The sequence below is a fragment of the Balaenoptera borealis genome (assembly GCF_965194805.1).
Source record: "Balaenoptera borealis genome assembly, contig: HAP1_SCAFFOLD_81, whole genome shotgun sequence".
NCBI classification, from domain to species: Eukaryota; Metazoa; Chordata; class Mammalia; order Artiodactyla; family Balaenopteridae; genus Balaenoptera; species Balaenoptera borealis.
The window spans coordinates 781,195-1,912,000 of NW_028123982.1; the positions used below are offsets into that span (position 1 = coordinate 781,195).

General features: G+C 46.2%; 17 long non-coding RNA genes across 31 annotated transcripts; 11 read left to right on the top strand and 6 right to left on the bottom strand.

Annotated features, from left to right (window-relative positions):
* Positions 1-29,815: 29,815 nt before the first annotated feature.
* On the bottom strand, positions 29,816-31,886 carry LOC309621251. Its single transcript, XR_014239870.1, has 2 exons — positions 31,769-31,886; positions 29,816-30,284 (listed from the first exon to the last, which is right to left on the bottom strand). It is a non-coding gene; the product is annotated as an uncharacterized lncRNA (long non-coding RNA).
* A 12,403-nt stretch (positions 31,887-44,289) lies between these two features.
* On the bottom strand, positions 44,290-48,137 carry LOC309621245. 3 transcript variants are annotated; one of them, XR_014239855.1, is made up of 2 exons: positions 48,030-48,137; positions 44,290-44,434 (listed from the first exon to the last, which is right to left on the bottom strand). It is a non-coding gene; the product is annotated as an uncharacterized lncRNA (long non-coding RNA). The 3 variants fall into 3 exon arrangements; XR_014239856.1 differs by lacking the exon at positions 48,030-48,137 and adding an exon at positions 47,830-47,853; XR_014239857.1 differs by lacking the exon at positions 48,030-48,137 and adding an exon at positions 47,259-47,280.
* A 10,020-nt stretch (positions 48,138-58,157) lies between these two features.
* Positions 58,158-83,775, top strand: LOC309621246. Of its 2 annotated transcripts, XR_014239858.1 has the most exons (5): positions 58,158-58,172; positions 62,445-62,867; positions 74,361-75,901; positions 81,516-81,566; positions 83,284-83,775. It is a non-coding gene; the product is annotated as an uncharacterized lncRNA (long non-coding RNA). The 2 variants fall into 2 exon arrangements; XR_014239859.1 differs by lacking the exons at positions 58,158-58,172; positions 62,445-62,867 and having other exon boundaries at positions 74,223-75,901.
* LOC309621249 lies at positions 63,920-68,044 on the top strand. Its single transcript, XR_014239867.1, has 3 exons — positions 63,920-64,057; positions 67,007-67,180; positions 67,903-68,044. It is a non-coding gene; the product is annotated as an uncharacterized lncRNA (long non-coding RNA).
* LOC309621259 lies at positions 70,868-72,412 on the top strand. Its single transcript, XR_014239878.1, has 2 exons — positions 70,868-70,984; positions 71,978-72,412. It is a non-coding gene; the product is annotated as an uncharacterized lncRNA (long non-coding RNA).
* Positions 76,165-79,739, top strand: LOC309621258. Its single transcript, XR_014239877.1, has 2 exons — positions 76,165-77,066; positions 79,531-79,739. It is a non-coding gene; the product is annotated as an uncharacterized lncRNA (long non-coding RNA).
* A 28-nt stretch (positions 83,776-83,803) lies between the features above and the next one.
* Positions 83,804-109,157, top strand: LOC309621254. Of its 2 annotated transcripts, none has more exons than XR_014239872.1 (4): positions 83,804-85,096; positions 94,233-94,330; positions 101,535-101,931; positions 109,136-109,157. It is a non-coding gene; the product is annotated as an uncharacterized lncRNA (long non-coding RNA). The 2 variants fall into 2 exon arrangements; XR_014239873.1 differs by lacking the exon at positions 83,804-85,096 and adding an exon at positions 86,931-93,835.
* On the bottom strand, positions 102,957-118,342 carry LOC309621257. Its single transcript, XR_014239876.1, has 2 exons — positions 117,476-118,342; positions 102,957-107,673 (listed from the first exon to the last, which is right to left on the bottom strand). It is a non-coding gene; the product is annotated as an uncharacterized lncRNA (long non-coding RNA).
* Positions 118,343-119,177: 835 nt separating this feature from the next.
* Positions 119,178-176,253, top strand: LOC309621252. Its single transcript, XR_014239871.1, has 2 exons — positions 119,178-119,421; positions 175,542-176,253. It is a non-coding gene; the product is annotated as an uncharacterized lncRNA (long non-coding RNA).
* Positions 171,214-175,615, bottom strand: LOC309621248. Its single transcript, XR_014239866.1, has 2 exons — positions 175,545-175,615; positions 171,214-172,140 (listed from the first exon to the last, which is right to left on the bottom strand). It is a non-coding gene; the product is annotated as an uncharacterized lncRNA (long non-coding RNA).
* A 2,677-nt stretch (positions 176,254-178,930) lies between the features above and the next one.
* LOC309621255 lies at positions 178,931-182,473 on the bottom strand. The gene is made up of 2 exons (XR_014239874.1): positions 182,288-182,473; positions 178,931-179,855 (listed from the first exon to the last, which is right to left on the bottom strand). It is a non-coding gene; the product is annotated as an uncharacterized lncRNA (long non-coding RNA).
* Positions 182,474-186,225: 3,752 nt separating this feature from the next.
* LOC309621242 lies at positions 186,226-189,062 on the top strand. Its single transcript, XR_014239849.1, has 2 exons — positions 186,226-186,465; positions 188,275-189,062. It is a non-coding gene; the product is annotated as an uncharacterized lncRNA (long non-coding RNA).
* Positions 189,063-191,293: 2,231 nt separating this feature from the next.
* On the top strand, positions 191,294-203,717 carry LOC309621241. Its single transcript, XR_014239848.1, has 2 exons — positions 191,294-194,556; positions 203,307-203,717. It is a non-coding gene; the product is annotated as an uncharacterized lncRNA (long non-coding RNA).
* A 3,330-nt stretch (positions 203,718-207,047) lies between these two features.
* LOC309621244 lies at positions 207,048-225,437 on the top strand. Of its 5 annotated transcripts, none has more exons than XR_014239851.1 (3): positions 214,400-214,512; positions 224,724-224,747; positions 225,345-225,437. It is a non-coding gene; the product is annotated as an uncharacterized lncRNA (long non-coding RNA). The 5 variants fall into 5 exon arrangements; XR_014239854.1 differs by lacking the exons at positions 214,400-214,512; positions 224,724-224,747 and adding exons at positions 217,292-217,343; positions 220,129-220,154; XR_014239850.1 differs by lacking the exons at positions 214,400-214,512; positions 224,724-224,747 and adding an exon at positions 207,048-207,126.
* Positions 225,438-242,482: 17,045 nt separating this feature from the next.
* On the top strand, positions 242,483-386,623 carry LOC309621256. Its single transcript, XR_014239875.1, has 3 exons — positions 242,483-242,520; positions 373,378-373,451; positions 386,524-386,623. It is a non-coding gene; the product is annotated as an uncharacterized lncRNA (long non-coding RNA).
* Positions 386,624-464,953: 78,330 nt separating this feature from the next.
* LOC309621250 lies at positions 464,954-808,936 on the bottom strand. Of its 2 annotated transcripts, none has more exons than XR_014239868.1 (2): positions 808,851-808,936; positions 464,954-465,719 (listed from the first exon to the last, which is right to left on the bottom strand). It is a non-coding gene; the product is annotated as an uncharacterized lncRNA (long non-coding RNA). The 2 variants fall into 2 exon arrangements; XR_014239869.1 differs by lacking the exon at positions 808,851-808,936 and adding an exon at positions 551,567-551,635.
* Positions 481,810-974,770, top strand: LOC309621247. Of its 6 annotated transcripts, none has more exons than XR_014239860.1 (3): positions 481,810-481,949; positions 722,961-723,034; positions 974,381-974,770. It is a non-coding gene; the product is annotated as an uncharacterized lncRNA (long non-coding RNA). The 6 variants fall into 6 exon arrangements; XR_014239862.1 differs by lacking the exon at positions 481,810-481,949 and adding an exon at positions 616,302-616,362; XR_014239863.1 differs by lacking the exons at positions 481,810-481,949; positions 722,961-723,034 and adding exons at positions 626,103-626,178; positions 910,246-910,296.
* Positions 974,771-1,130,806: the final 156,036 nt, after the last annotated feature.

Here is a 1,130,806-nt window from a genome sequence, read left to right on the forward strand (position 1 = left end):
CAAGGTGTTGCAGGATGGAAGTCTCTCCAGAGGCTCCAGGATAGGGTTCTTCCTGCCTTTTCCAGCTTCTGGGGGCTCAGGAGTCCCCAGGCCTGTGGCTGTATCCCTCCCATCTCTGCCTCTGTCTTCTCGTGGCTTCTCCTCTATGTCTGTGTTTCTCCTCTTTTGTCTCTCATAAGGACTCTCTCAATTGGATTGAGGGCCACCCTAACCCAAGATGACCTCACCTTGAGATACTGAACTGCATATACAAAGACGCTTTTCCCAGGTAGGGTCCTGTTCACGTGTTCTGGGGGGGCACATCTTTTGGGGCCAGCATTCAACCCATTACCTGTGTATAAAATAACCTTCTTTTAGGAGATTACCAAGGTCCCGTATAGACTGGCATAGAGAGCAGCCATGTGGGTGGGGGTCTGGGAAGAATGAGGACCCTGGAATCGCCTGGAAGGGATGAAGTCCTGGCTGCATTAGGTGGGCTCTTCCACCACGTGGTCCATGGAAACAGCCACTCTACTCTGTCCGTGGAAAGGGAGCCAGTGCCGAGTCCAGAAATGGTTATATTGCAAAGCTGGCTCTTCTGGGATTTCATCATCAGTAGCATCATGTAACCAATAACTATGGGCTTGGAGGAGTCACTCTCTGGCACATGATGACAGCACTGTCACTTTAGGCTCATCAAGCCTAGAATAGGAATGTTTGAAGGAGAAGAATTTGGGAGATGGCGAAGCTTGGTTGTCAAGGAAACTGAGCAGGTTTGTCAACGAAACTTCTCCCTTAAACTGAAGGCAGGGCTGGGAGAGCTGAACTCCAGGGATCTTGTAAAGGGGCTGCTCTGAAGCACCATCACCTGAGAGGTGGTCTCAGCGTGAGCTGGGGTTTGAGAAAAGTGTGATGAGATTGAGTCTGACTTTCTGTGACAGCTGGGGAGGGGTTTGTAAAGCACCTTGGCTTTTAAAGCAAAGTTTGTTGCACAAAGTGTCTCCCAAAACTGGGCTGAAGCTCAAGATGTCTCTGTCCCCTTCTTGTGAGAGTCCAGGGCAGGTGCGTGTCAGGGCCCAGGCTCTATCCCCCTTGTTTCTCCTCCCTGCTTCCAGGTGAGGGCTCCAACCAGCAGGGTGGGGTGACCAGGTGGGCATCCTGCCCTCAGTCCTAGGATGCAGGCTGGTCAAGGCCCTCACCACCTCCACCCCTTCACCTTGGTAACACGAGACACTACGCCCCAGTTGTTTGTAAGGGGTGGGAAGGCTGGGAGGTGCAGGGTAGCTGTGAACAGGAAAAAGGGAAATGGGTTCTGATGGGTCGCTGCGCGGCTCTGCTGTGAGGGTCACCTGGATCCTAGCGCACAGACTCTGGGTCCTGTGAAGCTTCGATGCTTTGTGGTTCTGGAAATCCTGTAGGAGACGGTCCACAGCAGGTGAAGCTAATGCTCTCAGTGGAGGTGGTGAAGCCAAAGATCCGCAGTTCAGACTGAAGGTGCCGATGTGGGCGTACATACAGGACAAAACCATCTCGTGTGAATGGACTTCAGGCACGTTTAACATGAGTGCAGTCATGTTAAGGCCTAGCATATTCTATCTTGTGCCTCTCCTCAGGAACCCCCTCCTCAGTTCCTGAGGATCCTGTAACTCACGTACAGGGGGATGGAGAGTGGGCTCTGTCCAGTCTGAGCCCTGAGTTACCCTGCGTGTGGGTCTGCTCAGGACCGCCATAACAAATACCACAGACTGGGCCGCTTGAATAACAGACCTATCATCTCCCAGTCCTGGATGCTGTCTGAGATCAAGGTGTATGCAGGCTGGTTTCTCCTGAGGCCTCTCTCCTTGGTGCTTAGACAGCCATCTTCTCCCCAGGTCCTCACGTGGTCTCCCCCTTTGCCTATCTGTGTCCTAATCTCTTCTTGTGGGACCTCAATCCTATTGGATTAGGATCCACCCTAGTGACCTCATTTTTACCTTGATCACCTCTTTAAAAATCCCATCTCCAAATACCGCCACATCCTGGGGTCCTGGGGGTTAGGGATTCAGCATGTGAATTTGGGGGGACATGGCTGAGCCTATCCCATCCTCCTTAGGAACCAAGTGTGCCTCGGTCCTTCCTTCCCTCAAGTCACACGAGGTGATGTAATGGCTCAGGGAGAGGCCACTCGTGCAGAGTTTGTGTCCCAGCTGGGGAGCCCTTCTCTGCTCTCTCTGATCAGGCCGTGGCAGTGCCAGTCCCCTCCTGAGGTGAGAGGTTCTGGGGTTTCCTGCCGTGTCGCCTGGCCTGCTGAGATGTTCATTGTCAGGAAACCCAGGAGCCAGCAGCCTAGTGGGGATGCCGGGGACTCTCAGGGCCTTGGCAGATGTCTCTCCCAGCAGATACCCTAGCGAAAGCGGGGAAACATTTGGGGGATTACAGTGGGGGGAGAGTCACAGTCTCGTTTATGCTTCAGAAAGACCATGTTGGGGTGGGATGTGAGGTGCACCGTGTGGGCAGGGAGCTTTGCCAGGGCCTGATGGAGGAGCCAGGCACAGGATCGGGCTTGGGCCAGGGCTGTGGGCGTAGAGGGGAATTAGTGTGGGAACTGGCCACAGACTGTTGTTGAAATCTCGGCTTCCCTGTGCACCGAGGCCGAACAGAAATACGGAGACAGGGATTTTGGAGGAAGAGAGATATGGCTTTATTTTTCTGCCAGGCAGCAGGGAAGACACAGCCGGCTGGCGCCTCAAGAACTGGGCACCCCCTCCTTGGGAATCAGGGAAGGTTTTATACGTGGGGCTCTCGCAGTCCGGGGTATAGGATGAGGATCAAAGTAGTGAAGGTTTTGCATTCCTCCTTTTCTTTGCATTATTTCAAAACAGTCATAGTTGGCATCAGGCCGCCCGGTAATTGGGGTCCGGCAGTCTGAGAATTGCATCCGTTTGCCTCTGGTTTATCGGCCGGTGACCTTGTTTCTGAAATGAAAAACTATAGGGGGTGATTTGTTATGAGGGACATATAGAATGTAAGTGCTGGACATAATAAGGTTAGGGAGTGAGAGGCAGGGGATGTAACTCACACAGAGTTAGGGGTGTTGGGTGCCAAAGCTAAATTACATAGTGTCAGGGAGTGAGGTTAGTATTGTAAAGTACAAATCTAGTTACTACAAATGAGTGACAAAGTAAAACAAGGAGTGATGAACTCTTTCAGGCCAGGTTATGTTTCTTCTCTAGCCTGTTCGCTATTCCCTTTGTTTTCCTTGTTCTCAGGGGAGGGAAAACTTCATTTCTATTTTTGCTGCAACAAGACTCTGGAGGAGCAGATGACAGTCAATGGGGCACAAGGAGACTGGGAGCCTGGGAGACCCCAGTGTTACCGAACAAAACTTGGGTCCGCTTGCCCGAGTGCAGTAAAGCCATTCTACTGACACCGGGTGTGGTGAAGGAAAGTGCAGCTTTAATTGTACAAGTGCCAATACAAGGAGGCCAGGTGGCTTGTGCTCTAAATCCCCGAACTCCCTGAAGGATTTCAGCACAGCAATTTTAAAGGCCAGTTGAAGGAGGGGGGTCGCAGGGTATGCGATCAGCTGGTGCACAATTCTCTGGTTGATGGTGAGGTAACAGGCGGTTAACACTCTAAATTCTTAGGCCCCAGAAGCTCCGGGGCTACCTGTTCATGATCATCAAGTAGCTAATTTCTTCCACTTGGTGGTGGAGGAAGCATGCATCAGATGCTGTTATCCAGGTACTTCAGATAGGAGCTCCAGCAGAGCATGTGGGGGAGGGGTCTGTCCTGGGAAGGCCCTGTAGGGTCCTGCTCTGTTACACCCGGTGCCTGGGCTCGGCAACCAGGGAAGGTGGGGCTGCTCCTGGGTGTGGGGTGCTGCAGGATCCCGGTCCTCTGAGAGGCCTTTTAGCCCCCAAGGTGAGATGGGAGTGCAGTGGCTGGACAGAGGCGTCTGGCCTGGGAGAGGGGTCCAGGCTGGAAATGTCACTGGAATCATCGCAGGGAGGAAGAGAAAAGGCAAAGTGGGGACAGATGGGTCACAGCAGACTACTTGCAGGTGACTGCGGTCCTGGTGGAAGCAACTCAGAGCCAGAAAGGAGTGGCCATCAGGGGCTCAGCTCCATTCCCTTGTTCCTTTGTAAAACCACTGTGTCAGAGTTTGAGACACTGCTAGTAGATGTCTGGGCCCAGTGCTGCCATGGCCTCATCAAAGGGGCCCAGGGGGAACACAGAACCACGGCAGGCCCTGCCCATGTCCGCACTGGGAATGAATCCCATCGGGGCTCCTGGGCTCACAGACTTGAGCGAACCTCTGTCCTCAGGACTGGTCTTCCTCCTTCCTCTCACCTGCTGGTCAGAGGCCCAGCAACCCCCAACCTGGCTCCACCCCCAGGGCCTGGATTCTGGGACAGCTTAGGGGTAAGCAAGACCCTCATGTTCCTTTATCTGCCTGGGGGCGAGAATGTCTTAAACGCTGCAATTGACTGATGATGGAGGGCTGAGTGTTTCCAGCAGGTATGGGTGGAAAGATGGGGCGTGAAGTTCCTATGTCTGCAGGGTCTTCCCAGCGTGAAGATCTGTGTGTTTCCCCCGGCCAGTCAACATCCGCCCAGGAAGCCCAGGTGCAGGATTATGAGGGCAGAGGCTCTCCCCTTGCTTATCTGTAACTTCCCACTCCCACAGCAAGGAGCCTGGCTCCCACCATCTGCCATTTATGTATGCATTGCTCCTTTCCAGGTTACATGTGCAGAGGTTTCAGAGTTGTTAGTTACTACACCCTGGAAAGAACTTCATAATATAAAGCCCACTGTTTATATACGGTCCATTTTGCCTTTAGTCTACAGATTCCATTCATTTCCAAAGGTAACTTAGGTCAACACCTTTTACCCCATCCCCTACAATGAGTTGTTTCCATATATTTCTAATACAGTTAGACTCTCTCACATTATGTATTCCATCCTGCAACACTCCTACATTCTAAATAACTAAATTTGAATAGATTATGTTTGGCCCCTTGGGCTACACACATCTATGGGTTTAGACAAATGCATAGTGACAGGTATCCATCCTAGAGTGTCACATGGAACACTTCAAAGCCCCCACCCCATGATCTTCTTATCATCTGTGTAGCTTTGCCTTTCCCAGAGTGTCACCAATGGGGTCATACCGTGTGCAGCCTCCTCAGCCTGGATGCTTTCACGTAGCAGTACATACTGAGGATTTATCCATGTCCTTCCATGGGCTGATGGTGCATTCCTTCCTGCTGAGTAGTAGTCCACTGCATGTGTATGGGAGGAAAAACAATTTTCCCTCTACTTTTCTAGGTTCTTGGTTGAGGCCCCCCTGCCCCTATAATAAAAGACAGATTACCAGGAGAAAAGCAGATGTTTAATAACATGTATACCTTGTGAATACAGGGGGGATACCACGGAAAACTGAGTCACTCCCTGAAATGACCAAAACCATCCCCTTAAATACCGTCTTCAGCTAAAAGCAGAAGAAAGATTCTGGGGAAGGAGGGAAGACCAGTTATGGCAGGTTATCAATCAAAGCACAGTAAACAAGGGTATGATTGTTTGCACATTTAAGTCAGGACTTCTCCATTGAAAAGAGTCACTTAAGATTTAATTATTCTTCTGTTTTTGGTGCAAAGAGGGACATACCCTTATAAATGGAGATTTCTCTATTGTAAATGTCCTTCATAAAACGGCAATCTCAGTTTTCTGAGATTTTTTTAAAATAAATTGATTGTTTTATTTTTGGCTGCATTTGGTCTTCGTTGCTGCGTGCAGGCTTTTCTCTGGTTGTGGAGAGCAGGGGCTACTCTTCATTGTGGTGCGTGGGCTTCTCATTGTGGTGGCTTTTCTTGTCATGGAGCACAGGCTCTAGGCGTGCAGGCTTCAGTAGTTGTGGCACACCGGCTCAATAGTTGTGGCTCGTGGGCTCTAGTGTGCAGGCTCAGTAGTTGTGGTGCACAGGCTTAGTTGCTCTGCGGCATGTGGGATCTTCCCGGACAAGGGCTCAAACCCATGTTCCCTGCATTGGCAGGCAGACTCTTAACCACTGAGCCACCAAGGAAGCCCCCCCCCCTTTTTTTTTAAAGCAGACCAATAATCCTTATGCCAGAGAGACCTATTTTGGGGTGGCATATTTTACTCGCCTTGACATGGATGTACCCTAATTTGCTTATGCATTCATCTTTTGAAGGATATCCTGATTGCTTCAAGTTTTTAGCCATTATGAAAGTGCTGCTGTGCATAATTGCATCCTTGTTTGCATTTGGACATAGATTTTCAAAGCAGTTGCCTGAATACTGGAAGCATGATTGTTGGATCCCAACGTGAGACTTGTTTAGCTTTGGAAAAAACTGCCAAATTGTCTTACAAAGTGGCTGCACATGCATCCCCCCAGCCATGAGGGAGAGTTCCTGTTGTTCCTCACCCTCTAGCATTTGGTATTGTCATATTTTTGGAGTTCAGCAGTGCTAATAGGTGTGCTGTGATATCTCATGATTTTAATTTGTAATTCCCTAATGGTATATGATGTTGAGCTTGTTTCTGTATGACTTTTACTATCTGTATATCTTTTTTGGCGGGATGTCTGTTCAGATCATGCTGTTCATGTTCATGCTGAGAGGAGCCCTGTCTCCTCAGGACCCGCTGGGGCTTTGGCTTCTGGAACACTCTGGGCTGAGTCCACGCTGACGGCCGGTCTTCGGGACAAGCCGGGGTCAAGTCCACACTAACAGAAGCCGGGTCTCCTCAGGACCCTCTGGGGCTTCACCTTTGGGACACTGTGGGGTCCAGTTCATGCTGACAGGACCCTGGTCTCCTCAGGACCTGCCGGGAGGTGACGCCGCTGAGGGAAAAGGTGAGGAAAAGTGGGCAGAAGGTTCCTGTGCGTGGCTGACCGCTGCGGGTGTCTGTCTTCAGAGGACCCAGGAGAGGAAGGGCTTGATGTGGAAAATTGGGTTTTTGGCCCCTTTTGTGTGTGGTGTAGACAGAGTTCAGTGTTGTTCTTTGGCGTGTGGCATCTGGTTTTCCCAGCACCGTTTATTGAGGGGACTGTCCTTTCCCTGGTGTATGTTCTTGGCTCCTTTCTTGTGAATTAACTGATCACATACCTGTAGGTTGATTCCTGGGCTCTCTGCTCTGTTCCTCTGGTCTGTGCGCCTGTTTTTGTGCCAATTCCACACTTTTTGGGGACTGTAGCTTCATCATGAAGTGTGAAGTCAGGGAGCGAGATGCCTCCAGCCCGTTCTCCTTCTTCAGGGTGGCTTTGGCTCTTCTGGGTCCTTTGTGGTTCCACACACATCTTAAGATTGTTTGTTCTGTTTCTATGGAAAATGTCATTAGACTTTTGGTAGGGATTGCATTGAATGTGTACATTAATTTGTCTAGAATGCATATTTTTTTTCTTTTTTTTAAACAAATTTATTGGAGTATAATTGCTCTACAATGGTGTGTTAGTTTCTGCTTTATAACAAAGTGAATCAGTTATACATATATATATGTTCCCATATCTCTTCCCTCTTGCATATCCCTCCCTCCCACCCTCCCTATCCCACCCTTCTAGGTGGTCACAAAGCGCAGAACTGATCTCCCTGTGTTATGCAGTTGCTTCCCACTAGCTATCTATTTTACGTTTGGTAGTGTATATATGTCCATGCTACTCTCTCACTTTGTCACAACTTACCCTTCCCCCTCCCCATATCCTCAAGTCCATTCTCTAGTAGGTCTGTGTCTTTATTCCCGTCTTGCCACTAGATTCTTCATGACCTTTTTTTTTCCCCTTAGATTCCATATATATGTGTTAGCATACTGTATTTGTTTTTCTCTTTCTGACTTACTTCACTCTGTATGACAGACTGTAACTCCATCCACCTCACTACAAATAACTCCATTTCGTTTCTTTTTATGGCTGAGTAATATTCCATTGTATAAATGTGCCACATTTTTTTTTACTTAAAAAAAATTGGGGACCACACCACGTGACATGCAGGATGCAGAATCTTAGTTCCCCAACCAGGGATCGAACCTGCGCCCCCTGCAGTGGGAGCTCAGAGTCCCAACCCCTGGACGGCTAGGAAAGTACCACCTTAGAATGCATATTTTCACAATATTCTTTTTACCCATGAGCACGGGGTATCTTTCCATTTATTTTTGGCTGTTCATTTTCCTTTATCAGTGTCTTCCAGTTTTCAGTGTGCAGGTCCTTCACGTCCTTGGTTAAATTTACTCCTAGTTATCTTTTTGGATGTAATTGTAAGTGGGATTTAAAAAAAAAAATTCTTTTTCTGATGGTTCATTATCAGTGTATAGAATCACAAATGATTTTTGTGCATTGATTTTTCTTTTTTTTTTGTATCCTGCAGCTTTACTGAATTCATTTTTTAGTTGTAACAGTTTTTTGGTTGTTGAATGTGGAAAACTAGAATTCAGAAATCCCACTGTTTCAACTGCATCCAGGTCATCCACAGCACCCAAGACATAGTGGCTCCCAATATAATCTTCCCATGGTGCCTCTTGTAGTATGTGGACGCCTACAAGGGTGATTGGCATCACCACTGTGGGTGAACTGGATCTGGGTAGGGCTTGGCCTCTATAACAGAGTTTGATGTCTGTATTTCTGGCTTGGTACGACATGGTTGTTTTGATAAGTACTTTATTTTCTAGTAAATTTCAAGTGTATAAATAACTTTAAATAGCAGTATAAAGTTTTCCACATTCACAAAATGCTCCAGTTTGTTTTACCCTGTGAGAGTGGGAGGGCCACTCTCCCAGGGAACCAGCACATAACTCCAAAATGAGGAATAATTATGGTTTCCACATTATAATCCTATCCACAGACCTGCTTCAAATTTCACCAGCTGCCCCAGCTTTGTGGAAATGTATTTTCCCATTCGAATCCAGTTTTTCTTTCTTGGAACCATCACTGGGGCTTTTCCTCACTTTAAAAACCTTGTTGGATTTAAAGTGTACAAGATGAGCATGATCTGGGTGGTTTTTCTGTATGGCTTCTTTCACTTAGGATGTTTTCAGTGTTTATCCACATTGTAACATTGATCATTATTTCATTCATTTTTTTCCATTGTGATTAAAAACACATAACATTTACCATTTAAGCCATTTTTTAAAGCTTTAAAAGAAAATTATTTTATTTTATTTTTTATTTTTTTGGCTGTGTCGGGTCTTTGTTGCTGCGTGCAGGCTTTCTCTAGTTGCAGCGAGGGGATCTACTCTTCGTTGCCGTGTGCAGTCTTCTCTAGTTGCGGAGCATGGGCTCTAGGCGCACAGGTTTCAGAAGTTGTGGTTCGCAGGCTCTAGAGCACAGGCTCACTAGTTGTGGCGCACGGGCTTAGTTGCTCCGCGGCATGTGGGATCTTCCAGGACCAGCGCTTGAACCCGTGTCCCCTGCACTGGCAGGCGGATTCTTAACCACTGTGCCACGAGGGAAGCCCCATTTAAACCATTTTTAAGTATACAGTTCTATGGCATTAACTACATTCACATTGTTGTAAAAATATCCTCTCCATCCATCTCCAGAACTTTATTTTCCCCATGTGAAACCGTAGCCATTAAACACTAACTCACCTCAACCCCTGGCAACCTGATTCTACTTTGTCTTTGAATTTGACTTATCTGGATACCTCATACTAGTGGAATCATAGAACGTTTGTCCTTTTTTGTGTCTGGCTTGTTTCACTTAGCATAATGACTTCAAGGTTCACCCACATTGTAGCATGTGTGAGAATTACCTTAGTTTTAAAGGTTGAATCATATTCCATTGTGTATATGCTACACTGTACTTATCCATTCATCTGTTGAAGGATGTGTTGTGTTGCTTCCACCTTTTGGCTATTGTGAATAATGTTGCTATGAATATGGGGTACAAATACCTGTTCCAGTCCTTGCTTTCTAATATTTTGGGTGTACACCCTGGAGCGGAATCAAGGGATCATACATTTTCCATGTTTTTCAGGAGCCACCATACAGTTTTCCACAGCGGCTGTATAATTTTACTTTATTCCTTTATATGACAGAATAATGCAGCTTATGGATCTACCTTATTTTGCTTATCCATTTACCTGCTGATGGACATTCAAATCTTTTCTACCTTGGGCTATTGTGAACAGTGCTGCTATGAATAATTGGTGTACAAGTTTTTGTTTGAACACCTGTTTTCCATTTTTTGGGTATATATCCAGGAGTGGAGTTGTTGAACCACATGGTAATTATATTTTATATTCTTGAGTAAATGCTAAAGTTTTGTACACATAGACTGTACCATTGTACATCTCCACAAGTAACTTTTAAGGGTTCCAATTTCTCTACATTGTTGCCAACATTTATTATTTTTATTTATATATTTAAAAATTTATTTTAAAGTTTATTTTTATTCTAGTGTGTGTGAAGGGGCACCACACTGTGGCTTTAATTTGCATTTTCATCATAACTACTGATGTTTGACATATTTTCATGTCCTTGTTGACCATTTGTATATCTTGCCTGGAGAGCAGTCCATGCAAGTCATTTGTCTGTTTCAAAAGTTTTATTGTTTGTCTTTTTGTTGATGAGTGGGAAAAGTGCTGGGTATATTCTAGGTAAAGAGTCTTATCAGATATATAATGTGCCAGTATTGTCTTCCATTCTGTGGGCTGTTTTTTTACTTTCTGGATAGCCTCTTTTGATGCACAAAGGTTTGTAATTTTGAGGAAATCCAATTTGTCTATTTTTTCCTTTCATTTCTTATGCTTTACTGTCAAATCTAAGAAACCATTACTAAATTCATGGTCAGGAAGATTTAATTCCTTGGTTTATTTGAGAGTTCATACAGTCATCCCTCGGTACCCACTAGGCCAGGCTTTAGGCCTGGGGTTGAGTCAGTGTGAGGGTTCAGGGGTCATGGTTTAGGGTTACGGGTCATTGTTGGAGAGTCATGGTAGAGGGCTGTGGTTAAAGGGTCAGGGTCGGGGAGTAGAGTTTAGGGGTCAGGGGCGAGGGTCTAGCGGTCTGGGGTTAGGGTTGTTAGGGGGTTAAGGTTAGAGGTTAGGGTTCTTAGGGTAAAGGTTAGAGTTAGGTTTAAGCACAATTGGCCCTCATTGCCTTCCCCTCTCCTTCTCTCTGAAGCCTCCAGAATAGATAGGACTTGCCCAAGGTCAAACAGGAGTCAGGGAGCTGAGGTCAGTAACTGTTTTTCTGGCCTCCCTTCCCTCAGTCCTGGGCTCTGAGAGAAGAATGAAATGTCTGTTCTTGTCTCGGACTGTTTCTTACCCAACTCAACCTCTGTCAAGGATTGGGGAGGGTGTCAGAAGTCATGCATGGTTTCCTTCTGCCCTCCTACCTGGGAAGGGTGATGCTGGCCCTACTCTGCCTGGGCAGCCCCAGGTTCCAGCCCAGTGCAGACAGGAGGGCACTCAGTGGACATGTGTGGATTTATACAGGACTGGGTGCAGTGACCTGCCAGCCCCCAGATGCTGCCTTCTTAAGGGCTGGTGGGGCCCTCCTGGCACTGGAGGCATCCTTTGTCCCATCTGAGTGGGAATGAATAGATGATCAAGTCTCAGGCAGGACAGCCCTTGACCTCTGACTATCCAGGCAGGCATCTGTGTTCCTCTAGCTCAGTCCAGCCTGGGCATTGTCAGGCCCTCATGTACAGTTACAGAGCTGACCAGGATGCCAGACAATTCAACAGCTACCTGGGCAGGGTAGACATTCCTTTGAGAAATTTCAACTACCAACATGCATGTGGTTGAGAAAAAGGCCTCCCCCTCACAGCCTCATAGGCTGCCAAGAGAAGTAATAATCCTCTAAACATTGGAGTGTGTCCCTGACACAACAACCATACAGCAGACCATGGCCCTGCGATCCTTTGTCCTTTCAGTCGTTAGAAACTTTTGACATTCATATTCATTAAGAATCAAAGATATGGGAGCAACTGGACCTCCCAATGGAAGGTTCACAGTGACACTGCATTGTCTTGGAGAGCCATATGCATCCATGTGGCCTCTGGAAAGCCTGCCAATTATGGGTTCCATGGCATGGAATAATTCTCGAGTCTCCCATTACTTCATTGCACAAGAGTTTCCTTACCACCCTAGCATTTGGTTTCTTCACTTAGTAAAGGAGAGAGAAGAAACTGGAAAAGGAGCAGTATTGTTTTTCAGGGATGGGCAATTAATATGGCCAGGGAAATGGCATAACTCAAGGGCTCCCACCTCTCAGGGGCAGGAATGAGGCCTGTGTGTCTTCTGAGGGCACATGGGCTGTTCTGGGCCAGCCTCTGAGATGTGAGGACCTGATGCCCAAGGAAAGAGACTTGAGTTTACCACCACCAATGATCCTGAGTTTTCAGCAAGTGAAAGAACTTCTTGCAGTCTTGGGAGGGACAGTAAGAACACTGGATGAGTAGCTGCAGCCCCTGACCCTAAGTGAACCTCTTTCTTCCTTTTGTGTCAGATTCTATGCTGTGCAGTGAGCTGTCGTTGACTTAGAATCTGTTGCTTTCTCCCAGCCAGCATCTGTTCTCATGCCCAAGTGTCTCACCTGCTTCCAGTCCAAACAGTTGCAGAAGGATGACCCCATGTTCCACTCAGCTCGAAGATGGGTTTACAACCCACATCTAGCCAGTCCCATTTTCCGTCTTCTGGTGATGGGCCAAGGATGAGAATGCAACCCAAGCCAGATCAAAGGCATTTAAAACCATGACTTTCTTGGAATCTAAGAAAAGGAGAAACTCTTTCTCGGAAAATGGATGGTAAGTGGTTGTCAGCTTAGAATTGCTGTTGGCCCAAGGACAGTGAGAGAGCCTGTGCCTGTGAATGGGGTCCCCCAAAGGCACTGAGCAGGACAAAGTTTTGGCAGAAGCAAGGTCACACTGAGATAAGTGTGAGCCACTGGACCTGCCAGGTCCAAATCCATTCTTCAACTTGCCACTTGCAAGTATTAATTTATTTCTATCCTTACGAGAAATACTAATTTATTTTACTTCAGTGAGTGTGTCCAGTCGCTGGGAAAAGAAAAAGTCCTAGTTGATACATCTGAATCAATAATCCCTGATCCTTCCTCAGGTGTCCTCACTGGGTAGGCATGGCTGGGGGAGATGAAGATTCTGGGTGGGATCAGATGTTAGTGGAGCTGCCAAACAGCTCTGTCCCTGTTCCTTCCCTGTCCTGGTAGAGGGAAACCCTGGAACAGTGATAGGATAACCAGTATGGGGAAGAGGTTCCTCAGTGATTAATTGGTCTTTTTGTATTTTCCTTAATTTAGGGTTCATTTTGGTAATGTGTTTTTACAAAGAAATCACCCGTTTCCTCTAGATTTCCAGTTTGTTACTGTAGGTTTCTCTTATTTGACATTTAATTTTTCCTGTCTAATTTTACACAGAATCATGACAAATAATGAACAAATATTGATACTTTATTATTAACTGAAGTCCCTATTCATGTTCCCTTTGTTATACCTTTCCTTGTTCCAGGATCTCAAAGGACATGGGGTCATCATGTCTGTTTAGTCTCTTCTGGGCTTTGACAGTTGCTCAGACTCTCCTTGTTTCCATGACCTTGACAGTGTGGAGGAGGACTGGTCAGGTATTTTATAGACTGCCGGGCACTGGGATTTGCTTGGTGGTTTTGTCATGGTTAGACTTGGCTTAGAAAAAGCAGACCACAGAGGTGAAGTGCTTCCTCTTCACTATATATCAAGAGGACAGGTTCTTAAGGAAACTTCTCACTTATATTCTTAACTTTGGTCACCTAGCTGAAGTAGTGTTTGTCAAGTTTTCCCACAGTGAGGTTAATTTTTTCCCATGTCCATCCTGTGTGTCTTATTTAGGAGGAAGTCATAATGCAGAACCCACACTTGAGGAGAGAGGGCTTAGCTTCACATCCTTGATGGACAGCTGAGTGGCTATATACATTGTTTAGAAGCTTTCTGCATAGGAGATTTCTATTTAACACCATTCATCAAAAACTGTGTAATTTATTTTTACCAGTTTGGACACATGAATAATTATTGTAATCTTTTGGTTATAATCCAGCACTACATTATTAGACTGCTTAGTTAATTTTTGCTTTGGCTGTTGAGAGCTTTTTCCATTTGCTCCTGTTTTCATTTTACATAATTTTTCTTTTGTGGGTTTTTAAATTTTTTGGTACTTCTTTACTTTCTGATATTTTAAGATTATCCTGCTTCATAGATTTACTGTCTCAGTCCTAGCATCAGCCCTTTCTTCAAAGAGCCCTTGTTCCTTTTATTAGAGAATGGTATTAAAAACTTACATGTGGGAGTTAAATATGCTCAGCTGACAGTGCATAGAAATATATGCATGTATCGCAGCCTACGCATATACACATAATTATAAAGATTTCCATGTGGAACTATGTATAGGCTAAAGATAGTTTATACTGATATCTCCAACCGGATCTGTTATGACATGGATATTGTAACCTTCTCCCTTTGTTTGACTGTAACATACCACTCCAGTGGTAAGAAACCTGGCTTCCACCATTTGTCATTTATTAAATTCAGAGCTTGTTCCATTTGATTACTGATATAGTAGTTTCAGTACTGTTAGCTACTACCCTTCATGGGAAAGAACACAGAGTCCACTGTGTATGTATGGCACATTTTGTCTTTGGCCTACAGATTCTGTACATTTCCAAAGTTAACTTAGGTCAGCCCATTTGTCCCACTATCAACAGTGAGTTTTTTCATACATTTCTGAATCAGTTAGATTCTTTGCTACATTCTGTATTCCAGTCTTTGACACTCCCATATCCTAAGTAGCTAAGTTTGAATAGATGGTAAATTACTTGTTGGGTTGTAAAAATTTGTGGGTGTAGACAAATGCATAGTGACAGGTATTCACCACTAAGTTATCATATGGACTATTTCAACCACATATTCCGTAAACTGTTTACCATGTCAGTTTTGCCTTTTCTCGAATGTCGTACAAATGAGGTCATACAGTGTGTAACACTTCAGACTGTATTCTTTCATTTAGCAATGTAAGTGTTAGATGTATCTATTTTTTTTTTTTTTTTGCACGGGTTGATGGTCCATTCCTTTATATCTCTGAATACTATTGCATTGCATGTATGTGAGAGGAAAAATAATTTTCCCTCTACCCTTCTATGTTCTTTATTGAGATCTGCCTTGTAATGAAAAAGAGACGAACTGGAGAAAACAATCAGAAGTTTAATATATACCATGCATACCTCCTGTATACTTGAAAGATACCCAGGAAAGCTGAGTCACTCCCTGAAATGGCCCAAGCCGTTACCTTAAGTGTTATCTTCTGCTGAGAACAAAAGAAAGATGTTAGGGAATGGAGGAAGCCATTTAAGGGATGTTATTAGGCAAAGTCCAGTAAACAAGGGTATGGTTGTTACACAGATTTACATCCAGGCCTATTTCATTGACAAGCTTTTTTTTTTTTTTTTTTAAATATTTATTTATTTGGCTGTGCCGGGTCTTAGTTGCGGCCTGTGGAGTCTTTAGTTGTGGCATGCGGGCTCTTAATTGCAGCATGTGGGATCTAGTTCCCTGACCAGGGATTGAACCCTGGTCCCCTGCATTGGGAGTATGGAGTCTTAACCACTGGACCAGCAGGGAAGTCCCAACAAGCTTTTCTTGATATTTAGTTATCATTCAATTCCTGGTCCAGAGAGGGACATACCCTTACAAATGGAAATATCCTTAATAAATGTAAATGTACCTCCTAAAAGGGCATTTTCTACTTGGTTTTGAAAGATTCTCCTGGGTCTGCTGTTTCTTAAATTAATCAGTCCAAAATAATGTTTTTGTCAAATGGGCATATTTTGGGGTGGTGTATTCTGCTCCCCTTGACATGTATGTGCCTTAATTTGCTTATGAATTCATCTACAGAAGGACATCCTGATATCTTTAAGTTTTTAGCCATTATGAATAGAGCTGCTGTGCATTACTTGATGTTAGTTTTGGTTTGAACACAGTTTTTCAAAGCAGTTGTCTAAATACAAGAGGTACACTTCTTGAATCCTAAGGTGAGACTTTTTAGATTTGGAAAAAACTGCCAAACTGTCTTCCAAAGTTGGTTGTACATGCATTCCACCAGCATCTTGAGTATGTTCTTGTATGCTTATTTACTGCCTGTTTATCTTCTTGGGCCAGGTGTGTGTTTCAATCTTTACCAAATTTTAATGGTGTTGTTGACATAATTTGAGTACAAATCCTTTATCAGATATGTGTTTTGGAAATAGTTTCTTGCAGTTTGTGGTTTGTCTTTCGGTTTTCTGAATAAGGTCACCAGACCCAAAGTCATATAGATTATCTTTTTTTTTTTTCTAGGATTTTTATAGTGTGGTAATTTAAATTTGTCTATGGGCAATTTTGAATGAATTTTGGTTTAAGTTGTAAAGTTTGTGTCTACATTCATTTCATTACATATGGTTTGTAATTAATTGCTCCTTAACCATCTTTTGAGAAGATACAGTGAGATACTTGGCTCCATTTCAGTTTGGATTTCCAAGCTTAGTATATACAGCAGAACTGCATTCCGGATGAGGTCTCTGGGTTTGGAGTGCGGCACTCCCAGTACTTCTCTGACGCCCCACAGGGGGCACCGAACCCCCCTGTCTGACCCTGGGAGCACAGGTGCACCCTGCCCACAGACTTTGCTCTGTGAGAAGCAGACAGGAGCTTTGTCTCCTGTCAGGGCTTAGGCTTCTGGACCATGAGGCACTATCCACACTGACAGGAGCTGGGTTTTCTCAGGAACCACTGGTGAGGAGACTCCACAAGAGGAAAAATGAGCAAGTGTGCAGAATCTTCCTGTGCAGCTGACTGCTGGGTGGGTGGGGTGCATCTTCAGGTGACTCAGGAGAGAAAGGGTTTAATGTGGAATATTGTGCGCTTTTAGTTAGTTTTATGTGTAGTTTAGTTGGTGACCGTGTCATTCTTTGGAGTCTGGTGTCTAGTTTTCCTGGCACTGTTTGTTGATGGCTTTGGGTAGAACAAACATTTTAATAATAGTAATTTTTCTGATGCATGAGCATGGAATATTGTTTTCTATTGTGTCTTCAATTTATTTATCAATGCTTTATAGTTTTCTGAGTACTGCCCTCAAAGGCTGAAGGCTTCAGCATGCCTCCAGAAAGACACAGAGTATTTGCAAGTCTTTGAGAACCAAGAGAACCGTCTTCACTTTTCTGAAAAGGGCGTCTTATTATTTCACAGCATGACCATTTTCAATCTGGCTCCCAGGGGTGCCCTCCCACCTTCTTTATTTCTCTGAAATTGGTCATGGTGGATTGGCTGTCCCCAATACCCACACCAGGTGACAAGGCCAGTGGGGCCAGCTCCTGGTGGTTCTTAGCTTCGTTGGAGATTCACCCAGACTCTCAGCCTGAGATTGAACGTGGATTCCCCTGCTTCTCCCCATCACCAATTCTCATCTCCTCCTCTATCTCTTTTCCTCTTGCTTTTCAGTCTCAGATTTACCTGATGGTCACCACTCACAGTTCCCACAGAGCCCAGATATTTCTCCTTGAAGGAAAGGTTCTGGAAAATCAGAGGGATAAATAAAGAATGCAGCTGATTCCCGCCTTGTGCTGACGCCCAAGAGGGTGAGGAGAGTGAATGTTTTCTCATTAGAATTTTAAATCCTCCAAGTAATAGATCATTGGGGGGGCATCCGGTGTCTTCCTGCTCATTCTAGTAATGTCATTCCTGAATTTTAATGTGGTAAATAATTTAAATATGCTGAGGGGGATATCTATTTAAAAAATGTTAGAGGTAACTCCAAGGGATTTACAACAAACAAGGACACAGAACCCTGTGTCCAGACACTGGCTGAGAGATTCCTACCCTGAGCCGCAGTCCCCTGGAGGGCGGAGTGGCCATGACTCTCCTCCCGCAGGTGAGCCTACACAGGCACATCCCACGTGGGACCACTGCATCACAGAATCTTAGAGTGGCCAATGGCAGGCATCTGGCCAGCAGCCTGGGACAACCCCAGGGTGAGGCCTTAGGAAGGGAAAGTATCAGAGACTCAGAGATAACTTGAAGAGACAGTTCAGGCTTTAAGGACATCATCAGAGATGTACTTAGGGACATATTTAGGGCCTTAGTCATGGACAGGTTCAGGGCGTTATTTAGTGACAGCTTAGACTATAAGGGACAGCGTCAGGGCCTAAGTTAGGGACAGTGTCAGTGCTTCAGTTAGAGATAACATGAGAGCCTTAGTTAGACAGAGTTCAGGCTGTTACTTAGGGATATTTTCAGGGCCTTAGAGCCAGCATCATGACCATAATTAGAACCAGTGTCAGGGTGTTAGTTAGGGCCAAAACTAGGGTGTTAGTTAGGGAAAGAGTCAGGTCATTAGTTACAGACAGTGTCAGGGTTTTAGGTAGGGACAGCAGCAAATCCTTAGTTAAGAAGGGTGTCAGGGCCTCACTTAGGGGCAGCATCAGGATGTTAGTTAGGGAGAGTCAGGACATTCGAATGTCAGATTCTGAGGTAGAGACAGCATCAGGGCCTTAGTTAGGGACAGCGTCAGAGACTTACCTAGGGACATATTCAGGGCCTTAGTTATACACAGGATCAGGTTGTTATTGAGAGATACATGAGGCTATTAGGGACAGCATCAGGGTGTTAGGGAAAGAGTCGGCCGTTATAGACAGTGTCAGTGCCTCAGGTAGAGACATCATCACAGCCTTAGTTAGGAAGAGGGTGAGGGCCTTATTTAGGGACAGGGTCAGGCCAACAGTGAGGGACATCTAAGGCTATTAGGGACATCGTCAAGACCTTAGATTGGGCCAGCATCAGGGCTGTAGTGTCGACCAGTGTCAGGGCATTAACGAGGGACAAAATTAGGGTGTTAGTTAGGCAAAGAGTCAGGTCATTAGTTACAGACAGTTTTAGGGCCTCAGGTAGAATCGGCATCAAGGCCTTAGTTAGGAAGAGCATCAGGGCCTCAGTTAGGTTCAGCATCAGGACGTTAGTTAGGGCCAGCAACAGGGCCTTAGTTAGGGACAGTGTTGTCAGGCCCTCAGAGATAACTTGAGGGCCTAAGTAAGAAACAGTTTAGGCCGTTAGTTAGGACAGTTCAGAGACTTTCTTAGCGGTATATTCAGGGCCTTAGTAATAGAATCAGGGTGTTATTTTGTGACCACTTAGGCACTAAGGGACAGCATCAAAACCTAAGTTAGGGAGGGTGTCAGCATCTTGGGGCTAGTGTTAGGGACTTTGTAAGTTATAGCTTAGGCCATTAGCTAGGGACAGTGTCAGGGACTTATTAACGGCAGTGTCAGAGACTTAATGAGGGACATCTTCAGGCCCTTAGTTATGGACAGGATCAGGTCCATACTTGGGACCACTGTCAGGCCATTATTTAGGGTCACTGTCACGGCCTTTTGTAGAGACAGCATCAAGGCCCTTAGTTAAGAAGAGGGTCAGGGCCTTAGGACAGGGTCAGAGACTTACTTAGGCACATATTCAAGGCCTTAGTAATGGAAAGGATCAGGACCACAGTGAGGGACATCTAAGTCTATTAGGGACATCATCAGGCCCTTAGATAGGGTCAGCATCAGGGTCGTACTTAGGACCAGTGTCAGGGCATTATTTAGTGACAAAATTAGGATGTTAGTTAAGGAAAAATTCAGGAAATTAGTCACAGGCAGTGTCACCTTCTCAGGTAGAGACTTCAAGGTCTTAGAGCATCAGCACCTCAGGTAAGAACTGCATCAGGCCATTACTTAAAGACAGTGTCAAGGCCTTAATTAGGGATAGTGTCAGGGCCTCAGAGAAAACTTGAGGACCTTAGTAAGAGACACTTCAGGCTGTTCGTTAGGGACATCATCAGGGCGTTAGTTATGGACAGGGTCAGGGTATTAGTGAAAGACAGCTCAGGCAATTAGGCACCCCATCAGGGCCTTGGATAGGAGCAGCGTCAGGGAGTAGTTGGGGAAAGAGTGAGACCGTTAGGTAAAGACAGACTCAGGGCCTTAGTTAGAGACAGTGTCAAGTTCTTCATTAAGGACACTGTTATAGCCTCCTTTAAAGATAACTTGAGGGTCTTAGTTAGAGATAGTGTCAGGAACTTAGTTATGGACATCCTTAGGGCCTCAGTTAGAAGTAATTGGAGGGCCTTAGTAAGAGACATTTTGGGTCATTAGTGACATCGTCAGGACCTTAGTGCTGTCTTCAGTACATCATTTATGGGCCACATCAGGGCATTAATGAGGGACAGCTCATGTTATTAGGGAGCATATCAGGGCCTTAGTTAGGGACTGTGTCAGGGCCTTTGTTAGGGAAAGAGTGAGGCCATTAGTTAAAGACAGACTCAGGGCCTTAGTTAGAGACAGCCTCAGTCCTTAGTTAGGGAGAGTGTCAGGGCCTCAGTTAAAGATAAGTTGAGAGTCTTGTTAAGGACAGCCTCAGGGCCTCAAGAAGAGCACAAGGACCTTAATTAAGGTCAGTGCCAAGGCTTTAGTTAGAGACAGTACAGGCCAATAGTTAGGAACATAATCAGAACCTTTGTTAGGGACAGCCTCAGTCCTTAGAGACAGCATCAGGACCTTAGTTAGGGAGACAGAGAAAGTCATAGTTAGGGAAAGCTCACGCCATTCTAGACAGCTCAGGGCCATAGTTAGTGTCAGGGTCAGGGCCTGGTGGTGAAATCAAGCAGGGCCCTGTGGGGTTCCTGGGCACGAAAGCCTTTCCCATGTCTCCTGTTTCCTGTTTGTTGGGAATAGGCTCCAGGCTGCACGACCTTCCCTGAGATCCAAAGGGCAGATTCGAACAGTTACTAATCAGGGAAGGGAGGGGATGTAGAGACAAGGGAGGAACCATCAAGAAACAATAGTGCAGCCTTGAGTCAGGATCCTGGTTCTGCCTCAAGGAATGTACGTAAGAGTATCTTTGGGCTCTTTACCAAACTAAAACCCCCACAAAATAGAAGATTTTAGTGTTCTCCATTCCAGAGAAGCTCATCAAGAGACCATCTGAGGCCAGATTAAAGGAAGTTAAGGCCCTGTACACACACTAATCCTTAGGAGCAAGTGTGTCCTTAAACCATTGCTGTAAAACTCCTCACCAGATCCTCCTGCATTGGGACGCATTGTTTTTGAGGGCACGAGTTTTCTGTGTCCCCCTTTGGCTGTCAAAGCAGTAAAGCTATTCTTTTCTACTTCCTCCAAACCTCTCTCTCTGAGATTCGATTCGGCACTGGTGCGCAGAGGTCGAGTTTTCGACATCAAATTTAGTACCCAGTGTGGGGCTGACTTGAGGATGGCCCCTGTGGGTCATCTGACTTGATCGGACACTCTGAGATTTTCTCCACGCCAGCCTCTTTCGAGAGAGTGTAGGGTTGGAGAATTCCTTTAGAGGCCAGACCACCTGGGACCCTTGCCTCGAAAGGCCGAGCCCCAGTCATCCCAGCAGTTAGAACTCTGGGGCAGGAGTAGATGGTGGAAGAGGGACCAACCTAGCAGCTTCCGAGGCCGCCTTTTCCTTGAGGACGTTCCTCTCTTCCTCCTGCCTGGACTTCCCCGAATGTCAAGGGATTGTTTGGGGGAACCAGAAAAATAGCATTTGGGATGTTGCAACACCTCAGCCAGCGTGTGGTAAGTCCCCTGGCATGCACTCTGAGTTCCTTTTAGCCCTGTACATTTGGGGGAAACTTGGTTCCCATTTGAGTGACTTTTCATTCCAGGAAATCTCATTTGGAAGGTGCACCACTTGGACAGAGGTCACAGGCTAAGTTGAGACTTGGAAGCTGATTTGAGTCTTGTGCTGTTTGGTTTTTGGTTCCTTCGGTTTAAGGCTTCCATTGGTGTTAGGATTTTGTTTTGTTCTTAGCCTGCATGTGAGTGTTCTATGGTTTAAACATAAGAAGTGCTTCTTCTTCAGTTCCATCCGATAGCCAATGGGCAAAACTCTGACAGACTGGTCAACCTATAGTTGTAAACCTAAGACTAAGAAAAGAACGAAATTCTATTGTAATTTTGTCTGGCCAATGTATGGATACATTCTTGAAAAATGAGGAAAAGTGGTCTTTGAATGGTAGCCTAAATGACTATATTATCCTTCAGCTAGAGTTATTTTGTCACAGGAAGAGAAAGACAAAAGAAGTTCCATATGTTCAAACATTTATGAAGCTACGTAATAAACAAAGTGAGCAGCTAGGTAACAGGCTGATGGTACAAAGAGAAAAGAAAGTCACTTTGTACTAGAGCTGGTTGTGTCTGAATGCAGAAAAAAATAAGGGGCAACATAAGATGGATACAGAAGGTGATGAACATTTGTGAAAAGGGAACACTGAGGAAAGAGTTGTGCATGACTGGGATTTTCTAAGACGGATTTTGTTGGAAGTGGGTTAGGGCAAGCCTGGATTTGGTTTCTCCCTCCAAAGTTTTCTTGGAATGCTGCTTTTGATAACAGCTTGTGTGTTCCTTTGCCTGTGTCTGTGATCTCTATTTTTGTTTGAAATCTCTTTACTTTGGTTCAGTGAATAAGTGTTGTTTGGCCAATTCTAACAGTTCTTTTGATCTCCAGCTAACTTTGAGATGCTTTAGAAGGCCCTTGAGCCATCTCAGAGAGAAATGTTTGATTAGTATGTTAAATTACATGGAATTCCTAAAAATCTAGTATGTCCTGGTAAAATTTTATCAGTCATAATTCTAGTTATTTTTAAATGTTGTATGTAACAGCAATAATGGTTTCTTTTGTCATTTACATTGTGATCCAGTGTTTAACCATGACCTTTTAAGTCTTTATGTGATTTATAGATAGTTACTGTTGTGCTCTAACACTTTGCAAAATGCTCCATCTTCAAGAAGATCTATGTGAAGGACCTTTTGGCAAGCACAGGTCTCTGATAAATTTCATATCATAATGCCAAACTGGGTAAGAAATGAAAAATCTTAATGGAGAATCTGATGGCTTCATATAAAGTTAACAAAAGGATTGGTTACTGAGTGAACAGGTGAATATGGTTATGTTTTTGTTTTTTTGTTACTGGCTTTGATCTGTGTTTTCCAGACACAGGGAAGTCCTTCCCCTCAAGCTACTTAGGACTTGGAGCAATTGGATAAATGACACCTCTGTATTGAAGTCTGTATTTATGAAAGTTGCTGTGTTGCCTTCACTTTGCCCTGATGTTTAAGAGAAAAGGAAAGATACCTAGTGAAGTTATCAGAATGTAATTATTCATGATGTATCACTGTTTGCTTTAGGTCTAATGCTAAAAGCACATACACAATGCTTGTGTGACAACTGGGTATGAATAATAAAATGTATGGCCTATATAAAGAGTTTTCTCATTAACATACCTCTGAGCATGTTCACGATACCTGATCAGTATTCCCCCAATGTGGATTAACTAGGCAAATATAAAGGAGGCTTAGCACTGAGGGACATGATCTACACCTGGGCCAAACAGCTGAATCATTGTGGCACTGAGAGATTGACATTTTGATCATCAATGATTTCTATTGAAAAACTTGTAATCAAAAGGGAAAAAACTCTTCACGTATTGAGGTGTGAGGAAGTCACTCTGGCTTATACATGGTTTAACTTAAATTTTACTGACCAAAGTGGCCTGTTTTGTGGTCTTTTGGATATGAGTTGTACATCTGCTTTGGCATTGAGGAGGAGAATGCATTTGACAGTCAAAAAGGAGTAACTATGGTTCAGACATCCAAGATAAACCTAAGTGACCATTGTAGGTGTGATTTAGATGCATTCCTGTATTTTTGTTTTGTTTTGTTTTCTTTTTACAGTTTTTTTTTTTTTTTTTGCTGTGAACCATTTTTTAAGTCTATTGAATTTGTTACAGTATTGTTTCTGTTTCATATTTTGGTTTTTAGGCCACGAGGCATGTGGGATCTTAGCTCACCATCCAGGGATCAAACCGGCACCCCCTGCATTGGAAGATGAAGTCTTAACCACTGGACCGCCAGGGAAGTCCCCGCATTCCTGTATTGTTCAACTTGAATTTCTGAGCTATATCAGACTCGGGATGCCACTAGCCATTCTCAAAACAATGTCTGCTGGTAGCTGCAACCCTACGTTTTCAAGGACTCCTCTCTTAACTATTAAATTTCAAACAATGATGTTAGATCAGATACTAATAGAAAGATGAGGCATATGTGTAGTGGTCAATAGCTCCTGTTATGGATACGTCAATACTACATCAGAATTTAAAACCTACTTAGGTAGAATTAGACAACTGGCTACGAAGTCTCTCTGAAGTTCCAGTTTCAGACCAGGTTTCAGACTTATTCTCCTGAATTCCTAAGGGAATGAGATCTACTTTTGCTATTAAATTTTCAGTTGTTACTCCTCCTATTTTAACTGGATTGGTTGCACCAAAATGGGGGGCCAAGGGACTGAGATGTTAATCATACAGGTCTCAGGTACAGGACTTGGAACTCAAATATTTCTAACTTGGTATCCATTCCAGTAGATTTAAGCAGGACTGTGCCCCATTTCAGCAGGAAGTAGCCAGAGCGGTCGTCACCCTGTTCCCTGAAAGATGTGGGGAAAGATAAAAGTGAAATGGGGATTAAAAACGAGTTCCTGTGTCAATTTTATGATTAATGTCTCAATCTGAAATGATTATTCCTTTTCTTGTCAAAAATCTGTTCTCCTCAAGATTGAGGAGTATCCAGAAGAGGAGGAGTGAAACTGAGAGGGACTCTGTGGTCTCCTGGGCACAGAAGCCTTTCTGTGTGCCTCCTAACTTGTTTGTAGGGAATAGACTAGAGACTCCAGGGCCTTCCCTGAGTTCCAAAGGGCAAATTAGAACAGTTGCTAATCAGGGAAGTGAGGGAATGCAGAGACAGGGAGGAATAGTCAAGAAACAATAGTGCAGCCTTGAGGCAGTGTCCTGGTTTTGCCTCAAGGGATACACATAACAGGATCTTTGAGCTCCTTAAAGAACTAAAACCCCCAACAAATGGAAGATGTTAGCATTCTTCATTCCAGAGGAGCTCATCAAGAAACCATCTGAGACCAGATTAAAGGAGTGTAGGCGCTGCATACACACTGATCCTTATGAGCAACCACACTCTTGAACCATCGCTATAAAACACCAAATCCTCCCGCATTGGGACACACAGCTGTTGAGGGTATGAACCTGCTGTGTCCTCCATTGGCTGGCAGAGTGATAAAACTAATCTTTTCTATTTTTCCAAAACATGGTTCTCAAGATTTGATTCAGAACCGGTGCAGAGAGGCTGATTATTCAGTATCAGTTAGGTATAGAGTCAGGCAGTTAGTTAGAAAGAGTGTCAGGTCTATAGTTATGGAAAACCTCAGGGAATTAGGGAGGGACAGACCAAGATATTACAGACAGCATCAGATCCTGAGTTAGGGAGAGTGTCAGGGCATGACGTAGGACCAGCATCAGGACTATAGTTTGGATCAGCATCACGGTCTTAGTTAAAGTTATTGCCAGGACCTGAGTTAGGCAAAGTGTCAGAGCCTGAGTTAGGGACAGCTTCAGGGCCTGAGTGAGGTCTAGTGCCAGGCTGTTAGGTAGGATCAGCATCAGGGCCTTAGTTAAAGACATTATCAGGGCCTGAGTTAGGTACAGCAACAGGGCTTCAAAGGGACAGCCTCAGGGTCACACTTTGGGACGGAATCAGGACTTTAGTAGGGACAGCGTCAGGACCATGGTAAGAGATGGATCAAGATATTAGCTCAGGGGCTTCCCTGGTGGCACAGTGGTTGAGAATCTGCCTGCCAACGCAGGGGACACGGGTTCGAGCCCTGGTCTGGGAAGATCCCATATGCCACGGAGCAACTGGGCCCGTGAGCCACAATCACTGAGCCTGCGCGTCTGGAGCCTGTGCTCTGCAACAAGAGAGGCTGCAATAGTGAGAGGCCCGCGCACCGCGATGAAGAGTGGCCCCCACTTGCCACAACTAGAGAAAGCCCTCGCACAGAAACGAAGACCCAACACAGCCATGAATAAATATAAATAAAATAAATTAAAAAAAAAAGATATTAGCTCAAGATAGTGTCAGCACATTATTTATTGACGGCAGCAAGGCTGACGTTAGGGACAGCTTCAGGGCCTTACTTAGGGACAGTGTCAGAACCTGAGTTAGACCAAACCTCAGGGCCTAGGGTAAGACTAGGGTCAGGGCCTTTGTTAGGGACAATTTCAGGGCCAGTGTTAGGCCTAGCATGAGGGCCTGAGTTAGGCTGAGCGTCAGGGCCTTAGTTAGGGACAGCCTCAGAGCCTCACTTAGGGACAGCGTCAGGGCTTACTTAGGGACAGTGTCAGTACATCGGTAAGAGATAGGTCAGGATATTAGCTCAGGATAGTGTCAGGACTTTAGTTACTGATAGCAGCAGAGCCTTAGTTAGGGACAGTGTCCGGGCCTTAGTTACGACTAGCGTCAGAGCCTTTGTTAGGTACAATGTCAGGGACTGAGTTAGGAATAGTGTCAAGGCCTTAGGGACAGTGTCAGGGCCTTGGGACTAATTTCAGGGCCTTAGTTAGAGACAGGGCTTTAGTTAGCATAAGAGGCATGACATTAGCTAGGGACAGGGTTAGGTTAAGGTCTAGGGATAGTGTCAGGAAATGAGTTAGGGATAGTGTGAAGACCTTAGTTACAGAGAGTATCAGGGCCTTACTTAGGACCAGTGTCAGGGCTTCAGGTAGGGACAGAGTCGGAGCCTGACTTAGGGAGAGCGACAGGGCCTGAGTAAGACCTAGCGTCAGGGCCTTAGCTAGGGAGAGCGCCAGGGTATGACTTAGGAAGAGCATCATGGTCTCAAAGACATTTTGAGGGTCTGAGTTAGGTACAGCGTCTGAGCCTGAGTTAGGGAAAGCCTAGGGTTTCACTTAGGGACAGTGTCAGTGCTGATACAGGGACAGAGTTAGGACCTTGGTTAGAGAGGGTCAGGATATTAGCTCAGAATAGTGTCAGGACTTTAGTTATTGCCAGCAGCAGGGTCTATATTAGGGACAGCTTCCAGGCCTTAGTTAGAGACAGTGTCAGGGCCTTAGTTCGGATTAGTCAGGGACTTAGTTAGGGACAGCATTAGGGCTTGAATTAGGAAAAGAGACCAGACTTTAGCCAGGGACAGGGTCAGATTACGGTCTAGGCATAGTGTAAGGAAATGACCTAGGGATAGTGTCAAGACCTTAGTTATTGAGAGCATCAGGGTCTTATTTAGGACCAGCGTCAGGGCTTCAGGCAAGGAGAGCATCAGAGCCTGAGTTAGGGATAGCATCAGGGCCTTACTTAGGGACAATGTCTGGGCCTGAGTGAGGGGTAGACTCAGGGATTGAGTTAAAACCAGTGTTGGGGCCTTAGTTAGGGACAGTGGCAGGGCATGACTTAGGAGCAGCATCAGGGTCTCAAACACTTTTTAGGATCTGAGTTAGGTACAGAGTCTGGGCCTGAGTTAGGGACAGACTCAGGGCTTCAGTTAGGGACAGAATCAGGGCTTACATAGGGAAAGTGTCAGGACCTTGGTAAGAGATGGGTCAGGATATTAGCTCAGGATAGTGTCAGGACGTTAGTTTTGACGGCAGCAAGGCTGACGTTAGGGACAGCTTCAGGGCCTTAGTTAGGGACAACGTCAGGGCCTGAATTAGGCCTAAATTCACGGCTTGACTTAGACCTAGCTTTAGGACGTTGAGTTAGGATTAGCATAGGGCCCTTTTTAGGGGCAGTGTAAGGGTCTGAGTCAGGCGTCGCATCAGGGCTTGAGTTAGACCTAGCATCAGGGTCTGAGTTAGGTCTAGCTTCAGGGCTTTAGTTAGAGATAGTTTCCAGGTCTTAGTTAGGACTAGCATTAGAGCCTTTATTAGGGACAATGTCAGGACTAGAGTTAGGGCTAGTGTGAGGGACTTAGTTAGTGAAGGCCTCAGGGCTTACTTAGGGAGAGTGTCAGGACCTTGATAACAGAGGCACCAGGACATTACCTATGGATAGTGTTGGGATTTAGTTATTGATGGCAGTAGGCCCTAGGTTAGGGACAGAGTGGGACCTGAGTTAGGACTAGTATCAGGGCTTGAATTAAGACTAGCTTGAAGGCCGTAGTTAGGGACAGTGTCAGTGCCTGAGTTGGGAGTACAGACAGGGCCTAGTTAGGGACAGTGTCAGTGCCTGAGTTGGGAGACGTGTCATGGGATTATTTAGGGACAGCATCAGTGCCTGAGTTGGGAGTAGTGTCAGAGCCTTAGTTAGGGACAGCTTCAGTGCCTGAGTTGGAATTAGTGTCAGGGCCTTAGTTAGGGGCAGTGACAGTGCCTGAGTTGGATGTAGTGTCAGGGCCTCAGTTTCGGACAGTGTCAGTGCCTGAGGTAGGAGTAGTGTCAGGGCCTAATTATCGGACAGTGTCAGGGCCTGAGTTAGGAGTAGTGTCAGGGCCTTAGTTAGGGACAGTGTCAAAGCCTGAGTTAAGAGTCTTGTCAAGCTCTTGGTAAGGGACAGTGTCAGTGCCTGAGTTGGGAATAGTGTCAGGTCTTAGTTAGGGACTGTGTCAGTGCCTGAGTTGGGAGAAGTGTCAGGGCCTTAATTAGGCAAAATGTCAGTGCCTGAGTTGGGAGTAGTGTCAGGGCCTTAGTTACGGAAAGTGTCAGTGCCTGAGTTGGGATTAGTGTCAGGACCTTTGTTAGGGACAGTGTCAGTGCCTGAGTTGGGAGTAGTTTCAGGGCCTTATTTAGGGACAGTGTCAGTGCTTTAACTGAGATTATTGTGAGGGCCTTAGTTAGGGATAGTGTCAGGGCGTGAGATAAGAATAGTGTCAGGGCCTTATTTACTGACCGTGTCAGTGACTGTGTTAGGAATAGTGTCAGGGCTTGAATGAGGCATAGTGTGAGAGTGGTATTTAGGGACAGTGTCAGTGCCTGATTTGGGAGTAGTGTCATAGCCTTAGGGACAGTGTCAGTGGCTGATACGGGAATAGTGTCAGGGGCATTTTAGGGAGAGTGTCAATGTCTCAGTTGGGATTAATGTCAGGGTAAGGGACAGTGTGAGAGCCTGAGTTAAGAGTAGTGTCAAAAAAAAAAAAAAAAAAGAGTAGTGTCAAGGCCCTAGTTAGGGACAGCTTCAGTGCCTGAGTTGGGAGTAGTGTCATGGCCTTAGTTAGGGACACTGTCAGTGCCTGAGTTGGGAGTAGTGTCAGGACCTTATTTAGAGACAGTGTCAGTGCCTGAGTTGGGAGTAGTATCAGGGCCTTAGTTTTGGAGAGTGTCAGTGCCTGAGTTAGGAGTACTGTCAGGGCCAAAGTTACGGACAGTGTCAGTGCTGGAGTCACCATGGAGTCACCAAGACCCCTTTCACCACAATGCTTCATGACCCCTGTCATCACAATGTTCCCTGCCTTTATCATCACAATGCTCCTTGTCCTCTGGAATCACAATGTTCCATACCCTCGTCATCACAATGATCCATGGCCCCTGTAATCACAATGCTCCATGCCCTTGTCATCACCATGCTGCAGAACTCTTGTCATCAAAATGCTCCATGACACTTGTCATCACAATGCTCCATGGCCTTTGTCATCACAATGCTCCATGGTCCCTGTCATCACAGTGCTCCATGATACCTTTCATTACAGTGCTAAATGACCACTGTCATCACAATGCCCCATGACTCCTGTCATCACAATGTTCCCTGCCCTTGTCATCACAATGCTCCATGGCCCCTGTAATCACAATGCTCCATGCCCTTGTCATCACCATGCTCCAGAACACTTGTCATCAAATTCTCCATGACACTTGTCATCAAAATGCTCCATTGCCTTTGTCATCACAATGCTACATGGCCCCTGTAATCACATTGCTCCATGATCCCTTTCATCACAATCCTCCATGACCACTGTCATCACAATGCCCCATGACGCTTGTCATCACAATGCTCCATGCTCTTTTCATCACAATGCTCCAGAATTCTTGTCATCACAATGTTCCATGACCGTGTCATCACAATGCTCCATGACCCATGTCATCACAATTCTCCATGACCCTTGTCATCACAATGCTCTATGGCTCTTGTCATCACGATGCTCCATGGTGAATTTCATCAAAATGCTCCAGGACAACTTTCATCATGGTGTTCCATGCCCCCTGTCATAACAATGCCCAATGCCCCTGTCATCACAAGGCCCCATGACCCCTGTCATCACAATGCTCTATGATCCCTGTCATCACAATGATCCATGACCCCTTTCCTCACAGTGCTCCAGTACCCCTGTCATCACAATGCCCCATGACCCATTTCATCACAATATTCCGTGACCATTGTCATCACAATGTTCCATGCCCCTATCATCACAATGCTTCATGACCCCTTTCATCACAATGCTCCACAGCTTTGGTCATCATAATGCTCCATGGCCCCTGTAATCACAGTGCTCCATGACCCCTTTTATCACAATGCTCCATGCCTCTGTCATCACAATGCCCCATGACCTCTTTTATCACAATGCTCCATGACCCCTGTCATCACAGTGCTCCATGACCCCTTTCATCACAATGCTCCATGCTCTTGTCATCACAATGCTCCATGATCCCTATCAACACAATGCCCCCTGACCCCTTTCATCACAATGTTCCATGACCATGTTACTACAATGTACCATGCCCTTATCATCACAATGCTCCATGCCCACTGTCATTACAATGCCCCATGACCCCTGTCATCACAATGATCCATGGCCCTTGTCATCACAAACCTCCATGAACCCTGTCAATCCAGTGATCCATGACGCCATTCCTCACAATGCACCAGTACCATTTTCATTACAATGCTCCATGCCACTTGTCATCACAATGCACCATGCCTTTGTCATCACAATGCTCCATGGCCCCTGTAGTCACAATGCTCCATGCCCTTGTCATCACAAAGTTCCAGAACCCTTGTCATCACAGTGGTCCATGCGCGTGTCATCACAATGCTCCATGGCCCATGTCATCACAATGCTCTATGGTACTTTTCATCATAATGCTCCAGGACAATATTCATCAAAATGCTACATGCCCCATGTCATCACAATGCCCCATGTCATCACAATGCCCCATGACCCCTGTCATCACACTGCTCCATGGCCTTTGTCATCACACTGCTCCATGGCATTTGTTATCACAATGCTCCATGGTGCATTTCATCACAATGCTGCAGGACAACTCTCATCATAATGTTCCATGCCCCCTGTCATCACAATGCTCCATGACTCTTGTCATCACAGTGCTCCATGGCCATTGTCACCACAATGCTACCTTGTGCGTTTCATCACAGTGCTCCACGACATCTTTCATCAAAATGCTGCATGACTTATTTCATCACAATGCTCCATGGCCATTGTCGTCACAATGACACATCTCCTGTTTCATCACAGTGTTCCATGACCACTTTCATTACAATGTTCCATGACCATTGTCATCACAATGCACCATTCCCCTATCATCACAATGCTCCATGACCACTGTCATCACAGTGCTCCATTACCCCTTTCATCCCAATGCTCTATGCCAACAGTCATCACAATGCCCCATGACCCCTTTCCTTACAATGCTCCATGGCACTTATGATCACAAAGTTCCATGACCCCTCTCATCAAAATGATCCATGACCCATTTCCTCACAATGCTCCAGTACTCCTTTCATCACAGTACTCCATGCCACATGTCATCACAATGCACCATTCCCTTGTCATCACGATGCTCCATGACCCCTGTAATCACAATGCTCCATGCCCTTGTCATCATAATGCTCCAGATCTCTTGTCATCACAATGCTCCATGACCCTTGTCATCACAATGCTCCATGACTCCTGTCATCACAATGCTCGATGACCCTTGTCATCACAATGCTCCATGGCCCTTGTCATCACAATGCTCTATGGTGCTTTTCATCACAATGCTCCAGGACCATTTTCATCACAATGCTCCATGCACCCTGTCATCGCAATGCCCCATGACCCATGTCATCACAATGCTCCATGGCCTTTGTCATCACAATGCTCCATGGCCTTTGTCATTACAATGGTCCATGGTGCCTTTCATCACAATGCTCCACCATAATCTTCATCACAATGCTCCGTGCCCCCTATCATCACAATTCCCAAAGCCCCCTGTCATAAAAATGCTCCATGGATTTTGTCATCACAGAGCTCCATGACACTTGTCATCACAATGCTCCATGGCCCTTGTCATCAGAATTCTCCCTGGTGCTTATCATCACAATTCTCTATGACAACTTTCATCACAATGCTCCATGACCTCTTTCTTCACAATGCTCCGTGGCCTTTGTCATCACAATGCTCCTATGACCCTGTAGTCACAGTGTTCCATGACATCTTTCATCACAATGGTCCATGCCCCTCTCATCACACTGCCCCTTGACCCCTGTCATCACAATGCTCCTTGGCTTTTTTCATCACTATTCTCCATGGGACTTGTAATCATAGTGCTCCATGACCCCTTTTATCACAATGCTATATGGCCCTTTTCATCACAATGTTCCCTGGTGCTTTTCATTACAATGGCCATGAACATTTTCATCACAATGTTCCATGCCCCCTGTCATCACAATGCCCATGACACCTGTCATCACAATGCTCCATGCCCCTTTTCATCACAATGCTCCATGCCCTTGTCATCACAATGCTCCATGGCGCTTTTCATCACAATGCTCCATGACCACATTTATCACAATGTTCCATATCCCTGTCATCACAATGCCACATTACAGCTGTCATCACAATGCTCCATGTATTTTGTCATCACAGTGCTGCATATCCTTTGTCATCACAATGCTCCATGGCCCTTGTAATCACATTGCTCCATGACCCCTTTCATCACAATGCTCCAGGACCACTGTCATCACAATACCCCATGATCCCTGTTATCACAGTGCTCCATGGACCTTGTCATCACAATGCTCCATGACACCTGTCATCACAATGCTCAATGACCCTTTTCATCACAATGCTCCATGACCCCTTTCATCACTATGACCCATGCCTTTGTGATCACGATGCTCCATGCCCTAGTCATCACAATGATCCAGAGCTCTTGTCATTGCAATGCTCCATGCCTGTGTCATCACAATGCTCCATGACCCTTGTCATCACAATGCTCCATGGCGTTTTCATCACAATGCTCAATGACCACTTTCATCACAATGCTCGCTGACACCTTTCATCACAATGCTCCATGGCCTTTTTCATCACAATGCTCCATGGCCCCTGTAATCACATTGCTTCATGACCCCTGCCATCACAATGCTCCATGGCACTTGTCATCACAATGTTCCCTGGTGCTTTTCATCACAACGCTCCATGACAACTTTCATCAAAATGCTCCATGACCTTTTCTTCACAATGCAGTATGACTCTTGTCCTCACAATTCCACATGACCCTTTTCATCACAATGTTCCATGACCATTGTCATTACAATGCTCTATGCCCCTATCATCACAAAGCTCCATGACCACTGTCATCGCAATGATCCATGACCATTGTGATCACAGTGCTCCATGCCCTTGTCATCACAATGCTCCATGACCCCTGTCATCACAATGCTCCATGACCATTGTCATCACAATTCTCCATGGCCCTATCATCACAATACTCCATGACCCCTGTCATCACAATGATCCATGACCCCTTTCATCAAAATGTTACATGACCCCTGTCATCACAATGCTCCATGGCCTTTGTCATCACAATGCTCCATGGCCCTTTCCATCACAATATTCAATAACCACTTTCATCAGAATCCTCGCTGACCCCTTTCATCACTATGCTCCATGGCCCTTGCCATTACAATTCCCTATGACCCCTTTCATCACAATGCTCCATGACACCTGTCATCACAATGCTCCATGGCTTTTGTAATCACAATGCTCCAAGGCCCCAGTAATCACTGTGCTCCATGACCCCTTTCATCACAGTGTTCCATGCCCCTGACATCACAATGACCCATGACACCTGTCATCACAATACTACATGGTCCTTGTGATCACAATGTTCCATGACCCCTGTTATCACAATGTTCCATGACCGTGGTCATCACAGTGCTCAATGATCACTGTAATCACAATGATCCATGACAACTTTCCTCAAAATGCTCCAGAACAGCTTTCATCACAATACTCCATGCCACTTGTAATCACAAGGCTCCATGACCGTGTCATTACAATGCTCAATGAGCACTGTCATCACAAAGCCCCATGACCTATGTCATCACAATGCTCCATGACCCATGTCATCGCAATGATCCATGACCCATTTCATCACATTGCTCCTTGACACCTGTCATCAGAATACTCCATGGCATTTGTCTTCACCATGCTATATGGCCCCTGTAATCAGAGTGCTCCATGACCCCTTTCATCACAATGCTCCATGACCCCTGTCATCACAAGGCCCCATGACCCATGTCGTCACAATTCTCCATGGCCCTGGTCATCACAATGCTCCATGACCCCTGTCATCACAATGCTCCATGACTCTTGTCATCACAGTGCTCCATGAACCCTGTAATCACAATGATCCGTGACTCTTCTCATCACAATGCTCCATGACCCATGTCATCACAGTGTTCCATGACCCATTTCATCACATTGCTCCTTGACACCTGTCATCAGAATGCTCTGTGGCATTTGTCATCACCATGCTTCATGGCTCCTGTAATCAGAGTGCTCCATGACCCATTTAATCACAATGCTCCATGACCATTGTGATCACAATGCTCCATGGCCTTTGTCATCACCATGCTCCATGGCCCCTGTAATCACAGTGCTCCATGACCCCTTTAATCACAATGCTTCATGACCCTTGTCATCAAAAGTCCCCATGAACCTTGTCATCACAGTGCTCCATGATCCTTGTCATCACAATGCTCCGTGATCCCTGTAGTCACAGTGATCCATGACTCCCTTCATCACAATGCTCCACGCCCTTGTCATCACAATGCTCTATGGCTCCTGTAATCACAGTGCTCCAAGCCCTTGTCATGGCAATGTTCCCTAACACTTGTCATCACAATGCTCCATGCCTGTGTCATCAGAATGCTCCAGGGCCCTTGTCATCAGTATGCTAAATGGCTCTTCACATCACAATGTCCCAAGATCTATTTCACCCCAATGCTCCATAACCATTGTCATCACAATTCTCCATGGCCCTATCATCACAAAGCTCCATGACCCGTGTCATCACAATAATCCATGACCCCTTTCCTCACAACGCTCCATGGCTGTTGTCATTACAATTTCCTATTACCCCATACATCACAATGCTCCATGACACCAGTCATCACAATGTTCCATGGCTTTTGTCATCACAATGCTCCAGGTCCCTGACATCACATTGCCCCATGACAGCTGTCATCACAATACTACATGGTCCTTGTGATCACAATGCTCCATGATCGCTGTAATCACAATGATCCATGACACCTTTCCTCAAAATGCTCCAGTATGCCTTTCATCACAATAGTCCATACTCCTTGTCATCGCAATGTTCCATGCTCCCTGTCATCCCAAAACCCCATGACCTATGTCATCACAAAGCTCCATGACCCATGTCATCGCAGTGATCCATGACCCATTTCATCACATTGCTCCTTGACACCTGTCATCAGAATGCTCCAAGGCATTTGTCATCACCATGCTCCATGGCCCCTGTAATCAGAGTGCTCCATGACTCCTTTCATCACAATGTTCCATGACCATTTTCATCAAGAGGTCCCATGAACCCTGTCTTCACAATACTCCATGGTCCTTCTCATCAAAATGCTCCATGCCCTTGTCTTCAGAATGCTCCATAGCCCTTGTCATCACAATGCTCCATGACCCCTGTCATCACAATGCTCCATGGCGCTTTGCATCACAATGCTCCATGACCACTTTCAGCACAGTGGTCCATGACCCCTTTCATCACAATGTTCCATGACTCTTGTCATCACAGTGCCCCATGGCCCCTTTCATCACAATGCTCCCTGACGTCTTTCATCACAATGCTCCATGACAACTGTCATCACAATGCTCCATGACCCCTATCATCACAATAATCCATGACCCTTGTCATCAAAATGCTCCATGACCCATGTCACCACAATGCTCCATGCCCCATTTCATCACAATGTTCCATGCCCCCTGTCATCACAATGCTCCATGGCCACTGTAATCACAGTGCTCCAAGACCCCTACAATCACAATGCTCCATGCCTCTTGTTATCGCAAAGTTTCATGGCCCTTGTCATCACAGTTCTCCATAGCGCTTGTCATAACAATGCTCCATGATCCCTGTCATCACAATGGTACATGACCACTTTCATCACAATGCCCCATAACCTCTTTTATCAAAATGCTCCATGGCCCTTGTCATCACAATGCTCCTAGGCGCTTTTCATCACAATCCTCTGTGATCCTTTTAATCACCATGATGCATGACCACTTTCATCACAATGCCCCATGATCACTTTCATCACAATGCTCCATGTCCCCTTTTCATCACAATGCTCCGTGACCATTTTCATCACCAGTCTCCATGCCCTTATCATCACAGTGCTCCAATAACCATTTTATCATAATGGTCCACGGCCCTTGGCATCACAATGCCCCATGACCCCTTCCATCACAATGCTAAATGAAATCTTTCATCGAAATGCACCAAGACCATTGCCGTCACAATGCTCCATGACCCCTGTCATCGCAATTCTCCATGACCCTTGTCATCGAAATGCTACATGCCATTTTCATCACAATGCTCCATACCCCATGTCATCACAACGGTCCATGAACCTTGTCTCACAATGCTTCATGCCCCTTGTCATCACAATGCTCCATGACCCCGGACATCACAATGCTCCATTACCCTTGTCATCACAATGCTCCGTGGCCTCTGTCATTCACAAAGCCAAATGACACCTGTCATCACAATGCTACATGGCCCTTCTCATCACAATGCCCCGTGACCCCTGTCATCACAATGCTCCATGCCCCTGTTCATCACAATGCTCAAAATTACCCCTGTAATCACAGAGCTCCATAACCCCTTTCATCAAAATGCTCCATGCCCCTTTTCATCAAAATGAACCATGACCACTTTCATCAGAATGTTCCATTACCCCTGTCTCATGTCACTTTCATCACAATGCATCACAATTACCCCTGTAATCACAGTGCTCCATAACCCCTTTCATCACACTGCTCCATGCCCCCTCTCATCACAATGCTCCATGACCCCTTTTATCACAATGCTCCATTAATCCTTTCATCGCACTGCTCTATGACTTTTGTCATCACAAAGCTCCATGCCCTTCTCATCACAATGCTCCATGGCCCTTGTCATCACAATGCTCCATGACACTTGTTATCACAATGCTCCCTCACCACTGTCCTCACACTGCTCCATGACCCCTTTCATTAGAATGCTCAATGCCCCCTGTCATCACAATGCCCCATGACCACTGTCATCACAAATCTCCTTGACCCTTCCCATCACAATGCTCCATGACCCCTGTCATCACAATTCTCCATGATCCCCTTCATCACAATGCTTCATAGCCACCTGTCATCACAATGCTCCATGAATCTTGTCATAACAATGCTCCATGACCCCTGTCATCACAATGCTCCAGAACCCCTGTCATCACAATGCTCCATAACCCCACTCATCACAATGCTCCATGGCCATTGTAATCACAATGCTCCTTGGAGCTTTTGATAACAATGCTCCGTGATCCCTGTAATCACAATGATCCATGACCCATTTCATCACAATGCAACATGACCCCTGTCATCACAATGTTCCATGGCACTTATAATCACAATGCTCCATGACACTTGTCATCCCAATGCTCAATGGCCCCTTTAATCACAGTGCTCCATGACCGCTTTCATCACAATGATCCATGGTGTTTGTCATCACAATGTTCCATGATCCCTCTAATCACAATGATCCATGACCCCTTTCATCACAATGCTCCATGACACATTTCTTCAAAATGCTTTCTGACCACTTTCATCACAATGCTCCTTGACCCTTGTCATCAAAATGCTCTATGACCCATGTAATCACAATGCTCCACGCACTTATCACCACAATCCTCCATGATCCATGTAATAACAATGCTCCATGCCCTTGTCAGCACAATGCTCCAGAACACTTGTCATCATAATGCTCCATGCCCGTGTCATCATAATGCTCCATGACACTTGTGATCACAATGCTCCATGGCCTTTGTCATCACAATGCTCCATGGCCCCTGTCATCACAGTGCTCCATGATACCTTTCATCACAATGCTAGATGACCACTGTCATCACAATGCTCCATGGCCCCTGTAATCACAATTCTCCATGCCCTTGTCAACAATTTGCTCCGAAACTCATGTCACCACAATGCTCCATTCCCTTGTCATCACAATGCTCCATGACCAATGTCATCACAATGCTCCATTCCCTTGTCATCACAATGCCCCATGACCCCTGTCATCACAATGTTCCATGGCCCTTGTCATCACAATGCTCCGTGACCCCTGTCATCACAGTGTTCCATGACACCAGTAATCACAATGCTCCATGCCCTTTTCATCTCAGTGCTCCAGAATACTTGTCATCACAATGTTCCATGAAACCTGTCATCACAATGCTCCAGGACCACTGTAATCACAGTGCTCCATGACACGTTTCATCACAATGCTCCATGACCCCTGTCATCACAATGCTCGATGACACTTGTAATCACTATGCTCCATGGCCCTTGTCATCACAGAGATCCCTGGTGCTTTTCATCACAATGCTCCATGACAACTTTCATCACAATGCTCCATGACCTTTTTCATCACAATGCTCCATGGCCCTTGTCGCAACAATGCCACATGTCCCCTTTCATCCAAATGCTCCATGATCATTGTCATCACAATGCACCATGACCCTAACATCACAATACTCCATGACGCCTGTCATCGCAAAGATCCATGACGCCTTTCATCACAATGCTCCATGGTCCTTGTCATCACAATGTCCCATAACCCATTTTATCTCAATGCTCCATGACCCCTTTCATCACAATAATCCATGAACACTTTCATCACAATGCTCCATGGCTTTGTCATCACAATTCTCCATGGCCCCTGTAATCACAATGCTCCATGCCCTTGTCATCACAATGCTCCAGAACACTTGTCATCACCATTCTCCATGCCCGTGTCATCCCAATTCTCCATGACAATGTCATCACAATGATCCAGGACTCTTGTCTTCAAAATGCTCCATGGCGCTTTTCATCACAATGCTCCATGTTCACTTTCATCACAACGCTCCATAACCCATTTAATCACAATGCTCCATGGAACTTGTCATCACAATGCCCCATTACCCCTTTCATCACAATGCTCCATGACCACTTTCATCACAATGCTCCATGGCTTTTTCATCACAATGCTCCATGTCGCCTGTAATCACCGTGCTCCATGAACCAGTTCATCACAAGTCTCCATGACCCCTTTCATCACAATGCTCCATGACCATTGTCATTACAATGCTCTATGCCCCTATCATCACAAAGCTCCATGACCACTGTCATCGCAATGATCCATGACCTCTTTCATCACAATGCTCCATGATGCCTGTCATCACAATGTTCTACGACCTTTGTCATCACAATTCTCCATGGCCCCTGTAATCACAGTGCTCCCTGGCCTTTGTCATCAAAATGCTCTATGACCCCTGTCATCACAATGCTCCATGTCACTTGTCATCATATTGCTCCATGACCCCTGTCATCACAATGCTCCATGGCCCTTGTCATCACAGTGCTCCATGATCCCTGTTATCACAGTGCTCCATGACCCTTGTCATCACAATGCTCCATGATCCCTGTAATCACAATGCTCCATCACCCCTTTCATCACAATGCTCCAGTAGCACTTTCATCAGAATGCTCCATGCCCTTTGTTGTGAAAATGTTCCATGCCCTTGTCCTCAAATACTCCATGACCCCTGTAATCCCAATGCTCCATTCCCTTGTCATCACCATGCTCCACAACTCTTGTCATCACCATTCTCCATGCCCGTGTCATCAAAATGCTCCATGAAAATGTCATCACAATGCTCCAGGGCTCTTGTCATCAGAATTCTCCATAGTGCTGTTATTCACAATGCTCCATGACCACTTTCATCACAATGCTTCATGACCATTGTCATCACAATTCTCCATGGCCCTATCATCACAAAGCTCCATGACCCCTGACAGCGCAATGATCCATGACCCCTTTCATCACAATGCTCCATGATCGCTGTAATCACAATGATCCGTGACACCTTTCCTCACAATGTTCTTGGATGCCTTTCATCACAATGCTCCACGCCCTTTGTCATCACAATGCTCCACGCCCTTTGTCATCACAATGCTCAATGCAGTTGTCCTCACAATGCTCCATGGCCCCTCTAATCACAATTCTCCATGCCCTTTTCACCAAAATGCTCCAGAACTCATGTCATCACAATGCTCCATTCCCTTGTCATCACAATGCTCCATGACCCCTTTCCTCACAATGCTCCAATACCTCTTTCATCACAATGCTCCATTCCACTTGTCATCACAATGCTCCATGAACCGTGTCATCACAAGGTTCCAGGACACATGTCATCACAATGATCCATGATCACATTCATCACAATGCTCCATGAACCCTGTCATCTCAATGCTCCATAGCCTTTGTATTCACAATGCTCCATGGCCCCTGTAATCACAGTGCTCCATGACCCTTTTCATCACAATGCTCCATGACCCCTGTCATCACAATGTTCCATGAAAGTTGTCATCAAAATGCTCCATGACCCTGGTCACCACAAGGTTCCCTGCCCTTGTCATCGCAATGGTACATAGCCTTGTCATCACAATGTTCCATGGCCTCTGTCATCACCATGCTCCATGGTCTTTCTCATCACAATGCTCTATGACCCCTGTCATCACAATGCTTGATGACCATTGTCATCACAATGCTCCAAGGCCCCTGTCATCACAATGCCTCATGGTCTTTGTAATCACAATGCTCAATGACCACTGTCATCACAATGCTCCATGCCGTTGTCATCACAATGCTCCATGGCCCCTGTAATCACAATGCTCCATGCCCTTGTCATCACAATGCTCCAGAATTCTAATCATCATAATGCTCCATGCCCGTGTCATCACAATGCTCCATGAACAGTGTCATCACAATATTCCAGGACACTTGTCATCAAAATGATCCATGACCACAGTCATCACAATGCTCAATGAACCCTGTCATCACAATGCTCCATGGCATACGTATTCACAATGCTCCATGATCCCTTTCATCACAATGTTCCATGGCCCCTTTCATCACAAGGCTCCATGACCTCTGTCATCACAATGTTCCCTGCCCTTGTCATCACAATGCTCCATAGCCCTTGTCATCAAAATGCTCCAGAATTGTTGCCTTCACAATGCTCCATGGCCTTTGTCATCACAATGCTCCATGGTCCCTATCATCACAGTGCTCCATGACCCCTGTCATCACAATGTTCCATGACAGTTGTCATAACAATGCTCCATGACCCCTGTCAACACAATGTTCCCTGCCCTTGTCATAAAAATGCTCCATGGCCCCTGTAATCACAATGGTCCATGCCCTTGTCATCAGAATGCTCGAGAACTATTGTCATCAAAATGCTCCATCCCTGTGTCATCACCATTCTCCATGACACTTTTCATCACAATGCTTCATGTCATTGTCATCACAATGCTCCTTGGCTGCTGTAATCACAATGCTCCATGCCCTTGTCATCACAATGCTCCAGAACCCTTATCACCATAATGCTCCCTTTCCGTGTCATCACATTGCTCTATGACATTTGTCATCACAATGTTTCATGCCCTTTGTCATCACAATGCTCCATGGCCTCTATCATCACAGTGCTCCATGATACCTTTAATCACAATTGTACATGACCACTGTCATCAAAATGCCCCATGACACTTGTCATCAAAATTCGCCATGGCCCTTGTCATCCCAGTGCTCCATGAACCATGTCATCACAGTGTTCCATGACACTTGTCATCACCATGATCCATGACCACTTTCATCACAATGCTCCATGGCTCCTGTCATTACTCTGCCCCATGGCATATGTTTTCACAATGCTCCATGGCCCTTGTAATCACATTGCTCAATGAACCCTTTCGTCACAATGCTCCATGACCACTGTCATCACAATGCCCCATGACGCCTGTCATCACAATGCTCCAAGGACCCTCTCATCAAGGTGCTCCATGATCCCTGTCAGCACAATGTTCCATGACACTTGTCATCACAATGCTCCATGACCCCTCTCATCACACTGTTCCCTGCCCATGTCATCACAATGCTCCATGTCTCTTGTAATCAGAATGCTCCATGCCCCTTCCATCACAATGCTCCAGAATTCTAGTCATCACAATGTTCCATGACCGTGACATCACAGTGCTCCATTACCCATGTCATCAAAATTCTCCAAGACCCTTGTCATCATAATGCTCCATGGCTCTTGTCATCACAATGCTCCATGGTGCTTTTCATCAAAATGCTCTAGGACAATTTTCATCACAGTGCTCCATGTCACCTGTCATCACAATGCCCCATGACCCCTGTCATCACAATGCTCTGTGGCCCTTGTCATCACAAATCTCCATGACCCCTGTAATCACAATGATCCATGACCCTTTCCTAGCAGTACTCCAGTACCCCTTTCACCACAATGCTCCATGCCACTTGTCATCACAATGCACCATGCCATTGTCAACACAATGCTCCTTGGCCCCTGTAATCAAATTGCTCCATGCCCGTGTCAACACAATGCTCCATGCCCATGTCATCACAATGCTCCATGACACTTGTCATCACAATGCTCCTTGACCCCTGTCACCACAATGATCCATGACCCCCTTCCTCACAATGCTACAGTACTCCTTTCATCACAATGCTTCAAGCCACTTGTCATCACAATGCACCATGCCCTTGTCAGCACAATGCTCCTTGGCCTATGTCATCCAAATGCTACATGCCCTTGTCATCACAATGCTCCAGATCTCTTCTCATCACAATGCTCCATGCCCGTGTAAACACAATGTTCCTGCACCACTGACAACACAATGCTCGATGACCCATGTAATCACAATGCTGCATGCCTTTGTCATCACAATGCTTCATGAACCTTGTTATCACAATATTCCATGACCCCTGTCATCACAATGCACCATGACCATTGTCATCACAATGCTGCATGATACCTGTCGTAACAATTCTCCGTGACTGCTGTCATCACAATGCTCCAGGATCATTTTCATAACAATGTTCTATGCCCACTGTCATCACAATGCCACATGACACTTGTCATCACAATGTTCCATGGCCTTTGTCATCACAATGCTCCATGAACCCTGTCATCACAATTCTCGATGACCCGTTTCATCACAATGCTCCATGCCCTTGTCATCACAATGCCCCATGCCACCTGTGAACACAATGCCCAATGACGCTGTCATCACAATGCTCCATGACCCCTGTCATCACAATGTTCCATGGCCCCTGTAATCACATTGCTCCATGATCCCTTTCATCACAATGCTCCATGACCCCTGTCATCACAATGTTCCACGACAGTTGTCATCACAATGCTCCAAGATCACTGTCAAAACAATGTTCCCTGCCGTTTTCATCACAATGCTCCATGGTCCCTGTAATCACAATTCTCCATGCCTTTGTCATCACAATGCTCCAGAACTCTTGTCATCACAATGCTCCATGCCCATGTCATCACAATGCCCCATGACACCTGTCATCACAATTCGCCATGGCCCTTGTCATCACAATGCTCCATGAACCGTGTCATCACAATGCTCCCGGACACTTGTCATCACAGTGATCCATTACCACTATCATCACAGTGCTCTATGACCACAGTCATTACAAGGCTCCAAGGCCTATGTATTCACAATGATCCATGGCCTCTGTAATGACATTGCTCCATGATCACTTTCATCACAACTCTCCATGACCACTGTCATCACAATGTTGCCTGCCCTTGTCATCACAATTCTCCAGACACTTGTCATCATAATGCTCCATGCCCGTGACATCACAATGCTCCATGACACTTGTCATCACAATGATCCATTACCACTTTTATCCCAATGCTCCATGACAACTGTCATCACAATGCCCCATGATGCCTGTCACCACAATGCTCCAAGGCCCCTCTCATCACAATGCTCCATGATCCCTGTCAGCACAATGTTCCATGACACTTGTCGTCACAATGCTCCATGACCCCTGTCATCACAATGTTCCCTGCCCATGTCATCACAATGCTCCATGTGCCCTGTAATCACAATGCTCCATGCCCTTTTCATCACAGTGCTCCAGAATTCTTGTCATCACAATGTTCCATGACTGTGACATCACAAGGCTCCATAACCCATGTCATCACAGTGCTCCATGATACCTTTCATCACAATTCTAGATATCCACTGTCATCACAATGCCCCCTGACACATGTCATCACAATTCGCTATGGCACTTGTCATCACAAGGCTCCATGAACCATGTCATCACAAGGTTCCAGGACACGTCATCACAATGATCCATTACAATTTTCATCCCAATGCTCCATGACCCCTGACATCTCAATGCTCCATGGCCTTTATATTCACAATGCTCCATGGCCCCTGTGATCACAGTGCTCCATGACAGTTTTCATCAAATTGCTCCATGACCACTGTCATCACAATGCCCCATGATGCCTGTCACCACAATGCTCCAAGGCCCCTCTCATCACAATGCTCCATGACCCCTGTCCTCACAATGTTCCCTGCCCATGTCATCACAATGCTCCATATCCCCTGTAATCACAATGCTCCATGCCCTTTTTTTCACAATTCTCCAGAATCCTTGTCATCACAATGTTCCATGACCGTGACATCACAAGGCTCCATGACCCATGTCATCACAATTCTCCATGAGCCTTGTCATCCCAAAGCTCCATGACTCTTGTCATCACTATGCTCCATGGTGTTTTTCATCCCAATGCTCCAGGACAACTTCCATCCTAGTGCCCCATGCCCCCTTTCATCACAATGCCCAATGCCCCCTTTCATCACAATGCCCCTTAACCCCTGTCATCACAATGCTCAATGAACCCTGTCATCACAATGCCAGATGAACCTTGTCATTACAATGCTCCATTCCGTTGTCCTCACAACGCTCCATGCCTCTTGTCATCACAATGCACCATGGTGCTGTATATCATAATGCTCCAGGAAAATGTTCATCACAGTGCTCCATGCCCCTGTCACCACAATGCTCCCTGGCCTTTTTCATCACAATGCTCCGACACATGTCATCACAATGCTCCATGCCCTTGTCATCACAATGCTTCATGAACCATGTCCGCACAATGTTCCATGACCCCTGTCATCACAATGCTCCATGACCTTGTCATCACAATGCTGCATGATCACTGTCATCACAATTATCCATGACCGCTGTCATCACAATGCTCCAGGACCATTTTCATCACCTTGCTCCATGACACCTGTCATCACAATGCTCCATGACCCTTGTCATCACAATGCTGAATGAGCCCGGTCATCACAATGCTCCATGACCACTCTCATCACAATGCCCCTTGTCGCCTGTCATCACAATGCTCCATGACCTCCTTCATCACAATGCTCCATGACCCCTGTCATCACAATGTTCCATGAGAGTTGTCATCACAATGCTCCATGACCACGGTAATCACAATACTCCATGCCATTGTCATCACAAAGCTCCAGAAATCTTGTCATAATGATGCTGCATGCCCGTGTCATCACAATGCTCCATGGCCCCTGTCATAGTGCTCCATGGTAAGTTTCATCACAATTCTACATGACCACTGTCATCACAATGCCCCATGACAACTGTCATCACAATTCGCCATGGCCCTTGTCATCACAATGCTCCATAAAACGTGTCATCACAATGTTTCAGGACTCTTTTCATCACAATGATTCATGACCACTTTCACCACAATGCTCCATGACCCATGTCATCACAATGCTCCTTGACCCATGTCATCACAATGCTCAATTGCCTATGTATTCACAATGCTCTATGGCCGATGAAATCACAGTGCTCCATGATCCCTTTCATCACAATTCCCCATGACCACTGTCATCACAATGCTCCATGGCCTTGTCATCACAATGCTTCATGAATCTTGTCATCACAATATTCCATGACGCCTGTCATCACAATTATCCATGACCCTTGTCATCACAATGCTGCATGATCCCTGTCATCACAATTCTCCGTGACCGCTGTCATCACAATGGTCCAGGATCATTTTAATCAAAATGCTCCATGCCCCCTGCCACCAAAATGTCCCATGACCCCTGTCATCACAATGCTCGATGACCCTTGTCATCACAATGCTCCAGAACTCTAATCATCATAATGCTCCATGCCCGTGCCATCACAATGCCCCATGACCCCTGTCAACACAATGCTCCATGGCCTTGTCATCATAATGCTTCATGAATCTTGTCATCACAATATTCCATGACACCTGTCATCACAATTCTCCATGACCCTTGTCATCACAATGCCCAATGCCCCCTCTCATCGTAGTGCCCCATGAGCCCTATCATCACAATACTCCTTGGCCCTTGTCATCACAAAGCTCCATGACCCCTGTCATCACAGTGATCCATGACCCCTTTCCTCGCAATGCTCCAGGACCCATTTCATCACAATGCTCCATGCCACTTGTCATCACAATTCACCATTCCCTTGTCAGCACAATGCTCCTTGCCCCCTGTAATCAAAATGCTCCATGCCCTTGTCATCACAATGCTCCAGATCTCTTCTCATCACAATGCTCCATGCCCGTGTCAACACAATTCTCCATAACTCCTGTCTTCACAATGCTCGATGACCCCTGTTATCGCAATGCTCCATGCCCTTGTCATCACAATTCTCCATGAACCTTGTCATCACAATGCTGCATGATCCCTGTCATCACAATTCTCCATGACCGCTGTCATCACAATGGTCCATGACAGTTGTCACCAAAATGCTCCATGACCACTGTCATCACAATGTTCCCTGCCCTGTCATCACAATGCTCCATGGCCCCTGTAATCACAATGCTCCATGCCTTTCTCATCACAATGCTCCAGAACACTTGTCATCATAATGCTCCATGCCCGTGTCATCACAATTCTCCATGACACTTGTCATCACAATGCTTCATGGCCTTGGTCATCACACTGTTCCATGGCCACTGTCATCACAGTGCTCCATGATACTTTTCATCACAATGGTAGATGACCACTATCATCACAATGCCCCATGACATCTGTCATCACAATGCGCCATGGCCGTTGTCATCACAATGCTCCATGAACCGTGTCATGACAAGGTTCCAGGGCACTTATCATCACAATGATCCATGACCCCTTTCATCACAATGCTCCATGAACACTGTCATCACAATGCTCTATGGTCTATGTATTTACACTGCTCCATGGCCAATGTAATCACATTGCTCCATGATCCTTTTCATCACAATGCTCCATGACCCCTGTCATCACAATGTTCCCAGCCCTTGTCATCACAACGCTCCATGGCCCCTGTAATCACAATGCTCCATGCCCTTGTCATTACAATTCTCCAGAACTCTTTTCATCATAAGACTCCATGCCCGTGTCATCACAATGCTCCATGGCACTTGTCATCACAATGCTGCATGATCCCTGTCATCACAATTCTCCGTGACCGCTGTCATCACAATGCTCCAGGAACATTTTCATCACAATGCTCCATGCCCCGTGTCATCACAATTCTCCATGACACTTGTAATCACAATGTTCCATGGCCTTTGTCATCACAATGCTCCATTATCCCTGTCATCACAGTGCTCCATGGTACCTTTCATCACAATTCTAGATGACCACTGGCCTCACAATGCCCCATAACACCTCTTATCAAAATTTGCCATTTCCCTTGTCATCACAATGCTCCATGAACCGTGTCATCACAAGTTTCCAGGACACTTGTCATCACAATGTTCCATTACCACTTTCATCACAATGCTCCATGTCCCCTGTCATCACAATGCTCCATGAACCCTGTCATCTCAATGCTCCATGACCACTGTCGTCACAATGCCCCATGACGCCTGTCATCACAATGCTCCAAGGCCCCTCTCATCACAATGCTCCATGATTCCTGTCAGCACAATGTTCCATGACACTTGTCCTCACAATGATCCATGTCCCCTCTAATCACAATGCTGCATGCCCATTTCATCAAGATGCTGCAGAATTCTTGTCATCGCAAAGTTCCATGCCTGTGTCATCACAATCCTTCATGACGCATGTCATCACAATTCTGCATGACACTTGTCTTCACAATGCTCCATGCCCAATGTCATCACAATGCCCAATGCACTCTGTCATCACAATGCCCCATGACCCTGTCCTCACAATGCTCCATGGCCCTTGTGACTACAAAGCTCCATGACCACTGTCCTCACAATGATCCATGACTCCTTTCCTCACAATGCTACAGTACCCCTTATATCACAATGCTCCATGCCACTTGTCATCACAATGCACCATGCCCTTGTCATCACAATGCTCCAGATCTCTTCTCATCACAGTGCTGTATGCACGTGTCAACACAATGCTGCATGACACCTCTCATCACAATGCTCCATGACCGCTGTCACCACAATATTCCCTGCCCATGTCATCACAATGCTCCATGTCCCTGGTAATTACAATGCTCCATGACCTTTTTATCACAATGCACCAGAATTCTTGTCATCACAATGTTCAATGACCGTGTCATGACAATGCCTCGTGACCCATGTCAACACAATTCTCCATTACCCTTGTCATCACAATGCACCATGGCTCTTGTGATCACAATGCTCCATGGTGCTTTTCATCACAATGCTCCAGGACAAATTTCATCACAGTTTTCCAGGCCCCCTGTGATCACAATGTCTCCTGACCCTGTCATCACAATGTTCCATGCCCCCAGTCATCACAATGCTCCTAATACAATGACTCCTAACACAGTCCCTGACACTGTCCCTAACTAAGGCCCTGAGACTACTCGTAACTTAGGCCCTGGCACTACTCCCAACTCAGGCACTGACACTGTGCCTAAATAAGGGTCTGATACTACTCTCAACTCAGACACTGACACTCCCCCAAATTAAGGCCTTGACACTACTCTTAACTCAGGCCCTGACACTATCCGTAATAAAGACCCTGACACTAATCCCAAGTCAGAGACTGACACTGTCCGTAGCTCAGACCCTGACACTACCCACATCTCAGCCACTGACACCGTCCCTAACTATGGTTCTGACACTACTCGCAACTCAGGTACTGAGCTTGTCCCTAACTAAGGGACTGGCACTACTCCCAACTCAGGCACTGGTGCTGTCCCTAACTATGGTCCTGACACTACTCCCAACTCAGGCACTGACACTGTCCCTAACTAAGGCCCTGACACTACTCTTAACTCAGGCACTGACACTACGCTAAGGCCCTGACTCCACTCCTAACTCAGGCACTGTCACTGTCACTAACTAAGGCCATTACACTACTCTTAACACAAGAACTGACACTTTACGTAACTAAGGCTTGACAAAATACTTAACTCATGCCCTGACACTGTCCTTAACTAAGACCCTGACACTACTCCCAACTCAGGCACTGACACTGTCTCTAACTAAGGCCCTGACATTACTCCCAACTCAGGCACTGACACTGTCGACAACTTAGGCCCTTACACTACTCACAACACAGGCCCTGACACTGTCCCTAAACACTGCTCTCACACTACTACTAAATCAGGCCCTAACACTATTCCTAACACAGTCACTGATACTGTCCCTAACTAAGGCCCTGAGAATACTCTTAACTCAGGCCCTGACACTGCAACTAACAAAGGCCATGAAACTACTCCTAACTTAGGCCCTGACACGATAACTAAGAAAGACCCTCAAACTACTCCTAACTCAGGCACTGACACTGTCCATAACTTAGGCCCTGACACTACTCCTAACTCCGGCACTGACACTCTCCCTAACTAAGGCCTTAACACTATTCTTAGCTAAGGCCCTGACACTGTCCATAAGAAAGACCCTGACACTAATCCCAACTCAGGCACTGACACTGTGCCTAACTAAAGCCCTGACACTACTCCCAACTCAGGCAATGAAGCTGTCCCTAACTAAGACCCTGACTCTACTCACAAGTTAGGTACTGACGCTGTCCCTAACTAAAACCCTGACTCTCTTCCCAACTCAGGCACTGACGCTGTCTCTAACTAAGGCCATAACACTACTGCCAACTCAGGCAATGACACTGTCCCTAACTAAGGCCCTGATACTACTCCCAACTCAGGCACTGACACTCTCTCTAAGGGCTTGACAAAATTCTTAACTCATGCCCTGACACTGTCGCTAACAAAGACACTGACACTATTCCCAACTCAGGCACTGACACTCTCCCTAACTGAGACCCTGACACTACTCCCATCTCAGCCACTGACACTGTCCCTAAGGCCCTGACACTACTTCCAACTCAGTCACTGATATTGTCCCTACCTAAGGCCCTGACCCTATTCTCAACTCAGGCACTAACACTGTCTCTTACTAATGCCCTGACAGTACTGGCAACTCAGGCACTGACACTGTCCCTATCTAGGCCCTGACACTACTCCCAACTCAGGCACTGACACTGTTCCTAAGTAAGGTCCTGACATTACTCCCAACTCCGGCACTGACACTGTCCCTAACTAAGGCCCTGAGACTAATGCTAACTCAGGCCCTGACACTTTCCATAACTTAGGCCTTGGCACCACTCCAAACTCAGGCAATGACGCTGTCCTTAATTAAGGGTCTGACACTACTCCCAACTCAGACACTGACACTCTCCCAAATTAAGGCCTTGATACTACTCATAACTCAGGCCCTGACACTGTCCATAATAAAAACCCTGACACTAATCCCAATTCAGGCACTGACACTGTCCGTAACCAAGGCCCTGGCACTACTCCCATCTCAGCCACTGAAACCGTCCCTAACTATGGCCCTGACACCACTCCCAACTCAGGCACTGGCACTGTCCCTAACTAAGGCAGTGGCAGTACTCCCAACTCAGGCACTGGGGCTGTCCCTAACTATGGCGCTGACACTACTCCCAACTCAGGCACTGACAGTGTCCCTAACTAAGGCTCTGACAGTACTCCCAACTCAGGCACTAACACTCTCCCAATGACACTGTCCATAACAAAGACCCTAACACTGCTCCCAAGTCAGGCACCGACGCTGTCCCTAACTAAAGTCCTGACTCTCTTCCCAACTCAGGCATTGACGCTGTCCCTAACTAAGGCTCTGACACTACTCCAAACTCAGGCCCTGACACTGTCCCTAAAAAAGACCTTGACACTACTCCCAACTAAGACACTGACACTGTCCCTAACAACGGCCCTGACACTACTCCTAAATCAGGCAATGACACTGTCCCTTACTAATGTCCTGACACTACTCCCAACTCAGGCACTGACATTGTTCCTATCAAAGGCCCTGACACTTCTCCCAACATAGGCACTGAGACTGTCCCTAAATATGCCCTGACACTACTCGCAACACAGGCACTGACAGTGTCCCTAACTACGGCCCTCAAACTAGTCCCAACTCAGGCACTGATGCCGTCCCTAAGTAAGGCCCTGACACTACTCCCAACTCAGGCACTGACGCTGTCCCTTACTAAGGCTCTGTCACTACTCCCAAATCAGGCACTTACGCTGTCCCTAACAAAGGCCATAACACTACTCCCAACTCAGGCACTGACACTGTCCTTAACTAAGGCCCAGACAATAGAACCAACTCAGGCACTGATATTGGTCCTAACTGAGGCCCTGAGACTATTCCAACCCAAGCACTGATGCTGTCCCTAACTAAGGCCATAACACTATTCCCAACTCAGGCATTGATACTCTCCCTAACTAAGACCCTGACACTACTACAATCTCAGCCACTGAGACTGTCCCTAAGGCACTGACACAACTTCAAACTCAGGCACTGAAATTGGCCCTACATAAGGCCCTGAAACTATTCTCAATTCAGGCACTAACACTGTCCCTTACTAATGCCCTGACACTATGGCCAATTCAGGCACTGACACTGTCCCTAACTAAGGCCCTCAGACTCCTCCCAACTCAGGCCCTGACACTGTCCATAACTTAGGCCGTGCCACTACTCCCAACTCAATCACTGAGGCTGTACCTAAATAAGGGTCGGACACTACTCCCAACTCAGGCACTGACACTCTCCCTAATTAAGGCCCTGACACTACTCCCAACTCAGGCACTGACACTGTCCCTAAATAAAACCCTGACACTACTCCTAACTCAGGCACTGACACTACCCTAAATAAGGCCCTGACTCCACTCCTAACTCAGGCACTGTCACTGTCATTAACTAAGGCCATTACACTACTCTTAACTCAAGAAATGACATTCTCTGTAACTAAGGCTTTGAAAAAATAGTTAATTCATGCCCTGACACTGTCCTTAACTAAGACCCTGACACTACTTCCAACTCACTCACTGACACTCTTCCTAGCAAATGCCCAGAGACTACTCCCAATTCAGGCCCTGACACTCTCCCTAACTAAGGCACTGATATTACTCCTAACTCAGGCACTGACACTGTCCCTAACTAAGGCCCTGACACTACTCCCATATCAGGCACTGAGACTGTCCCTAACTAAGGCTCGGACACTACTCCCATCTCAGGCACAGACACTGTCCCTAACTAAGGCCCTGACACTACTCACATCTCAGGCACAGACACTGTCCCTAACTAAGGCCCTGACACTACTCCCATATCAGGCACTGACACTGTCCCTAACTAAGGCCCTGACACTACTCACATCTCAGGCACAGACACAGTCCCTAACTAAGGCCCTGACACTACTCCCATATCAGGCACTGACACTGTGCCTAACTAAGGCTCTGACACTACTCCCAACTCAGGCACTGACATTGTCCCTAACAACAGCCCTGACATTACTCCCACCTCAGGCACTGAAGCTGTCCCTAACTAAGACCCTGAAACTACTCCTAACTCAGGCTCTGACACTATAACTAAGAAAGGCCCTCACGCTAATCCTAACTCAGGCACTGACACTGTCCATAACTTAGGCCCTGACACTACCCATAAATCAGACACTGACACTCTCCCTAACTGAGGCTCTGAGAATATTCCTACCTCAGGCCCTGACACTGTCCATAACTAAGGCTTTGATACTAGCGACAACTCAGGCTCTGACAGTCCTCTCAACTCAGGCACTGACAGTGTCCCTAAATAAGGCACTGACACTACTCCCAACTCAGGCACTGAAGCTCTCCCTAACTAAGGCCATGAAACTACTCCCAAGTCAAGCACTGATGCTGTCCCCAACTAAGGCTCTGACACTACTCCTAACTCAGGCACTAACACTCTCCCTAACTAAGGCCTTGACACTACTCTTAACTCAGGCCCTGACACTGGCCCTAACAACGACCCTGACACTATTCCTAACTCAGCCACTGACATTGTCCCTAACTACGGCCTCGACACTACTGCCAACTCAGCCACTGATATTGTCACTAACAAAGGCCCTGACACTACTCCCAACTCAGGCACTGAGACTATCCCTAAATAAGGCCCTGACACTTCTCCCAACTCAGGCACTGACACTGTCCCTAACTAAGACCCTGATACTACTCCCAAATCAGGCACTGACTCTGTCCCTTACTAATGCCCTGACACTACTCTCTCCTCAGGCCCTGACACTGTCCTTAAATAAGGCAGTGAAAATACTCCCATCATCGGCACTGACACTGTTCCTAAATAGGCCCTGATACAACTCTCACCTCAGGCACTTACACTGTCCCTAACTAAGGCCCTGATATTACTCTCAAGTCAGGCACTGACACTGTCGAAAACTTAGGCCCTTACACTACTCACAACACAGACCCTGACACTGTCCCTAAATATGGCTCTCACACTACTCCTAAATGAGGCCCTAACACTATTTCTAACACAGTCACTGACACTGTCCCTAACTAAGGCCCTGACACTACTCCCAACTCGGGCAATGACACTGTCCATAATAAATACCGTGACACTAATTCCAAATCAGGTACTGACACTATTCCCCACTCAGGCAATGACGCTGTCCCTAACTAAGGCCCTGGCACTACTCCTAACTCAGGCACTGACACTCTCCCTAACTAAGGCCTTGACACTACTCTTCACTCAGGCCCTGACAGTGTCCCTAACAAAGACCCTGACACTACTCCCAACTCAGGCACTGACAAGGTCCATAACTAAGGCCCAGACACTACTCCCAACTAAGCCACTGACACTGTCCCTAACTACAGCCCTGACACTACTCCTAACTCAGGCACTGACACTGTCCCTTACTAATGTCCTGACACTACTCCCAAGTCAGGCACTGACATTGTTCTTAAAAAAGAATGCTGGGTGTCAGTCTATTTATCTCATGTAAAAATAAAATACAGTGTGTGTATGTGAAAAAAAAAACAAGTTACTTTACATTTCTAGTAACACATTAAAAATTGTACTGACCTGTAATTACTGAGAATCAGCCCAAATATGTATGTCAATAGTTAACTGTAAAATCTGGCAAGTTGTGTTTGTGAAAAAGATAATTAAGAATGATTTATCACAGAACTATGCAACGGGGTCATCCACACACCTAGGAAATAGTGTCATGGGAACTGCTCTTTGGATTTGACATTCTGGAGTTTCTGTTTATCCTCTGGTTTTAAAAAAACCCTACTTTCAAGTTCAAGGCAGTGTTGTACATACAGTTTATACCTCTTTTGGTCTAACATCAACAATAATCTTTGCCGCATCCAACTTATTTTCCACTTTTATATTAATATCCTTTTTCTGTTGTTTCCTCATACAAACCATTCTTTAAAACTCTGTGTTGGACAAAGGATTAATCTCCAAAATATATAAACAGCTCATGCAGCTAAATAAAAAAAAACAAAAAAAAAACAAAGGCCCTGACACTACTCCCAACATAGGCACTGAGACTGTCCCTAAATACGCTCTGACACTACTCGCAACTCAGGCACTGACGCTGTCCCTAAATAAGGCTCTGACACTACTCCCAACTCAGGAACTGATGCTGTCTGTAACCAAGGCCATAAAACTACTCCCACTCAGGCACTGACACTGTCCCTAACTAGGCCCTGATACTACTCCCAACTCAGGCACTGACACTGTCGCTAACTTAGGCCCTCACACTACTCACAACACAGGCCCTGACACTTTCCCTAAATACCGCTCTCACACTACTCCTAAATCAGGCCCTAATATTCTTCCTAACACAGTCACTGACACTGGCCTTAACTAAGGCCCTGAGAATACTCCTATCATAGGTCCTGACACTACTCGCAACTCAGACACTGAAGCTGTCCCTAAATAAGGCTCTGACACTACTCTCAACTCCGGCAGTGACGCTGACCCTAACTAAGGCCTTGACACTTCTCCCAACTCAGGAAATGACACTGTCCATAATAAAGACCCTGACACTCATCCCAACTCAGGCACTGACACTGTTCCTAACTAAAGCCCTGACACTACTCCCAACTCAGGCAATGACGCTGTCCCTAACTAAGGCCCTGACACTACTCCCAAGTCAGGCACTGACGCTGTCCCTAAGTAAAGCCCTGACTCTCTTCACAACTCAGGCACTGACGCCGTCCCTAACTAAGGCTCTGATACTACGCCAAACTCAGGCACTGACACTCTCCCTAACTAAGGCCTTGACAATACTCTTGACTCAGGCCCTGACACTGTCTCTAAAAAAGACCCTGACAATACTCCCAACTCAGGCACTGACACTGTCCCTAACTAAGGCCCTGACGTTACTCCCAACTCAGGCACTGACACTGTCGATAACTTAGGCCCTTACACTTCTCACAAAACAGGCCCTGACACTGTCCTTAAATACCGCTCTCACACTACTCCTAAATCAGGCCTTAACACTATTCCGAACACAGTCAGTGACACTGTCCCTAGCTAAGGCCCAAAGAATACTCCTAACTCAGGCCCTGACACTGTCCCTAACTAAGGCCCTGACACTACTCCTAACTCAGCCCCTGACACAATACCTAAGAAAAGCCCTCACGCTACTCCTAACTCAGGCACTGACACTCTCCCTAACTAAGGCCCTGAGACTACTCTAACCTCAGCCCCTGAATCTGTCCCTAACAAAGACCCTGACACTACTCCCAACTCCGGCACTGACACTCTCCCTAACTAAGGCCTTAACACTACTCTTAGCTAAGGCCCTGACACTGTCCCTAAGAAAGACCCTGACACTACTCCCCACTCAGACACTGACACTGTCCCTAACTAAGGCCCTGACACTACTCCCAACTCTGGCACTGACACTGTCATTAACTAAGGCCCTGCAACTACTCACAACTCAGGCCCTGACACTGTTCCTAACTACCAGTCTCAAACTACTCCTAACTCAGGCCCTGACACTATTCCTAACACAGTCACTGACACTGTCCCTAACTAAGGCCCTGAGACTACTCCTAACTCAGGCCCTGACACTGCCCATAATAAAGACCCTGACACTAATCCCAACTCAGGCACTGACACTGTCCATAAATAAGGCCCTGGCATTACTCCCATCTCAGCCACTGAAACCGTCCCTAACTATGGCCCTGACACTACTCCAAACTCAGGCACTGGCGCTGTCCCTAACTAAGGCACTGGCACTACTGCCAACTCAGGCACTGACACTGTCCCTAACTATCCCCTGACACTACTCCCAACTCAGACACTGACACTGTCCAGAACTAAGGCGCTGACATTACTCCCAAATCAGACACTGAAAGTGTCGCTAACTATGTCCCTGACACTACTCACAACTCAGGCTCTGACACTGTCCCTAAATACTGGTCTCACACTACTCCTAAAGCAGGCCCTGACACTATTCCTAACACAGTCACTGACACTGTCCCTAACTAAGGCCCTGAGATTCCTCATAACTCACTCCCTGCCCTGGTACCTAACAAAGACCCTGACACTAATCCCAACTCAGGCACTGAGACTGTCCCTATCTAAGGCCCTGAAACTATTCACAACTGAGGCACTGTCCCTTACTAGTGCCCTGACACTACTGCCAACACAGGCACTGACACTGTCTCTAACTAAGGCCCTGAGACTACTCCTAACTCAGGCCCTGACACTGTCCGTAAATTAGGCCCTGACACTACTCCTAATTCAGGCACAGACACTCTCCCTAACTAAGGCCCTGAGACTACTCCTACCTCAGGCCCTGACACTGCCCCTAACTAAGACCCAGATACTACTCCCAACTCAAGATCTGACAATGTCCCTAACTATGGCCCTGACACTACTCTCAACTCAGGCACTGACATTTTCCCTAATTGAGGCAATGACACTACTCCCAACTCAGGAACTAAGGCTCTGGCTCATTGTGATGACAAGCGCCATGGAGCATTGTGATGACAAGGGTTATGGAGAATTGTGATGACAAGTACATTGAGCATTGTGATGACAAGAGTAATGGAGCATTGTGTTGACAAGGGCCATGGAGAATTGTGATGACAGGGGTCATGGAGAATTGTGATGACAAGGGCCATGGAGCATTGTGATTACAGGGTTCATGGGGCATTGTGATGACAGGGATCTTGGAGCTTTGTGGTAAAAGGGGTCATGGAACATTGTGATGACAATGGCCTGGAGCATTGTGATGACAAGGGTCATGGAGCATTGTGATTCCAGGGAATCAAGGAGCATTGTTTTGACAAGCTCCACGGATCACTGTGATGAAAGGGGAAAAGGAGAATTGTGATGAAAGGAGTCATGGATCATTGTGATGACAGGGATCATGGAGCATTGTTATGACAAGAGCGAAGGAGCACTGTGATGACAAGGGCCATGGATCATTGTGATGACAGGGCTCATGGAGCATTGTGATGACAATGGTCATGGAGAATTTTGATGAAAGGGGTCATGGAGCATTGTGCTGAAAGTGGTCATGGATCTTTGTGATGACATGCGTCAGGGTGCATTGTGATGACAAGGGCCATGGCTCATTGTGATGACAGTCATTATGGAGCATTGTGATGACAGGGGTCATGGGGCATTGTGATGACAAGGGCCTTGGAGCATTGTGATGAGAGTGGTTATATGGCAGTTTGAATGATAGAGGCCATGGAGCATTGTGATGACATGTGTCATGGAGCCTTGTAATGACAGGGTACATGGAGCATTGTGATGTCACTGCCATGAAGCATTTTAGACAAGGATCAAGGAGCACTGTGATGATAAGGGCATGGAGCATTGTGAGACAAGTGTCATGGAGCATTGTTGAGAGTGGGCTTGGAGCATTGTGATGACAGGGTGCATGAAACTTTGTGATGACAACGGCATGGAGCATTGTGAGAAAAGTGTCAAGGAGAGTTGTGATGAAAGGGGTCATGGAGGACTCTGATTACAGGGGACATGGAGCATTGTAATGACAAAGCCAAGTAGCATTGTGATGACATGGCTCAGGGAGCATTGTGGGGAAATGGGTCATGGGGCATTGTGATGACAGGGGTTATGGAGCATTGTGATGAAAGCGGCCATGGAACATTTTGATGAAAGGGGTCAAGGATCATTGTGATGACAGGGATCATGGAGCATTGTGATGACAAGCACCAAGGATCATTGTGATGAAAGGGGTAATGGAGAATTGTTATCAAAGGGGTCATAGATCATTGTGATTACAGCGGTCATGGAGCCTTGTGATGACAAGCGCCATGGAGCTTTATGATGACCAGAGCCATGGAGCATTGTAAGGAATGGGGTCATGGAGCATTGTGATGAACGTGGTCATGGAGCATTTTTATGACAATGTTCATGGCGCATTTTGATGAAAGGGGTCATGGAGCATTGTGTTGGAAGGGGTCATGGGACATTGTGATGAGAAGGGCCATGGAGAATTGTGATAAAAGGGTTCATGGAGCACTGTGATGATAAGGGCATGAAGCCTTGTGATGAAAATGATCATGGAGCATTGTGATGAAAAGGGGTCACGGAGCATTGTGAGGAACAGGGCACATGGAGCATTGTGATGAAAGTGGTCATGGAGCATTGTGATGAAAGACGTCTGGGAGCATTGTGATGAAAGGGGCCATGGGGCATTGTGATGACAAGGGGTCATGGAGAATTGTGATGACAAGAGCCATGGAACATTGTGATGAAAAGGGTCATGGACCACTGTGCTGAAGGTGGTCATGCAGCATTGTGATGCAAAACGCCATGGAGCATTGTGATGACATGGGTCATGGAGCATTGTGGTGAAATGTGTCATGGATCATTGTGATGACAGGGATCATGGAGCATTGTGATGACAAGTGTCATGGAGCTTTGTGATGACAAATTCCATGGAGCATTGTGATGAGAGGGGTCGTGGAGCACTGTGATTACATTGAACATGGAGCATTGTGATGACAAAGGCCATGGAGCATTGTGATGAGAAGGGAATGGTGCATTGTGATGGCAAAAGTCATAGAGCAGTGCGATGAAAAGATTAATGGAGCATTGTGATGAATGGGGTCATGGATCATTGTGATGACAGGGGACATGGAGCACTGTGATGAAAGGGGTTATGGAGCACTGTGATTACAGGGGTAATTGTGATGCACTGTGATGAAAGGGGACATGAGACAGGGGTAATGGAGCATTCTGATGAAAGTTGTCATGGCTCATTGTGATGAAAAGGGGCATGGAGCATTGTGAGGAAAAGGGTTATGGAGCACTGTGATTACAGGGGTAATTTAGAGCATTGTGATGAATGAGGGCATGGAGCAATTTGATGACAGGGGTCATGGGGCATTATGAGGAAAAGGGCCATGAAGCATTGTGATGACAGGTGTCATTTGGCTTTGTGAATGACAGGGGACCTGGAGCATTGTGATGAGAAGGATAATGGAGCATTGTGATGACAGTGGGCATGGAGCATTGTGATCACAAGAGCATGGAACATTGTGAGACAAGGGTCATGGACCATTGTGATGACATGGGGTATGGAGCATTGTGATGACAATAGTATGTAGCATTGCGATGACAAGGGTCATGGAGCATTTCGATGACAGTGGTCATGGAGCATTGGGATGACAGGGGTCATGGAGCATTGTGATGACAATGGTCATGGCGCATTTTGATGAAAGGGGTCATGGAGCATTGTGATGGAAGGGGTCATGGAGCATGGTGATGACAGGGGTCATGGGGCATTGTTATGACAAGGTTCATGGAGCTTTGTGATGAAGGTGGCTATGGAGCATTGGGTTGAAGGGGATCATGGAGAATTGTGATGACAGGGGTCATGGGGCATTGTGATGACGGGGTGCATTGAGCATTGTGATGAAAGTGGTCATGGAGCATTGTGATGACACGGGCATGGAGCATTATGATGAGAAATGATCTGGAGCATTATGATGAGAAATGATCTGGAGCATTGTGATGAAAAGGGTATGGAGCATTGTGATTACAGGGGTCAGGGAGCATTGAGATGGCAAGGGCAGGGAACATTGTGATGACAGCGGTCATGGATCATTGTGATGATATCTGTCATGGAACATTGTGCTGACAGGGGCCATAGAGCATTGTGATGACAGGTGTCATGTGGCATTGTGATGACAGTGGTCATAGAGCATTGTGATGAAAAGAATTATGGAGCAATGTGATTACAGGGACCATGGAGCATTCTGAATACATAGGCCATGGAGCATTGTGATGACAGGGGTCAAGGAGCATTGTGATGAAAGTGGTCATGGAGCACTGTGAATACTGGGGCCATGGAGCATAGTGACGACAAAAGCCATGGAGCATTGTGATGACAGTTGTCATGGAGCATTATGATGAAATGGGTCAGCGAGGATTCTGTTGAAAGTGGTCATTGAGCATTGTGATGGAAAGCATCAGGGAGCATTGTGATGACAAGGGCCATGGAGCATTGTGATGACAAGGGTCATGGACCATTGTGATGACACGGGCATGGAGCATTGTGATGACAAGAGTTCTGGAGCATTGGGATGACAAGGGCATGGAGCATTGTGATTACAGGGGCCATGGAGCATTGTGATGATGAGGGCATGGAGCATTGTTATGACATCTGGAATGGAGAATAATGATGAAAGGGGTACGGGAGCACTGTGAGGAAAGAGGTCATGGATTACTGTGATTACAGTGATCGTGGAGCATTGTTATGACAATGGTCATGAAACATTGTGATGACAGGGTTCATAGAGCATTGTGATGGCGACTGCCATGGAGTATTGTGATGACAGGTGACAGGGAGCATAGTGATGACAGTGGTCATGGAGCAGTGTGATGAAAGGGGTCATGGAGCACTGTGATTACAGGGCCATGGAGCATTGTAATGACAAGGGCATGGAGAATTGTGATGATAAGTGGCATCGAGCACTGTGATGAAAGGGGTACTGGAGCATTGTGACAAAAGGAGTCACGGATTACTGTGATAACAGGGATTGTGGAGCATTGTGATGACAAGGGTCATGGAACATTGTTATAACAGGGGTCATGGAGCATTGTGATGACAAGTGCCATGGAGTAGTATGATTACAGGGGCCATGGAGCACTGTGATGACAAGGGTATGGAGCATTTTGATGACAATGGTCATGGAGCATTTTGATGAAAGGTGTCATGGAGAATTGTGATGAAAAGGGTCATGTGACATTGTGTTGACAAGGGCCAAGGAGCATTGTGATGAAAGAGGTCATGGAGCATTGTGATGAAAGAAGTCATGGAGCATTGTGGTGACAAAGGGCATCGAGCATTGTGATGAATGAGGTCATGGATCATTGTGACTACAGGGATCATGGAGCATTTTGATAACAAGTGTCATGGAGCGTTGTGAAGAGCAGGGCCATGGTACATTGTGATGACAGGGTTCATGGGGCCTTGTGATGACAGTGGTCTTGGAGGATTGTGATGAAATGCGTACTGGAGGATTGTGCGGAAACCTGCCGTGGATCACTGTGATTACAAGTGTCATGGAGCACTGTGATGACACTAGCATGGAGCATTGTGATGACAATAGTTCTGGACCATTGTGATGAAAAGGGCATGGAGCATTGAGATTACAGGGGCCATGGAGCATTGTGAAGACAAGGCATGGCACATTGTGATGACAAGGGGCATGGAACATTGTGATGAAATTGGTTTGGGAGAATAGTGATGAAAGTAGTCATGAATCATTTTGATTACAGGGGTCATGGAGCTTTGTGATTACAAGGGCCTTGGAGCATTTTGATGACAGGGGCCATGGAGCATTGTGATGAAATGGGTCAGGGAGCATTGTGATGAAAGTGGTCATGGAACATTGTGATGAAAAACGCCATGTAACATTATGATGACAAGGGTCATGGGACATTGTGATGAAAATGGCATGGAGCATTGTTATGACAATTGGAAAGGAACATTGTGATGAAAGGGATAATGAAGCTTTGTGAGGAATGGGGCCACGGAGCATTGTGATGACAAGAGCAAGGAGCATTGTGATGACAAGTGGCATGGATCATTGTGATGAATGGTGTTCTGGATCATTGTGAGGAAAGGGGTCATGGATCATTGTGATTACAGGGATCATGGAACATTGTGATGCCAAGTGTCATGCAGCATTGTGATGACAGAGATCATGGAGCACTGTGATGACAAGGGAATGGAGCGTTGTGATCACATGGTTCATATAGCATTGTGATGACAGGGGCCATGGAACATTGTGATGACAAGGTTCTTGAAGCACTGTGTTGACACGGGCATGGAGCATTGTGATGAGAAGAGATCTGGCGCGTTGTGATGACATGGGCAGGGAACACTGTGATGACAGAGGTCATGGAGCATTGTGATGAGAAGTGTCATGGAGCATTTTGATGAAACGGCCATAGAACATTATGATGAGAAGAATTCTGGAGCATTGTGGTAACGAGGGCATGGAGCAATGTGATTAGAGGGGCCATGTAGCATTCTGATGACAATGGCATGGAGCATTGGGATGACAAGGGTCATCGAGCATTGTGATGACAGTGGTCATGGAGCATTGTGATGACAAAGGCCATGGAGCATTGTGCTGACAGGAGTCAAGGAGCATTGTGATGACAGGGGCCAAGGAGCTTTGTGCTGACAAGGGCTTGGTGCATTGTGATGACAAGTGGAATGGAGCATTGTGATGAAAGGGGTCATGGGGTATTTTGATGACAGTGTTCATCAAGCATTGTGATGAAAAGTATCATGGAGAACTCTGATGACAGGGAACATGGAGCATTGTGATGACAAAGGTCATGGAGCATTGTGATGACAAGTGTCATGGAGCATTTTGATGACACGGACATGGAGTATTATGATGACAAGTGTTCTGGATCATTGTGATGACAAGGGCATGGAGCATTGTGAAGACAGTGGTCATGGAGCATTATGATGACAACTGTCATGGAAAATGGTGATGACAGGGGTCATGGAGCATTGTGATGAAAGGGGCCATCGAGTATAGTGAGGACAGGCATCATTGGGCATCGTGATGACAGTGGTCATGGAGCATTGTGATGAAAGGTGTCATGGATCATTTTGATGACAAATGTCCTGGAACATTGTGATGACACCATTCATGGAGCATTGTGATGACAAGGTCCATGGCAAATTGTGATGACAGGTGTCATGGGGCATTGTGATGACAGTAGTCATCTAGAATTGTGATGAACGGTATCATAGAGCACTGTGATGACGAGAGCCGTGGAGCATTGTGATGACAAAGGCCATGGAGCATTTTGATGACAGGAGTCATGGGGCATTGTGATGACAAGGGTCATGGAGCATTGTGATGACAAGGGTAATATAGCATTGTGATGACAGGGGTCATGGAGCATTGTGTTGACACTGGCATAGAACATTGTGATGAGAAGTGATCTGGAGCATTGTGATGACAAGTGAATGAAGCATTTTGATGAGAGGGGTCAAGGAGCATTGTGCTGACAAGGGCCTGGTGCATTGTGATGACAAGTGGCATGGAACATTGTTATGAAAGGGGTACTGGAGCATTGTGAGGAAAGGGGTCATGGATCATTGTGATGAAAAGAGCCATGAAACATTGTGATGACAAGGGTCATGGAGAATTGTGATGACATGGATCATGGAGCCATGTGATGACACGGTCAAGGAACATTGTGATGACAAGAATTCTGCAGCATTGTGCTGAAATGGGCATGGAGCGTTGTGATTAGAGGGGACATGGAGCATTGTGATGACATGGGCAGGAAACATTGTGATGACAGGGGTCATGGAGCATTGTGAGGACAAGTGTCATGGAACATTATGCTGACAGGGATCATGGAGCATTGTGATGAGAGGGGCCTTGGAGAATTGTGATGACAGGCGTCATGAGCATTGTGATGACAGTGGTCATGGAGCATTGTGATGAAAGGGGTCATGGATCACTGTGATTACAGGGGGCATGGAGCATTGTGAACACAAAGGCCATGGAGCATTGTGATGAAAGTGGTAATGTATCATTGTGATGACAAGTGTCCTGGAACCTTGTTATGACACGGTTCAAGGAGCATTTTGATGACAAGGGTCATGGCGAATTGTGATGACAGGTGTCATGGGGCATTATGATGAGAGTTGTCATCTACCATTGTGATGAAAGATATCATGGAGCACGGTGATGACAGGGGCCATGGAGCATTATGATGACAAATGCCATGGAGCATTGTGATGACAAGTGTCATGGAGCATTGTAATGAAACGGGCATGGAGAATTATGAAGACAAGAGTTCTGAAGCATTGTGATGACAACTGCCATGGAGCATTGTGATAACAGGGGTCATGGAACATTGTGTTGACAAGGGCATGGAGCATTGTGATGACAAGGGTCATGGAGCATTGTGTTCACAAGGGCATGGAGCATTGTGATGAGATGAGATCTAGAGCATTGTGATGAAAAGAGCATGGAGCATTTTTATGACAGGGGCCATGGAGCATTGTGCTGACAGGGCATGGTTCATTGTGTTGACAAATGGCATAGAGCATTGTGATGAAAAGTGTACTGGAACATTATGATGACAAGAGTCCTGGAACCTTGTGATGACACTTTTCATGGAGCATTGTGATGATAAGGGTCATGGCGAATTGTGATGACAGGTGTCATGGGGCATTGTGATGACAGTGGTCATCTAGCATTATAATGAAAGGTATCATGGAGCACTGTGATGACAGGGACCATGGAACATTGTGATGACAAAGGCCATGGAGCATTGTGATGACAAGTGTCATGGAGCTTTGTGATTACATGTGCATGGAGCATTATGATGACAAGAGTTCTGGAGCATTATGATGAAAAGGGCATGGAGCATTGTGATGACAGGCGCCATGGAGCATTGTGATGACAAAGGCCATGGAGCATTGTGATGACAGCGGTAATGGGGCATTGTGATGTCAGGGGGCCTGGAGCATTGTAATGAATATGGTCCTGGAGCATTGTGACGACAGCGGTCACGGAGAATAGCGATGACAGGGATCTTGCAGCATTGTGATGAAAGGGTCAAGGAGCATTGTGTTGACAGGGGTCATAGAACATTTTGATGACAAGGTTCATGATGCATTGCAATGACAAAGGCATGTAGCATTGTGATGACGTGGGTCATTGAGCATTGTGATGACAGGGGTCATGGAGCATTGTGTTGACAGGGGCATGGAGCATTGGGTTGAGAAGAGATCTGGAGCATTGTGATGACAAGGGTATAGATAATTTTGATTAAAAGGGCCAAGGAACATTTTGCTGAGAATGGCATGTTGCAATGTGATGACAAGTGTCATGTAGCATTGTGGTGAAATTGGAACTGGAGCATTGTGAGGAAAGGGGTCGTGGATCATTGTTATGACAAGGGTCATGGAGCTTTGTGCTGACAAGGGCCATAGCGCATTATGATGACAGGGGTCACAGGGCATTTTGATGACAGGGTGCATTGGGCATTGTGATGACGGGGGGCATGGGACATTGTGTTGACTGTGGTCAGGGAGCATTGTGATGAAAGGGATCATGGAGCAATGTGATTTCAGGAGCCATGGAGAATTGTGAATACATAGGCCATGGAGCACTGTGATGAAAATGGTCATGGATTTTGTGATGACAAGTGTCCTGGAATATTGTGATGACACGGTTCATGGAGCATTGTGATGACAAGGGCCATGGGGAATTGTGATTAGAGGTGTCATGGGGCTTTGTGATGACAGTGGTCATCTAGAATTGTGAAGAAATATATCATGGAGCATTGTGATGACAAAGGCCATGGAACATTGTGATGACAAGTGTCATGTAGCATTGTGATGACATGGGCATGGAGCATTATGATGACAAGAGTTCTGGAGCATTGTGATGACAAGGGCATGGAGCATTGTGATTACAGGGGCCATGGAGCATTGTGATGACAATGGCATTGAGCATTGTGATGCCAAGGGTCATCGAGCATTGTGATGACAGTGGTAATGGTGCATTGTGATAACAAAGGCTTTGGAGCATTGTGATGACAGGGGTCATGGGGCATTGGGATGTCAGGTGGCATGAAGCATTGTGATGAATATGGTCCTGGATCATTGTGATGACAAGGTTCATGACGCATTGTGATGACAAAGGCATGGAGCATTGTGATGAGAGGTGGCATTGGGCATTGTGATGAAAGTGGTCATGGAGCACTGTAATTTCAGGGACCATTGAGCATTGTGATGACAAGTGACATGGACATACTGATGACAGGGGTCAGAGAACACTGTGATGACGAGTGCCATTTAGCATTTTGATGACAGGGGTCATGGAGCATTGTGATGACAAGGGTCATCGAGCATTGTTATGACAAGGTCATAGAACATTGTGGTTTCAGGGGCCATGGAGCATTGTGATGACAAGGGCATGGTGCATTGTGATAACATGTGGCATGGAGCATTGTGATGAAAGTGGTACTGGAGCATTGTGAGGAAAGGGGTCATGGATCATTGTGATGACAGGGGTCATGGAGATTTGTGTTAACAATGTCCATGGAGCATTGTGATGACAAGTGACATGGAGCATTGTAATGACAGTGTTCATAGAGCATTGTGATGCCAAGTGCCATTTAGCATTTTGATGACATGGGTCATGGGACTTTGTGATGACAGGGGGCACGGAGCATTGTGATGACAAAGGTCATGGAGAAATGTGATGTCAGGGGTCATGGAGCATTGTGATTAAAGGAGTCAGGGATCATTGCGATGACAGTGGTCGATGAGCATTGTGTTGATAGGGGCATTGAGCATTGTGATGACAAGGGTCATGGAGCATTGTGATGAAAGGCATAATGGAGCATTGTGATGACAAGGGCCCTGGAGGACTGTGATGATACGGGCATGGAGCACTGTGATGACAAGAGTTCTGGATCATTGTCATAATAACGGCATGGAACATTGTGATTACAGGGGGAATGAATCATTTTGATTAAAAGTGCATGGAGCATTGTGATGAAAGGGGTCATGGATAATTGTGATTGCAGGGATCATGGAGCATTGTGATGACAAGGGTCATGGAGCAATGTGATGACAGTGGTCATGGAGCATTGTAATGACAAGTGCCATGGAGCATTGTGGTGACAGGGCTCATGGGGAATTGTGATGACAAGTGGCGTGGAGCATTGTGAATGAAGGCTTCCTGCAGCATTGTGGGGAAAGGTGTCATGCATCTTTGTGATTACAGCGATCATGGAGCATTGTGATGACAGGGTTAAAGGTGCATTATAATGACAAGGATATGGAGCATTGTGATTACAGGGGCCATGGAGCAGTGTGATGACAAGGGCCATGGAGCATTGTGATTACAGGGGTCATGGGGCATTGTGATGAGTGAGGTCATGGAGCATTGAGATGAAACGGGTCATGGAGCACTGTGATTACAGGGGCAATGGAGCATTGTGAATACAAAGGCTATGGAGCATTGAGATGACAGAGTTCATGGAGCATTGTGATGAAAGTGGTCACGGATCACTGTGATGACAAGTGTCCTGGAACCTAGTGATGACACGGTTCATACAGCATTGAGATGAAAAAGGCTAAGGCGAATTGTGATGACACGTGTCATGGGGTATTGTGATGACATTGGACACCTTGCATTGTGATGAGAGTGGTCATGTAGAATTTTGATGAAAGGTATCATAGAGCACTGTGATGACAAAGGCCAAGGAACATTTTGATGACAAGTGTCATTGAGCAATGGAATGACATGGGAATGGAGTATTATGATGACAAGTGTTCTGGAGCATTGTGATGACAAGGGCATGGAGCTTTGTGATTACAGGGGCCATGGAGCATTGTGATGACAACGGCATGGAGCATTGTGATGACAGGGGTCACTGAGCATTGTGATGAGAAAGACCATGGAGCATTGTGATGACAAGGCCATGTACCATTGTGATTACAAGGGTCATGGAGCATTGTGATAAAAAGGGCAGGGAACCTTGTGGTGACCGGGGTCATGGAGCATTTTGATGACAACTTTCATGGAACGTTGTGATGACGGGGGTCATGGAGCATTGTGTTGAAAGGGAACATGGAGCAGTGTGCTTACAGGGTCCATGGAGCACTCTGAATACATAGGCCATAGAACAATGTGATGACAGGGGTCATGTAGCATTGTGATGACAGGGTCATGGAGCATTGTGATTACAGGGGTTATGGGGCACTGTGATGAGAGGGGGCATGGAGCATTGTGATGACACGGTCAAGGAACATTGCGATGACAAGAATTCTGGAGCATTGTGAGGAAAAAGGCATGGAGCATTGTGATTATAGGGGACATGGAGCATTGTGATGACATGGGCAGGGAACACTGTGATGACAGGTGTTATGGAACAATGTGATGACAACTGTCATGGAGCATTGTGATGAGAGGGGCCTTGGAGAAAGGTGATGAAAAGTGTCATGGAGCATTGTGATGAGAGGGGCCTTGGAGAATTGTGATGACAGTCGTCATGGGGCATTGAGATAGCAGTGGTCATGGAGCGTTATGATGAAAGGTGTTATGGAGCACTGTGATTACAGGGGCCATGGAGCATTGTGAATACAAAGGCCATGGAGCATTGAGATAACAGTGGTCAGGGAGCATTGTGATGAAAGTGGTAATGGATCATTGTGATGACAAGTGTCCTGGGACCCTGTGATGACATGGTTCATGGAGCATTGTGATGACAATGGTCATGGCGAATTGTGATGACTACCTCATGGGGCATTGTGATGGCAGTGGTCATCTAGAAATGTGATTAAAGTTATTATGGAGCATAGTAATGAGAGGGACCATGGAGCATTGTGATGACAAGTGTCATGGAGCATGGTGATGAAACGGACATGGAGCATTATAATGACAAGAGTTCTGGAGCCTTGTGATGACAAGGGCATGGAGCATTGTGATTACAGGGCCCATGGAGCAGTGTGATGACAAAGGCTTGGAGCACTGTGATGACAAGGGCCATGGAGCATTGTGATGACAGGGGTCATGGGGCATTGTGTTGAAAGCGGTCATGGAGCATTGCGATGAAAAGCGTTATGGAGCATTGTGATGACAAGGGCCATGGAGCATTGTGAATACAAGGGACATGGAGCCTTGTGATGACAAGGGTCATGGATCATTGTAAAAACAGGTATCATTGGGCATTGTGATGACAGGGGCATGGAGCATTTTTATGTAAGTTGCCATGGAGAATTGTGATGAAAGGGATCATGTGGATTTGTAATGACATGGGCCATGGAGCATTGTGATGAAACAAATCTTGGAGTATTTTGATGAAAGTTGTCATGGAGCATTGCGATGAAAAGCACCAAGGAACATTGTGATGACAAGGGCCATCGAGCATTGTGATGACAAGTGTCATGGAGGATTGTGATGAGAGGTGTCATGGAGCATCGTGATGACAAATGCCATGGAGAATTGTGATGAGAGGTGGCATTGGGCATTGTGATGAAAGGGCTTATGGAGTACTGGGATTACAGGGGCCATGGAGCATTGTGATAACAAGTGACATGGAGAATAGTGATGACAGGCGTCATAGAGCATTGTGATGACAAGTGCCATTTAGCATTTTGATGACAGGGGTCATCAGGCATTGTGTTGACAGGGGTCACGGAGCATTGTGATGAAAAGGCCATAGAGCATTGTGATGACAGGGGTCATGGAGCACTGTGATGACATGGGCCATGGAGCATTGTGAAGACAAGATTCATGGAGCATTGTGATGACACGGGCATGAAGCATGGTGATGACAACAGACCTGGAGCATTGTGATGACAAGGGCATGGAGCATTGTGATTACAGGAGACATGGAGCATTGTGATGACATTGGAAGGGATCATTGTGATTACAGGGATCATGGAGCATTGTGATGACAAGTGTCATGCAATATTGTGCTGACATAGATCATGGAGCATTTTGATGAGAGTGGCCTTGGAGCACAGTGATGAGAGACGTCATGGGGCATTATGGTGACAATGGTCAAGGAGCATTGTGATGAAAGTGTTCATGGAAGAACGTGATTATCGGGACAATGGAGCATTGTGAATACAAAGGCCATGGAGCATTGAGATAACAGAGTTCATGGAGCATTGTGGTGAAAGTGGTAATGGATCACTGTGATGACAAGTGTCCTGGAACCTAGTGATGACACGGTTCATACAGCATTGAGATGACAAGGGCCAAGGTGAATTCTGATGACACGTGTCATGGGGCATTGTGATGAGATTGGTCATCTTGAATTGTGATGACAGTGGTCATGTAGAATTTTGATTAAAGGTATCATGGAGCACTGTGATGACAAAGGCGAAGGAACATTTTGATGACAAGTGTCATTGAGCAATGGGATGACACGGGAATAGAGTATTATGATGACAAGTGTTCTGGAGCATTGTGATGACAAGGGCATGGAATATTGTGATTACAGGGGCCATGGAGCATTGTGATGACAACGGCATGGAGCATTGTGATGACAGGAGTCATTGAGCATTGTGATTACAAAGACCATGAGGCATTGTGATGACAGGGGCCTTGGAGCATTGTGATGAAAATGGTCATCATGCATTGCGATGACAGGGGTCATTGAGCATTGTGATGAGAAAGACCATGGAGCATGGTGATGACAGAGGCCATGGAGCATTGTGATGACAAGACCATGTACCATTGTGATTACAAGGGTCATGGAGCTTTGTGATGACAAGGGCAGGGAATCTTGTGGTGACCGGGGTCATGGAGCATTTTGATGACAACTTTCATGGGACGTTGTGATGACAGGGGTCATGGAGCATTGTGTTGAAAGGGAACATGGAGCAGTGTGATTATGGGGTCCATGGAGCATTGTGAATACATAGGCCATGGAACAATGTGATGACAGGGGTCATGTAGCATTGTGATGAGAGGGTCATGGAGCATTGTGATTACAGGGGTTATGGGGCACTGTGATGACAGGGGGCATGGAGCATTGTGATGAAAATAGTCCTGGAGCATTGTGATGACAGAGGTCACAGAGAATTGGGTTGAAAGGTATCATGCAGCATTGTGATGACAACGGTCATGGATCATTTTGATGACAGGGGTCATGGAACATTCTGATAACAAGTTTCATAAAGCATTTTGATGACAGGGGGCATGAAGCATTGTTATGAAAATTGTCCTGGATTATTGTGATGACAACAGTCATGGAGAATTGTGATGACAGGGATTATGCAGCATTGTGTTGACAAGGGTATGGACTATTGTTATGACAATGGTCATGGAGCAATGTGAGGAAAGTTTTCATGGAACATCGTGATAAAAAGTGCCTGAGAGCATTGTGACGATAAAGGCCATGGAGCATTGTGATGACAAGTTTCATGGAACATTGTAATGAAAGGTTTCATTGTGCACTGTGATGACAAGGGGGATGGAGTATTGGGATGAAACTGGTCCTGGAGCATTGTGATAACAAAAGCCATGGAGCATTGTGATGACAGGCATCAAGGAGCATTGTGAAGAAAGGGGCCATGGGGAATTGTAATGACAATAGAGAAATGTGATGAAAATGGTCAGCGAGCATAGTGATTAAAGTGGTCATAGAGAATTGTGATGAAAAGCGACATAGAGCATTGTGATGACAAAGGTCATGGAGAACTGTGATGACCAGGGTCATGTAGCATTTTGATGACATGATCATGGAACATTGTGATGACAAGAATTCTGGAGCATTGTGATGACAAGGGCCATGGAGCATTGTGCTGCCATGGTCACGGAACATTGTGATGACAAGAATTCTGGAGCATTGTGAGGAAAAAGGCATGGAGCATTGTGATTATAGGGGACATGGAGCATTGTGATGACATGGGCAGGGAACACTGTGATGACAGGTGTTATGGAGCAATGTGATGACAAGTGTCATGGAGCATTGTGATGAGAGGGGCCTGGGAGAATTTTGATGACAGGCGTCATGGGGCATTGAGATGGCAGTGGTCATGGAGCATTATGATGAAAGTGGCAATGGATCATTGTGATGACAAGTGTCCTGGGACCCTGTGATGACATGGATCATGGAGCTTTGTGAAGACAATGGTCATGGCAAATTGTGATGACTACGTCATGGGGCATTGTGATTGCAGTGGTCATCTAGAAATGTGATTAAAGTTATTATGGAGCACAGTAATGAGAGGGGCCATGGAGCATTGTGATGACAAGTGTCATGGAGCATGGTGATGAAACGGACATGGAGCATTATAATGACAAGAGTTCTGGAGCCTTGTGATGACAAGGACATGGAGAATTGTGATTACAGGACCCATGCAGCAGTGTGATGACAAAGGCTTGGAGCACTATGATGACAAGGGCCATGGAGCATTGTGATGACAGGGCTCATGGGGCATTGTGATGAGTTAGGTCATGGAGCATTGAGATGAAATGGGTCCTGGAGCACTGTGATTACAGGGGCCATGGAGCATTGTGATGACAAAGACCATGGAGCATTGTGATGACAGGTGTCATGGAGCATTGAGATGAAACGTGTCATGGACCATTACGATGACAGGGGTAATGGAGAATTGTGATGACATTGGCCATGGGGAATTTGGATGAAAGGCATACTGGAGCATTGTGAGGAAATGTTTCATGGAGCATTGTGATGACAAGGGCCATGGAGCATTGTGATGACAGGGGTCATGGGGCATTGTGTTGAAAGTGGTCATGGAGCATTGCGATGAAAAGCGCTATGGAACATTGTGATGACAAGGGCCATGGAGCATTGTGAATACAAGGGACATGGAGCCTTGTGATGACAAGGGTCATGGATCATTGTAAAAACAGGTATCATTGGGCATTGTGATGACAGGGTCATGGAGCATTTTTATGTAAGTTGCCATGGAGAATTGTGATGAAAGGAATCACGTGGAATTGTAATGAGAAGGGCCATGGAGCATTGTGATGAAACAAATCTTGGAGTATTTTGATGAAAGTTGTCATGGAGCATTGGGATGAAAAGCACCAAGGAACATTGTGATGACAAGGGCCATCGAGCATTGTGATGACAAGTGTCATGGAGCATTGTGATGACAGGTGTCATGGAGCATCGTGATGACAAGTGCCATGGAGAATTGTGATGAGAGGTGGCATTGGGCATTGTGATGAAAGGGGTCATGGAGTATTGGGATTACAGGGGCCATGGAGCATTGTGATAACAAGTGACATGGAGAATAGTGAGGACAGGCGTCATAGAGCATTGTGATGACAAGTGTCATTTAGCATTTTGATGACAGGGGTCATCAGGCATTGTGTTGACAGGGGTCACGGAGCATTGTGATGACAAATGCCATAGAGCATTGTGATGACAGGGGTCATGGAGCATTGTGATGAAAGTGATCATGGATCATTGTGATGACAAGTGTCCTGGAACCTTGTGATGACATGGTTCATGGAGCATTGTGATGACAAGGACCATGGCGAATTGTGATGACATCTGTCATGGGGCATTGTGATGACAGTGGTCATCTAGAATTGTGATGAAAGGTATCATGGAGCACTGTGATGACAGGGCCCATGGAGCATTGTGAATACAAAGGCCATGGAGCATTGTGATGACCAGTGTCATGGGGCATTTTGATGACATTGGCATGAAGCATTATGATGACAAGTGTTCTGGAGCATATTGATGACAAGGGCATGGAGCTTTGTGATGACAGGGGCCATGGAGCATTGTGAAAACAAAGGCCATGGAGCATTGTGATGCCAAGTGTCATGGGGCATTTTGATGACATTGGCATGGAGCATTATGATGACAAGAGTTCTGGAGCATTTTGATGACAAGGGCATGGAGCATTGTGATGACAGGGCCCATGGAGCATTGTGATGAAGAAGGCAGGGATCACTGTGATGACTGGGTTCATGGAGCATTGTGATGAAAGGGGCCATGGAGCATTGAGATGAAAGAGATCATTGAGCAATATGATAACAGGGGCCATGGAGCATTGTGATGACAGGTGTATTGGAGCATTGTGATGAAAGTAGTCATGGATAATTGTGATGACATGTGTCCTGGAACACTGTGATGACACGGTTCATCGAGTATTGGGATGACAAGGGTCATAGCGAATTGTGATGACAGGTGTCATGGGGCATTGTGATGACATTGATCATCTAGGAATTGTGATGAAAGGTATCATGGAGCACTGTGATGCCTGGGGACATGAAGCATTGTTATGAAAATTGTCCTGGATTATTGTGAAGACAGCAGTCATGGAGAATTGTGATGACAGGGATTATGCAGCATTATGTTGACAAGGGTATGGACTATTGTGATGACAATAGTCATGGAGCAATGTGATGAAAGTTTTCATGGAACATCGTGATGAAAAGTGCCTGGGAGCATTGTGACGATAGAGGCCATGGAGCATTGTGATGACAAGTGTCATGGAACATTGTGCTGACAGGGATCATGGAGCTTTGTGATGACAAGGGTCATGGAGCATTGTGATGACACGGTCAAGGAACATTGCGATGACAAGAATTCTGGAGCATTGTGATGAAAGGGCATGGAGCATTGTGATTAAAGGTGACAAGGAGTATTGTGATGATATGGGCAGAGAACTTTGTGATGACAGGGGTCATGGAGCATTGTGATGAAAAGTGTCATGGAACATTGTGCTGACAGGTATCATGTAGCTTTTTGGTAAGAGAAGCCTTGGAGATTTGTGATGGCAGGCGTCATGGGGCATTGTGATGAGAGCGGTCTTGGAGCATTGTGATGAAAGGGGTCATGGAGCACTGTGATTACAGGGGCCATGGAGCATTGTGATGACAAAGGATATGGAGCATTGAGATGACAGGGTTCATGGAGCATTGTGATGAAAGTGATCATGGATCATTGTGATGACAAGTGTCCTGGAACCTTGTGATGACACGGTTCATGGAGCATTGTGATGACAAGGACCATGGCGAATTGTGATAACCTGTGTCATGGGGCATTGTGATGATAGTGGTCATTTAGAATTGGGATGAAAGGTATCATGGAGCACTGTGATGACAGGGGCCATGGAGCATTGTGATGACAAGGGCAGGGAACCTTGTGGTGACTGGGGTCATGGAGCATTTTGATGACAACTTTCATGGAACGTTGTGATGACAGGGGTCATGGAGCATTGTTTTGAAAGGGAACATGGAGCAGTGTGATTACAGGGTCCATGGAGCATTGTGAATACATAGGCCATGGAACAATGTGATGACAGGGGTCATGTAACATTGTGATGACAGGGTCATGGAGCATTGTGATTACAGGGGTTATGGGGCACTGTGATGACAGGGGGCATGGAGCATTGTGATGAAAATTGTCCTGGAGCATTGTGATGACAGCGGTCACAGAGAATTGGGATGAAAGGTATCATGCAGCATTGTGATGACAACGGTCATGGATCATTTTGATGACAGGGGTCATGGAACATTCTGATAACAAGGTTCATAAACATTTTGATGACAGGGGTCATGGAGCATTGTGTTGACACGTGCATGGAGCATTGTAATGATAGGATATCTGGAGCATCGTGATGAAAACGGGATGGAGCTTTTTGATGACAGTGTCCAAGGAGCACTGTGCTGACAATGGCATGGAGCATTGTGATGAAAAGGGTACTGGAGCACTGTGATGAAAGGAGTCATGGATCATTGTGATGACAGGGGTCATGGAGCTTTGTGATGACAAGGGTCATGGAGTATTGTGATGACACGGTCAAGGAACATTGCGATGACAAGAATTCTGGAGCATTGTGAGGAAAAATGCATGGAGCATTGTGATTATATGGGACATGGAGCATTGTGATGACATGGGCAGGGAACACTGTGATGACAGGTGTTATGGAGCAATGTGATGACAAGTGTCATGGAGCATTGTGTTGAGAGGGGCTTTGGAGAATTGTGATGACAGGCGTAATGGGGGATTGAGATGGCAGTGGTCATGGAGCATTATGATGAAAGGTGTTATGGAGCACTGTGATTACAGGGGCCATGGAGCATTGTGAATACAAAGGCCATGGAGCATTGAGATGACAGTGGTCATGGAGCATTGTGCTGAAAGTGATCATGGATCATTGTGATGACAAGTGTCCTGGGACTCTGTGATGACATGGTTCATGGAGCATTGTGATGACAATGGTCATGGCGAATTGTGATGAAAATGTCATGGGGCATTGTGATGGCAGTGGTCATCTAGAAATGTGATTAAAGTTATTATGGAGCACAGTAATGAGAGGGGCCATGGAGCATTGTGATGACAAGTGTCATGGAACATGGTGAAGAAACGGACATGGAGCATTATAATGACAAGAGTTCTGGAGCCTTGTGATGACAAGGGCCATGGAGCAGTGTGATGACAAAGGCTTGGAGCACTGTGATGACAAGGGCCATGGAGCATTGTGATTACAGGGGTCATGGGGCATTGTGATGAATGAGGTCATGGAGCATTGAGATGAAACGGGTCATGGAGCACTGTGATTACAGGGGCCATGGAGCATTGTGATGACAAAGGCCATGGAGCATTGTGATGACAGGTGTCATGGAGCATTGAGATGAAACGTGTCATGGACCATTACGATGACAGTGGTCATGGAGAATTGTGATGACAGTGGCCATGGGGAATTTGGATGAAAGGCGTACTGGAGCATTGTGAGGAAATGTTTCATGGAGCATTGTGATGACAAGGGCCATGGAGCATCGTGATGACAGGGGTCATGGGGCATTGCGCTGAAAGCTGTCATGGAGCATTGCGATGAAAAGTGCTATGGAGCATTGTGATGACAAGGGCCATAGAGCATTGTTAATACAAGGGACATGGAGCCTTGGGATGACAAGGGTCATGGATCATTGTAAAAAGAGGTATCATTGGGCATTGTGATGACAGGGGTATCGAGCATTTTTATGTAAGTTGCCATGGAGAATTGTGATGAAAGGGATCATGTGGATTTGTAATGACAAGGGCCATGGAGCATTGTGATGAAACAAAACTTGGAGTATTTTGATGAAAGTTGTCATGGAGCATTGGGATGAAAAGCACCAAGGAACATTGTGATGACAAGGGCCATCGAGCATTGTGATGACAAGTGTCATGGAGCATTGTGATGAGAGGTGTCATGGAGCATCGTGATGACAAATGCCATGGAGATTTGTGATGAGAGGTGGCATTGGGCATTGTGATGAAAGGGGTCATGGAGTACTGTGATTACAGGGGCCATGGAGCATTGTGATAACAAGTGACATGGAGAATAGTGATGACAGGCGTCATAGAGCATTGTGATGACAAGTGCCATTTAGCATTTTGATGACAGGGGTCATCAGGCATTGTGTTGACAGGGGTCACGGAGCATTGTGATGACAAAGGCCATAGAGCATTGTGATGACAGGGGTCATGGAGCACTGTGATGACATGGGCCATGGAGTATTGTGAAGACAAGATTCATGGAGCATTGTGATGACACGGGCATGAAGCATGGTGATGACAACAGACCTGGAGCATTGTGATGACAAGGGCATGGAGCATTGTGATTACAAGAGACATGGAGCATTGTGATGACATTGGCAGGGATTATTGTGATTACAGGGATCATGGAGCATTGTGATGACAAGTGTCATGCAATATAGTGCTGACACAGATCATGGAGCATTTTGATGAGAGTGGCCTTGGAGCACAGTGACGAGAGACGTCATAGGGCATTATGGTGACAGTGGTCAAGGAGCATTGTGATGAAAGTGTTCATGGAGCAATGCGATTATCGGGACAATGGAGCATTGTGAATACAAATGCCATGGAGCATTGAGATAACAGAGTTCATGGAGCATTGTGATGAAAGTGGTCATGGATCACTGTGATGACAAGTGTCCTGAAACCTAGTGATGACACGGTTCATACAGCATTGAGATGACAAGGGCCAAGGCGAATTGTGATGACACGTGTCATGGGGCATTGTGATGACATTGGTCATCTTGCATTGTGATGACGGTGGTCATGTAGAATTTTGATTAAAGGTATCATGGAGCACTGTGATGACAAAGGCCAAGGAACATTTTGATGACAAGTGTCATTGAGCAATGGGATGACATGGGAATGGAGCATGATGATGACAAGTGTTCTGGAGCAATGTGATGAGAAGGGCAAGGAGCATTGTGATTACAGGGGCCATGGCACATTGTGAGGACAACGGCATGGAGCATTGTGTTGACAGGGGTCATTGAGCGTTGTGATTACAAAGACCATGAGGCATTGTGATGACAGGGGCCTTGGAGCATTGGGATGACAATGGTCATCAAGCATTGTGATGACAGGGGTCATATAGCATTGTGATGAGAAAGACCATGGAGCATGGTGATGACAGAGGCCATGGAACATTGTGATGACAAGGCCATGTACCATTGTGATTACAAGGTTCATGGAGCATTGTGATGACAAGGGCAGGGAACCTTGTGGTGACTGGGGTCATGGAGCATTTTGATGACAACTTTCATGGAACGTTGTGATGACAGGGGTCATGGAGCATTGTGTTGAAAGGGAATATGGAGCAGTGTGCTTACAGGGTCCATGAAGCATTGTGAATACATAGTCTATGGAACAATGTGATGACAGGGGTCATGCAGCATTGTGATGACAACGGTCATGGATCATTTTGATGACAGGGGTCATGGATCATTCTGATAACAAGATTTATAAAGCATTTTGATGACAGGGCTCATGGAGCATTGTGTTGACACGGGCATGGAGCATTGTAATGATAGGATATCAGGAGCATTGTGATGAAAAGTGGATGGAGCAGTTTGATGACAGGGTCCAAGGAGAATTGTGCTGACAATGGCATGGAACATTGTGATGAAAAGGGTACTGGGGCACTGTGAGGAAAGGAGTCATGGATCACTGTGATGACAGGGGTCATGGAGCTTTGTGATGACAAGGGTCATGGAGCATTGTGATGACATGGTCAAGGAACATTGCGATGACAAGAATTCTGGAGCATTGTGATGAAAGGGCATGGAGCATTGTGATTAAAGGTGACAAGGAGCATTGTGATGATATGGGCAGAGAACTTTGTGATGACAGGGGTCATGGAGCATTGTGATGAAAAGTGTCATGGAACATTGTGCTGACAGGGATCATGGAGCTTTTTGGTAAGAGAGGCCTTGGAGATTTGTGATGGCAGGTGTAGGGGCATTGTGATGACAGCGGTCTTGGAGCATTGTGATGAAAGGAGTCATGGAGCACTGTGATGACAGGGGCTATGGAGCACTGTGAATACAAAGGCTATGGAGCATTGAGATGACAGGGTTCATGGAGCATTGTGATGAAAGTGATCATGGATCATTGTGATGACAAGTGTCCTGGAACCTTGTGATGACACGGTTCATGGAGCATTGTGATGACAAGGACCATGGCGAATTGTGATGACATCTGTCATGGGGCATTGTGATGACAGTGGTCATCTAGAATTGTGATGAAAGGTATCATGGAGCACTGTAATGACAGGGGCCATGGAACATTATGATGACAAAGGCCATGGAGCATTGTGATGACAAGTGTCATGGGGCATTTTGATGACATTGGCATGGAGCATTATGATGGCAAGGGTTCTGGAGCATTTTGATGACAAGGGCATGGAGCATTGTGATGCCAGGGGCCATGGAGCATTGTGATGAAAAGGGCAGGGAACACTGTGATGACTGGGTTCATGGAGCATTATGATGAAAGGGGCCATGGAGCATTGAGATGACAGGCGTCATGAGGCATGGTGATGACAGTGGTCATGGAGCATTGTGATGAAAGAGATCATGGAGCAATATGATAACAGGGGCCATGGAGCATTGTGAATACAAAGGCCATGGAGCATTGAGATGACAGTGGTCATGGAGCATTGTGCTGAAAGTGATCATGGATCATTGTGATGACAAGTGTCCTGGGACCCTGTGATGACATGGTTCATGGAGCATTGTGATGACAATGGTCATGGCGAATTGTGATGAAAATGTCATGGGGCATTGTGATGGCAGTGGTCATCTAGAAATGTGATTAAAGTTATTATGGAGAACAGTAATGAGAGGGGCCATGGAGCATTGTGATGACAAGTGTCATGGAGCATGGTGAAGAAACGGACATGGAGCATTATAATGACAAGAGTTCTGGAGCCTTGTGATGACAAGGGCCATGGAGCAGTGTGATGACAAAGGCTTGGAGCACTGTGATGACAAGGGCCATGGAGCATTGTGATTACAGGGGTCATGGGGCATTGTGATGAATGAGGTCATGGAGCATTGAGATGAAACGGGTCATGGAGCACTGTGATTACAGGGGCCATGGAGCATTGTGATGACAAAGGCCATGGAGCATTGTGATGACAGGTGTCATGGAGCATTGAGATGAAACGTGTCATGGACCATTACGATGACAGTGGTCATGGAGAATTGTGATGATAGTGGCCATGGGGAATTTGGATGAAAGGCGTACTGGAGCATTGTGAGGAAATGTTTCATGGAGCATTGTGATGACAAGGGCCATGGAGCATCGTGATGACAGGGGTCATGGGGCATTGTGCTGAAAGCGGTCATGGAGCATTGCGATGAAAATTGCTATGGAACATTGTGATGACAAGGGCCATAGAGCATTGTTAATACAAGGGACATGGAGCCTTGTGATGACAAGGGTCATGGATCATTGTAAAAAGAGGTATCATTGGGCATTGTGATGACAGGCGTATGGAGCATTTTTATGTAAGTTGCCATGGAGAATTGTGATGAAAGGGATCATGTGGATTTATAATGACAAGGGCCATGGAGCATTGTGATGAAACAAATCTTGGAGTATTTTGATGAAATTTGTCATGGAGCATTGCGATGAAAAGCACCAAAGAACATTGTGCTGACAAGGGCCATGGAGCATCGTGATGACAGGGGTCATGGGGCATTGTGCTGAAAGCGGTCATGGAGCATTGCGATGAAAATTGCTATGGAGCATTGTGATGACAAGGGCCATAGAGCATTGTTAATACAAGGGACATGGAGCCTTGGGATGACAAGGGTCATGGATCATTGTAAAAAGAGGTATCATTGGGCATTGTGATGACAGGGGTATCGAGCATTTTTATGTAAGTTGCCATGGAGAATTGTGATGAAAGGGATCATGTGGATTTGTAATGACAAGGGCCATGGAGCATTGTGATGAAACAAAACTTGGAGTATTTTGATGAAAGTTGTCATGGAGCATTGGGATGAAAAGCACCAAGGAACATTGTGATGACAAGGGCCATCGAGCATTGTGATGACAAGTGTCATGGAGCATTGTGATGAGAGGTGTCATGGAGCATCGTGATGACAAATGCCATGGAGATTTGTGATGAGAGGTGGCATTGGGCATTGTGATGAAAGGGGTCATGGAGTACTGTGATTACAGGGGCCATGGAGCATTGTGATAACAAGTGACATGGAGAATAGTGATGACAGGCGTCATAGAGCATTGTGATGACAAGTGCCATTTAGCATTTTGATGACAGGGGTCATCAGGCATTGTGTTGACAGGGGTCACGGAGCATTGTGATGACAAAGGCCATAGAGCATTGTGATGACAGGGGTCATGGAGCACTGTGATGACATGGGCCATGGAGTATTGTGAAGACAAGATTCATGGAGCATTGTGATGACACGGGCATGAAGCATGGTGATGACAACAGACCTGGAGCATTGTGATGACAAGGGCATGGAGCATTGTGATTACAAGAGACATGGAGCATTGTGATGACATTGGCAGGGATTATTGTGATTACAGGGATCATGGAGCATTGTGATGACAAGTGTCATGCAATATAGTGCTGACACAGATCATGGAGCATTTTGATGAGAGTGGCCTTGGAGCACAGTGACGAGAGACGTCATAGGGCATTATGGTGACAGTGGTCAAGGAGCATTGTGATGAAAGTGTTCATGGAGTAACACGATTATCGGGACAATGGAGCATTGTGAATACAAAGGCCATGGAGCATTGAGATAACAGAGGTCATGGAGCATTGTGATGAAAGTGGTCATGGATCACTGTGATGTCAAGTGTCCTGGAACCTAGTGATGACACGGTTCATACAGCCTTGAGATGACAAGGGCCAAGGCGAATTGTGATGACACGTGTCATGGGGTATTGTGATGACATTGGTCATCTTGCATTGTGATGACAGTGGTCATGTAGAATTTTGATTAAAGGTATCCTAGAGCACTGTGATGACAAAGGCCAAGGAACCTTTTAATGACAAGTGTCATTGAGCAATGGGATGACACGGGAATGGAGTATTATGATGACAAATGTTCGGGAGCATTGTGATGACAAGGGCATGGAGCATTGTGATTACAGGGGCCATGGAGCATTGTGATGACAACGGTCATGGATCATTTTGATGACAGGGGTCATGGATCATTCTGATAACAAGATTCATAAAGCATTTTGATGACAGGGCTCATGGAGCATTGTGTTGACACGGGCATGGAGCATTGTAATGATAGGATACCTGGAGCATTGTGATGAAAAGGGGATGGAGCATTTTGATGACAGGGTCCAAGGAGCATTGTGCTGACAATGGCATGGAGCATTGTGATGAAAAGGGTACTGGAGCACTGTGAGGAAAGGAGTCATGGATCATTGTGATGACAGGGGTCATGGAGCTTTGTGATGACAAGGGTCATGGAGCATTGTGATGACACGGTCAAGGAACATTGCGATGACAAGAATTCTGCAGCATTGTGATGAAAGGCCATGGAGCATTGTGATTAAAGGTGACAAGGAGCATTGTGATGATATGGGCAGAGAGCTTTGTAATGACAGGCGTCATGGAGCATTGTGATGAAAAGTGTCATGGAACATTGTGCTGACAGGGATCATGGAGCTTTTTGGTAAGAGAGGCCTTGGAGATTTGTGATGGCAGGCGTCATGGGGCATTGTGATGACAGCAGTCTTGGAGCATTGTGATGAAAGGGGTCATGGAGAACTGTGATTACAGCGGACATGGAGCATTGTGAATACAAAAGCTATGGAGCATTGAGATGACAGGGTTCATGGAGCATTGTGATGAAAGTGATCATGGATCATTGTGATGACAAGTGTCCTGGGACCCTGTGATGACACAGTTCTTGGAGCATTTTGATGACAAGGACCATGGCGAATTGTGGTTACATCTGTCATGGGGCATTGTGATGACAGTGGTCATCTAGTAATGTGATGAAAGGTATCATGGAGCACTGTGATGACAGGGGCCTTGGAACATTGTGATGACAAAGGCCATGGAGCATTGTGATGACAAGTGTCATGGGGCATTTTGATGACATTGGCATGGAGCATTATGATGACAGGAGTTCTGGAGCATTTTGATGACAAGGGCATGGAGCATTGTGATGACACGGCCCATGGAGCATTGTGATGAAAAGGGCAGGGAACATTGTGATGACTGGGTTCATGGAGCATTGTGTTGAAAGGGGCCATGGAGCATTGAGATGACAGGCGTCATGAGGCATGGTGATGACAGTGGTCATGGAGCATTGTGATGAAAGAGATCATGGAGCAATATGATAACAGGGGCCATGGAGCATTGTGATGACAGGTGTATTGGAGCATTGTGATGAAAGTAGTCATGGATCATTGTGATGACATGTGTCCTGGAACACTGTGATGACACGGTTCATCGAGTATTGTGATGACAAGAGTCATAGCGAATTGTGATGACAGGTGTCATGGGGCATTGTGATGACATTGATCATCTAGGAATTGTGATGAAAGGTATCATGGAGCACTGTGATGACTGGGGGCATGAAGCATTGTTATGAAAATTGTCCTGGATTATTGTGATGACAGCAGTCATGGAGAATTGTGACGACAGAGATTATGCAGCATTGTGTTGACAAGGGTATGGACTATTGTGATGACAATGGTCATGGAGCAATGTGATGAAAGTTTTCATGGAAGATCGTGATGAAAAGTGCCTGGGAGCATTGTGACGATAAAGGCCATGGAGCATTGTGATGACAACTGTCATGGAGCATTGTGATGATAAGGGCATGGAGCATTGTGATGACATTGGCAGGGGTCATTGTGATTACAGGGATCATGGAGCATTGTGATGACAAGTGTCATGCAATATAGTGCTGACACAGATCATGGAGCATTTTGATGAGAGTGGCCTTGGAGCACAGTGATGAGAGACGTCATGGGGCATTATGGTGACAGTGGTCAAGGAGCATTGTGATGAAAGTGTTCATGGAGCAACGCGATTATCGGGACAATGGGGCATTGTGAATACAAAGGCCATGGAGGATTGAGATAACAGAGTTCATGGAGCATTGTGATGAAAGTGGTCACGGATCACTGTGATGACAAGTGTCCTGGAACCTAGTGATGACACGGTTCATACAGCCTTGAGATGACAAGGGCCAAGGTGAATTGTGATGACACGTGTCATGGGGTATTGTGATGACATTGGTCATCTTGCATTGTGATGACAGTGGTCATGTAGAATTTTGAATAAAATATCATGGAGCACTGTGATGACAAAGGCCAAGGAACATTTTGATGACAAGTGTCATTGAGCAATGGGATGACACGGGAATGGAGTATTATGATGACAAGTGTTCTGGAGCAATGTGATGACAAGGGCATGGAGCATTGTGATTACAGGGGCCATGGAGCATTGTGATGACAACAGCATGGAGCATTGTGATGACAGGGGTCTTTGAGCATTGTGATTACAAAGACCATGAGGCATTGTGATGATAGGGGCCTTGGAGCATTGTGATGACAATGGTCATCAAGCATTGTGATGACAGGGATCATAGAGCATTGTGATGAGAAAGACCATGGAGCATGGTGATGACAGAGGCCATGGAACAGTGTGATGACAAGGCCATGTACCATTGTGATTACAAGGTTCATGGAGCATTGTGATGACAAGGGCAGGGAACCTTGTGGTGACTGGGGTCATGGAGCATTTTGATGACAAACTTTCATGGAACGTTGTGATGACAGGGGTCATGGAGCATTGTGTTGAAAGGGAACATGGAGCAGTGTGCTTACGGGTCCATGGAGCATTGTGAATACATAGTCTATGGAACAATGTGATGACAGGGGTCATGCAGCATTGTGATGACAACGGTCATGGATCATTTTGATGACAGGGGTCATGGATCATTCTGATAACAAGATTCATAAAGCATTTTGATGACAGGGCTCATGGAGCATTGTGTTGACACGGGCATGGAGCATTGTAATGATAGGATACCTGGAGCATTGTGATGAAAAGGGGATGGAGAATTTTGATGACAGGGTCCAAGGAGCATTGTGCTGACAATGGCATGGAGCATTGTGATGAAAAGGGTACTGGAGCACTGTGAGGAAAGGAGTCATGGATCATTGTGATGACAGGGGTCATGGAGATTTGTGATGACAAGGGTCATGGAGCATTGTGATGACACGGTCAAGGAACATTGCGATGACAAGAATTCTGCAGCATTGTGATGAAAGGCCATGGAGCATTGTGATTAAAGGTGACAAGGAGCATTGTGATGATATGGGCAGAGAGCTTTGTAATGACAGGCGTCATGGAGCATTGTGATGAAAAGTGTCATGGAACATTGTGCTGACAGGGATCATGGAGCTTTTTGGTAAGAGAGACCTTGGAGATTTGTGATGGCAGGCGTCATGGGCCATTGTGATGACAGCGGTCTTGGAGCATTGTGATGAAAGGGGTCATGGAGAACTGTGATTACAGCGGACATGGAGCATTGTGAATACAAAAGCTATGGAGCATTGAGATGACAGGGTTCATGGAGCATTGTGATGAAAGTGATCATGGATCATTGTGATGACAAGTGTCCTGGAACCTTGTGATGACACGGTTCATGGAGCATTGTGATGACAAGGACCATGGCGAATTGTGATGACATCTGTCATGGGGCATTGTGATGACAGTGGTCATCTAGTAATGTGATGAAAGGTATCATGGAGCACTGTGATGACAGGGGCCTTGGAACATTGTGATGACAAAGGCCATGGAGCATTGTGATGACAAGTGTCACGGGGCATTTTGATGACATTGGCATGGAGCATTATGATGACAAGAGTTCTGGAGCATTTTGATGACAAGGGCATGGAGCATTGTGATGACACGGCCCATGGAGCATTGTGATGAAAAGGGCAGGGAACATTGTGATGACTGGGTTCATGGAGCATTGTGTTGAAAGGGGCCATGGAGCATTGAGATGACAGGGGGCCTGGAACATTGTGATGACAGGGGCCATGAAGCATTGTGATGACAAGAGTCATGGAGACTTGTGATGACAGGGGGCATGGAGCTTTGTGATTTCCCAGGCATGTAGCATTTTAGACAAGGGTCATGGAGCATTGTGATGATAAGGGCATGGAGCATTGTGATGACAATGGCATGTAGCATTGCGATGACAAAGGTCATGGAGCATTGTGATGACAGGGGTTATGGAGCACTGTGATGACAAGGGCGTGGAGCCTTGTGATGACAGTGGTCATGGAACATTGTGACGATAAGGGCATCGAGCCGAGTTAGGGACAGTCTAGCGGCCTTGGCACTAAATTCAGTGCCTGAATTAGGCACAGCATAAGGTCTTTAGTTAGCATAAGAGGTAGGACATTAGCTCGGGACAGGGTTAGGGTAAAGGCTTGGAATCGTGTCAGGAAATGCCCTAAGGATAGTGTGAAGACCTTTGTTACTGAGACTCTCAGGGACTTATTCAGAAGCAGTGTTAGGGCTTCAGGTAGGGACAGCATCAGGGCCTGACTTAGGGAGAGCGACAGGGCCTGAGTGAGGCCTAATGTCAGGCCCTTAGCTGGGGACACTGTCAGGGAATGATTTAGGAGCAGCATCAGTGCCTTTGTTGGATCAGCTTTAGGCTCTTAGTTAAAGACATGACCGGAGCCCTAGTTAGTCACAGCGTCAAGGCCTCAGTTAGGGAAAGCTTCAGGGTCTGAGTTACAGACAGCCTCAGGTCTTCACTTAAAGACAGCGACAGGGCTTTCTTAGGGACAGTGTCAGGATCTTGGTTAGAAATGGGTCAGGATATTAGCTCAGGAGAGTGTCAGGATTTTAGTTATTGCTGGCAGCAGGGCCTATATTAAGGACAGATTCCGGGCCTTTGTTAGATTCAGTGTCATGGCCTTAGTTAGGAGTAGTCAGGGCCTTAGTTAGGGAGAGCATTAGGGTTTCAGTTAGCATAAGATGCAGGAGATTATCTCGGGACAGAGTCAGGTTCCAGGCCAGAGATAGTGAAAGGAAATGACCAAGGGATAACGAGAAGACCTTAGTTATTGAGAGCATCAGGGCCTTAGTTAGCAGCAGCGTGAGCGCCTTAATCAGGACCAGCGCCAGGGCTTGATGTACGGACAGCATCAGAGCCTAACTAAGGTACAGCAACAGGGCCTAAGTGAGGCCTATCTTTAGGGCCTGAGTAAGGGACAGTATCAGGGCATGACTTACGAGCAGCATAAAGGCCTCTGTAGGATCAGCATTAGGGTCTTCGTTAAAGCTATTATCAGGGCCTCCTTTAGGCAGAGCCTCAAGGCCTCACTTAGGGACCGCGTCAGGGCTTACTTTGGGACAGTTTCAGGACCTTGGTAAGACATGGGTCAGGCTATTAGCTCAGGATAATATCCGGTGTTGAGATATTGACGGCAGCAGGGCCTTAGTTAGAGGCAGTGCCAGGGCCTAAGTTAGGACTAGCATCAGAGCCTTTGTTAGGTACAGTGTCAGTGACTGAGTTAGGTGTAGTGTCAGAGCCTTAGTTAGGGCCAGTGTCAGGGCCTGCATTAGGACGAGCCTCCAGGCCTCAGTTAGGGACAGGTTCACGGCCTCGCACCTAAATTCAGGGCCTCATTTAGGGACAGAATCAGGGATTTAGCTAGCATAAGGGGATCTACAGCTGAAAGCAACCTGAACACCACCACAAGCAGATGCAGAAGTGAACCATGCACGCTCCTATGAAGGAATATTCCACAGCAGTTGAGTACATTTTGTTTAATGTTAGTAACACCATAAAAATTATGTTTTGAAGAAAACTATATTCAGAAGATGAAAGACTCTCGTTCTAAAGAATCTCTTTAGCTAATCTCGACATTAGCTAAAGAGAAGGTTAGGTTAAGGTCTAGGGAGAGTGTCAGGAAATGACCTAGGGATAGTGTCAAGACCTTAGTTACTTAGCACATCAGGACCTAATTTAGGAGCAGTGAGTGTCAGGGCTTCGGGTAGGAACAGCGTCAGAGCCTGACTTAGGGAGTGGGACAGGGCCTGAGTGAGGCCTAGCGTCAGGGCCTTAGCTAGAGACAGTGTCAGGGCATGACTTAGGAGCAGCATAAGAGCCACGGTAGGATCAGCCTCAGGGGCTATGTGAAAGATATTATCAGGGCCTCTGTTAGGGACAGCCTCAAGGCCTCGCTTAGAGACAGCATCAGGGCTTCCTTAGGGACAGTTTCAGGACCTTGGTAAGAGATGGGTCAAGAAATTAGCTCAGGATAGTGTCAGGACTTGAGATATTGACGGCAGCAGGGCCTTAGTTAGGGACAGCGTCAGGCCCTGAATTAGGACGAACATCGAGGCCTTAGGTACGGACAGGGTCACAGCCTCGAGAGTAATTTTAGGCCCTTAGTTAAGGACAGCAGCAGGGCTGTAGTTAGCATAAGAGGCACGACATTTGCTAGGGACAGGGTCAGGTTATGGTCTAGGGATAGTGTCAGGAAAGGACTTAAGCACAGTGTCAAAACCTTAGTTACTGAGAGTATCAGATCCTTATTTAGAACCAGTGTCAGGGCTTCAGGTAGGGACAGCATCAGAGCCCGACTTAGGGAGAGCGTCAGGGCCTGAGTGAGGCCTAGCGTCAGGCCCTTAGCTGAGGACACTGTCAGGGCATGACTTAAGAACAGAATCAGCGCCTCTGTTGGATCAGCCTTAGCGTCTTTGTTACAGATATGATCAGGGCCTGACTTAGTCACAGCTTCAAGGCCTCAGTTAGGGAAAGCTTCAGGGCCTGAGTTAGGGACAGCCTCAGTTCTTAACATAGGGACAGCGACAGGGCTTTCTTAGGGACAGTGTCAGGACCTTGCTTAGAAATATGTCAGGATATTAACTCAGGCTAGTGTCCAGTTTTTAGTTATTGCTGACAGCAGGGCCTATATTAGGGGCAAATTCTGAGTCTTACTTAGAGACAGTGTCAGGGCCTGAGTTAGGAGTAGCATCAAGCCCTTGGAAAGTACAGTGTCAGGGACTGAGTTAGGTGCAGTGTCAGGGCTTTAGTTAGGGACAGTGTCAGCGCCTCAGTTAGGATGAGCCTCCAACCTCAGTTAGGGACAGGTTGACGGCCTCGGGACTAATTTCAGGCTCTTAGTTAGAGACAGCATCAGGGATTTAGTTGGCCTAAGAGGCTCGACAATAGCTAAAGACAAGTTTAGGTTAAGATCTAGGGATAGTGTCAGGAAATGACCTAGGGATAGTGTCAAGACCGTAGCTAATTAGAGCATCAGTGCCTAATTTAGGCCCAGTGTCAGCGCTTCAGGTAGGGACAGAGTCTTAGCCTGACTTAGGGAGAGCGACAGGGCCTGAGTGATGCCTAGAGTCAGGGCCTTAGCTACGGACAGCGTCAGGGCATGACATAGGATCAACATAAGGGTCTCTGTAAGATCAGCATTAGGGTTTAGTTAAAGACATTGTCAGGACCTCTGTGAGGGACAGCCTCAGGGCCTCACTTAGGGGCAGTGTCAGGGCTAACTTTGGGAGAGTTTCAGGACCTTGGTAAGACATGGGTCAGGATATTAGCTCAGGATAATGTCAGGACTTTAGATATTGATGGTAGCAGGGCCTACGTTAGGAAAAGTTTCAAGGCGTTAGTTAGGAGTAGCGGGCCTCTGATAGGTCCAGTGTCAGATCCTCAGTTAGCAATAGTGTTAGGGCCTTAGTTAGGGACAGTGTCAGGGCCGGATGTAGGGCGAGCATCTAGGCCTTAGTTCGGGACAGTTTCATGGTCTTGGGACTAAATTCAGTGCCTGAGATAGGCACAGCCTAAGGGCTTCGGTTAGCATAAGAGGCAGGACATGAGCTAGTGACCGTGTCAGTTTAACATCTAGGGATAGTGTCAGGAAATGACCTAAGGATAGTGTGAAGACCTTTGTTACGGAGACTCTCAGGGCCTTATTCAGAACCAGTGTTAGGGCTTCAGGTAGGGACAGCATCAGAGCCTGACTTAGGGAGAGCGTTAGGGTCTGAGTGAGGCCTAGCATCAGACACTTAGTGGGGGACACTATCGGGGCATGACTTAGGAGCAGCATCAGGGCCTCTGTTGGATCAGCCTTCGGGTCTTAGTTAAAGACATGATCAGGGTCTGAGTTAGTCACAGCATCAAGGCCTGAGTTAGTTAGGGAAAGCTTCAGGGCCTCACTTAGGGACAGCGTCAGGGCTTACTTTGGGACAGTTTCAGGACCTTGGTAAGACATGGCTCAGGTTATTAGCTCCGGATAATGTCAGGACTTTAGATGTTGATGGCAGCAGCCCTTAGTTAGAGACAGTGTCAGGCCCTGAGTTACGACTAGCATCAGAGCCTTTGTTAGATACAATGTACGGGACTGAATTAGGAGTAGAGTCAGGGCCTTTGTTAGTGACAGTGTCAGGGCCTGACTTAGGGAGAGCGACAGGGCCTGAGTGAGGCTTAGCATCAGGCCCTTCGCTGGGCACACTGTCAGGGCATGACTTTGGAGCAGCATCAGCGTCTTTGCTGGATCAGCATTAAGGTCTTCGTTAGGTACATGATCAGGGCGTGAATTAGTCACAGCTTCAAGGCTTCAGTTAAGGAAAGCTTCAGGGCCTGAGTTAGGGACAGCCTCAGGTCTTCACTTAGGGACAGCGTCAGGGCTTACTTTGGGACAGTTTCAGGACCTTGGAAAGACATAGGTCAGGATATTAGCTCCGGATAATGTCAGGACTTTTGATAGTGATGGCAGCAGGGCCTTAGTTACAGACGGTTTCAGGGCCTGAGTTAGGCCTAGCATCAGAGACTTTGTTAGGTACAGTGTAAGGGACTGAGTTAGGAGTAGTGTCAGGGCCTTGCTTAGGGACAGTGTCAGGGTCTGATTTAGGTGTACTGTCTGAGACCTAGTTAGGGACAGTGCTAGGGCCTGAGTTAGGATTAGTGTCAAGGCCTTATTTAGGACCAATTTCAGGGCCTTAGTTTGGACTAGCATCAGAGCCATTGTTAGGAATCGTATGAGGGCCTGCGTTAGGCATACTATCAGGGCCTTAGTTAGGGACAGTTTTAGGGCCTGAGTTAGGATTAGTGTCAAGGCCTTAGTTAGGACCAATTTTAGGGCTTTAGTTTGGACTAGCAACAAAGCCTTTGTTAGGTATCATGTCGGGGCCTCAGTTAGGTGTAGTGTCAGGGCCATTGTTAGGGACAGTATCAGGGCCTGACTTAGGAGAAGTTCAGGGCCTTAGCCAGGGAAAGTGTCAGGGCCTTAGTTAGGGACATTATCAGGGCCTGAATTAGCAGTAGTGTCAAAAGCCCTTAGTGAGGAGAGTAAGGAGTAAGTCAGGACTCAGGCCCTGACACTGTTCTTGAATAAGGCCCTGACATTACCTGTAACACAGGTCCTGATCTGATTCCTATCATAGGCGCTGATGTTGGACTTAACTAAGGCCCTGACACTGGTCCTAACTAAAGCTGTGACACTACTCTTAACTCAGGCCCTGACACTGTCCCTAACAAAGCCTCTGACACTACTCCTAAATCAGGCACTGACACTGTCCCTAACTAAGGCTCCGACACTACTCCCAACTCAGGCGCTCACGCTGTCCCTAACTAAGTCTCTGAAACTACTCCCAACACAGGCATTGACACTGTCCCTAAATAAGGCCCTCACACTACTACTTACTTAGGCACTGACACGCTACCTAACTAAGGCCCTGAGACTACTTCTACCTCAGACCCTGACACTGTCCCTAACGAAGGGCCTGATACTACTCCCAACACAGGCACTGACACTCTCCCTAACTAAGGCCTTGACACTACTTTTAACTCATGCCCTGATGCTGTCCCCCAAAAAGACCCTGAGACTATTCCCAACTCAGGCACTGACACTCTCCCTAACTAAGACCCTGACACTACTCCCATCGCAGCCATTGACACTGTCCCTAATGCCCTGACACTACTTCCAACTCAGGCACTGACACTGTCCCCCAAAAAGACCCTGAGACTATTCCCAACTCAGGCACTGACACTGTCCCTAACTAAGGCCCTGACATAACTCCCAACTCCGGCACTGACACTTTCTCTAACTAAGGCCCTGAAACTACTCACAACTCAGGCACTGACCCTGTCCCTAACTAGGCCCTGAAACTACTCACAACTCAGGCACTGACCCTGCCCCTAACTAGGCCCTGACACTACTCCCAACTCAGGCACTGACACTGTCCCTAACTCAGGCCCTGACATAACTCCCAAATCCGGCACTGACACTTTCTCTAACTAAGGCCCTGAAACTACTCACAACTCAGGCCCTGACACTGTTCTTAACTACCGGTCTCAGACTACTCCTAACTTAGGCCCTGACACTATTCCTAACACAGTCACTGACACTGTCCCTAACTAACTAAGGTTCTGAGACTATTCCTAACTCAGACCCTGACACTGTCCATAACTTAGGCCATGTCACTACTCCCAACTCGGGCACTGACGCTGTTCCTAACTAAGGGTCTGACACTACTCCAAACTGAGACACTGACACTCTTCCAAATTAAGGCCTTGACACTACTCTTAACTCAGGCCCTGACACTGTCCATAATAAAGACCCTGACAAAAATCCCAACTTAGGCACTGACAATGTCCGTAACTATGGCCCTGACACTATTCCCATCTCAGCCACTGACACTGCCCCTAACTATGGCCCTGACACTACTCCCAACGCAAGCACTGGTGCTGTCCCTAACTAAGGCACTGGCACTACTCCCAACTCGCCCTGGCGCTGTCCCTAACTAAGGCTCTGACACTACTCCCAATTCAGGCAATGACAGTGTCCCTAACTGAGGCAATGATACTACTCCCAACTCAAGCACTAAGGCTCTGGATCATTGTGATGACAAGCGCCATGGAGCACTGTGATGACAAGGGCCATGGAGAATTGTGATGATGGGTCCTGGAGCATTGTGGTGACAAGGGCCATGGAGCATTAGGATTACAGGGGTCATGGGGCATTGTGATGAAAGTGGTCATGGAGCATTGTGATTAAAGTGGTCATGGAACATGGTGATGAAAGGGGTCATGGAGCATTGTGATGAAAAGTGCTATGGAGCATTGGGATGACAGGGGTCATGGAGCATTGTGATGACAAATGCGTGGAGATTTGTGATGACGAGGACCATGGAGCATTGAGATTATAAGCATCATGCAGCATTGTGATGACAGGGGCCATGGAGCATTTTAATGACAAGGGACATGGAGCATTGTGATGACAGAGGTCATGGAGCATTGTGGTGACCAGCGGCATGGAGCGTTGTGAAGAAAGGGGTACTGTAACATTGTGATGAAAGGGTCAAGGAGCATTCTGATTACAAGGCTCATGGAGCATTGTGATGACAAGGGCCATGGAGCATTGTGATGACAGGGCTCATGTGGCATTATGATGACAGTGGTCATGGAGCAATGTGATGAACGTTGTCATGGAGCACTGTGATTACAGGGGCCATGGAGAATTGTGATGACAAAGGCCAGGGAACATTGTGATGACAGGGGTCATGCAGCATTGTGATGAAAACGGACCTGGAGCATTGTGATGAAAGGGGTCATGGCTCATTGTGATGACAGGGGGCCTGGAACATTGTGATGACAGGGGCCATGAAGCATTGTGATGACAAGAGTCATGGAGACTTGTGATGACAGGGGGCATGGAGCTTTGTGATTTCCCAGGCATGTAGCATTTTAGACAAGGATCATGGAGCATTGTGATGATAAGGGCATGGAGCATTGTGATGACAATGGCATGTAGCATTGCGATGACAAAGGTCATGGAGCATTGTGATGACAGGGGTTATGGAGCACTGTGATGACAAGGGCGTGGAGCCTTGTGATGACAGTGGTCATGGAACATTGTGACGATAAGGGCATCGAGCCGAGTTAGGGACAGTCTAGCGGCCTTGGCACTAAATTCAGTGCCTGAATTAGGCACAGCATAAGGTCTTTAGTTAGCATAAGAGGTAGGACATTAGCTCGGGACAGGGTTAGGGTAAAGGCTTGGAATCGTGTCAGGAAATGCCCTAAGGATAGTGTGAAGACCTTTGTTACTGAGACTCTCAGGGACTTATTCAGAAGCAGTGTTAGGGCTTCAGGTAGGGACAGCATCAGGGCCTGACTTAGGGAGAGCGACAGGGCCTGAGTGAGGCCTAATGTCAGGCCCTTAGCTGGGGACACTGTCAGGGAATGATTTAGGAGCAGCATCAGTGCCTTTGTTGGATCAGCTTTAGGCTCTTAGTTAAAGACATGACCGGAGCCCTAGTTAGTCACAGCGTCAAGGCCTCAGTTAGGGAAAGCTTCAGGGTCTGAGTTACAGACAGCCTCAGGTCTTCACTTAAAGACAGCGACAGGGCTTTCTTAGGGACAGTGTCAGGATCTTGGTTAGAAATGGGTCAGGATATTAGCTCAGGAGAGTGTCAGGATTTTAGTTATTGCTGGCAGCAGGGCCTATATTAAGGACAGATTCCGGGCCTTTGTTAGATTCAGTGTCATGGCCTTAGTTAGGAGTAGTCAGGGCCTTAGTTAGGGAGAGCATTAGGGTTTCAGTTAGCATAAGATGCAGGAGATTATCTCGGGACAGAGTCAGGTTCCAGGCCAGAGATAGTGAAAGGAAATGACCAAGGGATAACGAGAAGACCTTAGTTATTGAGAGCATCAGGGCCTTAGTTAGCAGCAGCGTGAGCGCCTTAATCAGGACCAGCGCCAGGGCTTGATGTACGGACAGCATCAGAGCCTAACTAAGGTACAGCAACAGGGCCTAAGTGAGGCCTATCTTTAGGGCCTGAGTAAGGGACAGTATCAGGGCATGACTTACGAGCAGCATAAAGGCCTCTGTAGGATCAGCATTAGGGTCTTCGTTAAAGCTATTATCAGGGCCTCCTTTAGGCAGAGCCTCAAGGCCTCACTTAGGGACCGCGTCAGGGCTTACTTTGGGACAGTTTCAGGACCTTGGTAAGACATGGGTCAGGCTATTAGCTCAGGATAATATCCGGTGTTGAGATATTGACGGCAGCAGGGCCTTAGTTAGAGGCAGTGCCAGGGCCTAAGTTAGGACTAGCATCAGAGCCTTTGTTAGGTACAGTGTCAGTGACTGAGTTAGGTGTAGTGTCAGAGCCTTAGTTAGGGCCAGTGTCAGGGCCTGCATTAGGACGAGCCTCCAGGCCTCAGTTAGGGACAGGTTCACGGCCTCGCACCTAAATTCAGGGCCTCATTTAGGGACAGAATCAGGGATTTAGCTAGCATAAGGGGATCTACAGCTGAAAGCAACCTGAACACCACCACAAGCAGATGCAGAAGTGAACCATGCACGCTCCTATGAAGGAATATTCCACAGCAGTTGAGTACATTTTGTTTAATGTTAGTAACACCATAAAAATTATGTTTTGAAGAAAACTATATTCAGAAGATGAAAGACTCTCGTTCTAAAGAATCTCTTTAGCTAATCTCGACATTAGCTAAAGAGAAGGTTAGGTTAAGGTCTAGGGAGAGTGTCAGGAAATGACCTAGGGATAGTGTCAAGACCTTAGTTACTTAGCACATCAGGACCTAATTTAGGAGCAGTGAGTGTCAGGGCTTCGGGTAGGAACAGCGTCAGAGCCTGACTTAGGGAGTGGGACAGGGCCTGAGTGAGGCCTAGCGTCAGGGCCTTAGCTAGAGACAGTGTCAGGGCATGACTTAGGAGCAGCATAAGAGCCACGGTAGGATCAGCCTCAGGGGCTATGTGAAAGATATTATCAGGGCCTCTGTTAGGGACAGCCTCAAGGCCTCGCTTAGAGACAGCATCAGGGCTTCCTTAGGGACAGTTTCAGGACCTTGGTAAGAGATGGGTCAAGAAATTAGCTCAGGATAGTGTCAGGACTTGAGATATTGACGGCAGCAGGGCCTTAGTTAGGGACAGCGTCAGGCCCTGAATTAGGACGAACATCGAGGCCTTAGGTACGGACAGGGTCACAGCCTCGAGAGTAATTTTAGGCCCTTAGTTAAGGACAGCAGCAGGGCTGTAGTTAGCATAAGAGGCACGACATTTGCTAGGGACAGGGTCAGGTTATGGTCTAGGGATAGTGTCAGGAAAGGACTTAAGCACAGTGTCAAAACCTTAGTTACTGAGAGTATCAGATCCTTATTTAGAACCAGTGTCAGGGCTTCAGGTAGGGACAGCATCAGAGCCCGACTTAGGGAGAGCGTCAGGGCCTGAGTGAGGCCTAGCGTCAGGCCCTTAGCTGAGGACACTGTCAGGGCATGACTTAAGAACAGAATCAGCGCCTCTGTTGGATCAGCCTTAGCGTCTTTGTTACAGATATGATCAGGGCCTGACTTAGTCACAGCTTCAAGGCCTCAGTTAGGGAAAGCTTCAGGGCCTGAGTTAGGGACAGCCTCAGTTCTTAACATAGGGACAGCGACAGGGCTTTCTTAGGGACAGTGTCAGGACCTTGCTTAGAAATATGTCAGGATATTAACTCAGGCTAGTGTCCAGTTTTTAGTTATTGCTGACAGCAGGGCCTATATTAGGGGCAAATTCTGAGTCTTACTTAGAGACAGTGTCAGGGCCTGAGTTAGGAGTAGCATCAAGCCCTTGGAAAGTACAGTGTCAGGGACTGAGTTAGGTGCAGTGTCAGGGCTTTAGTTAGGGACAGTGTCAGCGCCTCAGTTAGGATGAGCCTCCAACCTCAGTTAGGGACAGGTTGACGGCCTCGGGACTAATTTCAGGCTCTTAGTTAGAGACAGCATCAGGGATTTAGTTGGCCTAAGAGGCTCGACAATAGCTAAAGACAAGTTTAGGTTAAGATCTAGGGATAGTGTCAGGAAATGACCTAGGGATAGTGTCAAGACCGTAGCTAATTAGAGCATCAGTGCCTAATTTAGGCCCAGTGTCAGCGCTTCAGGTAGGGACAGAGTCTTAGCCTGACTTAGGGAGAGCGACAGGGCCTGAGTGATGCCTAGAGTCAGGGCCTTAGCTACGGACAGCGTCAGGGCATGACATAGGATCAACATAAGGGTCTCTGTAAGATCAGCATTAGGGTTTAGTTAAAGACATTGTCAGGACCTCTGTGAGGGACAGCCTCAGGGCCTCACTTAGGGGCAGTGTCAGGGCTAACTTTGGGAGAGTTTCAGGACCTTGGTAAGACATGGGTCAGGATATTAGCTCAGGATAATGTCAGGACTTTAGATATTGATGGTAGCAGGGCCTACGTTAGGAAAAGTTTCAAGGCGTTAGTTAGGAGTAGCGGGCCTCTGATAGGTCCAGTGTCAGATCCTCAGTTAGCAATAGTGTTAGGGCCTTAGTTAGGGACAGTGTCAGGGCCGGATGTAGGGCGAGCATCTAGGCCTTAGTTCGGGACAGTTTCATGGTCTTGGGACTAAATTCAGTGCCTGAGATAGGCACAGCCTAAGGGCTTCGGTTAGCATAAGAGGCAGGACATGAGCTAGTGACCGTGTCAGTTTAACATCTAGGGATAGTGTCAGGAAATGACCTAAGGATAGTGTGAAGACCTTTGTTACGGAGACTCTCAGGGCCTTATTCAGAACCAGTGTTAGGGCTTCAGGTAGGGACAGCATCAGAGCCTGACTTAGGGAGAGCGTTAGGGTCTGAGTGAGGCCTAGCATCAGACACTTAGTGGGGGACACTATCGGGGCATGACTTAGGAGCAGCATCAGGGCCTCTGTTGGATCAGCCTTCGGGTCTTAGTTAAAGACATGATCAGGGTCTGAGTTAGTCACAGCATCAAGGCCTGAGTTAGTTAGGGAAAGCTTCAGGGCCTCACTTAGGGACAGCGTCAGGGCTTACTTTGGGACAGTTTCAGGACCTTGGTAAGACATGGCTCAGGTTATTAGCTCCGGATAATGTCAGGACTTTAGATGTTGATGGCAGCAGCCCTTAGTTAGAGACAGTGTCAGGCCCTGAGTTACGACTAGCATCAGAGCCTTTGTTAGATACAATGTACGGGACTGAATTAGGAGTAGAGTCAGGGCCTTTGTTAGTGACAGTGTCAGGGCCTGACTTAGGGAGAGCGACAGGGCCTGAGTGAGGCTTAGCATCAGGCCCTTCGCTGGGCACACTGTCAGGGCATGACTTTGGAGCAGCATCAGCGTCTTTGCTGGATCAGCATTAAGGTCTTCGTTAGGTACATGATCAGGGCGTGAATTAGTCACAGCTTCAAGGCTTCAGTTAAGGAAAGCTTCAGGGCCTGAGTTAGGGACAGCCTCAGGTCTTCACTTAGGGACAGCGTCAGGGCTTACTTTGGGACAGTTTCAGGACCTTGGAAAGACATAGGTCAGGATATTAGCTCCGGATAATGTCAGGACTTTTGATAGTGATGGCAGCAGGGCCTTAGTTACAGACGGTTTCAGGGCCTGAGTTAGGCCTAGCATCAGAGACTTTGTTAGGTACAGTGTAAGGGACTGAGTTAGGAGTAGTGTCAGGGCCTTGCTTAGGGACAGTGTCAGGGTCTGATTTAGGTGTACTGTCTGAGACCTAGTTAGGGACAGTGCTAGGGCCTGAGTTAGGATTAGTGTCAAGGCCTTATTTAGGACCAATTTCAGGGCCTTAGTTTGGACTAGCATCAGAGCCATTGTTAGGAATCGTATGAGGGCCTGCGTTAGGCATACTATCAGGGCCTTAGTTAGGGACAGTTTTAGGGCCTGAGTTAGGATTAGTGTCAAGGCCTTAGTTAGGACCAATTTTAGGGCTTTAGTTTGGACTAGCAACAAAGCCTTTGTTAGGTATCATGTCGGGGCCTCAGTTAGGTGTAGTGTCAGGGCCATTGTTAGGGACAGTATCAGGGCCTGACTTAGGAGAAGTTCAGGGCCTTAGCCAGGGAAAGTGTCAGGGCCTTAGTTAGGGACATTATCAGGGCCTGAATTAGCAGTAGTGTCAAAAGCCCTTAGTGAGGAGAGTAAGGAGTAAGTCAGGACTCAGGCCCTGACACTGTTCTTGAATAAGGCCCTGACATTACCTGTAACACAGGTCCTGATCTGATTCCTATCATAGGCGCTGATGTTGGACTTAACTAAGGCCCTGACACTGGTCCTAACTAAAGCTGTGACACTACTCTTAACTCAGGCCCTGACACTGTCCCTAACAAAGCCTCTGACACTACTCCTAAATCAGGCACTGACACTGTCCCTAACTAAGGCTCCGACACTACTCCCAACTCAGGCGCTCACGCTGTCCCTAACTAAGTCTCTGAAACTACTCCCAACACAGGCATTGACACTGTCCCTAAATAAGGCCCTCACACTACTACTTACTTAGGCACTGACACGCTACCTAACTAAGGCCCTGAGACTACTTCTACCTCAGACCCTGACACTGTCCCTAACGAAGGGCCTGATACTACTCCCAACACAGGCACTGACACTCTCCCTAACTAAGGCCTTGACACTACTTTTAACTCATGCCCTGATGCTGTCCCCCAAAAAGACCCTGAGACTATTCCCAACTCAGGCACTGACACTCTCCCTAACTAAGACCCTGACACTACTCCCATCGCAGCCATTGACACTGTCCCTAATGCCCTGACACTACTTCCAACTCAGGCACTGACACTGTCCCCCAAAAAGACCCTGAGACTATTCCCAACTCAGGCACTGACACTGTCCCTAACTAAGGCCCTGACATAACTCCCAACTCCGGCACTGACACTTTCTCTAACTAAGGCCCTGAAACTACTCACAACTCAGGCACTGACCCTGTCCCTAACTAGGCCCTGAAACTACTCACAACTCAGGCACTGACCCTGCCCCTAACTAGGCCCTGACACTACTCCCAACTCAGGCACTGACACTGTCCCTAACTCAGGCCCTGACATAACTCCCAAATCCGGCACTGACACTTTCTCTAACTAAGGCCCTGAAACTACTCACAACTCAGGCCCTGACACTGTTCTTAACTACCGGTCTCAGACTACTCCTAACTTAGGCCCTGACACTATTCCTAACACAGTCACTGACACTGTCCCTAACTAACTAAGGTTCTGAGACTATTCCTAACTCAGACCCTGACACTGTCCATAACTTAGGCCATGTCACTACTCCCAACTCGGGCACTGACGCTGTTCCTAACTAAGGGTCTGACACTACTCCAAACTGAGACACTGACACTCTTCCAAATTAAGGCCTTGACACTACTCTTAACTCAGGCCCTGACACTGTCCATAATAAAGACCCTGACAAAAATCCCAACTTAGGCACTGACAATGTCCGTAACTATGGCCCTGACACTATTCCCATCTCAGCCACTGACACTGCCCCTAACTATGGCCCTGACACTACTCCCAACGCAAGCACTGGTGCTGTCCCTAACTAAGGCACTGGCACTACTCCCAACTCGCCCTGGCGCTGTCCCTAACTAAGGCTCTGACACTACTCCCAATTCAGGCAATGACAGTGTCCCTAACTGAGGCAATGATACTACTCCCAACTCAAGCACTAAGGCTCTGGATCATTGTGATGACAAGCGCCATGGAGCACTGTGATGACAAGGGCCATGGAGAATTGTGATGATGGGTCCTGGAGCATTGTGGTGACAAGGGCCATGGAGCATTAGGATTACAGGGGTCATGGGGCATTGTGATGAAAGTGGTCATGGAGCATTGTGATTAAAGTGGTCATGGAACATGGTGATGAAAGGGGTCATGGAGCATTGTGATGAAAAGTGCTATGGAGCATTGGGATGACAGGGGTCATGGAGCATTGTGATGACAAATGCGTGGAGATTTGTGATGACGAGGACCATGGAGCATTGAGATTATAAGCATCATGCAGCATTGTGATGACAGGGGCCATGGAGCATTTTAATGACAAGGGACATGGAGCATTGTGATGACAGAGGTCATGGAGCATTGTGGTGACCAGCGGCATGGAGCGTTGTGAAGAAAGGGGTACTGTAACATTGTGATGAAAGGGTCAAGGAGCATTCTGATTACAAGGCTCATGGAGCATTGTGATGACAAGGGCCATGGAGCATTGTGATGACAGGGCTCATGTGGCATTATGATGACAGTGGTCATGGAGCAATGTGATGAACGTTGTCATGGAGCACTGTGATTACAGGGGCCATGGAGAATTGTGATGACAAAGGCCAGGGAACATTGTGATGACAGGGGTCATGCAGCATTGTGATGAAAACGGACCTGGAGCATTGTGATGAAAGGGGTCATGGCTCATTGTGATGACAGGGGGCCTGGAACATTGTGATGACAGGGGCCATGAAGCATTGTGATGACAAGAGTCATGGAGACTTGTGATGACAGGGGGCATGGAGCTTTGTGATTTCCCAGGCATGTAGCATTTTAGACAAGGGTCATGGAGCATTGTGATGATAAGGGCATGGAGCATTGTGATGACAATGGCATGTAGCATTGCGATGACAAAGGTCATGGAGCATTGTGATGACAGGGGTTATGGAGCACTGTGATGACAAGGGCGTGGAGCCTTGTGATGACAGTGGTCATGGAACATTGTGACGATAAGGGCATCGAGCCGAGTTAGGGACAGTCTAGCGGCCTTGGCACTAAATTCAGTGCCTGAATTAGGCACAGCATAAGGTCTTTAGTTAGCATAAGAGGTAGGACATTAGCTCGGGACAGGGTTAGGGTAAAGGCTTGGAATCGTGTCAGGAAATGCCCTAAGGATAGTGTGAAGACCTTTGTTACTGAGACTCTCAGGGACTTATTCAGAAGCAGTGTTAGGGCTTCAGGTAGGGACAGCATCAGGGCCTGACTTAGGGAGAGCGACAGGGCCTGAGTGAGGCCTAATGTCAGGCCCTTAGCTGGGGACACTGTCAGGGAATGATTTAGGAGCAGCATCAGTGCCTTTGTTGGATCAGCTTTAGGCTCTTAGTTAAAGACATGACCGGAGCCCTAGTTAGTCACAGCGTCAAGGCCTCAGTTAGGGAAAGCTTCAGGGTCTGAGTTACAGACAGCCTCAGGTCTTCACTTAAAGACAGCGACAGGGCTTTCTTAGGGACAGTGTCAGGATCTTGGTTAGAAATGGGTCAGGATATTAGCTCAGGAGAGTGTCAGGATTTTAGTTATTGCTGGCAGCAGGGCCTATATTAAGGACAGATTCCGGGCCTTTGTTAGATTCAGTGTCATGGCCTTAGTTAGGAGTAGTCAGGGCCTTAGTTAGGGAGAGCATTAGGGTTTCAGTTAGCATAAGATGCAGGAGATTATCTCGGGACAGAGTCAGGTTCCAGGCCAGAGATAGTGAAAGGAAATGACCAAGGGATAACGAGAAGACCTTAGTTATTGAGAGCATCAGGGCCTTAGTTAGCAGCAGCGTGAGCGCCTTAATCAGGACCAGCGCCAGGGCTTGATGTACGGACAGCATCAGAGCCTAACTAAGGTACAGCAACAGGGCCTAAGTGAGGCCTATCTTTAGGGCCTGAGTAAGGGACAGTATCAGGGCATGACTTACGAGCAGCATAAAGGCCTCTGTAGGATCAGCATTAGGGTCTTCGTTAAAGCTATTATCAGGGCCTCCTTTAGGCAGAGCCTCAAGGCCTCACTTAGGGACCGTGTCAGGGCTTACTTTGGGACAGTTTCAGGACCTTGGTAAGACATGGGTCAGGCTATTAGCTCAGGATAATATCCGGTGTTGAGATATTGACGGCAGCAGGGCCTTAGTTAGAGGCAGTGCCAGGGCCTAAGTTAGGACTAGCATCAGAGCCTTTGTTAGGTACAGTGTCAGTGACTGAGTTAGGTGTAGTGTCAGAGCCTTAGTTAGGGCCAGTGTCAGGGCCTGCATTAGGACGAGCCTCCAGGCCTCAGTTAGGGACAGGTTCACGGCCTCGCACCTAAATTCAGGGCCTCATTTAGGGACAGAATCAGGGATTTAGCTAGCATAAGGGGATCTACAGCTGAAAGCAACCTGAACACCACCACAAGCAGATGCAGAAGTGAACCATGCACGCTCCTATGAAGGAATATTCCACAGCAGTTGAGTACATTTTGTTTAATGTTAGTAACACCATAAAAATTATGTTTTGAAGAAAACTATATTCAGAAGATGAAAGACTCTCGTTCTAAAGAATCTCTTTAGCTAATCTCGACATTAGCTAAAGAGAAGGTTAGGTTAAGGTCTAGGGAGAGTGTCAGGAAATGACCTAGGGATAGTGTCAAGACCTTAGTTACTTAGCACATCAGGACCTAATTTAGGAGCAGTGAGTGTCAGGGCTTCGGGTAGGAACAGCGTCAGAGCCTGACTTAGGGAGTGGGACAGGGCCTGAGTGAGGCCTAGCGTCAGGGCCTTAGCTAGAGACAGTGTCAGGGCATGACTTAGGAGCAGCATAAGAGCCACGGTAGGATCAGCCTCAGGGGCTATGTGAAAGATATTATCAGGGCCTCTGTTAGGGACAGCCTCAAGGCCTCGCTTAGAGACAGCATCAGGGCTTCCTTAGGGACAGTTTCAGGACCTTGGTAAGAGATGGGTCAAGAAATTAGCTCAGGATAGTGTCAGGACTTGAGATATTGACGGCAGCAGGGCCTTAGTTAGGGACAGCGTCAGGCCCTGAATTAGGACGAACATCGAGGCCTTAGGTACGGACAGGGTCACAGCCTCGAGAGTAATTTTAGGCCCTTAGTTAAGGACAGCAGCAGGGCTGTAGTTAGCATAAGAGGCACGACATTTGCTAGGGACAGGGTCAGGTTATGGTCTAGGGATAGTGTCAGGAAAGGACTTAAGCACAGTGTCAAAACCTTAGTTACTGAGAGTATCAGATCCTTATTTAGAACCAGTGTCAGGGCTTCAGGTAGGGACAGCATCAGAGCCCGACTTAGGGAGAGCGTCAGGGCCTGAGTGAGGCCTAGCGTCAGGCCCTTAGCTGAGGACACTGTCAGGGCATGACTTAAGAACAGAATCAGCGCCTCTGTTGGATCAGCCTTAGCGTCTTTGTTACAGATATGATCAGGGCCTGACTTAGTCACAGCTTCAAGGCCTCAGTTAGGGAAAGCTTCAGGGCCTGAGTTAGGGACAGCCTCAGTTCTTAACATAGGGACAGCGACAGGGCTTTCTTAGGGACAGTGTCAGGACCTTGCTTAGAAATATGTCAGGATATTAACTCAGGCTAGTGTCCAGTTTTTAGTTATTGCTGACAGCAGGGCCTATATTAGGGGCAAATTCTGAGTCTTACTTAGAGACAGTGTCAGGGCCTGAGTTAGGAGTAGCATCAAGCCCTTGGAAAGTACAGTGTCAGGGACTGAGTTAGGTGCAGTGTCAGGGCTTTAGTTAGGGACAGTGTCAGCGCCTCAGTTAGGATGAGCCTCCAACCTCAGTTAGGGACAGGTTGACGGCCTCGGGACTAATTTCAGGCTCTTAGTTAGAGACAGCATCAGGGATTTAGTTGGCCTAAGAGGCTCGACAATAGCTAAAGACAAGTTTAGGTTAAGATCTAGGGATAGTGTCAGGAAATGACCTAGGGATAGTGTCAAGACCGTAGCTAATTAGAGCATCAGTGCCTAATTTAGGCCCAGTGTCAGCGCTTCAGGTAGGGACAGAGTCTTAGCCTGACTTAGGGAGAGCGACAGGGCCTGAGTGATGCCTAGAGTCAGGGCCTTAGCTACGGACAGCGTCAGGGCATGACATAGGATCAACATAAGGGTCTCTGTAAGATCAGCATTAGGGTTTAGTTAAAGACATTGTCAGGACCTCTGTGAGGGACAGCCTCAGGGCCTCACTTAGGGGCAGTGTCAGGGCTAACTTTGGGAGAGTTTCAGGACCTTGGTAAGACATGGGTCAGGATATTAGCTCAGGATAATGTCAGGACTTTAGATATTGATGGTAGCAGGGCCTACGTTAGGAAAAGTTTCAAGGCGTTAGTTAGGAGTAGCGGGCCTCTGATAGGTCCAGTGTCAGATCCTCAGTTAGCAATAGTGTTAGGGCCTTAGTTAGGGACAGTGTCAGGGCCGGATGTAGGGCGAGCATCTAGGCCTTAGTTCGGGACAGTTTCATGGTCTTGGGACTAAATTCAGTGCCTGAGATAGGCACAGCCTAAGGGCTTCGGTTAGCATAAGAGGCAGGACATGAGCTAGTGACCGTGTCAGTTTAACATCTAGGGATAGTGTCAGGAAATGACCTAAGGATAGTGTGAAGACCTTTGTTACGGAGACTCTCAGGGCCTTATTCAGAACCAGTGTTAGGGCTTCAGGTAGGGACAGCATCAGAGCCTGACTTAGGGAGAGCGTTAGGGTCTGAGTGAGGCCTAGCATCAGACACTTAGTGGGGGACACTATCGGGGCATGACTTAGGAGCAGCATCAGGGCCTCTGTTGGATCAGCCTTCGGGTCTTAGTTAAAGACATGATCAGGGTCTGAGTTAGTCACAGCATCAAGGCCTGAGTTAGTTAGGGAAAGCTTCAGGGCCTCACTTAGGGACAGCGTCAGGGCTTACTTTGGGACAGTTTCAGGACCTTGGTAAGACATGGCTCAGGTTATTAGCTCCGGATAATGTCAGGACTTTAGATGTTGATGGCAGCAGCCCTTAGTTAGAGACAGTGTCAGGCCCTGAGTTACGACTAGCATCAGAGCCTTTGTTAGATACAATGTACGGGACTGAATTAGGAGTAGAGTCAGGGCCTTTGTTAGTGACAGTGTCAGGGCCTGACTTAGGGAGAGCGACAGGGCCTGAGTGAGGCTTAGCATCAGGCCCTTCGCTGGGCACACTGTCAGGGCATGACTTTGGAGCAGCATCAGCGTCTTTGCTGGATCAGCATTAAGGTCTTCGTTAGGTACATGATCAGGGCGTGAATTAGTCACAGCTTCAAGGCTTCAGTTAAGGAAAGCTTCAGGGCCTGAGTTAGGGACAGCCTCAGGTCTTCACTTAGGGACAGCGTCAGGGCTTACTTTGGGACAGTTTCAGGACCTTGGAAAGACATAGGTCAGGATATTAGCTCCGGATAATGTCAGGACTTTTGATAGTGATGGCAGCAGGGCCTTAGTTACAGACGGTTTCAGGGCCTGAGTTAGGCCTAGCATCAGAGACTTTGTTAGGTACAGTGTAAGGGACTGAGTTAGGAGTAGTGTCAGGGCCTTGCTTAGGGACAGTGTCAGGGTCTGATTTAGGTGTACTGTCTGAGACCTAGTTAGGGACAGTGCTAGGGCCTGAGTTAGGATTAGTGTCAAGGCCTTATTTAGGACCAATTTCAGGGCCTTAGTTTGGACTAGCATCAGAGCCATTGTTAGGAATCGTATGAGGGCCTGCGTTAGGCATACTATCAGGGCCTTAGTTAGGGACAGTTTTAGGGCCTGAGTTAGGATTAGTGTCAAGGCCTTAGTTAGGACCAATTTTAGGGCTTTAGTTTGGACTAGCAACAAAGCCTTTGTTAGGTATCATGTCGGGGCCTCAGTTAGGTGTAGTGTCAGGGCCATTGTTAGGGACAGTATCAGGGCCTGACTTAGGAGAAGTTCAGGGCCTTAGCCAGGGAAAGTGTCAGGGCCTTAGTTAGGGACATTATCAGGGCCTGAATTAGCAGTAGTGTCAAAAGCCCTTAGTGAGGAGAGTAAGGAGTAAGTCAGGACTCAGGCCCTGACACTGTTCTTGAATAAGGCCCTGACATTACCTGTAACACAGGTCCTGATCTGATTCCTATCATAGGCGCTGATGTTGGACTTAACTAAGGCCCTGACACTGGTCCTAACTAAAGCTGTGACACTACTCTTAACTCAGGCCCTGACACTGTCCCTAACAAAGCCTCTGACACTACTCCTAAATCAGGCACTGACACTGTCCCTAACTAAGGCTCCGACACTACTCCCAACTCAGGCGCTCACGCTGTCCCTAACTAAGTCTCTGAAACTACTCCCAACACAGGCATTGACACTGTCCCTAAATAAGGCCCTCACACTACTACTTACTTAGGCACTGACACGCTACCTAACTAAGGCCCTGAGACTACTTCTACCTCAGACCCTGACACTGTCCCTAACGAAGGGCCTGATACTACTCCCAACACAGGCACTGACACTCTCCCTAACTAAGGCCTTGACACTACTTTTAACTCATGCCCTGATGCTGTCCCCCAAAAAGACCCTGAGACTATTCCCAACTCAGGCACTGACACTCTCCCTAACTAAGACCCTGACACTACTCCCATCGCAGCCATTGACACTGTCCCTAATGCCCTGACACTACTTCCAACTCAGGCACTGACACTGTCCCCCAAAAAGACCCTGAGACTATTCCCAACTCAGGCACTGACACTGTCCCTAACTAAGGCCCTGACATAACTCCCAACTCCGGCACTGACACTTTCTCTAACTAAGGCCCTGAAACTACTCACAACTCAGGCACTGACCCTGTCCCTAACTAGGCCCTGAAACTACTCACAACTCAGGCACTGACCCTGCCCCTAACTAGGCCCTGACACTACTCCCAACTCAGGCACTGACACTGTCCCTAACTCAGGCCCTGACATAACTCCCAAATCCGGCACTGACACTTTCTCTAACTAAGGCCCTGAAACTACTCACAACTCAGGCCCTGACACTGTTCTTAACTACCGGTCTCAGACTACTCCTAACTTAGGCCCTGACACTATTCCTAACACAGTCACTGACACTGTCCCTAACTAACTAAGGTTCTGAGACTATTCCTAACTCAGACCCTGACACTGTCCATAACTTAGGCCATGTCACTACTCCCAACTCGGGCACTGACGCTGTTCCTAACTAAGGGTCTGACACTACTCCAAACTGAGACACTGACACTCTTCCAAATTAAGGCCTTGACACTACTCTTAACTCAGGCCCTGACACTGTCCATAATAAAGACCCTGACAAAAATCCCAACTTAGGCACTGACAATGTCCGTAACTATGGCCCTGACACTATTCCCATCTCAGCCACTGACACTGCCCCTAACTATGGCCCTGACACTACTCCCAACGCAAGCACTGGTGCTGTCCCTAACTAAGGCACTGGCACTACTCCCAACTCGCCCTGGCGCTGTCCCTAACTAAGGCTCTGACACTACTCCCAATTCAGGCAATGACAGTGTCCCTAACTGAGGCAATGATACTACTCCCAACTCAAGCACTAAGGCTCTGGATCATTGTGATGACAAGCGCCATGGAGCACTGTGATGACAAGGGCCATGGAGAATTGTGATGATGGGTCCTGGAGCATTGTGGTGACAAGGGCCATGGAGCATTAGGATTACAGGGGTCATGGGGCATTGTGATGAAAGTGGTCATGGAGCATTGTGATTAAAGTGGTCATGGAACATGGTGATGAAAGGGGTCATGGAGCATTGTGATGAAAAGTGCTATGGAGCATTGGGATGACAGGGGTCATGGAGCATTGTGATGACAAATGCGTGGAGATTTGTGATGACGAGGACCATGGAGCATTGAGATTATAAGCATCATGCAGCATTGTGATGACAGGGGCCATGGAGCATTTTAATGACAAGGGACATGGAGCATTGTGATGACAGAGGTCATGGAGCATTGTGGTGACCAGCGGCATGGAGCGTTGTGAAGAAAGGGGTACTGTAACATTGTGATGAAAGGGTCAAGGAGCATTCTGATTACAAGGCTCATGGAGCATTGTGATGACAAGGGCCATGGAGCATTGTGATGACAGGGCTCATGTGGCATTATGATGACAGTGGTCATGGAGCAATGTGATGAACGTTGTCATGGAGCACTGTGATTACAGGGGCCATGGAGAATTGTGATGACAAAGGCCAGGGAACATTGTGATGACAGGGGTCATGCAGCATTGTGATGAAAACGGACCTGGAGCATTGTGATGAAAGGGGTCATGGCTCATTGTGATGACAGGGGGCCTGGAACATTGTGATGACAGGGGCCATGAAGCATTGTGATGACAAGAGTCATGGAGACTTGTGATGACAGGGGGCATGGAGCTTTGTGATTTCCCAGGCATGTAGCATTTTAGACAAGGGTCATGGAGCATTGTGATGATAAGGGCATGGAGCATTGTGATGACAATGGCATGTAGCATTGCGATGACAAAGGTCATGGAGCATTGTGATGACAGGGGTTATGGAGCACTGTGATGACAAGGGCGTGGAGCCTTGTGATGACAGTGGTCATGGAACATTGTGACGATAAGGGCATCGAGCCGAGTTAGGGACAGTCTAGCGGCCTTGGCACTAAATTCAGTGCCTGAATTAGGCACAGCATAAGGTCTTTAGTTAGCATAAGAGGTAGGACATTAGCTCGGGACAGGGTTAGGGTAAAGGCTTGGAATCGTGTCAGGAAATGCCCTAAGGATAGTGTGAAGACCTTTGTTACTGAGACTCTCAGGGACTTATTCAGAAGCAGTGTTAGGGCTTCAGGTAGGGACAGCATCAGGGCCTGACTTAGGGAGAGCGACAGGGCCTGAGTGAGGCCTAATGTCAGGCCCTTAGCTGGGGACACTGTCAGGGAATGATTTAGGAGCAGCATCAGTGCCTTTGTTGGATCAGCTTTAGGCTCTTAGTTAAAGACATGACCGGAGCCCTAGTTAGTCACAGCGTCAAGGCCTCAGTTAGGGAAAGCTTCAGGGTCTGAGTTACAGACAGCCTCAGGTCTTCACTTAAAGACAGCGACAGGGCTTTCTTAGGGACAGTGTCAGGATCTTGGTTAGAAATGGGTCAGGATATTAGCTCAGGAGAGTGTCAGGATTTTAGTTATTGCTGGCAGCAGGGCCTATATTAAGGACAGATTCCGGGCCTTTGTTAGATTCAGTGTCATGGCCTTAGTTAGGAGTAGTCAGGGCCTTAGTTAGGGAGAGCATTAGGGTTTCAGTTAGCATAAGATGCAGGAGATTATCTCGGGACAGAGTCAGGTTCCAGGCCAGAGATAGTGAAAGGAAATGACCAAGGGATAACGAGAAGACCTTAGTTATTGAGAGCATCAGGGCCTTAGTTAGCAGCAGCGTGAGCGCCTTAATCAGGACCAGCGCCAGGGCTTGATGTACGGACAGCATCAGAGCCTAACTAAGGTACAGCAACAGGGCCTAAGTGAGGCCTATCTTTAGGGCCTGAGTAAGGGACAGTATCAGGGCATGACTTACGAGCAGCATAAAGGCCTCTGTAGGATCAGCATTAGGGTCTTCGTTAAAGCTATTATCAGGGCCTCCTTTAGGCAGAGCCTCAAGGCCTCACTTAGGGACCGCGTCAGGGCTTACTTTGGGACAGTTTCAGGACCTTGGTAAGACATGGGTCAGGCTATTAGCTCAGGATAATATCCGGTGTTGAGATATTGACGGCAGCAGGGCCTTAGTTAGAGGCAGTGCCAGGGCCTAAGTTAGGACTAGCATCAGAGCCTTTGTTAGGTACAGTGTCAGTGACTGAGTTAGGTGTAGTGTCAGAGCCTTAGTTAGGGCCAGTGTCAGGGCCTGCATTAGGACGAGCCTCCAGGCCTCAGTTAGGGACAGGTTCACGGCCTCGCACCTAAATTCAGGGCCTCATTTAGGGACAGAATCAGGGATTTAGCTAGCATAAGGGGATCTACAGCTGAAAGCAACCTGAACACCACCACAAGCAGATGCAGAAGTGAACCATGCACGCTCCTATGAAGGAATATTCCACAGCAGTTGAGTACATTTTGTTTAATGTTAGTAACACCATAAAAATTATGTTTTGAAGAAAACTATATTCAGAAGATGAAAGACTCTCGTTCTAAAGAATCTCTTTAGCTAATCTCGACATTAGCTAAAGAGAAGGTTAGGTTAAGGTCTAGGGAGAGTGTCAGGAAATGACCTAGGGATAGTGTCAAGACCTTAGTTACTTAGCACATCAGGACCTAATTTAGGAGCAGTGAGTGTCAGGGCTTCGGGTAGGAACAGCGTCAGAGCCTGACTTAGGGAGTGGGACAGGGCCTGAGTGAGGCCTAGCGTCAGGGCCTTAGCTAGAGACAGTGTCAGGGCATGACTTAGGAGCAGCATAAGAGCCACGGTAGGATCAGCCTCAGGGGCTATGTGAAAGATATTATCAGGGCCTCTGTTAGGGACAGCCTCAAGGCCTCGCTTAGAGACAGCATCAGGGCTTCCTTAGGGACAGTTTCAGGACCTTGGTAAGAGATGGGTCAAGAAATTAGCTCAGGATAGTGTCAGGACTTGAGATATTGACGGCAGCAGGGCCTTAGTTAGGGACAGCGTCAGGCCCTGAATTAGGACGAACATCGAGGCCTTAGGTACGGACAGGGTCACAGCCTCGAGAGTAATTTTAGGCCCTTAGTTAAGGACAGCAGCAGGGCTGTAGTTAGCATAAGAGGCACGACATTTGCTAGGGACCCGGTCAGGTTACGGTCTAGGGATAGTGTCAGGAAAGGACCTAAGCATAGTGTCAAAACCTTAGTTACTGAGAGTATCAGATCCTTATTTAGAACCAGTGTCAGGGCTTCAGGTAGGGACAGCATCAGAGCCTGACTTAGGGAGAGTGACAGGGCCTGAGTGAGGCCTAGCATCAGGCCCTTAGCTGAGGACACTGTCAGGGCATGACTTAGGAACAGAATCAGCGCCTCTGTTGGATCAACTTTAGCGTCTTAGTTACAGACATCATCAGGGCCTGAGTTAGTCACAGCGTCAAGGCCTCAGTTAGGGAAAGCTTCAGGGCCTGAGTTAGGGGCAGCCTCAGTTCTTAACTTAGGGACAGCGACAGGGCTTTCTTAGGGACAGTGTCAGGACCTTGGTTAGAAATATGTCAGGATATTAACTCACGCTAGTATCCAGTTTTTAATTATTGTTGACAACAGGGCCTATATTAGGGGCAAATTCTGAGTCTTACTTAGAGACAGTGTCAGGGCCTAAGTTAGGACCAGCATCAGAGCCCTTGTAAAGTAAAGTTTCAGGGACTGAGTTAGGTGCAGTGTCAGGGCTTTAGTTAGGGACAGTGTCAGCGCCTCAGTTAGGATGAGCCTCCAACCTCAGTTAGGGACAGGTTGACGGCCTCAGGACTAATTTCAGGCTCTTAGTTAGAGACAACGTCAGGGATTTAGTTAGCATAAGAGGCTCGACCATAGCTAAAGACAAGTTTAGGTTAAGATCTAGGGATAGGGTCAGGAAATGACATAGGGATAGTGTCAAGACCATAGCTAATTAGAGCATCAGTGCCTAATTTAGGCCCAGTGTCAGGGCTTCAGGTAGGGATAGAGTCTTAGCCTGACTTAGGGAGAGCGACAGGGCCTGAGTGATGCCTAGAGTCAGGGCCATAGCTAGGGACAGCGTCAGGGCATGACATAGGATCAGCATAAGTATCTCTGTAGGATCAGCATTAGGGTCTTAGTTAAAGACATTATCAGGACCTCTGTGAAGGACAGCCTCAGGGCCTCACTTAGGGACAGTGTCAGGGCTAACTTTGGGAGAGTTTCAGGATCTTGTTAAGACATGGGTCATGATATTAGCTCAGGATAATGTCAGGACTTTAGATATTGATGGTAGCAGGGCCTAAGTTAGGGACAGTGTCAAGGCGTTAGTTAGGAGTAGCGGGCCTCTGATATTTCCACTGTCAGGTCCAGAGTTAACAATTGTGTTAGGGCCTTAGTTAGGGACAGTGTCAGGGCCGGATGTAGGGCGAGCATCTAGGCCTTAGTTCGGGACAGTTTCATGGTCTTGGGACTGAATTCAGTGCCTAAGGTAGGCACAGCCTAAGGGCTTCAGTTAGCATAAGAGGCAGGACATTAGCTAGTGACAGTGTCAGTTTAACATCTAGGGATAGTGTCAGGAAATGACCTAAGGATAGTGTGAAGACCTTTGTTACGGAGACTCTCAGGGCCTTATTCAGAACCAGTGTTAGGGCTTCAGGTAGGGACAGCATCAGAGCCTGACTTAGGGAGAGCGATAGGGTCTGAGTGAGGCCTAGCATCAGTCCCTTAGATGGGGACACTGTTAGGGCATGACTTAGGAGCAGCATCAGGGCCTCTGCTGGCTCAGCCTTAGGGTCTTAGTTAAAGACATGATCAGGGTCAGTGTTAGTGACAGCATCAAGGCCTGAGTTAGTTAGGGAAAGCTTCAGGGTCTCACTTAAGGACAGCCTCAGGGCTTACTTTGGGAAAGTTTCAGGACCTTGCTAAGACATGGGTCAGGTTATTGTCTCCGGATAATGTTAGGTCTTTAGATATTGATGGCAGCAGCCCTTATTCAGAGAGAGTGTCAGGCCCTGAGTTACAACTAGTATCAGAGCCTTTGTTAGGTACAATGTGTGGGACTGAGCTGGAAGTAGAGTCAGGGCCTTAGTTAGTGACAGTGTCAGGGCCTGACTTAGGGAAAGGGACATGGCTTGAGTGAGGCCTAGCCTCAGGCCCTTAGCTGGGCACACTGTCAGGGCATGACTTTGGAGGAGCATCAGCGTCTTTGCTGGATCAGCATTAAGATCTTCATTAAATACATGATCAGGGCCTGAGTTAGTCACAGCTTCAAGGCTTCAGTTAAGGAAAGCTTCAGGGCCTGAGTTAGGGACAGCCTCAGGTCTTCACTTAGGGACAGAGTCAGGGCTTACTTTGGGACAGTTTCAGGACCTTGGAAAGACATAGGTCAGGATATTAGCTGAGGACAATGTCAGGACTTTTGATACTGATGGCAGCAGGGCCTTAGTTACAGACAGTTTCAGGGCCTGAGTTAAGCCTAGCATCAGAGACTTTGTTAGGTACAGTGTAAGGGACTGAGTTAGGAGTAGTGTCAGGGCCTTGCTTAGGGACAGTGTCAGGGTCTGAGTTAGGTGTACTGTCAGGGACCTAGTTAGGGACAGTTCTAGGGCCTGAGTTAAGATTAGTTTCATGGCCTTGTTTATGTCCAATTTCAGGGCCTTAGTTTGGACTAGCAACAGAGCCTTTGTTAGGTATCATGTCAGGGCCTATGTTAGGTGTAGTGTCAAGGCCATTGTTAGGGATCGTATCAGGGCGTGACTTAGGAGAAGTTCAGGGCCTTAGCCAGGGAAAGTGTCAGGGTCTTAGTTAGGGACATTATCAGGGCCTGAATTAACAGTAGTGTCAAAAGTCCTTAGTGAGGAGAGTAAGGAGTAATTCAGGACTCAGGCCCTGAAACTGTCCTTAACTAAGGCCCTGACACTATTCGTAACACAGGCTCTGATCTGATTCCTATCATAGGCCCTGATGCAGGTCTTAACCTAGGCCCTGACACTGGCCCTATCTAAAGCTGTGACACTACTGTTAACTCAGGCTTTGACACTGTCCTTATAAAAGCCTCTGACACTTCTCTTAACTCAGGCACTGACACTGTCCCTAAATAAGGCCCTGACAATATTCCTAACTCAGGCCCTGACACTGTCCCTAACTAAGTCCCTGATACTACTCCGAACTCAGCACTGACACTGTCTCTAACATAGGCACTGACTCTACTCCTAACTCAGGAACTGACACTGTCACTAACTAAGGCCCTGACACTATTCATAACTCACGCCCTAACACTACTCCTAAATCATGCCCTGGCAATGTCGCTAACTAAGGCCCTGACACTACTCCTAACTCAGGCGCTAATACAATACCTAAGGAAGGCCCTGACATTACTCCTAACTCAGGCCCTGAAAAGGTCCCTAACTAAGGCCGACATAACTCGTAACTCAGGCACTGACACTGTCCCAAATAAGGCCCTGAAAATATTCCTAACTGAGGCGCTGATGCAATACCTAACGAAGGCACTGATGCTACTGCTAACGAAGGCCCTGACAGTACTACTACCCCAGGCCCTGACACTGTCCCTAACTAAGGCCCTGACAGTACTCTTAACTCAATCACTGACACTGTCCCTAACTTAAGTCCTGACTCTACTCCTAACTCAGGCCCTGACACTGTCCCTCAATAAGGCCCTGACACTATTCCTAAATCAGGTACTGACACTCTCCCTAACTAAGGCCCTGGCATTACTCCCAACTCAGGCACTGATACAATACCTAAGAAAGGCAACGATGCTACTCCTAAATCAGGCACTGACACTGGCCCAAACTAAGATCCTGACTCTATTCCTAACTCAAGCCCTGACACGGTCCCTAAGACCCTTACTCTATTCCTAACTCAAGCCCTGACACAGTACCTAACTATGGCCCTGACACTTCTCCTAACACAAGCCCTGACACTGTCCTTAACATAGGCCCTGACACTGCTCCAAACATAGGCCCTTACACTACTCCAAGCTCATGCCCTGACAATGTCCCTAACTAAAGCCCTGACAGTAATCCTAAATGAGGCACTGATACAATTCCTAATGGAGGCACTGACACTGTCCCCAAATACGGCCCTTACACTATTCCTAACTCACGAACTGACACTCTCCCTAACTAAGGCCCTGACAGTACTACTAACTAAGGCAGTCACACTATCCCTAACTAAGGCCCTGACACTACTCCTAAATCAGGCACTGACACTGTCCCTATCTAAAGCCCTGACGTTATTGCTAACTCAGGTGCCGATCCAATACCTAACGTAGGCACTGGTGCTCCTCCTAACTAAGGCCCTGACACTCTTCCTAAATAAGGCCCTGACAGTAGTCCTAACTCAGGCACTGACAGTGACCCTAACTAGAGCCCTGACACTACTCCTAACTCAGTCCCTGACACTGTCCCTAACTAAGGCCCTGACAATACTCCCAACTCAGGAACTGACACTGTCCCTAACTAAGGCCCTGACACTACTCCCGACAAAGGCACTGACAATGTTCCTAACTAACACCCTGACAGAACTCCGAACATAGGCACTGACACTGTCCCTAAATATTGCAGTGAAACTGCACCAAACATAGGCATTGACACAGTCGCTAACTAGACCCTGACACTAATCCCAAATCAGGCACTGACACTGTCCCTAGCTAAGGCCCTGACACTACTCCCAACTCAGGAACTGACACTGTCCCTAACTAGTGCCTTGACAATACTCCTAACTCAGGCCCTGACACTGTCCCTAAATAAGGCGATGACACTAATGCCAACTCAGCCACTGACATTTTCCCTAACTAAGACCCAGACACTACTCCCAACTCAGGCACTGACACTCTCCCTAACTGAGGCCCTGACACTACTCCCAACTCAGACACTGAAGTTGTCCCTAAATAAGGTTCTGACACTACTCCCAACTCCGGCAGTGATGCTGTCCGTAACTAAGGCCTTGACACTACTCACAACTCAGGCAATGACACTGTCCATAATAAAGACCCTGAAAATAATCCTACCTCAGGCACTGACACTCTTCCTAACTAAAGACCTGACACTACTCCCAACACAGGCAATGGCGCTGTCCCTAACTAAGGCTCTGAAACTACTCTTAACTCAGGCACTGACACTGTCCCTAACAAATACCCTGAAACTACTCCCAACTAAGCCACTGACACTGTCCACAACTACGGCCCTGACACTACTCTTAGCTCAGGCACTGACACTGTCTCTTACTAAGGTCCTGACACTACTCCTAACTCATGCACTGACATTGTTCCAAACAAAGGCCCTGACACTACTCCCAAAATAGGCACTGAGACTGCCCCTAAATACGCCCAGACAGTACTCCCAACTCAGGCACTGACACTGTCCCTAACTAAAGCCCTGAAACTACTCCTAACTCACGCCCTGAAATAGTCCCTGACTAAGGCCCTAACACTACTCCCAACTCAGGCACTGACACACTCTCTAACTAAGGCCCTGAGACTACTCCAACCTCAGGCCCTGAAACTGTCCCTAACTAAGGCTCTGACATTGTTCACAACTCCTGCACTGACACACTCCCTAACTAAGGCCTCAACACTACTCTTACCTAAGGCCTTGACACTGTCCCTAACAAAGACCCTGACACTACTCCCAACTCAGGCAGTGACGTTGTTCCTAACTAAGGCCCTGACACTACTCCCAACATAGGCACTGACACTGTCCCTAACAAGGCCCTGGCACTACTCCCAACTCAGGCACTGACACTCTCCCTAACAACGACCTTGACACTACTCTTAACTCAGGCCCTGACATTGTCCCTAATAAAGACCCTGACACTAATCCCATCTCAGCCACTGACACTATCCCTAACTAAGGCCTTGACACTACACCCAACTCAGTCACTGACACTATCCCTAACTAAGACCCTGACACTACTCCCACCTCAGGCACTGACACTGTCCCTTAATAATGCCCTGAAACTACTGCCAACACAGGCACTGACACTGTCCCTACCTAAGGCCCAGAGACTACTCCTAACTCATGCCCTGACACTGTCCATAACTTAGGCACTGACACTATTCCTAATTCAGGCACTGACACTGTCCCTAACTAAGGCCCTGAGACTACTCCTTCCTTTGACCCTGACACTGTCCCTCATTAAGGCCCCAACTCAGGCTCTGACACTGTCCCTAACTATGACCCTGTCACTACTCCCAACTCTGGCACTGACAGTGTCCCTAACTGAGACAACGATACTATTCCCAACTCAGGCACTAAGGCTCTGGATCATTGTGATGAGAAGCACCATGGAGTGTTCTGATGACAAGGGTCATAGAGCATTGTGATGACAAGGGTAATGAAGCATTGTGAAGACAATGGCCATGGAGAATTGTGATGACAGGGGTCATGGAGCATTGTGATTACAAGGGCCATGGAGCATTGTGATTACAGGATTCTTGGGGCACTGTGATGAAAGTGGTCATGGAGCGTTGTGATGAAAGTGGCCATGGAGCATTGTGATGAAAGTGGCCATGGAGCATTGTGATGAAAGTGGTCATGGAGCATTGTGATGAAAAGCACCAGGGAGCATTGTGAGGACATGGGCTTGGAGCATTCTGATTACAGGGGACAAAAGCATTGTGATGGAAAGGGCAGGGAACATTGTGATGACAGGGGTCATGGAGCATTATGATGACAACTGTCATGGAACATTGTGATGAAAGGTGTCATGGAGCATTGTAAAGAAAGGGGCCATGGAGCATTGTGATGACAGGCGTCATGGGGCATTGTGATGACAGTGGTCATGGAGCAATGTGATGAAAGGGATCATGGAGCAATGTGATTACCGGGGCCATGGAGCATTGTGAATACATAGGACATGGGGCATTGTGATGACAGTGGACATGGAGCATTGTGATGAAAGCGGTCATGGAGCATTGCGATGAAAGCGGTCATGGATAATTGTGATGAAAAGTGTCCTAGAACCTTGTGATGACATGGTTCATGGAGCATTTTAATGACAAGGGGCATGGCAAATTGTGATGACAGGTGTCATGGGTCATTGTGATGACAGTGGTCATCTATCATTGTGATGAAATATATCATGGAGCACTGTGATGACAGGGGCCATGGAGTATTGTGATGACAAAGGCTATGGAGCATTGTGATGACAAGTGTCCTGGAACATTGTGATGACACGGTTCATGGAGCATTGTGATGACAAGGCCCATGGCCAAATGTGAAGACAGGTGTCATGGGACATTGTGATGACTGTGGTCATCTAGAATTGTGACGAAAGGTATCATGGAGCATTGTGATGACATGGGTCATGGAGCATTGTGATGAAACGGTCATGAAACACTGTGATGACAAGAATTCTGGAGCACTGTGATGACAAGTGTCATGGAACATTGTGCTGACAGTGATCATGGAGCACTGTGATGAGAGGGGCCTTGGAACATTGTGATGACAGGCCTCATAGGGCATTGTGATGACAGTGGTCATGGAGCATTGTGATGAAATTTGTCATGGAGCACTGTGATTACAGGGGCCATGGAGCATTTTGATGACAGGTTTCATGGAGCATTGCGATGAAAATGGTAATGGACCATCTTGATGACAGTGTTCTGGAACCTTGTGATGACACGTTTCATGGAGCATAGTGATGACAAGGGCCATGGCGAATTGTGATGACAGGTGTCCTGGTGCACTGTGATGACAGTGGACATCTAGCATTGTGATGAAAGGTATCATGGAGCACTCTGATGACAGTGGTCATCTAGAATTGTGAGGAAATATACCAGGGAGCATTGTGATGACAGGGATCATGGAGCACCGCAATTATAGGGGCCATGGAGCATTGTGAATACAAAGGCTATGGAGCATTGAGATGACAGGGTTCATGGAGCATTGTGATGAAAGTGATCATGGATCATTGTGATGAAAAGTGTCCTGGAACCTTGTGATGACATGGTTCATGGAGCATTGTGATGACAAGGACCATGGCGAATTGTGATGACATCTGTCATGGGGCATTGTGATGACAGTGGTCATCTAGAATTGTGATGAAAGGTGTTATGGAGCACTGTGATAACAGGGGCCATGGAACATTGTAATGACAAAGGCCATGGAGCATTGTAATGACAGGGGCCATGGAACATTGTGATGACAGGGGTCATGGGGCATTGTGATGACAGTGGTCATGGAGCATTGTGATGAAAGGGGTCATGGAGCACTGTGATCACAGGGGCCATGTATAATTGTGATGACAAAGACCATGGAGCATTGTGATGACAGTTGTCATGGAGCATTGTGTTGAAAGGGGCATGGAGCATTGTGACGACAATGGTCATGGAGCATTGTGATGACTGGTATCATGGAGCATTGTTCTGAAAAAGGTCATGGGGCAGTGTAATGACAAGTATCATGGAGGATGTGATGAAAGGAGTCATGGAGCATTGTGATTAAATGGATCATGAGGCATTTTGATGACAAGAGTCATGGAACATTGTGATGACAGGGCTAATGGAGCATTGTGATGACAAGGTCTATGGAGCATTGTGATGACTGGGGTCATGGGGCATGGTGATGACAGTGGTCATGGAGCATGGTGATGACAGTGGTCATGGGGCATTGTGATGACAAAGACCACGGAGCATTGTGATGACAGGTGTCATGGAGCATTGTGATGAAAGGGGTCATGGATCACTACGATGACATGGGTAATGGAGCATTGTGATGATACGGGCATGGAGCATTGTGATGACAGGGGTCATGCAGCATTGTGATGACAGGGGCCATGCAGCATTGTGATGACATGGGCATGGAGCATAGTGATGACAAGAGTTCTGGAGCATTTTGATGACAAGGGCATGGATCATTGTGATGACAGGGGCCATGAAGCATTGAGATGACAAGGGAATGGAGCATTGTGATGAAAGCGGTCCTGGAGAATTGTGAGGAAACGGGTCATGGATTATTGTGATGGAAGGGTTCCTGGAGCATTCTGATGACAAGTGCCATGGAGCATTTTAATGAAAGGGGTACTGGAGCATTGTACAGAAATGGTTCATGGATCATCGTGATTACACGGATCATGGAATATTGTGATGACAAGGGTTTCGGAGCATTGTGACGATAGGGGTCATGGAGCATTGTAATAGCAGGGGTGATGGGGCATTGTGATGACAGGGGCATGGAGCATTGTGATGACAGAAATCATAGGATATTGTGATGACAAGGGCCATGGAGCATTGTCATGAAAGGTCTTATCTGGCATTGTGATGACACGGGCATGGAGCATTATGATGACAAGAGTTCTGGAGCATTGTGATGACAAGGGCATGGAACATTGTGATTACAGGGTCATGGAGCATTGTGATGACAACTGTCATGGAACATTGTGATGACAGGGTTCATGGAGCATTGTGATTAAAGGGGCCATGGAGCATTTTGATGACAAGGGCTGGCGAACATTTTGATTACCTTGGTAATGGAGCATTGTGATGACATGGGCAGGGAACATTGTGAAGACAGGTGTAATGGAACATTGTGATTACAGGGGACATGGAGCATTTTGATGACATGGGCAGGCAACATTGTGATGACAGGTGTCATGGAGCATTGTGATGATAATTGTCATGTAACGTTGTGCTGACAGGGATCATGGAGCATTGTGATGAGACGGTCATTGGAGCATTGTGATGACAGGCGTACTGGAGCCTTCTGAGGAAAGGTGTCATGGGTCATTGTGATTACAGCGATCATGGAACATTGTGATGACAGTGGTCATGGAGCATTGTAATGACAGGGGCCATGGAGCATTGTGATGACAGGGGTCATGGGGCATTGTGATGACAGTGGTCATGGAGCATTGTGTTGAAAGGGGCATGGAGCATTGTGACGACAATGGACATGGAGCATTGTGATGACTGGTATCATGGAGCATTGTTCTGAAAAAGGTCATGGGGCAGTGTAATGACAAGTATCATGGAGGATGTGATGAAAGGAGTCATGGAGCATTGTGATTAAATGGACCATGAGGCATTTTGATGACAAGAGTCATGGAACATTGTGATGAGAAAGGTTAATGGAGCATTGTGATGACAAGGGCTATGGAACATTTGATGACTGGTGTCATGGAGCATTGTGATGAAAGGGGTCATGGATCACTATGATGACATGGGTAATGGAGCATTGTGATGATATGGGCAGGGAGCATTGTGGTGACAATGGCCAGGGAGCATTGAGATGACAAGGGTAGGGAACATTGTGATGACAGCAGTCATGGATCATTGTGATGATACCTGTCATGGAACATTGTGCTGACAGGGGCTATAGAGCATTGTGATGACAGGTGTCATGTGGCATTGTGATGACAGTGGTCATAGAGCGTTGTGATGAAAAGGATCATGGAACAATGTGATTACAGGGGCCATGGAGCATTGTGAATACATAGGCAATGGAGCATTGTGATGACAGGGGTCAAGGAGCATTGTGATGAAAGTGGTCATGGAGCACTGTGATGACACGGGCATGGAGCATTATGATGACAAGAGTTCTGGAGCATTGTGATGACAAGGGTATGGAGCATTGTGATTACAGGGGAGCAGGAGCCTTGTGATTACATGGGCAGTGAATATTGTGATGACAGGGGTTCATGGAGCACTGTGATGACTAGTGTCATGGATCATTGTGATGACAGGGATCATGGAGCATTGTGATGAGAGGGGCCTTGGAGCATTATGATGATAGGCGTCATGGGGCATTTTGATGACAGCAGTATTGGAGCATTGTGATGAAAGGGATCAAGGAGCAATGTGATTACAGTGGCCATGGAGCATTGTGAATGCATAGGCCATGGAGCAATGAAATGACAGGGGTCAAGGAGCATTGTGATGTAAGTTGTCATGGAGCATTGTGATGACAAGTGTCCATGAATATTGTGATGACATGGTTCATGGAGCATTGTGATGACAGGTGTCATGGTGCATTGTGATGACAGTGGTCATCTAGAATTGTGATGAAAGGTGTTATGGAGCACTGTGATAACAGGGGCCATGGAACATTGTAATGACAAAGGCCATGGAGCATTGTAATGTCAGGGGCCATGGAACATTGTGATGACAGGGGTCATGGGGCATTGTGATGACAGTGGTCATGGAGCATTGTGATGAAAGGGGTCATGGAGCACTGTGATCACAGGGGCCATGTATAATTGTGATGACAAAGACCATGGAGCATTGTGATGACAGTTGTCATGGAGCATTGTGTTGAAAGGGGCATGGAGCATTGTGACGACAATGGTCATGGAGCATTGTGATGACTGGTATCATGGAGCATTGTTCTGAAAAAGGTCATGGGGCAGTGTAATGACAAGTATCATGGAGGATGTGATGAAAGGAGTCATGGAGCATTGTGATTAAATGGATCATGAGGCATTTTGATGACAAGAGTCATGGAACATTGTGATGACAAGGCTAATGGAGCATTGTGATGACAAGGTCTATGGAGCATTGTGATGACTGGGGTCATGGGGCATGGTGATGACAGTGGTCATGGAGCATGGTGATGACAGTGGTCATGGGGCATTGTGATGACAAAGACCACGGAGCATTGTGATGACAGGTGTCATGGAGCATTGTGATGAAAGGGGTCATGGAGCACTGTGATCACAGGGGCCATGTATAATTGTGATGACAAAGACCATGGAGCATTGTGATGACAGTTGTCATGGAGCATTGTGTTGAAAGGGGCATGGAGCATTGTGACGACAATGGTCATGGAGCATTGTGATGACTGGTGTCATGGAGCATTGTTCTGAAAAAGGTCATGGGGCAGTGTAATGACAAGTATCATGGAGGATGTGATGAAAGGAGTCATGGAGCATTGTGATTAAATGGATCATGAGGCATTTTGATGACAAGAGTCATGGAACATTGTGATGACAGGGCTAATGGAGCATTGTGATGACAAGGTCTATGGAGCATTGTGATGACTGGGGTCATGGGGCATGGTGATGACAGTGGTCATGGAGCATGGTGATGACAGTGGTCATGGGGCATTGTGATGACAAAGACCACGGAGCATTGTGATGACAGGTGTCATGGAGCATTGTGATGAAAGGGGTCATGGATCACTACGATGACATGGGTAATGGAGCATTGTGATGATACGGGCATGGAGCATTGTGATGACAGGGGTCATGCAGCATTGTGATGACAGGGGCCATGCAGCATTGTGATGACATGGGCATGGAGCATAGTGATGACAAGAGTTCTGGAGCATTTTGATGACAAGGGCATGGATCATTGTGATGACAGGGGCCATGAAGCATTGAGATGACAAGGGAATGGAGCATTGTGATGAAAGCGGTCCTGGAGAATTGTGAGGAAACGGGTCATGGATTATTGTGATGGAAGGGTTCCTGGAGCATTCTGATGACAAGTGCCATGGAGCATTTTAATGAAAGGGGTACTGGAGCATTGTACAGAAATGGTTCATGGATCATCGTGATTACACGGATCATGGAATATTGTGATGACAAGGGTTTCGGAGCATTGCGACGACAGGGGTTATGGAGCATTGTAATAGCAGGGGTGATGGGGCATTGTGATGACAGGGGCATGGAGCATTGTGATGACAGAAGTCATAGGATATTGTGATGACAAGGGCCATGGAGCATTGTCATGAAAGGTCTTCTGTGGCATTGTGATGAGAGTGGTCATGGAGCATTGTGATAAAAGTTGTCCTGAAGCACTGTTAATACAGGGGCCATGTAGAATTTTGATGACAAAGGCCATGGAGCATTGTGATGACAGGCATCATGGAGCAATTTGATGAAAGTGGTCATGGAGCATTGTGATGAAATGCGCCATGGAACATTGTGAAGACAAGTGGCTTGGAGCATTGTGATGACAAGGGCCATGGCCAATTCTGATGACAGGTGTCATGGAGCATTGTGATGACAGTGGTCATCTATCATTATGATGAAAGGTATCACGGAGCACTGTGATGACAGGGGCCAGGGAGCATTGTGATGACACGGGCATGGAGCATTATGATGAGAAGTGATCTGGAGCAATGCGATGACAAGGGTATGGAGCATTGTGATTACAGGGTCCAGGGGAAATTGAGATGACAAGGGCAGGGAACATTGTGATGACAGCAGTCATGGATCATTGTGATGATATCTGTCATGGAACATTGTGCTGACAGGGGCCGTAGAGCATTGTGATGACAGTGGTCATCTAGAATTGTGATGAAATATACCAGGGAGCATTGTGATGACAGGGGTCATGGATCACGGCAATTATAGGGGCCATGGAGCATTGTGAATACAAAGATCATGGAGCATTGAGATGACAGGGGTCATGGATCATTGTGATGACAAGGGTCCTGGAACCTTGTGATGACACGGTTCATGGAGCATTGTGATGACAAGGTTCTTCAAGCATTGTGATGACACGGGCATGGAGCATTATGATGACAAGAGTTCTGGAGCATTGTGATGAATAGGGTATGGAGCACTGTGATTACAGGGGACCAGAAGCATTGTGATTACATGGGCAGTGAATATTGTGATGACAGGGGTTCATGGAGCACTGTGATGACAAGTGTCATGGAACATTGTGATGACAGGGTTCATGGAGCATTGTGATGAGAGGGGCCTTGGAGCATTATGATGATAGGCGTCATGGGGTATTGTGATGAGAGTGGTCATAGAACATTGTGATGAAAGGGATCATGGAGCAATGTGATTACAGGGGCCATGGAGCATTTTGAATGCATAGGCCATGGAGCAGTGTGATGACAGGGGTCATGGAGCATTGTGATGAATGTGGTCAAAGTTCATTGTGATGATAAGTGTCCAGGAACATTGTGATGACATGGATCATGGAGCATTGTGATGACAAGGGCCATGGCGAATTGTGATGACAGGTGTCATGGGGCATTGTGATGACAGTGGTCATCTAGAATTGTGATGAAAGGTAACATGGAGCACTGTGATAACAGGGGCCATGGAGCATTGTGATGACAAAGGCCATGGAGCATTTTGATGACAAGTGTCATGGAGCATTGTGATGAGACGGGCATGGAGCATTATGATGCCAAGAGTTCTGGAGCATTGTGGTGACAAGGGCATGGAGCATTGTGATGACAAGGGACATGGCCAATTCTGATGACAGGTGTCATCGGGCATTGTGATGACAGAGGTTATCTAGCATTGTGATGAAAGGTACCATGGATCACTGTGATAACAGGGGCCATGGAGCATTGTGATGATAAAGGCCATGGAGCATTTTAATGAAAGGTGTCAGGGAGAATTGAGATGAGACGGGCATGGAGCATTATGATGACAAGAGTTCTGGAGCATTGCGTTGACAAGGGAATGGAGCATTGTGATTACAGGGACCATGGAGGAGAGTGATGACATCTGTCATGGAACATTGTGCTGACAGGGGCCATGGAGCATTGTGATGACAGGTATAATGTGGCATTGTAATGACAGGGGTCATAGAGCATTGTGATGAAATGGATCATGGAGCAATGTGATTACTGGGACCATGTAGCATTGCGAATGCATAGGCTATGGAGCATTGTGATGACAGGAGTCAAGGAGCATTGTGATGTAAGTGGTCATGGATCATTGTGATGACAAGTGTCCTGGACCATTGTGATGACACGGGTCATGGAGCATTGTGATGGCAAGGGCCATGGCGAATTGTGATGACATGTGTCTTGGGGCATTGTGATGACAGTGGTCATCTAGAATTGTGATAAAAGGTATCATGGAGCACTGTGATGACAGGGGCCATGGAGTATTGTAATGACAAGGCCATGGAACATTGTGATGACAAGTATCATGGAGCTTTGTGATGACACGAGCATTCATCATTATGATGACAAGAGTTCTGGAGCATTGTGATGACAAGGGCATGGAGCATTGTGATTACAGGGTCATGGAGCATTGTGATGACAACTGTCATGGAACATTGTGATGACAGGGTTCATGGAGCATTGTGATTAAAGGGGCCATGGAGCATTTTGATGACAAGGGCAGGCGAACATTTTGATTACCTTGGTAATGGAGCATTGTGATGACATGGGCAGGGAACATTGTGAAGACAGGTGTAATGGAACATTGTGATTACAGGGGACATGGAGCATTTTGATGACATGGGCAGGCAACATTGTGATGACAGGTGTCATGGAGCATTGTGATGACAATTGTCATGGAACGTTGTGATGACAGGGATCATGGAGCATTGTGATGAGACAGTCATTGGAGCATTGTGATGACAGGCGTACTGGAGCCTTCTGAGGAAAGGTGTCATGGGTCATTGTGATTACAGAGATCATGGAACATTGTGATGACAGTGGTCATGGAGCATTGTAATGACAGGGGCCATGGAGCATTGTGATGACAGGGGTCATGGGGCATTGTGATGACAGTGGTCATGGAGCATTGTGATGAAAGGGGTCATGGAGCACTGTGATCACAGGGGCCATGTATAATTGTGATGACAAAGGCCATGGAGCATTGTGATGACAGTTGTCATGGAGCATTGTGTTGAAAGGGGCATGGAGCATTGTGACGACAATGGTCATGGAGCATTGTGATGACTGGTATCATGGAGCATTGTTGTGAAAAAGGTCAAGGGGCAGTGTAATGACAAGTATCATGGAGGATGTGATGAAAGGAGTCATGGAGCATAGTGATTAAATGGATCATGAGGCATTTTGATGACCAGAGTCATGGAACATTGTGATGACAGGGCTAATGGAGCCTTGTGATGACAAGGGCTATGGAGCATTGTGATGACTGGGGTCATGGGGCATGGTGATGACAGTAGTCATGGAGCATTGTGATGACAAAGGCCACGGAGCATTGTGATGACAGGTGTCATGGAGCATTGTGATGAAAGGGGTCATGGAGCACTGTGATCACAAGGGCCATGTATAATTGTGATGACAAAGGCCATGGAGCATTGTGATGACAGTTGTCATGGAGCATTGTGTTGAAAGGGGCATGGAGCATTGTGACGACGATGGTCATGGAGCATTGTGATGACTGGTATCATGGAGCATTGTTCTGAAAAAGGTCATGGGGCAGTGTAATGAAAAGTATCATGGAGGATGTGATGAAAGGAGTCATGGAGCATTGTGATTAAATGGATCATGAGGCATTTTGATGACAAGAGTCATGGAACATTGTGATGACAGGGCTAATGGAGCATTGTGATGACAAGGTCTATGGAGCATTGTGATGACTGGGGTCATGGGGCATGGTGATGACAGTGGTCATGGAGCATGGTGATGACAGTGGTCATGGGGCATTGTGATGACAAAGACCACGGAGCATTGTGATGACAGGTGTCATGGAGCATTGTGATGAAAGGGGTCATGGATCACTACGATGACATGGGTAATGGAGCATTGTGATGATACAGGCATGGAGCCTTGTGATGACAGGAGTCATGCAGCATTGTGATGACAGGGGCCATGCAGCATTGTGATGACGTGGGCATGGAGCATAGTGATGACAAGAGTTCTGGAGCATTTTGATGACAAGGGCATGGATCATTGTGATGACAGGGGCCATGAAGCATTGAGATGACAAGGGAATGGAGCATTGTGATGAAAGCGGTCCTGGAGAATTGTGAGGAAACGGGTCATGGATTATTGTGATGGAAGGGTTCCTGGAGCATTCTGATGACAAGTGCCATGGAGCATTTTAATGAAAGGGGTACTGGAGCATTGTACAGAAATGGTTCATGGATCATCGTGATTACACGGATCATGGAATATTGTGATGACAAGGGTTTCGGAGCATTGTGACGATAGGGGTCATGGAGCATTGTAATAGCAGGGGTGATGGGGCATTGTGATGACAGGGGCATGGAGCATTGTGATGACAGAAGTCATAGGATATTGTGATGACAAGGGCCATGGAGCATTGTCATGAAAGGTCTTCTCTGGCATTGTGATGAGAGTGGTCATGGAGCATTGTGATAAAAGTTGTCCTGAAGCACTGTTAATACAGGGGCCATGTAGAATTTTGATGACAAAGGCCATGGAGCATTGTGATGACAGGCATCATGGAGCAATTTGATGAAAGTGGTCATGGAGCATTGTGATGAAATGCGCCATGGAACATTGTGAAGACAAGTGGCTTGGAGCATTGTGATGACAAGGGCCATGGCCAATTCTGATGACAGGTGTCATGGAGCATTGTGATGACAGTGGTCATCTATCATTATGATGAAAGGTATCACGGAGCACTGTGATGACAGGGGCCAGGGAGCATTGTGATGACACGGGCATGGAGCATTATGATGAGAAGTGATCTGGAGCAATGCGATGACAAGGGTATGGAGCATTGTGATTACAGGGTCCAGGGGAAATTGAGATGACAAGGGCAGGGAACATTGTGATGACAGCAGTCATGGATCATTGTGATGATATCTGTCATGGAACATTGTGCTGACAGGGGCCGTAGAGCATTGTGATGACAGTGGTCATCTAGAATTGTGATGAAATATACCAGGGAGCATTGTGATGACAGGGGTCATGGATCACGGCAATTATAGGGGCCATGGAGCATTGTGAATACAAAGATCATGGAGCATTGAGATGACAGGGGTCATGGATCATTGTGATGACAAGGGTCCTGGAACCTTGTGATGACACGGTTCATGGAGCATTGTGATGACAAGGTTCTTCAAGCATTGTGATGACACGGGCATGGAGCATTATGATGACAAGAGTTCTGGAGCATTGTGATGAATAGGGTATGGAGCACTGTGATTACAGGGGACCAGAAGCATTGTGATTACATGGGCAGTGAATATTGTGATGACAGGGGTTCATGGAGCACTGTGATGACAAGTGTCATGGAACATTGTGATGACAGGGTTCATGGAGCATTGTGATGAGAGGGGCCTTGGAGCATTATGATGATAGGCGTCATGGGGTATTGTGATGAGAGTGGTCATAGAACATTGTGATGAAAGGGATCATGGAGCAATGTGATTACAGGGGCCATGGAGCATTTTGAATGCATAGGCCATGGAGCAGTGTGATGACAGGGGTCATGGAGCATTGTGATGAATGTGGTCAAAGTTCATTGTGATGATAAGTGTCCAGGAACATTGTGATGACATGGATCATGGAGCATTGTGATGACAAGGGCCATGGCGAATTGTGATGACAGGTGTCATGGGGCATTGTGATGACAGTGGTCATCTAGAATTGTGATGAAAGGTAACATGGAGCACTGTGATAACAGGGGCCATGGAGCATTGTGATGACAAAGGCCATGGAGCATTTTGATGACAAGTGTCATGGAGCATTGTGATGAGACGGGCATGGAGCATTATGATGCCAAGAGTTCTGGAGCATTGTGGTGACAAGGGCATGGAGCATTGTGATGACAAGGGACATGGCCAATTCTGATGACAGGTGTCATCGGGCATTGTGATGACAGAGGTTATCTAGCATTGTGATGAAAGGTACCATGGATCACTGTGATAACAGGGGCCATGGAGCATTGTGATGATAAAGGCCATGGAGCATTTTAATGAAAGGTGTCAGGGAGAATTGAGATGAGATGGGCATGGAGCATTATGATGACAAGAGTTCTGGAGCATTGCGTTGACAAGGGAATGGAGCATTGTGATTACAGGGACCATGGAGGAGAGTGATGACATCTGTCATGGAACATTGTGCTGACAGGGGCCATGGAGCATTGTGATGACAGGTATAATGTGGCATTGTAATGACAGGGGTCATAGAGCATTGTGATGAAATGGATCATGGAGCAATGTGATTACAGGGACCATGTAGCATTGCGAATGCATAGGCTATGGAGCATTGTGATGACAGGAGTCAAGGAGCATTGTGATGTAAGTGGTCATGGATCATTGTGATGACAAGTGTCCTGGACCATTGTGATGACACGGGTCATGGAGCATTGTGATGGCAAGGGCCATGGCGAATTGTGATGACATGTGTCTTGGGGCATTGTGATGACAGTGGTCATCTAGAATTGTGATAAAAGGTATCATGGAGCACTGTGATGACAGGGGCCATGGAGTATTGTGATGACAAGGCCATGGAACATTGTGATGACAAGTATCATGGAGCTTTGTGATGACACGAGCATTCATCATTATGATGACAAGAGTTCTGGAGCATTGTGATGACAAGGGCATGGAGCATTGTGATTACAGGGTCATGGAGCATTGTGATGACAACTGTCATGGAACATTGTGATGACAGGGTTCATGGAGCATTGTGATTAAAGGGGCCATGGAGCATTTTGATGACAAGGGCAGGCGAACATTTTGATTACCTTGGTAATGGAGCATTGTGATGACATGGGCAGGGAACATTGTGAAGACAGGTGTAATGGAACATTGTGATTACAGGGGACATGGAGCATTTTGATGACATGGGCAGGCAACATTGTGATGACAGGTGTCATGGAGCATTGTGATGACAATTGTCATGGAACGTTGTGATGACAGGGATCATGGAGCATTGTGATGAGACAGTCATTGGAGCATTGTGATGACAGGCGTACTGGAGCCTTCTGAGGAAAGGTGTCATGGGTCATTGTGATTACAGAGATCATGGAACATTGTGATGACAGTGGTCATGGAGCATTGTAATGACAGGGGCCATGGAGCATTGTGATGACAGGGGTCATGGGGCATTGTGATGACAGTGGTCATGGAGCATTGTGATGAAAGGGGTCATGGAGCACTGTGATCACAGGGGCCATGTATAATTGTGATGACAAAGGCCATGGAGCATTGTGATGACAGTTGTCATGGAGCATTGTGTTGAATGGGGCATGGAGCATTGTGACGACAATGGTCATGGAGCATTGTGATGACTGGTATCATGGAGCATTGTTGTGAAAAAGGTCAAGGGGCAGTGTAATGACAAGTATCATGGAGGATGTGATGAAAGGAGTCATGGAGCATAGTGATTAAATGGATCATGAGGCATTTTGATGACCAGAGTCATGGAACATTGTGATGACAGGGCTAATGGAGCCTTGTGATGACAAGGGCTATGGAGCATTGTGATGACTGGGGTCATGGGGCATGGTGATGACAGTGGTCATGGAGCATTGTGATGACAAAGGCCACGGAGCATTGTGATGACAGGTGTCATGGAGCATTGTGATGAAAGGGGTCATGGAGCACTGTGATCACAAGGGCCATGTATAATTGTGATGACAAGGGCCATGGAGCATTGTGATGACAGTTGTCATGGAGCATTGTGTTGAAAGGGGCATGGAGCATTGTGACGACAATGGTCATGGAGCATTGTGATGACTGGTATCATGGAGCATTGTTCTGAAAAAGGTCATGGGGCAGTGTAATGACAAGTATCATGGAGGATGTGATGAAAGGAGTCATGGAGCATTGTGATTAAATGGATCATGAGGCATTTTGATGACAAGAGTCATGGAACATTGTGATGACAGGGCTAATGGAGCATTGTGATGACAAGGTCTATGGAGCATTGTGATGACTGGGGTCATGGGGCATGGTGATGACAGTGGTCATGGAGCATGGTGATGACAGTGGTCATGGGGCATTGTGATGACAAAGACCACGGAGCATTGTGATGACAGGTGTCATGGAGCATTGTGATGAAAGGGGTCATGGATCACTACGATGACATGGGTAATGGAGCATTGTGATGATACGGGCATGGAGCATTGTGATGACAGGGGTCATGCAGCATTGTGATGACAGGGGCCATGCAGCATTGTGATGACATGGGCATGGAGCATAGTGATGACAAGAGTTCTGGAGCATTTTGATGACAAGGGCATGGATCATTGTGATGACAGGGGCCATGAAGCATTGAGATGACAAGGGAATGGAGCATTGTGATGAAAGCGGTCCTGGAGAATTGTGAGGAAACGGGTCATGGATTATTGTGATGGAAGGGTTCCTGGAGCATTCTGATGACAAGTGCCATGGAGCATTTTAATGAAAGGGGTACTGGAGCATTGTACAGAAATGGTTCATGGATCATCGTGATTACACGGATCATGGAATATTGTGATGACAAGGGTTTCGGAGCATTGTGACGATAGGGGTCATGGAGCATTGTAATAGCAGGGGTGATGGGGCATTGTGATGACAGGGGCATGGAGCATTGTGATGACAGAAATCATAGGATATTGTGATGACAAGGGCCATGGAGCATTGTCATGAAAGGTCTTATCTGGCATTGTGATGACACGGGCATGGAGCATTATGATGACAAGAGTTCTGGAGCATTGTGATGACAAGGGCATGGAACATTGTGATTACAGGGTCATGGAGCATTGTGATGACAACTGTCATGGAACATTGTGATGACAGGGTTCATGGAGCATTGTGATTAAAGGGGCCATGGAGCATTTTGATGACAAGGGCTGGCGAACATTTTGATTACCTTGGTAATGGAGCATTGTGATGACATGGGCAGGGAACATTGTGAAGACAGGTGTAATGGAACATTGTGATTACAGGGGACATGGAGCATTTTGATGACATGGGCAGGCAACATTGTGATGACAGGTGTCATGGAGCATTGTGATGATAATTGTCATGTAACGTTGTGCTGACAGGGATCATGGAGCATTGTGATGAGACGGTCATTGGAGCATTGTGATGACAGGCGTACTGGAGCCTTCTGAGGAAAGGTGTCATGGGTCATTGTGATTACAGCGATCATGGAACATTGTGATGACAGTGGTCATGGAGCATTGTAATGACAGGGGCCATGGAGCATTGTGATGACAGGGGTCATGGGGCATTGTGATGACAGTGGTCATGGAGCATTGTGTTGAAAGGGGCATGGAGCATTGTGACGACAATGGACATGGAGCATTGTGATGACTGGTATCATGGAGCATTGTTCTGAAAAAGGTCATGGGGCAGTGTAATGACAAGTATCATGGAGGATGTGATGAAAGGAGTCATGGAGCATTGTGATTAAATGGACCATGAGGCATTTTGATGACAAGAGTCATGGAACATTGTGATGAGAAAGGTTAATGGAGCATTGTGATGACAAGGGCTATGGAGCATTTGATGACTGGTGTCATGGAGCATTGTGATGAAAGGGGTCATGGATCACTATGATGACATGGGTAATGGAGCATTGTGATGATATGGGCAGGGAGCATTGTGGTGACAATGGCCAGGGAGCATTGAGATGACAAGGGTAGGGAACATTGTGATGACAGCAGTCATGGATCATTGTGATGATACCTGTCATGGAACATTGTGCTGACAGGGGCTATAGAGCATTGTGATGACAGGTGTCATGTGGCATTGTGATGACAGTGGTCATAGAGCGTTGTGATGAAAAGGATCATGGAACAATGTGATTACAGGGGCCATGGAGCATTGTGAATACATAGGCAATGGAGCATTGTGATGACAGGGGTCAAGGAGCATTGTGATGAAAGTGGTCATGGAGCACTGTGATGACACGGGCATGGAGCATTATGATGACAAGAGTTCTGGAGCATTGTGATGACAAGGGTATGGAGCATTGTGATTACAGGGGAGCAGGAGCCTTGTGATTACATGGGCAGTGAATATTGTGATGACAGGGGTTCATGGAGCACTGTGATGACTAGTGTCATGGATCATTGTGATGACAGGGATCATGGAGCATTGTGATGAGAGGGGCCTTGGAGCATTATGATGATAGGCGTCATGGGGCATTTTGATGACAGCAGTATTGGAGCATTGTGATGAAAGGGATCAAGGAGCAATGTGATTACAGTGGCCATGGAGCATTGTGAATGCATAGGCCATGGAGCAATGAAATGACAGGGGTCAAGGAGCATTGTGATGTAAGTTGTCATGGAGCATTGTGATGACAAGTGTCCATGAATATTGTGATGACATGGTTCATGGAGCATTGTGATGACAGGTGTCATGGTGCATTGTGATGACAGTGGTCATCTAGAATTGTGATGAAAGGTGTTATGGAGCACTGTGATAACAGGGGCCATGGAACATTGTAATGACAAAGGCCATGGAGCATTGTAATGTCAGGGGCCATGGAACATTGTGATGACAGGGGTCATGGGGCATTGTGATGACAGTGGTCATGGAGCATTGTGATGAAAGGGGTCATGGAGCACTGTGATCACAGGGGCCATGTATAATTGTGATGACAAAGACCATGGAGCATTGTGATGACAGTTGTCATGGAGCATTGTGTTGAAAGGGGCATGGAGCATTGTGACGACAATGGTCATGGAGCATTGTGATGACTGGTATCATGGAGCATTGTTCTGAAAAAGGTCATGGGGCAGTGTAATGACAAGTATCATGGAGGATGTGATGAAAGGAGTCATGGAGCATTGTGATTAAATGGATCATGAGGCATTTGGATGACAAGAGTCATGGAACATTGTGATGACAGGGCTAATGGAGCATTGTGATGACAAGGTCTATGGAGCATTGTGATGACTGGGGTCATGGGGCATGGTGATGACAGTGGTCATGGAGCATGGGGATGACAGTGGTCATGGGGCATTGTGATGACAAAGACCACGGAGCATTGTGATGACAGGTGTCATGGAGCATTGTGATGAAAGGGGTCATGGATCACTACGATGACATGGGTAATGGAGCATTGTGATGATACGGGCATGGAGCATTGTGATGACAGGGGCCATGCAGCATTGTGATGACATGGGCATGGAGCATAGTGATGACAAGAGTTCTGGAGCATTTTGATGACAAGGGCATGGATCATTGTGATGACAGGGGCTATGAAGCATTGAGATGACAAGGGAATGGAGCATTGTGATGAAAGCGGTCCTGGAGAATTGTGAGGAAACGGGTCATGGATTATTGTGATGGAAGGGTTCCTGGAGCATTCTGATGACAAGTGCCATGGAGCATTTTAATGAAAGGGGTACTGGAGCATTGTACAGAAATGGTTCATGGATCATCGTGATTACACGGATCATGGAATATTGTGATGACAAGGGTTTCGGAGCATTGCGACGACAGGGGTCATGGAGCATTGTAATAGCAGGGGTGATGGGGCATTGTGATGACAGGGGCATGGAGCATTGTGATGACAGAAGTCATAGGATATTGTGATGACAAGGGCCATGGAGCATTGTCATGAAAGGTCTTCTGTGGCATTGTGATGAGAGTGGTCATGGAGCATTGTGATAAAAGTTGTCCTGAAGCACTGTTAATACAGGGGCCATGTAGAATTTTGATGACAAAGGCCATGGAGCATTGTGATGACAGGCATCATGGAGCAATTTGATGAAAGTGGTCATGGAGCATTGTGATGAAATGCGCCATGGAACATTGTGAAGACAAGTGGCTTGGAGCATTGTGATGACAAGGGCCATGGCCAATTCTGATGACAGGTGTCATGGAGCATTGTGATGACAGTGGTCATCTATCATTATGATGAAAGGTATCACGGAGCACTGTGATGACAGGGGCCAGGGAGCATTGTGATGACACGGGCATGGAGCATTATGATGAGAAGTGATCTGGAGCAATGCGATGACAAGGGTATGGAGCATTGTGATTACAGGGTCCAGGGGAAATTGAGATGACAAGGGCAGGGAACATTGTGATGACAGCAGTCATGGATCATTGTGATGATATCTGTCATGGAACATTGTGCTGACAGGGGCCGTAGAGCATTGTGATGACAGTGGTCATCTAGAATTGTGATGAAATATACCAGGGAGCATTGTGATGACAGGGGTCATGGATCACGGCAATTATAGGGGCCATGGAGCATTGTGAATACAAAGATCATGGAGCATTGAGATGACAGGGGTCATGGATCATTGTGATGACAAGGGTCCTGGAACCTTGTGATGACACGGTTCATGGAGCATTGTGATGACAAGGTTCTTCAAGCATTGTGATGACACGGGCATGGAGCATTATGATGACAAGAGTTCTGGAGCATTGTGATGAATAGGGTATGGAGCACTGTGATTACAGGGGACCAGAAGCATTGTGATTACATGGGCAGTGAATATTGTGATGACAGGGGTTCATGGAGCACTGTGATGACAAGTGTCATGGAACATTGTGATGACAGGGTTCATGGAGCATTGTGATGAGAGGGGCCTTGGAGCATTATGATGATAGGCGTCATGGGGTATTGTGATGAGAGTGGTCATAGAACATTGTGATGAAAGGGATCATGGAGCAATGTGATTACAGGGGCCATGGAGCATTTTGAATGCATAGGCCATGGAGCAGTGTGATGACAGGGGTCATGGAGCATTGTGATGAATGTGGTCAAAGTTCATTGTGATGATAAGTGTCCAGGAACATTGTGATGACATGGATCATGGAGCATTGTGATGACAAGGGCCATGGCGAATTGTGATGACAGGTGTCATGGGGCATTGTGATGACAGTGGTCATCTAGAATTGTGATGAAAGGTAACATGGAGCACTGTGATAACAGGGGCCATGGAGCATTGTGATGACAAAGGCCATGGAGCATTTTGATGACAAGTGTCATGGAGCATTGTGATGAGACGGGCATGGAGCATTATGATGCCAAGAGTTCTGGAGCATTGTGGTGACAAGGGCATGGAGCATTGTGATGACAAGGGACATGGCCAATTCTGATGACAGGTGTCATCGGGCATTGTGATGACAGAGGTTATCTAGCATTGTGATGAAAGGTACCATGGATCACTGTGATAACAGGGGCCATGGAGCATTGTGATGATAAAGGCCATGGAGCATTTTAATGAAAGGTGTCAGGGAGAATTGAGATGAGACGGGCATGGAGCATTATGATGACAAGAGTTCTGGAGCATTGCGTTGACAAGGGAATGGAGCATTGTGATTACAGGGACCATGGAGGAGAGTAATGACATCTGTCATGGAACATTGTGCTGACAGGGGCCATGGAGCATTGTGATGACAGGTATAATGTGGCATTGTAATGACAGGGGTCATAGAGCATTGTGATGAAATGGATCATGGAGCAATGTGATTACAGGGACCATGTAGCATTGTGAATGCATAGGCTATGGAGCATTGTGATGACAGGAGTCAAGGAGCATTGTGATGTAAGTGGTCATGGATCATTGTGATTACAAGTGTCCTGGACCATTGTGATGACACGGGTCATGGAGCATTGTGATGGCAAGGGCCATGGCGAATTGTGATGACATGTGTCTTGGGGCATTGTGATGACAGTGGTCATCTAGAATTGTGATAAAAGGTATCATGGAGCACTGTGATGACAGGGGCCATGGAGTATTGTAATGACAAGGCCATGGAACATTGTGATGACAAGTATCATGGAGCTTTGTGATGACACGAGCATTCATCATTATGATGACAAGAGTTCTGGAGCATTGTGATGACAAGGGCATGGAGCATTGTGATTACAGGGTCATGGAGCATTGTGATGACAACTGTCATGGAACATTGTGATGACAGGGTTCATGGAGCATTGTGATTAAAGGGGCCATGGAGCATTTTGATGACAAGGGCAGGCGAACATTTTGATTACCTTGGTAATGGAGCATTGTGATGACATGGGCAGGGAACATTGTGAAGACAGGTGTAATGGAACATTGTGATTACAGGGGACATGGAGCATTTTGATGACATGGGCAGGCAACATTGTGATGACAGGTGTCATGGAGCATTGTGATGACAATTGTCATGGAACGTTGTGATGACAGGGATCATGGAGCATTGTGATGAGACAGTCATTGGAGCATTGTGATGACAGGCGTACTGGAGCCTTCTGAGGAAAGGTGTCATGGGTCATTGTGATTACAGAGATCATGGAACATTGTGATGACAGTGGTCATGGAGCATTGTAATGACAGGGGCCATGGAGCATTGTGATGACAGGGGTCATGGGGCATTGTGATGACAGTGGTCATGGAGCATTGTGTTGAAAGGGGCATGGAGCATTGTGACGACAATGGTCATGGAGCATTGTGATGACTGGTATCATGGAGCATTGTTCTGAAAAAGGTCATGGGGCAGTGTAATGACAAGTATCATGGAGGATGTGATGAAAGGAGTCATGGAGCATTGTGATTAAATGGATCATGAGGCATTTTGATGACAAGAGTCATGGAACATTGTGATGACAGGGCTAATGGAGCATTGTGATGACAAGGTCTATGGAGCATTGTGATGACTGGGGTCATGGGGCATGGTGATGACAGTGGTCATGGAGCATGGTGATGACAGTGGTCATGGGGCATTGTGATGACAAAGACCACGGAGCATTGTGATGACAGGTGTCATGGAGCATTGTGATGAAAGGGGTCATGGATCACTACGATGACATGGGTAATGGAGCATTGTGATGATACGGGCATGGAGCATTGTGATGACAGGGGTCATGCAGCATTGTGATGACAGGGGCCATGCAGCATTGTGATGACATGGGCATGGAGCATAGTGATGACAAGAGTTCTGGAGCATTTTGCTGACAAGGGCATGGATCATTGTGATGACAGGGGCCATGAAGCATTGAGATGACAAGGGAATGGAGCATTGTGATGAAAGCGGTCCTGGAGAATTGTGAGGAAACGGGTCATGGATTATTGTGATGGAAGGGTTCCTGGAGCATTCTGATGACAAGTGCCATGGAGCATTTTAATGAAAGGGGTACTGGAGCATTGTACAGAAATGGTTCATGGATCATCGTGATTACACGGATCATGGAATATTGTGATGACAAGGGTTTCGGAGCATTGTGACGATAGGGGTCATGGAGCATTGTAATAGCAGGGGTGATGGGGCATTGTGATGACAGGGGCATGGAGCATTGTGATGACAGAAATCATAGGATATTGTGATGACAAGGGCCATGGAGCATTGTCATGAAAGGTCTTATCTGGCATTGTGATGACACGGGCATGGAGCATTATGATGACAAGAGTTCTGGAGCATTGTGATGACAAGGGCATGGAACATTGTGATTACAGGGTCATGGAGCATTGTGATGACAACTGTCATGGAACATTGTGATGACAGGGTTCATGGAGCATTGTGATTAAAGGGGCCATGGAGCATTTTGATGACAAGGGCTGGCGAACATTTTGATTACCTTGGTAATGGAGCATTGTGATGACATGGGCAGGGAACATTGTGAAGACAGGTGTAATGGAACATTGTGATTACAGGGGACATGGAGCATTTTGATGACATGGGCAGGCAACATTGTGATGACAGGTGTCATGGAGCATTGTGATGATAATTGTCATGTAACGTTGTGCTGACAGGGATCATGGAGCATTGTGATGAGACGGTCATTGGAGCATTGTGATGACAGGCGTACTGGAGCCTTCTGAGGAAAGGTGTCATGGGTCATTGTGATTACAGCGATCATGGAACATTGTGATGACAGGGGTCATGGGGCATTGTGATGACAGTGGTCATGGAGCATTGTGTTGAAAGGGGCAAGGAGCATTGTGACGACAATGGACATGGAGCATTGTGATGACTGGTATCATGGAGCATTGTTCTGAAAAAGGTCATGGGGCAGTGTAATGACAAGTATCATGGAGGATGTGATGAAAGGAGTCATGGAGCATTGTGATTAAATGGACCATGAGGCATTTTGATGACAAGAGTCATGGAACATTGTGATGAGAAAGGTTAATGGAGCATTGTGATGACAAGGGCTATGGAGCATTGTGATGACTGGTGTCATGGAGCATTGTGATGAAAGGGGTCATGGATCACTATGATGACATGGGTAATGGAGCATTGTGATGATATGGGCAGGGAGCATTGTGGTGACAATGGCCAGGGAGCATTGAGATGACAAGGGTAGGGAACATTGTGATGACAGCAGTCATGGATCATTGTGATGATACCTGTCATGGAACATTGTGCTGACAGGGGCTATAGAGCATTGTGATGACAGGTGTCATGTGGCATTGTGATGACAGTGGTCATAGAGCGTTGTGATGAAAAGGATCATGGAACAATGTGATTACAGGGGCCATGGAGCATTGTGAATACATAGGCAATGGAGCATTGTGATGACAGGGGTCAAGGAGCATTGTGATGAAAGTGGTCATGGAGCACTGTGATGACACGGGCATGGAGCATTATGATGACAAGAGTTCTGGAGCATTGTGATGACAAGGGTATGGAGCATTGTGATTACAGGGGAGCAGGAGCCTTGTGATTACATGGGCAGTGAATATTGTGATGACAGGGGTTCATGGAGCACTGTGATGACTAGTGTCATGGATCATTGTGATGACAGGGATCATGGAGCATTGTGATGAGAGGGGCCTTGGAGCATTATGATGATAGGCGTCATGGGGCATTTTGATGACAGCAGTATTGGAGCATTGTGATGAAAGGGATCAAGGAGCAATGTGATTACAGTGGCCATGGAGCATTGTGAATGCATAGGCCATGGAGCAATGAAATGACAGGGGTCAAGGAGCATTGTGATGTAAGTTGTCATGGAGCATTGTGATGACAAGTGTCCATGAATATTGTGATGACATGGTTCATGGAGCATTGTGATGACAGGTGTCATGGGGAATTGTGATGACAGTGGTCATCTAGAATTGTAATGAAAAGTATCATGGAGGACTCTGATGACAGGGGCCGTGGAGCACTGTGATGACAGTGGTCATCTAGAATTGTGATGAAATATACCAGGGAGCATTGTGATGATAGGGGTCATGGATCACCGCAATTATAGGGGCCATGGAGCATTGTGAATACAAAGATCATGGAGCATTGAGATGACAGGGGTCATGGATCATTGTGGTGACAAGGGTCCTGGAACCTTGTGATGACACGGTTCATGGAGCATTGTGAAGACAAGGTTCTACAAGCATTGTGATGACACAGGCATGGAGCATTATGATGACAAGAGTTCTGGAGCATTGTGATGAATAGGGTATGGAGCACTGTGATTACAGGGGACCCGAAGCATTGTGATTACATGGGCAGTGAATATTGTGATGACAGGGGTTCATGGAGCACTGTCATGACAAGTGACATGAAACATTGTGATGACAGGGTTCATGGAGCATTGTGATGAGAGGGGCCTTGGAGCATTATGATGATAGGCGTCATGGGGTATTGTGATGAGAGTGGTCATAGAACATTGTGATGAAAAGGATCATGGAGCAATGTGATTACAGGGGCCATGGAGCATTTTGAATGCATAGGCCATGGAGTAGTGTTATGACAGGGGTCATGGAGCGTTGTGATGAATGTGGTCATAGTTCATTGTGATGATACGTGTCCAGGAACATTGTGATGACATGGATCATGGAGCATTGTGATGACAAGGGCCATGGCGAATTGTGATGACAGGTGTCATGGGGCATTGTGATGACAGTGGTCATCTAGGATTGTGATGAAAGGTAACATGGAGCACTGTGATAACAGGGGCCATGGAGTATTGTGATGACAAAGGCCATGGAGCATTTTGATGACAAGTGTCATGGAGCATTGTGATGAGACGGGCATGGAGCATTATGATACCAAGAGTTGTGGAGCATTGTGGTGACAAGGGCATGGAGCATTGTGATGACAAGGGCCATGGCCAATTCTGATGACAGGTGTCATCGGGCATTGTGATGACAGAGGTTATCTAGCATTGTGATGAAAGGTACCATGGATCACTGTGATAACAGGGGCCATGGAGCATTGTGATGATAAAGGCCATGGAGCATTTTAATGAAAAGTGTCATGGAGAATTGTGATGAGACGGGCATGGAGCATTATGATGACAAGAGTTCTGGAGCATTGCGTTGACAAGGGAATGGAGCATTGTGATTACAGGAACTATGGAGGAGAGTGATGACATCTGTCATGGAACATTGTGCTGACAGGGGCCATGGAGCATTGTGATGACAGGTATAATGTGGCATTGTAATGACAGTGTTCATAGAGCATTGTGATGAAATGGATCATGGAGCAATGTGATTACAGGGACCATGTAGCATTGCGAATGCATAGGCTATGGAGCATTGTGATGACAGGAGTCAAGGAGCATTGTGATGTAAGTGGTCATGGATCATTGTGATGACAAGTGTCCTGGACCATTGTGATGACACGGGTCATGGAGCATTGTGATGGCAAGGGCCATGGCGAATTGTGATGACATGTGTCTTGGGGCATTGTGATGACAGTGGTCATCTAGAATTGTGATAAAAGGTATCATGGAGCACTGTGATGACAGGGGCCATGGAGTATTGTAATGACAAGGCCATGGAACATTGTGATGACAAGTATCATGGAGCTTTGTGATGACACCAGCATTCATCATTATGATGACAAGGTTCTGGAGCATTGTGATGACAAGGGCATGGAGCATTGTGATTACAGGGTCATGGAGCATTGTGATGACAACTGTCATGGAACATTGTGATGACAGGGTTCATGGAGCATTGTGATTAAAGGGGCCATGGAGCATTTTGATGACAAGGGCTGGCGAACATTTTGATTACCTTGGTAATGGAGCATTGTGATGACATGGGCAGGGAACATTGTGAAGACAGGTGTAATGGAACATTGTGATTACAGGGGACATGGAGCATTTTGATGACATGGGCAGGCAACATTGTGATGACAGGTGTCATGGAGCATTGTGATGACAATTGTCATGTAACGTTGTGCTGACAGGGATCATGGAGCATTGTGATGAGACGGTCATTGGAGCATTGTGATGACAGGCGTACTGGAGCCTTCTGAGGAAAGGTGTCATGGGTCATTGTGATTACAGCGATCATGGAACATTGTGATGACAGTGGTCATGGAGCATTGTGATGAAAGGGGTCATGGAGCACTGTGATCACAGGGGCCATGTATAATTGTGATGACAAAGGCCATGGAGCATTGTGATGACAGTTGTCATGGAGCATTGTGTTGAAAGGGGCATGGAGCATTGTGACGACAATGGTCATGGAGCATTGTGATGACTGGTGTCATGGAGCATTGTTCTGAAAAAGGTCATGGGGCAGTGTAATGACAAGTATCATGGAGGATGTGATGAAAGGAGTCATGGAGCATTGTGATTAAATGGATCATGAGGCATTTTGATGACAAGAGTCATGGAACATTGTGATGACAGGGCAAATGGAGCATTGTGATGACAAGGTCTATGGAGCATTGTGATGACTGGGGTCATGGGGCATGGTGATGACAGTGGTCATGGAGCATTGTGATGACAAAGACCACGGAGCATTGTGATGACAGGTGTCATGGAGCATTGTGATGAATGGGGTCATGGATCACTACGATGACATGGGTAATGGAGCATTGTGATGATACGGGCATGGAGCATTGTGATGACAGGGGTCATGCAGCATTGTGATGACAGGGGCCATGCAGCATTGTGATGACATGGGCATGGAGCATAGTGATGACAAGAGTTCTGGAGCATTTTGATGACAAGGGCATGGATCATTGTGATGACAGGGGCCATGAAGCATTGAGATGACAAGGGAATGGAGCATTGTGATGAAAGCGGTCCTGGAGAATTGTGAGGAAACGGGTCATGGATTATTGTGATGGAAGGGTTCCTGGAGCATTCTGGTGACAAGTGCCATGGAGCATTTTAATGAAAGGGGTACTGGAGCATTGTACAGAAATGGTTCATGGATCATCGTGATTACACGGATCATGGAATATTGTGATGACAAGGGTTTCGGAGCATTGTGATGACAGGGGTCATGGAGCATTGTAATAGCAGGGGTGATGGGGCATTGGGATGACAGGGGCATGGAGCATTGTGATGACAGAAGTCATAGAATATTGTGATGACAAGGGCCATGGAGCATTGTCATGAAAGGTCTTATCTGGCATTGTGATGAGAGTGGTCATGGAGCATTGCGATAAAAGTTGTCCTGAAGCACTGTTATTACAGGGGCCATGTAGAATTTTGATGACAAAGGCCATGGAGCAATGAAATGACAGAGGTCAAGGAGCATTGTGATGTAAGTTGTCATGGAGCATTGTGATGACAATTGCCCATGAACATTGTGATGACATGGTTCATGGAGCATTGTGATGACAGGTGTCATGGGGAATTGTGATGACAGTGGTCATATAGAATTGTGATGAAAGGTATCATGGAGGACTCTGATGACAGGGGCCGTGGAGCACTGTGATGACAGTGGTCATCTAGAATTGTGAGGAAATATACCAGGGAGCATTGTGATGACAGGGGTCATGGAGCACCGCAATTATAGGGGCCATGGAGCATTGTGAATACAAAGATCATGGAGAATTGAGATGACAGGGTTCATGGATCATTGTGATGACAAGGGCCATGGCCAATTCTGATGACAGGTGTCATCGGGCATTGTGATGACAGAGGTTATCTAGCATTGTGATGAAAGGTACCATGGATCACTGTGATAACAGGGGCCATGGAGCATTGTGATGATAAAGGCCATGGAGCATTTTAATGAAAAGTGTCATGGAGAATTGTGATGAGACGGGCATGGAGCATTATGATGACAAGAGTTCTGGAGCATTGCGTTGACAAGGGAATGGAGCATTGTGATTACAGGGACCATGGAGGAGAGTGATGACATCTGTCATGGAACATTGTGCTGACAGGGGCCATGGAGCATTGTGATGACAGGTATAATGTGGCATTGTAATGACAGTGGTCATAGAGCATTGTGATGAAATGGATCATGGAGCAATGTGATTACAGGGACCATGTAGCATTGCGAATGCATAGGCTATGGAGCATTGTGATGACAGGAGTCAAGGAGCATTGTGATGTAAGTGGTCATGGATCATTGTGATGACAAGTGTCCTGGACCATTGTGATGACACGGGTCATGGAGCATTGTGATGGCAAGGGCCATGGCGAATTGTGATGACATGTGTCTTGGGGCATTGTGATGACAGTGGTCATCTAGAATTGTGATAAAAGGTATCATGGAGCACTGTGATGACAGGGGCCATGGAGTATTGTAATGACAAGGCCATGGAACATTGTGATGACAAGTATCATGGAGCTTTGTGATGACACGAGCATTCATCATTATGATGACAAGGTTCTGGAGCATTGTGATGACAAGGGCATGGAGCATTGTGATTACAGGGTCATGGAGCATTGTGATGACAACTGTCATGGAACATTGTGATGACAGGATTCATGGAGCATTGTGATTAAAGGGGCCATGGAGCATTTTGATGACAAGGGCTGGCAAACATTTTGATTACCTTGGTAATGGAGCATTGTGATGACATGGGCAGGGAACATTGTGAAGACAGGTGTAATGGAACATTGTGATTACAGGGGACATGGAGCATTTTGATGACATGGGCAGGCAACATTGTGATGACAGGTGTCATGGAGCGTTGTGATGACAATTGTCATGTAACGTTGTGCTGACAGGGATCATGGAGCATTGTGATGAGACGGTCATTGGAGCATTGTGATGACAGGCGTACTGGAGCCTTCTGAGGAAAGGTGTCATGGGTCATTGTGATTACAGCGATCATGGAACATTGTGATGACAGTGGTCATGGAGCATTGTGATGAAAGGGGTCATGGAGCACTGTGATCACAGGGGCCATGTATAATTGTGATGACAAAGGCCATGGAGCATTGTGATGACAGTTGTCATGGAGCATTGTGTTGAAAGGGGCATGGAGCATTGTGACGACAATGGTCATGGAGCATTGTGATGACTGGTGTCATGGAGCATTGTTCTGAAAAAGGTCATGGGGCAGTGTAATGACAAGTATCATGGAGGATGTGATGAAAGGAGTCATGGAGCATTGTGATTAAATGGATCATGAGGCATTTTGATGACAAGAGTCATGGAACATTGTGATGACAGGGCAAATGGAGCATTGTGATGACAAGGTCTATGGAGCATTGTGATGACTGGGGTCATGGGGCATGGTGATGACAGTGGTCATGGAGCATTGTGATGACAAAGACCACGGAGCATTGTGATGACAGGTGTCATGGAGCATTGTGATGAATGGGGTCATGGATCACTACGATGACATGGGTAATGGAGCATTGTGATGATACGGGCATGGAGCATTGTGATGACAGGGGTCATGCAGCATTGTGATGACAGGGGCCATGCAGCATTGTGATGACATGGGCATGGAGCATAGTGATGACAAGAGTTCTGGAGCATTTTGATGACAAGGGCATGGATCATTGTGATGACAGGGGCCATGAAGCATTGAGATGACAAGGGAATGGAGCATTGTGATGAAAGCGGTCCTGGAGAATTGTGAGGAAACGGGTCATGGATTATTGTAATGGAAGGGTTCCTGGAGCATTCTGGTGACAAGTGCCATGGAGCATTTTAATGAAAGGGGTACTGGAGCATTGTACAGAAATGGTTCATGGATCATCGTGATTACACGGATCATGGAATATTGTGATGACAAGGGTTTCGGAGCATTGTGATGACAGGGGTCATGGAGCATTGTAATAGCAGGGGTGATGGGGCATTGGGATGACAGGGGCATGGAGCATTGTGATGACAGAAGTCATAGGATATTGTGATGACAAGGGCCATGGAGCATTGTCATGAAAGGTCTTATCTGGCATTGTGATGAGAGTGGTCATGGAGCATTGCGATAAAAGTTGTCCTGAAGCACTGTTATTACAGGGGCCATGTAGAATTTTGATGACAAAGGCCATGGAGCAATGAAATGACAGAGGTCAAGGAGCATTGTGATGTAAGTTGTCATGGAGCATTGTGATGACAATTGCCCATGAACATTGTGATGACATGGTTCATGGAGCATTGTGATGACAGGTGTCATGGGGAATTGTGATGACAGTGGTCATATAGAATTGTGATGAAAGGTATCATGGAGGACTCTGATGACAGGGGCCGTGGAGCACCGCAATTATAGGGGCCATGGAGCATTGTGAATACAAAGATCATGGAGAATTGAGATGACAGGGTTCATGGATCATTGTGATGACAAGGGCCATGGCCAATTCTGATGACAGGTGTCATCGGGCATTGTGATGACAGAGGTTATCTAGCATTGTGATGAAAGGTACCATGGATCACTGTGATAACAGGGGCCATGGAGCATTGTGATGATAAAGGCCATGGAGCATTTTAATGAAAAGTGTCATGGAGAATTGTGATGAGACGGGCATGGAGCATTATGATGACAAGAGTTCTGGAGCATTGCGTTGACAAGGGAATGGAGCATTGTGATTACAGGGACCATGGAGGAGAGTGATGACATCTGTCATGGAACATTGTGCTGACAGGGGCCATGGAGCATTGTGATGACAGGTATAATGTGGCATTGTAATGACAGTGGTCATAGAGCATTGTGATGAAATGGATCATGGAGCAATGTGATTACAGGGACCATGTAGCATTGCGAATGCATAGGCTATGGAGCATTGTGATGACAGGAGTCAAGGAGCATTGTGATGTAAGTGGTCATGGATCATTGTGATGACAAGTGTCCTGGACCATTGTGATGACACGGGTCATGGAGCATTGTGATGGCAAGGGCCATGGCGAATTGTGATGACATGTGTCTTGGGGCATTGTGATGACAGTGGTCATCTAGAATTGTGATAAAAGGTATCATGGAGCACTGTGATGACAGGGGCCATGGAGTATTGTAATGACAAGGCCATGGAACATTGTGATGACAAGTATCATGGAGCTTTGTGATGACACGAGCATTCATCATTATGATGACAAGGTTCTGGAGCATTGTGATGACAAGGGCATGGAGCATTGTGATTACAGGGTCATGGAGCATTGTGATGACAACTGTCATGGAACATTGTGATGACAGGATTCATGGAGCATTGTGATTAAAGGGGCCATGGAGCATTTTGATGACAAGGGCTGGCGAACATTTTGATTACCTTGGTAATGGAGCATTGTGATGACATGGGCAGGCAACATTGTGATGACAGGTGTCATGGAGCGTTGTGATGACAATTGTCATGTAACGTTGTGCTGACAGGGATCATGGAGCATTGTGATGAGACGGTCATTGGAGCATTGTGATGACAGGCGTACTGGAGCCTTCTGAGGAAAGGTGTCATGGGTCATTGTGATTACAGCGATCATGGAACATTGTGATGACAGTGGTCATGGAGCATTGTGATGAAAGGGGTCATGGAGCACTGTGATCACAGGGGCCATGTATAATTGTGATGACAAAGGCCATGGAGCATTGTGATGACAGTTGTCATGGAGCATTGTGTTGAAAGGGGCATGGAGCATTGTGACGACAATGGTCATGGAGCATTGTGATGACTGGTGTCATGGAGCATTGTTCTGAAAAAGGTCATGGGGCAGTGTAATGACAAGTATCATGGAGGATGTGATGAAAGGAGTCATGGAGCATTGTGATTAAATGGATCATGAGGCATTTTGATGACAAGAGTCATGGAACATTGTGATGACAGGGCAAATGGAGCATTGTGATGACAAGGTCTATGGAGCATTGTGATGACTGGGGTCATGGGGCATGGTGATGACAGTGGTCATGGAGCATTGTGATGACAAAGACCACGGAGCATTGTGATGACAGGTGTCATGGAGCATTGTGATGAATGGGGTCATGGATCACTACGATGACATGGGTAATGGAGCATTGTGATGATACGGGCATGGAGCATTGTGATGACAGGGGTCATGCAGCATTGTGATGACAGGGGCCATGCAGCATTGTGATGACATGGGCATGGAGCATAGTGATGACAAGAGTTCTGGAGCATTTTGATGACAAGGGCATGGATCATTGTGATGACAGGGGCCATGAAGCATTGAGATGACAAGGGAATGGAGCATTGTGATGAAAGCGGTCCTGGAGAATTGTGAGGAAACGGGTCATGGATTATTGTGATGGAAGGGTTCCTGGAGCATTCTGGTGACAAGTGCCATGGAGCATTTTAATGAAAGGGGTACTGGAGCATTGTACAGAAATGGTTCATGGATCATCGTGATTACACGGATCATGGAATATTGTGATGACAAGGGTTTCGGAGCATTGTGATGACAGGGGTCATGGAGCATTGTAATAGCAGGGGTGATGGGGCATTGGGATGACAGGGGCATGGAGCATTGTGATGACAGAAGTCATAGGATATTGTGATGACAAGGGCCATGGAGCATTGTCATGAAAGGTCTTATCTGGCATTGTGATGAGAGTGGTCATGGAGCATTGCGATAAAAGTTGTCCTGAAGCACTGTTATTACAGGGGCCATGTAGAATTTTGATGACAAAGGCCATGGAGCAATGAAATGACAGAGGTCAAGGAGCATTGTGATGTAAGTTGTCATGGAGCATTGTGATGACAATTGCCCATGAACATTGTGATGACATGGTTCATGGAGCATTGTGATGACAGGTGTCATGGGGAATTGTGATGACAGTGGTCATATAGAATTGTGATGAAAGGTATCATGGAGGACTCTGATGACAGGGGCCGTGGAGCACTGTGATGACAGTGGTCATCTAGAATTGTGAGGAAATATACCAGGGAGCATTGTGATGACAGGGGTCATGGAGCACCGCAATTATAGGGGCCATGGAGCATTGTGAATACAAAGATCATGGAGAATTGAGATGACAGGGTTCATGGATCATTGTGATGACAAGGGCCATGGCCAATTCTGATGACAGGTGTCATCGGGCATTGTGATGACAGAGGTTATCTAGCATTGTGATGAAAGGTACCATGGATCACTGTGATAACAGGGGCCATGGAGTATTGTGATGATAAAGGCCATGGAGCATTTTAATGAAAAGTGTCATGGAGAATTGTGATGAGACGGGCATGGAGCATTATGATGACAAGAGTTCTGGAGCATTGCGTTGACAAGGGAATGGAGCATTGTGATTACAGGGACCATGGAGGAGAGTGATGACATCTGTCATGGAACATTGTGCTGACAGGGGCCATGGAGCATTGTGATGACAGGTATAATGTGGCATTGTAATGACAGTGGTCATAGAGCATTGTGATGAAATGGATCATGGAGCAATGTGATTACAGGGACCATGTAGCATTGCGAATGCATAGGCTATGGAGCATTGTGATGACAGGAGTCAAGGAGCATTGTGATGTAAGTGGTCATGGATCATTGTGATGACAAGTGTCCTGGACCATTGTGATGACACGGGTCATGGAGCATTGTGATGGCAAGGGCCATGGCGAATTGTGATGACATGTGTCTTGGGGCATTGTGATGACAGTGGTCATCTAGAATTGTGATAAAAGGTATCATGGAGCACTGTGATGACAGGGGCCATGGAGTATTGTAATGACAAGGCCATGGAACATTGTGATGACAAGTATCATGGAGCTTTGTGATGACACGAGCATTCATCATTATGATGACAAGGTTCTGGAGCATTGTGATGACAAGGGCATGGAGCATTGTGATTACAGGGTCATGGAGCATTGTGATGACAACTGTCATGGAACATTGTGATGACAGGATTCATGGAGCATTGTGATTAAAGGGGCCATGGAGCATTTTGATGACAAGGGCTGGCGAACATTTTGATTACCTTGGTAATGGAGCATTGTGATGACATGGGCAGGCAACATTGTGATGACAGGTGTCATGGAGCGTTGTGATGACAATTGTCATGTAACGTTGTGCTGACAGGGATCATGGAGCATTGTGATGAGACGGTCATTGGAGCATTGTGATGACAGGCGTACTGGAGCCTTCTGAGGAAAGGTGTCATGGGTCATTGTGATTACAGCGATCATGGAACATTGTGATGACAGTGGTCATGGAGCATTGTGATGAAAGGGGTCATGGAGCACTGTGATCACAGGGGCCATGTATAATTGTGATGACAAAGGCCATGGAGCATTGTGATGACAGTTGTCATGGAGCATTGTGTTGAAAGGGGCATGGAGCATTGTGACGACAATGGTCATGGAGCATTGTGATGACTGGTGTCATGGAGCATTGTTCTGAAAAAGGTCATGGGGCAGTGTAATGACAAGTATCATGGAGGATGTGATGAAAGGAGTCATGGAGCATTGTGATTAAATGGATCATGAGGCATTTTGATGACAAGAGTCATGGAACATTGTGATGACAGGGCAAATGGAGCATTGTGATGACAAGGTCTATGGAGCATTGTGATGACTGGGGTCATGGGGCATGGTGATGACAGTGGTCATGGAGCATTGTGATGACAAAGACCACGGAGCATTGTGATGACAGGTGTCATGGAGCATTGTGATGAATGGGGTCATGGATCACTACGATGACATGGGTAATGGAGCATTGTGATGATACGGGCATGGAGCATTGTGATGACAGGGGTCATGCAGCATTGTGATGACAGGGGCCATGCAGCATTGTGATGACATGGGCATGGAGCATAGTGATGACAAGAGTTCTGGAGCATTTTGATGACAAGGGCATGGATCATTGTGATGACAGGGGCCATGAAGCATTGAGATGACAAGGGAATGGAGCATTGTGATGAAAGCGGTCCTGGAGAATTGTGAGGAAACGGGTCATGGATTATTGTGATGGAAGGGTTCCTGGAGCATTCTGGTGACAAGTGCCATGGAGCATTTTAATGAAAGGGGTACTGGAGCATTGTACAGAAATGGTTCATGGATCATCGTGATTACACGGATCATGGAATATTGTGATGACAAGGGTTTCGGAGCATTGTGATGACAGGGGTCATGGAGCATTGTAATAGCAGGGGTGATGGGGCATTGGGATGACAGGGGCATGGAGCATTGTGATGACAGAAGTCATAGAATATTGTGATGACAAGGGCCATGGAGCATTGTCATGAAAGGTCTTATCTGGCATTGTGATGAGAGTGGTCATGGAGCATTGCGATAAAAGTTGTCCTGAAGCACTGTTATTACAGGGGCCATGTAGAATTTTGATGACAAAGGCCATGGAGCAATGAAATGACAGAGGTCAAGGAGCATTGTGATGTAAGTTGTCATGGAGCATTGTGATGACAATTGCCCATGAACATTGTGATGACATGGTTCATGGAGCATTGTGATGACAGGTGTCATGGGGAATTGTGATGACAGTGGTCATATAGAATTGTGATGAAAGGTATCATGGAGGACTCTGATGACAGGGGCCGTGGAGCACTGTGATGACAGTGGTCATCTAGAATTGTGAGGAAATATACCAGGGAGCATTGTGATGACAGGGGTCATGGAGCACCGCAATTATAGGGGCCATGGAGCATTGTGAATACAAAGATCATGGAGAATTGAGATGACAGGGTTCATGGATCATTGTGATGACAAGGGCCATGGCCAATTCTGATGACAGGTGTCATCGGGCATTGTGATGACAGAGGTTATCTAGCATTGTGATGAAAGGTACCATGGATCACTGTGATAACAGGGGCCATGGAGCATTGTGATGATAAAGGCCATGGAGCATTTTAATGAAAAGTGTCATGGAGAATTGTGATGAGACGGGCATGGAGCATTATGATGACAAGAGTTCTGGAGCATTGAGTTGACAAGGGAATGGAGCATTGTGATTACAGGGACCATGGAGGAGAGTGATGACATCTGTCATGGAACATTGTGCTGACAGGGGCCATGGAGCATTGTGATGACAGGTATAATGTGGCATTGTAATGACAGTGGTCATAGAGCATTGTGATGAAATGGATCATGGAGCAATGTGATTACAGGGACCATGTAGCATTGCGAATGCATAGGCTATGGAGCATTGTGATGACAGGAGTCAAGGAGCATTGTGATGTAAGTGGTCATGGATCATTGTGATGACAAGTGTCCTGGACCATTGTGATGACACGGGTCATGGAGCATTGTGATGGCAAGGGCCATGGCGAATTGTGATGACATGTGTCTTGGGGCATTGTGATGACAGTGGTCATCTAGAATTGTGATAAAAGGTATCATGGAGCACTGTGATGACAGGGGCCATGGAGTATTGTAATGACAAGGCCATGGAACATTGTGATGACAAGTATCATGGAGCTTTGTGATGACACGAGCATTCATCATTATGATGACAAGGTTCTGGAGCATTGTGATGACAAGGGCATGGAGCATTGTGATTACAGGGTCATGGAGCATTGTGATGACAACTGTCATGGAACATTGTGATGACAGGATTCATGGAGCATTGTGATTAAAGGGGCCATGGAGCATTTTGATGACAAGGGCTGGCGAACATTTTGATTACCTTGGTAATGGAGCATTGTGATGACATGGGCAGGCAACATTGTGATGACAGGTGTCATGGAGCGTTGTGATGACAATTGTCATGTAACGTTGTGCTGACAGGGATCATGGAGCATTGTGATGAGACGGTCATTGGAGCATTGTGATGACAGGCGTACTGGAGCCTTCTGAGGAAAGGTGTCATGGGTCATTGTGATTACAGCGATCATGGAACATTGTGATGACAGTGGTCATGGAGCATTGTGATGAAAGGGGTCATGGAGCACTGTGATCACAGGGGCCATGTATAATTGTGATGACAAAGGCCATGGAGCATTGTGATGACAGTTGTCATGGAGCATTGTGTTGAAAGGGGCATGGAGCATTGTGACGACAATGGTCATGGAGCATTGTGATGACTGGTGTCATGGAGCATTGTTCTGAAAAAGGTCATGGGGCAGTGTAATGACAAGTATCATGGAGGATGTGATGAAAGGAGTCATGGAGCATTGTGATTAAATGGATCATGAGGCATTTTGATGACAAGAGTCATGGAACATTGTGATGACAGGGCAAATGGAGCATTGTGATGACAAGGTCTATGGAGCATTGTGATGACTGGGGTCATGGGGCATGGTGATGACAGTGGTCATGGAGCATTGTGATGACAAAGACCACGGAGCATTGTGATGACAGGTGTCATGGAGCATTGTGATGAATGGGGTCATGGATCACTACGATGACATGGGTAATGGAGCATTGTGATGATACGGGCATGGAGCATTGTGATGACAGGGGTCATGCAGCATTGTGATGACAGGGGCCATGCAGCATTGTGATGACATGGGCATGGAGCATAGTGATGACAAGAGTTCTGGAGCATTTTGATGACAAGGGCATGGATCATTGTGATGACAGGGGCCATGAAGCATTGAGATGACAAGGGAATGGAGCATTGTGATGAAAGCGGTCCTGGAGAATTGTGAGGAAACGGGTCATGGATTATTGTGATGGAAGGGTTCCTGGAGCATTCTGGTGACAAGTGCCATGGAGCATTTTAATGAAAGGGGTACTGGAGCATTGTACAGAAATGGTTCATGGATCATCGTGATTACACGGATCATGGAATATTGTGATGACAAGGGTTTCGGAGCATTGTGATGACAGGGGTCATGGAGCATTGTAATAGCAGGGGTGATGGGGCATTGGGATGACAGGGGCATGGAGCATTGTGATGACAGAAGTCATAGGATATTGTGATGACAAGGGCCATGGAGCATTGTCATGAAAGGTCTTATCTGGCATTGTGATGAGAGTGGTCATGGAGCATTGCGATAAAAGTTGTCCTGAAGCACTGTTATTACAGGGGCCATGTAGAATTTTGATGACAAAGGCCATGGAGCAATGAAATGACAGAGGTCAAGGAGCATTGTGATGTAAGTTGTCATGGAGCATTGTGATGACAATTGCCCATGAACATTGTGATGACATGGTTCATGGAGCATTGTGATGACAGGTGTCATGGGGAATTGTGATGACAGTGGTCATATAGAATTGTGATGAAAGGTATCATGGAGGACTCTGATGACAGGGGCCGTGGAGCACTGTGATGACAGTGGTCATCTAGAATTGTGAGGAAATATACCAGGGAGCATTGTGATGACAGGGGTCATGGAGCACCGCAATTATAGGGGCCATGGAGCATTGTGAATACAAAGATCATGGAGAATTGAGATGACAGGGTTCATGGATCATTGTGATGACAAGGGCCATGGCCAATTCTGATGACAGGTGTCATCGGGCATTGTGATGACAGAGGTTATCTAGCATTGTGATGAAAGGTACCATGGATCACTGTGATAACAGGGGCCATGGAGTATTGTGATGATAAAGGCCATGGAGCATTTTAATGAAAAGTGTCATGGAGAATTGTGATGAGACGGGCATGGAGCATTATGATGACAAGAGTTCTGGAGCATTGCGTTGACAAGGGAATGGAGCATTGTGATTACAGGGACCATGGAGGAGAGTGATGACATCTGTCATGGAACATTGTGCTGACAGGGGCCATGGAGCATTGTGATGACAGGTATAATGTGGCATTGTAATGACAGTGGTCATAGAGCATTGTGATGAAATGGATCATGGAGCAATGTGATTACAGGGACCATGTAGCATTGCGAATGCATAGGCTATGGAGCATTGTGATGACAGGAGTCAAGGAGCATTGTGATGTAAGTGGTCATGGATCATTGTGATGACAAGTGTCCTGGACCATTGTGATGACACGGGTCATGGAGCATTGTGATGGCAAGGGCCATGGCGAATTGTGATGACATGTGTCTTGGGGCATTGTGATGACAGTGGTCATCTAGAATTGTGATAAAAGGTATCATGGAGCACTGTGATGACAGGGGCCATGGAGTATTGTAATGACAAGGCCATGGAACATTGTGATGACAAGTATCATGGAGCTTTGTGATGACACGAGCATTCATCATTATGATGACAAGGTTCTGGAGCATTGTGATGACAAGGGCATGGAGCATTGTGATTACAGGGTCATGGAGCATTGTGATGACAACTGTCATGGAACATTGTGATGACAGGATTCATGGAGCATTGTGATTAAAGGGGCCATGGAGCATTTTGATGACAAGGGCTGGCGAACATTTTGATTACCTTGGTAATGGAGCATTGTGATGACATGGGCAGGCAACATTGTGATGACAGGTGTCATGGAGCGTTGTGATGACAATTGTCATGTAACGTTGTGCTGACAGGGATCATGGAGCATTGTGATGAGACGGTCATTGGAGCATTGTGATGACAGGCGTACTGGAGCCTTCTGAGGAAAGGTGTCATGGGTCATTGTGATTACAGCGATCATGGAACATTGTGATGACAGTGGTCATGGAGCATTGTGATGAAAGGGGTCATGGAGCACTGTGATCACAGGGGCCATGTATAATTGTGATGACAAAGGCCATGGAGCATTGTGATGACAGTTGTCATGGAGCATTGTGTTGAAAGGGGCATGGAGCATTGTGACGACAATGGTCATGGAGCATTGTGATGACTGGTGTCATGGAGCATTGTTCTGAAAAAGGTCATGGGGCAGTGTAATGACAAGTATCATGGAGGATGTGATGAAAGGAGTCATGGAGCATTGTGATTAAATGGATCATGAGGCATTTTGATGACAAGAGTCATGGAACATTGTGATGACAGGGCAAATGGAGCATTGTGATGACAAGGTCTATGGAGCATTGTGATGACTGGGGTCATGGGGCATGGTGATGACAGTGGTCATGGAGCATTGTGATGACAAAGACCACGGAGCATTGTGATGACAGGTGTCATGGAGCATTGTGATGAATGGGGTCATGGATCACTACGATGACATGGGTAATGGAGCATTGTGATGATACGGGCATGGAGCATTGTGATGACAGGGGTCATGCAGCATTGTGATGACAGGGGCCATGCAGCATTGTGATGACATGGGCATGGAGCATAGTGATGACAAGAGTTCTGGAGCATTTTGATGACAAGGGCATGGATCATTGTGATGACAGGGGCCATGAAGCATTGAGATGACAAGGGAATGGAGCATTGTGATGAAAGCGGTCCTGGAGAATTGTGAGGAAACGGGTCATGGATTATTGTGATGGAAGGGTTCCTGGAGCATTCTGGTGACAAGTGCCATGGAGCATTTTAATGAAAGGGGTACTGGAGCATTGTACAGAAATGGTTCATGGATCATCGTGATTACACGGATCATGGAATATTGTGATGACAAGGGTTTCGGAGCATTGTGATGACAGGGGTCATGGAGCATTGTAATAGCAGGGGTGATGGGGCATTGGGATGACAGGGGCATGGAGCATTGTGATGACAGAAGTCATAGAATATTGTGATGACAAGGGCCATGGAGCATTGTCATGAAAGGTCTTATCTGGCATTGTGATGAGAGTGGTCATGGAGCATTGCGATAAAAGTTGTCCTGAAGCACTGTTATTACAGGGGCCATGTAGAATTTTGATGACAAAGGCCATGGAGCAATGAAATGACAGAGGTCAAGGAGCATTGTGATGTAAGTTGTCATGGAGCATTGTGATGACAATTGCCCATGAACATTGTGATGACATGGTTCATGGAGCATTGTGATGACAGGTGTCATGGGGAATTGTGATGACAGTGGTCATATAGAATTGTGATGAAAGGTATCATGGAGGACTCTGATGACAGGGGCCGTGGAGCACTGTGATGACAGTGGTCATCTAGAATTGTGAGGAAATATACCAGGGAGCATTGTGATGACAGGGGTCATGGAGCACCGCAATTATAGGGGCCATGGAGCATTGTGAATACAAAGATCATGGAGAATTGAGATGACAGGGTTCATGGATCATTGTGATGACAAGGGCCATGGCCAATTCTGATGACAGGTGTCATCGGGCATTGTGATGACAGAGGTTATCTAGCATTGTGATGAAAGGTACCATGGATCACTGTGATAACAGGGGCCATGGAGCATTGTGATGATAAAGGCCATGGAGCATTTTAATGAAAAGTGTCATGGAGAATTGTGATGAGACGGGCATGGAGCATTATGATGACAAGAGTTCTGGAGCATTGAGTTGACAAGGGAATGGAGCATTGTGATTACAGGGACCATGGAGGAGAGTGATGACATCTGTCATGGAACATTGTGCTGACAGGGGCCATGGAGCATTGTGATGACAGGTATAATGTGGCATTGTAATGACAGTGGTCATAGAGCATTGTGATGAAATGGATCATGGAGCAATGTGATTACAGGGACCATGTAGCATTGCGAATGCATAGGCTATGGAGCATTGTGATGACAGGAGTCAAGGAGCATTGTGATGTAAGTGGTCATGGATCATTGTGATGACAAGTGTCCTGGACCATTGTGATGACACGGGTCATGGAGCATTGTGATGGCAAGGGCCATGGCGAATTGTGATGACATGTGTCTTGGGGCATTGTGATGACAGTGGTCATCTAGAATTGTGATAAAAGGTATCATGGAGCACTGTGATGACAGGGGCCATGGAGTATTGTAATGACAAGGCCATGGAACATTGTGATGACAAGTATCATGGAGCTTTGTGATGACACGAGCATTCATCATTATGATGACAAGGTTCTGGAGCATTGTGATGACAAGGGCATGGAGCATTGTGATTACAGGGTCATGGAGCATTGTGATGACAACTGTCATGGAACATTGTGATGACAGGATTCATGGAGCATTGTGATTAAAGGGGCCATGGAGCATTTTGATGACAAGGGCTGGCGAACATTTTGATTACCTTGGTAATGGAGCATTGTGATGACATGGGCAGGCAACATTGTGATGACAGGTGTCATGGAGCGTTGTGATGACAATTGTCATGTAACGTTGTGCTGACAGGGATCATGGAGCATTGTGATGAGACGGTCATTGGAGCATTGTGATGACAGGCGTACTGGAGCCTTCTGAGGAAAGGTGTCATGGGTCATTGTGATTACAGCGATCATGGAACATTGTGATGACAGTGGTCATGGAGCATTGTGATGAAAGGGGTCATGGAGCACTGTGATCACAGGGGCCATGTATAATTGTGATGACAAAGGCCATGGAGCATTGTGATGACAGTTGTCATGGAGCATTGTGTTGAAAGGGGCATGGAGCATTGTGACGACAATGGTCATGGAGCATTGTGATGACTGGTGTCATGGAGCATTGTTCTGAAAAAGGTCATGGGGCAGTGTAATGACAAGTATCATGGAGGATGTGATGAAAGGAGTCATGGAGCATTGTGATTAAATGGATCATGAGGCATTTTGATGACAAGAGTCATGGAACATTGTGATGACAGGGCAAATGGAGCATTGTGATGACAAGGTCTATGGAGCATTGTGATGACTGGGGTCATGGGGCATGGTGATGACAGTGGTCATGGAGCATTGTGATGACAAAGACCACGGAGCATTGTGATGACAGGTGTCATGGAGCATTGTGATGAATGGGGTCATGGATCACTACGATGACATGGGTAATGGAGCATTGTGATGATACGGGCATGGAGCATTGTGATGACAGGGGTCATGCAGCATTGTGATGACAGGGGCCATGCAGCATTGTGATGACATGGGCATGGAGCATAGTGATGACAAGAGTTCTGGAGCATTTTGATGACAAGGGCATGGATCATTGTGATGACAGGGGCCATGAAGCATTGAGATGACAAGGGAATGGAGCATTGTGATGAAAGCGGTCCTGGAGAATTGTGAGGAAACGGGTCATGGATTATTGTGATGGAAGGGTTCCTGGAGCATTCTGGTGACAAGTGCCATGGAGCATTTTAATGAAAGGGGTACTGGAGCATTGTACAGAAATGGTTCATGGATCATCGTGATTACACGGATCATGGAATATTGTGATGACAAGGGTTTCGGAGCATTGTGATGACAGGGGTCATGGAGCATTGTAATAGCAGGGGTGATGGGGCATTGGGATGACAGGGGCATGGAGCATTGTGATGACAGAAGTCATAGGATATTGTGATGACAAGGGCCATGGAGCATTGTCATGAAAGGTCTTATCTGGCATTGTGATGAGAGTGGTCATGGAGCATTGCGATAAAAGTTGTCCTGAAGCACTGTTATTACAGGGGCCATGTAGAATTTTGATGACAAAGGCCATGGAGCAATGAAATGACAGAGGTCAAGGAGCATTGTGATGTAAGTTGTCATGGAGCATTGTGATGACAATTGCCCATGAACATTGTGATGACATGGTTCATGGAGCATTGTGATGACAGGTGTCATGGGGAATTGTGATGACAGTGGTCATATAGAATTGTGATGAAAGGTATCATGGAGGACTCTGATGACAGGGGCCGTGGAGCACTGTGATGACAGTGGTCATCTAGAATTGTGAGGAAATATACCAGGGAGCATTGTGATGACAGGGGTCATGGAGCACCGCAATTATAGGGGCCATGGAGCATTGTGAATACAAAGATCATGGAGAATTGAGATGACAGGGTTCATGGATCATTGTGATGACAAGGGCCATGGCCAATTCTGATGACAGGTGTCATCGGGCATTGTGATGACAGAGGTTATCTAGCATTGTGATGAAAGGTACCATGGATCACTGTGATAACAGGGGCCATGGAGTATTGTGATGATAAAGGCCATGGAGCATTTTAATGAAAAGTGTCATGGAGAATTGTGATGAGACGGGCATGGAGCATTATGATGACAAGAGTTCTGGAGCATTGCGTTGACAAGGGAATGGAGCATTGTGATTACAGGGACCATGGAGGAGAGTGATGACATCTGTCATGGAACATTGTGCTGACAGGGGCCATGGAGCATTGTGATGACAGGTATAATGTGGCATTGTAATGACAGTGGTCATAGAGCATTGTGATGAAATGGATCATGGAGCAATGTGATTACAGGGACCATGTAGCATTGCGAATGCATAGGCTATGGAGCATTGTGATGACAGGAGTCAAGGAGCATTGTGATGTAAGTGGTCATGGATCATTGTGATGACAAGTGTCCTGGACCATTGTGATGACACGGGTCATGGAGCATTGTGATGGCAAGGGCCATGGCGAATTGTGATGACATGTGTCTTGGGGCATTGTGATGACAGTGGTCATCTAGAATTGTGATAAAAGGTATCATGGAGCACTGTGATGACAGGGGCCATGGAGTATTGTAATGACAAGGCCATGGAACATTGTGATGACAAGTATCATGGAGCTTTGTGATGACACGAGCATTCATCATTATGATGACAAGGTTCTGGAGCATTGTGATGACAAGGGCATGGAGCATTGTGATTACAGGGTCATGGAGCATTGTGATGACAACTGTCATGGAACATTGTGATGACAGGATTCATGGAGCATTGTGATTAAAGGGGCCATGGAGCATTTTGATGACAAGGGCTGGCGAACATTTTGATTACCTTGGTAATGGAGCATTGTGATGACATGGGCAGGCAACATTGTGATGACAGGTGTCATGGAGCGTTGTGATGACAATTGTCATGTAACGTTGTGCTGACAGGGATCATGGAGCATTGTGATGAGACGGTCATTGGAGCATTGTGATGACAGGCGTACTGGAGCCTTCTGAGGAAAGGTGTCATGGGTCATTGTGATTACAGCGATCATGGAACATTGTGATGACAGTGGTCATGGAGCATTGTGATGAAAGGGGTCATGGAGCACTGTGATCACAGGGGCCATGTATAATTGTGATGACAAAGGCCATGGAGCATTGTGATGACAGTTGTCATGGAGCATTGTGTTGAAAGGGGCATGGAGCATTGTGACGACAATGGTCATGGAGCATTGTGATGACTGGTGTCATGGAGCATTGTTCTGAAAAAGGTCATGGGGCAGTGTAATGACAAGTATCATGGAGGATGTGATGAAAGGAGTCATGGAGCATTGTGATTAAATGGATCATGAGGCATTTTGATGACAAGAGTCATGGAACATTGTGATGACAGGGCAAATGGAGCATTGTGATGACAAGGTCTATGGAGCATTGTGATGACTGGGGTCATGGGGCATGGTGATGACAGTGGTCATGGAGCATTGTGATGACAAAGACCACGGAGCATTGTGATGACAGGTGTCATGGAGCATTGTGATGAATGGGGTCATGGATCACTACGATGACATGGGTAATGGAGCATTGTGATGATACGGGCATGGAGCATTGTGATGACAGGGGTCATGCAGCATTGTGATGACAGGGGCCATGCAGCATTGTGATGACATGGGCATGGAGCATAGTGATGACAAGAGTTCTGGAGCATTTTGATGACAAGGGCATGGATCATTGTGATGACAGGGGCCATGAAGCATTGAGATGACAAGGGAATGGAGCATTGTGATGAAAGCGGTCCTGGAGAATTGTGAGGAAACGGGTCATGGATTATTGTGATGGAAGGGTTCCTGGAGCATTCTGGTGACAAGTGCCATGGAGCATTTTAATGAAAGGGGTACTGGAGCATTGTACAGAAATGGTTCATGGATCATCGTGATTACACGGATCATGGAATATTGTGATGACAAGGGTTTCGGAGCATTGTGATGACAGGGGTCATGGAGCATTGTAATAGCAGGGGTGATGGGGCATTGGGATGACAGGGGCATGGAGCATTGTGATGACAGAAGTCATAGAATATTGTGATGACAAGGGCCATGGAGCATTGTCATGAAAGGTCTTATCTGGCATTGTGATGAGAGTGGTCATGGAGCATTGCGATAAAAGTTGTCCTGAAGCACTGTTATTACAGGGGCCATGTAGAATTTTGATGACAAAGGCCATGGAGCAATGAAATGACAGAGGTCAAGGAGCATTGTGATGTAAGTTGTCATGGAGCATTGTGATGACAATTGCCCATGAACATTGTGATGACATGGTTCATGGAGCATTGTGATGACAGGTGTCATGGGGAATTGTGATGACAGCGGTCATATAGAATTGTGATGAAAGGTATCATGGAGGACTCTGATGACAGGGGCCGTGGAGCACTGTGATGACAGTGGTCATCTAGAATTGTGAGGAAATATACCAGGGAGCATTGTGATGACAGGGGTCATGGAGCACCGCAATTATAGGGGCCATGGAGCATTGTGAATACAAAGATCATGGAGAATTGAGATGACAGGGTTCATGGATCATTGTGATGACAAGGGCCATGGCCAATTCTGATGACAGGTGTCATCGGGCATTGTGATGACAGAGGTTATCTAGCATTGTGATGAAAGGTACCATGGATCACTGTGATAACAGGGGCCATGGAGCATTGTGATGATAAAGGCCATGGAGCATTTTAATGAAAAGTGTCATGGAGAATTGTGATGAGACGGGCATGGAGCATTATGATGACAAGAGTTCTGGAGCATTGCGTTGACAAGGGAATGGAGCATTGTGATTACAGGGACCATGGAGGAGAGTGATGACATCTGTCATGGAACATTGTGCTGACAGGGGCCATGGAGCATTGTGATGACAGGTATAATGTGGCATTGTAATGACAGTGGTCATAGAGCATTGTGATGAAATGGATCATGGAGCAATGTGATTACAGGGACCATGTAGCATTGCGAATGCATAGGCTATGGAGCATTGTGATGACAGGAGTCAAGGAGCATTGTGATGTAAGTGGTCATGGATCATTGTGATGACAAGTGTCCTGGACCATTGTGATGACACGGGTCATGGAGCATTGTGATGGCAAGGGCCATGGCGAATTGTGATGACATGTGTCTTGGGGCATTGTGATGACAGTGGTCATCTAGAATTGTGATAAAAGGTATCATGGAGCACTGTGATGACAGGGGCCATGGAGTATTGTAATGACAAGGCCATGGAACATTGTGATGACAAGTATCATGGAGCTTTGTGATGACACGAGCATTCATCATTATGATGACAAGGTTCTGGAGCATTGTGATGACAAGGGCATGGAGCATTGTGATTACAGGGTCATGGAGCATTGTGATGACAACTGTCATGGAACATTGTGATGACAGGATTCATGGAGCATTGTGATTAAAGGGGCCATGGAGCATTTTGATGACAAGGGCTGGCGAACATTTTGATTACCTTGGTAATGGAGCATTGTGATGACATGGGCAGGGAACATTGTGAAGACAGGTGTAATGGAACATTGTGATTACAGGGGACATGGAGCATTTTGATGACATGGGCAGGCAACATTGTGATGACAGGTGTCATGGAGCATTGTGATGACAATTGTCATGTAACGTTGTGCTGACAGGGATCATGGAGCATTGTGATGAGACGGTCATTGGAGCATTGTGATGACAGGCGTACTGGAGCCTTCTGAGGAAAGGTGTCATGGGTCATTGTGATTACAGCGATCATGGAACATTGTGATGACAGTGGTCATGGAGCATTGTGATGAAAGGGGTCATGGAGCACTGTGATCACAGGGGCCATGTATAATTGTGATGACAAAGGCCATGGAGCATTGTGATGACAGTTGTCATGGAGCATTGTGTTGAAAGGGGCATGGAGCATTGTGACGACAATGGTCATGGAGCATTGTGATGACTGGTGTCATGGAGCATTGTTCTGAAAAAGGTCATGGGGCAGTGTAATGACAAGTATCATGGAGGATGTGATGAAAGGAGTCATGGAGCATTGTGATTAAATGGATCATGAGGCATTTTGATGACAAGAGTCATGGAACATTGTGATGACAGGGCAAATGGAGCATTGTGATGACAAGGTCTATGGAGCATTGTGATGACTGGGGTCATGGGGCATGGTGATGACAGTGGTCATGGAGCATTGTGATGACAAAGACCACGGAGCATTGTGATGACAGGTGTCATGGAGCATTGTGATGAATGGGGTCATGGATCACTACGATGACATGGGTAATGGAGCATTGTGATGATACGGGCATGGAGCATTGTGATGACAGGGGTCATGCAGCATTGTGATGACAGGGGCCATGCAGCATTGTGATGACATGGGCATGGAGCATAGTGATGACAAGAGTTCTGGAGCATTTTGATGACAAGGGCATGGATCATTGTGATGACAGGGGCCATGAAGCATTGAGATGACAAGGGAATGGAGCATTGTGATGAAAGCGGTCCTGGAGAATTGTGAGGAAACGGGTCATGGATTATTGTGATGGAAGGGTTCCTGGAGCATTCTGGTGACAAGTGCCATGGAGCATTTTAATGAAAGGGGTACTGGAGCATTGTACAGAAATGGTTCATGGATCATCGTGATTACACGGATCATGGAATATTGTGATGACAAGGGTTTCGGAGCATTGTGATGACAGGGGTCATGGAGCATTGTAATAGCAGGGGTGATGGGGCATTGGGATGACAGGGGCATGGAGCATTGTGATGACAGAAGTCATAGAATATTGTGATGACAAGGGCCATGGAGCATTGTCATGAAAGGTCTTATCTGGCATTGTGATGAGAGTGGTCATGGAGCATTGCGATAAAAGTTGTCCTGAAGCACTGTTATTACAGGGGCCATGTAGAATTTTGATGACAAAGGCCATGGAGCAATGAAATGACAGAGGTCAAGGAGCATTGTGATGTAAGTTGTCATGGAGCATTGTGATGACAATTGCCCATGAACATTGTGATGACATGGTTCATGGAGCATTGTGATGACAGGTGTCATGGGGAATTGTGATGACAGTGGTCATATAGAATTGTGATGAAAGGTATCATGGAGGACTCTGATGACAGGGGCCGTGGAGCACTGTGATGACAGTGGTCATCTAGAATTGTGAGGAAATATACCAGGGAGCATTGTGATGACAGGGGTCATGGAGCACCGCAATTATAGGGGCCATGGAGCATTGTGAATACAAAGATCATGGAGAATTGAGATGACAGGGTTCATGGATCATTGTGATGACAAGGGCCATGGCCAATTCTGATGACAGGTGTCATCGGGCATTGTGATGACAGAGGTTATCTAGCATTGTGATGAAAGGTACCATGGATCACTGTGATAACAGGGGCCATGGAGCATTGTGATGATAAAGGCCATGGAGCATTTTAATGAAAAGTGTCATGGAGAATTGTGATGAGACGGGCATGGAGCATTATGATGACAAGAGTTCTGGAGCATTGCGTTGACAAGGGAATGGAGCATTGTGATTACAGGGACCATGGAGGAGAGTGATGACATCTGTCATGGAACATTGTGCTGACAGGGGCCATGGAGCATTGTGATGACAGGTATAATGTGGCATTGTAATGACAGTGGTCATAGAGCATTGTGATGAAATGGATCATGGAGCAATGTGATTACAGGGACCATGTAGCATTGCGAATGCATAGGCTATGGAGCATTGTGATGACAGGAGTCAAGGAGCATTGTGATGTAAGTGGTCATGGATCATTGTGATGACAAGTGTCCTGGACCATTGTGATGACACGGGTCATGGAGCATTGTGATGGCAAGGGCCATGGCGAATTGTGATGACATGTGTCTTGGGGCATTGTGATGACAGTGGTCATCTAGAATTGTGATAAAAGGTATCATGGAGCACGGTGATGACAGGGGCCATGGAGTATTGTAATGACAAGGCCATGGAACATTGTGATGACAAGTATCATGGAGCTTTGTGATGACACGAGCATTCATCATTATGATGACAAGAGTTCTGGAGCATTGTGATGACAAGGGCATGGAGCATTGTGATTACAGGGTCATGGAGCATTGTGATGACAACTGTCATGGAACATTGTGATGACAGGGTTCATGGAGCATTGTGATTAAAGGGGCCATGGAGCATTTTGATGACAAGGGCAGGCGAACATTTTGATTACATTGGTAATGGAGCATTGTGATGACATGGGCAGGGAACATTGTGAAGACAGGTGTAATGGAACATTGTGATTACAGGGGACATGGAGAATTTTGATGACATGGGCAGGCAACATTGTGATGACAGGTGTCATGGAGCATTGTGATGACAATTGTCATGTAACGTTGTGCTGACAGGGATCATGGAGCATTGTGATGAGACGGTCATTGGAGCATTGTGATGACAGGCGTACTGGAGCCTTCTGAGGAAAGGTGTCATGGGTCATTGTGATTACAGCGATCATGGAACATTGTGATGACAGTGGTCATGGAGCATTGTGATGAAAGGGGTCATGGAGCACTGTGATCACAGGGGCCATGTATAATTGTGATGACAAAGGCCATGGAGCATTGTGATGACAGTTGTCATGGAGCATTGTGTTGAAAGGGGCATGGAGCATTGTGACGACAATGGTCATGGAGCATTGTGATGACTGGTGTCATGGAGCATTGTTCTGAAAAAGGTCATGGGGCAGTGTAATGACAAGTATCATGGAGGATGTGATGAAAGGAGTCATGGAGCATTGTGATTAAATGGATCATGAGGCATTTTGATGACAAGAGTCATGGAACATTGTGATGACAGGGCAAATGGAGCATTGTGATGACAAGGTCTATGGAGCATTGTGATGACTGGGGTCATGGGGCATGGTGATGACAGTGGTCATGGAGCATTGTGATGACAAAGACCACGGAGCATTGTGATGACAGGTGTCATGGAGCATTGTGATGAATGGGGTCATGGATCACTACGATGACATGGGTAATGGAGCATTGTGATGATACGGGCATGGAGCATTGTGATGACAGGGGTCATGCAACATTGTGATGACAGGGGCCATGCAGCATTGTGATGACATGGGCATGGAGCATAGTGATGACAAGAGTTCTGGAGCATTTTGATGACAAGGGCATGGATCATTGTGATGACAGGGGCCATGAAGCATTGAGATGACAAGGGAATGGAGCATTGTGATGAAAGCGGTCCTGGAGAATTGTGAGGAAACGGGTCATGGATTATTGTGATGGAAGGGTTCCTGGAGCATTCTGGTGACAAGTGTCATGGAGCATTTTAATGAAAGGGGTACTGGAGCATTGTACAGAAATGGTTCATGGATCATCGTGATTACACGGATCATGGAATATTGTGATGACAAGGGTTTCGGAGCATTGTGATGACAGGGGTCATGGAGCATTGTAATAGCAGGGGTGATGGGGCATTGGGATGACAGGGGCATGGAGCATTGTGATGACAGAAGTCATAGAATATTGTGATGACAAGGGCCATGGAGCATTGTCATGAAAGGTCTTATCTGGCATTGTGATGAGAGTGGTCATGGAGCATTGCGATAAAAGTTGTCCTGAAGCACTGTTATTACAGGGGCCATGTAGAATTTTGATGACAAAGGCCATGGAGCAATGAAATGACAGAGGTCAAGGAGCATTGTGATGTAAGTTGTCATGGAGCATTGTGATGACAATTGTCCATGAACATTGTGATGACATGGTTCATGGAGCATTGTGATGACAGGTGTCATGGGGAATTGTGATGACAGTGGTCATATAGAATTGTGATGAAAGGTATCATGGAGGACTCTGATGACAGGGGCCGTGGAGCACTGTGATGACAGTGGTCATCTAGAATTGTGAGGAAATATACCAGGGAGCATTGTGATGACAGGGGTCATGGAGCACCGCAATTATAGGGGCCATGGAGCATTGTGAATACAAAGATCATGGAGAATTGAGATGACAGGGTTCATGGATCATTGTGATGACAAGGGCCATGGCCAATTCTGATGACAGGTGTCATCGGGCATTGTGATGACAGAGGTTATCTAGCATTGTGATGAAAGGTACCATGGATCACTGTGATAACAGGGGCCATGGAGCATTGTGATGATAAAGGCCATGGAGCATTTTAATGAAAAGTGTCATGGAGAATTGTGATGAGACGGGCATGGAGCATTATGATGACAAGAGTTCTGGAGCATTGCGTTGACAAGGGAATGGAGCATTGTGATTACAGGGACCATGGAGGAGAGTGATGACATCTGTCATGGAACATTGAGCTGACAGGGGCCATGGAGGATTGTGATGACAGGTATAATGTGGCATTGTAATGACAGTGGTCTTAGAGCATTGTGATGAAATGGATCATGGAGCAATGTGATTACAGGGACCATGTAGCATTGCGAATGCATAGGCTATGGAGCATTGTGATGACAGGAGTCAAGGAGCATTGTGATGAGAGGGGTCTTGGAGAAATGTGAAGACAAGATTCATGGAGCATTGTGATGACACGGGTATGGAGCATTGTAATGATAGGTTATCTGGAGCATTGTGAGAAAAAAGGGATGGAGCATTTTGATGAGAGGGTCCAAGGAGCATTGTGCTGACCATGGCATGGAGCATTGTGATGAAAAGGGTACTGGAGCACTGTGAGGAAAGCAGTCATGGATCATTGTGATGACAGGGGTCATGGAGCTTTGTGATGACAAAGGTCATGGAGCATTGTGATGACACGGTCAAGGAACATTGCGATGACAAGAATTCTGGAGCATTGTGATGAAAGTGCATGGAGCAGTGTGATTAAAGGTGACAAGGAGCATTGTGATGATATGGGCAGAGAACTTTGTGATGACAGGGGCCTTGGAACTTTTTGGTAAGAGAGGCCTTGGAAATCTGTGATGGCAGGCGTCATGGGGCATTGTGATGACAGCAGTCTTGGAGCATTGTGATGAAAGGGGTCATGGAGCACTGTGATTACAGGGGCCATTGAGCATTGTGAATACAAAGACGATGGAGCATTGAGATGACAGGGTTCATGGAGCGTTGTGATGAAAGTAGTCATGTATCATTGTGATGACAAGTGTCCTGGACCATTGTGATGACACGGGTCATGGAGCATTGTGATGGCAACGGCCATGGCGAATTGTGATGACAAGTGTCTTGGGGCATTGTGATGACAGTGGTCATCTAGAATTGTGATAAAAGGTATCATGGAGCACTGTGATGACAGGGGCCAAGGCGTATTGTAATGACAAGGCCATGGAACATTTTGATGACAAGTATCATGGAGCTTTGTGATGACACGAGCATTCATCATTATGGTGAAAAGAGTTCTGGAGCATTGTGATGACAAGGGCATGGAGCATTGTGATTACAGGGTCATGGAGCATTGTGATGACAACTATCATGGAACATTGTGATGACAGGGTTCATGGAGCATTGTGATTAAAGGGGCCATGGAGCATTTTGATGACAAGGGCAGGCGAACATTTTGATTACATTGGTAATGGAGCATTGTGATGACATGGGCAGGGATCAATGTGATGACAGGTGTAATGGAACATTGTGATTACAGGGGACATGGAGCATTTTGATGAGAGGGTCCAAGGAGCATTGTGCTGACAATGGCATGGAGCATTGTGATGAAAAGGGTACTGGAGCACTGTGAGGAAAGGAGTCATGGACCATTGTGATGACAGGGGTCATGGAGCTTTGTGATGACAAGGGTCATGGAGCATTGTGATGACACAGTCAAGGAACATTGCGATGACAAGAATTCTGGAGCATTGTGATGAAAGGGCATGGAGCATTGTGATTAAAGGTGACAAGGAGCATTGTGATGATATGGGCAGAGAACTTTCTGATGACAGGGGTCATGGAGCATTGTGATGAAAAGCGTCATGGAATATTGTGCTGACAGGGATCATGGAGCTTTTTGGTAAGAGAGGCCTTGGAGATTTGTGATGGCAGGCGTCATGGGGCATTGTGATGACAGCGGTCTTGGAGCATTGTGATGGAAAGGGTCATGGAGCACTGTGATTACAGGGGCCATGGAGCATTGTGAATACAAAGGCTATGGACCATTGAGATGACAGGTTTCATGGAGTATTGTAATGAACGTGATCATGGATCATTGTGATGACAAGTGTCCTGTAACCTTGTTATGACATGGTTCATGGAGCATTGTGATGACAAGGACCATGGCGAATTGTGATGACATTTGTCATGGGGCATTGTGATGACAGTAGTCATCTAGAATTGTGATGAAATGTATTATGGAGCACTGTGATAAGAGGGGCCATGGAAAATTGTGATGACAAAGGCCATGGAGCATTGTGATGACAAGTGTCATGGAGCATTGTAATGAAAGCTTTCATTGTGCACTGTGATGACAAGGGGGATGGAGTATTGTGATGAATCTGGTCCTGGAGCATTGTGATAACAAAAGCCATGAAGCTTTGTGATGACAGGCATCATGGAGCATTGTGAAGAAAGGAGCCATGGGGAATTGTAATGACAATAGAGAAATGTGATGAAAATGGTCAGCGAGCATAGTGATTAAAGTGGTCATTGAGAATTGTGATGAAAAGCGACATAGAGCATTGTGATGACAAAGGTCATGGAGAACAGTGATGTCCAGGGTCATGTAGCATTGTGATGCCACGGTCATGGAACATTGTGATGACAAGAATTCTGGAGCATCGTGAGGAAAAAGGCATGGAGCATTGTGATTATAGGGGACATGGAGCATTGTGATGACATGGGCAGGGAACACTGTGATGACAAGTGTTATGGAGCAATGTGATGACAAGTGTCGTGGAGCATTGTGATGAGAGGGGCCTTGGAGAATTGTGATGAAAGGGGTCATGGAGCATTGGGATGAACTGGGCCATGGAGCATTGTGAAGACAAGATTCATGGAGCATTGTGATGACACGGGCATGAAGCATGGTGATGACAACAGACCTGGAGCATTGTGATGACAAGGGCATGGAGCATTGTGTTTACAGGAGACATGGAGCATTGTGATGACATTGGCAGGGATCATTGTGATTTCAGGGATCATGGAGCATTGTGATGACAATTGTCATCCAATATTGTGCTGACACAGATCATGGAGCATTTTGAGGAGAGTGGCCTTGGAGCACAGTGATGAGAGACGTCATGGGGCATTATGGTGACAGTGGTCAAGGAGCATTTTGATGAAAGTGTTCATGGAGCAACGCGATAATCGGGACAATGGAGCATTGTGAATACAAAGGCCATGGAGCATTGAGATAACAGAGTTCATGGAGCACTGTGGTGAAAGGTACCATGGATCACTGTGATAAAATGGGCCATGGAGCATTGTGATGATAAAGGCCATGGAGCATTTTAATGAAAAGTGTCATGGAGAATTGTGATGAGACGGGCATGGAGCATTATGATGACAAGAGTTTTGGAGCATTGCATTGACAAGGGAATGGAGCAGTGTGATTACAGGGACCATGGAGGAGAGTGATGACATCTGTCATGGAACATTGTACTGACAGGGGCCATGGAGCATTGTGATGACAGGTATAATGTGGCATTGTAATGACAGTGGTCATAGAGCATTGTGATGAAATGGATCATGGAGCAATGTGATTACAGGGACCATGTAGCATTGTGAATGCATAGGCTATGGAGCATTGTGATGACAGGAGTCAAGGAGCATTGTGATGTAAGTGGTCATGGATCATTGTGATGACAAGTGTCCTGGACCATTGTGATGACACGAGTCATGGAGCATTGTGATGGCAAGGGCCATGGCGAATTGTCATGACAAGTGTCTTGGGGCATTGTGATGACAGTGGTCATCTAGAATTGTGATAAAAGGTATCATGGAGCACTGTGATGACAGGGGCCATGGAGTATTGTAATGACAAGGCCATGGAACATTGTGATGACAAGTATCATGGAGCTTTGTGAAGACACGAGCATTCATCATTATGATGACAAGAGTTCTGGAGCATTGTGATGACAAGGGCATGGAGCATTGTGATTAAAGGGGACATGGAGCATTTTGATGACAAGTGCAGGCGAACATTTTGATTACATTGGTAATGGAGCATTGTGATGACATGGGCAGGGAACATTGTGATGACAGGTGTAATGGAACATTGTGATTACAGGGGACATGGAGCATTTTGATGACATGGGCAGGCAACATTGTGATGACAGGTGTCATGGAGCATTGTGATGCCAATTGTCATGGAGCATTGTGTTGAAAGGGGCATGGAGCATTGTGACGACAATGGTCATGGAGCATTGTGATGACTGGTATCATGGAGCATTGTTCTGAAAAAGGTCATGGGGCAGTGTAATGACAAGTATCATCGAGGATGTGTTGAAAGGAGTCATGGAGCATTGTGATTAAATGGATCATGAGGCATTTTGATGACAAGAGTCATGGAACATTGTGATGACAGGGCTAATGGAGCATTGTGATGACAAGGGCCATGCAGCATTGTCATGACTGGGGTCATGGGGCATGGTGATGACAGTGGTCATGGAGCATTGTGATGACAAAGACCACGGAGCATTGTGATGACAGGTGTCATAGAGCATTGTGATGAAAGGGGTCATGGATCACTACGATGACATGGGTAATGGAGCATTGTGATGATACGGGCATGGAGCATTGTGATGACAGGGGTCATGCAGCATCGTGATGACAGGGGTCATGCAGCATTGTGATGACATGGGCATGGAGCATAGTGATGACAAGAGTTCTGGAGCATTTTAATGACAAGGGCATGGATCATTGTGATGACTGGGGCCATGAAGCATTGAGATGACAAGGGAATGGAGCATTGTGATGAAAGCTGTCCTGGAGAATTGTGAGGAAACGGGTCATGGATTATTGTGATGGAAGGGTTCCTGGAGCATGCTGATGACAAGTGCCATGGAGCATTTTAATGAAAGGTGTACTAGAGCATTGTACAGAAATGGTTCATGGATCATCGTGATTACACAGATCATGGAATATTGTGATGACAAGGGTTTCGGAGCATTGTGACGACAGGGGTCATGGAGCATTGTAATAGCAGGGGTGATGGGGCATTGTGATGACAGGGGCATGGAGCATTGTGATGAAAGAAGTCATAGAATATTGTGATGACAAGGGCCATGGAGCATTGTCATGAAAGGTCTTATCTGGCATTGTGATGAGAGTGGTCATGGAGCATTGTGATAAAAGTTGTCCTGAAGCACTCTTATTACAGCGGCCATGTAGAATTTTGATGACAAAGGCCATGGAGCAATGAAATGACAGAGGTCAAGGAGCATTGTGATGTAAGTTGTCATGGAGCATTGTGATGACAATGGCCCATGAACATTGTGATGACATGGTTCATGGAGCATTGTGATGACAAGTGCCATGGCGAATTGTGATGACAGGTGTCATGGGGAATTGTGATGACAGTGGTCATATAGAATTGTGATGAAAGGTATCATGGAGGACTCTGATGACAGGGGCCGTGGAGCACTGTGATGACAGTGGTCATCAAGAATTGTGATGAAATATACCAGGGAGCATTGTGATATCAGTGGTCATGGAGCACCGCAATTATAGGGGCCATGGAGCATTGTGAATACAAAGGTCATGGAGCATTGTGATGAAGGGGGTCATGGAGGAATGTGATTACAGGGGCCATGGAGCATTTTGAACGCATAGGCCATGGAGCAGTGTGAGGACAGGGGTCATGGAGCATTTTGATGAATGTGGTCAGAGTTCATTGTGATGATAAGTGTCCTGGAACATTGTGATGACATGGATCATGGAGCATTGTGATGACAAGGGCCATGGCGAATTGTAATGACAGGTTTCATGGGGCATTGTCATGAAAGTGGTCATCTAGAATTGTGATGAAAGGTATCATGGAGCACTGTGATGACAGGGGCCATGGAACATTGTGATGACAAAGGCCATGGAGCATTGTGATGATAAAGGCCATGGAACATTGTGATGACAAGTGTCATGGAGCATTGTGATGACAAATGGCATGGAGCATTGTGATGAGACGGGCATGGAGCATTATGATGCCAAGAGTTCTGGAGCATTGTGGTGACAAGGGCATGGAGCATTGTGATGATACGGTCAAGGAACATTGCGATGACAAGAATTCTGGAGCATTGTGATGAAAGGGCATGGAGCATTGTGATTAAAGGTGACAAGGAGCATTGTGATGATATGGGGAGAGAACTTTGTGATGACAGGGGTCATGGAGCATTGTGAGGAAAAGCGTCATGGAACATTGTGCTGACAGGGATCATGGAGCTTTTTGTTAAGAGAGGCCTTGGAGATTTCTGATGGCAGGCGTCATGGGGCATTGTGATGACAGCGGTCTTGGAGCATTGTGATGAAAGGGGTCACGGAACACTGTGATTACAGGGGCCATGGAGCATTGTGAATACAAAGGCTATGGAGCATTGAGATGAGAGGGTTCATGGAGCATTGTGATAAAAATGATCATGGATCATTGTGATGACAAATGTCCTGAAACCTTGTGATGACAGGGGCCATGGAGCATTGTGATGACAAGGACCAGGGCGAATTGTGATGACATTTGTCATGGGGCATTGTGATGACAGTAGTCATCTAGAATTGTGATGAAAGGTATCATGGAGCACTGTGATGACAGGGGCCATGGAACATTGTGATGACAAAGGCCATGGAACATTGTGATGACAAGTGTCATGGAGCATTGTGATGCCACGGTCATGGAACATTGTGATGACAAGAATTCTGGAGCATTGTGAGGAAACAGGCATGGAGCATTGTGATTATAGGGGACATGGAGCATTGTGATGACATGGGCAGGGAACACTGTCATGACAGGTGTTATGGAGCAATGTGATGACAAGTGTTCTGGAGCATTGTGATGAGAGGGGCCTTGGAGAATTGGGATGACAAGGGTCATGGAGCATTGGGATGACATGGGCCATGGAGCATTGTGAAGACAAGATTCATGGAGCATTGTGATGACACGGGAATGAAGCATGGTTATGAAAACTGACCTGGAACATTGTGATGACAAGGGCATGGATCATTGGGATTACAGGAGACATGGAGCATTGTGATGACATTGGCAGGGATCATTGTGATTCCAGGGATCATGGAGCATTGTGATGACAAGTGTCATGCAATATTGTGCTGACACAGATCATGGAGCATTTTGATGAGAGTGGCATTGGAGTACAGTGATGAGAGACGTCATGGGGCATTATGGTGACAGTGGTCAAGGAGCATTGTGATGAAAGTGTTCATGGAGCAACGCGATTATCGGGACAATGGAGCATTGTGAATACAAAGGCCATGGAGCATTGAGATAACAGATTTCATGGAGCATGGTGATGAAAGTGGTCATGGATCACTGTGATGACAAGTGTCCTGGAACCTAGTGATGACACGGTTCATAGAGCCTTGAGATGACAATGGCCAAGGCGAATTGTGATGACACGTGTCATGGGGCATTGTGATGACATTGGTCATCCTGCGTTGTGATGACAGTGGTCATGTAGAATTTTGATTAAAGGTATCATGGAGCACTGTGATGACAAAGGCCAAGGAACATTTTGATGACAAGTGTCATTGAGCAATGGGATGACACGGGAATGGAGTATTATGATGACAAGTGTTCTGGAGCATTGTGATGACAAGTGCATGGAGCATTGTGATTACAGGGGCCATGGAGCATTGTGATGACAACGGCATGGAGCATTGTGATTACACGGGCATGGAGCATTGTAATGATAGGCTATCTGGAGCATTGTGATGAAAAGCGGATGGAGCATTTTGATGAGAGAGTCCAAGGAGCATTGTGCTGACAATGGCATGGAGCATTGTGATGAAAAGGGTACTGGAGCACTGTGAGGAAAGGAGTCATGGACCATTGTGATGACAGGGGTCATGGAGCTTTGTGATGACAAGGGTCATGGAGCATTGTGATGACACGGTCAACGAACATTGCGATGACAAGAAATCTGGAGCATTGTGATTAAAGGGCATGGAGCATTGTGATTAAAGGTGACAAGGAGCATTGTGATGATATGGGCAGAGAACTGTGTGATGACAGGGGTCATGGAGCATTGTGTTGAAAAGCGTCAAGGAACATTGTGCTGACAGGGATCATGGAGCTTTTTGGTAAGAGAGGCCTTGGAGATTTGTGATGGCAGGGGTCATGGGGCATTGTGATGACAGCCGTCTTGGAGCATTGTGATGAAACGGGTCATGGAGCACTGTGATTACAGGGGCCATGGAGCATTGTGAATGCAAAGGCTATGGAGCATTGAGATGACAGGGTTCATGGAGCATTGTGATGAAAGTGATCATGGATCATTGTGATGACAAGAATTCTGGAGCATCGTGAGGAAACAGGCATGGAGCATTGTGATTATAGGGGACATGGAGCATTGTGATGACATGAGCAGGGAACACTGTGATGACAGCTGTTATGGAGCAATGTGATGACAAGTGTCGTGGAGCATTGTGATGAGAGAGGCCTTGGAGAATTGTGATGACAGTGGTCATGGTGCATTGTGATGACATAGGCCATGGAGCATTGTGAAGACAAGATTCATGGAGCATTGTGATGACACGGGCATGAAGCATGGTGATGATAACAGACCTGGAGCATTGTGATGACAAGGGCATGGAGCATTGTGATTACAGGAGACATGGAGCATTGTGATGACAATGGCAGGGATCATTGTGATTCCAGGGATCATGGAGCATTGTGATGACAAGTGTCATCCAATATTGTGCTGACACAGATCATGGAGCATTTTGATGAGAGTGGCCTTGGAGCACAGTGATGAGAGACGTCATGGGGCATTATGGTGACAGTGTTCAAGGAGCATTGTGATGAAAGTGTTCATGGAGCAACGCGATTATCGGGACAATGGAGCATTGTGAATACAAAGGCCATGGAGCATTGAGATAACAGAGTTCATGGAGCATTGTGATGAAATTTGTCATGGGTCACTGTGATGACAAGTGTCCTGGAACCTAGTGATGACACGGTTCATACAGCCTTGAGATGACAAGGGCCAAGGCGATTTGTGATGAGACGTGTCATGGGGCATTGTTATGACATTTGTCACCTTGCATTGTGATGACAGTGGTCATGTAGAATTTTGGTTAAAGGTATCATGGAGCACTGTGATGACAAAGGCCAAGGAACATTTTGATGACAAGTGTCATTGAGCAATGGGATGACATGGGAATGGAGTATTATGATGACAAGTGTTCTGGAGCATTGTGATGACAACGGCATGGAGAATTGTGATGACACGGGCATGGAGCATTGTAATGATAGGCTATCTGGAGCATTGTGATGAATGGGGGATGGAGCATTTTGATGCCAGGGTCCAAGGAGCATTGTGCTGACAATGGCATGGAGCCTTGTGATGAAAAGGGTACTGGAGCACTGTGAGGAAAGGAGTCATGGATCATTGTGATGACAGGGGTCATGGAGCTTTGTGATGACAAGGGTCATGGAGCATTGTGATGACACGGTCAAGGAACATTGCGATGACAAGAATTATGGAGCATTGTGATGAAAGGGCATGGAGCATTGTGATTAAAGGTGACAAGGAGCATTGTGATGATATGGGCAGAGAACTTTGTGATGACAGGAGTCATGGAGCTTTTTGGTAAGAGAGGCCTTGGAGATTTATGATGGCAGGCGTCATTGGGCATTGTGATGACAGCAGTCTTGGAGCATTGTGATGAAATGTGTCATGGAACACTGTGATTAGAGGGGCCATGGAGCATTGTGAATACAAAGGCTATGGAGCATTGAGATGACATGTTTCATGGAGCATTGTGATGAAAGGGATCATGGATCATTGTGATGACAAGTGTCCTGGAACCTTGTGATGACATGGTTCATGGAGCATTGTGATGACAAGGACCATGGCGAATTGTGATGACATCTGTCATGGGGCATTGTGATGACAGTGGTCATCTAGATTTGTGATGAAAGGTATCATGGAGCACTGTGATGACAGGGGCCACGGAACATTGTGATGACAAAGGCCATGGAGCATTGTGATGACAAGTGTCTTGCAGCCTTTTGATGACATTGGAATGGAGCATTATGATGACAGGAGTTCTGGAGCATTTTGATGACAAGGGCATGGAGCTTTGTGATGAGAGGGGCAATGGAACATTGTGATGACAAAGGCCATGGAGCATTGTGATGACAAGTGTCATGGGGCATTTTGATGACATTGGCATGGAGCATTATGATGACAAGAGTTCTGGAGCATTTTGATGACAAGTGCATGGAGCATTGTGATGACATGGTCCATGGAACATTGTGATGACAAAGGCCATGGAGAATTGTGATGCCACGGTCATGGAACATTTTGATGACAAGAATTCTGGAGCATCGTGAGGAAAAAGGCATGGAGCATTGTGATTATAGGGGACATGGGGCATTGTGATGACATGGGTAGGGAACACTGTGATGACAGGTGTTATGGAGCAATGTGATGACAATTGTTGTGGAGCATTGTGATGAGAGGGGCCTTGGAGAATTGTGATGACAGGGGTCATGGAGCATTGTGATGACATGGGCCATGGAGCATTGTGATGACAAGGGCAGGGTCATTGTGATTACAGGGATCATGGAGAATTGTGATGACAACTGTCATGCAATATTGTGCTGATACAGATCATGGAGCATTTTGATGAGAGTGGTCTTGGCGCACCCTGATGAGAGACTTCATGGGGCATTATGGTGACAGTGGTCAAGGAGCATGTGTGATGAAAATGTTCATGGAGCAACGCGATTATCGGGAAAATGGAGCATTGTGAATACAAAGGCCATGGAGCATTGAGATAACAGAGTTCATGGAGAATTGTGATGAAATTGGTCATGGATCACTATGATGACAAGTGTCCTGGAACCTAGTGATGACACGGTTCATACAGCCTTGAGATGACAAGGGCCAAGGCGAATTGTGATGACACGTGTCATGGGGCATTGTGATGACATTGGTCATCTTGCATTGTGATGACAGTGGTCATGTGGAATTTTGATTAAAGGTATCATGGAGCACTGTGATGACAAAGGCCAAGGAACATTTTGATGACAAGTGTCATTGAGCAATGGGATGACACGGGAATGGAGTATTATGATGACAAGTGTTCTGGAGCATTGTGATGACAAGGGCATGGAGCATTGTGATGACAGGGGCCATGGAGCATTGTGATGACAATGGCATGGAGCATTGTGATGACACGTGCATAGAGCATTGTAATGATAGGCTATCTGGAGTATTGTGATGAAAAGGGGATGGAGCATTTTGATGACTGGGTCCAAGGAGCATTGTGCTGACCATGGCATGGAGCATTGTGATGAAAAGGGTACTGGAGCACTGTGAGGAAAGGAGTCATGGATCATTGTGATGACAGGCGTCAGGGAGCTTTGTGATGACAAGGGTCATGGAGCATTGTGATGACACAGTCAAGGAACATTGCGATGACAAGAATTCTGGAGCATTGTGATGAAAGGGCATGGAGCATTGTGATTAAAGGTGACAAGGAGCATTGTGATGATATGGACCAAGAACTTTGTGATGACAGGGGTCATGGAGCTTTTTGGCAAGAGAAGCCTTGGAGATTTGTGATGGCAGGCGTCATGGGGCATTGTGATGACAGCGGTCTTGGAGCATTGTGATGAAAGGGGTCATGGAGCACTGTGATTACAGGGGCCATGGAGCATTGTGAATACAAAGGCTATGGAGCATTGAGATGACAGTGTTCATGGAGCATTGTGATGAAAGTGATCATTGATCATTGTGATGACAAGTGTCCTGGAACCTTGTGATGACATGGTTCATGGAGCATTGTGATGACAAGGACCATGGCGAATTGTGATGACATTTGTCATGGGGCATTGTGATGACAGTGGTCATCTAGAATTGTCATGAAAGGTATCATGGAGCACTGTGATGACAGGGGCCATGCAACATTGTGATGACAAAGGCCATGGAGCATTGTGATGACAAGAATTCTGGAGCATTGTGAGTAAAAAGGCATGGAGCATTGTGATTATAGGGGACATGGAGCATTGTGATGACATGGGCAGGGCACACTGTGATGACAGGTGTTATGGAGCAATGTGATGAGAAGTGTCGTGGAGCATTGTGATGAGAGGGGCCTTGGAGAATTGTGATGACAGTGGTCATGGAGCATTGTGATGACATTGTCCATGGAGGATTGTGATGACAAGGGCATGAAGCATGGTGATGACAACAGACCTGGAGCATTGTGATGACAAGGGCAGGTATCATTGTGATTACAGGGATCATGGAGCTTTGTGATGACAAGTGTCATCCAATATTGTGCTGACACAAATCATGGAGCATTTTGATGAGACTGGACATGGAGCACAGTGATGAGAGACGTCATGGGGCATTATCGTGACAGTGGTCAAGGAGCATTTTGATGAAAGTGTTCATGGAGCAACGCGATTATCGGGACAATGGAGCATTGTGAATACAAAGGCCATGGAGCATTGAGATAAGAGAGTTCATGGAACATTGTGATGAAAGTGGTCATGGATCACTGTGATGACAAGTGTCCTGGAACCTAGTGATGACACGGTTCATACAGCCTTGAGATGACAAGGGCCAAGGCGAATTGTGATGACACGTGTCATGGGGCATTGTGATGATATTGGTCATCTTGCATTGTGATGACAGTGGTCATGTAGAATGTTGATTAAAGGTATCATGGAGCACTGGGATGACAAGGGCCATGGAGCATTGTGATTACAGGGGCCATGGAGCATTTTGATGAAAACAGCATGGAGCATTGTGATGACACGGTCATGGAGCATTGTAATGATAGGCTATCTGGAGCATTGTGATGAAAAGGGGATGGAGCATTTTGATGAGAGGGTCCAAGGAGCATTGTGCTGACAATGGCATGGAGCATTGCGATGAAAAGGGTACTGGAGCACTGTGAGGAAAGGAGTCATGGATCATTGTGATGACAGGGTTCATGGAGCTTTGTGATGACAAGCGTCATGGAGCATTGTGATGAAAAGCGTCATGGATCATTGTGCTGACAGGGATCATGGAGCTTTTTGGTAAGACAGGCCTTGGAGATTTGTGATGGCAGGCGTCATGGGGCATTGTGATGACAGCGGTCTTGGAGCATTGTGATGAATGGGGTCATGGCGCACTGTGATTACAGGGGCCATAGAGCATCGTGATGACAGGTGTATTGGAGCATTGTGATGAAAGTAGTCATGGATCATTGTGATGACGTGTGTCCTGGATCACTGTGATGACACTGTTCATCGAGTATTGTGATGACAAGAGTCATAGCGAATTGGAACGACAGGTGTCATGGGGCATTGTGGTAACATTGATCATCTAGGAATTGTGATGAAAGGTATCATGGAGCACTGTGATGACAAATGTCATGGGGCATTTTGATGACATTGGCATGGAGCATTACGATGACAAGAGTTCTGGAGCATTTTGATGACAAGGGCATGGAGCATTGTGATGATAGGGCCCATGGAGCATTGTGATGAAAAGGGCAGGGAATACTGTGATGACTGGGTTCATGGAGCATTGTGATTAAAGGGGCCATGGAGCATTGAGATGACAGTCGTCATGCGGCATGGTGATGACAGTGGTCATGGAGCATTGGGATGAAAGAGATCATGCAGCAATATGATAACAGGAGCCATGGAGCATTGTGATGACAGGTGTATTGGAGCATTGTGAAGAAAGTAGTCATGGATCATTGTGATGACATGTGTCCTGGAACACTGTGATGACACGGTTCATCGAGTATTGTGATGACAAGTGTCATAGCGAATTGTGACGACAGGTGTCATGGGGCATTGTGATGACATTGATCATCTAGAAATTGTGATGAAAGGTGTCATGGAGCACTGTGATGACTGGGGCCATGAAGCATTGTTATGAAAATTGTCCTGGATTATTGTGATGACAGCAGTCATGGAGAATTGTGATGACAGGGATTATGCAGCATTGTGTTGACAAGGGTATGGACTATTGTGATGACAATGGTCATGGAGCAATGTGATGAAAGTTTTCATGGAACATCATGATGAAAATTACCTGGGAGCATTGTGACGATAAAGGCCATGGAGCATTGTGATGAGAAGTGTCATGGAGCATTGTAATGAAAGGTTTCATTGTGCACTGTGATGACAAGGGGGATGGAGTATTGTGATGAAACTGGTCCTGGAGCATTGTGCTAACAAAAGCCATGGAGCTATGTGATGACAGGCATCATGGAGCATTGTGAAGAAAGGGGCCATGGGGAATTGTAATGACAATCGAGAAATGTGATGAAAATGGTCAGCGAGCATAGTGATAAAGTGGTCATTGAGAATTGTGATGAAAAGCGACATAGAGCATTTTGATGACAAATGTCATGGAGAAAAGTGATGACCAGGGTATTGTAGCATGGTGATGACACGGTCATGGATCATTGTGATGACAATAATTCTGGAGCATTGTGATGACAAGGGCCATGGAGCATTGTGATGCCACGGTCATGGAACATTGTGATGACAAGAATTCTGGAGCATTGTGAGGAAACAGGCATGGAGCATTGTGATTATAGGGGACATGGGGCATTGTGATGACTTGGGCAGGGAACACTGTGATGACAGGTGTTATGGAGCAATGTGATGACAAGTGTCGTGGAGCATTGTGATGAGAGGAGCCTTGGAGAATTGTGATGACAGGGGTCATGGTGCAATGTGATGACATGGGCCATGGAGCATTGTGAAGACAAGATTAATCTAGCATTGTGATGACACGGGCATGAAGCATGGTGATGACAACATACCTGGAGCATTCTGATGACAAGGGCATGGAGCATTGTGATTACAGGAGACATGGAGCATTGTGATGACATTGGCAGGGATCATTGTGATTCCAGGGATCATGGAGCATTGTGATGACAAGTGTCATCCAATATTGTGCTGACACAGATCATGGAGCATTTTGATGAGAGTGGCCTTGGAGCACAGTGATGAGAGACGTCATGGGGCATTATGGTGACAGTGGTCAAGGAGCATTGTGATGAAAGTGTTCATGGAGCAACGCGATTATCGGGACAATGGAGCATTGTGAATACAAAGGCCATGGAGCATTGAGATAACAGAATTGATGGAACATTGTGATGAAAGTGGTCATGGATCACTGGGAAGACAAGTGTCCTGGAACCTAGTGATGACACGGGTCATACAGCCTTCAGAGGACAAGGGCCAAGGCGAATTGTGATGATACGTGTCATGGGGCATTGTGATGACATTGGTCATCTTGCATTGTGATGACAGTGGTCATGTAGAATTTTGATTAAAGGTATCATGGAGCACTGTGATGACAAAGGCCAAGGAACATTTTGATGACAAGTGTCATTGAGCAATGGGATGACACGGGAATGGAGTATTATGATGACAAGTGTTATGGAGCAATGTGATGACAAGTGTCATGGAGCATTGTGATGAGAGGGTCCATGGAGCATTGTGATGACACGTGCATGAAGCATGGTAATGACAACAGACCTGGAGCATTGTGATGACAAGGGCATGGAGCATTGTGATTACAGGCGACATGGAGCATTGTGATGACATTGGCAGGGATCATTCTGATTCCAGGGATCATGGAGCATTGTGATGTCAAGTGTCATCCAATATTGTGCTGACACAGATCATGTAGCATTTTGATGAGATTGGCCTTGGAGCACAGTGGTGAGAGACGTCATGGGGCATTATGGTGACAGTGGTCAAGGAGCATTCTGATGAAAGTGTTCATGCAGCAACGCGATTATCGGGACAATGGAGCATTGTGAATACAAAGGCCATGGAGCATTGAGATAACAGAATTCATGGAACATTGTGATGAAAGTGGTCATGGATCACTGGGATGACAAGTGTCCTGGAACCTAGTAATGACACGGTTCATAGAGCCTTCAGAGGACAAGGGCAAAGGCGAATTGTGATGATACGTGTCATGGGGCATTGTGATGACATTGGTCATGTAGAATTTTGATTAAAGGTATCATGGAGCACTGTGATGACAAAGGCCAAGGAACATTTTAATGACAAGTGTCATTGAGCAATGGGATGACACGGGAATGGAGTATTATGATGACAAGTGTTCTGGAGCATTGTGATGACAAGGGCATGGAGCATTGTGATTACAGGGGCCATGGAGCATTGTGATGACAACGGCATGGAGCATTGTGATGACACGGGCATGGAGCATTGTAATGATAGGCTATCTGGAGCATTGTGATGAAAAGGGGATGGAGCATTTTGATGAGAGGGTCCAAGGAGCATTGTGCTGACAATGGCATGGAGCAATGTGATGAAAAGGGTACTGGAGCACTGTGGGGAAAGGAGTCATGGATCACTATGATGACAGGGGTCATGGAGCTTTGTTATGACAAGGGTCATGGAGCATTGTGATGACATGGTCAATGAACATTGCGATGACAAGAATTCTGGAGCATTGTGATGACAAGGGCCATGGAGCATTGTCAAGGGCCATGGAGCATTGTGATGCCACGGTCATGGAACATTGTGATGACAAGAATTCTGGAGCATTGTGAGGAAACAGGCATGGAGCATTGTGATTATAGGGGACATGGAGCATTGTGATGACATGGGCAGGGAACACTGTGATGACAGCTGTTATGGAGCAATGTGATGAAAAGTGTCGTGGGGCATTGTGATGAGGGGGCCTTGGAGAATTGTGACGACAGGGGTCATGGTGCATTGTGATGACATGGGCCATGGAGCATTGTGAAGACAAGATTCATGGAGCATTGTGATGACACGGGCATGAAGCATGGTAATGACAACAGACCTGGAGCATTGTGATGACAAGGGCATGGAGCATTGTGATTACAGGAGACATGGAGCATTGTGATGACATTGGCAGGGATCATTGTGATTCCAGGGATCATGGAGCATTGTGATGACAAGTGTCATCCAATATTGTGCTGACACAGATCATGGAGCATTTTGATGAGAGTGGCCTTGGAGCACAGTGATGAGAGATGTCATGGGGCATTATGGTGACAGTGGTCAAGGAGCATTGTGATGAAAGTGTTCATGGAACAACGCGATTATCGGGACAATGGAGCATTGTGAATACAAAGGCCATGGAGCATTGAGATAACAGAGTTCATGGAGCATTGTGATGAAAGTGTTCATGGATCACTGGGATGACAAGTGTCCTGGAACCTAGTGATGACACGGTTCATACAGCCTTGAGATGACAAGGGCCAAGGCAAATTGTGATGACACGTGTCATGGGGCATTGTGATGACATTGGTCATCTTTCATTGTGATGACAGTGGTCATGTAGAATTTTGATTAAAGGTATCATGGAGCACTGTGATGACAAAGCCCAAGGAACATTTTGATGACAAGTGTCATTGAGCAATGGGATGACACGGGAATGGAGTATTATGATGACAAGTGTTCTGGAGCATTGTGATGACAAGGGCATGGAGCATTGTGATTACAGGGGCCATGGAGCATTGTGATGACAACGGCATGGAACATTGTGATGACACGGGCATGGGGCATTGTAATGATAGGCTATCTGGAGCATTGTGATGAAAAGGGGATGGAGCATTTTGATGAGAGGGTCCAAGGAGCATTGTGCTGACAATGGCATGGAGCATTGTGATGAAAAGGGTACTGGAGCACTGTGAGGAAAGGAGTCATGGATCATTGTGATGACTTGGGTCATGGAGCTTTTTGATAACAAGTGTCATGTAGCATTGTGATGACACGGTCAAGGAACATTGCGATGACAAGAATTTTGGAGCATTGTGATGAAAGGGCATGGAGCATTGTGATTAAAGGTGACAAGGAGCATTGTGATGATATGGGCAGAGAACTTTGTGATGACAGGGGTCATGGAGCTTTTTGGTAAGAGAGGCCTTGGAGATTTGTGATGGCAGGCGTCATGGGGCATTATGATGACAGCGGTCTTGGAGCATTGTGATGAAAGGGGTCATGGAGCACTGTGATTACAGGGGCCATGGAGCATTGTGAATACAAAGGCTATGGAGCATTGAGATGACAGGGTTCATGGAGCATTGTGAAGAATATGATCATGGATCATTGTGATGACAAGTGTCCTGGAACCTTGTGATGACACGGTTCATGGAGCATTGTGATGACAAGGACCATGGCGAATTGTTATGACATCTGTCATGGGGCATTGTGATGACAGTGGACATCTAGAATTGTGATGAAAGGTATCATGGAGCACTGTGATGACAGGGGCCATGGAACATTGTGATGACAAAGGCCATGGGGCATTGTGATGACAAGTGTCATGGGGCATTTTGATGACATTGGCATGGAGCATTATGATGACATGTGTTCTGAAGCATTTTGATGACAAGGGCATGGAACTTTGTGATGAGAGGGTCCATGGAACATTGTGATGACAAAGGCCATGGAGCATTGTGATGACAAGTGTCATGGGGCATTTTGATGACATTGGCGTGGAGCATTATGATGACAAGAGTTCTGGAGCATTTTGATGACAAGGGCATGGAGCATTGTGATGCCACGGTCATGGAACATTGTGATGACAAGAATTCTGGAGAATTGTGAGGAAACAGGCATGGAGCATTGTGATGAAAGGGGCCATGGAGCATTGAGATGACAGGCGTCATGAGGCATGGTGATGCCAGTGGTCATGGAGCATTGCGATGAAAGAGATCATGGAGCAATACGATAACAGGGGCCATGGAGCATTGTGTTGATAGGTGTATTTGAGCATTGTGATGAAAGTAGTCATGGATCATTGTGATGACATGTGTCTTGGAACACTGTGATGACACGGTTCATCGAGTATTGTGATGACAAGGGTCATAGCGAATTGTGACGACAGGTGTCATGGGGCATTGTGATGACATTGATCATCTAGGAATTGTGATGAAAGGTGTCATGGAGCACTGTGATGACTGGGGCCATGAAGCATTGTTATGAAAATTGTCCTGGATTATTGTGATGACAGCAGTCATGGAGCATTGTGTTGACAAGGGTATGGACTATTGTGATGACAATGGTCATGGAGCAATGTGATGAAAGTTTTCATGGAACATCGTGATGAAAAGTGCCTGGGAGCATTGTGACGATAAAGGCCATGGAGCATTGTGATGACAAGTGTCATGGAGCATTGTAATGAAAGGTTTCATTGTGCACTGTGATGACAAGGGGGATGGAGTATTGTGATGAAATTGGTCCTGGAGCATTGTGATAACGAAAGCCATGGAGTTTTGTGATGACAGGCATCATGGAGCATTGTGAAGAAAGGGGCCATGGGGAATTGTAATGACAATCGAGAAATGTGATGAAAATGGTCAGCGAGCATAGTGATTAAAGTGGTCATTGAGAATTGTGATGAAAAGCGACATAGAGCATTGTGATGACAAAGGTCATGGAGAACAGTGATGACCAGGGTATTGAAGCATTGTGATGACATGGTCATGGAACATTGTGATGACAAGAATTCTGGAGCATTGTGATGACATGGGCCATGGAGCATTGTCAAGGGCCATGGAGCATTGTGATGCCATGGTCATGGAACATTGTGATGACAAGAATTCTGGAGCATTGTGAGGAAACAGGCATGGAGCATTGTGATTATAGGGGACATGGAGCATTGTGATGACATGGGCAGGGAACACTGTGATGACAGGTGTTATGGAGCAATGTGATGACAAGTGTCATGGAGCATTGCGATGAGAGGGGCCTTGGAGAATTGTGATGACAGGGGTCATGGTGCATTGTGATGACATGGGCCATGGAGCATTGTGAAGACAAGATTCATGGAGCATTGTGATGACACGGGCATGAAGCATGGTAATGACAACAGACCTGGAGCATTGTGATGACAAGGGCATGGAGCATTGTGATTACAGGAGACATGGAGCATTGTGATGATATTGGCAGGGATCATTCTGATTCCAGGGATCATGGAGCATTGTGATGTCAAGTGTCATCCAATATTGTGCTGACACAGATCATGTAGCATTTTGATGAGAGTGGCCATGGAGCACAGTGATGAGAGACGTCATGGGGCATTATGGTGACAGTGGTCAAGGAGCATTGTGATGAAAGTGTTCATGGAGCAACGCGATTATCGGGACAATGGAGCATTGTGAATACAAAGGCCATGGAGCATTGAGATAACAGAATTGATGGAACATTGTGATGAAAGTGGTCATGGATCACTGGGAAGACAAGTGTCCTGGAACCTAGTGATGACACGGGTCATACAGCCTTCAGAGGACAAGGGCCAAGGCGAATTGTGATGATACGTGTCATGGGGCATTGTGATGACATTGGTCATCTTGCATTGTGATGACAGTGGTCATGTAGAATTTTGATTAAAGGTATCATGGAGCACTGTGATGACAAAGGCCAAGGAACATTTTGATGACAAGTGTCATTGAGCAATGGGATGACACGGGAATGGAGTATTATGATGACAAGTGTTATGGAGCAATGTGATGACAAGTGTCATGGAGCATTGTGATGAGAGGGTCCATGGAGCATTGTGATGACACGTGCATGAAGCATGGTAATGACAACAGACCTGGAGCATTGTGATGACAAGGGCATGGAGCATTGTGATTACAGGCGACATGGAGCATTGTGATGACATTGGCAGGGATCATTCTGATTCCAGGGATCATGGAGCATTGTGATGTCAAGTGTCATCCAATATTGTGCTGACACAGATCATGTAGCATTTTGATGAGATTGGCCTTGGAGCACAGTGGTGAGAGACGTCATGGGGCATTATGGTGACAGTGGTCAAGGAGCATTCTGATGAAAGTGTTCATGCAGCAACGCGATTATCGGGACAATGGAGCATTGTGAATACAAAGGCCATGGAGCATTGAGATAACAGAATTCATGGAACATTGTGATGAAAGTGGTCATGGATCACTGGGATGACAAGTGTCCTGGAACCTAGTAATGACACGGTTCATAGAGCCTTCAGAGGACAAGGGCAAAGGCGAATTGTGATGATACGTGTCATGGGGCATTGTGATGACATTGGTCATGTAGAATTTTGATTAAAGGTATCATGGAGCACTGTGATGACAAAGGCCAAGGAACATTTTAATGACAAGTGTCATTGAGCAATGGGATGACACGGGAATGGAGTATTATGATGACAAGTGTTCTGGAGCATTGTGATGACAAGGGCATGGAGCATTGTGATTACAGGGGCCATGGAGCATTGTGATGACAACGGCATGGAGCATTGTGATGACACGGGCATGGAGCATTGTAATGATAGGCTATCTGGAGCATTGTGATGAAAAGGGGATGGAGCATTTTGATGAGAGGGTCCAAGGAGCATTGTGCTGACAATGGCATGGAGCAATGTGATGAAAAGGGTACTGGAGCACTGTGGGGAAAGGAGTCATGGATCACTATGATGACAGGGGTCATGGAGCTTTGTTATGACAAGGGTCATGGAGCATTGTGATGACATGGTCAATGAACATTGCGATGACAAGAATTCTGGAGCATTGTGATGACAAGGGCCATGGAGCATTGTCAAGGGCCATGGAGCATTGTGATGCCACGGTCATGGAACATTGTGATGACAAGAATTCTGGAGCATTGTGAGGAAACAGGCATGGAGCATTGTGATTATAGGGGACATGGAGCATTGTGATGACATGGGCAGGGAACACTGTGATGACAGCTGTTATGGAGCAATGTGATGAAAAGTGTCGTGGGGCATTGTGATGAGGGGGCCTTGGAGAATTGTGACGACAGGGGTCATGGTGCATTGTGATGACATGGGCCATGGAGCATTGTGAAGACAAGATTCATGGAGCATTGTGATGACACGGGCATGAAGCATGGTAATGACAACAGACCTGGAGCATTGTGATGACAAGGGCATGGAGCATTGTGATTACAGGAGACATGGAGCATTGTGATGACATTGGCAGGGATCATTGTGATTCCAGGGATCATGGAGCATTGTGATGACAAGTGTCATCCAATATTGTGCTGACACAGATCATGGAGCATTTTGATGAGAGTGGCCTTGGAGCACAGTGATGAGAGACGTCATGGGGCATTATGGTGACAGTGGTCAAGGAGCATTGTGATGAAAGTGTTCATGGAGCAAAGCGATTATCGGGACAATGGAGCATTGTGAATACAAAGGCCATGGAGCATTGAGATAACAGAGTTCATGGAGCATTGTGATGAAAGTGTTCATGGATCACTGGGATGACAAGTGTCCTGGAACCTAGTGATGACACGGTTCATACAGCCTTGAGATGACAAGGGCCAAGGCAAATTGTGATGACACGTGTCATGGGGCATTGTGATGACATTGGTCATCTTTCATTGTGATGACAGTGGTCATGTAGAATTTTGATTAAAGGTATCATGGAGCACTGTGATGACAAAGCCCAAGGAACATTTTGATGACAAGTGTCATTGAGCAATGGGATGACACGGGAATGGAGTATTATGATGACAAGTGTTCTGGAGCATTGTGATGACAAGGGCATGGAGCATTGTGATTACAGGGGCCATGGAGCATTGTGATGACAACGGCATGGAACATTGTGATGACACGGGCATGGGGCATTGTAATGATAGGCTATCTGGAGCATTGTGATGAAAAGGGGATGGAGCATTTTGATGAGAGGGTCCAAGGAGCATTGTGCTGACAATGGCATGGAGCATTGTGATGAAAAGGGTACTGGAGCACTGTGAGGAAAGGAGTCATGGATCATTGTGATGACTTGGGTCATGGAGCTTTTTGATAACAAGTGTCATGTAGCATTGTGATGACACGGTCAAGGAACATTGCGATGACAAGAATTTTGGAGCATTGTGATGAAAGGGCATGGAGCATTGTGATTAAAGGTGACAAGGAGCATTGTGATGATATGGGCAGAGAACTTTGTGATGACAGGGGTCATGGAGCTTTTTGGTAAGAGAGGTCTTGGAGATTTGTGATGGCAGGCGTCATGGGGCATTATGATGACAGCGGTCTTGGAGCATTGTGATGAAAGGGGTCATGGAGCACTGTGATTACAGGGGCCATGGAGCATTGTGAATACAAAGGCTATGGAGCATTGAGATGACAGGGTTCATGGAGCATTGTGAAGAATATGATCATGGATCATTGTGATGACAAGTGTCCTGGAACCTTGTGATGACACGGTTCATGGAGCATTGTGATGACAAGGACCATGGCGAATTGTGATGACATCTGTCATGGGGCATTGTGATGACAGTGGACATCTAGAATTGTGATGAAAGGTATCATGGAGCACTGTGATGACAGGGGCCATGGAACATTGTGATGACAAAGGCCATGGGGCATTGTGATGACAAGTGTCACGGGGCATTTTGATGACATTGGCATGGAGCATTATGATGACATGTGTTCTGAAGCATTTTGATGACAAGGGCATGGAACTTTGTGATGAGAGGGTCCATGGAACATTGTGATGACAAAGGCCATGGAGCATTGTGATGACAAGTGTCATGGGGCATTTTGATGACATTGGCGTGGAGCATTATGATGACAAGAGTTCTGGAGCATTTTGATGACAAGGGCATGGAGCATTGTGATGCCACGGTCATGGAACATTGTGATGACAAGAATTCTGGAGAATTGTGAGGAAACAGGCATGGAGCATTGTGATGAAAGGGGCCATGGAGCATTGAGATGACAGGCGTCATGAGGCATGGTGATGCCAGTGGTCATGGAGCATTGCGATGAAAGAGATCATGGAGCAATACGATAACAGGGGCCATGGAGCATTGTGTTGACAGGTGTATTTGAGCATTGTGATGAAAGTAGTCATGGATCATTGTGATGACATGTGTCCTGGAACACTGTGATGACACGGTTCATCGAGTATTGTGATGACAAGGGTCATAGCGAATTGTGACGACAGGTGTCATGGGGCATTGTGATGACATTGATCATCTAGGAATTGTGATGAAAGGTGTCATGGAGCACTGTGATGACTGGGGCCATGAAGCATTGTTATGAAAATTGTCCTGGATTATTGTGATGACAGCAGTCATGGAGCATTGTGTTGACAAGGGTATGGACTATTGTGATGACAATGGTCATGGAGCAATGTGATGAAAGTTTTCATGGAACATCGTGATGAAAAGTGCCTGGGAGCATTGTGACGATAAAGGCCATGGAGCATTGTGATGACAAGTGTCATGGAGCATTGTAATGAAAGGTTTCATTGTGCACTGTGATGACAAGGGGGATGGAGTATTGTGATGAAATTGGTCCTGGAGCATTGTGATAACGAAAGCCATGGAGTTTTGTGATGACAGGCATCATGGAGCATTGTGAAGAAAGGGGCCATGGGGAATTGTAATGACAATCGAGAAATGTGATGAAAATGGTCAGCGAGCATAGTGATTAAAGTGGTCATTGAGAATTGTGATGAAAAGCGACATAGAGCATTGTGATGACAAAGGTCATGGAGAACAGTGATGACCAGGGTCATGTAGCATTGTGATGACACGGTCATGGAACATTGTGATGACAAGAATTCTGGAGCATTGTGATGACAAGGGCCATGGAGCATTGTGATGCCACGGTCATGGAACATTGTGATGACAAGAATTCTGGAGCATTGTGAGGAAATAGGCATGAAACATTGTGATTATAGGGGACATGGAGCATTGTGATGAGATGGGCAGGGAACACTGTGATGACAGCTGTTATGGAGCAATGTGATGACAAGTGTCGTGGAGCATTGTGATGTGAGGGGCCTTGGAGAATTGTGATGACAGTGGTCATGGAGCATTGTGATGACATGGGCCATGGAGCATTGTGAAGACAAGATTCATGGAGCATTGTGATGACACGGTCATGAAGCATGGTGATGACAACAGACCTGGAGCATTGTGATGACAAGGGCATGGAGCATTGTGATTAGGGGAGACATGGAGCATTGTGATGACATTGGCAGGGATCATTGTGATTCCAGGGATTATGGAGCATTGTGATGACAAGTGTCATCCAATATTGTGCTGACACAGATCATGGAGCATTTTGATGAGAGTGGCCTTGGAGCACAGTGATGAGAGACGTCATGGGGCATTATGGTGACAGTGGTCAAGGATCATTGTGATGAAAGTGTTCATGGAGCAATGCGATTATCTGGACAATGGAGCATTGTGAATACAAAGGCTATGGAGCACTGAGATGACAGGGTTCATGGAGCATTGTGATGAAAGTGATCATGGATCATTGTGATGAAAAGTGTCCTGGAACCTTGTGATGACATGGTTCATGGAGCATTGTGATGACAAGGACCATGGCGAATTGTGATGACATCTGTCATGGGGCATTGTGATGACAGTGGTCATCTAGAATTGTGATGAAAGGTGTTATGGAGCACTGTGATAACAGGGGCCATGGAACATTGTGATGACAAAGGCCATGGAGCATTGTGATGACAAGTTTCATGGGGCATTTTGATGACATTGGCATAGAGCATTATGATGACAAGTGTTCTGGAGCATTTTGATGACAAGGGCATGGAGTATTGTGAGGACAGGAGGCATGGAACATTGTGATGACAAAGGCCATGGAGCATTGTGATGACAAGTGTCATGGGGCATTTTGATGACATTGGCATGGAGCATTATGATGACAAGAGTTCTGGAGCATTTTGATGACAAGGGCATGGAGCATTGTGATGACAGGGCCCATGGAGCATTGTGATGAAAAGGGCAGGGAACATTGTGATGACTGGGTTCATGGAGCATTGTGATGAAAGGGGCCATGGAGCATTGAGATGACAGGCGTCATGAGGCATGGTGATGACAGTGGTCATGGAGCATTGTGATGAAAGCGATCATGGAGCAATATGATAACAGGGGCCATGGAGCATTTTGATGACAGGTGTACTGGAGCATTGTGATGAAAGTAGTCATGGATCATTGTGATGACATGTGTCCTGGATCACTGTGATGACACGGTTCATCGAGTATTGTGATGACAAGGGTCATAGCGAATTGTGACTACAGGTGTCATGGGTCATTGTGATGACATTGATCATCTAGGAATTGTGATGAAAGGTGTCATGGAGCCCTGTGATGACTGGGGGCATGAAGCATTGTTATGAAAATTGTCCTGGATTATTGTGATGACAGCAGTCATGGAGCATTGTGTTGACAAGGGTATGGACTATTGTGATGACAATGGTCATGGAGCAATGTGATGAAAGTTTTCATGGAACATCGTGATGAAAAGTGCCTGGGAGCATTGTGACGATAAAGGCCATGGAGCATTGTGATGACAAGTGTCATGGAGCATTGTAATGAAAGGTTTCATTGTGCACTGTGATGACAAGGGGGATGGAGTATTGTGATGAAACTGGTCCTGGAGCATTGTGATAACAAAAGCCATGGAGTTTGTGCTGACAGGCATCATGGAGCATTGTGAAGAAAGGGGCCATGGGGAATTGTAATGACAATAGAGAAATGTGATGAAAATGGTCAGCGAGCATAGTGATTAAAGTGGTCATTGAGAATTGTGATGAAAAGCGACATAGAGCATTGTGATGACAAATGTCATGGAGAAATGTGATGACCAGGGTCATGTAGCATTGTGATGACACGGTCATGGAACATTGTGATGACAAGAATTCTGGAGCATTGTGAGGAAACAGGCATGGAGCATTGTGATGACATGGGCAGGGAACACTGTGATGACAGGTGTTATGGAGCAATGTGATGACAAGTGTCGTGGAACATTGTGATGAGAGGGGCCTTGGAGAATTGTGATGACAGTGGTCATGGAGCATTGTGATGACATGGGCCATGGAGCATTGTGAAGACAAGATTCATGGAGCATTGTGATGACACGGGCATGAAGCATGGTGATGACAACAGACCTGGAGCATTGTGATGACAAGGGCATGGAGCATTGTGATTACAGGAGACATGGAGCATTGTGATGACATTGGCAGGGATCCTTGTGATTACAGGGATCATGAAGCATTGTGATGACAAGTGTCATCCAATATTGTGCTGACACAGATCATGGAGCATTTTGATGAGAGTGGCCTTGGAGCACAGTGATGAGAGATGTCATGGGGCATTATGGTGACAGTGGTCAAGGAGCATTTTGATGAAAGTGTTCATGGAGCAACGCGATTATCGGGACAATGGAGCATTGTGAATACAAAGGCCATGGAGCATTGAGATAAGAGAGTTCATGGAGCATTGTGATGAAAGTGGTCATGGATCACTGTGATGACAAGTGTCCTGGAACCTAGTGATGACACGGTTCATACAGCCTTGAGATGACAAGGGCCAAGGCGAATTGTGATGACACGTGTCATGGGGCATTTTGATGATATCAGTTATCTTGCATTGTGATGACAGTGGTCATGTAGAATTTTGATTAAAGGTATCATGGAGCACTGTGATGACAAAGGACAAGGAACATTTTGATGACAAGTGTCATTGAGCAATGGGATGACACGGGAATGGAGTATTATGATGACAAGTGTTCTGGAGCATTTTGATGACGAGGGCATGGAGCATTGTGATTAGAGGGGCCATGGAGCATTGTGATGACAACGGCATGGAGCATTGAGATGACAGGGTTCCTGGAGCATTGTGATGAAAGTGATGATTGATCATTGTGATGACAAGTGTCCTGGAACCTTGTGATGACACGGTTCATGGAGCATTGTGATGACAAGGTCCATGGCGAATTGTGATGACATCTGTCATGGGGCATTGTGAAGACAGTGGTCATCTAGAATTGTGATGAAAGGTATCAGGGAGCACTGTGATGACAGGGGCCATGGAGCATTGGGATGACAAGTGTCATGGGGCATTGTGATGACATTGGCGTGGAGCATTATGATGACAAGAGTTCTGGAGCATTTTGATGACAAGGGCATGGAGCTTTGTGATGAGAGGGGCCATGGAACATTGTGATGACAAAGGCCATGGATCATTGTGATGACAAGAGTCATGGGGCATTTTGATGACATTGGCATGGGGCATTATGATGACAAGAGTTCTGGAGCATTTTGATGACAAGGGCATGGAGCATTGTGATGACTTGGGCAGGGAACACTGTGATGACAGGTGTCATGGAGAATTGTGATGAAAAGCCTCATGGAACATTGTGCTGACAGGGATCATGGAGCTTTTTCGTAAGAGAGGCCTTGGAGATTTGTGATGGCAGGCGTCATGGGGCATTGTGATGACAGCTGTCTTGGAGCATTGTGATGAAAGGAGTCATGGAGCATTGGGATGACATGGGCCAGGGAGCATTGTGAAGACAAGATTCATGGAGCATTGTGATTACACGGGCATGAAGCATGGTGATGACAACAGACCTGGAGCATTGTGATGAAAAGGGCATGGATCATTGTGATTACAGGAGAAATGGAGCATTGTGAATACAAAGGCTATGGAGCATTGAGATGACAGGGTTCATGGCGCATTGTGATGAAAGTGGTCATGGATCACTGTGAAGACAAGTGTCCTGGAACCTAGTGATGACACGGCTCATACAGCCTTGAGATGACAAGGGCCAAGGCGAATTGTGATGACACGTGTCATGGGGCATTGTGATGACATTGGTCATCTTGCAGTGTGATGACAATGGTCATGTAGAATTTTGATTAAAGGTATCATGGAGCACTGTGATGACAAAGGCCAAGGAACATTTTGATGACAAGTGTCATTGAGCAATGGGATGACACGGGAATGGAGTATTATGATGACAAGTGTTCTGGAGCATTGTGATGACAAGGGGATGGAGCATTGTGATTACAGGGGCCATGGAGCATTGTGATGACAACGGCATGGAGCATTGTTATGACATGAGCATGGAGCATTGTAATGATAGGCTATCTGGAGCATTGTGATGAAAAGGGGATGCAGCATTTTGATGAAAGGGTCCAAGGAGCATTGTGCTGACCATGGCATGGAGCATTGTGATGATAAGGGTACTGGAGCACTGTGAGGAAAGGAGTCATGGACCATTGTGATGACAGGGGTCATGGAGCATTGTGATGACACGGTCAAGGAACATTGTGATGACAAGAATTCTGGAGCATTGTGATGAAAGGGCATGGAGCATTGTGATGACAAAGGTCATGGAGAACAGTGATGACCAGGGTATTGTACATTGTGATGACATATTCATGGAATATTGTGATGACAAGAATTCTGGAGCATTGTGATGACAAGGGCCATGGAGCATTTTGATGCCACAGTCATGGAACATTGTGATGACAAGAATTCTGGAGCATCGTGAGGAAACATGCATGGAGCATTGTGATTATAGGGGACATGGAGCATTGTGATGACATGGGCAGGGAACACTGTGATGACAGGTGATATGGAGCAATGTGATGACAAGTGTCGTGGAGCATTGTGATGAGAGGGGCCTTGGAGAATTGTGATGACAGTGGTCAAGGAACATTGTGATGACATGGGCCATGGAGCATTATGAAGACAAGATTCATGGAGCATTGTGATGACACGGGCATGAAGCATGGTGATGACAACAGACCTGGAGCATTGTGAGGACAAGGGCATGGAGCATTGTGATTACAGGAGACATGGAGCATTGTGATGAAATTGGCAGGGATCATTGTTATTACAGAGATCATGGAGCATTGTGATGACAAGTGTCATCCAATATTGTGCTGACACAGATCATGGAGCATTTTGATGAAAGTGGCCTTGGAGCACAGTGATGAGAGACGTCATGGGGCATTATGGTGACAGTGGTCAAGGAGCATTTTGATGAAAGTGTTCATGGAGCAACGCGATTATCGGGACAATGGAGCATTGTGAATACAAAGGCCATGGAGCATTGAGATAAGAGAGTTCATGGAGCATTGTGATGAAAGTGGTCATGGATCACTGTGAAGACAAGTGTCCTGGAAACTAGTGATGACACGGTTCATACAGCCTTGAGATGACAAGGGCCAATGTGAATTGTGATGACACGTGTCATGGGGCATTGTGATGACATTGGTCATCTTGCATTGTGATGACAGTGGTCATGTAGTATTTTGATTAAATGTACCATGGAGCACTGTGATGACAAAGGCCAAGGAACATTTTGATGACAAGTGTCTTTGAGCAATGGGATAACACAGGAAGGGAGTATTATGATGACAAGTGTTCTGGAGCATTGTGGTGACAAGGGCATGGAGCATTGTAATGATAGGCTGTCTGGAGCATTGTGATGAAAAGGGGATGGAGCATTTTGATGACAGGGTCCAAGGAGCATTGTGCTGACAATGGCACAGAGCATTGTGATGAAAAGGGTACTGGAGCACTGTGAGGAAAGGAGTCATAGATCATTGTGATGACAGGGGTCATGGAGCTTTGTGATGACAAGGGTCATGAAGCATTGTGATGACACGGTAAAGGAACATTGCGATGACAAGAATTCTGGAGCATTGTCATGAAAGGGCATGGAGCACTGTGATTAAATGTGACAGGGAGCATTGTGATGATATGGGCAGACAACTTTGTGATGACAGGGGTCATGAAGGTTTTTGGTAAGAGAGGCCTTGGAGATTTGTGATGGCAGGCATCATGGGGCATTGTGATGACAGCGGTCTTGGAGCATTGTGATGAAAGGGGTCATGGAGCACTGTGATTGCAGGGGCCATGGAGCATTGTGAATACAAAGGCTATGGAGCATTGAGATGACAGGGTTCATGGAGCATTGTGATGAAAGTGATCATGGATCATTGTGATGACAAGTATCCTGGAACCTTGTGATGACATGGTTCATGGAGCATTGTGATGACAAGGACCATGGCGAATTGTGATGACATCTGTCATGGGGCATTGTGATGACAGTGGTCATCTAGAATTGTGATGAAAGGTATCATGGAGCACTGTGATGACAGGGGCCATAGAACATTGTGATGACAAAGGCCATGGAGCATTGTGATGACAAGTGTCATGGGGCATTTTGATGACATTGGCATGGAGCATTATGATGACAAGAGTTCTGGAGCATTTTGATGACAAGGGCATGGAGCTTTGTGATGAGAGGGGCCATGGAACATTGTGATGACAAAGGCCATGGAGCATTGTGATGCCAAGTGTCATGGGGCATTTTTATGACATTGGCATGGAGCATTATGATGACAAGAGTTATGGAGCATTTTGATGACAAGGGCATGGAGCATTGTGATGACAGGGTCCATGGAACATTGTGATGACAAAGGCCATGGAGCATTGTGATGCCACGGTCATGGAACATTGGGATGACAAGAATTTTGGAGCATCGTTAGGAAAAAGGCATGGAGCATTGTGATTATAGGGGACATGGAGCATTGTGATGACATGGGCAGGGAACACTGTGATGACAGGTGTTATGGAGCAATGTGATGACAAGTGTCGTGGAGCATTGTGATGAGAGGGGCCTTGGAGAATTGTGATGACAGGGGTCATGGAGCATTGGGATGACATGGGCCATGGAGCAATGTGAAGACAAGATTCATGGAGCCTTGTGATGACACGGGCATGAAGCATGGTGATGACAACAGACCTGGAGCATTGTGATGACAAGGGCAAGGAGCATTGTGATTACAGGAGACATGGAGCATTGTGATGACATTGGCAGGGATCATTGTGATTCCAGGGATCATGGAGCATTGTGATGACAAGTGTCATCCAATATTGTGCTGACACAGATCATGGAGCATTTTGATGAAAGTGGCCTTGGAGCACAGTGATGAGAGACGTCATGGGGCATTATGGTGACAGTGGTCAAGGAGCATAGTGATGAAAGTGTTCATGGAGCAACGCGATTATCGGGACAATGGAGCATTGTGAATACAAAGGCCGTGGAGCATTGAGATAACACAGTTCATGGAGCATTGTGATGAAAGTGGTCATGGATCACTGTGATGACAAGTGTCCTGGAACCTAGTGATGACACGGTTCATACAGACTTGAGATGACAAGGGCCAAGGCGAATTGTGATGACATTGGTCATCTTGCATTGTGATGACAGTGGTCATGTAGAATTTTGGTTAAAGGTATCATGGAGCACTGTGATGACAAAGGCCTAGGAACATTTTGATGACAAGTGTCATTGAGCAATGGGATGACACGGGACTGGAGTATTATGATGACAAGTGTTCTGGAGCATTGTGATGACAAGGGGATGGAGCATTGTGATTACAGGGGCCATGGAGCATTGTGATGAGAACGGCATGGAGCATTGTGATGAAAAGGGTACTGGAGCACTGTGAGGAAAGGAGTCATGGATCATTGTGATGACAGGGGTCATGTAGCTTTGTGATGACAAGGGTCATGGAGCATTGTGATGACACGGTCAAGGAACATTGCGATGACAAGAATTCTGGAGCATTGTGATGAAAGGGCATGGAGCATTGTGATTAAAGGTGACAAGGAGCATTGTGATGATATGGGCAGAGAACTTTGTGATGACAGGGGTCATGGAGCATTGTGATGAAAAGCGTCATGGAATATTGTGCTGACAGGAATCATGGAGCTTTTTGGTAAGAGAGGCCTTGGAGATTTGTGATGGCAGGCGTCATGGGGCATTGTGATGACAGCGGTCTTGGAGCTTTGTGATGAAAGGGGTCATGGAGCACTGTGATTACAGGGTCAATGGAGCATTGTGAATACAAAGGCTATGGAGCATTGAGATGACAGGTTTTATGGAGCATTGTGATGAAAGTGATCATGGATCATTGTGATGACAAATGTCCTGGAACCTTGTGATGACATGGTTCATGGAGCATTGTGATGACAAGGACCATGGCGAATTGTGATGAAACCTGTCATGGGGTATTTTGGTGACAGTGGTCATCTAGAATTGTGATGAAAGTTATCATGGAGCACTGTGATAACAGGGGCCATGGAACATTGTGATGACAAAGGCCATGGAGCATTGTGATGACAAGTGTCATGGGGCATTTTGATGACATTCGCATAGAGCATTATGATGCCAAGAGTTCTGGAGCATTTTGATGACAAGGGCATGGAGTATTGTGAGGACAGGAGCCATGGAACATTGTGATGACAAAGGCCATGGAGCATTGTGATGACAAGTGTCATGGGGCATTTTGATGACATTGGCATGGAGCATTATGATGACAAGAGTTCTGGAGCATTTTGATGACAAGGGCATGGAGCATTGTGATGACAGGGCCCATGGAGCATTGTGATGAAAAGAGCAGGGAACATTGTGATGACTGTGTTCATGGAGCATTGTGATGAAAGGGGCCATGGAGCATTGAGATGACAGGCATCATGAGGCATGGTGATGACAGTGGTCATGGAGCATTGTGATGAAACAGATCATGGAGCAATATGATAACAGGGGCCATGGCGCATTTTGGTGACAGTTGTAATGGAGCATTGTGATGAAAGTAGTCATGGATCATTGTGATGACATGTGTCCTGGAACACTGTGATGACATGGTTCATCGAGTATTGTGATGACAAGGGTCATAGCAAATTGTGACGACAGGTGTCATGGGGCATTGTGATGACATTAATCATCTAGGAATTGTGATGAAAGGTGTCCTGGAGCACTGTGATGACTGGGGACATGAAGCATTGTTATGAAAATTGTCCTGGATTATTGTGATGACAGCAGTCATGGAGCATTGTGTTGACAAGGGTATGGACTATTGTGATGACAATGGTCATGGAGCAATGTGATGAAAGTTTTCATGGAACATCGTGATGAAAAGTGCCTGGGAGCATTGTGACGATAAAGGCCATGGAGCATTGTGATGACAAGTGTCATGGAGCATTGTAATGAAAGGTTTAATTGTGCACTGTGATGACAAGGGGGATGGAGTATTGTGATGAAACTGGTCCTGGAGCATTGTGATAACAAAAGCCATGGAGCTTTGTGCTGACAGGCATCATGGAGCATTGTGAAGAAAGGGGCCATGGGGAATTGTAAAGACAATAGAGAAATGTGATGAAAATGGTCAGCGAGCGTAGTGATTAAAGTTGTCATTGAGAATTGTGATGAAAAGCGACATGGAGCATTGTGATGACAAATGTCATGGAGAACAGTGATGACCAGGGTCATGTTGCATTGTGATGACACGGTCATGGAACACTGTGATGACACGAATTCTGGAGGATTGTGATGACAAGGGCCATGGAGTATTGTGATGCCACTGTCACGGAACATTGTGATGACAAGAATTCTGGAGCATCGTGAGGAAAAAGGCATGGAGCATTGTGATTATAGGGGACATGGAGCATTGTGATGACATGGGCAGGGAACACTGTGCTGACAGGTGTTATGGAGCAATGTGATGAAAAGTGTCGTGGAGCATTGTGATGAGAGGGGCCTTGGAGAATTGTGATGACAGGTGTCATGGAGCATTGGGATGACATGGGCCATGGAGCATTGTGAAGACAAGATTCATGGAGCATTGTGATGACACGGGCATGAAGCATGGTTATGACAACAGACCTGGAGAATTGTGATGACAAGGGCATTGAGCATTGTGATTACAAAAGACATGGTGCACTGTGATGACATTGGCAGGGATCATTGTGATTACAGGGATCATGGAGAATTGTGATGACAAGTGTCATCCAATACTGTGCTGACACAGATCATGGAGCATTTTGATGAGAGTGGCCTTGGAGCACAGTGATGAGAGACGTCATGGGGCATTATGGTGACAGTGGTCAAGGAGCATTGTGATGAAAGTGTTCATGGAGCAACGCGATTATTGGGACAATGGAGCATTGTGAATACAAAGGCAATGGAGCATTGAGATAAGAGAGTTCATGGAGCATTGTGATGAAAGTGGTCATGGATCATTGTGATGACAAGTGTCCTGGAACCTTGTGATGACACGGTTCATGGAGCATTGTGATGACAAGGACCATGGCGAATTGTTATGACATCTGTCATGGGGCATTGTGATGACAGTGGACATCTAGAATTGAGATGAAAGGTATCAGGGAGCACTGTGATGACAGGGGCCATGGAACATTGTGATGACAAAGGCCATGGGGCATTGTGATGACAAGTGTCACGGGGCATTTTGATGACATTGGCATGGAGCATTATGATGACATGTGTTCTGAAGCATTTTGATGACAAGGGCATGGAACTTTGTGATGAGAGGGTCCATGGAACATTGTGATGACAAAGGCCATGGAGCATTGTGATGACAAGTGTCATGGGGCATTTTGATGACATTGGCGTGGAGCATTATGATGACAAGAGTTCTGGAGCATTTTGATGACAAGGGCATGGAGCATTGTGATGACTGGGGTCATGGGGCATGGTGATGACAGTGGTCATGGAGCATTGTGATGACAAAGACCACGGAGCATTGTGATGACAGGTGTCATGGAGCATTGTGATGAATGGGGTCATGGATCACTACGATGACATGGGTAATGGAGCATTGTGATGATACGGGCATGGAGCATTGTGATGACAGGGGTCATGCAGCATTGTGATGACAGGGGCCATGCAGCATTGTGATGACATGGGCATGGAGCATAGTGATGACAAGAGTTCTGGAGCATTTTGATGACAAGGGCATGGATCATTGTGATGACAGGGGCCATGAAGCTTTGAGATGACAAGGGAATGGAGCATTGTGATGAAAGCGGTCCTGGAGAATTGTGAGGAAACGGGTCATGGATTATTGTGATGGAAGGGTTCCTGGAGCATTCTGATGACAAGTGCCATGGAGCATTTTAATGAAAGGGGTACTGGAGCATTGTACAGAAATGGTTCATGGATCATCGTGATTACACGGATCATGGAATATTGTGATGACAAGGGTTTCGGAGCATTGTGATGACAGGGGTCATGGAGCATTGTAATAGCAGGGGTGATGGGGCATTGTGATGACAGTGGCATGGAGCATTGTGATGACAGAAGTCATAGAATATTGTAATGACAAGGGCCATGGAGCATTGTCATGAAAGGTCTTATCTGGCATTGTGATGAGAGTGGTCATGGAGCATTGTGATAAAAGTTGTCCTGAAGCACTGTTATTACAGGGGCCATGTAGAATTTTGATGACAAAGGCCATGGAGCATTGTGATGACAGGCATCATGGAGCAATTTGATGAAAGTGGTCATGGAGCATTGTGATGAAATGCGCCATGGAACATTGTGAAGACAAGTGTCCTGGAGCATTGTGATGACAAGGGCCATGGCCAATTCTGATGACAGGTGTCATGGGGCATTGTGATGACAGTGGTCATGGAGCATTGTGATGAAAGGGGTCATGGAGCACTGTGATCACAGGGGCCATGTATAATTGTGATGACAAAGGCCATGGAGCATTGTGATGACAGTTGTCATGGAGCATTGTGTTGAAAGGGGCATGGAGCATTGTGACGACAATGGTCACGGAGCATTGTGATGACTGGTATCATGGAGCATTGTTCTGAAAAACGTCATGGGGCAGTGTAATGACAAGTATCATGGAGGATGTGATGAAAGGAGTCATGGAGCATTGTGATTAAATGGATCATGAGGCATTTTGATGACAAGAGTCATGGAACATTGTGATGACAGGGCTAATGGAGCATTGTGATGACAAGGGCTATGGAGCATTGTGATGACTGGGGTCATGGAGCATTGTGATGAAAGGGGTCATGGATCACTACGATGACATGAGTAATGGAGCATTGTGATGATATGAGCATGGAGCATTGTGAGGACAGGGGCCAGGGAGCATTGAGATGACAAGGGCAGGGAACATTGTGATGACAGCCGTCATGGATCATTGTGATGATACCTATCATGGAACATTGTGCTGACAGGGGCTATAGAGCATTGTGATGAGAGGTGTCATGTGGCATTGTGATGACAGTGGTCATAGAGCATTGTGATAAAAGGGGTCAAGGAGCATTGTGATGACAGGGGTCAAGGAGCACTGTGATGACACGGGCATGGAGCATTATGATGTCAAGAGTTCTGGAGCACTGTGATGACAAGGGTATGGAGCATTGTGATAACAGTGGACCAGGAGCATTGTGATTACGTGGGCAGTGAATATTGTGATGACAGGGATCATGGAGCATTGTGATGAGAGGGGCCTTGGAGCATTATGATGATAGGCGTCATGGGGTATTGTGATGACAGCGGTCTTGGAGCATTGTGATGAAAGGGATCATGGAGCAATGTGAGTACAGGTGCCATGGAGCATTGTGAATGCATAGGCCATGGAGCAATGAAATGACAGGAGTCAAGGAGCATTGTGATGTAAGTTGTCATGGAGCATTGTGATGACAAGTGTCCATGAACATTGTGATGACATGGTTCATGGAGCAATGTGATGACAAGTGCCATGGCGAATTGTGATGACAGGTGTCATGGGGCATTGTGATGACAGTGGTCATGTAGAATTGTAATGAAAGGTATCATGGAGGACTCTGATGACAGGGGCCGTGGAGCACTGTGATGACAGTGGTCATCTAGAATTTTGATGAAATATACCAGGGAGCATTGTGATGACAGGGGTCATGGATCACCGCAATTATAGGGGCCATGGAGCATTGTGAATACAAAGATCATGGAGCATTGAGATGACACGGTTCCTGGAGCATTGTGATGACAAGGTTCTTCAAGCATTGTGATGACACGGGCATGGAGGATTATGATGACAAGAGTTCTGGAGCATTGTGATGAAAAGGGTATGGAGCACTGTGATTACAGGGGACCAGGAGCATTGTGATTACATAGGCAGTGAATATTGTGATGACAGGGGTTCATGGAGCACTGTGATGACAAGTGTCATGGAACATTGTGATGACAGGGTTCATGGAGCATTGTGATGAGAGGGGCCTTGGAGCATTATGATGATAGGCGTCATGGGGTATTGTGATGAGAATGGTCATAGAACATTGTGATGAAAGGGATCATGGAGCAATGTGATGAATGTGGTCATAGTTCATTGTGATGATAAGTGTCCAGGAACATTGTGATGACATGGATCATGGAGCATTGTGATGACAAGGGCCATGGCGAATTGTGATGACAGGTGTCATGGGGCATTGTGATGACAGTGGTCATCTAGCATTGTGATGAAAGGTAACATGGAGCACTATGATAACAGGGGCCATGGAGCATTGTGACGACAAAGGCCATGGAGCATTTTGATGACAAGTGTCATGGAGCATTGTGATGAGACGGGCATGGAGCATTATGATGCCAAGAGTTCTGGAGCATTGTGGTGACAAGGGCATGGAGCATTGTGATGACAAGGGCTATGGCCTATTCTGATGACAGGTGTCATCGGGCATTGTGATGACAGAGGTTATCTAGCATTGTGATGAAAGGTATCATGGATCACTGTGATAACAGGGGCCATGGAGCATTGTGATGATAAAAGCCATGGAGCATTTTAATGAAAAGTGTCATGGAGAATTGTGATGAGACGGGCATGGAGCATTATGATGACAAGAGTTCTGGAGCATTGCGTTGACAAGGGAATGGAGCATTGTGATTACAGGGACCATGGAGGAGAGTGATGACATCTGTCATGGAACATTGTGCTGACAGGGGCCATGGAGCTTTGTAATGACAAGTATAATGTGGCATTGTAATGACAGTGGTCATAGAGCATTGTGATGAAATGGATCATGGAGCAATGTGATTACAGGGACCATGTAGCATTGCGAATGCATAGGCTATGGAGCATTGTGATGACAGGAGTCAAGGAGCATTGTGATGTAAGTGGTCATGGATCATTGTGATGACAAGTGTCCTGGACCATTGTGATGACACGGGTCATGGAGCATTGTGATGGCAAGGGCCATGGCGAATTGTGATGACATGTGTCTTGGGGCATTGTGATGACAGTGGTCATCTAGAATTGTGATAAAAGGTATCATGGAGCACTGTGATGACAGGGGCCATGGAGTATTGTAATGACAAGGCCATGGAACATTGTGATGACAAGTATCATGGAGCTTTGTGATGACACGAGCATTCTTCATTATGATGACAAGAGTTCTGGAGCATTGTGATGACAAGGGCATGGAGCATTGTGATTACAGGGTCATGGAGCATTGTGAGGACAACTGTCATGGAACATTGTGATGACAGGATTCATGGAGCATTGTGATGACAACTGTCATGGAACATTGTGATGACAGGATTCATGGAGCATTGTGATTAAAGGGGCCATGGAGCATTTTGATGACAAGGGCAGGCGAACATTTTGATTACATTGGTAATGGAGCATTGTGATGACATGGGCAGGGAACATTGTGATGACAGGTGTAATGGAACATTGTGATTACAGGTGACATGGAGCATTTTGATGACATGGGCAGGCAACATTGTGATGACAGGTGTCATGGAGCATTGTGATGCCAATTGTCATGGAGCATTGTGTTGAAAGGGGCATGGAGCATTGTGACGACAATGGTCATGGAGCATTGTGATGACTGGTATCATGGAGCATTGTTCTGAAAAAGGTCATGGGGCAGTGTAATGACAAGTATCATCGAGGATGTGTTGAAAGGAGTCATGGAGCATTGTGATTAAATGGATCATGAGGCATTTTGATGACAAGAGTCATGGAACATTGTGATGAAAGGGCTAATGGAGCATTGTGATGACAGGGGCCATGCAGCATTGTGATGACTGGGGTCATGGGGCATGGTGATGACAGTGGTCATGGAGCATTGTGATGACAAAGACCACGGAGCATTGTGATGACAGGTGTCATAGAGCATTGTGATGAAAGGGGTCATGGATCACTACGATGACATGGGTAATGGAGCATTGTGATGATACGGGCATGGAGTATTGTGATGACAGGGGTCATGCAGCATCGTGATGACAGGGGTCATGCAGCATTGTGATGACATGGGCATGGAGCATAGTGATGACAAGAGTTCTGGAGCATTTTAATGACAAGGGCATGGATCATTGTGATGACTGGGGCCATGAAGCATTGAGATGACAAGGGAATGGAGCATTGTGATGAAATGGATCATGGAGCAATGTGATTACAGGGACCATGTAGCATTGTGAATGCATAGGCTATGGAGCATTGTGATGACAGGAGTCAAGGAGCATTGTGATGTAAGTGGTCATGGATCATTGTGATGACAAGTGTCCTGGACCATTGTGATGACACGGGTTATGGAGCATTATGATGACAAGAGTTCTGGAGCATTGTGATGAAAAGGGTATGGAGTACTGTGATTACAGGGGACCAGGCGCATTGTGATTACATGGGCAATGAATATTGTGATGACATGGGTTTATGGAGCACTGTGATGACAAGTGTCATGGAACATTGTGATGACAGGGTTCATGGAGCATTGTGATGACAAGGGCCATGGCGAATTGTGATGACAGGTGTCATGGGGCATTGTGATGACAGTGGTCATCGAGAATTATGAGGAAAGGTAACATGGAGCACTGTGATAACAGGGGCCATGGAACATTGTGATGACAAAGGCCATGGAGCATTTTGATGACAAGTGTCATGGAGCATTGTGATGAGACGGGCATGGAGCATTATGATGCCAAGAGTTCTGGTGCACTGTGGTGACAAGGGCATGGAGCATTGTGATGACAAGGGCCATGGCCAATTCTGATGACAGGTGTCATCGGGCATTATGATGACAGAGGTTATCTAGCATTGTGATGAAAGGTACCATGGATCACTGTGATAACAGGGGCCATGGAGCATTGTGATGATAAAGGCCATGGAGCATTTTAATGAAAAGTGTCATGGAGAATTGTGATGAGACGGGCATGGAGCATTATGATGACAAGAGTTCTGGAGCATTGCGTTGACAAGGGAATGGAGCATTGTGATTACAGGGACCATGGAGGAGAGTGATGACATCTGTCATGGAACATTGTGCTGACAGGGGCCATGGAGCATTGTGATGACAGGTATAATGTGGCATTGTAATGACAGTGGTCATAGAGCATTGTGATGAAATGGATCATGGAGCAATGTGATTACAGGGACCATGTAGCATTGCGAATGCATAGGCTATGGAGCATTGTGATGACAGGAGTCAAGGAGCATTGTGATGTAAGTGGTCATGGATCATTGTGATGACAAGTGTCCTGGACCATTGTGATGACACGGGTCATGGAGCATTGTGATGGCAAGGGCCATGGCGAATTGTGATGACATGTGTCTTGGGGCATTGTGATGACAGTGGTCATCTAGAATTGTGATAAAAGGTATCAATGGAGCACTGTGATGACAGGGGCCATGGAGTATTGTAATGACAAGGCCATGGAACATTGTGATGACAAGTATCATGGAGCTTTGTGATGACACGAGCATTCATCATTATGATGACAAGAGTTCTGGAGCATTGTGATGACAAGGGCATGGAGCATTGTGATTACAGGGTCATCGAGCATTGGGATGACAACTGTCATGGAACATTGTGATGACAGGGTTCATGGAGCATTGTGATTAAAGGGGCCATGGAGCATTTTGATGACAAGGGCAGGCGAACATTTTGATTACATTGGTAATGGAGCATTGTGATGACATGGGCAGGGAACATTGTGAAGACAGGTGTAATGGAACATTGTGATTACAGGGGACATGGAGCATTTTGATGACATGGGCAGGCAACATTGTGATGACAGGTGTCATGGAGCATTGGGATGACAATTGTCATGTAACGTTGTGCTGACAGGGATCATGGAGCATTGTGATGAGACGGTCATTGGAGCATTGTGATGACAGGCGTACTGGAGCCTTCTGAGGAAAGGTGTCATGGGTCATTGTGATTACAGCGATCATGGAACATTGTGATGACAGTGGTCATGGAGCATTGTAATGACAGGGGCAATGGAGCATTGTGATGACAGTGGTCATGGAGTATTGTGATGAGAGGGGTCATGGAGCACTGTGATCACAGGGGCCATGTATAATTGTGATGACAAAGGCCATGGAGCATTGTGATGACAGTTGTCATGGAGCATTGTGTTGAAAGGGGCATGGAGCATTGTGACGACAATGGTCATGGAGCATTGTGATGACTGGTATCATGGAGCATTGTTCTGAAAAAGGTCATGGGGCAGTGTAATGACAAGTATCATGGAGGATGTGATGAAAGGAGTCATGGAGCATTGTGATTAAATGGATCATGAGGCATTTTGATGACAAGAGTCATGGAACATTGTGATGACAGGGATAATGGAGCATTGTGATGACAAGGGCTATGGAGCATTGTGATGACTGGGGTCATGGAGCATTGTGATGAAAGGGGTCATGGATCACTACGATGACATGGGTAATGGAGCATTTTGATGATATGAGCATGGAGCATTGTGATGACAGGGGCCAGGGAGCATTGAGATGACAAGGGCAGGGAACATTGTGATGACAGCAGTCATGGATCATTGTGATGATACCTGTCATGGAACATTGTGCTGACAGGGGCTATAGAGCATTGTGATGACAGGTGTCATGTGGCATTGTGATGACAGTGGTCATAGAGCATTGTGATGACAGGGGTCAAGGAGCATTGTGATGAAAGTGGTCATGGAGCACTGTGATGACACGGGCATGGAGAATTATGATGACAAGGGTTCTGGAGCTTTGTGATGACAAGGGTATGGAGCATTGTGATTACAGGGGACCAGGAGCATTGTGATTACATGGGCAGTGAATATTGTGATGACAGGGGTCATGGAGCACTGTGATGACTAGTGTCATGGAACATTGTGATGACAGGGATCATGGAACATTGTGATGAGAGGGGCCTTGGAGCATTATGATGATAGGCGTCATGGGGCATTGTGATGACAGCGGTCTTGGAGCATTGTGATGAAAGGGATCATGAAGCAAAGTGATTACAGGGGCCATGGAGCATTGTGAATGCATAGGCCATGGAGCAATGAAATGACAGGGGTCAAGGAGCATTGTGATGTAAGTTGTTATGGAGCATTGTGATGACAAGTGTCCATGACCATTGTGATGACATGGTTCATGGAGCATTGTGATGACAAGTGCCATGGTGAATTGTGATGACAGGTGTCATGTAGAATTGTAATGAAATGTATCATGGAGGACTCTGACGACAGGGGCCGTGGAGCACTGTGATGACAGTGGTCATCTAGAATTGTGATGAAATATACCAGGGAGCATTGTGATGACAGGGGTCATGGATCACCGCAATTATAGGGGCCATGGAGCATTGTGAATACAAAGATCATGGAGCATTGAGATGACAGGGGTCATGGATCATTGTGATGACAATGGTCCTGGAACCTTGTGATGACACGGTTCATGGAGCATTGTGATGACAAGGTTCTTCAAGCATTGTGATGACACGGGCATGGAGCATTATGATGACAAGAGTTCTGGAGCATTGTGATGAAAAGTGTATGGAGCAGTGTGATTACAGGGGAACCGGAGCATTGTGATTACATGGGCAGTGAATATTGTGATGACAGGGGTTCATGTAGCACTGTGATGACAAGTGTCATGGAACATTGTGATGACAGGGTTCATGGAGCATTGTGATGAGAGGGGCCTTGGAGCATTATGATGATAGGCGTCATGGGGTATTGTGATGAGAGTGGTCATAGAACATTGTGATGAAAGGGATCATGGAGCAATGTGATTACAGGGGCCATGGAGCATTTTGAATGCATAGGCCATGGAGCAGTGTGATGACAGGGGTCATGGAGCATTGTGATGAATGTGGTCATAGTTCATTGTGATGATAAGTGTCCAGGAACATTGTGATGACATGGATCATGGAGCATTGTGATGACAAGGGCCATGGCGAATTGTGATGACAGGTGTCATGGGGCATTGTGATGACAGTGGTCATGTAGAATTGTAATGAAAGGTATCATGGAGGACTCAGACGACAGGGGCCGTGGAGCACTGTGATGACAGTGGTCATCTAGAATTGTGATGAAATATACCAGGGAGCATTGTGATGACAGGGGTCATGGATCACCGCAATTATAGGGGCCATGGAGCATTGTGAATACAAAGATCATGGAGCATTGAGATGACAGGTGTCATGGATCATTGTGATGACAAGGGTCCTGGAACCTTGTGATGACACGGTTCATGGAGCATTGTGATGACAAGGTTCTTCAAGCATTGTGATGACACGGGCATGGAGCATTATGATGACAAGAGTTCTGGAGCATTGTGATGAAAAGTGTATGGAGCAGTGTGATTACAGGGGACCAGGAGCATTGTGATTACATGGGCAGTGAATATTGTGATGACAGGGGTTCATGTAGCACTGTGATGACAAGTGTCATGGAACATTGTGATGACAGGGTTCATGGAGCATTGTGATGAGAGGGGCCTTGGAGCATTATGATGATAGGCGTCATGGGGTATTGTGATGAGAGTGGTCATAGAACATTGTGATGAAAGGGATCATGGAGCAATGTGATTACAGGGGCCATGGAGCATTTTGAATGCATAGGCCATGGAGCAGTGTGATGACAGGGGTCATGGAGCATTGTGATGAATGTGGTCATAGTTCATTGTGATGATAAGTGTCCAGGAACATTGTGATGACATGGATCATGGAGCATTGTGATGACAAGGGCCATGGCGAATTGTGATGACAGGTGTCATGGGGCATTGTGATGACAGTGGTCATGTAGAATTGTAATGAAAGGTATCATGGAGGACTCTGACGACAGGGGCCGTGGAGCACTGTGATGACAGTGGTCATCTAGAATTGTGATGAAATATACCAGGGAGCATTGTGATGACAGGGGTCATGGATCACCGCAATTATAGGGGCCATGGAGCATTGTGAATACAAAGATCATGGAGCATTGAGATGACAGGTGTCATGGATCATTGTGATGACAAGGGTCCTGGAACCTTGTGATGACACGGTTCATGGAGCATTGTGATGACAAGGTTCTTCAAGCATTGTGATGACACGGGCATGGAGCATTATGATGACAAGAATTCTGGAGCATTGTGATGAAAAGGGTATGGAGTACTGTGATTACAGGGGACCAGGCGCATTGTGATTACATGGGCAATGAATATTGTGATGACATGGGTTTATGGAGCACTGTGATGACAAGTGTCATGGAACATTGTGATGACAGGGTTCATGGAGCATTGTGATGACAAGGGCCATGGCGAATTGTGATGACAGGTGTCATGGGGCATTGTGATGACAGTGGTCATCGAGAATTATGAGGAAAGGTAACATGGAGCACTGTGATAACAGGGGCCATGGAACATTGTGATGACAAAGGCCATGGAGCATTTTGATGACAAGTGTCATGGAGCATTGTGATGAGACGGGCATGGAGCATTATGATGCCAAGAGTTCTGGTGCACTGTGGTGACAAGGGCATGGAGCATTGTGATGACAAGGGCCATGGCCAATTCTGATGACAGGTGTCATCGGGCATTATGATGACAGAGGTTATCTAGCATTGTGATGAAAGGTACCATGGATCACTGTGATAACAGGGGCCATGGAGCATTGTGATGATAAAGGCCATGGAGCATTTTAATGAAAAGTGTCATGGAGAATTGTGATGAGACGGGCATGGAGCATTATGATGACAAGAGTTCTGGAGCATTGCGTTGACAAGGGAATGGAGCATTGTGATTACAGGGACCATGGAGGAGAGTGATGACATCTGTCATGGAACATTGTGCTGACAGGGGCCATGGAGCATTGTGATGACAGGTATAATGTGGCATTGTAATGACAGTGGTCATAGAGCATTGTGATGAAATGGATCATGGAGCAATGTGATTACAGGGACCATGTAGCATTGCGAATGCATAGGCTATGGAGCATTGTGATGACAGGAGTCAAGGAGCATTGTGATGTAAGTGGTCATGGATCATTGTGATGACAAGTGTCCTGGACCATTGTGATGACACGGGTCATGGAGCATTGTGATGGCAAGGGCCATGGCGAATTGTGATGACATGTGTCTTGGGGCATTGTGATGACAGTGGTCATCTAGAATTGTGATAAAAGGTATCAATGGAGCACTGTGATGACAGGGGCCATGGAGTATTGTAATGACAAGGCCATGGAACATTGTGATGACAAGTATCATGGAGCTTTGTGATGACACGAGCATTCATCATTATGATGACAAGAGTTCTGGAGCATTGTGATGACAAGGGCATGGAGCATTGTGATTACAGGGTCATCGAGCATTGGGATGACAACTGTCATGGAACATTGTGATGACAGGGTTCATGGAGCATTGTGATTAAAGGGGCCATGGAGCATTTTGATGACAAGGGCAGGCGAACATTTTGATTACATTGGTAATGGAGCATTGTGATGACATGGGCAGGGAACATTGTGAAGACAGGTGTAATGGAACATTGTGATTACAGGGGACATGGAGCATTTTGATGACATGGGCAGGCAACATTGTGATGACAGGTGTCATGGAGCATTGGGATGACAATTGTCATGTAACGTTGTGCTGACAGGGATCATGGAGCATTGTGATGAGACGGTCATTGGAGCATTGTGATGACAGGCGTACTGGAGCCTTCTGAGGAAAGGTGTCATGGGTCATTGTGATTACAGCGATCATGGAACATTGTGATGACAGTGGTCATGGAGCATTGTAATGACAGGGGCAATGGAGCATTGTGATGACAGTGGTCATGGAGTATTGTGATGAGAGGGGTCATGGAGCACTGTGATCACAGGGGCCATGTATAATTGTGATGACAAAGGCCATGGAGCATTGTGATGACAGTTGTCATGGAGCATTGTGTTGAAAGGGGCATGGAGCATTGTGACGACAATGGTCATGGAGCATTGTGATGACTGGTATCATGGAGCATTGTTCTGAAAAAGGTCATGGGGCAGTGTAATGACAAGTATCATGGAGGATGTGATGAAAGGAGTCATGGAGCATTGTGATTAAATGGATCATGAGGCATTTTGATGACAAGAGTCATGGAACATTGTGATGACAGGGATAATGGAGCATTGTGATGACAAGGGCTATGGAGCATTGTGATGACTGGGGTCATGGAGCATTGTGATGAAAGGGGTCATGGATCACTACGATGACATGGGTAATGGAGCATTTTGATGATATGAGCATGGAGCATTGTGATGACAGGGGCCAGGGAGCATTGAGATGACAAGGGCAGGGAACATTGTGATGACAGCAGTCATGGATCATTGTGATGATACCTGTCATGGAACATTGTGCTGACAGGGGCTATAGAGCATTGTGATGACAGGTGTCATGTGGCATTGTGATGACAGTGGTCATAGAGCATTGTGATGACAGGGGTCAAGGAGCATTGTGATGAAAGTGGTCATGGAGCACTGTGATGACACGGGCATGGAGAATTATGATGACAAGGGTTCTGGAGCTTTGTGATGACAAGGGTATGGAGCATTGTGATTACAGGGGACCAGGAGCATTGTGATTACATGGGCAGTGAATATTGTGATGACAGGGGTCATGGAGCACTGTGATGACTAGTGTCATGGAACATTGTGATGACAGGGATCATGGAACATTGTGATGAGAGGGGCCTTGGAGCATTATGATGATAGGCGTCATGGGGCATTGTGATGACAGCGGTCTTGGAGCATTGTGATGAAAGGGATCATGAAGCAAAGTGATTACAGGGGCCATGGAGCATTGTGAATGCATAGGCCATGGAGCAATGAAATGACAGGGGTCAAGGAGCATTGTGATGTAAGTTGTTATGGAGCATTGTGATGACAAGTGTCCATGACCATTGTGATGACATGGTTCATGGAGCATTGTGATGACAAGTGCCATGGTGAATTGTGATGACAGGTGTCATGTAGAATTGTAATGAAATGTATCATGGAGGACTCTGACGACAGGGGCCGTGGAGCACTGTGATGACAGTGGTCATCTAGAATTGTGATGAAATATACCAGGGAGCATTGTGATGACAGGGGTCATGGATCACCGCAATTATAGGGGCCATGGAGCATTGTGAATACAAAGATCATGGAGCATTGAGATGACAGGGGTCATGGATCATTGTGATGACAATGGTCCTGGAACCTTGTGATGACACGGTTCATGGAGCATTGTGATGACAAGGTTCTTCAAGCATTGTGATGACACGGGCATGGAGCATTATGATGACAAGAGTTCTGGAGCATTGTGATGAAAAGTGTATGGAGCAGTGTGATTACAGGGGAACCGGAGCATTGTGATTACATGGGCAGTGAATATTGTGATGACAGGGGTTCATGTAGCACTGTGATGACAAGTGTCATGGAACATTGTGATGACAGGGTTCATGGAGCATTGTGATGAGAGGGGCCTTGGAGCATTATGATGATAGGCGTCATGGGGTATTGTGATGAGAGTGGTCATAGAACATTGTGATGAAAGGGATCATGGAGCAATGTGATTACAGGGGCCATGGAGCATTTTGAATGCATAGGCCATGGAGCAGTGTGATGACAGGGGTCATGGAGCATTGTGATGAATGTGGTCATAGTTCATTGTGATGATAAGTGTCCAGGAACATTGTGATGACATGGATCATGGAGCATTGTGATGACAAGGGCCATGGCGAATTGTGATGACAGGTGTCATGGGGCATTGTGATGACAGTGGTCATGTAGAATTGTAATGAAAGGTATCATGGAGGACTCAGACGACAGGGGCCGTGGAGCACTGTGATGACAGTGGTCATCTAGAATTGTGATGAAATATACCAGGGAGCATTGTGATGACAGGGGTCATGGATCACCGCAATTATAGGGGCCATGGAGCATTGTGAATACAAAGATCATGGAGCATTGAGATGACAGGTGTCATGGATCATTGTGATGACAAGGGTCCTGGAACCTTGTGATGACACGGTTCATGGAGCATTGTGATGACAAGGTTCTTCAAGCATTGTGATGACACGGGCATGGAGCATTATGATGACAAGAGTTCTGGAGCATTGTGATGAAAAGTGTATGGAGCAGTGTGATTACAGGGGACCAGGAGCATTGTGATTACATGGGCAGTGAATATTGTGATGACAGGGGTTCATGGAGCACTGTGATGACAAGTGTCATGGAACATTGTGATGACAGGGTTCATGGAGCATTGTGATGAGAGGGGCCTTGGAGCATTATGATGATAGGCGTCATGGGGTATTGTGATGAGAGTGGTCATAGAACATTGTGATGAAAGGGATCATGGAGCAATGTGATTACAGGGGCCATGGAGCATTTTGAATGCATAGGCCATGGAGCAGTGTGATGACAGGGGTCATGGATCATTGTGATGAAAAGTGTCCTGGACCATTGTGATGACACGGGTCATGGAGCATTGTGATGGCAAGGGCCATGGCGAATTGTGATGACATGTGTCTTGGGGCATTGTGATGACAGTGGTCATCTAGAATTGTGATAAAAGGTATCATGGAGCACTGTGATGACAGGGGCCATGGAGTATTGTAATGACAAGGCCATGGAACATTGTGATGACAAGTATCATGGAGCTTTGTGATGACACGAGCATTCATCATTATGATGACAAGAGTTCTGGAGCATTGTGATGACAAGGGCATCGAGCATTGTGATTACAGGGTCATGGAGCATTGTGATGACAACTGTCATGGAACATTGTGATGACAGGGTTCATAGAGCATTGTGATTAAAGGGGCCATGGAGCATTTTGATGACAAGGGCAGGCCAACATTTTGATTACATTGGTAATGGAGCATTGTGATGACATGGGCAGGGAACATTGTATAGACAGGTGTAATGGAACATTGTGATTACAGGGGACATGGAGCATTTTGATGACATGGGCAGGCAACATTGTGATGACAGGTGTCATGGAGCATTGTGATGATAATTGTCATGGAACGTTGTGCTGACAGGGATCATGGAGCATTGTGAATACAAAGATCATGAAGCATTGAGATGACAGGGGTCATGGATCATTGTGATGACAAGGGTCCTGGAACCTTGTGATGACACAGTTCATGGAGCATTGTGATGACAAGGTTCTTCAAGCATTGCAATGACACCGGCATGGAGCATTATGATGACAAGAGTTCTGGAGCATTGTGATGAAAAGGGTATGGAGCACTGTGATTACAGGGGACCAGGAGCACTGTGATTACATGGGCAGTGAATATTGTGATGACAGGGGTCATGGAGCACTGTGATGACAAGTGTCATGGGACATTGTGATGACAGGGGTCATGGAGCATTGTGATGACAAGGGCTATGGAACATTGTGATGACTGGGGTCATGGAGAATTGTGATGAAAGGGGTCATGGATCACTACGATGACATGGGTAATGGAGCATTGTGATGACATGAGCATGGAGCATTGTGATGACAGGGGCCAGGGAGAATTGAGATGACAAGGGCAGGGAACATTGTGATGACAGCAGTCATGGATCATTGCGATGATACCTGTCATGGAACATTGTGCTGACAGGGGCTATAGAGCATTGTGATGACAGGTGTCATGTGGCATTGTGATGACAGTGGTCCTAGAGCATTGTGATGACAGGGGTCAAGGAGCATTGTGATGAAAGAGGTCATGGAGCACTGTGATGACACGGGCATGGAGAATTATTATGACAAGTGTTCTGGAGCTTTGTGATGACAAGCGTATAGAGCATTGTGATTACAGGGGACCAGGAGCATTGTGATTACATGGGCAGTGAATATTGTGATGACAGGGGTCATGGAGCACTGTGATGACTAGTGTCATGGAACATTGAGATGACAGGGATCATGGAGCATTGTGATGAGAGGGGCCTTGGAGCATTAGGATGATAGGCGTCATGGGGCATTGTGATGACAGCGGTCTTGGAGCATTGTGATGAAAGGGATCATGGAGCAATGTGATTACAGGGGCCATGGAGCATTGTGAATGCATAGGCCATGGAGCAATGAAATGACAGGGGTCACGGAGCATTGTGGTGTAAGTTGTCATGGAGCATTGTGATGACAAGTGTCCATGAACATTGTGATGACATGGTTCATGGAGCATTGTGATGACAAGTGCCATGGCGAATTGTGATGACAGGTGTCATGGGGCATTGTGATGACAGTGGTCATCTAGAATTGTGATGAAAGGTAACATGGAGCACTGTGATAACAGGGGCCATGGAGCATTGTGATGACAAAGGCCATGGAGCATTTTGATGACAAGTGTCATGGAGCATTGTGATGAGACGGGCATGGAGCATTATGATGCCAAGAGTTCTGGAGCACTGTGGTGACAAGGGCATGGAGCATTGTGATGATAAGGGCCATGGAGCATTTTAATGAAAAGTGTCATGGAGAATTGTGATGAGACGGGCATGGAGCATTATGATGACAAGAGTTCTGGAGCATTGCTTTGACAAGGGAATGGATCATTGTGATTACAGGGACCATGGAGGAGAGTGATGACATCTGTCATGGAACATTGTGCTGACAGGGGCCATGGAGCATTGTGATGACAGGTATAATGTGGCATTGTAATGACAGTGGTCATAGAGCATTGTGATGAAATGGATCATGGAGCAATGTGATTACAGGGACCATGTAGCATTGTGAATGCATAGGCTATGGAGCATTGTGATGACAGGAGTCAAGGAGCATTGTGATGTAAGTGGTCATGGATCATTGTGATGACAAGTGTCCTGGACCATTGTGATGACACGAGTCATGGAGCATTGTGATGGCAAGGGCCATGGCGAATTGTCATGACAAGTGTCTTGGGGCATTGTGATGACAGTGGTCATCTAGAATTGTGATAAAAGGTATCATGGAGCACTGTGATGACAGGGGCCATGGAGTATTGTAATGACAAGGCCATGGAACATTGTGATGACAAGTATCATGGAGCTTTGTGAAGACACGAGCATTCATCATTATGATGACAAGAGTTCTGGAGCATTGTGATGACAAGGGCATGGAGCATTGTGATTAAAGGGGACATGGAGCATTTTGATGACAAGTGCAGGCGAACATTTTGATTACATTGGTAATGGAGCATTGTGATGACATGGGCAGGGAACATTGTGATGACAGGTGTAATGGAACATTGTGATTACAGGTGACATGGAGCATTTTGATGACATGGGCAGGCAACATTGTGATGACAGGTGTCATGGAGCATTGTGATGCCAATTGTCATGGAGCATTGTGTTGAAAGGGGCATGGAGCATTGTGACGACAATGGTCATGGAGCATTGTGATGACTGGTATCATGGAGCATTGTTCTGAAAAAGGTCATGGGGCAGTGTAATGACAAGTATCATCGAGGATGTGTTGAAAGGAGTCATGGAGCATTGTGATTAAATGGATCATGAGGCATTTTGATGACAAGAGTCATGGAACATTGTGATGACAGGGCTAATGGAGCATTGTGATGACAAGGGCCATGCAGCATTGTCATGACTGGGGTCATGGGGCATGGTGATGACAGTGGTCATGGAGCATTGTGATGACAAAGACCACGGAGCATTGTGATGACAGGTGTCATAGAGCATTGTGATGAAAGGGGTCATGGATCACTACGATGACATGGGTAATGGAGCATTGTGATGATACGGGCATGGAGCATTGTGATGACAGGGGTCATGCAGCATCGTGATGACAGGGGTCATGCAGCATTGTGATGACATGGGCATGGAGCATAGTGATGACAAGAGTTCTGGAGCATTTTAATGACAAGGGCATGGATCATTGTGATGACTGGGGCCATGAAGCATTGAGATGACAAGGGAATGGAGCATTGTGATGAAATGGATCATGGAGCAATGTGATTACAGGGACCATGTAGCATTGTGAATGCATAGGCTATGGAGCATTGTGATGACAGGAGTCAAGGAGCATTGTGATGTAAGTGGTCATGGATCATTGTGATGACAAGTGTCCTGGACCATTGTGATGACACGAGTCATGGAGCATTGTGATGGCAAGGGCCATGGCGAATTGTCATGACAAGTGTCTTGGGGCATTGTGATGACAGTGGTCATCTAGAATTGTGATAAAAGGTATCATGGAGCACTGTGATGACAGGGGCCATGGAGTATTGTAATGACAAGGCCATGGAACATTGTGATGACAAGTATCATGGAGCTTTGTGAAGACATGAGCATTCATCATTATGATGACAAGAGTTCTGGAGCATTGTGATGACAAGGGCATGGAGCATTGTGATTAAAGGGGACATGGAGCATTTTGATGACAAGTGCAGGCGAACATTTTGATTACATTGGTAATGGAGCATTGTGATGACATGGGCAGGGAACATTGTGATGACAGGTGTAATGGAACATTGTGATTACAGGTGACATGGAGCATTTTGATGACATGGGCAGGCAACATTGTGATGACAGGTGTCATGGAGCATTGTGATGCCAATTGTCATGGAGCATTGTGTTGAAAGGGGCATGGAGCATTGTGACGACAATGGTCATGGAGCATTGTGATGACTGGTATCATGGAGCATTGTTCTGAAAAAGGTCATGGGGCAGTGTAATGACAAGTATCATCGAGGATGTGTTGAAAGGAGTCATGGAGCATTCTGATTAAATGGATCATGAGGCATTTTGATGACAAGAGTCATGGAACATTGTGATGACAGGGCTAATGGAGCATTGTGATGACAAGGGCCATGCAGCATTGTCATGACTGGGGTCATGGGGCATGGTGATGACAGTGGTCATGGAGCATTGTGATGACAAAGACCACGGAGCATTGTGATGACAGGTGTCATAGAGCATTGTGATGAAAGGGGTCATGGATCACTACGATGACATGGGTAATGGAGCATTGTGATGATACGGGCATGGAGCATTGTGATGACAGGGGTCATGCAGCATCGTGATGACAGGGGTCATGCAGCATTGTGATGACATGGGCATGGAGCATAGTGATGACAAGAGTTCTGGAGCATTTTAATGACAAGGGCATGGATCATTGTGATGACTGGGGCCATGAAGCATTGAGATGACAAGGGAATGGAGCATTGTGATGAAATCTGTCCTGGAGAATTGTGAGGAAACGGGTCATGGATTATTGTGATGGAAGGGTTCCTGGAGCATGCTGATGACAAGTGCCATGGAGCATTTTAATGAAAGGTGTACTAGAGCATTGTACAGAAATGGTTCATGGATCATCGTGATTACACAGATAATGGAATATTGTGATGACAAGGGTTTCGGAGCATTGTGACGACAGGGGTCATGGAGCATTGTAATAGCAGGGGTGATGGGGCATTGTGATGACAGGGGCATGGAGCATTGTGATGAAAGAAGTCATAGAATATTGTGATGAGAAGAGCCATGGAGCATTGTCATGAAAGGTCTTATCTGGCATTGTGATGAGAGTGGTCATGGAGCATTGTGATAAAAGTTGTCCTGAAGCACTCTTATTACAGCGGCCATGTAGAATTTTGATGACAAAGGCCATGGAGCAATGAAATGACAGAGGTCAAGGAGCATTGTGATGTAAGTTGTCATGGAGCATTGTGATGACAATGGCCCATGAACATTGTGATGACATGGTTCATGGAGCATTGTGAAGACAAGTGCCATGGCGAATTGTGATGACAGGTGTCATGGGGAATTGTGATGACAGTGGTCATATAGAATTGTGATGAAAGGTATCATGGAGGACTCTGATGACAGGGGCCGTGGAGCACTGTGATGACAGTGGTCATCAAGAATTGTGATGAAATATACCAGGGAGCATTGTGATATCAGTGGTCATGGAGCACCGCAATTATAGGGGCCATGGAGCATTGTGAATACAAAGGTCATGGAGCATTGTGATGAAGGGGGTCATGGAGGAATGTGATTACAGGGGCCATGGAGCATTTTGAACGCATAGGCCATGGAGCAGTGTGAGGACAGGGGTCATGGAGCATTTTGATGAATGTGGTCAGAGTTCATTGTGATGATAAGTGTCCAGGAACATTGTGATGACATGGATCATGGAGCATTGTGATGACAAGGGCCATGGCGAATTGTAATGACAGGTTTCATGGGGCATTGTCATGAAAGTGGTCATCTAGAATTGTGATGAAAGGCTACATGGAGTACTGGGATAACAGGGGCCTTGGAGCATTGTGATGCCAAAGGCCATGGAGCATTGTGATGACAAATGGCATGGAGCATTGTGATGAGACGGGCATGGAGCATTATGATGCCAAGAGTTCTGGAGCATTGTGGTGACAAGGGCATGGAGCATTGTGATGATACGGTCAAGGAACATTGCGATGACAAGAATTCTGGAGCATTGTGATGAAAGGGCATGGAGCATTGTGATTAAAGGTGACAAGGAGCATTGTGATGATATGGGGAGAGAACTTTGTGATGACAGGGGTCATGGAGCATTGTGAGGAAAAGCGTCATGGAACATTGTGCTGACAGGGATCATGGAGCTATTTGTTAAGAGAGGCCTTGGAGATTTCTGATGGCAGGCGTCATGGGGCATTGTGATGACAGCGGTCTTGGAGCATTGTGATGAAAGGGGTCACGGAACACTGTGATTACAGGGGCCATGGAGCATTGTGAATACAAAGGCTATGGAGCATTGAGATGAGAGGGTTCATGGAGCATTGTGATAAAAATGATCATGGATCATTGTGATGACAAATGTCCTGAAACCTTGTGATGACAGGGGCCATGGAGCATTGTGATGACAAGGACCAGGGCGAATTGTGATGACATTTGTCATGGGGCATTGTGATGACTGTAGTCATCTAGAATTGTGATGAAAGGTATCATGGAGCACTGTGATGACAGGGGCCATGGAACATTGTGATGACAAAGGCCATGGAGCATTGTGATGATAAAGGCCATGGAACATTGTGATGACAAGTGTCATGGAGCATTGTGATGCCACGGTCATGGAACATTGTGATGACAAGAATTCTGGAGCATTGTGAGGAAACAGGCATGGAGCATTGTGATTATAGGGGACATGGAGCATTGTGATGACATGGGCAGGGAACACTGTCATGACAGGTGTTATGGAGCAATGTGATGACAAGTGTTCTGGAGCATTGTGATGAGAGGGGCCTTGGAGAATTGGGATGACAAGGGTCATGGAGCATTGGGATGACATGGGCCATGGAGCATTGTGAAGACAAGATTCATGGAGCATTGTGATGACACGGGAATGAAGCATGGTTATGAAAACTGACCTGGAACATTGTGATGACAAGGGCATGGATCATTGGGATTACAGGAGACATGGAGCATTGTGATGACATTGGCAGGGATCATTGTGATTCCAGGGATCATGGAGCATTGTGATGACAAGTGTCATGCAATATTGTGCTGACACAGATCATGGAGCATTTTGATGAGAGTGGCATTGGAGTACAGTGATGAGAGACGTCATGGGGCATTATGGTGACAGTGGTCAAGGAGCATTGTGATGAAAGTGTTCATGGAGCAACGCGATTATCGGGACAATGGAGCATTGTGAATACAAAGGCCATGGAGCATTGAGATAACAGATTTCATGGAGCATGGTGATGAAAGTGGTCATGGATCACTGTGATGACAAGTGTCCTGGAACCTAGTGATGACACGGTTCATACAGCCTTGAGATGACAATGGCCAAGGCGAATTGTGATGACACGTGTCATGGGGCATTGTGATGACATTGGTCATCCTGCGTTGTGATGACAGTGGTCATGTGGAATTTTGATTAAAGGTATCATGGAGCACTGTGATGACAAAGGCCAAGGAACATTTTGATGACAAGTGTCATTGAGCAATGGGATGACACGGGAATGGAGTATTATGATGACAAGTGTTCTGGAGCATTGTGATGACAAGTGCATGGAGCATTGTGATTACAGGGGCCATGGAGCATTGTGATGACAACGGCATGGAGCATTGTGATGACACGGGCATGGAGCATTGTAATGATAGGCTATCTGGAGTATTGTGATGAAAAGGGGATGGAGCATTTTGATGACTGGGTCCAAGGAGCATTGTGCTGACCATGGCATGGAGCATTGTGATGAAAAGGGTACTGGAGCACTGTGAGGAAAGGAGTCATGGACCATTGTGATGACAGGGGTCATGGAGCTTTGTGATGACAAGGGTCATGGAGCATTGTGATGACACGGTCAAGGAACATTGCGATGACAAGAATTCTGGAGCATTGTGATGAAAGGGCATGGAGCATTGTGATTAAAGGTGACAAGGAGCATTGTGATGATATGGACCGAGAACTTTGTGATGACAGGGGTCATGGAGCTTTTTGGCAAGAGAAGCCTTGGAGATTTGTGATGGCAGGCGTCATGGGGCATTGTGATGACAGCGGTCTTGGAGCATTGTGATGAAAGGGGTCATGGAGCACTGTGATTACAGGGGCCATGGAGCATTGTGAATACAAAGGCTATGGAGCATTGAGATGACAGTGTTCACGGAGCACTGTGATGAAAGTGATCATTGATCATTCTGATGACAAGTGTCCTGGAACCTTGTGATGACAGTTGTCATGGAGCATTGTGTTGAAAGGGGCATGGAGCATTGTGACGACAATGGTCATGGAGCATTGTGATGAGAGGGGCCTTGGAGCATTATGATGATAGGCGTCATGGGGCATTGTGATGACAGCAGTCTTGGAGCATTGTGATGAAAGGGATCATGGAGCAATGTGATTACAGGGGCCATGGAGCATTGTGAATGCATAGGCCATGGAGCAATGAAATGACAGGGGTCAAGGAGCATTGTGATGTAAGTTGTTATGGAGCATTGTGATGACAAGTGTCCATGAACATTGTGATGACATGGTTCATGGAGCATTGTGATGACAAGTGCCATGGTGAATTGTGATGACAGGTGTCATGGGGCATTGTGATGACAGTGGTCATGTAGAATTGTAATGAAAGGTATCATGGAGGACTCTGATGACAGGGGCCGTGGAGCACTGTGATGACAGTGGTCATCTAGAATTGTGATGAAATATACCAGGGAGCATTGTGATGACAGGGGTCATGGATCACCGCAATTATAGGGGCCATGGAGCATTGTGAATACAAAGATCATGGAGCATTGAGATGACAGGGGTCATGGATCATTGTGATGACAAGGGTCCTGGAACCTTGTGATGACACGGTTCATGTAGCATTGTGATGACAAGGTTCTTCAAGCATTGTGATGACACGGGCATGGAGCATTATGATGACAAGAGTTCTGGAGCATTGTGATGAAAAGGGTATGGATCACTGTGATTACAGGGGACCAGGAGCATTGTGATTACATGGGCAGTGAATATTGTGATGACAGGGGTTCACGGAACACTGTGATGACAAGTGTCATGGAACATTGTGATGACAGGGTTCATGGAGCATTGTGATGAGAGAGGCATTGGAGCATTATGATAATAGGCGTCATGGGGTATTGTGATGAGAGTGGTCATAGAACATTGTGATGAAAGGGATCATGGAGCAATGTGATTACAGGGACAATGGAGCATTTGGAATGCATAGGCCATGGAGCAGTGTGATGACAGGGGTCATGGAGCATTGTGATGAATGTGGTCATAGTTCATTGTGATGATAAGTGTCCAGGAACATTGTGATGACATGGATCATGGAGCATTGTGATGACAAGGGCCATGGCGAATTGTGATGACAGGTGTCATGGGGCATTGTGATGACAGTGGTCATCTAGAATTGTGATGAAAGGTAACATGGAGCACTGTGATAACAGGGGCCATGGAGCATCGTGATGACAAGGCCATGGAGGATTTTGATGACAAGTGTCATGGAGCATTGTGATGACACGGGCATGGAGCATTATGATGCCAAGAGTTCTGGAGCATTGTGGTGACAAGGGCATGGAGCATTGTGATGACAAGGGCCATGGCCAATTCTGATGACAGGTGTCATTGGGCATTGTGATGACAGAGGTTATCTAGCATTGTGATGCAAGGTACCACGGATCACTGTGATAACAGGGGCCATGGAGCATTGTGATGATAAAGGCCATGGAGCATTTTAATGAAAAGTGTCATGGAGAATTGTGATGAGACGGGCATGGAGCATTATGATGACAGGAGTTCTGGAGCATTGTGTTGACAAGGGAATGGAGCATTGTGATTACAGGGACCATGGAGGAGAGTGATGACATCTGTCATGGAACATTGTGCTGACAGGGGCCATGGAGCATTGTGATGACAGGTATAATGTGGCATTGTAATGACAGGGGTCATAGAGCATTGGGATGAAATGGATCATGGAGCAATGTGATTACAGGGACCATGTAGCATTGCGAATGCATAGGCTATGGAGCATTGTGATGACAGGAGTCAAGGAGCATTGTGATGTAAGTGGTCATGGATCATTGTGATGACAAGTGTCCTGGACCATTGTGATGACACGGGTCATGGAGCATTGTGATGGCAAGGGCCATGGCGAATTGTGATGACATGTGTCTTGGGGCATTGTGATGACAGTGGTCATCTAGAATTGTGATAGAAGGTATCATGGAGCACTGTGATGACAGGGGCAATGGAATATTGTAATGACAAGGCCATGGAACATTGTGATGACAAGTATCATGGAGCTTTGTGATGACACGAGCATTCATCATTATGATGACAAGAGTTCTGGAGCATTGTGATGACAAGGGCATGGAGCATTGTGATTACAGGGTCATGGAGCATTGTGATGACAACTGTCATGGAACATTGTGATGACAGGGTTCATGGAGCATTGTGATTAAAGGGGCCATGGAGCATTTTGATGACAAGGGCAGGCGAACATTTTGATTACATTGGTAATGGAGCATTGTGATGACATGGGCAGGGAACATTGTGAAGACAGGTGTAATGGAACATTGTGATTACAGGGGACATGGAGCATTTGGATGACATGGGCAGGCAACATTGTGATGACAGGTGTCATGGAGCATTGGGATGACAATTGTCATGCAACGTTGTGCTGACAGGGACCATGGAGCATTGTGATGAGACGGTCATTGGAGCATTGTGATGACAGGAGTACTGGAGCCTTCTGAGGAAAGGTGTCATGGGTCATTGTGATTACAGCGATCATGGAACATTGTGATGACAGTGGTCATGGAGCATTGTAATGACAGGGGCCATGGAGCATTGTGATGACAGGGGTCATGGGGCATTGTGATGACAGTGGTCATGGAGTATTGTGATGAGAGGGGTCATGGAGCACTGTGATCACAGGGGCCATGTATAATTGTGATGACAAAGGCCATGGAGCATTGTGATGACAGTTGTCATGGAGCATTGTGTTGAAAGGGGCATGGAGCATTGTGACGACAATGGTCATGGAGCATTGTGATGACTGGTATCATGGAGCATTGTTCTGAAAAAGGTCATGGGGCAGTGTAATGACAAGTATCATGGAGGATGTGATGAAAGGAGTCATGGAGCATTGTGATTAAATGGATCATGAGGCATTTTGATGACAAGAGTCATGGAACATTGTGATGACAGGGCTAATGGAGCATTGTGATGACAAGGGCTATGGAGCATTGTGATGACTGGTGTCATGGAGCATTGTGATGAAAGGGGTCATGGATCACTACGATGACATGGGTAATGGAGCATTGTGATGATATGAGCATGGAGCATTGTGATGACAGGGGCCAGGGAGCATTGAGATGACAAGGGCAGGGAAAATTGTGATGACAGCAGTCATGGATCATTGTGATGATACCTGTCATGGAATATTGTGCTGACAGGGGCTATAGAGCATTGTTATGACAGGTGTCATGTGGCATTGTGATGACAGTGGTCATAGATCATGGTGATGACAGGGGTCAAAGAACATTGTGATGAAAGTGGTCATGGAGCATTGTGATGACACGGGCATGGAGCATTATGATGACAAGAGTTCTGGAGCATTGTGATGACAAGGGTATGGAGCATTGTGATTACAGGGGACCAGGAGCTTTGTGATTACATGGGCAGTGAATATTGTGATGACAGGGGTCATGGAGCACTGTGATGACTAGTGTCATGGAACATTGTGATGACAGGGATCATGGAGCATTGTGATGAGAGGGGCCTTGGAGCATTATGATGATAGGCGTCATGGCGTATTGTGATGAGAGTGGTCATAGAACATTAGAATATTGTGATGAAAGGGATCATGGAGCAATGTGATTACAGGGGCCATGGAGCATTGTGAATGCATAGGCCATGGAGCAATGAAATGACAGGGGTCAAGGAGCATTGTGATGTAAGTTGTCATGGAGCATTGTGATGACAAGTGTCCATGAACATTGTGATGACATGGTTCATGGAGCATTGTGATGACAAGTGCCATGGCGAATTGTGATGACAGGTGTCATGTAGAATTGTAATGAAAGGTATCATGGAGGACTCTGACGACAGGGGCCGTGGAGCACTGTGATGACAGTGGTCATCTAGAATTGTGATGAAATATACCAGGGAGCATTGTGATGACAGGGGTCATGGATCACCGCAATTATAGGGGCCATGGAGCATTGTGAATACAAAGATCATGGAGCATTGAGATGACAGGGGTCATGGATCATTGTGATGACAAGGGTCCTGGAACCTTGTGATGACACGGTTCATGGAGCATTGTGATGACAAGGTTCTTCAAGCATTGTGATGACACGGGCATGGAGCATTATGATGACAAGAGTTCTGGAGCATTGTGATGAAAAGGGTATGGAGCACTGTGATTACAGGGGACCAGGAGCATTGTGATTACATGGGCAGTGAATATTGTGATGACAGGGGTTCATGGAGCACTTTGATGACAAGTGTCATGGAACATTGTGATGACAGGGTTCATGGAGCATTGTGATGAGAGGGGCCTTGGAGCATTATGATGATAGGCGTCATGGGGTGTTGTGATGAGAGTGGTCATAGAACATTGTGATGAAAGGGATCATGGAGCAATGTGATTACAGGGACCATGGAGCATTTTGAATGCATAGGCCATGGAGCAGTGTGATGACAGGGTCATGGAGCATTGTGATGAATGTGGTCATAGTTCATTGTGATGATAAGTGTCCAGGAACATTGTGATGACATGGATCATGGAGCATTGTGATGACAAGGGCCATGGCGAATTGTGATGACAGGTGTCATGGGGCATTGTGATGACAGTGGTCATCTAGAATTGAGATGAAAAGTAACATGGAGCACTGGGATAACAGGGGCCATGGAGCATTGTGATGATAAGGGCCATGGAGCATTTTAATGAAAAGTGTCATGGAGAATTGTGATGAGACGGGCATGGAGCATTATGATGACAAGAGTTCTGGAGCATTGCTTTGACAAGGGAATGGATCATTGTGATTACAGGGACCATGGAGGAGAGTGATGACATCTGTCATGGAACATTGTGCTGACAGGGGCCATGGAGCATTGTGATGACAGGTATAATGTGGCATTGTAATGACAGTGGTCATAGAGCATTGTGATGAAATGGATCATGGAGCAATGTGATTACAGGGACCATGTAGCATTGCGAATGCATAGGCTATGGAGCATTGTGATGACAGGAGTCAAGGAGCATTGTGATGTAAGTGGTCATGGATCATTGTGATGACAAGTGTCCGGGACCATTGTGATGACACGGGTCATGGAGCATTGTGATGACAAGGGCCATGGCGAATTGTGATGACATGTGTCTTGGGCCATTGTGATGACAGTGGCCATCTAGAATTGTGATAAAAGGTATCATGGAGCACTGTGATGACAGGGGCCATGGAGTATTGTAATGACAAGGCCATGGAACATTGTGATGACAAGTATCATGGAGCTTTGTGATGACAAGGGCATGGAGCATTGTGATTACAGGGTCATGGAGCATTGTGATGACAACTGTCATGGAACATTGTGATGACAGGGTTCATGGAGCATTGTGATTAAAGGGGCCATGGAGCATTTTGATGACAAGGGCAGGCGAACATTTTGATTACATTGGTAATGGAGCATTGTGATGACATGGGCAGGGAACTTTGTGAAGACAGGTGTAATGGAACATTGTGATTACAGGGGACATGGAGCTTTTGGATGACATGGGCAGGCAACATTGTGATGACAGGTGTCATGGAGCTTTGGGATGATAATTGTCATGCAACGTTGTGCTGACAGGGATCATGGAGCATTGTGATGAGAGGGTCATTGGAGCATTGTGATGACAGGCGTACTGGAGCCTTCTGAGGAAAGGTGTCATGGGTCATTGTGATTACAGCGATCATGGAACATTGTGATGACAGTGGTCATGGAGCATTGTAATGACAGGGGCCATGGAGCATTGTGATGACAGGGGTCATGGGGCATTGTGATGACAGTGGTCATGGAGTATTGTGATGAGAGGGGTCATGGAGCACTGTGATCACAGGGGCCATGTATAATTGTGATGACAAAGGCCATGGAGCATTGTGATGACAGTTGTCATGGAGCATTGTGTTGAAAGGGGCATGGAGCATTGTGACGACAATGGTCATGGAGCATTGTGATGACTGGTATCATGGAGCATTGTTCTGAAAAAGGTCATGGGGCAGTGTAATGACAAGTATCATGGAGGATGTGATGAAAGGAGTCATGGAGCATTGTGATTAAATGGATCATGAGGCATTTTGATGACAAGAGTCATGGAACATTGTGATGACAGGGATAATGGAGCATTGTGATGACAAGGGCTATGGAGCATTGTGATGACTGGGGTCATGGAGCATTGTGATGAAAGGCGTCATGGATCACTGCGATGACATGGGTAATGGAGCATTTTGATGATATGAGCATGGAGCATTGTGATGACAGGGGCCAGGGAGCATTGAGATGACAAGGGCAGGGAACATTGTGATGACAGCAGTCATGGATCATTGTGATGATACCTGTCATGGAACATTGTGCTGACAGGGGCTATAGAGCATTGTGATGACAGGTGTCATGTGGCATTGTGATGACAGTGGTCATAGAGCATTGTGATGACAGGGGTCAAGGAGCATTGTGAGGAAAGTGGACATGGAGCACTGTGATGACACGGGCATGGAGAATTATGATGACAAGAGTTCTGGAGCTTTGTGATGACAAGGGTATGGAGCATTGTGATTACAGGGGACCAGGAGCATTGTGATTACATGGGCAGTGAATATTGTGATGACAGGGGTCATGGAGCACTGTGATGACTAGTGTCATGGAACATTGTGATGACAGGGATCATGGAGCATTGTGATGAGAGGGGCCTTGGAGCATTATGATGATAGGCGTCATGGGGCATTGTGATGACAGCAGTCTTGGAGCATTGTGATGAAAGGGATCATGGAGCAATGTGATTACAGGGGCCATGGAGCATTGTGAATGCATAGGCCATGGAGCAATGAAATGACAGGGGTCAAGGAGCATTGTGATATAAGTTGTCATGGAGCATTGTGATGACAAGTGTCCATGAACATTGTGATGACATGGTTCATGGAGCATTGTGATGACAAGTGCCATGGCGAATTGTGATGACAGGTGTCATGGGGCATTGTGATGACAGTGGTCATCTAGAATTGTGATGAAAGTTAACATGGAGCACTGTGATAACAGGGGCCATGGAGCATTGTGACGACAAAGGCCATGGAGCATTTTGATGACAAGTGTCATGGAGCATTGTGATGAGTCGGGCATGGAGCATTATGATGCCAAGAGTTCTGGAGCACTGTGGTGTCAAGGGCAGGGAGCATTGTGATGACAAGGGCCATGGCCAATTCTGATGACAGGTGTCATCGGGCATTGTGATGACAGAGGTTATCTAGCATTGTGATGAAAGGTACCATGGATCACTGTGATAACAGGGGCCATGGAGCATTGTGATGATAAAGGCCATGGAGCATTTTAATGAAAAGTGTCATGGAGAATTGTGATGAGACGGGCATGGAGCATTATGATGACAAGAGTTCTGGAGCATTGCGTTGACAAGGGAATGGACCATTGTGATTACAGGGACCATGGAGGAGAGTGATGACATCTGTCATGGAACATTGTGCTGACAGGGGCCATGGAGCATTGTGATGACAGGTATAATGTGGCATTGTAATGACAGGGGTCAGAGAGCATTGTGATGAAATGGATCATGGAGCAATGTGATTACAGGGACCATGTAGCATTGCGAATGCATAGGCTATGGAGCATTGTGATGACAGGAGTCAAGGAGCATTGTGATGTAAGTGGTCATGGATCATTGTGATGACAAGTGTCCTGGACCATTGTGATGACACGGGTCATGGAGCATTGTGATGGAAAGTACCATGGCGAATTGTGATGACATGTGTCTTGGGGCATTGTGATGACAGTGGTCATCTAGAATTGTGATAAAAGGTATCATGGAGCACTGTGATGACAGGGGCCATGGAGTATTGTAATGACAAGGCCATGGAACATTGTGATGACAAGTATTATGGAGCTTTGTGACGACACGAGCATTCATCATTATGATGACAAGAGATCTGGAGCACTGTGATGACAAGGGCATGGAGCATTGTGATTACAGGGTCATGGAGCATTGTGATGACAACTGTCATGGAACATTGTGATGACAGGGTTCATGGAGCATTGTGATTAAAGGGGCCATGGAGCATTTTGATGACAAGGGCAGGCAAACATTTTGATTACATTGGTAATGGAGCATTGTGATGACATGGGCAGGGAACATTGTGAAGAGAGCTGTCATGGAGCATTGGGATGACAATTATCATGTAACGTTGTGCTGACAGGGATCATGGAGCATTGTGATGAGACGGTCATTGGAGCATTGTGATGACAGGCGTACTGGAGCCTTCTGAGGAAAGGTGTCATGGGTCATTGTGATTACAGCGATCATGGAACATTGTGATGACAGTGGTCATGGAGCATTGTAATGACAGGGGGCATGGAGCATTGTGATGACAGGGGTCATGGGGCATTGTGATTACATGGGCAGTGAATATTGTGATGACAGGGGTTCATGGAGCACTGTGATGACAAGTGTCATGGAATATTGTGATGACAGGGTTCATGGAGCATTGTGATGAGAGGGGCCTTGGAGCATTATGATGATAGGCGTCATGGGGTATTGTGATGAGAGTGGTCATAGAACATTGTGATGAAAGGGATCATGGAGCAATGTGATTACAGGGACAATGGAGCATTTGGAATGCATAGGCCATGGAGCAGTGTGATGACAGGGGTCATGGAGCATTGTGATGAATGTGGTCATAGTTCATTGTGATGATAAGTGTCCAGGAACATTGTGATGACATGGATCTTGGAGCATTGTGATGACAAGGGCCATGGCGAATTGTGATGACAGGTGTCATGGGGCATTGTGATGACAGTGGTCATCTAGAATTGTGATGAAAGGTAACATGGAGCACTGTGATAACAGGGGCCATGGAGCATCGTGATGACAAGGCCATGGAGCATTTTGATGACAAGTGTCATGGAGCATTGTGATGAGACGGGCATGGAGCATTATGATACCAAGAGTTCTGGAGCATTGTGGTGACAAGGGCATGGAGCATTGTGATGACAAGGGCCATGGCCAATTCTGATGACAGGTGTCATCGGGCATTGTGATGACAGAGGTTATCTAGCATTTTGATGAAAGGTACCACGGATCACTGTGATAACAGGGGCCATGGAGCATTGTGATGATAAATGCCATGGAGCATTTTAATGAAAAGTGTCATGGAGAATTGTGATGAGACGGGCATGGAGCATTATGATGACAAGAGTTCTGGAGCATTGTGTTGACAAGGGAATGGAGCATTGTGATTACAGGGACCATGGAGGAGAGTGATGACATCTGTCATGGAACATTGTGCTGACAGGGGCCATGGAGCATTGTGATGACAGGTATAATGTGGCATTGTAATGACAGGGGTCAGAGAGCATTGTGATGAAATGGATCATGGAGCAATGTGATTACAGGGACCATGTAGCATTGCGAATGCATAGGCTATGGAGCATTGTGATGACAGGAGTCAAGGAGCATTGTGATGTAAGTGGTCATGGATCATTGTGATGACAAGTGTCCTGGACCATTGTGATGACACGGGTCATGGAGCATTGTGATGGCAAGGGCCATGGCGAATTGTGATGACATGTGTCTTGGGGCATTGTGATGACAGTGGTCATCTAGAATTGTGATAGAAGGTATCATGGAGCACTGTGATGACAGGGGCCATGGAGTATTGTAATGACAAGGCCATGGAACATTGTGATGACAAGTATCATGGAGCTTTGTGATGACACGAGCATTCATCATTATGATGACAAGAGTTCTGGAGCACTGTGATGACAAGGGCATGGAGCATTGTGATTACAGGGTCATGGAGCATTGTGATGACAACTGTCATGGAACATTGTGATGACAGGGTTCATGGAGCATTGTGATTAAAGGGGCCATGGAGCATTTTGATGACAAGGGCAGGCGAACATTTTGATTACATTGGTAATGGAGCATTGTGATGACATGGGCAGGGAACATTGTGAAGAGAGGTGTAATGAAACATTGTGATTACAGGGGACATGGAGCATTTTGATGACATGGGCAGGCAACATTGTGATGACAGGTGTCATGGAGCATTGTGATGACAATTGTCATGGAACGTTGTGCTGACAGGGATCATGGAGCATTGTGATGAGACAGTCATTGGAGCATTGTGATGACAGGCGTACTGGAGCCTTCTGAGGAAAGGTGTCATGAGTCATTGTGATTACAGCGATCATGGAACATTGTGATGACAGTGGTCATGGAGCATTGTAATGACAGGGGCCATGGAGCATTGTGATGACAGGGGTCATGGGGCATTGGGATGACAGTGGTCATGGAGCATTGTGATGAAAGGGGTCATGGAGCACTGTGATCACAGGGGCCATGTATAATTGTGATGACAAAGGCCATGGAGCATTGTGATGACAGTTGTCATGGAGCATTGTGTTGAAAGGGGCATGGAGCATTGTGACGACAATGGTCATGGAGCATTGTGATGACTGGTATCATGGAGCATTGTTCTGAAAAAGGTCATGGGGCAGTGTAATGACAAGTATCATGGAGGATGTGATGAAAGGAGTCGTGGAGCATTGTGATTAAATGGATCATGAGGCATTTTGATGACAAGAGTCATGGAACATTGTGATGACAGGGCTAATGGAGCATTGTGATGACAAGGGCTATGGAGCATTGTGATGACAGGTGTCATGCAGCATTGTGATGAAAGGGGTCATGGATCACTACAATGACATGGGTAATGGAGCATTGTGATGATATGGGCATGGAGCATTGAGATGAGAAGAGCAGGGAACATTCTGATGACAGCAGTCATGGATCATTGTGATGATATTTGTCATGCAACATTGTGCTGACAGGGGCTATAGAGCATTGTGATGACAGGTGTCATGTGGCATTGTGATGACAGTGGTCATAGAGCATTGTGATGAAAAGGATTATGGAGCAATGTGATTACAGGGGCCATGGAGCATTGTGAATACATAGGCCATGGAGCATTGTGATGACAGGGGTAAAGGAGCATTGTGATGAAAGTGGTCATGGAGCACTGTGATGACACGGGCATGGAGCATTATGATGACAAGAGTTCTGGAGCATTGTGATGACAAGGGAATGGAGCATTGTGATTAGAGGGCACCAGGAACATTGTGATTACATGGGCAGTGAATATTGTGATGACAGGGATCATGGAGCATTGTGATGAGAGGGGCCTTGGAACATTATGACGATAGGCCTCATGGGGCATTGTGATGACAGCGGTCTTGGAGCATTGTGATGAAAGGGATCATGGAGCAATGTGATTACAGGGGCCATGGAGCACTGTGAATGCATAGGCCATGGAGCAATGAAATGACAGGGGTCAAGGAGCATTGTGATGTAATTTGTCATGGAGCATTGTGATGAAAGGGGTCATGGATCACTACGATGACATGGGTAATGGAGCATTGTGATGATATGAGCATGGAGCATTGTGACGACAGGGGCCAGGGAGCATTGAGAATGACAAGGGCAGGGAACATTGTGATGACAGCAGTCATGGATCATTGTGATGATACCTGTCATGGAACATTGCGCTGACAGGGGCTATAGAGCATTGTGATGACAGGTGTCATGTGGCATTGTGATGACAGTGGTCATAGAGCATTGTGATGACAGGGGTCAAGGAGCATTGTGATGAAAGTGGTCATGGAGCACTGTGATGACACGGGCATGGAGAATTATGATGACAAGGGTTCTGGAGCATTGTGATGACAAGGGTATGGAGCATTGTGATTACAGGAGACCAGGAGCATTGTGATTACATGGGCAGTGAATATTGTGATGACAGGGGTCATGGAGCACTGTGATGACTAGTGTCATGGAACATTGTGATGACAGGGATCATGGAGCATTGTGATGAGAGGGGCCTTGGAGCATTATGATGATAGGCGTCATGGGGCATTGTGATGACAGCGGTCTTGGAGAATTGTGATGAAAGGGATCATGGAGCAATGTGATTACAGGAGCCATAGAGCATTGTGAATGCATAGGCCATGGAGCAATGAAATGACAGGGGTCAAGGAGCATTGTGATGTAAGTTGTCATGGAGCATTGTGATGACAAGTGTCCATGAACATTGTGATGACATGGTTCATGGAGCATTGTGATGACAAGTGCCATGGCGAATTGTGATGACAGGTGTCATGGGGCATTGTGATGACAGTGGTCATGTAGAATTGTAATGAAAGGTATCATGGAGGACTCTGACGACAGGCGCCGTGGAGCACTGTGATGACAGTGGTCATCTAGAAATGTGATGAAATATACCAGGGAGCATTGTAATGACAGGGGTCATGGATCACCGCAATTATAGGGGCCATCGAGCATTGTGAATACAAAGATCATGGAGCATTGAGATGACAGGGGTCATGGATCATTGTGATGACAAGGGTCCTGGAACCTTGTGATGACACGGTTCATGGAGCATTGTGATGACAAGGTTCTTCAAGCATTGTGATGACACGGGCATGGAGCATTATGATGACAAGAGTTCTGGAGCATTGTGATGAAAAGGGTATGGAGCACTGTGATTACAGGGGACCAGGAGCATTGTGATTACATGGGCAGTGAATATTGTGATGACAGGGGTTCATGGAGCACTGTGATGACAAGTGTCATGGAACATTGTGATGACAGGGTTCATGGAGCATTGTGATGAGAGGGGCCTTGGAGCATTATGATGATAGGCGTCATGGAGTATTGTGATGAGAGTGGTCATAGAACATTGTGATGAAAGGGATCATGGAGCAATGTGATTACAGGGGCCATGGAGGATTTTGAATGCATAGGCCATGGAGCAGTGTGATGACAGGGGTCATGGAGCATTGTGATGAATGTGGTCATAGTTCATTGTGATGATAAGTGTCCAGGAACATTGTGATGACGTGGATCATGGAGCATTGTGATGACCAGTGCCATGACGAATTGTGATGACAGGTGTCATGGGGCATTGTGATGACAGTGGTCATCTAGAATTGTGATGAAAGGTAACATGGAGCACTGTGATAACAGGGGCCATGGAGCATCGTGATGACAAAGGCCATGGAGCATTTTGATGACAAGTGTCATGGAGCATTGTGATGAGACGGGCATGGAGCATTATGATGCCCAGAGTTCTGGAGCACTGTGGTGACAAGGGCATGGAGCATTGTGATGACAAGGGCCATGGGCAATTCTGATGACAGGTGTCATCGGGCATTGTGATGACAGAGGTTATCTAGCATTGTGATGAAAGGTACCATGGATCACTGTGATAACAGGGGCCATGGAGCATTGTGATGATAAAGGCCACGGAGCATTTTAATGAATAGTGTCATGGAGAATTGTGATGAGACGGGCATGGAGCATTATGATGACAAGAGTTCTGGAGCATTGCGTTGACAAGGGAATGGAGCATTGTGATTACAGGGACCATGGAGGAGAGTGATGACATCTGTCATGGAACATTGTGCTGACAGGGGCCATGGAGCATTGTGATGACAGGTATAATGTGGCATTGTAATGACAGTGGTCATAGAGCATTGTGATGAAATGGATCATGGAGCAATGTGATTACAGGGACCGTGTAGCATTGCGAATGCATAAGGTATGGAGCATTGTGATGACAGGAGTCAAGGAGCATTGTGATGTAAGTGGTCATGGATCATTGTGATGACAAGTGTCCTGGACCATTGTGATGACACGGGTCATGGAGCCTTGTGATAGCAAGGGCCATGGCGAGTTGTGATGACATGTGTCTTGGGGCATTGTGATGACAGTGGTCATCTAGAATTGTGATAAAAGGTATCATGGAGCACTGTGATGACAGGGGCCATGGAGTATTGTAATGACAAGGCCATGGAACATTGTGATGACAAGTATCATGGAGCTTTGTGATGACACGAGCATTCATCATTATGATGACAAGAGTTTTGGAGCATTGTGATGACAAGGGCATGGAGCATTGTGATTACAGGGTCATGGAGCATTGTGATGACAACTGTCATGGAACATTGTGATGACAGGGTTCATGGAGCATTGTGATTAAAGGGGCCATGGAGCATTTTGATGACAAGGGCAGGCGAACATTTTGATTACATTGGTAATGGAGCATTGTGATGACATGGGCAGGGAACATTGTGAAGACAGGTGTAATGGAACATTGTGATTACAGGGGACATGGAGCATTTTGATGACATGGGCAGGCAACATTGTGATGACAGGTGTCATGGAGCATTGGGATGACAATTGTCATGGAACGTTGTGCTGACAGGGATCATGGAGCATTGTGATGACAGGCGTACTGGAGCCTTCTGAGGAAAGGTGTCATGAGTCATTGTGATTACAGCGATCATGGAACATTGTGATGACAGTGGTCATGGAGCATTGTAACGACAGGGGCCAGGAGCATTGTGATGACAGGGGTCATGGGGCATTGTGATGACAGTGGTCATGGAGCATTGTGATGAAAGGGGTCACCGAGCACTGTGATCACAGGGGCCATGTATAATTGTGATGACAAAGGCCATGGAGCATTGTGATGACAGTTGTCATGGAGCATTGTGTTGAAAGGGGCATGGAGCATTGTGACGACAATGGTCATGGAGCATTGTGATGAGTGGTATCATGGAGCATTGTTCTGAAAGAGGTCATGGGGCAGTGTAATGACAAGTATCATGGAGGATGTGATGAAAGGAGTCATGGAGCATTGTGATTAAATGGATCATGAGGCATTTTGATGACAAGAGTCATGGAACATTGTGATGACAGGGCTAATGGAGCATTGTGATGACAAGGGCTATGGAGCATTGTGATGAATGGGGTCATGGGGCATGGTGATGACAGTGGTCATGGAGCATTGTGATGACAAAGACCACGGAGCATTGTGGTGACAGGTGTCATGCAGCATTGTGATGAAAGGGGTCATGGATCACTACGATGACATGGGTAATGGAGCATTGTGATGATACGGGCATGGAGCATTATGATGACAGGGGTCATACAGCATTGTGATGACAGGGGCCATGCAGCATTGTGATGACATGGGCATGGAGCATAGTGATGACAAGTGTTCTGGAGCATTTTGATGACAAGGGCATGGATCATTTTGATGACAGGGGCCATGAAGCATTGAGATGACAAGGGAATGGAGCATTGTGATGACAGCCGTCCTGGAGAATTGTGAGGAAACGGGTCATGGATTATTGTGATGGAAGGGTTCCTGGAGCATTCTGATGACAAGTGCCATGGAGCATTTTAATGAAAGGGGTACTGGAGCATTGTACAGGAATGGTTCATGGATCATCGTGATTACACGGATCATGGAATATTGTGATGACAAGGGTTTTGGAGCATTGCGACAACAGGGGTCATGGAGCATTGTAATAGCAGGGGTGATGGGGCATTGTTATGACAGGGGCATGGAGCATTGTGATGACAGAAGTCATAGAATATTGTGATGACAAGGACCATGGAGCATTGTCATGAAAGGTCTTATCTGGCATTGTGATGAGAGTGGTCATGGAGCATTGTGATAAAAGTTGTCCTGAAGCACTGTTATTACAGGGGCCATGTAGAATTTTGATGACAAAGGCCATGGAGCATTGTGATGACAGGCATCATGGAGCAATTTGAGGAAAGTGGTCATGGAGCATTGTGATGAAATGCGCCATGGAACATTGTGAAGACAAGTGTCCTGGAGCATTGTGATGACAAAGGCCATGGCCAATTCTGATGACAGGTGTCATGGAGCATTGTGATGACAGTGGTCATCTATCATTATGATGAAAGGTATCACGGAGCACTGTGATGACAGGGGCCATGGAGCATTGAGATGACAAGGGCAGGGAACATTGTGATGAGAGTGGTCATGGATCATTGTGATGATATCTGTCATGGAACATTGTGCTGACAGGGGCCATAGAGCATTGTGATGACAGGTGTCGTGTGGCCTTGTGATGACAGTGGTCATAGAGCATTGTGATGAAAAGGGTCATGGAGCAATGTGATTACAGGGGCCATGGAGCATTGTGAATACAAAGATCATGGAGCATTGAGATGACAGGGGTCATGGATCATTGTGATGATAAGGGTCCTGGAACCTTGTGATGACACGGTTCATGGAGCATTGTGATGACAAGGTTCTTCAAGCATTGTGATGACACGGGCATGGAGCATTATGATGACAAGAGTTCTGGAGAATTGTGATGAAAAGGGTATGGAGCACTGTGATTACAGGGGACCAGGAGCATTGTGATTACATGGGCAGTGAATATTGTGATGACAGGGGTTCATGGAGCACTGTGATGACAAGTGTCATGGAACATTGTGATGACAGGGTTCATGGAGCATTGTGATGAGAAGGGCCGTGGAGCATTATGATGATAGGCGTCATGGGGTATTGTGATGAGAGTGGTCATAGAACATTGTGATGAAAGGGATCATGGAGCAATGTGATGAATGTGGTCATAGTTCATTGTGATGATAAGTGTCCAGGAACATTGTGATGACATGGATCATGGAGCATTGTGATGAGAGGTGTCATGGGGCCTTGTGATGACAGTGGTCATCTAGAATTGTGATGAAAGGTAACATGGAGCACTATGATAACAGGGGCCATGGAGCATTGTGATGACAAAGGCCATGGAGCATTTTGATGACAAGTGTCATGGAGCATTGTGATGAGACGGGCATGGAGCATTATGATGCCCAGAGTTCTGGAGCATTGTGGTGACAAGGGCATGGAGCATTGTGATGACAAGGGCCATGGCCAATTCTGATGACAGGTGTCATCGGGCATTGTGATGACAGAGGTTATCTAGCATTGTGATGAAAGGTACCATGGATCACTGTGATAACAGGGGCCATGGAGCATTGTGATGATAAAGGCCATGGAGCATTTTAATGAAAAGTGTCATGGAGAATTGTGATGAGACGGGCATGGAGCATTATGATGACAAGAGTTCTGGAGCATTGCGTTGACAAGGGAATGGAGCATTGTGATTACAGGGACCATGGAGGAGAGTGATGACATCTGTCATGGAACATTGTGCTGACAGGGGCCATGGAGCATTGTGATGACAGGTATAATGTGGCATTGTAATGACAGTGGTCATAGAGCATTGTGATGAAATGGATCATGGAGCAATGTGATTACAGGGACCATGTAGCAATGCGAATGCATAAGCTATGGAGCATTGTGATGACAGGAGTCAAGGAGCATTGTGATGTAAGTGGTCATGGATCATTGTGATGACAAGTGTCCTGGACCATTGTGATGACACGGGTCATGGAGCATTGTGATGGCAAGGGCCATGGCGAATTGTGATGACATGTGTCTTGGGGCATTGTGATGACAGTGGTCATCTAGAATTGTGATAAAAGGTATCATGGAGCACTGTGATGACAGGGGCCATGGAGTATTGTAATGACAAGGCCATGGAACATTGTGATGACAAGTATCATGGAGCTTTGTGATGACACGAGCATTCATCATTATGATGACAAGAGTTCTGGAGCATTGTGATGACAAGGGCATGGAGCATTGTGATTACAGGGTCATGGAGCATTGTGATTAAAGGGGCCATGGAGCATTTTGATGACAAGGGCAGGCGAACATTTTGATTACATTGGTAATGGAGCATTGTGATGACATGGGCAGGGAACATTGTGAAGACAGGTGTAATGGAACATTGTGATTACAGGGGACATGGAGCATTTTGATGACATGGGCAGGCAACATTGTGATGACAGTGGTCATGGAGCATTGGGATGAAAGGGGTCATGGAGCACTGTGATCACAGGGGCCATGTATAATTGTGATGACAAAGGCCAGGGAGCATTGTGATGACAGTTGTCATGGAGCATTGTGTTGAAAGGGGCATGGAGCATTGTGACGACAATGGTCATGGAGCATTGTGATGACTGGTATCATGGAGCATTGTTTTGAAAAAGGTCATGGGGAGTGTAATGACAAGTATCATGGAGGATGTGATGAAAGGAGTCATGGAGCATTGTGATTAAATGGATCATGAGGCATTTTGATGACAAGAGTCATGGAGCATTGTGATGACAAGGGGTATGGAGCATTGTGATGACTGGGGTCATGGAGCATTGTGATGAAAGGGGTCATGGATCACTACGATGACATGGGTAATGGAGCATTGTGATGATATGAGCATGGAGCATTGTGATGACAGGGGCCAGGGAGCATTGAGATGACAAGGGCAGGGAATACTGTGATGACAGCAGTCATGGATCATTGTGATGATACCTGTCATGGAACATTGTGCTGACAGGGGCTATAGAGCATTGTGATGACAGGTGTCATGTGGCATTGTGATGACAGTGGTCATAGAGCATTGTGATGACAGGGGTCAAGGAGCATTGTGATGAAAGTGGTCATGGAGCACTGTGATGACACGGGCATGGAGAATTATGATGACAAGAGTTCTGGAGCAATGTGATGACAAGGGTATGGAGCATTGTGATTACAGGGGACCAGGAGCATTGTGATTACATGGGCAGTGAATATTGTGATGACAGGGGTCATGGAGCACTGTGATGGGAGGGGCCTTGGAGCATTATGGTGATAGGCGTCATGGGGCATTGTGATGACAGCAGTCTTGGAGCATTGTGATGAAAGGGATCATGGAGCAATGTGATTAAAGGAGCCATGGAGCATTGTGAATGCATAGGCCATGGAGCAATGAAATGACAGGGGTCAAGGAGCATTGTGATGTAAGTTGTCATGGAGCATTGTGATGACAAGTGTCCATGAACATTGTGATGACATGGTTCATGGAGCATTGTGATGACAAGTGCCATGGCGAATTGTGATGACAGTGGTCATGTAGAATTGTAATGAAAGTTATCATGGAGGATTCTGACGACAGGGGCCGTGGAGCACTGTGATGACAGTGGTCATCTAGAATTGTGATGAAATATACCAGGGAGCATTGTGATGACAGGGGTCATGGATCACCGCAATTATAGGGGCCATGGAGCATTGTGAATACAAAGATCATGGAGCATTGAGATGACAGGGGTCATGGATCATTGTGATGACAAGAGTCCTGGAACCTTGTGATGACACGGTTCATGGAGCATTGTGATGACAAGGTTCTTCAAGCATTGTGATGACACGGGCATGGAGCATTATGATGACAAGAGTTCTGGAGCATTGTGATGAAAAGGGTATGGAGCACTTTGATTACAGGGGACCAGGAGCATTGTGATGACATGGGCAGTGAATATTGTGATGACAGGGGTTCGTGGAGCACTGTGATGACAAGTGTCATGGAACATTGTGATGACAGGGTTCATGGAGCATTGTGATGAGAGGGGCCTTGGAGCATTATGATGATAGGCGTCATGGGGTATTGTGATGAGAGTGGTCATAGAACATTGTGATGAAAGGGATCATGGAGCAATGTGATTAAAGGGGCCATGGAGCATTTTGAATGCATAGGCCATGGAGCAGTGTGATGACAGGGGTCATGGAGCATTGTGATGAATGTGGTCATAGTTCATTGTGATGATAAGTGTCCAGGAACATTGTGATGACATGGATCATGGAGCATTGTGAAGACAAGGGCCATGGTGAATTGTGATGACAGGTGTCATGGGGCATTGTGATGACAGTGGTCATCTAGAATTGAGATGAAAGGTAACATGGAGCACTGTGATAACAGGTGCCATGGAGCATTGTGATGACAAAGGCCATGGAGCATTTTGATGACAAGTGTCATGGAGCATTGTGATGAGACGGGCATGGAGCATTATGATGCCAAGAGTTCTGGAGCATTGTGGTGACAAGGGCATGGAGCATTGTGATGACAAAGGCCATGGAGCATTTTGACGACCAGAGTCATGGAACATTGTGATGACAGGGATAATGGAGCATTGTGATGACAAGGGCTATGGAGCATTGTGATGACTGGGGTCATGGAGCATTGTGATGAAAGGGGTCATGGATCACTACGATGACATGGGTAATGGAGCATTGTGATGATATGAGCATGGAGAATTGTGAGGGCAGGGGCCAGGGAGCATTGAGATGACAAGGGCAGGGAACATTTTGATGACAGCAGTCATGGATCACTGTGATGACACCTGTCATGGAATATTGTGCTGACAGGGGCTATAGAGCATTGTGATGAAAGTTGTCATGTGGCATTGTGATGACAGTGGTCATAGAGCATTGTGATGAAAAGGATCATGGAACAATGTGATTACAGGGGCCATGGAGCATTGTGAATACATAGGCCATGGAGCATTGTGATGACAGGGGTCAAGGAGCATTGTGATGAAAGTGGACATGGAGCACTGTGATGACACGGGCATGGAGCATTATGATGACAAGAGTTCTGGAGCATTGTGATGACAAGGGTATGGAGCATTGTGATTACAGGGGACCAGAAGCATTGTGATTACATGGGCAGTGAATATTGTGATGACAGGGGTTCATGGAGCACTGTGTTGACTAGTGTCATGGATCATTCTGATGACAGGGATCATGGAGCATTGTGATGAGAGGGGCCTTGGAGCATTATGATGATAGGCGTCATGGGGCATTTTGATGACAGCGGTCTTGGAGCTTTGTGATTAAAGGGATCATGGAGCAATGTGATTACAGGGGCCATGGAGCATTGTGAACGCATAGGCCATGGAGCAATGAAACGACAGGGGTCAAGGAGCATTGTGATGTAAGTTGTCATGGAGCATTGTGATCACAAGTGTCCATGAATATTGTGATGACATCGTTCATGGAGCATTGTGATGACAGGTGTCATGGGGAATTGTGATGACAGTGGTCATGTAGAATTGTAATGAAAAGTATCATGGAGGACTCTGATGACAGGGGCCGTGGAGCACTGTGATGACAGTGGTCATCTAGAATTGTGATGAAATATACCAGGGAGTATTGTGATGACAGGGGTCATGGATCACCGCAATTATAGGGGCCATGGAGCATTGTGAATACAAAGATCATGGAGCATTGAGATGACAGGGGTCATGGATCATTGTGATGACAAGTGTCCTGGAACCTTGTGATGACACGGTTCATGGAGCATTGTGATGACAAGGTTCTTCAAGCATTGTGATGACACGGGCATGGAGCATTATGATGACAAGAGTTCTGAAGCATTGTGATGAAAAGGGTATGGAGCACTGTGATTACAGGGGACCAGGAGCATTGTGATTACATGGGCAGTGAATATTGTGATGACAGGGGTTCATGGAGCACTGTGATGACAAGTGTCATGGAACATTGTGATGACAGGGTTCATGGAGCATTGTGATGAGAGGGGCCTTGGAGCATTATGATGATAGGCGTCATGGGGTATTGTGATGAGAGTGGTCATAGAACATTGTGATGAAAGGGATCATGGAGCAATGTGATTAAAGGGGCCATGGAGCATTTTGAATGCATAGGCCATGGAGCAGTGTGATGACAGGGGTCATGGATCACCGCAATTATAGGGGCCATGTAGCATTGTGAATACAAAGATCATGGAGCATTGAGATGACAGGGTTCATGGAGTATTGTAATGACAAGGCCATGGAACATTGTAATGACAAGTGTCATGGAGCTTTGTGATGACACGAGCATTCATCATTATGATGACAAGAGTTCTGGAGCATTGTGATGACAAGGGCATGGAGCATTGTGATTACAGGGTCATGGAGCATTGTGATGACAACTGTCATGGAACATTGTGATGACAGGGTTCATGGAGCATTGTGATTAAAGGGGCCATGGAGCATTTTGATGACAAGGGCAGGCGAACATTTTGATTACATTGATAATGGAGCATTGTGCTGACATGGGCGGGGAACATTGTGAAGACAGGTGTAATGGAACATTGTGATTACAGGGGACATGGAGCATTTTGATGACATGGGCAGGAAACATTGTGATGACAGGTGTCTTGGAGCATTGTGAAGACAATTGTCATGTAACTTTGTGCTGACAGGGATCATTGAGCATTGTGATGACAGGCGTACTGGAGCCTTCTTAGGAATGGTGTCATGAGTCATTGTGATTACAGCGATCATGGAACATTGTGATGACAGTGGTCATGGAGCATTGTGATGAAAGGGGTCATGGAGCACTGTCATCACAGGAGCCATGTATAATTGTGATGACAAAGGCCATGGAGCATTGTGATGACAGTTGTCATGGAGCATTGTGTTGAAAGGGGCATGGAGCATTGTGACGACAATGGTCATGGAGCATTGTGATGACTGGTATCATGGAGCATTGTTCTGAAAAAGGTCATGGGGCAGTGTAATGACAAGTATCATAGAGGATGTGATGAATGGAGTCATGGAGCATTGTGATTAAATGGATCATGAGGCATTTTGATGACAAGAGTCATGGTACATTGTGATGACAGGGTTAATGGAGCATTGTGATGACAAGGTCTATGGAGCATTGTGATGACTGGGGTCATGGGGCATGGTGATGACAGTGGTCATGGAGCATTGTGATGACGAAGACCACGGGGCATGGTGATGACAGTGGTCATGGAGCATTGTGATGACAAAGACCACGGAGCATTGTGATGACAGGTGTCATGCAGCATTGTGATGAAATGGGTCATGGAGCACTGTGATTACAGGGGCCATGTATAATTGTGATGACAAAAGCCATGGAGAATTGTGATGACAGTTGTCATGGAGCATTGTGTTGAAAGGGGCATGGAGCATTGTGACGACAATGGTCATGGAGCATTGTGATGACTGGTATCATGGAGCATTGTTTTGAAAAAGGTCATGGGGCAGTGTAATGACAAGTATCATGGAGGATGTGATGAAAGGAGTCATGGAGCATTGAGATTAAATGGATCATGAGGCATTTTGATGACAAGAGTCATGGAGCATTGTGATGACAAGGGGTATGGAGCATTGTGATGACAGGTGTCATGCAGCATTGTGATGAAAGGCGTCATGGATCACTACGATGACATGGGTAATGGAGCATTGTGATGATACGGGCATGGAGCAATGTGATGACAGGGGTCATGCAGCATTGTGATGACAGGGGCCATGCAGCATTGTGATGACATGGGCATGGAGCATAGTGATGACAAGAGTTCTGGAGCATTTTGATGACAAGGGCATGGATCATTGTGATGACAGGGGCCATGAAGCATTGAGATGACAAGGGAATGGAGCATTGTGATGAAAGCGGTCCTGGAGAATTGTGAGGAAACGGGTCATGGATTATTGTGATGGAAGGGTTCCTGGAGCATTCTGATGACAAGCGCCATGGAGCATTTTAATGAAAGGGGTACTGGAGCATTGTACAGAAATGGTTCATGGATCATCGTGATTACACGGATCATGGAATATTGTGATGACAAGGGTTTCGGAGCATTGTGACGACAGGGGTCATGGAGCATTGTAATAGCAGGGGTGATGGGGCATTGTGATGACAGGGGCATGGAGCATTGTGATGACAGAAGTCATAGAATATTGTGATGACAAGGGCCATGGAGCATTGTCATGAAAGGTCTTATCTGGCATTGTGATGAGAGTGGTCATGGAGCATTGTGATAAAAGTTGTCCTGAAGCACTGTTATTACAGGGGCCATGTAGAATTTTGATGACAAAGGCCATGGAGCATTTTGATGACAGGTATCATGGAGCAATTTGATGAAAGTGGACATGGAGCATTGTGATGAAATGGGCCATGGAACATTGTGAAGACAAGTGTCCTGGAGCATTGTGATGACAAGGGCCATGGCCAATTCTGATGACAGGTGTCATGGAGCATTGTGATGACAGTGGTCATCTATCATTATGATGAAAGGTATCACGGAGCACTGTGATGACAGGGGCCATGGAGCATTGTGATGACACGGGCATGGAGCATTATGATGAGAAGTGATCTGGAGCATTGCGATGACAAGGGTATGGAGCATTGCGATTACAGGGGCCAGGGAGCATTGTGAAGAATGTGGTCATAGTTCATTGTGATGATAAGTGTCCATGAACATTGTGATGACATGGTTCATGGAGCATTGTGATGACAAGTGCCATGGCGAATTGTGATGACAGGTGTCATGGGGCATTGTGATGACAGTGGTCATGTAGAATTGTAATGAAAGGTATCATGGAGGACTCTGATGACAGGGGCCGTGGAGCACTGTGATGACAGTGGTCATCTAGAATTGTGATGAAATATACCAGGGAGCATTGTGATGACAGGGGTCATGGATCACCGCAATTATAGGGGCCATGGAGCATTGTGAATACAAAGATCATGGAGCATTGAGATGACAGGGGTCATGGATCATTGTTATGACAAGGGTCCTGGAACCTTGTGATGACACGGTTCATGGAGCATTGTGATGACAAGGTTCTTCAAGCATTGTGATGACACGGGCATGGAGCATTATGATGACAAGAGTTCTGGAGCAATGTGATGAAAAGGGTATGGAGCACTGTGATTAAAGGGGACCAGGAGCATTGTGATTACATGGGCAGTGAATATTGTGATGACAGAGGTTCATGGAGCACTGTGATGACAAGTGTCATGGAACATGTGATGACAGGGTTCATGGAGCATTGTGATGAGAGGGGCTTTGGAGCATTATGATGATAGGCGTCATGGGGTATTGTGATGAGAGTGGTCATAGAACATTGTGATGAAAGGGATCATGGAGCAATGTGATTACAGGGGCCATGGAGCATTTTGAATGCATAGTCCATAGAGCAGTGTGATGACAGGGGTCATGGAGCATTGTGATGAATGTGGTCATAGTTCATTGTGATGATAAGTGTCCAGGAACATTGTGATGACATGGATCATGGAGCATTGTGATGACAAGGGCCATGGCGAATTGTGATGACAGGTGTCATGGGGCATTGTGATGACAGTGGTCATCGAGAATTATGAGGAAAGGTAACATGGAGCACTGTGATAACAGGGGCCATGGAGCATTGTGAAAGCAAAGGCCATGGAGCATTTTGATGACAAGTGTCATGGAGCATTGTGATGAGACGGGCATGGAGCATTATGATGCCAAGAGTACTGTTCATTGTGGTGACAAGGGCATGGAGCATTGTGATGACAAGGGCCATGGCCAATTCTGATGACAGGTGTCCTCGGGCATTGTGATGACAGAGGTTATCTAGCATTGTGATGAAAGGTACCATGGATCACTGTGATAACAGGGGCCATGGAGCGTTGTGATGATAAAGGCCATGGAGCATTTTAATGAAAAGTGTCATGGAGAATTGTGATGAGACGGGCATGGAGCATTATGATGACAAGAGTTCTGGAGCATTGCGTTGACAAGGGAATGGAGCATTGTGATTACAGGGACCATGGAGGAGAGTGATGACATCTGTCATGGAACATTGTGCTGACAGGGGCCATGGAGCATTGTGATGACAGGTATAATGTGGCATTGTAATGACAGTGGTCATAGAGCATTGTGATGAAATGGATCATGGAGCAATGTGATTACAGGGACCATGTAGCATTGCGAATGCATAGGCTATGGAGCATTGTGATGACAGGAGTCAAGGAGCATTGTGATGTAAGTGGTCATGGATCATTGTGATGACAAGTGTCCTGGACCATTGTGATGACACGGGTCATGGAGCATTGTGATGGCAAGGGCCATGGCGAATTGTGATGACATGTGTCTTGGGGCATTGTGATGACAGTGGTCATCTAGAATTGTGATAAAAGGTATCATGGAGTACTGTGATGACAGGGGCCATGGAGTGTTGTAATGACAAGGCCATGGAACATTGTGATGACAAGTATCATGGAGCTTTGTGATGACACGAGCATTCATCATTATGATGACAAGAGTTCTGGAGCATTGTGATGACAAGGGCATGGAGCATTGTGATTACAGGGTCATGGAGCATTGTGATGACAACTGTCATGGAACATTGTGATGACAGGGTTCATGGAGCATTGTGATTAAAGGGGCCATGGAGCATTTTGATGACAAGGGCAGGCAAACATTTTGATTACATTGGTAATGGAGCATTGTGATGACATGGGCAGGGAACATTGTGAAGACAGGTGTAATGGAACATTGTGATTACAGGGGACATGGAGCATTTTGATGACATGGGCAGGCAACATTGTGATGACAGGTGTCATGGAGCATTGTGATGACAATTGTCATGGAACGTTGTGCTGACAGGGATCATGGAGCATTGTGATGAGACGGTCATTGGAGCATTGTGATGACAGGCGTACTGGAGCCTTCTGAGGAAAGGTGTCATGAGTCATTGTGATTACAGCGATCATGGAACATTGTGATGACAGTGGTCATGGAGCATTGTAATGACAGGGGCCATGGAGCATTGTGATGACAGGGGTCATGGGGCATTGTGATGACAGTGGTCATGGAGCATTGTGATGAAAGGGGTCATGGAGCACTGTGATCACAGGGGCCATGTATAATTGTGATGACAAAGGCCATGGAGCATTGTGATGACAGTTGTCATGGAGCATTGTGTTGAAAGGGGCATGGAGCATTGTGACGACAATGGTCATGGAGCATTGTGATGACTGGTATCATGGAGCATTGTTCTGAAAGAGGTCATGGGGCAGTGTAATGACAAGTATCATGGAGGATGTGATGAAAGGAGTCATGGAGCATTGTGATTAAATGGATCATGAGGCATTTTGATGACAAGAGTCATGGAACATTGTGATGACAGAGTTAATGGAGCATTGTGATGACAAGGGCTATGGAGCATTGTGATGACTGGGGTCATGGAGATTGTGATGAAAGGGGTCATGGATCACTACGATGACATGGGTAATGGAGCATTGTGATGATATGAGCATGGAGCATTGTGATGACAGGGGCCAGGGAGCATTGAGATGACAAGGGCAGGGAAAATTGTGATGACAGCAGTCATGGATCATTGTGATGATACCTGTCATGGAACATTGTGCTGACAGGGGCTATAGAGCATTGTGATGACAGGTGTCATGTGGCATTGTGATGACAGTGGTCATAGAGCATTGTGATGACAGGGGTCAAGGAGCATTGTGATGACACGGGCATGGAGCATTGTGAATACATAGGCCATGGAGCATTGTGATGACAGGGGTCAAGGAGCATTGTGATGAAAGTGGACATGGAGCACTGTGATGACACGGGCATGCAGCATTATGATGACAAGAGTTCTGGAGCATTGTGAAGAAAAGTGTATGGAGCATTGTGATTACAGGGGACCAGGAGCATTGTGATTACATGGGCAGTGAATATTGTGATGACAGGGGTCATGGAGCACTGTGATGACTAGTGTCATGGAACATTGTGATGACAGGGATCATGGAGCATTGTGATGAGAGGGGCCTTGGAGCATTATGATGATAGGCGTCATGGGGTATTGTGATGAGAGTGGCCATAGATCATTAGAACATTGTGATGAAAGGGATCATGGAGCAATGTGATTACAGGGGCCATGGAGCATTGTGAATGCATAGGCCATGGAGCAATGACATGACAGGGGTCAAGGAGCATTGTGATGTAAGTTGTCATGGAGCATTGTGATGACTATTGTCCATGAACATTGTGATGACATGGTTCATGGAGCATTGTGATGACAGGTGTCATGTGGAATTGTGATGAGAGCGGTCATATAGAATTGTGATGAAAGGTATCATGGAGCACTCTGATGACAGGGGCCGTGGAGCACTGTGATGACAGTGGTCATCTAGAATTGTGATGAAATATACCAGGGAGCATTGTGATGACAGGGGTCATGGATCAACGCAATTATGGGGGCCATGGAGCATTGTGAATACAAAGATCATGGAGCATTGAGATGACAGGGGTCATGGACCATTGTGATGACAAGGGTCCAGGAATCTTGTGATGACACGGTTCATGGAGCATTGTGATGACAAGGTTCTTCAAGCATTGTGATGACACGGGCATGGAGCATTATGATGACAAGAGTTCTGGAGCATTGCGATGACAAGGGTATGGAGCATTGCGATTACAGGGGCCAGGGAGCATTGAGATGACAAGGGCAGGGAACATTGTGATGACAGCGGTCATGGATCATTGTGATGATATCTGTCATGGAACATTGTGCTGACAGGGGCCATAGAGCATTGTGATGACAGGTGTCGTGTGGCCTTGTGATGACAGTGGTCATAGAGCATTGTGATGAAAAGGATCATGGAGCAATGTGATTACAGGGGCCATGGAGCATTGTGAATACATAGGCCATGGAGCATTGCGATGACAGGGGTCAAGGAGCATTGTGATAAAAGTGGTCATGGAGCATTGTGATGACACGAGCATGGAGCATTATGATGACAAGAGTTCTGGAGCATTGTGATGATAAGGGTATGGAGCATTGTGATTACAGGGGACCAGGATCATTGTGATTACATGGGCAGTGAATATTGTGATGACAGGGGTTCATGGAGCACTGTGATGACAAGTGTCATGGAACATTGTGATGACAGGGTTCATGGAGCATTGTGATGAGAGGGGCCTTGGAGCATTATGATGATAGGCGTCATGGGGTATTGTGATGAGAGTGGTCATAGAACATTGTGATGAAAGGGATCATGGAGCAATGTGATGAATGTGGTCATAGTTCATTGTGATGATAAGTGTCCAGGAACATTGTGATGACATGGATCATGGAGCATTGTGATGACAAGGGCCATGGCGACTTGTGATGACAGGTGTCATGGGGAATTGTGATGACAGTGGTCATCTAGAATTGTGATGAAAGGTAAGATGGAGCACTGTGATAACAGGGGCCATGGAGCATTGTGATAACAAAGGCCATGGAGCATTTTGATGACAAGTGTCATGAAGCATTGTGATGAGACGGGCATGGAGCATTATGATGCCAAGAGTTCTGGAGCATTGTGGTGACAAGGGCATGGAGCATTGCGATGACAAGTGTCATGGAGCATTGTGATGAGACGGGCATGGAGCATTATGATGCCAAGAGTTCTGGAGCATTGTGGTGACAAGGGCATGGAGCATTGTGATGACAAGGGCCATGGCCAATTCTGATGACAGGTGTCATCGGGCATTGTGATGCCAGAGGTTATCTAGCATTGTGATGAAAGGTACCATGGATCACTGTGATAACAGGGGCCATGGAGCATTGTGATGATAAAGGCCATGGAGCATTTTAATGAAAAGTGTCATGGAGAATTGTGATGAGACGGGCATGGAGCATTATGATGACAAGAGTTCTGGAGCATTGCCTTGACAAGGGAATGGAGCATTGTGATTACAGGGACCATGGAGGATAGTGATGACATCTGTCATGGAACATTGTGCTGACAGGGGCCATGGAGCATTGTGATGACAGGTATAATGTGGCATTGTAATGACAGTGGTCATAGAGCATTGTGATGAAATGGATCATGGAGCAATGTGATTACAGGAACCATGTAGCATTGCGAATGCATAGGCCATGGAGCATTGTGATGACAGGAGTCAAGGAGCATTGTGATGTAAGTGGTCATGGATCATTGTGATGACAAGTGTCCTGGACCATTGTGATGACACGGGTCATGGAGCATTGTGATGGCAAGGGCCATGGCGAATTGTGATGACATGTGTCTTGGGGCATTGTGATGACAGTGGTCATCTAGAATTGTGATAAAAGGTATCATGGAGCACTGTGATGACAGGGGCCATGGAGTATTGTAATGACAGGCCATGGAACATTGTGATGACAAGTATCATGGAGTTTTGTGATGACACGAGCATTCATCATTATGATGACAAGAGTTCTGGAGCATTGTGATGACAAGGGCATGGAGCATTGTGATTACAGGGTCATGGAGCATTGTGATGACAACTGTCATGGAACATTGTGATGACAGGGTTCATGGAGCATTGTGATTAAAGGGGCCATGGAGCATTTTGATGACAAGGGCAGGCGAACATTTTGATTACATTGGTAATGGAGCATTGGGATGACATGGGCAGGGAACATTGTGAAGACAGGTGTAATGGAACATTGTGATTACAGGGGACATGGAGCATTTGGATGACATGGGCAGGCAACATTGTGATGACAGGTGTCATGGAGCATTGGGATGACAATTGTCATGGAACGTTGTGCTGACAGGGATCATGGAGCAATGTGATGAGACGGTCATTGGAGCATTGTGATGACAGGCGTACTGGAGCCTTCTGAGGAAAGGTGTCATGGGTCATTGTGATTACAGCGATCATGGAACATTGTGATGACAGTGGTCTTGGAGCATTGTAATGACAGGGGCCATGGAGCATTGTGATGACAGGGGTCATGGGGCATTGTGATGACAGTGGTCATGGAGCATTGTGATGAAAGTGGTCATGGAGCACTGTGCTCACAGGAGCCATGGATTATTGTGATGACAAAGGCCATGGAGCATTGTGATGACAGTTGTCATGGAGCATTGTGTTGAAAGGGGCATGGAGCATTGTGACGACAATGGTCATGGAGCATTGTGATGACTGGTATCATGGAGCATTGTTCTGAAAAAGGTCATGGGGCAGTTTAATGACAACTATCATGGAGGATGTGATGAAAGGAGTCATGGAGCATTGTGATTAAATGGATCATGAGGCATTTTGATGACAAGAGTCATGGAACATTGTGATGACAGGGCTAATGGAGCATTGTGATGACAAGGGCTATGGAGCATTGTGATGACAGGTGTAATGCAGCATTGTGATGAAAGGGGTCATGGATCACTACGATGACATGGGTAATGGAGCATTGTGATGATACGGGCATGGAGCATTGTGATGACAGGGGTCATGCAGCATTGTGATGACAGGGGCCATGCAGCATTGTGATGACATGGGCATGGAGCATAGTGATGACAAGAGTTCTGGAGCATTTTGATGACAAGGGCATGGATCATTGTGATGACAGGGGCCATGAAGCATTGAGATGACAAGGGAATGGAGCATTGTGATGAAAGCGGTCCTGGAGAATTGTGAGGAAACGGGTCATGGATTATTGTGATGGAAGGGTTCCTGGAGCATTCTGATGACAAGTGCCATGGAGCATTTTAATGAAAGGGGTACTGGAGCATTGTACAGAAATGGTTCATGGATCATCGTGATTACACGGATCATGGAATATTGTGATGACAAGGGTTTCGGAGCATTGTAATAGCAGGGGTGATGGGGCATTGTGATGACAGGGGCATGGAGCATTGTGATGACAGAAGTCATAGAATATTGTGATGACAAGGGCCATGGAGCATTGTCATGAAAGGTCTTATCTGGCACTGTGATGAGAGTGGTCATGGAGCATTGTGATAAAAGTTGTCCTGAAGCACTGTTATTACAGGGGCCATGTAGAATTTTGATGACAAAGGCCATGGAGCATTGTGATGACAGGCATCATGGAGCAATTTGATGAAAGTGGTCATGGAGCATTGTGATGAAATGTGCCATGGAACATTGTGAAGACAAGTGTCCTGGAGCATTGTGATGACAAGGGCCATGGCCAATTCTGATGACAGGTGTCATGGAGCATTGTGATGACAGTGGTCATCTATCATTATGATGAAAGGTATCACGGAGCACTGTGATGACAGGGGCCATGGAGCATTGTGATGACACGGGCATGGAGCATTATGATGAGAAGTGATCTGGAGCATTGCGATGACAAGGGTATGGAGCATTGCGATTACAGGGGCCAGAGAGCATTGAGATGACAAGGGCAGGGAACATTGTGATGACAGCGGTCATGCATCATTGTGATGATATCTGTCATGGAACATTGTGCTGACAGGGGCCATAGAGCATTGTGATGACAGGTGTCGTATGGCCTTGTGATGACAGTGGTCATAGAGCATTGTGATGAAAAGGATCATGGAGCAATGTGATTACAAGGGCCATGGAGCATTGTGAATACATAGGCCATGGAGCATTGCGATGATAGGGGTCAAGGAGCATTGTGATGAAAGTGGTCATGGAGCATTGTGATGACACGAGCATGGAGCATTATGATGACAAGAGTTCTGGAGCATTGTGATGATAAGGGTATGGAGCATTGTGATTACAGGGGACCAGGATCATTGTGATTACATGGGCAGTGAATATTGTGATGACAGGGGTTCATGGAGCACTGTGATGACAAAAGTCATGGAACATTGTGATGACAGGGTTCATGGAGCATTGTGATGAGAGGGGTCTTGGAGCATTATGATGATAGGCGTCATGGGGTATTGTGATGAGAGTGGTCATAGAACATTAGAACATTGTGATGAAAGGGATCATGGAGCAATGTGATTACAGGAGCCATGGAGCATTGTTAATGCATAGGCCATGGAGCAATGAAATGACAGGGGTCAAGGAGCATTGTGATGTAAGTTGTCATGGAGCATTGTGATGACAAGTGTCCATGAATATTGTGATGACATGGTTCATGGAGCATTGTGATGACAAGTGCCATGGCGAATTGTGATGACAGGTGTCATGGGGCATTGTGATGACAGTGGTCATGTAGAATTGTAATGAAAGGTATCATGGAGGACTCTGACGACAGGGGCCGTGGAGCACTGTGATGACAGTGGTCATCTAGAATTGTGATGAAATATACCAGGGAGCATTGTGATGACAGGGGTCATGGATCACTGCAATTATAGGGGCCATGGAGCATTGTGAATACAAAGATCATGGAGCATTGAGATGACAGGGGTCATGGATCATTGTGATGACAAGGGTCCTGGAACCTTGTGATGACACGGTTCATGGAGCATTGTGATGACAAGGTTCTTCAAGCATTGTGATGACACGGGCATGGAGCATTATGATGACAAGAGTTCTGGAGCATTGTGATGAAAAGGGTATGGAGCACTGTGATTACAGGAGACCAGGAGCATTGTGATTACATGGGCAGTGAATATTGTGATGACAGGGGTTCATGGAGCACTGTGATGACAAGTGTCATGGAACATTGTGATGACAGGGTTCATGGAGCATTGTGATGAGAGGGGCCTTGGAGCATTATGATGATAGGCGTCATGGGGTATTGTGATGAGAGTGGTCATAGAACATTGTGATGAAATGGATCATGGAGCAATGTGATTACAGGGGCCATGGAGCATTTTGAATGCATAGGCCATGGAGCAGTGTGATGACAGGGGTCATGGAGCATTGTGATGACAAGTGTCCTGGACCATTGTGATGACACGGGTCATGGAGCATTGTGATGGCAAGGGCCATGGGGAATTGTGATGACAGGTATCATGGGGCATTGTGATGACAGTGGTCATCTAGAATTGTGATGAAAGGTAACATGGAGCACTGTGATAACAGGGGCCATGGAGCATTGCGATGACAAAGGCCATGGAGCATTTTGATGACAAGTGTCATGGAGCATTGTAATGAGACGGACATGGAGCATTATGATGCCCAGAGTTCTGGAGCATTGGGGTGACAAGGGCATGGAGCATTGTGATGACAAGGGCCATGGCCAATTCTGATGACAGGTGTCATCGGGCATTGTGATGACAGAGGTTATCTAGCACTGTGATGAAAGGTACCATGGATCACTGTGATAACAGGGGCCATGGAGCATTGTGATGATAAAGGCCATGGAGCATTTTAATGAAAAGTGTCATGGAGAATTGTGATGAGACGGGCATGGAGCATTTTGATGACAAGAGTTCTGGAGCATTGCGTTGACAAGGGAATGGAGCATTGTGATTACAGGGACCATGGAGGAGAGTGATGACATCTGTCATGGAACATTGTGCTGACAGGGGCCATGGAGCATTGTGATGACAGGTATAATGTGGCATTGTAATGACAGTGGTCATAGAGCATTGTGATGAAATGGATCATGGAGCAATGTGATTACAGGGACCATGTAGCATTGCGAATGCATAGGCTATGGAGCATTGTGATGACAGGAGTCAAGGAGCATTGTGATGTAAGTGGTCATGGACCATTGTGATGACAAGTGTCCTGGACCATTGTGATGACACGGGTCATGGAGCCTTGTGATGGCAAGGGCCATGGTGAATTGTGATGACATGTGTCTTGGGGCATTGTGATGACAGTGGTCATCTAGAATTGTGATAAAAGGTATCATGGAGCACTGTGATGACAGGGGCCATGGAGTATTGTAATGACAAGGCCATGGAACATTGTGATGACAAGTATCATGGAGCTTTGTGATGACACGAGCATTCATCATTATGATGACAAGAGTTCTGGAGCATTGTGATGACAAGGGCATGGAGCATTGTGATTACAGGGTCATGGAGCATTGTGATGACAACTGTCATGGAACATTGTGATGACAGGGTTCATGGAGCATTGTGATTAAAGGGGCCATGGAGCATTTTGATGACAAGGGCAGGCGAACATTTTGATTACATTGGTAATGGAGCATTGTGATGACATGGGCAGGGAACATTGTGAAGACAGGTGTAATGGAACATTGTGATTACAGGGGACATGGAGCATTTTGATGACATGGGCAGGCAACATTGTGATGACAGGTGTCATGGAGCATTGGGATGACAATTGTCATGGAACGTTGTGCTGACAGGGATCATGGAGCATTGTGATGAGATGGTCATTGGAGCATTGTGATGACAGGCGTAGTGGAGCCTTCTGAGGAAAGGTGTCATGAGTCATTGTGATTACAGCGATCATGGAACATTGTGATGACAGTGGTCATGGAGCATTGTAACGACAGGGGCCATGGAGCATTGTGATGACAGGGGTCATGGGGCATTGTGATGACAGTGGTCATGGAGCATTTTGATGAAAGGGGTCATGGAGCACTGTGATCACAGGGGCCATGTATAATTGTGATGACAAAGACCATGGAGCATTGTGATGACAGTTGTCATGGAGCATTGTGTTGAAAGGGGCATGGAGCATTGTGATGACAAGGGTATGGAGCACTATGATTACAGGGGACCAGGAGCATTGTGATTACATGGGCAGTGAATATTGTGATGACAGGGGTCATGGAGAACTGTGATGACTTGTGTCATGGAACATTGTGATGACAGGGATCATGGAGCATTGTGATGAGAGGGGCCTTAGAGCATTATGATGATAGGCGTCATGGGGCATTGTGATGACAGCGGTCTTGGAGCATTGTGATGAAAGGGATCATGGAGCAATGTGCTTACAGGAGCCATGGAGCATTGTGAATGCATAGGCCATGGAGCAAAGAAATGACAGGTGTCAAGGAGCATTGTGATGTAAGATGTCATGGAGCACTGTGATGAAAAGTGTCCATGAACATTGTGATGACATGGTTCATGGAGCATTGTGATGACAAGTGCCATGGCGAATTGTGATGACAGGTGTCATGGGGCATTGTGTTGAAAGGGGCATGGAGCATTGTGACGACAATTGTCTTGGAGCATTGTGATGACTGGTATCATGGAGCATTGTTCTGAAAAAGGTCATGGGGCAGTGTAATAACAAGTATCATGGAGGATGTGATGAAAGGAGTCATGGAGCATTGTGATTAAATGGATCATGAGGCATTTTGATGACAAGTGTCATGGAACATTGTGATGACAGGGCTAATGGAGCATTTTGATGACAAGGGCTATGGAGCATTGTGATGACAGGTGTCATGCAGCATTGTGATGAAAGGGGTCATGGATCACTACGATGACATGGGTAATGGAGCATTTTGAAGATATGGGCATGGAGCATTGTGATAACAGGGGCCAGGGAGCATTGAGATGACAAGAGCAGGGAACATTCTGATGACAGCAGTCATGTATCATTGTGATGTTACCTGTCATGGAACATTGTGCTGACAGGGGCTATAGAGCATTGTGATGACAGATGTCATGTGGCATTGTGATGACAGTGGTTATAGAGCATTGTGATGAAAAGGATCATGGAGCAATGTGATTACAGGGGCCATGGAGCATTGTGAATACATAGGCCATGGAGCATTGTGATGACAGGGGTCAAGGAGCATTGTGATGAAAGTGGACATGGAGCACTGTGATGACACGGGCATGCAGCATAATGATGACAAGAGTTCTGGAGCACTGTGATGAAAAGGGTATGGAGCACTGTGATTACAGGGGACCAGGAGAATTGTGATTACATGGGCAGTGAATATTGTGATGACAGGGGTCATGGAGCACTGTGATGACTAGTGTCATGGAACATTGTGATGACAGGGATCATGGAGCACTGTGATGAGAGGGGCCTTGGAGCATTATGATGATAGGCGTCATGGGGCATTGTGATGACAGCGGTCTTGGAGCATTGTGATGAAAGGGATCATGGAGCAATGTGATTACAGGAGCCATGGAGCATTGTGAATGCATAGGCCATGGAGCAATGAAATGACAGGGGTCAAGGAGCATTGTGATGTAAGTTGTCATTGAGCATTTTGATGACTATTGTCCATGAACATTGTGATGACATGGTTCATGAAGCATTGTGATGACAGGTGTCATGTGGAATTGTGATGAGAGCGGTCATATAGAATTGTGATGAAAGGTATCAGGGAGGACTCTGATGACAGGGGTCGTGGGGCACTGTGATGACAATGGTCATCTAGAATTGTGATGAAATATACCAGGGAGCATTGTGATGACAAGGGTCATGGATCACCGCAATTATAGGGGCCATGGAGCATTGTGAATACAAAGATCATGGAGCATTGAGATGACAGGGGTCATGGATCATTGTGATGACAAGGGTCCTGGAACCTTGTGATGACACGGTTCATGGAGCATTGTGATGACAAGGTTCTTCAAGCATTGTGATGACACGGGCATGGAGCATTATGATGACAAGAATTCTGGAGCATTGTGATGACAAGGGTATGGAGCATTGTGATTACAGGGGACCAGGAGCATTGTGATTACATGGGCAGTGAATATTGTGATGACTAGTGTCATGGCACATTGTGATGACAGGGATCATGGAGCATTGTGATGAGAGGGGCCTTAGAGCATTATGATGATAGGCGTCATGGGGCATTGTGATGACAGCGGTCTTGGAGCATTGTGATGAAAGGGATCATGGAGCAATGTGCTTACAGGAGCCATGGGGCATTATGAATGCATAGGCCATGGAGCAATGAAATGACAGGGGTCAAGGAGCATTGTGATGTAAGATGTCATGGAGCACTGTGATGACAAGTGTCCATGAACATTGTGATGACATGGTTCATGGAGCATTTTGATGACAAGTGCCATGGCGAATTGTGATGACAGGTGTCATGGGGCATTGTGATGACAGTGGTCATGTAGAATTGGAATGAAAGGTATCATGGAGGACTCTGACGACAGGGGCCGTGGAGCACTGTGATGACAGTGGTCATCTAGAATTGTGATGAAATATACCAGGGAGCATTGTGATGACAGGGGTCATGGATCACCGCAATTATAGGGACCCTGGAGCATTGTGAATACAAAGATCATGGAGCATTGAGATGACAGGGGTCATGGATCATTGTGATGACAAGGGTCCTGGAACCTTGTGATGACACGGTTCATGGAGCATTGTGATGACAAGGTTCTTCAAGCATTGTGATGACACGGGCATGGAGCATTATGATGACAAGAGTTCTGGAGCATTGCGATGACAAGGGTATGGAGCATTGCGATTACAGGGGCCAGGGAGCATTGAGATGACAAGGGCAGGGAACATTGTGATGACAGCGGTCATGGATCATTGTGATGATATCTGTCATGGAACATTGTGCTGACAGGGGCCATAGAGCATTGTGATGACAGGTGTCGTGTGGCCTTGTGATGACAGTGGTCATAGAGCATTGTGATGAAAAGGATCATGGAGCAATGTGATTACAGGGGCCATGGAGCATTGTGAATACATAGGCCATGGAGCATTGCGATGACAGGGGTCAAGGAGCATTGTGATGAAAGTGGTCATGGAGCATTATGATGACAAGAGTTCTGGAGCATTGTGATGATAAGGGTATGGAGCATTGTGATTACAGGGCCCAGGATCATTGTGATTACATGGGCAGTGAATATTGTGATGACAGGGGTTCATGGAGCACTGTGATGACAAGTGTCATGGAACATTGTGATGACAGGGTTCATGGAGCATTGTGATGAGAGGGGCCTTGGAGCATTATGATGATAGGCGTCATGGGGTATTGTGATGAGAGTGGTCATAGAACATTGTGATGAAAGGGATCATGGAGCAATGTGATGAATGTGGTCATAGTTCATTGTGATGATAAGTGTCCAGGAACATTGTGATGACATGGATCATGGAGCATTGTGATGACAAGGGTCATGGCGACTTGTGATGACAGGTGTCATGGGGAATTGTGATGACAGTGGTCATCTAGAATTGTGATGAAAGGTAAGATGGAGCACTGTGATAACAGGGGCCATGGAGCATTGTGATAACAAAGGCCATGGAGCATTTTGATGACAAGTGTCATGAAGCATTGTGATGAGACGGGCATGGAGCATTATGATGCCAAGAGTTCTGGAGCATTGTGGTGACAAGGGCATGGAGCATTGCGATGACAAGTGTCATGGAGCTTGCGATGACAAGTGTCATGGAGCATTGTGATGAGACGGGCATGGAGCATTATGATGCCAAGAGTTCTGGAGCATTGTGGTGACAAGGGCATGGAGCATTGTGATGACAAGGGCCATGGCCAATTCTGATGACACGTGTCATCGGGCATTGTGATGCCAGAGGTTATCTAGCATTGTGATGAAAGGTACCATGGATCACTGTGATAACAGGGGCCATGGAGCATTGTGATGATAAAGGCCATGGAGCATTTTAATGAAAAGTGTCATGGAGAATTGTGATGAGACGGGCATGGAGCATTATGATGACAAGAGTTCTGGAGCATTGCGTTGACAAGGGAATGGAGCATTGTGATTACAGGGACCATGGAGGATAGTGATGACATCTGTCATGGAACATTGTGCTGACAGGGGCCATGGAGCATTGTGATGACAGGTATAATGTGGCATTGTAATGACAGTGGTCATAGAGCATTGTGATGAAATGGATCATGGAGCAATGTGATTACAGGAACCATGTAGCATTGCGAATGCATAGGCCATGGAGCATTGTGATGACAGGAGTCAAGGAGCATTGTGATGTAAGTGGTCATGGATCATTGTGATGACAAGTGTCCTGGACCATTGTGATGACACGGGTCATGGAGCATTGTGATGGCAAGGGCCATGGCGAATTGTGATGACATGTGTCTTGGGGCATTGTGATGACAGTGGTCATCTAGAATTGTGATAAAAGGTATCATGGAGCACTGTGATGACAGGGGCCATGGAGTATTGTAATGACAGGCCATGGAACATTGTGATGACAAGTATCATGGAGTTTTGTGATGACACGAGCATTCATCATTATGATGACAAGAGTTCTGGAGCATTGTGATGACAAGGGCATGGAGCATTGTGATTACAGGGTCATGGAGCATTGTGATGACAACTGTCATGGAACATTGTGATGACAGGGTTCATGGAGCATTGTGATTAAAGGGGCCATGGAGCATTTTGATGACAAGGGCAGGCGAACATTTTGATTACATTGGTAATGGAGCATTGTGATGACATGGGCAGGGAACATTGTGAAGACAGGTGTAATGGAACATTGTGATTACAGGGGACATGGAGCATTTGGATGACATGGGCAGGCAACATTGTGATGACAGGTGTCATGGAGCATTGGGATGACAATTGTCATGGAACGTTGTGCTGACAGGGATCATGGAGCAATGTGATGAGACGGTCATTGGAGCATTGTGATGACAGGCGTACTGGAGCCCTCTGAGGAAAGGTGTCATGGGTCATTGTGATTACAGCGATCATGGAACATTGTGATGACAGTGGTCTTGGAGCATTGTAATGACAGGGGCCATGGAGCATTGTGATGACAGGGGTCATGGGGCATTGTGATGACAGTGGTCATGGAGCATTGTGATGAAAGTGGACATGGAGCACTGTGCTCACAGGAGCCATGGATTATTGTGATGACAAAGGCCATGGAGCATTGTGATGACAGTTGTCATGGAGCATTGTGTTGAAAGGTGCATGGAGCATTGTGACGACAATGGTCATGGAGCATTGTGATGACTGGTATCATGGAGCATTGTTCTGAAAAAGGTCATGGGGCAGTTTAATGACAACTATCATGGAGGATGTGATGAAAGGAGTCATGGAGCATTGTGATTAAATGGATCATGAGGCATTTTGATGACAAGAGTCATGGAACATTGTGATGACAGGGCTAATGGAGCATTGTGATGACAAGGGCTATGGAGCATTGTGATGACAGGTGTCATGCAGCATTGTGATGAAAGGGGTCATGGATCACTACGATGACATGGGTAATGGAGCATTGTGATGATACGGGCATGGAGCATTGTGATGACAGGGGTCATGCAGCATTGTGATGACAGGGGCCATGCAGCATTGTGATGACATGGGCATGGAGCATAGTGATGACAAGAGTTCTGGAGCATTTTGATGACAAGGGCATGGATCATTGTGATGACAGGGGCCATGAAGCATTGAGATGACAAGGGAATGGAGCATTGTGATGAAAGCGGTCCTGGAGAATTGTGAGGAAACGGGTCATGGATTATTGTGATGGAAGGGTTCCTGGAGCATTCTGATGACAAGTGCCATGGAGCATTTTAATGAAAGGGGTACTGGAGCATTGTACAGAAATGGTTCATGGATCATCGTGATTACACGGATCATGGAATATTGTGATGACAAGGGTTTCGGAGCATTGTAATAGCAGGGGTGATGGGGCATTGTGATGACAGGGGCATGGAGCATTGTGATGACAGAAGTCATAGAATATTGTGATGACAAGGGCCATGGAGCATTGTCATGAAAGGTCTTATCTGGCACTGTGATGAGAGTGGTCATGGAGCATTGTGATAAAAGTTGTCCTGAAGCACTGTTATTACAGGGGCCATGTAGAATTTTGATGACAAAGGCCATGGAGCATTGTGATGACAGGCATCATGGAGCAATTTGATGAAAGTGGTCATGGAGCATTGTGATGAAATGTGCCATGGAACATTGTGAAGACAAGTGTCCTGGAGCATTGTGATGACAAGGGCCATGGCCAATTCTGATGACAGGTGTCATGGAGCATTGTGATGACAGTGGTCATCTATCATTATGATGAAAGGTATCACGGAGCACTGTGATGACAGGGGCCATGGAGCATTGTGATGACACGGGCATGGAGCATTATGATGAGAAGTGATCTGGAGCATTGCGATGACAAGGGTATGGAGCATTGCGATTACAGGGGCCAGAGAGCATTGAGATGACAAGGGCAGGGAACATTGTGATGACAGCGGTCATGCATCATTGTGATGATATCTGTCATGGAACATTGTGCTGACAGGGGCCATAGAGCATTGTGATGACAGGTGTCGTATGGCCTTGTGATGACAGTGGTCATAGAGCATTGTGATGAAAAGGATCATGGAGCAATGTGATTACAAGGGCCATGGAGCATTGTGAATACATAGGCCATGGAGCATTGCGATGACAGGGGTCAAGGAGCATTGTGATGAAAGTGGTCATGGAGCATTGTGATGACACGAGCATGGAGCATTATGATGACAAGAGTTCTGGAGCATTGTGATGATAAGGGTATGGAGCATTGTGATTACAGGGGACCAGGATCATTGTGATTACATGGGCAGTGAATATTGTGATGACAGGGGTTCATGGAGCACTGTGATGACAAAAGTCATGGAACATTGTGATGACAGGGTTCATGGAGCATTGTGATGAGAGGGGTCTTGGAGCATTATGATGATAGGCGTCATGGGGTATTGTGATGAGAGTGGTCATAGAACATTAGAACATTGTGATGAAAGGGATCATGGAGCAATGTGATTACAGGAGCCATGGAGCATTGTTAATGCATAGGCCATGGAGCAATGAAATGACAGGGGTCAAGGAGCATTGTGATGTAAGTTGTCATGGAGCATTGTGATGACAAGTGTCCATGAATATTGTGATGACATGGTTCATGGAGCATTGTGATGACAAGTGCCATGGCGAATTGTGATGACAGGTGTCATGGGGCATTGTGATGACAGTGGTCATGTAGAATTGTAATGAAAGGTATCATGGAGGACTCTGACGACAGGGGCCGTGGAGCACTGTGATGACAGTGGTCATCTAGAATTGTGATGAAATATACCAGGGAGCATTGTGATGACAGGGGTCATGGATCACTGCAATTATAGGGGCCATGGAGCATTGTGAATACAAAGATCATGGAGCATTGAGATGACAGGGGTCATGGATCATTGTGATGACAAGGGTCCTGGAACCTTGTGATGACACGGTTCATGGAGCATTGTGATGACAAGGTTCTTCAAGCATTGTGATGACACGGGCATGGAGCATTATGATGACAAGAGTTCTGGAGCATTGTGATGAAAAGGGTATGGAGCACTGTGATTACAGGAGACCAGGAGCATTGTGATTACATGGGCAGTGAATATTGTGATGACAGGGGTTCATGGAGCACTGTGATGACAAGTGTCATGGAACATTGTGATGACAGGGTTCATGGAGCATTGTGATGAGAGGGGCCTTGGAGCATTATGATGATAGGCGTCATGGGGTATTGTGATGAGAGTGGTCATAGAACATTGTGATGAAATGGATCATGGAGCAATGTGATTACAGGGGCCATGGAGCATTTTGAATGCATAGGCCATGGAGCAGTGTGATGACAGGGGTCATGGAGCATTGTGATGACAAGTGTCCTGGACCATTGTGATGACACGGGTCATGGAGCATTGTGATGGCAAGGGCCATGGGGAATTGTGATGACAGGTATCATGGGGCATTGTGATGACAGTGGTCATCTAGAATTGTGATGAAAGGTAACATGGAGCACTGTGATAACAGGGGCCATGGAGCATTGCGATGACAAAGGCCATGGAGCATTTTGATGACAAGTGTCATGGAGCATTGTAATGAGACGGACATGGAGCATTATGATGCCCAGAGTTCTGGAGCATTGGGGTGACAAGGGCATGGAGCATTGTGATGACAAGGGCCATGGCCAATTCTGATGACAGGTGTCATCGGGCATTGTGATGACAGAGGTTATCTAGCACTGTGATGAAAGGTACCATGGATCACTGTGATAACAGGGGCCATGGAGCATTGTGATGATAAAGGCCATGGAGCATTTTAATGAAAAGTGTCATGGAGAATTGTGATGAGACGGGCATGGAGCATTTTGATGACAAGAGTTCTGGAGCATTGCGTTGACAAGGGAATGGAGCATTGTGATTACAGGGACCATGGAGGAGAGTGATGACATCTGTCATGGAACATTGTGCTGACAGGGGCCATGGAGCATTGTGATGACAGGTATAATGTGGCATTGTAATGACAGTGGTCATAGAGCATTGTGATGAAATGGATCATGGAGCAATGTGATTACAGGGACCATGTAGCATTGCGAATGCATAGGCTATGGAGCATTGTGATGACAGGAGTCAAGGAGCATTGTGATGTAAGTGGTCATGGACCATTGTGATGACAAGTGTCCTGGACCATTGTGATGACACGGGTCATGGAGCCTTGTGATGGCAAGGGCCATGGCGAATTGTGATGACATGTGTCTTGGGGCATTGTGATGACAGTGGTCATCTAGAATTGTGATAAAAGGTATCATGGAGCACTGTGATGACAGGGGCCATGGAGTATTGTAATGACAAGGCCATGGAACATTGTGATGACAAGTATCATGGAGCTTTGTGATGACACGAGCATTCATCATTATGATGACAAGAGTTCTGGAGCATTGTGATGACAAGGGCATGGAGCATTGTGATTACAGGGTCATGGAGCATTGTGATGACAACTGTCATGGAACATTGTGATGACAGGGTTCATGGAGCATTGTGATTAAAGGGGCCATGGAGCATTTTGATGACAAGGGCAGGCGAACATTTTGATTACATTGGTAATGGAGCATTGTGATGACATGGGCAGGGAACATTGTGAAGACAGGTGTAATGGAACATTGTGATTACAGGGGACATGGAGCATTTGGATGACATGGGCAGGCAACATTGTGATGACAGGTGTCATGGAGCATTGGGATGACAATTGTCATGGAACGTTGTGCTGACAGGGATCATGGAGCATTGTGATGAGATGGTCATTGGAGCATTGTGATGACAGGCGTAGTGGAGCCTTCTGAGGAAAGGTGTCATGAGTCATTGTGATTACAGCGATCATGGAACATTGTGATGACAGTGGTCATGGAGCATTGTAACGACAGGGGCCATGGAGCATTGTGATGACAGGGGTCATGGGGCATTGTGATGACAGTGGTCATGGAGCATTTTGATGAAAGGGGTCATGGAGCACTGTGATCACAGGGGCCATGTATAATTGTGATGACAAAGACCATGGAGCATTGTGATGACAGTTGTCATGGAGCATTGTGTTGAAAGGGGCATGGAGCATTGTGATGACAAGGGTATGGAGCACTATGATTACAGGGGACCAGGAGCATTGTGATTACATGGGCAGTGAATATTGTGATGACAGGGGTCATGGAGAACTGTGATGACTTGTGTCACGGAACATTGTGATGACAGGGATCATGGAGCATTGTGATGAGAGGGGCCTTAGAGCATTATGATGATAGGCGTCATGGGGCATTGTGATGACAGCGGTCTTGGAGCATTGTGATGAAAGGGATCATGGAGCAATGTGCTTACAGGAGCCATGGAGCATTGTGAATGCATAGGCCATGGAGCAAAGAAATGACAGGTGTCAAGGAGCATTGTGATGTAAGATGTCATGGAGCACTGTGATGACAAGTGTCCATGAACATTGTGATGACATGGTTCATGGAGCATTGTGATGACAAGTGCCATGGCGAATTGTGATGACAGGTGTCATGGGGCATTGTGTTGAAAGGGGCATGGAGCATTGTGACGACAATTGTCTTGGAGCATTGTGATGACTGGTATCATGGAGCATTGTTCTGAAAAAGGTCATGGGGCAGTGTAATGACAAGTATCATGGAGGATGTGATGAAAGGAGTCATGGAGCATTGTGATTAAATGGATCATGAGGCATTTTGATGACAAGTGTCATGGAACATTGTGATGACAGGGCTAATGGAGCATTTTGATGACAAGGGCTATGGAGCATTGTGATGACAGGTGTCATGCAGCATTGTGATGAAAGGGGTCATGGATCACTACGATGACATGGGTAATGGAGCATTTTGATGATATGGGCATGGAGCATTGTGATAACAGGGGCCAGGGAGCATTGAGATGACAAGAGCAGGGAACATTCTGATGACAGCAGTCATGTATCATTGTGATGTTACCTGTCATGGAACATTGTGCTGACAGGGGCTATAGAGCATTGTGATGACAGATGTCATGTGGCATTGTGATGACAGTGGTTATAGAGCATTGTGATGAAAAGGATCATGGAGCAATGTGATTACAGGGGCCATGGAGCATTGTGAATACATAGGCCATGGAGCATTGTGATGACAGGGGTCAAGGAGCATTGTGATGAAAGTGGACATGGAGCACTGTGATGACACGGGCATGCAGCATAATGATGACAAGAGTTCTGGAGCACTGTGATGAAAAGGGTATGGAGCACTGTGATTACAGGGGACCAGGAGCATTGTGATTACATGGGCAGTGAATATTGTGATGACAGGGGTCATGGAGCACTGTGATGACTAGTGTCATGGAACATTGTGATGACAGGGATCATGGAGCATTGTGATGAGAGGGGCCTTGGAGCATTATGATGATAGGCGTCATGGGGCATTGTGATGACAGCGGTCTTGGAGCATTGTGATGAAAGGGATCATGGAGCAATGTGATTACAGGAGCCATGGAGCATTGTGAATGCATAGGCCATGGAGCAATGAAATGACAGGGGTCAAGGAGCATTGTGATGTAAGTTGTCATGGAGCATTTTGATGACTATTGTCCATGAACATTGTGATGACATGGTTCATGAAGCATTGTGATGACAGGTGTCATGTGGAATTGTGATGAGAGCGGTCATATAGAATTGTGATGAAAGGTATCAGGGAGGACTCTGATGACAGGGGTCGTGGGGCACTGTGATGACAATGGTCATCTAGAATTGTGATGAAATATACCAGGGAGCATTGTGATGACAAGGGTCATGGATCACCGCAATTATAGGGGCCATGGAGCATTGTGAATACAAAGATCATGGAGCATTGAGATGACAGGGGTCATGGATCATTGTGATGACAAGGGTCCTGGAACCTTGTGATGACACGGTTCATGGAGCATTGTGATGACAAGGTTCTTCAAGCATTGTGATGACACGGGCATGGAGCATTATGATGACAAGAATTCTGGAGCATTGTGATGACAAGGGTATGGAGCATTGTGATTACAGGGGACCAGGAGCATTGTGATTACATGGGCAGTGAATATTGTGATGACTAGTGTCATGGCACATTGTGATGACAGGGATCATGGAGCATTGTGATGAGAGGGGCCTTAGAGCATTATGATGATAGGCGTCATGGGGCATTGTGATGACAGCGGTCTTGGAGCATTGTGATGAAAGGGATCATGGAGCAATGTGCTTACAGGAGCCATGGGGCATTATGAATGCATAGGCCATGGAGCAATGAAATGACAGGGGTCAAGGAGCATTGTGATGTAAGATGTCATGGAGCACTGTGATGACAAGTGTCCATGAACATTGTGATGACATGGTTCATGGAGCATTTTGATGACAAGTGCCATGGCGAATTGTGATGACAGGTGTCATGGGGCATTGTGATGACAGTGGTCATGTAGAATTGGAATGAAAGGTATCATGGAGGACTCTGACGACAGGGGCCGTGGAGCACTGTGATGACAGTGGTCATCTAGAATTGTGATGAAATATACCAGGGAGCATTGTGATGACAGGGGTCATGGATCACCGCAATTATAGGGACCCTGGAGCATTGTGAATACAAAGATCATGGAGCATTGAGATGACAGGGGTCATGGATCATTGTGATGACAAGGGTCCTGGAACCTTGTGATGACACGGTTCATGGAGCATTGTGATGACAAGGTTCTTCAAGCATTGTGATGACACGGGCATGGAGCATTATGATGACAAGAGTTCTGGAGAATTGTGATGACAAGGGTATGGAGCACTGTGATTACAGGGGACCAGGAGCATTGTGATTACATGGGCAGTGAATATTGTGATGACAGGGGTTCATGTAGCACTGTGATGACAAGTGTCATGGAACATTGTGATGACAGGGTTCATGGAGCATTGTGATGAGACGGGCCTTGGAGCATTATGATGATAGGCGTCATGGGGTATTGTGATGAGAGTGGTCATAGAACATTGTGATGAAAGGGATCATGGAGCAATGTGATTACAGGGGCCATGGAGCATTTTGAATGCATAGGCCATGGAGCAGTGTGATGACAGGGGTCATGGAGCATTGTGATGAATGTGGTCATAGTTCATTGTGATGATAAGTGTCCAGGAACATTGTGATGACATGGATCATGGAGCATCGTGATGACAAGGGCCATGGCGAATTGTGGTGACAGGTGTCATGGGGCATTGTGATGACAGTGGTCATCTAGAATTGTGAGGAAAGGTAACATGGAGCACTATGATAACAGGGGCCATGGAGCATTGTGATGACAAAGGCCATGGAGCATTTTGATGACAAGTGTCATGGAGCATTGTGATGAGACGGGCATGGAGCATTATGATGCCAAGAGTTCTGGAGCATTGTGGTGACAAGGGCATGGAGCATTGTGATGACTAGGGCCATGGCCAATTCTGATGACAGGTGTCATCGGGCATTGTGATGACAGAGGTTATCTAGCATTGTGATGAAAGGTACAATGGATCACTGTGATAACAGGGGCCATGGAGCATTGTGATGATAAAGGCCATGGAGCATTTTAATGAAAAGTGTCATGGAGAATTGTGATGAGACGGGCATGGAGCATTATGATGACAAGAGTTCTGGAGCATTGCGTTGATAAGGGAATGGAGCATTGTGATTACAGGGACCATGGAGGAGAGTGATGACATCTGTCATGGAACATTGTGCTGACAGGGGCCATGGAGCATTGTGATGACAGGTATAATGTGGCATTGTAATGACAGTGGTCATAGAGCATTGTGATGAAATGGATCATGGAGCAATGTGATTACAGGGACCATGTAGCATTGCAAATGCATAGGCTATGGAGCATTGTGATGACAGGAGTCAAGGAGCATTGTGATGGAAGTGGTCATGGATCATTGTGATGACAAGTGTCCTGGACCATTGTGATGACACGGGTCATGGAGCATTGTGATGGCAAGGGCCATGGCGAATTGTGATGACATGTGTCTTGGGGCATTGTGATGACAGTGGTCATCTAGAATTGTGATAAAAGGTATCATGGAGCACTGTGATGACAGGGGCCATGGAGTATTGTAATGACAAGGCCATGGAACATTGTGATGACAAGTATCATGGAGCTTTGTGATGACACGAGCATTCATCATTATGATGACAAGAGTTCTGGAGCATTGTGATGACAAGGGCATGGAGCATTGTGATTACAGGGTCATGGAGCATTGTGATGACAACTGTCATGGAACATTGTGATGACAGGGTTCATGGAGCATTGTGATTAAAGGGGCCATGGAGCATTTTGATGACAAGGACAGGCGAACATTTTGATTACATTGGTAATGGAGCATTGTGATGACATGGGCAGGGAACATTGTGAAGACAGGTGTAATGGAACATTGTGATTACAGGGGACATGGAGCATTTTGATGACATGGGCAGGCAACATTGTGATGACAGGTGTCATGGAGCATTGGGATGACAATTGTCATGGAACGTTGTGCTGACAGGGATCATGGAGCATTGTGATGAGACGGTCATTGGAGCATTGTGATGACAGGCGTACTGGAGCCTTCTGAGGAAAGGTGTCATGGGTCATTGTGATTACAGCGATCATGGAACATTGTGATGACAGTGGTCATGGAGCATTGTAATGACAGGGACCATGGAGCATTGTGATGACAGGGGTCATGGGGCATTGTGATCACAGGGGCCATGTATAATTGTGATGACAAAGGCCATGGAGCATTGTGATGACAGTTGTCATGGAGCATTGTGTTGAAAGGGGCATGGAGCATTGTGACGACAATGGTCATGGAGCATTGTGATGACTGGTATCATGGAGCATTGTTCTGAAAAAGGTCATGGGGCAGTGTAATGACAAGTATCATGGAGGATGTGATGAATGGAGTCATGGAGCATTGTGATTAAATGGATCATGAGGCATTTTGATGACAAGAGTCATGGAACATTGTGATGACAGGGCTAATGGATCATTGTGATGACAAGGGCTGTAGAGCATTGTGATGACTGGGGTCATGGAGCATTGTGATGAAAGGGGTCATGGATCACTACGATGACATGGGTAATTCAGCATTGTGATGATATGAGCATGGAGCATTCTGATGACAGGGCCCAGGGAGCATGAGAATGACAAGGGCAGGGAACATTGTGATGACAGCAGTCATGGATCATTGTGATGATACCTGTCATGGAACATTGTGCTGACAGGGGCTATAGAGCATTGTGATGACAGGTGTCATGTGGCATTGTGATGACAGTGGTCATAGAGCATTGTGATGACAGGGGTCAAGGAGCATTGAGATGAAAGTGGTCATGCAGCACTGTGATGACACGGGCATGGAGCATTATGATGACAAGAGTTCTGGAGCATTGTGATGACAAGGGTATGGAGCATTGTGATTACAGAGGACCAGGAGCATTGTGATTACATGGGCAGTGAATATTGTGATGACAGGGGTCATGGAGCACTGTGATGACTAGTGTCATGGAACATTGTGATGACAGGGATCATGGAGCATTGTGATGAGAAGGGCCTTAGAGCATTATGATGATAGGCGTCATGGGGCATTGTGATGACAGCGGTCTTGGAGCATTGTGATGAAAGGGATCATGGAGCAATGTGCTTACAGGAGCCATGGAGCATTGTTAATGCATAGGCCATGGAGCAATGAAATGACAGGGGTCAAGGAGCATTGTGATGTAAGATGTCATGGAGCATTGTGATGACAAGTGTCCATGAACATTGTGATGACATGGTTCATGGAGCATTGTGATGACAAGTGCCATGGCGAATTGTGATGACAGGTGTCATGGGGCATTGTGTTGAAAGGGGCATGGAGCATTGTGACGACAATGGTCATGGAGCATTGTGATGACTGGTATCATGGAGCATTGTTCTGAAAAAGGTCATGGGGCAGTGTAATGACAAGTATCATGGAGGATGTGATGAAAGGAGTCATGGAGCATTGTGATTAAATGGATCATGAGGCATTTTGATGACAAGAGTCATGGAACATTGTGATGACAGGGCTAATGGAGCATTGTGATGACAAGGGCTATGGAGCATTGTGATGACAGGTGTCATGCAGCATTGTGATGAAAGGGGTCATGGATCACTACGATGACATGGGTAATGGAGCATTGTGAATGATATGAGCATGGAGCATTGTGATGACAGGGGCCAGGGAGCATTGAGATGACAAGGGCAGGGAACATTGTGATGACAGCAGTCATGGATCATTGTGATGATACTTGTCATGGAACATTGTGCTGACAGGGGCTATAGAGAATTGTGATGACAGGTGTCATGTGGCATTGTGATGACAGTGGTCATAGAGCATTGTGATGACAGGGGTCAAGGAGCACTGTGATGACACGGGCATGGAGCATTGTGAATACATAGGCCATGGAGCATTGTGATGACAGGGGTCAAGGAGCATTGTGATGAAAGTGGACATGGAGCACTGTGATGACACGGGCATGCAGCATTATGATGACAAGAGTTCTGGAGCATTGGGAAGAAAAGGGTATGGAGCATTGTGATTACAGGGGACCAGGAGCATTGTGATTACATGGGCAGTGAATATTGTGATGACAGGGGTCATGGAGCACTGTGATGACTAGTGTCATGGAACATTGTGATGACAGGGATCATGGAGCACTATGATGAGAGGGGCCTTGGAGCATTATGATGATATGCGTCATGGGGCATTGTGATGACAGCGGTCTTGGAGCATTGTGATGAAAGGGATCATGGAGCAATGTGATTACAGGGGCCATGGAGCATTGTGAATGCATAGGCCATGGAGCAATGAAATGACAGGGTCAAGGAGCATTGTGATGTAAGTTGTCATGGAGCATTGTGATGACAAGTGTCCATGAACATTGTGATGACATGGTTCATGGAGCATTGTGATGACAAGTGCCAGGGCGAATTGTGATGACAGGTGTCATGGGGCATTGTGATGACAGTTGTCATGTAGAATTGTAATGAAAGGTATCATGGAGGACTCTGACGACAGGGGCCGTGGAGCACTGTGATGACACTGGTCATCTAGAATTGTGATGAAATATACCAGGGAGCATTGTGATGACAGGGGTCATGGATCACCACAATTATAGGGGCCATGGAGCATTGTGAATACAAAGATCATGGAGCATTGAGATGACAGGGGTCATGGATCATTGTGATGACAAGGGTCCTGGAACCTTGTGATGACACGGTTCATGGAGCATTGTGATGACAGGGGTCATGGGGCAGTGTGATGAGAGTGGTCATGGAGCATTGTGATGAAAGGGGTCATGGAGCACTGTGATCACAGGGGCCATGTATAATTGTGATGACAAAGGCCATGGAGCATTGTGATGACAGTTGTCATGGAGCATTGTGTTGAAAGGGGCATGGAGCATTGTGACGACAATGGTCATGGAGCATTGTGATGACTGGTATCATGGAGCATTGTTCTGAAAAAGGTCATGGGGCAGTGTAATGACAAGTATCATGGAGGATGTGATGAAAGGAGTCATTGAGCATTGTGATTAAATGGATCATTAGGCATTTTGATGACCAGAGTCATGGAACATTGTGATGACAGGGCTAATGGAGCATTGTGATGACAAGGGCTATGGAGCATTGTGATGACTGGGGTCATGGAGCATTGTGATGAAAGGGGTCATGGATCACTACGATGACATGGGTAATGGAACATTGTGATGATATGAGCATGGAGCATTGTGATGACAGGGGCCAGGGAGCATTGAGATGACAAGGGCAGGGAAAATTGTGATGACAGCAGTCATGGATCATTGTGATGATACCTGTCATGGAACATTGTGCTGACAGGGGCTATAGAGCATTGTGATGACAGGTGTCATGTGGCATTGTGATGACAGTGGTCATAGAGCATTGTGATGACAGGGGTCAAGGAGCATTGTGATGAAAGTGGTCATGGAGCATTGTGATGACACGGGCATGGAGCATTATGATGACAAGGGTTCTGGAGCATTGTGATGACAAGGGTATGGAGCATTGTGATTACAGGGGACCAGGAGCATTGTGATTACATGGGCAGTGAATATTGTGATGACAGGGGTCATTGAGCACTGTGATGACTAGTGTCATGGAACATTGTGATGACAGGGATCATGGAGCATTGTGATGAGAGGGGCCTTGGAGCATTATGATGACAGGCGTCATGGGGCATTGTGATGACAGCGGTCTTAGAGCATTGTGATGAAAGGGATCATGGAACAATGTGATTACAGGAGCCATGGAGCATTGTGAATGCATAGGCCATGGAGCAATGAAATGACAGGGGTCAAGGAGCATTGTGATGTAAGTTGTCATGGAGCATTGTGATGACTATTGTCCATGAACATTGTGATGACATGGTTCATGGAGCATTGTGATGACAGGTGTCATGTGGAATTGTGATGAGAGCGGTCATAAAGAATTGTGATGAAACGTATCAGGGAGGACTCTGATGACAAGGGTCGTGGGGCACTGTGATGACAGTGGTCATCTAGAATTGTGATGAAATATACCAGGGAGCATTGTGATGACAAGGGTCATGGATCACCGCAATTATAGGGGCCATGGAGCATTGTGAATACAAAGATCATGGAGCATTGAGATGACAGGGGTCATGGATCATTGTGATGAATGTGGTCATAGTTCATTGTGATGATAAGTGTCCAGGAACATTGTGATGACATGGATCATGGAGCATTGTGATGACAGGGGCCATGGCGAATTGTGATGACAGGTGTCATGGGGCATTGTGATGACAGTGGTCATCTAGAATTGTGAGGAAAGGTAACATGGAGCACTGTGATAACAGGGGCCATGGAGCATTGTGATGACAAAGGCCATGGAGCATTTTGATGACAAGTGTCATGGAGCATTGTGATGAGACGGGCATGGAGCATTATGATGCCAAGAGTTCTGGAGCATTGTGGTGACAAGGGCATGGAGCATTGTGATGACAAGGGCCATGGCCAATTCTGATGACAGGTGTCCTCGGGCATTGTGATGACAGAGGTTATCTAGCATTGTGATGAAAGGTACCATGGATCACTGTGATAACAGGGGCCATGGAGCATTGTGATGATAATGGCCATGGAGCATTTTAATGAAATGTGTCATGGAGAATTGTGATGAGACGGGCATGGAGCATTATGATGACAAGAGTTCTGGAGCATTGCGTTGACAAGGGAATGGAGCATTGTGATTACAGGGACCATGGAGGAGAGTGATGACATCTGTCATGGAACATGGTGCTGACAGGGGCCATGGAGCATTGTGATGACAGGTATAATGTGGCATTGTAATGACAGTGGTCATAGAGCATTGTGATGAAATGGATCATGGAGCCATGTGATTACAGGGACCATGTAGCATTGCGAATGCATAGGCTATGGAGCATTGTGATGACAGGAGTCAAGGAGCATTGTGATGTAAGTGGTCATGGATCATTGTGATGACAAGTGTCCTGGACCATTGTGATGACACGGGTCATGGAGCATTGTGATGGCAAGGGCCATGGCGAATTGTGATGACATGTGTCTTGGGGCATTGTGATGACAGTGGTCATCTAGAATTGTGATAAAAGGTATCATGGAGCACTGTGATGACAGGGGCCATGGAGTATTGTAATGACAAGGCCATGGAACATTGTGATGACAAGTATCATGGAGCTTTGTGATGACACGAGCATTCATCATTATGATGACAAGAGTTCTGGAGCATTGTGATGACAAGGGCATGGAGCATTGTGATTAAAGGGTCATGGAGCATTGTGATGACAACTGTCATGGAACATTGTGATGACAGGGTTCATGGAGCATTGTGATTAAAGGGGCCATGGAGCATTTTGATGACAAGGGCAGGCGAACATTTTGATTACATTGGTAATGGAGCATTGTGATGACATGGGCAGGGAACATTGTGTAGACAGGTGTAATGGAACATTGTGATTACAGGGGACATGGAGCATTTTGATGACATGGGCAGGCAACATTGTGATGACAGGTGTCATGGAGCATTGTGATGACAATTGTCATGGAACGTTGTGCTGACAGGGATCATGGAGCATTGTGATGAGACGGTCATTGGAGCATTGTGATGACAGGCGTACTGGAGCCTTCTGAGGAAACGTGTCATGAGTCATTGTGATTACAGCGATCATGGAACATTGTGATGACAGTGGTCATGGAGCATTGTAATGACAGGGGCCATGGAGCATTGTGATGACAGGGGTCATGGGGCATTGTGATGACAGTGGTCATGGAGCATTGTGATGAAAGGGGTCATGGAGCACTGTGATCACAGGGGCCATGTATAATTGTGATGACAAAGGCCATGGAGCATTGTGATGACAGTTGTCATGGAGCATTGTGTTGAAAGGGGCATGGAGCATTGTGACGACAATGGTCATGGAGCATTGTGATGACTGGTATCATGGAGCATTGTTCTGAAAAAGGTCATGGGGCAGTGTAATGACAAGTATCATGGAGGATGTGATGAAAGGAGTCATGGAGCATTGTGATTAAATGGATCATTAGGCATTTTGATGACAAGAGTCATGGAACATTGTGATGACAGGGCTAATGGAGCATTGTGATGACAAGGGCTATGGAGCATTGTGATGACTGGGGTCATGGAGCATTGTGATTAAAGGGGTCATGGATCACTACGATGAAATGGGTAATGGAGCATTGTGATGATATGAGCATGGAGCATTGTGATGACAGGGGCCAGGGAGCATTGAGAATGACAGGGGCAGGGAACATTGTGATGACAGCAGTCATGGATCTTTGTGATGATACATGTCATGGAACATTGTGCTGACAGGGTCTATAGAGCATTGTGATGAGAGGTATCATGTGGCATTGTGATGACAGTGGTCATAGAGCATTGTGATGACAGGGGTCAAGGAGCACTGTGATGACACGGGCATGGAGCATTACGATGACAAGAGTTCTGGAGCATTGTGGTGACAAGGGCATGGAGCATTGTGATGACAAGGGCCATGGCCAATTCTGATGAGAGGTGTCATCGGGCATTGTGATGACAGAGGTTATCTAGCATTGTGATGACATGTACCATGGATCACTCTGATAACAGGGGACATGGAGCATTGTGATGATAAAGGCCATGGAGCATTTTAATGAAAAGTGTCATGGAGAATTGTGATGAGACGGGCATGGAGCATTATGATGACAAGAGTTCTGGAGCATTGCGTTGACAAGGGAATGGAGCATTGTGATTACAGGGACCATGGAGGAGAGTGATGACATCTGTCATGGAACATTGTGCTGACAGGGGCCATGGAGCATTGTGATGACAGGTATAATGTGGCATTGTAATGACAGTGGTCATAGAGCATTGTGATGAAATGGATCATGGAGCAATGTGATTACAGGGACCATGTAGCATTGCGAATGCATAGGCTATGGAGCATTGTGATGACAGGAGTCAAGGAGCATTGTGATGGAAGTGGTCATGGATCATTGTGATGACAAGTGTCCTGGACCATTGTGATGACACGGGTCATGGAGCATTGTGATGGCAAGGGCCATGGCGAATTGTGATGACATGTGTCTTGGGGCATTGTGATGACAGTGGTCATCTAGAATTGTGATAAAAGGTATCATGGAGCACTGTGATGACAGGGGCCATGGAGTATTGTAATGACAAGGCCATGGAACATTGTGATGACAAGTATCATGGAGCTTTGTGATGACACGAGCATTCATCATTATGATGACAAGAGTTCTGGAGCATTGTGATGACAGGGTCATGGAGCATTGTGATGACAACTGTCATGGAACATTGTGATGACAGGGTTCATGGAGCATTGTGATTAAAGGGGCCATGGAGCATTTTGATGACAAGGGCAGGCGAACATTTTGATTACATTGGTAATGGAGCATTGTGATGACATGGGCAGGGAACATTGTGAAGACAGGTGTAATGGAACATTGTGATTACAGGGGACATGGAGCATTTTGATGACATGGGCAGGCAACATTGTGATGACAGGTGTCATGGAGCATTGGGATGACAATTGTCATGGAACGTTGTGCTGACAGGGATCATGGAGCATTGTGATGAGACGGTCATTGGAGCATTGTGATGACAGGCGTACTGGAGCCTTCTGAGGAAAGGTGTCATGGGTCATTGTGATTACAGCGATCATGGAACATTGTGATGACAGTGGTCATGGAGCATTGTAATGACAGGGGCCATGGAGCATTGTGATGACAGGGGTCATGGGGCATTGTGATCACAGGGGCCATGTATAATTGTGATGACAAAGGCCATGGAGCATTGTGATGACAGTTGTCATGGAGCATTGTGTTGAAAGGGGCATGGAGCATTGTGACGACAATGGTCATGGAGCATTGTGATGACTGGTATCATGGAGCATTGTTCTGAAAAAGGTCATGGGGCAGTGTAATGACAAGTATCATGGAGGATGTGATGAAAGGAGTCATGGAGCATTGTGATTAAATGGATCATTAGGCATTTTGATGACAAGAGTCATGGAACATTGTGATGACAGGGCTAATGGAGCATTGTGATGACAAGGGCTATGGAGCATTGTGATGACTGGGGTCATGGAGAATTGTGATGAAAGTGGTCATGGATCACTACGATGAAATGGGTAATGGAGCATTGTGATGATATGAGCATGGAGCATTCTGATGACAGGGGCCAGGGAGCATGAGAATGACAAGGGCAGGGAACATTGTGATGACAGCAGTCATGGATCATTGTGATGATACCTGTCATGGAACATTGTGCTGACAGGGGCTATAGAGCATTGTGATGACAGGTGTCATGTGGCATTGTGATGACAGTGGTCATAGAGCATTGTGATGACAGGGGTCAAGGAGCATTGTGATGAAAGTGGTCATGGAGCACTGTGATGAGAGGGGTCTTGGAGCATTATGATGATAGGCGTCATGGGGTATTGTGATGAGAGTGGTCATAGAACATTAGAACATTGTGATGAAAGGGATCATGGAGCAATGTGATTACAGGAGCCATGGAGCATTGTTAATGCATAGGCCATGGAGCAATGAAATGACAGGGGTCAAGGAGCATTGTGATGTAAGTTGTCATGGAGCATTGTGATGACAAGTGTCCATGAATATTGTGATGACATGGTTCATGGAGCATTGTGATGACAAGTGCCATGGCGAATTGTGATGACAGGTGTCATGGGGCATTGTGATGACAGTGGTCATGTAGAATTGTAATGAAAGGTATCATGGAGGACTCTGACGACAGGGGCCGTGGAGCACTGTGATGACAGTGGTCATCTAGAATTGTGATGAAATATACCAGGGAGCATTGTGATGACAGGGGTCATGGATCACTGCAATTATAGGGGCCATGGAGCATTGTGAATACAAAGATCATGGAGCATTGAGATGACAGGGGTCATGGATCATTGTGATGACAAGGGTCCTGGAACCTTGTGATGACACGGTTCATGGAGCATTGTGATGACAAGGTTCTTCAAGCATTGTGATGACACGGGCATGGAGCATTATGATGACAAGAGTTCTGGAGCATTGTGATGAAAAGGGTATGGAGCACTGTGATTACAGGGGACCAGGAGCATTGTGATTACATGGGCAGTGAATATTGTGATGACAGGGGTTCATGGAGCACTGTGATGACAAGTGTCATGGAACATTGTGATGACAGGGTTCATGGAGCATTGTGATGAGAGGGGCCTTGGAGCATTATGATGATAGGCGTCATGGGGTATTGTGATGAGAGTGGTCATAGAACATTGTGATGAAATGGATCATGGAGCAATGTGATTACAGGGGCCATGGAGCATTTTGAATGCATAGGCCATGGAGCAGTGTGATGACAGGGGTCATGGAGCATTGTGATGACAAGTGTCCTGGACCATTGTGATGACACGGGTCATGGAGCATTGTGATGGCAAGGGCCATGGGGAATTGTGATGACAGGTATCATGGGGCATTGTGATGACAGTGGTCATCTAGAATTGTGATGAAAGGTAACATGGAGCACTGTGATAACAGGGGCCATGGAGCATTGCGATGACAAAGGCCATGGAGCATTTTGATGACAAGTGTCATGGAGCATTGTAATGAGACGGACATGGAGCATTATGATGCCCAGAGTTCTGGAGCATTGGGGTGACAAGGGCATGGAGCATTGTGATGACAAGGGCCATGGCCAATTCTGATGACAGGTGTCATCGGGCATTGTGATGACAGAGGTTATCTAGCACTGTGATGAAAGGTACCATGGATCACTGTGATAACAGGGGCCATGGAGCATTGTGATGATAAAGGCCATGGAGCATTTTAATGAAAAGTGTCATGGAGAATTGTGATGAGACGGGCATGGAGCATTTTGATGACAAGAGTTCTGGAGCATTGCGTTGACAAGGGAATGGAGCATTGTGATTACAGGGACCATGGAGGAGAGTGATGACATCTGTCATGGAACATTGTGCTGACAGGGGCCATGGAGCATTGTGATGACAGGTATAATGTGGCATTGTAATGACAGTGGTCATAGAGCATTGTGATGAAATGGATCATGGAGCAATGTGATTACAGGGACCATGTAGCATTGCGAATGCATAGGCTATGGAGCATTGTGATGACAGGAGTCAAGGAGCATTGTGATGTAAGTGGTCATGGACCATTGTGATGACAAGTGTCCTGGACCATTGTGATGACACGGGTCATGGAGCCTTGTGATGGCAAGGGCCATGGCGAATTGTGATGACATGTGTCTTGGGGCATTGTGATGACAGTGGTCATCTAGAATTGTGATAAAAGGTATCATGGAGCACTGTGATGACAGGGGCCATGGAGTATTGTAATGACAAGGCCATGGAACATTGTGATGACAAGTATCATGGAGCTTTGTGATGACACGAGCATTCATCATTATGATGACAAGAGTTCTGGAGCATTGTGATGACAAGGGCATGGAGCATTGTGATTACAGGGTCATGGAGCATTGTGATGACAACTGTCATGGAACATTGTGATGACAGGGTTCATGGAGCATTGTGATTAAAGGGGCCATGGAGCATTTTGATGACAAGGGCAGGCGAACGTTTTGATTACATTGGTAATGGAGCATTGTGATGACATGGGCAGGGAACATTGTGAAGACAGGTGTAATGGAACATTGTGATTACAGGGGACATGGAGCATTTTGATGACATGGGCAGGCAACATTGTGATGACAGGTGTCATGGAGCATTGGGATGACAATTGTCATGGAACGTTGTGCTGACAGGGATCATGGAGCATTGTGATGAGATGGTCATTGGAGCATTGTGATGACAGGCGTAGTGGAGCCTTCTGAGGAAAGGTGTCATGAGTCATTGTGATTACAGCGATCATGGAACATTGTGATGACAGTGGTCATGGAGCATTGTAACGACAGGGGCCATGGAGCATTGTGATGACAGGGGTCATGGGGCATTGTGATGACAGTGGTCATGGAGCATTTTGATGAAAGGGGTCATGGAGCACTGTGATCACAGGGGCCATGTATAATTGTGATGACAAAGACCATGGAGCATTGTGATGACAGTTGTCATGGAGCATTGTGTTGAAAGGGGCATGGAGCATTGTGATGACAAGGGTATGGAGCACTATGATTACAGGGGACCAGGAGCATTGTGATTACATGGGCAGTGAATATTGTGATGACAGGGGTCATGGAGAACTGTGATGACTTGTGTCATGGAACATTGTGATGACAGGGATCATGGAGCATTGTGATGAGAGGGGCCTTAGAGCATTATGATGATAGGCGTCATGGGGCATTGTGATGACAGCGGTCTTGGAGCATTGTGATGAAAGGGATCATGGAGCAATGTGCTTACAGGAGCCATGGAGCATTGTGAATGCATAGGCCATGGAGCAAAGAAATGACAGGTGTCAAGGAGCATTGTGATGTAAGATGTCATGGAGCACTGTGATGACAAGTGTCCATGAACATTGTGATGACATGGTTCATGGAGCATTGTGATGACAAGTGCCATGGCGAATTGTGATGACAGGTGTCATGGGGCATTGTGTTGAAAGGGGCATGGAGCATTGTGACGACAATTGTCTTGGAGCATTGTGATGACTGGTATCATGGAGCATTGTTCTGAAAAAGGTCATGGGGCAGTGTAATGACAAGTATCATGGAGGATGTGATGAAAGGAGTCATGGAGCATTGTGATTAAATGGATCATGAGGCATTTTGATGACAAGTGTCATGGAACATTGTGATGACAGGGCTAATGGAGCATTTTGATGACAAGGGCTATGGAGCATTGTGATGACAGGTGTCATGCAGCATTGTGATGAAAGGGGTCATGGATCACTACGATGACATGGGTAATGGAGCATTTTGATGATATGGGCATGGAGCATTGTGATAACAGGGGCCAGGGAGCATTGAGATGACAAGAGCAGGGAACATTCTGATGACAGCAGTCATGTATCATTGTGATGTTACCTGTCATGGAACATTGTGCTGACAGGGGCTATAGAGCATTGTGATGACAGATGTCATGTGGCATTGTGATGACAGTGGTTATAGAGCATTGTGATGAAAAGGATCATGGAGCAATGTGATTACAGGGGCCATGGAGCATTGTGAATACATAGGCCATGGAGCATTGTGATGACAGGGGTCAAGGAGCATTGTGATGAAAGTGGACATGGAGCACTGTGATGACACGGGCATGCAGCATAATGATGACAAGAGTTCTGGAGCACTGTGATGAAAAGGGTATGGAGCACTGTGATTACAGGGGACCAGGAGCATTGTGATTACATGGGCAGTGAATATTGTGATGACAGGGGTCATGGAGCACTGTGATGACTAGTGTCATGGAACATTGTGATGACAGGGATCATGGAGCATTGTGATGAGAGGGGCCTTGGAGCATTATGATGATAGGCGTCATGGGGCATTGTGATGACAGCGGTCTTGGAGCATTGTGATGAAAGGGATCATGGAGCAATGTGATTACAGGAGCCATGGAGCATTGTGAATGCATAGGCCATGGAGCAATGAAATGACAGGGGTCAAGGAGCATTGTGATGTAAGTTGTCATGGAGCATTTTGATGACTATTGTCCATGAACATTGTGATGACATGGTTCATGAAGCATTGTGATGACAGGTGTCATGTGGAATTGTGATGAGAGCGGTCATATAGAATTGTGATGAAAGGTATCAGGGAGGACTCTGATGACAGGGGTCGTGGGGCACTGTGATGACAATGGTCATCTAGAATTGTGATGAAATATACCAGGGAGCATTGTGATGACAAGGGTCATGGATCACCGCAATTATAGGGGCCATGGAGCATTGTGAATACAAAGATCATGGAGCATTGAGATGACAGGGGTCATGGATCATTGTGATGACAAGGGTCCTGGAACCTTGTGATGACACGGTTCATGGAGCATTGTGATGACAAGGTTCTTCAAGCATTGTGATGACACGGGCATGGAGCATTATGATGACAAGAATTCTGGAGCATTGTGATGACAAGGGTATGGAGCATTGTGATTACAGGGGACCAGGAGCATTGTGATTACATGGGCAGTGAATATTGTGATGACTAGTGTCATGGCACATTGTGATGACAGGGATCATGGAGCATTGTGATGAGAGGGGCCTTAGAGCATTATGATGATAGGCGTCATGGGGCATTGTGATGACAGCGGTCTTGGAGCATTGTGATGAAAGGGATCATGGAGCAATGTGCTTACAGGAGCCATGGGGCATTATGAATGCATAGGCCATGGAGCAATGAAATGACAGGGGTCAAGGAGCATTGTGATGTAAGATGTCAGGGAGCACTGTGATGACAAGTGTCCATGAACATTGTGATGACATGGTTCATGGAGCATTTTGATGACAAGTGCCATGGCGAATTGTGATGACAGGTGTCATGGGGCATTGTGATGACAGTGGTCATGTAGAATTGGAATGAAAGGTATCATGGAGGACTCTGACGACAGGGGCCGTGGAGCACTGTGATGACAGTGGTCATCTAGAATTGTGATGAAATATACCAGGGAGCATTGTGATGACAGGGGTCATGGATCACCGCAATTATAGGGACCCTGGAGCATTGTGAATACAAAGATCATGGAGCATTGAGATGACAGGGGTCATGGATCATTGTGATGACAAGGGTCCTGGAACCTTGTGATGACACGGTTCATGGAGCATTGTGATGACAAGGTTCTTCAAGCATTGTGATGACACGGGCATGGAGCATTATGATGACAAGAGTTCTGGAGAATTGTGATGAAAAGGGTATGGAGCACTGTGATTACAGGGGACCAGGAGCATTGTGATTACATAGGCAGTGAATATTGTGATGACAGGGGTTCATGTAGCACTGTGATGACAAGTGTCATGGAACATTGTGATGACAGGGTTCATGGAGCATTGTGATGAGACGGGCCTTGGAGCATTATGATGATAGGCGTCATGGGGTATTGTGATGAGAGTGGTCATAGAACATTGTGATGAAAGGGATCATGGAGCAATGTGATTACAGGGGCCATGGAGCATTTTGAATGCATAGGCCATGGAGCAGTGTGATGACAGGGGTCATGGAGCATTGTGATGAATGTGGTCATAGTTCATTGTGATGATAAGTGTCCAGGAACATTGTGATGACATGGATCATGGAGCATCGTGATGACAAGGGCCATGGCGAATTGTGGTGACAGGTGTCATGGGGCATTGTGATGACAGTGGTCATCTAGAATTGTGAGGAAAGGTAACATGGAGCACTATGATAACAGGGGCCATGGAGCATTGTGATGACAAAGGCCATGGAGCATTTTGATGACAAGTGTCATGGAGCATTGTGATGAGACGGGCATGGAGCATTATGATGCCAAGAGTTCTGGAGCATTGTGGTGACAAGGGCATGGAGCATTGTGATGACTAGGGCCATGGCCAATTCTGATGACAGGTGTCATCGGGCATTGTGATGACAGAGGTTATCTAGCATTGTGATGAAAGGTACAATGGATCACTGTGATAACAGGGGCCATGGAGCATTGTGATGATAAAGGCCATGGAGCATTTTAATGAAAAGTGTCATGGAGAATTGTGATGAGACGGGCATGGAGCATTATGATGACAAGAGTTCTGGAGCATTGCGTTGATAAGGGAAAGGAGCATTGTGATTACAGGGACCATGGAGGAGAGTGATGACATCTGTCATGGAACATTGTGCTGACAGGGGCCATGGAGCATTGTGATGACAGGTATAATGTGGCATTGTAATGACAGTGGTCATAGAGCATTGTGATGAAATGGATCATGGAGCAATGTGATTACAGGGACCATGTAGCATTGCAAATGCATAGGCTATGGAGCATTGTGATGACAGGAGTCAAGGAGCATTGTGATGGAAGTGGTCATGGATCATTGTGATGACAAGTGTCCTGGACCATTGTGATGACACGGGTCATGGAGCATTGTGATGGCAAGGGCCATGGCGAATTGTGATGACATGTGTCTTGGGGCATTGTGATGACAGTGGTCATCTAGAATTGTGATAAAAGGTATCATGGAGCACTGTGATGACAGGGGCCATGGAGTATTGTAATGACAAGGCCATGGAACATTGTGATGACAAGTATCATGGAGCTTTGTGATGACACGAGCATTCATCATTATGATGACAAGAGTTCTGGAGCATTGTGATGACAAGGGCATGGAGCATTGTGATTACAGGGTCATGGAGCATTGTGATGACAACTGTCATGGAACATTGTGATGACAGGGTTCATGGAGCATTGTGATTAAAGGGGCCATGGAGCATTTTGATGACAAGGACAGGCGAACATTTTGATTACATTGGTAATGGGGCATTGTGATGACATGGGCAGGGAACATTGTGAAGACAGGTGTAATGGAACATTGTGATTACAGGGGACATGGAGCATTTTGATGACATGGGCAGGCAACATTGTGATGACAGGTGTCATGGAGCATTGGGATGACAATTGTCATGGAACGTTGTGCTGACAGGGATCATGGAGCATTGTGATGAGACGGTCATTGGAGCATTGTGATGACAGGCGTACTGGAGCCTTCTGAGGAAAGGTGTCATGGGTCATTGTGATTACAGCGATCATGGAACATTGTGATGACAGTGGTCATGGAGCATTGTAATGACAGGGACCATGGAGCATTGTGATGACAGGGGTCATGGGGCATTGTGATCACAGGGGCCATGTATAATTGTGATGACAAAGGCCATGGAGCATTGTGATGACAGTTGTCATGGAGCATTGTGTTGAAAGGGGCATGGAGCATTGTGACGACAATGGTCATGGAGCATTGTGATGACTGGTATCATGGAGCATTGTTCTGAAAAAGGTCATGGGGCAGTGTAATGACAAGTATCATGGAGGATGTGATGAATGGAGTCATGGAGCATTGTGATTAAATGGATCATGAGGCATTTTGATGACAAGAGTCATGGAACATTGTGATGACAGGGCTAATGGATCATTGTGATGACAAGGGCTGTAGAGCATTGTGATGACTGGGGTCATGGAGCATTGTGATGAAAGGGGTCATGGATCACTACGATGACATGGGTAATTCAGCATTGTGATGATATGAGCATGGAGCATTCTGATGACAGGGCCCAGGGAGCATGAGAATGACAAGGGCAGGGAACATTGTGATGACAGCAGTCATGGATCATTGTGATGATACCTGTCATGGAACATTGTGCTGACAGGGGCTATAGAGCATTGTGATGACAGGTGTCATGTGGCATTGTGATGACAGTGGTCATAGAGCATTGTGATGACAGGGGTCAAGGAGCATTGAGATGAAAGTGGTCATGGAGCACTGTGATGACACGGGCATGGAGCATTATGATGACAAGAGTTCTGGAGCATTGTGATGACAAGGGTATGGAGCATTGTGATTACAGGGGACCAGGAGCATTGTGATTACATGGGCAGTGAATATTGTGATGACAGGGGTCATGGAGCACTGTGATGACTAGTGTCATGGAACATTGTGATGACAGGGATCATGGAGCATTGTGATGAGAAGGGCCTTAGAGCATTATGATGATAGGCGTCATGGGGCATTGTGATGACAGCGGTCTTGGAGCATTGTGATGAAAGGGATCATGGAGCAATGTGCTTACAGGAGCCATGGAGCATTGTTAATGCATAGGCCATGGAGCAATGAAATGACAGGGGTCAAGGAGCATTGTGATGTAAGATGTCATGGAGCATTGTGATGACAAGTGTCCATGAACATTGTGATGACATGGTTCATGGAGCATTGTGATGACAAGTGCCATGGCGAATTGTGATGACAGGTGTCATGGGGCATTGTGTTGAAAGGGGCATGGAGCATTGTGACGACAATGGTCATGGAGCATTGTGATGACTGGTATCATGGAGCATTGTTCTGAAAAAGGTCATGGGGCAGTGTAATGACAAGTATCATGGAGGATGTGATGAAAGGAGTCATGGAGCATTGTGATTAAATGGATCATGAGGCATTTTGATGACAAGAGTCATGGAACATTGTGATGACAGGGCTAATGGAGCATTGTGATGACAAGGGCTATGGAGCATTGTGATGACAGGTGTCATGCAGCATTGTGATGAAAGGGGTCATGGATCACTACGATGACATGGGTAATGGAGCATTGTGAATGATATGAGCATGGAGCATTGTGATGACAGGGGCCAGGGAGCATTGAGATGACAAGGGCAGGGAACATTGTGATGACAGCAGTCATGGATCATTGTGATGATACTTGTCATGGAACATTGTGCTGACAGGGGCTATAGAGAATTGTGATGACAGGTGTCATGTGGCATTGTGATGACAGTGGTCATAGAGCATTGTGATGACAGGGGTCAAGGAGCACTGTGATGACACGGGCATGGAGCATTGTGAATACATAGGCCATGGAGCATTGTGATGACAGGGGTCAAGGAGCATTGTGATGAAAGTGGACATGGAGCACTGTGATGACACGGGCATGCAGCATTATGATGACAAGAGTTCTGGAGCATTGGGAAGAAAAGGGTATGGAGCATTGTGATTACAGGGGACCAGGAGCATTGTGATTACATGGGCAGTGAATATTGTGATGACAGGGGTCATGGAGCACTGTGATGACTAGTGTCATGGAACATTGTGATGACAGGGATCATGGAGCACTATGATGAGAGGGGCCTTGGAGCATTATGATGATATGCGTCATGGGGCATTGTGATGACAGCGGTCTTGGAGCATTGTGATGAAAGGGATCATGGAGCAATGTGATTACAGGGGCCATGGAGCATTGTGAATGCATAGGCCATGGAGCAATGAAATGAGAGGGTCAAGGAGCATTGTGATGTAAGTTGTCATGGAGCATTGTGATGACAAGTGTCCATGAACATTGTGATGACATGGTTCATGGAGCATTGTGATGACAAGTGCCAGGGCGAATTGTGATGACAGGTGTCATGGGGCATTGTGATGACAGTTGTCATGTAGAATTGTAATGAAAGGTATCATGGAGGACTCTGACGACAGGGGCCGTGGAGCACTGTGATGACACTGGTCATCTAGAATTGTGATGAAATATACCAGGGAGCATTGTGATGACAGAGGTCATGGATCACCGCAATTATAGGGGCCATGGAGCATTGTGAATACAAAGATCATGGAGCATTGAGATGACAGGGGTCATGGATCATTGTGATGACAAGGGTCCTGGAACCTTGTGATGACACGGTTCATGGAGCATTGTGATGACAGGGGTCATGGGGCAGTGTGATGAGAGTGGTCATGGAGCATTGTGATGAAAGGGGTCATGGAGCACTGTGATCACAGGGGCCATGTATAATTGTGATGACAAAGGCCATGGAGCATTGTGATGACAGTTGTCATGGAGCATTGTGTTGAAAGGGGCATGGAGCATTGTGACGACAATGGTCATGGAGCATTGTGATGACTGGTATCATGGAGCATTGTTCTGAAAAAGGTCATGGGGCAGTGTAATGACAAGTATCATGGAGGATGTGATGAAAGGAGTCATTGAGCATTGTGATTAAATGGATCATTAGGCATTTTGATGACCAGAGTCATGGAACATTGTGATGACAGGGCTAATGGAGCATTGTGATGACAAGGGCTATGGAGCATTGTGATGACTGGGGTCATGGAGCATTGTGATGAAAGGGGTCATGGATCACTACGATGACATGGGTAATGGAACATTGTGATGATATGAGCATGGAGCATTGTGATGACAGGGGCCAGGGAGCATTGAGATGACAAGGGCAGGGAAAATTGTGATGACAGCAGTCATGGATCATTGTGATGATACCTGTCATGGAACATTGTGCTGACAGGGGCTATAGAGCATTGTGATGACAGGTGTCATGTGGCATTGTGATGACAGTGGTCATAGAGCATTGTGATGACAGGGGTCAAGGAGCATTGTGATGAAAGTGGTCATGGAGCATTGTGATGACACGGGCATGGAGCATTATGATGACAAGGGTTCTGGAGCATTGTGATGACAAGGGTATGGAGCATTGTGATTACAGGGGACCAGGAGCATTGTGATTACATGGGCAGTGAATATTGTGATGACAGGGGTCATTGAGCACTGTGATGACTAGTGTCATGGAACATTGTGATGACAGGGATCATGGAGCATTGTGATGAGAGGGGCCTTGGAGCATTATGATGACAGGCGTCATGGGGCATTGTGATGACAGCGGTCTTAGAGCATTGTGATGAAAGGGATCATGGAACAATGTGATTACAGGAGCCATGGAGCATTGTGAATGCATAGGCCATGGAGCAATGAAATGACAGGGGTCAAGGAGCATTGTGATGTAAGTTGTCATGGAGCATTGTGATGACTATTGTCCATGAACATTGTGATGACATGGTTCATGGAGCATTGTGATGACAGGTGTCATGTGGAATTGTGATGAGAGCGGTCATAAAGAATTGTGATGAAACGTATCAGGGAGGACTCTGATGACAAGGGTCGTGGGGCACTGTGATGACAGTGGTCATCTAGAATTGTGATGAAATATACCAGGGAGCATTGTGATGACAAGGGTCATGGATCACCGCAATTATAGGGGCCATGGAGCATTGTGAATACAAAGATCATGGAGCATTGAGATGACAGGGGTCATGGATCATTGTGATGAATGTGGTCATAGTTCATTGTGATGATAAGTGTCCAGGAACATTGTGATGACATGGATCATGGAGCATTGTGATGACAGGGGCCATGGCGAATTGTGATGACAGGTGTCATGGGGCATTGTGATGACAGTCGTCATCTAGAATTGTGAGGAAAGGTAACATGGAGCACTGTGATAACAGGGGCCATGGAGCATTGTGATGACAAAGGCCATGGAGCATTTTGATGACAAGTGTCATGGAGCATTGTGATGAGACGGGCATGGAGCATTATGATGCCAAGAGTTCTGGAGCATTGTGGTGACAAGGGCATGGAGCATTGTGATGACAAGGGCCATGGCCAATTCTGATGACAGGTGTCCTCGGGCATTGTGATGACAGAGGTTATCTAGCATTGTGATGAAAGGTACCATGGATCACTGTGATAACAGGGGCCATGGAGCATTGTGATGATAATGGCCATGGAGCATTTTAATGAAATGTGTCATGGAGAATTGTGATGAGACGGGCATGGAGCATTATGATGACAAGAGTTCTGGAGCATTGCGTTGACAAGGGAATGGAGCATTGTGATTACAGGGACCATGGAGGAGAGTGATGACATCTGTCATGGAACATGGTGCTGACAGGGGCCATGGAGCATTGTGATGACAGGTATAATGTGGCATTGTAATGACAGTGGTCATAGAGCATTGTGATGAAATGGATCATGGAGCCATGTGATTAAAGGGACCATGTAGCATTGCGAATGCATAGGCTATGGAGCATTGTGATGACAGGAGTCAAGGAGCATTGTGATGTAAGTGGTCATGGATCATTGTGATGACAAGTGTCCTGGACCATTGTGATGACACGGGTCATGGAGCATTGTGATGGCAAGGGCCATGGCGAATTGTGATGACATGTGTCTTGGGGCATTGTGATGACAGTGGTCATCTAGAATTGTGATAAAAGGTATCATGGAGCACTGTGATGACAGGGGCCATGGAGTATTGTAATGACAAGGCCATGGAACATTGTGATGACAAGTATCATGGAGCTTTGTGATGACACGAGCATTCATCATTATGATGACAAGAGTTCTGGAGCATTGTGATGACAAGGGCATGGAGCATTGTGATTAAAGGGTCATGGAGCATTGTGATGACAACTGTCATGGAACATTGTGATGACAGGGTTCATGGAGCATTGTGATTAAAGGGGCCATGGAGCATTTTGATGACAAGGGCAGGCGAACATTTTGATTACATTGGTAATGGAGCATTGTGATGACATGGGCAGGGAACATTGTGTAGACAGGTGTAATGGAACATTGTGATTACAGGGGACATGGAGCATTTTGATGACATGGGCAGGCAACATTGTGATGACAGGTGTCATGGAGCATTGTGATGACAATTGTCATGGAACGTTGTGCTGACAGGGATCATGGAGCATTGTGATGAGACGGTCATTGGAGCATTGTGATGACAGGCGTACTGGAGCCTTCTGAGGAAACGTGTCATGAGTCATTGTGATTACAGCGATCATGGAACATTGTGATGACAGTGGTCATGGAGCATTGTAATGACAGGGGCCATGGAGCATTGTGATGACAGGGGTCATGGGGCATTGTGATGACAGTGGTCATGGAGCATTGTGATGAAAGGGGTCATGGAGCACTGTGATCACAGGGGCCATGTATAATTGTGATGACAAAGGCCATGGAGCATTGTGATGACAGTTGTCATGGAGCATTGTGTTGAAAGGGGCATGGAGCATTGTGACGACAATGGTCATGGAGCATTGTGATGACTGGTATCATGGAGCATTGTTCTGAAAAAGGTCATGGGGCAGTGTAATGACAAGTATCATGGAGGATGTGATGAAAGGAGTCATGGAGCATTGTGATTAAATGGATCATTAGGCATTTTGATGACAAGAGTCATGGAACATTGTGATGACAGGGCTAATGGAGCATTGTGATGACAAGGGCTATGGAGCATTGTGATGACTGGGGTCATGGAGCATTGTGATTAAAGGGGTCATGGATCACTACGATGAAATGGGTAATGGAGCATTGTGATGATATGAGCATGGAGCATTGTGATGACAGGGGCCAGGGAGCATTGAGAATGACAGGGGCAGGGAACATTGTGATGACAGCAGTCATGGATCTTTGTGATGATACATGTCATGGAACATTGTGCTGACAGGGTCTATAGAGCATTGTGATGAGAGGTATCATGTGGCATTGTGATGACAGTGGTCATAGAGCATTGTGATGACAGGGGTCAAGGAGCACTGTGATGACACGGGCATGGAGCATTACGATGACAAGAGTTCTGGAGCATTGTGGTGACAAGGGCATGGAGCATTGTGATGACAAGGGCCATGGCCAATTCTGATGAGAGGTGTCATCGGGCATTGTGATGACAGAGGTTATCTAGCATTGTGATGACATGTACCATGGATCACTCTGATAACAGGGGACATGGAGCATTGTGATGATAAAGGCCATGGAGCATTTTAATGAAAAGTGTCATGGAGAATTGTGATGAGACGGGCATGGAGCATTATGATGACAAGAGTTCTGGAGCATTGCGTTGACAAGGGAATGGAGCATTGTGATTACAGGGACCATGGAGGAGAGTGATGACATCTGTCATGGAACATTGTGCTGACAGGGGCCATGGAGCATTGTGATGACAGGTATAATGTGGCATTGTAATGACAGTGGTCATAGAGCATTGTGATGAAATGGATCATGGAGCAATGTGATTACAGGGACCATGTAGCATTGCGAATGCATAGGCTATGGAGCATTGTGATGACAGGAGTCAAGGAGCATTGTGATGGAAGTGGTCATGGATCATTGTGATGACAAGTGTCCTGGACCATTGTGATGACACGGGTCATGGAGCATTGTGATGGCAAGGGCCATGGCGAATTGTGATGACATGTGTCTTGGGGCATTGTGATGACAGTGGTCATCTAGAATTGTGATAAAAGGTATCATGGAGCACTGTGATGACAGGGGCCATGGAGTATTGTAATGACAAGGCCATGGAACATTGTGATGACAAGTATCATGGAGCTTTGTGATGACACGAGCATTCATCATTATGATGACAAGAGTTCTGGAGCATTGTGATGACAGGGTCATGGAGCATTGTGATGACAACTGTCATGGAACATTGTGATGACAGGGTTCATGGAGCATTGTGATTAAAGGGGCCATGGAGCATTTTGATGACAAGGGCAGGCGAACATTTTGATTACATTGGTAATGGAGCATTGTGATGACATGGGCAGGGAACATTGTGAAGACAGGTGTAATGGAACATTGTGATTACAGGGGACATGGAGCATTTTGATGACATGGGCAGGCAACATTGTGATGACAGGTGTCATGGAGCATTGGGATGACAATTGTCATGGAACGTTGTGCTGACAGGGATCATGGAGCATTGTGATGAGACGGTCATTGGAGCATTGTGATGACAGGCGTACTGGAGCCTTCTGAGGAAAGGTGTCATGGGTCATTGTGATTACAGCGATCATGGAACATTGTGATGACAGTGGTCATGGAGCATTGTAATGACAGGGGCCATGGAGCATTGTGATGACAGGGGTCATGGGGCATTGTGATCACAGGGGCCATGTATAATTGTGATGACAAAGGCCATGGAGCATTGTGATGACAGTTGTCATGGAGCATTGTGTTGAAAGGGGCATGGAGCATTGTGACGACAATGGTCATGGAGCATTGTGATGACTGGTATCATGGAGCATTGTTCTGAAAAAGGTCATGGGGCAGTGTAATGACAAGTATCATGGAGGATGTGATGAAAGGAGTCATGGAGCATTGTGATTAAATGGATCATTAGGCATTTTGATGACAAGAGTCATGGAACATTGTGATGACAGGGCTAATGGAGCATTGTGATGACAAGGGCTATGGAGCATTGTGATGACTGGGGTCATGGAGAATTGTGATGAAAGTGGTCATGGATCACTACGATGAAATGGGTAATGGAGCATTGTGATGATATGAGCATGGAGCATTCTGATGACAGGGGCCAGGGAGCATGAGAATGACAAGGGCAGGGAACATTGTGATGACAGCAGTCATGGATCATTGTGATGATACCTGTCATGGAACATTGTGCTGACAGGGGCTATAGAGCATTGTGATGACAGGTGTCATGTGGCATTGTGATGACAGTGGTCATAGAGCATTGTGATGACAGGGGTCAAGGAGCATTGTGATGAAAGTGGTCATGGAGCACTGTGATGAGAGGGGTCTTGGAGCATTATGATGATAGGCGTCATGGGGTATTGTGATGAGAGTGGTCATAGAACATTAGAACATTGTGATGAAAGGGATCATGGAGCAATGTGATTACAGGAGCCATGGAGCATTGTTAATGCATAGGCCATGGAGCAATGAAATGACAGGGGTCAAGGAGCATTGTGATGTAAGTTGTCATGGAGCATTGTGATGACAAGTGTCCATGAATATTGTGATGACATGGTTCATGGAGCATTGTGATGACAAGTGCCATGGCGAATTGTGATGACAGGTGTCATGGGGCATTGTGATGACAGTGGTCATGTAGAATTGTAATGAAAGGTATCATGGAGGACTCTGACGACAGGGGCCGTGGAGCACTGTGATGACAGTGGTCATCTAGAATTGTGATGAAATATACCAGGGAGCATTGTGATGACAGGGGTCATGGATCACTGCAATTATAGGGGCCATGGAGCATTGTGAATACAAAGATCATGGAGCATTGAGATGACAGGGGTCATGGATCATTGTGATGACAAGGGTCCTGGAACCTTGTGATGACACGGTTCATGGAGCATTGTGATGACAAGGTTCTTCAAGCATTGTGATGACACGGGCATGGAGCATTATGATGACAAGAGTTCTGGAGCATTGTGATGAAAAGGGTATGGAGCACTGTGATTACAGGGGACCAGGAGCATTGTGATTACATGGGCAGTGAATATTGTGATGACAGGGGTTCATGGAGCACTGTGATGACAAGTGTCATGGAACATTGTGATGACAGGGTTCATGGAGCATTGTGATGAGAGGGGCCTTGGAGCATTATGATGATAGGCGTCATGGGGTATTGTGATGAGAGTGGTCATAGAACATTGTGATGAAATGGATCATGGAGCAATGTGATTACAGGGGCCATGGAGCATTTTGAATGCATAGGCCATGGAGCAGTGTGATGACAGGGGTCATGGAGCATTGTGATGACAAGTGTCCTGGACCATTGTGATGACACGGGTCATGGAGCATTGTGATGGCAAGGGCCATGGGGAATTGTGATGACAGGTATCATGGGGCATTGTGATGACAGTGGTCATCTAGAATTGTGATGAAAGGTAACATGGAGCACTGTGATAACAGGGGCCATGGAGCATTGCGATGACAAAGGCCATGGAGCATTTTGATGACAAGTGTCATGGAGCATTGTAATGAGACGGACATGGAGCATTATGATGCCCAGAGTTCTGGAGCATTGGGGTGACAAGGGCATGGAGCATTGTGATGACAAGGGCCATGGCCAATTCTGATGACAGGTGTCATCGGGCATTGTGATGACAGAGGTTATCTAGCACTGTGATGAAAGGTACCATGGATCACTGTGATAACAGGGGCCATGGAGCATTGTGATGATAAAGGCCATGGAGCATTTTAATGAAAAGTGTCATGGAGAATTGTGATGAGACGGGCATGGAGCATTTTGATGACAAGAGTTCTGGAGCATTGCGTTGACAAGGGAATGGAGCATTGTGATTACAGGGACCATGGAGGAGAGTGATGACATCTGTCATGGAACATTGTGCTGACAGGGGCCATGGAGCATTGTGATGACAGGTATAATGTGGCATTGTAATGACAGTGGTCATAGAGCATTGTGATGAAATGGATCATGGAGCAATGTGATTACAGGGACCATGTAGCATTGCGAATGCATAGGCTATGGAGCATTGTGATGACAGGAGTCAAGGAGCATTGTGATGTAAGTGGTCATGGACCATTGTGATGACAAGTGTCCTGGACCATTGTGATGACACGGGTCATGGAGCCTTGTGATGGCAAGGGCCATGGCGAATTGTGATGACATGTGTCTTGGGGCATTGTGATGACAGTGGTCATCTAGAATTGTGATAAAAGGTATCATGGAGCACTGTGATGACAGGGGCCATGGAGTATTGTAATGACAAGGCCATGGAACATTGTGATGACAAGTATCATGGAGCTTTGTGATGACACGAGCATTCATCATTATGATGACAAGAGTTCTGGAGCATTGTGATGACAAGGGCATGGAGCATTGTGATTACAGGGTCATGGAGCATTGTGATGACAACTGTCATGGAACATTGTGATGACAGGGTTCATGGAGCATTGTGATTAAAGGGGCCATGGAGCATTTTGATGACAAGGGCAGGCGAACGTTTTGATTACATTGGTAATGGAGCATTGTGATGACATGGGCAGGGAACATTGTGAAGACAGGTGTAATGGAACATTGTGATTACAGGGGACATGGAGCATTTTGATGACATGGGCAGGCAACATTGTGATGACAGTGGTCATGGAGCATTGGGATGACAATTGTCATGGAACGTTGTGCTGACAGGGATCATGGAGCATTGTGATGAGATGGTCATTGGAGCATTGTGATGACAGGCGTAGTGGAGCCTTCTGAGGAAAGGTGTCATGAGTCATTGTGATTACAGCGATCATGGAACATTGTAATGACAGTGGTCATGGAGCATTGTAACGACAGGGGCCATGGAGCATTGTGATGACAGGGTTCATGGGGCATTGTGATGACAGTGGTCATGGAGCGTTTTGATGAAAGGGGTCATGGAGCACTGTGATCACAGGGGCCATGTATAATTGTGATGACAAAGACCATGGAGCATTGTGATGACAGTTGTCATGGAGCATTGTGTTGAAAGGGGCATGGAGCATTGTGATGACAAGGGTATGGAGCACTATGATTACAGGGGACCAGGAGAATTGTGATTACATGGGCAGTGAATATTGTGATGACAGGGGTCATGGAGAACTGTGATGACTTGTGTCATGGAACATTGTGATGACAGGGATCATGGAGCATTGTGATGAGAGGGGCCTTAGAGCATTATGATGATAGGCGTCATGGGGCATTGTGATGACAGCGGTCTTGGAGCATTGTGATGAAAGGGATCATGGAGCAATGTGCTTACAGGAGCCATGGAGCATTGTGAATTCATAGGCCATGGAGCAAAGAAATGACAGGTGTCAAGGAGCATTGTGATGTAAGATGTCATGGAGCACTGTGATGACAAGTGTCCATGAACATTGTGATGACATGGTTCATGGAGCATTGTGATGACAAGTGCCATGGCGAATTGTGATGACAGGTGTCATGGGGCATTGTGTTGAAAGGGGCATGGAGCATTGTGACGACAATTGTCTTGGAGCATTGTGATGACTGGTATCATGGAGCATTGTTCTGAAAAAGGTCATGGGGCAGTGTAATGACAAGTATCATGGAGGATGTGATGAAAGGAGTCATGGAGCATTGTGATTAAATGGATCATGAGGCATTTTGATGACAAGTGTCATGGAACATTGTGATGACAGGGCTAATGGAGCATTTTGATGACAAGGGCTATGGAGCATTGTGATGACAGGTGTCATGCAGCATTGTGATGAAAGGGGTCATGGATCACTACGATGACATGGGTAATGGAGCATTTTGATGATATGGGCATGGAGCATTGTGATAACAGGGGCCAGGGAGCATTGAGATGACAAGAGCAGGGAACATTCTGATGACAGCAGTCATGTATCATTGTGATGTTACCTGTCATGGAACATTGTGCTGACAGGGGCTATAGAGCATTGTGATGACAGATGTCATGTGGCATTGTGATGACAGTGGTTATAGAGCATTGTGATGAAAAGGATCATGGAGCAATGTGATTACAGGGGCCATGGAGCATTGTGAATACATAGGCCATGGAGCATTGTGATGACAGGGGTCAAGGAGCATTGTGATGAAAGTGGACATGGAGCACTGTGATGACACGGGCATGCAGCATAATGATGACAAGAGTTCCGGAGCACTGTGATGAAAAGGGTATGGAGCACTGTGATTACAGGGGACCAGGAGCATTGTGATTACATGGGCAGTGAATATTGTGATGACAGGGGTCATGGAGCACTGTGATGACTAGTGTCATGGAACATTGTGATGACAGGGATCATGGAGCATTGTGATGAGAGGGGCCTTGGAGCATTATGATGATAGGCGTCATGGGGCATTGTGATGACAGCGGTCTTGGAGCATTGTGATGAAAGGGATCATGGAGCAATGTGATTACAGGAGCCATGGAGCATTGTGAATGCATAGGCCATGGAGCAATGAAATGACAGGGGTCAAGGAGCATTGTGATGTAAGTTGTCATGGAGCATTGTGATGACTATTGTCCATGAACATTGTGATGACATGGTTCATGAAGCATTGTGATGACAGGTGTCATGTGGAATTGTGATGAGAGCGGTCATATAGAATTGTGATGAAAGGTATCAGGGAGGACTCTGATGACAGGGGTCGTGGGGCACTGTGATGACAATGGTCATCTAGAATTGTGATGAAATATACCAGGGAGCATTGTGATGACAAGGGTCATGGATCACCGCAATTATAGGGGCCATGGAGCATTGTGAATACAAAGATCATGGAGCATTGAGATGACAGGGGTCATGGATCATTGTGATGACAAGGGTCCTGGAACCTTGTGATGACACGGTTCATGGAGCATTGTGATGACAAGGTTCTTCAAGCATTGTGATGACACGGGCATGGAGCATTATGATGACAAGAATTCTGGAGCATTGTGATGACAAGGGTATGGAGCATTGTGATTACAGGGGACCAGGAGCATTGTGATTACATGGGCAGTGAATATTGTGATGACTAGTGTCATGGCACATTGTGATGACAGGGATCATGGAGCATTGTGATGAGAGGGGCCTTAGAGCATTATGATGATAGGCGTCATGGGGCATTGTGATGACAGCGGTCTTGGAGCATTGTGATGAAAGGGATCATGGAGCAATGTGCTTACAGGAGCCATGGGGCATTATGAATGCATAGGCCATGGAGCAATGAAATGACAGGGGTCAAGGAGCATTGTGATGTAAGATGTCATGGAGCACTGTGATGACAAGTGTCCATGAACATTGTGATGACATGGTTCATGGAGCATTTTGATGACAAGTGCCATGGCGAATTGTGATGACAGGTGTCATGGGGCATTGTGATGACAGTGGTCATGTAGAATTGGAATGAAAGGTATCATGGAGGACTCTGACGACAGGGGCCGTGGAGCACTGTGATGACAGTGGTCATCTAGAATTGTGATGAAATATACCAGGGAGCATTGTGATGACAGGGGTCATGGATCACCGCAATTATAGGGACCCTGGAGCATTGTGAATACAAAGATCATGGAGCATTGAGATGACAGGGGTCATGGATCATTGTGATGACAAGGGTCCTGGAACCTTGTGATGAAACGGTTCATGGAGCATTGTGATGACAAGGTTCTTCAAGCATTGTGATGACACGGGCATGGAGCATTATGATGACAAGAGTTCTGGAGAATTGTGATGAAAAGGGTATGGAGCACTGTGATTACAGGGGACCAGGAGCATTGTGATTACATAGGCAGTGAATATTGTGATGACAGGGGTTCATGTAGCACTGTGATGACAAGTGTCATGGAACATTGTGATGACAGGGTTCATGGAGCATTGTGATGAGACGGGCCTTGGAGCATTATGATGATAGGCGTCATGGGGTATTGTGATGAGAGTGGTCATAGAACATTGTGATGAAAGGGATCATGGAGCAATGTGATTACAGGGGCCATGGAGCATTTTGAATGCATAGGCCATGGAGCAGTGTGATGACAGGGGTCATGGAGCATTGTGATGAATGTGGTCATAGTTCATTGTGATGATAAGTGTCCAGGAACATTGTGATGACATGGATCATGGAGCATCGTGATGACAAGGGCCATGGCGAATTGTGGTGACAGGTGTCATGGGGCATTGTGATGACAGTGGTCATCTAGAATTGTGAGGAAAGGTAACATGGAGCACTATGATAACAGGGGCCATGGAGCATTGTGATGACAAAGGCCATGGAGCATTTTGATGACAAGTGTCATGGAGCATTGTGATGAGACGGGCATGGAGCATTATGATGCCAAGAGTTCTGGAGCATTGTGGTGACAAGGGCATGGAGCATTGTGATGACTAGGGCCATGGCCAATTCTGATGACAGGTGTCATCGGGCATTGTGATGACAGAGGTTATCTAGCATTGTGATGAAAGGTACAATGGATCACTGTGATAACAGGGGCCATGGAGCATTGTGATGATAAAGGCCATGGAGCATTTTAATGAAAAGTGTCATGGAGAATTGTGATGAGACGGGCATGGAGCATTATGATGACAAGAGTTCTGGAGCATTGCGTTGATAAGGGAAAGGAGCATTGTGATTACAGGGACCATGGAGGAGAGTGATGACATCTGTCATGGAACATTGTGCTGACAGGGGCCATGGAGCATTGTGATGACAGGTATAATGTGGCATTGTAATGACAGTGGTCATAGAGCATTGTGATGAAATGGATCATGGAGCAATGTGATTACAGGGACCATGTAGCATTGCAAATGCATAGGCTATGGAGCATTGTGATGACAGGAGTCAAGGAGCATTGTGATGGAAGTGGTCATGGATCATTGTGATGACAAGTGTCCTGGACCATTGTGATGACACGGGTCATGGAGCATTGTGATGGCAAGGGCCATGGCGAATTGTGATGACATGTGTCTTGGGGCATTGTGATGACAGTGGTCATCTAGAATTGTGATAAAAGGTATCATGGAGCACTGTGATGACAGGGGCCATGGAGTATTGTAATGACAAGGCCATGGAACATTGTGATGACAAGTATCATGGAGCTTTGTGATGACACGAGCATTCATCATTATGATGACAAGAGTTCTGGAGCATTGTGATGACAAGGGCATGGAGCATTGTGATTACAGGGTCATGGAGCATTGTGATGACAACTGTCATGGAACATTGTGATGACAGGGTTCATGGAGCATTGTGATTAAAGGGGCCATGGAGCATTTTGATGACAAGGACAGGCGAACATTTTGATTACATTGGTAATGGGGCATTGTGATGACATGGGCAGGGAACATTGTGAAGACAGGTGTAATGGAACATTGTGATTACAGGGGACATGGAGCATTTTGATGACATGGGCAGGCAACATTGTGATGACAGGTGTCATGGAGCATTGGGATGACAATTGTCATGGAACGTTGTGCTGACAGGGATCATGGAGCATTGTGATGAGACGGTCATTGGAGCATTGTGATGACAGGCGTACTGGAGCCTTCTGAGGAAAGGTGTCATGGGTCATTGTGATTACAGCGATCATGGAACATTGTGATGACAGTGGTCATGGAGCATTGTAATGACAGGGACCATGGAGCATTGTGATGACAGGGGTCATGGGGCATTGTGATCACAGGGGCCATGTATAATTGTGATGACAAAGGCCATGGAGCATTGTGATGACAGTTGTCATGGAGCATTGTGTTGAAAGGGGCATGGAGCATTGTGACGACAATGGTCATGGAGCATTGTGATGACTGGTATCATGGAGCATTGTTCTGAAAAAGGTCATGGGGCAGTGTAATGACAAGTATCATGGAGGATGTGATGAATGGAGTCATGGAGCATTGTGATTAAATGGATCATGAGGCATTTTGATGACAAGAGTCATGGAACATTGTGATGACAGGGCTAATGGATCATTGTGATGACAAGGGCTGTAGAGCATTGTGATGACTGGGGTCATGGAGCATTGTGATGAAAGGGGTCATGGATCACTACGATGACATGGGTAATTCAGCATTGTGATGATATGAGCATGGAGCATTCTGATGACAGGGCCCAGGGAGCATGAGAATGACAAGGGCAGGGAACATTGTGATGACAGCAGTCATGGATCATTGTGATGATACCTGTCATGGAACATTGTGCTGACAGGGGCTATAGAGCATTGTGATGACAGGTGTCATGTGGCATTGTGATGACAGTGGTCATAGAGCATTGTGATGACAGGGGTCAAGGAGCATTGAGATGAAAGTGGTCATGGAGCACTGTGATGACACGGGCATGGAGCATTATGATGACAAGAGTTCTGGAGCATTGTGATGACAAGGGTATGGAGCATTGTGATTACAGGGGACCAGGAGCATTGTGATTACATGGGCAGTGAATATTGTGATGACAGGGGTCATGGAGCACTGTGATGACTAGTGTCATGGAACATTGTGATGACAGGGATCATGGAGCATTGTGATGAGAAGGGCCTTAGAGCATTATGATGATAGGCGTCATGGGGCATTGTGATGACAGCGGTCTTGGAGCATTGTGATGAAAGGGATCATGGAGCAATGTGCTTACAGGAGCCATGGAGCATTGTTAATGCATAGGCCATGGAGCAATGAAATGACAGGGGTCAAGGAGCATTGTGATGTAAGATGTCATGGAGCATTGTGATGACAAGTGTCCATGAACATTGTGATGACATGGTTCATGGAGCATTGTGATGACAAGTGCCATGGCGAATTGTGATGACAGGTGTCATGGGGCATTGTGTTGAAAGGGGCATGGAGCATTGTGACGACAATGGTCATGGAGCATTGTGATGACTGGTATCATGGAGCATTGTTCTGAAAAAGGTCATGGGGCAGTGTAATGACAAGTATCATGGAGGATGTGATGAAAGGAGTCATGGAGCATTGTGATTAAATGGATCATGAGGCATTTTGATGACAAGAGTCATGGAACATTGTGATGACAGGGCTAATGGAGCATTGTGATGACAAGGGCTATGGAGCATTGTGATGACAGGTGTCATGCAGCATTGTGATGAAAGGGGTCATGGATCACTACGATGACATGGGTAATGGAGCATTGTGAATGATATGAGCATGGAGCATTGTGATGACAGGGGCCAGGGAGCATTGAGATGACAAGGGCAGGGAACATTGTGATGACAGCAGTCATGGATCATTGTGATGATACTTGTCATGGAACATTGTGCTGACAGGGGCTATAGAGAATTGTGATGACAGGTGTCATGTGGCATTGTGATGACAGTGGTCATAGAGCATTGTGATGACAGGGGTCAAGGAGCATTGTGATGAAAGTGGACATGGAGCACTGTGATGACACGGGCATGCAGCATTATGATGACAAGAGTTCTGGAGCATTGGGAAGAAAAGGGTATGGAGCATTGTGATTACAGGGGACCAGGAGCATTGTGATTACATGGGCAGTGAATATTGTTATGACAGGGGTCATGGAGCACTGTGATGACTAGTGTCATGGAACATTGTGATGACAGGGATCATGGAGCACTATGATGAGAGGGGCCTTGGAGCATTATGATGATATGCGTCATGGGGCATTGTGATGACAGCGGTCTTGGAGCATTGTGATGAAAGGGATCATGGAGCAATGTGATTACAGGGGCCATGGAGCATTGTGAATGCATAGGCCATGGAGCAATGAAATGACAGGGTCAAGGAGCATTGTGATGTAAGTTGTCATGGAGCATTGTGATGACAAGTGTCCATGAACATTGTGATGACATGGTTCATGGAGCATTGTGATGACAAGTGCCAGGGCGAATTGTGATGACAGGTGTCATGGGGCATTGTGATGACAGTTGTCATGTAGAATTGTAATGAAAGGTATCATGGAGGACTCTGACGACAGGGGCCGTGGAGCACTGTGATGACACTGGTCATCTAGAATTGTGATGAAATATACCAGGGAGCATTGTGATGACAGAGGTCATGGATCACCGCAATTATAGGGGCCATGGAGCATTGTGAATACAAAGATCATGGAGCATTGAGATGACAGGGGTCATGGATCATTGTGATGACAAGGGTCCTGGAACCTTGTGATGACACGGTTCATGGAGCATTGTGATGACAGGGGTCATGGGGCAGTGTGATGAGAGTGGTCATGGAGCATTGTGATGAAAGGGGTCATGGAGCACTGTGATCACAGGGGCCATGTATAATTGTGATGACAAAGGCCATGGAGCATTGTGATGACAGTTGTCATGGAGCATTGTGTTGAAAGGGGCATGGAGCATTGTGACGACAATGGTCATGGAGCATTGTGATGACTGGTATCATGGAGCATTGTTCTGAAAAAGGTCATGGGGCAGTGTAATGACAAGTATCATGGAGGATGTGATGAAAGGAGTCATTGAGCATTGTGATTAAATGGATCATTAGGCATTTTGATGACCAGAGTCATGGAACATTGTGATGACAGGGCTAATGGAGCATTGTGATGACAAGGGCTATGGAGCATTGTGATGACTGGGGTCATGGAGCATTGTGATGAAAGGGGTCATGGATCACTACGATGACATGGGTAATGGAACATTGTGATGATATGAGCATGGAGCATTGTGATGACAGGGGCCAGGGAGCATTGAGATGACAAGGGCAGGGAAAATTGTGATGACAGCAGTCATGGATCATTGTGATGATACCTGTCATGAAACATTGTGCTGACAGGGGCTATAGAGCATTGTGATGACAGGTGTCATGTGGCATTGTGATGACAGTGGTCATAGAGCATTGTGATGACAGGGGTCAAGGAGCATTGTGATGAAAGTGGTCATGGAGCATTGTGATGACACGGGCATGGAGCATTATGATGACAAGGGTTCTGGAGCATTGTGATGACAAGGGTATGGAGCATTGTGATTACAGGGGACCAGGAGCATTGTGATTACATGGGCAGTGAATATTGTGATGACAGGGGTCATTGAGCACTGTGATGACTAGTGTCATGGAACATTGTGATGACAGGGATCATGGAGCATTGTGATGAGAGGGGCCTTGGAGCATTATGATGACAGGCGTCATGGGGCATTGTGATGACAGCGGTCTTGGAGCATTGTGATGAAAGGGATCATGGAGCAATGTGATTACAGGAGCCATGGAGCATTGTGAATGCATAGGCCATGGAGCAATGAAATGACAGGGGTCAAGGAGCATTGTGATGTAAGTTGTCATGGAGCATTGTGATGACAAGTGTCCATGACCATTGTGATGACATGGTTCATGGAGCATTGTGATGACAAGTGCCATGGCGAATTGTGATGACAAGTGCCATGGCGAATTGTGATGACAGGTGTCATGGGGCATTGTGATGACAGTGGTCATGTAGAATTGTAATGAAAGGTATCATGGAGGACTCTGATGACAGGGGCCGTGGAGCACTGTGATGAGAGTGGTCATCTAGAATTGTGATGAAATATACCAGGGAGCATTGTGATGACAGGGGTCATGGATCACCGCAATTATAGGGGCCATGGAGCATTGTGAATACAAAGATCATGGAGCTTTGAGATGACAGGGGTCATGGATCATTGTGATGACAAGGGTCCTGGAACCTTGTGATGACACGGTTCATGGAGCATTGTGATGACAAGGTTCTTCAAGCATTGTGATGACGCGGGCATGGAGCATTATGATGACAAGAGTTCTGGAGCATTGTGATGAAAAGGGTATGGAGCACTGTGATTACAGGGGACCAGGAGCATTGTGATTACATGGGCAGTGAATATTGTGATGACAGGGGTTCATGGAGCACTGTAATGACAAGTGTCATGGAACATTGTGATGACAGGGTTCATGGAGCATTGTGATGAGAGGGGCCTTGGAGCATTATGATGATAGGCGTCATGGGGTATTGTGATGAGAGTGGTCATAGAACATTGTGATGAAAGGGATCATGGAGCAATGTGATTACAGGGGCCATGGAGCATTTTGAATGCATAGTCCATGGAGCAGTGTGATGACAGGGGTCATGGAGCATTGTGATGAATGTGGTCATAGTTCATTGTGATGATAAGTGTCCAGGAACATTGTGATGACATGGATCATGGAGCATTGTGATGACAAGGGCCATGGCGAATTGTGATGACAGGTGTCATGGGGCATTGTGATGACAGTGGTCATCGAGAATTATGGGGAAAGGTAACATGGAGCACTGTGATAACAGGGGCCATGGAGCATTGTGATGACAAAGGCCATGGAGCATTTTGATGACAAGTGTCAAGGAGCATTGTGATGAGACGGGCATGGAGCATTATGATGCCAAGAGTTCTGGAGCATTGCGTTGACAAGGGCATGGAGCATTGTGATGACAAGGGCCATGGCCAATTCTGATGACAGGTGTCATCGGGCATTGTGATGACAGAGGTTACCTAGCAATGTGATGAAAGGTACAATGGATCAATGTGATAACAGGGGCCATGGAGCATTGTGATGATAAAGGCCATGGAGCATTTTAATGAAAAGTGTCATGGAGAATTGTGATGAGACGGGCATGGAGCATTATGATGACAAGAGTTCTGGAGCATTGCGTTGACAAGGGAATGGAGCATTGTGATTACAGGGACCATGGAGGAGAGTGATGACATCTGTCATGGAACATTGTGCTGACAGGGGCCATGGAGCATTGTGATGACAGGTATAATGTGGCATTGTAATGACAGTGGTCATAGAGCATTGTGATGAAATGGATCATGGAGCAATGTGATTACAGGGACCATGTAGCATTGCGAATGCATAGGCTATGGAGCATTGTGATGACAGGAGTCAAGGAGCATTGTGATGTAAGTGGTCATGGATCATTGTGATGACAAGTGTCCTGGACCATTGTGATGACACGGGTCATGGAGCATTGTGATGGCAAGGGCCATGGCGAATTGTGATGACATGTGTCTTGGGGCATTGTGATGACAGTGGTCATCTAGAATTGTGATAAAAGGTATCATGGAGCACTGTGATGACAGGGGCCATGGAGTATTGTAATGACAAGGCCATGGAACATTGTGATGACAAGTATCATGGAGCTTTGTGATGACACGAGCATTCATCATTATGATGACAAGAGTTCTGGAGCATTGTGATGACAAGGGCATGGAGCATTGTGATTACAGGGTCATGGAGCATTGTGATGACAACTGTCATGGAACATTGTGATGACAGGGTTCATGGAGCATTGTGATTAAAGGGGCCATGGAGCATTTTGATGACAAGGGCAGGCGAACATTTTGATTACATTGGTAATGGAGCATTGTGATGACATGGGCAGGGAACATTGTGAAGACAGGTGTAATGGAACATTGTGATTACAGGGGACATGGAGCATTTTGATGACATGGGCAGGCAACATTGTGATGACAGGTGTCATGGAGCATTGGGATGACAATTGTCATGGAACGTTGTGCTGCCAGGGATCATGGAGCATTGTGATGAGACGGTCATTGGAGCATTGTGATGACAGGCGTACTGGAGCCTTCTGAGGAAAGGTGTCATGGGTCATTGTGATTACAGCGATCATGGAACATTGTGATGACAGTGGTCATGGAGCATTGTAATGACAGGGGCCATGGAGCATTGTGATGACAGGGGTCATGGGGCATTGTGATCACAGGGGCCATGTATAATTGTGATGACAAAGGCCATGGAGCATTGTGATGACAGTTGTCATGGAGCATTGTGTTGAAAGGGGCATGGAGCATTGTGACGACAATGGTCATGGAGCATTGTGATGACTGGTATCATGGAGCATTGTTCTGAAAAAGGTCATGGGGCAGTGTAATGACAAGTATCATGGAGGATGTGATGAAAGGAGTCATGGAGCATTGTGATTAAATGGATCATTAGGCAATTTGATGACAAGAGTCATGGAACATTGTGATGACAGGGCTAATGGAGCATTGTGATGACAAGGGCTATGGAGCATTGTGATGACTGGGGTCATGGAGCATTGTGATGAAAGTGGTCATGGATCACTACGATGAAATGGGTAATGGAGCATTGTGATGATATGAGCATGGAGCATTCTGATGACAGGGGCCAGGGAGCATGAGAATGACAAGGGCAGGGAACATTGTGATGACAGCAGTCATGGATCATTGTGATGATACCTGTCATGGAACATTGTGCTCACAGGGACTATAGAGCATTGTGATGACAGGTGTCATGTGGCATTGTGATGACAGTGGTCATAGAGCATTGTGATGACAGGGGTCAAGGAGCATTGTGATGAAAGTGGTCATGGAGCACTGTGATGACACGGGCATGGAGCATTATGATGACAAGAGTTCTGGAGCATTGTGATGACAAGGGTATGGAGCATTGTGATTACAGGGGACCAGGAGCATTGTGATTACATGGGCAGTGAATATTGTGATGACAGGGGTCATGGAGCACTGTGATGACTAGTGTCATGGAACATTGTGATGACAGGGATCATGGAGCATTGTGATAAGAGGGGCCTTGGAGCATTATGATGATAGGCATCATGGGGCATTGTGATGATAGCGGTCTTGGAGCATTGTGATGAAAGGGATCATGGAGCAATGTGATTACAGGAGCCATGGAGTATTGTGAATGCATAGGCCATGGAGCAATGAAATGACAGGGGTCAAGGAGCATTGTGATGTAAGTTGTCATGGAGCATTGTGATGACAAGTGTCCATGACCATTGTGATGACATGGTTCATGGAGCATTGTGATGACAAGTGCCATGGTGAATTGTGATGACAAGTGCCATGGCGAATTGTGATGACAGGTGTCATGGGGCATTGTGATGACAGTGGTCATGTAGAATTGTAATGAAAGGTATCATGGAGGACTCTGATGACAGGGGCCGTGGAGCACTGTGATGAGAGTGGTCATCTAGAATTGTGATGAAATATACCAGGGAGCATTGTGATGACAGGGGTCATGGATCACCGCAATTATAGGGGCCATGGAGCATTGTGAATACAAAGATCATGGAGCATTGAGATGACAGGGGTCATGGATCATTGTGATGACAAGGGTCCTCGAACCTTGTGATGACACGGTTCATGGAGCATTGTGATGACAAGGTTCTTCAAGCATTGTGATGACACGGGCATGGAGCATTATGATGACAAGAGTTCTGGAGCATTGTGATGAAAAGGGTATGGAGCACTGTGATTACAGGGGACCAGGAGCATTGTGATTACATGGGCAGTGAATATTGTGATGACAGGGGTTCATGGAGCACTGTAATGACAAGTGTCATGGAACATTGTGATGACAGGGTTCATGGAGCATTGTGATGAGAGGGGCCTTGGAGCATTATGATGATAGGCGTCATGGGGTATTGTGATGAGAGTGGTCATAGAACATTGTGATGAAAGGGATCATGGAGCAATGTGATTACAGGGGCCATGGAGCATTTTGAATGCATAGTCCATGGAGCAGTGTGATGACAGGGGTCATGGAGCATTGTGATGAATGTGGTCATAGTTCATTGTGATGATAAGTGTCCAGGAACATTGTGATGACATGGATCATGGAGCATTGTGATGACAAGGGCCATGGCGAATTGTGATGACAGGTGTCATGGGGCATTGTGATGACAGTGGTCATCGAGAATTATGGGGAAAGGTAACATGGAGCACTGTGATAACAGGGGCCATGGAGCATTGTGATGACAAAGGCCATGGAGCATTTTGATGACAAGTGTCAAGGAGCATTGTGATGAGACGGGCATGGAGCATTATGATGCCAAGAATTCTGGAGCATTGCGTTGACAAGGGCATGGAGCATTGTGATGACAAGGGCCATGGCCAATTCTGATGACAGGTGTCATCGGGCATTGTGATGACAGAGGTTACCTAGCAATGTGATGAAAGGTACAATGGATCAATGTGATAACAGGGGCCATGGAGCATTGTGATGATAAAGGCCATGGAGCATTTTAATGAAAAGTGTCATGGAGAATTGTGATGAGACGGGCATGGAGCATTATGATGACAAGAGTTCTGTAGCATTGCGTTGACAAGGGAATGGAGCATTGTGATTACAGGGACCATGGAGGAGAGTGATGACATCTGTCATGGAACATTGTGCTGACAGGGGCCATGGAGCATTGTGATGACAGGTATAATGTGGCATTGTAATGACAGTGGTCATACAGCATTGTGATGAAATGGATCATGGAGCAATGTGATTACAGGGACCATGTAGCATTGAGAATGCATAGGCTATGGAGCACTGTGGTGACAGGGGCCATGGAGTATTGTAATGACAAGGCCATGGAACATTGTGATGCCAAGTATCATGGAGCTTTGTGATGACACGAGCATTCATCATTATGATGACAAGAGTTGTGGAGCATTGTGATGACAAGGGCATGGAGCATTGTGATTACAGGGTCATGGAGCATTGTGATGACAACTGTCATGGAACATTGTGATGACAGGGTTCATGGAGCATTGTGATTAAAGGGGCCATGGAGCATTTTGATGACAAGGGCAGGCGAACATTTTGATTACATTGGTAATGGAGCATTGTGATGACATGGGCAGGGAACATTGTGAAGACAGGTGTAATGGAACATTGTGATTACAGGGGACATGGAGCATTTTGATGACATGGGCAGGCAACATTGTGATGACAGGTGTCATGGAGCATTCTGATGACAATTGTCATGGAACGTTGTGCTGACAGGGATCATGCAGCATTGTGATGAGACGGTCATTGGAGCATTGTGATGACAGGCGTACTGGAGCCTTCTGAGGAAAGGTGTCATGAGTCATTGTGATTACAGCGATCATGGAACATTGTGATGACAGTGGTCATGGAGCATTGTAATGACAGGGGTCATGGAGCATTGTGATGACAGGGGTCATGGAGCACTGTGATCACAGGGGCCAAGTATAATTGTGATGACAAAGGCCATGGAGCATTGTGATGACAGTTGTCATGGAGCATTGTGTTGAAAGGTGCATGGAGCATTGTGACGACAATGGTCATGGAGGATTGTGATGACTGGTATCATGGAGCATTGTTCTGAAAGAGGTCATGGGGCAGTGTAATGACAAGTATCATGGAGGATGTGATGAAAGGAGTCATGGAGCATTGTGATTAAATGGATCATGAGGGATTTTGATGACAAGAGTCATGGAACATTGTGATGACAGGGCTAATGGAGCATTGTGATGACAAGGGCTATGGAGCATTGTGATGACTGGGGTCATGGAGCATTGTGATGAAAGGGGTCATGGATCACTACGATGACAGGGGTAATGGAGCATTGTGATGATATGGGCATGGAGCATTGTGATGACAGGAGCCATGGAGCATTGTGAATGCATAGGCCATGGAGAAATGAAATGACAGGGGTCAAGGAGCATTGTGATGTAAGTTGTCATGAAGCATTGTGATGACAAGTGTCCATGAACATTGTGATGACATGGTTCATGGAGCATTGTGATGACAAGTGCCATGGCGAATTGTGATGACATGTGTCATGGGGCATTGTGATGACAGTGGTCATGTAGAATTGTAATGAAAGGTATCATGGAGGACTCTGACGACAGGGGCCGTGGAGCACTGTGATGACAGTGGTCATCTAGAAATGTGATGAAATATACCAGGGAGCATTGTGATGACAGGGGTCATGGATCACCGCAATTATAGGGGCCATGGAGCATTGTTAATACAAAGATCATGGAGCATTGAGATGACAGGGGTCATGGATCATTGTGATGACAAGGGTCCTGGAACCTTGTGATGACACGGTTCATGGAGCATTGTGATGACAAGGTTCTTCAAGCATTGTGATGACACGGGCATGGAGCATTATGATGACAAGAGTTCTGGAGCATTGCGTTGACAAGGGAATGGAGCATTGTGATTACAGGGACCATGGAGGAGAGTGATGACATCTGTCATGGAACATTGTGCTGACAGGGGCCATGGAGCATTGTGATGACAGGTATAATGTGGCATTGTAATGACAGTGGTCATAGAGCATTGTGATGAAATGGATCATGGAGCAATGTGATTACAGGGACCATGTAGCATTGCGAATGCATAGGCTATGGAGCATTGTGATGACAGGAGTCAAGGAGCATTGTGATGTAAGTGGTCATGGATCATTGTGATGACAAGTGTCCTGGACCATTGTGATGACACGGGTCATGGAGCATTGTGATGGCAAGGGCCATGGCGAATTGTGATGACATGTGTCTTGGGGCATTGTGATGACAGTGGTCATCTAGAATTGTGATAAAAGGTATCATGGAGCACTGTGATGACAGGGGCCATGGAGTATTGTAATGACAAGGCCATGGAACATTGTGATGACAAGTATCATGGAGCTTTGTGATGACACGAGCATTCATCATTATGATGACAAGAGTTCTGGAGCATTGTGATGACAAGGGCATGGAGCATTGTGATTACAGGGTCATGGAGCATTGTGATGACAGGGTTCATGGAGCATTGTGATTAAAGGGGCCATGGAGCATTTTGATGACAAGGGCAGGCGAACATTTTGATTACCTTGGTAATGGAGCATTGTGATGACATGGGCAGGGAACATTGTGAAGACAGGTGTAATGGAACATTGTGATTACAGGGGACATGGAGCATTTTGATGACATGGGCAGGCAACATTGTGATGACAGGTGTCATGGAGCATTCTGATGACAATTGTCATGGAACGTTGTGCTGACAGGGATCATGCAGCATTGTGATGAGACGGTCATTGGAGCATTGTGATGACAGGCGTACTGGAGCCTTCTGAGGAAAGGTGTCATGAGTCATTGTGATTACAGCGATCATGGAACATTGTGATGACAGTGGTCATGGAGCATTGTGATGACAGGGGCCATGCAGCATTGTGATGACAGGGGTCACGGGGCATTTTGATGACAGTGGTCATGGAGCATTGTGATGAAAGGGGTCATGGAGCACTGTGATCACAGGGGCCATGTATAATTGTGATGACAAAGGCCATGGAGCATTTTGATGACAAGTGTCATGGAGCATTGTGATGAGACGGGCATGGAGCATTATGATGCCAAGAGTTCTGGAGCATTGTTGTGACAAGGGCATGGAGCATTGTGATGACTGGTACCATGGAGCATTGTTCTGAAAAAGGTCATGGGGCAGTGTAATGACAAGTATCATGGAGGATGTGATGAAAGGAGTCATGGAGCATTGTGATTAAATGGATCATGAGGCATTTTGATGACAAGAGTCATGGAACATTGTGATGACAGGGCTAATGGAGCATTGTGATGACAAGGGCTATGGAGCATTGTGATGACTGGTGTCATGGAGCATTGTGATGAAAGGGGTCATGGATCACTACGATGACATGGGTAATGGAGCATTGTGATGATATGAGCATGGAGCATTCTGATGACAGGGGCCAGGGAGCATGAGAATGACAAGGGCAGGGAACATTGTGATGACAGCAGTCATGGATCATTGTGATGATACCTGTCATGGAACATTGTGCTGACAGGGCCTATAGAGCATTGTGATGACAGGTGTCATGTGGCATTGTGATGACAGGGGTCAAGGAGCATTGTGATGAAAGTGGTCATGGAGCACTGTGATGACACGGGCATGGAGCATTATGATGACAAGTGTTCTGGAGCATTGTGATGACAAGGGTATGGAGCATTGTGATTACAGGGGAACAGGAGCATTGTGATTACATGGGCAGTGAATATTGTGATGACAGGGGTCATGGAGCACTGTGATGACTAGTGTCATTGAACATTGTGATGACAGGGATCATGGAACATTGTGATAAGAGGGGCCTTGGAGCATTATGATGATAGGCATCATGGGGCATTGTGATGATAGCGGTCTTGGAGCATTGTGATGACAAGTGTCCATGACCATTGTGATGACATGGTTCATGGAGCATTGTGATGACAAGTGCCATGGCGAATTGTGATGACAAGTGCCATGGCGAATTGTGATGACAGGTGTCATGGGGCACTGTGATGACAGTGGTCATGTAGAATTGTAATGAAAGGTATCATGGAGGACTCTGATGACAGGGGCCGTGGAGCACTGTGATGACACTGGTCATCTAGAATTGTGATGAAATATACCAGGGAGCATTGTGATGACAGGGGTCATGGATCACCGCAATTATAGGGGCCATGGAGCATTGTGAATACAAAGATCATGGAGCATTGAGATGACAGGGGTCATGGATCATTGTGATGACAAGGGTCCTGGAACCTTGTGATGACACGGTTCATGGAGCATTGTGATGACAAGGTTCTTCAAGCATTGTGATGACACGGGCATGGAGCATTATGATGACAAGAGTTCTGGAGCATTGTGATGAAAAGGGTATGGAGCACTGTGATTACAGGAGACCAGGAGCATTGTGATTACATGGGCAGTGAATATTGTGATGACAGGGGTTCATGGAGCACTGTAATGACAAGTGTCATGGAACATTGTGATGACAGGGTTCATGGAGCATTGTGATGAGAGGGGCCTTGGAGCATTATGATGATAGGCGTCATGGGGTATTGTGATGAGAGTGGTCATAGAACATTGTGATGAAAGGGATCATGGAGCAATGTGATTACAGGGGCCATGGAGCATTTTGAATGCATAGTCCATGGAGCAGTGTGATGACAGGGGTCATGGAGCATTGTGATGAATGTGGTCATAGTTCATTGTGATGATAAGTGTCCAGGAACATTGTGATGACATGGATCATGGAGCATTGTGATGACAAGGGCCATGGCGAATTGTGATGACAGGTGTCATGGGGCATTGTGATGACAGTGGTCATCGAGAATTATGAGGAAAGGTAACATGGAGCACTGTGATAACAGGGGCCATGGAGCATTGTGATGACAAAGGCCATGGAGCATTTTGATGACAAGTGTCATGGAGCATTGTGATGAGACGGGCATGGAGCATTATGATGACAAGAGTTCTGGAGCATTGCGTTGACAAGGGAATGGAGCATTGTGATTACAGGGACCATGGAGGATAGTGATGACATCTGTCATGGAACATTGTGCTGACAGGGGCCATGGAGCATTGTGATTACAGGTATAATGTGGCATTGTAATGACAGTGGTCATACAGCATTGTGATGAAATGGATCATGGAGCAATGTGATTACAGGGACCATGTAGCAATGCGAATGCATAGGCTATGGAGCACTGTGATGACAGGGGCCATGGAGTATTGTAATGACAAGGCCATGGAACATTGTGATGACAAGTATCATGGAGCTTTGTGATGACACGAGCATTCATCATTATGATGACAAGAGTTCTGGAGCATTGTGATGACAAGGGCATGGAGCATTGTGATTACAGGGTCATGGAGCATTGTGATGACAACTGTCATGGAACATTGTGATGACAGGGTTCATGGAGCATTGTGATTAAAGGGGCCATGGAGCATTTTGATGGCAAGGGCAGGCGAACATTTTGATTACATTGGTAATGGAGCATTGTGATGACATGGGCAGGGAACATTGTGAAGACAGGTGTAATGGAACATTGTGATTACAGGGGACATGGAGCATTTTGATGACATGGGCAGGCAACATTGTGATGACAGGTGTCATGGAGCATTGTGATGACAATTGTCATGGAACGTTGTGGTGACAGGGATCATGGAGCATTGTGATGAGACGGTCATTGGAGCATTGTGATGACAGGCGTACTGGAGCCTTCTGAGGAAAGGTGAAATGGGTCATTGTGATTACAGCGATCATGGAACATTGTGATGACAGTGGTCATGGAGCATTGTAATGACAGGGGCCATGGAGCATTGTGATGACAGGGGTATGGGGCATTGTGATCACAGGGGCCATGTATAATTGTGATGACAAACGCCATGGAGCATTGTGATGACAGTTGTCATGGAGCATTGTGTTGAAAGGGGCATGGAGCATTGTGACGACAATGGTCATGGAGCATTGTGCTGACTGGTATCATGGAGCATTGTTCTGAAAAAGGTCATGGGGCAGTGTAATGACAAGTATCATGGAGGATGTGATGAAAGGAGTCATGGAGCATTGTGATTAAATGGATCATGAGGCATTTTGATGACAAGAGTCATGGAACATTGTGATGACAGGGCTAATGGAGCATTGTGATGACAAGGGCTATGGAGCATTGTGATGACTGGTGTCATGGAGCATTGTGATGAAAGGGGTCATGGATCACTACGATGACATGGGTAATGGAGCATTGTGATGATATGAGCATTGAGCATTCTGATGACAGGGGCCAGGGAGCATGAGAATGACAAGGGCAGGGAACATTGTGATGACAGCAGTCATGGATCATTGTGATGATACCTGTCATGGAACATTGTGCTGACAGGGGCTATAGAGCATTGTGATGACAGGTGTCATGTGGCATTGTGATGACAGTGGTCATAGAGCATTGTGATGACAGGGGTCAAGGAGCATTGTGATGAAAGTGGTCATGGAGCACTGTGATGACACGGGCATGTAGCATTATGATGACAAGTGTTCTGGAGCATTGTGATGACAAGGGTATGGAGCATTGTGATTACAGGGGACCAGGAGCATTGTGATTACATGGGCAGTGAATATTGTGATGACAGGGGTCATGGAGCACTGTGATGACTAGTGTCATGGAACATTGTGATGACAGGGATCATGGAACATTGTGATAAGAGGGGCCTTGGAGCATTATGATGATAGGCATCATGGGGCATTGTGATGATAGTGGTCTTGGAGCATTGTGATGAAAGGGATCATGGAGCAATGTGATTACAGGAGCCATGGAGCATTGTGAATGCATAGGCCATGGAGCAATGAAATGACAGGGGTCAAGGAGCATTGTGATGTAAGTTGTCATGGAGCATTGTGATGACAAGTGTCCATGACCATTGTGATGACATGGTTCATGGAGCATTGTGATGACAAGTGCCATGGCGAATTGTGATGACAGGTGTCATGAGGCATTGTGATGACAGTGGTCATGTAGAATTGTAATGAAAGGTATCATGGAGGACTCTGACGACAGGGGCCGTGGAGCACTGTGATGACAGTGGTCAACTAGAATTGTGATGAAATATACCAGGGAGCATTGTGATGACAGGGGTCATGGATCACCGCAATTATAGGGGCCATGGAGCATTGTGAATACAAAGATCATGGAGCATTGAGATGACAGGGGTCATGGATCATTGTGATGACAAGGGTCCTGGAACCTTGTGATGACACGGTTCATGGAGCATTGTGATGACAAGGTTCTTCAAGCATTGTGATGAGACGGGCATGGAGCATTATGATGACAAGAGTTCTGGAGCATTGTGATGAAAAGGGTATGGAGCACTGTGATTACAGGGGACCAGGAGCATTGTGATTACATGGGCAGTGAATATTGTGATGACAGGGGTTCATGGAGCACTGTGATGACAAGTGTCATGGAACATTGTGATGACAGGGTTCATGGAGCATTGTGATGAGAGAGGCCTTGGAGCATTATGATGATAGGCGTCATGGGGTATTGTGATGAGAGTGGTCATAGAACATTGTGATGAAAGGGATCATGGAGCAATGTGATTACAGGGGCCATGGAGCATTTTGAATGCATAGTCCATGGAGCAGTGTGATGACAGGGCTCATGGAGCATTGTGATGAATGTGGTCATAGTTCATTGTGATGATAAGTGTCCAGGAACATTGTGATGACATGGATCATGGAGCATTGTGATGACAAGGGCCATGGCGAATTGTGATGACAGGTGTCATGGGGCATTGTGATGACAGTGGTCATCGAGAATTATGAGGAAAGGTAACATGGAGCACTGTGATAACAGGGGCCATGGAGCATTGTGATGAAAAAGGCCATGGAGCATTTTGATGACAAGTGTCATGGAGCATTGTGATGAGACGGGCATGGAGCATTATGATGCCAAGAGTTCTGGAGCATTGCGTTGGCAAGGGCATGGAGCATTGTGATGACAAGGGCCATGGCCAATTCTGATGACAGGTGTCATCGGGCATTGTGATGACAGAGGTTACCTAGCATTGTGATGAAAGGTACCATGGATCAATGTGATAACAGGGGCCATGGAGCATTGTGATGATAAAGGCCATGGAGCATTTTAATGAAAAGTGTCATGGAGAATTGTGATGAGACGGGCATGGAGCATTATGATGACAAGAGTTCTGGAGCATTGTGTTGACAAGGGAATGGAGCATTGTGATTACAGGGACCATGGAGGAGAGTGATGACATCTGTCATGGAACATTGTGCTGACAGGGGCCATGGGGCATTGTGATGACAGGTATAATGTGGCATTGTAATGACAGTGGTCATAGAGCATTATGATGAAATGGATCATGGAGCAATGTGATTACAGGGACCATGTAGCATTGCGAATGCATAGGCTATGGAGCATTGTGATGACAGGAGTCAAGGAGCATTGTGATGTAAGTGGTCATGGATCATTGTGATGACAAGTGTCCTGGACCATTGTGATGACACGGGTCATGGAGCATTGTGATGGCAAGGGCCATGGCGAATTGTGATGACATGTGTCATGGAGCATTGTGATGACTGGTACCATGGAGCATTGTTCTAAAAAAGGTCATGGGGCAGTGTAATGACAAGTATCATGGAGGATGTGATGAAAGGAGTCATGGAGCATTGTGATTAAATGGATCATGAGGCATTTTGATGACAAGAGTCATGGAACATTGTGATGACAGAGCTAATGGAGCATTGTGATGACAAGGGCTATGGAGCATTGTGATGACTGGGGTCATGGAGCATTGTGATGAAAGGGGTCATGGATCACTACGATGACATGGGTAATGGAGCATTGTGATGATATGAGCATGGAGCATTGTGATGACAGGGGCCAGGGAGCATTGAGAATGACAAGGGCAGGGAACATTGTGATGACAGCAGTCATGGATCATTGTGATGATACCTGTCATGGAACATTGTGCTGACAGGGGCTATAGAGCATTGTGATGACAGGTGTCATGTGGCATTGTGATGACAGTGGTCATAGACCATTGTGATGACAGGGTTCAAGGAGCATTGTGATGAAAGTGGTCATGGAGCACTGTGATGACACGGGAATGGAGCATTATGATGACAAGAGTTCTGGAGCATTGTGATGACAAGGGTATGGAGCATTGTGATTACAGGGGACCAGGAGCATTGTGATTACATGGGCAGTGAATATTGTGATGACAGGGGTCATGGAGCACTGTGATGACTAGTGTCATGGAACATTGTGATGACAGGGATCATGGAGCATTGTGATGAGAGGGGCCTTGGAGCATTATGATGATAGGCGTCATGGGGCATTGTGATGACAGCGGTCTTGGAGCATTGTGATGAAAGGGATCATGGAGCAATGTGATTACAGGAGCCATGGAGCATTGTGAATGCATAGGCCATGGAGCAATGAAATGACAGGGGTCAAGGAGCATTGTGATGTAAGTTGTCATGGAGCATTGTCAAGACTATTGTCCATGAACATTGTGATGACATGGTTCATGGAGCATTGTGATGACAGGTGTCATGTGGAATTGTGAGGAGAGCGGTCATATAGAATTGTGATGAAAGATATCAGGGAGGACTCTGATGACAGGGGCCGTGGAGCACTGTGATGACAGTGGTCATCTAGAATTGTGATGAAATATACCAGGGAGCATTGTGATGACAGGGGTCATGGATCACCGCAATTATAGGGGCCAGGGAGCATTGTGAATACAAAGATCATGGAGCATTGAGATGACAGGGGTCACGGATCATTGTGATGACAAGGGTCCTGGAACCTTGTGATGACACAGTTCATGGAGCATTGTGATGACAAGGTTCTTCAAGCATTGCAATGACACCGGCATGGAGCATTATGATGACAAGAGTTCTGGAGCATTGTGATGACAAGGGTATGGAGCACTATGATTACAGGGGACCAGGAGCATTGTGATTACATGGGCAGTGAATATTGTGATGACAGGGGTCATGGAGCACTGTGATGACTAGTGTCATGGAACATTGTGATGACAGGGATCATGGAGCATTGTGATGAGAGGGGCCTTAGAGCATTATGATGATAGGCGTCATGGGGCATTGTGATGACAGCGGTCTTGGAGCATTGTGATGAAAGGGATCATGGAGCAATGTGCTTACAGGAGCCATGGAGCATTGTTAATGCATAGGCCATGGAGCAATGAAATGACAGGGGTCAAGGAGCATTGTGATGTAAGATGTCATGGAGCATTGTGATGACAAGTGTCCATGAACATTGTGATGACATGGTTCATGGAGCATTGTGATGACAAGTGCCATGGCGAATTGTGATGACAGGTGTCATGGGGCATTGTGTTGAAAGGGGCATGGAGCATTGTGACGACAATGGTCATGGAGCATTGTGATGACTGGTATCATGGAGCATTGTTCTGAAAAAGGTCATGGGGCAGTGTAATGACAAGTATCATGGAGGATGTAATGAAAGGAGTCATGGAGCATTGTGATTAAATGGATAATGAGGCATTTTGATGACAAGAGTCATGGGACATTGTGATGACAGAGCTAATGGAGCATTGTGATGACAAGGGCTATGGAGCATTGTGATGACAGGTGTCATGCAGCATTGTGATGAAAGGGGTCATGGATCACTACGATGACATGGGTAATGGAGCATTGTGAGGATATTGGCATGGAGCATTGTGATAACAGGGGCCAGGGAGCATTGAGATGACAAGAGCAGGGAACATTCTGATGACAGCAGTCATGTATCATTGTGATGATACCTGTCATGGAACATTGTGCTGACAGGGGCTATAGAGCATTGTGATGACAGGTGTCATGTGGCAATGTGATGACAGTGGTCATAGAGCATTGTGATGAAAAGGATCATGGAGCAATGTGATTACAGGTGTCATGTGGCATTGTGATGACAGTGGTCATAGAGCATTGTGATGACAGGGGTCAAGGAGCATTGTGATGAAAGTGGTCATGGAACACTGTGATGACACGGGCATGGAGCATTATGATGACAAGAGTTCTGGAGCATTGTGATGACAAGGGTATGGAGCATTGTGATGACAGTTGTCATGGAGCATTGTGTTGAAAGGGGCATGGAGCATTGTGACGACAATGGTCATGGAGCATTGTGATGACTGGTATCATGGAGCATTGTTCTGAAAAAGGTCATGGGGCAGTGTAATGACAAGTATCATGGAGGATGTGATGAAAGGAGTCATTGAGCATTGTGATTAAATGGATCATTAGGCATTTTGATGACCAGAGTCATGGAACATTGTGATGACAGGGCTAATGGAGCATTGTGATGACAAGGGCTATGGAGCATTGTGATGACTGGGGTCATGGAGCATTGTGATGAAAGGGGTCATGGATCACTACGATGACATGGGTAATGGAACATTGTGATGATATGAGCATGGAGCATTGTGATGACAGGGGCCAGGGAGCATTGAGATGACAAGGGCAGGGAAAATTGTGATGACAGCAGTCATGGATCATTGTGATGATACCTGTCATGGAACATTGTGCTGACAGGGGCTATAGAGCATTGTGATGACAGGTGTCATGTGGCATTGTGATGACAGTGGTCATAGAGCATTGTGATGACAGGGGTCAAGGAGCATTGTGATGAAAGTGGTCATGGAGCATTGTGATGACACGGGCATGGAGCATTATGATGACAAGGGTTCTGGAGCATTGTGATGACAAGGGTATGGAGCATTGTGATTACAGGGGACCAGGAGCATTGTGATTACATGGGCAGTGAATATTGTGATGACAGGGGTCATTGAGCACTGTGATGACTAGTGTCATGGAACATTGTGATGACAGGGATCATGGAGCATTGTGATGAGAGGGGCCTTGGAGCATTATGATGACAGGCGTCATGGGGCATTGTGATGACAGCGGTCTTGGAGCATTGTGATGAAAGGGATCATGGAGCAATGTGATTACAGGAGCCATGGAGCATTGTGAATGCATAGGCCATGGAGCAATGAAATGACAGGGGTCAAGGAGCATTGTGATGTAAGTTGTCATGGAGCATTGTGATGACAAGTGTCCATGACCATTGTGATGACATGGTTCATGGAGCATTGTGATGACAAGTGCCATGGCGAATTGTGATGACAAGTGCCATGGCGAATTGTGATGACAGGTGTCATGGGGCATTGTGATGACAGTGGTCATGTAGAATTGTAATGAAAGGTATCATGGAGGACTCTGATGACAGGGGCCGTGGAGCACTGTGATGAGAGTGGTCATCTAGAATTGTGATGAAATATACCAGGGAGCATTGTGATGACAGGGGTCATGGATCACCGCAATTATAGGGGCCATGGAGCATTGTGAATACAAAGATCATGGAGCTTTGAGATGACAGGGGTCATGGATCATTGTGATGACAAGGGTCCTGGAACCTTGTGATGACACGGTTCATGGAGCATTGTGATGACAAGGTTCTTCAAGCATTGTGATGACGCGGGCATGGAGCATTATGATGACAAGAGTTCTGGAGCATTGTGATGAAAAGGGTATGGAGCACTGTGATTACAGGGGACCAGGAGCATTGTGATTACATGGGCAGTGAATATTGTGATGACAGGGGTTCATGGAGCACTGTAATGACAAGTGTCATGGAACATTGTGATGACAGGGTTCATGGAGCATTGTGATGAGAGGGGCCTTGGAGCATTATGATGATAGGCGTCATGGGGTATTGTGATGAGAGTGGTCATAGAACATTGTGATGAAAGGGATCATGGAGCAATGTGATTACAGGGGCCATGGAGCATTTTGAATGCATAGTCCATGGAGCAGTGTGATGACAGGGGTCATGGAGCATTGTGATGAATGTGGTCATAGTTCATTGTGATGATAAGTGTCCAGGAACATTGTGATGACATGGATCATGGAGCATTGTGATGACAAGGGCCATGGCGAATTGTGATGACAGGTGTCATGGGGCATTGTGATGACAGTGGTCATCGAGAATTATGGGGAAAGGTAACATGGAGCACTGTGATAACAGGGGCCATGGAGCATTGTGATGACAAAGGCCATGGAGCATTTTGATGACAAGTGTCAAGGAGCATTGTGATGAGACGGGCATGGAGCATTATGATGCCAAGAGTTCTGGAGCATTGCGTTGACAAGGGCATGGAGCATTGTGATGACAAGGGCCATGGCCAATTCTGATGACAGGTGTCATCGGGCATTGTGATGACAGAGGTTACCTAGCAATGTGATGAAAGGTACAATGGATCAATGTGATAACAGGGGCCATGGAGCATTGTGATGATAAAGGCCATGGAGCATTTTAATGAAAAGTGTCATGGAGAATTGTGATGAGACGGGCATGGAGCATTATGATGACAAGAGTTCTGGAGCATTGCGTTGACAAGGGAATGGAGCATTGTGATTACAGGGACCATGGAGGAGAGTGATGACATCTGTCATGGAACATTGTGCTGACAGGGGCCATGGAGCATTGTGATGACAGGTATAATGTGGCATTGTAATGACAGTGGTCATAGAGCATTGTGATGAAATGGATCATGGAGCAATGTGATTACAGGGACCATGTAGCATTGCGAATGCATAGGCTATGGAGCATTGTGATGACAGGAGTCAAGGAGCATTGTGATGTAAGTGGTCATGGATCATTGTGATGACAAGTGTCCTGGACCATTGTGATGACACGGGTCATGGAGCATTGTGATGGCAAGGGCCATGGCGAATTGTGATGACATGTGTCTTGGGGCATTGTGATGACAGTGGTCATCTAGAATTGTGATAAAAGGTATCATGGAGCACTGTGATGACAGGGGCCATGGAGTATTGTAATGACAAGGCCATGGAACATTGTGATGACAAGTATCATGGAGCTTTGTGATGACACGAGCATTCATCATTATGATGACAAGAGTTCTGGAGCATTGTGATGACAAGGGCATGGAGCATTGTGATTACAGGGTCATGGAGCATTGTGATGACAACTGTCATGGAACATTGTGATGACAGGGTTCATGGAGCATTGTGATTAAAGGGGCCATGGAGCATTTTGATGACAAGGGCAGGCGAACATTTTGATTACATTGGTAATGGAGCATTGTGATGACATGGGCAGGGAACATTGTGAAGACAGGTGTAATGGAACATTGTGATTACAGGGGACATGGAGCATTTTGATGACATGGGCAGGCAACATTGTGATGACAGGTGTCATGGAGCATTGGGATGACAATTGTCATGGAACGTTGTGCTGCCAGGGATCATGGAGCATTGTGATGAGACGGTCATTGGAGCATTGTGATGACAGGCGTACTGGAGCCTTCTGAGGAAAGGTGTCATGGGTCATTGTGATTACAGCGATCATGGAACATTGTGATGACAGTGGTCATGGAGCATTGTAATGACAGGGGCCATGGAGCATTGTGATGACAGGGGTCATGGGGCATTGTGATCACAGGGGCCATGTATAATTGTGATGACAAAGGCCATGGAGCATTGTGATGACAGTTGTCATGGAGCATTGTGTTGAAAGGGGCATGGAGCATTGTGACGACAATGGTCATGGAGCATTGTGATGACTGGTATCATGGAGCATTGTTCTGAAAAAGGTCATGGGGCAGTGTAATGACAAGTATCATGGAGGATGTGATGAAAGGAGTCATGGAGCATTGTGATTAAATGGATCATTAGGCAATTTGATGACAAGAGTCATGGAACATTGTGATGACAGGGCTAATGGAGCATTGTGATGACAAGGGCTATGGAGCATTGTGATGACTGGGGTCATGGAGCATTGTGATGAAAGTGGTCATGGATCACTACGATGAAATGGGTAATGGAGCATTGTGATGATATGAGCATGGAGCATTCTGATGACAGGGGCCAGGGAGCATGAGAATGACAAGGGCAGGGAACATTGTGATGACAGCAGTCATGGATCATTGTGATGATACCTGTCATGGAACATTGTGCTCACAGGGACTATAGAGCATTGTGATGACAGGTGTCATGTGGCATTGTGATGACAGTGGTCATAGAGCATTGTGATGACAGGGGTCAAGGAGCATTGTGATGAAAGTGGTCATGGAGCACTGTGATGACACGGGCATGGAGCATTATGATGACAAGAGTTCTGGAGCATTGTGATGACAAGGGTATGGAGCATTGTGATTACAGGGGACCAGGAGCATTGTGATTACATGGGCAGTGAATATTGTGATGACAGGGGTCATGGAGCACTGTGATGACTAGTGTCATGGAACATTGTGATGACAGGGATCATGGAGCATTGTGATAAGAGGGGCCTTGGAGCATTATGATGATAGGCATCATGGGGCATTGTGATGATAGCGGTCTTGGAGCATTGTGATGAAAGGGATCATGGAGCAATGTGATTACAGGAGCCATGGAGTATTGTGAATGCATAGGCCATGGAGCAATGAAATGACAGGGGTCAAGGAGCATTGTGATGTAAGTTGTCATGGAGCATTGTGATGACAAGTGTCCATGACCATTGTGATGACATGGTTCATGGAGCATTGTGATGACAAGTGCCATGGTGAATTGTGATGACAAGTGCCATGGCGAATTGTGATGACAGGTGTCATGGGGCATTGTGATGACAGTGGTCATGTAGAATTGTAATGAAAGGTATCATGGAGGACTCTGATGACAGGGGCCGTGGAGCACTGTGATGAGAGTGGTCATCTAGAATTGTGATGAAATATACCAGGGAGCATTGTGATGACAGGGGTCATGGATCACCGCAATTATAGGGGCCATGGAGCATTGTGAATACAAAGATCATGGAGCATTGAGATGACAGGGGTCATGGATCATTGTGATGACAAGGGTCCTCGAACCTTGTGATGACACGGTTCATGGAGCATTGTGATGACAAGGTTCTTCAAGCATTGTGATGACACGGGCATGGAGCATTATGATGACAAGAGTTCTGGAGCATTGTGATGAAAAGGGTATGGAGCACTGTGATTACAGGGGACCAGGAGCATTGTGATTACATGGGCAGTGAATATTGTGATGACAGGGGTTCATGGAGCACTGTAATGACAAGTGTCATGGAACATTGTGATGACAGGGTTCATGGAGCATTGTGATGAGAGGGGCCTTGGAGCATTATGATGATAGGCGTCATGGGGTATTGTGATGAGAGTGGTCATAGAACATTGTGATGAAAGGGATCATGGAGCAATGTGATTACAGGGGCCATGGAGCATTTTGAATGCATAGTCCATGGAGCAGTGTGATGACAGGGGTCATGGAGCATTGTGATGAATGTGGTCATAGTTCATTGTGATGATAAGTGTCCAGGAACATTGTGATGACATGGATCATGGAGCATTGTGATGACAAGGGCCATGGCGAATTGTGATGACAGGTGTCATGGGGCATTGTGATGACAGTGGTCATCGAGAATTATGGGGAAAGGTAACATGGAGCACTGTGATAACAGGGGCCATGGAGCATTGTGATGACAAAGGCCATGGAGCATTTTGATGACAAGTGTCAAGGAGCATTGTGATGAGACGGGCATGGAGCATTATGATGCCAAGAATTCTGGAGCATTGCGTTGACAAGGGCATGGAGCATTGTGATGACAAGGGCCATGGCCAATTCTGATGACAGGTGTCATCGGGCATTGTGATGACAGAGGTTACCTAGCAATGTGATGAAAGGTACAATGGATCAATGTGATAACAGGGGCCATGGAGCATTGTGATGATAAAGGCCATGGAGCATTTTAATGAAAAGTGTCATGGAGAATTGTGATGAGACGGGCATGGAGCATTATGATGACAAGAGTTCTGTAGCATTGCGTTGACAAGGGAATGGAGCATTGTGATTACAGGGACCATGGAGGAGAGTGATGACATCTGTCATGGAACATTGTGCTGACAGGGGCCATGGAGCATTGTGATGACAGGTATAATGTGGCATTGTAATGACAGTGGTCATACAGCATTGTGATGAAATGGATCATGGAGCAATGTGATTACAGGGACCATGTAGCATTGAGAATGCATAGGCTATGGAGCACTGTGGTGACAGGGGCCATGGAGTATTGTAATGACAAGGCCATGGAACATTGTGATGCCAAGTATCATGGAGCTTTGTGATGACACGAGCATTCATCATTATGATGACAAGAGTTGTGGAGCATTGTGATGACAAGGGCATGGAGCATTGTGATTACAGGGTCATGGAGCATTGTGATGACAACTGTCATGGAACATTGTGATGACAGGGTTCATGGAGCATTGTGATTAAAGGGGCCATGGAGCATTTTGATGACAAGGGCAGGCGAACATTTTGATTACATTGGTAATGGAGCATTGTGATGACATGGGCAGGGAACATTGTGAAGACAGGTGTAATGGAACATTGTGATTACAGGGGACATGGAGCATTTTGATGACATGGGCAGGCAACATTGTGATGACAGGTGTCATGGAGCATTCTGATGACAATTGTCATGGAACGTTGTGCTGACAGGGATCATGCAGCATTGTGATGAGACGGTCATTGGAGCATTGTGATGACAGGCGTACTGGAGCCTTCTGAGGAAAGGTGTCATGAGTCATTGTGATTACAGCGATCATGGAACATTGTGATGACAGTGGTCATGGAGCATTGTAATGACAGGGGTCATGGAGCATTGTGATGACAGGGGTCATGGAGCACTGTGATCACAGGGGCCAAGTATAATTGTGATGACAAAGGCCATGGAGCATTGTGATGACAGTTGTCATGGAGCATTGTGTTGAAAGGTGCATGGAGCATTGTGACGACAATGGTCATGGAGGATTGTGATGACTGGTATCATGGAGCATTGTTCTGAAAGAGGTCATGGGGCAGTGTAATGACAAGTATCATGGAGGATGTGATGAAAGGAGTCATGGAGCATTGTGATTAAATGGATCATGAGGGATTTTGATGACAAGAGTCATGGAACATTGTGATGACAGGGCTAATGGAGCATTGTGATGACAAGGGCTATGGAGCATTGTGATGACTGGGGTCATGGAGCATTGTGATGAAAGGGGTCATGGATCACTACGATGACAGGGGTAATGGAGCATTGTGATGATATGGGCATGGAGCATTGTGATGACAGGAGCCATGGAGCATTGTGAATGCATAGGCCATGGAGAAATGAAATGACAGGGGTCAAGGAGCATTGTGATGTAAGTTGTCATGAAGCATTGTGATGACAAGTGTCCATGAACATTGTGATGACATGGTTCATGGAGCATTGTGATGACAAGTGCCATGGCGAATTGTGATGACATGTGTCATGGGGCATTGTGATGACAGTGGTCATGTAGAATTGTAATGAAAGGTATCATGGAGGACTCTGACGACAGGGGCCGTGGAGCACTGTGATGACAGTGGTCATCTAGAAATGTGATGAAATATACCAGGGAGCATTGTGATGACAGGGGTCATGGATCACCGCAATTATAGGGGCCATGGAGCATTGTTAATACAAAGATCATGGAGCATTGAGATGACAGGGGTCATGGATCATTGTGATGACAAGGGTCCTGGAACCTTGTGATGACACGGTTCATGGAGCATTGTGATGACAAGGTTCTTCAAGCATTGTGATGACACGGGCATGGAGCATTATGATGACAAGAGTTCTGGAGCATTGCGTTGACAAGGGAATGGAGCATTGTGATTACAGGGACCATGGAGGAGAGTGATGACATCTGTCATGGAACATTGTGCTGACAGGGGCCATGGAGCATTGTGATGACAGGTATAATGTGGCATTGTAATGACAGTGGTCATAGAGCATTGTGATGAAATGGATCATGGAGCAATGTGATTACAGGGACCATGTAGCATTGCGAATGCATAGGCTATGGAGCATTGTGATGACAGGAGTCAAGGAGCATTGTGATGTAAGTGGTCATGGATCATTGTGATGACAAGTGTCCTGGACCATTGTGATGACACGGGTCATGGAGCATTGTGATGGCAAGGGCCATGGCGAATTGTGATGACATGTGTCTTGGGGCATTGTGATGACAGTGGTCATCTAGAATTGTGATAAAAGGTATCATGGAGCACTGTGATGACAGGGGCCATGGAGTATTGTAATGACAAGGCCATGGAACATTGTGATGACAAGTATCATGGAGCTTTGTGATGACACGAGCATTCATCATTATGATGACAAGAGTTCTGGAGCATTGTGATGACAAGGGCATGGAGCATTGTGATTACAGGGTCATGGAGCATTGTGATGACAGGGTTCATGGAGCATTGTGATTAAAGGGGCCATGGAGCATTTTGATGACAAGGGCAGGCGAACATTTTGATTACCTTGGTAATGGAGCATTGTGATGACATGGGCAGGGAACATTGTGAAGACAGGTGTAATGGAACATTGTGATTACAGGGGACATGGAGCATTTTGATGACATGGGCAGGCAACATTGTGATGACAGGTGTCATGGAGCATTCTGATGACAATTGTCATGGAACGTTGTGCTGACAGGGATCATGCAGCATTGTGATGAGACGGTCATTGGAGCATTGTGATGACAGGCGTACTGGAGCCTTCTGAGGAAAGGTGTCATGAGTCATTGTGATTACAGCGATCATGGAACATTGTGATGACAGTGGTCATGGAGCATTGTGATGACAGGGGCCATGCAGCATTGTGATGACAGGGGTCACGGGGCATTTTGATGACAGTGGTCATGGAGCATTGTGATGAAAGGGGTCATGGAGCACTGTGATCACAGGGGCCATGTATAATTGTGATGACAAAGGCCATGGAGCATTTTGATGACAAGTGTCATGGAGCATTGTGATGAGACGGGCATGGAGCATTATGATGCCAAGAGTTCTGGAGCATTGTTGTGACAAGGGCATGGAGCATTGTGATGACTGGTACCATGGAGCATTGTTCTGAAAAAGGTCATGGGGCAGTGTAATGACAAGTATCATGGAGGATGTGATGAAAGGAGTCATGGAGCATTGTGATTAAATGGATCATGAGGCATTTTGATGACAAGAGTCATGGAACATTGTGATGACAGGGCTAATGGAGCATTGTGATGACAAGGGCTATGGAGCATTGTGATGACTGGTGTCATGGAGCATTGTGATGAAAGGGGTCATGGATCACTACGATGACATGGGTAATGGAGCATTGTGATGATATGAGCATGGAGCATTCTGATGACAGGGGCCAGGGAGCATGAGAATGACAAGGGCAGGGAACATTGTGATGACAGCAGTCATGGATCATTGTGATGATACCTGTCATGGAACATTGTGCTGACAGGGCCTATAGAGCATTGTGATGACAGGTGTCATGTGGCATTGTGATGACAGGGGTCAAGGAGCATTGTGATGAAAGTGGTCATGGAGCACTGTGATGACACGGGCATGGAGCATTATGATGACAAGTGTTCTGGAGCATTGTGATGACAAGGGTATGGAGCATTGTGATTACAGGGGAACAGGAGCATTGTGATTACATGGGCAGTGAATATTGTGATGACAGGGGTCATGGAGCACTGTGATGACTAGTGTCATTGAACATTGTGATGACAGGGATCATGGAACATTGTGATAAGAGGGGCCTTGGAGCATTATGATGATAGGCATCATGGGGCATTGTGATGATAGCGGTCTTGGAGCATTGTGATGACAAGTGTCCATGACCATTGTGATGACATGGTTCATGGAGCATTGTGATGACAAGTGCCATGGCGAATTGTGATGACAAGTGCCATGGCGAATTGTGATGACAGGTGTCATGGGGCACTGTGATGACAGTGGTCATGTAGAATTGTAATGAAAGGTATCATGGAGGACTCTGATGACAGGGGCCGTGGAGCACTGTGATGACACTGGTCATCTAGAATTGTGATGAAATATACCAGGGAGCATTGTGATGACAGGGGTCATGGATCACCGCAATTATAGGGGCCATGGAGCATTGTGAATACAAAGATCATGGAGCATTGAGATGACAGGGGTCATGGATCATTGTGATGACAAGGGTCCTGGAACCTTGTGATGACACGGTTCATGGAGCATTGTGATGACAAGGTTCTTCAAGCATTGTGATGACACGGGCATGGAGCATTATGATGACAAGAGTTCTGGAGCATTGTGATGAAAAGGGTATGGAGCACTGTGATTACAGGAGACCAGGAGCATTGTGATTACATGGGCAGTGAATATTGTGATGACAGGGGTTCATGGAGCACTGTAATGACAAGTGTCATGGAACATTGTGATGACAGGGTTCATGGAGCATTGTGATGAGAGGGGCCTTGGAGCATTATGATGATAGGCGTCATGGGGTATTGTGATGAGAGTGGTCATAGAACATTGTGATGAAAGGGATCATGGAGCAATGTGATTACAGGGGCCATGGAGCATTTTGAATGCATAGTCCATGGAGCAGTGTGATGACAGGGGTCATGGAGCATTGTGATGAATGTGGTCATAGTTCATTGTGATGATAAGTGTCCAGGAACATTGTGATGACATGGATCATGGAGCATTGTGATGACAAGGGCCATGGCGAATTGTGATGACAGGTGTCATGGGGCATTGTGATGACAGTGGTCATCGAGAATTATGAGGAAAGGTAACATGGAGCACTGTGATAACAGGGGCCATGGAGCATTGTGATGACAAAGGCCATGGAGCATTTTGATGACAAGTGTCATGGAGCATTGTGATGAGACGGGCATGGAGCATTATGATGACAAGAGTTCTGGAGCATTGCGTTGACAAGGGAATGGAGCATTGTGATTACAGGGACCATGGAGGATAGTGATGACATCTGTCATGGAACATTGTGCTGACAGGGGCCATGGAGCATTGTGATTACAGGTATAATGTGGCATTGTAATGACAGTGGTCATACAGCATTGTGATGAAATGGATCATGGAGCAATGTGATTACAGGGACCATGTAGCAATGCGAATGCATAGGCTATGGAGCACTGTGATGACAGGGGCCATGGAGTATTGTAATGACAAGGCCATGGAACATTGTGATGACAAGTATCATGGAGCTTTGTGATGACACGAGCATTCATCATTATGATGACAAGAGTTCTGGAGCATTGTGATGACAAGGGCATGGAGCATTGTGATTACAGGGTCATGGAGCATTGTGATGACAACTGTCATGGAACATTGTGATGACAGGGTTCATGGAGCATTGTGATTAAAGGGGCCATGGAGCATTTTGATGGCAAGGGCAGGCGAACATTTTGATTACATTGGTAATGGAGCATTGTGATGACATGGGCAGGGAACATTGTGAAGACAGGTGTAATGGAACATTGTGATTACAGGGGACATGGAGCATTTTGATGACATGGGCAGGCAACATTGTGATGACAGGTGTCATGGAGCATTGTGATGACAATTGTCATGGAACGTTGTGGTGACAGGGATCATGGAGCATTGTGATGAGACGGTCATTGGAGCATTGTGATGACAGGCGTACTGGAGCCTTCTGAGGAAAGGTGAAATGGGTCATTGTGATTACAGCGATCATGGAACATTGTGATGACAGTGGTCATGGAGCATTGTAATGACAGGGGCCATGGAGCATTGTGATGACAGGGGTATGGGGCATTGTGATCACAGGGGCCATGTATAATTGTGATGACAAACGCCATGGAGCATTGTGATGACAGTTGTCATGGAGCATTGTGTTGAAAGGGGCATGGAGCATTGTGACGACAATGGTCATGGAGCATTGTGCTGACTGGTATCATGGAGCATTGTTCTGAAAAAGGTCATGGGGCAGTGTAATGACAAGTATCATGGAGGATGTGATGAAAGGAGTCATGGAGCATTGTGATTAAATGGATCATGAGGCATTTTGATGACAAGAGTCATGGAACATTGTGATGACAGGGCTAATGGAGCATTGTGATGACAAGGGCTATGGAGCATTGTGATGACTGGTGTCATGGAGCATTGTGATGAAAGGGGTCATGGATCACTACGATGACATGGGTAATGGAGCATTGTGATGATATGAGCATTGAGCATTCTGATGACAGGGGCCAGGGAGCATGAGAATGACAAGGGCAGGGAACATTGTGATGACAGCAGTCATGGATCATTGTGATGATACCTGTCATGGAACATTGTGCTGACAGGGGCTATAGAGCATTGTGATGACAGGTGTCATGTGGCATTGTGATGACAGTGGTCATAGAGCATTGTGATGACAGGGGTCAAGGAGCATTGTGATGAAAGTGGTCATGGAGCACTGTGATGACACGGGCATGTAGCATTATGATGACAAGTGTTCTGGAGCATTGTGATGACAAGGGTATGGAGCATTGTGATTACAGGGGACCAGGAGCATTGTGATTACATGGGCAGTGAATATTGTGATGACAGGGGTCATGGAGCACTGTGATGACTAGTGTCATGGAACATTGTGATGACAGGGATCATGGAACATTGTGATAAGAGGGGCCTTGGAGCATTATGATGATAGGCATCATGGGGCATTGTGATGATAGTGGTCTTGGAGCATTGTGATGAAAGGGATCATGGAGCAATGTGATTACAGGAGCCATGGAGCATTGTGAATGCATAGGCCATGGAGCAATGAAATGACAGGGGTCAAGGAGCATTGTGATGTAAGTTGTCATGGAGCATTGTGATGACAAGTGTCCATGACCATTGTGATGACATGGTTCATGGAGCATTGTGATGACAAGTGCCATGGCGAATTGTGATGACAGGTGTCATGAGGCATTGTGATGACAGTGGTCATGTAGAATTGTAATGAAAGGTATCATGGAGGACTCTGACGACAGGGGCCGTGGAGCACTGTGATGACAGTGGTCAACTAGAATTGTGATGAAATATACCAGGGAGCATTGTGATGACAGGGGTCATGGATCACCGCAATTATAGGGGCCATGGAGCATTGTGAATACAAAGATCATGGAGCATTGAGATGACAGGGGTCATGGATCATTGTGATGACAAGGGTCCTGGAACCTTGTGATGACACGGTTCATGGAGCATTGTGATGACAAGGTTCTTCAAGCATTGTGATGAGACGGGCATGGAGCATTATGATGACAAGAGTTCTGGAGCATTGTGATGAAAAGGGTATGGAGCACTGTGATTACAGGGGACCAGGAGCATTGTGATTACATGGGCAGTGAATATTGTGATGACAGGGGTTCATGGAGCACTGTGATGACAAGTGTCATGGAACATTGTGATGACAGGGTTCATGGAGCATTGTGATGAGAGAGGCCTTGGAGCATTATGATGATAGGCGTCATGGGGTATTGTGATGAGAGTGGTCATAGAACATTGTGATGAAAGGGATCATGGAGCAATGTGATTACAGGGGCCATGGAGCATTTTGAATGCATAGTCCATGGAGCAGTGTGATGACAGGGCTCATGGAGCATTGTGATGAATGTGGTCATAGTTCATTGTGATGATAAGTGTCCAGGAACATTGTGATGACATGGATCATGGAGCATTGTGATGACAAGGGCCATGGCGAATTGTGATGACAGGTGTCATGGGGCATTGTGATGACAGTGGTCATCGAGAATTATGAGGAAAGGTAACATGGAGCACTGTGATAACAGGGGCCATGGAGCATTGTGATGAAAAAGGCCATGGAGCATTTTGATGACAAGTGTCATGGAGCATTGTGATGAGACGGGCATGGAGCATTATGATGCCAAGAGTTCTGGAGCATTGCGTTGGCAAGGGCATGGAGCATTGTGATGACAAGGGCCATGGCCAATTCTGATGACAGGTGTCATCGGGCATTGTGATGACAGAGGTTACCTAGCATTGTGATGAAAGGTACCATGGATCAATGTGATAACAGGGGCCATGGAGCATTGTGATGATAAAGGCCATGGAGCATTTTAATGAAAAGTGTCATGGAGAATTGTGATGAGACGGGCATGGAGCATTATGATGACAAGAGTTCTGGAGCATTGTGTTGACAAGGGAATGGAGCATTGTGATTACAGGGACCATGGAGGAGAGTGATGACATCTGTCATGGAACATTGTGCTGACAGGGGCCATGGGGCATTGTGATGACAGGTATAATGTGGCATTGTAATGACAGTGGTCATAGAGCATTATGATGAAATGGATCATGGAGCAATGTGATTACAGGGACCATGTAGCATTGCGAATGCATAGGCTATGGAGCATTGTGATGACAGGAGTCAAGGAGCATTGTGATGTAAGTGGTCATGGATCATTGTGATGACAAGTGTCCTGGACCATTGTGATGACACGGGTCATGGAGCATTGTGATGGCAAGGGCCATGGCGAATTGTGATGACATGTGTCATGGAGCATTGTGATGACTGGTACCATGGAGCATTGTTCTAAAAAAGGTCATGGGGCAGTGTAATGACAAGTATCATGGAGGATGTGATGAAAGGAGTCATGGAGCATTGTGATTAAATGGATCATGAGGCATTTTGATGACAAGAGTCATGGAACATTGTGATGACAGAGCTAATGGAGCATTGTGATGACAAGGGCTATGGAGCATTGTGATGACTGGGGTCATGGAGCATTGTGATGAAAGGGGTCATGGATCACTACGATGACATGGGTAATGGAGCATTGTGATGATATGAGCATGGAGCATTGTGATGACAGGGGCCAGGGAGCATTGAGAATGACAAGGGCAGGGAACATTGTGATGACAGCAGTCATGGATCATTGTGATGATACCTGTCATGGAACATTGTGCTGACAGGGGCTATAGAGCATTGTGATGACAGGTGTCATGTGGCATTGTGATGACAGTGGTCATAGACCATTGTGATGACAGGGTTCAAGGAGCATTGTGATGAAAGTGGTCATGGAGCACTGTGATGACACGGGAATGGAGCATTATGATGACAAGAGTTCTGGAGCATTGTGATGACAAGGGTATGGAGCATTGTGATTACAGGGGACCAGGAGCATTGTGATTACATGGGCAGTGAATATTGTGATGACAGGGGTCATGGAGCACTGTGATGACTAGTGTCATGGAACATTGTGATGACAGGGATCATGGAGCATTGTGATGAGAGGGGCCTTGGAGCATTATGATGATAGGCGTCATGGGGCATTGTGATGACAGCGGTCTTGGAGCATTGTGATGAAAGGGATCATGGAGCAATGTGATTACAGGAGCCATGGAGCATTGTGAATGCATAGGCCATGGAGCAATGAAATGACAGGGGTCAAGGAGCATTGTGATGTAAGTTGTCATGGAGCATTGTCAAGACTATTGTCCATGAACATTGTGATGACATGGTTCATGGAGCATTGTGATGACAGGTGTCATGTGGAATTGTGAGGAGAGCGGTCATATAGAATTGTGATGAAAGATATCAGGGAGGACTCTGATGACAGGGGCCGTGGAGCACTGTGATGACAGTGGTCATCTAGAATTGTGATGAAATATACCAGGGAGCATTGTGATGACAGGGGTCATGGATCACCGCAATTATAGGGGCCAGGGAGCATTGTGAATACAAAGATCATGGAGCATTGAGATGACAGGGGTCACGGATCATTGTGATGACAAGGGTCCTGGAACCTTGTGATGACACAGTTCATGGAGCATTGTGATGACAAGGTTCTTCAAGCATTGCAATGACACCGGCATGGAGCATTATGATGACAAGAGTTCTGGAGCATTGTGATGACAAGGGTATGGAGCACTATGATTACAGGGGACCAGGAGCATTGTGATTACATGGGCAGTGAATATTGTGATGACAGGGGTCATGGAGCACTGTGATGACTAGTGTCATGGAACATTGTGATGACAGGGATCATGGAGCATTGTGATGAGAGGGGCCTTAGAGCATTATGATGATAGGCGTCATGGGGCATTGTGATTACAGCGGTCTTGGAGCATTGTGATGAAAGGGGTCATGGAGCAATGTGCTTACAGGAGCCATGGAGCATTGTTAATGCATAGGCCATGGAGCAATGAAATGACAGGGGTCAAGGAGCATTGTGATGTAAGATGTCATGGAGCATTGTGATGACAAGTGTCCATGAACATTGTGATGACATGGTTCATGGAGCATTGTGATGACAAGTGCCATGGCGAATTGTGATGACAGGTGTCATGGGGCATTGTGTTGAAAGGGGCATGGAGCATTGTGACGACAATGGTCATGGAGCATTGTGATGACTGGTATCATGGAGCATTGTTCTGAAAAAGGTCATGGGGCAGTGTAATGACAAGTATCATGGAGGATGTAATGAAAGGAGTCATGGAGCATTGTGATTAAATGGATAATGAGGCATTTTGATGACAAGAGTCATGGGACATTGTGATGACAGAGCTAATGGAGCATTGTGATGACAAGGGCTATGGAGCATTGTGATGACAGGTGTCATGCAGCATTGTGATGAAAGGGGTCATGGATCACTACGATGACATGGGTAATGGAGCATTGTGAGGATATTGGCATGGAGCATTGTGATAACAGGGGCCAGGGAGCATTGAGATGACAAGAGCAGGGAACATTCTGATGACAGCAGTCATGTATCATTGTGATGATACCTGTCATGGAACATTGTGCTGACAGGGGCTATAGAGCATTGTGATGACAGGTGTCATGTGGCAATGTGATGACAGTGGTCATAGAGCATTGTGATGAAAAGGATCATGGAGCAATGTGATTACAGGTGTCATGTGGCATTGTGATGACAGTGGTCATAGAGCATTGTGATGACAGGGGTCAAGGAGCATTGTGATGAAAGTGGTCATGGAACACTGTGATGACACGGGCATGGAGCATTATGATGACAAGAGTTCTGGAGCATTGTGATGACAAGGGTATGGAGCATTGTGATTACAGGGGAACAGGAGCATTGTGATTACATGGGCAGTGAATATTGTGATGACAGGGGTCATGGAGCACTGTGATGACTAGTGTCATGGAACATTGTGATGACAGGGATCATGGAGTATTGTGATGAGAGGGGCCTTGGAGCATTATGATGATAGGCGTCATGGGGCATTGTGATGACAGCGGTCTTGGAGCATTGTGATGAAAGGGATCATGGAGCAATGTGATTACAGGAGCCATGGAGCATTGTGAATGCATAGGCCATGGAGCAATGAAATGACAGGGGTCAAGGAGCATTGTGATGTAAATTGTCATGGAGCATTGTGATGACAAGTGTCCATGAACATTGTGATGACATGGTTCATGGAGCACTGTGATGACAAGTGCCATGGCGAATTGTGATGACAGGTGTCATGGGGCATTGTGATAACAGTGGTCATGTAGAATTGTAATGAAAGGTATCATGGAGGACTCTGACGACAGGGGCCGTGGAGCACTGTGATGACACTGGTCATCTAGAATTGTGATGAAATATACCAGGGAGCATTGTGATGACAGGGGTCATGGATCACCACAATTATAGGGGCCCTGGAGCATTGTGAATACAAAGATCATGGAGCATTGAGATGACAGGGGTCATGGATCATTGTGATGACAAGGGTCTTGGAACCTTGTGATGACACGGTTCATGGAGCATTGTGATGACAAGGTTCTTCAAGCATTGTGATGACATGGGCATGGACCATTATGATGACAAGAGTTCTGGAGCATTGTGATGAAAAGGGTATGGAGCACTGTGATTACGGGGGACCAGGAGCGTTGTGATTACATGGGCAGTGAATATTGTGATGATAGGGGTTCATGGAGCACTGTGATGACAAGTGTCATGGAACATTGTGATGACAGGGTTCATGGAGCATTGTGATGAGAGGGGCCTTGGAGCCTTATGATGATAGGCGTCATGGGGTATTGTGATGAGAGTGGTCATAGAACATCGTGATGAAAGGGATCATGGAGCAATGTGATTACAGGGGCCATGGAGCATTTTGAATGCATAGGCCATGGAGCAGTGTGATGACAGGGGTCATGGATCATTGTGATGACAAGTGTCCTGGACCATTGTGATGACACGGGTCATGGAGCATTTTGATGGCAAGGGCCATGGCGAATTGTGATGACATGTGTCTTGGGGCATTGTGATGGCAGTGGTCATCTAGAATTGTGATAAAAGGTATCATGGAGCACTGTGATGACAGGGGCCATGGAGTATTGTAATGACAAGGCCATGGAACATTGTGATGACAAGTATCATGGAGCTTTGTGATGACACGAGCATTCATCATTATGATGACAAGAGTTCTGGAGCATTGTGATGACAAGGGCATGGAGCATTGTGATTACAGGGTCATGGAGCATTGTGATGACAACTGTCATGGAACATTGTGATGACAGGGTTCATGGAGCATTGTGATTAAAGGGGCCATGGAGCATTTTGATGACAAGGGCAGGCCAACATTTTGATTACATTGGTAATGGAGCATTGTGATGACATGGGCAGGGAACATTGTGAAGACAGGTGTAATGGAACATTGTGATTACAGGGGACATGGAGCATTTTGATGACATGGGCAGGCAACATTGTGATGACAGGTGTCATGGAGCATTGTGATGACAATTGTCATGGAACGTTGTGCTGACAGGGATCATGGAGCATTGTGATGAGACGGTCATTGGAGCATTGTGATGACAGGCGTACTGGAGCCTTCTGAGGAAAGGTGTCATGAGTCATTGTGATTACAGCGATCATGGAACATTGTGATGACAGTGGTCATGGAGCATTGTAATGACAGGGGCCATGGAGCATTGTGATGACAGGGGTCATGGGGCATTGTGATGACAGTGGTCATGGAGCATTGTGATGAAAGGGGTCATGGAGCACTGTGATCACAGGGGCCATGTATAATTGTGATGACAAAGGCCATGGAGCATTGTGATGACAGTTGTCATGGAGCATTGTGTTGAAAGGGGCATGGAGCATTGTGACGACAATGGTCATGGAGCATTGTGATGACTGGTATCATGGAGCATTGTTCTGAAAGAGGTCATGGGGCAGTGTAATGACAAGTATCATGGAGGATGTGATGAAAGGAGTCATGGAGCATTGTGATTAAATGGATCATGAGGCATTTTGATGACAAGAGTCATGGAACATTGTGATGACAGGGCTAATGGAGCATTGTGATGACAAGGGCTATGGAGCATTGTGATGAATGGGGTCATGGGGCATGGTGATGACAGTGGTCATGGAGCATTGTGATGACAAAGACCACGGAGCATTGTGATGACAGGTGTCATGCAGCATTGTGATGAAAGGGGTCATGGATCACTACGATGACATGGGTAATGGAGCATTGTGATGATACGGGCATGGAGCATTGTGATGACAGGGGTCATGCGGCATTGTGATGACAGGGGCCATGCAGCATTTTGATGACATGGGCATGGAGCATACTGATGACAAGAGTTCTGGAGCATTTTGATGACAAGGGCATGGATCATTGTGATGACAGGGGCCATGAAGCATTGAGATGACAAGGGAATGGAGCATTGTGATGAAAGCGGTCCTGGAGAATTGTGAGGAAACGGGTCATGGATTATTGTGATGGAAGGGTTCCTGGAGCATTCTGATGACAAGTGCCATGGAGCATTTTAATGAAAGGGGTACTGGAGCATTGTACAGAAATGGTTCATGGATCATCGTGATTACACGGATCATGGAATATTGTGATGACAAGGGTTTCGGAGCATTGCGACGACAGGGGTCATGGAGAATTGTAATAGCAGGGGTGATGGGGCATTGTGATGACAGGGGCATGGAGCATTGTGATGACAGAAGTCATAGAATATTGTGATGACAAGGGCCATGGAGCATTGTCATGAAAGGTCTTATCTGGGATTGTGATGAGAGTGGTCATGGAGCATTGTGATAAAAGTTGTCCTGAAGCACTGTTATTACAGGGGCCATGTAGAATTTTGATGACAAAGGCCATGGAGCATTGTGATGACAGGCATCATGGAGCAATTTGATGAAAGTGGTCATAGAGCATTGTGATGAAATGCGCCATGGAACATTGTGAAGACAAGTGTCCTGGAGCATTGTGATGACAAGGGCCATGGCCAATTCTGATGACAGGTGTCATGGAGCATTGTGATGACAGTGGTCATCTATCATTATGATGAAAGGTATCACGGAGCACTGTGATGACAGGGGCCATGGAGCATTGTGATGACACGGGCATGGAGCATTATGATGAGAAGTGATCCGGAGCATTGCGATGACAAGGGTATGGAGCATTGTGATTACAGGGGCCAGGGAGCATTGAGATGACAAGGGCAGGGAACATTGTGATGAGAGTGGTAATGGATCATTGTGATGATATCTGTCATGGAACATTGTGCTGACAGGGGCCATAGAGCATTGTGATGACAGGTGTCGTGTGGCCTTGTGATGACAGTGGTCATAGAGCATTGTGATGAAAAGGGTCATGGAGCAATGTGATTACAGGGGCCATGGAGCATTGTGAATACATAGGCCATGGAGCATTGCGATGACAGCGGTCAAGGAGCATTGCGATGAAAGTGGTCATGGAGCATTGTGATGACACGAGCATGGAGCATTATGATGACAACAGTTCTGGAGCATTGTGATTACAGGGGACCAGTATCATTGTGATTACATGGGCAGTGATTATTGTGATGAAAGGGGTTCATGGAGCACTGTGATGACAAGTGTCATGGAACATTGTGATGACAGAGTTCATGGAGCATTGTGATGAGAGGGGCCTTGGAGCATTATGATGATAGGCGTCATGGCGTATTGTGATGAGAGTGGTCATAGAACATTAGAATATTGTGATGAAAGGGATCATGGAGCAATGTGATTAGAGGGGCCATGGAGCATTGTGAATGCATAGGCCATGGAGCAATGAAATGACAGGGGTCAAGGAGCATTGTGATGTAAGTTGTCATGGAGCATTGTCATGACTATTGTCCATGAACATTGTGATGACATGGTTCATGGAGCATTGTGATGACAAGTGCCATGGCGAATTGTGATGACAGGTGTCATGGGGCATTGTGATGACAGTGGTCATGTAGAATTGTAATAAAAGGTATCATGGAGGACTCTGACGACAGGGGCCGTGGAGCACTGTGATGACAGTGGTCATCTAGAATTGTGATGAAATATACCAGGGAGCATTGTGATGACAGGGGTCATGGATCACCGCAATTATAGGGGCCAGGGAGCATTGTGAATACAAAGATCATGGAGCATTGAGATGACAGGGGTCACGGATCATTGTGATGATAAGGGTCCTGGAACCTTGTGATGACACAGTTCATGGAGCATTGTGATGACAAGGTTCTTCAAGCATTGCAATGACACCGGCATGGAGCATTATGATGACAAGAGTTCTGGAGCATTGTGATGACAAGGGTATGGAGCACTATGATTACAGGGGACCAGGAGCATTGTGATTACATGGGCAGTGAATATTGTGATGACAGGGGTCATGGAGCACTGTGATGACTAGTGTCATGGAACATTGTGATGACAGGGATCATGGAGCATTGTGATGAGAGGGGCCTTAGAGCATTATGATGATAGGCGTCATGGGGCATTGTGATGACAGCGGTCTTGGAGCATTGTGATGAAAGGGATCATGGAGCAATGTGCTTACAGGAGCCATGGAGCATTGTTAATGCATAGGCCATGGAGCAATGAAATGACAGGGGTCAAGGAGCATTGTGATGTAAGATGTCATGGAGCATTGTGATGACAAGTGTCCATGAACATTGTGATGACATGGTTCATGGAGCATTGTGATGACAAGTGCCATGGCGAATTGTGATGACAGGTGTCATGGGGCATTGTGTTGAAAGGGGCATGGAGCATTGTGACGACAATGGTCATGGAGCATTGTGATGACTGGTATCATGGAGCATTGTTCTGAAAAAGGTCATGGGGCAGTGTAATGACAAGTATCATGGAGGATGTGATGAAAGGAGTCATGGAGCTTTGTGATTAAATGGATCATGAGGCATTTTGATGACAAGAGTCATGGAACATTGTGATGACAGGGCTAATGGAGCATTGTGATGATAAGGGCTATTGAGCATTGTGATGACAGGTGTCATGCAGCATTGTGATGAAAGGGGTCATGGATCACTACGATGACATGGGTAATGGAGCATTGTGAAGATATGGGCATGGAGCATTGTGATAACAGGGGCCAAAGAGCATTGAGATGACAAGAGCAGGGAACATTCTGATGACAGAAGTCATGAATCATTGTGATGATACCTGTCATGGAACATTGTGCTGACAGGGGCTATAGAGCATTGTGATGACAGGTGTCATGTGGCATTGTGATGACAGTGGTCATAGAGCATTGTGATGAAAAGGATCATGGAGCAATGTGATTACAGGTGTCATGTGGCATTGTGATGACAGTGGTCATAGAGCATTGTGATGACAGGGGTCAAGGAGCATTGTGATGAAAGTGGTCATGGAGCACTGTGATGACACGGGCATGGAGCATTATGATGACAAGAGTTCTGGAGCATTGTGATGACAAGGGTATGGAGCATTGTGATTACAGGGGAACAGGAGCATTGTGATTACATGGGCAGTGAATATTGTGATGACAGGGGTCATGGAGCACTGTGATGATTAGTGTCATGGAACATTGTGATGACAGGGATCATGGAGTATTGTGATGAGAGGGGCCTTGGAGCATTATGAACATAGGCGTCATGGGGCATTGTGATGAGAGCGGTCTTGGAGCATTGTGATGAAAGGGATCATGGAGCAATGTGATTACAGGAGCCATGGAGCATTGTGAATGCATAGGACATGGAGCAATGAAATGACAGGGATCAAGGAGCATTGTGATGTAAATTGTCATGGAGCATTGTGATGACAAGTGTCCATGAACATTGTGATGACATGGTTCATGGAGCATTGTGATGACAAGTGCCATGGCGAATTGTGATGACAGGTGTCATGGGGCATTGTGATAACAGTGGTCATGTAGAATTGTAATGAAAGGTATCATGGAGGACTCTGACGACAGTGGCCGTGGAGCACTGTGATGACACTGGTCATCTAGAATTGTGATGAAATATACCAGGGAGCATTGTGATGACAGGGGTCATGGATCACCGCAATTATAGGGGCCATCGAGCATTGTGAATACAAAGATCATGGAGCATTGAGATGACAGGGGTCATGGATCATTGTGATGACAAGGGTCCTGGAACCTTGTGATGACACGGTTCATGGAGCATTGTGATGACAAGGTTCTTCAAGCATTGTGATGACACGGGCATGGAGCATTATGATGACAAGAGTTCTGGAGCATTGTGATGAAAAGGGTATGGAGCACTGGGATTACAGGGTCATGGAGCATTGTGATGACAAGTGTCCTGGTCCATTGTGATGACACGGGTCATGGAGCATTGTGATGGCAAGGGCCATGGCGTATTGTGATGACATGTGTCTTGGGGCATTGTGATGACAGTGGTCATCTAGAATTGTGATAAAAGGTATCATGGAGCACTGTGATGACAGGGGCCATGGAGTATTGTAATGACAAGGCCATGGAACATTGTGATGACAAGTATCATGGAGCTTTGTGATGACACGAGCATTCATCATTATGATGACAAGAGTTCTGGAGCATTGTGATGACAAGGGCATGGAGCATTGTGATTACAGGGTCATGGAGCATTGTGATGACAACTGTCATGGAACATTGTGATGACAGGGTTCATGGAGCATTGTGATTAAAGGGGCCATGGAGCATTTTAATGACAAGGGCAGGCCAACATTTTGATTACATTGGTAATGGAGCATTGTGATGACATGGGCAGGGAACATTGTGAAGACAGGTGTAATGGAACATTGTGATTACAGGGGACATGGAGCATTTTGATGACATGGGCAGGCAACATTGTGATGACAGGTGTCATGGAGCATTGTGATGACAATTGTCATGGAACATTGTGCTGACAGGGATCATGGAGCATTGTGATGAGACGGTCATTGGAGCATTGTGATGACAGGCGTACTGGAGCCTTCTGAGGAGAGGTGTCATGAGTCATTGTGATTATAGCGATAATGGAACATTGTGATGACAGTGGACATGGAGCATTGTAATGACAATGGTCATGGAGCATTGTGATGAAAGGGGCATGGAGCATTGTGACGACAGGGGTCATGGGGCATTGTGATGACAGTGGTCATGGAGCATTGTGATGAAAGGGGTCATGGAGCACTGTGATTACAGGGGCCATGTATAATTGTGATGACAAAGGCCATGGAGCATTGTGGTGACAGTTGTCATGGAGCATTGTGTTGAAAGGGGCATGGAGCATTGTGACGACAATGGTCATGGAGCATTGTGATGACTGGTATCATGGAGCATTGTTCTGAAAGAGGTCATGGGGCAGTGTAATGACCAGTATCATGGAGGATGTGATGAAAGGAGTCATGGAGCATTGTGATTAAATGGATCATGAGGCATTTTGATGACAAGAGTCATGGAACATTGTGATGACAGGGCTAATGGAGCATTGTGATGACAAGGGCTATGGAGCATTTTGATGAATGGGGTCATGGGGCATGGTGATGACAGTGGTCATGGAGCATTGTGATGACAAAGACCACGGAGCATTGTGATGACAGGTGTCATGCAGCATTGTGATGAAAGGGGTCATGGATCACTACGATGACATGGGTAATGGAGCATTGTGATGATACGGGCATGGAGCATTGTGATGACAGGTGTCATGCAGCATTGTGATGACAGGGGCCATGCAGCATTGTGATGACATGGGCATGGAGCATAGTGATGACAAGAGTTCTGGAGCATTTTGATGACAAGGGCATGGATCATTGTGATGACAGGGGCCATGAAGCATTGAGATGACAAGGGAATGGAGCATTGTGATGAAAGCGGTCCTGGAGAATTGTGAGGAAACGGGTCATGGATTATTGTGATGGAAGGGTTCCTGGAGCATTCTGATGACAAGTGCCATGGAGCATTTTAATGAAAGGGGTACTGGAGCATTGTACAGAAATGGTTCATGGATCATCGTGATTACACGGATCATGGAATATTGTGATGACAAGGGTTTCGGAGCATTGCGACGACAGGGGTCATGGAGAATTGTAATAGCAGGGGTGATGGGGCATTGTGATGACAGGGGCATGGAGCATTGTGATGACAGAAGTCATAGAATATTGTGATGACAAGGGCCATGGAGCATTGTCATGAAAGGTCTTATCTGGGATTGTGATGAGAGTGGTCATGGAGCATTGTGATAAAAGTTGTCCTGAAGCACTGTTATTACAGGGGCCATGTAGAATTTTGATGACAAAGGCCATGGAGCATTGTGATGACAGGCATCATGGAGCAATTTGATGAAAGTGGTCATGGAGCATTGTGATGAAATGCGCCATGGAACATTGTGAAGACAAGTGTCCTGGAGCATTGTGATGACAAGGGCATGGAGCATTGTGATGACAAGGGCCATGGCCAATTCTGATGACAGGTGTCATCGGGCATTGTGATGACAGAGGTTATCTAGCATTGTGATGAAAGGTACCATGGATCACTGTGATAACAGGGGCCATGGAGCATTGTGATGATAAAGGCCATGGAGCATTTTAATGAAAAGTGTCATGGAGAATTGTGATGAGACGGGCATGGAGCATTATGATGACAAGAGTTCTGGAGCATTGCGTTGACAAGGGAATGGAGCATTGTGATTACAGGGACCATGGAGGAGAGTGATGACATCTGTCATGGAACATTGTGCTGACAGTGGCCATGGAGCTTTGTGATGACAGGTATAATGTGGCATTGTAATGACAGTGGTCATAGAGCATTGTGATGAAATGGATCATGGAGCAATGTGATTACAGGGACCATGTAGCATTGCGAATGCATAGGCTATGGAGCATTGTGATGACAGGAGTCAAGGAGCATTGTGATGTAAGTGGTCATGGATCATTGTGATGACAACTGTCCTGGACCATTGTGATGACACGTGTCATGGAGCATTGTGATGGCAAGGGCCATGGCGAATTGTGATGACATGTGTCTTGGGGCATTGTGATGACAGTGGTCATCTAGAATTTTGATAAAAGGTATCATGGAGCACTGTGATGACAGGGGCCATGGAGTATTGTAATGACATGGCCATGGAACATTGTGATGACAAGTATCATGGAGCTTTGTGATGACACGAGCATTCATCATTATGATGACAAGAGTTCTGGAGCATTGTGATGACAAGGGCATGGAGCATTGTGATTACAGGGTCATGGAGCATTGTGATGACAACTGTCATGGAACATTGTGATGACAGGGTTCATGGAGCATTGTGATTAAAGGGGCCATGGAGCATTTTGATGACAAGGGCAGGCCAACATTTTGATTACATTGGTAATGGAGCATTGTGATGACATGGGCAGGGAACATTGTGAAGACAGGTGTAATGGAACATTGTGATTACAGGGGACATGGAGCATTTTGATGACATGGGCAGGCAACATTGTGATGACAGGTGTCATGGAGCATTGTGATGACAATTGTCATGGAACGTTGTGCTGACAGGGATCATGGAGCATTGTGATGAGACGGTCATTGGAGCATTGTGATGACAGGCGTACTGGAGCCTTCTGAGGAAAGGTGTCATGAGTCATTGTGATTACAGCGATCATGGAACATTGTGATGACAGTGGTCATGGAGCATTGTAATGACAGGGGCCATGGAGCATTGTGATGACAGGGGTCATGGGGCATTGTGATGACAGTGGTCATGGAGCATTGTGATGAAAGGGGTCATGGAGCACTGTGATCACAGGGGCCATGTATAATTGTGATGACAAAGACCATGGAGGATTGTGATGACAGTTGTCATGGAGCATTGTGTTGAAAGGGGCATGGAGCATTGTGACGACAATGGTCATGGAGCATTGTGATGACTGGTATCATGGAGCATTGTTCTGAAAAAGGTCATGGGGCAGTGTAATGACAAGTATCATGGAGGATGTGATGAAAGGAGTCATGGAGCATTGTGATTAAATGGATAATGAGGCATTTTGATGACAAGAGTCATGGGTCATTGTGATGACAGAGCTAATGGAGCATTGTGATGACAAGGGCTATGGAGCATTGTGATGACAGGTGTCATGCAGCATTGTGATGAAAGGGGTCATGGATCACTACGATGACATGGGTAATGGAGCATTGTGATGATATTGGCATGGAGCATTGTGATAACAGGGGCCAGGGAGCATTGAGATGACAAGAGCAGGGAACATTCTGATGACAGCAGTCATGTATCATTGTGATGATACCTGTCATGGAACATTGTGCTGACAGGGGCTATAGAGCATTGTGATGACAGGTGTCATGTGGCATTGTGATGACAGTGGTCATAGAGCATTGTGATGAAAAGGATCATGGAGCAATGTGATTACAGGTGTCATGTGGCATTGTGATGACAGTGGTCATAGAGCATTGTGATGACAGGGGTCAAGGAGCATTGTGATGAAAGTGGTCATGGAACACTGTGATGACACGGGCATGGAGCATTATGATGACAAGTGTTCTGGAGCATTGTGATGACAAGGGTATGGAGCATTGTGATTACAGGGGAACAGGAGCATTGTGATTACATGGGCAGTGAATATTGTGATGACAGGGGTCATGGATCACTGTGATGACTAGTGTCATGGAACATTGTGATGACAGGGATCATGGAGTATTGTGATGAGAGGGGCCTTGGAGCATTATGATGATAGGCGTCATGGGGCATTGTGATGACAGCGGTCTTGGAGCATTGTGATGAAAGGGATCATGGAGCAATGTGATTACAGGAGCCATGGAGCATTGTGAATGCATAGGCCATGGAGCAATGAAATGACAGGGGTCAAGGAGCATTGTGATGTAAATTGTCATGGAGCATTGTGATGACAAGTGTCCATGAACATTGTGATGACATGGTTCATGGAGCACTGTGATGACAAGTGCCATGGCGAATTGTGATGACAGGTGTCATGGGGCATTGTGATAACAGTGGTCATGTAGAATTGTAATGAAAGGTATCATGGAGGACTCTGACGACAGGGGCCGTGGAGCACTGTGATGACACTGGTCATCTAGAATTGTGATGAAATATACCAGGGAGCATTGTGATGACAGGTGTCATGGATCACCACAATTATAGGGGCCCTGGAGCATTGTGAATACAAAGATCATGGAGCATTGAGATGACAGGGGTCACGGATCATTGTGATGACAAGGGTCCTGGAACCTTGTGATGACACGGTTCATGGAGCATTGTGATGACAAGGTTCTTCAAGCATTGTGATGACATGGGCATGGACCATTATGATGACAAGAGTTCTGGAGCATTGTGATGAAAAGGATATGGAGCACTGTGATTACAGGGGACCAGGAGCGTTGTGATTACATGGGCAGTGAATATTGTGATGACAGGGGTTCATGGAGCACTGTGATGACAAATGTCATGGAACATTGTGATGACAGGGTTCATGGAGCATTGTGATGAGAGGGGCCTTGGAGCATTATGATGATAGGCGTCATGGGGTATTGTGATGAGAGTGGTCATAGAACATCGTGATGAAAGGGATCATGGAGCAATGTGATTACAGGGGCCATGGAGCATTTTGAATGCATAGGCCATGGAGCAGTGTGATGACAGGGGTCATGGATCATTGTGATGACAAGTGTCCTGGACCATTGTGATGACACGGGTCATGGAGCATTGTGATGGCAAGGGCCATGGCGAATTGTGATGACATGTGTCTTGGGGCATTGTGATGGCAGTGGTCATCTAGAATTGTGATAAAAGGTATCATGGAGCACTGTGATGACAGGGGCCATGGAGTATTGTAATGACAAGGCCATGGAACATTGTGATGACAAGTATCATGGAGCTTTGTGATGACACGAGCATTCATCATTATGATGACAAGAGTTCTGGAGCATTGTGATGACAAGGGCATGGAGCATTGTGATTACAGGGTCATGGAGCATTGTGATGACAACTGTCATGGAACATTGTGATGACAGGGTTCATGGAGCACTGTGATGACAAGTGCCATGGCGAATTGTGATGACAGGTGTCATGGGGCATTGTGATAACAGTGGTCATGTAGAATTGTAATGAAAGGTATCATGGAGGACTCTGACGACAGGGGCCGTGGAGCACTGTGATGACACTGGTCATCTAGAATTGTGATGAAATATAACAGGGAGCATTGTGATGACAGGTGTCATGGATCACCACAATTATAGGGGCCCTGGAGCATTGTGAATACAAGGATCATGGAGCATTGAGATGACAGGGGTCATGGATCATTGTGATGACAAGGGTCTTGGAACCTTGTGATGACACGGTTCATGGAGCATTGTGATGACAAGGTTCTTCAAGCATTGTGATGACATGGGCATGGACCATTATGATGACAAGAGTTCTGGAGCATTGTGATGAAAAGGGTATGGAGCACTGTGATTACGGGGGACCAGGAGCGTTGTGATTACATGGGCAGTGAATATTGTGATGACAGGGGTTCATGGAGCACTGTGATGACAAGTGTCATGGAACATTGTGATGACAGGGTTCATGGAGCATTGTGATGAGAGGGGCCTTGGAGCATTATGATGATAGGCGTCATGGGGTATTGTGATGAGAGTGGTCATAGAACATCGTGATGAAAGGGATCATGGAGCAATGTGATTACAGGGGCCATGGAGCATTTTGAATGCATAGGCCATGGAGCAGCGTGATGACAGGGGTCATGGATCATTGTGATGACAAGTGTCCTGGACCATTGTGATGACACGGGTCATGGAGCATTGTGATGGCAAGGGCCATGGCGAATTGTGATGACATGTGTCTTGGGGCATTGTGATGGCAGTGGTCATCTAGAATTGTGATACAAGGTATCATGGAGCACTGTGATGACAGGGGCCATGGAGTATTGTAATGACAAGGCCATGGAACATTGTGATGACAAGTATCATGGAGCTTTGTGATGACACGAGCATTCATCATTATGATGACAAGAGTTCTGGAGCATTGTGATGACAAGGGCATGGAGCATTGTGATTACAGGGTCATGGAGCATTGTGATGACAACTGTCATGGAACATTGTGATGACAGGGTTCATGGAGCATTGTGATTGAAGGGGCCATGGAGCATTTTGATGACAAGGGCAGGCCAACATTTTGATTACATTGGTAATGGAGCATTGTGATGACATGGGCAGGGAACATTGTGAAGACAGGTGTAATGGAACATTGTGATTACAGGGGACATGGAGCATTTTGATGACATGGGCAGGCAACATTGTGATGACAGGTGTCATGGAGCATTGTGATGACAATTGTCATGGAACGTTGTGCTGACAGGGATCATGGAGCATTGTGATGAGACGGTCATTGGAGCATTGTGATGACAGGCGTACTGGAGCCTTCTGAGGAAAGGTGTCATGAGTCATTGTGATTACAGCGATCATGGAACATTGTGATGACAGTGGTCATGGAGCATTGTAATGACAGGGGCCATGGAGCATTGTGATGACAGGAGTCATGGGGCATTGTGATGACAGTGGTCATGGAGCATTGTGATGAAAGGGGTCATGGAGCACTGTGATCACAGGGGCCATGTATAATTGTGATGACAAAGGCCATGGAGCATTGTGATGACAGTTGTCATGGAGCATTGTGTTGAAAGGGGCATGGAGCATTGTGACGACAATGGTCATGGAGCATTGTGATGACTGGTATCATGGAGCATTGTTCTGAAAGAGGTCATGGGGCAGTGTAATGACAAGTATCATGGAGGATGTGATGAAAGGAGTCATGGAGCATTGTGATTAAATGGATCATGAGGCATTTTGATGACAAGAGTCATGGAACATTGTGATGACAGGGCTAATGGAGCATTGTGATGACAAGGGCTATGGAGCATTGTGATGAATGGGGTCATGGGGCATGGTGATGACAGTGGTCATGGAGCATTGTGATGACAAAGACCACGGAGCATTGTGATGACAGGTGTCATGCAGCATTGTGATGAAAGGGGTCATGGATCACTACGATGACATGGGTAATGGAGCATTGTGATGATACGGGCATGGAGCATTGTGATGACAGAGGTCATGCAGCATTGTGATGACAGGGGCCATGCAGCATTTTGATGACATGGGCATGGAGCATAGTGATGACAAGAGTTCTGGAGCATTTTGATGACAAGGGCATGGATCATTTTGATGACAGGGGCCATGAAGCATTGAGATGACAAGGGAATGGAGCATTGTGATGAAAGCGGTCCTGGAGAATTGTGAGGAAACGGGTCATGGATTATTGTGATGGAAGGGTTCCTGGAGCATTCTGATGACAAGTGCCATGGAGCATTTTAATGAAAGGGGTACTGGAGCATTGTACAGAAATGGTTCATGGATCATCGTGATTACACGGATCATGGAATATTGTGATGACAAGCGTTTCGGAGCATTGCGACGACAGGGGTCATGGAGCATTGTAATAGCAGGGGTGATGGGGCATTGTGATGACAGGGGCATGGAGCATTGTGATGACAGAAGTCATAGAATATTGTGATGACAAGGGCCATGGAGCATTGTCATGAAAGGTCTTATCTGGCATTGTGATGAGAGTGGTCATGGAGCATTGTGATAAAAGTTGTCCTGAAGCACTGTTATTACAGGGGCCATGTAGAATTTTGATGACAAAGGCCATGGAGCATTGTGATGACAGGCATCATGGAGCAATTTGATGAAAGTGGTCATAGAGCATTGTGATGAAATGCGCCATGGAACATTGTGAAGACAAGTGTCCTGGAGCATTGTGATGACAAGGGCCATGGCCAATTCTGATGACAGGTGTCATGGAGCATTGTGATGACAGTGGTCATCTATCATTATGATGAAAGGTATCACGGAGCACTGTGATGACAGGGGCCATGGAGCATTGTGATGACACGGGCATGGAGCATTATGATGAGAAGTGATCTGGAGCATTGCGATGACAAGGGTATGGAGCATTGTGATTACAGGGGCCAGGGAGCATTGCGATGACAAGGGCAGGGAACATTGTGATGAGAGTGGTCATGGATCATTGTGATGATATCTGTCATGGAACATTGTGCTGACAGGGGCCATAGAGCATTGTGATGACAGGTGTCGTGTGGCCTTGTGATGACAGTGGTCATAGAGCATTGTGATGAAAAGGGTCATGGAGCAATGTGATTACAGGGGCCATGGAGCATTGTGAATACATAGGCCATGGAGCATTGCGATGACAGCGGTCAAGGAGCATTGCGATGAAAGTGGTCATGGAGCATTGTGATGACACGAGCATGGAGCATTATGATGACAACAGTTCTGGAGCATTGTGATGATAAGGGTATGGAGCATTGTGATTACAGGGGACCAGTATCATTGTGATTACATGGGCAGTGATTATTGTGATGACAGGGGTTCATGGAGCACTGTGATGACAAGTGTCATGGAACATTGTGATGACAGAGTTCATGGAGCATTGTGATGAGAGGGGCCTTGGAGCATTATGATGATAGGCGTCATGGCGTATTGTGATGAGAGTGGTCATAGAACATTAGAATATTGTGATGAAAGGGATCATGGAGCAATGTGATTACAGGGGCCATGGAGCATTGTGAATGCATAGGCCATGGAGCAATGAAATGACAGGGGTCAAGGAGCATTGTGATGTAAGTTGTCATGGAGCATTGTCATGACTATTGTCCATGAACATTGTGATGACATGGTTCATGGAGCATTGTGATGACAAGTGCCATGGCGAATTGTGATGACAGGTGTCATGGGGCATTGTGATGACAGTGGTCATGTAGAATTGTAATAAAAGGTATCATGGAGGACTCTGACGACAGGGGCCGTGGAGCACTGTGATGACAGTGGTCATCTAGAATTGTGATGAAATATACCAGGGAGCATTGTGATGACAGGGGTCATGGATCACCGCAATTATAGGGGCCAGGGAGCATTGTGAATACAAAGATCATGGAGCATTGAGATGACAGGGGTCACGGATCATTGTGATGACAAGGGTCCTGGAACTTTGTGATGACACGGTTCATGGAGCATTGTGATGACAAGGTTCTTCAAGCATTGCGATGACACCGGCATGGAGCATTATGATGACAAGAGTTCTGGAGCATTGTGATGACAAGGGTATGGAGCACTATGATTACAGGGGACCAGGAGCATTGTGATTACATGGGCTGTGAATATTGTGATGACAGGGGTCATGGAGCACTGTGATGACTAGTGTCATGGAACATTGTGATGACAGGGATCATGGAGCATTGTGATGAGAGGGGCCTTAGAGCATTATGATGATAGGCGTCATGGGGCATTGTGATGACAGCGGTCTTGGAGCATTGTGATGAAAGGGATCATGGAGCAATGTGCTTACAGGAGCCATGGAGCATTGTTAATGCATAGGCCATGGAGCAATGAAATGACAGGGGTCAAGGAGCATTGTGATGTAAGATGTCATGGAGCATTGTGATGACAAGTGTCCATGAACATTGTGATGACATGGTTCATGGAGCATTGTGATGACAAGTGCCATGGCGAATTGTGATGACAGGTGTCATGGGGCATTGTGTTGAAAGGGGCATGGAGCATTGTGACGACAATGGTCATGGAGCATTGTGATGACTGGTATCATGGAGCATTGTTCTGAAAAGGTCATGGGGCAGTGTAATGACAAGTATCATGGAGGATGTGATGAAAGGAGTCATGGATCTTTGTGATTAAATGGATCATGAGGCATTTTGATGACAACAGTCATGGAACATTGTGATGACAGGGCTAATGGAGCATTGTGATGACAAGGGCTATTGAGCATTGTGATGACAGCAGTCATGGATCATTTTGATGATACCTGTCATGGAATATTGTGCTGACAGTGGTTATAGAGCATTGTGATGACAGGTGTCATGTGGCATTGTGATGACAGTGGTCATAGAGCATTGTGATGACAGGGGTCAAGGAGCATTGTGATGAAAGTGGTCATGGAACACTGTGATGACACGGGCATGGAGCATTATGATGACAAGAGTTCTGGAGCATTGTGATGACAAGGGTATGGAGCATTGTGATTACAGGGGAACAGGAGCATTGTGATTACATGGGCAGTGAATATTGTGATGACAGGGGTCATGGAGCACTGTGATGACTAGTGTCATGGAACATTGTGATGACAGGGATCATGGAGTATTGTGATGAGAGGGGCCTTGGAGCATTATGATGATAGGCGTCATGGGGCATTGTGATGACAGCGGTCTTGGAGCATTGTGATGAAAGGGATCATGGAGCAATGTGATTACAGGAGCCATGGAGCATTGTGAATGCATAGGCCATGGAGCAATGAAATGACAGGGGTCAAGGAGCATTGTGATGTAAATTGTCATGGAGCATTGTGATGACAAGTGTCCATGAACATTGTGATGACATGGTTCATGGAGCACTGTGATGACAAGTGCCATGGCGAATTGTGATGACAGGTGTCATGGGGCATTGTGATAACAGTGGTCATGTAGAATTGTAATGAAAGGTATCATGGAGGACTCTGACGACAGGGGCCGTGGAGCACTGTGATGACACTGGTCATCTAGAATTGTGATGAAATATACCAGGGAGCATTGTGATGACAGGTGTCATGGATCACCACAATTATAGGGGCCCTGGAGCATTGTGAATACAAAGATCATGGAGCATTGAGATGACAGGGGTCATGGATCATTGTGATGACAAGGGTCCTGGAACCTTGTGATGACACGGTTCATGGAGCATTGTGATGACAAGGTTCTTCAAGCGTTGTGATGACATGGGCATGGACCATTATGATGACAAGAGTTCTGGAGCATTGTGATGAAAAGGGTATGGAGCACTGTGATTACGGGGGACCAGGAGCGTTGTGATTACATGGGCAGTGAATATTGTGATGACAGGGGTTCATGGAGCACTGTGATGACAAGTGTCATGGAACATTGTGATGACAGGGTTCATGGAGCATTGTGATGAGAGGGGCCTTGGAGCATTATGATGATAGGCGTCATGGGGTATTGTGATGAGAGTGGTCATAGAACATCGTGATGAAAGGGATCATGGAGCAATGTGATTACAGGGGCCATGGAGCATTTTGAATGCATAGGCCATGGAGCAGTGTGATGACAGGGGTCATGGATCATTGTGATGACAAGTGTCCTGGACCATTGTGATGACACGGGTCATGGAGCATTGTGATGGCAAGGGCCATGGCGAATTGTGATGACATGTGTCTTGGGGCATTGTGATGGCAGTGGTCATCTAGAATTGTGATACAAGGTATCATGGAGCACTGTGATGACAGGGGCCATGGAGTATTGTAATGACAAGGCCATGGAACATTGTGATGACAAGTATCATGGAGCTTTGTGATGACACGAGCATTCATCATTATGATGACAAGAGTTCTGGAGCATTGTGATGACAAGGGCATGGAGCATTGTGATTACAGGGTCATGGAGCATTGTGATGACAACTGTCATGGAGCATTGTGATGACAGGGTTCATGGAGCATTGTGATTAAAGGGGCCATGGAGCATTTTGATGACAAGGGCAGGCCAACATTTTGATTACATTGGTAATGGAGCATTGTGATGACATGGGCAGGGAACATTGTGAAGACAGGTGTAATGGAACATTGTGATTACAGGGGACATGGAGCATTTTGATGACATGGGCAGGCAACATTGTGATGACAGGTGTCATGGAGCATTGTGATGACAATTGTCATGGAACGTTGTGCTGACAGGGATCATGGAGCATTGTGATGAGACGGTCATTGGAGCATTGTGATGACAGGCGTACTGGAGCCTTCTGAGGAAAGGTGTCATGAGTCATTGTGATTACAGCGATCATGGAACATTGTGATGACAGTGGTCATGGAGCATTGTAATGACAGGGGTCATGGAGCATTGTGATGACAGGGGTCATGGGGCATTGTGATGACAGTGGTCATGGAGCATTGAGATGAAAGGGGTCATGGAGCACTGTGATCACAGGGGCCATGTATAATTGTGATGACAAAGGCCATGGAGCATTGTGGTGACAGTTGTCATGGAGCATTGTGTTGAAAGGGGCATGGAGCATTGTGACGACAATGGTCATGGAGCATTGTGATGACTGGTATCATGGAGCATTGTTCTGAAAGAGGTCATGGGGCAGTGTAATGACAAGTATCATGGAGGATGTGATGAAAGGAGTCATGGAGCATTGTGATTAAATGGATCATGAGGCATTTTGATGACAAGAGTCATGGAACATTGTGATGACAGGGCTAATGGAGCATTGTGATGACAAGGGCTATGGAGCATTGTGATGAATGGGGTCATGGGGCATGGTGATGACAGTGGTCATGGAGCATTGTGATGACAAAGACCACGGAGCATTGTGATGACAGGTGTCATGCAGCATTGTGATGAAAGGGGTCATGGATCACTACGATGACATGGGTAATAGAGCATTGTGATGATACGGGCATGGAGCATTGTGATGACAGGTGTCATGCAGCATTGTGATGACAGGGGCCATGCAGGATTGTGATGACATGGGCATGGAGCATAGTGATGACAAGAGTTCTGGAGCATTTTGATGACAAGGGCATGGATCATTTTGATGACAGGGGCCATGAAGCATTGAGATGACAAGGGAATGGAGCATTGTGATGAAAGCGGTCCTGGAGAATTGTGAGGAAACGGGTCATGGATTATTGTGATGGAAGGGTTCCTGGAGCATTCTGATGACAAGTGCCATGGAGCATTTTAATGAAAGGGGTACTGGAGCATTGTACAGAAATGGTTCATGGATCATCGTGATTACACGGATCATGGAATATTGTGATGACAAGGGTTTTGGAGCATTGTGACGACAGGGGTCATGGAGAATTGTAATAGCAGGGGTGATGGGGCATTGTGATGACAGGGGCATGGAGCATTGTGATGACAGAAGTCATAGAATATTGTGATGACAAGGGCCATGGAGCATTGTCATGAAAGCTCTTATCTGGGATTGTGATGAGAGTGGTCATGGAGCATTGTGATAAAAGTTGTCCTGAGGCACTGTTATTACAGGGGCCATGTAGAATTTTGATGACAAAGGCCATGGAGCATTGTGATGACAGGCATCATGGAGCAATTTGATGAAAGTGGTCATGGAGCATTGTGATGAAATGCGCCATGGAACATTGTGAAGACAAGTGTCCTGGAGCATTGTGATGACAAGGGCCATGGCCAATTCTGATGACAGGTGTCATCGGGCATTGTGATGACAGAGGTTATCTAGCATTGTGATGAAAGGTACCATGGATCACTGTGATAACAGGGGACATGGAGCATTGTGATGATAAAGGCCATGGAGCATTTTAATGAAAAGTGTCATGGAGAATTGTGATGAGACGGGCATGGAGCATTATGATGACAAGAGTTCTGGAGCATTGCGTTGACAAGGGAATGGAGCATTGTGATTACAGGGACCATGGAGGAGAGTGATGACATCTGTCATGGAACATTGTGCTGACAGGGGCCATGGAGCATTGTGATGACAGGTATAATGTGGCATTGTAATGACAGGGGTCATAGAGCATTGTGATGAAATGGATCATGGAGCAATGTGATTACAGGGACCATGTAGCATTGCGAATGCATAGGCTATGGAGCATTGTGATGACAGGAGTCAAGGAGCATTGTGATGTAAGTGGTCATGGATCATTGTGATGACAACTGTCCTGGACCATTGTGATGACACGTGTCATGGAGCATTGTGATGGCAAGGGCCATGGCGAATTGTGATGACATGTGTCTTGGGGCATTGTGATGACAGTGGTCATCTAGAATTGTGATAAAAGGTATCATGGAGCACTGTGATGACAGGGGCCATGGAGTATTGTAATGACAAGGCCATGGAACATTGTGATGACAAGTATCATGGACTTTGTGATGACACGAGCATTCATCATTATGATGACAAGAGTTCTGGAGCATTGTGATGACAAGGGCATGGAGCATTGTGATTACAGGGTCATGGAGCATTGTGATGACAACTGTCATGGAACATTGTGATGACAGGGTTCATGGAGCATTGTGATTAAAGGGGCCATGGAGCATTTTGATGACAAGGGCAGGCGAACATTTTGATTACATTGGTAATGGAGCATTGTGATGACATGGGCAGGGAACATTGTGAAGACAGGTGTAATGGAACATTGTGATTACAGGGGACATGGAGCATTTTGATGACATGGGCAGGCAACATTGTGATGACAGGTGTCATGGAGCATTGTGATGACAATTGTCATGGAACGTTGTGCTGACAGGGGTCATGGAGCATTGTGATGAGACGGTCATTGGAGCATTGTGATGACAGGCGTACTGGAGCCTTCTGAGGAAAGGTGTCATGAGTCATTGTGATTACAGCGATCATGGAACATTGTGATGACAGTGGTCATGGAGCATTGTAATGACAGGGACCATGGAGCATTGTGATGACAGGGGTCATGGGGCATTGTGATGACAGTGGTCATGGAGCATTGTGATGAAAGGGGTCATGGAGCACTGTGATCACAGGGGCCATGTATAATTGTGATGACAAAGACCATGGAGCATTGTGATGACAGTTGTCATGGAGCATTGTGTTGAAAGGGGCATGGAGCATTGTGACGACAATGGTCATGGAGCATTGTGATGACTGGTATCATGGAGCATTGTTCTGAAAAAGGTCATGGGGCAGTGTAATGACAAGTATCATGGAGTATGTGATGAAAGGAGTCATGGAGCATTGTGATTAAATGGATCATGAGGCATTTTGATGACAAGAGTCATGGAACATTGTGATGACAGGGCTAATGGAGCATTGTGATGACAAGGGCTATGGAGCATTGTGATGACAGGGGTCATGGAGCATTGTGATGAAAGGGGTCATGGATCACTACGATGACATGGGTAATGGAGCATTGTGATGATATGAGCATGGAGCATTGTGATGACAGGGGCCAGGGAGCATTGAGAATGACAAGGGCAGGGAACATTGTGATGACAGCAGTCATGTATCATTGTGATGATACCTGTCATGGAACATTGTGCTGACAGGGGCTATAGAGCATTGTGATGACAGGTGTCATGTGGCATTGTGATGACAGTGGTCATAGAGCATTGTGATGACAGGGTTCAAGGAGCATTGTGATGAAAGTGGTCATGGAGCACTGTGATGACACGGGAATGGAGCATTATGATGACAAGAGTTCTGGAGCATTGTGATGACAAGGGTATGGAGCATTGTGATTACAGGGGACCAGGAGCATTGTGATTACATGGGCAGTGAATATTGTGATGACAGGGGTCATGGAGCACTGTGATGACTAGTGTCATGGAACATTGTGATGACAGGGATCATGGAGCATTGTGATGAGAGGGGCCTTGGAGCATTATGATGATAGGCGTCATGGGGCATTGTGATGACAGCGGTCTTGGAGCATTGTGATGAAAGGGATCATGGAGCAATGTGATTACAGGAGCCATGGAGCATTGTGAATGCATAGGCCATGGAGCAATGAAATGACAGGGGTCAAGGAGCATTGTGATGTAAGTTGTCATGGAGCATTGTGATGACTATTGTCCATGAACATTGTGATCACATGGTTCATGGAGCATTGTGATGACAGGTGTCATGTGGAATTGTGAGGAGAGCGGTCATATAGAATTGTGATGAAAGGTATCAGGGAGGACTCTGATGACAGGGGCCGTGGAGCACTGTGATGACAGTGGTCATCTAGAATTGTGATGAAATATACCAGGGAGCATTGTGATGACAGGGGTCATGGATCACCGCAATTATAGGGGCCATGGAGCATTGTGAATACAAAGATCATGGAGCATTGAGATGACAGGGGTCACGGATCATTGTGATGACAAGGGTCCTGGAACCTTGTGATGACACGGTTCATGGAGCATTGTGATGACAAGGTTCTTCAAGCATTGTGATGACACCGGCATGGAGCATTATGATGACAAGAGTTCTGGAGCATTGTGATGACAAGGGTATGGAGCACTATGATTACAGGGGACCAGGAGCATTGTGATTACATGGGCAGTGAATATTGTGATGACAGGGGTCATGGAGCACTGTGATGACTAGTGTCATGGAACATTGTGATGACAGGGATCATGGAGCATTGTGATGAGAGGGGCCTTAGAGCATTATGATGATAGGCGTCATGGGGCATTGTGATGACAGCGGTCTTGGAGCATTGTGATGAAAGGGATCATGGAGCAATGTGCTTACAGGAGCCATGGAGCATTGTTAATGCATAGGCCATGGAGCAATGAAATGACAGGGGTCAAGGAGCATTGTGATGTAAGATGTCATGGAGCATTGTGATGACAAGTGTCCATGAACATTGTGATGACATGGTTCATGGAGCATTGTGATGACAAGTGCCATGGCGAATTGTGATGACAGGTGTCATGGGGCATTGTGTTGAAAGGGGCATGGAGCATTGTGACGACAATGGTCATGGAGCATTGTGATGACTGGTATCATGGAGCATTGTTCTGAAAAAGGTCATGGGGCAGTGTAATGACAAGTATCATGGAGGATGTAATGAAAGGAGTCATGGAGCATTGTGATTAAATGGATAATGAGGCATTTTGATGACAAGAGTCATGGAACATTGTGATGACAGGGCTAATGGAGCATTGTGATGACAAGGGCTATGGAGCATTGTGATGACAGGTGTCATGCAGCATTGTGATGAAAGGGGTCATGGATCACTACGATGACATGGGTAATGGAGCATTGTGATGATATTGGCATGGAGCATTGTGATAACAGGGGCCAGGGAGCATTGAGATGACAAGAGCAGGGAACATTCTGATGACAGCAGTCATGTATCATTGTGATGATACCTGTCATGGAACATTGTGCTGACAGGGGCTATAGAGCATTGTGATGACAGGTGTCATGTGGCATTGTGATGACAGTGGTCATAGAGCATTGTGATGAAAAGGATCATGGAGCAATGTGATTACAGGTGTCATGTGGCATTGTGATGACAGTGGTCATAGAGCATTGTGATGACAGGGGTCAAGGAGCATTGTGATGAAAGTGGTCATGGAACACTGTGATGACACGGGCATGGAGCATTATGATGACAAGAGTTCTGGAGCATTGTGATGACAAGGGTATGGAGCATTGTGATTACAGGGGAACAGGAGCATTGTGATTACATGGGCAGTGAATATTGTGATGACAGGGGTCATGGAGCACTGTGATGACTAGTGTCATGGAACATTGTGATGACAGGGATCATGGAGTATTGTGATGAGAGGGGCCTTGGAGCATTATGATGATAGGCGTCATGGGGCATTGTGATGACAGCGGTCTTGGAGCATTGTGATGAAAGGGATCATGGAGCAATGTGATTACAGGAGCCATGGAGCATTGTGAATGCATAGGCCATGGAGCAATGAAATGACAGGGGTCAAGGAGCATTGTGATGTAAATTGTCATGGAGCATTGTGATGACAAGTGTCCATGAACATTGTGATGACATGGTTCATGGAGCACTGTGATGACAAGTGCCATGGCGAATTGTGATGACAGGTGTCATGGGGCATTGTGATAACAGTGGTCATGTAGAATTGTAATGAAAGGTATCATGGAGGACTCTGACGACAGGGGCCGTGGAGCACTGTGATGACACTGGTCATCTAGAATTGTGATGAAATATACCAGGGAGCATTGTGATGACAGGTGTCATGGATCACCACAATTATAGGGGCCCTGGAGCATTGTGAATACAAAGATCATGGAGCATTGAGATGACAGGGGTCATGGATCATTGTGATGACAAGGGTCTTGGAACCTTGTGATGACACGGTTCATGGAGCATTGTGATGACAAGGTTCTTCAAGCATTGTGATGATATGGGCATGGACCATTATGATGACAAGAGTTCTGGAGCATTGTGATGAAAAGGGTATGGAGCACTGTGATTACAGGGGACCAGGAGCGTTGTGATTACATGGGCAGTGAATATTGTGATGACAGGGGTTCATGGAGCACTGTGATGAAAAGTGTCATGGAACATTGTGATGACAGGGTTCATGGAGCATTGTGATGAGAGGGGCCTTGGAGCATTATGATGATAGGCGTCATGGGGTATTGTGATGAGAGTGGTCATAGAACATCGTGATGAAAGGGATCATGGAGCAATGTGATTACAGGGGCCATGGAGCATTTTGAATGCATAGGCCATGGAGCAGTGTGATGACAGGGGTCATGGATCATTGTGATGACAAGTGTCCTGGACCATTGTGATGACACGGGTCATGGAGCATTGTGATGGCAAGGGCCATGGCGAATTGTGATGACATGTGTCTTGGGGCATTGTGATGGCAGTGGTCATCTAGAATTGTGATAAAAGGTATCATGGAGCACTGTGATGACAGGGGCCATGGAGTATTGTAATGACAAGGCCATGGAACATTGTGATGACAAGTATCACGGAGCTTTGTGATGACACGAGCATTCATCATTATGATGACAAGAGTTCTGGAGCATTGTGATGACAAGGGCATGGAGCATTGTGATTACAGGGTCATGGAGCATTGTGATGACAACTGTCATGGAACATTGTGATGACAGGGTTCATGGAGCATTGTGATTAAAGGGGCCATGGAGCATTTTGATGACAAGGGCAGGCGAACATTTTGATTACATTGGTAATGGAGCATTGTGATGACATGGGCAGGGAACATTGTGAACACAGGTGTAATGGAACATTGTGATTACAGGGGACATGGAGCATTTTGATGACATGGGCAGGCAACATTGTGATGACAGGTGTCATGGAGCATTGGGATGACAATTGTCATGGAACGTTGTGCTGACAGGGATCATGGAGCATTGTGATGAGACGGTCATTGGAGCATTGTGATGACAGGCGTACTGGAGCCTTCTGAGGAAAGGTGTCATGAGTCATTGTGATTACAGCGATCATGGAACATTGTGATGACAGTGGTCATGGAGCATTGTAATGACAGGGGCCATGGAGCATTGTGATGACAGGGGTCATGGGGCATTGTGATGACAGTGGTCATGGAGCATTGTGTTGAAAGGGGCATGGAGCATTGTGACGACAATGGTCATGGAGCATTGTGATGACTGGTATCATGGAGCATTGTTCTGAAAGAGGTCATGGGGCAGTGTAATGACAAGTATCATGGAGGATGTGATGAAAGGAGTCATGGAGCATTGTGATTAAATGGATCATGAGGCATTTTGATGACAAGAGTCATGGAACATTGTGATGACAGGGCTAATGGAGCATTGTGATGACAAGGGCTATGGAGCATTGTGATGAATGGGGTCATGGGGCATGGTGATGACAGTGGTCATGGAGCATTGTGATGACAAAGACCACGGAGCATTGTGATGACAGGTGTCATGCAGCATTGTGATGAAAGGGGTCATGGATCACTATGATGACATGGGTAATGGAGCATTGTGATGATACGGGCATGGAGCATTGTGATGACAGGGGTCATGCAGCATTGTGATGACAGGGGCCATGCAGCATTTTGATGACATGGGCATGGAGCATAGTGGTGACAAGAGTTCTGGAGCATTTTGATGACAAGGGCATGGATCATTTTGATGACAGGGGCCATGAAGCATTGAGATGACAAGGGAATGGAGCATTGTGATGAAAGCGGTCCTGGAGAATTGTGAGGAAACGGGTCATGGATTATTGTGATGGAAGGGTTCCTGGAGCATTCTGATGACAAGTGCCATGGAGCATTTTAATGAAAGGGGTACTGGAGCATTGTACAGAAATGGTTCATGGATCATCGTGATTACACGGATCATGGAATATTGTGATGACAAGGGTTTCGGAGCATTGCGACGACAGGGGTCATGGAGCATTGTAATAGCAGGGGTGATGGGGCATTGTGATGACAGGGGCATGGAGCATTGTGATGACAGAAGTCATAGAATATTGTGATGACAAGGGCCATGGAGCATTGTCATGAAAGGTCTTATCTGGCATTGTGATGAGAGTGGTCATGGAGCATTGTGATAAAAGTTGTCCTGAAGCACTGTTATTACAGGGGCCATGTAGAATTTTGATGACAAAGGCCATGGAGCATTGTGATGACAGGCATCATGGAGCAATTTGATGAAAGTGGTCATGGAGCATTGTGATGAAATGCGCCATGGAACATTGTGAAGACAAGTGTCCTGGAGCATTGTGATGACAAGGGCCATGGCCAATTCTGATGACAGGTGTCATGGAGCATTGTGATGACAGTGGTCATCTATCATTATGATGAAAGGTATCACGGAGCACTGTGATGACAGGGGCCATGGAGCATTGTGATGACACGGGCATGGAGCATTATGATGAGAAGTGATCTGGAGCATTGCGATGACAAGGGTATGGAGCATTGTGATTACAGGGGCCAGGGAGCATTGAGATGACAAGGGCAGGGAACATTGTGATGAGAGTGGTCATGGATCATTGTGATGATATCTGTCATGGAACATTGTGCTGACAGGGGCCATAGAGCATTGTGATGACAGGTGTCGTGTGGCCTTGTGATGACAGTGGTCATAGAGCATTGTGATGAAAAGGGTCATGGAGCAATGTGATTACAGGGGCCATGGAGCATTATGATGACAAGAGTTCTGGAGCATTGTGATGATAAGGGTATGGAGCATTGTGATTACAGGGGACCAGGATCATTGTGATTACATGGGCAGTGATTATTGTGATGACAGGGGTTCATGGAGCACTGTGTTGACAAGTGTCATGGAACGTTGTGATGACAGGGTTCATGGAGCATTGTGATGAGAGGGGCCTTGGAGCATTATGATGATAGGCGTCATGGTGTATTGTGATGAGAGTGGTCATAGAACATTAGAATATTGTGATGAAAGGGATCATGGAACAGTGTGATTACAGGGGCCATGGAGCATTGTGAATGCATAGGCCATGGAGCATTGTGATGACAGGGGTCAAGGAGCATTGTGATGAAAGTGGTCATGGAGCACTGTGATGACACGGGAATGGAGCATTATGATGACAAGAGTTCTGGAGCATTGTGATGACAAGGGTATGGAGCATTGTGATTACAGGGGACCAGGAGCATTGTGATTACATGGGCAGTGAATATTGTGATGACAGGGGTCATGGAGCACTGTGATGACTAGTGTCATGGAACATTGTGATGACAGGGATCATGGAGCATTGTGATGAGAGGGGCCTTGGAGCATTATGATGATAGGCGTCATGGGGCATTGTGATGACAGCGGTCTTGGAGCATTGTGATGAAAGGGATCATGGAGCAATGTGATTACAGGAGCCATGGAGCATTGTGAATGCATAGGCCATGGAGCAATGAAATAACAGGGGTCAAGGAGCATTGTGATGTAAGTTGTCATGGAGCATTGTGATGACTATTGTCCATGAACATTGTGATGACATGGTTCATGGAGCATTGTGATGACAGGTGTCATGTGGAATTGTGAGGAGAGCGGTCATATAGAATTGTGATGAAATGTATCAGGGAGGACTCTGATGACAGGGGCCGTGGAGCACTGTGATGACAGTGGTCATCTAGAATTGTGATGAAATATACCAGGGAGCATTGTGATGACAGGGGTCATGGATCACCGCAATTATAGGGGCCATGGAGCATTGTGAATACAAAGATCATGGAGCATTGAGATGACAGGGGTCACGGATCATTGTGATGACAAGGGTCCTGGAACCTTGTGATGACACGGTTCATGGAGCATTGTGATGACAAGGTTCTTCAAGCATTGTGATGACACCGGCATGGAGCATTATGATGACAAGAGTTCTGGAGCATTGTGATGACAAGGGTATGGAGCACTATGATTACAGGGGACCAGGAGCATTGTGATTACATGGGCAGTGAATATTGTGATGACAGGGGTCATGGAGCACTGTGATGACTAGTGTCATGGAACATTGTGATGACAGGGATCATGGAGCATTGTGATGAGTGGGGCCTTAGAGCATTATGATGATAGGCGTCATGGGGCATTGTGATGACAGCGGTCTTGGAGCATTGTGATGAAAGGGATCATGGAGCAATGTGCTTACAGGAGCCATGGAGCATTGTTAATGCATAGGCCATGGAGCAATGAAATGACAGGGGTCAAGGAGCATTGTGATGTAAGATGTCATGGAGCATTGTGATGACAAGTGTCCATGAACATTGTGATGACATGGTTCATGGAGCATTGTGATGACAAGTGCCATGGCGAATTGTGATGACAGGTGTCATGGGGCATTGTGTTGAAAGGGGCATGGAGCATTGTGACGACAATGGTCATGGAGCATTGTGATGACTGGTATCATGGAGCATTGTTCTGAAAAAGGTCATGGGGCAGTGTAATGACAAGTATCATGGAGGATGTGATGAAAGGAGTCATGGAGCATTGTGATTAAATGGATCATGAGGCATTTTGATGACAAGAGTCATGGAACATTGTGATGACAGGGCTAATGGAGCATTGTGATGACAAGGGCTACGGAGCATTGTGATGACAGGTGTCATGCAGCATTGTGATGAAAGGGGTCATGGATCACTACGATGACATGGGTAATGGAGCAATGTGATAACAGGGGCCAGGGAGCATTGAGATGACAAGAGCAGGGAACATTCTGATGACAGCAGTCATGTATCATTGTGATGATACCTGTCATGGAACATTGTGCTGACAGGGGCTATAGAGCATTGTGATGACAGGTGTCATGTGGCATTGTGATGACAGTGGTCATAGAGCATTGTGATGAAAAGGATCATGGAGCAATGTGATTACAGGTATCATGTGGCATTGTGATGACAGTGGTCATAGAGCATTGTGATGACAGGGGTCAAGGAGCATTGTGATGAAAGTGGTCATGGAGCACTGTGATGACACGGGCATGGAGCATTATGATGACAAGAGTTCTGGAGCATTGTGATGACAAGGGTATGGAGCATTGTGATTACAGGGGACCAGGAGCATTGTGATTACATGGGCAGTGAATATTGTGATGACAGGGGTCATGGAGCACTGTGATGACTAGTGTCATGGAATATTGGGAGGACAGGGATCATGGAGCATTGTGATAAGAGTGGCCTTGGAGCATTATGATGATAGGCATCATGGGGCATTGTGATGACAGCGGTCTTGGAGCATTGTGATGAAAGGGATCATGGAGCAATGTGATTACAGGAGCCATGGAGCATTGTGAATGCATAGGCCATGGAGCAATGAAATGACAGGGGTCAAGGAGCATTGTGATGTAAGTTGTCATGGAGCATTGTGATGACAAGTGTCCATGAACATTGTGATGACATGGATCATGGATCATTGTGATGACAAGTGCCATGGCGAATTGTGATGACAGGTGTCATGGGGCATTGTGATGACAGTGGTCATCGAGAATTGTGAGGAAAGGTAACATGGAGCACTGTGATAACAGGAGCCATGGAGCATTGTGATGACAAAGGCCATGGAGCATTTTGATGACAAGTGTCATGGAGCATTGTGATGAGACGGGCATGGAGCATTATGATGCCAAGCGTTCTGGAGCATTGTGGTGACAAGGGCATGGAGGATAGTGATGACAAGAGTTCTGGAGCATTGTGATGAAAAGGGTATGGAGCACTGTGATTACAGGGGACCAGGAGCATTGTGATTACATGGGCAATGAATATTGTGATGACAGGCGTTCATGGAGCATTGTGATGAGAGGGGCCTTGGAGCATTATGATGATAGGCGTCATGGGATATTGTGATGAGAGTGGTCATAGAACATTGTGATGAAAGGGATCATGGAGCAATGTGCTTACAGGAGCCATGGAGCATTGTGAATGCATAGGCCATGGAGCAATGAAATGACAGGGGTCAAGGAGCATTGTGATGTAAGTTGTCATGGAGCATTGTGATGACAAGTGTCCATGAACATTGTGATGACATGGTTCATGAAGCATTGTGATGACAAGTGCCATGGCGAATTGTGATGACAGGTGTCGTGGGGCATTGTGATGACAGTGGTCATGTAGAATTGTAATGAAAGGTATCATGGAGGACTCTGACGACAGGGGCCGTGGAGCACTGTGATGACAGTGGTCATCTAGAATTGTGATGAAATATACCAGGGAGCATTGTGATGACAGGGGTCATGGATCACCGCAATTATAGGGGCCAGGGAGCATTGTGAATACAAAGATCATGGAGCATTGAGATGACAGGGGTCATGGATCATTGTGATGACAAGGGTCCTGGAATCTTGTGATGACACGGTTCATGGAGCATTGTGATGACAAGGTTCTTCAAGCATTGTGATGACACGGGCATGGAGCATTATGATGACAAGAGTTCTGGAGCATTGTGATGAAAAGGGTATGGAGCACTGTGATTACAGGGGACCAGGAGCATTGTGATTACATGGGCAGTGAATATTGTGATGGCAGGGGTTCATGGATCACTGTGATGACAAGAGTCATGGAACATTGTGATGACAGGGTTCATGGAGCATTGTGATGAGAGGGGCCTTGGAGCATTATGATGATAGGCGTCATGGGGTATCGTGATGAGAGTGGTCATAGAACATTGTGATGAAAGGGATCATGGAGCAATGTGATTACAGGGGCCATGGAGCATTTTGAATGCATAGGCCATGGAGCAGTGTGATGACAGGGGTCATGGAGCATTGTGATGAATGTGCTCATAGTTCATTGTGATGATAAGTGTCCAGGAACATTGTGATGACATGGATCATGGAGCATTGTGATGACAAGGGCCATGGCGAATTGTGATGACAGGTGTCATGGGGCCTTGTGATGACAGTGGTCATCTAGAATTGTGATGAAAGGTAACATGGAGCACTATGATAACAGGGGCCATGGAGCATTGTGATGACAAAGGCCATGGAGCATTTTGATGACAAGTGTCATGGAGCATTGTGATGAGACGGGCATGGAGCATTATGATGCCCAGAGTTCTGGAGCATTGTGGTGACAAGGGCATGGAGCATTGTGATGACAAGGGCCATGGCCAATTCTGATGACAGGTGTCCTCGGGCATTGTGATGACCGAGGTTATCTAGCATTGTGATGAAAGGTACCATGGATCACTGTGATAACAGGGGCCATGGAGCATTGTGATGATAAAGGCCATGGAGCATTTTAATGAAAAGTGTCATGGAGAATTGTGATGAGACGGGCATGGAGCATTATGATGACAAGAGTTCTGGAGCATTACGTTGACAAGGGAATGGAGCATTGTGATTACAGGGACCATGGAGGATAGTGATGACATCTGTCATGGAACATTGTGCTGACAGGGGTCATGGAGCATTGTGATGACAGGTATAATGTGGCATTGTAATGACAGTGGTCATAGAGCATTGTGATGAAATGGATCATGGAGCAATGTGATTACAGGGACCATGTAGCATTGCGAATGCATAGGCTATGGAGCATTGTGATGACAGGAGTCAAGGAGCATTGTGATGTAAGTGGTCATGGATGATTGTGATGACAAGTGTCCTGGACCATTGTGATGACACGGGTCATGGAGCATTGTGATGGCAAGGGCCATGGCGAATTGTGATGACATGTGTCTTGGGGCATTGTGATGACAGTGGTCATCTAGAATTGTGATAAAAGGTATCATGGAGCACTGTGATGACAGGGGCCATGGAGTATTGTAATGACAAGGCCATGGAACATTGTGATGACAAGTATCATGGAGCTTTGTGATGACACGAGCATTCATCATTATGATGACAAGAGTTCTGGAGCATTGTGATGACAAGGGCATGGAGCATTGTGATTACAGGGTCATGGAGCATTGTTATGACAACTGTCATGGAACATTGTGATGACAGGGTTCATGGAGCATTGTGATTAAAGGGACCATGGAGCATTTCGATGACAAGGGCAGGTGAACATTTTGATTACATTGGTAATGGAGCATTGTGGTGACATGGGCAGGGAACATTGTGAAGACAGGTGTAATGGAACATTGTGATTACAGGGGACATGGAGCATTTTGATGACATGGGCAGGCAACATTGTGATGACAGGTGTCATGGACCATTGTGATGACAATTGTCATGGAACGTTGTGCTGACAGGGATCATGGAGCATTGTGATGAGACGGTCATTGGAGCATTGTGATGACAGGCGTACTGGAGCCTTCTGAGGAAAGGTGTCATGGGTCATTGTGATTACAGCGATCATGGAACATTGTGATGACAGTGGTCATGGAGCATTGTAATGACAGGGGCCATGGAGCATTGTGATGACAGGGGTCATGGGGCATTGTGATGACAGTGGTCATGGAACATTGTGATGAAAGGGGTCATGGAGCACTGTGATCACAGGGTCCATGTATAATTGTGATGACAAAGACCATGGAGCATTGTGATGACAGTTGTCATGGAGCATTGTGTTGAAAGGGGCATGGAGCATTGTGACGACAATGGTCATGGAGCATTGTGATGACTGGTATCATGGAGCATTGTTCTGAAAAAGGTCATGGGGCAGTGTAATGACAAGTATCATGGAGGATGTGATGAAAGGAGTCATGGAGCATTGTGATTAAATGGATCATGAGGCATTTTGATGACAAGAGTCATGGAACATTGTGATGACAGGGCTAAAGGAGCATTGTGATGACAAGAGCTATGGAGCATTGTGATGACTGGGGTCATGGAGCATTGTGATGAAAGGGGTCATGGATCACTACGATGACATGGGTAATGGAGCATTGTGATGATATGAGCATGGAGCATTGTGATGACAGGGGCCAGGGAGCATTGAGAATGACAAGGGCAGGGAACATTGTGATGACAGCAGTCATGTATCATTGTAATGATACCTGTCATGGAACATTGTGCTGACAGGGGCTATAGAGCATTGTGATGACAGCTGTCATGTGGCATTGTGATGACAGTGGTCATAGAGCATTGTTATGAGAGGGGTCCAGGAGCATTGTGATGAAAGTGGTCATGGAGCACTGTGATGACACGGGAATGGAGCATTATGATGACAAGAGTTCTGGAGCATTGTGATGACAAGTGTATGGAGCATTGTGATTACAGGGGACCAGGAGCATTGTGATTACATGGGCAGTGAATATTGTGATGACAGGGGTCATGGAGCACTGTGATGACTAGTGTCATGGAACATTGTGATGACAGGGATCATGGAGCATTGTGATGAGAGGGGCCTTGGAGCATTATGATGATAGGCGTCATGGGGCATTGTGATGACAGCGGTCTTGGAGCATTGTGATGAAAGGGATCATGGAGCAATGTGATTACAGGAGCCATGGAGCATTGTGAATGCATAGGCCATGGAGCAATGGAATGACAGGGGTCAAGGAGCATTGTGATGTAAGTTGTCATGGAGCATTGTGATGACTATTGTCCATGAACATTGTGATGACATGGTTCATGGAGCATTGTGATGACAGGTGTCATGTGGAATTGTGATGAGAGCGGTCATATAGAATTGTGATGAAAGGTATCAGGGAGGACTCTGATGACAGGGGCCGTGGAGCACTGTGATGACAGTGGTCATCTAGAATTGTGATGAAATATACCAGGGAGCATTGTGATGACAGGGGTCATGGATCACCGCAATTATAGGGGCCAGGGAGCATTGTGAATACAAAGATCATGGAGCATTGAGATGACAGGGGTCATGGATCATTGTGATGACAAGGGTCCTGGAACCTTGTGATGACACGGTTCATGGAGCATTGTGATGACAAGGTTCTTCAAGCATTGTGATGACATGGGCATGGAGCATTATGATGACAAGAGTTCTGGAGCATTGTGATGAAAAGGGTATGGAGCACTGTGATTACAGGGTACCAGGAGCATTGTGATTACATGGGCAGTGAATATTGTGATGACAGGGGTTCATGGAGCACTGTGATGACAAGTGTCATGGAACATTGTGATGACAGGGTTCATGGAGCATTGTGATGAGAGGGGCCTTGGAGCATTATGATGATACGCGTCATGGGGCATTGTGATGACAGCGGTCTTGGAGCATTGTGATGAAAGGGATCATGGAGCAATGTGATTACAGGAGCCATGGAGCATTTTGAATGCATAGGCCATGGAGCAATGTGATGACAGGGGTCATGGAGCATTGTGATGAATGTGGTCATAGTTCATTGTGATGATAAGTGTCCAGGAACATTGTGATGACATGGATCATGGAGCATTGTGATGACAAGGGCCATGGCGAATTGTGATGACAGGTGTCATGGGGCATTGTGATGACAGTGGTCATCTAGAATTGTGATGAAAGGTAACATGGAGCACTATGATAACAGGGGCCATGGAGCATTGTGATGACAAAGGCCATGGAGCATTTTGATGACAAGTGTCATGGAGCATTGTGATGAGACGGGCATGGAGCATTATGATGCCCAGAGTTCTGGAGCATTGTGGTGACAAGGGCATGGAGCATTGTGATGACAAGGGCCATGGCCAATTCTGATGACAGGTGTCCTCGGGCATTGTGATGACAGAGGTTATCTTGCATTGTGATGAAAGGTACCATGGATCACTGTGATAACAGGGGCCATGGAGCATTGTGATGATAAAGGCCATGGAGCATTTTAATGAAAAGTGTCATGGAGAATTGTGATGAGACGGGCATGGAGCATTATGATGACAAGAGTTCTGGAGCATTGCGTTGACAAGGGAATGGAGCATTGTGATTACAGGGACCATGGAGGATAGTGATGACATCTGTCATGGAACATTGTGCTGACAGGGGCCATGGAGCATTGTGATGACAGGTATAATGTGGCATTGTAATGACAGTGGTCATAGAGCATTGTGATGAAATGGATCATGGAGCAATGTGATTACAGGGACCATGTAGCATTGCGAATGCATAGGCTATGGAGCATTGTGATGACAGGAGTCAAGGAGCATTGTGATGTAAGTGGTCATGGATGATTGTGATGACAAGTGTCCATGAACATTGTGATGACATGGTTCATGGAGCATTGTGATGACAAGTGCCATGGCGAATTGTGATGACAGGTGTCATGGGGCATTGTGTTGAAAGGGGCATGGAGCATTGTGACGACAATGGTCATGGAGCATTGTGATGACTGGTATCATGGAGCATTGTTCTGAAAAAGGTCATGGGGCAGTGTAATGACAAGTATCATGGAAGATGTGATGAAAGGAGTCATGGAGCATTGTGATCATGAGGCATTTTGATGACAAGAGTCATGGAACATTGTGATGACAGGGCTAATGGAGCATTGTGATGACAAGGGCTATGGAGCATTGTGATGACAGGTGTCATGCAGCATTGTGATGAAAGGGGTCATGGATCACTACGATGACATGGGTAATGGAGCATTGTGATGATATGAGCTTGGAGCATTGTGAGGACAGGGGCCAGGGAGCATTGAGATGATAAGGGCAGGGAACATTGTGATGACAGCAGTCATGGATCATTGTGATGATACCTGTCATGGAACATTGTGCTGACAGGGGCTATAGAGCATTGTGATGACACGTGTCATGTGGCATTGTGATGACAGTGGTCATAGAGCATTGTTATGACAGGGGTCAAGGAGCATTGTGATGAAAGTGGTCATGGAGCACTGTGATGACACGGGCATGGAGAATTATGATGACAAGAGTTCTGGAGCATTGTGATGAAAAGGGTATGGAGCACTGTGATTACAGGGTACCAGGAGCATTGTGATTACATGGGCAGTGAATATTGTGATGACAGGGGTTCATGGAGCACTGTGATGACAAGTGTCATGGAACATTGTGATGACAGGGTTCATGGAGCATTGTGATGAGAGGGGCCTTGGAGCATTATGATGATACGCGTCATGGGGCATTGTGATGACAGCGGTCTTGGAGCATTGTGATGAAAGGGATCATGGAGCAATGTGATTACAGGAGCCATGGAGCATTTTGAATGCATAGGCCATGGAGCAATGTGATGACAGGGGTCATGGAGCATTGTGATGAATGTGGTCATAGTTCATTGTGATGATAAGTGTCCAGGAACATTGTGATGACATGGATCATGGAGCATTGTGATGACAAGGGCCATGGCGAATTGTGATGACAGGTGTCATGGGGCATTGTGATGACAGTGGTCATCTAGAATTGTGATGAAAGGTAACATGGAGCACTATGATAACAGGGGCCATGGAGCATTGTGATGACAAAGGCCATGGAGCATTTTGATGACAAGTGTCATGGAGCATTGTGATGAGACGGGCATGGAGCATTATGATGCCCAGAGTTCTGGAGCATTGTGGTGACAAGGGCATGGAGCATTGTGATGACAAGGGCCATGGCCAATTCTGATGACAGGTGTCCTCGGGCATTGTGATGACAGAGGTTATCTTGCATTGTGATGAAAGGTACCATGGATCACTGTGATAACAGGGGCCATGGAGCATTGTGATGATAAAGGCCATGGAGCATTTTAATGAAAAGTGTCATGGAGAATTGTGATGAGACGGGCATGGAGCATTATGATGACAAGAGTTCTGGAGCATTGCGTTGACAAGGGAATGGAGCATTGTGATTACAGGGACCATGGAGGATAGTGATGACATCTGTCATGGAACATTGTGCTGACAGGGGCCATGGAGCATTGTGATGACAGGTATAATGTGGCATTGTAATGACAGTGGTCATAGAGCATTGTGATGAAATGGATCATGGAGCAATGTGATTACAGGGACCATGTAGCATTGCGAATGCATAGGCTATGGAGCATTGTGATGACAGGAGTCAAGGAGCATTGTGATGTAAGTGGTCATGGATGATTGTGATGACAAGTGTCCATGAACATTGTGATGACATGGTTCATGGAGCATTGTGATGACAAGTGCCATGGCGAATTGTGATGACAGGTGTCATGGGGCATTGTGTTGAAAGGGGCATGGAGCATTGTGACGACAATGGTCATGGAGCATTGTGATGACTGGTATCATGGAGCATTGTTCTGAAAAAGGTCATGGGGCAGTGTAATGACAAGTATCATGGAAGATGTGATGAAAGGAGTCATGGAGCATTGTGATCATGAGGCATTTTGATGACAAGAGTCATGGAACATTGTGATGACAGGGCTAATGGAGCATTGTGATGACAAGGGCTATGGAGCATTGTGATGACAGGTGTCATGCAGCATTGTGATGAAAGGGGTCATGGATCACTACGATGACATTGGTAGTGGAGCATTGTGATGATATGAGCTTGGAGCATTGTGAGGACAGGGGCCAGGGAGCATTGAGATGATAAGGGCAGGGAACATTGTGATGACAGCAGTCATGGATCATTGTGATGATACCTGTCATGGAACATTGTGCTGACAGGGGCTATAGAGCATTGTGATGACACGTGTCATGTGGCATTGTGATGACAGTGGTCATAGAGCATTGTTATGACAGGGGTCAAGGAGCATTGTGATGAAAGTGGTCATGGAGCACTGTGATGACACGGGCATGGAGAATTATGATGACAAGAGTTCTGGAGCATTGTGATGAAAAGGGTATGGAGCACTGTGATTACAGGGTACCAGGAGCATTGTGATTACATGGGCAGTGAATACTGTGATGACAGGGGTTCATGGAGCACTGTGATGACAAGTGTCATGGAACATTGTGATGACAGGGTTCATGGAGCATTGTGATGAGAGGGGCCTTGGAGCATTATGATGATACGCGTCATGGGGCATTGTGATGACAGCGGTCTTGGAGCATTGTGATGAAAGGGATCATGGAGCAATGTGATTACAGGAGCCATGGAGCATTTTGAATGCATAGGCCATGGAGCAATGTGATGACAGGGGTCATGGAGCATTGTGATGAATGTGGTCATAGTTCATTGTGATGATAAGTGTCCAGGAACATTGTGATGACATGGATCATGGAGCATTGTGATGACAAGGGCCATGGCGAATTGTGATGACAGGTGTCATGGGGCATTGTGATGACAGTGGTCATCTAGAATTGTGATGAAAGGTAACATGGAGCACTATGATAACAGGGGCCATGGAGCATTGTGATGACAAAGGCCATGGAGCATTTTGATGACAAGTGTCATGGAGCATTGTGATGAGACGGGCATGGAGCATTATGATGCCCAGAGTTCTGGAGCATTGTGGTGACAAGGGCATGGAGCATTGTGATGACAAGGGCCATGGCCAATTCTGATGACAGGTGTCCTCGGGCATTGTGATGACAGAGGTTATCTTGCATTGTGATGAAAGGTACCATGGATCACTGTGATAACAGGGGCCATGGAGCATTGTGATGATAAAGGCCATGGAGCATTTTAATGAAAAGTGTCATGGAGAATTGTGATGAGACGGGCATGGAGCATTATGATGACAAGAGTTCTGGAGCATTGCGTTGACAAGGGAATGGAGCATTGTGATTACAGGGACCATGGAGGATAGTGATGACATCTGTCATGGAACATTGTGCTGACAGGGGCCATGGAGCATTGTGATGACAGGTATAATGTGGCATTGTAATGACAGTGGTCATAGAGCATTGTGATGAAATGGATCATGGAGCAATGTGATTACAGGGACCATGTAGCATTGCGAATGCATAGGCTATGGAGCATTGTGATGACAGGAGTCAAGGAGCATTGTGATGTAAGTGGTCATGGATGATTGTGATGACAAGTGTCCATGAACATTGTGATGACATGGTTCATGGAGCATTGTGATGACAAGTGCCATGGCGAATTGTGATGACAGGTGTCATGGGGCATTGTGTTGAAAGGGGCATGGAGCATTGTGACGACAATGGTCATGGAGCATTGTGATGACTGGTATCATGGAGCATTGTTCTGAAAAAGGTCATGGGGCAGTGTAATGACAAGTATCATGGAAGATGTGATGAAAGGAGTCATGGAGCATTGTGATCATGAGGCATTTTGATGACAAGAGTCATGGAACATTGTGATGACAGGGCTAATGGAGCATTGTGATGACAAGGGCTATGGAGCATTGTGATGACAGGTGTCATGCAGCATTGTGATGAAAGGGGTCATGGATCACTACGATGACATTGGTAGTGGAGCATTGTGATGATATGAGCTTGGAGCATTGTGAGGACAGGGGCCAGGGAGCATTGAGATGATAAGGGCAGGGAACATTGTGATGACAGCAGTCATGGATCATTGTGATGATACCTGTCATGGAACATTGTGCTGACAGGGGCTATAGAGCATTGTGATGACACGTGTCATGTGGCATTGTGATGACAGTGGTCATAGAGCATTGTTATGACAGGGGTCAAGGAGCATTGTGATGAAAGTGGTCATGGAGCACTGTGATGACACGGGCATGGAGAATTATGATGACAAGAGTTCTGGAGCATTGTGATGAAAAGGGTATGGAGCACTGTGATTACAGGGTACCAGGAGCATTGTGATTACATGGGCAGTGAATACTGTGATGACAGGGGTTCATGGAGCACTGTGATGACAAGTGTCATGGAACATTGTGATGACAGGGTTCATGGAGCATTGTGATGAGAGGGGCCTTGGAGCATTATGATGATACGCGTCATGGGGCATTGTGATGACAGCGGTCTTGGAGCATTGTGATGAAAGGGATCATGGAGCAATGTGATTACAGGAGCCATGGAGCATTTTGAATGCATAGGCCATGGAGCAATGTGATGACAGGGGTCATGGAGCATTGTGATGAATGTGGTCATAGTTCATTGTGATGATAAGTGTCCAGGAACATTGTGATGACATGGATCATGGAGCATTGTGATGACAAGGGCCATGGCGAATTGTGATGACAGGTGTCATGGGGCATTGTGATGACAGTGGTCATCTAGAATTGTGATGAAAGGTAACATGGAGCACTATGATAACAGGGGCCATGGAGCATTGTGATGACAAAGGCCATGGAGCATTTTGATGACAAGTGTCATGGAGCATTGTGATGAGACGGGCATGGAGCATTATGATGCCCAGAGTTCTGGAGCATTGTGGTGACAAGGGCATGGAGCATTGTGATGACAAGGGCCATGGCCAATTCTGATGACAGGTGTCCTCGGGCATTGTGATGACAGAGGTTATCTTGCATTGTGATGAAAGGTACCATGGATCACTGTGATAACAGGGGCCATGGAGCATTGTGATGATAAAGGCCATGGAGCATTTTAATGAAAAGTGTCATGGAGAATTGTGATGAGACGGGCATGGAGCATTATGATGACAAGAGTTCTGGAGCATTGCGTTGACAAGGGAATGGAGCATTGTGATTACAGGGACCATGGAGGATAGTGATGACATCTGTCATGGAACATTGTGCTGACAGGGGCCATGGAGCATTGTGATGACAGGTATAATGTGGCATTGTAATGACAGTGGTCATAGAGCATTGTGATGAAATGGATCATGGAGCAATGTGATTACAGGGACCATGTAGCATTGCGAATGCATAGGCTATGGAGCATTGTGATGACAGGAGTCAAGGAGCATTGTGATGTAAGTGGTCATGGATGATTGTGATGACAAGTGTCCATGAACATTGTGATGACATGGTTCATGGAGCATTGTGATGACAAGTGCCATGGCGAATTGTGATGACAGGTGTCATGGGGCATTGTGTTGAAAGGGGCATGGAGCATTGTGACGACAATGGTCATGGAGCATTGTGATGACTGGTATCATGGAGCATTGTTCTGAAAAAGGTCATGGGGCAGTGTAATGACAAGTATCATGGAAGATGTGATGAAAGGAGTCATGGAGCATTGTGATCATGAGGCATTTTGATGACAAGAGTCATGGAACATTGTGATGACAGGGCTAATGGAGCATTGTGATGACAAGGGCTATGGAGCATTGTGATGACAGGTGTCATGCAGCATTGTGATGAAAGGGGTCATGGATCACTACGATGACATGGGTAATGGAGCATTGTGATGATATGAGCTTGGAGCATTGTGAGGACAGGGGCCAGGGAGCATTGAGATGATAAGGGCAGGGAACATTGTGATGACAGCAGTCATGGATCATTGTGATGATACCTGTCATGGAACATTGTGCTGACAGGGGCTATAGAGCATTGTGATGACAGGTGTCATGTGGCATTGTGATGACAGTGGTCATAGAGCATTGTTATGACAGGGGTCAAGGAGCATTGTGATGAAAGTGGTCATGGAGCACTGTGATGACACGGGCATGGAGAATTATGATGACAAGAGTTCTGGAGCATTGTGATGACAAGGGTATGGAGCATTGTGATTAGAGGGGACCAGGAGCATTGTGATTACATGGGCAGTGAATATTGTGATGACAGGGGTCATGGAGCACTGTGATGACTAGTGTCATGGAATATTGGGAGGACAGGGATCATGGAGCATTGTGATAAGTGTGGCCTTGGAGCATTATGATGATAGGCGTCATGGGGCATTGTGATGACAGCGGTCTTGGAGCATTGTGATGAAAGGGATCATGGAGCAATGTGATTACAGGAGCCATGGAGCATTGTGAATGCATAGGCCATGGAGCAATGAAATGACAGGGGTCAAGGAGCATTGTGATGTAAGTTGTCATGGAGCATTGTGATGACAAGTGTCCATGAACATTGTGATGACATGGATCATGGATCATTGTGTTGACAAGGGCCATGGAGAATTGTGATGACAGGTGTCATGGGGCATTGTGATGACAGTGGTCATCGAGAATTGTGAGGAAAGGTAACATGGAGCACTGTGATAACAGGAGCCATGGAGCATTGTGATGACAAAGGCCATGGAGCATTTTGATGACAAGTGTCATGGAGCATTGTGATTAGACGGGCATGGAGCATTATGATGCCAAGCGTTCTGGAGCATTGTGGTGACAAGGGCATGGAGCATAATGATGACAAGAGTTCTGGAGCATTGTGATGAAAAGGGTATGGAGCACTGTGATTACAGGGGACCAGGAGCATTGTGATTACATGGGCAGTGAATATTGTGATGACAGGCGTTCATGGAGCACTGTGATGACAAGGGTCATTGAACATTGTGATGACAGGGTTCATGGAGCATTGTGATGAGAGGGGCCTTGGAGCATTATGATGATAGGCGTCATGGGATATTGTGATGAGAGTGGTCATAGAACATTGTGATGAAAGGGATCATGGAGCAATGTGATTACAGGAGCCATGGAGCATTGTGAATGCATAGGCCATGGAGCAATGAAATGACAGGGGTCAAGGAGCATTGTGATGTAAGTTGTCATGGAGCATTGTGATGACAAGTGTCCATGAACATTGTGATGACATGGTTCATGGAGCATTGTGATGACAAGTGCCATGGCGAATTGTGATGACAGGTGTCATGGGGCATTGTGATGACAGTGGTCATGTAGAATTGTAATGAAAGGTATCAGGGAGGACTCTGACGACAGGGGCCGTGGAGCACTGTGATGACAGTGGTCATCTAGAATTGTGATGAAATATACCAGGGAGCATTGTGATGACAGGGGTCATGGATCACCGCAATTATAGGGGCCATGGAGCATTGTGAATACAAAGATCATGGAGCATTGAGATGACAGGGGTCATGGATCATTGTGATGACAAGGGTCCTGGAACCTTGTGATGACACGGTTAATGGAGCATTGTGATGACAAGGTTCTTCAAGCATTGTGATGACACGGGCATGGAGCATTATGATGACAAGAGTTCTGAAGCATTGTGAGGAAAAGGGTAGGGAGCACTGTGATTACAGGGGACCAGGAGCATTGTGATTACATGGGCAGTGAATATTGTGATGGCAGGGGTTCATGGAGCACTGTGATGACAAGAGTCATGGAACATTGTGATGACAGGGTTCATGGAGCATTGTGATGAGAGGGGCCTTGGAGCATTATGATGATAGGCCTCATGGGGTATTGTGATGAGAGTGGTCATAGAACATTGTGATGAAAGGGATCATGGAGCAATGTGATTACAGGGGCCATGGAGTATTTTGAATGCATAGGCCATGGAGCAGTGTGATGACAGGGGTCATGGAGCATTGTGATGACAAGGGCCATGGCGAATTGTGATGACAGGTGTCATGGGGCATTGTGATGACAGTGGTCATCTAGAATTGTGATGAAAGGTAACATGGAGCACTGTGATAACAGGGGCCATGGAGCATTGTGATGACAAAGGCCATGGAGCATTTTGATGACAAGTGTCATGGAGCATTGTGATGAGACGGGCATGGAGCATTATGATGCCAAGAGTTCTGGAGCATTGTGGTGACAAGGGCATGGAGCATTGTGATGACAAGGGCCATGGCCAATTCTGATGACAGGTGTCATCGGGCATTGTGATGACAGAGGTTATCTAGCATTGTGATGAAAGGTACCATGGATCAATGTGATAACAGGGGCCATGGAGCATTGTGATGATAAAGACCATGGAGCATTTTAATGAAAAGTGTCATGGAGAATTGTGATGAGACGGGCATGGAGCATTATGATGACAAGAGTTCTGGAGCATTGCGTTGACAAGGGAATGGAGCATTGTGATTACAGGGACCATGGAGGATAGTGATGACATCTGTCATGGAATATTGGGCTGACAGGGGCCATGGAGCATTGTGATGACAGGTATAATGTGGCATTGTAATGACAGTGGTCATAGAGCATTGTGATGAAATGGATCATGGAGCAATGTGATTACAGGGACCATGTAGCATTGCGAATGCATAGGCTATGGAGCATTGTGATGACAGGAGTCAAGGAGCATTGTGATGTAAGTGGTCATGGATCATTGTGATGACAAGTGTCCTGGACCACAGTGATGACACGGGTCATGGAGCATTGTGATGGCAAGGGCCATGGCGAATTGTGATGACATGTGTCTTGGTGCATTGTGATGACAGTGGTCATCTAGAATTGTGATAAAAGGTATCATGGAGCACTGTGATGACAGGGGCCATGGAGTATTGTAATGACAAGGCCATGGAACATTGTGATGACAAGTATCATGGAGCTTTGTGATGACACGAGCATTCATCATTATGATGACAAGAGTTCAGGAGCATTGTGATGACAAGGGCATGGAGCATTGTGAATACAGGGTCATGGAGCATTGTGATGACAACTGTCATGGAACATTGTGATGACAGGGTTCATGGAGCATTGTGATTAAAGGGGCCATGGAGCATTTTGATGACAAGGGCAGGCGAACATTTTGATTATATTGGTAATGGAGCATTGTGATGACATGGGCAGGGAACATTGTGAAGACAGGTGTAATGGAACATTGTGATTACAGGGGACATGGAGCATTTTGATGACATGGGCAGGCAACATTGTGATGACAGGTGTCATGGAGCATTGTGATGACAATTGTCATGGAACGTTGTGCTGACAGGGATCATGCAGCATTGTGATGAGACGGTCATTGAAGCATTGTGATGACAGGCGTACTGGAGCCTTCTGAGGAAAGGTGTCATGGGTCATTGTGATTACAGCGATCATGGAACATTGTGATGACAGTGGTCATGGAGCATTGTAATGACAGGGGCCATGGAGCATTGTGATGACAGGGGTCATGGGGCATTGTGATGACAGTGGTCATGGAGCATTGTGATGAAAGGGGTCATGGAGCACTGTGATCACAGGGGCCATGTATAATTGTGATGACAAAGGCCATGGAGCATTGTGATGACAGTTGTCATGGAGCATTGTGTTGAAAGGGGCATGGAGCATTGTGACGACAATGGTCATGGAGCATTGTGATGACTGGTATCATGGAGCATTGTTCTGAAAGAGTTAATGGGGCAGTGTAATGACAAGTATCATGGAGGATGTGATGAAAGGAGTCATGGAGCATTGTGATTAAATGGATCATGAGGCATTCTGATGACAAGAGTCATGGAACATTGTGATGACAGGGCAAATGGAGCATTGTGATGACAAGGGCTACGGAGCATTGTGATGACTGGGGTCATGGAGCATTGTGATGAAAGGGGTCATGGATCACTACGATGACATGGGTAATGGAGCATTGTGATGATATGAGCATGGAGCATTGTGATGACAGGGGCCAGGGAGCATTGAGATGACAAGGGCAGGGAAAATTGTGATGACAGCAGTCATGGATCATTGTGATGATACCTGTCATGGAATATTGTGCTGACAGGGGCTATAGAGCATTGTGATGACAGGTGTCATGTGGCATTGTGATGACAGTGGTCATAGAGCATGGTGATGACAGGGGTCAAGGAACATTGTGATGAAAGTGGTCATGGAGCATTGTGATGACACGGGCATGGAGCATTATGATGACAAGTGTTCTGGAGCATTGTGATGACAAGGGTATGGAACATTGTGATTACAGGGGACCAGGAGCATTGCGATTACATGGGCAGTGAATATTGTGATGACAGGGGTCATGGAGCACTGTGATGACTAGTGTCATGGAACATTGTGATGACAGGGATCATGGAGCATTGTGATGAGAGGGGCCTTGGAGCATTATGATGATAGGCGTCATGGCGTATTGTGATGAGAGTGGTCATAGAACATTAGAATATTGTGATGAAAGGGATCATGGAGCAATGTGATTACAGGGGCCATGGAGCATTGTGAATGCATAGGCCATGGAGCAATGAAATGACAGGGGTCAAGGAGCATTGTGATGTAAGTTGTCATGGAGCATTGTCATGACTATTGTCCATGAACATTGTGATGACATGGTTCATGGAGCATTGTGATGACAAGTGCCATGGCGAATTGTGATGACAGGTGTCATGCGGCATTGTGATGACAGTGGTCATGTAGAATTGTAATGAAAGGTATCATGGAGGACTCTGACGACAGGGGCCGTGGAGCACTGTGATGACAGTGGTCTTCTAGAATTGTGATGAAATATACCAGGGAGCATTGTGATGACAGGGGTCATGGATCACCGCAATTATAGGGGCCAGGGAGCATTGTGAATACAAAGATCATGGAGCATTGAGATGACAGGGGTCATGGATCATTGTGATGACAAGGGTCCTGGAACCTTGTGATGACACGGTTCATGGAGCATTGTGATGACAAGGTTCTTCAAGCATTGTGATGACACGGGCATGGAGCATTATGATGACAAGAGTTCTGGAGCATTGTGATGAAAAGGGTATGGAGCACTGTGATTACAGGGGACCAGGAGCATTGTGATTACATGGGCAGTGAATATTGTGATGACAGGGGTCATGGAGTATTGTGATGAGAGGGGCCTTGGAGCATTATGATGATAGGCGTCATGGGGTATTGTGATGAGAGTGGTCATAGAACATCGTGATGAAAGGGATCATGGAGCAATGTGATTACAGGGGCCATGGAGCATTTTGAATGCATAGGCCATGGAGCAGTGTGATGACAGGGGTCATGGATCATTGTGATGACAAGTGTCCTGGACCATTGTGATGACACGGGTCATGGAGCATTGTGATGGCAAGGGCCATGGCGAATTGTGATGACATGTGTCTTGGGGCATTGTGATGGCAGTGGTCATCTAGAATTGTGATAAAAGGTATCATGGAGCACTGTGATGACAGGGGCCATGGAGTATTGTAATGACAAGGCCATGGAACATTGTGATGACAAGTATCACGGAGCTTTGTGATGACACGAGCATTCATCATTATGATGACAAGAGTTCTGGAGCATTGTGATGACAAGGGCATGGAGCATTGTGATTACAGGGTCATGGAGCATTGTGATGACAACTGTCATGGAACATTGTGATGACAGGGTTCATGGAGCATTGTGATTAAAGGGGCCATGGAGCATTTTGATGACAAGGGCAGGCCAACATTTTGATTACATTGGTAATGGAGCATTGTGATGACATGGGCAGGGAACATTGTGAACACAGGTGTAATGGAACATTGTGATTACAGGGGACATGGAGCATTTTGATGACATGGGCAGGCAACATTGTGATGACAGGTGTCATGGAGCATTGGGATGACAATTGTCATGGAACGTTGTGCTGACAGGGATCATGGAGCATTGTGATGAGACGGTCATTGGAGCATTGTGATGACAGGCGTACTGGAGCCTTCTGAGGAAAGGTGTCATGAGTCATTGTGATTACAGCGATCATGGAACATTGTGATGACAGTGGTCATGGAGCATTGTAATGACAGGGGCCATGGAGCATTGTGATGACAGGGGTCATGGGGCATTGTGATGACAGTGGTCATGGAGCATTGTGTTGAAAGGGGCATGGAGCATTGTGACGACAATGGTCATGGAGCATTGTGATGACTGGTATCATGGAGCATTGTTCTGAAAGAGGTCATGGGGCAGTGTAATGACAAGTATCATGGAGGATGTGATGAAAGGAGTCATGGAGCATTGTGATTAAATGGATCATGAGGCATTTTGATGACAAGAGTCATGGAACATTGTGATGACAGGGCTAATGGAGCATTGTGATGACAAGGGCTATGGAGCATTGTGATGAATGGGGTCATGGGGCATGGTGATGACAGTGGTCATGGAGCATTGTGATGACAAAGACCACGGAGCATTGTGATGACAGGTGTCATGCAGCATTGTGATGAAAGGGGTCATGGATCACTATGATGACATGGGTAATGGAGCATTGTGATGATACGGGCATGGAGCATTGTGATGACAGGGGTCATGCAGCATTGTGATGACAGGGGCCATGCAGCATTTTGATGACATGGGCATGGAGCATAGTGGTGACAAGAGTTCTGGAGCATTTTGATGACAAGGGCATGGATCATTTTGATGACAGGGGCCATGAAGCATTGAGATGACAAGGGAATGGAGCATTGTGATGAAAGCGGTCCTGGAGAATTGTGAGGAAACGGGTCATGGATTATTGTGATGGAAGGGTTCCTGGAGCATTCTGATGACAAGTGCCATGGAGCATTTTAATGAAAGGGGTACTGGAGCATTGTACAGAAATGGTTCATGGATCATCGTGATTACACGGATCATGGAATATTGTGATGACAAGGGTTTCGGAGCATTGCGACGACAGGGGTCATGGAGCATTGTAATAGCAGGGGTGATGGGGCATTGTGATGACAGGGGCATGGAGCATTGTGATGACAGAAGTCATAGAATATTGTGATGACAAGGGCCATGGAGCATTGTCATGAAAGGTCTTATCTGGCATTGTGATGAGAGTGGTCATGGAGCATTGTGATAAAAGTTGTCCTGAAGCACTGTTATTACAGGGGCCATGTAGAATTTTGATGACAAAGGCCATGGAGCATTGTGATGACAGGCATCATGGAGCAATTTGATGAAAGTGGTCATGGAGCATTGTGATGAAATGCGCCATGGAACATTGTGAAGACAAGTGTCCTGGAGCATTGTGATGACAAGGGCCATGGCCAATTCTGATGACAGGTGTCATGGAGCATTGTGATGACAGTGGTCATCTATCATTATGATGAAAGGTATCACGGAGCACTGTGATGACAGGGGCCATGGAGCATTGTGATGACACGGGCATGGAGCATTATGATGAGAAGTGATCTGGAGCATTGCGATGACAAGGGTATGGAGCATTGTGATTACAGGGGCCAGGGAGCATTGAGATGACAAGGGCAGGGAACATTGTGATGAGAGTGGTCATGGATCATTGTGATGATATCTGTCATGGAACATTGTGCTGACAGGGGCCATAGAGCATTGTGATGACAGGTGTCGTGTGGCCTTGTGATGACAGTGGTCATAGAGCATTGTGATGAAAAGGGTCATGGAGCAATGTGATTACAGGGGCCATGGAGCATTATGATGACAAGAGTTCTGGAGCATTGTGATGATAAGGGTATGGAGCATTGTGATTACAGGGGACCAGGATCATTGTGATTACATGGGCAGTGATTATTGTGATGACAGGGGTTCATGGAGCACTGTGTTGACAAGTGTCATGGAACGTTGTGATGACAGGGTTCATGGAGCATTGTGATGAGAGGGGCCTTGGAGCATTATGATGATAGGCGTCATGGTGTATTGTGATGAGAGTGGTCATAGAACATTAGAATATTGTGATGAAAGGGATCATGGAACAGTGTGATTACAGGGGCCATGGAGCATTGTGAATGCATAGGCCATGGAGCATTGTGATGACAGGGGTCAAGGAGCATTGTGATGAAAGTGGTCATGGAGCACTGTGATGACACGGGAATGGAGCATTATGATGACAAGAGTTCTGGAGCATTGTGATGACAAGGGTATGGAGCATTGTGATTACAGGGGACCAGGAGCATTGTGATTACATGGGCAGTGAATATTGTGATGACAGGGGTCATGGAGCACTGTGATGACTAGTGTCATGGAACATTGTGATGACAGGGATCATGGAGCATTGTGATGAGAGGGGCCTTGGAGCATTATGATGATAGGCGTCATGGGGCATTGTGATGACAGCGGTCTTGGAGCATTGTGATGAAAGGGATCATGGAGCAATGTGATTACAGGAGCCATGGAGCATTGTGAATGCATAGGCCATGGAGCAATGAAATAACAGGGGTCAAGGAGCATTGTGATGTAAGTTGTCATGGAGCATTGTGATGACTATTGTCCATGAACATTGTGATGACATGGTTCATGGAGCATTGTGATGACAGGTGTCATGTGGAATTGTGAGGAGAGCGGTCATATAGAATTGTGATGAAATGTATCAGGGAGGACTCTGATGACAGGGGCCGTGGAGCACTGTGATGACAGTGGTCATCTAGAATTGTGATGAAATATACCAGGGAGCATTGTGATGACAGGGGTCATGGATCACCGCAATTATAGGGGCCATGGAGCATTGTGAATACAAAGATCATGGAGCATTGAGATGACAGGGGTCACGGATCATTGTGATGACAAGGGTCCTGGAACCTTGTGATGACACGGTTCATGGAGCATTGTGATGACAAGGTTCTTCAAGCATTGTGATGACACCGGCATGGAGCATTATGATGACAAGAGTTCTGGAGCATTGTGATGACAAGGGTATGGAGCACTATGATTACAGGGGACCAGGAGCATTGTGATTACATGGGCAGTGAATATTGTGATGACAGGGGTCATGGAGCACTGTGATGACTAGTGTCATGGAACATTGTGATGACAGGGATCATGGAGCATTGTGATGAAAGGGATCATGGAGCAATGTGCTTACAGGAGCCATGGAGCATTGTTAATGCATAGGCCATGGAGCAATGAAATGACAGGGGTCAAGGAGCATTGTGATGTAAGATGTCATGGAGCATTGTGATGACAAGTGTCCATGAACATTGTGATGACATGGTTCATGGAGCATTGTGATGACAAGTGCCATGGCGAATTGTGATGACAGGTGTCATGGGGCATTGTGTTGAAAGGGGCATGGAGCATTGTGACGACAATGGTCATGGAGCATTGTGATGACTGGTATCATGGAGCATTGTTCTGAAAAAGGTCATGGGGCAGTGTAATGACAAGTATCATGGAGGATGTGATGAAAGGAGTCATGGAGCATTGTGATTAAATGGATCATGAGGCATTTTGATGACAAGAGTCATGGAACATTGTGATGACAGGGCTAATGGAGCATTGTGATGACAAGGGCTACGGAGCATTGTGATGACAGGTGTCATGCAGCATTGTGATGAAAGGGGTCATGGATCACTACGATGACATGGGTAATGGAGCAATGTGATAACAGGGGCCAGGGAGCATTGAGATGACAAGAGCAGGGAACATTCTGATGACAGCAGTCATGTATCATTGTGATGATACCTGTTATGGAACATTGTGCTGACAGGGGCTATAGAGCATTGTGATGACAGGTGTCATGTGGCATTGTGATGACAGTGGTCATAGAGCATTGTGATGAAAAGGATCATGGAGCAATGTGATTACAGGTGTCATGTGGCATTGTGATGACAGTGGTCATAGAGCATTGTGATGACAGGGGTCAAGGAGCATTGTGATGAAAGTGGTCATGGAGCACTGTGATGACACGGGCATGGAGCATTATGATGACAAGAGTTCTGGAGCATTGTGATGACAAGGGTATGGAGCATTGTGATTACAGGGGACCAGGAGCATTGTGATTACATGGGCAGTGAATATTGTGATGACAGGGGTCATGGAGCACTGTGATGACTAGTGTCATGGAATATTGGGAGGACAGGGATCATGGAGCATTGTGATAAGAGTGGCCTTGGAGCATTATGATGATAGGCATCATGGGGCATTGTGATGACAGCGGTCTTGGAGCATTGTGATGAAAGGGATCATGGAGCAATGTGATTACAGGAGCCATGGAGCATTGTGAATGCATAGGCCATGGAGCAATGAAATGACAGGGGTCAAGGAGCATTGTGATGTAAGTTGTCATGGAGCATTGTGATGACAAGTGTCCATGAACATTGTGATGACATGGATCATGGATCATTGTGATGACAAGTGCCATGGCGAATTGTGATGACAGGTGTCATGGGGCATTGTGATGACAGTGGTCATCGAGAATTGTGAGGAAAGGTAACATGGAGCACTGTGATAACAGGAGCCATGGAGCATTGTGATGACAAAGGCCATGGAGCATTTTGATGACAAGTGTCATGGAGCATTGTGATGAGACGGGCATGGAGCATTATGATGCCAAGCGTTCTGGAGCATTGTGGTGACAAGGGCATGGAGGATAGTGATGACAAGAGTTCTGGAGCATTGTGATGAAAAGGGTATGGAGCACTGTGATTACAGGGGACCAGGAGCATTGTGATTACATGGGCAATGAATATTGTGATGACAGGCGTTCATGGAGCATTGTGATGAGAGGGGCCTTGGAGCATTATGATGATAGGCGTCATGGGATATTGTGATGAGAGTGGTCATAGAACATTGTGATGAAAGGGATCATGGAGCAATGTGCTTACAGGAGCCATGGAGCATTGTGAATGCATAGGCCATGGAGCAATGAAATGACAGGGGTCAAGGAGCATTGTGATGTAAGTTGTCATGGAGCATTGTGATGACAAGTGTCCATGAACATTGTGATGACATGGTTCATGAAGCATTGTGATGACAAGTGCCATGGCGAATTGTGATGACAGGTGTCGTGGGGCATTGTGATGACAGTGGTCATGTAGAATTGTAATGAAAGGTATCATGGAGGACTCTGACGACAGGGGCCGTGGAGCACTGTGATGACAGTGGTCATCTAGAATTGTGATGAAATATACCAGGGAGCATTGTGATGACAGGGGTCATGGATCACCGCAATTATAGGGGCCAGGGAGCATTGTGAATACAAAGATCATGGAGCATTGAGATGACAGGGGTCATGGATCATTGTGATGACAAGGGTCCTGGAACCTTGTGATGACACGGTTCATGGAGCATTGTGATGACAAGGTTCTTCAAGCATTGTGATGACACGGGCATGGAGCATTATGATGACAAGAGTTCTGGAGCATTGTGATGAAAAGGGTATGGAGCACTGTGATTACAGGGGACCAGGAGCATTGTGATTACATGGGCAGTGAATATTGTGATGGCAGGGGTTCATGGATCACTGTGATGACAAGAGTCATGGAACATTGTGATGACAGGGTTCATGGAGCATTGTGATGAGAGGGGCCTTGGAGCATTATGATGATAGGCGTCATGGGGTATCGTGATGAGAGTGGTCATAGAACATTGTGATGAAAGGGATCATGGAGCAATGTGATTACAGGGGCCATGGAGCATTTTGAATGCATAGGCCATGGAGCAGTGTGATGACAGGGGTCATGGAGCATTGTGATGAATGTGCTCATAGTTCATTGTGATGATAAGTGTCCAGGAACATTGTGATGACATGGATCATGGAGCATTGTGATGACAAGGGCCATGGCGAATTGTGATGACAGGTGTCATGGGGCCTTGTGATGACAGTGGTCATCTAGAATTGTGATGAAAGGTAACATGGAGCACTATGATAACAGGGGCCATGGAGCATTGTGATGACAAAGGCCATGGAGCATTTTGATGACAAGTGTCATGGAGCATTGTGATGAGACGGGCATGGAGCATTATGATGCCCAGAGTTCTGGAGCATTGTGGTGACAAGGGCATGGAGCATTGTGATGACAAGGGCCATGGCCAATTCTGATGACAGGTGTCCTCGGGCATTGTGATGACCGAGGTTATCTAGCATTGTGATGAAAGGTACCATGGATCACTGTGATAACAGGGGCCATGGAGCATTGTGATGATAAAGGCCATGGAGCATTTTAATGAAAAGTGTCATGGAGAATTGTGATGAGACGGGCATGGAGCATTATGATGACAAGAGTTCTGGAGCATTACGTTGACAAGGGAATGGAGCATTGTGATTACAGGGACCATGGAGGATAGTGATGACATCTGTCATGGAACATTGTGCTGACAGGGGTCATGGAGCATTGTGATGACAGGTATAATGTGGCATTGTAATGACAGTGGTCATAGAGCATTGTGATGAAATGGATCATGGAGCAATGTGATTACAGGGACCATGTAGCATTGCGAATGCATAGGCTATGGAGCATTGTGATGACAGGAGTCAAGGAGCATTGTGATGTAAGTGGTCATGGATGATTGTGATGACAAGTGTCCTGGACCATTGTGATGACACGGGTCATGGAGCATTGTGATGGCAAGGGCCATGGCGAATTGTGATGACATGTGTCTTGGGGCATTGTGATGACAGTGGTCATCTAGAATTGTGATAAAAGGTATCATGGAGCACTGTGATGACAGGGGCCATGGAGTATTGTAATGACAAGGCCATGGAACATTGTGATGACAAGTATCATGGAGCTTTGTGATGACACGAGCATTCATCATTATGATGACAAGAGTTCTGGAGCATTGTGATGACAAGGGCATGGAGCATTGTGATTACAGGGTCATGGAGCATTGTTATGACAACTGTCATGGAACATTGTGATGACAGGGTTCATGGAGCATTGTGATTAAAGGGACCATGGAGCATTTCGATGACAAGGGCAGGTGAACATTTTGATTACATTGGTAATGGAGCATTGTGGTGACATGGGCAGGGAACATTGTGAAGACAGGTGTAATGGAACATTGTGATTACAGGGGACATGGAGCATTTTGATGACATGGGCAGGCAACATTGTGATGACAGGTGTCATGGACCATTGTGATGACAATTGTCATGGAACGTTGTGCTGACAGGGATCATGGAGCATTGTGATGAGACGGTCATTGGAGCATTGTGATGACAGGCGTACTGGAGCCTTCTGAGGAAAGGTGTCATGGGTCATTGTGATTACAGCGATCATGGAACATTGTGATGACAGTGGTCATGGAGCATTGTAATGACAGGGGCCATGGAGCATTGTGATGACAGGGGTCATGGGGCATTGTGATGACAGTGGTCATGGAACATTGTGATGAAAGGGGTCATGGAGCACTGTGATCACAGGGTCCATGTATAATTGTGATGACAAAGACCATGGAGCATTGTGATGACAGTTGTCATGGAGCATTGTGTTGAAAGGGGCATGGAGCATTGTGACGACAATGGTCATGGAGCATTGTGATGACTGGTATCATGGAGCATTGTTCTGAAAAAGGTCATGGGGCAGTGTAATGACAAGTATCATGGAGGATGTGATGAAAGGAGTCATGGAGCATTGTGATTAAATGGATCATGAGGCATTTTGATGACAAGAGTCATGGAACATTGTGATGACAGGGCTAAAGGAGCATTGTGATGACAAGAGCTATGGAGCATTGTGATGACTGGGGTCATGGAGCATTGTGATGAAAGGGGTCATGGATCACTACGATGACATGGGTAATGGAGCATTGTGATGATATGAGCATGGAGCATTGTGATGACAGGGGCCAGGGAGCATTGAGAATGACAAGGGCAGGGAACATTGTGATGACAGCAGTCATGTATCATTGTAATGATACCTGTCATGGAACATTGTGCTGACAGGGGCTATAGAGCATTGTGATGACAGCTGTTATGTGGCATTGTGATGACAGTGGTCATAGAGCATTGTTATGAGAGGGGTCCAGGAGCATTGTGATGAAAGTGGTCATGGAGCACTGTGATGACACGGGAATGGAGCATTATGATGACAAGAGTTCTGGAGCATTGTGATGACAAGTGTATGGAGCATTGTGATTACAGGGGACCAGGAGCATTGTGATTACATGGGCAGTGAATATTGTGATGACAGGGGTCATGGAGCACTGTGATGACTAGTGTCATGGAACATTGTGATGACAGGGATCATGGAGCATTGTGATGAGAGGGGCCTTGGAGCATTATGATGATAGGCGTCATGGGGCATTGTGATGACAGCGGTCTTGGAGCATTGTGATGAAAGGGATCATGGAGCAATGTGATTACAGGAGCCATGGAGCATTGTGAATGCATAGGCCATGGAGCAATGGAATGACAGGGGTCAAGGAGCATTGTGATGTAAGTTGTCATGGAGCATTGTGATGACTATTGTCCATGAACATTGTGATGACATGGTTCATGGAGCATTGTGATGACAGGTGTCATGTGGAATTGTGATGAGAGCGGTCATATAGAATTGTGATGAAAGGTATCAGGGAGGACTCTGATGACAGGGGCCGTGGAGCACTGTGATGACAGTGGTCATCTAGAATTGTGATGAAATATACCAGGGAGCATTGTGATGACAGGGGTCATGGATCACCGCAATTATAGGGGCCAGGGAGCATTGTGAATACAAAGATCATGGAGCATTGAGATGACAGGGGTCATGGATCATTGTGATGACAAGGGTCCTGGAACCTTGTGATGACACGGTTCATGGAGCATTGTGATGACAAGGTTCTTCAAGCATTGTGATGACATGGGCATGGAGCATTATGATGACAAGAGTTCTGGAGCATTGTGATGAAAAGGGTATGGAGCACTGTGATTACAGGGTACCAGGAGCATTGTGATTACATGGGCAGTGAATATTGTGATGACAGGGGTTCATGGAGCACTGTGATGACAAGTGTCATGGAACATTGTGATGACAGGGTTCATGGAGCATTGTGATGAGAGGGGCCTTGGAGCATTATGATGATACGCGTCATGGGGCATTGTGATGACAGCGGTCTTGGAGCATTGTGATGAAAGGGATCATGGAGCAATGTGATTACAGGAGCCATGGAGCATTTTGAATGCATAGGCCATGGAGCAATGTGATGACAGGGGTCATGGAGCATTGTGATGAATGTGGTCATAGTTCATTGTGATGATAAGTGTCCAGGAACATTGTGATGACATGGATCATGGAGCATTGTGATGACAAGGGCCATGGCGAATTGTGATGACAGGTGTCATGGGGCATTGTGATGACAGTGGTCATCTAGAATTGTGATGAAAGGTAACATGGAGCACTATGATAACAGGGGCCATGGAGCATTGTGATGACAAAGGCCATGGAGCATTTTGATGACAAGTGTCATGGAGCATTGTGATGAGACGGGCATGGAGCATTATGATGCCCAGAGTTCTGGAGCATTGTGGTGACAAGGGCATGGAGCATTGTGATGACAAGGGCCATGGCCAATTCTGATGACAGGTGTCCTCGGGCATTGTGATGACAGAGGTTATCTTGCATTGTGATGAAAGGTACCATGGATCACTGTGATAACAGGGGCCATGGAGCATTGTGATGATAAAGGCCATGGAGCATTTTAATGAAAAGTGTCATGGAGAATTGTGATGAGACGGGCATGGAGCATTATGATGACAAGAGTTCTGGAGCATTGCGTTGACAAGGGAATGGAGCATTGTGATTACAGGGACCATGGAGGATAGTGATGACATCTGTCATGGAACATTGTGCTGACAGGGGCCATGGAGCATTGTGATGACAGGTATAATGTGGCATTGTAATGACAGTGGTCATAGAGCATTGTGATGAAATGGATCATGGAGCAATGTGATTACAGGGACCATGTAGCATTGCGAATGCATAGGCTATGGAGCATTGTGATGACAGGAGTCAAGGAGCATTGTGATGTAAGTGGTCATGGATGATTGTGATGACAAGTGTCCATGAACATTGTGATGACATGGTTCATGGAGCATTGTGATGACAAGTGCCATGGCGAATTGTGATGACAGGTGTCATGGGGCATTGTGTTGAAAGGGGCATGGAGCATTGTGACGACAATGGTCATGGAGCATTGTGATGACTGGTATCATGGAGCATTGTTCTGAAAAAGGTCATGGGGCAGTGTAATGACAAGTATCATGGAAGATGTGATGAAAGGAGTCATGGAGCATTGTGATCATGAGGCATTTTGATGACAAGAGTCATGGAACATTGTGATGACAGGGCTAATGGAGCATTGTGATGACAAGGGCTATGGAGCATTGTGATGACAGGTATCATGCAGCATTGTGATGAAAGGGGTCATGGATCACTACGATGACATGGGTAATGGAGCATTGTGATGATATGAGCTTGGAGCATTGTGAGGACAGGGGCCAGGGAGCATTGAGATGATAAGGGCAGGGAACATTGTGATGACAGCAGTCATGGATCATTGTGATGATACCTGTCATGGAACATTGTGCTGACAGGGGCTATAGAGCATTGTGATGACACGTGTCATGTGGCATTGTGATGACAGTGGTCATAGAGCATTGTTATGACAGGGGTCAAGGAGCATTGTGATGAAAGTGGTCATGGAGCACTGTGATGACACGGGCATGGAGAATTATGATGACAAGAGTTCTGGAGCATTGTGATGAAAAGGGTATGGAGCACTGTGATTACAGGGTACCAGGAGCATTGTGATTACATGGGCAGTGAATATTGTGATGACAGGGGTTCATGGAGCACTGTGATGACAAGTGTCATGGAACATTGTGATGACAGGGTTCATGGAGCATTGTGATGAGAGGGGCCTTGGAGCATTATGATGATACGCGTCATGGGGCATTGTGATGACAGCGGTCTTGGAGCATTGTGATGAAAGGGATCATGGAGCAATGTGATTACAGGAGCCATGGAGCATTTTGAATGCATAGGCCATGGAGCAATGTGATGACAGGGGTCATGGAGCATTGTGATGAATGTGGTCATAGTTCATTGTGATGATAAGTGTCCAGGAACATTGTGATGACATGGATCATGGAGCATTGTGATGACAAGGGCCATGGCGAATTGTGATGACAGGTGTCATGGGGCATTGTGATGACAGTGGTCATCTAGAATTGTGATGAAAGGTAACATGGAGCACTATGATAACAGGGGCCATGGAGCATTGTGATGACAAAGGCCATGGAGCATTTTGATGACAAGTGTCATGGAGCATTGTGATGAGACGGGCATGGAGCATTATGATGCCCAGAGTTCTGGAGCATTGTGGTGACAAGGGCATGGAGCATTGTGATGACAAGGGCCATGGCCAATTCTGATGACAGGTGTCCTCGGGCATTGTGATGACAGAGGTTATCTTGGATTGTGATGAAAGGTACCATGGATCACTGTGATAACAGGGGCCATGGAGCATTGTGATGATAAAGGCCATGGAGCATTTTAATGAAAAGTGTCATGGAGAATTGTGATGAGACGGGCATGGAGCATTATGATGACAAGAGTTCTGGAGCATTGCGTTGACAAGGGAATGGAGCATTGTGATTACAGGGACCATGGAGGATAGTGATGACATCTGTCATGGAACATTGTGCTGACAGGGGCCATGGAGCATTGTGATGACAGGTATAATGTGGCATTGTAATGACAGTGGTCATAGAGCATTGTGATGAAATGGATCATGGAGCAATGTGATTACAGGGACCATGTAGCATTGCGAATGCATAGGCTATGGAGCATTGTGATGACAGGAGTCAAGGAGCATTGTGATGTAAGTGGTCATGGATGATTGTGATGACAAGTGTCCATGAACATTGTGATGACATGGTTCATGGAGCATTGTGATGACAAGTGCCATGGCGAATTGTGATGACAGGTGTCATGGGGCATTGTGTTGAAAGGGGCATGGAGCATTGTGACGACAATGGTCATGGAGCATTGTGATGACTGGTATCATGGAGCATTGTTCTGAAAAAGGTCATGGGGCAGTGTAATGACAAGTATCATGGAAGATGTGATGAAAGGAGTCATGGAGCATTGTGATCATGAGGCATTTTGATGACAAGAGTCATGGAACATTGTGATGACAGGGCTAATGGAGCATTGTGATGACAAGGGCTATGGAGCATTGTGATGACAGGTGTCATGCAGCATTGTGATGAAAGGGGTCATGGATCACTACGATGACATTGGTAGTGGAGCATTGTGATGATATGAGCTTGGAGCATTGTGAGGACAGGGGCCAGGGAGCATTGAGATGATAAGGGCAGGGAACATTGTGATGACAGCAGTCATGGATCATTGTGATGATACCTGTCATGGAACATTGTGCTGACAGGGGCTATAGAGCATTGTGATGACACGTGTCATGTGGCATTGTGATGACAGTGGTCATAGAGCATTGTTATGACAGGGGTCAAGGAGCATTGTGATGAAAGTGGTCATGGAGCACTGTGATGACACGGGCATGGAGAATTATGATGACAAGAGTTCTGGAGCATTGTGATGAAAAGGGTATGGAGCACTGTGATTACAGGGTACCAGGAGCATTGTGATTACATGGGCAGTGAATACTGTGATGACAGGGGTTCATGGAGCACTGTGATGACAAGTGTCATGGAACATTGTGATGACAGGGTTCATGGAGCATTGTGATGAGAGGGGCCTTGGAGCATTATGATGATACGCGTCATGGGGCATTGTGATGACAGCGGTCTTGGAGCATTGTGATGAAAGGGATCATGGAGCAATGTGATTACAGGAGCCATGGAGCATTTTGAATGCATAGGCCATGGAGCAATGTGATGACAGGGGTCATGGAGCATTGTGATGAATGTGGTCATAGTTCATTGTGATGATAAGTGTCCAGGAACATTGTGATGACATGGATCATGGAGCATTGTGATGACAAGGGCCATGGCGAATTGTGATGACAGGTGTCATGGGGCATTGTGATGACAGTGGTCATCTAGAATTGTGATGAAAGGTAACATGGAGCACTATGATAACAGGGGCCATGGAGCATTGTGATGACAAAGGCCATGGAGCATTTTGATGACAAGTGTCATGGAGCATTGTGATGAGACGGGCATGGAGCATTATGATGCCCAGAGTTCTGGAGCATTGTGGTGACAAGGGCATGGAGCATTGTGATGACAAGGGCCATGGCCAATTCTGATGACAGGTGTCCTCGGGCATTGTGATGACAGAGGTTATCTTGCATTGTGATGAAAGGTACCATGGATCACTGTGATAACAGGGGCCATGGAGCATTGTGATGATAAAGGCCATGGAGCATTTTAATGAAAAGTGTCATGGAGAATTGTGATGAGACGGGCATGGAGCATTATGATGACAAGAGTTCTGGAGCATTGCGTTGACAAGGGAATGGAGCATTGTGATTACAGGGACCATGGAGGATAGTGATGACATCTGTCATGGAACATTGTGCTGACAGGGGCCATGGAGCATTGTGATGACAGGTATAATGTGGCATTGTAATGACAGTGGTCATAGAGCATTGTGATGAAATGGATCATGGAGCAATGTGATTACAGGGACCATGTAGCATTGCGAATGCATAGGCTATGGAGCATTGTGATGACAGGAGTCAAGGAGCATTGTGATGTAAGTGGTCATGGATGATTGTGATGACAAGTGTCCATGAACATTGTGATGACATGGTTCATGGAGCATTGTGATGACAAGTGCCATGGCGAATTGTGATGACAGGTGTCATGGGGCATTGTGTTGAAAGGGGCATGGAGCATTGTGACGACAATGGTCATGGAGCATTGTGATGACTGGTATCATGGAGCATTGTTCTGAAAAAGGTCATGGGGCGGTGTAATGACAAGTATCATGGAAGATGTGATGAAAGGAGTCATGGAGCATTGTGATCATGAGGCATTTTGATGACAAGAGTCATGGAACATTGTGATGACAGGGCTAATGGAGCATTGTGATGACAAGGGCTATGGAGCATTGTGATGACAGGTGTCATGCAGCATTGTGATGAAAGGGGTCATGGATCACTACGATGACATGGGTAATGGAGCATTGTGATGATATGAGCTTGGAGCATTGTGAGGACAGGGGCCAGGGAGCATTGAGATGATAAGGGCAGGGAACATTGTGATGACAGCAGTCATGGATCATTGTGATGATACCTGTCATGGAACATTGTGCTGACAGGGGCTATAGAGCATTGTGATGACAGGTGTCATGTGGCATTGTGATGACAGTGGTCATAGAGCATTGTTATGACAGGGGTCAAGGAGCATTGTGATGAAAGTGGTCATGGAGCACTGTGATGACACGGGCATGGAGAATTATGATGACAAGAGTTCTGGAGCATTGTGATGACAAGGGTATGGAGCATTGTGATTACAGGGGACCAGGAGCATTGTGATTACATGGGCAGTGAATATTGTGATGACAGGGGTCATGGAGCACTGTGATGACTAGTGTCATGGAATATTGGGAGGACAGGGATCATGGAGCATTGTGATAAGAGTGGCCTTGGAGCATTATGATGATAGGCGTCATGGGGCATTGTGATGACAGCGGTCTTGGAGCATTGTGATGAAAGGGATCATGGAGCAATGTGATTACAGGAGCCATGGAGCATTGTGAATGCATAGGCCATGGAGCAATGAAATGACAGGGGTCAAGGAGCATTGTGATGTAAGTTGTCATGGAGCATTGTGATGACAAGTGTCCATGAACATTGTGATGACATGGATCATGGATCATTGTGTTGACAAGGGCCATGGAGAATTGTGATGACAGGTGTCATGGGGCATTGTGATGACAGTGGTCATCGAGAATTGTGAGGAAAGGTAACATGGAGCACTGTGATAACAGGAGCCATGGAGCATTGTGATGACAAAGGCCATGGAGCATTTTGATGACAAGTGTCATGGAGCATTGTGATTAGACGGGCATGGAGCATTATGATGCCAAGCGTTCTGGAGCATTGTGGTGACAAGGGCATGGAGCATAATGATGACAAGAGTTCTGGAGCATTGTGATGAAAAGGGTATGGAGCACTGTGATTACAGGGGACCAGGAGCATTGTGATTACATGGGCAGTGAATATTGTGATGACAGGCGTTCATGGAGCACTGTGATGACAAGGGTCATTGAACATTGTGATGACAGGGTTCATGGAGCATTGTGATGAGAGGGGCCTTGGAGCATTATGATGATAGGCGTCATGGTGTATTGTGATGAGAGTGGTCATAGAACATTAGAATATTGTGATGAAAGGGATCATGGAACAGTGTGATTACAGGGGCCATGGAGCATTGTGAATGCATAGGCCATGGAGCATTGTGATGACAGGGGTCAAGGAGCATTGTGATGAAAGTGGTCATGGAGCACTGTGATGACACGGGAATGGAGCATTATGATGACAAGAGTTCTGGAGCATTGTGATGACAAGGGTATGGAGCATTGTGATTACAGGGGACCAGGAGCATTGTGATTACATGGGCAGTGAATATTGTGATGACAGGGGTCATGGAGCACTGTGATGACTAGTGTCATGGAACATTGTGATGACAGGGATCATGGAGCATTGTGATGAGAGGGGCCTTGGAGCATTATGATGATAGGCGTCATGGGGCATTGTGATGACAGCGGTCTTGGAGCATTGTGATGAAAGGGATCATGGAGCAATGTGATTACAGGAGCCATGGAGCATTGTGAATGCATAGGCCATGGAGCAATGAAATAACAGGGGTCAAGGAGCATTGTGATGTAAGTTGTCATGGAGCATTGTGATGACTATTGTCCATGAACATTGTGATGACATGGTTCATGGAGCATTGTGATGACAGGTGTCATGTGGAATTGTGAGGAGAGCGGTCATATAGAATTGTGATGAAATGTATCAGGGAGGACTCTGATGACAGGGGCCGTGGAGCACTGTGATGACAGTGGTCATCTAGAATTGTGATGAAATATACCAGGGAGCATTGTGATGACAGGGGTCATGGATCACCGCAATTATAGGGGCCATGGAGCATTGTGAATACAAAGATCATGGAGCATTGAGATGACAGGGGTCACGGATCATTGTGATGACAAGGGTCCTGGAACCTTGTGATGACACGGTTCATGGAGCATTGTGATGACAAGGTTCTTCAAGCATTGTGATGACACCGGCATGGAGCATTATGATGACAAGAGTTCTGGAGCATTGTGATGACAAGGGTATGGAGCACTATGATTACAGGGGACCAGGAGCATTGTGATTACATGGGCAGTGAATATTGTGATGACAGGGGTCATGGAGCACTGTGATGACTAGTGTCATGGAACATTGTGATGACAGGGATCATGGAGCATTGTGATGAAAGGGATCATGGAGCAATGTGCTTACAGGAGCCATGGAGCATTGTTAATGCATAGGCCATGGAGCAATGAAATGACAGGGGTCAAGGAGCATTGTGATGTAAGATGTCATGGAGCATTGTGATGACAAGTGTCCATGAACATTGTGATGACATGGTTCATGGAGCATTGTGATGACAAGTGCCATGGCGAATTGTGATGACAGGTGTCATGGGGCATTGTGTTGAAAGGGGCATGGAGCATTGTGACGACAATGGTCATGGAGCATTGTGATGACTGGTATCATGGAGCATTGTTCTGAAAAAGGTCATGGGGCAGTGTAATGACAAGTATCATGGAGGATGTGATGAAAGGAGTCATGGAGCATTGTGATTAAATGGATCATGAGGCATTTTGATGACAAGAGTCATGGAACATTGTGATGACAGGGCTAATGGAGCATTGTGATGACAAGGGCTACGGAGCATTGTGATGACAGGTGTCATGCAGCATTGTGATGAAAGGGGTCATGGATCACTACGATGACATGGGTAATGGAGCAATGTGATAACAGGGGCCAGGGAGCATTGAGATGACAAGAGCAGGGAACATTCTGATGACAGCAGTCATGTATCATTGTGATGATACCTGTTATGGAACATTGTGCTGACAGGGGCTATAGAGCATTGTGATGACAGGTGTCATGTGGCATTGTGATGACAGTGGTCATAGAGCATTGTGATGAAAAGGATCATGGAGCAATGTGATTACAGGTGTCATGTGGCATTGTGATGACAGTGGTCATAGAGCATTGTGATGACAGGGGTCAAGGAGCATTGTGATGAAAGTGGTCATGGAGCACTGTGATGACACGGGCATGGAGCATTATGATGACAAGAGTTCTGGAGCATTGTGATGACAAGGGTATGGAGCATTGTGATTACAGGGGACCAGGAGCATTGTGATTACATGGGCAGTGAATATTGTGATGACAGGGGTCATGGAGCACTGTGATGACTAGTGTCATGGAATATTGGGAGGACAGGGATCATGGAGCATTGTGATAAGAGTGGCCTTGGAGCATTATGATGATAGGCATCATGGGGCATTGTGATGACAGCGGTCTTGGAGCATTGTGATGAAAGGGATCATGGAGCAATGTGATTACAGGAGCCATGGAGCATTGTGAATGCATAGGCCATGGAGCAATGAAATGACAGGGGTCAAGGAGCATTGTGATGTAAGTTGTCATGGAGCATTGTGATGACAAGTGTCCATGAACATTGTGATGACATGGATCATGGATCATTGTGATGACAAGTGCCATGGCGAATTGTGATGACAGGTGTCATGGGGCATTGTGATGACAGTGGTCATCGAGAATTGTGAGGAAAGGTAACATGGAGCACTGTGATAACAGGAGCCATGGAGCATTGTGATGACAAAGGCCATGGAGCATTTTGATGACAAGTGTCATGGAGCATTGTGATGAGACGGGCATGGAGCATTATGATGCCAAGCGTTCTGGAGCATTGTGGTGACAAGGGCATGGAGGATAGTGATGACAAGAGTTCTGGAGCATTGTGATGAAAAGGGTATGGAGCACTGTGATTACAGGGGACCAGGAGCATTGTGATTACATGGGCAATGAATATTGTGATGACAGGCGTTCATGGAGCATTGTGATGAGAGGGGCCTTGGAGCATTATGATGATAGGCGTCATGGGATATTGTGATGAGAGTGGTCATAGAACATTGTGATGAAAGGGATCATGGAGCAATGTGCTTACAGGAGCCATGGAGCATTGTGAATGCATAGGCCATGGAGCAATGAAATGACAGGGGTCAAGGAGCATTGTGATGTAAGTTGTCATGGAGCATTGTGATGACAAGTGTCCATGAACATTGTGATGACATGGTTCATGAAGCATTGTGATGACAAGTGCCATGGCGAATTGTGATGACAGGTGTCGTGGGGCATTGTGATGACAGTGGTCATGTAGAATTGTAATGAAAGGTATCATGGAGGACTCTGACGACAGGGGCCGTGGAGCACTGTGATGACAGTGGTCATCTAGAATTGTGATGAAATATACCAGGGAGCATTGTGATGACAGGGGTCATGGATCACCGCAATTATAGGGGCCAGGGAGCATTGTGAATACAAAGATCATGGAGCATTGAGATGACAGGGGTCATGGATCATTGTGATGACAAGGGTCCTGGAACCTTGTGATGACACGGTTCATGGAGCATTGTGATGACAAGGTTCTTCAAGCATTGTGATGACACGGGCATGGAGCATTATGATGACAAGAGTTCTGGAGCATTGTGATGAAAAGGGTATGGAGCACTGTGATTACAGGGGACCAGGAGCATTGTGATTACATGGGCAGTGAATATTGTGATGGCAGGGGTTCATGGATCACTGTGATGACAAGAGTCATGGAACATTGTGATGACAGGGTTCATGGAGCATTGTGATGAGAGGGGCCTTGGAGCATTATGATGATAGGCGTCATGGGGTATCGTGATGAGAGTGGTCATAGAACATTGTGATGAAAGGGATCATGGAGCAATGTGATTACAGGGGCCATGGAGCATTTTGAATGCATAGGCCATGGAGCAGTGTGATGACAGGGGTCATGGAGCATTGTGATGAATGTGCTCATAGTTCATTGTGATGATAAGTGTCCAGGAACATTGTGATGACATGGATCATGGAGCATTGTGATGACAAGGGCCATGGCGAATTGTGATGACAGGTGTCATGGGGCCTTGTGATGACAGTGGTCATCTAGAATTGTGATGAAAGGTAACATGGAGCACTATGATAACAGGGGCCATGGAGCATTGTGATGACAAAGGCCATGGAGCATTTTGATGACAAGTGTCATGGAGCATTGTGATGAGACGGGCATGGAGCATTATGATGCCCAGAGTTCTGGAGCATTGTGGTGACAAGGGCATGGAGCATTGTGATGACAAGGGCCATGGCCAATTCTGATGACAGGTGTCCTCGGGCATTGTGATGACCGAGGTTATCTAGCATTGTGATGAAAGGTACCATGGATCACTGTGATAACAGGGGCCATGGAGCATTGTGATGATAAAGGCCATGGAGCATTTTAATGAAAAGTGTCATGGAGAATTGTGATGAGACGGGCATGGAGCATTATGATGACAAGAGTTCTGGAGCATTACGTTGACAAGGGAATGGAGCATTGTGATTACAGGGACCATGGAGGATAGTGATGACATCTGTCATGGAACATTGTGCTGACAGGGGTCATGGAGCATTGTGATGACAGGTATAATGTGGCATTGTAATGACAGTGGTCATAGAGCATTGTGATGAAATGGATCATGGAGCAATGTGATTACAGGGACCATGTAGCATTGCGAATGCATAGGCTATGGAGCATTGTGATGACAGGAGTCAAGGAGCATTGTGATGTAAGTGGTCATGGATGATTGTGATGACAAGTGTCCTGGACCATTGTGATGACACGGGTCATGGAGCATTGTGATGGCAAGGGCCATGGCGAATTGTGATGACATGTGTCTTGGGGCATTGTGATGACAGTGGTCATCTAGAATTGTGATAAAAGGTATCATGGAGCACTGTGATGACAGGGGCCATGGAGTATTGTAATGACAAGGCCATGGAACATTGTGATGACAAGTATCATGGAGCTTTGTGATGACACGAGCATTCATCATTATGATGACAAGAGTTCTGGAGCATTGTGATGACAAGGGCATGGAGCATTGTGATTACAGGGTCATGGAGCATTGTTATGACAACTGTCATGGAACATTGTGATGACAGGGTTCATGGAGCATTGTGATTAAAGGGACCATGGAGCATTTCGATGACAAGGGCAGGTGAACATTTTGATTACATTGGTAATGGAGCATTGTGGTGACATGGGCAGGGAACATTGTGAAGACAGGTGTAATGGAACATTGTGATTACAGGGGACATGGAGCATTTTGATGACATGGGCAGGCAACATTGTGATGACAGGTGTCATGGACCATTGTGATGACAATTGTCATGGAACGTTGTGCTGACAGGGATCATGGAGCATTGTGATGAGACGGTCATTGGAGCATTGTGATGACAGGCGTACTGGAGCCTTCTGAGGAAAGGTGTCATGGGTCATTGTGATTACAGCGATCATGGAACATTGTGATGACAGTGGTCATGGAGCATTGTAATGACAGGGGCCATGGAGCATTGTGATGACAGGGGTCATGGGGCATTGTGATGACAGTGGTCATGGAACATTGTGATGAAAGGGGTCATGGAGCACTGTGATCACAGGGTCCATGTATAATTGTGATGACAAAGACCATGGAGCATTGTGATGACAGTTGTCATGGAGCATTGTGTTGAAAGGGGCATGGAGCATTGTGACGACAATGGTCATGGAGCATTGTGATGACTGGTATCATGGAGCATTGTTCTGAAAAAGGTCATGGGGCAGTGTAATGACAAGTATCATGGAGGATGTGATGAAAGGAGTCATGGAGCATTGTGATTAAATGGATCATGAGGCATTTTGATGACAAGAGTCATGGAACATTGTGATGACAGGGCTAAAGGAGCATTGTGATGACAAGAGCTATGGAGCATTGTGATGACTGGGGTCATGGAGCATTGTGATGAAAGGGGTCATGGATCACTACGATGACATGGGTAATGGAGCATTGTGATGATATGAGCATGGAGCATTGTGATGACAGGGGCCAGGGAGCATTGAGAATGACAAGGGCAGGGAACATTGTGATGACAGCAGTCATGTATCATTGTAATGATACCTGTCATGGAACATTGTGCTGACAGGGGCTATAGAGCATTGTGATGACAGCTGTTATGTGGCATTGTGATGACAGTGGTCATAGAGCATTGTTATGAGAGGGGTCCAGGAGCATTGTGATGAAAGTGGTCATGGAGCACTGTGATGACACGGGAATGGAGCATTATGATGACAAGAGTTCTGGAGCATTGTGATGACAAGTGTATGGAGCATTGTGATTACAGGGGACCAGGAGCATTGTGATTACATGGGCAGTGAATATTGTGATGACAGGGGTCATGGAGCACTGTGATGACTAGTGTCATGGAACATTGTGATGACAGGGATCATGGAGCATTGTGATGAGAGGGGCCTTGGAGCATTATGATGATAGGCGTCATGGGGCATTGTGATGACAGCGGTCTTGGAGCATTGTGATGAAAGGGATCATGGAGCAATGTGATTACAGGAGCCATGGAGCATTGTGAATGCATAGGCCATGGAGCAATGGAATGACAGGGGTCAAGGAGCATTGTGATGTAAGTTGTCATGGAGCATTGTGATGACTATTGTCCATGAACATTGTGATGACATGGTTCATGGAGCATTGTGATGACAGGTGTCATGTGGAATTGTGATGAGAGCGGTCATATAGAATTGTGATGAAAGGTATCAGGGAGGACTCTGATGACAGGGGCCGTGGAGCACTGTGATGACAGTGGTCATCTAGAATTGTGATGAAATATACCAGGGAGCATTGTGATGACAGGGGTCATGGATCACCGCAATTATAGGGGCCAGGGAGCATTGTGAATACAAAGATCATGGAGCATTGAGATGACAGGGGTCATGGATCATTGTGATGACAAGGGTCCTGGAACCTTGTGATGACACGGTTCATGGAGCATTGTGATGACAAGGTTCTTCAAGCATTGTGATGACATGGGCATGGAGCATTATGATGACAAGAGTTCTGGAGCATTGTGATGAAAAGGGTATGGAGCACTGTGATTACAGGGTACCAGGAGCATTGTGATTACATGGGCAGTGAATATTGTGATGACAGGGGTTCATGGAGCACTGTGATGACAAGTGTCATGGAACATTGTGATGACAGGGTTCATGGAGCATTGTGATGAGAGGGGCCTTGGAGCATTATGATGATACGCGTCATGGGGCATTGTGATGACAGCGGTCTTGGAGCATTGTGATGAAAGGGATCATGGAGCAATGTGATTACAGGAGCCATGGAGCATTTTGAATGCATAGGCCATGGAGCAATGTGATGACAGGGGTCATGGAGCATTGTGATGAATGTGGTCATAGTTCATTGTGATGATAAGTGTCCAGGAACATTGTGATGACATGGATCATGGAGCATTGTGATGACAAGGGCCATGGCGAATTGTGATGACAGGTGTCATGGGGCATTGTGATGACAGTGGTCATCTAGAATTGTGATGAAAGGTAACATGGAGCACTATGATAACAGGGGCCATGGAGCATTGTGATGACAAAGGCCATGGAGCATTTTGATGACAAGTGTCATGGAGCATTGTGATGAGACGGGCATGGAGCATTATGATGCCCAGAGTTCTGGAGCATTGTGGTGACAAGGGCATGGAGCATTGTGATGACAAGGGCCATGGCCAATTCTGATGACAGGTGTCCTCGGGCATTGTGATGACAGAGGTTATCTTGCATTGTGATGAAAGGTACCATGGATCACTGTGATAACAGGGGCCATGGAGCATTGTGATGATAAAGGCCATGGAGCATTTTAATGAAAAGTGTCATGGAGAATTGTGATGAGACGGGCATGGAGCATTATGATGACAAGAGTTCTGGAGCATTGCGTTGACAAGGGAATGGAGCATTGTGATTACAGGGACCATGGAGGATAGTGATGACATCTGTCATGGAACATTGTGCTGACAGGGGCCATGGAGCATTGTGATGACAGGTATAATGTGGCATTGTAATGACAGTGGTCATAGAGCATTGTGATGAAATGGATCATGGAGCAATGTGATTACAGGGACCATGTAGCATTGCGAATGCATAGGCTATGGAGCATTGTGATGACAGGAGTCAAGGAGCATTGTGATGTAAGTGGTCATGGATGATTGTGATGACAAGTGTCCATGAACATTGTGATGACATGGTTCATGGAGCATTGTGATGACAAGTGCCATGGCGAATTGTGATGACAGGTGTCATGGGGCATTGTGTTGAAAGGGGCATGGAGCATTGTGACGACAATGGTCATGGAGCATTGTGATGACTGGTATCATGGAGCATTGTTCTGAAAAAGGTCATGGGGCAGTGTAATGACAAGTATCATGGAAGATGTGATGAAAGGAGTCATGGAGCATTGTGATCATGAGGCATTTTGATGACAAGAGTCATGGAACATTGTGATGACAGGGCTAATGGAGCATTGTGATGACAAGGGCTATGGAGCATTGTGATGACAGGTATCATGCAGCATTGTGATGAAAGGGGTCATGGATCACTACGATGACATGGGTAATGGAGCATTGTGATGATATGAGCTTGGAGCATTGTGAGGACAGGGGCCAGGGAGCATTGAGATGATAAGGGCAGGGAACATTGTGATGACAGCAGTCATGGATCATTGTGATGATACCTGTCATGGAACATTGTGCTGACAGGGGCTATAGAGCATTGTGATGACACGTGTCATGTGGCATTGTGATGACAGTGGTCATAGAGCATTGTTATGACAGGGGTCAAGGAGCATTGTGATGAAAGTGGTCATGGAGCACTGTGATGACACGGGCATGGAGAATTATGATGACAAGAGTTCTGGAGCATTGTGATGAAAAGGGTATGGAGCACTGTGATTACAGGGTACCAGGAGCATTGTGATTACATGGGCAGTGAATATTGTGATGACAGGGGTTCATGGAGCACTGTGATGACAAGTGTCATGGAACATTGTGATGACAGGGTTCATGGAGCATTGTGATGAGAGGGGCCTTGGAGCATTATGATGATACGCGTCATGGGGCATTGTGATGACAGCGGTCTTGGAGCATTGTGATGAAAGGGATCATGGAGCAATGTGATTACAGGAGCCATGGAGCATTTTGAATGCATAGGCCATGGAGCAATGTGATGACAGGGGTCATGGAGCATTGTGATGAATGTGGTCATAGTTCATTGTGATGATAAGTGTCCAGGAACATTGTGATGACATGGATCATGGAGCATTGTGATGACAAGGGCCATGGCGAATTGTGATGACAGGTGTCATGGGGCATTGTGATGACAGTGGTCATCTAGAATTGTGATGAAAGGTAACATGGAGCACTATGATAACAGGGGCCATGGAGCATTGTGATGACAAAGGCCATGGAGCATTTTGATGACAAGTGTCATGGAGCATTGTGATGAGACGGGCATGGAGCATTATGATGCCCAGAGTTCTGGAGCATTGTGGTGACAAGGGCATGGAGCATTGTGATGACAAGGGCCATGGCCAATTCTGATGACAGGTGTCCTCGGGCATTGTGATGACAGAGGTTATCTTGCATTGTGATGAAAGGTACCATGGATCACTGTGATAACAGGGGCCATGGAGCATTGTGATGATAAAGGCCATGGAGCATTTTAATGAAAAGTGTCATGGAGAATTGTGATGAGACGGGCATGGAGCATTATGATGACAAGAGTTCTGGAGCATTGCGTTGACAAGGGAATGGAGCATTGTGATTACAGGGACCATGGAGGATAGTGATGACATCTGTCATGGAACATTGTGCTGACAGGGGCCATGGAGCATTGTGATGACAGGTATAATGTGGCATTGTAATGACAGTGGTCATAGAGCATTGTGATGAAATGGATCATGGAGCAATGTGATTACAGGGACCATGTAGCATTGCGAATGCATAGGCTATGGAGCATTGTGATGACAGGAGTCAAGGAGCATTGTGATGTAAGTGGTCATGGATGATTGTGATGACAAGTGTCCATGAACATTGTGATGACATGGTTCATGGAGCATTGTGATGACAAGTGCCATGGCGAATTGTGATGACAGGTGTCATGGGGCATTGTGTTGAAAGGGGCATGGAGCATTGTGACGACAATGGTCATGGAGCATTGTGATGACTGGTATCATGGAGCATTGTTCTGAAAAAGGTCATGGGGCAGTGTAATGACAAGTATCATGGAAGATGTGATGAAAGGAGTCATGGAGCATTGTGATCATGAGGCATTTTGATGACAAGAGTCATGGAACATTGTGATGACAGGGCTAATGGAGCATTGTGATGACAAGGGCTATGGAGCATTGTGATGACCAGGTGTCATGCAGCATTGTGATGAAAGGGGTCATGGATCACTACGATGACATTGGTAGTGGAGCATTGTGATGATATGAGCTTGGAGCATTGTGAGGACAGGGGCCAGGGAGCATTGAGATGATAAGGGCAGGGAACATTGTGATGACAGCAGTCATGATCATTGTGATGATACCTGTCATGGAACATTGTGCTGACAGGGGCTATAGAGCATTGTGATGACACGTGTCATGTGGCATTGTGATGACAGTGGTCATAGAGCATTGTTATGACAGGGGTCAAGGAGCATTGTGATGAAAGTGGTCATGGAGCACTGTGATGACACGGGCATGGAGAATTATGATGACAAGAGTTCTGGAGCATTGTGATGAAAAGGGTATGGAGCACTGTGATTACAGGGTACCAGGAGCATTGTGATTACATGGGCAGTGAATACTGTGATGACAGGGTTCATGGAGCACTGTGATGACAAGTGTCATGGAACATTGTGATGACAGGGTTCATGGAGCATTGTGATGAGAGGGGCCTTGGAGCATTATGATGATACGCGTCATGGGGCATTGTGATGACAGCGGTCTTGGAGCATTGTGATGAAAGGGATCATGGAGCAATGTGATTACAGGAGCCATGGAGCATTTTGAATGCATAGGCCATGGAGCAATGTGATGACAGGGGTCATGGAGCATTGTGATGAATGTGGTCATAGTTCATTGTGATGATAAGTGTCCAGGAACATTGTGATGACATGGATCATGGAGCATTGTGATGACAAGGGCCATGGCGAATTGTGATGACAGGTGTCATGGGCATTGTGATGACAGTGGTCATCTAGAATTGTGATGAAAGGTAACATGGAGCACTATGATAACAGGGGCCATGGAGCATTGTGATGACAAAGGCCATGGAGCATTTTGATGACAAGTGTCATGGAGCATTGTGATGAGACGGGCATGGAGCATTATGATGCCCAGAGTTCTGGAGCATTGTGGTGACAAGGGCATGGAGCATTGTGATGACAAGGGCCATGGCCAATTCTGATGACAGGTGTCCTCGGGCATTGTGATGACAGAGGTTATCTTGCATTGTGATGAAAGGTACCATGGATCACTGTGATAACAGGGGCCATGGAGCATTGTGATGATAAAGGCCATGGAGCATTTTAATGAAAAGTGTCATGGAGAATTGTGATGAGACGGGCATGGAGCATTATGATGACAAGAGTTCTGGAGCATTGCGTTGACAAGGGAATGGAGCATTGTGATTACAGGGACCATGGAGGATAGTGATGACATCTGTCATGGAACATTGTGCTGACAGGGGCCATGGAGCATTGTGATGACAGGTATAATGTGGCATTGTAATGACAGTGGTCATAGAGCATTGTGATGAAATGGATCATGGAGCAATGTGATTACAGGGACCATGTAGCATTGCGAATGCATAGGCTATGGAGCATTGTGATGACAGGAGTCAAGGAGCATTGTGATGTAAGTGGTCATGGATGATTGTGATGACAAGTGTCCATGAACATTGTGATGACATGGTTCATGGAGCATTGTGATGACAAGTGCCATGGCGAATTGTGATGACAGGTGTCATGGGGGCATTGTGTTGAAAGGGGCATGGAGCATTGTGACGACAATGGTCATGGAGCATTGTGATGACTGGTATCATGGAGCATTGTTCTGAAAAAGGTCATGGGGCGGTGTAATGACAAGTATCATGGAAGATGTGATGAAAGGAGTCATGGAGCATTGTGATCATGAGGCATTTTGATGACAAGAGTCATGGAACATTGTGATGACAGGGCTAATGGAGCATTGTGATGACAAGGGCTATGGAGCATTGTGATGACAGGTGTCATGCAGCATTGTGATGAAAGGGGTCATGGATCACTACGATGACATGGGTAATGGAGCATTGTGATGATATGAGCTTGGAGCATTGTGAGGACAGGGGCCAGGGAGCATTGAGATGATAAGGGCAGGGAACATTGTGATGACAGCAGTCATGGATCATTGTGATGATACCTGTCATGGAACATTGTGCTGACAGGGGCTATAGAGCATTGTGATGACAGGTGTCATGTGGCATTGTGATGACAGTGGTCATAGAGCATTGTTATGACAGGGGTCAAGGAGCATTGTGATGAAAGTGGTCATGGAGCACTGTGATGACACGGGCATGGAGAATTATGATGACAAGAGTTCTGGAGCATTGTGATGACAAGGGTATGGAGCATTGTGATTACAGGGGACCAGGAGCATTGTGATTACATGGGCAGTGAATATTGTGATGACAGGGGTCATGGAGCACTGTGATGACTAGTGTCATGGAATATTGGGAGGACAGGGATCATGGAGCATTGTGATAAGAGTGGCCTTGGAGCATTATGATGATAGGCGTCATGGGGCATTGTGATGACAGCGGTCTTGGAGCATTGTGATGAAAGGGATCATGGAGCAATGTGATTACAGGAGCCATGGAGCATTGTGAATGCATAGGCCATGGAGCAATGAAATGACAGGGGTCAAGGAGCATTGTGATGTAAGTTGTCATGGAGCATTGTGATGACAAGTGTCCATGAACATTGTGATGACATGGATCATGGATCATTGTGTTGACAAGGGCCATGGAGAATTGTGATGACAGGTGTCATGGGGCATTGTGATGACAGTGGTCATCGAGAATTGTGAGGAAAGGTAACATGGAGCACTGTGATAACAGGAGCCATGGAGCATTGTGATGACAAAGGCCATGGAGCATTTTGATGACAAGTGTCATGGAGCATTGTGATTAGACGGGCATGGAGCATTATGATGCCAAGCGTTCTGGAGCATTGTGGTGACAAGGGCATGGAGCATAATGATGACAAGAGTTCTGGAGCATTGTGATGAAAAGGGTATGGAGCACTGTGATTACAGGGGACCAGGAGCATTGTGATTACATGGGCAGTGAATATTGTGATGACAGGCGTTCATGGAGCACTGTGATGACAAGGGTCATTGAACATTGTGATGACAGGGTTCATGGAGCATTGTGATGAGAGGGGCCTTGGAGCATTATGATGATAGGCGTCATGGGATATTGTGATGAGAGTGGTCATAGAACATTGTGATGAAAGGGATCATGGAGCAATGTGATTACAGGAGCCATGGAGCATTGTGAATGCATAGGCCATGGAGCAATGAAATGACAGGGGTCAAGGAGCATTGTGATGTAAGTTGTCATGGAGCATTGTGATGACAAGTGTCCATGAACATTGTGATGACATGGTTCATGGAGCATTGTGATGACAAGTGCCATGGCGAATTGTGATGACAGGTGTCATGGGGCATTGTGATGACAGTGGTCATGTAGAATTGTAATGAAAGGTATCAGGGAGGACTCTGACGACAGGGGCCGTGGAGCACTGTGATGACAGTGGTCATCTAGAATTGTGATGAAATATACCAGGGAGCATTGTGATGACAGGGGTCATGGATCACCGCAATTATAGGGGCCATGGAGCATTGTGAATACAAAGATCATGGAGCATTGAGATGACAGGGGTCATGGATCATTGTGATGACAAGGGTCCTGGAACCTTGTGATGACACGGTTCATGGAGCATTGTGATGACAAGGTTCTTCAAGCATTGTGATGACACGGGCATGGAGCATTATGATGACAAGAGTTCTGAAGCATTGTGAGGAAAAGGGTAGGGAGCACTGTGATTACAGGGGACCAGGAGCATTGTGATTACATGGGCAGTGAATATTGTGATGGCAGGGGTTCATGGAGCACTGTGATGACAAGAGTCATGGAACATTGTGATGACAGGGTTCATGGAGCATTGTGATGAGAGGGGCCTTGGAGCATTATGATGATAGGCCTCATGGGGTATTGTGATGAGAGTGGTCATAGAACATTGTGATGAAAGGGATCATGGAGCAATGTGATTACAGGGGCCATGGAGTATTTTGAATGCATAGGCCATGGAGCAGTGTGATGACAGGGGTCATGGAGCATTGTGATGACAAGGGCCATGGCGAATTGTGATGACAGGTGTCATGGGGCATTGTGATGACAGTGGTCATCTAGAATTGTGATGAAAGGTAACATGGAGCACTGTGATAACAGGGGCCATGGAGCATTGTGATGACAAAGGCCATGGAGCATTTTGATGACAAGTGTCATGGAGCATTGTGATGAGACGGGCATGGAGCATTATGATGCCAAGAGTTCTGGAGCATTGTGGTGACAAGGGCATGGAGCATTGTGATGACAAGGGCCATGGCCAATTCTGATGACAGGTGTCATCGGGCATTGTGATGACAGAGGTTATCTAGCATTGTGATGAAAGGTACCATGGATCAATGTGATAACAGGGGCCATGGAGCATTGTGATGATAAAGACCATGGAGCATTTTAATGAAAAGTGTCATGGAGAATTGTGATGAGACGGGCATGGAGCATTATGATGACAAGAGTTCTGGAGCATTGCGTTGACAAGGGAATGGAGCATTGTGATTACAGGGACCATGGAGGATAGTGATGACATCTGTCATGGAATATTGGGCTGACAGGGGCCATGGAGCATTGTGATGACAGGTATAATGTGGCATTGTAATGACAGTGGTCATAGAGCATTGTGATGAAATGGATCATGGAGCAATGTGATTACAGGGACCATGTAGCATTGCGAATGCATAGGCTATGGAGCATTGTGATGACAGGAGTCAAGGAGCATTGTGATGTAAGTGGTCATGGATCATTGTGATGACAAGTGTCCTGGACCACAGTGATGACACGGGTCATGGAGCATTGTGATGGCAAGGGCCATGGCGAATTGTGATGACATGTGTCTTGGTGCATTGTGATGACAGTGGTCATCTAGAATTGTGATAAAAGGTATCATGGAGCACTGTGATGACAGGGGCCATGGAGTATTGTAATGACAAGGCCATGGAACATTGTGATGACAAGTATCATGGAGCTTTGTGATGACACGAGCATTCATCATTATGATGACAAGAGTTCAGGAGCATTGTGATGACAAGGGCATGGAGCATTGTGAATACAGGGTCATGGAGCATTGTGATGACAACTGTCATGGAACATTGTGATGACAGGGTTCATGGAGCATTGTGATTAAAGGGGCCATGGAGCATTTTGATGACAAGGGCAGGCCAACATTTTGATTATATTGGTAATGGAGCATTGTGATGACATGGGCAGGGAACATTGTGAAGACAGGTGTAATGGAACATTGTGATTACAGGGGACATGGAGCATTTTGATGACATGGGCAGGCAACATTGTGATGACAGGTGTCATGGACCATTGTGATGACAATTGTCATGGAACGTTGTGCTGACAGGGATCATGCAGCATTGTGATGAGACGGTCATTGAAGCATTGTGATGACAGGCGTACTGGAGCCTTCTGAGGAAAGGTGTCATGGGTCATTGTGATTACAGCGATCATGGAACATTGTGATGACAGTGGTCATGGAGCATTGTAATGACAGGGGCCATGGAGCATTGTGATGACAGGGGTCATGGGGCATTGTGATGACAGTGGTCATGGAGCATTGTGATGAAAGGGGTCATGGAGCACTGTGATCACAGGGGCCATGTATAATTGTGATGACAAAGGCCATGGAGCATTGTGATGACAGTTGTCATGGAGCATTGTGTTGAAAGGGGCATGGAGCATTGTGACGACAATGGTCATGGAGCATTGTGATGACTGGTATCATGGAGCATTGTTCTGAAAGAGTTAATGGGGCAGTGTAATGACAAGTATCATGGAGGATGTGATGAAAGGAGTCATGGAGCATTGTGATTAAATGGATCATGAGGCATTTTGATGACAAGAGTCATGGAACATTGTGATGACAGGGCAAATGGAGCATTGTGATGACAAGGGCTACGGAGCATTGTGATGACTGGGGTCATGGAGCATTGTGATGAAAGGGGTCATGGATCACTACGATGACATGGGTAATGGAGCATTGTGATGATATGAGCATGGAGCATTGTGATGACAGGGGCCAGGGAGCATTGAGATGACAAGGGCAGGGAAAATTGTGATGACAGCAGTCATGGATCATTGTGATGATACCTGTCATGGAATATTGTGCTGACAGGGGCTATAGAGCATTGTGATGACAGGTGTCATGTGGCATTGTGATGACAGTGGTCATAGAGCATGGTGATGACAGGGGTCAAGGAACATTGTGATGAAAGTGGTCATGGAGCATTGTGATGACACGGGCATGGAACATTATGATGACAAGTGTTCTGGAGCATTGTGATGACAAGGGTATGGAACATTGTGATTACAGGGGACCAGGAGCATTGCGATTACATGGGCAGTGAATATTGTGATGACAGGGGTCATGGAGCACTGTGATGACTAGTGTCATGGAACATTGTGATGACAGGGATCATGGAGCATTGTGATGAGAGGGGCCTTGGAGCATTATGATGATAGGCGTCATGGCGTATTGTGATGAGAGTGGTCATAGAACATTAGAATATTGTGATGAAAGGGATCATGGAGCAATGTGATTACAGGGGCCATGGAGCATTGTGAATGCATAGGCCATGGAGCAATGAAATGACAGGGGTCAAGGAGCATTGTGATGTAAGTTGTCATGGAGCATTGTCATGACTATTGTCCATGAACATTGTGATGACATGGTTCATGGAGCATTGTGATGACAAGTGCCATGGCGAATTGTGATGACAGGTGTCATGCGGCATTGTGATGACAGTGGTCATGTAGAATTGTAATGAAAGGTATCATGGAGGACTCTGACGACAGGGGCCGTGGAGCACTGTGATGACAGTGGTCTTCTAGAATTGTGATGAAATATACCAGGGAGCATTGTGATGACAGGGGTCATGGATCACCGCAATTATAGGGGCCAGGGAGCATTGTGAATACAAAGATCATGGAGCATTGAGATGACAGGGGTCATGGATCATTGTGATGACAAGGGTCCTGGAACCTTGTGATGACACGGTTCATGGAGCATTGTGATGACAAGGTTCTTCAAGCATTGTGATGACACGGGCATGGAGCATTATGATGACAAGAGTTCTGGAGCATTGTGATGAAAAGGGTATGGAGCACTGTGATTACAGGGGACCAGGAGCATTGTGATTACATGGGCAGTGAATATTGTGATGACAGGGGTCATGGAGTATTGTGATGAGAGGGGCCTTGGAGCATTATGATGATAGGCGTCATGGGGTATTGTGATGAGAGTGGTCATAGAACATCGTGATGAAAGGGATCATGGAGCAATGTGATTACAGGGGCCATGGAGCATTTTGAATGCATAGGCCATGGAGCAGTGTGATGACAGGGGTCATGGATCATTGTGATGACAAGTGTCCTGGACCATTGTGATGACACGGGTCATGGAGCATTGTGATGGCAAGGGCCATGGCGAATTGTGATGACATGTGTCTTGGGGCATTGTGATGGCAGTGGTCATCTAGAATTGTGATAAAAGGTATCATGGAGCACTGTGATGACAGGGGCCATGGAGTATTGTAATGACAAGGCCATGGAACATTGTGATGACAAGTATCACGGAGCTTTGTGATGACACGAGCATTCATCATTATGATGACAAGAGTTCTGGAGCATTGTGATGACAAGGGCATGGAGCATTGTGATTACAGGGTCATGGAGCATTGTGATGACAACTGTCATGGAACATTGTGATGACAGGGTTCATGGAGCATTGTGATTAAAGGGGCCATGGAGCATTTTGATGACAAGGGCAGGCCAACATTTTGATTACATTGGTAATGGAGCATTGTGATGACATGGGCAGGGAACATTGTGAACACAGGTGTAATGGAACATTGTGATTACAGGGGACATGGAGCATTTTGATGACATGGGCAGGCAACATTGTGATGACAGGTGTCATGGAGCATTGGGATGACAATTGTCATGGAACGTTGTGCTGACAGGGATCATGGAGCATTGTGATGAGACGGTCATTGGAGCATTGTGATGACAGGCGTACTGGAGCCTTCTGAGGAAAGGTGTCATGAGTCATTGTGATTACAGCGATCATGGAACATTGTGATGACAGTGGTCATGGAGCATTGTAATGACAGGGGCCATGGAGCATTGTGATGACAGGGGTCATGGGGCATTGTGATGACAGTGGTCATGGAGCATTGTGTTGAAAGGGGCATGGAGCATTGTGACGACAATGGTCATGGAGCATTGTGATGACTGGTATCATGGAGCATTGTTCTGAAAGAGGTCATGGGGCAGTGTAATGACAAGTATCATGGAGGATGTGATGAAAGGAGTCATGGAGCATTGTGATTAAATGGATCATGAGGCATTTTGATGACAAGAGTCATGGAACATTGTGATGACAGGGCTAATGGAGCATTGTGATGACAAGGGCTATGGAGCATTGTGATGAATGGGGTCATGGGGCATGGTGATGACAGTGGTCATGGAGCATTGTGATGACAAAGACCACGGAGCATTGTGATGACAGGTGTCATGCAGCATTGTGATGAAAGGGGTCATGGATCACTATGATGACATGGGTAATGGAGCATTGTGATGATACGGGCATGGAGCATTGTGATGACAGGGGTCATGCAGCATTGTGATGACAGGGGCCATGCAGCATTTTGATGACATGGGCATGGAGCATAGTGGTGACAAGAGTTCTGGAGCATTTTGATGACAAGGGCATGGATCATTTTGATGACAGGGGCCATGAAGCATTGAGATGACAAGGGAATGGAGCATTGTGATGAAAGCGGTCCTGGAGAATTGTGAGGAAACGGGTCATGGATTATTGTGATGGAAGGGTTCCTGGAGCATTCTGATGACAAGTGCCATGGAGCATTTTAATGAAAGGGGTACTGGAGCATTGTACAGAAATGGTTCATGGATCATCGTGATTACACGGATCATGGAATATTGTGATGACAAGGGTTTCGGAGCATTGCGACGACAGGGGTCATGGAGCATTGTAATAGCAGGGGTGATGGGGCATTGTGATGACAGGGGCATGGAGCATTGTGATGACAGAAGTCATAGAATATTGTGATGACAAGGGCCATGGAGCATTGTCATGAAAGGTCTTATCTGGCATTGTGATGAGAGTGGTCATGGAGCATTGTGATAAAAGTTGTCCTGAAGCACTGTTATTACAGGGGCCATGTAGAATTTTGATGACAAAGGCCATGGAGCATTGTGATGACAGGCATCATGGAGCAATTTGATGAAAGTGGTCATGGAGCATTGTGATGAAATGCGCCATGGAACATTGTGAAGACAAGTGTCCTGGAGCATTGTGATGACAAGGGCCATGGCCAATTCTGATGACAGGTGTCATGGAGCATTGTGATGACAGTGGTCATCTATCATTATGATGAAAGGTATCACGGAGCACTGTGATGACAGGGGCCATGGAGCATTGTGATGACACGGGCATGGAGCATTATGATGAGAAGTGATCTGGAGCATTGCGATGACAAGGGTATGGAGCATTGTGATTACAGGGGCCAGGGAGCATTGAGATGACAAGGGCAGGGAACATTGTGATGAGAGTGGTCATGGATCATTGTGATGATATCTGTCATGGAACATTGTGCTGACAGGGGCCATAGAGCATTGTGATGACAGGTGTCGTGTGGCCTTGTGATGACAGTGGTCATAGAGCATTGTGATGAAAAGGGTCATGGAGCAATGTGATTACAGGGGCCATGGAGCATTATGATGACAAGAGTTCTGGAGCATTGTGATGATAAGGGTATGGAGCATTGTGATTACAGGGGACCAGGATCATTGTGATTACATGGGCAGTGATTATTGTGATGACAGGGGTTCATGGAGCACTGTGTTGACAAGTGTCATGGAACGTTGTGATGACAGGGTTCATGGAGCATTGTGATGAGAGGGGCCTTGGAGCATTATGATGATAGGCGTCATGGTGTATTGTGATGAGAGTGGTCATAGAACATTAGAATATTGTGATGAAAGGGATCATGGAACAGTGTGATTACAGGGGCCATGGAGCATTGTGAATGCATAGGCCATGGAGCATTGTGATGACAGGGGTCAAGGAGCATTGTGATGAAAGTGGTCATGGAGCACTGTGATGACACGGGAATGGAGCATTATGATGACAAGAGTTCTGGAGCATTGTGATGACAAGGGTATGGAGCATTGTGATTACAGGGGACCAGGAGCATTGTGATTACATGGGCAGTGAATATTGTGATGACAGGGGTCATGGAGCACTGTGATGACTAGTGTCATGGAACATTGTGATGACAGGGATCATGGAGCATTGTGATGAGAGGGGCCTTGGAGCATTATGATGATAGGCGTCATGGGGCATTGTGATGACAGCGGTCTTGGAGCATTGTGATGAAAGGGATCATGGAGCAATGTGATTACAGGAGCCATGGAGCATTGTGAATGCATAGGCCATGGAGCAATGAAATAACAGGGGTCAAGGAGCATTGTGATGTAAGTTGTCATGGAGCATTGTGATGACTATTGTCCATGAACATTGTGATGACATGGTTCATGGAGCATTGTGATGACAGGTGTCATGTGGAATTGTGAGGAGAGCGGTCATATAGAATTGTGATGAAATGTATCAGGGAGGACTCTGATGACAGGGGCCGTGGAGCACTGTGATGACAGTGGTCATCTAGAATTGTGATGAAATATACCAGGGAGCATTGTGATGACAGGGGTCATGGATCACCGCAATTATAGGGGCCATGGAGCATTGTGAATACAAAGATCATGGAGCATTGAGATGACAGGGGTCACGGATCATTGTGATGACAAGGGTCCTGGAACCTTGTGATGACACGGTTCATGGAGCATTGTGATGACAAGGTTCTTCAAGCATTGTGATGACACCGGCATGGAGCATTATGATGACAAGAGTTCTGGAGCATTGTGATGACAAGGGTATGGAGCACTATGATTACAGGGGACCAGGAGCATTGTGATTACATGGGCAGTGAATATTGTGATGACAGGGGTCATGGAGCACTGTGATGACTAGTGTCATGGAACATTGTGATGACAGGGATCATGGAGCATTGTGATGAGTGGGGCCTTAGAGCATTATGATGATAGGCGTCATGGGGCATTGTGATGACAGCGGTCTTGGAGCATTGTGATGAAAGGGATCATGGAGCAATGTGCTTACAGGAGCCATGGAGCATTGTTAATGCATAGGCCATGGAGCAATGAAATGACAGGGGTCAAGGAGCATTGTGATGTAAGATGTCATGGAGCATTGTGATGACAAGTGTCCATGAACATTGTGATGACATGGTTCATGGAGCATTGTGATGACAAGTGCCATGGCGAATTGTGATGACAGGTGTCATGGGGCATTGTGTTGAAAGGGGCATGGAGCATTGTGACGACAATGGTCATGGAGCATTGTGATGACTGGTATCATGGAGCATTGTTCTGAAAAAGGTCATGGGGCAGTGTAATGACAAGTATCATGGAGGATGTGATGAAAGGAGTCATGGAGCATTGTGATTAAATGGATCATGAGGCATTTTGATGACAAGAGTCATGGAACATTGTGATGACAGGGCTAATGGAGCATTGTGATGACAAGGGCTACGGAGCATTGTGATGACAGGTGTCATGCAGCATTGTGATGAAAGGGGTCATGGATCACTACGATGACATGGGTAATGGAGCAATGTGATAACAGGGGCCAGGGAGCATTGAGATGACAAGAGCAGGGAACATTCTGATGACAGCAGTCATGTATCATTGTGATGATACCTGTCATGGAACATTGTGCTGACAGGGGCTATAGAGCATTGTGATGACAGGTGTCATGTGGCATTGTGATGACAGTGGTCATAGAGCATTGTGATGAAAAGGATCATGGAGCAATGTGATTACAGGTGTCATGTGGCATTGTGATGACAGTGGTCATAGAGCATTGTGATGACAGGGGTCAAGGAGCATTGTGATGAAAGTGGTCATGGAGCACTGTGATGACACGGGCATGGAGCATTATGATGACAAGAGTTCTGGAGCATTGTGATGACAAGGGTATGGAGCATTGTGATTACAGGGGACCAGGAGCATTGTGATTACATGGGCAGTGAATATTGTGATGACAGGGGTCATGGAGCACTGTGATGACTAGTGTCATGGAATATTGGGAGGACAGGGATCATGGAGCATTGTGATAAGAGTGGCCTTGGAGCATTATGATGATAGGCATCATGGGGCATTGTGATGACAGCGGTCTTGGAGCATTGTGATGAAAGGGATCATGGAGCAATGTGATTACAGGAGCCATGGAGCATTGTGAATGCATAGGCCATGGAGCAATGAAATGACAGGGGTCAAGGAGCATTGTGATGTAAGTTGTCATGGAGCATTGTGATGACAAGTGTCCATGAACATTGTGATGACATGGATCATGGATCATTGTGATGACAAGTGCCATGGCGAATTGTGATGACAGGTGTCATGGGGCATTGTGATGACAGTGGTCATCGAGAATTGTGAGGAAAGGTAACATGGAGCACTGTGATAACAGGAGCCATGGAGCATTGTGATGACAAAGGCCATGGAGCATTTTGATGACAAGTGTCATGGAGCATTGTGATGAGACGGGCATGGAGCATTATGATGCCAAGCGTTCTGGAGCATTGTGGTGACAAGGGCATGGAGGATAGTGATGACAAGAGTTCTGGAGCATTGTGATGAAAAGGGTATGGAGCACTGTGATTACAGGGGACCAGGAGCATTGTGATTACATGGGCAATGAATATTGTGATGACAGGCGTTCATGGAGCATTGTGATGAGAGGGGCCTTGGAGCATTATGATGATAGGCGTCATGGGATATTGTGATGAGAGTGGTCATAGAACATTGTGATGAAAGGGATCATGGAGCAATGTGCTTACAGGAGCCATGGAGCATTGTGAATGCATAGGCCATGGAGCAATGAAATGACAGGGGTCAAGGAGCATTGTGATGTAAGTTGTCATGGAGCATTGTGATGACAAGTGTCCATGAACATTGTGATGACATGGTTCATGAAGCATTGTGATGACAAGTGCCATGGCGAATTGTGATGACAGGTGTCGTGGGGCATTGTGATGACAGTGGTCATGTAGAATTGTAATGAAAGGTATCATGGAGGACTCTGACGACAGGGGCCGTGGAGCACTGTGATGACAGTGGTCATCTAGAATTGTGATGAAATATACCAGGGAGCATTGTGATGACAGGGGTCATGGATCACCGCAATTATAGGGGCCAGGGAGCATTGTGAATACAAAGATCATGGAGCATTGAGATGACAGGGGTCATGGATCATTGTGATGACAAGGGTCCTGGAACCTTGTGATGACACGGTTCATGGAGCATTGTGATGACAAGGTTCTTCAAGCATTGTGATGACACGGGCATGGAGCATTATGATGACAAGAGTTCTGGAGCATTGTGATGAAAAGGGTATGGAGCACTGTGATTACAGGGGACCAGGAGCATTGTGATTACATGGGCAGTGAATATTGTGATGGCAGGGGTTCATGGATCACTGTGATGACAAGAGTCATGGAACATTGTGATGACAGGGTTCATGGAGCATTGTGATGAGAGGGGCCTTGGAGCATTATGATGATAGGCTTCATGGGGTATCGTGATGAGAGTGGTCATAGAACATTGTGATGAAAGGGATCATGGAGCAATGTGATTACAGGGGCCATGGAGCATTTTGAATGCATAGGCCATGGAGCAGTGTGATGACAGGGGTCATGGAGGATTGTGATGAATGTGCTCATAGTTCATTGTGATGATAAGTGTCCAGGAACATTGTGATGACATGGATCATGGAGCATTGTGATGACAAGGGCCATGGCGAATTGTGATGACAGGTGTCATGGGGCCTTGTGATGACAGTGGTCATCTAGAATTGTGATGAAAGGTAACATGGAGCACTATGATAACAGGGGCCATGGAGCATTGTGATGACAAAGGCCATGGAGCATTTTGATGACAAGTGTCATGGAGCATTGTGATGAGACGGGCATGGAGCATTATGATGCCCAGAGTTCTGGAGCATTGTGGTGACAAGGGCATGGAGCATTGTGATGACAAGGGCCATGGCCAATTCTGATGACAGGTGTCCTCGGGCATTGTGATGACCGAGGTTATCTAGCATTGTGATGAAAGGTACCATGGATCACTGTGATAACAGGGGCCATGGAGCATTGTGATGATAAAGGCCATGGAGCATTTTAATGAAAAGTGTCATGGAGAATTGTGATGAGACGGGCATGGAGCATTATGATGACAAGAGTTCTGGAGCATTACGTTGACAAGGGAATGGAGCATTGTGATTACAGGGACCATGGAGGATAGTGATGACATCTGTCATGGAACATTGTGCTGACAGGGGTCATGGAGCATTGTGATGACAGGTATAATGTGGCATTGTAATGACAGTGGTCATAGAGCATTGTGATGAAATGGATCATGGAGCAATGTGATTACAGGGACCATGTAGCATTGCGAATGCATAGGCTATGGAGCATTGTGATGACAGGAGTCAAGGAGCATTGTGATGTAAGTGGTCATGGATGATTGTGATGACAAGTGTCCTGGACCATTGTGATGACACGGGTCATGGAGCATTGTGATGGCAAGGGCCATGGCGAATTGTGATGACATGTGTCTTGGGGCATTGTGATGACAGTGGTCATCTAGAATTGTGATAAAAGGTATCATGGAGCACTGTGATGACAGGGGCCATGGAGTATTGTAATGACAAGGCCATGGAACATTGTGATGACAAGTATCATGGAGCTTTGTGATGACACGAGCATTCATCATTATGATGACAAGAGTTCTGGAGCATTGTGATGACAAGGGCATGGAGCATTGTGATTACAGGGTCATGGAGCATTGTTATGACAACTGTCATGGAACATTGTGATGACAGGGTTCATGGAGCATTGTGATTAAAGGGACCATGGAGCATTTCGATGACAAGGGCAGGTGAACATTTTGATTACATTGGTAATGGAGCATTGTGGTGACATGGGCAGGGAACATTGTGAAGACAGGTGTAATGGAACATTGTGATTACAGGGGACATGGAGCATTTTGATGACATGGGCAGGCAACATTGTGATGACAGGTGTCATGGACCATTGTGATGACAATTGTCATGGAACGTTGTGCTGACAGGGATCATGGAGCATTGTGATGAGACGGTCATTGGAGCATTGTGATGACAGGCGTACTGGAGCCTTCTGAGGAAAGGTGTCATGGGTCATTGTGATTACAGCGATCATGGAACATTGTGATGACAGTGGTCATGGAGCATTGTAATGACAGGGGCCATGGAGCATTGTGATGACAGGGGTCATGGGGCATTGTGATGACAGTGGTCATGGAACATTGTGATGAAAGGGGTCATGGAGCACTGTGATCACAGGGTCCATGTATAATTGTGATGACAAAGACCATGGAGCATTGTGATGACAGTTGTCATGGAGCATTGTGTTGAAAGGGGCATGGAGCATTGTGACGACAATGGTCATGGAGCATTGTGATGACTGGTATCATGGAGCATTGTTCTGAAAAAGGTCATGGGGCAGTGTAATGACAAGTATCATGGAGGATGTGATGAAAGGAGTCATGGAGCATTGTGATTAAATGGATCATGAGGCATTTTGATGACAAGAGTCATGGAACATTGTGATGACAGGGCTAAAGGAGCATTGTGATGACAAGAGCTATGGAGCATTGTGATGACTGGGGTCATGGAGCATTGTGATGAAAGGGGTCATGGATCACTACGATGACATGGGTAATGGAGCATTGTGATGATATGAGCATGGAGCATTGTGATGACAGGGGCCAGGGAGCATTGAGAATGACAAGGGCAGGGAACATTGTGATGACAGCAGTCATGTATCATTGTAATGATACCTGTCATGGAACATTGTGCTGACAGGGGCTATAGAGCATTGTGATGACAGCTGTCATGTGGCATTGTGATGACAGTGGTCATAGAGCATTGTTATGAGAGGGGTCCAGGAGCATTGTGATGAAAGTGGTCATGGAGCACTGTGATGACACGGGAATGGAGCATTATGATGACAAGAGTTCTGGAGCATTGTGATGACAAGTGTATGGAGCATTGTGATTACAGGGGACCAGGAGCATTGTGATTACATGGGCAGTGAATATTGTGATGACAGGGGTCATGGAGCACTGTGATGACTAGTGTCATGGAACATTGTGATGACAGGGATCATGGAGCATTGTGATGAGAGGGGCCTTGGAGCATTATGATGATAGGCGTCATGGGGCATTGTGATGACAGCGGTCTTGGAGCATTGTGATGAAAGGGATCATGGAGCAATGTGATTACAGGAGCCATGGAGCATTGTGAATGCATAGGCCATGGAGCAATGGAATGACAGGGGTCAAGGAGCATTGTGATGTAAGTTGTCATGGAGCATTGTGATGACTATTGTCCATGAACATTGTGATGACATGGTTCATGGAGCATTGTGATGACAGGTGTCATGTGGAATTGTGATGAGAGCGGTCATATAGAATTGTGATGAAAGGTATCAGGGAGGACTCTGATGACAGGGGCCGTGGAGCACTGTGATGACAGTGGTCATCTAGAATTGTGATGAAATATACCAGGGAGCATTGTGATGACAGGGGTCATGGATCACCGCAATTATAGGGGCCAGGGAGCATTGTGAATACAAAGATCATGGAGCATTGAGATGACAGGGGTCATGGATCATTGTGATGACAAGGGTCCTGGAACCTTGTGATGACACGGTTCATGGAGCATTGTGATGACAAGGTTCTTCAAGCATTGTGATGACATGGGCATGGAGCATTATGATGACAAGAGTTCTGGAGCATTGTGATGAAAAGGGTATGGAGCACTGTGATTACAGGGTACCAGGAGCATTGTGATTACATGGGCAGTGAATATTGTGATGACAGGGGTTCATGGAGCACTGTGATGACAAGTGTCATGGAACATTGTGATGACAGGGTTCATGGAGCATTGTGATGAGAGGGGCCTTGGAGCATTATGATGATACGCGTCATGGGGCATTGTGATGACAGCGGTCTTGGAGCATTGTGATGAAAGGGATCATGGAGCAATGTGATTACAGGAGCCATGGAGCATTTTGAATGCATAGGCCATGGAGCAATGTGATGACAGGGGTCATGGAGCATTGTGATGAATGTGGTCATAGTTCATTGTGATGATAAGTGTCCAGGAACATTGTGATGACATGGATCATGGAGCATTGTGATGACAAGGGCCATGGCGAATTGTGATGACAGGTGTCATGGGGCATTGTGATGACAGTGGTCATCTAGAATTGTGATGAAAGGTAACATGGAGCACTATGATAACAGGGGCCATGGAGCATTGTGATGACAAAGGCCATGGAGCATTTTGATGACAAGTGTCATGGAGCATTGTGATGAGACGGGCATGGAGCATTATGATGCCCAGAGTTCTGGAGCATTGTGGTGACAAGGGCATGGAGCATTGTGATGACAAGGGCCATGGCCAATTCTGATGACAGGTGTCCTCGGGCATTGTGATGACAGAGGTTATCTTGCATTGTGATGAAAGGTACCATGGATCACTGTGATAACAGGGGCCATGGAGCATTGTGATGATAAAGGCCATGGAGCATTTTAATGAAAAGTGTCATGGAGAATTGTGATGAGACGGGCATGGAGCATTATGATGACAAGAGTTCTGGAGCATTGCGTTGACAAGGGAATGGAGCATTGTGATTACAGGGACCATGGAGGATAGTGATGACATCTGTCATGGAACATTGTGCTGACAGGGGCCATGGAGCATTGTGATGACAGGTATAATGTGGCATTGTAATGACAGTGGTCATAGAGCATTGTGATGAAATGGATCATGGAGCAATGTGATTACAGGGACCATGTAGCATTGCGAATGCATAGGCTATGGAGCATTGTGATGACAGGAGTCAAGGAGCATTGTGATGTAAGTGGTCATGGATGATTGTGATGACAAGTGTCCATGAACATTGTGATGACATGGTTCATGGAGCATTGTGATGACAAGTGCCATGGCGAATTGTGATGACAGGTGTCATGGGGCATTGTGTTGAAAGGGGCATGGAGCATTGTGACGACAATGGTCATGGAGCATTGTGATGACTGGTATCATGGAGCATTGTTCTGAAAAAGGTCATGGGGCAGTGTAATGACAAGTATCATGGAAGATGTGATGAAAGGAGTCATGGAGCATTGTGATCATGAGGCATTTTGATGACAAGAGTCATGGAACATTGTGATGACAGGGCTAATGGAGCATTGTGATGACAAGGGCTATGGAGCATTGTGATGACAGGTGTCATGCAGCATTGTGATGAAAGGGGTCATGGATCACTACGATGACATGGGTAATGGAGCATTGTGATGATATGAGCTTGGAGCATTGTGAGGACAGGGGCCAGGGAGCATTGAGATGATAAGGGCAGGGAACATTGTGATGACAGCAGTCATGGATCATTGTGATGATACCTGTCATGGAACATTGTGCTGACAGGGGCTATAGAGCATTGTGATGACACGTGTCATGTGGCATTGTGATGACAGTGGTCATAGAGCATTGTTATGACAGGGGTCAAGGAGCATTGTGATGAAAGTGGTCATGGAGCACTGTGATGACACGGGCATGGAGAATTATGATGACAAGAGTTCTGGAGCATTGTGATGAAAAGGGTATGGAGCACTGTGATTACAGGGTACCAGGAGCATTGTGATTACATGGGCAGTGAATATTGTGATGACAGGGGTTCATGGAGCACTGTGATGACAAGTGTCATGGAACATTGTGATGACAGGGTTCATGGAGCATTGTGATGAGAGGGGCCTTGGAGCATTATGATGATACGCGTCATGGGGCATTGTGATGACAGCGGTCTTGGAGCATTGTGATGAAAGGGATCATGGAGCAATGTGATTACAGGAGCCATGGAGCATTTTGAATGCATAGGCCATGGAGCAATGTGATGACAGGGGTCATGGAGCATTGTGATGAATGTGGTCATAGTTCATTGTGATGATAAGTGTCCAGGAACATTGTGATGACATGGATCATGGAGCATTGTGATGACAAGGGCCATGGCGAATTGTGATGACAGGTGTCATGGGGCATTGTGATGACAGTGGTCATCTAGAATTGTGATGAAAGGTAACATGGAGCACTATGATAACAGGGGCCATGGAGCATTGTGATGACAAAGGCCATGGAGCATTTTGATGACAAGTGTCATGGAGCATTGTGATGAGACGGGCATGGAGCATTATGATGCCCAGAGTTCTGGAGCATTGTGGTGACAAGGGCATGGAGCATTGTGATGACAAGGGCCATGGCCAATTCTGATGACAGGTGTCCTCGGGCATTGTGATGACAGAGGTTATCTTGCATTGTGATGAAAGGTACCATGGATCACTGTGATAACAGGGGCCATGGAGCATTGTGATGATAAAGGCCATGGAGCATTTTAATGAAAAGTGTCATGGAGAATTGTGATGAGACGGGCATGGAGCATTATGATGACAAGAGTTCTGGAGCATTGCGTTGACAAGGGAATGGAGCATTGTGATTACAGGGACCATGGAGGATAGTGATGACATCTGTCATGGAACATTGTGCTGACAGGGGCCATGGAGCATTGTGATGACAGGTATAATGTGGCATTGTAATGACAGTGGTCATAGAGCATTGTGATGAAATGGATCATGGAGCAATGTGATTACAGGGACCATGTAGCATTGCGAATGCATAGGCTATGGAGCATTGTGATGACAGGAGTCAAGGAGCATTGTGATGTAAGTGGTCATGGATGATTGTGATGACAAGTGTCCATGAACATTGTGATGACATGGTTCATGGAGCATTGTGATGACAAGTGCCATGGCGAATTGTGATGACAGGTGTCATGGGGCATTGTGTTGAAAGGGGCATGGAGCATTGTGACGACAATGGTCATGGAGCATTGTGATGACTGGTATCATGGAGCATTGTTCTGAAAAAGGTCATGGGGCAGTGTAATGACAAGTATCATGGAAGATGTGATGAAAGGAGTCATGGAGCATTGTGATCATGAGGCATTTTGATGACAAGAGTCATGGAACATTGTGATGACAGGGCTAATGGAGCATTGTGATGACAAGGGCTATGGAGCATTGTGATGACAGGTGTCATGCAGCATTGTGATGAAAGGGGTCATGGATCACTACGATGACATGGGTAGTGGAGCATTGTGATGATATGAGCTTGGAGCATTGTGAGGACAGGGGCCAGGGAGCATTGAGATGATAAGGGCAGGGAACATTGTGATGACAGCAGTCATGGATCATTGTGATGATACCTGTCATGGAACATTGTGCTGACAGGGGCTATAGAGCATTGTGATGACACGTGTCATGTGGCATTGTGATGACAGTGGTCATAGAGCATTGTTATGACAGGGGTCAAGGAGCATTGTGATGAAAGTGGTCATGGAGCACTGTGATGACACGGGCATGGAGAATTATGATGACAAGAGTTCTGGAGCATTGTGATGAAAAGGGTATGGAGCACTGTGATTACAGGGTACCAGGAGCATTGTGATTACATGGGCAGTGAATACTGTGATGACAGGGGTTCATGGAGCACTGTGATGACAAGTGTCATGGAACATTGTGATGACAGGGTTCATGGAGCATTGTGATGAGAGGGGCCTTGGAGCATTATGATGATACGCGTCATGGGGCATTGTGATGACAGCGGTCTTGGAGCATTGTGATGAAAGGGATCATGGAGCAATGTGATTACAGGAGCCATGGAGCATTTTGAATGCATAGGCCATGGAGCAATGTGATGACAGGGGTCATGGAGCATTGTGATGAATGTGGTCATAGTTCATTGTGATGATAAGTGTCCAGGAACATTGTGATGACATGGATCATGGAGCATTGTGATGACAAGGGCCATGGCGAATTGTGATGACAGGTGTCATGGGGCATTGTGATGACAGTGGTCATCTAGAATTGTGATGAAAGGTAACATGGAGCACTATGATAACAGGGGCCATGGAGCATTGTGATGACAAAGGCCATGGAGCATTTTGATGACAAGTGTCATGGAGCATTGTGATGAGACGGGCATGGAGCATTATGATGCCCAGAGTTCTGGAGCATTGTGGTGACAAGGGCATGGAGCATTGTGATGACAAGGGCCATGGCCAATTCTGATGACAGGTGTCCTCGGGCATTGTGATGACAGAGGTTATCTTGCATTGTGATGAAAGGTACCATGGATCACTGTGATAACAGGGGCCATGGAGCATTGTGATGATAAAGGCCATGGAGCATTTTAATGAAAAGTGTCATGGAGAATTGTGATGAGACGGGCATGGAGCATTATGATGACAAGAGTTCTGGAGCATTGCGTTGACAAGGGAATGGAGCATTGTGATTACAGGGACCATGGAGGATAGTGATGACATCTGTCATGGAACATTGTGCTGACAGGGGCCATGGAGCATTGTGATGACAGGTATAATGTGGCATTGTAATGACAGTGGTCATAGAGCATTGTGATGAAATGGATCATGGAGCAATGTGATTACAGGGACCATGTAGCATTGCGAATGCATAGGCTATGGAGCATTGTGATGACAGGAGTCAAGGAGCATTGTGATGTAAGTGGTCATGGATGATTGTGATGACAAGTGTCCATGAACATTGTGATGACATGGTTCATGGAGCATTGTGATGACAAGTGCCATGGCGAATTGTGATGACAGGTGTCATGGGGCATTGTGTTGAAAGGGGCATGGAGCATTGTGACGACAATGGTCATGGAGCATTGTGATGACTGGTATCATGGAGCATTGTTCTGAAAAAGGTCATGGGGCAGTGTAATGACAAGTATCATGGAAGATGTGATGAAAGGAGTCATGGAGCATTGTGATCATGAGGCATTTTGATGACAAGAGTCATGGAACATTGTGATGACAGGGCTAATGGAGCATTGTGATGACAAGGGCTATGGAGCATTGTGATGACAGGTGTCATGCAGCATTGTGATGAAAGGGGTCATGGATCACTACGATGACATGGGTAATGGAGCATTGTGATGATATGAGCTTGGAGCATTGTGAGGACAGGGGCCAGGGAGCATTGAGATGATAAGGGCAGGGAACATTGTGATGACAGCAGTCATGGATCATTGTGATGATACCTGTCATGGAACATTGTGCTGACAGGGGCTATAGAGCATTGTGATGACAGGTGTCATGTGGCATTGTGATGACAGTGGTCATAGAGCATTGTTATGACAGGGGTCAAGGAGCATTGTGATGAAAGTGGTCATGGAGCACTGTGATGACACGGGCATGGAGAATTATGATGACAAGAGTTCTGGAGCATTGTGATGACAAGGGTATGGAGCATTGTGATTACAGGGGACCAGGAGCATTGTGATTACATGGGCAGTGAATATTGTGATGACAGGGGTCATGGAGCACTGTGATGACTAGTGTCATGGAATATTGGGAGGACAGGGATCATGGAGCATTGTGATAAGAGTGGCCTTGGAGCATTATGATGATAGGCGTCATGGGGCATTGTGATGACAGCGGTCTTGGAGCATTGTGATGAAAGGGATCATGGAGCAATGTGATTACAGGAGCCATGGAGCATTGTGAATGCATAGGCCATGGAGCAATGAAATGACAGGGGTCAAGGAGCATTGTGATGTAAGTTGTCATGGAGCATTGTGATGACAAGTGTCCATGAACATTGTGATGACATGGATCATGGATCATTGTGTTGACAAGGGCCATGGAGAATTGTGATGACAGGTGTCATGGGGCATTGTGATGACAGTGGTCATCGAGAATTGTGAGGAAAGGTAACATGGAGCACTGTGATAACAGGAGCCATGGAGCATTGTGATGACAAAGGCCATGGAGCATTTTGATGACAAGTGTCATGGAGCATTGTGATTAGACGGGCATGGAGCATTATGATGCCAAGCTTTCTGGAGCATTGTGGTGACAAGGGCATGGAGCATAATGATGACAAGAGTTCTGGAGCATTGTGATGAAAAGGGTATGGAGCACTGTGATTACAGGGGACCAGGAGCATTGTGATTACATGGGCAGTGAATATTGTGATGACAGGCGTTCATGGAGCACTGTGATGACAAGGGTCATTGAACATTGTGATGACAGGGTTCATGGAGCATTGTGATGAGAGGGGCCTTGGAGCATTATGATGATAGGCGTCATGGGATATTGTGATGAGAGTGGTCATAGAACATTGTGATGAAAGGGATCATGGAGCAATGTGATTACAGGAGCCATGGAGCATTGTGAATGCATAGGCCATGGAGCAATGAAATGACAGGGGTCAAGGAGCATTGTGATGTAAGTTGTCATGGAGCATTGTGATGACAAGTGTCCATGAACATTGTGATGACATGGTTCATGGAGCATTGTGATGACAAGTGCCATGGCGAATTGTGATGACAGGTGTCATGGGGCATTGTGATGACAGTGGTCATGTAGAATTGTAATGAAAGGTATCAGGGAGGACTCTGACGACAGGGGCCGTGGAGCACTGTGATGACAGTGGTCATCTAGAATTGTGATGAAATATACCAGGGAGCATTGTGATGACAGGGGTCATGGATCACCGCAATTATAGGGGCCATGGAGCATTGTGAATACAAAGATCATGGAGCATTGAGATGACAGGGGTCATGGATCATTGTGATGACAAGGGTCCTGGAACCTTGTGATGACACGGTTCATGGAGCATTGTGATGACAAGGTTCTTCAAGCATTGTGATGACACGGGCATGGAGCATTATGATGACAAGAGTTCTGAAGCATTGTGAGGAAAAGGGTAGGGAGCACTGTGATTACAGGGGACCAGGAGCATTGTGATTACATGGGCAGTGAATATTGTGATGGCAGGGGTTCATGGAGCACTGTGATGACAAGAGTCATGGAACATTGTGATGACAGGGTTCATGGAGCATTGTGATGAGAGGGGCCTTGGAGCATTATGATGATAGGCCTCATGGGGTATTGTGATGAGAGTGGTCATAGAACATTGTGATGAAAGGGATCATGGAGCAATGTGATTACAGGGGCCATGGAGTATTTTGAATGCATAGGCCATGGAGCAGTGTGATGACAGGGGTCATGGAGCATTGTGATGACAAGGGCCATGGCGAATTGTGATGACAGGTGTCATGGGGCATTGTGATGACAGTGGTCATCTAGAATTGTGATGAAAGGTAACATGGAGCACTGTGATAACAGGGGCCATGGAGCATTGTGATGACAAAGGCCATGGAGCATTTTGATGACAAGTGTCATGGAGCATTGTGATGAGACGGGCATGGAGCATTATGATGCCAAGAGTTCTGGAGCATTGTGGTGACAAGGGCATGGAGCATTGTGATGACAAGGGCCATGGCCAATTCTGATGACAGGTGTCATCGGGCATTGTGATGACAGAGGTTATCTAGCATTGTGATGAAAGGTACCATGGATCAATGTGATAACAGGGGCCATGGAGCATTGTGATGATAAAGACCATGGAGCATTTTAATGAAAAGTGTCATGGAGAATTGTGATGAGACGGGCATGGAGCATTATGATGACAAGAGTTCTGGAGCATTGCGTTGACAAGGGAATGGAGCATTGTGATTACAGGGACCATGGAGGATAGTGATGACATCTGTCATGGAATATTGGGCTGACAGGGGCCATGGAGCATTGTGATGACAGGTATAATGTGGCATTGTAATGACAGTGGTCATAGAGCATTGTGATGAAATGGATCATGGAGCAATGTGATTACAGGGACCATGTAGCATTGCGAATGCATAGGCTATGGAGCATTGTGATGACAGGAGTCAAGGAGCATTGTGATGTAAGTGGTCATGGATCATTGTGATGACAAGTGTCCTGGACCACAGTGATGACACGGGTCATGGAGCATTGTGATGGCAAGGGCCATGGCGAATTGTGATGACATGTGTCTTGGTGCATTGTGATGACAGGGGTCATCTAGAATTGTGATAAAAGGTATCATGGAGCACTGTGATGACAGGGGCCATGGAGTATTGTAATGACAAGGCCATGGAACATTGTGATGACAAGTATCATGGAGCTTTGTGATGACACGAGCATTCATCATTATGATGACAAGAGTTCAGGAGCACTGTGATGACAAGGGCATGGAGCATTGTGAATACAGGGTCATGGAGCATTGTGATGACAACTGTCATGGAACATTGTGATGACAGGGTTCATGGAGCATTGTGATTAAAGGGGCCATGGAGCATTTTGATGACAAGGGCAGGCGAACATTTTGATTATATTGGTAATGGAGCATTGTGATGACATGGGCAGGGAACATTGTGAAGACAGGTGTAATGGAACATTGTGATTACAGGGGACATGGAGCATTTTGATGACATGGGCAGGCAACATTGTGATGACAGGTGTCATGGACCATTGTGATGACAATTGTCATGGAACGTTGTGCTGACAGGGATCATGCAGCATTGTGATGAGACGGTCATTGAAGCATTGTGATGACAGGCGTACTGGAGCCTTCTGAGGAAAGGTGTCATGGGTCATTGTGATTACAGCGATCATGGAACATTGTGATGACAGTGGTCATGGAGCATTGTAATGACAGGGGCCATGGAGCATTGTGATGACAGGGGTCATGGGGCATTGTGATGACAGTGGTCATGGAGCATTGTGATGAAAGGGGTCATGGAGCACTGTGATCACAGGGGCCATGTATAATTGTGATGACAAAGGCCATGGAGCATTGTGATGACAGTTGTCATGGAGCATTGTGTTGAAAGGGGCATGGAGCATTGTGACGACAATGGTCATGGAGCATTGTGATGACTGGTATCATGGAGCATTGTTCTGAAAGAGTTAATGGGGCAGTGTAATGACAAGTATCATGGAGGATGTGATGAAAGGAGTCATGGAGCATTGTGATTAAATGGATCATGAGGCATTCTGATGACAAGAGTCATGGAACATTGTGATGACAGGGCAAATGGAGCATTGTGATGACAAGGGCTACGGAGCATTGTGATGACTGGGGTCATGGAGCATTGTGATGAAAGGGGTCATGGATCACTACGATGACATGGGTAATGGAGCATTGTGATGATATGAGCATGGAGCATTGTGATGACAGGGGCCAGGGAGCATTGAGATGACAAGGGCAGGGAAAATTGTGATGACAGCAGTCATGGATCATTGTGATGATACCTGTCATGGAATATTGTGCTGACAGGGGCTATAGAGCATTGTGATGACAGGTGTCATGTGGCATTGTGATGACAGTGGTCATAGAGCATGGTGATGACAGGGGTCAAGGAACATTGTGATGAAAGTGGTCATGGAGCATTGTGATGACACGGGCATGGAGCATTATGATGACAAGTGTTCTGGAGCATTGTGATGACAAGGGTATGGAACATTGTGATTACAGGGGACCAGGAGCATTGCGATTACATGGGCAGTGAATATTGTGATGACAGGGGTCATGGAGCACTGTGATGACTAGTGTCATGGAACATTGTGATGACAGGGATCATGGAGCATTGTGATGAGAGGGGCCTTGGAGCATTATGATGATAGGCGTCATGGCGTATTGTGATGAGAGTGGTCATAGAACATTAGAATATTGTGATGAAAGGGATCATGGAGCAATGTGATTACAGGGGCCATGGAGCATTGTGAATGCATAGGCCATGGAGCAATGAAATGACAGGGGTCAAGGAGCATTGTGATGTAAGTTGTCATGGAGCATTGTCATGACTATTGTCCATGAACATTGTGATGACATGGTTCATGGAGCATTGTGATGACAAGTGCCATGGCGAATTGTGATGACAGGTGTCATGCGGCATTGTGATGACAGTGGTCATGTAGAATTGTAATGAAAGGTATCATGGAGGACTCTGACGACAGGGGCCGTGGAGCACTGTGATGACAGTGGTCTTCTAGAATTGTGATGAAATATACCAGGGAGCATTGTGATGACAGGGGTCATGGATCACCGCAATTATAGGGGCCAGGGAGCATTGTGAATACAAAGATCATGGAGCATTGAGATGACAGGGGTCATGGATCATTGTGATGACAAGGGTCCTGGAACCTTGTGATGACACGGTTCATGGAGCATTGTGATGACAAGGTTCTTCAAGCATTGTGATGACACGGGCATGGAGCATTATGATGACAAGAGTTCTGGAGCATTGTGATGAAAAGGGTATGGAGCACTGTGATTACAGGGGACCAGGAGCATTGTGATTACATGGGCAGTGAATATTGTGATGACAGGGGTCATGGAGTATTGTGATGAGAGGGGCCTTGGAGCATTATGATGATAGGCGTCATGGGGTATTGTGATGAGAGTGGTCATAGAACATCGTGATGAAAGGGATCATGGAGCAATGTGATTACAGGGGCCATGGAGCATTTTGAATGCATAGGCCATGGAGCAGTGTGATGACAGGGGTCATGGATCATTGTGATGACAAGTGTCCTGGACCATTGTGATGACACGGGTCATGGAGCATTGTGATGGCAAGGGCCATGGCGAATTGTGATGACATGTGTCTTGGGGCATTGTGATGGCAGTGGTCATCTAGAATTGTGATAAAAGGTATCATGGAGCACTGTGATGACAGGGGCCATGGAGTATTGTAATGACAAGGCCATGGAACATTGTGATGACAAGTATCACGGAGCTTTGTGATGACACGAGCATTCATCATTATGATGACAAGAGTTCTGGAGCATTGTGATGACAAGGGCATGGAGCATTGTGATTACAGGGTCATGGAGCATTGTGATGACAACTGTCATGGAACATTGTGATGACAGGGTTCATGGAGCATTGTGATTAAAGGGGCCATGGAGCATTTTGATGACAAGGGCAGGCCAACATTTTGATTACATTGGTAATGGAGCATTGTGATGACATGGGCAGGGAACATTGTGAACACAGGTGTAATGGAACATTGTGATTACAGGGGACATGGAGCATTTTGATGACATGGGCAGGCAACATTGTGATGACAGGTGTCATGGAGCATTGGGATGACAATTGTCATGGAACGTTGTGCTGACAGGGATCATGGAGCATTGTGATGAGACGGTCATTGGAGCATTGTGATGACAGGCGTACTGGAGCCTTCTGAGGAAAGGTGTCATGAGTCATTGTGATTACAGCGATCATGGAACATTGTGATGACAGTGGTCATGGAGCATTGTAATGACAGGGGCCATGGAGCATTGTGATGACAGGGGTCATGGGGCATTGTGATGACAGTGGTCATGGAGCATTGTGTTGAAAGGGGCATGGAGCATTGTGACGACAATGGTCATGGAGCATTGTGATGACTGGTATCATGGAGCATTGTTCTGAAAGAGGTCATGGGGCAGTGTAATGACAAGTATCATGGAGGATGTGATGAAAGGAGTCATGGAGCATTGTGATTAAATGGATCATGAGGCATTTTGATGACAAGAGTCATGGAACATTGTGATGACAGGGCTAATGGAGCATTGTGATGACAAGGGCTATGGAGCATTGTGATGAATGGGGTCATGGGGCATGGTGATGACAGTGGTCATGGAGCATTGTGATGACAAAGACCACGGAGCATTGTGATGACAGGTGTCATGCAGCATTGTGATGAAAGGGGTCATGGATCACTATGATGACATGGGTAATGGAGCATTGTGATGATACGGGCATGGAGCATTGTGATGACAGGGGTCATGCAGCATTGTGATGACAGGGGCCATGCAGCATTTTGATGACATGGGCATGGAGCATAGTGGTGACAAGAGTTCTGGAGCATTTTGATGACAAGGGCATGGATCATTTTGATGACAGGGGCCATGAAGCATTGAGATGACAAGGGAATGGAGCATTGTGATGAAAGCGGTCCTGGAGAATTGTGAGGAAACGGGTCATGGATTATTGTGATGGAAGGGTTCCTGGAGCATTCTGATGACAAGTGCCATGGAGCATTTTAATGAAAGGGGTACTGGAGCATTGTACAGAAATGGTTCATGGATCATCGTGATTACACGGATCATGGAATATTGTGATGACAAGGGTTTCGGAGCATTGCGACGACAGGGGTCATGGAGCATTGTAATAGCAGGGGTGATGGGGCATTGTGATGACAGGGGCATGGAGCATTGTGATGACAGAAGTCATAGAATATTGTGATGACAAGGGCCATGGAGCATTGTCATGAAAGGTCTTATCTGGCATTGTGATGAGAGTGGTCATGGAGCATTGTGATAAAAGTTGTCCTGAAGCACTGTTATTACAGGGGCCATGTAGAATTTTGATGACAAAGGCCATGGAGCATTGTGATGACAGGCATCATGGAGCAATTTGATGAAAGTGGTCATGGAGCATTGTGATGAAATGCGCCATGGAACATTGTGAAGACAAGTGTCCTGGAGCATTGTGATGACAAGGGCCATGGCCAATTCTGATGACAGGTGTCATGGAGCATTGTGATGACAGTGGTCATCTATCATTATGATGAAAGGTATCACGGAGCACTGTGATGACAGGGGCCATGGAGCATTGTGATGACACGGGCATGGAGCATTATGATGAGAAGTGATCTGGAGCATTGCGATGACAAGGGTATGGAGCATTGTGATTACAGGGGCCAGGGAGCATTGAGATGACAAGGGCAGGGAACATTGTGATGAGAGTGGTCATGGATCATTGTGATGATATCTGTCATGGAACATTGTGCTGACAGGGGCCATAGAGCATTGTGATGACAGGTGTCGTGTGGCCTTGTGATGACAGTGGTCATAGAGCATTGTGATGAAAAGGGTCATGGAGCAATGTGATTACAGGGGCCATGGAGCATTATGATGACAAGAGTTCTGGAGCATTGTGATGATAAGGGTATGGAGCATTGTGATTACAGGGGACCAGGATCATTGTGATTACATGGGCAGTGATTATTGTGATGACAGGGGTTCATGGAGCACTGTGTTGACAAGTGTCATGGAACGTTGTGATGACAGGGTTCATGGAGCATTGTGATGAGAGGGGCCTTGGAGCATTATGATGATAGGCGTCATGGTGTATTGTGATGAGAGTGGTCATAGAACATTAGAATATTGTGATGAAAGGGATCATGGAACAGTGTGATTACAGGGGCCATGGAGCATTGTGAATGCATAGGCCATGGAGCATTGTGATGACAGGGGTCAAGGAGCATTGTGATGAAAGTGGTCATGGAGCACTGTGATGACACGGGAATGGAGCATTATGATGACAAGAGTTCTGGAGCATTGTGATGACAAGGGTATGGAGCATTGTGATTACAGGGGACCAGGAGCATTGTGATTACATGGGCAGTGAATATTGTGATGACAGGGGTCATGGAGCACTGTGATGACTAGTGTCATGGAACATTGTGATGACAGGGATCATGGAGCATTGTGATGAGAGGGGCCTTGGAGCATTATGATGATAGGCGTCATGGGGCATTGTGATGACAGCGGTCTTGGAGCATTGTGATGAAAGGGATCATGGAGCAATGTGATTACAGGAGCCATGGAGCATTGTGAATGCATAGGCCATGGAGCAATGAAATAACAGGGGTCAAGGAGCATTGTGATGTAAGTTGTCATGGAGCATTGTGATGACTATTGTCCATGAACATTGTGATGACATGGTTCATGGAGCATTGTGATGACAGGTGTCATGTGGAATTGTGAGGAGAGCGGTCATATAGAATTGTGATGAAATGTATCAGGGAGGACTCTGATGACAGGGGCCGTGGAGCACTGTGATGACAGTGGTCATCTAGAATTGTGATGAAATATACCAGGGAGCATTGTGATGACAGGGGTCATGGATCACCGCAATTATAGGGGCCATGGAGCATTGTGAATACAAAGATCATGGAGCATTGAGATGACAGGGGTCACGGATCATTGTGATGACAAGGGTCCTGGAACCTTGTGATGACACGGTTCATGGAGCATTGTGATGACAAGGTTCTTCAAGCATTGTGATGACACCGGCATGGAGCATTATGATGACAAGAGTTCTGGAGCATTGTGATGACAAGGGTATGGAGCACTATGATTACAGGGGACCAGGAGCATTGTGATTACATGGGCAGTGAATATTGTGATGACAGGGGTCATGGAGCACTGTGATGACTAGTGTCATGGAACATTGTGATGACAGGGATCATGGAGCATTGTGATGAGTGGGGCCTTAGAGCATTATGATGATAGGCGTCATGGGGCATTGTGATGACAGCGGTCTTGGAGCATTGTGATGAAAGGGATCATGGAGCAATGTGCTTACAGGAGCCATGGAGCATTGTTAATGCATAGGCCATGGAGCAATGAAATGACAGGGGTCAAGGAGCATTGTGATGTAAGATGTCATGGAGCATTGTGATGACAAGTGTCCATGAACATTGTGATGACATGGTTCATGGAGCATTGTGATGACAAGTGCCATGGCGAATTGTGATGACAGGTGTCATGGGGCATTGTGTTGAAAGGGGCATGGAGCATTGTGACGACAATGGTCATGGAGCATTGTGATGACTGGTATCATGGAGCATTGTTCTGAAAAAGGTCATGGGGCAGTGTAATGACAAGTATCATGGAGGATGTGATGAAAGGAGTCATGGAGCATTGTGATTAAATGGATCATGAGGCATTTTGATGACAAGAGTCATGGAACATTGTGATGACAGGGCTAATGGAGCATTGTGATGACAAGGGCTACGGAGCATTGTGATGACAGGTGTCATGCAGCATTGTGATGAAAGGGGTCATGGATCACTACGATGACATGGGTAATGGAGCAATGTGATAACAGGGGCCAGGGAGCATTGAGATGACAAGAGCAGGGAACATTCTGATGACAGCAGTCATGTATCATTGTGATGATACCTGTTATGGAACATTGTGCTGACAGGGGCTATAGAGCATTGTGATGACAGGTGTCATGTGGCATTGTGATGACAGTGGTCATAGAGCATTGTGATGAAAAGGATCATGGAGCAATGTGATTACAGGTGTCATGTGGCATTGTGATGACAGTGGTCATAGAGCATTGTGATGACAGGGGTCAAGGAGCATTGTGATGAAAGTGGTCATGGAGCACTGTGATGACACGGGCATGGAGCATTATGATGACAAGAGTTCTGGAGCATTGTGATGACAAGGGTATGGAGCATTGTGATTACAGGGGACCAGGAGCATTGTGATTACATGGGCAGTGAATATTGTGATGACAGGGGTCATGGAGCACTGTGATGACTAGTGTCATGGAATATTGGGAGGACAGGGATCATGGAGCATTGTGATAAGAGTGGCCTTGGAGCATTATGATGATAGGCATCATGGGGCATTGTGATGACAGCGGTCTTGGAGCATTGTGATGAAAGGGATCATGGAGCAATGTGATTACAGGAGCCATGGAGCATTGTGAATGCATAGGCCATGGAGCAATGAAATGACAGGGGTCAAGGAGCATTGTGATGTAAGTTGTCATGGAGCATTGTGATGACAAGTGTCCATGAACATTGTGATGACATGGATCATGGATCATTGTGATGACAAGTGCCATGGCGAATTGTGATGACAGGTGTCATGGGGCATTGTGATGACAGTGGTCATCGAGAATTGTGAGGAAAGGTAACATGGAGCACTGTGATAACAGGAGCCATGGAGCATTGTGATGACAAAGGCCATGGAGCATTTTGATGACAAGTGTCATGGAGCATTGTGATGAGACGGGCATGGAGCATTATGATGCCAAGCGTTCTGGAGCATTGTGGTGACAAGGGCATGGAGGATAGTGATGACAAGAGTTCTGGAGCATTGTGATGAAAAGGGTATGGAGCACTGTGATTACAGGGGACCAGGAGCATTGTGATTACATGGGCAATGAATATTGTGATGACAGGCGTTCATGGAGCATTGTGATGAGAGGGGCCTTGGAGCATTATGATGATAGGCGTCATGGGATATTGTGATGAGAGTGGTCATAGAACATTGTGATGAAAGGGATCATGGAGCAATGTGCTTACAGGAGCCATGGAGCATTGTGAATGCATAGGCCATGGAGCAATGAAATGACAGGGGTCAAGGAGCATTGTGATGTAAGTTGTCATGGAGCATTGTGATGACAAGTGTCCATGAACATTGTGATGACATGGTTCATGAAGCATTGTGATGACAAGTGCCATGGCGAATTGTGATGACAGGTGTCGTGGGGCATTGTGATGACAGTGGTCATGTAGAATTGTAATGAAAGGTATCATGGAGGACTCTGACGACAGGGGCCGTGGAGCACTGTGATGACAGTGGTCATCTAGAATTGTGATGAAATATACCAGGGAGCATTGTGATGACAGGGGTCATGGATCACCGCAATTATAGGGGCCAGGGAGCATTGTGAATACAAAGATCATGGAGCATTGAGATGACAGGGGTCATGGATCATTGTGATGACAAGGGTCCTGGAACCTTGTGATGACACGGTTCATGGAGCATTGTGATGACAAGGTTCTTCAAGCATTGTGATGACACGGGCATGGAGCATTATGATGACAAGAGTTCTGGAGCATTGTGATGAAAAGGGTATGGAGCACTGTGATTACAGGGGACCAGGAGCATTGTGATTACATGGGCAGTGAATATTGTGATGGCAGGGGTTCATGGATCACTGTGATGACAAGAGTCATGGAACATTGTGATGACAGGGTTCATGGAGCATTGTGATGAGAGGGGCCTTGGAGCATTATGATGATAGGCGTCATGGGGTATCGTGATGAGAGTGGTCATAGAACATTGTGATGAAAGGGATCATGGAGCAATGTGATTACAGGGGCCATGGAGCATTTTGAATGCATAGGCCATGGAGCAGTGTGATGACAGGGGTCATGGAGCATTGTGATGAATGTGCTCATAGTTCATTGTGATGATAAGTGTCCAGGAACATTGTGATGACATGGATCATGGAGCATTGTGATGACAAGGGCCATGGCGAATTGTGATGACAGGTGTCATGGGGCCTTGTGATGACAGTGGTCATCTAGAATTGTGATGAAAGGTAACATGGAGCACTATGATAACAGGGGCCATGGAGCATTGTGATGACAAAGGCCATGGAGCATTTTGATGACAAGTGTCATGGAGCATTGTGATGAGACGGGCATGGAGCATTATGATGCCCAGAGTTCTGGAGCATTGTGGTGACAAGGGCATGGAGCATTGTGATGACAAGGGCCATGGCCAATTCTGATGACAGGTGTCCTCGGGCATTTTGATGACCGAGGTTATCTAGCATTGTGATGAAAGGTACCATGGATCACTGTGATAACAGGGGCCATGGAGCATTGTGATGATAAAGGCCATGGAGCATTTTAATGAAAAGTGTCATGGAGAATTGTGATGAGACGGGCATGGAGCATTATGATGACAAGAGTTCTGGAGCATTACGTTGACAAGGGAATGGAGCATTGTGATTACAGGGACCATGGAGGATAGTGATGACATCTGTCATGGAACATTGTGCTGACAGGGGTCATGGAGCATTGTGATGACAGGTATAATGTGGCATTGTAATGACAGTGGTCATAGAGCATTGTGATGAAATGGATCATGGAGCAATGTGATTACAGGGACCATGTAGCATTGCGAATGCATAGGCTATGGAGCATTGTGATGACAGGAGTCAAGGAGCATTGTGATGTAAGTGGTCATGGATGATTGTGATGACAAGTGTCCTGGACCATTGTGATGACACGGGTCATGGAGCATTGTGATGGCAAGGGCCATGGCGAATTGTGATGACATGTGTCTTGGGGCATTGTGATGACAGTGGTCATCTAGAATTGTGATAAAAGGTATCATGGAGCACTGTGATGACAGGGGCCATGGAGTATTGTAATGACAAGGCCATGGAACATTGTGATGACAAGTATCATGGAGCTTTGTGATGACACGAGCATTCATCATTATGATGACAAGAGTTCTGGAGCATTGTGATGACAAGGGCATGGAGCATTGTGATTACAGGGTCATGGAGCATTGTTATGACAACTGTCATGGAACATTGTGATGACAGGGTTCATGGAGCATTGTGATTAAAGGGACCATGGAGCATTTCGATGACAAGGGCAGGTGAACATTTTGATTACATTGGTAATGGAGCATTGTGGTGACATGGGCAGGGAACATTGTGAAGACAGGTGTAATGGAACATTGTGATTACAGGGGACATGGAGCATTTTGATGACATGGGCAGGCAACATTGTGATGACAGGTGTCATGGACCATTGTGATGACAATTGTCATGGAACGTTGTGCTGACAGGGATCATGGAGCATTGTGATGAGACGGTCATTGGAGCATTGTGATGACAGGCGTACTGGAGCCTTCTGAGGAAAGGTGTCATGGGTCATTGTGATTACAGCGATCATGGAACATTGTGATGACAGTGGTCATGGAGCATTGTAATGACAGGGGCCATGGAGCATTGTGATGACAGGGGTCATGGGGCATTGTGATGACAGTGGTCATGGAACATTGTGATGAAAGGGGTCATGGAGCACTGTGATCACAGGGTCCATGTATAATTGTGATGACAAAGACCATGGAGCATTGTGATGACAGTTGTCATGGAGCATTGTGTTGAAAGGGGCATGGAGCATTGTGACGACAATGGTCATGGAGCATTGTGATGACTGGTATCATGGAGCATTGTTCTGAAAAATGTCATGGGGCAGTGTAATGACAAGTATCATGGAGGATGTGATGAAAGGAGTCATGGAGCATTGTGATTAAATGGATCATGAGGCATTTTGATGACAAGAGTCATGGAACATTGTGATGACAGGGCTAAAGGAGCATTGTGATGACAAGAGCTATGGAGCATTGTGATGACTGGGGTCATGGAGCATTGTGATGAAAGGGGTCATGGATCACTACGATGACATGGGTAATGGAGCATTGTGATGATATGAGCATGGAGCATTGTGATGACAGGGGCCAGGGAGCATTGAGAATGACAAGGGCAGGGAACATTGTGATGACAGCAGTCATGTATCATTGTAATGATACCTGTCATGGAACATTGTGCTGACAGGGGCTATAGAGCATTGTGATGACAGCTGTCATGTGGCATTGTGATGACAGTGGTCATAGAGCATTGTTATGAGAGGGGTCCAGGAGCATTGTGATGAAAGTGGTCATGGAGCACTGTGATGACACGGGAATGGAGCATTATGATGACAAGAGTTCTGGAGCATTGTGATGACAAGTGTATGGAGCATTGTGATTACAGGGGACCAGGAGCATTGTGATTACATGGGCAGTGAATATTGTGATGACAGGGGTCATGGAGCACTGTGATGACTAGTGTCATGGAACATTGTGATGACAGGGATCATGGAGCATTGTGATGAGAGGGGCCTTGGAGCATTATGATGATAGGCGTCATGGGGCATTGTGATGACAGCGGTCTTGGAGCATTGTGATGAAAGGGATCATGGAGCAATGTGATTACAGGAGCCACGGAGCATTGTGAATGCATAGGCCATGGAGCAATGGAATGACAGGGGTCAAGGAGCATTGTGATGTAAGTTGTCATGGAGCATTGTGATGACTATTGTCCATGAACATTGTGATGACATGGTTCATGGAGCATTGTGATGACAGGTGTCATGTGGAATTGTGATGAGAGCGGTCATATAGAATTGTGATGAAAGGTATCAGGGAGGACTCTGATGACAGGGGCCGTGGAGCACTGTGATGACAGTGGTCATCTAGAATTGTGATGAAATATACCAGGGAGCATTGTGATGACAGGGGTCATGGATCACCGCAATTATAGGGGCCAGGGAGCATTGTGAATACAAAGATCATGGAGCATTGAGATGACAGGGGTCATGGATCATTGTGATGACAAGGGTCCTGGAACCTTGTGATGACACGGTTCATGGAGCATTGTGATGACAAGGTTCTTCAAGCATTGTGATGACATGGGCATGGAGCATTATGATGACAAGAGTTCTGGAGCATTGTGATGAAAAGGGTATGGAGCACTGTGATTACAGGGTACCAGGAGCATTGTGATTACATGGGCAGTGAATATTGTGATGACAGGGGTTCATGGAGCACTGTGATGACAAGTGTCATGGAACATTGTGATGACAGGGTTCATGGAGCATTGTGATGAGAGGGGCCTTGGAGCATTATGATGATACGCGTCATGGGGCATTGTGATGACAGCGGTCTTGGAGCATTGTGATGAAAGGGATCATGGAGCAATGTGATTACAGGAGCCATGGAGCATTTTGAATGCATAGGCCATGGAGCAATGTGATGACAGGGGTCATGGAGCATTGTGATGAATGTGGTCATAGTTCATTGTGATGATAAGTGTCCAGGAACATTGTGATGACATGGATCATGGAGCATTGTGATGACAAGGGCCATGGCGAATTGTGATGACAGGTGTCATGGGGCATTGTGATGACAGTGGTCATCTAGAATTGTGATGAAAGGTAACATGGAGCACTATGATAACAGGGGCCATGGAGCATTGTGATGACAAAGGCCATGGAGCATTTTGATGACAAGTGTCATGGAGCATTGTGATGAGACGGGCATGGAGCATTATGATGCCCAGAGTTCTGGAGCATTGTGGTGACAAGGGCATGGAGCATTGTGATGACAAGGGCCATGGCCAATTCTGATGACAGGTGTCCTCGGGCATTGTGATGACAGAGGTTATCTTGCATTGTGATGAAAGGTACCATGGATCACTGTGATAACAGGGGCCATGGAGCATTGTGATGATAAAGGCCATGGAGCATTTTAATGAAAAGTGTCATGGAGAATTGTGATGAGACGGGCATGGAGCATTATGATGACAAGAGTTCTGGAGCATTGCGTTGACAAGGGAATGGAGCATTGTGATTACAGGGACCATGGAGGATAGTGATGACATCTGTCATGGAACATTGTGCTGACAGGGGCCATGGAGCATTGTGATGACAGGTATAATGTGGCATTGTAATGACAGTGGTCATAGAGCATTGTGATGAAATGGATCATGGAGCAATGTGATTACAGGGACCATGTAGCATTGCGAATGCATAGGCTATGGAGCATTGTGATGACAGGAGTCAAGGAGCATTGTGATGTAAGTGGTCATGGATGATTGTGATGACAAGTGTCCATGAACATTGTGATGACATGGTTCATGGAGCATTGTGATGACAAGTGCCATGGCGAATTGTGATGACAGGTGTCATGGGGCATTGTGTTGAAAGGGGCATGGAGCATTGTGACGACAATGGTCATGGAGCATTGTGATGACTGGTATCATGGAGCATTGTTCTGAAAAAGGTCATGGGGCAGTGTAATGACAAGTATCATGGAAGATGTGATGAAAGGAGTCATGGAGCATTGTGATCATGAGGCATTTTGATGACAAGAGTCATGGAACATTGTGATGACAGGGCTAATGGAGCATTGTGATGACAAGGGCTATGGAGCATTGTGATGACAGGTGTCATGCAGCATTGTGATGAAAGGGGTCATGGATCACTACGATGACATGGGTAATGGAGCATTGTGATGATATGAGCTTGGAGCATTGTGAGGACAGGGGCCAGGGAGCATTGAGATGATAAGGGCAGGGAACATTGTGATGACAGCAGTCATGGATCATTGTGATGATACCTGTCATGGAACATTGTGCTGACAGGGGCTATAGAGCATTGTGATGACACGTGTCATGTGGCATTGTGATGACAGTGGTCATAGAGCATTGTTATGACAGGGGTCAAGGAGCATTGTGATGAAAGTGGTCATGGAGCACTGTGATGACACGGGCATGGAGAATTATGATGACAAGAGTTCTGGAGCATTGTGATGAAAAGGGTATGGAGCACTGTGATTACAGGGGACCAGGAGCATTGTGATTACATGGGCAGTGAATATTGTGATGACAGGGGTTCATGGAGCACTGTGATGACAAGTGTCATGGAACATTGTGATGACAGGGTTCATGGAGCATTGTGATGAGAGGGGCCTTGGAGCATTATGATGATACGCGTCATGGGGCATTGTGATGACAGCGGTCTTGGAGCATTGTGATGAAAGGGATCATGGAGCAATGTGATTACAGGAGCCATGGAGCATTTTGAATGCATAGGCCATGGAGCAATGTGATGACAGGGGTCATGGAGCATTGTGATGAATGTGGTCATAGTTCATTGTGATGATAAGTGTCCAGGAACATTGTGATGACATGGATCATGGAGCATTGTGATGACAAGGGCCATGGCGAATTGTGATGACAGGTGTCATGGGGCATTGTGATGACAGTGGTCATCTAGAATTGTGATGAAAGGTAACATGGAGCACTATGATAACAGGGGCCATGGAGCATTGTGATGACAAAGGCCATGGAGCATTTTGATGACAAGTGTCATGGAGCATTGTGATGAGACGGGCATGGAGCATTATGATGCCCAGAGTTCTGGAGCATTGTGGTGACAAGGGCATGGAGCATTGTGATGACAAGGGCCATGGCCAATTCTGATGACAGGTGTCCTCGGGCATTGTGATGACAGAGGTTATCTTGCATTGTGATGAAAGGTACCATGGATCACTGTGATAACAGGGGCCATGGAGCATTGTGATGATAAAGGCCATGGAGCATTTTAATGAAAAGTGTCATGGAGAATTGTGATGAGACGGGCATGGAGCATTATGATGACAAGAGTTCTGGAGCATTGCGTTGACAAGGGAATGGAGCATTGTGATTACAGGGACCATGGAGGATAGTGATGACATCTGTCATGGAACATTGTGCTGACAGGGGCCATGGAGCATTGTGATGACAGGTATAATGTGGCATTGTAATGACAGTGGTCATAGAGCATTGTGATGAAATGGATCATGGAGCAATGTGATTACAGGGACCATGTAGCATTGCGAATGCATAGGCTATGGAGCATTGTGATGACAGGAGTCAAGGAGCATTGTGATGTAAGTGGTCATGGATGATTGTGATGACAAGTGTCCATGAACATTGTGATGACATGGTTCATGGAGCATTGTGATGACAAGTGCCATGGCGAATTGTGATGACAGGTGTCATGGGGCATTGTGTTGAAAGGGGCATGGAGCATTGTGACGACAATGGTCATGGAGCATTGTGATGACTGGTATCATGGAGCATTGTTCTGAAAAAGGTCATGGGGCAGTGTAATGACAAGTATCATGGAAGATGTGATGAAAGGAGTCATGGAGCATTGTGATCATGAGGCATTTTGATGACAAGAGTCATGGAACATTGTGATGACAGGGCTAATGGAGCATTGTGATGACAAGGGCTATGGAGCATTGTGATGACAGGTGTCATGCAGCATTGTGATGAAAGGGGTCATGGATCACTACGATGACATGGGTAATGGAGCATTGTGATGATATGAGCTTGGAGCATTGTGAGGACAGGGGCCAGGGAGCATTGAGATGATAAGGGCAGGGAACATTGTGATGACAGCAGTCATGGATCATTGTGATGATACCTGTCATGGAACATTGTGCTGACAGGGGCTATAGAGCATTGTGATGACACGTGTCATGTGGCATTGTGATGACAGTGGTCATAGAGCATTGTTATGACAGGGGTCAAGGAGCATTGTGATGAAAGTGGTCATGGAGCACTGTGATGACACGGGCATGGAGAATTATGATGACAAGAGTTCTGGAGCATTGTGATGACAAGGGTATGGAGCATTGTGATTACAGGGGACCAGGAGCATTGTGATTACATGGGCAGTGAATATTGTGATGACAGGGGTCATGGAGCACTGTGATGACTAGTGTCATGGAATATTGGGAGGACAGGGATCATGGAGCATTGTGATAAGAGTGGCCTTGGAGCATTATGATGATAGGCGTCATGGGGCATTGTGATGACAGCGGTCTTGGAGCATTGTGATGAAAGGGATCATGGAGCAATGTGATTACAGGAGCCATGGAGCATTGTGAATGCATAGGCCATGGAGCAATGAAATGACAGGGGTCAAGGAGCATTGTGATGTAAGTTGTCATGGAGCATTGTGATGACAAGTGTCCATGAACATTGTGATGACATGGATCATGGATCATTGTGTTGACAAGGGCCATGGAGAATTGTGATGACAGGTGTCATGGGGCATTGTGATGACAGTGGTCATCGAGAATTGTGAGGAAAGGTAACATGGAGCACTGTGATAACAGGAGCCATGGAGCATTGTGATGACAAAGGCCATGGAGCATTTTGATGACAAGTGTCATGGAGCATTGTGATGAGACGGGCATGGAGCATTATGATGCCAAGCGTTCTGGAGCATTGTGGTGACAAGGGCATGGAGCATAATGATGACAAGAGTTCTGGAGCATTGTGATGACAAGGGTATGGAGCATTGTGATTACAGGGGACCAGGAGCATTGTGATTACATGGGCAGTGAATATTGTGATGACAGGCGTTCATGGAGCACTGTGATGACAAGGGTCATTGAACATTGTGATGACAGGGTTCATGGAGCATTGTGATGAGAGGGGCCTTGGAGCATTATGATGATAGGCGTCATGGGATATTGTGATGAGAGTGGTCATAGAACATTGTGATGAAAGGGATCATGGAGCAATGTGATTACAGGAGCCATGGAGCATTGTGAATGCATAGGCCATGGAGCAATGAAATGACAGGGGTCAAGGAGCATTGTGATGTAAGTTGTCATGGAGCATTGTGATGACAAGTGTCCATGAACATTGTGATGACATGGTTCATGGAGCATTGTGATGACAAGTGCCATGGCGAATTGTGATGACAGGTGTCATGGGGCATTGTGATGACAGTGGTCATGTAGAATTGTAATGAAAGGTATCAGGGAGGACTCTGACGACAGGGGCCGTGGAGCACTGTGATGACAGTGGTCATCTAGAATTGTGATGAAATATACCAGGGAGCATTGTGATGACAGGGGTCATGGATCACCGCAATTATAGGGGCCATGGAGCATTGTGAATACAAAGATCATGGAGCATTGAGATGACAGGGGTCATGGATCATTGTGATGACAAGGGTCCTGGAACCTTGTGATGACACGGTTCATGGAGCATTGTGATGACAAGGTTCTTCAAGCATTGTGATGACACGGGCATGGAGCATTATGATGACAAGAGTTCTGAAGCATTGTGAGGAAAAGGGTAGGGAGCACTGTGATTACAGGGGACCAGGAGCATTGTGATTACATGGGCAGTGAATATTGTGATGGCAGGGGTTCATGGAGCACTGTGATGACAAGAGTCATGGAACATTGTGATGACAGGGTTCATGGAGCATTGTGATGAGAGGGGCCTTGGAGCATTATGATGATAGGCCTCATGGGGTATTGTGATGAGAGTGGTCATAGAACATTGTGATGAAAGGGATCATGGAGCAATGTGATTACAGGGGCCATGGAGCATTTTGAATGCATAGGCCATGGAGCAGTGTGATGACAGGGGTCATGGAGCATTGTGATGACAAGGGCCATGGCGAATTGTGATGACAGGTGTCATGGGGCATTGTGATGACAGTGGTCATCTAGAATTGTGATGAAAGGTAACATGGAGCACTGTGATAACAGGGGCCATGGAGCATTGTGATGACAAAGGCCATGGAGCATTTTGATGACAAGTGTCATGGAGCATTGTGATGAGACGGGCATGGAGCATCATGATGCCAAGAGTTCTGGAGCATTGTGGTGACAAGGGCATGGAGCATTGTGATGACAAGGGCCATGGCCAATTCTGATGACAGGTGTCATCGGGCATTGTGATGACAGAGGTTATCTAGCATTGTGATGAAAGGTACCATGGATCAATGTGATAACAGGGGCCATGGAGCATTGTGATGATAAAGACCATGGAGCATTTTAATGAAAAGTGTCATGGAGAATTGTGATGAGACGGGCATGGAGCATTATGATGACAAGAGTTCTGGAGCATTGCGTTGACAAGGGAATGGAGCATTGTGATTACAGGGACCATGGAGGATAGTGATGACATCTGTCATGGAACATTGGGCTGACAGGGGCCATGGAGCATTGTGATGACAGGTATAATGTGGCATTGTAATGACAGTGGTCATAGAGCATTGTGATGAAATGGATCATGGAGCAATGTGATTACAGGGACCATGTAGCATTGCGAATGCATAGGCTATGGAGCATTGTGATGACAGGAGTCAAGGAGCATTGTGATGTAAGTGGTCATGGATCATTGTGATGACAAGTGTCCTGGACCACAGTGATGACACGGGTCATGGAGCATTGTGATGGCAAGGGCCATGGCGAATTGTGATGACATGTGTCTTGGTGCATTGTGATGACAGTGGTCATCTAGAATTGTGATAAAAGGTATCATGGAGCACTGTGATGACAGGGGCCATGGAGTATTGTAATGACAAGGCCATGGAACATTGTGATGACAAGTATCATGGAGCTTTGTGATGACACGAGCATTCATCATTATGATGACAAGAGTTCTGGAGCATTGTGATGACAAGGGCATGGAGCATTGTGATTACAGGGTCATGGAGCATTGTGATGACAACTGTCATGGAACATTGTGATGACAGGGTTCATGGAGCATTGTGATTAAAGGGGCCATGGAGCATTTTGATGACAAGGGCAGGCGAACATTTTGATTATATTGGTAATGGAGCATTGTGATGACATGGGCAGGGAACATTGTGAAGACAGGTGTAATGGAACATTGTGATTACAGGGGACATGGAGCATTTTGATGACATGGGCAGGCAACATTGTGATGACAGGTGTCATGGAGCATTGTGATGACAATTGTCATGGAACGTTGTGCTGACAGGGATCATGCAGCATTGTGATGAGACGGTCATTGAAGCATTGTGATGACAGGCGTACTGGAGCCTTGTGAGGAAAGGTGTCATGGGTCATTGTGATTACAGCGATCATGGAACATTGTGATGACAGTGGTCATGGAGCATTGTAATGACAGGGGCCATGGAGCATTGTGATGACAGGGGTCATGGGGCATTGTGATGACAGTGGTCATGGAGCATTGTGATGAAAGGGGTCATGGAGCACTGTGATCACAGGGGCCATGTATAATTGTGATGACAAAGGCCATGGAGCATTGTGATGACAGTTGTCATGGAGCATTGTGTTGAAAGGGGCATGGAGCATTGTGACGACAATGGTCATGGAGCATTGTGATGACTGGTATCATGGAGCATTGTTCTGAAAGAGTTAATGGGGCAGTGTAATGACAAGTATCATGGAGGATGTGATGAAAGGAGTCATGGAGCATTGTGATTAAATGGATCATGAGGCATTTTGATGACAAGAGTCATGGAACATTGTGATGACAGGGCAAATGGAGCATTGTGATGACAAGGGCTACGGAGCATTGTGATGACTGGGGTCATGGAGCATTGTGATGAAAGGGGTCATGGATCACTACGATGACATGGGTAATGGAGCATTGTGATGATATGAGCATGGAGCATTGTGATGACAGGGGCCAGGGAGCATTGAGATGACAAGGGCAGGGAAAATTGTGATGACAGCAGTCATGGATCATTGTGATGATACCTGTCATGGAATATTGTGCTGACAGGGGCTATAGAGCATTGTGATGACAGGTGTCATGTGGCATTGTGATGACAGTGGTCATAGAGCATGGTGATGACAGGGGTCAAGGAACATTGTGATGAAAGTGGTCATGGAGCATTGTGATGACACGGGCATGGAGCATTATGATGACAAGTGTTCTGGAGCATTGTGATGACAAGGGTATGGAACATTGTGATTACAGGGGACCAGGAGCATTGCGATTACATGGGCAGTGAATATTGTGATGACAGGGGTCATGGAGCACTGTGATGACTAGTGTCATGGAACATTGTGATGACAGGGATCATGGAGCATTGTGATGAGAGGGGCCTTGGAGCATTATGATGATAGGCGTCATGGCGTATTGTGATGAGAGTGGTCATAGAACATTAGAATATTGTGATGAAAGGGATCATGGAGCAATGTGATTACAGGGGCCATGGAGCATTGTGAATGCATAGGCCATGGAGCAATGAAATGACAGGGGTCAAGGAGCATTGTGATGTAAGTTGTCATGGAGCATTGTCATGACTATTGTCCATGAACATTGTGATGACATGGTTCATGGAGCATTGTGATGACAAGTGCCATGGCGAATTGTGATGACAGGTGTCATGCGGCATTGTGATGACAGTGGTCATGTAGAATTGTAATGAAAGGTATCATGGAGGACTCTGACGACAGGGGCCGTGGAGCACTGTGATGACAGTGGTCTTCTAGAATTGTGATGAAATATACCAGGGAGCATTGTGATGACAGGGGTCATGGATCACCGCAATTATAGGGGCCAGGGAGCATTGTGAATACAAAGATCATGGAGCATTGAGATGACAGGGGTCATGGATCATTGTGATGACAAGGGTCCTGGAACCTTGTGATGACACGGTTCATGGAGCATTGTGATGACAAGGTTCTTCAAGCATTGTGATGACACGGGCATGGAGCATTATGATGACAAGAGTTCTGGAGTATTGTGATGAAAAGGGTATGGAGCACTGTGATTACAGGGGACCAGGAGCATTGTGATTACATGGGCAGTGAATATTGTGATGACAGGGGTTCATGGAGCACTGTGATGACAAGTGTCATGGCATATTGTGATGACAGGGTTCATGGAGCATTGTGATGAGAGGGGCCTTGGAGCATTATGATGATAGGCGTCATGGGGTATTGTGATGAGAGTGGTCATAGAACATTGTGATGAAAGGGATCATGGAGCAATGTGATTACAGGGGCCATGGAGCATTTTGAATGCATAGTCCATGGAGCAGTGTGATGACAGGGATCATGGAACATTGTGATGAATGTGGTCATAGTTCATTGTGATGATAAGTGTCCAGGAACATTGTGATGACATGGATCATGGAGCATTGTGATGACAAGGGCCATGGCGAATTGTGATGACAGGTGTCATGGGGCATTGTGATGAGACGGGCATGGAGCATTATGATGCCAATAGTTCTGGAGCATTGTGGTGACAAGGGCATGGAGCATTGTGAGGACAAGGGCCATGGCCAATTCTGATGACAGGTGTCCTCGGGCATTGTGATGACAGAGGTTATCTAGCATTGTGATGAAAGGTACCATGGATCACTGTGATAACAGGGGCCATGGAGCATTGTGATGATAAAGGCCATGGAGCATTTTAATGAAAAGTGTCATGGAGAATTGTGATGAGACGGGCATGGAGCATTATGATGACAAGAGTTCTGGAGCATTGCGTTGACAAGGGAATGGAGCATTGTGATTACAGGGACCATGGAGGAGAGTGATGACATCTGTCATGGAACATTGTGCTGACAGGGGCCATGGAGCATTGTGATGACAGGTATAATGTGGCATTGCAATGACAGGGGTCATAGAGCATTGTGATGAAATGGATCATGGAGCAATGTGATTACAGGGACGATGTAGCATTGCGAATGCATAGGCTATGGAGCATTGTGATGACAGGAGTCAAGGAGCATTGTGATGTAAGTGGTCTTGGATCATTGTGATGACAAGTGTCCTGGACCATTGTGATGACATGGGTCATGGAGCATTGTGATGGCAAGGGCCATGGCGAATTGTGATGACATGTGTCTTGGGGCATTGTGATGACAGTGGCCATCTAGAATTGTGATGAAAGGTATCATGGAGCACTGTGATGACAGGGGGTATGGAACATTGTGATGAGAAAGGCCATGGAGCATTGTGATGACCAATGTCATGGGTCATTTTGATGACATTGGCATGGAGCATTATGATGACAAGAGTTCTGGAGCATTTTAATGACAAGGCCATGGAGCATTGTGATGACAAGTGTCATGGGGCATTTTGATGACATTGGCATGGAGCATTGTGATGACACGGTCCATGGAGCATTGTGATGAAAAGGGCAGGGAACATTGTGATCACTTGGTTCATGGAGCATTGGGATGAAAGGGGCCATGGAGCATTGAGATGACAGGCGTCATGAGGCATGGTGATGACAGTGGTCATGGAGCATGGTGATGAAAGAGATCATGGAGCAATATGATAAGAGGGACCATGGAGCATTGTGATGACAGGTGTATTGGAGCATTGTGATGAAAGTAGTCATGGATCATTGTGATGACATGTGTCCTGGAACACTGTGATGACACGGTTCATCGATTCTTGTGATGACAAGGGTCATAGCGAATTGTGATGACAGGTGTCATGGGGCATTGTGATGACATTGATCATCTAGGAATTGTGATGAAAGGTATCATGGAGCACTGAGATGACTGGGGGCATGAAGTATTGTTATGAAAATTGTCCTGGATTATTGTGATGACAGCAGTCATGGAGAATTGTGATGACAGGGATTATGCAGCATTGTGTTGACAAGGGTATGGACTATTGTGATGACAATGGTCATGGAGCAATGTGATGAAAGTTTTCATGGAAGATCGTGATGAAAAGTGCCTGGGAGCATTGTGACGATAAAGGCCATGGAGCATTGTGATGACAAGTTTCATGGAGCATTGGAATGAAAGGTTTCATTGTGCACTGTGATGACAACGGGGATGCAGTATTGTGATGAAACTGGTCCTGGAGCATTGTGATAAAAAAAGCCATGGAGCATTGTGATGACAGGCATCATGGAGCATTGTGAAGAAAGGGGCCATGGGGAATTCTAATGACAATAGAGAAATGTGATGAAAATGGTCAGCGAGCATACTGATTAAAGTGGTCATTGAGAATTGTGATGAAAAGTGACAGGGAGCATTGTGATGAGAAAGATCATGGAGAAATGTGATGACCAGGGTCATGTAGCATTGTTATGACACGGTCATGGAACATTGTGATGACAAGAATTCTGGAGCATTGTGAGGTAAAAGACATGGTTCACTATGATTATAGGGGACATGGAGCATTGTGATGACATGGGCAGGGAACACTGTGATGACAGGTGTTATGGAGCAATGGGATGACAAGTGTCATGGAGCATTGTGATGAGAGGGGCCTTGGAGAATGGTGATGACAGGTGTCATGGGGCATTGAGATGGCAGTGGTCATGGAGCATTATGATGAAAGGTGTTATGGAGCACTGTGATTACAGGGGCCATGGAGCATTGTGAATACAAAGGCCATGGAGCATTGAGATGACAGTAGTCATGGAGCATTGTGATGAAAGTGGTAATGGATCATTGTGATGACAAGTGTCCTGGGACCCTGTGATGACATGGTTCATGGAGCATTGTGATGACAATGGTCATGGCGAATTGTGATGACAACTTCATGGGGCATTGTGATGGCAGTGGTCATCTAGAAATGTGATTAAAGTTATTATGGAGCACAGTAATGAGAGGGACCATGGAGCATTGTGATGACAAGTGTCATGGAGCATGGTGATGTAACGGACATGGAGCATTATAATGACAAGAGTTCAGGAGCCTTGTGATGACAAGGGCATGGAGCATTGTGATAACAGGCGCCATGGAGCAGTGTGATGACAAAGGCTTGGAGCACTGTGATGACAAGGGCCATGGAGCATTGTGATTACAAGGGTCATTGGGCATTGTGATGAGTGAGGTCATGGAGCATTGAGATGAAACGGGTCATGGAGCACTGTGATTACAGGGGCCATGGAGCATTGTGATGACAAAGGCCATGGAGCATTGTGATGAGAGGTGTCATGGAGTATTGCGATGAAACGTGTCATGGACCATTACGATGACAGGGGTCATGGAGAATTGTGATGTCAGTGGCCATGGGGAATTTGGATGAAAAGCGTACTGGAGCATTGTGAGGAAATGTTTCATGGAGCATTGTGATGACAAGGGCCATGGAGCATCGTGATGACAGGGGTCATGTGGCATTGTGCTGAAAGCGGTCATGGAGCTTTGCGATGAAAAGCGCAATGTAGCATTGTGATGACAAGGGTTATGGATCATTGTAAACAGGTATCATTGGGCATTGTGATGACAGGGGCATGGAGCATTTTTTTGTAAGTTGCAATGGAGAATTGTGATGAAAGGGATCATGTGGATTTGTAATGACAAGGGCCATGGAGCATTGTGATGAAAGAAATCTTGGAGTATTTTGATGAAAGTTGTCATGGAGCATTGCGAAGAAAAGCACCAAGGAACATTGTGATGACAAGGGCCATCGAGCATTGTGATGACAAGTGTCATGGAGCATTGTGATGACAGGTGTCATGGAGCATCGTGAAGACAAATGCCATGGATAATTGTGATGAGTGGTGGCATTGGGCATTGTGTTGAAAGGGGTCATGGAGTACTGGGATTACAGGGGCCATGGAGCATTGTGATAACAAGTGACATGGAGGATAGTGATGACAGGCGTCATAGAGCATTGTGATGACAAGTGCCATTTAGCATTTTGATGACAGGGCTCATCAGGCATTGTTTTGACAGGGGTCACGGAGCATTGTGATGACAAAGGCCATAGAGCATTGTGATGACAGGGGTCATGGAGCATTGTGATGACATGGGCCATGGAGCATTGTGAAGACAAGATTCATGGAGCATTGTGATGACACGGGCATGAAGCATGGTGATGACAACAGACCTGGAGCATTGTGATGACAAGGGCATGGAGCATTGTGATTAAATGAGATATGGAGCATTGTAATGACATTGGCAGGGATCATTGTGATTACAGGGATCATGGAGCATTGTGATGACAAGTGTCATGCAATATTGTGCTGACACAGGTCATGGAGCATTTTGATGAGAGTGGCCATGGAGCACAGTGATGAGAGATGTCATGGGGCATTATGGTGACAGTGCTCAAGGAGCATTCTGATGAAAGTGTTCATGGAGCAACGTGATTATCGGGACAATGGAGCATTGTGAATACATAGGCCATGGAGCATTGAGATAACAGAGTTCATGGAGCATTGTGATGAAAGTGGTCATGGATCACTGTGATGACAAGTGTCCTGGAACCTAGTGATGACACGGTTCATACAGCATTGAGATGACAATGGCCAAGGCGATTTGTGATGACACGTGTCATGGGGCATTGTGATGACATTGGTCATCTTGCATTGTGAGAAGAGTGGTCATGTAGAATTTTAATTAAAAGTATCATGGAGCACTGTGATGACAAAGGCAAAGGAACATTTTGATGACAAGAGTCATTGAGCAATGGGATGACACAGGAATGGAGTATTATGATGAAAAGTGTTCTGGAGCATTGTGATGACAAGGGCATGGAGCATTGTGATTACAGGGTCATGGAGCATTGTGATGACAACTGTCATGGAACATTGTGATGACAGGGTTCATGGAGCATTGTGATTAAAGGGGCCATGGAGCATTTTGATGACAAGGGCAGGCGAACATTTTGATTACATTGGTAATGGAGCATTGTGATGACATGGGCAGGGAACATTGTGAAGACAGGTGTAATGGAACATTGTGATTACAGGGGACATGGAGCATTTTGATGACATGGGCAGGCAACATTGTGATGACAGGTGTCATGGAGCTTTGTGATGACAATTGTCATGGAACGTTGTGCTGACAGGGATCATGGAGCATTGTGATGAGACGGTCATTGGAGCATTGTGATGACAGGCGTACTGGAGCCTATTGAGGAAAGGTGTCATGAGTCATTGTGATTACAGCGATCATGGAACATTGTGATGACAGTGGTCATGGAGCATTGTAATGACAGGGGTCATGGAGCATTGTGATGACAGGGGTCATGGGGCATTGTGATGACAGTGGTCATGGAGCATTGTGATGAAAGGGGTCATGGAGCACTGTGATCACAGGGGCCATGGAGTATTGTAATAACAAGGCCATGGAACATTGTGATGACAAGTATCATGGAGCTTTGTGATGACATGACCATTCATCATTATGATGACAAGAGTTCTGGAGCATCGTGATGAAAAGGGTATGGACCACTGTGATTACAGGGGACCAGGAGCATTGTGATTACATGGGCAGTGAATATTGTGATGACAAGGGTTCATGGAGCACTGTGATGACAAGTGTCATGGAACATTGTGATGACAGGGTTCATGGAGCATTGTGATGAGAGGGGCCTTGGAGCATTATGATGATAGGCGTCATGGGGTATTGTGATGAGAGTGGTCATAGAACATTGTGATGAAAGGGATCATGAAGCAATGTGATTACAGGGGCCATGGAGCATATTGAATGCATAGGCCATGGAGCAGTGTGATGACAGGGGTCATGAGGCATTGTGATGAATGTGGTCATAGTTCATTGTGATGATAAGTGTCCAGGAACATTGTGATGACATGGATCATGGAGCATTGTGATGACAAGGGCCATGGCGAATTGTGATGACAGGTGTCATGGGGCATTGTGATGACAGTGGTCATCTAGGATTGTGATAAAAGGTAACATGGAGCACTGTGATAACAGGGGCCATGGAGCATTGTGATGACAAAGGCCATGGAGCATTTTGATGACAAGTGTCATGGAGCATTGTGATGAGACGGGCATGGAGCATTATGATGCCAAGAGTTCTGGAGCATTGCGTTGACAAGGGCATGGAGCATTGTGATGACAAGGGCCATGGCCAATTCTGATGACAGGTGTCATCGGGCATTGTGATGACAGAGGTTATCTAGCATTGTGATGAAAGGTACAATGGATCAATGTGATAACAGGGGCCATGGAGCATTGTGATGATAAAGGCCATGGAGCATTTTAATGAAAAGTGTCATGGAGAATTGTGATGAGACGGGCATGGAGCATTATGATGACAAGAGTTCTGGAGCATTGCGTTGACAAGGGAATGGAGCATTGTGATTACAGGGACCATGGAGGATAGTGATGACATCTGTCATGGAACATTGTGCTGACAGGGGCCATGGAGCATTGTGATGACAGGTATAATGTGGCATTGTAATGACAGTGGTCATAGAGCATTGTAATGAAATGGATCATGGAGCAATGTGATTACAGGGACCATGTAGCATTCCAAATGCATAGGCTATGGAGCATTGTGATGACAGGAGTCAAGGAGCATTGTGATGTAAGTGGTCATGGATCATTGTGATGACAAGTGTCCTGGACCATTGTGATGACACGGGTCATGGAGCATTGTGATGGCAAGGGCCATGGCGAATTGTTATGACATGTGTCTTGGTGCATTGTGATGACAGTGGTCATCTAGAATTGTGATAAATGGTATCATGGAGCACTGTGATGACAGGGGCCATGGAGTATTGTAATGACAAGGCAATGGAACATTGTGATGACAAGTATCATGGAGCTTTGTGATGACACGAGCATTCATCATTATGATGACAAGAGTTCTGGAGCATTGTGATGACAAGGGCATGGAGCATTGTGATTACAGGGTCAAGGAGCATTGTGATGACAACTGTCATGGAACATTGTGATGACAGGGTTCATGGAGCATTGTGATTAAAGGGGCCATGGAGCATTTTGATGACAAGGGCAGGCGAACATTTTGATTACATTGGTAATGGAGCATTGTGATGACATGGGCAGGGAACATTGTGAAGACAGGTGTAATGGAACATTGTGATTACAGGGGACATGGAGCATTTTGATGACATAGGCAGGCAGCATTGTGATGACAGGTGTCATGGAGCATTGTGATGACAATTGTCATGGAACGTTGTGCTGACAGGGATCATGGAGCATTGTGATGAGACGGTCATTGGAGCATTGTGATAACAGGCGTACTGGAGCCTTCTGAGGAAAGGTGTCATGAGTCATTGTGATTACAGCGATCATGGAACATTGTGATGACAGTGGTCATGGAGCATTGTAATGACAGGGGCCATGGAGCATTGTGATGACAGGGGTCATGGGGCATTGTGATGACAGTTGTCATGGAGCATTGTGTTGAAAGGGGCATGGAGCATTGTGACGACAATGGTCATGGAGCATTGTGATGACTGGTATCATGGAACATTGTTCTGAGAAAGGTCATGGGGCAGTGTAATGACAAGTATCATGGAGGATGTGATGAAAGGAGTCATGGAGCATTGTGATTAAATGGATCATGAGGCATTTTGATGACAAGAGTCATGGAACATTGTGATGACAGGGCTAATGGAGCATTGTGATGACAAGGGCTATGGAGCATTGTGATGACTGGGGTCATGGAGCATTGTGATGAAAGGGGTCATGGATCACTACGATGACATGGGTAATGGAGCATTGTGATGATATGAGCATGGAGCATTCTGATGACAGGGGCCAGGGAGCATGAGAATGACAAGGGCAAGGAACATTGTGATGACAGCAGTCATGGATCATTGTGATGATACCTGCCATGGAACATTGTGCTGACAGGGGCTATAGAGCATTGTGATGACAGGTGTCATGTGGCATTGTGATGACAGTGGTCATAGAGCATTGTGATGAAAGTGGTCATGGAGCACTGTGATGACACGGGAATGGAGCATTATGATGACAATTGTTCTGGAGCATTGTGATGACAAGGGTATGGAGCATTGTGATTACAGGGGACCAGGAGCATTGTGATTACATGGGCAGTGAATATTGTGATGACAGGGGTCATGGAGCACTGTGATGACTAGTGTCATGGAACATTGTGATGACAGGGATCATGGAGCATTGTGATGAGAGGGGCCTTGGAGCATTATGATGATAGGCGTCATGGGGCATTGTGATGACAGCGGTCTTGGAGTATTGTGATGAAAGGGATCATGGAGCAATGTGATTACAGGAGCCATGGAGCATTGTGAATGCATAGGCCATGGAGCAATGGAATGACAGGTGTCAAGGAGCATTGTGATGTAACTTGTCATGGAGCATTGTGATTACTCTTGTCATTGAACATTGTGATGACATGGTTCATGGAGCATTGTGATGACAGGTGTCATGTGGAATTGTGATGAGAGCGGTCATATAGAATTGTGATTGAAGGTATCAGGGAGGACTCTGATAACAGGGGCCGTGGAGCACTGTGATGACAGTGGTCATCTAGAATTGTGATGAAATATACCAGGGAGCATTGTGATGACAGGGGTCATGGATCACCGCAATTATAGAGGCCATGGAGCATTGTGAATACAAAGATCATGGAGCATTGAGATGACAGGGGTCACGGATCATTGTGATGACAAGGGTCCTGGAACCTTGTGATGACACGGTTCATGGAGCATTGTGATGACAAGGTTCTTCAAGCATTGTGATGACACGGGCATGGAGCATTATGATGACAAGAGTTCTGGAGCATCGTGATGACAAGGGTATGGAGCACTATGATTACAGGGGACCAGGAGCATTGTGATTACATGGGGAGTGAATATTGTGATGACAGGGGTCATGGAGCACTGTGATGACTAGTGTCATGGAACATTGTGATGACAGGGATCATGGAGCATTGTGATGAGAGGGGCCTTAGAGCATTATGATGATAGGCGTCATGGGGCATTGTGATGACAGCGGTCTTGGAGCATTGTGATGAAAGGGATCATGGAGCAATGTGATTACAGGAGCCATGGAGCATTGTGAATGCATAGGCCATGGAGCAATGGAATGACAGGGGTCAAGGAGCATTGTGATGTAAGTTGTCATGGAGCATTGTGATGACAAGTGTCCATGAACATTGTGATGACATGGTTCATGGAGCATTGTGATGACAAGTGCCATGGCGAATTGTGATGACAGGTGTCATGGGGCATTGTGATGACAGTGGTCATGTAGAATTGTAATGAAAGGTATCATGGAGGACTCTGACGACAGGGGCCGTGGAGCACTGTGATGAGAGTGGTCATCTAGAATTGTGATGAAATATACCAGGGAGCATTGTGATGACAGGGGTCATGGATCACCGCAATTATAGGGGCCAGGGAGCATTGTGAATACAAAGATCATGGAGCATTGAGATGACAGGGGTCATGGATCATTGTGATGACAAGCGTCCTAGAACCTTGTGATGACACGGTTCATGGAGCATTGTGATGACAAGGTTCTTCAAGCATTGTGATGACACCGGCATGGAGCATTATGATGACAAGAGTTCTGGAGCATTGTGATGACAAGGGTATGGAGCACTGTGATTACAGGAGACCAGGAGCATTGTGATTACATGGGCAGTGAATATTGTGATGACAGGGATTCATGGAGCACTGTGATGACAAGTGTCATGGAACATTGTGATGACAGGGTTCATGGAGCATTGTGATGAGAGGGGCCTTGGAGCATTATGATGATAGGCGTCATGGGGTATTTTGATGAGAGTGGTCATAGAACATCGTGATGAAAAGGATCATGGAGCAATGTGATTACAGGGGCCATGGAGCATTTTGAATGCATAGGCCATGAAGCAGTGTGATGACAGGGGTCATGGATCATTGTGATGACAAGTGTCCTGGACCATTGTGATGACACGGGTCATGGAGCATTGTGATGGCAAGGGCCATGGCGAATTGTGATGACATGTGTCTTGGGGCATTGTGATGACAGTGGTCATCTAGAATTGTGATAAAAGGTATCATGGAGCACTGTGATGACAGGGGCCATGGAGTATTGTAATGACAAGGCCATGGAACATTGTGATGACAAGTATCATGGAGCTTTGTGATGACACGAGCATTCATCATTATGATGACAAGAGTTCTGGAGCATCGTGATGAAAAGGGTATGGACCACTGTGATTACAGGGGACCAGGAGCATTGTGATTACATGGGCAGTGAATATTGTGATGACAAGGGTTCATGGAGCACTGTGATGACAAGTGTCATGGAACATTGTGATGACAGGGTTCATGGAGCATTGTGATGAGAGGGGCCTTGGAGCATTATGATGATAGGCGTCATGGGGTATTGTGATGAGAGTGGTCATAGAACATTGTGATGAAAGGGATCATGAAGCAATGTGATTACAGGGGCCATGGAGCATATTGAATGCATAGGCCATGGAGCAGTGTGATGACAGGGGTCATGAGGCATTGTGATGAATGTGGTCATAGTTCATTGTGATGATAAGTGTCCAGGAACATTGTGATGACATGGATCATGGAGCATTGTGATGACAAGGGCCATGGCGAATTGTGATGACAGGTGTCATGGGGCATTGTGATGACAGTGGTCATCTAGGATTGTGATAAAAGGTAACATGGAGCACTGTGATAACAGGGGCCATGGAGCATTGTGATGACAAAGGCCATGGAGCATTTTGATGACAAGTGTCATGGAGCATTGTGATGAGACGGGCATGGAGCATTATGATGCCAAGAGTTCTGGAGCATTGCGTTGACAAGGGCATGGAGCATTGTGATGACAAGGGCCATGGCCAATTCTGATGACAGGTGTCATCGGGCATTGTGATGACAGAGGTTATCTAGCATTGTGATGAAAGGTACAATGGATCAATGTGATAACAGGGGCCATGGAGCACTGTGATGATAAAGGCCATGGAGCATTTTAATGAAAAGTGTCATGGAGAATTGTGATGAGACGGGCATGGAGCATTATGATGACAAGAGTTCTGGAGCATTGCGTTGACAAGGGAATGGAGCATTGTGATTACAGGGACCATGGAGGAGAGTGATGACATCTGTCATGGAACATTGTGCTGACAGGGGCCATGGAGCATTGTGATGACAGGTATAATGTGGCATTGTAATGACAGTGGTCATAGAGCATTGTGATGAAATGGATCATGGAGCAATGTGATTACAGGGACCATGTAGCATTGCGAATGCATAGGCTATGGAGCATTGTGATGACAGGAGTCAAGGAGCATTGTGATGTAAGTGGTCATGGATCATTGTGATGACAAGTGTCCTGGACCATTGTGAGGACACGGGTCGTGGAGCATTGTGATGGCAAGGGCCATGGCGAATTGTGATGACATGTGTCTTGGGGCATTGTGATGACAGTGGTCATCTAGAATTGTGATAAAAGGTATCATGGAGCACTGTGATGACAGGGGCCATGGAGTATTGTAATGACAAGGCAATGGAACATTGTGATGACAAGTATCATGGAGCTTTGTGATGACACGAGCATTCATCATTATGATGACAAGAGTTCTGGAGCATTGTGATGACAAGGGCATGGAGCATTGTGATTACAGGGTCATGGAGCATTGTGATGACAACTGTCATGGAACATTGTGATGACAGGGTTCATGGAGCATTGTGATTAAAGGGGCCATGGAGCATTTTGATGACAAGGGCAGGCGAACATTTTGATTACATTGGTAATGGAGCATTGTGATGACATGGGCAGGGAACATTGTGAAGACAGGTGTAATGGAACATTGTGATTACAGGGGACATGGAGCATTTTGATGACATGGGCAGGCAACATTGTGATGACAGGTGTCATGGAGCATTGTGATGACAATTGTCATGTAATGTTGTGCTGACAGGGATCATGGAGCATTGTGATGACAGGCGTACTGGAGCGTTCTGAGGAAAGGTGTCATGGGTCATTGTGATTACAGCGATCATGGAACATTGTGATGACAGTGGTCATGGAGCATTGTAATGACAGGGGCCATGGAGCATTGTGATGACAGGGTTCATGGGGCATTGTGATGACAGTGGTCATGGAGCATTGTGATGAAAGGGGTCATGGATCACTACGATGACATGGGTAATGGAGCATTGTGATGATATGAGCATGGAGCATTGTGATGACAGGGGGCAGGGAGCATTGAGATGACAAGGGCAGGGAATATTGTGATGACAGCAGTCATGGATCATTGTGATGATACCTGTCATGGAACATTGTGCTGACAGGGGCTATAGAGCATTGTGATGACAGGTGTCATGTGGCATTGTGATGACAGTGGTCATAGAGCATTGTGATGAAAGTGGTCATGGAGCACTGTGATGACACGGGAATGGAGCATTATGATGACAAGAGTTCTGGAGCATTGTGATGACAAGGGTATGGAGCATTGTGATTACAGGGGACCAGGAGCATTGTGATTACATGGGCAGTGAATATTGTGATGACAGGGGTCATGGAGCACTGTGATGACTAGTGTCATGGAACATTGTGATGACAGGGATCATGGAGCATTGTGATGAGAGGGGCCTTGGAGCATTATGATGATAGGCGTCATGGGGCATTGTGATGACAGCGGTCTTGGAGTATTGTGATGAAAGGGATCATGGAGCAATGTGATTACAGGAGCCATGGAGAATTGTGAATGCATAGGCCATGGAGCAATGGAATGACAAGGGTCAAGGAGCATTGTGATGTAAGTTGTCATGGAGCATTGTGATGACTCTTGTCCATGAACATTGTGATGACATGGTTCATGGAGCATTGTGATGACAGGTGTCATGTGGAATTGTGATGAGAGCGGTCATATAGAATTGTGATTAAAGGTATCAGGGAGGACTCTGATAACAGGGGCCGTGGAGCACTGTGATGACAGTGGTCATCTAGAATTGTGATGAAATATACCAGGGAGCATTGTGATGACAGGGGTCATGGATCACCGCAATTATAGAGGCCATGGAGCATTGTGAATACAAAGATCATGTAGCATTGAGATGACAGGGGTCACGGATCATTGTGATGACAAGGGTCCTGGAACCTTGTGATGACACGGTTCATGGAGCATTGTGATGACAAGGTTCTTCAAGCATTGTGATGACACGGGCATGGAACATTATGATGACAAGAGTTCTGGAGCATTGTGATGACAAGGGTATGGAGCACTATGATTACAGGGGACCAGGAGCATTGTGATTACATGGGCAGTGAATATTGTGATGACAGGGGTCATGGAGCACTGTGATGACTAGTGTCATGGAGCATTGTGATGAGAGGGGCCTTAGAGCATTATGATGATAGGCGTCATGGGGCATTTTGATGACAGCGGTCTTGGAGCATTGTGATGAAAGGGATCATGGAGCAATGTGCTTACAGGAGCCATGGAGCATTGTGAATGCATAGGCCATTTAGCAATGAAATGACAGGGGTCAAGGAGCATTGTGATGTAAGTTGTCATGGAGCATTGTGATGACAAGTGTCCATGAACATTGTGATGACATGGTTCATGGAGCATTGTGATGACAAGTGCCATGGCGAATTGTGATGACAGGTGTCATGGGGCATTGTGATGACAGTGGTCATGTAGAATTGTAATGAAAGGTATCATGGAGGACTCTGACGACAGGGGCCGTGGAGCACTGTGATGACAGTGGTCATCTAGAATTGTGATGAAATATACCAGGGAGCATTGTGATGACAGGGGTCATGGATCACCGCAATTATAGGGGCCAGGGAGCATTGTGAATACAAAGATCATGGAGCATTGAGATGACAGGGGTCATGGATCATTGTGATGACAAGGGTCCTAGAACCTTGTGATGACACGGTTCATGGAGCATTGTGATGACAAGGTTCGTCAAGCATTGTGATGACACGGGCATGGAGCATTATGATGACAAGAGTTCTGGAGCATTGTGATGAAAAGGATATGGAGCACTGTGATTACAGGAGACCGGGAGCATTGTGATTACATGGGCAGTGAATATTGTGATGACAGGGGTTCATGGAGCACTGTGATGACAAGTGTCATGGAACATTGTGATGACAGGGTTCATGGAGCATTGTGATGAGAGGGGCCTTGGAGCATTATGATGATAGGCATCATGGGGTATTACGATGAGAGTGGTCATAGAACATCGTGATGAAAGGGATCATGGAGCAATGTGATTACAGGGGCCATGGAGCATTTTGAATGCATAGGCCATGGAGCATTGAGATGACAGGGGTCATGGATCATTGTGATGAAAAGTGTCCTGGACCATTGTGATGACACGGGTCATGGAGCATTGTGATGGCAAGGGCCATGGCGAATTGTGATGACATGTGTCTTGGGGCATTGTGATGACAGTGGTCATCTAGAATTGTGATAAAAGGTATCATGGAGCACTGTGATGACAGGGGCCATGGAGTATTGTAATGACAAGGCCATGGAACATTGTGATGACAAGTATCATGGAGCTTTGTGATGACACGAGCATTCATCATTATGATGACAAGAGTTCTGGAGCATCGTGATGACAAGGGCATGGAGCATTGTGATTACAGGGTCATGGAGCATTGTGATGACAACTGTCATGGAACATTGTGATGACAGGGTTCATGGAGCATTGTGATTAAAGGGGCCATGGAGCATTTTGATGACAAGGGCAGGCGAACATTTTGATTACATTGGTAATGGAGCATTGTGATGACATGGGCAGGGAACATTGTGAAGACAGGTGTAATGGAACATTGTGATTACAGGGGACATGGAGCATTTTGATGACATGGGCAGGCAACATTGTGATGACAGGTGTCATGGAGCATTGTGATGACAATTGTCATGGAACGTTGTGCTGACAGGGATCATGGAGCATTGTGATGAGACGGTCATTGGAGCATTGTGATGACAGGCGTACTGGAGCCTTCTGAGGAAAGGTGTCATGAGTCATTGTGATTACAGCGATCATGGAACATTGTGATGACAGTGGTCATGGAGCATTGTAATGACAGGGGTCATGGAGCATTGTGATGACAGGGGTCATGGGGCATTGTGATGACAGTGGTCATGGAGCATTGAGATGAAAGGGGTCATGGAGCACTGTGATCACAGGGGCCATGTATAATTGTGATGACAAAGGCCATGGAGCATTGTGATGACAGTTGTCATGGAGCATTGTGTTGAAAGGGGCATGGAGCATTGTGACGACAATGGTCATGGAGCATTGTGATGACTGGTATCATGGAGCATTGTTCTGAAAGAGGTCATGGGGCAGTGTAATGACAAGTATCATGGAGGATGTGATGAAAGGAGTCATGGAGCATTGTGATTAAATGGATCATGAGGCATTTTGATGACAAGAGTCATGGAACATTGTGATGACAGGGCTAATGGAGCATTGTGATGACAAGGGCTATGGAGCATTGTGATGAATGGGGTCATGGGGCATGGTGATGACAGTGGTCATGGAGCATTGTGATGACAAAGACCACGGAGCATTGTGATGACAGGTGTCATGCAGCATTGTGATGAAAGGGGTCATGGATCACTACGATGACATGGGTAATGGAGCATTGTGATGATACGGGCATGGAGCATTGTGATGACAGGGGCCATGCAGCATTTTGATGACATGGGCATGGAGCATAGTGATGACAAGAGTTCTGGAGCATTTTGATGACAAGGGCATGGATCATTTTGATGACAGGGGCCATGAAGCATTGAGATGACAAGGGAATGGAGCATTGTGATGAAAGCGGTCCTGGAGAATTGTGAGGAAACGGGTCATGGATTATTGTGATGGAAGGGTTCCTGGAGCATTCTGATGACAAGTACCATGGAGCATTTTAATGAAAGGGGTACTGGAGCATTGTACAGAAATGGTTCATGGATCATCGTGATTACACGGATCATGGAATATTGTGATGACAAGGGTTTCGGAGCATTGTGACGACAGGGGTCATGGAGCATTGTAATAGCAGGGGTGATGGGGCATTGTGATGACAGGGGCATGGAGCATAGTGATGACAGAAGTCATAGAATATTGTGATGACAAGGGCCATGGAGCATTGTCATGAAAGGTCTTATCTGGCATTGTGATGAGAGTGGTCATGGAGCATTGTGATAAAAGTTGTCCTGAAGCACTGTTATTACAGGGGCCATGTAGAATTTTGATGACAAAGGCCATGGAGCATTGTGATGACAAGCATCATGGAGCAATTTGATGAAAGTGGTCATGGAGCATTGTGATGAAATGCGCCATGGAACATTGTGAAGACAAGTGTCCTGGAGCATTGTGATGACAAGGGCCATGGCCAATTCTGATGACAGGTGTCATGGAGCATTGTGATGACAGTGGTCATCTATCATTATGATGAAAGGTATCACGGAGCACTGTGATGACAGGGGCCATGGAGCATTGTGATGACACGGGCATGGAGCATTATGATGAGAAGTGATCTGGAGCATTGCGATGACAAGGGTATGGAGCATTGTGATTACAGGGACCATGGAGCATTGTGAATGCATAGGCCATGGAGCAATGAAATGACAGGGGTCAAGGAGCATTGTGATGTAAGTTGTCATGGAGCATTGTCATGACTATTGACCATGAACATTGTGATGACATGGTTCAAGGAGCATTGTGATGACAAGTGCCATGGCGAATTGTGATGACAGGTGTCATGCGGCATTGTGATGACAGTGGTCATGTAGAATTGTAATGAACGGTATCATGGAGAACTCTGACGACAGGGGCCGTGGAGCACTGTGATGACAGTGGTCATCTAGAATTGTGATGACAGGGGTCATGGATCACCGCAATTATAGGGGCCAGGGAGCATTGTGAATACAAAGATCATGGAGCATTGAGATGACAGGGGTCATGGATCATTGTGATGACAATGGTCCTGGAACCTTGTGATGACACGGTTCATGGAGCATTGTGATGACAAGGTTCTTCAAGCATTGTGATGACACGGGCATGGAGCATTATGATGACAAGAGTTCTGGAGCATTGCGATGAAAAGGGTATGGAGCACTGTGATTACAGGGGACCAGGAGCATTGTGATTACATGGGCAGTGAATATTGTGATGACAGGGGTTCATGGAGCACTGTGATGACAAGTGTCATGGAACATTGTGATGACAGGGTTCATGGAGCACTGTGATGACAAGTGTCATGGAACATTGTGATGACAGGGTTCATGGAGCATTGTGATGAGAGGGGCCTTGGAGCATTATGATGATAGGCGTCATGGGGTATTGTGATGAGAGTGGTCATAGAACATTGTGATGAAAGGGATCATGGAGCAATGTGATTACAGGGGCCATGGAGCATTTTGAATGCATAGTCCATGGAGCAGTGTGATGACAGGGGTCATGGAGCATTGTGATGAATGTGGTCATAGTTCATTGTGATGATAAGTGTCCAGGAACATTGTGATGACATGGATCATGGAGCATTGTGATGACAAGGGCCATGGCGAATTGTGATGACAGGTGTCATGGGGCATTGTGATGACAGTGGTCATCGAGAATTATGAGGAAAGGTAACATGGAGCACTGTGATAACAGGGGCCATGGAGCATTGTGATGACAAAGGCCATGGAGCATTTTGATGACAAGTGTCATGGAGCATTGTGATGAGACGGGCATGGAGCATTATGATGCCAAGAGTTGTGGAGCATTGCGTTGACAAGGGCATGGAGCATTGTGATGACAAGGGCCATGGCCAATTCTGATGACAGGTGTCATCGGGCATTGTGATGACAGAGGTTATCTAGCATTGTGATGAAAGGTACAATGGATCAATGTGATAACAGGGGCCATGGAGCATTGTGATGATAAAGGCCATGGAGCATTTTAATGAAAAGTGTCATGGAGAATTGTGATGAGACGGGCATGGAGCATTATGATGACAAGAGTTCTGGAGCATTGCGTTGACAAGGGAATGGAGCATTGTGATTACAGGGACCATGGAGGATAGTGATGACATCTGTCATGGAACATTGTGCTGACAGGGGCCATGGAGCATTGTGATGACAGGTATAATGTGGCATTGTAATGACAGGGGTCATAGAGCATTGTGATGAAATGGATCATGGAGCAATGTGATTACAGGGATCATGTAGCATTGCGAATGCATAGGCTATGGAGAATTGTGATGACAGGAGTCAAGGAGCATTGTGATGTAAGTGGTCGTGGATCATTGTGATGACAAGTGTCCTGGACCATTGTGATGACACGGGTCATGGAGCATTGTGATGGCAAGGGCCATGGCGAATTGTTATGACATGTGTCTTGGGGCATTGTGATGACAGTGGTCATCTAGAATTGTGATAAAAGGTAACATGGAGCACTGTGATGACAGGGGCCATGGAGTATTGTAATGACAAGGCAATGGAACATTGTGATGACAAGTATCATGGATCTTTGTGATGACACGAGCATTCATCATTATGATGACAAGAGTTCTGGAGCATTGTGATGACAAGGGCATGGAGCATTGTGATTACAGGGTCATGGAGCATTGTGATGACAACTGTCATGGAACATTGTGCTGACAAGGTTCATGGAGCATTGTGATGATAAGTGCGATGGCGAATTGTGATGACAGGTGTCATGGGGCATTGTGTTGAAAGGGGCATGGAGCATTGTGACGACAATGGTCATGGAGCATTGTGATGACTGGTATCATGGAGCATTGTTCTGAAAAAAGTCATGGGGCAGTGTAAAGACAAGTATCATGGAGGATGTGATGAAAGGAGTCATGGAGCATTGTGATTAAATGGATCATGAGGCATTTTGATGACAAGAGTCATGGAACATTGTGATGACAGGGCTAATGGAGCATTGTGATGACAAGGGCTATGGAGCATTGTGATGACAGGTGTCATGCAGCATTGTGATGAAAGGGGTCATGGATCACTACGATGACATGTGTAATGGAGCATTGTGATGATATGGACATGGAGCATTGTGATAACAGGGGCCAGGGAGCATTGAGATGACAAGGGCAGGGAACATTGTGATGACAGCAGTCATGGATCATTGTGATGATACCTGTCATGGAACATTGTGCTGACAGGGGCTATAGAGCATTGTGATGACAGGTGTCAAGTGGCATTGTGATGACAGTGGTCATAGAGCATTGTGATGAAAAGGATCATGGAGCAATGTGATTACAGGGTTCATGGAGCATTGTGAATACATAGGCCATGGAGCATTGTGATGACAGGAGTCAAGGAGCATTGTGATGAAAGTGGACATGGAGCACTGTGATGACACGGGCATGCAGCATTATGATGACAAGAGTTCTGGAGCATTGTGATGACAAGGGTATGGAGCATTGTGATTACAGGGGACCAGGAGCATTGTGATTACATGGGCAGTGAATATTGTGATGACAGGGGTCATGGAGCACTGTGATGACTAGTGTCATGGAACATTGTGATGACAGGGATCATGGAGCACTGTGATGAGAGGGGCCTTGGAGCATTATGATGATAGGCGTCATGGGGCATTGTGATGACAGCGGTCTTGGAGCATTGTGATGAAAGGGATCATGGAGCAATGTGAGTACAGGGGCCATGGAGCATTGTGAATGCATAGGCCATGGAGCAATGAAATGACAGGGGTCAAGGAGCATTGTGATGTAAGTTGTCATGGAGCATTGTGATTACAAGTGTCCATGAACATTGTGATGACATGGTTCATGGAGCTTTGTGATGACAAGTGCCATGGCGAATTGTGATGACAGGTGACATGGGGCATTGTGATGACAGTGGTCATGTAGAATTGTAATGAAAGGTATCATGGAGGACTCTGACGACAGGGGCCGTGGAGCACTGTGATGACAGTGGTCATCTAGAATTGTGATGAAATATACCAGGGAGCATTGTAATGACAGGGGTCATGGATCACCGCAATTATAGGGGCCAGGGAGCATTGTGAATACAAAGATCATGGAGCATTGAGATGACAGGGGTCATGGATCATTGTGATGACAAGTGTCCTGGAACCTTGTGATGACACGGTTCATGGAGCATTGTGATGACAAGGTTCTTCAAGCATTGTGATGACACGGGCATGGAGCATTATGATGACAAGAGTTCTGGAGCATTGTGATGAAAAGGGTATGGAGCACTGTGATTACAGGAGACCAGGAGCATTGTGATTACATGGGCAGTGAATATTGTGATGACAGGGGTTCATGGAGCACTGTGATGACAAGTGTCATGGAACATTGTGATGACAGGGTTCATGGAGCATTGTGATGAGAGGGGCCTTGGAGCATTATGATGATACGCGTCATGGGGCCTTGTGATGACAGCGGTCTTGGAGCATTGTGATGAAAGGGATCATGGAGCAATGTGATTACAGGGGCCATAGAGCATTTTGAATGCATAGGCCATGGAGCAGTGTGATGACAGGGGTCATGGAGCATTGTGATGAATGTGGTCATAGTTCATTGTGATGATAAGTGTCCAGGAACATTGTGATGACATGGATCATGGAGCATTGTGATGACAAGGGCCATGGCGAATTGTTATGACAGGTGTCATGGGGCATTGTCATGAGAGTGGTCATCTAGAATTGTGATGAAAGGTAACATGGAGCACTGTGATAACAGGGGCCATGGAGCATTGTGATGACAAAGGCCATGGAGCATTTTGATGACAAGTGTCATGTAGCATTGTGATGAGACGGGCATGGAGCATTATGATGCCCAGAGTTCTGGAGCATTGTGGTGACAAGGGAATGGAGCATTGTGATGACAAGGGCCATGGCCAATTCTGATGACAGATGTCCTCGGGCATTGTGATGACAGAGGTTATCTAGCATTGTGATGAAAGGTACCATGGATCACTGTGATAACAGGGGCCATGGAGCATTGTGATGATAAAGGCCATGGAGCATTTTAATGAAAAGTGTCATGGAGAATTGTGATGAGACGGGCATGGAGCATTATGATGACAAGAATTCTGGAGCATTGCATTGACAAGGGAATGGAGCATTGTGATTACAGGGACCATGGAGGAGAGTGATGACATCTGTCATGGAACATTGTGCTGACAGGGGCCATGGAGCATTGTGATGACAGGTATAATGTGGCATTGTAATGACAGGGGTCATAGAGCATTGTGATGAAATGGATCATGGAGCAATGTGATTACAGGGACCATGTAGCATTGCGAATGCATAGGCTATGGAGCATTGTGATGACAGGAGTCAAGGAGCATTGTGATGTAAGTGGTCATGGATCATTGTGATGACAAGTGTCCTGTACCATTGTGATGACACGGGTCATGGAGCATTGTGATGGCAAGGGCCATGGCGAATTGTGATGACATGTGTCTTGGGGCATTGTGATGACAGTGGTCATCTAGAATTGTGATAAAAGGTATCATGGAGCACTGTGATGACAGGGGCCATGGAGTATTGTAATGACAAGGCCATGGAACATTGTGATGACTAGTATCATGGAGCTTTGTGATGACACGAGCATTCATCATTATGATGACAAGAGTTCTGGAGCATCGTGATGACAAGGGCATGGAGCATTGTGATTACACAGTCATGGAGCATTGTGATGACAACTGTCATGGAACATTGTGATGACAGGGTTCATGGAGCATTGTGATTAAAGGGGCCATGGAGCATTTTGATGACAAGGGCAGGCGATCATTTTGATTACATTGGTAATGGAGCATTGTGATGACATGGGCAGGGAACATTGTGAAGACAGGTGTAATGGAACATTGTGATTACAGGGGACATGGAGCATTTTGATGACATGGGCAGGCAACATTGTGATGACAGGTGTCATGGAGCATTGTGATGACAATTGTCATGGAACGTTGTGCTGACAGGGATCATGGAGCATTGTGATGAGATGGTCATTGGAGCATTGTGATGACAGGCGTACTGGAGCCTTCTGAGGAAAGGTGTCATGAGTCATTGTGATTACAGCGGTCATGGAACATTGTGATGACAGTGGTCATGGAGCATTGTAATGACAGGGGCCATGGAGCATTGTGATGACAGGGGTCATGGGGCATTGTGATGACAGTGGTCATGGAGCATTGTGATGAAAGGGGTCATGGAGCACTGTGATCACAGGGGCCATGTATAATTGTGATGACAAAGACCATGGAGCATTGTGATGACAGTTGTCATGGAGCATTGTGTTGAAAGGGGCATGGAGCATTGTGACGACAATGGTCATGGAGCATTGTGATGACTGGTATCATGGAGCATTGTTCTGAGAAAGGTCATGGGGCAGTGTAATGACAAGTATCATGGAGGATGTGATGAAAGGAGTCATGGAGCATTGTGATTAAATGGATCATGAGGCATTTTGATGACAAGAGTCATGGAACATTGTGATGACAGGGCTAATGGAGCATTGTGATGACAAGGGCTATGGAGCATTGTGATGACTGGGGTCATGGAGCATTGTGATGAAAGGGGTCATGGATCACTACGATGACATGGGTAATGGAGCATTGTGATGATATGAGCATGGAGCATTCTGATGACAGGGGCCAGGGAGCATGAGAATGATAAGGGCAGGGAACATTGTGATGACAGCAGTCATGGATCATTGTGATGATACCTGTCATGGAACATTGTGCTGACAGGGGCTATAGAGCATTGTGATGACAGGTGTCATGTGGCATTGTGATGACAGTGGTCATAGAGCATTGGATGAAAGTGGTCATGGAGCACTGTGATGACACGGGAATGGAGCATTATGATGACAAGAGTTCTGGAGCATTGTGATGACAAGGGTATGGAGCATTGTGATTACAGGGGACCAGGAGCATTGTGATTACATGGGCAGTGAATATTGTGATGACAGGGGTCATGGAGCACTGTGATGACTAGTGTCATGGAACATTGTGATGACAGGGATCATGGAGCATTGTGATGAGAGGGGCCTTGGAGCATTATGATGATAGGCGTCATGGGGCATTGTGATGACAGCGGTCTTGGAGTATTGTGATGAAAGGGATCATGGAGCAATGTGATTACAGGAGCCATGGAGCATTGTGAATGCATAGGCCATGGAGCAATGGAATGACAGGTGTCAAGGAGCATTGTGATGTAAGTTGTCATGGAGCATTGTGATGACTCTTGTCCATGAACATTGTGATGACATGGTTCATGGAGCATTGTGATGACAGGTGTCATGTGGAATTGTGATGAGAGCGGTCATATAGAATTGTGATTAAAGGTATCAGGGAGGACTCTGATAACAGGGGCCGTGGAGCACTGTGATGACAGTGGTCATCTAGAATTGTGATGAAATATACCAGGGAGCATTGTGATGACAGGGGTTATGGATCACCGCAATTATAGAGGCCATGGAGCATTGTGAATACAAAGATCATGTAGCATTGAGATGACAGGGGTCACGGATCATTGTGATGACAAGGGTCCTGGAACCTTGTGATGACACGGTTCATGGAGCGTTGTGATGACAAGGTTCTTCAAGCATTGTGATGACACGGGCATGGAGCATTATGATGACAAGAGTTCTGGAGCATTGTGATGACAAGGGTATGGAGCACTATGATTACAGGGGACCAGGAGCATTGTGATTACATGGGCAGTGAATATTGTGATGACAGGGGTCATGGAGCACTGTGATGACTAGTGTCATGGAGCATTGTGATGAGAGGGGCTATAGAGCATTGTGATGACAGGTGTCATGTGGCATTGTGATGACAGTGGTCATAGAGCATTGTGATGACAGGGGTCAAGGAGCATTGTGATGAAAGTGGTCATGGAGCACTGTGATGACACGGGCATGGAGCATTATGATGACAAGAGTTCTGGAGCATTGTGATGACAAGGGTATGGAGCATTGTGATTACAGGGGAACAGGAGCATTGTGATTACATGGGCAGTGAATATTGTGATGACAGGGGTCATGGAGCACTGTGATGACTAGTGTCATGGAACATTGTGATGACAGGGATCATGGAGCATTTTGATGAGAGGGGCCTTGGAGCATTATGATGATACGCATCATGGGGCATTGTGATGACAGCGGTCTTGGAGCATTGTGATGAAAGGGATCATGAAGCAATGTGCTTACAGGAGCCATGGAGCATTGTGAATGCATAGGCCATGGAGCAATGAAATGACAGGGGTCAAGGAGCATTGTGATGTAAGTTGTCATGGAGCATTGTGATTACAAGTGTCCATGAACATTGTGATGACATGGTTCATGGAGCATTGTGATGACAAGTGCCATGGCGAATTGTGATGACAGGTGTCATGGGGCATTGTGATGACAGTGGTCATGTAGAATTGTAATGAAAGGTATCATGGAGGACTCTGACGACAGGGGCCGTGGAGCACTGTGATGACAGTGGTCATCTAGAATTGTGATGAAATATACCAGGGAGCATTGTGATGACAGGGGTCATGGATCACCGCAATTATAGGGGCCAGGGAGCATTGTGAATACAAAGATCATGGAGCATTGAGATGACAGGTGTCATGGATCATTGTGATGACAAGGGTCCTGGAACCTTGTGATGACACGGTTCATGGAGCATTGTGATGACAAGGTTCTTCAAGCATTGTGATGACACGGGCATGGAACATTATGATGACAAGAGTTCTGGAGCATTGTGATGAAAAGGGTATGGAGCACTGTGATTACAGGAGACCAGGAGCATTGTGATTACATGGGCAGTGAATATTGTGATGACAGGGGTCATGGAGCACTGTGAAGACAAGAGTCATGGAACATTGTGATGACAGGGTTCATGGAGCATTGTGATGAGAGGGGCCTTGGAGCATTATGATGATAGGCGTCATGGGGTATTGTGATGAGAGTGGTCATAGAACATTGTGATGAAAGGGATCATGGAGCAATGTGATTACAGGGGCCATGGAGCATTTTGAATGCATAGGCCATGGAGCAGTGTGATGACAGGGGTCATGGAGCATTGTGATGAATGTGGTCATAGTTCATTGTGATGATAAGTGTCCAGGAACATTGTGATGACATGGATCATGGAGCATTGTGATGACAAGGGCCATGGCGAATTGTGATGACAGGTGTCATGGGGCCTTGTGATGACAGTGGTCATCTAGAATTGTGATGAAAGGTAACATGGAGCACTATGATAACAGGGGCCATGGAGCATTGTGATGACAAAGGCCATGGAGCATTTTGATGACAAGTGTCATGGAGCATTGTGATGAGACGGGCATGGAGCATTATGATGCCCAGAGTTCTGGAGCATTGTGGTGACAAGGGCATGGAGCATTGTGATGACAAGGGCCATGGCCAATTCTGCTGACAGGTGTCCTCGGGCATTGTGATGACAGAGGTTATCTAGCATTGTGATGAAAGGTACCATGGATCACTGTGATAACAGGGGCCATGGAGCATTGTGATGATAAAGGCCATGGAGCATTTTAATGAAAAGTGTCATGGAGAATTGGGATGAGAAGGGCATGGAGCATTATGATGACAAGAGTTCTGGAGCATTGCGTTGACAAGGGAATGGAGCATTGTGATTACAGGGACCATGGAGGATAGTGATGACATCTGTTATGGAACATTGTGCTGACAGGGGCCATGGAGCATTGTGATGACAGGTATAATGTGGCATTGTAATGACAGGGGTCATAGAGCATTGTGATGAAATGGATCATGGAGCAATGTGATTAAAGGGACCATGTAGCATTGCGAATGCATAGGCTATGGAGCATTGTGATGACAGGAGTCAAGGAGCATTGTGATGTAAGTGGTCATGGATCATTGTGATGACAAGTGTCCTGGACCATTGTGATGACACGGGTCATGGAGCATTGTGATGGCAAGGGCCATGGCGAATTGTGATGACATGTGTCTTGGAGCATTGTGATGACAGTGGTCATCTAGAATTGTGATAAAAGGTATCATGGAGCACTGTGATGACAGGGGCCATGGAGTATTGTAATGACAAGGCAATGGAACATTGTGATGACAAGTATCATGGAGCTTTGTGATGACACGAGCATTCATCATTATGATGACAAGAGTTCTGGAGCATTGTGATGACAAGGGCATGGAGCATTGTGATTACAGGGTCATGGAGCATTGTGATGACAACTGTCATGGAACATTGTGATGACAGGGTTCATGGAGCATTGTGATTAAAGGGACCATGGAGCATTTCGATGACAAGGGCAGGCGATCATTTTGATTACATTGGTAATGGAGCATTGTGATGGCATGGGCAGGGAACATTGTGAAGACAGGTGTAATGGAACATTGTGATTACAGGGGACATGGAGCATTTTGATGACATGGGCAGGCAACATTGTGATGACAGGTGTTATGGAGCATTGTAATGACAATTGTCATGGAACGTTGTGCTGACAGGGATCATGGAGCATTGTGATGAGACGGTCATTGGAGCATTGTGATGACAGGCGTACTGGAGCCTTCTGAGGAAAGGTGTCATGAGTCATTGTGATTACAGCGATCATGGAACATTGTGATGACAGTGGTCATGGAGCATTGTAATGACAGGGGCCATGGAGCATTGTGATGACAGGGGTCATGGGGCATTGTGATGACAGTGGTCATGGAGCATTGTGATGAAAGGGGTCATGGAGCACTGTGATCACAGGGGCCATGTATAATTGTGATGACAAAGACCATGGAGCATTGTGATGACAGTTGTCATGGAGCATTGTGTTGAAAGGGGCATGGAGCATTGTGACGACAACGGTCATGGAGAATTGTGATGACAGGTATCATGGAGCATTGTTCTGAGAAAGGTCATGGGGCAGTGTAATGACAAGTATCATGGAGGATGTGATGAAAGGAGTCATGGAGCATTGTGATTAAATGGATCATGAGGCATTTTGATGACAAGAGTCATGGAACATTGTGATGACAGGGCTAATGGAGCATTGTGATGACAAGGGCTATGGAGCATTGTGATGACTGGGGTCATGGAGCATTGTGATGAAAGGGGTCATGGATCACTACGATGACATGGGTAATGGAGCATTGTGATGATATGAGCATGGAGCATTCTGATGACAGGGGCCAGGGAGCATGAGAATGACAAGGGCAGGGAACATTGTGATGACAGCAGTCATGGATCATTGTGATGATACCTGTCATGGAACATTGTGCTGACAGGGGCTATAGAGCATTGTGATGACAGGTGTCATGTGGCATTGTGATGACAGTGGTCATAGAGCATTGTGATGAAAGTGGTCATGGAGCACTGTGATGACACGGGAATGGAGCATTATGATGACAAGAGTTCTGGAGCATTGTGATGACAAGGGTATGGAGCATTGTGATTACAGGGGACCAGGAGCATTGTGATTACATGGGCAGTGAATATTGTGATGACAGGGGTCATGGAGCACTGTGATGACTAGTGTCATGGAACATTGTGATGACAGGGATCATGGAGCATTGTGATGAGAGGGGCCTTGGAGCATTATGATGATAGGCGTCATGGGGCATTGTGATGACAGCGGTCTTGGAGTATTGTGATGAAAGGGATCATGGAGCAATGTGATTACAGGAGCCATGGAGCATTGTGAATGCATAGGCCATGGAGCAATGGAATGACAGGTGTCAAGGAGCATTGTGATGTAAGTTGTCATGGAGCATTGTGATGACTATTGTCCATGAACATTGTGATGACATGGTTCATGGAGCATTGTGATGACAGGTGTCATGTGGAATTGTGATGAGAGCGGTCATATTGAATTGTGATTAAAGGTATCAGGGAGGACTCTGATAACAGGGGCCGTGGAGCACTGTGATGACAGTGGTCATTTAGAATTGTGATGAAATATACCAGGGAGCATTGTGATGACAGGGGTCATGGATCACCGCAATTATAGAGGCCATGGAGCATTGTGAATACAAAGATCATGGAGCATTGAGATGACAGGGGTCACGGATCATTGTGATGACACTGGTCCTGGAACCTTGTGATGACACGGTTCATGGAGCATTGTGATGACAAGGTTCTTCAAGCATTGTGATGACACGGGCATGGAGCATTATGATGACAAGAGTTCTGGAGCATTGTGATGACAAGGGTATGGAGCACTATGATTACAGGGGACCAGGAGCATTGTGATTACATGGGCAGTGAATATTGTGATGACAGGGGTCATGGAGCACTGTGATGACTAGTGTCATGGAACATTGTGATGACAGGGATCATGGAGCATTGTGATGAGACGGGCCTTAGAGCATTATGATGATAGGCGTCATGGGGCACTGTGATGAGAGCGGTCTTGGAGCATTGTGATGAAAGGGATCATGGAGCAATGTGCTTACAGGAGCCATGGAGCATTGTGAATGCATAGGCCATGGAGCAATGAAATGACAGGGGTCAAGGAGCATTGTGATGTAAGTTGTCATGGAGCATTGTGATGACAAGTGTCCATGAACATTGTGATGACATGGTTCATGGAGCATTGTGTTGACAAGTGCCATGGCGAATTGTGATGACAGGTGTCATGGGGCATTGTGATGACAGTGGTCATGTAGAATTGTAATGAAAGGTATCATGGAGGACTCTGACGACAGGGGCCGTGGAGCACTGTGATGACAGTGGTCATCTAGAATTGTGATGAAATATACCAGGGAGCATTGTGATGACAGGGGTAATGGATCACCGCAATTATAGGGGCCAGGGAGCATTGGGAATACAAAGATCATGGAGCATTGAGATGACAGGGGTCATGGATCATTGTGATGACAAGGGTCCTAGAACCTTGTGATGACACGGTTCATGGAGCATTGTGATGACAAGGTTCTTCAAGCATTGTGATGACACGGGCATGAAGCATTATGATGACAAGAGTTCTGGAGCATTGTGATGAAAAGGGTATGGAGCACTGTGATTACAGGAGACCAGGAGCATTGTGATTACATGGGCAATGAATATTGTGATGACAGGGGTTCATGGAGCACTGTGATGACAAGTGTCATGGAACATTGTGATGACAGGGTTCATGGAGCATTGTGATGAGAGGGGCCTTGGAGCATTATGATGATACGCGTCATGGGGCCTTGTGATGACAGCAGTCTTGGAGCATTGTGATGAAAGGGATCATGGAGCAATGTGATTACAGGGGCCATGGAGCATTTTGAATGCATAGGCCATGGAGCAGTGTGATGACAGGGGTCAAGGAGCATTGTGATGCCAGTGGTCATCGAGAATTGTGAGGAAAGGTAACATGGAGCACTGTGATAAAAGGGGCCATGGAGCATTGTGATGACAAAGGCCATGGAGCATTTTGATGAGAAGTGTCATGGAGCATTGTGATGAGACGGGCATGGAGCATTATGATGCCAAGAGTTCTGGAGCATTGTGGTGACAAAGGCATGGAGCATTGTGATGACAAGGGCCATGGCCAATTCTGATGACAGGTGTCATCGGGCATTGTGATGACAGAGGTTATCTAGCATTGTGATGAAAGGTACAATGGATCATTGTGATAACAGGGGCCATGGAGCATTGTGATGATAAAGACCATGGAGCATTTTAATGAAAAGTGTCATGGAGAATTGTGATGAGACGGGCATGGAGCATTATGATGACAAGAGTTCTGGAGCATTGAGTTGACAAGGGAATGGAGCATTGTGATTACAGGGACCATGGAGGATAGTGATGACATCTGTCATGGAATATTGGGCTGACAGGGGCCATGGAGCATCGTGATGACAGGTATAATGTGACATTGTAATGACAGTGGTCATAGAGCATTGTGATGAAATGGATCATGGAGCAATGTGATTACAGGGACCATGTAGCATTGCGAATGCATTGGCTATGGAGCATTGTGATGACAGGAGTCAAGGAGCATTGTGATGTAAGTGGTCATGGATCATTGTGATGACAAGTGTCCTGGACCACAGTGATGACACGGGTCATGGAGCATTGTGATGGCAAGGGCCATGGTGAATTGTGATGACATGTGTCTTGGGGCATTGTGATGACAGTGGTCATCTAGAATTGTGATAAAAGGTATCATGGAGCAGTGTGATGACAGGGGCCATGGAGTATTGTAATGACAAGGCCATGGAACATTGTGATGACAAGTATCATGGAGCTTTGTGATGACACGAGCATTCATCATTATGATGACAAGAGTTCTGGAGCATTGTGATGACAAGGGCATGGAGCATTGTGAATACAGGGTCATGGAGCATTGTGATGACAACTGTCATGGAACATTGTGATGACAGGGTTCATGGAGCATTGTGATTAAAGGGGCCATGGAGCATTTTGATGACAAGGGCAGGCGAACATTTTGATTACATTGGTAATGGAGCATTGTGATGACATGGGCAGGGAACATTGTGAAGACAGGTGTAATGGAACATTGTGATTACAGGGGACATGGAGCATTTTGATGACATGGGCAGGCAACATTGTGATGACACTTGTCATGGAGCATTGCGATGACAATTGTCATGGAACGTTGTGCTGACAGGGATCATGCAGCATTGTGATGAGACGGTCATTGGAGCATTGTGATGTCAGGCGTACTGGAGCCTTCTGAGGAAAGGTGTCATGGGTCATTGTGATTACAGCGATCATGGAACATTGTGATGACAGTGGTCATGGAGCATTGTAATGACAGGGGCCATGGAGCATTGTGATGACAGTGGTCATGGAGCATTGTGATGAAAGGGGTCATGGAGCACTGTGATCACAGGGGCCATGTGTAATTGTGATGACAAAGACCATGGAGCACTGTGATGACAGTTGTCATGGAGCATTGTGTTGAAAGGGGCATGGAGCATTGTGACGACAATGGTCATGGAGCATTGTGATGACTGGTATCATGGAGCATTGTTCTGAAAAAGGTCATGGGGCAGTGTAATGACAAGTATCATGGAGGATGTGATGAAAGGAGTCATGGAGCATTGTGATTAAATGGATCATGAGGCATTTTGATGACAAGAGTCATGGAACATTGTGATGACAGGGTTAATGGAGCATTGTGATGACAAGGGCTATGGAGCATTGTGATGACTGGGGTCATGGAGCATTGTGATGAAAGCGGTCATGGATCACTACGATGACATGGGTAATGGAGCATTGTGATGATATGAGCATGGAGTATTGTGATGACAGGGGCCAGGGAGCATTGAGAATGACAAGGGCAGGGAACATTGTGATGACAGCAGTCATGGATCATTGTGATGATACCTGTCATGGAACATTGTGCTGACAGGGGCTATAGAGCATTGTGATGACAGGTGTCATGTGGCATTGTGATGACAGTGGTCATAGAGCATTGTGATGACAGGGGTCAAGGAGCATTGTGATGAAAGTGGTCATGGAGCACTGTGATGACACGGGAATGGAGCATTATGATGACAAGAGTTCTGGAGCATTGTGATGACAAGGGTATGGAGCATTGTGATTACAGGGGACCAGGAGCATTGTGATTACATGGGCAGTGAATATTGTGATGACAGGGGTCATGGAGCACTGTGATGACTAGTGTCATGGAACATTGTGATGACAGGGATCATGGAGCATTGTGATGAGAGGGGCCTTGGAGCATTATGATGATAGGCGTCATGGGGCATTGTGATGACAGCGGTCTTGGAGCATTGTGATGAAAGGGATCATGGAGCAATGTGATTACAGGAGCCATGGAGCATTGTGAATGCATAGGCCATGGAGCAATGGAATGAGAGGGGTCAAGGAGCATTGTGATGTAAGTTGTCATGGAGCATTGTGATGACTATTGTCCATGAACATTGTGATGACATGGTTCATGGAGCATTGTGATGACAGGTGTCATGTGGAATTGTGATGAGAGCGGTCATATAGAATTGTGATAAAGGTATCAGGGAGGACTCTGATAACAGGGGCCGTGGAGCACTGTGATGACAGTGGTCATCTAGAATTGTGATGAAATATACCAGGGAGCATTGTGATGACAGGGGTCATGGATCACCGCAATTATAGAGGCCATGGAGCATTGTGAATACAAAGATCATGGAGCATTGAGATGACAGGGTTCATGGATCATTGTGATGACAAGGGTCCTGGAACCTTGTGATGACACGGTTCATGGAGCATTGTGATGACAAGGTTCTTCAAGCATTGTGATGACATGGGCATGGAACATTGTGATGACAAGTTTCTTCAAGCATTGTGATGAAATGGGCATGGAACATTATGATGACAAGAGTTCTGGAGCATTGTGATGACAAGGGTATGGAGCACTGTGATTACAGGAGACCAGGAACATTGTGATTACATGGGCAGTGAATATTGTGATGACAGGGGTTCATGGAGCACTGTGATGACAAGTGTCATGGAACATTGTGATGACAGGGTTCATGGAGCATTGTGATGAGAGGGGCCTTGGAGCATTATGATGATACGCGTCATGGGGCCTTGTGATGACAGCGGTCTTGGAGCATTGTGATGAAAGGGATCATGGAGCAATGTGATTACAGGGGCCATGGAGCATTTTGAATGCATAGCCCATGGAGCAGTGTGATGACAGGGGTCATGGAGCATTGTGATGAATGTGGTCATAGTTCATTGTGATGACAAGTGTCCATGAACATTGTGATGACATGGATCATGGAGCATTGTGATGACAAGGGCCATGGCGAATTGTGATGACAGGTGTCATGGGGCCTTGTGATGACAGTGGTCATCTAGAATTGTGATGAAAGGTAACATGGAGCACTATGATAACAGGTGTCATGGAGCATTGTGATGACAATTGTCATGGAACGTTGTGCTGACAGGGATCATGCAGCATTGAGATGGGACGGTCATTGGAGCATTGTGATGACAGGCGTACTGGAGCCTTCTGAGGAAAGGTGTCATGGGTCATTGTGATTACAGCGATCATGGAACATTGTGATGACAGTGGTCATGGAGCATTGTAATGACAGGGGCCATGGAGCATTGTGATGACAGTGGTCATGGAGCATTGTGATGAAAGGGGTCATGGAGCACTGGGATCACAGGGGCCATGTATAATTGTGATGACAAAGACCATGGAGCATTGTGATGACAGTTGTCATGGAGCATGGTGTTGAAAGGGGCATGGAGCATTGTGACGACAATGGTCATGGAGCATTGTGATGACTGGTATCATGGAGCATTGTTCTGAAAAAGGTCATGGGGCAGTGTAATGACAAGTATCATGGAGGATGTGATGAAAGGAGTCATGGAGCATTGTGATTAAATGGATCATGAGGCATTTTGATGACAAGAGTCATGGAACATTGTGATGAGAGGGCTAATGGAGCATTGTGATGACAAGGGCTATGGAGCATTGTGATGACTGGGGTCATGGAGCATTGTGATGAAAGGGGTCATGGATCACTACGATGACATGGGTAATGGAGCATTGTGATGATATGAGCATGGAGTATTGTGATGACCGGGGCCAGGGAGCATTGAGAATGACAAGGGCAGGGAACATTGTGATGACAGCAGTCATGGATCATTGTGATGATACCTGTCATGGAACATTGTGCTGACAGGGGCTATAGAGCATTGTGAGGACAGGGGTCAAGGAGCATTGTGATGAAAGTGGTCATGGAGCACTGTGATGACACGGGAATGGAGCATTATGATGACAAGAGTTCTGGAGCATTGTGATGACAAGGGTATGGAGCATTGTGATTACAGGGGACCAGGAGCATTGTGATTACATGGGCAGTGAATATTGTGATGACAAGGGTTCATGGAGCACTGTGATGACTAGTGTCATGGATCATTGTGATGAGAGTGATCATGGAGCATTGTGATGAGAGGGGCCTTGGAGCATTATGATGATAGGCGTCATGGGGCATTTTGATGACAGCGGTCTTGGAGCATTGTGATGAAAGGGATCATGGAGCAATGTGATTACAGGGGCCATGGAGCATTGTGAATGCATAGGCCATGGAGCAATGAAATGACAGGGGTTAAGGAGCATTGTGATGTAAGTTGTCATGGAGCATTGTGATCACAAGTGTCCATGAATATTGTGATGACATCGTTCATGGAGCATTGTGATGACAGGTGTCATGGGGAATTGTGATGACAGTGGTCATGTAGAATTGTAATGAAAAGTATCATGGAGGACTCTGATGACAGGGGCCGTGGAGCACTGTGATGACAGTGGTCATCTAGAATTGTGATGAAATATACCAGGGAGCATTGTGATGACAGGGGTCATGGATTACCGCAATTATAGGGGCCATGGAGCATTGTGAATACAAAGATCATGGAGCATTGATATGACAGGGGTCATGGATCATTGTGGTGACAATGGTCCTGGAACCTTGTGATGACACGATTCATGGATCATTGTGAAGACATGGTTCTTCAAGCATTGTGATGACACAGGCATGGAGCATTATGATGACAAATGTTCTGGAGCATTGTGATGAATAGGGTATGGAGCACTGTGATTATAGGGGACCAGAAGCATTGTGATTACATGGGCAGTGAATATTGTGATGACAGGGGTTCATGGAGCACTGTGATGACAAGTGACATGGAACATTGTGATGACAGGGTTCATGGAGCATTGTGATGAGAGGGGCCTTGGAGCATTATGATGATAGGCGTCATGGGGTATTTTGATGAGAGTGGTCATAGAACATTGTGATGAAAGGGATCATGGAGCAATGTGATTACAGGGGCCATGGAGCATTTTGAATGCATAGGCCATGGAGCAGTGTTATGACAGGGGTCATGGAGCATTGTGATGAATGTGGTCATAGTTCATTGTGATGATAAGTGTCCAGGAACATTGTGATGATATGGATCATGGAGCATTGTGAAGACAAGGGCCATGGCGAATTGTGATGACAGGTGTCATGGGGCATTGTGATGACAGTGGTCATCTAGGATTGTGATGAAAGGTAACATGGAGCACTGTGATAACAGGGGCCATGGAGCATTGTGATGACAAAGGCCATGGAGCATTTTGATGACAAGTGTCATGGAACATTGTGATGAGACGGGCATGGAGCATTATGATACCAAGAGTTCTGGAGCATTGTGGTGACAAGGGCATGGAGCATTGTGATGACAAGGGCCATGGCCAATTCTGATGACAGGTGTCATCGGGCATTGTGATGACAGAGGTTATCTAGCATTGTGATGAAAGGTACCATGGATCACTGTGATAACAGGGGCCATGGAGCATTGTGATGATAAAGGCCATGGAGCATTTTAATGAAAAGTGTCATGGAGAATTGTGATGAGACGGGCATGGAGCATTATGATGACAAGAGTTCTGGAGCATTGCGTTGACAAGGGAATGGAGCATTGTGATTACAGGGACCATGGAGGAGAGTGATGACATCTGTCATGGAACATTGTGCTGACAGGGGCCATGGAGCATTGTGATGACAGGTATAATGTGGCATTGTAATGACAGTGGTCATAGAGCATTGTGATGAAATGGATCATGGAGCAATGTGATTACAGGGACCATGTAGCATTGCGAATGCATAGGCTATGGAGCATTGTGATGACAGGAGTCAAGGAGCATTGTGATGTAAGTGGTCATGTATCATTGTGATGACAAGTGTCCTGGACCATTGTGATGACACGGGTCATGGAGCATTGTGATGGCAAGGGCCAAGGCGAATTGTGATGACATGTGTCTTGGGGCATTGTGATGACAGTGGTCATCTAGAATTGTGATAAAAGGTATCATGGAGCACTGTGATGACAGGGGCCATGGAGTATTGTAATGACAAGGCCATGGAACATTGTGATGACAAGTATCATGGAGCTTTGTGATGACACGAGCATTCATCATTATGATGACAAGAGTTCTGGAGCATTGTGATGACAAGGGCATGGAGCATTGTGATTACAGGGTCATGGAGCATTGTGATGACAACTGTCATGGAACATTGTGATGACAGGGTTCATGGAGCATTGTGATTAAAGGGGCCATGGAGCATTTTGATGACAAGGGCAGGCGAACATTTTGATTACATTGGTAATGGAGCATTGTGATGACATGGGCAGGGAACATTGTGAAGACAGGTGTAATGGAACATTGTGATTACAGGGGACATGGAGCATTTTGATGACATGGGCAGGCAACATTGTGATGACAGGTGTCATGGAGCATTCTGATGACAATTGTCATGGAACGTTGTGCTGACAGTGATCATGCAGCATTGTAATGAGACGGTCATTGGAGCATTGTGATGACAGGCGTACTGGAGCATTCTGAGGAAAGGTGTCATGAGTCATTGTGATTACAGCGATCATGGAACATTGTGATGACAGTGGTCATGGAGCATTGTAATGACAGGGGCCATGGAGCATTGTGATGACAGGGTTCATGGGGCATTGTGATGACAGTGGTCATGGAGCATTGTGATGAAAGGGGTCATGGAGCACTGTGATCACAGGGGCCATGTATAATTGTGATGACAAAGGCCATGGAGCATTGTGATGACAGTTGTCATGGAACATTGTGTTGAAAGGGGCATGGAGCATTCTGACGACAATGGTCATGGAGCATTGTGATGACTGGTATCATGGAGCATTGTTCTGAAAAAGGTCATGGGGAGTGTAATGACAAGTATCATGGAGGATGTGATGAAAGGAGTCATGGAGCATTGTGATTAAATGGATCATGAGGCATTTTGATGACAAGAGTCATGGAACATTGTGATGACAGGGCTAATGGAGCATTGTGATGACAAGGGCTATGGAGCATTGTGATGACTGGGGTCATGGAGCATTGTGATGAAAGGGGTCATGGATCACTACGATGACATGGGTAATGGAGCATTGTGATGATATGAGCATGGAGCATTGTGATGACAGGGGCCAGGGAGCATTGAGATGACAAGGGCAGGGAATATTGTGATGACAGCAGTCATGGATCATTGTGATGATACCTGTCATGGAACATTGTGCTGACACGGGCTATAGAGCATTGTGATGACAGGTGTCATGTGGCATTGTGATGACAGTGGTCATAGAGCATTGTGATGACAGGGGTCAAGGAGCATTGTGATGAAAGTGGTCATGGAGCACTGTGATGACACGAGCATGGAGAATTATGATGACAAGAGTTCTGGAGCTATGTGATGACAAGGGTATGGAGCATTGTGATTACAGGGGACCAGGAGCATTGTGATTACATGGGCAGTGAATATTGTGATGACAGGGGTCATGGAGCACTGTGATGACTAGGGTCATGGAACATTGTGATGACAGGGATCATGGAGCATTGTGATGAGAGGGGCCTTGGAGCATTATGATGATAGGCGTCATGGGGCATTGTGATGACAGCAGTCTTGGAGCATTGTGATGAAAGGGATCATGGAGCAATGTGATTACAGGAGCCATGGAGCATTGTGAATGCATAGGCCATGGAGCAATGAAATGACAGGGGTCAAGGAGCATTGTGATGTAAGTTGTCATGGAGCATTGTGATGACTATTGTCCATGAACATTGTGATGACATGGTTCATGGAGCATTGTGATGACAGGTGTCATGTGGAATTGTGATGAGAGCGGTCATACAGAATTGTGATGAAAGGTATCAGGGAGGACTCTGATGACAGGGGCCGTGGAGCACTGTGATGACAGTGGTCATCTAGAATTGTGATGAAATATACCAGGGAGCATTGTGATGACAGGGGTCATGGATCACCGCAATTATAGGGGTCATGGAGCATTGTGAATACAAAGATCATGGAGCATTGAGATGACAGGGGTCACGGATCATTGTGATGACAAGGGTCCTGGAACCTTGTGATGACACGGTTCATGGAGCATTGTGATGACAAGGTTCTTCAAGCATTGTGATGACACGGGCATGGAGCATTATGATGACAAGAGTTCTGGAGCATTGTGATGACAAGGGTATGGAGCATTATGATTACATGGGACCAGGAGCATTGTGATTACATGGGCAGTGAATATTGTGATGACAGGGGTCATGGAGCACTGTGATGACTAGTGTCATGGAACATTGTGATGACATGGATCATGGAGCATTGTGATGACAAGGGCCTTGGCGAATTGTGATGACAGGTGTCATGGGGCCTTGTGATGACAGTGGTCATCTAGAATTGTGATGAAAGGTAACATGGAGCACTGTGATAACAGGGGCCATGGAGCATTGTGATGACAAAGGCCATGGAGCATTTTGATGACAAGTGTCATGGAGCATTGTGATGAGACGGGCATGGAGCATTATGATGCCAAGAGTTCTGGAGCATTGTGGTGACAAGGGCATGGAGCATTGTGATGACAAAGGCCATGGAGCATTTTGATGACCAGAGTCATGGAACATTGTGATGCCAGGGATAATGGAGCATTGTGATGAGAAGGGCTATGGAGCATTGTGATGACTGGGGTCATGGAGCATTGTGATGAAAGGGGTCAGGGATCACTAAGATGACATGGGTAATGGAGCATTGTGATGATATGAGCATGGAGCATTCTGATGACAGGGGCCAGGGAGCATGAGAATGACAAGGGCAGGGAACATTGTGATGACAGCAGTCATGGATCATTGTGATGATACCTGTCATGGAACATTGTGCTGACAGGGGCTATAGAGCATTGTGATGACAGGTGTCATGTGGCATTGTGATGACAGTGGTCATAGAGCATTGTGATGAAAAGGGTCATGGAACAATGTGATTACAGGGGCCATGGAGCATTGTGAATACATAGGCCATGGAGCATTGTGATGACAGGGGTCAAGGAGCATTGTGATGAAAGTGGACATGGAGCACTGTGATGACACGGGCATGGAGCATTATGATGACAAGAGTTCTGGAGCATTGTGATGACAAGGGTATGGAGCATTGTGATTACAGGGGACCAGGAGCATTGTGATTACATCGGCAGTGAATATTGTGATGACAGGGGTTAATGGAGCACTGTGTTGACTAGTGTCATGGATCATTGTGATGACAGGGATCATGGAGCACTGTGATGAGAGGGGCCTTGGAGCATTATGATGATAGGCGTCATGGGGCATTTTGATGACAGCGGTCTTGGAGCATTGTGATTAAAGGGATCATGGAGCAATGTGATTACAGGAGCCATGGAGCATTGTGAATGCATAGGCCATGGAGCAATGAAATGACAGGGGTCAAGGAGCATTGTGATGTAAGTTGTCATGGAGCATTGTGATTACAAGTGTCCATGAACATTGTGATGACATGGTTCATGGAGCTTTGTGATGACAAGTGCCATGGCGAATTGTGATGACAGGTGACATGGGGCATTGTGATGACAGTGGTCATGTAGAATTGTAATGAAAGGTATCATGGAGGACTCTGACGACAGGGGCCGTGGAGCACTGTGATGACAGTGGTCATCTAGAATTGTGATGAAATATACCAGGGAGCATTGTAATGACAGGGGTCATGGATCACCGCAATTATAGGGGCCAGGGAGCATTGTGAATACAAAGATCATGGAGCATTGAGATGACAGGGGTCATGGATCATTGTGATGACAAGTGTCCTGGAACCTTGTGATGACACGGTTCATGGAGCATTGTGATGACAAGGTTCTTCAAGCATTGTGATGACACGGGCATGGAGCATTATGATGACAAGAGTTCTGGAGCATTGTGATGAAAAGGGTATGGAGCACTGTGATTACAGGAGACCAGGAGCATTGTGATTACATGGGCAGTGAATATTGTGATGACAGGGGTTCATGGAGCACTGTGATGACAAGTGTCATGGAACATTGTGATGACAGGGTTCATGGAGCATTGTGATGAGAGGGGCCTTGGAGCATTATGATGATACGCGTCATGGGGCCTTGTGATGACAGCGGTCTTGGAGCATTGTGATGAAAGGGATCATGGAGCAATGTGATTACAGGGGCCATAGAGCATTTTGAATGCATAGGCCATGGAGCAGTGTGATGACAGGGGTCATGGAGCATTGTGATGAATGTGGTCATAGTTCATTGTGATGATAAGTGTCCAGGAACATTGTGATGACATGGATCATGGAGCATTGTGATGACAAGGGCCATGGCGAATTGTTATGACAGGTGTCATGGGGCATTGTCATGAGAGTGGTCATCTAGAATTGTGATGAAAGGTAACATGGAGCACTGTGATAACAGGGGCCATGGAGCATTGTGATGACAAAGGCCATGGAGCATTTTGATGACAAGTGTCATGTAGCATTGTGATGAGACGGGCATGGAGCATTATGATGCCCAGAGTTCTGGAGCATTGTGGTGACAAGGGAATGGAGCATTGTGATGACAAGGGCCATGGCCAATTCTGATGACAGATGTCCTCGGGCATTGTGATGACAGAGGTTATCTAGCATTGTGATGAAAGGTACCATGGATCACTGTGATAACAGGGGCCATGGAGCATTGTGATGATAAAGGCCATGGAGCATTTTAATGAAAAGTGTCATGGAGAATTGTGATGAGACGGGCATGGAGCATTATGATGACAAGAATTCTGGAGCATTGCATTGACAAGGGAATGGAGCATTGTGATTACAGGGACCATGGAGGAGAGTGATGACATCTGTCATGGAACATTGTGCTGACAGGGGCCATGGAGCATTGTGATGACAGGTATAATGTGGCATTGTAATGACAGGGGTCATAGAGCATTGTGATGAAATGGATCATGGAGCAATGTGATTACAGGGACCATGTAGCATTGCGAATGCATAGGCTATGGAGCATTGTGATGACAGGAGTCAAGGAGCATTGTGATGTAAGTGGTCATGGATCATTGTGATGACAAGTGTCCTGTACCATTGTGATGACACGGGTCATGGAGCATTGTGATGGCAAGGGCCATGGCGAATTGTGATGACATGTGTCTTGGGGCATTGTGATGACAGTGGTCATCTAGAATTGTGATAAAAGGTATCATGGAGCACTGTGATGACAGGGGCCATGGAGTATTGTAATGACAAGGCCATGGAACATTGTGATGACTAGTATCATGGAGCTTTGTGATGACACGAGCATTCATCATTATGATGACAAGAGTTCTGGAGCATCGTGATGACAAGGGCATGGAGCATTGTGATTACACAGTCATGGAGCATTGTGATGACAACTGTCATGGAACATTGTGATGACAGGGTTCATGGAGCATTGTGATTAAAGGGGCCATGGAGCATTTTGATGACAAGGGCAGGCGATCATTTTGATTACATTGGTAATGGAGCATTGTGATGACATGGGCAGGGAACATTGTGAAGACAGGTGTAATGGAACATTGTGATTACAGGGGACATGGAGCATTTTGATGACATGGGCAGGCAACATTGTGATGACAGGTGTCATGGAGCATTGTGATGACAATTGTCATGGAACGTTGTGCTGACAGGGATCATGGAGCATTGTGATGAGATGGTCATTGGAGCATTGTGATGACAGGCGTACTGGAGCCTTCTGAGGAAAGGTGTCATGAGTCATTGTGATTACAGCGGTCATGGAACATTGTGATGACAGTGGTCATGGAGCATTGTAATGACAGGGGCCATGGAGCATTGTGATGACAGGGGTCATGGGGCATTGTGATGACAGTGGTCATGGAGCATTGTGATGAAAGGGGTCATGGAGCACTGTGATCACAGGGGCCATGTATAATTGTGATGACAAAGACCATGGAGCATTGTGATGACAGTTGTCATGGAGCATTGTGTTGAAAGGGGCATGGAGCATTGTGACGACAATGGTCATGGAGCATTGTGATGACTGGTATCATGGAGCATTGTTCTGAGAAAGGTCATGGGGCAGTGTAATGACAAGTATCATGGAGGATGTGATGAAAGGAGTCATGGAGCATTGTGATTAAATGGATCATGAGGCATTTTGATGACAAGAGTCATGGAACATTGTGATGACAGGGCTAATGGAGCATTGTGATGACAAGGGCTATGGAGCATTGTGATGACTGGGGTCATGGAGCATTGTGATGAAAGGGGTCATGGATCACTACGATGACATGGGTAATGGAGCATTGTGATGATATGAGCATGGAGCATTCTGATGACAGGGGCCAGGGAGCATGAGAATGATAAGGGCAGGGAACATTGTGATGACAGCAGTCATGGATCATTGTGATGATACCTGTCATGGAACATTGTGCTGACAGGGGCTATAGAGCATTGTGATGACAGGTGTCATGTGGCATTGTGATGACAGTGGTCATAGAGCATTGGATGAAAGTGGTCATGGAGCACTGTGATGACACGGGAATGGAGCATTATGATGACAAGAGTTCTGGAGCATTGTGATGACAAGGGTATGGAGCATTGTGATTACAGGGGACCAGGAGCATTGTGATTACATGGGCAGTGAATATTGTGATGACAGGGGTCATGGAGCACTGTGATGACTAGTGTCATGGAACATTGTGATGACAGGGATCATGGAGCATTGTGATGAGAGGGGCCTTGGAGCATTATGATGATAGGCGTCATGGGGCATTGTGATGACAGCGGTCTTGGAGTATTGTGATGAAAGGGATCATGGAGCAATGTGATTACAGGAGCCATGGAGCATTGTGAATGCATAGGCCATGGAGCAATGGAATGACAGGTGTCAAGGAGCATTGTGATGTAAGTTGTCATGGAGCATTGTGATGACTCTTGTCCATGAACATTGTGATGACATGGTTCATGGAGCATTGTGATGACAGGTGTCATGTGGAATTGTGATGAGAGCGGTCATATAGAATTGTGATTAAAGGTATCAGGGAGGACTCTGATAACAGGGGCCGTGGAGCACTGTGATGACAGTGGTCATCTAGAATTGTGATGAAATATACCAGGGAGCATTGTGATGACAGGGGTTATGGATCACCGCAATTATAGAGGCCATGGAGCATTGTGAATACAAAGATCATGTAGCATTGAGATGACAGGGGTCACGGATCATTGTGATGACAAGGGTCCTGGAACCTTGTGATGACACGGTTCATGGAGCGTTGTGATGACAAGGTTCTTCAAGCATTGTGATGACACGGGCATGGAGCATTATGATGACAAGAGTTCTGGAGCATTGTGATGACAAGGGTATGGAGCACTATGATTACAGGGGACCAGGAGCATTGTGATTACATGGGCAGTGAATATTGTGATGACAGGGGTCATGGAGCACTGTGATGACTAGTGTCATGGAGCATTGTGATGAGAGGGGCTATAGAGCATTGTGATGACAGGTGTCATGTGGCATTGTGATGACAGTGGTCATAGAGCATTGTGATGACAGGGGTCAAGGAGCATTGTGATGAAAGTGGTCATGGAGCACTGTGATGACACGGGCATGGAGCATTATGATGACAAGAGTTCTGGAGCATTGTGATGACAAGGGTATGGAGCATTGTGATTACAGGGGAACAGGAGCATTGTGATTACATGGGCAGTGAATATTGTGATGACAGGGGTCATGGAGCACTGTGATGACTAGTGTCATGGAACATTGTGATGACAGGGATCATGGAGCATTTTGATGAGAGGGGCCTTGGAGCATTATGATGATACGCATCATGGGGCATTGTGATGACAGCGGTCTTGGAGCATTGTGATGAAAGGGATCATGAAGCAATGTGCTTACAGGAGCCATGGAGCATTGTGAATGCATAGGCCATGGAGCAATGAAATGACAGGGGTCAAGGAGCATTGTGATGTAAGTTGTCATGGAGCATTGTGATTACAAGTGTCCATGAACATTGTGATGACATGGTTCATGGAGCATTGTGATGACAAGTGCCATGGCGAATTGTGATGACAGGTGTCATGGGGCATTGTGATGACAGTGGTCATGTAGAATTGTAATGAAAGGTATCATGGAGGACTCTGACGACAGGGGCCGTGGAGCACTGTGATGACAGTGGTCATCTAGAATTGTGATGAAATATACCAGGGAGCATTGTGATGACAGGGGTCATGGATCACCGCAATTATAGGGGCCAGGGAGCATTGTGAATACAAAGATCATGGAGCATTGAGATGACAGGTGTCATGGATCATTGTGATGACAAGGGTCCTGGAACCTTGTGATGACACGGTTCATGGAGCATTGTGATGACAAGGTTCTTCAAGCATTGTGATGACACGGGCATGGAACATTATGATGACAAGAGTTCTGGAGCATTGTGATGAAAAGGGTATGGAGCACTGTGATTACAGGAGACCAGGAGCATTGTGATTACATGGGCAGTGAATATTGTGATGACAGGGGTCATGGAGCACTGTGAAGACAAGAGTCATGGAACATTGTGATGACAGGGTTCATGGAGCATTGTGATGAGAGGGGCCTTGGAGCATTATGATGATAGGCTTCATGGGGTATTGTGATGAGAGTGGTCATAGAACATTGTGATGAAAGGGATCATGGAGCAATGTGATTACAGGGGCCATGGAGCATTTTGAATGCATAGGCCATGGAGCAGTGTGATGACAGGGGTCATGGAGCATTGTGATGAATGTGGTCATAGTTCATTGTGATGATAAGTGTCCAGGAACATTGTGATGACATGGATCATGGAGCATTGTGATGACAAGGGCCATGGCGAATTGTGATGACAGGTGTCATGGGGCCTTGTGATGACAGTGGTCATCTAGAATTGTGATGAAAGGTAACATGGAGCACTATGATAACAGGGGCCATGGAGCATTGTGATGACAAAGGCCATGGAGCATTTTGATGACAAGTGTCATGGAGCATTGTGATGAGACGGGCATGGAGCATTATGATGCCCAGAGTTCTGGAGCATTGTGGTGACAAGGGCATGGAGCATTGTGATGACAAGGGCCATGGCCAATTCTGCTGACAGGTGTCCTCGGGCATTGTGATGACAGAGGTTATCTAGCATTGTGATGAAAGGTACCATGGATCACTGTGATAACAGGGGCCATGGAGCATTGTGATGATAAAGGCCATGGAGCATTTTAATGAAAAGTGTCATGGAGAATTGGGATGAGAAGGGCATGGAGCATTATGATGACAAGAGTTCTGGAGCATTGCGTTGACAAGGGAATGGAGCATTGTGATTACAGGGACCATGGAGGATAGTGATGACATCTGTTATGGAACATTGTGCTGACAGGGGCCATGGAGCATTGTGATGACAGGTATAATGTGGCATTGTAATGACAGGGGTCATAGAGCATTGTGATGAAATGGATCATGGAGCAATGTGATTAAAGGGACCATGTAGCATTGCGAATGCATAGGCTATGGAGCATTGTGATGACAGGAGTCAAGGAGCATTGTGATGTAAGTGGTCATGGATCATTGTGATGACAAGTGTCCTGGACCATTGTGATGACACGGGTCATGGAGCATTGTGATGGCAAGGGCCATGGCGAATTGTGATGACATGTGTCTTGGAGCATTGTGATGACAGTGGTCATCTAGAATTGTGATAAAAGGTATCATGGAGCACTGTGATGACAGGGGCCATGGAGTATTGTAATGACAAGGCAATGGAACATTGTGATGACAAGTATCATGGAGCTTTGTGATGACACGAGCATTCATCATTATGATGACAAGAGTTCTGGAGCATTGTGATGACAAGGGCATGGAGCATTGTGATTACAGGGTCATGGAGCATTGTGATGACAACTGTCATGGAACATTGTGATGACAGGGTTCATGGAGCATTGTGATTAAAGGGACCATGGAGCATTTCGATGACAAGGGCAGGCGATCATTTTGATTACATTGGTAATGGAGCATTGTGATGGCATGGGCAGGGAACATTGTGAAGACAGGTGTAATGGAACATTGTGATTACAGGGGACATGGAGCATTTTGATGACATGGGCAGGCAACATTGTGATGACAGGTGTTATGGAGCATTGTAATGACAATTGTCATGGAACGTTGTGCTGACAGGGATCATGGAGCATTGTGATGAGACGGTCATTGGAGCATTGTGATGACAGGCGTACTGGAGCCTTCTGAGGAAAGGTGTCATGAGTCATTGTGATTACAGCGATCATGGAACATTGTGATGACAGTGGTCATGGAGCATTGTAATGACAGGGGCCATGGAGCATTGTGATGACAGGGGTCATGGGGCATTGTGATGACAGTGGTCATGGAGCATTGTGATGAAAGGGGTCATGGAGCACTGTGATCACAGGGGCCATGTATAATTGTGATGACAAAGACCATGGAGCATTGTGATGACAGTTGTCATGGAGCATTGTGTTGAAAGGGGCATGGAGCATTGTGACGACAACGGTCATGGAGAATTGTGATGACAGGTATCATGGAGCATTGTTCTGAGAAAGGTCATGGGGCAGTGTAATGACAAGTATCATGGAGGATGTGATGAAAGGAGTCATGGAGCATTGTGATTAAATGGATCATGAGGCATTTTGATGACAAGAGTCATGGAACATTGTGATGACAGGGCTAATGGAGCATTGTGATGACAAGGGCTATGGAGCATTGTGATGACTGGGGTCATGGAGCATTGTGATGAAAGGGGTCATGGATCACTACAATGACATGGGTAATGGAGCATTGTGATGATATGAGCATGGAGCATTCTGATGACAGGGGCCAGGGAGCATGAGAATGACAAGGGCAGGGAACATTGTGATGACAGCAGTCATGGATCATTGTGATGATACCTGTCATGGAACATTGTGCTGACAGGGGCTATAGAGCATTGTGATGACAGGTGTCATGTGGCATTGTGATGACAGTGGTCATAGAGCATTGTGATGAAAGTGGTCATGGAGCACTGTGATGACACGGGAATGGAGCATTATGATGACAAGAGTTCTGGAGCATTGTGATGACAAGGGTATGGAGCATTGTGATTACAGGGGACCAGGAGCATTGTGATTACATGGGCAGTGAATATTGTGATGACAGGGGTCATGGAGCACTGTGATGACTAGTGTCATGGAACATTGTGATGACAGGGATCATGGAGCATTGTGATGAGAGGGGCCTTGGAGCATTATGATGATAGGCGTCATGGGGCATTGTGATGACAGCGGTCTTGGAGTATTGTGATGAAAGGGATCATGCAGCAATGTGATTACAGGAGCCATGGAGCATTGTGAATGCATAGGCCATGGAGCAATGGAATGACAGGTGTCAAGGAGCATTGTGATGTAAGTTGTCATGGAGCATTGTGATGACTATTGTGCATGAACATTGTGATGACATGGTTCATGGAGCATTGTGATGACAGGTGTCATGTGGAATTGTGATGAGAGCGGTCATATAGAATTGTGATTAAAGGTATCAGGGAGGACTCTGATAACAGGGGCCGTGGAGCACTGTGATGACAGTGGTCATTTAGAATTGTGATGAAATATACCAGGGAGCATTGTGATGACAGGGGTCATGGATCACCGCAATTATAGAGGCCATGGAGCATTGTGAATACAAAGATCATGGAGCATTGAGATGACAGGGGTCACGGATCATTGTGATGACACTGGTCCTGGAACCTTGTGATGACACGGTTCATGGAGCATTGTGATGACAAGGTTCTTCAAGCATTGTGATGACACGGGCATGGAGCATTATGATGACAAGAGTTCTGGAGCATTGTGATGACAAGGGTATGGAGCACTATGATTACAGGGGACCAGGAGCATTGTGATTACATGGGCAGTGAATATTGTGATGACAGGGGTCATGGAGCACTGTGATGACTAGTGTCATGGAACATTGTGATGACAGGGATCATGGAGCATTGTGATGAGACGGGCCTTAGAGCATTATGATGATAGGCGTCATGGGGCACTGTGATGAGAGCGGTCTTGGAGCATTGTGATGAAAGGGATCATGGAGCAATGTGCTTACAGGAGCCATGGAGCATTGTGAATGCATAGGCCATGGAGCAATGAAATGACAGGGGTCAAGGAGCATTGTGATGTAAGTTGTCATGGAGCATTGTGATGACAAGTGTCCATGAACATTGTGATGACATGGTTCATGGAGCATTGTGTTGACAAGTGCCATGGCGAATTGTGATGACAGGTGTCATGGGGCATTGTGATGACAGTGGTCATGTAGAATTGTAATGAAAGGTATCATGGAGGACTCTGACGACAGGGGCCGTGGAGCACTGTGATGACAGTGGTCATCTAGAATTGTGATGAAATATACCAGGGAGCATTGTGATGACAGGGGTAATGGATCACCGCAATTATAGGGGCCAGGGAGCATTGGGAATACAAAGATCATGGAGCATTGAGATGACAGGGGTCATGGATCATTGTGATGACAAGGGTCCTAGAACCTTGTGATGACACGGTTCATGGAGCATTGTGATGACAAGGTTCTTCAAGCATTGTGATGACACGGGCATGAAGCATTATGATGACAAGAGTTCTGGAGCATTGTGATGAAAAGGGTATGGAGCACTGTGATTACAGGAGACCAGGAGCATTGTGATTACATGGGCAATGAATATTGTGATGACAGGGGTTCATGGAGCACTGTGATGACAAGTGTCATGGAACATTGTGATGACAGGGTTCATGGAGCATTGTGATGAGAGGGGCCTTGGAGCATTATGATGATACGCGTCATGGGGCCTTGTGATGACAGCAGTCTTGGAGCATTGTGATGAAAGGGATCATGGAGCAATGTGATTACAGGGGCCATGGAGCATTTTGAATGCATAGGCCATGGAGCAGTGTGATGACAGGGGTCAAGGAGCATTGTGATGCCAGTGGTCATCGAGAATTGTGAGGAAAGGTAACATGGAGCACTGTGATAAAAGGGGCCATGGAGCATTGTGATGACAAAGGCCATGGAGCATTTTGATGAGAAGTGTCATGGAGCATTGTGATGAGACGGGCATGGAGCATTATGATGCCAAGAGTTCTGGAGCATTGTGGTGACAAAGGCATGGAGCATTGTGATGACAAGGGCCATGGCCAATTCTGATGACAGGTGTCATCGGGCATTGTGATGACAGAGGTTATCTAGCATTGTGATGAAAGGTACAATGGATCATTGTGATAACAGGGGCCATGGAGCATTGTGATGATAAAGACCATGGAGCATTTTAATGAAAAGTGTCATGGAGAATTGTGATGAGACGGGCATGGAGCATTATGATGACAAGAGTTCTGGAGCATTGAGTTGACAAGGGAATGGAGCATTGTGATTACAGGGACCATGGAGGATAGTGATGACATCTGTCATGGAATATTGGGCTGACAGGGGCCATGGAGCATCGTGATGACAGGTATAATGTGACATTGTAATGACAGTGGTCATAGAGCATTGTGATGAAATGGATCATGGAGCAATGTGATTACAGGGACCATGTAGCATTGCGAATGCATTGGCTATGGAGCATTGTGATGACAGGAGTCAAGGAGCATTGTGATGTAAGTGGTCATGGATCATTGTGATGACAAGTGTCCTGGACCACAGTGATGACACGGGTCATGGAGCATTGTGATGGCAAGGGCCATGGTGAATTGTGATGACATGTGTCTTGGGGCATTGTGATGACAGTGGTCATCTAGAATTGTGATAAAAGGTATCATGGAGCAGTGTGATGACAGGGGCCATGGAGTATTGTAATGACAAGGCCATGGAACATTGTGATGACAAGTATCATGGAGCTTTGTGATGACACGAGCATTCATCATTATGATGACAAGAGTTCTGGAGCATTGTGATGACAAGGGCATGGAGCATTGTGAATACAGGGTCATGGAGCATTGTGATGACAACTGTCATGGAACATTGTGATGACAGGGTTCATGGAGCATTGTGATTAAAGGGGCCATGGAGCATTTTGATGACAAGGGCAGGCGAACATTTTGATTACATTGGTAATGGAGCATTGTGATGACATGGGCAGGGAACATTGTGAAGACAGGTGTAATGGAACATTGTGATTACAGGGGACATGGAGCATTTTGATGACATGGGCAGGCAACATTGTGATGACACTTGTCATGGAGCATTGCGATGACAATTGTCATGGAACGTTGTGCTGACAGGGATCATGCAGCATTGTGATGAGACGGTCATTGGAGCATTGTGATGTCAGGCGTACTGGAGCCTTCTGAGGAAAGGTGTCATGGGTCATTGTGATTACAGCGATCATGGAACATTGTGATGACAGTGGTCATGGAGCATTGTAATGACAGGGGCCATGGAGCATTGTGATGACAGTGGTCATGGAGCATTGTGATGAAAGGGGTCATGGAGCACTGTGATCACAGGGGCCATGTGTAATTGTGATGACAAAGACCATGGAGCACTGTGATGACAGTTGTCATGGAGCATTGTGTTGAAAGGGGCATGGAGCATTGTGACGACAATGGTCATGGAGCATTGTGATGACTGGTATCATGGAGCATTGTTCTGAAAAAGGTCATGGGGCAGTGTAATGACAAGTATCATGGAGGATGTGATGAAAGGAGTCATGGAGCATTGTGATTAAATGGATCATGAGGCATTTTGATGACAAGAGTCATGGAACATTGTGATGACAGGGTTAATGGAGCATTGTGATGACAAGGGCTATGGAGCATTGTGATGACTGGGGTCATGGAGCATTGTGATGAAAGCGGTCATGGATCACTACGATGACATGGGTAATGGAGCATTGTGATGATATGAGCATGGAGTATTGTGATGACAGGGGCCAGGGAGCATTGAGAATGACAAGGGCAGGGAACATTGTGATGACAGCAGTCATGGATCATTGTGATGATACCTGTCATGGAACATTGTGCTGACAGGGGCTATAGAGCATTGTGATGACAGGTGTCATGTGGCATTGTGATGACAGTGGTCATAGAGCATTGTGATGACAGGGGTCAAGGAGCATTGTGATGAAAGTGGTCATGGAGCACTGTGATGACACGGGAATGGAGCATTATGATGACAAGAGTTCTGGAGCATTGTGATGACAAGGGTATGGAGCATTGTGATTACAGGGGACCAGGAGCATTGTGATTACATGGGCAGTGAATATTGTGATGACAGGGGTCATGGAGCACTGTGATGACTAGTGTCATGGAACATTGTGATGACAGGGATCATGGAGCATTGTGATGAGAGGGGCCTTGGAGCATTATGATGATAGGCGTCATGGGGCATTGTGATGACAGCGGTCTTGGAGCATTGTGATGAAAGGGATCATGGAGCAATGTGATTACAGGAGCCATGGAGCATTGTGAATGCATAGGCCATGGAGCAATGGAATGAGAGGGGTCAAGGAGCATTGTGATGTAAGTTGTCATGGAGCATTGTGATGACTATTGTCCATGAACATTGTGATGACATGGTTCATGGAGCATTGTGATGACAGGTGTCATGTGGAATTGTGATGAGAGCGGTCATATAGAATTGTGATAAAGGTATCAGGGAGGACTCTGATAACAGGGGCCGTGGAGCACTGTGATGACAGTGGTCATCTAGAATTGTGATGAAATATACCAGGGAGCATTGTGATGACAGGGGTCATGGATCACCGCAATTATAGAGGCCATGGAGCATTGTGAATACAAAGATCATGGAGCATTGAGATGACAGGGTTCATGGATCATTGTGATGACAAGGGTCCTGGAACCTTGTGATGACACGGTTCATGGAGCATTGTGATGACAAGGTTCTTCAAGCATTGTGATGACATGGGCATGGAACATTGTGATGACAAGTTTCTTCAAGCATTGTGATGAAATGGGCATGGAACATTATGATGACAAGAGTTCTGGAGCATTGTGATGACAAGGGTATGGAGCACTGTGATTACAGGAGACCAGGAACATTGTGATTACATGGGCAGTGAATATTGTGATGACAGGGGTTCATGGAGCACTGTGATGACAAGTGTCATGGAACATTGTGATGACAGGGTTCATGGAGCATTGTGATGAGAGGGGCCTTGGAGCATTATGATGATACGCGTCATGGGGCCTTGTGATGACAGCGGTCTTGGAGCATTGTGATGAAAGGGATCATGGAGCAATGTGATTACAGGGGCCATGGAGCATTTTGAATGCATAGCCCATGGAGCAGTGTGATGACAGGGGTCATGGAGCATTGTGATGAATGTGGTCATAGTTCATTGTGATGACAAGTGTCCATGAACATTGTGATGACATGGATCATGGAGCATTGTGATGACAAGGGCCATGGCGAATTGTGATGACAGGTGTCATGGGGCCTTGTGATGACAGTGGTCATCTAGAATTGTGATGAAAGGTAACATGGAGCACTATGATAACAGGTGTCATGGAGCATTGTGATGACAATTGTCATGGAACGTTGTGCTGACAGGGATCATGCAGCATTGAGATGGGACGGTCATTGGAGCATTGTGATGACAGGCGTACTGGAGCCTTCTGAGGAAAGGTGTCATGGGTCATTGTGATTACAGCGATCATGGAACATTGTGATGACAGTGGTCATGGAGCATTGTAATGACAGGGGCCATGGAGCATTGTGATGACAGTGGTCATGGAGCATTGTGATGAAAGGGGTCATGGAGCACTGGGATCACAGGGGCCATGTATAATTGTGATGACAAAGACCATGGAGCATTGTGATGACAGTTGTCATGGAGCATGGTGTTGAAAGGGGCATGGAGCATTGTGACGACAATGGTCATGGAGCATTGTGATGACTGGTATCATGGAGCATTGTTCTGAAAAAGGTCATGGGGCAGTGTAATGACAAGTATCATGGAGGATGTGATGAAAGGAGTCATGGAGCATTGTGATTAAATGGATCATGAGGCATTTTGATGACAAGAGTCATGGAACATTGTGATGACAGGGCTAATGGAGCATTGTGATGACAAGGGCTATGGAGCATTGTGATGACTGGGGTCATGGAGCATTGTGATGAAAGGGGTCATGGATCACTACGATGACATGGGTAATGGAGCATTGTGATGATATGAGCATGGAGTATTGTGATGACCGGGGCCAGGGAGCATTGAGAATGACAAGGGCAGGGAACATTGTGATGACAGCAGTCATGGATCATTGTGATGATACCTGTCATGGAACATTGTGCTGACAGGGGCTATAGAGCATTGTGAGGACAGGGGTCAAGGAGCATTGTGATGAAAGTGGTCATGGAGCACTGTGATGACACGGGAATGGAGCATTATGATGACAAGAGTTCTGGAGCATTGTGATGACAAGGGTATGGAGCATTGTGATTACAGGGGACCAGGAGCATTGTGATTACATGGGCAGTGAATATTGTGATGACAAGGGTTCATGGAGCACTGTGATGACTAGTGTCATGGATCATTGTGATGAGAGTGATCATGGAGCATTGTGATGAGAGGGGCCTTGGAGCATTATGATGATAGGCGTCATGGGGCATTTTGATGACAGCGGTCTTGGAGCATTGTGATGAAAGGGATCATGGAGCAATGTGATTACAGGGGCCATGGAGCATTGTGAATGCATAGGCCATGGAGCAATGAAATGACAGGGGTTAAGGAGCATTGTGATGTAAGTTGTCATGGAGCATTGTGATCACAAGTGTCCATGAATATTGTGATGACATCGTTCATGGAGCATTGTGATGACAGGTGTCATGGGGAATTGTGATGACAGTGGTCATGTAGAATTGTAATGAAAAGTATCATGGAGGACTCTGATGACAGGGGCCGTGGAGCACTGTGATGACAGTGGTCATCTAGAATTGTGATGAAATATACCAGGGAGCATTGTGATGACAGGGGTCATGGATTACCGCAATTATAGGGGCCATGGAGCATTGTGAATACAAAGATCATGGAGCATTGATATGACAGGGGTCATGGATCATTGTGGTGACAATGGTCCTGGAACCTTGTGATGACACGATTCATGGATCATTGTGAAGACATGGTTCTTCAAGCATTGTGATGACACAGGCATGGAGCATTATGATGACAAATGTTCTGGAGCATTGTGATGAATAGGGTATGGAGCACTGTGATTATAGGGGACCAGAAGCATTGTGATTACATGGGCAGTGAATATTGTGATGACAGGGGTTCATGGAGCACTGTGATGACAAGTGACATGGAACATTGTGATGACAGGGTTCATGGAGCATTGTGATGAGAGGGGCCTTGGAGCATTATGATGATAGGCGTCATGGGGTATTTTGATGAGAGTGGTCATAGAACATTGTGATGAAAGGGATCATGGAGCAATGTGATTACAGGGGCCATGGAGCATTTTGAATGCATAGGCCATGGAGCAGTGTTATGACAGGGGTCATGGAGCATTGTGATGAATGTGGTCATAGTTCATTGTGATGATAAGTGTCCAGGAACATTGTGATGATATGGATCATGGAGCATTGTGAAGACAAGGGCCATGGCGAATTGTGATGACAGGTGTCATGGGGCATTGTGATGACAGTGGTCATCTAGGATTGTGATGAAAGGTAACATGGAGCACTGTGATAACAGGGGCCATGGAGCATTGTGATGACAAAGGCCATGGAGCATTTTGATGACAAGTGTCATGGAACATTGTGATGAGACGGGCATGGAGCATTATGATACCAAGAGTTCTGGAGCATTGTGGTGACAAGGGCATGGAGCATTGTGATGACAAGGGCCATGGCCAATTCTGATGACAGGTGTCATCGGGCATTGTGATGACAGAGGTTATCTAGCATTGTGATGAAAGGTACCATGGATCACTGTGATAACAGGGGCCATGGAGCATTGTGATGATAAAGGCCATGGAGCATTTTAATGAAAAGTGTCATGGAGAATTGTGATGAGACGGGCATGGAGCATTATGATGACAAGAGTTCTGGAGCATTGCGTTGACAAGGGAATGGAGCATTGTGATTACAGGGACCATGGAGGAGAGTGATGACATCTGTCATGGAACATTGTGCTGACAGGGGCCATGGAGCATTGTGATGACAGGTATAATGTGGCATTGTAATGACAGTGGTCATAGAGCATTGTGATGAAATGGATCATGGAGCAATGTGATTACAGGGACCATGTAGCATTGCGAATGCATAGGCTATGGAGCATTGTGATGACAGGAGTCAAGGAGCATTGTGATGTAAGTGGTCATGTATCATTGTGATGACAAGTGTCCTGGACCATTGTGATGACACGGGTCATGGAGCATTGTGATGGCAAGGGCCAAGGCGAATTGTGATGACATGTGTCTTGGGGCATTGTGATGACAGTGGTCATCTAGAATTGTGATAAAAGGTATCATGGAGCACTGTGATGACAGGGGCCATGGAGTATTGTAATGACAAGGCCATGGAACATTGTGATGACAAGTATCATGGAGCTTTGTGATGACACGAGCATTCATCATTATGATGACAAGAGTTCTGGAGCATTGTGATGACAAGGGCATGGAGCATTGTGATTACAGGGTCATGGAGCATTGTGATGACAACTGTCATGGAACATTGTGATGACAGGGTTCATGGAGCATTGTGATTAAAGGGGCCATGGAGCATTTTGATGACAAGGGCAGGCGAACATTTTGATTACATTGGTAATGGAGCATTGTGATGACATGGGCAGGGAACATTGTGAAGACAGGTGTAATGGAACATTGTGATTACAGGGGACATGGAGCATTTTGATGACATGGGCAGGCAACATTGTGATGACAGGTGTCATGGAGCATTCTGATGACAATTGTCATGGAACGTTGTGCTGACAGTGATCATGCAGCATTGTAATGAGACGGTCATTGGAGCATTGTGATGACAGGCGTACTGGAGCATTCTGAGGAAAGGTGTCATGGGTCATTGTGATTACAGCGATCATGGAACATTGTGATGACAGTGGTCATGGAGCATTGTAATGACAGGGGCCATGGAGCATTGTGATGACAGGGTTCATGGGGCATTGTGATGACAGTGGTCATGGAGCATTGTGATGAAAGGGGTCATGGAGCACTGTGATCACAGGGGCCATGTATAATTGTGATGACAAAGGCCATGGAGCATTGTGATGACAGTTGTCATGGAACATTGTGTTGAAAGGGGCATGGAGCATTCTGACGACAATGGTCATGGAGCATTGTGATGACTGGTATCATGGAGCATTGTTCTGAAAAAGGTCATGGGGAGTGTAATGACAAGTATCATGGAGGATGTGATGAAAGGAGTCATGGAGCATTGTGATTAAATGGATCATGAGGCATTTTGATGACAAGAGTCATGGAACATTGTGATGACAGGGCTAATGGAGCATTGTGATGACAAGGGCTATGGAGCATTGTGATGACTGGGGTCATGGAGCATTGTGATGAAAGGGGTCATGGATCACTACGATGACATGGGTAATGGAGCATTGTGATGATATGAGCATGGAGCATTGTGATGACAGGGGCCAGGGAGCATTGAGATGACAAGGGCAGGGAATATTGTGATGACAGCAGTCATGGATCATTGTGATGATACCTGTCATGGAACATTGTGCTGACACGGGCTATAGAGCATTGTGATGACAGGTGTCATGTGGCATTGTGATGACAGTGGTCATAGAGCATTGTGATGACAGGGGTCAAGGAGCATTGTGATGAAAGTGGTCATGGAGCACTGTGATGACACGAGCATGGAGAATTATGATGACAAGAGTTCTGGAGCTATGTGATGACAAGGGTATGGAGCATTGTGATTACAGGGGACCAGGAGCATTGTGATTACATGGGCAGTGAATATTGTGATGACAGGGGTCATGGAGCACTGTGATGACTAGGGTCATGGAACATTGTGATGACAGGGATCATGGAGCATTGTGATGAGAGGGGCCTTGGAGCATTATGATGATAGGCGTCATGGGGCATTGTGATGACAGCAGTCTTGGAGCATTGTGATGAAAGGGATCATGGAGCAATGTGATTACAGGAGCCATGGAGCATTGTGAATGCATAGGCCATGGAGCAATGAAATGACAGGGGTCAAGGAGCATTGTGATGTAAGTTGTCATGGAGCATTGTGATGACTATTGTCCATGAACATTGTGATGACATGGTTCATGGAGCATTGTGATGACAGGTGTCATGTGGAATTGTGATGAGAGCGGTCATACAGAATTGTGATGAAAGGTATCAGGGAGGACTCTGATGACAGGGGCCGTGGAGCACTGTGATGACAGTGGTCATCTAGAATTGTGATGAAATATACCAGGGAGCATTGTGATGACAGGGGTCATGGATCACCGCAATTATAGGGGTCATGGAGCATTGTGAATACAAAGATCATGGAGCATTGAGATGACAGGGGTCACGGATCATTGTGATGACAAGGGTCCTGGAACCTTGTGATGACACGGTTCATGGAGCATTGTGATGACAAGGTTCTTCAAGCATTGTGATGACACGGGCATGGAGCATTATGATGACAAGAGTTCTGGAGCATTGTGATGACAAGGGTATGGAGCATTATGATTACATGGGACCAGGAGCATTGTGATTACATGGGCAGTGAATATTGTGATGACAGGGGTCATGGAGCACTGTGATGACTAGTGTCATGGAACATTGTGATGACATGGATCATGGAGCATTGTGATGACAAGGGCCTTGGCGAATTGTGATGACAGGTGTCATGGGGCCTTGTGATGACAGTGGTCATCTAGAATTGTGATGAAAGGTAACATGGAGCACTGTGATAACAGGGGCCATGGAGCATTGTGATGACAAAGGCCATGGAGCATTTTGATGACAAGTGTCATGGAGCATTGTGATGAGACGGGCATGGAGCATTATGATGCCAAGAGTTCTGGAGCATTGTGGTGACAAGGGCATGGAGCATTGTGATGACAAAGGCCATGGAGCATTTTGATGACCAGAGTCATGGAACATTGTGATGCCAGGGATAATGGAGCATTGTGATGAGAAGGGCTATGGAGCATTGTGATGACTGGGGTCATGGAGCATTGTGATGAAAGGGGTCAGGGATCACTAAGATGACATGGGTAATGGAGCATTGTGATGATATGAGCATGGAGCATTCTGATGACAGGGGCCAGGGAGCATGAGAATGACAAGGGCAGGGAACATTGTGATGACAGCAGTCATGGATCATTGTGATGATACCTGTCATGGAACATTGTGCTGACAGGGGCTATAGAGCATTGTGATGACAGGTGTCATGTGGCATTGTGATGACAGTGGTCATAGAGCATTGTGATGAAAAGGGTCATGGAACAATGTGATTACAGGGGCCATGGAGCATTGTGAATACATAGGCCATGGAGCATTGTGATGACAGGGGTCAAGGAGCATTGTGATGAAAGTGGACATGGAGCACTGTGATGACACGGGCATGGAGCATTATGATGACAAGAGTTCTGGAGCATTGTGATGACAAGGGTATGGAGCATTGTGATTACAGGGGACCAGGAGCATTGTGATTACATCGGCAGTGAATATTGTGATGACAGGGGTTAATGGAGCACTGTGTTGACTAGTGTCATGGATCATTGTGATGACAGGGATCATGGAGCACTGTGATGAGAGGGGCCTTGGAGCATTATGATGATAGGCGTCATGGGGCATTTTGATGACAGCGGTCTTGGAGCATTGTGATTAAAGGGATCATGGAGCAATGTGATTACAGGAGCCATGGAGCATTGTGAATGCATAGGCCATGGAGCAATGAAATGACAGGGGTCAAGGAGCATTGTGATGTAAGTTGTCATGGAGCATTGTGAGCACAAGTGTCCATGAATATTGTGATGACATCGTTCATGGAGCATTGTGATGACAGGTGTCATGGGGAATTGTGATGACAGTGGTCATGTAGAATTGTAATGAAAAGTATCATGGAGGACTCTGATGACAGGGGCCGTGGAGCACTGTGATGACAGTGGTCATCTAGAATTGTGATGAAATATACCAGGGAGCATTGTGATGACAGGGGTCATGGATCACCGCAATTATAGGGGCCATGGAGCATTGTGAATACAAAGATCATGGAGCATTGAGATGACAGGGGTCATGTGGAATTGTGATGAGAGCGGTCATATAGAATTGTGATGAAAGGTATCAGGGAGAACTCTGATGACAGGGGTCGTGGATCATTGTGATGACAAGTGTCCTGGACCATTGTGATGACACGGGTCATGGATCATTGTGATGGTAAGGGCCATGGCGAATTGTGATGACATGTGTCTTGGGGCATTGTGATGACAGTGGTCATCTAGAATTGTGATAAAAGGTATCATGGAGCACTGTGATGACAGGGGCCATGGAGTATTGTAATGACAAGGCCATGGAACATTGTGATGACAAGTATCATGGAGCTTTGTGATGACACGAGCATTCATCATTATGATGACAAGAGTTCTGGAGCATTGTGATGACAAGGGCATGGAGCATTGTGATTACAGTGTCATGGAGTATTGTGATGACAACTGTCATGGAACATTGTGATGACAGGGTTCATGGAGCATTGTGATTAAAGGGGCCATGGAGCATTTTGATGACAAGGGCAGGCGAACATTTTGATTACCTTGGTAATGGAGCATTGTGATGACATGGGCAGGGAACATTGTGAAGACAGGTGTAATGGAACATTGTGATTACAGGGGACATGGAGCATTTTGATGACATGGGCAGGCAACATTGTGATGATAGTGGTCATGGAGCATTGTGATGAAAGGGGTCATGGAGCACTGTGATCACAGGGGCCATGTATAATTGTGATGACAAAGGCCAGGGAGCATTGTGATGACAGTTGTCATGGAGCATTGTGTTGAAAGGGGCATGGAGCATTGTGACGACAATGATCATGGAGCATTGTGAGGAATGGTATCATGGAGCATTGTTCTTAAAAAGGACATGGGGCAGTGTAATGACAAGTATCATGGAGGATGTGATGAAAGGAGTCATGGAGCATTGTGATTAAATGGATCATGAGGCATTTTGATGACAAGAGTCATGGAACATTGTGATGACAGGGCTAATGGAGCATTGTGATGACAAGGGCTATGGAGCATTGTGATGAATGGGGTCATGGAGCATTGTGATGAAAGGGGTCATGGATCACTGCGATGACATGGGTAATGGAGCATTGTGATGATATGAGCATGGAGCATTGTGATGAGAGGGGCCAGGGAGCACTGAGATGACAAGGGCAGGGAACATTGTGATGACAGCAGACATGGACCATTGTGATGATACCTGTCATGGAACATTGTGATGACAGGTGTCATGTGGCATTGTGATGACAGTGGTCATAGAGCATTGTGATGACAGGGGTCATGGGGCACTGTGATGACACGGGCATGGAGAATTATGATGACAAGAGTTCTGGAGCATTGTGATGACAAGGGTATGGAGAATTGTGATTACAGGGGACAAGGAGCATTTTGATTACATGGGCAGTGAATATTGTGATGACAGGGGTCATGGAGCACTGTGATGACTAATGTCATGGAACATTGTGATGACCGGGATCATGGAGCATTGTGATGAGAGGGGCCTTGGAGCATTATGATGATAGGCGTCATGGGGCATTGTGATGACAGCGGTCTTGGAGCATTGTGATGAAACGGATCATGGAGCAATGTGATTACAGGAGCCATGGAGCATTGTGAATGCATACGCCATGGAGCAAAGAAGTGACAGGGGTCAAGGAGCATTGTGATGTAAGTTGTCATGGAGCATTGTGATGACAAGTGTCCATGAACATTGTGATGACATGGTTCATGGAGCATTGTTATGACAAGTGCCATGGCGAATTGTGATGACAGGTGTCATGGGGCATTGTGATGACAGTGGTCATGTAGAATTGTAATGAAAGGTATCATGGAGGACTCTGACGACAGGGGCCGTGGAGCACTGTGATGACAGTGGTCATCTAGAATTGTGATGCAATATACCAGGGAGCATTGTGATGACAGGGGTCATGGATCACCGCAATTATAGGGGCCATGGAGCATTGTGAATACAAAGATCATGGAGCATTGAGATGACAGGGGTCATGGATCATTGTGATGACAAGGGTCCTCGAACCTTGTGATGACACGGTTCATGGAGCATTGTGATGACAAGGTTCTTCAAGCATTGTGATGACACGGGCATGGAGCATTATGATGACAAGAGTTCTGGAGCATTGTGATGAAAAGTGTATGGAGCACTGTGATTACAGGGGACCAGGAGCATTGTGATTACATGGGCAGTGAATATTGTGATGACAAGGGTTCATGGAGCACTGTGATGACAAGTGTCATGGAACATTGTGATGACAGGGTTCATGGAGCATTGTGATGAGAGGGGCCTTGGAGCATTATGATGATAGGCGTCATGGGGTATTGTGATGAGAGTGGTCATAGAACATTGTGATGAAAGGGATCATGAAGCAGTGTGATTACAGGGGCCATGGAGAATATTGAATGCATAGGCCATGGAGCAGTGTGATGACAGGGGTCATGAGGCATTGTGATGAATGTGGTCATAGTTCATTGTGATGATAAGTGTCCAGGAACATTGTGATGACATGGATCATGGAGCATTGTGATGACAAGGGCCATGGCGAATTGTGATGACAGGTGTCATGGGGCATTGTGATGACAGTGGTCATCTAGGATTGTGATGAAAGGTAACATGGAGCACTGTGATAACAGGGGCCATGGAGCATTGTGAGGACAAAGGCCATGGAGCATTTTGATGACAAGTGTCATGGAGCATTGTGATGAGACGGGCATGGAGCATTATGATGCCAAGAGTTCTGGAGCATTGTGGTGACAAGGGCATGGAGCATTGTGATGACAAGGGCCATGGCCAATTCTGATGACAGGTGTCTTCGGGCATTGTGATGACAGAGGTTATCTAGCATTGTGATGAAAGGTACCATGGATCACTGTGATAACAGGGGCCATGGAACATTGTGACGATAAAGGCCATGGAGCATTTTAATCAAAAGTGTCATGGAAAATTGTGATGAGAGGGGCATGGAGCATTTTGATGACAAGAGTTCTGGAGCATTGCGTTGACAAGGGAATGGAGCATTGTGATTACAGGGACCATGGAGGATAGTGATGACATCTGTCATGGAACATTGTGCTGACAGGGGCCATGGAGCATTGTGATGACAGGTATAATGTGGCATTGTAATGACAGTGGTCATAGAGCATTGTGATGAAATGGATCATGGAGCAATGTGATTACAGGGACCATGTAGCATTGCGAATGCATAGGCTATGGAGCATTGTGATGACAGGAGTCAAGGAGCATTGTGATGTAAGTGGTCATGGATCATTGTGATGACAAGTGTCCTGGACCATTGTGATTACACGGGTCGTGGAGCATTGTGATGGCAAGGGCCATGGCGAATTGTGATGACATGTGTCTTGGGGCATTGTGATGACAGTGGTCATCTAGAATTGTGATAAATGGTATCATGGAGCACTGTGATGACAGGGGCCATGGAGTATTGTAATGAAAAGGCCATGGAACATTGTGATGACAAGTATCATGGAGCTTTGTGATGACACGAGCATTCATCATTATGATGACAAGGTTCTGGAGCATTGTGATGACAAGGGCATGGAGCATTGTGATTACAGGGTCATGGAGCATTGTGATGACAACTGTCATGGAACATTGTGATGACAGGGTTCATGGAGCATTGTGATTAAAGGGGCCATGGAGCATTTTGATGACAAGGGCAGGCGAACATTTTGATTACATTGGTAATGGAGCATTGTGATGACATGGGCAGGGAACATTGTGAAGACAGGTGTAATGGAACTTTGTGATTACAGGGGACATGGAGCATTTTGATGACATGGGCAGGCAACATTGTGATGACAGGTGTCATGGAGCATTGTGATGACAATTGTCATGTAATGTGCTGACAGGGATCATGGAGCATTGTGATGAGACGGTCATTGGAGCATTGTGATGACAGGCGTACTGGAGCGTTCTGAGGAAAGGTGTCATGGGTCATTGTGATTACAGCGATCATGGAACATTGTGATGACAGTGGTCATGGAGCATTGTAATGACAGGGGCCATGGAGCATTGTGATGACAGGGTTCATGGGGCATTGTGATGACAGTGGTCATGGAGCATTGTGATGAAAGGGGTCATGGAGCACTGTGATCACAGGGGCCATGTATAATTGTGATGACAAAGGCCATGGAGCATTGTGATGACAGTTGTCATGGAGCATTGTGTTGAAAGGGGCATGGAGCATTGTGACGACAATTGTCATGGAGCATTGTGATGACTGGTATCATGGAGCATTGTTCTGAAAAAGGTCATGGGGAGTGTAATGACAAGTATCATAGAGGATGTGATGAAAGGAGTCATGGAGCATTGTGATTAAATGGATCATGAGGCATTTTGATGACAAGAGTCATGGAACATTGTGTTGACAGGGCTAATGGAGCATTGTGATGACAAGGGCTATGGAGCATTGTGATGACTGGGGTCATGGAGCATTGTGATGAAAGGGGTCATGGATCACTACGATGACATGGGTAATGGAGCATTGTGATGATATGAGCATGGAGCATTGTGATGAGAGGGGCCAGGGAGCATTGAGATGACAAGGGCAGGGAACATTGTGATGACAGCAGACATGGACCATTGTGATGATACCTGTCATGGAACATTGTGCTGACAGGGGCTATAGAGCATTGTGATGACAGGTGTCATGTGGCATTGTGATGACAGTGGTCATAGAGCATTGTGATGACAGGGGTCAAGGAGCATTGTGATGAAAGTGGTCATGGGGCACTGTGATGACACGGGCATGGAGAAATATGATGACAAGAGTTCTGGAGCATTGTGATGACAAGGGTATGGAGAATTGTGATTACAGGGGACAAGGAGCATTTTGATTACATGGGCAGTGAATATTGTGATGACAGGGGTCATGGAGCACTGTGATGACAAGTGTCATGGAACATTGTGATGACAGGGTTCATGGAGCATTGTGATGAGAGGGGCCTTGGAGCATTATGATGATAGGCGACATGGGGTATTGTGATGAGAGTGGTCATAGAACATTGTGATGAAAGGGATCATGGAGCAATGTGATTAAAGGGGCCATGGAGCATTTTGAATGCATAGGCCATGGAGCAGTGTGATGACAGGGGTCATGGAGCATTGTGATGAATGTGGTCATAGTTCATTGTGATGATAAGTGTCCAGGGACATTGTGATGACATGGATCATGGAGCATTGTGATGACAAGGGCCATGGCGAATTGTGATGACAGGTGTCATGGGGCATTGTGATGACAGTGGTCATCTAGAATTGAGATGAAAGGTAACGTGGAGCACTGTCATAACAGGTGCCATGGAGCATTGTGATGACAAAGGCCATGGAGCATTTTGATGACAAGTGTCATGGAGCATTGTGATGAAGCGGGCATGGAGCATTATGATGCCAAGAGTTCTGGAGCATTGTGGTGACAAGGGCATGGAGCATTGTGATGACAAAGGCCATGGAGCATTTTGATGACCTGAGTCATGGAACATTGTGATGACAGGGATAATGGAGCATTGTGATGACAAGGGCTATGGAGCATTGTGATGACTGGGGTCATGGAGCATTGTGATGAAAGGGGTCATGGATCACTACGATGACATGGGTAATGGAGCATTGTGATGATATGAGCATGGAAAATTGTGAGGGCAGGGGCAAGGGAGCATTGAGATGACAAGGGCAGGGAACATTTTGATGACAGCAGTCATGGATCATTGTGATGATACCTGTCATGGAACATTGTGCTGACAGGGGCTATAGAGCATTGTGATGACAGGTGTCATGTGGCATTGTGATGACAGTGGTCATAGAGCATTGTGATGAAAAGGATCATGGAACAATGTGATTACAGGGGACATTGAGCATTGTGAATACATAGGCCATGGAGCATTGTGATGACAGGGGTCAAGGAGCATTGTGATGAAAGTGGTCATGGAGCACTGTGATGACACGGGCATGGAGCATTATGATGACAATAGTTCTGGAGCATTGTGATGACAAGGGTATGGAGCATTGTGATTACAGGGGACCAGGAGCATTGTGATTACATGGGCAGTGAATATTGTGATGACAAGGGTTCATGGAGCACTGTGATGACTAGTGTCATGGATCATTGTGATGACAGTGATCATGGAGCATTGTGATGAGAGGGGCCTTGGAGCATTATGATGATAGGCGTCATGGGGCATTTTGATGACAGCGGTCTTGGAGCATTGTGATGAAAGGGATCATGGAGCAATGTGATTACAGGGGCCATGGAGCATTGTGAATGCATAGGCCATGGAGCAATGAAATGACAGGGGTCAAGGAGCATTGTGATGTAAGTTGTCATGGAGCATTGTGATCACAAGTGTCCATGAATATTGTGATGACATCGTTCATGGAGCATTGTGATGACAGGTGTCATGGGGAATTGTGATGACAGTGGTCATGTAGAATTGTAATGAAAAGTATCATGGAGGACTCTGACGACAGGGGCCGTGGAGCACTGTGATGACAGTGGTCATCTAGAATTGTGATGAAATATACCAGGGAGCATTGTGATGACAGGGGTCATGGGTCACCGCAATTATAGGGGCCATGGAGCATTGTGAATACAAAGATCATGGAGCATTGAGATGACAGGGGTCATGGATCATTGTGGTGACAATGGTCCTGGAACCTTGTGATGACACGGTTCACGGATCATTGTGAAGACAAGGTTCTTCAAGCATTGTGATGACACAGGCATGGAGCATTATGATGACAAGTGTTCTGGAGCATTGTGATGAATAGGGTATGGAGCACTGTGATTATAGGGGACCAGAAGCATTGTGATTACATGGGCAGTGAATACTGTGATGACAGGGGTTCATGGAGCACTGTGATGACAAGTGACATGGAACATTGTGATGACAGGGTTCATGGAGCATTGTGATGAGAGGGGCCTTGGAGCATTATGATGATAGGCGTCATGGGGTATTGTGATGAGAGTGGTCATAGAACATTGTGATGAAAGGGATCATGGAGCAATGTGATTACAGGGGCCATGGAGCATTTTGAATGCATAGGCCATGGAGCAGTGTGATGACAGGGGTCATGGATCACCGCAATTATAGGGGCCATGGAGCATTGTGAATACAAAGATCATGGAGCATTGAGATGACAGGGGTCATGGAGTATTGTAATGACAAGGCCATGGAACATTGTAATGACAATTATCATGGAGCTTTGTGATGACACGAGCATTCATCTTTATGATGACAAGAGTTCTGGAGCATTTTGATGACAAGGGCATGGAGCATTGTGATTACAGGGTCATGGAGCATTGTGATGACAACTGTCATGGAACATTGTGATGACAGGGTTCATGGAGCATTGTGATTAAAGGGGCCATGGAGCATTTTGATGACAAGGGCAGGCGAACATTTTGATTACATTGGTAATGGAGCATTGTGATGACATGGGCAGGGAACATTGTGAAGACAGGTGTAATGGAACATTGTGATTACAGGGGACATGGAGCATTTTGATGACATGGGCAGGCAACATTGTGATGACAGGTGTCTTGGAGCATTGTGAAGACAATTGTCATGTAACTTTGTGCTGACAGGGATCATGGAGCATTGTGATGACAGGCGTACTCGAGCCTTCTTAGGAATGGTGTCATGAGTCATTGTGATTACAGCGATCATGGAACATTGTGATGACAGTGGTCATGGAGCATTGTGATGAAAGGGGTCATGGAGCACTGTGATCACAGGAGCCATGTATAATTGTGATGACAAAGGCCATGGAGCATTGTGATGACAGTTGTCATGGAGCATTGTGTTGAATGGGGCATGGAGCATTGTGACGACAATGGTCATGGAGCATTGTGATGACTGGTATCATGGAGCATTGTTCTGAAAAAGGTCATGGGGCAGTGTAATGACAAGTATCATGGAGGATGTGATGAATGGAGTCATGGAGCATTGTGATTAAATGGATCATGAGGCATTTTGATGACAAGAGTCATGGTACATTGTGATGACAGGGCTAATGGAGCATTGTGATGACAAGGTCTATGGAGCATTGTGATGACTGGGGTCATGCGGCATGGTGATGACAGTGGTCATGGAGCATTGTGATGACAAAGACCACGGAGCATTGTGATGACAGGTGTCATGCAGCATTGTGATGAAAGGGGTCATGGAGCACTGTGATTACAGGGGCCATGTATAATTGTGATGACAAAAGCCATGGAGAATTGTGATGACAGTTGTCATGGAGCATTGTGTTGAAAGGGGCATGGAGCATTGTGACGACAATGGTCATGGAGCATTGTGATGACTGGTATCATGGAGCATTGTTCTGAAAAAGGTCATGGGGCAGTGTAATGACAAGTATCATGGAGGATGTGATGAAAGGAGTCATGGAGCATTGTGATTAAATGGATCATGAGGCATTTTGATGACAAGAGTCATGGAACATTGTGATGACAGGGCTAATGGAGCATTGTGATGACAAGGGCTATGGAGCATTGTGATGACAGGTGTCATGCAGCATTGTGATGAAAGGGGTCATGGATCACTACGATGACATGGGTAATGGAGCATTGTGATGATACGGGCATGGAGCAATGTGATGACAGGGGTCATGCAGCATTGTGATGACAGGGGCCATGCAGCAGTGTGATGACATGGGCATGGAGCATAGTGATGACAAGAGTTCTGGAGCATTTTGATGACAAGGGCATGGATCATTTTGATGACAGGGGCCATGAAGCATTGAGATGACAAGGGAATGGAGCATTGTGATGAAAGCGGTCCTGGAGAATTGTGAGGAAACGGGTCATGGATTATTGTGATGGAAGGGTTCCTGGAGCATTCTGATGACAAGCGCCATGGAGCATTTTAATGAAAGGGGTACTGGAGCATTGTACAGAAATGGTTCATGGATCATCGTGATTACACGGATCATGGAATATTGTGATGACAAGGGTTTCGGAGCATTGTGACGACAGGGGTCATGGAGCATTGTAATAGCAGGGGTGATGGGGCATTGTGATGACAGGGGCATGGAGCATTGTGATGACAGAAGTCATAGAATATTGTGATGACAAGGGCCATGGAGCATTGTCATGAAAGGTCTTATGTGGCATTGTGATGAGAGTGGTCATGGAGCATTGTGAAAAATGTTGTCCTGAAGCACTGTTATTAAAGGGGCCATGTAGAATTTTGATGACAAAGGCCATGGAGCATTGTGATGACAGGCATCATGGAGCAATTTGATGAAAGTGGTCATGGAGCATTGTGATGAAATGCGCCATGGAACATTGTGAAGACAAGTGTCCTGGAGCATTGTGATGACAAGGGCCATGGCCAATTCTGATGACAGGTGTCATGGAGCATTGTGATGACAGTGGTCATCTATCATTATGATGAAAGGTATCACGTAGCACTGTGATGACAGGGGCCATGGAGCATTGTGATGACACGGGCATGGAGCATTATGATGAGAAGTGATCTGGAGCATTGCGATGACAAGCGTATGGAGCATTGCGATTACAGGGGCCAGGGAGCATTGAGATGACAAGGGCAGGGAACATTGTGATGACAGCGGTCATGGATCCTTGTGATGATATCTGTCATGGAACATTGTGCTGACAGGGGCCATAGAGCATTGTGATGACAGGTGTCGTGTGGCCTTGTGATGACAGTGGTCATAGAGCATTGTGAGGAAAAGGATCATGGAGCAATGTGATTACAGGGGCCATGGAGCATTGTGTATGCATAGGCCATGGAGCAATGAAATGACAGGGGTCAAGGAGCATTGTGATGTAAGTTGTCATGGAGCATTGTGATGACTATTGTCCATGAACATTGTGATGACATGGTTCATGGAGGATTGTGATGACAGGTGTCATGTGGAATTGTGAGGAGAGCAGTCATATAGAATTGTGATGAAAGGTATCAGGGAGGACTCTGATGACAGGGGCCGTGGAGCACTGTGATGACAGTGGTCATCTAGAATTGTGATGAAATATACCAGGGAGCATTGTGATGACAGGGGTCATGGATCACCGCAATTATAGGGGCCATGGAGCATTGTGAATACAAAGATCATTGAGCATTGAGATGACAGGGGTCATGGATCATTGTGATGACAAGAGTCCTGGAAACTTGTGATGACACGGTTCATGGAGCATTGTGATGACAAGGTTCTTCAAGCATTGTGATGACACGGGCATGGAGCATTATGATGACAAGAGTTCTGGAGCCTTGTGATGAAAAGGGTATGGAGCACTGTGATTACAGGGGACCAGGAGCATTGTGATTACATGGGCAGTGAATATTGTGATGACAGGGGTCATGGAGCACTGTGATGACTAGTGTCATGGAACATTGTGATGACAGGGATCATGGAGCATTGTGATGAGAGGGGCCTTAGAGCATTATGATGATAGGCGTCATGGGGCATTGTGATGACAGCGGTCTTGGAGCATTGTGATGAAAGGGGTCATGGAGCACTGTGATCACAGGGGCCATGTATAATTGTGATGACAAGTGCCATGGCGAATTGTGATGACAGGTGTCATGGGGCATTGTGTTGAAAGGGGCATGGAGCATTGTGACGACAATGGTCATGGAGCATTGTGATGACTGGTATCATGGAGCATTGTTCTGAAAAAGGTCATGGGGCAGTGTAATGACAAGTATCATGGAGGATGTGATGAAAGGAGTCATGGAGCATTGTGATTAAATGGATCATGAGGCATTTTGATGACAAGAGTCATGGAACATTGTGATGACAGGGCTAATGGAGCATTGTGATGACAAGGGCTATGGAGCATTGTGATGACTGGGGTCATGGAGCATTGTGATGAAAGGGGTCATGGATCACTACGATGATATGGGTAATGGAGCATTGTGATGATATGAGCATGGAGCATTGTGATGACAGGGGCCAGGGAGCATTGAGAATGACAGGGGCAGGGAACATTGTGATGACAGCAGTCATGAAACTTTTTGATGATACCTGTCATGGAACATTGTGCTGACAGGGGCTATAGAGCATTGTGATGACAGGTGTCATGTGGCATTGTGATGACAGTGGTCATAGAGCATTGTGATGAAAAGGATCATGGAGCAATGTGATTACAGGTGCCATGGAGCATTGTGAATACATAAGCCATGGAGCATTGTGATGACAGGGGTCAAGGAGCATTGTTATGAAAGTGGACCTGGAGCACTGTGAGGACACGGGCATGCAGCATTTTGATGACAAGAGTTCTGGAGCATTGTGATGACAAGTGTATGGAGCATTGTGATGACAAGGGCCATGGCCAATTCTGATGACAGGTGTCATCGGGCATTGTGATGACAGAGGTTATCTAGCATTGTGATGAAAGGTACCATGGATCACTGTGATAACAGGGGCCATGGAGCATTGTGATGATAAAGGCCATGGAGCATTTTAATGAAAAGTGTCATGGAGAATTGTGATGAGACGGGCAGGGAGCATTATAATGCCAAGGGTTCTGGAGCATTGTGGTGACAAGGGCATGGAGCATTGCGATGACAAGGGCCATGGCCAATTCTGATGACAGGTGTCATCGGGCATTGTGATGACAGAGGTTATCTAGCATTGTGATGAAAGGTACCATGGATCACTGTGATAACAGGGGCCATGGAGCATTGTGATGATAAAGGCCATGGAGCATTTTAACGAAAAGTGTCATGGAGAATTGTGATGAGACGGGCATGGAGCATTATGATGACAAGAGTTCTGGAGCATTGCGTTGACAAGGGAATGGAGCATTGTGATTACAGGGACCATGGAGGAGAGTGATGACATCTGTCATGGAACATTGTGCTGACAGGGGCCATGGAGCATTGTGATGACAGGTATAATGTGGCATTGTAATGACAGTGGTCATAGAGCATTGTGATGAAATGGATCATGGAGCAATGTGATTACAGGGACCATGTAGCATTGCGAATGCATAGGCTATGGAGCATTGTGATGACAGGAGTCAAGGAGCATTGTGATGTAAGTGGTCATGGATCATTGTGATGACAAGTGTCCTGGACCACTGTGATGACACGGGTCATGGAGCATTGTGATGGCAAGGGCCATGGCGAATTGTGATAACATGTGTCTTGGGGCATTGTGATGACAGTGGTCATCTAGAATTGTGATAAAAGGTATCATGGAGCACTGTGATGACAGGGGCCATGGAGTATTGTCATGACAAGGCCATGGAACATTGTGATGACAAGTATCATGGAGCTTTGTGATGACACGAGCATTCATCATTATGATGACAAGAGTTCTGGAGCATTGTGATGACAAGGGCATGGAGCATTGTGATTACAGGGTCATGGAGCATTGTGATGACAACTGTCATGGAACATTGTGATGACAGGGTTCATGGAGCATTGTGATTAAAGGGACCATGGAGCATTTTGATGACAAGGGCAGGCGAACATTTTGATTACATTGGTAATGGAGCATTGTGATGACATGGGCAGGGAACATTGTGAAGACAGGTGTCATGGAGCATTGTGATGACAATTGTCATGGAACGTTGTGCTGCCAGGGATCATGGAGCATTGTGATGAGACGGTCATTGGAGCATTGTGATGACAGGCGTACTGGAGCCTTCTGAGGAAAGGTGTCATGGGTCATTGTGATTACAGCGATTATGGAACATTGTGATGACAGTGGTCATGGAGCATTGTAAATGACAGGGGCCATGGAGCATTGTGATGACAGGGGTCATGGGGCATTGTGATCACAGGGGCCATGTATAATTGTGATGACAAAGGCCATGGAGCATTGTGATGACAGTTGTCATGGAGCATTGTGTTGAAAGGGGCATGGAGCATTGTGACGACAATGGTCATGGAGCATTGTGATGACTGGTATCATGGAGCATTGTTCTGAAAAAGGTCATGGGGCAGTGTAATGACAAGTATCATGGAGGATGTGATGAAAGGAGTCATGGAGCATTGTGATTAAATGGATCATGAGGCATTTTGATGACAAGAGTCATGGAACATTGTGATGACAGGGCTAATGGAGCATTGTGTTGACAAGGGCTATGGAGCATTGTGATGACTGGGGTCATGGAGCATTGTGATGAAAGGGGTCATGGATCACTACGATGACATGGGTAATGGAGCATTGTGATGATATGAGCATGGAGCATTGTGAGGACAGGGGCCAGGGAGCATTGAGATGACAAGGGCAGGGAACATTGTGATGACAGCAGTCATGGATCATTGTGATGATACCTGTCATGGAACATTGTGCTGACAGGGGCTATAGAGCATTGTGATGACAGGTGTCATGTGGTATTGTGATGACAGTGGTCATAGAGCATTGTGATGACAGGGGTCAAGGGGCATTGTGATGAAAGTGGTCATGGAGCACTGTGATGACACGGGCATGGAGAATTATGATGACAAGTGTTCTGGAGCATTGTAATGACAAGGGTATGGAGCATTGTGATTAGAGGGGACCAGGAGCATTGTGATTACATGGGCAGTGAATATTGTGATGACAGGGGTCATGGAGCACTGTGATGACTAGTGTCATGGAACATTGTGATGACAGGGATCATGGAGCATTGTGATAAGAGGGGCCTTGGAGCATTATGATGATAGGCATCATGGGGCATTGTGATGACAGCGGTCTTGGAGCATTGTGATGAAAGGGATCATGGAGCAATGTGATTACAGGAGCCATGGAGCATTGTGAATGCATAGGCCATGGAGCAATGAAATGACAGGGGTCAAGGAGCATTGTGATGTACGTTGTCATGGAGCATTGTGATGACAAGTGTCCATGAATATTGTGATGACATGGTTCATGGAGCATTGTGATGACAAGTGCTATGGCGAATTGTGATGACAGGTGTCATGGGGCATTGTGATGACAGTGGTCATGTAGAATTGTAATGAAAGGTATCATGGAGGACTCTGACGACAGGGGCCGTGGAGCACTGTGATGACAGTGGTCATCTAGAATTGTGATGAAATATACCAGGGAGCATTGTGATGACAGGGGTCATGGATCACCGCAATTATAGGGGCCAGGGAGCATTTTGAATACAAAGATCATGGAGCATTGAGATGACAGGGGTCATGGATAATTGTGATGACAAGGGTCCTGGAACCTTGTGATGACACGGTTCATGGAGCATTGTGATGACAAGGTTCTTCAAGCATTGTGATGACACGGGCATGGAGCATTATGATGACAAGAGTTCTGGAGCATTGTGATGAAAAGGGTATGGAGCACTGTGATTACAGGGGACCAGGAGCATTGTGATTACATGGGAAGTGTATATTGTGATGACAGGGGTTCATGGAGCACTGTGATGACAAGTGTCATGGAACATTGTGATGACAGGGTTCATGGAGCATTGTGATGAGAGGGGCCTTGGAGCATTATGATGATAGGCGTCATGGGTATTGTGATGAGAGTGGTCATAGAACATTGTGATGAAATGGATCATGGAGCAATGTGATTACAGGGGCCATGGAGCATTTTGAATGCATAGGCCATGGAGCAGTGTGATGACAGGGGTCATGGAGCATTGTGATGAATGTGGTCATAGTTCATTGTGATGATAAGTGTCCAAGAACATTGTGATGACATGGATCATGGAGCATTGTGTTGACAAGGGCCATGGGGAATTGTGTTGACAGGTGTCATGGGGCATTGTGATGACAGTGGTCATCTAGAATTGTGATGAAAGTTAACATGGAGCACTGTGATAACAGGGGCCATGGAGCATTGTGATGACAAAGGCCATGGAGCATTTTGATGACAAGTGTCATGGAGCATTGTGATGAGACGGACATGGAGCATTATGATGCCAAGAGTTCTGGAGCATTGTGGTGACAAAGGCATGGAGCATTGTGATGACAAGGGCCATGGCCAATTCTGATGACAGGTGTCCTCGGGCATTGTGATGACAGAGGTTATCTAGCACTGTGATGAAAGGTACCATGGATCACTGTGATAACAGGGCCATGGAGCATTGTGATGATAAAGGCCATGGAGCATTTTAATGAAAAGTGTCATGGAGAATTGTGATGAGACGGGCATGGAGCATTTTGATGACAAGAGTTCTGGAGCATTGCGTTGACAAGGGAATGGAGCATTGTGATTACAGGGACCATGGAGGAGAGTGATGACATCTGTCATGGAACATTGTGCTGACAGGGGCCATGGAGCATTGTGATGACAGGTATAATGTGGCATTGTAATGACAGTGGTCATAGAGCATTGTGATGAAATGGATCATGGAGCAATGTGATTACAGGGACCATGTAGCATTGCGAATGCATAGGCTATGGAGCATTGTGATGACAGGAGTCAAGGAGCATTGTGATGTAAGTGGTCATGGACCATTGTGATGACAAGTGTCCTGGACCATTGTGATGACACGGGTCATGGAGCCTTGTGATGGCAAGGGCCATGGCGAATTGTGATGACATGTGTCTTGGGGCATTGTGATGACAGTGGTCATCTAGAATTGTGATAAAAGGTATCATGGAGCACTGTGATGACACGGGCCATGGAGTATTGTAAAGACAAGGCCATGGAACATTGTGATGACAAGTATCATGGAGCTTTGTGATGACACGAGCATTCATCATTATGATGACAAGAGTTCTGGAGCATTGTGATGACAAGGGCATGGAGCATTGTGATTACAGGGTCATGGAGCATTGTGATGACAACTGTCATGGAACATTGTGATGACAGGGTTCATGGAGTATTGTGATTAAAGGGGCCATGGAGCATTTTGATGACAAGGGCAGGCGAACATTTTGATTACATTGGTAATGGAGCATTGTGATGACATGGGCAGGGAACACTGTGAAGACAGGTGTAATGGAACATTGTGAATACAGGGGACATAGAGCATTTTGATGACATGGGCAGGCAACATTGTGATGACAGGTGTCATGGAGCATTGGGATGACAATTGTCATGGAACGTTGTGCTGACAGGGATCATGGAGCAATGTGATGAGACGGTCATTGGAGCATTGTGATGACAGGCGTACTGGAGCCTTCTGAGGAAAGGTGTCATGGGTCATTGTGATTACAGCGATCATGGAACATTGTGATGACAGTGGTCATGGAGCATTGTAATGACAGGGGCCATGGAGCATTGTGATGACAGGGGTCATGGGGCATTGTGATGACAGTGGTCATGGAGCATTGTGATGAAAGGGGTCATGGAGCACTGTGATCACAGGGGCCATGTATAATTGTGATGACAAAGACCATGGAGCATTGTGATGACAGTTGTCATGGAGCATTGTGTTGAAAGGGGCATGGAGCATTGTGATGACAAGGGTATGGAGCACTATGATTACAGGGGACCAGGAGCATTGTGATTACATGGGCAGTGAATATTGTGATGACAGGGGTCTTGGAGCACTGTGATGACTAGTGTCATGGAACATTGTGATGACAGGGATCATGGAGCATTGTGATGAAAGGGGCCTTAGAGCATTATGATGATAGGCGTCATGGGGCATTGTGATGACAGCGGTCTTGGAGCATTGTGATGAAAGGGATCATGGAGCAATGTGCTTACAGGAGCCATGGAGCATTGTGAATGCATAGGCCATGGAGCAATGAAATGACAGGGGTCAAGGAGCATTGTGATGTAAGATGTCATGGAGCACTGTGATGACAAGTGTCCATGAACATTGTGATGACATGGTTCATGGAGCATTGTGATGACAAGTGCCATGGCGAATTGTGATGATAGGTGTCATGGGGCATTGTGTTGAAAGGGGCATAGAGCATTGTGACGACAATGGTCATGGAGCATTGTGATGACTGGTATCATGGAGCATTGTTCTGAAAAAGGTCATGGGGCAGTGTAATGACAAGTATCATGGAGGATGTGATGAAAGGAGTCATGGAGCATTGTGATTAAATGGATCATGAGGAATTTTGATGACAAGTGTCATGGAACATTGTGATGACAGGGCTAATGGAGCATTTTGATGGCAAGGGCTATGGAGCATTGTGATGACAGGTGTCATGCAGCATTGTGATGAAAGGGGTCATGGATCACTACGATGACATGGGTAATGGAGCATTTTGATGATATGGGCATGGAGCATTGTGATAACAGGGGCCAGGGAGCATTGAGATGACAAGAGCAGGGAACATTGTGATGAGAGCAGTCATGGATCATTGTGATGATACCTGTCATGGAACATTGTGCTGACAGGGGCTATAGAGCATTGTGATGACAGGTGTCATGTGGCATTGTGATGACAGTGGTCATAGAGCATTGTGATGACAGGGGTCAAGGAGCATTGAGAAGAAAGTGGTCATGGAGCACTGTGATGACACGGGCATGGAGCATTATGATGACAAGAGTTCTGGAGCATTGTGATGACAAGGGTATGGAGCATTGTGATTACAGGGGACCAGGAGCATTGTGATTACATGGGCAGTGAATATTGTGATGACAGGGGTCATGGAGCACTGTGATGACTAGTGTCATGGAACATTGTGATGACAGGGATCATGGAGCATTGTGATGAGAGGGGCCTTAGAGCATTATGATGATAGGCGTCATGGGGCATTGTGATGACAGCGGTCTTAGAGCATTGTGATGAAAGGGATCATGGAGCAATGTGCTTACAGGAGCCATGGAGCATTGTTAATGCATAGGCAATGGAGCAATGAAATGACAGGGGTCAAGGAGCATTGTGATGTAAGATGTCATGGAGCATTGTGATGACAAGTGTCCATGAACATTGTGATGACATGGTTCATGGAGCTTTGTGATGACAAGTGCCATGGCGAATTGTGAAGACAGGTGTCATGGGGCACTGTGTTGAAAGGGGCATGGAGCATTGTGACGACAATGGTCATGGAGCATTGTGATGACTGGTATCATGGAGCATTGTTCTGAAAAAGGTCATGGGGCAGTGTAATGACAAGTATCATGGAGGATGTGATGAAAGGAGTCATGGAGCATTGTGATTAAATGGATCATGAGGCATTTTGATGACAAGAGTCATGGAACATTGTGATGACAGGGCTAATGGAGCATTGTGATGACAAGGGCTATGGAGCATTGTGATGACAGGTGTCATGCAGCATTGTGATGAAAGGGGTCATGGATCACTACGATGACATGGGTAATGGAGCATTGTGATGATACGGGCATGGAGCAATGTGATGACAGGGGTCATGCAGCATTGTGATGACAGGGGCCATGCAGCATTGTGATGACATGGGCATGGAGCATAGTGATGACAAGAGTTCTGGAGCATTTTGATGACAAGGGCATAGATCATTTTGATGACAGGGGCCATGAAGCATTGAGATGACAAGGGAATGGAGCATTGTGATGAAAGCGGTCCTGGAGAATTGTGAGGAAACGGGTCATGGATTATTGTGATGGAAGGGTTCCTGGAGCATTCTGATGACAAGCGCCATGGAGCATTTTAATGAAAGGGGTACTGGAGCATTGTACAGAAATGGTTCATGGATCATCGTGATTACACAGATCATGGAATATTGTGATGACAAGGGTTTCGGAGCATTGTGACGACAGGGGTCATGGAGCATTGTAATAGCAGGGGTGATGGGGCATTGTGATGACAGGGGCATGGAGCATTGTGATGACAGAAGTCATAGAATATTGTGATGACAAGGGCCATGGAGCATTGTCATGAAAGGTCTTATCTGGCATTGTGATGAGAGTGGTCATGGAGCATTGTGATAAATGTTGTCCTGAATCACTGTTATTAAAGGGGCCATGTAGAATTTTGATGACAAAGGCCATGGAGCATTGTGATGACAGGCATCATGGAGCAATTTGATGAAAGTGGTCATGGAGCATTGTGATGAAATGGGCCATGGAACATTGTGAAGACAAGTGTCCTGGAGCATTGTGATGACAAGGGCCATGGCCAATTCTGATGACAGGTGTCATGGAGCATTGTGATGACAGTGGTCATCTATCATTAGGATGAAAGGTATCACGGAGCACTGTGATGACAGGGGCCATGGAGCATTGTGATGACACGGGCATGGAGCATTATGATGAGAAGTGATCTGGAGCATTGCGATGACAAGGGTATGGAGCATTGCGATTACAGGGGCCAGGGAGCATTGAGATGACAAGGGCAGGGAACATTGTGATGACAGCGGTCATGGATCCTTGTGATGATATCTGTCATGGAACATTGTGCTGACAGGGGCCATAGAGCATTGTGATGACAGGTGTCGTGTGGCCTTGTGATGACAGTGGTCATAGAGCATTGTGAGGAAAAGGATCATGGAGCAATGTGATTACAGGGGCCATGGAGCATTGTGTATGCATAGGCCATGGAGCAATGAAATGACAGGGGTCACGGAGCATTGTGATGTAAGTTGTCATGGAGCATTGTGATGAGACTGGCATGGAGCATTATGATGCCAAGAGTTCTGGAGCATTGTGATGACAAGGGTATGGAGCATTGTGATTACAGGGGACCAGGAGCATTGTGATTACATGGGCAGTGAATATTGTGTTGACAGGGGTCATGGAGCACTGTGATGACTAGTGTCATGGAACATTGTGATGACAGGGATCATGGAGCATTGTGATAAGAGGGGCCTTGGAGCATTATGATGATAGGCATCATGGGGCATTGTGATGATAGCGGTCTTGGAGCATTGTGATGAAAGGGATCATGGAGCAATGTGATTACAGGAGCCATGGAGCATTGTGAATGCATAGGCCATGGAGCAATGAAATGACAGGGGTCAAGGAGCATTGTGATGTAAGTTGTCATGGAGCATTGTGATGACAAGTGTCCATGAACATTGTGATGACATGGTTCATGGAGCATTGTGATGACAAGTGCCATGGCGAATTTTGATGACAAATGCCATGGCGAATTGTGATGACAGGTGTCATGGGGCATTGTGATGACAGTGGTAATGTAGAATTGTAATGAAAGGTATCATGGAGGACTCTGATGACAGGGGCCGTGGAGCACTGTGATGACAGTGGTCATCTAGAATTGTGATGAAATATACCAGGGAGCATTGTGATGACAGGGGTCATGGATCACCGCAATTATAGGGGCCATGGAGCATTGTGAATACAAAGATCATGGAGCATTGAGATGACAGGGGTCATGGATCATTGTGATGACAAGGGTCCTGGAACCTTGTGATGACACGGTTCATGGAGCATTGTGATGACAAGGTTCTTCAAGCATTGTGATGACACGGGCATGGAGCATTATGATGACAAGAGTTCTGGAGCATTGTGATGAAAAGGGTATGGAGCACTGTGATTACAGGGGACCAGGAGCATTGTGATTACATGGGCAGTGAATATTGTGATGACAGGGGTTCATGGAGCACTGTGATGACAAGTGTCATGGAACATTGTGATGACAGGGTTCATGGAGCATTGTGATGAGAGGGGCCTTGGAGCATTATGATGATAGGCGTCATGGGGTATTGTGATGAGAGTGGTCATAGAACATTGTTATGAAAGGGATCATGGAGCAATGTGATTACAGGGGCCATGGAGCATTTTGAATGCATAGTCCATGGAGCAGTGTGATGACAGGGGTCATGGAGCATTGTGATGAATGTGGTCATAGTTCATTGTGATGATAAGTGTCCAGGAACATTGTGATGACATGGATCATGGAGCATTGTGATGACAAGGGCCATGGCGAATTGTGATGACAGGTGTCATGGGGCATTGTGATGACAGTGGTCATCGAGAATTATGAGGAAAGGTAACATGGAGCACTGTGATAACAGGGGCCATGGAGCATTGTGATGACAAAGGCCATGGAGCATTTTGATGACAAGTGTCATGGAGCATTGTGATGAGATGGGCATGGAGCATTATGATGCCCAGAGTTCTGGAGCATTGTGGTGACAAGGGCATGGAGCATTGTGATGACAAGGGCCATGGCCAATTCTGATGACAGGTGTCATCGGGCATTGTGATGACAGAGGTTACCTAGCAATGTGATGAAAGGTACAATGGATCAATGTGATAACAGGGGCCATGGAGCATTGTGATGATAAAGGCCATGGAGCATTTTAATGAAAAGTGTCATGGAGAATTGTGATGAGACGGGCATGGAGCATTATGATGACAAGAGTTCTGGAGCATTGCGTTGACAAGGGAATGGAGCATTGTGATTACAGGGACCATGGAGGAGAGTGATGACATCTGTCATGGAACATTGTGCTGACAGGGGCCATGGAGCATTGTGATGACAGGTATAATGTGGCATTGTAATGACAGGGGTCATAGAGCATTGTGATGAAATGGATCATGGAGCAATGTGATTACAGGGACCATGTAGCATTGCGAATGCATAGGCTATGGAGCATTGTGATGACAGGAGTCAAGGAGCATTGTGATGTAAGTGGTCATGGATCATTGTGATGACAAGTGTCCTGGACCATTGTGATGACACAGGTCATGGAGCATTGTGATGGCAAGGGCCATGGCGAATTGTGATGACATGTGTCTTGGGGCATTGTGATGACAGTGGTCATCTAGAATTGTGATAAAAGGTATCATGGAGCACTGTGATGACACGGGCCATGGAGTATTGTAATGACAAGGCCATGGAACTTTGTGATGACAAGTATCATGGAGCTTTGTGATGACACGAGCATTCATCATTATGATGACAAGAGTTCTGGAGCATTGTGATGACAAGGGCATGGAGCATTGTGATTACAGGGTCATGGAGCATTGTGATGACAACTGTCATGGAACATTGTGATGACAGGGTTCATGGAGCATTGTGATTAAAGGGGCCATGGAGCATTTTGATGACAAGGGCAGGTGAACATTTTGATTACATTGGTAATGGGGCATTGTGATGACATGGGCAGGGAACATTGTGAAGACAGGTGTAATGGAACATTGTGATTACAGGGGACATGGAGCATTTTGATGACATGGGCAGGCAACATTGTGATGACAGGTGTCATGGAGCATTGGGATGACAATTGTCATGGAACGTTGTGCTGACAGGGATCATGGAGCAATGTGATGAGACGGTCATTGGAGCATTGTGATGACAGGCGTACTGGAGCCTTCTGAGGAAAGGTGTCATGGGTCATTGTGATTACAGCGATCATGGAACATTGTGATGACAGTGGTCATGGAGCATTGTAATGACAGGGGCCATGGAGCATTGTGATGACAGGGGTCATGGGGCATTGTGATGACAGTGGTCATGGATCATTGTGATGAAAGGGGTCATGGAGCACTGTGATCACAGGGGCCATGTATAATTGTGATGACAAAGACCATGGAGCATTGTGATGACAGTTGTCATGGAGCATTGTGTTGAAAGGGGCATGGAGCATTGTGATGACAAGGGTATGGAGCACTATGATTACAGGGGACCAGGAGCATTGTGATTACATGGGCAGTGAATATTGTGATGACAGGGGTCTTGGAGCACTGTGATGACTAGTGTCATGGAACATTGTGATGACAGGGATCATGGAGCATTGTGATGAGAGGGGCCTTAGAGCATTATGATGATAGGCGTCATGGGGCATTGTGATGACAGCGGTCTTGGAGCATTGTGATGAAAGGGATCATGGAGCAATGTGCTTACAGGAGCCATGGAGCATTGTGAATGCATAGGCCATGGAGCAATGAAATGACAGGGGTCAAGGAGCATTGTGATGTAAGATGTCATGGAGCACTGTGATGACAAGTGTCCATGAACATTGTGATGACATGGTTCATGGAGCATTGTGATGACAAGTGCCATGGCGAATTGTGATGACAGGTGTCATGGGGCATTGTGTTGAAAGGGGCATGGAGCATTGTGACGACAATGGTCATGGAGCATTGTGATGACTGGTATCATGGAGCATTGTTCTGAAAAAGGTCATGGGGCAGTGTAATGACAAGTATCATGGAGGATGTGATGAAAGGAGTCATGGAGCATTGTGATTAAATGGATCATGAGGAATTTTGATGACAAGTGTCATGGAACATTGTGATGACAGGGCTAATGGAGCATTTTGATGGCAAGGGCTATGGAGCATTGTGATGACAGGTGTCATGCAGCATTGTGATGAAAGGGGTCATGGATCACTACGATGACATGGGTAATGGAGCATTTTGATGATATGGGCATGGAGCATTGTGATAACAGGGGCCAGGGAGCATTGAGATGACAAGAGCAGGGAACATTGTGATGAGAGCAGTCATGGATCATTGTGATGATACCTGTCATGGAACATTGTGCTGACAGGGGCTATAGAGCATTGTGATGACAGGTGTCATGTGGCATTGTGATGACAGTGGTCATAGAGCATTGTGATGACAGGGGTCAAGGAGCATTGAGAAGAAAGTGGTCATGGAGCACTGTGATGACACGGGCATGGAGCATTATGATGACAAGAGTTCTGGAGCATTGTGATGACAAGGGTATGGAGCATTGTGATTACAGGGTACCAGGAGCATTGTGATTACATGGGCAGTGAATATTGTGATGACAGGGGTCATGGAGCACTGTGATGACTAGTGTCATGGAACATTGTGATGACAGGGATCATGGAGCATTGTGATGAGAGGGGCCTTAGAGCATTATGATGATAGGCGTCATGGGGCATTGTGATGACAGCGGTCTTAGAGCATTGTGATGAAAGGGATCATGGAGCAATGTGCTTACAGGAGCCATGGAGCATTGTTAATGCATAGGCAATGGAGCAATGAAATGACAGGGGTCAAGGAGCATTGTGATGTAAGATGTCATGGAGCATTGTGATGACAAGTGTCCATGAACATTGTGATGACATGGTTCATGGAGCTTTGTGATGACAAGTGCCATGGCGAATTGTGATGACAGGTGTCATGTGGCATTGTGATGACAGTGGTCATAGAGCATTGTGATGACAGGGGTCAAGGAGCATTGAGAAGAAAGTGGTCATGGAGCACTGTGATGACACGGGCATGGAGCATTATGATGACAAGAGTTCTGGAGCATTGCGTTGACAAGGGAATGGAGCATTGTGATTACAGGGACCATGGAGGAGAGTGATGACATCTGTCATGGAACATTGTGCTGACAGGGGCCATGGAGCATTGTGATGACAGGTATAATGTGGCATTGTAATGACAGGGGTCATAGAGCATTGTGATGAAATGGATCATGGAGCAATGTGATTACAGGGACCATGTAGCATTGCGAATGCATAGGCTATGGAGCATTGTGATGACAGGAGTCAAGGAGCATTGTGATGTAAGTGGTCATGGATCATTGTGATGACAAGTGTCCTGGACCATTGTGATGACACGGGTCATGGAGCATTGTGATGGCAAGGGCCATGGCGAATTGTGATGACATGTGTCTTGGGGCATTGTGATGACAGTGGTCATCTAGAATTGTGATAAAAGGTATCATGGAGCACTGTGATGACAGGGGCCATGGAGTATTGTAATGACAAGGCCATGGAACTTTGTGATGACAAGTATCATGGAGCTTTGTGATGACACGAGCATTCATCATTATGATGACAAGAGTTCTGGAGCATTGTGATGACAAGGGCATGGAGCATTGTGATTACAGGGTCATGGAGCATTGTGATGACAACTGTCATGGAACATTGTGATGACAGGGTTCATGGAGCATTGTGATTAAAGGGGCCATGGAGCATTTTGATGACAAGGGCAGGTGAACATTTTGATTACATTGGTAATGGGGCATTGTGATGACATGGGCAGGGAACATTGTGAAGACAGGTGTAATGGAACATTGTGATTACAGGGGACATGGAGCATTTTGATGACATGGGCAGGCAACATTGTGATGACAGGTGTCATGGAGCATTGGGATGACAATTGTCATGGAACGTTGTGCTGACAGGGATCATGGAGCATTGTGATGAGACGGTCATTGGAGCATTGTGATGACAGGCGTACTGGAGCCTTCTGAGGAAAGGTGTCATGGGTCATTGTGATTACAGCGAACATGGAACATTGTGATGACAGTGGTCATGGAGCATTGTAATGACAGGGGCCATGGAGCATTGTGATGACAGGGGTCATGGGGTATTGTGATCACAGGGGCCATGTATAATTGTGATGACAAAGGCCATGGAGCATTGTGATGACAGTTGTCATGGAGCATTGTGTTGAAAGGGGCATGGAGCATTGTGACGACAATGGTCATGGAGCATTGTGATGACTGGTATCATGGAGCATTGTTCTGAAAAAGGTCATGGGGCAGTGTAATGACAAGTATCATGGAGGATGTGATGAAAGGAGTCATGGAGTATTGTGATTAAATGGATCATGAGGCATTTTGATGACAAGAGTCATGGAACATTGTGATGACAGGGCTAATGGAGCATTGTGATGACAAGGGCTATGGAGCATTGTGATGACTGGGGTCATGGAGCATTGTGATGAAAGGGGTCATGGATCACTACGATGACATGGGTAATGGAGCATTGTGATGATATGAGCATGGAGCATTCTGATGACAGGGGCCAGGGAGCATGAGAATGACAAGGGCAGGGAACATTGTGATGACAGCAGTCATGGATCATTGTGATGATACCTGTCATGGAACATTGTGCTGACAGGGGCTATAGAGCATTGTGATGACAGGTGTCATGTGGCATTGTGATGACAGTGGTCATAGAGCATTGTGATGAAAAGGATCATGGAACAATGTGATTACAGGGGCCATGGAGCATTGTGAATACATAGGCCATGGAGCATTGTGATGACAGGGGTCAAGGAGCATTGTGATGAAAGTGGACATGGAGCACTGTGATGACACGGGCATGGAGCATTATGATGACAAGAGTTCTGGAGCATTGTGATGACAAGGGTATGGAGCATTGTGATTACAGGGGACCAGGAGCATTGTGATTACATGGGAAGTGAATATTGTGATGACAGGGGTTAATGGAGCACTGTGTTGACTAGTGTCATGGATCATTGTGATGACAGGGATCATGGAGCATTGTGATGAGAGGGGCCTTGGAGCATTATGATGATAGGCGTCATGGGGCATTTTGATGACAGCGGTCTTGGAGCATTGTGATTAAAGGGATCATGGAGCAACGTGATTCAGGGGCCATGGAGCATTGTGAATGCATAGGCCATGGAGCAATGAAATGACAGGGGTCAAGGAGCATTGTGATGTAAGTTGTCATGGAGCATTGTGATCACAAGTGTCCATGAATATTGTGATGACATCGTTCATGGAGCATTGTGATGACAGGTGTCATGGGGAATTGTGATGACAGTGGTCATGTAGAATTGTAATGAAAAGTATCATGGAGGACTCTGATGACAGGGGCCGTGGAGCACTGTGATGACAGTGGTCATCTAGAATTGTGATGAAATATACCAGGGAGTATTGTGATGACAGGGGTCATGGATCACCGCAATTATAGGGGCCATGGAGCATTGTGAATACAAAGATCATGGAGCATTGAGATGACAGGGGTCATGGATCATTGTGATGACAAGTGTCCTGGAACCTGGTGATGACACGGTTCATGGAGCATTGTGATGACAAGGTTCTTCAAGCATTGTGATGACACGGGCATGGAGCATTATGATGACAAGAGTTCTGGAGCATTGTGATGAAAAGGGTATGGAGCACTGTGATTACAGGAGACCAGGAGCATTGTGATTACATGGGCAGTGAATATTGTGATGACAGGGGTTCATGGAGCACTGTGATGACAAGTGTCATGGAACATTGTGATGACAGGGTTCATGGAGCATTGTGATGAGAGGGGCCTTGGAGCCTTATGATGATACGCGTCATGGGGCCTTGTGATGACAGCGGTCTTGGAGCATTGTGATGAAAGGGATCATGGAGCAATGTGATTACAGGGGCCATGGAGCATTTTGAATGCATAGTCCATGGAGCAGTGTGATGACAGGGGTCATGGAGCATTGTGATGAATGTGGTCATAGTTCATTGTGATGATAAGTGTCCAGGAACATTGTGATGACATGGATCATGGAGCATTGTGATGACAAGGGCCATGGCGAATTGTGATGACAGGTGTCATGGGGCATTGTGATGACAGTGGTCATCTAGAATTGTGATGAAAGGTAACATGGAGCACTGTGATAACAGGGGCCATGGAGCATTGTGATGTAAGATGTCATGGAGCATTGTGATGACAAGTGTCCATGAACATTGTGATGACATGGTTCATGGAGCATTGTGATGACAAGTGCCATGGCGAATTGTGATGACAGGTGTCATGGGGCATTGTGTTGAAAGGGGCATGGAGCATTGTGACGACAATGGTCATGGAGCATTGTGATGACTGGTATCATGGAGCATTGTTCTGAAAAAGGTCATGGGGCAGTTTAATGACAAGTATCATGGAGGATGTGATGAAAGGAGTCATGGAGCATTGTGATTAAATGGATCATGAGGCATTTTGATGACAAGTGTCATGGAACATTGTGATGACAGGGCTAATGGAGCATTGTGATGACAAGAGCTATGGAGCATTGTGATGACTGGGTTCATGGAGCATTGTGATGAAAGGGGTCATGGATCACTACGATGACATGGGTAATGGAGCATTGTGATGATATGAGCATGGAGCATTGTGATGACAGGGGCCAGGGAGCATTGAGAATGACAAGGGCAGGGAACATTGTGATGACAGCAGTCATGGATCATTGTGATGATACCTGTCATGGAACATTGTGCTGACAGGGGCTATAGAGCATTGTGATGACAGGTGTCATGTGGCATTGTGATGACAGTGGTCATAGAGCATTGTGATGACAAGAGTTCTGGAGCATTGTGATGACAAGGGTATGGAGCATTGTGATTACAGGGGACCAGGAGCATTGTGATTACATGGGCAGTGAATATTGTGATGACAGGGGTCATGGAGCACTGTGATGACTAGTGTCATGGAACATTGTGATGACAGGGATCATGGAGCATTGTGATGAGAGGGGCCTTGGAGCATTATGATGATAGGCGTCATGGGGCATTGTGATGACAGCGGTCTTGGAGCATTGTGATGAAAGGGATCATGGAGCAATGTGATTACAGGAGCCATGTAGCATTGTGAATGCATAGGCCATGGAGCAATGGAATGACAGGGGTCAAGGAGCATTGTGATGTAAGTTGTCATGGAGCATTGTGATGACTATTGTCCATGAACATTGTGATGACATGGTTCATGGAGCATTGTGATGACAAGTGCCATGGCGAATTGTGATGACAGGTGTCATGCGGCATTGTGATGACAGTGGTAATGTAGAATTGTAATGAAAGGTATCATGGAGGACTCTGATGACAGGGGCCGTGGAGCACTGTGATGACAGTGGTCATCTAGAATTGTGATGAAATATACCAGGGAGCATTGTGATGACAGGGGTCATGGATCACCGCAATTATAGGGGCCAGAGAGCATTGTGAATACAAAGATCATGGAGCATTGAGATGACAGGGGTCATGGATCATTGTGATGACAAGGGTCCTGGAACCTTGTGATGACACGGTTCATGGAGCATTGTGATGACAAGGTTCTTCAAGCATTGTGATGACACGGGCATGGAGCATTATGATGACAAGAGTTCTGGAGCATTGTGATGAAAAGGGTATGGAGCACTGTGATTACAGGGGACCAGGAGCATTGTGATTACATGGGCAGTGAATATTGTGATGACAGGGGTTCATGGAGCACTGTGATGACAAGTGTCATGGAACATTGTGATGACAGGGTTCATGGAGCATTGTGATGAGAGGGGCCTTGGAGCATTATGATGATAGGCGTCATGGGGTATTGTGATGAGAGTGGTCATAGAACATTGTGATGAAAGGGATCATGGAGCAATGTGATTACAGGGGCCATGGAGCATTTTGAATGCATAGTCCATGGAGCAGTGTGATGACAGGCGTCATGGAGCATTGTGATGAATGTGGTCATAGTTCATTGTGATAATAAGTGTCCAGGAACATTGTGATGACATGGATCATGGAGCATTGTGATGACAAGGGCCATGGCGAATTGTGATGACAGGTGTCATGGGGCATTGTGATGACAGTGGTCATCGAGAATTATGAGGAAAGGTAACATGGAGCACTGTGATAACAGGGGCCATGGAGCATTGTGATGACAAAGGCCATGGAGCATTTTGATGACAAGTGTCATGGAGCATTGTGATGAGACTGGCATGGAGCATTATGATGCCCAGAGTTCTGGAGCATTGTGGTGACAAGGGCAAGGAGCATTGTGATGACAAGGGCCATGGCCAATTCTGATGACAGGTGTCATCGGGCATTGTGATGACAGAGGTTACCTAGCAATGTGATGAAAGGTACAATGGATCAATGTGATAACAGGGGCCATGGAGCATTGTGATGATAAAGGCCATGGAGCATTTTAATGAAAAGTGTCATGGAGAATTGTGATGAGACGGGCATGGAGCATTATGATGACAAGAGTTCTGGAGCATTGCGTTGACAAGGGAATGGAGCATTGTGATTACAGGGACCATGGACGAGAGTGATGACATCTGTCATGGAACATTGTGCTGACAGGGGCCATGGAGCATTGTGATGACAGGTATAATGTGGCATTGTAATGACAGTGGTCATAGAGCATTGTGATGAAATGGATCATGGAGCAATGTGATTACAGGGACCATGTAGCATTGCGAATGCATAAGCTATGGAGCATTGTGATGACAGGAGTCAAGGAGCATTGTGACGTAAGTCGTCATGGATCATTGTGATGACAGGGGCCATGGAGCATTGTGATGACAGGGGTCATGGGGCATTGTGATGACAGTGGTCATGGAACATTGTGATGAAAGGGGTCATGGAGCACTGTGATCACAGGGGCCATGTATAATTGTGATGACAAAGACCATGGAGCATTGTGATGACAGTTGTCATGGAGCATTGTGTTGAAAGGGGCATGGAGCATTGTGACGACAATGGTCATGGAGCATTGTGATGACTGGTATCATGGAGCATTGTTCTGAAAAAGGTCATGGGGCAGTGTAATGACAAGTATCATGGAGGATGTGATGAAAGGACTCATGGAGCATTGTGATTAAATGGATCATGAGGCATTTTGATGACAAGAGTCATGGAATATTGTGATGACAGGGCTAATGGAGCATTGTGATGACAAGAGCTATGGAGCTTTGTGATGACTGGGGTCATGGAGCATTGTGATGAAAGGGGTCATGGATCACTACGATGACATGGGTAATGGAGCATTGTGATGATATGAGCATGGAGCATTGTGATGACAGGGGCCAGGGAGCATTGAGAATGACAAGGGCAGGGAACATTGTGATGACAGCAGTCATGGATCATTGTGATGATACCTGTCATGGAACATTGTGCTGACAGGGGCTATAGAGCATTGTGATGACAGGTGTCATGTGGCATTGTGATGACAGTGGTCATAGAGCATTGTGATGACAGGGGTCAAGGAGCATTGTGATGACAAGGGCATAGAGCATTGTGATTACAGGGTCATGGAGCATTGTGATGACAACTGTCATGGAACATTGTGATGACAGGGTTCATGGAGCATTGTGATTAAAGGGACCATGGAGCATTTCGATGACAAGGGCAGGCGAACATTTTGACTACATTGGTAATGGAGCATTGTGATGACATGGGCAGGGAACATTGTGAAGACAGGTGTAATGGAACATTGTGATTACAGGGGACATGGAGCATTTTGATGACATGGGCAGGCAACATTGTGATGACAGGTGTCATGGAGCATTTTGATGACAATTGTCATGGAACGTTGTGCTGACAGGGATCATGGAGCATTGTGATGAGACGGTCATTGGAGCATTGTGATGACAGGCGTACTGGAGCCTTCTGAGGAAAGGTGTCATGGGTCATTGTGATTACAGCGATCATGGAACATTGTGATGACAGTGGTCATGGAGCATTGTAATGACAGGGGCCATGGAGCATTGTGATGACAGGGGTCATGGGGCATTGTGATGACAGTGGTCATGGAACATTGTGATGAAAGGGGTCATGGAGCACTGTGATCACAGGGGCCATGTATAATTGTGATGACAAAGACCATGGAGCATTGTGATGACAGTTGTCATGGAGCATTGTGTTGAAAGGGGCATGGAGCATTGTGACGACAATGGTCATGGAGCATTGTGATGACTGGTATCATGGAGCATTGTTCTGAAAAAGGTCATGGGGCAGTGTAATGACAAGTATCATGGAGGATGTGATGAAAGGACTCATGGAGCATTGTGATTAAATGGATCATGAGGCATTTTGATGACAAGAGTCATGGAACATTGTGATGACAGGGCTAATGGAGCATTGTGATGACAAGAGCTATGGAGCTTTGTGATGACTGGGGTCATGGAGCATTGTGATGAAAGGGGTCATGGATCACTACGATGACATGGGTAATGGAGCATTGTGATGATATGAGCATGGAGCATTGTGATGACAGGGGCCAGGGAGCATTGAGAATGACAAGGGCAGGGAACATTGTGATGACAGCAGTCATGGATCATTGTGATGATACCTGTCATGGAACATTGTGCTGACAGGGGCTATAGAGCATTGTGATGACAGGTGTCATGTGGCATTGTGATGACAGTGGTCATAGAGCATTGTGATGACAGGGGTCAAGGAGCATTGTGATGAAAGTGGTCATGGAGCACTGTGATGACACGGGAATGGAGCATTATGATGACAAGAGTTCTGGAGCATTGTGATGACAAGGGTATGGAGCATTGTGATTAAAGGGGACCAGGAGCATTGTGATTACATGGGCAGTGAATATTGTGATGACAGGGGTCATGGAACACTGTGATGACTAGTGTCATGGAACATTGTGATGAGAGGGATCATGGAGCACTGTGATGAGAGGGGCCTTGGAGCATTATGATGATAGGCGTCATGGGGCATTGTGATGACAGCGGTCTTGGAGCATTGTGATGACTAGTGTCATGGAACATTGTGATGACAGGGATCATGGAGCATTGTGATGAGAGGGGCCTTGGAGCATTATGATGATAGGCGTCATGGGGCATTGTGATGACAGCGGGCTTGGAGCATTGTGATGAAAGGGATCATGGAGCAATGTGATTACAGGAGCCATGGAGCATTGTGAATGCATAGGCCATGGAGCAATGGAATGACAGGGGTCAAGGAGCATTGTGATGTAAGTTGTCATGGAGCATTGTGATGACTATTGTCCATGAACATTGTGATGACATGGTTCATGGAGCATTGTGATGACAGGTGTCATGTGGAATTGTGATGAGAGCGGTCATATAGAATTGTGATGAAAGGTATCAGGGAGGACTCTGATGACAGGGGCCGTGGAGCACTGTGATGACAGTGGTCATCTAGAATTGTGATGAAATATACCAGGGAGCATTGTGATGACAGGGGTCATGGATCACCGCAATTATAGGGGCCATGGAGCATTGTGAATACAAAGATCATGGAGCATTGAGATGACAGGGGTCACGGATCATTGTGATGACAAGGGTCCTGGAACCTTGTGATGACACGGTTCATGGAGCATTGTGATGACAAGGTTCTTCAAGCATTGTGATGACACGGGCATGGAGCATTATGATGACAAGAGTTCTGGAGCATTGTGATGACAAGGGTATGGAGCACTATGATTACAGGGGACCAGGAGCATTGTGATTACATGGGCAGTGAATATTGTGATGACAGGGGTCATGGAGCACTGTGATGACAGGGGTCATGGAGCACTGTGATGACTAGTGTCATGGAACATTGTGATGAAAGGATCATGGAGCATTGTGATGAGAGGGGCCTTAGAGCATTATGATGATAGGCGTCATGGGGCATTGTGATGACAGCGGTCTTGGAGCATTGTGATGAAAGGGATCATGGAGCAATGTGCTTACAGGAGCCATGGAGCATTGTGAATGCATAGGCCATGGAGCAATGAAATGACAGGGGTCAAGGAGCATTGTGATGTAAGATGTCATGGAGCACTGTGATGACAAGTGTCCATGAACATTGTGATGACATGGTTCATGGAGCATTGTGATGACAAGTGCCATGGCGAAATGTGATGACAGGTGTCATGGGGCATTGTGTTGAAAGGGGCATGGAGCATTGTGACGACAATGGTCATGGAGCATTGTGATGACTGGTATCATGGAGCATTGTTCTGAAAAAGGTCATGGGGCAGTGTAATGACAAGTATCATGGAGGATGTGATGAAAGGAGTCATGGAGCATTGTGATTAAATGGATCATGAGGAATTTTGATGACAAGTGTCATGGAACATTGTGATGACAGGGCTAATGGAGCATTTTGATGGCAAGGGCTATGGAGCATTGTGATGACAGGTGTCATGCAGCATTGTGATGAAAGGGGTCATGGATCACTACGATGACATGGGTAATGGAGCATTTTGATGATATGGGCATGGAGCATTGTGATAACAGGGGCCAGGGAGCATTGAGATGACAAGAGCAGGGAACATTGTGATGAGAGCAGTCATGGATCATTGTGATGATACCTGTCATGGAACATTGTGCTGACAGGGGCTATAGAGCATTGTGATGACAGGTGTCATGTGGCATTGTGATGACAGTGGTCATAGAGCATTGTTATGACAGGGGTCAAGGAGCATTGTGATGAAAGTGGTCATGGAGCACTGTGATGACACGGGCATGGAGAATTATGATGACAAGAGTTCTGGAGCATTGTGATGACAAGGGTATGGAGCATTGTGATTACAGGGGAACAGGAGCATTGTGATTACATGGGCAGTGAATATTGAGATGACAGGGGTCATGGAGCACTGTGATGACTAGTGTCATGGAATATTGGGAGGACAGGGATCATGGAGCATTGTGATAAGAGTGGCCTTGGAGCATTTTGATGATAGGCATCATGGGGCATTGTGATGACAGCGGTCTTGGAGCATTGTGATGAAAGGGATCATGGAGCAATGTGATTACAGGAGCCATGGAGCATTGTGAATGCATAGGCCATGGAGCAATGAAATGACAGGGGTCAAGGAGCATTGTGATGTAAGTTGTCATGGAGCATTGTGATGACAAGTGTCCATGAACATTGTGATGACATGGATCATGGATCATTGTGATGACAAGGACCATGGCGAATTGTGATGACAGGTGTCATGGGGCATTGTGATGACAGTGGTCATCGCGAATTGTGAGGAAAGGTAACATGGAGCACTGTGATAACAGGAGCCATGGAGCATTGTGATGACAAAGGCCATGGAGCATTTTGATGACAAGTGTCATGGAGCATTGTGATGAGACGGGCATGGAGCATTATGATGCCAAGCGTTCTGGAGCATTTTGGTGACAAGGGCATGGAGCATAGTGATGACAAGAGTTCTGGAGCATTGTGATGAAAAGGGTATGGAGCACTGTGATTACAGGGGACCAGGAGCATTGTGATTACATGGGCAGTGAATATTGTGATGACAGGCGTTCATGGAGCACTGTGATGACAAGTGTCATTGAACATTGTGATGACAGGGTTCATGGAGCATTGTGATGAGAGGGGCCTTGGAGCATTATGATGATAGGCGTCATGGGATATTGTGATGAGAGTGGTCATAGAACATTGTGATGAAAGGGATCATGGAGCAATGTGCTTACAGGAGCCATGGAGCATTGTGAATGCATAGGCCATGGAGCAATGAAATGACAGGGGTCAAGGAGCATTGTGATGTAAGTTGTCATGGAGCATTGTGATGACAAGTGTCCATGAACATTGTGATGACATGGTTCATGGAGCATTGTGATGACAAGTGCCATGGCGAATTGTGATGACAGGTGTCATGGGGCATTGTGATGACAGTGGTCATGTAGAATTGTAATGAAAGGTATCATGGAGGACTCTGACGACAGGGGCCGTGGAGCACTGTGATGACAGTGGTCATCTAGAATTGTGATGAAATATACCAGGGAGCATTGTGATGACAGGGGTCATGGATCACCGCAATTATAGAGGCCATGGAGCATTGTGAATACAAAGATCATGGAGCATTGAGATGACAGGGGTCATGGATCATTGTGATGACAAGGGTCCTGGAACCTTGTGATGACACGGTTCATGGAGCATTGTGATGACAAGGTTCTTCAAGCATTGTGATGACACGGGCATGGAGCATTATGATGACAAGAGTTCTGGAGCATTGTGATGAAAAGGGTATGGAGCACTGTGATTACAGGGGACCAGGAGCATTGTGATTACATGGGCAGTGAATATTGTGATGGCAGGGGTTCATGGAGCACTGTGATGACAAGAGTCATGGAACATTGTGATGACAGGGTTCATGGAGCATTGTGATGAGAGGGGCCTTGGAGCATTATGATGATAGGCGTCATGGGGTATTGTGATGAGAGTGGTCATAGAACATTGTGATGAAAGGGATCATGGAGCAATGTGATTACAGGGGCCATGGAGCATTTTGAATGCATAGGCCATGGAGCAGTGTGATGACAGGGGTCATGGAGCATTGTGATGAATGTGGTCATAGTTCATTGTGATGATAAGTGTCCAGGAACATTGTGATGACATGGATCATGGAGCATTGTGATGACAAGGGCCATGGCGAATTGTGATGACAGGTGTCATGGGGCCTTGTGATGACAGTGGTCATCTAGAATTGTGATGAAAGGTAACATGGAGCACTATGATAACAGGGGCCATGGAGCATTGTGATGACAAAGGCCATGGAGCATTTTGATGACAAGTGTCATGGAGCATTGTGATGAGACGGGATTGGAGCATTATGATGCCCAGAGTTCTGGAGCATTGTGGTGACAAGGGCATGGAGCATTCTGATGACAAGGGCCATGGCCAATTCTGATGACAGGTGTCCTCGGGCATTGTGATGACAGAGGTTATCTAGCATTGTGATGAAAGGTACCATGGATCACTGTGATAACAGGGGCCATGGAGCATTGTGATGATAAAGGCCATGGAGCATTTTAATGAAAAGTGTCATGGAGAATTGTGATGAGACGGGCATGGAGCATTATGATGACAAGAGTTCTGGAGCATTACGTTGACAAGGGAATGGAGCATTGTGATTACAGGGACCATGGAGCATTGTGATGACAGGTGTAATGTGGCATTGTAATGACAGTGGTCATAGAGCATTGTGATGAAATGGATCATGGAGCAATGTGATGACAGGGACCATGTAGCATTGCGAATGCATAGGCTATGGAGCATTGTGATGACAGGAGTCAAGGAGCATTGTGATGTAAGTGGTCATGGATCATTGTGATGACAAGTGTCCTGGACCATTGTGATGACATGGGTCATGGAGCATTGTGATAGCAAGGGCCATGGCGAATTGTGATGACATGTTTCTTGGGGCATTGTGATGACAGTGGTCATCTAGAATTGTGATAAAAGGTATCATGGAGCACTGTGATGACAGGGGCCATGGAGTATTGTAATGACAAGGCCATGGAACATTGTGATGACAAGTATCATGGAGCTTTGTGATGACACGAGCATTCATCATTATGATGACAAGAGTTCTGGAGCATTGTGATGACAAGGGCATGGAGCATTGTGATTACAGGGTCATGGAGCATTGTGATGACAACTGTCATGGAACATTGTGATGACAGGGTTCATGGAGCATTGTGATTAAAGGGACCATGGAGCATTTCGATGACAAGGGCAGGCGAACCTTTTGATTACATTGGTAATGGAGCATTGTGATGACATGGGCAGGGAACATTGTGAAGACAGGTGTAATGGAACATTGTGATTACAGGGGACATGGATCATTTTGATGACATGGGCAGGCAACATTGTGATGACAGGTGTCATGGAGCATTGTGATGACAATTGTCATGGAACGTTGTGCTGACAGGGATCATGGAGCATTGTGATGAGATGGTTATTGGAGCATTGTGATGACAGGCGTACTGGAGCCTTCTGAGGAAAGGTGTCATGGGTCGTTGTGATTACAGCGATCATGGAACATTGTGATGACAGTGGTCATGGAGCATTGTAATGACAGGGGCCATGGAGCATTGTGATGACAGGGGTCATGGGGCATTGTGATGACAGTGGTCATGGAACATTGTGATGAAAGGGGTCATGGAGCACTGTGATCACAGGGGCCATGTATAATTGTGATGACAAAGACCATGGAGCATTGTGATGACAGTTGTCATGGAGCATTGTGTTGAAAGCGTCATGGAGCATTGTGACGACAATGGTCATGGAGCATTGTGATGACTGGTATCATGGAGCATTGTTCTGAAAAAGGTCATGGGGCAGTGTAATGACAAGTATCATGGAGGATGTGATGAAAGGAGTCATGGAGCATTGTGATTAAATGGATCATGAGGCATTTTGATGACAAGAGTCATGGAACATTGTGATGACAGGGCTAATGGAGCATTGTGATGACAAGGGCTATGGAGCATTGTGATGACTGGGGTCATGGAGCATTGTGATGAAAGGGGTCATGGATCACTACGATGACATGGGTAATGGAGCATTGTGATGATATGAGCATGGAGCATTGTGATGACAGGGGCCAGGGAGCATTGAGATGACAAGGGCAGGGAAAATTGTGATGACAGCAGTCATGGATCATTGTGATGATACCTGTCGTGGAATATTGTGCTGACAGGGGCTATAGAGCATTGTGATGACAGGTGTCATGTGGCATTGTGATGACAGTGGTCATAGAGCATGGTGATGACAGGGGTCAAGGAACATTGTGATGAAAGTGGTCATGGAGCATTGTGATGACAAGTGTTCTGGAGCATTGTGATAACAAGGGTATGGAACATTGTGATTACAGGGGACCAAGAGCATTGTGATTACATGGGCAGTGAATATTGTGATGACAGGGGTCATGGAGCACTGTGATGACTAGTGTCATGGAACATTGTGATGACAGGGATCATGAAGCATTGTGATGAGAGGGGCCTTGGAGCATTATGATGATAGGCCTCATGGCGTATTGTGATGAGAGTGGTCATAGAACATTAGAATATTGTGATGAAAGGGATCATGGAGCAATGTGATTACAGGGGCCATGGAGCATTGTGAATGCATAGGCCATGGAGCAATGAAATGACAGGGGTCAAGGAGCATTGTGATGTAAGTTGTCATGGAGCATTGTCATGACTATTGTCCATGAACATTGTGATGACATGGTTCATGGAGCATTGTGATGACAAGTGCCATGGCGAATTGTGATGACAGGTGTCATGCGGCATTGTGATGACAGTGGTCATGTAGAATTGTAATGAAAGGTATCATGGAGGACTCTGACGACAGGGGCCGTGGAGCACTGTGATGACAGTGGTCATCTAGAATTGTGATGAAATATACCAGGGAGCATTGTGATGACAGGGGTCATGGATCACCGCAATTATAGGGGCCAGGGAGCATTGTGAATACAAAGATCATGGAGCATTGAGATGACAGGGGTCATGGATCATTGTGATGACAAGGGTCCTGGAACCTTGTGATGACACGGTTCATGGAGCATTGTGATGACAAGGTTCTTCAAGCATTGTGATGACACGGGCATGGAGCATTATGATGACAAGTGTTCTGGAGCATTGTGATGACAAGGGTATGGAACATTGTGATTACAGGGGACCAGGAGCATTGTGATTACATGGGCAGTGAATATTGTGATGACAGGGGTCATGGAGCACTGTGATGACTAGTGTCATGGAACATTGTGATGACAGGGATCATGGAGCATTGTGATGAGAGGGGCCTTGGAGCATTATGATGATAGGCGTCATGGCGTATTGTGATGAGAGTGGTCATAGAACATTAGAATATTGTGATGAAAGGGATCATGGAGCAATGTGATTACAGGGGCCATGGAGCATTGTGAATGCATAGGCCATGGAGCAATGAAATGACAGGGGTCAAGGAGCATTGTGATGTAAGTTGTCATGGAGCGTTGTCATGGAGCATCGTCATGACTATTGTCCATGAACATTGTGATGACATGGTTCATGGAGCATTGTGATGACAAGTGCCATGGCGAATTGTGATGACAGGTGTCATGCGGCATTGTGATGACAGTGGTCATGTAGAATTGTAATGAACGGTATCATGGAGGACTCTGACGACAGGGGCCGTGGAGCACTGTGATGACAGTGGTCATCTAGAATTGTGATGAAATATACCAGGGAGCATTGTGATGACAGGGGTCATGGATCACCGCAATTATAGGGGCCAGGGAGCATTGTGAATACAAAGATCATGGAGCATTGAGATGACAGGGGTCATGGATCATTGTGATGACAAGGGTCCTGGAACCTTGTGATGACACGGTTCATGGAGCATTGTGATGACAAGGTTCTTCAAGCATTGTGATGACACGGGCATGGAGCATTATGATGACAAGAGTTCTGGAGCATTGTGATGAAAAGGGTATGGAGCATTGTGATTACATGGGCAGTGAATATTGTGATGACAGGTGTTCATGGAGCACTGTGATGACAAGTGTCATGGCATATTGTGATGACAGGGTTCATGGAGCATTGTGATGAGAGGGGCCTTGGAGCATTATGATGATAGGCGTCATGGGGTATTGTGATGAGAGTGGTCATAGAACATTGTGATGAAAGGGATCATGGAGCAATGTGATTACAGGGGCCATGGAGCATTTTGAATGCATAGTCCATGGAGCAGTGTGATGACAGGGGTCATGGAACATTGTGATGAATGTGGTCATAGTTCATTGTGATGATAATTGCCCAGGAACATTGTGATGACATGGATCATGGAGCATTGTGATGACAAGGGCCATGGCGAATTGTGATGACAGGTGTCATGGGGCATTGTGATGACAGTGGTCATCGAGAATTATGAGGAAAGGTAACATGGAGCACTGTGATAACAGGGGCCATGGAGCATTGTGATGACAAAGGCCATGGAGCATTTTGATGACAAGTGTCATGGAGCATTGTGATGAGAAGGGCATGGAGCATTATGATGCCCAGAGTTCTGGAGCATTGTGGTGACAAGGGCATGGAGCATTGTGATGACAAGGGCCATGGCCAATTCTGATGACAGGTGTCCTCGGGCATTGTGATGACAGAGGTTATCTAGCATTGTGATGAAAGGTACCATGGATCACTGTGATAACAGGGGCCATGGAGCATTGTGATGATAAAGGCCATGGAGCATTTTAATGAAAAGTGTCATGGAGAATTGTGATGAGACGGGCATGGAGCATTATGATGACAAGAGTTCTGGAGCATTGCGTTGACAAGGGAATGGAGCATTGTGATTACAGGGACCATGGAGGACAGTGATGACATCTGTCATGGAACATTGTGCTGACAGGGGCCATGGAGCATTGTGATGACAGGTATAATGTGGCATTGTAATGACAGTGGTCATAGAGCATTGTGATGAAATGGATCATGGAGCAATGTGATTACAGGGACCATGTAGCATTGCGAATGCATAGGCTATGGAGCATTGTGATGACAGGAGTCAAGGAGCATTGTGATGTAAGTGGTCATGGATCATTGTGATTACAAGTGTCCTGGACCTCAGTGATGACACGGGTCATGGAGCATTGTGATGGCAAGGGCCATGGCGAATTGTGATGACATGTGTCTTGGGGCATTGTGATGACAGTGGTCATCTAGAATTGTGATAAAAGGTATCATGGAGCACTGTGATGACAGGGGCCATGGAGTATTGTAATGACAAGGCCATGGAACATTGTGATGACAAGTATCATGGAGCTTTGTGATGACACGAGCATTCATCATTATGATGACAAGAGTTCTGGAGCATTGTGATGACAAGGGCATGGAGCATTGTGAATACAGGGTCATGGAGCATTGTGATGACAACTGTCATGGAACATTGTGATGACAGGGTTCATAGAGCATTGTGATTAAAGGGGCCATGGAGCATTTTGATGACAAGGGCAGGCGAACTTTTTGATTACATTGGTAATGGAGCATTGTGATGACATGGGCAGGGAACATTGTGAAGACAGGTGTAATGGAACATTGTGATTACAGGGGACATGGAGCATTTTGATGACATGGGCAGGCAACATTGTGATGACAGGTGTCATGGAGCATTGGGATGACAATTGTCATGGAACGTTGTGCTGACAGGGATCATGGAGCATTGTGATGAGACGGTCATTGGAGCATTGTGATGACAGGCGTACTGGAGCCTTCTGAGGAAAGGTGTCATGGGTCATTGTGATTACAGCGATCATGGAACATTGTGATGACAGTGGTCATGGAGCATTGTAATGACAGGGGCCATGGAGCATTGTGATGACAGGGGTCATGGGGCATTGTGATGACAGTGGTCATGGAGCATAGTGATGAAAGGGGTCATGGACCACTGTGATCACAGGGGCCATGTATAATTGTGATGACAAAGGCCATGGAGCATTGTGATGACAGTTGTCATGGAGCATTGTGTTGAAAGGGGCATGGAGCATTGTGACGACAATGGTCATGGAGCATTGTGATGACTGGTATCATGGAGCATTGTTCTGAAAAAGGTCATGGGGCAGTGTAATGACAAGTATCATGGAGGATGTGATGAAAGGAGTCATGGAGCATTGTGATTAAATGGATCATGAGGCATTTTGATGACAAGAGTCATGGAACATTGTGATGACAGGGCTAATGGAGCATTGTGATGACAAGGGCTATGGAGCATTGTGATGACTGGTGTCATGGAGCATTGTGATGAAAGGCGTCAGGGATCACTACGATGACATGGGTAATGGAGCATTGTGATGATATGAGCATGGAGCATTGTGATGACAGGGGCCAGGGAGCATTGAGATGACAAGGGCAGGGAAAATTGTGATGACAGCAGTCATGGATCATTGTGATGATACCTGTCGTGGAATATTGTGCTGACAGGGGCTATAGAGCATTGTGATGACAGGTGTCATGTGGCATTGTGATGACAGTGGTCATAGAGCATGGTGATGACAGGGGTCAAGGAACATTGTGATGAAAGTGGTCATGGAGCATTGTGATGACACGGGCATGGAGCATTATGATGACAAGTGTTCTGGAGCATTGTGATGACAAGGGTATGGAACATTGTGATTACAGGGGACCAGGAGCATTGTGATTACATGGGCAGTGAATATTGTGATGACAGGGGTCATGGAGCACTGTGATGACTAGTGTCATGGACCATTGTGATGACAGGGATCATGGAGCATTGTGATGAGAGGGGCCTTGGAGCATTATGATGATAGGCGTCATGGCGTATTGTGATGAGAGTGGTCATAGAACATTAGAATATTGTGATGAAAGGGATCATGGAGCAATGTGATTACAGGGGCCATGGAGCATTGTGAATGCATAGGCCATGGAGCAATGAAATGACAGGGGTCAAGGAGCATTGTGATGTAAGTTGTCATGGAGCATTGTCATGACTATTGTCCATGAACATTGTGATGACATGGTTCATGGAGCATTGTGATGACAAGTGCCATGGCGAATTGTGATGACAGGTGTCATGGGGCATTGTGATGACAGTGGTCATGTAGAATTGTAATGAAAGGTATCATGGAGGACTCTGACGACAGGGGCCGTGGAGCACTGTGATGACAGTGGTCATCTAGAATTGTGATGAAATATACCAGGGAGCATTGTGATGACAGGGGTCATGGATCACCGCAATTATAGGGGCCATGGAGCATTGTGAATACAAAGATCATGGAGCATTGAGATGACAGGGGTCATGGATCATTGTGATGACAAGGGTCCTGGAACCTTGTGATGACACGGTTCATGGAGCATTGTGATGACAAGGTTCTTCAAGCATTGTGATGACACGGGCATGGAGCATTATGATGACAAGAGTTCTGGAGCATTGTGATGAAAAGGGTATGGAGCATTGTGATTACATGGGCAGTGAATATTGTGATGACAGGTGTTCATGGAGCACTGTGATGACAAGTGTCATGGCATATTGTGATGACAGTGTTCATGAAGCATTGTGATGAGAGGGGCCTTGGAGCATTATGATGATAGGCGTCATGGGGTATTGTGATGAGAGTGGTCATAGAACATTGTGATGAAAGGGATCATGGAGCAATGTGATTACAGGGGCCATGGAGCATTTTGAATGCATAGTCCATGGAGCAGTGTGATGACAGGGGTCATGGAACATTGTGATGAATGTGGTCATAGTTCATTGTGATGATAAGTGTCCAGGAACATTGTGATGACATGGATCATGGAGCATTGTGATGACAAGGGCCATGGCGAATTGTGATGACAGGTGTCATGGGGCATTGTGATGACAGTGGTCATCGAGAATTATGAGGAAAGGTAACATGGAGCACTGTGATAACAGGGGCCATGGAGCATTGTGATGACAAAGGCCATGGAGCATTTTGATGACAAGTGTCATGGAACATTGTGATGAGACGGGCATGGAGCATTATGATGCCCAGAGTTCTGGAGCATTGTGGTGACAAGGGCATGGAGCATTGTGATGACAAGGGCCATGGCCAATTCTGATGACAGGTGTCCTCGGGCATTGTGATGACAGAGGTTATCTAGCATTGTGATGAAAGGTACCATGGATCACTGTGATAACAGGGGCCATGGAGCATTGTGATGATAAAGGCCATGGAGCATTTTAATGAAAAGTGTCATGGAGAATTGTGATGAGATGGGCATGGAGCATTATGATGACAAGAGTTCTGGAGCATTGCGTTGACAAGGGAATGGAGCATTGTGATTACAGGGACCATGGAGGAGAGTGATGACATCTGTCATGGAAGATTGTGCTGACAGGGGCCATGGAGCATTGTGATGACAGGTATAATGTGGCATTGTAATGACAGTGGTCATAGAGCATTGTGATGAAATGGATCATGGAGCAATGTGATTACAGGGACCATGTAGCATTGCGAATGCATAGGCTATGGAGCATTGTGATGACAGGAGTCAAGGAGCATTGTGATGTAAGTGGTCATGGATCATTGTGATTACAAGTGTCCTGGACCTCAGTGATGACACGGGTCATGGAGCATTGTGATGGCAAGGGCCATGGCGAATTGTTATGACATGTGTCTTGGGGCATTGTGATGACAGTGGTCATCTAGAATTGTGATAAAAGGTATCATGGAGCACTGTGATGACAGGGGCCATGGAGTATTGTAATGACAAGGCCATGGAACATTGTGATGACAAGTATCATGGAGCTTTGTGATGACACGAGCATTCATCATTATGATGACAAGAGTTCTGGAGCATTGTGATGACAAGGGCATGGAGCATTGTGAATACAGGGTCATGGAGCATTGTGATGACAACTGTCATGGAACATTTTGATGACAGGGTTCATAGAGCATTGTGATTAAAGGGGCCATGGAGCATTTTGATGACAAGGGCAGGCGAACTTTTTGATTATATTGGTAATGGAGCATTGTGATGACATGGGCAGGGAACATTGTGAAGACAGGTGTAATGGAACATTGTGATTACAGGGGACATGGAGCATTTTGATGACATGGGCAGGCAACATTGTGATGACAGGTGTCATGGAGCATTGTGATGACAATTGTCATGGAACGTTGTGCTGACAGGGATCATGGAGCATTGTGATGAGACGGTCATTGGAGCATTGTGATGACAGGCGTACTGGAGCCTTCTGAGGAAAGGTGTCATGGGTCATTGTGATTACAGCGATCATGGAACATTGTGATGACAGTGGTCATGGAGCATTGTAATGACAGGGGCCATGGAGCATTGTGATGACAGGGGTCATGGGGCATTGTGATGACAGTGGTCATGGAGCATAGTGATGAAAGGGGTCATGGACCACTGTGATCACAGGGGCCATGTATAATTGTGATGACAAAGGCCATGGAGCATTGTGATGACAGTTGTCATGGAGCATTGTGTTGAAAGGGGCATGGAGCATTGTGACGACAATGGTCATGGAGCATTGTGATGACTGGTATCATGGAGCATTGTTCTGAAAAAGGTCATGGGGCAGTGTAATGACAAGTATCATGGAGGATGTGATGAAAGGAGTCATGGAGCATTGTGATTAAATGGATCATGAGGCATTTTGATGACAAGAGTCATGGAACATTGTGATGACAGGGCTAATGGAGCATTGTGATGACAAGGGCTATGGAGCATTGTGATGACTGGTGTCATGGAGCATTGTGATGAAAGGGGTCATGGATCACTACGATGACATGGGTAATGGAGCATTGTGATGATATGAGCATGGAGCATTGTGATGACAGGGGCCAGGGAGCATTGAGATGACAAGGGCAGGGAAAATTGTGATGACAGCAGTCATGGATCATTGTGATGATACCTGTCGTGGAATATTGTGCTGACAGGGGCTATAGAGCATTGTGATGACAGGTGTCATGTGGCATTGTGATGACAGTGGTCATAGAGCATGGTGATGACAGGGGTCAAGGAACATTGTGATGAAAGTGGTCATGGAGCATTGTGATGACACGGGCATGGAGCATTATGATGACAAGTGTTCTGGAGCATTGTGATGACAAGGGTATGGAACATTGTGATTACAGGGGACCAGGAGCATTGTGATTACATGGGCAGTGAATATTGTGATGACAGGGGTCATGGAGCACTGTGATGACTAGTGTCATGGACCATTGTGATGACAGGGATCATGGAGCATTGTGATGAGAGGGTCCTTGGAGCATTATGATGATAGGCGTCATGGCGTATTGTGATGAGAGTGGTCATAGAACATTAGAATATTGTGATGAAAGGGATCATGGAGCAATGTGATTACAGGGGCCATGGAGCATTGTGAATGCATAGGCCATGGAGCAATGAAATGACAGGGTTCAAGGAGCATTGTGATGTAAGTTGTCATGGAGCATTGTCATGACTATTGTCCATGAACATTGTGATGACATGGTTCATGGAGCATTGTGATGACAAGTGCCATGGCGAATTGTGATGACAGGTGTCATGCGGCATTGTGATGACAGTGGTCATGTAGAATTGTAATGAAAGGTATCATGGAGGACTCTGACGACAGGGGCCGTGGAGCACTGTGATGACAGTGGTCATCTAGAATTGTGATGAAATATACCAGGGAGCATTGTGATGACAGGGGTCATGGATCACCGCAATTATAGGGGCCAGGGAGCATTGTGAATACAAAGATCATGGAGCATTGAGATGACAGGGGTCATGGATCATTGTGATGACAAGGGTCCTGGAACCTTGTGATGACACGGTTCATGGAGCATTGTGATGACAAGGTTCTTCAAGCATTGTGATGACACGGGCATGGAGCATTATGATGACAAGAGTTCTGGAGCATTGTGATGAAAAGGGTATGGAGCATTGTGATTACATGGGCAGTGAATATTGTGATGACAGGTGTTCATGGAGCACTGTGATGACAAGTGTCATGGCATATTGTGATGACAGTGTTCATGAAGCATTGTGATGAGAGGGGCCTTGGAGCATTATGATGATAGGCGTCATGGGGTATTGTGATGAGAGTGGTCATAGAACATTGTGATGAAAGGGATCATGGAGCAATGTGATTACAGGGGCCATGGAGCATTTTGAATGCATAGTCCATGGAGCAGTGTGATGACAGGGGTCATGGAACATTGTGATGAATGTGGTCATAGTTCATTGTGATGATAAGTGTCCAGGAACATTGTGATGACATGGATCATGGAGCATTGTGATGACAAGGGCCATGGCGAATTGTGATGACAGGTGTCATGGGGCATTGTGATGACAGTGGTCATCGAGAATTATGAGGAAAGGTAACATGGAGCACTGTGATAACAGGGGCCATGGAGCATTGTGATGACAAAGGCCATGGAGCATTTTGATGACAAGTGTCATGGAACATTGTGATGAGACGGGCATGGAGCATTATGATGCCCAGAGTTCTGGAGCATTGTGGTGACAAGGGCATGGAGCATTGTGATGACAAGGGCCATGGCCAATTCTGATGACAGGTGTCCTCGGGCATTGTGATGACAGAGGTTATCTAGCATTGTGATGAAAGGTACCATGGATCACTGTGATAACAGGGGCCATGGAGCATTGTGATGATAAAGGCCATGGAGCATTTTAATGAAAAGTGTCATGGAGAATTGTGATGAGACGGGCATGGAGCATTATGATGACAAGAGTTCTGGAGCATTGCGTTGACAAGGGAATGGAGCATTGTGATTACAGGGACCATGGAGGAGAGTGATGACATCTGTCATGGAACATTGTGCTGACAGGGGCCATGGAGCATTGTGATGACAGGTATAATGTGGCATTGTAATGACAGGGGTCATAGAGCATTGTGATGAAATGGATCATGGAGCAATGTGATTACAGGGACCATGTAGCATTGCGAATGCATAGGCTATGGAGCATTGTGATGACAGGAGTCAAGGAGCATTGTGATGTAAGTGGTCATGGATCATTGTGATGACAAGTGTCCTGGACCATTGTGATGACATGGGTCATGGAGCATTGTGATGGCAGGGGCCATGGCGAATTGTGATAACATGTGTCTTGGGGCATTGTGATGACAGTGGTCATCTAGAATTGTGATAAAAGGTATCATGGAGCACTGTGATGACAGGGGCCATGGAGTATTGTTAATGCATAGGCCATGGAGCAATGAAATGACAGGTGTCAAGGAGCATTGTGATGTAAGATGTCATGGAGCATTGTGATGACAAGTGTCCATGAACTTTGTGATGACATGGTTCATGGAGCATTGTGATGACAAGTGCCATGGCGAATTGGGATGACAGGTGTCATGGGGCATTGTGTTGAAAGGGGCATGGAGCATTGTGACGACAATGGTCATGGAGCATTGTGATGACTGGTATCATGGAGCATTGTTCTGAAAAAGGTCATGGGGCAGTGTAATGACAAGTATCATGGAGGATGTGATGAAAGGAGTCATGGAGCATTGTGATTAAATGGATCATGAGGCATTTTGATGACAAGAGTCATGGAACATTGTGATGACAGGGCTAATGGAGCATTGTGATGACAAGGGCTATGGAGCATTGTGATGACAGGTGTCATGCAGCATTGTGATGAAAGGGGTCATGGATCACTACGATGACATGGGTAATGGAGCATTGTGATGATATGGGCATGGAGCATTGTGATAACAGGGGCCAGGGAGCATTGAGATGACAAGAGCAGGGAACATTCTGATGACAGCAGTCATGTATCATTGTGATGATACCTGTCATGGAACATTGTGCTGACAGGGGCTATAGAGCATTGTGATGACAGGTGTCATGTGGCATTGTGATGACAGTGGTCATAGAGCATTGTGATGAAAAGGATCATGGAGCAATGTGATTACAGGTGTCATGTGGCATTGTGATGACAGTGGTCATAGAGCATTGTGATGACAGGGGTCAAGGAGCATTGTGATGAAAGTGGTCATGGAGCACTGTGATGACACGGGCATGGAGCATTATGATGACAAGAGTTCTGGAGCATTGTGATGACAAGGTTATGGAGCATTGTGATTACAGGGGAACAAGAGCATTGTGATTACATGGGCAGTGAATATTGTGATGACAGGGGTCATGGAGCACTGTGATGACTAGTGTCATGGAACATTGTGATGACAGGGATCATGGAGGATTGTGATGAGAGGGGCCTTGGAGCATTATGATGATAGGCGTCATGGGGCATTGTGATGACTGCGGTCTTGGAGCATTGTGATGAAAGGGATCATGGAGCAATGTGATTACCGGAGCCATGGAGCATTGTGAATGCATAGGCCATGGAGCAATGAAATGACAGGGGTCAAGGAGCATTGTGATGTAAGTTGTCATGGAGCATTGTGATGACAAGTGTCCATGAACATTGTGATGACATGGTTCATGGAGCATTGTGATGACAAGTGCCATGGCGAATTGTGATGACAGGTGTCATGGGGCATTGTGATAACAGTGGTCATGTAGAATTGTAATGAAAGGTATCATGGAGGACTCTGACGACAGGGGCCGTGGAGCACTGTGATGACACTGGTCATCTAGAATTGTGATGAAATATACCAGGGAGCATTGTGATGACAGGGGTCATGGATCACCGCAATTATAGGGGCCATGGAGCATTGTGAATACAAAGATCATGGAGCATTGAGATGACAGGGGTCATGGATCATTGTGATGACAAGGGTCCTGGAACCTTGTGATGACACGGTTCATGGAGCATTGTGATGACAAGGTTCTTCAAGCATTGTGATGACACGGGCATGGAGCATTATGATGACAAGAGTTCTGGAGCATTGTGATGAAAAGGGTATGGAGCACTGTGATTACAGGGGACCAGGAGCATTGTGATTACATGGGCAGTGAATATTGTGATGACAGGGGTTCATGGAGCACTGTGATGACAAGTGTCATGGAACATTGTGATGACAGGGTTCATGGAGCATTGTGATGAGAGGGGCCTTGGAGCATTATGATGATAGGCGTCATGGGGTATTGTGATGAGAGTGGTCATAGAACATCGTGATGAAAGGGATCATGGAGCAATGTGATTACAGGGGCCATGGAGCATTTTGAATGCATAGGCCATGGAGCAGTGTGATGACAGGGGTCATGGATCATTGTGATGACAAGTGTCCTGGACCATTGTGATGACACGGGTCATGGAGCATTGTGATGGCAAGGGCCATGGTGAATTGTGATGACATGTGTCTTGGGGCATTGTGATGACAGTGGTCATCTAGAATTGTGATAAAAGGTATCATGGAGCACTGTGATGACAGGGGCCATGGAGTATTGTAATGACAAGGCCATGGAACATTGTGATGACAAGTATCATGGAGCTTTGTGATGACACGAGCATTCATCATTATGATGACAAGAGTTCTGGAGCATCGTGATGACAAGGGCATGGAGCATTGTGATTACAGGGTCATGGAGCATTGTGATGACAATTGTCATGGAATATTGTGATGACAGGGTTCATGGAGCATTGTGATTAAAGGGGCCATGGAGCATTTTGATGACAAGGGCAGGCGAACATTTTGATTACATTGGTAATGGAGCATTGTGATGACATGGGCAGGGAACATTGTGAAGACAGGTGTAATGGAACATTGTGATTACAGGGGACATGGAGCATTTTGATGACATGGGCAGGCAACATTGTGATGACAGGTGTCATGGAGCATTGTGATGACAATTGTCATGGAACGTTGTGCTGACAGGGATCATGGAGCATTGTGATGAGACGGTCATTGGAGCATTGTGATGACAGGCGTACTGGAGCCTTCTGAGGAAAGGTGTCATGAGTCATTGTGATTACAGCGATCATGGAACATTGTGATGACAGTGGTCATGGAGCATTGTAATGACAGGGGTCATGGAGCATTGTGATGACAGGGGTCATGGGGCATTGTGATGACAGTGGTCATGGAGCATTGTGATGAAAGGGGTCATGGAGCACTGTGATCACAGGGGCCATGTATAATTGTGATGACAAAGGCCATGGAGCATTGTGATGACAGTTGTCATGGAGCATTGTGTTGAAAGGGGCATGGAGCATTGTGACGACAATGGTCATGGAGCATTGTGATGACTGGTATCATGGAGCATTGTTCTGAAAGAGGTCATGGGGCAGTGTAATGACAAGTATCATGGAGGATGTGATGAAAGGAGTCATGGAGCATTGTGATTAAATGGATCATGAGGCATTTTGATGACAAGAGTCATGGAACATTGTGATGACAGCGCTAATGGAGCATTGTGATGACAAGGGCTATGGAGCATTGTGATGAATGGGGTCATGGGGCATGGTGATGACAGTGGTCATGGAGCATTGTGATGACAAAGACCACGGAGCATTGTGATGACAGGTGTCATGCAGCATTGTGATGTAAGGGGTCATGGATCACTACGATGACATGGGTAATGGAGCATTGTGATGATACGGGCATGGAGCATTGTGATGACAGGGGTCATGCAGCATTGTGATGACAGGGGCCATGCAGCATTTTGATGACATGGGCATGGAGCATAGTGATGACAAGAGTTCTGGAGCATTTTGATGACAAGGGCATGGATCATTTTGATGACAGGGGCCATGAAGCATTGAGATGACAAGGGAATGGAGCATTGTGATGAAAGCGGTCCTGGAGAATTGTGAGGAAACGGGTCATGGATTATTGTGATGGAAGGGTTCCTGGAGCATTCTGATGACAAGTGCCATGGAGCATTTTAATGAAAGGGGTACTGGAGCATTGTACAGAAATGGTTCATGGATCATCGTGATTACACGGATCATGGAATATTGTGATGACAAGGGTTTCGGAGCATTGTGACGACAGGGGTCATGGAGCATTGTAATAGCAGGGGTGATGGGGCATTGTGATGACAGGGGCATGGAGCATTGTGATGACAGAAGTCATAGAATATTGTGATGACAAGGGCCATGGAGCATTGTCATGAAAGGTCTTATCTGGCATTGTGATGAGAGTGGTCATGGAGCATTGTGATAAAAGTTGTCCTGAAGCACTGTTATTACAGGGGCCATGTAGAATTTTGATGACAAAGGCCATGGAGCATTGTGATGACAGGCATCATGGAGCAATTTGATGAAAGTGGTCATGGAGCATTGTGATGAAATGCGCCATGGAACATTGTGAAGACAAGTGTCCTGGAGCATTGTGATGACAAGGGCCATGGCCAATTCTGATGACAGGTGTCATGGAGCATTGTGATGACAGTGGTCATCTATCATTAGGATGAAAGGTATCACGGAGCACTGTGATGACAGGGGCCATGGAGCATTGTGATGACACGGGCATGGAGCATTATGATGAGAAGTGATCTGGAGCATTGCAATGACAAGGGTATGGAGCATTGTGATTACAGGGACCATGGAGCATTGTGAATGCATAGGCCATGGAGCAATGAAATGACAGGGGTCAAGGAGCATTGTGATGTAAGTTGTCATGGAGCATTGTCATGACTATTGTCCATGAACATTGTGATGACATGGTTCATGGAGCATTGTGATGACAAGTGCCATGGCGAATTGTGATGACAGGTGTCATGCGGCATTGTGATGACAGTGGTCATGTAGAATTGTAATGAACGGTATCATGGAGGATTCTGACGACAGGGGCCGTGGAGCACTGTGATGACAGTGGTCATCTAGAATTGTGATGAAATATACCAGGGAGCATTGTGATGACAGGGGTCATGGATCACCGCAATTATAGGGGCCAGGGAGCATTGTGAATACAAAGATCATGGAGCATTGAGATGACAGGGGTCATGGATCATTGTGATGACAAGGGTCCTGGAACCTTGTGATGACACGGTTCATGGAGCATTGTGATGACAAGGTTCTTCAAGCATTGTGATGACACGGGCATGGAGCATTATGATGACAAGAGTTCTGGAGCATTGTGATGAAAAGGGTATGGAGCACTGTGATTACAGGGGACCAGGAGCATTGTGATTACATGGGCAGTGAATATTGTGATGACAGGTGTTCATGGAGCACTGTGATGAGAAGTGTCATGGAACATTGTGATGACAGGGTTCATGGAGCACTGTGATGAGAGGGGCCTTGGAGCATTATGATGATAGGCGTCATGGGGTATTGTGATGAGAGTGGTCATAGAACATTGTGATGAAAGGGATCATGGAGCAATGTGATTACAGGGGCCATGGAGCATTTTGAATGCATAGTCCATGGAGCAGTGTGATGACAGGGGTCATGGAGCATTGTGATGAATGTGGTCATAGTTCATTGTGATGATAAGTGTCCAGGAACATTGTGATGACATGGATCATGGAGCATTGTGATGACAAGGGCCATGGCGAATTGTGGTGACAGGTGTCATGGGGCATTGTGATGACAGTGGTCATCGAGAATTATGAGGAAAGGTAACATGGAGCACTGTGATAACAGGGGCCATGGAGCATTGTGATGACAAAGGCCATGGAGCGTTTTGATGACAAGTGTCATGGAGCATTGTGATGAGACGGGCATGGAGCATTATGATGCCAAGAGTTCTGGAGCATTGCGTTGACAAGGGCATGGAGCATTGTGATGACAAGGGCCATGGCCAATTCTGATGACAGGTGTCATCGGGCATTGTGATGACAGAGGTTATCTAGCATTGTGATGAAAGGTACAATGGATCAATGTGATAACAGGGGCCATGGAGCATTGTGATGATAAAGGCCATGGAGCATTTTAATGAAAAGTGTCATGGAGAATTGTGATGAGACGGGCATGGAGCATTATGATGACAAGAGTTCTGGAGCATTGCGTTGACAAGGGAATGGAGCATTGTGATTACAGGGACCATGGAGGACAGTGATGACATCTGTCATGGAACATTGTGCTGACAGGGGCCATGGAGCATTGTGATGACAGGTATAATGTGGCATTGTAATGACAGTGGTCATAGAGCATTGTGATGAAATGGATCATGGAGCAATGTGATTACAGGGACCATGTAGCATTGCAAATGCATAGGCTATGGAGCATTGTGATGACAGGAGTCAAGGAGCATTGTGATGTAAGTGGTCATGGATCATTGTGATGACAAGTGTCCGGGACCATTGTGATGACACGGGTCATGGAGCATTGTGATGGCAAGGGCCATGGCGAATTGTTATGACATGTGTCTTGGGGCATTGTGATGACAGTGGTCATCTAGAATTGTGATAAAAGGTATCATGGAGCACTGTGATGACAGGGGCCATGGAGTATTGTAATGACAAGGCAATGGAACATTGTGATGACAAGTATCATGGAGCTTTGTGATGACACGAGCATTCATCATTATGATGACAAGAGTTCTGGAGCATTGTGATGACAAGGGCATGGAGCATTGTGATTACAGGGTCATGGAACATTGTGATGACAACTGTCATGGAACATTGTGATGACAGGGTTCATGGAGCATTGTGATGACAAGTGCGATGGCGAATTGTGATGACAGGTGTCATGGGGCATTGTGTTGAAAGGGGCATGGAGCATTGTGACGACAATGGTCATGGAGCATTGTGATGACTGGTATCATGGAGCATTGTTCTGAAAAAGGTCATGGGGCAGTGTAATGACAAGTATCATGGAGGATGTGATGAAAGGAGTCATGGAGCATTGTGATTAAATGGATCATGAGGCATTTTGATGACAAGAGTCATGGAACATTGTGATGACAGGGCTAATGGAGCATTGTGATGACAAGGGCTATGGAGCATTGTGATGACAGGTGTCATGCAGCATTGTGATGAAAGGGGTCATGGATCACTACGATGACATGTGTAATGGAGCATTGTGATGATATGGACATGGAGCATTGTGATAACAGGGGCCAGGGAGCATTGAGATGACAAGAGCAGGGAACATTCTGATGACAGCAGTCTTGTATCATTGTGATGATACCTGTCATGGAACATTGTGCTGACAGGGGCTATAGAGCATTGTGATGACAGGTGTCATGTGGCATTGTGATGACAGTGGTCATAGAGCATTGTGATGAAAAGTATCATGGAGCAATGTGATTACAGGGGCCATGGAGCATTGTGAATACATAGGCCATGGAGCATTGTGATGACAGGGGTCAAGGAGCATTGTGATGAAAGTGGACATGGAGCACTGTGATGACACGGGCATGCAGCATTATGATGACAAGAGTTCTGGAGCATTGTGATGAAAAGGGTATGGAGTATTGTGATTACAGGGGACCAGGAGCATTGTGATTACATGGGCAGTGAATATTGTGATGACAGGGGTCATGGAGCACTGTGATGACTAGTGTCATGGAACATTGTGATGAGAGGGATCATGGAGCACTGTGATGAGAGGGGCCTTGGAGCATTATGATGATAGGCGTCATGGGGCATTGTGATGACAGCGGTCTTGGAGCATTGTGATGAAAGGGATCATGGAGCAATGTGATTACAGGGGCCATGGAGCATTGTGAATGCATAGGCCATGGAGCAATGAAATGACAGGGGTCAAGGAGCATTGTGATGTAAGTTGTCATGGAGCATTGTGATGACAAGTGTCCATGAACATTGTGATGACATGGTTCATGGAGCTTTGTGATGACAAGTGCCATGGCGAATTGTGATGACAGGTGTCATGGGGCATTGTGATGACAGTGGTCATGTAGAATTGTAATGAAAGGTATCATGGAGGACTCTGACGACAGGGGCCGTGGAGCACTGTGATGACAGTGGTCATCTAGAATTGTGATGAAATATACCAGGGAGCATTGTGATGACAGGGGTCATGGATCACCGCAATTATAGGGGCCAGGGAGCATTGTGAATACAAAGATCATGGAGCATTGAGATGACAGGGGTCATGGATCATTGTGATGACAAGGGTCCTGGAACCTTGTGATGACACGGTTCATGGAGCATTGTGATGACAAGGTTCTTCAAGCATTGTGATGACACGGGCATGGAGCATTATGATGACAAGAGTTCTGGAGCATTGTGATGAAAAGGGTATGGAGCACTGTGATTACAGGAGACCAGGAGCATTGTGATTACATGGGCAGTGAATATTGTGATGACAGGGGTTCATGGAGCACTGTGATGACAAGTGTCATGGAACATTGTGATGACAGGGTTCATGGAGCATTGTGATGAGAGGGGCCTTGGAGCATTATGATGATACGCGTTATGGGGCCTTGTGATGACAGCGGTCTTGGAGCATTGTGATGAAAGGGATCATGGAGCAATGTGATTACAGGGGCCATGGAGCATTTTGAATGCATAGGCCATGGAGCAGTGTGATGACAGGGGTCATGGAGCATTGTGATAAATGTGGTCATAGTTCATTGTGATGATAAGTGTCCAGGAACATTGTGATGACATGGATCATGGAGCATTGTGATGACAAGGGCCATGGCGAATTGTGATGACAGGTGTCATGGGGCATTGTGATGACAGTGGTCATCTAGAATTGTGATGAAAGGTAACATGGAGCACTGTGATAACAGGGGCCATGGAGCATTGTGATGACAAAGGCCATGGAGCATTTTGATGACAAGTGTCATGTAGCATTGTGATGAGACGGGCATGGAGCATTATGATGCCCAGAGTTCTGGAGCATTGTGGTGACAAGGGCATGGAGCATTGTGATGACAAGGGCCATGGCCAATTCTGATGACAGGTGTCATCGGGCATTGTGATGACAGAGGTTATCTAGCATTGTGATGAAAGGTACAATGGATCAATGTGATAACAGGGGCCATGGAGCATTGTGATGATAAAGACCATGGAGCATTTTAATGAAAAGTGTCATGGAGAATTGTGATGAGACGGGCATGGAGCATTATGATGACAAGAGTTCTGGAGCATTGCGTTGACAAGGGAATGGAGCATTGTGATTACAGGGACCATGGAGGATAGTGGTGACATCTGTCATGGAACATTGTGATGACAGTGGTCATGGAGCATTGTAATGACAGGGGCCATGGAGCATTGTGATGACAGGGGTCATGGGGCATTGTGATGACAGTGGTCATGGAGCATTGTGATGAAAGGGGTCATGGAGCACTGTGATCACAGGGGCCATGTATAATTGTGATGACAAAGACCATGGAGCATTGTGATGACAGTTGTCATGGAGCATTGTGTTGAAAGGGGCATGGAGCATTGTGACGACAATGGTCATGGAGCATTGTGATGACTGGTATCATGGAGCATTGTTCTGAAAAAGGTCATGGGGCAGTGTAATGACAAGTATCATGGAGGATGTGATGAAAGGAGTCATGGAGCATTGTGATTAAATGGATCATGAGGCATTTTGATGACAAGAGTCATGGAACATTGTGATGACAGGGCTAATGGAGCATTGTGATGACAAGGGCTATGGAGCATTGTGATGACAGGTGTCATGCAGCATTGTGATGAAAGGGGTCATGGATCACTACGATGACATGGGTAATGGAGCATTGTGATGATATGGGCATGGAGCATTGTGATAACAGGGGCCAGGGAGCATTGAGATGACAAGAGCAGGGAACATTCTGATGACAGCAGTCATGTATCATTGTGATGATACCTGTCATGGAACATTGTGCTGACAGGGGCTATAGAGCATTGTGATGACAGGTGTCATGTGGCATTGTGATGACAGTGGTCATAGAGCATTGTGATGAAAAGGATCATGGAGCAATGTGATTACAGGTGTCATGTGGCATTGTGATGACAGTGGTCATAGAGCATTGTGATGACAGGGGTCAAGGAGCATTGTGATGAAAGTGGTCATGGAGCACTGTGATGAAACGGGCATGGAGCATTATGATGACAAGAGTTCTGGAGCATTGTGATGACAAGGTTATGGAGCATTGTGATTACAGGGGAACAAGAGCATTGTGATTACATGGGCAGTGAATATTGTGATGGCAGGGGTTCATGGAGCACTGTGATGACTAGTGTCATGGAACATTGTGATGACAGGGATCATGGAGTATTGTGATCAGAGGGGCCTTGGAGCATTATGATGATAGGCGTCATGGGGCATTGTGATGACAGCGGTCTTGGAGCATTGTGATGAAAGGGATCATGGAGCAATGTGATTACCGGAGCCATGGAGCATTGTGAATGCATAGGCCATGGAGCAATGAAATGACAGGGGTCAAGGAGCATTGTGATGTAAGTTGTCATGGAGCATTGTGATGACAAGTGTCCATGAACATTGTGATGACATGGTTCATGGAGCATTGTGATGACAAGTGCCATGGCGAATTGTGATGACAGGTGTCATGGGGCATTGTGATGACAGTGGTCATGTAGAATTGTAATGAAAGGTATCATGGAGGACTCTGACGACAGGGGCCGTGGAGCACTGTGATGACAGTGGTCATCTAGAATTGTGAGGAAATATACCAGGGAGCATTGTGATGACAGGGGTCATGGATCACCACAATTATAGGGGCCATGGAGCATTGTGAATACAAAGATCATGGAGCATTGAGATGACAGGGGTCATGGATCATTGTGATGACAAGGGTCCTGGAACCTTGTGATGACACGGTTCATGGAGCATTGTGATGACAAGGTTCTTCAAGCATTGTGATGACACGGGCATGGAGCATTATGATGACAAGAGTTCTGGAGCATTGTGATGAAAAGGGTATGGAGCACTGTGATTACAGGGGACCAGGAGCATTGTGATTACATGGGCAGTGAATATTGTGATGACAGGTGTTCATGGAGCACTGTGATGAGAAGTGTCATGGAACATTGTGATGACAGGGTTCATGGAGCACTGTGATGAGAGGGGCCTTGGAGCATTATGATGATAGGCGTCATGGGGTATTGTGATGAGAGTGGTCATAGAACATTGTGATGAAAGGGATCATGGAGCAATGTGATTACAGGGGCCATGGAGCATTTTGAATGCATAGTCCATGGAGCAGTGTGATGACAGGGGTCATGGAGCATTGTGATGAATGTGGTCATAGTTCATTGTGATGATAAGTGTCCAGGAACATTGTGATGACATGGATCATGGAGCATTGTGATGACAAGGGCCATGGCGAATTGTGGTGACAGGTGTCATGGGGCATTGTGATGACAGTGGTCATCGAGAATTATGAGGAAAGGTAACATGGAGCACTGTGATAACAGGGGCCATGGAGCATTGTGATGACAAAGGCCATGGAGCGTTTTGATGACAAGTGTCATGGAGCATTGTGATGAGACGGGCATGGAGCATTATGATGCCAAGAGTTCTGGAGCATTGCGTTGACAAGGGCATGGAGCATTGTGATGACAAGGGCCATGGCCAATTCTGATGACAGGTGTCATCGGGCATTGTGATGACAGAGGTTATCTAGCATTGTGATGAAAGGTACAATGGATCAATGTGATAACAGGGGCCATGGAGCATTGTGATGATAAAGGCCATGGAGCATTTTAATGAAAAGTGTCATGGAGAATTGTGATGAGACGGGCATGGAGCATTATGATGACAAGAGTTCTGGAGCATTGCGTTGACAAGGGAATGGAGCATTGTGATTACAGGGACCATGGAGGACAGTGATGACATCTGTCATGGAACATTGTGCTGACAGGGGCCATGGAGCATTGTGATGACAGGTATAATGTGGCATTGTAATGACAGTGGTCATAGAGCATTGTGATGAAATGGATCATGGAGCAATGTGATTACAGGGACCATGTAGCATTGCAAATGCATAGGCTATGGAGCATTGTGATGACAGGAGTCAAGGAGCATTGTGATGTAAGTGGTCATGGATCATTGTGATGACAAGTGTCCGGGACCATTGTGATGACACGGGTCATGGAGCATTGTGATGGCAAGGGCCATGGCGAATTGTTATGACATGTGTCTTGGGGCATTGTGATGACAGTGGTCATCTAGAATTGTGATAAAAGGTATCATGGAGCACTGTGATGACAGGGGCCATGGAGTATTGTAATGACAAGGCAATGGAACATTGTGATGACAAGTATCATGGAGCTTTGTGATGACACGAGCATTCATCATTATGATGACAAGAGTTCTGGAGCATTGTGATGACAAGGGCATGGAGCATTGTGATTACAGGGTCATGGAACATTGTGATGACAACTGTCATGGAACATTGTGATGACAGGGTTCATGGAGCATTGTGATGACAAGTGCGATGGCGAATTGTGATGACAGGTGTCATGGGGCATTGTGTTGAAAGGGGCATGGAGCATTGTGACGACAATGGTCATGGAGCATTGTGATGACTGGTATCATGGAGCATTGTTCTGAAAAAGGTCATGGGGCAGTGTAATGACAAGTATCATGGAGGATGTGATGAAAGGAGTCATGGAGCATTGTGATTAAATGGATCATGAGGCATTTTGATGACAAGAGTCATGGAACATTGTGATGACAGGGCTAATGGAGCATTGTGATGACAAGGGCTATGGAGCATTGTGATGACAGGTGTCATGCAGCATTGTGATGAAAGGGGTCATGGATCACTACGATGACATGTGTAATGGAGCATTGTGATGATATGGACATGGAGCATTGTGATAACAGGGGCCAGGGAGCATTGAGATGACAAGAGCAGGGAACATTCTGATGACAGCAGTCTTGTATCATTGTGATGATACCTGTCATGGAACATTGTGCTGACAGGGGCTATAGAGCATTGTGATGACAGGTGTCATGTGGCATTGTGATGACAGTGGTCATAGAGCATTGTGATGAAAAGTATCATGGAGCAATGTGATTACAGGGGCCATGGAGCATTGTGAATACATAGGCCATGGAGCATTGTGATGACAGGGGTCAAGGAGCATTGTGATGAAAGTGGACATGGAGCACTGTGATGACACGGGCATGCAGCATTATGATGACAAGAGTTCTGGAGCATTGTGATGAAAAGGGTATGGAGTATTGTGATTACAGGGGACCAGGAGCATTGTGATTACATGGGCAGTGAATATTGTGATGACAGGGGTCATGGAGCACTGTGATGACTAGTGTCATGGAACATTGTGATGAGAGGGATCATGGAGCACTGTGATGAGAGGGGCCTTGGAGCATTATGATGATAGGCGTCATGGGGCATTGTGATGACAGCGGTCTTGGAGCATTGTGATGAAAGGGATCATGGAGCAATGTGATTACAGGGGCCATGGAGCATTGTGAATGCATAGGCCATGGAGCAATGAAATGACAGGGGTCAAGGAGCATTGTGATGTAAGTTGTCATGGAGCATTGTGATGACAAGTGTCCATGAACATTGTGATGACATGGTTCATGGAGCTTTGTGATGACAAGTGCCATGGCGAATTGTGATGACAGGTGTCATGGGGCATTGTGATGACAGTGGTCATGTAGAATTGTAATGAAAGGTATCATGGAGGACTCTGACGACAGGGGCCGTGGAGCACTGTGATGACAGTGGTCATCTAGAATTGTGATGAAATATACCAGGGAGCATTGTGATGACAGGGGTCATGGATCACCGCAATTATAGGGGCCAGGGAGCATTGTGAATACAAAGATCATGGAGCATTGAGATGACAGGGGTCATGGATCATTGTGATGACAAGGGTCCTGGAACCTTGTGATGACACGGTTCATGGAGCATTGTGATGACAAGGTTCTTCAAGCATTGTGATGACACGGGCATGGAGCATTATGATGACAAGAGTTCTGGAGCATTGTGATGAAAAGGGTATGGAGCACTGTGATTACAGGAGACCAGGAGCATTGTGATTACATGGGCAGTGAATATTGTGATGACAGGGGTTCATGGAGCACTGTGATGACAAGTGTCATGGAACATTGTGATGACAGGGTTCATGGAGCATTGTGATGAGAGGGGCCTTGGAGCATTATGATGATACGCGTTATGGGGCCTTGTGATGACAGCGGTCTTGGAGCATTGTGATGAAAGGGATCATGGAGCAATGTGATTACAGGGGCCATGGAGCATTTTGAATGCATAGGCCATGGAGCAGTGTGATGACAGGGGTCATGGAGCATTGTGATAAATGTGGTCATAGTTCATTGTGATGATAAGTGTCCAGGAACATTGTGATGACATGGATCATGGAGCATTGTGATGACAAGGGCCATGGCGAATTGTGATGACAGGTGTCATGGGGCATTGTGATGACAGTGGTCATCTAGAATTGTGATGAAAGGTAACATGGAGCACTGTGATAACAGGGGCCATGGAGCATTGTGATGACAAAGGCCATGGAGCATTTTGATGACAAGTGTCATGTAGCATTGTGATGAGACGGGCATGGAGCATTATGATGCCCAGAGTTCTGGAGCATTGTGGTGACAAGGGCATGGAGCATTGTGATGACAAGGGCCATGGCCAATTCTGATGACAGGTGTCATCGGGCATTGTGATGACAGAGGTTATCTAGCATTGTGATGAAAGGTACAATGGATCAATGTGATAACAGGGGCCATGGAGCATTGTGATGATAAAGACCATGGAGCATTTTAATGAAAAGTGTCATGGAGAATTGTGATGAGACGGGCATGGAGCATTATGATGACAAGAGTTCTGGAGCATTGCGTTGACAAGGGAATGGAGCATTGTGATTACAGGGACCATGGAGGATAGTGGTGACATCTGTCATGGAACATTGTGATGACAGTGGTCATGGAGCATTGTAATGACAGGGGCCATGGAGCATTGTGATGACAGGGGTCATGGGGCATTGTGATGACAGTGGTCATGGAGCATTGTGATGAAAGGGGTCATGGAGCACTGTGATCACAGGGGCCATGTATAATTGTGATGACAAAGACCATGGAGCATTGTGATGACAGTTGTCATGGAGCATTGTGTTGAAAGGGGCATGGAGCATTGTGACGACAATGGTCATGGAGCATTGTGATGACTGGTATCATGGAGCATTGTTCTGAAAAAGGTCATGGGGCAGTGTAATGACAAGTATCATGGAGGATGTGATGAAAGGAGTCATGGAGCATTGTGATTAAATGGATCATGAGGCATTTTGATGACAAGAGTCATGGAACATTGTGATGACAGGGCTAATGGAGCATTGTGATGACAAGGGCTATGGAGCATTGTGATGACAGGTGTCATGCAGCATTGTGATGAAAGGGGTCATGGATCACTACGATGACATGGGTAATGGAGCATTGTGATGATATGGGCATGGAGCATTGTGATAACAGGGGCCAGGGAGCATTGAGATGACAAGAGCAGGGAACATTCTGATGACAGCAGTCATGTATCATTGTGATGATACCTGTCATGGAACATTGTGCTGACAGGGGCTATAGAGCATTGTGATGACAGGTGTCATGTGGCATTGTGATGACAGTGGTCATAGAGCATTGTGATGAAAAGGATCATGGAGCAATGTGATTACAGGTGTCATGTGGCATTGTGATGACAGTGGTCATAGAGCATTGTGATGACAGGGGTCAAGGAGCATTGTGATGAAAGTGGTCATGGAGCACTGTGATGAAACGGGCATGGAGCATTATGATGACAAGAGTTCTGGAGCATTGTGATGACAAGGTTATGGAGCATTGTGATTACAGGGGAACAAGAGCATTGTGATTACATGGGCAGTGAATATTGTGATGGCAGGGGTTCATGGAGCACTGTGATGACTAGTGTCATGGAACATTGTGATGACAGGGATCATGGAGTATTGTGATCAGAGGGGCCTTGGAGCATTATGATGATAGGCGTCATGGGGCATTGTGATGACAGCGGTCTTGGAGCATTGTGATGAAAGGGATCATGGAGCAATGTGATTACCGGAGCCATGGAGCATTGTGAATGCATAGGCCATGGAGCAATGAAATGACAGGGGTCAAGGAGCATTGTGATGTAAGTTGTCATGGAGCATTGTGATGACAAGTGTCCATGAACATTGTGATGACATGGTTCATGGAGCATTGTGATGACAAGTGCCATGGCGAATTGTGATGACAGGTGTCATGGGGCATTGTGATGACAGTGGTCATGTAGAATTGTAATGAAAGGTATCATGGAGGACTCTGACGACAGGGGCCGTGGAGCACTGTGATGACAGTGGTCATCTAGAATTGTGAGGAAATATACCAGGGAGCATTGTGATGACAGGGGTCATGGATCACCACAATTATAGGGGCCATGGAGCATTGTGAATACAAAGATCATGGAGCATTGAGATGACAGGGGTCATGGATCATTGTGATGACAAGGGTCCTGGAACCTTGTGATGACACGGTTCATGGAGCATTGTGATGACAAGGTTCTTCAAGCATTGTGATGACACGGGCATGGAGCATTATGATGACAAGAGTTCTGGAGCATTGTGATGAAAAGGGTATGGAGCACTGTGATTACAGGGGACCAGGAGCGTTGTGATTACATGGGCAGTGAATATTGTGATGACAGGGGTTCATGGAGCACTGTGATGACAAGTGTCATGGAACATTGTGATGACAGGGTTCATGGAGCATTGTGATGAGAGGGGCCTTGGAGCATTATGATGATAGGCGTCATGGGGTATTGTGATGAGAGTGGTCATAGAACATCGTGATGAAAGGGATCATGGAGCAATGTGATTACAGGGGCCATGGAGCATTTTGAATGCATAGGCCATGGAGCAGTGTGATGACAGGGGTCATGGATCATTGTGATGACAAGTGTCCTGGACCATTGTGATGACACGGGTCATGGAGCATTGTGATGGCAAGGGCCATGGTGAATTGTGATGACATGTGTCTTGGGGCATTGTGATGACAGTGGTCATCTAGAATTGTGATAAAAGGTATCATGGAGCACTGTGATGACAGGGGCCATGGAGTATTGTAATGACAAGGCCATGGAACATTGTGATGACAAGTATCATGGAGCTTTGTGATGACACGAGCATTCATCATTATGATGACAAGAGTTCTGGAGCATCGTGATGACAAGGGCATGGAGCATTGTGATTACAGGGTCATGGAGCATTGTGATGACAATTGTCATGGAATATTGTGATGACAGGGTTCATGGAGCATTGTGATTAAAGGGGCCATGGAGCATTTTGATGACAAGGGCAGGCGAACATTTTGATTACATTGGTAATGGAGCATTGTGATGACATGGGCAGGGAACATTGTGAAGACAGGTGTAATGGAACATTGTGATTACAGGGGACATGGAGCATTTTGATGACATGGGCAGGCAACATTGTGATGACAGGTGTCATGGAGCATTGTGATGACAATTGTCATGGAACGTTGTGCTGACAGGGATCATGGAGCATTGTGATGAGACGGTCATTGGAGCATTGTGATGACAGGCGTACTGGAGCCTTCTGAGGAAAGGTGTCATGAGTCATTGTGATTACAGCGATCATGGAACATTGTGATGACAGTGGTCATGGAGCATTGTAATGACAGGGGTCATGGAGCATTGTGATGACAGGGGTCATGGGGCATTGTGATGACAGTGGTCATGGAGCATTGTGATGAAAGGGGTCATGGAGCACTGTGATCACAGGGGCCATGTATAATTGTGATGACAAAGGCCATGGAGCATTGTGATGACAGTTGTCATGGAGCATTGTGTTGAAAGGGGCATGGAGCATTGTGACGACAATGGTCATGGAGCATTGTGATGACTGGTATCATGGAGCATTGTTCTGAAAGAGGTCATGGGGCAGTGTAATGACAAGTATCATGGAGGATGTGATGAAAGGAGTCATGGAGCATTGTGATTAAATGGATCATGAGGCATTTTGATGACAAGAGTCATGGAACATTGTGATGACAGCGCTAATGGAGCATTGTGATGACAAGGGCTATGGAGCATTGTGATGAATGGGGTCATGGGGCATGGTGATGACAGTGGTCATGGAGCATTGTGATGACAAAGACCACGGAGCATTGTGATGACAGGTGTCATGCAGCATTGTGATGTAAGGGGTCATGGATCACTACGATGACATGGGTAATGGAGCATTGTGATGATACGGGCATGGAGCATTGTGATGACAGGGGTCATGCAGCATTGTGATGACAGGGGCCATGCAGCATTTTGATGACATGGGCATGGAGCATAGTGATGACAAGAGTTCTGGAGCATTTTGATGACAAGGGCATGGATCATTTTGATGACAGGGGCCATGAAGCATTGAGATGACAAGGGAATGGAGCATTGTGATGAAAGCGGTCCTGGAGAATTGTGAGGAAACGGGTCATGGATTATTGTGATGGAAGGGTTCCTGGAGCATTCTGATGACAAGTGCCATGGAGCATTTTAATGAAAGGGGTACTGGAGCATTGTACAGAAATGGTTCATGGATCATCGTGATTACACGGATCATGGAATATTGTGATGACAAGGGTTTCGGAGCATTGCGACGACAGGGGTCATGGAGCATTGTAATAGCAGGGGTGATGGGGCATTGTGATGACAGGGGCATGGAGCATTGTGATGACAGAAGTCATAGAATATTGTGATGACAAGGGCCATGGAGCATTGTCATGAAAGGTCTTATCTGGCATTGTGATGAGAGTGGTCATGGAGCATTGTGATAAAAGTTGTCCTGAAGCACTGTTATTACAGGGGCCATGTAGAATTTTGATGACAAAGGCCATGGAGCATTGTGATGACAGGCATCATGGAGCAATTTGATGAAAGTGGTCATGGAGCATTGTGATGAAATGCGCCATGGAACATTGTGAAGACAAGTGTCCTGGAGCATTGTGATGACAAGGGCCATGGCCAATTCTGATGACAGGTGTCATGGAGCATTGTGATGACAGTGGTCATCTATCATTAGGATGAAAGGTATCACGGAGCACTGTGATGACAGGGGCCATGGAGCATTGTGATGACACGGGCATGGAGCATTATGATGAGAAGTGATCTGGAGCATTGCGATGACAAGGGTATGGAGCATTGTGATTACAGGGACCATGGAGCATTGTGAATGCATAGGCCATGGAGCAATGAAATGACAGGGGTCAAGGAGCATTGTGATGTAAGTTGTCATGGAGCATTGTCATGACTATTGTCCATGAACATTGTGATGACATGGTTCATGGAGCATTGTGATGACAAGTGCCATGGCGAATTGTGATGACAGGTGTCATGCGGCATTGTGATGACAGTGGTCATGTAGAATTGTAATGAACGGTATCATGGAGGATTCTGACGACAGGGGCCGTGGAGCACTGTGATGACAGTGGTCATCTAGAATTGTGATGAAATATACCAGGGAGCATTGTGATGACAGGGGTCATGGATCACCGCAATTATAGGGGCCAGGGAGCATTGTGAATACAAAGATCATGGAGCATTGAGATGACAGGGGTCATGGATCATTGTGATGACAAGGGTCCTGGAACCTTGTGATGACACGGTTCATGGAGCATTGTGATGACAAGGTTCTTCAAGCATTGTGATGACACGGGCATGGAGCATTATGATGACAAGAGTTCTGGAGCATTGTGATGAAAAGGGTATGGAGCACTGTGATTACAGGGGACCAGGAGCATTGTGATTACATGGGCAGTGAATATTGTGATGACAGGTGTTCATGGAGCACTGTGATGACAAGTGTCATGGAACATTGTGATGACAGGGTTCATGGAGCACTGTGATGAGAGGGGCCTTGGAGCATTATGATGATAGGCGTCATGGGGTATTGTGATGAGAGTGGTCATAGAATATTGTGATGAAAGGGATCATGGAGCAATGTGATTACAGGGGCCATGGAGCATTTTGAATGCATAGTCCATGGAGCAGTGTGATGACAGGGGTCATGGAGCATTGTGATGAATGTGGTCATAGTTCATTGTGATGATAAGTGTCCAGGAACATTGTGATGACATGGATCATGGAGCATTGTGATGACAAGGGCCATGGCGAATTGTGGTGACAGGTGTCATGGGGCATTGTGATGACAGTGGTCATCGAGAATTATGAGGAAAGGTAACATGGAGCACTGTGATAACAGGGGCCATGGAGCATTGTGATGACAAAGGCCATGGAGCATTTTGATGACAAGTGTCATGGAGCATTGTGATGAGACGGGCATGGAGCATTATGATGCCAAGAGTTCTGGAGCATTGCGTTGACAAGGGCATGGAGCATTGCGATGACAAGGGCCATGGCCAATTCTGATGACAGGTGTCATCGGGCATTGTGATGACAGAGGTTATCTAGCATTGTGATGAAAGGTACAATGGATCAATGTGATAACAGGGGCCATGGAGCATTGTGATGATAAAGGCCATGGAGCATTTTAATGAAAAGTGTCATGGAGAATTGTGATGAGACGGGCATGGAGCATTATGATGACAAGAGTTCTGGAGCATTGCGTTGACAAGGGAATGGAGCATTGTGATTACAGGGACCATGGAGGACAGTGATGACATCTGTCATGGAACATTGTGCTGACAGGGGCCATGGAGCATTGTGATGACAGGTATAATGTGGCATTGTAATGACAGTGGTCATAGAGCATTGTGATGAAATGGATCATGGAGCAATGTGATTACAGGGACCATGTAGCATTGCAAATGCATAGGCTATGGAGCATTGTGATGACAGGAGTCAAGGAGCATTGTGATGTAAGTGGTCATGGATCATTGTGATGACAAGTGTCCGGGACCATTGTGATGACACGGGTCATGGAGCATTGTGATGGCAAGGGCCATGGCGAATTGTTATGACATGTGTCTTGGGGCATTGTGATGACAGTGGTCATCTAGAATTGTGATAAAAGGTATCATGGAGCACTGTGATGACAGGGGCCATGGAGTATTGTAATGACAAGGCAATGGAACATTGTGATGACAAGTATCATGGAGCTTTGTGATGACACGAGCATTCATCATTATGATGACAAGAGTTCTGGAGCATTGTGATGACAAGGGCATGGAGCATTGTGATTACAGGGTCATGGAACATTGTGATGACAACTGTCATGGAACATTGTGATGACAGGGTTCATGGAGCATTGTGATGACAAGTGCGATGGCGAATTGTGATGACAGGTGTCATGGGGCATTGTGTTGAAAGGGGCATGGAGCATTGTGACGACAATGGTCATGGAGCATTGTGATGACTGGTATCATGGAGCATTGTTCTGAAAAAGGTCATGGGGCAGTGTAATGACAAGTATCATGGAGGATGTGATGAAAGGAGTCATGGAGCATTGTGATTAAATGGATCATGAGTCATTTTGATGACAAGAGTCATGGAACATTGTGATGACAGGGCTAATGGAGCATTGTGATGACAAGGGCTATGGAGCATTGTGATGACAGGTGTCATGCAGCATTGTGATGAAAGGGGTCATGGATCACTATGATGACATGTGTAATGGAGCATTGTGATGATATGGACATGGAGCATTGTGATAACAGGGGCCAGGGAGCATTGAGATGACAAGAGCAGGGAACATTCTGATGACAGCAGTCTTGTATCATTGTGATGATACCTGTCATGGAACATTGTGCTGACAGGGGCTATAGAGCATTGTGATGACAGGTGTCATGTGGCATTGTGATGACAGTGGTCATAGAGCATTGTGATGAAAAGGATCATGGAGCAATGTGATTACAGGGGCCATGGAGCATTGTGAATACATAGGCCATGGAGCATTGTGATGACAGGGGTCAAGGAGCATTGTGATGAAAGTGGACATGGAGCACTGTGATGACACGGGCATGCAGCATTATGATGACAAGAGTTCTGGAGCATTGTGATGAAAAGGGTATGGAGCATTGTGATTACAGGGGACCAGGAGCATTGTGATTACATGGGCAGTGAATATTGTGATGACAGGGGTCATGGAGCACTGTGATGACTAGTGTCATGGAACATTGTGATGAGAGGGATCATGGAGCACTGTGATGAGAGGGGCCTTGGAGCATTATGATGATAGGCGTCATGGGGCATTGTGATGACAGCGGTCTTGGAGCATTGTGATGAAAGGGATCATGGAGCAATGTGATTACAGGGGCCATGGAGCATTGTGAATGCATAGGCCATGGAGCAATGAAATGACAGGGGTCAAGGAGCATTGTGATGTAAGTTGTCATGGAGCATTGTGATGACAAGTGTCCATGAACATTGTGATGATATGGTTCATGGAGCTTTGTGATGACAAGTGCCATGGCGAATTGTGATGACAGGTGTCATGGGGCATTGTGATGACAGTGGTCATGTAGAATTGTAATGAAAGGTATCATGGAGGACTCTGACGACAGGGGCCGTGGAGCAATGTGATGACAGTGGTCATCTAGAATTGTGATGAAATATACCAGGGAGCATTGTGATGACAGGGGTCATGGATCACCGCAATTATAGGGGCCAGGGAGCATTGTGAATACAAAGATCATGGAGCATTGAGATGACAGGGGTCATGGATCATTGTGATGACAAGGGTCCTGGAACCTTGTGATGACACGGTTCATGGAGCATTGTGATGACAAGGTTCTTCAAGCATTGTGATGACACGGGCATGGAGCATTATGATGACAAGAGTTCTGGAGCATTGTGATGAAAAGGGTATGGAGCACTGTGATTACAGGAGACCAGGAGCATTGTGATTACATGGGCAGTGAATATTGTGATGACAGGGGTTCATGGAGCACTGTGATGACAAGTGTCATGGAACATTGTGATGACAGGGTTCATGGAGCATTGTGATGAGAGGGGCCTTGGAGCATTATGATGATACGCGTCATGGGGCCTTGTGATGACAGCGGTCTTGGAGCATTGTGATGAAAGGGATCATGGAGCAATGTGATTACAGGGGCCATGGAGCATTTTGAATGCATAGGCCATGGAGCAGTGTGATGACAGGGGTCATGGAGCATTGTGATGAATGTGGTCATAGTTCATTGTGATGATAAGTGTCCAGGAACATTGTGATGACATGGATCATGGAGCATTGTGATGACAAGGGCCATGGCGAATTGTGATGACAGGTGTCATGGGGCATTGTGATGACAGTGGTCATCTAGAATTGTGATGAAAGGTAACATGGAGCACTGTGATAACAGGGGCCATGGAGCATTGTGATGACAAAGGCCATGGAGCATTTTGATGACAAGTGTCATGTAGCATTGTGATGAGACGGGCATGGAGCATTATGATGTCCAGAGTTCTGGAGCATTGTGGTGACAAGGGCATGGAGCATTGTGATGACAAGGGCCATGGCCAATTCTGATGACAGGTGTCATCGGGCATTGTGATGACAGAGGTTATCTAGCATTGTGATGAAAGGTACAATGGATCAATGTGATAACAGGGGCCATGGAGCATTGTGATGATAAAGACCATGGAGCATTTTAATGAAAAGTGTCATGGAGAATTGTGATGAGACGGGCATGGAGCATTATGATGACAAGAGTTCTGGAGCATTGCGTTGACAAGGGAATGGAGCATTGTGATTACAGGGACCATGGAGGATAGTGGTGACATCTGTCATGGAACATTGTGATGACAGTGGTCATGGAGCATTGTAATGACAGGGGCCATGGAGCATTGTGATGACAGGGGTCATGGGGCATTGTGATGACAGTGGTCATGGAGCATTGTGATGAAAGGGGTCATGGAGCACTGTGATCACAGGGGCCATGTATAATTGTGATGACAAAGACCATGGAGCATTGTGATGACAGTTGTCATGGAGCATTGTGTTGAAAGGGGCATGGAGCATTGTGACGACAATGGTCATGGAGCATTGTGATGACTGGTATCATGGAGCATTGTTCTGAAAAAGGTCATGGGGCAGTGTAATGACAAGTATCATGGAGGATGTGATGAAAGGAGTCATGGAGCATTGTGATTAAATGGATCATGAGGCATTTTGATGACAAGAGTCATGGAACATTGTGATGACAGGGCTAATGGAGCATTGTGATGACAAGGGCTATGGAGCATTGTGATGACAGGTGTCATGCAGCATTGTGATGAAAGCGGTCATGGATCACTACGATGACATGGGTAATGGAGCATTGTGATGATATGGGCATGGAGCATTGTGATAACAGGGGCCAGGGAGCATTGAGATGACAAGAGCAGGGAACATTCTGATGACAGCAGTCATGTATCATTGTGATGATACCTGTCATGGAACATTGTGCTGACAGGGGCTATAGAGCATTGTGATGACAGGTGTCATGTGGCATTGTGATGACAGTGGTCATAGAGCATTGTGATGAAAAGGATCATGGAGCAATGTGATTACAGGTGTCATGTGGCATTGTGATGACAGTGGTCATAGAGCATTGTGATGACAGGGGTCAAGGAGCATTGTGATGAAAGTGGACATGGAGCACTGTGATGAAACGGGCATGGAGCATTATGATGACAAGAGTTCTGGAGCATTGTGATGACAAGGTTATGGAGCATTGTGATTACAGGGGAACAAGAGCATTGTGATTACATGGGCAGTGAATATTGTGATGGCAGGGGTTCATGGAGCACTGTGATGACTAGTGTCATGGAACATTGTGATGACAGGGATCATGGAGTATTGTGATGAGAGGGGCCTTGGAGCATTATGATGATAGGCGTCATGGGGCATTGTGATGACAGCGGTCTTGGAGCATTGTGATGAAAGGGATCATGGAGCAATGTGATTACCGGAGCCATGGAGCATTGTGAATGCATAGGCCATGGAGCAATGAAATGACAGGGGTCAAGGAGCATTGTGATGTAAGTTGTCATGGAGCATGGTGTTGAAAGGGGCATGGAGCATTGTGACGACAATGGTCATGGAGCATTGTGATGACTGGTATCATGGAGCATTGTTCTGAAAAAGGTCATGGGGCAGTGTAATGACAAGTATCATGGAGGATGTGATGAAAGGAGTCATGGAGCATTGTGATTAAATGGATCATGAGGCATTTTGATGACAAGAGTCATGGAACATTGTGATGACAGGGCTAATGGAGCATTGTGATGACAAGGGCTATGGAGCATTGTGATGACTGGGGTCATGGAGCATTGTGATGAAAGGGGTCATGGATCACTACGATGACATGGGTAATGGAGCATTGTGATGATATGAGCATGGAGTATTGTGATGACCGGGGCCAGGGAGCATTGAGAATGACAAGGGCAGGGAACATTGTGATGACAGCAGTCATGGATCATTGTGATGATACCTGTCATGGAACATTGTGCTGACAGGGGCTATAGAGCATTGTGAGGACAGGGGTCAAGGAGCATTGTGATGAAAGTGGTCATGGAGCACTGTGATGACACGGGAATGGAGCATTATGATGACAAGAGTTCTGGAGCATTGTGATGACAAGGGTATGGAGCATTGTGATTACAGGGGACCAGGAGCATTGTGATTACATGGGCAGTGAATATTGTGATGACAAGGGTTCATGGAGCACTGTGATGACTAGTGTCATGGATCATTGTGATGAGAGTGATCATGGAGCATTGTGATGAGAGGGGCCTTGGAGCATTATGATGATAGGCGTCATGGGGCATTTTGATGACAGCGGTCTTGGATCATTGTGATGAAAGGGATCATGGAGCAATGTGATTACAGGGGCCATGGAGCATTGTGAATGCATAGGCCATGGAGCAATGAAATGACAGGGGTTAAGGAGCATTGTGATGTAAGTTGTCATGGAGCATTGTGATCACAAGTGTCCATGAATATTGTGATGACATCGTTCATGGAGCATTGTGATGACAGGTGTCATGGGGAATTGTGATGACAGTGGTCATGTAGAATTGTAATGAAAAGTATCATGGAGGACTCTGATGACAGGGGCCGTGGAGCACTGTGATGACAGTGGTCATCTAGAATTGTGATGAAATATACCAGGGAGCATTGTGATGACAGGGGTCATGGATCACCGCAATTATAGGGGCCATGGAGCATTGTGAATACAAAGATCATGGAGCATTGAGATGACAGGGGTCATGGATCATTGTGGTGACAATGGTCCTGGAACCTTGTGATGACACGGTTCATGGATCATTGTGAAGACAAGGTTCTTCAAGCATTGTGATGACACAGGCATGGAGCATTATGATGACAAGTGTTCTGGAGCATTGTGATGAATAGGGTATGGAGCACTGTGATTATAGGGGACCAGAAGCATTGTGATTACATGGGCAGTGAATATTGTGATGACAGGGGTTCATGGAGCACTGTGATGACAAGTGACATGGAACATTGTGATGACAGGGTTCATGGAGCATTGTGATGAGAGGGGCTTTGGAGCATTATGATGATAGGCGTCATGGGGTATTGTGATGAGAGTGGTCATAGAACATTGTGATGAAAGGGTTCATGGAGCAATGTGATTACAGGGGCCATGGAGCATTTTGAATGCATAGGCCATGGAGCAGTGTTATGACAGGGGTCATGGAGCGTTGTGATGAATGTGGTCATAGTTCATTGTGATGATAAGTGTCCAGGAACATTGTGATGACATGGATCATGGAGCATTGTGATGACAGGTGTCATGGGGAATTGTGATGACAGTGGTCATGTAGAATTGTAATGAAAAGTATCATGGAGGACTCTGATGACAGGGGCCGTGGAGCACTGTGATGACAGTGGTCATCTAGAATTGTGATGAAATATACCAGGGAGCATTGTGATGACAGGGGTCATGGATTACCGCAATTATAGGGGCCATGGAGCATTGTGAATACAAAGATCATGGAGCATTGATATGACAGGGGTCATGGATCATTGTGGTGACAATGGTCCTGGAACCTTGTGATGACACGATTCATGGATCATTGTGAAGACATGGTTCTTCAAGCATTGTGATGACACAGGCATGGAGCATTATGATGACAAATGTTCTGGAGCATTGTGATGAATAGGGTATGGAGCACTGTGATTATAGGGGACCAGAAGCATTGTGATTACATGGGCAGTGAATATTGTGATGACAGGGGTTCATGGAGCACTGTGATGACAAGTGACATGGAACATTGTGATGACAGGGTTCATGGAGCATTGTGATGAGAGGGGCCTTGGAGCATTATGATGATAGGCGTCATGGGGTATTTTGATGAGAGTGGTCATAGAACATTGTGATGAAAGGGATCATGGAGCAATGTGATTACAGGGGCCATGGAGCATTTTGAATGCATAGGCCATGGAGCAGTGTTATGACAGGGGTCATGGAGCATTGTGATGAATGTGGTCATAGTTCATTGTGATGATAAGTGTCCAGGAACATTGTGATGATATGGATCATGGAGCATTGTGAAGACAAGGGCCATGGCGAATTGTGATGACAGGTGTCATGGGGCATTGTGATGACAGTGGTCATCTAGGATTGTGATGAAAGGTAACATGGAGCACTGTGATAACAGGGGCCATGGAGCATTGTGATGACAAAGGCCATGGAGCATTTTGATGACAAGTGTCATGGAACATTGTGATGAGACGGGCATGGAGCATTATGATACCAAGAGTTCTGGAGCATTGTGGTGACAAGGGCATGGAGCATTGTGATGACAAGGGCCATGGCCAATTCTGATGACAGGTGTCATCGGGCATTGTGATGACAGAGGTTATCTAGCATTGTGATGAAAGGTACCATGGATCACTGTGATAACAGGGGCCATGGAGCATTGTGATGATAAAGGCCATGGAGCATTTTAATGAAAAGTGTCATGGAGAATTGTGATGAGACGGGCATGGAGCATTATGATGACAAGAGTTCTGGAGCATTGCGTTGACAAGGGAATGGAGCATTGTGATTACAGGGACCATGGAGGAGAGTGATGACATCTGTCATGGAACATTGTGCTGACAGGGGCCATGGAGCATTGTGATGACAGGTATAATGTGGCATTGTAATGACAGTGGTCATAGAGCATTGTGATGAAATGGATCATGGAGCAATGTGATTACAGGGACCATGTAGCATTGCGAATGCATAGGCTATGGAGCATTGTGATGACAGGAGTCAAGGAGCATTGTGATGTAAGTGGTCATGTATCATTGTGATGACACGGGTCATGGAGCATTGTGATGGCAAGGGCCAAGGCGAATTGTGATGACATGTGTCTTGGGGCATTGTGATGACAGTGGTCATCTAGAATTGTGATAAAAGGTATCATGGAGCACTGTGATGACAGGGGCCATGGAGTATTGTAATGACAAGGCCATGGAACATTGTGATGACAAGTATCATGGAGCTTTGTGATGACACGAGCATTCATCATTATGATGACAAGAGTTCTGGAGCATTGTGATGACAAGGGCATGGAGCATTGTGATTACAGGGTCATGGAGCATTGTGATGACAACTGTCATGGAACATTGTGATGACAGGGTTCATGGAGCATTGTGATTAAAGGGGCCATGGAGCATTTTGATGACAAGGGCAGGCGAACATTTTGATTACATTGGTAATGGAGCATTGTGATGACATGGGCAGGGAACATTGTGAAGACAGGTGTAATGGAACATTGTGATTACAGGGGACATGGAGCATTTTGATGACATGGGCAGGCAACATTGTGATGACAGGTGTCATGGAGCATTCTGATGACAATTGTCATGGAACGTTGTGCTGACAGTGATCATGCAGCATTGTAATGAGACGGTCATTGGAGCATTGTGATGACAGGCGTACTGGAGCATTCTGAGGAAAGGTGTCATGGGTCATTGTGATTACAGCGATCATGGAACATTGTGATGACAGTGGTCATGGAGCATTGTAATGACAGGGGCCATGGAGCATTGTGATGACAGGGTTCATGGGGCATTGTGATGACAGTGGTCATGGAGCATTGTGATGAAAGGGGTCATGGAGCACTGTGATCACAGGGGCCATGTATAATTGTGATGACAAAGGCCATGGAGCATTGTGATGACAGTTGTCATGGAACATTGTGTTGAAAGGGGCATGGAGCATTCTGACGACAATGGTCATGGAGCATTGTGATGACTGGTATCATGGAGCATTGTTCTGAAAAAGGTCATGGGGAGTGTAATGACAAGTATCATGGAGGATGTGATGAAAGGAGTCATGGAGCATTGTGATTAAATGGATCATGAGGCATTTTGATGACAAGAGTCATGGAACATTGTGATGACAGGGCTAATGGAGCATTGTGATGACAAGGGCTATGGAGCATTGTGATGACTGGGGTCATGGAGCATTGTGATGAAAGGGGTCATGGATCACTACGATGACATGGGTAATGGAGCATTGTGATGATATGAGCATGGAGCATTGTGATGACAGGGGCCAGGGAGCATTGAGATGACAAGGGCAGGGAATATTGTGATGACAGCAGTCATGGATCATTGTGATGATACCTGTCATGGAACATTGTGCTGACACGGGCTATAGAGCATTGTGATGACAGGTGTCATGTGGCATTGTGATGACAGTGGTCATAGAGCATTGTGATGACAGGGGTCAAGGAGCATTGTGATGAAAGTGGTCATGGAGCACTGTGATGACACGAGCATGGAGAATTATGATGACAAGGGTTCTGGAGCTATGTGATGACAAGGGTATGGAGCATTGTGATTACAGGGGACCAGGAGCATTGTGATTACATGGGCAGTGAATATTGTGATGACAGGGGTCATGGAGCACTGTGATGACTAGGGTCATGGAACATTGTGATGACAGGGATCATGGAGCATTGTGATGAGAGGGGCCTTGGAGCATTATGATGATAGGCGTCATGGGGCATTGTGATGACAGCAGTCTTGGAGCATTGTGATGAAAGGGATCATGGAGCAATGTGATTACAGGAGCCATGGAGCATTGTGAATGCATAGGCCATGGAGCAATGAAATGACAGGGGTCAAGGAGCATTGTGATGTAAGTTGTCATGGAGCATTGTGATGACTATTGTCCATGAACATTGTGATGACATGGTTCATGGAGCATTGTGATGACAGGTGTCATGTGGAATTGTGATGAGAGCGGTCATACAGAATTGTGATGAAAGGTATCAGGGAGGACTCTGATGACAGGGGCCGTGGAGCACTGTGATGACAGTGGTCATCTAGAATTGTGATGAAATATACCAGGGAGCATTGTGATGACAGGGGTCATGGATCACCGCAATTATAGGGGTCATGGAGCATTGTGAATACAAAGATCATGGAGCATTGAGATGACAGGGGTCACGGATCATTGTGATGACAAGGGTCCTGGAACCTTGTGATGACACGGTTCATGGAGCATTGTGATGACAAGGTTCTTCAAGCATTGTGATGACACGGGCATGGAGCATTATGATGACAAGAGTTCTGGAGCATTGTGATGACAAGGGTATGGAGCATTATGATTACATGGGACCAGGAGCATTGTGATTACATGGGCAGTGAATATTGTGATGACAGGGGTCATGGAGCACTGTGATGACTAGTGTCATGGAACATTGTGATGACATGGATCATGGAGCATTGTGATGACAAGGGCCTTGGCGAATTGTGATGACAGGTGTCATGGGGCCTTGTGATGACAGTGGTCATCTAGAATTGTGATGAAAGGTAACATGGAGCACTGTGATAACAGGGGCCATGGAGCATTGTGATGACAAAGGCCATGGAGCATTTTGATGACAAGTGTCATGGAGCATTGTGATGAGACGGGCATGGAGCATTATGATGCCAAGAGTTCTGGAGCATTGTGGTGACAAGGGCATGGAGCATTGTGATGACAAAGGCCATGGAGCATTTTGATGACCAGAGTCATGGAACATTGTGATGCCAGGGATAATGGAGCATTGTGATGAGAAGGGCTATGGAGCATTGTGATGACTGGGGTCATGGAGCATTGTGATGAAAGGGGTCAGGGATCACTAAGATGACATGGGTAATGGAGCATTGTGATGATATGAGCATGGAGCATTCTGATGACAGGGGCCAGGGAGCATGAGAATGACAAGGGCAGGGAACATTGTGATGACAGCAGTCATGGATCATTGTGATGATACCTGTCATGGAACATTGTGCTGACAGGGGCTATAGAGCATTGTGATGACAGGTGTCATGTGGCATTGTGATGACAGTGGTCATAGAGCATTGTGATGAAAAGGGTCATGGAACAATGTGATTACAGGGGCCATGGAGCATTGTGAATACATAGGCCATGGAGCATTGTGATGACAGGGGTCAAGGAGCATTGTGATGAAAGTGGACATGGAGCACTGTGATGACACGGGCATGGAGCATTATGATGACAAGAGTTCTGGAGCATTGTGATGACAAGGGTATGGAGCATTGTGATTACAGGGGACCAGGAGCATTGTGATTACATCGGCAGTGAATATTGTGATGACAGGGGTTAATGGAGCACTGTGTTGACTAGTGTCATGGATCATTGTGATGACAGGGATCATGGAGCACTGTGATGAGAGGGGCCTTGGAGCATTATGATGATAGGCGTCATGGGGCATTTTGATGACAGCGGTCTTGGAGCATTGTGATTAAAGGGATCATGGAGCAATGTGATTACAGGAGCCATGGAGCATTGTGAATGCATAGGCCATGGAGCAATGAAATGACAGGGGTCAAGGAGCATTGTGATGTAAGTTGTCATGGAGCATTGTGAGCACAAGTGTCCATGAATATTGTGATGACATCGTTCATGGAGCATTGTGATGACAGGTGTCATGGGGAATTGTGATGACAGTGGTCATGTAGAATTGTAATGAAAAGTATCATGGAGGACTCTGATGACAGGGGCCGTGGAGCACTGTGATGACAGTGGTCATCTAGAATTGTGATGAAATATACCAGGGAGCATTGTGATGACAGGGGTCATGGATCACCGCAATTATAGGGGCCATGGAGCATTGTGAATACAAAGATCATGGAGCATTGAGATGACAGGGGTCATGTGGAATTGTGATGAGAGCGGTCATATAGAATTGTGATGAAAGGTATCAAGGAGGACTCTGATGACAGGGGTCGTGGATCATTGTGATGACAAGTGTCCTGGACCATTGTGATGACACGGGTCATGGAGCATTGTGATGGTAAGGGCCATGGCGAATTGTGATGACATGTGTCTTGGGGCATTGTGATGACAGTGGTCATCTAGAATTGTGATAAAAGGTATCATGGAGCACTGTGATGACAGGGGCCATGGAGTATTGTAATGACAAGGCCATGGAACATTGTGATGACAAGTATCATGGAGCTTTGTGATGACACGAGCATTCATCATTATGATGACAAGAGTTCTGGAGCATTGTGATGACAAGGGCATGGAGCATTGTGATTACAGTGTCATGGAGTATTGTGATGACAACTGTCATGGAACATTGTGATGACAGGGTTCATGGAGCATTGTGATTAAAGGGGCCATGGAGCATTTTGATGACAAGGGCAGGCGAACATTTTGATTACCTTGGTAATGGAGCATTGTGATGACATGGGCAGGGAACATTGTGAAGACAGGTGTAATGGAACATTGTGATTACAGGGGACATGGAGCATTTTGATGACATGGGCAGGCAACATTGTGATGATAGTGGTCATGGAGCATTGTGATGAAAGGGGTCATGGAGCACTGTGATCACAGGGGCCATGTATAATTGTGATGACAAAGGCCAGGGAGCATTGTGATGACAGTTGTCATGGAGCATTGTGTTGAAAGGGGCATGGAGCATTGTGACGACAATGATCATGGAGCATTGTGAGGAATGGTATCATGGAGCATTGTTCTTAAAAAGGACATGGGGCAGTGTAATGACAAGTATCATGGAGGATGTGATGAAAGGAGTCATGGAGCATTGTGATTAAATGGATCATGAGGCATTTTGATGACAAGAGTCATGGAACATTGTGATGACAGGGCTAATGGAGCATTGTGATGACAAGGGCTATGGAGCATTGTGATGACTGGGGTCATGGAGCATTGTGATGAAAGGGGTCATGGATCACTGCGATGACATGGGTAATGGAGCATTGTGATGATATGAGCATGGAGCATTGTGATGAGAGGGGCCAGGGAGCACTGAGATGACAAGGGCAGGGAACATTGTGATGACAGCAGACATGGACCATTGTGATGATACCTGTCATGGAACATTGTGATGACAGGTGTCATGTGGCATTGTGATGACAGTGGTCATAGAGCATTGTGATGACAGGGGTCATGGGGCACTGTGATGACACGGGCATGGAGAATTATGATGACAAGAGTTCTGGAGCATTGTGATGACAAGGGTATGGAGAATTGTGATTACAGGGGACAAGGAGCATTTTGATTACATGGGCAGTGAATATTGTGATGACAGGGGTCATGGAGCACTGTGATGACTAATGTCATGGAACACTGTGATGACCGGGATCATGGAGCATTGTGATGAGAGGGGCCTTGGAGCATTATGATGATAGGCGTCATGGGGCATTGTGATGACAGCGGTCTTGGAGCATTGTGATGAAACGGATCATGGAGCAATGTGATTACAGGAGCCATGGAGCATTGTGAATGCATACGCCATGGAGCAAAGAAGTGACAGGGGTCAAGGAGCATTGTGATGTAAGTTGTCATGGAGCATTGTGATGACAAGTGTCCATGAACATTGTGATGACATGGTTCATGGAGCATTGTTATGACAAGTGCCATGGCGAATTGTGATGACAGGTGTCATGGGGCATTGTGATGACAGTGGTCATGTAGAATTGTAATGAAAGGTATCATGGAGGACTCTGACGACAGGGGCCGTGGAGCACTGTGATGACAGTGGTCATCTAGAATTGTGATGCAATATACCAGGGAGCATTGTGATGACAGGGGTCATCGATCACCGCAATTATAGGGGCCATGGAGCATTGTGAATACAAAGATCATGGAGCATTGAGATGACAGGGGTCATGGATCATTGTGATGACAAGGGTCCTCGAACCTTGTGATGACACGGTTCATGGAGCATTGTGATGACAAGGTTCTTCAAGCATTGTGATGACACGGGCATGGAGCATTATGATGACAAGAGTTCTGGAGCATTGTGATGAAAAGTGTATGGAGCACTGTGATTACAGGGGACCAGGAGCATTGTGATTACATGGGCAGTGAATATTGTGATGACAAGGGTTCATGGAGCACTGTGATGACAAGTGTCATGGAACATTGTGATGACAGGGTTCATGGAGCATTGTGATGAGAGGGGCCTTGGAGCATTATGATGATAGGCGTCATGGGGTATTGTGATGAGAGTGGTCATAGAACATTGTGATGAAAGGGATCATGAAGCAGTGTGATTACAGGGGCCATGGAGAATATTGAATGCATAGGCCATGGAGCAGTGTGATGACAGGGGTCATGAGGCATTGTGATGAATGTGGTCATAGTTCATTGTGATGATAAGTGTCCAGGAACATTGTGATGACATGGATCATGGAGCATTGTGATGACAAGGGCCATGGCGAATTGTGATGACAGGTGTCATGGGGCATTGTGATGACAGTGGTCATCTAGGATTGTGATGAAAGGTAACATGGAGCACTGTGATAACAGGGGCCATGGAGCATTGTGAGGACAAAGGCCATGGAGCATTTTGATGACAAGTGTCATGGAGCATTGTGATGAGACGGGCATGGAGCATTATGATGCCAAGAGTTCTGGAGCATTGTGGTGACAAGGGCATGGAGCATTGTGATGAAAAGGGCCATGGCCAATTCTGATGACAGGTGTCTTCGGGCATTGTGATGACAGAGGTTATCTAGCATTGTGATGAAAGGTACCATGGATCACTGTGATAACAGGGGCCATGGAACATTGTGACGATAAAGGCCATGGAGCATTTTAATCAAAAGTGTCATGGAAAATTGTGATGAGAGGGGCATGGAGCATTTTGATGACAAGAGTTCTGGAGCATTGCGTTGACAAGGGAATGGAGCATTGTGATTACAGGGACCATGGAGGATAGTGATGACATCTGTCATGGAACATTGTGCTGACAGGGGCCATGGAGCATTGTGATGACAGGTATAATGTGGCATTGTAATGACAGTGGTCATAGAGCATTGTGATGAAATGGATCATGGAGCAATGTGATTACAGGGACCATGTAGCATTGCGAATGCATAGGCTATGGAGCATTGTGATGACAGGAGTCAAGGAGCATTGTGATGTAAGTGGTCATGGATCATTGTGATGACAAGTGTCCTGGACCATTGTGATTACACGGGTCGTGGAGCATTGTGATGGCAAGGGCCATGGCGAATTGTGATGACATGTGTCTTGGGGCATTGTGATGACAGTGGTCATCTAGAATTGTGATAAATGGTATCATGGAGCACTGTGATGACAGGGGCCATGGAGTATTGTAATGAAAAGGCCATGGAACATTGTGATGACAAGTATCATGGAGCTTTGTGATGACACGAGCATTCATCATTATGATGACAAGGTTCTGGAGCATTGTGATGACAAGGGCATGGAGCATTGTGATTACAGGGTCATGGAGCATTGTGATGACAACTGTCATGGAACATTGTGATGACAGGGTTCATGGAGCATTGTGATTAAAGGGGCCATGGAGCATTTTGATGACAAGGGCAGGCGAACATTTTGATTACATTGGTAATGGAGCATTGTGATGACATGGGCAGGGAACATTGTGAAGACAGGTGTAATGGAACTTTGTGATTACAGGGGACATGGAGCATTTTGATGACATGGGCAGGCAACATTGTGATGACAGGTGTCATGGAGCATTGTGATGACAATTGTCATGTAATGTTGTGCTGACAGGGATCATGGAGCATTGTGATGAGACGGTCATTGGAGCATTGTGATGACAGGCGTACTGGAGCGTTCTGAGGAAAGGTGTCATGGGTCATTGTGATTACAGCGATCATGGAACATTGTGATGACAGTGGTCATGGAGCATTGTAATGACAGGGGCCATGGAGCATTGTGATGACAGGGTTCATGGGGCATTGTGATGACAGTGGTCATGGAGCATTGTGATGAAAGGGGTCATGGAGCACTGTGATCACAGGGGCCATGTATAATTGTGATGACAAAGGCCATGGAGCATTGTGATGACAGTTGTCATGGAGCATTGTGTTGAAAGGGGCATGGAGCATTGTGACGACAATTGTCATGGAGCATTGTGATGACTGGTATCATGGAGCATTGTTCTGAAAAAGGTCATGGGGAGTGTAATGACAAGTATCATAGAGGATGTGATGAAAGGAGTCATGGAGCATTGTGATTAAATGGATCATGAGGCATTTTGATGACAAGAGTCATGGAACATTGTGTTGACAGGGCTAATGGAGCATTGTGATGACAAGGGCTATGGAGCATTGTGATGACTGGGGTCATGGAGCATTGTGATGAAAGGGGTCATGGATCACTACGATGACATGGGTAATGGAGCATTGTGATGATATGAGCATGGAGCATTGTGATGAGAGGGGCCAGGGAGCATTGAGATGACAAGGGCAGGGAACATTGTGATGACAGCAGACATGGACCATTGTGATGATACCTGTCATGGAACATTGTGCTGACAGGGGCTATAGAGCATTGTGATGACAGGTGTCATGTGGCATTGTGATGACAGTGGTCATAGAGCATTGTGATGACAGGGGTCAAGGAGCATTGTGATGAAAGTGGTCATGGGGCACTGTGATGACACGGGCATGGAGAAATATGATGACAAGAGTTCTGGAGCATTGTGATGACAAGGGTATGGAGAATTGTGATTACAGGGGACAAGGAGCATTTTGATTACATGGGCAGTGAATATTGTGATGACAGGGGTCATGGAGCACTGTGATGACAAGTGTCATGGAACATTGTGATGACAGGGTTCATGGAGCATTGTGATGAGAGGGGCCTTGGAGCATTATGATGATAGGCGACATGGGGTATTGTGATGAGAGTGGTCATAGAACATTGTGATGAAAGGGATCATGGAGCAATGTGATTAAAGGGGCCATGGAGCATTTTGAATGCATAGGCCATGGAGCAGTGTGATGACAGGGGTCATGGAGCATTGTGATGAATGTGGTCATAGTTCATTGTGATGATAAGTGTCCAGGGACATTGTGATGACATGGATCATGGAGCATTGTGATGACAAGGGCCATGGCGAATTGTGATGACAGGTGTCATGGGGCATTGTGATGACAGTGGTCATCTAGAATTGAGATGAAAGGTAACGTGGAGCACTGTCATAACAGGTGCCATGGAGCATTGTGATGACAAAGGCCATGGAGCATTTTGATGACAAGTGTCATGGAGCATTGTGATGAAGCGGGCATGGAGCATTATGATGCCAAGAGTTCTGGAGCATTGTGGTGACAAGGGCATGGAGCATTGTGATGACAAAGGCCATGGAGCATTTTGATGACCTGAGTCATGGAACATTGTGATGACAGGGATAATGGAGCATTGTGATGACAAGGGCTATGGAGCATTGTGATGACTGGGGTCATGGAGCATTGTGATGAAAGGGGTCATGGATCACTACGATGACATGGGTAATGGAGCATTGTGATGATATGAGCATGGAAAATTGTGAGGGCAGGGGCAAGGGAGCATTGAGATGACAAGGGCAGGGAACATTTTGATGACAGCAGTCATGGATCATTGTGATGATACCTGTCATGGAACATTGTGCTGACAGGGGCTATAGAGCATTGTGATGACAGGTGTCATGTGGCATTGTGATGACAGTGGTCATAGAGCATTGTGATGAAAAGGATCATGGAACAATGTGATTACAGGGGACATTGAGCATTGTGAATACATAGGCCATGGAGCATTGTGATGACAGGGGTCAAGGAGCATTGTGATGAAAGTGGTCATGGAGCACTGTGATGACACGGGCATGGAGCATTATGATGACAATAGTTCTGGAGCATTGTGATGACAAGGGTATGGAGCATTGTGATTACAGGGGACCAGGAGCATTGTGATTACATGGGCAGTGAATATTGTGATGACAAGGGTTCATGGAGCACTGTGATGACTAGTGTCATGGATCATTGTGATGACAGTGATCATGGAGCATTGTGATGAGAGGGGCCTTGGAGCATTATGATGATAGGCGTCATGGGGCATTTTGATGACAGCGGTCTTGGAGCATTGTGATGAAAGGGATCATGGAGCAATGTGATTACAGGGGCCATGGAGCATTGTGAATGCATAGGCCATGGAGCAATGAAATGACAGGGGTCAAGGAGCATTGTGATGTAAGTTGTCATGGAGCATTGTGATCACAAGTGTCCATGAATATTGTGATGACATCGTTCATGGAGCATTGTGATGACAGGTGTCATGGGGAATTGTGATGACAGTGGTCATGTAGAATTGTAATGAAAAGTATCATGGAGGACTCTGACGACAGGGGCCGTGGAGCACTGTGATGACAGTGGTCATCTAGAATTGTGATGAAATATACCAGGGAGCATTGTGATGACAGGGGTCATGGGTCACCGCAATTATAGGGGCCATGGAGCATTGTGAATACAAAGATCATGGAGCATTGAGATGACAGGGGTCATGGATCATTGTGGTGACAATGGTCCTGGAACCTTGTGATGACACGGTTCACGGATCATTGTGAAGACAAGGTTCTTCAAGCATTGTGATGACACAGGCATGGAGCATTATGATGACAAGTGTTCTGGAGCATTGTGATGAATAGGGTATGGAGCACTGTGATTATAGGGGACCAGAAGCATTGTGATTACATGGGCAGTGAATACTGTGATGACAGGGGTTCATGGAGCACTGTGATGACAAGTGACATGGAACATTGTGATGACAGGGTTCATGGAGCATTGTGATGAGAGGGGCCTTGGAGCATTATGATGATAGGCGTCATGGGGTATTGTGATGAGAGTGGTCATAGAACATTGTGATGAAAGGGATCATGGAGCAATGTGATTACAGGGGCCATGGAGCATTTTGAATGCATAGGCCATGGAGCAGTGTGATGACAGGGGTCATGGATCACCGCAATTATAGGGGCCATGGAGCATTGTGAATACAAAGATCATGGAGCATTGAGATGACAGGGGTCATGGAGTATTGTAATGACAAGGCCATGGAACATTGTAATGACAATTATCATGGAGCTTTGTGATGACACGAGCATTCATCTTTATGATGACAAGAGTTCTGGAGCATTTTGATGACAAGGGCATGGAGCATTGTGATTACAGGGTCATGGAGCATTGTGATGACAACTGTCATGGAACATTGTGATGACAGGGTTCATGGAGCATTGTGATTAAAGGGGCCATGGAGCATTTTGATGACAAGGGCAGGCGAACATTTTGATTACATTGGTAATGGAGCATTGTGATGACATGGGCAGGGAACATTGTGAAGACAGGTGTAATGGAACATTGTGATTACAGGGGACATGGAGCATTTTGATGACATGGGCAGGCAACATTGTGATGACAGGTGTCTTGGAGCATTGTGAAGACAATTGTCATGTAACTTTGTGCTGACAGGGATCATGGAGCATTGTGATGACAGGCGTACTCGAGCCTTCTTAGGAATGGTGTCATGAGTCATTGTGATTACAGCGATCATGGAACATTGTGATGACAGTGGTCATGGAGCATTGTGATGAAAGGGGTCATGGAGCACTGTGATCACAGGAGCCATGTATAATTGTGATGACAAAGGCCATGGAGCATTGTGATGACAGTTGTCATGGAGCATTGTGTTGAATGGGGCATGGAGCATTGTGACGACAATGGTCATGGAGCATTGTGATGACTGGTATCATGGAGCATTGTTCTGAAAAAGGTCATGGGGCAGTGTAATGACAAGTATCATGGAGGATGTGATGAATGGAGTCATGGAGCATTGTGATTAAATGGATCATGAGGCATTTTGATGACAAGAGTCATGGTACATTGTGATGACAGGGCTAATGGAGCATTGTGATGACAAGGTCTATGGAGCATTGTGATGACTGGGGTCATGCGGCATGGTGATGACAGTGGTCATGGAGCATTGTGATGACAAAGACCACGGAGCATTGTGATGACAGGTGTCATGCAGCATTGTGATGAAAGGGGTCATGGAGCACTGTGATTACAGGGGCCATGTATAATTGTGATGACAAAAGCCATGGAGAATTGTGATGACAGTTGTCATGGAGCATTGTGTTGAAAGGGGCATGGAGCATTGTGACGACAATGGTCATGGAGCATTGTGATGACTGGTATCATGGAGCATTGTTCTGAAAAAGGTCATGGGGCAGTGTAATGACAAGTATCATGGAGGATGTGATGAAAGGAGTCATGGAGCATTGTGATTAAATGGATCATGAGGCATTTTGATGACAAGAGTCATGGAACATTGTGATGACAGGGCTAATGGAGCATTGTGATGACAAGGGCTATGGAGCATTGTGATGACAGGTGTCATGCAGCATTGTGATGAAAGGGGTCATGGATCACTACGATGACATGGGTAATGGAGCATTGTGATGATACGGGCATGGAGCAATGTGATGACAGGGGTCATGCAGCATTGTGATGACAGGGGCCATGCAGCATTGTGATGACATGGGCATGGAGCATAGTGATGACAAGAGTTCTGGAGCATTTTGATGACAAGGGCATGGATCATTTTGATGACAGGGGCCATGAAGCATTGAGATGACAAGGGAATGGAGCATTGTGATGAAAGCGGTCCTGGAGAATTGTGAGGAAACGGGTCATGGATTATTGTGATGGAAGGGTTCCTGGAGCATTCTGATGACAAGCGCCATGGAGCATTTTAATGAAAGGGGTACTGGAGCATTGTACAGAAATGGTTCATGGATCATCGTGATTACACGGATCATGGAATATTGTGATGACAAGGGTTTCGGAGCATTGTGACGACAGGGGTCATGGAGCATTGTAATAGCAGGGGTGATGGGGCATTGTGATGACAGGGGCATGGAGCATTGTGATGACAGAAGTCATAGAATATTGTGATGACAAGGGCCATGGAGCATTGTCATGAAAGGTCTTATGTGGCATTGTGATGAGAGTGGTCATGGAGCATTGTGAAAAATGTTGTCCTGAAGCACTGTTATTAAAGGGGCCATGTAGAATTTTGATGACAAAGGCCATGGAGCATTGTGATGACAGGCATCATGGAGCAATTTGATGAAAGTGGTCATGGAGCATTGTGATGAAATGCGCCATGGAACATTGTGAAGACAAGTGTCCTGGAGCATTGTGATGACAAGGGCCATGGCCAATTCTGATGACAGGTGTCATGGAGCATTGTGATGACAGTGGTCATCTATCATTATGATGAAAGGTATCACGTAGCACTGTGATGACAGGGGCCATGGAGCATTGTGATGACACGGGCATGGAGCATTATGATGAGAAGTGATCTGGAGCATTGCGATGACAAGCGTATGGAGCATTGCGATTACAGGGGCCAGGGAGCATTGAGATGACAAGGGCAGGGAACATTGTGATGACAGCGGTCATGGATCCTTGTGATGATATCTGTCATGGAACATTGTGCTGACAGGGGCCATAGAGCATTGTGATGACAGGTGTCGTGTGGCCTTGTGATGACAGTGGTCATAGAGCATTGTGAGGAAAAGGATCATGGAGCAATGTGATTACAGGGGCCATGGAGCATTGTGTATGCATAGGCCATGGAGCAATGAAATGACAGGGGTCAAGGAGCATTGTGATGTAAGTTGTCATGGAGCATTGTGATGACTATTGTCCATGAACATTGTGATGACATGGTTCATGGAGGATTGTGATGACAGGTGTCATGTGGAATTGTGAGGAGAGCAGTCATATAGAATTGTGATGAAAGGTATCAGGGAGGACTCTGATGACAGGGGCCGTGGAGCACTGTGATGACAGTGGTCATCTAGAATTGTGATGAAATATACCAGGGAGCATTGTGATGACAGGGGTCATGGATCACCGCAATTATAGGGGCCATGGAGCATTGTGAATACAAAGATCATTGAGCATTGAGATGACAGGGGTCATGGATCATTGTGATGACAAGAGTCCTGGAAACTTGTGATGACACGGTTCATGGAGCATTGTGATGACAAGGTTCTTCAAGCATTGTGATGACACGGGCATGGAGCATTATGATGACAAGAGTTCTGGAGCCTTGTGATGAAAAGGGTATGGAGCACTGTGATTACAGGGGACCAGGAGCATTGTGATTACATGGGCAGTGAATATTGTGATGACAGGGGTCATGGAGCACTGTGATGACTAGTGTCATGGAACATTGTGATGACAGGGATCATGGAGCATTGTGATGAGAGGGGCCTTAGAGCATTATGATGATAGGCGTCATGGGGCATTGTGATGACAGCGGTCTTGGAGCATTGTGATGAAAGGGGTCATGGAGCACTGTGATCACAGGGGCCATGTATAATTGTGATGACAAGTGCCATGGCGAATTGTGATGACAGGTGTCATGGGGCATTGTGTTGAAAGGGGCATGGAGCATTGTGACGACAATGGTCATGGAGCATTGTGATGACTGGTATCATGGAGCATTGTTCTGAAAAAGGTCATGGGGCAGTGTAATGACAAGTATCATGGAGGATGTGATGAAAGGAGTCATGGAGCATTGTGATTAAATGGATCATGAGGCATTTTGATGACAAGAGTCATGGAACATTGTGATGACAGGGCTAATGGAGCATTGTGATGACAAGGGCTATGGAGCATTGTGATGACTGGGGTCATGGAGCATTGTGATGAAAGGGGTCATGGATCACTACGATGATATGGGTAATGGAGCATTGTGATGATATGAGCATGGAGCATTGTGATGACAGGGGCCAGGGAGCATTGAGAATGACAGGGGCAGGGAACATTGTGATGACAGCAGTCATGAAACTTTTTGATGATACCTGTCATGGAACATTGTGCTGACAGGGGCTATAGAGCATTGTGATGACAGGTGTCATGTGGCATTGTGATGACAGTGGTCATAGAGCATTGTGATGAAAAGGATCATGGAGCAATGTGATTACAGGTGCCATGGAGCATTGTGAATACATAAGCCATGGAGCATTGTGATGACAGGGGTCAAGGAGCATTGTTATGAAAGTGGACCTGGAGCACTGTGAGGACACGGGCATGCAGCATTTTGATGACAAGAGTTCTGGAGCATTGTGATGACAAGTGTATGGAGCATTGTGATGACAAGGGCCATGGCCAATTCTGATGACAGGTGTCATCGGGCATTGTGATGACAGAGGTTATCTAGCATTGTGATGAAAGGTACCATGGATCACTGTGATAACAGGGGCCATGGAGCATTGTGATGATAAAGGCCATGGAGCATTTTAATGAAAAGTGTCATGGAGAATTGTGATGAGACGGGCAGGGAGCATTATAATGCCAAGGGTTCTGGAGCATTGTGGTGACAAGGGCATGGAGCATTGCGATGACAAGGGCCATGGCCAATTCTGATGACAGGTGTCATCGGGCATTGTGATGACAGAGGTTATCTAGCATTGTGATGAAAGGTACCATGGATCACTGTGATAACAGGGGCCATGGAGCATTGTGATGATAAAGGCCATGGAGCATTTTAACGAAAAGTGTCATGGAGAATTGTGATGAGACGGGCATGGAGCATTATGATGACAAGAGTTCTGGAGCATTGCGTTGACAAGGGAATGGAGCATTGTGATTACAGGGACCATGGAGGAGAGTGATGACATCTGTCATGGAACATTGTGCTGACAGGGGCCATGGAGCATTGTGATGACAGGTATAATGTGGCATTGTAATGACAGTGGTCATAGAGCATTGTGATGAAATGGATCATGGAGCAATGTGATTACAGGGACCATGTAGCATTGCGAATGCATAGGCTATGGAGCATTGTGATGACAGGAGTCAAGGAGCATTGTGATGTAAGTGGTCATGGATCATTGTGATGACAAGTGTCCTGGACCACTGTGATGACACGGGTCATGGAGCATTGTGATGGCAAGGGCCATGGCGAATTGTGATAACATGTGTCTTGGGGCATTGTGATGACAGTGGTCATCTAGAATTGTGATAAAAGGTATCATGGAGCACTGTGATGACAGGGGCCATGGAGTATTGTCATGACAAGGCCATGGAACATTGTGATGACAAGTATCATGGAGCTTTGTGATGACACGAGCATTCATCATTATGATGACAAGAGTTCTGGAGCATTGTGATGACAAGGGCATGGAGCATTGTGATTACAGGGTCATGGAGCATTGTGATGACAACTGTCATGGAACATTGTGATGACAGGGTTCATGGAGCATTGTGATTAAAGGGACCATGGAGCATTTTGATGACAAGGGCAGGCGAACATTTTGATTACATTGGTAATGGAGCATTGTGATGACATGGGCAGGGAACATTGTGAAGACAGGTGTCATGGAGCATTGTGATGACAATTGTCATGGAACCTTGTGCTGCCAGGGATCATGGAGCATTGTGATGAGACGGTCATTGGAGCATTGTGATGACAGGCGTACTGGAGCCTTCTGAGGAAAGGTGTCATGGGTCATTGTGATTACAGCGATTATGGAACATTGTGATGACAGTGGTCATGGAGCATTGTAAATGACAGGGGCCATGGAGCATTGTGATGACAGGGGTCATGGGGCATTGTGATCACAGGGGCCATGTATAATTGTGATGACAAAGGCCATGGAGCATTGTGATGACAGTTGTCATGGAGCATTGTGTTGAAAGGGGCATGGAGCATTGTGACGACAATGGTCATGGAGCATTGTGATGACTGGTATCATGGAGCATTGTTCTGAAAAAGGTCATGGGGCAGTGTAATGACAAGTATCATGGAGGATGTGATGAAAGGAGTCATGGAGCATTGTGATTAAATGGATCATGAGGCATTTTGATGACAAGAGTCATGGAACATTGTGATGACAGGGCTAATGGAGCATTGTGTTGACAAGGGCTATGGAGCATTGTGATGACTGGGGTCATGGAGCATTGTGATGAAAGGGGTCATGGATCACTACGATGACATGGGTAATGGAGCATTGTGATGATATGAGCATGGAGCATTGTGAGGACAGGGGCCAGGGAGCATTGAGATGACAAGGGCAGGGAACATTGTGATGACAGCAGTCATGGATCATTGTGATGATACCTGTCATGGAACATTGTGCTGACAGGGGCTATAGAGCATTGTGATGACAGGTGTCATGTGGTATTGTGATGACAGTGGTCATAGAGCATTGTGATGACAGGGGTCAAGGGGCATTGTGATGAAAGTGGTCATGGAGCACTGTGATGACACGGGCATGGAGAATTATGATGACAAGTGTTCTGGAGCATTGTAATGACAAGGGTATGGAGCATTGTGATTAGAGGGGACCAGGAGCATTGTGATTACATGGGCAGTGAATATTGTGATGACAGGGGTCATGGAGCACTGTGATGACTAGTGTCATGGAACATTGTGATGACAGGGATCATGGAGCATTGTGATAAGAGGGGCCTTGGAGCATTATGATGATAGGCATCATGGGGCATTGTGATGACAGCGGTCTTGGAGCATTGTGATGAAAGGGATCATGGAGCAATGTGATTACAGGAGCCATGGAGCATTGTGAATGCATAGGCCATGGAGCAATGAAATGACAGGGGTCAAGGAGCATTGTGATGTACGTTGTCATGGAGCATTGTGATGACAAGTGTCCATGAATATTGTGATGACATGGTTCATGGAGCATTGTGATGACAAGTGCTATGGCGAATTATGATGACAGGTGTCATGGGGCATTGTGATGACAGTGGTCATGTAGAATTGTAATGAAAGGTATCATGGAGGACTCTGACGACAGGGGCCGTGGAGCACTGTGATGACAGTGGTCATCTAGAATTGTGATGAAATATACCAGGGAGCATTGTGATGACAGGGGTCATGGATCACCGCAATTATAGGGGCCAGGGAGCATTTTGAATACAAAGATCATGGAGCATTGAGATGACAGGGGTCATGGATAATTGTGATGACAAGGGTCCTGGAACCTTGTGATGACACGGTTCATGGAGCATTGTGATGACAAGGTTCTTCAAGCATTGTGATGACACGGGCATGGAGCATTATGATGACAAGAGTTCTGGAGCATTGTGATGAAAAGGGTATGGAGCACTGTGATTACAGGGGACCAGGAGCATTGTGATTACATGGGAAGTGTATATTGTGATGACAGGGGTTCATGGAGCACTGTGATGACAAGTGTCATGGAACATTGTGATGACAGGGTTCATGGAGCATTGTGATGAGAGGGGCCTTGGAGCATTATGATGATAGGCGTCATGGGTATTGTGATGAGAGTGGTCATAGAACATTGTGATGAAATGGATCATGGAGCAATGTGATTACAGGGGCCATGGAGCATTTTGAATGCATAGGCCATGGAGCAGTGTGATGACAGGGGTCATGGAGCATTGTGATGAATGTGGTCATAGTTCATTGTGATGATAAGTGTCCAAGAACATTGTGATGACATGGATCATGGAGCATTGTGTTGACAAGGGCCATGGGGAATTGTGTTGACAGGTGTCATGGGGCATTGTGATGACAGTGGTCATCTAGAATTGTGATGAAAGTTAACATGGAGCACTGTGATAACAGGGGCCATGGAGCATTGTGAGGACAAAGGCCATGGAGCATTTTGATGACAAGTGTCATGGAGCATTGTGATGAGACGGACATGGAGCATTATGATGCCAAGAGTTCTGGAGCATTGTGGTGACAAGGGCATGGAGCATTGTGATGACAAGGGCCATGGCCAATTCTGATGACAGGTGTCCTCGGGCATTGTGATGACAGAGGTTATCTAGCACTGTGATGAAAGGTACCATGGATCACTGTGATAACAGGGCCATGGAGCATTGTGATGATAAAGGCCATGGAGCATTTTAATGAAAAGTGTCATGGAGAATTGTGATGAGACGGGCATGGAGCATTTTGATGACAAGAGTTCTGGAGCATTGCGTTGACAAGGGAATGGAGCATTGTGATTACAGGGACCATGGAGGAGAGTGATGACATCTGTCATGGAACATTGTGCTGACAGGGGCCATGGAGCATTGTGATGACAGGTATAATGTGGCATTGTAATGACAGTGGTCATAGAGCATTGTGATGAAATGGATCATGGAGCAATGTGATTACAGGGACCATGTAGCATTGCGAATGCATAGGCTATGGAGCATTGTGATGACAGGAGTCAAGGAGCATTGTGATGTAAGTGGTCATGGACCATTGTGATGACAAGTGTCCTGGACCATTGTGATGACACGGGTCATGGAGCCTTGTGATGGCAAGGGCCATGGCGAATTGTGATGACATGTGTCTTGGGGCATTGTGATGACAGTGGTCATCTAGAATTGTGATAAAAGGTATCATGGAGCACTGTGATGACACAGGCCATGGAGTATTGTAAAGAGAAGGCCATGGAACATTGTGATGACAAGTATCATGGAGCTTTGTGATGACACGAGCATTCATCATTATGATGACAAGAGTTCTGGAGCATTGTGATGACAAGGGCATGGAGCATTGTGATTACAGGGTCATGGAGCATTGTGATGACAACTGTCATGGAACATTGTGATGACAGGGTTCATGGAGTATTGTGATTAAAGGGGCCATGGAGCATTTTGATGACAAGGGCAGGCGAACATTTTGATTACATTGGTAATGGAGCATTGTGATGACATGGGCAGGGAACACTGTGAAGACAGGTGTAATGGAACATTGTGAATACAGGGGACATAGAGCATTTTGATGACATGGGCAGGCAACATTGTGATGACAGGTGTCATGGAGCATTGGGATGACAATTGTCATGGAACGTTGTGCTGACAGGGATCATGGAGCAATGTGATGAGACGGTCATTGGAGCATTGTGATGACAGGCGTACTGGAGCCTTCTGAGGAAAGGTGTCATGGGTCATTGTGATTACAGCGATCATGGAACATTGTGATGACAGTGGTCATGGAGCATTGTAATGACAGGGGCCATGGAGCATTGTGATGACAGGGGTCATGGGGCATTGTGATGACAGTGGTCATGGAGCATTGTGATGAAAGGGGTCATGGAGCACTGTGATCACAGGGGCCATGTATAATTGTGATGACAAAGACCATGGAGCATTGTGATGACAGTTGTCATGGAGCATTGTGTTGAAAGGGGCATGGAGCATTGTGATGACAAGGGTATGGAGCACTATGATTACAGGGGACCAGGAGCATTGTGATTACATGGGCAGTGAATATTGTGATGACAGGGGTCTTGGAGCACTGTGATGACTAGTGTCATGGAACATTGTGATGACAGGGATCATGGAGCATTGTGATGAGAGGGGCCTTAGAGCATTATGATGATAGGCGTCATGGGGCATTGTGATGACAGCGGTCTTGGAGCATTGTGATGAAAGGGATCATGGAGCAATGTGCTTACAGGAGCCATGGAGCATTGTGAATGCATAGGCCATGGAGCAATGAAATGACAGGGGTCAAGGAGCATTGTGATGTAAGATGTCATGGAGCACTGTGATGACAAGTGTCCATGAACATTGTGATGACATGGTTCATGGAGCATTGTGATGAGAAGTGCCATGGCGAATTGTGATGACAGGTGTCATGGGGCATTGTGTTGAAAGGGGCATAGAGCATTGTGACGACAATGGTCATGGAGCATTGTGATGGCTGGTATCATGGAGCATTGTTCTGAAAAAGGTCATGGGGCAGTGTAATGACAAGTATCATGGAGGATGTGATGAAAGGAGTCATGGAGCATTGTGATTAAATGGATCATGAGGAATTTTGATGACAAGTGTCATGGAACATTGTGATGACAGGGCTAATGGAGCATTTTGATGGCAAGGGCTATGGAGCATTGTGATGACAGGTGTCATGCAGCATTGTGATGAAAGGGGTCATGGATCACTACGATGACATGGGTAATGGAGCATTTTGATGATATGGGCATGGAGCATTGTGATAACAGGGGCCAGGGAGCATTGAGATGACAAGAGCAGGGAACATTGTGATGAGAGCAGTCATGGATCATTGTGATGATACCTGTCATGGAACATTGTGCTGACAGGGGCTATAGAGCATTGTGATGACAGGTGTCATGTGGCATTGTGATGACAGTGGTCATAGAGCATTGTGATGACAGGGGTCAAGGAGCATTGAGAAGAAAGTGGTCATGGAGCACTGTGATGACACGGGCATGGAGCATTATGATGACAAGAGTTCTGGAGCATTGTGATGACAAGGGTATGGAGCATTGTGATTACAGGGGACCAGGAGCATTGTGATTACATGGGCAGTGAATATTGTGATGACAGGGGTCATGGAGCACTGTGATGACTAGTGTCATGGAACATTGTGATGACAGGGATCATGGAGCATTGTGATGAGAGGGGCCTTAGAGCATTATGATGATAGGCGTCATGGGGCATTGTGATGACAGCGGTCTTAGAGCATTGTGATGAAAGGGATCATGGAGCAATGTGCTTACAGGAGCCATGGAGCATTGTTAATGCATAGGCAATGGAGCAATGAAATGACAGGGGTCAAGGAGCATTGTGATGTAAGATGTCATGGAGCATTGTGATGACAAGTGTCCATGAACATTGTGATGACATGGTTCATGGAGCTTTGTGATGACAAGTGCCATGGCGAATTGTGAAGACAGGTGTCATGGGGCACTGTGTTGAAAGGGGCATGGAGCATTGTGACGACAATGGTCATGGAGCATTGTGATGACTGGTATCATGGAGCATTGTGCTGAAAAAGGTCATGGGGCAGTGTAATGACAAGTATCATGGAGGATGTGATGAAAGGAGTCATGGAGCATTGTGATTAAATGGATCATGAGGCATTTTGATGACAAGAGTCATGGAACATTGTGATGACAGGGCTAATGGAGCATTGTGATGACAAGGGCTATGGAGCATTGTGATGACAGGTGTCATGCAGCATTGTGATGAAAGGGGTCATGGATCACTACGATGACATGGGTAATGGAGCATTGTGATGATACGGGCATGGAGCAATGTGATGACAGGGGTCATGCAGCATTGTGATGACAGGGGCCATGCAGCATTGTGATGACATGGGCATGGAGCATAGTGATGACAAGAGTTCTGGAGCATTTTGATGACAAGGGCATAGATCATTTTGATGACAGGGGCCATGAAGCATTGAGATGACAAGGGAATGGAGCATTGTGATGAAAGCGGTCCTGGAGAATTGTGAGGAAACGGGTCATGGATTATTGTGATGGAAGGGTTCCTGGAGCATTCTGATGACAAGCGCCATGGAGCATTTTAATGAAAGGGGTACTGGAGCATTGTACAGAAATGGTTCATGGATCATCGTGATTACACAGATCATGGAATATTGTGATGACAAGGGTTTCGGAGCATTGTGACGACAGGGGTCATGGAGCATTGTAATAGCAGGGGTGATGGGGCATTGTGATGACAGGGGCATGGAGCATTGTGATGACAGAAGTCATAGAATATTGTGATGACAAGGGCCATGGAGCATTGTCATGAAAGGTCTTATCTGGCATTGTGATGAGAGTGGTCATGGAGCATTGTGATAAATGTTGTCCTGAATCACTGTTATTAAAGGGGCCATGTAGAATTTTGATGACAAAGGCCATGGAGCATTGTGATGACAGGCATCATGGAGCAATTTGATGAAAGTGGTCATGGAGCATTGTGATGAAATGGGCCATGGAACATTGTGAAGACAAGTGTCCTGGAGCATTGTGATGACAAGGGCCATGGCCAATTCTGATGACAGGTGTCATGGAGCATTGTGATGACAGTGGTCATCTATCATTAGGATGAAAGGTATCACGGAGCACTGTGATGACAGGGGCCATGGAGCATTGTGATGACACGGGCATGGAGCATTATGATGAGAAGTGATCTGGAGCATTGCGATGACAAGGGTATGGAGCATTGCGATTACAGGGGCCAGGGAGCATTGAGATGACAAGGGCAGGGAACATTGTGATGACAGCGGTCATGGATCCTTGTGATGATATCTGTCATGGAACATTGTGCTGACAGGGGCCATAGAGCATTGTGATGACAGGTGTCGTGTGGCCTTGTGATGACAGTGGTCATAGAGCATTGTGAGGAAAAGGATCATGGAGCAATGTGATTACAGGGGCCATGGAGCATTGTGTATGCATAGGCCATGGAGCAATGAAATGACAGGGGTCACGGAGCATTGTGATGTAAGTTGTCATGGAGCATTGTGATGAGACTGGCATGGAGCATTATGATGCCAAGAGTTCTGGAGCATTGTGATGACAAGGGTATGGAGCATTGTGATTACAGGGGACCAGGAGCATTGTGATTACATGGGCAGTGAATATTGTGTTGACAGGGGTCATGGAGCACTGTGATGACTAGTGTCATGGAACATTGTGATGACAGGGATCATGGAGCATTGTGATAAGAGGGGCCTTGGAGCATTATGATGATAGGCATCATGGGGCATTGTGATGATAGCGGTCTTGGAGCATTGTGATGAAAGGGATCATGGAGCAATGTGATTACAGGAGCCATGGAGCATTGTGAATGCATAGGCCATGGAGCAATGAAATGACAGGGGTCAAGGAGCATTGTGATGTAAGTTGTCATGGAGCATTGTGATGACAAGTGTCCATGAACATTGTGATGACATGGTTCATGGAGCATTGTGATGACAAGTGCCATGGCGAATTGTGATGACAAATGCCATGGCGAATTGTGATGACAGGTGTCATGGGGCATTGTGATGACAGTGGTAATGTAGAATTGTAATGAAAGGTATCATGGAGGACTCTGATGACAGGGGCCGTGGAGCACTGTGATGACAGTGGTCATCTAGAATTGTGATGAAATATACCAGGGAGCATTGTGATGACAGGGGTCATGGATCACCGCAATTATAGGGGCCATGGAGCATTGTGAATACAAAGATCATGGAGCATTGAGATGACAGGGGTCATGGATCATTGTGATGACAAGGGTCCTGGAACCTTGTGATGACACGGTTCATGGAGCATTGTGATGACAAGGTTCTTCAAGCATTGTGATGACACGGGCATGGAGCATTATGATGACAAGAGTTCTGGAGCATTGTGATGAAAAGGGTATGGAGCACTGTGATTACAGGGGACCAGGAGCATTGTGATTACATGGGCAGTGAATATTGTGATGACAGGGGTTCATGGAGCACTGTGATGACAAGTGTCATGGAACATTGTGATGACAGGGTTCATGGAGCATTGTGATGAGAGGGGCCTTGGAGCATTATGATGATAGGCGTCATGGGGTATTGTGATGAGAGTGGTCATAGAACATTGTGATGAAAGGGATCATGGAGCAATGTGATTACAGGGGCCATGGAGCATTTTGAATGCATAATCCATGGAGCAGTGTGATGACAGGGGTCATGGAGCATTGTGATGAATGTGGTCATAGTTCATTGTGATGATAAGTGTCCAGGAACATTGTGATGACATGGATCATGGAGCATTGTGATGACAAGGGCCATGGCGAATTGTGATGACAGGTGTCATGGGGCATTGTGATGACAGTGGTCATCGAGAATTATGAGGAAAGGTAACATGGAGCACTGTGATAACAGGGGCCATGGAGCATTGTGATGACAAAGGCCATGGAGCATTTTGATGACAAGTGTCATGGAGCATTGTGATGAGATGGGCATGGAGCATTATGATGCCCAGAGTTCTGGAGCATTGTGGTGACAAGGGCATGGAGCATTGTGATGACAAGGGCCATGGCCAATTCTGATGACAGGTGTCATCGGGCATTGTGATGACAGAGGTTACCTAGCAATGTGATGAAAGGTACAATGGATCAATGTGATAACAGGGGCCATGGAGCATTGTGATGATAAAGGCCATGGAGCATTTTAATGAAAAGTGTCATGGAGAATTGTGATGAGACGGGCATGGAGCATTATGATGACAAGAGTTCTGGAGCATTGCGTTGACAAGGGAATGGAGCATTGTGATTACAGGGACCATGGAGGAGAGTGATGACATCTGTCATGGAACATTGTGCTGACAGGGGCCATGGAGCATTGTGATGACAGGTATAATGTGGCATTGTAATGACAGGGGTCATAGAGCATTGTGATGAAATGGATCATGGAGCAATGTGATTACAGGGACCATGTAGCATTGCGAATGCATAGGCTATGGAGCATTGTGATGACAGGAGTCAAGGAGCATTGTGATGTAAGTGGTCATGGATCATTGTGATGACAAGTGTCCTGGACCATTGTGATGACACAGGTCATGGAGCATTGTGATGGCAAGGGCCATGGCGAATTGTGATGACATGTGTCTTGGGGCATTGTGATGACAGTGGTCATCTAGAATTGTGATAAAAGGTATCATGGAGCACTGTGATGACACGGGCCATGGAGTATTGTAATGACAAGGCCATGGAACTTTGTGATGACAAGTATCATGGAGCTTTGTGATGACACGAGCATTCATCATTATGATGACAAGAGTTCTGGAGCATTGTGATGACAAGGGCATGGAGCATTGTGATTACAGGGTCATGGAGCATTGTGATGACAACTGTCATGGAACATTGTGATGACAGGGTTCATGGAGCATTGTGATTAAAGGGGCCATGGAGCATTTTGATGACAAGGGCAGGTGAACATTTTGATTACATTGGTAATGGGGCATTGTGATGACATGGGCAGGGAACATTGTGAAGACAGGTGTAATGGAACATTGTGATTACAGGGGACATGGAGCATTTTGATGACATGGGCAGGCAACATTGTGATGACAGGTGTCATGGAGCATTGGGATGACAATTGTCATGGAACGTTGTGCTGACAGGGATCATGGAGCAATGTGATGAGACGGTCATTGGAGCATTGTGATGACAGGCGTACTGGAGCCTTCTGAGGAAAGGTGTCATGGGTCATTGTGATTACAGCGATCATGGAACATTGTGATGACAGTGGTCATGGAGCATTGTAATGACAGGGGCCATGGAGCATTGTGATGACAGGGGTCATGGGGCATTGTGATGACAGTGGTCATGGATCATTGTGATGAAAGGGGTCATGGAGCACTGTGATCACAGGGGCCATGTATAATTGTGATGACAAAGACCATGGAGCATTGTGATGACAGTTGTCATGGAGCATTGTGTTGAAAGGGGCATGGAGCATTGTGATGACAAGGGTATGGAGCACTATGATTACAGGGGACCAGGAGCATTGTGATTACATGGGCAGTGAATATTGTGATGACAGGGGTCTTGGAGCACTGTGATGACTAGTGTCATGGAACATTGTGATGACAGGGATCATGGAGCATTGTGATGAGAGGGGCCTTAGAGCATTATGATGATAGGCGTCATGGGGCATTGTGATGACAGCGGTCTTGGAGCATTGTGATGAAAGGGATCATGGAGCAATGTGCTTACAGGAGCCATGGAGCATTGTGAATGCATAGGCCATGGAGCAATGAAATGACAGGGGTCAAGGAGCATTGTGATGTAAGATGTCATGGAGCACTGTGATGACAAGTGTCCATGAACATTGTGATGACATGGTTCATGGAGCATTGTGATGACAAGTGCCATGGCGAATTGTGATGACAGGTGTCATGGGGCATTGTGTTGAAAGGGGCATGGAGCATTGTGACGACAATGGTCATGGAGCATTGTGATGACTGGTATCATGGAGCATTGTTCTGAAAAAGGTCATGGGGCAGTGTAATGACAAGTATCATGGAGGATGTGATGAAAGGAGTCATGGAGCATTGTGATTAAATGGATCATGAGGAATTTTGATGACAAGTGTCATGGAACATTGTGATGACAGGGCTAATGGAGCATTTTGATGGCAAGGGCTATGGAGCATTGTGATGACAGGTGTCATGCAGCATTGTGATGAAAGGGGTCATGGATCACTACGATGACATGGGTAATGGAGCATTTTGATGATATGGGCATGGAGCATTGTGATAACAGGGGCCAGGGAGCATTGAGATGACAAGAGCAGGGAACATTGTGATGAGAGCAGTCATGGATCATTGTGATGATACCTGTCATGGAACATTGTGCTGACAGGGGCTATAGAGCATTGTGATGACAGGTGTCATGTGGCATTGTGATGACAGTGGTCATAGAGCATTGTGATGACAGGGGTCAAGGAGCATTGAGAAGAAAGTGGTCATGGAGCACTGTGATGACACGGGCATGGAGCATTATGATGACAAGAGTTCTGGAGCATTGTGATGACAAGGGTATGGAGCATTGTGATTACAGGGGACCAGGAGCATTGTGATTACATGGGCAGTGAATATTGTGATGACAGGGGTCATGGAGCACTGTGATGACTAGTGTCATGGAACATTGTGATGACAGGGATCATGGAGCATTGTGATGAGAGGGGCCTTAGAGCATTATGATGATAGGCGTCATGGGGCATTGTGATGACAGCGGTCTTAGAGCATTGTGATGAAAGGGATCATGGAGCAATGTGCTTACAGGAGCCATGGAGCATTGTTAATGCATAGGCAATGGAGCAATGAAATGACAGGGGTCAAGGAGCATTGTGATGTAAGATGTCATGGAGCATTGTGATGACAAGTGTCCATGAACATTGTGATGACATGGTTCATGGAGCTTTGTGATGACAAGTGCCATGGCGAATTGTGATGACAGGTGTCATGTGGCATTGTGATGACAGTGGTCATAGAGCATTGTGATGACAGGGGTCAAGGAGCATTGAGAAGAAAGTGGTCATGGAGCACTGTGATGACACGGGCATGGAGCATTATGATGACAAGAGTTCTGGAGCATTGCGTTGACAAGGGAATGGAGCATTGTGATTACAGGGACCATGGAGGAGAGTGATGACATCTGTCATGGAACATTGTGCTGACAGGGGCCATGGAGCATTGTGATGACAGGTATAATGTGGCATTGTAATGACAGGGGTCATAGAGCATTGTGATGAAATGGATCATGGAGCAATGTGATTACAGGGACCATGTAGCATTGCGAATGCATAGGCTATGGAGCATTGTGATGACAGGAGTCAAGGAGCATTGTGATGTAAGTGGTCATGGATCATTGTGATGACAAGTGTCCTGGACCATTGTGATGACACGGGTCATGGAGCATTGTGATGGCAAGGGCCATGGCGAATTGTGATGACATGTGTCTTGGGGCATTGTGATGACAGTGGTCATCTAGAATTGTGATAAAAGGTATCATGGAGCACTGTGATGACAGGGGCCATGGAGTATTGTAATGACAAGGCCATGGAACTTTGTGATGACAAGTATCATGGAGCTTTGTGATGACACGAGCATTCATCATTATGATGACAAGAGTTCTGGAGCATTGTGATGACAAGGGCATGGAGCATTGTGATTACAGGGTCATGGAGCATTGTGATGACAACTGTCATGGAACATTGTGATGACAGGGTTCATGGAGCATTGTGATTAAAGGGGCCATGGAGCATTTTGATGACAAGGGCAGGTGAACATTTTGATTACATTGGTAATGGGGCATTGTGATGACATGGGCAGGGAACATTGTGAAGACAGGTGTAATGGAACATTGTGATTACAGGGGACATGGAGCATTTTGATGACATGGGCAGGCAACATTGTGATGACAGGTGTCATGGAGCATTGGGATGACAATTGTCATGGAACGTTGTGCTGACAGGGATCATGGAGCATTGTGATGAGACGGTCATTGGAGCATTGTGATGACAGGCGTACTGGAGCCTTCTGAGGAAAGGTGTCATGGGTCATTGTGATTACAGCGATCATGGAACATTGTGATGACAGTGGTCATGGAGCATTGTAATGACAGGGGCCATGGAGCATTGTGATGACAGGGGTCATGGGGTATTGTGATCACAGGGGCCATGTATAATTGTGATGACAAAGGCCATGGAGCATTGTGATGACAGTTGTCATGGAGCATTGTGTTGAAAGGGGCATGGAGCATTGTGACGACAATGGTCATGGAGCATTGTGATGACTGGTATCATGGAGCATTGTTCTGAAAAAGGTCATGGGGCAGTGTAATGACAAGTATCATGGAGGATGTGATGAAAGGAGTCATGGAGTATTGTGATTAAATGGATCATGAGGCATTTTGATGACAAGAGTCATGGAACATTGTGATGACAGGGCTAATGGAGCATTGTGATGACAAGGGCTATGGAGCATTGTGATGACTGGGGTCATGGAGCATTGTGATGAAAGGGGTCATGGATCACTACGATGACATGGGTAATGGAGCATTGTGATGATATGAGCATGGAGCATTCTGATGACAGGGGCCAGGGAGCATGAGAATGACAAGGGCAGGGAACATTGTGATGACAGCAGTCATGGATCATTGTGATGATACCTGTCATGGAACATTGTGCTGACAGGGGCTATAGAGCATTGTGATGACAGGTGTCATGTGGCATTGTGATGACAGTGGTCATAGAGCATTGTGATGAAAAGGATCATGGAACAATGTGATTACAGGGGCCATGGAGCATTGTGAATACATAGGCCATGGAGCATTGTGATGACAGGGGTCAAGGAGCATTGTGATGAAAGTGGACATGGAGCACTGTGATGACACGGGCATGGAGCATTATGATGACAAGAGTTCTGGAGCATTGTGATGACAAGGGTATGGAGCATTGTGATTACAGGGGACCAGGAGCATTGTGATTACATGGGCAGTGAATATTGTGATGACAGGGGTTAATGGAGCACTGTGTTGACTAGTGTCATGGATCATTGTGATGACAGGGATCATGGAGCATTGTGATGAGAGGGGCCTTGGAGCATTATGATGATAGGCGTCATGGGGCATTTTGATGACAGCGGTCTTGGAGCATTGTGATTAAAGGGATCATGGAGCAACGTGATTCAGGGGCCATGGAGAATTGTGAATGCATAGGCCATGGAGCAATGAAATGACAGGGGTCAAGGAGCATTGTGATGTAAGTTGTCATGGAGCATTGTGATCACAAGTGTCCATGAATATTGTGATGACATCGTTCATGGAGCATTGTGATGACAGGTGTCATGGGGAATTGTGATGACAGTGGTCATGTAGAATTGTAATGAAAAGTATCATGGAGGACTCTGATGACAGGGGCCGTGGAGCACTGTGATGACAGTGGTCATCTAGAATTGTGATGAAATATACCAGGGAGTATTGTGATGACAGGGGTCATGGATCACCGCAATTATAGGGGCCATGGAGCATTGTGAATACAAAGATCATGGAGCATTGAGATGACAGGGGTCATGGATCATTGTGATGACAAGTGTCCTGGAACCTGGTGATGACACGGTTCATGGAGCATTGTGATGACAAGGTTCTTCAAGCATTGTGATGACACGGGCATGGAGCATTATGATGACAAGAGTTCTGGAGCATTGTGATGAAAAGGGTATGGAGCACTGTGATTACAGGAGACCAGGAGCATTGTGATTACATGGGCAGTGAATATTGTGATGACAGGGGTTCATGGAGCACTGTGATGACAAGTGTCATGGAACATTGTGATGACAGGGTTCATGGAGCATTGTGATGAGAGGGGCCTTGGAGCCTTATGATGATACGCGTCATGGGGCCTTGTGATGACAGCGGTCTTGGAGCATTGTGATGAAAGGGATCATGGAGCAATGTGATTACAGGGGCCATGGAGCATTTTGAATGCATAGTCCATGGAGCAGTGTGATGACAGGGGTCATGGAGCATTGTGATGAATGTGGTCATAGTTCATTGTGATGATAAGTGTCCAGGAACATTGTGATGACATGGATCATGGAGCATTGTGATGACAAGGGCCATGGCGAATTGTGATGACAGGTGTCATGGGGCATTGTGATGACAGTGGTCATCTAGAATTGTGATGAAAGGTAACATGGAGCACTGTGATAACAGGGGCCATGGAGCATTGTGATGTAAGATGTCATGGAGCATTGTGATGACAAGTGTCCATGAACATTGTGATGACATGGTTCATGGAGCATTGTGATGACAAGTGCCATGGCGAATTGTGATGACAGGTGTCATGGGGCATTGTGTTGAAAGGGGCATGGAGCATTGTGACGACAATGGTCATGGAGCATTGTGATGACTGGTATCATGGAGCATTGTTCTGAAAAAGGTCATGGGGCAGTTTAATGACAAGTATCATGGAGGATGTGATGAAAGGAGTCATGGAGCATTGTGATTAAATGGATCATGAGGCATTTTGATGACAAGTGTCATGGAACATTGTGATGACAGGGCTAATGGAGCATTGTGATGACAAGAGCTATGGAGCATTGTGATGACTGGGTTCATGGAGCATTGTGATGAAAGGGGTCATGGATCACTACGATGACATGGGTAATGGAGCATTGTGATGATATGAGCATGGAGCATTGTGATGACAGGGGCCAGGGAGCATTGAGAATGACAAGGGCAGGGAACATTGTGATGACAGCAGTCATGGATCATTGTGATGATACCTGTCATGGAACATTGTGCTGACAGGGGCTATAGAGCATTGTGATGACAGGTGTCATGTGGCATTGTGATGACAGTGGTCATAGAGCATTGTGATGACAAGAGTTCTGGAGCATTGTGATGACAAGGGTATGGAGCATTGTGATTACAGGGGACCAGGAGCATTGTGATTACATGGGCAGTGAATATTGTGATGACAGGGGTCATGGAGCACTGTGATGACTAGTGTCATGGAACATTGTGATGACAGGGATCATGGAGCATTGTGATGAGAGGGGCCTTGGAGCATTATGATGATAGGCGTCATGGGGCATTGTGATGACAGCGGTCTTGGAGCATTGTGATGAAAGGGATCATGGAGCAATGTGATTACAGGAGCCATGTAGCATTGTGAATGCATAGGCCATGGAGCAATGGAATGACAGGGGTCAAGGAGCATTGTGATGTAAGTTGTCATGGAGCATTGTGATGACTATTGTCCATGAACATTGTGATGACATGGTTCATGGAGCATTGTGATGACAAGTGCCATGGCGAATTGTGATGACAGGTGTCATGCGGCATTGTGATGACAGTGGTAATGTAGAATTGTAATGAAAGGTATCATGGAGGACTCTGATGACAGGGGCCGTGGAGCACTGTGATGACAGTGGTCATCTAGAATTGTGATGAAATATACCAGGGAGCATTGTGATGACAGGGGTCATGGATCACCGCAATTATAGGGGCCATGGAGCATTGTGAATACAAAGATCATGGAGCATTGAGATGACAGGGGTCATGGATCATTGTGATGACAAGGGTCCTGGAACCTTGTGATGACACGGTTCATGGAGCATTGTGATGACAAGGTTCTTCAAGCATTGTGATGACACGGGCATGGAGCATTATGATGACAAGAGTTCTGGAGCATTGTGATGAAAAGGGTATGGAGCACTGTGATTACAGGGGACCAGGAGCATTGTGATTACATGGGCAGTGAATATTGTGATGACAGGGGTTCATGGAGCACTGTGATGACAAGTGTCATGGAACATTGTGATGACAGGGTTCATGGAGCATTGTGATGAGAGGGGCCTTGGAGCATTATGATGATAGGCGTCATGGGGTATTGTGATGAGAGTGGTCATAGAACATTGTGATGAAAGGGATCATGGAGCAATGTGATTACAGGGGCCATGGAGCATTTTGAATGCATAGTCCATGGAGCAGTGTGATGACAGGCGTCATGGAGCATTGTGATGAATGTGGTCATAGTTCATTGTGATAATAAGTGTCCAGGAACATTGTGATGACATGGATCATGGAGCATTGTGATGACAAGGGCCATGGCGAATTGTGATGACAGGTGTCATGGGGCATTGTGATGACAGTGGTCATCGAGAATTATGAGGAAAGGTAACATGGAGCACTGTGATAACAGGGGCCATGGAGCATTGTGATGACAAAGGCCATGGAGCATTTTGATGACAAGTGTCATGGAGCATTGTGATGAGACTGGCATGGAGCATTATGATGCCCAGAGTTCTGGAGCATTGTGGTGACAAGGGCAAGGAGCATTGTGATGACAAGGGCCATGGCCAATTCTGATGACAGGTGTCATCGGGCATTGTGATGACAGAGGTTACCTAGCAATGTGATGAAAGGTACAATGGATCAATGTGATAACAGGGGCCATGGAGCATTGTGATGATAAAGGCCATGGAGCATTTTAATGAAAAGTGTCATGGAGAATTGTGATGAGACGGGCATGGAGCATTATGATGACAAGAGTTCTGGAGCATTGCGTTGACAAGGGAATGGAGCATTGTGATTACAGGGACCATGGACGAGAGTGATGACATCTGTCATGGAACATTGTGCTGACAGGGGCCATGGAGCATTGTGATGACAGGTATAATGTGGCATTGTAATGACAGTGGTCATAGAGCATTGTGATGAAATGGATCATGGAGCAATGTGATTACAGGGACCATGTAGCATTGCGAATGCATAAGCTATGGAGCATTGTGATGACAGGAGTCAAGGAGCATTGTGACGTAAGTCGTCATGGATCATTGTGATGACAGGGGCCATGGAGCATTGTGATGACAGGGGTCATGGGGCATTGTGATGACAGTGGTCATGGAACATTGTGATGAAAGGGGTCATGGAGCACTGTGGTCACAGGGGCCATGTATAATTGTGATGACAAAGACCATGGAGCATTGTGATGACAGTTGTCATGGAGCATTGTGTTGAAAGGGGCATGGAGCATTGTGACGACAATGGTCATGGAGCATTGTGATGACTGGTATCATGGAGCATTGTTCTGAAAAAGGTCATGGGGCAGTGTAATGACAAGTATCATGGAGGATGTGATGAAAGGACTCATGGAGCATTGTGATTAAATGGATCATGAGGCATTTTGATGACAAGAGTCATGGAATATTGTGATGACAGGGCTAATGGAGCATTGTGATGACAAGAGCTATGGAGCTTTGTGATGACTGGGGTCATGGAGCATTGTGATGAAAGGGGTCATGGATCACTACGATGACATGGGTAATGGAGCATTGTGATGATATGAGCATGGAGCATTGTGATGACAGGGGCCAGGGAGCATTGAGAATGACAAGGGCAGGGAACATTGTGATGACAGCAGTCATGGATCATTGTGATGATACCTGTCATGGAACATTGTGCTGACAGGGGCTATAGAGCATTGTGATGACAGGTGTCATGTGGCATTGTGATGACAGTGGTCATAGAGCATTGTGATGACAGGGGTCAAGGAGCATTGTGATGACAAGGGCATAGAGCATTGTGATTACAGGGTCATGGAGCATTGTGATGACAACTGTCATGGAACATTGTGATGACAGGGTTCATGGAGCATTGTGATTAAAGGGACCATGGAGCATTTCGATGACAAGGGCAGGCGAACATTTTGACTACATTGGTAATGGAGCATTGTGATGACATGGGCAGGGAACATTGTGAAGACAGGTGTAATGGAACATTGTGATTACAGGGGACATGGAGCATTTTGATGACATGGGCAGGCAACATTGTGATGACAGGTGTCATGGAGCATTTTGATGACAATTGTCATGGAACGTTGTGCTGACAGGGATCATGGAGCATTGTGATGAGACGGTCATTGGAGCATTGTGATGACAGGCGTACTGGAGCCTTCTGAGGAAAGGTGTCATGGGTCATTGTGATTACAGCGATCATGGAACATTGTGATGACAGTGGTCATGGAGCATTGTAATGACAGGGGCCATGGAGCATTGTGATGACAGGGGTCATGGGGCATTGTGATGACAGTGGTCATGGAACATTGTGATGAAAGGGGTCATGGAGCACTGTGATCACAGGGGCCATGTATAATTGTGATGACAAAGACCATGGAGCATTGTGATGACAGTTGTCATGGAGCATTGTGTTGAAAGGGGCATGGAGCATTGTGACGACAATGGTCATGGAGCATTGTGATGACTGGTATCATGGAGCATTGTTCTGAAAAAGGTCATGGGGCAGTGTAATGACAAGTATCATGGAGGATGTGATGAAAGGACTCATGGAGCATTGTGATTAAATGGATCATGAGGCATTTTGATGACAAGAGTCATGGAACATTGTGATGACAGGGCTAAAGGAGCATTGTGATGACAAGAGCTATGGAGCTTTGTGATGACTGGGGTCATGGAGCATTGTGATGAAAGGGGTCATGGATCACTACGATGACATGGGTAATGGAGCATTGTGATGATATGAGCATGGAGCATTGTGATGACAGGGGCCAGGGAGCATTGAGAATGACAAGGGCAGGGAACATTGTGATGACAGCAGTCATGGATCATTGTGATGATACCTGTCATGGAACATTGTGCTGACAGGGGCTATAGAGCATTGTGATGACAGGTGTCATGTGGCATTGTGATGACAGTGGTCATAGAGCATTGTGATGACAGGGGTCAAGGAGCATTGTGATGAAAGTGGTCATGGAGCACTGTGATGACACGGGAATGGAGCATTATGATGACAAGAGTTCTGGAGCATTGTGATGACAAGGGTATGGAGCATTGTGATTAAAGGGGACCAGGAGCATTGTGATTACATGGGCAGTGAATATTGTGATGACAGGGGTCATGGAACACTGTGATGACTAGTGTCATGGAACATTGTGATGAGAGGGATCATGGAGCACTGTGATGAGAGGGGCCTTGGAGCATTATGATGATAGGCGTCATGGGGCATTGTGATGACAGCGGTCTTGGAGCATTGTGATGACTAGTGTCATGGAACATTGTGATGACAGGGATCATGGAGCATTGTGATGAGAGGGGCCTTGGAGCATTATGATGATAGGCGTCATGGGGCATTGTGATGACAGCGGGCTTGGAGCATTGTGATGAAAGGGATCATGGAGCAATGTGATTACAGGAGCCATGGAGCATTGTGAATGCATAGGCCATGGAGCAATGGAATGACAGGGGTCAAGGAGCATTGTGATGTAAGTTGTCATGGAGCATTGTGATGACTATTGTCCATGAACATTGTGATGACATGGTTCATGGAGCATTGTGATGACAGGTGTCATGTGGAATTGTGATGAGAGCGGTCATATAGAATTGTGATGAAAGGTATCAGGGAGGACTCTGATGACAGGGGCCGTGGAGCACTGTGATGACAGTGGTCATCTAGAATTGTGATGAAATATACCAGGGAGCATTGTGATGACAGGGGTCATGGATCACCGCAATTATAGGGGCCATGGAGCATTGTGAATACAAAGATCATGGAGCATTGAGATGACAGGGGTCACGGATCATTGTGATGACAAGGGTCCTGGAACCTTGTGATGACACGGTTCATGGAGCATTGTGATGACAAGGTTCTTCAAGCATTGTGATGACACGGGCATGGAGCATTATGATGACAAGAGTTCTGGAGCATTGTGATGACAAGGGTATGGAGCACTATGATTACAGGGGACCAGGAGCATTGTGATTACATGGGCAGTGAATATTGTGATGACAGGGGTCATGGAGCACTGTGATGACAGGGGTCATGGAGCACTGTGATGACTAGTGTCATGGAACATTGTGATGAAAGGATCATGGAGCATTGTGATGAGAGGGGCCTTAGAGCATTATGATGATAGGCGTCATGGGGCATTGTGATGACAGCGGTCTTGGAGCATTGTGATGAAAGGGATCATGGAGCAATGTGCTTACAGGAGCCATGGAGCATTGTGAATGCATAGGCCATGGAGCAATGAAATGACAGGGGTCAAGGAGCATTGTGATGTAAGATGTCATGGAGCACTGTGATGACAAGTGTCCATGAACATTGTGATGACATGGTTCATGGAGCATTGTGATGACAAGTGCCATGGCGAAATGTGATGACAGGTGTCATGGGGCATTGTGTTGAAAGGGGCATGGAGCATTGTGACGACAATGGTCATGGAGCATTGTGATGACTGGTATCATGGAGCATTGTTCTGAAAAAGGTCATGGGGCAGTGTAATGACAAGTATCATGGAGGATGTGATGAAAGGAGTCATGGAGCATTGTGATTAAATGGATCATGAGGAATTTTGATGACAAGTGTCATGGAACATTGTGATGACAGGGCTAATGGAGCATTTTGATGGCAAGGGCTATGGAGCATTGTGATGACAGGTGTCATGCAGCATTGTGATGAAAGGGGTCATGGATCACTACGATGACATGGGTAATGGAGCATTTTGATGATATGGGCATGGAGCATTGTGATAACAGGGGCCAGGGAGCATTGAGATGACAAGAGCAGGGAACATTGTGATGAGAGCAGTCATGGATCATTGTGATGATACCTGTCATGGAACATTGTGCTGACAGGGGCTATAGAGCATTGTGATGACAGGTGTCATGTGGCATTGTGATGACAGTGGTCATAGAGCATTGTTATGACAGGGGTCAAGGAGCATTGTGATGAAAGTGGTCATGGAGCACTGTGATGACACGGGCATGGAGAATTATGATGACAAGAGTTCTGGAGCATTGTGATGACAAGGGTATGGAGCATTGTGATTACAGGGGAACAGGAGCATTGTGATTACATGGGCAGTGAATATTGTGATGACAGGGGTCATGGAGCACTGTGATGACTAGTGTCATGGAATATTGGGAGGACAGGGATCATGGAGCATTGTGATAAGAGTGGCCTTGGAGCATTTTGATGATAGGCATCATGGGGCATTGTGATGACAGCGGTCTTGGAGCATTGTGATGAAAGGGATCATGGAGCAATGTGATTACAGGAGCCATGGAGCATTGTGAATGCATAGGCCATGGAGCAATGAAATGACAGGGGTCAAGGAGCATTGTGATGTAAGTTGTCATGGAGCATTGTGATGACAAGTGTCCATGAACATTGTGATGACATGGATCATGGATCATTGTGATGACAAGGACCATGGCGAATTGTGATGACAGGTGTCATGGGGCATTGTGATGACAGTGGTCATCGCGAATTGTGAGGAAAGGTAACATGGAGCACTGTGATAACAGGAGCCATGGAGCATTGTGATGACAAAGGCCATGGAGCATTTTGATGACAAGTGTCATGGAGCATTGTGATGAGACGGGCATGGAGCATTATGATGCCAAGCGTTCTGGAGCATTTTGGTGACAAGGGCATGGAGCATAGTGATGACAAGAGTTCTGGAGCATTGTGATGAAAAGGGTATGGAGCACTGTGATTACAGGGGACCAGGAGCATTGTGATTACATGGGCAGTGAATATTGTGATGACAGGCGTTCATGGAGCACTGTGATGACAAGTGTCATTGAACATTGTGATGACAGGGTTCATGGAGCATTGTGATGAGAGGGGCCTTGGAGCATTATGATGATAGGCGTCATGGGATATTGTGATGAGAGTGGTCATAGAACATTGTGATGAAAGGGATCATGGAGCAATGTGCTTACAGGAGCCATGGAGCATTGTGAATGCATAGGCCATGGAGCAATGAAATGACAGGGGTCAAGGAGCATTGTGATGTAAGTTGTCATGGAGCATTGTGATGACAAGTGTCCATGAACATTGTGATGACATGGTTCATGGAGCATTGTGATGACAAGTGCCATGGCGAATTGTGATGACAGGTGTCATGGGGCATTGTGATGACAGTGGTCATGTAGAATTGTAATGAAAGGTATCATGGAGGACTCTGACGACAGGGGCCGTGGAGCACTGTGATGACAGTGGTCATCTAGAATTGTGATGAAATATACCAGGGAGCATTGTGATGACAGGGGTCATGGATCACCGCAATTATAGAGGCCATGGAGCATTGTGAATACAAAGATCATGGAGCATTGAGATGACAGGGGTCATGGATCATTGTGATGACAAGGGTCCTGGAACCTTGTGATGACACGGTTCATGGAGCATTGTGATGACAAGGTTCTTCAAGCATTGTGATGACACGGGCATGGAGCATTATGATGACAAGAGTTCTGGAGCATTGTGATGAAAAGGGTATGGAGCACTGTGATTACAGGGGACCAGGAGCATTGTGATTACATGGGCAGTGAATATTGTGATGGCAGGGGTTCATGGAGCACTGTGATGACAAGAGTCATGGAACATTGTGATGACAGGGTTCATGGAGCATTGTGATGAGAGGGGCCTTGGAGCATTATGATGATAGGCGTCATGGGGTATTGTGATGAGAGTGGTCATAGAACATTGTGATGAAAGGGATCATGGAGCAATGTGATTACAGGGGCCATGGAGCATTTTGAATGCATAGGCCATGGAGCAGTGTGATGACAGGGGTCATGGAGCATTGTGATGAATGTGGTCATAGTTCATTGTGATGATAAGTGTCCAGGAACATTGTGATGACATGGATCATGGAGCATTGTGATGACAAGGGCCATGGCGAATTGTGATGACAGGTGTCATGGGGCCTTGTGATGACAGTGGTCATCTAGAATTGTGATGAAAGGTAACATGGAGCACTATGATAACAGGGGCCATGGAGCATTGTGATGACAAAGGCCATGGAGCATTTTGATGACAAGTGTCATGGAGCATTGTGATGAGACGGGATTGGAGCATTATGATGCCCAGAGTTCTGGAGCATTGTGGTGACAAGGGCATGGAGCATTCTGATGACAAGGGCCATGGCCAATTCTGATGACAGGTGTCCTCGGGCATTGTGATGACAGAGGTTATCTAGCATTGTGATGAAAGGTACCATGGATCACTGTGATAACAGGGGCCATGGAGCATTGTGATGATAAAGGCCATGGAGCATTTTAATGAAAAGTGTCATGGAGAATTGTGATGAGACGGGCATGGAGCATTATGATGACAAGAGTTCTGGAGCATTACGTTGACAAGGGAATGGAGCATTGTGATTACAGGGACCATGGAGGATAGTGATGACATCTGTCATGGAACATTGTGCTGACAGGGGCCATGGAGCATTGTGATGACAGGTATAATGTGGCATTGTAATGACAGTGGTCATAGAGCATTGTGATGAAATGGATCATGGAACAATGTGATGACAGGGACCATGTAGCATTGCGAATGCATAGGCTATGGAGCATTGTGATGACAGGAGTCAAGGAGCATTGTGATGTAAGTGGTCATGGATCATTGTGATGACAAGTGTCCTGGACCATTGTGATGACATGGGTCATGGAGCATTGTGATAGCAAGGGCCATGGCGAATTGTGATGACATGTTTCTTGGGGCATTGTGATGACAGTGGTCATCTAGAATTGTGATAAAAGGTATCATGGAGCACTGTGATGACAGGGGCCATGGAGTATTGTAATGACAAGGCCATGGAACATTGTGATGACAAGTATCATGGAGCTTTGTGATGACACGAGCATTCATCATTATGATGACAAGAGTTCTGGAGCATTGTGATGACAAGGGCATGGAGCATTGTGATTACAGGGTCATGGAGCATTGTGATGACAACTGTCATGGAACATTGTGATGACAGGGTTCATGGAGCATTGTGATTAAAGGGACCATGGAGCATTTCGATGACAAGGGCAGGCGAACCTTTTGATTACATTGGTAATGGAGCATTGTGATGACATGGGCAGGGAACATTGTGAAGACAGGTGTAATGGAACATTGTGATTACAGGGGACATGGATCATTTTGATGACATGGGCAGGCAACATTGTGATGACAGGTGTCATGGAGCATTGTGATGACAATTGTCATGGAACGTTGTGCTGACAGGGATCATGGAGCATTGTGATGAGATGGTTATTGGAGCATTGTGATGACAGGCGTACTGGAGCCTTCTGAGGAAAGGTGTCATGGGTCGTTGTGATTACAGCGATCATGGAACATTGTGATGACAGTGGTCATGGAGCATTGTAATGACAGGGGCCATGGAGCATTGTGATGACAGGGGTCATGGGGCATTGTGATGACAGTGGTCATGGAACATTGTGATGAAAGGGGTCATGGAGCACTGTGATCACAGGGGCCATGTATAATTGTGATGACAAAGACCATGGAGCATTGTGATGACAGTTGTCATGGAGCATTGTGTTGAAAGCGTCATGGAGCATTGTGACGACAATGGTCATGGAGCATTGTGATGACTGGTATCATGGAGCATTGTTCTGAAAAAGGTCATGGGGCAGTGTAATGACAAGTATCATGGAGGATGTGATGAAAGGAGTCATGGAGCATTGTGATTAAATGGATCATGAGGCATTTTGATGACAAGAGTCATGGAACATTGTGATGACAGGGCTAATGGAGCATTGTGATGACAAGGGCTATGGAGCATTGTGATGACTGGGGTCATGGAGCATTGTGATGAAAGGGGTCATGGATCACTACGATGACATGGGTAATGGAGCATTGTGATGATATGAGCATGGAGCATTGTGATGACAGGGGCCAGGGAGCATTGAGATGACAAGGGCAGGGAAAATTGTGATGACAGCAGTCATGGATCATTGTGATGATACCTGTCGTGGAATATTGTGCTGACAGGGGCTATAGAGCATTGTGATGACAGGTGTCATGTGGCATTGTGATGACAGTGGTCATAGAGCATGGTGATGACAGGGGTCAAGGAACATTGTGATGAAAGTGGTCATGGAGCATTGTGATGACAAGTGTTCTGGAGCATTGTGATAACAAGGGTATGGAACATTGTGATTACAGGGGACCAAGAGCATTGTGATTACATGGGCAGTGAATATTGTGATGACAGGGGTCATGGAGCACTGTGATGACTAGTGTCATGGAACATTGTGATGACAGGGATCATGAAGCATTGTGATGAGAGGGGCCTTGGAGCATTATGATGATAGGCCTCATGGCGTATTGTGATGAGAGTGGTCATAGAACATTAGAATATTGTGATGAAAGGGATCATGGAGCAATGTGATTACAGGGGCCATGGAGCATTGTGAATGCATAGGCCATGGAGCAATGAAATGACAGGGGTCAAGGAGCATTGTGATGTAAGTTGTCATGGAGCATTGTCATGACTATTGTCCATGAACATTGTGATGACATGGTTCATGGAGCATTGTGATGACAAGTGCCATGGCGAATTGTGATGACAGGTGTCATGCGGCATTGTGATGACAGTGGTCATGTAGAATTGTAATGAAAGGTATCATGGAGGACTCTGACGACAGGGGCCGTGGAGCACTGTGATGACAGTGGTCATCTAGAATTGTGATGAAATATACCAGGGAGCATTGTGATGACAGGGGTCATGGATCACCGCAATTATAGGGGCCAGGGAGCATTGTGAATACAAAGATCATGGAGCATTGAGATGACAGGGGTCATGGATCATTGTGATGACAAGGGTCCTGGAACCTTGTGATGACACGGTTCATGGAGCATTGTGATGACAAGGTTCTTCAAGCATTGTGATGACACGGGCATGGAGCATTATGATGACAAGTGTTCTGGAGCATTGTGATGACAAGGGTATGGAACATTGTGATTACAGGGGACCAGGAGCATTGTGATTACATGGGCAGTGAATATTGTGATGACAGGGGTCATGGAGCACTGTGATGACTAGTGTCATGGAACATTGTGATGACAGGGATCATGGAGCATTGTGATGAGAGGGGCCTTGGAGCATTATGATGATAGGCGTCATGGCGTATTGTGATGAGAGTGGTCATAGAACATTAGAATATTGTGATGAAAGGGATCATGGAGCAATGTGATTACAGGGGCCATGGAGCATTGTGAATGCATAGGCCATGGAGCAATGAAATGACAGGGGTCAAGGAGCATTGTGATGTAAGTTGTCATGGAGCGTTGTCATGGAGCATCGTCATGACTATTGTCCATGAACATTGTGATGACATGGTTCATGGAGCATTGTGATGACAAGTGCCATGGCGAATTGTGATGACAGGTGTCATGCGGCATTGTGATGACAGTGGTCATGTAGAATTGTAATGAACGGTATCATGGAGGACTCTGACGACAGGGGCCGTGGAGCACTGTGATGACAGTGGTCATCTAGAATTGTGATGAAATATACCAGGGAGCATTGTGATGACAGGGGTCATGGATCACCGCAATTATAGGGGCCAGGGAGCATTGTGAATACAAAGATCATGGAGCATTGAGATGACAGGGGTCATGGATCATTGTGATGACAAGGGTCCTGGAACCTTGTGATGACACGGTTCATGGAGCATTGTGATGACAAGGTTCTTCAAGCATTGTGATGACACGGGCATGGAGCATTATGATGACAAGAGTTCTGGAGCATTGTGATGAAAAGGGTATGGAGCATTGTGATTACATGGGCAGTGAATATTGTGATGACAGGTGTTCATGGAGCACTGTGATGACAAGTGTCATGGCATATTGTGATGACAGGGTTCATGGAGCATTGTGATGAGAGGGGCCTTGGAGCATTATGATGATAGGCGTCATGGGGTATTGTGATGAGAGTGGTCATAGAACATTGTGATGAAAGGGATCATGGAGCAATGTGATTACAGGGGCCATGGAGCATTTTGAATGCATAGTCCATGGAGCAGTGTGATGACAGGGGTCATGGAACATTGTGATGAATGTGGTCATAGTTCATTGTGATGATAATTGCCCAGGAACATTGTGATGACATGGATCATGGAGCATTGTGATGACAAGGGCCATGGCGAATTGTGATGACAGGTGTCATGGGGCATTGTGATGACAGTGGTCATCGAGAATTATGAGGAAAGGTAACATGGAGCACTGTGATAACAGGGGCCATGGAGCATTGTGATGACAAAGGCCATGGAGCATTTTGATGACAAGTGTCATGGAGCATTGTGATGAGAAGGGCATGGAGCATTATGATGCCCAGAGTTCTGGAGCATTGTGGTGACAAGGGCATGGAGCATTGTGATGACAAGGGCCATGGCCAATTCTGATGACAGGTGTCCTCGGGCATTGTGATGACAGAGGTTATCTAGCATTGTGATGAAAGGTACCATGGATCACTGTGATAACAGGGGCCATGGAGCATTGTGATGATAAAGGCCATGGAGCATTTTAATGAAAAGTGTCATGGAGAATTGTGATGAGACGGGCATGGAGCATTATGATGACAAGAGTTCTGGAGCATTGCGTTGACAAGGGAATGGAGCATTGTGATTACAGGGACCATGGAGGACAGTGATGACATCTGTCATGGAACATTGTGCTGACAGGGGCCATGGAGCATTGTGATGACAGGTATAATGTGGCATTGTAATGACAGTGGTCATAGAGCATTGTGATGAAATGGATCATGGAGCAATGTGATTACAGGGACCATGTAGCATTGCGAATGCATAGGCTATGGAGCATTGTGATGACAGGAGTCAAGGAGCATTGTGATGTAAGTGGTCATGGATCATTGTGATTACAAGTGTCCTGGACCTCAGTGATGACACGGGTCATGGAGCATTGTGATGGCAAGGGCCATGGCGAATTGTGATGACATGTGTCTTGGGGCATTGTGATGACAGTGGTCATCTAGAATTGTGATAAAAGGTATCATGGAGCACTGTGATGACAGGGGCCATGGAGTATTGTAATGACAAGGCCATGGAACATTGTGATGACAAGTATCATGGAGCTTTGTGATGACACGAGCATTCATCATTATGATGACAAGAGTTCTGGAGCATTGTGATGACAAGGGCATGGAGCATTGTGAATACAGGGTCATGGAGCATTGTGATGACAACTGTCATGGAACATTGTGATGACAGGGTTCATAGAGCATTGTGATTAAAGGGGCCATGGAGCATTTTGATGACAAGGGCAGGCGAACTTTTTGATTACATTGGTAATGGAGCATTGTGATGACATGGGCAGGGAACATTGTGAAGACAGGTGTAATGGAACATTGTGATTACAGGGGACATGGAGCATTTTGATGACATGGGCAGGCAACATTGTGATGACAGGTGTCATGGAGCATTGGGATGACAATTGTCATGGAACGTTGTGCTGACAGGGATCATGGAGCATTGTGATGAGACGGTCATTGGAGCATTGTGATGACAGGCGTACTGGAGCCTTCTGAGGAAAGGTGTCATGGGTCATTGTGATTACAGCGATCATGGAACATTGTGATGACAGTGGTCATGGAGCATTGTAATGACAGGGGCCATGGAGCATTGTGATGACAGGGGTCATGGGGCATTGTGATGACAGTGGTCATGGAGCATAGTGATGAAAGGGGTCATGGACCACTGTGATCACAGGGGCCATGTATAATTGTGATGACAAAGGCCATGGAGCATTGTGATGACAGTTGTCATGGAGCATTGTGTTGAAAGGGGCATGGAGCATTGTGACGACAATGGTCATGGAGCATTGTGATGACTGGTATCATGGAGCATTGGTCTGAAAAAGGTCATGGGGCAGTGTAATGACAAGTATCATGGAGGATGTGATGAAAGGAGTCATGGAGCATTGTGATTAAATGGATCATGAGGCATTTTGATGACAAGAGTCATGGAACATTGTGATGACAGGGCTAATGGAGCATTGTGATGACAAGGGCTATGGAGCATTGTGATGACTGGTGTCATGGAGCATTGTGATGAAAGGGGTCAGGGATCACTACGATGACATGGGTAATGGAGCATTGTGATGATATGAGCATGGAGCATTGTGATGACAGGGGCCAGGGAGCATTGAGATGACAAGGGCAGGGAAAATTGTGATGACAGCAGTCATGGATCATTGTGATGATACCTGTCGTGGAATATTGTGCTGACAGGGGCTATAGAGCATTGTGATGACAGGTGTCATGTGGCATTGTGATGACAGTGGTCATAGAGCATGGTGATGACAGGGGTCAAGGAACATTGTGATGAAAGTGGTCATGGAGCATTGTGATGACACGGGCATGGAGCATTATGATGACAAGTGTTCTGGAGCATTGTGATGACAAGGGTATGGAACATTGTGATTACAGGGGACCAGGAGCATTGTGATTACATGGGCAGTGAATATTGTGATGACAGGGGTCATGGAGCACTGTGATGACTAGTGTCATGGACCATTGTGATGACAGGGATCATGGAGCATTGTGATGAGAGGGGCCTTGGAGCATTATGATGATAGGCGTCATGGCGTATTGTGATGAGAGTGGTCATAGAACATTAGAATATTGTGATGAAAGGGATCATGGAGCAATGTGATTACAGGGGCCATGGAGCATTGTGAATGCATAGGCCATGGAGCAATGAAATGACAGGGGTCAAGGAGCATTGTGATGTAAGTTGTCATGGAGCGTTGTCATGACTATTGTCCATGAACATTGTGATGACATGGTTCATGGAGCATTGTGATGACAAGTGCCATGGCGAATTGTGATGACAGGTGTCATGCGGCATTGTGATGACAGTGGTCATGTAGAATTGTAATGAACGGTATCATGGAGGACTCTGACGACAGGGGCCGTGGAGCACTGTGATGACAGTGGTCATCTAGAATTGTGATGAAATATACCAGGGAGCATTGTGATGACAGGGGTCATGGATCACCGCAATTATAGGGGCCAGGGAGCATTGTGAATACAAAGATCATGGAGCATTGAGATGACAGGGGTCATGGATCATTGTGATGACAAGGGTCCTGGAACCTTGTGATGACACGGTTCATGGAGCATTGTGATGACAAGGTTCTTCAAGCATTGTGATGACACGGGCATGGAGCATTATGATGACAAGAGTTCTGGAGCATTGTGATGAAAAGGGTATGGAGCATTGTGATTACATGGGCAGTGAATATTGTGATGACAGGTGTTCATGGAGCACTGTGATGACAAGTGTCATGGCATATTGTGATGACAGGGTTCATGGAGCATTGTGATGAGAGGGGCCTTGGAGCATTATGATGATAGGCGTCATGGGGTATTGTGATGAGAGTGGTCATAGAACATTGTGATGAAAGGGATCATGGAGCAATGTGATTACAGGGGCCATGGAGCATTTTGAATGCATAGTCCATGGAGCAGTGTGATGACAGGGGTCATGGAACATTGTGATGAATGTGGTCATAGTTCATTGTGATTATAATTGCCCAGGAACATTGTGATGACATGGATCATGGAGCATTGTGATGACAAGGGCCATGGCGAATTGTGATGACAGGTGTCATGGGGCATTGTGATGACAGTGGTCATCGAGAATTATGAGGAAAGGTAACATGGAGCACTGTGATAACAGGGGCCATGGAGCATTGTGATGACAAAGGCCATGGAGCATTTTGATGACAAGTGTCATGGAGCATTGTGATGAGAAGGGCATGGAGCATTATGATGCCCAGAGTTCTGGAGCATTGTGGTGACAAGGGCATGGAGCATTGTGATGACAAGGGCCATGGCCAATTCTGATGACAGGTGTCCTCGGGCATTGTGATGACAGAGGTTATCTAGCATTGTGATGAAAGGTACCATGGATCACTGTGATAACAGGGGCCATGGAGCATTGTGATGATAAAGGCCATGGAGCATTTTAATGAAAAGTGTCATGGAGAATTGTGATGAGACGGGCATGGAGCATTATGATGACAAGAGTTCTGGAGCATTGCGTTGACAAGGGAATGGAGCATTGTGATTACAGGGACCATGGAGGAGAGTGATGACATCTGTCATGGAAGATTGTGCTGACAGGGGCCATGGAGCATTGTGATGACAGGTATAATGTGGCATTGTAATGACAGTGGTCATAGAGCATTGTGATGAAATGGATCATGGAGCAATGTGATTACAGGGACCATGTAGCATTGCGAATGCATAGGCTATGGAGCATTGTGATGACAGGAGTCAAGGAGCATTGTGATGTAAGTGGTCATGGATCATTGTGATTACAAGTGTCCTGGACCTCAGTGATGACACGGGTCATGGAGCATTGTGATGGCAAGGGCCATGGCGAATTGTGATGACATGTTTCTTGGGGCATTGTGATGACAGTGGTCATCTAGAATTGTGATAAAAGGTATCATGGAGCACTGTGATGACAGGGGCCATGGAGTATTGTAATGACAAGGCCATGGAACATTGTGATGACAAGTATCATGGAGCTTTGTGATGACACGAGCATTCATCATTATGATGACAAGAGTTCTGGAGCATTGTGATGACAAGGGCATGGAGCATTGTGAATACAGGGTCATGGAGCATTGTGATGACAACTGTCATGGAACATTGTGATGACAGGGTTCATAGAGCATTGTGATTAAAGGGGCCATGGAGCATTTTGATGACAAGGGCAGGCGAACTTTTTGATTATATTGGTAATGGAGCATTGTGATGACATGGGCAGGGAACATTGTGAAGACAGGTGTAATGGAACATTGTGATTACAGGGGACATGGAGCATTTTGATGACATGGGCAGGCAACATTGTGATGACAGGTGTCATGGAGCATTGTGATGACAATTGTCATGGAACGTTGTGCTGACAGGGATCATGGAGCATTGTGATGAGACGGTCATTGGAGCATTGTGATGACAGGCGTACTGGAGCCTTCTGAGGAAAGGTGTCATGGGTCATTGTGATTACAGCGATCATGGAACATTGTGATGACAGTGGTCATGGAGCATTGTAATGACAGGGGCCATGGAGCATTGTGATGACAGGGGTCATGGGGCATTGTGATGACAGTGGTCATGGAGCATAGTGATGAAAGGGGTCATGGACCACTGTGATCACAGGGGCCATGTATAATTGTGATGACAAAGGCCATGGAGCATTGTGATGACAGTTGTCATGGAGCATTGTGTTGAAAGGGGCATGGAGCATTGTGACGACAATGGTCATGGAGCATTGTGATGACTGGTATCATGGAGCATTGTTCTGAAAAAGGTCATGGGGCAGTGTAATGACAAGTATCATGGAGGATGTGATGAAAGGAGTCATGGAGCATTGTGATTAAATGGATCATGAGGCATTTTGATGACAAGAGTCATGGAACATTGTGATGACAGGGCTAATGGAGCATTGTGATGACAAGGGCTATGGAGCATTGTGATGACTGGTGTCATGGAGCATTGTGATGAAAGGGGTCATGGATCACTACGATGACATGGGTAATGGAGCATTGTGATGATATGAGCATGGAGCATTGTGATGACAGGGGCCAGGGAGCATTGAGATGACAAGGGCAGGGAATATTGTGATGACAGCAGTCATGGATCATTGTGATGATACCTGTCGTGGAATATTGTGCTGACAGGGGCTATAGAGCATTGTGATGACAGGTGTCATGTGGCATTGTGATGACAGTGGTCATAGAGCATGGTGATGACAGGGGTCAAGGAACATTGTGATGAAAGTGGTCATGGAGCATTGTGATGACACGGGCATGGAGCATTATGATGACAAGTGTTCTGGAGCATTGTGATGACAAGGGTATGGAACATTGTGATTACAGGGGACCAGGAGCATTGTGATTACATGGGCAGTGAATATTGTGATGACAGGGGTCATGGAGCACTGTGATGACTAGTGTCATGGAACATTGTGATGACAGGGATCATGGAGCATTGCGATGAGAGGGTCCTTGGAGCATTATGATGATAGGCGTCATGGCGTATTGTGATGAGAGTGGTCATAGAACATTAGAATATTGTGATGAAAGGGATCATGGAGCAATGTGATTACAGGGGCCATGGAGCATTGTGAATGCATAGGCCATGGAGCAATGAAATGACAGGGTTCAAGGAGCATTGTGATGTAAGTTGTCATGGAGCATTGTCATGACTATTGTCCATGAACATTGTGATGACATGGTTCATGGAGCATTGTGATGACAAGTGCCATGGCGAATTGTGATGACAGGTGTCATGGGGCATTGTGATGACAGTGGTCATGTAGAATTGTAATGAAAGGTATCATGGAGGACTCTGACGACAGGGGCCGTGGAGCACTGTGATGACAGTGGTCATCTAGAATTGTGATGAAATATACCAGGGAGCATTGTGATGACAGGGGTCATGGATCACCGCAATTATAGGGGCCATGGAGCATTGTGAATACAAAGATCATGGAGCATTGAGATGACAGGGGTCATGGATCATTGTGATGACAAGGGTCCTGGAACCTTGTGATGACACGGTTCATGGAGCATTGTGATGACAAGGTTCTTCAAGCATTGTGATGACACGGGCATGGAGCATTATGATGACAAGAGTTCTGGAGCATTGTGATGAAAAGGGTATGGAGCATTGTGATTACATGGGCAGTGAATATTGTGATGACAGGTGTTCATGGAGCACTGTGATGACAAGTGTCATGGCATATTGTGATGACAGTGTTCATGAAGCATTGTGATGAGAGGGGCCTTGGAGCATTATGATGATAGGCGTCATGGGGTATTGTGATGAGAGTGGTCATAGAACATTGTGATGAAAGGGATCATGGAGCAATGTGATTACAGGGGCCATGGAGCATTTTGAATGCATAGTCCATGGAGCAGTGTGATGACAGGGGTCATGGAACATTGTGATGAATGTGGTCATAGTTCATTGTGATGATAAGTGTCCAGGAACATTGTGATGACATGGATCATGGAGCATTGTGATGACAAGGGCCATGGCGAATTGTGATGACAGGTGTCATGGGGCATTGTGATGACAGTGGTCATCGAGAATTATGAGGAAAGGTAACATGGAGCACTGTGATAACAGGGGCCATGGAGCATTGTGATGACAAAGGCCATGGAGCATTTTGATGACAAGTGTCATGGAACATTGTGATGAGACGGGCATGGAGCATTATGATGCCCAGAGTTCTGGAGCATTGTGGTGACAAGGGCATGGAGCATTGTGATGACAAGGGCCATGGCCAATTCTGATGACAGGTGTCCTCGGGCATTGTGATGACAGAGGTTATCTAGCATTGTGATGAAAGGTACCATGGATCACTGTGATAACAGGGGCCATGGAGCATTGTGATGATAAAGGCCATGGAGCATTTTAATGAAAAGTGTCATGGAGAATTGTGATGAGATGGGCATGGAGCATTATGATGACAAGAGTTCTGGAGCATTGCGTTGACAAGGGAATGGAGCATTGTGATTACAGGGACCATGGAGGAGAGTGATGACATCTGTCATGGAAGATTGTGCTGACAGGGGCCATGGAGCATTGTGATGACAGGTATAATGTGGCATTGTAATGACAGTGGTCATAGAGCATTGTGATGAAATGGATCATGGAGCAATGTGATTACAGGGACCATGTAGCATTGCGAATGCATAGGCTATGGAGCATTGTGATGACAGGAGTCAAGGAGCATTGTGATGTAAGTGGTCATGGATCATTGTGATTACAAGTGTCCTGGACCTCAGTGATGACACGGGTCATGGAGCATTGTGATGGCAAGGGCCATGGCGAATTGTTATGACATGTGTCTTGGGGCATTGTGATGACAGTGGTCATCTAGAATTGTGATAAAAGGTATCATGGAGCACTGTGATGACAGGGGCCATGGAGTATTGTAATGACAAGGCCATGGAACATTGTGATGACAAGTATCATGGAGCTTTGTGATGACACGAGCATTCATCATTATGATGACAAGAGTTCTGGAGCATTGTGATGACAAGGGCATGGAGCATTGTGAATACAGGGTCATGGAGCATTGTGATGACAACTGTCATGGAACATTTTGATGACAGGGTTCATAGAGCATTGTGATTAAAGGGGCCATGGAGCATTTTGATGACAAGGGCAGGCGAACTTTTTGATTATATTGGTAATGGAGCATTGTGATGACATGGGCAGGGAACATTGTGAAGACAGGTGTAATGGAACATTGTGATTACAGGGGACATGGAGCATTTTGATGACATGGGCAGGCAACATTGTGATGACAGGTGTCATGGAGCATTGTGATGACAATTGTCATGGAACGTTGTGCTGACAGGGATCATGGAGCATTGTGATGAGACGGTCATTGGAGCATTGTGATGACAGGCGTACTGGAGCCTTCTGAGGAAAGGTGTCATGGGTCATTGTGATTACAGCGATCATGGAACATTGTGATGACAGTGGTCATGGAGCATTGTAATGACAGGGGCCATGGAGCATTGTGATGACAGGGGTCATGGGGCATTGTGATGACAGTGGTCATGGAGCATAGTGATGAAAGGGGTCATGGACCACTGTGATCACAGGGGCCATGTATAATTGTGATGACAAAGGCCATGGAGCATTGTGATGACAGTTGTCATGGAGCATTGTGTTGAAAGGGGCATGGAGCATTGTGACGACAATGGTCATGGAGCATTGTGATGACTGGTATCATGGAGCATTGTTCTGAAAAAGGTCATGGGGCAGTGTAATGACAAGTATCATGGAGGATGTGATGAAAGGAGTCATGGAGCATTGTGATTAAATGGATCATGAGGCATTTTGATGACAAGAGTCATGGAACATTGTGATGACAGGGCTAATGGAGCATTGTGATGACAAGTGCTATGGAGCATTGTGATGACTGGTGTCATGGAGCATTGTGATGAAAGGGGTCATGGATCACTACGATGACATGGGTAATGGAGCATTGTGATGATATGAGCATGGAGCATTGTGATGACAGGGGCCAGGGAGCATTGAGATGACAAGGGCAGGGAAAATTGTGATGACAGCAGTCATGGATCATTGTGATGATACCTGTCGTGGAATATTGTGCTGACAGGGGCTATAGAGCATTGTGATGACAGGTGTCATGTGGCATTGTGATGACAGTGGTCATAGAGCATGGTGATGACAGGGGTCAAGGAACATTGTGATGAAAGTGGTCATGGAGCATTGTGATGACACGGGCATGGAGCATTATGATGACAAGTGTTCTGGAGCATTGTGATGACAAGGGTATGGAACATTGTGATTACAGGGGACCAGGAGCATTGTGATTACATGGGCAGTTAATATTGTGATGATAGGGGTCATGGAGCACTGTGATGACTAGTGTCATGGACCATTGTGATGACAGGGATCATGGAGCATTGTGATGAGAGGGTCCTTGGAGCATTATGATGATAGGCGTCATGGCGTATTGTGATGAGAGTGGTCATAGAACATTAGAATATTGTGATGAAAGGGATCATGGAGCAATGTGATTACAGGGGCCATGGAGCATTGTGAATGCATAGGCCATGGAGCAATGAAATGACAGGGTTCAAGGAGCATTGTGATGTAAGTTGTCATGGAGCATTGTCATGACTATTGTCCATGAACATTGTGATGACATGGTTCATGGAGCATTGTGATGACAAGTGCCATGGCGAATTGTGATGACAGGTGTCATGCGGCATTGTGATGACAGTGGTCATGTAGAATTGTAATGAAAGGTATCATGGAGGACTCTGACGACAGGGGCCGTGGAGCACTGTGATGACAGTGGTCATCTAGAATTGTGATGAAATATACCAGGGAGCATTGTGATGACAGGGGTCATGGATCACCGCAATTATAGGGGCCAGGGAGCATTGTGAATACAAAGATCATGGAGCATTGAGATGACAGGGGTCATGGATCATTGTGATGACAAGGGTCCTGGAACCTTGTGATGACACGGTTCATGGAGCATTGTGATGACAAGGTTCTTCAAGCATTGTGATGACACGGGCATGGAGCATTATGATGACAAGAGTTCTGGAGCATTGTGATGAAAAGGGTATGGAGCATTGTGATTACATGGGCAGTGAATATTGTGATGACAGGTGTTCATGGAGCACTGTGATGACAAGTGTCATGGCATATTGTGATGACAGTGTTCATGAAGCATTGTGATGAGAGGGGCCTTGGAGCATTATGATGATAGGCGTCATGGGGTATTGTGATGAGAGTGGTCATAGAACATTGTGATGAAAGGGATCATGGAGCAATGTGATTACAGGGGCCATGGAGCATTTTGAATGCATAGTCCATGGAGCAGTGTGATGACAGGGGTCATGGAACATTGTGATGAATGTGGTCATAGTTCATTGTGATGATAAGTGTCCAGGAACATTGTGATGACATGGATCATGGAGCATTGTGATGACAAGGGCCATGGCGAATTGTGATGACAGGTGTCATGGGGCATTGTGATGACAGTGGTCATCGAGAATTATGAGGAAAGGTAACATGGAGCACTGTGATAACAGGGGCCATGGAGCATTGTGATGACAAAGGCCATGGAGCATTTTGATGACAAGTGTCATGGAACATTGTGATGAGACGGGCATGGAGCATTATGATGCCCAGAGTTCTGGAGCATTGTGGTGACAAGGGCATGGAGCATTGTGATGACAAGGGCCATGGCCAATTCTGATGACAGGTGTCCTCGGGCATTGTGATGACAGAGGTTATCTAGCATTGTGATGAAAGGTACCATGGATCACTGTGATAACAGGGGCCATGGAGCATTGTGATGATAAAGGCCATGGAGCATTTTAATGAAAAGTGTCATGGAGAATTGTGATGAGACGGGCATGGAGCATTATGATGACAAGAGTTCTGGAGCATTGCGTTGACAAGGGAATGGAGCATTGTGATTACAGGGACCATGGAGGAGAGTGATGACATCTGTCATGGAACATTGTGCTGACAGGGGCCATGGAGCATTGTGATGACAGGTATAATGTGGCATTGTAATGACAGGGGTCATAGAGCATTGTGATGAAATGGATCATGGAGCAATGTGATTACAGGGACCATGTAGCATTGCGAATGCATAGGCTATGGAGCATTGTGATGACAGGAGTCAAGGAGTATTGTGATGTAAGTGGTCATGGATCATTGTGATGACAAGTGTCCTGGACCATTGTGATGACATGGGTCATGGAGCATTGTGATGGCAGGGGCCATGGCGAATTGTGATAACATGTGTCTTGGGGCATTGTGATGACAGTGGTCATCTAGAATTGTGATAAAAGGTATCATGGAGCACTGTGATGACAGGGGCCATGGAGTATTGTTAATGCATAGGCCATGGAGCAATGAAATGACAGGTGTCAAGGAGCATTGTGATGTAAGATGTCATGGAGCATTGTGATGACAAGTGTCCATGAACTTTGTGATGACATGGTTCATGGAGCATTGTGATGACAAGTGCCATGGCGAATTGGGATGACAGGTGTCATGGGGCATTGTGTTGAAAGGGGCATGGAGCATTGTGACGACAATGGTCATGGAGCATTGTGATGACTGGTATCATGGAGCATTGTTCTGAAAAAGGTCATGGGGCAGTGTAATGACAAGTATCATGGAGGATGTGTTGAAAGGAGTCATGGAGCATTGTGATTAAATGGATCATGAGGCATTTTGATGACAAGAGTCATGGAACATTGTGATGACAGGGCTAATGGAGCATTGTGATGACAAGGGCTATGGAGCATTGTGATGACAGGTGTCATGCAGCATTGTGATGAAAGGGGTCATGGATCACTACGATGACATGGGTAATGGAGCATTGTGATGATATGGGCATGGAGCATTGTGATAACAGGGGCCAGGGAGCATTGAGATGACAAGAGCAGGGAACATTCTGATGACAGCAGTCATGTATCATTGTGATGATACCTGTCATGGAACATTGTGCTGACAGGGGCTATAGAGCATTGTGATGACAGGTGTCATGTGGCATTGTGATGACAGTGGTCATAGAGCATTGTGATGAAAAGGATCATGGAGCAATGTGATTACAGGTGTCATGTGGCATTGTGATGACAGTGGTCATAGAGCATTGTGATGACAGGGGTCAAGGAGCATTGTGATGAAAGTGGTCATGGAGCACTGTGATGACACGGGCATGGAGCATTATGATGACAAGAGTTCTGGAGCATTGTGATGACAAGGTTATGGAGCATTGTGATTACAGGGGAACAAGAGCATTGTGATTACATGGGCAGTGAATATTGTGATGACAGGGGTCATGGAGCACTGTGATGACTAGTGTCATGGAACATTGTGATGACAGGGATCATGGAGGATTGTGATGAGAGGGGCCTTGGAGCATTATGATGATAGGCGTCATGGGGCATTGTGATGACTGCGGTCTTGGAGCATTGTGATGAAAGGGATCATGGAGCAATGTGATTACCGGAGCCATGGAGCATTGTGAATGCATAGGCCATGGAGCAATGAAATGACAGGGGTCAAGGAGCATTGTGATGTAAGTTGTCATGGAGCATTGTGATGACAAGTGTCCATGAACATTGTGATGACATGGTTCATGGAGCATTGTGATGACAAGTGCCATGGCGAATTGTGATGACAGGTGTCATGGGGCATTGTGATAACAGTGGTCATGTAGAATTGTAATGAAAGGTATCATGGAGGACTCTGACGACAGGGGCCGTGGAGCACTGTGATGACACTGGTCATCTAGAATTGTGATGAAATATACCAGGGAGCATTGTGATGACAGGGGTCATGGATCACCGCAATTATAGGGGCCATGGAGCATTGTGAATACAAAGATCATGGAGCATTGAGATGACAGGGGTCATGGATCATTGTGATGACAAGGGTCCTGGAACCTTGTGATGACACGGTTCATGGAGCATTGTGATGACAAGGTTCTTCAAGCATTGTGATGACACGGGCATGGAGCATTATGATGACAAGAGTTCTGGAGCATTGTGATGAAAAGGGTATGGAGCACTGTGATTACAGGGGACCAGGAGCATTGTGATTACATGGGCAGTGAATATTGTGATGACAGGGGTTCATGGAGCACTGTGATGACAAGTGTCATGGAACATTGTGATGACAGGGTTCATGGAGCATTGTGATGAGAGGGGCCTTGGAGCATTATGATGATAGGCGTCATGGGGTATTGTGATGAGAGTGGTCATAGAACATCGTGATGAAAGGGATCATGGAGCAATGTGATTACAGGGGCCATGGAGCATTTTGAATGCATAGGCCATGGAGCAGTGTGATGACAGGGGTCATGGATCATTGTGATGACAAGTGTCCTGGACCATTGTGATGACACGGGTCATGGAGCATTGTGATGGCAAGGGCCATGGTGAATTGTGATGACATGTGTCTTGGGGCATTGTGATGACAGTGGTCATCTAGAATTGTGATAAAAGGTATCATGGAGCACTGTGATGACAGGGGCCATGGAGTATTGTAATGACAAGGCCATGGAACATTGTGATGACAAGTATCATGGAGCTTTGTGATGACACGAGCATTCATCATTATGATGACAAGAGTTCTGGAGCATCGTGATGACAAGGGCATGGAGCATTGTGATTACAGGGTCATGGAGCATTGTGATGACAATTGTCATGGAATATTGTGATGACAGGGTTCATGGAGCATTGTGATTAAAGGGGCCATGGAGCATTTTGATGACAAGGGCAGGCGAACATTTTGATTACATTGGTAATGGAGCATTGTGATGACATGGGCAGGGAACATTGTGAAGACAGGTGTAATGGAACATTGTGATTACAGGGGACATGGAGCATTTTGATGACATGGGCAGGCAACATTGTGATGACAGGTGTCATGGAGCATTGTGATGACAATTGTCATGGAACGTTGTGCTGACAGGGATCATGGAGCATTGTGATGAGACGGTCATTGGAGCATTGTGATGACAGGCGTACTGGAGCCTTCTGAGGAAAGGTGTCATGAGTCATTGTGATTACAGCGATCATGGAACATTGTGATGACAGTGGTCATGGAGCATTGTAATGACAGGGGTCATGGAGCATTGTGATGACAGGGGTCATGGGGCATTGTGATGACAGTGGTCATGGAGCATTGTGATGAAAGGGGTCATGGAGCACTGTGATCACAGGGGCCATGTATAATTGTGATGACAAAGGCCATGGAGCATTGTGATGACAGTTGTCATGGAGCATTGTGTTGAAAGGGGCATGGAGCATTGTGACGACAATGGTCATGGAGCATTGTGATGACTGGTATCATGGAGCATTGTTCTGAAAGAGGTCATGGGGCAGTGTAATGACAAGTATCATGGAGGATGTGATGAAAGGAGTCATGGAGCATTGTGATTAAATGGATCATGAGGCATTTTGATGACAAGAGTCATGGAACATTGTGATGACAGCGCTAATGGAGCATTGTGATGACAAGGGCTATGGAGCATTGTGATGAATGGGGTCATGGGGCATGGTGATGACAGTGGTCATGGAGCATTGTGATGACAAAGACCACGGAGCATTGTGATGACAGGTGTCATGCAGCATTGTGATGTAAGGGGTCATGGATCACTACGATGACATGGGTAATGGAGCATTGTGATGATACGGGCATGGAGCATTGTGATGACAGGGGTCATGCAGCATTGTGATGACAGGGGCCATGCAGCATTTTGATGACATGGGCATGGAGCATAGTGATGACAAGAGTTCTGGAGCATTTTGATGACAAGGGCATGGATCATTTTGATGACAGGGGCCATGAAGCATTGAGATGACAAGGGAATGGAGCATTGTGATGAAAGCGGTCCTGGAGAATTGTGAGGAAACGGGTCATGGATTATTGTGATGGAAGGGTTCCTGGAGCATTCTGATGACAAGTGCCATGGAGCATTTTAATGAAAGGGGTACTGGAGCATTGTACAGAAATGGTTCATGGATCATCGTGATTACACGGATCATGGAATATTGTGATGACAAGGGTTTCGGAGCATTGCGACGACAGGGGTCATGGAGCATTGTAATAGCAGGGGTGATGGGGCATTGTGATGACAGGGGCATGGAGCATTGTGATGACAGAAGTCATAGAATATTGTGATGACAAGGGCCATGGAGCATTGTCATGAAAGGTCTTATCTGGCATTGTGATGAGAGTGGTCATGGAGCATTGTGATAAAAGTTGTCCTGAAGCACTGTTATTACAGGGGCCATGTAGAATTTTGATGACAAAGGCCATGGAGCATTGTGATGACAGGCATCATGGAGCAATTTGATGAAAGTGGTCATGGAGCATTGTGATGAAATGCGCCATGGAACATTGTGAAGACAAGTGTCCTGGAGCATTGTGATGACAAGGGCCATGGCCAATTCTGATGACAGGTGTCATGGAGCATTGTGATGACAGTGGTCATCTATCATTAGGATGAAAGGTATCACGGAGCACTGTGATGACAGGGGCCATGGAGCATTGTGATGACACGGGCATGGAGCATTATGATGAGAAGTGATCTGGAGCATTGCAATGACAAGGGTATGGAGCATTGTGATTACAGGGACCATGGAGCATTGTGAATGCATAGGCCATGGAGCAATGAAATGACAGGGGTCAAGGAGCATTGTGATGTAAGTTGTCATGGAGCATTGTCATGACTATTGTCCATGAACATTGTGATGACATGGTTCATGGAGCATTGTGATGACAAGTGCCATGGCGAATTGTGATGACAGGTGTCATGCGGCATTGTGATGACAGTGGTCATGTAGAATTGTAATGAACGGTATCATGGAGGATTCTGACGACAGGGGCCGTGGAGCACTGTGATGACAGTGGTCATCTAGAATTGTGATGAAATATACCAGGGAGCATTGTGATGACAGGGGTCATGGATCACCGCAATTATAGGGGCCAGGGAGCATTGTGAATACAAAGATCATGGAGCATTGAGATGACAGGGGTCATGGATCATTGTGATGACAAGGGTCCTGGAACCTTGTGATGACACGGTTCATGGAGCATTGTGATGACAAGGTTCTTCAAGCATTGTGATGACACGGGCATGGAGCATTATGATGACAAGAGTTCTGGAGCATTGTGATGAAAAGGGTATGGAGCACTGTGATTACAGGGGACCAGGAGCATTGTGATTACATGGGCAGTGAATATTGTGATGACAGGTGTTCATGGAGCACTGTGATGAGAAGTGTCATGGAACATTGTGATGACAGGGTTCATGGAGCACTGTGATGAGAGGGGCCTTGGAGCATTATGATGATAGGCGTCATGGGGTATTGTGATGAGAGTGGTCATAGAACATTGTGATGAAAGGGATCATGGAGCAATGTGATTACAGGGGCCATGGAGCATTTTGAATGCATAGTCCATGGAGCAGTGTGATGACAGGGGTCATGGAGCATTGTGATGAATGTGGTCATAGTTCATTGTGATGATAAGTGTCCAGGAACATTGTGATGACATGGATCATGGAGCATTGTGATGACAAGGGCCATGGCGAATTGTGGTGACAGGTGTCATGGGGCATTGTGATGACAGTGGTCATCGAGAATTATGAGGAAAGGTAACATGGAGCACTGTGATAACAGGGGCCATGGAGCATTGTGATGACAAAGGCCATGGAGCGTTTTGATGACAAGTGTCATGGAGCATTGTGATGAGACGGGCATGGAGCATTATGATGCCAAGAGTTCTGGAGCATTGCGTTGACAAGGGCATGGAGCATTGTGATGACAAGGGCCATGGCCAATTCTGATGACAGGTGTCATCGGGCATTGTGATGACAGAGGTTATCTAGCATTGTGATGAAAGGTACAATGGATCAATGTGATAACAGGGGCCATGGAGCATTGTGATGATAAAGGCCATGGAGCATTTTAATGAAAAGTGTCATGGAGAATTGTGATGAGACGGGCATGGAGCATTATGATGACAAGAGTTCTGGAGCATTGCGTTGACAAGGGAATGGAGCATTGTGATTACAGGGACCATGGAGGACAGTGATGACATCTGTCATGGAACATTGTGCTGACAGGGGCCATGGAGCATTGTGATGACAGGTATAATGTGGCATTGTAATGACAGTGGTCATAGAGCATTGTGATGAAATGGATCATGGAGCAATGTGATTACAGGGACCATGTAGCATTGCAAATGCATAGGCTATGGAGCATTGTGATGACAGGAGTCAAGGAGCATTGTGATGTAAGTGGTCATGGATCATTGTGATGACAAGTGTCCGGGACCATTGTGATGACACGGGTCATGGAGCATTGTGATGGCAAGGGCCATGGCGAATTGTTATGACATGTGTCTTGGGGCATTGTGATGACAGTGGTCATCTAGAATTGTGATAAAAGGTATCATGGAGCACTGTGATGACAGGGGCCATGGAGTATTGTAATGACAAGGCAATGGAACATTGTGATGACAAGTATCATGGAGCTTTGTGATGACACGAGCATTCATCATTATGATGACAAGAGTTCTGGAGCATTGTGATGACAAGGGCATGGAGCATTGTGATTACAGGGTCATGGAACATTGTGATGACAACTGTCATGGAACATTGTGATGACAGGGTTCATGGAGCATTGTGATGACAAGTGCGATGGCGAATTGTGATGACAGGTGTCATGGGGCATTGTGTTGAAAGGGGCATGGAGCATTGTGACGACAATGGTCATGGAGCATTGTGATGACTGGTATCATGGAGCATTGTTCTGAAAAAGGTCATGGGGCAGTGTAATGACAAGTATCATGGAGGATGTGATGAAAGGAGTCATGGAGCATTGTGATTAAATGGATCATGAGGCATTTTGATGACAAGAGTCATGGAACATTGTGATGACAGGGCTAATGGAGCATTGTGATGACAAGGGCTATGGAGCATTGTGATGACAGGTGTCATGCAGCATTGTGATGAAAGGGGTCATGGATCACTACGATGACATGTGTAATGGAGCATTGTGATGATATGGACATGGAGCATTGTGATAACAGGGGCCAGGGAGCATTGAGATGACAAGAGCAGGGAACATTCTGATGACAGCAGTCTTGTATCATTGTGATGATACCTGTCATGGAACATTGTGCTGACAGGGGCTATAGAGCATTGTGATGACAGGTGTCATGTGGCATTGTGATGACAGTGGTCATAGAGCATTGTGATGAAAAGGATCATGGAGCAATGTGATTACAGGGGCCATGGAGCATTGTGAATACATAGGCCATGGAGCATTGTGATGACAGGGGTCAAGGAGCATTGTGATGAAAGTGGACATGGAGCACTGTGATGACACGGGCATGCAGCATTATGATGACAAGAGTTCTGGAGCATTGTGATGAAAAGGGTATGGAGTATTGTGATTACAGGGGACCAGGAGCATTGTGATTACATGGGCAGTGAATATTGTGATGACAGGGGTCATGGAGCACTGTGATGACTAGTGTCATGGAACATTGTGATGAGAGGGATCATGGAGCACTGTGATGAGAGGGGCCTTGGAGCATTATGATGATAGGCGTCATGGGGCATTGTGATGACAGCAGTCTTGGAGCATTGTGATGAAAGGGATCATGGAGCAATGTGATTACAGGGGCCATGGAGCATTGTGAATGCATAGGCCATGGAGCAATGAAATGACAGGGGTCAAGGAGCATTGTGATGTAAGTTGTCATGGAGCATTGTGATGACAAGTGTCCATGAACATTGTGATGACATGGTTCATGGAGCTTTGTGATGACAAGTGCCATGGCGAATTGTGATGACAGGTGTCATGGGGCATTGTGATGACAGTGGTCATGTAGAATTGTAATGAAAGGTATCATGGAGGACTCTGACGACAGGGGCCGTGGAGCACTGTGATGACAGTGGTCATCTAGAATTGTGATGAAATATACCAGGGAGCATTGTGATGACAGGGGTCATGGATCACCGCAATTATAGGGGCCAGGGAGCATTGTGAATACAAAGATCATGGAGCATTGAGATGACAGGGGTCATGGATCATTGTGATGACAAGGGTCCTGGAACCTTGTGATGACACGGTTCATGGAGCATTGTGATGACAAGGTTCTTCAAGCATTGTGATGACACGGGCATGGAGCATTATGATGACAAGAGTTCTGGAGCATTGTGATGAAAAGGGTATGGAGCACTGTGATTACAGGAGACCAGGAGCATTGTGATTACATGGGCAGTGAATATTGTGATGACAGGGGTTCATGGAGCACTGTGATGACAAGTGTCATGGAACATTGTGATGACAGGGTTCATGGAGCATTGTGATGAGAGGGGCCTTGGAGCATTATGATGATACGCGTTATGGGGCCTTGTGATGACAGCGGTCTTGGAGCATTGTGATGAAAGGGATCATGGAGCAATGTGATTACAGGGGCCATGGAGCATTTTGAATGCATAGGCCATGGAGCAGTGTGATGACAGGGGTCATGGAGCATTGTGATGAATGTGGTCATAGTTCATTGTGATGATAAGTGTCCAGGAACATTGTGATGACATGGATCATGGAGCATTGTGATGACAAGGGCCATGGCGAATTGTGATGACAGGTGTCATGGGGCATTGTGATGACAGTGGTCATCTAGAATTGTGATGAAAGGTAACATGGAGCACTGTGATAACAGGGGCCATGGAGCATTGTGATGACAAAGGCCATGGAGCATTTTGATGACAAGTGTCATGTAGCATTGTGATGAGACGGGCATGGAGCATTATGATGCCCAGAGTTCTGGAGCATTGTGGTGACAAGGGCATGGAGCATTGTGATGACAAGGGCCATGGCCAATTCTGATGACAGGTGTCATCGGGCATTGTGATGACAGAGGTTATCTAGCATTGTGATGAAAGGTACAATGGATCAATGTGATAACAGGGGCCATGGAGCATTGTGATGATAAAGACCATGGAGCATTTTAATGAAAAGTGTCATGGAGAATTGTGATGAGACGGGCATGGAGCATTATGATGACAAGAGTTCTGGAGCATTGCGTTGACAAGGGAATGGAGCATTGTGATTACAGGGACCATGGAGGATAGTGGTGACATCTGTCATGGAACATTGTGATGACAGTGGTCATGGAGCATTGTAATGACAGGGGCCATGGAGCATTGTGATGACAGGGGTCATGGGGCATTGTGATGACAGTGGTCATGGAGCATTGTGATGAAAGGGGTCATGGAGCACTGTGATCACAGGGGCCATGTATAATTGTGATGACAAAGACCATGGAGCATTGTGATGACAGTTGTCATGGAGCATTGTGTTGAAAGGGGCATGGAGCATTGTGACGACAATGGTCATGGAGCATTGTGATGACTGGTATCATGGAGCATTGTTCTGAAAAAGGTCATGGGGCAGTGTAATGACAAGTATCATGGAGGATGTGATGAAAGGAGTCATGGAGCATTGTGATTAAATGGATCATGAGGCATTTTGATGACAAGAGTCATGGAACATTGTGATGACAGGGCTAATGGAGCATTGTGATGACAAGGGCTATGGAGCATTGTGATGACAGGTGTCATGCAGCATTGTGATGAAAGGGGTCATGGATCACTACGATGACATGGGTAATGGAGCATTGTGATGATATGGGCATGGAGCATTGTGATAACAGGGGCCAGGGAGCATTGAGATGACAAGAGCAGGGAACATTCTGATGACAGCAGTCATGTATCATTGTGATGATACCTGTCATGGAACATTGTGCTGACAGGGGCTATAGAGCATTGTGATGACAGGTGTCATGTGGCATTGTGATGACAGTGGTCATAGAGCATTGTGATGAAAAGGATCATGGAGCAATGTGATTACAGGTGTCATGTGGCATTGTGATGACAGTGGTCATAGAGCATTGTGATGACAGGGGTCAAGGAGCATTGTGATGAAAGTGGTCATGGAGCACTGTGATGAAACGGGCATGGAGCATTATGATGACAAGAGTTCTGGAGCATTGTGATGACAAGGTTATGGAGCATTGTGATTACAGGGGAACAAGAGCATTGTGATTACATGGGCAGTGAATATTGTGATGGCAGGGGTTCATGGAGCACTGTGATGACTAGTGTCATGGAACATTGTGATGACAGGGATCATGGAGTATTGTGATGAGAGGGGCCTTGGAGCATTATGATGATAGGCGTCATGGGGCATTGTGATGACAGCGGTCTTGGAGCATTGTGATGAAAGGGATCATGGAGCAATGTGATTACCGGAGCCATGGAGCATTGTGAATGCATAGGCCATGGAGCAATGAAATGACAGGGGTCAAGGAGCATTGTGATGTAAGTTGTCATGGAGCATTGTGATGACAAGTGTCCATGAACATTGTGATGACATGGTTCATGGAGCATTGTGATGACAAGTGCCATGGCGAATTGTGATGACAGGTGTCATGGGGCATTGTGATGACAGTGGTCATGTAGAATTGTAATGAAAGGTATCATGGAGGACTCTGACGACAGGGGCCGTGGAGCACTGTGATGACAGTGGTCATCTAGAATTGTGATGAAATATACCAGGGAGCATTGTGATGACAGGGGTCATGGATCACCACAATTATAGGGGCCATGGAGCATTGTGAATACAAAGATCATGGAGCATTGAGATGACAGGGGTCATGGATCATTGTGATGACAAGGGTCCTGGAACCTTGTGATGACACGGTTCATGGAGCATTGTGATGACAAGGTTCTTCAAGCATTGTGATGACACGGGCATGGAGCATTATGATGACAAGAGTTCTGGAGCATTGTGATGAAAAGGGTATGGAGCACTGTGATTACAGGGGACCAGGAGCGTTGTGATTACATGGGCAGTGAATATTGTGATGACAGGGGTTCATGGAGCACTGTGATGACAAGTGTCATGGAACATTGTGATGACAGGGTTCATGGAGCATTGTGATGAGAGGGGCCTTGGAGCATTATGATGATAGGCGTCATGGGGTATTGTGATGAGAGTGGTCATAGAACATCGTGATGAAAGGGATCATGGAGCAATGTGATTACAGGGGCCATGGAGCATTTTGAATGCATAGGCCATGGAGCAGTGTGATGACAGGGGTCATGGATCATTGTGATGACAAGTGTCCTGGACCATTGTGATGACACGGGTCATGGAGCATTGTGATGGCAAGGGCCATGGTGAATTGTGATGACATGTGTCTTGGGGCATTGTGATGACAGTGGTCATCTAGAATTGTGATAAAAGGTATCATGGAGCACTGTGATGACAGGGGCCATGGAGTATTGTAATGACAAGGCCATGGAACATTGTGATGACAAGTATCATGGAGCTTTGTGATGACACGAGCATTCATCATTATGATGACAAGAGTTCTGGAGCATCGTGATGACAAGGGCATGGAGCATTGTGATTACAGGGTCATGGAGCATTGTGATGACAATTGTCATGGAATATTGTGATGACAGGGTTCATGGAGCATTGTGATTAAAGGGGCCATGGAGCATTTTGATGACAAGGGCAGGCGAACATTTTGATTACATTGGTAATGGAGCATTGTGATGACATGGGCAGGGAACATTGTGAAGACAGGTGTAATGGAACATTGTGATTACAGGGGACATGGAGCATTTTGATGACATGGGCAGGCAACATTGTGATGACAGGTGTCATGGAGCATTGTGATGACAATTGTCATGGAACGTTGTGCTGACAGGGATCATGGAGCATTGTGATGAGACGGTCATTGGAGCATTGTGATGACAGGCGTACTGGAGCCTTCTGAGGAAAGGTGTCATGAGTCATTGTGATTACAGCGATCATGGAACATTGTGATGACAGTGGTCATGGAGCATTGTAATGACAGGGGTCATGGAGCATTGTGATGACAGGGGTCATGGGGCATTGTGATGACAGTGGTCATGGAGCATTGTGATGAAAGGGGTCATGGAGCACTGTGATCACAGGGGCCATGTATAATTGTGATGACAAAGGCCATGGAGCATTGTGATGACAGTTGTCATGGAGCATTGTGTTGAAAGGGGCATGGAGCATTGTGACGACAATGGTCATGGAGCATTGTGATGACTGGTATCATGGAGCATTGTTCTGAAAGAGGTCATGGGGCAGTGTAATGACAAGTATCATGGAGGATGTGATGAAAGGAGTCATGGAGCATTGTGATTAAATGGATCATGAGGCATTTTGATGACAAGAGTCATGGAACATTGTGATGACAGCGCTAATGGAGCATTGTGATGACAAGGGCTATGGAGCATTGTGATGAATGGGGTCATGGGGCATGGTGATGACAGTGGTCATGGAGCATTGTGATGACAAAGACCACGGAGCATTGTGATGACAGGTGTCATGCAGCATTGTGATGTAAGGGGTCATGGATCACTACGATGACATGGGTAATGGAGCATTGTGATGATACGGGCATGGAGCATTGTGATGACAGGGGTCATGCAGCATTGTGATGACAGGGGCCATGCAGCATTTTGATGACATGGGCATGGAGCATAGTGATGACAAGAGTTCTGGAGCATTTTGATGACAAGGGCATGGATCATTTTGATGACAGGGGCCATGAAGCATTGAGATGACAAGGGAATGGAGCATTGTGATGAAAGCGGTCCTGGAGAATTGTGAGGAAACGGGTCATGGATTATTGTGATGGAAGGGTTCCTGGAGCATTCTGATGACAAGTGCCATGGAGCATTTTAATGAAAGGGGTACTGGAGCATTGTACAGAAATGGTTCATGGATCATCGTGATTACACGGATCATGGAATATTGTGATGACAAGGGTTTCGGAGCATTGCGACGACAGGGGTCATGGAGCATTGTAATAGCAGGGGTGATGGGGCATTGTGATGACAGGGGCATGGAGCATTGTGATGACAGAAGTCATAGAATATTGTGATGACAAGGGCCATGGAGCATTGTCATGAAAGGTCTTATCTGGCATTGTGATGAGAGTGGTCATGGAGCATTGTGATAAAAGTTGTCCTGAAGCACTGTTATTACAGGGGCCATGTAGAATTTTGATGACAAAGGCCATGGAGCATTGTGATGACAGGCATCATGGAGCAATTTGATGAAAGTGGTCATGGAGCATTGTGATGAAATGCGCCATGGAACATTGTGAAGACAAGTGTCCTGGAGCATTGTGATGACAAGGGCCATGGCCAATTCTGATGACAGGTGTCATGGAGCATTGTGATGACAGTGGTCATCTATCATTAGGATGAAAGGTATCACGGAGCACTGTGATGACAGGGGCCATGGAGCATTGTGATGACACGGGCATGGAGCATTATGATGAGAAGTGATCTGGAGCATTGCGATGACAAGGGTATGGAGCATTGTGATTACAGGGACCATGGAGCATTGTGAATGCATAGGCCATGGAGCAATGAAATGACAGGGGTCAAGGAGCATTGTGATGTAAGTTGTCATGGAGCATTGTCATGACTATTGTCCATGAACATTGTGATGACATGGTTCATGGAGCATTGTGATGACAAGTGCCATGGCGAATTGTGATGACAGGTGTCATGCGGCATTGTGATGACAGTGGTCATGTAGAATTGTAATGAACGGTATCATGGAGGATTCTGACGACAGGGGCCGTGGAGCACTGTGATGACAGTGGTCATCTAGAATTGTGATGAAATATACCAGGGAGCATTGTGATGACAGGGGTCATGGATCACCGCAATTATAGGGGCCAGGGAGCATTGTGAATACAAAGATCATGGAGCATTGAGATGACAGGGGTCATGGATCATTGTGATGACAAGGGTCCTGGAACCTTGTGATGACACGGTTCATGGAGCATTGTGATGACAAGGTTCTTCAAGCATTGTGATGACACGGGCATGGAGCATTATGATGACAAGAGTTCTGGAGCATTGTGATGAAAAGGGTATGGAGCACTGTGATTACAGGGGACCAGGAGCATTGTGATTACATGGGCAGTGAATATTGTGATGACAGGTGTTCATGGAGCACTGTGATGACAAGTGTCATGGAACATTGTGATGACAGGGTTCATGGAGCACTGTGATGAGAGGGGCCTTGGAGCATTATGATGATAGGCGTCATGGGGTATTGTGATGAGAGTGGTCATAGAATATTGTGATGAAAGGGATCATGGAGCAATGTGATTACAGGGGCCATGGAGCATTTTGAATGCATAGTCCATGGAGCAGTGTGATGACAGGGGTCATGGAGCATTGTGATGAATGTGGTCATAGTTCATTGTGATGATAAGTGTCCAGGAACATTGTGATGACATGGATCATGGAGCATTGTGATGACAAGGGCCATGGCGAATTGTGGTGACAGGTGTCATGGGGCATTGTGATGACAGTGGTCATCGAGAATTATGAGGAAAGGTAACATGGAGCACTGTGATAACAGGGGCCATGGAGCATTGTGATGACAAAGGCCATGGAGCATTTTGATGACAAGTGTCATGGAGCATTGTGATGAGACGGGCATGGAGCATTATGATGCCAAGAGTTCTGGAGCATTGCGTTGACAAGGGCATGGAGCATTGTGATGACAAGGGCCATGGCCAATTCTGATGACAGGTGTCATCGGGCATTGTGATGACAGAGGTTATCTAGCATTGTGATGAAAGGTACAATGGATCAATGTGATAACAGGGGCCATGGAGCATTGTGATGATAAAGGCCATGGAGCATTTTAATGAAAAGTGTCATGGAGAATTGTGATGAGACGGGCATGGAGCATTATGATGACAAGAGTTCTGGAGCATTGCGTTGACAAGGGAATGGAGCATTGTGATTACAGGGACCATGGAGGACAGTGATGACATCTGTCATGGAACATTGTGCTGACAGGGGCCATGGAGCATTGTGATGACAGGTATAATGTGGCATTGTAATGACAGTGGTCATAGAGCATTGTGATGAAATGGATCATGGAGCAATGTGATTACAGGGACCATGTAGCATTGCAAATGCATAGGCTATGGAGCATTGTGATGACAGGAGTCAAGGAGCATTGTGATGTAAGTGGTCATGGATCATTGTGATGACAAGTGTCCGGGACCATTGTGATGACACGGGTCATGGAGCATTGTGATGGCAAGGGCCATGGCGAATTGTTATGACATGTGTCTTGGGGCATTGTGATGACAGTGGTCATCTAGAATTGTGATAAAAGGTATCATGGAGCACTGTGATGACAGGGGCCATGGAGTATTGTAATGACAAGGCAATGGAACATTGTGATGACAAGTATCATGGAGCTTTGTGATGACACGAGCATTCATCATTATGATGACAAGAGTTCTGGAGCATTGTGATGACAAGGGCATGGAGCATTGTGATTACAGGGTCATGGAACATTGTGATGACAACTGTCATGGAACATTGTGATGACAGGGTTCATGGAGCATTGTGATGACAAGTGCGATGGCGAATTGTGATGACAGGTGTCATGGGGCATTGTGTTGAAAGGGGCATGGAGCATTGTGACGACAATGGTCATGGAGCATTGTGATGACTGGTATCATGGAGCATTGTTCTGAAAAAGGTCATGGGGCAGTGTAATGACAAGTATCATGGAGGATGTGATGAAAGGAGTCATGGAGCATTGTGATTAAATGGATCATGAGTCATTTTGATGACAAGAGTCATGGAACATTGTGATGACAGGGCTAATGGAGCATTGTGATGACAAGGGCTATGGAGCATTGTGATGACAGGTGTCATGCAGCATTGTGATGAAAGGGGTCATGGATCACTATGATGACATGTGTAATGGAGCATTGTGATGATATGGACATGGAGCATTGTGATAACAGGGGCCAGGGAGCATTGAGATGACAAGAGCAGGGAACATTCTGATGACAGCAGTCTTGTATCATTGTGATGATACCTGTCATGGAACATTGTGCTGACAGGGGCTATAGAGCATTGTGATGACAGGTGTCATGTGGCATTGTGATGACAGTGGTCATAGAGCATTGTGATGAAAAGGATCATGGAGCAATGTGATTACAGGGGCCATGGAGCATTGTGAATACATAGGCCATGGAGCATTGTGATGACAGGGGTCAAGGAGCATTGTGATGAAAGTGGACATGGAGCACTGTGATGACACGGGCATGCAGCATTATGATGACAAGAGTTCTGGAGCATTGTGATGAAAAGGGTATGGAGCATTGTGATTACAGGGGACCAGGAGCATTGTGATTACATGGGCAGTGAATATTGTGATGACAGGGGTCATGGAGCACTGTGATGACTAGTGTCATGGAACATTGTGATGAGAGGGATCATGGAGCACTGTGATGAGAGGGGCCTTGGAGCATTATGATGATAGGCGTCATGGGGCATTGTGATGACAGCGGTCTTGGAGCATTGTGATGAAAGGGATCATGGAGCAATGTGATTACAGGGGCCATGGAGCATTGTGAATGCATAGGCCATGGAGCAATGAAATGACAGGGGTCAAGGAGCATTGTGATGTAAGTTGTCATGGAGCATTGTGATGACAAGTGTCCATGAACATTGTGATGATATGGTTCATGGAGCTTTGTGATGACAAGTGCCATGGCGAATTGTGATGACAGGTGTCATGGGGCATTGTGATGACAGTGGTCATGTAGAATTGTAATGAAAGGTATCATGGAGGACTCTGACGACAGGGGCCGTGGAGCAATGTGATGACAGTGGTCATCTAGAATTGTGATGAAATATACCAGGGAGCATTGTGATGACAGGGGTCATGGATCACCGCAATTATAGGGGCCAGGGAGCATTGTGAATACAAAGATCATGGAGCATTGAGATGACAGGGGTCATGGATCATTGTGATGACAAGGGTCCTGGAACCTTGTGATGACACGGTTCATGGAGCATTGTGATGACAAGGTTCTTCAAGCATTGTGATGACACGGGCATGGAGCATTATGATGACAAGAGTTCTGGAGCATTGTGATGAAAAGGGTATGGAGCACTGTGATTACAGGAGACCAGGAGCATTGTGATTACATGGGCAGTGAATATTGTGATGACAGGGGTTCATGGAGCACTGTGATGACAAGTGTCATGGAACATTGTGATGACAGGGTTCATGGAGCATTGTGATGAGAGGGGCCTTGGAGCATTATGATGATACGCGTCATGGGGCCTTGTGATGACAGCGGTCTTGGAGCATTGTGATGAAAGGGATCATGGAGCAATGTGATTACAGGGGCCATGGAGCATTTTGAATGCATAGGCCATGGAGCAGTGTGATGACAGGGGTCATGGAGCATTGTGATGAATGTGGTCATAGTTCATTGTGATGATAAGTGTCCAGGAACATTGTGATGACATGGATCATGGAGCATTGTGATGACAAGGGCCATGGCGAATTGTGATGACAGGTGTCATGGGGCATTGTGATGACAGTGGTCATCTAGAATTGTGATGAAAGGTAACATGGAGCACTGTGATAACAGGGGCCATGGAGCATTGTGATGACAAAGGCCATGGAGCATTTTGATGACAAGTGTCATGTAGCATTGTGATGAGACGGGCATGGAGCATTATGATGTCCAGAATTCTGGAGCATTGTGGTGACAAGGGCATGGAGCATTGTGATGACAAGGGCCATGGCCAATTCTGATGACAGGTGTCATCGGGCATTGTGATGACAGAGGTTATCTAGCATTGTGATGAAAGGTACAATGGATCAATGTGATAACAGGGGCCATGGAGCATTGTGATGATAAAGACCATGGAGCATTTTAATGAAAAGTGTCATGGAGAATTGTGATGAGACGGGCATGGAGCATTATGATGACAAGAGTTCTGGAGCATTGCGTTGACAAGGGAATGGAGCATTGTGATTACAGGGACCATGGAGGATAGTGGTGACATCTGTCATGGAACATTGTGATGACAGTGGTCATGGAGCATTGTAATGACAGGGGCCATGGAGCATTGTGATGACAGGGGTCATGGGGCATTGTGATGACAGTGGTCATGGAGCATTGTGATGAAAGGGGTCATGGAGCACTGTGATCACAGGGGCCATGTATAATTGTGATGACAAAGACCATGGAGCATTGTGATGACAGTTGTCATGGAGCATTGTGTTGAAAGGGGCATGGAGCATTGTGACGACAATGGTCATGGAGCATTGTGATGACTGGTATCATGGAGCATTGTTCTGAAAAAGGTCATGGGGCAGTGTAATGACAAGTATCATGGAGGATGTGATGAAAGGAGTCATGGAGCATTGTGATTAAATGGATCATGAGGCATTTTGATGACAAGAGTCATGGAACATTGTGATGACAGGGCTAATGGAGCATTGTGATGACAAGGGCTATGGAGCATTGTGATGACAGGTGTCATGCAGCATTGTGATGAAAGGGGTCATGGATCACTACGATGACATGGGTAATGGAGCATTGTGATGATATGGGCATGGAGCATTGTGATAACAGGGGCCAGGGAGCATTGAGATGACAAGAGCAGGGAACATTCTGATGACAGCAGTCATGTATCATTGTGATGATACCTGTCATGGAACATTGTGCTGACAGGGGCTATAGAGCATTGTGATGACAGGTGTCATGTGGCATTGTGATGACAGTGGTCATAGAGCATTGTGATGAAAAGGATCATGGAGCAATGTGATTACAGGTGTCATGTGGCATTGTGATGACAGTGGTCATAGAGCATTGTGATGACAGGGGTCAAGGAGCATTGTGATGAAAGTGGACATGGAGCACTGTGATGAAACGGGCATGGAGCATTATGATGACAAGAGTTCTGGAGCATTGTGATGACAAGGTTATGGAGCATTGTGATTACAGGGGAACAAGAGCATTGTGATTACATGGGCAGTGAATATTGTGATGGCAGGGGTTCATGGAGCACTGTGATGACTAGTGTCATGGAACATTGTGATGACAGGGATCATGGAGTATTGTGATGAGAGGGGCCTTGGAGCATTATGATGATAGGCGTCATGGGGCATTGTGATGACAGCGGTCTTGGAGCATTGTGATGAAAGGGATCATGGAGCAATGTGATTACCGGAGCCATGGAGCATTGTGAATGCATAGGCCATGGAGCAATGAAATGACAGGGGTCAAGGAGCATTGTGATGTAAGTTGTCATGGAGCATTGTGATGACAAGTGTCCATGAACATTGTGATGACATGGTTCATGGAGCATTGTGATGACAAGTGCCATGGCGAATTGTGATGACAGGTGTCATGGGGAATTGTGATGACAGTGGTCATGTAGAATTGTAATGAAAGGTATCATGGAGGACTCTGACGACAGGGGCCGTGGAGCACTGTGATGACAGTGGTCATCTAGAATTGTGATGAAATATACCAGGGAGCATTGTGATGACAGGGGTCATGGATCACCGCAATTATAGGGGCCATGGAGCATTGTGAATACAAAGATCATGGAGCATTGAGATGACAGGGGTCATGGATCATTGTGATGACAAGGGTCCTGGAACCTTGTGATGACACGGTTCATGGAGCATTGTGATGACAAGGTTCTTCAAGCATTGTGATGACACGGGCATGGAGCATTATGATGACAAGAGTTCTGGAGCATTGTGATGAAAAGGGTATGGAGCACTGTGATTACAGGGGACCAGGAGCGTTGTGATTACATGGGCAGTGAATATTGTGATGACAGGGGTTCATGGAGCACTGTGATGACAAGTGTCATGGAACATTGTGATGACAGGGTTCATGGAGCATTGTGATGAGAGGGGCCTTGGAGCATTATGATGATAGGCGTCATGGGGTATTGTGATGAGAGTGGTCATAGAACATCGTGATGAAAGGGATCATGGAGCAATGTGATTACAGGGGCCATGGAGCATTTTGAATGCATAGGCCATGGAGCAGTGTGATGACAGGGGTCATGGATCATTGTGATGACAAGTGTCCTGGACCATTGTGATGACACGGGTTATGGAGCATTGTGATGGCAAGGGCCATGGTGAATTGTGATGACATGTGTCTTGGGGCATTGTGATGACAGTGGTCATCTAGAATTGTGATAAAAGGTATCATGGAGCACTGTGATGACAGGGGCCATGGAGTATTGTAATGACAAGGCCATGGAACATTGTGATGACAAGTATCATGGAGCTTTGTGATGACACGAGCATTCATCATTATGATGACAAGAGTTCTGGAGCATCGTGATGACAAGGGCATGGAGCATTGTGATTACAGGGTCATGGAGCATTGTGATGACAACTGTCATGGAATATTGTGATGACAGGGTTCATGGAGCATTGTGATTAAAGGGGCCATGGAGCATTTTGATGACAAGGGCAGGCGAACATTTTGATTACATTGGTAATGGAGCATTGTGATGACATGGGCAGGGAACATTGTGAAGACAGGTGTAATGGAACATTGTGATTACAGGGGACATGGAGCATTTTGATGACATGGGCAGGCAACATTGTGATGACAGGTGTCATGGAGCATTGTGATGACAATTGTCATGGAACGTTGTGCTGACAGGGATCATGGAGCATTGTGATGAGACGGTCATTGGAGCATTGTGATGACAGGCGTACTGGAGCCTTCTGAGGAAAGGTGTCATGAGTCATTGTGATTACAGCGATCATGGAACATTGTGATGACAGTGGTCATGGAGCATTGTAATGACAGGGGCCATGGAGCATTGTGATGACAGGGGTCATGGGGCATTGTGATGACAGTGGTCATGGAGCATTGTGATGAAAGGGGTCATGGAGCACTGTGATCACAGGGGCCATGTATAATTGTGATGACAAAGGCCATGGAGCATTGTGATGACAGTTGTCATGGAGCATTGTGTTGAAAGGGGCATGGAGCATTGTGACGACAATGGTCATGGAGCATTGTGATGACTGGTATCATGGAGCATTGTTCTGAAAGAGGTCATGGGGCAGTGTAATGACAAGTATCATGGAGGATGTGATGAAAGGAGTCATGGAGCATTGTGATTAAATGGATCATGAGGCATTTTGATGACAAGAGTCATGGAACATTGTGATGACAGCGCTAATGGAGCATTGTGATGACAAGGGCTATGGAGCATTGTGATGAATGGGGTCATGGGGCATGGTGATGACAGTGGTCATGGAGCATTGTGATGACAAAGACCACGGAGCATTGTGATGACAGGTGTCATGCAGCATTGTGATGTAAGGGGTCATGGATCACTACGATGACATGGGTAATGGAGCATTGTGATGATACGGGCATGGAGCATTGTGATGACAGGGGTCATGCAGCATTGTGATGACAGGGGCCATGCAGCATTTTGATGACATGGGCATGGAGCATAGTGATGACAAGAGTTCTGGAGCATTTTGATGACAAGGGCATGGATCATTTTGATGACAGGGGCCATGAAGCATTGAGATGACAAGGGAATGGAGCATTGTGATGAAAGCGGTCCTGGAGAATTGTGAGGAAACGGGTCATGGATTATTGTGATGGAAGGGTTCCTGGAGCATTCTGATGACAAGTGCCATGGAGCATTTTAATGAAAGGGGTACTGGAGCATTGTACAGAAATGGTTCATGGATCATCGTGATTACACGGATCATGGAATATTGTGATGACAAGGGTTTCGGAGCATTGCGACGACAGGGGTCATGGAGCATTGTAATAGCAGGGGTGATGGGGCATTGTGATGACAGGGGCATGGAGCATTGTGATGACAGAAGTCATAGAATATTGTGATGACAAGGGCCATGGAGCATTGTCATGAAAGGTCTTATCTGGCATTGTGATGAGAGTGGTCATGGAGCATTGTGATAAAAGTTGTCCTGAAGCACTGTTATTACAGGGGCCATGTAGAATTTTGATGACAAAGGCCATGGAGCATTGTGATGACAGGCATCATGGAGCAATTTGATGAAAGTGGTCATGGAGCATTGTGATGAAATGCGCCATGGAACATTGTGAAGACAAGTGTCCTGGAGCATTGTGATGACAAGGGCCATGGCCAATTCTGATGACAGGTGTCATGGAGCATTGTGATGACAGTGGTCATCTATCATTAGGATGAAAGGTATCACGGAGCACTGTGATGACAGGGGCCATGGAGCATTGTGATGACACGGGCATGGAGCATTATGATGAGAAGTGATCTGGAGCATTGCGATGACAAGGGTATGGAGCATTGTGATTACAGGGACCATGGAGCATTGTGAATGCATAGGCCATGGAGCAATGAAATGACAGGGGTCAAGGAGCATTGTGATGTAAGTTGTCATGGAGCATTGTCATGACTATTGTCCATGAACATTGTGATGACATGGTTCATGGAGCATTGTGATGACAAGTGCCATGGCGAATTGTGATGACAGGTGTCATGCGGCATTGTGATGACAGTGGTCATGTAGAATTGTAATGAACGGTATCATGGAGGACTCTGACGACAGGGGCCGTGGAGCACTGTGATGACAGTGGTCATCTAGAATTGTGATGAAATATACCAGGGAGCATTGTGATGACAGGGGTCATGGATCACCGCAATTATAGGGGCCAGGGAGCATTGTGAATACAAAGATCATGGAGCATTGAGATGACAGGGGTCATGGATCATTGTGATGACAAGGGTCCTGGAACCTTGTGATGACACGGTTCATGGAGCATTGTGATGACAAGGTTCTTCAAGCATTGTGATGACACGGGCATGGAGCATTATGATGACAAGAGTTCTGGAGCATTGTGATGAAAAGGGTATGGAGCACTGTGATTACAGGGGACCAGGAGCATTGTGATTACATGGGCAGTGAATATTGTGATGACAGGTGTTCATGGAGCACTGTGATGACAAGTGTCATGGAACATTGTGATGACAGGGTTCATGGAGCACTGTGATGAGAGGGGCCTTGGAGCATTATGATGATAGGCGTCATGGGGTATTGTGATGAGAGTGGTCATAGAACATTGTGATGAAAGGGATCATGGAGCAATGTGATTACAGGGGCCATGGAGCATTTTGAATGCATAGTCCATGGAGCAGTGTGATGACAGGGGTCATGGAGCATTGTGATGAATGTGGTCATAGTTCATTGTGATGATAAGTGTCCAGGAACATTGTGATGACATGGATCATGGAGCATTGTGATGACAAGGGCCATGGCGAATTGTGATGACAGGTGTCATGGGGCATTGTGATGACAGTGGTCATCGAGAATTATGAGGAAAGGTAACATGGAGCACTGTGATAACAGGGGCCATGGAGCATTGTGATGACAAAGGCCATGGAGCATTTTGATGACAAGTGTCATGGAGCATTGTGATGAGAGGGGCATGGAGCATTATGATGCCAAGAGTTCTGGAGCATTGCGTTGACAAGGGCATGGAGCATTGTGATGACAAGGGCCATGGCCAATTCTGATGACAGGTGTCATCGGGCATTGTGATGACAGAGGTTATCTAGCATTGTGATGAAAGGTACAATGGATCAATGTGATAACAGGGGCCATGGAGCATTGTGATGATAAAGGCCATGGAGCATTTTAATGAAAAGTGTCATGGAGAATTGTGATGAGACGGGCATGGAGCATTATGATGACAAGAGTTCTGGAGCATTGCGTTGACAAGGGAATGGAGCATTGTGATTACAGGGACCATGGAGGACAGTGATGACATCTGTCATGGAACATTGTGCTGACAGGGGCCATGGAGCATTGTGATGACAGGTATAATGTGGCATTGTAATGACAGTGGTCATAGAGCATTGTGATGAAATGGATCATGGAGCAATGTGATTACAGGGACCATGTAGCATTGCGAATGCATAGGCTATGGAGCATTGTGATGACAGGAGTCAAGGAGCATTGTGATGTAAGTGGTCATGGATCATTGTGATGACAAGTGTCCTGGACCATTGTGATGACACGGGTCATGGAGCATTGTGATGGCAAGGGCCATGGCGAATTGTTATGACATGTGTCTTGGGGCATTGTGATGACAGTGGTCATCTAGAATTGTGATAAAAGGTATCATGGAGCACTGTGATGACAGGGGCCATGGAGTATTGTAATGACAAGGCAATGGAACATTGTGATGACAAGTATCATGGAGCTTTGTGATGACACGAGCATTCATCATTATGATGACAAGAGTTCTGGAGCATTGTGATGACAAGGGCATCGAGCATTGTGATTACAGGGTCATGGAGCATTGTGATGACAACTGTCATGGAACATTGTGATGACAGGGTTCATGGAGCATTGTGATGACAAGTTCGATGGCGAATTGTGATGACAGGTGTCATGGGGCATTGTGTTGAAAGGGGCATGGAGCATTGCGATGACAATGGTCATGGAACATTGTGATGACTGGTATCATGGAGCATTGTGATGAAAGGGGTCATGGATCACTACGATGACATGGGTAATGGAGCATTGTGATGATATGAGCATGGAGCATTGTGATGACAGGGGCCAGGGAGCATTGAGATGACAAGGGCAGGGAAAATTGTGATGACAGCAGTCATGGATCATTGTGATGATACCTGTCGTGGAATATTGTGCTGACAGGGGCTATAGAGCATTGTGATGACAGGTGTCATGTGGCATTGTGATGACAGTGGTCATAGAGCATGGTGATGACAGGGGTCAAGGAACATTGTGATGAAAGTGGTCATGGAGCATTGTGATGACACGGGCATGGAGCATTATGATGACAAGTGTTCTGGAGCATTGTGATGACAAGGGTATGGAACATTGTGATTACAGGGGACCAGGAGCATTGTGATTACATGGGCAGTGAATATTGTGATGACAGGGGTCATGGAGCACTGTGATGACTAGTGTCATGGACCATTGTGATGACAGGGATCATGGAGCATTGTGATGAGAGGGTCCTTGGAGCATTATGATGATAGGCGTCATGGCGTATTGTGATGAGAGTGGTCATAGAACATTAGAATATTGTGATGAAAGGGATCATGGAGCAATGTGATTACAGGGGCCATGGAGCATTGTGAATGCATAGGCCATGGAGCAATGAAATGACAGGGTTCAAGGAGCATTGTGATGTAAGTTGTCATGGAGCATTGTCATGACTATTGTCCATGAACATTGTGATGACATGGTTCATGGAGCATTGTGATGACAAGTGCCATGGCGAATTGTGATGACAGGTGTCATGCGGCATTGTGATGACAGTGGTCATGTAGAATTGTAATGAAAGGTATCATGGAGGACTCTGACGACAGGGGCCGTGGAGCACTGTGATGACAGTGGTCATCTAGAATTGTGATGAAATATACCAGGGAGCATTGTGATGACAGGGGTCATGGATCACCGCAATTATAGGGGCCAGGGAGCATTGTGAATACAAAGATCATGGAGCATTGAGATGACAGGGGTCATGGATCATTGTGATGACAAGGGTCCTGGAACCTTGTGATGACACGGTTCATGGAGCATTGTGATGACAAGGTTCTTCAAGCATTGTGATGACACGGGCATGGAGCATTATGATGACAAGAGTTCTGGAGCATTGTGATGAAAAGGGTATGGAGCATTGTGATTACATGGGCAGTGAATATTGTGATGACAGGTGTTCATGGAGCACTGTGATGACAAGTGTCATGGCATATTGTGATGACAGTGTTCATGAAGCATTGTGATGAGAGGGGCCTTGGAGCATTATGATGATAGGCGTCATGGGGTATTGTGATGAGAGTGGTCATAGAACATTGTGATGAAAGGGATCATGGAGCAATGTGATTACAGGGGCCATGGAGCATTTTGAATGCATAGTCCATGGAGCAGTGTGATGACAGGGGTCATGGAACATTGTGATGAATTTGGTCATAGTTCATTGTGATGATAAGTGTCCAGGAACATTGTGATGACATGGATCATGGAGCATTGTGATGACAAGGGCCATGGCGAATTGTGATGACAGGTGTCATGGGGCATTGTGATGACAGTGGTCATCGAGAATTATGAGGAAAGGTAACATGGAGCACTGTGATAACAGGGGCCATGGAGCATTGTGATGACAAAGGCCATGGAGCATTTTGATGACAAGTGTCATGGAGCATTGTGATGAGACGGGCATGGAGCATTATGATGCCCAGAGTTCTGGAGCATTGTGGTGACAAGGGCATGGAGCATTGTGATGACAAGGGCCATGGCCAATTCTGATGACAGGTGTCCTCGGGCATTGTGATGACAGAGGTTATCTAGCATTGTGATGAAAGGTACCATGGATCACTGTGATAACAGGGGCCATGGAGCATTGTGATGATAAAGGCCATGGAGCATTTTAATGAAAAGTGTCATGGAGAATTGTGATGAGACGGGCATGGAGCATTATGATGACAAGAGTTCTGGAGCATTGCGTTGACAAGGGAATGGAGCATTGTGATTACAGGGACCATGGAGGAGAGTGATGACATCTGTCATGGAACATTGTGCTGACAGGGGCCATGGAGCATTGTGATGACAGGTAAAATGTGGCATTGTAATGACAGGGGTCATAGAGCATTGTGATGAAATGGATCATGGAGCAATGTGATTACAGGGACCATGTAGCATTGCGAATGCATAGGCTATGGAGCATTGTGATGACAGGAGTCAAGGAGCATTGTGATGTAAGTGGTCATGGATCATTGTGATGACAAGTGTCCTGGACCATTGTGATGACATGGGTCATGGAGCATTGTGATGGCAAGGGCCATGGCGAATTGTGATGACATGTGTCTTGGGGCATTGTGATGACAGTGGTCATCTAGAATTGTGATAAAATGTATCATGGAGCACTGTGATGACAGGGGCCATGGAGTATTGTAATGACAAGGCAATGGAACATTGTGATGACAAGTATCATGGAGCTTTGTGATGACACGAGCATTCATCATTATGATGACAAGAGTTCTGGAGCATTGTGATGACAAGGGCATGGAGCATTGTGATTACAGGGTCATGGAGCATTGTGATGACAACTGTCATGGAACATTGTGATGACAGGGTTCATGGAGCATTGTGATTAAAGTGGCCATGGAGCATTTTGATGACAAGGGCAGGCGAACATTTTGATTACATTGGTAATGGAGCATTGTGATGACATGGGCAGGGAACATTGTGAAGACAGGTGTAATGGAACATTGTGATTACAGGGGACATGGAGCATTTTGATGACATGGGCAGGCAACATTGTGATGACAGGTGTCATGGAGCATTGTGATGACAATTGTCATGGAACGTTGTGCTGACAGGGATCATGGAGCATTGTGATGAGACGGTCATTGGAGCATTGTGATGACAGGCGTACTGCAGCCTTCTGAGGAAAGGTGTCATGAGTCATTGTGATTACAGCGATCATGGAACATTGTGATGACAGTGGTCATGGAGCATTGTGATGAAAGGGGTCATGGAGCACTGTGATCACATGGGCCATGTATAATTGTGATGACAAAGACCATGGAGCATTGTGATGACAGTTGTCATGGAGCATTGTGTTGAAAGGGCCATGGAGCATTGTGACGACAATGGTCATGGAGCATTGTGATGACTGGTATCATGGAACATTGTTCTGAAAAAGGTCATGGGGCAGTGTAATGACAAGTATCATGGAGGATGTGATGAAAGGAGTCATGGAGCATTGTGATTAAATGGATCATGAGGCATTTTGATGACAAGAGTCATGGAACATTGTGATGACAGGGCTAATGGAGCATTGTGATGACAAGGGCTATGGAGCATTGTGATGACTGGGGTCATGGAGCATTGTGATGAAAGGGGTCATGGATCACTACGATGACATGGGTAATGGAGCATTGTGATGATAAGAGCATGGAGCATTGTGATGACAGGGGCCAGGGAGCATTGAGAATGACAAGGGCAGGGAACATTGTGATGACAGCAGTCATGGATCATTGTGATGATACCTGTCATGGAACATTGTGCTGACAGGGGCTATAGAGCATTGTGATGACAGGTGTCATGTGGCATTGTGATGACAGTGGTCATAGAGCATTGTGATGACAGGGGTCAAGGAGCATTGTGATGAAAGTGGTCATGGAGCACTGTGATGACACGGGAATGGAGCATTATGATGACAAGAGTTCTGGAGCATTGTGATGACAAGGGTATGGAGCATTGTGATTACAGGGGACCAGGAGCATTGTGATTACAACGGCAGTGAATATTGTGATGACAGGGGTCATGGAGCACTGTGATGACTAGTGTCATGGAACATTGTGATGACAGGGATCATGGAGCATTGTGATGAGAGGGGCCTTGGAGCATTATGATGATAGGCGTCATGGGGCATTGTGATGACAGAGGTCTTGGAGCATTGTGATGAAAGGGATCATGGAGCAATGTGATTACAGGAGCCATGGAGCATTGTGAATGCATAGGCCATGGAGCAATGAAATGACAGGGGTCAAGGAGCATTGTGATGTAAGTTGTCATGGAGCATTGTGATGACTATTGTCCATGAACATTGTGATGACATGGTTCATGGAGCATTGTGATGACAGGTGTCATGTGGAATTGTGATGAGAGCGGTCATATAGAATTGTGATGAAAGGTATCAGGGAGGACTCTGATGACAGGGGCCGTGGAGCACTGTGATGACAGTGGTAATCTAGAATTGTGATGAAATATACCAGGGAGCATTGTGATGACAGGGGTCATGGATCACCGCAATTATAGGGGCCATGGAGCATTGTGAATACAAAGATCATGGAGCATTGAGATGACAGGGGTCACGGATCATTGTGATGACAAGGGTCCTGGAACCTTGTGATGACACGGTTCATGGAGCATTGTGTTGACAAGGTTCTTCAAGCATTGTGATGACACCGGCATGGAGCATTATGATGACAAGAGTTCTGGAGCATTGTGATGACAAGGGTATGGAGCACTATGATTACAGGGGACCAGGAGCATTGTGATTACATGGGCAGTGAATATTGTGATGACAGGGGTCATGGAGCACTGTGATGACTAGTGTCATGGAACATTGTGATGACAGGGATCATGGAGCATTGTGATGAGAGGGGCCTTAGAGCATTATGATGATAGGCATCATGGGGCATTGTGATGACAGCGGTCTTGGAGCATTGTGATGAAAGGGATCATGGAGCAACGTGCTTACAGGAGCCATGGAGCATTGTTAATGCATAGGCCATGGAGCAATGAAATGACAGGGGTCAAGGAGCATTGTGATGTAAGATGTCATGGAGCATTGTGATGACAAGTGTCCATGAACTTTGTGATGACATGGTTCATGGAGCATTGTGATGACAAGTGCCATGGCGAATTGGGATGACAGGTGTCATGGGGCATTGTGTTGAAAGGGGCATGGAGCATTGTGACGACAATGGTCATGGAGCATTGTGATGACTGGTATCATGGAGCATTGTTCTGAAAAAGGTCATGGGGCAGTGTAATGACAAGTATCATGGAGGATGTGATGAAAGGAGTCATGGAGCATTGTGATTAAATGGATCATGAGGCATTTTGATGACAAGAGTCATGGAACATTGTGATGACAGGGCTAATGGAGCATTGTGATGACAAGGGCTATGGAGCATTGTGATGACAGGTGTCATGCAGCATTGTGATGAAAGGGGTCATGGATCACTACGATGACATGGGTAATGGAGCATTGTGATGATATGGGCATGGAGCATTGTGATAACAGGGGCCAGGGAGCATTGAGATGACAAGAGCAGGGAACATTCTGATGACAGCAGTCATGTATCATTGTGATGATACCTGTCATGGAACATTGTGCTGACAGGGGCTATAGAGCATTGTGATGACAGGTGTCATGTGGCATTGTGATGACAGTGGTCATAGAGCATTGTGATGAAAAGGATCATGGAGCAATGTGATTACAGGTGTCATGTGGCATTGTGATGACAGTGGTCATAGAGCATTGTGATGACAGGGGTCAAGGAGCATTGTGATGAAAGTGGTCATGGAGCACTGTGATGAAACGGGCATGGAGCATTATGATGACAAGAGTTCTGGAGCATTGTGATGACAAGGTTATGGAGCATTGTGATTACAGGGGAACAAGAGCATTGTGATTACATGGGCAGTGAATATTGTGATGACAGGGGTCATGGAGCACTGTGATGACTAGTGTCATGGAACATTGTGATGACAGGGATCATGGAGGATTGTGATGAGAGGGGCCTTGGAGCATTATGATGATAGGCGTCATGGGGCATTGTGATGACAGCGGTCTTGGAGCATTGTGATGAAAGGGATCATGGAGCAATGTGATTACCGGAGCCATGGAGCATTGTGAATGCATAGGCCATGGAGCAATGAAATGACAGGGGTCAAGGAGCATTGTGATGTAAGTTGTCATGGAGCATTGTGATGACAAGTGTCCATGAACATTGTGATGACATGGTTCATGGAGCATTGTGATGACAAGTGCCATGGCGAATTGTGATGACAGGTGTCATGGGGCATTGTGATAACAGTGGTCATGTAGAATTGTAATGAAAGGTATCATGGAGGACTCTGACGACAGGGGCCGTGGAGCACTGTGATGACAGTGGTCATCTAGAATTGTGATGAAATATACCAGGGAGCATTGTGATGACAGGGGTCATGGATCACCGCAATTATAGGGGCCAGGGAGCATTGTGAATACAAAGATCATGGAGCATTGAGATGACAGGGGTCATGGATCATTGTGATGACAAGGGTCCTGGAACCTTGTGATGACACGGTTCATGGAGCATTGTGATGACAAGGTTCTTCAAGCATTGTGATGACACGGGCATGGAGCATTATGATGACAAGAGTTCTGGAGCATTGTGATGAAAAGGGTATGGAGCACTGTGATTACAGGGGACCAGGAGCGTTGTGATTACATGGGCAGTGAATATTGTGATGACAGGGGTTCATGGAGCACTGTGATGACAAGTGTCATGGAACATTGTGATGACAGGGTTCATGGAGCATTGTGATGAGAGGGGCCTTGGAGCATTATGATGATAGGCGTCATGGGGTATTGTGATGAGAGTGGTCATAGAACATCGTGATGAAAGGGATCATGGAGCAATGTGATTACAGGGGCCATGGAGCATTTTGAATGCATAGGCCATGGAGCAGTGTGATGACAGGGGTCATGGATCATTGTGATGACAAGTGTCCTGGACCATTGTGATGACACGGGTCATGGAGCATTGTGATGGCAAGGGCCATGGTGAATTGTGATGACATGTGTCTTGGGGCATTGTGATGACAGTGGTCATCTAGAATTGTGATAAAAGGTATCATGGAGCACTGTGATGACAGGGGCCATGGAGTATTGTAATGACAAGGCCATGGAACATTGTGATGACAAGTATCATGGAGCTTTGTGATGACACGAGCATTCATCATTATGATGACAAGAGTTCTGGAGCATCGTGATGACAAGGGCATGGAGCATTGTGATTACAGGGTCATGGAGCATTGTGATGACAATTGTCATGGAATATTGTGATGACAGGGTTCATGGAGCATTGTGATTAAAGGGGCCATGGAGCATTTTGATGACAAGGGCAGGCGAACATTTTGATTACATTGGTAATGGAGCATTGTGATGACATGGGCAGGGAACATTGTGAAGACAGGTGTAATGGAACATTGTGATTACAGGGGACATGGAGCATTTTGATGACATGGGCAGGCAACATTGTGATGACAGGTGTCATGGAGCATTGTGATGACAATTGTCATGGAACGTTGTGCTGACAGGGATCATGGAGCATTGTGATGAGACGGTCATTGGAGCATTGTGATGACAGGCGTACTGGAGCCTTCTGAGGAAAGGTGTCATGAGTCATTGTGATTACAGCGATCATGGAACATTGTGATGACAGTGGTCATGGAGCATTGTAATGACAGGGGTCATGGAGCATTGTGATGACAGGGGTCATGGGGCATTGTGATGACAGTGGTCATGGAGCATTGTGATGAAAGGGGTCATGGAGCACTGTGATCACAGGGGCCATGTATAATTGTGATGACAAAGGCCATGGAGCATTGTGATGACAGTTGTCATGGAGCATTGTGTTGAAAGGGGCATGGAGCATTGTGACGACAATGGTCATGGAGCATTGTGATGACTGGTATCATGGAGCATTGTTCTGAAAGAGGTCATGGGGCAGTGTAATGACAAGTATCATGGAGGATGTGATGAAAGGAGTCATGGAGCATTGTGATTAAATGGATCATGAGGCATTTTGATGACAAGAGTCATGGAACATTGTGATGACAGCGCTAATGGAGCATTGTGATGACAAGGGCTATGGAGCATTGTGATGAATGGGGTCATGGGGCATGGTGATGACAGTGGTCATGGAGCATTGTGATGACAAAGACCACGGAGCATTGTGATGACAGGTGTCATGCAGCATTGTGATGTAAGGGGTCATGGATCACTACGATGACATGGGTAATGGAGCATTGTGATGATACGGGCATGGAGCATTGTGATGACAGGGGTCATGCAGCATTGTGATGACAGGGGCCATGCAGCATTTTGATGACATGGGCATGGAGCATAGTGATGACAAGAGTTCTGGAGCATTTTGATGACAAGGGCATGGATCATTTTGATGACAGGGGCCATGAAGCATTGAGATGACAAGGGAATGGAGCATTGTGATGAAAGCGGTCCTGGAGAATTGTGAGGAAACGGGTCATGGATTATTGTGATGGAAGGGTTCCTGGAGCATTCTGATGACAAGTGCCATGGAGCATTTTAATGAAAGGGGTACTGGAGCATTGTACAGAAATGGTTCATGGATCATCGTGATTACACGGATCATGGAATATTGTGATGACAAGGGTTTCGGAGCATTGCGACGACAGGGGTCATGGAGCATTGTAATAGCAGGGGTGATGGGGCATTGTGATGACAGGGGCATGGAGCATTGTGATGACAGAAGTCATAGAATATTGTGATGACAAGGGCCATGGAGCATTGTCATGAAAGGTCTTATCTGGCATTGTGATGAGAGTGGTCATGGAGCATTGTGATAAAAGTTGTCCTGAAGCACTGTTATTACAGGGGCCATGTAGAATTTTGATGACAAAGGCCATGGAGCATTGTGATGACAGGCATCATGGAGCAATTTGATGAAAGTGGTCATGGAGCATTGTGATGAAATGCGCCATGGAACATTGTGAAGACAAGTGTCCTGGAGCATTGTGATGACAAGGGCCATGGCCAATTCTGATGACAGGTGTCATGGAGCATTGTGATGACAGTGGTCATCTATCATTATGATGAAAGGTATCACGGAGCACTGTGATGACAGGGGCCATGGAGCATTGTGATGACACGGGCATGGAGCATTATGATGAGAAGTGATCTGGAGCATTGCGATGACAAGGGTATGGAGCATTGTGATTACAGGGACCATGGAGCATTGTGAATGCATAGGCCATGGAGCAATGAAATGACAGGGGTCAAGGAGCATTGTGATGTAAGTTGTCATGGAGCATTGTCATGACTATTGTCCATGAACATTGTGATGACATGGTTCATGGAGCATTGTGATGACAAGTGCCATGGCGAATTGTGATGACAGGTGTCATGCGGCATTGTGATGACAGTGGTCATGTAGAATTGTAATGAACGGTATCATGGAGGACTCTGACGACAGGGGCCGTGGAGCACTGTGATGACAGTGGTCATCTAGAATTGTGATGAAATATACCAGGGAGCATTGTGATGACAGGGGTCATGGATCACCGCAATTATAGGGGCCAGGGAGCATTGTGAATACAAAGATCATGGAGCATTGAGATGACAGGGGTCATGGATCATTGTGATGACAAGGGTCCTGGAACCTTGTGATGACACGGTTCATGGAGCATTGTGATGACAAGGTTCTTCAAGCATTGTGATGACACGGGCATGGAGCATTATGATGACAAGAGTTCTGGAGCATTGTGATGAAAAGGGTATGGAGCACTGTAATTACAGGGGACCAGGAGCATTGTGATTACATGGGCAGTGAATATTGTGATGACAGGTGTTCATGGAGCACTGTGATGACAAGTGTCATGGAACATTGTGATGACAGGGTTCATGGAGCACTGTGATGAGAGGGGCCTTGGAGCATTATGATGATAGGCGTCATGGGGTATTGTGATGAGAGTGGTCATAGAACATTGTGATGAAAGGGATCATGGAGCAATGTGATTACAGGGGCCATGGAGCATTTTGAATGCATAGTCCATGGAGCAGTGTGATGACAGGGGTCATGGAGCATTGTGATGAATGTGGTCATAGTTCATTGTGATGATAAGTGTCCAGGAACATTGTGATGACATGGATCATGGAGCATTGTGATGACAAGGGCCATGGCGAATTGTGATGACAGGTGTCATGGGGCATTGTGATGACAGTGGTCATCGAGAATTATGAGGAAAGGTAACATGGAGCACTGTGATAACAGGGGCCATGGAGCATTGTGATGACAAAGGCCATGGAGCATTTTGATGACAAGTGTCATGGAGCATTGTGATGAGACGGGCATGGAGCATTATGATGCCAAGAGTTCTGGAGCATTGCGTTGACAAGGGCATGGAGCATTGTGATGACAAGGGCCATGGCCAATTCTGATGACAGGTGTCATCGGGCATTGTGATGACAGAGGTTATCTAGCATTGTGATGAAAGGTACAATGGATCAATGTGATAACAGGGGCCATGGAGCATTGTGATGATAAAGGCCATGGAGCATTTTAATGAAAAGTGTCATGGAGAATTGTGATGAGACGGGCATGGAGCATTATGATGACAAGAGTTCTGGAGCATTGCGTTGACAAGGGAATGGAGCATTGTGATTACAGGGACCATGGAGGAGAGTGATGACATCTGTCATGGAACATTGTGCTGACAGGGGCCATGGAGCATTGTGATGACAGGTATAATGTGGCATTGTAATGACAGTGGTCATAGAGCATTGTGATGAAATGGATCATGGAGCAATGTGATTACAGGGACCATGTAGCATTGCGAATGCATAGGCTATGGAGCATTGTGATGACAGGAGTCAAGGAGCATTGTGATGTAAGTGGTCATGGATCATTGTGATGACAAGTGTCCGGGACCATTGTGATGACACGGGTCATGGAGCATTGTGATGGCAAGGGCCATGGCGAATTGTTATGACATGTGTCTTGGGGCATTGTGATGACAGTGGTCATCTAGAATTGTGATAAAAGGTATCATGGAGCACTGTGATGACAGGGGCCATGGAGTATTGTAATGACAAGGCAATGGAACATTGTGATGACAAGTATCATGGAGCTTTGTGATGACACGAGCATTCATCATTATGATGACAAGAGTTCTGGAGCATTGTGATGACAAGGGCATCGAGCATTGTGATTACAGGGTCATGGAGCATTGTGATGACAACTGTCATGGAACATTGTGATGACAGGGTTCATGGAGCATTGTGATGACAAGTGCGATGGCGAATTGTGATGACAGGTGTCATGGGGCATTGTGTTGAAAGGGGCATGGAGCATTGTGATGACAATGGTCATGGAGCATTGTGATGACTGGTATCATGGAGCATTGTTCTGAAAAAGGTCATGGGGCAGTGTAATGACAAGTATCATGGAGGATGTGATGAAAGGAGTCATGGAGCATTGTGATTAAATGGATCATGAGGCATTTTGATGACAAGAGTCATGGAACATTGTGATGACAGGGCTAATGGAGCATTGTGATGACAAGGGCTATGGAGCATTGTGATGACAGGTGTCATGCAGCATTGTGATGAAAGGGGTCATGGATCACTACGATGACATGTGTAATGGAGCATTGTGATGATATGGACATGGAGCATTGTGATAACAGGGGCCAGGGAGCATTGAGATGACAAGAGCAGGGAACATTCTGATGACAGCAGTCTTGTATCATTGTGATGATACCTGTCATGGAACATTGTGCTGACAGGGGCTATAGAGCATTGTGATGACAGGTGTCATGTGGCATTGTGATGACAGTGGTCATAGAGCATTGTGATGAAAAGGATCATGGAGCAATGTGATTACAGGGGCCATGGAGCATTGTGAATACATAGGCCATGGAGCATTGTGATGACAGGGGTCAAGGAGCATTGTGATGAAAGTGGACATGGAGCACTGTGATGACACGGGCATGCAGCATTATGATGACAAGAGTTCTGGAGCATTGTGATGAAAAGGGTATGGAGCATTGTGATTACAGGGGACCAGGAGCATTGTGATTACATGGGCAGTGAATATTGTGATGACAGGGGTCATGGAGCACTGTGATGACTAGTGTCATGGAACATTGTGATGAGAGGGATCATGGAGCACTGTGATGAGAGGGGCCTTGGAGCATTATGATGATAGGCGTCATGGGGCATTGTGATGACAGCGGTCTTGGAGCATTGTGATGAAAGGGATCATGGAGCAATGTGATTACAGGGGCCATGGAGCATTGTGAATGCATAGGCCATGGAGCAATGAAATGACAGGGGTCAAGGAGCATTGTGATGTAAGTTGTCATGGAGCATTGTGATGACAAGTGTCCATGAACATTGTGATGACATGGTTCATGGAGCTTTGTGATGACAAGTGCCATGGCGAATTGTGATGACAGGTGTCATGGGGCATTGTGATGACAGTGGTCATGTAGAATTGTAATGAAAGGTATCATGGAGGACTCTGACGACAGGGGCCGTGGAGCACTGTGATGACAGTGGTCATCTAGAATTGTGATGAAATATACCAGGGAGCATTGTGATGACAGGGGTCATGGATCACCGCAATTATAGGGGCCAGAGAGCATTGTGAATACAAAGATCATGGAGCATTGAGATGACAGGGGTCATGGATCATTGTGATGACAAGGGTCCTGGAACCTTGTGATGACACGGTTCATGGAGCATTGTGATGACAAGGTTCTTCAAGCATTGTGATGACACGGGCATGGAGCATTATGATGACAAGAGTTCTGGAGCATTGTGATGAAAAGGGTATGGAGCACTGTGATTACAGGAGACCAGGAGCATTGTGATTACATGGGCAGTGAATATTGTGATGACAGGGGTTCATGGAGCACTGTGATGACAAGTGTCATGGAACATTGTGATGACAGGGTTCATGGAGCATTGTGATGAGAGGGGCCTTGGAGCATTATGATGATACGCGTCATGGGGCCTTGTGATGACAGCGGTCTTGGAGCATTGTGATGAAAGGGATCATGGAGCAATGTGATTACAGGGGCCATGGAGCATTTTGAATGCATAGGCCATGGAGCAGTGTGATGACAGGGGTCATGGAGCATTGTGATGAATGTGGTCATAGTTCATTGTGATGATAAGTGTCCAGGAACATTGTGATGACATGGATCATGGAGCATTGTGATGACAAGGGCCATGGCGAATTGTGATGATAGGTGTCATGGGGCATTGTGATGACAGTGGTCATCTAGAATTGTGATGAAAGGTAACATGGAGCACTGTGATAACAGGGGCCATGGAGCATTGTGATGACAAAGGCCATGGAGCATTTTCATGACAAGTGTCATGGAGCATTGTGATGAGACGGGCATGGAGCATTATGATGCCCAGAGTTCTGGAGCATTGTGGTGACAAGGGCATGGAGCATTGTGATGACAAGGGCCATGGCCAATTCTGATGACAGGTGTCATCGGGCATTGTGATGACAGAGGTTATCTAGCATTGTGATGAAAGGTACAATGGATCAATGTGATAACAGGGGCCATGGAGCATTGTGATGATAAAGACCATGGAGCATTTTAATGAAAAGTGTCATGGAGAATTGTGATGAGACGGGCATGGAGCATTATGATGACAAGAGTTCTGGAGCATTGCGTTGACAAGGGAATGGAGCATTGTGATTACAGGGACCATGGAGGATAGTGGTGACATCTGTCATGGAACATTGTGATGACAGTGGTCATGGAGCATTGTAATGACAGGGGCCATGGAGCATTGTGATGACAGGGGTCATGGGGCATTGTGATGACAGTGGTCATGGAGCATTGTGATGAAAGGGGTCATGGAGCACTGTGATCACAGGGGCCATGTATAATTGTGATGACAAAGACCATGGAGCATTGTGATGACAGTTGTCATGGAGCATTGTGTTGAAAGGGGCATGGAGCATTGTGACGACAATGGTCATGGAGCATTGTGATGACTGGTATCATGGAGCATTGTTCTGAAAAAGGTCATGGGGCAGTGTAATGACAAGTATCATGGAGGATGTGATGAAAGGAGTCATGGAGCATTGTGATTAAATGGATCATGAGGCATTTTGATGACAAGAGTCATGGAACATTGTGATGACAGGGCTAATGGAGCATTGTGATGACAAGGGCTATGGAGCATTGTGATGACAGGTGTCATGCAGCATTGTGATGAAAGGGGTCATGGATCACTACGATGACATGGGTAATGGAGCATTGTGATGATATGGGCATGGAGCATTGTGATAACAGGGGCCAGGGAGCATTGAGATGACAAGAGCAGGGAACATTCTGATGACAGCAGTCATGTATCATTGTGATGATACCTGTCATGGAACATTGTGCTGACAGGGGCTATAGAGCATTGTGATGACAGGTGTCATGTGGCATTGTGATGACAGTGGTCATAGAGCATTGTGATGAAAAGGATCATGGAGCAATGTGATTACAGGTGTCATGTGGCATTGTGATGACGGTGGTCATAGAGCATTGTGATGACAGGGGTCAAGGAGCATTGTGATGAAAGTGGTCATGGAGCACTGTGATGAAACGGGCATGGAGCATTATGATGACAAGAGTTCTGGAGCATTGTGATGACAAGGTTATGGAGCATTGTGATTACAGGGGAACAAGAGCATTGTGATTACATGGGCAGTGAATATTGTGATGACAGGGGTCATGGAGCACTGTGATGACTAGTGTCATGGAACATTGTGATGACAGGGATCATGGAGGATTGTGATGAGAGGGGCCTTGGAGCATTATGATGATAGGCGTCATGGGGCATTGTGATGACAGCGGTCTTGGAGCATTGTGATGAAAGGGATCATGGAGCAATGTGATTACCGGAGCCATGGAGCATTGTGAATGCATAGGCCATGGAGCAATGAAATGACAGGGGTCAAGGAGCATTGTGATGTAAGTTGTCATGGAGCATTGTGATGACAAGTGTCCATGAACATTGTGATGACATGGTTCATGGAGCATTGTGATGACAAGTGCCATGGCGAATTGTGATGACAGGTGTCATGGGGCATTGTGATGACAGTGGTCATGTAGAATTGTAATGAAAGGTATCATGGAGGACTCTGACGACAGGGGCCGTGGAGCACTGTGATGACAGTGGTCATCTAGAATTGTGATGAAATATACCAGGGAGCATTGTGATGACAGGGGTCATGGATCACCGCAATTATAGGGGCCATGGAGCATTGTGAATACAAAGATCATGGAGCATTGAGATGACAGGGGTCATGGATCATTGTGATGACAAGGGTCCTGGAACCTTGTGATGACACGGTTCATGGAGCATTGTGATGACAAGGTTCTTCAAGCATTGTGATGACACGGGCATGGAGCATTATGATGACAAGAGTTCTGGAGCATTGTGATGAAAAGGGTATGGAGCACTGTGATTACAGGGGACCAGGAGCGTTGTGATTACATGGGCAGTGAATATTGTGATGACAGGGGTTCATGGAGCACTGTGATGACAAGTGTCATGGAACATTGTGATGACAGGGTTCATGGAGCATTGTGATGAGAGGGGCCTTGGAGCATTATGATGATAGGCGTCATGGGGTATTGTGATGAGAGTGGTCATAGAACATCGTGATGAAAGGGATCATGGAGCAATGTGATTACAGGGGCCATGGAGCATTTTGAATGCATAGGCCATGGAGCAGTGTGATGACAGGGGTCATGGATCATTGTGATGACAAGTGTCCTGGACCATTGTGATGACACGGGTCATGGAGCATTGTGATGGCAAGGGCCATGGTGAATTGTGATGAAATGTGTCTTGGGGCATTGTGATGACAGTGGTCATCTAGAATTGTGATAAAAGGTATCATGGAGCACTGTGATGACAGGGGCCATGGAGTATTGTAATGACAAGGCCATGGAACATTGTGATGACAAGTATCATGGAGCTTTGTGATGACACGAGCATTCATCATTATGATGACAAGAGTTCTGGAGCATCGTGATGACAAGGGCATGGAGCATTGTGATTACAGGGTCATGGAGCATTGTGATGACAATTGTCATGGAATATTGTGATGACAGGGTTCATGGAGCATTGTGATTAAAGGGGCCATGGAGCATTTTGATGACAAGGGCAGGCGAACATTTTGATTACATTGGTAATGGAGCATTGTGATGACATGGGCAGGGAACATTGTGAAGACAGGTGTAATGGAACATTGTGATTACAGGGGACATGGAGCATTTTGATGACATGGGCAGGCAACATTGTGATGACAGGTGTCATGGAGCATTGTGATGACAATTGTCATGGAACGTTGTGCTGACAGGGATCATGGAGCATTGTGATGAGACGGTCATTGGAGCATTGTGATGACAGGCGTACTGGAGCCTTCTGAGGAAAGGTGTCATGAGTCATTGTGATTACAGCGATCATGGAACATTGTGATGACAGTGGTCATGGAGCATTGTAATGACAGGGGTCATGGAGCATTGTGATGACAGGGGTCATGGGGCATTGTGATGACAGTGGTCATGGAGCATTGTGATGAAAGGGGTCATGGAGCACTGTGATCACAGGGGCCATGTATAATTGTGATGACAAAGGCCATGGAGCATTGTGATGACAGTTGTCATGGAGCATTGTGTTGAAAGGGGCATGGAGCATTGTGACGACAATGGTCATGGAGCATTGTGATGACTGGTATCATGGAGCATTGTTCTGAAAAAGGTCATGGGGCAGTGTAATGACAAGTATCATGGAGGATGTGATGAAAGGAGTCATGGAGCATTGTGATTAAATGGATCATGAGGCATTTTGATGACAAGAGTCATGGAACATTGTGATGACAGCGCTAATGGAGCATTGTGATGACAAGGGCTATGGAGCATTGTGATGAATGGGGTCATGGGGCATGGTGATGACAGTGGTCATGGAGCATTGTGATGACAAAGACCACGGAGCATTGTGATGACAGGTGTCATGCAGCATTGTGATGTAAGGGGTCATGGATCACTACGATGACATGGGTAATGGAGCATTGTGATGATACGGGCATGGAGCATTGTGATGACAGGGGTCATGCAGCATTGTGATGACAGGGGCCATGCAGCATTTTGATGACATGGGCATGGAGCATAGTGATGACAAGAGTTCTGGAGCATTTTGATGACAAGGGCATGGATCATTTTGATGACAGGGGCCATGAAGCATTGAGATGACAAGGGAATGGAGCATTGTGATGAAAGCGGTCCTGGAGAATTGTGAGGAAACGGGTCATGGATTATTGTGATGGAAGGGTTCCTGGAGCATTCTGATGACAAGTGCCATGGAGCATTTTAATGAAAGGGGTACTGGAGCATTGTACAGAAATGGTTCATGGATCATCGTGATTACACGGATCATGGAATATTGTGATGACAAGGGTTTCGGAGCATTGCGACGACAGGGGTCATGGAGCATTGTAATAGCAGGGGTGATGGGGCATTGTGATGACAGGGGCATGGAGCATTGTGATGACAGAAGTCATAGAATATTGTGATGACAAGGGCCATGGAGCATTGTCATGAAAGGTCTTATCTGGCATTGTGATGAGAGTGGTCATGGAGCATTGTGATAAAAGTTGTCCTGAAGCACTGTTATTACAGGGGCCATGTAGAATTTTGATGACAAAGGCCATGGAGCATTGTGATGACAGGCATCATGGAGCAATTTGATGAAAGTGGTCATGGAGCATTGTGATGAAATGCGCCATGGAACATTGTGAAGACAAGTGTCCTGGAGCATTGTGATGACAAGGGCCATGGCCAATTTTGATGACAGGTGTCATGGAGCATTGTGATGACAGTGGTCATCTATCATTATGATGAAAGGTATCACGGAGCACTGTGATGACAGGGGCCATGGAGCATTGTGATGACACGGGCATGGAGCATTATGATGAGAAGTGATCTGGAGCATTGCGATGACAAGGGTATGGAGCATTGTGATTACAGGGACCATGGAGCATTGTGAATGCATAGGCCATGGAGCAATGAAATGACAGGGGTCAAGGAGCATTGTGATGTAAGTTGTCATGGAGCATTGTCATGACTATTGTCCATGAACATTGTGATGACATGGTTCATGGAGCATTGTGATGACAAGTGCCATGGCGAATTGTGATGACAGGTGTCATGCGGCATTGTGATGACAGTGGTCATGTAGAATTGTAATGAACGGTATCATGGAGGATTCTGACGACAGGGGCCGTGGAGCACTGTGATGACAGTGGTCATCTAGAATTGTGATGAAATATACCAGGGAGCATTGTGATGACAGGGGTCATGGATCACCGCAATTATAGGGGCCAGGGAGCATTGTGAATACAAAGATCATGGAGCATTGAGATGACAGGGGTCATGGATCATTGTGATGACAAGGGTCCTGGAACCTTGTGATGACACGGTTCATGGAGCATTGTGATGACAAGGTTCTTCAAGCATTGTGATGACACGGGCATGGAGCATTATGATGACAAGAGTTCTGGAGCATTGTGATGAAAAGGGTATGGAGCACTGTGATTACAGGGGACCAGGAGCATTGTGATTACATGGGCAGTGAATATTGTGATGACAGGTGTTCATGGAGCACTGTGATGACAAGTGTCATGGAACATTGTGATGACAGGGTTCATGGAGCACTGTGATGAGAGGGGCCTTGGAGCATTATGATGATAGGCGTCATGGGGTATTGTGATGAGAGTGGTCATAGAACATTGTGATGAAAGGGATCATGGAGCAATGTGATTACAGGGGCCATGGAGCATTTTGAATGCATAGTCCATGGAGCAGTGTGATGACAGGGGTCATGGAGCATTGTGATGAATGTGGTCATAGTTCATTGTGATGATAAGTGTCCAGGAACATTGTGATGACATGGATCATGGAGCATTGTGATGACAAGGGCCATGGCGAATTGTGATGACAGGTGTCATGGGGCATTGTGATGACAGTGGTCATCGAGAATTATGAGGAAAGGTAACATGGAGCACTGTGATAACAGGGGCCATGGAGCATTGTGATGACAAAGGCCATGGAGCATTTTGATGACAAGTGTCATGGAGCATTGTGATGAGACGGGCATGGAGCATTATGATGCCAAGAGTTCTGGAGCATTGCGTTGACAAGGGCATGGAGCATTGTGATGACAAGGGCCATGGCCAATTCTGATGACAGGTGTCATCGGGCATTGTGTTGACAGAGGTTATCTAGCATTGTGATGAAAGGTACAATGGATCAATGTGATAACAGGGGCCATGGAGCATTGTGATGATAAAGGCCATGGAGCATTTTAATGAAAAGTGTCATGGAGAATTGTGATGAGACGGGCATGGAGCATTATGATGACAAGAGTTCTGGAGCATTGCGTTGACAAGGGAATGGAGCATTGTGATTACAGGGACCATGGAGGAGAGTGATGACATCTGTCATGGAACATTGTGCTGACAGGGGCCATGGAGCATTGTGATGACAGGTATAATGTGGCATTGTAATGACAGTGGTCATAGAGCATTGTGATGAAATGGATCATGGAGCAATGTGATTACAGGGACCATGTAGCATTGCGAATGCATAGGCTATGGAGCATTGTGATGACAGGAGTCAAGGAGCATTGTGATGTAAGTGGTCATGGATCATTGTGATGACAAGTGTCCGGGACCATTGTGATGACACGGGTCATGGAGCATTGTGATGGCAAGGGCCATGGCGAATTGTTATGACATGTGTCTTGGGGCATTGTGATGACAGTGGTCATCTAGAATTGTGATAAAAGGTATCATGGAGCACTGTGATGACAGGGGCCATGGAGTATTGTAATGACAAGGCAATGGAACATTGTGATGACAAGTATCATGGAGCTTTGTGATGACACGAGCATTCATCATTATGATGACAAGAGTTCTGGAGCATTGTGATGACAAGGGCATCGAGCATTGTGATTACAGGGTCATGGAGCATTGTGATGACAACTGTCATGGAACATTGTGATGACAGGGTTCATGGAGCATTGTGATGACAAGTGCGATGGCGAATTGTGATGACAGGTGTCATGGGGCATTGTGTTGAAAGGGGCATGGAGCATTGTGATGACAATGGGCATGGAGCATTGTGATGACTGGTATCATGGAGCATTGTTCTGAAAAAGGTCATGGGGCAGTGTAATGACAAGTATCATGGAGGATGTGATGAAAGGAGTCATGGAGCATTGTGATTAAATGGATCATGAGGCATTTTGATGACAAGAGTCATGGAACATTGTGATGACAGGGCTAATGGAGCATTGTGATGACAAGGGCTATGGAGCATTGTGATGACAGGTGTCATGCAGCATTGTGATGAAAGGGGTCATGGATCACTACGATGACATGTGTAATGGAGCATTGTGATGATATGGACATGGAGCATTGTGATAACAGGGGCCAGGGAGCATTGAGATGACAAGAGCAGGGAACATTCTGATGACAGCAGTCTTGTATCATTGTGATGATACCTGTCATGGAACATTGTGCTGACAGGGGCTATAGAGCATTGTGATGACAGGTGTCATGTGGCATTGTGATGACAGTGGTCATAGAGCATTGTGATGAAAAGGATCATGGAGCAATGTGATTACAGGGGCCATGGAGCATTGTGAATACATAGGCCATAGAGCATTGTGATGACAGGGGTCAAGGAGCATTGTGATGAAAGTGGACATGGAGCACTGTGATGACACGGGCATGCAGCATTATGATGACAAGAGTTCTGGAGCATTGTGATGAAAAGGGTATGGAGCATTGTGATTACAGGGGACCAGGAGCATTGTGATTACATGGGCAGTGAATATTGTGATGACAGGGGTCATGGAGCACTGTGATGACTAGTGTCATGGAACATTGTGATGAGAGGGATCATGGAGCACTGTGATGAGAGGGGCCTTGGAGCATTATGATGATAGGCGTCATGGGGCATTGTGATGACAGCGGTCTTGGAGCATTGTGATGAAAGGGATCATGGAGCAATGTGATTACAGGGGCCATGGAGCATTGTGAATGCATAGGCCATGGAGCAATGAAATGACAGGGGTCAAGGAGCATTGTGATGTAAGTTGTCATGGAGCATTGTGATGACAAGTGTCCATGAACATTGTGATGACATGGTTCATGGAGCTTTGTGATGACAAGTGCCATGGCGAATTGTGATGACAGGTGTCATGGGGCATTGTGATGACAGTGGTCATGTAGAATTGTAATGAAAGGTATCATGGAGGACTCTGACGACAGGGGCCGTGGAGCACTGTGATGACAGTGGTCATCTAGAATTGTGATGAAATATACCAGGGAGCATTGTGATGACAGGGGCCATGGAGTATTGTAATGACAAGGCAATGGAACATTGTGATGACAAGTATCATGGAGCTTTGTGATGACACGAGCATTCATCATTATGATGACAAGAGTTCTGGAGCATTGTGATGACAAGGGCATCGAGCATTGTGATTACAGGGTCATGGAGCATTGTGATGACAACTGTCATGGAACATTGTGATGACAGGGTTCATGGAGCATTGTGATGACAAGTGCGATGGCGAATTGTGATGACAGGTGTCATGGGGCATTGTGTTGAAAGGGGCATGGAGCATTGTGATGACAATGGGCATGGAGCATTGTGATGACTGGTATCATGGAGCATTGTTCTGAAAAAGGTCATGGGGCAGTGTAATGACAAGTATCATGGAGGATGTGATGAAAGGAGTCATGGAGCATTGTGATTAAATGGATCATGAGGCATTTTGATGACAAGAGTCATGGAACATTGTGATGACAGGGCTAATGGAGCATTGTGATGACAAGGGCTATGGAGCATTGTGATGACAGGTGTCATGCAGCATTGTGATGAAAGGGGTCATGGATCACTACGATGACATGTGTAATGGAGCATTGTGATGATATGGACATGGAGCATTGTGATAACAGGGGCCAGGGAGCATTGAGATGACAAGAGCAGGGAACATTCTGATGACAGCAGTCTTGTATCATTGTGATGATACCTGTCATGGAACATTGTGCTGACAGGGGCTATAGAGCATTGTGATGACAGGTGTCATGTGGCATTGTGATGACAGTGGTCATAGAGCATTGTGATGAAAAGGATCATGGAGCAATGTGATTACAGGGGCCATGGAGCATTGTGAATACATAGGCCATAGAGCATTGTGATGACAGGGGTCAAGGAGCATTGTGATGAAAGTGGACATTGAGCACTGTGATGACACGGGCATGCAGCATTATGATGACAAGAGTTCTGGAGCATTGTGATGAAAAGGGTATGGAGCATTGTGATTACAGGGGACCAGGAGCATTGTGATTACATGGGCAGTGAATATTGTGATGACAGGGGTCATGGAGCACTGTGATGACTAGTGTCATGGAACATTGTGATGAGAGGGATCATGGAGCACTGTGATGAGAGGGGCCTTGGAGCATTATGATGATAGGCGTCATGGGGCATTGTGATGACAGCGGTCTTGGAGCATTGTGATGAAAGGGATCATGGAGCAATGTGATTACAGGGGCCATGGAGCATTGTGAATGCATAGGCCATGGAGCAATGAAATGACAGGGGTCAAGGAGCATTGTGATGTAAGTTGTCATGGAGCATTGTGATGACAAGTGTCCATGAACATTGTGATGACATGGTTCATGGAGCTTTGTGATGACAAGTGCCATGGCGAATTGTGATGACAGGTGTCATGGGGCATTGTGATGACAGTGGTCATGTAGAATTGTAATGAAAGGTATCATGGAGGACTCTGACGACAGGGGCCGTGGAGCACTGTGATGACAGTGGTCATCTAGAATTGTGATGAAATATACCAGGGAGCATTGTGATGACAGGGGTCATGGATCACCGCAATTATAGGGGCCAGGGAGCATTGTGAATACAAAGATCATGGAGCATTGAGATGACAGGGGTCATGGATCATTGTGATGACAAGGGTCCTGGAACCTTGTGATGACACGGTTCATGGAGCATTGTGATGACAAGGTTCTTCAAGCATTGTGATGACACGGGAATGGAGCATTATGATGACAAGAGTTCTGGAGCATTGTGATGAAAAGGGTATGGAGCACTGTGATTACAGGAGACCAGGAGCATTGTGATTACATGGGCAGTGAATATTGTGATGACAGGGGTTCATGGAGCACTGTGATGACAAGTGTCATGGAACATTGTGATGACAGGGTTCATGGAGCATTGTGATGAGAGGGGCCTTGGAGCATTATGATGATACGCGTCATGGGGCCTTGTGATGACAGCGGTCTTGGAGCATTGTGATGAAAGGGATCATGGAGCAATGTGATTACAGGGGCCATGGAGCATTTTGAATGCATAGGCCATGGAGCAGTGTGATGACAGGGGTCATGGAGCATTGTGATGAATGTGGTCATAGTTCATTGTGATGATAAGTGTCCAGGAACATTGTGATGACATGGATCATGGAGCATTGTGATGACAAGGGCCATGGCGAATTGTGATGACAGGTGTCATGGGGCATTGTGATGACAGAGGTCATCTAGAATTGTGATGAAAGGTAACATGGAGCACTGTGATAACAGGGGCCATGGAGCATTGTGATGACAAAGGCCATGGAGCATTTTGATGACAAGTGTCATGTAGCATTGTGATGAGACGGGCATGGAGCATTATGATGCCCAGAGTTCTGGAGCATTGTGGTGACAAGGGCATGGAGCATTGTGATGACAAGGGCCATGGCCAATTCTGATGACAGGTGTCATCGGGCATTGTGATGACAGAGGATATCTAGCATTGTGATGAAAGGTACAATGGATCAATGTGATAACAGGGGCCATGGAGCATTGTGATGATAAAGACCATGGAGCATTTTAATGAAAAGTGTCATGGAGAATTGTGATGAGACGGGCATGGAGCATTATGATGACAAGAGTTCTGGAGCATTGCGTTGACAAGGGAATGGAGCATTGTGATTACAGGGACCATGGAGGATAGTGGTGACATCTGTCATGGAACATTGTGATGACAGTGGTCATGGAGCATTGTAATGACAGGGGCCATGGAACATTGTGATGACAGGGGTCATGGGGCATTGTGATGACAGTGGTCATGGAGCATTGTGATGAAAGGGGCATGGAGCATTGTGACGACAATGGTCATGGAGCATTGTGATGACTGGTATCATGGAGCATTGTTCTGAAAAAGGTCATGGGGCAGTGTAATGACAAGTATCATGGAGGATGTGATGAAAGGAGTCATGGAGCATTGTGATTAAATGGATCATGAGGCATTTTGATGACAAGAGTCATGGAACATTGTGATGACAGGGCTAATGGAGCATTGTGATGACAAGGGCTATGGAGCATTGTGATGACAGGTGTCATGCAGCATTGTGATGAAAGGGGTCATGGATCACTACGATGACATGGGTAATGGAGCATTGTGATGATATGGGCATGGAGCATTGTGATAACAGGGGCCAGGGAGCATTGAGATGACAAGAGCAGGGAACATTCTGATGACAGCAGTCATGTATCATTGTGATGATACCTGTCATGGAACATTGTGCTGACAGGGGCTATAGAGCATTGTGATGACAGGTGTCATGTGGCATTGTGATGACAGTGGTCATAGAGCATTGTGATGAAAAGGATCATGGAGCAATGTGATTACAGGTGTCATGTGGCATTGTGATGACAGTGGTCATAGAGCATTGTGATGACAGGGTCAAGGAGCATTGTGATGAAAGTGGTCATGGAGCACTGTGATGAAACGGGCATGGAGCATTATGATGACAAGAGTTCTGGAGCATTGTGATGACAAGGTTATGGAGCATTGTGATTACAGGGGAACAAGAGCATTGTGATTACATGGGCAGTGAATATTGTGATGACAGGGGTCATGGAGCACTGTGATGACTAGTGTCATGGAACATTGTGATGACAGGGATCATGGAGGATTGTGATGAGAGGGGCCTTGGAGCATTATGATGATAGGCGTCATGGGGCATTGTGATGACAGCGGTCTTGGAGCATTGTGATGAAAGGGATCATGGAGCAATGTGATTACCGGAGCCATGGAGCATTGTGAATGCATAGGCCATGGAGCAATGAAATGACAGGGGTCAAGGAGCATTGTGATGTAAGTTGTCATGGAGCATTGTGATGACAAGTGTCCATGAACATTGTGATGACATGGTTCATGGAGCATTGTGATGACAAGTGCCATGGCGAATTGTGATGACAGGTGTCATGGGGCATTGTGATAACAGTGGTCATGTAGAATTGTAATGAAAGGTATCATGGAGGACTCTGACGACAGGGGCCGTGGAGCACTGTGATGACAGTGGTCATCTAGAATTGTGATGAAATATACCAGGGAGCATTGTGATGACAGGGGTCATGGATCACCGCAATTATAGGGGCCATGGAGCATTGTGAATACAAAGATCATGGAGCATTGAGATGACAGGGGTCATGGATCATTGTGATGACAAGGGTCCTGGAACCTTGTGATGACACGGTTCATGGAGCATTGTGATGACAAGGTTCTTCAAGCATTGTGATGACACGGGCATGGAGCATTATGATGACAAGAGTTCTGGAGCATTGTGATGAAAAGGGTATGGAGCACTGTGATTACAGGGGACCAGGAGCGTTGTGATTACATGGGCAGTGAATATTGTGATGACAGGGGTTCATGGAGCACTGTGATGACAAGTGTCATGGAACATTGTGATGACAGGGTTCATGGAGCATTGTGATGAGAGGGGCCTTGGAGCATTATGATGATAGGCGTCATGGGGTATTGTGATGAGAGTGGTCATAGAACATCGTGATGAAAGGGATCATGGAGCAATGTGATTACAGGGGCCATGGAGCATTTTGAATGCATAGGCCATGGAGCAGTGTGATGACAGGGGTCATGGATCATTGTGATGACAAGTGTCCTGGACCATTGTGATGACACGGGTCATGGAGCATTGTGATGGCAAGGGCCATGGTGAATTGTGATGACATGTGTCTTGGGGCATTGTGATGACAGTGGTCATCTAGAATTGTGATAAAAGGTATCATGGAGCACTGTGATGACAGGGGCCATGGAGTATTGTAATGACAAGGCCATGGAACATTGTGATGACAAGTATCATGGAGCTTTGTGATGACACGAGCATTCATCATTATGATGACAAGAGTTCTGGAGCATCGTGATGACAAGGGCATGGAGCATTGTGATTACAGGGTCATGGAGCATTGTGATGACAATTGTCATGGAATATTGTGATGACAGGGTTCATGGAGCATTGTGATTAAAGGGGCCATGGAGCATTTTGATGACAAGGGCAGGCGAACATTTTGATTACATTGGTAATGGAGCATTGTGATGACATGGGCAGGGAACATTGTGAAGACAGGTGTAATGGAACATTGTGATTACAGGGGACATGGAGCATTTTGATGACATGGGCAGGCAACATTGTGATGACAGGTGTCATGGAGCATTGTGATGACAATTGTCATGGAACGTTGTGCTGACAGGGATCATGGAGCATTGTGATGAGACGGTCATTGGAGCATTGTGATGACAGGCGTACTGGAGCCTTCTGAGGAAAGGTGTCATGAGTCATTGTGATTACAGCGATCATGGAACATTGTGATGACAGTGGTCATGGAGCATTGTAATGACAGGGGTCATGGAGCATTGTGATGACAGGGGTCATGGGGCATTGTGATGACAGTGGTCATCGAGAATTATGAGGAAAGGTAACATGGAGCACTGTGATAACAGGGGCCATGGAGCATTGTGATGACAAAGGCCATGGAGCATTTTGATGACAAGTGTCATGGAGCATTGTGATGAGACGGGCATGGAGCATTATGATGCCAAGAGTTCTGGAGCATTGCGTTGACAAGGGCATGGAGCATTGTGATGACAAGGGCCATGGCGAATTGTGATGACAGGTGTCATGGGGCATTGTGATGACAGTGGTCATCGAGAATTATGAGGAAAGGTAACATGGAGCACTGTGATAACAGGGGCCATGGAGCATTGTGATGACAAAGGCCATGGAGCATTTTGATGACAAGTGTCATGGAACATTGTGATGAGACGGGCATGGAGCATTATGATGCCCAGAGTTCTGGAGCATTGTGGTGACAAGGGCATGGAGCATTGTGATGACAAGGGCCATGGCCAATTCTGATGACAGGTGTCCTCGGGCATTGTGATGACAGAGGTTATCTAGCATTGTGATGAAAGGTACCATGGATCACTGTGATAACAGGGGCCATGGAGCATTGTGATGATAAAGGCCATGGAGCATTTTAATGAAAAGTGTCATGGAGAATTGTGATGAGACGGGCATGGAGCATTATGATGACAAGAGTTCTGGAGCATTGCGTTGACAAGGGAATGGAGCATTGTGATTACAGGGACCATGGAGGAGAGTGATGACATCTGTCATGGAACATTGTGCTGACAGGGGCCATGGAGCATTGTGATGACAGGTATAATGTGGCATTGTAATGACAGTGGTCATAGAGCATTGTGATGAAATGGATCATGGAGCAATGTGATTACAGGGACCATGTAGCATTGCGAATGCCTAGGCTATGGAGCATTGTGATGACAGGAGTCAAGGAGCATTGTGATGTAAGTGGTCATGGATCATTGTGATGACAAGTGTCCTGGACCTCAGTGATGACACGGGTCATGGAGCATTGTGATGGCAAGGGCCATGGCGAATTGTGATGACATGTGTCTTGGGGCATTGTGATGACAGTGGTCATCTAGAATTGTGATAAAAGGTATCATGGAGCACTGTGATGACAGGGGCCATGGAGTATTGTAATGACAAGGCCATGGAACATTGTGATGACAAGTATCATGGAGCTTTGTGATGACACGAGCATTCATCATTATGATGACAAGAGTTCTGGAGCATTGTGATGACAAGGGCATGGAGCATTGTGAATACAGGGTCATGGAGCATTGTGATGACAACTGTCATGGAACATTGTGATGACAGGGTTCATAGAGCATTGTGATTAAAGGGGCCATGGAGCATTTTGATGACAAGGGCAGGCGAACTTTTTGATTATATTGGTAATGGAGCATTGTGATGACATGGGCAGGGAACATTGTGAAGACAGGTGTAATGGAACATTGTGATTACAGGGGACATGGAGCATTTTGATGACATGGGCAGGCAACATTGTGATGACAGGTGTCATGGAGCATTGTGATGACAATTGTCATGGAACGTTGTGCTGACAGGGATCATGGAGCATTGTGATGAGACGGTCATTGGAGCATTGTGATGACAGGCGTACTGGAGCCTTCTGAGGAAAGGTGTCATGGGTCATTGTGAGTACAGCGATCATGGAACATTGTGATGACAGTGGTCATGGAGCATTGTAATGACAGGGGCCATGGAGCATTGTGATGACAGGGGTCATGGGGCATTGTGATGACAGTGGTCATGGAGCATAGTGATGAAAGGGGTCATGGACCACTGTGATCACAGGGGCCATGTATAATTGTGATGACAAAGGCCATGGAGCATTGTGATGACAGTTGTCATGGAGCATTGTGTTGAAAGGGGCATGGAGCATTGTGACGACAATGGTCATGGAGCATTGTGATGACTGGTATCATGGAGCATTGTTCTGAAAAAGGTCATGGGGCAGTGTAATGACAAGTATCATGGAGGATGTGATGAAAGGAGTCATGGAGCATTGTGATTAAATGGATCATGAGGCATTTTGATGACAAGAGTCATGGAACATTGTGATGACAGGGCTAATGGAGCATTGTGATGACAAGGGCTATGGAGCATTGTGATGACTGGTGTCATGGAGCATTGTGATGAAAGGGGTCATGGATCACTACGATGACATGGGTAATGGAGCATTGTGATGATATGAGCATGGAGCATTGTGATGACAGGGGCCAGGGAGCATTGAGATGACAAGGGCAGGGAAAATTGTGATGACAGCAGTCATGGATCATTGTGATGATACCTGTCGTGGAATATTGTGCTGACAGGGGCTATAGAGCATTGTGATGACAGGTGTCATGTGGCATTGTGATGACAGTGGTCATAGAGCATGGTGATGACAGGGGTCAAGGAACATTGTGATGAAAGTGGTCATGGAGCATTGTGATGACACGGGCATGGAGCATTATGATGACAAGTGTTCTGGAGCATTGTGATGACAAGGGTATGGAACATTGTGATTACAGGGGACCAGGAGCATTGTGATTACATGGGCAGTGAATATTGTGATGACAGGGGTCATGGAGCACTGTGATGACTAGTGTCATGGAACATTGTGATGACAGGGATCATGGAGCATTGTGATGAGAGGGTCCTTGGAGCATTATGATGATAGGCGTCATGGCGTATTGTGATGAGAGTGGTCATAGAACATTAGAATATTGTGATGAAAGGGATCATGGAGCAATGTGATTACAGGGGCCATGGAGCATTGTGAATGCATAGGCCATGGAGCAATGAAATGACAGGGTTCAAGGAGCATTGTGATGTAAGTTGTCATGGAGCATTGTCATGACTATTGTCCATGAACATTGTGATGACATGGTTCATGGAGCATTGTGATGACAAGTGCCATGGCGAATTGTGATGACAGGTGTCATGCGGCATTGTGATGACAGTGGTCATGTAGAATTGTAATGAAAGGTATCATGGAGGACTCTGACGACAGGGGCCGTGGAGCACTGTGATGACAGTGGTCATCTAGAATTGTGATGAAATATACCAGGGAGCATTGTGATGACAGGGGTCATGGATCACCGCAATTATAGGGGCCATGGAGCATTGTGAATACAAAGATCATGGAGCATTGAGATGACAGGGGTCATGGATCATTGTGATGACAAGGGTCCTGGAACCTTGTGATGACACGGTTCATGGAGCATTGTGATGACAAGGTTCTTCAAGCATTGTGATGACACGGGCATGGAGCATTATGATGACAAGAGTTCTGGAGCATTGTGATGAAAAGGGTATGGAGCATTGTGATTACATGGGCAGTGAATATTGTGATGACAGGTGTTCATGGAGCACTGTGATGACAAGTGTCATGGCATATTGTGATGACAGTGTTCATGAAGCATTGTGATGAGAGGGGCCTTGGAGCATTATGATGATAGGCGTCATGGGGTATTGTGATGAGAGTGGTCATAGAACATTGTGATGAAAGGGATCATGGAGCAATGTGATTACAGGGGCCATGGAGCATTTTGAATGCATAGTCCATGGAGCAGTGTGATGACAGGGGTCATGGAACATTGTGATGAATGTGGTCATAGTTCATTGTGATGATAAGTGTCCAGGAACATTGTGATGACATGGATCATGGAGCATTGTGATGACAAGGGCCATGGCGAATTGTGATGACAGGTGTCATGGGGCATTGTGATGACAGTGGTCATCGAGAATTATGAGGAAAGGTAACATGGAGCACTGTGATAACAGGGGCCATGGAGCATTGTGATGACAAAGGCCATGGAGCATTTTGATGACAAGTGTCATGGAACATTGTGATGAGACGGGCATGGAGCATTATGATGCCCAGAGTTCTGGAGCATTGTGGTGACAAGGGCATGGAGCATTGTGATGACAAGGGCCATGGCCAATTCTGATGACAGGTGTCCTCGGGCATTGTGATGACAGAGGTTATCTAGCATTGTGATGAAAGGTACCATGGATCACTGTGATAACAGGGGCCATGGAGCATTGTGATGATAAAGGCCATGGAGCATTTTAATGAAAAGTGTCATGGAGAATTGTGATGAGACGGGCATGGAGCATTATGATGACAAGAGTTCTGGAGCATTGCGTTGACAAGGGAATGGAGCATTGTGATTACAGGGACCATGGAGGAGAGTGATGACATCTGTCATGGAACATTGTGCTGACAGGGGCCATGGAGCATTGTGATGACAGGTATAATGTGGCATTGTAATGACAGGGGTCATAGAGCATTGTGATGAAATGGATCATGGAGCAATGTGATTACAGGGACCATGTAGCATTGCGAATGCATAGGCTATGGAGCATTGTGATGACAGGAGTCAAGGAGCATTGTGATGTAAGTGGTCATGGATCATTGTGATGACAAGTGTCCTGGACCATTGTGATGACATGGGTCATGGAGCATTGTGATGGCAGGGGCCATGGCGAATTGTGATGACATGTGTCTTGGGGCATTGTGATGACAGTGGTCATCTAGAATTGTGATAAAAGGTATCATGGAGCACTGTGATGACAGGGGCCATGGAGTATTGTAATGACAAGGCAATGGAACATTGTGATGACAAGTATCATGGAGCTTTGTGATGACACGAGCATTCATCATTATGATGACAAGAGTTCTGGAGCATTGTGATGACAAGGGCATGGAGCATTGTGAATACAGGGTCATGGAGCATTGTGATGACAACTGTCATGGAACATTGTGATGACAGGGTTCATGGAGCATTGTGATTAAAGGGGCCATGGAGCATTTTGATGACAAGGGCAGGCGAACATTTTGATTACATTGGTAATGGAGCATTGTGATGACATGGGCAGGGAACATTGTGAAGACAGGTGTAATGGAACATTGTGATTACAGGGGACATGGAGCATTTTGATGACATGGGCAGGCAACATTGTGATGACAGGTGTCATGGAGCATTGTGATGACAATTGTCATGGAACGTTGTGCTGACAGGGATCATGGAGCATTGTGATGAGACGGTCATTGGAGCATTGTGATGACAGGCGTACTGGAGCTTTCTGAGGAAAGGTGTCATGAGTCATTGTGATTACAGCGATCATGGAACATTGTGATGACAGTGGTCATGGAGCATTGTGATGAAAGGGGTCATGGAGCACTGTGATCACATGGGCCATGTATAATTGTGATGACAAAGACCATGGAGCATTGTGATGACAGTTGTCATGGAGCATTGTGTTGAAAGGGCCATGGAGCATTGTGACGACAATGGTCTTGGAGCATTGTGATGACTGGTATCATGGAACATTGTTCTGAAAAAGGTCATGGGGCAGTGTAATGACAAGTATCATGGAGGATGTGATGAAAGGAGTCATGGAGCATTGTGATTAAATGGATCATGAGGCATTTTGATGACAAGAGTCATGGAACATTGTGATGACAGGGCTAATGGAGCATTGTGATGACAAGGGCTATGGAGCATTGTGATGACTGGGGTCATGGAGCATTGTGATGAAAGGGGTCATGGATCACTACGATGACATGGGTAATGGAGCATTGTGATGATAAGAGCATGGAGCATTGTGATGACAGGGGCCAGGGAGCATTGAGAATGACAAGGGCAGGGAACATTGTGATGACAGCAGTCATGGATCATTGTGATGATACCTGTCATGGAACATTGTGCTGACAGGGTCTATAGAGCATTGTGATGACAGGTGTCATGTGGCATTGTGATGACAGTGGTCATAGAGCATTGTGATGACAGGGGTCAAGGAGCATTGTGATGAAAGTGGTCATGGAGCACTGTGATGACACGGGCATGGAGCATTATGATGACAAGAGTTCTGGAGCATTGTGATGAAAAGGGTATGGAGCACTGTGATTACAGGGGACCAGGAGCGTTGTGATTACATGGGCAGTGAATATTGTGATGACAGGGGTTCATGGAGCACTGTGATGACAAGTGTCATGGAACATTGTGATGACAGGGTTCATGGAGCATTGTGATGAGAGGGGCCTTGGAGCATTATGATGATAGGCGTCATGGGGTATTGTGATGAGAGTGGTCATAGAACATCGTGATGAAAGGGATCATGGAGCAATGTGATTACAGGGGCCATGGAGCATTTTGAATGCATAGGCCATGGAGCAGTGTGATGACAGGGGTCATGGATCATTGTGATGACAAGTGTCCTGGACCATTGTGATGACACGGGTCATGGAGCATTGTGATGGCAAGGGCCATGGTGAATTGTGATGACATGTGTCTTGGGGCATTGTGATGACAGTGGTCATCTAGAATTGTGATAAAAGGTATCATGGAGCACTGTGATGACAGGGGCCATGGAGTATTGTAATGACAAGGCCATGGAACATTGTGATGACAAGTATCATGGAGCTTTGTGATGACACGAGCATTCATCATTATGATGACAAGAGTTCTGGAGCATCGTGATGACAAGGGCATGGAGCATTGTGATTACAGGGTCATGGAGCATTGTGATGACAACTGTCATGGAACATTGTGATGACAGGGTTCATGGAGCATTGTGATTAAAGGGGCCATGGAGCATTTTGATGACAAGGGCAGGCGAACATTTTGATTACATTGGTAATGGAGCATTGTGATGACATGGGCAGGGAACATTGTGAAGACAGGTGTAATGGAACATTGTGATTACAGGGGACATGGAGCATTTTGATGACATGGGCAGGCAACATTGTGATGACAGGTGTCATGGAGCATTGTGATGACAATTGTCATGGAACGTTGTGCTGACAGGGATCATGGAGCATTGTGATGAGACGGTCATTGGAGCATTGTGATGACAGGCATACTGGAGCCTTCTGAGGAAAGGTGTCATGAGTCATTGTGATTACAGCGATCATGGAACATTGTGATGACAGTGGTCATGGAGCATTGTAATGACAGGGGTCATGGAGCATTGTGATGACAGGGGTCATGGGGCATTGTGATGACAGTGGTCATGGAGCATTGTGATGAAAGGGGTCATGGAGCACTGTGATCACAGGGGCCATGTATAATTGTGATGACAAAGGCCATGGAGCATTGTGATGACAGTTGTCATGGAGCATTGTGTTGAAAGGGGCATGGAGCATTGTGACGACAATGGTCATGGAGCATTGTGATGACTGGTATCATGGAGCATTGTTCTGAAAGAGGTCATGGGGCAGTGTAATGACAAGTATCATGGAGGATGTGATGAAAGGAGTCATGGAGCATTGTGATTAAATGGATCATGAGGCATTTTGATGACAAGAGTCATGGAACATTGTGATGACAGCGCTAATGGAGCATTGTGATGACAAGGGCTATGGAGCATTGTGATGAATGGGGTCATGGGGCATGGTGATGACAGTGGTCATGGAGCATTGTGATGACAAAGACCACGGAGCATTGTGATGACAGGTGTCATGCAGCATTGTGATGTAAGGGGTCATGGATCACTACGATGACATGGGTAATGGAGCATTGTGATGATACGGGCATGGAGCATTGTGATGACAGGGGTCATGCAGCATTGTGATGACTGGGGCCATGCAGCATTTTGATGACATGGGCATGGAGCATAGTGATGACAAGAGTTCTGGAGCATTTTGATGACAAGGGCATGGATCATTTTGATGACAGGGGCCATGAAGCATTGAGATGACAAGGGAATGGAGCATTGTGATGAAAGCGGTCCTGGAGAATTGTGAGGAAACGGGTCATGGATTATTGTGATGGAAGGGTTCCTGGAGCATTCTGATGACAAGTGCCATGGAGCATTTTAATGAAAGGGGTACTGGAGCATTGTACAGAAATGGTTCATGGATCATCGTGATTACACGGATCATGGAATATTGTGATGACAAGGGTTTCGGAGCATTGCGACGACAGGGGTCATGGAGCATTGTAATAGCAGGGGTGATGGGGCATTGTGATGACAGGGGCATGGAGCATTGTGATGACAGAAGTCATAGAATATTGTGATGACAAGGGCCATGGAGCATTGTCATGAAAGGTCTTATCTGGCATTGTGATGAGAGTGGTCATGGAGCATTGTGATAAAAGTTGTCCTGAAGCACTGTTATTACAGGGGCCATGTAGAATTTTGATGACAAAGGCCATGGAGCATTGTGATGACAGGCATCATGGAGCAATTTGATGAAAGTGGTCATGGAGCATTGTGATGAAATGCGCCATGGAACATTGTGAAGACAAGTGTCCTGGAGCATTGTGATGACAAGGGCCATGGCCAATTCTGATGACAGGTGTCATGGAGCATTGTGATGACAGTGGTCATCTATCATTAGGATGAAAGGTATCACGGAGCACTGTGATGACAGGGGCCATGGAGCATTGTGATGACACGGGCATGGAGCATTATGATGAGAAGTGATCTGGAGTATTGCGATGACAAGGGTATGGAGCATTGTGATTACAGGGACCATGGAGCATTGTGAATGCATAGGCCATGGAGCAATGAAATGACAGGGGTCAAGGAGCATTGTGATGTAAGTTGTCATGGAGCATTGTCATGACTATTGTCCATGAACATTGTGATGACATGGTTCATGGAGCATTGTGATGACAAGTGCCATGGCGAATTGTGATGACAGGTGTCATGCGGCATTGTGATGACAGTGGTCATGTAGAATTGTAATGAACGGTATCATGGAGGATTCTGACGACAGGGGCCGTGGAGCACTGTGATGACAGTGGTCATCTAGAATTGTGATGAAATATACCAGGGAGCATTGTGATGACAGGGGTCATGGATCACCGCAATTATAGGGGCCAGGGAGCATTGTGAATACAAAGATCATGGAGCATTGAGATGACAGGGGTCATGGATCATTGTGATGACAAGGGTCCTGGAACCTTGTGATGACACGGTTCATGGAGCATTGTGATGACAAGGTTCTTCAAGCATTGTGATGACACGGGCATGGAGCATTATGATGACAAGAGTTCTGGAGCATTGTGATGAAAAGGGTATGGAGCACTGTGATTACAGGGGACCAGGAGCATTGTGATTACATGGGCAGTGAATATTGTGATGACAGGTGTTCATGGAGCACTGTGATGACAAGTGTCATGGAACATTGTGATGACAGGGTTCATGGAGCACTGTGATGAGAGGGGCCTTGGAGCATTATGATGATAGGCGTCATGGGGTATTGTGATGAGAGTGGTCATAGAACATTGTGATGAAAGGGATCATGGAGCAATGTGATTACAGGGGCCATGGAGCATTTTGAATGCATAGTCCATGGAGCAGTGTGATGACAGGGGTCATGGAGCATTGTGATGAATGTGGTCATAGTCCATTGTGATGATAAGTGTCCAGGAACATTGTGATGACATGGATCATGGAGCATTGTGATGACAAGGGCCATGGCGAATTGTGATGACAGGTGTCATGGGGCATTGTGATGACAGTGGTCATCGAGAATTATGAGGAAAGGTAACATGGAGCACTGTGATAACAGGGGCCATGGAGCATTGTGATGACAAAGGCCATGGAGCATTTTGATGACAAGTGTCATGGAGCATTGTGATGAGACGGGCATGGAGCATTATGATGCCAAGAGTTCTGGAGCATTGCGTTGACAAGGGCATGGAGCATTGTGATGACAAGGGCCATGGCCAATTCTGATGACAGGTGTCATCGGGCATTGTGATGACAGAGGTTATCTAGCATTGTGATGAAAGGTACAATGGATCAATGTGATAACAGGGGCCATGGAGCATTGTGATGATAAAGGCCATGGAGCATTTTAATGAAAAGTGTCATGGAGAATTGTGATGAGACGGGCATGGAGCATTATGATGACAAGAGTTCTGGAGCATTGCGTTGACAAGGGAATGGAGCATTGTGATTACAGGGACCATGGAGGAGAGTGATGACATCTGTCATGGAACATTGTGCTGACAGGGGCCATGGAGCATTGTGATGACAGGTATAATGTGGCATTGTAATGACAGTGGTCATAGAGCATTGTGATGAAATGGATCATGGAGCAATGTGATTACAGGGACCATGTAGCATTGCGAATGCATAGGCTATGGAGCATTGTGATGACAGGAGTCAAGGAGCATTGTGATGTAAGTGGTCATGGATCATTGTGATGACAAGTGTCCGAGACCATTGTGATGACACGGGTCATGGAGCATTGTGATGGCAAGGGCCATGGCGAATTGTGATGACATGTGTCTTGGGGCATTGTGATGACAGTGGTCATCTAGAATTGTGATAAAAGGTATCATGGAGCACTGTGATGACAGGGGCCATGGAGTATTGTAATGACAAGGCAATGGAACATTGTGATGACAAGTATCATGGAGCTTTGTGATGACACGAGCATTCATCATTATGATGACAAGAGTTCTGGAGCATTGTGATGACAAGGGCATCGAGCATTGTGATTACAGGGTCATGGAGCATTGTGATGACAACTGTCATGGAACATTGTGATGACAGGGTTCATGGAGCATTGTGATGACAAGTGCGATGGCGAATTGTGATGACAGGTGTCATGGGGCATTGTGTTGAAAGGGGCATGGAGCATTGTGATGACAATGGGCATGGAGCATTGTGATGACTGGTATCATGGAGCATTGTTCTGAAAAAGGTCATGGGGCAGTGTAATGACAAGTATCATGGAGGATGTGATGAAAGGAGTCATGGAGCATTGTGATTAAATGGATCATGAGGCATTTTGATGACAAGAGTCATGGAACATTGTGATGACAGGGCTAATGGAGCATTGTGATGACAAGGGCTATGGAGCATTGTGATGACAGGTGTCATGCAGCATTGTGATGAAAGGGGTCATGGATCACTACGATGACATGTGTAATGGAGCATTGTGATGATATGGACATGGAGCATTGTGATAACAGGGGCCAGGGAGCATTGAGATGACAAGAGCAGGGAACATTCTGATGACAGCAGTCTTGTATCATTGTGATGATACCTGTCATGGAACATTGTGCTGACAGGGGCTATAGAGCATTGTGATGACAGGTGTCATGTGGCATTGTGATGACAGTGGTCATAGAGCATTGTGATGAAAAGGATCATGGAGCAATGTGATTACAGGGGCCATGGAGCATTGTGAATACATAGGCCATAGAGCATTGTGATGACAGGGGTCAAGGAGCATTGTGATGAAAGTGGACATGGAGCACTGTGATGACACGGGCATGCAGCATTATGATGACAAGAGTTCTGGAGCATTGTGATGAAAAGGGTATGGAGCATTGTGATTACAGGGGACCAGGAGCATTGTGATTACATGGGCAGTGAATATTGTGATGACAGGGGTCATGGAGCACTGTGATGACTAGTGTCATGGAACATTGTGATGAGAGGGATCATGGAGCACTGTGATGAGAGGGGCCTTGGAGCATTATGATGATAGGCGTCATGGGGCATTGTGATGACAGCGGTCTTGGAGCATTGTGATGAAAGGGATCATGGAGCAATGTGATTACAGGGGCCATGGAGCATTGTGAATGCATAGGCCATGGAGCAATGAAATGACAGGGGTCAAGGAGCATTGTGATGTAAGTTGTCATGGAGCATTGTGATGACAAGTGTCCATGAACATTGTGATGACATGGTTCATGGAGCTTTGTGATGACAAGTGCCATGGCGAATTGTGATGACAGGTGTCATGGGGCATTGTGATGACAGTGGTCATGTAGAATTGTAATGAAAGGTATCATGGAGGACTCTGACGACAGGGGCCGTGGAGCACTGTGATGACAGTGGTCATCTAGAATTGTGATGAAATATACCAGGGAGCATTGTGATGACAGGGGTCATGGATCACCGCAATTATAGGGGCCAGGGAGCATTGTGAATACAAAGATCATGGAGCATTGAGATGACAGGGGTCATGGATCATTGTGATGACAAGGGTCCTGGAACCTTGTGATGACACGGTTCATGGAGCATTGTGATGACAAGGTTCTTCAAGCATTGTGATGACACGGGAATGGAGCATTATGATGACAAGAGTTCTGGAGCATTGTGATGAAAAGGGTATGGAGCACTGTGATTACAGGAGACCAGGAGCATTGTGATTACATGGGCAGTGAATATTGTGATGACAGGGGTTCATGGAGCACTGTGATGACAAGTGTCATGGAACATTGTGATGACAGGGTTCATGGAGCATTGTGATGAGAGGGGCCTTGGAGCATTATGATGATACGCGTCATGGGGCCTTGTGATGACAGCGGTCTTGGAGCATTGTGATGAAAGGGATCATGGAGCAATGTGATTACAGGGGCCATGGAGCATTTTGAATGCATAGGCCATGGAGCAGTGTGATGACAGGGGTCATGGAGCATTGTGATGAATGTGGTCATAGTTCATTGTGATGATAAGTGTCCAGGAACATTGTGATGACATGGATCATGGAGCATTGTGATGACAAGGGCCATGGCGAATTGTGATGACAGGTGTCATGGGGCATTGTGATGACAGAGGTCATCTAGAATTGTGATGAAAGGTAACATGGAGCACTGTGATAACAGGGGCCATGGAGCATTGTGATGACAAAGGCCATGGAGCGTTTTGATGACAAGTGTCATGGAGCATTGTGATGAGACGGGCATGGAGCATTATGATGCCCAGAGTTCTGGAGCATTGTGGTGACAAGGGCATGGAGCATTGTGATGACAAGGGCCATGGCCAATTCTGATGACAGGTGTCATCGGGCATTGTGATGACAGAGGATATCTAGCATTGTGATGAAAGGTACAATGGATCAATGTGATAACAGGGGCCATGGAGCATTGTGATGATAAAGACCATGGAGCATTTTAATGAAAAGTGTCATGGAGAATTGTGATGAGACGGGCATGGAGCATTATGATGACAAGAGTTCTGGAGCATTGCGTTGACAAGGGAATGGAGCATTGTGATTACAGGGACCATGGAGGATAGTGGTGACATCTGTCATGGAACATTGTGATGACAGTGGTCATGGAGCATTGTAATGACAGGGGCCATGGAACATTGTGATGACAGGGGTCATGGGGCATTGTGATGACAGTGGTCATGGAGCATTGTGATGAAAGGGGCATGGAGCATTGTGACGACAATGGTCATGGAGCATTGTGATGACTGGTATCATGGAGCATTGTTCTGAAAAAGGTCATGGGGCAGTGTAATGACAAGTATCATGGAGGATGTGATGAAAGGAGTCATGGAGCATTGTGATTAAATGGATCATGAGGCATTTTGATGACAAGAGTCATGGAACATTGTGATGACAGGGCTAATGGAGCATTGTGATGACAAGGGCTATGGAGCATTGTGATGACAGGTGTCATGCAGCATTGTGATGAAAGGGGTCATGGATCACTACTATGACATGGGTAATGGAGCATTGTGATGATATGGGCATGGAGCATTGTGATAACAGGGGCCAGGGAGCATTGAGATGACAAGAGCAGGGAACATTCTGATGACAGCAGTCATGTATCATTGTGATGATACCTGTCATGGAACATTGTGCTGACAGGGGCTATAGAGCATTGTGATGACAGGTGTCATGTGGCATTGTGATGACAGTGGTCATAGAGCATTGTGATGAAAAGGATCATGGAGCAATGTGATTACAGGTGTCATGTGGCATTGTGATGACAGTGGTCATAGAGCATTGTGATGACAGGGTCAAGGAGCATTGTGATGAAAGTGGTCATGGAGCACTGTGATGAAACGGGCATGGAGCATTATGATGACAAGAGTTCTGGAGCATTGTGATGACAAGGTTATGGAGCATTGTGATTACAGGGGAACAAGAGCATTGTGATTACATGGGCAGTGAATATTGTGATGACAGGGGTCATGGAGCACTGTGATGACTAGTGTCATGGAACATTGTGATGACAGGGATCATGGAGGATTGTGATGAGAGGGGCCTTGGAGCATTATGATGATAGGCGTCATGGGGCATTGTGATGACAGCGGTCTTGGAGCATTGTGATGAAAGGGATCATGGAGCAATGTGATTACCGGAGCCATGGAGCATTGTGAATGCATAGGCCATGGAGCAATGAAATGACAGGGGTCAAGGAGCATTGTGATGTAAGTTGTCATGGAGCATTGTGATGACAAGTGTCCATGAACATTGTGATGACATGGTTCATGGAGCATTGTGATGACAAGTGCCATGGCGAATTGTGATGACAGGTGTCATGGGGCATTGTGATAACAGTGGTCATGTAGAATTGTAATGAAAGGTATCATGGAGGACTCTGACGACAGGGGCCGTGGAGCACTGTGATGACAGTGGTCATCTAGAATTGTGATGAAATATACCAGGGAGCATTGTGATGACAGGGGTCATGGATCACCGCAATTATAGGGGCCATGGAGCATTGTGAATACAAAGATCATGGAGCATTGAGATGACAGGGGTCATGGATCATTGTGATGACAAGGGTCCTGGAACCTTGTGATGACACGGTTCATGGAGCATTGTGATGACAAGGTTCTTCAAGCATTGTGATGACACGGGCATGGAGCATTATGATGACAAGAGTTCTGGAGCATTGTGATGAAAAGGGTATGGAGCACTGTGATTACAGGGGACCAGGAGCGTTGTGATTACATGGGCAGTGAATATTGTGATGACAGGGGTTCATGGAGCACTGTGATGACAAGTGTCATGGAACATTGTGATGACAGGGTTCATGGAGCATTGTGATGAGAGGGGCCTTGGAGCATTATGATGATAGGCGTCATGGGGTATTGTGATGAGAGTGGTCATAGAACATCGTGATGAAAGGGATCATGGAGCAATGTGATTACAGGGGCCATGGAGCATTTTGAATGCATAGGCCATGGAGCAGTGTGATGACAGGGGTCATGGATCATTGTGATGACAAGTGTCCTGGACCATTGTGATGACACGGGTCATGGAGCATTGTGATGGCAAGGGCCATGGTGAATTGTGATGACATGTGTCTTGGGGCATTGTGATGACAGTGGTCATCTAGAATTGTGATAAAAGGTATCATGGAGCACTGTGATGACAGGGGCCATGGAGTATTGTAATGACAAGGCCATGGAACATTGTGATGACAAGTATCATGGAGCTTTGTGATGACACGAGCATTCATCATTATGATGACAAGAGTTCTGGAGCATCGTGATGACAAGGGCATGGAGCATTGTGATTACAGGGTCATGGAGCATTGTGATGACAATTGTCATGGAATATTGTGATGACAGGGTTCATGGAGCATTGTGATTAAAGGGGCCATGGAGCATTTTGATGACAAGGGCAGGCGAACATTTTGATTACATTGGTAATGGAGCATTGTGATGACATGGGCAGGGAACATTGTGAAGACAGGTGTAATGGAACATTGTGATTACAGGGGACATGGAGCATTTTGATGACATGGGCAGGCAACATTGTGATGACAGGTGTCATGGAGCATTGTGATGACAATTGTCATGGAACGTTGTGCTGACAGGGATCATGGAGCATTGTGATGAGACGGTCATTGGAGCATTGTGATGACAGGCGTACTGGAGCCTTCTGAGGAAAGGTGTCATGAGTCATTGTGATTACAGCGATCATGGAACATTGTGATGACAGTGGTCATGGAGCATTGTAATGACAGGGGTCATGGAGCATTGTGATGACAGGGGTCATGGGGCATTGTGATGACAGTGGTCATCGAGAATTATGAGGAAAGGTAACATGGAGCACTGTGATAACAGGGGCCATGGAGCATTGTGATGACAAAGGCCATGGAGCATTTTGATGACAAGTGTCATGGAGCATTGTGATGAGACGGGCATGGAGCATTATGATGCCAAGAGTTCTGGAGCATTGCGTTGACAAGGGCATGGAGCATTGTGATGACAAGGGCCATGGCGAATTGTGATGACAGGTGTCATGGGGCATTGTGATGACAGTGGTCATCGAGAATTATGAGGAAAGGTAACATGGAGCACTGTGATAACAGGGGCCATGGAGCATTGTGATGACAAAGGCCATGGAGCATTTTGATGACAAGTGTCATGGAACATTGTGATGAGACGGGCATGGAGCATTATGATGCCCAGAGTTCTGGAGCATTGTGGTGACAAGGGCATGGAGCATTGTGATGACAAGGGCCATGGCCAATTCTGATGACAGGTGTCCTCGGGCATTGTGATGACAGAGGTTATCTAGCATTGTGATGAAAGGTACCATGGATCACTGTGATAACAGGGGCCATGGAGCATTGTGATGATAAAGGCCATGGAGCATTTTAATGAAAAGTGTCATGGAGAATTGTGATGAGACGGGCATGGAGCATTATGATGACAAGAGTTCTGGAGCATTGCGTTGACAAGGGAATGGAGCATTGTGATTACAGGGACCATGGAGGAGAGTGATGACATCTGTCATGGAACATTGTGCTGACAGGGGCCATGGAGCATTGTGATGACAGGTATAATGTGGCATTGTAATGACAGTGGTCATAGAGCATTGTGATGAAATGGATCATGGAGCAATGTGATTACAGGGACCATGTAGCATTGCGAATGCCTAGGCTATGGAGCATTGTGATGACAGGAGTCAAGGAGCATTGTGATGTAAGTGGTCATGGATCATTGTGATGACAAGTGTCCTGGACCTCAGTGATGACACGGGTCATGGAGCATTGTGATGGCAAGGGCCATGGCGAATTGTGATGACATGTGTCTTGGGGCATTGTGATGACAGTGGTCATCTAGAATTGTGATAAAAGGTATCATGGAGCACTGTGATGACAGGGGCCATGGAGTATTGTAATGACAAGGCCATGGAACATTGTGATGACAAGTATCATGGAGCTTTGTGATGACACGAGCATTCATCATTATGATGACAAGAGTTCTGGAGCATTGTGATGACAAGGGCATGGAGCATTGTGAATACAGGGTCATGGAGCATTGTGATGACAACTGTCATGGAACATTGTGATGACAGGGTTCATAGAGCATTGTGATTAAAGGGGCCATGGAGCATTTTGATGACAAGGGCAGGCGAACTTTTTGATTATATTGGTAATGGAGCATTGTGATGACATGGGCAGGGAACATTGTGAAGACAGGTGTAATGGAACATTGTGATTACAGGGGACATGGAGCATTTTGATGACATGGGCAGGCAACATTGTGATGACAGGTGTCATGGAGCATTGTGATGACAATTGTCATGGAACGTTGTGCTGACAGGGATCATGGAGCATTGTGATGAGACGGTCATTGGAGCATTGTGATGACAGGCGTACTGGAGCCTTCTGAGGAAAGGTGTCATGGGTCATTGTGAGTACAGCGATCATGGAACATTGTGATGACAGTGGTCATGGAGCATTGTAATGACAGGGGCCATGGAGCATTGTGATGACAGGGGTCATGGGGCATTGTGATGACAGTGGTCATGGAGCATAGTGATGAAAGGGGTCATGGACCACTGTGATCACAGGGGCCATGTATAATTGTGATGACAAAGGCCATGGAGCATTGTGATGACAGTTGTCATGGAGCATTGTGTTGAAAGGGGCATGGAGCATTGTGACGACAATGGTCATGGAGCATTGTGATGACTGGTATCATGGAGCATTGTTCTGAAAAAGGTCATGGGGCAGTGTAATGACAAGTATCATGGAGGATGTGATGAAAGGAGTCATGGAGCATTGTGATTAAATGGATCATGAGGCATTTTGATGACAAGAGTCATGGAACATTGTGATGACAGGGCTAATGGAGCATTGTGATGACAAGGGCTATGGAGCATTGTGATGACTGGTGTCATGGAGCATTGTGATGAAAGGGGTCATGGATCACTACGATGACATGGGTAATGGAGCATTGTGATGATATGAGCATGGAGCATTGTGATGACAGGGGCCAGGGAGCATTGAGATGACAAGGGCAGGGAAAATTGTGATGACAGCAGTCATGGATCATTGTGATGATACCTGTCGTGGAATATTGTGCTGACAGGGGCTATAGAGCATTGTGATGACAGGTGTCATGTGGCATTGTGATGACAGTGGTCATAGAGCATGGTGATGACAGGGGTCAAGGAACATTGTGATGAAAGTGGTCATGGAGCATTGTGATGACACGGGCATGGAGCATTATGATGACAAGTGTTCTGGAGCATTGTGATGACAAGGGTATGGAACATTGTGATTACAGGGGACCAGGAGCATTGTGATTACATGGGCAGTGAATATTGTGATGACAGGGGTCATGGAGCACTGTGATGACTAGTGTCATGGAACATTGTGATGACAGGGATCATGGAGCATTGTGATGAGAGGGTCCTTGGAGCATTATGATGATAGGCGTCATGGCGTATTGTGATGAGAGTGGTCATAGAACATTAGAATATTGTGATAAAAGGGATCATGGAGCAATGTGATTACAGGGGCCATGGAGCATTGTGAATGCATAGGCCATGGAGCAATGAAATGACAGGGTTCAAGGAGCATTGTGATGTAAGTTGTCATGGAGCATTGTCATGACTATTGTCCATGAACATTGTGATGACATGGTTCATGGAGCATTGTGATGACAAGTGCCATGGCGAATTGTGATGACAGGTGTCATGCGGCATTGTGATGACAGTGGTCATGTAGAATTGTAATGAAAGGTATCATGGAGGACTCTGACGACAGGGGCCGTGGAGCACTGTGATGACAGTGGTCATCTAGAATTGTGATGAAATATACCAGGGAGCATTGTGATGACAGGGGTCATGGATCACCGCAATTATAGGGGCCAGGGAGCATTGTGAATACAAAGATCATGGAGCATTGAGATGACAGGGGTCATGGATCATTGTGATGACAAGGGTCCTGGAACCTTGTGATGACACGGTTCATGGAGCATTGTGATGACAAGGTTCTTCAAGCATTGTGATGACACGGGCATGGAGCATTATGATGACAAGAGTTCTGGAGCATTGTGATGAAAAGGGTATGGAGCATTGTGATTACATGGGCAGTGAATATTGTGATGACAGGTGTTCATGGAGCACTGTGATGACAAGTGTCATGGCATATTGTGATGACAGTGTTCATGAAGCATTGTGATGAGAGGGGCCTTGGAGCATTATGATGATAGGCGTCATGGGGTATTGTGATGAGAGTGGTCATAGAACATTGTGATGAAAGGGATCATGGAGCAATGTGATTACAGGGGCCATGGAGCATTTTGAATGCATAGTCCATGGAGCAGTGTGATGACAGGGGTCATGGAACATTGTGATGAATGTGGTCATAGTTCATTGTGATGATAAGTGTCCAGGAACATTGTGATGACATGGATCATGGAGCATTGTGATGACAATGGCCATGGCGAATTGTGATGACAGGTGTCATGGGGCATTGTGATGACAGTGGTCATCGAGAATTATGAGGAAAGGTAACATGGAGCACTGTGATAACAGGGGCCATGGAGCATTGTGATGACAAAGGCCATGGAGCATTTTGATGACAAGTGTCATGGAACATTGTGATGAGACGGGCATGGAGCATTATGATGCCCAGAGTTCTGGAGCATTGTGGTGACAAGGGCATGGAGCATTGTGATGACAAGGGCCATGGCCAATTCTGATGACAGGTGTCCTCGGGCATTGTGATGACAGAGGTTATCTAGCATTGTGATGAAAGGTACCATGGATCACTGTGATAACAGGGGCCATGGAGCATTGTGATGATAAAGGCCATGGAGCATTTTAATGAAAAGTGTCATGGAGAATTGTGATGAGACGGGCATGGAGCATTATGATGACAAGAGTTCTGGAGCATTGCGTTGACAAGGGAATGGAGCATTGTGATTACAGGGACCATGGAGGAGAGTGATGACATCTGTCATGGAACATTGTGCTGACAGGGGCCATGGAGCATTGTGATGACAGGTATAATGTGGCATTGTAATGACAGGGGTCATAGAGCATTGTGATGAAATGGATCATGGAGCAATGTGATTACAGGGACCATGTAGCATTGCGAATGCATAGGCTATGGAGCATTGTGATGACAGGAGTCAAGGAGCATTGTGATGTAAGTGGTCATGGATCATTGTGATGACAAGTGTCCTGGACCATTGTGATGACATGGGTCATGGAGCATTGTGATGGCAGGGGCCATGGCGAATTGTGATGACATGTGTCTTGGGGCATTGTGATGACAGTGGTCATCTAGAATTGTGATAAAAGGTATCATGGAGCACTGTGATGACAGGGGCCATGGAGTATTGTAATGACAAGGCAATGGAACATTGTGATGACAAGTATCATGGAGCTTTGTGATGACACGAGCATTCATCATTATGATGACAAGAGTTCTGGAGCATTGTGATGACAAGGGCATGGAGCATTGTGATTACAGGGTCATGGAGCATTGTGATGACAACTGTCATGGAACATTGTGATGACAGGGTTCATGGAGCATTGTGATTAAAGGGGCCATGGAGCATTTTGATGACAAGGGCAGGCGAACATTTTGATTACATTGGTAATGGAGCATTGTGATGACATGGGCAGGGAACATTGTGAAGACAGGTGTAATGGAACATTGTGATTACAGGGGACATGGAGCATTTTGATGACATGGGCAGGCAACATTGTGATGACAGGTGTCATGGAGCATTGGGATGACAATTGTCATGGAACGTTGTGCTGCCAGGGATCATGGAGCATTGTGATGAGACGGTCATTGGAGCATTGTGATGACAGGCGTACTGGAGCCTTCTGAGGAAAGGTGTCATGGGTCATTGTGATTACAGCGATCATGGAACATTGTGATGACAGTGGTCATGGAGCATTGTGATGAAAGGGGTCATGGAGCACTGTGATCACATGGGCCATGTATAATTGTGATGACAAAGACCATGGAGCATTGTGATGACAGTTGTCATGGAGCATTGTGTTGAAAGGGCCATGGAGCATTGTGACGACAATGGTCTTGGAGCATTGTGATGACTGGTATCATGGAACATTGTTCTGAAAAAGGTCATGGGGCAGTGTAATGACAAGTATCATGGAGGATGTGATGAAAGGAGTCATGGAGCATTGTGATTAAATGGATCATGAGGCATTTTGATGACAAGAGTCATGGAACATTGTGATGACAGGGCTAATGGAGCATTGTGATGACAAGGGCTATGGAGCATTGTGATGACTGGGGTCATGGAGCATTGTGATGAAAGGGGTCATGGATCACTACGATGACATGGGTAATGGAGCATTGTGATGATAAGAGCATGGAGCATTGTGATGACAGGGGCCAGGGAGCATTGAGAATGACAAGGGCAGGGAACATTGTGATGACAGCAGTCATGGATCATTGTGATGATACCTGTCATGGAACATTGTGCTGACAGGGTCTATAGAGCATTGTGATGACAGGTGTCATGTGGCATTGTGATGACAGTGGTCATAGAGCATTGTGATGACAGGGGTCAAGGAGCATTGTGATGAAAGTGGTCATGGAGCACTGTGATGACACGGGAATGGAGCATTATGATGACAAGTGTTCTGGAGCATTGTGATGACAAGGGTATGGAGCATTGTGATTACAGGGGACCAGGAGCATTGTGATTACATGGGCAGTGAATATTGTGATGACAGGGGTCATGGAGCACTGTGATGACTAGTGTCATGGAACATTGTGATGACAGGGATCATGGAGCATTGTGATGAGAGGGGCCTTGGAGCATTATGATGATAGGCTTCATGGGGCATTGTGATGACAGAGGTCTTGGGGCATTGTGATGAAAGGGATCATGGAGCAATGTGCTTACAGGAGCCATGGAGCATTGTGAATGCATAGGCCATGGAGCAATGAAATGACAGGGGTCAAGGAGCATTGTGATGTAAGTTGTCATGGAGCATTGTGATGACTATTGTCCATGAACATTGTGATGACATGGTTCATGGAGCATTGTGATGACAGGTGTCATGTGGAATTGTGATGAGAGCGGTCATATAGAATTGTGATGAAAGGTATCAGGGAGGACTCTGCTGACAGGGGCCGTGGAGCACTGTGATGACAGTGGTCATCTAGAATTGTGATGAAATATACCAGGGAGCATTGTGATGACAGGGGTCATGGATCACCGCAATTATAGGGGCCATGGAGCATTGTGAATACAAAAATCATGGAGCATTGAGATGACAGGGGTCACGGATCATTGTGATGACAAGGGTCCTGGAACCTTGTGATGACACGGTTCATGGAGCATTGTGATGACAAGGTTCTTCAAGCATTGTGATGACACGGGCATGGAGCATTATGATGACAAGAGTTCTGGAGCATTGTGATGACAAGGGTATGGAGCACTATGATTACAGGGGACCAGGAGCATTGTGATTACATGGGCAGTGAATATTGTGATGACAGGGGTCATGGAGCACTGTGATGACTAGTGTCATGGAACATTGTGATGACAGGGATCATGGAGCATTGTGATGAGAGGGGCCTTAGAGCATTATGATGATAGGCATCATGGGGCATTGTGATGACAGCGGTCTTGGAGCATTGTGATGAAAGGGATCATGGAGCAACGTGCTTACAGGAGCCATGGAGCATTGTTAATGCATAGGCCATGGAGCAATGAAATGACAGGTGTCAAGGAGCATTGTGATGTAAGATGTCATGGAGCATTGTGATGACAAGTGTCCATGAACTTTGTGATGACATGGTTCATGGAGCATTGTGATGACAAGTGCCATGGCGAATTGTGATGACAGGTGTCATGGGGCATTGTGTTGACAGGGGCATGGAGCATTGTGACGACAATGGTCATGGAGCATTGTGATGACTGGTATCATGGAGCATTGTTCTGAAAAAGGTCATGGGGCAGTGTAATGACAAGTATCATGGAGGATGTGATGAAAGGAGTCATGGAGCATTGTGATTAAATGGATCATGAGGCATTTTGATGACAAGAGTCATGGAACATTGTGATGACAGGGCTAATGGAGCATTGTGATGACAAGGGCTATGGAGCATTGTGATGACAGGTGTCATGCAGCATTGTGATGAAAGGGGTCATGGATCACTACGATGACATGGGTAATGGAGCATTGTGATGATATGGGCATGGAGCATTGTGATAACAGGGGCCAGGGAGCATTGAGATGACAAGAGCAGGGAACATTCTGATGACAGCAGTCATGTATCATTGTGATGATACCTGTCATGGAACATTGTGCTGACAGGGGCTATAGAGCATTGTGATGACAGGTGTCATGTGGCATTGTGATGACAGTGGTCATAGAGCATTGTGATGAAAAGGATCATGGAGCAATGTGATTACAGGTGTCATGTGGCATTGTGATGACAGTGGTCATAGAGCATTGTGATGACAGGGGTCAAGGAGCATTGTGATGAAAGTGGTCATGGAGCACTGTGATGACACGGGCATGGAGCATTATGATGACAAGAGTTCTGGAGCATTGTGATGACAAGGTTATGGAGCATTGTGATTACAGGGGAACAAGAGCATTGTGATTACATGGGCAGTGAATATTGTGATGACAGGGGTCATGGAGCACTGTGATGACTAGTGTCATGGAACATTGTGATGACAGGGATCATGGAGGATTGTGATGAGAGGGGCCTTGGAGCATTATGATGATAGGCGTCATGGGGCATTGTGATGACAGCGGTCTTGGAGCATTGTGATGAAAGGGATCATGGAGCAATGTGATTACAGGAGCCATGGAGCATTGTGAATGCATAGGCCATGGAGCAATGGAATGACAGGGGTCAAGGAGCATTGTGATGTAAGTTGTCATGGAGCATTGTGATGACAAGTGTCCATGAACATTGTGATGACATGGTTCATGGAGCATTGTGATGACAAGTGCCATGGCGAATTGTGATGACAGGTGTCATGGGGCATTGTGATAACAGTGGTCATGTAGAATTGTAATGAAAGGTATCATGGAGGACTCTGACGACAGGGGCCGTGGAGCACTGTGATGACAGTGGTCATCTAGAATTGTGATGAAATATACCAGGGAGCATTGTGATGACAGGGGTCATGGATCACCGCAATTATAGGGGCCATGGAGCATTGTGAATACAAAGATCATGGAGCATTGAGATGACAGGGGTCATGGATCATTGTGATGACAAGGGTCCTGGAACCTTGTGATGACACGGTTCATGGAGCATTGTGATGACAAGGTTCTTCAAGCATTGTTATGACACGGGCATGGAGCATTATGATGACAAGAGTTCTGGAGCATTGTGATGAAAAGGGTATGGAGCACTGTGATTACAGGGGACCAGGAGCGTTGTGATTACATGGGCAGTGAATATTGTGATGACAGGGGTTCATGGAGCACTGTGATGACAAGTGTCATGGAACATTGTGATGACAGGGTTCATGGAGCATTGTGATGAGAGGGGCCTTGGAGCATTATGATGATAGGCGTCATGGGGTATTGTGATGAGAGTGGTCATAGAACATCGTGATGAAAGGGATCATGGAGCAATGTGATTACAGGGGCCATGGAGCATTTTGAATGCATAGGCCATGGAGCAGTGTGATGACAGGGGTCATGGATCATTGTGATGACAAGTGTCCTGGACCATTGTGATGACACGGGTCATGGAGCATTGTGATGGCAAGGGCCATGGTGAATTGTGATGACATGTGTCTTGGGGCATTGTGATGACAGTGGTCATCTAGAATTGTGATAAAAGGTATCATGGAGCACTGTGATGACAGGGGCCATGGAGTATTGTAATGACAAGGCCATGGAACATTGTGATGACAAGTATCATGGAGCTTTGTGATGACACGAGCATTCATCATTATGATGACAAGAGTTCTGGAGCATCGTGATGACAAGGGCATGGAGCATTGTGATTACAGGGTCATGGAGCATTGTGATGACAACTGTCATGGAACATTGTGATGACAGGGTTCATGGAGCATTGTGATTAAAGGGGCCATGGAGCATTTTGATGACAAGGGCAGGCGAACATTTTGATTACATTGGTAATGGAGCATTGTGATGACATGGGCAGGGAACATTGTGAAGACAGGTGTAATGGAACATTGTGATTACAGGGGACATGGAGCATTTTGATGACATGGGCAGGCAACATTGTGATGACAGGTGTCATGGAGCATTGTGATGACAATTGTCATGGAACGTTGTGCTGACAGGGATCATGGAGCATTGTGATGAGACGGTCATTGGAGCATTGTGATGACAGGCGTACTGGAGCCTTCTGAGGAAAGGTGTCATGAGTCATTGTGATTACAGCGATCATGGAACATTGTGATGACAGTGGTCATGGAGCATTGTAATGACAGGGGTCATGGAGCATTGTGATGACAGGGGTCATGGGGCATTGTGATGACAGTGGTCATGGAGCATTGTGATGAAAGGGGTCATGGAGCACTGTGATCACAGGGGCCATGTATAATTGTGATGACAAAGGCCATGGAGCATTGTGATGACAGTTGTCATGGAGCATTGTGTTGAAAGGGGCATGGAGCATTGTGACGACAATGGTCATGGAGCATTGTGATGACTGGTATCATGGAGCATTGTTCTGAAAGAGGTCATGGGGCAGTGTAATGACAAGTATCATGGAGGATGTGATGAAAGGAGTCATGGAGCATTGTGATTAAATGGATCATGAGGCATTTTGATGACAAGAGTCATGGAACATTGTGATGACAGCGCTAATGGAGCATTGTGATGACAAGGGCTATGGAGCATTGTGATGAATGGGGTCATGGGGCATGGTGATGACAGTGGTCATGGAGCATTGTGATGACAAAGACCACGGAGCATTGTGATGACAGGTGTCATGCAGCATTGTGATGTAAGGGGTCATGGATCACTACGATGACATGGGTAATGGAGCATTGTGATGATACGGGCATGGAGCATTGTGATGACAGGGGTCATGCAGCATTGTGATGACTGGGGCCATGCAGCATTTTGATGACATGGGCATGGAGCATAGTGATGACAAGAGTTCTGGAGCATTTTGATGACAAGGGCATGGATCATTTTGATGACAGGGGCCATGAAGCATTGAGATGACAAGGGAATGGAGCATTGTGATGAAAGCGGTCCTGGAGAATTGTGAGGAAACGGGTCATGGATTATTGTGATGGAAGGGTTCCTGGAGCATTCTGATGACAAGTGCCATGGAGCATTTTAATGAAAGGGGTACTGGAGCATTGTACAGAAATGGTTCATGGATCATCGTGATTACACGGATCATGGAATATTGTGATGACAAGGGTTTCGGAGCATTGCGACGACAGGGGTCATGGAGCATTGTAATAGCAGGGGTGATGGGGCATTGTGATGACAGGGGCATGGAGCATTGTGATGACAGAAGTCATAGAATATTGTGATGACAAGGGCCATGGAGCATTGTCATGAAAGGTCTTATCTGGCATTGTGATGAGAGTGGTCATGGAGCATTGTGATAAAAGTTGTCCTGAAGCACTGTTATTACAGGGGCCATGTAGAATTTTGATGACAAAGGCCATGGAGCATTGTGATGACAGGCATCATGGAGCAATTTGATGAAAGTGGTCATGGAGCATTGTGATGAAATGCGCCATGGAACATTGTGAAGACAAGTGTCCTGGAGCATTGTGATGACAAGAGTTCTGGAGCATTGTGATGAAAAGGGTATGGAGCACTGTGATTACAGGGGACCAGGAGCGTTGTGATTACATGGGCAGTGAATATTGTGATGACAGGGGTTCATGGAGCACTGTGATGACAAGTGTCATGGAACATTGTGATGACAGGGTTCATGGAGCATTGTGATGAGAGGGGCCTTGGAGCATTATGATGATAGGCGTCATGGGGTATTGTGATGAGAGTGGTCATAGAACATCGTGATGAAAGGGATCATGGAGCAATGTGATTACAGGGGCCATGGAGCATTTTGAATGCATAGGCCATGGAGCAGTGTGATGACAGGGGTCATGGATCATTGTGATGACAAGTGTCCTGGACCATTGTGATGACACGGGTCATGGAGCATTGTGATGGCAAGGGCCATGGTGAATTGTGATGACATGTGTCTTGGGGCATTGTGATGACAGTGGTCATCTAGAATTGTGATAAAAGGTATCATGGAGCACTGTGATGACAGGGGCCATGGAGTATTGTAATGACAAGGCCATGGAACATTGTGATGACAAGTATCATGGAGCTTTGTGATGACACGAGCATTCATCATTATGATGACAAGAGTTCTGGAGCATCGTGATGACAAGGGCATGGAGCATTGTGATTACAGGGTCATGGAGCATTGTGATGACAACTGTCATGGAACATTGTGATGACAGGGTTCATGGAGCATTGTGATTAAAGGGGCCATGGAGCATTTTGATGACAAGGGCAGGCGAACATTTTGATTACATTGGTAATGGAGCATTGTGATGACATGGGCAGGGAACATTGTGAAGACAGGTGTAATGGAACATTGTGATTACAGGGGACATGGAGCATTTTGATGACATGGGCAGGCAACATTGTGATGACAGGTGTCATGGAGCATTGTGATGACAATTGTCATGGAACGTTGTGCTGACAGGGATCATGGAGCATTGTGATGAGACGGTCATTGGAGCATTGTGATGACAGGCGTACTGGAGCCTTCTGAGGAAAGGTGTCATGAGTCATTGTGATTACAGCGATCATGGAACATTGTGATGACAGTGGTCATGGAGCATTGTAATGACAGGGGTCATGGAGCATTGTGATGACAGGGGTCATGGGGCATTGTGATGACAGTGGTCATGGAGCATTGTGATGAAAGGGGTCATGGAGCACTGTGATCACAGGGGCCATGTATAATTGTGATGACAAAGGCCATGGAGCATTGTGATGACAGTTGTCATGGAGCATTGTGTTGAAAGGGGCATGGAGCATTGTGACGACAATGGTCATGGAGCATTGTGATGACTGGTATCATGGAGCATTGTTCTGAAAGAGGTCATGGGGCAGTGTAATGACAAGTATCATGGAGGATGTGATGAAAGGAGTCATGGAGCATTGTGATTAAATGGATCATGAGGCATTTTGATGACAAGAGTCATGGAACATTGTGATGACAGCGCTAATGGAGCATTGTGATGACAAGGGCTATGGAGCATTGTGATGAATGGGGTCATGGGGCATGGTGATGACAGTGGTCATGGAGCATTGTGATGACAAAGACCACGGAGCATTGTGATGACAGGTGTCATGCAGCATTGTGATGTAAGGGGTCATGGATCACTACGATGACATGGGTAATGGAGCATTGTGATGATACGGGCATGGAGCATTGTGATGACAGGGGTCATGCAGCATTGTGATGACTGGGGCCATGCAGCATTTTGATGACATGGGCATGGAGCATAGTGATGACAAGAGTTCTGGAGCATTTTGATGACAAGGGCATGGATCATTTTGATGACAGGGGCCATGAAGCATTGAGATGACAAGGGAATGGAGCATTGTGATGAAAGCGGTCCTGGAGAATTGTGAGGAAACGGGTCATGGATTATTGTGATGGAAGGGTTCCTGGAGCATTCTGATGACAAGTGCCATGGAGCATTTTAATGAAAGGGGTACTGGAGCATTGTACAGAAATGGTTCATGGATCATCGTGATTACACGGATCATGGAATATTGTGATGACAAGGGTTTCGGAGCATTGCGACGACAGGGGTCATGGAGCATTGTAATAGCAGGGGTGATGGGGCATTGTGATGACAGGGGCATGGAGCATTGTGATGACAGAAGTCATAGAATATTGTGATGACAAGGGCCATGGAGCATTGTCATGAAAGGTCTTATCTGGCATTGTGATGAGAGTGGTCATGGAGCATTGTGATAAAAGTTGTCCTGAAGCACTGTTATTACAGGGGCCATGTAGAATTTTGATGACAAAGGCCATGGAGCATTGTGATGACAGGCATCATGGAGCAATTTGATGAAAGTGGTCATGGAGCATTGTGATGAAATGCGCCATGGAACATTGTGAAGACAAGTGTCCTGGAGCATTGTGATGACAAGGGCCATGGCCAATTCTGATGACAGGTGTCATGGAGCATTGTGATGACAGTGGTCATCTATCATTAGGATGAAAGGTATCACGGAGCACTGTGATGACAGGGGCCATGGAGCATTGTGATGACACGGGCATGGAGCATTATGATGAGAAGTGATCTGGAGTATTGCGATGACAAGGGTATGGAGCATTGTGATTACAGGGACCATGGAGCATTGTGAATGCATAGGCCATGGAGCAATGAAATGACAGGGGTCAAGGAGCATTGTGATGTAAGTTGTCATGGAGCATTGTCATGACTATTGTCCATGAACATTGTGATGACATGGTTCATGGAGCATTGTGATGACAAGTGCCATGGCGAATTGTGATGACAGGTGTCATGCGGCATTGTGATGACAGTGGTCATGTAGAATTGTAATGAACGGTATCATGGAGGATTCTGACGACAGGGGCCGTGGAGCACTGTGATGACAGTGGTCATCTAGAATTGTGATGAAATATACCAGGGAGCATTGTGATGACAGGGGTCATGGATCACCGCAATTATAGGGGCCAGGGAGCATTGTGAATACAAAGATCATGGAGCATTGAGATGACAGGGGTCATGGATCATTGTGATGACAAGGGTCCTGGAACCTTGTGATGACACGGTTCATGGAGCATTGTGATGACAAGGTTCTTCAAGCATTGTGATGACACGGGCATGGAGCATTATGATGACAAGAGTTCTGGAGCATTGTGATGAAAAGGGTATGGAGCACTGTGATTACAGGGGACCAGGAGCATTGTGATTACATGGGCAGTGAATATTGTGATGACAGGTGTTCATGGAGCACTGTGATGAGAAGTGTCATGGAACATTGTGATGACAGGGTTCATGGAGCACTGTGATGAGAGGGGCCTTGGAGCATTATGATGATAGGCGTCATGGGGTATTGTGATGAGAGTGGTCATAGAACATTGTGATGAAAGGGATCATGGAGCAATGTGATTACAGGGGCCATGGAGCATTTTGAATGCATAGTCCATGGAGCAGTGTGATGACAGGGGTCATGGAGCATTGTGATGAATGTGGTCATAGTTCATTGTGATGATAAGTGTCCAGGAACATTGTGATGACATGGATCATGGAGCATTGTGATGACAAGGGCCATGGCGAATTGTGGTGACAGGTGTCATGGGGCATTGTGATGACAGTGGTCATCGAGAATTATGAGGAAAGGTAACATGGAGCACTGTGATAACAGGGGCCATGGAGCATTGTGATGACAAAGGCCATGGAGCATTTTGATGACAAGTGTCATGGAGCATTGTGATGAGACGGGCATGGAGCATTATGATGCCAAGAGTTCTGGAGCATTGCGTTGACAAGGGCATGGAGCATTGTGATGACAAGGGCCATGGCCAATTCTGATGACAGGTGTCATCGGGCATTGTGATGACAGAGGTTATCTAGCATTGTGATGAAAGGTACAATGGATCAATGTGATAACAGGGGCCATGGAGCATTGTGATGATAAAGGCCATGGAGCATTTTAATGAAAAGTGTCATGGAGAATTGTGATGAGACGGGCATGGAGCATTATGATGACAAGAGTTCTGGAGCATTGCGTTGACAAGGGAATGGAGCATTGTGATTACAGGGACCATGGAGGAGAGTGATGACATCTGTCATGGAACATTGTGCTGACAGGGGCCATGGAGCATTGTGATGACAGGTATAATGTGGCATTGTAATGACAGTGGTCATAGAGCATTGTGATGAAATGGATCATGGAGCAATGTGATTACAGGGACCATGTAGCATTGCGAATGCATAGGCTATGGAGCATTGTGATGACAGGAGTCAAGGAGCATTGTGATGTAAGTGGTCATGGATCATTGTGATGACAAGTGTCCGGGACCATTGTGATGACACGGGTCATGGAGCATTGTGATGGCAAGGGCCATGGCGAATTGTTATGACATGTGTCTTGGGGCATTGTGATGACAGTGGTCATCTAGAATTGTGATAAAAGGTATCATGGAGCACTGTGATGACAGGGGCCATGGAGTATTGTAATGACAAGGCAATGGAACATTGTGATGACAAGTATCATGGAGCTTTGTGATGACACGAGCATTCATCATTATGATGACAAGAGTTCTGGAGCATTGTGATGACAAGGGCATGGAGCATTGTGATTACAGGGTCATGGAGCATTGTGATGACAATTGTCATGGAACATTGTGATGACAGGGTTCATGGAGCATTGTGATGACAAGTGCGATGGCGAATTGTGATGACAGGTGTCATGGGGCATTGTGTTGAAAGGGGCATGGAGCATTGTGACGACAATGGTCATGGAGCATTGTGATGACTGGTATCATGGAGCATTGTTCTGAAAAAGGTCATGGGGCAGTGTAATGACAAGTATCATGGAGGATGTGATGAAAGGAGTCATGGAGCATTGTGATTAAATGGATCATGAGGCATTTTGATGACAAGAGTCATGGAACATTGTGATGACAGCGCTAATGGAGCATTGTGATGACAAGGGCTATGGAGCATTGTGATGACAGGTGTCATGCAGCATTGTGATGAAAGGGGTCATGGATCACTACGATGACATGTGTAATGGAGCATTGTGATGATATGGACATGGAGCATTGTGATAACAGGGGCCAGGGAGCATTGAGATGACAAGAGCAGGGAACATTCTGATGACAGCAGTCTTGTATCATTGTGATGATACCTGTCATGGAACATTGTGCTGACAGGGGCTATAGAGCATTGTGATGACAGGTGTCATGTGGCATTGTGATGACAGTGGTCATAGAGCATTGTGATGAAAAGGATCATGGAGCAATGTGATTACAGGGGCCATGGAGCATTGTGAATACATAGGCCATGGAGCATTGTGATGACAGGGGTCAAGGAGCATTGTGATGAAAGTGGACATGGAGCACTGTGATGACACGGGCATGCAGCATTATGATGACAAGAGTTCTGGAGCATTGTGATGAAAAGGGTATGGAGCATTGTGATTACAGGGGACCAGGAGCATTGTGATTACATGGGCAGTGAATATTGTGATGACAGGGGTCATGGAGCACTGTGATGACTAGTGTCATGGAACATTGTGATGAGAGGGATCATGGAGCACTGTGATGAGAGGGGCCTTGGAGCATTATGATGATAGGCGTCATGGGGCATTGTGATGACAGCGGTCTTGGAGCATTGTGATGAAAGGGATCATGGAGCAATGTGATTACAGGGGCCATGGAGCATTGTGAATGCATAGGCCATGGAGCAATGAAATGACAGGGGTCAAGGAGCATTGTGATGTAAGTTGTCATGGAGCATTGTGATGACAAGTGTCCATGAACATTGTGATGACATGGTTCATGGAGCTTTGTGATGACAAGTGCCATGGCGAATTGTGATGACAGGTGTCATGGGGCATTGTGATGACAGTGGTCATGTAGAATTGTAATGAAAGGTATCATGGAGGACTCTGACGACAGGGGCCGTGGAGCACTGTGATGACAGTGGTCATCTAGAATTGTGATGAAATATACCAGGGAGCATTGTGATGACAGGGGTCATGGATCACCGCAATTATAGGGGCCAGGGAGCATTGTGAATACAAAGATCATGGAGCATTGAGATGACAGGGGTCATGGATCATTGTGATGACAAGGGTCCTGGAACCTTGTGATGACACGGTTCATGGAGCATTGTGATGACAAGGTTCTTCAAGCATTGTGATGACACGGGCATGGAGCATTATGATGACAAGAGTTCTGGAGCATTGTGATGAAAAGGGTATGGAGCACTGTGATTACAGGAGACCAGGAGCATTGTGATTACATGGGCAGTGAATATTGTGATGACAGGGGTTCATGGAGCACTGTGATGACAAGTGTCATGGAACATTGTGATGACAGGGTTCATGGAGCATTGTGATGAGAGGGGCCTTGGAGCATTATGATGATACGCGTCATGGGGCCTTGTGATGACAGCGGTCTTGGAGCATTGTGATGAAAGGGATCATGGAGCAATGTGATTACAGGGGCCATGGAGCATTTTGAATGCATAGGCCATGGAGCAGTGTGATGACAGGGGTCATGGAGCATTGTGATGAATGTGGTCATAGTTCATTGTGATGATAAGTGTCCAGGAACATTGTGATGACATGGATCATGGAGCATTGTGATGACAAGGGCCATGGCGAATTGTGATGACAGGTGTCATGGGGCATTGTGATGACAGAGGTCATCTAGAATTGTGATGAAAGGTAACATGGAGCACTGTGATAACAGGGGCCATGGAGCATTGTGATGACAAAGGCCATGGAGCATTTTGATGACAAGTGTCATGGAGCATTGTGATGAGACGGGCATGGAGCATTATGATGCCCAGAGTTCTGGAGCATTGTGGTGACAAGGGCATGGAGCATTGTGATGACAAGGGCCATGGCCAATTCTGATGACAGGTGTCATCGGGCATTGTGATGACAGAGGATATCTAGCATTGTGATGAAAGGTACAATGGATCAATGTGATAACAGGGGCCATGGAGCATTGTGATGATAAAGACCATGGAGCATTTTAATGAAAAGTGTCATGGAGAATTGTGATGAGACGGGCATGGAGCATTATGATGACAAGAGTTCTGGAGCATTGCGTTGACAAGGGAATGGAGCATTGTGATTACAGGGACCATGGAGGATAGTGGTGACATCTGTCATGGAACATTGTGATGACAGTGGTCATGGAGCATTGTAATGACAGGGGCCATGGAACATTGTGATGACAGGGGTCATGGGGCATTGTGATGACAGTGGTCATGGAGCATTGTGATGAAAGGGGCATGGAGCATTGTGACGACAATGGTCATGGAGCATTGTGATGACTGGTATCATGGAGCATTGTTCTGAAAAAGGTCATGGGGCAGTGTAATGACAAGTATCATGGAGGATGTGATGAAAGGAGTCATGGAGCATTGTGATTAAATGGATCATGAGGCATTTTGATGACAAGAGTCATGGAACATTGTGATGACAGGGCTAATGGAGCATTGTGATGACAAGGGCTATGGAGCATTGTGATGACAGGTGTCATGCAGCATTGTGATGAAAGGGGTCATGGATCACTACGATGACATGGGTAATGGAGCATTGTGATGATATGGGCATGGAGCATTGTGATAACAGGGGCCAGGGAGCATTGAGATGACAAGAGCAGGGAACATTCTGATGACAGCAGTCATGTATCATTGTGATGATACCTGTCATGGAACATTGTGCTGACAGGGGCTATAGAGCATTGTGATGACAGGTGTCATGTGGCATTGTGATGACAGTGGTCATAGAGCATTGTGATGAAAAGGATCATGGAGCAATGTGATTACAGGTGTCATGTGGCATTGTGATGACAGTGGTCATAGAGCATTGTGATGACAGGGTCAAGGAGCATTGTGATGAAAGTGGTCATGGAGCACTGTGATGAAACGGGCATGGAGCATTATGATGACAAGAGTTCTGGAGCATTGTGATGACAAGGTTATGGAGCATTGTGATTACAGGGGAACAAGAGCATTGTGATTACATGGGCAGTGAATATTGTGATGACAGGGGTCATGGAGCACTGTGATGACTAGTGTCATGGAACATTGTGATGACAGGGATCATGGAGGATTGTGATGAGAGGGGCCTTGGAGCATTATGATGATAGGCGTCATGGGGCATTGTGATGACAGCGGTCTTGGAGCATTGTGATGAAAGGGATCATGGAGCAATGTGATTACCGGAGCCATGGAGCATTGTGAATGCATAGGCCATGGAGCAATGAAATGACAGGGGTCAAGGAGCATTGTGATGTAAGTTGTCATGGAGCATTGTGATGACAAGTGTCCATGAACATTGTGATGACATGGTTCATGGAGCATTGTGATGACAAGTGCCATGGCGAATTGTGATGACATGTGTCATGGGGCATTGTGATAACAGTGGTCATGTAGAATTGTAATGAAAGGTATCATGGAGGACTCTGACGACAGGGGCCGTGGAGCACTGTGATGACAGTGGTCATCTAGAATTGTGATGAAATATACCAGGGAGCATTGTGATGACAGGGGTCATGGATCACCGCAATTATAGGGGCCATGGAGCATTGTGAATACAAAGATCATGGAGCATTGAGATGACAGGGGTCATGGATCATTGTGATGACAAGGGTCCTGGAACCTTGTGATGACACGGTTCATGGAGCATTGTGATGACAAGGTTCTTCAAGCATTGTGATGACACGGGCATGGAGCATTATGATGACAAGAGTTCTGGAGCATTGTGATGAAAAGGGTATGGAGCACTGTGATTACAGGGGACCAGGAGCGTTGTGATTACATGGGCAGTGAATATTGTGATGACAGGGGTTCATGGAGCACTGTGATGACAAGTGTCATGGAACATTGTGATGACAGGGTTCATGGAGCATTGTGATGAGAGGGGCCTTGGAGCATTATGATGATAGGCGTCATGGGGTATTGTGATGAGAGTGGTCATAGAACATCGTGATGAAAGGGATCATGGAGCAATGTGATTACAGGGGCCATGGAGCATTTTGAATGCATAGGCCATGGAGCAGTGTGATGACAGGGGTCATGGATCATTGTGATGACAAGTGTCCTGGACCATTGTGATGACACGGGTCATGGAGCATTGTGATGGCAAGGGCCATGGTGAATTGTGATGACATGTGTCTTGGGGCATTGTGATGACAGTGGTCATCTAGAATTGTGATAAAAGGTATCATGGAGCACTGTGATGACAGGGGCCATGGAGTATTGTAATGACAAGGCCATGGAACATTGTGATGACAAGTATCATGGAGCTTTGTGATGACACGAGCATTCATCATTATGATGACAAGAGTTCTGGAGCATCGTGATGACAAGGGCATGGAGCATTGTGATTACAGGGTCATGGAGCATTGTGATGACAATTGTCATGGAATATTGTGATGACAGGGTTCATGGAGCATTGTGATTAAAGGGGCCATGGAGCATTTTGATGACAAGGGCAGGCGAACATTTTGATTACATTGGTAATGGAGCATTGTGATGACATGGGCAGGGAACATTGTGAAGACAGGTGTAATGGAACATTGTGATTACAGGGGACATGGAGCATTTTGATGACATGGGCAGGCAACATTGTGATGACAGGTGTCATGGAGCATTGTGATGACAATTGTCATGGAACGTTGTGCTGACAGGGATCATGGAGCATTGTGATGAGACGGTCATTGGAGCATTGTGATGACAGGCGTACTGGAGCCTTCTGAGGAAAGGTGTCATGAGTCATTGTGATTACAGCGATCATGGAACATTGTGATGACAGTGGTCATGGAGCATTGTAATGACAGGGGTCATGGAGCATTGTGATGACAGGGGTCATGGGGCATTGTGATGACAGTGGTCATCGAGAATTATGAGGAAAGGTAACATGGAGCACTGTGATAACAGGGGCCATGGAGCATTGTGATGACAAAGGCCATGGAGCATTTTGATGACAAGTGTCATGGAGCATTGTGATGAGACGGGCATGGAGCATTATGATGCCAAGAGTTCTGGAGCATTGCGTTGACAAGGGCATGGAGCATTGTGATGACAAGGGCCATGGCGAATTGTGATGACAGGTGTCATGGGGCATTGTGATGACAGTGGTCATCGAGAATTATGAGGAAAGGTAACATGGAGCACTGTGATAACAGGGGCCATGGAGCATTGTGATGACAAAGGCCATGGAGCATTTTGATGACAAGTGTCATGGAACATTGTGATGAGACGGGCATGGAGCATTATGATGCCCAGAGTTCTGGAGCATTGTGGTGACAAGGGCATGGAGCATTGTGATGACAAGGGCCATGGCCAATTCTGATGACAGGTGTCCTCGGGCATTGTGATGACAGAGGTTATCTAGCATTGTGATGAAAGGTACCATGGATCACTGTGATAACAGGGGCCATGGAGCATTGTGATGATAAAGGCCATGGAGCATTTTAATGAAAAGTGTCATGGAGAATTGTGATGAGACGGGCATGGAGCATTATGATGACAAGAGTTCTGGAGCATTGCGTTGACAAGGGAATGGAGCATTGTGATTACAGGGACCATGGAGGAGAGTGATGACATCTGTCATGGAACATTGTGCTGACAGGGGCCATGGAGCATTGTGATGACAGGTATAATGTGGCATTGTAATGACAGTGGTCATAGAGCATTGTGATGAAATGGATCATGGAGCAATGTGATTACAGGGACCATGTAGCATTGCGAATGCCTAGGCTATGGAGCATTGTGATGACAGGAGTCAAGGAGCATTGTGATGTAAGTGGTCATGGATCATTGTGATGACAAGTGTCCTGGACCTCAGTGATGACACGGGTCATGGAGCATTGTGATGGCAAGGGCCATGGCGAATTGTGATGACATGTGTCTTGGGGCATTGTGATGACAGTGGTCATCTAGAATTGTGATAAAAGGTATCATGGAGCACTGTGAGGACAGGGGCCATGGAGTATTGTAATGACAAGGCCATGGAACATTGTGATGACAAGTATCATGGAGCTTTGTGATGACACGAGCATTCATCATTATGATGACAAGAGTTCTGGAGCATTGTGATGACAAGGGCATGGAGCATTGTGAATACAGGGTCATGGAGCATTGTGATGACAACTGTCATGGAACATTGTGATGACAGGGTTCATAGAGCATTGTGATTAAAGGGGCCATGGAGCATTTTGATGACAAGGGCAGGCGAACTTTTTGATTATATTGGTAATGGAGCATTGTGATGACATGGGCAGGGAACATTGTGAAGACAGGTGTAATGGAACATTGTGATTACAGGGGACATGGAGCATTTTGATGACATGGGCAGGCAACATTGTGATGACAGGTGTCATGGAGCATTGTGATGACAATTGTCATGGAACGTTGTGCTGACAGGGATCATGGAGCATTGTGATGAGACGGTCATTGGAGCATTGTGATGACAGGCGTACTGGAGCCTTCTGAGGAAAGGTGTCATGGGTCATTGTGAGTACAGCGATCATGGAACATTGTGATGACAGTGGTCATGGAGCATTGTAATGACAGGGGCCATGGAGCATTGTGATGACAGGGGTCATGGGGCATTGTGATGACAGTGGTCATGGAGCATAGTGATGAAAGGGGTCATGGACCACTGTGATCACAGGGGCCATGTATAATTGTGATGACAAAGGCCATGGAGCATTGTGATGACAGTTGTCATGGAGCATTGTGTTGAAAGGGGCATGGAGCATTGTGACGACAATGGTCATGGAGCATTGTGATGACTGGTATCATGGAGCATTGTTCTGAAAAAGGTCATGGGGCAGTGTAATGACAAGTATCATGGAGGATGTGATGAAAGGAGTCATGGAGCATTGTGATTAAATGGATCATGAGGCATTTTGATGACAAGAGTCATGGAACATTGTGATGACAGGGCTAATGGAGCATTGTGATGACAAGGGCTATGGAGCATTGTGATGACTGGTGTCATGGAGCATTGTGATGAAAGGGGTCATGGATCACTACGATGACATGGGTAATGGAGCATTGTGATGATATGAGCATGGAGCATTGTGATGACAGGGGCCAGGGAGCATTGAGATGACAAGGGCAGGGAAAATTGTGATGACAGCAGTCATGGATCATTGTGATGATACCTGTCGTGGAATATTGTGCTGACAGGGGCTATAGAGCATTGTGATGACAGGTGTCATGTGGCATTGTGATGACAGTGGTCATAGAGCATGGTGATGACAGGGGTCAAGGAACATTGTGATGAAAGTGGTCATGGAGCATTGTGATGACACGGGCATGGAGCATTATGATGACAAGTGTTCTGGAGCATTGTGATGACAAGGGTATGGAACATTGTGATTACAGGGGACCAGGAGCATTGTGATTACATGGGCAGTGAATATTGTGATGACAGGGGTCATGGAGCACTGTGATGACTAGTGTCATGGAACATTGTGATGACAGGGATCATGGAGCATTGTGATGAGAGGGTCCTTGGAGCATTATGATGATAGGCGTCATGGCGTATTGTGATGAGAGTGGTCATAGAACATTAGAATATTGTGATAAAAGGGATCATGGAGCAATGTGATTACAGGGGCCATGGAGCATTGTGAATGCATAGGCCATGGAGCAATGAAATGACAGGGTTCAAGGAGCATTGTGATGTAAGTTGTCATGGAGCATTGTCATGACTATTGTCCATGAACATTGTGATGACATGGTTCATGGAGCATTGTGATGACAAGTGCCATGGCGAATTGTGATGACAGGTGTCATGCGGCATTGTGATGACAGTGGTCATGTAGAATTGTAATGAAAGGTATCATGGAGGACTCTGACGACAGGGGCCGTGGAGCACTGTGATGACAGTGGTCATCTAGAATTGTGATGAAATATACCAGGGAGCATTGTGATGACAGGGGTCATGGATCACCGCAATTATAGGGGCCAGGGAGCATTGTGAATACAAAGATCATGGAGCATTGAGATGACAGGGGTCATGGATCATTGTGATGACAAGGGTCCTGGAACCTTGTGATGACACGGTTCATGGAGCATTGTGATGACAAGGTTCTTCAAGCATTGTGATGACACGGGCATGGAGCATTATGATGACAAGAGTTCTGGAGCATTGTGATGAAAAGGGTATGGAGCATTGTGATTACATGGGCAGTGAATATTGTGATGACAGGTGTTCATGGAGCACTGTGATGACAAGTGTCATGGCATATTGTGATGACAGTGTTCATGAAGCATTGTGATGAGAGGGGCCTTGGAGCATTATGATGATAGGCGTCATGGGGTATTGTGATGAGAGTGGTCATAGAACATTGTGATGAAAGGGATCATGGAGCAATGTGATTACAGGGGCCATGGAGCATTTTGAATGCATAGTCCATGGAGCAGTGTGATGACAGGGGTCATGGAACATTGTGATGAATGTGGTCATAGTTCATTGTGATGATAAGTGTCCAGGAACATTGTGATGACATGGATCATGGAGCATTGTGATGACAAGGGCCATGGCGAATTGTGATGACAGGTGTCATGGGGCATTGTGATGACAGTGGTCATCGAGAATTATGAGGAAAGGTAACATGGAGCACTGTGATAACAGGGGCCATGGAGCATTGTGATGACAAAGGCCATGGAGCATTTTGATGACAAGTGTCATGGAACATTGTGATGAGACGGGCATGGAGCATTATGATGCCCAGAGTTCTGGAGCATTGTGGTGACAAGGGCATGGAGCATTGTGATGACAAGGGCCATGGCCAATTCTGATGACAGGTGTCCTCGGGCATTGTGATGACAGAGGTTATCTAGCATTGTGATGAAAGGTACCATGGATCACTGTGATAACAGGGGCCATGGAGCATTGTGATGATAAAGGCCATGGAGCATTTTAATGAAAAGTGTCATGGAGAATTGTGATGAGACGGGCATGGAGCATTATGATGACAAGAGTTCTGGAGCATTGCGTTGACAAGGGAATGGAGCATTGTGATTACAGGGACCATGGAGGAGAGTGATGACATCTGTCATGGAACATTGTGCTGACAGGGGCCATGGAGCATTGTGATGACAGGTATAATGTGGCATTGTAATGACAGGGGTCATAGAGCATTGTGATGAAATGGATCATGGAGCAATGTGATTACAGGGACCATGTAGCATTGCGAATGCATAGGCTATGGAGCATTGTGATGACAGGAGTCAAGGAGCATTGTGATGTAAGTGGTCATGGATCATTGTGATGACAAGTGTCCTGGACCATTGTGATGACATGGGTCATGGAGCATTGTGATGGCAGGGGCCATGGCGAATTGTGATGACATGTGTCTTGGGGCATTGTGATGACAGTGGTCATCTAGAATTGTGATAAAAGGTATCATGGAGCACTGTGATGACAGGGGCCATGGAGTATTGTAATGACAAGGCAATGGAACATTGTGATGACAAGTATCATGGAGCTTTGTGATGACACGAGCATTCATCATTATGATGACAAGAGTTCTGGAGCATTGTGATGACAAGGGCATGGAGCATTGTGATTACAGGGTCATGGAGCATTGTGATGACAACTGTCATGGAACATTGTGATGACAGGGTTCATGGAGCATTGTGATTAAAGGGGCTATGGAGCATTTTGATGACAAGGGCAGGCGAACATTTTGATTACATTGGTAATGGAGCATTGTGATGACATGGGCAGGGAACATTGTGAAGACAGGTGTAATGGAACATTGTGATTACAGGGGACATGGAGCATTTTGATGACATGGGCAGGCAACATTGTGATGACAGGTGTCATGGAGCATTGTGATGACAATTGTCATGGAACGTTGTGCTGACAGGGATCATGGAGCATTGTGATGAGACGGTCATTGGAGCATTGTGATGACAGGCGTACTGGAGCTTTCTGAGGAAAGGTGTCATGAGTCATTGTGATTACAGCGATCATGGAACATTGTGATGACAGTGGTCATGGAGCATTGTGATGAAAGGGGTCATGGAGCACTGTGATCACATGGGCCATGTATAATTGTGATGACAAAGACCATGGAGCATTGTGATGACAGTTGTCATGGAGCATTGTGTTGAAAGGGCCATGGAGCATTGTGACGACAATGGTCTTGGAGCATTGTGATGACTGGTATCATGGAACATTGTTCTGAAAAAGGTCATGGGGCAGTGTAATGACAAGTATCATGGAGGATGTGATGAAAGGAGTCATGGAGCATTGTGATTAAATGGATCATGAGGCATTTTGATGACAAGAGTCATGGAACATTGTGATGACAGGGCTAATGGAGCATTGTGATGACAAGGGCTATGGAGCATTGTGATGACTGGGGTCATGGAGCATTGTGATGAAAGGGGTCATGGATCACTACGATGACATGGGTAATGGAGCATTGTGATGATAAGAGCATGGAGCATTGTGATGACAGGGGCCAGGGAGCATTGAGAATGACAAGGGCAGGGAACATTGTGATGACAGCAGTCATGGATCATTGTGATGATACCTGTCATGGAACATTGTGCTGACAGGGTCTATAGAGCATTGTGATGACAGGTGTCATGTGGCATTGTGATGACAGTGGTCATAGAGCATTGTGATGACAGGGGTCAAGGAGCATTGTGATGAAAGTGGTCATGGAGCACTGTGATGACACGGGAATGGAGCATTATGATGACAAGTGTTCTGGAGCATTGTGATGACAAGGGTATGGAGCATTGTGATTACAGGGGACCAGGAGCATTGTGATTACATGGGCAGTGAATATTGTGATGACAGGGGTCATGGAGCACTGTGATGACTAGTGTCATGGAACATTGTGATGACAGGGATCATGGAGCATTGTGATGAGAGGGGCCTTGGAGCATTATGATGATAGGCTTCATGGGGCATTGTGATGACAGAGGTCTTGGGGCATTGTGATGAAAGGGATCATGGAGCAATGTGCTTACAGGAGCCATGGAGCATTGTGAATGCATAGGCCATGGAGCAATGAAATGACAGGGGTCAAGGAGCATTGTGATGTAAGTTGTCATGGAGCATTGTGATGACTATTGTCCATGAACATTGTGATGACATGGTTCATGGAGCATTGTGATGACAGGTGTCATGTGGAATTGTGATGAGAGCGGTCATATAGAATTGTGATGAAAGGTATCAGGGAGGACTCTGCTGACAGGGGCCGTGGAGCACTGTGATGACAGTGGTCATCTAGAATTGTGATGAAATATACCAGGGAGCATTGTGATGACAGGGGTCATGGATCACCGCAATTATAGGGGCCATGGAGCATTGTGAATACAAAAATCATGGAGCATTGAGATGACAGGGGTCACGGATCATTGTGATGACAAGGGTCCTGGAACCTTGTGATGACACGGTTCATGGAGCATTGTGATGACAAGGTTCTTCAAGCATTGTGATGACACGGGCATGGAGCATTATGATGACAAGAGTTCTGGAGCATTGTGATGACAAGGGTATGGAGCACTATGATTACAGGGGACCAGGAGCATTGTGATTACATGGGCAGTGAATATTGTGATGACAGGGGTCATGGAGCACTGTGATGACTAGTGTCATGGAACATTGTGATGACAGGGATCATGGAGCATTGTGATGAGAGGGGCCTTAGAGCATTATGATGATAGGCATCATGGGGCATTGTGATGACAGCGGTCTTGGAGCATTGTGATGAAAGGGATCATGGAGCAACGTGCTTACAGGAGCCATGGAGCATTGTTAATGCATAGGCCATGGAGCAATGAAATGACAGGTGTCAAGGAGCATTGTGATGTAAGATGTCATGGAGCATTGTGATGACAAGTGTCCATGAACTTTGTGATGACATGGTTCATGGAGCATTGTGATGACAAGTGCCATGGCGAATTGTGATGACAGGTGTCATGGGGCATTGTGTTGACAGGGGCATGGAGCATTGTGACGACAATGGTCATGGAGCATTGTGATGACTGGTATCATGGAGCATTGTTCTGAAAAAGGTCATGGGGCAGTGTAATGACAAGTATCATGGAGGATGTGATGAAAGGAGTCATGGAGCATTGTGATTAAATGGATCATGAGGCATTTTGATGACAAGAGTCATGGAACATTGTGATGACAGGGCTAATGGAGCATTGTGATGACAAGGGCTATGGAGCATTGTGATGACAGGTGTCATGCAGCATTGTGATGAAAGGGGTCATGGATCACTACGATGACATGGGTAATGGAGCATTGTGATGATATGGGCATGGAGCATTGTGATAACAGGGGCCAGGGAGCATTGAGATGACAAGAGCAGGGAACATTCTGATGACAGCAGTCATGTATCATTGTGATGATACCTGTCATGGAACATTGTGCTGACAGGGGCTATAGAGCATTGTGATGACAGGTGTCATGTGGCATTGTGATGACAGTGGTCATAGAGCATTGTGATGAAAAGGATCATGGAGCAATGTGATTACAGGTGTCATGTGGCATTGTGATGACAGTGGTCATAGAGCATTGTGATGACAGGGGTCAAGGAGCATTGTGATGAAAGTGGTCATGGAGCACTGTGATGACACGGGCATGGAGCATTATGATGACAAGAGTTCTGGAGCATTGTGATGACAAGGTTATGGAGCATTGTGATTACAGGGGAACAAGAGCATTGTGATTACATGGGCAGTGAATATTGTGATGACAGGGGTCATGGAGCACTGTGATGACTAGTGTCATGGAACATTGTGATGACAGGGATCATGGAGGATTGTGATGAGAGGGGCCTTGGAGCATTATGATGATAGGCGTCATGGGGCATTGTGATGACAGCGGTCTTGGAGCATTGTGATGAAAGGGATCATGGAGCAATGTGATTACCGGAGCCATGGAGCATTGTGAATGCATAGGCCATGGAGCAATGAAATGACAGGGGTCAAGGAGCATTGTGATGTAAGTTGTCATGGAGCATTGTGATGACAAGTGTCCATGAACATTGTGATGACATGGTTCATGGAGCATTGTGATGACAAGTGCCATGGCGAATTGTGATGACAGGTGTCATGGGGCATTGTGATAACAGTGGTCATGTAGAATTGTAATGAAAGGTATCATGGAGGACTCTGACGACAGGGGCCGTGGAGCACTGTGATGACAGTGGTCATCTAGAATTGTGATGAAATATACCAGGGAGCATTGTGATGACAGGGGTCATGGATCACCGCAATTATAGGGGCCATGGAGCATTGTGAATACAAAGATCATGGAGCATTGAGATGACAGGGGTCATGGATCATTGTGATGACAAGGGTCCTGGAACCTTGTGATGACACGGTTCATGGAGCATTGTGATGACAAGGTTCTTCAAGCATTGTTATGACACGGGCATGGAGCATTATGATGACAAGAGTTCTGGAGCATTGTGATGAAAAGGGTATGGAGCACTGTGATTACAGGGGACCAGGAGCGTTGTGATTACATGGGCAGTGAATATTGTGATGACAGGGGTTCATGGAGCACTGTGATGACAAGTGTCATGGAACATTGTGATGACAGGGTTCATGGAGCATTGTGATGAGAGGGGCCTTGGAGCATTATGATGATAGGCGTCATGGGGTATTGTGATGAGAGTGGTCATAGAACATCGTGATGAAAGGGATCATGGAGCAATGTGATTACAGGGGCCATGGAGCATTTTGAATGCATAGGCCATGGAGCAGTGTGATGACAGGGGTCATGGATCATTGTGATGACAAGTGTCCTGGACCATTGTGATGACACGGGTCATGGAGCATTGTGATGGCAAGGGCCATGGTGAATTGTGATGACATGTGTCTTGGGGCATTGTGATGACAGTGGTCATCTAGAATTGTGATAAAAGGTATCATGGAGCACTGTGATGACAGGGGCCATGGAGTATTGTAATGACAAGGCCATGGAACATTGTGATGACAAGTATCATGGAGCTTTGTGATGACACGAGCATTCATCATTATGATGACAAGAGTTCTGGAGCATCGTGATGACAAGGGCATGGAGCATTGTGATTACAGGGTCATGGAGCATTGTGATGACAACTGTCATGGAACATTGTGATGACAGGGTTCATGGAGCATTGTGATTAAAGGGGCCATGGAGCATTTTGATGACAAGGGCAGGCGAACATTTTGATTACATTGGTAATGGAGCATTGTGATGACATGGGCAGGGAACATTGTGAAGACAGGTGTAATGGAACATTGTGATTACAGGGGACATGGAGCATTTTGATGACATGGGCAGGCAACATTGTGATGACAGGTGTCATGGAGCATTGTGATGACAATTGTCATGGAACGTTGTGCTGACAGGGATCATGGAGCATTGTGATGAGACGGTCATTGGAGCATTGTGATGACAGGCGTACTGGAGCCTTCTGAGGAAAGGTGTCATGAGTCATTGTGATTACAGCGATCATGGAACATTGTGATGACAGTGGTCATGGAGCATTGTAATGACAGGGGTCATGGAGCATTGTGATGACAGGGGTCATGGGGCATTGTGATGACAGTGGTCATGGAGCATTGTGATGAAAGGGGTCATGGAGCACTGTGATCACAGGGGCCATGTATAATTGTGATGACAAAGGCCATGGAGCATTGTGATGACAGTTGTCATGGAGCATTGTGTTGAAAGGGGCATGGAGCATTGTGACGACAATGGTCATGGAGCATTGTGATGACTGGTATCATGGAGCATTGTTCTGAAAGAGGTCATGGGGCAGTGTAATGACAAGTATCATGGAGGATGTGATGAAAGGAGTCATGGAGCATTGTGATTAAATGGATCATGAGGCATTTTGATGACAAGAGTCATGGAACATTGTGATGACAGCGCTAATGGAGCATTGTGATGACAAGGGCTATGGAGCATTGTGATGAATGGGGTCATGGGGCATGGTGATGACAGTGGTCATGGAGCATTGTGATGACAAAGACCACGGAGCATTGTGATGACAGGTGTCATGCAGCATTGTGATGTAAGGGGTCATGGATCACTACGATGACATGGGTAATGGAGCATTGTGATGATACGGGCATGGAGCATTGTGATGACAGGGGTCATGCAGCATTGTGATGACTGGGGCCATGCAGCATTTTGATGACATGGGCATGGAGCATAGTGATGACAAGAGTTCTGGAGCATTTTGATGACAAGGGCATGGATCATTTTGATGACAGGGGCCATGAAGCATTGAGATGACAAGGGAATGGAGCATTGTGATGAAAGCGGTCCTGGAGAATTGTGAGGAAACGGGTCATGGATTATTGTGATGGAAGGGTTCCTGGAGCATTCTGATGACAAGTGCCATGGAGCATTTTAATGAAAGGGGTACTGGAGCATTGTACAGAAATGGTTCATGGATCATCGTGATTACACGGATCATGGAATATTGTGATGACAAGGGTTTCGGAGCATTGCGACGACAGGGGTCATGGAGCATTGTAATAGCAGGGGTGATGGGGCATTGTGATGACAGGGGCATGGAGCATTGTGATGACAGAAGTCATAGAATATTGTGATGACAAGGGCCATGGAGCATTGTCATGAAAGGTCTTATCTGGCATTGTGATGAGAGTGGTCATGGAGCATTGTGATAAAAGTTGTCCTGAAGCACTGTTATTACAGGGGCCATGTAGAATTTTGATGACAAAGGCCATGGAGCATTGTGATGACAGGCATCATGGAGCAATTTGATGAAAGTGGTCATGGAGCATTGTGATGAAATGCGCCATGGAACATTGTGAAGACAAGTGTCCTGGAGCATTGTGATGACAAGGGCCATGGCCAATTCTGATGACAGGTGTCATGGAGCATTGTGATGACAGTGGTCATCTATCATTAGGATGAAAGGTATCACGGAGCACTGTGATGACAGGGGCCATGGAGCATTGTGATGACACGGGCATGGAGCATTATGATGAGAAGTGATCTGGAGTATTGCGATGACAAGGGTATGGAGCATTGTGATTACAGGGACCATGGAGCATTGTGAATGCATAGGCCATGGAGCAATGAAATGACAGGGGTCAAGGAGCATTGTGATGTAAGTTGTCATGGAGCATTGTCATGACTATTGTCCATGAACATTGTGATGACATGGTTCATGGAGCATTGTGATGACAAGTGCCATGGCGAATTGTGATGACAGGTGTCATGCGGCATTGTGATGACAGTGGTCATGTAGAATTGTAATGAACGGTATCATGGAGGATTCTGACGACAGGGGCCGTGGAGCACTGTGATGACAGTGGTCATCTAGAATTGTGATGAAATATACCAGGGAGCATTGTGATGACAGGGGTCATGGATCACCGCAATTATAGGGGCCAGGGAGCATTGTGAATACAAAGATCATGGAGCATTGAGATGACAGGGGTCATGGATCATTGTGATGACAAGGGTCCTGGAACCTTGTGATGACACGGTTCATGGAGCATTGTGATGACAAGGTTCTTCAAGCATTGTGATGACACGGGCATGGAGCATTATGATGACAAGAGTTCTGGAGCATTGTGATGAAAAGGGTATGGAGCACTGTGATTACAGGGGACCAGGAGCATTGTGATTACATGGGCAGTGAATATTGTGATGACAGGTGTTCATGGAGCACTGTGATGACAAGTGTCATGGAACATTGTGATGACAGGGTTCATGGAGCACTGTGATGAGAGGGGCCTTGGAGCATTATGATGATAGGCGTCATGGGGTATTGTGATGAGAGTGGTCATAGAACATTGTGATGAAAGGGATCATGGAGCAATGTGATTACAGGGGCCATGGAGCATTTTGAATGCATAGTCCATGGAGCAGTGTGATGACAGGGGTCATGGAGCATTGTGATGAATGTGGTCATAGTTCATTGTGATGATAAGTGTCCAGGAACATTGTGATGACATGGATCATGGAGCATTGTGATGACAAGGGCCATGGCGAATTGTGGTGACAGGTGTCATGGGGCATTGTGATGACAGTGGTCATCGAGAATTATGAGGAAAGGTAACATGGAGCACTGTGATAACAGGGGCCATGGAGCATTGTGATGACAAAGGCCATGGAGCATTTTGATGACAAGTGTCATGGAGCATTGTGATGAGACGGGCATGGAGCATTATGATGCCAAGAGTTCTGGAGCATTGCGTTGACAAGGGCATGGAGCATTGTGATGACAAGGGCCATGGCCAATTCTGATGACAGGTGTCATCGGGCATTGTGATGACAGAGGTTATCTAGCATTGTGATGAAAGGTACAATGGATCAATGTGATAACAGGGGCCATGGAGCATTGTGATGATAAAGGCCATGGAGCATTTTAATGAAAAGTGTCATGGAGAATTGTGATGAGACGGGCATGGAGCATTATGATGACAAGAGTTCTGGAGCATTGCGTTGACAAGGGAATGGAGCATTGTGATTACAGGGACCATGGAGGACAGTGATGACATCTGTCATGGAACATTGTGCTGACAGGGGCCATGGAGCATTGTGATGACAGGTATAATGTGGCATTGTAATGACAGTGGTCATAGAGCATTGTGATGAAATGGATCATGGAGCAATGTGATTACAGGGACCATGTAGCATTGCGAATGCATAGGCTATGGAGCATTGTGATGACAGGAGTCAAGGAGCATTGTGATGTAAGTGGTCATGGATCATTGTGATGACAAGTGTCCGGGACCATTGTGATGACACGGGTCATGGAGCATTGTGATGGCAAGGGCCATGGCGAATTGTTATGACATGTGTCTTGGGGCATTGTGATGACAGTGGTCATCTAGAATTGTGATAAAAGGTATCATGGAGCACTGTGATGACAGGGGCCATGGAGTATTGTAATGACAAGGCAATGGAACATTGTGATGACAAGTATCATGGAGCTTTGTGATGACACGAGCATTCATCATTATGATGACAAGAGTTCTGGAGCATTGTGATGACAAGGGCATGGAGCATTGTGATTACAGGGTCATGGAGCATTGTGATGACAACTGTCATGGAACATTGTGATGACAGGGTTCATGGAGCATTGTGATGACAAGTGCGATGGCGAATTGTGATGACAGGTGTCATGGGGCATTGTGTTGAAAGGGGCATGGAGCATTGTGACGACAATGGTCATGGAGCATTGTGATGACTGGTATCATGGAGCATTGTTCTGAAAAAGGTCATGGGGCAGTGTAATGACAAGTATCATGGAGGATGTGATGAAAGGAGTCATGGAGCATTGTGATTAAATGGATCATGAGGCATTTTGATGACAAGAGTCATGGAACATTGTGATGACAGGGCTAATGGAGCATTGTGATGACAAGGGCTATGGAGCATTGTGATGACAGGTGTCATGCAGCATTGTGATGAAAGGGGTCATGGATCACTACGATGACATGTGTAATGGAGCATTGTGATGATATGGACATGGAGCATTGTGATAACAGGGGCCAGGGAGCATTGAGATGACAAGAGCAGGGAACATTCTGATGACAGCAGTCTTGTATCATTGTGATGATACCTGTCATGGAACATTGTGCTGACAGGGGCTATAGAGCAATGTGATGACAGGTGTCATGTGGCATTGTGATGACAGTGGTCATAGAGCATTGTGATGAAAAGGATCATGGAGCAATGTGATTACAGGGGCCATGGAGCATTGTGAATACATAGGCCATGGAGCATTGTGATGACAGGGGTCAAGGAGCATTGTGATGAAAGTGGACATGGAGCACTGTGATGACACGGGCATGCAGCATTATGATGACAAGAGTTCTGGAGCATTGTGATGAAAAGGGTATGGAGCATTGTGATTACAGGGGACCAGGAGCATTGTGATTACATGGGCAGTGAATATTGTGATGACAGGGGTCATGGAGCACTGTGATGACTAGTGTCATGGAACATTGTGATGAGAGGGATCATGGAGCACTGTGATGAGAGGGGCCTTGGAGCATTATGATGATAGGCGTCATGGGGCATTGTGATGACAGCGGTCTTGGAGCATTGTGATGAAAGGGATCATGGAGCAATGTGATTACAGGGGCCATGGAGCATTGTGAATGCATAGGCCATGGAGCAATGAAATGACAGGGGTCAAGGAGCATTGTGATGTAAGTTGTCATGGAGCATTGTGATGACAAGTGTCCATGAACATTGTGATGACATGGTTCATGGAGCTTTGTGATGACAAGTGCCATGGCGAATTGTGATGACAGGTGTCATGGGGCATTGTGATGACAGTGGTCATGTAGAATTGTAATGAAAGGTATCATGGAGGACTCTGACGACAGGGGCCGTGGAGCACTGTGATGACAGTGGTCATCTAGAATTGTGATGAAATATACCAGGGAGCATTGTGATGACAGGGGTCATGGATCACCGCAATTATAGGGGCCAGGGAGCATTGTGAATACAAAGATCATGGAGCATTGAGATGACAGGGGTCATGGATCATTGTGATGACAAGGGTCCTGGAACCTTGTGATGACACGGTTCATGGAGCATTGTGATGACAAGGTTCTTCAAGCATTGTGATGACACGGGCATGGAGCATTATGATGACAAGAGTTCTGGAGCATTGTGATGAAAAGGGTATGGAGCACTGTGATTACAGGAGACCAGGAGCATTGTGATTACATGGGCAGTGAATATTGTGATGACAGGGGTTCATGGAGCACTGTGATGACAAGTGTCATGGAACATTGTGATGACAGGGTTCATGGAGCATTGTGATGAGAGGGGCCTTGGAGCATTATGATGATACGCGTCATGGGGCCTTGTGATGACAGCGGTCTTGGAGCATTGTGATGAAAGGGATCATGGAGCAATGTGATTACAGGGGCCATGGAGCATTTTGAATGCATAGGCCATGGAGCAGTGTGATGACAGGGGTCATGGAGCATTGTGATGAATGTGGTCATAGTTCATTGTGATGATAAGTGTCCAGGAACATTGTGATGACATGGATCATGGAGCATTGTGATGACAAGGGCCATGGCGAATTGTGATGACAGGTGTCATGGGGCATTGTGATGACAGTGGTCATCTAGAATTGTGATGAAAGGTAACATGGAGCACTGTGATAACAGGGGCCATGGAGCAATGTGATGACAAAGGCCATGGAGCATTTTGATGACAAGTGTCATGGAGCATTGTGATGAGACGGGCATGGAGCATTATGATGCCCAGAGTTCTGGAGCATTGTGGTGACAAGGGCATGGAGCATTGTGATGACAAGGGCCATGGCCAATTCTGATGACAGGTGTCATCGGGCATTGTGATGACAGAGGTTATCTAGCATTGTGATGAAAGGTACAATGGATCAATGTGATAACAGGGGCCATGGAGCATTGTGATGATAAAGACCATGGAGCATTTTAATGAAAAGTGTCATGGAGAATTGTGATGAGATGGGCATGGAGCATTATGATGACAAGAGTTCTGGAGCATTGCGTTGACAAGGGAATGGAGCATTGTGATTACAGGGACCATGGAGGATAGTGGTGACATCTGTCATGGAACATTGTGATGACAGTGGTCATGGAGGATTGTAATGACAGGGGCCATGGAGCATTGTGATGACAGGGGTCATGGGGCATTGTGATGACAGTGGTCATGGAGCATTGTGATGAAAGGGGTCATGGAGCACTGTGATCACAGGGGCCATGTATAATTGTGATGACAAAGACCATGGAGCATTGTGATGACAGTTGTCATGGAGCATTGTGTTGAAAGGGGCATGGAGCATTGTGACGACAATGGTCATGGAGCATTGTGATGACTGGTATCATGGAGCATTGTTCTGAAAAAGGTCATGGGGCAGTGTAATGACAAGTATCATGGAGGATGTGATGAAAGGAGTCATGGAGCATTGTGATTAAATGGATCATGAGGCATTTTGATGACAAGAGTCATGGAACATTGTGATGACAGGGCTAATGGAGCATTGTGATGACAAGGGCTATGGAGCATTGTGATGACAGGTGTCATGCAGCATTGTGATGAAAGGGGTCATGGATCACTACGATGACATGGGTAATGGAGCATTGTGATGATATGGGCATGGAGCATTGTGATAACAGGGGCCAGGGAGCATTGAGATGACAAGAGCAGGGAACATTCTGATGACAGCAGTCATGTATCATTGTGATGATACCTGTCATGGAACATTGTGCTGACAGGGGCTATAGAGCATTGTGATGACAGGTGTCATGTGGCATTGTGATGACAGTGGTCATAGAGCATTGTGATGAAAAGGATCATGGAGCAATGTGATTACAGGTGTCATGTGGCATTGTGATGACAGTGGTCATAGAGCATTGTGATGACAGGGGTCAAGGAGCATTGTGATGAAAGTGGTCATGGAGCACTGTGATGAAACGGGCATGGAGCATTATGATGACAAGAGTTCTGGAGCATTGTGATGACAAGGTTATGGAGCATTGTGATTACAGGGGAACAAGAGCATTGTGATTACATGGGCAGTGAATATTGTGATGACAGGGGTCATGGAGCACTGTGATGACTAGTGTCATGGAACATTGTGATGACAGGGATCATGGAGTATTGTGATGAGAGGGGCCTTGGAGCATTATGATGATAGGCGTCATGGGGCATTGTGATGACAGCGGTCTTGGAGCATTGTGATGAAAGGGATCATGGAGCAATGTGATTACCGGAGCCATGGAGCATTGTGAATGCATAGGCCATGGAGCAATGAAATGACAGGGGTCAAGGAGCATTGTGATGTAAGTTGTCATGGAGCATTGTGATGACAAGTGTCCATGAACATTGTGATGACATGGTTCATGGAGCATTGTGATGACAAGTGCCATGGCGAATTGTGATGACAGGTGTCATGGGGCATTGTGATAACAGTGGTCATGTAGAATTGTAATGAAAGGTATCATGGAGGACTCTGACGACAGGGGCCGTGGAGCACTGTGATGACAGTGGTCATCTAGAATTGTGATGAAATATACCAGGGAGCATTGTGATGACAGGGGTCATGGATCACCGCAATTATAGGGGCCATGGAGCATTGTGAATACAAAGATCATGGAGCATTGAGATGACAGGGGTCATGGATCATTGTGATGACAAGGGTCCTGGAACCTTGTGATGACACGGTTCATGGAGCATTGTGATGACAAGGTTCTTCAAGCATTGTGATGACACGGGCATGGAGCATTATGATGACAAGAGTTCTGGAGCATTGTGATGAAAAGGGTATGGAGCACTGTGATTACAGGGGACCAGGAGCGTTGTGATTACATGGGCAGTGAATATTGTGATGACAGGGGTTCATGGAGCACTGTGATGACAAGTGTCATGGAACATTGTGATGACAGGGTTCATGGAGCATTGTGATGAGAGGGGCCTTGGAGCATTATGATGATAGGCGTCATGGGGTATTGTGATGAGAGTGGTCATAGAACATCGTGATGAAAGGGATCATGGAGCAATGTGATTACAGGGGCCATGGAGCATTTTGAATGCATAGGCCATGGAGCAGTGTGATGACAGGGGTCATGGATCATTGTGATGACAAGTGTCCTGGACCATTGTGATGACACGGGTCATGGAGCATTGTGATGGCAAGGGCCATGGTGAATTGTGATGACATGTGTCTTGGGGCATTGTGATGACAGTGGTCATCTAGAATTGTGATAAAAGGTATCATGGAGCACTGTGATGACAGGGGCCATGGAGTATTGTAATGACAAGGCCATGGAACATTGTGATGACAAGTATCATGGAGCTTTGTGATGACACGAGCATTCATCATTATGATGACAAGAGTTCTGGAGCATCGTGATGACAAGGGCTATGGAGCATTGTGATGACAGGTGTCATGCAGCATTGTGATGAAAGGGGTCATGGATCACTACGATGACATGGGTAATGGAGCATTGTGATGATATGGGCATGGAGCATTGTGATAACAGGGGCCAGGGAGCATTGAGATGACAAGAGCAGGGAACATTCTGATGACAGCAGTCATGTATCATTGTGATGATACCTGTCATGGAACATTGTGCTGACAGGGGCTATAGAGCATTGTGATGACAGGTGTCATGTGGCATTGTGATGACAGTGGTCATAGAGCATTGTGATGAAAAGGATCATGGAGCAATGTGATTACAGGTGTCATGTGGCATTGTGATGACAGTGGTCATAGAGCATTGTGATGACAGGGGTCAAGGAGCATTGTGATGAAAGTGGTCATGGAGCACTGTGATGAAACGGGCATGGAGCATTATGATGACAAGAGTTCTGGAGCATTGTGATGACAAGGTTATGGAGCATTGTGATTACAGGGGAACAAGAGCATTGTGATTACATGGGCAGTGAATATTGTGATGACAGGGGTCATGGAGCACTGTGATGACTAGTGTCATGGAACATTGTGATGACAGGGATCATGGAGTATTGTGATGAGAGGGGCCTTGGAGCATTATGATGATAGGCGTCATGGGGCATTGTGATGACAGCGGTCTTGGAGCATTGTGATGAAAGGGATCATGGAGCAATGTGATTACCGGAGCCATGGAGCATTGTGAATGCATAGGCCATGGAGCAATGAAATGACAGGGGTCAAGGAGCATTGTGATGTAAGTTGTCATGGAGCATTGTGATGACAAGTGTCCATGAACATTGTGATGACATGGTTCATGGAGCATTGTGATGACAAGTGCCATGGCGAATTGTGATGACAGGTGTCATGGGGCATTGTGATGACAGTGGTCATGTAGAATTGTAATGAAAGGTATCATGGAGGACTCTGACGACAGGGGCCGTGGAGCACTGTGATGACAGTGGTCATCTAGAATTGTGATGAAATATACCAGGGAGCATTGTGATGACAGGGGTCATGGATCACCGCAATTATAGGGGCCATGGAGCATTGTGAATACAAAGATCATGGAGCATTGAGATGACAGGGGTCATGGATCATTGTGATGACAAGGGTCCTGGAACCTTGTGATGACACGGTTCATGGAGCATTGTGATGACAAGGTTCTTCAAGCATTGTGATGACACGGGCATGGAGCATTATGATGACAAGAGTTCTGGAGCATTGTGATGAAAAGGGTATGGAGCACTGTGATTACAGGGGACCAGGAGCGTTGTGATTACATGGGCAGTGAATATTGTGATGACAGGGGTTCATGGAGCACTGTGATGACAAGTGTCATGGAACATTGTGATGACAGGGTTCATGGAGCATTGTGATGAGAGGGGCCTTGGAGCATTATGATGATAGGCGTCATGGGGTATTGTGATGAGAGTGGTCATAGAACATCGTGATGAAAGGGATCATGGAGCAATGTGATTACAGGGGCCATGGAGCATTTTGAATGCATAGGCCATGGAGCAGTGTGATGACAGGGGTCATGGATCATTGTGATGACAAGTGTCCTGGACCATTGTGATGACACGGGTCATGGAGCATTGTGATGGCAAGGGCCATGGTGAATTGTGATGACATGTGTCTTGGGGCATTGTGATGACAGTGGTCATCTAGAATTGTGATAAAAGGTATCATGGAGCACTGTGATGACAGGGGCCATGGAGTATTGTAATGACAAGGCCATGGAACATTGTGATGACAAGTATCATGGAGCTTTGTGATGACACGAGCATTCATCATTATGATGACAAGAGTTCTGGAGCATCGTGATGACAAGGGCATGGAGCATTGTGATTACAGGGTCATGGAGCATTGTGATGACAACTGTCATGGAATATTGTGATGACAGGGTTCATGGAGCATTGTGATTAAAGGGGCCATGGAGCATTTTGATGACAAGGGCAGGCGAACATTTTGATTACATTGGTAATGGAGCATTGTGATGACATGGGCAGGGAACATTGTGAAGACAGGTGTAATGGAACATTGTGATTACAGGGGACATGGAGCATTTTGATGACATGGGCAGGCAACATTGTGATGACAGGTGTCATGGAGCATTGTGATGACAATTGTCATGGAACGTTGTGCTGACAGGGATCATGGAGCATTGTGATGAGACGGTCATTGGAGCATTGTGATGACAGGCGTACTGGAGCCTTCTGAGGAAAGGTGTCATGGGTCATTGTGATTACAGCGATCATGGAACATTGTGATGACAGTGGTCATGGAGCATTGTAATGACAGGGGCCATGGAGCATTGTGATGACAGGGGTCATGGGGCATTGTGATGACAGTGGTCATGGAGCATTGTGATGAAAGGGGTCATGGAGCACTGTGATCACAGGGGCCATGTATAATTGTGATGACAAAGGCCATGGAGCATTGTGATGACAGTTGTCATGGAGCATTGTGTTGAAAGGGGCATGGAGCATTGTGACGACATTGGTCATGGAGCATTGTGATGACTGGTATCATGGAGCATTGTTCTGAAAGGGGTCATGGGGCAGTGTAATGACAAGTATCATGGAGGATGTGATGAAAGGAGTCATGGAGCATTGTGATTAAATGGATCATGAGGCATTTTGATGACAAGAGTCATGGAACATTGTGATGACAGCGCTAATGGAGCATTGTGATGACAAGGGCTATGGAGCATTGTGATGAATGGGGTCATGGGGCATGGTGATGACAGTGGTCATGGAGCATTGTGATGACAAAGACCACGGAGCATTGTGATGACAGGTGTCATGCAGCATTGTGATGTAAGGGGTCATGGATCACTACGATGACATGGGTAATGGAGCATTGTGATGATACGGGCATGGAGCATTGTGATGACAGGGGTCATGCAGCATTGTGATGACAGGGGCCATGCAGCATTGTGATGACATGGGCATGGAGCATAGTGATGACAAGAGTTCTGGAGCATTTTGATGACAAGGGCATGGATCATTTTGATGACAGGGGCCATGAAGCATTGAGATGACAAGGGAATGGAGCATTGTGATGAAAGCTGTCCTGGAGAATTGTGAGGAAACGGGTCATGGATTATTGTGATGGAAGGGTTCCTGGAGCATTCTGATGACAAGTGCCATGGAGCATTTTAATGAAAGGGGTACTGGAGCATTGTACAGAAATGGTTCATGGATCATCGTGATTACACGGATCATGGAATATTGTGATGACAAGGGTTTCGGAGCATTGCGACGACAGGGGTCATGGAGCATTGTAATAGCAGGGGTGATGGGGCATTGTGATGACAGGGGCATGGAGCATTGTGATGACAGAAGTCATAGAATATTGTGATGACAAGGGCCATGGAGCATTGTCATGAAAGGTCTTATCTGGCATTGTGATGAGAGTGGTCATGGAGCATTGTGATAAAAGTTGTCCTGAAGCACTGTTATTACAGGGGCCATGTAGAATTTTGATGACAAAGGCCATGGAGCATTGTGATGACAGGCATCATGGAGCAATTTGATGAAAGTGGTCATGGAGCATTGTGATGAAATGCGCCATGGAACATTGTGAAGACAAGTGTCCTGGAGCATTGTGATGACAAGGGCCATGGCCAATTCTGATGACAGGTGTCATGGAGCATTGTGATGACAGTGGTCATCTAGCATTAGGATGAAAGGTATCACGGAGCACTGTGATGACAGGGGCCATGGAGCATTGTGATGACACGGGCATGGAGCATTATGATGAGAAGTGATCTGGAGCATTGCGATGACAAGGGTATGGAGCATTGTGATTACAGGGACCATGGAGCATTGTGAATGCATAGGCCATGGAGCAATGAAATGACAGGGGTCAAGGAGCATTGTGATGTAAGTTGTCATGGAGCATTGTCATGACTATTGTCCATGAACATTGTGATGACATGGTTCATGGAGCATTGTGATGACAAGTGCCATGGCGAATTGTGATGACAGGTGTCATGCGGCATTGTGATGACAGTGGTCATGTAGAATTGTAATGAACGGTATCATGGAGGACTCTGACGACAGGGGCCGTGGAGCACTGTGATGACAGTGGTCATCTAGAATTGTGATGAAATATACCAGGGAGCATTGTGATGACAGGGGTCATGGATCACCGCAATTATAGGGGCCAGGGAGCATTGTGAATACAAAGATCATGGAGCATTGAGATGACAGGGGTCATGGATCATTGTGATGACAAGGGTCCTGGAACCTTGTGATGACACGGTTCATGGAGCATTGTGATGACAAGGTTCTTCAAGCATTGTGATGACACGGGCATGGAGCATTATGATGACAAGAGTTCTGGAGCATTGTGATGAAAAGGGTATGGAGCACTGTGATTACAGGGGACCAGGAGCATTGTGATTACATGGGCAGTGAATATTGTGATGACAGGTGTTCATGGAGCACTGTGATGACAAGTGTCATGGAACATTGTGATGACAGGGTTCATGGAGCACTGTGATGAGAGGGGCCTTGGAGCATTATGATGATAGGCGTCATGGGGTATTGTGATGAGAGTGGTCATAGAACATTGTGATGAAAGGGATCATGGAGCAATGTGATTACAGGGGCCATGGAGCATTTTGAATGCATAGTCCATGGAGCAGTGTGATGACAGGGGTCATGGAGCATTGTGATGAATGTGGTCATAGTTCATTGTGATGATAAGTGTCCAGGAACATTGTGATGACATGGATCATGGAGCATTGTGATGACAAGGGCCATGGCGAATTGTGATGACAGGTGTCATGGGGCATTGTGATGACAGTGGTCATCGAGAATTATGAGGAAAGGTAACATGGAGCACTGTGATAACAGGGGCCATGGAGCATTGTGATGACAAAGGCCATGGAGCATTTTGATGACAAGTGTCATGGAGCATTGTGATGAGACGGGCATGGAGCATTATGCATTATGATGCCAAGAGTTCTGGAGCATTGCGTTGACAAGGGCATGGAGCATTGTGATGACAAGGGCCATGGCCAATTCTGATGACAGGTGTCATCGGGCATTGTGATGACAGAGGTTATCTAGCATTGTGATGAAAGGTACAATGGATCAATGTGATAACAGGGGCCATGGAGCATTGTGATGATAAAGGCCATGGAGCATTTTAATGAAAAGTGTCATGGAGAATTGTGATGAGACGGGCATGGAGCATTATGATGACAAGAGTTCTGGAGCATTGCGTTGACAAGGGAATGGAGCATTGTGATTACAGGGACCATGGAGGACAGTGATGACATCTGTCATGGAACATTGTGCTGACAGGGGCCATGGAGCATTGTGATGACAGGTATAATGTGGCATTGTAATGACAGTGGTCATAGAGCATTGTGATGAAATGGATCATGGAGCAATGTGATTACAGGGACCATGTAGCATTGCGAATGCATAGGCTATGGAGCATTGTGATGACAGGAGTCAAGGAGCATTGTGATGTAAGTGGTCATGGATCATTGTGATGACAAGTGTCCGGGACCATTGTGATGACACGGGACATGGAGCATTGTGATGGCAAGGGCCATGGCGAATTGTTATGACATGTGTCTTGGGGCATTGTGATGACAGTGGTCATCTAGAATTGTGATAAAAGGTATCATGGAGCACTGTGATGACAGGGGCCATGGAGTATTGTAATGACAAGGCAATGGAACATTGTGATGACAAGTATCATGGAGCTTTGTGATGACACGAGCATTCATCATTATGATGACAAGAGTTCTGGAGCATTGTGATGACAAGGGCATGGAGCATTGTGATGACAACTGTCATGGAACATTGTGATGACAGGGTTCATGGAGCATTGTGATGACAAGTTCGATGGCGAATTGTGATGACAGGTGTCATGGGGCATTGTGTTGAAAGGGGCATGGAGCATTGTGATGACAATGGTCATGGAGCATTGTGATGACTGGTATCATGGAGCATTGTTCTGAAAAAGGTCATGGGGCAGTGTAATGACAAGTATCATGGAGGATGTGATGAAAGGAGTCATGGAGCATTGTGATTAAATGGATCATGAGGCATTTTGATGACAAGAGTCATGGAACATTGTGATGACAGGGCTAATGGAGCATTGTGATGACAAGGGCTATGGAGCATTGTGATGACAGGTGTCATGCAGCATTGTGATGAAAGGGGTCATGGATCACTACGATGACATGTGTAATGGGGCATTGTGATGATATGGACATGGAGCATTGTGATAACAGGGGCCAGGGAGCATTGAGATGACAAGAGCAGGGAACATTCTGATGACAGCAGTCTTGTATCATTGTGATGATACCTGTCATGGAACATTGTGCTGACAGGGGCTATAGAGCATTGTGATGACAGGTGTCATGTGGCATTGTGATGACAGTGGTCATAGAGCATTGTGATGAAAAGGATCATGGAGCAATGTGATTACAGGGGCCATGGAGAATTGTGAATACATAGGCCATGGAGCATTGTGATGACAGGGGTCAAGGAGCATTGTGATGAAAGTGAACAGGGAGCACTGTGATGACACGGGCATGCAGCATTATGATGACAAGAGTTCTGGAGCATTGTGATGAAAAGGGTATGGAGCATTGTGATTACAGGGGACCAGGAGCATTGTGATTACATGGGCAGTGAATATTGTGATGACAGGGGTCATGGAGCACTGTGATGACTAGTGTCATGGAACATTGTGATGAGAGGGATCATGGAGCACTGTGATGAGAGGGGCCTGGGAGCATTATGATGATAGGCGTCATGGGGCATTGTGATGATAGCGGTCTTGGAGCATTGTGATGAAAAGGATCATGGAGCAATGTGATTACAGGGGCCATGGAGCATTGTGAATGCATAGGCCATGGAGCAATGAAATGACAGGGGTCAAGGAGCATTGTGATGTAAGTTGTCATGGAGCATTGTGATGACAAGTGTCCATGAACATTGTGATGACATGGTTCATGGAGCTTTGTGATGACAAGTGCCATGGCGAATTGTGATGACAGGTGTCATGGGGCATTGTGATGACAGTGGTCATGTAGAATTGTAATGAAAGGTATCATGGAGGACTCTGACGACAGGGGCCGTGGAGCACTGTGATGACAGTGGTCATCTAGAATTGTGATGAAATATACCAGGGAGCATTGTGATGACAGGGGTCATGGATCACCGCAATTATAGGGGCCAGGGAGCATTGTGAATACAAAGATCATGGAGCATTGAGATGACAGGGGTCATGGATCATTGTGATGACAAGGGTCCTGGAACCTTGTGATGACACGGTTCATGGAGCATTGTGATGACAAGGTTCTTCAAGCATTGTGATGACACGGGCATGGAGCATTATGATGACAAGAGTTCTGGAGCATTGTGATGAAAAGGGTATGGAGCACTGTGATTACAGGAGACCAGGAGCATTGTGATTACATGGGCAGTGAATATTGTGATGACAGGGGTTCATGGAGCACTGTGATGACAAGTGTCATGGAACATTGTGATGACAGGGTTCATGGAGCATTGTGATGAGAGGGGCCTTGGAGCATTATGATGATACGCGTCATGGGGCCTTGTGATGACAGCGGTCTTGGAGCATTGTGATGAAAGGGATCATGGAGCAATGTGATTACAGGGGCCATGGAGCATTTTGAATGCATAGGCCATGGAGCAGTGTGATGACAGGGGTCATGGAGCATTGTGATGAATGTGGTCATAGTTCATTGTGATGATAAGTGTCCAGGAACATTGTGATGACATGGATCATGGAGCATTGTGATGACAAGGGCCATGGCGAATTGTGATGACAGGTGTCATGGGGCATTGTGATGACAGTGGTCATCTAGAATTGTGATGAAAGGTAAAATGGAGCACTGTGATAACAGGGGCCATGGAGCATTGTGATGACAAAGGCCATGGAGCATTTTCATGACAAGTGTCATGGAGCATTGTGATGAGACGGGCATGGAGCATTATGATGCCCAGAGTTCTGGAGCATTGTGGTGACAAGGGCATGGAGCATTGTGATATCAAGGGCCATGGCCAATTCTGATGACAGGTGTCATCGGGCATTGTGATGACAGAGGTTATCTAGCATTGTGATGAAAGGTACAATGGATCAATGTGATAACAGGGGCCATGGAGCATTGTGATGATAAAGACCATGGAGCATTTTAATGAAAAGTGTCATGGAGAATTGTGATGAGACGGGCATGGAGCATTATGATGACAAGAGTTCTGGAGCATTGCATTGACAAGAGAATGGAGCATTGTGATTACAGGGACCATGGAGGATAGTGGTGACATCTGTCATGGAACATTGTGATGACAGTGGTCATGGAGCATTGTAATGACAGGGGCCATGGAGCATTGTGATGACAGGGGTCATGGGGCATTGTGATGACAGTGGTCATGGAGCATTGTGATGAAAGGGGTCATGGAGCACTGTGATCACAGGGGCCATGTATAATTGTGATGACAAAGACCATGGAGCATTGTGATGACAGTTGTCATGGAGCATTGTGTTGAAAGGGGCATGGAGCATTGTGACGACAATGGTCATGGAGCATTGTGATGACTGGTATCATGGAGCATTGTTCTGAAAAAGGTCATGGGGCAGTGTAATGACAAGTATCATGGAGGATGTGATGAAAGGAGTCATGGAGCATTGTGATTAAATGGATCATGAGGCATTTTGATGACAAGAGTCATGGAACATTGTGATGACAGGGCTAATGGAGCATTGTGATGACAAGGGCTATGGAGCATTGTGATGACTGGGGTCATGGAGCATTGTGATGAAAGGGGTCATGGATCACATCGATGACATGTGTAATGGAGCATTGTGATGATATGAGCATGGAGCATTGTGATGACAGGAGCCAGGGAGCATTGAGAATGACAAGGGCAGGGAACATTGTGATGACAGCAGTCATGGATCATTGTGATGATACCTGTCATGGAACATTGTGCTGACAGGGGCTATAGAGCATTGTGATGACAGGTGTCATGTGGCATTGTGATGACAGTGGTCATAGAGCATTGTGATGAAAGTGGTCATGGAGAACTGTGATGACAAGGGAATGGAGCATTATGATGACAAGAGTTCTGGAGCATTGTGATGACAAGGGTATGGAGCATTGTGATTACAGGGGACCAGGAGCATTGTGATTACATGGGCAGTGAATATTGTGATGACAGGGGTCATGGAGCACTGTGATGACTAGTGTCATGGAACATTGTGATGACAGGGATCATGGAGCATTGTGATGAGAGGGGCCTTGGAGCATTATGATGATAGGCGTCATGGGGCATTGTGATGACAGCGGTCTTGGAGTATTGTGATGAAAGGGATCATGGAGCAATGTGATTACAGGGGCCATGGAGCATTTTGAATGCATAGGCCATGGAGCAGTGTGATGACAGGGGTCATGGAGCATTGTGATGTAAGTTGTCATGGAGCATTGTGATGACTCTTGTCCATGAACATTGTGATGACATGGTTCATGGAGCATTGTGATGACAGGTGTCATGTGGAATTGTGATGAGAGCGGTCATATAGAATTGTGATTAAAGGTATCAGGGAGGACTCTGATAACAGGGGCCGTGGAGCACTGTGATGACAGTGGTCATCTAGAATTGTGATGAAATATACCAGGGAGCATTGTGATGACAGGGGTCATGGATCACCGCAATTATAGGGGCCAGGGAGCATTGTGAATACAAAGATCATGGAGCATTGAGATGACAGGGGTCATGGATCATTGTGATGACAAGGGTCCTGGAACCTTGTGATGACACGGTTCATGGAGCATTGTGATGACAAGGTTCTTCAAGCATTGTGATGACACGGGCATGGAGCATTATGATGACAAGAGTTCTGGAGCATTGTGATGAAAAGGGTATGGAGCACTGTGATTACAGGGGACCAGGAGCATTGTGATTACATGGGCAGTGAATATTGTGATGACAGGGGTTCATGGAGCACTGTGATGACAAGTGTCATGGAACATTGTGATGACAGGGTTCATGGAGCATTGTGATGAGAGGGGCCTTGGAGCATTATGATGATAGGCGTCATGGGGTATTGTGATGAGAGTGGTCATAGAACATTGTGATGAAAGGGATCATGGAGCAATGTGATTACAGGGGCCATGGAGCATTTTGAATGCATAGTCCATGGAGCAGTGTGATGACAGGGGTCATGGAGCATTGTGATGAATGTGGTCATAGTTCATTGTGATGATAAGTGTCCAGGAACATTGTGATGACATGGATCATGGAGCATTGTGATGACAAGGGCCATGGCGAATTGTGATGACAGGTGTCATGGGGCATTGTGATGACAGTGGTCATCGAGAATTATGAGGAAAGGTAACATGGAGCACTGTGATAACAGGGGCCATGGAGCATTGTGATGACAAAGGCCATGGAGCATTTTGATGACAAGTGTCATGGAGCATTGTGATGAGACGGGCATGGAGCATTATGATGCCAAGAGTTCTGGAGCATTGCGTTGACAAGGGCATGGAGCATTGTGATGACAAGGGCCATGGCCAATTCTGATGACAGGTGTCATCGGGCATTGTGATGACAGAGGTTATCTAGCATTGTGATGAAAGGTACAATGGATCAATGTGATAACAGGGGCCATGGAGCATTGTGATGATAAAGGCCATGGAGCATTTTAATGAAAAGTGTCATGGAGAATTGTGATGAGACGGGCATGGAGCATTATGATGACAAGAGTTCTGGAGCATTGCGTTGACAAGGGAATGGAGCATTGTGATTACAGGGACCATGGAGGACAGTGATGACATCTGTCATGGAACATTGTGCTGACAGGGGCCATGGAGCATTGTGATGACAGGTATAATGTGGCATTGTAATGACAGTGGTCATAGAGCATTGTGATGAAATGGATCATGGAGCAATGTGATTACAGGGACCATGTAGCATTGCGAATGCATAGGCTATGGAGCATTGTGATGACAGGAGTCAAGGAGCATTGTGATGTAAGTGGTCATGGATCATTGTGATGACAAGTGTCCGGGACCATTGTGATGACACGGGTCATGGAGCATTGTGATGGCAAGGGCCACGGCGAATTGTGATGACATGTGTCTTGGGGCATTGTGATGACAGTGGTCATCTAGAATTGTGATAAAAGGTATCATGGAGCACTGTGATGACAGGGGCCATGGAGTATTGTAATGACAAGGCCATGGAACATTGTGATGACAAGTATCATGGAGCTTTGTGATGACACGAGCATTCATCATTATGATGACAAGAGTTCTGGAGCAGTGTGATGACAAGGGCATGGAGCATTGTGAATACAGGGTCATGGAGCATTGTGATGACAACTGTCATGGAACATTGTGATGACAGGGTTCATAGAGCATTGTGATTAAAGGGGCCATGGAGCATTTTGATGACAAGGGCAGGCGAACTTTTTGATTATATTGGTAATGGAGCATTGTGATGACATGGGCAGGGAACATTGTGAAGACAGGTGTAATGGAACATTGTGATTACAGGGGACATGGAGCATTTTGATGACATGGGCAGGCAACATTGTGATGACAGGTGTCATGGAGCATTGTGATGACAATTGTCATGTAACGTTGTGCTGACAGGGATCATGGAGCATTGTGATGAGACGGTCGTTGGAGCATTGTGATGACAGGCGTACTGGAGCCTTCTGAGGAAAGGTGTCATGGGTCATTGTGATTACAGCGATCATGGAACATTGTGATGACAGTGGTCATGGAGCATTGTAATGACAGGGGCCATGGAGCATTGTGATGACAGGGGTCATGGGGCATTGTGATGACAGTGGTCATGGAGCATAGTGATGAAAGGGGTCATGGACCACTGTGATCACAGGGGCCATGTATAATTGTGATGACAAAGGCCATGGAGCATTGTGATGACAGTTGTCATGGAGCATTGTGTTGAAAGGGGCATGGAGCATTGTGACGAGAATGGTCATGGAGCATTGTGATGACTGGTATCATGGAGCATTGTTCTGAAAGAGGTCATGGGGCAGTGTAATGACAAGTATCATGGAGGATGTGATGAAAGGAGTCATGGAGCATTGTGATTAAATGGATCATGAGGCATTTTGATGACAAGAGTCATGGAACATTGTGATGACAGGGCTAATGGAGCATTGTGATGACAAGGGCTATGGAGCATTGTGATGACTGGTGTCATGGAGCATTGTGATGAAAGGGGTCATGGATCACTACGATGACATGGGTAATGGAGCATTGTGATGATATGAGCATGGAGCATTGTGATGACAGGGGCCAGGGAGCATTGAGATGACAAGGGCAGGGAAAATTGTGATGACAGCAGTCATGGATCATTGTGATGATACCTGTCGTGGAATATTGTGCTGACAGGGGCTATAGAGCATTGTGATGACAGGTGTCATGTGGCATTGTGATGACAGTGGTCATAGAGCATGGTAATGACAGGGGTCAAGGAACATTGTGATGAAAGTGGTCATGGAGCATTGTGATGACACGGGCATGGAGCATTATGATGACAAGTGTTCTGGAGCATTGTGATGACAAGGTTATGGAACATTGTGATTACAGGGGACCAGGAGCATTGTGATTACATGGGCAGTGAATATTGTGATGTCAGGGGTCATGGAGCACTGTGATGACTAGTGTCATGGAACATTGTGATGACAGGGATCATGGAGCATTGTGATGAGAGGGTCCTTGGAGCATTATGATGATAGGCGTCATGGCGTATTGTGATGAGAGTGGTCATAGAACATTAGAATATTGTGATGAAAGGGATCATGGAGCAATGTGATTACAGGGGCCATGGAGCATTGTGAATGCATAGGCCATGGAGCAATGAAATGACAGGGTTCAAGGAGCATTGTGATGTAAGTTGTCATGGAGCATTGTCATGACTATTGTCCATGAACATTGTGATGACATGGTTCATGGAGCATTGTGATGACAAGTGCCATGGCGAATTGTGATGACAGGTGTCATGCGGCATTGTGATGACAGTGGTCATGTAGAATTGTAATGAAAGGTATCATGGAGGACTCTGACGACAGGGGCCGTGGAGCACTGTGATGACAGTGGTCATCTAGAATTGTGATGAAATATACCAGGGAGCATTGTGATGACAGGGGTCATGGATCACCGCAATTATAGGGGCCAGGGAGCATTGTGAATACAAAGATCATGGAGCATTGAGATGACAGGGGTCATGGATCATTGTGATGACAAGGGTCCTGGAACCTTGTGATGACACGGTTCATGGAGCATTGTGATGACAAGGTTCTTCAAGCATTGTGATGACACGGGCATGGAGCATTATGATGACAAGAGTTCTGGAGCATTGTGATGAAAAGGGTATGGAGCATTGTGATTACATGGGCAGTGAATATTGTGATGACAGGTGTTCATGGAGCACTGTGATGACAAGTGTCATGGCATATTGTGATGACAGTGTTCATGAAGCATTGTGATGAGAGGGGCCTTGGAGCATTATGATGATAGGCGTCATGGGGTATTGTGATGAGAGTGGTCATAGAACATTGTGATGAAAGGGATCATGGAGCAATGTGATTACAGGGGCCATGGAGCATTTTGAATGCATAGTCCATGGAGCAGTGTGATGACAGGGGTCATGGAACATTGTGATGAATGTGGTCATAGTTCATTGTGATGATAAGTGTCCAGGAACATTGTGATGACATGGATCATGGAGCATTGTGATGACAAGGGCCATGGCGAATTGTGATGACAGGTGTCATGGGGCATTGTGATGACAGTGGTCATCGAGAATTATGAGGAAAGGTAACATGGAGCACTGTGATAACAGGGGCCATGGAGCATTGTGATGATAAAGGCCATGGAGCATTTTGATGACAAGTGTCATGGAACATTGTGATGAGACGGGCATGGAGCATTATGATGCCCAGAGTTCTGGAGCATTGTGGTGACAAGGGCATGGAGCATTGTGATGACAAGGGCCATGGCCAATTCTGATGACAGGTGTCCTCGGGCATTGTGATGACAGAGGTTATCTAGCATTGTGATGAAAGGTACCATGGATCACTGTGATAACAGGGGCCATGGAGCATTGTGATGATAAAGGCCATGGAGCATTTTAATGAAAAGTGTCATGGAGAATTGTGATGAGACGGGCATGGAGCATTATGATGACAAGAGTTCTGGAGCATTGCGTTGACAAGGGAATGGAGCATTGTGATTACAGGGACCATGGAGGAGAGTGATGACATCTGTCATGGAACATTGTGTTGACAGGGGCCATGGAGCATTGTGATGACAGGTATAATGTGGCATTGTAATGACAGGGGTCATAGAGCATTGTGATGAAATGGATCATGGAGCAATGTGATTACAGGGACCATGTAGCATTGCGAATGCATAGGCTATGGAGCATTGTGATGACAGGAGTCAAGGAGCATTGTGATGTAAGTGGTCATGGATCATTGTGATGACAAGTGTCCTGGACCATTGTGATGACACGGGTCATGGAGCATTGTGATGGCAGGGGCCATGGCGAATTGTGATGACATGTGTCTTGGGGCATTGTGATGACAGTGGTCATCTAGAATTGTGATAAAAGGTATCATGGAGCACTGTTATGACAGGGGCCATGGAGTATTGTAATGACAAGGCAATGGAACATTGTGATGACAAGTATCATGGAGCTTTGTGATGACACGAGCATTCATCATTATGATGACAAGAGTTCTGGAGCATTGTGATGACAAGGGCATGGAGCATTGTGATTACAGGGTCATGGAGCATTGTGATGACAACTGTCATGGAACATTGTGATGACAGGGTTCATGGAGCATTGTGATTAAAGGGGCCATGGAGCATTTTGATGACAAGGGCAGGCGAACATTTTGATTACATTGGTAATGGAGCATTGTGATGACATGGGCAGGGAACATTGTGAAGACAGGTGTAATGGAACATTGTGATAACAGGGGACATGGAGCATTTTGATGACATGGGCAGGCAACATTGTGATGACAGGTGTCATGGAGCATTGTGATGACAATTGTCATGGAACGTTGTGCTGACAGGGATCATGGAGCATTGTGATGAGACGGTCATTGGAGCATTGTGATGACAGGCGTACTGGAGCCTTCTGAGGAAAGGTGTCATGAGTCATTTTGATTACAGCGATCATGGAACATTGTGATGACAGTGGTCATGGAGCATTGTGATGAAAGGGGTCATGGAGCACTGTGATCACATGGGCCATGTATAATTGTGATGACAAAGACCATGGAGCATTGTGATGACAGTTGTCATGGAGCATTGTGTTGAAAGGGCCATGGAGCATTGTGACGACAATGGTCATGGAGCATTGTGATGACTGGTATCATGGAACATTGTTCTGAAAAAGGTCATGGGGCAGTGTAATGACAAGTATCATGGAGGATGTGATGAAAGGAGTCATGGAGCATTGTGATTAAATGGATCATGAGGCATTTTGATGACAAGAGTCATGGAACATTGTGATGACAGGGCTAATGGAGCATTGTGATGACAAGGGCTATGGAGCATTGTGATGACTGGGGTCATGGAGCATTGTGATGAAAGGGGTCATGGATCACTACGATGACATGGGTAATGGAGCATTGTGATGATAAGAGCATGGAGCATTGTGATGACAGGGGCCAGGGAGCATTGAGAATGACAAGGGCAGGGAACATTGTGATGACAGCAGTCATGGATCATTGTGATGATACCTGTCATGGAACATTGTGCTGACAGGGGCTATAGAGCATTGTGATGACAGGTGTCATGTGGCATTGTGATGACAGTGGTCATAGAGCATTGTGATGACAGGGGTCAAGGAGCATTGTGATGAAAGTGGTCATGGAGCACTGTGATGACACGGGAATTGAGCATTATGATGACAAGAGTTCTGGAGCATTGTGATGACAAGGGTATGGAGCATTGTGATTACAGGGGACCAGGAGCATTGTGATTACATGGGCAGTGAATATTGTGATGACAGGGGTCATGGAGCACTGTGATGACTAGTGTCATGGAACATTGTGATGACAGGGATCATGGAGCATTGTGATGAGAGGGGCCTTGGAGCATTATGATGATAGGCTTCATGGGGCATTGGAATGACAGAGGTCTTGGAGCATTGTGATGAAAGGGATCATGGAGCAATGTGATTACAGGAGCCATGGAGCATTGTGAATGCATAGGCCATGGAGCAATGAAATGACAGGGGTCAAGGAGCATTGTGATGTAAGTTGTCATGGAGCATTGTGATGACAAGTGTCCATGAACATTGTGATGACATGGTTCATGGAGCATTGTGATGACAGGTGTCATGTGGAATTGTGATGAGAGCGGTCATATAGAATTGTGATGAAAGGTATCAGGGAGGCCTCTGATGACAGGGGCCGTGGAGCACTGTGATGACAGTGGTCATCTAGAATTGTGATGAAATATACCAGGGAGCATTGTGATGACAGGGGTCATGGATCACCGCAATTATAGGGGCCATGGAGCATTGTGAATACAAAGATCATGGAGCATTGAGATGACAGGGGTCACGGATCATTCTGATGACAAGGGTCCTGGAACCTTGTGATGACACGGTTCATGGAGCATTGTGATGACAAGGTTCTTCAAGCATTGTGATGACACGGGCATGGAGCATTATGATGACAAGAGTTCTGGAGCATTGTGATGACAAGGGTATGGAGCACTATGATTACAGGGGACCAGGAGCATTGTGATTACATGGGCAGTGAATATTGTGATGACAGGGGTCATGGAGCACTGTGATGACTAGTGTCATGGAACATTGTGATGACAGGGATCATGGAGCATTGTGATGAGAGGGGCCTTAGAGCATTATGATGATAGGCGTCATGGGGCATTGTGATGACAGCGGTCTTGGAGCATTGTGATGAAAGGGATCATGGAGCAACGTGCTTACAGGAGCCATGGAGCATTGTTAATGCATAGGCCATGGAGCAATGAAATGACAGGTGTCAAGGAGCATTGTGATGTAAGATGTCATGGAGCATTGTGATGACAAGTGTCCATGAACTTTGTGATGACATGGTTCATGGAGCATTGTGATGACAAGTGCCATGGCGAATTGTGATGACAGGTGTCATGGGGCATTGTGTTGAAAGGGGCATGGAGCATTGTGACGACAATGGTCATGGAGCATTGTGATGACTGGTATCATGGAGCATTGTTCTGAAAAAGGTCATGGGGCAGTGTAATGACAAGTATCATGGAGGATGTGATGAAAGGAGTCATGGAGCATTGTGATTAAATGGATCATGAGGCATTTTGATGACAAGAGTCATGGAACATTGTGATGACAGGGCTAATGGAGCATTGTGATGACAAGGGCTATGGAGCATTGTGATGACAGGTGTCATGCAGCATTGTGATGAAAGGGGTCATGGATCACTACGATGACATGGGTAATGGAGCATTGTGATGATATGGGCATGGAGCATTGTGATAACAGGGGCCAGGGAGCATTGAGATGACAAGAGCAGGGAACATTCTGATGACAGCAGTCATGTATCATTGTGATGATACCTGTCATGGAACATTGTGCTGACAGGGGCTATAGAGCATTGTGATGACAGGTGTCATGTGGCATTGTGATGACAGTGGTCATAGAGCATTGTGATGAAAAGGATCATGGAGCAATGTGATTACAGGTGTCATGTGGCATTGTGATGACAGTGGTCATAGAGCATTGTGATGACAGGGGTCAAGGAGCATTGTGATGAAAGTGGTCATGGAGCACTGTGATGAAACGGGCATGGAGCATTATGATGACAAGAGTTCTGGAGCATTGTGATGACAAGGTTATGGAGCATTGTGATTACAGGGGAACAAGAGCATTGTGATTACATGGGCAGTGAATATTGTGATGACAGGGGTCATGGAGCACTGTGATGACTAGTGTCATGGAACATTGTGATGACAGGGATCATGGAGGATTGTGATGAGAGGGGCCTTGGAGCATTATGATGATAGGCGTCATGGGGCATTGTGATGACAGCGGTCTTGGAGCATTGTGATGAAAGGGATCATGGAGCAATGTGATTACCGGAGCCATGGAGCATTGTGAATGCATAGGCCATGGAGCAATGAAATGACAGGGGTCAAGGAGCATTGTGATGTAAGTTGTCATGGAGCATTGTGATGACAAGTGTCCATGAACATTGTGATGACATGGTTCATGGAGCATTGTGATGACAAGTGCCATGGCGAATTGTGATGACAGGTGTCATGGGGCATTGTGATGACAGTGGTCATGTAGAATTGTAATGAAAGGTATCATGGAGGACTCTGACGACAGGGGCCGTGGAGCACTGTGATGACAGTGGTCATCTAGAATTGTGATGAAATATACCAGGGAGCATTGTGATGACAGGGGTCATGGATCACCGCAATTATAGGGGCCATGGAGCATTGTGAATACAAAGATCATGGAGCATTGAGATGACAGGGGTCATGGATCATTGTGATGACAAGGGTCCTGGAACCTTGTGATGACACGGTTCATGGAGCATTGTGATGACAAGGTTCTTCAAGCATTGTGATGACACGGGCATGGAGCATTATGATGACAAGAGTTCTGGAGCATTGTGATGAAAAGGGTATGGAGCACTGTGATTACAGGGGACCAGGAGCATTGTGATTACATGGGCAGTGAATATTGTGATGACAGGGGTCATGGAGCACTGTGATGACTAGTGTCATGGAACATTGTGATGAGAGGGATCATGGAGCACTGTGATGAGAGGGGCCTTGGAGCATTATGATGATAGGCGTCATGGGGCATTGTGATGACAGCGGTCTTGGAGCATTGTGATGAAAGGGATCATGGAGCAATGTGATTACAGGGGCCATGGAGCATTGTGAATGCATAGGCCATGGAGCAATGAAATGACAGGGGTCAAGGAGCATTGTGATGTAAGTTGTCATGGAGCATTGTGATGACAAGTGTCCATGAACATTGTGATGACATGGTTCATGGAGCTTTGTGATGACAAGTGCCATGGCGAATTGTGATGACAGGTGTCATGGGGCATTGTGATGACAGTGGTCATGTAGAATTGTAATGAAAGGTATCATGGAGGACTCTGACGACAGGGGCCGTGGAGCACTGTGATGACAGTGGTCATCTAGAATTGTGATGAAATATACCAGGGAGCATTGTGATGACTGGGGTCATGGATCACCGCAATTATAGGGGCCAGGGAGCATTGTGAATACAAAGATCATGGAGCATTGAGATGACAGGGGTCATGGATCATTGTGATGACAAGGGTCCTGGAACCTTGTGATGACACGGTTCATGGAGCATTGTGATGACAAGGTTCTTCAAGCGTTGTGATGACACGGGCATGGAGCATTATGATGACAAGAGTTCTGGAGCATTGTGATGAAAAGGGTATGGAGCACTGTGATTACAGGAGACCAGGAGCATTGTGATTACATGGGCAGTGAATATTGTGATGACAGGGGTTCATGGAGCACTGTGATGACAAGTGTCATGGAACATTGTGATGACAGGGTTCATGGAGCATTGTGATGAGAGGGGCCTTGGAGCATTATGATGATAGGCGTCATGGGGTATCGTGATGAGAGTGGTCATAGAACATTGTGATGAAAGGGATCATGGAGCAATGTGATTACAGGGGCCATGGAGCATTTTGAATGCATAGTCCATGGAGCAGTGTGATGACAGGGGTCATGGAGCATTGTGATGAATGTGGTCATAGTTCATTGTGATGATAAGTGTCCAGGAACATTGTGATGACATGGATCATGGAGCATTGTGATGACAAGGGCCATGGCGAATTGTGATGACAGGTGTCATGGGGCATTGTGATGACAGTGGTCATCGAGAATTATGAGGAAAGGTAACATGGAGCACTGTGATAACAGGGGCCATGGAGCATTGTGATGACAAAGGCCATGGAGCATTTTGATGACAAGTGTCATGGAGCATTGTGATGAGACGGGCATGGAGCATTATGATGCCAAGAGTTCTGGAGCATTGCGTTGACAAGGGCATGGAGCATTGTGATGACAAGGGCCATGGCCAATTCTGATGACAGGTGTCATCGGGCATTGTGATGACAGAGGTTATCTAGCATTGTGATGAAAGGTACAATGGATCAATGTGATAACAGGGGCCATGGAGCATTGTGATGATAAAGGCCATGGAGCATTTTAATGAAAAGTGTCATGGAGAATTGTGATGAGACGGGCATGGAGCATTATGATGACAAGAGTTCTGGAGCATTGCGTTGACAAGGGAATGGAGCATTGTGATTACAGGGACCATGGAGGATAGTGATGACATCTGTCATGGAACATTGTGCTGACAGGGGCCATGGAGCATTGTGATGACAGGTATAATGTGGCATTGTAATGACAGTGGTCATAGAGCATTGTGATGAAATGGATCATGGAGCAATGTGATTACAGGGACCATGTAGCATTGCGAATGCATAGGCTATGGAGCATTGTGATGACAGGAGTCAAGGAGCATTGTGATGTAAGTGGTCATGGATCATTGTGATGACAAGTGTCCTGGACCATTGTGATGACACGGGTCATGGAGCATTGTGATGGCAAGGGCCATGGCGAATTGTGATGACATGTGTCTTGGGGCATTGTGATGACAGTGGTCATCTAGAATTGTGATAAAAGGTATCATGGAGCACTGTGATGACAGGGGCCATGGAGTATTGTAATGACAAGGCAATGGAACATTGTGATGACAAGTATCATGGAGCTTTGTGATGACACGAGCATTCATCATTATGATGACAAGAGTTCTGGAGCATTGTGATGACAAGGGCATGGAGCATTGTGATTACAGGGTCATGGAGCATTGTGATGACAACTGTCATGGAACATTGTGATGACAGGGTTCATGGAGCATTGTGATGACAAGTGCGATGGCGAATTGTGATGACAGGTGTCATGGGGCATTGTGTTGAAAGGGGCATGGAGCATTGTGACGACAATGGTCATGGAGCATTGTGATGACTGGTATCATGGAGCATTGTTCTGAAAAAGGTCATGGGGCAGTGTAATGACAAGTATCATGGAGGATGTGATGAAAGGAGTCATGGAGCATTGTGATTAAATGGATCATGAGGCATTTTGATGACAAGAGTCATGGAACATTGTGATGACAGGGCTAATGGAGCATTGTGATGACAAGGGCTATGGAGCATTGTGATGACAGGTGTCATGCAGCATTGTGATGAAAGGGGTCATGGATCACTACGATGACATGTGTAATGGAGCATTGTGATGATATGGACATGGAGCATTGTGATAACAGGGGCCAGGGAGCATTGAGATGACAAGAGCAGGGAACATTCTGATGACAGCAGTCTTTTATCATTGTGATGATACCTGTCATGGAACATTGTGCTGACAGGGGCTATAGAGCAATGTGATGACAGGTGTCATGTGGCATTGTGATGACAGTGGTCATAGAGCATTGTGATGAAAAGGATCATGGAGCAATGTGATTACAGGGGCCATGGAGCATTGTGAATACATAGGCCATGGAGCATTGTGATGACAGGGGTCAAGGAGCATTGTGATGAAAGTGGACATGGAGCACTGTGATGACACAGGCATGCAGCATTATGATGACAAGAGTTCTGGAGCATTGTGATGAAAAGGGTATGGAGCATTGTGATTACAAGGGACCAGGAGCATTGTGATTACATGGGCAGTGAATATTGTGATGACAGGGGTCATGGAGCACTGTGATGACTAGTGTCATGGAACATTGTGATGAGAGGGATCATGGAGCACTGTGATGAGAGGGGCCTTGGAGCATTATGATGATAGGCGTCATGGGGCATTGTGATGACAGCGGTCTTGGAGCATTGTGATGAAAGGGATCATGGAGCAATGTGATTACAGGGGCCATGGAGCATTGTGAATGCATAGGCCATGGAGCAATGAAATGACAGGGGTCAAGGAGCATTGTGATGTAAGTTGTCATGGAGCATTGTGATGACAAGTGTCCATGAACATTGTGATGACATGGTTCATGGAGCTTTGTGATGACAAGGGCCATGGCGAATTGTGATGACAGGTGTCATGGGGCATTGTGATGACAGTGGTCATCTAGAATTGTGATGAAAGGTAACATGGAGCACTGTGATAACAGGGGCCATGGAGCATTGTGATGACAAAGGCCATGGAGCATTTTGATGACAAGTGTCATGGAGCATTGTGATGAGACGGGCATGGAGCATTATGATGCCCAGAGTTCTGGAGCATTGTGGTGACAAGGGCATGGAGCATTGTGATGACAAGGGCCATGGCCAATTCTGATGACAGGTGTCATCGGGCATTGTGATGACAGAGGTTATCTAGCATTGTGATGAAAGGTACAATGGATCAATGTGATAACAGGGGCCATGGAGCATTGTGATGATAAAGACCATGGAGCATTTTAATGAAAAGTGTCATGGAGAATTGTGATGAGACGGGCATGGAGCATTATGATGACAAGAGTTCTGGAGCATTGCGTTGACAAGGGAATGGAGCATTGTGATTACAGGGACCATGGAGGATAGTGGTGACATCTGTCATGGAACATTGTGATGACAGTGGTCATGGAGCATTGTAATGACAGGGGCCATGGAGCATTGTGATGACAGGGGTCATGGGGCATTGTGATGACAGTGGTCATGGAGCATTGTGATGAAAGGGGTCATGGAGCACTGTGATCACAGGGGCCATGTATAATTGTGATGACAAAGACCATGGAGCATTGTGATGACAGTTGTCATGGAGCATTGTGTTGAAAGGGGCATGGAGCATTGTGACGACAATGGTCATGGAGCATTGTGATGACTGGTATCATGGAGCATTGTTCTGAAAAAGGTCATGGGGCAGTGTAATGACAAGTATCATGGAGGATGTGATGAAAGGAGTCATGGAGCATTGTGATTAAATGGATCATGAGGCATTTTGATGACAAGAGTCATGGAACATTGTGATGACAGGGCTAATGGAGCATTGTGATGACAAGGGCTATGGAGCATTGTGATGACAGGTGTCATGCAGCATTGTGATGAAAGGGGTCATGGATCACTACGATGACATGGGTAATGGAGCATTGTGATGATATGGGCATGGAGCATTGTGATAACAGGGGCCAGGGAGCATTGAGATGACAAGAGCAGGGAACATTCTGATGACAGCAGTCATGTATCATTGTGATGATACCTGTCATGGAACATTGTGCTGACAGGGGCTATAGAGCATTGTGATGACAGGTGTCATGTGGCATTGTGATGACAGTGGTCATAGAGCATTGTGATGAAAAGGATCATGGAGCAATGTGATTACAGGTGTCATGTGGCATTGTGATGACAGTGGTCATAGAGCATTGTGATGACAGGGGTCAAGGAGCATTGTGATGAAAGTGGTCATGGAGCACTGTGATGAAACGGGCATGGAGCATTATGATGACAAGAGTTCTGGAGCATTGTGATGACAAGGTTATGGAGCATTGTGATTACAGGGGAACAAGAGCATTGTGATTACATGGGCAGTGAATATTGTGATGACAGGGGTCATGGAGCACTGTGATGACTAGTGTCATGGAACATTGTGATGACAGGGATCATGGAGTATTGTGATGAGAGGGGCCTTGGAGCATTATGATGATAGGCGTCATGGGGCATTGTGATGACAGCGGTCTTGGAGCATTGTGATGAAAGGGATCATGGAGCAATGTGATTACCGGAGCCATGGAGCATTGTGAATGCATAGGCCATGGAGCAATGAAATGACAGGGGTCAAGGAGCATTGTGATGTAAGTTGTCATGGAGCATTGTGATGACAAGTGTCCATGAACATTGTGATGACATGGTTCATGGAGCATTGTGATGACAAGTGCCATGGCGAATTGTGATGACAGGTGTCATGGGGCATTGTGATGACAGTGGTCATGTAGAATTGTAATGAAAGGTATCATGGAGGACTCTGACGACAGGGGCCGTGGAGCACTGTGATGACAGTGGTCATCTAGAATTGTGATGAAATATACCAGGGAGCATTGTGATGACAGGGGTCATGGATCACCACAATTATAGGGGCCATGGAGCATTGTGAATACAAAGATCATGGAGCATTGAGATGACAGGGGTCATGGATCATTGTGATGACAAGGGTCCTGGAACCTTGTGATGACACGGTTCATGGAGCATTGTGATGACAAGGTTCTTCAAGCATTGTGATGACACGGGCATGGAGCATAATGATGACAAGAGTTCTGGAGCATTGTGATGACAAAGGCCATGGAGCATTTTGATGACAAGTGTCATGGAGCATTGTGATGAGACGGGCATGGAGCATTATGATGCCCAGAGTTCTGGAGCATTGTGGTGACAAGGGCATGGAGCATTGTGATGACAAGGGCCATGGCCAATTCTGATGACAGGTGTCCTCGGGCATTGTGATGACAGAGGTTATCTAGCATTGTGATGAAAGGTACCATGGATCACTGTGATAACAGGGGCCATGGAGCATTGTGATGATAAAGGCCATGGAGCATTTTAATGAAAAGTGTCATGGAGAATTGTGATGAGACGGGCATGGAGCATTATGATGACAAGAGTTCTGGAGCATTGCGTTGACAAGGGAATGGAGCATTGTGATTACAGGGACCATGGAGGACAGTGATGACATCTGTCATGGAACATTGTGCTGACAGGGGCCATGGAGCATTGTGATGACAGGTATAATGTGGCATTGTAATGACAGGGGTCATAGAGCATTGTGATGAAATGGATCATGGAGCAATGTGATTACAGGGACCATGTAGCATTGCGAATGCATAGGCTATGGAGCATTGTGATGACAGGAGTCAAGGAGCATTGTGATGTAAGTGGTCATGGATCATTGTGATGACAAGTGTCCTGTACCATTGTGATGACACGGGTCATGGAGCATTGTGATGGCAAGGGCCATGGCGAATTGTGATGACATGTGTCTTGGGGCATTGTGATGACAGTGGTCATCTAGAATTGTGATAAAAGGTATCATGGAGCACTGTGATGACAGGGGCCATGGAGTATTGTAATGACAAGGCCATGGAACATTGTGATGACAAGTATCATGGAGCTTTGTGATGACACGAGCATTCATCATTATGATGACAAGAGTTCTGGAGCATTGTGATGACAAGGGCATGGAGCATTGTGATTACAGGGTCATGGAGCATTGTGATGACAACTGTCATGGAACATTGTGATGACAGGGTTCATGGAGCATTGTGATTAAAGGGGCCATGGAGCATTTTGATGACAAGGGCAGGCGAACATTTTGATTACATTGGTAATGGAGCATTGTGATGACATGGGCAGGGAACATTGTGAAGACAGGTGTAATGGAACATTGTGATTACAGGGGACATGGAGCATTTTGATGACATGGGCAGGCAACATTGTGATGACAGGTGTCATGGAGCATTGTGATGACAATTGTCATGGAACGTTGTGCTGACAGGGATCATGGAGCATTGTGATGAGACGGTCATTGGAGCATTGTGATGACAGGCGTACTGGAGCCTTCTGAGGAAAGGTGTCATGAGTCATTGTGATTACAGCGATCATGGAACATTGTGATGACAGTGGTCATGGAGCATTGTAATGACAGGGGTCATGGAGCATTGTGATGACAGGGGTCATGGGGCATTGTGATGACAGTGGTCATGGAGCATTGTGATGAAAGGGGTCATGGAGCACTGTGATCACAGGGGCCATGTATAATTGTGATGACAAAGGCCATGGAGCATTGTGACGACAATGGTCATGGAGCATTGTGATGACTGGTATCATGGAGCATTGTTCTGAAAGAGGTCATGGGGCAGTGTAATGACAAGTATCATGGAGGATGTGATGAAAGGAGTCATGGAGCATTGTGATTAAATGGATCATGAGGCATTTTGATGACAAGAGTCATGGAACATTGTGATGACAGGGCTAATGGAGCATTGTGATGACAAGGGCTATGGAGCATTGTGATGAATGGGGTCATGGGGCATGGTGATGACAGTGGTCATGGAGCATTGTGATGACAAAGACCACGGAGCATTGTGATGACAGGTGTCATGCAGCATTGTGATGAAAGGGGTCATGGATCACTACGATGACATGGGTAATGGAGCATTGTGATGATACGGGCATGGAGCATTGTGATGACAGGGGTCATGCAGCATTGTGATGACAGGGGCCATGCAGCATTTTGATGACATGGGCATGGAGCATAGTGATGACAAGAGTTCTGGAGCATTTTGATGACGAGGGCATGGATCATTTTGATGACAGGGGCCATGAAGCATTGAGATGACAAGGGAATGGAGCATTGTGATGAAAGCGGTCCTGGAGAATTGTGAGGAAACGGGTCATGGATTATTGTGATGGAAGGGTTCCTGGAGCATTCTGATGACAAGTGCCATGGAGCATTTTAATGAAAGGGGTACTGGAGCATTGTACAGAAATGGTTCATGGATCATCGTGATTACACGGATCATGGAATATTGTGATGACAAGGGTTTCAGAGCATTGCGACGACAGGGGTCATGGAGCATTGTAATAGCAGGGGTGATGGGGCATTGTGATGACAGGGGCATGGAGCATTGTGATGACAGAAGTCATAGAATATTGTGATGACAAGGGCCATGGAGCATTGTCATGAAAGGTCTTATCTGGCATTGTGATGAGAGTGGTCATGGAGCATTGTGATAAAAGTTGTCCTGAAGCACTGTTATTACAGGGGCCATGTAGAATTTTGATGACAAAGGCCATGGAGCATTGTGATGACAGGCATCATGGAGCAATTTGATGAAAGTGGTCATGGAGCATTGTGATGAAATGCGCCATGGAACATTGTGAAGACAAGTGTCCTGGAGCATTGTGATGACAAGGGCCATGGCCAATTCTGATGACAGGTGTCATGGAGCATTGTGATGACAGTGGTCATCTATCATTATGATGAAAGGTATCACGGAGCACTGTGATGACAGGGGCCATGGAGCATTGTGATGACACGGGCATGGAGCATTATGATGAGAAGTGATCTGGAGCATTGCGATGACAAGGGTATGGAGCATTGTGATTACAGGGACCATGGAGCATTGTGAATGCATAGGCCATGGAGCAATGAAATGACAGGGGTCAAGGAGCATTGTGATGTAAGTTGTCATGGAGCATTGTCATGACTATTGTCCATGAACATTGTGATGACATGGTTCATGGAGCATTGTGATGACAAGTGCCATGGCGAATTGTGATGACAGGTGTCATGCGGCATTGTGATGACAGTGGTCATGTAGAATTGTAATGAACGGTATCATGGAGGACTCTGACGACAGGGGCCGTGGAGCACTGTGATGACAGTGGTCATCTAGAATTGTGATGAAATATACCAGGGAGCATTGTGATGACAGGGGTCATGGATCACCGCAATTATAGGGGCCAGGGAGCATTGTGAATACAAAGATCATGGAGCATTGAGATGACAGGGGTCATGGATCATTGTGATGACAAGGGTCCTGGAACCTTGTGATGACACGGTTCATGGAGCATTGTGATGACAAGGTTCTTCAAGCATTGTGATGACACGGGCATGGAGCATTATGATGACAAGAGTTCTGGAGCATTGTGATGAAAAGGGTATGGAGCACTGTGATTACAGGGGACCAGGAGCATTGTGATTACATGGGCAGTGAATATTGTGATGACAGGGGTTCATGGAGCACTGTGATGACAAGTGTCATGGAACATTGTGATGAAAGGGATCATGGAGCAATGTGATTACAGGGGCCATGGAGCATTTTGAATGCATAGTCCATGGAGCAGTGTGATGACAGGGGTCATGGAGCATTGTGATGAATGTGGTCATAGTTCATTGTGATGATAAGTGTCCAGGAACATTGTGATGACATGGATCATGGAGCATTGTGATGACAAGGGCCATGGCGAATTGTGATGACAGGTGTCATGGGGCATTGTGATGACAGTGGTCATCGAGAATTATGAGGAAAGGTAACATGGAGCACTGTGATAACAGGGGCCATGGAGCATTGTGATGACAAAGGCCATGGAGCATTTTGATGACAAGTGTCATGGAGCATTGTGATGAGACGGGCATGGAGCATTATGATGCCAAGAGTTCTGGAGCATTGCGTTGACAAGGGCATGGAGCATTGTGATGACAAGGGCCATGGCCAATTCTGATGACAGGTGTCATCGGGCATTGTGATGACAGAGGTTATCTAGCATTGTGATGAAAGGTACCATGGATCACTGTGATAACAGGGGCCATGGAGCATTGTGATGATAAAGGCCATGGAGCATTTTAATGAAAAGTGTCATGGAGAATTGTGATGAGACGGGCATGGAGCGTTATGATGACAAGAGTTCTGGAGCATTGCGTTGACAAGGGAATGGAGCATTGTGATTACAGGGACCATGGAGGAGAGTGATGACATCTGTCATGGAACATTGTGCTGACAGGGGCCATGGAGCATTGTGATGACAGGTATAATGTGGCATTGTAATGACAGTGGTCATAGAGCATTGTGATGAAATGGATCATGGAGCAATGTGATTACAGGGACCATGTAGCATTGCGAATGCATAGGCTATGGAGCATTGTGATGACAGGAGTCAAGGAGCATTGTGATGTAAGTGGTCATGGATCATTGTGATGACAAGTGTCCTGGACCATTGTGATGACACGGGTCATGGAGCATTGTGATGGCAAGGGCCATGGCGAATTGTGATGACATGTGTCTTGGGGCATTGTGATGACAGTGGTCATCTAGAATTGTGATAAAAGGTATCATGGAGCACTGTGATGACAGGGGCCATGGAGTATTGTAATGACAAGGCCATGGAACATTGTGATGGCAAGTATCATGGAGCTTTGTGATGACACGAGCATTCATCATTATGATGACAAGAGTTCTGGAGCATTGTGATGACAAGGGCATGGAGCATTGTGATTACAGGGTCATGGAGCATTGTGATGACAACTGTCATGGAACATTGTGATGACAGGGTTCATGGAGCATTGTGATTAAAGGGGCCATGGAGCATTTTGATGACAAGGGCAGGCGAACATTTTGATTACATTGGTAATGGAGCATTGTGATGACATGGGCAGGGAACATTGTGAAGACAGGTGTAATGGAACATTGTGATTACAGGGGACATGGAGCATTTTGATGACATGGGCAGGCAACATTGTGATGACAGGTGTCATGGAGCATTGTGATGACAATTGTCATGGAACGTTGTGCTGACAGGGATCATGGAGCATTGTGATGAGACGGTCATTGGAGCATTGTGATGACAGGCGTACTGGAGCCTTCTGAGGAAAGGTGTCATGGGTCATTGTGATTACAGCGATCATGGAACATTGTGATGACAGTGGTCATGGAGCTTTGTAATGACAGGGGCCATGGAGCATTGTGATGACAGGGGTCATGGGGCATTGTGATGACAGTGGTCATGGAGCATTGTGATGAAAGGGGTCATGGAGCACTGTGATCACAGGGGCCATGTATAATTGTGATGACAAGGACCATGGAGCATTGTGATGACAGTTGTCATGGAGCATTGTGTTGAAAGGGGCATGGAGCATTGTGACGACAATGGTCATGGAGCATTGTGATGACTGGTATCATGGAGCATTGTTCTGAAAAAGGTCATGGGGCAGTGTAATGACAAGTATCATGGAGGATGTGATGAAAGGAGTCATGGAGCATTGTGATTAAATGGATCATGAGGCATTTTGATGACAAGAGTCATGGAACATTGTGATGACAGGGCTAATGGAGCATTGTGATGACAAGGGCTATGGAGCATTGTGATGACAGGTGTCATGCAGCATTGTGATGAAAGGGGTCATGGATCACTACGATGACATGGGTAATGGAGCATTGTGATGATATGGGCATGGAGCATTGTGATAACAGGGGCCAGGGAGCATTGAGATGACAAGAGCAGGGAACATTCTGATGACAGCAGTCATGTATCATTGTGATGATACCTGTCATGGAACATTGTGCTGACAGGGGCTATAGAGCATTGTGATGACAGGTGTCATGTGGCATTGTGATGACAGTGGTCATAGAGCATTGTGATGAAAAGGATCATGGAGCAATGTGATTACAGGTGTCATGTGGCATTGTGATGACAGTGGTCATAGAGCATTGTGATGACAGGGGTCAAGGAGCATTGTGATGAAAGTGGTCATGGAGCACTGTGATGAAACGGGCATGGAGCATTATGATGACAAGAGTTCTGGAGCATTGTGATGACAAGGTTATGGAGCATTGTGATTACAGGGGAACAAGAGCATTGTGATTACATGGGCAGTGAATATTGTGATGACAGGGGTCATGGAGCACTGTGATGACTAGTGTCATGGAACATTGTGATGACAGGGATCATGGAGGATTGTGATGAGAGGGGCCTTGGAGCATTATGATGATAGGCGTCATGGGGCATTGTGATGACAGCGGTCTTGGAGCATTGTGATGAAAGGGATCATGGAGCAATGTGATTACCGGAGCCATGGAGCATTGTGAATGCATAGGCCATGGAGCAATGAAATGACAGGGGTCAAGGAGCATTGTGATGTAAGTTGTCATGGAGCATTGTGATGACAAGTGTCCATGAACATTGTGATGACATGGTTCATGGAGCATTGTGATGACAGGTGTCATGTGGAATTGTGATGAGAGCGGTCATATAGAACTGTGATTAAAGGTATCAGGGAGGACTCTGATAACAGGGGCCGTGGAGCACTGTGATGACAGTGGTCATGTAGAATTGTGATGAAATATACCAGGGAGCATTGTGATGACAGGGGTCATGGATCACCGCAATTATAGAGGCCATGGAGCATTGTGAATACAAAGATCATGGAGCATTGAGATGACAGGGGTCACGGATCATTGTGATGACAAGGGTCCTGGAACCTTGTGATGACACGGTTCATGGAGCATTGTGATGACAAGGTTCTTCAAGCATTGTGATGACACGGGCATGGAGCATTATGATGACAAGAGTTCTGGAGCATTGTGATGACAAGGGTATGGAGCACTATGATTACAGGGGACCAGGAGCATTGTGATTACATGGGCAGTGAATATTGTGATGACAGGGGTCATGGAGCACTGTGATGACTAGTGTCATGGAACATTGTGATGACAGGGATCATGGAGCATTGTGATGAGAGGGGCCTTAGAGCATTATGATGATAGGCGTCATGGGGCATTGTGATGACAGCGGTCTTGGAGCATTGTGATGAAAGGGATCATGGAGCAATGTGCTTACAGGAGCCATGGAGCATTGTGAATGCATAGGCCATGGAGCAATGAAATGACAGGGGTCAAGGAGCATTGTGATGTAAGTTGTCATGGAGCATTGTGATGACAAGTGTCCATGAACATTGTGATGACATGGTTCATGGAGCATTGTGATGACAAGTGCCATGGCGAATTGTGATGACAGGTGTCATGGGGCATTGTGATGACAGTGGTCATGTAGAATTGTAATGAAAGGTATCATGGAGGACTCTGCCGACAGGGGCCGTGGAGCACTGTGATGACAGTGGTCATCTAGAATTGTGATGAAATATACCAGGGAGCATTGTGATGACAGGGGTCATGGATCACCGCAATTATAGGGGCCAGGGAGCATTGTGAATACAAAGATCATGGAGCATTGAGATGACAGGGGTCATGGATCATTGTGATGACAAGGGTCCTAGAACCTTGTGATGACACGGTTCATGGAGCATTGTGATGACAAGGTTCTTCAAGCATTGTGATGACACGGGCATGGAGCATTATGATGACAAGAGTTCTGGAGCATTGTGATGAAAAGGGTATGGAGCACTGTGATTACAGGAGACCAGGAGCATTGTGATTACATGGGCAGTGAATATTGTGATGACAGGGGTTCATGGAGCACTGTGATGACAAGTGTCATGGAACATTGTGATGACAGGGTTCATGGAGCATTGTGATGAGAGGGGCCTTGGAGCATTATGATGATAGGCGTCATGGGGTATTGTGATGAGAGTGGTCATAGAACAACGTGATGAAAGGGATTATGGAGCAATGTGATTACAGGGGCCATGGAGCATTTTGAATGCATAGGCCATGGAGCAGTGTGATGACAGGGGTCATGGATCATTGTGATGACAAGTGTCCTGGACCATTGTGATGACACGGGTCATGGAGCATTGTGATGGCAAGGGCCATGGCGAATTGTGATGACATGTGTCTTGGGGCATTGTGATGACAGTGGTCATCTAGAATTGTGATAAAAGGTATCATGGAGCACTGTGATGACAGGGGCCATGGAGTATTGTAATGACAAGGCCATGGAACATTGTGATGACAAGTATCATGGAGCTTTGTGATGACACGAGCATTCATCATTATGATGACAAGAGTTCTGGAGCATCGTGATGACAAGGGCATGGAGCATTGTGATTACAGGGTCATGGAGCATTGTGATGACAACTGTCATGGAACATTGTGATGACAGGGTTCATGGAGCATTGTGATTAAAGGGGCCATGGAGCATTTTGATGACAAGGGCAGGCGAACATTTTGATTACATTGGTAATGGAGCATTGTGATGACATGGGCAGGGAACATTGTGAAGACAGGTGTAATGGAACATTGTGATTACAGGGGACATGGAGCATTTTGATGACATGGGCAGGCAACATTGTGATGACAGGTGTCATGGAGCATTGGGATGACAATTGTCATGGAACGTTGTGCTGACAGGGATCATGGAGCATTGTGATGAGACGGTCATTGGAGCATTGTGATGACAGGCGTACTGGAGCCTTCTGAGGAAAGGTGTCATGAGTCATTGTGATTACAGCGATCATGGAACATTGTGATGACAGTGGTCATGGAGCATTGTAATGACAGGGGCCATGGAGCATTGTGATGACAGGGGTCATGGGGCATTGTGATGACAGTGGTCATGGAGCATTGTGATGAAAGGGGTCATGGAGCACTGTGATCACAGGGGCCATGTATAATTGTAATGACAAAGGCCATGGAGCATTGTGATGACAGTTGTCATGGAGCATTGTGTTGAAAGGGGCATGGAGCATTGTGACGACAATGGTCATGGAGCATTGTGATGACTGGTATCATGGAGCATTGTTCTGAAAGAGGTCATGGGGCAGTGTAATGACAAGTATCATGGAGGATGTGATGAAAGGAGTCATGGAGCATTGTGATTAAATGGATCATGAGGCATTTTGATGACAAGAGTCATGGAACATTGTGATGACAGGGCTAATGGAGCATTGTGATGACAAGGGCTATGGAGCATTGTGATGAATGGGGTCATGGGGCATGGTGATGACAGTGGTCATGGAGCATTGTGATGACAAAGACCACGGAGCATTGTGATGACAGGTGTCATGCAGCATTATGATGAAAGGGGTCATGGATCACTACGATGACATGGGTAATGGAGCATTGTGATGATACGGGCATGGAGCATTGTGATGACAGGGGTCATGCAGCATTGTGATGACAGGGGCCATGCAGCATTTTGATGACATGGGCATGGAGCATAGTGATGACAAGAGTTCTGGAGCATTTTGATGACGAGGGCATGGATCATTTTGATGATAGGGGCCATGAAGCATTGAGATGACAAGGGAATGGAGCATTGTGATGAAAGCGGTCCTCGAGAATTGTGAGGAAACGGGTCATGGATTATTGTGATGGAAGGGTTCCTGGAGCATTCTGATGACAAGTGCCATGGAGCATTTTAATGAAAGGGGTACTGGAGCATTGTACAGAAATGGTTCATGGATCATCGTGATTACACGGATCATGGAATATTGTGATGACAAGGGTTTCAGAGCATTGCGACGACAGGGGTCATGGAGCATTGTAATAGCAGGGGTGATGGGGCATTGTGATGACAGGGGCATGGAGCATTGTGATGACAGAAGTCATAGAATATTGTGATGACAAGGGCCATGGAGCATTGTCATGAAAGGTCTTATCTGGCATTGTGATGAGAGTGGTCATGGAGCATTGTGATAAAAGTTGTCCTGAAGCACTGTTATTACAGGGGCCATGTAGAATTTTGATGACAAAGGCCATGGAGCATTGTGATGACAGGCATCATGGAGCAATTTGATGAAAGTGGTCATGGAGCATTGTGATGAAATGCGCCATGGAACATTGTGAAGACAAGTGTCCTGGAGCATTGTGATGACAAGGGCCATGGCCAATTCTGATGACAGGTGTCATGGAGCATTGTGATGACAGTGGTCATCTATCATTATGATGAAAGGTATCACGGAGCACTGTGATGACAGGGGCCATGGAGCATTGTGATGACACGGGCATGGAGCATTATGATGAGAAGTGATCTGGAGCATTGCGATGACAAGGGTATGGAGCATTGTGATTACAGGGACCATGGAGCATTGTGAATGCATAGGCCATGGAGCAATGAAATGACAGGGGTCAAGGAGCATTGTGATGTAAGTTGTCATGGCGCATTGTCAAGACTATTGTCCATGAACATTGTGATGACATGGTTCATGGAGCATTGTGATGACAAGTGCCATGGCGAATTGTGATGACAGGTGTCATGCGGCATTGTGATGACAGTGGTCATGTAGAATTGTAATGAACGGTATCATGGAGGACTCTGACGACAGGGGCCGTGGAGCACTGTGATGACAGTGGTCATCTAGAATTGTGATGAAATATACCAGGGAGCATTGTGATGACAGGGGTCATGGATCACCGCAATTATAGGGGCCAGGGAGCATTGTGAATACAAAGATCATGGAGCATTGAGATGACAGGGGTCATGGATCATTGTGATGACAAGGGTCCTGGAACCTTGTGATGACACGGTTCATGGAGCATTGTGATGACAAGGTTCTTCAAGCATTGTGATGACACGGGCATGGAGCATTATGATGACAAGAGTTCTGGAGCATTGTGATGAAAAGGGTATGGAGCACTGTGATTACAGGGGACCAGGAGCATTGTGATTACATGGGCAGTGAATATTGTGATGACAGGTGTTCATGGAGCACTGTGATGACAAGTGTCATGGAACATTGTGATGACAGGATTCATGGAGCATTGTGATGAGAGGGGCCTTGGAGCATTATGATGATAGGCGTCATGGGGTATCGTGATGAGAGTGGTCATAGAACATTGTGATGAAAGGGATCATGGAGCAATGTGATTACAGGGGCCATGGAGCATTTTGAATGCATAGGCCATGGAGCAGTGTGATGACAGGGGTCATGGAGCATTGTGATGAATGTGGTCATAGTTCATTGTGATGATAAGTGTCCAGGAACATTGTGATGACATGGATCATGGAGCATTGTGATGACAAGGGCCATGGCGAATTGTGATGACAGGTGTCATGGGGCATTGTGATGACAGTGGTCATCGAGAATTATGAGGAAAGGTAACATGGAGCACTGTGATAACAGGGGCCATGGAGCATTGTGATGACAAAGGCCATGGAGCATTTTGATGACAAGTGTCATGGAGCATTGTGATGAGACGGGCATGGAGCATTATGATGCCAAGAGTTCTGGAGCATTGCGTTGACAAGGGCATGGAGCATTGTGATGACAAGGGCCATGGCCAATTCTGATGACAGGTGTCATCGGGCATTGTGATGACAGAGGTTATCTAGCATTGTGATGAAAGGTACCATGGATCACTGTGATAACAGGGGCCATGGAGCATTGTGATGATAAAGGCCATGGAGCATGTTAATGAAAAGTGTCATGGAGAATTGTGATGAGACGGGCATGGAGCATTATGATGACAAGAGTTCTGGAGCATTGCGTTGACAAGGGAATGGAGCATTGTGATTACAGGGACCATGGAGGAGAGTGATGACATCTGTCATGGAACATTGTGCTGACAGGGGCCATGGAGCATTGTGATGACAGGTATAATGTGGCATTGTAATGACAGGGGTCATAGAGCATTGTGATGAAATGGATCATGGAGCAATGTGATTACAGGGACCATGTAGCATTGCGAATGCATAGGCTATGGAGCATTGTGATGACAGGAGTCAAGGAGCATTGTCATGACAGGGGTCATGGATCATTGTGATGACAAGTGTCCTGGACCATTGTGATGACACGGGTCATGGAGCATTGTGATGGCAAGGGCCATGGCGAATTGTGATGACATGTGTCTTGGGGCATTGTGATGACAGTGGTCATCTAGAATTGTGATAAAAGGTATCATGGAGCACTGTGATGACAGGGGCCATGGAGTATTGTAATGACAAGGCCATGGAACATTGTGATGACAAGTATCATGGAGCTTTGTGATGACACGAGCATTCATCATTATGATGACAAGAGTTCTGGAGCATCGTGATGACAAGGGCATGGAGCATTGTGATTACAGGGTCATGGAGCATTGTGATGACAACTGTCATGGAACATTGTGATGACAGGGTTCATGGAGCATTGTGATTAAAGGGGCCATGGAGCATTTTGATGACAAGGGCAGGCGAACATTTTGATTACATTGGTAATGGAGCATTGTGATGACATGGGCAGGGAACATTGTGAAGACAGGTGTAATGGAACATTGTGATTACAGGGGACATGGAGCATTTTGATGACATGGGCAGGCAACATTGTGATGACAGGTGTCATGGAGCATTGGGATGACAATTGTCATGGAACGTTGTGCTGACAGGGATCATGGAGCATTGTGATGAGACGGTCATTGGAGCATTGTGATGACAGGCGTACTGGAGCCTTCTGAGGAAAGGTGTCATGAGTCATTGTGATTACAGCGATCATGGAACATTGTGATGACAGTGGTCATGGAGCATTGTAATGACAGGGGCCATGGAGCATTGTGATGACAGGGGTCATGGGGCATTGTGATGACAGTGGTCATGGAGCATTGTGATGAAAGGGGTCATGGAGCACTGTGATCACAGGGGCCATGTATAATTGTGATGACAAAGGCCATGGAGCATTGTGATGACAGTTGTCATGGAGCATTGTGTTGAAAGGGGCATGGAGCATTGTGACGACAATGGTCATGGAGCATTGTGATGACTGGTATCATGGAGCATTGTTCTGAAAGAGGTCATGGGGCAGTGTAATGACAAGTATCATGGAGGATGTGATGAAAGGAGTCATGGAGCATTGTGATTAAATGGATCATGAGGCATTTTGATGACAAGAGTCATGGAACATTGTGATGACAGGGCTAATGGAGCATTGTGATGACAAGGGCTATGGAGCATTGTGATGAATGGGGTCATGGGGCATGGTGATGACAGTGGTCATGGAGCATTGTGATGACAAAGACCACGGAGCATTGTGATGACAGGTGTCATGCAGCATTATGATGAAAGGGGTCATGGATCACTACGATGACATGGGTAATGGAGCATTGTGATGATACGGGCATGGAGCATTGTGATGACAGGGGTCATGCAGCATTGTGATGACAGGGGCCATGCAGCATTTTGATGACATGGGCATGGAGCATAGTGATGACAAGAGTTCTGGAGCATTTTGATGACGAGGGCATGGATCATTTTGATGACAGGGGCCATGAAGCATTGAGATGACAAGGGAATGGAGCATTGTGATGAAAGCGGTCCTGGAGAATTGTGAGGAAACGGGTCATGGATTATTGTGATGGAAGGGTTCCTGGAGCATTCTGATGACAAGTGCCATGGAGCATTTTAATGAAAGGGGTACTGGAGCATTGTACAGAAATGGTTCATGGATCATCGTGATTACACGGATCATGGAATATTGTGATGACAAGGGTTTCAGAGCATTGCGACGACAGGGGTCATGGAGCATTGTAATAGCAGGGGTGATGGGGCATTGTGATGACAGGGGCATGGAGCATTGTGATGACAGAAGTCATAGAATATTGTGATGACAAGGGCCATGGAGCATTGTCATGAAAGGTCTTATCTGGCATTGTGATGAGAGTGGTCATGGAGCATTGTGATAAAAGTTGTCCTGAAGCACTGTTATTACAGGGGCCATGTAGAATTTTGATGACAAAGGCCATGGAGCATTGTGATGACAGGCATCATGGAGCAATTTGATGAAAGTGGTCATGGAGCATTGTGATGAAATGCGCCATGGAACATTGTGAAGACAAGTGTCCTGGAGCATTGTGATGACAAGGGCCATGGCCAATTCTGATGACAGGTGTCATGGAGCATTGTGATGACAGTGGTCATCTATCATTATGATGAAAGGTATCACGGAGCACTGTGATGACAGGGGCCATGGAGCATTGTGATGACACGGGCATGGAGCATTATGATGAGAAGTGATCTGGAGCATTGCGATGACAAGGGTATGGAGCATTGTGATTACAGGGACCATGGAGCATTGTGAATGCATAGGCCATGGAGCAATGAAATGACAGGGGTCAAGGAGCATTGTGATGTAAGTTGTCATGGAGCATTGTCAAGACTATTGTCCATGAACATTGTGATGACATGGTTCATGGAGCATTGTGATGACAAGTGCCATGGCGAATTGTGATGACAGGTGTCATGCGGCATTGTGATGACAGTGGTCATGTAGAATTGTAATGAACGGTATCATGGAGGACTCTGACGACAGGGGCCGTGGAGCACTGTGATGACAGTGGTCATCTAGAATTGTGATGAAATATACCAGGGAGCATTGTGATGACAGGGGTCATGGATCACCGCAATTATAGGGGCCAGGGAGCATTGTGAATACAAAGATCATGGAGCATTGAGATGACAGGGGTCATGGATCATTGTGATGACAAGGGTCCTGGAACCTTGTGATGACACGGTTCATGGAGCATTGTGATGACAAGGTTCTTCAAGCATTGTGATGACACGGGCATGGAGCATTATGATGACAAGAGTTCTGGAGCATTGTGATGAAAAGGGTATGGAGCACTGTGATTACAGGGGACCAGGAGCATTGTGATTACATGGGCAGTGAATATTGTGATGACAGGTGTTCATGGAGCACTGTGATGACAAGTGTCATGGAACATTGTGATGACAGGGTTCATGGAGCACTGTGATGAGAGGGGCCTTGGAGCATTATGATGATAGGCGTCATGGGGTATTGTGATGAGAGTGGTCATAGAACAACGTGATGAAAGGGATTATGGAGCAATGTGATTACAGGGGCCATGGAGCATTTTGAATGCATAGGCCATGGAGCAGTGTGATGACAGGGGTCATGGATCATTGTGATGACAAGTGTCCTGGACCATTGTGATGACACGGGTCATGGAGCATTGTGATGGCAAGGGCCATGGCGAATTGTGATGACATGTGTCTTGGGGCATTGTGATGACAGTGGTCATCTAGAATTGTGATAAAAGGTATCATGGAGCACTGTGATGACAGGGGCCATGGAGTATTGTAATGACAAGGCCATGGAACATTGTGATGACAAGTATCATGGAGCTTTGTGATGACACGAGCATTCATCATTATGATGACAAGAGTTCTGGAGCATCGTGATGACAAGGGCATGGAGCATTGTGATTACAGGGTCATGGAGCATTGTGATGACAACTGTCATGGAACATTGTGATGACAGGGTTCATGGAGCATTGTGATTAAAGGGGCCATGGAGCATTTTGATGACAAGGGCAGGCGAACATTTTGATTACATTGGTAATGGAGCATTGTGATGACATGGGCAGGGAACATTGTGAAGACAGGTGTAATGGAACATTGTGATTACAGGGGACATGGAGCATTTTGATGACATGGGCAGGCAACATTGTGATGACAGGTGTCATGGAGCATTGGGATGACAATTGTCATGGAACGTTGTGCTGACAGGGATCATGGAGCATTGTGATGAGACGGTCATTGGAGCATTGTGATGACAGGCGTACTGGAGCCTTCTGAGGAAAGGTGTCATGAATCATTGTGATTACAGCGATCATGGAACATTGTGATGACAGTGGTCATGGAGCATTGTAATGACAGGGGCCATGGAGCATTGTGATGACAGGGGTCATGGGGCATTGTGATGACAGTGGTCATGGAGCATTGTGATGAAAGGGGTCATGGAGCACTGTGATCACAGGGGCCATGTATAATTGTGATGACAAAGGCCATGGAGCATTGTGATGACAGTTGTCATGGAGCATTGTGTTGAAAGGGGCATGGAGCATTGTGACGACAATGGTCATGGAGCATTGTGATGACTGGTATCATGGAGCATTGTTCTGAAAGAGGTCATGGGGCAGTGTAATGACAAGTATCATGGAGGATGTGATGAAAGGAGTCATGGAGCATTGTGATTAAATGGATCATGAGGCATTTTGATGACAAGAGTCATGGAACATTGTGATGACAGGGCTAATGGAGCATTGTGATGACAAGGGCTATGGAGCATTGTGATGAATGGGGTCATGGGGCATGGTGATGACAGTGGTCATGGAGCATTGTGATGACAAAGACCACGGAGCATTGTGATGACAGGTGTCATGCAGCATTATGATGAAAGGGGTCATGGATCACTACGATGACATGGGTAATGGAGCATTGTGATGATACGGGCATGGAGCATTGTGATGACAGGGGTCATGCAGCATTGTGATGACAGGGGCCATGCAGCATTTTGATGACATGGGCATGGAGCATAGTGATGACAAGAGTTCTGGAGCATTTTGATGACGAGGGCATGGATCATTTTGATGACAGGGGCCATGAAGCATTGAGATGACAAGGGAATGGAGCATTGTGATGAAAGCGGTCCTGGAGAATTGTGAGGAAACGGGTCATGGATTATTGTGATGGAAGGGTTCCTGGAGCATTCTGATGACAAGTGCCATGGAGCATTTTAATGAAAGGGGTACTGGAGCATTGTACAGAAATGGTTCATGGATCATCGTGATTACACGGATCATGGAATATTGTGATGACAAGGGTTTCAGAGCATTGCGACGACAGGGGTCATGGAGCATTGTAATAGCAGGGGTGATGGGGCATTGTGATGACAGGGGCATGGAGCATTGTGATGACAGAAGTCATAGAATATTGTGATGACAAGGGCCATGGAGCATTGTCATGAAAGGTCTTATCTGGCATTGTGATGAGAGTGGTCATGGAGCATTGTGATAAAAGTTGTCCTGAAGCACTGTTATTACAGGGGCCATGTAGAATTTTGATGACAAAGGCCATGGAGCATTGTGATCACAGGCATCATGGAGCAATTTGATGAAAGTGGTCATGGAGCATTGTGATGAAATGCGCCATGGAACATTGTGAAGACAAGTGTCCTGGAGCATTGTGATGACAAGGGCCATGGCCAATTCTGATGACAGGTGTCATGGAGCATTGTGATGACAGTGGTCATCTATCATTATGATGAAAGGTATCACGGAGCACTGTGATGACAGGGGCCATGGAGCATTGTGATGACACGGGCATGGAGCATTATGATGAGAAGTGATCTGGAGCATTGCGATGACAAGGGTATGGAGCATTGTGATTACAGGGACCATGGAGCATTGTGAATGCATAGGCCATGGAGCAATGAAATGACAGGGGTCAAGGAGCATTGTGATGTAAGTTGTCATGGAGCATTGTCAAGACTATTGTCCATGAACATTGTGATGACATGGTTCATGGAGCATTGTGATGACAAGTGCCATGGCGAATTGTGATGACAGGTGTCATGCGGCATTGTGATGACAGTGGTCATGTAGAATTGTAATGAACGGTATCATGGAGGACTCTGACGACAGGGGCCGTGGAGCACTGTGATGACAGTGGTCATCTAGAATTGTGATGAAATATACCAGGGAGCATTGTGATGACAGGGGTCATGGATCACCGCAATTATAGGGGCCAGGGAGCATTGTGAATACAAAGATCATGGAGCATTGAGATGACAGGGGTCATGGATCATTGTGATGACAAGGGTCCTGGAACCTTGTGATGACACGGTTCATGGAGCATTGTGATGACAAGGTTCTTCAAGCATTGTGATGACACGGGCATGGAGCATTATGATGACAAGAGTTCTGGAGCATTGTGATGAAAAGGGTATGGAGCACTGTGATTACAGGGGACCAGGAGCATTGTGATTACATGGGCAGTGAATATTGTGATGACAGGTGTTCATGGAGCACTGTGATGACAAGTGTCATGGAACATTGTGATGACAGGGTTCATGGAGCATTGTGATGAGAGGGGCCTTGGAGCATTATGATGATAGGCGTCATGGGGTATCGTGATGAGAGTGGTCATAGAACATTGTGATGAAAGGGATCATGGAGCAATGTGATTACAGGGGCCATGGAGCATTTTGAATGCATAGGCCATGGAGCAGTGTGATGACAGGGGTCATGGAGCATTGTGATGAATGTGGTCATAGTTCATTGTGATGATAAGTGTCCAGGAACATTGTGATGACATGGATCATGGAGCATTGTGATGACAAGGGCCATGGCGAATTGTGATGACAGGTGTCATGGGGCATTGTGATGACAGTGGTCATCGAGAATTATGAGGAAAGGTAACATGGAGCACTGTGATAACAGGGGCCATGGAGCATTGTGATGACAAAGGCCATGGAGCATTTTGATGACAAGTGTCATGGAGCATTGTGATGAGACGGGCATGGAGCATTATGATGCCAAGAGTTCTGGAGCATTGCGTTGACAAGGGCATGGAGCATTGTGATGACAAGGGCCATGGCCAATTCTGATGACAGGTGTCATCGGGCATTGTGATGACAGAGGTTATCTAGCATTGTGATGAAAGGTACCATGGATCACTGTGATAACAGGGGCCATGGAGCATTGTGATGATAAAGGCCATGGAGCATTTTAATGAAAAGTGTCATGGAGAATTGTGATGAGACGGGCATGGAGCATTATGATGACAAGAGTTCTGGAGCATTGCGTTGACAAGGGAATGGAGCATTGTGATTACAGGGACCATGGAGGAGAGTGATGACATCTGTCATGGAACATTGTGCTGACAGGGGCCATGGAGCATTGTGATGACAGGTATAATGTGGCATTGTAATGACAGGGGTCATAGAGCATTGTGATGAAATGGATCATGGAGCAATGTGATTACAGGGACCATGTAGCATTGCGAATGCATAGGCTATGGAGCATTGTGATGACAGGAGTCAAGGAGCATTGTCATGACAGGGGTCATGGATCATTGTGATGACAAGTGTCCTGGACCATTGTGATGACACGGGTCATGGAGCATTGTGATGGCAAGGGCCATGGCGAATTGTGATGACATGTGTCTTGGGGCATTGTGATGACAGTGGTCATCTAGAATTGTGATAAAAGGTATCATGGAGCACTGTGATGACAGGGGCCATGGAGTATTGTAATGACAAGGCCATGGAACATTGTGATGACAAGTATCATGGAGCTTTGTGATGACACGAGCATTCATCATTATGATGACAAGAGTTCTGGAGCATCGTGATGACAAGGGCATGGAGCATTGTGATTACAGGGTCATGGAGCATTGTGATGACAACTGTCATGGAACATTGTGATGACAGGGTTCATGGAGCATTGTGATTAAAGGGGCCATGGAGCATTTTGATGACAAGGGCAGGCGAAAATTTTGATTACATTGGTAATGGAGCATTGTGATGACATGGGCAGGGAACATTGTGAAGACAGGTGTAATGGAACATTGTGATTACAGGGGACATGGAGCATTTTGATGACATGGGCAGGCAACATTGTGATGACAGGTGTCATGGAGCATTGTGATGACAATTGTCATGGAACGTTGTGCTGACAGGGATCATGGAGCATTGTGATGAGACGGTCATTGGAGCATTGTGATGACAGGCGTACTGGAGCCTTCTGAGGAAAGGTGTCATGAGTCATTGTGATTACAGCGATCATGGAACATTGTGATGACAGTGGTCATGGAGCATTGTAATGACAGGGGCCATGGAGCATTGTGATGACAGGGGTCATGGGGCATTGTGATGACAGTGGTCATGGAGCATTGTGATGAAAGGGGTCATGGAGCACTGTGATCACAGGGGCCATGTATAATTGTGATGACAAAGGCCATGGAGCATTGTGATGACAGTTGTCATGGAGCATTGTGTTGAAAGGGGCATGGAGCATTGTGATGACAATGGTCATGGAGCATTGTGATGACTGGTATCATGGAGCATTGTTCTGAAAGAGGTCATGGGGCAGTGTAATGACAAGTATCATGGAGGATGTGATGAAAGGAGTCATGGAGCATTGTGATTAAATGGATCATGAGGCATTTTGATGACAAGAGTCATGGAACATTGTGATGACAGCGCTAATGGAGCATTGTGATGACAAGGGCTATGGAGCATTGTGATGAATGGGGTCATGGGGCATGGTGATGACAGTGGTCATGGAGCATTGTGATGACAAAGACCACGGAGCATTGTGATGACAGGTGTCATGCAGCATTGTGATGTAAGGGGTCATGGATCACTACGATGACATGGGTAATGGAGCATTGTGATGATACGGGCATGGAGCATTGTGATGACAGGGGTCATGCAGCATTGTGATGACAGGGGCCATGCAGCATTTTGATGACATGGGCATGGAGCATAGTGATGACAAGAGTTCTGGAGCATTTTGATGACAAGGGCATGGATCATTTTGATGACAGGGGCCATGAAGCATTGAGATGACAAGGGAATGGAGCATTGTGATGAAAGCGGTCCTGGAGAATTGTGAGGAAACGGGTCATGGATTATTGTGATGGAAGGGTTCCTGGAGCATTCTGATGACAAGTGCCATGGAGCATTTTAATGAAAGGGGTACTGGAGCATTGTACAGAAATGGTTCATGGATCATCGTGATTACACGGATCATGGAATATTGTGATGACAAGGGTTTCGGAGCATTGCGACGACAGGGGTCATGGAGCATTGTAATAGCAGGGGTGATGGGGCATTGTGATGACAGGGGCATGGAGCATTGTGATGACAGAAGTCATAGAATATTGTGATGACAAGGGCCATGGAGCATTGTCATGAAAGGTCTTATCTGGCATTGTGATGAGAGTGGTCATGGAGCATTGTGATAAAAGTTGTCCTGAAGCACTGTTATTACAGGGGCCATGTAGAATTTTGATGACAAAGGCCATGGAGCATTGTGATGACAGGCATCATGGAGCAATTTGATGAAAGTGGTCATGGAGCATTGTGATGAAATGCGCCATGGAACATTGTGAAGACAAGTGTCCTGGAGCATTGTGATGACAAGGGCCATGGCCAATTCTGATGACAGGTGTCATGGAGCATTGTGATGACAGTGGTCATCTATCATTAGGATGAAAGGTATCACGGAGCACTGTGATGACAGGGGCCATGGAGCATTGTGATGACACGGGCATGGAGCATTATGATGAGAAGTGATCTGGAGCATTGCGATGACAAGGGTATGGAGCATTGTGATTACAGGGACCATGGAGCATTGTGAATGCATAGGCCATGGAGCAATGAAATGACAGGGGTCAAGGAGCATTGTGATGTAAGTTGTCATGGAGCATTGTCAAGACTATTGTCCATGAACATTGTGATGACATGGTTCATGGAGCATTGTGATGACAAGTGCCATGGCGAATTGTGATGACAGGTGTCATGCGGCATTGTGATGACAGTGGTCATGTAGAATTGTAATGAAAGGTATCATGGAGGACTCTGACGACAGGGGCCGTGGAGCACTGTGATGACAGTGGTCATCTAGAATTGTGATGAAATATACCAGGGAGCATTGTGATGACAGGGGTCATGGATCACCGCAATTATAGGGGCCAGGGAGCATTGTGAATACAAAGATCATGGAGCATTGAGATGACAGGGGTCATGGATCATTGTGATGACAAGGGTCCTGGAACCTTGTGATGACACGGTTCATGGAGCATTGTGATGACAAGGTTCTTCAAGCATTGTGATGACACGGGCATGGAGCATTATGATGACAAGAGTTCTGGAGCATTGTGATGAAAAGGGTATGGAGCACTGTGATTACAGGGGACCAGGAGCATTGTGATTACATGGGCAGTGAATATTGTGATGACAGGTGTTCATGGAGCACTGTGATGACAAGTGTCATGGAACATTGTGATGACAGGGTTCATGGAGCATTGTGATGAGAGGGGCCTTGGAGCATTATGATGATAGGCGTCATGGGGTATCGTGATGAGAGTGGTCATAGAACATTGTGATGAAAGGGATCATGGAGCAATGTGATTACAGGGGCCATGGAGCATTTTGAATGCATAGGCCATGGAGCAGTGTGATGACAGGGGTCATGGAGCATTGTGATGAATGTGGTCATAGTTCATTGTGATGATAAGTGTCCAGGAACATTGTGATGACATGGATCATGGAGCATTGTGATGACAAGGGCCATGGCGAATTGTGATGACAGGTGTCATGGGGCATTGTGATGACAGTGGTCATCGAGAATTATGAGGAAAGGTAACATGGAGCACTGTGATAACAGGGGCCATGGAGCATTGTGATGACAAAGGCCATGGAGCATTTTGATGACAAGTGTCATGGAGCATTGTGATGAGACGGGCATGGAGCATTATGATGCCAAGAGTTCTGGAGCATTGCGTTGACAAGGGCATGGAGCATTGTGATGACAAGGGCCATGGCCAATTCTGATGACAGGTGTCATCGGGCATTGTGATGACAGAGGTTATCTAGCATTGTGATGAAAGGTACCATGGATCACTGTGATAACAGGGGCCATGGAGCATTGTGATGATAAAGGCCATGGAGCATTTTAATGAAAAGTGTCATGGAGAATTGTGATGAGACGGGCATGGAGCATTATGATGACAAGAGTTCTGGAGCATTGCGTTGACAAGGGAATGGAGCATTGTGATTACAGGGACCATGGAGGAGAGTGATGACATCTGTCATGGAACATTGTGCTGACAGGGGCCATGGAGCATTGTGATGACAGGTATAATGTGGCATTGTAATGACAGGGGTCATAGAGCATTGTGATGAAATGGATCATGGAGCAATGTGATTACAGGGACCATGTAGCATTGCGAATGCATAGGCTATGGAGCATTGTGATGACAGGAGTCAAGGAGCATTGTCATGACAGGGGTCATGGATCATTGTGATGACAAGTGTCCTGGACCATTGTGATGACACGGGTCATGGAGCATTGTGATGGCAAGGGCCATGGCGAATTGTGATGACATGTGTCTTGGGGCATTGTGATGACAGTGGTCATCTAGAATTGTGATAAAAGGTATCATGGAGCACTGTGATGACAGGGGCCATGGAGTATTGTAATGACAAGGCCATGGAACATTGTGATGACAAGTATCATGGAGCTTTGTGATGACACGAGCATTCATCATTATGATGACAAGAGTTCTGGAGCATCGTGATGACAAGGGCATGGAGCATTGTGATTACAGGGTCATGGAGCATTGTGATGACAACTGTCATGGAACATTGTGATGACAGGGTTCATGGAGCATTGTGATTAAAGGGGCCATGGAGCATTTTGATGACAAGGGCAGGCGAAAATTTTGATTACATTGGTAATGGAGCATTGTGATGACATGGGCAGGGAACATTGTGAAGACAGGTGTAATGGAACATTGTGATTACAGGGGACATGGAGCATTTTGATGACATGGGCAGGCAACATTGTGATGACAGGTGTCATGGAGCATTGTGATGACAATTGTCATGGAACGTTGTGCTGACAGGGATCATGGAGCATTGTGATGAGACGGTCATTGGAGCATTGTGATGACAGGCGTACTGGAGCCTTCTGAGGAAAGGTGTCATGAGTCATTGTGATTACAGCGATCATGGAACATTGTGATGACAGTGGTCATGGAGCATTGTAATGACAGGGGCCATGGAGCATTGTGATGACAGGGGTCATGGGGCATTGTGATGACAGTGGTCATGGAGCATTGTGATGAAAGGGGTCATGGAGCACTGTGATCACAGGGGCCATGTATAATTGTGATGACAAAGGCCATGGAGCATTGTGATGACAGTTGTCATGGAGCATTGTGTTGAAAGGGGCATGGAGCATTGTGACGACAATGGTCATGGAGCATTGTGATGACTGGTATCATGGAGCATTGTTCTGAAAGAGGTCATGGGGCAGTGTAATGACAAGTATCATGGAGGATGTGATGAAAGGAGTCATGGAGCATTGTGATTAAATGGATCATGAGGCATTTTGATGACAAGAGTCATGGAACATTGTGATGACAGCGCTAATGGAGCATTGTGATGACAAGGGCTATGGAGCATTGTGATGAATGGGGTCATGGGGCATGGTGATGACAGTGGTCATGGAGCATTGTGATGACAAAGACCACGGAGCATTGTGATGACAGGTGTCATGCAGCATTGTGATGTAAGGGGTCATGGATCACTACGATGACATGGGTAATGGAGCATTGTGATGATACGGGCATGGAGCATTGTGATGACAGGGGTCATGCAGCATTGTGATGACAGGGGCCATGCAGCATTTTGATGACATGGGCATGGAGCATAGTGATGACAAGAGTTCTGGAGCATTTTGATGACAAGGGCATGGATCATTTTGATGACAGGGGCCATGAAGCATTGAGATGACAAGGGAATGGAGCATTGTGATGAAAGCGGTCCTGGAGAATTGTGAGGAAACGGGTCATGGATTATTGTGATGGAAGGGTTCCTGGAGCATTCTGATGACAAGTGCCATGGAGCATTTTAATGAAAGGGGTACTGGAGCATTGTACAGAAATGGTTCATGGATCATCGTGATTACACGGATCATGGAATATTGTGATGACAAGGGTTTCGGAGCATTGCGACGACAGGGGTCATGGAGCATTGTAATAGCAGGGGTGATGGGGCATTGTGATGACAGGGGCATGGAGCATTGTGATGACAGAAGTCATAGAATATTGTGATGACAAGGGCCATGGAGCATTGTCATGAAAGGTCTTATCTGGCATTGTGATGAGAGTGGTCATGGAGCATTGTGATAAAAGTTGTCCTGAAGCACTGTTATTACAGGGGCCATGTAGAATTTTGATGACAAAGGCCATGGAGCATTGTGATGACAGGCATCATGGAGCAATTTGATGAAAGTGGTCATGGAGCATTGTGATGAAATGCGCCATGGAACATTGTGAAGACAAGTGTCCTGGAGCATTGTGATGACAAGGGCCATGGCCAATTCTGATGACAGGTGTCATGGAGCATTGTGATGACAGTGGTCATCTATCATTAGGATGAAAGGTATCACGGAGCACTGTGATGACAGGGGCCATGGAGCATTGTGATGACACGGGCATGGAGCATTATGATGAGAAGTGATCTGGAGCATTGCGATGACAAGGGTATGGAGCATTGTGATTACAGGGACCATGGAGCATTGTGAATGCATAGGCCATGGAGCAATGAAATGACAGGGGTCAAGGAGCATTGTGATGTAAGTTGTCATGGAGCATTGTCATGACTATTGTCCATGAACATTGTGATGACATGGTTCATGGAGCATTGTGATGACAAGTGCCATGGCGAATTGTGATGACAGGTGTCATGCGGCATTGTGATGACAGTGGTCATGTAGAATTGTAATGAACGGTATCATGGAGGATTCTGACGACAGGGGCCGTGGAGCACTGTGATGACAGTGGTCATCTAGAATTGTGATGAAATATACCAGGGAGCATTGTGATGACAGGGGTCATGGATCACCGCAATTATAGGGGCCAGGGAGCATTGTGAATACAAAGATCATGGAGCATTGAGATGACAGGGGTCATGGATCATTGTGATGACAAGGGTCCTGGAACCTTGTGATGACATGGTTCATGGAGCATTGTGATGACAAGGTTCTTCAAGCATTGTGATGACACGGGCATGGAGCATTATGATGACAAGAGTTCTGGAGCATTGTGATGAAAAGGGTATGGAGCACTGTGATTACAGGGGACCAGGAGCATTGTGATTACATGGGCAGTGAATATTGTGATGACAGGTGTTCATGGAGCACTGTGATGACAAGTGTCATGGAACATTGTGATGACAGGGTTCATGGAGCACTGTGATGAGAGGGGCCTTGGAGCATTATGATGATAGGCGTCATGGGGTATTGTGATGAGAGTGGTCATAGAACATTGTGATGAAAGGGATCATGGAGCAATGTGATTACAGGGGCCATGGAGCATTTTGAATGCATAGTCCATGGAGCAGTGTGATGACAGGGGTCATGGAGCATTGTGATGAATGTGGTCATAGTTCATTGTGATGATAAGTGTCCAGGAACATTGTGATGACATGGATCATGGAGCATTGTGATGACAAGGGCCATGGCGAATTGTGGTGACAGGTGTCATGGGGCATTGTGATGACAGTGGTCATCGAGAATTATGAGGAAAGGTAACATGGAGCACTGTGATAACAGGGGCCATGGAGCATTGTGATGACAGGCATCATGGAGCAATTTGATGAAAGTGGTCATGGAGCATTGTGATGAAATGCGCCATGGAACATTGTGAAGACAAGTGTCCTGGAGCATTGTGATGACAAGGGCCATGGCCAATTCTGATGACAGGTGTCATGGAGCATTGTGATGACAGTGGTCATCTATCATTATGATGAAAGGTATCACGGAGCACTGTGATGACAGGGGCCATGGAGCATTGTGATGACACGGGCATGGAGCATTATGATGAGAAGTGATCTGGAGCATTGCGATGACAAGGGTATGGAGCATTGTGATTACAGGGACCATGGAGCATTGTGAATGCATAGGCCATGGAGCAATGAAATGACAGGGGTCAAGGAGCATTGTGATGTAAGTTGTCATGGAGCATTGTCAAGACTATTGTCCATGAACATTGTGATGACATGGTTCATGGAGCATTGTGATGACAAGTGCCATGGCGAATTGTGATGACAGGTGTCATGCGGCATTGTGATGACAGTGGTCATGTAGAATTGTAATGAACGGTATCATGGAGGACTCTGACGACAGGGGCCGTGGAGCACTGTGATGACAGTGGTCATCTAGAATTGTGATGAAATATACCAGGGAGCATTGTGATGACAGGGGTCATGGATCACCGCAATTATAGGGGCCAGGGAGCATTGTGAATACAAAGATCATGGAGCATTGAGATGACAGGGGTCATGGATCATTGTGATGACAAGGGTCCTGGAACCTTGTGATGACACGGTTCATGGAGCATTGTGATGACAAGGTTCTTCAAGCATTGTGATGACACGGGCATGGAGCATTATGATGACAAGAGTTCTGGAGCATTGTGATGAAAAGGGTATGGAGCACTGTGATTACAGGGGACCAGGAGCATTGTGATTACATGGGCAGTGAATATTGTGATGACAGGTGTTCATGGAGCACTGTGATGACAAGTGTCATGGAACATTGTGATGACAGGGTTCATGGAGCATTGTGATGAGAGGGGCCTTGGAGCATTATGATGATAGGCGTCATGGGGTATCGTGATGAGAGTGGTCATAGAACATTGTGATGAAAGGGATCATGGAGCAATGTGATTACAGGGGCCATGGAGCATTTTGAATGCATAGGCCATGGAGCAGTGTGATGACAGGGGTCATGGAGCATTGTGATGAATGTGGTCATAGTTCATTGTGATGATAAGTGTCCAGGAACATTGTGATGACATGGATCATGGAGCATTGTGATGACAAGGGCCATGGCGAATTGTGGTGACAGGTGTCATGGGGCATTGTGATGACAGTGGTCATCGAGAATTATGAGGAAAGGTAACATGGAGCACTGTGATAACAGGGGCCATGGAGCATTGTGATGACAAAGGCCATGGAGCATTTTGATGACAAGTGTCATGGAGCATTGTGATGAGACGGGCATGGAGCATTATGATGCCAAGAGTTCTGGAGCATTGCGTTGACAAGGGCATGGAGCATTGTGATGACAAGGGCCATGGCCAATTCTGATGACAGGTGTCATCGGGCATTGTGATGACAGAGGTTATCTAGCATTGTGATGAAAGGTACAATGGATCAATGTGATAACAGGGGCCATGGAGCATTGTGATGATAAAGGCCATGGAGCATTTTAATGAAAAGTGTCATGGAGAATTGTGATGAGACGGGCATGGAGCATTATGATGACAAGAGTTCTGGAGCATTGCGTTGACAAGGGAATGGAGCATTGTGATTACAGGGACCATGGAGGACAGTGATGACATCTGTCATGGAACATTGTGCTGACAGGGGCCATGGAGCATTGTGATGACAGGTATAATGTGGCATTGTAATGACAGTGGTCATAGAGCATTGTGATGAAATGGATCATGGAGCAATGTGATTACAGGGACCATGTAGCATTGCGAATGCATAGGCTATGGAGCATTGTGATGACAGGAGTCAAGGAGCATTGTGATGTAAGTGGTCATGGATCATTGTGATGACAAGTGTCCGGGACCATTGTGATGACACGGGTCATGGAGCATTGTGATGGCAAGGGCCATGGCGAATTGTTATGACATGTGTCTTGGGGCATTGTGATGACAGTGGTCATCTAGAATTGTGATAAAAGGTATCATGGAGCACTGTGATGACAGGGGCCATGGAGTATTGTAATGACAAGGCAATGGAACATTGTGATGACAAGTATCATGGAGCTTTGTGATGACACGAGCATTCATCATTATGATGACAAGAGTTCTGGAGCATTGTGATGACAAGGGCATGGAGCATTGTGATTACAGGGTCATGGAACATTGTGATGACAACTGTCATGGAACATTGTGATGACAGGGTTCATGGAGCATTGTGATGACAAGTGCGATGGCGAATTGTGATGACAGGTGTCATGGGGCATTGTGTTGAAAGGGGCATGGAGCATTGTGACGACAATGGTCATGGAGCATTGTGATGACTGGTATCATGGAGCATTGTTCTGAAAAAGGTCATGGGGCAGTGTAATGACAAGTATCATGGAGGATGTGATGAAAGGAGTCATGGAGCATTGTGATTAAATGGATCATGAGGCATTTTGATGACAAGAGTCATGGAACATTGTGATGACAGGGCTAATGGAGCATTGTGATGACAAGGGCTATGGAGCATTGTGATGACAGGTGTCATGCAGCATTGTGATGAAAGGGGTCATGGATCACTACGATGACATGTGTAATGGAGCATTGTGATGATATGGACATGGAGCATTGTGATAACAGGGGCCAGGGAGCATTGAGATGACAAGAGCAGGGAACATTCTGATGACAGCAGTCTTGTATCATTGTGATGATACCTGTCATGGAACATTGTGCTGACAGGGGCTATAGAGCATTGTGATGACAGGTGTCATGTGGCATTGTGATGACAGTGGTCATAGAGCATTGTGATGAAAAGGATCATGGAGCAATGTGATTACAGGGGCCATGGAGCATTGTGAATACATAGGCCATGGAGCATTGTGATGACAGGGGTCAAGGAGCATTGTGATGAAAGTGGACATGGAGCACTGTGATGACACGGGCATGCAGCATTATGATGACAAGAGTTCTGGAGCATTGTGATGAAAAGGGTATGGAGCATTGTGATTACAGGGGACCAGGAGCATTGTGATTACATGGGCAGTGAATATTGTGATGACAGGGGTCATGGAGCACTGTGATGACTAGTGTCATGGAACATTGTGATGAGAGGGATCATGGAGCACTGTGATGAGAGGGGCCTTGGAGCATTATGATGATAGGCGTCATGGGGCATTGTGATGACAGCGGTCTTGGAGCATTGTGATGAAAGGGATCATGGAGCAATGTGATTACAGGGGCCATGGAGCATTGTGAATGCATAGGCCATGGAGCAATGAAATGACAGGGGTCAAGGAGCATTGTGATGTAAGTTGTCATGGAGCATTGTGATGACAAGTGTCCATGAACATTGTGATGACATGGTTCATGGAGCTTTGTGATGACAAGTGCCATGGCGAATTGTGATGACAGGTGTCATGGGGCATTGTGATGACAGTGGTCATGTAGAGTTGTAATGAAAGGTATCATGGAGGACTCTGACGACAGGGGCCGTGGAGCACTGTGATGACAGTGGTCATCTAGAATTGTGATGAAATATACCAGGGAGCATTGTGATGACAGGGGTCATGGATCACCGCAATTATAGGGGCCAGGGAGCATTGTGAATACAAAGATCATGGAGCATTGAGATGACAGGGGTCATGGATCATTGTGATGACAAGGGTCCTGGAACCTTGTGATGACACGGTTCATGGAGCATTGTGATGACAAGGTTCTTCAAGCATTGTGATGACACGGGCATGGAGCATTATGATGACAAGAGTTCTGGAGCATTGTGATGAAAAGGGTATGGAGCACTGTGATTACAGGAGACCAGGAGCATTGTGATTACATGGGCAGTGAATATTGTGATGACAGGGGTTCATGGAGCACTGTGATGACAAGTGTCATGGAACATTGTGATGACAGGGTTCATGGAGCATTGTGATGAGAGGGGCCTTGGAGCATTATGATGATACGCGTCATGGGGCCTTGTGATGACAGCGGTCTTGGAGCATTGTGATGAAAGGGATCATGGAGCAATGTGATTACAGGGGCCATGGAGCATTTTGAATGCATAGGCCATGGAGCAGTGTGATGACAGGGGTCATGGAGCATTGTGATGAATGTGGTCATAGTTCATTGTGATGATAAGTGTCCAGGAACATTGTGATGACATGGATCATGGAGCATTGTGATGACAAGGGCCATGGCGAATTGTGATGACAGGTGTCATGGGGCATTGTGATGACAGTGGTCATCTAGAATTGTGATGAAAGGTAACATGGAGCACTGTGATAACAGGGGCCATGGAGCATTGTGATGACAAAGGCCATGGAGCATTTTGATGACAAGTGTCATGTAGCATTGTGATGAGACGGGCATGGAGCATTATGATGCCCAGAGTTCTGGAGCATTGTGGTGACAAGGGCATGGAGCATTGTGATGACAAGGGCCATGGCCAATTCTGATGACAGGTGTCATCGGGCATTGTGATGACAGAGGTTATCTAGCATTGTGATGAAAGGTACAATGGATCAATGTGATAACAGGGGCCATGGAGCATTGTGATGATAAAGACCATGGAGCATTTTAATGAAAAGTGTCATGGAGAATTGTGATGAGACGGGCATGGAGCATTATGATGACAAGAGTTCTGGAGCATTGCGTTGACAAGGGAATGGAGCATTGTGATTACAGGGACCATGGAGGATAGTGGTGACATCTGTCATGGAACATTGTGATGACAGTGGTCATGGAGCATTGTAATGACAGGGGCCATGGAGCATTGTGATGACAGGGGTCATGGAGCATTGTGTTGAAAGGGGCATGGAGTATTGTGACGACAATGGTCATGGAGCATTGTGATGACTGGTATCATGGAGCATTGTTCTGAAAGAGGTCATGGGGCAGTGTAATGACAAGTATCATGGAGGATGTGATGAAAGGAGTCATGGAGCATTGTGATTAAATGGATCATGAGGCATTTTGATGACAAGAGTCATGGAACATTGTGATGACAGCGCTAATGGAGCATTGTGATGACAAGGGCTATGGAGCATTGTGATGAATGGGGTCATGGGGCATGGTGATGACAGTGGTCATGGAGCATTGTGATGACAAAGACCACGGAGCATTGTGATGACAGGTGTCATGCAGCATTGTGATGTAAGGGGTCATGGATCACTACGATGACATGGGTAATGGAGCATTGTGATGATACGGGCATGGAGCATTGTGATGACAGGGGTCATGCAGCATTGTGATGACAGGGGCCATGCAGCATTTTGATGACATGGGCATGGAGCATAGTGATGACAAGAGTTCTGGAGCATTTTGATGACAAGGGCATGGATCATTTTGATGACAGGGGCCATGAAGCATTGAGATGACAAGGGAATGGAGCATTGTGATGAAAGCGGTCCTGGAGAATTGTGAGGAAACGGGTCATGGATTATTGTGATGGAAGGGTTCCTGGAGCATTCTGATGACAAGTGCCATGGAGCATTTTAATGAAAGGGGTACTGGAGCATTGTACAGAAATGGTTCATGGATCATCGTGATTACACGGATCATGGAATATTGTGATGACAAGGGTTTCGGAGCATTGCGACGACAGGGGTCATGGAGCATTGTAATAGCAGGGGTGATGGGGCATTGTGATGACAGGGGCATGGAGCATTGTGATGACAGAAGTCATAGAATATTGTGATGACAAGGGCCATGGAGCATTGTCATGAAAGGTCTTATCTGGCATTGTGATGAGAGTGGTCATGGAGCATTGTGATAAAAGTTGTCCTGAAGCACTGTTATTACAGGGGCCATGTAGAATTTTGATGACAAAGGCCATGGAGCATTGTGATGACAGGCATCATGGAGCAATTTGATGAAAGTGGTCATGGAGCATTGTGATGAAATGCGCCATGGAACATTGTGAAGACAAGTGTCCTGGAGCATTGTGATGACAAGGGCCATGGCCAATTCTGATGACAGGTGTCATGGAGCATTGTGATGACAGTGGTCATCTATCATTATGATGAAAGGTATCACGGAGCACTGTGATGACAGGGGCCATGGAGCATTGTGATGACACGGGCATGGAGCATTATGATGAGAAGTGATCTGGAGCATTGCGATGACAAGGGTATGGAGCATTGTGATTACAGGGACCATGGAGCATTGTGAATGCATAGGCCATGGAGCAATGAAATGACAGGGGTCAAGGAGCATTGTGATGTAAGTTGTCATGGAGCATTGTCATGACTATTGTCCATGAACATTGTGATGACATGGTTCATGGAGCATTGTGATGACAAGTGCCATGGCGAATTGTGATGACAGGTGTCATGCGGCATTGTGATGACAGTGGTCATGTAGAATTGTAATGAACGGTATCATGGAGGATTCTGACGACAGGGGCCGTGGAGCACTGTGATGACAGTGGTCATCTAGAATTGTGATGAAATATACCAGGGAGCATTGTGATGACAGGGGTCATGGATCACCGCAATTATAGGGGCCAGGGAGCATTGTGAATACAAAGATCATGGAGCATTGAGATGACAGGGGTCATGGATCATTGTGATGACAAGGGTCCTGGAACCTTGTGATGACACGGTTCATGGAGCATTGTGATGACAAGGTTCTTCAAGCATTGTGATGACACGGGCATGGAGCATTATGATGACAAGAGTTCTGGAGCATTGTGATGAAAAGGGTATGGAGCACTGTGATTACAGGGGACCAGGAGCATTGTGATTACATGGGCAGTGAATATTGTGATGACAGGTGTTCATGGAGCACTGTGATGACAAGTGTCATGGAACATTGTGCTGACAGGGTTCATGGAGCACTGTGATGAGAGGGGCCTTGGAGCATTATGATGATAGGCGTCATGGGGTATTGTGATGAGAGTGGTCATAGAACATTGTGATGAAAGGGATCATGGAGCAATGTGATTACAGGGGCCATGGAGCATTTTGAATGCATAGTCCATGGAGCAGTGTGATGACAGGGGTCATGGAGCATTGTGATGAATGTGGTCATAGTTCATTGTGATGATAAGTGTCCAGGAACATTGTGATGACATGGATCATGGAGCATTGTGATGACAAGGGCCATGGCGAATTGTGGTGACAGGTGTCATGGGGCATTGTGATGACAGTGGTCATCGAGAATTATGAGGAAAGGTAACATGGAGCACTGTGATAACAGGGGCCATGGAGCATTGTGATGACAAAGGCCATGGAGCATTTTGATGACAAGTGTCATGGAGCATTGTGATGAGACGGGCATGGAGCATTATGATGCCAAGAGTTCTGGAGCATTGCGTTGACAAGGGCATGGAGCATTGTGATGACAAGGGCCATGGCCAATTCTGATGACAGGTGTCATCGGGCATTGTGATGACAGAGGTTATCTAGCATTGTGATGAAAGGTACAATGGATCAATGTGATAACAGGGGCCATGGAGCATTGTGATGATAAAGGCCATGGAGCATTTTAATGAAAAGTGTCATGGAGAATTGTGATGAGACGGGCATGGAGCATTATGATGACAAGAGTTCTGGAGCATTGCGTTGACAAGGGAATGGAGCATTGTGATTACAGGGACCATGGAGGACAGTGATGACATCTGTCATGGAACATTGTGCTGACAGGGGCCATGGAGCATTGTGATGACAGGTATAATGTGGCATTGTAATGACAGTGGTCATAGAGCATTGTGATGAAATGGATCATGGAGCAATGTGATTACAGGGACCATGTAGCATTGCGAATGCATAGGCTATGGAGCATTGTGATGACAGGAGTCAAGGAGCATTGTGATGTAAGTGGTCATGGATCATTGTGATGACAAGTGTCCGGGACCATTGTGATGACACGGGTCATGGAGCATTGTGATGGCAAGGGCCATGGCGAATTGTTATGACATGTGTCTTGGGGCATTGTGATGACAGTGGTCATCTAGAATTGTGATAAAAGGTATCATGGAGCACTGTGATGACAGGGGCCATGGAGTATTGTAATGACAAGGCAATGGAACATTGTGATGACAAGTATCATGGAGCTTTGTGATGACACGAGCATTCATCATTATGATGACAAGAGTTCTGGAGCATTGTGATGACAAGGGCATGGAGCATTGTGATTACAGGGTCATGGAACATTGTGATGACAACTGTCATGGAACATTGTGATGACAGGGTTCATGGAGCATTGTGATGACAAGTGCGATGGCGAATTGTGATGACAGGTGTCATGGGGCATTTTGTTGAAAGGGGCATGGAGCATTGTGACGACAATGGTCATGGAGCATTGTGATGACTGGTATCATGGAGCATTGTTCTGAAAAAGGTCATGGGGCAGTGTAATGACAAGTATCATGGAGGATGTGATGAAAGGAGTCATGGAGCATTGTGATTAAATGGATCATGAGGCATTTTGATGACAAGAGTCATGGAACATTGTGATGACAGGGCTAATGGAGCATTGTGATGACAAGGGCTATGGAGCATTGTGATGACAGGTGTCATGCAGCATTGTGATGAAAGGGGTCATGGATCACTACGATGACATGTGTAATGGAGCATTGTGATGATATGGACATGGAGCATTGTGATAACAGGGGCCAGGGAGCATTGAGATGACAAGAGCAGGGAACATTCTGATGACAGCAGTCTTGTATCATTGTGATGATACCTGTCATGGAACATTGTGCTGACAGGGGCTATAGAGCATTGTGATGACAGGTGTCATGTGGCATTGTGATGACAGTGGTCATAGAGCATTGTGATGAAAAGGATCATGGAGCAATGTGATTACAGGGGCCATGGAGCATTGTGAATACATAGGCCATGGAGCATTGTGATGACAGGGGTCAAGGAGCATTGTGATGAAAGTGGACATGGAGCACTGTGATGACACGGGCATGCAGCATTATGATGACAAGAGTTCTGGAGCATTGTGATGAAAAGGGTATGGAGCATTGTGATTACAGGGGACCAGGAGCATTGTGATTACATGGGCAGTGAATATTGTGATGACAGGGGTCATGGAGCACTGTGATGACTAGTGTCATGGAACATTGTGATGAGAGGGATCATGGAGCACTGTGATGAGAGGGGCCTTGGAGCATTATGATGATAGGCGTCATGGGGCATTGTGATGACAGCGGTCTTGGAGCATTGTGATGAAAGGGATCATGGAGCAATGTGATTACAGGGGCCATGGAGCATTGTGAATGCATAGGCCATGGAGCAATGAAATGACAGGGGTCAAGGAGCATTGTGATGTAAGTTGTCATGGAGCATTGTGATGACAAGTGTCCATGAACATTGTGATGACATGGTTCATGGAGCTTTGTGATGACAAGTGCCATGGCGAATTGTGATGACAGGTGTCATGGGGCATTGTGATGACAGTGGTCATGTAGAATTGTAATGAAAGGTATCATGGAGGACTCTGACGACAGGGGCCGTGGAGCACTGTGATGACAGTGGTCATCTAGAATTGTGATGAAATATACCAGGGAGCATTGTGATGACAGGGGTCATGGATCACCGCAATTATAGGGGCCAGGGAGCATTGTGAATACAAAGATCATGGAGCATTGAGATGACAGGGGTCATGGATCATTGTGATGACAAGGGTCCTGGAACCTTGTGATGACACGGTTCATGGAGCATTGTGATGACAAGGTTCTTCAAGCATTGTGATGACACGGGCATGGAGCATTATGATGACAAGAGTTCTGGAGCATTGTGATGAAAAGGGTATGGAGCACTGTGATTACAGGAGACCAGGAGCATTGTGATTACATGGGCAGTGAATATTGTGATGACAGGGGTTCATGGAGCACTGTGATGACAAGTGTCATGGAACATTGTGATGACAGGGTTCATGGAGCATTGTGATGAGAGGGGCCTTGGAGCATTATGATGATACGCGTCATGGGGCCTTGTGATGACAGCGGTCTTGGAGCATTGTGATGAAAGGGATCATGGAGCAATGTGATTACAGGGGCCATGGAGCATTTTGAATGCATAGGCCATGGAGCAGTGTGATGACAGGGGTCATGGAGCATTGTGATGAATGTGGTCATAGTTCATTGTGATGATAAGTGTCCAGGAACATTGTGATGAAATGGATCATGGAGCATTGTGATGACAAGGGCCATGGCGAATTGTGATGACAGGTGTCATGGGGCATTGTGATGACAGTGGTCATCTAGAATTGTGATGAAAGGTAACATGGAGCACTGTGATAACAGGGGCCATGGAGCATTGTGATGACAAAGGCCATGGAGCATTTTGATGACAAGTGTCATGTAGCATTGTGATGAGACGGGCATGGAGCATTATGATGCCCAGAGTTCTGGAGCATTGTGGTGACAAGGGCATGGAGCATTGTGATGACAAGGGCCATGGCCAATTCTGATGACAGGTGTCATCGGGCATTGTGATGACAGAGGTTATCTAGCATTGTGATGAAAGGTACAATGGATCAATGTGATAACAGGGGCCATGGAGCATTGTGATGATAAAGACCATGGAGCATTTTAATGAAAAGTGTCATGGAGAATTGTGATGAGACGGGCATGGAGCATTATGATGACAAGAGTTCTGGAGCATTGCGTTGACAAGGGAATGGAGCATTGTGATTACAGGGACCATGGAGGATAGTGGTGACATCTGTCATGGAACATTGTGATGACAGTGGTCATGGAGCATTGTAATGACAGGGGCCATGGAGCATTGTGATGACAGGGGTCATGGGGCATTGTGATGACAGTGGTCATGGAGCATTGTGATGAAAGGGGTCATGGAGCACTGTGATCACAGGGGCCATGTATAATTGTGATGACAAAGACCATGGAGCATTGTGATGACAGTTGTCATGGAGCATTGTGTTGAAAGGGGCATGGAGCATTGTGACGACAATGGTCATGGAGCATTGTGATGACTGGTATCATGGAGCATTGTTCTGAAAAAGGTCATGGGGCAGTGTAATGACAAGTATCATGGAGGATGTGATGAAAGGAGTCATGGAGCATTGTGATTAAATGGATCATGAGGCATTTTGATGACAAGAGTCATGGAACATTGTGATGACAGGGCTAATGGAGCATTGTGATGACAAGGGCTATGGAGCATTGTGATGACAGGTGTCATGCAGCATTGTGATGAAAGGGGTCATGGATCACTACGATGACATGGGTAATGGAGCATTGTGATGATATGGGCATGGAGCATTGTGATAACAGGGGCCAGGGAGCATTGAGATGACAAGAGCAGGGAACATTCTGATGACAGCAGTCATGTATCATTGTGATGATACCTGTCATGGAACATTGTGCTGACAGGGGCTATAGAGCATTGTGATGACAGGTGTCATGTGGCATTGTGATGACAGTGGTCATAGAGCATTGTGATGAAAAGGATCATGGAGCAATGTGATTACAGGTGTCATGTGGCATTGTGATGACAGTGGTCATAGAGCATTGTGATGACAGGGGTCAAGGAGCATTGTGATGAAAGTGGTCATGGAGCACTGTGATGAAACGGGCATGGAGCATTATGATGACAAGAGTTCTGGAGCATTGTGATGACAAGGTTATGGAGCATTGTGATTACAGGGGAACAAGAGCATTGTGATTACATGGGCAGTGAATATTGTGATGACAGGGGTCATGGAGCACTGTGATGACTAGTGTCATGGAACATTGTGATGACAGGGATCATGGAGTATTGTGATGAGAGGGGCCTTGGAGCATTATGATGATAGGCGTCATGGGGCATTGTGATGACAGCGGTCTTGGAGCATTGTGATGAAAGGGATCATGGAGCAATGTGATTACCGGAGCCATGGAGCATTGTGAATGCATAGGCCATGGAGCAATGAAATGACAGGGGTCAAGGAGCATTGTGATGTAAGTTGTCATGGAGCATTGTGATGACAAGTGTCCATGAACATTGTGATGACATGGTTCATGGAGCATTGTGATGACAAGTGCCATGGCGAATTGTGATGACAGGTGTCATGGGGCATTGTGATGACAGTGGTCATGTAGAATTGTAATGAAAGGTATCATGGAGGACTCTGACGACAGGGGCCGTGGAGCACTGTGATGACAGTGGTCATCTAGAATTGTGATGAAATATACCAGGGAGCATTGTGATGACAGGGGTCATGGATCACCACAATTATAGGGGCCATGGAGCATTGTGAATACAAAGATCATGGAGCATTGAGATGACAGGGGTCATGGATCATTGTGATGACAAGGGTCCTGGAACCTTGTGATGACACGGTTCATGGAGCATTGTGATGACAAGGTTCTTCAAGCATTGTGATGACACGGGCATGGAGCATTATGATGACAAGAGTTCTGGAGCATTGTGATGAAAAGGGTATGGAGCACTGTGATTACAGGGGACCAGGAGCGTTGTGATTACATGGGCAGTGAATATTGTGATGACAGGGGTTCATGGAGCACTGTGATGACAAGTGTCATGGAACATTGTGATGACAGGGTTCATGGAGCATTGTGATGAGAGGGGCCTTGGAGCATTATGATGATAGGCGTCATGGGGTATTGTGATGAGAGTGGTCATGGAGCATTGTGATGAAAGGGGTCATGGAGCACTGTGATCACAGGGGCCATGTATAATTGTGATGACAAAGGCCATGGAGCATTGTGATGACAGTTGTCATGGAGCATTGTGTTGAAAGGGGCATGGAGCATTGTGACGACAATGGTCATGGAGCATTGTGATGACTGGTATCATGGAGCATTGTTCTGAAAGAGGTCATGGGGCAGTGTAATGACAAGTATCATGGAGGATGTGATGAAAGGAGTCATGGAGCATTGTGATTAAATGGATCATGAGGCATTTTGATGACAAGAGTCATGGAACATTGTGATGACAGCGCTAATGGAGCATTGTGATGACAAGGGCTATGGAGCATTGTGATGAATGGGGTCATGGGGCATGGTGATGACAGTGGTCATGGAGCATTGTGATGACAAAGACCACGGAGCATTGTGATGACAGGTGTCATGCAGCATTGTGATGTAAGGGGTCATGGATCACTACGATGACATGGGTAATGGAGCATTGTGATGATACGGGCATGGAGCATTGTGATGACAGGGGTCATGCAGCATTGTGATGACAGGGGCCATGCAGCATTTTGATGACATGGGCATGGAGCATAGTGATGACAAGAGTTCTGGAGCATTTTGATGACAAGGGCATGGATCATTTTGATGACAGGGGCCATGAAGCATTGAGATGACAAGGGAATGGAGCATTGTGATGAAAGCGGTCCTGGAGAATTGTGAGGAAACGGGTCATGGATTATTGTGATGGAAGGGTTCCTGGAGCATTCTGATGACAAGTGCCATGGAGCATTTTAATGAAAGGGGTACTGGAGCATTGTACAGAAATGGTTCATGGATCATCGTGATTACACGGATCATGGAATATTGTGATGACAAGGGTTTCGGAGCATTGCGACGACAGGGGTCATGGAGCATTGTAATAGCAGGGGTGATGGGGCATTGTGATGACAGGGGCATGGAGCATTGTGATGACAGAAGTCATAGAATATTGTGATGACAAGGGCCATGGAGCATTGTCATGAAAGGTCTTATCTGGCATTGTGATGAGAGTGGTCATGGAGCATTGTGATAAAAGTTGTCCTGAAGCACTGTTATTACAGGGGCCATGTAGAATTTTGATGACAAAGGCCATGGAGCATTGTGATGACAGGCATCATGGAGCAATTTGATGAAAGTGGTCATGGAGCATTGTGATGAAATGCGCCATGGAACATTGTGAAGACAAGTGTCCTGGAGCATTGTGATGACAAGGGCCATGGCCAATTCTGATGACAGGTGTCATGGAGCATTGTGATGACAGTGGTCATCTATCATTAGGATGAAAGGTATCACGGAGCACTGTGATGACAGGGGCCATGGAGCATTGTGATGACACGGGCATGGAGCATTATGATGAGAAGTGATCTGGAGCATTGCGATGACAAGGGTATGGAGCATTGTGATTACAGGGACCATGGAGCATTGTGAATGCATAGGCCATGGAGCAATGAAATGACAGGGGTCAAGGAGCATTGTGATGTAAGTTGTCATGGAGCATTGTCATGACTATTGTCCATGAACATTGTGATGACATGGTTCATGGAGCATTGTGATGACAAGTGCCATGGCGAATTGTGATGACAGGTGTCATGCGGCATTGTGATGACAGTGGTCATGTAGAATTGTAATGAATGGTATCATGGAGGACTCTGACGACAGGGGCCGTGGAGCACTGTGATGACAGTGGTCATCTAGAATTGTGATGAAATATACCAGGGAGCATTGTGATGACAGGGGTCATGGATCACCTCAATTATAGGGGCCAGGGAGCATTGTGAATACAAAGATCATGGAGCATTGAGATGACAGGGGTCATGGATCATTGTGATGACAAGGGTCCTGGAACCTTGTGATGACACGGTTCATGGAGCATTGTGATGACAAGGTTCTTCAAGCATTGTGATGACACGGGCATGGAGCATTATGATGACAAGAGTTCTGGAGCATTGTGATGAAAAGGGTATGGAGCACTGTGATTACAGGGGACCAGGAGCATTGTGATTACATGGGCAGTGAATATTGTGATGACAGGTGTTCATGGAGCACTGTGATGACAAGTGTCATGGAACATTGTGATGACAGGGTTCATGGAGCACTGTGATGAGAGGGGCCTTGGAGCATTATGATGATAGGCGTCATGGGGTATTGTGATGAGAGTGGTCATAGAACATTGTGATGAAAGGGATCATGGAGCAATGTGATTACAGGGGCCATGGAGCATTTTGAATGCATAGTCCATGGAGCAGTGTGATGACAGGGGTCATGGAGCATTGTGATGAATGTGGTCATAGTTCATTGTGATGATAAGTGTCCAGGAACATTGTGATGACATGGATCATGGAGCATTGTGATGACAAGGGCCATGGCGAATTGTGATGACAGGTGTCATGGGGCATTGTGATGACAGTGGTCATCGAGAATTATGAGGAAAGGTAACATGGAGCACTGTGATAACAGGGGCCATGGAGCATTGTGATGACAAAGGCCATGGAGCATTTTGATGACAAGTGTCATGGAGCATTGTGATGAGACGGGCATGGAGCATTATGATGCCAAGAGTTCTGGAGCATTGCGTTGACAAGGGCATGGAGCATTGTGATGACAAGGGCCATGGCCAATTCTGATGACAGGTGTCATCGGGCATTGTGATGACAGAGGTTATCTAGCATTGTGATGAAAGGTACAATGGATCAATGTGATAACAGGGGCCATGGAGCATTGTGATGATAAAGGCCATGGAGCATTTTAATGAAAAGTGTCATGGAGAATTGTGATGAGACGGGCATGGAGCATTATGATGACAAGAGTTCTGGAGCATTGCGTTGACAAGGGAATGGAGCATTGTGATTACAGGGACCATGGAGGACAGTGATGACATCTGTCATGGAACATTGTGCTGACAGGGGCCATGGAGCATTGTGATGACAGGTATAATGTGGCATTGTAATGACAGTGGTCATAGAGCATTGTGATGAAATGGATCATGGAGCAATGTGATTACAGGGACCATGTAGCATTGCGAATGCATAGGCTATGGAGCATTGTGATGACAGGAGTCAAGGAGCATTGTGATGTAAGTGGTCATGGATCATTGTGATGACAAGTGTCCGGGACCATTGTGATGACACGGGTCATGGAGCATTGTGATGGCAAGGGCCATGGCGAATTGTTATGACATGTGTCTTGGGGCATTGTGATGACAGTGGTCATCTAGAATTGTGATAAAAGGTATCATGGAGCACTGTGATGACAGGGGCCATGGAGTATTGTAATGACAAGGCAATGGAACATTGTGATGACAAGTATCATGGAGCTTTGTGATGACACGAGCATTCATCATTATGATGACAAGAGTTCTGGAGCATTGTGATGACAAGGGCATGGAGCATTGTGATTACAGGGTCATGGAACATTGTGATGACAACTGTCATGGAACATTGTGATGACAGGGTTCATGGAGCATTGTGATGACAAGTGCGATGGCGAATTGTGATGACAGGTGTCATGGGGCATTTTGTTGAAAGGGGCATGGAGCATTGTGACGACAATGGTCATGGAGCATTGTGATGACTGGTATCATGGAGCATTGTTCTGAAAAAGGTCATGGGGCAGTGTAATGACAAGTATCATGGAGGATGTGATGAAAGGAGTCATGGAGCATTGTGATTAAATGGATCATGAGGCATTTTGATGACAAGAGTCATGGAACATTGTGATGACAGGGCTAATGGAGCATTGTGATGACAAGGGCTATGGAGCATTGTGATGACAGGTGTCATGCAGCATTGTGATGAAAGGGGTCATGGATCACTACGATGACATGTGTAATGGAGCATTGTGATGATATGGACATGGAGCATTGTGATAACAGGGGCCAGGGAGCATTGAGATGACAAGAGCAGGGAACATTCTGATGACAGCAGTCTTGTATCATTGTGATGATACCTGTCATGGAACATTGTGCTGACAGGGGCTATAGAGCATTGTGATGACAGGTGTCATGTGGCATTGTGATGACAGTGGTCATAGAGCATTGTGATGAAAAGGATCATGGAGCAATGTGATTACAGGGGCCATGGAGCATTGTGAATACATAGGCCATGGAGCATTGTGATGACAGGGGTCAAGGAGCATTGTGATGAAAGTGGACATGGAGCACTGTGATGACACGGGCATGCAGCATTATGATGACAAGAGTTCTGGAGCATTGTGATGAAAAGGGTATGGAGCATTGTGATTACAGGGGACCAGGAGCATTGTGATTACATGGGCAGTGAATATTGTGATGACAGGGGTCATGGAGCACTGTGATGACTAGTGTCATGGAACATTGTGATGAGAGGGATCATGGAGCACTGTGATGAGAGGGGCCTTGGAGCATTATGATGATAGGCGTCATGGGGCATTGTGATGACAGCGGTCTTGGAGCATTGTGATGAAAGGGATCATGGAGCAATGTGATTACAGGGGCCATGGAGCATTGTGAATGCATAGGCCATGGAGCAATGAAATGACAGGGGTCAAGGAGCATTGTGATGTAAGTTGTCATGGAGCATTGTGATGACAAGTGTCCATGAACATTGTGATGACATGGTTCATGGAGCTTTGTGATGACAAGTGCCATGGCGAATTGTGATGACAGGTGTCATGGGGCATTGTGATGACAGTGGTCATGTAGAATTGTAATGAAAGGTATCATGGAGGACTCTGACGACAGGGGCCGTGGAGCACTGTGATGACAGTGGTCATCTAGAATTGTGATGAAATATACCAGGGAGCATTGTGATGACAGGGGTCATGGATCACCGCAATTATAGGGGCCAGGGAGCATTGTGAATACAAAGATCATGGAGCATTGAGATGACAGGGGTCATGGATCATTGTGATGACAAGGGTCCTGGAACCTTGTGATGACACGGTTCATGGAGCATTGTGATGACAAGGTTCTTCAAGCATTGTGATGACACGGGCATGGAGCATTATGATGACAAGAGTTCTGGAGCATTGTGATGAAAAGGGTATGGAGCACTGTGATTACAGGAGACCAGGAGCATTGTGATTACATGGGCAGTGAATATTGTGATGACAGGGGTTCATGGAGCACTGTGATGACAAGTGTCATGGAACATTGTGATGACAGGGTTCATGGAGCATTGTGATGAGAGGGGCCTTGGAGCATTATGATGATACGCGTCATGGGGCCTTGTGATGACAGCGGTCTTGGAGCATTGTGATGAAAGGGATCATGGAGCAATGTGATTACAGGGGCCATGGAGCATTTTGAATGCATAGGCCATGGAGCAGTGTGATGACAGGGGTCATGGAGCATTGTGATGAATGTGGTCATAGTTCATTGTGATGATAAGTGTCCAGGAACATTGTGATGACATGGATCATGGAGCATTGTGATGACAAGGGCCATGGCGAATTGTGATGACAGGTGTCATGGGGCATTGTGATGACAGTGGTCATCGAGAATTATGAGGAAAGGTAACATGGAGCACTGTGATAACAGGGGCCATGGAGCATTGTGATGACAAAGGCCATGGAGCATTTTGATGACAAGTGTCATGGAGCATTGTGATGAGACGGGCATGGAGCATTATGATGCCAAGAGTTCTGGAGCATTGCGTTGACAAGGGCATGGAGCATTGTGATGACAAGGGCCATGGCCAATTCTGATGACAGGTGTCATCGGGCATTGTGATGACAGAGGTTATCTAGCATTGTGATGAAAGGTACCATGGATCACTGTGATAACAGGGGCCATGGAGCATTGTGATGATAAAGGCCATGGAGCATTTTAATGAAAAGTGTCATGGAGAATTGTGATGAGACGGGCATGGAGCATTATGATGACAAGAGTTCTGGAGCATTGCGTTGACAAGGGAATGGAGCATTGTGATTACAGGGACCATGGAGGAGAGTGATGACATCTGTCATGGAACATTGTGCTGACAGGGGCCATGGAGCATTGTGATGACAGGTATAATGTGGCATTGTAATGACAGGGGTCATAGAGCATTGTGATGAAATGGATCATGGAGCAATGTGATTACAGGGACCATGTAGCATTGCGAATGCATAGGCTATGGAGCATTGTGATGACAGGAGTCAAGGAGCATTGTCATGACAGGGGTCATGGATCATTGTGATGACAAGTGTCCTGGACCATTGTGATGACACGGGTCATGGAGCATTGTGATGGCAAGGGCCATGGCGAATTGTGATGACATGTGTCTTGGGGCATTGTGATGACAGTGGTCATCTAGAATTGTGATAAAAGGTATCATGGAGCACTGTGATGACAGGGGCCATGGAGTATTGTAATGACAAGGCCATGGAACATTGTGATGACAAGTATCATGGAGCTTTGTGATGACACGAGCATTCATCATTATGATGACAAGAGTTCTGGAGCATCGTGATGACAAGGGCATGGAGCATTGTGATTACAGGGTCATGGAGCATTGTGATGACAACTGTCATGGAACATTGTGATGACAGGGTTCATGGAGCATTGTGATTAAAGGGGCCATGGAGCATTTTGATGACAAGGGCAGGCGAAAATTTTGATTACATTGGTAATGGAGCATTGTGATGACATGGGCAGGGAACATTGTGAAGACAGGTGTAATGGAACATTGTGATTACAGGGGACATGGAGCATTTTGATGACATGGGCAGGCAACATTGTGATGACAGGTGTCATGGAGCATTGTGATGACAATTGTCATGGAACGTTGTGCTGACAGGGATCATGGAGCATTGTGATGAGACGGTCATTGGAGCATTGTGATGACAGGCGTACTGGAGCCTTCTGAGGAAAGGTGTCATGAGTCATTGTGATTACAGCGATCATGGAACATTGTGATGACAGTGGTCATGGAGCATTGTAATGACAGGGGCCATGGAGCATTGTGATGACAGGGGTCATGGGGCATTGTGATGACAGTGGTCATGGAGCATTGTGATGAAAGGGGTCATGGAGCACTGTGATCACAGGGGCCATGTATAATTGTGATGACAAAGGCCATGGAGCATTGTGATGACAGTTGTCATGGAGCATTGTGTTGAAAGGGGCATGGAGCATTGTGATGACAATGGTCATGGAGCATTGTGATGACTGGTATCATGGAGCATTGTTCTGAAAGAGGTCATGGGGCAGTGTAATGACAAGTATCATGGAGGATGTGATGAAAGGAGTCATGGAGCATTGTGATTAAATGGATCATGAGGCATTTTGATGACAAGAGTCATGGAACATTGTGATGACAGCGCTAATGGAGCATTGTGATGACAAGGGCTATGGAGCATTGTGATGAATGGGGTCATGGGGCATGGTGATGACAGTGGTCATGGAGCATTGTGATGACAAAGACCACGGAGCATTGTGATGACAGGTGTCATGCAGCATTGTGATGTAAGGGGTCATGGATCACTACGATGACATGGGTAATGGAGCATTGTGATGATACGGGCATGGAGCATTGTGATGACAGGGGTCATGCAGCATTGTGATGACAGGGGCCATGCAGCATTTTGATGACATGGGCATGGAGCATAGTGATGACAAGAGTTCTGGAGCATTTTGATGACAAGGGCATGGATCATTTTGATGACAGGGGCCATGAAGCATTGAGATGACAAGGGAATGGAGCATTGTGATGAAAGCGGTCCTGGAGAATTGTGAGGAAACGGGTCATGGATTATTGTGATGGAAGGGTTCCTGGAGCATTCTGATGACAAGTGCCATGGAGCATTTTAATGAAAGGGGTACTGGAGCATTGTACAGAAATGGTTCATGGATCATCGTGATTACACGGATCATGGAATATTGTGATGACAAGGGTTTCGGAGCATTGCGACGACAGGGGTCATGGAGCATTGTAATAGCAGGGGTGATGGGGCATTGTGATGACAGGGGCATGGAGCATTGTGATGACAGAAGTCATAGAATATTGTGATGACAAGGGCCATGGAGCATTGTCATGAAAGGTCTTATCTGGCATTGTGATGAGAGTGGTCATGGAGCATTGTGATAAAAGTTGTCCTGAAGCACTGTTATTACAGGGGCCATGTAGAATTTTGATGACAAAGGCCATGGAGCATTGTGATGACAGGCATCATGGAGCAATTTGATGAAAGTGGTCATGGAGCATTGTGATGAAATGCGCCATGGAACATTGTGAAGACAAGTGTCCTGGAGCATTGTGATGACAAGGGCCATGGCCAATTCTGATGACAGGTGTCATGGAGCATTGTGATGACAGTGGTCATCTATCATTAGGATGAAAGGTATCACGGAGCACTGTGATGACAGGGGCCATGGAGCATTGTGATGACACGGGCATGGAGCATTATGATGAGAAGTGATCTGGAGCATTGCGATGACAAGGGTATGGAGCATTGTGATTACAGGGACCATGGAGCATTGTGAATGCATAGGCCATGGAGCAATGAAATGACAGGGGTCAAGGAGCATTGTGATGTAAGTTGTCATGGAGCATTGTCAAGACTATTGTCCATGAACATTGTGATGACATGGTTCATGGAGCATTGTGATGACAAGTGCCATGGCGAATTGTGATGACAGGTGTCATGCGGCATTGTGATGACAGTGGTCATGTAGAATTGTAATGAAAGGTATCATGGAGGACTCTGACGACAGGGGCCGTGGAGCACTGTGATGACAGTGGTCATCTAGAATTGTGATGAAATATACCAGGGAGCATTGTGATGACAGGGGTCATGGATCACCGCAATTATAGGGGCCAGGGAGCATTGTGAATACAAAGATCATGGAGCATTGAGATGACAGGGGTCATGGATCATTGTGATGACAAGGGTCCTGGAACCTTGTGATGACACGGTTCATGGAGCATTGTGATGACAAGGTTCTTCAAGCATTGTGATGACACGGGCATGGAGCATTATGATGACAAGAGTTCTGGAGCATTGTGATGAAAAGGGTATGGAGCACTGTGATTACAGGGGACCAGGAGCATTGTGATTACATGGGCAGTGAATATTGTGATGACAGGTGTTCATGGAGCACTGTGATGACAAGTGTCATGGAACATTGTGATGACAGGGTTCATGGAGCATTGTGATGAGAGGGGCCTTGGAGCATTATGATGATAGGCGTCATGGGGTATCGTGATGAGAGTGGTCATAGAACATTGTGATGAAAGGGATCATGGAGCAATGTGATTACAGGGGCCATGGAGCATTTTGAATGCATAGGCCATGGAGCAGTGTGATGACAGGGGTCATGGAGCATTGTGATGAATGTGGTCATAGTTCATTGTGATGATAAGTGTCCAGGAACATTGTGATGACATGGATCATGGAGCATTGTGATGACAAGGGCCATGGCGAATTGTGATGACAGGTGTCATGGGGCATTGTGATGACAGTGGTCATCGAGAATTATGAGGAAAGGTAACATGGAGCACTGTGATAACAGGGGCCATGGAGCATTGTGATGACAAAGGCCATGGAGCATTTTGATGACAAGTGTCATGGAGCATTGTGATGAGACGGGCATGGAGCATTATGATGCCAAGAGTTCTGGAGCATTGCGTTGACAAGGGCATGGAGCATTGTGATGACAAGGGCCATGGCCAATTCTGATGACAGGTGTCATCGGGCATTGTGATGACAGAGGTTATCTAGCATTGTGATGAAAGGTACCATGGATCACTGTGATAACAGGGGCCATGGAGCATTGTGATGATAAAGGCCATGGAGCATTTTAATGAAAAGTGTCATGGAGAATTGTGATGAGACGGGCATGGAGCATTATGATGACAAGAGTTCTGGAGCATTGCGTTGACAAGGGAATGGAGCATTGTGATTACAGGGACCATGGAGGAGAGTGATGACATCTGTCATGGAACATTGTGCTGACAGGGGCCATGGAGCATTGTGATGACAGGTATAATGTGGCATTGTAATGACAGGGGTCATAGAGCATTGTGATGAAATGGATCATGGAGCAATGTGATTACAGGGACCATGTAGCATTGCGAATGCATAGGCTATGGAGCATTGTGATGACAGGAGTCAAGGAGCATTGTCATGACAGGGGTCATGGATCATTGTGATGACAAGTGTCCTGGACCATTGTGATGACACGGGTCATGGAGCATTGTGATGGCAAGGGCCATGGCGAATTGTGATGACATGTGTCTTGGGGCATTGTGATGACAGTGGTCATCTAGAATTGTGATAAAAGGTATCATGGAGCACTGTGATGACAGGGGCCATGGAGTATTGTAATGACAAGGCCATGGAACATTGTGATGACAAGTATCATGGAGCTTTGTGATGACACGAGCATTCATCATTATGATGACAAGAGTTCTGGAGCATCGTGATGACAAGGGCATGGAGCATTGTGATTACAGGGTCATGGAGCATTGTGATGACAACTGTCATGGAACATTGTGATGACAGGGTTCATGGAGCATTGTGATTAAAGGGGCCATGGAGCATTTTGATGACAAGGGCAGGCGAAAATTTTGATTACATTGGTAATGGAGCATTGTGATGACATGGGCAGGGAACATTGTGAAGACAGGTGTAATGGAACATTGTGATTACAGGGGACATGGAGCATTTTGATGACATGGGCAGGCAACATTGTGATGACAGGTGTCATGGAGCATTGTGATGACAATTGTCATGGAACGTTGTGCTGACAGGGATCATGGAGCATTGTGATGAGACGGTCATTGGAGCATTGTGATGACAGGCGTACTGGAGCCTTCTGAGGAAAGGTGTCATGAGTCATTGTGATTACAGCGATCATGGAACATTGTGATGACAGTGGTCATGGAGCATTGTAATGACAGGGGCCATGGAGCATTGTGATGACAGGGGTCATGGGGCATTGTGATGACAGTGGTCATGGAGCATTGTGATGAAAGGGGTCATGGAGCACTGTGATCACAGGGGCCATGTATAATTGTGATGACAAAGGCCATGGAGCATTGTGATGACAGTTGTCATGGAGCATTGTGTTGAAAGGGGCATGGAGCATTGTGACGACAATGGTCATGGAGCATTGTGATGACTGGTATCATGGAGCATTGTTCTGAAAGAGGTCATGGGGCAGTGTAATGACAAGTATCATGGAGGATGTGATGAAAGGAGTCATGGAGCATTGTGATTAAATGGATCATGAGGCATTTTGATGACAAGAGTCATGGAACATTGTGATGACAGCGCTAATGGAGCATTGTGATGACAAGGGCTATGGAGCATTGTGATGAATGGGGTCATGGGGCATGGTGATGACAGTGGTCATGGAGCATTGTGATGACAAAGACCACGGAGCATTGTGATGACAGGTGTCATGCAGCATTGTGATGTAAGGGGTCATGGATCACTACGATGACATGGGTAATGGAGCATTGTGATGATACGGGCATGGAGCATTGTGATGACAGGGGTCATGCAGCATTGTGATGACAGGGGCCATGCAGCATTTTGATGACATGGGCATGGAGCATAGTGATGACAAGAGTTCTGGAGCATTTTGATGACAAGGGCATGGATCATTTTGATGACAGGGGCCATGAAGCATTGAGATGACAAGGGAATGGAGCATTGTGATGAAAGCGGTCCTGGAGAATTGTGAGGAAACGGGTCATGGATTATTGTGATGGAAGGGTTCCTGGAGCATTCTGATGACAAGTGCCATGGAGCATTTTAATGAAAGGGGTACTGGAGCATTGTACAGAAATGGTTCATGGATCATCGTGATTACACGGATCATGGAATATTGTGATGACAAGGGTTTCGGAGCATTGCGACGACAGGGGTCATGGAGCATTGTAATAGCAGGGGTGATGGGGCATTGTGATGACAGGGGCATGGAGCATTGTGATGACAGAAGTCATAGAATATTGTGATGACAAGGGCCATGGAGCATTGTCATGAAAGGTCTTATCTGGCATTGTGATGAGAGTGGTCATGGAGCATTGTGATAAAAGTTGTCCTGAAGCACTGTTATTACAGGGGCCATGTAGAATTTTGATGACAAAGGCCATGGAGCATTGTGATGACAGGCATCATGGAGCAATTTGATGAAAGTGGTCATGGAGCATTGTGATGAAATGCGCCATGGAACATTGTGAAGACAAGTGTCCTGGAGCATTGTGATGACAAGGGCCATGGCCAATTCTGATGACAGGTGTCATGGAGCATTGTGATGACAGTGGTCATCTATCATTAGGATGAAAGGTATCACGGAGCACTGTGATGACAGGGGCCATGGAGCATTGTGATGACACGGGCATGGAGCATTATGATGAGAAGTGATCTGGAGCATTGCGATGACAAGGGTATGGAGCATTGTGATTACAGGGACCATGGAGCATTGTGAATGCATAGGCCATGGAGCAATGAAATGACAGGGGTCAAGGAGCATTGTGATGTAAGTTGTCATGGAGCATTGTCATGACTATTGTCCATGAACATTGTGATGACATGGTTCATGGAGCATTGTGATGACAAGTGCCATGGCGAATTGTGATGACAGGTGTCATGCGGCATTGTGATGACAGTGGTCATGTAGAATTGTAATGAACGGTATCATGGAGGATTCTGACGACAGGGGCCGTGGAGCACTGTGATGACAGTGGTCATCTAGAATTGTGATGAAATATACCAGGGAGCATTGTGATGACAGGGGTCATGGATCACCGCAATTATAGGGGCCAGGGAGCATTGTGAATACAAAGATCATGGAGCATTGAGATGACAGGGGTCATGGATCATTGTGATGACAAGGGTCCTGGAACCTTGTGATGACATGGTTCATGGAGCATTGTGATGACAAGGTTCTTCAAGCATTGTGATGACACGGGCATGGAGCATTATGATGACAAGAGTTCTGGAGCATTGTGATGAAAAGGGTATGGAGCACTGTGATTACAGGGGACCAGGAGCATTGTGATTACATGGGCAGTGAATATTGTGATGACAGGTGTTCATGGAGCACTGTGATGACAAGTGTCATGGAACATTGTGATGACAGGGTTCATGGAGCACTGTGATGAGAGGGGCCTTGGAGCATTATGATGATAGGCGTCATGGGGTATTGTGATGAGAGTGGTCATAGAACATTGTGATGAAAGGGATCATGGAGCAATGTGATTACAGGGGCCATGGAGCATTTTGAATGCATAGTCCATGGAGCAGTGTGATGACAGGGGTCATGGAGCATTGTGATGAATGTGGTCATAGTTCATTGTGATGATAAGTGTCCAGGAACATTGTGATGACATGGATCATGGAGCATTGTGATGACAAGGGCCATGGCGAATTGTGGTGACAGGTGTCATGGGGCATTGTGATGACAGTGGTCATCGAGAATTATGAGGAAAGGTAACATGGAGCACTGTGATAACAGGGGCCATGGAGCATTGTGATGACAGGCATCATGGAGCAATTTGATGAAAGTGGTCATGGAGCATTGTGATGAAATGCGCCATGGAACATTGTGAAGACAAGTGTCCTGGAGCATTGTGATGACAAGGGCCATGGCCAATTCTGATGACAGGTGTCATGGAGCATTGTGATGACAGTGGTCATCTATCATTATGATGAAAGGTATCACGGAGCACTGTGATGACAGGGGCCATGGAGCATTGTGATGACACGGGCATGGAGCATTATGATGAGAAGTGATCTGGAGCATTGCGATGACAAGGGTATGGAGCATTGTGATTACAGGGACCATGGAGCATTGTGAATGCATAGGCCATGGAGCAATGAAATGACAGGGGTCAAGGAGCATTGTGATGTAAGTTGTCATGGAGCATTGTCAAGACTATTGTCCATGAACATTGTGATGACATGGTTCATGGAGCATTGTGATGACAAGTGCCATGGCGAATTGTGATGACAGGTGTCATGCGGCATTGTGATGACAGTGGTCATGTAGAATTGTAATGAACGGTATCATGGAGGACTCTGACGACAGGGGCCGTGGAGCACTGTGATGACAGTGGTCATCTAGAATTGTGATGAAATATACCAGGGAGCATTGTGATGACAGGGGTCATGGATCACCGCAATTATAGGGGCCAGGGAGCATTGTGAATACAAAGATCATGGAGCATTGAGATGACAGGGGTCATGGATCATTGTGATGACAAGGGTCCTGGAACCTTGTGATGACACGGTTCATGGAGCATTGTGATGACAAGGTTCTTCAAGCATTGTGATGACACGGGCATGGAGCATTATGATGACAAGAGTTCTGGAGCATTGTGATGAAAAGGGTATGGAGCACTGTGATTACAGGGGACCAGGAGCATTGTGATTACATGGGCAGTGAATATTGTGATGACAGGTGTTCATGGAGCACTGTGATGACAAGTGTCATGGAACATTGTGATGACAGGGTTCATGGAGCATTGTGATGAGAGGGGCCTTGGAGCATTATGATGATAGGCGTCATGGGGTATCGTGATGAGAGTGGTCATAGAACATTGTGATGAAAGGGATCATGGAGCAATGTGATTACAGGGGCCATGGAGCATTTTGAATGCATAGGCCATGGAGCAGTGTGATGACAGGGGTCATGGAGCATTGTGATGAATGTGGTCATAGTTCATTGTGATGATAAGTGTCCAGGAACATTGTGATGACATGGATCATGGAGCATTGTGATGACAAGGGCCATGGCGAATTGTGGTGACAGGTGTCATGGGGCATTGTGATGACAGTGGTCATCGAGAATTATGAGGAAAGGTAACATGGAGCACTGTGATAACAGGGGCCATGGAGCATTGTGATGACAAAGGCCATGGAGCATTTTGATGACAAGTGTCATGGAGCATTGTGATGAGACGGGCATGGAGCATTATGATGCCAAGAGTTCTGGAGCATTGCGTTGACAAGGGCATGGAGCATTGTGATGACAAGGGCCATGGCCAATTCTGATGACAGGTGTCATCGGGCATTGTGATGACAGAGGTTATCTAGCATTGTGATGAAAGGTACAATGGATCAATGTGATAACAGGGGCCATGGAGCATTGTGATGATAAAGGCCATGGAGCATTTTAATGAAAAGTGTCATGGAGAATTGTGATGAGACGGGCATGGAGCATTATGATGACAAGAGTTCTGGAGCATTGCGTTGACAAGGGAATGGAGCATTGTGATTACAGGGACCATGGAGGACAGTGATGACATCTGTCATGGAACATTGTGCTGACAGGGGCCATGGAGCATTGTGATGACAGGTATAATGTGGCATTGTAATGACAGTGGTCATAGAGCATTGTGATGAAATGGATCATGGAGCAATGTGATTACAGGGACCATGTAGCATTGCGAATGCATAGGCTATGGAGCATTGTGATGACAGGAGTCAAGGAGCATTGTGATGTAAGTGGTCATGGATCATTGTGATGACAAGTGTCCGGGACCATTGTGATGACACGGGTCATGGAGCATTGTGATGGCAAGGGCCATGGCGAATTGTTATGACATGTGTCTTGGGGCATTGTGATGACAGTGGTCATCTAGAATTGTGATAAAAGGTATCATGGAGCACTGTGATGACAGGGGCCATGGAGTATTGTAATGACAAGGCAATGGAACATTGTGATGACAAGTATCATGGAGCTTTGTGATGACACGAGCATTCATCATTATGATGACAAGAGTTCTGGAGCATTGTGATGACAAGGGCATGGAGCATTGTGATTACAGGGTCATGGAACATTGTGATGACAACTGTCATGGAACATTGTGATGACAGGGTTCATGGAGCATTGTGATGACAAGTGCGATGGCGAATTGTGATGACAGGTGTCATGGGGCATTGTGTTGAAAGGGGCATGGAGCATTGTGACGACAATGGTCATGGAGCATTGTGATGACTGGTATCATGGAGCATTGTTCTGAAAAAGGTCATGGGGCAGTGTAATGACAAGTATCATGGAGGATGTGATGAAAGGAGTCATGGAGCATTGTGATTAAATGGATCATGAGGCATTTTGATGACAAGAGTCATGGAACATTGTGATGACAGGGCTAATGGAGCATTGTGATGACAAGGGCTATGGAGCATTGTGATGACAGGTGTCATGCAGCATTGTGATGAAAGGGGTCATGGATCACTACGATGACATGTGTAATGGAGCATTGTGATGATATGGACATGGAGCATTGTGATAACAGGGGCCAGGGAGCATTGAGATGACAAGAGCAGGGAACATTCTGATGACAGCAGTCTTGTATCATTGTGATGATACCTGTCATGGAACATTGTGCTGACAGGGGCTATAGAGCATTGTGATGACAGGTGTCATGTGGCATTGTGATGACAGTGGTCATAGAGCATTGTGATGAAAAGGATCATGGAGCAATGTGATTACAGGGGCCATGGAGCATTGTGAATACATAGGCCATGGAGCATTGTGATGACAGGGGTCAAGGAGCATTGTGATGAAAGTGGACATGGAGCACTGTGATGACACGGGCATGCAGCATTATGATGACAAGAGTTCTGGAGCATTGTGATGAAAAGGGTATGGAGCATTGTGATTACAGGGGACCAGGAGCATTGTGATTACATGGGCAGTGAATATTGTGATGACAGGGGTCATGGAGCACTGTGATGACTAGTGTCATGGAACATTGTGATGAGAGGGATCATGGAGCACTGTGATGAGAGGGGCCTTGGAGCATTATGATGATAGGCGTCATGGGGCATTGTGATGACAGCGGTCTTGGAGCATTGTGATGAAAGGGATCATGGAGCAATGTGATTACAGGGGCCATGGAGCATTGTGAATGCATAGGCCATGGAGCAATGAAATGACAGGGGTCAAGGAGCATTGTGATGTAAGTTGTCATGGAGCATTGTGATGACAAGTGTCCATGAACATTGTGATGACATGGTTCATGGAGCTTTGTGATGACAAGTGCCATGGCGAATTGTGATGACAGGTGTCATGGGGCATTGTGATGACAGTGGTCATGTAGAGTTGTAATGAAAGGTATCATGGAGGACTCTGACGACAGGGGCCGTGGAGCACTGTGATGACAGTGGTCATCTAGAATTGTGATGAAATATACCAGGGAGCATTGTGATGACAGGGGTCATGGATCACCGCAATTATAGGGGCCAGGGAGCATTGTGAATACAAAGATCATGGAGCATTGAGATGACAGGGGTCATGGATCATTGTGATGACAAGGGTCCTGGAACCTTGTGATGACACGGTTCATGGAGCATTGTGATGACAAGGTTCTTCAAGCATTGTGATGACACGGGCATGGAGCATTATGATGACAAGAGTTCTGGAGCATTGTGATGAAAAGGGTATGGAGCACTGTGATTACAGGAGACCAGGAGCATTGTGATTACATGGGCAGTGAATATTGTGATGACAGGGGTTCATGGAGCACTGTGATGACAAGTGTCATGGAACATTGTGATGACAGGGTTCATGGAGCATTGTGATGAGAGGGGCCTTGGAGCATTATGATGATACGCGTCATGGGGCCTTGTGATGACAGCGGTCTTGGAGCATTGTGATGAAAGGGATCATGGAGCAATGTGATTACAGGGGCCATGGAGCATTTTGAATGCATAGGCCATGGAGCAGTGTGATGACAGGGGTCATGGAGCATTGTGATGAATGTGGTCATAGTTCATTGTGATGATAAGTGTCCAGGAACATTGTGATGACATGGATCATGGAGCATTGTGATGACAAGGGCCATGGCGAATTGTGATGACAGGTGTCATGGGGCATTGTGATGACAGTGGTCATCTAGAATTGTGATGAAAGGTAACATGGAGCACTGTGATAACAGGGGCCATGGAGCATTGTGATGACAAAGGCCATGGAGCATTTTGATGACAAGTGTCATGTAGCATTGTGATGAGACGGGCATGGAGCATTATGATGCCCAGAGTTCTGGAGCATTGTGGTGACAAGGGCATGGAGCATTGTGATGACAAGGGCCATGGCCAATTCTGATGACAGGTGTCATCGGGCATTGTGATGACAGAGGTTATCTAGCATTGTGATGAAAGGTACAATGGATCAATGTGATAACAGGGGCCATGGAGCATTGTGATGATAAAGACCATGGAGCATTTTAATGAAAAGTGTCATGGAGAATTGTGATGAGACGGGCATGGAGCATTATGATGACAAGAGTTCTGGAGCATTGCGTTGACAAGGGAATGGAGCATTGTGATTACAGGGACCATGGAGGATAGTGGTGACATCTGTCATGGAACATTGTGATGACAGTGGTCATGGAGCATTGTAATGACAGGGGCCATGGAGCATTGTGATGACAGGGGTCATGGAGCATTGTGTTGAAAGGGGCATGGAGTATTGTGACGACAATGGTCATGGAGCATTGTGATGACTGGTATCATGGAGCATTGTTCTGAAAGAGGTCATGGGGCAGTGTAATGACAAGTATCATGGAGGATGTGATGAAAGGAGTCATGGAGCATTGTGATTAAATGGATCATGAGGCATTTTGATGACAAGAGTCATGGAACATTGTGATGACAGCGCTAATGGAGCATTGTGATGACAAGGGCTATGGAGCATTGTGATGAATGGGGTCATGGGGCATGGTGATGACAGTGGTCATGGAGCATTGTGATGACAAAGACCACGGAGCATTGTGATGACAGGTGTCATGCAGCATTGTGATGTAAGGGGTCATGGATCACTACGATGACATGGGTAATGGAGCATTGTGATGATACGGGCATGGAGCATTGTGATGACAGGGGTCATGCAGCATTGTGATGACAGGGGCCATGCAGCATTTTGATGACATGGGCATGGAGCATAGTGATGACAAGAGTTCTGGAGCATTTTGATGACAAGGGCATGGATCATTTTGATGACAGGGGCCATGAAGCATTGAGATGACAAGGGAATGGAGCATTGTGATGAAAGCGGTCCTGGAGAATTGTGAGGAAACGGGTCATGGATTATTGTGATGGAAGGGTTCCTGGAGCATTCTGATGACAAGTGCCATGGAGCATTTTAATGAAAGGGGTACTGGAGCATTGTACAGAAATGGTTCATGGATCATCGTGATTACACGGATCATGGAATATTGTGATGACAAGGGTTTCGGAGCATTGCGACGACAGGGGTCATGGAGCATTGTAATAGCAGGGGTGATGGGGCATTGTGATGACAGGGGCATGGAGCATTGTGATGACAGAAGTCATAGAATATTGTGATGACAAGGGCCATGGAGCATTGTCATGAAAGGTCTTATCTGGCATTGTGATGAGAGTGGTCATGGAGCATTGTGATAAAAGTTGTCCTGAAGCACTGTTATTACAGGGGCCATGTAGAATTTTGATGACAAAGGCCATGGAGCATTGTGATGACAGGCATCATGGAGCAATTTGATGAAAGTGGTCATGGAGCATTGTGATGAAATGCGCCATGGAACATTGTGAAGACAAGTGTCCTGGAGCATTGTGATGACAAGGGCCATGGCCAATTCTGATGACAGGTGTCATGGAGCATTGTGATGACAGTGGTCATCTATCATTATGATGAAAGGTATCACGGAGCACTGTGATGACAGGGGCCATGGAGCATTGTGATGACACGGGCATGGAGCATTATGATGAGAAGTGATCTGGAGCATTGCGATGACAAGGGTATGGAGCATTGTGATTACAGGGACCATGGAGCATTGTGAATGCATAGGCCATGGAGCAATGAAATGACAGGGGTCAAGGAGCATTGTGATGTAAGTTGTCATGGAGCATTGTCATGACTATTGTCCATGAACATTGTGATGACATGGTTCATGGAGCATTGTGATGACAAGTGCCATGGCGAATTGTGATGACAGGTGTCATGCGGCATTGTGATGACAGTGGTCATGTAGAATTGTAATGAACGGTATCATGGAGGATTCTGACGACAGGGGCCGTGGAGCACTGTGATGACAGTGGTCATCTAGAATTGTGATGAAATATACCAGGGAGCATTGTGATGACAGGGGTCATGGATCACCGCAATTATAGGGGCCAGGGAGCATTGTGAATACAAAGATCATGGAGCATTGAGATGACAGGGGTCATGGATCATTGTGATGACAAGGGTCCTGGAACCTTGTGATGACACGGTTCATGGAGCATTGTGATGACAAGGTTCTTCAAGCATTGTGATGACACGGGCATGGAGCATTATGATGACAAGAGTTCTGGAGCATTGTGATGAAAAGGGTATGGAGCACTGTGATTACAGGGGACCAGGAGCATTGTGATTACATGGGCAGTGAATATTGTGATGACAGGTGTTCATGGAGCACTGTGATGACAAGTGTCATGGAACATTGTGCTGACAGGGTTCATGGAGCACTGTGATGAGAGGGGCCTTGGAGCATTATGATGATAGGCGTCATGGGGTATTGTGATGAGAGTGGTCATAGAACATTGTGATGAAAGGGATCATGGAGCAATGTGATTACAGGGGCCATGGAGCATTTTGAATGCATAGTCCATGGAGCAGTGTGATGACAGGGGTCATGGAGCATTGTGATGAATGTGGTCATAGTTCATTGTGATGATAAGTGTCCAGGAACATTGTGATGACATGGATCATGGAGCATTGTGATGACAAGGGCCATGGCGAATTGTGGTGACAGGTGTCATGGGGCATTGTGATGACAGTGGTCATCGAGAATTATGAGGAAAGGTAACATGGAGCACTGTGATAACAGGGGCCATGGAGCATTGTGATGACAAAGGCCATGGAGCATTTTGATGACAAGTGTCATGGAGCATTGTGATGAGACGGGCATGGAGCATTATGATGCCAAGAGTTCTGGAGCATTGCGTTGACAAGGGCATGGAGCATTGTGATGACAAGGGCCATGGCCAATTCTGATGACAGGTGTCATCGGGCATTGTGATGACAGAGGTTATCTAGCATTGTGATGAAAGGTACAATGGATCAATGTGATAACAGGGGCCATGGAGCATTGTGATGATAAAGGCCATGGAGCATTTTAATGAAAAGTGTCATGGAGAATTGTGATGAGACGGGCATGGAGCATTATGATGACAAGAGTTCTGGAGCATTGCGTTGACAAGGGAATGGAGCATTGTGATTACAGGGACCATGGAGGACAGTGATGACATCTGTCATGGAACATTGTGCTGACAGGGGCCATGGAGCATTGTGATGACAGGTATAATGTGGCATTGTAATGACAGTGGTCATAGAGCATTGTGATGAAATGGATCATGGAGCAATGTGATTACAGGGACCATGTAGCATTGCGAATGCATAGGCTATGGAGCATTGTGATGACAGGAGTCAAGGAGCATTGTGATGTAAGTGGTCATGGATCATTGTGATGACAAGTGTCCGGGACCATTGTGATGACACGGGTCATGGAGCATTGTGATGGCAAGGGCCATGGCGAATTGTTATGACATGTGTCTTGGGGCATTGTGATGACAGTGGTCATCTAGAATTGTGATAAAAGGTATCATGGAGCACTGTGATGACAGGGGCCATGGAGTATTGTAATGACAAGGCAATGGAACATTGTGATGACAAGTATCATGGAGCTTTGTGATGACACGAGCATTCATCATTATGATGACAAGAGTTCTGGAGCATTGTGATGACAAGGGCATGGAGCATTGTGATTACAGGGTCATGGAACATTGTGATGACAACTGTCATGGAACATTGTGATGACAGGGTTCATGGAGCATTGTGATGACAAGTGCGATGGCGAATTGTGATGACAGGTGTCATGGGGCATTTTGTTGAAAGGGGCATGGAGCATTGTGACGACAATGGTCATGGAGCATTGTGATGACTGGTATCATGGAGCATTGTTCTGAAAAAGGTCATGGGGCAGTGTAATGACAAGTATCATGGAGGATGTGATGAAAGGAGTCATGGAGCATTGTGATTAAATGGATCATGAGGCATTTTGATGACAAGAGTCATGGAACATTGTGATGACAGGGCTAATGGAGCATTGTGATGACAAGGGCTATGGAGCATTGTGATGACAGGTGTCATGCAGCATTGTGATGAAAGGGGTCATGGATCACTACGATGACATGTGTAATGGAGCATTGTGATGATATGGACATGGAGCATTGTGATAACAGGGGCCAGGGAGCATTGAGATGACAAGAGCAGGGAACATTCTGATGACAGCAGTCTTGTATCATTGTGATGATACCTGTCATGGAACATTGTGCTGACAGGGGCTATAGAGCATTGTGATGACAGGTGTCATGTGGCATTGTGATGACAGTGGTCATAGAGCATTGTGATGAAAAGGATCATGGAGCAATGTGATTACAGGGGCCATGGAGCATTGTGAATACATAGGCCATGGAGCATTGTGATGACAGGGGTCAAGGAGCATTGTGATGAAAGTGGACATGGAGCACTGTGATGACACGGGCATGCAGCATTATGATGACAAGAGTTCTGGAGCATTGTGATGAAAAGGGTATGGAGCATTGTGATTACAGGGGACCAGGAGCATTGTGATTACATGGGCAGTGAATATTGTGATGACAGGGGTCATGGAGCACTGTGATGACTAGTGTCATGGAACATTGTGATGAGAGGGATCATGGAGCACTGTGATGAGAGGGGCCTTGGAGCATTATGATGATAGGCGTCATGGGGCATTGTGATGACAGCGGTCTTGGAGCATTGTGATGAAAGGGATCATGGAGCAATGTGATTACAGGGGCCATGGAGCATTGTGAATGCATAGGCCATGGAGCAATGAAATGACAGGGGTCAAGGAGCATTGTGATGTAAGTTGTCATGGAGCATTGTGATGACAAGTGTCCATGAACATTGTGATGACATGGTTCATGGAGCTTTGTGATGACAAGTGCCATGGCGAATTGTGATGACAGGTGTCATGGGGCATTGTGATGACAGTGGTCATGTAGAATTGTAATGAAAGGTATCATGGAGGACTCTGACGACAGGGGCCGTGGAGCACTGTGATGACAGTGGTCATCTAGAATTGTGATGAAATATACCAGGGAGCATTGTGATGACAGGGGTCATGGATCACCGCAATTATAGGGGCCAGGGAGCATTGTGAATACAAAGATCATGGAGCATTGAGATGACAGGGGTCATGGATCATTGTGATGACAAGGGTCCTGGAACCTTGTGATGACACGGTTCATGGAGCATTGTGATGACAAGGTTCTTCAAGCATTGTGATGACACGGGCATGGAGCATTATGATGACAAGAGTTCTGGAGCATTGTGATGAAAAGGGTATGGAGCACTGTGATTACAGGAGACCAGGAGCATTGTGATTACATGGGCAGTGAATATTGTGATGACAGGGGTTCATGGAGCACTGTGATGACAAGTGTCATGGAACATTGTGATGACAGGGTTCATGGAGCATTGTGATGAGAGGGGCCTTGGAGCATTATGATGATACGCGTCATGGGGCCTTGTGATGACAGCGGTCTTGGAGCATTGTGATGAAAGGGATCATGGAGCAATGTGATTACAGGGGCCATGGAGCATTTTGAATGCATAGGCCATGGAGCAGTGTGATGACAGGGGTCATGGAGCATTGTGATGAATGTGGTCATAGTTCATTGTGATGATAAGTGTCCAGGAACATTGTGATGAAATGGATCATGGAGCATTGTGATGACAAGGGCCATGGCGAATTGTGATGACAGGTGTCATGGGGCATTGTGATGACAGTGGTCATCTAGAATTGTGATGAAAGGTAACATGGAGCACTGTGATAACAGGGGCCATGGAGCATTGTGATGACAAAGGCCATGGAGCATTTTGATGACAAGTGTCATGTAGCATTGTGATGAGACGGGCATGGAGCATTATGATGCCCAGAGTTCTGGAGCATTGTGGTGACAAGGGCATGGAGCATTGTGATGACAAGGGCCATGGCCAATTCTGATGACAGGTGTCATCGGGCATTGTGATGACAGAGGTTATCTAGCATTGTGATGAAAGGTACAATGGATCAATGTGATAACAGGGGCCATGGAGCATTGTGATGATAAAGACCATGGAGCATTTTAATGAAAAGTGTCATGGAGAATTGTGATGAGACGGGCATGGAGCATTATGATGACAAGAGTTCTGGAGCATTGCGTTGACAAGGGAATGGAGCATTGTGATTACAGGGACCATGGAGGATAGTGGTGACATCTGTCATGGAACATTGTGATGACAGTGGTCATGGAGCATTGTAATGACAGGGGCCATGGAGCATTGTGATGACAGGGGTCATGGGGCATTGTGATGACAGTGGTCATGGAGCATTGTGATGAAAGGGGTCATGGAGCACTGTGATCACAGGGGCCATGTATAATTGTGATGACAAAGACCATGGAGCATTGTGATGACAGTTGTCATGGAGCATTGTGTTGAAAGGGGCATGGAGCATTGTGACGACAATGGTCATGGAGCATTGTGATGACTGGTATCATGGAGCATTGTTCTGAAAAAGGTCATGGGGCAGTGTAATGACAAGTATCATGGAGGATGTGATGAAAGGAGTCATGGAGCATTGTGATTAAATGGATCATGAGGCATTTTGATGACAAGAGTCATGGAACATTGTGATGACAGGGCTAATGGAGCATTGTGATGACAAGGGCTATGGAGCATTGTGATGACAGGTGTCATGCAGCATTGTGATGAAAGGGGTCATGGATCACTACGATGACATGGGTAATGGAGCATTGTGATGATATGGGCATGGAGCATTGTGATAACAGGGGCCAGGGAGCATTGAGATGACAAGAGCAGGGAACATTCTGATGACAGCAGTCATGTATCATTGTGATGATACCTGTCATGGAACATTGTGCTGACAGGGGCTATAGAGCATTGTGATGACAGGTGTCATGTGGCATTGTGATGACAGTGGTCATAGAGCATTGTGATGAAAAGGATCATGGAGCAATGTGATTACAGGTGTCATGTGGCATTGTGATGACAGTGGTCATAGAGCATTGTGATGACAGGGGTCAAGGAGCATTGTGATGAAAGTGGTCATGGAGCACTGTGATGAAACGGGCATGGAGCATTATGATGACAAGAGTTCTGGAGCATTGTGATGACAAGGTTATGGAGCATTGTGATTACAGGGGAACAAGAGCATTGTGATTACATGGGCAGTGAATATTGTGATGACAGGGGTCATGGAGCACTGTGATGACTAGTGTCATGGAACATTGTGATGACAGGGATCATGGAGTATTGTGATGAGAGGGGCCTTGGAGCATTATGATGATAGGCGTCATGGGGCATTGTGATGACAGCGGTCTTGGAGCATTGTGATGAAAGGGATCATGGAGCAATGTGATTACCGGAGCCATGGAGCATTGTGAATGCATAGGCCATGGAGCAATGAAATGACAGGGGTCAAGGAGCATTGTGATGTAAGTTGTCATGGAGCATTGTGATGACAAGTGTCCATGAACATTGTGATGACATGGTTCATGGAGCATTGTGATGACAAGTGCCATGGCGAATTGTGATGACAGGTGTCATGGGGCATTGTGATGACAGTGGTCATGTAGAATTGTAATGAAAGGTATCATGGAGGACTCTGACGACAGGGGCCGTGGAGCACTGTGATGACAGTGGTCATCTAGAATTGTGATGAAATATACCAGGGAGCATTGTGATGACAGGGGTCATGGATCACCACAATTATAGGGGCCATGGAGCATTGTGAATACAAAGATCATGGAGCATTGAGATGACAGGGGTCATGGATCATTGTGATGACAAGGGTCCTGGAACCTTGTGATGACACGGTTCATGGAGCATTGTGATGACAAGGTTCTTCAAGCATTGTGATGACACGGGCATGGAGCATTATGATGACAAGAGTTCTGGAGCATTGTGATGAAAAGGGTATGGAGCACTGTGATTACAGGGGACCAGGAGCGTTGTGATTACATGGGCAGTGAATATTGTGATGACAGGGGTTCATGGAGCACTGTGATGACAAGTGTCATGGAACATTGTGATGACAGGGTTCATGGAGCATTGTGATGAGAGGGGCCTTGGAGCATTATGATGATAGGCGTCATGGGGTATTGTGATGAGAGTGGTCATGGAGCATTGTGATGAAAGGGGTCATGGAGCACTGTGATCACAGGGGCCATGTATAATTGTGATGACAAAGGCCATGGAGCATTGTGATGACAGTTGTCATGGAGCATTGTGTTGAAAGGGGCATGGAGCATTGTGACGACAATGGTCATGGAGCATTGTGATGACTGGTATCATGGAGCATTGTTCTGAAAGAGGTCATGGGGCAGTGTAATGACAAGTATCATGGAGGATGTGATGAAAGGAGTCATGGAGCATTGTGATTAAATGGATCATGAGGCATTTTGATGACAAGAGTCATGGAACATTGTGATGACAGCGCTAATGGAGCATTGTGATGACAAGGGCTATGGAGCATTGTGATGAATGGGGTCATGGGGCATGGTGATGACAGTGGTCATGGAGCATTGTGATGACAAAGACCACGGAGCATTGTGATGACAGGTGTCATGCAGCATTGTGATGTAAGGGGTCATGGATCACTACGATGACATGGGTAATGGAGCATTGTGATGATACGGGCATGGAGCATTGTGATGACAGGGGTCATGCAGCATTGTGATGACAGGGGCCATGCAGCATTTTGATGACATGGGCATGGAGCATAGTGATGACAAGAGTTCTGGAGCATTTTGATGACAAGGGCATGGATCATTTTGATGACAGGGGCCATGAAGCATTGAGATGACAAGGGAATGGAGCATTGTGATGAAAGCGGTCCTGGAGAATTGTGAGGAAACGGGTCATGGATTATTGTGATGGAAGGGTTCCTGGAGCATTCTGATGACAAGTGCCATGGAGCATTTTAATGAAAGGGGTACTGGAGCATTGTACAGAAATGGTTCATGGATCATCGTGATTACACGGATCATGGAATATTGTGATGACAAGGGTTTCGGAGCATTGCGACGACAGGGGTCATGGAGCATTGTAATAGCAGGGGTGATGGGGCATTGTGATGACAGGGGCATGGAGCATTGTGATGACAGAAGTCATAGAATATTGTGATGACAAGGGCCATGGAGCATTGTCATGAAAGGTCTTATCTGGCATTGTGATGAGAGTGGTCATGGAGCATTGTGATAAAAGTTGTCCTGAAGCACTGTTATTACAGGGGCCATGTAGAATTTTGATGACAAAGGCCATGGAGCATTGTGATGACAGGCATCATGGAGCAATTTGATGAAAGTGGTCATGGAGCATTGTGATGAAATGCGCCATGGAACATTGTGAAGACAAGTGTCCTGGAGCATTGTGATGACAAGGGCCATGGCCAATTCTGATGACAGGTGTCATGGAGCATTGTGATGACAGTGGTCATCTATCATTAGGATGAAAGGTATCACGGAGCACTGTGATGACAGGGGCCATGGAGCATTGTGATGACACGGGCATGGAGCATTATGATGAGAAGTGATCTGGAGCATTGCGATGACAAGGGTATGGAGCATTGTGATTACAGGGACCATGGAGCATTGTGAATGCATAGGCCATGGAGCAATGAAATGACAGGGGTCAAGGAGCATTGTGATGTAAGTTGTCATGGAGCATTGTCATGACTATTGTCCATGAACATTGTGATGACATGGTTCATGGAGCATTGTGATGACAAGTGCCATGGCGAATTGTGATGACAGGTGTCATGCGGCATTGTGATGACAGTGGTCATGTAGAATTGTAATGAATGGTATCATGGAGGACTCTGACGACAGGGGCCGTGGAGCACTGTGATGACAGTGGTCATCTAGAATTGTGATGAAATATACCAGGGAGCATTGTGATGACAGGGGTCATGGATCACCTCAATTATAGGGGCCAGGGAGCATTGTGAATACAAAGATCATGGAGCATTGAGATGACAGGGGTCATGGATCATTGTGATGACAAGGGTCCTGGAACCTTGTGATGACACGGTTCATGGAGCATTGTGATGACAAGGTTCTTCAAGCATTGTGATGACACGGGCATGGAGCATTATGATGACAAGAGTTCTGGAGCATTGTGATGAAAAGGGTATGGAGCACTGTGATTACAGGGGACCAGGAGCATTGTGATTACATGGGCAGTGAATATTGTGATGACAGGTGTTCATGGAGCACTGTGATGACAAGTGTCATGGAACATTGTGATGACAGGGTTCATGGAGCACTGTGATGAGAGGGGCCTTGGAGCATTATGATGATAGGCGTCATGGGGTATTGTGATGAGAGTGGTCATAGAACATTGTGATGAAAGGGATCATGGAGCAATGTGATTACAGGGGCCATGGAGCATTTTGAATGCATAGTCCATGGAGCAGTGTGATGACAGGGGTCATGGAGCATTGTGATGAATGTGGTCATAGTTCATTGTGATGATAAGTGTCCAGGAACATTGTGATGACATGGATCATGGAGCATTGTGATGACAAGGGCCATGGCGAATTGTGATGACAGGTGTCATGGGGCATTGTGATGACAGTGGTCATCGAGAATTATGAGGAAAGGTAACATGGAGCACTGTGATAACAGGGGCCATGGAGCATTGTGATGACAAAGGCCATGGAGCATTTTGATGACAAGTGTCATGGAGCATTGTGATGAGACGGGCATGGAGCATTATGATGCCAAGAGTTCTGGAGCATTGCGTTGACAAGGGCATGGAGCATTGTGATGACAAGGGCCATGGCCAATTCTGATGACAGGTGTCATCGGGCATTGTGATGACAGAGGTTATCTAGCATTGTGATGAAAGGTACAATGGATCAATGTGATAACAGGGGCCATGGAGCATTGTGATGATAAAGGCCATGGAGCATTTTAATGAAAAGTGTCATGGAGAATTGTGATGAGACGGGCATGGAGCATTATGATGACAAGAGTTCTGGAGCATTGCGTTGACAAGGGAATGGAGCATTGTGATTACAGGGACCATGGAGGACAGTGATGACATCTGTCATGGAACATTGTGCTGACAGGGGCCATGGAGCATTGTGATGACAGGTATAATGTGGCATTGTAATGACAGTGGTCATAGAGCATTGTGATGAAATGGATCATGGAGCAATGTGATTACAGGGACCATGTAGCATTGCGAATGCATAGGCTATGGAGCATTGTGATGACAGGAGTCAAGGAGCATTGTGATGTAAGTGGTCATGGATCATTGTGATGACAAGTGTCCGGGACCATTGTGATGACACGGGTCATGGAGCATTGTGATGGCAAGGGCCATGGCGAATTGTTATGACATGTGTCTTGGGGCATTGTGATGACAGTGGTCATCTAGAATTGTGATAAAAGGTATCATGGAGCACTGTGATGACAGGGGCCATGGAGTATTGTAATGACAAGGCAATGGAACATTGTGATGACAAGTATCATGGAGCTTTGTGATGACACGAGCATTCATCATTATGATGACAAGAGTTCTGGAGCATTGTGATGACAAGGGCATGGAGCATTGTGATTACAGGGTCATGGAACATTGTGATGACAACTGTCATGGAACATTGTGATGACAGGGTTCATGGAGCATTGTGATGACAAGTGCGATGGCGAATTGTGATGACAGGTGTCATGGGGCATTTTGTTGAAAGGGGCATGGAGCATTGTGACGACAATGGTCATGGAGCATTGTGATGACTGGTATCATGGAGCATTGTTCTGAAAAAGGTCATGGGGCAGTGTAATGACAAGTATCATGGAGGATGTGATGAAAGGAGTCATGGAGCATTGTGATTAAATGGATCATGAGGCATTTTGATGACAAGAGTCATGGAACATTGTGATGACAGGGCTAATGGAGCATTGTGATGACAAGGGCTATGGAGCATTGTGATGACAGGTGTCATGCAGCATTGTGATGAAAGGGGTCATGGATCACTACGATGACATGTGTAATGGAGCATTGTGATGATATGGACATGGAGCATTGTGATAACAGGGGCCAGGGAGCATTGAGATGACAAGAGCAGGGAACATTCTGATGACAGCAGTCTTGTATCATTGTGATGATACCTGTCATGGAACATTGTGCTGACAGGGGCTATAGAGCATTGTGATGACAGGTGTCATGTGGCATTGTGATGACAGTGGTCATAGAGCATTGTGATGAAAAGGATCATGGAGCAATGTGATTACAGGGGCCATGGAGCATTGTGAATACATAGGCCATGGAGCATTGTGATGACAGGGGTCAAGGAGCATTGTGATGAAAGTGGACATGGAGCACTGTGATGACACGGGCATGCAGCATTATGATGACAAGAGTTCTGGAGCATTGTGATGAAAAGGGTATGGAGCATTGTGATTACAGGGGACCAGGAGCATTGTGATTACATGGGCAGTGAATATTGTGATGACAGGGGTCATGGAGCACTGTGATGACTAGTGTCATGGAACATTGTGATGAGAGGGATCATGGAGCACTGTGATGAGAGGGGCCTTGGAGCATTATGATGATAGGCGTCATGGGGCATTGTGATGACAGCGGTCTTGGAGCATTGTGATGAAAGGGATCATGGAGCAATGTGATTACAGGGGCCATGGAGCATTGTGAATGCATAGGCCATGGAGCAATGAAATGACAGGGGTCAAGGAGCATTGTGATGTAAGTTGTCATGGAGCATTGTGATGACAAGTGTCCATGAACATTGTGATGACATGGTTCATGGAGCTTTGTGATGACAAGTGCCATGGCGAATTGTGATGACAGGTGTCATGGGGCATTGTGATGACAGTGGTCATGTAGAATTGTAATGAAAGGTATCATGGAGGACTCTGACGACAGGGGCCGTGGAGCACTGTGATGACAGTGGTCATCTAGAATTGTGATGAAATATACCAGGGAGCATTGTGATGACAGGGGTCATGGATCACCGCAATTATAGGGGCCAGGGAGCATTGTGAATACAAAGATCATGGAGCATTGAGATGACAGGGGTCATGGATCATTGTGATGACAAGGGTCCTGGAACCTTGTGATGACACGGTTCATGGAGCATTGTGATGACAAGGTTCTTCAAGCATTGTGATGACACGGGCATGGAGCATTATGATGACAAGAGTTCTGGAGCATTGTGATGAAAAGGGTATGGAGCACTGTGATTACAGGAGACCAGGAGCATTGTGATTACATGGGCAGTGAATATTGTGATGACAGGGGTTCATGGAGCACTGTGATGACAAGTGTCATGGAACATTGTGATGACAGGGTTCATGGAGCATTGTGATGAGAGGGGCCTTGGAGCATTATGATGATACGCGTCATGGGGCCTTGTGATGACAGCGGTCTTGGAGCATTGTGATGAAAGGGATCATGGAGCAATGTGATTACAGGGGCCATGGAGCATTTTGAATGCATAGGCCATGGAGCAGTGTGATGACAGGGGTCATGGAGCATTGTGATGAATGTGGTCATAGTTCATTGTGATGATAAGTGTCCAGGAACATTGTGATGACATGGATCATGGAGCATTGTGATGACAAGGGCCATGGCGAATTGTGATGACAGGTGTCATGGGGCATTGTGATGACAGTGGTCATCTAGAATTGTGATGAAAGGTAACATGGAGCACTGTGATAACAGGGGCCATGGAGCATTGTGATGACAAAGGCCATGGAGCATTTTGATGACAAGTGTCATGTAGCATTGTGATGAGACGGGCATGGAGCATTATGATGCCCAGAGTTCTGGAGCATTGTGGTGACAAGGGCATGGAGCATTGTGATGACAAGGGCCATGGCCAATTCTGATGACAGGTGTCATCGGGCATTGTGATGACAGAGGTTATCTAGCATTGTGATGAAAGGTACAATGGATCAATGTGATAACAGGGGCCATGGAGCATTGTGATGATAAAGACCATGGAGCATTTTAATGAAAAGTGTCATGGAGAATTGTGATGAGACGGGCATGGAGCATTATGATGACAAGAGTTCTGGAGCATTGCGTTGACAAGGGAATGGAGCATTGTGATTACAGGGACCATGGAGGATAGTGGTGACATCTGTCATGGAACATTGTGATGACAGTGGTCATGGAGCATTGTAATGACAGGGGCCATGGAGCATTGTGATGACAGGGGTCATGGGGCATTGTGATGACAGTGGTCATGGAGCATTGTGATGAAAGGGGTCATGGAGCACTGTGATCACAGGGGCCATGTATAATTGTGATGACAAAGACCATGGAGCATTGTGATGACAGTTGTCATGGAGCATTGTGTTGAAAGGGGCATGGAGCATTGTGACGACAATGGTCATGGAGCATTGTGATGACTGGTATCATGGAGCATTGTTCTGAAAAAGGTCATGGGGCAGTGTAATGACAAGTATCATGGAGGATGTGATGAAAGGAGTCATGGAGCATTGTGATTAAATGGATCATGAGGCATTTTGATGACAAGAGTCATGGAACATTGTGATGACAGGGCTAATGGAGCATTGTGATGACAAGGGCTATGGAGCATTGTGATGACAGGTGTCATGCAGCATTGTGATGAAAGGGGTCATGGATCACTACGATGACATGGGTAATGGAGCATTGTGATGATATGGGCATGGAGCATTGTGATAACAGGGGCCAGGGAGCATTGAGATGACAAGAGCAGGGAACATTCTGATGACAGCGGTCATGTATCATTGTGATGATACCTGTCATGGAACATTGTGCTGACAGGGGCTATAGAGCATTGTGATGACAGGTGTCATGTGGCATTGTGATGACAGTGGTCATAGAGCATTGTGATGAAAAGGATCATGGAGCAATGTGATTACAGGTGTCATGTGGCATTGTGATGACAGTGGTCATAGAGCATTGTGATGACAGGGGTCAAGGAGCATTGTGATGAAAGTGGTCATGGAGCACTGTGATGAAACGGGCATGGAGCATTATGATGACAAGAGTTCTGGAGCATTGTGATGACAAGGTTATGGAGCATTGTGATTACAGGGGAACAAGAGCATTGTGATTACATGGGCAGTGAATATTGTGATGACAGGGGTCATGGAGCACTGTGATGACTAGTGTCATGGAACATTGTGATGACAGGGATCATGGAGTATTGTGATGAGAGGGGCCTTGGAGCATTATGATGATAGGCGTCATGGGGCATTGTGATGACAGCGGTCTTGGAGCATTGTGATGAAAGGGATCATGGAGCAATGTGATTACCGGAGCCATGGAGCATTGTGAATGCATAGGCCATGGAGCAATGAAATGACAGGGGTCAAGGAGCATTGTGATGTAAGTTGTCATGGAGCATTGTGATGACAAGTGTCCATGAACATTGTGATGACATGGTTCATGGAGCATTGTGATGACAAGTGCCATGGCGAATTGTGATGACAGGTGTCATGGGGCATTGTGATGACAGTGGTCATGTAGAATTGTAATGAAAGGTATCATGGAGGACTCTGACGACAGGGGCCGTGGAGCACTGTGATGACAGTGGTCATCTAGAATTGTGATGAAATATACCAGGGAGCATTGTGATGACAGGGGTCATGGATCACCACAATTATAGGGGCCATGGAGCATTGTGAATACAAAGATCATGGAGCATTGAGATGACAGGGGTCATGGATCATTGTGATGACAAGGGTCCTGGAACCTTGTGATGACACGGTTCATGGAGCATTGTGATGACAAGGTTCTTCAAGCATTGTGATGACACGGGCATGGAGCATTATGATGACAAGAGTTCTGGAGCATTGTGATGAAAAGGGTATGGAGCACTGTGATTACAGGGGACCAGGAGCGTTGTGATTACATGGGCAGTGAATATTGTGATGACAGGGGTTCATGGAGCACTGTGATGACAAGTGTCATGGAACATTGTGATGACAGGGTTCATGGAGCATTGTGATGAGAGGGGCCTTGGAGCATTATGATGATAGGCGTCATGGGGTATTGTGATGAGAGTGGTCATGGAGCATTGTGATGAAAGGGGTCATGGAGCACTGTGATCACAGGGGCCATGTATAATTGTGATGACAAAGGCCATGGAGCATTGTGATGACAGTTGTCATGGAGCATTGTGTTGAAAGGGGCATGGAGCATTGTGACGACAATGGTCATGGAGCATTGTGATGACTGGTATCATGGAGCATTGTTCTGAAAGAGGTCATGGGGCAGTGTAATGACAAGTATCATGGAGGATGTGATGAAAGGAGTCATGGAGCATTGTGATTAAATGGATCATGAGGCATTTTGATGACAAGAGTCATGGAACATTGTGATGACAGCGCTAATGGAGCATTGTGATGACAAGGGCTATGGAGCATTGTGATGAATGGGGTCATGGGGCATGGTGATGACAGTGGTCATGGAGCATTGTGATGACAAAGACCACGGAGCATTGTGATGACAGGTGTCATGCAGCATTGTGATGTAAGGGGTCATGGATCACTACGATGACATGGGTAATGGAGCATTGTGATGATACGGGCATGGAGCATTGTGATGACAGGGGTCATGCAGCATTGTGATGACAGGGGCCATGCAGCATTTTGATGACATGGGCATGGAGCATAGTGATGACAAGAGTTCTGGAGCATTTTGATGACAAGGGCATGGATCATTTTGATGACAGGGGCCATGAAGCATTGAGATGACAAGGGAATGGAGCATTGTGATGAAAGCGGTCCTGGAGAATTGTGAGGAAACGGGTCATGGATTATTGTGATGGAAGGGTTCCTGGAGCATTCTGATGACAAGTGCCATGGAGCATTTTAATGAAAGGGGTACTGGAGCATTGTACAGAAATGGTTCATGGATCATCGTGATTACACGGATCATGGAATATTGTGATGACAAGGGTTTCGGAGCATTGCGACGACAGGGGTCATGGAGCATTGTAATAGCAGGGGTGATGGGGCATTGTGATGACAGGGGCATGGAGCATTGTGATGACAGAAGTCATAGAATATTGTGATGACAAGGGCCATGGAGCATTGTCATGAAAGGTCTTATCTGGCATTGTGATGAGAGTGGTCATGGAGCATTGTGATAAAAGTTGTCCTGAAGCACTGTTATTACAGGGGCCATGTAGAATTTTGATGACAAAGGCCATGGAGCATTGTGATGACAGGCATCATGGAGCAATTTGATGAAAGTGGTCATGGAGCATTGTGATGAAATGCGCCATGGAACATTGTGAAGACAAGTGTCCTGGAGCATTGTGATGACAAGGGCCATGGCCAATTCTGATGACAGGTGTCATGGAGCATTGTGATGACAGTGGTCATCTATCATTATGATGAAAGGTATCACGGAGCACTGTGATGACAGGGGCCATGGAGCATTGTGATGACACAGGCATGGAGCATTATGATGAGAAGTGATCTGGAGCATTGCGATGACAAGGGTATGGAGCATTGTGATTACAGGGACCATGGAGCATTGTGAATGCATAGGCCATGGAGCAATGAAATGACAGGGGTCAAGGAGCATTGTGATGTAAGTTGTCATGGAGCATTGTCATGACTATTGTCCATGAACATTGTGATGACATGGTTCATGGAGCATTGTGATGACAAGTGCCATGGCGAATTGTGATGACAGGTGTCATGCGGCATTGTGATGACAGTGGTCATGTAGAATTGTAATGAATGGTATCATGGAGGACTCTGACGACAGGGGCCGTGGAGCACTGTGATGACAGTGGTCATCTAGAATTGTGATGAAATATACCAGGGAGCATTGTGATGACAGGGGTCATGGATCACCTCAATTATAGGGGCCAGGGAGCATTGTGAATACAAAGATCATGGAGCATTGAGATGACAGGGGTCATGGATCATTGTGATGACAAGGGTCCTGGAACCTTGTGATGACACGGTTCATGGAGCATTGTGATGACAAGGTTCTTCAAGCATTGTGATGACACGGGCATGGAGCATTATGATGACAAGAGTTCTGGAGCATTGTGATGAAAAGGGTATGGAGCACTGTGATTACAGGGGACCAGGAGCATTGTGATTACATGGGCAGTGAATATTGTGATGACAGGTGTTCATGGAGCACTGTGATGACAAGTGTCATGGAACATTGTGATGACAGGGTTCATGGAGCACTGTGATGAGAGGGGCCTTGGAGCATTATGATGATAGGCGTCATGGGGTATTGTGATGAGAGTGGTCATAGAACATTGTGATGAAAGGGATCATGGAGCAATGTGATTACAGGGGCCATGGAGCATTTTGAATGCATAGTCCATGGAGCAGTGTGATGACAGGGGTCATGGAGCATTGTGATGAATGTGGTCATAGTTCATTGTGATGATAAGTGTCCAGGAACATTGTGATGACATGGATCATGGAGCATTGTGATGACAAGGGCCATGGCGAATTGTGATGACAGGTGTCATGGGGCATTGTGATGACAGTGGTCATCGAGAATTATGAGGAAAGGTAACATGGAGCACTGTGATAACAGGGGCCATGGAGCATTGTGATGACAAAGGCCATGGAGCATTTTGATGACAAGTGTCATGGAGCATTGTGATGAGACGGGCATGGAGCATTATGATGCCAAGAGTTCTGGAGCATTGCGTTGACAAGGGCATGGAGCATTGTGATGACAAGGGCCATGGCCAATTCTGATGACAGGTGTCATCGGGCATTGTGATGACAGAGGTTATCTAGCATTGTGATGAAAGGTACAATGGATCAATGTGATAACAGGGGCCATGGAGCATTGTGATGATATAGGCCATGGAGCATTTTAATGAAAAGTGTCATGGAGAATTGTGATGAGACGGGCATGGAGCATTATGATGACAAGAGTTCTGGAGCATTGCGTTGACAAGGGAATGGAGCATTGTGATTACAGGGACCATGGAGGACAGTGATGACATCTGTCATGGAACATTGTGCTGACAGGGGCCATGGAGCATTGTGATGACAGGTATAATGTGGCATTGTAATGACAGTGGTCATAGAGCATTGTGATGAAATGGATCATGGAGCAATGTGATTACAGGGACCATGTAGCATTGCGAATGCATAGGCTATGGAGCATTGTGATGACAGGAGTCAAGGAGCATTGTGATGTAAGTGGTCATGGATCATTGTGATGACAAGTGTCCGGGACCATTGTGATGACACGGGTCATGGAGCATTGTGATGGCAAGGGCCATGGCGAATTGTTATGACATGTGTCTTGGGGCATTGTGATGACAGTGGTCATCTAGAATTGTGATAAAAGGTATCATGGAGCACTGTGATGACAGGGGCCATGGAGTATTGTAATGACAAGGCAATGGAACATTGTGATGACAAGTATCATGGAGCTTTGTGATGACACGAGCATTCATCATTATGATGACAAGAGTTCTGGAGCATTGTGATGACAAGGGCATGGAGCATTGTGATTACAGGGTCATGGAGCATTGTGATGACAACTGTCATGGAACATTGTGATGACAGGGTTCATGGAGCATTGTGATGACAAGTTCGATGGCGAATTGTGATGACAGGTGTCATGGGGCATTGTGTTGAAAGGGGCATGGAGCATTGTGATGACAATGGTCATGGAGCATTGTGATGACTGGTATCATGGAGCATTGTGATGAAAGGGGTCATGGATCACTACGATGACATGGGTAATGGAGCATTGTGATGATATGAGCATGGAGCATTGTGATGACAGGGGCCAGGGAGCATTGAGATGACAAGGGCAGGGAAAATTGTGATGACAGCAGTCATGGATCATTGTGATGATACCTGTCGTGGAATATTGTGCTGACAGGGGCTATAGAGCATTGTGATGACAGGTGTCATGTGGCATTGTGATGACAGTGGTCATAGAGCATGGTGATGACAGGGGTCAAGGAACATTGTGATGAAAGTGGTCATGGAGCATTGTGATGACACGGGCATGGAGCATTATGATGACAAGTGTTCTGGAGCATTGTGATGACAAGGGTATGGAACATTGTGATTACAGGGGACCAGGAGCATTGTGATTACATGGGCAGTGAATATTGTGATGACAGGGGTCATGGAGCACTGTGATGACTAGTGTCATGGAACATTGTGATGACAGGGATCATGGAGCATTGTGATGAGAGGGTCCTTGGAGCATTATGATGATAGGCGTCATGGCGTATTGTGATGAGAGTGGTCATAGAACATTAGAATATTGTGATGAAAGGGATCATGGAGCAATGTGATTACAGGGGCCATGGAGCATTGTGAATGCATAGGCCATGGAGCAATGAAATGACAGGGTTCAAGGAGCATTGTGATGTAAGTTGTCATGGAGCATTGTCATGACTATTGTCCATGAACATTGTGATGACATGGTTCATGGAGCATTGTGATGACAAGTGCCATGGCGAATTGTGATGACAGGTGTCATGCGGCATTGTGATGACAGTGGTCATGTAGAATTGTAATGAAAGGTATCATGGAGGACTCTGACGACAGGGGCCGTGGAGCACTGTGATGACAGTGGTCATCTAGAATTGTGATGAAATATACCAGGGAGCATTGTGATGACAGGGGTCATGGATCACCGCAATTATAGGGGCCAGGGAGCATTGTGAATACAAAGATCATGGAGCATTGAGATGACAGGGGTCATGGATCATTGTGATGACAAGGGTCCTGGAACCTTGTGATGACACGGTTCATGGAGCATTGTGATGACAAGGTTCTTCAAGCATTGTGATGACACGGGCATGGAGCATTATGATGACAAGAGTTCTGGAGCATTGTGATGAAAAGGGTATGGAGCATTGTGATTACATGGGCAGTGAATATTGTGATGACAGGTGTTCATGGAGCACTGTGATGACAAGTGTCATGGCATATTGTGATGACAGTGTTCATGAAGCATTGTGATGAGAGGGGCCTTGGAGCATTATGATGATAGGCGTCATGGGGTATTGTGATGAGAGTGGTCATAGAACATTGTGATGAAAGGGATCATGGAGCAATGTGATTACAGGGGCCATGGAGCATTTTGAATGCATAGTCCATGGAGCAGTGTGATGACAGGGGTCATGGAACATTGTGATGAATTTGGTCATAGTTCATTGTGATGATAAGTGTCCAGGAACATTGTGATGACATGGATCATGGAGCATTGTGATGACAAGGGCCATGGCGAATTGTGATGACAGGTGTCATGGGGCATTGTGATGACAGTGGTCATCGAGAATTATGAGGAAAGGTAACATGGAGCACTGTGATAACAGGGGCCATGGAGCATTGTGATGACAAAGGCCATGGAGCATTTTGATGACAAGTGTCATGGAACATTGTGATGAGACGGGCATGGAGCATTATGATGCCCAGAGTTCTGGAGCATTGTGGTGACAAGGGCATGGAGCATTGTGATGACAAGGGCCATGGCCAATTCTGATGACAGGTGTCCTCGGGCATTGTGATGACAGAGGTTATCTAGCATTGTGATGAAAGGTACCATGGATCACTGTGATAACAGGGGCCATGGAGCATTGTGATGATAAAGGCCATGGAGCATTTTAATGAAAAGTGTCATGGAGAATTGTGATGAGACGGGCATGGAGCATTATGATGACAAGAGTTCTGGAGCATTGCGTTGACAAGGGAATGGAGCATTGTGATTACAGGGACCATGGAGGAGAGTGATGACATCTGTCATGGAACATTGTGCTGACAGGGGCCATGGAGCATTGTGATGACAGGTAAAATGTGGCATTGTAATGACAGGGGTCATAGAGCATTGTGATGAAATGGATCATGGAGCAATGTGATTACAGGGACCATGTAGCATTGCGAATGCATAGGCTATGGAGCATTGTGATGACAGGAGTCAAGGAGCATTGTGATGTAAGTGGTCATGGATCATTGTGATGACAAGTGTCCTGGACCATTGTGATGACATGGGTCATGGAGCATTGTGATGGCAAGGGCCATGGCGAATTGTGATGACATGTGTCTTGGGGCATTGTGATGACAGTGGTCATCTAGAATTGTGATAAAATGTATCATGGAGCACTGTGATGACAGGGGCCATGGAGTATTGTAATGACAAGGCAATGGAACATTGTGATGACAAGTATCATGGAGCTTTGTGATGACACGAGCATTCATCATTATGATGACAAGAGTTCTGGAGCATTGTGATGACAAGGGCATGGAGCATTGTGATTACAGGGTCATGGAGCATTGTGATGACAACTGTCATGGAACATTGTGATGACAGGGTTCATGGAGCATTGTGATTAAAGGGGCCATGGAGCATTTTGATGACAAGGGCAGGCGAACATTTTGATTACATTGGTAATGGAGCATTGTGATGACATGGGCAGGGAACATTGTGAAGACAGGTGTAATGGAACATTGTGATTACAGGGGACATGGAGCATTTTGATGACATGGGCAGGCAACATTGTGATGACAGGTGTCATGGAGCATTGTGATGACAATTGTCATGGAACGTTGTGCTGACAGGGATCATGGAGCATTGTGATGAGACGGTCATTGGAGCATTGTGATGACAGGCGTACTGGAGCCTTCTGAGGAAAGGTGTCATGAGTCATTGTGATTACAGCGATCATGGAACATTGTGATGACAGTGGTCATGGAGCATTGTGATGAAAGGGGTCATGGAGCACTGTGATCACATGGGCCATGTATAATTGTGATGACAAAGACCATGGAGCATTGTGATGACAGTTGTCATGGAGCATTGTGTTGAAAGGGCCATGGAGCATTGTGACGACAATGGTCATGGAGCATTGTGATGACTGGTATCATGGAACATTGTTCTGAAAAAGGTCATGGGGCAGTGTAATGACAAGTATCATGGAGGATGTGATGAAAGGAGTCATGGAGCATTGTGATTAAATGGATCATGAGGCATTTTGATGACAAGAGTCATGGAACATTGTGATGACAGGGCTAATGGAGCATTGTGATGACAAGGGCTATGGAGCATTGTGATGACTGGGGTCATGGAGCATTGTGATGAAAGGGGTCATGGATCACTACGATGACATGGGTAATGGAGCATTGTGATGATAAGAGCATGGAGCATTGTGATGACAGGGGCCAGGGAGCATTGAGAATGACAAGGGCAGGGAACATTGTGATGACAGCAGTCATGGATCATTGTGATGATACCTGTCATGGAACATTGTGATGACAGGGGCTATAGAGCATTGTGATGACAGGTGTCATGTGGCATTGTGATGACAGTGGTCATAGAGCATTGTGATGACAGGGGTCAAGGAGCATTGTGATGAAAGTGGTCATGGAGCACTGTGATGACACGGGAATGGAGCATTATGATGACAAGAGTTCTGGAGCATTGTGATGACAAGGGTATGGAGCATTGTGATTACAGGGGACCAGGAGCATTGTGATTACAACGGCAGTGAATATTGTGATGACAGGGGTCATGGAGCACTGTGATGACTAGTGTCATGGAACATTGTGATGACAGGGATCATGGAGCATTGTGATGAGAGGGGCCTTGGAGCATTATGATGATAGGCGTCATGGGGCATTGTGATGACAGAGGTCTTGGAGCATTGTGATGAAAGGGATCATGGAGCAATGTGATTACAGGAGCCATGGAGCATTGTGAATGCATAGGCCATGGAGCAATGAAATGACAGGGGTCAAGGAGCATTGTGATGTAAGTTGTCATGGAGCATTGTGATGACTATTGTCCATGAACATTGTGATGACATGGTTCATGGAGCATTGTGATGACAGGTGTCATGTGGAATTGTGATGAGAGCGGTCATATAGAATTGTGATGAAAGGTATCAGGGAGGACTCTGATGACAGGGGCCGTGGAGCACTGTGATGACAGTGGTCATCTAGAATTGTGATGAAATATACCAGGGAGCATTGTGATGACAGGGGTCATGGATCACCGCAATTATAGGGGCCATGGAGCATTGTGAATACAAAGATCATGGAGCATTGAGATGACAGGGGTCACGGATCATTGTGATGACAAGGGTCCTGGAACCTTGTGATGACACGGTTCATGGAGCATTGTGATGACAAGGTTCTTCAAGCATTGTGATGACACCGGCATGGAGCATTATGATGACAAGAGTTCTGGAGCATTGTGATGACAAGGGTATGGAGCACTATGATTACAGGGGACCAGGAGCATTGTGATTACATGGGCAGTGAATATTGTGATGACAGGGGTCATGGAGCACTGTGATGACTAGTGTCATGGAACATTGTGATGACAGGGATCATGGAGCATTGTGATGAGAGGGGCCTTGGAGCATTATGATGATAGGCGTTATGGGGCATTGTGATGACAGCGGTCTTGGAGCATTGTGATGAAAGGGATCATGGAGCAACGTGCTTACAGGAGCCATGGAGCATTGTTAATGCATAGGCCATGGAGCAATGAAATGACAGGCCTCAAGGAGCATTGTGATGTAAGATGTCATGGAGCATTGTGATGACAAGTGTCCATGAACTTTGTGATGACATGGTTCATGGAGCATTGTGATGACAAGTGCCATGGCGAATTGGGATGACAGGTGTCATGGGGCATTGTGTTGAAAGGGGCATGGAGCATTGTGACGACAATGGTCATGGAGCATTGTGATGACTGGTATCATGGAGCATTGTTCTGAAAAAGGTCATGGGGCAGTGTAATGACAAGTATCATGGAGGATGTGATGAAAGGAGTCATGGAGCATTGTGATTAAATGGATCATGAGGCATTTTGATGACAAGAGTCATGGATCATTGTGATGACAGGGCTAATGGAGCATTGTGATGACAAGGGCTATGGAGCATTGTGATGACAGGTGTCATGCAGCATTGTGATGAAAGGGGTCATGGATCACTACGATGACATGGGTAATGGAGCATTGTGATGATATGGGCATGGAGCATTGTGATAACAGGGGCCAGGGAGCATTGAGATGACAAGAGCAGGGAACATTCTGATGACAGCAGTCATGTATCATTGTGATGATACCTGTCATGGAACATTGTGCTGACAGGGGCTATAGAGCATTGTGATGACAGGTGTCATGTGGCATTGTGATGACAGTGGTCATAGAGCATTGTGATGAAAAGGATCATGGAGCAATGTGATTACAGGTGTCATGTGGCATTGTGATGACAGTGGTCATAGAGCATTGTGATGACAGGGGTCAAGGAGCATTGTGATGAAAGTGGTCATGGAGCACTGTGATGAAACGGGCATGGAGCATTATGATGACAAGAGTTCTGGAGCATTGTGATGACAAGGTTATAGAGCATTGTGATTACAGGGGAACAAGAGCATTGTGATTACATGGGCAGTGAATATTGTGATGACAGGGGTCATGGAGCACTGTGATGACTAGTGTCATGGAACATTGTGATGACAGGGATCATGGAGGATTGTGATGAGAGGGGCCTTGGAGCATTATGATGATAGGCGTCATGGGGCATTGTGATGACAGCGGTCTTGGAGCATTGTGATGAAAGGGATCATGGAGCAATGTGATTACCGGAGCCATGGAGCATTGTGAATGCATAGGCCATGGAGCAATGAAATGACAGGGGTCAAGGAGCATTGTGATGTAAGTTGTCATGGAGCATTGTGATGACAAGTGTCCATGAACATTGTGATGACATGGTTCATGGAGCATTGTGATGACAAGTGCCATGGCGAATTGTGATGACAGGTGTCATGGGGCATTGTGATAACAGTGGTCATGTAGAATTGTAATGAAAGGTATCATGGAGGACTCTGACGACAGGGGCCGTGGAGCACTGTGATGACAGTGGTCATCTAGAATTGTGATGAAATATACCAGGGAGCATTGTGATGACAGGGGTCATGGATCACCGCAATTATAGGGGCCATGGAGCATTGTGAATACAAAGATCATGGAGCATTGAGATGACAGGGGTCATGGATCATTGTGATGACAAGGGTCCTGGAACCTTGTGATGACACGGTTCATGGAGCATTGTGATGACAAGGTTCTTCAAGCATTGTGATGACACGGGCATGGAGCATTATGATGACAAGAGTTCTGGAGCATTGTGATGAAAAGGGTATGGAGCACTGTGATTACAGGGGACCAGGAGCGTTGTGATTACATGGGCAGTGAATATTGTGATGACAGGGGTTCATGGAGCACTGTGATGACAAGTGTCATGGAACATTGTGATGACAGGGTTCATGGAGCATTGTGATGAGAGGGGCCTTGGAGCATTATGATGATAGGCGTCATGGGGTATTGTGATGAGAGTGGTCATAGAACATCGTGATGAAAGGGATCATGGAGCAATGTGATTACAGGGGCCATGGAGCATTTTGAATGCATAGGCCATGGAGCAGTGTGATGACAGGGGTCATGGATCATTGTGATGACAAGTGTCCTGGACCATTGTGATGACACGGGTCATGGAGCATTGTGATGGCAAGGGCCATGGTGAATTGTGATGACATGTGTCTTGGGGCATTGTGATGACAGTGGTCATCTAGAATTGTGATAAAAGGTATCATGGAGCACTGTGATGACAGGGGCCATGGAGTATTGTAATGACAAGGCCAGGGAACATTGTGATGACAAGTATCATGGAGCTTTGTGATGACACGAGCATTCATCATTATGATGACAAGAGTTCTGGAGCATCGTGATGACAAGGGCATGGAGCATTGTGATTACAGGGACCATGGAGCATTGTGAATGCATAGGCCATGGAGCAATGAAATGACAGGGGTCAAGGAGCATTGTGATGTAAGTTGTCATGGAGCATTGTCATGACTATTGTCCATGAACATTGTGATGACATGGTTCATGGAGCATTGTGATGACAAGTGCCATGGCGAATTGTGATGACAGGTGTCATGCGGCATTGTGATGACATTGGTCATGTAGAATTGTAATGAACGGTATCATGGAGGACTCTGACGACAGGGGCCGTGGAGCACTGTGATGACAGTGGTCATCTAGAATTGTGATGAAATATACCAGGGAGCATTGTGATGACAGGGATAATGGAGCATTGTGATGAGAAGGGCTATGGAGCATTGTGATGACTGGTGTCATGGAGCATTGTGATGAAAGGGGTCATGGATCACTACGATGACATGGGTAATGGAGCATTGTGATGATATGAGCATGGAGCATTGTGATGACAGGGGCCAGGGAGCATTGAGATGACAAGGGCAGGGAAAATTGTGATGACAGCAGTCATGGATCATTGTGATGATACCTGTCGTGGAATATTGTGCTGACAGGGGCTATAGAGCATTGTGATGACAGGTGTCATGTGGCATTGTGATGACAGTGGTCATAGAGCATGGTGATGACAGGGGTCAAGGAACATTGTGATGAAAGTGGTCATGGAGCATTGTGATGACACGGGCATGGAGCATTATGATGACAAGTGTTCTGGAGCATTGTGATGACAAGGGTATGGAACATTGTGATTACAGGGGACCAGGAGCATTGTGATTACATGGGCAGTGAATATTGTGATGACAGGGGTCATGGAGCACTGTGATGACTAGTGTCATGGAACATTGTGATGACAGGGATCATGGAGCATTGTGATGAGAGGGTCCTTGGAGCATTATGATGATAGGCGTCATGGCGTATTGTGATGAGAGTGGTCATAGAACATTAGAATATTGTGATGAAAGGGATCATGGAGCAATGTGATTACAGGGGCCATGGAGCATTGTGAATGCATAGGCCATGGAGCAATGAAATGACAGGGTTCAAGGAGCATTGTGATGTAAGTTGTCATGGAGCATTGTCATGACTATTGTCCATGAACATTGTGATGACATGGTTCATGGAGCATTGTGATGACAAGTGCCATGGCGAATTGTGATGACAGGTGTCATGCGGCATTGTGATGACAGTGGTCATGTAGAATTGTAATGAAAGGTATCATGGAGGACTCTGACGACAGGGGCCGTGGAGCACTGTGATGACAGTGGTCATCTAGAATTGTGATGAAATATACCAGGGAGCATTGTGATGACAGGGGTCATGGATCACCGCAATTATAGGGGCCAGGGAGCATGGTGAATACAAAGATCATGGAGCATTGAGATGACAGGGGTCATGGATCATTGTGATGACAAGGGTCCTGGAACCTTGTGATGACACGGTTCATGGAGCATTGTGATGACAAGGTTCTTCAAGCATTGTGATGACACGGGCATGGAGCATTATGATGACAAGAGTTCTGGAGCATTGTGATGAAAAGGGTATGGAGCATTGTGATTACATGGGCAGTGAATATTGTGATGACAGGTGTTCATGGAGCACTGTGATGACAAGTGTCATGGCATATTGTGATGACAGTGTTCATGAAGCATTGTGATGAGAGGGGCCTTGGAGCATTATGATGATAGGCGTCATGGGGTATTGTGATGAGAGTGGTCATAGAACATTGTGATGAAAGGGATCATGGAGCAATGTGATTACAGGGGCCATGGAGCATTTTGAATGCATAGTCCATGGAGCAGTGTGATGACAGGGGTCATGGAACATTGTGATGAATTTGGTCATAGTTCATTGTGATGATAAGTGTCCAGGAACATTGTGATGACATGGATCATGGAGCATTGTGATGACAAGGGCCATGGCGAATTGTGATGACAGGTGTCATGGGGCATTGTGATGACAGTGGTCATCGAGAATTATGAGGAAAGGTAACATGGAGCACTGTGATAACAGGGGCCATGGAGCATTGTGATGACAAAGGCCATGGAGCATTTTGATGACAAGTGTCATGGAACATTGTGATGAGACGGGCATGGAGCATTATGATGCCCAGAGTTCTGGAGCATTGTGGTGACAAGGGCATGGAGCATTGTGATGACAAGGGCCATGGCCAATTCTGATGACAGGTGTCCTCGGGCATTGTGATGACAGAGGTTATCTAGCATTGTGATGAAAGGTACCATGGATCACTGTGATAACAGGGGCCATGGAGCATTGTGATGATAAAGGCCATGGAGCATTTTAATGAAAAGTGTCATGGAGAATTGTGATGAGACGGGCATGGAGCATTATGATGACAAGAGTTCTGGAGCATTGCGTTGACAAGGGAATGGAGCATTGTGATTACAGGGACCATGGAGGAGAGTGATGACATCTGTCATGGAACATTGTGCTGACAGGGGCCATGGAGCATTGTGATGACAGGTAAAATGTGGCATTGTAATGACAGGGGTCATAGAGCATTGTGATGAAATGGATCATGGAGCAATGTGATTACAGGGACCATGTAGCATTGCGAATGCATAGGCTATGGAGCATTGTGATGACAGGAGTCAAGGAGCATTGTGATGTAAGTGGTCATGGATCATTGTGATGACAAGTGTCCTGGACCATTGTGATGACATGGGTCATGGAGCATTGTGATGGCAAGGGCCATGGCGAATTGTGATGACATGTGTCTTGGGGCATTGTGATGACAGTGGTCATCTAGAATTGTGATAAAATGTATCATGGAGCACTGTGATGACAGGGGCCATGGAGTATTGTAATGACAAGGCAATGGAACATTGTGATGACAAGTATCATGGAGCTTTGTGATGACACGAGCATTCATCATTATGATGACAAGAGTTCTGGAGCATTGTGATGACAAGGGCATGGAGCATTGTGATTACAGGGTCATGGAGCATTGTGATGACAACTGTCATGGAACATTGTGATGACAGGGTTCATGCAGCATTGTGATTAAAGGGGCCATGGAGCATTTTGATGACAAGGGCAGGCGAACATTTTGATTACATTGGTAATGGAGCATTGTGATGACATGGGCAGGGAACATTGTGAAGACAGGTGTAATGGAACATTGTGATTACAGGGGACATGGAGCATTTTGATGACATGGGCAGGCAACATTGTGATGACAGGTGTCATGGAGCATTGTGATGACAATTGTCATGGAACGTTGTGCTGACAGGGATCATGGAGCATTGTGATGAGACGGTCATTGGAGCATTGTGATGACAGGCGTACTGGAGCCTTCTGAGGAAAGGTGTCATGAGTCATTGTGATTACAGCGATCATGGAACATTGTGATGACAGTGGTCATGGAGCATTGTGATGAAAGGGGTCATGGAGCACTGTGATCACATGGGCCATGTATAATTGTGATGACAAAGACCATGGAGCATTGTGATGACAGTTGTCATGGAGCATTGTGTTGAAAGGGCCATGGAGCATTGTGACGACAATGGTCATGGAGCATTGTGATGACTGGTATCATGGAACATTGTTCTGAAAAGGTCATGGGGCAGTGTAATGACAAGTATCATGGAGGATGTGATGAAAGGAGTCATGGAGCATTGTGATTAAATGGATCATGAGGCATTTTGATGACAAGAGTCATGGAACATTGTGATGACAGGGCTAATGGAGCATTGTGATGACAAGGGCTATGGAGCATTGTGATGACTGGGGTCATGGAGCATTGTGATGAAAGGGGTCATGGATCACTACGATGACATGGGTAATGGAGCATTGTGATGATAAGAGCATGGAGCATTGTGATGACAGGCGCCAGGGAGCATTGAGAATGACAAGGGCAGGGAACATTGTGATGACAGCAGTCATGGATCATTGTGATGATACCTGTCATGGAACATTGTGCTGACAGGGGCTATAGAGCATTGTGATGACAGGTGTCATGTGGCATTGTGATGACAGTGGTCATAGAGCATTGTGATGACAGGGGTCAAGGAGCATTGTGATGAAAGTGGTCATGGAGCACTGTGATGACACGGGAATGGAGCATTATGATGACAAGAGTTCTGGAGCATTGTGATGACAAGGGTATGGAGCATTGTGATTATAGGGGACCAGGAGCATTGTGATTACAACGGCAGTGAATATTGTGATGACAGGGGTCATGGAGCACTGTGATGACTAGTGTCATGGAACATTGTGATGACAGGGATCATGGAGCATTGTGATGAGAGGGGCCTTGGAGCATTATGATGATAGGCGTCATGGGGCATTGTGATGACAGAGGTCTTGGAGCATTGTGATGAAAGGGATCATGGAGCAATGTGATTACAGGAGCCATGGAGCATTGTGAATGCATAGGCCATGGAGCAATGAAATGACAGGGGTCAAGGAGCATTGTGATGTAAGTTGTCATGGAGCATTGTGATGACTATTGTCCATGAACATTGTGATGACATGGTTCATGGAGCATTGTGATGACAGGTGTCATGTGGAATTGTGATGAGAGCGGTCATATAGAATTGTGATGAAAGGTATCAGGGAGGACTCTGATGACAGGGGCCGTGGAGCACTGTGATGACAGTGGTCATCTAGAATTGTGATGAAATATACCAGGGAGCATTGTGATGACAGGGGTCATGGATCACCGCAATTATAGGGGCCATGGAGCATTGTGAATACAAAGATCATGGAGCATTGAGATGACAGGGGTCACGGATCATTGTGATGACAAGGGTCCTGGAACCTTGTGATGACACGGTTCATGGAGCATTGTGATGACAAGGTTCTTCAAGCATTGTGATGACACCGGCATGGAGCATTATGATGACAAGAGTTCTGGAGCATTGTGATGACAAGGGTATGGAGCACTATGATTACAGGGGACCAGGAGCCTTGTGATTACATGGGCAGTGAATATTGTGATGACAGGGGTCATGGAGCACTGTGATGACTAGTGTCATGGAACATTGTGATGACAGGGATCATGGAGCATTGTGATGAGAGGGGCCTTAGAGCATTATGATGATAGGCATCATGGGGCATTGTGATGACAGCGGTCTTGGAGCATTGTGATGAAAGGGATCATGGAGCAACGTGCTTACAGGAGCCATGGAGCATTGTTAATGCATAGGCCATGGAGCAATGAAATGACAGGCCTCAAGGAGCATTGTGATGTAAGATGTCATGGAGCATTGTGATGACAAGTGTCCATGAACTTTGTGATGACATGGTTCATGGAGCATTGTGATGACAAGTGCCATGGCGAATTGGGATGACAGGTGTCATGGGGCATTGTGTTGAAAGGGGCATGGAGCATTGTGACGACAATGGTCATGGAGCATTGTGATGACTGGTATCATGGAGCATTGTTCTGAAAAAGGTCATGGGGCAGTGTAATGACAAGTATCATGGAGGATGTGATGAAAGGAGTCATGGAGCATTGTGATTAAATGGATCATGAGGCATTTTGATGACAAGAGTCATGGAACATTGTGATGACAGGGCTAATGGAGCATTGTGATGACAAGGGCTATGGAGCATTGTGATGACAGGTGTCATGCAGCATTGTGATGAAAGGGGTCATGGATCACTACGATGACATGGGTAATGGAGCATTGTGATGATATGGGCATGGAGCATTGTGATAACAGGGGCCAGGGAGCATTGAGATGACAAGAGCAGGGAACATTCTGATGACAGCAGTCATGTATCATTGTGATGATACCTGTCATGGAACATTGTGCTGACAGGGGCTATAGAGCATTGTGATGACAGGTGTCATGTGGCATTGTGATGACAGTGGTCATAGAGCATTGTGATGAAAAGGATCATGGAGCAATGTGATTACAGGTGTCATGTGGCATTGTGATGACAGTGGTCATAGAGCATTGTGATGACAGGGGTCAAGGAGCATTGTGATGAAAGTGGTCATGGAGCACTGTGATGAAACGGACATGGAGCATTATGATGACAAGAGTTCTGGAGCATTGTGATGACAAGGTTATGGAGCATTGTGATTACAGGGGAACAAGAGCATTGTGATTACATGGGCAGTGAATATTGTGATGACAGGGGTCATGGAGCACTGTGATGACTAGTGTCATGGAACATTGTGATGACAGGGATCATGGAGGATTGTGATGAGAGGGGCCTTGGAGCATTATGATGATAGGCGTCATGGGGCATTGTGATGACAGCGGTCTTGGAGCATTGTGATGAAAGGGATCATGGAGCAATGTGATTACCGGAGCCATGGAGCATTGTGAATGCATAGGCCATGGAGCAATGAAATGACAGGGGTCAAGGAGCATTGTGATGTAAGTTGTCATGGAGCATTGTGATGACAAGTGTCCATGAACATTGTGATGACATGGTTCATGGAGCATTGTGATGACAAGTGCCATGGCGAATTGTGATGACAGGTGTCATGGGGCATTGTGATAACAGTGGTCATGTAGAATTGTAATGAAAGGTATCATGGAGGACTCTGACGACAGGGGCCGTGGAGCACTGTGATGACAGTGGTCATCTAGAATTGTGATGAAATATACCAGGGAGCATTGTGATGACAGGGGTCATGGATCACCGCAATTATAGGGGCCATGGAGCATTGTGAATACAAAGATCATGGAGCATTGAGATGACAGGGGTCATGGATCATTGTGATGATAAGGGTCCTGGAACCTTGTGATGACACGGTTCATGGAGCATTGTGATGACAAGGTTCTTCAAGCATTGTGATGACACGGGCATGGAGCATTATGATGACAAGAGTTCTGGAGCATTGTGATGAAAAGGGTATGGAGCACTGTGATTACAGGGGACCAGGAGCGTTGTGATTACATGGGCAGTGAATATTGTGATGACAGGGGTTCATGGAGCACTGTGATGACAAGTGTCATGGAACATTGTGATGACAGGGTTCATGGAGCATTGTGATGAGAGGGGCCTTGGAGCATTATGATGATAGGCGTCATGGGGTATTGTGATGAGAGTGGTCATAGAACATCGTGATGAAAGGGATCATGGAGCAATGTGATTACAGGGGCCATGGAGCATTTTGAATGCATAGGCCATGGAGCAGTGTGATGACAGGGGTCATGGATCATTGTGATGACAAGTGTCCTGGACCATTGTGATGACACGGGTCATGGAGCATTGTGATGGCAAGGGCCATGGTGAATTGTGATGACATGTGTCTTGGGGCATTGTGATGACAGTGGTCATCTAGAATTGTGATAAAAGGTATCATGGAGCACTGTGATGACAGGGGCCATGGAGTATTGTAATGACAAGGCCATGGAACATTGTGATGACAAGTATCATGGAGCTTTGTGATGACACGAGCATTCATCATTATGATGACAAGAGTTCTGGAGCATCGTGATGACAAGGGCATGGAGCATTGTGATTACAGGGTCATGGAGCATTGTGATGACAATTGTCATGGAATATTGTGATGACAGGGTTCATGGAGCATTGTGATTAAAGGGGCCATGGAGCATTTTGATGACAAGGGCAGGCGAACATTTTGATTACATTGGTAATGGAGCATTGTGATGACATGGGCAGGGAACATTGTGAAGACAGGTGTAATGGAACATTGTGATTACAGGGGACATGGAGCATTTTGATGACATGGGCAGGCAACATTGTGATGACAGGTGTCATGGAGCATTGTGATGACAATTGTCATGGAACGTTGTGCTGACAGGGATCATGGAGCATTGTGATGAGACGGTCATTGGAGCATTGTGATGACAGGCGTACTGGAGCCTTCTGAGGAAAGGTGTCATGAGTCATTGTGATTACAGCGATCATGGAACATTGTGATGACAGTGGTCATGGAGCATTGTAATGACAGGGGTCATGGAGCATTGTGATGACAGGGGTCATGGGGCATTGTGATGACAGTGGTCATGGAGCATTGTGATGAAAGGGGTCATGGAGCACTGTGATCACAGGGGCCATGTATAATTGTGATGACAAAGGCCATGGAGCATTGTGATGACAGTTGTCATGGAGCATTGTGTTGAAAGGGGCATGGAGCATTGTGACGACAATGGTCATGGAGCATTGTGATGACTGGTATCATGGAGCATTGTTCTGAAAGAGGTCATGGGGCAGTGTAATGACAAGTATCATGGAGGATGTGATGAAAGGAGTCATGGAGCATTGTGATTAAATGGATCATGAGGCATTTTGATGACAAGAGTCATGGAACATTGTGATGACAGCGCTAATGGAGCATTGTGATGACAAGGGCTATGGAGCATTGTGATGAATGGGGTCATGGGGCATGGTGATGACAGTGGTCATGGAGCATTGTGATGACAAAGACCACGGAGCATTGTGATGACAGGTGTCATGCAGCATTGTGATGTAAGGGGTCATGGATCACTACGATGACATGGGTAATGGAGCATTGTGATGATACGGGCATGGAGCATTGTGATGACAGGGGTCATGCAGCATTGTGATGACAGGGGCCATGCAGCATTTTGATGACATGGGCATGGAGCATAGTGATGACAAGAGTTCTGGAGCATTTTGATGACAAGGGCATGGATCATTTTGATGACAGGGGCCATGAAGCATTGAGATGACAAGGGAATGGAGCATTGTGATGAAAGCGGTCCTGGAGAATTGTGAGGAAACGGGTCATGGATTATTGTGATGGAAGGGTTCCTGGAGCATTCTGATGACAAGTGCCATGGAGCATTTTAATGAAAGGGGTACTGGAGCATTGTACAGAAATGGTTCATGGATCATCGTGATTACACGGATCATGGAATATTGTGATGACAAGGGTTTCGGAGCATTGCGACGACAGGAGTCATGGAGCATTGTAATAGCAGGGGTGATGGGGCATTGTGATGACAGGGGCATGGAGCATTGTGATGACAGAAGTCATAGAATATTGTGATGACAAGGGCCATGGAGCATTGTCATGAAAGGTCTTATCTGGCATTGTGATGAGAGTGGTCATGGAGCATTGTGATAAAAGTTGTCCTGAAGCACTGTTATTACAGGGGCCATGTAGAATTTTGATGACAAAGGCCATGGAGCATTGTGATGACAGGCATCATGGAGCAATTTGATGAAAGTGGTCATGGAGCATTGTGATGAAATGCGCCATGGAACATTGTGAAGACAAGTGTCCTGGAGCATTGTGATGACAAGGGCCATGGCCAATTCTGATGACAGGTGTCATGGAGCATTGTGATGACAGTGGTCATCTATCATTATGATGAAAGGTATCACGGAGCACTGTGATGACAGGGGCCATGGAGCATTGTGATGACACGGGCATGGAGCATTATGATGAGAAGTGATCTGGAGCATTGCGATGACAAGGGTATGGAGCATTGTGATTACAGGGACCATGGAGCATTGTGAATGCATAGGCCATGGAGCAATGAAATGACAGGGGTCAAGGAGCATTGTGATGTAAGTTGTCATGGAGCATTGTCATGACTATTGTCCATGAACATTGTGATGACATGGTTCATGGAGCATTGTGATGACAAGTGCCATGGCGAATTGTGATGACAGGTGTCATGCGGCATTGTGATGACAGTGGTCATGTAGAATTGTAATGAACGGTATCATGGAGGATTCTGACGACAGGGGCCGTGGAGCACTGTGATGACAGTGGTCATCTAGAATTGTGATGAAATATACCAGGGAGCATTGTGATGACAGGGGTCATGGATCACCGCAATTATAGGGGCCAGGGAGCATTGTGAATACAAAGATCATGGAGCATTGAGATGACAGGGGTCATGGATCATTGTGATGACAAGGGTCCTGGAACCTTGTGATGACACGGTTCATGGAGCATTGTGATGACAAGGTTCTTCAAGCATTGTGATGACACGGGCATGGAGCATTATGATGACAAGAGTTCTGGAGCATTGTGATGAAAAGGGTATGGAGCACTGTGATTACAGGGGACCAGGAGCATTGTGATTACATGGGCAGTGAATATTGTGATGACAGGTGTTCATGGAGCACTGTGATGACAAGTGTCATGGAACATTGTGATGACAGGATTCATGGAGCACTGTGATGAGAGGGGCCTTGGAGCATTATGATGATAGGCGTCATGGGCTATTGTGATGAGAGTGGTCATAGAACATTGTGATGAAAGGGATCATGGAGCAATGTGATTACAGGGGCCATGGAGCATTTTGAATGCATAGTCCATGGAGCAGTGTGATGACAGGGGTCATGGAGCATTGTGATGAATGTGGTCATAGTTCATTGTGATGATAAGTGTCCAGGAACATTGTGATGACATGGATCATGGAGCATTGTGATGACAAGGGCCATGGCGAATTGTGATGACAGGTGTCATGGGGCATTGTGATGACAGTGGTCATCGAGAATTATGAGGAAAGGTAACATGGAGCACTGTGATAACAGGGGCCATGGAGCATTGTGATGACAAAGGCCATGGAGCATTTTGATGACAAGTGTCATGGAGCATTGTGATGAGACGGGCATGGAGCATTATGATGCCAAGAGTTCTGGAGCATTGCGTTGACAAGGGCATGGAGCATTGTGATGACAAGGGCCATGGCCAATTCTGATGACAGGTGTCATCGGGCATTGTGATGACAGAGGTTATCTAGCATTGTGATGAAAGGTACAATGGATCAATGTGATAACAGGGGCCATGGAGCATTGTGATGATAAAGGCCATGGAGCATTTTAATGAAAAGTGTCATGGAGAATTGTGATGAGACGGGCATTGAGCATTATGATGACAAGAGTTCTGGAGCATTGCGTTGACAAGGGAATGGAGCATTGTGATTACAGGGACCATGGAGGAGAGTGATGACATCTGTCATGGAACATTGTGCTGACAGGGGCCATGGAGCATTGTGATGACAGGTATAATGTGGCATTGTAATGACAGTGGTCATAGAGCATTGTGATGAAATGGATCATGGAGCAATGTGATTACAGGGACCATGTAGCATTGCGAATGCATAGGCTATGGAGCATTGTGATGACAGGAGTCAAGGAGCATTGTGATGTAAGTGGTCATGGATCATTGTGATGACAAGTGTCCGGGACCATTGTGATGACACGGGTCATGGAGCATTGTGATGGCAAGGGCCATGGCGAATTGTTATGACATGTGTCTTGGGGCATTGTGATGACAGTGGTCATCTAGAATTGTGATAAAAGGTATCATGGAGCACTGTGATGACAGGGGCCATGGAGTATTGTAATGACAAGGCAATGGAACATTGTGATGACAAGTATCATGGAGCTTTGTGATGACACGAGCATTCATCATTATGATGACAAGAGTTCTGGAGCATTGTGATGACAAGGGCATCGAGCATTGTGATTACAGGGTCATGGAGCATTGTGATGACAACTGTCATGGAACATTGTGATGACAGGGTTCATGGAGCATTGTGATGACAAGTGCGATGGCGAATTGTGATGACAGGTGTCATGGGGCATTGTGTTGAAAGGGGCATGGAGCATTGTGATGACAATGGTCATGGAGCATTGTGATGACTGGTATCATGGAGCATTGTTCTGAAAAAGGTCATGGGGCAGTGTAATGACAAGTATCATGGAGGATGTGATGAAAGGAGTCATGGAGCATTGTGATTAAATGGATCATGAGGCATTTTGATGACAAGAGTCATGGAACATTGTGATGACAGGGCTAATGGAGCATTGTGATGACAAGGGCTATGGAGCATTGTGATGACAGGTGTCATGCAGCATTGTGATGAAAGGGGTCATGGATCACTACGATGACATGTGTAATGGAGCATTGTGATGATATGGACATGGAGCATTGTGATAACAGGGGCCAGGGAGCATTGAGATGACAAGAGCAGGGAACATTCTGATGACAGCAGTCTTGTATCATTGTGATGATACCTGTCATGGAACATTGTGCTGACAGGGGCTATAGAGCATTGTGATGACAGGTGTCATGTGGCATTGTGATGACAGTGGTCATAGAGCATTGTGATGAAAAGGATCATGGAGCAATGTGATTACAGGGGCCATGGAGCATTGTGAATACATAGGCCATGGAGCATTGTGATGACAGGGGTCAAGGAGCATTGTGATGAAAGTGGACATGGAGCACTGTGATGACACGGGCATGCAGCATTATGATGACAAGAGTTCTGGAGCATTGTGATGAAAAGGGTATGGAGCATTGTGATTACAGGGGACCAGGAGCATTGTGATTACATGGGCAGTGAATATTGTGATGACAGGGGTCATGGAGCACTGTGATGACTAGTGTCATGGAACATTGTGATGAGAGCGATCATGGAGCACTGTGATGAGAGGGGCCTTGGAGCATTATGATGATAGGCGTCATGGGGCATTGTGATGACAGCGGTCTTGGAGCATTGTGATGAAAGGGATCATGGAGCAATGTGATTACAGGGGCCATGGAGCATTGTGAATGCATAGGCCATGGAGCAATGAAATGACAGGGGTCAAGGAGCATTGTGATGTAAGTTGTCATGGAGCATTGTGATGACAAGTGTCCATGAACATTGTGATGACATGGTTCATGGAGCTTTGTGATGACAAGTGCCATGGCGAATTGTGATGACAGGTGTCATGGGGCATTGTGATGACAGTGGTCATGTAGAATTGTAATGAAAGGTATCATGGAGGACTCTGACGACAGGGGCCGTGGAGCACTGTGATGACAGTGGTCATCTAGAATTGTGATGAAATATACCAGGGAGCATTGTGATGACAGGGGTCATGGATCACCGCAATTATAGGGGCCAGGGAGCATTGTGAATACAAAGATCATGGAGCATTGAGATGACAGGGGTCATGGATCATTGTGATGACAAGGGTCCTGGAACCTTGTGATGACACGGTTCATGGAGCATTGTGATGACAAGGTTCTTCAAGCATTGTGATGACACGGGCATGGAGCATTATGATGACAAGAGTTCTGGAGCATTGTGATGAAAAGGGTATGGAGCACTGTGATTACAGGAGACCAGGAGCATTGTGATTACATGGGCAGTGAATATTGTGATGACAGGGGTTCATGGAGCACTGTGATGACAAGTGTCATGGAACATTGTGATGACAGGGTTCATGGAGCATTGTGATGAGAGGGGCCTTGGAGCATTATGATGATACGCGTCATGGGGCCTTGTGATGACAGCGGTCTTGGAGCATTGTGATGAAAGGGATCATGGAGCAATGTGATTACAGGGGCCATGGAGCATTTTGAATGCATAGGCCATGGAGCAGTGTGATGACAGGGGTCATGGAGCATTGTGATGAATGTGGTCATAGTTCATTGTGATGATAAGTGTCCAGGAACATTGTGATGACATGGATCATGGAGCATTGTGATGACAAGGGCCATGGCGAATTGTGATGACAGGTGTCATGGGGCTTTGTGATGACAGTGGTCATCTAGAATTTTGATGAAAGGTAACATGGAGCACTGTGATAACAGGGGCCATGGAGCATTGTGATGACAAAGGCCATGGAGCATTTTGATGACAAGTGTCATGTAGCATTGTGATGAGACGGGCATGGAGCATTATGATGCCCAGAGTTCTGGAGCATTGTGGTGACAAGGGCATGGAGCATTGTGATGACAAGGGCCATGGCCAATTCTGATGACAGGTGTCATCGGGCATTGTGATGACAGAGGTTATCTAGCATTGTGATGAAAGGTACAATGGATCAATGTGATAACAGGGGCCATGGAGCATTGTGATGATAAAGACCATGGAGCATTTTAATGAAAAGTGTCATGGAGAATTGTGATGAGACGGGCATTGAGCATTATGATGACAAGAGTTCTGGAGCATTGCGTTGACAAGGGAATGGAGCATTGTGATTACAGGGACCATGGAGGATAGTGGTGACATCTGTCATGGAACATTGTGATGACAGTGGTCATGGAGCATTGTAATGACAGGGGCCATGGAGCATTGTGATGACAGGGGTCATGGGGCATTGTGATGACAGTGGTCATGGATCATTGTGATGAAAGGGGTCATGGAGCACTGTGATCACAGGGGCCATGTATAATTGTGATGACAAAGACCATGGAGCATTGTGATGACAGTTGTCATGGAGCATTGTGTTGAAAGGGGCATGGAGCATTGTGACGACAATGGTCATGGAGCATTGTGATGACTGGTATCATGGAGCATTGTTCTGAAAAAGGTCATGGGGCAGTGTAATGACAAGTATCATGGAGGATGTGATGAAAGGAGTCATGGAGCATTGTGATTAAATGGATCATGAGGCATTTTGATGACAAGAGTCATGGAACATTGTGATGACAGGGCTAATGGAGCATTGTGATGACAAGGGCTATGGAGCATTGTGATGACAGGTGTCATGCAGCATTGTGATGAAAGGGGTCATGGATCACTACGATGACATGGGTAATGGAGCATTGTGATGATATGGGCATGGAGCATTGTGATAACAGGGGCCAGGGAGCATTGAGATGACAAGAGCAGGGAACATTCTGATGACAGCAGTCATGTATCATTGTGATGATACCTGTCATGGAACATTGTGCTGACAGGGGCTATAGAGCATTGTGATGACAGGTGTCATGTGGCATTGTGATGACAGTGGTCATAGAGCATTGTGATGAAAAGGATCATGGAGCAATGTGATTACAGGTGTCATGTGGCATTGTGATGACAGTGGTCATAGAGCATTGTGATGACAGGGGTCAAGGAGCATTGTGATGAAAGTGGTCATGGAGCACTGTGATGAAACGGGCATGGAGCATTATGATGACAAGAGTTCTGGAGCATTGTGATGACAAGGTTATGGAGCATTGTGATTACAGGGGAACAAGAGCATTGTGATTACATGGGCAGTGAATATTGTGATGACAGGGGTCATGGAGCACTGTGATGACTAGTGTCATGGAACATTGTGATGACAGGGATCATGGAGGATTGTGATGAGAGGGGCCTTGGAGCATTATGATGATAGGCGTCATGGGGCATTGTGATGACAGCGGTCTTGGAGCATTGTGATGAAAGGGATCATGGAGCAATGTGATTACCGGAGCCATGGAGCATTGTGAATGCATAGGCCATGGAGCAATGAAATGACAGGGGTCAAGGAGCATTGTGATGTAAGTTGTCATGGAGCATTGTGATGACAAGTGTCCATGAACATTGTGATGACATGGTTCATGGAGCATTGTGATGACAAGTGCCATGGCGAATTGTGATGACAGGTGTCATGGGGCATTGTGATAACAGTGGTCATGTAGAATTGTAATGAAAGGTATCATGGAGGACTCTGACGACAGGGGCCGTGGAGCACTGTGATGACAGTGGTCATCTAGAATTGTGATGAAATATACCAGGGAGCATTGTGATGACAGGGGTCATGGATCACCGCAATTATAGGGGCCATGGAGCATTGTGAATACAAAGATCATGGAGCATTGAGATGACAGGGGTCATGGATCATTGTGATGACAAGGGTCCTGGAACCTTGTGATGACACGGTTCATGGAGCATTGTGATGACAAGGTTCTTCAAGCATTGTGATGACACGGGCATGGAGCATTATGATGACAAGAGTTCTGGAGCATTGTGATGAAAAGGGTATGGAGCACTGTGATTACAGGGGACCAGGAGCATTGTGATTACATGGGCAGTGAATATTGTGATGACAGGGGTTCATGGAGCACTGTGATGACAAGTGTCATGGAACATTGTGATGACAGGGTTCATGGAGCATTGTGATGAGAGGGGCCTTGGAGCATTATGATGATAGGCGTCATGGGGTATTGTGATGAGAGTGGTCATAGAACATCGTGATGAAAGGGATCATGGAGCAATGTGATTACAGGGGCCATGGAGCATTTTGAATGCATAGGCCATGGAGCAGTGTGATGACAGGGGTCATGGATCATTGTGATGACAAGTGTCCTGGACCATTGTGATGACACGGGTCATGGAGCATTGTGATGGCAAGGGCCATGGTGAATTGTGATGACATGTGTCTTGGGGCATTGTGATGACAGTGGTCATCTAGAATTGTGATAAAAGGTATCATGGAGCACTGTGATGACAGGGGCCATGGAGTATTGTAATGACAAGGCCATGGAACATTGTGATGACAAGTATCATGGAGCTTTGTGATGACACGAGCATTCATCATTATGATGACAAGAGTTCTGGAGCATCGTGATGACAAGGGCATGGAGCATTGTGATGACAATGGTCATGGAGCATTGTGATGACTGGTATCATGGAGCATTGTGATGAAAGGGGTCATGGATCACTACGATGACATGGGTAATGGAGCATTGTGATGATATGAGCATGGAGCATTGTGATGACAGGGGCCAGGGAGCATTGAGATGACAAGGGCAGGGAAAATTGTGATGACAGCAGTCATGGATCATTGTGATGATACCTGTCGTGGAATATTGTGCTGACAGGGGCTATAGAGCATTATGATGACAGGTGTCATGTGGCATTGTGATGACAGTGGTCATAGAGCATGGTGATGACAGGGGTCAAGGAACATTGTGATGAAAGTGGTCATGGAGCATTGTGATGACACGGGCATGGAGCATTATGATGACAAGTGTTCTGGAGCATTGTGATGACAAGGGTATGGAACATTGTGATTACAGGGGACCAGGAGCATTGTGATTACATGGGCAGTGAATATTGTGATGACAGGGGTCATGGAGCACTGTGATGACTAGTGTCATGGAACATTGTGATGACAGGGATCATGGAGCATTGTGATGAGAGGGTCCTTGGAGCATTATGATGATAGGCGTCATGGCGTATTGTGATGAGAGTGGTCATAGAACATTAGAATATTGTGATGAAAGGGATCATGGAGCAATGTGATTACAGGGGCCATGGAGCATTGTGAATGCATAGGCCATGGAGCAATGAAATGACAGGGTTCAAGGAGCATTGTGATGTAAGTTGTCATGGAGCATTGTCATGACTATTGTCCATGAACATTGTGATGACATGGTTCATGGAGCATTGTGATGACAAGTGCCATGGCGAATTGTGATGACAGGTGTCATGCGGCATTGTGATGACAGTGGTCATGTAGAATTGTAATGAAAGGTATCATGGAGGACTCTGACGACAGGGGCCATGGAGCACTGTGATGACAGTGGTCATCTAGAATTGTGATGAAATATACCAGGGAGCATTGTGATGACAGGGGTCATGGATCACCGCAATTATAGGGGCCAGGGAGCATTGTGAATACAAAGATCATGGAGCATTGAGATGACAGGGGTCATGGATCATTGTGATGACAAGGGTCCTGGAACCTTGTGATGACACGGTTCATGGAGCATTGTGATGACAAGGTTCTTCAAGCATTGTGATGACACGGGCATGGAGCATTATGATGACAAGAGTTCTGGAGCATTGTGATGAAAAGGGTATGGAGCATTGTGATTACATGGGCAGTGAATATTGTGATGACAGGTGTTCATGGAGCACTGTGATGACAAGTGTCATGGCATATTGTGATGACAGTGTTCATGAAGCATTGTGATGAGAGGGGCCTTGGAGCATTATGATGATAGGCGTCATGGGGTATTGTGATGAGAGTGGTCATAGAACATTGTGATGAAAGGGATCATGGAGCAATGTGATTACAGGGGCCATGGAGCATTTTGAATGCATAGTCCATGGAGCAGTGTGATGACAGGGGTCATGGAACATTGTGATGAATGTGGTCATAGTTCATTGTGATGATAATTGCCCAGGAACATTGTGATGACATGGATCATGGAGCATTGTGATGACAAGGGCCATGGCGAATTGTGATGACAGGTGTCATGGGGCATTGTGATGACAGTGGTCATCGAGAATTATGAGGAAAGGTAACATGGAGCACTGTGATAACAGGGGCCATGGAGCATTGTGATGACAAAGGCCATGGAGCATTTTGATGACAAGTGTCATGGAGCATTGTGATGAGACGGGCATGGAGCATTATGATGCCCAGAGTTCTGGAGCATTGTGATGACAAGGGCCATGGCCAATTCTGATGACAGGTGTCCTCGGGCATTGTGATGACAGAGGTTATCTAGCATTGTGATGAAAGGTACCATGGATCACTGTGATAACAGGGGCCATGGAGCATTGTGATGATAAAGGCCATGGAGCATTTTAATGAAAAGTGTCATGGAGAATTGTGATGAGACGGGCATGGAGCATTATGATGACAAGAGTTCTGGAGCATTGCGTTGACAAGGGAATGGAGCATTGTGATTACAGGGACCATGGAGGAGAGTGATGACATCTGTCATGGAACATTGTGCTGACAGGGGCCATGGAGCATTGTGATGACAGGTATAATGTGGCATTGTAATGACAGGGGTCATAGAGCATTGTGATGAAATGGATCATGGAGCAATGTGATTACAGGGACCATGTAGCATTGCGAATGCATAGGCTATGGAGCATTGTGATGACAGGAGTCAAGGAGCATTGTGATGTAAGTGGTCATGGATCATTGTGATTACAAGTGTCCTGGACCTCAGTGATGACACGGGTCATGGAGCATTGTGATGGCAAGGGCCATGGCGAATTGTGATGACATGTGTCTTGGGGCATTGTGATGACAGTGGTCATCTAGAATTGTGATAAAAGGTATCATGGAGCACTGTGATGACAGGGGCCATGGAGTATTGTAATGACAAGGCCATGGAACATTGTGATGACAAGTATCATGGAGCTTTGTGATGACACGAGCATTCATCATTATGATGACAAGAGTTCTGGAGCATTGTGATGACAAGGGCATGGAGCATTGTGAATACAGGGTCATGGAGCATTGTGATGACAACTGTCATGGAACATTGTGATGACAGGGTTCATAGAGCATTGTGATTAAAGGGGCCATGGAGCATTTTGATGACAAGGGCAGGCGAACTTTTTGATTATATTGGTAATGGAGCATTGTGATGACATGGGCAGGGAACATTGTGAAGACAGGTGTAATGGAACATTGTGATTACAGGGGACATGGAGCATTTTGATGACATGGGCAGGCAACATTGTGATGACAGGTGTCATGGAGCATTGTGATGACAATTGTCATGGAACGTTGTGCTGACAGGGATCATGGAGCATTGTGATGAGACGGTCATTGGAGCATTGTGATGACAGGCGTACTGGAGCCTTCTGAGGAAAGGTGTCATGGGTCATTGTGATTACAGCGATCATGGAACATTGTGATGACAGTGGTCATGGAGCATTGTAATGACAGGGGCCATGGAGCATTGTGATGACAGGGGTCATGGGGCATTGTGATGACAGTGGTCATGGAGCATAGTGATGAAAGGGGTCATGGACCACTGTGATCACAGGGGCCATGTATAATTGTGATGACAAAGGCCATGGAGCATTGTGATGACAGTTGTCATGGAGCATTGTGTTGAAAGTGGCATGGAGCATTGTGACGACAATGGTCATGGAGCATTGTGATGACTGGTATCATGGAGCATTGTTCTGAAAAAGGTCATGGGGCAGTGTAATGACAAGTATCATGGAGGATGTGATGAAAGGAGTCATGGAGCATTGTGATTAAATGGATCATGAGGCATTTTGATGACAAGAGTCATGGAACATTGTGATGACAGGGCTAATGGAGCATTGTGATGACAAGGGCTATGGAGCATTGTGATGACTGGTGTCATGGAGCATTGTGATGAAAGGGGTCATGGATCACTACGATGACATGGGTAATGGAGCATTGTGATGATATGAGCATGGAGCATTGTGATGACAGGGGCCAGGGAGCATTGAGATGACAAGGGCAGGGAAAATTGTGATGACAGCAGTCATGGATCATTGTGATGATACCTGTCGTGGAATATTGTGCTGACAGGGGCTATAGAGCATTGTGATGACAGGTGTCATGTGGCATTGTGATGACAGTGGTCATAGAGCATGGTGATGACAGGGGTCAAGGAACATTGTGATGAAAGTGGTCATGGAGCATTGTGATGACACGGGCATGGAGCATTATGATGACAAGTGTTCTGGAGCATTGTGATGACAAGGGTATGGAACATTGTGATTACAGGGGACCAGGAGCATTGTGATTACATGGGCAGTGAATATTGTGATGACAGGGGTCATGGAGCACTGTGATGACTAGTGTCATGGAACATTGTGATGACAGGGATCATGGAGCATTGTGATGAGAGGGTCCTTGGAGCATTATGATGATAGGCGTCATGGCGTATTGTGATGAGAGTGGTCATAGAACATTAGAATATTGTGATGAAAGGGATCATGGAGCAATGTGATTACAGGGGCCATGGAGCATTGTGAATGCATAGGCCATGGAGCAATGAAATGACAGGGTTCAAGGAGCATTGTGATGTAAGTTGTCATGGAGCATTGTCATGACTATTGTCCATGAACATTGTGATGACATGGTTCATGGAGCATTGTGATGACAAGTGCCATGGCGAATTGTGATGACAGGTGTCATGCGGCATTGTGATGACAGTGGTCATGTAGAATTGTAATGAAAGGTATCATGGAGGACTCTGACGACAGGGGCCGTGGAGCACTGTGATGACAGTGGTCATCTAGAATTGTGATGAAATATACCAGGGAGCATTGTGATGACAGGGGTCATGGATCACCGCAATTATAGGGGCCAGGGAGCATTGTGAATACAAAGATCATGGAGCATTGAGATGACAGGGGTCATGGATCATTGTGATGACAAGGGTCCTGGAACCTTGTGATGACACGGTTCATGGAGCATTGTGATGACAAGGTTCTTCAAGCATTGTGATGACACGGGCATGGAGCATTATGATGACAAGAGTTCTGGAGCATTGTGATGAAAAGGGTATGGAGCATTGTGATTACATGGGCAGTGAATATTGTGATGACAGGTGTTCATGGAGCACTGTGATGACAAGTGTCATGGCATATTGTGATGACAGTGTTCATGAAGCATTGTGATGAGAGGGGCCTTGGAGCATTATGATGATAGGCGTCATGGGGTATTGTGATGAGAGTGGTCATAGAACATTGTGATGAAAGGGATCATGGAGCAATGTGATTACAGGGGCCATGGAGCATTTTGAATGCATAGTCCATGGAGCAGTGTGATGACAGGGGTCATGGAACATTGTGATGAATGTGGTCATAGTTCATTGTGATGATAAGTGTCCAGGAACATTGTGATGACATGGATCATGGAGCATTGTGATGACAAGGGCCATGGCGAATTGTGATGACAGGTGTCATGGGGCATTGTGATGACAGTGGTCATCGAGAATTATGAGGAAAGGTAACATGGAGCACTGTGATAACAGGGGCCATGGAGCATTGTGATGACAAAGGCCATGGAGCATTTTGATGACAAGTGTCATGGAACATTGTGATGAGACGGGCATGGAGCATTATGATGCCCAGAGTTCTGGAGCATTGTGGTGACAAGGGCATGGAGCATTGTGATGACAAGGGCCATGGCCAATTCTGATGACAGGTGTCCTCGGGCATTGTGATGACAGAGGTTATCTAGCATTGTGATGAAAGGTACCATGGATCACTGTGATAACAGGGGCCATGGAGCATTGTGATGATAAAGGCCATGGAGCATTTTAATGAAAAGTGTCATGGAGAATTGTGATGAGACGGGCATGGAGCATTATGATGACAAGAGTTCTGGAGCATTGCGTTGACAAGGGAATGGAGCATTGTGATTACAGGGACCATGGAGGAGAGTGATGACATCTGTCATGGAACATTGTGCTGACAGGGGCCATGGAGCATTGTGATGACAGGTATAATGTGGCATTGTAATGACAGGGGTCATAGAGCATTGTGATGAAATGGATCATGGAGCAATGTGATTACAGGGACCATGTAGCATTGCGAATGCATAGGCTATGGAGCATTGTGATGACAGGAGTCAAGGAGCATTGTGATGTAAGTGGTCATGGATCATTGTGATGACAAGTGTCCTGGACCATTGTGATGACATGGGTCATGGAGCATTGTGATGGCAGGGGCCATGGCGAATTGTGATGACATGTGTCTTGGGGCATTGTGATGACAGTGGTCATCTAGAATTGTGATAAAAGGTATCATGGAGCACTGTGATGACAGGGGCCATGGAGTATTGTAATGACAAGGCAATGGAACATTGTGATGACAAGTATCATGGAGCTTTGTGATGACACGAGCATTCATCATTATGATGACAAGAGTTCTGGAGCATTGTGATGACAAGGGCATGGAGCATTGTGATTACAGGGTCATGGAGCATTGTGATGACAACTGTCATGGAACATTGTGATGACAGGGTTCATGGAGCATTGTGATTAAAGGGGCCATGGAGCATTTTGATGACAAGGGCAGGCGAACATTTTGATTACATTGGTAATGGAGCATTGTGATGACATGGGCAGGGAACATTGTGAAGACAGGTGTAATGGAACATTGTGATTACAGGGGACATGGAGCATTTTGATGACATGGGCAGGCAACATTGTGATGACAGGTGTCATGGAGCATTGTGATGACAATTGTCATGGAACGTTGTGCTGACAGGGATCATGGAGCATTGTGATGAGACGGTCATTGGAGCACTGTGATGACAGGCGTACTGGAGCCTTCTGAGGAAAGGTGTCATGAGTCATTGTGATTACAGCGATCATGGAACATTGTGATGACAGTGGTCATGGAGCATTGTGATGAAAGGGGTCATGGAGCACTGTGATCACATGGGCCATGTATAATTGTGATGACAAAGACCATGGAGCATTGTGATGACAGTTGTCATGGAGCATTGTGTTGAAAGGGCCATGGAGCATTGTGACGACAATGGTCATGGAGCATTGTGATGACTGGTATCATGGAACATTGTTCTGAAAAAGGTCATGGGGCAGTGTAATGACAAGTATCATGGAGGATGTGATGAAAGGAGTCATGGAGCATTGTGATTAAATGGATCATGAGGCATTTTGATGACAAGAGTCATGGAACATTGTGATGACAGGGCTAATGGAGCATTGTGATGACAAGGGCTATGGAGCATTGTGATGACTGGGGTCATGGAGCATTGTGATGAAAGGGGTCATGGATCACTACGATGACATGGGTAATGGAGCATTGTGATGATAAGAGCATGGAGCATTGTGATGACAGGGGCCAGGGAGCATTGAGAATGACAAGGGCAGGGAACATTGTGATGACAGCAGTCATGGATCATTGTGATGATACCTGTCATGGAACATTGTGCTGACAGGGGCTATAGAGCATTGTGATGACAGGTGTCATGTGGCATTGTGATGACAGTGGTCATAGAGCATTGTGATGACAGGGGTCAAGGAGCATTGTGATGAAAGTGGTCATGGAGCACTGTGATGACACGGGAATGGAGCATTATGATGACAAGAGTTCTGGAGCATTGTGATGACAAGGGTATGGAGCATTGTGATTACAGGGGACCAGGAGCATTGTGATTACATGGGCAGTGAATATTGTGATGACAGGGGTCATGGAGCACTGTGATGACTAGTGTCATGGAACATTGTGATGACAGGGATCATGGAGCATTGTGATGAGAGGGGCCTTGGAGCATTATGATGATAGGCTTCATGGGGCATTGTGATGACAGAGGTCTTGGAGCATTGTGATGAAAGGGATCATGGAGCAATGTGATTACAGGAGCCATGGAGCATTGTGAATGCATAGGCCATGGAGCAATGAAATGACAGGGGTCAAGGAGCATTGTGATGTAAGTTGTCATGGAGCATTGTGATGACTATTGTCCATGAACATTGTGATGACATGGTTCATGGAGCATTGTGATGACAGGTGTCATGTGGAATTGTGATGAGAGCGGTCATATAGAATTGTGATGAAAGGTATCAGGGAGGACTCTGATGACAGGGGCCGTGGAGCACTGTGATGACAGTGGTCATCTAGAATTGTGATGAAATATACCAGGGAGCATTGTGATGACAGGGGTCATGGATCACCGCAATTATAGGGGCCATGGAGCATTGTGAATACAAAGATCATGGAGCATTGAGATGACAGGGGTCACGGATCATTGTGATGACAAGGGTCCTGGAACCTTGTGATGACACGGTTCATGGAGCATTGTGATGACAAGGTTCTTCAAGCATTGTGATGACACGGGTCATGGAGCATTGTGATGGCAAGGGCCATGGTGAATTGTGATGACATGTGTCTTGGGGCATTGTGATGACAGTGGTCATCTAGAATTGTGATAAAAGGTATCATGGAGCACTGTGATGACAGGGGCCATGGAGTATTGTAATGACAAGGCCATGGAACATTGTGATGACAAGTATCATGGAGCTTTGTGATGACACGAGCATTCATCATTATGATGACAAGAGTTCTGGAGCATCGTGATGACAAGGGCATGGAGCATTGTGATTACAGGGTCATGGAGCATTGTGATGACAATTGTCATGGAATATTGTGATGACAGGGTTCATGGAGCATTGTGATTAAAGGGGCCATGGAGCATTTTGATGACAAGGGCAGGCGAACATTTTGATTACATTGGTAATGGAGCATTGTGATGACATGGGCAGGGAACATTGTGAAGACAGGTGTAATGGAACATTGTGATTACAGGGGACATGGAGCATTTTGATGACATGGGCAGGCAACATTGTGATGACAGGTGTCATGGAGCATTGTGATGACAATTGTCATGGAACGTTGTGCTGACAGGGATCATGGAGCATTGTGATGAGACGGTCATTGGAGCATTGTGATGACAGGCGTACTGGAGCCTTCTGAGGAAAGGTGTCATGAGTCATTGTGATTACAGCGATCATGGAACATTGTGATGACAGTGGTCATGGAGCATTGTAATGACAGGGGTCATGGAGCATTGTGATGATAGGGGTCATGGGGCATTGTGATGACAGTGGTCATGGAGCATTGTGATGAAAGGTGTCATGGAGCACTGTGATCACAGGGGCCATGTATAATTGTGATGACAAAGGCCATGGAGCATTGTGATGACAGTTGTCAAGGAGCATTGTGTTGAAAGGGGCATGGAGCATTGTGACGACAATGGTCATGGAGCATTGTGATGACTGGTATCATGGAGCATTGTTCTGAAAGAGGTCATGGGGCAGTGTAATGACAAGTATCATGGAGGATGTGATGAAAGGAGTCATGGAGCATTGTGATTAAATGGATCATGAGGCATTTTGATGACAAGAGTCATGGAACATTGTGATGACAGCGCTAATGGAGCATTGTGATGACAAGGGCTATGGAGCATTGTGATGAATGGGGTCATGGGGCATGGTGATGACAGTGGTCATGGAGCATTGTGATGACAAAGACCACGGAGCATTGTGATGACAGGTGTCATGCAGCATTGTGATGTAAGGGGTCATGGATCACTACGATGACATGGGTAATGGAACATTGTGATGATACGGGCATGGAGCATTGTGATGACAGGGGTCATGCAGCATTGTGATGACAGGGGCCATGCAGCATTTTGATGACATGGGCATGGAGCATAGTGATGACAAGAGTTCTGGAGCATTTTGATGACAAGGGCATGGATCATTTTGATGACAGGGGCCATGAAGCATTGAGATGACAAGGGAATGGAGCATTGTGATGAAAGCGGTCCTGGAGAATTGTGAGGAAACGGGTCATGGATTATTGTGATGGAAGGGTTCCTGGAGCATTCTGATGACAAGTGCCATGGAGCATTTTAATGAAAGGGGTACTGGAGCATTGTACAGAAATGGTTCATGGATCATCGTGATTACACGGATCATGGAATATTGTGATGACAAGGGTTTCGGAGCATTGCGACGACAGGGGTCATGGAGCATTGTAATAGCAGGGGTGATGGGGCATTGTGATGACAGGGGCATGGAGCATTGTGATGACAGAAGTCATAGAATATTGTGATGACAAGGGCCATGGAGCATTGTCATGAAAGGTCTTATCTGGCATTGTGATGAGAGTGGTCATGGAGCATTGTGATAAAAGTTGTCCTGAAGCACTGTTATTACAGGGGCCATGTAGAAGTTTGATGACAAAGGCCATGGAGCATTGTGATGACAGGCATCATGGAGCAATTTGATGAAAGTGGTCATGGAGCATTGTGATGAAATGCGCCATGGAACATTGTGAAGACAAGTGTCCTGGAGCATTGTGATGACAAGGGCCATGGCCAATTCTGATGACAGGTGTCATGGAGCATTGTGATGACAGTGGTCATCTATCATTAGGATGAAAGGTATCACGGAGCACTGTGATGACAGGGGCCATGGAGCATTGTGATGACACGGGCATGGAGCATTATGATGAGAAGTGATCTGGAGCATTGCGATGACAAGGGTATGGAGCATTGTGATTACAGGGACCATGGAGCATTGTGAATGCATAGGCCATGGAGCAATGAAATGACAGGGGTCAAGGAGCATTGTGATGTAAGTTGTCATGGAGCATTGTCATGACTATTGTCCATGAACATTGTGATGACATGGTTCATGGAGCATTGTGATGACAAGTGCCATGGCGAATTGTGATGACAGGTGTCATGCGGCATTGTGATGACAGTGGTCATGTAGAATTGTAATGAACGGTATCATGGAGGATTCTGACGACAGGGGCCGTGGAGCACTGTGATGACAGTGGTCATCTAGAATTGTGATGAAATATACCAGGGAGCATTGTGATGACAGGGGTCATGGATCACCGCAATTATAGGGGCCAGGGAGCATTGTGAATACAAAGATCATGGAGCATTGAGATGACAGGGGTCATGGATCATTGTGATGACAAGGGTCCTGGAACCTTGTGATGACACGGTTCATGGAGCATTGTGATGACAAGGTTCTTCAAGCATTGTGATGACACGGGCATGGAGCATTATGATGACAAGAGTTCTGGAGCATTGTGAGGAAAAGGGTATGGAGCACTGTGATTACAGGGGACCAGGAGCATTGTGATTACATGGGCAGTGAATATTGTGATGACAGGTGTTCATGGAGCACTGTGATGACAAGTGTCATGGAACATTGTGATGACAGGGTTCATGGAGCACTGTGATGAGAGGGGCCTTGGAGCATTATGATGATAGGCGTCATGGGGTATTGTGATGAGAGTGGTCATAGAACATTGTGATGAAAGGGATCATGGAGCAATGTGATTACAGGGGCCATGGAGCATTTTGAATGCATAGTCCATGGAGCAGTGTGATGACAGGGGTCATGGAGCATTGTGATGAATGTGGTCATAGTTCATTGTGATGATAAGTGTCCAGGAACATTGTGATGACATGGATCATGGAGCATTGTGATGACAAGGGCCATGGCGAATTGTGGTGACAGGTGTCATGGGGCATTGTGATGACAGTGGTCATCGAGAATTATGAGGAAAGGTAACATGGAGCACTGTGATAACAGGGGCCATGGAGCATTGTGATGACAAAGGCCATGGAGCATTTTGATGACAAGTGTCATGGAGCATTGTGATGAGACGGGCATGGAGCATTATGATGCCAAGAGTTCTGGAGCATTGCGTTGACAAGGGCATGGAGCATTGTGATGACAAGGGCCATGGCCAATTCTGATGACAGGTGTCATCGGGCATTGTGATGACAGAGGTTATCTAGCATTGTGATGAAAGGTACAATGGATCAATGTGATAACAGGGGCCATGGAGCATTGTGATGATAAAGGCCATGGAGCATTTTAATGAAAAGTGTCATGGAGAATTGTGATGAGACGGGCATGGAGCATTATGATGACAAGAGTTCTGGAGCATTGCGTTGACAAGGGAATGGAGCATTGTGATTACAGGGACCATGGAGGACAGTGATGACATCTGTCATGGAACATTGTGCTGACAGGGGCCATGGAGCATTGTGATGACAGGTATAATGTGGCATTGTAATGACAGTGGTCATAGAGCATTGTGATGAAATGGATCATGGAGCAATGTGATTACAGGGACCATGTAGCATTGCGAATGCATAGGCTATGGAGCATTGTGATGACAGGAGTCAAGGAGCATTGTGATGTAAGTGGTCATGGATCATTGTGATGACAAGTGTCCGGGACCATTGTGATGACACGGGTCATGGAGCATTGTGATGGCAAGGGCCATGGCGAATTGTTATGACATGTGTCTTGGGGCATTGTGATGACAGTGGTCATCTAGAATTGTGATAAAAGGTATCATGGAGCACTGTGATGACAGGGGCCATGGAGTATTGTAATGACAAGGCAATGGAACATTGTGATGACAAGTATCATGGAGCTTTGTGATGACACGAGCATTCATCATTATGATGACAAGAGTTCTGGAGCATTGTGATGACAAGGGCATGGAGCATTGTGATTACAGGGTCATGGAACATTGTGATGACAACTGTCATGGAACATTGTGATGACAGGGTTCATGGAGCATTGTGATGACAAGTGCGATGGCGAATTGTGATGACAGGTGTCATGGGGCATTGTGTTGAAAGGGGCATGGAGCATTGTGACGACAATGGTCATGGAGCATTGTGATGACTGGTATCATGGAGCATTGTTCTGAAAAAGGTCATGGGGCAGTGTAATGACAAGTATCATGGAGGATGTGATGAAAGGAGTCATGGAGCATTGTGATTAAATGGATCATGAGGCATTTTGATGACAAGAGTCATGGAACATTGTGATGACAGGGCTAATGGAGCATTGTGATGACAAGGGCTATGGAGCATTGTGATGACAGGTGTCATGCAGGATTGTGATGAAAGGGGTCATGGATCACTACGATGACATGTGTAATGGAGCATTGTGATGATATGGACATGGAGCATTGTGATAACAGGGGCCAGGGAGCATTGAGATGACAAGAGCAGGGAACATTCTGATGACAGCAGTCTTGTATCATTGTGATGATACCTGTCATGGAACATTGTGCTGACAGGGGCTATAGAGCATTGTGATGACAGGTGTCATGTGGCATTGTGATGACAGTGGTCATAGAGCATTGTGATGAAAAGGATCATGGAGCAATGTGATTACAGGGGCCATGGAGCATTGTGAATACATAGGCCATGGAGCATTGTGATGACAGGGGTCAAGGAGCATTGTGATGAAAGTGGACATGGAGCACTGTGATGACACGGGCATGCAGCATTATGATGACAAGAGTTCTGGAGCATTGTGATGAAAAGGGTATGGAGCATTGTGATTACAGGGGACCAGGAGTATTGTGATTACATGGGCAGTGAATATTGTGATGACAGGGGTCATGGAGCACTGTGATGACTAGTGTCATGGAACATTGTGATGAGAGGGATCATGGAGCACTGTGATGAGAGGGGCCTTGGAGCATTATGATGATAGGCGTCATGGGGCATTGTGATGACAGCGGTCTTGGAGCATTGTGATGAAAGGGATCATGGAGCAATGTGATTACAGGGGCCATGGAGCATTGTGAATGCATAGGCCATGGAGCAATGAAATGACAGGGGTCAAGGAGCATTGTGATGTAAGTTGTCATGGAGCATTGTGATGACAAGTGTCCATGAACATTGTGATGACATGGTTCATGGAGCTTTGTGATGACAAGTGCCATGGCGAATTGTGATGACAGGTGTCATGGGGCATTGTGATGACAGTGGTCATGTAGAATTGTAATGAAAGGTATCATGGAGGACTCTGACGACAGGGGCCGTGGAGCACTGTGATGACAGTGGTCATCTAGAATTGTGATGAAATATACCAGGGAGCATTGTGATGACAGGGGTCATGGATCACCGCAATTATAGGGGCCAGGGAGCATTGTGAATACAAAGATCATGGAGCATTGAGATGACAGGGGTCATGGATCATTGTGATGACAAGGGTCCTGGAACCTTGTGATGACACGGTTCATGGAGCATTGTGATGACAAGGTTCTTCAAGCATTGTGATGACACGGGCATGGAGCATTATGATGACAAGAGTTCTGGAGCATTGTGATGAAAAGGGTATGGAGCACTGTGATTACAGGAGACCAGGAGCATTGTGATTACATGGGCAGTGAATATTGTGATGACAGGGGTTCATGGAGCACTGTGATGACAAGTGTCATGGAACATTGTGATGACAGGGTTCATGGAGCATTGTGATGAGAGGGGCCTTGGAGCATTATGATGATACGCGTCATGGGGCCTTGTGATGACAGCGGTCTTGGAGCATTGTGATGAAAGGGATCATGGAGCAATGTGATTACAGGGGCCATGGAGCATTTTGAATGCATAGGCCTTGGAGCAGTGTGATGACAGGGGTCATGGAGCATTGTGATGAATGTGGTCATAGTTCATTGTGATGATAAGTGTCCAGGAACATTGTGATGACATGGATCATGGAGCATTGTGATGACAAGGGCCATGGCGAATTGTGATGACAGGTGTCATGGGGCATTGTGATGACAGTGGTCATCTAGAATTGTGATGAAGGGTAACATGGAGCACTGTGATAACAGGGGCCATGGAGCATTGTGATGAAAAAGGCCATGGAGCATTTTGATGACAAGTGTCATGTAGCATTGTGATGAGACGGGCATGGAGCATTATGATGCCCAGAGTTCTGGAGCATTGTGGTGACAAGGGCATGGAGCATTGTGATGACAAGGGCCATGGCCAATTCTGATGACAGGTGTCATCGGGCATTGTGATGACAGAGGTTATCTAGCATTGTGATGAAAGGTACAATGGATCAATGTGATAACAGGGGCCATGGAGCATTGTGATGATAAAGGTCATGGAGCATTTTAATGAAAAGTGTCATGGAGAATTGTGATGAGACGGGCATGGAGCATTATGATGACAAGAGTTCTGGAGCATTGCGTTGACAAGGGAATGGAGCATTGTGATTACAGGGACCATGGAGGATAGTGGTGACATCTGTCATGGAACATTGTGATGACAGTGGTCATGGAGCATTGTAATGACAGGGGCCATGGAGCATTGTGATGACAGGGGTCATGGGGCATTGTGATGACAGTGGTCATGGAGCATTGTGATGAAAGGGGTCATGGAGCACTGTGATCACAGGGGCCATGTATAATTGTGATGACAAAGACCATGGAGCATTGTGATGACAGTTGTCATGGAGCATTGTGTTGAAAGGGGCATGGAGCATTGTGACGACAATGGTCATGGAGCATTGTGATGACTGGTATCATGGAGCATTGTTCTGAAAAAGGTCATGGGGCAGTGTAATGACAAGTATCATGGAGGATGTGATGAAAGGAGTCATGGAGCATTGTGATTAAATGGATCATGAGGCATTTTGATGACAAGAGTCATGGAACATTGTGATGACAGGGCTAATGGAGCATTGTGATGACAAGGGCTATGGAGCATTGTGATGACAGGTGTCATGCAGCATTGTGATGAAAGGGGTCATGGATCACTACGACGACATGGGTAATGGAGCATTGTGATGATATGGGCATGGAGCATTGTGATAACAGGGGCCAGGGAGCATTGAGATGACAAGAGCAGGGAACATTCTGATGACAGCAGTCATGTATCATTGTGATGATACCTGTCATGGAACATTGTGCTGACAGGGGCTATAGAGCATTGTGATGACAGGTGTCATGTGGCATTGTGATGACAGTGGTCATAGAGCATTGTGATGAAAAGGATCATGGAGCAATGTGATTACAGGTGTCATGTGGCATTGTGATGACAGTGGTCATAGAGCATTGTGATGACAGGGGTCAAGGAGCATTGTGATGAAAGTGGTCATGGAGCACTGTGATGAAACGGGCATGGAGCATTATGATGACAAGAGTTCTGGAGCATTGTGATGACAAGGTTATGGAGCATTGTGATTACAGGGGAACAAGAGCATTGTGATTACATGGGCAGTGAATATTGTGATGACAGGGGTCATGGAGCACTGTGATGACTAGTGTCATGGAACATTGTGATGACAGGGATCATGGAGTATTGTGATGAGAGGGGCCTTGGAGCATTATGATGATAGGCGTCATGGGGCATTGTGATGACAGCGGTCTTGGAGCATTGTGATGAAAGGGATCATGGAGCAATGTGATTACCGGAGCCATGGAGCATTGTGAATGCATAGGCCATGGAGCAATGAAATGACAGGGGTCAAGGAGCATTGTGATGTAAGTTGTCATGGAGCATTGTGATGACAAGTGTCCATGAACATTGTGATGACATGGTTCATGGAGCATTGTGATGACAAGTGCCATGGCGAATTGTGATGACAGGTGTCATGGGCATTGTGATGACAGTGGTCATGTAGAATTGTAATGAAAGGTATCATGGAGGACTCTGACGACAGGGGCCGTGGAGCACTGTGATGACAGTGGTCATCTAGAATTGTGATGAAATATACCAGGGAGCATTGTGATGACAGGGGTCATGGATCACCACAATTATAGGGGCCATGGAGCATTGTGAATACAAAGATCATGGAGCATTGAGATGACAGGGGTCATGGATCATTGTGATGACAAGGGTCCTGGAACCTTGTGATGACACGGTTCATGGAGCATTGTGATGACAAGGTTCTTCAAGCATTGTGATGACACGGGCATGGAGCATTATGATGACAAGAGTTCTGGAGCATTGTGATGAAAAGGGTATGGAGCACTGTGATTACAGGGGACCAGGAGCGTTGTGATTACATGGGCAGTGAATATTGTGATGACAGGGGTTCATGGAGCACTGTGATGACAAGTGTCATGGAACATTGTGATGACAGGGTTCATGGAGCATTGTGATGAGAGGGGCCTTGGAGCATTATGATGATAGGCGTCATGGGGTATTGTGATGAGAGTGGTCATAGAACATCGTGATGAAAGGGATCATGGAGCAATGTGATTACAGGGGCCATGGAGCATTTTGAATGCATAGGCCATGGAGCAGTGTGATGACAGGGGTCATGGATCATTGTGATGACAAGTGTCCTGGACCATTGTGATGACACGGGTCATGGAGCATTGTGATGGCAAGGGCCATGGTGAATTGTGATGACATGTGTCTTGGGGCATTGTGATGACAGTGGTCATCTAGAATTGTGATAAAAGGTATCATGGAGCACTGTGATGACAGGGGCCATGGAGTATTGTAATGACAAGGCCATGGAACATTGTGATGACAAGTATCATGGAGCTTTGTGATGACACGAGCATTCATCATTATGATGACAAGAGTTCTGGAGCATCGTGATGACAAGGGCATGGAGCATTGTGATTACAGGGTCATGGAGCATTGTGATGACAACTGTCATGGAATATTGTGATGACAGGGTTCATGGAGCATTGTGATTAAAGGGGCCATGGAGCATTTTGATGACAAGGGCAGGCGAACATTTTGATTACATTGGTAATGGAGCATTGTGATGACATGGGCAGGGAACATTGTGAAGACAGGTGTAATGGAACATTGTGATTACAGGGGACATGGAGCATTTTGATGACATGGGCAGGCAACATTGTGATGACAGGTGTCATGGAGCATTGTGATGACAATTGTCATGGAACGTTGTGCTGACAGGGATCATGGAGCATTGTGATGAGACGGTCATTGGAGCATTGTGATGACAGGCGTACTGGAGCCTTCTGAGGAAAGGTGTCATGAGTCATTGTGATTACAGCGATCATGGAACATTGTGATGACAGTGGTCATGGAGCATTGTAATGACAGGGGCCATGGAGCATTGTGATGACAGGGGTCATGGGGCATTGTGATGACAGTGGTCATGGAGCATTGTGATGAAAGGGGTCATGGAGCACTGTGATCACAGGGGCCATGTATAATTGTGATGACAAAGGCCATGGAGCATTGTGATGACAGTTGTCATGGAGCATTGTGTTGAAAGGGGCATGGAGCATTGTGACGACAATGGTCATGGAGCATTGTGATGACTGGTATCATGGAGCATTGTTCTGAAAGAGGTCATGGGGCAGTGTAATGACAAGTATCATGGAGGATGTGATGAAAGGAGTCATGGAGCATTGTGATTAAATGGATCATGAGGCATTTTGATGACAAGAGTCATGGAACATTGTGATGACAGCGCTAATGGAGCATTGTGATGACAAGGGCTATGGAGCATTGTGATGAATGGGGTCATGGGGCATGGTGATGACAGTGGTCATGGAGCATTGTGATGACAAAGACCACGGAGCATTGTGATGACAGGTGTCATGCAGCATTGTGATGTAAGGGGTCATGGATCACTACGATGACATGGGTAATGGAGCATTGTGATGATACGGGCATGGAGCATTGTGATGACAGGGGTCATGCAGCATTGTGATGACAGGGGCCATGCAGCATTTTGATGACATGGGCATGGAGCATAGTGATGACAAGAGTTCTGGAGCATTTTGATGACAAGGGCATGGATCATTTTGATGACAGGGGCCATGAAGCATTGAGATGACAGGGGAATGGAGCATTGTGATGAAAGCGGTCCTGGAGAATTGTGAGGAAACGGGTCATGGATTATTGTGATGGAAGGGTTCCTGGAGCATTCTGATGACAAGTGCCATGGAGCATTTTAATGAAAGGGGTACTGGAGCATTGTACAGAAATGGTTCATGGATCATCGTGATTACACGGATCATGGAATATTGTGATGACAAGGGTTTCGGAGCATTGCGACGACAGGGGTCATGGAGCATTGTAATAGCAGGGGTGATGGGGCATTGTGATGACAGGGGCATGGAGCATTGTGATGACAGAAGTCATAGAATATTGTGATGACAAGGGCCATGGAGCATTGTCATGAAAGGTCTTATCTGGCATTGTGATGAGAGTGGTCATGGAGCATTGTGATAAAAGTTGTCCTGAAGCACTGTTATTACAGGGGCCATGTAGAATTTTGATGACAAAGGCCATGGAGCATTGTGATGACAGGCATCATGGAGCAATTTGATGAAAGTGGTCATGGAGCATTGTGATGAAATGCGCCATGGAACATTGTGAAGACAAGTGTCCTGGAGCATTGTGATGACAAGGGCCATGGCCAATTCTGATGACAGGTGTCATGGAGCATTGTGATGACAGTGGTCATCTATCATTATGATGAAAGGTATCACGGAGCACTGTGATGACAGGGGCCATGGAGCATTGTGATGACACGGGCATGGAGCATTATGATGAGAAGTGATCTGGAGCATTGCGATGACAAGGGTATGGAGCATTGTGATTACAGGGACCATGGAGCATTGTGAATGCATAGGCCATGGAGCAATGAAATGACAGGGGTCAAGGAGCATTGTGATGTAAGTTGTCATGGAGCATTGTCATGACTATTGTCCATGAACATTGTGATGACATGGTTCATGGAGCATTGTGATGACAAGTGCCATGGCGAATTGTGATGACAGGTGTCATGCGGCATTGTGATGACAGTGGTCATGTAGAATTGTAATGAACGGTATCATGGAGGACTCTGACGACAGGGGCCGTGGAGCACTGTGATGACAGTGGTCATCTAGAATTGTGATGAAATATACCAGGGAGCATTGTGATGACAGGGGTCATGGATCACCGCAATTATAGGGGCCAGGGAGCATTGTGAATACAAAGATCATGGAGCATTGAGATGACAGGGGTCATGGATCATTGTGATGACAAGGGTCCTGGAACCTTGTGATGACACGGTTCATGGAGCATTGTGATGACAAGGTTCTTCAAGCATTGTGATGACACGGGCATGGAGCATTATGATGACAAGAGTTCTGGAGCATTGTGAGGAAAAGGGTATGGAGCACTGTGATTACAGGGGACCAGGAGCATTGTGATTACATGGGCAGTGAATATTGTGATGACAGGTGTTCATGGAGCACTGTGATGACAAGTGTCATGGAACATTGTGATGACAGGGTTCATGGAGCACTGTGATGAGAGGGGCCTTGGAGCATTATGATGATAGGCGTCATGGGGTATTGTGATGAGAGTGGTCATAGAACATTGTGATGAAAGGGATCATGGAGCAATGTGATTACAGGGGCCATGGAGCATTTTGAATGCATAGTCCATGGAGCAGTGTGATGACAGGGGTCATGGAGCATTGTGATGAATGTGGTCATAGTTCATTGTGATGATAAGTGTCCAGGAACATTGTGATGACATGGATCATGGAGCATTGTGATGACAAGGGCCATGGCGAATTGTGATGACAGGTGTCATGGGGCATTGTGATGACAGTGGTCATCGAGAATTATGAGGAAAGGTAACATGGAGCACTGTGATAACAGGGGCCATGGAGCATTGTGATGACAAAGGCCATGGAGCATTTTGATGACAAGTGTCATGGAGCATTGTGATGAGACGGGCATGGAGCATTATGATGCCAAGAGTTCTGGAGCATTGCGTTGACAAGGGCATGGAGCATTGTGATGACAAGGGCCATGGCCAATTCTGATGACAGGTGTCATCGGGCATTGTGATGACAGAGGTTATCTAGCATTGTGATGAAAGGTACAATGGATCAATGTGATAACAGGGGCCATGGAGCATTGTGATGATAAAGGCCATGGAGCATTTTAATGAAAAGTGTCATGGAGAATTGTGATGAGACGGGCATGGAGCATTATGATGACAAGAGTTCTGGAGCATTGCGTTGACAAGGGAATGGAGCATTGTGATTACAGGGACCATGGAGGACAGTGATGACATCTGTCATGGAACATTGTGCTGACAGGGGCCATGGAGCATTGTGATGACAGGTATAATGTGGCATTGTAATGACAGTGGTCATAGAGCATTGTGATGAAATGGATCATGGAGCAATGTGATTACAGGGACCATGTAGCATTGCGAATGCATAGGCTATGGAGCATTGTGATGACAGGAGTCAAGGAGCATTGTGATGTAAGTGGTCATGGATCATTGTGATGACAAGTGTCCGGGACCATTGTGATGACACGGGTCATGGAGCATTGTGATGGCAAGGGCCATGGCGAATTCTTATGACATGTGTCTTGGGGCATTGTGATGACAGTGGTCATCTAGAATTGTGATAAAAGGTATCATGGAGCACTGTGATGACAGGGGCCATGGAGTATTGTAATGACAAGGCAATGGAACATTGTGATGACAAGTATCATGGAGCTTTGTGATGACACGAGCATTCATCATTATGATGACAAGAGTTCTGGAGCATTGTGATGACAAGGGCATGGAGCATTGTGATTACAGGGTCATGGAGCATTGTGATGACAACTGTCATGGAACATTGTGATGACAGGGTTCATGGAGCATTGTGATGACAAGTTCGATGGCGAATTGTGATGACAGGTGTCATGGGGCATTGTGTTGAAAGGGGCATGGAGCATTGTGATGACAATGGTCATGGAGCATTGTGATGACTGGTATCATGGAGCATTGTTCTGAAAAAGGTCATGGGGCAGTGTAATGACAAGTATCATGGAGGATGTGATGAAAGGAGTCATGGAGCATTGTGATTAAATGGATCATGAGGCATTTTGATGACAAGAGTCATGGAACATTGTGATGACAGGGCTAATGGAGCATTGTGATGACAAGGGCTATGGAGCATTGTGATGACAGGTGTCATGCAGCATTGTGATGAAAGGGGTCATGGATCACTACGATGACATGTGTAATGGAGCATTGTGATGATATGGACATGGAGCATTGTGATAACAGGGGCCAGGGAGCATTGAGATGACAAGAGCAGGGAACATTCTGATGACAGCAGTCTTGTATCATTGTGATGATACCTGTCATGGAACATTGTGCTGACAGGGGCTATAGAGCATTGTGATGACAGGTGTCATGTGGCATTGTGATGACAGTGGTCATAGAGCATTGTGATGAAAAGGATCATGGAGCAATGTGATTACAGGGGCCATGGAGCATTGTGAATACATAGGCCATGGAGCATTGTGATGACAGGGGTCAAGGAGCATTGTGATGAAAGTGGACATGGAGCACTGTGATGACACGGGCATGCAGCATTATGATGACAAGAGTTCTGGAGCATTGTGATGAAAAGGGTATGGAGCATTGTGATTACAGGGGACCAGGAGCATTGTGATTACATGGGCAGTGAATATTGTGATGACAGGGGTCATGGAGCACTGTGATGACTAGTGTCATGGAACATTGTGATGAGAGGGATCATGGAGCACTGTGATGAGAGGGGCCTTGGAGCATTATGATGATAGGCGTCATGGGGCATTGTGATGACAGCGGTCTTGGAGCATTGTGATGAAAGGGATCATGGAGCAATGTGATTACAGGGGCCATGGAGCATTGTGAATGCATAGGCCATGGAGCAATGAAATGACAGGGGTCAAGGAGCATTGTGATGTAAGTTGTCATGGAGCATTGTGATGACAAGTGTCCATGAACATTGTGATGACATGGTTCATGGAGCTTTGTGATGACAAGTGCCATGGCGAATTGTGATGACAGGTGTCATGGGGCATTGTGATGACAGTGGTCATGTAGAATTGTAATGAAAGGTATCATGGAGGACTCTGACGACAGGGGCCGTGGAGCACTGTGATGACAGTGGTCATCTAGAATTGTGATGAAATATACCAGGGAGCATTGTGATGACAGGGGTCATGGATCACCGCAATTATAGGGGCCAGGGAGCATTGTGAATACAAAGATCATGGAGCATTGAGATGACAGGGGTCATGGATCATTGTGATGACAAGGGTCCTGGAACCTTGTGATGACACGGTTCATGGAGCATTGTGATGACAAGGTTCTTCAAGCATTGTGATGACACGGGCATGGAGCATTATGATGACAAGAGTTCTGGAGCATTGTGATGAAAAGGGTATGGAGCACTGTGATTACAGGAGACCAGGAGCATTGTGATTACATGGGCAGTGAATATTGTGATGACAGGGGTTCATGGAGCACTGTGATGACAAGTGTCATGGAACATTGTGATGACAGGGTTCATGGAGCATTGTGATGAGAGGGGCCTTGGAGCATTATGATGCTACGCGTCATGGGGCCTTGTGATGACAGCGGTCTTGGAGCATTGTGATGAAAGGGATCATGGAGCAATGTGATTACAGGGGCCATGGAGCATTTTGAATGCATAGGCCATGGAGCAGTGTGATGACAGGGGTCATGGAGCATTGTGATGAATGTGGTCATAGTTCATTGTGATGATAAGTGTCCAGGAACATTGTGATGACATGGATCATGGAGCATTGTGATGACAAGGGCCATGGCGAATTGTGATGACAGGTGTCATGGGGCATTGTGATGACAGTGGTCATCTAGAATTGTGATGAAATGTAACATGGAGCACTGTGATAACAGGGGCCATGGAGCATTGTGATGACAAAGGCCATGGAGCATTTTGATGACAAGTGTCATGGAGCATTGTGATGAGACGGGCATGGAGCATTATGATGCCCAGAGTTCTGGAGCATTGTGGTGACAAGGGCATGGAGCATTGTGATGACAAGGGCCATGGCCAATTCTGATGACAGGTGTCATCGGGCATTGTGATGACAGAGGTTATCTAGCATTGTGATGAAAGGTACAATGGATCAATGTGATAACAGGGGCCATGGAGCATTGTGATGATAAAGACCATGGAGCATTTTAATGAAAAGTGTCATGGAGAATTGTGATGAGACGGGCATGGAGCATTATGATGACAAGAGTTCTGGAGCATTGCGTTGACAAGGGAATGGAGCATTGTGATTACAGGGACCATGGAGGATAGTGGTGACATCTGTCATGGAACATTGTGATGACAGTGGTCATGGAGCATTGTAATGACAGGGGCCATGGAGCATTGTGATGACAGGGGTCATGGGGCATTGTGATGACAGTGGTCATGGAGCATTGTGATGAAAGGGGTCATGGAGCACTGTGATCACAGGGGCCATGTATAATTGTGATGACAAAGACCATGGAGCATTGTGATGACAGTTGTCATGGAGCATTGTGTTGAAAGGGGCATGGAGCATTGTGACGACAATGGTCATGGAGCATTGTGATGACTGGTATCATGGAGCATTGTTCTGAAAAAGGTCATGGGGCAGTGTAATGACAAGTATCATGGAGGATGTGATGAAAGGAGTCATGGAGCATTGTGATTAAATGGATCATGAGGCATTTTGATGACAAGAGTCATGGAACATTGTGATGACAGGGCTAATGGAGCATTGTGATGACAAGGGCTATGGAGCATTGTGATGACTGGGGTCATGGAGCATTGTGATGAAAGGGGTCATGGATCACATCGATGACATGGGTAATGGAGCATTGTGATGATATGAGCATGGAGCATTGTGATGACAGGAGCCAGGGAGCATTGAGAATGACAAGGGCAGGGAACATTGTGATGACAGCAGTCATGGATCATTGTGATGATACCTGTCATGGAACATTGTGCTGACAGGGGCTATAGAGCATTGTGATGACAGGTGTCATGTGGCATTGTGATGACAGTGGTCATAGAGCATTGTGATGAAAGTGGTCATGGAGAACTGTGATGACAAGGGAATGGAGCATTATGATGACAAGAGTTCTGGAGCATTGTGATGACAAGGGTATGGAGCATTGTGATTACAGGGGACCAGGAGCATTGTGATTACATGGGCAGTGAATATTGTGATGACAGGGGTCATGGAGCACTGTTATGACTAGTGTCATGGAACATTGTGATGACAGGGATCATGGAGCATTGTGATGAGAGGGGCCTTGGAGCATTATGATGATAGGCGTCATGGGGCATTGTGATGACAGCGGTCATGGAGTATTGTGATGAAAGGGATCATGGAGCAATGTGATTACAGGAGCCATGGAGCATTGTGAATGCATAGGCCATGGAGCAATGGAATGACAGGGGTCAAGGAGCATTGTGATGTAAGTTGTCATGGAGCATTGTGATGACTCTTGTCCATGAACATTGTGATGACATGGTTCATGGAGCATTGTGATGACAGGTGTCATGTGGAATTGTGATGAGAGCGGTCATATAGAATTGTGATTAAAGGTATCAGGGAGGACTCTGATAACAGGGGCCGTGGAGCACTGTGATGACAGTGGTCATCTAGAATTGTGATGAAATATACCAGGGAGCATTGTGATGACAGGGGTCATGGATCACCGCAATTATAGGGGCCAGGGAGCATTGTGAATACAAAGATCATGGAGCATTGAGATGACAGGGGTCATGGATCATTGTGATGACAAGGGTCCTGGAACCTTGTGATGACACGGTTCATGGAGCATTGTGATGACAAGGTTCTTCAAGCATTGTGATGACACGGGCATGGAGCATTATGATGACAAGAGTTCTGGAGCATTGTGATGAAAAGGGTATGGAGCACTGTGATTACAGGGGACCAGGAGCATTGTGATTACATGGGCAGTGAATATTGTGATGACAGGGGTTCATGGAGCACTGTGATGACAAGTGTCATGGAACATTGTGATGACAGGGTTCATGGAGCATTGTGATGAGAGGGGCCTTGGAGCATTATGATGATAGGCGTCATGGGGTATTGTGATGAGAGTGGTCATAGAACATTGTGATGAAAGGGATCATGGAGCAATGTGATTACAGGGGCCATGGAGCATTTTGAATGCATAGTCCATGGAGCAGTGTGATGACAGGGGTCATGGAGCATTGTGATGAATGTGGTCATAGTTCATTGTGATGATAAGTGTCCAGGAACATTGTGATGACATGGATCATGGAGCATTGTGATGACAAGGGCCATGGCGAATTGTGATGACAGGTGTCATGGGGCATTGTGATGACAGTGGTCATCTAGAATTGTGATGAAATGTAACATGGAGCACTGTGATAACAGGGGCCATGGAGCATTGTGATGACAAAGGCCATGGAGCATTTTGATGACAAGTGTCATGGAGCATTGTGATGAGACGGGCATGGAGCATTATGATGCCCAGAGTTCTGGAGCATTGTGGTGACAAGGGCATGGAGCATTGTGATGACAAGGGCCATGGCCAATTCTGATGACAGGTGTCATCGGGCATTGTGATGACAGAGGTTATCTAGCATTGTGATGAAAGGTACAATGGATCAATGTGATAACAGGGGCCATGGAGCATTGTGATGATAAAGACCATGGAGCATTTTAATGAAAAGTGTCATGGAGAATTGTGATGAGACGGGCATGGAGCATTATGATGACAAGAGTTCTGGAGCATTGCGTTGACAAGGGAATGGAGCATTGTGATTACAGGGACCATGGAGGATAGTGGTGACATCTGTCATGGAACATTGTGATGACAGTGGTCATGGAGCATTGTAATGACAGGGGCCATGGAGCATTGTGATGACAGGGGTCATGGGGCATTGTGATGACAGTGGTCATGGAGCATTGTGATGAAAGGGGTCATGGAGCACTGTGATCACAGGGGCCATGTATAATTGTGATGACAAAGACCATGGAGCATTGTGATGACAGTTGTCATGGAGCATTGTGTTGAAAGGGGCATGGAGCATTGTGACGACAATGGTCATGGAGCATTGTGATGACTGGTATCATGGAGCATTGTTCTGAAAAAGGTCATGGGGCAGTGTAATGACAAGTATCATGGAGGATGTGATGAAAGGAGTCATGGAGCATTGTGATTAAATGGATCATGAGGCATTTTGATGACAAGAGTCATGGAACATTGTGATGACAGGGCTAATGGAGCATTGTGATGACAAGGGCTATGGAGCATTGTGATGACTGGGGTCATGGAGCATTGTGATGAAAGGGGTCATGGATCACATCGATGACATGGGTAATGGAGCATTGTGATGATATGAGCATGGAGCATTGTGATGACAGGAGCCAGGGAGCATTGAGAATGACAAGGGCAGGGAACATTGTGATGACAGCAGTCATGGATCATTGTGATGATACCTGTCATGGAACATTGTGCTGACAGGGGCTATAGAGCATTGTGATGACAGGTGTCATGTGGCATTGTGATGACAGTGGTCATAGAGCATTGTGATGAAAGTGGTCATGGAGAACTGTGATGACAAGGGAATGGAGCATTATGATGACAAGAGTTCTGGAGCATTGTGATGACAAGGGTATGGAGCATTGTGATTACAGGGGACCAGGAGCATTGTGATTACATGGGCAGTGAATATTGTGATGACAGGGGTCATGGAGCACTGTGATGACTAGTGTCATGGAACATTGTGATGACAGGGATCATGGAGCATTGTGATGAGAGGGGCCTTGGAGCATTATGATGATAGGCGTCATGGGGCATTGTGATGACAGCGGTCATGGAGTATTGTGATGAAAGGGATCATGGAGCAATGTGATTACAGGAGCCATGGAGCATTGTGAATGCATAGGCCATGGAGCAATGGAATGACAGGGGTCAAGGAGCATTGTGATGTAAGTTGTCATGGAGCATTGTGATGACTCTTGTCCATGAACATTGTGATGACATGGTTCATGGAGCATTGTGATGACAGGTGTCATGTGGAATTGTGATGAGAGCGGTCATATAGAATTGTGATTAAAGGTATCAGGGAGGACTCTGATAACAGGGGCCGTGGAGCACTGTGATGACAGTGGTCATCTAGAATTGTGATGAAATATACCAGGGAGCATTGTGATGACAGGGGTCATGGATCACCGCAATTATAGGGGCCAGGGAGCATTGTGAATACAAAGATCATGGAGCATTGAGATGACAGGGGTCATGGATCATTGTGATGACAAGGGTCCTGGAACATTGTGATGACACGGTTCATGGAGCATTGTGATGACAAGGTTCTTCAAGCATTGTGATGACACGGGCATGGAGCATTATGATGACAAGAGTTCTGGAGCATTGTGATGAAAAGGGTATGGAGCACTGTGATTACAGGGGACCAGGAGCATTGTGATTACATGGGCAGTGAATATTGTGATGACAGGGGTTCATGGAGCACTGTGATGACAAGTGTCATGGAACATTGTGATGACAGGGTTCATGGAGCATTGTGATGAGAGGGGCCTTGGAGCATTATGATGATAGGCGTCATGGGGTATTGTGATGAGAGTGGTCATAGAACATTGTGATGAAAGGGATCATGGAGCAATGTGATTACAGGGGCCATGGAGCATTTTGAATGCATAGTCCATGGAGCAGTGTGATGACAGGGGTCATGGAGCATTGTGATGAATGTGGTCATAGTTCATTGTGATGATAAGTGTCCAGGAACATTGTGATGACATGGATCATGGAGCATTGTGATGACAAGGGCCATGGCGAATTGTGATGACAGGTGTCATGGGGCATTGTGATGACAGTGGTCATCGAGAATTATGAGGAAAGGTAACATGGAGCACTGTGATAACAGGGGCCATGGAGCATTGTGATGACAAAGGCCATGGAGCATTTTGATGACAAGTGTCATGGAGCATTGTGATGAGACGGGCATGGAGCATTATGATGCCAAGAGTTCTGGAGCATTGCGTTGACAAGGGCATGGAGCATTGTGATGACAAGGGCCATGGCCAATTCTGATGACAGGTGTCATCGGGCATTGTGATGACAGAGGTTATCTAGCATTGTGATGAAAGGTACAATGGATCAATGTGATAACAGGGGCCATGGAGCATTGTGATGATAAAGGCCATGGAGCATTTTAATGAAAAGTGTCATGGAGAATTGTGATGAGACGGGCATGGAGCATTATGATGACAAGAGTTCTGGAGCATTGCGTTGACAAGGGAATGGAGCATTGTGATTACAGGGACCATGGAGGACAGTGATGACATCTGTCATGGAACATTGTGCTGACAGGGGCCATGGAGCATTGTGATGACAGGTATAATGTGGCATTGTAATGACAGTGGTCATAGAGCATTGTGATGAAATGGATCATGGAGCAATGTGATTACAGGGACCATGTAGCATTGCGAATGCATAGGCTATGGAGCATTGTGATGACAGGAGTCAAGGAGCATTGTGATGTAAGTGGTCATGGATCATTGTGATGACAAGTGTCCGGGACCATTGTGATGACACGGGTCATGGAGCATTGTGATGGCAAGGGCCATGGCGAATTGTTATGACATGTGTCTTGGGGCATTGTGATGACAGTGGTCATCTAGAATTGTGATAAAAGGTATCATGGAGCACTGTGATGACAGGGGCCATGGAGTATTGTAATGACAAGGCAATGGAACATTGTGATGACAAGTATCATGGAGCTTTGTGATGACACGAGCATTCATCATTATGATGACAAGAGTTCTGGAGCATTGTGATGACAAGGGCATGGAGCATTGTGATTACAGGGTCATGGAGCATTGTGATGACAACTGTCATGGAACATTGTGATGACAGGGTTCATGGAGCATTGTGATGACAAGTTCGATGGCGAATTGTGATGACAGGTGTCATGGGGCATTGTGTTGAAAGGGGCATGGAGCATTGTGATGACAATTGTCATGGAGCATTGTGATGACTGGTATCATGGAGCATTGTTCTGAAAAAGGTCATGGGGCAGTGTAATGACAAGTATCATGGAGGATGTGATGAAAGGAGTCATGGAGCATTGTGATTAAATGGATCATGAGGCATTTTGATGACAAGAGTCATGGAACATTGTGATGACAGGGCTAATGGAGCATTGTGATGACAAGGGCTATGGAGCATTGTGATGACAGGTGTCATGCAGCATTGTGATGAAAGGGGTCATGGATCACTACGATGACATGTGTAATGGAGCATTGTGATGATATGGACATGGAGCATTGTGATAACAGGGGCCAGGGAGCATTGAGATGACAAGAGCAGGGAACATTCTGATGACAGCAGTCTTGTATCATTGTGATGATACCTGTCATGGAACATTGTGCTGACAGGGGCTATAGAGCATTGTGATGACAGGTGTCATGTGGCATTGTGATGACAGTGGTCATAGAGCATTGTGATGAAAAGGATCATGGAGCAATGTGATTACAGGGGCCATGGAGCATTGTGAATACATAGGCCATGGAGCATTGTGATGACAGGGGTCAAGGAGCATTGTGATGAAAGTGGACATGGAGCACTGTGATGACACGGGCATGCAGCATTATGATGACAAGAGTTCTGGAGCATTGTGATGAAAAGGGTATGGAGCATTGTGATTACAGGGGACCAGGAGCATTGTGATTACATGGGCAGTGAATATTGTGATGACAGGGGTCATGGAGCACTGTGATGACTAGTGTCATGGAACATTGTGATGAGAGGGATCATGGAGCACTGTGATGAGAGGGGCCTTGGAGCATTATGATGATAGGCGTCATGGGGCATTGTGATGACAGCGGTCTTGGAGCATTGTGATGAAAGGGATCATGGAGCAATGTGATTACAGGGGCCATGGAGCATTGTGAATGCATAGGCCATGGAGCAATGAAATGACAGGGGTCAAGGAGCATTGTGATGTAAGTTGTCATGGAGCATTGTGATGACAAGTGTCCATGAACATTGTGATGACATGGTTCATGGAGCTTTGTGATGACAAGTGCCATGGCGAATTGTGATGACAGGTGTCATGGGGCATTGTGATGACAGTGGTCATGTAGAATTGTAATGAAAGGTATCATGGAGGACTCTGACGACAGGGGCCGTGGAGCACTGTGATGACAGTGGTCATCTAGAATTGTGATGAAATATACCAGGGAGCATTGTGATGACAGGGGTCATGGATCACCGCAATTATAGGGGCCAGGGAGCATTGTGAATACAAAGATCATGGAGCATTGAGATGACAGGGGTCATGGATCATTGTGATGACAAGGGTCCTGGAACCTTGTGATGACACGGTTCATGGAGCATTGTGATGACAAGGTTCTTCAAGCATTGTGATGACACGGGCATGGAGCATTATGATGACAAGAGTTCTGGAGCATTGTGATGAAAAGGGTATGGAGCACTGTGATTACAGGAGACCAGGAGCATTGTGATTACATGGGCAGTGAATATTGTGAAGACAGGGGTTCATGGAGCACTGTGATGACAAGTGTCATGGAACATTGTGATGACAGGGTTCATGGAGCATTGTGATGAGAGGGGCCTTGGAGCATTATGATGCTACGCGTCATGGGGCCTTGTGATGACAGCGGTCTTGGAGCATTGTGATGAAAGGGATCATGGAGCAATGTGATTACAGGGGCCATGGAGCATTTTGAATGCATAGGCCATGGAGCAGTGTGATGACAGGGGTCATGGAGCATTGTGATGAATGTGGTCATAGTTCATTGTGATGATAAGTGTCCAGGAACATTGTGATGACATGGATCATGGAGCATTGTGATGACAAGGGCCATGGCGAATTGTGATGACAGGTGTCATGGGGCATTGTGATGACAGTGGTCATCTAGAATTGTGATGAAAGGTAACATGGAGCACTGTGATAACAGGGGCCATGGAGCATTGTGATGACAAAGGCCATGGAGCATTTTGATGACAAGTGTCATGGAGCATTGTGATGAGACGGGCATGGAGCATTATGATGCCCAGAGTTCTGGAGCATTGTGGTGACAAGGGCATGGAGCATTGTGATGACAAGGGCCATGGCCAATTCTGATGACAGGTGTCATCGGGCATTGTGATGACAGAGGTTATCTAGCATTGTGATGAAAGGTACAATGGATCAATGTGATAACAGGGGCCATGGAGCATTGTGATGATAAAGACCATGGAGCATTTTAATGAAAAGTGTCATGGAGAATTGTGATGAGACGGGCATGGAGCATTATGATGACAAGAGTTCTGGAGCATTGCGTTGACAAGGGAATGGAGCATTGTGATTACAGGGACCATGGAGGATAGTGGTGACATCTGTCATGGAACATTGTGATGACAGTGGTCATGGAGCATTGTAATGACAGGGGCCATGGAGCATTGTGATGACAGGGGTCATGGGGCATTGTGATGACAGTGGTCATGGAGCATTGTGATGAAAGGGGTCATGGAGCACTGTGATCACAGGGGCCATGTATAATTGTGATGACAAAGACCATGGAGCATTGTGATGACAGTTGTCATGGAGCATTGTGTTGAAAGGGGCATGGAGCATTGTGACGACAATGGTCATGGAGCATTGTGATGACTGGTATCATGGAGCATTGTTCTGAAAAAGGTCATGGGGCAGTGTAATGACAAGTATCATGGAGGATGTGATGAAAGGAGTCATGGAGCATTGTGATTAAATGGATCATGAGGCATTTTGATGACAAGAGTCATGGAACATTGTGATGACAGGGCTAATGGAGCATTGTGATGACAAGGGCTATGGAGCATTGTGATGACTGGGGTCATGGAGCATTGTGATGAAAGGGGTCATGGATCACATCGATGACATGGGTAATGGAGCATTGTGATGATATGAGCATGGAGCATTGTGATGACAGGAGCCAGGGAGCATTGAGAATGACAAGGGCAGGGAACATTGTGATGACAGCAGTCATGGATCATTGTGATGATACCTGTCATGGAACATTGTGCTGACAGGGGCTATAGAGCATTGTGATGACAGGTGTCATGTGGCATTGTGATGACAGTGGTCATAGAGCATTGTGATGAAAGTGGTCATGGAGAACTGTGATGACAAGGGAATGGAGCATTATGATGACAAGAGTTCTGGAGCATTGTGATGACAAGGGTATGGAGCATTGTGATTACAGGGGACCAGGAGCATTGTGATTACATGGGCAGTGAATATTGTGATGACAGGGGTCATGGAGCACTGTGATGACTAGTGTCATGGAACATTGTGATGACAGGGATCATGGAGCCTTGTGATGAGAGGGGCCTTGGAGCATTATGATGATAGGCGTCATGGGGCATTGTGATGACAGCGGTCTTGGAGTATTGTGATGAAAGGGATCATGGAGCAATGTGATTACAGGAGCCATGGAGCATTGTGAATGCATAGGCCATGGAGCAATGGAATGACAGGGGTCAAGGAGCATTGTGATGTAAGTTGTCATGGAGCATTGTGATGACTCTTGTCCATGAACATTGTGATGACATGGTTCATGGAGCATTGTGATGACAGGTGTCATGTGGAATTGTGATGAGAGCGGTCATATAGAATTGTGATTAAAGGTATCAGGGAGGACTCTGATAACAGGGGCCGTGGAGCACTGTGATGACAGTGGTCATCTAGAATTGTGATGAAATATACCAGGGAGCATTGTGATGACAGGGGTCATGGATCACCGCAATTATAGGGGCCAGGGAGCATTGTGAATACAAAGATCATGGAGCATTGAGATGACAGGGGTCATGGATCATTGTGATGACAAGGGTCCTGGAACCTTGTGATGACACGGTTTATGGAGCATTGTGATGACAAGGTTCTTCAAGCATTGTGATGACACGGGCATGGAGCATTATGATGACAAGAGTTCTGGAGCATTGTGATGACAAGGGTATGGAACATTGTGATTACAGGGGACCAGGAGCATTGTGATTACATGGGCAGTGAATATTGTGATGACAGGGGTCATGGAGCACTGTGATGACTAGTGTCATGGAACATTGTGATGACAGGGATCATGGAGCATTGTGATGAGAGGGTCCTTGGAGCATTATGATGATAGGCGTCATGGCGTATTGTGATGAGAGTGGTCATAGAACATTAGAATATTGTGATGAAAGGGATCATGGAGCAATGTGATTACAGGGGCCATGGAGCATTGTGAATGCATAGGCCATGGAGCAATGAAATGACAGGGGTCAAGGAGCATTGTGATGTAAGTTGTCATGGAGCATTGTCATGGAGCATTGTCATGACTATTGTCCATGAACATTGTGATGACATGGTTCATGGAGCATTGTGATGACAAGTGCCATGGCGAATTGTGATGACAGGTGTCATGCGGCATTGTGATGACAGTGGTCATGTAGAATTGTAATGAATGGTATCATGGAGGACTCTGACGACAGGGGCCGTGGAGCACTGTGATGACAGTGGTCATCTAGAATTGTGATGAAATATACCAGGGAGCATTGTGATGACAGGGGTCATGGATCACCGCAATTATAGGGGCCAGGGAGCATTGTGAATACAAAGATCATGGAGCATTGAGATGACAGGGGTCATGGATCATTGTGATGACAAGGGTCCTGGAACCTTGTGATGACACGGTTCATGGAGCATTGTGATGACAAGGTTCTTCAAGCATTGTGATGACACGGGCATGGAGCATTATGATGACAAGAATTCTGGAGCATTGTGATGAAAAGGGTATGGAGCACTGTGATTACATGGGCAGTGAATATTGTGATGACAGGTGTTCATGGAGCACTGTGATGACAAGTGTCATGGCATATTGTGATGACAGGGTTCATGGAGCATTGTGATGAGAGGGGCCTTGGAGCATTATGATGATAGGCGTCATGGGGTATTGTGATGAGAGTGGTCATAGAACATTGTGATGAAAGGGATCATGGAGCAATGTGATTACAGGGGCCATGGAGCATTTTGAATGCATAGTCCATGGAGCAGTGTGATGACAGGGGTCATGGAACATTGTGATGAATGTGGTCATAGTTCATTGTGATGATAATTGCCCAGGAACATTGTGATGACATGGATCATGGAGCATTGTGATGACAAGGGCCATGGCGAATTGTGATGACAGGTGTCATGGGGCATTGTGATGACAGTGGTCATCGAGAATTATGAGGAAAGGTAACATGGAGCACTGTGATAACAGGGGCCATGGAGCATTGTGATGACAAAGGCCATGGAGCATTTTGATGACAAGTGTCATGGAGCATTGTGATGAGACGGGCATGGAGCATTATGATGCCCAGAGTTCTGGAGCATTGTGGTGACAAGGGCATGGAGCATTGTGATGACAAGGGCCATGGCCAATTCTGATGACAGGTGTCCTCGGGCATTGTGATGACAGAGGTTATCTAGCATTGTGATGAAAGGTACCATGGATCACTGTGATAACAGGGGCCATGGAGCATTGTGATGATAAAGGCCATGGAGCATTTTAATGAAAAGTGTCATGGAGAATTGTGATGAGACGGGCATGGAGCATTATGATGACAAGAGTTCTGGAGCATTGCGTTGACAAGGGAATGGAGCATTGTGATTACAGGGACCATGGAGGACAGTGATGACATCTGTCATGGAACATTGTGCTGACAGGGGCCATGGAGCATTGTGATGACAGGTATAATGTGGCATTGTAATGACAGTGGTCATAGAGCATTGTGATGAAATGGATCATGGAGCAATGTGATTACAGGGACCATGTAGCATTGCGAATGCATAGGCTATGGAGCATTGTGATGACAGGAGTCAAGGAGCATTGTGATGTAAGTGGTCATGGATCATTGTGATTACAAGTGTCCTGGACCTCAGTGATGACACGGGTCATGGAGCATTGTGATGGCAAGGGCCATGGCGAATTGTGATGACATGTGTCTTGGGGCATTGTGATGACAGTGGTCATCTAGAATTGTGATAAAAGGTATCATGGAGCACTGTGATGACAGGGGCCATGGAGTATTGTAATGACAAGGCAATGGAACATTGTGATGACAAGTATCATGGAGCTTTGTGATGACACGAGCATTCATCATTATGATGACAAGAGTTCTGGAGCATTGTGATGACAAGGGCATGGAGCATTGTGAATACAGGGTCATGGAGCATTGTGATGACAACTGTCATGGAACATTGTGATGACAGGGTTCATAGAGCATTGTGATTAAAGGGGCCATGGAGCATTTTGATGACAAGGGCAGGCGAACATTTTGATTACATTGGTAATGGAGCATTGTGATGACATGGGCAGGGAACATTGTGAAGACAGGTGTAATGGAACATTGTGATTACAGGGGACATGGAGCATTTTGATGACATGGGCAGGCAACATTGTGATGACAGGTGTCATGGAGCATTGGGATGACAATTGTCATGGAACGTTGTGCTGCCAGGGATCATGGAGCATTGTGATGAGACGGTCATTGGAGCATTGTGATGACAGGCGTACTGGAGCCTTCTGAGGAAAGGTGTCATGGGTCATTGTGATTACAGCGATCATGGAACATTGTGATGACAGTGGTCATGGAGCATTGTAATGACAGGGGCCATGGAGCATTGTGATGATAAAGACCATGGAGCATTTTAATGAAAAGTGTCATGGAGAATTGTGATGAGACGGGCATGGAGCATTATGATGACAAGAGTTCTGGAGCATTGCGTTGACAAGGGAATGGAGCATTGTGATTACAGGGACCATGGAGGATAGTGGTGACATCTGTCATGGAACATTGTGATGACAGTGGTCATGGAGCATTGTAATGACAGGGGCCATGGAGCATTGTAATGACAGGGGTCATGGGGCATTGTGATGACAGTGGTCATGGATCATTGTGATAAAAGGGGTCATGGAGCACTGTGATCACAGGGGCCATGTATAATTGTGATGACAAAGACCATGGAGCATTGTGATGACAGTTGTCATGGAGCATTGTGTTGAAAGGGGCATGGAGCATTGTGACGACAATGGTCATGGAGCATTGTGATGACTGGTATCATGGAGCATTGTTCTGAAAAAGGTCATGGGGCAGTGTAATGACAAGTATCATGGAGGATGTGATGAAAGGAGTCATGGAGCATTGTGATTAAATGGATCATGAGGCATTTTGATGACAAGAGTCATGGAACATTGTGATGACAGGGCTAATGGAGCATTGTGATGACAAGGGCTATGGAGCATTGTGATGACAGGTGTCATGCAGCATTGTGATGAAAGGGGTCATGGATCACTACGATGACATGGGTAATGGAGCATTGTGATGATATGGGCATGGAGCATTGTGATAACAGGGGCCAGGGAGCATTGAGATGACAAGAGCAGGGAACATTCTGATGACAGCAGTCATGTATCATTGTGATGATACCTGTCATGGAACATTGTGCTGACAGGGGCTATAGAGCATTGTGATGACAGGTGTCATGTGGCATTGTGATGACAGTGGTCATAGAGCATTGTGATGAAAAGGATCATGGAGCAATGTGATTACAGGTGTCATGTGGCATTGTGATGACAGTGGTCATAGAGCATTGTGATGACAGGGGTCAAGGAGCATTGTGATGAAAGTGGTCATGGAGCACTGTGATGAAACGGGCATGGAGCATTATGATGACAAGAGTTCTGGAGCATTGTGATGACAAGGTTATGGAGCATTGTGATTACAGGGGAACAAGAGCATTGTGATTACATGGGCAGTGAATATTGTGATGACAGGGGTCATGGAGCACTGTGATGACTAGTGTCATGGAACATTGTGATGACAGGGATCATGGAGGATTGTGATGAGAGGGGCCTTGGAGCATTATGATGATAGGCGTCATGGGGCATTGTGATGACAGCGGTCTTGGAGCATTGTGATGAAAGGGATCATGGAGCAATGTGATTACCGGAGCCATGGAGCATTGTGAATGCATAGGCCATGGAGCAATGAAATGACAGGGGTCAAGGAGCATTGTGATGTAAGTTGTCATGGAGCATTGTGATGACAAGTGTCCATGAACATTGTGATGACATGGTTCATGGAGCATTGTGATGACAAGTGCCATGGCGAATTGTGATGACAGGTGTCATGGGGCATTGTGATAACAGTGGTCATGTAGAATTGTAATGAAAGGTATCATGGAGGACTCTGACGACAGGGGCCGTGGAGCACTGTGATGACAGTGGTCATCTAGAATTGTGATGAAATATACCAGGGAGCATTGTGATGACAGGGGTCATGGATCACCGCAATTATAGGGGCCATGGAGCATTGTGAATACAAAGATCATGGAGCATTGAGATGACAGGGGTCATGGATCATTGTGATGACAAGGGTCCTGGAACCTTGTGATGACACGGTTCATGGAGCATTGTGATGACAAGGTTCTTCAAGCATTGTGATGACACGGGCATGGAGCATTATGATGACAAGAGTTCTGGAGCATTGTGATGAAAAGGGTATGGAGCACTGTGATTACAGGGGACCAGGAGCGTTGTGATTACATGGGCAGTGAATATTGTGATGACAGGGGTTCATGGAGCACTGTGATGACAAGTGTCATGGAACATTGTGATGACAGGGTTCATGGAGCATTGTGATGAGAGGGGCCTTGGAGCATTATGATGATAGGCGTCATGGGGTATTGTGATGAGAGTGGTCATAGAACATCGTGATGAAAGGGATCATGGAGCAATGTGATTACAGGGGCCATGGAGCATTTTGAATGCATAGGCCATGGAGCAGTGTGATGACAGGGGTCATGGATCATTGTGATGACAAGTGTCCTGGACCATTGTGATGACACGGGTCATGGAGCATTGTGATGGCAAGGGCCATGGTGAATTGTGATGACATGTGTCTTGGGGCATTGTGATGACAGTGGTCATCTAGAATTGTGATAAAAGGTATCATGGAGCACTGTGATGACAGGGGCCATGGAGTATTGTAATGACAAGGCCATGGAACATTGTGATGACAAGTATCATGGAGCTTTGTGATGACACGAGCATTCATCATTATGATGACAAGAGTTCTGGAGCATCGTGATGACAAGGGCATGGAGCATTGTGATTACAGGGTCATGGAGCATTATGATGACAATTGTCATGGAATATTGTGATGACAGGGTTCATGGAGCATTGTGATTAAAGGGGCCATGGAGCATTTTGATGACAAGGGCAGGCGAACATTTTGATTACATTGGTAATGGAGCATTGTGATGACATGGGCAGGGAACATTGTGAAGACAGGTGTAATGGAACATTGTGATTACAGGGGACATGGAGCATTTTGATGACATGGGCAGGCAACATTGTGATGACAGGTGTCATGGAGCATTGTGATGACAATTGTCATGGAACGTTGTGCTGACAGGGATCATGGAGCATTGTGATGAGACGGTCATTGGAGCATTGTGATGACAGGCGTACTGGAGCCTTCTGAGGAAAGGTGTCATGAGTCATTGTGATTACAGCGATCATGGAACATTGTGATGACAGTGGTCATGGAGCATTGTAATGACAGGGGTCATGGAGCATTGTGATGACAGGGGTCATGGGGCATTGTGATGACAGTGGTCATGGAGCATTGTGATGAAAGGGGTCATGGAGCACTGTGATCACAGGGGCCATGTATAATTGTGATGACAAAGGCCATGGAGCATTGTGATGACAGTTGTCATGGAGCATTGTGTTGAAAGGGGCATGGAGCATTGTGACGACAATGGTCATGGAGCATTGTGATGACTGGTATCATGGAGCATTGTTCTGAAAGAGGTCATGGGGCAGTGTAATGACAAGTATCATGGAGGATGTGATGAAAGGAGTCATGGAGCATTGTGATTAAATGGATCATGAGGCATTTTGATGACAAGAGTCATGGAACATTGTGATGACAGGGCTAATGGAGCATTGTGATGACAAGGGCTATGGAGCATTGTGATGAATGGGGTCATGGGGCATGGTGATGACAGTGGTCATGGAGCATTGTGATGACAAAGACCACGGAGCATTGTGATGACAGGTGTCATGCAGCATTGTGATGTAAGGGGTCATGGATCACTACGATGACATGGGTAATGGAGCATTGTGATGATACGGGCATGGAGCATTGTGATGACAGGGGTCATGCAGCATTGTGATGACAGGGGCCATGCAGCATTTTGATGACATGGGCATGGAGCATAGTGATGACAAGAGTTCTGGAGCATTTTGATGACAAGGGCATGGATCATTTTGATGACAGGGGCCATGAAGCATTGAGATGACAAGGGAATGGAGCATTGTGATGAAAGCGGTCCTGGAGAATTGTGAGGAAACGGGTCATGGATTATTGTGATGGAAGGGTTCCTGGAGCATTCTGATGACAAGTGCCATGGAGCATTTTAATGAAAGGGGTACTGGAGCATTGTACAGAAATGGTTCATGGATCATCGTGATTACACGGATCATGGAATATTGTGATGACAAGGGTTTCGGAGCATTGCGACGACAGGGGTCATGGAGCATTGTAATAGCAGGGGTGATGGGGCATTGTGATGACAGGGGCATGGAGCATTGTGATGACAGAAGTCATAGAATATTGTGATGACAAGGGCCATGGAGCATTGTCATGAAAGGTCTTATCTGGCATTGTGATGAGAGTGGTCATGGAGCATTGTGATAAAAGTTGTCCTGAAGCACTGTTATTACAGGGGCCATGTAGAATTTTGATGACAAAGGCCATGGAGCATTGTGATGACAGGCATCATGGAGCAATTTGATGAAAGTGGTCATGGAGCATTGTGATGAAATGCGCCATGGAACATTGTGAAGACAAGTGTCCTGGAGCATTGTGATGACAAGGGCCATGGCCAATTCTGATGACAGGTGTCATGGAGCATTGTGATGACAGTGGTCATCTATCATTATGATGAAAGGTATCACGGAGCACTGTGATGACAGGGGCCATGGAGCATTGTGATGACACGGGCATGGAGCATTATGATGAGAAGTGATCTGGAGCATTGCGATGACAAGGGTATGGAGCATTGTGATTACAGGGACCATGGAGCATTGTGAATGCATAGGCCATGGAGCAATGAAATGACAGGGGTCAAGGAGCATTGTGATGTAAGTTGTCATGGAGCATTGTCATGACTATTGTCCATGAACATTGTGATGACATGGTTCATGGAGCATTGTGATGACAAGTGCCATGGCGAATTGTGATGACAGGTGTCATGCGGCATTGTGATGACAGTGGTCATGTAGAATTGTAATGAACGGTATCATGGAGGACTCTGACGACAGGGGCCGTGGAGCACTGTGATGACAGTGGTCATCTAGAATTGTGATGAAATATACCAGGGAGCATTGTGATGACAGGGGTCATGGATCACCGCAATTATAGGGGCCAGGGAGCATTGTGAATACAAAGATCATGGAGCATTGAGATGACAGGGGTCATGGATCATTGTGATGACAAGGGTCCTGGAACCTTGTGATGACACGGTTCATGGAGCATTGTGATGACAAGGTTCTTCAAGCATTGTGATGACACGGGCATGGAGCATTATGATGACAAGAGTTCTGGAGCATTGTGATGAAAAGGGTATGGAGCACTGTGATTACAGGGGACCAGGAGCATTGTGATTACATGGGCAGTGAATATTGTGATGACAGGTGTTCATGGAGCACTGTGATGACAAGTGTCATGGAACATTGTGATGACAGGGTTCATGGAGCACTGTGATGAGAGGGGCCTTGGAGCATTATGATGATAGGCGTCATGGGGTATTGTGATGAGAGTGGTCATAGAACATTGTGATGAAAGGGATCATGGAGCAATGTGATTACAGGGGCCATGGAGCATTTTGAATGCATAGTCCATGGAGCAGTGTGATGACAGGGGTCATGGAGCATTGTGATGAATGTGGTCATAGTTCATTGTGATGATAAGTGTCCAGGAACATTGTGATGACATGGATCATGGAGCATTGTGATGACAAGGGCCATGGCGAATTGTGATGACAGGTGTCATGGGGCATTGTGATGACAGTGGTCATCGAGAATTATGAGGAAAGGTAACATGGAGCACTGTGATAACAGGGGCCATGGAGCATTGTGATGACAAAGGCCATGGAGCATTTTGATGACAAGTGTCATGGAGCATTGTGATGAGACGGGCATGGAGCATTATGATGCCAAGAGTTCTGGAGCATTGCGTTGACAAGGGCATGGAGCATTGTGATGACAAGGGCCATGGCCAATTCTGATGACAGGTGTCATCGGGCATTGTGATGACAGAGGTTATCTAGCATTGTGATGAAAGGTACAATGGATCAATGTGATAACAGGGGCCATGGAGCATTGTGATGATAAAGGCCATGGAGCATTTTAATGAAAAGTGTCATGGAGAATTGTGATGAGACGGGCATGGAGCATTATGATGACAAGAGTTCTGGAGCATTGCGTTGACAAGGGAATGGAGCATTGTGATTACAGGGACCATGGAGGACAGTGATGACATCTGTCATGGAACATTGTGCTGACAGGGGCCATGGAGCATTGTGATGACAGGTATAATGTGGCATTGTAATGACAGTGGTCATAGAGCATTGTGATGAAATGGATCATGGAGCAATGTGATTACAGGGACCATGTAGCATTGCGAATGCATAGGCTATGGAGCATTGTGATGACAGGAGTCAAGGAGCATTGTGATGTAAGTGGTCATGGATCATTGTGATGACAAGTGTCCGGGACCATTGTGATGACACGGGTCATGGAGCATTGTGATGGCAAGGGCCATGGCGAATTGTTATGACATGTGTCTTGGGGCATTGTGATGACAGTGGTCATCTAGAATTGTGATAAAAGGTATCATGGAGCACTGTGATGACAGGGGCCATGGAGTATTGTAATGACAAGGCAATGGAACATTGTGATGACAAGTATCATGGAGCTTTGTGATGACACGAGCATTCATCATTATGATGACAAGAGTTCTGGAGCATTGTGATGACAAGGGCATGGAGCATTGTGATTACAGGGTCATGGAGCATTGTGATGACAACTGTCATGGAACATTGTGATGACAGGGTTCATGGAGCATTGTGATGACAAGTTCGATGGCGAATTGTGATGACAGGTGTCATGGGGCATTGTGTTGAAAGGGGCATGGAGCATTGTGATGACAATGGTCATGGAGCATTGTGATGACTGGTATCATGGAGCATTGTGATGAAAGGGGTCATGGATCACTACGATGACATGGGTAATGGAGCATTGTGATGATATGAGCATGGAGCATTGTGATGACAGGGGCCAGGGAGCATTGAGATGACAAGGGCAGGGAAAATTGTGATGACAGCAGTCATGGATCATTGTGATGATACCTGTCGTGGAATATTGTGCTGACAGGGGCTATAGAGCATTGTGATGACAGGTGTCATGTGGCATTGTGATGACAGTGGTCATAGAGCATGGTGATGACAGGGGTCAAGGAACATTGTGATGAAAGTGGTCATGGAGCATTGTGATGACACGGGCATGGAGCATTATGATGACAAGTGTTCTGGAGCATTGTGATGACAAGGGTATGGAACATTGTGATTACAGGGGACCAGGAGCATTGTGATTACATGGGCAGTGAATATTGTGATGACAGGGGTCATGGAGCACTGTGATGACTAGTGTCATGGAACATTGTGATGACAGGGATCATGGAGCATTGTGATGAGAGGGTCCTTGGAGCATTATGATGATAGGCGTCATGGCGTATTGTGATGAGAGTGGTCATAGAACATTAGAATATTGTGATGAAAGGGATCATGGAGCAATGTGATTACAGGGGCCATGGAGCATTGTGAATGCATAGGCCATGGAGCAATGAAATGACAGGGTTCAAGGAGCATTGTGATGTAAGTTGTCATGGAGCATTGTCATGACTATTGTCCATGAACATTGTGATGACATGGTTCATGGAGCATTGTGATGACAAGTGCCATGGCGAATTGTGATGACAGGTGTCATGCGGCATTGTGATGACAGTGGTCATGTAGAATTGTAATGAAAGGTATCATGGAGGACTCTGACGACAGGGGCCGTGGAGCACTGTGATGACAGTGGTCATCTAGAATTGTGATGAAATATACCAGGGAGCATTGTGATGACAGGGGTCATGGATCACCGCAATTATAGGGGCCAGGGAGCATTGTGAATACAAAGATCATGGAGCATTGAGATGACAGGGGTCATGGATCATTGTGATGACAAGGGTCCTGGAACCTTGTGATGACACGGTTCATGGAGCATTGTGATGACAAGGTTCTTCAAGCATTGTGATGACACGGGCATGGAGCATTATGATGACAAGAGTTCTGGAGCATTGTGATGAAAAGGGTATGGAGCATTGTGATTACATGGGCAGTGAATATTGTGATGACAGGTGTTCATGGAGCACTGTGATGACAAGTGTCATGGCATATTGTGATGACAGTGTTCATGAAGCATTGTGATGAGAGGGGCCTTGGAGCATTATGATGATAGGCGTCATGGGGTATTGTGATGAGAGTGGTCATAGAACATTGTGATGAAAGGGATCATGGAGCAATGTGATTACAGGGGCCATGGAGCATTTTGAATGCATAGTCCATGGAGCAGTGTGATGACAGGGGTCATGGAACATTGTGATGAATGTGGTCATAGTTCATTGTGATGATAATTGCCCAGGAACATTGTGATGACATGGATCATGGAGCATTGTGATGACAAGGGCCATGGCGAATTGTGATGACAGGTGTCATGGGGCATTGTGATGACAGTGGTCATCGAGAATTATGAGGAAAGGTAACATGGAGCACTGTGATAACAGGGGCCATGGAGCATTGTGATGACAAAGGCCATGGAGCATTTTGATGACAAGTGTCATGGAGCATTGTGATGAGACGGGCATGGAGCATTATGATGCCCAGAGTTCTGGAGCATTGTGGTGACAAGGGCATGGAGCATTGTGATGACAAGGGCCATGGCCAATTCTGATGACAGGTGTCCTCGGGCATTGTGATGACAGAGGTTATCTAGCATTGTGATGAAAGGTACCATGGATCACTGTGATAACAGGGGCCATGGAGCATTGTGATGATAAAGGCCATGGAGCATTTTAATGAAAAGTGTCATGGAGAATTGTGATGAGACGGGCATGGAGCATTATGATGACAAGAGTTCTGGAGCATTGCGTTGACAAGGGAATGGAGTATTGTGATTACAGGGACCATGGAGGAGAGTGATGACATCTGTCATGGAACATTGTGCTGACAGGGGCCATGGAGCATTGTGATGACAGGTATAATGTGGCATTGTAATGACAGGGGTCATAGAGCATTGTGATGAAATGGATCATGGAGCAATGTGATTACAGGGACCATGTAGCATTGCGAATGCATAGGCTATGGAGCATTGTGATGACAGGAGTCAAGGAGCATTGTGATGTAAGTGGTCATGGATCATTGTGATTACAAGTGTCCTGGACCTCAGTGATGACACGGGTCATGGAGCATTGTGATGGCAAGGGCCATGGCGAATTGTGATGACATGTGTCTTGGGGCATTGTGATGACAGTGGTCATCTAGAATTGTGATAAAAGGTATCATGGAGCACTGTGATGACAGGGGCCATGGAGTATTGTAATGACAAGGCCATGGAACATTGTGATGACAAGTATCATGGAGCTTTGTGATGACACGAGCATTCATCATTATGATGACAAGAGTTCTGGAGCATTGTGATGACAAGGGCATGGAGCATTGTGAATACAGGGTCATGGAGCATTGTGATGACAACTGTCATGGAACATTGTGATGACAGGGTTCATAGAGCATTGTGATTAAAGGGGCCATGGAGCATTTTGATGACAAGGGCAGGCGAACTTTTTGATTATATTGGTAATGGAGCATTGTGATGACATGGGCAGGGAACATTGTGAAGACAGGTGTAATGGAACATTGTGATTACAGGGGACATGGAGCATTTTGATGACATGGGCAGGCAACATTGTGATGACAGGTGTCATGGAGCATTGTGATGACAATTGTCATGGAACGTTGTGCTGACAGGGATCATGGAGCATTGTGATGAGACGGTCATTGGAGCATTGTGATGACAGGCGTACTGGAGCCTTCTGAGGAAAGGTGTCATGGGTCATTGTGATTACAGCGATCATGGAACATTGTGATGACAGTGGTCATGGAGCATTGTAATGACAGGGGCCATGGAGCATTGTGATGACAGGGGTCATGGGGCATTGTGATGACAGTGGTCATGGAGCATAGTGATGAAAGGGGTCATGGACCACTGTGATCACAGGGGCCATGTATAATTGTGATGACAAAGGCCATGGAGCATTGTGATGACAGTTGTCATGGAGCATTGTGTTGAAAGGGGCATGGAGCATTGTGACGACAATGGTCATGGAGCATTGTGATGACTGGTATCATGGAGCATTGTTCTGAAAAAGGTCATGGGGCAGTGTAATGACAAGTATCATGGAGGATGTGATGAAAGGAGTCATGGAGCATTGTGATTAAATGGATCATGAGGCATTTTGATGACAAGAGTCATGGAACATTGTGATGACAGGGCTAATGGAGCATTGTGATGACAAGGGCTATGGAGCATTGTGATGACTGGGGTCATGGAGCATTGTGATGAAAGGGGTCATGGATCACTACGATGACATGGGTAATGGAGCATTGTGATGATAAGAGCATGGAGCATTGTGATGACAGGGGCCAGGGAGCATTGAGAATGACAAGGGCAGGGAACATTGTGATGACAGCAGTCATGGATCATTGTGATGATACCTGTCATGGAACATTGTGCTGACAGGGGCTATAGAGCATTGTGATGACAGGTGTCATGTGGCATTGTGATGACAGTGGTCATAGAGCATTGTGATGACAGGGGTCAAGGAGCATTGTGATGAAAGTGGTCATGGAGCACTGTGATGACACGGGAATGGAGCATTATGATGACAAGAGTTCTGGAGCATTGTGATGACAAGGGTATGGAGCATTGTGATTACAGGGGACCAGGAGCATTGTGATTACATGGGCAGTGAATATTGTGATGACAGGGGTCATGGAGCACTGTGATGACTAGTGTCATGGAACATTGTGATGACAGGGATCATGGAGCATTGTGATGAGAGGGGCCTTAGAGCATTATGATGATAGGCGTCATGGGGCATTGTGATGACAGCGGTCTTGGAGCATTGTGATGAAAGGGATCATGGAGCAATGTGCTTACAGGAGCCATGGAGCATTGTGAATGCATAGGCCATGGAGCAATGAAATGACAGGGGTCAAGGAGCATTGTGATGTAAGTAGTCATGGAGCATTGTGATGACTATTGTCCATGAACATTGTGATGACATGGTTCATGGAGCATTGTGATGACAGGTGTCATGTGGAATTGTGATGAGAGCGGTCATATAGAATTGTGATGAAAGGTATCAGGGAGGACTCTGATGACAGGGGCCGTGGAGCACTGTGATGACAGTGGTCATCTAGAATTGTGATGAAATATACCAGGGAGCATTGTGATGACAGGGGTCATGGATCACCGCAATTATAGGGGCCATGGAGCATTGTGAATACAAAGACCATGGAGCATTGAGATGACAGGGGTCACGGATCATTGTGATGACAAGGGTCCTGGAACCTTGTGATGACACGGTTCATGGAGCATTGTGATGACAAGGTTCTTCAAGCATTGTGATGACACGGGCATGGAGCATTATGATGACAAGAGTTCTGGAGCATTGTGATGACAAGGGTATGGAGCACTATGATTACAGGGGACCAGGAACATTGTGATTACATGGGCAGTGAATATTGTGATGACAGGGGTCATGGAGCACTGTGATGACTAGTGTCATGGAACATTGTGATGACAGGGATCATGGAGCATTGTGATGAGAGGGGCCTTAGAGCATTATGATGATAGGCATCATGGGGCATTGTGATGACAGCGGTCTTGGAGCATTGTGATGAAAGGGATCATGGAGCAACGTGCTTACAGGAGCCATGGAGCATTGTTAATGCATAGGCCATGGAGCAATGAAATGACAGGTGTCAAGGAGCATTGTGATGTAAGATGTCATGGAGCATTGTGATGACAAGTGTCCATGAACTTTGTGATGACATGGTTCATGGAGCATTGTGATGACAAGTGCCATGGCGAATTGTGATGACAGGTGTCATGGGGCATTGTGTTGAAAGGGGCATGGAGCATTGTGACGACAATGGTCATGGAGCATTGTGATGACTGGTATCATGGAGCATTGTTCTGAAAAAGGTCATGGGGCAGTGTAATGACAAATATCATGGAGGATGTGATGAAAGGAGTCATGGAGCATTGTGATTAAATGGATCATGAGGCATTTTGATGACAAGAGTCATGGAACATTGTGATGACAGGGCTAATGGAGCATTGTGATGACAAGGGCTATGGAGCATTGTGATGACAGGTGTCATGCAGCATTGTGATGAAAGCGGTCATGGATCACTACGTTGACATGGGTAATGGAGCATTGTGATGATATGGGCATGGAGCATTGTGATAACAGGGGCCAGGGAGCATTGAGATGACAAGAGCAGGGAACATTCTGATGACAGCAGTCATGTATCATTGTGATGATACCTGTCATGGAACATTGTGCTGACAGGGGCTATAGAGCATTGTGATGACAGGTGTCATGTGGCATTGTGATGACAGTGGTCATAGAGCATTGTGATGAAAAGGATCATGGAGCAATGTGATTACAGGTGACATGTGGCATTGTGATGACAGTGGTCATAGAGCATTGTGATGACAGGGGTCAAGGAGCATTGTGATGAAAGTGGTCATGGAGCACTGTGATGACACGGGCATGGAGCATTATGATGACAAGAGTTCTGGAGCATTGTGATGACAAGGTTATGGAGCATTGTGATTACAGGGGAACAAGAGCATTGTGATTACATGGGCAGTGAATATTGTGATGACAGGGGTCATGGAGCACTGTGATGACTAGTGTCATGGAACATTGTGATGACAGGGATCATGGAGTATTGTGATGAGAGGGGCCTTGGAGCATTATGATGATAGGCGTCATGGGGCATTGTGATGACCGCGGTCTTGGAGCATTGTGATGAAAGGGATCATGGAGCAATGTGATTACCGGAGCCATGGAGCATTGTGAATGCATAGGCCATGGAGCAATGAAATGACAGGGGTCAAGGAGCATTGTGATGTAAGTTGTCATGGAGCATTGTGATGACAAGTGTCCATGAACATTGTGATGACATGGTTCATGGAGCATTGTGATGACAAGTGCCATGGCGAATTGTGATGACAGGTGTCATGGGGCATTGTGATAACAGTGGTCATGTAGAATTGTAATGAAAGGTATCATGGAGGACTCTGACGACAGGGGCCGTGGAGCACTGTGATGACAGTGGTCATCTAGAATTGTGATGAAATATACCAGGGAGCATTGTGATGACAGGTGTCATGGATCACCGCAATTATAGGGGCAATGGAGCATTGTGAATACAAAGATCATGGAGCATTGAGATGACAGGGGTCATGGATCATTGTGATGACAAGGGTCCTGGAACCTTGTGATGACACGGTTCATGGAGCATTGTGATGACAAGGTTCTTCAAGCATTGTGATGACACGGGCATGGAGCATTATGATGACAAGAGTTCTGGAGCATTGTGATGAAAAGGGTATGGAGCACTGTGATTACAGGGGACCAGGAGCGTTGTGATTACATGGGCAGTGAATATTGTGATGACAGGGGTTCATGGAGCACTGTGATGACAAGTGTCATGGAACATTGTGATGACAGGGTTCATGGAGCATTGTGATGAGAGGGGCCTTGGAGCATTATGATGATAGGCGTCATGGGGTATTGTGATGAGAGTGGTCATAGAACATCGTGATGAAAGGGATCATGGAGCAATGTGATTACAGGGGCCATGGAGCATTTTGAATGCATAGGCCATGGAGCAGTGTGATGACAGGGGTCATGGATCATTGTGATGACAAGTGTCCTGGACCATTGTGATGACACGGGTCATGGAGCATTGTGATGGCAAGGGCCATGGTGAATTGTGATGACATGTGTCTTGGGGCATTGTGATGACAGTGGTCATCTAGAATTGTGATAAAAGGTATCATGGAGCACTGTGATGACAGGGGCCATGGAGTATTGTAATGACAAGGCCATGGAACATTGTGATGACAAGTATCATGGAGCTTTGTGATGACACGAGCATTCATCATTATGATGACAAGAGTTCTGGAGCATCGTGATGACAAGGGCATGGAGCATTGTGATTACAGGGTCATGGAGCATTGTGATGACAATTGTCATGGAATATTGTGATGACAGGGTTCATGGAGCATTGTGATTAAAGGGGCCATGGAGCATTTTGATGACAAGGGCAGGCGAACATTTTGATTACATTGGTAATGGAGCATTGTGATGACATGGGCAGGGAACATTGTGAAGACAGGTGTAATGGAACATTGTGATTACAGGGGACATGGAGCATTTTGATGACATGGGCAGGCAACATTGTGATGACAGGTGTCATGGAGCATTGTGATGACAATTGTCATGGAACGTTGTGCTGACAGGGATCATGGAGCATTGTGATGAGACGGTCATTGGAGCATTGTGATGACAGGCGTACTGGAGCCTTCTGAGGAAAGGTGTCATGAGTCATTGTGATTACAGCGATCATGGAACATTGTGATGACAGTGGTCATGGAGCATTGTAATGACAGGGGCCATGGAGCATTGTGATGACAGGGGTCATGGGGCATTGTGATGACAGTGGTCATGGAGCATTGTGATGAAAGGGGTCATGGAGCACTGTGATCACAGGGGCCATGTATAATTGTGATGACAAAGGCCATGGAGCATTGTGATGACAGTTGTCATGGAGCATTGTGTTGAAAGGGGCATGGAGCATTGTGACGACAATGGTCATGGAGCATTGTGATGACTGGTATCATGGAGCATTGTTCTGAAAGAGGTCATGGGGCAGTGTAATGACAAGTATCATGGAGGATGTGATGAAAGGAGTCATGGAGCATTGTGATTAAATGGATCATGAGGCATTTTGATGACAAGAGTCATGGAACATTGTGATGACAGGGCTAATGGAGCATTGTGATGACAAGGGCTATGGAGCATTGTGATGAATGGGGTCATGGGGCATGGTGATGACAGTGGTCATGGAGCATTGTGATGACAAAGACCACGGAGCATTGTGATGACAGGTGTCATGCAGCATTGTGATGTAAGGGGTCATGGATCACTACGATGACATGGGTAATGGAGCATTGTGATGATACGGGCATGGAGCATTGTGATGACAGGGGTCATGCAGCATTGTGATGACAGGGGCCATGCAGCATTTTGATGACATGGGCATGGAGCATAGTGATGACAAGAGTTCTGGAGCATTTTGATGACAAGGGCATGGATCATTTTGATGACAGGGGCCATGAAGCATTGAGATGACAAGGGAATGGAGCATTGTGATGAAAGCGGTCCTGGAGAATTGTGAGGAAACGGGTCATGGATTATTGTGATGGAAGGGTTCCTGGAGCATTCTGATGACAAGTGCCATGGAGCATTTTAATGAAAGGGGTACTGGAGCATTGTACAGAAATGGTTCATGGATCATCGTGATTACACGGATCATGGAATATTGTGATGACAAGGGTTTCGGAGCATTGCGACGACAGGGGTCATGGAGCATTGTAATAGCAGGGGTGATGGGGCATTGTGATGACAGGGGCATGGAGCATTGTGATGACAGAAGTCATAGAATATTGTGATGACAAGGGCCATGGAGCATTGTCATGAAAGGTCTTATCTGGCATTGTGATGAGAGTGGTCATGGAGCATTGTGATAAAAGTTGTCCTGAAGCACTGTTATTACAGGGGCCATGTAGAATTTTGATGACAAAGGCCATGGAGCATTGTGATGACAGGCATCATGGAGCAATTTGATGAAAGTGGTCATGGAGCATTGTGATGAAATGCGCCATGGAACATTGTGAAGACAAGTGTCCTGGAGCATTGTGATGACAAGGGCCATGGCCAATTCTGATGACAGGTGTCATGGAGCATTGTGATGACAGTGGTCATCTATCATTAGGATGAAAGGTATCACGGAGCACTGTGATGACAGGGGCCATGGAGCATTGTGATGACACGGGCATGGAGCATTATGATGAGAAGTGATCTGGAGTATTGCGATGACAAGGGTATGGAGCATTGTGATTACAGGGACCATGGAGCATTGTGAATGCATAGGCCATGGAGCAATGAAATGACAGGGGTCAAGGAGCATTGTGATGTAAGTTGTCATGGAGCATTGTCATGACTATTGTCCATGAACATTGTGATGACATGGTTCATGGAGCATTGTGATGACAAGTGCCATGGCGAATTGTGATGACAGGTGTCATGCGGCATTGTGATGACAGTGGTCATGTAGAATTGTAATGAACGGTATCATGGAGGACTCTGACGACAGGGGCCGTGGAGCACTGTGATGACAGTGGTCATCTAGAATTGTGATGAAATATACCAGGGAGCATTGTGATGACAGGGGTCATGGATCACCGCAATTATAGGGGCCAGGGAGAATTGTGAATACAAAGATCATGGAGCATTGAGATGACAGGGGTCATGGATCATTGTGATGACAAGGGTCCTGGAACCTTGTGATGACACGGTTCATGGAGCATTGTGATGACAAGGTTCTTCAAGCATTGTGATGACACGGGCATGGAGCATTATGATGACAAGAGTTCTGGAGCATTGTGATGAAAAGGGTATGGAGCACTGTGATTACAGGGGACCAGGAGCATTGTGATTACATGGGCAGTGAATATTGTGATGACAGGTGTTCATGGAGCACTGTGATGACAAGTGTCATGGAACATTGTGATGACAGGGTTCATGGAGCACTGTGATGAGAGGGGCCTTGGAGCATTATGATGATAGGCGTCACGGGGTATTGTGATGAGAGTGGTCATAGAACATTGTGATGAAAGGGATCATGGAGCAATGTGATTACAGGGGCCATGGAGCATTTTGAATGCATAGTCCATGGAGCAGTGTGATGACAGGGGTCATGGAGCATTGTGATGAATGTGGTCATAGTTCATTGTGATGATAAGTGTCCAGGAACATTGTGATGACATGGATCATGGAGCATTGTGATGACAAGGGCCATGGCGAATTGTGGTGACAGGTGTCATGGGGCATTGTGATGACAGTGGTCATCGAGAATTATGAGGAAAGGTAACATGGAGCACTGTGATAACAGGGGCCATGGAGCATTGTGATGACAAAGGCCATGGAGCATTTTGATGACAAGTGTCATGGAGCATTGTGATGAGACGGGCATGGAGCATTATGATGCCAAGAGTTCTGGAGCATTGCGTTGACAAGGGCATGGAGCATTGTGATGACAAGGGCCATGGCCAATTCTGATGACAGGTGTCATCGGGCATTGTGATGACAGAGGTTATCTAGCATTGTGATGAAAGGTACAATGGATCAATGTGATAACAGGGGCCATGGAGCATTGTGATGATAAAGGCCATGGAGCATTTTAATGAAAAGTGTCATGGAGAATTGTGATGAGACGGGCATGGAGCATTATGATGACAAGAGTTCTGGAGCATTGCGTTGACAAGGGAATGGAGCATTGTGATTACAGGGACCATGGAGGACAGTGATGACATCTGTCATGGAACATTGTGCTGACAGGGGCCATGGAGCATTGTGATGACAGGTATAATGTGGCATTGTAATGACAGTGGTCATAGAGCATTGTGATGAAATGGATCATGGAGCAATGTGATTACAGGGACCATGTAGCATTGCGAATGCATAGGCTATGGAGCATTGTGATGACAGGAGTCAAGGAGCATTGTGATGTAAGTGGTCATGGATCATTGTGATGACAAGTGTCCGGGACCATTGTGATGACACGGGTCATGGAGCATTGTGATGGCAAGGGCCATGGCGAATTGTTATGACATGTGTCTTGGGGCATTGTGATGACAGTGGTCATCTAGAATTGTGATAAAAGGTATCATGGAGCACTGTGATGACAGGGGCCATGGAGTATTGTAATGACAAGGCAATGGAACATTGTGATGACAAGTATCATGGAGCTTTGTGATGACACGAGCATTCATCATTATGATGACAAGAGTTCTGGAGCATTGTGATGACAAGGGCATGGAGCATTGTGATTACAGGGTCATGGAACATTGTGATGACAACTGTCATGGAACATTGTGATGACAGGGTTCATGGAGCATTGTGATGACAAGTGCGATGGCGAATTGTGATGACAAATGTCATGGGGCATTGTGTTGAAAGGGGCATGGAGCATGGTGACGACAATGGTCATGGAGCATTGTGATGACTGGTATCATGGAGCATTGTTCTGAAAAAGGTCATGGGGCAGTGTAATGACAAGTATCATGGAGGATGTGATGAAAGGAGTCATGGAGCATTGTGATTAAATGGATCATGAGGCATTTTGATGACAAGAGTCATGGAACATTGTGATGACAGGGCTAATGGAGCATTGTGATGACAAGGGCTATGGAGCATTGTGATGACAGGTGTCATGCAGCATTGTGATGAAAGGGGTCATGGATCACTACGATGACATGTGTAATGGAGCATTGTGATGATATGGACATGGAGCATTGTGATAACAGGGGCCAGGGAGCATTGAGATGACAAGAGCAGGGAACATTCTGATGACAGCAGTCTTGTATCATTGTGATGATACCTGTCATGGAACATTGTGCTGACAGGGGCTATAGAGCATTGTGATGACAGGTGTCATGTGGCATTGTGATGACAGTGGTCATAGAGCATTGTGATGAAAAGGATCATGGAGCAATGTGATTACAGGGGCCATGGAGCATTGTGAATACATAGGCCATGGAGCATTGTGATGACAGGGGTCAAGGAGCATTGTGATGAAAGTGGACATGGAGCACTGTGATGACACGGGCATGCAGCATTATGATGACAAGAGTTCTGGAGCATTGTGATGAAAAGGGTATGGAGCATTGTGATTACAGGGGACCAGGAGCATTGTGATTACATGGGCAGTGAATATTGTGATGACAGGGGTCATGGAGCACTGTGATGACTAGTGTCATGGAACATTGTGATGAGAGGGATCATGGAGCACTGTGATGAGAGGGGCCTTGGAGCATTATGATGATAGGCGTCATGGGGCATTGTGATGACAGCGGTCTTGGAGCATTGTGATGAAAGGGATCATGGAGCAATGTGATTACAGGGGCCATGGAGCATTGTGAATGCATAGGCCATGGAGCAATGAAATGACAGGGGTCAAGGAGCATTGTGATGTAAGTTGTCATGGAGCATTGTGATGACAAGTGTCCATGAACATTGTGATGACATGGTTCATGGAGCTTTGTGATGACAAGTGCCATGGCGAATTGTGATGACAGGTGTCATGGGGCATTGTGATGACAGTGGTCATGTAGAATTGTAATGAAAGGTATCATGGAGGACTCTGACGACAGGGGCCGTGGAGCACTGTGATGACAGTGGTCATCTAGAATTGTGATGAAATATACCAGGGAGCATTGTGATGACAGGGGTCATGGATCACCGCAATTATAGGGGCCAGGGAGCATTGTGAATACAAAGATCATGGAGCATTGAGATGACAGGGGTCATGGATCATTGTGATGACAAGGGTCCTGGAACCTTGTGATGACACGGTTCATGGAGCATTGTGATGACAAGGTTCTTCAAGCATTGTGATGACACGGGCATGGAGCATTATGATGACAAGAGTTCTGGAGCATTGTGATGAAAAGGGTATGGAGCACTGTGATTACAGGAGATCAGGAGCATTGTGATTACATGGGCAGTGAATATTGTGATGACAGGGGTTCATGGAGCACTGTGATGACAAGTGTCATGGAACATTGTGATGACAGGGTTCATGGAGCATTGTGATGAGAGGGGCCTTGGAGCATTATGATGATACGCGTCATGGGGCCTTGTGATGACAGCGGTCTTGGAGCATTGTGATGAAAGGGATCATGGAGCAATGTGATTACAGGGGCCATGGAGCATTTTGAATGCATAGGCCATGGAGCAGTGTGATGACAGGGGTCATGGAGCATTGTGATGAATGTGGTCATAGTTCATTGTGATGATAAGTGTCCAGGAACATTGTGATGACATGGATCATGGAGCATTGTGATGACAAGGGCCATGGCGAATTGTGATGACAGGTGTCATGGGGCATTGTGATGAGAGTGGTCATCTAGAATTGTGATGAAAGGTAACATGGAGCACTGTGATAACAGGGGCCATGGAGCATTGTGATGACAAAGGCCATGGAGCATTTTGATGACAAGTGTCATGTAGCATTGTGATGAGACGGGCATGGAGCATTATGATACCCAGAGTTCTGGAGCATTGTGGTGACAAGGGCATGGAGCATTGTGATGACAAGGGCCATGGCCAATTCTGATGACAGGTGTCATCGGGCATTGTGATGACAGAGGTTATCTAGCATTGTGATGAAAGGTACAATGGATCAATGTGATAACAGGGGCCATGGAGCATTGTGATGATAAAGACCATGGAGCATTTTAATGAAAAGTGTCATGGAGAATTGTGATGAGACGGGCATGGAGCTTTATGATGACAAGAGTTCTGGAGCATTGCGTTGACAAGGGAATGGAGCATTGTGATTACAGGGACCATGGAGGATAGTGGTGACATCTGTCATGGAACATTGTGATGACAGTGGTCATGGAGCATTGTAATGACAGGGGCCATGGAGCATTGTGATGACAGGGGTCATGGGGCATTGTGATGACAGTGGTCATGGAGCATTGTGATGAAAGGGGTCATGGAGCACTGTGATCACAGGGGCCATGTATAATTGTGATGACAAAGACCATGGAGCATTGTGATGACAGTTGTCATGGAGCATTGTGTTGAAAGGGGCATGGAGCATTGTGATGACAATGGTCATGGAGCATTGTGATGACTGGTATCATGGAGCATTGTTCTGAAAAAGGTCATGGGGCAGTGTAATGACAAGTATCATGGAGGATGTGATGAAAGGAGTCATGGAGCATTGTGATTAAATGGATCATGAGGCATTTTGATGACAAGAGTCATGGAACATTGTGATGACAGGGCTAATGGAGCATTGTGATGACAAGGGCTATGGAGCATTGTGATGACAGGTGTCATGCAGCATTGTGATGAAAGGGGTCATGGATCACTACGATGACATGGGTAATGGAGCATTGTGATGATATGGGCATGGAGCATTGTGATAACAGGGGCCAGGGAGCATTGAGATGACAAGAGCAGGGAACATTCTGATGACAGCAGTCATGTATCATTGTGATGATACCTGTCATGGAACATTGTGCTGACAGGGGCTATAGAGCATTGTGATGACAGGTGTCATGTGGCATTGTGATGACAGTGGTCATAGAGCATTGTGATGAAAAGGATCATGGAGCAATGTGATTACAGGTGTCATGTGGCATTGTGATGACAGTGGTCATAGAGCATTGTGATGACAGGGGTCAAGGAGCATTGTGATGAAAGTGGTCATGGAGCACTGTGATGAAACGGGCATGGAGCATTATGATGACAAGAGTTCTGGAGCATTGTGATGACAAGGTTATGGAGCATTGTGATTACAGGGGAACAAGAGCATTGTGATTACATGGGCAGTGAATATTGTGATGACAGGGGTCATGGAGCACTGTGATGACTAGTGTCATGGAACATTGTGATGACAGGGATCATGGAGTATTGTGATGAGAGGGGCCTTGGAGCATTATGATGATAGGCGTCATGGGGCATTGTGATGACAGCGGTCTTGGAGCATTGTGATGAAAGGGATCATGGAGCAATGTGATTACCGGAGCCATGGAGCATTGTGAATGCATAGGCCATGGAGCAATGAAATGACAGGGGTCAAGGAGCATTGTGATGTAAGTTGTCATGGAGCATTGTGATGACAAGTGTCCATGAACATTGTGATGACATGGTTCATGGAGCATTGTGATGACAAGTGCCATGGCGAATTGTGATGACAGGTGTCATGGGGCATTGTGATGACAGTGGTCATGTAGAATTGTAATGAAAGGTATCATGGAGGACTCTGACGACAGGGGCCGTGGAGCACTGTGATGACAGTGGTCATCTAGAATTGTGATGAAATATACCAGGGAGCATTGTGATGACAGGGGTCATGGATCACCACAATTATAGGGGCCATGGAGCATTGTGAATACAAAGATCATGGAGCATTGAGATGACAGGGGTCATGGATCATTGTGATGACAAGGGTCCTGGAACCTTGTGATGACACGGTTCATGGAGCATTGTGATGACAAGGTTCTTCAAGCATTGTGATGACACGGGCATGGAGCATTATGATGACAAGAGTTCTGGAGCATTGTGATGAAAAGGGTATGGAGCACTGTGATTACAGGGGACCAGGAGCGTTGTGATTACATGGGCAGTGAATATTGTGATGACAGGGGTTCATGGAGCACTGTGATGACAAGTGTCATGGAACATTGTGATGACAGGGTTCATGGAGCATTGTGATGAGAGCGGCCTTGGAGCATTATGATGATAGGCGTCATGGGGTATTGTGATGAGTGTGGTCATAGAACATCGTGATGAAAGGGATCATGGAGCAATGTGATTACAGGGGCCATGGAGCATTTTGAATGCATAGGCCATGGAGCAGTGTGATGACAGGGGTCATGGATCATTGTGATGACAAGTGTCCTGGACCATTGTGATGACACGGGTCATGGAGCATTGTGATGGCAAGGGCCATGGCGAATTGTGATGACATGTGTCTTGGGGCATTGTGATGACAGTGGTCATCTAGAATTGTGATAAAAAGTATCATGGAGCACTGTGATGACAGGGGCCATGGAGTATTGTAATGACAAGGCCATGGAACATTGTGATGACAAGTATCATGGAGCTTTGTGATGACACGAGCATTCATCATTATGATGACAAGAGTTCTGGAGCATCGTGATGACAAGGGCATGGAGCATTGTGATTACAGGGTCATGGAGCATTGTGATGACAACTGTCATGGAATATTGTGATGACAGGGTTCATGGAGCATTGTGATTAAAGGGGCCATGGAGCATTTTGATGACAAGGGCAGGCGAACATTTTGATTACATTGGTAATGGAGCATTGTGATGACATGGGCAGGGAACATTGTGAAGACAGGTGTAATGGAACATTGTGATTACAGGGGACATGGAGCATTTTGATGACATGGGCAGGCAACATTGTGATGACAGGTGTCATGGAGCATTGTGATGACAATTGTCATGGAACGTTGTGCTGACAGGGATCATGGAGCATTGTGATGAGACGGTCATTGGAGCATTGTGATGACAGGCGTACTGGAGCCTTCTGAGGAAAGGTGTCATGAGTCATTGTGATTACAGCTATCATGGAACATTGTGATGACAGTGGTCATGGAGCATTGTAATGACAGGGGTCATGGAGCATTGTGATGACAGGGGTCATGGGGCATTGTGATGACAGTGGTCATGGAGCATTGTGATGAAAGGGGTCATGGAGCACTGTGATCACAGGGGCCATGTATAATTGTGATGACAAAGGCCATGGAGCATTGTGATGACAGTTGTCATGGAGCATTGTGTTGAAAGGGGCATGGAGCATTGTGACGACAATGGTCATGGAGCATTGTGATGACTGGTATCATGGAGCATTGTTCTGAAAGAGGTCATGGGGCAGTGTAATGACAAGTATCATGGAGGATGTGATGAAAGGAGTCATGGAGCATTGTGATTAAATGGATCATGAGGCATTTTGATGACAAGAGTCATGGAACATTGTGATGACAGGGCTAATGGAGCATTGTGATGACAAGGGCTATGGAGCATTGTGATGAATGGGGTCATGGGGCATGGTGATGACAGTGGTCATGGAGCATTGTGATGACAAAGACCACGGAGCATTTTGATGACAGGTGTCATGCAGCATTGTGATGTAAGGGGTCATGGATCACTACGATGACATGGGTAATGGAGCATTGTGATGATACGGGCATGGAGCATTGTGATGACAGGGGTCATGCAGCATTGTGATGACAGGGGCCATGCAGCATTTTGATGACATGGGCATGGAGCATAGTGATGACAAGAGTTCTGGAGCATTTTGATGACAAGGGCATGGATCATTTTGATGACAGGGGCCATGAAGCATTGAGATGACAAGGGAATGGAGCATTGTGATGAAAGCGGTCCTGGAGAATTGTGAGGAAACGGGTCATGGATTATTGTGATGGAAGGGTTCCTGGAGCATTCTGATGACAAGTGCCATGGAGCATTTTAATGAAAGGGGTACTGGAGCATTGTACAGAAATGGTTCATGGATCATCGTGATTACACGGATCATGGAATATTGTGATGACAAGGGTTTCGGAGCATTGCGACGACAGGGGTCATGGAGCATTGTAATAGCAGGGGTGATGGGGCATTGTGATGACAGGGGCATGGAGCATTGTGATGACAGAAGTCATAGAATATTGTGATGACAAGGGCCATGGAGCATTGTCATGAAAGGTCTTATCTGGCATTGTGATGAGAGTGGTCATGGAGCATTGTGATAAAAGTTGTCCTGAAGCACTGTTATTACAGGGGCCATGTAGAATTTTGATGACAAAGGCCATGGAGCATTGTGATGACAGGCATCATGGAGCAATTTGATGAAAGTGGTCATGGAGCATTGTGATGAAATGCGCCATGGAACATTGTGAAGACAAGTGTCCTGGAGCATTGTGATGACAAGGGCCATGGCCAATTCTGATGACAGGTGTCATGGAGCATTGTGATGACAGTGGTCATCTATCATTATGATGAAAGGTATCACGGAGCACTGTGATGACAGGGGCCATGGAGCATTGTGATGACACGGGCATGGAGCATTATGATGAGAAGTGATCTGGAGCATTGCGATGACAAGGGTATGGAGCATTGTGATTACAGGGACCATGGAGCATTGTGAATGCATAGGCCATGGAGCAATGAAATGACAGGGGTCAAGGAGCATTGTGATGTAAGTTGTCATGGAGCATTGTCATGACTATTGTCCATGAACATTGTGATGACATGGTTCATGGAGCATTGTGATGACAAGTGCCATGGCGAATTGTGATGACAGGTGTCATGCGGCATTGTGATGACAGTGGTCATGTAGAATTGTAATGAACGGTATCATGGAGGACTCTGACGACAGGGGCCGTGGAGCACTGTGATGACAGTGGTCATCTAGAATTGTGATGAAATATACCAGGGAGCATTGTGATGACAGGGGTCATGGATCACCGCAATTATAGGGGCCAGGGAGCATTGTGAATACAAAGATCATGGAGCATTGAGATGACAGGGGTCATGGATCATTGTGATGACAAGGGTCCTGGAACCTTGTGATGACACGGTTCATGGAGCATTGTGATGACAAGGTTCTTCAAGCATTGTGATGACACGGGCATGGAGCATTATGATGACAAGAGTTCTGGAGCATTGTGATGAAAAGGGTATGGAGCACTGTGATTACAGGGGACCAGGAGCATTGTGATTACATGGGCAGTGAATATTGTGATGACAGGTGTTCATGGAGCACTGTGATGACAAGTGTCATGGAACATTGTGATGACAGGGTTCATGGAGCATTGTGATGAGAGGGGCCTTGGAGCATTATGATGATAGGCGTCATGGGGTATTGTGATGAGAGTGGTCATAGAACATTGTGATGAAAGGGATCATGGAGCAATGTGATTACAGGGGCCATGGAGCATTTTGAATGCATAGGCCATGGAGCAGTGTGATGACAGGGGTCATGGAGCATTGTGATGAATGTGGTCATAGTTCATTGTGATGATAAGTGTCCAGGAACATTGTGATGACATGGATCATGGAGCATTGTAATGACAAGGGCCATGGCGAATTGTGATGACAGGTGTCATGGGGCATTGTGATGACAGTGGTCATCGAGAATTATGAGGAAAGGTAACATGGAGCACTGTGATAACAGGGGCCATGGAGCATTGTGATGACAAAGGCCATGGAGCATTTTGATGACAAGTGTCATGGAGCATTGTGATGAGACGGGCATGGAGCATTATGATGCCAAGAGTTCTGGAGCATTGCATTGACAAGGGCATGGAGCATTGTGATGACAAGGGCCATGGCCAATTCTGATGACAGGTGTCATCGGGCATTGTGATGACAGAGGTTATCTAGCATTGTGATGAAAGGTACAATGGATCAATGTGATAACAGGGGCCATGGAGCATTGTGATGATAAAGGCCATGGAGCATTTTAATGAAAAGTGTCATGGAGAATTGTGATGACACGGGCATGGAGCATTATGATGACAAGAGTTCTGGAGCATTGCGTTGACAAGGGAATGGAGCATTGTGATTACAGGGACCATGGAGGACAGTGATGACATCTGTCATGGAACATTGTGCTGACAGGGGCCATGGAGCATTGTGATGACAGGTATAATGTGGCATTGTAATGACAGTGGTCATAGAGCATTGTGATGAAATGGATCATGGAGCAATGTGATTACAGGGACCATGTAGCATTGCGAATGCATAGGCTATGGAGCATTGTGATGACAGGAGTCAAGGAGCATTGTGATGTAAGTGGTCATGGATCATTGTGATGACAAGTGTCCGGGACCATTGTGATGACACGGGTCATGGAGCATTGTGATGGCAAGGGCCATGGCGAATTGTTATGACATGTGTCTTGGGGCATTGTGATGACAGTGGTCATCTAGAATTGTGATAAAAGGTATCATGGAGCACTGTGATGACAGGGGCCATGGAGTATTGTAATGACAAGGCAATGGAACATTGTGATGACAAGTATCATGGAGCTTTGTGATGACACGAGCATTCATCATTATGATGACAAGAGTTCTGGAGCATTGTGATGACAAGGGCATGGAGCATTGTGATTACAGGGTCATGGAGCATTGTGATGACAACTGTCATGGAACATTGTGATGACAGGGTTCATGGAGCATTGTGATGACAAGTGCGATGGCGAATTGTGATGACAGGTGTCATGGGGCATTGTGTTGAAAGGGGCATGGAGCATTGTGACGACAATGGTCATGGAGCATTGTGATGACTGGTATCATGGAGCATTGTTCTGAAAAAGGTCATGGGGCAGTGTAATGACAAGTATCATGGAGGATGTGATGAAAGGAGTCATGGAGCATTGTGATTAAATGGATCATGAGGCATTTTGATGACAAGAGTCATGGAACATTGTGATGACAGGGCTAATGGAGCATTGTGATGACAAGGGCTATGGAGCATTGTGATGACAGGTGTCATGCAGCATTGTGATGAAAGGGGTCATGGATCACTACGATGACATGTGTAATGGAGCATTGTGATGATATGGACATGGAGCATTGTGATAACAGGGGCCAGGGAGCATTGAGATGACAAGAGCAGGGAACATTCTGATGACAGCAGTCTTGTATCATTGTGATGATACCTGTCATGGAACATTGTGCTGAGAGGGGCTATAGAGCATTGTGATGACAGGTGTCATGTGGCATTGTGATGACAGTGGTCATAGAGCATTGTGATGAAAAGGATCATGGAGCAATGTGATTACAGGGGCCATGGAGCATTGTGAATACATAGGCCATGGAGCATTGTGATGACAGGGGTCAAGGAGCATTGTGATGAAAGTGGACATGGAGCACTGTGATGACACGGGCATGCAGCATTATGATGACAAGAGTTCTGGAGCATTGTGATGAAAAGGGTATGGAGCATTGTGATTACAGGGGACCAGGAGCATTGTGATTACATGGGCAGTGAATATTGTGATGACAGGGGTCATGGAGCACTGTGATGACTAGTGTCATGGAACATTGTGATGAGAGGGATCATGGAGCACTGTGATGAGAGGGGCCTTGGAGCATTATGATGATAGGCGTCATGGGGCATTGCGATGACAGCGGTCTTGGAGCATTGTGATGAAAGGGATCATGGAGCAATGTGATTACAGGGGCCATGGAGCATTGTGAATGCATAGGCCATGGAGCAATGAAATGACAGGGGTCAAGGAGCATTGTGATGTAAGTTGTCATGGAGCATTGTGATGACAAGTGTCCATGAACATTGTGATGACATGGTTCATGGAGCTTTGTGATGACAAGTGCCATGGCGAATTGTGATGACAGGTGTCATGGGGCATTGTGATGACAGTGGTCATGTAGAATTGTAATGAAAGGTATCATGGAGGACTCTGACGACAGGGGCCGTGGAGCACTGTGATGACAGTGGTCATCTAGAATTGTGATGAAATATACCAGGGAGCATTGTGATGACAGGGGTCATGGATCACCGCAATTATAGGGGCCAGGGAGCACTGTGAATACAAAGATCATGGAGCATTGAGATGACAGGGGTCATGGATCATTGTGATGACAAGGGTCCTGGAACCTTGTGATGACACGGTTCATGGAGCATTGTGATGACAAGGTTCTTCAAGCATTGTGATGACACGGGCATGGAGCATTATGATGACAAGAGTTCTGGAGCATTGTGATGAAAAGGGTATGGAGCACTGTGATTACAGGAGACCAGGAGCATTGTGATTACATGGGCAGTGAATATTGTGATGACAGGGGTTCATGGAGCACTGTGATGACAAGTGTCATGGAACATTGTGATGACAGGGTTCATGGAGCATTGTGATGAGAGGGGTCTTGGAGCATTATGATGATATGCGTCATGGGGCCTTGTGATGACAGCGGTCTTGGAGCATTGTGATGAAAGGGATCATGGAGCAATGTGATTACAGGGGCCATGGAGCATTTTGAATGCATAGGCCATGGAGCAGTGTGATGACAGGGGTCATGGAGCATTGTGATGAATGTGGTCATAGTTCATTGTGATGATAAGTGTCCAGGAACATTGTGATGACATGGATCATGGAGCATTGTGATGACAAGGGCCATGGCGAATTGTGATGACAGGTGTCATGGGGCATTGTGATGACAGTGGTCATCTAGAATTGTGATGAAAGGTAACATGGAGCACTGTGATAACAGGGGCCATGGAGCATTGTGATGACAAAGGCCATGGAGCATTTTGATGACAAGTGTCATGGAGCATTGTGATGAGACGGGCATGGAGCATTATGATGCCCAGAGTTCTGGAGCATTGTGGTGACAAGGGCATGGAGCATTGTGATGACAAGGGCCATGGCCAATTCTGATGACAGGTGTCATCGGGCATTGTGATGACAGAGGTTATCTAGCATTGTGATGAAAGGTACAATGGATCAATGTGATAACAGGGGCCATGGAGCATTGTGATGATAAAGACCATGGAGCATTTTAATGAAAAGTGTCATGGAGAATTGTGATGAGACGGGCATGGAGCATTATGATGACAAGAGTTCTGGAGCATTGCGTTGACAAGGGAATGGAGCATTGTGATTACAGGGACCATGGAGGATAGTGGTGACATCTGTCATGGAACATTGTGATGACAGTGGTCATGGAGCATTGTAATGACAGGGGCCATGGAGCATTGTGAAGACAGGGGTCATGGGGCATTGTGATGACAGTGGTCATGGAGCATTGTGATGAAAGGGGTCATGGAGCACTGTGATCACAGGGGCCATGTATAATTGTGATGACAAAGACCATGGAGCATTGTGATGACAGTTGTCATGGAGCATTGTGTTGAAAGGGGCATGGAGCATTGTGACGACAATGGTCATGGAGCATTGTGATGACTGGTATCATGGAGCATTGTTCTGAAAAAGGTCATGGGGCAGTGTAATGACAAGTATCATGGAGGATGTGATGAAAGGAGTCATGGAGCATTGTGATTAAATGGATCATGAGGCATTTTGATGACAAGAGTCATGGAACATTGTGATGACAGGGCTAATGGAGCATTGTGATGACAAGGGCTATGGAGCATTGTGATGACTGGGGTCATGGAGCATTGTGATGAAAGGGGTCATGGATCACATCGATGACATGGGTAATGGAGCATTGTGATGATATGAGCATGGAGCATTGTGATGACAGGGGCCAGGGAGCATTGAGAATGACAAGGGCAGGGAACATTGTGATGACAGCAGTCATGGATCATTGTGATGATACCTGTCATGGAACATTGTGCTGACAGGGGCTATAGAGCATTGTGATGACAGGTGTCATGTGGCATTGTGATGACAGTGGTCATAGAGCATTGTGATGAAAGTGGTCATGGAGAACTGTGATGACAAGGGAATGGAGCATTATGATGACAAGAGTTCTGGAGCATTGTGATGACAAGGGTATGGAGCATTGTGATTACAGGGGACCAGGAGCATTGTGATTACATGGGCAGTGAATATTGTGATGACAGGGGTCATGGAGCACTGTGATGACTAGTGTCATGGAACATTGTGATGACAGGGATCATGGAGCATTGTGATGAGAGGGGCCTTGGAGCATTATGATGATAGGCGTCATGGGGCATTGTGATGACAGCGGTCTTGGAGTATTGTGATGAAAGGGATCATGGAGCAATGTGATTACAGGAGCCATGGAGCATTGTGAATGCATAGGCCATGGAGCAATGAAATGACAGGGGTCAAGGAGCATTGTGATGTAAGTTGTCATGGAGCATTGTCATGACTATTGTCCATGAACATTGTGATGACATGGTTCATGGAGCATTGTGATGACAAGTGCCATGGCGAATTGTGATGACAGGTGTCATGCGGCATTGTGATGACAGTGGTCATGTAGAATTGTAATGAACGGTATCATGGAGGACTCTGACGACAGGGGCCGTGGAGCACTGTGATGACAGTGGTCATCTAGAATTGTGATGAAATATACCAGGGAGCATTGTGATGACAGGGGTCATGGATCACCGCAATTATAGGGGCCAGGGAGCATTGTGAATACAAAGATCATGGAGCATTGAGATGACAGGGGTCATGGATCATTGTGATGACAAGGGTCCTGGAACCTTGTGATGACACGGTTCATGAAGCATTGTGATGACAAGGTTCTTCAAGCATTGTGATGACACGGGCATGGAGCATTATGATGACAAGAGTTCTGGAGCATTGTGATGAAAAGGGTATGGAGCACTGTGATTACAGGGGACCAGGAGCATTGTGATTACATGGGCAGTGAATATTGTGATGACAGGTGTTCATGGAGCACTGTGATGACAAGTGTCATGGAACATTGTGATGACAGGGTTCATGGAGCATTGTGATGAGAGGGGCCTTGGAGCATTATGATGATAGGCGTCATGGGGTATTGTGATGAGTGTGGTCATAGAACATTGTGATGAAAGGGATCATGGAGCAATGTGATTACAGGGGCCATGGAGCATTTTGAATGCATAGTCCATGGAGCAGTGTGATGACAGGGGTCATGGAGCATTGTGATGAATGTGGTCATAGTTCATTGTGATGATAAGTGTCCAGGAACATTGTGATGACATGGATCATGGAGCATTGTGATGACAAGGGCCATGGCGAATTGTGATGACAGGTGTCATGGGGCATTGTGATGACAGTGGTCATCGAGAATTATGAGGAAAGGTAACATGGAGCACTATGATAACAGGGGCCATGGAGCATTGTGATGACAAAGGCCATGGAGCATTTTGATGACAAGTGTCATGGAGCATTGTGATGAGACGGGCATGGAGCATTATGATGCCAAGAGTTCTGGAGCATTGCGTTGACAAGGGCATGGAGCATTGTGATGACAAGGGCCATGGCCAATTCTGATGACAGGTGTCATCGGGCATTGTGATGACAGAGGTTATCTAGCATTGTGATGAAAGGTACAATGGATCAATGTGATAACAGGGGCCATGGAGCATTGTGATGATAAAGGCCATGGAGCATTTTAATGAAAAGTGTCATGGAGAATTGTGATGAGACGGGCATGGAGCATTATGATGACAAGAGTTCTGGAGCATTGCGTTGACAAGGGAATGGAGCATTGTGATTACAGGGACCATGGAGGATAGTGATGACATCTGTCATGGAACATTGTGCTGACAGGGGCCATGGAGCATTGTGATGACAAGTATAATGTGGCATTGTAATGACAGTGGTCATAGAGCATTGTGATGAAATGGATCATGGAGCAATGTGATTACAGGGACCATGTAGCATTGCGAATGCATAGGCTATGGAGCATTGTGATGACAGGAGTCAAGGAGCATTGTGATGTAAGTGGTCATGGATCATTGTGATGACAAGTGTCCGGGACCATTGTGATGACACGGGTCATGGAGCATTGTGATGGCAAGGGCCATGGCGAATTGTTATGACATGTGTCTTGGGGCATTGTGATGACAGTGGTCATCTAGAATTGTGATAAAAGGTATCATGGAGCACTGTGATGACAGGGGCCATGGAGTATTGTAATGACAAGGCCATGGAACATTGTGATGACAAGTATCATGGAGCTTTGTGATGACACGAGCATTCATCATTATGATGACAAGAGTTCTGGAGCATTGTGATGACAAGGGCATGGAGCATTGTGATTACAGGGTCATGGAGCATTGTGATGACAACTGTCATGGAACATTGTGATGACAGGGTTCATGGAGCATTGTGATGACAAGTGCGATGGCGAATTGTGATGACAGGTGTCATGGGGCATTGTGTTGAAAGGGGCATGGAGCATTGTGACGACAATGGTCATGGAGCATTGTGATGACTGGTATCATGGAGCATTGTTCTGAAAAAGGTCATGGGGCAGTGTAATGACAAGTATCATGGAGGATGTGATGAAAGGAGTCATGGAGCATTGTGATTAAATGGATCATGAGGCATTTTGATGACAAGAGTCATGGAACATTGTGATGACAGGGCTAATGGAGCATTGTGATGACAAGGGCTATGGAGCATTGTGATGACAGGTGTCATGCAGCATTGTGATGAAAGGGGTCATGGATCACTACGATGACATGTGTAATGGAGCATTGTGATGATATGGACATGGAGCATTGTGATAACAGGGGCCAGGGAGCATTGAGATGACAAGAGCAGGGAACATTCTGATGACAGCAGTCTTGTATCATTGTGATGATACCTGTCATGGAACATTGTGCTGAGAGGGGCTATAGAGCATTGTGATGACAGGTGTCATGTGGCATTGTGATGACAGTGGTCATAGAGCATTGTGATGAAAAGGATCATGGAGCAATGTGATTACAGGGGCCATGGAGCATTGTGAATACATAGGCCATGGAGCATTGTGATGACAGGGGTCAAGGAGCATTGTGATGAAAGTGGACATGGAGCACTGTGATGACACGGGCATGCAGCATTATGATGACAAGAGTTCTGGAGCATTGTGATGAAAAGGGTATGGAGCATTGTGATTACAGGGGACCAGGAGCATTGTGATTACATGGGCAGTGAATATTGTGATGACAGGGGTCATGGAGCACTGTGATGACTAGTGTCATGGAACATTGTGATGAGAGGGATCATGGAGCACTGTGATGAGAGGGGCCTTGGAGCATTATGATGATAGGCGTCATGGGGCATTGCGATGACAGCGGTCTTGGAGCATTGTGATGAAAGGGATCATGGAGCAATGTGATTACAGGGGCCATGGAGCATTGTGAATGCATAGGCCATGGAGCAATGAAATGACAGGGGTCAAGGAGCATTGTGATGTAAGTTGTCATGGAGCATTGTGATGACAAGTGTCCATGAACATTGTGATGACATGGTTCATGGAGCTTTGTGATGACAAGTGCCATGGCGAATTGTGATGACAGGTGTCATGGGGCATTGTGATGACAGTGGTCATGTAGAATTGTAATGAAAGGTATCATGGAGGACTCTGACGACAGGGGCCGTGGAGCACTGTGATGACAGTGGTCATCTAGAATTGTGATGAAATATACCAGGGAGCATTGTGATGACAGGGGTCATGGATCACCGCAATTATAGGGGCCAGGGAGCATTGTGAATACAAAGATCATGGAGCATTGAGATGACAGGGGTCATGGATCATTGTGATGACAAGGGTCCTGGAACCTTGTGATGACACGGTTCATGGAGCATTGTGATGACAAGGTTCTTCAAGCATTGTGATGACACGGGCATGGAGCATTATGATGACAAGAGTTCTGGAGCATTGTGATGAAAAGGGTATGGAGCACTGTGATTACAGGAGACCAGGAGCATTGTGATTACATGGGCAGTGAATATTGTGATGACAGGGGTTCATGGAGCACTGTGATGACAAGTGTCATGGAACATTGTGATGACAGGGTTCATGGAGCATTGTGATGAGAGGGGTCTTGGAGCATTATGATGATACGCGTCATGGGGCCTTGTGATGACAGCGGTCTTGGAGCATTGTGATGAAAGGGATCATGGAGCAATGTGATTACAGGGGCCATGGAGCATTTTGAATGCATAGGCCATGGAGCAGTGTGATGACAGGGGTCATGGAGCATTGTGATGAATGTGGTCATAGTTCATTGTGATGATAAGTGTCCAGGAACATTGTGATGACATGGATCATGGAGCATTGTGATGACAAGGGCCATGGCGAATTGTGATGACAGGTGTCATGGGGCATTGTGATGACAGTGGTCATCTAGAATTGTGATGAAAGGTAACATGGAGCACTGTGATAACAGGGGCCATGGAGCATTGTGATGACAAAGGCCATGGAGCATTTTGATGACAAGTGTCATGGAGCATTGTGATGAGACGGGCATGGAGCATTATGATGCCCAGAGTTCTGGAGCATTGTGGTGACAAGGGCATGGAGCATTGTGATGACAAGGGCCATGGCCAATTCTGATGACAGGTGTCATCGGGCATTGTGATGACAGAGGTTATCTAGCATTGTGATGAAAGGTACAATGGATCAATGTGATAACAGGGGCCATGGAGCATTGTGATGATAAAGACCATGGAGCATTTTAATGAAAAGTGTCATGGAGAATTGTGATGAGACGGGCATGGAGCATTATGATGACAAGAGTTCTGGAGCATTGCGTTGACAAGGGAATGGAGCATTGTGATTACAGGGACCATGGAGGATAGTGGTGACATCTGTCATGGAACATTGTGATGACAGTGGTCATGGAGCATTGTAATGACAGGGGCCATGGAGCATTGTGAAGACAGGGGTCATGGGGCATTGTGATGACAGTGGTCATGGAGCATTGTGATGAAAGGGGTCATGGAGCACTGTGATCACAGGGGCCATGTATAATTGTGATGACAAAGACCATGGAGCATTGTGATGACAGTTGTCATGGAGCATTGTGTTGAAAGGGGCATGGAGCATTGTGACGACAATGGTCATGGAGCATTGTGATGACTGGTATCATGGAGCATTGTTCTGAAAAAGGTCATGGGGCAGTGTAATGACAAGTATCATGGAGGATGTGATGAAAGGAGTCATGGAGCATTGTGATTAAATGGATCATGAGGCATTTTGATGACAAGAGTCATGGAACATTGTGATGACAGGGCTAATGGAGCATTGTGATGACAAGGGCTATGGAGCATTGTGATGACTGGGGTCATGGAGCATTGTGATGAAAGGGGTCATGGATCACATCGATGACATGGGTAATGGAGCATTGTGATGATATGAGCATGGAGCATTGTGATGACAGGGGCCAGGGAGCATTGAGAATGACAAGGGCAGGGAACATTGTGATGACAGCAGTCATGGATCATTGTGATGATACCTGTCATGGAACATTGTGCTGACAGGGGCTATAGAGCATTGTGATGACAGGTGTCATGTGGCATTGTGATGACAGTGGTCATAGAGCATTGTGATGAAAGTGGTCATGGAGAACTGTGATGACAAGGGAATGGAGCATTATGATGACAAGAGTTCTGGAGCATTGTGATGACAAGGGTATGGAGCATTGTGATTACAGGGGACCAGGAGCATTGTGATTACATGGGCAGTGAATATTGTGATGACAGGGGTCATGGAGCACTGTGATGACTAGTGTCATGGAACATTGTGATGACAGGGATCATGGAGCATTGTGATGAGAGGGGCCTTGGAGCATTATGATGATAGGCGTCATGGGGCATTGTGATGACAGCGGTCTTGGAGTATTGTGATGAAAGGGATCATGGAGCAATGTGATTACAGGAGCCATGGAGCATTGTGAATGCATAGGCCATGGAGCAATGAAATGACAGGGGTCAAGGAGCATTGTGATGTAAGTTGTCATGGAGCATTGTCATGACTATTGTCCATGAACATTGTGATGACATGGTTCATGGAGCATTGTGATGACAAGTGCCATGGCGAATTGTGATGACAGGTGTCATGCGGCATTGTGATGACAGTGGTCATGTAGAATTGTAATGAACGGTATCATGGAGGACTCTGACGACAGGGGCCGTGGAGCACTGTGATGACAGTGGTCATCTAGAATTGTGATGAAATATACCAGGGAGCATTGTGATGACAGGGGTCATGGATCACCGCAATTATAGGGGCCAGGGAGCATTGTGAATACAAAGATCATGGAGCATTGAGATGACAGGGGTCATGGATCATTGTGATGACAAGGGTCCTGGAACCTTGTGATGACACGGTTCATGAAGCATTGTGATGACAAGGTTCTTCAAGCATTGTGATGACACGGGCATGGAGCATTATGATGACAAGAGTTCTGGAGCATTGTGATGAAAAGGGTATGGAGCACTGTGATTACAGGGGACCAGGAGCATTGTGATTACATGGGCAGTGAATATTGTGATGACAGGTGTTCATGGAGCACTGTGATGACAAGTGTCATGGAACATTGTGATGACAGGGTTCATGGAGCATTGTGATGAGAGGGGCCTTGGAGCATTATGATGATAGGCGTCATGGGGTATTGTGATGAGTGTGGTCATAGAACATTGTGATGAAAGGGATCATGGAGCAATGTGATTACAGGGGCCATGGAGCATTTTGAATGCATAGTCCATGGAGCAGTGTGATGACAGGGGTCATGGAGCATTGTGATGAATGTGGTCATAGTTCATTGTGATGATAAGTGTCCAGGAACATTGTGATGACATGGATCATGGAGCATTGTGATGACAAGGGCCATGGCGAATTGTGATGACAGGTGTCATGGGGCATTGTGATGACAGTGGTCATCGAGAATTATGAGGAAAGGTAACATGGAGCACTATGATAACAGGGGCCATGGAGCATTGTGATGACAAAGGCCATGGAGCATTTTGATGACAAGTGTCATGGAGCATTGTGATGAGACGGGCATGGAGCATTATGATGCCAAGAGTTCTGGAGCATTGCGTTGACAAGGGCATGGAGCATTGTGATGACAAGGGCCATGGCCAATTCTGATGACAGGTGTCATCGGGCATTGTGATGACAGAGGTTATCTAGCATTGTGATGAAAGGTACAATGGATCAATGTGATAACAGGGGCCATGGAGCATTGTGATGATAAAGGCCATGGAGCATTTTAATGAAAAGTGTCATGGAGAATTGTGATGAGACGGGCATGGAGCATTATGATGACAAGAGTTCTGGAGCATTGCGTTGACAAGGGAATGGAGCATTGTGATTACAGGGACCATGGAGGATAGTGATGACATCTGTCATGGAACATTGTGCTGACAGGGGCCATGGAGCATTGTGATGACAAGTATAATGTGGCATTGTAATGACAGTGGTCATAGAGCATTGTGATGAAATGGATCATGGAGCAATGTGATTACAGGGACCATGTAGCATTGCGAATGCATAGGCTATGGAGCATTGTGATGACAGGAGTCAAGGAGCATTGTGATGTAAGTGGTCATGGATCATTGTGATGACAAGTGTCCGGGACCATTGTGATGACACGGGTCATGGAGCATTGTGATGGCAAGGGCCATGGCGAATTGTTATGACATGTGTCTTGGGGCATTGTGATGACAGTGGTCATCTAGAATTGTGATAAAAGGTATCATGGAGCACTGTGATGACAGGGGCCATGGAGTATTGTAATGACAAGGCCATGGAACATTGTGATGACAAGTATCATGGAGCTTTGTGATGACACGAGCATTCATCATTATGATGACAAGAGTTCTGGAGCATTGTGATGACAAGGGCATCGAGCATTGTGATTACAGGGTCATGGAACATTGTGATGACAACTGTCATGGAACATTGTGATGACAGGGTTCATGGAGCATTGTGTTGACAAGTGCGATGGCGAATTGTGATGACAGGTGTCATGGGGCATTGTGTTGAAAGGGGCATGGAGCATTGTGACGACAATGGTCATGGAGCATTGTGATGACTGGTATCATGGAGCATTGTTCTGAAAAAGGTCATGGGGCAGTGTAATGACAAGTATCATGGAGGATGTGATGAAAGGAGTCATGGAGCATTGTGATTAAATGGATCATGAGGCATTTTGATGACAAGAGTCATGGAACATTGTGATGACAGGGCTAATGGAGCATTGTGATGACAAGGGCTATGGAGCATTGTGATGACAGGTGTCATGCAGGATTGTGATGAAAGGGGTCATGGATCACTACGATGACATGTGTAATGGAGCATTGTGATGATATGGACATGGAGCATTGTGATAACAGGGGCCAGGGAGCATTGAGATGACAAGAGCAGGGAACATTCTGATGACAGCAGTCTTGTATCATTGTGATGATACCTGTCATGGAACATTGTGCTGACAGGGGCTATAGAGCATTGTGATGACAGGTGTCATGTGGCATTGTGATGACAGTGGTCATAGAGCATTGTGATGAAAAGGATCATGGAGCAATGTGATTACAGGGGCCATGGAGCATTGTGAATACATAGGCCATGGAGCATTGTGATGACAGGGGTCAAGGAGCATTGTGATGAAAGTGGACATGGAGCACTGTGATGACACGGGCATGCAGCATTATGATGACAAGAGTTCTGGAGCATTGTGATGAAAAGGGTATGGAGCATTGTGATTACAGGGGACCAGGAGCATTGTGATTACATGGGCAGTGAATATTGTGATGACAGGGGTCATGGAGCACTGTGATGACTAGTGTCATGGAACATTGTGATGAGAGGGATCATGGAGCACTGTGATGAGAGGGGCCTTGGAGCATTATGATGATAGGCGTCATGGGGCATTGTGATGACAGCGGTCTTGGAGCATTGTGATGAAAGGGATCATGGAGCAATGTGATTACAGGGGCCATGGAGCATTGTGAATGCATAGGCCATGGAGCAATGAAATGACAGGGGTCAAGGAGCATTGTGATGTAAGTTGTCATGGAGCATTGTGATGACAAGTGTCCATGAACATTGTGATGACATGGTTCATGGAGCTTTGTGATGACAAGTGCCATGGCGAATTGTGATGACAGGTGTCATGGGGCATTGTGATGACAGTGGTCATGTAGAATTGTAATGAAAGGTATCATGGAGGACTCTGACGACAGGGGCCGTGGAGCACTGTGATGACAGTGGTCATCTAGAATTGTGATGAAATATACCAGGGAGCATTGTGATGACAGGGGTCATGGATCACCGCAATTATAGGGGCCAGGGAGCATTGTGAATACAAAGATCATGGAGCATTGAGATGACAGGGGTCATGGATCATTGTGATGACAAGGGTCCTGGAACCTTGTGATGACACGGTTCATGGAGCATTGTGATGACAAGGTTCTTCAAGCATTGTGATGACACGGGCATGGAGCATTATGATGACAAGAGTTCTGGAGCATTGTGATGAAAAGGGTATGGAGCACTGTGATTACATGGGCAGTGAATATTGTGATGACAGGGGTTCATGGAGCACTGTGATGACAAGTGTCATGGAACATTGTGATGACAGGGTTCATGGAGCATTGTGATGAGAGGGGCCTTGGAGCATTATGATGCTACGTGTCATGGGGCCTTGTGATGACAGCGGTCTTGGAGCATTGTGATGAAAGGGATCATGGAGCAATGTGATTACAGGGGCCATGGAGCATTTTGAATGCATAGGCCATGGAGCAGTGTGATGACAGGGGTCATGGAGCATTGTGATGAATGTGGTCATAGTTCATTGTGATGATAAGTGTCCAGGAACATTGTGATGACATGGATCATGGAGCATTGTGATGACAAGGGCCATGGCGAATTGTGATGACAGGTGTCATGGGGCATTGTGATGACAGTGGTCATCTAGAATTGTGATGAAAGGTAACATGGAGCACTGTGATAACAGGGGCCATGGAGCATTGTGATGACAAAGGCCATGGAGCATTTTGATGACAAGTGTCATGGAGCATTGTGATGAGACGGGCATGGAGCATTATTATGCCCAGAGTTCTGGAGCATTGTGGTGACAAGGGCATGGAGCATTGTGATGACAAGGGCCATGGCCAATTCTGATGACAGGTGTCATCGGGCATTGTGATGACAGAGGTTATCTAGCATTGTGATGAAAGGTACAATGGATCAATGTGATAACAGGGGCCATGGAGCATTGTGATGATAAAGACCATGGAGCATTTTAATGAAAAGTGTCATGGAGAATTGTGATGAGACGGGCATGGAGCATTATGATGACAAGAGTTCTGGAGCATTGCGTTGACAAGGGAATGGAGCATTGTGATTACAGGGACCATGGAGGATAGTGGTGACATCTGTCATGGAACATTGTGATGACAGTGGTCATGGAGCATTGTAATGACAGGGGCCATGGAGCATTGTGATGACAGGGGTCATGGGGCATTGTGATGACAGTGGTCATGGAGCATTGTGATGAAAGGGGTCATGGAGCACTGTGATCACAGGGGCCATGTATAATTGTGATGACAAAGACCATGGAGCATTGTGATGACAGTTGTCATGGAGCATTGTGTTGAAAGGGGCATGGAGCATTGTGACGACAATGGTCATGGACCATTGTGATGACTGGTATCATGGAGCATTGTTCTGAAAAAGGTCATGGGGCAGTGTAATGACAAGTATCATGGAGGATGTGATGAAAGGAGTCATGGAGCATTGTGATTAAATGGATCATGAGGCATTTTGATGACAAGAGTCATGGAACATTGTGATGACAGGGCTAATGGAGCATTGTGATGACAAGGGCTATGGAGCATTGTGATGACTGGGGTCATGGAGCATTGTGATGAAAGGGGTCATGGATCACATCGATGACATGGGTAATGGAGCATTGTGATGATATGAGCATGGAGCATTGTGATGACAGGAGCCAGGGAGCATTGAGAATGACAAGGGCAGGGAACATTGTGATGACAGCAGTCATGGATCATTGTGATGATACCTGTCATGGAACATTGTGCTGACAGGGGCTATAGAGCATTGTGATGACAGGTGTCATGTGGCATTGTGATGACAGTGGTCATAGAGCATTGTGATGAAAGTGGTCATGGAGAACTGTGATGACAAGGGAATGGAGCATTATGATGACAAGAGTTCTGGAGCATTGTGATGACAAGGGTATGGAGCATTGTGATTACAGGGGACCAGGAGCATTGTGATTACATGGGCAGTGAATATTGTGATGACAGGGGTCATGGAGCACTGTGATGACTAGTGTCATGGAACATTGTGATGACAGGGATCATGGAGCATTGTGATGAGAGGGGCCTTGGAGCATTATGATGATAGGCGTCATGGGGCATTGTGATGACAGCGGTCTTGGAGTATTGTGATGAAAGGGATCATGGAGCAATGTGATTACAGGAGCCATGGAGCATTGTGAATGCATAGGCCATGGAGCAATGGAATGACAGGGGTCAAGGAGCATTGTGATGTAAGTTGTCATGGAGCATTGTGATGACTCTTGTCCATGAACATTGTGATGACATGGTTCATGGAGCATTGTGATGACAGGTGTCATGTGGAATTGTGATGAGAGCAGTCATATAGAATTGTGATTAAAGGTATCAGGGAGGACTCTGATAACAGGGGCCGTGGAGCACTGTGATGAGAGTGGTCATCTAGAATTGTGATGAAATATACCAGGGAGCATTGTGATGACAGGGGTCATGGATCACCGCAATTATAGAGGCCATGGAGCATTGTGAATACAAAGATCATGGAGCATTGAGATGACAGGGGTCACGGATCATTGTGATGACAAGGGTCCTGGAACCTTGTGATGACACGGTTCATGGAGCATTGTGATGACAAGGTTCTTCAAGCATTGTGATGACACGGGCATGGAGCATTATGATGACAAGAGTTCTGGAGCATTGTGATGACAAGGGTATGGAGCACTATGATTACAGGGGACCAGGAGCATTGTGATTACATGGGCAGTGAATATTGTGATGACAGGGGTCATGGAGCACTGTGATGACTAGTGTCATGGAACATTGTGATGACAGGGATCATGGAGCATTGTGATGAGAGGGGCCTTAGAGCATTATGATGATAGGCGTCATGGGGCATTGTGATGACAGCGGTCTTGGAGCATTGTGATGAAAGGTATCATGGAGCAATGTGCTTACAGGAGCCATGGAGCATTGTGAATGCATAGGCCATGGAGCAATGAAATGACAGGGGTCAAGGAGCATTGTGATGTAAGTTGTCATGGAGCATTGTGATGACAAGTGTCCATGAACATTGTGATGACATGGTTCATGGAGCATTGTGATGACAAGTGCCATGGCGAATTGTGATGACAGGTGTCATGGGGCATTGTGATGACAGTGGTCATGTAGAATTGTAATGAAAGGTATCATGGAGGACTCTGACGACAGGGGCCGTGGAGCACTGTGATGACAGTGGTCATCTAGAATTGTGATGAAATATACCAGGGAGCATTGTGATGACAGGGGTCATGGATCACCGCAATTATAGGGGCCAGGGAGCATTGTGAATACAAAGATCATGGAGCATTGAGATGACAGGGGTCATGGATCATTGTGATGACAAGGGTCCTAGAACCTTGTGATGACACGGTTCATGGAGCATTGTGATGACAAGGTTCTTCAAGCATTGTGATGACACGGGCATGGAGCATTATGATGACAAGAGTTCTGGAGCATTGTGATGAAAAGGGTATGGAGCACTGTGATTACAGGAGACCAGGAGCATTGTGATTACATGGGCAGTGAATATTGTGATGACAGGTGTTCATGGAGCACTGTGATGACAAGTGTCATGGAACATTGTGATGACAGGGTTCATGGAGCATTGTGATGAGAGGGGCCTTGGAGCATTATGATGATAGGCGTCATGGGGTATTGTGATGAGAGTGGTCATGGAACATCGTGATGAAAGGGATCATGGAGCAATGTGATTACAGGGGCCATGGAGCATTTTGAATGCATAGGCCATGGAGCAGTGTGATGACAGAGGTCATGGATCATTGTGATGACAAGTGTCCTGGACCATTGTGATGACACGGGTCATGGAGCATTGTGATGGCAAGGGCCATGGCGAATTGTGATGACATGTGTCTTGGGGCATTGTGATGACAGTGGTCATCTAGAATTGTGATAAAAGGTATCATGGAGCACTGTGATGACAGGGGCCATGGAGTATTGTAATGACAAGGCCATGGAACATTGTGATGACAAGTATCATGGAGCTTTGTGATGACACGAGCATTCATCATTATGATGACAAGAGTTCTGGAGCATTGTGATGACAAGGGCATGGAGCATTGTGATTACAGGGTCATGGAGCATTGTGATGACAACTGTCATGGAACATTGTGATGACAGGGTTCATGGAGCATTGTGATTAAAGGGGCCATGGAGCATTTTGATGACAAGGGCAGGCGAACATTTTGATTACATTGGTAATGGAGCATTGTGATGACATGGGCAGGGAACATTGTGAAGACAGGTGTAATGGAACATTGTGATTACAGGGGACATGGAGCATTTTGATGACATGGGCAGACAACATTGTGATGACAGGTGTCATGGAGCATTGTGATGACAATTGTCATGGAACGTTGTGCTGACAGGGATCATGGAGCATTGTGATGAGATGGTCATTGGAGCATTGTGATGACAGGCGTACTGGAGCCTTCTGAGGAAAGGTGTCATGAGTCATTGTGGTTACAGCGATCATGGAATATTGTGATGACAGTGGTCATGGAGCATTGTAATGACAGGGGCCATGGAGCATTGTGATGACAGGGGTCATGGGGCATTGTGATGACAGTGGTCATGGAGCATTGTGATGAAAGGGGTCATGGAGCACTGTGATCACAGGGGCCATGTATAATTGTGATGACAAAGGCCATGGAGCATTGTGATGACAGTTGTCATGGAGCATTGTGTTGAAAGGGGCATGGAGCATTGTGACGACAATGGTCATGGAGCATTGTGATGACTGGTATCATGGAGCATTGTTCTGAAAGAGGTCATGGGGCAGTGTAATGACAAGTATCATGGAGGATGTGATGAAAGGAGTCATGGAGCATTGTGATTAAATGGATCATGAGGCATTTTGATGACAAGAGTCATGGAACATTGTGATGACAGGGCTAATGGAGCATTGTGATGACAAGGGCTATGGAGCATTGTGATGAATGGGGTCATGGGGCATGGTGATGACAGTGGTCATGGAGCATTGTGATGACAGGTGTCATGCAGCATTGTGATGAAAGGGGTCATGGATCACTACGATGACATGGGTAATGGAGCATTGTGATGATACGGGCATGGAGCATTGTGATGACAGGGGTCATGCAGCATTGTGATGACAGGGGCCATGCAGCATTTTGATGACATGGGCATGGAGCATAGTGATGACAAGAGTTCTGGAGCATTTTGATGACGAGGGCATGGATCATTTTGATGACAGGGGCCATGAAGCATTGAGATGACAAGGGAATGGAGCATTGTGATGAAAGCGGTCCTGGAGAATTGTGAGGAAACGGGTCATGGATTATTGTGATGGAAGGGTTCCTGGAGCATTCTGATGACAAGTGCCATGGAGCATTTTAATGAAAGGGGTACTGGAGCATTGTACAGAAATGGTTCATGGATCATCGTGATTACACGGATCATGGAATATTGTGATGACAAGGGTTTCAGAGCATTGCGAAGACAGGGGTCATGGAGCATTGTAATAGCAGGGGTGATGGGGCATTGTGATGACAGGGGCATGGAGCATTGTGATGACAGAAGTCATAGAATATTGTGATGACAAGGGCCATGGAGCATTGTCATGAAAGGTCTTATCTGGCATTGTGATGAGAGTGGTCATGGAGCATTGTGATAAAAGTTGTCCTGAAGCACTGTTATTACAGGGGCCATGTAGAATTTTGATGACAAAGGCCATGGAGCATTGTGATGACAGGCATCATGGAGCAATTTGATGAAAGGGGTCATGGAGCATTGTGATGAAATGCGCCATGGAACATTGTGAAGACAAGTGTCCTGGAGCATTGTGATGACAAGGGCCATGGCCAATTCTGATGACAGGTGTCATGGAGCATTGTGATGACAGTGGTCATCTATCATTATGATGAAAGGTATCATGGAGCACTGTGATGACAGGGGCCATGGAGCATTGTGATGACACGGGCATGGAGCATTATGATGAGAAGTGATCTGGAGCATTGCGATGACAAGGGTATGGAGCATTGTGATTACAGGGACCATGGAGCATTGTGAATGCATAGGCCATGGAGCAATGAAATGACAGGGGTCAAGGAGCATTGTGATGTAAGTTGTCATGGAGCATTGTCATGACTATTGTCCATGAACATTGTGATGACATGGTTCATGGAGCATTGTGATGACAAGTGCCATGGCGAATTGTGATGACAGGTGTCATGCGGCATTGTGATGACAGTGGTCATGTAGAATTGTAATGAACGGTATCATGGAGGACTCTGACGACAGGGGCCGTGGAGCACTGTGATGACAGTGGTCATCTAGAATTGTGATGAAATATACCAGGGAGCATTGTGATGACAGGGGTCATGGATCACCGCAATTATAGGGGCCAGGGAGCATTGTGAATACAAAGATCATGGAGCATTGAGATGACAGGGGTCATGGATCATTGTGATGACAAGGGTCCTGGAACCTTGTGATGACACGGTTCATGGAGCATTGTGATGACAAGGTTCTTCAAGCATTGTGATGACACGGGCATGGAGCATTATGATGACAAGAGTTCTGGAGCATTGTGATGAAAAGGGTATGGAGCACTGTGATTACAGGGGACCAGGAGCATTGTGATTACATGGGCAGTGAATATTGTGATGACAGGGGTTCATGGAGCACTGTGATGACAAGTGTCATGGAACATTGTGATGACAGGGTTCATGGAGCATTGTGATGAGAGGGGCCTTGGAGCATTATGATGATAGGCGTCATGGGGTATCGTGATGAGAGTGGTCATAGAACATTGTGATGAAAGGGATCATGGAGCAATGTGATTACAGGGGCCATGGAGCATTTTGAATGCATAGTCCATGGAGCAGTGTGATGACAGGGGTCATGGAGCATTGTGATGAATGTGGTCATAGTTCATTGTGATGATAAGTGTCCAGGAACATTGTGATGACATGGATCATGGAGCATTGTGATGACAAGGGCCATGGCGAATTGTGATGACAGGTGTCATGGGGCATTGTGATGACAGTGGTCATCGAGAATTATGAGGAAAGGTAACATGGAGCACTGTGATAACAGGGGCCATGGAGCATTGTGATGACAAAGGCCATGGAGCATTTTGATGACAAGTGTCATGGAGCATTGTGATGAGACGGGCATGGAGCATTATGATGCCAAGAGTTCTGGAGCATTGCGTTGACAAGGGCATGGAGCATTGTGATGACAAGGGCCATGGCCAATTCTGATGACAGGTGTCATCGGGCATTGTGATGACAGAGGTTATCTAGCATTGTGATGAAAGGTACAATGGATCAATGTGATAACAGGGGCCATGGAGCATTGTGATGATAAAGGCCATGGAGCATTTTAATGAAAAGTGTCATGGAGAATTGTGATGAGACGGGCATGGAGCATTATGATGACAAGAGTTCTGGAGCATTGCGTTGACAAGGGAATGGAGCATTGTGATTACAGGGACCATGGAGGAGAGTGATGACATCTGTCATGGAACATTGTGCTGACAGGGGCCATGGAGCATTGTGATGACAGGTATAATGTGGCATTGTAATGACAGTGGTCATAGAGCATTGTGATGAAATGGATCATGGAGCAATGTGATTACAGGGACCATGTAGCATTGCGAATGCATAGGCTATGGAGCATTGTGATGACAGGAGTCAAGGAGCATTGTGATGTAAGTGGTCATGGATCATTGTGATGACAAGTGTCCGGGACCATTGTGATGACACGGGTCATGGAGCATTGTGATGGCAAGGGCCATGGCGAATTGTTATGACATGTGTCTTGGGGCATTGTGATGACAGTGGTCATCTAGAATTGTGATAAAAGGTATCATGGAGCACTGTGATGACAGGGGCCATGGAGTATTGTAATGACAAGGCAATGGAACATTGTGATGACAAGTATCATGGAGCTTTGTGATGACACGAGCATTCATCATTATGATGACAAGAGTTCTGGAGCATTGTGATGACAAGGGCATGGAGCATTGTGATTACAGGGTCATGGAGCATTGTGATGACAACTGTCATGGAACATTGTGATGACAGGGTTCATGGAGCATTGTGATGACAAGTGCGATGGCGAATTGTGATGACAGGTGTCATGGGGCATTGTGTTGAAAGGGGCATGGAGCATTGTGACGACAATGGTCATGGAGCATTGTGATGACTGGTATCATGGAGCATTGTTCTGAAAAAGGTCATGGGGCAGTGTAATGACAAGTATCATGGAAGATGTGATGAAAGTAGTCATGGAGCATTGTGATTAAATGGATCATGAGGCATTTTGATGACAAGAGTCATGGAACATTGTGATGACAGGGCTAATGGAGCATTGTGATGACAAGGGCTATGGAGCATTGTGATGACAGGTGTCATGCAGCATTGTGATGAAAGGGGTCATGGATCACTACGATGACATGTGTAATGGAGCATTGTGATGATATGGACATGGAGCATTGTGATAACAGGGGCCAGGGAGCATTGAGATGACAAGAGCAGGGAACATTCTGATGACAGCAGTCTTGTATCATTGTGATGATACCTGTCATGGAACATTGTGCTGACAGGGGCTATAGAGCAATGTGATGACAGGTGTCATGTGGCATTGTGATGACAGTGGTCATAGAGCATTGTGATGAAAAGGATCATGGAGCAATGTGATTACAGGGGCCATGGAGCATTGTGAATACATAGGCCATGGAGCATTGTGATGACAGGGGTCAAGGAGCATTGTGATGAAAGTGGACATGGAGCACTGTGATGACACGGGCATGCAGCATTATGATGACAAGAGTTCTGGAGCATTGTGATGAAAAGGGAATGGAGCATTGTGATTACAGGGGACCAGGAGCATTGTGATTACATGGGCAGTGAATATTGTGATGACAGGGGTTCATGGAGCACTGTGATGACAAGTGTCATGGAACATTGTGATGACAGGGTTCATGGAGCATTGTGATGAGAGGGGCCTTGGAGCATTATGATGATAGGCGTCATGGGGTATTGTGATGAGAGTGGTCATAGAACATCGTGATGAAAGGGATCATGGAGCAATGTGATTACAGGGGCCATGGAGCATTTTGAATGCATAGGCCATGGAGCAGTGTGATGACAGGGGTCATGGATCATTGTGATGAAAAGTGTCCTGGACCATTGTGATGACACGGGTCATGGAGCATTGTGATGGCAAGGGCCATGGCGAATTGTGATGACATGTGTCTTGGGGCATTGTGATGACAGTGGTCATCTAGAATTGTGATAAAAGGTATCATGGAGCACTGTGATGACAGGGGCCATGGAGTATTGTAATGACAAGGCCATGGAACATTGTGATGACAAGTATCATGGAGCTTTGTGATGACACGAGCATTCATCATTATGATGACAAGAGTTCTGGAGCATTGTGATGACAAGGGCATGGAGCATTGTGATTACAGGGTCATGGAGCATTGTGATGACAACTGTCATGGAACATTGTGATGACAGGGTTCATGGAGCATTGTGATTAAAGGGGCCATGGAGCATTTTGATGACAAGGGCAGGCGAACATTTTGATTACATTGGTAATGGAGCATTGTGATGACATGGGCAGGGAACATTGTGAAGACAGGTGTAATGGAACATTGTGATTACAGGGGACATGGAGCATTTTGATGACATGGGCAGGCAACATTGTGATGACAGGTGTCATGGAGCATTGGGATGACAATTGTCATGGAACGTTGTGCTGACAGGGATCATGGAGCATTGTGATGAGACGGTCATTGGAGCATTGTGATGACAGGCGTACTGGAGCCTTCTGAGGAAAGGTGTCATGAGTCATTGTGATTACAGCGATCATGGAACATTGTGATGACAGTGGTCATGGAGCATTGTAATGACAGGGGCCATGGAGCATTGTGATGACAGGGGTCATGGGGCATTGTGATGACAGTGGTCATGGAGCATTGTGATGAAAGGGGTCATGGAGCACTGTGATCACAGGGGCCATGTATAATTGTGATGACAAAGGCCATGGAGCATTGTGATGACAGTTGTCATGGAGCATTGTGTTGAAAGGGGCATGGAGCATTGTGACGACAATGGTCATGGAGCATTGTGATGACTGGTATCATGGAGCATTGTTCTGAAAGAGGTCATGGGGCAGTGTAATGACAAGTATCATGGAGGATGTGATGAAAGGAGTCATGGAGCATTGTGATTAAATGGATCATGAGGCATTTTGATGACAAGAGTCATGGAACATTGTGATGACAGGGCTAATGGAGCATTGTGATGACAAGGGCTATGGAGCATTGTGATGAATGGGGTCATGGGGCATGGTGATGACAGTGGTCATGGAGCATTGTGATGACAAAGACCACGGAGCATTGTGATGACAGGTGTCATGCAGCATTGTGATGAAAGGGGTCATGGATCACTACGATGACATGGGTAATGGAGCATTGTGATGATACGGGCATGGAGCATTGTGATGACAGGGGTCATGCAGCATTGTGATGACAGGGGCCATGCAGCATTTTGATGACATGGGCATGGAGCATAGTGATGACAAGAGTTCTGGAGCATTTTGATGACGAGGGCATGGATCATTTTGATGACAGGGACCATGAAGCATTGAGATGACAAGGGAATGGAGCATTGTGATGAAAGCGGTCCTGGAGAATTGTGAGGAAACGGGTCATGGATTATTGTGATGGAAGGGTTCCTGGAGCATTCTGATGACAAGTGCCATGGAGCATTTTAATGAAAGGGGTACTGGAGCATTGTACAGAAATGGTTCATGGATCATCGTGATTACACGGATCATGGAATATTGTGATGACAAGGGTTTCAGAGCATTGCGACGACAGGGGTCATGGAGCATTGTAATAGCAGGGGTGATGGGGCATTGTGATGACAGGGGCATGGAGCATTGTGATGACAGAAGTCATAGAATATTGTGATGACAAGGGCCATGGAGCATTGTCATGAAAGGTCTTATCTGGCATTGTGATGAGAGTGGTCATGGAGCATTGTGATAAAAGTTGTCCTGAAGCACTGTTATTACAGGGGCCATGTAGAATTTTGATGACAAAGGCCATGGAGCATTGTGATGACAGGCATCATGGAGCAATTTGATGAAAGTGGTCATGGAGCATTGTGATGAAATGCGCCATGGAACATTGTGAAGACAAGTGTCCTGGAGCATTGTGATGACAAGGGCCATGGCCAATTCTGATGACAGGTGTCATGGAGCATTGTGATGACAGTGGTCATCTATCATTATGATGAAAGGTATCATGGAGCACTGTGATGACAGGGGCCATGGAGCATTGTGATGACACGGGCATGGAGCATTATGATGAGAAGTGATCTGGAGCATTGCGATGACAAGGGTATGGAGCATTGTGATTACAGGGACCATGGAGCATTGTGAATGCATAGGCCATGGAGCAATGAAATGACAGGGGTCAAGGAGCATTGTGATGTAAGTTGTCATGGAGCATTGTCATGACTATTGTCCATGAACATTGTGATGACATGGTTCATGGAGCATTGTGATGACAAGTGCCATGGCGAATTGTGATGACAGGTGTCATGCGGCATTGTGATGACAGTGGTCATGTAGAATTGTAATGAACGGTATCATGGAGGACTCTGACGACAGGGGCCGTGGAGCACTGTGATGACAGTGGTCATCTAGAATTGTGATGAAATATACCAGGGAGCATTGTGATGACAGGGGTCATGGATCACCGCAATTATAGGGGCCAGGGAGCATTGTGAATACAAAGATCATGGAGCATTGAGATGACAGGGGTCATGGATCATTGTGATGACAAGGGTCCTGGAACCTTGTGATGACACGGTTCATGGAGCATTGTGATGACAAGGTTCTTCAAGCATTGTGATGACACGGGCATGGAGCATTATGATGACAAGAGTTCTGGAGCATTGTGATGAAAAGGGTATGGAGCACTGTGATTACAGGGGACCAGGAGCATTGTGATTACATGGGCAGTGAATATTGTGATGACAGGGGTTCATGGAGCACTGTGATGACAAGTGTCATGGAACATTGTGATGACAGGGTTCATGGAGCATTGTGATGAGAGGGGCCTTGGAGCATTATGATGATAGGCGTCATGGGGTATCGTGATGAGAGTGGTCATAGAACATTGTGATGAAAGGGATCATGGAGCAATGTGATTACAGGGGCCATGGAGCATTTTGAATGCATAGTCCATGGAGCAGTGTGATGACAGGGGTCATGGAGCATTGTGATGAATGTGGTCATAGTTCATTGTGATGATAAGTGTCCAGGAACATTGTGATGACATGGATCATGGAGCATTGTGATGACAAGGGCCATGGCGAATTGTGATGACAGGTGTCATGGGGCATTGTGATGACAGTGGTCATCGAGAATTATGAGGAAAGGTAACATGGAGCACTGTGATAACAGGGGCCATGGAGCATTGTGATGACAAAGGCCATGGAGCATTTTGATGACAAGTGTCATGGAGCATTGTGATGAGACGGGCATGGAGCATTATGATGCCAAGAGTTCTGGAGCATTGCGTTGACAAGGGCATGGAGCATTGTGATGACAAGGGCCATGGCCAATTCTGATGACAGGTGTCATCGGGCATTGTGATGACAGAGGTTATCTAGCATTGTGATGAAAGGTACCATGGATCAATGTGATAACAGGGGCCATGGAGCATTGTGATGATAAAGGCCATGGAGCATTTTAATGAAAAGTGTCATGGAGAATTGTGATGAGACGGGCATGGAGCATTATGATGACAAGAGTTCTGGAGCATTGCGTTGACAAGGGAATGGAGCATTGTGATTACAGGGACCATGGAGGAGAGTGATGACATCTGTCATGGAACATTGTGCTGACAGGGGCCATGGAGCATTGTGATGACAGGTATAATGTGGCATTGTAATGACAGTGGTCATAGAGCATTGTGATGAAATGGATCATGGAGCAATGTGATTACAGGGACCATGTAGCATTGCGAATGCATAGGCTATGGAGCATTGTGATGACAGGAGTCAAGGAGCATTGTGATGTAAGTGGTCATGGATCATTGTGATGACAAGTGTCCTGGACCATTGTGATGACACGGGTCATGGAGCATTGTGATGGCAAGGGCCATGGCGAATTGTTATGACATGTGTCTTGGGGCATTGTGATGACAGTGGTCATCTAGAATTGTGATAAAAGGTATCATGGAGCACTGTGATGACAGGGGCCATGGAGTATTGTAATGACAAGGCCATGGAACATTGTGATGACAAGTATCATGGAGCTTTGTGATGACACGAGCATTCATCATTATGATGACAAGAGTTCTGGAGCATCGTGATGACAAGGGCATGGAGCATTGTGATTACAGGGTCATGGAGCATTGTGATGACAACTGTCATGGAACATTGTGATGACAGGGTTCATGGAGCATTGTGATGACAAGTGCGATGGCGAATTGTGATGACAGGTGTCATGGGGCATTGTGTTGAAAGGGGCATGGAGCATTGTGACGACAATGGTCATGGAGCATTGTGATGACTGGTATCATGGAGCATTGTTCTGAGAAAGGTCATGGGGCAGTGTAATGACAAGTATCATGGAGGTTGTGATGAAAGGAGTCATGGAGCATTGTGATTAAATGGATCATGAGGCATTTTGATGACAAGAGTCATGGAACATTGTGATGACAGGGCTAATGGAGCATTGTGATGACAAGGGCTATGGAGCATTGTGATGACAAGGGCTATGGAGCATTGTGATGACAGGTGTCATGCAGCATTGTGATGAAAGGGGTCATGGATCACTACGATGACATGTGTAATGGAGCATTGTGATGATATGGACATGGAGCATTGTGATAACAGGGGCCAGGGAGCATTGAGATGACAAGAGCAGGGAACATTCTGATGACAGCAGTCTTGTATCATTGTGATGATACCTGTCATGGAACATTGTGCTGACAGGGGCTATAGAGCATTGTGATGACAGGTGTCATGTGGCATTGTGATGACAGTGGTCATAGAGCATTGTGATGAAAAGGATCATGGAGCAATGTGATTACAGGGGCCATGGAGCATTGTGAATACATAGGCCATGGAGCATTGTGATGACAGGGGTCAAGGAGCATTGTGATGAAAGTGGACATGGAGCACTGTGATGACACGGGCATGCAGCATTATGATGACAAGAGTTCTGGAGCATTGTGGTGAAAAGGGTATGGAGCACTGTGATTACAGGGGACCAGGAGCATTGTGATTACATGGGCAGTGAATATTGTGATGACAGGTGTTCATGGAGCACTGTGATGACAAGTGTCATGGCATATTGTGATGACAGGGTTCATGGAGCATTGTGATGAGAGGGGCCTTGGAGCATTATGATGATAGGCGTCATGGGGTATTGTGATGAGAGTGGTCATAGAACATTGTGATGAAAGGGATCATGGAGCAATGTGATTACAGGGGCCATGGAGCATTTTGAATGCATAGTCCATGGAGCAGTGTGATGACAGGGATCATGGAACATTGTGATGAATGTGGTCATAGTTCATTGTGATGATAAGTGTCCAGGAACATTGTGATGACATGGATCATGGAGCATTGTGATGACAAGGGCCATGGCGAATTGTGATGACAGGTGTCATGGGGCATTGTGATGAGACGGGCATGGAGCATTATGATGCCAATAGTTCTGGAGCATTGTGGTGACAAGGGCATGGAGCATTGTGAGGACAAGGGCCATGGCCAATTCTGATGACAGGTGTCCTCGGGCATTGTGATGACAGAGGTTATCTAGCATTGTGATGAAAGGTACCATGGATCACTGTGATAACAGGGGCCATGGAGCATTGTGATGATAAAGGCCATGGAGCATTTTAATGAAAAGTGTCATGGAGAATTGTGATGAGACGGGCATGGAGCATTATGATGACAAGAGTTCTGGAGCATTGCGTTGACAAGGGAATGGAGCATTGTGATTACAGGGACCATGGAGGAGAGTGATGACATCTGTCATGGAACATTGTGCTGACAGGGGCCATGGAGCATTGTGATGACAGGTATAATGTGGCATTGCAATGACAGGGGTCATAGAGCATTGTGATGAAATGGATCATGGAGCAATGTGATTACAGGGACGATGTAGCATTGCGAATGCATAGGCTATGGAGCATTGTGATGACAGGAGTCAAGGAGCATTGTGATGTAAGTGGTCTTGGATCATTGTGATGACAAGTGTCCTGGACCATTGTGATGACATGGGTCATGGAGCATTGTGATGGCAAGGGCCATGGCGAATTGTGATGACATGTGTCTTGGGGCATTGTGATGACAGTGGCCATCTAGAATTGTGATGAAAGGTATCATGGAGCACTGTGATGACAGGGGGTATGGAACATTGTGATGAGAAAGGCCATGGAGCATTGTGATGACCAATGTCATGGGGCATTTTGATGACATTGGCATGGAGCATTATGATGACAAGAGTTCTGGAGCATTTTAATGACAAGGCCATGGAGCATTGTGATGACAAGTGTCATGGGGCATTTTGATGACATTGGCATGGAGCATTGTGATGACACGGTCCATGGAGCATTGTGATGAAAAGGGCAGGGAACATTGTGATCACTTGGTTCATGGAGCATTGGGATGAAAGGGGCCATGGAGCATTGAGATGACAGGCGTCATGAGGCATGGTGATGACAGTGGTCATGGAGCATGGTGATGAAAGAGATCATGGAGCAATATGATAAGAGGGACCATGGAGCATTGTGATGACAGGTGTATTGGAGCATTGTGATGAAAGTAGTCATGGATCATTGTGATGACATGTGTCCTGGAACACTGTGATGACACGGTTCATCGATTCTTGTGATGACAAGGGTCATAGCGAATTGTGATGACAGGTGTCATGGGGCATTGTGATGACATTGATCATCTAGGAATTGTGATGAAAGGTATCATGGAGCACTGAGATGACTGGGGGCATGAAGTATTGTTATGAAAATTGTCCTGGATTATTGTGATGACAGCAGTCATGGAGAATTGTGATGACAGGGATTATGCAGCATTGTGTTGACAAGGGTATGGACTATTGTGATGACAATGGTCATGGAGCAATGTGATGAAAGTTTTCATGGAAGATCGTGATGAAAAGTGCCTGGGAGCATTGTGACGATAAAGGCCATGGAGCATTGTGATGACAAGTTTCATGGAGCATTGGAATGAAAGGTTTCATTGTGCACTGTGATGACAACGGGGATGCAGTATTGTGATGAAACTGGTCCTGGAGCATTGTGATAAAAAAAGCCATGGAGCATTGTGATGACAGGCATCATGGAGCATTGTGAAGAAAGGGGCCATGGGGAATTCTAATGACAATAGAGAAATGTGATGAAAATGGTCAGCGAGCATACTGATTAAAGTGGTCATTGAGAATTGTGATGAAAAGTGACAGGGAGCATTGTGATGAGAAAGATCATGGAGAAATGTGATGACCAGGGTCATGTAGCATTGTTATGACACGGTCATGGAACATTGTGATGACAAGAATTCTGGAGCATTGTGAGGTAAAAGACATGGTTCACTATGATTATAGGGGACATGGAGCATTGTGATGACATGGGCAGGGAACACTGTGATGACAGGTGTTATGGAGCAATGGGATGACAAGTGTCATGGAGCATTGTGATGAGAGGGGCCTTGGAGAATGGTGATGACAGGTGTCATGGGGCATTGAGATGGCAGTGGTCATGGAGCATTATGATGAAAGGTGTTATGGAGCACTGTGATTACAGGGGCCATGGAGCATTGTGAATACAAAGGCCATGGAGCATTGAGATGACAGTAGTCATGGAGCATTGTGATGAAAGTGGTAATGGATCATTGTGATGACAAGTGTCCTGGGACCCTGTGATGACATGGTTCATGGAGCATTGTGATGACAATGGTCATGGCGAATTGTGATGACAACTTCATGGGGCATTGTGATGGCAGTGGTCATCTAGAAATGTGATTAAAGTTATTATGGAGCACAGTAATGAGAGGGACCATGGAGCATTGTGATGACAAGTGTCATGGAGCATGGTGATGTAACGGACATGGAGCATTATAATGACAAGAGTTCAGGAGCCTTGTGATGACAAGGGCATGGAGCATTGTGATAACAGGCGCCATGGAGCAGTGTGATGACAAAGGCTTGGAGCACTGTGATGACAAGGGCCATGGAGCATTGTGATTACAAGGGTCATTGGGCATTGTGATGAGTGAGGTCATGGAGCATTGAGATGAAACGGGTCATGGAGCACTGTGATTACAGGGGCCATGGAGCATTGTGATGACAAAGGCCATGGAGCATTGTGATGAGAGGTGTCATGGAGTATTGCGATGAAACGTGTCATGGACCATTACGATGACAGGGGTCATGGAGAATTGTGATGTCAGTGGCCATGGGGAATTTGGATGAAAAGCGTACTGGAGCATTGTGAGGAAATGTTTCATGGAGCATTGTGATGACAAGGGCCATGGAGCATCGTGATGACAGGGGTCATGTGGCATTGTGCTGAAAGCGGTCATGGAGCTTTGCGATGAAAAGCGCAATGTAGCATTGTGATGACAAGGGTTATGGATCATTGTAAAAACAGGTATCATTGGGCATTGTGATGACAGTGGTCATGGAGCATTGTGATGAAAGGGGTCATGGAGCACTGTGATCACAGGGGCCATGTATAATTGTGATGACAAAGACCATGGAGCATTGTGATGACAGTTGTCATGGAGCATTGTGTTGAAAGGGGCATGGAGCATTGTGACGACAATGGTCATGGAGCATTGTGATGACTGGTATCATGGAGCATTGTTCTGAAAAAGGTCATGGGGCAGTGTAATGACAAGTATCATGGAGGATGTGATGAAAGGAGTCATGGAGCATTGTGATTAAATGGATCATGAGGCATTTTGATGACAAGAGTCATGGAACATTGTGATGACAGGGCTAATGGAGCATTGTGATGACAAGGGCTATGGAGCATTGTGATGACTGGGGTCATGGAGCATTGTGATGAAAGGGGTCATGGATCACATCGATGACATGGGTAATGGAGCATTGTGATGATATGAGCATGGAGCATTGTGATGACAGGGGCCAGGGAGCATTGAGAATGACAAGGGCAGGGAACATTGTGATGACAGCAGTCATGGATCATTGTGATGATACCTGTCATGGAACATTGTGCTGACAGGGGCTATAGAGCATTGTGATGACAGGTGTCATGTGGCATTGTGATGACAGTGGTCATAGAGCATTGTGATGAAAGTGGTCATGGAGAACTGTGATGACAAGGGAATGGAGCATTATGATGACAAGAGTTCTGGAGCATTGTGATGACAAGGGTATGGAGCATTGTGATTACAGGGGACCAGGAGCATTGTGATTACATGGGCAGTGAATATTGTGATGACAGGGGTCATGGAGCACTGTGATGACTAGTGTCATGGAACATTGTGATGACAGGGATCATGGAGCATTGTGATGAGAGGGGCCTTGGAGCATTATGATGATAGGCGTCATGGGGCATTGTGATGACAGCGGTCTTGGAGTATTGTGATGAAAGGGATCATGGAGCAATGTGATTACAGGAGCCATGGAGCATTGTGAATGCATAGGCCATGGAGCAATGAAATGACAGGGGTCAAGGAGCATTGTGATGTAAGTTGTCATGGAGCATTGTCATGACTATTGTCCATGAACATTGTGATGACATGGTTCATGGAGCATTGTGATGACAAGTGCCATGGCGAATTGTGATGACAGGTGTCATGCGGCATTGTGATGACAGTGGTCATGTAGAATTGTAATGAACGGTATCATGGAGGACTCTGACGACAGGGGCCGTGGAGCACTGTGATGACAGTGGTCATCTAGAATTGTGATGAAATATACCAGGGAGCATTGTGATGACAGGGGTCATGGATCACCGCAATTATAGGGGCCAGGGAGCATTGTGAATACAAAGATCATGGAGCATTGAGATGACAGGGGTCATGGATCATTGTGATGACAAGGGTCCTGGAACCTTGTGATGACACGGTTCATGGAGCATTGTGATGACAAGGTTCTTCAAGCATTGTGATGACACGGGCATGGAGCATTATGATGACAAGAGTTCTGGAGCATTGTGATGAAAAGGGTATGGAGCACTGTGATTACAGGGGACCAGGAGCATTGTGATTACATGGGCAGTGAATATTGTGATGACAGGTGTTCATGGAGCACTGTGATGACAAGTGTCATGGTACATTGTGATGACAGGGTTCATGGAGCATTGTGATGAGAGGGGCCTTGGAGCATTATGATGATAGGCGTCATGGGGTATTGTGATGAGTGTGGTCATAGAACATTGTGATGAAAGGGATCATGGAGCAATGTGATTACAGGGGCCATGGAGCATTTTGAATGCATAGTCCATGGAGCAGTGTGATGACAGGGGTCATGGAGCATTGTGATGAATGTGGTCATAGTTCATTGTGATGATAAGTGTCCAGGAACATTGTGATGACATGGATCATGGAGCATTGTGATGACAAGGGCCATGGCGAATTGTGATGACAGGTGTCATGGGGCATTGTGATGACAGTGGTCATCGAGAATTATGAGGAAAGGTAACATGGAGCACTATGATAACAGGGGCCATGGAGCATTGTGATGACAAAGGCCATGGAGCATTTTGATGACAAGTGTCATGGAGCATTGTGATGAGACGGGCATGGAGCATTATGATGCCAAGAGTTCTGGAGCATTGCGTTGACAAGGGCATGGAGCATTGTGATGACAAGGGCCATGGCCAATTCTGATGACAGGTGTCATCGGGCATTGTGATGACAGAGGTTATCTAGCATTGTGATGAAAGGTACAATGGATCAATGTGATAACAGGGGCCATGGAGCATTGTGATGATAAAGGCCATGGAGCATTTTAATGAAAAGTGTCATGGAGAATTGTGATGAGACGGGCATGGAGCATTATGATGACAAGAGTTCTGGAGCATTGCGTTGACAAGGGAATGGAGCATTGTGATTACAGGGACCATGGAGGATAGTGATGACATCTGTCATGGAACATTGTGCTGACAGGGGCCATGGAGCATTGTGATGACAAGTATAATGTGGCATTGTAATGACAGTGGTCATAGAGCATTGTGATGAAATGGATCATGGAGCAATGTGATTACAGGGACCATGTAGCATTGCGAATGCATAGGCTATGGAGCAATGTGATGACAGGAGTCAAGGAGCATTGTGATGTAAGTGGTCATGGATCATTGTGATGACAAGTGTCCGGGACCATTGTGATGACACGGGTCATGGAGCATTGTGATGGCAAGGGCCATGGCGAATTGTTATGACATGTGTCTTGGGGCATTGTGATGACAGTGGTCATCTAGAATTGTGATAAAAGGTATCATGGAGCACTGTGATGACAGGGGCCATGGAGTATTGTAATGACAAGGCCATGGAACATTGTGATGACAAGTATCATGGAGCTTTGTGATGACACGAGCATTCATCATTATGATGACAAGAGTTCTGGAGCATTGTGATGACAAGGGCATCGAGCATTGTGATTACAGGGTCATGGAACATTGTGATGACAACTGTCATGGAACATTGTGATGACAGGGTTCATGGAGCATTGTGATGACAAGTGCGATGGCGAATTGTGATGACAGGTGTCATGGGGCATTGTGTTGAAAGGGGCATGGAGCATTGTGACGACAATGGTCATGGAGCATTGTGATGACTGGTATCATGGAGCATTGTTCTGAAAAAGGTCATGGGGCAGTGTAATGACAAGTATCATGGAGGATGTGATGAAAGGAGTCATGGAGCATTGTGATTAAATGGATCATGAGGCATTTTGATGACAAGAGTCATGGAACATTGTGATGACAGGGCTAATGGAGCATTGTGATGACAAGGGCTATGGAGCATTGTGATGACAGGTGTCATGCAGCATTGTGATGAAAGGGGTCATGGATCACTACGATGACATGTGTAATGGAGCATTGTGATGATATGGACATGGAGCATTGTGATAACAGGGGCCAGGGAGCATTGAGATGACAAGAGTAGGGAACATTCTGATGACAGCAGTCTTGTATCATTGTGATGATACCTGTCATGGAACATTGTGCTGACAGGGGCTATAGAGCATTGTGATGACAGGTGTCATGTGGCATTGTGATGACAGTGGTCATAGAGCATTGTGATGAAAAGGATCATGGAGCAATGTGATTACAGGGGCCATGGAGCATTGTGAATACATAGGCCATGGAGCATTGTGATGACAGGGGTCAAGGAGCATTGTGATGAAAGTGGACATGGAGCACTGTGATGACACGGGCATGCAGCATTATGATGACAAGAGTTCTGGAGCATTGTGATGAAAAGGGTATGGAGCATTGTGATTACAGGGGACCAGGAGCATTGTGATTACATGGGCAGTGAATATTGTGATGACAGGGGTCATGGAGCACTGTGATGACTAGTGTCATGGAACATTGTGATGAGAGGGATCATGGAGCACTGTGATGAGAGGGGCCTTGGAGCATTATGATGATAGGCGTCATGGGGCATTGTGATGACAGCGGTCTTGGAGCATTGTGATGAAAGGGATCATGGAGCAATGTGATTACAGGGGCCATGGAGCATTGTGAATGCATAGGCCATGGAGCAATGAAATGACAGGGGTCAAGGAGCATTGTGATGTAAGTTGTCATGGAGCATTGTGATGACAAGTGTCCATGAACATTGTGATGACATGGTTCATGGAGCTTTGTGATGACAAGTGCCATGGCGAATTGTGATGACAGGTGTCATGGGGCATTGTGATGACAGTGGTCATGTAGAATTGTAATGAAAGGTATCATGGAGGACTCTGACGACAGGGGCCGTGGAGCACTGTGATGACAGTGGTCATCTAGAATTGTGATGAAATATACCAGGGAGCATTGTGATGACAGGGGTCATGGATCACCGCAATTATAGGGGCCAGGGAGCATTGTGAATACAAAGATCATGGAGCATTGAGATGACAGGGGTCATGGATCATTGTGATGACAAGGGTCCTGGAACCTTGTGATGACACGGTTCATGGAGCATTGTGATGACAAGGTTCTTCAAGCATTGTGATGACACGGGCATGGAGCATTATGATGACAAGAGTTCTGGAGCATTGTGATGAAAAGGGTATGGAGCACTGTGATTACATGGGCAGTGAATATTGTGATGACAGGGGTTCATGGAGCACTGTGATGACAAGTGTCATGGAACATTGTGATGACAGGGTTCATGGAGCATTGTGATGAGAGGGGCCTTGGAGCATTATGATGCTACGTGTCATGGGGCCTTGTGATGACAGCGGTCTTGGAGCATTGTGATGAAAGGGATCATGGAGCAATGTGATTACAGGGGCCATGGAGCATTTTGAATGCATAGGCCATGGAGCAGTGTGATGACAGGGGTCATGGAGCATTGTGATGAATGTGGTCATAGTTCATTGTGATGATAAGTGTCCAGGAACATTGTGATGACATGGATCATGGAGCATTGTGATGACAAGGGCCATGGCGAATTGTGATGACAGGTGTCATGGGGCATTGTGATGACAGTGGTCATCTAGAATTGTGATGAAAGGTAACATGGAGCACTGTGATAACAGGGGCCATGGAGCATTGTGATGACAAAGGCCATGGAGCATTTTGATGACAAGTGTCATGGAGCATTGTGATGTGACGGGCATGGAGCATTATGATGCCCAGAGTTCTGGAGCATTGTGGTGACAAGGGCATGGAGCATTGTGATGACAAGGGCCATGGCCAATTCTGATGACAGGTGTCATCGGGCATTGTGATGACAGAGGTTATCTAGCATTGTGATGAAAGGTACAATGGATCAATGTGATAACAGGGGCCATGGAGCATTGTGATGATAAAGACCATGGAGCATTTTAATGAAAAGTGTCATGGAGAATTGTGATGAGACGGGCATGGAGCATTATGATGACAAGAGTTCTGGAGCATTGCGTTGACAAGGGAATGGAGCATTGTGATTACAGGGACCATGGAGGATAGTGGTGACATCTGTCATGGAACATTGTGATGACAGTGGTCATGGAGCATTGTAATGACAGGGGCCATGGAGCATTGTGATGACAGGGGTCATGGGGCATTGTGATGACAGTGGTCATGGAGCATTGTGATGAAAGGGGTCATGGAGCACTGTGATCACAGGGGCCATGTATAATTGTGATGACAAAGACCATGGAGCATTGTGATGACAGTTGTCATGGAGCATTGTGTTGAAAGGGGCATGGAGCATTGTGACGACAATGGTCATGGACCATTGTGATGACTGGTATCATGGAGCATTGTTCTGAAAAAGGTCATGGGGCAGTGTAATGACAAGTATCATGGAGGATGTGATGAAAGGAGTCATGGAGCATTGTGATTAAATGGATCATGAGGCATTTTGATGACAAGAGTCATGGAACATTGTGATGACAGGGCTAATGGAGCATTGTGATGACAAGGGCTATGGAGCATTGTGATGACTGGGGTCATGGAGCATTGTGATGAAAGGGGTCATGGATCACATCGATGACATGGGTAATGGAGCATTGTGATGATATGAGCATGGAGCATTGTGATGACAGGAGCCAGGGAGCATTGAGAATGACAAGGGCAGGGAACATTGTGATGACAGCAGTCATGGATCATTGTGATGATACCTGTCATGGAACATTGTGCTGACAGGGGCTATAGAGCATTGTGATGACAGGTGTCATGTGGCATTGTGATGACAGTGGTCATAGAGCATTGTGATGAAAGTGGTCATGGAGAACTGTGATGACAAGGGAATGGAGCATTATGATGACAAGAGTTCTGGAGCATTGTGATGACAAGGGTATGGAGCATTGTGATTACAGGGGACCAGGAGCATTGTGATTACATGGGCAGTGAATATTGTGATGACAGGGGTCATGGAGCACTGTGATGACTAGTGTCATGGAACATTGTGATGACAGGGATCATGGAGCATTGTGATGAGAGGGGCCTTGGAGCATTATGATGATAGGCGTCATGGGGCATTGTGATGACAGCGGTCTTGGAGTATTGTGATGAAAGGGATCATGGAGCAATGTGATTACAGGAGCCATGGAGCATTGTGAATGCATAGGCCATGGAGCAATGGAATGACAGGGGTCAAGGAGCATTGTGATGTAAGTTGTCATGGAGCATTGTGATGACTCTTGTCCATGAACATTGTGATGACATGGTTCATGGAGCATTGTGATGACAGGTGTCATGTGGAATTGTGATGAGAGCGGTCATATAGAATTGTGATTAAAGGTATCAGGGAGGACTCTGATAACAGGGGCCGTGGAGCACTGTGATGACAGTGGTCATCTAGAATTGTGATGAAATATACCAGGGAGCATTGTGATGACAGGGGTCATGGATCACCGCAATTATAGAGGCCATGGAGCATTGTGAATACAAAGATCATGGAGCATTGAGATGACAGGGGTCACGGATCATTGTGATGACAAGGGTCCTGGAACCTTGTGATGACACGGTTCATGGAGCATTGTGATGACAAGGTTCTTCAAGCATTGTGATGACACGGGCATGGAGCATTATGATGACAAGAGTTCTGGAGCATTGTGATGACAAGGGTATGGAGCACTATGATTACAGGGGACCAGGAGCATTGTGATTACATGGGCAGTGAATATTGTGATGACAGGGGTCATGGAGCACTGTGATGACTAGTGTCATGGAACATTGTGATGACAGGGATCATGGAGCATTGTGATGAGAGGGGCCTTAGAGCATTATGATGATAGGCGTCATGGGGCATTGTGATGACAGCGGTCTTGGAGCATTGTGATGAAAGGTATCATGGAGCAATGTGCTTACAGGAGCCATGGAGCATTGTGAATGCATAGGCCATGGAGCAATGAAATGACAGGGGTCAAGGAGCATTGTGATGTAAGTTGTCATGGAGCATTGTCATGACAAGTGTCCATGAACATTGTGATGACATGGTTCATGGAGCATTGTGATGACAAGTGCCATGGCGAATTGTGATGACAGGTGTCATGGGGCATTGTGATGACAGTGGTCATGTAGAATTGTAATGAAAGGTATCATGGAGGACTCTGACGACAGGGGCCGTGGAGCACTGTGATGACAGTGGTCATCTAGAATTGTGATGAAATATACCAGGGAGCATTGTGATGACAGGGGTCATGGATCACCGCAATTATAGGGGCCAGGGAGCATTGTGAATACAAAGATCATGGAGCATTGAGATGACAGGGGTCATGGATCATTGTGATGACAAGGGTCCTAGAACCTTGTGATGACACGGTTCATGGAGCATTGTGATGACAAGGTTCTTCAAGCATTGTGATGACACGGGCATGGAGCATTATGATGACAAGAGTTCTGGAGCATTGTGATGAAAAGGGTATGGAGCACTGTGATTACAGGAGACCAGGAGCATTGTGATTACATGGGCAGTGAATATTGTGATGACAGGTGTTCATGGAGCACTGTGATGACAAGTGTCATGGAACATTGTGATGACAGGGTTCATGGAGCATTGTGATGAGAGGGGCCTTGGAGCATTATGATGATAGGCGTCATGGGGTATTGTGATGAGAGTGGTCATAGAACATCGTGATGAAAGGGATCATGGAGCAATGTGATTACAGGGGCCATGGAGCATTTTGAATGCATAGGCCATGGAGCAGTGTGATGACAGAGGTCATGGATCATTGTGATGACAAGTGTCCTGGACCATTGTGATGACACGGGTCATGGAGCATTGTGATGGCAAGGGCCATGGCGAATTGTGATGACATGTGTCTTGGGGCATTGTGATGACAGTGGTCATCTAGAATTGTGATAAAAGGTATCATGGAGCACTGTGATGACAGGGGCCATGGAGTATTGTAATGACAAGGCCATGGAACATTGTGATGACAAGTATCATGGAGCTTTGTGATGACACGAGCATTCATCATTATGATGACAAGAGTTCTGGAGCATTGTGATGACAAGGGCATGGAGCATTGTGATTACAGGGTCATGGAGCATTGTGATGACAACTGTCATGGAACATTGTGATGACAGGGTTCATGGAGCATTGTGATTAAAGGGGCCATGGAGCATTTTGATGACAAGGGCAGGCGAACATTTTGATTACATTGGTAATGGAGCATTGTGATGACATGGGCAGGGAACATTGTGAAGACAGGTGTAATGGAACATTGTGATTACAGGGGACATGGAGCATTTTGATGACATGGGCAGACAACATTGTGATGACAGGTGTCATGGAGCATTGTGATGACAATTGTCATGGAACGTTGTGCTGACAGGGATCATGGAGCATTGTGATGAGATGGTCATTGGAGCATTGTGATGACAGGCGTACTGGAGCCTTCTGAGGAAAGGTGTCATGAGTCATTGTGGTTACAGCGATCATGGAATATTGTGATGACAGTGGTCATGGAGCATTGTAATGACAGGGGCCATGGAGCATTGTGATGACAGGGGTCATGGGGCATTGTGATGACAGTGGTCATGGAGCATTGTGATGAAAGGGGTCATGGAGCACTGTGATCACAGGGGCCATGTATAATTGTGATGACAAAGGCCATGGAGCATTGTGATGACAGTTGTCATGGAGCATTGTGTTGAAAGGGGCATGGAGCATTGTGACGACAATGGTCATGGAGCATTGTGATGACTGGTATCATGGAGCATTGTTCTGAAAGAGGTCATGGGGCAGTGTAATGACAAGTATCATGGAGGATGTGATGAAAGGAGTCATGGAGCATTGTGATTAAATGGATCATGAGGCATTTTGATGACAAGAGTCATGGAACATTGTGATGACAGGGCTAATGGAGCATTGTGATGACAAGGGCTATGGAGCATTGTGATGAATGGGGTCATGGGGCATGGTGATGACAGTGGTCATGGAGCATTGTGATGACAGGTGTCATGCAGCATTGTGATGAAAGGGGTCATGGATCACTACGATGACATGGGTAATGGAGCATTGTGATGATACGGGCATGGAGCATTGTGATGACAGGGGTCATGCAGCATTGTGATGACAGGGGCCATGCAGCATTTTGATGACATGGGCATGGAGCATAGTGATGACAAGAGTTCTGGAGCATTTTGATGACGAGGGCATGGATCATTTTGATGACAGGGGCCATGAAGCATTGAGATGACAAGGGAATGGAGCATTGTGATGAAAGCGGTCCTGGAGAATTGTGAGGAAACGGGTCATGGATTATTGTGATGGAAGGGTTCCTGGAGCATTCTGATGACAAGTGCCATGGAGCATTTTAATGAAAGGGGTACTGGAGCATTGTACAGAAATGGTTCATGGATCATCGTGATTACACGGATCATGGAATATTGTGATGACAAGGGTTTCAGAGCATTGCGAAGACAGGGGTCATGGAGCATTGTAATAGCAGGGGTGATGGGGCATTGTGATGACAGGGGCATGGAGCATTGTGATGACAGAAGTCATAGAATATTGTGATGACAAGGGCCATGGAGCATTGTCATGAAAGGTCTTATCTGGCATTGTGATGAGAGTGGTCATGGAGCATTGTGATAAAAGTTGTCCTGAAGCACTGTTATTACAGGGGCCATGTAGAATTTTGATGACAAAGGCCATGGAGCATTGTGATGACAGGCATCATGGAGCAATTTGATGAAAGGGGTCATGGAGCATTGTGATGAAATGCGCCATGGAACATTGTGAAGACAAGTGTCCTGGAGCATTGTGATGACAAGGGCCATGGCCAATTCTGATGACAGGTGTCATGGAGCATTGTGATGACAGTGGTCATCTATCATTATGATGAAAGGTATCATGGAGCACTGTGATGACAGGGGCCATGGAGCATTGTGATGACACGGGCATGGAGCATTATGATGAGAAGTGATCTGGAGCATTGCGATGACAAGGGTATGGAGCATTGTGATTACAGGGACCATGGAGCATTGTGAATGCATAGGCCATGGAGCAATGAAATGACAGGGGTCAAGGAGCATTGTGATGTAAGTTGTCATGGAGCATTGTCATGACTATTGTCCATGAACATTGTGATGACATGGTTCATGGAGCATTGTGATGACAAGTGCCATGGCGAATTGTGATGACAGGTGTCATGCGGCATTGTGATGACAGTGGTCATGTAGAATTGTAATGAACGGTATCATGGAGGACTCTGACGACAGGGGCCGTGGAGCACTGTGATGACAGTGGTCATCTAGAATTGTGATGAAATATACCAGGGAGCATTGTGATGACAGGGGTCATGGATCACCGCAATTATAGGGGCCAGGGAGCATTGTGAATACAAAGATCATGGAGCATTGAGATGACAGGGGTCATGGATCATTGTGATGACAAGGGTCCTGGAACCTTGTGATGACACGGTTCATGGAGCATTGTGATGACAAGGTTCTTCAAGCATTGTGATGACACGGGCATGGAGCATTATGATGACAAGAGTTCTGGAGCATTGTGATGAAAAGGGTATGGAGCACTGTGATTACAGGGGACCAGGAGCATTGTGATTACATGGGCAGTGAATATTGTGATGACAGGGGTTCATGGAGCACTGTGATGACAAGTGTCATGGAACATTGTGATGACAGGGTTCATGGAGCATTGTGATGAGAGGGGCCTTGGAGCATTATGATGATAGGCGTCATGGGGTATCGTGATGAGAGTGGTCATAGAACATTGTGATGAAAGGGATCATGGAGCAATGTGATTACAGGGGCCATGGAGCATTTTGAATGCATAGTCCATGGAGCAGTGTGATGACAGGGGTCATGGAGCATTGTGATGAATGTGGTCATAGTTCATTGTGATGATAAGTGTCCAGGAACATTGTGATGACATGGATCATGGAGCATTGTGATGACAAGGGCCATGGCGAATTGTGATGACAGGTGTCATGGGGCATTGTGATGACAGTGGTCATCGAGAATTATGAGGAAAGGTAACATGGAGCACTGTGATAACAGGGGCCATGGAGCATTGTGATGACAAAGGCCATGGAGCATTTTGATGACAAGTGTCATGGAGCATTGTGATGAGACGGGCATGGAGCATTATGATGCCAAGAGTTCTGGAGCATTGCGTTGACAAGGGCATGGAGCATTGTGATGACAAGGGCCATGGCCAATTCTGATGACAGGTGTCATCGGGCATTGTGATGACAGAGGTTATCTAGCATTGTGATGAAAGGTACAATGGATCAATGTGATAACAGGGGCCATGGAGCATTGTGATGATAAAGGCCATGGAGCATTTTAATGAAAAGTGTCATGGAGAATTGTGATGAGACGGGCATGGAGCATTATGATGACAAGAGTTCTGGAGCATTGCGTTGACAAGGGAATGGAGCATTGTGATTACAGGGACCATGGAGGAGAGTGATGACATCTGTCATGGAACATTGTGCTGACAGGGGCCATGGAGCATTGTGATGACAGGTATAATGTGGCATTGTAATGACAGTGGTCATAGAGCATTGTGATGAAATGGATCATGGAGCAATGTGATTACAGGGACCATGTAGCATTGCGAATGCATAGGCTATGGAGCATTGTGATGACAGGAGTCAAGGAGCATTGTGATGTAAGTGGTCATGGATCATTGTGATGACAAGTGTCCTGGACCATTGTGATGACACGGGTCATGGAGCATTGTGATGGCAAGGGCCATGGCGAATTGTTATGACATGTGTCTTGGGGCATTGTGATGACAGTGGTCATCTAGAATTGTGATAAAAGGTATCATGGAGCACTGTGATGACAGGGGCCATGGAGTATTGTAATGACAAGGCAATGGAACATTGTGATGACAAGTATCATGGAGCTTTGTGATGACACGAGCATTCATCATTATGATGACAAGAGTTCTGGAGCATTGTGATGACAAGGGCATGGAGCATTGTGATTACAGGGTCATGGAGCATTGTGATGACAACTGTCATGGAACATTGTGATGACAGGGTTCATGGAGCATTGTGATGACAAGTGCGATGGCGAATTGTGATGACAGGTGTCATGGGGCATTGTGTTGAAAGGGGCATGGAGCATTGTGACGACAATGGTCATGGAGCATTGTGATGACTGGTATCATGGAGCATTGTTCTGAAAAAGGTCATGGGGCAGTGTAATGACAAGTATCATGGAAGATGTGATGAAAGTAGTCATGGAGCATTGTGATTAAATGGATCATGAGGCATTTTGATGACAAGAGTCATGGAACATTGTGATGACAGGGCTAATGGAGCATTGTGATGACAAGGGCTATGGAGCATTGTGATGACAGGTGTCATGCAGCATTGTGATGAAAGGGGTCATGGATCACTACGATGACATGTGTAATGGAGCATTGTGATGATATGGACATGGAGCATTGTGATAACAGGGGCCAGGGAGCATTGAGATGACAAGAGCAGGGAACATTCTGATGACAGCAGTCTTGTATCATTGTGATGATACCTGTCATGGAACATTGTGCTGACAGGGGCTATAGAGCAATGTGATGACAGGTGTCATGTGGCATTGTGATGACAGTGGTCATAGAGCATTGTGATGAAAAGGATCATGGAGCAATGTGATTACAGGGGCCATGGAGCATTGTGAATACATAGGCCATGGAGCATTGTGATGACAGGGGTCAAGGAGCATTGTGATGAAAGTGGACATGGAGCACTGTGATGACACGGGCATGCAGCATTATGATGACAAGAGTTCTGGAGCATTGTGATGAAAAGGGAATGGAGCATTGTGATTACAGGGGACCAGGAGCATTGTGATTACATGGGCAGTGAATATTGTGATGACAGGGGTTCATGGAGCACTGTGATGACAAGTGTCATGGAACATTGTGATGACAGGGTTCATGGAGCATTGTGATGAGAGGGGCCTTGGAGCATTATGATGATAGGCGTCATGGGGTATTGTGATGAGAGTGGTCATAGAACATCGTGATGAAAGGGATCATGGAGCAATGTGATTACAGGGGCCATGGAGCATTTTGAATGCATAGGCCATGGAGCAGTGTGATGACAGGGGTCATGGATCATTGTGATGAAAAGTGTCCTGGACCATTGTGATGACACGGGTCATGGAGCATTGTGATGGCAAGGGCCATGGCGAATTGTGATGACATGTGTCTTGGGGCATTGTGATGACAGTGGTCATCTAGAATTGTGATAAAAGGTATCATGGAGCACTGTGATGACAGGGGCCATGGAGTATTGTAATGACAAGGCCATGGAACATTGTGATGACAAGTATCATGGAGCTTTGTGATGACACGAGCATTCATCATTATGATGACAAGAGTTCTGGAGCATTGTGATGACAAGGGCATGGAGCATTGTGATTACAGGGTCATGGAGCATTGTGATGACAACTGTCATGGAACATTGTGATGACAGGGTTCATGGAGCATTGTGATTAAAGGGGCCATGGAGCATTTTGATGACAAGGGCAGGCGAACATTTTGATTACATTGGTAATGGAGCATTGTGATGACATGGGCAGGGAACATTGTGAAGACAGGTGTAATGGAACATTGTGATTACAGGGGACATGGAGCATTTTGATGACATGGGCAGGCAACATTGTGATGACAGGTGTCATGGAGCATTGGGATGACAATTGTCATGGAACGTTGTGCTGACAGGGATCATGGAGCATTGTGATGAGACGGTCATTGGAGCATTGTGATGACAGGCGTACTGGAGCCTTCTGAGGAAAGGTGTCATGAGTCATTGTGATTACAGCGATCATGGAACATTGTGATGACAGTGGTCATGGAGCATTGTAATGACAGGGGCCATGGAGCATTGTGATGACAGGGGTCATGGGGCATTGTGATGACAGTGGTCATGGAGCATTGTGATGAAAGGGGTCATGGAGCACTGTGATCACAGGGGCCATGTATAATTGTGATGACAAAGGCCATGGAGCATTGTGATGACAGTTGTCATGGAGCATTGTGTTGAAAGGGGCATGGAGCATTGTGACGACAATGGTCATGGAGCATTGTGATGACTGGTATCATGGAGCATTGTTCTGAAAGAGGTCATGGGGCAGTGTAATGACAAGTATCATGGAGGATGTGATGAAAGGAGTCATGGAGCATTGTGATTAAATGGATCATGAGGCATTTTGATGACAAGAGTCATGGAACATTGTGATGACAGGGCTAATGGAGCATTGTGATGACAAGGGCTATGGAGCATTGTGATGAATGGGGTCATGGGGCATGGTGATGACAGTGGTCATGGAGCATTGTGATGACAAAGACCACGGAGCATTGTGATGACAGGTGTCATGCAGCATTGTGATGAAAGGGGTCATGGATCACTACGATGACATGGGTAATGGAGCATTGTGATGATACGGGCATGGAGCATTGTGATGACAGGGGTCATGCAGCATTGTGATGACAGGGGCCATGCAGCATTTTGATGACATGGGCATGGAGCATAGTGATGACAAGAGTTCTGGAGCATTTTGATGACGAGGGCATGGATCATTTTGATGACAGGGGCCATGAAGCATTGAGATGACAAGGGAATGGAGCATTGTGATGAAAGCGGTCCTGGAGAATTGTGAGGAAACGGGTCATGGATTATTGTGATGGAAGGGTTCCTGGAGCATTCTGATGACAAGTGCCATGGAGCATTTTAATGAAAGGGGTACTGGAGCATTGTACAGAAATGGTTCATGGATCATCGTGATTACACGGATCATGGAATATTGTGATGACAAGGGTTTCAGAGCATTGCGACGACAGGGGTCATGGAGCATTGTAATAGCAGGGGTGATGGGGCATTGTGATGACAGGGGCATGGAGCATTGTGATGACAGAAGTCATAGAATATTGTGATGACAAGGGCCATGGAGCATTGTCATGAAAGGTCTTATCTGGCATTGTGATGAGAGTGGTCATGGAGCATTGTGATAAAAGTTGTCCTGAAGCACTGTTATTACAGGGGCCATGTAGAATTTTGATGACAAAGGCCATGGAGCATTGTGATGACAGGCATCATGGAGCAATTTGATGAAAGTGGTCATGGAGCATTGTGATGAAATGCGCCATGGAACATTGTGAAGACAAGTGTCCTGGAGCATTGTGATGACAAGGGCCATGGCCAATTCTGATGACAGGTGTCATGGAGCATTGTGATGACAGTGGTCATCTATCATTATGATGAAAGGTATCATGGAGCACTGTGATGACAGGGGCCATGGAGCATTGTGATGACACGGGCATGGAGCATTATGATGAGAAGTGATCTGGAGCATTGCGATGACAAGGGTATGGAGCATTGTGATTACAGGGACCATGGAGCATTGTGAATGCATAGGCCATGGAGCAATGAAATGACAGGGGTCAAGGAGCATTGTGATGTAAGTTGTCATGGAGCATTGTCATGACTATTGTCCATGAACATTGTGATGACATGGTTCATGGAGCATTGTGATGACAAGTGCCATGGCGAATTGTGATGACAGGTGTCATGCGGCATTGTGATGACAGTGGTCATGTAGAATTGTAATGAACGGTATCATGGAGGACTCTGACGACAGGGGCCGTGGAGCACTGTGATGACAGTGGTCATCTAGAATTGTGATGAAATATACCAGGGAGCATTGTGATGACAGGGGTCATGGATCACCGCAATTATAGGGGCCAGGGAGCATTGTGAATACAAAGATCATGGAGCATTGAGATGACAGGGGTCATGGATCATTGTGATGACAAGGGTCCTGGAACCTTGTGATGACACGGTTCATGGAGCATTGTGATGACAAGGTTCTTCAAGCATTGTGATGACACGGGCATGGAGCATTATGATGACAAGAGTTCTGGAGCATTGTGATGAAAAGGGTATGGAGCACTGTGATTACAGGGGACCAGGAGCATTGTGATTACATGGGCAGTGAATATTGTGATGACAGGGGTTCATGGAGCACTGTGATGACAAGTGTCATGGAACATTGTGATGACAGGGTTCATGGAGCATTGTGATGAGAGGGGCCTTGGAGCATTATGATGATAGGCGTCATGGGGTATCGTGATGAGAGTGGTCATAGAACATTGTGATGAAAGGGATCATGGAGCAATGTGATTACAGGGGCCATGGAGCATTTTGAATGCATAGTCCATGGAGCAGTGTGATGACAGGGGTCATGGAGCATTGTGATGAATGTGGTCATAGTTCATTGTGATGATAAGTGTCCAGGAACATTGTGATGACATGGATCATGGAGCATTGTGATGACAAGGGCCATGGCGAATTGTGATGACAGGTGTCATGGGGCATTGTGATGACAGTGGTCATCGAGAATTATGAGGAAAGGTAACATGGAGCACTGTGATAACAGGGGCCATGGAGCATTGTGATGACAAAGGCCATGGAGCATTTTGATGACAAGTGTCATGGAGCATTGTGATGAGACGGGCATGGAGCATTATGATGCCAAGAGTTCTGGAGCATTGCGTTGACAAGGGCATGGAGCATTGTGATGACAAGGGCCATGGCCAATTCTGATGACAGGTGTCATCGGGCATTGTGATGACAGAGGTTATCTAGCATTGTGATGAAAGGTACCATGGATCAATGTGATAACAGGGGCCATGGAGCATTGTGATGATAAAGGCCATGGAGCATTTTAATGAAAAATGTCATGGAGAATTGTGATGAGAAGGGCATGGAGCATTATGATGACAAGAGTTCTGGAGCATTGCGTTGACAAGGGAATGGAGCATTGTGATTACAGGGACCATGGAGGATAGTGATGACATCTGTCATGGAACATTGTGCTGACAGGGGCCATGGAGCATTGTGATGACAGGTATAATGTGGCATTGTAATGACAGTGGTCATAGAGCATTGTGATGAAATGGATCATGGAGCAATGTGATTACAGGGACCATGTAGCATTGCGAATGCATAGGCTATGGAGCATTGTGATGACAGGAGTCAAGGAGCATTGTGATGTAAGTGGTCATGGATCATTGTGATGACAAGTGTCCTGGACCATTGTGATGACACGGGTCATGGAGCATTGTGATGGCAAGGGCCATGGCGAATTGTTATGACATGTGTCTTGGGGCATTGTGATGACAGTGGTCATCTAGAATTGTGATAAAAGGTATCATGGAGCACTGTGATGACAGGGGCCATGGAGTATTGTAATGACAAGGCCATGGAACATTGTGATGACAAGTATCATGGAGCTTTGTGATGACACGAGCATTCATCATTATGATGACAAGAGTTCTGGAGCATCGTGATGACAAGGGCATGGAGCATTGTGATTACAGGGTCATGGAGCATTGTGATGACAACTGTCATGGAACATTGTGATGACAGGGTTCATGGAGCATTGTGATGACAAGTGCGATGGCGAATTGTGATGACAGGTGTCATGGGGCATTGTGTTGAAAGGGGCATGGAGCATTGTGACGACAATGGTCATGGAGCATTGTGATGACTGGTATCATGGAGCATTGTTCTGAGAAAGGTCATGGGGCAGTGTAATGACAAGTATCATGGAGGTTGTGATGAAAGGAGTCATGGAGCATTGTGATTAAATGGATCATGAGGCATTTTGATGACAAGAGTCATGGAACATTGTGATGACAGGGCTAATGGAGCATTGTGATGACAAGGGCTATGGAGCATTGTGATGACAAGGGCTATGGAGCATTGTGATGACAGGTGTCATGCAGCATTGTGATGAAAGGGGTCATGGATCACTACGATGACATGTGTAATGGAGCATTGTGATGATATGGACATGGAGCATTGTGATAACAGGGGCCAGGGAGCATTGAGATGACAAGAGCAGGGAACATTCTGATGACAGCAGTCTTGTATCATTGTGATGATACCTGTCATGGAACATTGTGCTGACAGGGGCTATAGAGCATTGTGATGACAGGTGTCATGTGGCATTGTGATGACAGTGGTCATAGAGCATTGTGATGAAAAGGATCATGGAGCAATGTGATTACAGGGGCCATGGAGCATTGTGAATACATAGGCCATGGAGCATTGTGATGACAGGGGTCAAGGAGCATTGTGATGAAAGTGGACATGGAGCACTGTGATGACACGGGCATGCAGCATTATGATGACAAGAGTTCTGGAGCATTGTGGTGAAAAGGGTATGGAGCACTGTGATTACAGGGGACCAGGAGCATTGTGATTACATGGGCAGTGAATATTGTGATGACAGGTGTTCATGGAGCACTGTGATGACAAGTGTCATGGCATATTGTGATGACAGGGTTCATGGAGCATTGTGATGAGAGGGGCCTTGGAGCATTATGATGATAGGCGTCATGGGGTATTGTGATGAGAGTGGTCATAGAACATTGTGATGAAAGGGATCATGGAGCAATGTGATTACAGGGGCCATGGAGCATTTTGAATGCATAGTCCATGGAGCAGTGTGATGACAGGGATCATGGAACATTGTGATGAATGTGGTCATAGTTCATTGTGATGATAAGTGTCCAGGAACATTGTGATGACATGGATCATGGAGCATTGTGATGACAAGGGCCATGGCGAATTGTGATGACAGGTGTCATGGGGCATTGTGATGAGACGGGCATGGAGCATTATGATGCCAATAGTTCTGGAGCATTGTGGTGACAAGGGCATGGAGCATTGTGAGGACAAGGGCCATGGCCAATTCTGATGACAGGTGTCCTCGGGCATTGTGATGACAGAGGTTATCTAGCATTGTGATGAAAGGTACCATGGATCACTGTGATAACAGGGGCCATGGAGCATTGTGATGATAAAGGCCATGGAGCATTTTAATGAAAAGTGTCATGGAGAATTGTGATGAGACGGGCATGGAGCATTATGATGACAAGAGTTCTGGAGCATTGCGTTGACAAGGGAATGGAGCATTGTGATTACAGGGACCATGGAGGAGAGTGATGACATCTGTCATGGAACATTGTGCTGACAGGGGCCATGGAGCATTGTGATGACAGGTATAATGTGGCATTGCAATGACAGGGGTCATAGAGCATTGTGATGAAATGGATCATGGAGCAATGTGATTACAGGGACGATGTAGCATTGCGAATGCATAGGCTATGGAGCATTGTGATGACAGGAGTCAAGGAGCATTGTGATGTAAGTGGTCTTGGATCATTGTGATGACAAGTGTCCTGGACCATTGTGATGACATGGGTCATGGAGCATTGTGATGGCAAGGGCCATGGCGAATTGTGATGACATGTGTCTTGGGGCATTGTGATGACAGTGGCCATCTAGAATTGTGATGAAAGGTATCATGGAGCACTGTGATGACAGGGGGTATGGAACATTGTGATGAGAAAGGCCATGGAGCATTGTGATGACCAATGTCATGGGGCATTTTGATGACATTGGCATGGAGCATTATGATGACAAGAGTTCTGGAGCATTTTAATGACAAGGCCATGGAGCATTGTGATGACAAGTGTCATGGGGCATTTTGATGACATTGGCATGGAGCATTATGATGACAAGAGTTCTGGAGCATTTTAATGACAAGGCCATGGAGCATTGTGATGACAAGTGTCATGGGGCATTTTGATGACATTGGCATGGAGCATTGTGATGACACGGTCCATGGAGCATTGTGATGAAAAGGGCAGGGAACATTGTGATCACTTGGTTCATGGAGCATTGGGATGAAAGGGGCCATGGAGCATTGAGATGACAGGCGTCATGAGGCATGGTGATGACAGTGGTCATGGAGCATGGTGATGAAAGAGATCATGGAGCAATATGATAAGAGGGGCCATGGAGCATTGTGATGACAGGTGTATTGGAGCATTGTGATGAAAGTAGTCATGGATCATTGTGATGACATGTGTCCTGGAACACTGTGATGACACGGTTCATCGATTCTTGTGATGACAAGGGTCATAGCGAATTGTGATGACAGGTGTCATGGGGCATTGTGATGACATTGATCATCTAGGAATTGTGATGAAAGGTATCATGGAGCACTGAGATGACTGGGGGCATGAAGTATTGTTATGAAAATTGTCCTGGATTATTGTGATGACAGCAGTCATGGAGAATTGTGATGACAGGGATTATGCAGCATTGTGTTGACAAGGGTATGGACTATTGTGATGACAATGGTCATGGAGCAATGTGATGAAAGTTTTCATGGAAGATCGTGATGAAAAGTGCCTGGGAGCATTGTGACGATAAAGGCCATGGAGCATTGTGATGACAAGTTTCATGGAGCATTGGAATGAAAGGTTTCATTGTGCACTGTGATGACAACGGGGATGCAGTATTGTGATGAAACTGGTCCTGGAGCATTGTGATAAAAAAAGCCATGGAGCATTGTGATGACAGGCACCATGGAGCATTGTGAAGAAAGGGGCCATGGGGAATTCTAATGACAATAGAGAAATGTGATGAAAATGGTCAGCGAGCATACTGATTAAAGTGGTCATTGAGAATTGTGATGAAAAGTGACAGGGAGCATTGTGATGAGAAAGATCATGGAGAAATGTGATGACCAGGGTCATGTAGCATTGTTATGACACGGTCATGGAACATTGTGATGACAAGAATTCTGGAGCATTGTGAGGTAAAAGACATGGTTCACTATGATTATAGGGGACATGGAGCATTGTGATGACATGGGCAGGGAACACTGTGATGACAGGTGTTATGGAGCAATGGGATGACAAGTGTCATGGAGCATTGTGATGAGAGGGGCCTTGGAGAATGGTGATGACAGGTGTCATGGGGCATTGAGATGGCAGTGGTCATGGAGCATTATGATGAAAGGTGTTATGGAGCACTGTGATTACAGGGGCCATGGAGCATTGTGAATACAAAGGCCATGGAGCATTGAGATGACAGTAGTCATGGAGCATTGTGATGAAAGTGGTAATGGATCATTGTGATGACAAGTGTCCTGGGACCCTGTGATGACATGGTTCATGGAGCATTGTGATGACAATGGTCATGGCGAATTGTGATGACAACTTCATGGGGCATTGTGATGGCAGTGGTCATCTAGAAATGTGATTAAAGTTATTATGGAGCACAGTAATGAGAGGGACCATGGAGCATTGTGATGACAAGTGTCATGGAGCATGGTGATGTAACGGACATGGAGCATTATAATGACAAGAGTTCAGGAGCCTTGTGATGACAAGGGCATGGAGCATTGTGATAACAGGCGCCATGGAGCAGTGTGATGACAAAGGCTTGGAGCACTGTGATGACAAGGGCCATGGAGCATTGTGATTACAAGGGTCATTGGGCATTGTGATGAGTGAGGTCATGGAGCATTGAGATGAAACGGGTCATGGAGCACTGTGATTACAGGGGCCATGGAGCATTGTGATGACAAAGGCCATGGAGCATTGTGATGAGAGGTGTCATGGAGTATTGCGATGAAACGTGTCATGGACCATTACGATGACAGGGGTCATGGAGAATTGTGATGTCAGTGGCCATGGGGAATTTGGATGAAAAGCGTACTGGAGCATTGTGAGGAAATGTTTCATGGAGCATTGTGATGACAAGGGCCATGGAGCATCGTGATGACAGGGGTCATGTGGCATTGTGCTGAAAGCGGTCATGGAGCTTTGCGATGAAAAGCGCAATGTAGCATTGTGATGACAAGGGTTATGGATCATTGTAAAAACAGGTATCATTGGGCATTGTGATGACAGTGGTCATGGAGCATTGTGATGAAAGGGGTCATGGAGCACTGTGATCACAGGGGCCATGTATAATTGTGATGACAAAGACCATGGAGCATTGTGATGACAGTTGTCATGGAGCATTGTGTTGAAAGGGGCATGGAGCATTGTGACGACAATGGTCATGGAGCATTGTGATGACTGGTATCATGGAGCATTGTTCTGAAAAAGGTCATGGGGCAGTGTAATGACAAGTATCATGGAGGATGTGATGAAAGGAGTCATGGAGCATTGTGATTAAATGGATCATGAGGCATTTTGATGACAAGAGTCATGGAACATTGTGATGACAGGGCTAATGGAGCATTGTGATGACAAGGGCTATGGAGCATTGTGATGACTGGGGTCATGGAGCATTGTGATGAAAGGGGTCATGGATCACATCGATGACATGGGTAATGGAGCATTGTGATGATATGAGCATGGAGCATTGTGATGACAGGGGCCAGGGAGCATTGAGAATGACAAGGGCAGGGAACATTGTGATGACAGCAGTCATGGATCATTGTGATGATACCTGTCATGGAACATTGTGCTGACAGGGGCTATAGAGCATTGTGATGACAGGTGTCATGTGGCATTGTGATGACAGTGGTCATAGAGCATTGTGATGAAAGTGGTCATGGAGAACTGTGATGACAAGGGAATGGAGCATTATGATGACAAGAGTTCTGGAGCATTGTGATGACAAGGGTATGGAGCATTGTGATTACAGGGGACCAGGAGCATTGTGATTACATGGGCAGTGAATATTGTGATGACAGGGGTCATGGAGCACTGTGATGACTAGTGTCATGGAACATTGTGATGACAGGGATCATGGAGCATTGTGATGAGAGGGGCCTTGGAGCATTATGATGATAGGCGTCATGGGGCATTGTGATGACAGCGGTCTTGGAGTATTGTGATGAAAGGGATCATGGAGCAATGTGATTACAGGAGCCATGGAGCATTGTGAATGCATAGGCCATGGAGCAATGAAATGACAGGGGTCAAGGAGCATTGTGATGTAAGTTGTCATGGAGCATTGTCATGACTATTGTCCATGAACATTGTGATGACATGGTTCATGGAGCATTGTGATGACAAGTGCCATGGCGAATTGTGATGACAGGTGTCATGCGGCATTGTGATGACAGTGGTCATGTAGAATTGTAATGAACGGTATCATGGAGGACTCTGACGACAGGGGCCGTGGAGCACTGTGATGACAGTGGTCATCTAGAATTGTGATGAAATATACCAGGGAGCATTGTGATGACAGGGGTCATGGATCACCGCAATTATAGGGGCCAGGGAGCATTGTGAATACAAAGATCATGGAGCATTGAGATGACAGGGGTCATGGATCATTGTGATGACAAGGGTCCTGGAACCTTGTGATGACACGGTTCATGGAGCATTGTGATGACAAGGTTCTTCAAGCATTGTGATGACACGGGCATGGAGCATTATGATGACAAGAGTTCTGGAGCATTGTGATGAAAAGGGTATGGAGCACTGTGATTACAGGGGACCAGGAGCATTGTGATTACATGGGCAGTGAATATTGTGATGACAGGTGTTCATGGAGCACTGTGATGACAAGTGTCATGGAACATTGTGATGACAGGGTTCATGGAGCATTGTGATGAGAGGGGCCTTGGAGCATTATGATGATAGGCGTCATGGGGTATTGTGATGAGTGTGGTCATAGAACATTGTGATGAAAGGGATCATGGAGCAATGTGATTACAGGGGCCATGGAGCATTTTGAATGCATAGTCCATGGAGCAGTGTGATGACAGGGGTCATGGAGCATTGTGATGAATGTGGTCATAGTTCATTGTGATGATAAGTGTCCAGGAACATTGTGATGACATGGATCATGGAGCATTGTGATGACAAGGGCCATGGCGAATTGTGATGACAGGTGTCATGGGGCATTGTGATGACAGTGGTCATCGAGAATTATGAGGAAAGGTAACATGGAGCACTATGATAACAGGGGCCATGGAGCATTGTGATGACAAAGGCCATGGAGCATTTTGATGACAAGTGTCATGGAGCATTGTGATGAGACGGGCATGGAGCATTATGATGCCAAGAGTTCTGGAGCATTGCGTTGACAAGGGCATGGAGCATTGTGATGACAAGGGCCATGGCCAATTCTGATGACAGGTGTCATCGGGCATTGTGATGACAGAGGTTATCTAGCATTGTGATGAAAGGTACAATGGATCAATGTGATAACAGGGGCCATGGAGCATTGTGATGATAAAGGCCATGGAGCATTTTAATGAAAAGTGTCATGGAGAATTGTGATGAGACGGGCATGGAGCATTATGATGACAAGAGTTCTGGAGCATTGCGTTGACAAGGGAATGGAGCATTGTGATTACAGGGACCATGGAGGATAGTGATGACATCTGTCATGGAACATTGTGCTGACAGGGGCCATGGAGCATTGTGATGACAAGTATAATGTGGCATTGTAATGACAGTGGTCATAGAGCATTGTGATGAAATGGATCATGGAGCAATGTGATTACAGGGACCATGTAGCATTGCGAATGCATAGGCTATGGAGCATTGTGATGACAGGAGTCAAGGAGCATTGTGATGTAAGTGGTCATGGATCATTGTGATGACAAGTGTCCGGGACCATTGTGATGACACGGGTCATGGAGCATTGTGATGGCAAGGGCCATGGCGAATTGTGATGACATGTGTCTTGGGGCATTGTGATGACAGTGGTCATCTAGAATTGTGATAAAAGGTATCATGGAGCACTGTGATGACAGGGGCCATGGAGTATTGTAATGACAAGGCCATGGAACATTGTGATGACAAGTATCATGGAGCTTTGTGATGACACGAGCATTCATCATTATGATGACAAGAGTTCTGGAGCATTGTGATGACAAGGGCATCGAGCATTGTGATTACAGGGTCATGGAACATTGTGATGACAACTGTCATGGAACATTGTGATGACAGGGTTCATGGAGCATTGTGATGACAAGTGCGATGGCGAATTGTGATGACAGGTGTCATGGGGCATTGTGTTGAAAGGGGCATGGAGCATTGTGACGACAATGGTCATGGAGCATTGTGATGACTGGTATCATGGAGCATTGTTCTGAAAAAGGTCATGGGGCAGTGTAATGACAAGTATCATGGAGGATGTGATGAAAGGAGTCATGGAGCATTGTGATTAAATGGATCATGAGGCATTTTGATGACAAGAGTCATGGAACATTGTGATGACAGGGCTAATGGAGCATTGTGATGACAAGGGCTATGGAGCATTGTGATGACAGGTGTCATGCAGCATTGTGATGAAAGGGGTCATGGATCACTACGATGACATGTGTAATGGAGCATTGTGATGATATGGACATGGAGCATTGTGATAACAGGGGCCAGGGAGCATTGAGATGACAAGAGTAGGGAACATTCTGATGACAGCAGTCTTGTATCATTGTGATGATACCTGTCATGGAACATTGTGCTGACAGGGGCTATAGAGCATTGTGATGACAGGTGTCATGTGGCATTGTGATGACAGTGGTCATAGAGCATTGTGATGACAGGGGTCATGTGGCATTGTGCTGAAAGCGGTCATGGAGCTTTGCGATGAAAAGCGCAATGTAGCATTGTGATGACAAGGGTTATGGATCATTGTAAAAACAGGTATCATTGGGCATTGTGATGACAGGGGCATGGAGCATTTTTTTGTAAGTTGCAATGGAGAATTGTGATGAAAGGGATCATGTGGATTTGTAATGACAAGGGCCATGGAGCATTGTGATGAAAGAAATCTTGGAGTATTTTGATGAAAGTTGTCATGGAGCATTGCGAAGAAAAGCACCAAGGAACATTGTGATGACAAGGGCCATCGAGCATTGTGATGACAAGTGTCATGGAGCATTGTGATGACAGGTGTCATGGAGCATCGTGAAGACAAATGCCATGGATAATTGTGATGAGTGGTGGCATTGGGCATTGTGTTGAAAGGGGTCATGGAGTACTGGGATTACAGGGGCCATGGAGCATTGTGATAACAAGTGACATGGAGGATAGTGATGACAGGCGTCATAGAGCATTGTGATGACAAGTGCCATTTAGCATTTTGATGACAGGGCTCATCAGGCATTGTTTTGACAGGGGTCACGGAGCATTGTGATGACAAAGGCCATAGAGCATTGTGATGACAGGGGTCATGGAGCATTGTGATGACATGGGCCATGGAGCATTGTGAAGACAAGATTCATGGAGCATTGTGATGACACGGGCATGAAGCATGGTGATGACAACAGACCTGGAGCATTGTGATGACAAGGGCATGGAGCATTGTGATTAAATGAGATATGGAGCATTGTAATGACATTGGCAGGGATCATTGTGATTACAGGGATCATGGAGCATTGTGATGACAAGTGTCATGCAATATTGTGCTGACACAGGTCATGGAGCATTTTGATGAGAGTGGCCTTGGAGCACAGTGATGAGAGATGTCATGGGGCATTATGGTGACAGTGCTCAAGGAGCATTCTGATGAAAGTGTTCATGGAGCAACGTGATTATCGGGACAATGGAGCATTGTGAATACATAGGCCATGGAGCATTGAGATAACAGAGTTCATGGAGCATTGTGATGAAAGTGGTCATGGATCACTGTGATGACAAGTGTCCTGGAACCTAGTGATGACACGGTTCATACAGCATTGAGATGACAATGGCCAAGGCGATTTGTGATGACACGTGTCATGGGGCATTGTGATGACATTGGTCATCTTGCATTGTGAGAAGAGTGGTCATGTAGAATTTTAATTAAAAGTATCATGGAGCACTGTGATGACAAAGGCAAAGGAACATTTTGATGACAAGAGTCATTGAGCAATGGGATGACACAGGAATGGAGTATTATGATGAAAAGTGTTCTGGAGCATTGTGATGACAAGGGCATGGAGCATTGTGATTACAGGGTCATGGAGCATTGTGATGACAACTGTCATGGAACATTGTGATGACAGGGTTCATGGAGCATTGTGATTAAAGGGGCCATGGAGCATTTTGATGACAAGGGCAGGCGAACATTTTGATTACATTGGTAATGGAGCATTGTGATGACATGGGCAGGGAACATTGTGAAGACAGGTGTAATGGAACATTGTGATTACAGGGGACATGGAGCATTTTGATGACATGGGCAGGCAACATTGTGATGACAGGTGTCATGGAGCTTTGTGATGACAATTGTCATGGAACGTTGTGCTGACAGGGATCATGGAGCATTGTGATGAGACGGTCATTGGAGCATTGTGATGACAGGCGTACTGGAGCCTATTGAGGAAAGGTGTCATGAGTCATTGTGATTACAGCGATCATGGAACATTGTGATGACAGTGGTCATGGAGCATTGTAATGACAGGGGTCATGGAGCATTGTGATGACAGGGGTCATGGGGCATTGTGATGACAGTGGTCATGGAGCATTGTGATGAAAGGGGTCATGGAGCACTGTGATCACAGGGGCCATGGAGTATTGTAATAACAAGGCCATGGAACATTGTGATGACAAGTATCATGGAGCTTTGTGATGACATGACCATTCATCATTATGATGACAAGAGTTCTGGAGCATCGTGATGAAAAGGGTATGGACCACTGTGATTACAGGGGACCAGGAGCATTGTGATTACATGGGCAGTGAATATTGTGATGACAAGGGTTCATGGAGCACTGTGATGACAAGTGTCATGGAACATTGTGATGACAGGGTTCATGGAGCATTGTGATGAGAGGGGCCTTGGAGCATTATGATGATAGGCGTCATGGGGTATTGTGATGAGAGTGGTCATAGAACATTGTGATGAAAGGGATCATGAAGCAATGTGATTACAGGGGCCATGGAGCATATTGAATGCATAGGCCATGGAGCAGTGTGATGACAGGGGTCATGAGGCATTGTGATGAATGTGGTCATAGTTCATTGTGATGATAAGTGTCCAGGAACATTGTGATGACATGGATCATGGAGCATTGTGATGACAAGGGCCATGGCGAATTGTGATGACAGGTGTCAAGGGGCATTGTGATGACAGTGGTCATCTAGGATTGTGATAAAAGGTAACATGGAGCACTGTGATAACAGGGGCCATGGAGCATTGTGATGACAAAGGCCATGGAGCATTTTGATGACAAGTGTCATGGAGCATTGTGATGAGACGGGCATGGAGCATTATGATGCCAAGAGTTCTGGAGCATTGCGTTGACAAGGGCATGGAGCATTGTGATGACAAGGGCCATGGCCAATTCTGATGACAGGTGTCATCGGGCATTGTGATGACAGAGGTTATCTAGCATTGTGATGAAAGGTACAATGGATCAATGTGATAACAGGGGCCATGGAGCATTGTGATGATAAAGGCCATGGAGCATTTTAATGAAAAGTGTCATGGAGAATTGTGATGAGACGGGCATGGAGCATTATGATGACAAGAGTTCTGGAGCATTGCGTTGACAAGGGAATGGAGCATTGTGATTACAGGGACCATGGAGGATAGTGATGACATCTGTCATGGAACATTGTGCTGACAGGGGCCATGGAGCATTGTGATGACAGGTATAATGTGGCATTGTAATGACAGTGGTCATAGAGCATTGTAATGAAATGGATCATGGAGCAATGTGATTACAGGGACCATGTAGCATTCCAAATGCATAGGCTATGGAGCATTGTGATGACAGGAGTCAAGGAGCATTGTGATGTAAGTGGTCATGGATCATTGTGATGACAAGTGTCCTGGACCATTGTGATGGCACGGGTCATGGAGCATTGTGATGGCAAGGGCCATGGCGAATTGTTATGACATGAGTCTTGGTGCATTGTGATGACAGTGGTCATCTAGAATTGTGATAAAAGGTATCATGGAGCACTGTGATGACAGGGGCCATGGAGTATTGTAATGACAAGGCAATGGAACATTGTGATGACAAGTATCATGGAGCTTTGTGATGACACGAGCATTCATCATTATGATGACAAGAGTTCTGGAGCATTGTGATGACAAGGGCATGGAGCATTGTGATTACAGGGTCAAGGAGCATTGTGATGACAACTGTCATGGAACATTGTGATGACAGGGTTCATGGAGCATTGTGATTAAAGGGGCCATGGAGCATTTTGATGACAAGGGCAGGCGAACATTTTGATTACATTGGTAATGGAGCATTGTGATGACATGGGCAGGGAACATTGTGAAGACAGGTGTAATGGAACATTGTGATTACAGGGGACATGGAGCATTTTGATGACATAGGCAGGCAGCATTGTGATGACAGGTGTCATGGAGCATTGTGATGACAATTGTCATGGAACGTTGTGCTGACAGGGATCATGGAGCATTGTGATGAGACGGTCATTGGAGCATTGTGATAACAGGCGTACTGGAGCCTTCTGAGGAAAGGTGTCATGAGTCATTGTGATTACAGCGATCATGGAACATTGTGATGACAGTGGTCATGGAGCATTGTAATGACAGGGGCCATGGAGCATTGTGATGACAGGGGTCATGGGGCATTGTGATGACAGTTGTCATGGAGCATTGTGTTGAAAGGGGCATGGAGCATTGTGACGACAATGGTCATGGAGCATTGTGATGACTGGTATCATGGAACATTGTTCTGAGAAAGGTCATGGGGCAGTGTAATGACAAGTATCATGGAGGATGTGATGAAAGGAGTCATGGAGCATTGTGATTAAATGGATCATGAGGCATTTTGATGACAAGAGTCATGGAACATTGTGATGACAGGGCTAATGGAGCATTGTGATGACAAGGGCTATGGAGCATTGTGATGACTGGGGTCATGGAGCATTGTGATGAAAGGGGTCATGGATCACTACGATGACATGGGTAATGGAGCATTGTGATGATATGAGCATGGAGCATTCTGATGACAGGGGCCAGGGAGCATGAGAATGACAAGGGCAAGGAACATTGTGATGACAGCAGTCATGGATCATTGTGATGATACCTGCCATGGAACATTGTGCTGACAGGGGCTATAGAGCATTGTGATGACAGGTGTCATGTGGCATTGTGATGACAGTGGTCATAGAGCATTGTGATGAAAGTGGTCATGGAGCACTGTGATGACACGGGAATGGAGCATTATGATGACAATTGTTCTGGAGCATTGTGATGACAAGGGTATGGAGCATTGTGATTACAGGGGACCAGGAGCATTGTGATTACATGGGCAGTGAATATTGTGATGACAGGGGTCATGGAGCACTGTGATGACTAGTGTCATGGAACATTGTGATGACAGGGATCATGGAGCATTGTGATGAGAGGGGCCTTGGAGCATTATGATGATAGGCGTCATGGGGCATTGTGATGACAGCGGTCTTGGAGTATTGTGATGAAAGGGATCATGGAGCAATGTGATTACAGGAGCCATGGAGCATTGTGAATGCATAGGCCATGGAGCAATGGAATGACAGGTGTCAAGGAGCATTGTGATGTAACTTGTCATGGAGCATTGTGATTACTCTTGTCATTGAACATTGTGATGACATGGTTCATGGAGCATTGTGATGACAGGTGTCATGTGGAATTGTGATGAGAGCGGTCATATAGAATTGTGATTGAAGGTATCAGGGAGGACTCTGATAACAGGGGCCGTGGAGCACTGTGATGACAGTGGTCATCTAGAATTGTGATGAAATATACCAGGGAGCATTGTGATGACAGGGGTCATGGATCACCGCAATTATAGAGGCCATGGAGCATTGTGAATACAAAGATCATGGAGCATTGAGATGACAGGGGTCACGGATCATTGTGATGACAAGGGTCCTGGAACCTTGTGATGACACGGTTCATGGAGCATTGTGATGACAAGGTTCTTCAAGCATTGTGATGACACGGGCATGGAGCATTATGATGACAAGAGTTCTGGAGCATCGTGATGACAAGGGTATGGAGTACTATGATTACAGGGGACCAGGAGCATTGTGATTACATGGGGAGTGAATATTGTGATGACAGGGGTCATGGAGCACTGTGATGACTAGTGTCATGGAACATTGTGATGACAGGGATCATGGAGCATTGTGATGAGAGGGGCCTTAGAGCATTATGATGATAGGCGTCATGGGGCATTGTGATGACAGCGGTCTTGGAGCATTGTGATGAAAGGGATCATGGAGCAATGTGATTACAGGAGCCATGGAGCATTGTGAATGCATAGGCCATGGAGCAATGGAATGACAGGGGTCAAGGAGCATTGTGATGTAAGTTGTCATGGAGCATTGTGATGACAAGTGTCCATGAACATTGTGATGACATGGTTCATGGAGCATTGTGATGACAAGTGCCATGGCGAATTGTGATGACAGGTGTCATGGGGCATTGTGATGACAGTGGTCATGTAGAATTGTAATGAAAGGTATCATGGAGGACTCTGACGACAGGGGCCGTGGAGCACTGTGATGACAGTGGTCATCTAGAATTGTGATGAAATATACCAGGGAGCATTGTGATGACAGGGGTCATGGATCACCGCAATTATAGGGGCCAGGGAGCATTGTGAATACAAAGATCATGGAGCATTGAGATGACAGGGGTCATGGATCATTGTGATGACAAGCGTCCTAGAACCTTGTGATGACACGGTTCATGGAGCATTGTGATGACAAGGTTCTTCAAGCATTGTGATGACACCGGCATGGAGCATTATGATGACAAGAGTTCTGGAGCATTGTGATGACAAGGGTATGGAGCACTGTGATTACAGGAGACCAGGAGCATTGTGATTACATGGGCAGTGAATATTGTGATGACAGGGATTCATGGAGCACTGTGATGACAAGTGTCATGGAACATTGTGATGACAGGGTTCATGGAGCATTGTGATGAGAGGGGCCTTGGAGCATTATGATGATAGGCGTCATGGGGTATTTTGATGAGAGTGGTCATAGAACATCGTGATGAAAAGGATCATGGAGCAATGTGATTACAGGGGCCATGGAGCATTTTGAATGCATAGGCCATGAAGCAGTGTGATGACAGGGGTCATGGATCATTGTGATGACAAGTGTCCTGGACCATTGTGATGACACGGGTCATGGAGCATTGTGATGGCAAGGGCCATGGCGAATTGTGATGACATGTGTCTTGGGGCATTGTGATGACAGTGGTCATCTAGAATTGTGATAAAAGGTATCATGGAGCACTGTGATGACAGGGGCCATGGAGTATTGTAATGACAAGGCCATGGAACATTGTGATGACAAGTATCATGGAGCTTTGTGATGACACGAGCATTCATCATTATGATGACAAGAGTTCTGGAGCATCGTGATGAAAAGGGTATGGACCACTGTGATTACAGGGGACCAGGAGCATTGTGATTACATGGGCAGTGAATATTGTGATGACAAGGGTTCATGGAGCACTGTGATGACAAGTGTCATGGAACATTGTGATGACAGGGTTCATGGAGCATTGTGATGAGAGGGGCCTTGGAGCATTATGATGATAGGCGTCATGGGGTATTGTGATGAGAGTGGTCATAGAACATTGTGATGAAAGGGATCATGAAGCAATGTGATTACAGGGGCCATGGAGCATATTGAATGCATAGGCCATGGAGCAGTGTGATGACAGGGGTCATGAGGCATTGTGATGAATGTGGTCATAGTTCATTGTGATGATAAGTGTCCAGGAACATTGTGATGACATGGATCATGGAGCATTGTGATGACAAGGGCCATGGCGAATTGTGATGACAGGTTTCATGGGGCATTGTGATGACAGTGGTCATCTAGGATTGTGATAAAAGGTAACATGGAGCACTGTGATAACAGGGGCCATGGAGCATTGTGATGACAAAGGCCATGGAGCATTTTGATGACAAGTGTCATGGAGCATTGTGATGAGACGGGCATGGAGCATTATGATGCCAAGAGTTCTGGAGCATTGCGTTGACAAGGGCATGGAGCATTGTGATGACAAGGGCCATGGCCAATTCTGATGACAGGTGTCATCGGGCATTGTGATGACAGAGGTTATCTAGCATTGTGATGAAAGGTACAATGGATCAATGTGATAACAGGGGCCATGGAGCACTGTGATGATAAAGGCCATGGAGCATTTTAATGAAAAGTGTCATGGAGAATTGTGATGAGACGGGCATGGAGCATTATGATGACAAGAGTTCTGGAGCATTGCGTTGACAAGGGAATGGAGCATTGTGATTACAGGGACCATGGAGGAGAGTGATGACATCTGTCATGGAACATTGTGCTGACAGGGGCCATGGAGCATTGTGATGACAGGTATAATGTGGCATTGTAATGACAGTGGTCATAGAGCATTGTGATGAAATGGATCATGGAGCAATGTGATTACAGGGACCATGTAGCATTGCGAATGCATAGGCTATGGAGCATTGTGATGACAGGAGTCAAGGAGCATTGTGATGTAAGTGGTCATGGATCATTGTGATGACAAGTGTCCTGGACCATTGTGAGGACACGGGTCGTGGAGCATTGTGATGGCAAGGGCCATGGCGAATTGTGATGACATGTGTCTTGGGGCATTGTGATGACAGTGGTCATCTAGAATTGTGATAAAAGGTATCATGGAGCACTGTGATGACAGGGGCCATGGAGTATTGTAATGACAAGGCAATGGAACATTGTGATGACAAGTATCATGGAGCTTTGTGATGACACGAGCATTCATCATTATGATGACAAGAGTTCTGGAGCATTGTGATGACAAGGGCATGGAGCATTGTGATTACAGGGTCATGGAGCATTGTGATGACAACTGTCATGGAACATTGTGATGACAGGGTTCATGGAGCATTGTGATTAAAGGGGCCATGGAGCATTTTGATGACAAGGGCAGGCGAACATTTTGATTACATTGGTAATGGAGCATTGTGATGACATGGGCAGGGAACATTGTGAAGACAGGTGTAATGGAACATTGTGATTACAGGGGACATGGAGCATTTTGATGACATGGGCAGGCAACATTGTGATGACAGGTGTCATGGAGCATTGTGATGACAATTGTCATGTAATGTTGTGCTGACAGGGATCATGGAGCATTGTGATGAGATGGTCATTGGAGCATTGTGATGACAGGCGTACTGGAGCGTTCTGAGGAAAGGTGTCATGGGTCATTGTGATTACAGCGATCATGGAACATTGTGATGACAGTGGTCATGGAGCATTGTAATGACAGGGGCCATGGAGCATTGTGATGACAGGGTTCATGGGGCATTGTGATGACAGTGGTCATGGAGCATTGTGATGAAAGGGGTCATGGATCACTACGATGACATGGGTAATGGAGCATTGTGATGATATGAGCATGGAGCATTGTGATGACAGGGGGCAGGGAGCATTGAGATGACAAGGGCAGGGAATATTGTGATGACAGCAGTCATGGATCATTGTGATGATACCTGTCATGGAACATTGTGCTGACAGGGGCTATAGAGCATTGTGATGACAGGTGTCATGTGGCATTGTGATGACAGTGGTCATAGAGCATTGTGATGAAAGTGGTCATGGAGCACTGTGATGACACGGGAATGGAGCATTATGATGACAAGAGTTCTGGAGCATTGTGATGACAAGGGTATGGAGCATTGTGATTACAGGGGACCAGGAGCATTGTGATTACATGGGCAGTGAATATTGTGATGACAGGGGTCATGGAGCACTGTGATGACTAGTGTCATGGAACATTGTGATGACAGGGATCATGGAGCATTGTGATGAGAGGGGCCTTGGAGCATTATGATGATAGGCGTCATGGGGCATTGTGATGACAGCGGTCTTGGAGTATTGTGATGAAAGGGATCATGGAGCAATGTGATTACAGGAGCCATGGAGAATTGTGAATGCATAGGCCATGGAGCAATGGAATGACAGGGGTCAAGGAGCATTGTGATGTAAGTTGTCATGGAGCATTGTGATGACTCTTGTCCATGAACATTGTGATGACATGGTTCATGGAGCATTGTGATGACAGGTGTCATGTGGAATTGTGATGAGAGCGGTCATATAGAATTGTGATTAAAGGTATCAGGGAGGACTCTGATAACAGGGGCCGTGGAGCACTGTGATGACAGTGGTCATCTAGAATTGTGATGAAATATACCAGGGAGCATTGTGATGACAGGGGTCATGGATCACCGCAATTATAGAGGCCATGGAGCATTGTGAATACAAAGATCATGTAGCATTGAGATGACAGGGGTCACGGATCATTGTGATGACAAGGGTCCTGGAACCTTGTGATGACACGGTTCATGGAGCATTGTGATGACAAGGTTCTTCAAGCATTGTGATGACACGGGCATGGAACATTATGATGATAAGAGTTCTGGAGCATTGTGATGACAAGGGTATGGAGCACTATGATTACAGGGGACCAGGAGCATTGTGATTACATGGGCAGTGAATATTGTGATGACAGGGGTCATGGAGCACTGTGATGACTAGTGTCATGGAGCATTGTGATGAGAGGGGCCTTAGAGCATTATGATGATAGGCGTCATGGGGCATTTTGATGACAGCGGTCTTGGAGCATTGTGATGAAAGGGATCATGGAGCAATGTGCTTACAGGAGCCATGGAGCATTGTGAATGCATAGGCCATTTAGCAATGAAATGACAGGGGTCAAGGAGCATTGTGATGTAAGTTGTCATGGAGCATTGTGATGACAAGTGTCCATGAACATTGTGATGACATGGTTCATGGAGCATTGTGATGACAAGTGCCATGGCGAATTGTGATGACAGGTGTCATGGGGCATTGTGATGACAGTGGTCATGTAGAATTGTAATGAAAGGTATCATGGAGGACTCTGACGACAGGGGCTGTGGAGCACTGTGATGACAGTGGTCATCTAGAATTGTGATGAAATATACCAGGGAGCATTGTGATGACAGGGGTCATGGATCACCGCAATTATAGGGGCCAGGGAGCATTGTGAATACAAAGATCATGGAGCATTGAGATGACAGGGGTCATGGATCATTGTGATGACAAGGGTCCTAGAACCTTGTGATGACACGGTTCATGGAGCATTGTGATGACAAGGTTCGTCAAGCATTGTGATGACACGGGCATGGAGCATTATGATGACAAGAGTTCTGGAGCATTGTGATGAAAAGGGTATGGAGCACTGTGATTACAGGAGACCGGGAGCATTGTGATTACATGGGCAGTGAATATTGTGATGACAGGGGTTCATGGAGCACTGTGATGACAAGTGTCATGGAACATTGTGATGACAGGGTTCATGGAGCATTGTGATGAGAGGGGCCTTGGAGCATTATGATGATAGGCGTCATGGGGTATTACGATGAGAGTGGTCATAGAACATCGTGATGAAAGGGATCATGGAGCAATGTGATTACAGGGGCCATGGAGCATTTTGAATGCATAGGCCATGGAGCAGTGTGATGACAGGGGTCATGGATCATTGTGATGAAAAGTGTCCTGGACCATTGTGATGACACGGGTCATGGAGCATTGTGATGGCAAGGGCCATGGCGAATTGTGATGACATGTGTCTTGGGGCATTGTGATGACAGTGGTCATCTAGAATTGTGATAAAAGGTATCATGGAGCACTGTGATGACAGGGGCCATGGAGTATTGTAATGACAAGGCCATGGAACAGTGTGATGACAAGTATCATGGAGCTTTGTGATGACACGAGCATTCATCATTATGATGACAAGAGTTCTGGAGCATCGTGATGACAAGGGCATGGAGCATTGTGATTACAGGGTCATGGAGCATTGTGATGACAACTGTCATGGAACATTGTGATGACAGGGTTCATGGAGCATTGTGATTAAAGGGGCCATGGAGCATTTTGATGACAAGGGCAGGCGAACATTTTGATTACATTGGTAATGGAGCATTGTGATGACATGGGCAGGGAACATTGTGAAGACAGGTGTAATGGAACATTGTGATTACAGGGGACATGGAGCATTTTGATGACATGGGCAGGCAACATTGTGATGACAGGTGTCATGGAGCATTGTGATGACAATTGTCATGGAACGTTGTGCTGACAGGGATCATGGAGCATTGTGATGAGACGGTCATTGGAGCATTGTGATGACAGGCGTACTGGAGCCTTCTGAGGAAAGGTGTCATGAGTCATTGTGATTACAGCGACAATGGAACATTGTGATGACAGTGGTCATGGAGCATTGTAATGACAGGGGTCATGGAGCATTGTGATGACAGGGGTCATGGGGCATTGTGATGACAGTGGTCATGGAGCATTGAGATGAAAGGGGTCATGGAGCACTGTGATCACAGGGGCCATGTATAATTGTGATGACAAAGGCCATGGAGCATTGTGATGACAGTTGTCATGGAGCATTGTGTTGAAAGGGGCATGGAGCATTGTGACGACAATGGTCATGGAGCATTGTGATGACTGGTATCATGGAGCATTGTTCTGAAAGAGGTCATGGGGCAGTGTAATGACAAGTATCATGGAGGATGTGATGAAAGGAGTCATGGAGCATTGTGATTAAATGGATCATGAGGCATTTTGATGACAAGAGTCATGGAACATTGTGATGACAGGGCTAATGGAGCATTGTGATGACAAGGGCTATGGAGCATTGTGATGACTGGGGTCATGGAGCATTGTGATGAAAGGGGTCATGGATCACATCGATGACATGGGTAATGGAGCATTGTGATGATATGAGCATGGAGCATTGTGATGACAGGAGCCAGGGAGCATTGAGAATGACAAGGGCAGGGAACATTGTGATGACAGCAGTCATGGATCATTGTGATGATACCTGTCATGGAACATTGTGCTGACAGGGGCTATAGAGCATTGTGATGACAAGGGCTATGGAGCATTGTGATGACAGGGCTAATGGAGCATTGTGATGACAAGGGCTATGGAGCATTGTGATGAATGGGGTCATGGGGCATGGTGATGACAGTGGTCATGGAGCATTGTGATGACAAAGACCACGGAGCATTGTGATGACAGGTGTCATGCAGCATTGTGATGAAAGGGGTCATGGATCACTACGATGACATGGGTAATGGAGCATTGTGATGATACGGGCATGGAGCATTGTGATGACAGGGGCCATGCAGCATTTTGATGACATGGGCATGGAGCATAGTGATGACAAGAATTCTGGAGCATTTTGATGACAAGGGCATGGATCATTTTGATGACAGGGGCCATGAAGCATTGAGATGACAAGGGAATGGAGCATTGTGATGAAAGCGGTCCTGGAGAATTGTGAGGAAACGGGTCATGGATTATTGTGATGGAAGGGTTCCTGGAGCATTCTGATGACAAGTACCATGGAGCATTTTAATGAAAGGGGTACTGGAGCATTGTACAGAAATGGTTCATGGATCATCGTGATTACACGGATCATGGAATATTGTGATGACAAGGGTTTCGGAGCATTGTGACGACAGGGGTCATGGAGCATTGTAATAGCAGGGGTGATGGGGCATTGTGATGACAGGGGCATGGAGCATAGTGATGACAGAAGTCATAGAATATTGTGATGACAAGGGCCATGGAGCATTGTCATGAAAGGTCTTATCTGGCATTGTGATGAGAGTGGTCATGGAGCATTGTGATAAAAGTTGTCCTGAAGCACTGTTATTACAGGGGCCATGTAGAATTTTGATGACAAAGGCCATGGAGCATTGTGATGACAAGCATCATGGAGCAATTTGATGAAAGTGGTCATGGAGCATTGTGATGAAATGCGCCATGGAACATTGTGAAGACAAGTGTCCTGGAGCATTGTGATGACAAGGGCCATGGCCAATTCTGATGACAGGTGTCATGGAGCATTGTGATGACAGTGGTCATCTATCATTATGATGAAAGGTATCACGGAGCACTGTGATGACAGGGGCCATGGAGCATTGTGATGACACGGGCATGGAGCATTATGATGAGAAGTGATCTGGAGCATTGCGATGACAAGGGTATGGAGCATTGTGATTACAGGGACCATGGAGCATTGTGAATGCATAGGCCATGGAGCAATGAAATGACAGGGGTCAAGGAGCATTGTGATGTAAGTTGTCATGGAGCATTGTGATGACTATTGACCATGAACATTGTGATGACATGGTTCAAGGAGCATTGTGATGACAAGTGCCATGGCGAATTGTGATGACAGGTGTCATGCGGCATTGTGATGACAGTGGTCATGTAGAATTGTAATGAACGGTATCATGGAGAACTCTGACGACAGGGGCCGTGGAGCACTGTGATGACAGTGGTCATCTAGAATTGTGATGACAGGGGTCATGGATCACCGCAATTATAGGGGCCAGGGAGCATTGTGAATACAAAGATCATGGAGCATTGAGATGACAGGGGTCATGGATCATTGTGATGACAATGGTCCTGGAACCTTGTGATGACACGGTTCATGGAGCATTGTGATGACAAGGTTCTTCAAGCATTGTGATGACACGGGCATGGAGCATTATGATGACAAGAGTTCTGGAGCATTGCGATGAAAAGGGTATGGAGCACTGTGATTACAGGGGACCAGGAGCATTGTGATTACATGGGCAGTGAATATTGTGATGACAGGGGTTCATGGAGCACTGTGATGACAAGTGTCATGGAACATTGTGATGACAGGGTTCATGGAGCACTGTGATGACAAGTGTCATGGAACATTGTGATGACAGGGTTCATGGAGCATTGTGATGAGAGGGGCCTTGGAGCATTATGATGATAGGCGTCATGGGGTATTGTGATGAGAGTGGTCATAGAACATTGTGATGAAAGGGATCATGGAGCAATGTGATTACAGGGGCCATGGAGCATTTTGAATGCATAGTCCATGGAGCAGTGTGATGACAGGGGTCATGGAGCATTGTGATGAATGTGGTCATAGTTCATTGTGATGATAAGTGTCCAGGAACATTGTGATGACATGGATCATGGAGCATTGTGATGACAAGGGCCATGGCGAATTGTGATGACAGGTGTCATGGGGCATTGTGATGACAGTGGTCATCGAGAATTATGAGGAAAGGTAACATGGAGCACTGTGATAACAGGGGCCATGGAGCATTGTGATGACAAAGGCCATGGAGCATTTTGATGACAAGTGTCATGGAGCATTGTGATGAGACGGGCATGGAGCATTATGATGCCAAGAGTTGTGGAGCATTGCGTTGACAAGGGCATGGAGCATTGTGATGACAAGGGCCATGGCCAATTCTGATGACAGGTGTCATCGGGCATTGTGATGACAGAGGTTATCTAGCATTGTGATGAAAGGTACAATGGATCAATGTGATAACAGGGGCCATGGAGCATTGTGATGATAAAGGCCATGGAGCATTTTAATGAAAAGTGTCATGGAGAATTGTGATGAGACGGGCATGGAGCATTATGATGACAAGAGTTCTGGAGCATTGCGTTGACAAGGGAATGGAGCATTGTGATTACAGGGACCATGGAGGATAGTGATGACATCTGTCATGGAACATTGTGCTGACAGGGGCCATGGAGCATTGTGATGACAGGTATAATGTGGCATTGTAATGACAGTGGTCATAGAGCATTGTGATGAAATGGATCATGGAGCAATGTGATTACAGGGACCATGTAGCATTGCGAATGCATAGGCTATGGAGAATTGTGATGACAGGAGTCAAGGAGCATTGTGATGTAAGTGGTCATGGATCATTGTGATGACAAGTGTCCTGGACCATTGTGATGACACGGGTCATGGAGCATTGTGATGGCAAGGGCCATGGCGAATTGTTATGACATGTGTCTTGGGGCATTGTGATGACAGTGGTCATCTAGAATTGTGATAAAAGGTAACATGGAGCACTGTGATGACAGGGGCCATGGAGTATTGTAATGACAAGGCAATGGAACATTGTGATGACAAGTATCATGGATCTTTGTGATGACACGAGCATTCATCATTATGATGACAAGAGTTCTGGAGCATTGTGATGACAAGGGCATGGAGCATTGTGATTACAGGGTCATGGAGCATTGTGATGACAACTGTCATGGAACATTGTGCTGACAAGGTTCATGGAGCATTGTGATGATAAGTGCGATGGCGAATTGTGATGACAGGTGTCATGGGGCATTGTGTTGAAAGGGGCATGGAGCATTGTGACGACAATGGTCATGGAGCATTGTGATGACTGGTATCATGGAGCATTGTTCTGAAAAAAGTCATGGGGCAGTGTAAAGACAAGTATCATGGAGGATGTGATGAAAGGAGTCATGGAGCATTGTGATTAAATGGATCATGAGGCATTTTGATGACAAGAGTCATGGAACATTGTGATGACAGGGCTAATGGAGCATTGTGATGACAAGGGCTATGGAGCATTGTGATGACAGGTGTCATGCAGCATTGTGATGAAAGGGGTCATGGATCACTACGATGACATGTGTAATGGAGCATTGTGATGATATGGACATGGAGCATTGTGATAACAGGGGCCAGGGAGCATTGAGATGACAAGGGCAGGGAACATTGTGATGACAGCAGTCATGGATCATTGTGATGATACCTGTCATGGAACATTGTGCTGACAGGGGCTATAGAGCATTGTGATGACAGGTGTCAAGTGGCATTGTGATGACAGTGGTCATAGAGCATTGTGATGAAAAGGATCATGGAGCAATGTGATTACAGGGTTCATGGAGCATTGTGAATACATAGGCCATGGAGCATTGTGATGACAGGAGTCAAGGAGCATTGTGATGAAAGTGGACATGGAGCACTGTGATGACACGGGCATGCAGCATTATGATGACAAGAGTTCTGGAGCATTGTGATGAAAAGGGTATGGAGCATTGTGATTACAGGGGACCAGGAGCATTGCGATTACATGGGCAGTGAATATTGTGATGACAGGGGTCATGGAGCACTGTGATGACTAGTGTCATGGAACATTGTGATGACAGGGATCATGGAGCACTGTGATGAGAGGGGCCTTGGAGCATTATGATGATAGGCGTCATGGGGCATTGTGATGACAGCGGTCTTGGAGCATTGTGATGAAAGGGATCATGGAGCAATGTGAGTACAGGGGCCATGGAGCATTGTGAATGCATAGGCCATGGAGCAATGAAATGACAGGGGTCAAGGAGCATTGTGATGTAAGTTGTCATGGAGCATTGTGATTACAAGTGTCCATGAACATTGTGATGACATGGTTCATGGAGCTTTGTGATGACAAGTGCCATGGCGAATTGTGATGACAGGTGACATGGGGCATTGTGATGACAGTGGTCATGTAGAATTGTAATGAAAGGTATCATGGAGGACTCTGACGACAGGGGCCGTGGAGCACTGTGATGACAGTGGTCATCTAGAATTGTGATGAAATATACCAGGGAGCATTGTAATGACAGGGGTCATGGATCACCGCAATTATAGGGGCCAGGGAGCATTGTGAATACAAAGATCATGGAGCATTGAGATGACAGGGGTCATGGATCATTGTGATGACAAGTGTCCTGGAACCTTGTGATGACACGGTTCATGGAGCATTGTGATGACAAGGTTCTTCAAGCATTGTGATGACACGGGCATGGAGCATTATGATGATAAGAGTTCTGGAGCATTGTGATGAAAAGGGTATGGAGCACTGTGATTACAGGAGACCAGGAGCATTGTGATTACATGGGCAGTGAATATTGTGATGACAGGGGTTCATGGAGCACTGTGATGACAAGTGTCATGGAACATTGTGATGACAGGGTTCATGGAGCATTGTGATGAGAGGGGCCTTGGAGCATTATGATGATACGCGTCATGGGGCCTTGTGATGACAGCGGTCTTGGAGCATTGTGATGAAAGGGATCATGGAGCAATGTGATTACAGGGGCCATAGAGCATTTTGAATGCATAGGCCATGGAGCAGTGTGATGACAGGGGTCATGGAGCATTGTGATGAATGTGGTCATAGTTCATTGTGATGATAAGTGTCCAGGAACATTGTGATGACATGGATCATGGAGCATTGTGATGACAAGGGCCATGGCGAATTGTTATGACAGGTGTCATGGGGCATTGTCATGAGAGTGGTCATCTAGAATTGTGATGAAAGGTAACATGGAGCACTGTGATAACAGGGGCCATGGAGCATTGTGATGACAAAGGCCATGGAGCATTTTGATGACAAGTGTCATGTAGCATTGTGATGAGACGGGCATGGAGCATTATGATGCCCAGAGTTCTGGAGCATTGTGGTGACAAGGGAATGGAGCATTGTGATGACAAGGGCCATGGCCAATTCTGATGACAGATGTCCTCGGGCATTGTGATGACAGAGGTTATCTAGCATTGTGATGAAAGGTACCATGGATCACTGTGATAACAGGGGCCATGGAGCATTGTGATGATAAAGGCCATGGAGCATTTTAATGAAAAGTGTCATGGAGAATTGTGATGAGACGGGCATGGAGCATTATGATGACAAGAATTCTGGAGCATTGCATTGACAAGGGAATGGAGCATTGTGATTACAGGGACCATGGAGGAGAGTGATGACATCTGTCATGGAACATTGTGCTGACAGGGGCCATGGAGCATTGTGATGACAGGTATAATGTGGCATTGTAATGACAGGGGTCATAGAGCATTGTGATGAAATGGATCATGGAGCAATGTGATTACAGGGACCATGTAGCATTGCGAATGCATAGGCTATGGAGCATTGTGATGACAGGAGTCAAGGAGCATTGTGATGTAAGTGGTCATGGATCATTGTGATGACAAGTGTCCTGTACCATTGTGATGACACGGGTCATGGAGCATTGTGATGGCAAGGGCCATGGCGAATTGTGATGACATGTGTCTTGGGGCATTGTGATGACAGTGGTCATCTAGAATTGTGATAAAAGGTATCATGGAGCACTGTGATGACAGGGGCCATGGAGTATTGTAATGACAAGGCCATGGAACATTGTGATGACTAGTATCATGGAGCTTTGTGATGACACGAGCATTCATCATTATGATGACAAGAGTTCTGGAGCATCGTGATGACAAGGGCATGGAGCATTGTGATTACACAGTCATGGAGCATTGTGATGACAACTGTCATGGAACATTGTGATGACAGGGTTCATGGAGCATTGTGATTAAAGGGGCCATGGAGCATTTTGATGACAAGGGCAGGCGATCATTTTGATTACATTGGTAATGGAGCATTGTGATGACATGGGCAGGGAACATTGTGAAGACAGGTGTAATGGAACATTGTGATTACAGGGGACATGGAGCATTTTGATGACATGGGCAGGCAACATTGTGATGACAGGTGTCATGGAGCATTGTGATGACAATTGTCATGGAACGTTGTGCTGACAGGGATCATGGAGCATTGTGATGAGATGGTCATTGGAGCATTGTGATGACAGGCGTACTGGAGCCTTCTGAGGAAAGGTGTCATGAGTCATTGTGATTACAGCGGTCATGGAACATTGTGATGACAGTGGTCATGGAGCATTGTAATGACAGGGGCCATGGAGCATTGTGATGACAGGGGTCATGGGGCATTGTGATGACAGTGGTCATGGAGCATTGTGATGAAAGGGGTCATGGAGCACTGTGATCACAGGGGCCATGTATAATTGTGATGACAAAGACCATGGAGCATTGTGATGACAGTTGTCATGGAGCATTGTGTTGAAAGGGGCATGGAGCATTGTGACGACAATGGTCATGGAGCATTGTGATGACTGGTATCATGGAGCATTGTTCTGAGAAAGGTCATGGGGCAGTGTAATGACAAGTATCATGGAGGATGTGATGAAAGGAGTCATGGAGCATTGTGATTAAATGGATCATGAGGCATTTTGATGACAAGAGTCATGGAACATTGTGATGACAGGGCTAATGGAGCATTGTGATGACAAGGGCTATGGAGCATTGTGATGACTGGGGTCATGGAGCATTGTGATGAAAGGGGTCATGGATCACTACGATGACATGGGTAATGGAGCATTGTGATGATATGAGCATGGAGCATTCTGATGACAGGGGCCAGGGAGCATGAGAATGATAAGGGCAGGGAACATTGTGATGACAACAGTCATGGATCATTGTGATGATACCTGTCATGGAACATTGTGCTGACAGGGGCTATAGAGCATTGTGATGACAGGTGTCATGTGGCATTGTGATGACAGTGGTCATAGAGCATTGGATGAAAGTGGTCATGGAGCACTGTGATGACACGGGAATGGAGCATTATGATGACAAGAGTTCTGGAGCATTGTGATGACAAGGGTATGGAGCATTGTGATTACAGGGGACCAGGAGCATTGTGATTACATGGGCAGTGAATATTGTGATGACAGGGGTCATGGAGCACTGTGATGACTAGTGTCATGGAACATTGTGATGACAGGGATCATGGAGCATTGTGATGAGAGGGGCCTTGGAGCATTATGATGATAGGCGTCATGGGGCATTGTGATGACAGCGGTCGTGGAGTATTGTGATGAAAGGGATCATGGAGCAATGTGATTACAGGAGCCATGGAGCATTGTGAATGCATAGGCCATGGAGCAATGGAATGACAGGTGTCAAGGAGCATTGTGATGTAAGTTGTCATGGAGCATTGTGATGACTCTTGTCCATGAACATTGTGATGACATGGTTCATGGAGCATTGTGATGACAGGTGTCATGTGGAATTGTGATGAGAGCGGTCATATAGAATTGTGATTAAAGGTATCAGGGAGGACTCTGATAACAGGGGTCGTGGAGCACTGTGATGACAGTGGTCATCTAGAATTGTGATGAAATATACCAGGGAGCATTGTGATGACAGGGGTTATGGATCACCGCAATTATAGAGGCCATGGAGCATTGTGAATACAAAGATCATGTAGCATTGAGATGACAGGGGTCACGGATCATTGTGATGACAAGGGTCCTGGAACCTTGTGATGACACGGTTCATGGAGCGTTGTGATGACAAGGTTCTTCAAGCATTATGATGACACGGGCATGGAGCATTATGATGACAAGAGTTCTGGAGCATTGTGATGACAAGGGTATGGAGCACTATGATTACAGGGGACCAGGAGCATTGTGATTACATGGGCAGTGAATATTGTGATGACAGGGGTCATGGAGCACTGTGATGACTAGTGTCATGGAGCATTGTGATGAGAGGGGCTATAGAGCATTGTGATGACAGGTGTCATGTGGCATTGTGATGACAGTGGTCATAGAGCATTGTGATGACAGGGGTCAAGGAGCATTGTGATGAAAGTGGTCATGGAGCACTGTGATGACACGGGCATGGAGCATTATGATGACAAGAGTTCTGGAGCATTGTGATGACAAGGGTATGGAGCATTGTGATTACAGGGGAACAGGAGCATTGTGATTACATGGGCAGTGAATATTGTGATGACAGGGGTCATGGAGCACTGTGATGACTAGTGTCATGGAACATTGTGATGACAGGGATCATGGAGCATTTTGATGAGAGGGGCCTTGGAGCATTATGATGATAGGCATCATGGGGCATTGTGATGACAGCGGTCTTGGAGCATTGTGATGAAAGGGATCATGAAGCAATGTGCTTACAGGAGCCATGGAGCATTGTGAATGCATAGGCCATGGAGCAATGAAATGACAGGGGTCAAGGAGCATTGTGATGTAAGTTGTCATGGAGCATTGTGATTACAAGTGTCCATGAACATTGTGATGACATGGTTCATGGAGCATTGTGATGACAAGTGCCATGGCGAATTGTGATGACAGGTGTCATGGGGCATTGTGATGACAGTGGTCATGTAGAATTGTAATGAAAGGTATCATGGAGGACTCTGACGACAGGGGCCGTGGAGCACTGTGATGACAGTGGTCATCTAGAATTGTGATGAAATATACCAGGGAGCATTGTGATGACAGGGGTCATGGATCACCGCAATTATAGGGGCCAGGGAGCATTGTGAATACAAAGATCATGGAGCATTGAGATGACAGGTGTCATGGATCATTGTGATGACAAGGGTCCTGGAACCTTGTGATGACACGGTTCATGGAGCATTGTGATGACAAGGTTCTTCAAGCATTGTGATGACACGGGCATGGAACATTATGATGACAAGAGTTCTGGAGCATTGTGATGAAAAGGGTATGGAGCACTGTGATTACAGGAGACCAGGAGCATTGTGATTACATGGGCAGTGAATATTGTGATGACAGGGGTCATGGAGCACTGTGAAGACAAGAGTCATGGAACATTGTGATGACAGGGTTCATGGAGCATTGTGATGAGAGGGGCCTTGGAGCATTATGATGATAGGCGTCATGGGGTATTGTGATGAGAGTGGTCATAGAACATTGTGATGAAAGGGATCATGGAGCAATGTGATTACAGGGGCCATGGAGCATTTTGAATGCATAGGCCATGGAGCAGTGTGATGACAGGGGTCATGGAGCATTGTGATGAATGTGGTCATAGTTCATTGTGATGATAAGTGTCCAGGAACATTGTGATGACATGGATCATGGAGCATTGTGATGACAAGGGCCATGGCGAATTGTGATGACAGGTGTCATGGGGCCTTGTGATGACAGTGGTCATCTAGAATTGTGATGAAAGGTAACATGGAGCACTATGATAACAGGGGCCATGGAGCATTGTGATGACAAAGGCCATGGAGCATTTTGATGACAAGTGTCATGGAGCATTGTGATGAGACGGGCATGGAGCATTATGATGCCCAGAGTTCTGGAGCATTGTGGTGACAAGGGCATGGAGCATTGTGATGACAAGGGCCATGGCCAATTCTGCTGACAGGTGTCCTCGGGCATTGTGATGACAGAGGTTATCTAGCATTGTGATGAAAGGTACCATGGATCACTGTGATAACAGGGGCCATGGAGCATTGTGATGATAAAGGCCATGGAGCATTTTAATGAAAAATGTCATGGAGAATTGTGATGAGAAGGGCATGGAGCATTATGATGACAAGAGTTCTGGAGCATTGTGTTGACAAGGGAATGGAGCATTGTGATTACAGGGACCATGGAGGATAGTGATGACATCTGTTATGGAACATTGTGCTGACAGGGGCCATGGAGCATTGTGATGACAGGTATAATGTGGCATTGTAATGACAGGGGTCATAGAGCATTGTGATGAAATGGATCATGGAGCAATGTGATTAAAGGGACCATGTAGCATTGCGAATGCATAGGCTATGGAGCATTGTGATGACAGGAGTCAAGGAGCATTGTGATGTAAGTGGTCATGGATCATTGTGATGACAAGTGTCCTGGACCATTGTGATGACACGGGTCATGGAGCATTGTGATGGCAAGGGCCATGGAGAATTGTGATGACATGTGTCTTGGAGCATTGTGATGACAGTGGTCATCTAGAATTGTGATAAAAGGTATCATGGAGCACTGTGATGACAGGGGCCATGGAGTATTGTAATGACAAGGCAATGGAACATTGTGATGACAAGTATCATGGAGCTTTGTGATGACACGAGCATTCATCATTATGATGACAAGAGTTCTGGAGCATTGTGATGACAAGGGCATGGAGCATTGTGATTACAGGGTCATGGAGCATTGTGATGACAACTGTCATGGAACATTGTGATGACAGGGTTCATGGAGCATTGTGATTAAAGGGACCATGGAGCATTTCGATGACAAGGGCAGGCGATCATTTTGATTACATTGGTAATGGAGCATTGTGATGGCATGGGCAGGGAACATTGTGAAGACAGGTGTAATGGAACATTGTGATTACAGGGGACATGGAGCATTTTGATGACATGGGCAGGCAACATTGTGATGACAGGTGTTATGGAGCATTGTAATGACAATTGTCATGGAACGTTGTGCTGACAGGGATCATGGAGCATTGTGATGAGACGGTCATTGGAGCATTGTGATGACAGGCGTACTGGAGCCTTCTGAGGAAAGGTGTCATGAGTCATTGTGATTACAGCGATCATGGAACATTGTGATGACAGTGGTCATGGAGCATTGTAATGACAGGGGCCATGGAGCATTGTGATGACAGGGGTCATGGGGCATTGTGATGACAGTGGTCATGGAGCATTGTGATGAAAGGGGTCATGGAGCACTGTGATCACAGGGGCCATGTATAATTGTGATGACAAAGACCATGGAGCATTGTGATGACAGTTGTCATGGAGCATTGTGTTGAAAGGGGCATGGAGCATTGTGACGACAACGGTCATGGAGAATTGTGATGACAGGTATCATGGAGCATTGTTCTGAGAAAGGTCATGGGGCAGTGTAATGACAAGTATCATGGAGGATGTGATGAAAGGAGTCATGGAGCATTGTGATTAAATGGATCATGAGGCATTTTGATGACAAGAGTCATGGAACATTGTGATGACAGGGCTAATGGAGCATTGTGATGTCAAGGGCTATGGAGCATTGTGATGACTGGGGTCATGGAGCATTGTGATGAAAGGGGTCATGGATCACTACGATGACATGGGTAATGGAGCATTGTGATGATATGAGCATGGAGCATTCTGATGACAGGGGCCAGGGAGCATGAGAATGACAAGGGCAGGGAACATTGTGATGACAGCAGTCATGGATCATTGTGATGATACCTGTCATGGAACATTGTGCTGACAGGGGCTATAGAGCATTGTGATGACAGGTGTCATGTGGCATTGTGATGACAGTGGTCATAGAGCATTGTGATGAAAGTGGTCATGGAGCACTGTGATGACACGGGAATGGAGCATTATGATGACAAGAGTTCTGGAGCATTGTGATGACAAGGGTATGGAGCATTGTGATTACAGGGGACCAGGAGCATTGTGATTACATGGGCAGTGAATATTGTGATGACAGGGGTCATGGAGCACTGTGATGACTAGTGTCATGGAACATTGTGATGACAGGGATCATGGAGCATTGTGATGAGAGGGGCCTTGGAGCATTATGATGATAGGCGTCATGGGGCATTGTGATGACAGCGGTCTTGGAGCATTGTGATGAAAGGGATCATGGAGCAATGTGATTACAGGAGCCATGGAGCATTGTGAATGCATAGGCCATGGAGCAATGGAATGACAGGTGTCAAGGAGCATTGTGATGTAAGTTGTCATGGAGCATTGTGATGACTATTGTCCATGAACATTGTGATGACATGGTTCATGGAGCATTGTGATGACAGGTGTCATGTGGAATTGTGATGAGAGCGGTCATATAGAATTGCGATAAAGGTATCAGGGAGGACTCTGATAACAGGGGCCGTGGAGCACTGTGATGACAGTGGTCATCTAGAATTGTGATGAAATATACCAGGGAGCATTGTGATGACAGGGGTCATGGATCACCGCAATTATAGAGGCCATGGAGCATTGTGAATACAAAGATCATGGAGCATTGAGATGACAGGGTTCATGGATCATTGTGATGACAAGGGTCCTGGAACCTTGTGATGACACGGTTCATGGAGCATTGTGATGACAAGGTTCTTCAAGCATTGTGATGACATGGGCATGGAACATTGTGATGACAAGTTTCTTCAAGCATTGTGATGAAATGGGCATGGAACATTATGATGACAAGAGTTCTGGAGCATTGTGATGACAAGGGTATGGAGCACTGTGATTACAGGAGACCAGGAACATTGTGATTACATGGGCAGTGAATATTGTGATGACAGGGGTTCATGGAGCACTGTGATGACAAGTGTCATGGAACATTGTGATGACAGGGTTCATGGAGCATTGTGATGAGAGGGGCCTTGGAGCATTATGATGATACGCGTCATGGGGCCTTGTGATGACAGCGGTCTTGGAGCATTGTGATGAAAGGGATCATGGAGCAATGTGATTACAGGGGCCATGGAGCATTTTGAATGCATAGCCCATGGAGCAGTGTGATGACAGGGGTCATGGAGCATTGTGATGAATGTGGTCATAGTTCATTGTGATGACAAGTGTCCATGAACATTGTGATGACATGGATCATGGAGCATTGTGATGACAAGGGCCATGGCGAATTGTGATGACAGGTGTCATGGGGCCTTGTGATGACAGTGGTCATCTAGAATTGTGATGAAAGGTAACATGGAGCACTATGATAACAGGTGTCATGGAGCATTGTGATGACAATTGTCATGGAACGTTGTGCTGACAGGGATCATGCAGCATTGAGATGGGACGGTCATTGGAGCATTGTGATGACAGGCGTACTGGAGCCTTCTGAGGAAAGGTGTCATGGGTCATTGTGATTACAGCGATCATGGAACATTGTGATGACAGTGGTCATGGAGCATTGTAATGACAGGGGCCATGGAGCATTGTGATGACAGTGGTCATGGAGCATTGTGATGAAAGGGGTCATGGAGCACTGGGATCACAGGGGCCATGTATAATTGTGATGACAAAGACCATGGAGCATTGTGATGACAGTTGTCATGGAGCATGGTGTTGAAAGGGGCATGGAGCATTGTGACGACAATGGTCATGGAGCATTGTGATGACTGGTATCATGGAGCATTGTTCTGAAAAAGGTCATGGGGCAGTGTAATGACAAGTATCATGGAGGATGTGATGAAAGGAGTCATGGAGCATTGTGATTAAATGGATCATGAGGCATTTTGATGACAAGAGTCATGGAACATTGTGATGACAGGGCTAATGGAGCATTGTGATGACAAGGGCTATGGAGCATTGTGATGACTGGGGTCATGGAGCATTGTGATGAAAGGGGTCATGGATCACTACGATGACATGGGTAATGGAGCATTGTGATGATATGAGCATGGAGTATTGTGATGACCGGGGCCAGGGAGCATTGAGAATGACAAGGGCAGGGAACATTGTGATGACAGCAGTCATGGATCATTGTGATGATACCTGTCATGGAACATTGTGCTGACAGGGGCTATAGAGCATTGTGAGGACAGGGGTCAAGGAGCATTGTGATGAAAGTGGTCATGGAGCACTGTGATGACACGGGAATGGAGCATTATGATGACAAGAGTTCTGGAGCATTGTGATGACAAGGGTATGGAGCATTGTGATTACAGGGGACCAGGAGCATTGTGATTACATGGGCAGTGAATATTGTGATGACAAGGGTTCATGGAGCACTGTGATGACTAGTGTCATGGATCATTGTGATGAGAGTGATCATGGAGCATTGTGATGAGAGGGGCCTTGGAGCATTATGATGATAGGCGTCATGGGGCATTTTGATGACAGCGGTCTTGGAGCATTGTGATGAAAGGGATCATGGAGCAATGTGATTACAGGGGCCATGGAGCATTGTGAATGCATAGGCCATGGAGCAATGAAATGACAGGGGTTAAGGAGCATTGTGATGTAAGTTGTCATGGAGCATTGTGATCACAAGTGTCCATGAATATTGTGATGACATCGTTCATGGAGCATTGTGATGACAGGTGTCATGGGGAATTGTGATGACAGTGGTCATGTAGAATTGTAATGAAAAGTATCATGGAGGACTCTGATGACAGGGGCCGTGGAGCACTGTGATGACAGTGGTCATCTAGAATTGTGATGAAATATACCAGGGAGCATTGTGATGACAGGGGTCATGGATCACCGCAATTATAGGGGCCATGGAGCATTGTGAATACAAAGATCATGGAGCATTGAGATGACAGGGGTCATGGATCATTGTGGTGACAATGGTCCTGGAACCTTGTGATGACACGGTTCATGGATCATTGTGAAGACAAGGTTCTTCAAGCATTGTGATGACACAGGCATGGAGTATTATGATGACAAGTGTTCTGGAGCATTGTGATGAATAGGGTATGGAGCACTGTGATTATAGGGGACCAGAAGCATTGTGATTACATGGGCAGTGAATATTGTGATGACAGGGGTTCATGGAGCACTGTGATGACAAGTGACATGGAACATTGTGATGACAGGGTTCATGGAGCATTGTGATGAGAGGGGCTTTGGAGCATTATGATGATAGGCGTCATGGGGTATTGTGATGAGAGTGGTCATAGAACATTGTGATGAAAGGGTTCATGGAGCAATGTGATTACAGGGGCCATGGAGCATTTTGAATGCATAGGCCATGGAGCAGTGTTATGACAGGGGTCATGGAGCGTTGTGATGAATGTGGTCATAGTTCATTGTGATGATAAGTGTCCAGGAACATTGTGATGACATGGATCATGGAGCATTGTGATGACAGGTGTCATGGGGAATTGTGATGACAGTGGTCATGTAGAATTGTAATGAAAAGTATCATGGAGGACTCTGATGACAGGGGCCGTGGAGCACTGTGATGACAGTGGTCATCTAGAATTGTGATGAAATATACCAGGGAGCATTGTGATGACAGGGGTCATGGATTACCGCAATTATAGGGGCCATGGAGCATTGTGAATACAAAGATCATGGAGCATTGATATGACAGGGGTCATGGATCATTGTGGTGACAATGGTCCTGGAACCTTGTGATGACACGATTCATGGATCATTGTGAAGACATGGTTCTTCAAGCATTGTGATGACACAGGCATGGAGCATTATGATGACAAATGTTCTGGAGCATTGTGATGAATAGTGTATGGAGCACTGTGATTATAGGGGACCAGAAGCATTGTGATTACATGGGCAGTGAATATTGTGATGACAGGGGTTCATGGAGCACTGTGATGACAAGTGACATGGAACATTGTGATGACAGGGTTCATGGAGCATTGTGATGAGAGGGGCCTTGGAGCATTATGATGATAGGCGTCATGGGGTATTTTGATGAGAGTGGTCATAGAACATTGTGATGAAAGGGATCATGGAGCAATGTGATTACAGGGGCCATGGAGCATTTTGAATGCATAGGCCATGGAGCAGTGTTATGACAGGGGTCATGGAGCATTGTGATGAATGTGGTCATAGTTCATTGTGATGATAAGTGTCCAGGAACATTGTGATGATATGGATCATGGAGCATTGTGAAGACAAGGGCCATGGCGAATTGTGATGACAGGTGTCATGGGGCATTGTGATGACAGTGGTCATCTAGGATTGTGATGAAAGGTAACATGGAGCACTGTGATAACAGGGGCCATGGAGCATTGTGATGACAAAGGCCATGGAGCATTTTGATGACAAGTGTCATGGAACATTGTGATGAGACGGGCATGGAGCATTATGATACCAAGAGTTCTGGAGCATTGTGGTGACAAGGGCATGGAGCATTGTGATGACAAGGGCCATGGCCAATTCTGATGACAGGTGTCATCGGGCATTGTGATGACAGAGGTTATCTAGCATTGTGATGAAAGGTACCATGGATCACTGTGATAACAGGGGCCATGGAGCATTGTGATGATAAAGGCCATGGAGCATTTTAATGAAAAGTGTCATGGAGAATTGTGATGAGACGGGCATGGAGCATTATGATGACAAGAGTTCTGGAGCATTGCGTTGACAAGGGAATGGAGCATTGTGATTACAGGGACCATGGAGGAGAGTGATGACATCTGTCATGGAACATTGTGCTGACAGGGGCCATGGAGCATTGTGATGACAGGTATAATGTGGCATTGTAATGACAGTGGTCATAGAGCATTGTGATGAAATGGATCATGGAGCAATGTGATTACAGGGACCATGTAGCATTGCGAATGCATAGGCTATGGAGCATTGTGATGACAGGAGTCAAGGAGCATTGTGATGTAAGTGGTCATGGATCATTGTGATGACAAGTGTCCTGGACCATTGTGATGACACGGGTCATGGAGCATTGTGATGGCAAGGGCCATGGCGAATTGTGATGACATGTGTCTTGGGGCATTGTGATGACAGTGGTCATCTAGAATTGTGATAAAAGGTATCATGGAGCACTGTGATGACAGGGGCCATGGAGTATTGTAATGACAAGGCCATGGAACATTGTGATGACAAGTATCATGGAGCTTTGTGATGACACGAGCATTCATCATTATGATGACAAGAGTTCTGGAGCATTGTGATGACAAGGGCATGGAGCATTGTGATTACAGGGTCATGGAGCATTGTGATGACAACTGTCATGGAACATTGTGATGACAGGGTTCATGGAGCATTGTGATTAAAGGGGCCATGGAGCATTTTGATGACAAGGGCAGGCGAACATTTTGATTACATTGGTAATGGAGCATTGTGATGACATGGGCAGGGAACATTGTGAAGACAGGTGTAATGGAACATTGTGATTACAGGGGACATGGAGCATTTTGATGACATGGGCAGGCAACATTGTGATGACAGGTGTCATGGAGCATTCTGATGACAATTGTCATGGAACGTTGTGCTGACAGTGATCATGCAGCATTGTAATGAGACGGTCATTGGAGCATTGTGATGACAGGCGTACTGGAGCATTCTGAGGAAAGGTGTCATGGGTCATTGTGATTACAGCGATCATGGAACATTGTGATGACAGTGGTCATGGAGCATTGTAATGACAGGGGCCATGGAGCATTGTGATGACAGGGTTCATGGGGCATTGTGATGACAGTGGTCATGGAGCATTGTGATGAAAGGGGTCATGGAGCACTGTGATCACAGGGGCCATGTATAATTGTGATGACAAAGGCCATGGAGCATTGTGATGACAGTTGTCATGGAACATTGTGTTGAAAGGGGCATGGAGCATTCTGACGACAATGGTCATGGAGCATTGTGATGACTGGTATCATGGAGCATTGTTCTGAAAAAGGTCATGGGGAGTGTAATGACAAGTATCATGGAGGATGTGATGAAAGGAGTCATGGAGCATTGTGATTAAATGGATCATGAGGCATTTTGATGACAAGAGTCATGGAACATTGTGATGACAGGGCTAATGGAGCATTGTGATGACAAGGGCTATGGAGCATTGTGATGACTGGGGTCATGGAGCATTGTGATGAAAGGGGTCATGGATCACTACGATGACATGGGTAATGGAGCATTGTGATGATATGAGCATGGAGCATTGTGATGACAGGGGCCAGGGAGCATTGAGATGACAAGGGCAGGGAATATTGTGATGACAGCAGTCATGGATCATTGTGATGATACCTGTCATGGAACATTGTGCTGACAGGGGCTATAGAGCATTGTGATGACAGGTGTCATGTGGCATTGTGATGACAGTGGTCATAGAGCATTGTGATGACAGGGGTCAAGGAGCATTGTGATGAAAGTGGTCATGGAGCACTGTGATGACACGAGCATGGAGAATTATGATGACAAGAGTTCTGGAGCTATGTGATGACAAGGGTATGGAGCATTGTGATTACAGGGGACCAGGAGCATTGTGATTACATGGGCAGTGAATATTGTGATGACAGGGGTCATGGAGCACTGTGATGACTAGGGTCATGGAACATTGTGATGACAGGGATCATGGAGCATTGTGATGAGAGGGGCCTTGGAGCATTATGATGATAGGCGTCATGGGGCATTGTGATGACAGCAGTCTTGGAGCATTGTGATGAAAGGGATCATGGAGCAATGTGATTACAGGAGCCATGGAGCATTGTGAATGCATAGGCCATGGAGCAATGAAATGACAGGGGTCAAGGAGCATTGTGATGTAAGTTGTCATGGAGCATTGTGATGACTATTGTCCATGAACATTGTGATGACATGGTTCATGGAGCATTGTGATGACAGGTGTCATGTGGAATTGTGATGAGAGCGGTCATACAGAATTGTGATGAAAGGTATCAGGGAGGACTCTGATGACAGGGGCCGTGGAGCACTGTGATGACAGTGGTCATCTAGAATTGTGATGAAATATACCAGGGAGCATTGTGATGACAGGGGTCATGGATCACCGCAATTATAGGGGCCATGGAGCATTGTGAATACAAAGATCATGGAGCATTGAGATGACAGGGGTCACGGATCATTGTGATGACAAGGGTCCTGGAACCTTGTGATGACACGGTTCATGGAGCATTGTGATGACAAGGTTCTTCAAGCATTGTGATGACACGGGCATGGAGCATTATGATGACAAGAGTTCTGGAGCATTGTGATGACAAGGGTATGGAGCATTATGATTACAGGGGACCAGGAGCATTGTGATTACATGGGCAGTGAATATTGTGATGACAGGGGTCATGGAGCACTGTGATGACTAGTGTCATGGAACATTGTGATGACATGGATCATGGAGCATTGTGATGACAAGGGCCTTGGCGAATTGTGATGACAGGTGTCATGGGGCCTTGTGATGACAGTGGTCATCTAGAATTGTGATGAAAGGTAACATGGAGCACTGTGATAACAGGGGCCATGGAGCATTGTGATGACAAAGGCCATGGAGCATTTTGATGACAAGTGTCATGGAGCATTGTGATGAGACGGGCATGGAGCATTATGATGCCAAGAGTTCTGGAGCATTGTGGTGACAAGGGCATGGAGCATTGTGATGACAAAGGCCATGGAGCATTTTGATGCCCAGAGTCATGGAACATTGTGATGCCAGGGATAATGGAGCATTGTGATGAGAAGGGCTATGGAGCATTGTGATGACTGGGGTCATGGAGCATTGTGATGAAAGGGGTCAGGGATCACTAAGATGACATGGGTAATGGAGCATTGTGATGATATGAGCATGGAGCATTCTGATGACAGGGGCCAGGGAGCATGAGAATGACAAGGGCAGGGAACATTGTGATGACAGCAGTCATGGATCATTGTGATGATACCTGTCATGGAACATTGTGCTGACAGGGGCTATAGAGCATTGTGATGACAGGTGTCATGTGGCATTGTGATGACAGTGGTCATAGAGCATTGTGATGAAAAGGGTCATGGAACAATGTGATTACAGGGGCCATGGAGCATTGTGAATACATAGGCCATGGAGCATTGTGATGACAGGGGTCAAGGAGCATTGTGATGAAAGTGGACATGGAGCACTGTGATGACACGGGCATGGAGCATTATGATGACAAGAGTTCTGGAGCATTGTGATGACAAGGGTATGGAGCATTGTGATTACAGGGGACCAGGAGCATTGTGATTACATCGGCAGTGAATATTGTGATGACAGGGGTTAATGGAGCACTGTGTTGACTAGTGTCATGGATCATTGTGATGACAGGGATCATGGAGCACTGTGATGAGAGGGGCCTTGGAGCATTATGATGATAGGCGTCATGGGGCATTTTGATGACAGCGGTCTTGGAGCATTGTGATTAAAGGGATCATGGAGCAATGTGATTACAGGAGCCATGGAGCATTGTGAATGCATAGGCCATGGAGCAATGAAATGACAGGGGTCAAGGAGCATTGTGATGTAAGTTGTCATGGAGCATTGTGAGCACAAGTGTCCATGAATATTGTGATGACATCGTTCATGGAGCATTGTGATGACAGGTGTCATGGGGAATTGTGATGACAGTGGTCATGTAGAATTGTAATGAAAAGTATCATGGAGGACTCTGATGACAGGGGCCGTGGAGCACTGTGATGACAGTGGTCATCTAGAATTGTGATGAAATATACCAGGGAGCATTGTGATGACAGGGGTCATGGATCACCGCAATTATAGGGGCCATGGAGCATTGTGAATACAAAGATCATGGAGCATTGAGATGACAGGGGTCATGTGGAATTGTGATGAGAGCGGTCATATAGAATTGTGATGAAAGGTATCAGGGAGGACTCTGATGACAGGGGTCGTGGATCATTGTGATGACAAGTGTCCTGGACCATTGTGATGACACGGGTCATGGAGCATTGTGATGGTAAGGGCCATGGCGAATTGTGATGACATGTGTCTTGGGGCATTGTGATGACAGTGGTCATCTAGAATTGTGATAAAAGGTATCATGGAGCACTGTGATGACAGGGGCCATGGAGTATTGTAATGACAAGGCCATGGAACATTGTGATGACAAGTATCATGGAGCTTTGTGATGACACGAGCATTCATCATTATGATGACAAGAGTTCTGGAGCATTGTGATGACAAGGGCATGGAGCATTGTGATTACAGTGTCATGGAGTATTGTGATGACAACTGTCATGGAACATTGTGATGACAGGGTTCATGGAGCATTGTGATTAAAGGGGCCATGGAGCATTTTGATGACAAGGGCAGGCGAACATTTTGATTACCTTGGTAATGGAGCATTGTGATGACATGGGCAGGGAACATTGTGAAGACAGGTGTAATGGAACATTGTGATTACAGGGGACATGGAGCATTTTGATGACATGGGCAGGCAACATTGTGATGATAGTGGTCATGGAGCATTGTGATGAAAGGGGTCATGGAGCACTGTGATCACAGGGGCCATGTATAATTGTGATGACAAAGGCCAGGGAGCATTGTGATGACAGTTGTCATGGAGCATTGTGTTGAAAGGGGCATGGAGCATTGTGACGACAATGATCATGGAGCATTGTGAGGAATGGTATCATGGAGCATTGTTCTTAAAAAGGACATGGGGCAGTGTAATGACAAGTATCATGGAGGATGTGATGAAAGGAGTCATGGAGCATTGTGATTAAATGGATCATGAGGCATTTTGATGACAAGAGTCATGGAACTTTGTGATGACAGGGCTAATGGAGCATTGTGATGACAAGGGCTATGGAGCATTGTGATGACTGGGGTCATGGAGCATTGTGATGAAAGGGGTCATGGATCACTGCGATGACATGGGTAATGGAGCATTGTGATGATATGAGCATGGAGCATTGTGATGAGAGGGGCCAGGGAGCACTGAGATGACAAGGGCAGGGAACATTGTGATGACAGCAGACATGGACCATTGTGATGATACCTGTCATGGAACATTGTGCTGACAGGGTCTATAGAGCATTGTGATGACAGGTGTCATGTGGCATTGTGATGACAGTGGTCATAGAGCATTGTGATGACAGGGGTCATGGGGCACTGTGATGACACGGGCATGGAGAATTATGATGACAAGAGTTCTGGAGCATTGTGATGACAGGGTATGGAGAATTGTGATTACAGGGGACAAGGAGCATTTTGATTACATGGGCAGTGAATATTGTGATGACAGGGGTCTTGGAGCACTGTGATGACTAATGTCATGGAACATTGTGATGACCGGGATCATGGAGCATTGTGATGAGAGGGGCCTTGGAGCATTATGATGATAGGCGTCATGGGGCATTGTGATGACAGCGGTCTTGGAGCATTGTGATGAAACGGATCATGGAGCAATGTGATTAGAGGAGCCATGGAGCATTGTGAATGCATACGCCATGGAGCAAAGAAGTGACAGGGGTCAAGGAGCATTGTGATGTAAGTTGTCATGGAGCATTGTGATGACAAGTGTCCATGAACATTGTGATGACATGGTTCATGGAGCATTGTTATGACAAGTGCCATGGCGAATTGTGATGACAGGTGTCATGGGGCATTGTGATGACAGTGGTCATGTAGAATTGTAATGAAAGGTATCATGGAGGACTCTGACGACAGGGGCCGTGGAGCACTGTGATGACAGTGGTCATCTAGAATTGTGATGAAATATACCAGGGAGCATTGTGATGACAGGGGTCATGGATCACCGCAATTATAGGGGCCATGGAGCATTGTGAATACAAAGATCATGGAGCATTGAGATGACAGGGGTCATGGATCATTGTGATGACAAGGGTCCTCGAACCTTGTGATGACACGGTTCATGGAGCATTGTGATGACAAGGTTCTTCAAGCATTGTGATGACACGGGCATGGAGCATTATGATGACAAGAGTTCTGGAGCATTGTGATGAAAAGGGTATGGAGCACTGTGATTACAGGGGACCAGGAGCATTGTGATTACATGGGCAGTGAATATTGTGATGACAAGGGTTCATGGAGCACTGTGATGACAAGTGTCATGGAACATTGTGATGACAGGGTTCATGGAGCATTGTGATGAGAGGGGCCTTGGAGCATTATGATGATAGGCGTCATGGGGTATTGTGATGAGAGTGGTCATAGAACATTGTGATGAAAGGGATCATGAAGCAGTGTGATTACAGGGGCCATGGAGCATATTGAATGCATAGGCCATGGAGCAGTGTGATGACAGGGGTCATGAGGCATTGTGATGAATGTGGTCATAGTTCATTGTGATGATAAGTGTCCAGGAACATTGTGATGACATGGATCATGGAGCATTGTGATGACAAGGGCCATGGCGAATTGTGATGACAGGTGTCATGGGGCATTGTGATGACAGTGGTCATCTAGGATTGTGATGAAAGGTAACATGGTGCACTGTGATAACAGGGGCCATGGAGCATTGTGAGGACAAAGGCCATGGAGCATTTTGATGACAAGTGTCATGGAGCATTGTGATGAGACGGGCATGGAGCATTATGATGCCAAGAGTTCTGGAGCATTGTGGTGACAAGGGCATGGAGCATTGTGATGACAAGGGCCATGGCCAATTCTGATGACAGGTGTCTTCGGGCATTGTGATGACAGAGGTTATCTAGCATTGTGATGAAAGGTACCATGGATCACTGTGATAACAGGGGCCATGGAACATTGTGACGATAAAGGCCATGGAGCATTTTAATCAAAAGTGTCATGGAAAATTGTGATGAGAGGGGCATGGAGCATTTTGATGACAAGAGTTCTGGAGCATTGCGTTGACAAGGGAATGGAGCATTGTGATTACAGGGACCATGGAGGATAGTGATGACATCTGTCATGGAACATTGTGCTGACAGGGGCCATGGAGCATTGTGATGACAGGTATAATGTGGCATTGTAATGACAGTGGTCATAGAGCATTGTGATGAAATGGATCATGGAGCAATGTGATTACAGGGACCATGTAGCATTGCGAATGCATAGGCTATGGAGCATTGTGATGACAGGAGTCAAGGAGCATTGTGATGTAAGTGGTCATGGATCATTGTGATGACAAGTGTCCTGGACCATTGTGATTACACGGGTCGTGGAGCATTGTGATGGCAAGGGCCATGGCGAATTGTGATGACATGTGTCTTGGGGCATTGTGATGACAGTGGTCATCTAGAATTGTGATAAATGGTATCATGGAGCACTGTGATGACAGGGGCCATGGAGTATTGTAATGAAAAGGCCATGGAACATTGTGATGACAAGTATCATGGAGCTTTGTGATGACACGAGCATTCATCATTATGATGACAAGGTTCTGGAGCATTGTGATGACAAGGGCATGGAGCATTGTGATTACAGGGTCATGGAGCATTGTGATGACAACTGTCATGGAACATTGTGATGACAGGGTTCATGGAGCATTGTGATTAAAGAACCATGGAGCATTTTGATGACAAGGGCAGGCGAACATTTTGATTACATTGGTAATGGAGCATTGTGATGACATGGGCAGGGAACATTGTGAAGACAGGTGTAATGGAACTTTGTGATTACAGGGGACATGGAGCATTTTGATGACATGGGCAGGCAACATTGTGATGACAGGTGTCATGGAGCATTGTGATGACAATTGTCATGTAATGTTGTGCTGACAGGGATCATGGAGCATTGTGATGAGACGGTCATTGGAGCATTGTGATGACAGGCGTACTGGAGCGTTCTGAGGAAAGGTGTCATGGGTCATTGTGATTACAGCGATCATGGAACATTGTGATGACAGTGGTCATGGAGCATTGTAATGACAGGGGCCATGGAGCATTGTGATGACAGGGTTCATGGGGCATTGTGATGACAGTGGTCATGGAGCATTGTGATGAAAGGGGTCATGGAGCACTGTGATCACAGGGGCCATGTATAATTGTGATGACAAAGGCCATGGAGCATTGTGATGACAGTTGTCATGGAGCATTGTGTTGAAAGGGGCATGGAGCATTGTGACGACAATGGTCATGGAGCATTGTGATGACTGGTATCATGGAGCATTGTTCTGAAAAAGGTCATGGGGAGTGTAATGACAAGTATCATAGAGGATGTGATGAAAGGAGTCATGGAGCATTGTGATTAAATGGATCATGAGGCATTTTGATGACAAGAGTCATGGAACATTGTGTTGACAGGGCTAATGGAGCATTGTGATGACAAGGGCTATGGAGCATTGTGATGACTGGGGTCATGGAGCATTGTGATGAAAGGGGTCATGGATCACTACGATGACATGGGTAATGGAGCATTGTGATGATATGAGCATGGAGCATTGTGATGAGAGGGGCCAGGGAGCATTGAGATGACAAGGGCAGGGAACATTGTGATGACAGCAGACATGGACCATTGTGATGATACCTGTCATGGAACATTGTGCTGACAGGGGCTATAGAGCATTGTGATGACAGGTGTCATGTGGCATTGTGATGACAGTGGTCATAGAGCATTGTGATGACAGGGGTCAAGGAGCATTGTGATGAAAGTGGTCATGGGGCACTGTGATGACACGGGCATGGAGAAATATGATGACAAGAGTTCTGGAGCATTGTGATGACAAGGGTATGGAGAATTGTGATTACAGGGGACAAGGAGCATTTTGATTACATGGGCAGTGAATATTGTGATGACAGGGGTCATGGAGCACTGTGATGACAAGTGTCATGGAACATTGTGATGACAGGGTTCATGGAGCATTGTGATGAGAGGGGCCTTGGAGCATTATGATGATAGGCGACATGGGGTATTGTGATGAGAGTGGTCATAGAACATTGTGATGAAAGGGATCATGGAGCAATGTGATTAAAGGGGCCATGGAGCATTTTGAATGCATAGGCCATGGAGCAGTGTGATGACAGGGGTCATGGAGCATTGTGATGAATGTGGTCATAGTTCATTGTGATGATAAGTGTCCAGGGACATTGTGATGACATGGATCATGGAGCATTGTGATGACAAGGGCCATGGCGAATTGTGATGACAGGTGTCATGGGGCATTGTGATGACAGTGGTCATCTAGAATTGAGATGAAAGGTAACGTGGAGCACTGTCATAACAGGTGCCATGGAGCATTGTGATGACAAAGGCCATGGAGCATTTTGATGACAAGTGTCATGGAGCATTGTGATGAAGCGGGCATGGAGCATTATGATGCCAAGAGTTCTGGAGCATTGTGGTGACAAGGGCATGGAGCATTGTGATGACAAAGGCCATGGAGCATTTTGATGACCTGAGTCATGGAACATTGTGATGACAGGGATAATGGAGCATTGTGATGACAAGGGCTATGGAGCATTGTGATGACTGGGGTCATGGAGCATTGTGATGAAAGGGGTCATGGATCACTACGATGACATGGGTAATGGAGCATTGTGATGATATGAGCATGGAAAATTGTGAGGGCAGGGGCAAAGGAGCATTGAGATGACAAGGGCAGGGAACATTTTGATGACAGCAGTCATGGATCATTGTGATGATACCTGTCATGGAACATTGTGCTGACAGGGGCTATAGAGCATTGTGATGACAGGTGTCATGTGGCATTGTGATGACAGTGGTCATAGAGCATTGTGATGAAAAGGATCATGGAACAATGTGATTACAGGGGACATTGAGCATTGTGAATACATAGGCCATGGAGCATTGTGATGACAGGGGTCAAGGAGCATTGTGATGAAAGTGGTCATGGAGCACTGTGATGACACGGGCATGGAGCATTATGATGACAAGAGTTCTGGAGCATTGTGATGACAAGGGTATGGAGCATTGTGATTACAGGGGACCAGGAGCATTGTGATTACATGGGCAGTGAATATTGTGATGACAAGGGTTCATGGAGCACTGTGATGACTAGTGTCATGGATCATTGTGATGACAGTGATCATGGAGCATTGTGATGAGAGGGGCCTTGGAGCATTATGATGATAGGCGTCATGGGGCATTTTGATGACAGCGGTCTTGGAGCATTGTGATGAAAGGGATCATGGAGCAATGTGATTACAGGGGCCATGGAGCATTGTGAATGCATAGGCCATGGAGCAATGAAATGACAGGGGTCAAGGAGCATTGTGATGTAAGTTGTCATGGAGCATTGTGATCACAAGTGTCCATGAATATTGTGATGACATCGTTCATGGAGCATTGTGATGACAGGTGTCATGGGGAATTGTGATGACAGTGGTCATGTAGAATTGTAATGAAAAGTATCATGGAGGACTCTGACGACAGGGGCCGTGGAGCACTGTGATGACAGTGGTCATCTAGAATTGTGATGAAATATACCAGGGAGCATTGTGATGACAGGGGTCATGGATCACCGCAATTATAGGGGCCATGGAGCATTGTGAATACAAAGATCATGGAGCATTGAGATGACAGGGGTCATGGATCATTGTGGTGACAATGGTCCTGGAACCTTGTGATGACACGGTTCACGGATCATTGTGAAGACAAGGTTCTTCAAGCATTGTGATGACACAGGCATGGAGCATTATGATGACAAGTGTTCTGGAGCATTGTGATGAATAGGGTATGGAGCACTGTGATTATAGGGGACCAGAAGCATTGTGATTACATGGGCAGTGAATATTGTGATGACAGGGGTTCATGGAGCACTGTGATGACAAGTGACATGGAACATTGTGATGACAGGGTTCATGGAGCATTGTGATGAGAGGGGCCTTGGAGCATTATGATGATAGGCGTCATGGGGTATTGTGATGAGAGTGGTCATAGAACATTGTGATGAAAGGGATCATGGAGCAATGTGATTACAGTGGCCATGGAGCATTTTGAATGCATAGGCCATGGAGCAGTGTGATGACAGGGGTCATGGATCACCGCAATTATAGGGGCCATGGAGCATTGTGAATACAAAGATCATGGAGCATTGAGATGACAGGGGTCATGGAGTATTGTAATGACAAGGCCATGGAACATTGTAATGACAATTATCATGGAGCTTTGTGATGACACGAGCATTCATCTTTATGATGACAAGAGTTCTGGAGCATTTTGATGACAAGGGCATGGAGCATTGTGATTACAGGGTCATGGAGCATTGTGATGACAACTGTCATGGAACATTGTGATGACAGGGTTCATGGAGCATTGTGATTAAAGGGGCCATGGAGCATTTTGATGACAAGGGCAGGCGAACATTTTGATTACATTGGTAATGGAGCATTGTGATGACATGGGCAGGGAACATTGTGAAGACAGGTGTAATGGAACATTGTGATTACAGGGGACATGGAGCATTTTGATGACATGGGCAGGCAACATTGTGATGACAGGTGTCTTGGAGCATTGTGAAGACAATTGTCATGTAACTTTGTGCTGACAGGGATCATGGAGCATTGTGATGACAGGCGTACTCGAGCCTTCTTAGGAATGGTGTCATGAGTCATTGTGATTACAGCGATCATGGAACATTGTGATGACAGTGGTCATGGAGCATTGTGATGAAAGGGGTCATGGAGCACTGTGATCACAGGAGCCATGTATAATTGTGATGACAAAGGCCATGGAGCATTGTGATGACAGTTGTCATGGAGCATTGTGTTGAATGGGGCATGGAGCATTGTGACGACAATGGTCATGGAGCATTGTGATGACTGGTATCATGGAGCATTGTTCTGAAAAAGGTCATGGGGCAGTGTAATGACAAGTATCATGGAGGATGTGATGAATGGAGTCATGGAGCATTGTGATTAAATGGATCATGAGGCATTTTGATGACAAGAGTCATGGTACATTGTGATGACAGGGCTAATGGAGCATTGTGATGACAAGGTCTATGGAGCATTGTGATGACTGGGGTCATGCGGCATGGTGATGACAGTGGTCATGGAGCATTGTGATGACAAAGACCACGGAGCATTGTGATGACAGGTGTCATGCAGCATTGTGATGAAAGGGGTTATGGAGCACTGTGATTACAGGGGCCATGTATAATTGTGATGACAAAAGCCATGGAGAATTGTGATGACAGTTGTCATGGAGCATTGTGTTGAAAGGGGCATGGAGCATTGTGACGACAATGGTCATGGAGCATTGTGATGACTGGTATCATGGAGCATTGTTCTGAAAAAGGTCATGGGGCAGTGTAATGACAAGTATCATGGAGGATGTGATGAAAGGAGTCATGGAGCATTGTGATTAAATGGATCATGAGGCATTTTGATGACAAGAGTCATGGAACATTGTGATGACAGGGCTAATGGAGCATTGTGATGACAAGGGCTATGGAGCATTGTGATGACAGGTGTCATGCAGCATTGTGATGAAAGGGGTCATGGATCACTACGATGACATGGGTAATGGAGCATTGTGATCATACGGGCATGGAGCAATGTGATGACAGGGGTCATGCAGCATTGTGATGACAGGGGCCATGCAGCATTGTGATGACATGGGCATGGAGCATAGTGATGACAAGAGTTCTGGAGCATTTTGATGACAAGGGCATGGATCATTTTGATGACAGGGGCCATGAAGCATTGAGATGACAAGGGAATGGAGCATTGTGATGAAAGCGGTCCTGGAGAATTGTGAGGAAACGGGTCATGGATTATTGTGATGGAAGGGTTCCTGGAGCATTCTGATGACAAGCGCCATGGAGCATTTTAATGAAAGGGGTACTGGAGCATTGTACAGAAATGGTTCATGGATCATCGTGATTACACGGATCATGGAATATTGTGATGACAAGGGTTTCGGAGCATTGTGACGACAGGGGTCATGGAGCATTGTAATAGCAGGGGTGATGGGGCATTGTGATGACAGGGGCATGGAGCATTGTGATGACAGAAGTCATAGAATATTGTGATGACAAGGGCCATGGAGCATTGTCATGAAAGGTCTTATGTGGCATTGTGATGAGAGTGGTCATGGAGCATTGTGAAAAATGTTGTCCTGAAGCACTGTTATTAAAGGGGCCATGTAGAATTTTGATGACAAAGGCCATGGAGCATTGTGATGACAGGCATCATGGAGCAATTTGATGAAAGTGGTCATGGAGCATTGTGATGAAATGCGCCATGGAACATTGTGAAGACAAGTGTCCTGGAGCATTGTGATGACAAGGGCCATGGCCAATTCTGATGACAGGTGTCATGGAGCATTGTGATGACAGTGGTCATCTATCATTATGATGAAAGGTATCACGGAGCACTGTGATGACAGGGGCCATGGAGCATTGTGATGACACGGGCATGGAGCATTATGATGAGAAGTGATCTGGAGCATTGCGATGACAAGCGTATGGAGCATTGCGATTACAGGGGCCAGGGAGCACTGAGATGACAAGGGCAGGGAACATTGTGATGACAGCGGTCATGGATCCTTGTGATGATATCTGTCATGGAACATTGTGCTGACAGGGGCCATAGAGCATTGTGATGACAGGTGTCGTGTGGCCTTGTGATGACAGTGGTCATAGAGCATTGTGAGGAAAAGGATCATGGAGCAATGTGATTACAGGGGCCATGGAGCATTGTGTATGCATAGGCCATGGAGCAATGAAATGACAGGGGTCAAGGAGCATTGTGATGTAAGTTGTCATGGAGCATTGTGATGACTATTGTCCATGAACATTGTGATGACATGGTTCATGGAGGATTGTGATGACAGGTGTCATGTGGAATTGTGAGGAGAGCAGTCATATAGAATTGTGATGAAAGGTATCAGGGAGGACTCTGATGACAGGGGCCGTGGAGCACTGTGATGACAGTGGTCATCTAGAATTGTGATGAAATATACCAGGGAGCATTGTGATGACAGGGGTCATGGATCACCGCAATTATAGGGGCCATGGAGCATTGTGAATACAAAGATCATTGAGCATTGAGATGACAGGGGTCATGGATCATTGTGATGACAAGAGTCCTGGAAACTTGTGATGACACGGTTCATGGAGCATTGTGATGACAAGGTTCTTCAAGCATTGTGATGACACGGGCATGGAGCATTATGATGACAAGAGTTCTGGAGCCTTGTGATGAAAAGGGTATGGAGCACTGTGATTACAGGGGACCAGGAGCATTGTGATTACATGGGCAGTGAATATTGTGATGACAGGGGTCATGGAGCACTGTGATGACTAGTGTCATGGAACATTGTGATGACAGGGATCATGGAGCATTGTGATGAGAGGGGCCTTAGAGCATTATGATGATAGGCGTCATGGGGCATTGTGATGACAGCGGTCTTGGAGCATTGTGATGAAAGGGGTCATGGAGCACTGTGATCACAGGGGCCATGTATAATTGTGATGACAAGTGCCATGGCGAATTGTGATGACAGGTGTCATGGGGCATTGTGTTGAAAGGGGCATGGAGCATTGTGACGACAATGGTCATGGAGCATTGTGATGACTGGTATCATGGAGCATTGTTCTGAAAAAGGTCATGGGGCAGTGTAATGACAAGTATCATGGAGGATGTGATGAAAGGAGTCATGGAGCATTGTGATTAAATGGATCATGAGGCATTTTGATGACAAGAGTCATGGAACATTGTGATGACAGGGCTAATGGAGCATTGTGATGACAAGGGCTATGGAGCATTGTGATGACTGGGGTGATGGAGCATTGTGATGAAAGGGGTCATGGATCACTACGATGACATGGGTAATGGAGCATTGTGATGATATGAGCATGGAGCATTGTGATGACAGGGGCCAGGGAGCATTGAGAATGACAGGGGCAGGGAACATTGTGATGACAGCAGTCATGAAACTTTTTGATGATACCTGTCATGGAACATTGTGCTGACAGGGGCTATAGAGCATTGTGATGACAGGTGTCATGTGGCATTGTGATGACAGTGGTCATAGAGCATTGTGATGAAAAGGATCATGGAGCAATGTGATTACAGGTGCCATGGAGCATTGTGAATACATAAGCCATGGAGCATTGTGATGACAGGGGTCAAGGAGCATTGTTATGAAAGTGGACCTGGAGCACTGTGAGGACACGGGCATGCAGCATTTTGATGACAAGAGTTCTGGAGCATTGTGATGACAAGTGTATGGAGCATTGTGATGACAAGGGCCATGGCCAATTCTGATGACAGGTGTCATCGGGCATTGTGATGACAGAGGTTATCTAGCATTGTGATGAAAGGTACCATGGATCACTGTGATAACAGGGGCCATGGAGCATTGTGATGATAAAGGCCATGGAGCATTTTAACGAAAAGTGTCATGGAGAATTGTGATGAGACGGGCATGGAGCATTATGATGACAAGAGTTCTGGAGCATTGCGTTGACAAGGGAATGGAGCATTGTGATTACAGGGACCATGGAGGAGAGTGATGACATCTGTCATGGAACATTGTGCTGACAGGGGCCATGGAGCATTGTGATGACAGGTATAATGTGGCATTGTAATGACAGTGGTCATAGAGCATTGTGATGAAATGGATCATGGAGCAATGTGATTACAGGGACCATGTAGCATTGCGAATGCATAGGCTATGGAGCATTGTGATGACAGGAGTCAAGGAGCATTGTGATGTAAGTGGTCATGGATCATTGTGATGACAAGTGTCCTGGACCACTGTGATGACACGGGTCATGGAGCATTGTGATGGCAAGGGCCATGGCGAATTGTGATAACATGTGTCTTGGGGCATTGTGATGACAGTGGTCATCTAGAATTGTGATAAAAGGTATCATGGAGCACTGTGATGACAGGGGCCATGGAGTATTGTCATGACAAGGCCATGGAACATTGTGATGACAAGTATCATGGAGCTTTGTGATGACACGAGCATTCATCATTATGATGACAAGAGTTCTGGAGCATTGTGATGACAAGGGCATGGAGCATTGTGATTACAGGGTCATGGAGCATTGTGATGACAACTGTCATGGAACATTGTGATGACAGGGTTCATGGAGCATTGTGATTAAAGGGGCCATGGAGCATTTTGATGACAAGGGCAGGCGAACATTTTGATTACATTGGTAATGGAGCATTGTGATGACATGGGCAGGGAACATTGTGAAGACAGGTGTAATGGAACATTGTGATTACAGGGGACATGGAGCATTTTGATGACATGGGCAGGCAACATTGTGATGACAGGTGTCATGGAGCATTCTGATGACAATTGTCATGGAACGTTGTGCTGACAGTGATCATGCAGCATTGTAATGAGACGGTCATTGGAGCATTGTGATGACAGGCGTACTGGAGCATTCTGAGGAAAGGTGTCATGGGTCATTGTGATTACAGCGATCATGGAACATTGTGATGACAGTGGTCATGGAGCATTGTAATGACAGGGGCCATGGAGCATTGTGATGACAGGGTTCATGGGGCATTGTGATGACAGTGGTCATGGAGCATTGTGATGAAAGGGGTCATGGAGCACTGTGATCACAGGGGCCATGTATAATTGTGATGACAAAGGCCATGGAGCATTGTGATGACAGTTGTCATGGAACATTGTGTTGAAAGGGGCATGGAGCATTCTGACGACAATGGTCATGGAGCATTGTGATGACTGGTATCATGGAGCATTGTTCTGAAAAAGGTCATGGGGAGTGTAATGACAAGTATCATGGAGGATGTGATGAAAGGAGTCATGGAGCATTGTGATTAAATGGATCATGAGGCATTTTGATGACAAGAGTCATGGAACATTGTGATGACAGGGCTAATGGAGCATTGTGATGACAAGGGCTATGGAGCATTGTGATGACTGGGGTCATGGAGCATTGTGATGAAAGGGGTCATGGATCACTACGATGACATGGGTAATGGAGCATTGTGATGATATGAGCATGGAGCATTGTGATGACAGGGGCCAGGGAGCATTGAGATGACAAGGGCAGGGAATATTGTGATGACAGCAGTCATGGATCATTGTGATGATACCTGTCATGGAACATTGTGCTGACAGGGGCTATAGAGCATTGTGATGACAGGTGTCATGTGGCATTGTGATGACAGTGGTCATAGAGCATTGTGATGACAGGGGTCAAGGAGCATTGTGATGAAAGTGGTCATGGAGCACTGTGATGACACGAGCATGGAGAATTATGATGACAAGAGTTCTGGAGCTATGTGATGACAAGGGTATGGAGCATTGTGATTACAGGGGACCAGGAGCATTGTGATTACATGGGCAGTGAATATTGTGATGACAGGGGTCATGGAGCACTGTGATGACTAGGGTCATGGAACATTGTGATGACAGGGATCATGGAGCATTGTGATGAGAGGGGCCTTGGAGCATTATGATGATAGGCGTCATGGGGCATTGTGATGACAGCAGTCTTGGAGCATTGTGATGAAAGGGATCATGGAGCAATGTGATTACAGGAGCCATGGAGCATTGTGAATGCATAGGCCATGGAGCAATGAAATGACAGGGGTCAAGGAGCATTGTGATGTAAGTTGTCATGGAGCATTGTGATGACTATTGTCCATGAACATTGTGATGACATGGTTCATGGAGCATTGTGATGACAGGTGTCATGTGGAATTGTGATGAGAGCGGTCATACAGAATTGTGATGAAAGGTATCAGGGAGGACTCTGATGACAGGGGCCGTGGAGCACTGTGATGACAGTGGTCATCTAGAATTGTGATGAAATATACCAGGGAGCATTGTGATGACAGGGGTCATGGATCACCGCAATTATAGGGGCCATGGAGCATTGTGAATACAAAGATCATGGAGCATTGAGATGACAGGGGTCACGGATCATTGTGATGACAAGGGTCCTGGAACCTTGTGATGACACGGTTCATGGAGCATTGTGATGACAAGGTTCTTCAAGCATTGTGATGACACGGGCATGGAGCATTATGATGACAAGAGTTCTGGAGCATTGTGATGACAAGGGTATGGAGCATTATGATTACAGGGGACCAGGAGCATTGTGATTACATGGGCAGTGAATATTGTGATGACAGGGGTCATGGAGCACTGTGATGACTAGTGTCATGGAACATTGTGATGACATGGATCATGGAGCATTGTGATGACAAGGGCCTTGGCGAATTGTGATGACAGGTGTCATGGGGCCTTGTGATGACAGTGGTCATCTAGAATTGTGATGAAAGGTAACATGGAGCACTGTGATAACAGGGGCCATGGAGCATTGTGATGACAAAGGCCATGGAGCATTTTGATGACAAGTGTCATGGAGCATTGTGATGAGACGGGCATGGAGCATTATGATGCCAAGAGTTCTGGAGCATTGTGGTGACAAGGGCATGGAGCATTGTGATGACAAAGGCCATGGAGCATTTTGATGCCCAGAGTCATGGAACATTGTGATGCCAGGGATAATGGAGCATTGTGATGAGAAGGGCTATGGAGCATTGTGATGACTGGGGTCATGGAGCATTGTGATGAAAGGGGTCAGGGATCACTAAGATGACATGGGTAATGGAGCATTGTGATGATATGAGCATGGAGCATTCTGATGACAGGGGCCAGGGAGCATGAGAATGACAAGGGCAGGGAACATTGTGATGACAGCAGTCATGGATCATTGTGATGATACCTGTCATGGAACATTGTGCTGACAGGGGCTATAGAGCATTGTGATGACAGGTGTCATGTGGCATTGTGATGACAGTGGTCATAGAGCATTGTGATGAAAAGGGTCATGGAACAATGTGATTACAGGGGCCATGGAGCATTGTGAATACATAGGCCATGGAGCATTGTGATGACAGGGGTCAAGGAGCATTGTGATGAAAGTGGACATGGAGCACTGTGATGACACGGGCATGGAGCATTATGATGACAAGAGTTCTGGAGCATTGTGATGACAAGGGTATGGAGCATTGTGATTACAGGGGACCAGGAGCATTGTGATTACATCGGCAGTGAATATTGTGATGACAGGGGTTAATGGAGCACTGTGTTGACTAGTGTCATGGATCATTGTGATGACAGGGATCATGGAGCACTGTGATGAGAGGGGCCTTGGAGCATTATGATGATAGGCGTCATGGGGCATTTTGATGACAGCGGTCTTGGAGCATTGTGATTAAAGGGATCATGGAGCAATGTGATTACAGGAGCCATGGAGCATTGTGAATGCATAGGCCATGGAGCAATGAAATGACAGGGGTCAAGGAGCATTGTGATGTAAGTTGTCATGGAGCATTGTGAGCACAAGTGTCCATGAATATTGTGATGACATCGTTCATGGAGCATTGTGATGACAGGTGTCATGGGGAATTGTGATGACAGTGGTCATGTAGAATTGTAATGAAAAGTATCATGGAGGACTCTGATGACAGGGGCCGTGGAGCACTGTGATGACAGTGGTCATCTAGAATTGTGATGAAATATACCAGGGAGCATTGTGATGACAGGGGTCATGGATCACCGCAATTATAGGGGCCATGGAGCATTGTGAATACAAAGATCATGGAGCATTGAGATGACAGGGGTCATGTGGAATTGTGATGAGAGCGGTCATATAGAATTGTGATGAAAGGTATCAGGGAGGACTCTGATGACAGGGGTCGTGGATCATTGTGATGACAAGTGTCCTGGACCATTGTGATGACACGGGTCATGGAGCATTGTGATGGTAAGGGCCATGGCGAATTGTGATGACATGTGTCTTGGGGCATTGTGATGACAGTGGTCATCTAGAATTGTGATAAAAGGTATCATGGAGCACTGTGATGACAGGGGCCATGGAGTATTGTAATGACAAGGCCATGGAACATTGTGATGACAAGTATCATGGAGCTTTGTGATGACACGAGCATTCATCATTATGATGACAAGAGTTCTGGAGCATTGTGATGACAAGGGCATGGAGCATTGTGATTACAGTGTCATGGAGTATTGTGATGACAACTGTCATGGAACATTGTGATGACAGGGTTCATGGAGCATTGTGATTAAAGGGGCCATGGAGCATTTTGATGACAAGGGCAGGCGAACATTTTGATTACCTTGGTAATGGAGCATTGTGATGACATGGGCAGGGAACATTGTGAAGACAGGTGTAATGGAACATTGTGATTACAGGGGACATGGAGCATTTTGATGACATGGGCAGGCAACATTGTGATGATAGTGGTCATGGAGCATTGTGATGAAAGGGGTCATGGAGCACTGTGATCACAGGGGCCATGTATAATTGTGATGACAAAGGCCAGGGAGCATTGTGATGACAGTTGTCATGGAGCATTGTGTTGAAAGGGGCATGGAGCATTGTGACGACAATGATCATGGAGCATTGTGAGGAATGGTATCATGGAGCATTGTTCTTAAAAAGGACATGGGGCAGTGTAATGACAAGTATCATGGAGGATGTGATGAAAGGAGTCATGGAGCATTGTGATTAAATGGATCATGAGGCATTTTGATGACAAGAGTCATGGAACTTTGTGATGACAGGGCTAATGGAGCATTGTGATGACAAGGGCTATGGAGCATTGTGATGACTGGGGTCATGGAGCATTGTGATGAAAGGGGTCATGGATCACTGCGATGACATGGGTAATGGAGCATTGTGATGATATGAGCATGGAGCATTGTGATGAGAGGGGCCAGGGAGCACTGAGATGACAAGGGCAGGGAACATTGTGATGACAGCAGACATGGACCATTGTGATGATACCTGTCATGGAACATTGTGCTGACAGGGTCTATAGAGCATTGTGATGACAGGTGTCATGTGGCATTGTGATGACAGTGGTCATAGAGCATTGTGATGACAGGGGTCATGGGGCACTGTGATGACACGGGCATGGAGAATTATGATGACAAGAGTTCTGGAGCATTGTGATGACAGGGTATGGAGAATTGTGATTACAGGGGACAAGGAGCATTTTGATTACATGGGCAGTGAATATTGTGATGACAGGGGTCTTGGAGCACTGTGATGACTAATGTCATGGAACATTGTGATGACCGGGATCATGGAGCATTGTGATGAGAGGGGCCTTGGAGCATTATGATGATAGGCGTCATGGGGCATTGTGATGACAGCGGTCTTGGAGCATTGTGATGAAACGGATCATGGAGCAATGTGATTAGAGGAGCCATGGAGCATTGTGAATGCATACGCCATGGAGCAAAGAAGTGACAGGGGTCAAGGAGCATTGTGATGTAAGTTGTCATGGAGCATTGTGATGACAAGTGTCCATGAACATTGTGATGACATGGTTCATGGAGCATTGTTATGACAAGTGCCATGGCGAATTGTGATGACAGGTGTCATGGGGCATTGTGATGACAGTGGTCATGTAGAATTGTAATGAAAGGTATCATGGAGGACTCTGACGACAGGGGCCGTGGAGCACTGTGATGACAGTGGTCATCTAGAATTGTGATGAAATATACCAGGGAGCATTGTGATGACAGGGGTCATGGATCACCGCAATTATAGGGGCCATGGAGCATTGTGAATACAAAGATCATGGAGCATTGAGATGACAGGGGTCATGGATCATTGTGATGACAAGGGTCCTCGAACCTTGTGATGACACGGTTCATGGAGCATTGTGATGACAAGGTTCTTCAAGCATTGTGATGACACGGGCATGGAGCATTATGATGACAAGAGTTCTGGAGCATTGTGATGAAAAGGGTATGGAGCACTGTGATTACAGGGGACCAGGAGCATTGTGATTACATGGGCAGTGAATATTGTGATGACAAGGGTTCATGGAGCACTGTGATGACAAGTGTCATGGAACATTGTGATGACAGGGTTCATGGAGCATTGTGATGAGAGGGGCCTTGGAGCATTATGATGATAGGCGTCATGGGGTATTGTGATGAGAGTGGTCATAGAACATTGTGATGAAAGGGATCATGAAGCAGTGTGATTACAGGGGCCATGGAGCATATTGAATGCATAGGCCATGGAGCAGTGTGATGACAGGGGTCATGAGGCATTGTGATGAATGTGGTCATAGTTCATTGTGATGATAAGTGTCCAGGAACATTGTGATGACATGGATCATGGAGCATTGTGATGACAAGGGCCATGGCGAATTGTGATGACAGGTGTCATGGGGCATTGTGATGACAGTGGTCATCTAGGATTGTGATGAAAGGTAACATGGTGCACTGTGATAACAGGGGCCATGGAGCATTGTGAGGACAAAGGCCATGGAGCATTTTGATGACAAGTGTCATGGAGCATTGTGATGAGACGGGCATGGAGCATTATGATGCCAAGAGTTCTGGAGCATTGTGGTGACAAGGGCATGGAGCATTGTGATGACAAGGGCCATGGCCAATTCTGATGACAGGTGTCTTCGGGCATTGTGATGACAGAGGTTATCTAGCATTGTGATGAAAGGTACCATGGATCACTGTGATAACAGGGGCCATGGAACATTGTGACGATAAAGGCCATGGAGCATTTTAATCAAAAGTGTCATGGAAAATTGTGATGAGAGGGGCATGGAGCATTTTGATGACAAGAGTTCTGGAGCATTGCGTTGACAAGGGAATGGAGCATTGTGATTACAGGGACCATGGAGGATAGTGATGACATCTGTCATGGAACATTGTGCTGACAGGGGCCATGGAGCATTGTGATGACAGGTATAATGTGGCATTGTAATGACAGTGGTCATAGAGCATTGTGATGAAATGGATCATGGAGCAATGTGATTACAGGGACCATGTAGCATTGCGAATGCATAGGCTATGGAGCATTGTGATGACAGGAGTCAAGGAGCATTGTGATGTAAGTGGTCATGGATCATTGTGATGACAAGTGTCCTGGACCATTGTGATTACACGGGTCGTGGAGCATTGTGATGGCAAGGGCCATGGCGAATTGTGATGACATGTGTCTTGGGGCATTGTGATGACAGTGGTCATCTAGAATTGTGATAAATGGTATCATGGAGCACTGTGATGACAGGGGCCATGGAGTATTGTAATGAAAAGGCCATGGAACATTGTGATGACAAGTATCATGGAGCTTTGTGATGACACGAGCATTCATCATTATGATGACAAGGTTCTGGAGCATTGTGATGACAAGGGCATGGAGCATTGTGATTACAGGGTCATGGAGCATTGTGATGACAACTGTCATGGAACATTGTGATGACAGGGTTCATGGAGCATTGTGATTAAAGAACCATGGAGCATTTTGATGACAAGGGCAGGCGAACATTTTGATTACATTGGTAATGGAGCATTGTGATGACATGGGCAGGGAACATTGTGAAGACAGGTGTAATGGAACTTTGTGATTACAGGGGACATGGAGCATTTTGATGACATGGGCAGGCAACATTGTGATGACAGGTGTCATGGAGCATTGTGATGACAATTGTCATGTAATGTTGTGCTGACAGGGATCATGGAGCATTGTGATGAGACGGTCATTGGAGCATTGTGATGACAGGCGTACTGGAGCGTTCTGAGGAAAGGTGTCATGGGTCATTGTGATTACAGCGATCATGGAACATTGTGATGACAGTGGTCATGGAGCATTGTAATGACAGGGGCCATGGAGCATTGTGATGACAGGGTTCATGGGGCATTGTGATGACAGTGGTCATGGAGCATTGTGATGAAAGGGGTCATGGAGCACTGTGATCACAGGGGCCATGTATAATTGTGATGACAAAGGCCATGGAGCATTGTGATGACAGTTGTCATGGAGCATTGTGTTGAAAGGGGCATGGAGCATTGTGACGACAATGGTCATGGAGCATTGTGATGACTGGTATCATGGAGCATTGTTCTGAAAAAGGTCATGGGGAGTGTAATGACAAGTATCATAGAGGATGTGATGAAAGGAGTCATGGAGCATTGTGATTAAATGGATCATGAGGCATTTTGATGACAAGAGTCATGGAACATTGTGTTGACAGGGCTAATGGAGCATTGTGATGACAAGGGCTATGGAGCATTGTGATGACTGGGGTCATGGAGCATTGTGATGAAAGGGGTCATGGATCACTACGATGACATGGGTAATGGAGCATTGTGATGATATGAGCATGGAGCATTGTGATGAGAGGGGCCAGGGAGCATTGAGATGACAAGGGCAGGGAACATTGTGATGACAGCAGACATGGACCATTGTGATGATACCTGTCATGGAACATTGTGCTGACAGGGGCTATAGAGCATTGTGATGACAGGTGTCATGTGGCATTGTGATGACAGTGGTCATAGAGCATTGTGATGACAGGGGTCAAGGAGCATTGTGATGAAAGTGGTCATGGGGCACTGTGATGACACGGGCATGGAGAAATATGATGACAAGAGTTCTGGAGCATTGTGATGACAAGGGTATGGAGAATTGTGATTACAGGGGACAAGGAGCATTTTGATTACATGGGCAGTGAATATTGTGATGACAGGGGTCATGGAGCACTGTGATGACAAGTGTCATGGAACATTGTGATGACAGGGTTCATGGAGCATTGTGATGAGAGGGGCCTTGGAGCATTATGATGATAGGCGACATGGGGTATTGTGATGAGAGTGGTCATAGAACATTGTGATGAAAGGGATCATGGAGCAATGTGATTAAAGGGGCCATGGAGCATTTTGAATGCATAGGCCATGGAGCAGTGTGATGACAGGGGTCATGGAGCATTGTGATGAATGTGGTCATAGTTCATTGTGATGATAAGTGTCCAGGGACATTGTGATGACATGGATCATGGAGCATTGTGATGACAAGGGCCATGGCGAATTGTGATGACAGGTGTCATGGGGCATTGTGATGACAGTGGTCATCTAGAATTGAGATGAAAGGTAACGTGGAGCACTGTCATAACAGGTGCCATGGAGCATTGTGATGACAAAGGCCATGGAGCATTTTGATGACAAGTGTCATGGAGCATTGTGATGAAGCGGGCATGGAGCATTATGATGCCAAGAGTTCTGGAGCATTGTGGTGACAAGGGCATGGAGCATTGTGATGACAAAGGCCATGGAGCATTTTGATGACCTGAGTCATGGAACATTGTGATGACAGGGATAATGGAGCATTGTGATGACAAGGGCTATGGAGCATTGTGATGACTGGGGTCATGGAGCATTGTGATGAAAGGGGTCATGGATCACTACGATGACATGGGTAATGGAGCATTGTGATGATATGAGCATGGAAAATTGTGAGGGCAGGGGCAAAGGAGCATTGAGATGACAAGGGCAGGGAACATTTTGATGACAGCAGTCATGGATCATTGTGATGATACCTGTCATGGAACATTGTGCTGACAGGGGCTATAGAGCATTGTGATGACAGGTGTCATGTGGCATTGTGATGACAGTGGTCATAGAGCATTGTGATGAAAAGGATCATGGAACAATGTGATTACAGGGGACATTGAGCATTGTGAATACATAGGCCATGGAGCATTGTGATGACAGGGGTCAAGGAGCATTGTGATGAAAGTGGTCATGGAGCACTGTGATGACACGGGCATGGAGCATTATGATGACAAGAGTTCTGGAGCATTGTGATGACAAGGGTATGGAGCATTGTGATTACAGGGGACCAGGAGCATTGTGATTACATGGGCAGTGAATATTGTGATGACAAGGGTTCATGGAGCACTGTGATGACTAGTGTCATGGATCATTGTGATGACAGTGATCATGGAGCATTGTGATGAGAGGGGCCTTGGAGCATTATGATGATAGGCGTCATGGGGCATTTTGATGACAGCGGTCTTGGAGCATTGTGATGAAAGGGATCATGGAGCAATGTGATTACAGGGGCCATGGAGCATTGTGAATGCATAGGCCATGGAGCAATGAAATGACAGGGGTCAAGGAGCATTGTGATGTAAGTTGTCATGGAGCATTGTGATCACAAGTGTCCATGAATATTGTGATGACATCGTTCATGGAGCATTGTGATGACAGGTGTCATGGGGAATTGTGATGACAGTGGTCATGTAGAATTGTAATGAAAAGTATCATGGAGGACTCTGACGACAGGGGCCGTGGAGCACTGTGATGACAGTGGTCATCTAGAATTGTGATGAAATATACCAGGGAGCATTGTGATGACAGGGGTCATGGATCACCGCAATTATAGGGGCCATGGAGCATTGTGAATACAAAGATCATGGAGCATTGAGATGACAGGGGTCATGGATCATTGTGGTGACAATGGTCCTGGAACCTTGTGATGACACGGTTCACGGATCATTGTGAAGACAAGGTTCTTCAAGCATTGTGATGACACAGGCATGGAGCATTATGATGACAAGTGTTCTGGAGCATTGTGATGAATAGGGTATGGAGCACTGTGATTATAGGGGACCAGAAGCATTGTGATTACATGGGCAGTGAATATTGTGATGACAGGGGTTCATGGAGCACTGTGATGACAAGTGACATGGAACATTGTGATGACAGGGTTCATGGAGCATTGTGATGAGAGGGGCCTTGGAGCATTATGATGATAGGCGTCATGGGGTATTGTGATGAGAGTGGTCATAGAACATTGTGATGAAAGGGATCATGGAGCAATGTGATTACAGTGGCCATGGAGCATTTTGAATGCATAGGCCATGGAGCAGTGTGATGACAGGGGTCATGGATCACCGCAATTATAGGGGCCATGGAGCATTGTGAATACAAAGATCATGGAGCATTGAGATGACAGGGGTCATGGAGTATTGTAATGACAAGGCCATGGAACATTGTAATGACAATTATCATGGAGCTTTGTGATGACACGAGCATTCATCTTTATGATGACAAGAGTTCTGGAGCATTTTGATGACAAGGGCATGGAGCATTGTGATTACAGGGTCATGGAGCATTGTGATGACAACTGTCATGGAACATTGTGATGACAGGGTTCATGGAGCATTGTGATTAAAGGGGCCATGGAGCATTTTGATGACAAGGGCAGGCGAACATTTTGATTACATTGGTAATGGAGCATTGTGATGACATGGGCAGGGAACATTGTGAAGACAGGTGTAATGGAACATTGTGATTACAGGGGACATGGAGCATTTTGATGACATGGGCAGGCAACATTGTGATGACAGGTGTCTTGGAGCATTGTGAAGACAATTGTCATGTAACTTTGTGCTGACAGGGATCATGGAGCATTGTGATGACAGGCGTACTCGAGCCTTCTTAGGAATGGTGTCATGAGTCATTGTGATTACAGCGATCATGGAACATTGTGATGACAGTGGTCATGGAGCATTGTGATGAAAGGGGTCATGGAGCACTGTGATCACAGGAGCCATGTATAATTGTGATGACAAAGGCCATGGAGCATTGTGATGACAGTTGTCATGGAGCATTGTGTTGAATGGGGCATGGAGCATTGTGACGACAATGGTCATGGAGCATTGTGATGACTGGTATCATGGAGCATTGTTCTGAAAAAGGTCATGGGGCAGTGTAATGACAAGTATCATGGAGGATGTGATGAATGGAGTCATGGAGCATTGTGATTAAATGGATCATGAGGCATTTTGATGACAAGAGTCATGGTACATTGTGATGACAGGGCTAATGGAGCATTGTGATGACAAGGTCTATGGAGCATTGTGATGACTGGGGTCATGCGGCATGGTGATGACAGTGGTCATGGAGCATTGTGATGACAAAGACCACGGAGCATTGTGATGACAGGTGTCATGCAGCATTGTGATGAAAGGGGTTATGGAGCACTGTGATTACAGGGGCCATGTATAATTGTGATGACAAAAGCCATGGAGAATTGTGATGACAGTTGTCATGGAGCATTGTGTTGAAAGGGGCATGGAGCATTGTGACGACAATGGTCATGGAGCATTGTGATGACTGGTATCATGGAGCATTGTTCTGAAAAAGGTCATGGGGCAGTGTAATGACAAGTATCATGGAGGATGTGATGAAAGGAGTCATGGAGCATTGTGATTAAATGGATCATGAGGCATTTTGATGACAAGAGTCATGGAACATTGTGATGACAGGGCTAATGGAGCATTGTGATGACAAGGGCTATGGAGCATTGTGATGACAGGTGTCATGCAGCATTGTGATGAAAGGGGTCATGGATCACTACGATGACATGGGTAATGGAGCATTGTGATCATACGGGCATGGAGCAATGTGATGACAGGGGTCATGCAGCATTGTGATGACAGGGGCCATGCAGCATTGTGATGACATGGGCATGGAGCATAGTGATGACAAGAGTTCTGGAGCATTTTGATGACAAGGGCATGGATCATTTTGATGACAGGGGCCATGAAGCATTGAGATGACAAGGGAATGGAGCATTGTGATGAAAGCGGTCCTGGAGAATTGTGAGGAAACGGGTCATGGATTATTGTGATGGAAGGGTTCCTGGAGCATTCTGATGACAAGCGCCATGGAGCATTTTAATGAAAGGGGTACTGGAGCATTGTACAGAAATGGTTCATGGATCATCGTGATTACACGGATCATGGAATATTGTGATGACAAGGGTTTCGGAGCATTGTGACGACAGGGGTCATGGAGCATTGTAATAGCAGGGGTGATGGGGCATTGTGATGACAGGGGCATGGAGCATTGTGATGACAGAAGTCATAGAATATTGTGATGACAAGGGCCATGGAGCATTGTCATGAAAGGTCTTATGTGGCATTGTGATGAGAGTGGTCATGGAGCATTGTGAAAAATGTTGTCCTGAAGCACTGTTATTAAAGGGGCCATGTAGAATTTTGATGACAAAGGCCATGGAGCATTGTGATGACAGGCATCATGGAGCAATTTGATGAAAGTGGTCATGGAGCATTGTGATGAAATGCGCCATGGAACATTGTGAAGACAAGTGTCCTGGAGCATTGTGATGACAAGGGCCATGGCCAATTCTGATGACAGGTGTCATGGAGCATTGTGATGACAGTGGTCATCTATCATTATGATGAAAGGTATCACGGAGCACTGTGATGACAGGGGCCATGGAGCATTGTGATGACACGGGCATGGAGCATTATGATGAGAAGTGATCTGGAGCATTGCGATGACAAGCGTATGGAGCATTGCGATTACAGGGGCCAGGGAGCACTGAGATGACAAGGGCAGGGAACATTGTGATGACAGCGGTCATGGATCCTTGTGATGATATCTGTCATGGAACATTGTGCTGACAGGGGCCATAGAGCATTGTGATGACAGGTGTCGTGTGGCCTTGTGATGACAGTGGTCATAGAGCATTGTGAGGAAAAGGATCATGGAGCAATGTGATTACAGGGGCCATGGAGCATTGTGTATGCATAGGCCATGGAGCAATGAAATGACAGGGGTCAAGGAGCATTGTGATGTAAGTTGTCATGGAGCATTGTGATGACTATTGTCCATGAACATTGTGATGACATGGTTCATGGAGGATTGTGATGACAGGTGTCATGTGGAATTGTGAGGAGAGCAGTCATATAGAATTGTGATGAAAGGTATCAGGGAGGACTCTGATGACAGGGGCCGTGGAGCACTGTGATGACAGTGGTCATCTAGAATTGTGATGAAATATACCAGGGAGCATTGTGATGACAGGGGTCATGGATCACCGCAATTATAGGGGCCATGGAGCATTGTGAATACAAAGATCATTGAGCATTGAGATGACAGGGGTCATGGATCATTGTGATGACAAGAGTCCTGGAAACTTGTGATGACACGGTTCATGGAGCATTGTGATGACAAGGTTCTTCAAGCATTGTGATGACACGGGCATGGAGCATTATGATGACAAGAGTTCTGGAGCCTTGTGATGAAAAGGGTATGGAGCACTGTGATTACAGGGGACCAGGAGCATTGTGATTACATGGGCAGTGAATATTGTGATGACAGGGGTCATGGAGCACTGTGATGACTAGTGTCATGGAACATTGTGATGACAGGGATCATGGAGCATTGTGATGAGAGGGGCCTTAGAGCATTATGATGATAGGCGTCATGGGGCATTGTGATGACAGCGGTCTTGGAGCATTGTGATGAAAGGGGTCATGGAGCACTGTGATCACAGGGGCCATGTATAATTGTGATGACAAGTGCCATGGCGAATTGTGATGACAGGTGTCATGGGGCATTGTGTTGAAAGGGGCATGGAGCATTGTGACGACAATGGTCATGGAGCATTGTGATGACTGGTATCATGGAGCATTGTTCTGAAAAAGGTCATGGGGCAGTGTAATGACAAGTATCATGGAGGATGTGATGAAAGGAGTCATGGAGCATTGTGATTAAATGGATCATGAGGCATTTTGATGACAAGAGTCATGGAACATTGTGATGACAGGGCTAATGGAGCATTGTGATGACAAGGGCTATGGAGCATTGTGATGACTGGGGTGATGGAGCATTGTGATGAAAGGGGTCATGGATCACTACGATGACATGGGTAATGGAGCATTGTGATGATATGAGCATGGAGCATTGTGATGACAGGGGCCAGGGAGCATTGAGAATGACAGGGGCAGGGAACATTGTGATGACAGCAGTCATGAAACTTTTTGATGATACCTGTCATGGAACATTGTGCTGACAGGGGCTATAGAGCATTGTGATGACAGGTGTCATGTGGCATTGTGATGACAGTGGTCATAGAGCATTGTGATGAAAAGGATCATGGAGCAATGTGATTACAGGTGCCATGGAGCATTGTGAATACATAAGCCATGGAGCATTGTGATGACAGGGGTCAAGGAGCATTGTTATGAAAGTGGACCTGGAGCACTGTGAGGACACGGGCATGCAGCATTTTGATGACAAGAGTTCTGGAGCATTGTGATGACAAGTGTATGGAGCATTGTGATGACAAGGGCCATGGCCAATTCTGATGACAGGTGTCATCGGGCATTGTGATGACAGAGGTTATCTAGCATTGTGATGAAAGGTACCATGGATCACTGTGATAACAGGGGCCATGGAGCATTGTGATGATAAAGGCCATGGAGCATTTTAACGAAAAGTGTCATGGAGAATTGTGATGAGACGGGCATGGAGCATTATGATGACAAGAGTTCTGGAGCATTGCGTTGACAAGGGAATGGAGCATTGTGATTACAGGGACCATGGAGGAGAGTGATGACATCTGTCATGGAACATTGTGCTGACAGGGGCCATGGAGCATTGTGATGACAGGTATAATGTGGCATTGTAATGACAGTGGTCATAGAGCATTGTGATGAAATGGATCATGGAGCAATGTGATTACAGGGACCATGTAGCATTGCGAATGCATAGGCTATGGAGCATTGTGATGACAGGAGTCAAGGAGCATTGTGATGTAAGTGGTCATGGATCATTGTGATGACAAGTGTCCTGGACCACTGTGATGACACGGGTCATGGAGCATTGTGATGGCAAGGGCCATGGCGAATTGTGATAACATGTGTCTTGGGGCATTGTGATGACAGTGGTCATCTAGAATTGTGATAAAAGGTATCATGGAGCACTGTGATGACAGGGGCCATGGAGTATTGTCATGACAAGGCCATGGAACATTGTGATGACAAGTATCATGGAGCTTTGTGATGACACGAGCATTCATCATTATGATGACAAGAGTTCTGGAGCATTGTGATGACAAGGGCATGGAGCATTGTGATTACAGGGTCATGGAGCATTGTGATGACAACTGTCATGGAACATTGTGATGACAGGGTTCATGGAGCATTGTGATTAAAGGGACCATGGAGCATTTTGATGACAAGGGCAGGCGAACATTTTGATTACATTGGTAATGGAGCATTGTGATGACATGGGCAGGGAACATTGTGAAGACAGGTGTCATGGAGCATTGTGATGACAATTGTCATGGAACGTTGTGCTGCCAGGGATCATGGAGCATTGTGATGAGACGGTCATTGGAGCATTGTGATGACAGGCGTACTGGAGCCTTCTGAGGAAAGGTGTCATGGGTCATTGTGATTACAGCGATTATGGAACATTGTGATGACAGTGGTCATGGAGCATTGTAAATGACAGGGGCCATGGAGCATTGTGATGACAGGGGTCATGGGGCATTGTGATCACAGGGGCCATGTATAATTGTGATGACAAAGGCCATGGAGCATTGTGATGACAGTTGTCATGGAGCATTGTGTTGAAAGGGGCATGGAGCATTGTGACGACAATGGTCATGGAGCATTGTGATGACTGGTATCATGGAGCATTGTTCTGAAAAAGGTCATGGGGCAGTGTAATGACAAGTATCATGGAGGATGTGATGAAAGGAGTCATGGAGCATTGTGATTAAATGGATCATGAGGCATTTTGATGACAAGAGTCATGGAACATTGTGATGACAGGGCTAATGGAGCATTGTGTTGACAAGGGCTATGGAGCATTGTGATGACTGGGGTCATGGAGCATTGTGATGAAAGGGGTCATGGATCACTACGATGACATGGGTAATGGAGCATTGTGATGATATGAGCATGGAGCATTGTGAGGACAGGGGCCAGGGAGCATTGAGATGACAAGGGCAGGGAACATTGTGATGACAGCAGTCATGGATCATTGTGATGATACCTGTCATGGAACATTGTGCTGACAGGGGCTATAGAGCATTGTGATGACAGGTGTCATGTGGTATTGTGATGACAGTGGTCATAGAGCATTGTGATGACAGGGGTCAAGGGGCATTGTGATGAAAGTGGTCATGGAGCACTGTGATGACACGGGCATGGAGAATTATGATGACAAGTGTTCTGGAGCATTGTAATGACAAGGGTATGGAGCATTGTGATTAGAGGGGACCAGGAGCATTGTGATTACATGGGCAGTGAATATTGTGATGACAGGGGTCATGGAGCACTGTGATGACTAGTGTCATGGAACATTGTGATGACAGGGATCATGGAGCATTGTGATAAGAGGGGCCTTGGAGCATTATAATGATAGGCATCATGGGGCATTGTGATGACAGCGGTCTTGGAGCATTGTGATGAAAGGGATCATGGAGCAATGTGATTACAGGAGCCATGGAGCATTGTGAATGCATAGGCCATGGAGCAATGAAATGACAGGGGTCAAGGAGCATTGTGATGTACGTTGTCATGGAGCATTGTGATGACAAGTGTCCATGAATATTGTGATGACATGGTTCATGGAGCATTGTGATGACAAGTGCTATGGCGAATTGTGATGACAGGTGTCATGGGGCATTGTGATGACAGTGGTCATGTAGAATTGTAATGAAAGGTATCATGGAGGACTCTGACGACAGGGGCCGTGGAGCACTGTGATGACAGTGGTCATCTAGAATTGTGATGAAATATACCAGGGAGCATTGTGATGACAGGGGTCATGGATCACTGCAATTATAGGGGCCATGGAGCATTTTGAATACAAAGATCATGGAGCATTGAGATGACAGGGGTCATGGATAATTGTGATGACAAGGGTCCTGGAACCTTGTGATGACACGGTTCATGGAGCATTGTGATGACAAGGTTCTTCAAGCATTGTGATGACACGGGCATGGAGCATTATGATGACAAGAGTTCTGGAGCATTGTGATGAAAAGGGTATGGAGCACTGTGATTACAGGGGACCAGGAGCATTGTGATTACATGGGAAGTGTATATTGTGATGACAGGGGTTCATGGAGCACTGTGATGACAAGTGTCATGGAACATTGTGATGACAGGGTTCATGGAGCATTGTGATGAGAGGGGCCTTGGAGCATTATGATGATAGGCGTCATGGGGTATTGTGATGAGAGTGGTCATAGAACATTGTGATGAAATGGATCATGGAGCAATGTGATTACAGGGGCCATGGAGCATTTTGAATGCATAGGCCATGGAGCAGTGTGATGACAGGGGTCATGGAGCATTGTGATGAATGTGGTCATAGTTCATTGTGATGATAAGTGTCCAAGAACATTGTGATGACATGGATCATGGAGCATTGTGTTGACAAGGGCCATGGGGAATTGTGTTGACAGGTGTCATGGGGCATTGTGATGACAGTGGTCATCTAGAATTGTGATGAAAGTTAACATGGAGCACTGTGATAACAGGGGCCATGGAGCATTGTGATGACAAAGGCCATGGAGCATTTTGATGACAAGTGTCATGGAGCATTGTGATGAGACGGACATGGAGCATTATGATGCCAAGAGTTCTGGAGCATTGTGGTGACAAGGGCATGGAGCATTGTGATGACAAGGGCCATGGCCAATTCTGATGACAGGTGTCCTCGGGCATTGTGATGACAGAGGTTATCTAGCACTGTGATGAAAGGTACCATGGATCACTGTGATAACAGGGCCATGGAGCATTGTGATGATAAAGGCCATGGAGCATTTTAATGAAAAGTGTCATGGAGAATTGTGATGAGACGGGCATGGAGCATTTTGATGACAAGAGTTCTGGAGCATTGCGTTGACAAGGGAATGGAGCATTGTGATTACAGGGACCATGGAGGAGAGTGATGACATCTGTCATGGAACATTGTGCTGACAGGGGCCATGGAGCATTGTGATGACAGGTATAATGTGGCATTGTAATGACAGTGGTCATAGAGCATTGTGATGAAATGGATCATGGAGCAATGTGATTACAGGGACCATGTAGCATTGCGAATGCATAGGCTATGGAGCATTGTGATGACAGGAGTCAAGGAGCATTGTGATGTAAGTGGTCATGGACCATTGTGATGACAAGTGTCCTGGACCATTGTGATGACACGGGTCATGGAGCCTTGTGATGGCAAGGGCCATGGCGAATTGTGATGACATGTGTCTTGGGGCATTGTGATGACAGTGGTCATCTAGAATTGTGATAAAAGGTATCATGGAGCACTGTGATGACAGGGGCCATGGAGTATTGTAAAGACAAGGCCATGGAACATTGTGATGACAAGTATCATGGAGCTTTGTGATGACACGAGCATTCATCATTATGATGACAAGAGTTCTGGAGCATTGTGATGACAAGGGCATGGAGCATTGTGATTACAGGGTCATGGAGCATTGTGATGACAACTGTCATGGAACATTGTGATGACAGGGTTCATGGAGTATTGTGATTAAAGGGGCCATGGAGCATTTTGATGACAAGGGCAGGCGAACATTTTGATTACATTGGTAATGGAGCATTGTGATGACATGGGCAGGGAACACTGTGAAGACAGGTGTAATGGAACATTGTGAATACAGGGGACATGGAGCATTTTGATGACATGGGCAGGCAACATTGTGATGACAGGTGTCATGGAGCATTGGGATGACAATTGTCATGGAACGTTGTGCTGACAGGGATCATGGAGCAATGTGATGAGACGGTCATTGGAGCATTGTGATGACAGGCGTACTGGAGCCTTCTGAGGAAAGGTGTCATGGGTCATTGTGATTACAGCGATCATGGAACATTGTGATGACAGTGGTCATGGAGCATTGTAATGACAGGGGCCATGGAGCATTGTGATGACAGGGGTCATGGGGCATTGTGATGACAGTGGTCATGGAGCATTGTGATGAAAGGGGTCATGGAGCACTGTGATCACAGGGGCCATGTATAATTGTGATGACAAAGACCATGGAGCATTGTGATGACAGTTGTCATGGAGCATTGTGTTGAAAGGGGCATGGAGCATTGTGATGACAAGGGTATGGAGCACTATGATTACAGGGGACCAGGAGCATTGTGATTACATGGGCAGTGAATATTGTGATGACAGGGGTCTTGGAGCACTGTGATGACTAGTGTCATGGAACATTGTGATGACAGGGATCATGGAGCATTGTGATGAGAGGGGCCTTAGAGCATTATGATGATAGGCGTCATGGGGCATTGTGATGACAGCGGTCTTGGAGCATTGTGATGAAAGGGATCATGGAGCAATGTGCTTACAGGAGCCATGGAGCATTGTGAATGCATAGGCCATGGAGCAATGAAATGACAGGGGTCAAGGAGCATTGTGATGTAAGATGTCATGGAGCACTGTGATGACAAGTGTCCATGAACATTGTGATGACATGGTTCATGGAGCATTGTGATGACAAGTGCCATGGCGAATTGTGATGACAGGTGTCATGGGGCATTGTGTTGAAAGGGGCATAGAGCATTGTGACGACAATGGTCATGGAGCATTGTGATGACTGGTATCATGGAGCATTGTTCTGAAAAAGGTCATGGGGCAGTGTAATGACAAGTATCATGGAGGATGTGATGAAAGGAGTCATGGAGCATTGTGATTAAATGGATCATGAGGAATTTTGATGACAAGTGTCATGGAACATTGTGATGACAGGGCTAATGGAGCATTTTGATGGCAAGGGCTATGGAGCATTGTGATGACAGGTGTCATGCAGCATTGTGATGAAAGGGGTCATGGATCACTACGATGACATGGGTAATGGAGCATTTTGATGATATGGGCATGGAGCATTGTGATAACAGGGGCCAGGGAGCATTGAGATGACAAGAGCAGGGAACATTGTGATGAGAGCAGTCATGGATCATTGTGATGATACCTGTCATGGAACATTGTGCTGACAGGGGCTATAGAGCATTGTGATGACAGGTGTCATGTGGCATTGTGATGACAGTGGTCATAGAGCATTGTGATGACAGGGGTCAAGGAGCATTGAGAAGAAAGTGGTCATGGAGCACTGTGATGACACGGGCATGGAGCATTATGATGACAAGAGTTCTGGAGCATTGTGATGACAAGGGTATGGAGCATTGTGATTACAGGGGACGAGGAGCATTGTGATTACATGGGGAGTGAATATTGTGATGACAGGGGTCATGGAGCACTGTGATGACTAGTGTCATGGAACATTGTGATGACAGGGATCATGGAGCATTGTGATGAGAGGGGCCTTAGAGCATTATGATGATAGGCGTCATGGGGCATTGTGATGACAGCGGTCTTAGAGCATTGTGATGAAACGGATCATGGAGCAATGTGCTTACAGGAGCCATGGAGCATTGTTAATGCATAGGCAATGGAGCAATGAAATGACAGGGGTCAAGGAGCATTGTGATGTAAGATGTCATGGAGCATTGTGATGACAAGTTTCCATGAACATTGTGATGACATGGTTCATGGAGCTTTGTGATGACAAGTGCCATGGCGAATTGTGAAGACAGGTGTCATGGGGCACTGTGTTGAAAGGGGCATGGAGCATTGTGACGACAATGGTCATGGAGCATTGTGATGACTGGTATCATGGAGAATTGTTCTGAAAAAGGTCATGGGGCAGTGTAATGACAAGTATCATGGAGGATGTGATGAAAGGAGTCATGGAGCATTGTGATTAAATGGATCATGAGGCATTTTGATGACAAGAGTCATGGAACATTGTGATGACAGGGCTAATGGAGCATTGTGATGACAAGGGCTATGGAGCATTGTGATGACAGGTGTCATGCAGCATTGTGATGAAAGGGGTCATGGATCACTACGATGACATGGGTAATGGAGCATTGTGATGATACGGGCATGGAGCAATGTGATGACAGGGGTCATGCAGCATTGTGATGACAGGGGCCATGCAGCATTGTGATGACATGGGCATGGAGCATAGTGATGACAAGAGTTCTGGAGCATTTTGATGACAAGGGCATAGATCATTTTGATGACAGGGGCCATGAAGCATTGAGATGACAAGGGAATGGAGCATTGTGATGAAAGCGGTCCTGGAGAATTGTGAGGAAACGGGTCATGGATTATTGTGATGGAAGGGTTCCTGGAGCATTCTGATGACAAGCGCCATGGAGCATTTTAATGAAAGGGGTACTGGAGCATTGTACAGAAATGGTTCATGGATCATCGTGATTACACAGATCATGGAATATTGTGATGACAAGGGTTTCGGAACATTGTGACGACAGGGGTCATGGAGCATTGTAATAGCAGGGGTGATGGGGCATTGTGATGACAGGGGCATGGAGCATCGTGATGACAGAAGTCATAGAATATTGTGATGACAAGGGCCATGGAGCATTGTCATGAAAGGTCTTATCTGGCATTGTGATGAGAGTGGTCATGGAGCATTGTGATAAATGTTGTCCTGAAGCACTGTTATTAAAGGGGCCATGTAGAATTTTGATGACAAAGGCCATGGAGCATTGTGATGACAGGCATCATGGAGCAATTTGATGAAAGTGGTCATGGAGCATTGTGATGAAATGGGCCATGGAACATTGTGAAGACAAGTGTCCTGGAGCATTGTGATGACAAGGGCCATGGCCAATTCTGATGACAGGTGTCATGGAGCATTGTGATGACAGTGGTCATCTATCATTATGATGAAAGGTATCACGGAGCACTGTGATGACAGGGGCCATGGAGCATTGTGATGACACGGGCATGGAGCATTATGATGAGAAGTGATCTGGAGCATTGCGATGACAAGGGTATGGAGCATTGCGATTACAGGGGCCAGGGAGCATTGAGATGACAAGGGCAGGGAACATTGTGATGACAGCGGTCATGGATCCTTGTGATGATATCTGTCATGGAACATTGTGCTGACAGGGGCCATAGAGCATTGTGATGACAGGTGTCGTGTGGCCTTGTGATGACAGTGGTCATAGAGCATTGTGAGGAAAAGGATCATGGAGCAATGTGATTACAGGGGCCATGGAGCATTGTGTATGCATAGGCCATGGAGCAATGAAATGACAGGGGTCACGGAGCATTGTGATGTAAGTTGTCATGGAGCATTGTGATGAGACTGGCATGGAGCATTATGATGCCAAGAGTTCTGGAGCATTGTGATGACAAGGGTATGGAGCATTGTGATTACAGGGGACCAGGAGCATTGTGATTACATGGGCAGTGAATATTGTGTTGACAGGGGTCATGGAGCACTGTGATGACTAGTGTCATGGAACATTGTGATGACAGGGATCATGGAGCATTGTGATAAGAGGGGCCTTGGAGCATTATGATGATAGGCATCATGGGGCATTGTGATGATAGCGGTCTTGGAGCATTGTGATGAAAGGGATCATGGAGCAATGTGATTACAGGAGCCATGGAGCATTGTGAATGCATAGGCCATGGAGCAATGAAATGACAGGGGTCAAGGAGCATTGTGATGTAAGTTGTCATGGAGCATTGTGATGACAAGTGTCCATGAACATTGTGATGACATGGTTCATGGAGCATTGTGATGACAAGTGCCATGGCGAATTGTGATGACAAATGCCATGGCGAATTGTGATGACAGGTGTCATGGGGCATTGTGATGACAGTGGTAATGTAGAATTGTAATGAAAGGTATCATGGAGGACTCTGATGACAGGGGCCGTGGAGCACTGTGATGACAGTGGTCATCTAGAATTGTGATGAAATATACCAGGGAGCATTGTGATGACAGGGGTCATGGATCACCGCAATTATAGGGGCCATGGAGCATTGTGAATACAAAGATCATGGAGCATTGAGATGACAGGGGTCATGGATCATTGTGATGACAAGGGTCCTGGAACCTTGTGATGACACGGTTCATGGAGCATTGTGATGACAAGGTTCTTCAAGCATTGTGATGACACGGGCATGGAGCATTATGATGACAAGAGTTCTGGAGCATTGTGATGAAAAGGGTATGGAGCACTGTGATTACAGGGGACCAGGAGCATTGTGATTACATGGGCAGTGAATATTGTGATGACAGGGGTTCATGGAGCACTGTGATGACAAGTGTCATGGAACATTGTGATGACAGGGTTCATGGAGCATTGTGATGAGAGGGGCCTTGGAGCATTATGATGATAGGCGTCATGGGGTATTGTGATGAGAGTGGTCATAGAACATTGTGATGAAAGGGATCATGGAGCAATGTGATTACAGGGGCCATGGAGCATTTTGAATGCATAGTCCATGGAGCAGTGTGATGACAGGGGTCATGGAGCATTGTGATGAATGTGGTCATAGTTCATTGTGATGATAAGTGTCCAGGAACATTGTGATGACATGGATCATGGAGCATTGTGATGACAAGGGCCATGGCGAATTGTGATGACAGGTGTCATGGGGCATTGTGATGACAGTGGTCATCGAGAATTATGAGGAAAGGTAACATGGAGCACTGTGATAACAGGGGCCATGGAGCATTGTGATGACAAAGGCCATGGAGCATTTTGATGACAAGTGTCATGGAGCATTGTGATGAGATGGGCATGGAGCATTATGATGCCCAGAGTTCTGGAGCATTGTGGTGACAAGGGCATGGAGCATTGTGATGACAAGGGCCATGGCCAATTCTGATGACAGGTGTCATCGGGCATTGTGATGACAGAGGTTACCTAGCAATGTGATGAAAGGTACAATGGATCAATGTGATAACAGGGGCCATGGAGCATTGTGATGATAAAGGCCATGGAGCATTTTAATGAAAAGTGTCATGGAGAATTGTGATGAGACGGGCATGGAGCATTATGATGACAAGAGTTCTGGAGCATTGCGTTGACAAGGGAATGGAGCATTGTGATTACAGGGACCATGGAGGAGAGTGATGACATCTGTCATGGAACATTGTGCTGACAGGGGCCATGGAGCATTGTGATGACAGGTATAATGTGGCATTGTAATGACAGGGGTCATAGAGCATTGTGATGAAATGGATCATGGAGCAATGTGATTACAGGGACCATGTAGCATTGCGAATGCATAGGCTATGGAGCATTGTGATGACAGGAGTCAAGGAGCATTGTGATGTAAGTGGTCATGGATCATTGTGATGACAAGTGTCCTGGACCATTGTGATGACACAGGTCATGGAGCATTGTGATGGCAAGGGCCATGGCGAATTGTGATGACATGTGTCTTGGGGCATTGTGATGACAGTGGTCATCTAGAATTGTGATAAAAGGTATCATGGAGCACTGTGATGACACGGGCCATGGAGTATTGTAATGACAAGGCCATGGAACTTTGTGATGACAAGTATCATGGAGCTTTGTGATGACACGAGCATTCATCATTATGATGACAAGAGTTCTGGAGCATTGTGATGACAAGGGCATGGAGCATTGTGATTACAGGGTCATGGAGCATTGTGATGACAACTGTCATGGAACATTGTGATGACAGGGTTCATGGAGCATTGTGATTAAAGGGGCCATGGAGCATTTTGATGACAAGGGCAGGTGAACATTTTGATTACATTGGTAATGGGGCATTGTGATGACATGGGCAGGGAACATTGTGAAGACAGGTGTAATGGAACATTGTGATTACAGGGGACATGGAGCATTTTGATGACATGGGCAGGCAACATTGTGATGACAGGTGTCATGGAGCATTGGGATGACAATTGTCATGGAACGTTGTGCTGACAGGGATCATGGGGCAATGTGATGAGACGGTCATTGGAGCATTGTGATGACAGGCGTACTGGAGCCTTCTGAGGAAAGGTGTCATGGGTCATTGTGATTACAGCGATCATGGAACATTGTGATGACAGTGGTCATGGAGCATTGTAATGACAGGGGCCATGGAGCATTGTGATGACAGGGGTCATGGGGCATTGTGATGACAGTGGTCATGGATCATTGTGATGAAAGGGGTCATGGAGCACTGTGATCACAGGGGCCATGTATAATTGTGATGACAAAGACCATGGAGCATTGTGATGACAGTTGTCATGGAGCATTGTGTTGAAAGGGGCATGGAGCATTGTGATGACAAGGGTATGGAGCACTATGATTACAGGGGACCAGGAGCATTGTGATTACATGGGCAGTGAATATTGTGATGACAGGGGTCTTGGAGCACTGTGATGACTAGTGTCATGGAACATTGTGATGACAGGGATCATGGAGCATTGTGATGAGAGGGGCCTTAGAGCATTATGATGATAGGCGTCATGGGGCATTGTGATGACAGCGGTCTTGGAGCATTGTGATGAAAGGGATCATGGAGCAATGTGCTTACAGGAGCCATGGAGCATTGTGAATGCATAGGCCATGGAGCAATGAAATGACAGGGGTCAAGGAGCATTGTGATGTAAGATGTCATGGAGCACTGTGATGACAAGTGTCCATGAACATTGTGATGACATGGTTCATGGAGCATTGTGATGACAAGTGCCATGGCGAATTGTGATGACAGGTGTCATGGGGCATTGTGTTGAAAGGGGCATGGAGCATTGTGACGACAATGGTCATGGAGCATTGTGATGACTGGTATCATGGAGCATTGTTCTGAAAAAGGTCATGGGGCAGTGTAATGACAAGTATCATGGAGGATGTGATGAAAGGAGTCATGGAGCATTGTGATTAAATGGATCATGAGGAATTTTGATGACAAGTGTCATGGAACATTGTGATGACAGGGCTAATGGAGCATTTTGATGGCAAGGGCTATGGAGCATTGTGATGACAGGTGTCATGCAGCATTGTGATGAAAGGGGTCATGGATCACTACGATGACATGGGTAATGGAGCATTTTGATGATATGGGCATGGAGCATTGTGATAACAGGGGCCAGGGAGCATTGAGATGACAAGAGCAGGGAACATTGTGATGAGAGCAGTCATGGATCATTGTGATGATACCTGTCATGGAACATTGTGCTGACAGGGGCTATAGAGCATTGTGATGACAGGTGTCATGTGGCATTGTGATGACAGTGGTCATAGAGCATTGTGATGACAGGGGTCAAGGAGCATTGAGAAGAAAGTGGTCATGGAGCACTGTGATGACACGGGCATGGAGCATTATGATGACAAGAGTTCTGGAGCATTGTGATGACAAGGGTATGGAGCATTGTGATTACAGGGGACCAGGAGCATTGTGATTACATGGGCAGTGAATATTGTGATGACAGGGGTCATGGAGCACTGTGATGACTAGTGTCATGGAACATTGTGATGACAGGGATCATGGAGCATTGTGATGAGAGGGGCCTTAGAGCATTATGATGATAGGCGTCATGGGGCATTGTGATGACAGCGGTCTTAGAGCATTGTGATGAAAGGGATCATGGAGCAATGTGCTTACAGGAGCCATGGAGCATTGTTAATGCATAGGCAATGGAGCAATGAAATGACAGGGGTCAAGGAGCATTGTGATGTAAGATGTCATGGAGCATTGTGATGACAAGTGTCCATGAACATTGTGATGACATGGTTCATGGAGCTTTGTGATGACAAGTGCCATGGCGAATTGTGATGACAGGTGTCATGTGGCATTGTGATGACAGTGGTCATAGAGCATTGTGATGACAGGGGTCAAGGAGCATTGAGAAGAAAGTGGTCATGGAGCACTGTGATGACACGGGCATGGAGCATTATGATGACAAGAGTTCTGGAGCATTGCGTTGACAAGGGAATGGAGCATTGTGATTACAGGGACCATGGAGGAGAGTGATGACATCTGTCATGGAACATTGTGCTGACAGGGGCCATGGAGCATTGTGATGACAGGTATAATGTGGCATTGTAATGACAGGGGTCATAGAGCATTGTGATGAAATGGATCATGGAGCAATGTGATTACAGGGACCATGTAGCATTGCGAATGCATAGGCTATGGAGCATTGTGATGACAGGAGTCAAGGAGCATTGTGATGTAAGTGGTCATGGATCATTGTGATGACAAGTGTCCTGGACCATTGTGATGACACGGGTCATGGAGCATTGTGATGGCAAGGGCCATGGCGAATTGTAATGACATGTGTCTTGGGGCATTGTGATGACAGTGGTCATCTAGAATTGTGATAAAAGGTATCATGGAGCACTGTGATGACAGGGGCCATGGAGTATTGTAATGACAAGGCCATGGAACTTTGTGATGACAAGTATCATGGAGCTTTGTGATGACACGAGCATTCATCATTATGATGACAAGAGTTCTGGAGCATTGTGATGACAAGGGCATGGAGCATTGTGATTACAGGGTCATGGAGCATTGTGATGACAACTGTCATGGAACATTGTGATGACAGGGTTCATGGAGCATTGTGATTAAAGGGGCCATGGAGCATTTTGATGACAAGGGCAGGTGAACATTTTGATTACATTGGTAATGGGGCATTGTGATGACATGGGCAGGGAACATTGTGAAGACAGGTGTAATGGAACATTGTGATTACAGGGGACATGGAGCATTTTGATGACATGGGCAGGCAACATTGTGATGACAGGTGTCATGGAGCATTGGGATGACAATTGTCATGGAACGTTGTGCTGACAGGGATCATGGAGCATTGTGATGAGACGGTCATTGGAGCATTGTGATGACAGGCGTACTGGAGCCTTCTGAGGAAAGGTGTCATGGGTCATTGTGATTACAGCGATCATGGAACATTGTGATGACAGTGGTCATGGAGCATTGTAATGACAGGGGCCATGGAGCATTGTGATGACAGGGGTCATGGGGTATTGTGATCACAGGGGCCATGTATAATTGTGATGACAAAGGCCATGGAGCATTGTGATGACAGTTGTCATGGAGCATTGTGTTGAAAGGGGCATGGAGCATTGTGACGACAATGGTCATGGAGCATTGTGATGACTGGTATCATGGAGCATTGTTCTGAAAAAGGTCATGGGGCAGTGTAATGACAAGTATCATGGAGGATGTGATGAAAGGAGTCATGGAGTATTGTGATTAAATGGATCATGAGGCATTTTGATGACAAGAGTCATGGAACATTGTGATGACAGGGCTAATGGAGCATTGTGATGACAAGGGCTATGGAGCATTGTGATGACTGGGGTCATGGAGCATTGTGATGAAAGGGGTCATGGATCACTACGATGACATGGGTAATGGAGCATTGTGATGATATGAGCATGGAGCATTCTGATGACAGGGGCCAGGGAGCATGAGAATGACAAGGGCAGGGAACATTGTGATGACAGCAGTCATGGATCATTGTGATGATACCTGTCATGGAACATTGTGCTGACAGGGGCTATAGAGCATTGTGATGACAGGTGTCATGTGGCATTGTGATGACAGTGGTCATACAGCATTGTGATGAAAAGGATCATGGAACAATGTGATTACAGGGGCCATGGAGCATTGTGAATACATAGGCCATGGAGCATTGTGATGACAGGGGTCAAGGAGCATTGTGATGAAAGTGGACATGGAGCACTGTGATGACACGGGCATGGAGCATTATGATGACAAGAGTTCTGGAGCATTGTGATGACAAGGGTATGGAGCATTGTGATTACAGGGGACCAGGAGCATTGTGATTACATGGGCAGTGAATATTGTGATGACAGGGGTTAATGGAGCACTGTGTTGACTAGTGTCATGGATCATTGTGATGACAGGGATCATGGAGCATTGTGATGAGAGGGGCCTTGGAGCATTATGATGATAGGCGTCATGGGGCATTTTGATGACAGCGGTCTTGGAGCATTGTGATTAAAGGGATCATGGAGCAACGTGATTCAGGGGCCATGGAGCATTGTGAATGCATAGGCCATGGAGCAATGAAATGACAGGGGTCAAGGAGCATTGTGATGTAAGTTGTCATGGAGCATTGTGATCACAAGTGTCCATGAATATTGTGATGACATCGTTCATGGAGCATTGTGATGACAGGTGTCATGGGGAATTGTGATGACAGTGGTCATGTAGAATTGTAATGAAAAGTATCATGGAGGACTCTGATGACAGGGGCCGTGGAGCACTGTGATGACAGTGGTCATCTAGAATTGTGATGAAATATACCAGGGAGTATTGTGATGACAGGGGTCATGGATCACCGCAATTATAGGGGCCATGGAGCATTGTGAATACAAAGATCATGGAGCATTGAGATGACAGGGGTCATGGATCATTGTGATGACAAGTGTCCTGGAACCTGGTGATGACACGGTTCATGGAGCATTGTGATGACAAGGTTCTTCAAGCATTGTGATGACACGGGCATGGAGCATTATGATGACAAGAGTTCTGGAGCATTGTGATGAAAAGGGTATGGAGCACTGTGATTACAGGAGACCAGGAGCATTGTGATTACATGGGCAGTGAATATTGTGATGACAGGGGTTCATGGAGCACTGTGATGACAAGTGTCATGGAACATTGTGATGACAGGGTTCATGGAGCATTGTGATGAGAGGGGCCTTGGAGCCTTATGATGATACGCGTCATGGGGCCTTGTGATGACAGCGGTCTTGGAGCATTGTGATGAAAGGGATCATGGAGCAATGTGATTACAGGGGCCATGGAGCATTTTGAATGCATAGTCCATGGAGCAGTGTGATGACAGGGGTCATGGAGCATTGTGATGAATGTGGTCATAGTTCATTGTGATGATAAGTGTCCAGGAACATTGTGATGACATGGATCATGGAGCATTGTGATGACAAGGGCCATGGCGAATTGTGATGACAGGTGTCATGGGGCATTGTGATGACAGTGGTCATCTAGAATTGTGATGAAAGGTAACATGGAGCACTGTGATAACAGGGGCCATGGAGCATTGTGATGTAAGATGTCATGGAGCATTGTGATGACAAGTGTCCATGAACATTGTGATGACATGGTTCATGGAGCATTGTGATGACAAGTGCCATGGCGAATTGTGATGACAGGTGTCATGGGGCATTGTGTTGAAAGGGGCATGGAGCATTGTGACGACAATGGTCATGGAGCATTGTGATGACTGGTATCATGGAGCATTGTTCTGAAAAAGGTCATGGGGCAGTTTAATGACAAGTATCATGGAGGATGTGATGAAAGGAGTCATGGAGCATTGTGATTAAATGGATCATGAGGCATTTTGATGACAAGTGTCATGGAACATTGTGATGACAGGGCTAATGGAGCATTGTGATGACAAGAGCTATGGAGCATTGTGATGACTGGGTTCATGGAGCATTGTGATGAAAGGGGTCATGGATCACTACGATGACATGGGTAATGGAGCATTGTGATGATATGAGCATGGAGCATTGTGATGACAGGGGCCAGGGAGCATTGAGAATGACAAGGGCAGGGAACATTGTGATGACAGCAGTCATGGATCATTGTGATGATACCTGTCATGGAACATTGTGCTGACAGGGGCTATAGAGCATTGTGATGACAGGTGTCATGTGGCATTGTGATGACAGTGGTCATAGAGCATTGTGATGACAAGAGTTCTGGAGCATTGTGATGACAAGGGTATGGAGCATTGTGATTACAGGGGACCAGGAGCATTGTGATTACATGGGCAGTGAATATTGTGATGACAGGGGTCATGGAGCACTGTGATGACTAGTGTCATGGAACATTGTGATGACAGGGATCATGGAGCATTGTGATGAGAGGGGCCTTGGAGCATTATGATGATAGGCGTCATGGGGCATTGTGATGACAGCGGTCTTGGAGCATTGTGATGAAAGGGATCATGGAGCAATGTGATTACAGGAGCCATGTAGCATTGTGAATGCATAGGCCATGGAGCAATGGAATGACAGGGGTCAAGGAGCATTGTGATGTAAGTTGTCATGGAGCATTGTGATGACTATTGTCCATGAACATTGTGATGACATGGTTCATGGAGCATTGTGATGACAAGTGCCATGGCGAATTGTGATGACAGGTGTCATGCGGCATTGTGATGACAGTGGTAATGTAGAATTGTAATGAAAGGTATCATGGAGGACTCTGATGACAGGGGCCGTGGAGCACTGTGATGACAGTGGTCATCTAGAATTGTGATGAAATATACCAGGGAGCATTGTGATGACAGGGGTCATGGATCACCGCAATTATAGGGGCCATGGAGCATTGTGAATACAAAGATCATGGAGCATTGAGATGACAGGGGTCATGGATCATTGTGATGACAAGGGTCCTGGAACCTTGTGATGACACGGTTCATGGAGCATTGTGATGACAAGGTTCTTCAAGCATTGTGATGACACGGGCATGGAGCATTATGATGACAAGAGTTCTGGAGCATTGTGATGAAAAGGGTATGGAGCACTGTGATTACAGGGGACCAGGAGCATTGTGATTACATGGGCAGTGAATATTGTGATGACAGGGGTTCATGGAGCACTGTGATGACAAGTGTCATGGAACATTGTGATGACAGGGTTCATGGAGCATTGTGATGAGAGGGGCCTTGGAGCATTATGATGATAGGCGTCATGGGGTATTGTGATGAGAGTGGTCATAGAACATTGTGATGAAAGGGATCATGGAGCAATGTGATTACAGGGGCCATGGAGCATTTTGAATGCATAGTCCATGGAGCAGTGTGATGACAGGCGTCATGGAGCATTGTGATGAATGTGGTCATAGTTCATTGTGATGATAAGTGTCCAGGAACATTGTGATGACATGGATCATGGAGCATTGTGATGACAAGGGCCATGGCGAATTGTGATGACAGGTGTCATGGGGCATTGTGATGACAGTGGTCATCGAGAATTATGAGGAAAGGTAACATGGAGCACTGTGATAACAGGGGCCATGGAGCATTGTGATGACAAAGGCCATGGAGCATTTTGATGACAAGTGTCATGGAGCATTGTGATGAGACTGGCATGGAGCATTATGATGCCCAGAGTTCTGGAGCATTGTGGTGACAAGGGCAAGGAGCATTGTGATGACAAGGGCCATGGCCAATTCTGATGACAGGTGTCATCGGGCATTGTGATGACAGAGGTTACCTAGCAATGTGATGAAAGGTACAATGGATCAATGTGATAACAGGGGCCATGGAGCATTGTGATGATAAAGGCCATGGAGCATTTTAATGAAAAGTGTCATGGAGAATTGTGATGAGACGGGCATGGAGCATTATGATGACAAGAGTTCTGGAGCATTGCGTTGACAAGGGAATGGAGCATTGTGATTACAGGGACCATGGACGAGAGTGATGACATCTGTCATGGAACATTGTGCTGACAGGGGCCATGGAGCATTGTGATGACAGGTATAATGTGGCATTGTAATGACAGTGGTCATAGAGCATTGTGATGAAATGGATCATGGAGCAATGTGATTACAGGGACCATGTAGCATTGCGAATGCATAAGCTATGGAGCATTGTGATGACAGGAGTCAAGGAGCATTGTGACGTATGTCGTCATGGATCATTGTGATGACAGGGGCCATGGAGCATTGTGATGACAGGGGTCATGGGGCATTGTGATGACAGTGGTCATGGAACATTGTGATGAAAGGGGTCATGGAGCACTGTGATCACAGGGGCCATGTATAATTGTGATGACAAAGACCATGGAGCATTGTGATGACAGTTGTCATGGAGCATTGTGTTGAAAGGGGCATGGAGCATTGTGACGACAATGGTCATGGAGCATTGTGATGACTGGTATCATGGAGCATTGTTCTGAAAAAGGTCATGGGGCAGTGTAATGACAAGTATCATGGAGGATGTGATGAAAGGACTCATGGAGCATTGTGATTAAATGGATCATGAGGCATTTTGATGACAATAGTCATGGAATATTGTGATGACAGGGCTAATGGAGCATTGTGATGACAAGAGCTATGGAGCTTTGTGATGACTGGGGTCATGGAGCATTGTGATGAAAGGGGTCATGGATCACTACGATGACATGGGTAATGGAGCATTGTGATGATATGAGCATGGAGCATTGTGATGACAGGGGCCAGGGAGCATTGAGAATGACAAGGGCAGGGAACATTGTGATGACAGCAGTCATGGATCATTGTGATGATACCTGTCATGGAACATTGTGCTGACAGGGGCTATAGAGCATTGTGATGACAGGTGTCATGTGGCATTGTGATGACAGTGGTCATAGAGCATTGTGATGACAGGGGTCAAGGAGCATTGTGATGACAAGGGCATAGAGCATTGTGATTACAGGGTCATGGAGCATTGTGATGACAACTGTCATGGAACATTGTGATGACAGGGTTCATGGAGCATTGTGATTAAAGGGACCATGGAGCATTTCGATGACAAGGGCAGGCGAACATTTTGACTACATTGGTAATGGAGCATTGTGATGACATGGGCAGGGAACATTGTGAAGACAGGTGTAATGGAACATTGTGATTACAGGGGACATGGAGCATTTTGATGACATGGGCAGGCAACATTGTGATGACAGGTGTCATGGAGCATTTTGATGACAATTGTCATGGAACGTTGTGCTGACAGGGATCATGGAGCATTGTGATGAGACGGTCATTGGAGCATTGTGATGACAGGCGTACTGGAGCCTTCTGAGGAAAGGTGTCATGGGTCATTGTGATTACAGCGATCATGGAACATTGTGATGACAGTGGTCATGGAGCATTGTAATGACAGGGGCCATGGAGCATTGTGATGACAGGGGTCATGGGGCATTGTGATGACAGTGGTCATGGAACATTGTGATGAAAGGGGTCATGGAGCACTGTGATCACAGGGGCCATGTATAATTGTGATGACAAAGACCATGGAGCATTGTGATGACAGTTGTCATGGAGCATTGTGTTGAAAGGGGCATGGAGCATTGTGACGACAATGGTCATGGAGCATTGTGATGACTGGTATCATGAAGCATTGTTCTGAAAAAGGTCATGGGGCAGTGTAATGACAAGTATCATGGAGGATGTGATGAAAGGACTCATGGAGCATTGTGATTAAATGGATCATGAGGCATTTTGATGACAAGAGTCATGGAACATTGTGATGACAGGGCTAATGGAGCATTGTGATGACAAGAGCTATGGAGCTTTGTGATGACTGGGGTCATGGAGCATTGTGATGAAAGGGGTCATGGATCACTACGATGACATGGGTAATGGAGCATTGTGATGATATGAGCATGGAGCATTGTGATGACAGGGGCCAGGGAGCATTGAGAATGACAAGGGCAGGGAACATTGTGATGACAGCAGTCATGGATCATTGTGATGATACCTGTCATGGAACATTGTGCTGACAGGGGCTATAGAGCATTGTGATGACAGGTGTCATGTGGCATTGTGATGACAGTGGTCATAGAGCATTGTGATGACAGGGGTCAAGGAGCATTGTGATGAAAGTGGTCATGGAGCACTGTGATGACACGGGAATGGAGCATTATGATGACAAGAGTTCTGGAGCATTGTGATGACAAGGGTATGGAGCATTGTGATTAAAGGGGACCAGGAGCATTGTGATTACATGGGCAGTGAATATTGTGATGACAGGGGTCATGGAACACTGTGATGACTAGTGTCATGGAACATTGTGATGAGAGGGATCATGGAGCACTGTGATGAGAGGGGCCTTGGAGCATTATGATGATAGGCGTCATGGGGCATTGTGATGACAGCGGTCTTGGAGCATTGTGATGACTAGTGTCATGGAACATTGTGATGACAGGGATCATGGAGCATTGTGATGAGAGGGGCCTTGGAGCATTATGATGATAGGCGTCATGGGGCATTGTGATGACAGCGGGCTTGGAGCATTGTGATGAAAGGGATCATGGAGCAATGTGATTACAGGAGCCATGGAGCATTGTGAATGCATAGGCCATGGAGCAATGGAATGACAGGGGTCAAGGAGCATTGTGATGTAAGTTGTCATGGAGCATTGTGATGACTATTGTCCATGAACATTGTGATGACATGGTTCATGGAGCATTGTGATGACAGGTGTCATGTGGAATTGTGATGAGAGCGGTCATATAGAATTGTGATGAAAGGTATCAGGGAGGACTCTGATGACAGGGGCCGTGGAGCACTGTGATGACAGTGGTCATCTAGAATTGTGATGAAATATACCAGGGAGCATTGTGATGACAGGGGTCATGGATCACCGCAATTATAGGGGCCATGGAGCATTGTGAATACAAAGATCATGGAGCATTGAGATGACAGGGGTCACGGATCATTGTGATGACAAGGGTCCTGGAACCTTGTGATGACACGGTTCATGGAGCATTGTGATGACAAGGTTCTTCAAGCATTGTGATGACACGGGCATGGAGCATTATGATGACAAGAGTTCTGGAGCATTGTGATGACAAGGGTATGGAGCACTATGATTACAGGGGACCAGGAGCATTGTGATTACATGGGCAGTGAATATTGTGATGACAGGGGTCATGGAGCACTGTGATGACAGGGGTCATGGAGCACTGTGATGACTAGTGTCATGGAACATTGTGATGAAAGGATCATGGAGCATTGTGATGAGAGGGGCCTTAGAGCATTATGATGATAGGCGTCATGGGGCATTGTGATGACAGCGGTCTTGGAGCATTGTGATGAAAGGGATCATGGAGCAATGTGCTTACAGGAGCCATGGAGCATTGTGAATGCATAGGCCATGGAGCAATGAAATGACAGGGGTCAAGGAGCATTGTGATGTAAGATGTCATGGAGCACTGTGATGACAAGTGTCCATGAACATTGTGATGACATGGTTCATGGAGCATTGTGATGACAAGTGCCAAGGCGAAATGTGATGACAGGTGTCAAGGGGCATTGTGTTGAAAGGGGCATGGAGCATTGTGACGACAATGGTCATGGAGCATTGTGATGACTGGTATCATGGAGCATTGTTCTGAAAAAGGTCATGGGGCAGTGTAATGACAAGTATCATGGAGGATGTGATGAAAGGAGTCATGGAGCATTGTGATTAAATGGATCATGAGGAATTTTGATGACAAGTGTCATGGAACATTGTGATGACAGGGCTAATGGAGCATTTTGATGGCAAGGGCTATGGAGCATTGTGATGACGGGTGTCATGCAGCATTGTGATGAAAGGGGTCATGGATCACTACGATGACATGGGTAATGGAGCATTTTGATGATATGGGCATGGAGCATTGTGATAACAGGGGCCAGGGAGCATTGAGATGACAAGAGCAGGGAACATTGTGATGAGAGCAGTCATGGATCATTGTGATGATACCTGTCATGGAACATTGTGCTGACAGGGGCTATAGAGCATTGTGATGACAGGTGTCATGTGGCATTGTGATGACAGTGGTCATAGAGCATTGTTATGACAGGGGTCAAGGAGCATTGTGATGAAAGTGGTCATGGAGCACTGTGATGACACGGGCATGGAGAATTATGATGACAAGAGTTCTGGAGCATTGTGATGACAAGGGTATGGAGCATTGTGATTACAGGGGAACAGGAGCATTGTGATTACATGGGCAGTGAATATTGTGATGACAGGGGTCATGGAGCACTGTGATGACTAGTGTCATGGAATATTGGGAGGACAGGGATCATGGAGCATTGTGATAAGAGTGGCCTTGGAGCATTTTGATGATAGGCATCATGGGGCATTGTGATGACAGCGGTCTTGGAGCATTGTGATGAAAGGGATCATGGAGCAATGTGATTACAGGAGCCATGGAGCATTGTGAATGCATAGGCCATGGAGCAATGAAATGACAGGGGTCAAGGAGCATTGTGATGTAAGTTGTCATGGAGCATTGTGATGACAAGTGTCCATGAACATTGTGATGACATGGATCATGGATCATTGTGATGACAAGGACCATGGCGAATTGTGATGACAGGTGTCATGGGGCATTGTGATGACAGTGGTCATCGCGAATTGTGAGGAAAGGTAACATGGAGCACTGTGATAACAGGAGCCATGGAGCATTGTGATGACAAAGGCCATGGAGCATTTTGATGACAAGTGTCATGGAGCATTGTGATGAGACGGGCATGGAGCATTATGATGCCAAGCGTTCTGGAGCATTTTGGTGACAAGGGCATGGAGCATAGTGATGACAAGAGTTCTGGAGCATTGTGATGAAAAGGGTATGGAGCACTGTGATTACAGGGGACCAGGAACATTGTGATTACATGGGCAGTGAATATTGTGATGACAGGCGTTCATGGAGCACTGTGATGACAAGTGTCATTGAACATTGTGATGACAGGGTTCATGGAGCATTGTGATGAGAGGGGCCTTGGAGCATTATGATGATAGGCGTCATGGGATATTGTGATGAGAGTGGTCATAGAACATTGTGATGAAAGGGATCATGGAGCAATGTGCTTACAGGAGCCATGGAGCATTGTGAATGCATAGGCCATGGAGCAATGAAATGACAGGGGTCAAGGAGCATTGTGATGTAAGTTGTCATGGAGCATTGTGATGACAAGTGTCCATGAACATTGTGATGACATGGTTCATGGAGCATTGTGATGACAAGTGCCATGGCGAATTGTGATGACAGGTGTCATGGGGCATTGTGATGACAGTGGTCATGTAGAATTGTAATGAAAGGTATCATGGAGGACTCTGACGACAGGGGCCGTGGAGCACTGTGATGACAGTGGTCATCTAGAATTGTGATGAAATATACCAGGGAGCATTGTGATGACAGGGGTCATGGATCACCGCAATTATAGAGGCCATGGAGCATTGTGAATACAAAGATCATGGAGCATTGAGATGACAGGGGTCATGGATCATTGTGATGACAAGGGTCCTGGAACCTTGTGATGACACGGTTCATGGAGCATTGTGATGACAAGGTTCTTCAAGCATTGTGATGACACGGGCATGGAGCATTATGATGACAAGAGTTCTGGAGCATTGTGATGAAAAGGGTATGGAGCACTGTGATTACAGGGGACCAGGAGCATTGTGATTACATGGGCAGTGAATATTGTGATGGCAGGGGTTCATGGAGCACTGTGATGACAAGAGTCATGGAACATTGTGATGACAGGGTTCATGGAGCATTGTGATGAGAGGGGCCTTGGAGCATTATGATGATAGGCGTCATGGGGTATTGTGATGAGAGTGGTCATAGAACATTGTGATGAAAGGGATCATGGAGCAATGTGATTACAGGGGCCATGGAGCATTTTGAATGCATAGGCCATGGAGCAGTGTGATGACAGGGGTCATGGAGCATTGTGATGAATGTGGTCATAGTTCATTGTGATGATAAGTGTCCAGGAACATTGTGATGACATGGATCATGGAGCATTGTGATGACAAGGGCCATGGCGAATTGTGATGACAGGTGTCATGGGGCCTTGTGATGACAGTGGTCATCTAGAATTGTGATGAAAGGTAACATGGAGCACTATGATAACAGGGGCCATGGAGCATTGTGATGACAAAGGCCATGGAGCATTTTGATGACAAGTGTCATGGAGCATTGTGATGAGACGGGATTGGAGCATTATGATGCCCAGAGTTCTGGAGCATTGTGGTGACAAGGGCATGGAGCATTCTGATGACAAGGGCCATGGCCAATTCTGATGACAGGTGTCCTCGGGCATTGTGATGACAGAGGTTATCTAGCATTGTGATGAAAGGTACCATGGATCACTGTGATAACAGGGGCCATGGAGCATTGTGATTATAAAGGCCATGGAGCATTTTAATGAAAAGTGTCATGGAGAATTGTGATGAGACGGGCATGGAGCATTATGATGACAAGAGTTCTGGAGCATTACGTTGACAAGGGAATGGAGCATTGTGATTACAGGGACCATGGAGGATAGTGATGACATCTGTCATGGAACATTGTGCTGACAGGGGCCATGGAGCATTGTGATGACAGGTATAATGTGGCATTGTAATGACAGTGGTCATAGAGCATTGTGATGAAATGGATCATGGAGCAATGTGATTACAGGGACCATGTAGCATTGCGAATGCATAGGCTATGGAGCATTGTGATGACAGGAGTCAAGGAGCATTGTGATGTAAGTGGTCATGGATCATTGTGATGACAAGTGTCCTGGACCATTGTGATGACATGGGTCATGGAGCATTGTGATAGCAAGGGCCATGGCGAATTGTGATGACATGTTTCTTGGGGCATTGTGATGACAGTGGTCATCTAGAATTGTGATAAAAGGTATCATGGAGCACTGTGATGACAGGGGCCATGGAGTATTGTAATGACAAGGCCATGGAACATTGTGATGACAAGTATCATGGAGCTTTGTGATGACACGAGCATTCATCATTATGATGACAAGAGTTCTGGAGCATTGTGATGACAAGGGCATGGAGCATTGTGATTACAGGGTCATGGAGCATTGTGATGACAACTGTCATGGAACATTGTGATGACAGGGTTCATGGAGCATTGTGATTAAAGGGACCATGGAGCATTTCGATGACAAGGGCAGGCGAACCTTTTGATTACATTGGTAATGGAGCATTGTGATGACATGGGCAGGGAACATTGTGAAGACAGGTGTAATGGAACATTGTGATTACAGGGGACATGGATCATTTTGATGACATGGGCAGGCAACATTGTGATGACAGGTGTCATGGAGCATTGTGATGACAATTGTCATGGAACGTTGTGCTGACAGGGATCATGGAGCATTGTGATGAGATGGTTATTGGAGCATTGTGATGACAGGCGTACTGGAGCCTTCTGAGGAAAGGTGTCATGGGTCGTTGTGATTACAGCGATCATGGAACATTGTGATGACAGTGGTCATGGAGCATTGTAATGACAGGGGCCATGGAGCATTGTGATGACAGGGGTCATGGGGCATTGTGATGACAGTGGTCATGGAACATTGTGATGAAAGGGGTCATGGAGCACTGTGATCACAGGGGCCATGTATAATTGTGATGACAAAGACCATGGAGCATTGTGATGACAGTTGTCATGGAGCATTGTGTTGAAAGGGTCATGGAGCATTGTGACGACAATGGTCATGGAGCATTGTGATGACTGGTATCATGGAGCATTGTTCTGAAAAAGGTCATGGGGCAGTGTAATGACAAGTATCATGGAGGATGTGATGAAAGGAGTCATGGAGCATTGTGATTAAATGGATCATGAGGCATTTTGATGACAAGAGTCATGGAACATTGTGATGACAGGGCTAATGGAGCATTGTGATGACAAGGGCTATGGAGCATTGTGATGACTGGGGTCATGGAGCATTGTGATGAAAGGGGTCATGGATCACTACGATGACATGGGTAATGGAGCATTGTGATGATATGAGCATGGAGCATTGTGATGACAGGGGCCAGGGAGCATTGAGATGACAAGGGCAGGGAAAATTGTGATGACAGCAGTCATGGATCATTGTGATGATACCTGTCGTGGAATATTGTGCTGACAGGGGCTATAGAGCATTGTGATGACAGGTGTCATGTGGCATTGTGATGACAGTGGTCATAGAGCATGGTGATGACAGGGGTCAAGGAACATTGTGATGAAAGTGGTCATGGAGCATTGTGATGACACGGGCATGGAGCATTATGATGACAAGTGTTCTGGAGCATTGTGATAACAAGGGTATGGAACATTGTGATTACAGGGGACCAAGAGCATTGTGATTACATGGGCAGTGAATATTGTGATGACAGGGGTCATGGAGCACTGTGATGACTAGTGTCATGGAACATTGTGATGACAGGGATCATGAAGCATTGTGATGAGAGGGGCCTTGGAGCATTATGATGATAGGCCTCATGGCGTATTGTGATGAGAGTGGTCATAGAACATTAGAATATTGTGATGAAAGGGATCATGGAGCAATGTGATTACAGGGGCCATGGAGCATTGTGAATGCATAGGCCATGGAGCAATGAAATGACAGGGGTCAAGGAGCATTGTGATGTAAGTTGTCATGGAGCATTGTCATGACTATTGTCCATGAACATTGTGATGACAGGGTTCATGGAGCATTGTGATTAAAGGGACCATGGAGCATTTCGATGACAAGGGCAGGCGAACATTTTGACTACATTGGTAATGGAGCATTGTGATGACATGGGCAGGGAACATTGTGAAGACAGGTGTAATGGAACATTGTGATTACAGGGGACATGGAGCATTTTGATGACATGGGCAGGCAACATTGTGATGACAGGTGTCATGGAGCATTTTGATGACAATTGTCATGGAACGTTGTGCTGACAGGGATCATGGAGCATTGTGATGAGACGGTCATTGGAGCATTGTGATGACAGGCGTACTGGAGCCTTCTGAGGAAAGGTGTCATGGGTCATTGTGATTACAGCGATCATGGAACATTGTGATGACAGTGGTCATGGAGCATTGTAATGACAGGGGCCATGGAGCATTGTGATGACAGGGGTCACGGGGCATTGTGATGACAGTGGTCATGGAACATTGTGATGAAAGGGGTCATGGAGCACTGTGATCACAGGGGCCATGTATAATTGTGATGACAAAGACCATGGAGCATTGTGATGACAGTTGTCATGGAGCATTGTGTTGAAAGGGGCATGGAGCATTGTGACGACAATGGTCATGGAGCATTGTGATGACTGGTATCATGAAGCATTGTTCTGAAAAAGGTCATGGGGCAGTGTAATGACAAGTATCATGGAGGATGTGATGAAAGGACTCATGGAGCATTGTGATTAAATGGATCATGAGGCATTTTGATGACAAGAGTCATGGAACATTGTGATGACAGGGCTAATGGAGCATTGTGATGACAAGAGCTATGGAGCTTTGTGATGACTGGGGTCATGGAGCATTGTGATGAAAGGGGTCATGGATCACTACGATGACATGGGTAATGGAGCATTGTGATGATATGAGCATGGAGCATTGTGATGACAGGGGCCAGGGAGCATTGAGAATGACAAGGGCAGGGAACATTGTGATGACAGCAGTCATGGATCATTGTGATGATACCTGTCATGGAACATTGTGCTGACAGGGGCTATAGAGCATTGTGATGACAGGTGTCATGTGGCATTGTGATGACAGTGGTCATAGAGCATTGTGATGACAGGGGTCAAGGAGCATTGTGATGAAAGTGGTCATGGAGCACTGTGATGACACGGGAATGGAGCATTATGATGACAAGAGTTCTGGAGCATTGTGATGACAAGGGTATGGAGCATTGTGATTAAAGGGGACCAGGAGCATTGTGATTACATGGGCAGTGAATATTGTGATGACAGGGGTCATGGAACACTGTGATGACTAGTGTCATGGAACATTGTGATGAGAGGGATCATGGAGCACTGTGATGAGAGGGGCCTTGGAGCATTATGATGATAGGCGTCATGGGGCATTGTGATGACAGCGGTCTTGGAGCATTGTGATGACTAGTGTCATGGAACATTGTGATGACAGGGATCATGGAGCATTGTGATGAGAGGGGCCTTGGAGCATTATGATGATAGGCGTCATGGGGCATTGTGATGACAGCGGGCTTGGAGCATTGTGATGAAAGGGATCATGGAGCAATGTGATTACAGGAGCCATGGAGCATTGTGAATGCATAGGCCATGGAGCAATGGAATGACAGGGGTCAAGGAGCATTGTGATGTAAGTTGTCATGGAGCATTGTGATGACTATTGTCCATGAACATTGTGATGACATGGTTCATGGAGCATTGTGATGACAGGTGTCATGTGGAATTGTGATGAGAGCGGTCATATAGAATTGTGATGAAAGGTATCAGGGAGGACTCTGATGACAGGGGCCGTGGAGCACTGTGATGACAGTGGTCATCTAGAATTGTGATGAAATATACCAGGGAGCATTGTGATGACAGGGGTCATGGATCACCGCAATTATAGGGGCCATGGAGCATTGTGAATACAAAGATCATGGAGCATTGAGATGACAGGGGTCACGGATCATTGTGATGACAAGGGTCCTGGAACCTTGTGATGACACGGTTCATGGAGCATTGTGATGACAAGGTTCTTCAAGCATTGTGATGACACGGGCATGGAGCATTATGATGACAAGAGTTCTGGAGCATTGTGATGACAAGGGTATGGAGCACTATGATTACAGGGGACCAGGAGCATTGTGATTACATGGGCAGTGAATATTGTGATGACAGGGGTTCATGGAGCACTGTGATGACAAGTGTCATGGAACATTGTGATGACAGGGTTCATGGAGCATTGTGATGAGAGGGGCCTTGGAGCATTATGATGATAGGCGTCATGGGGTATTGTGATGAGAGTGGTCATAGAACATTGTGATGAAAGGGATCATGGAGCAATGTGATTACAGGGGCCATGGAGCATTTTGAATGCATAGTCCATGGAGCAGTGTGATGACAGGGGTCATGGAGCATTGTGATGAATGTGGTCATAGTTCATTGTGATGATAAGTGTCCAGGAACATTGTGATGACATGGATCATGGAGCATTGTGATGACAAGGGCCATGGCGAATTGTGATGACAGGTGTCATGGGGCATTGTGATGACAGTGGTCATCGAGAATTATGAGGAAAGGTAACATGGAGCACTGTGATAACAGGGGCCATGGAGCATTGTGATGACAAAGGCCATGGAGCATTTTGATGACAAGTGTCATGGAGCATTGTGATGAGATGGGCATGGAGCATTATGATGCCCAGAGTTCTGGAGCATTGTGGTGACAAGGGCATGGAGCATTGTGATGACAAGGGCCATGGCCAATTCTGATGACAGGTGTCATCGGGCATTGTGATGACAGAGGTTACCTAGCAATGTGATGAAAGGTACAATGGATCAATGTGATAACAGGGGCCATGGAGCATTGTGATGATAAAGGCCATGGAGCATTTTAATGAAAAGTGTCATGGAGAATTGTGATGAGACGGGCATGGAGCATTATGATGACAAGAGTTCTGGAGCATTGCGTTGACAAGGGAATGGAGCATTGTGATTACAGGGACCATGGAGGAGAGTGATGACATCTGTCATGGAACATTGTGCTGACAGGGGCCATGGAGCATTGTGATGACAGGTATAATGTGGCATTGTAATGACAGGGGTCATAGAGCATTGTGATGAAATGGATCATGGAGCAATGTGATTACAGGGACCATGTAGCATTGCGAATGCATAGGCTATGGAGCATTGTGATGACAGGAGTCAAGGAGCATTGTGATGTAAGTGGTCATGGATCATTGTGATGACAAGTGTCCTGGACCATTGTGATGACACAGGTCATGGAGCATTGTGATGGCAAGGGCCATGGCGAATTGTGATGACATGTGTCTTGGGGCATTGTGATGACAGTGGTCATCTAGAATTGTGATAAAAGGTATCATGGAGCACTGTGATGACACGGGCCATGGAGTATTGTAATGACAAGGCCATGGAACTTTGTGATGACAAGTATCATGGAGCTTTGTGATGACACGAGCATTCATCATTATGATGACAAGAGTTCTGGAGCATTGTGATGACAAGGGCATGGAGCATTGTGATTACAGGGTCATGGAGCATTGTGATGACAACTGTCATGGAACATTGTGATGACAGGGTTCATGGAGCATTGTGATTAAAGGGGCCATGGAGCATTTTGATGACAAGGGCAGGTGAACATTTTGATTACATTGGTAATGGGGCATTGTGATGACATGGGCAGGGAACATTGTGAAGACAGGTGTAATGGAACATTGTGATTACAGGGGACATGGAGCATTTTGATGACATGGGCAGGCAACATTGTGATGACAGGTGTCATGGAGCATTGGGATGACAATTGTCATGGAACGTTGTGCTGACAGGGATCATGGGGCAATGTGATGAGACGGTCATTGGAGCATTGTGATGACAGGCGTACTGGAGCCTTCTGAGGAAAGGTGTCATGGGTCATTGTGATTACAGCGATCATGGAACATTGTGATGACAGTGGTCATGGAGCATTGTAATGACAGGGGCCATGGAGCATTGTGATGACAGGGGTCATGGGGCATTGTGATGACAGTGGTCATGGATCATTGTGATGAAAGGGGTCATGGAGCACTGTGATCACAGGGGCCATGTATAATTGTGATGACAAAGACCATGGAGCATTGTGATGACAGTTGTCATGGAGCATTGTGTTGAAAGGGGCATGGAGCATTGTGATGACAAGGGTATGGAGCACTATGATTACAGGGGACCAGGAGCATTGTGATTACATGGGCAGTGAATATTGTGATGACAGGGGTCTTGGAGCACTGTGATGACTAGTGTCATGGAACATTGTGATGACAGGGATCATGGAGCATTGTGATGAGAGGGGCCTTAGAGCATTATGATGATAGGCGTCATGGGGCATTGTGATGACAGCGGTCTTGGAGCATTGTGATGAAAGGGATCATGGAGCAATGTGCTTACAGGAGCCATGGAGCATTGTGAATGCATAGGCCATGGAGCAATGAAATGACAGGGGTCAAGGAGCATTGTGATGTAAGATGTCATGGAGCACTGTGATGACAAGTGTCCATGAACATTGTGATGACATGGTTCATGGAGCATTGTGATGACAAGTGCCATGGCGAATTGTGATGACAGGTGTCATGGGGCATTGTGTTGAAAGGGGCATGGAGCATTGTGACGACAATGGTCATGGAGCATTGTGATGACTGGTATCATGGAGCATTGTTCTGAAAAAGGTCATGGGGCAGTGTAATGACAAGTATCATGGAGGATGTGATGAAAGGAGTCATGGAGCATTGTGATTAAATGGATCATGAGGAATTTTGATGACAAGTGTCATGGAACATTGTGATGACAGGGCTAATGGAGCATTTTGATGGCAAGGGCTATGGAGCATTGTGATGACAGGTGTCATGCAGCATTGTGATGAAAGGGGTCATGGATCACTACGATGACATGGGTAATGGAGCATTTTGATGATATGGGCATGGAGCATTGTGATAACAGGGGCCAGGGAGCATTGAGATGACAAGAGCAGGGAACATTGTGATGAGAGCAGTCATGGATCATTGTGATGATACCTGTCATGGAACATTGTGCTGACAGGGGCTATAGAGCATTGTGATGACAGGTGTCATGTGGCATTGTGATGACAGTGGTCATAGAGCATTGTGATGACAGGGGTCAAGGAGCATTGAGAAGAAAGTGGTCATGGAGCACTGTGATGACACGGGCATGGAGCATTATGATGACAAGAGTTCTGGAGCATTGTGATGACAAGGGTATGGAGCATTGTGATTACAGGGGACCAGGAGCATTGTGATTACATGGGCAGTGAATATTGTGATGACAGGGGTCATGGAGCACTGTGATGACTAGTGTCATGGAACATTGTGATGACAGGGATCATGGAGCATTGTGATGAGAGGGGCCTTAGAGCATTATGATGATAGGCGTCATGGGGCATTGTGATGACAGCGGTCTTAGAGCATTGTGATGAAAGGGATCATGGAGCAATGTGCTTACAGGAGCCATGGAGCATTGTTAATGCATAGGCAATGGAGCAATGAAATGACAGGGGTCAAGGAGCATTGTGATGTAAGATGTCATGGAGCATTGTGATGACAAGTGTCCATGAACATTGTGATGACATGGTTCATGGAGCTTTGTGATGACAAGTGCCATGGCGAATTGTGATGACAGGTGTCATGTGGCATTGTGATGACAGTGGTCATAGAGCATTGTGATGACAGGGGTCAAGGAGCATTGAGAAGAAAGTGGTCATGGAGCACTGTGATGACACGGGCATGGAGCATTATGATGACAAGAGTTCTGGAGCATTGCGTTGACAAGGGAATGGAGCATTGTGATTACAGGGACCATGGAGGAGAGTGATGACATCTGTCATGGAACATTGTGCTGACAGGGGCCATGGAGCATTGTGATGACAGGTATAATGTGGCATTGTAATGACAGGGGTCATAGAGCATTGTGATGAAATGGATCATGGAGCAATGTGATTACAGGGACCATGTAGCATTGCGAATGCATAGGCTATGGAGCATTGTGATGACAGGAGTCAAGGAGCATTGTGATGTAAGTGGTCATGGATCATTGTGATGACAAGTGTCCTGGACCATTGTGATGACACGGGTCATGGAGCATTGTGATGGCAAGGGCCATGGCGAATTGTAATGACATGTGTCTTGGGGCATTGTGATGACAGTGGTCATCTAGAATTGTGATAAAAGGTATCATGGAGCACTGTGATGACAGGGGCCATGGAGTATTGTAATGACAAGGCCATGGAACATTGTGATGACAAGTATCATGGAGCTTTGTGATGACACGAGCATTCATCATTATGATGACAAGAGTTCTGGAGCATTGTGATGACAAGGGCATGGAGCATTGTGATTACAGGGTCATGGAGCATTGTGATGACAACTGTCATGGAACATTGTGATGACAGGGTTCATGGAGCATTGTGATTAAAGGGGCCATGGAGCATTTTGATGACAAGGGCAGGTGAACATTTTGATTACATTGGTAATGGGGCATTGTGATGACATGGGCAGGGAACATTGTGAAGACAGGTGTAATGGAACATTGTGATTACAGGGGACATGGAGCATTTTGATGACATGGGCAGGCAACATTGTGATGACAGGTGTCATGGAGCATTGGGATGACAATTGTCATGGAACGTTGTGCTGACAGGGATCATGGAGCATTGTGATGAGACGGTCATTGGAGCATTGTGATGACAGGCGTACTGGAGCCTTCTGAGGAAAGGTGTCATGGGTCATTGTGATTACAGCGATCATGGAACATTGTGATGACAGTGGTCATGGAGCATTGTAATGACAGGGGCCATGGAGCATTGTGATGACAGGGGTCATGGGGTATTGTGATCACAGGGGCCATGTATAATTGTGATGACAAAGGCCATGGAGCATTGTGATGACAGTTGTCATGGAGCATTGTGTTGAAAGGGGCATGGAGCATTGTGACGACAATGGTCATGGAGCATTGTGATGACTGGTATCATGGAGCATTGTTCTGAAAAAGGTCATGGGGCAGTGTAATGACAAGTATCATGGAGGATGTGATGAAAGGAGTCATGGAGTATTGTGATTAAATGGATCATGAGGCATTTTGATGACAAGAGTCATGGAACATTGTGATGACATGGCTAATGGAGCATTGTGATGACAAGGGCTATGGAGCATTGTGATGACTGGGGTCATGGAGCATTGTGATGAAAGGGGTCATGGATCACTACGATGACATGGGTAATGGAGCATTGTGATGATATGAGCATGGAGCATTCTGATGACAGGGGCCAGGGAGCATGAGAATGACAAGGGCAGGGAACATTGTGATGACAGCAGTCATGGATCATTGTGATGATACCTGTCATGGAACATTGTGCTGACAGGGGCTATAGAGCATTGTGATGACAGGTGTCATGTGGCATTGTGATGACAGTGGTCATACAGCATTGTGATGAAAAGGATCATGGAACAATGTGATTACAGGGGCCATGGGGCATTGTGAATACATAGGCCATGGAGCATTGTGATGACAGGGGTCAAGGAGCATTGTGATGAAAGTGGACATGGAGCACTGTGATGACACGGGCATGGAGCATTATGATGACAAGAGTTCTGGAGCATTGTGATGACAAGGGTATGGAGCATTGTGATTACAGGGGACCAGGAGCATTGTGATTACATGGGCAGTGAATATTGTGATGACAGGGGTTAATGGAGCACTGTGTTGACTAGTGTCATGGATCATTGTGATGACAGGGATCATGGAGCATTGTGATGAGAGGGGCCTTGGAGCATTATGATGATAGGCGTCATGGGGCATTTTGATGACAGCGGTCTTGGAGCATTGTGATTAAAGGGATCATGGAGCAACGTGATTCAGGGGCCATGGAGCATTGTGAATGCATAGGCCATGGAGCAATGAAATGACAGGGGTCAAGGAGCATTGTGATGTAAGTTGTCATGGAGCATTGTGATCACAAGTGTCCATGAATATTGTGATGACATCGTTCATGGAGCATTGTGATGACAGGTGTCATGGGGAATTGTGATGACAGTGGTCATGTAGAATTGTAATGAAAAGTATCATGGAGGACTCTGATGACAGGGGCCGTGGAGCACTGTGATGACAGTGGTCATCTAGAATTGTGATGAAATATACCAGGGAGTATTGTGATGACAGGGGTCATGGATCACCGCAATTATAGGGGCCATGGAGCATTGTGAATACAAAGATCATGGAGCATTGAGATGACAGGGGTCATGGATCATTGTGATGACAAGTGTCCTGGAACCTGGTGATGACACGGTTCATGGAGCATTGTGATGACAAGGTTCTTCAAGCATTGTGATGACACGGGCATGGAGCATTATGATGACAAGAGTTCTGGAGCATTGTGATGAAAAGGGTATGGAGCACTGTGATTACAGGAGACCAGGAGCATTGTGATTACATGGGCAGTGAATATTGTGATGACAGGGGTTCATGGAGCACTGTGATGACAAGTGTCATGGAACATTGTGATGACAGGGTTCATGGAGCATTGTGATGAGAGGGGCCTTGGAGCCTTATGATGATACGCGTCATGGGGCCTTGTGATGACAGCGGTCTTGGAGCATTGTGATGAAAGGGATCATGGAGCAATGTGATTACAGGGGCCATGGAGCATTTTGAATGCATAGTCCATGGAGCAGTGTGATGACAGGGGTCATGGAGCATTGTGATGAATGTGGTCATAGTTCATTGTGATGATAAGTGTCCAGGAACATTGTGATGACATGGATCATGGAGCATTGTGATGACAAGGGCCATGGCGAATTGTGATGACAGGTGTCATGGGGCATTGTGATGACAGTGGTCATCTAGAATTGTGATGAAAGGTAACATGGAGCACTGTGATAACAGGGGCCATGGAGCATTGTGATGTAAGATGTCATGGAGCATTGTGATGACAAGTGTCCATGAACATTGTGATGACATGGTTCATGGAGCATTGTGATGACAAGTGCCATGGCGAATTGTGATGACAGGTGTCATGGGGCATTGTGTTGAAAGGGGCATGGAGCATTGTGACGACAATGGTCATGGAGCATTGTGATGACTGGTATCATGGAGCATTGTTCTGAAAAAGGTCATGGGGCAGTTTAATGACAAGTATCATGGAGGATGTGATGAAAGGAGTCATGGAGCATTGTGATTAAATGGATCATGAGGCATTTTGATGACAAGTGTCATGGAACATTGTGATGACAGGGCTAATGGAGCATTGTGATGACAAGAGCTATGGAGCATTGTGATGACTGGGTTCATGGAGCATTGTGATGAAAGGGGTCATGGATCACTACGATGACATGGGTAATGGAGCATTGTGATGATATGAGCATGGAGCATTGTGATGACAGGGGCCAGGGAGCATTGAGAATGACAAGGGCAGGGAACATTGTGATGACAGCAGTCATGGATCATTGTGATGATACCTGTCATGGAACATTGTGCTGACAGGGGCTATAGAGCATTGTGATGACAGGTGTCATGTGGCATTGTGATGACAGTGGTCATAGAGCATTGTGATGACAAGAGTTCTGGAGCATTGTGATGACAAGGGTATGGAGCATTGTGATTACAGGGGACCAGGAGCATTGTGATTACATGGGCAGTGAATATTGTGATGACAGGGGTCATGGAGCACTGTGATGACTAGTGTCATGGAACATTGTGATGACAGGGATCATGGAGCATTGTGATGAGAGGGGCCTTGGAGCATTATGATGATAGGCGTCATGGGGCATTGTGATGACAGCGGTCTTGGAGCATTGTGATGAAAGGGATCATGGAGCAATGTGATTACAGGAGCCATGTAGCATTGTGAATGCATAGGCCATGGAGCAATGGAATGACAGGGGTCAAGGAGCATTGTGATGTAAGTTGTCATGGAGCATTGTGATGACTATTGTCCATGAACATTGTGATGACATGGTTCATGGAGCATTGTGATGACAAGTGCCATGGCGAATTGTGATGACAGGTGTCATGCGGCATTGTGATGACAGTGGTAATGTAGAATTGTAATGAAAGGTATCATGGAGGACTCTGATGACAGGGGCCGTGGAGCACTGTGATGACAGTGGTCATCTAGAATTGTGATGAAATATACCAGGGAGCATTGTGATGACAGGGGTCATGGATCACCGCAATTATAGGGGCCATGGAGCATTGTGAATACAAAGATCATGGAGCATTGAGATGACAGGGGTCATGGATCATTGTGATGACAAGGGTCCTGGAACCTTGTGATGACACGGTTCATGGAGCATTGTGATGACAAGGTTCTTCAAGCATTGTGATGACACGGGCATGGAGCATTATGATGACAAGAGTTCTGGAGCATTGTGATGAAAAGGGTATGGAGCACTGTGATTACAGGGGACCAGGAGCATTGTGATTACATGGGCAGTGAATATTGTGATGACAGGGGTTCATGGAGCACTGTGATGACAAGTGTCATGGAACATTGTGATGACAGGGTTCATGGAGCATTGTGATGAGAGGGGCCTTGGAGCATTATGATGATAGGCGTCATGGGGTATTGTGATGAGAGTGGTCATAGAACATTGTGATGAAAGGGATCATGGAGCAATGTGATTACAGGGGCCATGGAGCATTTTGAATGCATAGTCCATGGAGCAGTGTGATGACAGGCGTCATGGAGCATTGTGATGAATGTGGTCATAGTTCATTGTGATGATAAGTGTCCAGGAACATTGTGATGACATGGATCATGGAGCATTGTGATGACAAGGGCCATGGCGAATTGTGATGACAGGTGTCATGGGGCATTGTGATGACAGTGGTCATCGAGAATTATGAGGAAAGGTAACATGGAGCACTGTGATAACAGGGGCCATGGAGCATTGTGATGACAAAGGCCATGGAGCATTTTGATGACAAGTGTCATGGAGCATTGTGATGAGACTGGCATGGAGCATTATGATGCCCAGAGTTCTGGAGCATTGTGGTGACAAGGGCAAGGAGCATTGTGATGACAAGGGCCATGGCCAATTCTGATGACAGGTGTCATCGGGCATTGTGATGACAGAGGTTACCTAGCAATGTGATGAAAGGTACAATGGATCAATGTGATAACAGGGGCCATGGAGCATTGTGATGATAAAGGCCATGGAGCATTTTAATGAAAAGTGTCATGGAGAATTGTGATGAGACGGGCATGGAGCATTATGATGACAAGAGTTCTGGAGCATTGCGTTGACAAGGGAATGGAGCATTGTGATTACAGGGACCATGGACGAGAGTGATGACATCTGTCATGGAACATTGTGCTGACAGGGGCCATGGAGCATTGTGATGACAGGTATAATGTGGCATTGTAATGACAGTGGTCATAGAGCATTGTGATGAAATGGATCATGGAGCAATGTGATTACAGGGACCATGTAGCATTGCGAATGCATAAGCTATGGAGCATTGTGATGACAGGAGTCAAGGAGCATTGTGACGTATGTCGTCATGGATCATTGTGATGACAGGGGCCATGGAGCATTGTGATGACAGGGGTCATGGGGCATTGTGATGACAGTGGTCATGGAACATTGTGATGAAAGGGGTCATGGAGCACTGTGATCACAGGGGCCATGTATAATTGTGATGACAAAGACCATGGAGCATTGTGATGACAGTTGTCATGGAGCATTGTGTTGAAAGGGGCATGGAGCATTGTGACGACAATGGTCATGGAGCATTGTGATGACTGGTATCATGGAGCATTGTTCTGAAAAAGGTCATGGGGCAGTGTAATGACAAGTATCATGGAGGATGTGATGAAAGGACTCATGGAGCATTGTGATTAAATGGATCATGAGGCATTTTGATGACAAGAGTCATGGAATATTGTGATGACAGGGCTAATGGAGCATTGTGATGACAAGAGCTATGGAGCTTTGTGATGACTGGGGTCATGGAGCATTGTGATGAAAGGGGTCATGGATCACTACGATGACATGGGTAATGGAGCATTGTGATGATATGAGCATGGAGCATTGTGATGACAGGGGCCAGGGAGCATTGAGAATGACAAGGGCAGGGAACATTGTGATGACAGCAGTCATGGATCATTGTGATGATACCTGTCATGGAACATTGTGCTGACAGGGGCTATAGAGCATTGTGATGACAGGTGTCATGTGGCATTGTGATGACAGTGGTCATAGAGCATTGTGATGACAGGGGTCAAGGAGCATTGTGATGACAAGGGCATAGAGCATTGTGATTACAGGGTCATGGAGCATTGTGATGACAACTGTCATGGAACATTGTGATGACAGGGTTCATGGAGCATTGTGATTAAAGGGACCATGGAGCATTTCGATGACAAGGGCAGGCGAACATTTTGACTACATTGGTAATGGAGCATTGTGATGACATGGGCAGGGAACATTGTGAAGACAGGTGTAATGGAACATTGTGATTACAGGGGACATGGAGCATTTTGATGACATGGGCAGGCAACATTGTGATGACAGGTGTCATGGAGCATTTTGATGACAATTGTCATGGAACGTTGTGCTGACAGGGATCATGGAGCATTGTGATGAGACGGTCATTGGAGCATTGTGATGACAGGCGTACTGGAGCCTTCTGAGGAAAGGTGTCATGGGTCATTGTGATTACAGCGATCATGGAACATTGTGATGACAGTGGTCATGGAGCATTGTAATGACAGGGGCCATGGAGCATTGTGATGACAGGGGTCATGGGGCATTGTGATGACAGTGGTCATGGAACATTGTGATGAAAGGGGTCATGGAGCACTGTGATCACAGGGGCCATGTATAATTGTGATGACAAAGACCATGGAGCATTGTGATGACAGTTGTCATGGAGCATTGTGTTGAAAGGGGCATGGAGCATTGTGACGACAATGGTCATGGAGCATTGTGATGACTGGTATCATGAAGCATTGTTCTGAAAAAGGTCATGGGGCAGTGTAATGACAAGTATCATGGAGGATGTGATGAAAGGACTCATGGAGCATTGTGATTAAATGGATCATGAGGCATTTTGATGACAAGAGTCATGGAACATTGTGATGACAGGGCTAATGGAGCATTGTGATGACAAGAGCTATGGAGCTTTGTGATGACTGGGGTCATGGAGCATTGTGATGAAAGGGGTCATGGATCACTACGATGACATGGGTAATGGAGCATTGTGATGATATGAGCATGGAGCATTGTGATGACAGGGGCCAGGGAGCATTGAGAATGACAAGGGCAGGGAACATTGTGATGACAGCAGTCATGGATCATTGTGATGATACCTGTCATGGAACATTGTGCTGACAGGGGCTATAGAGCATTGTGATGACAGGTGTCATGTGGCATTGTGATGACAGTGGTCATAGAGCATTGTGATGACAGGGGTCAAGGAGCATTGTGATGAAAGTGGTCATGGAGCACTGTGATGACACGGGAATGGAGCATTATGATGACAAGAGTTCTGGAGCATTGTGATGACAAGGGTATGGAGCATTGTGATTAAAGGGGACCAGGAGCATTGTGATTACATGGGCAGTGAATATTGTGATGACAGGGGTCATGGAACACTGTGATGACTAGTGTCATGGAACATTGTGATGAGAGGGATCATGGAGCACTGTGATGAGAGGGGCCTTGGAGCATTATGATGATAGGCGTCATGGGGCATTGTGATGACAGCGGTCTTGGAGCATTGTGATGACTAGTGTCATGGAACATTGTGATGACAGGGATCATGGAGCATTGTGATGAGAGGGGCCTTGGAGCATTATGATGATAGGCGTCATGGGGCATTGTGATGACAGCGGGCTTGGAGCATTGTGATGAAAGGGATCATGGAGCAATGTGATTACAGGAGCCATGGAGCATTGTGAATGCATAGGCCATGGAGCAATGGAATGACAGGGGTCAAGGAGCATTGTGATGTAAGTTGTCATGGAGCATTGTGATGACTATTGTCCATGAACATTGTGATGACATGGTTCATGGAGCATTGTGATGACAGGTGTCATGTGGAATTGTGATGAGAGCGGTCATATAGAATTGTGATGAAAGGTATCAGGGAGGACTCTGATGACAGGGGCCGTGGAGCACTGTGATGACAGTGGTCATCTAGAATTGTGATGAAATATACCAGGGAGCATTGTGATGACAGGGGTCATGGATCACCGCAATTATAGGGGCCATGGAGCATTGTGAATACAAAGATCATGGAGCATTGAGATGACAGGGGTCACGGATCATTGTGATGACAAGGGTCCTGGAACCTTGTGATGACACGGTTCATGGAGCATTGTGATGACAAGGTTCTTCAAGCATTGTGATGACACGGGCATGGAGCATTATGATGACAAGAGTTCTGGAGCATTGTGATGACAAGGGTATGGAGCACTATGATTACAGGGGACCAGGAGCATTGTGATTACATGGGCAGTGAATATTGTGATGACAGGGGTCATGGAGCACTGTGATGACAGGGGTCATGGAGCACTGTGATGACTAGTGTCATGGAACATTGTGATGAAAGGATCATGGAGCATTGTGATGAGAGGGGCCTTAGAGCATTATGATGATAGGCGTCATGGGGCATTGTGATGACAGCGGTCTTGGAGCATTGTGATGAAAGGGATCATGGAGCAATGTGCTTACAGGAGCCATGGAGCATTGTGAATGCATAGGCCATGGAGCAATGAAATGACAGGGGTCAAGGAGCATTGTGATGTAAGATGTCATGGAGCACTGTGATGACAAGTGTCCATGAACATTGTGATGACATGGTTCATGGAGCATTGTGATGACAAGTGCCAAGGCGAAATGTGATGACAGGTGTCAAGGGGCATTGTGTTGAAAGGGGCATGGAGCATTGTGACGACAATGGTCATGGAGCATTGTGATGACTGGTATCATGGAGCATTGTTCTGAAAAAGGTCATGGGGCAGTGTAATGACAAGTATCATGGAGGATGTGATGAAAGGAGTCATGGAGCATTGTGATTAAATGGATCATGAGGAATTTTGATGACAAGTGTCATGGAACATTGTGATGACAGGGCTAATGGAGCATTTTGATGGCAAGGGCTATGGAGCATTGTGATGACGGGTGTCATGCAGCATTGTGATGAAAGGGGTCATGGATCACTACGATGACATGGGTAATGGAGCATTTTGATGATATGGGCATGGAGCATTGTGATAACAGGGGCCAGGGAGCATTGAGATGACAAGAGCAGGGAACATTGTGATGAGAGCAGTCATGGATCATTGTGATGATACCTGTCATGGAACATTGTGCTGACAGGGGCTATAGAGCATTGTGATGACAGGTGTCATGTGGCATTGTGATGACAGTGGTCATAGAGCATTGTTATGACAGGGGTCAAGGAGCATTGTGATGAAAGTGGTCATGGAGCACTGTGATGACACGGGCATGGAGAATTATGATGACAAGAGTTCTGGAGCATTGTGATGACAAGGGTATGGAGCATTGTGATTACAGGGGAACAGGAGCATTGTGATTACATGGGCAGTGAATATTGTGATGACAGGGGTCATGGAGCACTGTGATGACTAGTGTCATGGAATATTGGGAGGACAGGGATCATGGAGCATTGTGATAAGAGTGGCCTTGGAGCATTTTGATGATAGGCATCATGGGGCATTGTGATGACAGCGGTCTTGGAGCATTGTGATGAAAGGGATCATGGAGCAATGTGATTACAGGAGCCATGGAGCATTGTGAATGCATAGGCCATGGAGCAATGAAATGACAGGGGTCAAGGAGCATTGTGATGTAAGTTGTCATGGAGCATTGTGATGACAAGTGTCCATGAACATTGTGATGACATGGATCATGGATCATTGTGATGACAAGGACCATGGAGAATTGTGATGACAGGTGTCATGGGGCATTGTGATGACAGTGGTCATCGCGAATTGTGAGGAAAGGTAACATGGAGCACTGTGATAACAGGAGCCATGGAGCATTGTGATGACAAAGGCCATGGAGCATTTTGATGACAAGTGTCATGGAGCATTGTGATGAGACGGGCATGGAGCATTATGATGCCAAGCGTTCTGGAGCATTTTGGTGACAAGGGCATGGAGCATAGTGATGACAAGAGTTCTGGAGCATTGTGATGAAAAGGGTATGGAGCACTGTGATTACAGGGGACCAGGAGCATTGTGATTACATGGGCAGTGAATATTGTGATGACAGGCGTTCATGGAGCACTGTGATGACAAGTGTCATTGAACATTGTGATGACAGGGTTCATGGAGCATTGTGATGAGAGGGGCCTTGGAGCATTATGATGATAGGCGTCATGGGATATTGTGATGAGAGTGGTCATAGAACATTGTGATGAAAGGGATCATGGAGCAATGTGCTTACAGGAGCCATGGAGCATTGTGAATGCATAGGCCATGGAGCAATGAAATGACAGGGGTCAAGGAGCATTGTGATGTAAGTTGTCATGGAGCATTGTGATGACAAGTGTCCATGAACATTGTGATGACATGGTTCATGGAGCATTGTGATGACAAGTGCCATGGCGAATTGTGATGACAGGTGTCATGGGGCATTGTGATGACAGTGGTCATGTAGAATTGTAATGAAAGGTATCATGGAGGACTCTGACGACAGGGGCCGTGGAGCACTGTGATGACAGTGGTCATCTAGAATTGTGATGAAATATACCAGGGAGCATTGTGATGACAGGGGTCATGGATCACCGCAATTATAGAGGCCATGGAGCATTGTGAATACAAAGATCATGGAGCATTGAGATGACAGGGGTCATGGATCATTGTGATGACAAGGGTCCTGGAACCTTGTGATGACACGGTTCATGGAGCATTGTGATGACAAGGTTCTTCAAGCATTGTGATGACACGGGCATGGAGCATTATGATGACAAGAGTTCTGGAGCATTGTGATGAAAAGGGTATGGAGCACTGTGATTACAGGGGACCAGGAGCATTGTGATTACATGGGCAGTGAATATTGTGATGGCAGGGGTTCATGGAGCACTGTGATGACAAGAGTCATGGAACATTGTGATGACAGGGTTCATGGAGCATTGTGATGAGAGGGGCCTTGGAGCATTATGATGATAGGCGTCATGGGGTATTGTGATGAGAGTGGTCATAGAACATTGTGATGAAAGGGATCATGGAGCAATGTGATTACAGGGGCCATGGAGCATTTTGAATGCATAGGCCATGGAGCAGTGTGATGACAGGGGTCATGGAGCATTGTGATGAATGTGGTCATAGTTCATTGTGATGATAAGTGTCCAGGAACATTGTGATGACATGGATCATGGAGCATTGTGATGACAAGGGCCATGGCGAATTGTGATGACAGGTGTCATGGGGCCTTGTGATGACAGTGGTCATCTAGAATTGTGATGAAAGGTAACATGGAGCACTATGATAACAGGGGCCATGGAGCATTGTGATGACAAAGGCCATGGAGCATTTTGATGACAAGTGTCATGGAGCATTGTGATGAGACGGGATTGGAGCATTATGATGCCCAGAGTTCTGGAGCATTGTGGTGACAAGGGCATGGAGCATTCTGATGACAAGGGCCATGGCCAATTCTGATGACAGGTGTCCTCGGGCATTGTGATGACAGAGGTTATCTAGCATTGTGATGAAAGGTACCATGGATCACTGTGATAACAGGGGCCATGGAGCATTGTGATGATAAAGGCCATGGAGCATTTTAATGAAAAGTGTCATGGAGAATTGTGATGAGACGGGCATGGAGCATTATGATGACAAGAGTTCTGGAGCATTACGTTGACAAGGGAATGGAGCATTGTGATTACAGGGACCATGGAGGATAGTGATGACATCTGTCATGGAACATTGTGCTGACAGGGGCCATGGAGCATTGTGATGACAGGTATAATGTGGCATTGTAATGACAGTGGTCATAGAGCATTGTGATGAAATGGATCATGGAGCAATGTGATGACAGGGACCATGTAGCATTGCGAATGCATAGGCTATGGAGCATTGTGATGACAGGAGTCAAGGAGCATTGTGATGTAAGTGGTCATGGATCATTGTGATGACAAGTGTCCTGGACCATTGTGATGACATGGGTCATGGAGCATTGTGATAGCAAGGGCCATGGCGAATTGTGATGACATGTTTCTTGGGGCATTGTGATGACAGTGGTCATCTAGAATTGTGATAAAAGGTATCATGGAGCACTGTGATGACAGGGGCCATGGAGTATTGTAATGACAAGGCCATGGAACATTGTGATGACAAGTATCATGGAGCTTTGTGATGACACGAGCATTCATCATTATGATGACAAGAGTTCTGGAGCATTGTGATGACAAGGGCATGGAGCATTGTGATTACAGGGTCATGGAGCATTGTGATGACAACTGTCATGGAACATTGTGATGACAGGGTTCATGGAGCATTGTGATTAAAGGGACCATGGAGCATTTCGATGACAAGGGCAGGCGAACCTTTTGATTACATTGGTAATGGAGCATTGTGATGACATGGGCAGGGAACATTGTGAAGACAGGTGTAATGGAACATTGTGATTACAGGGGACATGGATCATTTTGATGACATGGGCAGGCAACATTGTGATGACAGGTGTCATGGAGCATTGTGATGACAATTGTCATGGAACGTTGTGCTGACAGGGATCATGGAGCATTGTGATGAGATGGTTATTGGAGCATTGTGATGACAGGCGTACTGGAGCCTTCTGAGGAAAGGTGTCATGGGTCGTTGTGATTACAGCGATCATGGAACATTGTGATGACAGTGGTCATGGAGCATTGTAATGACAGGGGCCATGGAGCATTGTGATGACAGGGGTCATGGGGCATTGTGATGACAGTGGTCATGGAACATTGTGATGAAAGGGGTCATGGAGCACTGTGATCACAGGGGCCATGTATAATTGTGATGACAAAGACCATGGAGCATTGTGATGACAGTTGTCATGGAGCATTGTGTTGAAAGGGTCATGGAGCATTGTGACGACAATGGTCATGGAGCATTGTGATGACTGGTATCATGGAGCATTGTTCTGAAAAAGGTCATGGGGCAGTGTAATGACAAGTATCATGGAGGATGTGATGAAAGGAGTCATGGAGCATTGTGATTAAATGGATCATGAGGCATTTTGATGACAAGAGTCATGGAACATTGTGATGACAGGGCTAATGGAGCATTGTGATGACAAGGGCTATGGAGCATTGTGATGACTGGGGTCATGGAGCATTGTGATGAAAGGGGTCATGGATCACTACGATGACATGGGTAATGGAGCATTGTGATGATATGAGCATGGAGCATTGTGATGACAGGGGCCAGGGAGCATTGAGATGACAAGGGCAGGGAAAATTGTGATGACAGCAGTCATGGATCATTGTGATGATACCTGTCGTGGAATATTGTGCTGACAGGGGCTATAGAGCATTGTGATGACAGGTGTCATGTGGCATTGTGATGACAGTGGTCATAGAGCATGGTGATGACAGGGGTCAAGGAACATTGTGATGAAAGTGGTCATGGAGCATTGTGATGACACGGGCATGGAGCATTATGATGACAAGTGTTCTGGAGCATTGTGATAACAAGGGTATGGAACATTGTGATTACAGGGGACCAAGAGCATTGTGATTACATGGGCAGTGAATATTGTGATGACAGGGGTCATGGAGCACTGTGATGACTAGTGTCATGGAACATTGTGATGACAGGGATCATGAAGCATTGTGATGAGAGGGGCCTTGGAGCATTATGATGATAGGCCTCATGGCGTATTGTGATGAGAGTGGTCATAGAACATTAGAATATTGTGATGAAAGGGATCATGGAGCAATGTGATTACAGGGGCCATGGAGCATTGTGAATGCATAGGCCATGGAGCAATGAAATGACAGGGGTCAAGGAGCATTGTGATGTAAGTTGTCATGGAGCATTGTCATGACTATTGTCCATGAACATTGTGATGACATGGTTCATGGAGCATTGTGATGACAAGTGCCATGGCGAATTGTGATGACAGGTGTCATGCGGCATTGTGATGACAGTGGTCATGTAGAATTGTAATGAAAGGTATCATGGAGGACTCTGACGACAGGGGCCGTGGAGCACTGTGATGACAGTGGTCATCTAGAATTGTGATGAAATATACCAGGGAGCATTGTGATGACAGGGGTCATGGATCACCGCAATTATAGGGGCCAGGGAGCATTGTGAATACAAAGATCATGGAGCATTGAGATGACAGGGGTCATGGATCATTGTGATGACAAGGGTCCTGGAACCTTGTGATGACACGGTTCATGGAGCATTGTGATGACAAGGTTCTTCAAGCATTGTGATGACACGGGCATGGAGCATTATGATGACAAGTGTTCTGGAGCATTGTGATGACAAGGGTATGGAACATTGTGATTACAGGGGACCAGGAGCATTGTGATTACATGGGCAGTGAATATTGTGATGACAGGGGTCATGGAGCACTGTGATGACTAGTGTCATGGAACATTGTGATGACAGGGATCATGGAGCATTGTGATGAGAGGGGCCTTGGAGCATTATGATGATAGGCGTCATGGCGTATTGTGATGAGAGTGGTCATAGAACATTAGAATATTATGATGAAAGGGATCATGGAGCAATGTGATTACAGGGGCCATGGAGCATTGTGAATGCATAGGCCATGGAGCAATGAAATGACAGGGGTCAAGGAGCATTGTGATGTAAGTTGTCATGGAGCGTTGTCATGGAGCATCGTCATGACTATTGTCCATGAACATTGTGATGACATGGTTCATGGAGCATTGTGATGACAAGTGCCATGGCGAATTGTGATGACAGGTGTCATGCGGCATTGTGATGACAGTGGTCATGTAGAATTGTAATGAACGGTATCATGGAGGACTCTGACGACAGGGGCCGTGGATCACTGTGATGACAGTGGTCATCTAGAATTGTGATGAAATATACCAGGGAGCATTGTGATGACAGGGGTCATGGATCACCGCAATTATAGGGGCCAGGGAGCATTGTGAATACAAAGATCATGGAGCATTGAGATGACAGGGGTCATGGATCATTGTGATGACAAGGGTCCTGGAACCTTGTGATGACACGGTTCATGGAGCATTGTGATGACAAGGTTCTTCAAGCATTGTGATGACACGGGCATGGAGCATTATGATGACAAGAGTTCTGGAGCATTGTGATGAAAAGGGTATGGAGCATTGTGATTACATGGGCAGTGAATATTGTGATGACAGGTGTTCATGGAGCACTGTGATGACAAGTGTCATAGCATATTGTGATGACAGGGTTCATGGAGCATTGTGATGAGAGGGGCCTTGGAGCATTATGATGATAGGCGTCATGGGGTATTGTGATGAGAGTGGTCATAGAACATTGTGATGAAAGGGATCATGGAGCAATGTGATTACAGGGGCCATGGAGCATTTTGAATGCATAGTCCATGGAGCAGTGTGATGACAGGGGTCATGGAACATTGTGATGAATGTGGTCATAGTTCATTGTGATGATAATTGCCCAGGAACATTGTGATGACATGGATCATGGAGCATTGTGATGACAAGGGCCATGGCGAATTGTGATGACAGGTGTCATGGGGCATTGTGATGACAGTGGTCATCGAGAATTATGAGGAAAGGTAACATGGAGCACTGTGATAAGAGGGGCCATGGAGCATTGTGATGACAAAGGCCATGGAGCATTTTGATGACAAGTGTCATGGAGCATTGTGATGAGACGGGCATGGAGCATTATGATGCCCAGAGTTCTGGAGCATTGTGGTGACAAGGGCATGGAGCATTGTGATGACAAGGGCCATGGCCAATTCTGATGACAGGTGTCCTCGGGCATTGTGATGACAGAGGTTATCTAGCATTGTGATGAAAGGTACCATGGATCACTGTGATAACAGGGGCCATGGAGCATTGTGATGATAAAGGCCATGGAGCATTTTAATGAAAAGTGTCATGGAGAATTGTGATGAGACGGGCATGGAGCATTATGATGACAAGAGTTCTGGAGCATTGCGTTGACAAGGGAATGGAGCATTGTGATTACAGGGACCATGGAGGACAGTGATGACATCTGTCATGGAACATTGTGCTGACAGGGGCCATGGAGCATTGTGATGACAGGTAAAATGTGGCATTGTAATGACAGGGGTCATAGAGCATTGTGATGAAATGGATCATGGAGCAATGTGATTACAGGGACCATGTAGCATTGCGAATGCATAGGCTATGGAGCATTGTGATGACAGGAGTCAAGGAGCATTGTGATGTAAGTGGTCATGGATCATTGTGATGACAAGTGTCCTGGACCATTGTGATGACATGGGTCATGGAGCATTGTGATGGCAAGGGCCATGGCGAATTGTGATGACATGTGTCTTGGGGCATTGTGATGACAGTGGTCATCTAGAATTGTGATAAAATGTATCATGGAGCACTGTGATGACAGGGGCCATGGAGTATTGTAATGACAAGGCAATGGAACATTGTGATGACAAGTATCATGGAGCTTTGTGATGACACGAGCATTCATCATTATGATGACAAGAGTTCTGGAGCATTGTGATGACAAGGGCATGGAGCATTGTGATTACAGGGTCATGGAGCATTGTGATGACAACTGTCATGGAACATTGTGATGACAGGGTTCATGGAGCATTGTGATTAAAGGGGCCATGGAGCATTTTGATGACAAGGGCAGGCGAACATTTTGATTACATTGGTAATGGAGCATTGTGATGACATGGGCAGGGAACATTGTGAAGACAGGTGTAATGGAACATTGTGATTACAGGGGACATGGAGCATTTTGATGACATGGGCAGGCAACATTGTGATGACAGGTGTCATGGAGCATTGTGATGACAATTGTCATGGAACGTTGTGCTGACAGGGATCATGGAGCATTGTGATGAGACGGTCATTGGAGCATTGTGATGACAGGCGTACTGGAGCCTTCTGAGGAAAGGTGTCATGAGTCATTGTGATTACAGCGATCATGGAACATTGTGATGACAGTGGTCATGGAGCATTGTGATGTAAGTTGTCATGGAGCATTGTGATGACTATTGTCCATGAACATTGTGATGACATGGTTCATGGAGCATTGTGATGACAGGTGTCATGTGGAATTGTGATGAGAGCGGTCATATAGAATTGTGATGTAAGGTATCAGGGAGGACTCTGATGACAGGGGCCGTGGAGCACTGTGATGACTGTGGTCATCTAGAATTGTGATGAAATATACCAGGGAGCATTGTGATGACAGGGGTCATGGATCACCGCAATTATAGGGGCCATGGAGCATTGTGAATACAAAGATCATGGAGCATTGAGATGGCAGGGGTCACGGATCATTGTGATGACAAGGGTCCTGGAACCTTGTGATGACACGGTTCATGGAGCATTGTGATGACAAGGTTCTTCAAGCATTGTGATGACACCGGCATGGAGCATTATGATGACAAGAGTTCTGGAGCATTGTGATGACAAGGGTATGGAGCACTATGATTACAGGGGACCAGGAGCATTGTGATTACATGGGCAGTGAATATTGTGATGACAGGGGTCATGGAGCACTGTGATGACTAGTGTCATGGAACATTGTGATGACAGGGATCATGGAGCATTGTGATGAGAGGGGCCTTAGAGCATTATGATGATAGGCATCATGGGGCATTGTGATGACAGCGGTCTTGGAGCATTGTGATGAAAGGGATCATGGAGCAACGTGCTTACAGGAGCCATGGAGCATTGTTAATGCATAGGCCATGGAGCAATGAAATGACAGGGGTCAAGGAGCATTGTGATGTAAGATGTCATGGAGCATTGTGATGACAAGTGTCCATGAACTTTGTGATGACATGGTTCATGGAGCATTGTGATGACAAGTGCCATGGCGAATTGGGATGACAGGTGTCATGGGGCATTGTGTTGAAAGGGGCATGGAGCATTGTGACGACAATGGTCATGGAGCATTGTGATGACTGGTATCATGGAGCATTGTTCTGAAAAAGGTCATGGGGCAGTGTAATGACAAGTATCATGGAGGATGTGATGAAAGGAGTCATGGAGCATTGTGATTAAATGGATCATGAGGCATTTTGATGACAAGAGTCATGGAACATTGTGATGACAGGGCTAATGGAGCATTGTGATGACAAGGGCTATGGAGCATTGTGATGACAGGTGTCATGCAGCATTGTGATGAAAGGGGTCATGGATCACTACGATGACATGGGTAATGGAGCATTGTGATGATATGGGCATGGAGCATTGTGATAACAGGGGCCAGGGAGCATTGAGATGACAAGAGCAGGGAACATTCTGATGACAGCAGTCATGGACCATTGTGATGATACCTGTCATGGAACATTGTGCTGACAGGGGCTATAGAGCATTGTGATGACAGGTGTCATGTGGCATTGTGATGACAGTGGTCATAGAGCATTGTGATGAAAAGGATCATGGAGCAATGTGATTACAGGTGTCATGTGGCATTGTGATGACAGTGGTCATAGAGCATTGTGATGACAGGGGTCAAGGAGCATTGTGATGAAAGTGGTCATGGAGCACTGTGATGAAACGGGCATGGAGCATTATGATGACAAGAGTTCTGGAGCATTGTGATGACAAGGTTATGGAGCATTGTGATTACAGGGGAACAAGAGCATTGTGATTACATGGGCAGTGAATATTGTGATGACAGGGGTCATGGAGCACTGTGATGACTAGTGTCATGGAACATTGTGATGACAGGGATCATGGAGTATTGTGATGAGAGGGGCCTTGGAGCATTATGATGATAGGCGTCATGGGGCATTGTGATGACAGCGGTCTTGGAGCATTGTGATGAAAGGGATCATGGAGCAATGTGATTACCGGAGCCATGGAGCATTGTGAATGCATAGGCCATGGAGCAATGAAATGACAGGGGTCAAGGAGCATTGTGATGTAAGTTGTCATGGAGCATTGTGATGACAAGTGTCCATGAACATTGTGATGACATGGTTCATGGAGCATTGTGATGACAAGTGCCATGGCGAATTGTGATGACAGGTGTCATGGGGCATTGTGATAACAGTGGTCATGTAGAATTGTAATGAAAGGTATCATGGAGGACTCTGACGACAGGGGCCGTGGAGCACTGTGATGACAGTGGTCATCTAGAATTGTGATGAAATATACCAGGGAGCATTGTGATGACAGGGGTCATGGATCACCGCAATTATAGGGGCCATGGAGCATTGTGAATACAAAGATCATGGAGCATTGAGATGACAGGGGTCATGGATCATTGTGATGACAAGGGTCCTGGAACCTTGTGATGACACGGTTCATGGAGCATTGTGATGACAAGGTTCTTCAAGCATTGTGATGACACGGGCATGGAGCATTATGATGACAAGAGTTCTGGAGCATTGTGATGAAAAGGGTATGGAGCACTGTGATTACAGGGGACCAGGAGCGTTGTGATTACATGGGCAGTGAATATTGTGATGACAGGGGTTCATGGAGCACTGTGATGACAAGTGTCATGGAACATTGTGATGACAGGGTTCATGGAGCATTGTGATGAGAGGGGCCTTGGAGCATTATGATGATAGGCGTCATGGGGTATTGTGATGAGAGTGGTCATAGAACATCGTGATGAAAGGGATCATGGAGCAATGTGATTACAGGGGCCATGGAGCATTTTGAATGCATAGGCCATGGAGCAGTGTGATGACAGGGGTCATGGATCATTGTGATGACAAGTGTCCTGGACCATTGTGATGACACGGGTCATGGAGCATTGTGATGGCAAGGGCCATGGTGAATTGTGATGACATGTGTCTTGGGGCATTGTGATGACAGTGGTCATCTAGAATTGTGATAAAAGGTATCATGGAGCACTGTGATGACAGGGGCCATGGAGTATTGTAATGACAAGGCCATGGAACATTGTGATGACAAGTATCATGGAGCTTTGTGATGACACGAGCATTCATCATTATGATGACAAGAGTTCTGGAGCATCGTGATGACAAGGGCATGGAGCATTGTGATTACAGGGTCATGGAGCATTGTGATGACAATTGTCATGGAATATTGTGATGACAGGGTTCATGGAGCATTGTGATTAAAGGGGCCATGGAGCATTTTGATGACAAGGGCAGGCGAACATTTTGATTACATTGGTAATGGAGCATTGTGATGACATGGGCAGGGAACATTGTGAAGACAGGTGTAATGGAACATTGTGATTACAGGGGACATGGAGCATTTTGATGACATGGGCAGGCAACATTGTGATGACAGGTGTCATGGAGCATTGTGATGACAATTGTCATGGAACGTTGTGCTGACAGGGATCATGGAGCATTGTGATGAGACGGTCATTGGAGCATTGTGATGACAGGCGTACTGGAGCCTTCTGAGGAAAGGTGTCATGAGTCATTGTGATTACAGCGATCATGGAACATTGTGATGACAGTGGTCATGGAGCATTGTAATGACAGGGGTCATGGAGCATTGTGATGACAGGGGTCATGGGGCATTGTGATGACAGTGGTCATGGAGCATTGTGATGAAAGGGGTCATGGAGCACTGTGATCACAGGGGCCATGTATAATTGTGATGACAAAGGCCATGGAGCATTGTGATGACAGTTGTCATGGAGCATTGTGTTGAAAGGGGCATGGAGCATTGTGACGACAATGGTCATGGAGCATTGTGATGACTGGTATCATGGAGCATTGTTCTGAAAGAGGTCATGGGGCAGTGTAATGACAAGTATCATGGAGGATGTGATGAAAGGAGTCATGGAGCATTGTGATTAAATGGATCATGAGGCATTTTGATGACAAGAGTCATGGAACATTGTGATGACAGCGCTAATGGAGCATTGTGATGACAAGGGCTATGGAGCATTGTGATGAATGGGGTCATGGGGCATGGTGATGACAGTGGTCATGGAGCATTGTGATGACAAAGACCACGGAGCATTGTGATGACAGGTGTCATGCAGCATTGTGATGTAAGGGGTCATGGATCACTACGATGACATGGGTAATGGAGCATTGTGATGATACGGGCATGGAGCATTGTGATGACAGGGGTCATGCAGCATTGTGATGACAGGGGCCATGCAGCATTTTGATGACATGGGCATGGAGCATAGTGATGACAAGAGTTCTGGAGCATTTTGATGACAAGGGCATGGATCATTTTGATGACAGGGGCCATGAAGCATTGAGATGACAAGGGAATGGAGCATTGTGATGAAAGCGGTCCTGGAGAATTGTGAGGAAACGGGTCATGGATTATTGTGATGGAAGGGTTCCTGGAGCATTCTGATGACAAGTGCCATGGAGCATTTTAATGAAAGGGGTACTGGAGCATTGTACAGAAATGGTTCATGGATCATCGTGATTACACGGATCATGGAATATTGTGATGACAAGGGTTTCGGAGCATTGCGACGACAGGGGTCATGGAGCATTGTAATAGCAGGGGTGATGGGGCATTGTGATGACAGGGGCATGGAGCATTGTGATGACAGAAGTCATAGAATATTGTGATGACAAGGGCCATGGAGCATTGTCATGAAAGGTCTTATCTGGCATTGTGATGAGAGTGGTCATGGAGCATTGTGATAAAAGTTGTCCTGAAGCACTGTTATTACAGGGGCCATGTAGAATTTTGATGACAAAGGCCATGGAGCATTGTGATGACAGGCATCATGGAGCAATTTGATGAAAGTGGTCATGGAGCATTGTGATGAAATGCGCCATGGAACATTGTGAAGACAAGTGTCCTGGAGCATTGTGATGACAAGGGCCATGGCCAATTCTGATGACAGGTGTCATGGAGCATTGTGATGACAGTGGTCATCTATCATTAGGATGAAAGGTATCACGGAGCACTGTGATGACAGGGGCCATGGAGCATTGTGATGACACGGGCATGGAGCATTATGATGAGAAGTGATCTGGAGCATTGCGATGACAAGGGTATGGAGCATTGTGATTACAGGGACCATGGAGCATTGTGAATGCATAGGCCATGGAGCAATGAAATGACAGGGGTCAAGGAGCATTGTGATGTAAGTTGTCATGGAGCATTGTCATGACTATTGTCCATGAACATTGTGATGACATGGTTCATGGAGCATTGTGATGACAAGTGCCATGGCGAATTGTGATGACAGGTGTCATGCGGCATTGTGATGACAGTGGTCATGTAGAATTGTAATGAACGGTATCATGGAGGACTCTGACGACAGGGGCCGTGGAGCACTGTGATGACAGTGGTCATCTAGAATTGTGATGAAATATACCAGGGAGCATTGTGATGACAGGGGTCATGGATCACCGCAATTATAGGGGCCAGGGAGCATTGTGAATACAAAGATCATGGAGCATTGAGATGACAGGGGTCATGGATCATTGTGATGACAAGGGTCCTGGAACCTTGTGATGAAACGGTTTATGGAGCATTGTGATGACAAGGTTCTTCAAGCATTGTGATGACACGAGCATGGAGCATTATGATGACAAGTGTTCTGGAGCATTGTGATGACAAGGGTATGGAACATTGTGATTACAGGGGACCAGGAGCATTGTGATTACATGGGCAGTGAATATTGTGATGACAGGGGTCATGGAGCACTGTGATGACTAGTGTCATGGAACATTGTGATGACAGGGATCATGGAGCATTGTGATGAGAGGGGCCTTGGAGCATTATGATGATAGGCGTCATGGCGTATTGTGATGAGAGTGGTCATAGAACATTAGAATATTGTGATGAAAGGGATCATGGAGCAATGTGATTACAGGGGCCATGGAGCATTGTGAATGCATAGGCCATGGAGCAATGAAATGACAGGGGTCAAGGAGCATTGTGATGTAAGTTGTCATGGAGCGTTGTCATGGAGCATTGTCATGACTATTGTCCATGAACATTGTGATGACATGGTTCATGGAGCATTGTGATGACAAGTGCCATGGCGAATTGTGATGACAGGTGTCATGCGGCATTGTGATGACAGTGGTCATGTAGAATTGTAATGAACGGTATCATGGAGGACTCTGACGACAGGGGCCGTGGAGCACTGTGATGACAGTGGTCATCTAGAATTGTGATGAAATATACCAGGGAGCATTGTGATGACAGGGGTCATGGATCACCGCAATTATAGGGGCCAGGGAGCATTGTGAATACAAAGATCATGGAGCATTGAGATGACAGGGGTCATGGATCATTGTGATGACAAGGGTCCTGGAACCTTGTGATGACACGGTTCATGGAGCATTGTGATGACAAGGTTCTTCAAGCATTGTGATGACACGGGCATGGAGCATTATGATGACAAGAGTTCTGGAGCATTGTGATGAAAAGGGTATGGAGCATTGTGATTACATGGGCAGTGAATATTGTGATGACAGGTGTTCATGGAGCACTGTGATGACAAGTGTCATGGCATATTGTGATGACAGGGTTCATGGAGCATTGTGATGAGAGGGGCCTTGGAGCATTATGATGATAGGCGTCATGGGGTATTGTGATGAGAGTGGTCATAGAACATTGTGATGAAAGGGATCATGGAGCAATGTGATTACAGGGGCCATGGAGCATTTTGAATGCATAGTCCATGGAGCAGTGTGATGACAGGGGTCATGGACCATTGTGATGAATGTGGTCATAGTTCATTGTGATGATAATTGCCCAGGAACATTGTGATGACATGGATCATGGAGCATTGTGATGACAAGGGCCATGGCGAATTGTGATGACAGGTGTCATGGGGCATTGTGATGACAGTGGTCATCGAGAATTATGAGGAAAGGTAACATGGAGCACTGTGATAACAGGGGCCATGGAGCATTGTGATGACAAAGGCCATGGAGCATTTTGATGACAAGTGTCATGGAGCATTGTGATGAGAAGGGCATGGAGCATTATGATGCCCAGAGTTCTGGAGCATTGTGGTGACAAGGGCATGGAGCATTGTGATGACAAGGGCCATGGCCAATTCTGATGACAGGTGTCCTCGGGCATTGTGATGACAGAGGTTATCTAGCATTGTGATGAAAGGTACCATGGATCACTGTGATAACAGGGGCCATGGAGCATTGTGATGATAAAGGCCATGGAGCATTTTAATGAAAAGTGTCATGGAGAATTGTGATGAGACGGGCATGGAGCATTATGATGACAAGAGTTCTGGAGCATTGCGTTGACAAGGGAATGGAGCATTGTGATTACAGGGACCATGGAGGAGAGTGATGACATCTGTCATGGAACATTGTGCTGACAGGGGCCATGGAGCATTGTGATGACAGGTATAATGTGGCATTGTAATGACAGTGGTCATAGAGCATTGTGATGAAATGGATCATGGAGCAATGTGATTACAGGGACCATGTAGCATTGCGAATGCATAGGCTATGGAGCATTGTGATGACAGGAGTCAAGGAGCATTGTGATGTAAGTGGTCATGGATCATTGTGATTACAAGTGTCCTGGACCTCAGTGATGACACGGGTCATGGAGCATTGTGATGGCAAGGGCCATGGCGAATTGTGATGACATGTGTCTTGGGGCATTGTGATGACAGTGGTCATCTAGAATTGTGATAAAAGGTATCATGGAGCACTGTGATGACAGGGGCCATGGAGTATTGTAATGACAAGGCCATGGAACATTGTGATGACAAGTATCATGGAGCTTTGTGATGACACGAGCATTCATCATTATGATGACAAGAGTTCTGGAGCATTGTGATGACAAGGGCATGGAGCATTGTGAATACAGGGTCATGGAGCATTGTGATGACAACTGTCATGGAACATTGTGATGACAGGGTTCATAGAGCATTGTGATTAAAGGGGCCATGGAGCATTTTGATGACAAGGGCAGGCGAACTTTTTGATTATATTGGTAATGGAGCATTGTGATGACATGGGCAGGGAACATTGTGAAGACAGGTGTAATGGAACATTGTGATTACAGGGGACATGGAGCATTTTGATGACATGGGCAGGCAACATTGTGATGACAGGTGTCATGGAGCATTGTGATGACAATTGTCATGGAACGTTGTGCTGACAGGGATCATGGAGCATTGTGATGAGACGGTCATTGGAGCATTGTGATGACAGGCGTACTGGAGCCTTCTGAGGAAAGGTGTCATGGGTCATTGTGATTACAGCGATCATGGAACATTGTGATGACAGTGGTCATGGAGCATTGTAATGACAGGGGCCATGGAGCATTGTGATGACAGGGGTCATGGGGCATTGTGATGACAGTGGTCATGGAGCATAGTGATGAAAGGGGTCATGGACCACTGTGATCACAGGGGCCATGTATAATTGTGATGACAAAGGCCATGGAGCATTGTGATGACAGTTGTCATGGAGCATTGTGTTGAAAGGGGCATGGAGCATTGTGACGACAATGGTCATGGAGCATTGTGATGACTGGTATCATGGAGCATTGTTCTGAAAAAGGTCATGGGGCAGTGTAATGACAAGTATCATGGAGGATGTGATGAAAGGAGTCATGGAGCATTGTGATTAAATGGATCATGAGGCATTTTGATGACAAGAGTCATGGAACATTGTGATGACAGGGTAATGGAGCATTGTGATGACAAGGGCTATGGAGCATTGTGATGACTGGTGTCATGGAGCATTGTGATGAAAGGGGTCATGGATCACTACGATGACATGGGTAATGGAGCATTGTGATGATATGAGCATGGAGCATTGTGATGACAGGGGCCAGGGAGCATTGAGATGACAAGGGCAGGGAAAATTGTGATGACAGCAGTCATGGATCATTGTGATGATACCTGTCGTGGAATATTGTGCTGACAGGGGCTATAGAGCATTGTGATGACAGGTGTCATGTGGCATTGTGATGACAGTGGTCATAGAGCATGGTGATGACAGGGGTCAAGGAACATTGTGATGAAAGTGGTCATGGAGCATTGTGATGACACGGGCATGGAGCATTATGATGACAAGTGTTCTGGAGCATTGTGATGACAAGGGTATGGAACATTGTGATTACAGGGGACCAGGAGCATTGTGATTACATGGGCAGTGAATATTGTGATGACAGGGGTCATGGAGCACTGTGATGACTAGTGTCATGGAACATTGTGATGACAGGGATCATGGAGCATTGCGATGAGAGGGTCCTTGGAGCATTATGATGATAGGCGTCATGGCGTATTGTGATGAGAGTGGTCATAGAACATTAGAATATTGTGATGAAAGGGATCATGGAGCAATGTGATTACAGGGGCCATGGAGCATTGTGAATGCATAGGCCATGGAGCAATGAAATGACAGGGTTCAAGGAGCATTGTGATGTAAGTTGTCATGGAGCATTGTCATGACTATTGTCCATGAACATTGTGATGACATGGTTCATGGAGCATTGTGATGACAAGTGCCATGGCGAATTGTGATGACAGGTGTCATGGGGCATTGTGATGACAGTGGTCATGTAGAATTGTAATGAAAGGTATCATGGAGGACTCTGACGACAGGGGCCGTGGAGCACTGTGATGACAGTGGTCATCTAGAATTGTGATGAAATATACCAGGGAGCATTGTGATGACAGGGATCATGGATCACCGCAATTATAGGGGCCATGGAGCATTGTGAATACAAAGATCATGGAGCATTGAGATGACAGGGGTCATGGATCATTGTGATGACAAGGGTCCTGGAACCTTGTGATGACACGGTTCATGGAGCATTGTGATGACAAGGTTCTTCAAGCATTGTGATGACACGGGCATGGAGCATTATGATGACAAGAGTTCTGGAGCATTGTGATGAAAAGGGTATGGAGCATTGTGATTACATGGGCAGTGAATATTGTGATGACAGGTGTTCATGGAGCACTGTGATGACAAGTGTCATGGCATATTGTGATGACAGTGTTCATGAAGCATTGTGATGAGAGGGGCCTTGGAGCATTATGATGATAGGCGTCATGGGGTATTGTGATGAGAGTGGTCATAGAACATTGTGATGAAAGGGATCATGGAGCAATGTGATTACAGGGGCCATGGAGCATTTTGAATGCATAGTCCATGGAGCAGTGTGATGACAGGGGTCATGGAACATTGTGATGAATGTGGTCATAGTTCATTGTGATGATAAGTGTCCAGGAACATTGTGATGACATGGATCATGGAGCATTGTGATGACAAGGGCCATGGCGAATTGTGATGACAGGTGTCATGGGGCATTGTGATGACAGTGGTCATCGAGAATTATGAGGAAAGGTAACATGGAGCACTGTGATAACAGGGGCCATGGAGCATTGTGATGACAAAGGCCATGGAGCATTTTGATGACAAGTGTCATGGAACATTGTGATGAGACGGGCATGGAGCATTATGATGCCCAGAGTTCTGGAGCATTGTGGTGTCAAGGGCATGGAGCATTGTGATGACAAGGGCCATGGCCAATTCTGATGACAGGTGTCCTCGGGCATTGTGATGACAGAGGTTATCTAGCATTGTGATGAAAGGTACCATGGATCACTGTGATAACAGGGGCCATGGAGCATTGTGATGATAAAGGCCATGGAGCATTTTAATGAAAAGTGTCATGGAGAATTGTGATGAGACGGGCATGGAGCATTATGATGACAAGAGTTCTGGAGCATTGCGTTGACAAGGGAATGGAGCATTGTGATTACAGGGACCATGGAGGAGAGTGATGACATCTGTCATGGAACATTGTGCTGACAGGGGCCATGGAGCATTGTGATGACAGGTATAATGTGGCATTGTAATGACAGTGGTCATAGAGCATTGTGATGAAATGGATCATGGAGCAATGTGATTACAGGGACCATGTAGCATTGCGAATGCATAGGCTATGGAGCATTGTGATGACAGGAGTCAAGGAGCATTGTGATGTAAGTGGTCATGGATCATTGTGATTACAAGTGTCCTGGACCTCAGTGATGACACGGGTCATGGAGCATTGTGATGGCAAGGGCCATGGCGAATTGTTATGACATGTGTCTTGGGGCATTGTGATGACAGTGGTCATCTAGAATTGTGATAAAAGGTATCATGGAGCACTGTGATGACAGGGGCCATGGAGTATTGTAATGACAAGGCCATGGAACATTGTGATGACAAGTATCATGGAGCTTTGTGATGACACGAGCATTCATCATTATGATGACAAGAGTTCTGGAGCATTGTGATGACAAGGGCATGGAGCATTGTGAATACAGGGTCATGGAGCATTGTGATGACAACTGTCATGGAACATTTTGATGACAGGGTTCATAGAGCATTGTGATTAAAGGGGCCATGGAGCATTTTGATGACAAGGGCAGGCGAACTTTTTGATTATATTGGTAATGGAGCATTGTGATGACATGGGCAGGGAACATTGTGAAGACAGGTGTAATGGAACATTGTGATTACAGGGGACATGGAGCATTTTGATGACATGGGCAGGCAACATTGTGATGACAGGTGTCATGGAGCATTGTGATGACAATTGTCATGGAACGTTGTGCTGACAGGGATCATGGAGCATTGTGATGAGACGGTCATTGGAGCATTGTGATGACAGGCGTACTGGAGCCTTCTGAGGAAAGGTGTCATGGGTCATTGTGATTACAGTGATCATGGAACATTGTGATGACAGTGGTCATGGAGCATTGTAATGACAGGGGCCATGGAGCATTGTGATGACAGGGGTCATGGGGCATTGTGATGACAGTGGTCATGGAGCATAGTGATGAAAGGGGTCATGGACCACTGTGATCACAGGGGCCATGTATAATTGTGATGACAAAGGCCATGGAGCATTGTGATGACAGTTGTCATGGAGCATTGTGTTGAAAGGGGCATGGAGCATTGTGACGACAATGGTCATGGAGCATTGTGATGACTGGTATCATGGAGCATTGTTCTGAAAAAGGTCATGGGGCAGTGTAATGACAAGTATCATGGAGGATGTGATGAAAGGAGTCATGGAGCATTGTGATTAAATGGATCATGAGGCATTTTGATGACAAGAGTCATGGAACATTGTGATGACAGGGCTAATGGAGCATTGTGATGACAAGGGCTATGGAGCATTGTGATGACTGGTGTCATGGAGCATTGTGATGAAAGGGGTCATGGATCACTACGATGACATGGGTAATGGAGCATTGTGATGATATGAGCATGGAGCATTGTGATGACAGGGGCCAGGGAGCATTGAGATGACAAGGGCAGGGAAAATTGTGATGACAGCAGTCATGGATCATTGTGATGATACCTGTCGTGGAATATTGTGCTGACAGGGGCTATAGAGCATTGTGATGACAGGTGTCATGTGGCATTGTGATGACAGTGGTCATAGAGCATGGTGATGACAGGGGTCAAGGAACATTGTGATGAAAGTGGTCATGGAGCATTGTGATGACACGGGCATGGAGCATTATGATGACAAGTGTTCTGGAGCATTGTGATGACAAGGGTATGGAACATTGTGATTACAGGGGACCAGGAGCATTGTGATTACATGGGCAGTGAATATTGTGATGACAGGGGTCATGGAGCACTGTGATGACTAGTGTCATGGAACATTGTGATGACAGGGATCATGGAGCATTGTGATGAGAGGGTCCTTGGAGCATTATGATGATAGGCGTCATGGCGTATTGTGATGAGAGTGGTCATAGAACATTAGAATATTGTGATGAAAGGGATCATGGAGCAATGTGATTACAGGGGCCATGGAGCATTGTGAATGCATAGGCCATGGAGCAATGAAATGACAGGGTTCAAGGAGCATTGTGATGTAAGTTGTCATGGAGCATTGTCATGACTATTGTCCATGAACATTGTGATGACATGGTTCATGGAGCATTGTGATGACAAGTGCCATGGCGAATTGTGATGACAGGTGTCATGCGGCATTGTGATGACAGTGGTCATGTAGAATTGTAATGAAAGGTATCATGGAGGACTCTGACGACAGGGGCCGTGGAGCACTGTGATGACAGTGGTCATCTAGAATTGTGATGAAATATACCAGGGAGCATTGTGATGACAGGGGTCATGGATCACCGCAATTATAGGGGCCAGGGAGCATTGTGAATACAAAGATCATGGAGCATTGAGATGACAGGGGTCATGGATCATTGTGATGACAAGGGTCCTGGAACCTTGTGATGACACGGTTCATGGAGCATTGTGATGACAAGGTTCTTCAAGCATTGTGATGACACGGGCATGGAGCATTATGATGACAAGAGTTCTGGAGCATTGTGATGAAAAGGGTATGGAGCATTGTGATTACATGGGCAGTGAATATTGTGATGACAGGTGTTCATGGAGCACTGTGATGACAAGTGTCATGGCATATTGTGATGACAGTGTTCATGAAGCATTGTGATGAGAGGGGCCTTGGAGCATTATGATGATAGGTGTCATGGGGTATTGTGATGAGAGTGGTCATAGAACATTGTGATGAAAGGGATCATGGAGCAATGTGATTACAGGGGCCATGGAGCATTTTGAATGCATAGTCCATGGAGCAGTGTGATGACAGGGGTCATGGAACATTGTGATGAATGTGGTCATAGTTCATTGTGATGATAAGTGTCCAGGAACATTGTGATGACATGGATCATGGAGCATTGTGATGACAAGGGCCATGGCGAATTGTGATGACAGGTGTCATGGGGCATTGTGATGACAGTGGTCATCGAGAATTATGAGGAAAGGTAACATGGAGCACTGTGATAACAGGGGCCATGGAGCATTGTGATGACAAAGGCCATGGAGCATTTTGATGACAAGTGTCATGGAACATTGTGATGAGACGGGCATGGAGCATTATGATGCCCAGAGTTCTGGAGCATTGTGGTGACAAGGGCATGGAGCATTGTGATGACAAGGGCCATGGCCAATTCTGATGACAGGTGTCCTCGGGCATTGTGATGACAGAGGTTATCTAGCATTGTGATGAAAGGTACCATGGATCACTGTGATAACAGGGGCCATGGAGCATTGTGATGATAAAGGCCATGGAGCATTTTAATGAAAAGTGTCATGGAGAATTGTGATGAGACGGGCATGGAGCATTATGATGACAAGAGTTCTGGAGCATTGCGTTGACAAGGGAATGGAGCATTGTGATTACAGGGACCATGGAGGAGAGTGATGACATCTGTCATGGAACATTGTGCTGACAGGGGCCATGGAGCATTGTGATGACAGGTATAATGTGGCATTGTAATGACAGGGGTCATAGAGCATTGTGATGAAATGGATCATGGAGCAATGTGATTACAGGGACCATGTAGCATTGCGAATGCATAGGCTATGGAGCATTGTGATGACAGGAGTCAAGGAGCATTGTGATGTAAGTGGTCATGGATCATTGTGATGACAAGTGTCCTGGACCATTGTGATGACATGGGTCATGGAGCATTGTGATGGCAGGGGCCATGGCGAATTGTGATGACATGTGTCTTGGGGCATTGTGATGACAGTGGTCATCTAGAATTGTGATAAAAGGTATCATGGAGCACTGTGATGACAGGGGCCATGGAGTATTGTAATGACAAGGCAATGGAACATTGTGATGACAAGTATCATGGAGCTTTGTGATGACACGAGCATTCATCATTATGATGACAAGAGTTCTGGAGCATTGTGATGACAAGGGCATGGAGCATTGTGATTACAGGGTCATGGAGCATTGTGATGACAACTGTCATGGAACATTGTGATGACAGGGTTCATGGAGCATTGTGATTAAAGGGGCCATGGAGCATTTTGATGACAAGGGCAGGCGAACATTTTGATTACATTGGTAATGGAGCATTGTGATGACATGGGCAGGGAACATTGTGAAGACAGGTGTAATGGAACATTGTGATTACAGGGGACATGGAGCATTTTGATGACATGGGCAGGCAACATTGTGATGACAGGTGTCATGGAGCATTGTGATGACAATTGTCATGGAACGTTGTGCTGACAGGGATCATGGAGCATTGTGATGAGACGGTCATTGGAGCATTGTGATGACAGGCGTACTGGAGCTTTCTGAGGAAAGGTGTCATGAGTCATTGTGATTACAGCGATCATGGAACATTGTGATGACAGTGGTCATGGAGCATTGTGATGAAAGGGGTCATGGAGCACTGTGATCACATGGGCCATGTATAATTGTGATGACAAAGACCATGGAGCATTGTGATGACAGTTGTCATGGAGCATTGTGTTGAAAGGGCCATGGAGCATTGTGACGACAATGGTCATGGAGCATTGTGATGACTGGTATCATGGAACATTGTTCTGAAAAAGGTCATGGGGCAGTGTAATGACAAGTATCATGGAGGATGTGATGAAAGGAGTCATGGAGCATTGTGATTAAATGGATCATGAGGCATTTTGATGACAAGAGTCATGGAACATTGTGATGACAGGGCTAATGGAGCATTGTGATGACAAGGGCTATGGAGCATTGTGATGACTGGGGTCATGGAGCATTGTGATGAAAGGGGTCATGGATCACTACGATGACATGGGTAATGGAGCATTGTGATGATAAGAGCATGGAGCATTGTGATGACAGGGGCCAGGGAGCATTGAGAATGACAAGGGCAGGGAACATTGTGATGACAGCAGTCATGGATCATTGTGATGATACCTGTCATGGAACATTGTGCTGACAGGGTCTATAGAGCATTGTGATGACAGGTGTCATGTGGCATTGTGATGACAGTGGTCATAGAGCATTGTGATGACAGGGGTCAAGGAGCATTGTGATGAAAGTGGTCATGGAGCACTGTGATGACACGGGAATGGAGCATTATGATGACAAGTGTTCTGGAGCATTGTGATGACAAGGGTATGGAGCATTGTGATTACAGGGGACCAGGAGCATTGTGATTACATGGGCAGTGAATATTGTGATGACAGGGGTCATGGAGCACTGTGATGACTAGTGTCATGGAACATTGTGATGACAGGGATCATGGAGCATTGTGATGAGAGGGGCCTTGGAGCATTATGATGATAGGCTTCATGGGGCATTGTGATGACAGAGGTCTTGGGGCATTGTGATGAAAGGGATCATGGAGCAATGTGATTACAGGAGCCATGGAGCATTGTGAATGCATAGGCCATGGAGCAATGAAATGACAGGGGTCAAGGAGCATTGTGATGTAAGTTGTCATGGAGCATTGTGATGACTATTGTCCATGAACATTGTGATGACATGGTTCATGGAGCATTGTGATGACAGGTGTCATGTGGAATTGTGATGAGAGCGGTCATATAGAATTGTGATGAAAGGTATCAGGGAGGACTCTGCTGACAGGGGCCGTGGAGCACTGTGATGACAGTGGTCATCTAGAATTGTGATGAAATATACCAGGGAGCATTGTGATGACAGGGGTCATGGATCACCGCAATTATAGGGGCCATGGAGCATTGTGAATACAAAGATCATGGAGCATTGAGATGACAGGGGTCACGGATCATTGTGATGACAAGGGTCCTGGAACCTTGTGATGACACGGTTCATGGAGCATTGTGATGACAAGGTTCTTCAAGCATTGTGATGACACGGGCATGGAGCATTATGATGACAAGAGTTCTGGAGCATTGTGATGACAAGGGTATGGAGCACTATGATTACAGGGGACCAGGAGCATTGTGATTACATGGGCAGTGAATATTGTGATGACAGGGGTCATGGAGCACTGTGATGACTAGTGTCATGGAACATTGTGATGACAGGGATCATGGAGCATTGTGATGAGAGGGGCCTTAGAGCATTATGATGATAGGCATCATGGGGCATTGTGATGACAGCGGTCTTGGAGCATTGTGATGAAAGGGATCATGGAGCAACGTGCTTACAGGAGCCATGGAGCATTGTGAATGCATAGGCCATGGAGCAATGAAATGACAGGTGTCAAGGAGCATTGTGATGTAAGATGTCATGGAGCATTGTGATGACAAGTGTCCATGAACTTTGTGATGACATGGTTCATGGAGCATTGTGATGACAAGTGCCATGGCGAATTGGGATGACAGGTGTCATGGGGCATTGTGTTGAAAGGGGCATGGAGCATTGTGACGACAATGGTCATGGAGCATTGTGATGACTGGTATCATGGAGCATTGTTCTGAAAAAGGTCATGGGGCAGTGTAATGACAAGTATCATGGAGGATGTGATGAAAGGAGTCATGGAGCATTGTGATTAAATGGATCATGAGGCATTTTGATGACAAGAGTCATGGAACATTGTGATGACAGGGCTAATGGAGCATTGTGATGACAAGGGCTATGGAGCATTGTGATGACAGGTGTCATGCAGCATTGTGATGAAAGGGGTCATGGATCACTACGATGACATGGGTAATGGAGCATTGTGATGATATGGGCATGGAGCATTGTGATAACAGGGGCCAGGGAGCATTGAGATGACAAGAGCAGGGAACATTCTGATGACAGCAGTCATGTATCATTGTGATGATACCTGTCATGGAACATTGTGCTGACAGGGGCTATAGAGCATTGTGATGACAGGTGTCATGTGGCATTGTGATGACAGTGGTCATAGAGCATTGTGATGAAAAGGATCATGGAGCAATGTGATTACAGGTGTCATGTGGCATTGTGATGACAGTGGTCATAGAGCATTGTGATGACAGGGGTCAAGGAGCATTGTGATGAAAGTGGTCATGGAGCACTGTGATGACACGGGCATGGAGCATTATGATGACAAGAGTTCTGGAGCATTGTGATGACAAGGTTATGGAGCATTGTGATTACAGGGGAACAAGAGCATTGTGATTACATGGGCAGTGAATATTGTGATGACAGGGGTCATGGAGCACTGTGATGACTAGTGTCATGGAACATTGTGATGACAGGGATCATGGAGGATTGTGATGAGAGGGGCCTTGGAGCATTATGATGATAGGCGTCATGGGGCATTGTGATGACAGCGGTCTTGGAGCATTGTGATGAAAGGGATCATGGAGCAATGTGATTACCGGAGCCATGGAGCATTGTGAATGCATAGGCCATGGAGCAATGAAATGACAGGGGTCAAGGAGCATTGTGATGTAAGTTGTCATGGAGCATTGTGATGACAAGTGTCCATGAACATTGTGATGACATGGTTCATGGAGCATTGTGATGACAAGTGCCATGGCGAATTGTGATGACAGGTGTCATGGGGCATTGTGATAACAGTGGTCATGTAGAATTGTAATGAAAGGTATCATGGAGGACTCTGACGACAGGGGCCGTGGAGCACTGTGATGACACTGGTCATCTAGAATTGTGATGAAATATACCAGGGAGCATTGTGATGACAGGGGTCATGGATCACCGCAATTATAGGGGCCATGGAGCATTGTGAATACAAAGATCATGGAGCATTGAGATGACAGGGGTCATGGATCATTGTGATGACAAGGGTCCTGGAACCTTGTGATGACACGGTTCATGGAGCATTGTGATGACAAGGTTCTTCAAGCATTGTGATGACACGGGCATGGAGCATTATGATGACAAGAGTTCTGGAGCATTGTGATGAAAAGGGTATGGAGCACTGTGATTACAGGGGACCAGGAGCGTTGTGATTACATGGGCAGTGAATATTGTGATGACAGGGGTTCATGGAGCACTGTGATGACAAGTGTCACGGAACATTGTGATGACAGGGTTCATGGAGCATTGTGATGAGAGGGGCCTTGGAGCATTATGATGATAGGTGTCATGGGGTATTGTGATGAGAGTGGTCATAGAACATCGTGATGAAAGGGATCATGGAGCAATGTGATTACAGGGGCCATGGAGCATTTTGAATGCATAGGCCATGGAGCAGTGTGATGACAGGGGTCATGGATCATTGTGATGACAAGTGTCCTGGACCATTGTGATGACACGGGTCATGGAGCATTGTGATGGCAAGGGCCATGGTGAATTGTGATGACATGTGTCTTGGGGCATTGTGATGACAGTGGTCATCTAGAATTGTGATAAAAGGTATCATGGAGCACTGTGATGACAGGGGCCATGGAGTATTGTAATGACAAGGCCATGGAACATTGTGATGACAAGTATCATGGAGCTTTGTGATGACACGAGCATTCATCATTATGATGACAAGAGTTCTGGAGCATCGTGATGACAAGGGCATGGAGCATTGTGATTACAGGGTCATGGAGCATTGTGATGACAACTGTCATGGAACATTGTGATGACAGGGTTCATGGAGCATTGTGATTAAAGGGGCCATGGAGCATTTTGATGACAAGGGCAGGCGAACATTTTGATTACATTGGTAATGGAGCATTGTGATGACATGGGCAGGGAACATTGTGAAGACAGGTGTAATGGAACATT